General features: G+C 42.0%; 3 protein-coding genes and 1 non-coding gene across 5 annotated transcripts; 2 read left to right on the forward strand and 2 right to left on the reverse strand.

Moving 5' to 3' along the window:
• The first annotated feature begins 8595 nt into the window (after positions 1–8595).
• On the forward strand, positions 8596–220542 carry LOC124804835 (multidrug resistance protein homolog 49-like). Of its 2 annotated transcripts, XM_047265182.1 has the most exons (23): positions 8596–8636; positions 14990–15050; positions 18633–18826; positions 19586–19730; positions 50058–50158; positions 50276–50447; positions 63681–63805; positions 65176–65365; positions 71995–72219; positions 74104–74229; positions 81124–81327; positions 97813–98164; positions 110504–110634; positions 117723–117884; positions 117970–118074; positions 126747–126908; positions 145966–146169; positions 163994–164235; positions 170388–170550; positions 181891–182091; positions 204135–204341; positions 204491–204637; positions 220025–220542. In XM_047265182.1, the coding sequence occupies exons 3-23, from the start codon at positions 18702–18704 to the stop codon at positions 220226–220228; spliced, it is 3693 nt and encodes a 1230-aa protein (XP_047121138.1). In that variant the 5' UTR covers positions 8596–8636; positions 14990–15050; positions 18633–18701; the 3' UTR covers positions 220229–220542. The 2 variants fall into 2 exon arrangements, with proteins under 2 accessions (XP_047121138.1, XP_047121137.1); XM_047265181.1 differs by lacking the exon at positions 8596–8636 and having other exon boundaries at positions 15011–15050; positions 181894–182091.
• Trnal-caa lies at positions 186472–186546 on the reverse strand. Its single transcript has one exon. It is a non-coding gene; the product is annotated as a tRNA-Leu (tRNA).
• A 41726-nt stretch (positions 220543–262268) lies between the features above and the next one.
• LOC124804937 (protein farnesyltransferase/geranylgeranyltransferase type-1 subunit alpha) lies at positions 262269–345928 on the forward strand. The gene is made up of 7 exons (XM_047265318.1): positions 262269–262433; positions 270097–270220; positions 311893–311988; positions 326987–327121; positions 329934–330134; positions 333519–333699; positions 345385–345928. The coding sequence occupies exons 1-7, from the start codon at positions 262292–262294 to the stop codon at positions 345517–345519; spliced, it is 1014 nt and encodes a 337-aa protein (XP_047121274.1). The 5' UTR covers positions 262269–262291; the 3' UTR covers positions 345520–345928.
• A 25863-nt stretch (positions 345929–371791) lies between these two features.
• On the reverse strand, positions 371792–919764 carry LOC124805557 (synaptotagmin-10-like). Its single transcript, XM_047266123.1, has 10 exons — positions 919752–919764; positions 919685–919689; positions 918868–919014; positions 721823–721954; positions 663573–663727; positions 655232–655400; positions 508915–509035; positions 397612–397783; positions 381308–381508; positions 371792–372063 (listed from the first exon to the last, which is right to left on the reverse strand). The coding sequence occupies exons 1-10, from the start codon at positions 919762–919764 to the stop codon at positions 372060–372062; spliced, it is 1119 nt and encodes a 372-aa protein (XP_047122079.1). The 3' UTR covers positions 371792–372059.
• Positions 919765–1153433: the final 233669 nt, after the last annotated feature.

Genomic DNA, 1153433 nt, shown 5'->3' on the forward strand with positions numbered 1-1153433 from the left:
GAGAGCTATATTTAGTCTAACAGATGGAATTCTATGTGAACTTAAGTTCAGAAGATCTTGCAAGGGGATTTGACAGCATAGATCCAGACACATTGCTGTAAAAGCTCCACACTACTAGTTAGCTTCAAAGACAACCCACTGGCTTCGCTAGAATCATGTTTATACAATAGGAAACAAATAATCATCTTAACAGGGGCAGTTGTAACAATAAACTCAGAGTAGGAAAATGTGAAATACAGAGTCCCTCAGGGCTCGATCCTTATACGATTGATTTTCTTGATCTGTATTAATAACCTACCAATTACAATTAATAACTGAACAAAAATAATTATGTTTACTAATAACAGAAGTATTTGATCAAAGGGCCCAACTCCACAATGAAGCATACAGTACAGATACAGTAGCCAAAACATTTCTTGGTAGGGAGGACACAGCATGTTATCTTGGATGGAGATTCATCGACAGATATAGAAGTAACATCAGACATTCACTTTGGATGTTTGCTGGGACCTTAGCTGTTCATGTTGTATATTACTGGTCTGACAGATAATATTAATAGTAATCTCAAACTTTTCACATATGATGTGATTATCTATAAATAGGCCTATTGTCAAAAAAGAAGCTGCACAAATATTGTCAGAGTTTGATAAGATTTTCAAGTGGTGCAAAGACTGGACACCTGCTTTAAATGTTCAGAAATGTATAAATGAGTACTTCGTAAAAAGTAAAGGCTTGGTATCCTTTGACAACTCATACAAAAATCCGGGTGTAGCAAATTCTATGAATATGAAATGAAGCAGTCACATAAGCTAAGTCATAGGTAAAGTTTCTGGCAGCTTGTGTTTCCATGTCCACATCTGGGTAGGCACTCGGCGATGGAGGCAGTAAAGAAGACAGCGACAGCAGCAGTGACAGGGGCTGCAGAGATGGAGGCAGCCCGACACTGACTACACCACACTGCAGCCATGTTACCCAGAACAAAGATAGTGGCAGAGATGGATGAGGTGGGGACTGGGTTTTGGGGACCAGCGCAGATGGCGGAGGCAGCCATGGGGATGCAGTGCTCTCCGGTACACTATTGATTGTGCATGTATGAAGCTGTTTGTAGTGTTGACACCAAGCTATCAGAGGTGTGCACAATGCAGAAGCAGCAGCCTGAGCAGTGATGGATGACCACTGGTATCTGTTTGGAGCACTGGCCAAACCCCTAGGCCTGTGGTGCGGGCACTGTCAGGTGGCTGGGCATCGACCAGGACAGATGAATCAGTGTATGGGGCTGATGGCCACGAAGTAGCTCCACCAACTGGAGTGAGCCTATATGAACTCAAGAACCTATTGAGGGCTTCCTTTGGATAAGACTGAGTGATGTATTTTTTCATCTAGATTCTGAATGTGCCGCTCCACATCTCCACTGAATTGGGAACAAAAGGTAGGAATCGTAATATGCTGGATGCCACTCTTTGTGTAGAAATCTTCGAAACCTTGAGACTCAAATTGTCTGTCACAAGGAGATATGGTCATGACAACCACTGAAATTCGAGAACTGGTAATGGGAAGACCATCCATGGTGTTTTGGGCTTCAAAGTCTAAAGAAAACACAGCAGTTCATCCTGATCAAACGCAGGGATGTGTCTGTGACCAAAACAAAATGTTGGCCTGCTTGGTAGGTAAGTAAGGAAGGTACCAAGTGTAATTTTGATCTTAATAGGGTAAGAGGCAGGTGACTAGTGAAAAGGAACGTCTTTACATAAGAGAGCATGAAGTGGATGGGCCAATGTCGCTGCATCAAGAAGAAATTCTTGGCAGTATGCAATCTCACCAGGAAAGGCTTGCAACTCTTTGACATTGGTTTTGGATGTGGCAAAGCTGTAATTGCATTGACATGCTGGCATAAAGGCTTGATGCCAGCACACAAGATCTCAAAACTGAGACAGACAATAGTTTGCTGAAAAAATTGTGATTTGTTCAAGTTACATTTCAAACTGGCAGCCTTCAGCCCATTGAAGAAAGCAAATATTCATCTGTTGAGGAACCTGAGACTACAGTGTCATCCAGGTAGTTAATGCACCCCAAAACAGAAATCACAAATTGCTCTAAAAATCATTGGGAAATGGTTGGGGTACTAGCCATGCTGAATGTCAGGCATTGGTATTGATATACCCTGAAGTGGGTATTAACCATGAGGATGCATTTGGAAACATCATCTAGAGGCATTTGTAAATAGGCTTCTGACAAGTGTGTTTTGAAAAAATATTGGCCTCCAGAAAGCTGTGCTAAGATTTCATCCGGATGAGGTGAGCAATAGATATCAATATAGACTGTGAATTTACAAACATTTTAAAATAACACAGAGCTGAAGGTTACCATTAGGTTTTTTGATAATTAACATTGGAAAGGAGTAGAACATTGACTAGAGGAGACAGGTGAGATAATGCCCAAAGATGTAAGTTGATCTAGTTCAATTTGACTTGTTCCCATAAAGCTACTGGGACTGAATGGGCACAAAAAAGAGGGCACACCATCGGTTTCATTGTGATGTGAGGCTTGAAATTGACAGCACACCATAAACCTCACGAAGACAGGGATGAATATTCTGAGCAGAATGTGTCCAGTTGATGCTACTTGATCCAATACCTGATGCCCTTCATCAAAAGTGGAGAAACCAAATGTTTTAAAGATGTTTAACCCAAACAATTATCAGATTTCATTGTACACTACTAGATAGGTTAAAGGCTGAACAAGTACTTTGTGCACTATGGAATTAGAAAACTGTTGCAATAAGATCATTTGTTTGCTGTAACCCACCAACTGATGAGAGACAGGAGCAATGCTAGTGATCCAAACTTCATATAGGCTTGAGAACTTAAAAGTTGTTGCTGCACCCTGTCCACTTGCATTTTCAACGCCTAGCCATCATATGTGCTTCAATATAGAGTTTGTTTGAGGTACCATCGCTTGGGAAACATCGTTCATGTCTGCTGAGAGTTGCACACAGACACAATATGACCACCCCCCCCCCCTTTTCCTTCTTTTTTTTTCCAATGGTAGCACATTCACATTGAACAAAACAATGACACAATGGAAGAGGAGCATGTGGCTGCTGTTGTGATGCTGACTGCTGCTGGTGCTGCTGCTTAGACGGTGCTGCTGCATGTGACATGGAGGCTGCAGTTATGTGGTCATGATGTCATCTTCCCCCCCTCCTCCCCCCCCCCCCCCCTGTCCCCAGTGAGCTAACTGATAGTGGCCAAGGAGGAGGATGGCAGCTACTTCGCACCATGCTTCATTCTGATTTCCTGTTGTCTTAGATACTTCAAAAGACTGAGCAATTTTAAGAACATCTGTGAGAGAGGACTTTTATGTTGTAAATCATGTTCACAAACTTCCCTATCTGGGACCAGGTGTATTAGAGCTTCACAAACCATTGGATTATGATATGAGTCCTGGTGGGCTTCAGAACAAACTGGCAATGATGGCTAAGCCCATGAAGTTCCACTGTCCAAGCTCTGTATGATTGTTGCAGCCACTTTGGCAACAGTAGAATGAAATGCGAGCAGCAATAACATGGATATATTTGCAATGATAGTTAGAGAGAAACTGACACTATTCATCAAAAGAGAGGCTGGTAGGTCCCTGAACAGGAGCTAGCTGACACAAAAGATGATAAACACAAGGAAAAATCCACACTAAGAATTAAGCCTTAGACAAGTTGGGGCCAGCAGCTCCAAAAGCATGAAAATGTTGCCAAAGGTGTTTTTTATATGTGTCCCAATCTTCCACAGAATTACCATGCAGAAGGAAATAGGGAGGGTTGCGTCAATGTTGGTTGGTGGAACCCGGCACATCAGTGAGGCTGCCACATTGCTTAGTGCCATGGTGAGAGCCTGCTGCTGGTTGGTGATAGCTCACTGTTGCTCAACAAGAGACTGAAGTTTTTTGGATTTGAGGTCCACCAGTTATGCAAAGCACCATTTTTGCATAGCTGGCAGACCTCAAATCCAAAAAATTTTAACTGCAAACAAGGCCAATACAAGGAGCTGCAAATCAAAAAGATGGATAAGAGACTGAAGAATTTCTTCTACTAACATTTTGGCCAATATAGAATCAAAGAAATGAAAAATGCAGAATAAGACACCGCATGCATTGCCAAGTATGTTGTAATGTTGTACAGACACAATATCAGAAGGAACACCAACCGAGTTTTATTCTACGTTTGTTTGCATGGCCATCTGCCACTGCAGCTGTTAACATCTGTTATTATAGGTTATCTGTCCTGAGCTGACTGCAATCTAATTGAAAAGGATCACACCAGACGTGTTTCACTTTTATTTACAAAGCATCTTCTGTGATATTGGTGTTTCTTTACATAATCTGCTCCTTCCTTTCTTGCTAGCAGTGGTTGGTGTTGACAGGCTTCATTTCACATCTGCACTTGGCAGTTTTTGCCATTTTGCATTATTTCCTACGCTGCACTATTTACAATTGACTTCCCTAACTGTTTTTCATCACTGCCACCACAGAAGATGCTTGTAAATAAAAGCAAAACACATCTGGTGTAATTCTTTTTAATTGGATTACAGTCAGCTCAAGACAGATAACCTATAATAACAGAAGTTTTATTCTGTTTCCACATGAAGAGATCCACAAAAACACTGAATGAGGTACAGAACAATACAAACTGTAATTACTATAGAACATATCAATATACAGTCTGAACCCACCAGGTTAGCCGAGAGCGCTAATGCGCTGCTTCCCGGACTCGAGTAGGCGTGCCGGCGCCGGATTGAATCTGCCCAGCGGATTAACTAGACGGCCGGTGTGCCGGCCAGCCTGGATGTGGTTTTTAGGCAGTTTTCCACATCCCCCAAGGTGAATACCAGGCTGGTCCCCACGTCCCGCCTCAGTTACACGGCTCACAGACATCTGAACACTTTCGCACTATTCCATGGATTACACTAGTCGCAGACGGTTGGGGTGCACTAATTCTGTCCTGGGGGGTACGGGGTGGTGGCAGGAAGGGCATCCGGCCACCCCTTCCACTAACATTGCCACATCCGATTAACCATGCTGACCCTGCATATCCGCGGGAAAAAGGCGGAAGCAAAAGAAAGAAAAGATATAAATATACAGTCTCGTATGTGAGTATACAATGAGTAAGAAACATAAATTAGGCCAAAGGCCTGGTGCACTGGGCTTATCTCAAGCGGTTGTCCAGCACAGCACTTGCTGCACCATCTGTCCAGGCTGTGAGGTGACCTCTCTAGGGTGGCCATGGATATACTTGTATTGCATGCTGTTTGATTACATGCACTCACACTTTTGGGTTACAACAATCCTCAGATTACTGCAGTGCAACAGTCCTCAGATTATTGCAACATATAATAAACACTTGGGGGAAGTAGATAGGATGGATAAAAACATTGGTATGTACAGAATAAATATTTGAAACATGGTATTGGGCTTTACTTTCTTCTGTGCATAATGCGTGACAGACGAAGAAAGGAATAGGAATTAGGACAACTCAGATTGTTTTCTGGAGAGAAATTGTGCAAGTTTACCTAAAGAAATATATGAATCCTGGAGCTGGCAGGCCTTTCACAAGTCCTATATGCAGATACAAATCATGTGCTGCAAATTATATAAGATACAATCAAAGAAAACACTACATCAAGAAAACTGAGAAAGGTGTCTAGGTTTGTACTGCAAATAGGTCATCAGCAGTTCATACAAAATATGGGAAATGTGACGTAGGATTTTGTCTAGAATGTTTTGAAGTACTTGTACCACGAATGTCAGTAAATCAAATGACTGAATTAATTTTGGTTTCTTGTTATTTGTGTTTCTTGTTATGTATTTGGTTATAAGTAGTATTTTGTTCAAATTTGGCCTTATTTCTATTAAAAACTGCTTAATAACAATATATGTAATTTAATTTCAGTGTCTCAGAAAAAATTTAAAATATGCATCCAAATACCCAGCGTGTCCTTATGGACACGTTATTTTGCAAACATGCTGGGATAGAGATAGATCAGAAGGCCAAATAATAGCTTTTACACATTAGCTACTTGTATAAGAAATCAATAAATTGAAAATAAAGTAAAACATCCAATTTTGAAAAATTGGTGCAGTTAAGGAGGTAGTCCCCTTTGAATGCATGAAAAATAGGTGATTTCCATTATTTTTTCAGTTAAAATAAAATAATATAGTTTTGTTCCTTACATTTTTGTTTATAATAAATCATTTTTGTGTCAACATTGGATGCTCCCTGTAACTGCTGCACCAGGTGGAAAGACCCCTTGCAAGTAGAACATTGGTCACCAGCAGGAATTTCCAAAGCCCTCCTATTGGATGTATGACATAATAATGTGTATTTTCTATCAGAATATATAGGGTAATTGAAATATAGGAAGTTATAACAAAATGGTGATGCGTTGAAACAAAAGTTATTTTCTTCACCCACAAAACCGAGGGAAAAATGTGCACCGAAAACAGACTTTTGAAGATCATCCAAAACGGCTTTGTTAGCTGATACAGAATTCAATTGAGAATGTTGGCATTAAAATTCAATCAAAATTGTATATATCATACTAAAATTATGTTTCCCAACAATCTGAAAAATACAAGTTTGAGAAAAATGTGTTTAAAGTTTTGGGTTACATTTTTTATAGTTAAGTTAATCATATGTCTAGTTAGTGATCCCTGGACCACACAGCAATCCTTAGAGATCCAAAAGATGGTTCTTTTCTGTATTCTTAGTGGCCATGGTGGTCCTGTGAGACTCTTTAGCAGCAACTAGTCAGCCACTGCTCTGCTCGCTCGATATGCTTTTCGTCTGTTTTTGTGCACAAGTTGTAACAGGCTGGTCCAATCTGAAGTAAGAGCCATTCCATATTTCCATAATGCATGTTACGCCATCATTGAAATTACATACTGCCACTCTGTCTGCAGTGTCATCTGAAAAGCCCTAATAAGTGATGAAGTGGAAAGCAGATGTAGGAAAATTTGATGGTGCAGCTGTGGCAATCCTGAAAGCTTGAATCCATGGCATGTGCTTCATCTAAATCTATGTGTATACTCTGCAATCCACTGTGAAGTGCATGACAGAGGGTGCTTAACATTATATCATATATTTAGGTTTCTTCCCATTCCACTTGCATATGGAGTGAAGGAGTTGGTATGCATCAGAATTATTGTGCAGCACTGGAAAGAATGTATCATTGACAATAAGTGTATGCATATTCAAATGTTTCAAGACTATATCCATTGTGCTACTTTTTCTTGTACTGGGTTTAGGAATAGGCACAAGGATCTAATTTAGCTGTTCTGTTCCACTCTTTAGACTCTTTTCATTATTACAAACCTAAGACAAAATATAGTTGACACAGAATGTTTCCTTTAGAGTGTTGACAAAGCTTGTATAAAATCATTTGTTGACAGACTGTACCATTAAATGAAATGACATAGGCTGCTAAGCACCATAGTTGTTTGAATTAGATATCAACAAAGTCTTTTTCTTTCACAGAATCATTCTTTTGAGATAGTTCTTTTAAACTAATAAATTAGAAGCAAAATTTTATTGATACAAAAACTGAATGGGCCATTTTTTTGTATCTAAAAGGAATTAGAAAAAGGAAATCTCATTCTTATTTAATAGTTCACAAAACTGAGTCTTAAGTTGAGAAAGAAATATTAGATACAAGGTAAATAAGGTGTAAAAAGAACAATAAAACTATAGTAAGCTTAAACATTGTAGGTAATAGGTACTTAGTAAAATAAAAACTGCAGAAACAATGAAGTTAGTAGGTGAGGAAAGAAATCGATACTTTACCGTACGGAAAATTTTTGGCAGAAGAAGGGTCACATTTGGTACACACATTTGTGAGTAACTAGTAACATTGAATGTGGCCTTGGAAGAAGTACTTAGACAAAGTTTATAATGTGTAAAACTTATGACTGAGGAAATATGAAGAATATATCGAACAATCATACTCCATAAAAAAAAAAATGCATATTATTTTAACAGACAATGCCACACTAACTGGTGGTGCCATAGATTATTGCAGTCAAACAAATGAAAAATGAATGTATATGTTTCACTTATCAAAAGGAAAATTCACAAGCTATAAAAATACAAAGCTACGAACCACCTGGAGAGTCAGAGATTAAATTCCAGTATTTGTGTTACATACATTTATTTTTAAATGCATCTATCAGTAGCACTGGGAGTAATGGCCAGCCAATATGTCTCCCTGTTATTTTAATGTATAGGATTAGAGTACGTTAAAAAAAACCCGCAATAAGAAATACGATCAGCATGCTTTCCCAACTAGTGCACTAAAGGAACAAGAATTAAATACAGTTTCTACCTGACTGATCCATTTTAATATATGTTATTTTCTGCACTGTTGCCTTATTCAGCACGTATAGACACTTCTGAGTTTATTCTTCACATTTATCCAGCCATTTCTAAATGAGAATAACAATATTCCTTACTACAATATACAGAAGAGTTAACATCTCATATTACTGATGTACATTTTGTTGTTACAGGACACCCAAAAGAATATGAGGAAGTTACGGGTGGCATCACATGAGACATCCCTATCATCCAACAAGAAGAAGGGCATTTTCTCCCTGTAAGTTTCCTACTGCTTTTGATTTTTTTTTTTTTTTTTTTTGAAAAATGTACCAAAATACAGTGTTATAAATAAAGAACATAGAAGAAACCTCAAACATGAATCTTGACAGACATATAATGCAGAAATGAAATGAAAATCACAGTATTACATTAAACCAAAAAATATACACATCATTTTGGTTATATCCTTAAGTATTCCAACATATACTGAACTGCATGGCAAGAGAGATGAAGATGTAAAATGGTAGTGGATTACAGATCCTTTTCGATAGAAAATGTTCATGCTCATATAGTGATGTAGAGGCTGTTATTCTTTGGAGTCACTATATGAGAATTGAAAGGAAAGGAAGAGGTAATCCATCACCTGCTACATATTTTATGGTGGTTTGCATAGTGTAGGCTAGTTTTAAAAGTTGAAAAGTGTATCAAGGGAAAATGCTAAAAAATAAGATAACTCAAACTGTAGCATGCTAAATGCAATGGACAAAGCCCAAAAGGACACAAAGGAAACATTAAAAAAAACTATTTCACACAAAAGCATACAATCAGCTGTTTTTTTTATAAAAAATGAGGGAACAGCTTCATGTAACAGTACAACATCACAAAGACATTTGACAATATTGTATGTCTAGACACAAATGCAACATTTTATGATGCTGTTAATAGTGTAATTCATAGAGAATGAATCCCACTTAGCTTACAATACTGCTCTTAGTCTAGTATGGCTTGTGGAAGGACAACTGTGAGCTGCCTCTCAATAATACCACACACATTCTTTACTAGATTAAGGCCAGACATCGAGCTGACCACTCAGCGCACTGGATTGTTTGCTACCAAAAATATTTATATGTGTGATGAGCACTTTGTGGTCAGCTGTTGTCATATTACAGGATGCAATCATCATCTGTTACACCAATATAAGGACATACTTGAGTATAAACTGCATCATCTGTGTAATACTATGAAGTTAAAACTTTACGCAGAAGGTCATTAAATTTTTGTGTTCACTTAAATTACAGCACCCCATACACAGATTAGGTCTTCTGAAATAATTATTCTTTTCAAAGATATTTGATTTATAGTAATGCACTCCAGCTTCTTGGCAGATCGAAATATCTCTGTTGCCACTTAGGCAGGTAAATTGGAATTCATCCATTAAAGATGACATTTATCATGAGAAAAAATCCTCAGACACACCACTAAACAGCAGAAGGCACTGAGATAAACTCCATGTGCCTGTCCATCAACAACCAGTTCATCAGTGCATGCGATGATGACAACATAGTAATCTGCCAAAATATTATACCCACTGTGCTATGATATCCAGGTGTGCACCTGAGAACTATTCTCTCACTGACATTTTTGATAAGAGGTGGACAGTACACATGTTGCTCCTAGATTTGTGTATCTCCCACCTTCATGAATCTGCTGTTCACAGCACTCTGTATTATCACCTTCCCTATGACCGCTGCAAAGGCAGGCTACAGTTCAAATACGTTTATAGTCCTATTCCCTAGAGTGCATAGTACTATATGTCAGTTTTTAATTTTTGCAACAATTTTTTTCTCGGTCATTAATTCAACACTATTCAATTTGCAGTTAGTAATAAGCATTTAGTCATATTTTGGAACTAAACTTTGTTTCACTTCTTACTTACACATGTTTAGTTTGATTGTTTTGTGCATCTACAGTTTGTGATAACAGAAATAACTACAGCAATTACTTTGTACTTCAGTTGTTTTGTTTGAATTGTTTAGTTTGAGATATGCTATGTATCATACCAGTACTTTTATATTAACTCCATTAATTATGGGCAAAGTGTCTAAATTAATCACTTCCTTTTAAATCTGTTTTCTGCTCTACACCCCTCTGAATAACTAAGACTGACTATTTAACCAGATTATGATCTGTATCTGATATTCATTTGCCTCCATTCCGTCAATTGTCCTTCAACTAGCTTGTTGAGTAAATTACACTTTGATATCTAGCAACCAAGCTGTATTTTGCCACTCTTAAAGCTGCTCAAGTGCTATCCTACTGTCAAATATGTGTTTGTCTTCTGTGAGCAGAATACACAAACAGATTAAAATGATGCTGAATTTCCTGCAGTTGTTTTTATAGCACAATTGTTAGAACAGTAGACACTTATTTTTAGCTATGATTTTTCTCTAATTTATAACAAAAACGTTATTCATTTAGGTTGACAGGGTCAGAAATGAATGATGAAGCATATACTAGAGTGTATTGTGAGAGACATCATGCAAGGCCACAAACTAGCAATTTAATATACTTACCTGATATTTTCTGATCCAGAAAACTGGTTCACATTTCAGCTGTAGCTGCTGTGGATCACACAGTTATTTTGTACAGCTAAACTACTCAAGGAATACAAAAAAAAACTACTTTTTGCCTCTACTAGTTCTGTTTGAAAAGTCTGTTCTATTTTAATGAATGAATTTTGTATCAGAAAATATGTGAGAAGGCATAACTATTCTAATCATGTTGCTCAAAGGAATTATTTCCCTCAATTTATTGATTTTATCTACCTTTTGATCACTGTCATGATGTTGGACAAGATAGTGGATAAGAACATAAATACACATTACTTCTTACAGATTTTTACATTTGACACAATTTTACAACACTTTGTGCTGCTAGACATGGACTGTAATTGTGTTTACATGGCCAGGAAACATAAGCACTTGCAGGAAAACTAAAAATTTTAATATTAGAACTACTGTTGCAGGAGATATATTTTTCCCACGTGGAATCTTTCCTTCTATTTTATATATATATAATTATAATGGAGGGAAACATTCCACGTAGGAAAAATATATCTAAAAACAAAGATGATGTGACTTACCAAATGAAAGTGTTGGCAGGTCGACAGACACACAAACATACACACAAAATTCAAGCTTTCGCAACAAACTGTTGCCTCATCAGGAAAGAGGGAAGGAGAGGGAAAGACGAAAGGATGTGGGTTTTAAGGGAGAGGGTAAGGAGTCATTCCAATCCCGGGAGCGGAAAGACTTACCTTTTTTCCCCCTAAGGTAAGTCCTTCCGCTCCCGGGATTGGAATGACTCCTTACCCTCTCCCTTAAAACCCACATCCTTTCGTCTTTCCCTCTCCTTCCCTCTTTCCTGATGAGGCAACAGTTTGTTGCGAATGCTTGAATTTTGTGTGTATGTTTGTGTTTGTTTGTGTGTCTGTCGACCTGCCAACACTTTCATTTGGTAAGTCACATCATCTTTGTTTTTTATATATATATATATATATATATATATATATATATATATATATATATATATATATATATATATAATGGAAGGAAACATTCCACGTGGGAAAAATTATATATAAAAACAAAGATGAGGTGACTTACCGAACAAAAGCGCTGGCAGGTCGATAGACACACAAACAAACACAAACACACACACAAAATTCAAGCTTTTGCAACAAACTGTTGCCTCATCAGGAAAGAGGGAAGGAGAGGGGAAGACGAAAGGAAGTGGGTTTTAAGGGAGAGGGTAAGGAGTCATTCCAATCCCGGGAGCGGAAAGACTTACCTTAGGGGGAAAAAAGGACAGGTATACACTCGCACACACGCACATATCCATCCACACATACAGACACAAGCAGACAAGGTAAGTCTTTCCGCTCCCGGGATTGGAATGACTCCTTACCCTCTCCCTTAAAACCCACTTCCTTTCGTCTTCCCCTCTCCTTCCCTCTTTCCTGATGAGGCAACAGTTTGTTGCGAAAGCTTGAATTTTGTGTGTATGTTTGTGTTTGTTTGTGTGTCTATCGACCTGCCAGCGCTTTTGTTCGGTAAGTCACCTCATCTTTGTTTTTATATATATATATATATATATATGATTCAATATAATGGAAGGAAACATTCCACGTGGGAAAAATTATATATAAAAAAACAAAGATGAGGTGACTTACCGAACAAAAGCGCTGGCAGGTCGATAGACACACAAACAAACACAAACATACACACAAAATTCAAGCTTTTGCAACAAACTGTTGCCCGATGAGGCAACAGTTTGTTGCGAAAGCTTGAATTTTGTGTGTATGTTTGTGTGTCTATCGACCTGCCAGTGCTTTTGTTCGGTAAGTCACCTCATCTTTGTTTTTTTATATATATATATATATATATATATATATATATATATATATATATATATATATATATATATATATATATATATATATATATATATATATATATATATATATATAACACAGATGATGTGACTTACCGAACAAAAGTGGTAAAGTGGTGGCAGGTCGATAGACACACAAACAAACACAAACATACACACAAAATTCAAGCTTTCGCAACAAACTGTTGCCTCATCAGGAAAGAGGGAAGGAGAGGGAAAGACGAAAGGAAGTGGGTTTTAAGGGAGAGGGTAAGGAGTCATTCCAATCCTGGGAGCAGAAAGACTTGCACTATAATTAGGCATTCATACCTAAGATGTTAGTAAGTCTCAGTTGAACTCTGGGCACAGTGTCTTAAAAATCCCCATAGCTCCTGGTCAGATTCTTGTGCTTTGGCTAGATGCATGAATTCTACCATATCTATGATACTGGCAGTAGGTGATAGTGTGCTAAAAAGTTAGTCCTGATGATTGACTCCATCACATCTGCCACAGTAAAATTCCATGTAAACTGATACTGTAGTCCCAGATCTAATTACCTATGTTGTATTCCATAATTCGTGATGGATGAGTTGTTAGCAACAGAAAGAAGTAACCAGGTTGGTGGTCGACACTTGTGTAGCAGTGAACAGAGGTCACAGCAAAATACATAGATCAGAACCAGTGTCCACTAAAAAATTTCATCCTGGGTTGTGGTCTGACATGAAGAGGTGCAGGGATGGCAGTGGAGAATGGGATGCACCTATTTCAGAGTGTCATTTTTTGATTGAGGAAAGAGCACAGTGAAATGTGTTTGTGTGCCTAGTCTCCAGACTTTTGATGATATCAGCAAGTATCTGGCTGGCTGGTGTCTTCTGCTGATGAGATATAATGTTTGTGAGCTATAATGGATTTTACCTGTGCTGCCAGGTGACTGCTCTGTGTTGTGCATAATGGTGTATCTAACACCACGCACATCTTGACTTTGCTTTGTAAATGGCAGACGTACTGGAATGATTTTCTGTCTCCAATGTCCTCCTGCATCAGTACCTGTCTCACTCATTCTGCTTGCAAAGCTAGCACTGTACAAATTAACTAAACCTTGAGTATTGCATATGTTTCAGTTTGTGTAGGTAAGGTTGTTATGTCTTGCATCTGTGTTGTGTAGTGGTGATCTAATTGGCTGGCCACCAGAGCAAATTTGGTGGAGCTGTAGTCTCTCTAATGCAAAGAAAACTTGCATCTACCTGCATGAATGATTTTAATGCTGGGTTATGTGGGCAAAACGGTGCTGCCACACTGCAAGTCTGGTTACTGTGGGTGCACCTGCCATCTTGCCATTTCCTGTTTCTTAAAAATTCAGCTTAATGCTTCTGTATTGTTGAACTTATTTCCTGTAGCTGAATCATGTTGAGATCACCAATTTCAGAGTCAGTTGCTTGACTTATGAACTTAATAAGTATGCTTGGTTCTAATACAGCGAGGACAGATGTGAAACATAATGCATTATCTTGAGAGATTGTTTTATTCAGAAAAAAATCATGCCTGTTGATATGTAGAAGAGTTAGAACAATTCACACAGAAGTGACTGCATAACTAGTTAATATTTAGCCATATATTGTAAAGTCTGTTTGGTAACAAAGTGAGAATTACAACTCAGAAATTAATAGTCACAGAACTTAGCACTGTAACGAGGAGAAACTGATTGCAGTGCTCCTGGTGGCCAGTGCATGAGCTATGTTGACAGCTTGTCAAGCAAATCAGCTGTTCACTTGACATTCCTGCAATCTGCTGTGTGTTACTACAGACTCAATTCAAGCAATATGATGTCTTTTTCTTTTTTTTTGTGAAGAATTATTGTTAATTGATAATTATGTCTCTTATTTGTTGATCAGTAGTTAAAACTACTACATTTTGATTTGTGCTTTCTTAAGATAGGTTAGTGTCACCCCAGAATGAATATAGAATTCTTGATTCCATTTCAGAGAGATGGACACACATAGGAGATATGTAGTGTATGCAAAGTAAGGTACCTCTGTGTGTGTGTGTGTGTGTGTGTGTGTGTGTGTGCGCACGCGCAAGTAACAGAAATTGTACATGTAGCATTTTGTGTTCTTAAAGTTTATACTTACTATGTATTTTGTAGTTTCAGTTGGAAATCACTAAAGCATTCATTCAATTTTCTCACTGATTTTCTTTCAGATCTTTCCTCTCACCAAAAGATGAACAAGAGCAATATAAACCAGTAAGCTACCATCAATTGGTAAGTGAAGGTGCCAGAAAAAAATTTTATACAATAATTGTGTTTGATTAATTCATTTGTTCATTCACACATTTTGCCAAAGTCCATACTGAATGCATCTCAGCCATAGCTGATCAGCACCACCATGCCATGCAGGGCCTCCCATTCTACATTAAAGACCTAACCATTTCTGGAATATTTCAAATCCATTCCCACCTCTCTCCTCTTGAAACCACTCTTGTCACAACCTATACTGGTATACACATGGTCTCTGAGCTGCAGAACATTGCCTCTACCACTCACACTTGTAAACCTCCTGAAAACTTCATTTATTATCACTTCCTTCACTTCATTCTTACCAATAACTACTTCACATTAAGAACCAGACCCACTTACGCCAGTCTTCCTCAGAGCCCAGAATGTGGGTCCCCTGGCTTAGTACACATTTATTAATGACATCTGTATCATCTGGACAAACAGTGAAGGAGACTTCTCCTACTTCCTGCTGCAGCTAAACTACTCACAACTAAAACTCATGTGTTTCTTTTTCAGATCCAGATCCACCTGACTTGATGTTGACAAGCACCTCACTGAAGCTCAAATTCAAACCTTAACACATATGAAACGGTCCAGTGAGCATCATTACCTCCACTTTGACAGTTTTCACCTCTTCAGCATTAGCATCTCTTGGAAACTGAGGCAAATGTATGTGATGCACCATCAGATTCCTTGAAGCATATGCCAACAACCTTTCCCAGCTTGCCTTCTCACAACTACCCAACAGTTTTTGTTCTCAGATAAATTCCTGGGCAGTGTCCTCCACTCACCCTCTGACAAATATAGCTCCCATTTCAAAAAACTAAGAAGCAGCCCACTACTTACCCAGTATCTCGTGGCCTCAACTGTTTCAATAAATAACGCTACCATGGCTGTGACTTTCAAAAATCAAACTCTGAAATGAGATAATCTCTCCATGATACCCTTCAGAAGTCATCTCCTGTCCCTTCCTCCACTTTATAATCTTTGTAAAGGCCTAATCAAACAATATACATTCCCAGACTGTCATTGCTCTGCCAAGGTTTCCACCACTGCATTGTTCCAATTGAAAAACCTGCCCCATGTGGCCACCTGTTAACACTTACCAAGTTACACCACCCATAAAATTTACATCAAAGGCAAAGCAGTATATGGAACCACAAATGTTAGTTCACTGCACAACTTTTTATTTAGGAATGATTACCACTAATCAGCTGAAAGGATAAATGAACAGATGAGAACTGCCCACTTTGGGGGTACTCAGCACCCATTGGTTGAAATGTTCTACAGTATGAGTGCTTGGTGCACAACCAAGGCCATTTAGATTCACCCATTTGGTATGTGTTTCCCTTAACTTCTAAGGCAGGAACTTCCTCTCTGGCATATCATTACATCCTGCTGCCATTCAAGACTTAAAGCCTCCATTAACATACTCCCTTTTTAGATTCCCTCTTACTTCTGTTTTTTTTTTTTGGTGAATTTGCTCATATATTTTACTCTTTTATCTATATGTCTGCACCCCCTTCCTCTCTCACTTTCTGTCTCTCTCTCTCTCTCTCTCTCTCTCTCTCTCTCTCTCTCTCTCTCTCTCTCTCTCTCTGCCTCTGATGTTTCACAACCTCCAGTTCTGATTTTCTCCTTCTCCTTAACTGCACTAGTAATTTCACTTTTTTTCATTTATCTTCATTACAATTTGTCTTTATGTGGCCTGGATATGTATTCATTCCAATCTTCTATTAGTCCATCTCCTCATTTCTTGTCTATCTCCACCATCCCGTCTCTCTGTCCATCTCCTCCATCCACCTCTCTGCCCTTCTCCTCCTGTCCTTTTCTCTGTCTGTCCCCTCCTCCCTTCTCTCTCTGTTAATTTGTTCCTCCTCATCTGTCCATCTCCTCCCCTCTCTGTCCATCTCCTCCTCCCCGTTCTCTTTGTCTCCATCTTCAGCTCCTCCCATTTCCTTTCTGTGGCTATCTCCTCCTCTCTCCTCTCTCTGATCATCTCCCTTCTCTGCCCTTTCTCTTTACATTTCCTCCTTTCCCTCTATCCCTTCATCTCCCCCTCCCCCATCTCTCTATCTATCTCTTCTTTCCCCTGTCTCTATCTATCTCCTCTTCCTTCTATCTGTCCCTATCACCTCCTGCCACCTTGCTGTCTGTCCATCTCCTTATCCTCCCTTCTCTCTCCACATTATCATAGATACCCCAATAGGAAATTGGTGCTTCTTACCCCAGTATTTCTTTCCACATTGTAACTAATATGTGTACCAAGTTTGATTGGAATCATTGCAGAGGTTTAGGATGAGCTTTTTATCCATGAATTTGCCCACATATGCACATGACAAATGTATTTTTCTGTCAATGTTACTCATTTTATTCCATATCTTATGTTGGACCAAATAATCAAGAATGTATATTCTTCTGCTATGGTTTTTATTGTTGTTGTTATCATTCTTCTTCTTCTCCTTCTTTTTCCAGTGGTCTTCAATTCAAAGACTGGTTTGATACAGCTCCCCATGCTAGTTTATCCTGTACAAGTCTCTTCATCTCTCTATAACTACTGGAGCATACATCTACTTCAACCTGATTCCTGTTACCTCCCTAGATTTTTTACCCTCTGCGTCCTACACTTCTTTCCATTATCAGATTAACCATTCTTCCTTAACGCATTAGGTTACCTATCTACTTATCCCTTCTTTCAGTCAGATTTTGTTATAAAGCTCTTTTCTCTCCAGTTTGATGCAGTATCTCTGAATTAGTTACTTATTTACTCATATAACCTTTTAGTATTTGCAAATGAAGTATTTGTTAAACAGAAGTGAGCAGTTGTAATTTTGTTTAAAACAGATAATGACATGTTTTGCAGATGTCTTTTTGGAGGACTTGGAATTCTTACACCTTCAAGTACATTTACCACTTAACGACTTTTGTAGCTGTTAATAAAGATCAGTTCAACTGTTCTGTGATTTGCACAATCACAAACAAGACAAGAATAATTTTCATGTAGATATTTCATCCTTGTCGAGTGTTCAGACTGGAGCTGTATAGAATATTCTGGTGTAAAGGCATTCAATAAGCTCCTATCTAACATAAAAGAAAGAAGATTCAAAATAAAATTAAATACATATCTCAGGAGATATTACAAATTATCAGATCCTCTAGATTAAGGGATAGAAAGCTCCTGTGTAATACATGTCAAGAAGCAGTATTCATTGTAAAGCTGTATGAAAAATGGTAATGTATTGTAAAAATGTCTCTTTCTTATACTGTGACAAGTCTTCAAGGAAAAATAATTGGTACACAGTATATTCCTCTTAAACAGCTACCAGTATCTATCATTCACTTGCCATAAATTCCTCTGATAGTAGGGTAGTGGAAAGCACACAGGACAAAAGAGTAAGACACACTATGATTTTAGCAATCTGTCTACCTGAAATATATTTTCTGTGTTCCAATTGTTTCTTAATATGACTTTGTAAGTCTGCACAGTCTGCAATAAAACATTTTAGCAATAATAATAGAGGAGCATATCCTCAAGAGTAGTGTTTGTTTATTTATTTATTTTTTCAGTTTCGATATGCAACATGTGCAGAGAAGTTCCTTGTGTTCCTTGGTATCACATTTGGAATCATTGCAGCTATGGGATCACCAGCTTTTATTGTACTTTATGGTGAATACACTTCTTTGCTAGTAGACCGTGTAATGTCAAATACCACTATAACCCAAGCAGTCATGCTCAGCTGGTTTGGTGGTGGAAGATTAATGTAAGTTTAAAACAATAATTATTTAATCATATTCCATAGACACAACAAAACATTCTTGCAAGTGTCTGACACTGATCAATGTTGAGTACATTACTCTGATTTTGATATCCAAGAGAAATCTTATTACTTTCAGGATGAGAAATTCCAGAAGTGTCAATATACATATTTAAAAGTGAGGTAACTCCTACTAGCTTTCAGAACTATTCATTTCTTCCTTGTGGAGGAAAGAGGTACAGATTCAGGAAACTTAGAAAGAGGGGGCAGGTCATTCAGACTCCATCTGTTATGAGAATGAGGGAAATGCATGTTGGCTCCTGAACAACTGAAAATGTCAAATTCTCTAGTATATTAAATAAAAAGCTTGTATAATGTATTAAAATGTAAACAGGAGAGGTCATCATTAATTGCAGTTCATGCAGTACTGAAACAATTAGCAGAAGGAATATCAGAGCAAACACACACAGTTTTCTGTGTTAGTACGGGATTTATTACAGATTTTCGCATTTACCTCCCATGTCCTCACTACAGGTTGTCACTGAGCTCAAGGTCTGAGTGACTTATACCTCTTCTCCAACCAATCACAAACTCTCTCTCTTCCTTCCCTAAGGAGAGAACTAACAGTTCCAAAAGCTTGTTATTGTTTTCTTCTTCTTTCAAATGTGTTGTCAGAAGTACTATCAACTTTTCATCCTGAAGGTTTATAGTTTTCTGAAGTGAATCTTCCTTTTGATACCATAAAATATGCAATGAATGTTTCAGCATTAATGGTACTGAGGAAGACACAAAAGATGCAATACTAGAAGATGCAAGAGCCTTTGGCATTGGGCTGACTTCAACAACAGCAGCACAGTTCATTGCGTGTACACTGTGCATTATATGTCTCAACAATGCTGCACAGAAACAAGTAAGTTCTTGGATAATCTTACTTGGTTGCACATACAACTTAAAGTCTGTGTCTTGTTGATGATTTTCATAAGTTAATTGTGATTAATCTAAGTTGTTCAGTCGATTATTGTCTACACAAATGGATGAGGTGTGGCCTCTATGCTTTAACCTTCATGCAATGTTTACCCTTGTATTAGTTGTAAAACAAACATTTGTGAAGTGCTTCCCACTCCTCACCAAGAAGTCCCCTCCATACAGCCTAGCCACCCATGGTCATTGCATCTTCAATGACAAACAGTCCATCACCAAATATGCCAAGGGTCTCACCAAGGTCATTGTGGACTGAAATTATCCTCCCCACGTTGTCCAGAAATAGATCACCCATCACTTGACTCACCAATCGCCTACCATTCCCCACAAACCCATTGTCCAGCTCCAGTGGAGAGCCCCATGCATGACTCATTACTACCTAGGTCTTAAGCAACTGAATCACATTTTCTGCAAAGGATCTGACTACCTCACATCTTGCCTTGAAATGAGAAATATCTTTCCGACTATCCTCTCCAATCCTCCCACAGTGGTATTCCATCTCTCAACTAATCTATGCAGTACCTTTGTCCATCCCTAATATGCTCCTGCTCCAAACTCCTTGGCCCATGGTTGATATCCCTGCAATAGACCTAGGTGCGAACATGCTCTCACTACCACCTATGCAAGCTATGTCAGTCATCTTCTATCCATCAAAGAAAGGGCTACCTGTGAAAGCATCCATTTGATCCATCAACTAAGGTGCAGCCACTGTGCTGCATTCTACTTGGCCATGATCACTAACGAGCTATCTGCCCAAATGAATGACCGTACTAAACTGTGGCCAAGAGACAGTTGGGCCACCAAGCTGCTCCACATGCCATTCAATTCTTTAAAGACTGCTCCACAGCCTGTTCCATTTGGGTTCTTTCCAGCAACACCAGCTTTTCTGAATTGTGCAAGTGGGAACTTTCCCTGTAGCATATCCTTCAATCTGTAATCTTGCTGGCACCAACTTTCAATAGCCCATGCCCTCTTCCTGTCTATCTCCTTCTTCACTTCCACTTGAGCCCTACACATGCTTTATATCCTTTTAGTACACCTGTATAGTCCTTTTGTCTTCTCTACTTCTCTCCTCCCTCCATATCCCCTCCCCCCTCCCACCACAGCCATCCAAAGCTACAACTATCATCCTACCATCCTGAACACACCGCATCCCTGCAGGCTCACACAAGCAGCACTAGCACCTTCCCCCACCCCCATCCTGATGTCTCTTCCCCTTACCATACCTCTTCTGTACCCATACTAATCACCTCAGGAAAGATCACTGCTTACTTTAGATGCAATCATAGTCAGGCCTTAGTGCCCAAAGATGACAGTTGCCATACATGTGGGAGTAATGCATGTCTGACTGTGTTTGTTTTTTGTTTTGTCTATGTCTGATGAAATACTTATTCTAGTGGCTAATAATATCTAGCGGCCATTTTTCCATGTGCCTTATAACTCCTCCTCAATGTGGTGAGTAGCAATCTATCATTCTCATATTGTTGTTATTTCATCCCAGATTTTCCATCATATGATTTGCCCTGTATATAATTTTAACAACACTTTTGAAGGAAGAAGTTATCTGTTCACATTTATGAAAGAAGTGTCCTCTTGTTGTAAATTATAGATTCTATAGGTGTAGCTCATAAGGTCTGCTATATATGAAATTCATACCATCAGTGTAAATGAAGTGCTGACATAAAAATCATAGCTGTTTTAAAAGTAAAACTTTCTGACAGATTAAAACTGTGTGTCAGATGTGACTTGAACCTGGAATATTGGCCTTTTGTGGACAAGTGCTTTTCTGACTGAGCTATTCAAGAACGCTTGACAACTTGCCCATGCAGCTTTATTTCTGGCAGTGCCTATTCTCTTATCTTCCAAACTTCATGGATGTTTTCCTGCAGATCTTGTGGGAGAAGAGGTACTGGTAGAAATAAAGGTGTGAAATGGGTTGTAGATCATGTCTGGATAATTCAGTGAGTAGAGCACTTGTCTGTGAAAGACAGAGGTCCCAGGTTTGAGTCCTGTTCGGGCACTCAGTTTTAATCTGCTAGGAAGCTTCAAACCAACTTACTTCACTGCAGACTGAAAATTCATTCTAGGAGCTAGTTGGATAAGAACAACGATTAATGATGGCTGAAAATTTCCAGAACAAATCCTGACTGAGTGCTTAATTTCATCAAAATGAGTATTCACGTCATAGTACTATAAAATTACAGGGAGACAGAAATGGCTGGTCAGTACTTACCTTCAAGAGATGAAATACTAAATACTGACAATAGACACATAAAAGTACAAAAAATATAAAAGTTCTTGGAACTGTTAATTCCTTCCTCAGAAAGGAAGGAGGTACAGGTTAGGGAAGGCAAGAAAGGAGGACAGTCAATTCAGGCCCCAAGTTGAGAGGGACTCAGGTGTAGTGAAGACTGTTTACACTATCAGTTAATTATTAAAGAGCAGTTATAACTCTCCATTTCAGTTGGTCACAAAATTTATAGAAAGAACAGCTAATGACTGCTTTTATGTAATTTTAGATTTTTGCAGAACTCCAGTAGTGTCCCTAGATTATTAGGAACCTGAATATGTCTATAAATATAAACATTTTAGAAGGAAATAATTTTTGTCTTTTATTTCGTGGCTACATATATCAAATTTCTCCTGACATGTGACTTTTAATTATAATCACAGATTCCAAGCTAAATTTTGCTAGGTGTCGTGAACAAGCACTCATCATTTCTTCTTGACATTGTACAATCAAACGATGGAAACTCCATGTTGGAATATCAACAGTATAAGGAAAAGATATACTACTAGTTACCTTAAAGATGATACATCAAGTTGTAGACAGGCAACAGTAAAAGACACTTACATATTAGCTTTCAGCCACAGCCTTTATTAGAAAAACAAAAAGAAAGAGAAACACACACATTTATCCATACAATTAAGCACACCTCATGTACACATGACTCACATGACTGCCATTTTTGGCATCTCAGACCAGAATGCAACTGTCATGGGTAGAATGCAAGCAACAATCTGAAGGGGGCATGGAAGGGGAACGGATAGCAGTGTGTGGGTGGGGTGAGAGAAGAGCATTGTCTGGCAGAGTGGGCAGGCACTAGGCTGCCAACAGGTGCAATGTTTGGAGGCTGTGAGGCAGGAAGGCCACGGGAGAGAGAGGGGGCGAGGGAGGGGGGGAGGGCAGCCACAGTGAAAGTGAAAGGAGAGTGGAAAAGGAGAGGATCAGAGAAGATAAAATACTAGTGTGTGTGTTGGCAGAGGCTGGTGCACAAATGATCCCTGTAGCAAGGGGCTGGGACTGGGAGGGGCATAAGAATGGATTTGGCTGTTTGACACAGAGATCATATCCCTATGGAAGATCCAGGTGCAGACCTGTTCAATTCACTCACCAGCACTTCTTATTGTAGTCCTGTCATGGGTTTATTCTACCCTGTCAGAGGTCAGACCACCCATGAAAGCAGCCATGTCATACACCAGCTATGCTGCAAATATTGCACAGTTCTTTATTCTGGTATGACTATCAGTCGGCTGTCCACCACAATGAACACCACCACCAAACTGTGGCCAAGAACAAAGTAGACCACCTTGTGACACAACATACAGATTAACATAACACACCTGATTTCAATAGCTGCTTCATCTCTCGGCCCATCTGGATCCTCTCCTCTACCACCAACTTTTCTGAACTGCGCAGATGGGAGTTATCTTTACAATTTTTTCTCTATCCCCGAAATTATCTGAGCTTCAACTTTCAGTAACATACCCTTCACTCAATAGTTTCCACCACTTCTGCCCTATCAGCTCCTATCTATTCCCCTCTCCCACTCTCTCTGTGTGCCGCCCTCTGCCAGCATGCCCACCCGTTTTTTCCTGTTTATCTCCACTTTCCAAACTGAGCTGACATTAAAAAGGCTATTTTTGGAAAGAGGGTTCAGTATTCTGTTGTAAGCTAACTTCTCAAAATTTTTGAGAACATGGGAAGTAGGTGGATGTGTTTCTAATTAGAGGTAACTTTTTTTATCTCTAGATTTATAGATTGTGTTAGTACTGCATACTTCAGTCTTTCAAGAAGTACATATTAACTTATTGATTGGTTACAATGGTAAGAAAGGGTAGCACTACCAAATCAGCACAAAATTTGTGCACTTTGACTGAGATTCTACCACAGCCTAAGATTTGCTGTATTTTAGTGGCCTAGTTATATCTGTGGTCTTTCTGACAATTGAGTTAGCAAAACTGAAGTGTGGTGGTGCAGCATATATAAAAATTAATAACCAACCTTGCCATGGCCACGGATGTAGGCATTTAGGTGTCTTTCACTAGAAAAAGTGCAAGAGCTCAAAATATAGTGTGAATACTGTTTACTGTTACATGTTTGTGTGCTCCACACATCAGTCCTCTGTATGTGAATGGTTGGCTTTTCCTTATGTTACGTATTGTTCCTTCTAGGAATTTCCATTATTGTTACACATTGACTACGATTATGTTGTTCATAGTGGTTCACTGACATCTACATTTTCTTGTTCGTTATCAGACCTACTTGTGCATTACTTCTACTTGATTTTATGTTGATTATCCTGTGCTCAATTGGCCAGAAAGCTTGTTCTTCATACTAATTCCCACTATATTTAACTTCAGTCAATCAGTTTCTCTTTTCAGATTCTATAATCTGGATATGCTGTTAAGGGATCTAACATTCAACATTCAGAGCTTCAGAACACTTTTTTCTTCTCTGGGTAACAATGTACTCCTGAATAGTCATGTCCAGGATAATTGAATGTTGTACTTGTTTGCATCTGCAATATTTTTCCCTTGAGAATGCCATCATCATTAAAGAATACAGAAGAGCTGCTTGTTTGTGGAAAACAATTAGCTGCAGTTACCCACTGCTTTCAGCCATGCTGCAGTATGAACATATCAAATAGTGGGAGGGGGGACCCTCACATAGTCTGGCTCCAGCTGCCAGAGGCTGTGGTCATATGTGTGTGTGAGTTGCATTTGCGTGAGTGTCTGTGTAAGCCTTGTTGGCCAAAAGCTAAGATTCTGACAGTCTTCTTGTTGTGTCTTTCTGCGTCTCAGCATCTCCTCTATATGGTGCGTAGCATTTATACTTTTCATTATATTGTTACACAGTGAGGTTATGGTAGACAGTCTTCCAAGACCAGACTGACGAAGCATTCAGACTGTTTCCTCTGTCACTGCTGAAAAATTACCTGCCCTTCTTCAGGAACCACATTAAGCTGTCCATTCCACAGATAAACCAGTAATTGTTGTTATGATACATGTCTGTATAGTTGAGACACACCATGGCAAGGTCCATTGTTCATGAGAAGAGACAGTACCTACAGTTTCAGTATTCATGCTGTATCTAACACTGTAATGCTGACACAGTTGAAAGCTTGCTCATGCCTGTTACATGTTTCTTGTTTTCTGTACACCACCTATACAGGGTGAGTCACCTAACATTACCGCTGGATATATTTCGTAAACCACATCAAATACTGATGAATTGATTCCACAGACTGAATGTGAGGAGAGGGGCTAGTGTAATTGGTTAATACGAACCATAAAAAAATGCACGGAAGTATGTTTTTTAACACAAACCTACATTTTTTTAAATGGAACCCCGTTAGTTTTGTTAGCACATCTGAACATATAAACAAATATGTAATCAGTGCCGTTTGTTGCATTGTAAAATGTTAATTACATCCGGAGATATTGTCACCCAAAGTTGACGCTTGAGTACCACGCCTCCGCTGTTCGATCGTGTGTATCGGAGAGCACCGAATCATGTAGGGATCCAAAGGGAACAGTGATGGACCTTAGGTACAGAAGAGACTGAAACAGCACATTACGTCGACATGCTAACACCTTTTTATTGGTCTTTTTCACTGACGCACATGTACATTACCATGAGGGGTGAGGTACACATACATACGTGGTTTCTGTTTTCAATTACGGAGTGGAATAGAGTGTGTCCTGACATGTCAGGCTAATAGATGTTCAATGTGGTGGCCATCATTTGCTGCACACAATTGCAATCTCTGGCATAATGAATGTCGTACACGCCGCAGTACATCTGGTGTAATGTCGCCGCAGGCTGCCACAATACGTTGTTTCATATCCTCTGGGGTTGTAGGCACATCACGGTACACATTCTCCTTTAACATACCCCACAGAAAGAAGTCCAGAGGTGTAAGATCAGGAGAACGGGCTGGCCAATTTATGCATCCTCCATGTCCTATGAAACGCCCGTCGAACATCCTGTCAAGGGTCAGCCTAGTGTTAACTGCGGAATGTGCAGGTGCACCATCATGCTGATACCACATACGTCGACGCGTTTCCAGTGGGACATTTTCGAGCAACATTGGCAGATCATTCTGTATAAACGCGATGTATGTTGCAGCTGTTTGGGCCCCTGCAATGAAGTGAGGACCAATGAGGTGGTCGCCAATGATTCCGCACCATACATTTACAGTCCACGGTCGCTGTCGCTCTACCTGTCTGAGCCAGCGAGGATTGTCCACGGACCAGTAATGCATGTTCCGTAGATTCACTGCCCCGTGGTTTGTGAAACCCGCTTCATCGGTAAACAGGTAGAACTGCAATGCATTCTCTGTTAATTCCCATTGACAGAACTGCATTCGATGATTAAAGTCATCACCATGTAATTGCTGATGTAGTGACACATGAAACAGGTGAAAGCGGTGACGATGCAGTATGCGTATGACACTACTTTGACTCAGTCCACCCGGCTCTCGCAATGTCCCGTGTACTCATGTGTGAGTTCATGGCAACAGCAGCTAACACACCAACTGCACCCGCTTCTAATGTGACGGGCCTGTTATGGACCCGTTTGCATGCTACGACCATACCTGTTGCATACAGTTGGCGGTAGATGTTTTGCAATGTGCGGCACATTGGATGCTCTCTGTCCGGGTACCGTTCTGCATACACCCTGCAGGCTTCAGCTGCATTTCTTCGACACTCGCCATGGATGAGTATCATCTCCGCCTTTTCAGAGTTCGAATACACCGTGGTCACAGTTCCTACAACACTACACTATCACAGACGTCTGGTAACACGGTGTACTACAGTTGGTTTGCGTGCGGAGACAAATGCAGAATAACAATAGCAACAAGCGCTACATGCGGACACTGCGACAGCTAGACCAAACCACAACAGTGCACTACAGCCACATTCGTAAACACGGTCGTCATCATAAACATGTCCCTGCAGGTGCTGCTCGCAGACCGTGGCCCGTGTTTGTTACAACACGCAACTGAACGTCGGAGGTTTCAAGCGTCAACTTTAGATTACAATATCTCCGGATGTAATTAACATTTTACAATGCAACAAACGGCACTGATTACATACTTGTTTATATGTTCAGATGTGCTAACAAAACTAACGTGGTTCCATTTAAAAAAAATGTAGGTTTGTGTTAAAAAACATACTTCCGTGCATTTTTGTATGGTTTGTATTAAACAATTACACTAGCCCCTCTCCTCACGTTCGGTCTGTGGAATCGGTTCGTCAGTATTTGGTGTGGTTTATGAAATATATCCAGCGGTAACGTTAGGTGACTCACCCTGTATATTCAGGCAACTTAGGAACTTATACACTGATGGTTTTCTATTTTAAGAAAACATTTTAACATGCAAAAATTAAATAGTTCTATTCAGAAAATTTATGATTTTACTGTAAGTCACTTTTTCTGTTATCTTAGAGGAGATCCATATTTTGAAGGTATTAATTTTTAGCCAATCATTTCCTGCAGGGGAGAAACATTTCAAGGAATGAATAATGCTTATTTGTCTACTTTCAGTGGGAGTAAGGTATTAGCTCATGAAGATTTTTATATTTACTAGTTTCACTAGCTGACAGCTGAGGAGAAATAGTGACAGAAAATGTTTGAAAACATGTCATTTTCATTCTTCGTAACCATCCTTTGTTATGCTTTATATAAATAGCAGTAATGCAGGAGTAAGTCTAATAATGAATAAGGAAACAGGAATGCTGGCAAAGTACTATTCATTTATTTGGTCCAGGAAATCATTGTATAGTACCTTATTTGTATGTATGATATATGACAAGGGGTAAAGGCAGTGTATGATTACATTAGTAAATCATAGTTACGTTTGAAGATGTTTTCAAACAAAGGAAACTCCAGGTAGGAATATCAACAATGTAGGAAAAGATAGATTGCTACTTACTGTAAAAGAGACATGTCAAGTTGCAGACAGGCACACTTAAAAGACACACATAAAGCTTTCGGTCGCAGCCTTCATCAGTAACAGAGACACACACACACACACACACACACACACACACACGCACAAACACACACATGGGCTGGAATGCAACATCACGTGGGATGCAAGCAGCAATCTGGAGGGGGTGAGGAAGGGAAAGAGATAGTAGTATACAGGTGGGGAGAGAGATGAACACTGTCTGGTGCAGTGTGCAGGGACTAGACTGCCAACAGGCGCAGCATCAGGAGGTTGTGGGGCTGGGAGGTAGGGAAAAGAGGAGCAAAAGAGGAGAGGAATGGGGAAGATAGATGGACGTGTCGGCAGAGGGCTGCAAATATGCAGGGTGGGAGGTGAGGTTATGGAGGAGATGATAGCACAGAAGGGGTGGAGGGGGTGGAAACTGTTGGTTGTAGGGTGTAGGGACAGAATGTTATTGTAGGATGAGGCTGGGATAATTACAGAAGTGGAGAATCTGTTGTAAGGATAACTCCCACATGCACAGTTCAGAATAGCTGGTGGTGGAGGTAAGGATCCAGTGGCTTGGGTCATGAAGCAGCCACTGAAATCAAGTGTCATGTTCAGCTGCATGTTGTGCCACAGGATGGTCTGCTTTGCTCTTGGCCACAGTTTGGCAGTAGGTGTTCATCCTGGTGGACAGCTGGTTGGTAGTCATACCAATATAAAACGCCTTAGGCCCTTTCCAAAACATCCCCCCTGAACCATTGTCCCTCCTCACTCATATGACACCCCACTCGCCTCCTTCTACGTGCTCCCCAAAATTCAGAAACCCAACAATCCTGGATACCCCATTGTGGCTGGTTATTGTTCCCACACTGAAAGAATTTCAGCCCTCATTGACCAATACCTCCAACCACTTGCCCATAATGTAGTCTCCCATGTCAAAGATACCAAACACTTCCTTCGCTGACTCTCCACCATCCCTACCCCTTTACCTCCTGGATCCCTACTCGTCACTGTTGACATAACCTCCCTATACACCAACATCCATCATGCCCATGGTCTTACTGCCATTGAACACTACCTTTTCCAGTGTCCTTCAGACTCCAGACCCACTCTCTCATTCCTCAGACAGCTTACTAACTGTATCCTAACCCACATCTACTTCTCATTTGAAGGGAAGATATGTAAACAAATATGCAGCACAGTCATGGGCACCCTCATGGCATCCTCCTGTGTGAACCTTTTTATGGGTCATCTAGAAGTGACCTTCCTAGTCTCCCAAAACACCAAACCTCCAGTCTGGTTCAGGATCACTGATGAAATCTTCATGATCTGGACTCAGGGCCAAGACACCCTATCTTTATTCCTTCACAACCTCAATGCCTTCTCTCCCATATGCTTAATAAACGGTCACAATGCCCATATAGTACTAGGGACAGAAAGTTGGCTGAAACCAGACGTAAACTGTAATGAAATCCAAAACTCAGATTGGAATGTATACCGTAGAGACAGGCTGGACAGTGAAGGGGGAGGCGTGTTTATAGCGATAAGAAGCGCAATAGTATCGAAGGAAATTGACGGAGATCCGAAATGTGAAATAATTTGGGTGAAGGTCACGGTTAAAGCAGGCTCAGACATGGTAATTGGATGTCTCTATAGGCCCCCTGGCTCAGCAGCTGTTGTGGCTGAGCACATGAAGGATAATTTGGAAAATATTTCGAGTAGATTTCCCCACCATGTTATAGTTCTGGGTGGAGATTTTAATTTGCCGGATATAGACTGGGAGACTCAAACGTTCATAACAGGTTGTAGGGACATAGAATCCAGTGAAATTTTTTTAAGTGCTTTATCTGAAAACTACCTTGAGCAGGTAAACAGAGAACCGACTCATGGCGATAATATATTAGACCTTCTGGTGACAAACAGACCCGAACTATTTGAAACAGTTGACGCAGAACAGGGAATCAGCGATCATAAAGCGGTTACTGCATCGATGATTTCAGCCGTAAATAGCAATATTAAAAAAGGTAGGAAGATTTTTCTGTTTAGCAAAAGTGAGAAAAAGCAGATTACAGAGTACCTGACAGCTCAACACAAAAGTTTTGTCTCAAGTACAGATAGTGTTGAGGATCAGTGGACAAAGTTCAAAACTATCGTACAATATGCGTTAGATGAGTATGTGCCAAGCAAGATCGTAAGAGATGGAAAAGAGCCACCGTGGTACAACAACCAAGTTAGAAAACTGCTGTGGAAGCAAAGGGAGCTTTACAGCAAACATAAACGTAGCCAAAGCCTTGCAGACAAACAAAAATTATGCAAAGTGAAATGTAGTGTGAGGAGGGCTATGCAAGAGTCGTTCAATGAATTCAAATGTAAAGTTCTATGTACTGACTTGGCAGAAAATCCTAAGAAATTTTGGTCTTATCTCAAAGTGGTAGGTGGATCAAAACAAAATGTCCAGACACTTTGTGACCAAAATAGTACTGAAAAAGATGATGACAGACTAAAGGTCGAAATACTAAATGTCCTTTTCCAAAGCTGTTTCACAGAGGAAGACTGCACTGTAGATTCTTCTCTAGATTGTTGCACAGATGACAAAATGGTGGATATTGAAATGGATGACAGAGTGATAGAGAAACAATTAAAATCGCTCGAAAGAGGAAAGACCGCTGGACCTGATTGGATACCAGTTCGATTTTACACAGAGTACGTGAAGGAACTTGCCCTCCTTCTTGCAGCGGTGTACCGTAGGTCTCTAGAAGAGCATAGCGTTCCAAAGGATTGGAAAAGGGCACAGGTCATCCCCATTTTCAAGAAGGGACGTCGAACAGATGTGCAGAACTATAGACCTATGTATCTAACATCGATCAGTTGTAGAATTTTGGAACACATATTATGTTCGAGTATAATGACTTTTCTGGATACTAGAAATCTACTCTGTAGGAATAAGCAAGGGTTTCGTAAAAGACGGTCGTGTGAAACCCAGATCACGCTATTCGTCCACGAGACTCAGAGGGCCATAGACACGGGTTCACAGCTAGATGCCGTGTTTCTTGACTTCTGCAAGGTGTTTGATACACTTCCCCACAGTCATTTAATGAACAAAGTAAGAGCATATGGAGGATCTGCAGCAAATTGACGCATGGTGCAGGGAATGGCAATTGAATCTCAATGTTGACAAGTGTAATGTGCTCCGAATTCATAGAAAGATAGATCCCTTATCATTTAGCTACAAAATAGCAGGTCAGCAACTGGAAGCAGTTAATTCCATAAATTATCTTGGAGTACGCATTAGGAGTGATTTAAAATGGAATGATGATATGAAGTTGATCGTCGGTAAAGCAGATGCCAGACTGAGATTCATTGGAAGAATCCTAAGGAAATGCAATCCGAAAACAAAGGAAGTAGGTTACAGTACGCTTGTTCGCCCACTGCTTGAATACTGCTCAGTAGTATGGGATCCGTACCAGAAGAGATAGAGAAGATCCAATGGAGAGCAGTGCGCTTCATTACAGGATCATTTAGTAATCACGAAAGTGTTACGGAGATGATAGATAAACTCCAGTGGAAGACTCTGCAGGAGAGACGCTCTGTAGCTTGGTACAGGCTTTTGTTAAAGTTTCGAGAACATTCCTTCACCGAAGAGTGAAGCAGTATATTGCTCCCTCCTATGTATATCTCGCGAAGAGACCATGAGGATAAAATCAGAGAGATTAGAGGCCACACAGAAGCATACCAACAATCCTTCTTTCCACGAATAATACGATACTGGAATAGAAGAGAGAACCGATAGAGGTACTCAAGGTACACTCCGCCACACACCGTCAGGTGGCTTGCGGAGTATGGATGTAGATGTAGATGTAGATGTTGTCCTAATCTACCCAGCATGCCACCTTCCTTGATGTTGACCTCCTCCTCTCTGATGACTCCATCCACACCTCTGTTCACATTAAGCCCACCAACCACCAACAGTACCAGCATTTTGACAGCTGTCATCCCTTTCATACCAAGAAATCCATCCCTAATAGCCTGGCTACCTGGGGACAGTGTATCTGCTGTGACAAAAACTCCCTTGCCCAGTATGCTGAGGCTCTCACCAAGGACTTCACACACAGGCACTATCTCCCAGACCTAATCCACAAACAGATAGATCTCTCATGCCATTTCCCGTGATACCCCCAATCCTCCCACCATCAGGAAGAGCCAGCCTCAAAGGAGTGCCCCTTCATCACCAGTACCAGCTCATACTGAAACATGTGAGTCACATCCTTCATTAGGGCTTTGACTATCTATCATCATGCTCTGAAATGAGGGATATCATACCAAAGATAATTCCCACCCCTATTATAGTGGTATTCCGTGGCTACTAACCTCCACAACATCCTAGACTATCCCTGTGCCACTCCCAATCCCAACCTCTTGCCACAAGGATCATATACTGTGTAAGACCCAGGTGCAAAACCTGTCCAATCCACCCACCCAGCTCTTCCTATTCCAGTCCTGTCACAGGTTTATCCTACACCATCAGGAGCTGGGCCACCTGCAAAAGCAGCCATGTCACTTACCAGCTCTGCTGCAATCATTGCATAGCTTTTTATATTGGTAAGACTATCAACCAGCTGTCCACCAGGATGAGTGGCCACTACCAAACTGTGGTCAAGAGCAAAGATGATCAACCTGTAGTACAACATGCAGCTGAACATAACACACTTGATTTCAGTGGCTACTTCACTATCTGACCTCACCTCCACCACCAGCTATTCTGAACTGTGCAGATGGGAGTTATCGTTACAACACATCCTCCACTTCCGTAATCATCCCGACCCCAACCTACTGTAAAATACTGTCCCCACATTCTCCACCCAACAATTTCTGACTCCTCCACCCCCTCTGTGCTATCACCTTCTCCCCATCCTCATCTCCCACCCTGTTAATTTGCAACCCTCTGCCAACACATTCATCCATCTTTCCCTGCTCCTCTCCTTTTTTGCTCCTTTTCCCCCCACATCCCAGTCCCACAATCTCCTGATGCTGTGCCTGTTGGCAGTCTAGTCCCTGCACACTGCACCAGACTCTGTATTCCTCTCTCTCCCCACCTGTACACTACTATCCCTTTCCCTTCCCCTTCCCCACCCTTCCAGATTGCTGCTTGCTTCTGATGTGATATTGCATTCTGGCCCAAGATGCTGGAGTTGCGGTCATGTGTACATGAGGTGTGCTTGTTTATGTGTGTGTGCCTCTCTCTCTTTTACTAATGTAGGCTGTGACTGAAAGCTTTATGCAAGTGTCTTTTAATTGTGCCTGTCTGGAACTTGATGTGTCTTCTTTAGGGTCTAAAGATGTTTTCTTTTTTAATATGTTCCCTTTTTTAAAAATTAGTATTTCAGATGAAGCAGTATTTTCAGACTTTCAAAAAGGGGTCTGCAGGAACCTATGTATATGGCTTTCTTTATCACCATGATGATTGGTTGTTGGTTGTTTTCGGGGAAGGAGACCGGACAGCGAGGTCATCGGTCTCATCGGATTAGGGAAGGACGGGGAAGGACGTCGGCCATGCCCTTTGAAAGGAACCATCCTGGCATTTGCCTGGAGTGATTTAGGGAAATCACGGAAAACCTAAATCAGGATGGCCAGATGTGGGATTGAACCGTCCTCCTCCCGAATGCGAGTCCAGTGTCTAACCACTGCGCCACCTCGCTAGGTCACCATGATGATCTTTTTCTGTATTTTTTTTTTAAGTTGTGAGATTCCCCCAAAATACTGTTCCATACATTAGTATTGACTGTATACTACCATGGTACAGTGTCACCAATGATGAGCAGCTTGTATTTTGAGTGAGAATCCTAGCAGCATGAATAAGTATATTCAGTTTTTTATTTAAAGTGTTAAGGTGCAACTCCCACTTCAAGTGGAAGAGAAGGAGAAAGAGTTGGAGGACATGGACTGGTGTACAGGAATGAAAGGAGTTGCCACCTGCTAGAATTTTGAAAATAGCATAATTTAGTCATTGTTAACACTTGGTGTTAAAAAGCGACATGGAACATTTCAGATTCACCATATTATGATCAGACAGATATTTCAAAAACTGATTTTAAAGTGTAAGGCATTTCCAGAGGCAATGTAGCTTTGATAATAATTTATTGATTATGAACTGCTGATTAAAACTGAAGAAATGACAAAAAGGTGAAAATTAAGGAGCTGGGAACTGATGAATTGAAAGAATCAGAGGCTTTTGAGAGTTTCAGTGGAAGCATTGGGCACAGATTGACTGAAACAGTGGGAATACAACAGAAGACAAGTGAGTAGCCTTGAGAGATGAACTAATGAAGGCACCAGAGACTCAAATAGGTGAAAAGAAAAAAATGTTCAAATGTATGTGAAACCTTAAGGGACTTAACTGCTAAGGTCATCAGTCCCTAAGCTTACACACTACTTAACCTAAATTAACCTAAGGACAAACACACACACCCATGCCCGAGGGAGGACTCGAACCTCCGCCGGGACCAGCCACGCAGTCCATGACTGCAGCGCCTTAGACCACTCGGCTAATCCCGCATGGCTAGGTGAAAAGAAAAGGCCTAGTAGAAATCCTAGGATAACACATCAATTATTGAAACTTATTGACAAAAGGAGAAAATATGAAAATGCAGTAAAGGATCCAGATGAAAGTGAATACAGTGATATAAAAATTGTTATTGTTGTTGTGGTCTTCAGTCCAAAGACTGGTTTGGTGCAGCTCTCCATGCTACTCTATGCTGTGCAAGCCTTCTTCATTTCTGAGTAACTACTGCAACCTACATCTTTCTGAATCTGTTTACTGTATTCATCTCTGGTCTTCCTCTACTATTTTGCCCCCCCCCCCCCCCCCCTCTTGCACACTTCCCTCCAGTACTAAATTGGTGACCCCTGAGTCTGAGAATGTGTCCTATCAACTGATTCCTCATTTTGGTTAAGCTGTGCCGCAAATTCCTCTTCTCCCTGATTCTGTTCAGTACCTCCTCGTTAGTTACATGAGATACCCATCTAATCATCAGCATTATCCCATAGCACCACATTTTGAGAGCTTCTATTCTCTTATTGTCTAAATTGTTTATTGTCCATGTTTCACTTCCATACGTGGTTACACTCCTTATAAATACTTTCAGAAAAGACTTCCTTACACTTTAATCTATATCAAATTTCTCTTCATTTTCATCACCAGTCTGCATTTTATATCCTCTCTACTTCAACCATCATCATTTATTTTGCTGCCCAAATAGAAAAACTCATCTACTACTTTAAATGTCTCATTTCCTAATCTAATTCCCTCACATCACATGATTTAATTTGACTACATTTCATTAGCCTTGTTTTGCTTTTATTGATGTTCATCTTATATCCTCCTTTCAAGACACTGTCCATTCTGTCCAACTGCTCTTCCAAGTCCTTTGCTGTCTCTGACAGAATTGCAAAATCATCAGCAAACCTCAATATTTTTATTTCTTCTCTCTGGATTTTAATTCCTACTCCAAATTTTGCTTTTGTTTCCTTTGCTGCTTGCTCAGTATATTGATTGAATAACTTCAGGGATGGGCTACAACCCTGTCTCACTGCCTTCTCAACCACTGCTTTCCTTTTGTGCCCCTCGACTCTTATAACTGGCATCTGGTATCTGAACAAATTGTAGATAGCCATTCACTCCCTGTATTTTATCCCTGCCACCTTCAGAATTTGAAAGAGAGTATGCAAGTCAACATTATCAAAAGTTTTCTCTAAGTCTATAAATGCTAGAAATGTAGGTTTGCCTTTCCTTAACCTATTTTGTAAGGTAAGTCTTAGGGTCAGAATTTCCTTGAGTGTTCCTCCGTTTCTATGGAATCCAAACTGATCCTCCCTGAGGTCGGCTTCTACCAGTTTTTCCATTTGTCTGTGAAGAATTCATGTTAGTATTTTGCAACTGTGACTTATTAATCTGATATTTGGTAGTTTTCACACCTGTCAACACCTGCTTTCTTTGGTGATGTTTGGTTTGTGGGGTGCTCCACTGTGCGGTCATCAACGCCCGTACAAAGTCCCAATTTTTACACAGTCCAATTTTGCACAGTCCAATCTAGTCACGGTCACAAATGATGATGATGATGCTGAAATGATGACAACACAAACACCCAGTCACCAAGCAGAGAAAATCCCCAACCCAGCTGGGAACTGAACCCGGGATCCTGTGATCCAGAGGCAGCAATGCTAGCCACTAGACCACGAGTGGTGGACTGCTTTCTTTGGAATTTGAATTACTATATTCTTCTTGAAGTCTCAGGGTATTTCACCTGTCTTATACATCTTGCTCGCCAGATGGAAGAGTTTTGTCATGGCTGGCTCTCCCAATGCTATCAGTAGTTCTAATGGAATGTTGTCTCCTCCCAATGTCTTGTTTTGACTTAGGTCTTTCAGTGCTCTGTCAAATTCTACATGCAGTATCATGTCCCATCTCATCTTCATCAACATCCTCTTCCATTTCCATAATATTGCCCTCAAGCACAACCCCCCTGTGTAGCTGCTTTATATAATCCTTCCACATTTCTGCTTTCCCTTCTTTGCTTAGGACTGGTTTCCCATGTGAGGTCTTGAAATTCATACAGGTGATTCTCTTTTATCCAAAGGTCTCTTTAATTTTCCTGTAGACAGCATCTATCTTACCCCACCCCTCGTGATACACTCCTGGAAATTGAAATAAGAACACCGTGAATTCATTGTCCCAGGAAGGGGAAACTTTATTGACACATTCCTGGGGTCAGATACATCACATGATCACACTGACAGAACCACAGGCACATAGACACAGGCAACAGAGCATGCACAATGTCGGCACTAGTACAGTGTATATCCACCTTTCGCAGCAATGCAGGCTGCTATTCTCCCATGGAGACGATCGTAGAGATGCTGGATGTAGTCCTGTGGAACGGCTTGCCATGCCATTTCCACCTGGCGCCTCAGTTGGACCAGCGTTCGTGCTGGACGTGCAGACTGCGTGAGACGACGCTTCATCCAGTCCCAAACATGCTCAATGGGGGACAGATCCGGAGATCTTGCTGGCCAGGGTAGTTGACTTACACCTTCTAGAGCACGTTGGGTGGCACGGGATACATGCGGACGTGCATTGTCCTGTTGGAACAGCAAGTTCCCTTGCCGGTCTAGGAATAGTAGAACGATGGGTTCGATGACGGTTTGGATGTACCGTGCACTATTCAGTGTCCCCTCGACGATCACCAGTGGTGTACGGCCAGTGTAGGAGATCGCTCCCCACACCATGATGCCGGGTGTTGGCCCTGTGTGCCTCGGTCGTATGCAGTCCTGATTGTGGCGCTCACCTGCACGGCGCCAAACACGCATACGACCATCACTGGCACCAAGGCAGAAGCGACTGTCATCGCTGAAGACGATACGTCTCCATTCGTCCCTCCATTCACGCCTGTCGCGACACCACTGGAGGCGGGCTGCACGATGTTGGGGCGTGAGCGGAAGACGGCCTAACGGTGTGCGGGACCGTAGCCCAGCTTCATGGAGACGGTTGCGAATGGTCCTCGCCGATACCCCAGGAGCAACAGTGTCCCTAATTTGCTGGGAAGTGGCGGTGCGGTCCCCTACGGCACTGCGTAGGATCCTACGGTCTTGGCGTGCATCCGTGCGTCGCTGCGGTCCGGTCCCAGGTCGACGGGCACGTGCACCTTCCGCCGACCACTGGCGACAACATCGATGTACTGTGGAGACCTCACGCCCCACGTGTTGAGCAATTCGGCGGTACGTCCACCAGGCCTCCCGCATGCCCACTATACGCCCTCGCTCAAAGTCCGTCAACTGCACATATGGTTCACGTCCACGCTGTCGTGGCATGCTACCAGTGTTAAAGACTGCGATGGAGCTCCGTATGCCACGGCAAACTGGCTGACACTGACGGCGGCGGTGCACAAATGCTGCGCAGCTAGCGCCATTCGACGGCCAACACCGCGGTTCCTGGTGTGTCCGCTGTGCCATGCGTGTGATCATTGCTTGTACAGCCCTCTCGCAGTGTCCGGAGCAAGTATGGTGGGTCTGACACACCGGTGTCAATGTGTTCTTTTTTCCATTTCCAGGAGTGTATATGCTTCTGCATCCTTACATTTGTCCTCTAGCCATTTCTGCTTAGCCATTTTGCACTTTCTGTTGATCTCATTTTTGAGCTGCTTGTGTTGCTTTTTTATATTTTCTCTCAATTAAAAATTAAATTGACAAAAAGTGCAATATGGCTAAGTACAAATGGCTGGAGGACAGTTTCAATGCTGTAGAAGCGTGCATAATTAGGTGAAAGATAGATACTGGCTACAAAAAAATTTAAGAGATAGACAAGGAGCTCAGGCAGCGAGCCACTATTAAACAAAGAAGGAAGAGGTGAAATGTGGAAAGGATATGTAAAAGGGCTATACTAGAAAAATGAACTTGAAACATTACTGATCTGGATTCTAGCCTGGAGGTCTGGCAAATTTTTCTTTGTTGACCATCTGCTTGTGATTATTTGATTTGATGACCAGTTGGTAAATGATAAACACAATACAGCAGAAATTTATTTGCAATCTTCTTACATTTATTGACACAGGTAATATAATGATCTGCTTGTATTCATGAATTCAGACAGTTCATCTATCCCAGATCAGAACTTCACCTAAACCAACTGTAAGATTGTTTTGGTGGAGTGGCAACATATTTTCTGTGAACTTTAACTGTTGAGTTATATCTGGGTAACAGAATGAGTTTAAGTTTGTTGCACAGGAACTGGATACTTTTGCCATTCAGCTTCAGGTGACACAGTTCCTGTTCTATTATACCATGTATGTGTTAATAATCCACACATTTTTTTCCCAAATTTAGGCAGGAAAACTGTGGTGCATAGATTTATTGTAACAAGACTGGTACTGCTCTGCCCCCAACAATAGATCCTGTTATACTAAAGCATTGTTGTGGCCTCAATCTGTGACCCATCAGTAACATGTTAAAAGTGAAGTATTAAACATGTATCTACTTGTTAATCATGGCTACAAGTTCTCATTTCCACTTATACACAGCTAAGGAAAAATTTCAAATTATTGAAGAAGCAGACAACGTTGGTAACTGTGCAGGGGGAAGAAAGTACAGTGTGAGCAAGGGATATGTTTGTGACTGGTGTCAAAACAAAATGTTGCCTCATGAAATGAATGGTAATCAATGGACTTTTGTGGCCAAAAAGTGAAGCTTCTGGACCTGAAAAAAGGCTCTTTGGTTATGTAGATGAGGAATGACAATATGGATGTATGTTGACTAGTGAAATGTGCCAACTCAGAGCATTTTTAGCCAAAGAATATCAAGATTTATAAATTGAAATGGATTAGTCCTCTGGAGGAAAACTACCATCATTCAATGGTTTCCTGGCAATTACGAGGTAAAAGTTGTGAATTTTAATCACTAAGTGATAAATTTATGCCGCAAACATTCCTGTATACAATCACAAATTGGTAACATGGATGAAATGCCTGTCTAGTTTGAGATGCTTCTTGACAATGCCATGAAAAGTAAAGAGGAATCTAGCATCATGATACTAACTGGCAGCAATGAGAAGCAAAAGTGTACAGGCATGTTACCTATAAGTTGCAATGGATGAAAGATACCACCTTATGTGATACGAGGCATGTTTTTTAAGTAAGTACCATTTTGCCACACTGCAGCCGCAGTGCTGTGGTCGGCATTCTGCGCATGTGCACTGGGTACCTACATCTGTTGTCTACACACTGACGCCATTACAGTCTGATTCTTCCTTGTTTACGTTGTGTACTGAGTGTTTAAGATGCCTCTGATAATCGTGAGTCCCGCCGACTGTGAAGTATGGGCTGTTATAAGATTTCTTAGTGCTAAAGGCCTAAAAGTGATTGATATTCATCATGAGTTCTGAGCAGTTTATGGAGAAAACATTGTGAGTGATGGAATGGTAAGAAAGTGGGTGAGAGCATTTAAAGATGGCTACACAAATGTGCATGATGAACAACGGAGTGGGCGTCCTTTGGTCGTTAATGAAAGTTTGGTGCAGGAAGTGGACAATAAGGTGAGAAAAAACAGACACTTTATGATTTCGTCCTTGCAGGTTGACTTTCATAATGGTTCTCGTAGTGTTTTGTATGGCATTATGACCGAGAACTTGAATTACTGAAAATTGTGTGCACGTTGGGTACCGAAAACCAGAATCAAAGCAACAGTCCATGGAATGGTGGCATTCACATTCACCCAGAAAAGTGAAGTTTAAGTAATCATGTGCACAGTTTTTTGGGACAGAAAAGGAGTATTGCTTGTGGAATTTTTGCCTCATAATGAGACAGCCAATGCAGCCACTTACTGTAAGACATTGCACAGTCTGCGCCATTCATTTCAGAACAAAAGACGTGGCAAGTTGAGCAAGGGCATTGTTTTGCTGCAGGACAGTGCCCCTCCACATTGGTGAATCAGACCAAAGATCTCATCACATCTTTTTGATAGGAAACTCTAGATCATCCTCCGTACAGCCTCGATCTTGTGCCCAGTGACTATCATCTGTTCCTGCACTTGAAGAAACACCTGGGCAGTCAGCATCTTCAGGGTGATGATGAAGTCAAAACAGTGGTGATGCAGTGGTTACCAAGTCAGGTGGCAGACTTCTATGAGTAGGGTATTCAAAAACTGGTACAACTTTATGACACGTGCCTTAATATTGATGGAAATTATGTAGAAAAGTAGATTAAGGTACAGGCTTTTATGTAAAAACAAAATTATTGAGATATCTTAGCATATCTTTTTTTTTTAATTTCAAAATGGTACTTACTTAGTAAACACGCCTCGTACGTAAAAGGAAAACTATTTTGAAAATATCAGTGAAAGGCATACTGGTGAGAACAAATCTGGAGAGGTGGATTGACAATGACCTTGTGATTGACTGGGTGACTTGTTTTGCAATGTCGCCCTCGTGCATTACTGAATTTATGTAAGGTGTTGATCCTGGACAGCTTCCGCAGACATACAAGTGTGATACAAGTTACAAAAATGGAAAACTGATTTGGTCATTATTGCTGGAAGCCTAACGTCCATCCTACAGCCACTAGATATGTGTATAAAACTGACTTTCAAAGATGCACTTAAACAGGGATATATGCTATGTATGGCCAATGAAAACCGCAAGTTGATACTGAATGGTAAAATCAAGTGGCCAGATTTGTCCCAGATTTGTGGGTGGGTGAAATGTGCATTGAATTCCACTTGCCTACCATTGGTGGAAAACTCATTAAAAAAATATATTGTCACAAATTCATTGGATGAAACCAAGGACAATGATCTATGGGAAGATTGCATCGACAACAATAGTTCTATGATGTTTCTGCCTGAGTTCTCACTCCTACTCCACAGGTTATGTATACCTTGATACAAACAGTTACAACACAGTTGTAAGTTTGTAGCAGTTCTCCTACTTTGTTTATCTCTTCGTTTATTGTCCTCGGTGTCGATGTACTGGCTGAAAAAATAGGGGGTGGATGTGCAGTACTATCTACTGTAAATGATGTAGCCAACAGGTGCACAGTAGCATTTCACAGTCTTTTACTTTCACTTTACACAACTTCCAATAATACACAGTTATATATGCACTATTGTTTGTTGTTGTTGTTGTTGTTGTTGCCGGCCGCGGTGGTCTAGCGGTTCTAGGCGCGCAGTCCGGAACCGCACGACTGCTACGGTCGCAGGTTCGAATCCTGCCTCGGGCATGGATGTGTGTGATGTCCTTAGGTTAGTTAGGTTTAAGTAGTTCTAAGTTCTAGGGGACTGATGACCACAGATGTTAAGTCCCATAGTGCTCAGAGCCATTTATTGTTGTTGTTGTTGTAGTCTTCAGTCCTGAGACTGGTTTGATGCAGCTCTCCATGCTACTCTATCCAGTACAAGCTTCTTCATCTCCCAGTACTTACTGCAGCCTACATCCTTTTGAATCTGCTTAGTGTATTCATCTCTTTGTCTCCCTCTACAATTTTACCCTCCACGCTGCCATCCAATGCTAAATTTGTGATCCCTTGATGCCTCAGAACATGTCCTACCATCTGGTCCCTTCTTGTGACTTCTGAAATTTTCCCAGCGTATTTCTTCTTCTAATCTATCGTGGCAGAATGTCGACAGGATCCGGCTGCATACCTGGAAATTATTAGAAGTGGTCCCTTCTTCTTGTCAAGTTGTGCCACAAACTCCTCTTCTCCCCAATCCTATTCAATACCTCCACATTAGTTATTTGATCTACCCATCTAATCTTCAGCATTCTTCTGTAGCACTACATTTCGAAAGCTTCTATTCTCTTCTTGTCCAAACTATTTATCGTCCATGTTTCACTTCCATACATGGCTACACTCCATACAAATACTTTCAGAAACGACTTCCTGACACTTAAATCTATACTCGATGTTAACACATTACTCTTCTTCAGACATGCTTTCCTTGCCATTGCCAGCCTACATTTTATATGCTCTCTACTTTGACCATCATCAGTTATTTTGGTGCACAAATAGCAAAACTCCTTTACTACTTTAAGTGTCTCATTTCCTAATCTAATTCCCTCAGCATCACCCGACTTAATTCGACTACATTCCATTATCCTTGTTTTACTTTTGTTGATGTTCATCTTATATCCTCCTATCAAGACACTGTCCATTCCGTTCAGCTGCTCTTCCAGGTCCTTTGCTGTCTCTGACAGAATTACAATGTCATCGGCAAACCTCAAAGTTTTTATTTCTTCTTCATGGATTTTAATACCTACTCCGAATTTTTCTTTTGTTTCCTTTACTGCTTGCTCAACATACAGATTGAATAACATTGGGGAGAGGCTACAACCCTGTCTCACTCCCTTCCCAACCAGTGCTTCCCTTTCATGCCCCTCGACTCTTATAACTGCCATCTGGTTTATGTACAAATTTTAAATAGCCTTTTGCTCCCTGTGTTTCACCCCTGCCACCTTTAGAATTTGAAAGAGAGTATTCCAGTCAACATTGTCAAAGGCTTTCTCTAAGTTTACAAATGCTAGAAATGTAGGTTTACCTTTCCTTAGTCTTTCTTCTAAGATAAATCGTAAGGTCAGTATTGCCTCACGTGTTCCAACATTTCTATGGAATCCAAACTAATCTTCCCCGAGGTTGGCTTCTACCAGTTTTTCCATTCGTGTGTAAAGAATTCATGTTAGTATTATGCAGCTGTGACTTATTAAACTGATAGTTCAGTAATGTTCACATCTGTCAACACCTGCTTTCTTTGGGATTGGAATTATTGTATTCTTCTTGAAGTCTGAGGGTATTTCGCCTGTCTCATACATCTTGCTCACCATATGGTAGAGTTTAGTCATGACTGGCTCTCCCAGGACCGTCAGTAGTTCTAATGAAATGTTGTCTACTCCCGGGCCTTGTTTCGACTCAGTGCTCTGTCAAACTCTTCGCGCAGTGTCGTATTTCCCATTTCATCTTCATCTACATCCTCTTCCATTTCCATAATATTGTCCTCAAGTACATCGCCCTTGTATAGACCCTCTACATACTCCTTCCACCTTTCTGCTTTCCCTTCTTTGCTTGGAACTGGGTTTCTATCTGAGCTCTTGATATTCATACAACTGGTTCTCTTTTCTCCAAAGGTCTCTTTAATTTTCCTGTAGGCAGTATCTATCTTACCTCTAGTGAGATAAGCCTCTACATCCTTACATTTGGCCTCTAGCCGTCCCTGCTTAGTCATTTTGCACTTCCTGTCGATCTCATTTTTGAGACGTTTGTATTCCTTTTTGCCTGCTTCATTTACTGCATTTTTATATTTTCTCCTTTCAACAATTAAATTCAATATTTCTTCTATTACCCAAGGATTTCTACTAGCCCTCATCTTTTAACGTACTTGATTGTCTGCTGCCTTTACTACTTTATCCCTCAGAGCTACCCATTCTTCTTCTACTGTATTTCTTTCCCCCATTCCTGTCAATTGTTTCCTTATGCTCTCCCTAAAACTCTGTACAACCTCTGGTTTAGTCAGTTTATCCAGGTCCCATCTCCTTAAATTCCCACCTTTTTGCAGTTTCTTCAGTGTTAATGTACAGTTCATAACCAATAGATTGTGGTCAGAGTCCACATCTGCCCCTGGGAATGTCTTACAATTTAAAACCTGGTTCCTAAATCTCTGTCTTACTATTATATAATCTATCTGATACCTTCTACTATCTCCAGGATTCTTCCATGTATACAACCTTCTTTTATGATTCTTGAACCGAGTGTTAGCTGTGATTGAGTTACGCTCTGTGCAAAATTCTACCAGACGGCTTCCTCTTTCATTTCTTACCCCCAGTCCATATTCACGTACTATGTTGCCTTCTCTCCCTTTTCCTACTTTTGAATTCCAGTCACCCATGACTATTAAATTTTCATCTCCCTTCACTACCTGAATAATTTCTTTTATTTCATCATACATTTCATCAATTTCTTCATCATCTGCAGAGCTAGTTGGCATATAAACTTGTACTACTGTAGTAGGCGTGGGCTTCGTGTCTATCTTGGCCACAATAATGCATTCACTATGCTGTTTATAGTAACTTACCCACACTCCTATTTTTTTATTCATTATTAAACCGACTCCTGCATTACCCCTATTTGATTTTGTATTTATAACCCTGTATTCACCTGACCAAAAGTCTTGTTCCTCCTGCCACCGAACTTCACTAATTCCCCCTATATCTAACTTTAACCTATCCATTTCCCTTTTTAAATTTTCTAACCTATCTGCCCAATTAAGGGATCTGACATTCCACGCTCCGATCCGTAGAATGCCAGTTTCTATTTCTCCTGATAACGATGTCCTCCTGAGTAGTCCCTGCCCGGAGATCTGAATGGGGGACTATTTTACCTCCTGAATATTTTACCCAAGAGTACACCATCATCATTTAACCATACAGTAAAGCTGCATGCCCTCAGGAAAAATTACGGCTGTAGTTTCCCCTTGCTTTCAGCTGTTCGCAGTACCAGCACAGCAAGGCCGTTTTGGTTAGTGTTACAAGGCCAGATCAGTCAATCATCCAGACTGTTACCCCTGCAACTACTGAAAAGGCTGCTGCCCCTCTTCAGGAACCACATGTTTGTCTGGCCTCTCAACAGATACCCCTCTGTTGTGGTTGCACCTACGGTACGGCCACCTGTATCGTTGAGACACGCAAGCCTCCCCACCAACGGCAAGGTCCATGGTTCATGAGGGGGGGCATTATTGTTTAACTTTTAATAAGCCTCATTAATAGTTTTCAGATGAACATCCACATACTGCTACAATAGTTTACTGTTGAACATCTATGAGCAGTGAAACCTAACCACAAAGTTCACAGTTCTTGATGAATAGAGAGGTACGTATGGAGCAGACACTGTCACTGTTTTAACACACATGCCCCGTGACCAAAATTAGGGCCCTTATATATCATCACAATAATAGGTGCTGAAACTACACATTGTTTGAAGTTTAATTTACAGAAATTACAATTAAAACTTAACTCATTAAATGAATACATTGAAAAATTGAATCTTTTTAACAGTTTCTTCTACTGCAAGGGTTAAGCCAAATTATTTGTTGAAGTGATGAAATTAACAAATATGGTTATGTAAACAATACTTTTGACAAAACTGTTAGTTACTTTGAAATTAATGAAGGGCACATTTTGTTAATATATTTTTAAGTAGAGTCAAATAGATACTTTAAGTACTAGTATTTTGTCTTCCAAATGTTTATAATTAGTATAGAATTCATATCTGTTTATACATCAACAATAGAATTAAAGCTACGAAACAATAACTGATTTCACCCTATAGTAACAGTATTAACTAGGAATGGTCAAAATAAATTGGAAAATCACTCAGATACATAAAACTAAGCACAAAATTAGATCTGGTATTATATTCTTTAAAACTCAGGGCCAACCTTTCTCTTATATGAAAATGCAGATTATAGTCACATATGTTAATGATAATCAGTTAAAATTGAAAAAAATGAATTTAAAGGAGGCAGATGGCAAAACAAGAGGGGAAGTAAAAATATCCCAGCTTGCTTCATCGCAGGTTCTGCTAGAATGTGGGCAATATACAGCCATTAACTCTCTCATCAATCCCAGAGATTAATAATATTGCTCAAAATAGATCGATTTTAGCTTTGAAATAAACCACTTTTATTTTTCAGGGAAGCACAGCATAAGTGAATGGTGGCCACATACAAATAACTCATTAAATAAAATCAGCATCTATCAGCAGTGCAAAATTTTGAATTACCTTGTGCAGACACAGCATTGACACCCATGCGCTATATAATAAACTACACGTCTCACTACACAAGAATAACATTTGTGGCATACACATTGCTCATAACTTTACTAACTTCAGACAAAACCAAAATGAAAATACCTAACCACATGTCCAGATGTAAGATGCCAGACAAAGACAATTAACTCTGTCCTGCACACTTATTTGAAGGTTCAGTAACATGACCACTCATCAGTTCACTGCAGGTACTTTCACCCTGACCATCATTCATAATTTTCATAATAATTTCATATAAATACTTATGATAAAACATTTATAAATCTTTGAAGTCATTTTTAACCTCTTAACTCACTTATTAATTATTTCAACAATTTTAAACACATCTCAAATATATAAATTGCCACATCTGTCACTCTAACCAGAGCACTAACTTGACCTATTTTATAATTCACAACTACAATGAGATACACATTGAAAGTTATTGGAATATTGAAGAAGAAAACTTTTGCTGATAAGATCATTTGCGTCTCTGTGGAGAATTCCATAGTTACAGCAGTATTTACATAAATAGACTAAATTGTTTATAACATTTTTTTATATTTGTTTAATTAGAAAAATACTCTATTCATTATATTTCAGGCATTATCCTCTTTCATCTGGTATGTCACAAATGTGACTTTCATGATGAGTTCAGTTGTTACTATGTACTGTAAACAATAATGATAATAATGTTAATGCAATGGTAGTAATGTTAATAACTTTCTAACTATTGAAGCATCAGACATAGAATTATATTCAATGAGCTTGTCCCATATCTGCTGGTCCAAAACTGTCATTGGTTTTCCCTTTCATTCTTGTAGTGAATTTTATGTATTTTCATTTAAATTTTGTTAGTGACAATATATCCTGTGACCATGCTACTGGAATACACTCCTCTTTCTGTCTAGGAAAACCCAACTGATAGCTGGGTCTTGTGGCTTGCTAGCTGGCTTTACTTGCACTCAGCTTTCCTTTCACAGTCCATGTGACAGCTGGCCGCCCCAACAAATTTTTACGCCAGCTCGCTGTCTACCTGTCAGATTCAGTCAGTCTCGCAGAAGTTGAACCACCAGCTTGTAGCGTTATGGTGATGAAAGTGGCGATGTTTAGAATCATTATGTTAAAATAAATTTTTTGTAAAAAAAAACGTAAATTAAAGCCAATATTTCTTTTTTTTTTCCTCCCTTAAAATTAGTGTGTATGGATTACTCAGTGGTGTGGATTATTCACGTATATATCGTTGTAACTGTGCTTTCTTCACAGCTAGGCATGGACCACTAGCACATAATATCTATACAACTTGGATGCTCACCGCAGACTGACCCACATCTATAGTTACAAACTGACTACTTGTTGTTGACATTTTGAGTCCAACCACAGACTGACTGAATCATTGTATAATGCACCTATTTATAGATGCAAATAATATTACAAATCACAGTTTCTTATTACATTTTGTGTATTAACATAAAAATCTAGACAATTAAAAGAAAGAATCAAGAAAAAAGCAATGAACTGGATTAGAAAATGACAAAATTATAGGTACTGTTTAATAAAGATGATTTTTTATTTACATAGGAATTCCCAGAGTTCACCAAAAGTTTTAAGAAAGTGAAATTCTTACAGACTGAGTAATTAACAAACTTGAATTCATTTTATGAAAGTAGGTATTTTTGTAATTAGAAAAATCAGTGCTACAAAACTATGTCACTGAATTTGGGAAATAACCACAAGTTAAAATTGGAACATTCTGAAAAGGAAAATATTTCAAATATGAATAACTTTTGAAATATGATATTTTTGTAAAAAGTAAAATGTTTGTTGTGAAGTGGAGAATGAAGCTTTCAAAGGAGCTAACTCCATTTAGAAACAAACAACTAGTTGCTCACAGAATACTCCACATTTTTGCAGTTGTATGTATGGTTGAACTCTAATGTTTCTATAAAGAGAATTTTTCCTGATGAATTATTTATATTATTGTTGTCAGTAATTAAAAAAACTATGCAACAATGAATAACAAAGTTTTGATAATTGAGTACCTACTATTTTAATTAATTATTTCTCCTGTACTATGGAAATGTGTGTGTGTGTGTGTGTGTGTGTGTGTGTGTGTGTGTGAGAGAGAGAGAGAGAGAGAGAGAGAGAGAGAGAGAGAGAGAATATACTAAAAATCCTCCTTTCACATATCTCAAACATGAATACAATATTATAGCAAGGAAAGAAGAGAGATGAAAATAAGAAGGAAGGTGTGATATTACAAGAAGAATTTGACAGAGCTCTGAATGGCCGTAGTTAAACAAGTTGCCTGATTCAGACAAGGTTCCTCATAATTATTGAGATACTTGGGAGAGCCAGCCATGACAAAACTATTCCATCTGTTGTGCAAGATATACGAGACAGATGACATACTGTCAGACATCAAGAAGAATGTACCTATTCTAATTATAAAGACGGTAGGTGTTGAGAGGTGTGAATATTGCAGAACTATCAGTTTAACAAAACTCACTGGCAAAAATTATTTAGAGAAGAATGAAAAAAATTGGTAGAAGCTGATCTTGCGGAATGTAAGTTTGATCCTGGAGAAATGTATCAATGTGCAAGGTAACACTGACCCTATGACTTATCTTAGAAGTCAGGTTAAAGAAAGGCAAATCTACATTTGCAGCATTTATAAATTTAGAGAGAGCTTTTGAAAATGATAACACTTGTTGAAATTCTGAAGGTAGCAGGGATAAAATACAAGGAATGAAAGGTTATTTACAGCATGTACAGAAACCAGACTGCAGTTGTAAAGAGTTGGAGTACATGAGAAGAACTCATTGGTCAAGAAGGGAGTGAGATGTGATCGTAGCCTATCCCTGATATTACTCAATATTTACACTGAGCAAGCATTAACAGAAAACAATGTGAAATTTGAAAAGGGAATCAAAATTCAGAAAGAAGAAATGAAAACTTTGAGGTTTGTTGATGACATTGCAATTCTGTCAGAAGCAACAAAAGAGCAGCTGAATGAAATGGATAACACATTGCAAAGAGGCTGTAAGATAATAATCAACAGGAGTAAATCAGGAGTAATAGTACATGTTGAATTAAATTAGGTGATTATGAGGGAATTAGATTAGGAAATGAGACACTGAAAGTAATGGAAGAGTTTTACAAAGTTTTACGATTTTCACAAAATGATAGTCAAAGTAGAGAGTATGTGTAATGCAGAATGGCAATAGTAAGAAAAGCATTTTTGAAAAAGGGGAATTTGTCACCATAAAATATAAATATCAATATTAACAAGCACTTTTCTGAAGGTATATGTTTGGAATATACCATTGAGCAGGTGTGAAATATCGATGATAAACAATTCCGACCAGAACAGAATAGAAGCTTACGAAAAGCGATGTTACAGAATAATGCTGCAGATTAGATGAGGAGGTACTGAATTGAATCAGTTCATCAGTTTGATAATGGAGAGACGTGTGGGGATGAGGGTGTGTGTAAAAAATTGTACTGGATAGGTTTGTATGAGATAGACTAGCAGAGAGCTGCGCACCAGTCTTTGGACTAAAGAGCAGGCACCACCACCGCCACCACCACAACAACAACAACAATAACAACAACAAAGTTAAATGATTTGTGTGTGTGTGTGTGTGTGATGCTTTTCACTTAACCCCATAAAAATGCTTATTTCTTGTTTCACAGATTCAAAGAATCAGGTCCCTTTTTCTGCGGTCAGTTATGCGACAAGATATGGCATGGTTTGACACAACTAATGCAGCATCGTTTGCCAGTCGAATAACGGGGTGAGTATGAAGGAAAATTTGCAGCAGAAATAATAATTTCTTATGCAATTTGACATCAACATAAATACACAGGGCTTGTATTATTTATTAAATACACTAAATATTAACTTATTGCAGGGACTTGGATAAGATTCAGGATGGAACTGGTGAGAAACTTGGCATGTTCGTTTACTTACTGATGTCCTTTGTTGCCTCAGTTGTGATGTCATTCTTACATGGCTGGAAATTGACTCTTGTGATTTTCAGCTGTGCTCCAATAATTGTTATTGCTACATCTGTTGTTGCAAAGGTAAAATATGGTACAGCATCACAATAATTTGATAATAACTTTGAATTGAGTACCTGAATTTATACCATTTTTCTGTTCATTTAACACTCTAATTTCATAAAGTTATTATTAAAGCAGTATGTTTTTCTTTTATTTTTTGTATGTTTCTGAAAATAAATCTTTGAGAACATGATTCAGTGAGAAATTATGCTCTAATTCATGTCACTCTTTGAGCATAGGATAAGGCCTGGATGAAGCAGTCTACGAAAATGTTTATGCAGAGCTTAGAAAATCACTTATGGGAAAAAGACATCCATACATGGGTGTGTATTGCCCACCATTTGGTCTCATCATACGTGATATGGATTGCATCTGAATACATTTGGGTAGAGATTACTTCAATAGTTAATTGCCACAAGCATGCAGTCCTAACTAATTGATATCCAAGGTGTTTACTAGATGTTTTTAGGGTAACATCATCTGAAAGACAGAGCTGCAGAATGAACACAGGTACAACTGAAATAGCTACTAGCAAAATAAAATATTGCAGCCTGGACAAAGCCACAGATACAAAAAACCTGCATTTATTTTCTTTCATCAAACTATAAACCCCATTGTAAGAAAAATGAGCTTTTTATATACATGCATGAAAACAAAAGCCTAGGTGGAATGTCAGCAGACTTATTGTGTATAACACAACATCACATGGAAATCACTGAAATTGAACAAGTTCTTCTTGATGTGTACAAGCTAATATCAGTAAGTTATGAAACAGAATTTCTGGGCAGCACTGCGTAGTACTATTGATAGATACTTGAAAGAATCAAAAGTTCCTCTCTCTTGCAACTAATGTTTCATCTTATGTTGGCAAGGATTAAAAAGATAGGACAGCTCACTTGGACACCAGGATGAGAGGGACCCACCTATAGCAAAGACGAGCATAGACCCTCACTACAGTACTACATATTTCACCCCCTAGCCAGAAATTCTGTCTAATAATTTATTCATTTAGTCAACTGATTTTCCTTTAATACAGTTAAACAACTTTCTGAGATCTTCTCTCATTCTGCCTGTGTGTTATATGCGATTCTTGCCTGTCATATTTTACTTCATTTAGCAATGCGTTTATTTCTTCTGTTGTATGTTTTATTGCAGATTTTTAAAATTAAGAATTTTAATTTCTACAATTGTATTTTGACAATGGATGTTATTGTCATACAAGTTATAAAATTTTCAAAATATTGGAGTTGACTTTTCATGTTGAAAATTATACCAAAGAATTTCAATTTAATCTAAAATATCCAAACAAATAATATTTTCCCTGAATATTCAAATAGAAACCTAACTTTTCAATAAATCAGTCTGTTCCTTAAGAGTACTTAATTCTGATTGCACAAATAATTTGATAACCCTGTTCTCCCCCACAAAAACTGTTAGCGCAACACAAAGCTTTTTGTTTGTATTAGCAAATTATAAACCATTTTCCTTCATAAAATATAAAATACATAATTTTTCAGTGAAATAATGACTGTAAGTTATTACAGATTTACAAAATGTTACACCATATATTTTAACAATGAAAATAATCAATCTTTGACAACGTACTGTAATTGCATAGATAAAAAATCTACTCACCAAGTGACAGCAGGAAAACACACATATATAAAAAAAGGGGGGTTACATATGCAAGCTTTCAAAGTGAGTGCCCTCTTCTTCTGATAGAAGGGTTGAAGGGGGAAGGAAGAAGGGTGAAGGAAAAGGACTGGAGAGGTTTAGGAAAAGGGGTGGAGTTTTGAAAAGACACCCAGGGGAGACTTACTGAATGGGATGAAAAGGAAACACTTATTTTAGGAGACTACACCAGACAAGATTTGAAAACCTGAGAGGTTAAAGGTGGAAGATTGGGCAATATGCAAGATAGAGATTACTGCTAAAACATCATGCACAGGTTAAGAAGAGTAAAAACCAAGTGCATTGTATGTAATAGAGTTGAGAAGGGGATGGCAAAAAAATAGACTGGTCAGTAAATGAAAGATGTAGAAAACTAAGAGGGAATGAAGAAAGGAGTTGTTACTGTGAAGAAATGCTGAGATGGAAGAAATTAACGTAAATTACGACCAGGTGGATGGCGAGAACCAAGGACATGTCGTAGCACTAGTTCCCACCAGCGGAGTTCCGAGTAACTGGTGACCGGGGGAAGAAGCCGGATGGCACATGTGGTGAAACAGGCACCAAGGTCACAACTGTTATGTTGTAGAGCATGCTCTGCAACAGGGTATTGTATGTTGCCAGTATGCATCCTCTGTTATGTCCATTCAGCCAAATTGATAACGTGGTGGTAGCCATGCCTGTGTAAACAGGCGAACAGTATTTATGTAACAGCTGGTATATGACATGTGTCATTTCACAGGTGGCTCTCCTTTTGATAGTATATCTTTTGCTGGTTACAAGGCTGTTATAGATGGTGGTAGGAGGGTGCACAGGGCAAGTCTTGCAGTGGGGTCGATTGCAAGGGTAGGAGCCATAGGGTAGGGTGATGGGTGCAGAAGGAGCATGGGGTCAACAAGGATATTGGAAGGGTGGCAAAAAGCTATTCTAGGTGTGTTGGGTAAAATCTCAGACAGAATGGGCCTTATTTCAGGTCTTTTATTAGGAAGTCATGGCCTTGTTGAAGTAGCTGATTAATACATTCAAGACCAGGGTAATAATGAGTGACAAGTGGTGTCCTCTGAAAGCTGTCATGCATAAAATCCCTTTTTTATATATATGTTCTCCTGCTGCTGCTTGGTGAGTAGATTTTTTTATCAATCCAATTGCATTATATTGTAAAAAATTAATTGTTTTTGTTGTTATATTAGCCCGTTTGGTCATCGTTTCTTCTTATGTGTATTTTGTGAAATAATTTTGGTGAAGGTCACTGTTAAAGCATGCTCGACATGGTAAATGGATGTCTCTATAGGCCCCCTGGCTCAGCAGCTGTTGTTGCTGAACACCTGACGGATAATTTGGAAAATATTTCGAGTATATTTCCCCACCATGTTATAGTTCTGGGTGGAGATTTTAATTTGCCGGATATAGACTGGGAGACTCAAATGTTCATAATGGGTGGCAGGGACAAAGAATCCAGTGAAATTTTTTAAAGTGCTTTATCTGAAAACTACCTTGAGCCGTTAAACAGAGAACCAACTCATGGCGATAACATATTCTGGTGGCAAACAGCCCCGAACTATTTGAAACAGTTAATGCAGAACAGGGAATCAGAGATCATTAAGCGGTTACTGCATCGATGATTTCAGCCGTAAATAGAAATATTAAAAAAGGTAGGAAGATTTTTCTGTTTAGCAAAAGTGACAAAAACCGGATTTCAGAGTACCTGACGGCTCAACACAAAAGTTTTGTCTCAAGTACAGATAGTGTTGAGGATCAGTGGACAAAGTTCAAAACCATCGTACAATATGCGTTAGATGAGTATGTGCCAAGCAAGATCATAAGAGAAGGAAAAGAGCCACTGTGGTACAACAACTGAGTGAGAAAACTGTTGCGGAAGCAAAGGGAACTTCACAGCAAACATGAACATAGCCAAAGCCTTGCAGACAAACAAAAATTACGCGAAGCGAAATGTAGTGTGAGGAGGGCTATGCGAGAGGTGTTAAATGAATTTGAAAGTAAAGTTCTATGTACTGACTTGGCAGAAAATCCTAAGAAATTTTGGTCTTATGTCAAAGTGGTAGGTGGATCAAAACAAAATGTCCAAACACTCTGTGACCAAAATGGTACTGAAAAAGAGGATGACAGACTAAAGGCCGAAATACTAAATGTCTTTTTCCAAAGCTGTTTCACAGAGGATGACTGCACTGTAGTTCCTTCTCTAGATTGTTGCACAGATGACAAAATGGTAGATATCAAAATAGACGACAGAGGGATAGAGAAACAATTAAAATCGCTCAAAAGAGGAAAGGCCACTGGACCTGATGGGATACCAGTTAGATTTTACACAGAGCACGCGAAGGAACTTGCCCCCTTCTTGCAGCGGTGTACCGTAGGTCTCTAGAAGAGTGTAGCGTTCCAAAGGATTGGAAAAGGGCACAGGTCATCCCCATTTTCAAGAAGGGACGTCGAACAGATGTGCAGAACTATAGACCTATGTCTCTAACGTCGATCAGTTGTAGAATTTTGGAACACGTATTATGTTAGAGTATAATGACTTTTCTGGATACTAGAAATCTACTCTGTAGGAATCAGCATGGGTTTCGAAAAAGATGGTCGTGTGAAACCCAGCTCGCGCTATTCGTCCACGAGACTCAGAGGGCCATAGACACGGGTTCCCAGGTGGATGCCGTGTTTCTTGACTTCCGCAAGGTGTTCGATACAGTTCCCAACAGTCGTTTAATGAACAAAGTAAGAGCATATGGACTATCAGACCAATTGTGTGATTGCATTGAAGAGTTCCTAGATAACAGAGCGCAGCATGTCATTCTCAATGGAGAGAAGTCTTCTGAAGTAAGAGTGATTTCAGGTGTGCCGCAGGGGAGTGTCATAGGACTGTTGCTGTTCACAATATACATAAATGACCTTGTGGATGACATCGGAAGTTCACTGAGGCTTTCTGCAGATGATGCTGTGGTGTATCGAGAGGTTGTAACAATGGAAAATTGTTCTGAAATGCAGGAGGATCTGCAGCAAATTGATGCATGGTGCAGGGAATGACAATTCAATCTCAATGTAGAAAAGTGTAATGTGCTGCGAATACATAGAAAGATAGATCCCTTATCATTTAGCTACAAAATAGCAGGTCAGCAACTGGAAGCAGTTAATTCCATAAATTATCTGGGAGTAGAAGGGATCGGTTGGTAGGCATCAAGGGATCACCAATTTAGTATTGGAGGGCAGCTGGAGGGTAAAAATCGTAGAGGGAGACCAAGAGATGTATACACTAAGCAAATTCAGAAGGATGTAGGTTGCAGTAGGTACTGGGAGATGAAGAGGCTTGCACAGGATAGAGTAGCATGGAGAGCTGCATCAAACCAGTCTCAGGACTGAAGACCACAACAACAACAACGCATTACGAGTGATTTAAAATGGAATGATCATTTAAAGTTGATCGTCGGTAAAGCAGATGCCAGACTGAGATTCATTGGAAGAATCCTAAGGAAATGCAATCCGAAAACAAAGGAAGTAGGTTACAGTACACTCGTTTGCCCACTGCTTGAATTCTGCTCAGCAGTGTGGGATCTGTACCAGATAGGGTTGATAGAAGAGATAGAGAAGATCGAACAGAGAGCAGCGCACTTCATTACAGGATCATTTAGTAATCGCAGGAGAGACGCTCAGTAGCTTGGTACGGGCTTTTGTTAAAGTTTCGAGAACGTACCTTCACCGAAGAGTCAAGCAGTATATTGCTCCCTCCTACGTATATCTCGCGAAGAGACCACGAGGATAAAATCAGAGAGATTATAGCCCACACAGAAGGATACTGACAATCCTTCTTTCCACGAACAATACGAGACTGAAATAGAAGGGAGAACCGATTGAGGTACTCAGGGTACCCTCCGCCACACACCGTCATGTGGCTTGCAGAGTATGGATGTAGATGTAGATGTAGATATGTAAACCTCTTGTCAGTCTTTGTTGTCTTCCATCTTGTTCAAACCGTTTTCTGTTTTCTATCTTATGTGCTAGTCCATTCGTTTGTTTATCTGTACCACCCAGACTAATCAACACTTTACTCCTAAATATTTTCTAGTACCAATTTCTGTGCACGTAGATGAGCCCATTGTTATTTATGAATCTGCATGTAACAATTTGTTTACACTGCACTGCATTTCAGGCCTTTGTCAATCATATTTCGCTGGTTTATTTGCAAATTTGACAAGTGTTTCCTTTCCCATCTTCCACTTACGATGTTCATACATAATTCTTTCACCTATTTATGTGTTTGCTTTTTGCCACATCACACTGACCAAGTTTTACTGCTGTCTCTTACATTACTTTATTTGCCAAGCAAAGTAATTTAAATTTTCCTCTGTGACTTACTCTTTCTGCATGCTCAGTTTTTAAAATTTTGTCTCATTTCTTGACTTTCTCTATGGATTTTTTTCTTTTCCAATCATTTTTTTGTATCATATGGGTCACTTTTTCTGCAAGAAATTCTCTCTGTTAATCATGATCTGTTTTCTCAATTTTTGTATGAAATTTTCTGACTTTTCCAAATTTTTTCTTTGCTTTTCCTCCATTTTTCTATCTTTTTCCACCCTCTGCTTCTCTTTTTTGCCACTTCCACCAATTTTATCACAGCAAACAGTCCTCTTTCCATGATGAATACTGTCACATATTACATCTGTTCTTTTCGAAAACCTGCTTTTGCACTATCAGAACCAAAGTTCCACATTCTGTTTATTGGAACCTGCTTGTCCCTTGGAGTTACTGCCAAAGGCATAACACTGAAAGTCCCAGTTTCTGAAAGTAATCCTACACCAAGCTATTTTACAGTTTTGAATACAACAATCTCTTGCACTTACTTGGTTAATCTGTGACCTGTATACCTCATCTACCAATTTCCATTCCACCAAACTTCCCTCTTACAAAATCGTGCAGTTATCTGCCCCTCATGTTTCCATGGGTGGTGTCATCCACCAAACCAACTTCAAACCGCAAGAACATGCCAGACTTCACCTCAGAAAGCTATTCCACTTTCTCCTAAACTGTCCCTCTGCAGCTCCCTAAACAGCCACCAACCCTCTCCTACAAAACAAGCTTGGCCAACCTCCTTAACAACCCCCACCTTCACCACTGCCTCCCAGACCAATAATAACTATTAATCAAAGAACCAATCACAACAATACAGTGCTCTAAACCTCTCATCTACAGCACTCTCCCATTGTGAATTATTTGTATTATCCAAGGGTTTCACTTTCAGCCCTAAACCTGCATTTAATCAGGCTGCTTTAGTGAAGGACCTACTTTCCTACACATGTAATGTCAACTGGAAGTATCACTTTGCAACCCAGTCCTGAATCCTTTCCAGCAGCAAATCTAATGTTAAACCTTGCCTTGAACTGTTCTGAACATGATCCCAACTTGATCCACCACCACTACCACAAAATCATAACTTACAAGCCTTCCAAGAATTCCTCACACCCAACATTGCTTCACAACCCCTTCCTCAGGCACCTACAACATGATCCTAACCTCTCCTCTGCAGAACTCTAGGCCATACATTCACTAAAAGCTGATTACTCCATCATTATCCTCCCAGTAGACAAAGAATCTACAGCTCTGGTACTTGAGACAGGAGTATGTTAGTGAAGGTCCACATCAGCTGTCTGACACCTCTGCGTAAGCACCTGCCACCAAGATCCCATCTCTGTGATTCAAACTGACCTGCAGTGCCTCCTTAAAACCTTAGGCCCCTCACAAGGACTAACACCTTAATCCGTAGAACTTCTTACCTCACACAAACCATGCTCTCCCATCTTTTACATTTTTCCTAAGATCCACAAACTCAGTCATCATGGCTGTCCTATAGTTGCTGGCTTCAAAGCAACATCAACAGCTGCAACCCATAGTACAGAGACTTCCCCCCTATATAAGAAAAATTGATGCCACATCCCTCCATACAGACATCCTCCACGTACATGGCCTGTCTGCTGCTGAACATTTCCTCAGTCAGCACCCACCTGATTCCAAACCTCCTGCTCATCTCGATCAACTTTATACATACCAACAACTGCTTCACCTTTGCGGGGCAGATATACAGACAGATCAACAATATGGCCATGAGACCCAGTATGGGTCCTTCCCATGCCAACCTTGGAGGGGGCTTTCGTGGGATCCATAAGCCTTCAACCCTTGGTCTGATTTACATGCATTGATGGCATCTTTACCATATGGACTCATGGTAAGGCTGACCTGTTAAAATACCTGGAATCCCTAAATACTTTCTGCCAATCAAATTTCACAAGGTCTTATTCCAAATCCCATGCCACTTCCCTTGATGTTGATCTCATCCGCACCAGAGGTCAGCTACACACTTCTGTCTGCATTAGACCTACTAACAAACAACAGTACTTACATTTTGATAGTTGCCATCATTTCCATGTCAAATGTTCCCTCTCATGCAGGCTTGGCATTTGAGGCAAACATATTTGTTCGAATGCAGACTGTTTACAGCAATACACCACCATTCTCACTTCAGACTTCACTGGATGTAATTACCTCACCAACCTAGTTCAAAAGCAGATTTCCGAGGCCATCTCTTCCAATCCTGGTACTGCTGATCCCTCCAAAAACCAGCTTCACAGCAGGCCACTTATCACTTAGTATTATCCTGGTCTGGAATATATCAATCAACCACTTCGACAAGGCCATGACTTCCTAAACTTATGCCCTGAAATGGTGCCCATTCTATCTGAGATTTTAGCCACCATGTCCAAGAGATTTTATCTACCACACCTACAGGGTGTTTCAAAAATGACCGGTATATTTGAAACGGCAATAAAACCTAAACGAGCAGCGATAGAAATACACCGTTTGTTGCAATATGCTTGGGACAACAGTACATTTTCAGGCAGACAAACTTTAGAAATTACAGTAGTTACAATTTTCAACAACAGATGGTGCTGCAAGTAATGTGAAAGATATAGAAGACAACGCAGTCTGTGGTTGCACCATTCTGTACGTCGTCTTTCTGCTGTAAGCGTGTGCTGTTCACAACGTGCAAGTGTGCTGTAGACAACATGGTTTATTCCTTAGAACAGAGGATTTTTCTGGTGTTGGAATTGCACCGCCTAGAACACAGTGTTGTTGCAACAAGACGAAGTTTTCAACGGAGGTTTAATGTAACCAAAGGACCGAAAAGCGATACAATAAAGGATCTGTTTGAAAAATTTCAACGGACTGGAAACATGACGGATGAACGTGCTGGAAAGGTAGGGTGACCGCGTACGGCAACCACAGAGGGCAACGCGCAGCTAGTGCAGCAGGTGATCCAACAGCGGCCTCGGGTTTCCGTTCGCCGTGTTGCAGCTGCGGTCTAAATGACGCCAACGTCCATGTATCGTCTCATGCGCCAGAGTTTACACCTCTATCCATACAAAATTCAAACGCAGCAACCCCTCAGTGCCGCTACCATTGCTGCACGAGAGACATTCGCTAACGATATAGTGCACAGGATTGATGACGGCGATATGCTTGTGGGCAGCATTTGGTTTACTGATGAAGCTTATTTTTACCTGGACGGCTTCGTCAATAAACAGAACTGGCGCATATGGGGAACCGAAAAGCCCCATGTTGCAGTCCCGTCGTCCCTGCATCCTCAAAAAGTACTTGTCTGGGCCGCCATTTCTTCCAAAGGAATCATTGGCCCATTTTTCAGATCCGAAACGATTACTGCATCACGCTATCTGGACATTCTTCGTGAATTTGTGGCAGTACAAACTGCCTTAGACGACACTGCGAACACCTCATGGTTTATGCAAGATGGTGCCCGGCCACATCGCACGGCCGACGTCTTTAATTTTCTGAATGAATATTTCGATGATCGTGTGATTGCTTTGGGCTATCCGAAACATACAGGAGGCGGCATGGATTGGCCTCCCTATTCGCCAGACATGAACCCCTGTGACTTCTTTCTGTGGGGACACTTGAAAGACCAGGTGTACCGCCAGAATCCAGAAACAATTGAACAGCTGAAGCAGTACATCTCATCTGCATGTGAAGCCATTCCGCTAGACACGTTGTCAAAGGTTTCGGGTAATTTCATTCAGAGACTACACCATATTATTGCTACGCATGGTGGATATGTGGAAATTATCGTACTATAGCATTTCCCAGACTGCAGCGCCATCTGTTGTTGAAAATTGTAACTATTGTAATTTCGAAAGTTTGTCTGCCTGAAAATGTACTGTTGTCCCAAGCATATTGCAACAAACGGTGTATTTCTATTGCTGCTCGTTTAGTTTTTATTGCCGTTTCAAATATACCGGTCATTTTTGAAACACCCTGTATAATAACTTTTTGTCACCCTCCCAATATCCTTGTCAGACTCTATACTCCTTCTGAACCCATCTCCCTACCCATTGACTCCTACCCTTGAGACCATCCTCTCTGCAATAACCAAGCAAGGTGGCACAGTGGTTAACACACTGTAGTTGCATTCATGACGACAATGGTTCAAACCCAAGTCTGGCCATCCAGATTTAGGTTTTCCATGATTTCCCTAAATCGCTTCAGGCAGATGCCGAGATGGCGTGACCGGCTTCCTTCCCCATTCTTCCCTAATCCAATGAGATCGAGGACCTTGCTGTTTGGTCCCTTCCCCCCAAATCAACCAATCACTCTCTGCAGTACTTGCTTATGCACCCTCCTACTACCATCTACATTAGCCCGGTAACTGTCAAGACATATACTATCAAAGGGAGGGCCACCTGTGAAATAACACATTTGCCTTTCACATCGGCATGACTACCATCAGATTATCAGTTAGAATAAATGGGGATAGTCAGAGGGTGTATACCAGCAACACACAATATCCTGTTGCAGAGCGTGCTCTACAACATAACAGTTGTGACCTCGGTGCCCGTTTCACAACATGCACCATCTGGATTCTTCATCCAGACACCATTTCCTGACAACTCCGCATGTGGGAACTAGTGCTACAACATGGCCTTGGCTCTCGCTACCCACCTTGCCTTAATTTACATTAATTTCTTCCATCTTAGCATTTCTTCACTGTAACTACTCATTTCTTCACTCCATTTTAGTTTCCTATATCTTTCATTTTCTGACATGTCTATTTTTCTCTGTCTCCTTACCACCTCTATTACATACAGTTCACTTAGCTTTTCACTCTTATTAACTTGTGCATGGCATTTTAGCAGTAATCTGTGTCTTACATATTGCCCTGTCTTCCACTTTTAAGATCTCAGGTTTTCAAATTTCATCTGGTAAGTCTCCCCTGATCTGGGGTTCTGGGTGACTTTTCAGAACACTACCACTTTTCCTAAACCTCTACAGTCCTTTTCCTTCACCCCTCTTCCTTCCCCTTCAACCCGTCTGCCAGAAGAAGGAGCCACTGGCTCTGAAAGCTTGCATACCTAAAACCCTTTTTTTTTATGTGTGTGCTCCTTCCATGGATTGGTGGACAAATGTCTTGAGGCTAATTTAAGGAAGACCACAAAATGAAAAACAAAGAATTTGCTCATTACATCTACAATTATTTGACATTAGTTCACAATTAAAGTCTTTGATGAAGGATATAAAATATTATAGTCATTTGTACAAGGTAGTACAACATCTTTATACAATTAAATGGTTAATCAGGAGATTACATATCAAAGCTAAGTTTAGGATTTATTGCTTGTAAGAGTATCAATACATTGTGTTCCATAATTCCAGCATGCAAGAGGGCCTTCCAGTGAGTGGAATGAGACAAGTAATATTTTAGTAAGTGGAAGCAGCCACTGCAAGTAACTTCTACAAAGTATACTAACAAAAAAATTATGAGTAATACTGATCCACTGACATTGATCGTTTTGGGATTTGTTGTAGTTTACTTTACAGTGATTTGTGTATATTATGAGAAAAGAGCTACAAAAAGACACCGCTCTTCCTTATACACTATTTATCTGCTGTTTGTATTTAATTTTTGCATTTATTTTGTGACCTTAATTATCTTCTTCCCATTTTTATCCTAACAATTCTTCATAAATAGTGTTACTGCATCAGCATTTACAATTCTTTGAAATTGTACTCTTCGCTTTTTAGACAAACCCAATTGGTGAGGATGGTTTATTGCTGTCATTTGAGCATCCTTTCTCAGATAAACTATTTATTATAGGCTCATATATAAGCCAGTTAGATTTAGAAATAAACTCTCAGTTAGTGTCACACTATGGCTTTCAATTCTTGGTGGTGATGTTACTGTGGTGATGAAACCAAATCTGGGCATCAGTAACCCTATGTGCTCTCAATCAGATTTATTGGGGTCCACCTCAATAGCTGAGTGGTCAGCGCAGCAGAATGCCATGCAAAGGGGCCCGGATTCGATTCCTGGCTGGGTTGGGGATTTTCTCCTCACAGGGACTGGGTGTTGTGTTGTCTTCATCATCATCTCATCACCATCGACATGCAAGTCACTGAAGTGGCTTCAACTAAAAAGACTTGCACCAGATGACCAGTCTACCTGATGGGAGGTCTAGCCACATGACATTTCATTTCATTTCAATCAGATCTATCAGAACTGAAATCTCCATATACAGTAATTTCTGAGTTATTACTAATAAATCTTATTAGTATCCTCTCTAATTGTCTAGTGAAGTTCAGAACATTTGCCAAAAAGGGATGTGTGCACTGTCAGAATTGCTATCTTGTATATTTTAACTCTGTTGCTGAAGTAATTTAATTGGATGGATAAAAAATCTACTCACCAAGCAGTGGCAGAACACACACATAAAAGAGGGTTGTAATTAGGCAAGCTTTTGGAGCTAGTGGCTATTCCTTCAGTCAGAATGGTTGAAGAGAAAGGAATGAGAGGGGGTGAAGGAAAAGGACTGGGGAGGTCAAGGAAAAGGGGGAGATTTTGGGAAAGTCTCCCAGAAACATGGGTGAGGGGAGACTTACCGCATGGGATGAGCATCTAGCTACTGCCACATTCATTTGACATATTATGTATGGGTGGGACTCACAGGGCACATCTTCTTGATTTTTTTAGGGAGCCAAAAGGTGATTTTAATCCCATGTTTGTTTAAGATTCAACAGTTTTACCAAGAACGATCAAAGCAGCAAATTAATCATAAAGATTATGTGGCTGTATCTATAGTTATTTGGAAAAACTTTCTTTTATAAACATTTGCCCTAGAAAGCCTAGTAAAGATATTGGAAATCACAGGGATTATGCAAAGAGTGCTCTGATTACAGTGAATGCTTCTTGGAATTAGTTCAGCAACTAGCTTCTTATTAGGTGCATTCAGCTGTTTGTGGTGTGAGTTCACACCCATGTGAGGTTGCTCACACTGTTAAGTGACTCCTACAGCTCTGTATTTACATGTTAAACAGAATGTTGATTGCTGCTGAAACTATTATCATCATGTTACCTTACTTGCGCATTAAATTTTATTGTACTTATTCCTTTGATTTTCATTTCTTGTATGTCATTACTCTTTCCCACTTAACCACTCTGTAAAATTCCCTTTGTTTCACTTTTAGGTTATTTAAATGCAAGTCACACTTAACACTTTCTGTTTAAATATTTAACAGGTTCAAAGTTCACTGGCAGCTCAAGAGCAGAATTCATATGGTAGGGCTGGAGCCGTGGTGGAAGAAGTACTCAGTGCTGTTCGCACAGTTGTTGCATTTGCTGGTCAACAAAAGGAAGTAGACAGGTGAATCGCCATCTTTTTTCTGATTTATCATCTTTACATAAAATAAATCACAGTTGTCATGCAGCTAATAGTGTGTGTGTAAGGTGTTTATCATTTTATTGAGAAAGTAAGAAAGATTAAAAGTCTTTTCTACACTTGTTAACTTATAAAATTTTATTGAGATGTCTACATGTACAAAAAAAAAAAAAAAAAAAAAAAAAAAAAAAAAAAAAAAAAAAAAAAAACTCATACATTTTTTTTTAAAAATCTTCCTTTCATTTTGGATCTACTGACAAATGTTCTTGATTAATATTAATTTCTTGTACAATATTGTACTAATAGTACCATCATGGATACTTAAAATAAAAGTAGACTTTAATTTTCAGTACAACTCTTAAATTGAAGAATCAAATCTGTCTCATTTAGAGAAATGTAATTGACTTGAACTAAATTGGCTTATATGAGGCATCCGGAAAAATAATGCTTCCAAATTTTTTATGTGAAAACTCTTAAAACTTTTTAAGTGAAACAAACATTATTAGCATGTTTGGTCTCCATATCTACATAGTCACTTTGGCTACGAACATATTTCTCCCAATGAAAGACCAGACTGTTGATAGCATCACTGTAGAATGTTTGACTTTGTTGACCACACCTCTGCTTTCACTACTTCATCACTGTCGATGTGAAGAACTTGAAGGTATTCTTTAAGTTCTGGAAACAGCTGAAGATTGGCTGGGACGAGTCGTGACTGTATAAAGGATGATCAGTTATATTGTACTCAAGACATTGGAGTGTTGCAGATGTCACAGTGCTTATTTGTGGTGTGGCATTGTTATGCTGAAGGAGAGAGAGCTCCCGGTGTGAATGAACTCTTCAAATTCAAAACTCAATTACAGCACACTGTTCTTCAAGCACCAACATAGTTACATTATACACCATCAAGTTAAACACTACAATTTGGAGCCCTATGGTGGCAGAGGGTTGCGAGTGGTAGACATGAATAATAAAGGTGTAGAGTGTTAATAATATTCATTTTATTTAATAAGTTTTAAAAATTTTCACTTAAAAACAGAGGCATTAATTTTCACCCCATTCCTGTGAATAGTATTTAAAAATATTGGAAATTTTATTTTATAGAGCATATTCTAACGCTATTGTAAGTGACAAATTTCTTTTATTGACTGCAAAGACTGTTCATTGTTACACAAAGACCTAAACTACATCAAGACTTGTCTATATAAATTAACAATAAAACAGCAGAATTCTTTCACAATTTTCCTACCTAGTCATTGACATGTTTCAGTAAATGAATTTCAATTATTTACTCCAAAGCAGTTATGAAAAAGGGAAATATGAAATATGTTCAAAAATCTCTTTTTTCCTTCCAGGTATAAAGACAAGCTGGTTTTAGCTGAAAAAATGGGAACCAAGAGAGGAATGTTCACTGGTATTGGTGCAGCAACAATGTGGTTCATTACATACTGCAGTTATGCACTGGCATTCTGGTATGGAGTCACACTCATAATTGACTCAAGAGTTATGGGTGACTATGAGTACACTCCAGCTGTTCTTATCATTGTGAGTCAAATTTTATTTTAATGTCCTCCTTTTTTTGTGGACTGTGGGTGGGGGGTGGGGGGTGGGGGAGGAGAAGACAGATGTACAGCACCCTGTATGTTAATTACTTCTGTAAATGCACATTGGATGTGGAATGCGGCAATAAAAATATCTCAGTCATAAACAACATAATTAAATTTTAACTACATGAATTATAATAGAATACTACTCAGCACAGAGAGGAGGCATAGAGCAGCATGTAGGCCCATGTAAAAGTAAATTGTTTATTATTCTTCAGCTTCCTGACTATGTATTTCATTAGATGAAGAAATACACATTAGTGCATGCAAAACGTACACATACATGATCACTATTGTCTCTGGGCACCAAGAGAGCCTTGTGGAAATTAGGCACCACAGGGATTAACCAAACAATGCTTTCACTATTCTAAATGCTTCTGAAAATGTCATACTGGAAACATTCAGGTACAGAACATGTCAAATATAGTGGAATCATTTGACGGGCACAGCATCAGCACTTCCCATAAAATTTGGCAAACAGTAGAAATAAACTGCCCAAATAATGAAATACAAGAAGTTGAAACCGTTCAGTTTTCAGGACTGCAGGTTGATTACAACCTTAATAGAAAACCGTATACTTTAGTCACAATAAAACACTTTAGTTCACTTTCATTTGGAGTGCACGTGATTACTGCTATAGGAGACTTACAACTGGAGAAACTAGTTTATTCTGCATATTTACATTATCAAATGAGTTACAGAATAATTTTTAGAGAAACTCAGTTTAGAGGGATTGTATTTTCAGCACACAGAAGTATGTTATAAGAATTATACATTGTTTTGTAGAATGTCCCCCTGAGAGCTCCTCAATAAAGTTAGTATTTTGACAAATGCTTCAATATATACATATTCATCAACATCCTTTATCATTGCCAATATTTTCTTTCTTTCAAAAAATAATAAAAAGCATGAATGGGTCTAAAAGCAACCTCTGCAAAGACTTCGAGGGCTTAACTTTAGCATAAGAAGGAGTCAGATACATGGATGTACTTGTGTTCAGCAATGTCCCAAGAGCACTTTAAATGTCTTGTACATAATGTGATAGAGCTTGAGATAACACTAGAAAACTCTCTGATGGGTAGTTCTTTCTTCATAAGAACTTCTATTATTAATGTTACATGTTCTTTTATAGTTTAACATCAGCACTGTAATACCATAATATTTCAAAATCAATAGTGTTAAGGTATCATATTTTATTAAACCTAAATAATATGTATGTCTTTGACTTCTTTTCCCATTTCAAAGACGCTTCTCCATGGGATCCATGGAATACAATTTTACAATTTAATGTAAAGCAGTAGTAATGCTGTTGCCCATCACAAAAGGACATCTCTTCATAAATGTCTTTTCCTACCCTGAAATCTCATCATCAATAATGACTTTTTCTGACAAACTGTATATCTGTTGCAATAATGACCCACAGTAGTTGCTCTTTTATATTTATCTTCTGCTTCCAGTTTTAAGTAACTATTAATTCTCATGTGGTACATTTAAAAAATAAATAAACAAATAATAAAAAAGGAGAAATAAGATCTTCTAAGATAGTGCTTGAGAATGAGCCATTCATTGAAACTGATAGCAGTAAATAAAATATGAAAAAAGCAACTCTAGTTGCTCATTATTACAGTAATATACAATCACACAATTTGCTGAGGTTGCAAAACAACATACACAAGAAGTACCACATATCTTATTTTCACATTTCCTCCTATTTTCTGTGCCTATACTTTTATCCTGGCATTTCTTCTCTCTCAGTCCCTGCATCCTGCTATCACTCATCATCATAATTGACAATGGTATTATCATCTTTGTCATCAGCCATTTGACATTTGACATTCTCTCCTGAATAAAAATGTCATCTGTTCTTTTCTATGCATTTTGCTTAGTAACATGCATCCATGTTGCTCCTGCATGTTTCCAGTTTTGTGTAGCCACCTTCAATAGGACACTATCTCAGTTTATTCTCAGTTCTCAGAAATTAGGAAAGAACTTTCTTGGCCTATCTGCTGTATGTGGGTAATTGTCCTGTCCATCTCAGTTTCGTTCTCTTTGTAATCATAATTATGTCTTTCAGTCAAGTCTGTCCTTTGATCTGTTTGTTTGTTTTCCTGTCTATCATTGTAATTCATAATGTTTATTTTTCCTTCGAGTAATGTTCCATTTTTATTTTTATTGAACCTCACACTGCAGTGCTCAGTTATGTCTTGTAAGGTGTCTCTTAATTTATTTTCTAGTAGCTAAATCTTCAGAATAGATGTTGTTGGAAATATTTGCAGGCTTTACTGACAGATTCACTGATTATGCTCACACATGATGAAATTAAAGTCAGTAGATCATCATTGGTTGGCACTTACTTTTTGAAAACATCTTTTTATTTTATTTTATTTTATTTTATTTATGTGCGTATTCCATAGAACCTTTTATGCATATGGGACACTAAGGTTTGGAATGAGTCAAAGTATATATAAATGTAAATTATGTAGAACATATAACAATGGAAAGTACAGTTAATCTACAAAAATAGTAGCAGAGATAATAAAAACATTAAATTAAAATAAAAGCTGAAGCAAAGTGAAAAAGGGACATAATACAAGGATAAGCAAATGTTGCACACCAATATGTAACAAAGAAACAATAAAAATATATGAGATAAGAGGTCTACACATCTCTGTTACATAATGCATCTAGCGAATAAAAATTTTTATTGAGTAAATACATCTTAATTTTACTTTTAAATATTGTGCTGTTACTACACAGACCTTTGGTGTTATTTTACAGTGAATTAAATATCTCAATACTGGAATACCATACATCTTTCTGTACCCAGATTAGAGTTTTGAAAGCGTAATGGAGGTCAGCCTTCCTTTTTTTATTGTGATCATGATACTTTTCACTGGTTTCATAGTGCAAAGGATCATCAGTCATGATGCTCATAATGAAATAAACATACTGGGAAGTGGTGGCAAGTTTATCAAGTTTCTTAAAAAGTAACAGTAGGTTGACAATCTGCCTATTGGCTTCTGTCTCGGGTTCTTCGGCCGACATTTACCTGATGATTTTCATGACGTTTTGCCAGCATGAGTGGCTGACATTGTCAAAGCTTCATCCCCCACTACCGGCGGTGAACAGGAGCTGAACTCGTGGCTGCAGACTATATGTACCTGGCGCACCAACGTCCGAGGGCTTCTCCACGGTCATTGCCAGTGCAGTTCTCCTCTTGCTACCTGCGACGGTCGTTCGCTGCAGTACGGGAAGCCAGGATCCTTTTACCTTAAGGATTTCCTCTTTCTTGTTGAAGCTATTTGCATGTTCAACAAGAAAGAGGAAAGCTTTAAGGTAAACAGATCCTGGCTTCCCGTACTGCCGTGAATGACTGTCACAGGTAGCAAGAGGAGAACTGCACTGGAAATTACCACAGAGAAGCCCTCGGACGTTGGCGCGCCAGGTACATATAGTCTGCGGCCATGAGCTCAGCTCCAGTTCAATGGCAGCCACTTGTGCTGGCAAAACATCAGTAAAATCATCGGATGAATGTAGGCCAAAGAACCCAAGACAGAATCCAATAGGCAGTCTGTCAACAAGTGGCCATGAAAGCCTTAACAATTTTGTGTAACAGTAGGTTCTTTGGAGAATCAGATAACATATTTCTGGAAAAAGAAAACTTTCTTTGATGTAGGTGAACTGCCCCAGAACATAATTCCAAAGACATAATGGTGTGAAAGTACTCAAAATAAGTGGGATTTTTGACACTGATGTCTTCAATATGTGAGACTCACCTAAAGGCAAAAGTATCAGAAGTCAATCTTTTTATGATCTGGAATTTATGATCTGCTATTGATATGGTGGGCTACAAAATTGGTGCAGTATACCCTTTGTATTTGCTGACTGTCGTGTACAATAGGCTTCTGCTGTGAGATTTTTTTTATCAGAATTGAACAGGATATGATTAGTTTTGCTCTGATTTACCAACAGTGAGTTTACTTTGAATCAGGTTAAGAGATCTGAGAGTAATTTGTTGCCATCAGCCTCTAGACTGGTGGAATGTTTGTTGTTTATCACAGTGCTAGATCATCAGTAAATGTAGTGAACTTACAAGTTTTGTATGACAAGGATAAGTCATTTATATACCGTATTTACCCAAGTATAAGAGGACCCTGGATGTAAGACAGCTACCCCATTTTTTAGGAGGCTCCTTGAGAAAAATATTAACATATTCTGACTAATTAAAATCATGGGCTGTTTTACTGGCATAAAGTTTCTGCCAAAAAGTTAACATTATAGATATTCCAAACTTATGGCATTTATTGATTGTCTACATTTTGATAATTCTAGGAAAAATAAAATAAACAAAAAGAAATGGTTTACATTAATTTTTGGACCATTTTCTTTTCTATTTTTTATATACTAACCATATTGTCTGTGGTATCACTATTTTTAATCCTCATTGCCATTGTCATAATAGCACTGCTGTGAAATTTATACCCTTGTTGTCGCAAATATTTGGCTGATTCTTCCCACTGTGTTGCTATTTCTGTGGTTGTCATTACAGTGGGCTTGAGAAAACAGAAGTTTTTTTCTGAATATGTACTGAATTTGACTTCTATATTGATGTGAGAATATTACAACATCCCTTGCTTCCAAACACATTGCCTGCCCAACACTCTCTCACTGGCTGCTCAGAACCAGCTTACACATCCCCCTTTCATTACCATTGTACTTCACAATGAGCACCAACAATGCTGCAGCAAGAAACATGCAAGTACACCACTGACCTCTATCTAGACTTTTACTGTCTCCTGCCGAAATGAATACTGTTGTTGAGTGTTTGTCCAATTTTAAAGTCAGTTCAATTCTGTCTACAAATGGATTCAGGCAAACCACAGTTTAAACATGTTGGATGTTTATAAAAAGTCAAAGTATGTGATACGGATTTCCACAGTTGGCAACATAACAAAATTCGCTGCTCACTCACCGCTCCCCTCCCTGAAATTGTCCTAGCTCTCTGCCAAGCAGGTGTAACTGTTCCTGTTCCAACCATTGCATAGTGCTGAATTTGAGCAGCTGTGAAAAACAGACTGCAATATCTGCTAGTGTGTGGGTCATATGTAACAACACGAACTAATCCATAATTAAGAGATCACAATTATGATTCAGTCCCATTCTTGAACTTTCACTCATACCATGATCTAGTGATGTCTGTTGGTGCTATCTCTATTACGGGTCTTGCTGCTGTAATTTGTTCTCATGATAACAGTTACAGTCAGTTTCATGTGATTTATTTCCTTTGTTAGACATTCCATTTTGGATTAATTTTCCTTCTTGTTTCAATTGAATGTCACCATCATGTTCTAAATGTGATTAAAAGCTGATAATGTTTTTACCCAGTATTCTAATATGCAAACACCTAGCAAATTTCTCATTTGCAATCCACTCAGTAAATCACTACAGTCTTTCATAACCAAATAAAATATTGATGTTGGTTCTGAATCAACTAATGTTTTTTGAAGGACAATATTTCCATATTCGAATGTTACCTTTACTTAAAAAGCAGCATTAAAATTTCTATGCGATATCCGTACATGTAAGAAAACATCTATTGTGAACCTTTTTGCATACAACAGAAGTTTGCAAGATGATAGAATTTAATACTATTTCCTCCTGTGTTTCACAGAATTGTCAAATTTTGATCAGAACAATTGATTGTTGTTGTGGCTAATTTATAGTTTCTCACATAACTCTTTACATTAACACTATGTAATTTTGTGTCACACAATTGGTTCAGCCGTGTTGATACCATATCAAGCACTTTGGTGTGTTAGGAAATCTCAAACCTGTATCATTTGCCGAGCCCTACCCTTCTCAATTCTTTAAAATAAACTTGCATGTGATCTCAGTGGCCAAAGATTCCTCTCTAAATGTGAGATGACCCCTATAAATGTAAGACCACCCCTATATAATCTATTAAACAACATAAAAAACTTGACCTCAGCAGCAATAGTTTAATCTGTGAATATAAGGTGATCTTGATTTTTTTTGAATGAGGAGTTTAGAAAAAAAACCTTATCTTATATTCAGGTAAATACAATACGTGAGAAACAGCAGTAGATGAAGGACAGATCATTAAGAGACTCCATGGAGTGCAGCGCCCCACTTGGTCTCTATCCCATTACCCACTTTGCTGATCTCACCCAAAAGTACCTTCTGTTTCCTGTCTTGGAGGTTGTATTTTTCAAAAATTCTATTATAAATAACCTATCTACCAGTAAAATTCAACTGTAATACTTACTGTAACACTTTCTTAGTAACCAAGCTTAACAGGCCATCGATTTCCAATAGAATTCCTTGGAAGAGAGTCCACAGCGTTCCTACAAAAACCTAGATTATCATGGTCTGAGTCATATTGTGAAACATTTATATTACGGTCAACTTATATCTCACATAAGAACAAAGGAAGGCAATACAAAATACTTTAGTGCATGTAGAGAATCAAATGTGAGATGAGAAACAAAAACACTTATGTTTCTTACTTTCTCTCTCCTTTATTTTACTCATTAAAGTCTCTGTGTGTAGGTTCTCTTTGGTATGCTTGGTGGAGCATTCAATATGGGAATGGGGCTGCCCCACCTTGAAGCATTTAGTGTTGCATGTGGTGCTGCAGCTGCTGTGTTCTCTGTCATCGAGAGAGTTCCTCAGATTGACAGCCTTAGTGAGTCTGGCAAAAGACCAGATAGTGTTGTGGGAGATATACAACTCACTGATGTTCACTTCCAATACCCGTCTAGACCAGATGTTCCGGTAAGTATTAATCATTTCAGTTATTCTCTTCTCTTGAATCCAAAATTGGTTTGTAAAGATATCATTCACTTTCACAAGGTAATATGAGTTCTTATCCACAAGTGATTTTGTTTGGAAAGTAAGAGAGAAACACCACTCAACAATAAAAGACCGTTCAAAAAGCGTAAAAATTTTTTGTAGCTTGTGGGGAAATATTGTATTTGGCTTTCAATGCAATGCAAGACTATTACCAGTAGGAAGGATTTTTTTCTGGAGTGCATAAGACCCAAAAAACTGCACAAATTTCTAACAACACACATGGTCCCAGGATGAACAAATGTCATTTGGTCAGTATACACTAATCAAACAAATGAGTCTCCACATTAAAATTAGTAAGAGCTGACATCTTCAGACGATTTCTGAAACTTTTATAAAAAGAATTTATAAAGTTGTTTGTCTCGATCACAATTATACATTACTTTGCAATTTATCACTAGTTTTAGTTGCTAGACAGCCATTTTCAGATCTGTAAAAATAACAATAAACAGAACAATGGCCTTAAGTTTTGCAATCTTTAGGAAAATACATTATTTCAGAGCAGTAAACATTAAGTAGTGAAAACATGCTGCTCATGCTAGAGATTTTGTGGCTATGTACATTTATTTATATAGTACTGAGATACACTTTCAGCCATTGCTACTGTAGCCTACAGTGTGCATAGACACAGAACCTGTATCAGGAGTGGTAGGTTTTCACTACTTCACGTGTATTATTCTGAAACACCATAATATATATCTTAAAGACTGTAAAATTCATGCTAACTTAAATATAATTTCATGATTACTGCTATGGAAGCCTAGTAACTGAAATTAGTAATCATTTGTAAAGTAATGTATTATTGAGGTTTAGAAACGTGTTGTGATTTCATTAAAAAACATAAAAGTTTAAGTAATGCACAAGAGTTTCCTGATTTGAGCTACAATATTCATTACTTCTAGGGAAAGATGATTTGACATCAGCTGCTCACCACTTACAAATATGACCCAGGAAATGAAATCGTTCTCTGATAGGTGGCTAATTGAAAAGTTGGCATAATAACAAAACAAGAAAATGTAATGTGATGTGATGTTTGAGACCACTTTTATACATTAATACAAATAAAATAATAGAAACATATATGTTGTAGAGATACACCAGAATGTCAGTTTTAGCAGGTATTAATGAACCAACTACAGGGCCCTAATAATGCAGAAAGTTAATATTAGACTGCAGTTCACTGGAGAGATTCTAAAACATATAGCTTATGTTAAATCAGTTTACTTACCATCTACTATATTAGCCAAACTATGCTTGAAAAATGTTTGTTTGTCTGCAATTCCTTATCACTACCAAACCACAAAAATGAATGAGACTGAATGAAGTCATGAAACACATGTTTTGTTTGACTCAAGTATGTTACTTGTGCCTCACAGAAGAAAACGTAGGCATGGTATGAAGCACCATCAAGAGACCAACTCATAAAATTTAAAAACTTTCTGAGAGGAATGTAAGTGGATATGATAAATTGATGTATTGCTTTGTCCTAAAGTTCATGTTATGACTGCTTGTAATGCAGTGCAGTTCTTTGGAGAACACATGTTTAAACACAATAATTTTGATGGTAACATCTTTACTGAAATTGCTGAATGTTTGATGGGTCTTATGGTAACACTTAACCAAAAATATGTGTCTTTGTGTGTAGGTATTAGATATGAAAAACATTTTATAGAAATTAACATAATGAATTCATTTATTTTCCTTTAGTTTTTCTTTCACTTGCAGGGCATTTTACGTCAAAGCTCTGAATGCAGATATGTTACAAACAATGTTTCAAGAGTCACTTTTTACCAATATCTTTCTTTTCAGGTCCTTCAGGGATTAAATCTCAGAATCAAACATGGAGAAACAGTTGCATTAGTTGGTAGCTCAGGATGTGGAAAATCAACTGTTATCCAACTTATTCAGCGATTATATGATCCTGTCCAAGGAAAGGTATGTTCGTAACTTGTAGAATTTTTCATACACTGTGAGCACAAATGCACAACATAATATCTCTTACAGTTGGCTGTACTGCATATGTTTCTCAGTTTTGAAATATATGGTCTCTTAGTTCTGTATTGATAGGGAATAAGGTACTGTGTTTATCACTTCACATAATTGGAGCTACATGTATAAATGAAGAGTAAAGTCTGTTATAAATTTAAGAAAATTTCACCGAACAAAATGATAGTATTTGGCATGGTTTCATAAATATGCCACAAATTCACACCTGTATCTTGGAATATATTATTCGGTTAACTAAAGTCTTCAACAAAGAATATTAAAACATTTGTTCCATTTAGATATATTAAAATGTACATATGTAAAGGGCTCTTATGAAGTACTTAGCAGGTGTTTATTATTCATACTTTCAAATATAAAAAATACGGAAGTTACATTAGATCTACTACTTGGAAAGGCACTCGATTTACTTAGCCATTGCATGAGCTAACTTGCCCACATGACATTGTGCAGTCATGTTCCAATTCAAAATAGCATGCATTTTTGCATCGCAGTGTGATCCCAAAAAGGGTTTGTGGAAAATACCTACTCAGGAAGCCATGACAACTTGTTGGTAATGGCGTTACTTTTGCTGACAGTGAGAATGAGAAAGGTGTGATAGCACTGAAAGAGAAAGCTATGGAAGATGCAAGCAAATGTTAACAAGCACAAATTAAGTACGTCAGTGATATACAAATTACAGGAGAGGGACACAATGCTGAGTGCAGTAGGATTCAGATATCAAATCTAAACCAGAATAAGTAAAATGCACACAATAAATATTTCATTAATGATACAGACAAATGTTCTGTTAGACAGCAATTTCCATAATATTGTGAACAATACAAGGAAGTACCATCTTTGCAAAGACTTCACAGCATTTGTTGCATAGTACTAGAATTCCTGAACAGCAAGGAAACTGAGTTTAAAAGATGTCAGAATGAATGAGTCAGTATGTTAAGATAAAATAACAAACTTGCAAAAAGAGCATACTACATAAGATTTTTATGAAAATTGAAGCATCAGAACTAAAGCAGCCAGTAGTTTATTTAGAGAAACCATTGATTTGTTCACTTTACACTGTGAATAAATGTTGCAAAGTGACGTTTGTCAAGAGGATTGTCAAACAACAGTGTTGCTCAAAATTTCATTGTTTTGAATGCAGTGTTTTGTTTTGTATTCACTTCTTCTCTATATAACATGAAAATGTCAGAGTAACACATAGGAATGGAGAGATAAACCTTAATAATGTGTGGAGACATGGACAGCTGAATTTTTGGCATCAATTAAAGAGCAACAGCCCTTCCTGACTCTTTCACTGACAAAATTCTGCTAGAAGATGATTCCCTCCTATTTCTGCCTTCTGCCATACCATCTAGACCTAAATCTTATAGAACTGGTTAGGAATCTTGCAAAGAATAAGATTCCGTGTTGTAATACAACAAGTGTCTTGCTCTCTAACCCCACCCCCACCCCCTCCCGTACCCCCAAAAAAGAAAGATAGTTGATTATTTTGTTGCTGATAGAAGAATGTTAGTGTGTGTTGGCCTGGTGCAAACTTTTTGATGTATGAGGGTGTTGAAAAATAATACCTTCAAATTTTTGATTCTGTTCTCAATATAGATTGAGATATTACATGTCATATATATTACTCAGTCAACTTTCCTACTTCACTGATGCAAGTTTTAAAATGGTGGTGTGTAATGTAACTATGCCAATGAGTTTCTAACTGCAGAAAGCATGCCAATTGAAATTCATAGAAGAATGAAAGCTGTCTATTTGCTGATTGTATCAACATCAGTAATGTGAGCTGTTGGGTTTTTCATGATGTTAATGAAGGAAATAGTGGTGTTAATCTCAACATGTGTAACAGAGCTCAGATTGGACCACCATGAATGGCAACCAACGAGACTCATCAGAACTAGGTTGATGATCTCATCAGAGAAAGTAATGGGATAACACAGACACAGCTCTCAAGTAAGTTTGGCATGTAACAAGAGCATTTACAGACCGTCATTGCACAACTGTAATACAGAGAACTGTGTGCCTAGTGGGTGCTTGAATACTCATTCCAAATGTGAAACAGAGGCTATAGGACATCTGTCAACAATTTCTTTTGCATTTTGAGCATGAGTGTGATGGGTTATTTAAAAACATTGAAAAAGGTGATGAAAGTTAGGTTCACCATTCTGACCCCCCCAAAAAAGAGCATCAATGGAGTTCCACCATAAATGATCTCTCTTACCAAAACAGTTCAAGACCATACCTTCAGAAGGCAAAGTGATGCCCAAAGTGTTCTGGGATATTCGAGGTTTAGTGCAATTGGAATTGATGCCTAGAGACACCACCATAAACTTTGCAAGGTACTGTGAGACTCTCAGAAAACTGAAAGCATGAATTTGAAGAGTTTTTCCATGCATGGAACACCCTCTGCTTCAGCATGACAGTGCCAGACTACACATGACCACTGTGACAACTGCAACAATCCGATGCCTTGAGTTCACTATCATCAATCGCCTTCCATACAGTCCTGATTTTACACCATCCAATTTTCATCTGTTTCCAAAATTTAGAGAATACCTTTGGGAACTTCGTTTTTAGATAGTGATGAAGTGGTGCAAGTGGAGGAGAGGTTGTGGCTCCCTCACCAAAGTCAAACATTCTGTAGTGATGTTGTCAACAAACTGGTGTCTTGTTGGGAGAAATTTGTTCATCTCTGGGGTGACTACATTGAGAAATTAATATATAGACTGAATAATAAAGATGTAGTATGCTGAAGATATTTGTTTTATTTGAAAAGCATTGAGAGTTTTCACGTAAAAAATTCAGTCATTGCTTTTCAGCAGGCTCACGTAAAATACTACTTCAGTGACATGCAAATCACTTTCACTGCTTTTATATTTGAGTAGCTCTTCTATTGGCCTCACAAGGCTGAGGTGACCTACTTCTATAACTTTCTATTACAGAAAAAATTGATGTTGTCATTGAAAACTGAACCAAGAACCTCTGCATCACTAGCCATAATGCTATTAATTTGCTTATAGTATTGTGACATTAGGTTTTAGTGTTTATGACATTATAAAACTAGAAAGACGAAGGAAGTGTGCGATGACTGCTGTAGGAGAGATACTTTCACAGACAAGGAAATTGAAAATGTTACAAAATCTGTTGCCATAGATTGAAACAAAGAGTTGGCATTAATATCCACTACTGAAACAGCAGATGATGACTCAGCATACACAACTGTTTAAAATATTGACATTATTGGAAAACCTGAAACTTCACTCATCTCAGACACAGTTTTTATTGATGAAAATTGCTTATGATTTTGGTATTACATCATTTTCAAAGGCAAATTTTAAAAATATCTCATTATCCAGTGTGAACCATAGTCAAGTGGTTTACAGCAAATGGTGAGGCTCAATGTACCCATATGTCAATTTGCAAACATTATTTTAGCATGAAGATTATGTTATATTTTTAAAGTTTCCTTTGAAAATAATGTAAAATCAACATGCATATGGCAGTTAAAAAGTCCTGTGAAGTTAAGTCTAGTGAACATTCAATCCATTTCATATTTACTGAACAACTGATTAGACAGTCTCCAAATGTCTTGTTAAAACGGTTTATGATTACCTGTGCAAACTGGGCTGGACATCCCTCATGTTGGTGCCATATCAATTACTTTCAGTTCAGTGGGACCTTTCAGTAATTGTGATGCCATATGTTTTAGAAAATATAGGTACTTGTGGCAGTTTACAGTCACAATGAAACAACAGCGACCAATTAAAAGATTCTTGAAAAATCCAGCCACACATTGACAGACAAAAGTTATTTATCTACTTCTCTTGTCTAGCAAGGATTTCCAACTGACCATAAGAGAATATTACAAAGATTGATTAATATTACAAAGATTGATTTGAACTTGGTCCGTAAACAATGTTTCAAGCATTAATAAAATCTTGCATATAAAGGATGCATCATTTTGCAGTTTTTGTAGTCATCATTTAGAGAATCATAGCCAACTTCAAATGCCACTGCTGTGTAACTTTTGACAGAGCGAAATGTGAAAAGGATGAAATATGTGATGTTCAAAGCTTTCCTGGCATACTGATTGTTCCATAAAAACAGCTGAACTCTGCTTGGAATCCTGTTATAGAGAAACTTTGTAGTCGACATAGTTATCTGCATAAAGATGGAAATCGACCTGATACCGATATGCCAGGCTTTCACAGTGGAGAGCACGAGGCGCAGCACATGAAGCCATCATGAACATGCACGCTGAGCAGCACATGCGCAATGTCACCTCAGTACGGCTTTAAATAGTAGAGCTCAGCGTGTACTCGCCAGTACTACTACAGTGGCACTCACCTGAAGATGGCCAGAAGACTCTGCACCAAAATATTGTGGCAGGACGTTACTGATATCCGGCAGTTCTCCTATGTTTTTATGGAACAGGATGAAATATGTTGGACTATGGTATTTGCAGAATATTCCTTTAGCTAATCCCAGTCACATATTCAAGCTGCCTCATAGCCATGTATGTATTGTGTATTACCAATGATGAAATGTTATCTGTATTTTTCTGATCAGTTGTTGTTCTTTTTCATTGGTGTGCTTTATTTTTCACATTTTCAGTTCATTAATTTTTTAATAATGTTTGTGAAGACAGATTGTTAGGATAGGGAACAATCATGGTACATTGTAGCATGCAAGTGTATTACTACTGCAATAGTTTGATGGTATTTGTCTCAAATGAAAACCATATCCATTCTTTCAAATGTTGCGTACACTGTGAAAGTATGAACAGCTTTGTAAGTAAGTTTTCTGATCACCACAACAGCAGAGCACAGACTGATGGTCTTCAAGTGTGCAGGTAAACTCATGAATCATACCTGAGTTAGTTGCTCCCTCACATTTTTTAAAAAAAAATGTCAGTGTTGTAATTGAGCAGCCATGAATGTCAAAAGTTACATGCATATGTCACAAAATTTGCCTTCTTGTCCACTATAACTTAGCAAAAGCCACACTTCAGTATGTTTAGTCATATTGGATATATTTGGGTTTACACTAGATTTTTAATTCTGCAACTTACTACTATTTGCACTTTTGGAATTGCTCCAGCCTTGCATTTTATCTGGTAGTTCTTGTCATATAGCCCCACATTAAACCCTGGATGCAAGCTAGAGTCTAAGTTATCTTGACAGGAGCTCCACTCTCAGATGCAATGGAGTCTTCTGTAATTGAGTGGGATGTTGGTGTTTATGATGTTGGTGCTGCTATTGAGTATCATATTGCTGTTACTTGTTGTTATTGCCACTCCTACTGCTGTTCGTACTGCTGTTACTGTCTCTAGAGTTGCATGTGCTATTTCTTTGGTGTTGGTACCACTGCCGTTAGGACTGCTAATGTTTGTGCACTTGGTACTGGTGCATTCTCCTTTGCAGTTTTCTCTTTTTGACCAAGCATTTTGGAGGCTGCTCCTGTTCTATTCGTGGTAGATTTATTTACGGTGTGGCTACTTTCAAAATAATAGCCCACTTAACTGGCTTGTAATGATACATTATCATTTTGCTTGCTGAGAGTCTCCACTTTCATTAATTTTTTCACTCAGAAGTGTGTTGCCTTTCTTATTTAGACATGTGCTACATTTTATGTAATTGCATCACTCAAGAAAGTTTTGACTTTTATGTGTGACATTTGGATTTGGTTTGCAAATTTTCTTGAAGTGTCTGTTAACTGTACTGTCTTCAATATTTACACACAAAGTGGGTATGAGATCATTTTTGTCTGGTATTCCAGCAACAATTTCACTTTACAGAATTATTATTCATTCTGTGACAGAATGTGCAATAATTTGAAATATCCCAGTGGGTTAAAACTGTATACCAGACATAACTCAAATCTGGAACCTCTGCTGTTGTGGATACGTGCTCTACCAACTGAGCTAGTCAAGCATGACTCATGACCTACCCTCAAAGCTCTATTTCCACCAGGACCTCTCTCCTATCTTCCAAACTTCACAGAAGTTCTCCTGCATATCTCACATGACTATCTCTCCTGAAACAAAAGGTATTGTTGGGAAATGGCTTAATCACATCATGGGAAATTGTTTCCATAATGAATTTTCCTTCTGCAGTGAACTGTATGCTGATGTGAAATGTCCTGGCAGATTAAAACTTAGTCCCACTCTGAGAAACTAATAATGTATTTCTGTTCAGCAAAGACTGCCTTAAATGAAAATAATTAAGAAAAAATAAATGTTGAGAAAGAAATTTCTGTCGAAAAGAAATCTGTATTACATTAATAAAACTAAAACTAAACAATTCCTATTGTTTTATTCATATGTATCATGAGGTGTTATATATTCCATGAACAAGATATTAATGTTCCTCACACAAATAACACTAAAACTAGGCCACAGTAAACAGGTGACAGAAAAATCAAATGTGAAACAGAACTATAACTAACACTACAGCTGTCAGGTATGTACCATCCAAATACTTAGAAAATGCTTGTTTTTTATAATTCAGATTGGCAATATTTTGACCATCCAATTAAAGAGGAACCTCATTTTTATTAGTGATAAGAACTAATGATTATAATCTGTCCCTGACATCCATAATCAATAACTTTATTAATTCTCCCTAATTGCATTTTGGGCATTTTTACTTTATGAGTTCATGTACAATATATTAAGGTTGATTATAAAACTTGGTGATCATGGAATGTTACAGTAAGGACACATACAATTGTTGGTTTTAACAATTGCTATTTAAAATGCTTTGTACATGTAATAAACTAAATATGTTTAACAGTAATATCAAACTATTTTCCACCTTGAAGGTCTTTCTTGATGGAACTGATGTGAAAGAGTTAAATGTGAATTGGTTGAGAAACCAAATAGGAGTTGTTGGCCAAGAACCTGTTCTCTTTGCTACTACAATAGGAGAGAATATTCGATATGGGAGAGAAAATGCAACACAGGATGAAATTGAAATGGCTGCCAAAGAAGCAAATGCACATGATTTCATAACAAAATTACCTCAGGTAAGTTTTGTAAGTTGTTTAGTATTTAATACTTTTTGTGATGTTACCACTCTTCTGTTTTGACCAGTTTTCATTGTTAATACTAGTAGATGAAACAGAGAGAAAGAGAGAGAGAGAGAGAGAGAGAGAGCGAGTTTGTGTGTGTGTGTGTGTGTGTGTGTGTGTGTGTGTGTGTGTGTGAGTGTGTGTGTGTTTGTGAAGAATGGAAATGCCAAGCAATGGTTCCCTCTGGAGTTCCAAGGGCCATTTGTCAGAGTTTCCTTTATAGTTGATGCACAGCTTGTCTGGTAAGTATATAAGTAAAACATCTTTGTAATAGAATGAGATGATTTGGTTTTCAAAAATAATAAAAACAGTTAGAGATGTGAACAGACGAAACTACAAGTGTCTGGAAAATGCTGTGATGTCAACAGTTGTGAAAACAACAGATTGTCACGCACCATAAAGATGATACATTGAGTTGTAGACAGGCGCAATGAAAAGACTGTTTCACACTAAGCTTTTGATGAAAGCATTTTTCAGAAAAGAAAGAAAAAGATGCACACATTCACATGAGCAGACATGCCTCTCTCTCACACACACACGCACACACACACACACACACACACATATACGTGACAACTACTGCTCTTGCCAGATTGCAACTGTTGTATTGAATGTAAGTGCCAATGAGGAGTGGGACAGGGAAGAGGGAGAGACAGTAGAAGATGGCTGGGAGGGAGCACCACGTGGTAGCACATGCAGGGACTAGAAGGCGGCTGCATAAGGTTGCCAGGGGCAGTGTTAGGAGGCCATGTGTATAGGGGGGTGGGGGGAAGCAGGAAAGAAGAGGAGCAGAGAAGGGAAAAGACTGTTTGGTGCACTGGCAGAGAGAGTGCACAATGAGGATGAAGAGACATGAACTGAGAGGAGGTTATAGAACAGAGGGGGTGGAAACTGTTGGATGGTGGGCGTGGGGTAGTAGGGTTATCATAGGTAGAGGCTGGAATAACTTCAGGAGCAGAGAATGTGTTGTAAGGGTGACCCCCATCTGTTGTTGTTGTTGTGGTCTTCAGTCCAGAGACTGGTATGATGCAGCTCTCCATGCTACTCTATTCTGTGCAAGCTTCTTCACCTCCCAGTACCTACTGCAACCTACATCCTTCTGAATCTGCTTAGTGTATTCATCTCTTGGTCTCCCTCCAAGACTTTTACCCTCCACACTGCCCTCCAATACTAAATTGGTGGTCCCATGATGCCTCAGAACATGTCCTACCAACCGATCCCTTCTTCTAGTCAAGGTGTGCTGAAAATTTCTCTTCTCCCTAATTCTATTCAATGCCTCCTCATTAGTTATGTGATCTACACATCTAATCTTCAGCATTCTTCTGTAGCATCACATTTTGAAAGCTTCTATTCTCTTCTTGTCCAAACTATTTATCGTCCACGTTTCACTTCCATACATGGCCACACTCTATACAAATACTTTCAAAAACGACTTCCTAACACTTAAATCTATACTCGATGTTAACAAATTTCTCTTCTTCAGAAACACTTTCCTTGCCATTGCCAATCTACATTTTATATCCTCTCTACTTCAACCATCATCAGTTATTTTGCTCCCCAAATAGCAAAACTCCTTTACTACTTTAAGTGTCTCATTTCCTAATCTAATACCCTCAGCATCACCTGATTTAATTCAGCTACATACCATTATCCTCATTTTACTTTTGAATCAACATTGCCGTCACCTTTTGCTTTCTGTTTTAACATTCCGCATTTTTACGCCATTTTCCACTTTAAATCACCATTTTATCACCTGTTTTTTCTTGTTTCTTTCTTCTTCCTTTTTTTAAAAAAAAGTCTGTAGGCTGTAGAGCAGCGTAGTAAGCTGCTGCCAGCCCGCCCCCTTCAGGGGGAATTGAAAATCAATAAAGAAGAAAAAAAAAATTGCTTTTGTTGATGTTCATCTTATATCCTCCTTTCAAGACACTGTCCATTCCATTCAGCTGCTCTTCCAGGTCCATTCCTGTCTCTGTCCTTTGTCCATCTGTACAGTTCAGAAAAGTTGGTGCTCGAGGGGAGGGCCAAAATGGACCGGGATGGAAGCAGCCATTAAAATCTATCATTATACACTCCTGGAAATTGAAATAAGAACACCGTGAATTCATTGTCCCAGGAAGGGGAAACTTTATTGACACATTCCTGGGGTCAGATACATCACATGATCACACTGACAGAACCACAGGCACATAGACACAGGCAACAGAGCATGCACAATGTCGGCACTAGTACAGTGTATATCCACCTTTCGCAGCAATGCAGGCTGCTGTTCTCCCATGGAGACAATCGTAGAGATGCTGGATGTAGTCCTGTGGAACGGCTTGCCATGCCATTTCCACCTGGCACCTCAGTTGGACCAGCGTTTGTGCTAAATGTGCAGACCGCGTGAGACGACGCTTCATCCAGTCCCAAACATGCTCAATGGGGGACAGATCCGGAGATCTTGCTGGCCAGGGTAGTTGACTTACACCTTCTAGAGCACGTTGAGTGGCACGGGATACATGCAGACGTGCATTGTCCTGTTGGAACAGCAAGTTCCCTTGCCGGTCTAGGAATGGTAGAACGATGGGTTCGATGACGGTTTGGATGTACCGTGCACTATTCAGTGTCCCCTCGACAATCACCAGTGGTGTACGGCCAGTGTAGGAGATCGCTCCCCACACCATGATGCCGGGTGTTGGCCCTGTGTGCCTCGGTCGTATGCAGTCCTGATTGTGGCGCTCACCTGCACGGTGCCAAACACGCACACGACCATCATTGGCACCAAGACAGAAGCGACTCTCATCGCTGAAAACGACACGTCTCCATTCGTCCCTCCATTCACGCCTGTCGCGACACCACTGGAGGCGGGCTGCACGATGTTGGGGCGTGAGCGGAAGACGGCCTAACGGTGTGCGGGACCGTAGCCCAGCTTCATGGAGACGGTTGCGAATGGTCCTCGCCGATACCCCAGGAGCAACAGTGTCCCTAATTTGCTGGGAAGTGGCGGTGCGGTCCCCTACGGCACTGCGTAGGATCCTGGCGTGCATCCGTGCATCGCTGCGGTCCGGTCCCAGGTCGACGGGCACGTGCACCTTCCGCCGACCACTGGCGACAACATCGATGTACTGTGGAGACCTCACGCCCCACGTGTTGAGCAATTCGGCGGTACGTCCACCCGGCCTCCCGCATGCCCACTATACGCCCTCGCTCAAAGTCCGTCAACTGCACATACGGTTCACGTCCACGCTGTCGCGGCATGCTACCAGTGTTAAAGACTGCGATGGAGCTCCGTATGCCACGGCAAACTGGCTGACACTGACGGCGGTGGTGCACAAATGCTGCGCAGCTAGCGCCATTCGACGGCCAACACCGCGGTTCCTGGTGTGTCCGCTGTGCTGTGCGTGTGATCATTGCTTGTACAGCCCTCTCGCAGTGTCCGGAGCAAGTATGGTGGGTCTGACACACCGGTGTCAATGTGTTCTTTTTTCCATTTCCAGGAGTGTATATGTTCAGCTGCATGTTGTGCCACAGAGTGATCCACTTTGCTCCCGACCAAAGTTTGGCAGAGACCATTCACTGTGATGTACATTTGGTTGGTAATCATACCAATGAAAAGGCTGTGTGGTGATTGCAGATGAGTTGGTATATGACACAGCTGCTTTCACAGGTGGCCCACCCTCTGATGGCGTAGAATAAACCTGTAACAGGACTGGATTAGGAAGTTCTGAGTGGCTGGATTTGGCAGGTCTGCCATCTGGCTCTTCCACAGGGATAGAATTCCTGAGTCAAGGGGCTGGGATTGGGACTGGCATAGGGATGGACAAGGGTGTTTTGGACATTGTGTGAACAATGGAAGACCACTTTAGTAGGGGTGAAAATAGTCTAGGATATGATGTACCTCATTTCAGGGCATGATAATAGATAATCAGAGCTCTGACAAAGGATGTGGTTCAGTTGTTCCAGTCCAGGGTGGTAATGACTGACAAGGAGAGGGCACTCCGTTATAGCTGGTACTTATAGGAGAATTGGGAGTGTGTCTGGAAATGGCACAGGAAATCTTTTTGTGAACTAAGACTGGGGTTAATGCCTGTCTGTGAAGGCCTTGGTGAGAGCTTCAGCATATTGGACAAGGGAGTTCTTGTCACTGCACATACACTATCTCTGCATGACCAGGCTGTATGGAAGGGTTCTTTGGTGTGGAAGGTATGGCAGCTTTTGAAATTGCAGGTACCAATGGGGTTTATACACCCTTCATTCTGTATTCACTGGATTCACGGAAGATGAACAAGAGGTACCAAATCACACAGTCCAAGTGTAATTCAGGTCTGAGGTGGTAGTTGTCATCACAAGGCAGCTGGTGTAAAATGTGGACTCTACAGAGCACCAGTAAGAACTGCCATTCCCGGCAGAGTGCGCACTTACATCAGGCATGTTGAACATACAATCCCTCCATATGATACGACAATTGCTTTGAGGACATGGCTGCTTTTTGGTGTTTGTCTTGTGGTGACCATTTGCAGCTTGCAGTGCCATTGACAATGTGAGTGACACGTAAGGATTGATTTCAGACAGTTGTAATAACTGCATTTTGCTGTCGAAGTCATCCCGCCTGAAAATGGCAGACAGGGGCAGAAGCAGTGCAGTGTGGTGGTGTTCTGCATGGGAGCTGGGGGAACCATCATAGGTGCTGATTTGGGGACAATCAACATCTCTAAGTCGACAATCCCAGGACTGTCAGGAGCAGACACAGCTGTGCACGGAGCAGCCACTGGAGATGGATCCACCTCTACTGGAACTGGAACAGAGACTGATGGGGCCGCTGGGGTCCCCTCCATGACACCTAAGGCAGTGAGGACCTAGCTGGGATGAAGTGGAGCTGGTGGCTGTCCCTGCAGAGTGTGAGTCAGTAAAGCATCCAGGGCTGGGGGTACTGAGTGCAGTGATCTGGGGCATAGCTGGTTTGGTGGTGCCACATGGTCCCCAGCAGATAACTCATACATCCAGTGACCATGAGAGCTGTGAACTGTATCAGAAACCCAGTGAATGATCGCACCCACAGTGGTGTGCTGAGCTAAAACTGGCGACGAGTCTGAGGCAGGAGGGCCAAGGTCATCGTGGAGACAGCAGTGTAATAAGAGTCCATATCAGCCACCCATGTAACAACTCAGTAGGCCACTTCCCAGTGATGGTTGTGGCCTAATAGGTGGCTGTAAATAATGTGATGGCCCCATCCATGGAAACAGAGTGTGCCACGGCCGATGTCTTCTCCTTAAAAGTCTGCACCATCTGTTCCACTTCCCCTTGTATTGCAGGTGAAATGGATTGGTGAGTAGGTGTGATCACTTGGAGCTAACAAAAAAGGGCAAACTGTGCTGAAGTAAACTGGCTGTCATTGTTCAAGACAATGATAGACAGGAGACCCTCAATAGCAAAGATGTGAGACAAGGCTTTAATGACATTTGCTGATGTGGTATAGGGGACTGCATGGATATAAGAAAACTTGGAGAATGAGTCAATCAGAATAAGCCACAGTTGCTGCAACAAAGGGCTGGCAAAGTCGATGTAAAGACGCTCCCAGGGGCCTGCTGGGGCTGGGGCAGAAAAGCCTTGGGGGAAGCTGGCTGCTGGCAGGCTCATGAGGTACAGGACTGAGCTGTTGATTCAATATCCCTGTCAATAGCCAGCCAATAGGGGTATCTATGGGCCAGCTGCTTCATAAGTAAAACACCCCAATGTAGGAGGTCAAGGATCTTTGGAATGCAGTGCTGATGAAATAATTATCTGAGACCAGTTTTGTTCTATCTGGAGGAGGAGATTGGTCTATCTGGAAGAGGAGTACCCCATCATGTAGGGAGAGGTGGGGCAGGAGATGAAGCATGTCATCGCGGACCATGGGTGTCCTGAGCAATTTCTGTGGTCAACCATGCTTAATCCACTGGACAATAGAATAGTATGTTGGTTTCACTCATATCTGAGCCACAACCACTAGTACATCAAGGGAGAACTCCTAAAGGGTCAGGTCTAGTTGAAAAACAATGACTCCCTGAATGTCAAACTTGGGATCCAAGCCAGCCGGCAGGAAAGATAGAGCATCGGCATTTTCACAGCAACTGGAAGGTTTGTAGAGAATGTTGTACCTATATGTGGACAGAAACAAAGCTGAGCATCAAAGCTTTTGTGCTGTTTTGTCTGGGAGTCTGGACCGAGGACCAAACAAGGTGAGTAATAGCTTGTGGCTCATCATCAACTGAAACTTCACATTGTACAGACAGGTATGGAACTTCTTCAGTGCATTGGCAATAGCTGATTTCTCCTTCTTGGTCTGCGAGTAGTTGCGATGAGTGAGCCTGGATGAGAGTTTTGAAAATGAAAGCAATTGTGTATTCAGAGCCATCCAGGTCTGGTGGGAGAGCACTGCACTCACTCCGTACTGTGATGTATCAACAGTGACAAGAAGGAGGTTTCCTGCCCTATACAGGACAAGGCACAGTGCTGATTGCAGAATCTGCTTTAGCACTAAAAATGCCACCTCACTCATAAGTGACCACATGAAGTGAGACCCCTTCTTACCCAGGGCATTCAGGGGGTTGGTGAGCTTGGCAGCCTGAGGGATAAAATGATTGTAATAGCTAATCTTCCCCAGAAAGAACTGTAGTTCTTTCAGAGTTTAAGGGTCAAACGTGTTATCAATGGCTCACATGTGGTCTCTGGTCAGACAGATGCTTTGCTTATACAGGAGGAATCGAAGGTGCTCCACTGAGGACTGGAAAACTTGCACTTATTGAGGTTATATTTCAGGCCCTTGACCAACAAGTAAGAAAAGAAGGAGCAAAAATTCTGGAGGTGCTCAGCTATAGATTCCCCTGTCACAACGATGTCATCCAAATAATTGCCACATGAGGAAACACCTAAATCAGCTGTTCCAAGAAGTGCTAAAAAACATCTGGGGCACTAATGATTCCAAATGGAAGCCGGGTATACTGGTACAAGTGAAGGAAGTATTAAGCACAGGAATCTGTATGTAACAGCAGGTGTAAAAATACCTCAAACACATCAATCTTTGTGTTACAGTCCCCATTCAGGAGCCTAGAAAACAGTTCCACTGGTCACAGAATTGGGAAAAAACTACATCAACTGGTCTTTCACAGCCTTAAAATAATTGCAGTCAGAGAGAGCCATCTAGTTTTTTTACAGTAATGAGGGGAGAAGCCTTATCACTGGAAGAAACAGTGGTGGTCACATTGAGGGTGACCAAGCTGTTCAGTTCCACCTTCACCACATCTGGGAGGACATGAGGAATTGGGCACACTCTCATGAAGCATGATGCCAAACCTAGCTTCAAGTGAAGGTGTGACTTGACATATGCTGCCCAACTCAGACCTGGATTGAACAATTCCAAAAAGAAGGTCATCAAATTTTCAATGCCTTGAAATTGAATACCCATGCAGACTGAACACCCATCTCAGAAATTGAAAACACAAATTGCTTTAAGGCATCTAACCCAAAAAAGTTTTCTGCTGTGCTGGATGAAACCAATTGAAAATGAAAGTATGCAGGACATGTTTTTATATAAGACCTTCATCAGAAAAACCCCTGTACCAGAATTTCATGATTGCCATGGGCTGTGACCTTCCTCTGAAACAGGTACATTGCCCCTGATGAAAAAATCAGAACCACAGATTTTAGGATGGGCTATATAGAACTTTTGCTGTGGTTTAAGCAACACTTTTGTATTCACACTTTTAAAGTGCTCAGAAAAGCATTAAAATAATGTTTTAAGGAGTTTAAATTTCAGAACTTCCACCCCCCTCCCCCAGACAAGGAGGAGATTAGTGTTTAATGTCCTGTAGACATTGAAGTCATTAGAGATAGAACACAAGGTCGCATTAGGGAAGGATGGGGAACAAAATTGTCCATGCCCTTTCAGAGGAAGCATCCTGACATTAGCCTGAAGCAATGTACGGAAATCATGGCAAACCTAAATCAAGATGGTCAGATGTGGGTTTGAACCATCATCTTCCTGAATCTGAGTCCAGTGTGCTAATGGCTGCGCCACCTTGCTCAGTGCCCCATCCCAGAATATCACAGTACTGAAACCACATTTTTTTTTTTTTTTGTTTTTTTTTTTTGTTTTACAAATCAAGCACTGGGTAGAACTGTTGATCAGAGTATAAGAGGTATCCATCTGGGAAGGTACTGCGTGACTCATGTGCAGCATGAGTAGGAGCCTGATGGTTTTCCCTGAAGCCGGATGAAGCACAATGTCAATGGTGTGAACGGTATCAGCTGCAAAAGATGATGCTGCGTGCATGGCATTGATGTCACTGCACTGCTGCTTGGGCTTTATGTGGCACATGGAAAAAATGCATCTGCAGATGCCATGGGCAAAACAGATAGCCAATTTGTGTGAACAGTGCAAGTGCAAATGTTGAGAGAACCACTGAGGGCATGAGGGAAGACAACACTCCTCATGTGCTTGCCAGACAGGGAATGAGATGCAACTTCTGAAAAGGAACTATGACTGGAAACACTTGATGTGTTGCTGTCCAACTTAGAAAGACTACAGGGAACAAGCTGTTTACTCAGAGTGCCAGGGCATGCGCTGATTTTCCTGGTGCATGCTTGTGGTGTGTGGTCTGCCAGCTCAACCGTCCATTCTGACATGGCAAAACAAGACTCCCTTACAGTCTGAGTCCCCCATGAGGTCAAATGCCATAATGATTTTAGGAATTGCATCCAGAGAAGGATCTGTGTAACACATAGCTTGTGTGCACTTTTACCTATCTGGTGCAAATTGATCAAGCAAATCCCTAGTCACAGAATCAGTAATGATTATCAACAAGCATCTGCCAAGTAGGTGAAAGCATGATGATTTCTAAGGCCATGAAATGCAGTAACCCAATATTTTTATGATTCCAACAACTTCTGTCATCATTATAATTCCAACCTAACGTACAACAGCCAAGACTGGCTTCTGCAGTTGTCTGACAACATACTGCAAATGTCTGGAAATGATTAAGTATTGAGATTCACTGTAGGAGACAACATGTAAAGGAAAGCTGACACTTGTTGAGTGGACATGACAGAAAAAAGGATCATTTCCAATCAGTATCAATTACCTGGTACGCCACAAAATGATGGTTGAGGCACTGGAAATACATGTCCAACTGGTCAATACCATCCACAAAGGAAGGAAACAGAGACAGCCAAAGGTGAGTCACATCTGACAGACAAGGCTGACAGCTGTTGTTGTAGTAAAACCAAATGCTGATACTGTTACTCCATTAATTGCCTATCCAACTGATGCTGTTCATGTTGTCATGAATGAGAAGTACAGAACTGCACAATCCAAGAGAAGTCTGAGTCTGAGGCAGTAGCTGTCATCACAAGGCAGCTCACATAAAAAGTGGATCACACAGAGCACGAAGAAGAACTGCTATTCTCAAGAGGGTGCATACTTATCATGCAGGTCAGCCACAGGATCCCACTAGGTGACACAGCAATCACTTCAAGTATATGGCTTCCTTCCAGTATTTGTCTGCCGCTGACAGTTTACAGTGCCATTGGCAACATGGGCAGCGAGTATGGATTGATTTCAGAGAGTTGTGATAATTCCATCTCGGTCACATCACTGTTGTTGGTTGGTAGGTTTAATGTGGACAGAGGTGTGGATGGAGCCATCAGATAAGAGGAGGTCAGTGTCCAGGAAGTTGGCATGCTGGCTTGAAGAGGTCCAGGTGAAGCAGATAGGAGAGAAGGTGTTGAAGTTGTGATGGAATGATGAAAGAGTGTCTTGGCCCTGAGTCCAGATCGGTTTCCTGTACACGGCCCATAAACAGGCTGGCATAGGAGGCTGGCATGGGGTTGCCCATGGCTGTGCTGCTGATTTGTTTGTACCCCCTTCTTCAAAGGAAAAGTAGTTGTATGTTAGAATAAAGTTGGCAAGATGTACGAGAATGAGTTAGAGGGTTTGGAGTCTGAAGGTCATTGGGAGAGGTAGTGTTCAATAGCAGCAAGACTGTGGGCATGCAGAATGTTGGTGTATGGTGAAGGGGCAACAACAGTGACAAACAGGGATCCAGGAGGTAAAGGGCTGGGGTAGTGAAGAGTTGGTGAAAGAAATTGTTGGTGTCTTTGATGTGGGAGGCTAGATTTTGGGCAGTTGGTTGGGGCTGTTGGGCAATAAGGGCTGAAATTCTTTCAGTGGGAACACAACAACCAGCTACAATGGGGTGTCCAGAATTGTTGGGTTTGTGGATATTGGATAAGATGTAGAAAGTGGATGCGTAGGTGTCAAGGGGATGGGGAGGGAAACAGAGTCAGTGGTGAGGTCCTGGGGAGGTTCTAAGGCTTTAAGCAGTGATTGGAGGTTATGTTGGTCTTCTGGGATGGTATCACCCTCAGAAAAGTTAGAATGGAGGGAAGGATCCAGATGGATTGGGTATTAAAGCAGTCTTTGAAATCAGGCATGTTACATTCAACTGCATGTTGTACCATAGGATAACTGCTTTGTTCTGCTGCAATTACTGCAAATGAGGAGTTACTTGAATGGTAAGTAGCAGCTACAAAGTCTGAAAAGCTGAAATAAGCCCGGAGAGCTGTGTGCTGGCCCCATGACCCTCCATGAAACACACAAATGATGCCATTGGTAGTGGCTGACATGGTGACATTCAGCATCACATCGTTATCAGAGTAATAACAAGGTGTTGGTAAAAGTAATTATATTCAAAATAGGAACATAATTTTTTTAATTTTCTGGCAGACACTCAGGTTTTTGCTTTGCAATATAAAATCTCTATTTGCTCCATTGGTGTCACACTACGTTCTTTTTTTAATGTTCTCTTTTAAAATAACATTATGTAAGGACCCTAATTTGTGCCAAAGTCAATTTGGTAGTGGCTGACATGATGACAGTCAGCATCACATTGTTATCAAAGTAATGACAAGGTGTTGGTAAAAGTAATTTCACATTATTGTCAGCAAGGAAGGATGATTCCCTACAGAAACTGATAATAGCAGAACTCAGTTTCTTCTCTTGGATATTCGTCTTGGGGTATTCATAAACTACTTCAGCTGTATTCAATCCTTTATTACTGGATCACTACGAGTTATGTGGCACTAAAAGCCACATCTTCATGTGAACATCTGTGTAACAACCCTGAGATACATACTGGAGTAATAACCCTGAGATATATACAAGAACAGTAAATTATTTTAAGATTTAAAAAAAAATTAAAAACTATTAAAAAAGTTACGTGAAACATCAAAATTTCGGTACTAACTGAAACATTGGAGTGGAAACGCTCAGAATTTTATAGCCAACATTCATTGTCTGTCAGAACAAAACACTGCTAAACAACAGTATGTTATAGAATAAAACAGCCAGACTGTAATATAGTGGGTGGGTCCTAAACAAATCATAACTGGAAAATAAATGAAAAACTATTAAGACCTAATTTGTCTGCAGTCATTTTGTTCTACTTGATAGTAGGTATTTTGGTACTGAACCTCCATACATGGTTCAAATAGGTTTGTTCTAAATGTTGAAGATGCATTCTTTTAGACTAATACTTTTTAGAATGTTTCATTTTCATTATTGCAGTTCCAGCTAAATGTGTTAGCATGCTGCTTCTGAGAGACGGGGAGGTGTGCCGGCCCTGGATCGAATATGGCCAGTGGATTAATGATGAGGGCCACTGTGCCTCTCAATGTGGATGTGGTTTTTAGAATGTTTTCCACATCTGACTAGGTGAATACTGGGCTGGTGCCGACACTCCTCCTCAGTTACATGATCTGCAAACAATTTGAAAATGCTTGCATACTTTTACATGGTAAACACTACATGCAGACTTTCGGGGTACTCAAATGCCATCCTGGCAAGAGAGAAGGTGTGGGGTTTGAAGGAATGGCAACAGGAAGGGCTTCCGGATACCCTGTATCATTAACAGTTCTATATGTTATAATAACCATGTTGATTCTGTGTAGGCGTGAGATAAAGGCAAAACAAGAAGATTTAACTCCAGAAAAAATGCTAAATCACCAAAGCAATTAATTTGATTCTGCAGTTGTGTTAAAGGGGTAATTTAATAAATAACCTATGTGTCAGATTGATTGAATAAATAAATAAAGCCACTTTCTTGGCATGATTCATGTAAAAGACTTAATCTTTGATATTCTGAACAAATATATTAAAAACATAAAAGGGATAACATCAAAAAGAACAATTTGTATTGAGCAAGAGTGTAGTATTTTTGTGAAGTACGACAACTCTTTTGTGTCACATACTTAATGGAATACAACTGTTTACCATACTTCAGAATGCATACTTGTAGTGGAGATATAATCTTGATACTTTTTTGACAAGTTTTAGATGAAGATATTAATGAACAAAAGTAATGAGGCTACTCCCATTGACGGAAATAAATCTTAAGACTACATTGTCAGACTGGGTCAAAATGACCCACATCATACTGTTTTCTTCAACTTCACATCCAATTTTTTTACTTCATTTATGAAATCAAATGACTTCCTAATTTTTTTCTCTTCCTTACAATGATGTATTAGGATTTATGAAAATTTATATTTTCTTTGACTTTTCATTCAATACGTCTAAAATGACAGAAGGGATCAATTTGACACTAATGTAATTTCTCTTCTGAATAGGTGTAGACAGTCCATCAATGAAGCAGCAACAATCAGCAATCATGCAAAGTTGTTTCTCCTCATTATGTCTTGTCAAATGTACATTACATTCTGCCACAGTTTATATCATGTTATTCACGTAATAGTCTTTGTCCATGAAAGATATTTTTGAACTTGTTTTTTCAGTGTGGACTTTCTGATGAAGAAATGTTATGTCTTGTAGAAAATTCTGATGTTGAATCAGAAACTGACTACACTGATGAAGATGAGGATTTCGTATCAAAGAAAAGTTAATATGAAGATGAAGACATTGTGAACGAAGAGAGTCTAGTGGAGGTATATTCATATGCTGATCTATGTCAATCCTCACCTCATCCATTACAGCATTTGAACTTCTGTACAAAGTTGGTTACTAGTGGTGGAACCAAGTGGGAGAAAGTGATTTTTCATCTTCTGGAAGAAGGTTAGTTTTAAACATTCTAAAGGAGAGAGCACTTGCATTTCCCAACAAGTAGACAACTCTGTCATCAGTGCTTTCTGAATTATTTTTGATGAAGAGGTGCTACACTCATGGAGAAATATACAGAATCAAATCCTCACAAAGTATTGAAAGACAATGATTTTACCACGTTACTGTAGGAAGTGAAAATGTTGATAGCCAGCACATATGCCCAGGTGTCAGTGGTACAAAGGCCATGTCTGTGGAGGCTGAACTCCTGCCACCCAACAAATTTGCTCTTGCATCTGAAAATAAGGGAAAGTTCATGGAAAAGAGTATTTGTTCTTACTACATCAGAGAAACTATAACAATAGGTGAGCAACTACAGGGTGGTACATGATAAGTCACCTGATTGAATTTTGATCCTACAAGTATACTATTGGGGTAATAGCTTTCAAATTGTGCACTCAACTTTGTGCAGTTCATGGAAATTTCACCAGGTGTCATTGCAAGTGCATCGCTTCTGTTGTGAGTCCACCATTTCAGTTTTCCACGATGTTGGATAAAGTGCGGTTGACCGTCACACAAAAGACAAAGATTGTGTTACTGTTCGTGGCGACGAACAGCGTTACGTTGACACAGAGAAAGTTTCGTGCTCATTTCAGCACAGGGTGGGCTCCCAGCCCACAGAAAATATGCAGATTACATCAAAAATTTGAAGGCACTGGATCTGTTTTGGAGTGTCAGTGGCTACATGCATGTACCATATGTTCGCCACAAAACATTGAAGCTGATCAAGTGGTTTTGACTCATAGTCCGAGTAAATCAACAAGAAGAGCCAGTGCCGAGTTGGTAATTTCAAGCCAATCCATACAAAGAATTATTCAATCTGACCTTTGCTTGTATCCATACAAGATGACTGTGGCACAGAAGCTTACTGTGAGAGATAAGGAGTGGAGGCTACAGTTTGCAAGGTGGGCAATCAAGCAAGACCAAGAGGCAGTGCTACACAACACATGGTTTTCTGATGAAGCTTATTTTTATGTGAATCATATTGTGAACAAACAGAACATTTGATTCTGGGCACGTGAACCTCCGCAAATAATCCACACGAAAGACACCTACAGGGAGAAAGTGTGCATGTGAGTCATGATGTCAAGCCATGGAATCATTGGTCCGTTCTTCTTCAATGCTACAGTAACTGGTGAACGCTATTTACACATGCTGCAAAACCAGTTCTTTCCTCAACTCATGGCCTCATGTCTTCTATTGCAGATAAAATGGTTCAGGCTGGATGGAGCACACCCCCATACTGCCAATGTTGTGCTTGATTTACTACACCAAAGACTTGGTCTTAGGGTATTGTCAAACAGATTTCCAGAACATTACACAAGAGGAGGAATGTAGCCCCCCTACAGACCAGACATAAACGCATGTGACTTCCTTAAAGAGAAGATGTACCACGGAAAACCTGAAAATGCAGTGCAACTTAAGGCCATCATTGTGGAGTTATGCTGCGCCATTCCAGAAGATTTGTGATGGAGAGTCATCACAAATGCATGTATGCGACGTGAAGAAGTTGTAAAACAAAACAACAGTCATATTGAACATGTGATCCATTAGGTTGTATTTCCAAGCTGTATTCTTTACTTCTACATCAATAAATTACAAATCTTGTCAACAACAAATGTGGTTATTCATGAAATAAATCAGGTGACTTATCGTGTGCCACCCAGTAATAACAAGGAAAACAAGATGCAAGTTCACTGAATTCATGCCCAAGAAACCTGACAAATATGGTCTTAGATTCTAGAATGCTGCTGATATAGTGACAAAGTATATATGTAATGGTTTCCTATACCTCAGAAAATAAGAAATCTATAGAGAGGTGAAACCACTTGGACAGCATGTCGATGTGCATCTCAAACAGCCAAATCTACATCCAGGAAGAAATGGGATGACAGACTACTCCTTCATGTCTCTCCAACTTCCTAAGAAACTCAAAGAAAATAAAACTTCATTACTTGTTACTTGAACAAAATACATTGTGAAATCCTTGATGAGAAATAGAAACCAGTTGATGAAATACTACATCCCCCCCAAATCCTGCACCAGACTGATGGTGGCAGGTTGCACCCAAGAAAAGAAGAATTAAATACCATTCTTCTGACACACTGCATGCTGAAACAGCAATAAGCAAATAATGAAAGAAGAAACCTGAAACCATATCATTCTACAATCTAACGAAGGTGACGTGGATGTGGTTGATCAAATGACCTGTAAATATATCCCAAAGGTTGCATGTAGGAGATGGCCAAAGAATGCCCTCTATGACATCTTGGACAAGGTGGCAATAATCATGTCTGCTATCTACAAAGTAGTAAAGAGCAAGAAAACGGAATGGAAGAAGATCATACTTAAGGTGGTGAGTGAACTCAGGAGAACAGAAGAGCAGATTGAAGAACAGGGAAAATGAAGATGATAGGGGACCACAGTGATCTAGAAAGTGGAAAAAGTGCCAAAACAGCCTCTGCAAAGGCAATAAGACCAGTGAAAGTGTGTAAAGTGTCACAAAGCCATAGGCAGAAAATGTGCACATAAAACAGAAATTACCTGTGCTAAGTGCATATAGTAGATTCCAATGACTTAAGTAAAAAGTGCGACAAAGCTATTTGTAGAACACATGCCAGTATAATATAGACCATATGCACTAAATGTATCAAAAAATTCTGCAGATAGCCAATCTAAGAAAGTCTAATTTTTAAGAAACTTTTTAGCATGACCAAGGACAAGTCGATAAAATAATTTTTTGTTGCAGTAAGTAATAGTAGCTATCATGTTGAGTCATTGTTATTATAACTTGCTTAAAGGTGTGGATAAATACGCACTAAAAATAAAGTACTTCCTTGACTCAAATATTAAATATTTTATGTGGGGTCGAAATGACCCCTTTCTGCTGTTTTAAGACCATCAGAAATTCTGTTGTTTTTGTACTACAGGTGAGAGATGTCAGCTTTATTTGCATTCTTTAACCAATGTCTTATCAAGGAAGTAGACCAAATCATGCTTTACAGTCTATCTTATTCCGTGCATGTTTGAAGTTTGTGTCCTAGTTGGAACTGCAAAATTTCATAAACTCTGAAATGTTTACATTATACTGTACTGTACTGTATGAAATGAAATGGTTAGGACCCAACAGTCCTCAGTGCTTGAAACATATTTCATGCTTATACTGAGCAGAGAGCTAGATTATACAGAATCTCATGTATAGCTTTATTACCAGCAAGAGCTATGCCTCATGATAACAGTTTTAATAATTCAACACAACAAGATTCAAAATGCAACTGTTAACTTATGTGTCCTTTAAATTCTTTCAATAGGGTTATGACACTATGGTTGGTGATCGTGGCACACAACTGTCTGGAGGTCAAAAGCAACGAATTGCAATTGCCCGAGCGCTTGTAAGAAATCCACATGTATTACTTCTTGATGAGGCAACATCAGCTCTCGACCTGGCAAGTGAAGCAAAAGTTCAGGCAGCATTGGACCGTGCCAGCCATGGACGCACTACAGTGGTTGTGGCTCACAGGCTCTCTACAGTGCGTGCAGCTGACAGAATAATCTGCCTAAATGCTGGCAGAGTTGTTGAGCAGGGCACACATGTTGAGCTTATGGAAATGCGTGGCCGATACTTTGAACTTGTGCATGCATCAGACAAGTCTTCTCACACAGGTATACTTTTAGGAGTAACTGTTGCTAAAAATTCATTCATCATTGCATTTTGTAGGTCCCATCAAAAAGGCAACTTTCAGGGATGTGGAACAAATAACTTGTCAACAAAGAGAACCATCTGTTGGAACCCGCATTAATAACTGATCACCGCGCGACTGCTACGGTCGCAGGTTCGAATCCTCCCTCGGGCATGGATGTGTGTGATGTCCTTAGGTTAGTTAGGTTTAAGTAGTTCTAAGTTCTAGGGGACTTATGACCACAGATGTTGAGTCCCATAGTGCTCAGAGCCATTTGAACCAATAATTGATCATTGTTAAATTGCAAAACCTCTTTGGCTTGTAGGCTAAATAGGGTACAGCAGAAGTATCAAAAAGCTGTTTTTCTGAATAAAATGCTGCTTCTTCACATACATTAAAAATTGTTTTTTGTCTCATGCTGATAACTTAACATCTAGTTGACCACAATGGCATGCACAATAGAAAATAATTATCTACTTTTGTAACAACAGAATCCTGTTTACAAAGCACATCACTACTCATCACATAGCTTTTGAGAATTTTCAATCCTAGAATGCAGGTTATCATGCTATACATGGAAACATGGACAGATTTGTAATATCTGGCTTGATGTCTGATGTAAGCTTGTAAACTTTTCCACCGTGAAATAGAATTCTCTTCTTAACCCTAGATAAGGAGGCATAAAGTCGCTCATTCATTCATTCATTTATTGTGTCTCACAGATCCCATCAAGAAGGAGAACTTACAGATATGTGAAACAAATCAGTTTAAGTGTTAACACCAGAGAAGGAACTCTTAGAAACTTAACCTGTATATTATATTTCCAGCAGACTGTCCCTATACTGTTAATAACAATAATAATAGTGGCTTATGTGTCTCTAACCTTCCCCAGTAATCCTAATGGGGAAAGGGAACATACAGTTTAATGTAGAATATGAACCTTGTATAGTTCCTAGTGAATCTTCATATCACTGAGAGCTAGATTAAAAGTAGACTGAAAAAAAAAATCCAAGATCCAGCTAGTATTATATTCCATGGCTTTTCTGTTTCCAGGCCTGTGAGACCCTCAATAAGTAATGCAACACAGTTTTTTTCTCAGTCAGTTTCATTTGAAGAAATGCGAAATTTGTTGTGGGCCATTGTGGAATATTCTCACTTCAGCCCCTATAGTTTCATGAATTTCCAGTACTTGGCAGCACTATATGCATCCTCCAATATGGTGTCTGTAATGGAGATGCATTGCAAGGCAACACTATATGCAGTCTCCAAAATCGGTTTTGTAATGGAGGTGCGTTGCAAGCAGAGAGCTGTCATTGTCTTTCTTTTGGCAGAAAATCAAAGCAATGCAGATATTTGTAGGCACTTGCAGAATGTCTACGGAGACCTGGCAGTGAACAGAAGCATGGTGAGTTATTGGGTGAGACATCTATCATACCACAACGAGGTCCCACAAACCTGTCCAGTCTCCTGCAGCATGCCAGTCGGTCACAAATAACTGTGACTCCTGCAATGTTGGAAAGTGCAGACACTCTCATTCAAGGTGATTGACAGATAAAAATCAAATGCCTTGCTGCACAACTGGATGTCTTTGTTGGTAGTGCACCTGAGAAGAGCTCACAGAATTTCATTAGACTTTTAGTCCTCATCCTCCCTAAAGCCCATTTCTTGCACCTTCCGACATCCATCTGTTTGGCCCAATGAAGGATGCACTTCATGGGATGATGAGAAGGTTACTGATGCAGCAAGACATTGGCTCCAATGTTAACCAGTCGAGTGATACCATTTGGGCATACAGGCACTCCCAGTAAGGGAGATAATGTTGAAAAATAGGTTTTTGTAGCCAAAAGAGTGGGGAATAATATGATGTATTGGAGTCCTGAATAAAACCAGCATGAACCTACTTTCAGAAAAAAAAGCATTGCATTACTTGTAGAATGGTTGTATTAGCAGAAAAGCCATAACTTATAAAAAAAGCTACTACTTCATCATTTATATTTAATAGCTGCTGCTTATCTCACGTTGATAAGAGAGAGATTTATAAGTGCAAAGCAGGCAGACATGAACAGTTTGGTTAATGTAAGCATATATTGGTGCCTCCTCAGTTTATTATCCATCTGGATGCTTAAGATCTTCACACATGAGGTTTCATCTAGTGTGTGCCCATTTTGGTGCTAAAAAATTATTTGATATTTGTTTGGAACTGCATAACATGAGTCTTTGTATGATTACAATTTAAGCAGCTGCTTTTAACCACTTGTAACCCATTCCATTGCAATATTCTCCAGGCTGTCTCTGGCATGGAGTGTTGGAGGTGTTTATCAGTATACTTGTGTCATTAGCAAATGTTACAGTTTTTGAAGGGTCCTTCAGTGTCTCTGGTAAATCATTTATATAGGCAACAATAGAAGTAGGCCAAGCATCGAAATGTAGAACAACTTATTTAATAGTACCTCACTCTGTGTTTATGTCATTCCTTTGACAGGGTGTATACGACCCGGGACAACTGTAAGATCTGGGAAAAACCCGGGAATTTTTTCATCCGGGAGAAAACCAGGAAAAACCCAGGAATTCTTTAGAATTCTGGGAATTTTTCATTGTTTTAGTTTTCAGTTAAATTTTTATGACTTTGACTGGTAAGAACCAATACTCTAACAAAGGATACTACTGTATCCTGCTTCTGCAGAATAATACTGCAGCAACAAAGTGTGAATGAGAGAAAGAAAAAAAAAAAACGAAAATAAAACTTAAGTCACAAAGGAAATATGCCATGTACAACAATAAAACACAGTGCCCATATAAGCGTTTGGCAACAGCGAAGTGTGTAAAAGGCTTTGGGAAGACTATGCAATACTTCCTAACAAGAAATTGCCTCCTATGAGCGTGACATGACAGCTGTTTACATTAGATTCGTTTGAGCAGTTGCGGGTGGGCTTTTGTGCATGCACAATTTAGTCGCATATGAGTAGTACTTTCTCCCGCTTCTGGCTACAGGCGTGTGGCTGAGTGCCACTAATATTGCCCCGGTTCGTAAACATCAGAGATCCGGGGCTGATCCACAGAGCAGTCTGAGTTGTAGTGGGGAGTCTCCACATGACCCATGCTTATGTTTAGTGATTTTGCTGTTTCCTCTTCGTTTATTGCTCTCACATTAAATGAAAACAAAACAGATTTCTGTGGCCGGGAGGTATCAAATGAATTAAAATACCTTCGCATAATTACGGAAGTCTAAAATATGTTATTAGTTTCAGGTTTTATTTCCACCTTTCTGACAGCCAAGCATTAATCGCCTTGCAGAACAATGAAGTTATTTTTGTCTGTTTGCTAAAGAGATTTGGCTTATATTAATCTTTTGCGCTGAGGCAGTCAATTTATTTAAAACGAGGTGTTTAATGTCACACAGTTGGCTAGTTTCAACTGTTTGCTGCATTTCAAGTGCACATTTTCCATCTTCTAGCTCGTATGGCATTATGCCATAATAAACAACCAAACATGAGATAATACAGTAGCCTGCTGGTAGTCCAAGAAAATTTACATCCAAATCTGGACATATGAATGTGCACTTTAAGCCGAATCATGCATTTTAGTATGGTTCACGAAATTCCGATACTCTTGAAGTATTCTCTGATGCCTTGTTTCTTTTATGACATAATGCAAGATATTTTAATGTTTTACACCTACGAACATGAGGGCTTCCTGCGTCATCGTAGCTGCGCAAGCGCAGTGACACCTGTTATCTGGCGCTCTCTGGCAACTGATGAAGTCAACCAATTTCTAACAGGTCACGTGAAAATATTGTGAATGGTGGTTTGAAAAGTGTTACTTTCAAAGTAAATTTCCTTTTATGCAAGATGAACTATGTGCGAGAATGTATGATGAATTTCTTAAATCACAGAGCGTTTGACTCTCATTTAAAAATCAACTCTTTAAGGACGACCACCTAGAAGAATTTCAAGCCCAGATCAGACATTTACATCATTATTGAAAATTTTACTGGCACATTTGTGTGATGTATCTTAAAGCATAAAATGCGCAAAAAAAAATAAAAATTATATGTAGAACCTTAGCTTCTCCTGAAACTTATTAATCTTCAGGACCAATATTATATGTGAAAGCTTCGTTTTTCTTATAGCAACACTATCTATATTAATTTAAACCATTAACTTTTCTTGTTTGTGTGTTTGCGCTACTTAAGAGTGATATTGCTATTGGCTGACTATATCACGTGTTCTATGCTGTCATCAGCTGGCGAAATCCCATGACATGAGCTAGGACTGGCTTAGAAAACTGCATCGCAATCTCAATTTCTATGCTTTGGAAAGTAACATGTGGGTGTTTCTTGGAATTCGAATTTATACCTTTGTAACACAAAAATATGCAGCATACATGTTGCTGCACATCAAAGATCTTTCCAAAACGTGTTTTTTCCCCCCCTGAGTTTCGTTGTCTAAAGTGCTGGGAAATTCTACATCAGTGTATAAACCATAAACATTCAAAGAATTGATAAGTTTTACAGTGCCGAGGAAAAGCATACTGTCACTTAACATGGAAAAAGTGTATTTTCACCTGGGAGAAAGTGTATTTTCAACCGGGATATCTGGGAAAAATCCGGGAATTTTTTTTCCTTGTCCATGTATACACCCTCTTTGATATCATCCATTAATATGAGTGTTCATTTTCTGTGTTGGAGATATATTTCTACCTGTCTAAGGAGAATGCTTTTCATATTGCAATGTTTTAGTTTCCATAGTAGAATTTTATAATCTACATAATCAACGAGAAGCCTTGGTAAGACCACAGAAAAAACCAACAGGGTAATATTTCTTGTTTAATTCTCCCAAGATGAAGTTTATTGAGATCATATATTCCTTTCTCTGAAACAAAATTTTAATAGAAAACAGTCATTATAAAGTTATTGTGAGAATGTTGTTTCATTATTTTGTTGCAGGCTACCTTCTCAATAATTTTTGAGAACACGGAGAGAAGGGAGAAGGCACTAGTGTCAGAGGCCATGTGTTCATCTCCCCTTTTATAAATAATATGCACATTAGTAATTATCAGTGCATTCAGTCGACACTACCCAAAGTCAGTATTTAAATCTCCTATACAGTGACATCCCATTATTTTCATCATTAGTGATTATCTAATTGCTTAACAAAGTACCAAACTTATACTGTTGGGGGCCTGTTCATTCCCAGATTTGCTGTGTTGTATGTGTACAAGTCTATTACTGAAGTAAAAACACTCAAAGAGCAGCTCAATGCAATATTCATTTGGGTCGATGATCTCGGACTTCCTTCCACTTTTTATATACATAATCACTCCTTCTTTCCTTATATTATGCCAACCATAGTGGAATATTAACTTATACATACTTAAGAATTCTCTCAGTAATAATTTACTGCAGTCAGTATCTTTCAGCTTAATTACTACTGTGAACTTCCCACGTAGGACAGATAACTTCTCAAAAACAGTCACTGATAATTTATTTACAGAAAAATATCTCAGGTCATGATATATAACTCCTTTTGTTAAATATTAGTTCTGACCAGTACATAAAATCTACTAATTCTAAGTTCAAGAGGGCAGTGAGTAAGTTGATAATTGGATTATTTTAGGAAACTCCTCAAATACAAACTGGAGTCGTGTATACAGTGCTCATGGCATGAATGAAAAGTATACATATGTTAATAAAGTCCTGGTTTTATTAGATTATATTAGATTTCATTCCAAAAGATCTGTGTGAGGAGATTCTCCAGGATGTAGAGTATGTCAGAGAAACAGGATTACATAATAAATATGTATAAAGAAAAACAAACACGCTAGTGTACCTTCCTCATACCCCAAGGGAAATGATCCTCATGGATGGGGAATAAGTCAAAAATATCTTAAACATGACATGTCACAAAACATATAAATATTCAGTACGCTGTGTTGTATATGATAATTATTAGGCTATCATAGCTATACATCATCAAATAGAAATATCATTTTACAACACTTATTTTACAATGATTGCTGAAGCTGTTTTCCCTTAAAAGTAACCCAGTTTAGGGCAAAGTCTACAAAGAAGCCATGGATTACTCAAGGAATGAAGGTATTTATAAGATGAAAAGGAAACTGTATCTCTTTCAGAAGCAGCTCTGATGCTATAGCTCATTACAAAGCATACGCAAAATACATTGAGGTGACAAAAGACATGGGACAGCAATGTGATATATATACAGATGGTGGTAGTATTGTCTACACATGCATTGGCAGTGCTGTCATTTGTACTTCAGGAATTCATGTCAAAAGATTTCTGATGTGATTATTGCCGCATGATAGAAATTAACATACTTTGAACGCGGAATGTTAGCTGGAGCTAGATGCATGGGACATCCCATTTCAGGAATCATAAGGGTATTCAATATTCTGAGATCTACAGTGTCAATAGTGTGCCTATAATACAAATTTCAGGCATTACCTCTCACCACGGGCAACATGATGGCTGACGGCCTTCACTTAATGACCGAGAGCAAAGCATTTGCGTGGAGTTGTCAGTGTTAAGAGACAAGTAACACTGTGTCAAATAACTGCAGAAATCAATGTGGGATGTACAATGAATGTATCTGTTAGGCAAATGTGGTGACGTTTGGTGTTAATGGGTTATGACAGCAGATATCTGCTGTGAGTGCCTTTTCTAACAGCATGACATTGCCTGCAGCGTCTCTACTCGGCTCGTGACCATATCGAATGGACCCTAGAAGACTGAAAAACCATGGCCTATTTAGATGAGTTCCATCTTAAGTTGGTAAGAGTTGATGGTAGTGTTTGAGTGTGGTACAGACTGCAGAAATTCATGGACCCAAATTGTAAACAAGGCACTGTACAAGCTGTTGGTGGCTTATAATAGTGTGGGCTGTGTTTACATGGAATGGACTGGGTCCTCTGGTCCAACTGATTTGTAAGCAATCTCCTTTGTAGACTGATTGCACCTCCCTAATATTCTACCAATAAACCGAAGTCTACCTCCTGATTCAACGACAACTGAACCTATGTGATCATTCTACTTCATGTCCCTATAAAGTTTTACACCCAGATATTTGTATGAGTTGGCCAATTCCAACAGTGACTCACTAAAAATTTTGATTCTGATGTCTTAGTCATAGGATACTATGTTTTTTGGCTTTGTGAAGTATACAATTTTACATTTTTTGAACATTTAGAGCAAGTTGCCAATCTCTGCACCACATTGAAATATTATCAAGATGTGACCAAATATTTATGCAGCTTCTTTCAGATAATACTTCATTATAGACAACTGCACCATCTGCAAAAAGCATAATTTTACTATTAATATTATCTGCAAGGTCATTAATATACAATATGAACAGCAAGGGTCCCAACACACTTTCCTGGGGCACACCTGAAGTTACTTCTACATCTGAAAATGACTCTCCATCCAAGATAACATGCTGTGTCCTTTCTACCAAATAGCCTTCAGTCCAGTCACAAATTTCACTTGATACCCTGTATGATTGTACTTTTAACAATAAGTGTAGTCAAATGCATTTTGGAAATCAAGAAATACTGTATCTACCTGGTTGCCTTGATCGAAAGCTTTCAGTATGTCATGCGAGAAAAGTCTAAACTGGGTTTCACATGATCACTGTTTTCGAAGTCTGTGCTGGTTGGCATTGAGGAGGTCATTCTGTTCAAGATACCTCATTATGTTTTAGCTCAGAATATATGTTCTAAGATACTACAACAAATCAATGTCAAGGATATTGCATGGTAGTTTTGTGGATCACTTTCATCACCCTTCTTGTAGACAGACATGGCATGTGCTTTTTTTCAAGAACTGGGCTAGGTTTTTTGTTCGAGGGATATACAGTAAATTATAGTTAGAAGAGGAGCTAACTCAGCCACAAATTCAGTGGAGAATCTGACAGGGATTCCATCAGGGTCTGGAGTTTTGTTCAGTTTTAATGATTTCAACTGTTTCTCAAACAACTGACACTAATACTTATTTCATTAATAGTTTCAGTGGTATGAGGATTAATTGGGGCAATTCTCCAGGGTTTTCCTTTGTAAAGGAACATTTGGAAACATAGTTAAGAATTTCAGCTTTTGTTTTGCTACCCTCAATTTCAGTTCCTGTTTCATTTGTTAGGGACTGGACACTAACTTTTATGCCACTAATAGCCTTTACATATGACCAGAAATTTTTTAGGTTCTGTGAAAGATCACTTGACAATATTCTGCTATGGTAGCCATTGAAGACATCACACATTACTCTCTTGATAGCCAAATGTATTTCATTCAGCATTTTTCTATCTATAGCCCTATGCTTTGTTTTACACCTATTATGCAGCAATCTCTTTTTCTTTACAGTGACTTTATACCATGGAAGTTCCCTCCCATTATGAACTGTTCTACTGGGTCTATATCTATCCAGTTGATGGTCAACTATTCCTTTAAACTTGAGTCAGAGTTTCTCTATCTGCTTCTGCCCTGTGACACTACTGATCTTTCACCTAATTTACTAAATATACATATCTTTCTGCTTGTTTTTTTTAGTTGTCCTTTATACGTAGGAAATCATTTTTGCCACAACCATGTCCTGGCCACTGGTACTAGTTTTGATGTGGACATCTTCAAAGAGGCCATGTTGAACAAAAATCAAAATTGAAGTAAACACTTTAAACAAGACCCTCGTAACAAAGTAGCAGCAAACTTCCCTTTTTGAAAAGTGGAAGATCCTCTTTTCAGTGGATTTCTTGGGAAGTACTACCATCAGTATGCTCTTGCAGAGCTAATGTTGCATAAAAATTATGTGTATTCAGCTTACACTGATGCATTGCACAGAATCTGAGAAGATATTTTGGAGTCTCGCATATGTATTTCTGTTGATGAAACTACTGACTGTCTTGGCTGGTATATGGCAAATCTGATTGTTGGCATTTTGGACTCAGATTTGCCATCCAGGTCTTATTTGATTTATTCAAAACAGTTCCTAAATAATAACCAGCAAACAGTTGCACATTTCATTAGTTCATTGGTGAAGGTGCTATATCCAAATGGTGTGGATGAAAACCATGTGCTTCTGGCCTTCACAGATGCCGCTGTATATATGCTTGCAGGGTTTAAACTGCTTCAAGTATTCTGCCCTTTGAAGCTGTATGTAACTTGTGTAGCATATGGTATTAATGTATAGAAGAGTAAGTAAGGCTAGGATTACCTAAGGTAAACAAATTAATACCCATGGTAAAGAAAGTTTTTTTAAAGGCACCAGCAAGTATACAGGCATTCAAAGAACATCTACCAGTTGTGCCCTTGCACCTGAACCTATTGCTACCCACTGGAGCACTTGGTTAGCACCAGTGGAATACTACAGTAAGCATCTCTCAGCTGTTCAGAGTGTAGTTGTAAATCTACTGGAGGATACCTCTTCTGTAATTTCAACAAAACAATTACTCAAAGATCCCTCGATCCAATTGGACTTGGTTTATGTTAGATCCCACTACAAATTTATGACAAGAATTATTTCTAAATCAGAAAGCCCATGGAGACCTATATATGAAAATATTGTTGGAGGATGTTAAAAAGAAAGGATCGGGTGAAGTGAGAGAAAAAGTACAAGCAAATATGCAAAATGTTTTGCAGAACAACACAGACCTGAAGGAATTGTGTGCAGCAACAAGCATACTTTGTGGAAAATCCAGCTCCCCTGATTGCAGCATTCCTATCCAACATGTGCCAAAAGTGAAGTACACTCCTGTCACATCCTTTGAAGTAGAACATTCTGTTTTGTCATATAAATTAATACTGATCGACAAGTACCATAGATTTTTCTGGTAAACATGGAGAAGGTTTGTTATTTACTGTGAAGCCAACTATGGCCTGAATGTTTGAAAGCACTGGTTTATACACAATTTACTAAGTTGCATATTATACGTATTTAAAGATATGGCTATGTGTGTGTTATACTCTAGTTTTATCTTGGAGAAAATTAAAAAGGTTTGGGATCAGTTTGAACATTAAAGTAGTATAATGTCTACTGTGTTGTGTAACTGTGAATATTTTCTTTTCCTTGTTTTTTAATGAATAATAAAAAGCTCATTTATCAACATTGTATTTTACATTATGTTCAGGTTTTCTGTGTAATGCATTCTAGGACTTATTTTGGGTTTTATATAGCGTAATTGAGGTACTGAAAGAGCCTATTTTAGGTGCCTCAAAAGCACCTTTTCTGACCTAAAAATCCACATACTATTTACTACCATCACTAATTAAATTTACTTGTACCTGGATAGTTTTATCCTCTTAGGACACCAGTCTCTGGAATATTTGTTCTGTTACGTCAGGGTGTGTTATATCTATGCCACGTTCTGTATGACTTCAGTAAACATCCTGCTTAAGATGGAAATACATATGACTACCATTTAAAAGGAATACAAACGTCTCAAAAATGAGATCGACAGGAAGTGCAAAACGGCTAAGCAGGGATGGCTAGAGGACAAATGTAAGGATGTAGAGGCCTATCTCACTAGGGGTAAGATAGATACCGCCTACAGGAAAATTAAAGAGACCTTCAGAGATAAGAGAACAACTTGTATGAATATCAAGAGCTCAGATGGAAACCCAGTTCTAAGCAAAGAAGGGAAAGCAGAAAGGTGGAAGGAGGGTCTATACAAGGGCGATGTACTTGAGGACAATATTATGGAAATGGAAGAGGATGTAGATGAAGATGAAATGGGAGATACGATACTGCGTGAAGAGTTTGACAGAGCACTGAAAGACCTGAGTCGAAACAAGGCCCCCGGAGTAGACAATATTCCATTGGAACTACTGACGGCCGTGGGAGAGCCAGTCCTGACAAAACTCTACCATCTGGTGAGCAAGATGTATGAAACAGGCGAAATACCCTCAGACTTCAAGAAGAATATAATAATTCCAATCCCAAAGAAAGCAGGTGTTGACAGATGTGAAAATTACCGAACTATCTGCTTAATAAGTCACAGCTGCAAAATACTAACACGAATTCTTTACAGACGAATGGAAAAACTAGTAGAAGCCAACCTCGGGGAAGATCAGTTTGGATTCTGTAGAGACACTGGAACACGTGAGGCAATACTGACCTTACGACTTATCTTAGAAGAAAGATTAAGGAAAGGCAAACCTACGTTTCTAGCATTTGTTGACTTAGAGAAAGCTTTTGACAATGTTGACTGGAATACTCTCTTTCAAATTCTAAAGGTCGCAGGGGTAAAATACAGGGAGCGAAAGGCTATTTACAATTTGTACAGAAACCAGATGGCAGTTATAAGAGTCGAGGGACATGAAAGGGAAGCAGTGGTTGGGAAGGGAGTAAGACAGGGTTGTAGCCTCTCCCCGATGTTGTTCAATCTGTATATTGAGCAAGCAGTAAAGGAAACAAAAGAAAAATTCGGAGTGGGTATTAAAATTAATGGAGAAGAAATAAAAACTTTGAGGTTCGCCGATGACATTGTAATTCTGTCAGAGACAGCAAAGGACTTGGAAGAACAGTTGAATGGAATGGACAGTGTCTTGAAAGGAGGATATAAGATGAACATCAACAAAAGCAAAACAAGGATAATGGAATGTAGTCTAATTAAGTCGGGTGATGCTGAGGGAATTAGATTAGGAAATGAGGCACTTAAAGTAGTAAAGGAGTTTTGCTATTTGGGGAGCAAAATAACTGATGATGGTCGAAGTAGAGAGGATATAAAATGTAGGCTGACAATGGCAAGGAAAGCGTTTGTGAAGAAGAGAAATTTGTTAACATCCAGGATTGATTTAAGTGTCAGGAAGTCATTTCTGAAAGTATTCGTATTGAGTGTAGCCATGTATGGAAGTGAAACATGGATGATAAATAGTTTGGACAAGAAGAGAATAGAAGCTTTCGGAATGTGGTGCTACAGAAGAATGCTGAAGATTAGATGGGTAGATCACATAACTAATGAGGAAGTATTGAATAGGATTGGGGAGAAGAGAAGTTTGTGGCACAACTTGACCAGAAGAAGGGATCGGTTGGTAGGACATGTTCTGAGGCATCAAGGGATCACCAATTTAGTATTGGAGGGCAGCATGGAGGGTAAAAATCGTGGGGGGAGACCAAGAGATGAATACACTAAGCAGATTCAGAAGGATGTAGGTTGCAGTAGGGACTGGGAGATGAAAAAGCTTGCACAGGATAGAGTAGCATGGAGAGCTGCATCAAACCAGTCTCAGGACTGAAGACCACAACAACAACAACAACCATTTAAATGTTCATGCATTACTGCATATATTAGTTAAACATGCCAATACTTGCTTACAGCTTCAGCTAGAAATATGTCAGGTGATGAGGATGCTGATCGTCTCCCAAACTTATCTCATCAGCTGTCAAGACAGCACTCAGTAGCAAGCAGTGTTGGTACAAAGTCCAGTGTTTCTGCATTTGAAGATAAGGTAAGGAATAAATACACAATATTGTAATAAAATTCTGTCTCCTTTGGCAATACAGAGTAATAAATATATAAATTTTGTGTGTATGTATTACTAATCATTGTTCTTTTGCTCATCCTCTACTTCATACAGTTCCAAATTTCTTCTGAAATACTGTAGCATAATACACCAGGAATTTAGACCTCCCCTTTATATTCAGTTCCATTCCTTTCCCCCATACCTGTGAATGTGTGTCTGCCTTCTGACATGTTATAGTGAACATTTATGTTATGAGATGATCTAGCCTCTGGCTTCCCATCCATTCTTCCTTACCATAACATGCAAGGAAGTCTAAAAAATCACTATATCTACTCATTAATCTGTGAGTGTCCTTGATCATAATTAATGAGTATCATTTGAGGTCCCTAACCATGCTGATGGCGTCACTACAATACTTTAAACTTCTCTGGGCCACTGCTAGGTACATCGGGCATGGATCCCATTTGGAAATGGATGAGGCCTTTCTTCTCACTATCTTTTCAATACAATAAACGCTAAGAAGATTATGTGTATAGAGTTTAATAATAAGAAGGATACCTGAGTCAACATCACTCATGTATCAGGGCATGGTGAAATATTTTTGACCTTGCACATAGATGGTGTTTATATTAGTATTTTTTTAGTTGTGGTACATCTTGCACAATACTGTAAATCAATGTCAGCTTGGTTCATGGAGTGTTATTGTTTATATGGCTTTTTAAATTAACCACATTAGGTATGTATTTTTTACCTAGCTCATAGATGGTGTTTATATTAGTATTTTTTAAATTGTGGTACAACTTGCACAATGTTATAAGTCATATGTCAACTTAATTCATGGAATATTATTGTTTATATGGCTTTTTAAATTAACCATGTTATGTGTATGTATTGCACAAATGGTTAAATCTGAATACCATGTCAATAGAAATTTAGACATAGTTGGTAAAGATTTTTAAGAGTATAATCCTTTATTTTACTGTCTAGAAGTGATAAGTAGGCAGTTGAATCATATGTGCATGTCCTTCTGTTGACTGATTCAACAAAACTGCAACTGTACATGAAATTATAGAGTAAGTGGACAATTTGAATTTGATTAAAGGTATACAAAACATACGATGCTAGAGGCTTATAACAGATGATGTAAAGTAGATTTTACATGAAGAATTAATCACGAGAAAACTTTTTGAAATATGGGTATCATATTAGTTAAATACTGACCAAAAGTAAAAGGAAAAATGTTTCTTTGTAATGACTGAACCAATTTAAAAGAATTTAAATAATTTTGTACACTGATTTGTTACTGTTTTTGATACATGGATAAATTGCTTCTCTTCACAAACAAAATAGTAATCAAAGCAGTGGCTAAGAACCAGCTAGACAGTGAACTTGATTTCACCTATTAGAAAGACTGTGCTCATCATTTTCTGGGATACAAACAGGATTATTCATCATAATTACCTTGAAAAGAGTAACACAACTCTATTGGACATACTGTTTGAAAAAAAAAAAAGACTAACAGGTATACTCACACTTATTGAACTTTGTGTCAAGCTAATGTTTTGAGCCCTCAAGCTTGTGCCAGCCACAGAGATTCCAAAATCACACTTCAGGAATGGAACATTGTGACGCATTGTGATGCATTGTACCTCAGCTTTTAGACTAAATTTTGTTCGTTTTTATAACCTTCCTAGAGATCAATGCGTCATTGTGATATGGGTAACCAACTAATCGTTGAACATGTGGCTGGTGTCTGACATAGACAAAGGCTGACAGCATCATAGTTTGGAGATGAATGACCACATGATTCAAACAACGGAAAATCCAGGATGGACTGTAACAGTATAATGAAAACGATAGTTGCTACTCACCATATAACAGACATGCTGAGTCACAGAAAGGCACAACAAAAAGACTGTCAGAAAGTTAGATTTTGGCCAACAAAGCCTTTGTCAAAAATAGACAAAACACACACAACACACACACACACACACACACACACACACACACACACACACACACACACATACATGCAAATGCAACCCAGACACACACGACCACAGTCTCTGGCAGCTGAAACCTTTCTGCCAGAGACTGTGGTCATGTGTGTGAGTTGCATTTGTGTGTGTGTGTGTGTGAACATTCCACGTGGGAAAAATATATATAAAAAACAAAGATGCTTTAACTTACCAAATGAGAAAGCGCTGGTATGTTGACAGACCCACAACACACAAATATTCAAGCTTTCGCAACCCATGGTTGCTTCATCAGGAAAGAGCGAAGGAGAGGGAAAGATGAAAGGATGTGGGTTTTAAGGGAGAGGGTAAGGAGGCATCCCAATCCCGGGAATGGAAAGACTTACCTTAGGGGGAAAAAAGGACAGGTATACACTCGCACACACACACATCCATCCGCACATATACAGACACGGGAGACATATGTAAAAGCAAAGAGCTTGGGCAGAGATGTCAGTCGAGGTGGCAGTGCAGAGGCAAAGATATTGTTGAATGACAGGTGAGGTACGAGGGGCAGCAACTTGAAATTAGTGGAGGTTGATGTCTGGTGGGTAACGGGAAGAGAGAATATATTGAAGGGCAAGTTCCCATCTCAGGAGTTCTGATAGGTTGGTGTCAGTGGGAAGTATCCAGATAACCCGGACGGTGTAACACTGTGCCAAGATGTGCTGGCCATGCATCAAGGCATGTTTAGCCACAGGGTGATCCTCATTACCAACAAACAGCTTTGGTCTTCATGGCAAATGAATCTGCTCCAGTCCTGAATCCCTGAACCATTACACCAATAACCTGAAAACAGCTTTTGCATCCCGCAACTACCCTCCCGACCTGGTACAGAAGCAAATAGCTAGAGTCACTTCCTGATCCCCTCAAATCCAGAACATTTCACAGAAGAACCCCAAAAGTGCCCCACTTGTGACAGGATACTTTCCGGGACTGAATCAGACTCTGAATGTGGCTTTCCAGCAGGGATACGACTTCCTCAAATCCTGCCCTGAAATAAGATCCACCCTTCATGAAATCCTCCCCACTACACCAAGAGTGTCTTTCCGCCATCCACCTAACCTTCGTAACCTCTTGGTTCATCCCTATGAAATCCCCAAACCACCTTACCTACCCTCTGGCTCCTACCCTTGTAACCTTCCCCGGTGTAAAACCTGCCCCATGCACCCTGCCACCAACACCTACTCCAGTCCTGTAACCCGGAAGGTGTACACGATCAAAGGCAGAGCCACGTGTGAAAGCACCCACATGATTTACCAACTGACATGCCTACACTGTGAAGCCTTCTATGTGGGAATGACCAGCAACAAACTGTCCATTCGCATGAATGGACACAGGCAGACAGTGTTTGTTGATAATGGGGATCACCCTGTGGCTAAACATGCCTTAGTGCACGGCCATCATATCTTGGCACAGTGCTACACCGTCCGGGTTATCTGAATCCTTCCCACTGATACCAATCCATCAGAACTCTGGAGATGGGAACTTGCCCTTCAATGTATTCTCTCTTCCCATTACCCACGAGGCCTCAACCTCCACCAATTTCAAGTTGCTGCCCTTCATACCGCACCTGTCATTCAACAACATCTATGCCTCTGTACTTCCGCCTCGTCCGACATCTCTGCCCATCCTCTTTGCATTTACATATGTCTGCCCATGTCTGTACATGTGTGGATGGATGTGTGTGTGTGCGAGTGTATACATGTCCTTTTTTCCCCCTAAGGTAAGTCTTTCCACTCCCAGGATTGGGATGACTCCTTACCCTCTCGCTTAAAGCCCACATCCTTTTGTCTTTCCCTCTCCTGGGACCTGGATAAACTGACAGAACCGGAGGTTGTACAGAGTTCCAGGGAGGGCATAAGGGAACAATTTACAGAAATGGGGGAAACAAATACAGTAGAAGAAGAATGGGTAGCTCTAAGGAATGAAGTAGTGAAGGCAGCAGAGGATCAAATAGGTAAAAAGACAAGGGCTAGTAGAAATCCTTGGATAACAGAAGAAATATTGAATTTAATTGATAAAAGGAGAAAATATAAAAATGCAGTAAATGAAACAGGCAAAAAGGAATACAAACGTCTCAAAAATGAGATCGATAGGAAGTGCAAAATGGCTAAGCAGGGATGGATAGAGGACAAATGTAAGGATGTAGAGGCTTATCTCACTAGGGGTAAGATAGATACTGCCTACAGGAAAATTAAAGAGACCTTTGGAGAAAAGAGAGCCACTTGTATGTATATCAAGAGCTCAGATAGAAACCCAGTTCTAAGCAAAGAAGGGAAAGCAGAAAGGGGGAAGGAGGGTCTATACAAGGGCGATGTACTTGAGGAAAATATTATGGAAATGGAAGAGGATGTAGATGACGATGAAATGGGAGATATGATACTGTGTGAAGCGTTTGACAGAGCACTGGAAGACCTGAGTCGAAACAAGGCCCCATGAGTAGACAACATTCCATTAGAACTACTGACAGCCTTGGGAAAGCCAGTGCTGACAGGACTCTACCATCTGGTGAGCAAGATGTATGAGACAGGCGAAATACCCTCAGACTTCAAGAAGAATACAATAATTCCAATCCCAAAGAAAGCAGGTGTTGACAGATGTGAAAATTACCAAACTATCAGTTTAATAAGCCACAGCTGCAAAATACTAACGCGAATTCTTTACAGATGAATGGAAAAATTGGTAGAAGCCGACCTCGGGGAAGATCAGTTTGGATTCCGCAGAAATGTTGGAACACGTGAGGCAATACTGACCCTACGACTTATCTTAGAAAATAGATTAAGGAAAGGCAAACCTATGTTTCTAGCATTTGTAGACTTAGAGAAAGCTTTCGACAATGTTGACTGGAATACTCTCTTACAAATTCTAAAGATGGCAGGGGTAAAATACAGGGAGTGAATGGCTATTTACAATTTGTACAGAAACCAGATGGCAGTTATAAGAGTCGAGGGGCATGAAAGGGAAGCAGCGGTTGGGAAGGGAGTGAGACAGGGTTGTAGCCTGTCCCCAATGTTATTGAATCTGTATATTGAGCAAGCAGTAAAGGAAACAAAAGAAAAATTCGGAATAGGTATTAAAATCCATGGAGAAGAAATAAAAACGTTGAGGTTCGCCGATGACATTGTAATTCTGTCAGAGAGAGCAAAGGACTTGGAAGAGCAGCTGAATGGAATGGACAGTGTCTTGAAAGGAGGGTATAAGATGAACATTAAGAAAAGCAAAACGAGGATAATGGAATGTAGTCGAATTAAGTCGGGTGAGGCTGAGCGAATTAGATTAGGAAATGAGACACTTAAAGTGGTAAAGGAGTTTTGCTATTTGGGAAGCAAAATAACTGATGATGGTCGAAGTAGAGAGGATATAAAATGTAGACTGGCAATGGCAAGGAAAGCGTTTCTGAAGAAGAGAAATTTGTTAACATCGAGTATAGATGTAAGTGCCAGGAAGTCGTTTCTGAAAGTATTTGTACGGAGTGTAGCCATGTATGGAAGTGAAACATGGACAATAAATAGTTTAGACAAGAAGAGAATTGAAGCTCTTGAAATGTGGTCCTACAGACGAATGCTGAAGATTAGATGGGTAGATCACATAACTAATGAGGAGGTATTGAACAGAATTGGGGAGAAGAGGAGTTTGTGGCACAACTTGACAAGAAGAAGGGACCAGTTGGTAGGACATGTTCTGAGAAATCAAGGGATCACAAATTTAGCATTGGAGGGCAGCTTGGAGGGTAAAAATCGTAGAGGGAGACCAAGAGATGAATACACTAAGCAGATTCAGAAGGATGTAGGTTGCAGTAAGTACTGGGAGATGAAGAAGCTTGCACAGGATAGAGTAGCATGGAGAGCTACATCAAACCAGTCTCAGGACTGAGGACAACAACAACAACAACTCCTTCCCTCTTTCCTGATGAAGCAACCATGGGTTCGGAAAGTTTGAATATTTGTGTGTGTGTTTGTGTGTTTTTTATTTTATTGTGTCTATCAACATACCAGCGCTTTCTGGTTTGGTAAGTTAAAGCATTGTGTGTGTGTGTGTGTGTGTGTGTGTGTGTGTGTGTGTGTGTGTGTTGTCTCTGCTATTTGGTGAGTACCAACTATTCTTTTCATTTATTGACCATATGATTTGTAACATCTCTTACATGGAATGGTTGGAAGATATGTTAAAATGATTGTCCATTGATTGACTACTATGAGCAAGTACGAATTAATGACTGAACACAATAAGCATTTGGTCACTGTGTCTCTCCACAATGATCTGATGACTATGCTTAATCCAATGGCAGAAAAATCATGTGAATTATCCAGTTGAGAGGAGGTAAATTTAAAATAATTACAAAAGTTCTTAACAAGTATCACATTTCATTACAATAAAACCAATAGACAAAAATATAACTCCCAACAGAGAATTTACAAAGATTTCTGCTTGCTAAGAAAGAGAAAGACAAAGTAAGAGAGACTAACTCACACTCCTTTTCAAAAGCAAGAGAACATTTTTCCTTACTCTATTCTGTTTCAGCAACAGGCCATTTCAATATTACTGACCATCAGTAAATCTCTACTTACTTGTTACACAATACAATAATTATTATACACAGAGATTACTACAGACAAAACAACTGTGCAGGAGACTAGTGCTTTACAAACATTAATGAAAATATATGCTTCCTCCAATGAGGAACACTTTAGTAGTCACTGAAAAATGCTGGACTAAGCATTTTGGCATAACAGGAACTGCATCAAAGAACCTTCTTTTTTAACTAAAAACAATGTTTTGTTCTCTGTGAAAAACATTTTCACTATAAACAACTATCTTATGGAAACTCTGAAAACACTTCCCTATCCTAAGCTGCTCAACTATGTGGTCAAAAAATGGCTTTACCCAAACCATCATGCTTCTGTCAAATATGGAAGTTTGTAATTTCTATATTCAGAGCTAATGTTAATAGTATAAGACTTCGATTATGTAGTGGCATTTAAGTCAGTTCATTATATTGTTCCAGTGATTTGATTTTGTATCTACTAATTACATAATAATATATGTATATGTTTCCAGGTTGATGAATCTGAAGATGATAACATATATGAAGCACCTCTGGGACGCATTCTTGCTCTAAACAAACCAGAGTGGGCTTATGTCATGATTGGATGTATAGCATCAGCCCTTGTTGGCACAAGTTTTCCAATGTTTGCAGTATTGTTCGGAGAAGTTTATGCAGTAAGTTCATAGAAGCTTTTTACACTAATTTGTTTTTGTTTGTGTAGTTTTGGTTTGTTCAATGATTTGAGCTTTTCATTTTCAGATCTTGTCTCTTCCTGATTCAGATTATGTGATAGCACAAACTAAAGTGTATGCAATTTACTTTTTGGGCATTGGTGTTATTGCTGGTGTTGGCAGTTTCTTCCAGGTGAGAGAGATTTAACAAAAAAGTAAACAGTTTTTCCCCTTGTGAATAATCAAAGGAATGAAGGAAACAAATGGCAATATGATTGTGATGTGCCTGTCTAGGCACATAAATCTTAATGCTTCAACTCTACAGTCAGTTTTATCTGTAGTCCTTCCATAATATATGTTGCACCAAAGATCTTCCATTACTATATTCACCATTTTATGGTAAATTTATATGCTATCAGAACAAAGAACACATAATGCAAATGATAAAAATATTGAGCAGAAAAAACATGGGAAGACACCCACTCACCTGCAGGTGATTGATGGATGGTGCACTGACATCATAACAGCTTAGGAAATTGTGCTAGCTTCCTAGTATCCTTTTCATGTTTTCAATACACTCTTTTAGATTCATACATATGTATCAAGATGCACACACTTGTGGCCACATCAAAACTGTCTATATATGAATGGTTGCCTGAGGAGAAGGGCACAGGGAGACAGAAAAGGAGTGTGGCAACTTAGAAGTGGGAATGTGTGTTGTTATTATTGACAGAGGCAAAAGTTTGGACACACAGAAAGAGAGAGAGAGAGAGAGAGAGGAAGGAAGGGAAGTACAATGTTCAGAGAGGAGAGGAATTGTTTGCAAATATCGAGAAGGGAAGGGTGAGAGTAAAGAGTTGGCAAGTAGGATGTGGGCATTTGAAGATGGGAATTAGTGGAGATTTAGGCAAGGGAGAGTGCAATTTGAAAGACGTGCTAGAGGAATAATTCTTGTCGCACAATTCAGATGAGCTTGTGTTTTGTGATAGGCTTCAAATGTTATGGATACTGAAGCTCCTGTCTAAGTCATTGACATTGGGCTGAGCAGCATTTTCAGCAACAGGGTTGCTGAATTTGTAGCTAACCACAGTTTGAAAGGAGCTACTCATGAAGGCAGAGAGATTCTTAGTTGTCGTACATAAAAAACTGCCCAAGAACTGGAGCATAGAAGGTAGATGGAGTTGCTGCTTTCATGTGCTACTACCATTTATAGGCCAAGAATTGCTTGTGGTTGAGCTGCAGTAGGAACTGGTGGGTGTGTGTACTGGACAGGATTTACATTTGGATTGCCCAGAGGGAAATTATCACCATCACAAAGGAACATGAAGAGGGGTAGCATAAGGATATACTAAGAAATTGTGATGGTGAAGTGGGTGTGACAAAACTACTCTGGGGATCATTTAATGTAGAATGGGTCACCATTGTCAAAATAGAAACACCATTGATTGTTGATTTGTTTAATACACACAGTTGTTTTATTGTGGAGCTGTAATTGAGGTAGAGATATGCACCCAGAAGGGCAGCTCATTGATTGTAGAAGGATTGGTGAAATAGATTTGAGATGTTGAGGTTCTGGAGTAAAGAGCAGAGGCTACATTTACCATTAGTCCCAATAATGATGTAAACAACGAATCTGATCCAGATTATTGGTTTAAGGTAGCATGCAAGCAATCATGATAGTTCAGCTCATTTGTTTGTAAACTTGACTTTCAAAAGAGAAATAACTATGGATAAGAATTTTGTTGGTCACAAGAATTAGAAAGAAGTTTTAGGTTTGGTGAATATTCCACACAGATAAGTTCTGGTAGATAGTGATGTATGAAAACAGCACCATGTCAGTCATGGATGTTGGCTTAGTGCAGCACAGCATCCATAGTTGCCAGCAAGGAATTTGGCAACAATGGGACAGAAACTGTAGAAAGGTATTGAAGGAAGCAATTACTGAACTGTATGTAGGAAGAGATATTGCCAATAATTGCTTGGTGAGGCTGGTCAACCAAAATCAGAGGCTCTTTCAGTGGGAGTATTGTAACCAACCACAATTGTGACAATCAGAAAGGGGACAAGTGCAGTTGGATTTTGGAGCATGAAAACAGATAAAAAGTGGCTATAAGACATTTACCAACAGATAAAGAGTTGATAAACATGAAACATTTTTCCAACACTTTGAAATTTAGCTCCCAATATACTCACTAATTCGAGGAGTTCCTGGTTTTAATAAAAGCTATTTTCAGTTGTATTATGAGATACACAACCATAAACCGAAATGTAAAATAACATTGAGAGGGAAATAATAATGAGGAGGACCTACCTGTTTTGCGGTCTTCCAAACAGATAGGGCCCTCTCATCCTGGGGCCATAATGACCTGCCCTTCCTTTTTAACCTTTTGCAAACAATACCTTTTTGCTCCTGAAGAAGGAACTATTAATTTTAAAAACTAAGACAGTGCTGTTTATTTTTATATGTGGCAATCAGCTGTAGTGATATTTTATCTGGTCAGCAATACTATCTTATAATAATAAACATCAAAAAAGTCAATGACTGCACGTTATAGAATATGGTATAGTTACGTACAAAGAATAAATTGTAGAATCTCAATAGGCCACAAAAGGCTAATAAATAGATAATACAATGTCAAGTCACTTAGATCACAATGAAAACATTATATATGCATAATAAGCTTATCTTGATTGAACAAGGTTAGGTAATTTCAGTGCAACACCTGTTTCTGCTTCATACATCATCTTCAATTATTGTCCACTATGTGACTGCTAGTTGTTTTAAATAATTTTTATATAATTCAAGTCAGCTCTATTGAAGTTAACATTCAAATGATGCACATCTATCGTTACTGGTCACATCAATGATAACCGACTTGTAGAGAGCATAAAAAATTAAGTGTGAGTCTAATGTTGCATTCATTAGAAATAAAGACACCACTGTTTAATGAGTCATATATCAACTTTATTACTTCCTGTCATTGTTCTGTGAATGTGACAAGTCTTAGAAAATGGTGTTGTGGTTGCTTCCTGCTCATCGACTTGTTCCCTCTTACTTATGCATGCTAGTTGTAACTTAGTATGAAATTTGAGTGCATGGACAGGGCAAAAAGACTGATTGTCTGGATAAGATGACCTGTGATAAAGCTGTGTTTCGTGAGCCTGTGGGGGGCCTGAGATAAAAATTAAGTGTTGCAGTGTATACAGTTACAACTATTCCCCATTAGAGGAAGAGTGATGTCCGGAAAAAGTTCAGTGTTATAGATAACACTTCAAATGAAAAACATATGAAGTTTGTTCAGTGGAAAACAAGGGAAAAAAGAGAGAGAAGAAGAGGAAGAAAGACTGTATTCTTGTTTATTCCACCTCCACCATGAGGATTGATATTTTCTACATCAAATGAAAACTGAGTGCTGAACATCACTGTTTTACCCCTGTAACCAAAATGAATGCAATTTGTCCGTTATTTTGGTCATGGTAACTTGTATTTGTGTAGCATTTCTGGAACTTTTTTGAAAACTGCTGTAAATTTATTTTAATAACTAATCACCATTTAGAAAATAGGCTTCATCCTCATGCCTGTTTACTTTTATTGTTGCCGCAGACTCAGTAACGTGTCAAAAGTCTTTGTTTGTTGATGCCATTGTTAGACATTCTCTAAACAGAGATTAAATATTAAAATAAATTTAAAGGAGTCTTCAAAAAAACTTTTATGTATACATAATGCACACAAACATATGTGTGTATGTGCATGTAATGTACATACAGATACATTTGTATCTACATACATATAGACACACATATGGGGGGAGGGGGGGGGGGTGCAAAAATAATTGGAATTTTTGTTATTTTGCGTTTTTATTGAACTCTACATTCACAGTACTTTAGCCCTTTCACAGTACTGTCCATGTGCATTAATGCACTTCTCCTAATATTTTTCCACTGCTGAAAACAATTCTGGAACTCCTGTAGCAGAATACTGTTTAAAGCCTTTGGCATGTTTTCTTTGACATCATCCATGTCACTAGATGCTTTCAGAGGCTGCTTCATCCATAGGACCAAAAAAAAAGAAAGTCAGACAGATCCAGAGTGTATGAGCAGAGTGGATGAGGCACGAGCACCAAGTTGTTTTCTGCCATAAACTATTGGATCATCAGAGCTGAGAGGGCTGGAACATTGTCTTGGTGGAGCAACCAGTTCCATTTCTCCACAAATCTGGCTGTTTTCATCGCTTACTCCCCCATAATCTTTGTAATACATCCAGACAAAAATGTTGGTTTACTGTTTGTCCTGGTGGAATGAACGCCTTGTGGACAATGCTATTTACATAAAAAAGGAAAACAAATCAACATTGTTTTCACATTGGCTCACACTTGATATGCTTTCTTAAATCAAGGTGACTTTTGAATTTTCCACTGGCTCGATGCTTGCATTGATTCTGGGTCATATCGGTAGCACCAATTCTCACTGCCAGCCAGAATTCTTTTAAGAATAATTGGATTTTTCTACACTTCATTCTTCGAGTTGTGGCAAATATTCACGCGGTTTTTCTCTTTGGTCATCTGTGAGCAAGTGAGGAACAGATTTTGCAGATACACGTCTCATGTGCAAATCTTTGGTTAAAATTCGCTGGACTGTGCACCATGACACTTTTGTTTCCTCAGAAATTTCGTCCACAGTCCTTTGATGATCTTCATCAATTGCAAGATTGATTATGGCAATGTTTCTGCCTGTCGTAGGATGACCAGGGAGGCATGTCTTCAGATGACATGATGCCAGATTTGAAATGAGACAATCTTTTATAGAACTGTGATTTCCCCAAAGCATCATCATTAAAGGCTTCCCGAAACATTCCAGTAGTCTCAGCTGCAGTTTTCCTGAACAGAAAATAAAATTTCATACAGGCTATTTTTTGCTCCTTCTTTTTGGTTATGCCATTAATCACAGAAAGACTGGAACATGAACACAAACAACAGACAGCAGCATCTTAATTACAGGAAGTAGCAAATAAAACTTTGAAAATGGTATTAAGACCATCACAGAGAAGGTAGTACAGCACTTTGATGCAAACAGTTTGATTATAAATCTGGAAAAATACTTTTGTAATGGATATTTTCATGATCCAGAATAGAACACCAGCTAATCCTCCTATAGAAATAAGTGGACAAAAAATTGAGAAAACAGGGAGTACAAAATTTATCAGTATATGGATTCAACAAAACAAGAAATGGGATACACACGTGGACCATGTGAACAAAAAATTGAGCAAAACATGTTTTGTAATGAAAGTAATAAGAAACTGTATATCTCATGGTAATCTCAGGACTATTTATTTTGCTTACATTCATTCAATATTGAAATATGGTGTAGTTTTTGGGGAAATTGTGGAGCTAGTCAGAAGTCATTTAGATTGCAGAAAAAGATTATTAGATTAATGGAAGGGTTATATCAAATATCACCATGAAAGCCACTGTTTAGGAAAAATAAAATACTTTCACTTCCGTGTATTTATAGACTTGAAAATGTAATTATTATAAAAGAAAAACTAAACAGCGGCAGTCCAAGCATCACCCATAATGAATGTGTACATAGCTACCACAGAAGACAAATAAATGATGTACATGTACAACAGACAAACACAGCGCTATTACAGAAAGGCATACTCCACTCTGGCATCAAATTGCACAATGCACTACCCAAATCCACAAAAACAATAATGGACTTAAGCAAGTTCAAATCAACTGTGAAGGATCACTTGGTAGAGCACTGCTTCTATACAGTAAGGGAATACCTAGAAAAATAAAACTGCTTCACTGATTAAGACTGTTTTTATAAAATGTGTAGAGTAAGAAAATATTGTATAACTTTATCTTTTGTTAAAATATGTCTGAAAAAAAGAAAAAAATCAAGACATGTGCATTGTAATTAATGAATGGTCCAATATCTTTTGGACACTGTGCAGTGCTAGATTCACAGGACCAATAAATAAATAACCACCACAAAAAAACCACTTGCTCCAACTGACACCACCTTACTGAGTGATGTGGGAGACTCCAAACTAACACCACCTAGTGACACGACATGTAACTGCAAAACAACCATGCACAACAATTTGATTCTAGCTATTTTTGGGTCCTCCTTCATATGTACACATATACATTCATGCATACATACATACATACATACATACATACATACATACATATTAATATAATAGAGGGAAACATTCCACGTGGGAAAAATTTATCAAAAAACAAAGATGATGTGACTTACCAAACGAAAGCGCTGGCAGGTCGAAAGACACACAAACAAACACAAACATACACACAAAATTCAAGCTTTCGCAACAAACTGTTGCCTCAAGGTAAGTCTTTCCGCTCCCGGGATTGGAATGACTCCTTACCCTCTCCCTTGAAACCCACATCCTTTCGTCTTTCCCTCTCCTTCCCTCTTTCCTGATGAGGCAACAGTTTGTTGCGAAAGCTTGAATTTTGTGTGTATGTTTGTGTTTGTTTGTGTGTCTATCGACCTGCCAGCGCTTTTGTTCGGTACATACATACATATACACACATAAATACATATATAAAGGGTGAGCCAGAACTACACTGACAAACTTTCAAGGGTTGTTCAGGGATACCATCTTAGTATTTTAGTGTGAGATACCTATAGTCTCAGATAGCTCATTACAGAGTTATTGCATGTTTTCCCCCAATTAGCTTTTTATTGTACTGAAAACAGTGCAAAACTGTCAACAGTATGCATTGTTCCTTGTTTCCATTCGCTTACCATACCTGCTGTTGACATTAGTAGTACCCATTTTACCCTTTGCCTTCAGGCTTGCATTCAGTACTGTTCAGTTCTATTATCCATTTGTTTCTCCAGCAGTGGTAGTTGTACATTAACAGTGATACACAGCAGTATGGGTAGGTTTACTGATGGAGAATTGGTCAATGTGCACTTTCTGTATGGGTCCACTGAATGCACTCAACAGCTGTACAATGACACTATGTTGAGTTGTTCCTGCAGCAACAACAAAACAAATCATAGTACAATGTTTCATCTGAGGGTTGTTGAATTACTCAGTGTTGTGTATTGTACTTTTTGATTTCTGCATGTTACAGTCCTCTTCACTGTTGTGACGACTTTTTCACAGAAACAAGGGTAATTGCTATAACAGATTGACTCAGTTATATTACATTATTACTCTCTAATCAATCAGTCATGGTATTGATATGTATTAATCGCCATGCTCAATGACTGTGTATGTAATGGCAATGCCACAAGTTCTCAGTTATACTTGCAGACTCATATACTCGCTCTGATTTCGACACTGGTATTGCCCACTTGTGCCTGACAACAGTTTCAAGTGACAAGTTTTCAGTTAAATGGGTAACAGTGGAAACTTGAAGGTCAAATCTCCGAACACACAGAGATAGCAAGTTTAGATATGATGCCATAAGACCCACTGGAGCTCATTTCTGACCTCTACCAACATGCAGATAATAAGATACGCAGTTATGTCAAGGTATGCCAATAAGACACAAAGATTTCAAGAAATTGTTTAACAAATAACCACTCATAATAATACAGATGAGTGTTTTTACAGAATTTTACTAATACTCACTGACTTATCTACATTATGCATTGGAGGTTGAACCATGACTCACTGTAGCATTGTCCACAGAGCCTATTTAAAGATTGACTTCAAAAGGTTTTTACAAAACAGTAAAATACAGAGCTATTACATACCCAGTAGTAATATAAAAGACTGGAATGAAAGGTAATGCACACACTCTTTTGTCAATGAAGTTATTTTGTTTAACTGCTGACAGTGTGTCTTTAAAATGACATAAATATCAGTTCTGTTTTTCTGGATATTCCAGAGTGTACTTTTATCACCATGTTTTACAAAGCTCATTTCATTAACTGAATTGTATTCTAGTAGACACACACATTTGCAAGTACATCAAAGTTGGAGTTACAATACAATACTAACACTGAGATTTTGAAAAGCCTACATTTTATGGTTCAAACATACAGGCATTATTATGGGACAAAACAAGAGTTTGGAATAAAAACGTCTAGAATTACATCAGTTTCATACAAGGTAAAATGTTCTTTGTAAAGATGGAAATGAGGGCTTTCAAACAAGATATGTCACTCCTGAGCCAACTTCCATAGTTGAGTGGTCAGTGTACATGGCTGCCATGCCAAGAACCAAGGTTTTATTCCCAGTACTCCCGAGGATTTTTTCTTCGTGGGAGGATTGGAACAGATGCGCTCAGTCTCATCATGCCAATTTGGGAGCTGTATTAAAATAGTACATAGAAATGTTCATTTCCATTTATTAGCAGAAGTAACTTTTGTATGTTTCTTAATAGCTAATTTTTGTGTGTTAATTGTGTAGAAATCCATTAATTGGAGCTGTTTATTTATGTACATAATGACCAATGCAAGGCATTGGTCATTGAACAGTTTATTCTTTAATTTTTGCATCTTTGTAATGACTCTATGTAACTGTTTTATGAAGTACATGTTGCTGTCACCTGTAAACTCTTAGATGACATTTAAAGTAAGATAATGTTTTGCTATCCATAGATATAGAGGAGTGGCAGACAAGCACATTGAAAAAAAAGTGATATATCATGATTTCTTCATTTTCCCTCTCTCTTATCTTTTATTTTCTTAAGGCATGTGTTGGTGAATGTAGTCTACCAGATTATTAAATTTGGCAGAACCAGTAAGCAGTGTAATTCAATGTGTTGTATTTTTTTTTTTTGTTTTTTTTTGTTTTTTTTTTTTTAAATAGACATTCAATGTTTTTTTTCAGTTGATACTAGAAGTATATTTTGAAATCTATTGCAGAACTACATGTTTGGAATTGCTGGAGTGAAACTTACAAGCCGTCTGCGTGTAAACGCTTTTCAGTCTATGCTTAATCAGGAAATTGCTTGGTATGATGATGAGAAGAACAGAGTTGGAATTCTTTCAGCAAGGCTGTCTGGGGATGCATCTAGTGTTCAAGGAGTAAGTAAAATACGTAATGTTAACTTAGAGTTTTAGAGCTATAGAGATATTTGCCAATACAGTGCCAGAAGAAGAAAAAGTTATATACACAGCTGTGTAGCTGATGTAACTTTGACACAAAATAGTAGTGAAATACACAGCTATGCAACTCTCTTAGATTTTATTAATGGAAAGAAAATGTCAATCATACAGAAGTAGTTGTTTTTCAACAGAAATTATAGGTTTTCCTCCTTGCAGATTTCTTCTGTATCACAGAGGGATTCTTGAATAGACATAAAGTAAATGATTATGAACTTTTAATAATGAACATGCAGCCATATAAACACATTGTTTAAAGAAGTATGTGAAATATTTGTTCACCAAATAGCAGAAGCATAGAATTGTTATCAGGCACACACAAAAAATAATGAAAATTACTAGCTTTCAGAATAACTCCTCCTCCACACACACACGCACACACACACGCACACACACACACACACACACACACACACACACACACAACACAACACTTGCCCCTACATTGTGCTGGCACAGTTTAGGGGCACAGGTGTCTGTGTGTATATGCATTTTTACTAAAATTTAAAAAAAAAGAGCAAAATCTTGTGCAATTTTCTGATTTTTTTGCCTGTGGTGATTGGTTGAGTGTCCTCACCTCTAATTTATCAGCATCCTGGAATTCCTGATGTCATGCTCCAGTAAACTGAAATCTTTTATTAGCAAGACTGATGAAATGTGTCTTCAGAATACACACACAAATAAAACCATGCAGAGAGTGACTGCAGGTAAAGGTGTTTGAAATAACATACATGTCATTTCTTTCTGTCCCTCAACTTCTGTTATTTCATTTCCTACTATGAGTACTCACATAGTGCATTAATTATATTGGGCTCTTGGTATCCCAAGAATCTGTTATATCAAATATGCATCTAATGCCTTTTGACACACAAACTAGCTGAAATATTATCAGCAGCAAGGTGCATTTGTCTGTCACTGTTCAAATAAATAGAACAACTTGGAATTTACTTCTTTCCATAAAATTAGTTTTCTCTCATTGTAAGCATATTATACACAGCAGTTAATTAATGCACAACTAATCTAGAATACTGGCCCCACATTAAAAATATCATTTCAGATCTGCTCAATGATACTATTAATTGTCCTGAGAAGATGTAATTCTAAGGACTGCTAATAGACATGATTTAAAATACAAAAAAAAAACTATTCCTATCTTTCAGAACTGTTAGTTACTTCCTTAGGGAAGACAGAGGCCTAGGCTAAGCAAGGTCACTCTCACACCAGGTTGAGGTAGGAGGTGTGGCAGTGGGTTGTGTGGGTAGGGGGGCAGGGGGAGGGGGGGGGGATGCTCCTGTTAAGATGAACTAACAGTATCAAAGTTGAGTATAGTCTTTAACTACTTTTGAAACCTACCTACCAGCAGTACTTGTAATTTTGCTTGTTGAAGATAAGTAATGGCTGATAATTTTGTCTCTTTGTAGTTTTACGTATTTCTAAAGTGAAGTTTTCTTTTGATACACTTATAATTCAACCATCAAATACACCCTAACAAACGAACATGAAATACTTCAAAGTACAAAAAAGCATCAGTCAGCAACATCAAAAGGAGCACAAATAGAAAGAAAACTGACACAGACTTTACAAAGAATACAATCAGTTCCCCACTACTTAGCAAAAGATTTTTTATTTCACAGTCAAATGAAGAAAAGCAGAACAATATAAAGAATAATTAGTACAGTGTGGTCACGTGTCAGACTCCAATTACAACAGATTTTCTACAACACAGGAGTCATCGAACTGAAAATAACTTTGAAGACATGAACAAAAAAATTCAACAAAACAAGAAGCTGAACTGTTCCTGAATGAAACATGACAAGATGTACAATGCCTTAATGGGCATTGGCTAAATGAAGCAGAATTTTGCACTCTAAGAAAATTAGCAGTCTACAAGACACTGAAAATTGTAAATGTACAAACCTTCCAGAATTTTGTGCGTATACAGGTCTTCAAGTGTTAATATTGCAACCTTTCTGAAAAAGCTAGCAAAATTGTTACTGTAGTTTAAAATGAAGGAAGTTATAATATGTTGAGACCACAACAAAACTCCAAAACAGAAGTAAAGCAAGACAAGAGAGAAATCAGGATTATCAGTCTACAGAATATGAATATTTTAAAAATAATGACTGAAACATTGCAAATATAAATGAGAAGTATGATGCATTTTTTGACACACTAATGCCTCATTTTCATGCAGTCATCATCAAAATTACCTGTCATAATAAACAAGGTCACAGTAGGCAACGGATTACCAAAGCAATAATCTGATGTAGAAAACAACCAAAGTTGCAAAATTCTGTTCAGTGATTGATTTTGGGCATCTGGTCATCAATTAAATAAAAAAGAACTCAGTTTTGCAACTTTGGCTGTTTTCTATATCAAACTGGTTAACACAAGTTGCTGTCCTGTCATTAACCAACATGCTGGAAACCCAAAAATCCAAAGAATAGTTGAACTTGGGGCTAAAAGGAAGGAACTCAGAGAAGGAGAGCATCTGGAGACATACAAACAGTATCAGATGAAGTACAAGCAGTTAATAAGGTAGTAGGACAAGTAAATTGATATTGACAGCTTACTCTTTACCCCTTTTGTTACTGTTATTGTTACCCTGTGGTTATTATGTGCTTATGTGTGTGTAATCAGAGTAGTACACTGATTTTCACAAAGCTTTCAGCATAATTACATTTAAAACACTCAACAGAAGGCTATGGGTCCAGAACCAGGTGTGAAATCAATGTTTTATAACTGTTAAATAATGGAAGTCACGTGCAAAAATCCAGAGTTGGCCCATAAGTCATATGTGTGCTGATTACCTTCTTATTTTCATCAGTTGATCATTCATGTATGCAGGCTACCATTCATGTCATACTTTTAGGTCTAAAAATGAGTTGAACAGCTTCATCTGGACTCTCAGTAGTTGAAAATTTCATCAGATAAGAAAATTATTTGATGTTGACGTTTACCATGAAGGTGCTCTTAGTCCATGATGAACAGTGGGATGTTATAGAGAACTCTCCTTTGGACCTGATGAAACTGGATGCTTCTTGGAAGAAAAGAGACATAAAAGCACAAACCCGGGTTGTACTCATCATGGACAAGACAAATTATTCTCATATAAGAGACACAAAGATGGCACCAGAAGCTTGGATGGCCCTGGAAAAAGCATTTGAAGACTCTGGATGTAAATGTAGACTGGGCTTACTTAGAACATTAATTATAACCAAGATACATACATGCAAGTTGGTAAATGATTATTGTGATCGAATCACAATGACCACATTTATGTTAAATGAAATGAAGTTCCCAATGAGTGAAGAGTGAAAAAGAACTTTGCTCCTGGCTGAATTACCTGATCATTATCAACATTTGGTTATGGCACTTGAAAACAGCGGCACATGTATCACCAGAGATTCTATTAAAGTAAAAGTACTACAAGACATTAAACCTGAAGACATAAATGGAAATGAAGAATTTCATCAAAAAAAAGTTTTGCATCACCTCGGTTCCCAGAACTCCAGAAGATTGATGTTGACTGTGGATTTTGTATCACAGACACAGCCCCTTTGATTGTTCAGAGATGTCACTAAACCCACTCAAAGATGTAAACAACCATGCATGAGCAGCACCTATTAGACGGAGGGAGTCCGACAGCCAATTAGTTCCAGTCATTCCACAAGGAAGGAGGTACACGGCTCATGTTGTCTGTAGTTCAACCATGCCTAGATGATCACATCCACATTGTTACTTTGTGCCAGGAAGGGCTCTCAACAAGGGATGTGAACCAAAGTGATGTTGTCCGGACATGGAGGAGTTACAGAGAGGAACTGTTGATGACATGCCTTGCTCAGGCAGCCCAAGGGGTACTACTGCAGTGGATGACCACTACCTACAGATTATGGCTCAGAGGAACCCTGAAAACAATTCCACCATGTTGAATAATGCTTTTCATGCAGCCACAGGACATCGTGTTACGACTCAAACTGTGTGCAAAAGGCTGCATGATGTGCAGCTTCACTCCCGACATCCATGGCTAGGTCCATCTTTGCAACAACGACATTATGCAGCACGGTACAGGTGGGCCCAAAAACATGCCAAATGGACCGCTAGGGATTGGCATCATTTTCTCTTCACCATTGAGTGTCGCATATGCCTTTGACCAGACAATTGTCAGAGACATGTTTGGAGGCAACCTGGTCAGGCTGAACGCCTTTAGACACACTGTCCAGTGAGTGCAGCAAGGTGGAGGTTCCCTGCTGTTTTGAGGTGACATTGTGTGGGGTCGACGTACGTCGATGGTGGTAATGGAAGATGCTGTAATGGCTGTACGATACGTGAATGCCACCCTCCACTGATAGTGCAACCATATTGGCAGCGTATTGATGAGGCATTCATCATCATGGACGACAATTCGCACCTCCATCGTGCACATCTAGTGAATGACCACCTTCAGGGTAACAACATCACTTGACTAGAGTGGCCAGCGTGTTCTCCAGATGTGAACCCTATCAAACATGCCTGGGATAGGTTGAAAAGGGCTGTTTATGGACGACGTGACCAACCAACCACTCTGAGGGATCTACGCCGAGTCGGTGTTGAGGAGAGGGACAGTCTGGACCAACAGTGCCATGATGAACTTGTGGATAGTATGCCACGACGAATACAGGCATGCATCAATGCAAGAGGATGTGCTACTGGGCATTAGAAGTACCAGTGTGTACAGCAATATGGACTACCACCTCTGAAGATCCCTCTGTACAACATGCAATGTGTGGTTTTTGTGAGCAATAAAAAGGGCAGAAATGATGTTTATGTTGATCTCTATTCCAATTTTCTGTACAGGTTCTGGAACACTCGGAACCGAGGTGATGGAAAATTTTTTTTGATGTGTGTGTAAATACGCAGAGTCATAGAAATAAAAGCTACAGCAACAACAAACTCAATCATATTGCTAAATATTGTTCTAGGAAGAGTGAAAAAGGAGAAAGCTCATAAAAAATGATAAAGAAAATTTAACCAGAAAACAGTCTGAACACAAGAAAGCCTTTCTTGTGCAGATTCTACACAGTGTCTGAAAGGGAGAAGAGGTATTTAGATTTTTGTGCTTCCATGCACATCACTAATGATGGAGGAAAGGTTCATAATATAAAGCCATGTAATGGCTCTGTGATCAGTGCATGAGGTGACGGTTTAGTAGCAAAGACATCTGGAAATGTTGATCTTACCTTCTGTACTAGTGATAAAACAGTGGAAATAGAAGCATCTGATATCATTTAGATACCAGACTCAGCCATGGATTTCCTCTCAGTTAGTAAAATTGTAAGTAAAGGCCATAAAGTGATGTTTAACAAAAAGGTAGATTCATCTATGATGCAGGAGGAGAACTAGTTGCCAAAGCATCAACTAAGAATGGCATATGTTGTTTGAATTCAAGTGAACTGAAACAGTGCTACTACACAAAAGGTATTGGAGTCCCATGGCATCGCAGGCTTGGACATATAAATCACAGAAGCATGCTGGAATTGGCAAAGGTTTCAATAGTATTAAATGAGGATAGTGCTCTCAAAGATCAATGTGAATTGTGCACCATGGGAAAACAGTCACATCTTCTGTTCAAAACTATAAAAGGTATTCTAAAAGCATCTTGGACTTACTATATTCTGATTGTGTGGGCCAATGGAGACTCCATCTGTTGGAGGAAATTGTTATTTTTTCACAGTAACTGATGATTTATCAAGATTAAGGGTCATTTACTTTTTAAAGAAAAAGTCTGAGGTCACTCAGATTTTTAAAAACTTCAATATCATGATGGAAAAACAGACAGACAAAATTATCAGGAAGTCGTGGTCTGACAGTGAAAAGGAATATGCCCATGATGAACTCAAAAAATTTCTAAATTCTGAAGGTATCACATCTGTTTACATTATGATACAATCCACTGCAAAACAGTGTTTCCGAGAGAGCTAAACATAGAGAGCTAATCTAATGTATCTTGGCAAAGTTCTTACCATGCTGTTTGATGTCAGTTTACACAAGGAGCACTGGATTGAAGCTGTGTCTACAGCTGCATACCTATCAAATCACTGTCTGTGCACCACACTTGGAGAAAAAATACCATATGAAGTTTGGTAAAGGAGAAAGCCTTCTTTACCACACTTGAGAAGTTTTGGCAGCACTGCAAAAGTTCACATTCTGAAACCAAACTGCAAGAATGGATGAGAAGTCACAGAAGCTGACATTTTTCGGATACTGCCAAGCAACAAAAGGCTGTCAAATCATTGATAAGGAGACTTTCCAACTAATTGTCAGTGGGCATGTAAATTTCATGAAGGATGAGAATTTTCTGAGTTCAAAGACAGAAGAACCTATGATCATCTATCACTTATGATTAGAACAATAAGCAGTTCTTCATGACATAAATATTCTGAAAAAAGACTTAAATCAGCCAATAGTGATAATGAACCATTTATGATTTTGACAGTGACCCAGTGGAAACTAAAGCTCAAGATGAGGAACACGAGAATCAAAACTTGGATCCTATAGTTCTACAAGGGTTCACACCTTGAAGGGCAAGCAGAAAGCCAAAACACAAGGAGTGGCCTGACCATTCTACTTGGTACTTGCAAGAATGAATTCCAAATGCAGACAATGGTTTGAAAGAGGCCTTGAAGAAGGAATAAATGAGAAAGAACAGAAAAAATAAATGTCAAAAGAATTCTTATCTTTAGCTCATAATGACACATCTGAAGAGGTAGAACTGCCCAGGGGACACATATCTCCCTAGACTAAGTGTGTGTTGAAGATGCAGCCTGGGATTAGCAGTGCACCAGAAACATTTAAGGCACACGTAGCAGTAAAATGTGGCTCTCAAGCACAAGGTGTTAATTATCAGGAAACTTTTGCTCCAGTGGTCAAGCATGCATCTATATTTCTTGTCTGTGACATCTCAAGAAAACCTGGAGATTGAACATGTTGATATTACCTCAGCTTATCTTTATGAAGAACTAAATGGAGGAATTTATGCCATTCCACCAGAAAATTTTACAGCTGTTAGAAAAGTATGGAGGCTGAAGAAAGCTGTTCATGTATTTAAAAAGGCTGGTAGGAACGAATCAAAAAATTGATGAGGTGATGAGGAAACTGAAACTGAGCAGATCAAGCACTAATCCACATACCTATTTTCATATAAATGGCAGCAAACTATTCATCATAGTGTTATATCTTGATGATATGCTATTATTTTCAAATGATATAAGTGTTTTGAAATACATCAAGATCTTTGAAGAGATTTTTTGAGATAAAAGATTTAGGACCAGTGATCCGTTGCCTAGGTATGAAAATTACATGAAATCATGAAAATGGGATGATTTGGATCTGCCAAGAAAAGTTCTGGAGAAATTTTGAATGAATGAAGCCAAGCCAATGTCAACATCATTCAAACTTGCTTTGGAATTTGAGGTAGTCAAATCAACTGACATCAGTGTATTTCATCAGGACACAATTGGAAGTCTGCTATATCAGTCACAAACCTCCAGATATTTGCTTTGCTGTTTATCTCCTTAACAGATATAATCACTGTTTTATAAATGTCCATTTGTTATCAGTAAAAAAAATGTGTTTAGATATTTAAAGTGAACCATTGGCTATAAGTTGGAATTTTCTAGAGATGACCTTCAGATTGGGGAGTAAAAGCAATGGAAGACATTATGTAACTGGTTCATGCATAAAAATGCAAAACTGATTAATTTTATGGTGTAGTAGAAAACAAAAACTGCTGCAATTTCTACTTGTGAAACTAAATATATGGCTTTGGCATCAACTGTTCAAGATTTACTGTGGTTAAGACAACTTATGTCCAAGTTATATTGAAATAGTGTCACAAAGTCACTTAAAGTATAGTGTGACAATAAAGGATCCATTTAGATAGCGAGGCATCTAGTGACAAATTCTCAATCCAAGCACATACATATAAAATATCACTGTATAAGAAGGCATGTTGAGTCAGGAGTTGTTAATATTGAACATCTGCCTATTGAAGAAATGTTAGCTGTTACAAAACCCCTATGTAATGCAAGGTATGAAACATGTGGTAGGAACTGTGGTCTTGTGTAATAAGTGAGTGACTGGCTGCACATTTGAAATTCATATTTTGTATCAATGTCAGTTTAAGGGAACATGTTAGGATATGCAAACTGATATTGACAGCTTACTCTTTACTCCTTGTTGTTACTGTTACTGCATGGTTGTTAAGTGCTCATATGTATGTAATCATAATAGGGCATGTCCTGATTTTTATAGACACTCTTTCACAAAGCTTTCATGTAATTATACTTAAAACGCTCAATGTAGAGAAGCAAAAGCCAATACAGCAAACAGAGCCACAGCAAATTCAAATCATAAAAGTAAAACAGCATGGGACATTAACAACACTGAAAAATGTAGTTAAAAGAGCAAAAATAACAGAAATTTTATTAAGTCAATGAGAAATGAAAACAATACAGTTACAGGGGAAGAAACATTGCTATATACTCATCGAGAATTTTATAGATGTGGTACAAAGTTTAAAGGTGGAAAAAATCATCAGAGGTCAAAGCATCCTAGAACACCTAGGGCAACTATCGTGCTCAATGTTCCTGGAACCAGTAATAAAAACATACCTCATAAAATGATCCAGAAATTAAAATCCAAGAAGTCTGTAGGAGGTGATGAAATATTAAATTGTATAATGAAGTATGGGAATAAAAAAAATAACTAAACCTCTTTTGGATATAACAAACTGCTCATTCGAAGGAGGAGTATTTCCAGAAAAATTAAAAATATGCAAAGTTCTACCAGTCTACAAGAAAGGTGGCAAAGATGACCAAAATAACTACAGACCAGTATTTTTACTCTCTGGTTTCTCAAGAATACTATAAATGCTCATTCATAATGGGATGATCGCATTAGTAGTAGTAGTAGTAGTAGTAGTAGTAGTAGTAGTTTATTCATCCAGCGACAGTTTAAGTATAGATTTCATAAGGAACATAGTATAACAAAATAAGATAAGGGTGTACAGCTTCCTACATAATACAATTGTTCATTGTACCCATCACAATATTTTTGGGGAATACAACTTTGATTACAGTAATAATATAAAAGCATGAGAAGGATCTTTTAGAAGAAATACATTACAAGTAAATAACTGATTTAACAGTTTTGTTCAGGGCCTTTTACACAAAATTTGGAGGAGGATTACAAGTAAATAATTGATTTTACACTTTTGTTCAGAAAAATTAACATTGAGGCTGTGGCAAGCATTTGATTTATCATACTATTAACATACAGTAAATGAATGTAGTTACTTGCTACAAGGTTATTGCAGATATTCATTTATACTATAATAGCAGTTGGTCATTAAGAATTTAAATATTGCTTCCTTGAATGTAGACAATGTTTTTATTTCTTTTAGCTGATTTGGAAGTTTGTTGTACAATATAGTATCCAAATTGATGGTTTGTTTATGTGTTAAAGACTTGTTTACTCTTGTTGTGTGGACGGCATTGCACATTCTTGTCTTGTACGAGTGAAGATCTGAGTTGGTTTTATAATTATCAATGTGCATTTTTATATTAACAGCACTTTTTTATATAAAGGCATGGTAAGGGTAGAATATTTAGATGTTGAAATAACTATTTGGAAGGTGTTAGCCTTTTACTGTTTGAAATTATTCTAACAGCTCATTTTTGTAAGGTGAAGATGGTTTTCATGTTTGCCTTATTATGATCCCAGAGGGTTATGCCATAGGTGATAGCAGAATGGATGTAAGCAAAGTAGACAGTTCTGCTACATTCTCTAATACACATAGTACTAATTATGCACAATGCAAAGCAAGTAGAACTTAACATGTTAGTGAGGTAGAGAATGTGGGCATTCCAGTCTAGATTTTCATCAATTTGCACACCTAAGAATTTTGTGGCAGCTACCCTTTCAATTTGTTTATTTTGAATTTTGAGGTTCACAACATTATAAGACTTTGTTTTCCTTTAATGTATAGAATTATTTTTTGAAATATTTAAGGTTCGCCTGTTCTGTTCAAACCAGTTTTGTATGTATTCCAACACTCTGGCTGCTGGTGTTGGCAATACCCTATTTATGTCTGTTACAACAATATTTGTGTCATCAGCAAATGAAGTTATGTGCATGCCACTGATTGGGGTCTTGATATCATTAATATATATAAGAAATAAGAGAGATCCTAGAACACTGTCCTGAGGTACTCTGATTGGTACTGTCTGCATGTCCGATCTGTACACAATACTTTGGTTTTTATTGTTTGCTAAAGTCATTTCTGCTACCTGTTTTCTAATGTGGAGATATGAGTGAAAGCATTTTAATGCAACTCATCATATACCTATAGCTTCTAGTTTGTTTAGCAAGATATCATGATCAACAGTATTGAATGCCTTCGATAAGTCCAAGTTTATTCCAACTGTACTGTTATTACTGTCAAGTTCTGTTACAATGTTTTCGATGAATTGGGTAATTGCTGTTTCTGTACTCATGCCTTTGCAAAAACCAAGTTGGTTTACAGAAAAGAGATTAAATATTTCAAGGTAATTTGTAATTATATTTTCCATGAGAGTCTATTATTTTTGAAAATACAGATAACAAAGCTATTGGTCTATAGTTTCCCACTACATATATATTACCCTTTTTATGCAATGGTTTTATTTTTGAAATTTTTAATCATTGTGGGAATGCCTCTTCTGTTAATGATATGTTTATGATAAGTGAGAGTGGTTCTGCTATGAAACTAGTGCATTTAATTATGACTGAACTTGGTACCTCATCAGTTCCAGAGGACATTTTATTCTTCATTGTTTTTATTATCTTAAGAATTTCTAATTTATGTGTGGGACATAGCAATATTGAACTACCACTTTGCTCTCTTTGAACTGTGGTACTACTATTATTAGCAAAATTTTTACTCAGATTGACTGGAGTGTTTATGAAATAGTCATTTATGTAATTTGCTAGAGTATCATTTCTGAGTAACACACCACGATTGTCTTTTAATACAAATGTCACCTTACTTTTTAACACTTTTCTTTGTTTCCTTTTTTACTATAGTCCATATTGCTTATGACTTGTTCGCTGTCCCTATGATTACTTTGTCATTGTGCATTGTCTTGGATGTTTTAATTACTTTCTTATAAATTTTTTTTATATGTCTTAGCATATTCTGCAAAGTGTTCATCTTGGTTGTCTTTCCTCAGTTGATTGAGAAGTTTTAGCTTTTGACTGGATACTCTGACAGCAGGTGTTATCCACTGGCTGCTGTTTCTTGGCATGACATTAATTCTTGGCAGTTTTTTTGGAAAACACATCTCAAATATGGACATGAAAGTATTATAAAATGCATTGAATGATTCATCAGTTGATGATTTTTGAGTACACATCTTCCCAGGTTTCTTTTGCTAATGATTGGATAAAAATATTAACCTTTTCTGGCTAGAAGTTTCCTAGGAAACATAGTAGTCTGATTTCGGCACAACATGATTTCCAAAAACAGAAGTCTAAGGAAACCCCCTATCTCAAGCCTAACGGAATCTGTTATAGATGCATTAGATAAAAAGAAATTCTGTATCTGTTACATTTCTGGACTTATCTAAAACTTTTGACACAATCACCCATCAGCACTAATTGAAGAACTTGAAAGCTATGGCATACATAGACATGCAGTGCAATGGATAAAATTATGTGTCAGTTACAGAAAACAATAAGTGAAACAGAATCTGAGTGCAGATCTGAAATTGGGGATTATAAGTATAGTGTCTCTCAAGGATCTGTACTTGGCCCACTTCTGTTCAACTTATTTATAAACAATAATAAGGTCATTGAGAAGGATGAAAAAATACTGTATGCTGATAAGATGACATTATCGAAAGTAATCTGGAAACACTGGAAAGAAGAGCATTCCTGTTGACAAATAACACATTACAGTGACTTGTTTATTTATTTATTTTTTTGAGATACATATTCCATAGATCCAGTATGGTGTGATTACGCATGGATGTGGAACGAGTCAAAGCAGATACAATATAGATATCATACAATACAATACATACTGGTATATTACACATGGTAGATGAATGATTCAAAATTGGTACAATACAATAATATAATCAAGATAATAAACAATATATTACAAAAATACAATAGTGATAAAAAACAATACAGATAACAATGACAAAGGAAATAATCTGAATTACTACTCAAATTACTTATCTCAGTTGAAGAATTCATCTAAAGAGTAGAAACATTTTTCCAATAGAAATTCCTTTAGCTTTTTTTTGAATAGCATTTTATTTTCTTTAAGAACTTTATATTACTCGGGAGTGCATTAAAGATTTTTGTACTTGTGTACTTTACCCCTTTTTGCACCAGAGAGAGATTTTTCCATTCACAGTGCATATCACTTTTCCGCCTTGTGTTATAATGATGGTATGCCTCATTTGTTTCATATTCAGAGGAATTGAGAAGAGTGAAAGCCATGAGTGAGAGGAGATATTGTGAGGTAGTGGTTAATATACCTAACTGTTTAAAGAGATTTCGACATGAGGTTCTTGTGGGGACACTACATATAATTCAGACTACTTTTTTCTGGCTTACAAAAATTTTTTTTTGAAAGTGGTGAGTTGCCCCAAAAGATTATTCCATAGCACATCACTGAATGAAAGTAGCCAAAATACTTAGACTTTTATACGTTGATGTCTCCAATTTTGGAGATTATTTAGATGGCAAATGTTGCTGAGCTAAGCTTTTTTAGTGTTTGCTGTATGTGGAATTCCCAGTTGAGCCGGTTATCTATGTGACCACCTAGGAACTTTGTGCACTGAACACTCTGCAACTGTTGGCTCCCGTGTGCAATGTTAATCTCTTCTGCGCTTATGTAACTGGATTGGAACTGCATATAATTTGTTTTACTGAGGTTTATTGCTAGAGAATTTGCCGTGAACCAGTTCAGAGCATTTGCAAGTGCTTGGTTGGCATTTAACTCTACGTCAGTGGAAGTTTTGCTGGCTGTCACTATACTTGTGTCATCAGCAAAACATTGTGATATTGCTAGCACTATTTGAGGACAGAGGTAGGTCATTAATATATATAATAAGTAGGAGGGGACAAGGACTAGCCCTTGTGGAACTCCATGATGTCAGACTCTACCTCTCCTACTTGTAAATTGTTAACACCTAATACTATTTTTTGCTGTCTATCTTCTAGATATGATCTGAGCCAGTTACCCATTTGTCCTCGGATTCCATATTGGGCTGCTTTTCCTAAAAGTATTGTGTGATCGACGCAGTCGAAAGCCTTAGTCAGGTCACAGAATATGCCAATGGGTAATTTTTTCTTGTCAAGGCATTCTAAAACATTATTTATAAGTGCATAAATTGCTTTGGATGTAGATATGCCTGATCTGAAACCAAATTTTTGTTTACTAATTAGTGCAAATTTTTCAAGGTGATTGACAATCCTGATGTATATTAATTTTTCAAAGACTTTAGAAAATGCTGTTACAAGAGAGATAGGATGTTAGTTGGAAACATCTGTGGGATCACCTTTTTTTGTAGAGGGGCTTCACAGTAACGTACTTCATTCTGCCAGGGAAGATACCTTGATTTAGAGAGGAATTGAATATATGAGCTAGAACTTTAGAGAGTGGATTACAGCTGGGTTTTAACAGTTTGCTAGAAATATTGTCTACACCTGACGAATTTTTACTTTTTAGAGACACCATGATTTTTTTTACTTCTTGCACAGTTATGGGGGCCATACCTATCATGTCCATAGAGTTAGAGAAAAGTTCTTTCAGAGTTTTTATTGGCTTTTCTGAAGAGCCTTTGCATGCTGTTTTCTCAGCAACAGTTAAAAAGTGCTCATTTAAGATTTTAGCTACAATATCTTGATTTTGAACTAGCTCAGCTTCATTGTTAAGAGCAATATTTTTGGTCTTGTTGGGGAAATTTGCACCAGTCTCATTTCGTACCACTTCCCATATAGTTTTCGTTTTATTAGTGGAGTTATTAATTTTTGAGCACAGATACAAACTTTTTGATTTCAGAATGACTTTGTTCAATATTTTACAGTATTTTTTATAGTTATTTAAAAGGTTAGGGTCATCTGATTTTTTTGAGGCAATGAACAACTCTCTTTCTTTTGCAAGAAATCCTAATTCCAATGTTAATCCAAGGCTTGTTGGTGGATTTTTTAATATGAGTTTTATATATTCTTTTTGGGAAGGTACTTTCAAATATTAGAGTCACTTCATTGCTGAAAAGGTTGTATTTGGAATTGGCATTTTCTACATTATATACTGGACTCCAGTCTATGTTTTGGAGACATGATTTAAAGATCTCAATAGTTTCATCAGTAGATTTCCTAGTAATTTTCCAGTTGGGACCATTATTAATCTCACAAATACTTGAACTGTTAATGGTGAGTCTTTGTCCATCATGGTCAGAGAGACCATTCAGAACTTGCCTGACAGCTATATCATCAATCTTGGTTATGTCAATAAATACATTATCAATTAATGATTTTGTTCATGAAGTTATTCTGGTGGGAAAATTTACAACAGAAGCAAGCTTATATGAGGACATCAAGTTCTCAAGATCTACTCTGTCTATGGAGTTCATTAGGAAATTTGCATTGAAGTCTCCAACAGCTATGACATCTCTACTGAGTTTAAATATGTGTAATAAGAGTGCATCTAACTGTTTCAAAAAAATGCTAAAGTTGCCTGAAGGTGCCCTGTATAAAGCAACTACTGCTATATAAGAGTTATTTAAAGCCAGCTCTATGGCACACACTTCAAACTGTTGATCTATACAAAAATTCAGCACATTAATTACACTACATGTGATGCTGTTTCTGACATAGGTCGCTACTCCGCCTTTTTCTATAAATTTCCTACAGTAAGATGTTGCTAAGCAGTGATTATCTATAGCAAGTTTTTCAATATCTGACATAACATGGTGTTCACTAAAGCACAGAACATGGGCACAATCTATACCTTGTGGCTCCTGCATATTAATTAAGAGTTCATTAATCTTGTTGCTCAGGCTACATATGTTTTGATGGTAAATTGTCAGATTTTGATTTCCAGAACCACTTATACATTTATCCCTAAAAAAGAAATATCAGTTGACAGAGTGGGTTTGGTATTTCTCACTATCCAATTATTCAAGTTGGTCTGTTTCCATGTACTGGGAGCCTGGGAAGAATCAGCTTTACCTGGTGTTTTCAGCAGCCATTTGTCCAATGTCGTCTCTCTATACCCATTCCTGCAGTCTTCTTGTGTTGTGGAGCACTCATTCTTTGAATGTGTGCGTTTTGAGTATACATTGTTCCTAGCATTTATGACGATTTCACAAATAATGGACGCTAAGTGACTTTTTCCGTGCCGATTGAGGTGGAGGCCATGAGTGGTATAAAGATCTCTACTAAAATGTTGCACCTTAACCATTTGTACATTTGTGTAACAGTTGCAGATTTCTGCATATTGACTGTTTGTATATGCTACTGCCCTGTTTACACACGAGAATTGAGACAAGTCATACCTGTGTGGAATATCGAGAACAATGACATTTGAGTCATTTAGATGGTTTAGAGCAGATTTTAGGGCATTAACAGCATGCAAACCATCATTGTGTGTGACGTCATTTGCACCACCACATATTACAATGAAGTCTTCCTTCATTGTCTTTCGAGAGATATTGTTTACAGTTGAAAGCACTTGCTCAAGGCGAGCACCAGGTTTAATTGTACCGAATGTACAGAATGACTTTATAATAAATCTAAAAAAATAGTGTTCATGATGTTCATGAACAAGAAAAGGAAGATCACATAGCAATATTCAGAGATGCAAAAACACTAAAAGAAGTTACTCTATAAAATTTTTGGGAATTACAGTTGACAATAAGTTCCAATGGGTACAACATACAGACAGTGTCTGTTGTAAATTAATCACCATAATACTTATTATGAAACAGATTGCACAACAAGCTAACAGAAAAACTTCTATCCACAATGTACCATGTTCTAATTGAATCATGCCTCCAGTATGGAATTACTGTTTGGGGAAACTCCAGCAGCAACAATACAAAAATAATTTTTATATTGTGATAAAGGTCTTTAGGACGATTTTAACAAAAATAATATGAGCTTCTGCAGAACTGCTTTTCGTAATCTAAAAATATGCACTTTTCTATCCACGTACATATAAAAAACAATAATTTCATTAATCAAAGGCAATGATGCAGATACAGATGTTCATTCATATGCTACAAGAAATAAAGGCTAGCTGAGGAGTACACCACACAGACTGAGAGGTGCTGAAAAAGACCCTCAACATTCTGATATGCAACTAGTAAAGTATCTTCATAAGATTCTACAGAGGCACTGGAAAAGGCCCTCAATACTCATGTTTGGAACTAATAAAGCATCTTACTCAGAGTGTACAGTACAGTATGAGTGAAAGGGCATCTCAAAAACTTCTGAAGGATTACTTAAAGGAAAAAGAATTTTTTAGTGTAGAGGAATACATGTGCAAAGAATGAGGAATGTTACTATTACTTCCATGAGTCTACTGTAATCATTTGTAAATATGATATTATGTTATATTTCAATGACTTGTACTACGCTGTTTTATATTGTGATACTGGTATGTAGGCTAAATATTTTAGGATATTGTGTTAAGTTTATCTGTCCTATATTATAGGTACCACATCCAGTGCATGATGTAACCAAAATGGGACCAAATGAAAATCAATGTCAGTAATCGTCACAAATGCTTACTTGAAGATCTCACCAAAACCTGCTGGGTATTTCTGTATTAATAATGTGCAGCTGGACTATCAGTTTTATGCCTTATCACTACATAATACTTGCTTCCTTTAATGTGTATATAATGATTAAATTCACTAGGACGTAGGATAATACTTCTATTCAGGAGATCAACTCCTAGACAAGGTCACACAGAACCATGGAGTCCTTCAGAGTAGAATAGAGAAAATAGTTCAGGCAACTGGAAAGGGAGAAGAGGTTGCAGGTCACTGAGATTCTTAGATAAAAGTAATCCACTTTGTATGAGGCTGAAAGGAGGCAAAAATCAAGGAAAAGATATCAGAGATTATTTAGGAAGTTTGCAAAGCACCCAATTCTCAGAAAAGCACAAAATTCTTTTAAAAAACTGTTTCAAATTGGGGTTATGCTATATTCATTTAGGCATGATGATCCTATCAAATTTGACAAAATTGCTGGTTAAAATTATTGTGTAGCATAAAAAAATGCATTTTTACCTACACAATACCAAAGATCAATTAAAATGATGTACTTCTTTAACTTATAAATTTTTGAATGTAACATTTATTTTTATTGGGCTTAAATACACTGAAGAGCCAAAGAAACTGGCTTATCAACCTAATATTGTGTAGGTCCCCTGCAAGCACAAAGAAGTGCTGCAGCACAACATGGCATGGACTTGACTAATGTCTGAAGTAGTGCTGGAGAGAACTGACACCATGAATCCTGCAGGGCTGTCCATAAATCCAGAAGATAATGAGGGTGTAGAGATCTCTTCTGAACAGCATGTTGCAAGGCATCTCAGATATGCTCAATAATATTCATGCCTGGGGAGTTTGGTGGCCAGCAGAAGTGTTTAAACTCAGAAGAGTGTTCTTGGAACCACTCTGTAGCAATTCTGGATGTGTGGAGTGTCGCATTGTTCTGCTGGATTTGCCCAAGTCTATCACAATGCACAATGGACATGGATGGATGCAGCTGGTCAGACAGGACACGTACGTACATGTCACCTGTCAGAGTCGTATCTAGAGGTATCAGGGGTCCAATATCACTCGAACTGCACATGCCCCTCACCATTACAGAGGTTATCTCCATACCCATACATGTCCATTTGCTTGATACAATTTGAAGCAAGACTCATCCTACCAGGCCACATGTTTCCAATCATAACAGTCCAACGTCGGTGTTGACAGGCCCAGGCAAGGTGTAAAGCTTTGTGTCATGCAATTATAAAGGGTACATGAGTGGGCTTTGGGCTCTGAAAGCCAATACTGATGAAGTTTCATAGAATGGTTCATATGCTGACACTTGTTGATGGCCCGGCATTGAAATCTGCACCAGTTTGCGGAAGGATCGCACTTCCGTCATGTTGAACGATTCTCTCCTCTCATCATTGGTCCCATTCTTGCAGGATTTTTTTCCAGCCACTGGGATGTTGTGGATTTTATATTTTACTAGAGTCCTAATATTCACAGTACACTTGTGAAATGGTCGTACGGGGAAAAGGACCATTTCATTGCTACCTCAGAGATGCTGTGTCCCATCGCTCATGCTCTGACTATAACATCATGTTCAAATTCATTTAAATCTTGATAACCTACCATTGCAGTAGCAATAATCAATCTAACAACTGCACCAGACACTTGTTCTATATAGGTGTTGCAGACCGCAGTGCCGTATTCTGCCTGTTTACATATCTCTGTATTTGAATACACATGCCTATATGAATTTCTTGGGCACTTCAGTGTATATAAATAAAAGTAAGTGATGTCTTACTAACCAAATATAAAACCATTATTCTTTACTGTGAGAAAAATAGCTGGGTAGGAGAAGCAAACATTAACATAAAACTAATAAATAAGTGATGAGAGCAAAATCACAAATGCTTAGTTCAGTGAGATATGAACAGGGTACACATAAGTAGCGATAATAATGAATTTGTGAAGTAGTCCTGTCAGCATCTAGTCAATAATAATCCAGTTGCTGTACATGCCAAAATAAAAATTACCATTATCCTTTACCAGTCTTATTCCTATCACTCCATTTCTGGAAACACTTGAATGGCCACTTCTGTTTTATGTTGTTGTTTGTTCATGCTTTAGTTTATTTTTGTTATCTTCTAACATGGCTGATGATTGTGTAGGCAACGGGGCTAAGAATTGGTACCATGGTTCAAGCATTCTCAACTTTATTTGTTGGAGCAGTCATTGCACTTGTGTACACATGGAAACTTGCACTTGTAGCAATGGTATCAGTGCCAATTGTTTTTGGAGCAACATTTCTTGAAGCAAAAATCATGCAGGGAGGTGGACTGGATGAGAAGAAAAAGTTGGAACAAGCAACAAAGGTAAACAGCTTTGTGAAATTGATGATCAAACATCTGAAATGTGACCTGTCTAGGTCTAGTAGATATAAATTTTTTATATAGATTCATTATTTTTATCACTGACTTAGAGAAGAATTTATTTCCAGTTGTTCATTCATTGTTCACTGCTTATACTGTTGCCTGCTCATTCAATTCTCTCTGCTTCTTTGTAGTCAGTTTCTTGTATGTGTAAAGCCGCTTCTATAGTGTTATTGCTTATATTTTCACAACATATTTTTCATGATTATCTTATGTATTTCATTTGTAAGCTCATCATTATTCATATCATAGCATCTAATAATCATCAGACTTGGTAAATATTTAAAATGGTATTTTTTATTTCTAAATTATCTCTTCATTTTGTACTTGTGTATAAAATGTTGTTGTAAAATATTTACACAACTAATTCAATATATCTCATAAATTTCTGTGCGATAAAATACGATTAAAAAAGGATAGTATATGTATTCAAGAAGGTCACAAATGACACAGATCAATAACATATCAGTCCTGAAAAATTAGTTGCATTAAGAGATGTCAACTGTACAAAGATCATTCATAGAGTTTTGATAATCACAATTTACATTGTGGTTTTTACAGTATGCAGTATCTGCAGCTATGGAGTTGCAAGAAAGCACTTCCACTCAGTTCATTCATTCATTTGATTCTGACATCATTGGAAAGATGAATTCCATAGATATTAGTCTCAATGTACTAAGAAACAGATGACGTATGAAAGGATTTGGCTCAGTACCACAACATCAGTTATTAAGGAAAGCATGATCAAGTAGGATTCAACAGAATTTGTGACTGGACTGAGAATTTCTTGGTAGAAAGGTGCAAACATATTTGTGGATGGAGAATCATCACAGTTGTATAAGTAACCTGGGGCATGCTGCAGGGATGTGTGTTGAGACCCTAATTATTCATGGTGTGCACACTGGTGTGCAAAACAAGAATGAAAGTAACTTTTCCATCATGTGTCACTGCCAAGTAATATAGCTTGGTGACACTTGGACCAGACATAAAAAGAGTAGTACAGAAGGCAACTAAAAACATATGCACTGAGACAAACAGAAATGGCAGTTTTATTCACAGACAATAATTGTGTTAAAGACACTAGATTCACAATGGTCACCTGTACATGACGAATGGAGAGATATAGTTCTTAATAAGGGTGTGATTACCACCTACAACTGTGCATACTCAGTAATGAGCTCCCATGCTGACCAAAAGGCCAGCAGTATTGACCACTGCTGGATGATCATTGGTGCATCTGGACATGCTGCAATAGATCTCCCCAGTGCATCCCACATGTGCTTGATGGGATTTAAGATGGGGGGAGAGGGGGGGGGGGAGGTTGGGGGGAATGGGCCGGCCACGCCATTCACCGAAATCCTCTCATTCCAAGACCTCCACTAGTGCTGCTCAGTGCAGTCATACAGTGACATCCATAAAAATAAATTCAAGACCAAATGAACCTCTGATAAATGCACATGGTGAAGGAGTACAATGTCACAATAACATTGACCTTTGAACGTGCCGTGTTTAAAGATTTGGAGGTCAGTATACCCATGCAACATTTGCCTCCCCACACCATAGCATCTGTACCCCAAAACAATCATGTTTGACCATGTTCTTTGGTGCATTCATATTCCCACCTTTCAACATATTATGGTATGTCCAGCATTTTATAATACAATGTTGCCTCAGTCTCCCCCTGTTTCCTGGAATTCAGCAAGATACAGCAACATCTGGAGCAAATACTCCTCTCAAGAGGGAGAAGTTTATTCAACATCCATTCTCTTGGTCACCTCCATTGTATTTACATTACAGTCACAAGCATGCATACCACTCAACTAATCTCTGTTCCATTCGTTAGTTTCCCATCTGCCATACCTCTTAACATACATATCTCCATTGCTTGACAGGGAAACCTATGTTTAAGTATGGATTACACATGAAAAGTCTATGCCTCATTGCTGTGATACATAACTGGTAATACACATGGAGCATATTTAGTTTACCAAAACCACACCACACCATTCTCAATCTCTCTCTCTCTCTCTCTCTCTCTCTCTCTCTCTCTCTCTGTGTGTGTGTGTGTGTGTGTGTGTGTGTGTGTGTGTGTGTGTGTGTGTGTGAGGGAGGGGGGGGGGGGGGGTTCAATTGTATATTGGTGCAAACATATTTAGTTTACCTAAACCACACCATGACATAGTCCCTCTCCTAGCAAACTCACCACTATTTTCAGTGTATTTTATTCTCATGGGTAAGGTAAGTGCTCAAAAGTTTGTCTTGTATAAAATTTCTTGCTTATGTTTCAGTGGTGAGCTCTGCAGAAATTGCTTTATTGTTCAGTGGTACCCAGGCTTAAAATTCATAAGAATAATGGTATTTCATTCATACTTAATTCCAATCTATTTTCTTTCTTTCCTTGGTCGATTTTTAGTTGCATATTTGTTCAAAATAATTATCATCTGTAACAAAGTCACATTTTTCAACATTACAAGAGATTGCATTATAAAAGGCTTCACAAATATACATCAAACAATACTAAATAGTCACTTTGTAGTGTCACCAGAACACAGAGTCATTGTAAAGACAGAGAATCACCTTCTGGCACGCTTTTAAAAAGCAAATGACATACAAACTGTTTACAACAAAGTAGGAAACTGAACTGAGATATCCTGGCATGCTTTTTGCTACTATTTGTAACTTGGGTGCTTGACAATGTCATTACAGTTATTTTACTAATATCTTTTTTTAACATATTTATAAACTGAGACAAAATTATGTGTTTTCATGTGTGGAAAAATCAAAGAACAAAAATTGTGATAAGAAAAATGTCAAACAATTATGAAATAAATATAGAAGGTTCCAGTATGGGATGTCTATAAAACGTTGTTTATATTTTCTAGTTTTGAGATTTTACATCAGATAAAAGTGTTTCTCATAAAGCTAACTACATTTTTGTAATAAAAAGGTAACTGTTTAAACAATGGATACTAAATCATAGTCAGGAACTGTTTAAACTAGGTTTCATGATTGTTGCATGTTTACATGACATTTGCTATGATTCAGATAAATGAACTCTGTTTCAAAGTGAAATTAATAGGATAACCAATTTTCTGAAATGTTATGTTTACACAGTATGAGTTTCAGAAATGTTCTTGTTAATTGTAAACAAATAAGAAAGATATTATTTCTGTAAATACTCCAATGTATCATGTGCTGTAAAGGAATTCATGTCATCATACATTTCAAATCTAAAATGATATCTAATACTTCAATTTCAAAAGTGGTACCAAACAGTTCATTTTGTCATTTGCCCACCCAGCACTTGTCTTTAGGTGTCTTAAATACAAAAGTTCATCAACTAATTCTATAACTTCATTGCCAATATGTCTAATTTATTTCTGATTTGGTCCTTGAATGTTATTGTAATGCTGTTATAGTTGATTTCCTGACCTATTTTCATACTTTTTCTATATTTTCTTCCTCTAGTTGAAGTTTATTTGCACTGGAGGCAAACAGTACAGTGTACAAAGGTAATAATGAAAGTCATTTACCAGCAGTACCTCTGATATTTACTTACTAGAATGGCCCCACAAACTGCAGTTGGTCTTGCACCTTACCAGTCTTCTCCATCCTCTTTGATCCATGTATTCTTCTCTAACTACTGTCGTTCTGATTCCCTTAATCCACCTCAGGCATGGTCTTCCCCGTGTTATGTTACCTCTGAAGTCTTCTTCCACCACCTACCTGGTGATCTGCCCTTCTCAACACATTACATGTCTGCCCCCAGTAGCTGAGTGGTCAGCGTGACAGAATGTCAATCCTAAGAGCCCAGGTTCGATTCCCAGCTGGGTTGGAGATTTTCTCCGTTCAGGGGCTGGGTATTGTGTCGTCCTAATCATTATCATCATTTCATCCCCGTCGACACGCAAGTCGCCGAAGTGGCGTCAAAGCGAAAGACTTGCACACGGCGAACGGTCTACCCGACGGGAGGCCCTAATCACGTGACATTTATTTAACACATTACGTAACTATACTACTTCAGTCTGCTCTCTTCAATCTCTGCCATAACGTTCAGTGATTTGTAGAACTCCTACAGTCTGGGGTTTTCCTTTTTCTCTAGTTGTCTCCACCCTTCCCTGGTCCAAAAATACTGTCTCAGAACAACAGTCTCAAATGTCAAGAGTTTTCTTTCTATCTTTTGTGCCAGTGTTCAGTTCTCTGTTCCATATAATATTATGGGTTGTATTACAGTCCTGTAGACCATAATTTTCATGGATCTAGATAGAAGCTGGGACTTGAGCAGATTTCCCAATGCACACCCAGACCTGTTTTCTATTTGAATTCTTGCCATTATTTCTTGGCTTATCACATTCCTTTTGCTGAGTTCTGCCCCAGGGTATATGAACTCTTTCGCCCTTTCAGAGATTTTACCATCTATACCTAAAGGTCTGTTATAGTTATCTCTGCTCACTATGAGGTATTGGGTCTTGTCCACATTCATCTTCAAGCCTGTTGTCATTGCCTCTTCCAGTAACACTGTTCCCATCTGAACCAGGTCTTTCTCATTCTGTGCTATTAAAACTACATCATCTGTGTAGGGCCAGTGTTTTGATCCTTCTACCTAGCTGAATTCCATATATATATATATATATATAATAGAGGGAAACATTCCACGTGGGAAAGGCCTTTACAAATGTCTGCTTGTGTCTGTGTATGTGTGGATGGATATGTGTGTGTGTGCGAGTGTATACCTGTCCTTTTTTCCCCCTAAGGTAAGTCTTTCCGCTCCCGGGATTGGAATGACTCCTTACCCTCTCCCTTAAAACCCATATCCTTTGTCTTTCCTTCTCCTTCCCTCTTTCCTGACGAGACAACCATTGGTTGCGAAAGCTAGAATTTTGTGTGTATGTTTGTGTTTGTTTGTGTGTCTATCGACCTGCCAGCGCTTTTGTTTGGTAAGTTTCATCATCTTTCTTTTTTTATATATATATATATATATATATATATATATATATATATATATATATATATATATATATATATATATATATATATATATATATATATATATATCTTTCCCTCTCCTTCCCTCTTTCCTGATGATGATGATGCAACAAACAGTTTGTTGCAAAAGCTTGAATTTTGTGTGTATGTTTGTGTGTCTTTCGACCTGCCAGTGCTTTCGTTTGGTGGTAGGTCACATCATCTTTGTTTTTTGATAAATTTTTCCCACGTGGTATGTTTCCCTCTATTATATATATATGGTGTGATATAAATTTTCTGCAAGTAAGTCTCATCAGAATTATTCAGTTCAGGTAGATGGTGTAAAACAGATACTTTTTTTCCTATCCAATGTCCTGGTGATTCTGACAAGAACAGGATCAGTAGAATTATTATCAGTGTGCAATGTTACTTGAAATAACAGGTATATATTTATAGGTTTTTAAGACATTTTATTACTCAATGTGACACAGCTCAACTGTGAACCTCAAACTTCCCAACTCATATCCTAATATATACTTTCAAACAATTATTTAATTGTTAATTTTATTTTCAGTTTACAATTGGAAGTTATTTCATCAAGTAAATTTTACATATGTACAGAAACAGTAGAAATGTTACTATTTGTTTGACACACACAAATTAGCCAGAAAACAATCATAACATTTGAATTTACATCAGATATGCACAGTAAACAATGACTTTGACAATACCATTACATTAAGTATGGTGTTTCTACCATGTTTTCAACGTAAATTTTAACAGTGCACTCAGTTAACTTTTGCAATAATTCTGTATTTTATGCAGAAAGTATCTTTTGATGATTTGTTAACATTTGTTGGGTTTCATTATTTCATTAAACTTACATAATTACTTTGAGTACCAGCAAACATTGACACATATGTTTTTTAGAAAAATAGATAGTAGCAGTTCTTATAATTTTCTGACCATCCGTTTATGTTTATTGGTTGGTACACAAAAATGAGTAACGTGATGTAACACGTTTTCATTACACACTGACAGAAAAAAATCTCAACACCAAAAACACATTTAATGTAAAGTAATGAAATTTTGGGAATATATTTGTCTAGGCAACATATTTAAATAAAACATGTCAAATTGCAGACAGGCACAATTAAAGGACACTCACATTCCTCCCTGGATTTTCCATTGTTTGATGAATATATTTAAACGATTAACATTGCAAGATAGGACATTTAAAACGTGAAATGCTGATGCATTAATAACTGCTGTAGCTGCCAGAATGTTGAATGCAAGCTTGCAAACATGCATGCATTGTATTCTACAGGTGCTGGACTTAGTTTATGGATGGAATTCTAAGCCTGTTGCACTTGCTCAGTCATTAAAAGGACAGCTAATTCTGATTGTAGATTATGGCAGAGTTGTTGTCCGATGATGTCCAATATATGCTCAATAGGAGACAGATGTGTAGACTGAGCAGGCCAGGGCAACATTTTGACACTCTGTAGAGCATGTTTAGTTACAACAGTGGTATGTGGGTGAGCATTACCCTGCTGGAAAATATCCCCTGGAATGTTGCTCATGAATGGCAGCACAGCAGGTCGAATCACCAGATTGACATATAGATTTAGAGGCAGGGTGCATGGGATAACCATGGGAGTGCTCCTGCTTTCATAGGCAATTGCTGCCCAGACCATAATTCCAGGTGCAGATCCAGTGTGTCAAGCATGCAGACAGATTGGTTGCCGGCCCTCAACTGACCTCCTTGTAACCAAAACATGGCAATTACTGGCACTGAGGCAGTACCAGCTTTCATCAGAAAACACAACAGACCTCCACTTTGCCCTCCAATGAGCTCTTGCTTGACACCACTGAAGTTGCAAATGGTGGTAATTTGGGGCCAGTGGTATGCGCAATATAGGGCATCTGGCTCAGAGCTGTCCTTGAAGTAACTGATTTGTAACAGTTCATTGTGTCACTGTGGTGCCAGCTGTTGCTATAATTGCTGCTGCAAAAGCAGTACAATGCACCTGAGCCATACACCTAACATTATGTCTTCCCTCTCATTAGGGCTATATGTTCATCTGGAACCCAGTCTTCTTGCAATTGTACATTCTGGTGAACACTGTTGCCAGCAGTCTTGTCCAGTGGCTACATTCCTGCCAAGTCTTTCCACAACACTGCAAAGGAACGTCCAGATTCTTGTAGCCCTATCACATGACCTCATTCAAACTCAATGAGGTGTCGATAATAGTTTCTTTGTCGCCTTAAAGGAATTCTTGATTAACATCAACTCACCACATCCAATCTGAAAGGTAACTGATGCTCACAATGATTACAGTGTGTATTTAAAGCACTGATTTGCATCCTCATAGTGATGCTGCTAGTGCCACTCATATAAGTTCAGATGTAGAAGCATGCCTACCAACTTTCATTTACCTCAAACAAGGCCTTCTCGGCGTTGCAATTTTTTTATCCGTAGTGTATGTTAATTGAAACAAGAATACGACAATTTCAAATGTTCCTACCAACTGACTGAGATTATGCATTTGATATGTTATTACTTGTAACCATTTACATATTACATTATCCACTAGGTGCAGATTACTACTTTGTTCATGCTTCTGACATTATGATTGTTTTGTTCTTTGTCTAATTTGGAATGCTTGTATGTTACGTAACTAGTCTACTAAGGTAGTATACAAAAGAGATCCATTATATTCTTCTAACAGTATTGGAACTTGGGTGGTGGCAAGCCCTTAGTGAAGTAAGAGTTGTGGTAATGTGTTCAATTTGCTTTCCATTCTGGTTTGCCACATTTCACTGACACACTTCAGACCTGACCACAAACTTCACCACATATTTCCATTCACTTTCATCTTTCCTGCATGTGTTAGTTTTCTGGAAACTTGCACCCTTTCTAATGCTTGTCAGGTTGCTTACATGCTCACACAGAAATACACTTTTATATCCTTTTTGGAACTCCACAAAAAGACAGTGAACATTTCTTGATAATTCTCAGCCATTTGATAACACTTGGTCTATGACTGCTATTCCCTTTCTAAACCCATATTGTTGGAGTCTATGTACTTTTTGTTGGAATCTAAGTACCTCTATATATGGTGTTAGCCACTTCAGCAACAGCATGCTCAGGATCTTATAAACTGTTCATAGTAAGGTAATTCCTTTGTAGATGTTGCATTTCATTGGGTCTCATTTCTTAATCATTGAGCATGTGACAGACTGTTTCCATTCTGATCAGATCCTTTCTCCTGCCAAATCAGGTGGTACACTCTCTCTTGTAGGATACCTCTTCTTTCTTTCAACATCTCTGCAAGTATTCCATATGTTCCTGGTGTCTTGCCTTTCTTCAACATTTTGCATGATATCTCCTACCTCTTCCATGCTTGGCCATTCATTCTTCCGTATTGGTATTGTCATTCTATTTTCTCTGTACAATTTTTGTTCAATTCTGCTCTCATAACACTGTTGACAGTTTCATCCAAATTCAAGATATTTTTGAAATAGTTTTTACATTCCTCCATAGATTTTGATTCATCTGTTATCATTTGCTCTGCTTGACCTTTGATCACATCAGTTCTTGCATTATATCCTTACTTCAAACACTTGGCTGTCCTGTAAAAGTCTTTCGTATTGCCTACTGTTTGATCCTCTTTTGCCAATGTTACCTTGCTGATGTTGAGTCACAGAAAGACACAACAAAAAGCCTGCTATACATTTAAGTTTTTGGCCAAAAGGCCTTCTTCTGAAGTAGAAAACACCGATATTCACACCAACACAACTGACAAACACCAGACCACTTCTCTGGCCTCTGAGGATAGACTGTGTACAGCAGCAACTCATCATGGGAAAAGCAATTTGTTGGTAGTGGAGGTAAGGGAAAGACTGGGGTGAGGACGAGGAGGGGCAGCAAAGTAGTGATGGGGGAAGGTGTACTTCCTGTGGAAGCATGCATGGACACGGTGGGAACAGGGCACAGCTGCTAGGTACAGTTGGGTGATTTGAGGGGGTGGGGGGAGGGGGGAGGATAGAAGTAGTGTTGTTGTTGTGGTCTTCAGTCCTGAGACTGGTTTGATGCAGCTCTCCATGCTACTCTATCCTGTGCAAGCTTCTTCATCTCCCAGTACCTACCGCAACCTACATCCTTCTGAATCTGCTTAGTGTATTCATCTCTTGGTCTCCCTCTACGATTTTTACCCTCCACGGTGCCCTCCAATGCTAAATTTGTGATCCCTTGATGCCTCAAAACATGTCCTACCAACCGATCCCTTCTTCTAGTCAAGTTGTGCCACAAACTTCTCTTATCCCCAATCCTATTCAATAACTCCTCATTAGTTACGTGATCTACCCACCGTATCTTCAGCATTCTTCTGTAGCACCACATTTCGAAAGCTTCTATTCTCTTCTTATCCAAACTAGTTATCGTCCATGTTTCACTTCCATACATGGCTACACTCCATACAAACACTTTCAGAAACGACTTCCTGACACTTAAATCTATACTCGATGTTAACAAATTTCTCTTCTTCAGAAATGCTTTCCTTGCCATTGCCAGTCTACATTTTATATCCTCTCTACTTCGACCATCATCAGTTATTTTACTCCTTAAATAGCAAAACTCCTTTGCTACTTTAAGTGTCTCATTTCCTAATCTAATTCCCTCAGCATCACCCAACTTAATTTGACTACATTCCATTATCCTCGTTTTGCTTTTGTTGATGTTCATCTTATATCCTCCTTTCAAGACACTGTCCATTCCGTTCAACTGCTCTTCCAAGTTCTATGCTGTCTCTGACAGAATTACAATGTCATCGGCGAACCTCAAAGTTTTTACTTCTTCTCCATGAATTTTAATACCTACTCCGAATTTTTCTTTTGTTTCCTTTACTGCTTGCTCAATATACAGATTGAATAACATCGGGGAGAGGCTACAACCCTGTCTCACTCCTTTCCCAAGCACTGCTTCCCTTTCATGCCCCTCAACTCTTATAACTGCCATCTGGTTTCTGTACAAATTGTAAATAGCCTTTCGCTCCCTGTATTTTACCCCTGCCACCTTCAGAATTTGAAAGAGAGTATTCCAGTTAACATTGTCAAAAGCTTTCTCTAAGTCTACAAATGCTAGAAACATAGGTTTGCCTTTTCTTAATCTTTCTTCTAAGATAAGTCGTAAGGTCAGTATTGCCTCACGTGTTCCAACATTTCTACGGAATCCAAACTGATCTTCCCCGAGGTCGGCTTCTACCAGTTTTTCCATTCATCTGTAAATAATTCCCGTTAGTATTTTGCAGCTGTGACTTATTAAACTGATAGTTCGGTAATTTTCACATCTGTCAACACCTGCTTTCTTTGGGATTGGAATTATTATATTTTTCTTGAAGTCTGAGGGAATTTCGCCTGTCTCATACATCGTGCTCACCAGATGGTAGAGTTTTGTCATGACTGGCTCTCCCGAGGCCATCAGTAGTTCTAATAGAATGTTGTCTACACCTGGGGCCTTGTTTCGACTCAGGTCTTTCAGTGCTCTGTCAAACTCTTCACGCAGTATCTTATCTCCCATTTCGTCTTCATCTACATCCTCTTCCATTTCCATAATATTGTCCTCAAGTACATCACCCTTGTATAAACCCTCTATATACTCCTTCCACCTTTCTGCCTTCCCTTCTTTGCTTAGAACTGGGTTTCCATCTGAGCTCTTGATATTCATACAAGTGGTTCTCTTCTCTCCAAAGGTCTCTTTAATTTTCCTGTAGGCAGTATTTATCTTACCCCTAGTGAGACAAGCCTCTAAATCCTTACATTTGTCCTCTAGCCATCCCTGCTTAGCCATTTTGTACTTCCTGTCGATCTCATTTTTGAGACGTTTGTATTCCCTTTTGCCTGCTTCATTTACTGTGTTTTAATATTTTCTCCTTTCATCAATTAAATTCAATATTTCTTCTGTTACCCAAGGATTTCTATTAGCCCTCGTCTTTTTACCTACTTGATCGTCTGCTGCCTTCACTACTTCATCCCTCAGAGCTACCCATTCTTCTTCTACTGTATTTCTTTCCCCCATTCCTGTCAATTGTTCCCTTATACTCTCCCTGAAACTCTCTACAACCTCTGGTTCTTTCAGTTTATCCAGGTCCCATCTCCTTAAATTCCCACCTTTTTGCAGTTTCTTCAGTTTCAATCTGCAGTTCATAACCAATAGATTGTGGTCAGAATCCACATCTGCCCCAGGAAATGTCTTACAATTTAAAACCTGGTTCCTAAATCTCTGTATACCATTATATAATCTATCTGATACCTTTTAGTATCTCCAGGATTCTTCCAGATACACAACCTCCTTTAATGATTCTTGAACCAAGTGTAGGCTATGATTAAGTTATGCTCTGTGCAAAATTCTACAAGGCGGCTTCCTGTTTCATTCCTTCCCCCCAATCCATATTCACCTACTATGTTTCCTTCTCTCCCTTTCCCTACTGACGAATTCCAGTCACCCATGACTATTAAATTTTTGTCTCCCTTCACTACCTGAATAATTTCTTTTATCTCGTCATACATTTCATCTTTTACTTCATCATCTGCAGAGCTAGTTGGCGTATAAACTTGTACTACTGTAGTAGGCATGGGCTTTGTGTCTATCTTGGCCACAATAATGCGTTCACTATGCTGTTTGTAGTAGCTAACCTGCACTCCTATTTTTTTATTCATTATTAAACCTACTCCTGCATTACCCCTATTTGAGTTTGTATTTATAACCCTGTAATCACCTGACCAAAAGTCTTGTTCCTCCTACCACCGAACTTCACTAATTCCCACTATATCTAACTTTAACCTATCCATTTCCCTTTTTAAATTTCCTAACCTACCTGCCCAATTAAGGGATCTGACATACCATACTCCGATCCGTAGAATGCCAGTTTTCTTTCTCCTGATAACGACGTCCTCTTGAGTAGTCCCCGCCCGGAGATCCGAATGGGGGACTATTTTACCTCCGGAATATTTTACCCAAGAGGACACCATCATCATTTAATCATACAGTAAAGCTGCATGTCCTCGGGAAAAATTATGGCTGTAGTTTCCCCTTGCTTTCAGCCGTTCGCAGTACCAGCACAGCAAGGCCGTTTTGGTTAATGTTTACAAGGCCAGATCAGTCAATCATCCAGACTGTTGCCCCTGCAACTACTGAAAAGGCTGCTGCCCCTCTTCAGGAACCACATGTTTGTCTGGCCTCTCAACAGATACCCCTCCGTTGTGGTTGCACCTACGGTACAGCCATCTGTATCGCTGAGGCACGCAAGCCTCCCCACCAACGGCAAGGTCCATGGTTCATGGGGCAGGGGATAGAAGTAGAGGAGGGAAAAACAGTAGTGGGTGCATTGGTGGAATAAAAGGCTGTGAAGTGCTGGAGTGGTGGCAGGGAAGGGCAGATCGGTGAATGTGAAGTTGGGGCCATGGGGGTTTGGGGAACATATGATATATTGCAGGAAGAGTTCCCACTTGCACAATTCAGAAAATCTGGTATGGTGGGAAGGATCCAGCTGGCACAGGCTATGAAGCAGTCATTGAAGTGAAGTATGTTCTGTTAGGCAGCATGTTTAGCAATTAGGTGGTCCATCTGTCTCTCAGCCACAGTTTTTTGATGGCCATTCATGCAGGCAGACAGCTTGTTGGTTGTCATACCCACATAGAAAGCAGCACAGTGGTTGCAGCTTAATTTGTAGATCACAAGGCTGCTTACACAGGTAGCTCCACCTTTGATGAGATAGGTAATGTCTGTGAGCAGACTGGTGTAGGTGGTGGTGAGGGGTTGTATGGAACAGGTCTTGCTCCTACGTCTGTTGCAGGTGTATGATCCATGAAGCAAGGTGTTAGGTGCAGGGGTGGATTAGGGATGGACAAGAATATTTTGTAGGTTTGTTGGATGGCGAAACACCACCACAGGAGGTGTGGAATGAATATTGGGTAGGCTACTCCTTATTTCAGGGCAGGATGAGGGGTTGTCGAAACCCTGTTAGAGAATGTGATTCAGTTTGTCCAGTCCTGGGTGGTTCTGACTGAGTCATGAGAGAAGTGTTCCTTTGTTGCTGGACAGGAGGAATTTGGGAACTGGTAGGGGAGGGGAGGGGAGTCAAGAGATCTGTTTCTGTACATGGCTAGGAGGGTAATTTCAGCCTGTAAGGGCCTCAGTGAAACCCTTGATGTATTTGGAAAGGGACTGCTCATCACTACAGATGCGACGGTCATGGGCGGCTAAGCTCTAAGGAAGGGGCTTCTTGGTCTGGAATGGGCTACAGCTGTTAAAATGGAGGTATTGCTGGTGGTTAGACAGAGGCAGTGATTGTATCCATCTGTGAGGTGGAGGTCAACATAAGGAAGGTGCCTGCTGGGTTGAGAAGGACCAGGTGAAGCGAAAGTGGAATAAGGTGTTGAGGTTCAAGTGGAATGTGGTCAGAATGTCCTCACCCTCAGTCCAGGTCATAAAGATGTTATCGTTGAATCTGATCCAGGTGAGGGGTTTGGGATTCTTGGTGGTTAGGAAGGAGTCCTCTAGATGGCCCATTAATTGTTTGGCATAGGTTGGTGTCATTTGGATGCCAATTGCTGTACCATGGCATTTTTTTTGTAGGTGATGCCTTTAAAGGTGAAGTAATTGTGGGTGAGGGTCAAGATGGTCATGGTGACATGGAAGAGGTAGATTTTGAGTCAATCAGGCATTGGGAAAGGTAAAGCTCAGTAGTGGCAAGGCCTTAGAAATTGGGGATTTTAGTGTAGAGGGAGGTGGTGTCAATAGCAATGAGCAGGGCACCAAATGGTAAAGAAATAGGAACTGTGGAGATTCGATGGAGGAAATGGTTGATGTGTTTTACATGGGAAGGTGAGTTACAAATAATTGGGTGAAGGTGTTGGTCCATGGGAGCAGAGATTATCTCTGTGGGGGCATAGTTAATGGCCAAAATGTGACATCCTAGGTGATTGGGTTTATGGCTTTCAGGAAATATATAGAAGGTAGAGGTCAGGGAGTGGTAGGCATGAGGAGAGAGAGAGATTCAGAGAAGAGGTTCTGGGATGGGCTTAAGGATTTGAGAAGAGACTGGAGATTCTGCTGGATTTCTGGAATGGGGTCATTATGGCAGGGTTTGTAGGTGGACAGATCTGACTGCTGGCTCCCTCCACCAGATAATCCCCACTGTTCCAAACCACTATGGTGGGGCCATTGTTGACCCATAGGATTATCTGGTTGGGATCAGTTTTCAGGCCTGTGGATGTAAGATTAGTTTAACTGTTGAGGGATTTCATGAATGATGATGAGGCAAGGTTTGAGATTAAGACATTCTGGAATGCTAACTGGGGGTGATTTTGGAGCAGTAGGTTTGGATCAAAGTTGGAAGGAAGAGTGAACTGAGTCATGTGGGGTTCAACATTATGTTTTGAGTTGTGCTTTTGTGAATGTATGTGTTTTCTGCTTTAGAAGAATGCCTTTTGACTGAAATCTTAGATGTATAGTGGGTCTTTTTGTGGTGCCTGTCTGTAATTCAACATCTCTCCTATGTGGTGAGCAACAACCTATCCTTTTCATAATGCTGTTGTTTGTATACTGTTGCTTTTCTGCTTGGAGGACTTGTTTTTGCTTCTCTAGCTGTTTCCATGTATCCCAACCTTGTTCTTTCATTTTATTCATTTGTCAGCAATAACTCTTATCTCTTGTTGGCAGTATCTCGACACCTAGCAGTTGAGCATCTTCTGCCTGCCCTTCTTCTGCCCGATGGTTACAGCATTATCTCATCTGTGAAATATTTGACTGCAATCTTGAGCTTTGGCCATAATTTGTGTACGCTACCTCCCTCTTCTTGCAGGGTGGCAGACCTGTGTCGAATTTCAAAAGCATATCTGCCCTTAGTGCAGGCCTTTCTCAGTAGATCTGGGTTTTATTTTTCAGTCTGCTTTTCTTCTCATGCAGTCACAGATTTTAAACAGTGGAAAGTCCCAGCTGGAATAACAACAATATGGAAAGGATAGATTGCTGCTACTCACAATATAGAGGATGCATTGAGTCGCAGACAGGCACATTAAAACTGTAAGATATTAAAACTTTTGGAGAAAGTCCTTCTTATGCAGTAGAAAGCACACATGTATTTACACAAGCACAGCTCTCAGCCATATGGCCACTGTGTCAGGGCACTGGAGCCCAATGAGTAATTACCTGTCTGTTTTGGGAGACCCTACCTGTAGCAAAGCTACCAAAAGTATAGCTCTAAGGATCATTTGACCACACCACTCCGCAACCACAACAGGGTAAGAACACCAGTGGGAGGACAACATCTCTAATACCATAATATTTTTGCTTCTCTTGGAGAATACTGTGAATTGCACAGTTGAAAGCTTTTGATCAGTCACAGTAAATACCAGTTGGCAATAATTTGTAATTTAAATATTGTATAATCTGATTTGTATGAAGACACATGACAGATCTATAGCTTTAATTAGACTGTTAAATACTTAATTAAAAAGTAATATGGCAAGGAAATCCCATATTTCTAAAAACATTTCAAGCACCCATGGAAGAAATTTTGAGATCCTTAAACTAGGAAAAAAGGAGGACTGTTTGTTACTGGAACATATTTGAAGTACCTCCATATTGCTGATTATCACATTCCTTTGTCACCTTCTCCAGCATATCTTGAAGTGTATTCCGTAATGTAATGAAGAACTCCGATATGCAAAGTGTGAGAACCCTACATACAACAGCAAACCAAGGAGTATTTATTAGGAACAGCACACTGCATTTCATTTTTTTAGTTGCTAATTAAAGATTCAGTTAATCTAATTAAAGCAGTTATCACAAAGAGTTTTTGTGTTACAGGATGAAAGAGCTGAATGTCATAAAAGAAAATGGATTTTTATTGGTCATCAGATTTGTACTAGCTCAAACACTGATTCATTGCTTGTATTGCTGTCAGATGTCCAGCTGGGTGCAATTGTTGGTGAAACGTGATATTACAACAGCATACTTTGCTCTCATCTGTAGATGATACTTCCAGAATGAGAATCTCTGCCATGTCATGCCTCCTTTATACCTTTATCACTCACCATCCCTACCCCCACTGCCCAGCTGCATGTCACATCAGTTGGAGTGTTGGGGGGGGGGGGGGGGGGGGGGTAATAAGATATCGGGCGTGAATTCCAGTCTCTAGCACTTCTGATGTGCCAGTCAGGCATGTAAGTGACTCTCAGTTGATGTGGTGACTTCCGTCGGTGGAGATCTTGGTCCCTCGCTTTACTGAGAGTGAAGCCACTGTCCCCATTGATCATGCTATCAGCTGCTCATATCTAACAGCTTCTTTTAAGACACCATCTCAAAATAACGGGACTGATGACCTAGCAGTTTGGCCCTCCCCCCCCCCCCCTCCCCACTCCCCTCCCCTCTTTAACCCAACCAACACAAAACAACAAGGTTTGTTTAAGCACTTCCATTTGTTCATATTTTATGGGCTACCCTATAACTATGCAGTGTTCCACAACCACAGATTTTATGGATTGCTTAAGTTCATTCTGTCTTCTGTGCTCTTGGCACTTTCCTTTGCTGTCTTCACAGTCTTCCTGATGTATACCATACCACATTTGTATGAAATGTGACAGACACCCAGCTTATGGAGCACCCAACTCAATTCTTCAAAAGTTACTCAGTACTTTTTCTGAATATAGCAGGTATGCCATGGTCTTATTCTAATCATTATCTTCTGTTTGCTGGACCAGTGGCATCCACTTGAAAGCACACCAGAGTCACCTATCACTGCATCTGTTCTTATTGAGTATATCCTATAGATGGCTAAGTTCTATTAATAGGCTTTCTTTGTCAAATATCGTATGGGCCCTATGGACCAGAATGCATAGCACACCCTCATCCTGTAAAGAAGCATGCAACTGAAAGTGTGAAGATTCAAATAATTGTGGATGGCTTTCCTGTACACACTGTGTCCTCATTGTTCTTAACAAGGATGTGCATGAAGAGGAATTTGCCTTTTCCTTGTAGCTATATGGTAAATTTAAAGCTGTGGTTCAAAGAGTTCAGATGATGGAGGAACACCTGAAGTCAGTTCAACCAATTTGAATTTGTGCTCACATCTACATTCTTTATTTTTAAGGGTGAGTGCTATGAACAAATGGATGGTGATATCTTGGGGTGCCCTCTGTCGCTAGTGGTGCTGAATTTATTCATGGAGTATTTCAGAGAGAAAGCTCTGGGAAAGTTGCACTGAAGCCCATATGCTTCTTCAGACATGTTGATAATACATTTGACATGTGACCACATGGGCATGGAAGGCAACCATAATGGCCCCCCCTCCCCCCCAAACCCTCTCCACTTGATGATGTGTGTGGCTGTGCAGCAGATGAAGCAGTGAGGTGTGATAGAAGCATAAAAGAGGCATGATGTAGCGAAGACTCTCTTTCTGAAGGTATCACCTGAAGATGAGAACAAGATACACTGTCAGAATATTGTGTTCTGTCAATGACAGCACCCAGATGGACACCTAAGAACAATGCAAACAGTTGTCTTGAATTTTGAGATGTCATAATGATTCATTATTTCACATTTTCCACTGTCAAATAAACTCATTCCTCCACAGGATACTGTCCATAGCAAAAAGATCTGATTTTACTGAAGTCATTCATTTAAAAAGCCATGTAAAATTTGTAGTAATATTAGACAGTGTACTAAAAGTCTGTTTAAAATGGAATACCCAGTGTTAATAAAATATTTGGAATTATGGATTTCTGCATTGTCTTTCAGGTGGCAGTGGAAGCTATTTCAAATATCCGTACAGTGGCAAGCTTGGGGCAGGAACAACCATTTATCAATCGTTACAATATTTCACTGCACTTGGCTTCCCAGGCAATGGTGAAGAGAATGCGACTGAGAGGATTGGTGTTTGCTACAGGGCAAACGGCACCATTTTTTGGTTATGCTCTTGCTCTGTATTATGGAGGGTATCTAACTTCAGCTGAAAACATGCCATACAAAAATATAATAATGTGAGTTCAGTCAGGTTCATTATTTTTTTCAAATACATCCCTGGTGAACAGCAGTCATTAAAAATACCAGTTATTATGTGAATAATATTTATATGAACATTGTGTGTTTCAGGATTTTCTGGTGTTTTAAATGTTGCTGAGGCACAGTATTTCATCAGATTGTTAATTATTAAGTTTCTTAAAAGTACTTAAAACTAGAATTGTATTTTTTGAGTTCTTAAGGTGTTCTACTTTTTAAACAGATACCTACTGGTGATCTTTATATAATATCCACCCATGAATAGTACATCTCTGAACATAACAAGTGTTCTCCATTTTGGGCGTATGTCTTTGATGGTTGTTTCAGCAACCCGTATAACCTCTTCTAGTTACAGTGCAGTCATGCACTGAAACAATCACAAATATAGGTAGTACAGTGGAACCTCACATAATGAGCACCTCCCATAACGGTGCAATTCGCATAATGAGCAAAGAAAATTGTGAAAAGAATGACTCACTTAATGAGCGATGTTTCACATAATGAGTGATGAAGATTCACATGTGATGGGGAAACATACAACAATATGAACACTTTTCATTGTCAGCAGAAGTATAAGAACAATGTCTTTAGTATGTAACATCTTAGTGCACCTTAGTGATCACACTTGTGTTCACACAATGTTTTTTGTGTGCAAATTTTAATGTCCTTGAAGATAAAGCCATGAGAAGACAGTCATAAATGAAAGAAAATGGCCTTAGAAATGAAACTTAAAACCACTGAAAAACACAAATGTGATTGAGCATTGTCGATTTAGCACACACATGCAGTCGGCCTACATCAACTATTTGCACTGTCCTCAAGAACAAGGACAATATTAAGGAGATAGATGCTTCAAATGGAGTGACAAGAATATCTAAACAATGGTTTTATATTATGGATGAAGTCAAAAGGTTGCTCCTTGTATGGATAAATGAAAAGCAATTGCAACGTGACACTATTTATGATAGCATCATCTGTGAGAAGGCAAGAATGATTTCTGCTGACCTCATTAGGAAGACACCAGGATCATCACTGGCCAAAGAAATTTAAGGGAAACCGTGGATGGTTCAAGAAGTTTAAGAGAAGAACCAATGTCCACAGTGTTGTGAGGCATGGCAAAGCAACCAGGTCTGACAAAATGACAGCAGATAACTCTATCAGCAACTTTAAGATGCACATAGGTTCTGAGAGTTATGGAGTTGCAGTGTGTTTCACAGCAGGAACTTGAGGAGAGGAGGAGGATGAGGAGGAGGAGGCAGTAACAGCAAAGCAGCAATCTTCTGATGCAGTAAGAGAAATGCTGAAAGTATGGGAATCAGTTGCATCGTACATTGAAAATCATCACCTGAATAAAGCTGTGGCTACACATGCTACAAATTTATTTGACAATAATGCTGTTTTGCATTTTTGTCAAGTGTTGAAGCATTGGTGAAAACAAATGACTACAGACAGCTTCCTTGTAAAAAGGAATTAGTCACAAATTATGAATAATAAAGTACATTATACTGTTTGTATAATTTTCTTTATGTAAATGGATTGAATAAGATAAAACTATGAGTACTTTCTCTGGATTGAACACATTATCATATTTTACATTAATTTATATGGGATACATTGTTTTGCTTCAGACTACGAGTAAGATTCTGGAACAAATTATGCTATGCAAAGTTCCACTGTATTCCATTCTACTTCCAACTTTTGTCACAACTGCTTAAGATATACTAACAGTAATTGTCAGCAGAGTAGGTAGCAATCCATCATGTCCCACACATGCTCAAGGGATTGAGGTGGGTATGGGGGCAAGGAGATGGGAGCAAGATGGATGTCTGGTCATGGCCCTGCTGGAAGTTAATGTGCCCAGCTGCTTAATGCACCAGAGATAAGAGATTATTGAAGACTTCTACTCCATCCACCATGATCTCCAGATTTAGTCCTGTATGCAGCCCCCTGACAATTCAGTAATTACTGTCCTCCTATCAACATTACAATCACAAACAACAGCATGATGTATATGAGAAAGATGGACTGGATACCAATGGTGGTGCATTATTTATTGCTATAAATAACTCAGTAATGTGTAATGAGATAAATGCCTTTTCAGTTTATGTTAATGCTCTAATGGCTAATGTTGGAGGCTCCATGAGGCTATTCATGGATGATGCTGTTGTCTATAGAAAGGTTGCAATGTCAGAAGACTAATGAACTGCAGGAAGACCTGCACAAGATTGACAATCACATCAAATGAATTCGCAATTGCAAATAAGGACTGCCATCAGCTGTAAAATGGAATGACAACAATGAAAATTTGTGCTGGACTGGGACTTGAACTTGGATTTGCCACTTATCACGAGCAGTCACCTTATCATTTGACTATCCATGCACGACTGACGGGCAGGGCCAAACTTCCATATGTCATCAATAATAATTGACAATCAGTCCAAGGTTGGTAGTTGGCCCTTAATTATAATGTATTCCATAGAAGTAAGGTGGATTGCAAATTATGGATGTAGATGTAGAAATAGATGCATGGTTGCGGACACATTGTCACTGCTACAGCCTGTGGAAACCAGTTCATAGATGTTGATCACTGATGGGATTATGTATACAATTGGAGTTCACCCCTTCAGCATTAGTTAAGACCTGAATATGGTGAACTGAATCACTAAAACTGGTAACTATATAATAAACAACATTGAAAGGATGGCTGCAGGTGTTCCATTTAATTACATAAGTGATGGTTGGGGCTGATGGGTGCAGAAGCAATGAATATTTTGCAATACAAGTTCTCATCCGTGCAGTTCTGAAAGCTGCTCTCATTGGAAAAATGTTGCACGGCGTGCTCTTTAACTGGGCAATACAGAAGTCACTTGGATACAGTTTCACAGTGGCCATTCCTGCAGATGGGTTGTTAGTGGGCATGTCCACACAGAACGCCACACTGTTATTATTGTCTTTGAATAAAATTGTCATTTTTGTTCATCTCATTGTATATTTCTTTTAGTTATCTTCAAACATACATATAAATAATGGAAGGAATAAAGTCAGAATCAAGCAATGAAAAATCCAGGATGGAATGTAACAGTATTATGGAAAGGATAGTTGCTATTCAACAAACAGTGGAGATACTGAGTTGCAGATAGGCACAAAAGATAGACTGTTGGAAAGTGCGCTTTAGGCAAACAAGGCCTCTGTCAGAAACGTAAAGTTTTATGTATGTTCCCTGTTTCCTGGAGCTGTGTTACACACATCACATGAAAGTTACTATTGTCTTTAAGTTTTGCACACCAGTGTGTATTCTATACTGATTAAACCTGGTGAAGTACATTGTCCAAAAACTTATGAATATCAAAGATTTCATTATAATGGAAGGAAACATTCCACGTGGGAAAAATTATATATAAAAACAAAGATGAGATGACTTACCGAACAAAAGCGCTGGCAGGTCGATAGACACACAAACAAACACAAACATACACACAAAATTCAAGCTTTCGCAACAAACTGTTGCCTCATCAGGAAAGAGGGAAGGAGAGGGGAAGACGAAAGGAAGTGGGTTTTAAGGGAGAGGGTAAGGAGTCATTCCAATCCCGGGAGCGGAAAGACTTACCTTAGGGGGAAAAAGGACAGGTATACACTCGCACACACGCACATATCCATCCACACATACAGACACAAGCAGACATATTTAAAGACAAAGAGTTTGTCTTTAAATATGTCTGCTTGTGTCTGTATGTGTGGATGGATATGTGCGTGTGTGCGAGTGTATACCTGTCCTTTTTCCCCCTAAGGTAAGTCTTTCCGCTCCCGGGATTGGAATGACTCCTTACCCTCTCCCTTAAAACCCACTTCCTTTCGTCTTCCCCTCTCCTTCCCTCTTTCCTGATGAGGCAACAGTTTGTTGCGAAAGCTAGAATTTTGTGTGTATGTTTGTGTTTGTTTGTGTGTCTATCGACCTGCCAGCGCTTTTGTTCGGTAAGTCATCTCATCTTTGTTTTTATATATAAAGATTTCATTATTGTTTACGTACCTATTGAGCACTTTCACAACTCAGCTAGATGGAAAATTGTTATCTTTACTCTTTCCACTTACTTGTGAACTATTTATATAAATGTGACTATTTACACATCATTTTAGTATGCAAGTCATGAGACAACATAAAATTTAGAAAATAGTAACTTCTAGAAAGAACCATCTCTTGTAAAGTGTTTCTTTACATTCAACAATGTACGTCAAAGATGGATTTCTACTTACCATAAAGATGACACATTAAGCTGCACACAGACATAGTTAAAGATGCATATACATTGACTTTGAGTCACAGTTTTATCAGCCTTCATCTGGTCTGAGGTGGCAGAGACGGCGGTCAGGTGTGTGTGAGGTGTACTTGGTTGTGTGAACAAATGTGTGTGTGCTTCTCTTTCTTTTTCTGATGAAGCCTGTGGCCAAAATCTAATGTGTAAGTGTCTTTTAATTGTTCCTGTCTGGAACTTAATGTGTCATATTTATGGTAAGAAGCAATCTATCTTTACCTGCAGTGTTGAGATTCCAATCTCAAGTTACCATTGTTTGCTCCTTCACATTCTATTTTTGTTGATTTTTTTATTACAAGGAGATTTGGCTACATTTGCAGTGATAGGCCACTATCACATCATAAAACTGAATCAGTTATAAGCTCAGTAATTGGTCTTGAAACCACATACCTTTATTAGGCTTGATTGTTTTGTAAGTGGTATGGCTTTGTCTTTACCTGAACTTTAAATCACTGCACTCAATCAATTAAATGGAAAACCTGAGATTTTAATATGGGCATCAAGTTGTCAGGTATAATGAATGGACATATGCAATAAACATCCAATATTCTGTTATTCAGTGTGTTGTGGAGTATTGGAATGTAATGGCAGGGAGCTGGGCATTTTGTTTACCACACTGGTCATTTCATTTATACCTTCCAGTATCAGTACTGCCACATTTTGTAGATAGGAACGAGCTCTCAAATACCTTGTAAGCATTTCTCTTATACCTGATCTGCAATTATGGAATAAAGGAAAATCTTGAATGGAAGATAAGCTCCCTCGTTGTATCCTCGCCTTCAGTATTCTTCCCATTTCCCCTTTCTGTAGTCCTTGCAGAATGCTTGTCCACTAATCTACCCCCACACTCAGCTACTTGTTTCACTCCAGCATAATCTTTCATAACCCCCACCTGTCTCATTCCTCCTTCTCCCCACCCCTCACTCAACGTTTCCGCCAACCAAACTGAATCCAAGATCACTACTTGCCCAGAATTTGACAGCATTTAAACACTACAGCACATGAGACTTAATTGTGTGTTTGTTAGTCCCTCACTAGGGCCTTGCTAAACCTTTTTCCTCTTTTTGCATAACTGGCTGTTGCTAAGAGTCTCCTTATTGAAGTGATTTATTCTTGTGTAAAAATGACATTAATGTACGATACTATAAGCTGTAGAAAAGAAAAAGACAATTTCCTTCTTCCATTTTATATTTACGTCTATCTCTCTCTGTATTCATAATTATGTTATCTTTGTTATTTCACACTATTTCATTTTGTTTGTATGTATATACATAACTTCTCTTTTTTTAACTTTTTCTTTTCTATTTACTTGATGGTCAGCAACTAATTATTCAGATCTGAATCTCAATCTGTGTTCTTAATCCAATGTTACTTCTGAAATGTTTTTTGTAACTTGTGCCTCTTTGAATCCAGAATTTTGAATGCACTTTCCTTTCTTTCATTACCAATGCAGAATAGTCACTTTCCTTTACCTATACCCTTTTGTCGTTCTGATGAAAATTTTTTATAAAGTTCTGTAACTATGAAATTATTGTGTTATTAAATATGTATGTGTGACAATACTGCTTCAGTTGCTTTTGATTCTAGGTAAATTCTGCTTTATCATCACAAATATTGTTAATAGTTTTTTACTACCTACATTACTTTGGGTAGATGATGAAACCACTGATAAAATGTTTTTATTTTAGTGAAAAAATGACTTGAGTTATTCATCATAGTTATTGTCTTTTCTTAATTGAGTTCAGTATACGAGGCTCTTTAACACAATACAGGACTGTAGAGACAATTTCTCTGAAGATTCATTTAAAAATTCTACTTTTAAGGGTGGCTGAAGCTCTGATCTTCTCAACATGGATGTTGGGCCAGTCTATGGCATTTGCACCAAACTTTGGAACTGCAAGATTGGCAGCAGGGCGTCTCTTTCAGCTTCTGGACAGAAAACCTCTAATTTACTCTGGCCCTGATATTGGGGAATCAGCAGTTCCAGTAAGTTCTGTTTATCTCATTTCTGTATTGATGCTTCACTCTCAATAATTGCAGTTCTTTACTGTTAAAGAAGACTCATAAATGCAGATAGTTAACAATGCAAATAATGACAATCTGGAAATAATTATGTAGGAGGTGTATGATGTCATTTCAGATATGAAGAAAGGAAAGCTCCTGTAAATAATGATGTTTCAATACAAATTGTTAATTTGAAAAGACCTTGCAGAATTATTTATATAATGCAGTTCCTCAAACTGAAATAACAATATTATCATTATAATCTACAAAAAATTAGGCAGATACAACTTATCAGTGTCCTCGGATAGTGCACACAATACTCACTAATTTATTACCAACTGCACATGTGGAGAAAATAAATTGATTTGTTTAGATAAAGAAATATTCTAGCCTTAGAAACAGGTATAGTACAATTGATCCTTTAAATGTTAATAGTGAAATTACTGAAGAGATCAATATTTTTGAATCTGGCATTCAAAAGTTTTGAGACAGGTTTTCACTGAGTTTCACTAAGTCTTCCCTACCATCCTTTGGAAAAAAAGGCACAAATGCAACCTATGTCAGTATACTAAAGAGTACATACATCAGTTTACACATACTAGTCTTACTGCTGTAAGAAAGCATAGTGTCTATCATCATGGGATGATGATTTGGTGACAAGTCAAAACTGCTAATGTTACTAATTATGTGCTTTAAGGCTGAAATATATAATACAAAATTTAAAAGAGGCATACATCAGTGGCACAATTTCATTAGACTTAATCAGTATAGTGTTTAATCCAGGACTGAAAGTGGAGCCTGGAAAAGCAGCTGCAAATAAACAAAACTATTCTCTGCAGCCCTAGGGACTAGGGAGATTCTTAACCTCGAAAAATGAAAAAGGAATGTATGTTAACAAGACACAGTTGAATCACTTTCTGTTTTGCTGAAATCATTGTTCTGCTGTACACTTAAAACACAGATAAATTTTATCATTGAATGGGAAAACTTAATATAACAAGTTTGAAAATAGGGCTAAAAATTAATTAGAGTATTACTAAAATAGTGTATAATAAAGACACAGGAAAGCAAATAGATTGTTTATATTTACAGCATTTGCAGACAACATGTTCTTGGGGTGGAGGGAAGGGGGGGGGGGGGGGTATGCTTTTGAAAAATAAAATAGGATTTTCAAAACTTAGTTCTGATAATGTTCACTTTTCTGCCTATAATGCTTTTGAAATTAATGATCCGAACAAACAGAAAGAAGATTCATCTCTAGCAAGAAGCCGTATGCTTGAATATTTCTGGTATCTCAACTGCAGATTTTTCAGTGCTCATTTAACTTTAGGAGTCCAAATCTCAAAATGAACAAAAATGGACTTGTACCACTATTGAAATAAGACCTTCATATCATACACACGTTGACTGTTTTCTCACAATCACATGATTGGGTGACCACTGAGGACTGGTGTTCAGGTTGAACTATTGGTGCGAACACCATTTATTGTGTGCACAGACAGTTATGAACAGAACCTATTGGAGTTGGTTGTGTACTGATCTGGGATGAATAAAAGTATTATTTGGCAAACATGCTCTTTATCAGTTTCCATGACCATGGCTGTAGTGCATGAGTGCAGCAGTAAAGCTGCTAACTGTGTGACTGACATGTAAGCTGTGATCTCCACACATTCCTGCTTCAAACTCATATTGCAAAAAATGTGTAATGCTGTTCTGAAACTTCCAGACAGATTAAAAATGTGAACTGAGCTTCATTGGCACATATTTTTAATGCTACTAAGTTTCATTACAAATCACCCTCCTCTGCAAAATGAGAGAGTCATTCTAGAAACAATGCCTAGGATGTGGCTTAGCTTTTATGTGATATTCTTTCTTCCAAGAATACTATTCAGAAAGGTGGCAGAAGAATTTCTGTAGTTTGGAAAGTAGGAGAGAGATACTGGGAGAAATGAAGCATTGAGAATGAGTAGTGAATCATGCACAGATAGCTCACTCATTAGGTGTCGCCTGTCCATGATAGACAATGTTCATGTTCTGGCCATGTGTGCAGTACTAATCTGCCAGGAAGTTTCAAATGGATGGTTGATGGACTAAGGAAATTCTTTAAAATTGTTAAACGGTGCTTAACTTCAGGAGTCAAACATCTATTATTGCTGGTAGGCTATTATAAAAGTGTATTGTACTTTTATAGTACTTTTGTATCTGACTGTGAGCTGTGCCAAATATTTCATCTCTTGAAAGTGATGCTGATCAACAATTCTGTCTCATCATTTTATAATTTTCTCAAGTGAATTTTCCTTTTCATATGTGGAAGTTATTTCTTGGATTCCAAGAGACAGCAAAATATTGAGACAATGACCTAATGGGAAGTGGATAGATAGTACTAGAAAAAACACAGAAACAACATGAGTGTATATAGTTGAAGACCATAATGCATGGAAAAATCTAGAGGAGGCCTTTATTTGGCAGTGGGTGTCAGACAGCTGATGATGATGATGTTCTTAATTATATTCTCAAATCTGACATCTGGTGGGATTCCTTTATTTTGTGTCTTACATGCCTTAATAACCTCTTGACAGTATTCAGAATTATTATCACAGTTACTTTTGCTTCTGCATTAACTACATTTTTTTGTTGGACCAACTATTTCATTTTAACTTTCTTCCTAAGCCTCCATCTGCTGTAACTGGCTTTCTAGCAACTTCATGGATGTCTCTCGTACCCATTTGGAAGTACTATGTTTTCTGTGCTAGAAACAACTATTTTTTATGCAACTTGAGCACAACAAGTGCTGATGCCACCAGACCACCCTTCGATGGAGCATGTACTATAAATGATTAAATCAAACACAGGATATTGTTTTCTCATTTTTATTGTATACCACCTCCCTTTGGAAGCATCTACACCAACTCTTATTCTTTGCCAGAATTTTGTTTTGCTAAATGATTGCATTCTCAAATTTAGTTGTTTTGTGTTTATACAGCACGGAGCATAGACAATGGTTACAAGCTGCACAAATATAATGCACAAGATTTGGTATATAATGATCCAAAAGTGTTATCAAACATGACAGAAACATAAAGAAATTTAATGCTTGCATATGACAGTTCTACATAGATAGAGGCTAAAGCTGATATTCAAATTGCTACATCAAATCATTGTGACAACTCCACAAGACTGAAAAACTCGTTATATGTGCCAAATCTTGGAACCAACCTAATTTCAATGAATAATTTATGGACAATAACTGTACAGTGACATTTGGGAAAATTCATACAGTTATACAAGACTTTAAAATCCAGGCTAAAGTTATTGCTAAAAGAGGTGGTACCTTCTTTTATTTACTGGGGATCATCGAAAAGCATGTAGCATTGCTAAACAGGCAACCATGAAAAGTGATGTGGAAATTGTACATTCTCAATTGCATCAAATAAACTGAAGAGACATAATAAGGATGATCAAAAATGAGCATGTGACAGGTGTGAAACCTGTTGTAAAGGTGATCTCTCAAAATCTAGAAGAAAAGATCATGTCTGATAATATTACCAAACGAGATGCAAAGTAGTAGTAATAGTAGTAGTGGTAGCGGTATCAGAATCTTTCATTGCCATTGATCTAATACAGTAGAATAGGCTTTCTTAATAACATCAGGTAATATGTTAATAATATCAAGTTACAGTTGCACCTAAATTATTACAGTTAGCCTTTACAATTCATGTACAGATTAACTATCTTATATACAGCTATAATTTTAAATATTAATGTCTGTATTGTCCATATCACAGAACTCTTTCATATTGTATAATGGATTTTTTGTCAGCAATTCATACAATTTTGATTTAAGTTTTTTAATGGCAGCGATCGAGCAATGAGAGGCAAATGGTTCAAATGGCTCTGAGCACTATGGGACTTAACATCTGAGGTCATCAGTCCCCTATACTTAGAACTGCTTAAACCTAACTAACCTAAGGACATCACACACATCCATGCCCAAGGCAGGATTCGAACCTGCGATGGTAGCTGTCGCGTGGTTCTGGACTGAAGTGCCTAGAACCGCTCGGCCACCGCGGCAGCTTGTGAGAGGCAGCTTGTTAAAAATTTTGAGGGCATTTACTTTATGGGAGTTTCCTGTTACAACTAGCATGTGCCTTGGAATTCAATGATTGCCTTATTTCTGATGTCATATTTGTGTATTGTTTCCCTTAAAACACATTCCTTAATGCTGTTCTCGACACAGGATGCATATTCATAGATGTACAGGTTCACAGGTGTTGGTAGCTTATGCCTGGTGAAAAGAGGGCAACAGTACTCTTTGGGACCAGTCTTGCAAAAGTGCGGACAACTGTTTTTTTTGTTTTTTGTTTTTTTTACTTTTAAAATATTGCTGATATGAGGAGAATGTCCCCATATGAGAAGGCCATAGGAGATGTGCGACTGAAAGAGCCCAAAATACGCCATACGAAGATAATTATTACAGACCATAACTCTCAGTTTCTGTGTGATGTAGGACACTCGTGAGAGCTTTCAGTAGGTTATGTCAAATAAATTTTTGGAATTAATTCAATCTGATATCTGTGGACCATTCAGGGAACCACCTCAAAATGATGCAAGATTCTTTGTGACTCTCATAGTTGATCACAGAAGACGGTGCAAGTGTACTTCCTTCATCATAATGGAGATGTTGCTGACAAGTTTACCAAACAATGGGTGTCAAGAATCAGTCTCTGATAACAGTTTGTCATGTAATGAGAATGGTAGTTCTTCAAACAAGTGCCAAAAACCAATGACACATGCAGAAGAAATTCCAATTCATGGTGTTAGCTTTACTTGCAAAAATCAACATAAAGAAGTTATATGCTCCAAAGGTTGAAAATTGGTGATAATGTGTATAAACTGAGAAAAGCCATTTATGAACTTCACCAGGCAGGTCAACAGTGGCATGCCAAGTTCAATGCAACTCTAAAATTTCAATCAACCAATTCAGATCTGTGTCTGTGTGGACATTCAAGGAAAAAGGCTCATTTTCCTACCTATTTACGTGGATGATATTGTAAATGGTTCAGCAGATCCGGAAGGAAGAAGCCTCCCCTCCCCCCCCCCCCCCTCTTGGCCTAAACTTTTGCTAGTCCCTATCCTCCACCTACAAATCTCCTTCTCTGCTCCCTCTCCAGTACTCTACAGCCTTCCATTCCACCAAAGCACCCACTACTCTTTTTCCCCTTCTCTGCTTCTCTCCATTTCTGCTTTTCTGCTCCCCCCCCTTGAGCCAACGAACTGCACCTGGCAGCGGCTACCTTGTCCTCCTCTTGTCCTCATCATGTCCCTGCATGCTCTACACTTTCCCCTACCCCTGCACTACTGTCCCTCTCCTCCCCACCCCTGCCTCCTCCCTACCGTCAACACCCAAACCAGGTTGCTGCTTCCATCAGATGCAGTAGCTGTCTGCAATATGGCCCCAGTGGCCAGAGACAGTAGTCATATGTGTGTGTGTGTGTGTGTGTGTGTGTGTGTGTGTGTGTGTGTGTGTGTGTTGTGGTTGTGTGAATGTGTGTGGGTGTTTTCTACTTTGGAGGAAGGCCTTTTGGCCAAAAGCTTAAATGTATAATGGTCTTTTTATTGTGCCTCTCTGCGACCCAATGTTCCCTCTATATGGCGAGTAGCAAGGTATCCTTTCATAATACTGTTGTAAGAAGCAAGTCAGTAAATTGATTCCTTAGGATGGATAGGATGTGTGACTGCTGTGTACAGACGCAGGAGGAGCTGGCCACTGTTCGCGAACAGCTGAACGTGTTGATGGCCGCGGTCAGCCGTCTTCAGGCTGCTGCCTCGGAGTGTGGCGGCATTGGGGAGTCTGGTGCGTCGCAGGGTACACCCCAGGTGTTACATGCTTCACCCACAGTCCCTGCTGTCGAGACATCTTCGCGGGTACCGGGCGCGGTTGGGCCACCCTCTTCCCAAGGGGAGTGGCGGGTTCAGCGGCATTCGCGGCGCACGAGTCGGAGGGTAAATGTGGAGGCTGGCCATGTGGCATCGCCCGCTCTGCCTGTGAGTGGACATGTGGCTGCTCCTTCAGCAAGGTCCAAGCAGGCACACGGGGGGAGGGTTTTATTAGTTATTGGGAGCTCCAACGTTAGGCAGGTGATGGAGCCCCTTAAGGAAATAGCGGAAAGGTCGGGGAAGAAGGCCAGTGTTCACTCTGTCTGCTTGCCGGGGGGTCTCATCCGAGATGTGGAGGAGGCCCTACCGGCGGCAATAGAGAGCACTGGGTGCACCTGACTGCAAATTGTTGCTCATTTCGGCACCAATGACTCCTGCTGTCTGGGTTCAGAGGTCATCCTCAGTTCGTACAGGCGGTTGGTGGAATTGGTGAAGGCGGAAAGCCTCGCCTGCGGGGTGGAATCAGAGCTAACTATTTGTAGTATCGTTCCCAGAACTGATCACGGTCCTCTGGTTTGGAGCCGAGTGGAAGGCTTAAACCAGAGGCTCAGATGATTCTGCGGAGATCTGGGGTGCAAATTTCTCGACCTCCGCTATCGGGTGGAGAAATGTAGGGTCCCTCTGAATAGGTCAGGCGTGCACTACACGCCGGAAGCGGCTACAAGGGTAGCGGAGTATGTGTGGAGTGCACATGGGGGTTTTTTAGGTTAGAGAATTCCCTCCCTAGGCCCGACAAGACACCTCCTGAGACGCGGCAAGGTGGGAGTAGCCAAATGCAACAGGGAATAACAATATTAATGTGCTAATAGTAAACTGCAGGAGCGTCTATAGAAAGGTCCCAGAACTGCTCTCATTAATAAACGGTCACAACGCCCATATGGTACTAGGGACAGAAAGTTGGGTGAAACCAGACGTAAACAGTAATGAAATCCTAAACTCAGATTGGAATGTATACAGCAGAGACAGGCTGCTGGACAGTGAAGGGGGAGGCATGTTTATAGTGATAAGAAGTGCAATAGTATCGAAGGAAATTGACGGAGATCCAAAATGTGAAATAATTTGGGTGAAGGTCACGGTTAAAGCAGGCTCAGACATGGTAATTGGATGTCTCTATAGGCCCCCTGGCTCAGCAGCTGTTGTGGCTGAGCAGCTTAAGAATAATTTCGAAAATATTTCGAGTAGATTTCCCCACCATGTTATAGTTCTGGGTGCAGATTTTAATTTGCCGGATATCGACTGGGAGACTCAAACGTTCATAACGGGTGGCAGGGACAGAGAATCCAGTGAAATTTTTTTAAGTGCTTCATCTGAAAACTACCTTGAGCAGTTAAACAGAGAACCGACTTGTGGTGATAAGATATTAGACCTTCTGGTGACAAACAGACCCGAACTATTTGAAACAGTTAACCCAGAACAGGGAATCAGCGATCATAAAGCGGTTACGGCATCGATGATTTCAGCCCTAAAAAGAAATATTAAAAAAGGTAGGAAGATTTTTCTGTTTAGCAAAAGTGACAAAAAGCAGGTTACAGAGTAGCTGATGGCTCAACACAAAAGTTTTGTCTCAAGTACAGATAGTGTTGATGATCAGTGGACATCGTACAATATGCGTTAGATGAGTATGTGCCAAGCAAGATCGTAAGAGATGGAAAAGAGCCACCGTGGTACAACAACTGAGTTAGAAAACTGCTGCGGAAGCAAAGTGAACATCACAGCAAACATAAACATAGCCAAAGCCTTGCAGACAAACAAAAATTACGCGAAGCGAAATGTAGTGTGAGGAGGGCTATGCGAGAGGCGTTCAATGAATTTGAAAGTAAATTTCTATGTACTGACTTGGCAGAAAATCCTAAGAAATTTTGGTCTTATGTCAAAGAGGTAGGTGGATCAAAACAAAATGTCCAGACACTCTGTGACCAAAATGGTACTGAAACAGAGGATGACAGACTAAAGACCGAAATACTAAATGTCTTTTTCCAAAGCTGTTTCGCAGAGGAAGACTGCACTGTAGTTCCTTCTCTAGATTATCGCACAGATGACAAAATGGTAGGTATCGAAATAGATGACAGAGGGATAGAGAAACAATTAAAATCGCTCAAAAGAGGAGAGGCCGCTGGACCTGATGGATACCAGTTCGATTTTACACAGAGTACGCGAAGGAACTTGCCCCCCTTCTTGCAGTGGTGTACCGTAGGTCTCTAGAAGAGCGTAGTGTTCCAGAGGATTGGAAAAGGGCACAGGTCATTCCTGTTTTCAAGAAGATACGTCGAACAGATGTGCAGAACTATAGACCTATATCTCTAGCGTCGATCAGTTGTAGAATTTTGGAACACGTATTATGTTCGAGTATAATGACTTTTCTGGAGACTAGAAATCTACTCTGTAGGAATCAGCATGGGTTTCGAAAAAGACGGTCGTGTGAAACCCAGCTCGCGCTATTCGTCCACGGGATTCAGAGGACCATAGACACGGGTTCACAGGTAGATGCCGTGTTTCTTGACTTCCGCAAGGCGTTCGATACAGTTCCCCACAGTCGTTTAATGAACAAAGAAAGAGCATATGGACTATCAGACCAATTGTGTGATTGGATTGAGGAGTTCCTAGATAACAGAACGCAGCATGTCATTCTCAATGGAGAGAAGTCTTCCAAAGTAAGAGTGATTTCAGGTGTGCCGCAGGGGAGTGTCATAGGACCGTTGCTATTCACAATATACATAAATGACCTGGTGGATGACATTGGAAGTTCACTGAGGCTTTTTGCAGATGATGCTGTGGTGTATCGAGAGGCTGTAACAATGGAAAATTGTACTGAAATGCAGGAGGATCTGCAGCGAATTGACGCATGGTGCAGGGAATGGCAATTGAGTCTCAATGTAGACAAGTGTAATGTGCTGCGAATACATAGAAAGAAAGATCCCTTATCATTCAGCTACAAAATAGCAGGTCAGCAACTGGAAGCAGTTAATTCCATAAATTATCTGGGAGTACGCATTAGGAGTGATTTAAAATGGAATGATCATATAAAGTTGATCGTCGGTAAAGCAGATGCCAGACTGAGATTCATTGGAAGAATCCTAAGGAAATGCAATCTGAAAACAAAGGAAGTAGGTTACAGTATGCTTGTTCGCCCACTGCTTGAATACTGCTCAGCAGTCTGGGACCCGTACCAGATAGGGTTGATAGAAGAGATAGAGAAGATCCAACGGAGAGCAGCGCGCTTCGTTACAGGATCATTTAGTAATCACGAAAGCGTTACGGAGATGATAGATAAACTCCAGTGGAAGACTCTGCAGGAGAGACGCTCAGTAGCTCAGTACAGGCTTTTGTTAAAGTTTCGAGAACATACCTTCACCGAAGAGTCAAGCAGTATATTGCTCCCTCCTACATATATCTCGCAAAGAGACCATGAGGATAAAATCAGAGAGATTAGAGCCCACACAGAAGCATACTGACAATCCTTCTTTTCACGAACAATACGAGACTGGAATAGAAGGGAGAACCGATAGAGGTACTCAGGGTACCCTCCGCCACACACCGTCAGGTGGCTTGCAGAGTATGGATGTAGATTTAGATGTAGAGATATCATCTAGGTTTAGTATCAGGAACTTTGGAAACATAAGGTATTATCTGCACATTAAAGATAAACTTTCAGTAACAAGATTACATAATGTCAAAGTGGCTACATCAGAGAAGTCTTGAATCAATTCAGAATGATTGAATGGTAGCTAATAAGGACTCCATTGGCACATGGAAGAAAACTGAACTCGCCAGTTATCACCATAGAAACCCACACTTATTTTCCATTCCGGTATTTGGAGGGCTGAAGTACAGTGCTGTAGCAACTTGACTTAGCATATCAACAAGTTAAGCCAGTACAATGACAAATTTGTTCATTGACAAGCTGCTAAGTGAATTCTGAGATATCTAAAGGGCGCAACTGACAAGAGGCCATCTTGTATCACAGATAATGAGAGCAATTATAGTTTCACAGGTGCTGAATGGGAAATTCTGAAACCTATTGGACTATCACAGTTAGGTTACAAATTCACCTTTTCCAAAGCAGCGATTTTGTGGTGTTCATGCAAGCAGACAGCCATCACTCTTTTATTAGAGAAAGTGAAATACATGAGCCTCACTGAAGCAATAATGGAAGCAATTCACCTGTCAACACACATGAAAGAACTAGGACTGACAGAGCTGTCAAACATCTTTTTGTTCGACAATAACGAGACTGCTGTAAAGTTAGCATGTAACCCAGGTTTTCAGTCAAAGGCAAAACAGATTTATACAATTCTCATTTTATACATCAAGCTCTTCGAGAATACCCACTTCAACTGGAACATCAGCTGATGGAGGACATGGTGGCAGATGTAGTGATGAATAATCTTTCAGCACCAAAGTATGATCAGTGTGCTGAAGGACTTGGTCTTCAAGTCTAAATTCCTGAACATATAACTTTGTGCTACATTTATATCATAGCAGTAAAAAAACTGATGTGGCATGTCACAATTTTAGCTGCAATGGCCTAGTGCTTTATTTGGTATTCACAGATGTTTCTACACGTGAATAGTTCTGTCACTGGGTTTTGTTTACAATGTGAACTGTGACTCATTTCTATTTAACATCGTGCATAGTAACTATATACAATAAAGTTGTTCCAACATTTATTTCAATGGCAAATTATTTTGGTCAGTTTTTGACCATCCTTAGTCCCCATACCATTGTGGTATGAGGATCTAAGGATGGTCAAAAACTGACTGGAACTGGTTACCATCAAAATAAAGGTTTTTGGGTTGAGACTTTTTGTGTCCATTTTTGAAGTATTTTTAGCCAGATTGTTGCTTCTCTTTCAGAAATGTTGTCAAAAACTAATTATGTCTTGTATCCACTATTTTACTTGTTTATGGTACCAAAAAAAATTTTTTGACACAAAAATTGTTTTTCTTACTTTGAAAAATAGTTCAGTTCTAAGCCAATCAAACTACTTCTCTGTATGAATAAAATGGAAATGAACATCTGTTTAAGTCCACAATGGTAGTTATTAGATAGTCCATGTTTTAGAAAATCATTACGCCTATGGAATATGTTTGCGGCACATGACATCTGTTCCTTTAATACAATGACTCTGTTTAGTCATAATTTAAAATTGTATGGAAACATAGATACCAAGAAATTTGAAAGACTCTTGAAATTATAAATAATTACATGAGTTTGCTTCATACACACAATTTGTTTTAAATACTTGTTTAAAATGTTTTCTGCCAGTGATGAGTGTTGCTCAAATGATGGTATGGTGTAGGAAAGAGAAAAGGCTATGTAGACATATAATAATATACCAGTAAGAATGTATTAATAAAAGTAATGAGACTAGTTTATTCATTTCAGCAGATAAGTACAGGTGGAAGTGTTGGGTATTCAGGAGTTCATTTCCACTATCCAACACGACCAGAAGTGAAAGTACTAAGGGGACTGAATCTGCTCATAAGACCAGGAAACACAGTTGCACTGGTGGGACCAAGTGGCTGTGGCAAGTCTACATGTGTGCAGCTACTGCAACGGCTCTATGATCCTATCTCTGGCAGAGTTGTAAGTGGATATAATTTTTGTTAGCTATAATCAGCTGGTTGTTCATAACCACTTCTCTTTGTTATTATGAGTTACTGAATTAAAGACAGCTCTGTTCTTGTATTGGATAATGTTACATTCAAGGGAAGCAAAATCCCCCCCCATTCACTCATTTTCCCTAATTTCAATTCTAGCTGTCATAGAATTATCATCTGTGGCAATACAGTTAGAGTAAAGAAAGTATTCAAATATTCATCCATAAAATATAGTACAAAGTAGATTACCAGATACATTGCAGAGGTCTCAGGAGTGATCTTTGAATTTTTACCCTTACTTACTACTACGTTTATTAATGGTGTTTGTCAGTAAAAAAAAATCAGTTTATTTTACATTATGATTACATAGCCTCAATAAAAGACAGAAGAAGTTCTATGATGACTTTACATTCTTGTTTATGATTTCAAGTGGTGTTCAGTAGCTTGGTATAAAAGTGTTCAAAAAACACTCATTTGGTGTAAAACAAGAAACTGAGGATCCCCACAAATGCAAAATGAAATAAAAATGTGCCTTATTAAACACTCATACAATATGTGATACTTTAGATTCAAGAAGTGTTGGCTGCAGTATAAGTGGCAATGTTCATTGTAAAGAAACCCCCATTCACATGGCATTGAAGCAGCTGTTATGTGATAAATATCAGTTTGGTTATATGGGTATCAAGCTGGCAGTATGAGATAATATTTATTTATTGTTTAATCTAGTGATCATTCCACTACGATACAGGATTTCTCTTAATAATATGTAGGATATCTCATCACAATACTATGTACTCCCACACCCCACCCCCCACCCCCACCCCCCTGCTGCCCCTGAACCTTGGACCTTACTGTTGGTGGGAAAGTTTGTGTGCCTCAGTGATACAGATAGCTGTACCACTGGTGCAACCACAATGGAGGGGTATTTGTTGAGAGGCCAGACAAACAAGTGGTTCCTGAAGAGGGACAGCATCCTTTTCAGTAGTTGCAGGGGCAACAGTCTGGATGATTGACTGATCTGGCCTTGTAACATCAACCAAAATGGCTTTGCTGTGCTGGTACTGTGAATGGCTGAAAACAAGGAGACTACAGCTTAACTTTTCCTGGGGGAATGCAGCTCTACTGTATGGTTAAATGATGATGGCATCCTCACGGGTAAAACATTCTGGAGGTAAAATAGTCCCCCATTCATATCACCAGGTGGGGACTACTCAGGAGGATCTTGTTATCAAGAAAAACAAAACTGGCATTCTACAAATTGTAGCATGGAATGTCAGATCCCTGAATCGGGTAGGTAGGTTAGAGAATTTAAAAAGGTAAATGGATAGGTTAAAATAAGATATAGTGGGAGTTAGTGAAGTTCAGTGGCAGGAGGAACAGGACTTCTGGTCAGATGAATATAGGGTTATAAATACAAAACCAAATAGGGGTAATGCAGGAGTGGGTTTAATAATGAATATGAAAATAGGAACGTGTGTAAGTTACTGTGAATAGCATAGTGAATGCATTATTGAAGCTAAGATAGACACAAAGAAGGTCATATGCGTGGAAGAGACCTGGAAACACTGGAAGATTTCAGATTGATTATATAATGGTAAGAGAGAGATTTCAGAACCAGAGGCAGACGTGGACTTTCACCACAATTTATTGGTTATGTACTGTAGATCAGAACTGAAGATATTGCACAAAGGTAGGAATTTGAGGAGATGGGACCTAGATAAACTGAAAGACCCAGAGGTTGTTCAGACTTTCAAAGAGAGCGTTAGGGAATGATTGACAAAAACAGGGGAAAGGAAGACAGTAGAAGGAAAATGGGCAGCTTTGAAAGAGGAAATAATTAAGGCAGTAGAGGATTAAATAGGTAAAAGGGCAAGGGCTAGTAGAAATCCATGGGCAACACAAGAAGTCTGAATTTAATTGAAAAGGAGAAAATATAAAAATGTAGTAAATGAAGCAGGAGAAAGGGAACACAAATGTCTAAAAAATGAGATTGACAGGAAGTGCAAAATGGCTAAGCAGGAATGGCCAGAGGACAAATGTGGATTTAGAAGCATATATCACTAGGAAAAAGATACATACTGCCCTACAGGAAAATTAAAGAGACCTTTGGAGAAAATAGAACCACCTGCATGAATATCAAGAGCTCAGATGGAAAACCTGACCAAAGCAAAGAATGCAAAGCTGATAGGTGGAAGTAGTATATAGAGTGTTTGTACATGGGAGATATACTTGTGAGCAGTATTATAGAAATGGAAGGAGACATAGATGAGGTAGCAGATAAGATACTGGAGGTAGCAGATAAGATACTGTGTGAAGAATTTGACAGAGCACTGAAAGACTTAAGTTGAAACAATACCCTGGGAGTAGACAACATTCCATTAGAACAGCTGACAGCCTTGGGAGAGCCAGTCATGACAAGACTATTCAATCTGATGAGCTAGGTGTATGAGACAGGCAAAATACCCTCAGACTTCAAAAAGAATGTAATAATACCAATTCCAAAGAAAGCAGGAGCTGACATGTGTGAAAATTACCAACCAGTCAGTTTAATAAGTCATGCTTGCAAAATACTAACATGAATTCTTTACAGAAGAATGGAGAAACTGGTAGAAGTGGACCATAGGGAAGATCATTTTGAATTCCAGAGAAATGTAGGGACACATGAGGCAATACTGACTCTACAACTTACCTTGGAACATAGATTAAGGAAATTCAAACATATGTTTATAGCATTTGTAGACTTGTTGAAAACTTTTGACAGTGTTGAGTGGAATACTCACTTTGAAATTCTGAGAGTAGCAGGGGTAAAATACAGGAAGCAAAAGGCTATTTACAACTTGCACAGTTATAAAAGATGAAGGGCATGAAAGGAAACCAGTGGTTGAAAAGGGCGTGAGGCAAGGTTGTAGCCTACTGTGATTTTATTCAATCTGTACATTGAGCAAGCAGTAAAGAAAACAAAAGAAAAATTTGGAGTAGGAATTAAAATCAAAGGAGAAGAAATAAAAACTTTTGAGGTTTGCCTATGACATTGTAGTTCTGTCAGAGACAGTGAATAACTTGGAAGAGCAGCTGAACAGAATGGACAGTATCTTGAAAGGAGGATGTAAGATGAACATCAACAAAAGTAAAGTGAGGATAATGGTGATGCTGAGGGAATTAGATTAGGAAATGAGACACTTAAAGTAGTAAATGAGTTTCGCTATTTGAGCAGCAAATAGCTGATGATGACTGAAGTAGAGGGGATATAAAATGTAGACTGGCAATGACAGGAAAAGCTTTTCTGAAGAAGAGAAATTTGTTAACTTCGAGTTTGGATTTAAGTGTCGAGAAGTCTCTTCTGAAAGCATTTATATGGAGTCTAGCCATGTATGGAAGTGAAACATGGATGATAAACAATTTAGACAGGAAGAAAATAGAAGTTTTCGAACTATGGTGCTACAGAAGAATGCTGAAGATGCGTACACAACATAACTAATGAGGAGGTACTGACTAGAATTGAGGAGAAAAGAAATTTGTGGCACAACCTGACTAGAAGAAGGGATTGGTTCATAAGACATATTCTTCTGCAATGTCAATAGATCACCAATTTAGTACTGGTGGGAAGAATGGGGGGGGGGGGGGGGGGAGGGTAAAAATCGTAGAGGGAGATCAAGTGATAAATATAGTAAGCAGATTCAGAAGGATGTAGGTTGCAATAGTTACTCAGAGATGAAGAGTGTCGTACAGGATGGAGTAGCGTGGAAAGCTGTATCATACCAGTCTTTGGACTGAAGACCACAACAACAACAATTCACATAATAATCAAAATAAAAGCTCCAGTATGCACATAAACATAATACATAAATATGCTTTGTGAGATTAGGAAGATAGTCAGCTGTGGCCTTGCTGAAGGAACCATCCTGGCATTTATTTGTTTGAAATGACTGAGTAAAAAGCTTAGTCCATTCGATGATAGGCTGATTGGCACAGTAATCTGTTTTCATAATTATATAAAGATGCAGTCTTAGTTGCAAACTTAATTTTATTACAAATAACATGTTTTGCCAGGTTAAGGCTTCCACACATTTTCTAAAAGAAAAGGAAAAATAGGGGTGTAATTATGCCAAATTACAAATTAAGGGGTATAATTCTAAGCTGAGCTAAAATTTTGGAAATTATTTTTAAAAAATTAAAAGAAGAGAACAGAGTAACCTTTATACAAGTCTGTCAAAGCATTACATATATTCAGCTGGTAGATATTTAGTCAGAATGCTGGTAAAAAACCTTGTAACGGAAGAATGGTCCAACACAATATCCAGAATGAGATTTTCACTCTACAGCGGAGTGTGCGCTGATATGAAACTTGCTTGCAGATTAAAACTGTGTGCTGGACCGAGACTCGAACTCGGGACCTTTGCCTTTTGTGGGCAAGTGCTCTACCAACTGAGCTACCCAAGCACAACTCACACCCCGTCCTCACAGCTTTACTTCTACCAGTATCTCGTCTCCTACCTTCCAAACTTTACAGAAGAGGGCATGAGTCGTGCTTGGCTAGCTCAGTTGGTAGAGCACTTGCCTGCGAAAGGCAAAGGTCCCGAGTTTGAGTCTCAGTCCAGCACACAGTTTTAATCTGCCAGGAAGTTTCAAACATGATTGTTGTTGTTGTTGTGATCTTCAGTCCTGAGACTGGTTTGATGCAGCTCTCCATGCTACTCTATCCTGTGCAAGCTTTTTCATCTCCCAGTACCTACTGCAACCTACATCCTTCTGAATCTGCTTAGTGTATTCGTCTCTTGGTCTCCCTCTACGATTTTCACCCTCCACGCTGCCCTCCAATACTAAATTGGTGATCCCTTGATGCCTCAGAACATGTCCTACCAACCGATCCCTTCTTCTGGTCAGGTTGTGCCACAAACTTCTCTTCTCCCCAATCCTATTCAATACTTCCTCATTAGTTATGTGATCTACCCATCTAATCTTCAGCATTCTTCTGTAGCACCACATTTCGAAAGCTTCTATTCTCTTCTTGTCCAAACTATTTATCGTCCATGTTTCACTTCCATACATGGCTACACTCCATACGAATACTTTCAGAAATGACTTCCTGACACTTAAATCAATACTGGATGTTAACAAATTTCTCTTCTTCAGAAACGCTTTCCTTGCCATTGCCAGCCTACATTTTATATCCTCTCTATCAAACATGATATATTGGAACAAAGCAAGCGTTTTGCTTTTCCTTTTCTTTTAGAAAAAATCTGAAGAAGCCTTAACCAGGCAAAATGCATTATTTGTAATAAAAATAACTTTGCAACTGAGACTGTCTCTTTATACAATATTTAGGAAAATCTAAATCAGAATGGCCAGACAAAGCAACCCTCATCTGCCTGAATATGAAATCAGTGTCCTATCAGCTGCACAGCCTCATTCAGTTGGTACCTATTATACAATGTTCTTTTGATCATACACAATTTACATAAAATATTGTATAACGATAACATAGTTTTGCACCTTATCATTGCTTATGCTATAGACAGCCACTGGTGACAACATGACCATGAACATGCACATCTCCATGGTCTCCCTTCAATCTGTCTGGAGAACTGAGTCAACATCCACCCTGAGAACTGAGATGTGATGTTCAGGAGAATGACAAGACATTAGTATCATGCACAAATGATGGTGGGTCAACCTCTGTAGCTCTGTGGTCAATGTGTCTGGGTACTAGGCAGAGGATCTGTGTTCAATTTTTGATACTGCCAGGACTTTTCCCAGGGTGAAAGGACTGGAGTGGAGTGCACTCCACTTTTTGATGCCAACTGAGGAGATACTTGAGTCAGGAATAGTGGCTCCAAGATCAAAAAGCTGACAATGACTGGGAGAGCAGTGTGCTGATCCCATGCTCGTCCACATACTGCTTGCGCCATTGGCAGAAGATGATATGGCGATTTGTCAGTCTCAATTGGCCTGTCTGGACCAGAATAGAGAGCTTTGCATTTGCTCTGCTACAAAAGATCTTGGCACATTTGATTGTAAAAGCATTACATTGTAATGTGGTAGGATGTTGTTTTGCTGTTGCCTTTTAACCCCTACACTATCCTCTAAGTAATGTTCAACTGTGTAGTATGTATTACTTGCAAAGCATATTTTAGCTGCACATTTAAATATAATATTTTGGCAATCCTTTAAATCTCCTTGGTCAGTTTATCATACAATTTTATTCTCTGATAGAAAATGCTGTTCTAATTTTTTATTTGTTTTTCTTTGCTAAATGCAGCCTCAAACTGACTATTGTTCCATGACTGTGTACTGCACTATTAGAGGGATACGTAGGTCTATCTGTATTTTCCCTGATATGCATACACATTGATGGATGTAATAACTTGGTGTAGTAAGGATACCCAGTTTTGTAAATAATTCTATACAATATGCCCAATTAATACTTTTAGTTTTTATTCTTATAGGCCTTTTTTGTAGTTTGAAAACCCTGTCCCTATTTTGAGCTCTTGGCCCCCAAAAAAAGAACCCTTAGCTAAGAACTGAGTGTACTTAGTGTGCCCCCACAAGCCATTTGCTTCTACAAACTGATGCTAGAACCCTAAGATCGCAACGTGGCTGATGAGATTCTGTTTGCTATTATCGTTGTGTGTCATTCAATGTTAATAGATAATCAATGTACTGCAAAAACTTTGTGTTTGTTACACAGTCTGTAGGCTTATCATCTTGCTTAATGTTACAGAGTTGTTTTCCCTCTTTTTGCTGAAATCCATGCTGTTTTCTTCATGTTGAATATTAATGCAAATTCTCACGACATGCCTAGCTTGAGGCTGACAGATATACTGAATTCATATAACCTTGTAAACATAATAGACACTGATACAGGAGTGACGAACTACACCTCCAGCAGGATAGATTATGTGATAATCAGTAAACTTGCTACTAACAGTGTTAGTCACAGAAATATAGAATTTCACTACTCTGACCACAATTGTCAGTCTGTTGAGTACACGGGTGTTAACACAGCAGAAGCAACAAATGTCACTGAACAGAAACGAATATTGAACAATCACAATACAAATCACCTTAAACATGAACTAGCCCAGGAGGAATGGAACTGAGTGTATAAGGTAAAAGGCTCAAACAAGAAATGGGATCAAGTCTATGAAACAATTTTGAGACATTGTAATCACTGCTGCCTGGTTAAAGATGTAAAAAGGACTCTAATACATAGAAAGAAACCAAAGCTGAAACTACAAAGTAGTTTGATTAAACTCAAGCAGAATGTTCATGACATCTTCTTTCTTTATAAATCAAAAGAGGATATCATCCTTAAGGAAAAGTATTGAAAAGCCAAGAAAATGTTTAAGGCAGAGCTTTCAAATTTCAGGAAAAAGGTGAACAGTGATACAGTCATTAAATCTGACAATATGAGTAAAGCATCTTGGAAGCTCATCAATCAATACCGGGAAGCACCATCAAATGTGAATACTAAAGAAATAAGCACATTGCATAAGGGAAAATTAATAGAAGATCCGAGAACAATATGTGACTTTTTAATAAATATTTCATCACTCCATGTAGCATTCCAACTCAATCTGTTGACCAAAGCATCAAGATAAACATTTGCTCACCCCAATGTACAAACTTTGAATTCAGAACTGTGAGTGAACATGAAATAAGTCAAATAATCTGCACATTAAAGACCAAGTACTCAGCTGGATGGGATGGGATATCTAGTGCCCTAGTTAAAAGTGAATTAGTTAAACCTATTACCCGTGTCATTAACTGCTGTATTAGGGAAAATACCTCCCCAGACTCATTAAAAAGAGTGTAGTAAAACCAGTATACAAGGAAGGATCTAAAAAACAGGTTGAAAACTTTAGGCAACATCATTAATCCCCATATTTAGCAAAATCTTTGAATATGTTTTGCTTTCACAACTCGGTGACTACTTCACAACAAATAACCTACTCACTGAAACTCAACATGGTTTCAGGAAAAACCACAGCACCATCACAGCAATCTCTGAATTTTACGTAATGTACATAGTGCACTAGATGAAGGAAATTTGGCAACAGCCATATTCCTTGATCTTACCAAGGCATTTGATTCTGTTAAACATGACCTATTAATAAAGAAACTTCTGGCATATAGCTTAAAAGATTCAGCAATACTACTGTATACAAGGAAGGATCTAAAAAACAGGTTGAAAACTTTAGGCAACGTCATTAATCCCCACATTTAGAAAAATCTTTGAATATGTTTTGCTTTCACAACAGCAGCATTGATATTGATAAATCTGTGTGGTGGGTTGCCAAGGGTGATGGCAAAGGCAAAGGCAGCTCAGTCAACATTCTTGAGATGACCACTGTAGGGAAGCAACGAGAGCAGGGGAGGAGATTGTGAGATCAATAGCAGTGAAGGTGCCATGAGTGGTGTTAAAGGGGTTAGGAGAACCATCATTCAGGAGACACAAACTGAAGTCTGTAATAAGTTTGTCAGTTGGTCAATTAGGAGGCCCCTACCCCCATTGAAGTGGCAAAAGGTGAAAGTTGTAACAGAGGCAAAAGTTGAAGAAAGTGACACTGGATGGAGTGTCTCATATTTTTTTGATGAAGTGATGAAGGGACTTGTACTCTTGGATCTTCTTTTCTCTCTTGTAAGCAGGGCAATCCAGCAAGCGAAGGGAGTGGTGGCCAAGACAACTGACTGACACACACACGCACACACACACACACAGGTGGCAGAACACAGGGGCTTCCCTCACACACAGCATCCGCCGTAAAGCAGGTAGATATATGCCCAAAATGCAAGCACCGAAAGCACCTCATGGGTGGTGGATGTACAGGTTCATGTCACATCTGAAACATAACCTTGACCTTCTCTGGGAGGGTATCTCCCTCAAAAACCAGAATGAAGGCGCCAGTATTGCTGCACTTGTTGTGACCCTGCTGCACATTTCAAACAAAACGAATGCCCCGTCGCTCTAGATTAGCTGGAGTTCCTCATCAGTTTGCAGAATGAGGACCCTATGAAAAATCACTCCCTGGAACACATTCAGAGACTGGTGACAAACCAGAAGCAGTGCACAAAGCTAACATTCCAAATTAATGATGAGTTGCAATCGCCCAGTCCTCTAATGAAACTGTCAAACAAGGAGTCCCCCAGGGATCTATTCTTGGCCCCTTTCTCTTTTTAGTCTATGTGAATTATGTCACCTAGCCACAAAACTCCATAATAGTGAGCTGCGCAGATGACACATCTCTTTTGTTTTTTGGTGAAAATACTTGTGAACTTACAACTCCTGAACAGATGGAGTGATAACTATAATTAAGTATTTTCAAGAACAAGAGTTAAAGGTCATTGATATACGTATATGGAACTGAGGCAGCAGACACTAATAGCTGCTGCCAATTCTTGGGCCTATACTTAGACGAAAACTTGTGGTGGTCAAAGCATATTAACTTTGTATGTGGAAAGATTAGTAGTGGATTATATCTACTCAGTCATCTTGCAAAAATAGTTACAAACCCAACTATTCAATCTGTTTACTATGGAACAATATATCCTTTACTAAATTATGGTATTGAACTTTGGGGGTGTGCTGCTGATACAAACCTCAATAGATTAATGTTGTTGCAGAAGAAGGCAATTAGAATAATACATGATCTGGGTCATAACGATTCTGTTACAGAGATTTTTGTGCAACATAAGTATCTTACAATGGATTTCCTATATTTATATAAGGTAATTTTATTTTTTGTAAATCATCAAGAAGATGAAATGACATACATGACCACAACACTAGAAATAAAAATAGTTACTTTAGGTAAAGAACAAAGTTAAAAATAACAGATCACAGCCCATAATCAGTGGTCAAATTTGGTTTAAAAAATTGCCGAAAGACTTATGTGCCTATGATGGAAATATCTTTAAAACAAAACTCAAATTATTCCTGGCAAAGAAATGTTTGTACTCCCTCTCTCTCTGAATTCTAAGTTGAAAACACGTGATCTCATAGTTTGTATTAGAAATTAGAAATTTTTAGTTGTATACCTACTTCTGTGACGCTACATTCCCTTTGTGTGGTTGTATTATAGTCTTGCTAATTTTTATCAACTATTTGTTTTGTTTGTATTTTAAGAACATCTTCATAATTATGTAAACAACATTGATGTTTGCAATAGTCATCATTTTTGTTGACTCTATGCAAAAAAATTAAATAAATAAATAAATGTTCAAGATTAATATATTACATATAGCCAACTCATAAACATCTCTGCAGGTTTCATTCGCCTTCTGTATTAGGAGTTCTGGTGTTTCACCAGTGACTATGATATTGCTGTCAACAGCAAAGAAAACATTTTTTCCAAGTCTTACACTGTACGGAAGGTGAGGTGACTTACCGAACAAAAGCGCTGGCAGGTCGATAGACACACAAACAAACACAAACATGCACACAAAATTCAAGCTTTCGCAACAAACTGTTGCCTCATCAGGAAAGAGGGAAGGAGAGGGGAAGACGAAAGGAAGTGCGTTTTAAGGGAGAGGGTAAGGAGTCATTCCAATCCCGGGAGCGGAAAGACTTACCTTAGGGGGAAAAAAGGACAGGTATACACTCGCACACACGCACATATCCATCCACACATACAGACACAAGCAGACATATTTAAATATTTCCTGATGAGGCAACAGTTTGTTGCGAAAGCTTGAATTTTGTGTGCATGTTTGTGTGTCTATCGACCTGCCGGCGCTTTTGTTCGGTAAGTCACCTCATCTTTGTTTTTATATATAATTCTTCCCACGTGGAATGTTTCCTTCCATTATACTGTATGGAAGGTCATTGATACACATGGTCCAATTACATTAATGTGACCACTAGCTGCAATAACCATTCACAGGTGGTAGGTGGCAACACTAGCAGTGGTGGTTATATAAAATGTGTTGTGGGGAAGGGGGGGGGGGGGGGGGGGGGGTAGGAGGAGTGAAGTCTTTGTTGTAATGTGAGGGGGGAAGCATCTTGGAAACGACTAAATTTGTGAACTATTCATATGCCACCATCATTAAAGTATAACTTGCATGGCAAAATGGCACTATTCAAAATCATCACTGAGGGAACAGTGGTGTACTAAAGGTCCCTAAATGACAGGGGTGAAAGACAGCTGCAGAGATGTGTGCCGGTGAGTAGACATGCAACTGCTAAGCAACTGACTGCCCAGATGAACTAAGGGGCTACCAACTGTGTATCCTCAGGGAATGTTGCTGCATATGGGTCTCCACAGAAGGCACCTGGTTTACGCACCCATGCTGTCTGCTGTTCATGGCGATGAAGGCTGGAATTTGCAAGCCAATACCACAACTGGATATCACTGAGTGGTGACAACTAATCTTTTCATTGGACAGATGGTTATTGGCATGAGCAGTGTGAAATGTCTGAAGGAAAATGCCCTGCAATGATCGTCAACAGGGTCCAGGGTGGTAGACACTCCCTTGGATATCTCATCATCCTGGAAGACACAGTGTGCGTATCTATCCTTGGGAACCATGTCCACCATTACATGCAATTTATTTTCCTCGGCATGTTGGCATCCCCCAACAGAACAATGCAACATGTTGCACAGCTCACAGTGTATGTGCATGGTTTGAAGAGCACCGTAATGTGTTTATTGTACTCCCCTAGCCACCAAAGACCCCAGATTTAAACCTGATCACGAATTTGCAGGACCACCTCGATCGGGCTGTTGATGCTATGAATCCCCAACCAAAAAAACCTAGTGTAGCTGACCACAGAACTGGAGTTGGTATGGCTCCACATCCATGTCGGTACCTTTCAGAACTTCATTGACTCTCTTCCTGCGCATCACACAGTGACCCATGCTGCAAAATGTATTATGCAGACTTTCGACAGATTCTCACATTAATGTGATTGGACAGTGTATACATACAACTAGCTTAGTGCCCACTGTTTCACTTGCGTAGACTGTATGGCATGCACAGCATTTTTTTTTTTTTATTTAGTCAGATTTTTATGTTATTCACAAATTGCAACATCTTCTAAACTTTTCATGCTAATTCGGGACATAGAAGAATGGTCTCTTCTGAGCGTACTTCTGAGCAGAAAGCTATTCCGGTAGTTGGAGTTGGAGATCTTTGTTAATCCTGTCTTTTGAGTTCTATCTTTAGAAGTTAAATATCAATATTCAAAGATTTAGTTTTAAATTGGTTTAAATAAAACAAAATATTTTCATAAAAATTTCCATCCCCTATTTCACCCCCGTATGGGCTGAAGTTAAAAAAAAACATAGAACACATTTTTTTTATTTCATACGAGATTAAATTTCAAAAATGCTTTCAGAACAAAATATATCCATAATAATATTCATCCCCTATTTTACCCCCTAAAGGGTTGAATTTCCAAGAATTCCAAAATACATATTTTTTATTTGTAACTGAGAACTCAAATGCCAATTCCTATAGATGTCTTTTTCTTCTTCTTCTTCTTCTCATGATCAGGCCCAGTGGACCACACGCTGCTACAAGTTTCCTCCTCAATTGTATTCTGTCCATTGCTGCTATCCGCCATCCGACCACATCTATTGATGCTTGGTTTAAATCTTCATGGAGGACATCCCTCCAACACTTCTTGGGTCTTCCTAGGGTCTCTTTTCTATAGATGTGAAGTCCAGGAGCTTCCGAGGCCATCTGTGATCTTCCATCCGTCTCACATGGCCAGCCCATGGCATTTGTTTGGCTTTGACAGTTCCTGCTATGTTTGGCTGCTGGTATAATTCCTCAAGCTCTTGGTTGTGTCTGATCCTCTATTCCCCTGTGTCTGCATCCAGAACTGGGCTGAAGATCTTCTGAAGCACTTTTCTCTCAAAAACAAGGAGCTTATGGAAGTCCTGTTTCCAGATACTCCATGTCTCACAGCCATGTAGAACAACAGGCTGGATCAGGATTTTGTACAGTCAAATCTTGAACTGCCTGGAGAGATATCTGGACTGAAGCAGTTGTGCTAGGCTGTGGTAAGATTGGTTTCCTGCTTGTATTCTGGCATTGATATATGCTTCACATGACGATTTCTTAGTGAAAAGTGCCCCTAAATATTTAAATTCATGCACTCTCTTGTGGGACCGGTCTCCCACCTGTAGTGATTGTAGATGACCAGCAGCCTGACTTTGACCACATGTCATAACGAGGTACTCTGTCTTGGCTTCGTTTATGTTTAGCTTTGTTTATGTTTCCCATAAATGTAGTTTTGAAAATGATTAAGTTGTTCTTTAATAATGATTTATTTAAAAAAAAACTCACCCATTAGTGCAGACATTAAATCTCCAGAAATGCTGAAAACACATATTTCATTATTTCTGACTGAGAAACTAAATATCAATTTTTGTAGTTCTAGCTTCAAAATTGCCTTAATAGTGATATATTTTCAAAAAACCTTTCATCCCCTATTTCACCCCCTTAGAGGTGGAATATTGAAAAATCCCTTTTTAAAGATTGCCTGCAGTAGAAGATCAACACCCTCTGCAAATTTCAAATTTCCATCCTTAGTGGTTTGGGCTGGGTGATGACAAATCAGTGAGTGAGTGAGTCAGTGAGGACATTGCCTCTTATATACAGAGATTAAGAAAGGAAATGGATCCAATAAACTACCAAGAAGTACATCTATAATTGACATGTTGAATTTCAGACAGCCACAGTGAGAAAATCGTTACACGTTAAGCTTTTTGCCTTCATCATAAAAGAGAAACACACATGCACTCACACAAGCAAACACACCACACCACACCACACCACACACACACACACACACACACACACACACACGCACACAAAACCGCTTCGCCGCTTCGTGTGGCTGTCCAGGCGATATTGGCTGAAGCAACCAGAAACAACAGTCATGTGTGTTTGAGGTGTGCTAGCTTGTGTGAGTGAATGTGTGTCTCTCTTTTCTGATGAAGACTTCAGCCAATCTTTTCATTGTGCCTCTGTCTGTAGCTCAACATCTCATCAATAGTCTAAGTTTTTGATTAACTCTGTTAGCGAAACTTGCCTGTAATTTTATATACTGTCAGCAGGTATTTAATATAAATTGGAAGGTGATTGTTTTTCTTTTCTTTTCCTCCTTCTTGAAAGTAGTGTATTTCCTGAGTAAGCATAAATAATTTATAAAGCTTAACAATAGTTAATTGTTAATACAGTTTCTAAAGCTGTTTCACTTTCTTAATGTATATCTTGAGTCATATCACATCATTTTGGATCTAATTCATTGTGGGATCTACAATACAATGAATGAAGAAATGTATTAATGGAACCATGTAAGCATATACAGAATGGCACATTTTTTAACCACATGGAGCATAAAAACATGAGGAAGCAAAATCAAAATAATTCAAACAGGAATGATGCATTATGAAACTGACATTTAAGGACTTAAAAATCTAAAATCTAAAATATTCAGTTCTAATGCAATTCACTCGGGTACAGAAAAACAGAAGGAAGATGTGACTTTTCTTGGTGGGATTGGTAGATGGTATGTGCATAAATACCATCAATATCACGTTCTTTTTAATGATGTACCTTAATGGTGTGATTATTATCAGTATTGATGAGAGCAGAGGAATCATCAGCATATTATTCATTAGAGCTAGAACAACTGAAACAGACCTCATCAACATAGTAATTTTTATGAACACATAGTTTAAAAATAAGTCATTTTTCACTTGGAAGGTAAAGGCAAGAGGCAGAATGTAAGAAAGGAAAAATAACTGAGACTAAAATAGTGAAAACATGTATGTTATCTGATACTGACAGTACTGTGGTAGACTACGCAATGAGAAACACTTGATATGTGAGTTTTACATTAGGAAAATGTAAATATACATGACATAATTTAAGAAAAATACCACAACCCCATGTGGTACAATAATTTTGAAAAGCAAAACAGAATCCACTATCATTATGAATATCTGAAAAGGTGATGAATGTAGCAAGTGAAAGAATACAAATGGAAAATTTGACAAATGTGACGAAATCAACAAAAGTGAATAGGCAATTTAAAAAGTGAGTTAGAGCAAATGTTAATGAATATCTGAGGTAGACGTGTGAGCAGATGTAAGAATGAAATGCAGAGGATAGGGCTAGACTCTTTTTGAAACTGTTTTGACCATACATGAACCACATATCAATGTAATATAATACAAAAAAGGGAAGTAGTTAATAACTTTCTCTTTTGAATGGCATAAAATTAAATATAGGAAACATAAAACCAGTCAAGACCAGAAACAATCAAGACAGTACACATTTCTTCAATCCTTAGGTCACAGCATTTTTTTTCCTCTCTCATCCTGGTACAGCTTTACACAGCATGCTTTGCTTTCTGTGAAAGAATCTATTTCATCATCAAAGTTCATCAAATGCTTTACCACATGAAAAAGTCAAAATGTCATTGTCTAATACTGAAAAAGCTGTTGGTATGAATATAACCCCAGGTTGGTGTGGTTTATCAATCTGATTACATCTATTTTGTCACTGTCTGCTAGATAGAACAAAATAAGCCTTGCAGCAATTGTAACACATGCCAAATAAGCAAGCCTGTTTGGCAAAAATAGTCATTTTTACCTACCTCATTTACATAAATAACACGACAGAATATAATTCGTGAAGTATCAATATTAAATGCCTATTAGGCCTACTAAGCAAAACGTTTTATGTTAGCAACTAGTTTCACATTTCATTCATACTCTCCAGTTTCCCAAGCATGAGATCGAAGAGTGGTAATATGAAATTTTTATATAAATTTGGAATCTTATTATTCTATATAATTTGTGTGATGTTCCAATTTTTTCTCCTTCCCTGTTCTAACACACAATCTTGTTATCACTAATTCTGTAACTATTCCTGCCATTGTCAAAACTCATTGTCCGGTTAACTTCACTGAACCTGCCAGAATCACTGGCTTAGTTATCCCATGTTTATTCTCCAGTTAGGCATTATTACATGTTCATACAAAGGATTCTATGGGCTATTCCGAGAATAGAATTTAAGTGGTTGTAAATGGGAACTGTATCACTGGGCCTTAGTAGTGTAACAATCTAGCAAAAATTTTCTGTCAAAATTTCACTTTCTTGGCTACACCAAGAAGATAATATGTAATCTTTCTTACCTTTTATTCCTGTCAGTCATTTATTTCCACTCTGGTAGTTTAAAGCTTTGGATTTTGCTAATAATTATAACAACACTGATCATTCGCTCACTTAATCAACCACATAAACAAACAGCGATTAACGTTCACCCGTTTGGTTTTATTTGGCTCAGCTCATATAGCCCCCATCCCCTTTTGTCTGCAGGGAAGTTTTTTATTTCTAGAAGTGATGGGGATTCCGCTGGCATGCACTTAATAAAAGCAAATCTTCTGATCCAGACTGTATACCAATTAGGTTCCTTTTGGAGTATTCTGATGCATTAGCTCCATACTTAACAATCATATACAACCGTTCCTCAATGAAAGATCTGTACCCACAGACTGGAAAGTTGCACAGGTCACACCAATATTCAAGAAAGGTAGTATGGGTAATCCACTAAATTACAGGCCCATATCGTTAATGTCGATATGTTGCAGGATTTTAGAACATGTATTATGTTCGAACATTATGAATTACCTCGAATAAAACTGTTTATTGACACACAATCAACATGGGTTTAGAAAACATCATTCTTGTGAAACACAACTACTTCTTTATTCACATGAAGTGGTGAGTGCTATTGACAAGGGATTTCAGATCGATTCCTTATTTCTGGATTTCCAGAAGGCTTTTGACACTGTACCACACAAGCAGCTCATATTGAAATTGCGTGCTTATGAAATATTGTCTCAGTTATGTGACTGGATTTGTGGTTTCCTGTCAGAGAGGTCACAGTTCATAGTAACTGATGTAAAGTCATCGAGTAAAACAGAAGTGATTTCTGCCATTCCCCAAGGTAGCGTTATAGGCCCTTTGCTGTTCCTTATCTATATAAACGATTTGGGAGACAATCTGAGCAGCTGTTTTCAGTTGTTTGCAGATGACGCTGTCGTTTATCGACTAATAAAGTCATCAAAAGATCAAAACAAAGTGCAAAACGATTTAGAAAAAATATCTGAATGGTGCAAAAAGTGGCAGTTGACACTAAATAACGAAAAGTGTGATGTCATCCACATGAGTACTCAAAGGAACTCGTTAAACTTTGGTTACAAGATAAATCAGTCCAATCTAAAAGCTGTAAATTCAACTAAATACATAGGTATTACAATTATGAACAACTTAAATTGGAAGGAACACATAGAAAATGTTGTGGGGAAGGCTAACCAAAGACTGCATTTTATTGGCAGGACACTTAGAAAACGTAACAGACCTACAAAAGAGACTGCCTACACTACGCTTGTCCGTCCTCTTTTAGAATACTACTGCGCGGTGTGGGATCCTTATCCAATAGGACTGATGGAGTTCAAAGAAAGGCAGCACGTTTTGTATTATCGCGAAATATGGGAGAGAGTGTCACAAAAATGATACAGGATTTGGGCTGGAAATCAATCAAAGAAAGGCATTTTTCGTTGCGATGGAATCTTCTAACGAAATTCCAATCACCTACTTTCTCCTCCGAATGCAAAAATATTTTGTTGACACCGACCTACACAGGGAGCAACAATCACCACAATAAAATAAGGGAAATCAGAGCTCGTACGGAAAGATATAAGTGTTCATTCTTTCCACGCGCTATACGAGATTGGAATAATAGAGAATTGTGAAGGTGGTTCAATGAATCCTCTGCCACTCACTTAAATGTGATTTGCAGAGTATCCATGTAGATGTAGATTGCAAAACCAATTACAGATTCTGAAAGTTTGGACTTATTGCTATTTTTCAATGTAGCCTCTGTCATGATCAGTGCATTTTTGGAGATGCTCTGAAAGTTTTTTCATTCCCATGTCATACCACTCTCCCACTGTCTTGTGCAGAAAGGAATGGACAGTTGTCTTCAGCTCCTCATTGCTTGAAAATTTCATTCCCCCCAAAATGTTGTTTCAATTTGGGGAAGAAATAATAGTCACTGGGAGCCAAATCAGGGCTGTGTGGAGGATGATGAATGATTTCCCACCTGAATTTGGTGATGAGGTCTGTCGTGGTGTGGGCAGCATGAGGGTGGGCATTGTCATGTTGCAAACAAACTCCATTTATCAGGCGACTCCTCCTTTTGTTCTGTATAGCCCTGCATAGCTTTGTTAGTGTCTCGCAGTACCTTGCTGCAATGTTATACCTCTTCCCAGGTCGTCGACCAGCTGAAAGCCTTTCCTATCCCAGGATACTGAAGCCATCACCTTCCCTGTTGATGGCATTTGCTTTAACTTCCTGATATTTGGAGAACTAGAATGCCAACACTGTTTTGATTGTTTCTTAGTCCCTAGCGTGAAGTAGTGAGCCCAAGTCTCAGCCCCGGTTGCAACTGAATCCAGGAATACCTCACCCTCTTCCCAGTAATGGTGCAGAAACTTGCGGGCAATTTTGACGTGCTTCCTTTTGCGTTCATCAGTGAGCATCCGTGGCACCCACCTGTCACACATCTTGTGTTACTTCAAAATGTCTGTCAAAATCTTGTCCATGTCCCCTGTCAGTTCAGCAAACTCTTGCTCACTGTCTCATCCCAAACTGATGGAAGCACGCAGCCAGCCTGGTCATGCACATTTGTACAGCCGCCTGCAAATTCCCACCACCACTTACGCACATTTTTTACATCTGTACACTTTTCTCCATAAAACTGACCAACTGGTGATGAATTTCAATAGGGGTTGACTCCTTAAACCACAGGAACCTAATCACAGAACACAATTCACACTTGGCAGATGCATCAGTTTTCCCTTCCATCATTAATGTCTGCTATGCTGAGAATGAGTATCACAGAGAGGTGGGTATCAACAACAGTAGTGGTGTGAGGAGCAAAGAAAATGGCGCTGTTGTCAGATTTAAGCTAGCTCACTCTGCCCTGTCGGGAGATCATTGAAGATCTTACTTTTTGAACAACACTCATATCTCATCATGCAGGCTTTCAATCTCTTCATCATCTGCTAATCTGCTGTCTTATATCTTATACTACTGTGCTGGATATTGACTTCATGTCTAACTGGGATATGATAATGCAGTCACTATGCTGTTCATGGTAGCTTACCCACTTTCCTATTTTCTTATTCATTATAAGACCTACCCCTGGCCCCTGTTTGATTTTGTTTTCATAAGCTGGTACTGTCATCCCGTTCATCCTGCCAGCAAACTTCACTAATTCCCACTATATCCAACTCCAACCTATCCATTTCCCTTTTCAGACCTTCTAACCTAAGGGGTCTAACATTTCACACTCTGACCTGTAGAATGTAAGTTTAAGTTTTCCTGATAGCAACATCCTCTTGAGTATTCCCCGACCTGGAGATCCAAATAGGGGACTATTTTACCTCTGGAATATTTTACCAAAGTGTATGTCATCATCATTTAATCATACAGTAGAGTTGCATCCCCTCAAGAAAAATAACAGCTGTAGTTTCCCCTTACTTCCAGCTATTCACAGTAGCAACAAAGCACAGCGATGTTGGCTAATCTTACAAGGCCAGATTAGTCAGTCATCCAGACTGTTACACCTGCAATTACTGAAAAAGCTGCTGCTCTTCAAAGTTTAATGAAGGTAAGGTATGGCAAAGTTCCACATTTTGGCCATAGATGGGCCAATTGGACCAGACTGACCACCATATCATTCTCTGCCAGTGGCATCATTGCATGAGGTATGGAGGGACATGTGTTCAGTACAGCACTCTCCCAATCATTGTGAGGTTTCTTGATCTTGGAACCACTGCTAATCAGTCAAGTAACTCCTCAGTTGGGTTCATGAGGGTGAGTGCACCCCTTATCAGTCCTCTCACTGAGGGAAAATCCCTAGCAGTACTGGGAATTGAACCCAAGTCCCCCGCATGCCAGTCAGCTGCACTGAACATTCAGCTATAGAGGCAGGCTCAAAATTTAACAAAGCAACATTATTAACTTCTGAATTGCATTGAGCATAATTCTTCATTAACAAAGAATTTTTTGTATCTTCCATACCTAACAAATGTGTTTTTTTACATGCAAAAATTGAAATAAATTAGTTTTTGAAGGCTTTGGACTTTCAGCAGCTTTTGTAATACATGTAGATACCATCTGCTTTCAGTAGATATGAGTCACATCCCCTTCAACCTGTGTATTATTTCTCTAAAATTTAACGTTCATGTTAAGTAATGTGAGAATTGGCAAAGCAAATATGCCAGTGTGATAGACAAAATACCAATATCAGCAAACATATTCTAGGGTCTCCCACCCTGGATTTTTACCAAATTACTTCTCATTGAATATTCTTGAAACCATTTGATCCTCTTTAATTCTCATCAGATGGTCTGCCATGTAAGTCTTCTGGAAATTATTATATTCATTATTGCTGGTTAATGTTATAGCATGTGTATTTCACATTCTCTCTTCTCTTCCAGCTTCCTGATTCCTTAGCAAAGTGATGTCCAAAGGTTTTCTTATAAACTTTGTTTTCAAAAACTTGTAACTGGCATACTTCCATTTTAGGTCAACACCATGTTTTTGTTCTATAGGCTAGGACTGATCTAAAGGTTACGCTGTTACCTTTGTTAGCATTTTGTTGTCTCATTTTCACTTCTACTTGTCTCTGATTTTGTTCCTCTGTCATTGTGCCCAGAAATTTGAACTATTCATTGTGTTTGAATTTATGAATGCCAGTTACTAGATATGATTGGTCATCTTGTTCATCTCTACATCTTTGAAATATCATGTATTTTGTTTTCTGATTGTTTACTTCTAGGTCAACTTTGGGTGCTCCTTCTACAAGCTTGAGAAATAACTGTCTTATGTCTATGATAATTATTACTCTGTCTAAATTGTCATGACAAAGGGGCTCTTATCATTTTGCAATTGCTTCCTTTCTCCTCTCACGCATTTTACACAACACAAGCCCTGATCCCAGGTGAACTGCAACACTGAACAATGTAGTCAGCTGGGGCAATGTAACTGAGCTCGTGTAGATGTGTGTACTCTGTTAATTAGTTCTGAAGGATAACATTGTTTGAAATCTTAGCAACATTCTTAGATGTGTTTATGTACTTATTGACTGCTCAGTATATCAATTATATAGTGAGTAGTTATCTTCCATTATCTGTATTACACCCAGGACTTTCATTATCATATTAGTGTTTACCTATATAGATTAAACTACTGAACTTCAGATGTGCAGAAACTGGATGTTAAACAGGACACTTTATGTGATATTACTGTTCATGTACACTACAATAGGTCTTGCTAAGTCATTTGATAATGAAATTCCTCAAACTCCCATTAAACTGTGTTTTCTTTGTGACTTTATTTTATAATTACTGGCAAGTTACTAAAAATTTTTGTTCCAGACTAATGGAAACTTTTTAGGCCAAAGTAATTACTCTCAAGACTGTATGTAGATTTTTGTCCATAGTGTTAATTTTCTAAACTAAACTGTTGGTTGGAAAAAGTTAATTAATATTGTATTTGATAACAGAAAATTGGTTACAATCTGTGTATCCATGCCCATGAAAGTTACTTCACAGCCCATTTTAGACTGGTGAAGACAATTTCAAATGGTTGTGGCATCGGTATCAGTAAACTGTTTTGCAACTTAATGCAACTGTTAAAAGTTGGATGTAAAGCAGGAAGTTATTGTGATTGTTTTAGTGTAACTGTCAGCAAATTAATATGTTATTTGTAATGGCAACATTTTTGCAATGACACAATATATCAGCAACAGTATGCCTGCCACTCTATGTGAATAATTTGTGACAATGAAATAAGAAAGGTAGAACTCAACTGTAATTACTTTTAAGTCTATTCCCAGTGCCATTATAAGAATAATTTTTTTAAAATTTAAATAGAAGCATCTGTATGTGACAATGGCAACTCTGATCTTTAATAAAAACAATCATTTTTATTGCAGACTTTAGATGAGTGTGACATACAGTCTTTTCCCCTGAAAACACTTCGTGCTCAGCTGGGGATTGTATCACAGGAGCCTACGCTGTTTGACAGAACTATTGCTGAGAATATTGCATATGGTGATAATAGCAGAGAAATATCAAAAGAGGAAATAATAGCAGCTGCCAAGGCAGCAAATATTCACAATTTTGTTTCAGCACTTCCACTTGTGAGTACTGCAGAGTTTCTTTTTGGTGCTTTTACATTTTTCTTTGTAATTTTATCATTATATAATTTTCATAGTAAGTCATTTTCTTCTAAATTTTTGCAATGGATGCTCATGAAACATTTAAATATTTAACTCTTATCTCAAAACAGGGTTATGAAACAGGCCTCGGTGCTAAGGGTGCACAGCTTTCTGGAGGCCAGAAACAGAGAATTGCTATTGCTAGAGCTCTGGTCCGCAATCCAAGAGTATTATTACTGGATGAGGCTACGTCAGCTCTGGACAATGAAAGTGAAAAGGTTAGTTCCCTTGCTGTCAACATTAACAGAATGCAACTAACTGAAGAGGTTTTGTGTGTGTGTGTGTGTGTGTGTGTGTGTGTGTGTGTGTGTGTGTGTGTGTGTGTATACACATGTTTACTTCAGTATTTTGAAGAATAGTACTCATGTGGTTATTATGGGAGATTAGTTCAGAGATAATGCACTTCAGTATGAAATATACATTTATTGAACACTTGTACATACCACAATTGGACAATTGTGGCTGTTACACACATCTCGAGCAGAAAGTTCTTGCCAGACCCGCTAGTCCAAAGAAAAAGATCCCCAAAGGTAGGATGCTCTGCACCAGAGACACCACACTCATATGATCTGTATTTATTTATCTATATATATTCCAAGATCCATTCAGTGGTGAGCTCTCCCTGGATGTGGAATGTGTCACTACCATGATTACATATATTTACATGTACATGCACAATTAAAGTTTACTATACTACACACTCACAAACATGTACTACAGTTTTACATGTAAAAAGGTAAATGATCATTGTTTGATTCAAAAGAGTTTGATGAGCTCAGTTATTATCACACTACAGGGCAATCAGTTCAGAAATGCATACACAATGAAAATACATCTTCACACTATGTAGTGATTCAATATGCATCAGAGATCTGAACAATGACAAGAAGAGAGAAAAATAAAATATACCCTAGTATAATTAAATTCCTAAGAAGTATATTAGGGAAAACAAGGAGGCACAGAGTGAGAAATGAAGATGTTACAGGGAAATTGGACTAGAAAAGAGGAATGTTGGATTGAGAACAGCACGTTAAAATGGAATGGACAAGTGAAGAGTATGTAGGATGGAAGAATATTAAAATGAATGATGAAGGCCAAATTTGAAGGCAATGGGGAGATCCAGAGCAAGATGGATTGACTCAACTAACAATTGTTTAAGAAACAGTAATCTATTTGGAACAAAGTCGTTGCAGAAGAAGTTTAAAAGACAAGGGAAAGGGGAGAAATATCATAAATGTCCCAACTGTGTCAGGTGCTAGGTAAAGGGAATCGGAAATGACAATGACAACAGTTGCTGAATGAAAATAAACTGACCTACATAAAATAGTTGTATTAACTTTTGACTATCATTTAACACTTTCACTGTTTCTTTTCTTTGGTAATCTCTCATTCACAAGCCCCTCAGCAGAGTAGAAGAAGTGATTGTATAGAAATTGACGTAATTTAGTTTTGGAAAGGGATTCACTTTTCCTTATGTTTTTATGTCCAGTAGGGAGAAATTTGAAAATTTGATACTAGCATACTTTGCACCCCTCTACATTACAGTTAGATTTTTGATGGGTAGTGTATATCATTCTTATGTCTGGTGTCATACATGTGGACTGCTGAGCTGCTTTCAAAAAGAGTTTGGCATTTCATAACAAAACACATAACAGAAAAAATGTATTGACAAGCAATGACAATTATTCCCAGCTGGTTAAAAAATTTGCAACAAAAGGTTCTTCAATTTACTCTACAAATATTTCTAATAACCTTTTTGAGTAAGAGAAGAGTTCACCCTGTGGATAATTCCATGTGATATAATGGAGGCACGTAACCAAAATAAGCTACCTTCTTGACCATTTGGTCTACAATATAAAAGCAGCTAAACTTAATCTCTTCACAGTCTGAAGTATCAGATGTTTTCAGTTTACTTTGCAGTGAAGTCCCAGGAGCTTGGTGCTTGCAGCTCCCATTAACCATTGGTTATTGAATGCCACTGTGTATACCTCTGGGATTTTGTGACTTGATCAAAATTGTTTGTTTGCTTAAGGCTCAGTTAAACAGAGAGTTAGCTGTTCATATGGACATAATGCACTGTTACCTGCTGGAATTGGCTGTGACCAAACTGAATGTGCGCACAGCCCAGCAGGCCAGCTGTTTGTTGGTGCTCATTGTCAGAAAATGAACTATTGTTCTGTAAACATGGGCAGTAGTTTCAGTGATGACCAAATGACACTTTTACCTTGCACTACCTTTGAGAAAGTGGAGAAAGTTGTTATATCACATTAATAGTAAAAGAGGAGGCAGTGATTAATTTCACTGTCTTTACAAGATCTATGATTATTTTGAAGAACTTTTCTTCAGTTGTTTTCGTACATCTAACATAGCCTCAGTGAACCAAAAAAGTTGATTAACTCCAGTCGTGCATCATTTATCATCTAGTCAAAACATAAAAGGGAAAAAATAATTAACTATCCAAGAATTGTATTAAATGATCTTCCAGAATGACAGTGTATGATTATCATGCACAGGTTTAGTCTCAGAATAAGAATAATTATGATACAGACCTCTTCACTCTAGTTCATGCATGCATTTTACTATATCAACTGAACAATACTTTACACAATAATATTCATATGATAATGTATAATGTTTGGAAAAACAAGGGTATTTGAGGCATTTAACGTAAGTGATAAAGAAATATACTGAGACTAAGCTGGTCTTAGACAACAATGTCAAGCAGCAGAAACAGGAAGTTAAGCAGTTTTCACATTGATATTAGGACAACGTAATGGCTTCCAAACAAAAATTTCCGGTGTGCTCCACTCGACCAATGATTCGCAGTCTCAGGGTAACTATCTCCTGAGGCATAAAAAGAAACTTTGTTAGGGATAAATAAAAAATAGGTTTGATGAAGGACTTAGTGACCACTCTAAATTATTTTTTTTAATAATAGCTATTACAATGGACTCAAATGTATAATATATCATCATCATCATCATTATCATCAGCCACTTGGAATCCACCGATAGATAAGCATCTCCTCTAGATATTTCTGTGCAACATGATTGTCGGGGATATGGATCCCTGTTGTTCCAGCATATTGTCTAATGTCTTTTACCTACTTTCACTAGTTCATCTTCTCAGTCTTTTTTTTAATATTTTGTAATACAGAAAAGAACTTCATTTGTCCACTTACTATTCATCTTCGTGGGTAATGTCCAGCATGCCACCACTTTTTTTCACAACTATCATAGTTATGTCTTCGAGTCCACTCTGTCCCCTAATCCATTTATTTGCATTCATGTCTCCTGCAGTCATCTGCAACAAGCTCTCTCCATTGGTCACTAAACCACCCTCAAATTTTGAATGGTCTTTGTATTGAAAGACTACGTCTTCCTGTCATGAGTAAAGACTGGTCATATGCACAGTTTGTAAATGTTCAGATTTATGCACATTGAAAACTTCACTCTGAAAATTTATTTAGTTTACCAAGAGCACTCTGGGCCATTTTACTCTTTTATTTATTTCTTTGGCTGTTCATTCAGTGATAGTAGTTATCACTTGTCATCAGTAATAAATTCTAAAAGTAAGTCTTTTCTTGACTTGGAAAACTGATAGTTAAATATGTGGGTTCTAAGACCAATTTCAGTGAATGAAAAAATATTTTCAGATAGTAAAATTCAATCAGGAGTACAGCTCCCTGGACCTCAAGAAGACAACACCTTGTAAACAGGTTTTTTATGAAACAGAACTGATATTATTTTAGCAAGAGGTCTGTAGTTAGTTGCTGTTATTATTGGAAGATTGGAAGACTGTAGTGCCTCTACTCCTTTCGCAAAATCCTATTACGCTGTGATACAATTTCCTTAATTTTATTACTGCAATAGAAACTCTTGACCTTCACCAGTCGGAACAACATTTCCAACACCATCTGAGGAAACTATCCCAGCTACTCCCGTCCTATGACCACTCTGGATTATTTATAACCAAGAAAGATCCTACCATTATGATCCAGCTCCAGCTCCCGCCCTCTCCCCCGTCAGCCCCTCATAGCTCCCTGACCATACCTAACTGACTTACTATGCCTTCCATATCCCCTAAAATTTCCTCTACCTTCAGTGAAACAGACTACTCCTAATTACCCATCCCATAACACTATTTTCAACCTTTTTGCAAAAACTCTGAGCTCTGCAGAAGTTGTAGTTATTTTCTAAAAGCCCCACATTTAGCCCAAAAACCTAAATTCTATCATGTTAGATTTGTAAAAGACCTTCTTTCCTACACTCGTTCTCTGCAGTGGAAAAATTTCTTTACTGTGCACCCCACTGACAACAGCCAACCAAAAACCTCACATGAAACTTGATTTTGAACAATTCCAACCTCCCTCCAATCAAGATTCTCCTCCCCCGTCCCTTTCCACCCAGTGATCCTCTGGTTATCTTTCAGGAATTCCTCTCTTCTAGTGTGGCCTCACCTTCCTTTCCTAAATCAGTGAGTCTAACATGCCCAGCATCACTCCAGTGGACCACACAGCTATCTATCACCTGAAAACCAATCCAGACCTCATCATCCTTCCTACAGACAAAGTCTACACCACAGTGGTCAGGAATTGTAGCGACTATGTGTCTTAGGGTCTCTGCCAACTTTCCAACACCAACGTATACCAACTTTACAACCATGATATCATGCCAATCTCCTTCCTGACCCCAAACTCCACAAACCCAGTCCCACAGATTTCATTCAAGATACTGCTCACTTCATTCTTTGCCTTTACACAGTTCCTGCCCATTACCACCAGACTCCTTGTTGGTCACTGTGGATGCAAAGTTCTTACATACTAACATTATTTTCCAACACCCTCCTCATATCAAACACACCACCTCTTCCCTCATCCTCCAAACCAACCACATCTTGACCCACAATTATTTCACTTTTGAAGGCCAAATCTATAAACAAATCCTGGGTACTGCCATGAGTACTAATGTAGCACCTTCCTGTGTCAGCTTATTTATAAGCCATCTGGAGGAATCCTTCCTTTCCAGTCAACACTGAAAACCCCTTGTCTGATTCAGATTCACTCATGACATTTTCATGATACGGGTGCATGGCAAAAGCAACCTGTGCTCCTTCCTTCATAAACTTAACACCTATTCCATCTGGTCCTTCTCAGCTCAACAAGCCACCTTCCTAGATGTTGATCTCCACCTCCCAGATGGCTCTACAAATACATATGTTTGTATCAAGTGCACCAGCCACCAACATTACCTCTATTACTTGGACAGTTGTCACCCACTGCCTGTCAAAAAGCTCTTCCATATACCTTGCCACCTGTGGATGCTGCATCTGCAGTATCAAGCAGGTGTTGTCAAAGTATTCCTATAACCTTACCAGAGTCTTTATTAACAGACAATATCCTATCCATAAATGGACCATCTCCTCCTCTGACACCATTAACCCTATTAATCAGTCACTGATCAGAATTCCTCTAACATCTGGTGTCACCCTAGCCTTGAAAATCTCAACTATATCCTTCATTGGGCTTTGACTACAGTTCATTGTCCCCTGGGACAAGAGATATCCTACCCAAAATATAATCCTCATCACTCAAAATAGTATCCCACCAACCATTTAACCAGAGAATATCCTCATCCATCCCTACTCGAATCCTACTCCCAATCATGTCTTTGTGGTTAATCAAAGTTAAAGACCTGTCCCTTACATGTGCTCAATAGCTCTCACTGCAGTCCAATCACGGGAGTCTTCAACCCAGTAAAAGGCCAGGCCATGTGTGAAAACAGCCATGTTATACATTATCTATACTGCAATTACTGTACGACATTCTATATGGGCATGACAAGTAAACAACTGTCCATGTGCATGAATGGCCATGGCCAAACTTTGGGTTGACCATCCAGGTGCCAAACATGTTAGACACCACAACATAATGACTTCAACAGGTACGTCACTACTGGGCCATTTGGATACTCCCTTCCAGCGCAAGTTTCTCTGCACTACACAGGTGAGACTTGTCTCTCCAGCATAACCTGCACTCTCGCAATCCCCCTGATGTAAAACTCTCCTAACTTGTTTCACACTGTTTCTCCTTTCTCCACACCACTCTTTCCCCATCCTGATTCTGCACTGCCTCTTCCCACCACTCTTCTCCCCCCCCCCCCCCCCATGAACACTTTCCCTTTCCCTCCCTGCCCCCTGTCTCTCCCCCTCCCCTTCCCCCTACTCTTTTTCTCCATACCTCTCCCCCTTTTTTCCACCCCTCATCATTGCTATCTCCCCTCCCTGGCTCCCTCTTCACCACCACTGTCCTCTCCTTCCCTCCCCATCCTCTATCCCTTATATGCTCTACTCTCTGAGCTCCCTTCATCTTCTTGTATGTCATCTGGCAAAAGACCTGCATCACAGTACCCCGCTATTCCCTCCTTGCCTTGTGCATCCTTCCCTATCCCCTCCGTACCCCTATATACACAAAGCAACTACTTTTAGATAATTGATATGAAATAATAAGCCGTGTTGCTACTATTAAGCATAGACATTTGGGTGTCTGGTTGCGTGTACGTGAATGGCTGAGCTCCTACCAAAAAAGAGCAAGATATTCCTATCAGAGTTTAGAATTACATCTTTTACCAGATAGCTTTCTGTCCTTAGTGCCCTATGGGCATTGTTACCACTTATAGGCAAGACTAGTTCTGGGACCTTCCCATAAGCACTCCTGCAGTCAACTAATACTATGTTAACATTTTCGTTCTCTGACCTGCTGTGATGAATGTGACCCTGTCTGGACCCAGAACATATTATCGGGCCTGTGGAGGGTCTTCTTTATCCTAAAAAAACCCCACAGGTACACACCACATGTACTCCACTATCCTGATAGCTGCATCCTGTGTCTAGTGCATGCCTGTCCTTCTAAGGGGGTTCTATAATTCTCCACCTGTCAGCAGAGGTCAAGAAATCCACAGCCAAGATCATCACAGAATCATCTGAGCCTGTGATTGAAGCTCTCCACTTAGCTCAAACCAGAGGACCACATCTGCTTCTGCCCCATAAGCCAAGCGAAGCTAGCTGTCTTCCCCAAATTAACCAGCTGTCTCTAGGATCTGACAATGGCCTTTGAACCCAGCTCACAGTCATCATTCATGCTTACATGAACCACAATTTGCAGCTGGGTGCATCTGCTGCACTTAATCGCTGGAGGCAGAGACTCCTCCACATCTTGGTTCAGACCCTTGGCAAGCAAACATGGCAGACATTGGCCTTCTTTCCCAACCTGCCCACTATTTCCGCGAGGGGCTCCATCACTTGCTAACATTGGAGCTTCTTCCAATTACAAGCAAATCCCATCCTCCACACTTACACAGACCTCTCAGGAAGATTCCCCACTGTCTCAACAGGCAACAGATACCATGCTATCTCAGATGTACTTTCAGCAGTAGGCAGTACCTCAAACCTATTTTAAGACATGGGGGGATGTATGGGACCCACTTTCATCTTCCACCCAGAGATTTGTGAGCCCCCACTGTTTGCCAATCACCATCTGGTAAGTGCCAACTCATCAGGATGTGTGAATTGGAAGGCACAGCAACACCAGGGATTCCACGCAACATTATAGGCTACAGAAGTGCAAAAGCATTCATCTCAGGTGCCCCAATACCACTGCAGCCCAGGACAACAGCCTGAAGCTTGTAACCATGGCCAATTCCCCCTGCATCTGTACACAATATGTGCAGTCCCTGTCCATTCAAACATCTTTAATCAGTTTTTGTCTGTACCACAAGTAATGTAACACTAACCCAAGAACTCAGTGCAATCTAAGTCCAGCTGCCACACTGCTTCTGGTTTACTACACTCCAAAGTTAGTTCATGCGAAGCTAATGTGCTACAGTTTATGCAGAAAACATATAGTAAGTTGGCAAACACTGGTCTACATAGCAAAATACACAGACACAATTTGCTTCAACACAGAAGCATGTGAAAACAAAAGATAAACTACATCCTGTGTATAAAACAGAAATTACTGCTGATTCAGGTGCATCCAATCGGCTCTGCGACAGCTACTGCACTTACTTTTCTTCTGTTCTGGCAGTTGAACAGCAATATCTTGCGGCAGTGCAGGCATGTTTTAATTTGACCTCAGATTTATATTTTTGTATTTAAGACTGTCTTTTCCCTTGTTAGAGTGTTAGTTACTAATTGTAAACTTGAAATGTGTTCATCTTTGCACTCCTCATACACTATCTTTTTGGCTACATGGCTTCTATTTTGGCAGTAAATTCACACACAACTAAAGGATGGACCATTTTAATCCATATTGGAGATGAGATATAGCAAAATTTTGTAGATAAAAGTTGTAGGTGGCAAAGAGGATCATGCATTGCTACTAATTAATGACTGTAACATTAATCATGATTTTCAAGGTGATTTGGAGGCCAAAGTATATTTTTTTAATGGGAGCCCTAATATATGATTCAGGATTTGAAAAGAGTGGCAAATTGTAAAATCATATATTATTTAAGGTCATGGCAAGGTTCAATCAAAGCCAAATAATCAAATATGTTTTTAATTCTAGTACATATAACTCAGAATAGAGGATGGATACAGGAAAATACAATGTCAGATGCAGACTGGAAGGGGCATAAGGGTCACATATCTTTACCAATATCCATGAATTCAAAGGTAATTACTGAAGGTCATTCAAAGGTTGAGTTTTGTTTCGTGGAACCCTATTTGTGACATCGGATTTGGAAAGAGCAACAGAGATTTGAAGTTAAAGTTGTAATTAATGTGTTTATTGCCTAAAATAAATACATCACAGTGTATAAATATTATTGTGGCATACGCACAACAGGACAAACACAAATAAAATTTAGATAATTGATTTACAAGTTTCTGAATGCGTTCCCTCACATCTCATTCCTTGGGATGCCCCATCCAGTTTGTATCTGACATTGTATTTTGCTGTAGCCCTCCTCTATTCTAAATTAATTTCTACTAGAATTAAAAAAAATATATTTGCTTATTTGACCTTCAATGAACTAGCCATGACCTCGAATAATGTATCATTTTATACGTAAAATTTGTCACCCTTTTCCTCAAATCTTGAATCAAATATTAGAGTTCCCATTTTTTAAAAATCCTTTAATCTCCAAATTACCTTGAAAATCACTTTCGGAGTCATGGCCATGAGTAGCAATACGTGACCCTCTTTGCCACCTACAACTTTATCTAAAACATTTTGCTATATCTTATCTCCATCCCTAGTTCTTCCCCATTACAGATTATAATGGTCTGCCCTGTATACTCATTTATTTATTTATTTCATGTTCCGTAGATCTCGTATTGTGAGCACGTCACATGAGGTGTGGAATGAGTCAAACATACAACACAGTCCTCATTAAATATATAAAAAATGTTCTACGTAACCGCATATAGTTAATACAAAGTTTAGAGGAAAAACAGATATTGTACATATAACAGCAGATATCTTTGAGTGTTAATACAAAATTTCATGTTTAACTTTGGAGAAAAATTGCAAGCACATTTCTTTGTTAACAAGATGGATAATTCTATCTAAATGCTATTTCCCTTTTTGCATCATAAAACTCTTCTAATGTATAACCAGACACATTTAACAAATATTCCTTTAGTTTTGCTTTAAAAAAGAGATTCATTTTCTCTTTAACATTTTACCTGGTCAGGGAGATGGTTAAAAATTTTTGTTCCTGACCATTTGACACCTCTCTGAACAACTGTCAGGTTCTTAAGTTCACAATGAGGATTTTCTTTCCCTCTTGTATTATATTTGTGATAGTTCTTATTTGATGGAAATTGTGCAGGGTTCTTAATTACAAAACACATCAGCGAATATATGTACTGGGATACAGTGGTCATTATTTGCAGTTTTTTGAAAAGGTTACGGCATGATGTCCTAGGGGGTACTCTGCACATAATTCTAATAGCCCTTTTCTGGGCCACAAAAATTTTCTTTGCCAAAGCTAAATTTCCCCAGAAGATAATTCCATAACACATAACGGAGTGAAAATACCCATAGTATGCGGACTTCATAGTGGTTAAATCTCCAATGGAAGACATCATTCTGATAGCATACATAGCCGAGCTCAATTTTTTTAGGGTCTGTTGTACATGGAAGGACCAGTTCATTTTGCTATCAATATGTACTCCAAGAAATTTAGACACATCCATTCTTTCTATTGGTTGATTTCCACATGTTACATTTATTTCTCTCACTTTTTTTGCTTTTGTATGGAACTGTATAAAATTTGTCTTACTTGAGTTTAGAGAGAGACCATTAACATGGAACCAGCTAATCACTACAGAAAGTATGTTGTTAACTGACTCCTCGAAATTAACATCTGATTTTCCACTCATGAAGATGGTGGTATCGTCAGCAAAAAGAGTAAATTTGCAAGGCAGGCCTGCACACAATGGTAAATCATTTATAAACATCAAAAACAACAGTCACCCCAGAATTGAGCCTTGAGGCACACCACAACTAATAGAAGTCCATTCAGACTGACCGGAGGTATCCCTTGACTCATCTGAGCTGTGTAAAATTTCTTTCTGTTTTCTTTCCTGAAGATAAGATTGCAGCCAGTTACTTGCGACACTGCTTATTCCAAGTAGTTTGGCTTTCTGCATGAGAATGTGGTGATCTACACAATCAAATGCCTTTGATAAGTCACAGAAAACACCAATTCCTATCATTTTTTGATTTAGACATTCAAGTACTTCATTTGTAAGTGCATACACTGCATCCTCAGTTGAACAGCCCCTTTGAAAGCCAAACTGGCTCTTGTTGATAAGTCCGTTCATTATGAGGTGTTCAGTAATTTTATTGTGCATTAATTTTTCTAGAATTTTAGAGAAGGCTGTTAACAGTGAAATAGGGCAGTAGTTAGTGAGCTCAGCTCTATCACCCTTCTTGTGTAGGGGCTTCACAATGGCATACTCGAGTCTTTCAGGAAAAATGCCTTGTTGAAATGAAGTATCAAAAATATGGCACAGAATATCACTAATCCATATACATGAAAATTTCAATAAATTATTGGATACATTATCTACTCCTGCAGAGTTCTTACACTTTAAAGACCAGATGACTGTTTGAATTTCCTCTACAGTGATAGGATTAATGTACATTTCTGGTATTATGTTGGAGTATGCAACCTGAAATAAAGTCATAGCTTCCTCAACAGAGGGCCTACAGCCAATTTGTTGGGTTACTGACAGGAAATGTTTGTTAAAAATTTTAGCCACACTTTTTTGATTTTCTATTAAGTTACCCCCATGCCTGATTTTTAGGTCATCTGTGTCGCTTGTTTTGTCTTTGTCTCACTTTTTATAATGTTCCAAATTGTTTTCATTTTATTATTAGATTTATCTATTTTCTCCTTACAGAAAAGGGCTTTTGACTTCTGTATTACTTTCTTTAAAATTTTGCAGTACAATCTATACTGATTCCATTTTTGTGTATCATTAGTTGTTCTGATTTTAGCATAAATTTCTTCTGTGATCCAAGGCTTACTTACAGAATTTGGATTAATATTTTTGACCCATTTCTTTGGAAAAGATTCTTCGAAAAGGGCAGAAAAATCATTTATAAAATAGTAAAATTTTTCATTAGCATTACCAATGTTGTAAATAAAGGACCAGTCCATTAGCTGCTACTTACAGTTGAAGGATTCTTTTGCCTCTTTGTTCATTATTCTTATACATTTCCACTGGGGAGATAGTTTAACAAGAGGGTTAACACTGTAAAGAATGATTAATTGACCATCATGGTCTGAGAGACCATTTATAACCTGGTTTACATTAATGTTCTGGTATCTACTTACATATAAAAATACATTGTCTATCATAGTTTGGGAATCTGGTGTGATTCTAGTGGGAAAATAGATTACTGAATTCAGATTATAAGTGGACATCACATTCTGGAAGTTACTTCTATTGTTATTATCAGTCAGACAGTCTATATTAAAATCACCTAAGGCTACAGTATCCTTTTTTTTAAAAATAAAACTGACAATGCCTGGTCCATGAGACTAAAAAACATTTTTATATTTCCTGATGGTGCCCTGTAAACAGCCAGGACTATTAATGAATTGAGATTAGTTTTTATTTCAGTAGCACATGCTTCAAAATGTTTGTCCATACAGTATTTTGTAATGTCAATTACTTTGTAGCCAAAATTTTCCTTAACATATATTGCCACTCCCCCCATTTCTTCATTTAGTCTACAGTATTGGGTTGCTAAGTTGTAACCTGGTGAAAAGGGCATGATGCAGTTGCTAGTAATATGGTGATCAGTGAAGCATAATATCTGGGCATTATTTATACAGTCTTTCTCATTAATGTTGATAAGCAATTGGTCTATTTAGTTAGGGAGGCTTCTCATATTTTGATGAAAAATTGATAACCCTACCTTCTTTATTTTGTCAGTGCTGTTATTTCTTGACTGAGATTCCTGAGGAGTCTACCTAAAGTCATGTGGTAGTAAACATTTGACACTGTTTAGGGTATTGGTTTTTTCTTCTTCAGGCCTGCACATAAAAAATCATTGAAACGGGAAGGCGGCATGACATTTCTTCCACTAGACACCATTCTATCTGTTGTAGTTGTCTTCTCGTTTGTGGTTGCTGGTGATACTATTGGTTGCCTGGGTGATTCTGTCATCGCTGGGACTGATGCTCCTGTTAATGTAGCTTTTGTTGACTTCACGTTTCAGGTAGACCTACTGCTTCTGTCACTGTTCTCTCTGTTGGCATGTTAGCAGGAGTTGTATTTACAGTACCATTGCTTTTGAAGTGGTAATCAACTGATACCGATAGCTGCTCGACTGTTTTTGGATACATCATTGGGATGGCTGTATTGTGAAGACTGTTATCTTGCAAACTGAGTCTTTCTAGTGTACATACAATTTTATCACTGAGTAACCTTTTGCCACTTCTGTTCAGATGCATTACATGTTTTGTGTAGTTGCACCTTTGGAGAAAGTCCACACTAAGAAAATGTGCATTTGGGTACATTTTGCAGATCTTGCGGAACTGCCTGTTTGCCTTTTTAATTTCGAAATTTATGCAGGAAGTAGTCATCAGATCGTGTCTGTGAGGTATTCCAGTTACAATTACGCCACCAGGACACATAAAAATAATCAGAAATGAATGAGTTTATCATCCAGGCAATACTTTTGAATTTGCTGTTCTGGTTGGTGACTGCCCTGTTGAGATTTACATCAGAGTTTAATATCTCAGTACACCATTCCTCAAGGAAATAAATCTGCAAGAAGACATGTTCCTTCTTATTTGAGGCATAACACAATCACCCCATGCACAAACAACATTTGAATATGATTTATGAATGAGAAACCTGCTGTGCAAACTTTCCTTTTACATGGAATGTAGGTATCATTACTCGTAATTACTTTGTGTGGCTGCACTGTAATGCTAATCATTCACATATCCAAGGGTATAGTATGTTTCCTGCCAGTCTGATATTTGTTCCATGGTGCCATTGTGTGTTACATTGTTAATGGCCAGCAGTGTATGAATGAATTACTGCTTTAATGTGCTGTGACCTATAGTGTTAAAAGCATCAGGCAGATCAAGGCACCAATGACATATTCCCACCTGTCTCACTCATGAAGCTCTTTACTTACAAATTCATAAACAGGAGCATCAGTAGATCATCTTTTTCTGAAACTGTGTTGTGCATTGGAAACGAGTTTCTCAGAACATAGGAAATCTGGCATCCCTGGTGTGGAGAAGCAACTGAAACAGTTAAAAACAGGTAAGTCTGGATGGAACCCAATTTGGTTGTTTAAAGAGTACTCTACAGCATTGGGTCCTTACCTAGCTTGCATTTATCATGAATATCTCCCCTAGTGCAAAGTCCAAAGCAATTAGAAAAAAGCACAGGTGACTCCTGTACGTAAGAAGGGTGAAAGAACAGACTAAGATCTCTAACACTGGTTTGCTGCAGAGTCATTGAATACATTCTCAATTCAAATATAATAAATTTTCTTGAGACTGAGAATCTTATGTCCATGAATCAGCATAATTCCAGAAAGTATTGCTAGTGCTTGCCCATTTCTTACATGATGTACTGTGAAGGGTAACAGGCAGATTTTGTATTTCTAGATTACCAGAAAGTGTCTGACTCAGTGCTCCACTGCAGGCTGTTAAAAACGGTACGAGCTTATAGAACAGGTTCACAGATATATGACTGGCTTGAAGACTTCTTAAGTTATAGAACCCAGTATGTTGTTCTCGATGGTGAGTGTCCATCAGAGATGAGGGTATTGTCAGCAGTGCCCCAGGGAAATAGGACTGCTATTATTCTCTACATACATAAATGATTTGGTGGATAGGATGGTCAGCAGTCTGCAGTTGTTTGATGATGATGCTGAGGTGTCTGGTAAGGTGTCAAAGTTAAGTGACTGTAGGAGGATACAAAATGACAAAATTTCTAGTTGGTGTAATGAATGGCAGCTAGCTCTCAATGTAGAAAACTGTAAAGTAATACGGATGAGTAGGAAAAACAGACCTGTAATGTTCATATACAGCATTAGTAGTGTCCTGCTTGACACAAACATGTTTAAATATTTGGGCTTAGTATTGCAAAGCGGTATGAAATGGTATTTGCATATAAGGATTGTGGTAGGGAAGGTTAATGGTTGACTTCAGTTTATTGGGAGGATTCTAGGAAATTGTGGTTCATCTGTAAAGAAGATCACATATAAGATGCTAAGGCAACATATTCTTGAATATTGAACGAGTGTTTGGGATCCATACAGGTTGAATTAAAGGAAGACATTGAAGCAATCCAGACGCAAGCTGCTAGATTTGTTACTGGTAGGTTCAAACAACACACGATTGTTACAGACATGCTTTGGGAACTCAAATGGGAATAGCTTGAGGAAAGGCAATATTCTTTTCGAGGAACACTACTGAGAAAATTTAGACAACCAGCATTTGAAGCTGATGCAGAATGATTCTACTGTCATCGACATACATTTTGCATAAGGACCGTGAAGATAAGATATGAGAAATTAGGGCTCATACGGAGGCACATAGGCGGTCATTTTGCCCTCACTCTATTTGTGAATGGAACAGGAGTGAGAATGACTAGTAGCGGTACAGGGTACCATCGTCCACACACTGTATGGTGGATTGTGGAGTATCCATGTAGATGTGGATGTAGGATCTAAGAGGCTCTTTTGAAAAATTGTTCTATCATTTCTGAGAAGCTTGGTAAACACACTGTTATACGATGAACTACATATTGACTTTATGCAATTAAAAAGTGAACAATTAACTGCTTGGCATTTATTTTCTACCATGCATGTTAATTTTGAAGTGCTACCAATTGCAAAATATTTAGTCTATTGTCAGTTTATTGTGTTACATTCTGAACATGGATACCTATAGTTAAATATCATTATTGATCATAGTTAAATATAAGGAGTAAAAGTTTTAAAATAACTGTTAGTGTTTTATAAATGTGGGGAGTACTTTTCAGAACTGGAGACAAAATATAACATTATAATTGGTCCTACTATTTTACTTTAAGGCATGTAATGTTTTATTTTGTAGGTTGTGCAGGAAGCATTGGATCAAGCTTCAGAGGGAAGAACTTGCATTACAATAGCCCACAGGTTAGCAACAGTGCAGAATGCAGACACTATATGTGTGCTGAACAATGGAAAAATTGCTGAAATGGGAAGGCATGATCAGCTGCTTGCTGCAAGAGGGCTGTACTTCCAGATGTACCAGCAATCTACTGGCATGCCCCAGTGATATAAACACTATTAGCTCCACCAAAACTGTCTCAAGGTGCCATATTGCCCTTTTGATAACAAGTATTTTGATAATTAACAGTACCTTCAAATTCTTTTAATGTGATGATTTTGTGATTGAAGTGTTATGGATGAATGCATTATGTAAAAGATTCACAGTAACTGTATAAAATTCTGTAAATACATTCAGGCAACTCAGTTATTATTTAGATATGTAGTGTTGTATAATATCATTGAGAGAATTTATTGTGTGAGGCATAGGAAACATGATCAATGACTGTTTTTCATGGCAGTCATATTCAACATAAATGCAATGTTATCAGAATCTCACGAGGAGTTTTAGCTACAAAGAAATTTGATGACATTCATAATCACAGATATTTACAGTTTTGTGAGTACCTGTTCGGTATTATTGTAACTTAAAACTTAGTGAATAAAAAAATTTTTTAATTTGTTAAATTATTTTATTTGTTTATTCTTAGCTTAGTTCTCAATACTATTGATACATGAAACCATTTTTAAATAACATTTATCAGGTGAAAAATAATACTCACATGTTTGCTACTTCATATATGTGGAAATAAGATACTTAATGATGCTTAAATATATATATAAGGAACATAATTAATTCAGTACTTCATTTATACATATTGTTCTGTCAATTTCATCCTGGTAGTAGAAAAGAGAGAGAACACACTTTAGTAGAAATTAAATAGAAGCACATGTTTTTTTCTTAACACATCCGTACAAAGGAAATCAATAGGTTAAAAATGTTTATCAAACTTAGGACTTGCTCAATATGAGTAGCACTAGTACTGACTGACCTACCCACATGCAATTCATGACTCACCCTCACAGCTTAAATTCTGCCAGAACCTCTTCCCTACATTCCAAACTACATAGAAGATCTGTGGCATATTTTGCTGAATCAGCACTCTTTGAATAAAGGATATAGTAGAGATATAGCTTAGTGACATCTTACAGTTTGTTTCCAGATTGCATCTTCAATCTGCAGGTCCTAGTCCACTACAGGATTTCAGTGTACCAGGTAGTGCGAAACTGGACACTATCTACCACGAAGTGGAGGATTCAATTTGAAACCAGTCCTTGGCTGTAGCTTAGCCATTCCTATGTAGCATCCTGTCATCCAGGAGTATTAGTCCAAGAAGGTGTGCAGGAGAACTTTTCTGAAGTTAGCACAGCAAGAAAGAGGAAATGACAGAACTGAAACTGTGAATGCTGCTTGTGAGTTGTAACTTGGATGGTCACATCATCACCTGCAAAAGGTGATAATCTGAGTTCACATACCAGTCCGTCATACAGCTGTAGTCTGTGTTTTGAAATAGTGCACACTCCACTGCAGAGTGAAAGATTCATCAGTAGACAAATAGAAAGTATATTTGTCAAAGATCAACTGGAACTAAAAATGAACATACCTATATTTTGTCAAACAACAAATAATTTGAAGGCAATGTGGTGATACAAACCAGTTTCAAATTGCAAGCAATTTTTGACATTTAAAAAGCAGAGTAAAAACATCTAAAAGGGCAGAAAGATACAGACTCATTCATTCCCCCAGTCATCATCTTCTGCAAATCCAATCAAGTGGGAGGACATTCAGGAATGTAAAATGAGATGAAGTACAAATTAAGGAAAGGCAAGCAACTCATCTAAATTTGTTCACTGGATTATTCCTAAGTTGCTACTATACTGCATAACATTATTTGTGCTTATTAGCTAAATGAACTTACTACAGTATTAGAAAAGCCACTACTTTCGAGGAAAAAAGACTTCTTCCTTGGTTATATCAAATAGCTGCTGTTTAAATTCTATAAGAATCTTAATATTTACTTGATTACATTGCAATGCTTTGAAAATAGTTACCACAATATTCTATAGCTTGCCATGCATTTTTCAGTGAGTACTGTTACTTTAACAGGAATTTTAAATCATAAAACCTTGATAATCAGACAATTTGAATAGGCATAATTCCCCATTTCTTGCTTTTATGAAATGGGTATGTTTTGCATCAGAGCATGTAACTTCATCAGAGCTGGCTTAAGATCAAACAATGCTCAAAGCATAAGCTTCAGATCCCTTATTCAGCAATAGGTGCTTATAGTTTTGTAAACATATTACTTTACTTCCACATAATATAAAATAACTAATATATAAGAACGATCTATTTCAGTGTAAGTGCACCAACAGATGCTATATTCTTTATTATCTGACCTCAGTTAACTTTTATTTGTTTCAGTCACATATCAAATTAACAATTAAATGTCACTCCATGTCTTGTTTTCCTTCCCAATAAAAAAATTTGTAACTTCTGAGGTGACTATACAGTAATGTGTCATGACTGTGGAGGTGAGTGCTTCCTTGAATCCACTTCAAGTAATTCCAAAATGTTTGTGATGGTGAGCCCCAATGTAGTTTTCAGGTGGTTTTTGCTCTATCGTCTCAGCACTACTGGGCTGGATGCTTTACACAAACAGGAAGGATTAAAAAAATCTATCTAACACTAATGTGCGGATTGATTGGATCCATACATCCATAGTGGTTAGACAACATTCTTTACTCTGCAGACATTCATACAAAGATTGGTGTCAAAAGTTTGCTGGCATGCATTGTGACCCCAGGCAGTAGTGGTCATCTCAGTATAACTCACAGAGTACCAGATGAAGACACACTAGCAGAGGTCTTCTCTTGGTGGTACCAGCTTGTGTCCTGGAACCATCAGGTCTAGTAGTCGCTTGTATGACAGCAGCTATCTGATGATACTGCTAAATGTGGTTGAAGCTGCTTGACCCACATGGGGCCAACAGCTGGCATGGAGTATGTCACAGCATTGCAGTAGTCAGAGGCAAGGTGCTGCTAGGGTCTAAGCAATGAGTATTTATAGTTGCTCTGCCCAGTTTTGTAGTGACATATACCCACCCTTGGCCACATAGGTGATCAAGACTGTGCAGCACTTGCCCATGGCATGTTGGAAATTCAGCTCGCTACTGCAGTGGACTAAGATCTTGCACCACATTGTGCCAGCAATATTCCAGCATCCAGCAGAAGGAATCCATATGCAGCATGCCTGCCCACGTTTTGAAAGGTTGTGAAGTCTGGATGGAGGTGTTCCACAACAGCTGAATAAATCTCCTTTTCATTCCCATGACAACTGATATTAAGTGGATGGTTATGATGGCAAGCCAGATGACAGACTGTTACCAGTTTCTTAGCCAACACAAACATAACTCATCTCTTCGGGCGTAGCAGCTGAACAGGTCTCACACTTCTAATTACACTGCACAGCTGTGTTCTCTTTTCAGAAAATGCATGTAGTAAAAGGAAGAATTATGTACATAATTACAACGCCAGAAGCAAAAAGACATTTTGACTCCACATTAAGGCTATCTTTAGCACAATAATGGATGCTCAATGATGCAACTAAAAATTTTAATAATTCACTCTGTGGTATAAAACACCTGACAGATAGCAAAGTAAAATTTGAAAACAAACTGAAAATGTTGCTGCTTGAGAGCTTCTGTTCCACAGATAAATTTCTATTATTGTAATGTGTGCAAGGTGGAGGATTGGAATTATTAACTCACATCTGTAGATTTAACAATAATGAAAAATTAAAAAAAAACATAAATATTCAGCATGTAACCTTATTTAAAAATTAATTTGCCATGTGAATGTAAAATGATTCATTCCATACCAGCATGATTTATTGTGCAAGTGATCCATGGAATGTGATGCTGTTCCTAGCATATAGCTAGATTACATTAGCTGACAGAAGTACATGATTAGTGATATGTGTTAAACCAAAATGGAGTACTTCTATATTTTGATTAATTATTGTAATTGTGGAATATACAGTTAAATACATCTCACACGGTCCATGAATGGTCATATTGTGATCAAGGCTGACTGTCAGATACAAGTATGAGTACAGCTGTGTATTGCATGATGCAATTCCTAATCTTAAAAGGGTGTTCAGCACCACCTACACAAAATATTTTTAAGATAATTGTAGCTAAAAACAAAGATGATGTGACTTACCAAATGAAAGCACTGGCAGGTCGATAGACACACAAACAAACACAAACATACACACAAAATTCTAGCTTTCGCAACCAACGGTTGCTTCATCAGGAAAGAGGGAAGGAGACGGAAAGACGAAAGGATGTGGGTTTTAAGGGAGAGGGTAAGGAGTCATTCCAATCCCGGGAGCGGAAATACTTACCTTAGGGGGGAAAAAGGACAGGTATACACTCGCATACACGTACATATCCATCCGCACATACACAGACGCAAGCAGAAATGTCTGAGAAAGAAGGCAAGAGATTCAACCCATGTCAGTATACTGAAGAATACATCCACCAGTGTGACAGCTTCCATTAGACATCATCAAGATAGTGGATAATTCAGAAATGAAAGAGGTGTTTGACAAGGAGACTCAATGTTACCAAAACTATTATCAGCAGCTCTAGAGGAATTTTTCATGCTATTAATTTGAAAAAGGATGAAAGAGTGTTTGTTAACAGAACATAGCTGAACTCCTTCATTTTGTTAGTAGCATGGTACTGTCCACCTTCTAACCTATTCACTTTGCAATGGGATAAGTATTTAAAATTATTCAGCAAATCTGAATGATGAGCATTGGTGTGGTGTGTGGAAATAATTCTCAAAACTGTGGGAACATACAAAGGGGTGCTGAATCACAACTGTGTGACATAACTCACAAAACTTGTAAAAATTGTTTATTATGTGTCTTTGTCTCTTCTTTATAGTTTTCTTGGTGCTTTTCATTAGCACAGTATATGTCTAGATGTATGTGCCCTACGTGAAGAGGAAAGATCCCGGGTCATAAATCTGGTGACTTAGCAACATTAAAATGATTTGTTGCAAAACTTTTTCTCTTGATTTTTTCCAACATTTAATACTTTGTTTTGAAGAACGCATCATGGCACACAAATTTTGAATTAAAAAAAAAAAAACTTTTCATTAAAAAATATCTGCCTTACCACATTGGCAACCAACACACCATTCTCAACAAGAGCCGATTAAAATGTACCACAAAGATAAGTGATGCATTATTTGTTAGACTGCGGACATTTTAATTAAAATTATCAATTTTTGAAAATATAATGTGATTTTATAGATAAGAAATCTACACACCAAGTAGTGGCAGGACAACACACATGTAACGGTATTGAAATTTACAAGTTTTGAAGCCTGTGCCCCCTTCTTCTGGCAGAATGGTTGAAGGGTGAAGCGAGGGGTGAAGGAAAAGGGCTGGAGAGGATTATGAAATGGGAAAGTTCAGAAAAGTAGTGACTGAAGGGGAAGGAAGAAGGGTGAAGGAAAAGTACAGCTGTGCATTCTGAAATGGGGAGAGTTTGGAAAAGTTGCTGCTTTTCCAAACTCTCCCCATTTTCTAATCCTCACCAGTCTTTTTCCTTCACCCCTCTTCCTACCCTTACAGCCTTCTGCAAGGAGGAGGAGCCCCTGGCTCCAAAAACCTGCAAATGCCAATACCTATGTATGTGTGTTCTCCTGCTGCCACTTGAGGAGTAGATTCTTTTTGGATATGTTTTGTTATACAAAGGTGTTGCTTTAACTCAATCTATGAAAGCAAAGATAATTTTATGTGTAACTGACATTCTAAACGTTATGAGTGATCATACAACACTGTAGAAATAATAATAATAATAATAATAATAATAATAATCATTATGAACTGTTTGCAAAATGTGTTTAACATGTTTTTAATACTACAATCTTCAGTCTGAAACAACTTTTTCATTACACGTTTTTACTTTTGAATTTGACTAGATTACATTTTACCATTTGCTTAAATGAAAATGAAAACCAAAATTTTGTGTTGAGTGAAAAATATTTTTGGACCAGGTAGTGACTACAGAATGTATTGAGTTGTGTACTAAAAATAAAAGTGTCTACCACTGACCAGCTCCATTATAACCTCTACAGGCAGATGTACTTCCAACACCTAATGGAAAAAAACATAACAGAGCAAATCTGGAAGTAGGTGTGAGAATCAATGATGATAACAATAAAATAATGTGCACTGAACACAACGGAAAATCAAGTTGTACAGATTTACAATGAGGTCACAGAACCTGATGTTGAGATGATGTGTTTAAGACAATTTCAGACAACAACTTTAGAATACTAGTAATAATAATAATAATAATAATAATAATAATAATAACAATAATAATATTTATTCAATTTTAAATCATTTTATACAATGATATGGACAAGTCACACCTAAAAAGCTATTTGAAATACAGGATGCAGATAATATCACATGAAAACAAATTAATATACCTTAATTATGAGCAAAAAGACTGAAAATCAAATGTTAAAATCCTCAATGCATTTCATGTCTTTGTAGCAGCAAGTGATATCGATTAGTGGACATAGACAGCTGTGATATGTTTCAGTGTGTTTTATCTTTATTTATGCATTTCTTTGTTCTATTTTTCTGGTGCTTGCTCTGGGTATGTTTTGGCTCTAACTCACTGTGTTTGAAACTCGTTCTTTAGTGTAAATACATTAAGTTATCTTGCATGTGTGGAGCTTATTCTTCCTTGACATCAATTCTACTCACTTAAGGTAGATAGCTAAAGTGGTGACCCCAACAAAGAACTAGAATCATGATTAACAACCCCAATGGCACTACAGTCAAGTCAGGGCCACAGGAGCAGCTTCAAAATGCATCTGCACAGGACACCACAGCAGAGGCAGGCTCTTCAAATGGACTTACAGTCTCTGCAGTTCAAGGTCAGAACTTCGAAAATGTTAAGCTTCACACCTTCCTGACGAAACAACTGCACCTCAGACAGGTAGAGAGTATATTTTTGCAACATTGCATCCTAGCTTCTCTCAACAGTTTTCATTGTGTTGTGGCACATCTGAATGTGGCACAAATTACATGAGCAGAGGACTTGTTAAGTTCATAAAGTCATGAGATTCTAAAAATAGGTTTAATCAAAGAGTATTCTTTAGCCCCAGAGAACAGATTGCATACACTGTTACAGATGTCGACTGGTGACATGTCACCAAAACAAATACTGGCACAACAAAAATTACTAGCTTGCAATGATTTGCTGCCTGAGGCTTCACTTAAGTTATTGTGGCTTAGGCAGCTACCAACAACAATCAGCATTGCCTTACTAGCACACATTGAATTACCCTCAGGAGTCTTGGCTGACAAATCCGAGATGATGGCTGAATATTCAGAATGTAAGGGTTGTAACACTGTCAAACAGACACCGGGCTGAAAGCCTTGTACTGAGCATTACCCATAAAGGTGGGCAAGATACCCCCAACTTACGTATAGCGCCAGCCTTGCATGCAAGCAAAGCAGAACAACTGACAGAGTGTGTGGATGTTACAAGCCATGGTGGCAGCTCTGAAACATGAGTAAATAGCCACTCTGGAGACAAAAGTAAACACAGATAAACAAAAAAATATCAATCCATGCAATTTTCCAAACTAGTTCAATAATGTGGTAAGGATGTAGGTGACCGTTGACAAAAAAATTGCCCTACTATTTCTTTTTCTCCCATGTCTACCATGCAAGGGTTACAGGAGTTGATTGCTGCCATATGAAAGCAATGTGGGACATACCTGGATATGTCACACGAAGAAATTTCCACGGGCTCACCATTCAATGATCATCAATCAACAGGTCATGTACCACTGACATGAAACAGGATGCATCAAACTGTTTTTATGCCAAAGGGAAGCATTGTCTACCATGCAACTCAGAGGTCTGTGAGAAGACAGTGCATAACATTTATGGAGGGACTCAAAACCTGTAGGTTCAAGGAGCTGCAACTGGCAGATAGGAGGAAGTTGACAAAACAGATTGCCCTTGCATGTGCAACTAAGAAGCAATCTTGCCAGCTGTTTATGAGGGACAATTCATCCGGAACAATGATTTTGGTAGAAACAGGTTCTGTTGTAGTGTGTTGTTGTTGTGGTCTTCAGTCCTGAGACTGGTTTGATGCAGCTCTCCATGCTGCTCTATCCTGTGCAAGCTTTTTCATCTCCCAGTACCTACTGCAACCTACATCCTTCTGAATCTGCTTAGTGTATTCATCTCTTGGTCTCCCTCTACGATTTTTACCCTCCACGCTGCCCTCCAATACTAAATTGGTGATCCCTTGATGCCTCAGAACATGTCCTACCAACCGATCCCTTCTTCTGGTCAAGTTGTGCCACAAACTTGTCTTCTCCTCAATCCTATTCAATACTTCCTCATTAGTTATGTGATCTACCCATCTAATCTTCAGCATTCTTCTGTAGCACCACATTTCGAAAGCTTCTATTCTCTTCTTGTCCAAACTATTTATCGTCCATGTTTCACTTCCATACATGGCTACACTCCATACGAATACTTTCAGAAATGACTTCCTGACACTTAAATCAATCCTGGATGTTAACAAATTTCTCTTCTTCACAAACGCTTTCCTTGCCATTGCCAGCCTACATTTTATATCCTCTCTACTTCGACCATCATCAGTTATTTTGCTCCCCAAATAGCAAAACTCCTTTACTACTTTAAGTGCCTCATTTCCTAATCTAATTCCCTCAGCATCACCCGACTTAATTAGACTACATTCCATTATCCTTGTTTTGCTTTTGTTGATGTTTATCTTATATCCTCCTTTCAAGACACTGTCCATTCCATTCAACTGCTCTTCCAAGTCCTTTGCTGTCTCTGACAGAATTACAATGTCATCGGCGAACCTCAAAAGTTTTTATTTCTTCTCCATGAATTTTAATACCTACTCCGAATTTTTCTTTTGTTTCCTTTACTGCTTGCTCAATATACAGATTGAACAACATCGGGGAGAGGCTACAACCCTGTCTCACTCCCTTCCCAACCACTGCTTCCCTTTCATGCCCCTCAACTCTTATAACTGCCATCTGGTTTCTGTACAAATTGTAAATAGCCTTTCGCTTCCTGTATTTTACCCCTGCCACCTTTAGAATTTGAAAGAGAGTATTCCAGTCAACATTGTCAAAAGCTTTCTCTAAGTCTACAAATGCTAGAAACATAGGTTTGCCTTTCCTTAATCTTTCTTCTAAGATAAGTCGTAAGGTCAGTATTGCCTCACGTGTTCCAGTGTTTCTACAGAATCCAAACTGATCTTCCCTGAGGTTGGCTTCTACTAGTTTTTCCATTCGTCTGTAAAGAATTCATGTTAGTATTTTGCAGCTGTGACTTATTAAACTGATTGTTCGGTAATTTTCACATCTGTCAACACCTGATTTCTTTGGGATTGGAATTATTATATTCTTCTTGAAGTCTGAGGGTATTTCGCCTGTTTCATACATCTTGCTCACCAGATGGTAGAGTTTTGTCAGGACTGGCTCTCCCAAGGCCGTCAGTAGTTCCAATGGAATGTTGCCTACTCCGGGGGCCTTGTTTCGACTCAGGTCTTTCAGTGCTCTGTCAAACTCTTCACGCAGTATCATATCTCCCATTTCATCTTCATCTACATCCTCTTCCATTTCCATAATATTGTCCTCAAGTACATTGCCCTTGTATAGGCCCTCTATATACTCCTTCCATCTTTCTGCTTTCCCTTCTTTGCTTAGAACTGAGTTTCCATCTGAGCTCTTGATATTCATACAAGTCGTTCTCTTATCTCCAAAGGTCTCTCTAATTTTCCTGTAGGCAATATCTATCTTGCCCCTACTGAGATAAGCCTCTACATCCGTACATTTGGCTTCTAGCCATCCCTGCTTAGCCATTTTACACTTCCTGTCGATCTCATTTTTGAGACGTTTGTATTCCTTTTTGCCTGCTTCATTTACTGCATTTTCATATTTTCTCCTTTCATCAATTAAATTCAATATTTCTTCTGTTACCCAAGGATTTCTACTAGCCCTCGTCTTTTTACCTACTTGATCCTCTGCTGCCTTCGCTACTTCATCCCTCAAAGCTACCCATTCTTCTTCTACTGTATTTCTTTCCCCCATTCCTGTCAATTGTTCCCTTATGCTCTCCCTGAAACTCTGTACAACCTCTGGTTCTTTCAGTTTATCCAGGTCCCATCTCCTTAAATTCCCACGTTTTTGCAGTTTCTTCAGTTTTAATCTACAGTTCATAACCAATAGATTGTGGTCAGAGTCCACATCTGCCCCTGGAAATGTCTTACAATTTAAAACCTGGTTCCTATCATTATATAATCTATCTGATACCTTTTAGTATCTCCAAGGTTCTTCCATGTATACAACCTTCTTTCACGATTCTTAAACCAAGTGTTAGTTATGATTATGTTGTGCTCTGTGCAAAATTCTACCAGGCGGCTTCCTCTTTCATTTCTTAGCCCCAATCCATATTCACCTACTATGTTTCCTTCTCTCCCTTTTCCTACACTCGAATTCCAGTCACCCATGACTATTAAATTTTCGTCTCCCTTCACAATCTGAATAATTTCTTTTATTTCATCACACATTTCTTCAATTTCTTGGTCATCTGCAGAGCCAGTTGGCATATAAACTTGTACTACTGTAGTAGGTGTGGGCTTCGTATCTATCTTGGCCACAATAACGCATTCACTATGCTGTTTGTAGTAGCTTACCCGCATTCCTATTTTCCTATTCATTATTAAACCTACTCCTGCATTACCCCTATTTGATTTTGTGTTTATAACCCTGTAGTCAACTGACCAGAAGTCTTGTTCCTCCTGCCACCGAACTTCACTAATTCCCACTATATCTAACTTCAACCTATCCATTTCCCTTTTTAAATTTTCTAACCTACCTGCCCGATTAAGGGATCTGACATTCCACGCTCCGATCCGTAGAATGCCAGTTTTCTTTCTCCTGATAACGACATCCTCTTGAGTAGTCCCCGCCCGAGGATCCGAATGGGGGACTATTTTACCTCCGGAATATTTTACCCAAGAGGACGCCATCATCATTTAATCATACAGTAAAGCTGCATGTCCTCGGGAAAAATTACAGCTGTAGTTTCCCCTTGCTTTCAGCCGTTCGCAGTACCAGCACAGCAAGGCCTTTTTGGTTATTGGTACAAGGCCAGATCAGTCAATCATCCAGACTGTTGCCCTTGCAACTACTGAAAAGGCTGCTGCCCCTCTTCAGGAACCACACGTTTGTCTGGCCTCTCAACAGATACCCCTCCGTTGTGGTTGCACCTACGGTACGGCTACCTGTATCGCTGAGGCACGCAAGCCTCCCCACCAAAGGCAAGGTCCATGGTTCATGTTACCAGCTGGAATTTTCACAGGAGATGGTTCCAAGGTTCTGATAACTCTAACAGAAGCATATAATTCTAGAACTGATATTATGGAAAGAATAGTTTTGACACTTGATCTTGGGCTACAACACACATTCACATGGCCATTCCTCATGACAGACAGGGTGGAACCAATTTTGGGAGCTGATTTTTTACAAGTCTTCCGACTGGTTGCAGACTTGTCTTCTAACCGACTCCTAGAAGTGGCTTAATTGGCACAAATGGATGTGACTCGGTACGGCTAGAATTTCCAGAGATTATAGAAATCAGGAAAATAGGAACAGCTTGCAAGAACAACACTCAGCACTACATTCAGACTTCACCCAGTCCTCCAACAATGGCACACCCACACAGGCTTACAAAAGAAAAGTTCACCACAGCTGAGGATGACATAGATATTCAGATTACTGAAGGCATCTTGTCTCTGTCAGATAGTCAGTAGGCATGACCTATCTGCCTAGTAAAAAAAAAAAAGGAAAGAAATTGGCACATATGTAGGGAGTATAGACTCCTAAATTCCCATACTATTGCTGGTAAATATCCATTACCTTAAGTGGCAGACTGGAACAACACTATAGCAGGAGCGAGAGTTTTCAGTGTTGCAAGGTGTACATACAGATTCTTGTCACAAAGGGCAGCAGGAAGAAGACTACTGTCACTACTCCAATTTGTTTGTTCCATTTCAGCTTTACATTGTTTTGTCTTAAAAATGCTGCACAATCATGGCAAAGGTTTATTCATCAGGTTTTTAGAGGGCTTCCATTCCTGTTTTGTTGCATGGATGACATTCTTGTCTTCTCCGACAGTGTGGAACAAATAAGGTGCACCCACAAAGCCTTTTCCAGAGGCTTAAGGACTCAGAGTGGTAATCAACAAAGACAAGTGCATTTTGGTACAGAGCGCATACAGTTTCTCAGGCTCTTCATTTCTGCAAAAGGTCTGTCTCCAAACCCTGACAGAGTACAACTCACCCGTGACTTCCTGGTTCCGAGGACTTTCGATGAATTACAAATATTCTTGGGAATTATGAATTTCTATTGATGTCACACGCAGCTGTGAGACAGGCTCCTCTGACTGCACTTCTGACAAGAAATTTCACCTCAGGGAATGAGAAGGTACCATGGAATGAGAATCTACTGAAGATCTTCAAGAATGTTGAGGATACTATGACACAGGCTGTGCTATTACATAATCCTATTCATGATGTCAAACTGACAGTCATGGTTGACACCAGGCAGGTGACAGTCGACACGACATTACGAGGATCAATGTTGATTGGCAACCATTTGTCATTTTTTTCCCTGCCTCCTGACAGAAGCACAGTGCAAGTGGAGTGATACAGAGTGTGAATTACACCATTAATGCAGCAATTAAATTCTTCAAAGAATACCTGGAAGACAAGCACTTTAAAATTTGTGCAGATCATGCACCGCTTACAGCATTCTTTTCCAAGAGACAGACCTTGCATCGCCCCATCAGTGTTGTATAGCGGACTTCATGGTACAGTACTCCACAGACGTTAGACACATAAGCAGCGTGAATAATCTTGCAGCTGATTAGACAGGGTAACACTGATTCTGTGGCATGGGATTTATTAATCAATTTCAGATCATTTTTGTCTGCTCAATAGGAAAATAATAATGGTTTTGTTGAATTGACTCTATTTTTTGAAGTAAAGTCAATCCATTTATACTGGAAATTAAATTATAAAAAATAAGAGAATATTTTTTAAAAGGTTTATTTTAAAGTTATCATATGATTTCAAACAAAGTGCTATAAATGATACAGAGAATAAAAAAATTAATTATAACAACAAAAACACATCAATAAGAATTAAGAAAATCATTTTGTTTGGGATTTTCTTCAGTGTTTTTGGTCTGGACAGTCTCTCTGCAAGTCCCAACAGTTGACTGCCATCATATGGAAATCCCAAAAGTCTTGATATCTTACCTTCAAAATTTTGATGTCCTGGAGGAACATTTTGCCTGTAATCGCCCAAGTTATTAGCAAATTTATCTAAATGATTATGCAAAAAATGCAATTTGACACTCATATTAGTTCCTAGTTATAGAAATTCTGGAGCATTTTCTCTACTATTTTGGAATATTCTTCAGCTTTGTGATTCCCCCAAAAATTTTTGAGAACTGATACAAAGCTTGTCCATGCTTCCAATCAACCTGAGTCATGCGGTTTGTGAATTCATCATTGTTTATAAGATTTGTGGCTCATCAAAAATTCCTACTTTTAACTTTTTTATACTGACCAGGTAATGATTGATACACATATTTGAAGCAATCCTCATTCCTATCTAAAGCTTTAGCAGACTGTCTTATAAGCCCAAGTTTAATATGTAGTGGCAGAAGAATGATTTTTTTTCTCAACTGACCAATGGTTCATGAATGATGTTATCTTTTCCTACAGTCAGGTTCATTCTTGGCGGATAGTATTTCCTGTTCCAATGTTCATTTTTCGCACTACTGTCCCATAGACAAAGAAAGCAGGGATATTTAGCGTATGCATTTTGCTGATCCAATAGAAAATTCACCATTTTTAAATCTACACACACTGACCTCTGATGTCAATGAAATGAAATTGTCTCTAAAACAAGTTTAACATCTTGATATTTTTCCTTAAGAGTAGTTGAATGAGCTATTGCGATCAAAGCTAATTCATTTCCATTAAACCGTTTCTGAAAAAGAGAAGTTTGTTAACATCGAGTATAGATTTAAGTGTCAGGAAGTCATTTCTGAAAGTATTCGTATGGAGTGTAGCCATGTATGGAAGTGAAACATGGACGATAAATAGTTTGGACAAGAAGAGAATAGAAGCTTTCGAAATGTGGTGCTACAGAAGAATGCTGAAGATTAGATGGGTAGATCACATAACTAATGAGGAAGTATTGAATAGGATTGGGGAGAAGAGAAGTTTGTGGCACAACTTGACTAGAAGAAGGGATCGGTTGGTAGGACATGTTTTGAGGCATCAAGGGATCACAAATTTAGCATTGGAGGGCAGCGTGGAGGGTAAAAATCGTAGAGGGAGACCAAGAGATGAATACACTAAGCAGATTCAGAAGGATGTAGGTTGCAGTAGGTACTGGGAGATGAAAAAGCTTGCACAGGATAGAGTAGCATGGAGAGCTGCATCAAACCAGTCTCAGGACTGAAGACCACAACAACAACAACAACAACAACAATATGCAGTAACACACATTTAGAACTTGTTTTTGAGCTATCTAGGAAAAGTTGCCATTCTTTTGGTTGGCATACTGGTAGACCCATTAAAAAGCCCAGAAATATTACTACACCATACGACATCATTCATCTCATTAAAATATGGAAGATTGTCATGCTCTCTAGTTCAATAGGATGTTATTGATATGCTAAGCTGAAGGCAGTCTTTTTCTTTTAGTCTTGAAGCAAGAAGTTCAGCTGAGTTCTTAGATAAATTTAAATATCAAATCAAGTCGTTTAGCTCAACCTGAGAAAAGCCTTGCAGAATAGACTGCATTCTTCGAATTCACTTTCATTATTGCTTTTACTCTGACTGTCTAACATTTTCACACATCACAGTATTTGCCTGATAAGAAAGTAAGTACCAGTATTGGAAAATCTCCACTATGCAAGATTGGTGGCTTAACGGATTGTACGTATTTTTTATAGAACAGTTTATCATGAGAACCAGAGTAAAAAAAAAAAAGGGCTAAGTACTTCATCATTGTATGTATCTAAATAGACTCCGTAAACTTATGCCACAGAGAAAAACCTTTAATTTTTTGTTCCCCTGTGTTATTTGTCATGTAGCTGTGCAAGTTCCAAGGTAGTCTTCTGGGAGAAGATAGCAGTTGATCAAAAGAAAGGCCCTGAATTGGCTCGGTTGTTGGCTAATCAGTCTGAAGGTTTGGTGTTTGATAAAGCAGAGGTGAAAGACTTTATGGTGTGATACATCACAGGATAGATTACATCCTTACATTACACGAGACACAAGAAAGAGGTTTTCTGTGCCTTTCACAATTTAGCACTTCCAGGAGTCAGGGCTTCAACTAAACTGCTGGTAAAATACATCATATGGCATAGAATAACAAAGGATTCCCACTGATGGACTCAATGTTGTTTACAGTGTCAGAAGAGTAAGGTCGGCAGGCGTGCACTGGCTTATGGGAATGTTCACTGAACCTACAGTCCACTTCATGCAGTATTGATTTGGTGGAACCTCTTCTGTATTCCACAAGTGTAGTTACTTGTTGATGGTGGCAGATCAGTTTGCCCATTGACCAGAACCATTCTCTGTTTCCAACATTTCAGCGGACATGTCAGTTACAAACTACTGACTGCCTGTTTTGCTCTCTATGGCATACCCCAAGTGATCACGTCTGACAGCAGACGAGAATTAAAGGCTTGTCTATTTCAAGAGCTGATGCAGATATGGAGCTGCAGTCACATTCAGACAACTAGTTACCACCCAGCAAGCAATGGGTTACATGAAAGATTTCGCTGATCTCAATGGGTGGGTTAACGGCACATGGCTCTAAGTGGACGGATGCTTTGCCCCTAGTGTTGTTAGGCCTTCGATCAGTGATGCAGAAAGATCTAGGTTGTTCATTGGCAGAGTTGGTGTTTGGTGAGCAAGTATGCCTGCCTGCTGACCTACTGACTGACGAACCTACAATCATAATGTCTGAGGAACATACATTTGATTTCAATCGACAGTTAAGAGCGAGAATGTCACAGATCAATATGCATCCTCCATGACATTATGGCAACAAAAAAGTTTTCATACACATGGATCTGGTCACATCAATGCATGTCTAACTACTGGATGACATTGTACAGCCCCCTCTTCACCAACCATATACATATCTGTTTCAACTCTGCACTGATTGCCGAATGATGTCATGATAGATTGGAACAGAAAGCATGAAATGGTCTCCATAGTGTGGATGAAACCAGCTGACCTCAGCACACAGAATAAAGAGACTTTTGAGTGCAGCCACTACAAACCAAGGCCTAATGGGGCCACACAAACCTCAGGCTATGGACCACACCGCACCACCTACAGACCCTGCACCTATTGCTCCAGTGATCACACGGGCCAGACGAACTGATCACTACCAATACCCCGAGTTACCTGGGGCACCAAACTTCTAAAACAGGGCCTAGTGTAGCAGCAAGTGGACATAGACAACAGTGATATGTTTCAGTGTGCTTTATCTTTATGTATGTATTTCTTTATTCTATTGGTCTGTTGCTCACTCTTGCCATGTTTGTAATTTGTGCTTTAACATATATATATTAAGTTATCTTGCAAGTATGGAGCTTATTCTTCCTTGCCATCAATTCTGTTCACTTAAGGTAGATAACTTAATCTATAATGAAACACACATCATAACTACCACTCTCACAGAATCAATATTGCTCTTCACCTTGGTTGGTTTTACTGGGTAGTGGGTACCTGAATACAGCAACAATTAAAATAGAAAAGCATAAACATTCTTTTCATTTATTCATAGTGTTCCTTTGTATAGTTTCAGGATAGCAATTAACGGAATTTGCAGGTAAGTTCCAGACCTAAATGTAAGACTAATGAAGAAAAGTGTGCATCATGCAAAAATTTTAACTGGTATTGCAAACGGTTATGTATGACACGTTATACAATTTTCAAGCAGCAGAGAAAAGTGCTAAAACTAAAAATTTTTATAAAAAGAATTCTCTGGAGATAAGCGTACAAGAAAGACTGAGCTCTGCAAATAAAAGCAAACAATCTGAAAAAGTGTGTGAAATGTAAGAAGTCTGAAGTATTTTGTGACAGGCATGTATCTTTTGTAATGTAATCATGAAGGTTATGGAAAGTAACAAGGTACATGCAAAAGAGCATGAACACACTGTTTGCGTAGCATTGAATTCATAATACAGCCATGAGCATTGAGCAGCAATGGCCAGCAAACAGTGCTTATGTACAAAGCAGTTCTTAATAAATTGTAAGTTTTAAATTTAAGATTATAAATAACAACTGTGTAAACGAAAACCCAAAACAAAATATAGGAATATGTGGCAACTGTATAAAAGTGAACACTAAAGATAGCAAGGAAGAAATCACTAGTATCATTAGAAGAGTTACAAATATTAAAATCTGAATATGACAAGTTGTTGCTTAAAAAGCAATGAAGTAAATGTGAAATCCAAGATGAGAGAAACAGTTGGCACAAGCCTAAAAGACAATGAAATCTTGTTTTTCAACAATTATATCACATGAACACCAGCAAACATTTTAATGCCTTAGCAGATAAAATTGATGAAACAGGAAAATTCTGCCAAGTGACAAAACAAGGACAGTCATCCTAAAAATACAACAAAAAGATCATTTAAGAGTTATCATATGAAAACAAAAATTTATTAGTATCTGAGTCATCACCAAAAATATGCTTCCCTGCTAGACAACCTTGTAAAGCCTAAAATTGTTAGGCCCTAAATCTAATATTTTTCAATTAACCTGTTTTGAACTGAACTTGCTCTAATAACAGATGAACACAGTACATGTAGAAGCTTATTACTTAGAGATACTTTTTTTCAAGTAACCATGCTCAGTACAGTTACAAATGCACTTGCATTTAACTGACATTTTCCTTCATTTAATTAAGAGAGAAAAGAAAGAAAGAAACCACTCATCTCAACACAAAAGACGCATCTTATGGTATAACTGTCAGTCTTGGTTTTCCCAGGGGCTATGTCAGTTTATCTGTTAGCAGATCTTCAGCTAAAACACACGAAATGTGTACCTGTTCTTCTATCACTTCTTTTCGAATAAAAATGAAGGTCTTTATCTCTATATGTTTAGTTTGAAGAAGGAATTCAGGATTTGTGAGAGCCTCACCATATTATCACACTTGATGGAACTTTGGTCCACTTTCATATTTCTCTAAAAATTCTACACATATAAATTACTCCCTTAGCAGCTTCTGTTACAGCTATCAACTCTGTTTCAGATGTTGATATCAGGCCCGGATCGGGTGGGGGGGGGGGGGCAAATCTTTGTTTTTGAACATATTCTAAGTTGATGCTTACGTGAAGTCTCTGCCAGAGGAATCCCTGTTGCATCTAGAAATGAAAAAACTTTCCTCCAGACAAAAGGGGACGGCGCTATAAGAGATAAGCCGAATAAATCCTGAACAATTGAACGCCAATCACTGTTTGTTCGTGTGGTTGATCGGGTGTGTGAATGATCAGCCTTGCTATAATTACTAGTGAAATCCACATAGTCACACTACCATTGTGGAAATAAATGACTAACAAGGATAACAGGTAAGAAAGATTACATATTAATCTTCTTGGCATGTTAAAGAAAATAAGTTTTGACAGAAAATTTTTGCCAGATCACTACACTGCTATGGTTCAGTTGTACAATTCTCGGTTAGCACCCGCTAAAGTTCTGTTCTAGGAATAACGTGGAGAATGCGTTGTACAAACAGATAATAATGCCTAACCGGAGAATAAACGCGTGGTGATTCTGGCAAGGTTAATGAAGTCAACTGGAGAATAAGTTTTGACAATGGCAGGAACAGTTGCGGGATTAGTGATGAACGATTGTTTGCTAAAAAAAGGAAGGAGAAGAAATGGGGACATCATACAAATTCTACAGATAAATATGATGATTCTGTGAGCGTATGAATGAAATGTGAAACTATTTCCTAACATAAAACTGTTTCCTTGTAGTGGGCCTAGCAGACAGTGACAAAACAGACGTAATCAAATCAAGAAACCACACCAGGTTTGAGTGTATTTGTATTAACAGCTTTTTGAGTATTAGATAACAACATTTTGATTTTTCATGTACCAAAACGTTTTACTAACTTTGATGAGATAATAGAGTCTTTCGCAGAAAGGAAAGCACGCTGCATAGAGCTGTAGCAAGATAAGAGAGAAAAAATGTTGTGATCTAAGGATTGAAGAAATGTGTTCTGCCTTGCTTGTCTCTTGTCATTACTGCTATTATGTTTCCTATATCTAATTTTATGTCACACAAAAGAGAAAGTTATTAGCTTATAGGCAATAAAAGGTGTAAGTTTTCTGAAGATTTTTAATTCTTCCAGTTACAAGTAATCCCACACAGCAATAGTTGTGAGCTTTTTAAAGGGGTGTAGGACGTCAAACTGGCTGACTGCAAGCAAGATAGGCAGCTCGCGACATTTTAATTTCCACTATGCTGAATATAGGTTTGATGGCTCCCACTACAAAATATACACATTTGAATTCCACAGAGCGAAATACAATGATGTGCGATAGAAAAATGCTGTGTGAAGGGGCGCGGCACTGCACTTTGGTACACATAAGACCAAATAACATATATCACATTTCCTCAAACACATGTTTTACGTATCAAACTCTTCAGAAAGATATGTGCTACAAAATGAACATATTTTTGAAAAATCAAGTTTTGTATTAATTTTTTGATGACATGTAGCAAACGCTCGAGGTGGGGAGGGGGGTGCCACAATCAAGTTTTTGCCTCACTCCGGAAATATCGTATATCTTAGGCAGGTTGGTATGACATCGGTGATCTCTATACTAATATACTTAGTATGGAGATCATTGTATGACAGTCATTGTCTGTTTCTCGCTGAGCCAGGAGTTAGCTCCATCTGCACAGTGTAATAAGACATCAAATGTAGACCGAATGGTTTTGCTGCATCCTCCAAAGTCTACATTACTGTAGCAAATCGCGAATGCCCAGCACAAATCTGGATGACAGATTATATACTCATCTCAGGATAAAGTTCGTATGAAAGAAAAAACTTGAAATATTCCCCCTAAAAATAGGAGATTTGGTAGGGTGACCATATTTTCTGCGGGCAAAAGTGGGACTTTCATACATTTTCTTGGCCAAAAAGTGGGACAATTTTTATTTCTCATTAAATATCACTTTTAATGCTAACATTTCTTCTTCCTCTGCAAATATAGCCTTCACTGATATTTCTGTGTGTGTGTGTGTGTGTGTGTGTGTATGTGTGGGTGTGTGTACAAAACCAAACAAAGAATGGAAAGACTGGAAAGAAGTACATTTCAAGTTTTCAGAAATTTACTTATTAAGAAATGTAACATTTATAACACAGAATGTAGAAAGACATACAGTAACAATCACCACAAAAAAAGTTCTTAGTGAACACAACGAATTTATGGTTTTGTGGATTCCACACTGCAATCATATTTCTTCGAAGATGAAATTTCATTCAGAAACTCAGGTTTGCCTAATAGGTATGAATAGATGTCAGTGCAACTGTATTTACTGAAGTTTAAACAGGTCAGTAAAATACACTTAACGCTCCTCAATGTAAGTCTATTCCTCTCAGCTGTCCACTGTGGCGATAGTAAGCTGAAAACTCTTTCAACATTTGCATTGTGGGCAGGGAGTGAAAAAAAGTACTGCGCTATATTAAGCGATTCTCTGAACTGTTCATTACACTGGCAAGATCTGGAAAACCTACACCATTTTTCATGTGCCATCAACTGGTTCCATTGTTCACTGTTGTTTCCACTTGTTGTTTTACAAATGACTGTATATGAACTATTTCATCAAATAAGAGGCTGTCTCTTACTACAATGTCCTTTTCATTTAGCCACATTAAAGTATTTTCAACTAGTGACGATTCTGGTGGTTCTGTGAGCATCATCCATGAGAATACAGAAAACTCAGCTATTCCCTGTAACCATGAGGATAAATAGTCAACTGAAGCATCATAAAACGTTGATACTGCTATGTCACATTTCTTAACAGACTGGTCATCACAATTATTCAGCAGTTTTTTTACACTTAGTGGTACAAAATGTTCATGTTTCCATGAATTTACACTTGTCAAAGCTTTATTTAAGACTGCTAATACTTAACACATGGAATTATTGTGTTTCTCAATGCTCAGAGTGGTTCGTTGGAAAACATTTGTGAATGTACAAAAAGTAAATAACATTCATTTATAGGATCACTGAAAAAATTCTATAAGATTGCAGGGCACTTTGAGTTAGACTGTGACAAAAAGTACGATTTCAAAGGTTCATACATTTTCAAGATCCTTTCTATGGCTGGCAACAATGAAACCCACCTTGTTTTGGAAAAGGAAAGTAAATTTTTATAAGTGACACCAACAAATTCACAGAATTCAGTGAGTTCTGCAACACAAATAGAAAAAATATGAAAATTGTTGTACAACTTCATGACAATGCAGTCAATGTCAACAGGTAACACATCAGAAGCACTTTGGAGTGTGTTATGAACAACATGTGCTGGACAACATATGCCAACAATTTTAAAGTTTTTTAATTTTTCTTTCAGATGTGTGAAAACATTATTACCCCCTTTCTTCATTAACCTCCCAAAATTACAGTTAGTATTGTCTGCACCAAATGCAACACACTTTGAGATGATACTGAATGACAGTATAACATGAGAAAGATAATTGGAAATTGTTTCGGACTTTTCGTTCTGCAATTCGTAAAGATCAAGCAATTTTGTCTGTAGTCCACCCTCACTTACAGAAAACTACTGAACTATCACAGGAAAAATTTTCTGATGCCCATGGTTGCCAGTGTCAGTAGATACTGAAAAGTATTTTGCACTATTTACAGCAGCTATTACCTGTTTCTGGGAATGCGGAGCTACAACATTGTTGATAATTGCTTCACACTTTGTTCTTCCACACGAAACATTTTCTGCAATCTTAGAATCAGGAATTTTTTTGTTTTGTTTAGTTGAACATTGCAGTCATTAGAACGATAGATTTGGTGGTGTTTAACAACATGGAATGACAGGGTTCCTTCTGCCGCAGCTACGTTTTTCTGTTCCTATGTATTTGAAGTCACAAAATATCTCGTCATTTTTTGCGAGGAACCTGCCGATCGAAGATAGTGTTTGAATGATTCCATATGATGCTTGAGATCTGCAGCACCACCATGTGACACAGATAGAGCACAGTTACATACGTTACATTTTGCTGAACAGTCATTGTCTGTAGCAGTGAAGCAAGGAAGTTTCCTCTGAAGCTTTTCCGAAAACTTTGATTTCCGTTTCGGCATCGCCACGACGTGCTAGCACTTCACGAAACTGATACTGAGTGCTGACAACAATGGCAAGCAAAAGGAAAGAAAATAAGAGTACGCAACAATTGCATAGAGTAAATATCTCTGGAGTGAGCATTGCGTTCTGCTCATGTTGTCAACATTAAACCAGGATTGTCACGTGTTTTCGGGACTTCGCTGTGCGTGTGTGCGTTCTGCAGCGTTTGAAGTTTATAATATCAAGAGCTTTTGTTGTGTTTCACCGTTTGTTGATAGTGCAATAGCGATGGTGAATTACTGTTGTTGCTACGGATGCAAAGAAAAATATGTGAAAGGAGGAATAGTAATTCTTCATGGGTACATACCATGTAGCTCTAATTACAGTTATCATGTTAGTAAGAGACACTGTATATGTTCAAAAATTTCGAGACGCATTATAATTAAGGCTTGATTCTGTAAACCTATTTTTCTACGATTTTATGACTATATAATAGACATTACGGCTCGTACAAAAGCTTACAAACAATCGCTTCCTCTCGTAAATTTGAGTGGAACAGGAAAGGGAATGGTTCGTTGTTTCAGCAAATACTATTCTCCATGCATTTATCAGTGACTTGTCGATTATGTATATAGATTACGGAGTCTACTATTTATTTAATAAACTGGGAGCAAGTACTTAAAATGCGTTAAATAAATACTTCAAAGTGTCACCAGTAATAAAAATTGTGCTTTAGGTCGCAAAAACGAGAAAATAAATACACAGAAATGGCAGAAAAAAAGGACGAATTAGCAGGGATATAATCGCTAATGTGTGGCAAATCCGGTGTTTTTCGGACACTTGCAAAAGTACTAGCGTACTGTCAAGTCGTTTTGCAAGACTATCACTGCAAAAATGTACGTCAGGCTCTGTAATACTATAAAGTGCAGTATCATACCGAAAACTACCAAAAAATCATGTGCATCTGAACTGTGACACCTATCGCAAAGAAGCAGGATGTAATATCACTTGCCCTTAAAAAGTTACGTAGCTGGTTTATTCCCGGTATCAAATGGATACTGTTAAAATGTCTGCGCAACATATATACAATAATCCACGACTCGTACGAAAAGAATCCGTCTCTACTAGGGATGTAGTGACATTCCAAATATATAGGGCGTTCACAGACAAACACACGACGTCCCGAGATCACGTGACCAGCCCGGCAATGTATGTTATAGAGGTGGCAAAAAATAACATAACTGATAGAAATAACCGGTTACTGAGAAGTAACGGTTACTGCGATAACCGTTCCTCTGATTCTGGCAGTTATTTCAATAACTGTTTAGTGTCAACAGTGCCTCGCGCCATCTGTTGACCGAAAGATCGTACTGCGCATTTGGAAGGCGTTCTATAGACCATGGGAATAACTGAGAGACTGCGCGCCATCTGTTGATAAGAACTGTGTACTATTTCGTGGGCCTTCGTTACTTTTAGCATAAACAATTAAATAAAGTTAATGTCCAAGCCGTGGCTGATAGGAGCTGCAGTACAGGCATTAACAAGTACGGTCGTTCCCTTAAGCCACCGCCTTACGTGTTAATTTAGCTTGGACGGGTAGTACAAGGAAAGTTACTTAGGAATTCGAGCGACTATGGAAATAACTGTCAGAGACCGGTATTCTCCTCTGGCAGTTATCGTTATTGGCTCGTAGTTCTAGTTCTCTGGTAGTTATCGGGCTACCACCACAGATAACCTGGAAGCTGGTAACGGAATAACTGTGTGTGTAGACGTTCCTGACTCGGTGACTCCAGTTAAAGGTCGTAGTTCCAGGTGATATTTCCAGAGAGGATAGTAACTGAAGCGAACAAATATTTTCGCACTGCTACGGAAATAGCTGCTGGCCATCGCGAATGACAAATAACATGTCAGACAGTATAACATAATACAGTGGAATATAATAATTATTATCCTCATCATTTGTCAGGAGATTGTCAAAATATGTGAATATATCACAGTAACTGCTAATATTTACAGAATTGGTACACTGACAGAATAAAACACAGTTACGTACTTTTAATAAATTTATCGTACACAGAATAACCGATCTTGACTGTTGCAACCAAGTGTTGTCAAAACTGAAATATAGCAGCATTTTTACCTAAGTGTGTGTGTGTGTGGGGGGGGGGGGGGGGGCTGTCGATCTAGGTTGCAGTGCCGGAATTTGCTGGTGGTAATTAATATTTTTTTTTTTCTAGCTGTGATGTTTTGTGTATTTATGAAGTATTGAATGTGATTTAATTTATGTAGGGATGATTGATTTGTGGACTTTTGGGATTGTGGTTTTATTTTTCGCAGTTGTAGGTGTTGCTATTTGGCATCAGTAGCTGTGGTGGACCTATATAGGTCACCGGAAATGACCGATTCCCATTTTCATAGTTGTGTGTGTGTTGATGTTTTAGTATCGTCATCTGAGGTTGCCCTATGTAGGTCAAGGGAAATGTCTGATTCCAATTTTCGTACTTTTAGTTGTGGGTATTGGTGTTTTGGTATGGTCACCTATAGTTGACCTATATTGTTCAAGGGAAGTGTCCGATTCCTGCAGATTTTTGTTGGTGTAGCAGAATGCTGTATTTTTTTTCTTTTTGTTCTTCATTTTGTGTTTTGAGATCATGGTGTGTTTTTTTTACTAGCTTGTCCTCACCCTAAAACCCCCAACTTCCCACAGTTGTCCCATTGGTTTGATTGTATTTTTGGTGGGAAATGTTATTGTATTATTTATATGTAACTTCGTGTTTGTTGCCATGTGTATGTAGTGACGTCATAGACACTTAAAATAGCCATTTCCGGCATATTGATAACGGGTGGAATCAGACACTTCTGTATCAAATAGTCTTTCAAACACACTGTAAACCGTGCCTTATCTGAAACCAAGTTTTTAATGGTTGCTGACTTGCTGACAGTTCATTGAAAATGCATGTTCCTGAATATTGGACCCCTTTTGGACCAAGGTAACTAATTTTAGGTCTTTATGTAGATTGCTGTTTCCATTTCTAGTACTGATATTATGTATTAAGCTATTGGTTGGAAATACTTGAAACAAATTTCATAAAGGAATAAATATACTAGGAAGCAGTGGTTAGAATGCAAAGTTCCTTGAACAGGTTCCTACATGATGTTCTTGAATTGATACCACAAACGATTTTTATTACACGCTTTTACATGCAAAAAACTTTTGCTACATTTGATAAGTTACCACAGAATATGCTCCCTTATGAAATAATAGAATGAAAAAATGTGTTATGCCCTTCCCAACTGAATTTATTATCGGGTTGTCGTCCCAGAAATGTAACACTGTCAACCTTTTCGATCTGCATGTCTTCATATGTTATAAACATGCTGTCGCTGGAGAAATCGAGCAGTTTGCAAATCTGACATAAAACTTGGATTAGCGTACTCACACTTTCCCCAATAGGACTAGCTTTTACAGCACAGGAGTAAACGAATCTGTCACATTACGTATATTTTTTGTTGTATTATAAGGCTGTACACTTTATTCTATTATGCGAGCAGCGCAAGAAATTAAGCTTCGAATTTAACCTACAGTACTCAGTTTACATATTACTTCATACTTAAAAACGCACGTTGTTAACATTTTACTTAAACAGTGCTTTGGCGAAGTTCCGCGTACTTTCTGTCGCAGCTGCGAAGATAATATTTCTAATAGCGACCGATAACCTACAAACATATAATATGAAACACTAATAATCGTTCTAACATCAACTAAAATGTACCCGGAGTTAATAAGCTGAGGTTATGACACGATTCATACGACATTCCTGCTATTTCACACTACTCGCAGTTCTGCTGATAACTAAACTGATGGATTCCAACTATGTCGTTATTTAACTGTCGGAGTTATCGGTATTCGCTAGCGAAAAATAACTTGGCAGTTATTAATAACCGTTAACGATAACGGTTATCAAAGAATAACTGGAACTGTGATAACGGTTACTCCAGAATAACCGTTTGGCCCACCTCTAGTATGTTAACAACACAAAATCTGTTCTGCACATGTCAATTCTCACTCCAGAGATATTTACTCTATGAACAATTGTAGTGCTTAAGTTGTATCTTATCACGGGGTACCAATGTATGGAATGTCAGTTTAAATTGATAGTTTATAAAATCGACAGTCAGAAAATATTTTAACCACTTTGTAAAAGTCTGAAAGTAACCCTTGAAAATCAGACAAATTGTTTTTTTAAAAAAAAAAAAAAAAAAACGTCGGGACAAATTTTTGAGCCTCAAAAAACGGGACAATCCAGATTAAATGGGATGTATGGTCACCCTAAGATTTGGTATATATTTCTCGTATTACAATCTCAATGAATGAGATGTGGTGGACAGTTTGACAGTTCTGCTGTCACATGTTTTCGTAACAGCAACAAATTCCGCATAGAAAACTTATATTTTGCGAAAAACTGCAACTGTAAGCGATTTTTGAGTATTCAGTTGATTTCAGTTTGTTATTTATTTTTCGGAAAAAAATGCTACCAGGGAAGCGTCGAAGTGTCTGATGGTGTGCGCGCAACGCAGATCAACTGCTTAATCATAGACTCCATTTTCTGCAATGTACGAGGTGTTGTCCAAGAACACGTTCACCGACTGGGAAGATAGCGCTCGGTCTGGAAAAATATTTCTCGGAAATCGACAATAGTAATGGACAAAACGCCTTACCATTCTGTTTGGATGCATAAAGCTCGAAGGATGCAGTGGAGGAAGGTGGACATTTTGCTGTGGCACATGGAAATGTTCCATGAAGTTGAACCTAGCATGTGTAAGGCGAAGTTAATGGAACTTGTAGGGTTATACTAGCCAAAACTAACGCTACTGGGTCGGCGAACTTGCTAACGGTGCAGGGAACAGTTTCATCAGGCTTCTTCCATACCAAGCTCGTTTAAATCCGACAGAGTATATGGTTCTAGGTGAAAAGTAATGTGGCAAAAAACAACAGTAAGTACTCTCATTGAGGCTGAAATGCTGACAAAAGTTAGACAAGACTGGTCTTAAGTTATTAGACATACCAAGAAGGTAGTTAAGGAGACATTGATTCATGAAGGACTGTGTCGAGTTTTGAGGAAGGTGTAACTTTCTCTAGTTGCCATGTTAAAATCTGATTCTTTTGTCGAAACACAGGAGAGTTTATAATTACTCACATTACTAACATTTTATTCTTAACGATTATTTTAATACATATATTTACCACAGATTATAGTTACTTATGTCTTTAGCTTAAAATAGGTTATTGTATTGTAAATTATATGCAATTAAATATTTCATATTATTATTGGATACATTATATAGATTCTATTTTATTTAATATAGATTATTCTTTTTATATAATCAATTATTTTAATTCTATTAACATAAATAATTAATTATCAATGAATAGATTTTTTTAATTATTAAATATTTACGTTAACTTAATATAAAGTTAATTTTATATTAATAACATATTGTAAAAATTTACATATTATATCTAATATATTTATTATATTATTTAATGTTTCTTGATTATTAGAGAAAAGAAAGATTAAATAGAAAGATATAATATAATAGATTTATTTTGTATACAGGTTCCATATTTATTTTAAGTTATATATAATAGAGAAGTTGTTGTGGTCATGACGAGGATCACGGCTCAAATTTTTGTTCCTATTTGTTTTTCTTTTCTTTTAATTTCTTCAAATATTTGTGTTTTTTCTTATCTCTTGTGATATTTAATTTTTTATTTCTTTATTGTTATACCTTAAAGTTTCTTTTTGCAGTAATTTGATTTAATTATTAAGTGGTCTTGTATATAGTAATTGACTAATATCGGCATAATTCGTGCTAGCAGCCACGGTTATACGATTGATACAAGGGAATATTATTGGTTGAAACAGTTGATTGTATTTTTTGGGGTAAAATGTAAATTTGTAAGGTGAAATGTTAAAATTTCTTTATAGCTCTTTTTATGAATCTGTGAAATTTAAATAAAGAACTAGGATTACCCTATTAATTTAAATGTTAATTATATTTACCAGGGTATTATTTGTTAAGGTCTTTAAACCCTACGAATTTTGTGACATCTCATTCCATTCACAGGAACCTACCCTGTGATTGAAAATATACGATTCACTCTACTTAATTTACTTGTTTGTATGTCTCCATTAGTAGAGAATCATTCTATAGTTTTAATTCTCAGGATTTATAATTATAATATATGTCAGCTCAAGGTGCAGCTTATAGTTAAAAGGAGGTGGGTTACAATAGAGTTTTGTTTATAACGGATTTGATAGTGAAATACTTACTGTTGATGAAGTTGGACTTGGTAATAATTTAATTCATTTAATGTAATCGATATTGATTTGATATGTGTACATGTCACCCATTGCTCTCATTATTGATTATTCGATTACAGTTAATTTAAGGTAGCTTCAATTTAGATAACTTGTAACGTAGCTGATGTACTGGAAAGTGTATCTAGCTACTAGCTTCAACATATAAGTTATTAGTAAAGTATTTCAGTTACACTGACAATTTTTCTGTGCAAATCAGGATGTCTTGATTATTTTTTTATTATATTTTCTGTTTATTTAAAGAAAATTTTATTTTCTGTACCTTTTGTATCAAGGCTTATCAAAATTTTCGTTTTTATATCACTTATCTCGATTTAGGTTGATTTATACATAATTTATAGTTAATGTGTCATAATTATTGTTAAATTATTTATAGAAATTAAATGTTAAGCGTTTCCTAACATGTCTAGTTCCTTAATATTTTTTAAAGTTAATTGTTTTTATTCAATTTTCTAATTATAAATATTAACTTATTTATTCTTTTAGGGATAGGCTTAAAAGCTATTAACTTATAATTTGCTTTTTGAAGTATAATAGTAGGCTTTAAACCATCTATCTCTAGGATTACATTATAGTTCATTATTTTATATTTTGATTTTATAATAATTTTTGGTTTTATATTAAGATTCTTGATATAATTTAAAAGTCTTTGTCATAATGATAGAATTTGTATATTTCTTTATATAAAAATTTTACCTTGTTAACTTACTATAAGGAACTAGACAAAATTGATTTCTGTATATTTTTCAAAAACATGTCCTCTTGAAAAATTTTGGAGGTCTGCCCTGCTCGCTGAGCGAATTTTTGAAGAGCTGTGGTATTTTGACTGTGCAGATTTTCAGACTGTGACGAAAAGTATATAATAGCAAAAATGGAATCGCTAAAGACTTCTTTTCGAAGAGAAAAGAAGAAGAGTATTAAATTCGAAGACCAGAACGGTAAGCGGTCAAGATGATGTGTATCAACCGACTCTGTGGTGTTACGATTTACTTTTACTCACTGCTGCTCAGTAAATCGCCAGGAAAGCCTACCATTGTTGGGATAATGGAGAAGAGATGTGTCAATGGAAATGAGGATGGTGAGTATATGAAAGTGTGTGGAAATCTTAATGTACATGTTTATTTTATTTCTGATAGTAATTACAATAGACTAAGAATTGTAACATCACAAGTATTACAAAACCTTAAACAGAAAGTCTAAAACCTTACTGAATTATTGTTGTTTTAGGAATGTGTTAAATATTGGAATAAAATGTAGGGATGGAGTGGAAAGATAAGGGTTAAGGTCATTGAGGCTCACTTTGTATATTACTGCAATAAGGAGGTTAATTTCTGCAAGCACAAGTAATTACAACCATTTTGTAGTACGCAAGGAACTTAATGTTGTGAAACATATCAGTTCATTTGGTTTTGCAGTAAATTGTATTATCAACACTTGTTGATAATTTTTTCTTGATATTCAACACTTCCATCAGCGTTATAATAACATTTGTACAGATCTCAAATTGCATTAGCGATTAACTGTTCTTTACTCGATGTTTCTAAAATAGTTGTGGATCTGCGAAACCAGCACAATTACATAGACAACAGTCAGCAGTGAAATCCATATTCCGCAGATACAAATGTTCAGACTCAGCCTTTCGCCAACAATTCCATTCATACTCTTTCAGTACCTCCAATTATTTTCCGTATTTCAACAGAGCACCTTCCCTACTATATTCTACAGAAACAGGCACAGTGTTTATACTAAGTGCACCTAATCTCAGTATATCACATCCTGATAATAGACTTTTTCGAACAGAAGCAGGTAATACTTCTTCTAATGAAAGAGTTTATCGCCAAGAGATGAAGAAAGAGACCAGGGAAGATCTTGGAGAGCTTTTACTTCTGGATAATGTTGCAGATAATGAACAATGAATAAAATCTAAATATATATGGTTTTCTAAGGTGTTTTATTAACCATGTTTTCAATAAATCTGCATTTTTACTACCATACAGTCGTAAATTTCAGAAACTTATAATTAGTACATTGCATCATCGATTAATATTGTGCTAATGCAGGCTGCTAAAAGTTTCACATTGAATATTTTGATGAATTGATAATTACAGTGTTTGAGATACAAATACTAATTCATATCAGATTACTATTCAAAATATTAACATTTCAAACACAAAACACGATTGTATTATTCTCAACGTATAGCACAATTTATGCTGTAAATAGTCTTTACGGATTTGACACCTGACCGTGTTGTGCAAATTCCACAAAATTTCCTTGTAACTAGTGTCTGACATCTTCAGGAGGTACAACCTCGCTGGTGGCTAGGTACAACTTATGGTATCAGCGCATTGATGCCCCGTTTCTAGGAATAGGGTGTCGACGTGCGGATACCGCCATTTGTAACTAACCAACAGCAAGGTTGAACCACATAAAGATGTCGGACAGTTGCTCCAAGGAAACCATAAAAATCATACATTTAAAACTCAGTAGTGAAGTATATTATGAATGTCATGTGATATTAAGTGCTGCGGTGTTAGACTTGGAATATCCACAAAAATTCATTACAGCTGTACTTGGAAGAAAATAATTGTTTGAAATTACTTGGAATATTCACTGAAAATTATTCTATTTGCTAGCACGACATCTGACAATACTAGCTGCACATTGTTTGCTCAAGAATGCAAGGTGAGATCTGTCCTGAAATAAAAATGGCTTACCTCTTGCTCAGCATACTGTTTTTGTATCTGGAGTAGTGAAGTTCTGGAATGCAAATACAAACCAGCAGATTGCAGGAGCTAAAGGATAATAAACTACTCACTGCTAATATCTTGTCTTTTGATTGTCAGAAACAATATGTGACTTTGTGTAAGGTGCATTGTATATACAACAAAATAGTCTAAACTTTACTATAAATTGTGGAGGTTGGTATTGTTGTTGTTGTTGTGGTCTTCAGTCCTGAGACTGGTTTGATGCAGCTCTCCATGCTGCTCTATCCTGTGCAAGCCTCTTCATCTCCCAGTACCTGCTGCAACCTACACCCTTCTGAATCTGCTTAGTGTATTCATCTCTTGGTCTCCCTCTGCGATTTTTACCCTCCACGCTGCCCTCCAATACTAAACTGGTGATCCCTTGATGCCTCAGAACATGTCCTACCAACCGATCCCTTCTTCTGGTCACGTTGTGCCACAAACTTCTCTTCTCCCCAATCCTATTCAATACTTCCTCATTAGTTATGTGATCTAGCCATCTAATTTTCAGCATTCTTCTGTAGCACAACATTTCGAAAGCTTCTATTCTCTTCTTGTCCAAACTATTTATCCTCCACGTTTCACTTCCATACATGGCTACACTCCATACGAATACTTTCAGAAATGACTTCCTGACACTTAAATCAATACTGGATGTTAACAAATTTCTCTTCTTCAGAAACGCTTTCCTTGCCATTGCCAGTCTACATTTTATATCCTCTCTACTTCGACCACCATCAGTTATTTTGCTCCCCAAATAACAAAACTCCTTTACTACTTTAAGCGTCTCATTTCCTAATCTAATTCCCTCAGCATCACCTGACTTAACTAGACTACATTCCATTATTCCTGTTTTGCTTTTGTTGATGTTCATCTTATATCCTCCTTTCAAGACATTGTCCATTCCATTCAACTGCTCTTCCAAGTCCTTTGCTGTCTCTGACAGAATTACAACGTCATCGGCAAACCTCAAAGTTTTTATTTCTTCTCCATGAATTTTAATACCTACTCCGAATTTTTCTTTTGTTTCCTTTACTGCTTGCTCATTATACAGATTGAACAACATTGAGGAGAGGCTACAACCCTGTCTTACTCCCTTCCCAGCCACTGCTTCCCTTTCATATCCCTCGACTCTTATAACTGCCATCTGGTTTGTGTAGAAATTGTAAATAGTCTTTCGCTCCCTGTATTTTACCCCTGCCACCTTCAGAATTTGAAAGAGAGTATTCCAGTCAACATTGTCAAAAGCTTTCTCTAAGTCTACAAATGCTAGAAACGTAGGTTTGCCTTTCCTTAATCTTTCTTCTAAGATAAGTCGTAAGGTCAGTATTGCCTCACATGTTCCAGTGTTTCTACGGAATCCAAACTGATCTTCGCCGAGGTTGGCTTCTACTAGTTTTTCCATTCGTCTGTAAAGAATTCGTTTTAGTATTTTGCAGCTGTGACTTATTAAACTGATAGTTCGGTAATTTTCACATCTGTCAACACCTGATTTCTTTGGGATTGGAATTATTATATTCTTCTTGAAGTCTGAGGGTATTTCGCCTGTTTCATACATCTTGCTCTCCAGATGGTAGAGTTTTGTCAGGACTGGCCCTCCCAAGGCCGTCAGTAGTTCCAATGGAATGTTGTCTACTGCGGGGACCTTGTTTCGACTCAGGTCTTTCAGTGCTCTGTCAAACTCCTCACGCAGTATCATATCTCCCATTTCATCTTCATCTACATCCTCTTTCATTTCCATAATATTGTTCTCAAGTACATCGCCCTTGTATAGATCCTCTATATACTCCTTCCACCTTTCTGCTTCCATTCTTTGCTTAGAACTGGGTTTCCATCTGAGCTCTTGATATTCATACAAGTCGTTCTCTTATCTCCAAAGGTCTCTCTAATTTTCCTGTATACAGTGAGATAGGTCTCTACATCCTTACATTTGTCCTCTAGCCATCCCTGCTTAGCCATTTTGCACTTCCTGTCGATCTCATTTGTGAGACGTTTGTATTCCTTTTAGCCTGCTTCATTTACTGCATTTTTATATTTTCTCCTTTCATCAATTAAATTCAATATTTCTTCTGTTACCCGAGGATTTCTACTAGCCCTCGTCTTTTTACCTACTTGATCCTCTGCTGCCTTCGCTACTTCATCCCTCAAAGCTACCCATTCTTCTTCTACTGTATTTCTTTCCCCCATTCCTGTCAATTGTTCCCTTATGCTCTCCCTGAAACTCTGTACAACCTCTGGTTCTTTCAGTTTATCCAGGTCCCATCTCCTTAAATTCCCACGTTTTTTGCAGTTTCTTCAGTTTTAATCTACAGGTCATAACCAATAGATTGTGGTCAGAGTGCACATCTGCCTCTGGAAATTTCTTACAATTTAAAACCTAGTTCCTAAATCTCTGTCTTACCATTATATAATCTATCTGATACCTTTTAGTATCTCCAGGGTTCTTCCACGTATACAACCTTCTTTCATGATTCTTAAACCAAGTGTTAGCTATGATTATGTTGTGCTCTGTGCAAAATTCTACCAGGCGGCTTCCTCTTTCATTTCTTAGCCCCAATCCATATTCACCTACTATGTTTCCTTCTCTCCCTTTTCCTACACTCGAATTCCAGTCACCCATGACTATTAAATTTTCGTCTCCCTTCACAATCTGAATAATTTCTTTTATTTCATCATACATTTCTTCAATTTCTTCGTCATCTGCAGAGCTAGTTGGCATATAAACTTGTACTTCTGTAGTCGGTGTGGGCTTCGTATCTATCTTGGCCACAATAATTCATTCACTATGCTGTTTGTAGTAGCTTACCCGCATTCCTATTTTCCTATTCATTATTAAACCTACTCCTGCATTACCACCATTTGATTTTGTGTTTATAACCCTGTAGTCACCTGACCAGAAGTCTTGTTCCTCCTGCCACCGAACTTCACTAATTCCCACTATATCTAACTTCAACCTATCCAATTCCCTTTTTAAATTTTCTAACCTACCTGCCCGATTAAGGGATCTGACATTCCACACTCCGATCCATAGAACGCCAGTTTTCTTTCTCCTGATAACGACATCCTCTTGAGTAGTCCCCACCCGGAGATCCGAATGTGGGACTATTTTACCTCCGGAATATTTTACCCAAGAGGACGCCATCATCATTTAACCATACAGTAAAGCTGCATGCCCTCGGGAAAAATTACGGCTGTAGTTTCCCCTTGCTTTCAGCCGTTCGCAGTACCAGCACAGCAAGGCCGTTTTGGTTATTGTTACAAGGCCAGATCAGTCAATCATCCAGACTGTTGCCCTTGCAACTACTGAAAAGGCTGCTGCCCCTCTTCAGGAACCACACGTTTGTCTGGCCTCTCAACAGATACCCCTCTGTTGTGGTTGCACCTACGGTATGGCTACCTGTATCGCTGAGGCCCGCAAGCCTCCCCACCAATGGCAAGGTCCATGGTTCATGGGGGGGAGGTTGGTATTACTTTAAAGAAAATCGTTCTTGAAAAATTAAACATTAATTATTCACAAATGGACTGTAAAACACAAGAAGACTCTAACAACTACAAAATTACAGACATCTCAACCACTTGCATAATTTGCGACATAATGAAAAGAAAGAGATCAAATTAATACTAATGATAAAAGTTATTATTGCTCTGAAGGACAAAGATTTACTCTTTCCTGATCTTTAAAATTCCTCCCCTCTCTTCTCCATCAATACAAAGAATGAGAATGTATTATAAATGCGTTTTCATCTCCAAAATAAAGTATTCCAGATAGTTTCTCCCACATTCACAAATAGCAGATCTCATTCTCTAACAAACTCAGCTGCTCACTAGTATGCCTCTAATAAGAAAGCCCAGTGCTACAAGACTGACTGAGTAACAAGCCAACCACAGATAAAACTAACCCCAGAGTCAATGATCTTATTCACAACTCATGCAGTGCACTCATCATCTTAGCCCCAGTACAGTATTGGTGGTGTATTTACAATAGCAAAAGAAATGAGAACCTTACAAGCTTTTCTCCTACTTCCTTCAACCTGTGACCTTTCAATGTTAATCAGTTAAATATGCTACATAGACAAATGTATCCCTGAAATTTCATAACTCTACTTTAATTACTTTTTGGTGCTGCGATTTTTTTCCATCAGTGTAGATTCTGCAAATAGAGATCTTGTGAATCTCTGTTCGCTCAATTCCTCTATGAAATCCACAGTGCTGTAGACATTGGCGCTCAGGTTGGTGCCGTGTTCTTCGACTTCAGGACTTTAGTGCCAATTACTGAAAAAAAGTACGAGCTTACCGAGTATCGGATAAGATTTGCGATTTGATTCAAGACTTTCTTGCATATAGAACACGATACGTGAATCTTTATGGATCCAAATCGACAAATGTAAAGGTAATTTCGAGAGTACCCCAGTGAAGTGTGATAGGACCATTATTGTTTACAATGTACAGTATGCAAATGATCAAGTAGAATACGTCAGAAGCTCTTTACAGCCGCTCGCAATGCTGCAGTTGTCTATAACAAAGTAGCAATGTCAGTAGACAGTATCGATTTTCAGAATAACCTGTAGAGGATTGATGAATGGTACAAGCTCTGGCAGCTGACCCCGAATGTAAATAAATGTAACATGTTGCATACACATAGGAAAAGATCCACTACTGAACAACAGCATTACTGATGACAAACTGCTGTATACAGCATGTACCGTAGAATATTAAATAGCAACTATCCAAAGCGACATTAACTGGAATGGCCACATGAAACAAATAGAAGAAAAAGCAGATACCACACCAAGATTCATAGGAGGAATCTTAAGGAAATTTAACTGGTCCACAAAGGAAGTATCTTACTAGGTGCTATTTAGACCAATTCTTCAGTACTGTTCATCAATCTGTCACCCTTACCGGATAGGTCAGATAGAAGGGATAAAGAAGATCCAATGAAGAAGAGTGCATTTTGTCTACACGAGAGCTTTACACAGATGCTCAACAAATTCCAATGGCAGAATTACAAGAGAGGCATTGTGCATAACAGAGAGGTTTACTACTCAAATTTCGAGTAGGACTTGACAGGAAGAGTTGGACAACATTTTACTTCCTCCCACATACATCTCATGAAATGACCACAATGAGAAAGCGACAGCTTTAAGAAGTAGCCAGAAGCCTCCCGACCATGGTCAATGCAGCTTCCAGCTGTTTACTAACAGCAGCCAATTCCCATTGTGTCAGCTCAAAACAACCACAATCCTTAGCCATATTATAGTGTTTAAAAAATGCTGAATAAGAACTCAAGAAACACAAACAAAACATTCATGAGCAACTGAGAAAGAACAACCAGAACCCTGCAAAAGAGAAACTCACCTAACTGTGACGCTACTGAAGTTGGGATGTGTCCAAAATATAGAGCAGAAGAATAAACAAATACTAAAGTCTACACTGTAGACATATTGCAGAGATGTTGGTGCTGGGAGTAGAGTTCGCACTATAACTGAAGGTTGTAAGACCCTCAAGTTCTTAAACCAGAATTTAATTTTTCTGCTGATAACAGGTATATCAACAGTTACTAGTCATTATAGACTTGGCTTTCAGAAAGACTAGTGCTGCAAATAAATAAACAAGTTCTAAACGTAAATAAATTCTAATTAGGCAGATAAGATAACAGCTAATTTTCACTTCTTGTGAGAAATACGACTAATCCCATTTAACATTCTGGAAGCCAACATAAATTATTAGGTTTGAAGCATCAGGCACCATATCCAAGACCTCAATGGAATACAGCTAAGCGCTCGGTCTCTCATTCACAATAATTTCCACCCATGCGGCCAGAGACGCTCACAGTCACAAATGATGGATTCACGTGCTTCCTGTACATTTGCTGTATATGTTTAAAACAACAAAATACTTTTATAAGTTTTTAATGCATTATTGTGTTCGTTGATGAAGGTCTTGTGAACAGTTTTCCTTTTAATATTTGCAATAGATAAATCACAACTGAGGACATTTTTCCGTTCATCATCCACAATTTCAAGCAATACTTGATCTCCTAAACTTCTATCTTATTTGCACTCGTTTTTGTCATTCCATGAACAAGATCGTTCCTTCTGCAGTTCGAGAAACTATACAGTTGTTGCTAACGACAAATTCTCAACTTTTTTTGTAAACTGAAAAAGTCACAACGATCTGTATGTCACACATATCTGTGCAGTTGTCTGTGCATTCAATAAATCGCTGCAAATATCTTGTGTTTACACGATGCAACTTTCAGTCTACTGCTCACCCACCATCTGTAGGTCTAGGAAACAAATTTCAGTGGCAAGCAATATGCGTTCGCAAACTCAAAATTTATTTCATTTATTCTAAAATTCTTAATAGAGAAAGTACTACTGTAATCTGTGTTCGCAACTTGTGTAGCAAAAAATTGTAAACGTAATGCAAGAAACGGAAAGAGATATCAAAACTGGTCTACACCAGGGTGTAACCTCCCCACAAAATAAAACAAATAATATTGGTTAATGATTCTGATTTAGTGTAACCTCAAAACAAAATTCTTTCACAGTGTAACCTCCCCACAAAATTCATTTACATTTATAACCTCCCTACAAAATTCTTTTCACATTAACCTCCACACAAAATTCGTTTACATTTAATCTACCCACAAAATTCTTTGTGATTTAATCTAAGCTCAAAATTCATTCACATTTAGCGTAACCTCAAAACAGAAAAATTCCTAAACCTCTCAACAGTAAAAATTATAATTATGTCGTTCACATTCAGTGTAATGTCCCAATAAAAAAATAAATTCAGTAACCTGGTAATAAAACAATGTAACTAACCTCTCAATTAAATTGTCGCTCACTTATGATTTTTCAATAATTGACTGTGAATTTAACCTGGTAAATTTCGGATGACAGCAGTGCTGCGTCATGGCCCTGAAAGATCATTCTGAATAAAAAAAGGAAAAACTTCTTACCTCAATGAAGTCGCCGGATATATCTGCTCTTACAATAAATTTTTCCGGCACAACTCTGTGCAATGCTGGCCGACCAATCTGTCATTTATGAAAGGAAGCAACTGATTTTTCTATTGCAATAATGGGATGATCATGGATGGGAGAAATTAGTAAATTCTTTAAATTGAAATGAATGGTTGTTAAAAGTTACTTTTTATGAGGAAGATTATTATTACGAGAGTTTTGAAGCATTTACATACGACTTGAGATAACATTAATACATATGCGCGAGGCTGCTTTTTACCTTATACAATAATCCTCAGACTCCGGTATCGCTCCACCGCGACCCGGCCAGCCAACACGATACACCAGACCAGACCAGAGCAGACTCCAGACTAGCAACAACTTACTGCTACAGCTACACAGTTCCTACTGCAGTCAACACTGCTCTCTGGTCAGAGACCTTGCATATCGCAGGCAGCGCATGAGCAATACATCGAAATTACATCTGCTCGGACCTCTTACAAGAGCCGGCCATGGCATGCCAAACAGCCCGTGAACATGATACGTGGGCTGGTTGTAGGGCGAGGCTTGGTGTATCTCAGCTTTGCTCAGCCTTCTCAGTAGTAACCACTACAGTGAAACATTTTATTTAGTATTGGGGTGTGCCACTTTTTGGCGGACATGACTAACTTCACTTTGGCAGAATCATGGAGTTGATACTGTTTACCCTTCGCTATCAGTTGTTGCTATGTCGGACGTTCACAGCTCCAGCGACTGTTTGCATAAAAAGAGGCAGTCTAGTGATCTGTCCCTACAAATCTTTAAAAAATGATATCGAATGACAGAAGAGATGGATGAGAATTCTCAGTATCTATTTCGCATTTGCAAATTTGTTATGTGACGAAGTTACAACACCATGCAGGAAGAAATTAAAGACGTATTTGACAATGAAAGAGCAAAAATTGCGATGGTCAACAGATGGGATACAGTGTTCTGTACATCAAGAAGCAATGAAGAAACTGAATTGAATTTTTGGAGTTGCATGCATCATTCCATTGTCTGTTTCAACATTTTTCGATGGAAATGAATGAAGAGTATAGAGACTTTAGCATTACTGTAAAGTACGTTGGTTAAATTAAGGGAAATGTCTAGAATAACGATTTAAAACCAGCTATTATTCAATTTATGAAGGTAAAAGGAGTGCAGGAAAGAAAATTATAACATCGGAAATCGATCACAGACCACGCATTTTAAGTGGACTTAGCTGCCCACTGCCTTTGGTAAGACACTGCAAGATGTAAAACAACTTATTTTTGTTCTGGCAGGGATGCATTTAAAAAGAAAATCGCACCGCAAAAGGGACAAATTCGGACAGAAAGCACAGTCCGGTTCCCTAAGTTCTTAACGTTAAAGAACACGTGAGGTTTGAAGAACTCATCGTGAGGATATTGCACCATGCTTTAACTTCACCACAGTGAAGGTATCATAATTGTAAATCTGTAACTGTAAATGCATGGAACTCATTGTCGCCTTGATGGAATTATAAGGATAGTTTTCTAGGCGTTTTTCAGGACACTGCCAGTCTTGCACAGTTTAACACTTCAGTCGAAAGTGTTCCTGTGCATATGTGAATAGAACAGATTGAGCTGCATTGAAATTCCATTTTAAAGACAAATCTTTTTCCTTGACGTTGCCCAGGTCGTCTACATTGTTTTTCTCTGGAAGAGTTTCCCAAATCTCCATCACAGGTCTGCAAACACGATAAAATATTTCGATCAACATATGTGTGTGAATGTTTTGTTTTTCAATTATGAAACTAAATAAGTCATCATTACGTGGCAGTCTGAGAGCCAAAATCAGTGAATCTGTCTCCGACTGCCATATGCCGACAGTTTGTACCAGATGAAAATTCTATTACGTCTACAGTGCGCCAAAAAGAATTAAATAATTCTGAAAATTCATTTCGTTTGAGATATATGTTTTTGATAAATATGAATATAATCGTATGTAGTGTGACTGCATTTCCACTTAGTTATGGCACATGCTCAGTCTACCCCTCTTCACCCACCTTCTATTCAGACAACATGGAGTGGCGTTTCGGAAGTGTGTAGTGAGGCTGAGCACTGTGGCACAAGCTGCATTCTTGATGTCACTGATCTATACAGCGGCTGCTTAAAGCGAAGGCAGATAAATTTACTTCACGATATGCAGGAAGAATCCTACCACTGACATAATGATCTGTGGATTGCTTTGGAAACATATAATTATCTTTTGGCGCTCATAACTTCTAGAATAATACGGAAAAATATTTGTGTGAGGAGAGTACTTTCTCCGCATGAGCAGCTGATGGTCACGTTAAGGTTCCTGGCAAAAGGAGGAAGGTATAAGGATCTAGAATTTTCGACTGTAATTTCAAAAGAACCATTGAATGAAACCATACACTATACAAGTGTAATTTTGAACATTTCCTGAAGGCAGCTTTCCTAAAGGCAAGTAAAGAACGTCAGATCTGTAATATATCACTAGTGAAAAGGTACAGACATTATTTTTATAGTTTTAGACGTGTTTGAAACTCAGCATATCTAAGAAATTATAGGTGTGTGTGGTATTAGCTGCAGTTTAGTTTCTGAGTTCGGATATTCAATTTGCTGCCTGAAGTCCACCAGCAACCCATTATAAGCTTCCTCACCAGAATATAAAACTCTATTCTAAATTATTATATAGGGATTACAGCCAATTTGTAAATTTTTACTTCTAGTTATAACATAGTGATTTCTACAGTTCATCTCTAATTCACTCTTACTATGAGCTACATATTGTTTTAAGATTTCGTAACTTTGCTTATCTGTTTACAGTAAACAGGTCCAACGATACTTTTATTTTATTAAAAGTTTTCTTTATCGTTTCCCTATTAGTCGTAGAGTTAAATGCTCGTATTTCCTCTGTTAACAATGAGAAGCTTATCTCTGTCGCTTTATTCAGTGCCCTTAATTTTCCACAAACATATGTGACTCCAGAGCACTGATATGTAGGCCTATTTGCCGTGCTGAAATTCGTTGTGGACACACAGACATGAAACACTGGACTGCAATAACAAAAAACTAAGTCGAACACCTTTCACGCGCCGGGTTTGCATCGATCTCCTGTTCACACCCTACTACTTTTCTGTGTAGATGTGGTTGTCGGCAACAGATTGGAGCAAATGTGCTGTCCATATGCAGGTAGCTGTCTGCATAGTTGTGATATGTGCAGACATTTGCGCCAGCAGACCATTGCATGTGGAGAGGCCTTAACACGAAAAACCAGGATACAGATATGGTACTTTGAAATTCTCCCTCGAGGTGGCAGTTTAACGACATTAATTGGTGGTAGAACACCGAAATTGGCGTCACAAAGTTAAGCAGTTTTAACTTTTAGTGGCACGGCTAAAAGTGGTATCACCCGAGGGAGTTCACAGGAATCTGGATATTTCCAAATGGAACTTTAGTATCGCCACTCGAGTTACGGATGAGTGGCGTCACTTTAGTTACATGTCGCAATAGTGCAGTTGGACACCTGTTGGTAACCCAAATTACAGCATCTGTAGCAAAATCTGTGCTGTCTTTGGTATATAGTATCTTTGGTATTGTTGTTATTTTGTGGTATTATGGCGGATAGCAGTTCAGAAGAATTGTATGATGATGCTATTTGGGTGTTTTATAAAGACAGAGTTAATTGGAAGGATGTTACACCAGTTCCACAGGATGATGGACCACATCCCGTTGTAGCTATATCATATACTGAAAAATGTGCGTGGTATTTCACTGTCAGTCAAAGTAAACATTGTGTGCTAGATAAGATTGTAACTATTATTCTTCCATACTGTAAGGTAGCCAAGGGATGTGTGTCACAATAGGAGTGGAAATTATTTTTCAAGCTCTGTGTGCAGTGAATCATTGGTGTATAGTACTGTTGGGAAGGAAACAAACGTAGCACGGCCTAGAATGTTTGCTGTTTTCGATTAGTGACTTATTGAATGCACGGCAGTTTGTTGACATCATACAGTCTGTATAAAATTTGCCTAGACATGTGCAAATAAGTGGTAGTTTTATTAGAACTGATAACCATCAGATTCATGGCATTCAGCCGCACGAACTAAACCTGAATGCCATAACTCCACCCTTCTGCCTTACAGGCAAAGGGAAATCGTCCAACATCAAATGGTATACCCAGGCGATTACCCTGCATTAATAATTTTTTGTATTCCTGTCTGTTATTTTAATATTAAAATTATTTCTTGAAATGATGTGATGGGAAAAGTACAAAACAATTTCATTTTGTCCTACTTTATGTAGAAGTTATTTGTTTCAAACATGAAAATGTACTATCCTATGATATATCATTGATGCGCAAGCCAAGGAATGAAAACCTTTGTCAGTGGTTAATATCAAGAATATAAACTGAAGAGTATCACACCTTGACACACATGCAGTGTTATCAGTTTTAAATGTAAATTCAGTGACAGCACTGTTAATTCAAAGGAAAGTCATTTGTTTATCAATGCCTCATATTAGAACTTTTCCTTTGAAGTGCATAATTATCATTTTGGTTGCAAATTTAACAAAGGAACTCGCGTGAATATCTCTTTTCACCATCCATTTGACCATTGGCCGCCCTTCTGTAATCTTTCCACCGTGTCAATCATTATCTGGAGACCAAGCTGACATAAATGGCCTATGCATTGTCAGACCCATGCCAAAAAAGGGCCGGCAGAAGCATCCGATCCCACGCATCGGCTTTGACCCATGATGTAATGGTGTTGTCGTGTGTGACGGCGCGGAGTTTGGTTTGTGAGTATGGCATGTTTGTACATGTCATCGTGTTGTGGTTTGTTGTGCTCTCTGGTGGTATGTTCAGGGTTTTCGTTTGTGTGGTGTAATAGGCTCAGTTTGCTTTTGCTCATTATCCACAATTGTTCAAGTGTTGGCTGTGTTTGTAGTGGAGTTCGTTTCAGTGAGTTAACGATTTTGTGTGAAGGTTAATTTAGTGTTGTTTGCTGTACATTGTGTGGTAATTTTAGTAAAATTAATCGGTTGTTGTTTTTGTTCAGGAATGGATATGACGGATAAAATTAACAGTGTGCAGGTCAAGGAAAGTGTTCGATCCCAATGTGTGGCTGTGTATGTTGATATTGGTATCGGGAGATGTTTTTGAGCTATATAGGCCAAGGGAAGGGTTTGACCCTAATTTATGGGATCGGGAGCTGCTGTTGATCTATATAGGTCAAGGGAAGTGTCCGATTCTAGATGATATTGTGTTTAGTGGTATTTGGGGAGTTTTGTGATGTCGGTTTTTTTCGTCATTTTGTGTGGTTTTGTATGGGGGTGAGTGTCTAAATTTGTTTATATTTATATATAAAAACAAAGATGAGGTGACTTACCGAACGAAAGCGCTGGCAGGTCGATAGACACACAAACAAACACAAACATACACACAAAATTCAAGCTTTCGCAACAGACTGTTGCCTCATCAGGAAAGAGGGAAGGAGAGGGAAAGACGGAAGGAAGTGGGTTTTAAGGGTGTCTGTATGTGTGGATGGATATGTGTGTGTGTGCGAGTGTATACCTGTCCTTTTTTCCCCCTAAGGTAAGTCTTTCCGCTCCCGGGATTGGAATGACTCCTTACCCTCACCCTTATAACCCACTTCCTTCCGTCTTTCCCTCTCCTTCCCTCTTTCCTGATGAGGCAACAGTTTGTTGCGAAAGCTTGAATTTTGTGTGTGTGTTTGTGTTTGTTTGTGTGTCTATCGACCTGCCAGCGCTTTCGTTCGGTAAGTCACCTCATCTTTCTTTTTATATATAATTTTTTCCACGTGGAATGTTTCCCTCTATTATATTGATATCATTTGTTTATATTTAGTTTGCCCCCACCCAAAAACACCCCATTTCCTGCGCTTGCCCCGTTAGTGTCATTAGGCATTTTGTGGAAAGTGTGTGTGTTTGTTTTTCGATGTATTTTCGTCCTCATAATGTGTACGTACTGACTTTATATGCACCATATTGGAATCGTGGTTTATGGTCGTTCCCGCCATATTTGTGACGTCATGGGTCAAAGCATACGGGCGGGATCGGACACTTCCGTATTTCCCCAAAAAAGTTATTTTTTTCTCTCTCCTAAACTTCCAGCCAACTGGCTCTTCCACTTACATTTTTGCCAAGCCTGGCATATACTGTAAGTTTAAACAAAATCTGTGAAGATGAGTAGGCACAGACTTTTTGTTAGGCTAGTTTTTTTTTTTTTTTAATTTCTGTGGAGATATGAGGTTGAGTGGTATATTTCACAATGGTTTCCTGTGAACAGAAATCGTGGGTGAGCTAACGGGATCACAGCAGATATGTTTATCCTTCCCTAATGATCACTAGTCAGTCATCTGAACTGTCACAACTTTCAGTCTACAGTAAAATAACATATCATTATTATTCGCTTTCTGGGACTAATTTCTATGTCAAAATCAAGATCACTATGACTATTAATTTTCATAAGACTTGCCTGAACAACAATACACGAGAGAGGCAGAAACAGCACGTTTTGTTGTTGAGTATACAAAGCTGCAGGTGGTAAAGGCAATATCTAGTGGTAGCCATCTCAACTGAAACATGACTGTCAGTGTTGAGAGACGTATAAATAAGGTTTTATTTTTTCAAAGAGCTGTTCTCAAGTTACCTGAGTATACTCAGGATTTTAAGTTTCTGTCAAAATAATAAAAGTGAGAATTTAGGACTTTATGTTTAGGGTAATGTGTTCCAACTCTCTTCTTTCCCTAGTCTCAAATGTTGATTATTCTACCTTTCGTCACTGTTTTTCCTCAGCTACCATGAGACCTTGCAGGTCATGAAACGAGTTGATGCATAACCTGTTTATTTTATTTTTATTTACGTACTTGTTTTACCTGTCAGGATTAGAACCTTCATACATTTTATTTTCAACCACATCTTCTTAGTCAACATAACAGTAAGTAGAGTATGTGAGCAGTATATAATGATGATGATAGTGATGACAATTAATTGCACAAATTAAGGAGAGAAGAAGATAAAGAAATAATTGGTATTATGCCTGGATGCAGAGAAGATTCTTGGATCTGGTGCTGCTGTTATGGTGTGATAGATATTTGGCATTTGAGGAGAGGTATTGAGGACACCACTGGCTAGGAAGCTGGTGCATAAAACATAGTGTATGAAAGCCGTGGCACCAATGTGGCCATATCCACAGTGCTGTACATATGAAGGACTGACATAATCAAACAACCAAATATTCCACTCATGTCCTAAGCAAGTGTTCATGGCTAATTCAAGTCATCTGGCATTATCACTATTTTTGCTGTGTTGAGTTACATCACAGTAGTAAATATTTCACAAGACTGGAGACTGACCTAATTTTTGTTTAAATTGAGGTGAAAATATTCTCTAAGTTTTTTGATTGCACCTAGGGAAGGCAAGAGATTTTCTGCAAGCTGAAGCAGTTTGTTCTTCTCAATTTAGATGCTTATCCAAGACATCTTTTACTGTGTTTGATAGTATAGTTGGATATTATTAAGGATTGTTAGAGGAGCTATTTCACCAAACTGTCCGTTAATCAACTTTTGATGTGACATGAAGATGATAAGTGGCTCTTTAGCATTCAGTTTAAGATTTTATGTCAATCATGATACTGACTAAAGTTGGTTGCTGATATAGCAGCAGCAATGTCCCTAGGGCTGGTGCGTAGAAATAACTGGCTGTTTTCATTATATAACCAGTGATTACCAGGATGTAGTGCATATGAGATGACATGATATAGATATGCAATGAGAACAGTAATGGACGAAGGCTGTACCCTGGAGGACTCTAGTGTGTGTTTGTTTCCATGATTACTGCTCTGGCCGGCAGACAATTCTTTAATATTTGTTTTTGAACTAGCTGTAGAACTGTGTTGTTTGAGAATAGCAGCTGTTTCATTTCTGTAAGCTTGCAGAATTGTCACTTCATGCCTATGCATGGTGTTGTCAGTCACTTTAATAAAATTGCTGTGCTCTGATGTTTTTGGAGGCCTGACTGATATTGTCAAGGATCTTATTAATTCTAAAGTAGTCCCTCAGTTGCTCATATGATGGTACTGCAGTTAATATGCTCATCAGGCCATACTAGCTTGGTGACCATTGGCTGTTGGTCATTGAAGGATATGGAAAACTAAAAGTTGAAGATTGAAGGCATCAGTGAGAACTGGAATTTAATATTGACAGTGTTCTTAATCATACCTGTGGGATTTCATCTGTACCTGCTACTTCAGAACATTACTTTATTTACTGTTGTTGCTGCTGCTGTTGTTGTTGTGGTCTTCAGTCCAGAGACTGGTTTGATGCAGCTCTCCATGTTACTCTGTCCTGTGCAAGCTTCTTCATCTCCAAGTAACTACTGCATCCTACATCCTTCTGAATCTGCTTAGTGTATTCCTCTCTTGGTCTCCCTGTACGATTTTTACCCTCCACACTGCCCTTCAGTGCTAAATTGGTGATCTCTTGATACCTCAGAACATGTCCTACCAACCAATCCTTTCTTTTAGTCACGTTGTGCCACAAATTCCTCTTCTCCCAAATTGTATTCAGTACCTCCTCATTAGTTACGTGATGTACACATATCATCATCATCATCATCATCAGGATTTGCTTCCAGCGAGCCGGTTAGGAACTTTGTGAACGATATGCCTCCATTGGTTTCTGTCCTGGTATAGTTTTTCCCTCTCCACTACATCCCATGTTACTCCTCTCTTCTTGAGATCTTCCTTAACCTGGTCTGTCCACCTCTTTCTAGGCCGCCCAGTTGGTCTTCTTCCTGGTACCTCCGTCTCCAAATACTGGCATGGAGTTTGAGTCGGGTGCATTCGCTTCACACGACCGAACCACTTCAATCTCAAAGCACTTATCCTCTCTTCTGTAGTCAATGTCAACTACAGGTCTCTCCTTACATAATCATTCCTGGCTCTCTCTCTTCTAGCTTTTTGTAGAGCTGACCTAAGGAACTTCATTTCACATGCTTGTATTTGACTCTCTTCTCTCTTATTTATGACACAGGCCTCTAGACTATACATCATGATTGGCAGGTGATAAGTTTTATACATGGTCTGTTTGGCTCTTTGAGGGACTTCCTTGTCCCAGATTAGATTTTGTACTTGGTGGAAGAAGCTAGAGCCTTTTGTTATTCTGTTTAAGACTTCTAGTTTGGAACTTCCATCTTGTGATATGATGCTACCCAGATAACTGAAACTTTTCACACATTCAACCATCTCCCCCTCCAGTATGATGTGACAAGGTGTGTGGGTGTCCTGCTCGTCTTCATTGCCACTGTCTTGTTCCTACTCACAGTTAACTTGAATTTTTTAAATTTTGTATTCCAGTAATCTAGTCTTCTATGAACCTCCATTTTTGTCTCTTCCCAAATGACGATGTCATCAGCAAAAACAAAAGCGTTGAGATCTTCATTTTCTTCTTGCTTGATTTCTTTCACAATTGTGTCCACAAGTGTAATGAAGAGTAAAGGGGAGAGCGAACTGCCTTGCTGAACAACTCTCTTTGTCTTAAACCATTTTGATCTTCCACCTCCTACTTGTACACTGCTCTCACAATCATCGTACAGCACCTGGGCTTTTTTAATTAATGAATCAGGAACATTATGTTTTCTCAAGCATTCCCATATTTTATCCCTTGGTACACTGTCATATGCTTTTTCCAAGTCCACGAATACTACTGTCAAGTAATTTCCTTTTTTTTCAATATTTATCCATTAACTACTAGAGGGAGAAAATGAGGTCTATTGTTCCCCTGTTACTTCTGAACCCATGCTGTTGTTCCTCTAATTGGTGTTCTAGAATTTTATGCAATCTTTTTTTCTATGACCTTCTTCCATTATCTTAAGACAGTGTGATTCCTCAGTAGTTGGTGCATTTCTTTCTACTACCTTTCATGAACAATGGTATTATAATTTCTTTTTTCCATTCATCCGGCACTTTGTTTTATTTCCAATCACCCCCAGCACCTGGTGTAACCATTGTATTCCATGGATTCCTATGGCTTTAATCATATCCGCTGTCAGCTCATCTGCTCCAGCCACCTTCCCACTTTTCACCTGTTTCAGGGAATTCTCTGTTTCTAACCAAGAGATTGGATCCTGCCCTTCCTCTAATTCAATGACTTCGGTGTCACTTTCTTGTGCACCTTCCCCATTCACTAAGATTTCAAAATAATTCTTCATCTCTTCTCTGATACCTTCCGTGTCCCTGATAATATCCCCATCCTCTGTTTCAATTGCTTTTATGTCTTCACTATCAGATCTTTTACTTTTCAATAACCCATATAGCAGTTTTTGATTCCCTTTGCCATCCTGCTCTAGTTTCTGGGTGAATATTCCCCTACTCTTCTCCTTTTCTTCCTTCACAATTCTCTTTGCTTGGAGTTTCTTTTGTCAGTATTCCTTCTCCAGTGTTGTCACCTTGTGTTCATCTAAATGTTTTAAGAAAAATGCATTCTGTGGGAAGATGCTGTCCTGTGGCTAACAATTTATCACAACACAGGAACGTATTGCTGTTGAGAAAAGTTGTTTTATTTGTATGTAGGGGCTTGAAAAACAGCATCAATTTTTGATTTTTCTATGCTGAGTCTGTACTGCTGTTTCTGCAGTGCTGCTGGATTTGACACTCTGCATACAACACAGGGACTTCATTTTGCTCTACAGGATTGTATGCGTACCAAAATTTAGGTATTGGATTTTGATTGAATCTTTTATGTGCAGAGTTTCATTTATTAACTATCTAGCATCATTCCATAGTCAGCCAGAGGTATCTTTGCTTTAATACATCACTGAGGGCCATGTTTTTCATGAAACACACTAAGCCTGTGACTGAATTCCCGCACTTTACTGTGTTAAAGTTGGCTCATTGCTTATTTCTGCTTTTGAACATCTGAAGAGATCTTTTGTACTACTTCAAGGTTAACCAGTATTAAGCTTCTGTAGATTATAAGGTGAGATTTTTCTGTGGTGGTATGATCTCTATCTGCCAGAAATTACGATTTGCCTCATAGTTTGGATGGTCCCTCTTTCACTTTCTTGATTCCCGCATGCTGGTGGCTGTCAGAACATCAATCACTATGTGATTGACCCTTTCTGGGATTTGGTTGGTCAGCAACTTGCTTGTCACTGGTCCTTAGTAGCCCCTATTGCTGCTTTTTGGACTCTCAGGCTGTTCAGAGACTAATTACAACATGTGGGGCTTCACAGTCTATTGAATACCCAAAGCTGGAGAACACACAGTTTTTTAATTGTAATCACCTGTGTGTTGACTAATCTGTGTTTGTCACACTAATATTTATGTTGTAATTTTTACAAACAGTAGTACAACATCCTTCATTGTACACATGTTCATTGAAATTCATTTCTTTTGCAGTTGTTGATGTTTATAACTACTTTAGAGCAATCCTGAAATCAGGAGAGAAATCAGAGCGAGCCCTGCACCTTACGAAAGATGCACTGGACTTGAATCCTGCAAATTATACTGTTTGGCAGTACAGGTAATTTTTTTTTACTTTGTCGAGATTAGTTTGAGGTCACTGTTAACCTTATGTCTTCCAGGATACACAGTAGGCAGGTAGGTTTGATTTCTTATGGTTGTAATCAGTAACATAGTATGAGATTGTGTTGTACACATGGGGCACATATGTGTTTTGTATGTACTGTATGTGGATTAGATCAGATTAACTTCATAGTTTCTACACCATTTACTTTATACTTTTTACACTATTTGCTGTAATGAGTGAATTGAAGGACTGCTTTGTTTATACATCAGAGAGGAAAGGGACCAGTAAGCAGCAAGGGAAGAAGTGTAATGAATTGTGTGCTTATACATCAATCTGTATATTGAGCAAGCAGTAAAGGAAACAAAAGAAAAATTCGGAGTAGGTATTAAAATTCATGGAGAAGATGTAAAAACTTTGAGGTTCGCCGATGACATTGTAATTCTGTCAGAGACAGCAAAGGACTTGGAAGTGCAGTTGAACGGAATGGACAGTGTCTTGAAAGGAGGATATAAGATGAACATCAACAAAAGCAAAACGAGGATAATGGAGTGTAGTCAAATTAAATCGGGTGATCCTGAGGGAATTAGATTAGGAAATGAGACACTTAAAGTAGTAAAGGAGTTTTGCCATTTAGGGAGTAAAATAACTGATGATGGTCGAAGTAGAGAGGATATAAAATGTAGACTGGCAATGGCAAGGAAATCGTTTCTGAAGAAGAGAAATTTGTTAACATCGAGTATAGATTTAAGTGTCAGGAAGTCGTTTCTGAAAGTATTTGTATGGAGTGTAGCCATGTATGGAAGTGAAACATGGACGATAACTAGTTTAGACAAGAAGAGAATAGAAGCTTTTGAAATGTGGTGCTACAGAAGAATGCTGAAGATAAGGTGGGTAGATCACGTAACTAATGAGGAGGTATTGAATAGGATTGGGGAGAAGAGAAGTTTGTGGCACAACTTGACTAGAAGAAGGGATCGGTTGGTAGGACATGTTTTGAGGCATCAAGGGATCACAAATTTAGCATTGGAGGGCATCGTGGAGGGTAAAAATCGTAGAGGGAGACCAAGAGATGAATACACTAAGCAGATTCAGAAGGATGTAGGTTGCAGTAAGTACTGGGAGATGAAGAAGCTTGCACAGGATAGAGTAGCATGGAGAGCTGCATCAAACCAGTCTCAGGACTGAAGACCACAACAACAACATCAAGTAGCTGTATGCAATGTTGTATTTGCCAAAACAAGTATAGCACCCAACATCCAAGGTAGCAGGAAGTGAACCCCCTACTACAGATAGGTAGTTGCTGTACAAGGTAGCTGTCTTTTACACTAATAACTGATGTGCTCACAGGGCATTATAACTGAAACACAAGTAATGTGTGCAACACAAAATAAAACAAGTAAGGACAGCTGACAGCAATGATCCCCCTTCAATTTACAAAAAATAATTAACGTTTATTAACACAACAAACAATGAAATACTGAGCTTTTAGTGATGAGTGATGCATGACTCTGTAGTTGGAGCTGTAACACTAATCTGATTTTTATCACAGTGAATGAGAACTATCCAATGTAGAGGTTCTCAAACTTTTTTGGTGACAGAACCATTTTACGATGCTAAATATTTTACAGAGGCCTAAAATGTGCATTGATGTTCATTCTTTAATTATAATCGTTTAATGAAAATAGTACAAAATAGATGCATTATACACTACTGAATTCTACAGCAATGTACAAAACAACACACAATAACACAAAACATAAAATAACCTTATATTAGTTCCACTGGTAATTGATAAAATTATTTCCATTTAATGGGGAGTATGAAGTTTTTTTTTTATTTTTGACCAAATGTTTAATGCCAAGCTTGATAGAATGGAGTTGAAGCCCCATGTCACATTCAGCATCCAGTCTGTTGGAGTATTTTGTCTTTGTAGCTGTATATGCTGATTGTTTTGTTTCACACAGTTATGTTGTTGGGAACAGGAGAAGAACAGACAGAGCCTGTGTGCAAGTTTTGGTTGTTCATCACAAATGCTACACCAAAAATCGAGTGACATAGTTTTGAGTGATGATACCATGCTTGACTAATGTTGGTTCTAAAAAGGAATCATAGTTTTGTTTGACATATGTATGGCTTCTGAAAATTTGGTTCACAGGAATTCGGAACTCACAAATTCATTTTCAGTTTTGTAATCTGCTTTTCAGGGAAACATGTCGCAAAAGGTGCAGGCATATGGTGGAGACGGACCAATTCTTCAGATATTTTATTTGGTAATTCTGCTCTCGCCATAGAACACATTCAGCATTAAAAAGCTTTCTAGTTATTTTTTGCCAATATAAACACTCCAGAAATCTAATTTCTGCTTTGAAGGCGGTTGTTCTGTTATTAGTATTGAAAACTGTTCTGCTTTCCTTGTAAAGATAAATTTAATTCATTAATTTTTCAAAATATATCTGCCAAAAAGGTTAGTGTGAGCAACCAGGTGACATCTCTCAAATGGTCTTTTAATTTAAAAGAAATATCAGACACAAAAGCTTGTAATTCAGCTCATAGTTTGAATAATCTTGTTAAGGTCTTAGCCTGAGATAGCCATTTAATCTTGGTGTGGAGTAGTAGTGTTTTTTGTCTGCTGCCATAATTGTCACACAATATAGAAAACAATTGGGACTGAAGAGAGTACGATTTAACATAATTGATTGTTTTTACTTCATCACCTAAAGCCAATTTTAGACATGGTGGCATCGTCTTTATTGTGAATGCTTGTCTATGTAGGATACAGTGGCTGAAACTACAGTTCGGTGCTTTACTTTTTATTAGTAGTCCTGCTCTTACTTTTTTACCAGTTATTGCCTTGGCCCCATCAGTATGAAAATCGAACAGTCAAACCAATCGAGTTGGTTTATAAAAAAGAACTTGTTAGTTATGTTAAAAATTTCTTTTCCAGTAGTGTTAGTTGGCAGTGATGTGCACACAAGCAAGTCTTGTTTGAGTGAATGTTATATGGACATCATAAAATTATCAACAAAGTGGCTGTCCAGAACGAGATAATTTGTTTGTGTTGAAGACGTCCAACTAGTTCTTGTTTGGTGTAGCCTGCAAAATCATTAATTTGATACAAAGTGGTGTCATTTGAAGGTTGCACTGTAGAAAGATGCTTTGCAGATTTTTCATCAAGCGTACACTGTTTTATGTCTGCCATAGATGGTTTTATTAAATTCTCAGCATTAGTGTGCATTTTGCCCACTTGTGCAATGCGATAGCTGACCAAATACAATGCCTCCTTTTTTTTTCATTCACAGTTTGAGCCGCATACTTCAGTTATTTGACTTCTTAACAATAGTTCTTTCTTACATATAAAAAATCCTTCATTCTTGTCTTTGCAATTGGGGTGTACAGTTTCTAAATGTTGGCGCATGTTAGCAGGTACCTTGGACTATTAGGAAGTAGCTTGGTACGTAACCTGCAGAGATGTGTGCCATTAGAATCAACATATCTGAGATTGGTGTAAGACTCTTCAGCTTTAGAGACTAGTTGGAAACCTTACTGCGTACAGCCAAGAAACTAGAAGTCATTACAACTCCTTTTCAAATTTCCGTCTTGATTGTAAATCTTTTAGGTTGATGCTGCATCTTTTATGTGAATCACCTTTGAGGTCTTGATGCAAGACTTTTTTGCAACACCTTTAAGCCAATGCTCCTTTCTATCTTTTTAAATGAACAATTTAATTTACAATACAGCAAACGTAAAATAGTGCTGCCAGAAGATGGTGAATTTCACATCTATAATCAATAACAAACATGAATTGAATGTAGTGTAGTCTGCGAGTGGTGTGCAGGTTCACCATGCCAGATTGGATTGCACATTGCAATTACAAACTTAAGTAGGAATTGTACTCTGTGTTGCACTGTGTGGGTTTATGTAGCTGCAGTTGGGGAATCACAGTAGTGAAGCCATGAGTACTTTGAGGCAGTTCGAGGTGTTTGTGCATGAGAGAGGGATGGAGACACTGTAGTGACATCATGGCAGCGTGTGTAGGTGAGACAGCAAGAGAGAGAGAGAGCTAATGTTGAGTCACCATATACGTACTTGTATAACCTGAGAGAGAGAGCATGTCAGCACGGTTACTGCACGTGTGTGCAGTGATAGTTACCACATGCCTGCTTGTACAACCTAAATTCTTTTCAGTCAGTAAAATGCTTCTGGGTTTGAGGCCGCATTGTCATCTGTAAAATTCCGATATTTCGGCGACTGTTGCAAGGCGCCTTCCTCAGGGTGTATTGCCAACTGCTGAATGAGCACTAGTTTGGATACTTATATACTATGGAGGAGTGCAGACGTCCCACATAAAATTGTACAAGGCCAGGAATATCTGTGTACAGGCTAGCAAAGCTTTGTTGTGGGTAAGTATCTGCCACATTCGTGGTAGTCTTGACACAAACGACTTAAAACTGTATGAACTGCACCTCTTTCTGAGTGGGAAACTGGATGAGGATGACTGGCAGAAGGTCAACAGTTTAACCTTCCAACAAGCCACAAGGTCAAATGAAAGTACCACTAGTCTCTAGCTGATGAAGTTTGACAAATTGCAACAGAAAACAACAGATGAAGGACCAATTCTGGACACGCGCTGAACAGTGGTGAACCTCTCCAGCCATACCTTGAGCGCTGCAGCCACAAAAATTTTGGCCAAAGGGATGAACTAAGCAATCGCACCAGAACTAGTACCGAAAGAAGACATTATTGAATCAGTTGAGGCCTCAGTTCATCATCTACCACAACCAGAAGCAGAGAAGATCTGACAAAAAACAGTACGAGTCTTGGCTCATGCAAAGCCTCCGAAGCAAAACAACAGTAAGGAGGAACGTCACGCCATCATGGAGCTGAAGAACAACTCTCAGATAGTGCTAATATAGGCAGACAAGGGAAATGCCACCGTTGTGTTGGACACAGTAGATTGTGACAAGTGGATGGAGGATCTTTTGAATGAACCCATTTACCATAAACTTAAGGGAGATCTGACGGCCAAGATAATGAAATCGATTCAAGCGCTACTGAAGCAAACCAAGATGAATTTTGATACGACCTGAAGACTCATTCCACAAGTGCCACAGGCACCAAGAATATATGATGTACCAAAGATCCACAAAGAAACCTTTCCTTTACGGCCGATAGTGAGTAGTATTAACTCGCCAACCTACAAATTAGCGAAAGAATTGGCTCCGAAGCTTAGACGTTTAGTGAACCGTACAGATTCATACGTTAAGGACTCCACCCATTTTATAGCACTTTTGAAAGAAAAGCATGTATCAGATACGGATCTGATGGTCAGTTTTGATGTGAAGTCTTTGTTCACGAATGTACCCGTGATGGACACCATGAACATCTTAGAGGAACACACGGCACCTGATATCTGTGAGCTAGTGCGCCACTGTTTGACGATCACCTATTTCAATTGGAAAGGGTTTTTATGAGTAGATGGACAGAGTAGCTATGGGTTCCCCTCTTTTGCCGGTCGCAGCAGACAATTTTATGCAAGCGTTTGAAGAAACAGCACTCCAGTCCGCACCATTATGCCCAGAAAGCTGGCTACAATATGTTGATGACACCTTTGTTTTCTGGCCACACGAAGAAGAAGAGCTTCAGAACTTTCCGAACATCTCAACCAGCAGCACAGCAAAATTCACTTTACCATGGAGCTAGAAAAGAATGGGATATTACCTTTTCTCAACATGGAAGTTTACCGTAAGCCAGAGGGGAAGCTTGGACACACAGTTTATAGGAAGCCCACCAACATGGACAGGTACCTGCATGCACCCTCCCACCACCTTCCTACGCTAAAGAATTCGGCCCTGCAAACTTTAACTAAGAGAGCATACAGGATCAGTGATGAACACAACCTGCAAGCTGAACTACAGAACCTCGGGTCCATTTTTGGAACTAATGGCTACAACATGAGGATGATACACAAAACTATGGTGCCGAAGGAGGAGGGCAACAGGGAAATGCAGAAAGAAGCACAGAACACTGTCGTGTTACCATATGTAAAACGGGTTACTGAACGTCTGGGCAAAATTCTCCATTGGGCAGGCATTAAGCCGATTTTTCGTAGCAACAACAAAATAAAAGACATTCTGGGCTCGACGAAAGATACAATTGACAAGTTTCATGCTGCCGGAGTTTACGAAATTGGGTGCGTATGTGGACTGGTGTACGTAGGTGGGACTGGGCGCCCAATAAGCACAAGGTTAACTGAACACAAGAGGTATATCTGCCTCAAACAATACAACAAATCAGCAGTGGCATAACATCAGGAACAGTGCAGGATGAAGATCGAATTTCGAGAGGCCCACATACTGGTGAAACAGCCATTTAGTTTGAGGAGGAAGATTAAGAGAGGCTATGGAAATAACCAAGCGATCCGACAATATAAATAGAGAAGACGGGTAGCGGCTTCCAGTGTCTTGGCTGCCAGCTGTGACAGCTTTGCGGAAGGACAGCTCTTGCAGAGCAACAGGCACGCGGTAGGCCACAGCGGTAGAGGACTGACGCGGCCTAGTCGATACTAGGTAGTTAGTAAACAACCCTATGTTGTAGTCGCCGCTAAGTCTCCTATTTGCCGATTTCAGCCAATGCAAGCAGTAAAGGAAACTCCAGTGGAAAATGCCCATTTCCGCCAATGATGACACGCAGTGCAAAGGCCAATAAAATGACCTCCTAATACCCTTCCTCCTCACCCTCACATCCAATGACAGCACTCCTCCACAGTATGTAAGTATCCAAACTAGTGCTCATTCAGCAGTTAGCAATACACCCTGAGGAAGGCCCCTTGCAACAGTCACCGAAATGTCGGGATTTTACAGATGACAATGCGGCCTCAAACCCAGAAGAATTTTATTGACTGTGACAGTGGCCGCAGAAGCCTACGTTTACAACTAAATCCTTTTGTTTGTAGTTTTTGATCATAGCATTATTGTAGGGTTATCATCATGTTTGTTGCCCCATTTTTGGCTTTTACCCACTTGAAGAAAAAATAACTTTTATAAAAAACATTCTCAGTGTGTGAAAGACTTGTTGTACTTCGTTCTTTAGGTTGATATTATTTTGGCGGAGCCCTCCCAGATTCCTCAGAGAGTCCCAAGGCTTTGTGGAGCACTCTTTGAGTATTTCTGATCTACTCTATAGAAGTTCAGCCTGATGATCAGTGTAGGCGAGTGTTGCTGGCAATCTGTGCATATTGGAACTGTCTGCAACTTTTGCACACAATGAACTGTGACAGGATTTGCAGCTGTGTGGACTGATGAACTGCAACTGGCTAAGGGTTGCTGTGTGTACATATGTCTATTCTTGGTGAAAGCAGAAAGTAGTTCCTTGTGTCAGTGCCCTCTGTGTGACTGCCATCACTATAGGTGGAAGTGAACACTTTGAAGGTCTCATGGTGGAGGCATAAACTAGCTACACGTTGAGCACCATCTGTGTGGTGGCAGATTGGAACTGAGTGGTACGTGGCACGGAGATTGCCTGCTTGGTGGTGCCCTCTGGTGTTTATTGCTGCATACCATGTCTATGCAGCATATAGTAATGCATATTTTAGTGTTTTTTTCTAATTAGATGTTAAACATTTGAGGTAGAAATAGGAGCCCAGCACAGATTTTCACAAAAGTTTACTGATGTCATGCTGTACCTCTGAGCAATTAATTAGTTAGTTGTTCATTTCTCCATAGATCATTCACAAAATGTCAAACATAGCCATTAATTCTTAATTGAAAATGGAAATAATTTTTGAAAAAAATAACTAATTAATGCTTACAGTAATATTATCTTATAAGAAAAATACTTTAACGCCATCCCTCTCCCCCTCCATCTCCCCCCCTCCCCCATCTCACTTCACTGGCATCAGGGCCTCGGCAGTACTTTCAGCATTTTATTGAGTTATTCGTGTTGTCACCTAGGCCCATCTGAAAAAGCTGAGTCAGCACCTCACTACCATGATGAGATGTTGAGCTCCTGAAAGTGCAAAAAGATCAGAATTGTCTGTCAGATACTGGGCACAGGATTTTACAGAAAGAAATAGTAAACTATGACAGTTTTCTGTAAATAACAGTTGTTTACTGATAAATAATGCTAATTTTTTACCATTCCATACTGTGTTATCTAAATAATGCTCAACTTTCTAGTACAGATGTAGGAAAGTTCTTGTAGCGTGTAAATACTTTAGGATTAAAGGGGACCACTCACTGAAAAGTAGAAATGTTGAGTTGTCAATAGACACATACAAAAAGAGGGAAAACTTCCTAGCTTTCGGAGTTATTCTTTGATGAGCCAGAGTGTGTGTGTTTATATATATATATATATAAAAAAACAAAGATGATTTGACTTACCAAATGAAAGTGCTGGCAGGTCGACAGACACACAAACAACCACAAACATACACACAAAATTCAAGCTTTCGCAACAAACTGTTGCATCATCAGGAAAGAGGGAAGGAGAGGGAAAGACGAAAGGAAGCTCTCCCTTAAAACCCACTTCCTTTCGTCTTTCCCTCTTTCCTGATGAGGCAACAGTTTGTTGCGAAAGCTTGAATTTTGTGTGTATGTTTGTGGTTGTTTGTGTGTCTGTCGACCTGCCAGCACTTTCATTTGGTAAGTCAAATCATCTTTGTTTTTAATATAATGGAAGGAAACATTCCACGTGGGAAAAATTATATATAAAAACAAAGATGAGGTGACTTACCGAACAAAAGCGCTGGCAGGTCGATAGATACACAAACAAACACAAACATACACACAAAATTCAAGCTTTCGCAACAAACTGTTGCCTCATCAGGAAAGAGGGAAGGAGAGGGGAAGACGAAAGGAAGTGGGTTTTAAGGGAGAGGGTAAGGAGTCATTCCAATCCCGGGAGCGGAAAGACTTACCTTAGGGGGAAAAAAGGACAGGTATACACTAGCACACACGCACATATCCATCCACACATACAGACACAAGCAGACATGTCTGCTTGTGTCTGTATGTGTGGATGGATATGTGCGTGTGTGCTAGTGTATACCTGTCTGCTTGTGTCTGTATGTGTGGATGGATATGTGCGTGTGTGCTAGTGTATACCTGTCCTTTTTTCCCCCTAAGGTAAGTCTTTCCGCTCCCGGGATTGGAATGACTCCTTACCCTCTCCCTTAAAACCCACTTCCTTTCGTCTTCCCCTCTCCTTCCCTCTTTCCTGATGAGGCAACAGTTTGTTGCGAAAGCTTGAATTTTGTGTGTATGTTTGTGTTTGTTTGTGTATCTATCGACCTGCCAGCGCTTTTGTTCGGTAAGTCACCTCATCTTTGTTTTTATATATCATCTTTGTTTTTAAATATATATTTCCTACGTGGAGTGTTTCCCTCTATGATAACTCTATTATATATATATATATATATATATATGAGGTGACTTACCGAACGAAAGCGCTGGCAGGTCGATAGACACACAAACATACACACAAAATTCAAGCTTTCGCAACAAACTGTTGCCTCATCAGGGAAGAGGGAAGGAGAGGGGAAGACGAAAGGAAGTGGGTTTTAAGGGAGAGGGTAAGGAGTCATTCCAATCCCGGGAGCGGAAAGACTTACCTTAGGGGGAAAAAAGGACAGGTATACACTCGCACACACGCACATATCCATCCACACATACAGACACAAGCAGACATATTTAAAGACAAGGGAGCTTCAAGGAATCCTCAGAACCTTAGGCCCCCTGCAAAACCTTTCACCTGACTCCATCAACCTCCTGACCCCACCGACACCCCGCACCCCTACCTTCTACCTTCTTCATAAAATCCACAAACCCAATCATCCCGGCCGCCCCATTGTAGCTGGTTACCAAGCCCCCACAGAACGTATCTCTGCCTACGTAGATCAACACCTTCAACCCATTACATGCAGTCTCCCATCCTTCATCAAAGACACCAACCACTTCCTTGAACGCCTGGAATCCTTACCCAATCTGTTACCCCCGGAAACCATCCTTGCAACCATTGATGCCACGTCCTTATACACAAATATTCCGCACGTCCAGGGCCTCGCTGCGATGGAGCTTTTCCTTTCACGCCGATCACCTGCCACCCTACCTAAAACCTCTTTCCTCATTACCTTAGCCAGCTTCATCCTGACCCACAACTTCTTCACTTTTGAAGGCCAGACATACCAACAATTAAAGGGAACAGCCATGGGTACCAGGATGGCCCCCTCATACGCCAACCTATTCATGGGTCGCTTAGAGGAAGCCTTCTTGGTTACCCAAGTCTGCCAACCCAAAGTTTGGTACAGGTTTATTGATGACATCTTCATAATCTGGACTCACAGTGAAGAAGAACTTCAGAATTTCCTCTCCAACCTCAACTCCTTTGGTTCCATCAGATTCACCTGGTCCTACTCCAAATCCCATGCCACTTTCCTTGACGTTGACCTCCACCTGTCCAATGGCCAACTTCACACGTCCGTCCACATCAAACCCACCAACAAGCAACAGTACCTCCATTATGACAGCTGCCACCCATTCCACATCAAACGGTCCCTTCCCTACAGCCTAGGTCTTCGTGGCAAACGAATCTGCTCCAGTCCGGAGTCCCTGAATCATTACACCAACAACCTGACAACAGCTTTCGCATCCCGCAACTACCCTCCCGACCTGGTACAGAAGCAAATAACCAGAGCCACTTCCTCATCCCCTCAAACCCAGAATCCCCCACAGAAGAACCACAAAAGTGCCCCACTTGTGACAGGATACATTCCGGGACTGGACCAGACTCTGAATGTGGCTCTCCAGCAGGGATACGACTTCCTCAAATCCTGCCCTGAAATGAGATCCATCCTTCATGAAATCCTCCCCACTCCGCCAAGAGTGTCTTTCCGCCTTCCACCTAACCTTCGTAACCTGTTAGTTCATCCCTATGAAATCCCCAAACCACCTTCCCTACCCTCTGGCTCCTATCCTTGTAACCGCCCCCGATGCAAAACCTGTCCCATGCACCCTCCCACCACCACCTACTCCAGTCCTGTAACCCGGAAGGTGTACACGATCAAAGGCTGAGCCACGTGTGAAAGCACCCACGTGATTTACCAACTGACCTGCCTACACTGTGATGCATTCTATGTGGGAATGACCAGCAACAAACTGTCCATTCGCATGAATGGACACAGGCAGACAGTGTTTGTTGGTAATGAGGATCACCCTGTGGCTAAACATGCCTTGGTGCACAGCCAGCACATCTTGGCACAGTGTTACACCGTCCGGGTTATCTGGATACTTCCCACCAACACCAACCTATCCGAACTCCAGAGATGAGAACTTGCCCTTCAGTATATCGTCTCTTCTCGTCATCCGACAGGCCTCAATCTCCGCTAATTTCAAGTTGCCGCCACTCATACCTTACCTATCTTTCAACAACTTCTTTGCCTCTACACTTCTGCCTCGACTGACATCTCTGCCCAAACTCTTTGTCTTTAAATATGTCTGCTTGTGTCTGTATGTGTGGATGGATATGTGCATGTGTGCGAGTGTATACCTGTCCTTTTTTCCCCCTCAGGTAAGTCTTTCCGCTCCCGGGATTGGAATGACTCCTTACCCTCTCCCTTAAAACCCACTTCCTTTCGTCTTCCCCTCTCCTTCCCTCTTTCCTGATGAGGCAACAGTTTGTTGCGAAAGCTTGAATTTTGTGTGTATGTTTGTGTTTGTTTGTGTGTCTATCGACCTGCCAGCGCTTTCGTTCAGTAAGTCACCTCATCTTTGTTTTTATATATAATTTTTCCCACGTGGAATGTTTCCCTCTATTATATTGATATCATTAATTTGAATCCAACAATTACGTTTGTTATTGTCACTGTTGCATTTCGAAATCTTTTCTGTCGTCTTATTTTCCTCTTTGTGTTTTTGCCAGTAGTTTCACTTTGTATTCACCTTCTCCTTTTTACCGTAATCTGCTATACTATTTTATCCCGCCTATATATACTCAATAATATGTAACCCACTTCCAAACCATAACCAAAAAAATATTTTTGCCGCCTTCAGCACTACCGCCGCTATAATATCCACCGTTTCTAGTTCACAAACAGTTCCTTTCAGCTTTTAAACAACCATTTCGGCCAGTTCTAATAACTTTCGCTTTATTTCCATTTCCGTTTTTCCCACATCACTTATAATTTTTAGCCGCTTCCCACAGGTTTTAACGTCATTATTTCTTCGTCAGACAATTGTTAGCCTCATTTTCATAATCTGCCACCACAATACCACTCCTTTTAATATACTACACGCAGTTTTTTCGAACTTTTCCTGAATTTCTCTGTCCTTTAATGTGTTTTGGCGGCAACACAACCACCTAACCTTTATGCACATCGTTGTCTACCAACCCAAGTCCAACACAGCCCAGCTGTAACCAACACCTTTTCGCCTTTTTTCATTCCAGATCTCCAGTTACTTTCCGGTTCACCTTTATCTCTCCCCATATATTTTTATTTTCATTTTCATTTCACCTCATGTTACACTTTTCACCTTCTAATACCATGTCACCCTCACAACACCCCCACAACGACCCCATTAAGTTTCATTTACATTCCCTCCGCAAACATGCCTTCGCCCTAGCCAGATTACGCTCCCATATTCTATTTTCTCAGGCTTGTCTGACATTTGGCATCACCCCCAAAGGCCTCACACTTAAAGTTCCCACCTCTGGCTGCAACCCTTCCTTCCATCAGTCCCTATACCAGTTCCAAACTGAACAATCCATTGCCCTCACCCACCTAATCCTTCACCTACACATCAACTCAGCCAATGAACACACCCGTCAACTCCTGTCCTTAATAAAAGTCCTTAATCTTTCCTCTCCCACATCCACACCGGCTGTTCAGAGCTTCCTCCTACAGGCCAACCGTAAATTAGAACAGCATGCCACCCTCCACCTCAAAAAGCTATCCAATCTCCTGGTTTCCCACCTCCGGAAAGGCAACTCACTCACCCTTCACAACCTTTCCAGCAAACCTCAACCTCCTCTCATTGCACACAAACCCAGTCTCTCCCATCTACTCAATCTCCCACTTCCAGCTCCACTCCCTCCAAAACCTCAAAATTCCGATCAACACAATCTGGAACCACAACACCGTAATTCAGTAGTTAACCTTTCCTCCAAACCTCTCTCCCAATCCGAAACCTCTGTCCTATCCAAAGGCCTCACCTTCAGCCCTACTCCCAAACAGCCCTCGTCAAAGATTTACTGTCCTACACTCGTACTCTCTGCTGGAAGTATCACTTTGCCACGAAGAAAAATGATCCTAATCCTACTCCTAATGATCCAACTCCCCAAGACACCATCCAAATTGAACCTTGCCTGGAACAGTTCCGTCCTCCGTCACAGCGGGACCCACCTCCTCTTCCTCAAAATCACCCTCTCCAAACCTTTCAGGAATTTCTGACTTTTCCAGCCTTGCATCTCAATCCTACTTAAAAACCTTAATCCTACACCCAACATCACCACTGCTGAAGCCCAGGCTATCCGTGATCTGAAGGCTGACCGATCCATCGTCATTCTTCCGGCGGACAAGGGTTCCACGACCGTGTTACTTGATCGTCGGGAGTATGTGGCTGAGGGACTGCGTCAGCTTTCAGACAACACCACATACAAAGTTTGCCAAGGTAACCCCATTCCCGATGTCCAGGCGGAGCTTCAAGGAATCCTCAGAACCTTAGGCCCCCTGCAAAACCTTTCACCTGACTCCATCAACCTCCTGACCCCACCGACACCCCGCACCCCTACCTTCTACCTTCTTCCTTTTTCCTAAAATCCACAAACCCAATCATCATGGCCGCCCCATTGTAGCTCGTTACCAAGCCCCCACAGAACGTATCTCTGCCTACGTAGATCAACACCTTCAACCCATTACATGCAGTCTCCCATCCTTCATCAAAGACACCAACCACTTCCTTGAACGCCTGGAATCCTTACCCAATCTGTTACCCCCGGAAACCATCCTTGCAACCATTGATGCCACGTCCTTATACACAAATATTCCGCACGTCCAGGGCCTCGCTGCGATGGAGCTTTTCCTTTCACGCCGATCACCTGCCACCCTACCTAAAACCTCTTTCCTCATTACCTTAGCCAGCTTCATCCTGACCCACAACTTCTTCACTTTTGAAGGCCAGACATACCAACAATTAACGGGAACAGCCATGGGTACCAGGATGGCCCCCTCGTACGCCAACCTATTCATGGGTCGCTTAGAGGAAGCCTTCTTGGTTACCCAAGTCTGCCAACCCAAAGTTTGGTACAGGTTTATTGATGACATCTTCATAATCTGGACTCACAGTGAAGAAGAACTCCAGAATTTCCTCTCCAACCTCAACTCCTTTGGTTCCATCAGATTCACCTGGTCCTACTCCAAATCCCATGCCACTTTCCTTGACGTTGACCTCCACCTGTCCAATGGCCAACTTCACACATCCGTCCACATCAAACCCACCAACAAGCAACAGTACCTCCATTATGACAGCTGCCACCCATTCCACATCAAACGGTCCCTTCCCTACAGCCTAGGTCTTCGTGGCAAACGAATCTGCTCCAGTCCGGAGTCCCTGAATCATTACACCAACAACCTGACAACAGCTTTCGCATCCCGCAACTACCCTCCCGACCTGGTACAGAAGCAAATAACCAGAGCCACTTCCTCATCCCCTCAAACCCAGAATCCCCCACAGAAGAACCACAAAAGTGCCCCACTTGTGACAGGATACATTCCGGGACTGGACCAGACTCTGAATGTGGCTCTCCAGCAGGGATACGACTTCCTCAAATCCTGCCCTGAAATGAGATCCATCCCTCATGAAAACCTCCCCACTCCGCCAAGAGTGTCTTTCCGCCGTCCACCTAACCTTCGTAACCTGTTAGTTCATCCCTATGAAATCCCCAAACCACCTTCCCTACCCTCTGGCTCCTATCCTTGTAACCGCCCCCGATGCAAAACCTGTCCCATGCACCCTCCCACCACCACCTACTCCAGTCCTGTAACCCGGAAGGTGTACACGATCAAAGGCTGAGCCACGTGTGAAAGCACCCACGTGATTTACCAACTGACCTGCCTACACTGTGATGCATTCTATGTGGGAATGACCAGCAACAAACTGTCCATTCGCATGAATGGACACAGGCAGACAGTGTTTGTTGGTAATGAGGATCACCCTGTGGCTAAACATGCCTTGGTGCACAGCCAGCACATCTTGGCACAGTGTTACACCGTCCGGGTTATCTGGATACTTCCCACCAACACCAACCTATCCGAACTCCGGAGATGGGAACTTGCCCTTCAGTATATCCTCTCTTCTCGTCATCCGCCAGGCCTCAATCTCCGCTAATTTCAAGTTGCCGCCACTCATACCTCACCTGTCTTTCAACAACTTCTTTGCCTCTACACTTCTGCCTTGACTGACATCTCTGCCCAAACTCTTTGTCTTTAAATATGTCTGCTTGTGTCTGTATGTGTGGATGGATATGTGCGAGTGTATACCCATCCTTTTTTCCCCCTAAGGTAAGTCTTTCCGCTCCCGGGATTGGAATGACTCCTTACCCTCTCCCTTAAAACCCACTTCCTTTCATCTTTCCCTCTCCTTCCCTCTTTCCTGATGAGGCAACAGTTTGTTGCGAAAGCTTGAATTTTGTGTGTATGTATGTGTCTGTTTCTGTTTCTATCGACCTGCCAGCGCTTTCGTATGGTAAGTCACATCATCTTTGTTTTTAAATATATTTTTCCCGCATGGAATGTTTCCCTATATATATATATATATATATATATATATATATATATATATAATGCAAGGAAACATTCCACGTGGGAAAAATTATATATAAATACAAAGATGAGGTGACTTACCGAACAAAAACGCTGGCAGGTCGATAGACACACAAACAAACACAAACATACACACAAAATTCAAGCTTTCGCAACAAATTGTTGCCTCATCAGGAAAGAGGGAAGGAGAGGGGAAGACGAAAGGAAGTGGGTTTTAAAGGAGAGGGTAAGGAGTCATTCCAATCCCGGGAGCGGAAAGACTTACCTTAGGGGGAAAAAAGGACAGGTATACACTCGCACACACGCACATATCCATCCACACATACAGACACAAGCAGACATATTTAAAGACCATGTCTGCTTGTGTCTGTATGTGTGGATGGATATGTGCGTGTGTGCGGGTGTATACCTGTCCTTTTTTCCCCCTAAGGTAAGTCTTTCCGCTCCCGGGATTGGAATGACTCCTTACCCTCTCCTTTAAAACCCACTTCCTTTCGTCTTCCCCTCTCCTTCCCTCTTTCCTGATGAGGCAACAATTTGTTGCGAAAGCTTGAATTTTGTGTGTATGTTTGTGTTTGTTTGTGTGTCTATCGACCTGCCAGCGTTTTTGTTCGGTAAGTCACCTCATCTTTGTATTTTTATATATATATATATATATATATATATATATATATATATAGTTATAATAGAGGGAAACATTCCACGTAGGAAATATATATCTAAAAACAAAGATGATGTGACTTACCAAATGAAAGTGCTGGCAGGTCGACAGACACACAAACAAACACAAACATACACACAAAATTCAAGCTTTCGCAACAAACTGTTGCCTCATCAGGAAAGAGGGAAGGAGAGGGAAAGACGAAAGGATGTGGGTTTTAAGGGAGAGGGTAAGGAGTCATTCCAATCCCGGGAGCGGAAAGACTTACCTTAGGGTGAAACGAGGACGGGTATACACTCGCGCACACACACACATATCCATCCACCCATATCCATATGTGTGTGTGTGCGAGTGTATACCCGTCCTTGTTTCACCCTAAGGTAAGTCTTTCCGCTCCCGGGATTGGAATGACTCCTTACCCTCTCCCTTAAAACCCACTTCCTTTCGTCTTTCCCTCTCCTTCCCTCTTTCCTGATGAGGCAACAGTTTGTTGCGAAAGCTTGAATTTTGTGTGTATGTTTGTGTTTGTTTGTGTGTCTGTCGACCTGCTAGCACTTTCATTTGGTAAGTCACATCATCTTTGTTTTTAGATATATCTTTCCTACGTGGAATGTTTCCCTCTATTATATATATATAAAACCCACCCACACCCAATCCTTTCTCGAGGACCGGCATTTTCATTATCGCATTGGTGATGCCATGTCTTACTCTATGTTCAGGAGAATAGGTGTCCCTGGGCAGTGTCCTCAGTGTCACATTGTTTGCCAAGGCTATCAGTGACATTTCCTCCACAGTCAGGAGCCCTGACAAATGCTCTTTGTTTGTGGATGACTTTGCAATTTTCTACTCTTTCTCTGATCTTACAACAATGACAAGGAAACTATAGCTGACCATTAGGAGGCTGGAAACCTGGGCCCTGACAACTGATTTTCGGTTCTCACCCCGAGAAGACTACATATGTCAATTTTAACTGTGCTCGTCGGAGTTTTAACCAACCAGTGCTCACAATGGGGAACAATATTTTGTGTTTTCAAGACACTGTGTGCATTTTGGGTTTATTATTTGACTCGAAATTGACTTGGCTCCCACACCTGAAAGACCTACGAACAAAGGGCTTCCAGTCATTGAATATTTTGAAATGCCTTAGCGGAAAAACATGGGAAACTGATTGGTCCCGCCTCCTGCAGTTTTATAGGGCGTTCAATCATGCTTAGATTATGGCAACATGGTCTATGGATCGGCCCGTCCTTCCTACCTCAGTATGTTAGATGCTATCCACCATGAGGGCCTTCGGTTATTGACTGGAGCCTTTTGAACCAGCTCAGTTCTGAGTCAGTGTGCAGGGGCTGGTGAACCACCACACTGGATTCGGCAACATATCATTTTGGCTCAACAGGCACAGAAAATCTCAGCCTCACCTCAGTCATTGACATTTAGTTTAGTGGTCCAACCCACCTTTGAATGACTGTTCAGGAATTGGACCCATGCAACCAAGGCATTTGGTATATGTGCTACAGACTGTCTCAAGGACCTGGATCTTTTAGGTGTCAAAATACACTGTCAGGAATGGAATGCATTGCTGCTTTGGCGTCTTCAGAGGCCCAAAGTGATTTTAAGCTTGACACAGTACAAGAAAACTTCTACTCCAGATTTTGTTTTTGCAACTTTGTTTTTGCCCATTTTTAATACGTATCAAAGTTTTATCGTTGTTTATACAGATGGATCCCAGCAAGAGAATGCTTTCCATTGTTCTACTGTGTTCCCAGGTGCAATGGTTGAAATGATCTCAGCGACAAATCTAAAGTGTATTTACGTGTGCAACAACGAGAATGCAGTGGGAATGCATTTACATCTGTTGGACGAATGTTATGAAAGCAAACACTAGAAACCGATGTTTCACGACAATTAATCTGTAAAACCACACCAAATGTCATAAAGAAAGCATGTAAACCGTCTGAGGATGAATCACAACGATTCGAAACCGGTATCGGTTTCCTTTGTATAAAGAAACTGAAAGTAAATTTGTGGCTGGTTGCTGTCCTAACACCATCAACATATTGGCTGTTGTTTGACGAGGCCTTTGAAGAATAACATGCATGATTTTGTTTACTAGCAGTTTTTTACCAGTACCTTTTCCTCTGTAAACGGAATGCTCACTGGGTGGTATTTTGTAATATCTGTATTGTTCTCCTTTCCAGGATTTACTGCTGGTACTGTTTTGATTTTCTTCCATTTCTTTGGAAAACAGCAACGTTTTAAGCAAGTGTTGTTTATACTTTGGAAGAAGACTAAACATGTGAAGGATCATTTTGCTGTTGATCGCATTGTGACAAGGACTAATTTGGATTCATTCCTTTTATTATTTCAAAACTTTCTTTCTCTGTAAGTTTTCTGTCATCAGGTGTTTCTATAGCTTTCTGTGTCTGCCATTGTAATTGTTTATGGTGTTCATTATCAGCTCTTTCTTCATTTCTTGTTGCAGAATAATCACTGATTTTGTCTTCTAAGTTATAGTTACAGAGATTCCCTAATTTCTTGAAAGTGATCTTCATCACAATTGTACATACAATTTTTCCAGCTAATAGACCACAGACGGGGTTCCAAGAGTTAGTTTTGGGCATTAGGTCACAACATTCCTATAATTTTCAATTTAGTATAGACTTGATTTACTCCTTTTCAGCAAACCATTGTGTATTTGTGTGTGCGCTAAGCTCATCATCATTTTTTGTCCATTGATAAAGTCACCTCATTGTGTTTTTTCTCCTTTTTGTTAACCACCTGTCCACCAGGGAAATGATTTGTTCTGCAAGTAGAATGTTTTAAAAGCCATACTGCAGGCCGTTCGTGAAATTATTTTGTATGCAGCTACAATTTTTCCACTTTTGTTTCTCTTTCAACTAGTTGGCTCATCTTGTCATCTATTTTCCTTTTCATTATGCTGCTCATGTGAAAATTCTGGCAAGCAAGCTTGTCAAATATATACCCATAAAATTCACCCAATTTCTGTTCTTTGGTGATGAATATGTTTGAAATGAAGGTGTCATAAGGTTAGCTAAGTATTTTCTTATAATGGAGCAAACAATTTTACGATCTGAACAGCTTTCTTCTTCGCTAAATTCCCATTAATGTATTACAGATAGCGTGTGAATTTTCCCTATCATGAGGTCAGTATTACTCTTGCCTCTGCTAATTTCAAAAGTGTTTTATCACCGGCTTCATTCATAATGTCTAAACCCCCCCCCCCCCCCCCCCCCCAGGGAGCCCACAGCTCTTTTGTGGCTATATATGTGGTTTGCACGGGGCTCTGAGCTATTACAGCCTTTCTCTCTGCCGGGCTGCATTCCCTTTCCCATATCCAATCCTTCCCATCCTAACTCCTCCCTCACCTGCCACACCTCCTTTCTTTCTCGGTGTTTCCCTTTATGACAACCTGGGTAATCCCTCGGTTCTGCTATTCCTGTTCAGTCTCATGTTTCCACTCTCCCTTTTTTTTTTTTTTTCCTTGGGGTTTGACCTCCCTTTCTAAATTGTTTCCATTAAGTGAGCCAGTTGGGGAAGAGCTCTCTCCCTAGCATCTCTGGTGCAGGCTTCTCTCTCCCTAGCACCTCTGGTGTGGGTTCCTCTCTCCCTAGCATCTCCAGTGTGGGTTCCTCTCTCCCTAGCATCTCCGGTGCGGGTTCCTCTCTCCCTAGCATCTCCGGTGCGGGTTCCTCCCCCCCTAGCATCTCCTGTACAGGCTCCTCTCTCCCTGGCATCTTCAGTGTGGGTTCTTCTCTCCTCTTCCTTCCCCACCATAGCCTGCCCACCCCCCACCCTCTTGGTATGTCACTAGCATTTGTAGCCAGTCCTCGCAGTGGGGCTTTTATGTACCCGTTTGGCTGAGCCCCCTGACAACACAGGGATCACACTTCTGCTACCTGAACTGTCACTGTCTCGTTTTTGCCTACGAGTGGTTTCTCATTGTTTTGGGGCATCAGAATCTCGCCATTGATTGCTGTGCCTGGTGGCCCTTGCTGCAGCTGGGTGGCACTCATGGGGTGATGGGGTGAGCCCCTGATTATAGTGGGTGGTACCAGAGTGGGTGCTCTGCACATGAAGAGTGCTAAGCACTGTACTTCTGTGGCCATCTCTTCAGGCAGGAATGGTTCTCTCTCTGCTCCTATTTTTGCTTCCTCACCCTTTCCCCTCCCAGTCACCCCCTGGAAGGAGGGCCAGGCCCCGTAAAGTGTTGCCATATTTACCTGTGTAAATATGCCCTTGGTAGCTGCACCTCCATTGCATCTGGCTGAAAAAAGTGATTGTCTACAGTAGGCTATTTTAAATGATGCTGTCCAGATAAGGTTTTCAGTCCAAATACTTTAATTGTACATTGTTGTTGAATAATCTACAGTTGATGGTCAGATCAAGTCTCATTCACTATAATTTATGCACCAGTAAACAGCTAGCCACATACTACACTTCATAGATGTCATATATTGTTGTTTGAGTGCAGCAACCTAACACTGAAGTGACCCAAGTTTTCGTGTGGCAAGTAAATCAGTAACACAGTTACTTGTTACACTGGCCTTCCAAGAAGGTAATCATATTGTAACAAAAACGATGTGCACTGTAAGTATAATTTGCAAATGACAACAGTTTAGATAGATCCTGTTGTCACAGTAAGCATTACTTCAGATTAATACAGTTCAGGAAACCAGTTAAGAGTTCACTGTCAATCATTGAAAAACATTCACTGTGTAAACTGTGGAACATGGCGTTTAGATGAAACTCTACACCTTGTATGAGTTGTATTTGTGCTAACTTTTCTGCGGCACATTTTTAGACACAAAATGACTCGGATGGCTTCCAGCAGCCTCTCTTTTATAACATTATAATAATTAGCAATACATTCACGTATCATTGTTTGCTTTTGTTTTACAAATTACAGTTGAAGATTTACATTCCAGATTAACTTAATAGTGGGGAAAGATTCTTCTAAATGTGAACTTTTAGATACAGCAATAATTGCTATTTATTTATGCTGTTTAGTTTGCCAAAATATGGCATCCTATTTCAGTAACAATGTTTTGACTAAAAATGCCAATTACTCTGAAACTAAATGAGAACAAGACTTACTACCATTTTTCCAACATTAGCTGTATAAATGCTATAATTACCTGTAAATAGTTTGATCTGCTTTATATGGAAGTTAGTAGTTGGGTATATGTTTACATAGGAACAATAACAAAGTTTTATATTACTGGTATCTTGCAATTACCACAGTTTTTAGATAAACTAATTACACTAATGGCTTCTAAACAACAGGGGGGGGGGGGGGGGGGGGGGGGGGGGGGAGAATCCACCTGCTTTGTTACACGCATTACTCGGTTTGTTCCATGACAGATGGGGAGACTTTTGCCACTACCAAACCATTCTATTTTTGTAGAAAACATCAAAGATAAGTTTGGTGAAGTTGACTCACTTAGTAATATATGACCTAATTCCTTGCTGAATAAAACCTCTTCTGTCAGGCAATCGGCTTCCTAGGAACTCTCTCCCTGATGTCTCCAGGACAGGAAGCATGTTCAACTCCCACGCCCTATGGGCCTCAAGGCTGCTTGTTCTCTTTCAAATCCTGATATTATTGCAATTTGTTCTCTTCCTAATCACATCTTCTTTTGTGCTCTGAAGGGGAAGAAGAAGAAGAAGAAGAAATGTCATTCTCAGGATGAGGTGCCCCCCACCCGTGACATCCCAGAGGGCGTCGCCCCCTCCCTCTCAATCAGGTCTGATCCTATATCATGGCTGTTACTCTGTCATTACTGATGATGGACACGACTTGTCACAATGACCAATTCTGGCTCATTTGATGCCCATCCAGCCTCTTGTGCTACTCTTCTCAAATGGAACTGTAAAGGTTATTATCGTCACTGTCCAGAATTGCAGTCTCTTCTTTCTCTTCACTCTGTAGCTTGTGTTGCATTGAAGGAATCTTGTTTTGTGGATACTCATTTGCCGACTCTTCATGGTTTCCAAGCCTCTGTCAGAACCAGGTCAGCCCTTTGAAAGCCTCTGGTGGTGTCTGTATCTGGTCCACTTGGACGTCATTAGTTCCTGGGTTCCTCTTCATACTGCACAGTAAGCAGGTCCATTCATATCCATTTAGACTATGTGGTAATGATATGCGATCTATATTTCCCTCCAGACTAGCCTCCTACACTTCCTGCTCTTTGTGTCCTCTTTTGACAGCTCTCTCCCTCCTACCTTCTCCTTGGGGATTTAATGCTGATAACACTGTGGGATGCTACTGTGACCACTGACTGGGGCAGGGTTGTTAAAAACCTGCTTGATCTCTGCCTCCTCAACACGGGAGCCCACACAGACTTGAGTGTTGCACATGACACTCTCTGGGCCATTGATCATTCCATCTGTAGCTGTGGATTCCTCCCCTTCATCACACTGAGAATTGATAATGATTTGTGTGACAGTGATCATTTTCTGATCGTCTTATCTTTACTTCAGCATCACTCGCACGGATGTGTGCCTTAACTAATGCGAGTTGGGATACCTGTTTCTTGGCTGCTATCCCAACTGCTCCACTACACGATGACATTGATGAGTCTATAAGGAATTTGACCGACACCATCCTTTCAGCAGCTATGTTGGTGATTTCTTCTTGCTTGGGTTCTCCCTCACAGAAGACTGTCCCTTGGTGGCCCCTGAAATTGCTGCAGCTATTAAAGACTGCCATTGTGCTCTCCAATGCTATAAGTGACATCCATTCTCAAACCACCCTCTGACATTTAAATTGCTTTGTGCCTAGGCTCATTATCTTCTTTAAAGGCAAAAATGGATTTGTCAGGAATAATATGTCACTGCCACACAGCTGCATGCTCCCTCTTCATAGGTATGGGCGCAAAGATCACATGCATTTTTAGCCGCCTCCTTCCTACAGGTATACCAGGAATTTCCCTGAATAGTGTTATCCTCACCAACTCAGACATTGTTGCTGAGCATTCTGCTCAGCATTTTGCCTGGGTCTCAGTGTCGATCCACTAACCACTCGCATTCTGTCTTTTCAAACACTGTCTGGAATTTATCTTTAGTTTCCCTCCACCTGGAGCCTTGTAACACCCCATTTAGCAAGTAGGAATTCATCAGCATCATTCTCTCTGTACTGACACTGCTCCTGGGCCAGACTGGGTGCACAACTGAATGCTTCAACAGTTATCAGTGGCCAGCCAATGTCATATACTTGTACTTTAACCGTCTCTGGAACAAGGGGGAATGCCCTTCCCAGTGGTAAGGAAGTTCTGAAATTGAGTAAGTTACCCCTTTGGATGGACAGCTATCACATGATTAGTTTTACCAATGTCCTCAGCAAGTTACTTGAATGATTGGTGAGTCGAAGGCAGTATTGCATCCTTGAGTCCCAGGACGTTTTGGCTTTGACCCAGGATGGTTTTTACCGAGGCTGCTCTACTGGAGGTAGTTTACTCCATCTGGAGTATGCTATTCAGATGGCTTTTACCCAGAGTCAATGCCTTGTTGCAGTTTTCTTCAATCTGCATAAATCTTATGATACTGCATATCGCCAACACATCCTTGCCACCTTAAATGAGTGAAGCTTCCCTGGGTCACTCCTGATTATTATCTGGACCTTTCTTTTGTGCTGTACATTTCAGGTTGGCGCCTCCAATCTGCAGAAGAATAGGGTTCTGAAGGGTTCTGTTTTGAGTAGCCCTCTCTTTTTTATTGTCTGTTAATGGTCAGGCGGCAGCTGCAGAGCCTTCTATGTCCTCCTGTTTGTAAGCTGATGACATTTGCATTTATTTTTGCTTGTATGTGTTGAGCATTGCTGAAGGCAGACTGCAGGGGCAATACACTAAGTGCAGTCTTGGGCTCTCACTCATGGCTTCCATTTTTCAACTGATAAGACCTACATTATGGGGTTTCTATTATCATCATACAGTCCATCCCCATCCAGATCTGTACCTTGGTGGCCAGTCCCCCAATGTGGTGGACAACCACCATTTTTTGGGACTGGTCTTTGATTCCAAGTTGAGAAGTCTTCTGCATCTACACAACTAAAGTGGACATGTTCTTCGCAACTTGGTGCTCTTCAATGCCTCAGCAACACCAACTGGGGTGTGGGCCTCTCTACACTGATAAGGCTGTACACAGCATTGGTCCAATCCTGTCTAGATTACAGGAGTCTGGCATACAGCTCAGCACCACCCTCAGTGTTGCAGATGCTGGACCTGATACACAATTGAGGGGTATGACCAGCAACTGATGTCTTTTGCACTAGCCCCATGATCAGCCTCCTAGCAGAGGCACGGGTTCCACCATTGCAGGTTCTGCGCCAGTAATAGTTGATTGCTAATATTTTATGCATCTGCTGCTCCCTGGAACTCCTGAACTACTGTTTGCTCTTTACAGATATGGAGATCCATCTCCTCCAACGGCAGCCCAGGTCTGAGTTTACTATTGCTATACACATTCAGTCCCATTTTCCTGGACTCCAGCTTTCGCTTCTACCACCTCTTCTCCGGACCCACTCACATGCTCCTCTGTGGTGCATCCGTTGCCCACAGCTCTGTCTTGACCTATCACTAGGTCTGAAAGACTCGGCTCATCCTGAGACCCCCCTCCCCCCCCCCCCCCCCCCCACCCCCACTGCCAATTCTTCTTCATTTTCAACACATTTCGGGATTTAGAAATAGTCGATACTAATAGCTCAATGGTTGCTGGTCGTGCTGGTTTTGCTTACATTGGTGTGGGATGTAATGAACTCTGCACCTTGCCGGATGGCTGCAGCATTTTCATTGTGGAGTTAGTAGCCATCTCTTGTACTCTTGAGCATATCTGTTCCTGCACCAGTGAGTCCTACCTCATATGTAGTCAGTCTTTGAGCAGTTTACAAGTTCTTGACCAGTGTTACCCTTGCCATCCCTTCATCCTGACTATCCAAGATTCCCTTTTTGCCCTCGAACAAAGTGGACACATGGTGGCCTTTGTCTAGATCCTGGGTCACATTGAGGTCATTCCATGTCAAATCAGCCAGAAATTTTAGGAAATGACACCCATCATCATGCAAATCCTTGTAATTTTGGATAGTGGAAATTTACCTAGATATATTGACATTTCCAATTGTAGATGTTGCAGATCAATTACTTTATCACTTATGATAAAAAGAAGTTGTATAGATTCAGGAATTCAGGCTCTTATAGACGAGCTCCATTATAATTTAAAAATTCCTATAGTTTTTGCAGTGGAAGCTTGAAATTTTTTAGTTAAAGAGGAAGGTTTATATTTTTATAGGAATGCTTCTTGTGGTGAATATCCATCATCTACATCTCAGAAAAAATTGTAAATAATTTCTTTTAAACAAAATCCATGCATGGACATTAAAATTTTTTAAAGGTATTGTCCCCTCATAGATACCTTTGAAAAATTTTCAATATTATTATAAATATTCCATTTCGTCACACAAAAAGAATCAGTTTATAGAAATAATGTGAAGTGTGAAAAACAATGTTATTGTAAAATGAAATATTGAAGTTGCTAATTCATGACTACCATGTCATCACTAAATTGTTGAAGTTGGCTACACTGGATTTCCCTAGAAACAAATCATATTTGAAAACACTGTTTTATTGCCGCTACATTATTGCATCATCCAGTTCCTTTGTTTTGAGTCATGTGTTCACAGAGCATGTAGTTCTGAGCTCTTGTACTGAGTTGTACCCAGAGTCAATTATTGGTTAAAAATTCTTTTAACTATTCATTCCAAAACAAAAGTAAGTCCCGCAATGTTACAATAATAATGTGAAATAGTTTTGTAATGAAACAATGGGATAGAATGATTTTTTTATTATTTAAATACTTTTTAGTTTACACCAATCATCTTTTGAATTATTTGCAACAAATGTTGGTTTTATGACTGAAGCAGTACGGAAAGTACAAGTAGGCAGTGTATTCTTGGTCAGCATCTGCAAGATATATGTGATAATGCCCTGACTTGTGTGAATGAACTGACCAGGGAAGAACAAGAACTTTTATTATGGCAGAGCAACAGTCATTCCTACTGTGTTTCATATGTGTGAATTAAACACAAAGATAGGTACCTGCACAGATTCTCTCTACATAAGAAAATTTGCTGTGATCCCTTCAATTGCCATAACGATCTGTTTCATATGGATTGCATGAAATTAGCTTAGAAAAGGCAAAGACCTTCAAAATGAGAGGCTTTAGTGTTATTCCTGGGGAGAAAATGTGCCCAACCTGTATCAAACTTATTGATGAAAAACAAGCAAGTGGCGACTCATCACCAGACTATATAAATGGCAGTAATGTGAAGGTGCAGACTCCTGAAAAATCTGTGCTAAGTACTAGCTTAACTAGCTTATGAATATCTCCTGCAAAGCTGCATTCAGTTGCTTGGCATAGTCGGTATGCAGCGGCCAAATGAAAATTGGAATCAGCAGCTGGGGCACTGAAAACTATAATTTCACATACATATCAAGCTGATCTGGCTGCTGATGCAAGCACTATCCCTGACAGTCATTTAACAGAACTGGAATAAAAGGCAAAACATCATGATGAACTCATGGACAAAATCAAATAGAATATTGAATATACAAATAATCATGAAAAAATTCAGTTACTTACTCTTCTTCCGCCACCTTGGTCTTGACAGAAAGTTAGTTCCAAATTCCAGGTTTCTGAATATTTGGTACGACAAGCAGAGGCTCTTCTAATGGAGAAGGGTATTTTACTGATGGCTGAGCAAAAGAGAGGAAAGACATTGCCACATAATGCAGTGCAAAAAGTAGAGAGTTTTTGTTTGGATGACGAAAACACAAGAATAATGCCTGGGAAAAAAGACAAAGTGAGCACCAGCAAAAATACCTATGAACAAAAGCGTCTTGTTTTAACTAATTTAACCAAACAGTATTCTCTCTATTAAAAAAGTATCCTGAAGACAAAGTAGGATTCTCAAAATTTGCCTCTCTTGGACCAAAACAGTGTATACTTGCAGGATCATCAGAAACACATACCGTATGTGTGTGCATTTACCACCAAAATGTTAAATTGCTTCTAAAACTCCATTTCTGTTAAAGAAACATACCAAGAATAATTTAAATAATGACATGTGATATAAATAACCGAGCTTGTATGCTTCGTTTGTGTGAAAAATGCCCCACCAGTTCATTGCTTCAAACCTACTTGGAAAATGAAATAGAAGACCATGATCCCGATCAGATGGTTCAATACAGTCAATGGGCATCAGCTGATAGAATGACTTTAAGTGTTCAGATCACTTCTCTATCCGAATTCTGTGATGCACTAATTAAAAAATTGGAAAATATACTACACACTCTTTTATTTCTCAATCACAATCTGATTATCTGAAAATGAAGAAGGAAACACTTGGCATAGAATCAGTGTTAATTTTAATGGCTTTCAGTGAAAATCTCAATTTTATTGTTCAAGGTGAAGTACAGGGATACCATTGGAACAATGGCAGCTGCATTCTTCACATTGTCCATATGTATTACAAAAAGGACAAACAATTGTATGCAAAAAGTATTTGTTTTGTTTCTGATGATCTATAACATGATGTTGCCTTCGTGTACCAGACTAAGAAGACTGTACTGAATTTTTTTAAGTGTGAATTTCCAGAAATTCGTCTTGTGTATGTTGAATATTTCACTGATGGTTGTGCTGCACAATATAAAAATTGTAAGAATTTCAGAAATATCTGCTACCATGAACACAACTTCAACATAAAGTGCAGCTGGTCCTGTTTTGCTACCAGCCATGGCAAATCTCCCTGTGATGGTATTGGTGACACTGTTAAAAAGACTTGGTTACAAAAACAAGTTTGCAAAGAGTTTATAAAGATCAAACAGTGTCACAGGTATTTGAATTCTGTCATGAGAACCTGCAAGGCATTTCAGTTCTCTTTGTTTCAAAAAGTACAAGTCAGTCATTATCTTTCTCAGCACTTCACACATGCAAAACCAATTCCTGGAACATGATCGATGCATCACATTGTACGAATATCACCAACCAAGATTGGAGCAAAAAGGCTGAGCTCTGATACTGACTTTAGTATCTTGCATGATTTCTCAGATGCACTTCCGTCACTAATGCCAGAATGCACTGTGCAGCCCAGCTGCTATGTTGCATGTGCATATGACTCATCTTTGTATTTGGGAATTGTTGAGAAGGTGAATTGTGAAGAAGGAGATGTTACAGTAAGGTTCATGCATCCTCATGGACCATCCCTGTCTGTCTATTGGCCTGTTAATGGTATTTGTGATGTTTCTGTCTCTCACATTCTGTGTGAAGTTGGTATCACCACAGCAACAGGCCGTACTTATTCTCTGAGCAAAGAGTCCTCAAAGTTGGTGGAAGAAAAGAGGTTCTCATCCAAAAAAATATTATCTAAGCATCAAAGTGTCTCGTCACATGTGTAGTTCCAAATCAACTTGAATGCAGATTACAGCACCAGCATTTTGTGCAGTGTTGACAATATTGGCTTGTTACAAAATACTTAAATATTATAAACAAAATGCTATGTATTTTTACATTGAGTTAATTTGGTTATGGCAGAGGTAAGAAAGTATTCATATGTCATGTAATGTACAAGTTGCCCTATATTTTATAATGCGTAATTTTGTTTCATTTGTGTGATCAAACTTTATTATTTGTTGATCACTTTCTAATTTTTTCAGCGTTTTCCAGAGAGTGGGGGGGGGGGGGGGGGGGGGGCAATTGCCCAAAACATGTTTTCTAATTTAACAATAAAATTAATTTGCAAAAATTTAATTGGACATTTCTAACATGTTTTCAGAAACTACATGTCCGAAAGGATATTCAGGGAAGAAACTGTCAACATACCTGTTTTTGTTTGAAAACTGCAGCCAATATTCAAATTTTTAGTTGGCTTTGAAGTAATACAGTGCATCAAACTTTCAGCAATTGCTACCAACAGAATGTATATACAGTAATAAAAATTGGCAAAGTTCATGATATTAGATACAAAAGCAGTACACAAAATCTCAGTTCACAACTAGATAATGGGTGTCATGGCCTGGATGACTTGACAGGGAATGACCCATTGGGATCCCAGGGGATGAACTTGCTGACAGGCTGGCCAAATTAGCTACAGGAATCTTCCTGTTAAGATCTCCATAAAAACTCCATCCGAACAGGTCTTGGAAGGCCCAATGGTACCGACCGGCTGCCGTGTCATCCTCAGACCACAGGCGTCGCTGGATGCAGATATGGAGGGGCATGTGGTAAGCACAACCCTCTCCCGGCCGTTTGTCAGTTTACGATACTGGAGTCACTACTTCTCACTCAAGTAGCTCCTCAGTTTGCCTCACAAGGGCTGAGTTCACCTCGCTTGCCAACAGCACTTGGCAGTCCAGATGGTCACCCATCCAAGTTCTAGCCCAGCCCGACAGTGCTTAACTTTGGTGATCTGACAGGAACCGGTTCTGTTAAGATTGATAGTCTGGATTTGGACCTTGATTGCTATCGTACTGTCGAGTTCTAAGAACTTGGAGTGGCATACTCTGACTTCTGAACAAATGATAGGTGGTAAGGGAGACCATAAACCCCCCCCCCCCCCCCCAATGAACCATGGACCTTGCTGTTGGTGGGGAGGCTTGCGTGCATCAGCAATACAGATGGCCGTACCGTAGGCACAACCACAACGGAGGAGTATCTGTTGAGAGGCCAGACAAACATGTGGTTCCTGAAGAGGGGCAGCAGCCTTTTCAGTAGTTGCAGGGGCAACAGTCTGGATGATTGACTGATCTGGCCTTGTAACTCTAACCAAAATGGCCTTGCTGTGCTGGTACTGTGAACGGCTGAAAGCAAGGGGAAACTACAGCCGTAATTTTTCCCGAGGGCATGCAGCTTTACTGTATGGTTAAATGATGATGGCGTCCTCTTGGGTAAAATATTCCGGAGGTAAAATAGTCCCCCATTCGGATCTCCGGGCAGGGACTACTCAAGAGGACGTCGTTATCAGGAGAAAGAAAACTGGCGTTCTGCAGATCGGAGTGTGGAATGTCAGATCCCTTAATCGAGCAGGTAGGTTAGAAAATACACTCCTGGAAATGGAAAAAAGAACACATTGACACCGGTGTGTCAGACCCACCATACTTGCTCCGGACACTGCGAGAGGGCTGTACAAGCAATGATCACATGCACGGCACAGCGGACACACCAGGAACCGCGGTGTTGGCCGTCGAATGGCGCTAGCTGCGCAGCATTTGTGCACCGCCGCCGTCAGTGTCGGCCAGTTTGCCGTGGCATACGGAGCTCCATCGCAGTCTTTAACACTGGTAGCATGCCGCGACAGCGTGGACGTGAACCGTATGTGCAGTTGACGGACTTTGAGCGAGGGCGTATAGTGGGCATGCGGGAGGCCGGGTGGACGTACCGCCGAATTGCTCAACACGTGGGGCGTGAGGTCTCCACAGTACATCGATGTTGTCGCCAGTGGTCGGCGGAAGGTGCACATGCCCGTCGACCTGGGACCAGACCGCAGCAACGCACGGATGCACGCCAAGACCGTAGGATCCTATGCAGTGCCGTAGGGGACCGCACCGCCACTTCCCAGCAAATTAGGGACACTGTTGCTCCTGGGGTATCGGCGAGGACCATTCGCAACCGTCTCCATGAAGCTGGGCTACGGTCCCGCACACCGTTAGGCCGTCTTCCGCTCACGCCCCAACATCGTGCAGCCCGCCTCCAGTGGTGTCGCGACAGGCGTGAATGGAGGGACGAATGGAGACGTGTCGTCTTCAGCGATGAGAGTCGCTTCTGCCTTGGTGCCAATGATGGTCGTATGCGTGTTTGGCGCCGTGCAGGTGAGCGCCACAATCAGGACTGCATACGACCGAGGCACACAGGGCCAACACCCGGCATCATGGTGTGGGGAGCGATCTCCTACACTGGCCGTACACCACTGGTGAGGGGACACTGAATAGTGCACGGTACATCCAAACCGTCATCGAACCCATCGTTCTACCATTCCTAGACCGGCAAGGGAACTTGCTGTTCCAACAGGACAATGCACGTCCGCATGTATCCCGTGCCACCCAATGTGCTCTAGAAGGTGTAAGTCAACTACCCTGGCCAGCAAGATCTCCGGATCTGTCCCCCATTGAGCATGTTTGGGACTGGATGAAGCGTCGTCTCACGCGGTCTGCACGTCCAGCACGAACGCTGGTCCAACTGTGGCGCCAGGTGGAAATGGCATGGCAAGCCGTTCCACAGGACTACATCCAGCATCTCTACGATCGTCTCCATGGGAGAATAGCAGCCTGCATTGCTGCGATAGGTGGATATACACTGTACTAGTGCCGACATCGTGCATGCTCTGTTGCCTGTGTCTATGTGCCTGTGGTTCTGTCAGTGTGATCATGTGATGTATCTGACCCCAGGAATGTGTCAATAAAGTTTCCCCTTCCTGGGACAATGAATTCACGGTGTTCTTATTTCAATTTCCAGGAGTGTATAAAAAGGGAAATGAGTAGGTTAAAGTTAGATATAGTGGGAATTAGTGAAGTTCGGTGGTGGGAGGAACAAGACTTTTGGTCAGGTGAATACAGGGTTATAAATACAAAATCAAATAGGGGTAATGCAGGAGTAGGTTTAATAATGATTAAAAAGATAGGGCTGCAGGTAAGTTACTACAAACAGCATAGTGAATGCATTATTGTGGCCAAGATAGGCACAAAGCCCACACCTACTACAGTAGTACAAGTTTATATGCCAACTAGTTCTGCAGACGATGAAGAAATTGATGAAATGTATGATGAGATAAAAGAAATTATTCAGGTAGTGAAGGGAGACGAAAATTTAATAGTCATGTGTGACTGGAATTCGAGAGTAGGAAAAGGGAGAGAAGGAAACATAGTAGGTGAATATGGCTTGGGGGAAAGAAATGAAAGAGGAAGCCGTTTGGTAGAATTTTGCACAGAGCATAACTTAATCATAGCTAACACTTGGTTCAAGAAACATAAAAGAAGGTTGTATACATGGAAGAATCCTGGAAATACTAGAAGATATCAGATAGATTATATAATGGTAAGACAGAGATTTAGGAACCAGGTATTAAATTGTAAGACATTTCCAGGGGCAGATGTGGACTCCGACCACAATCTATTGGTTATGAACTGTAGATTAAAACTGAGGAAACTGCAAAAAGGTGGAAATTTAAGGATATGGGATACTGAAAGAACCAGAGGTTGTAGAGAGTTTCAGGGAAAGCATAAGGGAACAATTGACAGGAATGGGGGAAAGAAATACAGTAGAAGAAGAATGGGTAGCTTTGACGAATGAAATAGTGAAGGCAGCAGAGGATCAAGTAGGTAAAAAGACGAGGGATAGTAGAAATTCTTGGGTAACAGAAGAGATACTGAATTTAATTATTGAAAGGAGAAAATACAAAAATGCAGTAGGTGAAGCAGGCAAAAAGGAATACAAACGTCTCAAAAATGAGATCGACAGGGAGTGCAAAATGGCTAAGCAGGGATGGTTAGAAGCCAAATGTAAGGATGTAGAGGCTTATCTCAGTAGGGGTAACATAGATACTGCCTACAGGAAAATTAAAGAGACCTTTGGAGAAAAGAGAACCATTTGTATGAATATCCAGAGCTCAGGTGGAAACCCAGTTCTAAGCAAAGAAGGGAAAGCAGAAAGGTGGAAGGAGTATATAGAGGGTCTATACAAGGGTGATGTTATTGAGGACAATATAATGGAAATGGAAGAGGAGGTAGAAGAAGATGAAATGGGAGATATGATACTGCATGAAGAGTTTGACAGAGCACTGAAAGACCTGAGTCGAAACAAGGCCCCGGGAGTAGACAACATTCCATTAGAACTACTGACGGCCTTGGGAGAGCCAGTCCTGACAAAACTCTACCATCTGGTGAGCAAGATGTATGAGACAGGCAAAATACCCTCAGACTTCAAGAAGAATATAATAATTTCAATCCCAAAGAAAGCAGGTGCTGACAGATGTGAAAATTACCGAACAATCTGTTTAATAAGTCACAGCTTTAAAATACTAACGCGAATTCTTTACAGCTGAATGGAAAAACTGGTAGAAGCCGACCTCGGGGAAGATCAGTTTGGATTCTGTAGAAATATTGGAACACGTGAGGCAATACTGACCCTACGACTTATCTTAGAAGCTAGATAAAGGAAAGGTACACCTACGTTTCTAGCATTTGTAGACTTAGAAAAAGCTTTTGAAAATGTTGACTGGAATACTCTCTTTCAAATTCTAAAGGTGTCAGGGGTAAAATACAGGGAATGAGAGGCTATTTACAATTTGTACCGAAACCAGATGGCAGTTATGAGTCGAGGGACATGAAAGGGAAGCAGCGGTTGGGAAGGGAGTGAGACAGGGTTGTAGCCTTTCCCCGATGTTATTCAATCTGTATATTGAGCAAGCAGTAAAGGAAACAAAAGAAAAATTTGGAGTAGGTATTAAAATCCATGGAGAAGAAATAAAAACTTTGAGGTTCACCGATGACATTGTAATACTGTCAGAGACAGCAAAGGACTTGGAAGAGCAGTTGAACGGAATGGACAGTGTCTTGAAAGGAGGATATAAGATGAACATCAACAAAAGCAAAACGAGGATAATGGAATGTAGTTGAATTAAGTCGGGTGATGCTGAGGGAATTAGATTAGGAAATGAGACACTTAAAGTAGTAAAGGAGTTTTGCTATTTGGGGAGCAAAATAACTGATGATGGTCGAAGTAGAGAAGATATAAAATGTAGACTGGCAATGGCAAGGAAAGCGTTTCTGAAGAAGAAAAATTTGTTAACATCGAGTATAGATTTAAGTGTCAGGAAGTCGTTTCTGAAAGTATTTGTATGGAATGTAGCCATGTATGGAAGTAAAACTTGGACGATAAATAGTTTGGACAAGAAGAGAATAGAAGCTTTCGAAATGTGGTGCTACAGAAGAATGCTGAAGATTAGATGGGTAGATCACATAAGTAATGAGGAGGTATTGAATAGAATTGGGGAGAAGAGGAGTTGGTGGCACAACTTGACAAGAAGAAGGGACCGGTTGGTAGGGCATGTTCTGAGGCATCAGGGGCTCACAAATTTAGCATTGGAGGGCAGTGTGGAGAGTAAAACTCGTAGAGGGAGACCAAGAGATGAATACACTAAACAGATTCAGAAGGATTTAGGTTGCAGTAAGTACTGGGAGATGAAGAAGCTTGCACAGGATAGAGTAGCGTGGAGAGCTGCATCAAACCAGTCTCAGGACTGAAGACCACAACAACAACAAGGGAGACCATGAATTTGTGGAGGTCATCCATGCATGCCCCTTGCAAGGACTCCGTTGTCCTTTGCTATCTCAGCATCGCTCGTACTTGGCTGACTCATGGTCATCTCCTCCATAGCAAGAATCCACTCCACTGTTTTTGTGGTGCCCATTCGATGGTGGTTCACATTTTGCTGGTCTTCACTAATGTAGTCGCCCTGCAGCAGACTCTTTAATCATTCAGACTCGCTACCCCTGGTGTTAGTGGGCAATATGTCAGCAGCTGAATTGGTCTTACAGTTTATTCATGGATGAAGTTTACCATTTTCTCTAAGGGAGAGCTCCTCAGCCTTTTCAGCCAATTGAGGGGTGCACAGGACACGTTGTTGCCATCTCTGCCCCTTAACAGGCTCTGGACTTGGTGGTCTGCTCCAGCCCTTACCCTACCCACTCTTTTGCTCTTCTTCCCCCTTCTCGTTTGTTCTGTTTGACATGGTGTTTTTTCTCTATTTTCCTTTGCTTGTCTTGTACCATCCTATCGACAGTCTTTTCGGAGTATTAGTGGATGGTGTGCCTCTGGTACATGGTGAGGGGTATGCCTCCATCGCATGTTCTGCCTTTGGGGCCTTCTGGCTGCTCTCTGGATGGGAACTTCGCCTTCCTTTCTCCCTTTTTCTTCTTCCTTGTCCCTTTCTCTAGGCTTTGTTGACCTTTGGTAGACCTTGGAGTTTTCTTTGCTAGGGTTTTGTGCACTAGAGCCTTCGTTGGTGTAGAGTTTTGTTGCTTTGCCTGTTCCAGGTAGGAGCAACTGATGATCTTGTAGTTTGGTCTCTTTAAGCATTAAACCAAGCAACCACAATACACAAATCTCTGATGCTCAAGTATCCTTCCATTTCTTTACCACTGTCATTGGTTACTGAGTCATGCTGTATGCTGGACCTTGCCGGAATATCTGTGGCAGCACCTTTCTTAATAGATAAAATTTTATCAGTTTTTCCTAAAGGAAATTGTAGGTCCCTTTCTATATCAGAACGCATGTCAACTCTCTAGAGTTGAAAGTATTTCACAGTTATTTCTACCACTACAGTATCCTCATCTGAATACTACTTCAATATTATTTTGTTTGTTCCTTTGTTGATGATTATTACTGTGATGAGTTTCCTTCTTACTTCTTTGTTATTCCAGAGGTTTTATTTTGAATTCAGTATGATACTTTGGCAAATACTAATATTAAAAAACGTATAAATCACAAAGTATTCTATAATACAATTGGATTGATAAAATATCTACGGAGAAAGTGTTGGCAGAGAACACATGTATAAAATGTATTATGTATGCAAGCTTTTGGAGCCAGTGGCTCCTTCTTCTCACAGAAGGGTTGAAGCGGGAGGAAGAGGGGTGAAGGAAAAGAATTGGTGAAGTTTAGGAAAGGGGGTAGAGTTTGGAAAAGTCAGCCAGGACCTCGAGTCAGGAGAGACTTATTGGATGGGATGAGATGGAAAGACTGATTGTTGTGGACTCACCAGGGGAGATTTGAAAACCTGAGAGCTTAAAAGCAGAAGATAGGGTAATAATGCAAGACAGAGATTACTACTAAAACATCATGCATGAGTTAATAAGAATGAATATCTAAGTGCATTGTACACTGTGTGATCAAAAGTATCCGGACACCCCCAGAAACATATGTTTTTCATTTTAGGTGCAGTTTGCTGCTACCTACTGTCAGGTACTCCATACCAGCAACCTCAGTAGTCATTAGATATCATGAGAGAGCAGAATGGGGTGCTCCACAGAACTCTTGGACTTGGAATGTGGCCAGGTGATGGGTGTCACTTGTGTCATACGTCTGTACGTGACATTTCCACACACCTAAACATCACTAGGTCCACTGTTTCCAATGTGATAGTGAAGTGGAAATTTGAAGGGACACTTACAGCACAAAAGCGTACAGGCCGACCTCATCTGTTGACTGACAAAAACAGCCAACAGTTGAAGTGGGTCTTAAAGTGTAATAGGCAGACATCAATCCAGACCATCACACAGGAATTCCAAACTACATCAGGATCAACTGCAAGTACTATGACAGTTAGGTGGGAGGTGAGAAAACCTGGATTTCATGGTCGAGCAGCGACTCATAAGCCACACATCACGCCAGTAAATTCCAAACGACATCTCGCTTTGTGTAAGGAGCGTAAACATTGGACGATTGGACAGTGGAAAACATTGTGTGGAGTGACAAATCATGGAATACAATGTGGTGATCCGAAGGCAGGGTGTGGGATGGCGAATGCCCAGTGAACGCCATCTGCCAGAGTGAGTAGTGCCAACAGTAAAAGTCGGAGGCTGTGGTGTTATGGTGTGGTCATGTTTTTCACGGAGGTGGCTTGCACCCCTTGTTGTTTTGCGTGGCAGTATCACAGCACAGACCTACATTGATATTTTAAGCACCTTCATGCTTCCCACTGTTGAAGAGCAATTCGGGGATGGCGATTGCATCTTTCAACACAATCGAGCATCTGTTCATAATGCACAATGACCTCAGCAGTTTGGTCATGTAGGAAATTACCCCCCCCCCCCCCCCCCTGCCCCCACACTAAACAAACAAAAGGTAAATAAAAAAATTACAATCACTTAATCTTGGGAAATGTACTTGCCCATGTGAATCTACTACCGTACTTTACAGATTATAAGATGCTATGGGCTGTAAGATGCACCTTAATTTCCGAGCAATTTAAAAAAAAAAAAAACACTCACCATTTTCATTATTAGATTACCAGACTAAAAATATTTCTTAGTTTTTAAAAACTGAACTGACCTTTAAAATTCCTGGAAATCATCATTCGGACTTTCTTCTTCTCCATCTTCTTCTTATTCTTCTTCTTGCTCCTCTTCGTTGTCATCATTGTTCTCTTCATGTATAAGATGGTCTTCACTGCCATTGAGAGCATTTCTTTTGTCAGACTTCTTGAAAAATTTAACAATAATGCCTTCTTTCACTTTAGACGATGATTTGGTTTATCCACTGACACGCTTGTTTGATTGTTGGTCGTTTTAAAGCCCCCTTCGGCATGAATTCATGTCGGGTTTCATCCATCGTCCATCTGTTCCATCCCTCTCTCATATATACTCTAAATGGTTTATTTATCAAGACATCAAGAGGGTACAATTGTGGAGTAAGTCCTCATGAAATAACAGCAAGCTCTGGATTTCTGTGTCTCAGTTTCACTTTCACAGAATTTTTCAAATGACTAATAAACTAATCTAGCCCAAGAAAAGAAATCTTTTTCAATAAATCATCTTTCCTTCTCTCTCACACTCTGTTAATCCATAATTTCATACCAGCCTTGTCAACCCAGCCATTGTCATGTACATGAACATCACCACCTGGCAGTATTTCAGACGGTTTTGACATTGTTTTGCACTTGAAAATGATCATTGAATTAAATTTAGTACCATAAGCACAACCTGAAAGGACAACAGCGTAGTGCAGTTTTTCATGTCCACCTGTTTTTATTGTTACAGTTTTAGCATCTTTCATGGCAACAGTTCTATTACTTGGCATATCAAATGTAAGAGGAGTTTTGTCCATATTCCCTACTTGGCTTATTTCCACACTGGTTTTCTTTCGATATTTAATAATAAAGTGATGAAAAGGTAATATTTATTCTTCATACTCTTGTGGCATTTTGTGAGATATTTTGGTTTTGGTTCACTTGCTAAATCCATGATGCTTCATAAACCTATAGCACCAACCAACTCCACCATTAAAGTCTGTCAAGTTCCACTGTAGTGCTAGCTTATGAACATGTATTTGAATCATTTTTACATTAATTCCAGTGACATTTTGATGGTCTTGAATCCATTTCAATTTTCCATCTTCTAGTTTTGGCCATTTTGTACTTAGTCTTCCTCATTGTTTTCAGTTCTTCTTTTGCTAGCCCACCAATCGCGAACGGTTTTTTTTCTGTCGGTGAAGGGCCAAAATGCTGCTCAGCTGCTCTGTTTCTATGTTCTTTTGCATATGCAATTACTTTCAATTTATAGCCTGCATTGTATGAATACCTTTTAATTTTTTCCATTACGAAACTAGCTACTAACAGAAATATTGTACTTTTACCGATAACACAAATCATTTTCAATTCACATTCTGTGGTGTAAACTGGAGTGATGCATCATAGGCTAGACAGTGTTCTGGGTTTGTGATGGTGGGGTGGGAGGGAGACAGCATTAGCAAGCTTGTGAATCCCTTCAACTCATGTTCATCGCATCGGTGCCCTGCTGCTGCCAGTCGAATCCAGTGTTGCCAAATAGAGGTATGATTTTGACGACATTGAATATGTGGCCATTTTTCAGATTGTTGGGAGTTTTAAGTCAAACATTGGACATTTTGATATTAATTTTGAGTATAAGATGCACCTGAATTTCAAAGAAAAAAGTGCATCTTATAATCTGTAAAATACAGTATTAAACTGTATCTCACACAGAAATACTGATACATATAATGAGTTTATGCTAAATATTTTGCAGTGCTTGTTTAACCATTGCTATTGTCATTGCTAACCAGTGATAGGTTCAGCACAGATGTCAATTTAATTATACCCTCTGACTTATATAATAATGATTATCCAGTATCTAGATCACCTGGTATAGAGGGGCCTGAAGATGGTGTAATGGAACACAAAAATCGATTACAAGAAAAATAAGACCCGCAAATATAGCCTAAATATGTAATATCTACTACATAAAACATTCCTAATTGTAGTCTAGACCATTGTCCATAATTACACTTGAGATAGTATCCTGTGTTCCAGTTGAATATGAAGGAGCAGAGTCCCACAGTGTTTGTGTCTTTTAATTCTGTAGAATGACTGGTAGCCTGTTGGCAGCTTCCATTCTGGAGGGCTTGGATTTGGGTTTGTAGCTTTTATTTCATAGACCAGTTGCTTATTCAAAGTCAGGAGCCAAATTTACCTCAGGAGTTATCTTTGGAGTCCCTCCTACTCCTAGCTTTTAAGGAGCTATCCACTCTATACCTACAAGATAAGAGGGTGGTTTGAAAAGTTCTCGGAACAGAATAGAAAAAAAATACTTACATCATTGAAACCTTTTTTTTTCATTGTAATCTCCTTGTAGATTAATGCACTTGGTCCAATAATGATCCAGTGCCCTGATCCCATTTTGCAAATGAGTTTCCTCCAGGCCTGCAAAATAGTTGTCAACTCCAGCTATCAATCCTTCGTTTGAAGTGAATCTTCGTTCACCAAGGAAAAGTTTTCAGTTTTGGGAAGAGATGGAAGTCTGACAAAGCTATAATAAGGCAGGTGTGGCAACAATTCATACCTTAGTTTGTGTAATTTTGCTATGGCCATGGCACATGTGTGCGTGCGCACATTGTGTTGATGGAAGATGAATTTCTTCCTTGCTAAACCTGGCCTTTTTTTTGTATATCTTTTTTTTTTTTTGCAGTTTGTCCAGGGGTTAACATAGTATTCCCCAGTAATTGTTCGCCCAGTGGGGAGATAATCTACAAACAAAATCCCCTTCGCATCCCAGAACACTGATGCCATGACCTTTCCCGCCGAACGAATTGTCTTTGGATTCTTTTGTGGCGGAGAATCGGCATTTTTCCATTGCTTTGACCATTGTTTTGTCTGTGGGGTATAGTAGTGCACCCAAGTTTCATCTGTGATCACAAACCGGCGCAAAAAAATTTTGGTCCTTTCTCCTAAAACGGGCCAAATATTGTTGTGATATGTCCATTCTCGTGTGTTTCTGATCCAACATCAAGTATCAAGTGTTGCGGAACCCATCCTGCAGATAATTTTTTCATTTCTAATTCTTCAGTTAAAACGTGATATACCCTTCAGATGACATCTGGCAAGCGTGAGCAATTTCACACACTTTTAATCGGTGATCCTCCATAATCATTTTGTGCACTTTTGCACTGATTTCTGGAGTAGTGACACATCTTGGCTGACCACTGTGCGGGTCATCATCTAAGCTCTCCCGACCAAATTTAAATTAATTTGTCCACTTGGCACCAGTTGAATATGAAGGAGCAGAGTCCCACAGTGTATTATGGAAATCGCATGAATGTCCTCTACTTTCATGCCTTTCTTTATGGCAACTTGGTGTGCTAACACTGACCTCTTGTGGTGATTCCAAGAACTTTCCAAACCACTCTCATAGTAGAGTGAGAGCTTATTTGATGGTGGTACATATTCGCTATGTCAGTGGTCACTGGGCTCTCTGGTATATGTTGTATGATCATACTATTATTCTAAATTATTTATTTTTTTAATGACTGAACAGACTTTGTACATGTTTACACTTCATAATTTTTTGAATCTTTACATTAAGATCATACAGATGGTGATTACCAAATGTTTTGTACTATGGTAGTAACATCACACAGAAATTTTCTAGCTTGTTAGTGAAACACCTTTGGGTTAGAGATCACTCATTGAAATGCTGAAGCATTGAGTTATCGATAGGCACTTGATGGGCACCTGTTGATGGCTCAACACATCTGCCTTTTTGGTGAGTGATCTCCTATAATCCAAAAGTACTTTCCTGTAATGTTTTTTACTGAAACAGTTTCTCATAATTCAAGGACATTTGAGTTTCGGTCTAAAATTTTTGAGTGTCATCATTCCGATTTTGAAAAGTGTGTTAACTGCGAATGTACTAAAAGCTTTTGGTTTATGCTAACATGTTTTTAACTATAATAAGATTTATCACTACAGCATTCAATGAATATAAATTTAATTTATGGTTTTCTGACTTAGAAGTGTAGTTATCTCATGGGTTACAGAAATATAGCTGTGGTTTCTTAAGTGCTTTGTTATGAAACAAGTTATTTGATTTATAAATATTGGAATATTTTGTGTTTCAGGAGAGAGCTGTTGAAACATCTAGGCAAAGGTTTAACAGAAGAACTAGAATACGTTAAGGCGATGATTGAAGAAAATACAAAAAATTATCAAGTGTGGTAAGTTCGTGACTGCAATTAAGGGGGTGCTAGGATTCTGAGTCAGATATTAATTTGCATTGACTATAATTGTGTGTTCTTATTTGGTAATGGCATTTTGTGCTGACAGTGAGCTCAAGGTAATGTCCATCTTTAACCAACTGGAAATCTCAGTTATAACTGCAACTTGTTAAATTCATCTTCTGGTTAAATTTATAATATATTAATTTTACTGTCTCATTACATGCCATTTTCCACATCTCTTATTAGAACTCTGTGTTATACACTGATATTTACAGTATTTTGTTCCATTTTAATGATTGATTCATTATGCCAGTTGACTGGTTGGATAATAAGAATGTTTGGGGTTCAGTCCATGGCCACTACAATAATTCTTTTCAGTATTTAAACGGTAATCATCTTGTGCATAAATTCCTCTATTTTGAAATGGAAATGTTCAACCCAACTTTGTGGATGAGGTATTGCTTCAGAGGACTCCAAGGGATTTAATTAATGTACGGTTTGTGTCCTCAGTTGATAAAATTATAGTTTTTATTGTATTTTTTTTCTTCAATTATCTAGTGATGAAGTAATCATTGATTTTGTGTGCTCTGATGTCAGTGTCTGGATTTTGTGCTTATCTAACTACATGCATTTTTAAAATTATGCATGTAAGCTTGTTCTCCTGTTACTTAGCTTGCCATTGCTGACTGTTTATAAATGAGACACACATTTGAGAGTATTTAGTACTATCAGTGTAGTTACTCAGTGCTGTGTAACTTTTGTGTAAAAACACTACACTTGTGAAATTAGATTAACCTATATACTCGGAAAGGGCAGTCTATAGAATTCATGAGGGAAAAGGGGTACCAAATTAAAGAAATGGCTATAGTAGCAGAAGAAGAAGACATGTGATAAAGGAAGTTCTGGCAGAATGTAAATAATGTGGGAGTAAAGGTGACCAGTCACTAAATAGCAGAGGCACTGAGTTAATGAGCCAGTGTGCCGCCCCCCCCCCCCCCCCACCCCCACACACACAAAACTGTGACCTGTGACTCTACGTGCTGGCTAGGTAACATAATGGTAGGAAGAGGAGTTGGGGATGCCAGAGCCATGGTGTGTAGGGGGTGATGAAGGTGACATGGTGGTGTGGACTGGGTAGTGGTGACAAGACAGGGGGAGGGGAAACTGTTGGGTAGAGGACAGTGGGGGCAGTGGGTCTCATCAGTTTCCCCTTCCTCTGTTCTGTCAGCCCCTACCAGTCCACATATCAGTGTCATCTTCATTATGCACTGTACCTCACCGGTTCTGGTGCTCATATGTGTCGTATGCTTAGCTCATGCACGAGTTTTTGTGTTCTCCTTGCCTCTGTGGAGTCTTGCCCTGCCATCTGGCTTGCGAGGCAACAGGAACTTCATCTGGAAAACTGCTGCCAGGGCACACATCCAGGCCTGAGGGTGTTTCCTGGAGTGATGATGGAGATGGTGACGGTGATGGCGGGTCTAGATCCAAGGGGTCAGTGAGTGGGGATGGCGGGAGCAAGGGCGCATCGTTCATCTGCTCTTCCTGGGATGTCCTGGTGGCACCTACGGATGGCTGTGAAGGCCGCAAGGTCCTGTGGGGCCGTGAAACTGGACGAAGAAAAGCAGCAAAATGATGGGGCAAGTGCCATGCCCGAATTTGGTTCTGGTGGTGGTGCTGCAAGCCATTGGCCCCTGCAATCAAGTACGTAAAAGAGTCAATGCATTCCTTGATCACACCTCTTTCCCAGTGTCCATGGTTGCCACAAACCCTGAAAATAATGAGATTGTGTGGGGCAAAGCGATACTTGTGGACCGTTGGCGACACCGGATGATGCGGTGGGTGTAGCAAGTGTAGCAGTGTCCGATGGCAGTTGCTGTGCAGAAGTTCTGCTGGTGATGGTCCGTCTCGTGGGTGGGAGCAATAGGAGACGAGAAGGAGTTGCAGCGCCTGTTCCCTTGTGTGGGTGGTGCAAAGCTTGGCTGTCTGTTGCTTGAAAGTGTGTACCAAGCATTCTGCTTCGCTTTTGGACTGCAGGTGAAACGGAGCACTTGTTAGATGACAAATGACATTTTGTTCATGATCACATGAAGTGAACTGTGGTCCATTGTCCGACACAAGTACTTCTGGCAAACATTCTATGCAAAATGCGGACTGCACTTGAATGGTACTACATGATGTGGTAGAAGCCATAGACACAGAAAATGGAAACTTGCTAAAAGATTCTACCGCTGTGAGCCAATGAGTGTTCCAAAATGGTCCGGCAAAGTGTACGTGCACTCGTTGCCATGGTGATTGAGTATTAGGCCAAGCTGCAAATATCTATGGTGGAGCGAATAGGTTTTCTGCACATGTTCGACTTTGTGACATCATCTGTTCAGTGTGGGGATCCACACCCTGCCAAGTACAGTGCCATTGTGATAACTGTTTAGCGCGAACAATTCCCCAATGTCCTTGGTGGAGCAGTTGCAACCCATCCTTTTGTTACACCTTGGGAATAAGTACACATGATTGTCCACGGTCAGTTTGAACTAGAGCCAGACCCTATTAAAGAGAAAGGTTATGCTGACTTCCAAAATATCAGTGCACCACTGAGTTCTGGATGCTGATTTGGCAGCAAGGTGCAGCAGATGCATGAAAATCAGAGTCCAGGCCAATCAAAGGCAAGAAAAGGCATCTGCATTGCTTTGCTTTGCTGTAGGTCTGTACACAATTTCATACTGATGTTGTGAAAGCAACAAATCCCATCATTACAATTTTTGGGCAGTGTGTGTAAGAACTGGCTTTGACAGATGAAACAAGGGCTGTAAAGGCTTGTGAGTGGTCACTAAATAGAACTTGCGACCATATAAATAGTGATGGAATTTTGTCACACCATACATAGCGAGAGCTGCTTTTTAAGTTTGAGAATAATTGTGCTGAGTTTGAGGCAAAAGCAATAGGTCTGTCTTGTGCACTGTCTTGTGCACAGAGCAAAAGCATAGCAATGATTCTGTAGGAAGAGGTGTCGACTTGGAAAACTACTGGCTGGGCAGGGTCAAAATGCACTAAACATCTGTCACTAAACAAGGCATTTCTGAGTTTCTGAAAGGTGTCTTGACAGTCTTTAGTCCGCACAGAGATACCTTTTTTCCAATGCAAGCAATGCAATGGAGTCGCAATCTGAGCGGCATTCATAATGAACCGAATGTAGTATGTCATGTTGCCTATTACTGACTGCAGTTCAGACACATTGTGAGGAACAGGCAGGTCACGGATTGCAAGCAGATGAGATTGAAGTGGGTGCACACCCTGACTGTTTACCACATGATCTAAATATTATAGTTCAGTTTGAAAAAAGTCACACTTTTTGAGATGACACTTGAGTCCCACTTCTGACAACATTTGAAAAAGCGTACACAAATTAGCAAAGTGTTCCTCTGGTGTATGACCTGAGATGACAATATCGTCAAGGTAGTTTGAACAAAATGGCACACTGGCAGTCAGCTGTTCCAAGAAACCTTGATAAATGGTGGGTTCGGAAGCACTGCCAGAGGGCAAACGCAAATACTTGAACAGTCCTAAGTGTGTGTTTACAACGAAAACCTTCTGTTATTCTTCATCCAATGGAACTTGCAAGTAGGCATCATGAAAATCTGTCTTAGAAAAGTAATGTCCTACGCCAAGCCTTTCCACAAGTTCCTCAGGGCGAGGTAATGGATAAGTGTCAGTTACTGTCTATAGGTGGAGTGTAGACTTGAAGTCAACACACATGCAAATGCGACCAGAAGGCTTAGGCAACAAAACTAGTGCCCTTGCCCATTGACTAGCTTGAATAGGAACAATTACACCATTATCTTGCAATTCTTTCAATTCATGGCTAGTTTTTCTCTTAAAGCAATTGGAACGGAGCAGTCTTGGAAAAACTTAGTCTGTGCATTGTCTTTCAGTGTAACATGCACTACAAAGTTATTAGTTTTTCTCATTATGTCTGGAAATAGTTCAGGAAATTCTTTAAGCAAGGTAGCTACATTGGTGTTCGGATCACAAGCTGATAGGGAAAGTTCGTTGTCTTGGATGCTAAGGCCAAACAAAGCAAAGGCATCTAAACCAAAAATGTTCTCACTGCCTCTTGACTTCAACATAGTAAAATTCAATGTCCTGGTGTGAGATTTGTAAGTGCAGGCAAAATACACTGTCCAAGCACTGGAATTTCCTGTCTGTTGTAAGCAGTGAGGTGCTTGCTAGATTTAGAAAGGCATGGTGAGCCTAACTGTTCGTACGTGTCATGATTTAGCAAAGTTATTGAGGCACCTGTGTGTAACTGAAAGTCAATGGCCTGCAATGCGTAATGAGACAAAAAGTTTGTTTGAACACCATTGCACAGCATTAGGGTGAGTAGGAGGCACAACCTTAATCTCACTTTTGTGAGACCCTGTTGTAGTTTTTGAAAATGCAGTATTTACTGCATGTGCAGAGTCTGTTTTTCTGGGAGCGGGCAAAATTGGCGTTTTTGTGCTGTTGCAAACAAACTGCTTGGACATGACCTTTTTTTCCACATGTGTAACATGTTGCATTACGTGATGGGCAATCCTGTCTTTTATGGTGAGAAAAACATCTAGGGCAACATTTCAGAGGTCTGTTTACATGTCTGTGTAGCTGTCTGTGTGGCTGTGTATGCTCTCGTTGTTATGGCTGCTTGCTGCGGTCGTGAGCAATGGGCAACTTGACCCGACAAATCAGGGCCTGGTCAAACTTATTGGCTGCTGTGGCACCCAAATCAAATTGTTCTAAGATTTGCAATACTTGGGGAAATGATGGATCAGAGTGCTTTAGGATCTGTTCCCATATTCTAGTTTCTGGGACATTGAATGTTATTGCATCCCTAACCATTAAATCACTGTAAAAGTTGCCACAACTACACTTAAATTTACACTTCCTTGTCATGTCCGTTAATTCTGTGTACGACTGACGATACGTCTGTTCAGCTTTTTCTCAAGTGAAAAAACTGATATCTGGCTGCAGCTACTTGAACTTGCTGGTCATAGTATTGAGTTAATGCAGCGATTACTGGGTCATAACTGAGTTAATCGGGAGATGCTGTTGGAAATAGTTTTTCTATTAACCTGAACATTGGGGTCCCTGCAATCAAAAGATAGTATTGTAGCTTTACAGTACCTTCAGCACGATGAACTTGACAATGTGCTTGGAACTATGAGAGGTATTTGAGCCATTCCTCTTCTGTGTCACTAAATTGCAGGAACTTTGGTATAATGGTCGGCAGCACTTATTGGGCTGATTTGTCGCCTGTTGTGCGGCCAAGGCCGCTTGTGCAGCCAGTAGTTGTTGTACTGTTGTCAGCAAGGCAGCAGTCTGTTGGTTCTGAAACTAAAAAGCTGCTGTTAGATCTGTCACGTTGGCTGTCTGCTGCTGAGGCATGGGGGCATGGGTGGAGGGAGTGGGGTAGCAATGGTTCACACAAATACTTTATAGCAAAATAGCAAGCAAAGCCTCTGAAAAAAGAAATTTGATTAGTTCTGCGGCTACCCTCCTGGAATGCAGGAAAGAACACAACAACAAATTAGCAAAATGAGCCCCCCTGCAAGCTAAAACACAAGAGAAGCAAACAAAATCTTTGGCCAAGTTGATGAACTTTGATCTCCACTGACATTTCCTCATCGCCGCTTTTGTGTCGTCATTACCACTGTAGAGTTTTGTACCAGGTGTAGCAAGGGAGAGGATGTTTGGTGGCCGGTATCCCCTTTCTACAACACAACAGCACACATGTGTTAACAGGGTTCTTTATTCATATGAACAAGAAACTACTTCTTTAAGCAGGTTGTTGTGGTACAAGTTCTTCTGCAATGGTCCACATTAGCCTCACTGCTGGTAAAATACAAGTCCAGCTATAAACATTACACTCTCGTAGCCGGTGATGTGAACTGTCAGATACCAACTAGAATAGTAACTGAGCTGACTGTGACTGTCTCTGTCTGTGCCTGGCTGGCCCCTCGACTGGCGGTCGAGAGGGCGTTGGCAGCACATTGCTTGCAAGTCTGTCTTTGGCCCCTCTCCTGATAGGCGCACTTGATTTAGCACCTATTATCAATCTTCTTGCAACATCTTTGCTGACTAGAGTGCTGCCAGCACACATGCCATCCCTCTCCGTCCCACAGTCCTAGCGAGCAAACCTGCCGTGTCCCTCCAAGGCACTATCTACTGAGCCGCGACACCTCTTCCAGCCAGGGTGTATACGACCCAAGAAAACTTGAAGATCCGGGAAAAACCTGGGAATTTTTTAGAATTCCGGGAAGTTTTCATGGTTTTAGTTTTCAGTTAAATTTTTATAATTTCGACTGGTAAGAACTGATACTCTAACAAAGGATATTGCTGTATCCCGCTATTGCAGAATAATACTGCAGCAATAAAACATGAACGAGAGAAAAAAATTAAAAAAATAAAACTTAGATTGCAAACGAAATGCGCCATACACAACAAAACACAGTGCTCATACAAGTGTCTGCCAACAGCAAAATGATTCAAAGGCTTTAGGAAGACTATGCAATGCTTCATAACAAGAAATTGCTTCTGATGAGCATGATGTCCCAACTGTTAACATTAGATTCATTTTAGCAGTTACAAGCGGGCTCATGTGCACAGGCAATTGAGTTGCATATGAGTAGTACCTTCTCCTGCTTCTGGCTGCAGAAATGTGGCTGTTGGCTTTGTAAGCAGTCGCAGTAAGCAGCTAGATGCTACTGGGAAAAATTTTACTGGTGCATGCAAGCTGCCAGATTCACACATGCGCAGCAGGCCCAGATCTAGGAGGCAGTGGAAGGGGGGGGGGGGCAAACTGAGGTATCCGATGCTGTGGAAATATTGGGAGGGGGGGGGGGGGAAGAGGAGAGGGCTCCAAATTCATATTCTTGAGGAAAAAGAAAACCTTATTTCACAAAGCGCCTAGCAATCAGCACCATTGGTTTATCGATTTTCATATGATTTTGAAACGCGTCCCTTTTGGTTTTCGAACATATTCTAAGCTGATTTTTGAATGAATCATGAGTTGATTCTTGAATGCGTGCGTAGTGTACATGATGTCTCTGTCAGGGGAATCCCCAGTGCATCTAGAAATAAACTTTCCTGTGGACAAAAGTGGATGGGGCTATACGAGCTGGGCGGAGTAAAGCCGGACAGGTGAATACCAATCACTTTCTGCTTATGTGGTTGATTGGGTTTGCGAATGATCAGCATTGTTATAATTACTAGCGAAATCCATAGATTCAGACTACCAGAGTGGAACGACTAACAGGAAGAACAGGTAAAAAAGATTATTTATTATCTTCTCGGTGTATCCAAGAAAATGAAACTTTGCCAGAAAATTTTTGGCTATTTCGCTACACTAGTAAGGGCCAGCTATACAGTTCCTGGCTAGCAGCCGCTGAAGTTCTATTCTGGATGTAGCACAGAAAACGCATTGTATGAACATGTAACAACGCCTAACCGGAGAATAATCGTGGGCTAACTAAACTGGTGATTCTGGCAAGGTTAGTGAAGTTAACCGGACAATAAGTTTTGAAAATGGCAGGAACAGTTATAGAATTAGTGATGACAAGACTGTTTGTTAGAATGAGGAAAGAGAAGAAATGGGGACATCACACAAATTATGGAAGAAAATGACGATTACAAATTTATATAAAAATTTTGTACTACTACTTTTCAATCTCATGCTTGAGAAACTGGAACGTATGATTGAAATCTGAAACTATTTCCTAACATAAAGCTTTTTGCTTGTAGTAGGCCTATCAGGTATTGAATATTGGTACTTTGTGAATTACACTCCTGGAAATTGAAATAAGAACACCGTGAATTCATTGTCCCAGGAAGGGGAAACTTTATTGACACATTCCTGGGGTCAGATACATCACATTATCACACTGACAGAACCACAGGCACATAGACACAGGCAACAGAGCATGCACAATGTCGGCACTAGTACAGTGTATATCCACCTTTCGCAGCAATGCAGGCTGCTATTCTCCCATGGAGACGATCGTAGAGATGCTGGATGTAGTCCTGTGGAACGGCTTGCCGTGCCATTTCCACCTGGCACCTCAGTTGGACCAGCGTTCGTGCTGGACGTGCAGACCGCGTGAGACGACGCTTCATCCAGTCCCAAACATGCTCAATGGGGGACAGATCCGGAGATCTTGCTGGCCAGGGTAGTTGACTTACACCTTCTAGAGCACGTTGGGTGGCACGGGATACATGCGGACGTGCATTGTCCTGTTGGAACAGCAAGTTCCCTTGCCGGTCTAGGAATGGTAGAACGATGGGTTCGATGACGGTTTGGATGTACCGTACACTATGCAGTGTCCCCTCGACGATCACCAGTGGTGTACGGCCAGTGTAGGAGATCGCTCCCCACACCATGATGCCGGGTGTTGGCCCTGTGTGCCTCGGTCGTATGCAGTCCTGATTGTGGCGCTCACCTGCACGGCGCCAAACACGCATACGACCATCATTGGCACCAAGGCAGAAGCGACTCTCATCGCTGAAGACGACACGTCTCCATTCGTCCCTCCATTCACGCCTGTCGCGACACCACTGGAGGCGGGCTGCACGATGTTGGGGCGTGAGCGGAAGACGGCCTAACGGTGTGCGGGACCGTAGCCCAGCTTCATGGAGACGGTTGCGAATGGTCCTCGCCGATACCCCAGGAGCAACAGTGTCCCTAATTTGCTGGGAAGTGGCGGTGCGGTCCCCTACGGCACTGCGTAGGATCCTACGGTCTTGGCGTGCATCCGTGCGTCGCTGCGGTCCGGTCCCAGGTCGACGGGCACGTGCACCTTCCGCCGACCACTGGCGACAACATCGATGTAGTGTGGAGACCTCACGCCCCACGTGTTGAGCAATTCGGCGGTACGTCCACCCGGCCTCCCGCATGCCCACTATACGCCCTCGCTCAAAGTCCGTCAACTGCACATACGGTTCACGTCCACGCTGTCGCGGCATGCTACCAGTGTTAAAGACTGCGATGGAGCTCTGTATGCCACAGCAAATTGGCTGACACTGACGGTGGCGGTGCACAAATGCTGCGCAGCTAGCGCCATTCGACGGCCAACACCGCGGTTTCTGGTGTGTCCGCTGTGCCGTGCGTGTGATCATTGCTTGTACAGCCCTCTCGCAGTGTCCGGAGCAAGTATGGTGGGTCTGACACACCGGTGTCAATGTGTTCTTTTTTCCATTTCCAGGAGTGTGTATCCTGTTGTGTCATAAAAATGATGATTTGTGCCAAAACAGTCTCGTTTATTTGGTGTGTGTTACAATTGCTGCAATAATAAAAAGGCCTATTTTGTTTTATATAGCAGACAGTGACAAAATAGACATAACCAAATTGAGAAACCACACCAATCTTGGGTACTATTTGTATTAACAGCTTTTTCAGCATTAGACAATGACAATTTCATTTTTCATGTAGCAAAATGTTTGATGAACTTTGATGTGGTAATAGATTCTTTTGCAGAAAGGAAAACACGTCATGTAAAGCTGTAGCAAGATTAGAGAGAAAAAATGCTAGGAGCTAAGAACTGGATAAATGTGTACTGTTTTGTCTGTCTCTTGTCCTATACTGGTTTTATATACCCTATATTTAATTTTATGTCACACAAAACAGTACGTTATTAGCTAACAGGCAATAGAGTGTGCAAATTTTCTGAAGAGTTCTTGTTCTTGCGAGTACAAATAATCCCATTCAGTATTAATTGCGAGTGTGGCTTAAAGAAAGAGAGAGAGAGAGAGAGAGAGAGAGAGAGAGGAGAGAGAGAGAGAGAGAGAGAGAGAGAGAGAGAGGGGGGGGCAGGATGTCAAACCAGCCAACTGGAGAAGGAGAGGCACCACAGGACATTTTAATTTCCACTGTCCTGAATATAGTTTGATGGCATTCATTACAAAATATACACGTTTCAATTCCACAGAGCAAAATACATTGATGTGCAATAGTAGAATGCTGTGTGTAGAGAGGCATGGCACTACGCTTTGGCACACTTAAGACCAAATAACATGCCTTACAGTTCCTCAAACACATACATTTTGTGTATCAGACTCTTCAGAAAGATGTGCCTACAAATGAACATACGTTTTAAAATTTGATTTTTTTAAATTTTTGATGTCCTATCTCAAACACTCAAGGGAGGAAGAGGGTGCCACTATCCAGTATTGCCGAGGTTCGGGAATATTGTAGATCCGAGGCTGACGTGCAGAGTAGTCTGAATTATAGTGGGGAGGTGGGTAGTCTCCACGTGACCCTTGTTTACATGTAGTGATTTTGCTGTTTCCTCTCCGTTTACTGCTCTCACGTCAAATGAAAACAAAACGGATTTCCATGGTAGGGAGCCGTCAAGCGAATTAAAATACATTCACATAATTATGGAAGGCCAAAATATGTTATTAGTTTCAGATTTTATTTTATTTACACCTTTCTGACAGTCAAGCATTAATTGTCTTGCAGAACAACAAAGTTATTTTTGTCGGAATGCTAGAGAAATTTGGCTTTTATTAATCTTTTCCACTGAGGCAGACATGTATTTGAAATGAAGTGTTTAATTCCACACTACTGGCTGGCACACTACTGTTCGCTGTGTTTCAAGTGCACATTTTCATCTCCTAGCATTTATGGCATTATGCCATAATAAAGAAGCAAACATGAGATAATACAGTACTGGTACTCCAAGATGATTTATGCCCTGAAAACCACACTGAAAAGCTTAATATCAGGTCGAGGCCTATTTCATTGGGAATCTAGACATATGAATGTGCACTTTAAGTATGCACATTTTAGTATGGCTCACAAAATTGCGATGCTCTTGGAGTATCCTCTGATGTGTTGTTTCTTTTATGAAATAATGTAAAATGTAAGATCATTCAACATTTTACATGTACAAACATATGGGCTTCCTACATTGTCGTAGCTGCGCAAGCGTGGTGGGTGCCTGTTATCTTGTACTCTCTGACAACTGCTGAAATGAACCTATTTCAGACAGGTCACAGGAAAATATTGTGAATGGTGATTTGAAAAGCATTACTTTCAAAGTAAATTTCCTTTTACGCAAGTTGAACAATGTGCGAGAATGTACGATGAATTTTTTAAAATCACATAGCATTTGACTCTCATTTAACAATCAACTCTTTGATGATGAGCCATTTAGAAGAATTTTAAGCCCAGATATTGGACATTTATGTTGTTAATAAAATTTTACTGGCACATTTGTGTGATGTATCTTAAGTGTGACATGCACAAAAAAGATCAACATTATATGTGAAAGCATAGGTTCTCTTGCAGCTTATTAATCTTCGAGATCAATATTATATGTGAAAGCTTTTCTTTTCTTATAGCAACACTATGTTTTAATTTAAGCCATCAACTTTTCCTATTCGTGTGCATGGGCTACTTAACAGTGATGTTGTAATTGGGTGACTACATCACATGTCCTATGCTCTGAATATCTGCTGTCATTGGCTAGCGAGATCACGTGACGTGAGCTATGACTGGCTTACAAAAGCACATCGCAATCTTGATTTCAATTCTTTGGAAAGTAACATGGAGTGTTTGGTGCAATTCGAATTTATCCTTTTGTAATACGAAAATATGCAGCGTACATGTTACTGCACATCAAAGATCTATCCAAAACATCTTTTTTTCCCCCTGAGTTTCGGTTTCTAAAGTGCTGGAAAATTCTATACCCGTGTATAAAATCATAACCATTCAAAGGATTGATAAGTTTTACGGTTCCGAGGGAAAATATACTGTACTATCACTTAACATGGTGGTTCCACTCTGGAGAAAGTGTTTTTTTTAACTGGAAATCTGGGAAAAGTCTGGGAACTTTTTCCCCTTGTTCGTGTATACGTCCTGTGGCACATTTGTATGATGTATATTAAAGACAATACTATATGTGAAAGCTATATTACTGTATTAGAAAGGCTTGACAGCTGTGTGTGCTCACTATGTTCTCTTAGCATTTGCGTACAATCACCTCAACACCCCAACAGAAACGGAACAGAAACAGATGGTTAAAATATGCCAGTTAAGTGTGATGTGAGATGCCATGGTGATGCAAGAACTCAGAAAAGTGTTGGAGGAGATGGACTTGCACGTACTATGTATATAGGAGTCATATTCTAGGAATAGGACATTACCCCACATTCCTGTTACAGCACACATCATAACACCAGGTCATATCCAATGGCTGCTATTGTGGTGCTATATAAAGACAACAGTGACAAAGATACATCAGCTGTGTGGTAAACATATGGTGACAATAGAAATAATGACTGCCTTACAAAAAATTTGCGTAACTGATCAATATTTTCGATACTGTCAGAAGATACAATCACATATAGAAAATTTAAAAACAGCAGAAATACTGGGTCAGCACAATAGACACATTTTCATATTGGATGCAGAGGCAAAATCAACATTGTGGCATAACAGAGTAATTGATGAAAAAGGAATCTCGACTTCAGGACTCTATGCAAGAACTTGGCCTTCATGTCATTAATAGGCCTTTCCACCAGCCAGCTTTCCAAAATTGCATAGGTTTGGCAACAAATATAGATCTTAGCCTCGCAAATTTGAGAATTTCACCACATTGCAAACTGAAAGGTGTGTGACGGACTTACAAGAAGTAACCATAATCTCATTTACTTCTCAATTAAAGATGCAGATAATGGCTTAGAAGCTAAAATTCCATTTGAGTGACTGTGCAATCTATACCACGCGATTGGAAACTTTTAAAGGCAGACTTCAAGACACAACCACTGCAAGGAAGCAGATTTGATGTTGAAGCCAAAGCCGGTGAATTGGTGTGAGTGTTGCACACAATGCAAAAGACGGTGATCTCAACATTTGTTAGAGTGTCAAAAGGTTTTAAAATTTTCTGGAGTTTTGCCATACAGTTTTTAAGATGCTGAGCAACACAGATGAGATGATAATACCAGAGATCCTTTGAGGAAACAGAACAACAAAGAAGGCTGAATTTCTTTCGAACAGTCAAACATCATGAGGAAAAAGACTGCTTCAGCTGTAGGATAAATATTTATTTATTATCCTACTAGTTTCATGGTGTTAGAGCCACATCTTCAGGGATACATCTGTATATAAAGAAAAGAAAAACACATAAATATCTTGTTTGGTTAAAATGTATGGGGTTTGCTCAGAATATAATGCACCACATTTTTTCCTTCAACAATTCTTTATTGAACATAATGATAACTACACACAGGAAAGAATGGTGTTTTATGTACACATCCTATTTTTCCATGTAAACTCCATTCTGTTCTGTGGCCTTCCTCCAGCGTGAGACAAGGGCATGTATGCCCTGTTGGTACCAGTTCTTGTCCTGGTGGTGGAGCCAGTGCTTCACTATGTGACTCAACTCCTCATCATCCTCAAAATGTCTTCCATGAAAGGCATCCTTTAATGGCAGAACAAGGGGAAGTCCGAGGGGGCTAGGTCAGGGCTGTCAGGTGTGACAAGCCTTGGATGGTCTCCCAGACTGGTGCAAAATGTGGAGCTCCGCCAAACCTCCTTCTGATGGCCTCACCCTCTGTGCCCAGCAACTAACTGTACTTCTGTTGACAGCAGATGCTCCTAGGCTTTGCACAAACATTTGTGAATATTTCCTACAGTTTCTTTCTCTGTAGTGATAAATTCAATGATGGCATGTTGCTTGTAACACACACCACCTACAGACACCATTTTTAAACTGTCCTGCTGCTACGCTATCTGTTGGAAGTGACAAAAACTTGGTGCCCTCGCTCAGGAGACTTCAAATAATGCTTACGTAACGTTTCACATTCGTAACATTGTTTTCTGCTAAGGGGGGGGGGGGGGGGGAGGGGAACAATGTGGTGCATTACTTACTGGAAACCCTTGTATATATACTCACATTTATTTCATAATTTACTTTGAGCAATAACCAGTAGGTGACCCAACATTCTTTGACCAAATGTGATAAAAATGTCCAGCCATCAAGAGGTCGTCAGTCCAATTTAAAGTATGGCAGAATGCAGGGAACATCACTCACATTTATTTCGTAATTTACTTTGAGCAATAACCAGTAGGTGTCCCAACATTCTTTGACCAAATGTGATAAAAATGTCCAGCCATCAAGAGGTCGTCAGTCCAATTTAAAGTATGGCAGAATGCAGGGAACATCTCCAAATGTAGAAATGTAGAATAAGGATAAAGTGGTAAACCAGATTGAACAAATGATGTGTGTAGGTGATGAAAGTCACATTCACACTGGTAAGATAAAATAAATCTTGTAATGCAGAGCTTGTATGATTGTACAATAGTTAACGAAGGTCATGTTTAGATAAGGTGTTGCTTACAACAGAGGCCGTCTTGCTAAAAGATGAACTGGGGAAAGGTAGACTGCACGGAACATCATCAGGATGCAGGAAATCTAAATTAAAGTGCTAAATCAAATGTAACGTAAAAGTATAAAACAACCTTATGTGTAGGTAATGAAACCTACGTTCACACTGTAAGGTAAAATAAATGTCATAAGGCAGGGTGTGCTTGATTGTATGATAGGTAATGAGAGATATTTAATTTGTCTTACCAAGTGAGTGTAGGTTTCATCACTTACATATCATTTGTTTTATGCTTTTATGTTGTATTACATTTACATTCCATCCGATGTACCACTTTGTTCTGCCCCCTCTACGTTATGAGCTGTAATTAGTGGCATATTTGACATTTGTGTGTACATAAAATTAGAAATTTGATATAAAAATGTATATTTTTGTCTTGTTTTACATGATTTTTGTCCTCAACGTTCATGTACTATATAAAGTTACGTCGTTCTCAGATCCAACTGTAGCATTTTAATATCATTTAATTAATTTTCTGTCTTAGCAAAAATCGCCATGGTGTTCTTAACTTAAACTTTCCCAAAACTTAATTCATTCATCTAAGAATGAAACTCTCACTATAATAATGCTTTGAAATTTTCAGGCATCACCGGAGAGTGATTTCTGAATGGCTGAATAATGGTTCATCAGAACTGGAACTTACTGAAGCTGCTCTTTCATTAGATGCCAAGAATTACCATGCCTGGCAGCATCGACAATGGGCTATCCGACATTTCAAGTCAGTAAAATCATTAATATGGAAATTGATAAATGTTATGTAACCCGAATCTTGCATTACAGGGAAGCATTAGGAAACGCTTGAATGGTTTTTTAGAGTTAGACTGGCTCACAAGGAAGTTTTGTACGTTGAGTTACGTTTCAAGTTGTGGAATGCAAAACAAATCATATTGTTATTTATTCAGGTCACAGAGGTAGGTCTGTGTAGAAAGTAGCATCTTTATCACATTGAAATTAGCATCAAGGGTTGGTCAAATAGAGGTGGTTATTTGAGTAATAATATGTATAATATTAAAATGTTGGTAAGACGTGTTTGATACTTAAAAGCATATTTCCCATTTTGTATGTGAATGATTTTCTGGGAAAATACAGGGTAATCATGAAGTCCATGAAACATTGTAAAAAATTTATAGAGGTAAATTGCTAAACATGCTACACATGAAGCAAAAAATGATGAAAGACAGAAAGACAAACTTCATTTTTTTAAGTGTGGTACTGGAGAGTAGTTTGTTTGGAAAACTGTCTTCAGAGGCATCAACAATAATAAGTTGCTGAAACTGGTGGTGAACTAGGCAAAGTATGCAGAGAGCTTTCCATCACAACTTTCACAGGATACCACTGGTCTATGTGAGAGATGTGATGTTTTGAAGTCCTACAAAGCCTGCCTATTGAGTTAATGCCGAATTGAATTTCCCCAGCCAATAGTGGGAAGAATCAAGGCATACAAACTGCAGCTTGCACAAGTCACAACCCTTGATGATAAATTGTTTGATCAGCAGTTTTGCATGCTATGCAGAACCATTTTAAAAATAATGACTTTGCAAGCAAATTGATCTTCAGTGATGAAGCCCCTTTTCATCTTTTCAAAAATGTCAACCAAACAACACTCAACAAGGGCACAGAGCATTCACATGCACCTATTGAACATGTTTAGGATTCTGAGAAAGTTAACTTGTTTTGTGCCATGTCCAATAAGTAAGACAGTCTACAGACCTGTCTTCTTTGCTGAGAGAAATGTCAGTGGTATCACCTATGTCAACAGGCTGCAGTTGTTACTCATACCGTAACTGGAAATTAATAGCAGGGATTTTATCTTTCAACAGGATGGTACCCCTTGACATTTCCATTATTGTGTAAGAGATTTTTCCAATGGGACCTTGCCATATCACCCTGATTGGGCTTGTGTGTGTTCTTAATCTCACTCCTGATATTTTGGGGGTGGGTATGCACAGAATTGGGCTACCAGTTAGATGTGTGCCATGTGATAAAGGATTTGCACACAGAATCTTTTTAATCATTGTAAAAAGACTGTGAGTGTTAATTTTTCATGTACTGTATCATTTGAACATTGTCTTTTGCTATTTATCTGAAATGATTTTTTGAAATGTTTTGTGGACTTCAAAATTTCCTTGTATATGGCAGCTGTTGACAGTTACTCAAGCCATCTGATATTTAAAACGCCAGAACCAATGACATAATTGCATCTCATATGTGCCATCATGAACTTACCAGAAATCAAACTAAAGAACTACAGTAATTATAAAGGTACCTGTTGTACAGTATGTTTCTGATTGAAAGTAGTGTTCAGTATTGTTTATTATGAAGGGTCTCACAATGAAAATTTACAAAATTACCATTTGTCATTGAAAACATGTGACATTACAGAATGTGAGAGAAAAGACATATAAATGGAAATACTCATATTTCCTGCATTTTGGTTTCATACACGATATGAACTCACACCCCAGATTTGGCTTTTATAATTTTCTTTGGGTGGATACCTTTCCAGACAACACGTCATCATTTACATGAAGTGCTCAAAAATAAACATAGAAAATTGGAAGTGACTGGAAAGCAGTCTATTAAAAAAAAATCTTGTGGATTCAGGACTCCTTTTATTTTTAATTTATTTCATTTGTAATGCCTGATGCCCAACACAACTGTCCTCTACGAAGAAGACAATCTGCATGATACAGTGGTAAATGTAGTGCAACATAAGCTCTATATATAATCGAAGTAAATCTACATTATTCTACAACTTCTACTTGTAAATGATCTGTGAATTATGCACATTAGGTATTAATCTGTTCTGCAATTATTACTTACTGAGCAGAATGCTTGTGGATGATTCAAAAGATTTTGCACCACCACTACATTCAAATGGAAATAAGTCTTCAGATCTTCAATGTTATCATTTTGCTTCAAGCAGGGACCTTTTCACAATGCAGTTGTTTCTGTCCTTGTCAAAAACTGATGATTGTATTTGTGTAGTGGAAGAATAAACTTCTTTCCTCTTTGAGGAAGAAATGTACTAATTTTGATTTCTCAGATAACAAGATATATAATTCTTCATCTTGAATGGAGCAGTACATAAAATAAGGGAAAGGCAACCACTCACCTATAGTGGATTGATGTATCAGTCACAGTAACACACAAGACAGCATTCACACAAGCTTTCGAGCATTAGCTCTTTGTTGAGCTATGGTACACACATTCACACACTCAACCACAAGGGCATCCAAAAGCACGTGGCCGCAGGAGCATGGGTTTTGGTGTGTGTGTGTGTGTGTGTGTGTGTGTGTGTGTGTGTGCGCGCGCGCGCCGCGCAGCGCGCGCGTATTGCCAGAAAAAGAGCTAATGCTTGAAAGCCAGTGTGAATACTGTTTTCTGTTGTGTGTTTCTGTGCCCCACGCATTGTTCAACCATTGGTAAGTGGTTGCCTTTCCCTTATTTCACATATTGCTCCATCCAGGAATTTCCTTTATTGTTATAATTTTTTATCTTGGTTGTTCATTGTGTTGATAATTTTACAGGTTGTATGATGGTGAACTTAACTTTGTAGACAGATTACTTGATGATGATGTCCGCAACAATTCTGCATGGAATCAGCGCTATTTTGTGCTCAAGCATACAACAGGATTCACGCCAGATATTATTCGACAGGAGGTAGAATATACCAAAGAGAAAATAAGAATAGCATCAAACAATGAAAGTGCATGGAATTACCTTGATGGGTATGTATAACCAAAATGTTTTTTTGGAATAATTGTTTTGTTGTAATACTAGCAAGTGTGTACCATGTTGCCATATTACTTCTGTAGGTGTTACAGGAATGTAAAATATCATTAGTGGAAAAGGTTTTTTCCACTTTGCAGCACCATATCTGCCAAATTTTAAATTTCTATCCTTTCTATTAAGGCAGTGGACATGTGTTCAGGAGCTATGTTGTTCAAATCCTTTCGTATCTAGGTTTTATATGGCTTCTCTAAATCACTTATGGGGTGTGCTAGGATGATTCCCTTGATAAACCTATGCCCGATTTCCTGCCTTTTTTTATCTAATCTGAGCTAGGACTTTATTTGTAATGAAGGCAATGAAAACTTCTTATTTTTGAGACTCCTATGACTTATAGGTGGTATAGCTTCACATTAAAATATCCTCCTTGCCACAAGAGGACAAATCTGATTTTCCATTAATTTTACAAAACTCAGTTTGCTTTTTCGAGCAGGTAGTTGTATGTTGTTTTAATTTATCACCTCTTCTAGCATGAGCTTTTGTAAATTACAGATTGCAGTGATCAGTCATCCCTGTTTAAATTTTATTGTGCAGATCTAGATTTCGGCCAGAAGCTAGCCATTCTCAGTGCTAAGGATACAAGAAGTACATAGTTAGATGATGTCATAAAAGTTACAAGTAAGGGCTTAACTCCTATGGTTTGTATATTCACTGAATACTACGAGGGTCACTCCAAAAGAAATGCACACTATTTTTGTAAAAATACAGTGTTCATTCAGCATGTGTGAAAGTTTTAGTGTGTAGATACATCCTTCCCGCTTGTTTTCAAACTTAGTTCAACCTGTTCCCGTGAGTGGCGCCGTCACAGCATGTCTTCAAGTTGGCTGCTACAGTTGATGTTCGTCAGAAGCAACGTGCTGTCTTAGAATTCCTGTGCTGTGAAAATGAGACAGTGGGAAACATCCACAAGAGGTTGAAAAAGGTGTATCGAGATGCTGCTGTTGATTGCAGTACAGTTAGTTGGTGGGCAAGCAGGTTATGTGATGAAAGCGGGCACAGCAATATTGAGGATTGTCCTTGCAGCGGCAGGCCTCGTACTGCACACGCTCCAGACAATGTGCAGAGAGTTAACGAATTGGTGACTGCTGACAGACGCATTACAGTGAACGAATTGGGATAGGGGAAGGAAGTGTTTGCAGAATACTGAAAGTGTTGGCATTAAAAAAGGTTTGTGCCATGTGGGTTCCCAGGATGTTGACAGTGGCTCACAAAGAAACAAGAAAAACGGTATGCAGCGAACTTTTGGAACAGTACGAGATTGGTGGAGATGAATTTCTTGGAAGGGAGACGAAGAGGCAATCAATGGAGTGGCATCATGCAAATTCACCCAAGAAAAAAAAAATCAGAACCACACCTCTGGTGGAAAAGTTATGGCTACGGTGTTTTTCGATTCCGAAGGACTCTTGCTTGTGGACATCATGCCAAGTGGAACCACCATAAATTCTGATGCATATGTGACGACGCTGAAGAAACTTCAAGCTCGACTGAGTCGCGTTCGACCACATTGGCCAAAGCAGGATGTTTTGCTGTTGCACAACAATGCACGGCCACATGTCAGTCAAAAAACCATGGAAGCGATCACGAAACTCGGATGGACAACACTGAAACACCCGCCTTACAATCCTGACCTGGCTCCTTTTGACTATCATCTCTTTGGGAAACTGAAAGACTCTCTTTGTGGAACAAGGTTTGAAGATGATGACTACCTTGTGCCCACTGCCAAAGAGTGGCTCCAACAGGTTGGCCCAGAATTTTACCATGCGGGTATACAGGCGCTGGTTCCAAGATGGCGTAAGGCAATTGAGAGGAATGGAAATTATGTGGTGAAATGAAAATATTGTTCCTAAAGGATGTATCTACACACTGGAAAAATTTCAAACATGTAGAATAAAAGATGGATTTAAAAAAAAATGGTGTGCATTTATTTTGGAGTGACCCTCGTATACTGAATACTACATTGAATACTGCTGTTTGCGGAAGGCAGGCTGTATGGAGAACACATCGGTTGGTTGCATGGCACCATCTACGTGAACTATGTATATGAACTTCAAGGAAAGTAAACCACTGTGGATGAAGCCCGACCAACAGGCATTACATGTAATATACAAACCATATCAGTTAAGCCATTACTTGTAACTTTTATGACATCATCCAGCTATGTATTTCTTGTATTCTTAACATTGAGAATGGCTAGCTTCTAGCCGAAATCTAGATCTGCACAATAAAATTTAAAAAAGGACGACTGGTCGCTGCAATCTATAATTTAGAAGTCAATATAATAGTCATGGAGTGCAACAGCTTTCAGAGTGGAAGGTAACCTGACATGAGATTTTTATTAACCACTTGGACAGATTGGAAGAAAACATGGAAAGAAAAATGAGGTTTAGCTCCTCAACTGATATGTCTTGAAAAGTGCACTCCATAAGTGATTTAGGGAAGCCAGGAGGAAATTGAGCTATAACATCACACTTCGTAAATAGAAGCCCATTGCCGTAATAAAAAGGTTGAAAATTAGAGATGAACAGGTCAGTTCCAAAGACCTCTTGCAGTGAGTTATTGTTTCTTGTCTTATAGATTCTGTTGATGAATTATGCCAAACTATAAAAGTAAACGAACATCAGAAGGGTGTTTGTTTGCCAATATCTGAAACAAAACAAAGTAGCAGTGATAGAGACATGAATAAAAAGACTTTGGGATCAGCAGTTCCTATCCATGGATCCATGGTCAGAAATGTGGAAGTAAAATGAGGTGAAAATATGATAGCGTAGGCAAGAAAGTGATCCCTACAACCAGTTTCTGTTTTCACCCTGGAGACTGGAAATTTGATGTCTCCTTTTCTCTCTACCTGCCTTTTGTTGTTGTTTATATACTTCACTGTTGAGGGGGGAAAAAGAGTTTCTTCAAGCCACATCAGTAAAGTTCCTGAACCACAGTCTTCCTTCCATGTTTTCTTCCAATCTGCCAGTTAGTTAATAAACCACTTATACATAAGAGGAGGTAATAAAATATAACTGAAACACAACTACTTGCTCAAAAAATTTAGTTAATTATTGTAAATTTAAGGCAAGATTGAATGTGTCCTCTTATTTTAGACAAAGAGGATATTTTAAAGGGAAGCTATACTACCAGTAAGTAATCAAATCTCAAAAATAAAAGTTTTTATTGACTTTTAATGGAACATTGTTTTCTTTGCTGATCTCTGAATGACAGAAAATTTCTAAAGCGTATTGATAGTTGTTTCATTTATAATATGGATGTGGAATATTGAAAGTCTGTCATTAGAATACATTCTTCAGTGCATTGTTCCTTTTTGTTTCTGTTAGGATACTGTTGCACGCAGAACAGAACATGGCACAACAATTAAGTTTACAGGAATTCTGTGAAGAACTCTATGGTGCAGGCAGCCGTTCACCCTATCTATTGGCATTTATGGTCAATCTTTTAGAGGATCAAATAGAGCAACAGCCAGAAAAGATGCCAGAACTGTTGCAGAAGGCTCTTGCAGTAAGTTTTTGTTTTATCTCATTCATAAATAATCCTTTACTATAAAGTAAACAAACATTAATTATGCGCAATTCAGTTTGCCAATAACTGAAACAAAACAAAGTAGCAGGGGTATAAAAATGGTAAAATGACTTTGTTACCAGCAGTTCCTTCCAGTGGACAGAAAAGTGGAAGTAAACTGAAGTGAAGACATGGTAGTGTAGGTAAGAAAGTAGTACTCATCTCCGGTTCTTGTTCTGAGTTTTCACTCTAGAAAATTGAAGTGCCAGCTCAAGAAGTTGGAGAATCTATGTCTCTTCCTCTATCTACCTTTTATTGTTGTTGATATGTGCGATTGTTGAATAAAATCCTCTCTGTTGAAGCTGTGTCAATTAAGTTGTATTCTCAAGATTTCAACAGTTGTCACTATCACAGTCTTCAGTTGTAATTTCCGAAGGGTTATTCAGCTGTTGGAAACCAAAAAGATTTTATGAAGTCATGGTGCTGGGAAAGACTTATAGGGGATATTTTATTGTTGTTTTAATCTTTATCAGGTGTGACATTGGACTGGGCTTATCTTGTAAGTAATTAATTCTAGATGGAGTATCATGAAGAGATATAAAAATAATATCAGAACTTTCCCAATATAATGCAAAGCAGCAGCTCTTTACAGTACTTTTAAGTGTCTTAGCTGGTCATTTCTGTAATTTATGAGATTCCTTGCAGCATTTGCTGTTATCTGTTGAGAGGTGTTGTCTCGTAAGGAATATTAAAATTCAGAATGACTTGCAAAAAATTAGTAATTTTTTTATTTTAATTTTTTTTAGTGACCTACTGTTGACTGTATTACCTGAATAAATGTAGAAATAAATTTTTGACATTGCTGGAATAATTCGACATTATTGTTCAAAATCATATAAAATGTAATGACTGTATGAAAACCTTTGTCAGACGTCAGATTTAAAGGAGATGCACACTCTGGTGTAGGTGCACTTACAGTTTCGGCAGCTTCTGTTGGTAATGATCTGTGTGATAAATCGTGAGTAGTCAACATGACATATCCGGAGTCAGACATAAGTAACCAATGAGCTTCTCCTTTATAATTTTCTATGGGTTTGTTAGGTTGGAATTAAACTGCATCCCCAAATTTTTTCTCAAAATGAGAAATAAGATGTAGAAGTGGGTTATTGTAAATAATTTAGAAGTAAAGGAGACCACTCACCATAGCAGAAGTATTGAGTTGTCATCAGGCACACACTGAAGAGAATTAATATTTTGGTAGCTTCTAGAAGAGTCTATTGACAAGCTAGTTCTCTCTCTCTCTCTCTCTCTCTCTCTCTCTCTCTCTCTCTCTCTCTCTCTCTCTCTCTCTCTCTCTCTCTCTTTCCCCTCCCTCCCCCTCCCAATCCCTCCCCCACCACCTCTCCCCCTCTTCCACTCTCCCCTCCCTCCCCCACTATCCCCTCTCTCCCTCTCCCACTCTCCCCATCCCTCTCTCCCTCTCTCTCTCCCCCTCCCTCTCTCCATCCCCCCCTCCTGGCCCTCTTCCCCTCCCCTCCCCCTCTCCTGTCCCTCTTCCCCTCCCTCTCTCCCCCTTCTCCCTCCCTCTCTCTCCCTTCTCCCTCCCTCCCTGTCCTCCTTCTCCCTCTCTCTCTCTCTCCCCCTTCTCCCTCTTTCTCTCCCCCTTCTCCCTCTTTCTCTCCCCCTTCTTACCCACACCTTCCTTTGGTAGGTGGAGTGGGGCGGTGGCTGTGTCAGATGGTGTGGTGTAGGGAGAAAGTGGCGGAAGCAGAAGGAAGCTTTGGCTTATGCTGCAGGTCAGTCTGTCAGCTCATCTAGTTTTTTCATTGTCACCAAAGATATATGAAAAATCAGTAAGCAACCTTAAAATTCAGTATAACCAGCTCACTAAACATTACTATCACACTATCCAATCAAAAATGAATGTAACATCCTGAATGTAAAACTATCAATATCATCTTCAGTTGAAACTTCCGGGCTGAGAGGCTGTGGTCGATGTATAAAATTTCCACCTAACGTTCCGTCTCCATCTGCGCGAGACATCTACTGCAGTAGCCAGATGGCCTCAGAAGATGTCTCCTGCAGATGGAGACGAAACTTTAGGTGGGAATTTTATACATTGACCATGGTCTCTCAGCCCAGAAGTTTCAACTGAAGACAACACCGGCCATGAAAGCCTACATTGTGTCAATATCATCGTCCTAATAGCACAGATAAAATTGCTATTAGTGACATAAACAGCAATGAAATTTATGATCTTGGTTATCACAAATATTTGTCTTTTTTCCTGAATATGTAGCAAGTTCCAAGGTTGTGGTTACCATGGGACCTGAGAACACAGCTGTTTTTTAATACATTGTGGATTTCACATCTGGGTTGATGTGAGAATGTGACAGTATTCATTCGTCTCTTGCTTTACATATTGTATGCTGTTGCTCTCTCTCTTCAGTTGTGTAAAACCAGCAGCTGACACAGCCCCTTTTGTTCCCATCAGACCTCACAGTGAGCATTGACATTGCTGCTTGGAACACATAAGTGCTCCATTGACCCATATCTAGACTTTCAATGCAGTTTAAACAAAATAGATATTCATTAAAAGCCAAGGTATGTGGTGTACTTTCACACGCTGGGCAGCATGACAAAATTTGCTGCCTGCTCACCACTTCCCTTCCCTTATTTGCCCTAGTGCTTGGCCAAGCTTGTGTTACTAACCCCTTCCAGCTAGTTAACCCCTTCCAGCTAGTATTGTGCTTGAAAATGACTCAAACTGTTCAAGTTCAGCTTGAGAAATCCGTAGCTTTGATCAAGTATTCAAATGATGCACAGTTTAGCGACTTCTGTTGATACTACTTGCTTGACGTGTCTTCATTTATTAGTATATTATTGATGTTCATCATAAAAGTAACCGTAAAACACAAACTGCAGTATCTTATAGAGTGCAGGTCATATGTAAACACAGTTGCTAATAAATAAAGAAATGATCATAATCATGATTTAATCTTGATGTCTTGTCTTGTCATGTCATGTGATCAAGTGACATCTGTTGGTATTATATCACAACATGTTTTACCACTGCACTTACTTGCATGTTCACAGTTACAGACAATTTACTATGATTTATTTCTTTTGCTAGGCATTTAATCCAAATTTATTGTGTTAATAACAAAGTTGATTTTTTTATCTCATAGAAGCATTTGTTCATTTGTAAATATTCAGCTGTAATCTATCAGTTTTGACTCATTCCTATCTTATTAAGTGATCATAAGAGAAGTAGCTATAATAACCACAATAAATAATAATAATTGTCGTAACAAAAGAAAAATTATTTGATTGAAAATGGAATACTTAAAAAAATTTCTTGGTGTCAGGAGATGACACTTCATGAGCTAAAGAAGCCGTTCAACTTTGATGGGAACCTATCAGAACTTGATGAAATACCAACTGATGATATGAGTGGTGAGACCTTTGTCTCAGTTACAGGCGCAGCATCTTTAGTTAAGTTGTATGATGATGACTCAAATGTGTTGGATCAACAGTGATGAAGTCACACTTCTTGGCACTGTATGTGGGTATTTGAGTCCTTACTGCTCAAGCTTTTGAAGTGGTAGTTTGAGGAGGAAAAGAAATTTTTTTGTGTTTTTCCTTTGCATCTGCATGGATTGAATACAGGTGGGACCGCAATGCTCTGAAAATGGAGAGTTAATAATTAGTAGATTACCCGAAATTCAAGGTTCAGGAATCAAAATGGTTGCTCTATGCTAAGAAGAATCACATGGCAACACCAAAGAGTACAGTAAAGATGATGTAGACGTAATATCCAGCCCTCCAACAAAAAATAAAAACTTCTGGTGTGATATCCAAGCCAACCCGAAAAGGTAGACAGGAACATTACATATGCCAGATCCCCAGAGGGGATCGCCGTTCTTTGGCGGGTTCTTGCTTGGCTCCCATGGGGCCCCAGCCTTTGCAGCATCTTTTCCCTTCCTGAATGAGGAGTCATCACAAAGGGAGTCCCACAGGGTTCAATTTTGGGTCCTCTGCTGTTCCTTATTCTTGTGAATGACCTCTCACTTAACATGCAGCAAGCAGAATGAGTACTTTTTGCAGATGACATGAGTGTTATAATAAATCCCATTCCAGAAAAAGCAGCTAAAGATATTGTTAAGGATGTCTTTCAAAGAATTATTAAGTGGTTCTCAGAAAATGGACGCCCCCTTAATTTTGAAAAATCTCACTATATCCAGTTCTGTACACTGAATAGAGTCATACCAACAATTGATGTAGCTTATGAACAGGGCTCAGTTAACAGGGTAGATTTCTCCAAATTTTTGGATGTTCACATTGATGAAAACTTGAACTGGAAGAAGCATATTACTGAGCTTCTCAAACAATTAAGTTCAGCTTCTTTCGCTATTCGTTTAATCGCTAGTCTTGGTAATAAACGGATCAGCCTCCTAACGTTCTTTGCATATTTCCACTCAATAGTGTCTTATGGAATAGTTTTCTGGGGTAACTCACTGCTTAGACATAAAGTATTGATTGCGCAAAAGAGAGCAGTGAGAATAATTAGTGGTGTCCACCCAAGGATGTCATGTAGGCACCTATTCAAGGAGTTAGGTATTTTAACTGCACCGTCAGAGTACATATATTTGCTAATGAAATTCATTATAAATAATCCATCTCAATTCGCGAAGAACAGTGATGTTCATGCGTACAACACTAGAGGGAAAAATGACCTTTCCTATCCATTATTGAAGCTGTCAGTTGCTCAAAAAGGAGTACATTATTCAGCAACAAAAGTCTTTGATCATTTGCCCAACAACATAAAGTGTCTGGCAGATAGCAGACCAAGTTTTAAATGTAGCTTAAAATCATTTCTTGTGGACAACTCCTTCTATTCCATGGACAAGTTTCTGTTTCAGAACTGGTGAAGAAAAAAAAAAAAAAAACCTCTAAATGTAGTTGCATGTGTAGAACTAAAAATTTCAGTAATATTAATATTAGCACTATTCATGTGTGTATATATATCTTGTAATCTACCTTGTTCCACATCATATCGATAAAATAATTGTGAAAATGATCTAATCTATGGAACATGACATAACTAAACTAAACTAAACTATGCTGCATGTCTATCCTCTTGCTGTTCTTTTACCCCTCCCTTGGGGAACGTGTATGGGGTGTTTTTGGGAATGTTCCGCATAGTCTGTCATTGACATAAGAACAGTCTCACCATTGTCTTTTGTTCCCTTTTACTTTCTTTGTTTACCTTCTCCTCTTGTTCCTCTGCTTTGGCATTTGAGGCTCCTCTTTTTCTTCTTCCTCCCTGTGTGCTCCTGATGACCAGCCCATGCGTCTGACATGTAACAGGTGATGGGTAACGCATAATTCCCGGCCATGGGTTGACAGATAGGGTTCGCATGTACCCCCTGGTACAGACCAAGCCCAAGGAGGAGTGATTGTCTGGACTGCTACCTTCCCAAGTTGTCAAATGATCCCTCTGTCAGGTGTTCTGGAGGTGTGACTTGAGGTGTGAACAGTCACCTAAGACAGGTGCGCCCCATTGTGAAGGGGGCCCCAGTTGGAAGGAGTGTGCCATCGGAGACACTGGCAATCATGGGGGATTTTCTTGCAATGAGACAATCATCTTCACAATCGGTGTCTACAAAACATAAACGGAATGAGGCTAATGATTCCGAGACCCTTCCAGCTGTACCACGGTTTCACGTTCTGAAGACGGTCAGTCCTTCGCTATGGTAAATCCACTTATTATTCTGAAAGGTGTTGATACAATTGCTGGCCCTGTGAATCCTGCTGTCATTCACACAATGGTACTTTGTTTTTGGAGACTACTTCTGATTCTCAAGCACAACTGCTTGCAGCTTCGCTCTTCCACAGCTATCCTGTTTGTGTCGAGGCCCATACAACTCTGAATCCTTTTTATGGTGTTATTTACACTAGGCTGCTCGATGGTCTGACACAGGCAGAAAACCAATCTTACCTCTCTGAACAGGGTGTCATTGCCGTCTGTCGGGTGATGAAAAAGTTAGCCCTGTAATGGCCTGTCTCTCGCCATGCATCTCCGGCTCCCTTGTTTATGTGTCTGTGCGTCCGTCCCTCTTATGCCGTCTCAACACTATCCACCATTGTGGCACCCGTTTGGCCAGTGGCGCCTTTTAAACTACCTTGGTTGAGAGTCTGTATGCTGAAACTGCTGAACTACCGCTGCCCTACTGCTGTGACTTTCTCCTCAGCAGGTATGCATGCCATTTGTCTGCCATGCATGGCCACCCATCCTGGGTATCCTTCTTCGGTGATTCCTTTGATTGCCAGTATTGGATGCGTCCTTCTTCTCTGTTACCTCCTGGAGTTCATTTTCGGCATTTTCTACGGCTGCTTATCTTCACACTACCTGCAACTTTCCTGGTGTGTGTGAACCCTTCATCACCTTGGCATCATGAAGCGGGCCGTGTTACCCTTGGCCTTCATTGGCTTACTAAGGATACTACTCCAGCCTCACTCTATTGCCTTCAGTTTCATGATCTTTGCATGGAACTTCGTTATAGTACCTTTTGTGTACACTGATGGCTCTTGGACTGACGGTGGTGTAGGTTGTGCCTTCGTCATTAACACCCACATCTTTCAATATCGGCTTCTGGCACACTGCTCAGTATTTACAGCTGAGCTCTTCACTTTGTATCAGGGTATGGAGTACATCTGGTGGCACAGACATTTCAATTGTGCCCTCTGCTCAGACTCTCTCAGTGCCCTTCAAAGACTACTTGCACTGTACACTGCCCATCCCTTAGTGCAACAGGCCCAGGAAAACTGTCACTTGGTCACTGTTAGGTGGAGCCACTGTGATGTTTATGTGGGTTCCCGGTGATATAGGTGTGCCAGGAAACAAGGCTGACAATGCTGCTTCCAATGTTGCAGTCTTCGTACCTCAGCCCATTAGTTCCTGTATTCCCTCCAATGATCTCCGTCTTGTCGTCTGTCAGGAGGTGGTGTCCCTTTGGCATCGGCATTGGCCCTCCCTTCATGGGAATAATCTCTGCATAATTAAGCCTCTCCCAGTGGCTTGGAGGACTTCCTCGTGGCCCTTCCTCCGTCTGAGTTATCGGCCGTTTTAGCAAATGACTTGTAGGCTGTCAACCACATTTTACTGTTTATCCGTCAAAGCAATATTGTGAAGGCCATTTAATTTTTGGTTTTGGACCTCCATTTCTGTATGGTGTCTTTTGTAGAGCTGTTTCTCCACGTCCCTGTTTTTAGCTGTCTTCTATTATGTCAGTTGGGATTGACGTATAGTCATTTTTTAATGCCTCTCTGTCTTTGTGTTCTATAGTTTTGACTTGGGCCTGTATGACCCCAGTTGTTTTTGTGCCCTAAAGCAAAACAAACAAAGAAACAATCGGAACAGTCTCATCACTGTTTATACGATCCATTTTTCTTTCTTCGTTCATCTTTTCCTATCCTTCCTCTGCTTTGGTATTTGAGGTTCCTCTTTCCTCTTTTTCTTCTTCTCCCTCCCTGTGCACTCCTGAACGGTAACCCATGCATCTGACGCATAACAGGTGACTGGGTAATGTATAATTCCCAGCTCCGGCTCGCACATATTCCCTGGTACAGGCCAGGCCCTGGGACGGGTGACTGCCTTAGCTGCTACCTTCCCAAATTGCTGATCGATCCCTCTGTCAGGTGTTCGGGAGGTGTGACCTGAGGTGTGAACAATCACCTAAGGCAGATGTGCCCCCTTTTGAAGGAGCGTGCAATTGGAGATGCTGGCAATTATGGAGGACTTTCTTGTATTGAGCCAATCATCTTCACAGTCAGTGGCTACAAAACATGAATGGAATGAGGCTATCAATTCAAAGACTCTCCCAGCTGCACAGTGGTTCCTCGTGTTTTCCTGTACTGGAGATGGTCAGTCCTTCGCTATGGTAAATCCACTTGTTATTCTGAAAGGTGTTGATACAATTGCTGGCCCTTTGAATCCTGCTCTTGTTTATACAATGGTACTTTGCTTTTGGAGACTACTTCTGATTCTCAAGCACAATAAGTGCTTGCAGCTTCGCTCTTCCATGACTATCCTGTTTGTGTCGAGGCCCATGTAACTCTGAATTCTTCCCTTTGTGTTATTTACAGTAGGCTGCTTGATGGTCTAACACAGGCAGAAATCCAATCTTACCTCTCTGATCAGGGTGTCATTGCCGTCCACCGCGTGATGAAAGAGATAGCTTCCTCATTAGTGGCCACCCGCACTCTACTTCTCACCTTTGATAGAGTGGTGCTTCTGTCCAAGATCAAAATACACTATGAAATTATCACAGTCCGACTGTACATTCCGAACCCGGTGTGCTGCTACCAGTGTCATCATTCCAATCGCACTAGAACGTCTTGTCTACACCCAGCCCCATGTGTAACCTGTGGTAGGGATGCACATCCTCGTCCCCATTGTATCAGCTGCAGTGGTAACCATGCCACCTCCTCCTGCAATTGCCCTGTGTGTCTCAATGAGTGGGCTATCCAGGAGTTTTGGGTGAAGGAAAAAGTGCCTTACTTGGTCGCTCGCAAGTTGTTGGCTAGTCGGGAACTCTGTGTCTATAATCTGGTACCTACAGTACTGTTCTTGCTACCTCTCACTCCATGAAAGACATGGCCACACATATGTGCAACCTCACATTCAGCTTTGAGGTTGTGAAATCACCCAATGTCATGGTAGTATCCCTGTCTCCTCCTTCAGCTGTGCAACATGCCACCAAACTGTCACCTCTCGGGGCGAAGTCACCAGCTATACAATTGGCAGGCCAGAAAGGACAGAAGGAATACTCTCATGAAGGTTTCCTACATCCCTCCAGGCAACCAATATCTGAATCTTCCTCTGCAAACCAGAAAGGCTCAAAGGAGTTAAACAAAGGCAAATGGTCTCCTCATTCGCCGACTTGAAGATCCTCTTTGATTGTGTCACCATGTGATACCCTCGCCCGGCCAACCTCTGTGTCGCTGGTGTGCAGTACGAAATGTTTTGCTGCACTGTACTTCACAGGCTGACAGCAGAAAAATGGTGATGCTCCTGTAGACCACAGGGAGCAGGATCCGAATTGTGGTCTTTGATCCAACATAGAGCATTTATGGCTGCTCTTAGCGTAGTAGTGTCCACTTGTTCTCTGCCTTCAGGAAAAAATTGTCCTCACAACCACTTTGAGCTCTCGTGTTTCCTCCTGGTCCATTTTGACCTTCCCTCTGAGTTCGGCATTCCATCTCATGAGGGAGACATGCTGCTCATATGGGATGCCCGTTCATAGTCAACCCATCTCCCTGACTATCTGCCTACAAGCTGTTGCAGTTCCCTTTTCCCTTTGTAATGTTTACATCCCTCCATCATTCAGTATTACCAGGGCAGACTTTCTCCAGCTTATTGGGCAGCTACCTCACCCCTTTCTGCTGCTCGGTGACTGTAGTGTGCACCATCCGTTTTGGGGTTGTGCACTGCCCAGCTTGCACATCGTCTCGAGTGGTTCATTCTCTCTGACACATACTCGAGTGACCATTTCTCGTATGCAATCCATTTGTTGACACCTACCCACCTATGTTCACACCCAAATGGCAACTTGGCATTGGGAAGGCATTATAGAAGATAGATCAGGGATGGTACATTAGTAAGCACTGTGTCAGCAGCAGCCCAGAAAATTTAAGAACAGAGTAAAAAGCAAAGATAGATTGAGGAAAGAGAAGTGAAAACTGCAAATAATTTCATGCTCCTCTCTCCCCTCCCTGTTCAGTGTTGTGTGGTTCAGTTCTTAATTGCACTATACCTCTCTTGTCTTCCTATTGTATCTCCACTTCTCTCTGGACAGAAGCTGGTGCAGTGCTGACCATTGTACTATCTCTGATATACTTTCCAACACCTCACCCTTTGTCTTTATCTACCCACGTCCTCACTACAATTGGGTCCCTCTCATCCTGGGTTCCTGAGCTACCTGCCCTTCCTTTCCAACCTTCCCCAACCAATGCCCCTCTCTTCCCTTAGAAGGAATCAGTGGGTCTAAAAGCTATGATAGCATCACCACATTCACTATTGTGTGTCTCTGTTCCCAATACTAAACATTCTGCCTCCTGAAATTAAGTACTGGCCAGCCATTGCGTCTCAGAAGTTATTAATTTTCTCAGTTGAATTTTCCTTTGATATAACTGAATATTTTCTGTTACACAAAATAAATGTGCTTCATAATTAAGTTTCACCATTTGTGTTTTTTATTGTCCTCCAGCTCTGGACACTACCACTGAGACTGGAAAACTATAATTGTACTTCAGTCTACAGGGTAATTATAAAGTCCATGAATTAAAACTAAAAAACTAAACTCTGTGATCAGGCCCTGAAAGCCATTCAATGTAGATCAGCTGGTGTCTCATCATGCACCAACATGGCTTCATGTGGATGCAGTCTTAAGGGACATGTTGTCAGCACACCACTCTGCCGGCTGTTATCAACTTTCAGACCTTGGAGCCACTACTTCTACAAGCAGCTCCTCAGTTGGCACCACGAGTCTTACTGCATAATGTTCCAGTCCCGTCACAGGGAAAATACCGGGAGTTGAACATAAAACGTTTTAAAATATCAGTGTAGGTAAATGGCTAAACATAATGTACAAACTCTCAGAGTTGTTATTTATTTTTAATTTGGAAGACTGCCCACGGAGGCGCCACCAGCCATAGTGGCTAAAAATGGTGGTTATCCAGCCGGAGAGAGCATTTTGAATGCTAGAATTTGGCTTTTGCCAGTTGATAGTGAGTGTGCTATGAGCTTTCCATGGGGAGTTTAACAAGACAGCAGCAGTTTACAACAACATTGTAAAGTAGTACAATGCATTTGAGGAGGATGGATGGTTGTGTGATGCAAAATGTTCGAACCAACAGGGTGTTACAGAACAGACAGTGGACCATGTGAGGGAGATGATATTGTGAAGTTCCACAAAATCTATGTATCGAGCTAGTGCAAAACTCAACATCCGTCAGCGAACAACGTGGAAAATCCTTCATAAGCGATGGTGAGTGAAACTGTATGAATTGCTGTTCATGCAAGCCGTAAGCCATGATGAGGAACTGAACTGTCTAGTGTTTTGCATTGGTATGCAGAACCGTCTTGAGAATGACAACTTCCCAAGGAGATTAAGTTTCAGTGACAAGGCCTCTTTTTATCCTTGGGAAAAGATTGTTGTTCTTTCCACCTTGTGACCTTTTTTTTGTGTGATTACTTCAAGGATAAAATTTTTGTTCCAACTCTCCCACAAAATCTCAAAAACGTCTGATTCCGCATCACAACAGCAGTTCTCACCTTCACTCCTCTTATGCTGGCTCTAGTATGGGTAGAATTGGGCTACTAGTTAGATGTGTGCAATTCGATGAAGGGTGGATACACAGAACATTTATAAACATTGTAAAAAAGCTTTGAGAATTTAATAATATTATTTGTTATCTGTTCTTGGCCATTTATTTGTAACAGTTTTTTTTTTTCAAATGAACCTGGACTTTAAAATTACCCAGTATTTATTTGTCAGTATTCATACTACAACTCTGGCAGGTAGACTTCCTGCTCTTCAGACCATGAATTAAAAGGTATATCCCAGTTTACTATGTATGATTTTCTTATGTTTTTAATTTGAATATGGATTTTGTTTTCAGTTGTGTGATGCCCTAGCTAAAGAACACGATGTCATCCGTGTTGCTTATTGGAAATATATTGCAAGAGTACTTGCCAGTAAAGCTTCAGCCAATAATCTTAGCAGTGATACAAGAGGAGGAGGTGATACCATTTAATTTTATTAACAAGATTTTACCTATCTCCTGGGCTCTGTACAAATGCTGTTACTTTTAAATGGCACTCTAAATGAATTCAGTTTATTTAAGAACCTGCAGGACCATCCATATATTTGCAGACTAATATATGAATCAGTGTTTCTTTTGTAATCCCTTTTATCATCTGAGGTAACTACAAAGTTGTATAAAACATATAACTTGCAGTATTTTTCTGTGATACACATGTGTATATTACTGTACATTCTTAAAGTTACTTTATTTTTACAACTTGTATATGAGTGTTGAAAGAACTTACTGCTTTCCACTTAAGATAAATAGCTTAGCACATCTTTTGCTTTCTTATGCAATTAACACTGTACAAAGACTGTATACAATAAACAGATATCAACAGTAAACTTATTTGAATCTCTGTGATTTATTATAATCATTTAGTGACATATAATACATAAAGATCCTTATGTTACTTATGGCTGTACAAATGTTTAATAGATTCTATCTCCTATTACATATAAATATGTAATACCCCCCCCCCCCCAAAAAAAAAAAAAAAAAAACAAAAAAAAAAAAAACTATTTTTAGCTTGTGAACTGTAGTATCCCACTTATGCCAGAACCACTAATTTACCTACAAGAAAAAGGCAATTTTGATGTACATGTATTGACAAGTTTAATTTTTGTGTTCTTTGTTATGTCAAAACATTGAATCAGTTGCCCTGGTAGTGTAGGAAAGAATGCAGTGTCCTTTATCATGAAAGTTTATAATGGGCATACTTTGTGATGCCACAACATCAAATGCCACATTTGCGATTTGACACTCTGTTAAGAACCATCAGTGTGCTGTGCAGTAATGAATGTGCTACACAAGTTGAGTAAGTATCCTTATAAATTTTCTTGCACGTGGTTACCGTTGTGTATTTTGTCATTATTTTTTTAAACTTTGGATATAACAATGTGACTGATAACACTTAAACTGTTCACTTAAGAGATCAGTTCTTGATACACGACTTTATTGTGAGAAAAGAATGTATTTAAACAGTGTAGCCAGGAAAACACTGCACTTTATTTGCTACTCTTTTGTAGGTGAGCAGTAATTCTTAAACAGTGTGTATGAGATTACAAGAATAATACGTGGTATGGCCAAAGAGGAGTATGAAGGAACTGAAATGATACTGGCATCTTGCAGAGTAGTAGTATCAAATATGAATGTGGTCGCACTAAAAGTCTTATAAGTTTTAATTTACTTTCACTTTCCATTAGTTATGGAGTAAGTGACTATAATCAGCAAAAGACTCTAGAGTCATTCCATACCAGTTGCTCCAAGGGGGAAAAAAAAAATGATTACTTCACCATATTAGAAAAATATGATACTTCCTGGGTGAATTCTCTAATGTTTAGCGAACTCAAAAATATTTTAAAATTTTCTGTTATCACTTAGTAACAGTGGCCATTTTTGTTTCAGGCCACATTTTTTTTGCATGTGCAACCATCTGTAGTTTTTTAATTATTCAGTAATGGGATGTAATAGGTCTTTAAAATGAAAAGCATTTAGTTCAGCACATTCTGGCCAACAAATTAAAACCATTATCACCTAGCAAAATACATTCCTTAATATATTTTTGATATCTCAAAGTTATTGGTCAAAAATAAAAAAAACCCTCAATTTTTGAATAGTAGTTCTCTGAAGACGGAGTAATTTATCAGCCTTAATATTTTTTATGCTGTTATGCTGTATAGTATTGTTACTTTTTATTGAGTGTAAGTGATGAGAAGCTTACACTTAAAACGGATTTTTTGAATTTTTTCATTTTTTGACCTGCAGTATCTAGGTTAGGGGACTAGATGAAAATCTGAAAATTACACACTTAATATGATTTTTATGATCTCAAACTTCAGTATAAATTTCAACTTAGAGAATCAGTTGGAAGGTAGGGAAAAAACTTACAGATATGAGTCAAAAATACATTTTTAACATTTGCGATATCTAGTCTAATGCAATAAAGTACAATATTATGAAAAAGAAAGTTGCTACTCACCATATAGCAAAGATACTGAGTCACAGATAGGTACAATAAAAAGACTGTCAGAAATAAAGCTTTCAGCTAGTAAGGCCTTTGTCAACAATGGACAGAGGAGGAGGCTGGGGTGGGGAGGGGAAGGGATAGTATGGTAGGGGTGGTGGACAGTGAAGTGCTGCTGTTTAGATGGAGGGCAGGGGAGAGGTGGGGAGGGGGAGCAGGGAGAAATAGCCAAAAAGGAGAGAAGTAAACAAACTAGGTGTGATGGTGGAATGACGGCTGTGTAGTGCTGGAGTGGGAACAGGGAAGGGGCTTGATGGGTAAGGACAGTGACTAAGAAAAGTTGAGCCCAGGAGGGTTACGGGAATGTAGGGTGTATTGCAGGGAAAGTTCCCACCTGTGCAATTAAGAAAATCTGCTGTTGGTGGGAAGCATCCATATGGCACAGGCTGTGAAGCAGTCATTGAAATGAGGGATGCCATGTTTGACAGCGTGCTCAGCAACAGGGTGGTCCACTTGTTTCATGGCCACAGTCTGTGTGTGGCCATTCATTTGGACAGACAGCTTGTTGGTTGTCATGCCCACATAGAATGCAGCACAGTGGTTGTAGCTTAGCTTGTAGATCACTTGACTGGTTTCAACCCCACTGCCCCCAAATCACTCCCTGTTAACTTTCCAGAACTTCCTAATCTCGAACCTTGCCTCACCATCATTCCCCGAATCCCTTAACATGCAAACTAACTTTATATCCGCAGAAAGAACCACAATCTGCCATCTAAAAACTGATCCTAACCTTATAATCCTACATGCGGACAAAGGCTCCACCACTGTTTTGAACCGCAATGATTAGCCGGCCGAAGGACTCCGCTAGCTGTCAGATACTTCCACCTACAAACCTTACCACAGTGACCCCATTCCAGAAATCCATTAGGATCTCATCACTACTCAAATCCTAGGCCCATCCCAGAACCTCTCCCTGGAGTCCATCTCTCTACTACCCCTACCACTCCTCACACTCCTGCCTTCTACACGCTTCCTAAAGTCCATAAACCTAACCACCCAGGACGCACCTGTCGCCGGTTACTGTGCCCCCACTGAGAGAATCTCTTCTCTCGTAGACCAACAGCTTCAACCTATTACCTGGAACCTACCCTCCATATAAAGGATACCAACCATTTCCTCCACCCACTCTCCACAGTTCCTTTCCCTTTACCACACGGTGCCCTGTTCATATCGATGCCACCTCCCTTTACACTAACATTCCTAATGCCCATGGCCTTGCCGCTATTGAACACTACCTTTCCCAATGCCTGACGAATTCCAAACCAGCAACCTCCTCCCAAGTTGCTATAACCAATTATATCCTCAGCCACAATTACTTCTCCTTTTAAGGCATTACCTACAAACAAATCTGGGGTATGGCTATGGGCACCTGCATGGCACCGTCCTTTGCCAACCTATTCATGGGCTATCTAGAGGAGTCCTTCCTGAAAAATCCAGAATCCTAAACCCCTCACATGGTTCAGATTCGTTGATGACATCTTTGCGATCTGGATTGAGAGTGAGGACACCCTATCCACATTCCTCCAGAACCTCAACAATTTCTCCCCCATTTGCTTCACCTGGTCCTACTCAACCCAACAAGCCACCTTCCTAGATGTTGACCTACACCTCAGAGATGGCTATATCAGTACCTCCATCCATGTCAAACCTACTAACCACCAGCAACACCTCCACTTCGACAGCTGCCACCCTTTCCATACCAAGAAGAGCCTTCCGTATAGCCTAGCCAACCATGTTTGTCGCATCTGCAGTATGAGCGGTCCCTCTTGATATTACTGAGGGTCTCACTGAAGCCTTCACAGACTGTAATTATCCTCCCAACCATGTACAAAAACAAATGTCCCGTGCCTTATCTTTCTAGTCTCCCACCACCACCCAAAGTCCCACCGTAAGGCCACAGAGGACCATTCCCCTCGTAACTCAGCACCACCAAGGGCTGGAGCAACTGAATTACATTCTCTGCCAGGGTTTCGACTAACTCGAGAAATGTCCTGCCCACTATCCTTCCCACCCCTCCCACAGTGGTATTCCGCCGTCCACCAAACCTACACAATATACTCATCCATCCTTACACAAACTCTGCTTCGACCCCTTACCTCATGGCTCATACCCCTGTAATAGACCTAGATGCAAGACCTGTCCCATACATCCTCCCCGCCACCACCTACTCCAGTCTGATCACAAACATCACCTATCCCAGTCAAAGGCAGGGCACCTGTGAAACCAATCATGTGATCGACAGCTAAGCTGCAACCACTGTGCTGCATTCTATGTGGGCATGACAACCAACAAGCTCTCTGTCCACATGAACGGCCACCGACAAACTGTGGCCAAGAAACAAGTGGACCACCCTGTTGCTGAGCATATTGCCAAACATGACATCCTTCATTTCAATGTTTGCTTTGCAGCCTGTGCCATATGGATCCTTCCTGCCAACAGCAGCTTTTCTGAATTGTGTGGGTGGAAACTTACCCTACAACATATCCTATGTTCCCGCAACCCTCCTGGGCTCAGCCTTCGCTAGCAACTGCCCTCGCCCATTCAGCCCCTTCCCTGCCCCCATTCCAGCACTACACAGCCGTCATTCCACCATCAAACCCAGTCTGTGTACTTCTCTCCTTTTCCACTGTTTCCTGCCTGCTGTCCCTGCCCACCTCTGCCCTGCCTTCCATCTAACAAGCAGCACTTCACTGTCTGCCACCCCTACCATACTATCCCTCCCTTCCCCTCCCCGTCCCAGCCTCCTCTTAACCCCCACCCAGTTGCCACTCCCATCATGCAGGGGTGCTGCTGCTGCTCGCAGTGTGGTTTCAGTTGCCTGAGACTGCAGTTGTGTGTTTGGTTTCTGCATGAGTGTGTGTGTGTGTGTGTGTGTGTGTGTGTGTGTGGGTGGGTGGGTGGGGGGGGGTCTATTGTTGATGAAGGCCCTACTGGCCCAAAGTTTTATTTGTGACAGTCTTTTTGTTGTACCTATCGTCGACTCAGGAGCTCTGCTATATGGTGAGTAGCAACTTCCCTATTCATAAAATCATCCTGGATTTTCCATTGTTGGAATAAAGTACAGGGTGATCAACTGTTAATGAAGCTGATTTTGTGGCATGTGGCCGCCGTGTCCATAGTGTGGTTGACAGATCTGCAGTAAATGTAGTACAGTTTATCATGTAGGTTATTTCTAACACACATGACATAAAAACGTAAAAAAAAGTAAATTAAGCATTTATACAAAGCAAGGGGTGCTGGAACTGCCTCCCTTTATTGTTCAAGCATTTCTGATACCTGCTTAGAAAATTGCTCGTTACACTTCGTTGTTCCCTCTGAGAAATGGCAGCAATTTCTTGACAAAAATTTATTGTTTTAGTTCATCTACAGTGTGTGGATTCCACTTGTACAGTTTCTCTTTTAATGCCCCCTGAGAAAAATTTCAGGAGGTTAAATCGGGGAAATCAGGGGTCATATGTTATTAGTAATAACTCTACCTTGAAACAAGTCATGAATTTCCTGTAATGAGAAGGTGGCTGTAGTGCCTCTCAGAGTCATGCTGAAAGGTCACAAAGTATGGTCTCTCACAGTCAACTGGCAAAAACAGGCCACCAAATGTGTTCCTTACATCTCTTGCTTTCCTGGAAAAGAATAGGGCCTATTATTATCTCATCACCAATGCCACACCACACTCCTATTTTTTGCTGTTGCAGGAGTGCTTTGTGTGTGATGTTGATATGTTGGGCTTTTCAGAGCTCCAATAATGGTTATTTTATGAATTAATTTCTCCATCATGCACCCTATTCAAAATCCACTCATGAAACAGTAACCTCTTTGCAGGACCACCCGATTTAAGTTCATGCACTGCAGTTATTTTATAGGATTGTACCATTTACCATTGGTAACTTATAGCTGTTCCTGTGGCTCACAGGAAATTCCCATTTGCTGAGAAAGATGTCAAACTGAATTTCTAGGAGACCTTTCCAAAGCATGTCCAGTGTTATGAAGAGTTTTCTCTGTGAGTACTGTAAGTGGTTGTCTGTGTTTCCTTCAATAACACTTCCCATTTCACAAAATTTATTGACCAATTGATCAGTCATATGCCAATTGGGAAACAGAATCAGGAAATTCCTCTCAAAGTAATCTGCTTACTGCACACGTGGATTCTGTACACATGTATGAATCACACATGTATTTCCCGTTTCAGTTGAAACATTTTCACTCAATATACTGCTTTGTTCGGCTTAACAAACATAGGATACCTGCACAAAATTTCTAAACAAAAAAAACTTCGCAGTGGAGGGGAAATATACTGCCCACCAGTGCTGGCACCGGCTTGCCACTGGCAGGGGAAAAAATTTCCTGCCTGGCGGTTGCATGAATGATACCTTGTATATCAGTTATATAATTTAAGCTTATCTATGCTTACTTGTTATTTTTTGTTGAAAATGAACCAACTAATTATGTTATCATATTCTTGTCTAATTTGTTTTTACTACACTGCTCATCGAACAGCTGAGAAACTTCTTCACTCAGTTTGGGCATTAGGTTAAAAATTCTACAATCACTGTTGTAAATTTCAGGGGGGACAGCTTCTTCATTACATTTTTAACTGCAATCTGACCTTTATCCCTCTCAACTTTTTTAAATGAGGTCCATGGTCCAAGTGGGTGATAAAATGTAACATAAACTTCTTGGTTTGACAATCAGTATTATCAACTTTGACAATCCACCACTGTTAATCGAAATTGCTAGCTACTATGTCTTTATTATGAAGTGTTAGCAGTAAAAGTTTTCCACATCGTTGAAGTTCACTATCAGGGTTGTTGCAGTGAACATACAAGTGAAACTGTTATGAGACTTGTAGAGGTCTTGTGTGTGCTTGCATTTTACTTACTCTTGACAGAATTTAAACATTTATAGGTCTGGTTCTCATAGGTCCATTGCAGCCTAGCTTTTGTTACAGTTCGCTTTGTTATACCCTTGGTCCCATCACACACATTCTTCCCATGACATGATTCAAAACAATGCTATTCCACATCAAGTCCAAAATCTTCTTTGTGGAAGGAGATGTTAATTTTTTTGTTTTAATGTTAGTTTGCAGCACCCTAGAGAAGGAGGCCGCCCCTCCCCCCTCCACCCCCAATGAACCACGGACCTCGTCATTGGTGGGAAGGCTTGCGTGCCTCAGCGATACAGATAGCCGTACCGTAGGTGCAACCACAGGGGAGGGGTATCTCTTGAGCGGGCAGACAAACGTGTGGTTCCTGAAGAGGGGCAGCAGCCTTTTCAGTAGTTGCAGGGACAACAGTCTGGATGATTGACTGATCTGTGGCCTTGTAACACTAACCAAAACGGCCTTGCTGTGCTGGTACTGTGAACGGCTGAAAGCAAGGGGAAACTACAGCCGTAATTCTTCCCAAGGGCGTGCAGCTTTACTGTATGGTTAAATGATGATGGCGTCCTCTTGGATAAAATATTCCGGAGGTAAAATAGCCCCCATTCGGATCTCCAGGTGGAGACTACTCAAGAGGACATCGTTATCAGGAGAAAGAAAACTGGCATTCTACGGATCAGAGCATGGAATGTTAGATACCTTAATCGGGCAGGTAGGTTAGAAAATTTAAAAAGGGAAATGGATAGATTAAAATTAAATATACTGGGAATTAGTGAAGTTCGGTGGCAGAAGGAACAAGACTTTTTGGTCAGGGTTATAAATACAAAATCAAATAGGGGTAATGCAGGAGTAGGTTTAATAATGAATAAAAAAATAGGAGTGCAGGTAAGCTAATACAAACAGCACAGTGAACACATTATTGTGGCCAAGATAGACACAAAGCCCGCACCTACTACAGTAGTACAAGTTTATATGCCAACCAGCTCTGCAGATGACAAAGAAATTGATGAAATGTATGATGAGATAAAAGAAATTATTCAGGTAGTGAAGGGAGATGAAAATTTAATAGTCATGGGTGACTAGAATTTGATAGTAGGAAAAGGAAGAGGAAGAAACGTAGTAGGTGAATATGGATTGGGGGTAAGAAATGAAAGAGGAAGCCGCCTGGTAGAATTTTGCACAGAGCATAACTTAATCATAGATAACACTTGGTTCAAGAATCATGAAAGAAGGTTGTATACATGGAAGAACCCTGGAGATACTAGAAGGTATCAGATACACTACTGGCCATTGAAATTGCTACACCACAAAGATGACGTGCTACAGATGCGAAATTTAACCAACAGGAAGAAGATGCTGTGATACGCAAATGATTAGCTTTTCAGAGCATTCACACAAGGTTGGCGCCGGTGGTGACACCTACAATGTGATGACAGGAAAGTTTCCAACTGATTTCTCATACACAACCAGCATTTGACAGAGAAATGCGTACCATCGCGTTTCCGACTTTGATGTAGGTAGGATTGTAGCCTGTAGCGATTGCGGTTTATTGTATCGTGACATTGCTGCTCGCGTTGATCGAAATCCAATGACTGTTAGCAGAATATGGAATCAGTGGGTTTAGGAGGGTAATACAGAACGTCGTGCTGGATCCCAACGGCCTCGTATCACTAGTAGTTGAGATGACAGGCATCTTATCTGCATGGCTGTAATGGATCTTGCAGCCACGTCTCGATACCTGAGTCAACAGGTGGGGACTTTTGCAAGACAACCACCATCTGCACAAACAGTTCGATGACATTTGCAGCAGCATGGACTATCAGCTCGGAGACCATGGCTGCGGTTACCCTTGATGCTGCATCACAGACAGGAGCGCCTGCGATGGTGTACTCAACGATGAACCTGGGTGCACGAATGGCAAAACGTCATTTTTTCGGATGAATCCAGGTTCTGTTTACAGCATCATGATGGTCGCATCTGTGTTTGGTGACATCGCGGTGAACGCACTTTGGAAGCGTGTATTCGTCATTGCCATACTGGCATATCACCTGGCGTGATGGTATGGGGTGGCATTGGTTACTCGTCTCGGTCACCTCTTGTTCACACTGACAGCACTTTGAACAGTGGACGTTACATTTAGATGTGTTATGACCCGTGGCTCTACCCTTCATTCGAGCCCTGCGAAACTCTACATTTCAGCAGGATAATGCACAACCGCATGTTGCAAGTCCTGTACGGGCCTTTCTGGATACAGAAAATCTTCGACTATTGCCTTGTCCAGCACATTCTCCAGATATCTCACCAATTGAAAATGTCTGGTCAATGGTGGCCGAGCAACTGGCTCGTCACAATACGCCAGTCACTACTCTTGACGAACTGTGGAATCGTGTTGAAGCTGCATGGGCAGCTGTACCTGTACACAACATCCGAGCTCTGTTTGACTCAATGCCTGGGCATATCAAGGCCGTTATTACGACCAGAGGTGGTTGTTATGGGTACTGATTTCTCAGGGTCTGTTGTTGTTCTGGTCTTCAGTCCTGAGACTGGTTTGATGCAGCTCTCCATGCCACTCTATCCTGTTCAAGCTTCTTCATCTCCCAGTACCTACTGCAACCTACATCCTTCTGAATCTGCTTAGTGTATTCATCTCTTGGTCTCCCTCTATGATTTTTACCCTCCACGATGCCCTCCAATGCTAAATTTGTGATCCCTTGATGCCTCAAAACATGTCCTACCAACCGATCCCTTCTTCTAGTCAAGTTGTGCCACAAACTTCTCTTCTCCCCAATCCTACTCAATACCTCCTCATTAGTTATGTGATCTACCCACCTTATCTTCAGCATTCTTCAGTAGCACCACATTTCGAAAGCTTCTATTCTCTTCTTGTCCATACTAGTTATCGTCCATGTTTCACTTCCATACATGGCTACACTCCATACAAATACTTTCAGAAACGACTTCCTGACACTTAAATCTATACTCGATGTTAACAAATTTCTCTTCTTGAGAAACGCGTTCCTTGCCATTGACAGTCTACATTTTATATCCTCTCTACTTCAACCATCATCAGTTATTTTACTCCCTAAATAGCAAAACTCCTTTACTACTTTAAGTGTCTCATTTCCTAATCTAATTCCCTCAGCATCACCCGACTTAATTTGACTACATTTCATTATCTTCGTTTTGCTTTTGTTGATGTTCATCTTATATCCTCCTTTCAAGACACTGTCCATTCCGTTCAACTGCTCTTCCAAGTCCTTTGCTGTCTCTGACAGTATTACAATGTCATCGGCGAACCTCAAAGTTTTTACTTCTTCTCCATGAATTTTAATACCTACTCTGAATTTTTCTTTTGTTTCCTTTACTGCTTGCTCAATATACAACTTGAATAACATCGGGGAGAGGCTACAACCCTGTCTCACTCGTTTCCCAACCACTGCTTCCCTTTCGTGCCCCTCAACTCTTATAACTGCCATTTGGTTTCTGTACAAATTGTAAATAGCCTTTTGCTCCCTGTATTTTACCCCCGCCACCTTCAGAATTTGAAAGAGAGTATTCCAGTTAACATTGTCAAAAGCTTTCTCTAAGTCTACAAATGCTAGAAACATAGGTTTGCCTATTCTTAATCTTTCTTCTAAGATAAGTCATAAGGTCAGTATTGCCTCACGTGTTCCAACATTTCTATGGAATCCAAACTGATCTTCCCCGAGGTCGGCTTCTACGAGTTTTTCCATCCGTCTGTAAAGAATTCGCATTAGTATTTTGCAGCTGTGACTTATTAAACTGATAGTTCGGTAATTTTCACATCTGTCAGCACCTGCTTTCTTTGGGATTGAAATTATTATATTCTTCTTGAAGTCTGAGGGTATTTTGCCTGTCTCATACATCTTGCTCACCAGATGGTAGAGTTTTGTCATGACTGGCTCTCCCAAGGCCATCAGTAGTTCTAATGGAATGTTGTCTACTCCCGGGGCCTTGTTTCGACTCAGGTCTTCCAGTGCTCTGTCAAACTCTTCACGCAGTATCTTATCTCCCATTTCATCTACATCCTCTTCCATTTCCATAATATTGTCCTCAAGTACATCGCCCTTGTATAAACCCTCTATATACTCCTTCCACCTTTCTGCCTTCCCTTCTTTGCTTAGAACTGGGTTGTCATCTGAGCTCTTGATATTCATAAAAGTGGTTCTCTTCTCTCCAAAGGTCTCTTTAATTTTCCTGTAGGCATTATCTATCTTACCCCTAGTGAGACAAGCCTCTACATCCTCACATTGGTCCTCTAGCCATCCCTGCTTAGCCATTTTGCACTTCCTGTCGATATCATTTTTGAGACATTTGTATTCCTTTTTGCCTACTTCATTTACTGCATTTTTATATTTTCCTCTTTCATCAATTAAATTCAATATTTCTTCTATTACCCAAGGATTTCTATTAGCCCTCGTCTTTTTACCTACTTCATCGTCTGCTGCCTTCACTGCTTCATCCCTCAGAGCTACCCATTCATCTTCTACTGTATTTCTTTCCCCCATTCCTGTCAGTTGTTCCCTTATGCTCTCCCTGAAACTCTGTACAACCTCTGGTTCTTTCAGTTTATCCAGGTCACATCTCCTTAAATTCCCACCTTTTTGCAGTTTCTTCAGTTTCAATCTGCAATAGATTGTGGTCAGAATCCACATCTGCCCCAGGAAATGTCTTACAATTTAAAACCTGGTTCCTAAATCTCTGTCTTACCATTATATAATCTATCTGATACCTTTTAGTATCTCCAGGATTCTTCCAGGTATACAACCTTCTTTTATGATTCGTGAACCAAGTGTTAGCTATGATTAAGTTATGCTCTGTGCAAAATTCTACAAGGCGGCTTCCTCTTTCATTCCTTCCCCCCAATCCATATTCACCTACTATGTGTCCTCTCTCCCTTTTCCTACTGACGAATTCCAGTCACCCATGACTATTAAATTTTCATCTCCCTTCACTACCTGAATAATTTCTTTTATCTCGTCATACATTTCATCTATTTCTTCATCATCTGCAGAGCTAGTTGGCATATAAACTTGTACTACTGTAGTAGGCATGGGCTTTGTGTCTATCTTGGCCACAATAATGCGTTCACTATGCTGTTTGTAGTAGCTAACCCGCACTCCTATTTTTTTATTCATTATTAAACCTACTCCTGCATTACCCCTGTTTGATTTTGTATTTATAACCCCGTAATCACCTGACCAAAAGTCTTGTTCCTTCTGCCACCGAACTTCACTAATTCTCACTATATCTAACTTTAACCTATCCATTTCCCTTTTTAAATTTTCTAACCTACCTGCCCGATGAAGGGATCTGACATTCCACACTCCGATCCGTAGAATGCCAGTTTTCTTTCTCCTGATAACGACGTCCTCCTGAGTAGTCCCCGCGCGGAGATCCAAATGTGGGACTATTTTACCTCCGGAATATTTTACCCAAGAGGACGCCATCATCATTTAATCATACAGTAAAGCTGCATGTCCTCGGAAAAATTACGGCTGTAATTTCCCCTTGCTTTCAGCCGTTCGCAGTACCAGCACAGCAAGGCCGTTTTGGTGAATGTTACAAGGCTAGATCAGTCAATCATCCAGACTGTTGCCCCTGCAACTACTGAAAAGGCTGCTGCCCCTCTTCAGGAACCACATGTTTGTCTGGCCTCTCAACAGATACCCCTCCCCTGTGGTTGCACCTACGGTACGGCCATCTGTATCGCTGAGGCACGCAAGCCTCCCCACCAACGGCAAGGTCCATGGTTTATGGGGGGTCTCAGGGTCTATGCACCCAAATTGCATGAAAATGTAATCACATGTCAGTTCTAGTGTAATGTATTTGTCCAATGAATACCCGTGTATCATCTGCATTTGTTCTTGGTGTAGCAATTTTAATGGCCAGTAGTGTAGATTATATGATGTTAAGACAGAGATTTAGGAACCAGGTTTTAAATTGTGAGACATTTCCAAGGGCAGATGTGGACTCTGACCACAATCTAATGGTTATGAACTATAGATTAAAACAGAAGAAACTACAAAGAGGTGGGAATTGAAGGAGATGGGACCTGGATAAACTGACTAAACCAGAGGTTGTACAGAGTTTCAGGGAGAGCATAAGGGAACAATTGACAGGAATGGGGGAAAGAAATACAGTAGAAGAAGAAAGGGGAGCTTTGAGGGATGAAGTAGCGAAGGCAGCAGAGGATCAAGTAGGTAAAAACACGAGGGCTAGTAGAAATCCTTGGGTAACAGAAGAAATATTAAATTTAATTGATGAAAGGAGAAAATATAAAAATGCAATAAATGAAGCAAGCAAAAAGGAATACAAACGTCTCAAAAATGAGATCGACAGGAAGTGCAAAATGGCTAAGCAGGGATGGCTAGAGGACAAATGTAAGGATGTAGAGGCTTATCTCACTAGGGGTAAGACAGATACTGCCTACAGGAAAATTAAAGAGACCTTTGGAGAAAAGAGAACCAGTTGAATGAATATCAAGAGCTCAGATGGAAACCCAGTTCTAAGCAAAGAAGGGAACGCAGAAAGGTGGAAGGAGTATATAGAGGATCTATACAAGGGCGATGTACTTGAGGACAATATTATGGAAATGGAAGAGGATGTAGATGAAGATGAAATGGGAGATATGATACTGCGTGAAGAGTTTGACAGAGCACTGAAAGACCTAAGTCGAAACAAGGCCCCGGGAGTAGACAACATTCCATTAGAACTACTGACAGCCTTGAGAGAGCCAGTCCTGACAAAACTCTACCATCTGGTGAGCAAGATATATGAGACAGGCGAAATACCCTCAGACTTCAAAAAGAATATAATAATTTCAATCCCAAAGAAAGCAGGTGTTGACAGATGTAAAAATTACTGAACTATCAGTTTAATAAGCCATGACTGCAAAATACTAACACAAATTCTTTAGAGACGAGTGGAAAAACTGATAGAAGCCGACCTCTGGAAGGTGAATTTGTATTCCGTAGAAATATTGGAACACGTGAGGCAATACTGACCCTACGACTTATCTTAGAAGATAGGTTAAGGAAAGGCAAATCTACGTTTCTAGCATTTGTAGCCTTAGAGAAAGCTTTTGACAATGTTGACTGGAATACTCTCTTTCAAATTCTGAAAGTGGAAGGGGTAAAATACAGGGAGCGAAAGGCTATTTACAATTTGTATAGAAACCAGATGCAGTTATGAGTCGAGGGACATGAAAGGGAAGCAGTGGTTGGGAAGGGAGTGAGACAGGGTTGTAGCCTCTCCCCGATGTTATTCAATCTGTATATTGAGCAAGCAGTAAAGAAAACAAAAGAAAAATTTGGAGTAGGTATTAAAATCTATGGAGAAGAAATAAAAACTTTGAGGTTCGCCGATGACATTGTAATTCTGTCAGAGACAGCAAAGGACCTGGAAGAGCAGCTGAACGGAATGGATAGTGTCTTGAAAGGAGGATATAAGATGAACATCAACAAAAGCAAAACAAAGATAATGGAATGTAGTCTAATTAAGTCAGGCAATGCTGAGGGAATTAGATTAGGAAATGAGATGCTTAAAGTAGTAAATGAGTTTTGCTATTTGGGGAGCAAAATAACTGATGATGGTCGAAGTAGAGAAGATATAAAATGTAGACTGGCAATGGCAAGGAAATAGTTTCTGAAGAAGAGAAATTTGTTAACATGGAGTATAGATTTAAGTGTCAGGAAGTCGTTTCTGAAAGTATTTGTATGGAGTGTAGCTATGTATGAAAGCGAAACATGGACGATAAATAGTTTGGACAAGAACAGAATATAAGCTTTCAAAATGTGGTGCTACAGAAGAATGCTGAAGATTAGATGGGTAGATCACATAACTAATGAGAAAGTATTGAATAGGATTGGGGAGAAGACAAGTTTGTGGCACAACTTGACTAGAGGAAGGGATCGGTTGCTAGGACATGTTCTGAGGCATCAAGGGATCACCAATTTAGTATTGGAGGGCAGCATGTAGGGTAAAAATCATAGAGGGAGAACAAGATATGAATACACTAAGCAGATTCAGAAGGATGTAGGTTGCAGTATGTACTGGGAGATGAAGCAGCTTGCACAGGATAGAGTAGCATGGAGAGCTGCATCAAACCAGTCTCAGGACTGAAGACCACAACAACAACAAACAACAGAGAAGTAGATCTATTTGTTTACGGGAAGGTGGTGCTGTTTAATGTAATTTGTTAACTGCAGTTGAGAAGCGTGCTCTGCTGCAGGGTTGTGTTCAAGGTCGTCACTTATGACTAGAACTGTGCTTTACCAAATTTTGATACAGTACATAAATGGTGTAGTAAATGGTAGGATCACTGGTAGTATTAGTAGCTTTGATAGAGAAAGAACGTAAATGTATATGTGGGAGAGGAACTGGGAAATGATGACTTTTCTTTGTTTTATTGTTTGTCTGTTTCACGCATAATCAGAACCACATATTAGTATTAATCCATGAATCATTTTATATTTTTACAAAATGCAAATTGCATTGTGTAAGTAATAAAAAATTGGCTGCATGTGTAACCTCTGCATTTTTATGTAACCAAAGTAATTACCTTTGACACAAATACAATTTGCAAGCACAAACACAAAACATTATATAATTATTGTTGTTATTTTGTAAAATAGAACGGTCATCATAATCAAAGGCAAGAGTTTTCATCTTACTGATAAATGCAAAAGTTGTTTAGCAATAAGAGAAACATGTTTTATATAAGATCATCGAAGTACTGTAGCAATATTTGATATGTTTTAATTTTTCATTTTTAAAAACTTTTAATGATTTTTTTGAGGAACTTTTGTTTTCAAGCACTGTATGATAAATCTGTATTTTATTTTTACCACAACATCTCTCTGTTTCACATTAAAAAAATAAACTATCAAATAAAACCTGAATTAAACATTAGCAGTTTCAATTTTTCTATGAACACTGTATATTTTTAAGTAACAGACAGGAGGATAATTACGTGAAATAAAAATATTTTGTAGGTTATGTGGCCATTTATATATCATCACTCAGTTACTAGACGGTTCACCACTTCCAGTTTCTAGGGGAATCGAGTAAGACACTGATCACATATTCAAACAAAGTGATCAAAATGGGGCAATGCCCGACAGGTAGGCAACACACCTAACATACAGGTAACACAGTTACAGTCTTAACTGACCAAAGCTGCTGGGAAAAATACCCTAGTGAACACTGAATTACAGTAGTCCATGGTAACATATAGTAGTTTTGCAATTCAATTTATGACACAACAACTGCAACTCTATAGTTTATCTTGATCTTTATAATAGAATGCAAATGAATGAATTGTGAATGATTTATTTATCCAATCTTGAACAACGAAGGAATAAAATTCAGAAAGTTTGCAAGAGCTAAGCTTTCATCAACTACTAAGGTTTGCTTTCTGTCTTTCATAAATTTACAGTCAGCCTTGGTGATAAAAAAAGATGCATTTTCAGATTTTCAAGGTTAGCTACCAGCACTTCAAAAAACACTTCTAGTGATTTTATGATTGTCACCATTTCCAATCTGTTTCGTCACCCATTGTTTGTATTCTACATTGTTAGTCATCAAATCATCATCTTCAGATTCTGCAGGCATAACAAGTAAAACTTGTTTGCGTGGACAATCTTGACTTTTCTCATGATCATACACATATAACTGTCAACACTGCTTATCACAACTTCCAAAATATTTTTATAGTCAGCTCTAAGAGTGGCAAATCAATCATCAACTTTGCGTTGTGCTGATACAAACGCATACATTATGGATGTCAAATATCCCTGCAACAGTACACCATTTTGGTCTCAACTCGCAAAATTTTGACCTTTCAGTTTCAATGTCAGGATTTACTTTTTTGAATTCAATAAATAGTTTGTTTAAATTACACAATATTAACCTTTTTTGTCTTTGAATCTTATCTTTTTTGGCTGAATAATTTGTTTGGAAAATATTAAATCTTGGGTGATTAATGTTTTTGCAGTGCTTTATGCCATACAAAAGAGCAGTAAACACTTCAACCATCTCAGTTTTTTTGTTGATGAAAACATCGTGTCATCTGACAATGGTGCAAAAGTCTTTTTGTAGGTTTTTTTTTTTTTTGAAAGTTTGAAACAGTTTGTTGTTTCCTGTATTGTAGAAAGCAGCCATGTAATTGCAACTTGTAAGTGCGTGGAACGCTGGTAGATGCTGTTGCTAATTCTGTGCAGTTGATGCTGTTAAGGCCTTTATTAATTTTTGTACTAGTGGCTGAAACTGCCACCCAAATGTCAGATTCAGAAACTTTATGCATACTGGTCAGTAATATTATTAAAACATCAGTATCAGGGACTTTTACTAAAATTTTTGACATTAGTGGCACTGTGCCAACATGAAACATAAACTATGTATCCTCTTCTTCATGTTGATGTTTGTAATCAATCTCTCCAGCTTTTACAACATGATTTTCCTTTACTTGATAAGAGTAAGAAGCACTGACCTCCAATGGCTATAAAGGCTTTCTTAGTTTGCATTATTGATATCAAATAGTCATCCCTCCATTAATGTACTAAGATCTATACCAAAGCCTCCTTAAAATAATTAAGTCTTCCCACAAAATTGGTAGGTTTGGCTTGTGGAGGTTCTTTTAATTCTATAACAAATATCAAACTCTCATTGATTTTGATATTCGGAACCTTTGATTGAAGAATATATGTATCTCTGGAGTATAATTTGAACAAAATTTTATGATAATAGGCTCAGCTGCATTTGCTAAGCTGATATAAGATGTAAAATCTGCCTACTATTTCAACATAGATTTGTATGAACTTGAATTGTGTCGACTTGAGATTCCAGTGTCTTGAAAAATGTGGTCTTGTCTGTTTTTAACATTACCCCTGTACACAGGAAAAGAGTAGATGGTATTGATCCTAGTGATAGTGTCTAACAAGTGTTCTACACATACTTTTTTGTCATGGCTAATTGCGAGTAGCTGAACAAAGATGTTTTTCCAATTTTCAGTCCTGCCTCTTTATCTTTATTCATTTGAACTCTGGAGGTGCACTGTGATGAGAAATTTGAATTTTGTTTTATGATGTTGGTTTCTCAAATCTTCCAATAACAGGACTGCATTCAGAAATAAAACTTAACTTTTATTGATTTTCCACTGACTTAACAGTAAGCAGGAAATCTCTAACATCAAATGATGCTGCTCTACCAGTAGAAATGTTACATAAAACATTTTTTTGATACTGTCATCAAATTAATTAGTGGTATTTTTAATCATCTCTCTCTCTCTCTCTCTCTCTCTCTCTCTCTCTCTCTCTTTGGATATATTATCTTGTTGTGACAAACCAGGATTTTACATGACAGCAGTCAATATTTTTGTTCTCATACTATGGTGAGAGCCAATCTTTGATACGCACACATGGAGTTCGCAGTAAGATTATTAACAAATTGATTACAGGCAGCGGCGTTAAAAGCCTGCTCTAGTGTCATGTCAGCAGGTGATCTAGCAAAATTGGCATTTGTATGCCTAATTCCAAATGTGCCTTGTCGAAATTTGGTAACCAACAGTGAATTTTCTTGATTCAGCCTGACTGAGTTACTTAAGCACATTAAGGACCGTCTGTCATAATTAGTCTGGTTTAATGCAAAAAATAAATCAGTCATGCTGAAAACTAAGTCAGAGTACAGTTGAAATTTACCGGTACAGATGCTTTTCAAAAACTGCTTGAATTAGTTGATAACTCACAACAGTAGTAGTAGCATTGAGCCATTTTTCCATGTTCACCCATCAAAGTATGCCTGCAGTACTCTTCGTAACCTTTAACAGCTTTGCTCAGTAAATTAGGTAATTCAATCCTCTCGATGTCAGAAAGACTTTGATTAGATGTAGTATTGATAAATATTTTCAAGAGTTCATCCAGCATCTCAAGCACAATTTGAATTGTGAATAAGTGCAGTGTTTGCAATGAAGCAGCAGTCAGCAGATGTAGTTGCTTACAATGATTTAAGTGCTTGGTGTCAAAGAAAAGCTGACTATTGAGCCACCTGCTAATACTTCTGCTTGAGCCAGTACTTCAGCTAATCCACGGGAATGTATAAATTTTCCAGTGGCATCAAAAAATGCACCCAAATTTACAATTTACCCTGTATAGTGCAGCAACTCAATGTGGCATGGACTCAACAAATCATTGGAAGTCCCATGCAGAAATATTGAGCCATGCTGCCTCCATAGCTGTCCATAATTGTGAAAATGTTGCCAGAGCAGGAATTTGTTCATGAACTGACCTCTTGATTGTGTCCTACAAATGTATGATGGGTACGCAAATCATTCACTCAAATTGTCCAGAATGTTCTTCAAACCAAATCACAAACAATTGTGCCCAGTGACATTGCACATTACCGTCCAGAAAAATTCCATCGCTGTTTGGAAATATGAAGCCCATGAATGGCTACAAATGGTCTCCAAGTGGCAGAATGTACCCATTTCCAGTCAATGATTGGTGTAGTTGGACCAGAGGACCCAATCCATTCCATGTATATACAAACCACACGATTATGTAGCCACAACCAGCTTTCACAGTGCATTGTTGACAACTTTGGTACCGAGCGAGGTGTCGCACTGGTTAGCACACTGGACTCGGATTTGGGAGGGTGACAGTTCAATCCTGAGTCCGACCATCCTGATTTAGGTTTTCTATGCTTTCCCTAAATCACTTCAGGCAAATGCTGGGATGGTTCCTTTGACAGGGCACGGCCGACTTCCTTCCCCATCCTTCCCTAATCCGATGAGACCGGTGACCTCGCTGTTTGGTCTCTTGCCCCAAATCAACCTAACAGCTTTGGTCCAAGGCTTTGTGGGGTCTGTGCCATACTTGAATCCTATCATCAGCTCTACGAGCTGAAATTGGGACTCATCTGACAAGGCCATTGTTTTTTAGTCGTCTAGGGTCTAACCAATATGGTCATGAGCCCAGGAGAGGCACTGTGGACGATGTCGTACTGTTAGCAAAGGTACTTTCATCAGTATTCCGCTACCATAGCCAATTAACACCAACTTTTGCTGCACTGTTGTAATGGATACTTTTGTTGTACATCCCACATTGATTTCTGGTGTTATTTCATGCAGTGTTGCTTGTCTATTAGCACTGACAACTCTTCTCCACCACCACTGCTCTTGGTCTTAATGGCCGTCGGCTACTTTGTTGTCTGTAGTGAGAAGTAATGCCTGAAATTTGGTATTCTTGGCACACTTTTGACAATGTGGATCTAGGAATATTTAATTTCCTAACAATTTCTGAAATGGAATGTTCCATGCATGTAGCTGCAACTACCATTCCATGTTCAAAGTCTGTTAATTCCCATTTGGCCATAATCAAATGAGAAACCTTTTCACATGAATCACCTGAATACAAAGACAGTTCCGCTAATGCATTGCCCTTGTATACCTCGTGTACATGATACTGCCACCATCTATATATGTGTATATCACTATCCCATGAGTTTTGTCACCTCAGTGTAAATAGTCATCTTGGCTATGGTCAAATCATACAACATGATAATTACTTTTCCACATTTTTCAGCTATTTTTTGGACAATGACAACTGTTTCATTTACAGCAGCATGAGAAGCTGGAGAAAAAATTATTGCAGGCAAGCAGTCAACTTTTTGAATTCTACTATGATATGTTGCATCCGGCAGTCATGTGGAAGGCATGCAACCATGGAGTTTCATGCTCACTGGACAGAGCTGCAGTTTCGGAACCATTCAGTTGTATTTCTCTGTCAGGCAGAAGGCACAGAGAAATGAGTATGCTCACTCTGTTTTACTCAGTGACTGTCTCACATGCTGCTTTTATTCTGTGTCTTTCTCTATCACATAGGTTTGTAAATTGTGTTTCTGTGCTGCACAGTGCCCTCATACTGTACATGTACAAGAAAACACAGTGAGGGGGATTTACTGCTACATGCTTACCTCTTTACATCTAGCAATCTTTCATTATTCTCTGGAAGAAAGAGAAAACTTGATTTTGGCTTTTTATTTACATCTTTTACTCTTTATTTGTGATATATATATATATATTTTTAAGAGACTACGTGAGAGTTACTACTGAAAAAATTTAATTAAGAAATTTTTAATTAAAAATAGCTGTGTAGGGATATGGCATGGAAAACCAATCATGTTTTGTTTGTTTATACTTTATTGTACATAAAATATACATCTGATTATGAAACTTGATGGTTGAAGGTTGATGTAAGTCAGGATCTTAGACTATAAGCTCAATTCCAAACAATCACCACTGTACGCGTTCGCGATCAGTGAAGATTTCCCAAAATCATTGCATGCAAATCTTTGATGATGTCTTTGGAAAGGAAGGTTGAGCTTATACCCCATCCTCCTTTGCTGTGGGCTTGTGCTACATTTCTAGTGAAATTGCTGTTGAAGCACAACCCCAATCTTACTTTCAATTTGACAGAAAATTGCTGTTAAGGTTTTTTTCTTCAGATAATTGTGCATAACAGTATTAAAAGGTGTAGCTGCTCCTTGAAATTGAAGGTACTGCCTCCGGCAAAATGTACTCTGTCATGAGTACTTGATTGTGTGTAAACAGATGGGGGACAGTGAGCTCTTAAATACTGTACCTGTAGCATCCACTTTCTTTAATTGAAACATTACTCTGAGAATTAGCAATTATGATGTGAGTTATATCTTTGTCTTCCTTGGCTTCATGGCAGATTGGCACAGAGCATGCTTCAAAGCAGTGTACAGTCAACTGACAATTGATCTAGGGGCTCTAATGTAAATTAACAGTATATGTGAAACCGAGATTATATGATTCAAGGAAATGCAACCAAGTTACTGCTAATACCTTCACAACTGCAATGTAGGGTAGAAGAGTCCTTGAAAATAAGGGTTGGAAGAAGAATTGAGAATATAGCTGTTGATAGCAGTTTCTATGAATACTGTGAATGGAAGGAGTCATTCACAATGAATGAGACCAAGTAGTTCACTGGAGAGCAGAGCCTTTAGAGGTTGTTTTACTTTGGCCATGTGATTAAGGAGTGTTCTGTGGAAGAGGATGGTAGCCAATCCAGGCAGACATAAGTGTGCATATAGTGGGAATAGCTGTCTGGTCCACCAGATCCCTTAAAGATAACTGCATCTGACTGAGGCAGCTGCTGTGTGTTTCACATCATAGTCAGCAGTTGACTGACATCTTTATGATTGTTGATAGTGAACAAAAATCATGTTGAATCTGTAGTGTGGGCAGAACTATAAACAGCCAAGTACATTGCAAAACTGGAAATTTTTCAAATGGTGTACAGTTTGTGTTAACACCTACGTTAGTTTTAACAAAAACTTGTCATTCAAATAGGACACATACAGGAAAAGTAGGGTGTAAATACTGTGTAAGTTTTACCTAAGTGTCAACATTAAGAATTTGTTTCTGTGGACAGCAGCAGCATTGTGTTACAGAACTTTCTCTACATCACGATAATGGCCTTGTGGGTGCTTCTTTTCTGATTGATTACATGTTTGCTCATTTCAAAAACTGTTGTTTTTTCATAGTTTATTTATTCATACAACTATTATTAATGCTACTATTATTGTCATCATTGTTGTTATTTCATTTGATAAATTAGACTGTGTACTTTACCATGATAATGATCTTGATCTTAAGTTAAAAAGGAATAAGGAGGCTACTGCCTCAAGGATGTAAAGGAAAGAAAAACATTATATTAGGATTTAAGCTACACATGTGAACTGCACATAAAATTTATTTTGTATCCAACATTTATATACTATTTAGCATAGTCAGAGATTATGTTAGTTTAACAGGCACATTACATAAAATATTTTGACACAGACAACTTTTGTGTTATATGCATATCAAAATACATTCACTTACATAAATACATAAGAATATGCTTTTCTGATAACAGAGATGAACTGCTTGTACAATTTTCTTCCTCAAAAGATTCTTAATTTTTCATGAAAACTGGATGATCAAAGATCTGTTTGTGTATGTGGCTCTAATTCACACTTAATACTTGTTGTAACATAATCATTTATGCTATTATAATTTTTACAATTTTATTAAAAATAAAGCAAGAAATATTACATATAAAATAAAGTTTTTGATGACCATGATCTCTTGTTATATTCTTAGTTCATTAGAATAAATTTTATGCTAAATTAAGGTCGTGTGTTGTTGTAGAATATGGTAAGCAAACAGTTGGGCGGTATTTACATTTAATGAAGAAGATGGATCACAATTTAGTTGTCACTCAGACCTATAGACCATGATGAAAAGAAACTTAAAACTCGCAACATATTTTTGGTTGGCAAGTTACTCTTTGAGTATCCTTCTTATATATGATGTCCCTGAATAATAATAAAAACCTCCAAAACTGGAAATGTCACTCTGTTCAAAAATTCTTGTTTCTCATTCTTTTATGGAAATTATGGTATGCACCACTATGCAGTTATGGACATCGCTATTTATGCATGGAGGTATGAAAAATGGGTAAGGGTTTCACTTAAACAGAAATACAGCAAAGCAAGAATATCTACATAAATATTTTATTACCATATGCGGAACCAAGCTTTGAAATATCGAAGCCATGTCGTTAGGTGTGGTAATGACAGATTTGTGATAAGAAGGCACATTAGCAAAGAACTGCCATTCTGTGAAATGTATGGGTATTGTACAGTGTATTTTAGTAGAAATTCCAAATGCGCACTGTAACTTATGAGAATTGTATGGTGTTTTGATCACTTAGATGATTAATGACATTGAATTAATTTAAGGAGCAGATCACAGAAGTGACATGGGAGAGAGAAGACTTAATCTTTATAAAATGTGTGTGTGTGTGTGTGTGTGTGTGTGTGTGTGTGTGTGTGTGTGTGTGAGAGAGAGAGAGAGAGTGCTGTTAGGGCTGAAATATGGGCAAGACTAACTTTTGGAACTGACAGCTCTCATTGAGTATAATGTGCATGTAATTTTACAAAATTTCCAAGTTTAGACTGTGATGATTATTAAGTGGGCAATGGTCTTTTTATGATTATTTTCCTCAGTTCATCCAAGTCTTCATTTATTTGCCAGGTTTCCACAGAGAACAACAAGTTTTTGGTGCAGCATTGTTTTAATTATTTGTTGATTCTTATTGTGGTTGAGTGTTACTTAGAAGCTGTGTTAAATAAAGAACACACTTAACAAATCATAGTTGTTTTATTGATGCCAGGGGCAAGACAACATTTTCTCATTTTAAATAGAATTATGCTTTGCATAAAAAATTTGGGCAATATAATTCTGATCTTTTTTCCTGTTTTTATGATCTCACAAAGAGAACTAAGTTTAGTTAACATAGCATGTGAAACAAGAAGTTAATATTGACATTGTAGATTACTTATGGAGAATGAGGTTTTCAGATTTTCCATCAATAGTGATGAACAATTTACTGTACAGAAGGAACAAATACAGTGATGGAAATCCAAAATTTTGTTGAGATATATGATAAATATTTACCACAAACTAAAGACACCACTGTGTTTTGAGATTATTCTGGTGCTCTATGAACAAACATGTGTGAAATGACTATTTAATTTCTGTTATAGCATAAATAGGTACTACCAGAATTAAAACAGCAGTTTTAGGGAGAAATCACTAGATTTCTTTTCTGTAAGTACGTGTGATGGGAAGTTGTCAAAAAATTAAATTTGATCAAAGGACAACAGATTTGCCAATATGTATTATTTCTTACAAGAGTTACATAGTTGAGGAGCAAACAGCTCAGCAAGAATAAGATTTTGTGGTCATACAGTGGTGAAATAGTATGCACTGACATTTTATTTGATGAATTTTCCGTAGAGATTATAACAGATCCCATTAGAGTACACACATATTCATATTTCAGTTGTTTCTCTCTACAGTTAAAAAAATTTTACACCACAGTAACATTTATGCCATGGGTTACAACTTCTGTAGCGTTAATATCTGTATAACTGATGATATATCAGCTTCTTCTGATTAAAATCAAATCAGTTTTACACTTATGGTGTAAAGATATTATTTCTTTTCCTTTTGCTTGACATACAAATTACTGCATTACGAATGTGGAGTTTCACTTTTATGAATTTTGTATGTATTTGATTTTCTTGAACATCTATGAGATAGTATTCTTAAGAAGTATTGTATAAATAAGATCATTTAATACTTAAATTAAAAAAAAAAGACTGACATTTTTTGCAACTATTGGATATGGTTTTTGAGTAATTACTATGGCTTGCCAAGCAGTCAATAAAATGGTGAGCTTATTGAGTTGAAATAATACTAAAAAATAACAGCTTTCTACAGCCTTTGATACAAGACCATGTGTGGAAAACCATTTCCATATAATAGTAAAGCCAACAAAAAACAAAAACAAAAGGTGTGGCGGAAGAGAGATATAAAAGTGATTATCTAGACAGTAACCCAAATTCAGTTCTACATTTCATATATAACATGCAGCCATCGTATATCTCATTGCGAACTGTCTCATAAAGAATTATATTGCAGTAAAATATCAGACACATCAGTAACAGTATTTTTGCCCATGTTTTTGTGAACTGTAAATTATGCATTTATCTATGTTTTTAAACAGAAGTTCCAATCATGATACTTGTGTGCATATTTTACTGTCAATGATCTGAAGGTGTCACATACATATATAAGCTCAAATGCGTTTTTAAACATCGACCATGAAGAACTGCTCATTCCAGAAGATCATTTAAGAGGAAAACATTCATCCCTATATACTTGTGACGCATAAAGCTGATTTGAACACACAGTTTCATACACTAATTGTGAGGAAATAAATATTCTTTTACAAAATTAATGTCTTATTTACAATACTATCTGATGGCTTACAATTTATCCCAGTAGCATTATTTGTCACAGGTAAAGGTCTATCCATGCAATTAACAACATAAACCCTTTGTTTTTTTCCTTAATATTATGTTACTGTTTATGCATGTTGTAGATTTTATGCTTAGCAAAATTCTTTTACTTGTTAATATCTTTTTAGTTAACACACAGAAGTAACAAAGAATGCATATAAGTTCAAAATGCTACACACCAATAAAGCTTCTTGTAATTCAAATATACATTGTGCTTCATGATAGTCTTCACACATTCTGTTTAAATTTTCTTACAGAATATTCAGATATGATCTTTCTCATATAAAAAGAATTTCTAGTACTAAAGCATTTTTTCTCTTAGCTAAGTGTATATTTCATACTTACAGAGTTTGTCACACTACTGTATTACATTCTTTTCTACATCACAGAAATAGTTTGTTAATATGTATATATATATATGTGGAAATAATTACTTTTATGGACAGTAGGAGGTACACAGAGCTGCATTAGAGACATATCTTTTTGATTCCATCAGAACATACAGTGCAGATACCTAAGTTTTTATTTCAGTATCATGTATCCAATTACCTTCTTCGGGAAATGTACCTCTTTTGAGCAAACCTCCATCCAGTTTTCCTCTGTGCCATGTTTATTTTAGCGACTTTCTCTTCATCTGGAAAGAGATAAAGATGACATGAGTTGAAGTACTTCAGGTACTTGTAATGTACAATATCACTTTTCGATGCATGCTATAATGAGACTACATCAGTGTGATCCTGGAGTGTAGTAGCTGGTGATATAGCTGTAATCAGTTGTACAACATGATATGCCTTTTTGCTATTATAATATTTTGTAAAATTGGTAATGTATATTTTTGTCAATATGAGATTATTGGTTTATATTGATTTTGGGGATCCATATTTTTATGTAATGTTTATTTACCTCCTTTTATTACAAGAGAGTATCCAAAACTAATTGATTGTTCAAAACTTAACAAAATACAATCAGTATCTGAAGTAAAATATTCTACTTAATTAGCATCTGTGAACAAAAATCGATATGTATCTCTGTGAGTTGTTGATGGAAAGTTTTTGTAACTTTGGTTTATGTTTTCTCCGTGTAGCAATAGCTGAGAGCTGGGTGTGAGATGTGATGGAGAGAAGCTGAAATGTAACTCATCTCTGATGTACCCTTGTGGGTCATATTGTTAATATTTTCTTCTTCTTCTTCTTCTTCTTCGTTTCACCCAACTTTGGGGTACGTTGAATCAATCACTTCTGTGTGTTCTGTGCCTTTCTTTTCGCCCAGTACTGCTTCATTCTTTCTGATCTTGCTTTTCTTTCCTCATCAGAGATGACAATCGTTCTTTTCTTTCTATTTTGGAGCTGGAATCCCTCTTTTCTGTCTTTGCTTATCATTTTTGCGGTCCTGTCTGTGAGCATTTTTTCTGTGATGTGTAGTTCTCTTAAGTCTTTCTCTGTTTGGATAAACCAATTTGGTTTGGATTTTTTATTCCTGAAGTAGTCAAACATTCTTTTTGTAAGTCTATTTGGGTTCATTCTGAGAATGTGCCCATAAAACTCAATTCTTCTTTTCCTCATTGTGTCCGAAAGTTTTTCTGTGGTTTTGTAGAGTGTTTCATTTTTGGTATGAATTAGTTTGTCGTTATGAAATTTGGGGCCTGAAATTTTTCTCAATATTTTTCTTTCTTTGATCTCTAGCCTTTCAATTGGGCCATGGTTAGTGATAGATAATGTCTCAGCTGCATATAGTGCTTCTGGTTTAATGACAGTGTTGTAATGTTTTATTTTTGAATTCCATGAGAGGGACTTTTTATTATAAGTATTTTTAGTAAGCTGAAAGGCTAGTTCAACTTTGTTTCTTCTTAATTCTATTGCTTTTTTCTCAAGGGCGTTCCAGCTAATCCATTCACCAAGATATTTGAATTCTTTAACAATTTCGATCTTTTGGTCTCTTACTTTAAGATATTTCATTGGCTTTTTTATATTTGTGATTATTTTGGTTTTTTCAAAAGAAATTTTAAGGCCTATTTTCTCTGCTTGTTTCTGTAATTCGAGGATCTGTTCTTTGGCTTCTTCCCATGTTTCAGCTAGTAGGGCCATATCATCTGCAAATGCTAGGCAATTAACCTTGATGCCTTTGTTTTTTGTTCCTAGTCGGATTCCACTATTGATTTTCTTGTTCCATTCTCTTACTATTTTTTCTAGGGCACAGTTAAATAACAATGGAGAGAGTCCATCACCTTGTTGTACTCCAGTTTTTATCTCAAATAGGTCTGAGAGTTCTCCCATAAATTTAATTTTGGAGTATGTGTTGGTGATGGTTTCTCTAATTAGGTTTGTAGTTTTATTGTCTAGGTTCAATTCTTTTAATATGGAGATTAGAGATTCCCTGTCTATGGAGTCGTACGCCTTTTGAAAGTCAATGAATGTGATGACATACGCTTTTGCTCTTGATTTTTGGTAGGCCATAAGATTTTTGAGGTTTAGAATTTGTTCTGGGCAGGATCTTCCCTTTCTGAAGCCTGCCTGGTATTCTCCAAGTTGACAATCTAGCTGGGGTTCTGCTCTGTTCAAAAGGACTTTAGACAGTATTTTGTATGTTACGTCAAGGAGCGAAATCCCTCTGTAATTGTTGGGATCTGTTCTGGATCCCCTCTTATGAATTGGGTGAATGAGGGCCATCTTCCATTCATCCGGAATTCTTTCTGTTTTCCATATTTCTTCAAATATGTTTTGGAGAGATTCTATGGCATTTCTATTGACATTTTTCCACAGTTCAGCTGTAATTTGGTTCTCTCCCGAAGCCTTATAGTTTTTGAGATTCAAAATGATTGATTGTAGTTCCTCGACGGTGGGTGGTTCTGAGTTAGGACTTGTTGAAGTTGAGTTGCTGAAATCCATTTTTTCAATTGGTTCTTTACAGTTGAGAAGGTTTCTGAAATATTCCCTCAAAATTTTGCAATTATCCCTGTTGTTGTGTGCAATATTACCATTTTTATCTTGTAATTGGAGTGTCGGTGGGCTGTACTTGGTTATTTTTTGTTTAAAAGTTCTGTAAAAGCTCCTAGTCTTGTTTTTGTTGAAGTCTTCATTGATCTGCAAAAGGAGTTGATCTTCTTGTGCTTTTTTAATTCTTTTGAGGTTTTTACTCACTAGTTTTCTTACACTCAGGAAATTTTGCCTATTATATTCATTTTTCTGAGATTGCATCTGTTGCCATGCTTTCTTTCTTTGCTCAATAAGTTTGTCACATTCCTCTGTCCACCATGCGTGTTTTTTGATTTTGGTTATAGGTGCTATTTGTTCAGCTTTGGTTAGTAGGCTTTCCTTCATTTGATCCCAATTTTGGTTCCTTATATCTTGAGTCGCGAGGGGAAACTCCTTCGAATTCATTATCTTTTCTGGATCGTATCTTCTGCTTTTGGGTTTACTGTTTCTATCTTTCCTTTTGGGGATAATTTTGAGTTTTATTTTAGAAAGATAGTGATCAGAATCCAAGTTTGCTCCTCTGAGTACTTTGACATTTTGTATTTCTGTATGGTGTTTCCATTATATCGCCACATGATCAAGTTGAAATTCACCCAAGTGTGGGTTTGGTGAGGTCCATGTCTCCTATTTTCTGGGTAGTCTCTTAAAGGCTGTGGATTTCAGGATCAAGCCGTGCGCTTGGCAGAGTTCTACTAATCTGACTCCATTTTGGTTAGTTCTATTGTGCGCTGGGTAGTTTCCAACAATATTTTTGTATTTCTTCTCTTTTCCTACTTGAGCATTGAAGTCCCCCGTAAGTATGATGTTGTGTTTGTCTGGGATCTTTTGCACCGCGTCATCTAGTTGTTCCCAAAAACGTTCCACCTTTTCCTTATTTTTCCTATTGTCTTCATTTATGGGGGCATGTGCATTCACAATTGTGTATACTCTATTAGCAGATTTAAAAGTGAGTGTGGAGAGTCTTTCCGATTGTGATTGAAAGCTGATAATGGAGTCTAAAATACTTTTATCTATTATAAAGCCCGTTCCGAGGTGGGGTGTGTTTTTCATTATTCTTTTGCCTACCTTTCCTTTGTATATTCTGAAACCTCCGGAATCAAAATTGTTTTCATCTATGTATCGAGTTTCTTGTAGTGATGTTATGAGTATTCTATGATGTTTGAGGGTATCTGTAAGATGTTTTAATTTTCCTGTTTTTAAAAGAGAGTTTACATTGAAAGTAGCTATGTAACTTGTTTTTTTACATTTCAATTTGCTTGATGTCTTATCATGTCCCGACTCATCTCTGTGCAATGCTGCAGACTCCCCAGAATCCGATAGTCTGCTTGCGCACCTTGGTGCGGTGGATTGTCCACCTGGGGTAATTTGTTTCACATTACATTCTTCCATGATTGATAGTATTATGTAAGGGGTGACTCTTCGAGCCACAAATTTACAACCACGGTTGTTAGCCCTGGAGGTTTTTCCCAGCCGCCCCTAACCTGGGGAACAGACGCTGACCAAAGACCGCCCAATGTGAGACAGTCGCCTTTGGATTTCTGGTCCTGTGTTGGTCCACGGGTGGTATTTTGTTTCCCACCTACCCTACATATCTGTAGAGCTTTCCCCTATCCGCCACCTGGGGACGTGCCCGGTAGGGGAACAGGTTCCCCCTCGGGGTTAATATTTTATAAAGTGAGAAAAAGTTGTTTTGTGGTTAATCAAATATGATGAATAAGTAAAAAAGTAACTTTATCAGGTTTTTCATTTTAACTAAGTTACATTTAACACCTGTTTATGCTGATTTGAGTACAAGACAGAAAGGCATTATTGATGGCTTACTGAATGGAGGAATCATACCACAATACTGACAGCAAGAAGAAGATTAACATTGACTTTTCACAATGAGCAGTGTTAATGAATTAGTTCTTGGACCCATGCCTTGCAATTGATCTTAATCATTTCTTTGTTTGCCAACTGCCAACAGAATTATAACTTTAGTTTTGTTACATCAGTTATTTAACATCATTTCAATTATAGGCAGAACAGGCTTCCATTAGAATGCGAAAACTTTGTCTGCAGAAAACACAGATAATTTGCGTATGAAATTTCCTCTTGCATTTTTTTGTTTCCTGAGTAGAAACAAGGCCCCGGGAGTAGACAACATTCCATTAGAACTACTGATGGCCTTGGGAGAGCCAGTCCTGACAAAACTCTACCGTCTGGTGAGCAAGATGTATGAGACAGGCGAAATACCCTCAGACTTCAAGAAGAATATAATAATTCCAATCCCAAAGAAAGCAGGTGTTGACAGATGTGAAAATTACCAAACTATCAGTTTGATAAGTCACAGCTGCAAAATACTAACGTGAGTTCTTTACAGAGGAATGGAAAAACTGGTAGAAGCCGACCTCGGGGATGATCAGTTTGGATTCCGTAGAAATGTTTGAACACGTGAGGCAATACTGACCTTTCGACTTATCCTAGAAGAAAGATTAAGGAAAGGCAAACCTACGTTTCTAGCATTTGTAGACTTAGAGAAAGCTTTTGACAATGTTGACTGGAATACTCTCTTTCAAATTCTAAAGGTGGCAGGGGTAAAATACAGGGAGCGAAAGGCCATTTACAATTTGTACAGAAACCAGATGGCAGTTATAAGAGTCGAGGGGCATGCAAGGGAAGCAGCAGTTGGGAGGGAGTGAGACAGGGTTGTAGCCTGTCCCCGATGTTATTCAATCTGTATATTGAGCAAGCAGTAAAGGAAACGAAAGAAAAATTTGGAGTAGGTATTAAAATCCATGGTGAAGAAATAAAAACTTTGAGGTTGCCGATGACATTGTAATTCTGTCAGAGACAGCAAAGGACTTGGAAGAGCAGTTAAATATGATGGACAGTGTCTTGAAAGGTGGATATAAGATAAACATCAACAAAAGAAAAATGAGGGCAATGGAATGTGGTCGAATTAAGTCGGGTGATGCTGAGGGAATTAGATTAGGAAATGAGACACTTAAAGTAGTAAGGAGTTTTGCTATTTGGGGAGCAAAATAACTGATGATGGTCGAAGTAGAGAAGATATAAAATGTAGACTGTCAATGGCAAGGAACGCGTTTCTGAAGAAGAGAAATTTGTTAACATCGAGTATAGGTTTAAGTGTCAGGAAGTCGTTTCTGAAAGTATTTGTACGGAGTGTAGCCATGTATGGAAGTGAAACATGGACGATAAATAGTTTGGACAAGAAGAGAATAGAAGCTTTCGAAATGTGGTGCTACAGAAGAATGCTGAAGATTAGGTGGGTTGATCACATAACTAATGATGAAGTATTGAACAGAATTGGGGAGAAGAGGAGTATGTGCCACGACTTGACAAAAAGAAGGGGCCGGTTAGTAGGACATGTTCTGAGGCATCAAGGGATCACAAATTTAGCATTGGAGGGCAGCGTGGAGGGTAAAAATCATAGAGGGAGACCAAGAGATGAATACACTAAGCAGGTTCAGAAGATGTGGGTTGCAGTAAGTACTGGGAGATGAAGAAGCTTGTACAGGGTAGGGTAGCACGGAGAGCTGCATCAAACCAGTCTCAGGACTGAAGACCACAACAACAACAACATGATTTAACAAAATTAATGTCAAAGTAAGAGTCAGCTGTGAATGAATATTTCAATAAGCAGTTCCATGGAAGACTTCCTGGATCACATTGACAATACACAGCAGATACCTAACAGGTGTGGCAATGGAATGGATGGTTTCGCAACCCTGAAAATGGTACATTATATTAGAAATCAAAAATGGGAGCGGTGCCATCTGGTCAACAAACCTTCGCTATTGACCCTGATATCAACGTTCGGCTGAGATGGTGTTGTGTACCGGTGAACAAAGTGCTGTTGCCATGAAGGTGTTTTACAAAAATGTGGCCGTGTAGCACGTATTTTATGTTCATTACAATTTGATACATCACACTGAGTGCCATCAACACATGCTGTTGAGGTGTTGGTACAGAACTTTGAGGAAATGGGTAGATGTGCAAAATGTGTGCACATCAGAGAATATTACAGGAGTTGAAGAAGCCTTCAGGCAAAGTCCCTCCCATACATCCTGCATACAAGAATGCACTGCAACTTGAAATATCGGCTCACAGCGTACAGAGAATATTGCATGAAGAACTGCAATGCCACCCATAAAATATTCAGATAGTGCAAAAACTGAATCCAGACGACTTCGCTTGGTTTACAACTGAAACATTTTTTGCATTTTGTGACCAGTGTGCTGTTTAGACCAAGCAATTCCACTGAATCTTTATAATGTGATTGTTTTGCATATGAATTTGTTGGTGTAATGTTGTTCTGACTTTTGTTCATGAGCTACAATAAACTAGTGACAGTCCTATAAATATTGGTATGTGTGAAAACTGGTATATAATGTTTAGATTCCTTTCAGCATTATCTCTACATAATTTGCTTATACACATTGAAAAGTCACCCTCTATGTAGAAATAAAGAAATGCTGCAGATTCGACGAAAATTAAAATTGTTAGTACTCTGTGAAATTCCATTTTAGGAATTACATTATCCACTCTTACCAAGAAGATTATTCACATGTCTTGAAAAAACACTGCTTAAAACAATCAACAGTAAAGTCAAGACACATCCTGAGGTTAACATTATGACTGGAACAGTTTGCCCAATTCTGCACTGATCAAGGAAAGATTTGTGTCACTCTCATCATTTAAATAGTTTTTCTTCTGTTTTTAATCAGTATTTAAATCAGAAACTTCTCTCTTAATACTCTTTTGACTACGGAAAATAGCTGTCTACAATTACCTTTGCAATTGAGGTAAAAGAAAAACACCATCCTGAGTGCAGTTCATTAGAGCATACCACGTTTGCAACTTTGAACAGGACAGGGCAGTTGACAGAGAATCCTGTTATGACTTACTGGCAACCAAAAGAGCCAAAAATTGTGGTACTTTTGCAGAGTTTTGCCTGTGACCTACATTCTCTGTGATCTACAACTGGAAGAACTTAGATCTTTCTTGCAGAACATTAAATTTCTTACAATTTGCATTGTTAACACACTGCCTGCCTTGAGACTACCAGGAGCCACAGCTGACCCTCACTTGTGTCTGATGCTGTGTGCCCACCGGCCTGGTGGTGAAATGTCCATCATTGTGCATGCAGCGGTCAACATGTTTAACATTTTTTTACACAGATACAGTCAAAAGATACAGAGCTTCAGAGGAATAACAGAATTCTCAGAGTATCTAAAAAAACTGCAAAAAATGCAGGTTTTAGTGTTACAATTTTAATTTTACATTTTTTTTTGTGAAAACAAAGTGGTACAGGCTTCTGATGGTCTATGTTTGTCAAATCAAAAGAAGCTACCTCCTCTTCCCCTCCATGCCCTAACAACAGAGTGTTTATTTCTACTGGGGTTGGAGAGTTAGGAGGCCAGATGCTGATGCATGAGCACAATGCACCCTTGTGAAGACCTCCCCACACAGTGGATAACCTCCAGAGGACAGTTGCTTAAATGTAGGCTTGAGCAGCCATATCTCGACAGCCTTGTGGACAGCATTCCAAGGAATATTCATCCATGTTGCAATGCATAGGGTGGAGCATCATGGTGTCGAATGGTACCAAGAAGCAGATTTTGATTTAAAAGATATGCACGTTCTAACAGTTTAGTTTTATTTTGTTTATTCTTTTGTTTTGTTGCCTTTCATAGTAAAGTTGTTTTTTCATAAGACTTTTTCTTTCATTCCTTTTCACCCCTGAGTGTTAGCCTGTTTATGTTCACAGGTATGCATGTAGTGCAATTTTTTTGCAATTTTCTTTACAATAAAACAAAGAAAATGTATATTTTTTTGGTTAATAAGTGAAAACAAGTTTCAATTTATTGACTTGTTCTATACCATTGTAATCATTTCATTTAGAATCTGTGCAATGGACATTAAATCATTAATGCATGTGGAAAGTATGTATTCCACAATAAGTTTTTCAGGTGCATTCTGCATCTATGAGGACCTCCTCAAGATCAGTCTATGGAACAAATGTGTCTCATGTAATTCATGGTAAGACTATTCTGCTGACAGAATGTCTTGTTACCGTACAACTGATAATTTTAACATATCACAAATACTGGAATTCTACAAGCAATCAGTCCTGGTGGTCATTTTCATATAAGCAGTGGTGATGCACTGTGTTAGCAGAATGATTTACCACAATTTGTCACAAGGTTAACCATTGATAAGGCAGAAGCTGATCAGTCAGAATGTGAGGTACCAAATTCCATTGGAGTATTTAAAGCTGTAATTTTGTGACAATTTAGAATAGTATTATCTATCAACATTTACAGCAAGGGTTGCTGAAAACCTATGAGATTGCATCTCAAGGACATGGTTTTTCAGCTTGCTACAGTGTGCACAGTGTAAATGTAAATGGTTCAGAGCCTTCATGAAAGAAGTTTTGTATAGCATGTACTTTTCATTCACAGAATGGTGTCACAATAGCTAATGACATCAGGAAGAGGAATTTCATGTTTGGAGTTATGTTTATACTCTGATGAATCAGTTCAGTGTTGGATTTGACAGCTGATAGTTTTTCATTTGGAGAGAGGAGTACAGAATATTAGGATAAATTAACTTTATCCACAGAGCATCACAATATTAAGCAGCTGACTAATGATGAGGGTGGGAATCAGCAACTATAGGTGCACAGACCCTCCCTGTCAGAATATCTTTTAAAAAAATTGCTACAAGATTCCAAGTATAACATAAAAATGGAGGGATCTATCTGAAGTTGAACTGTGAATATGTCAGGGTTAAAATAAATACAACCAGTAACTGTATAAAATTAGTCTTGCTCAATTTATATCTATACTCAAATACTTGGCTGATTCTGGACAAGAATGTTCTACATATACTTGCAGTTACCTGCTGTTGAGACAGCTGAAACTTGCTGGCAATGGGTGTGGTCCAGTAGAAGGAATCTGGCCAGGAACAGAATCAAGCAGTGGGTACCACTGAGCTACAGGCTTTCGTGGGTTGTCAAGCATCTCCAACCAGTGGTCACGACCAACACCAATAAAGCTTGCACCAATTGCTGTACAACCCATGAGTTCATTTGGTCCAATCCTGTTGGAAAAATAATTAGAATTTTTATATTTTAAATTGACATTGTAAGTGTGATAAAAATGTAAAATATTATGAGTGAGGACACTGATATTGTTCACGATTATATTTGTGATTGTAACTATTAACAAAAATAATAAAATGAACATACACTGCTTAGTCAAGACATTATGACCACCTGTTTAGTACCATGTTGTTCCATTTTTCAAACACAGTGCAACAGAGATTCTGCTTGGCATGGATTCTAAAAGTCCTTTACAAGATTCCAGGAGTATGTGGCACCAGATGTCTAAGCACATATCAAGAAATTCGCACAGATTACAGCATGATGGTTTACGGGCGCACAGTTGACGCTCGATATGTATTCCGATGGGTACAGAGCAGGCACACATTCCGGCCAAGACATCAGTTCACAATAATGCTTCTCAAACCACTGTAGTAGGATTCTGACCTTGCAACAGGACAGTTATCCTGCTGGAAGGTGTCATCACCACAGGTGAAAACTCGAGCACGAAGCATTGCAGATGGTCCACAATAATCTTTATGTAGTTCATGATGCCTTCGATTACCACCATACAGGGTGTCCAAAAAGTCTTTCCCTGATTACATAAATTGATAACTCAGGCTAGAAGAAAGATACAAATATGAAACTTGTGTCAAATTGTTTACAACTATCAAAGTTTTTTTCTGTTTTAGGTTTGCAGTACATAAGTAGTGGATGAGGTACAGTGCCCAAGAAGCCATGTTAACCAATCAGGAGAAGGCACAGTGTGTCCTGTGGTACAATGAGACACGATCACGAAGCACAGTGCAGAGACACTTCCAGACAACATTTGGAAGGAATCCACCTGATGTCAAGAGCATTAAAGCCTGGTATGAGAAGTTCAAGAACACAGGATCGGTTGCTGACCTTCCGAGGTCTGGTCGACCAAGAACCTCAGCGGACAGGGTGGAAGCTGTAAGGCAATCTTTTCTGTGAAGTCCGAAGAAATCGGCGCGCAGGGCCTCACGTGAATTACAGACGTCAGAAAGCTCTCTCCATGACATTTTATACAAACGTTTATTGTTCCATGCATGCAAAGTGCAAATTGTTCAGGCCTTGTTGCCCAATGACAGTACACGTCAATATGACTTTGCGGTCAAAATGCTATCACGTATTGAAGACGATGATGGTTATCTCAGACGAATTGCATTTTCTGACAAAGCGACCTTTTTTGTCAGTGGAATAGTGAATCGTCATAATGTGTGCATTTGGGGTTCACAACCCCCTGGCGAGGTCATGGAGTTCACCAGAGGCAGTCCAAAGGTGAACGTTTGGTGCACACTATTGCACAATCGAATTATCGGGCCATTCTTCTTTGCTGAGGCTACCATCACATCTGCAGTGTATCTGGACATGTTGCAACTGTATGCTGTGCCTCAGCTGCTTTAGTATCACCTTGATGTCTTGTTTCAACAAGACAGTGCACCGCCTCATTGGGGTTTGGACATCCGTGCCTATCTCGATATGATCTTTCCTGGGCGATGGATTGGTCATGATGGGCCAACGGTTTGGCCTCCATGCTCTCCTGACATAACCCCATTAGACTTCTTTTTATGGGATTATGTCAAGGACGAGGTCTATCGAACACGTGTACCAGATCTTGAAACCCTGCGGCAACAGATAACCACAGTCGTTGAATCGATCCCTCCAGTGATGTTGGCTAATGTGTGCACGGAAATTGAATATCGCCTAGATGTGCTACATCCTACCAAGGGTGCTCATGTGGAAGTTTACTGATGTGTGAAAAAAACTTTGATAATTTGTAAACAATTAGACACCAGTTTCATATTTGTATCTTACTTCTAGCCTGAGTTATCAATTTATGTAATCAGGGAAAGACTTTTCAGACACCCTGTATATCCCATGGAAGCACTACTAAATGTACCCCAAAGCATAAAACTGCCCTCACTGGCTTGCATCTGTGGCTCAGTGCGTGTTTTGTGCAGCCATTCACCCGTGTGACGGGGTGTAAGGACACAACCATTGACCTGGTGTTACAAGGAATGCGATTCATTCGACAGGCAATACGTTTCTACTGACCCATAGTGAAAACTCAGTGATGCCGTGCCCACCACAGTCATAACTGATGGTGGCATTGGGTCAACACAGGAGCACACGGGTTCATGTGATGTGGAACTCTAGGTTCAACAATGGCCTTTGAATGTTGTACTCCGAAACACTTGTGCCTGCACCAGTATTGTACTCTGTCTTCAGATCTGCCACAGGTGGCTGCCTTTCCTGGATTACATCACTTTGATAAAAGCATGGCTTAATTTCTTACACCTCCCAGGGATTTTATTTTTAAACTCACTGGAACAAGTCAACATCAGGGAATTAAAATGGTACATGTCTATTAAATCACAACATATCTGTATTTTGAAGATGTATGGTTTGTGTTCATTACATGAATTAAGAGAAACCATCAACATACTTGTGGAGGTGGGTGTCCCTGCACTGCGGTTACGGCGCCGACGTTTGCTGGCCGCTTATGCTACGCATGTTTGTAGCTTGCCCGGGTATCCTAACTATTGTCTTCTATTCCCACAGTCGCACGTCCATCTCCCAGAATGTTGGCCCCGGTCGGGTTGTATGATCGCGGTCCGCATCAGAGAACTTCTCTCCGGGCTTGGGGTTTTCCGTCTTCCACCTCCTTTCCGGGCCCCTCTGCGTACACCCACGTGGTGTGTGCCCCGCCCTTGCCTTCGGCTCGAATTGGCACAGGGCCCGAAGGACTCAGTCCTTCCGGAGGCCTTCCGCCGCCGCTCTTATTCCATCTTAGCCATGCATCAGGGCTCTGTCGTTTTTTACACTGACAGTTCGATGGTTGCTGGTCGTGTCAACGTGCTCTAACTCAAGGGGACAATTACGAACAATGATCCTTGCCGGCTGGCTGCACCGTTTTCACTGCTGAGCTGGTCGCCATCTTTCGTGTCCTAGAGTATATCCGCTCCTGCTCAGGTGAGTCCTTTGTTATCTGTAGCGACTCCCTGAGCAGTTTACGAGCTATCGACCAGTGTTTCCCTCGCTCTCGTCTGGTGATGGCTGTCCAGGTGTCCCTCCATGCTCTTGCCCGTTGCGAACGCTCTGTGGTATTTGTGTGGACCCCAGGCCATGTTGGGATACCTGGCAATGAACATGTAGACCGCCTGGCGAAAGAGGCCACCAGTAAACCATCTCTGGACATTGGCCTCCTGGAGACTGATTTGCGGGCAGTCTTACACCGCGCATTTCTCACGCTTTGGGATGCTGAATGGCGTGATCTAACCACATGTAATAAACTCCGTGCTGTCAAGGAGACGACAGCTGTGTGGCGATCATCCATGCGAGCTATTCGCAGGGACTCAGTCATCCTTTGTCGGCTCGCATTGGACACACCCGGCTGACACATGGATATTTACTGAGCCGTGGGGACCCGCCTCTCTGTCGCTGCGGGGCGGTTTTGACGGTGGTGCACATTTTATTGTCCTGTCCGCTTTTAGCTGTGCTCAGGCAGAAATTTGCGCTGCCTGATACCCTCCCTGCCCTTTTAACTGATGAACCTGCTATGGCAGGCTTAGTTTTGCGTTTTATTTGGGCAGGGGGCTTTTATCAACTAATCTAAGTGCTTGTCTTTCTGTTTTGATTCTGGCCTATGGCCTCCGATTTTAGTCTGAATTTTTAGTGTGTTTCTCAGTGGTTGGCTTTTCCTTTTTTGTCTCTATGGTCAGCCTTGGCTGTCCTGGCACACTTCTCATCTGACCCAAATTCCCATCCTGTCGCATGCAAGTAGCGTCCCTGCCCATTCTCTGCCTGGTGGAAACTCTCCCTGGTTCTCACATGACTTTGGACGTAATGTGAGAATGGACAGGGACACTATTTGCATACGACAGAATGGAAATTTGGGTCAGATGGGAAGCTTGACAGGATAGCCGAGGCAGTCAAGGTGATCGTTTATGTTAAGTGGGGAATCCAGGTTTGAGTCCTGGCCTGGCACAAATTTTCGCTTGCAATGTTTGGATTTATTTCAAAACCCAAATGTGGCTGCTGTTGTTGGTTCCTTTTAATTCATAGTATATGTCAGTAACCTTCGTGTCGACTGTCTTTTGTTTACAACTGCCAGCAACCTCGGCATTCTGTAAGTTGAGTCGGTGTAAGCACAGGCACTGACTCCATGAGTCTGAGGGAGCCCTAGCCCCCCTCCCCCCCCCCCCCCCCCAATAACTTAAGAAAATTAATAGTTATATTATGCTTTGTAAAATCACAAAATTATGTTGGAATTTTTTATTTTCCTTGTTTGATGATACTTACCTTTCAAAATACATAACAGTAATGAGTTAAAACAAATAATTATTAAGGTTGTAAGCAAAAAAATGGTTCAAATGGCTCTGAGCACTATAGGACTTAACATCTGAGGTCATCAGTCCCCTAGAACTTAAACCTAACTAACCTAAGGACATCACACACGTCCATGCCCGAGGCAGGATTCGAACCTGCGACCGTAGTGGTCACGCGGTTCCAGACTGAAGCGCCTAGAACCGCTTGGACACACTGACCGGCGGTAGTAAGCAGGTTAACTGAAAACGAGTGGTGTACATCATGATAGTGTTACGGTGCTGTGGGCACACTTAGAATTTGTCTCGGGGCGCGAACCTTCGGGTAAAGTCTGGCGCCGCAGCCACGGAGACATCGAGGACTGGAGCAGAAGCGCCTGGAATCCACCGCCTCGCGTCGCCTTGATGCTTTGGGACATTATGACGCTGCGGCTATATAAACCCCACCCTGCTGTCACAGTCATTCAGTGTGGGTAGTTTCATTCAGTGCATGCTGCAGACGTGTTTAGTGTTCCGACTTTAGTGTCTAGTGGACTATTTTACATGACTATATTTTATTCGTTTACTTTACGCTCTTAGTGTATTGTGAATTAAGTTTGTATTGGATAAATTTGTTACCAAAAAGTCGCACTTGGAAGTTGATGATACTGCAAGTCAACCTCCAACAATTACTGTGTTGTCAATTGATTCGTTGTTTTCAGGCGAGAACAGTTCACAGCCGAAACCTGGACAATCCGGTATGGGAAGATCATTTCAGAAGTCTTGGTTGATCAAATATACATGGCTAGAATATGAAGCATCTACCGAAAAAGTTTTTTTGCAAAACCTGCAAAGAGGCAGATGCTAAAAATCTATTGCAATTTTCTTAAAAGGAAGAAGATACATTTAATTCTGTAGGGTTTTCTAACTGAAAAAGGGCTTTGGAAAAATTTCATCTTCATGAAAATATGCTTACCGGTATGCATAAAGAAGGTGTTCTGAAACCAAATTTTATTGCTAACCGATGTGTGGCCTCTCAATTGAATGAACAGTTAGATAGTGATATGAAGAAAGGCCGTTTAGCTCTTGAGACAATTTTTACTACCGTGCAATTTCTATGCCGACAAGGACTAGCAATTAGAGGGCACTAAGATATAAACTCAAATTCTTTTCAATTGTTGGAATTCCGAAAGAATGACTTACCTGAGTTTAAAGATTGGTTAGGGCTTTTGGGGGTATAAATGGACGTCGCACGATATTCAAAACGAGATCATTTATCTACTAGGAAAGTCCGTGTTGAGAAAGGTATTGGCTTCAGTCAAGAAGACCGACCATTTTTCTTTTATGGTTGACGAAACAAGAGATTCTTCGATTCACAAACATGTGTCATTTTGTATTCTTACTATCGATGATTCCATAATCTTCAACGAAGACTTTATTGGCTTATGCGAGACCCCCAACACTGAATCACAAACTCTGTTTAGTATTTTAAAAGATGTTTTTGCTCATCTCGATTTGTCAATGGATAACTTAAGAGGACAGTGCTGTGATGGTGCCTCGAATATGAGACGTAAGTTCAAAGTACTAAATAAGTTAGTTTTGGATATACAACCAAAAGCACGTTATGTGCCTTGCACTGCTCACGCGTCAGACTTCCGACACTTCCTGTGGCTAGATATGAATCTGAGCGTCATGCAAAGTCTTGGCTAGCAAAGGGGTTATTATCGTGCAATTGATACACAGACAGAAAAGAAGCGTTAAAGTGTATAATGAAAATAATATTGTATTATGAAGATGTTTTTCTTATTTCAGCTTAGGCTGTTTGTTTTTGATTGATTGTGTTTGAAATAATTTGTTCTTTCTTTGTTGAGCTTCTGAAGTAGGAATTCAGTTAAAAGTACGAGCTTAGTCAAAAATAACTATAAATATACGAGTGGTCACCACAACTGACTGCTCACGTGACACTGACTTTCGTCAGAATTCAATAACAGATGTTTATCGTTTTAAGTTAATATGCTATGCTGAAAGCGTAATAAAATTCAAAGGGAAATCATCATTCCATTGTTGAAAAGTTTCCAGCTCCAGGCTGCATATGTTTGGAACATAAGCCTCGTCATGTAGTCCTATTTTGCCACCGTCTTTCTGTGTCTCTCTGGTCCAGTCCTCGCCTCTGTTTTCTACACACTCCACATCTTTCAATCATCTGTCCCTTAAGTCGTCCTCTTGGTCGTTCCCTTCGCATCTCCATTTCATGTATCTTCTTGAGAATCCTCTTGCTTTCCATTCTCTTTACCATCTTAGTCTCGATGTTTCCATCCTGCTCTGCAAAGTTTTGTCTTTCATTGTTTCCCTTACCCTTTCATTCCTCATCCTATCTCCCTTTGTTACTCCTATCCTACTTCTGAGGGACATATTTAAATATTTAGACAATATTGTTTAATTTGGTTACAGGGAAATAATCAGTAGCTGTAGAATGAAAGAAAAGGACCAGCAAGTGGAAACGTTCTTACAAGGGAAGTGTCTCGGCTCGAACAGGAATTAGGTGTTTCAACTCTACTTAAAAGCTGTACGTACCACTGAGACTAGGATGGTGGAACAATTCCATTGGTTTACTCGTAATTTTCGACTATCGTACTTTGAAAATGTACATGAGGCTCCTCAACAAAATACATGAAACAGTATGCAGAATCACAATAGTCACATTTGGCGAAAGCAGTATCTGGACAGTCCTTACAATCTCATTCTTCAAACGCCACTTGAATCACATTTCTGAATTCAGCAACATGTGCGGAAGTATTGTACGCAGCCGCTTGCCAGGAATACTGAAGCATAAGCTGATACACTGGAGCAGACAGCTGGTTATGAGTAATAGAGTGCATTTTCATTACGAAAATTCTGTTTCCTAATTTAGTGTCGAAATCACTGTAGAGAATCCTTACAGAGTCTGTTGACCTTCTTACACATGTTTTGTAATGCCCGACGAGATATACATCCAAAGCCTGTACGTATTTTATTGAATTTCCGCCGAATGATCATGCATTCAGTGTCTTTACCCGCAAATGAATCATTTACTACAGTTTTGTCCTTGTGAGTACTCCCAGAATCACAAAGTATTATAGACTTCTGGTTATTTGCGACATTAACAACATTCACGAAAAGGGATATCAAATGGTCTTTTGACGTGTTTTCCCACATTTGCTAGCCTCCAAATTTATATATTTCGTGGAAGATTGTCTTCAGTAGGTTTTTTAACTTTCGGACTGAAAGTTTCTTCCAGAAGACAAATATTCAGTTCTTTTGTTTGGTCTCCACTCATTGAAAGTCCAATATCTATTGTATAACTATGGATTATATTGTGTGGAGATTAGACCAAGGCAGCTGTTGATTTCTCTCCATTTCTGGAAAACGTCGTACCAGAAGACAGTTTATAATTAAATCCACTATGATCAGTCTTCCAAATGAAGTGTCGCTGTATCTGGAAACATGCGGTTTTCTGGTTTACTTCTTCGACAAAATGCATCCCAGACTGGCTAATATCTTGCTCTTCCTGTATATCTCTGGCTGTCATGAAAGTAGTGGTTCAAAAATGGCTCTGAGCACTATGGGACTCAACTGCTGTGGTCATAAGTCCCCTAGAACTTAGAACTACTTAAACCTAACTAACCTAAGGACAGCACACAACACCCAGCCATCACGAGGCAGAGAAAATCCCTGACCCCGCCGGGAATCGAACCCAGGAACCCGGGCGTGGGAAGCGAGAACGCTACCGCACGGAAAGTAGTGGTGTTTTTAGGGTACATTCTGTATTATTTATTGATATGTGCTATGAAAGCTGCAGAATATTTAGACTTTTGTGCCCAGTTTCTGTTTTTTTTTTCTTTTTTGTATTGCCCAAAATTTTAGGTGCCAGTAATGGACACACTTTATTTCATCACTTACTATGTCAAATTGGGACAGAACGTGGTTTTTTTTATCTCCAGTTGTTTGATTGCCTTGTTTCCTCGAAATGGATGTCTTTTTTCTCTCCACATAATCAAATGTTACTTTGATGTTCAATGTGTTTTTTATAGATGGATATCTCTTCAACAACGACCTGTAGGTCGCAGTTTTACGTGGAGGTGTGTGATAATCATCATAAAAACGTTCAAGACCTTCTTCCGAAAATCCTGTTAAAATACTAAAAGTGTTTGGATTTCTTTTCTGGTGAACGTTCAAATCAGCAGAACTGTTAGCTTCTTTTTGATGAGTACTGTTTCCGCCGCTGCCGCTAGCTCTAGAATCTTGGGCTCTTATTAGCCGCGTTATCGTCTATGAAGCTATTTTCTTCGTCCACTATCCTATCCGTTGTAACTTCAGTTGAGCACTCAAATGAATATTCATGTTTCTGAATAATCAGATTCTCCACAAACATTGCGTCAGTGTCATCATTCTGTCCTATACCGTCTTTCGTTGGATACCGCCTTCTTAACTTGTATGCCACGATATTTAAAACGTTACAAATATTAATGGTTTCGTTCATTTCTGCTGTACCTGTCTGATAATGCAGTATCCGCTAAAAACGTAGACACTACTTTTTTGTTTCAAACAAATATATCTTACGATGATCCCCAGATATTTCCTGATGGTTACATGTGTCGATTCATCTAGCAATAAACTGTATTTTTGGTCACCTATGTATGTATGTCAGTTAAGAATTCGTTCTTGAAATGATGTGCTGGAATATAGTTTATTTGCTCTGTGCATTTGGTTCTACGTAATTTTATGTCGTTTGTCGACTTCGAATCCTTAAAGCAGTTTTTACACACAGCAGTCAAGTGACCGATGTTGGAAATTGAGCTATATTCAGCAATGTACAAAGCTAAAGTACACTAAGCTCTTGCACAAGAATTACGTTTCCACTGGGACTGGTCACATGTCAGTTGCTTATTTTGAGAAATCAGTTCATAGTGGTGTAAAAGTGTTTTGAGGTAGAATATGTACTCGTAGAATATTACCCTGTAAAGTAACCTTTTCTTTTCCCTCCCCAGAAAGGGAATTATGGAAGTAAAGGACTGTTGATATTTATTAGGAACAGAAAATTAGCACAAAACTGAGGGTGCAGCGGTGGCACATAGCCGAAAGTGAACAGGACCTGCGTTTTTTGCTTCTTCTAAGGTAACCTGTGCTAGGTGTAACTTAAGAAATTGACATAGGCTAAATAAGCAGAAAACATCACAGGTGAACTTGCAAGAAGACTAAATGTCACAGGTGGGAAGCAGAGTCTTCAAGACATATGCATTTTGATAACTGGCAAGCGGAGTAGATAAATACAATAGGTTCACGTAAGGCATAGAAGCGAGAACAAGGGCACAAGGCAGTTTAGAAGAAAAAGTAGCAGCTAATCTCTATGAATGTAAAAGTTGTGTCTAGTAGTGAATATTAAAATGAGTCTAAAATCACTAAAGAGACTCGCGAAACAAATTACAGTCGACGTAATGCATGAGGAAATACGTGCCAGGCACTCGGATATACTCTTTTTTTTCTTTATTGTCATTTTAATATCTTAGACAAGGTAGGCTGGCAGCGGCAAAACTACACCGCTCTTCGGCCACAGGTAGCACAATTAGTACAGATGAAGACTTAGAAAAACAAAACAAAACGATGGATAAAAAACAGTAGACACACAAAGTAAAATACATAGAGCAGTTCACAGGTGTAGCGAAATGAAAAACGTTCAGCATTGCTAGACGAACATAGATGACAGAAACGACACACGTGATCGTCGGAGCATGGACGGTGAAACACTAAGGCAATAACACGATGGCACACAAAAAACCGATGCCGATGATCTCCGGCTCGCGAATGTTCACTGTTTGTGTACGAGTCAGGGGGCCTGCCAGAGGGGAAAAGGTGGGGGAGGAGGGAGAGGAGAAGGTGTAGATGCCAGTGGCAGAGGAGAGGGGATGGGGAGAAAGAAGGTAGAGGGGTAGGGAGAGCCCAGGGAAGAGGAGGGAGGGAAGAAGGGAGGAGGGAGAGAAGGGAGAGAGGGTGCCCTTGGGAAAAACACAGGGGGTCGAAGGGGAGGATCAAAGTTGGTAGGAGGGGTACATAGAGGGGATCAGGGCATCATGAGGGAGGGGGAGTTGGCGGTAACCACCTTAGGTGAGGAAATGGACAGTGCAGAGATGGAGAACAGGTGGGACATGGGAATACAGGTGCGGCAGCGGACGGGGGTGGGAGAGGATGGGAGAGACAAGTAGATGAGGGGGATCAAGTTTGCGGGAGGTGTAGAGCGTCCGTATCCGTTTGAGGAAAAGGAGGAGGTGCGGAAACGGAATGAGGTCATACAGGATCCACGTGGGGGAGGGGAGAGGATGCGATAGGCGAGGCGGAGCGCTTGGCATTCTAGGATTTGAAGGGATTTGTAAAAGGTAGGAGGGGCGGAGATCCAGGCGGGATGTGCATAGCAGAGGATAGGGCGGATGATCGGATATACTCAGTAATCTGTTCCTTTGATACTTAAACAAGTCAGATTATAATTCATTTCCGGTCTGAGAGCATTTTCGGTGACAGAATTACGCCTCTGCTACTGTGAACCGCACATATTATATTACTCTAAGATTTTATTATTGTACGTCGAAATTAATAGTAAATGGGATACAAATGTAAACATATTTTCCAATTAGTGGCAACACTGATGTCCCAAAGCTGCCCCAAGCTGTTTCGCTGCTTGTCTGATCCATTCAGCTGTCACTACAGTCTGGTCGCTTGGAGCGCTAGCATCGCTGCAGTTGTCAAAAATTTTATTATTTTGCCCAGTGGAGTTTCGTTACTGTTTGACAGAATGTTCCTGGTACCGGGGATTCCTGTTTTATATGATTTGATGCTGAAATTACCAACCAGTATCAGAAGTTGTTCAAAAATGGTTAAAATGGCTCTAAGCACTATGGGACTTAACATCTGAGGTCATCAGTCCCATAGACTTAGAACTACTTAAACCTAACTAACCTAAGGGCATCACACACGTCCATGCCCGAGACAGGATTCGAGCCTGCGACCATAGCAGCAGCGCGGATCCAGACTGAAGCGCCTAGAACCGCTCGGTCACAGCGGCCGGCTCATAAGTTGTTGACTGGCTAAGTGCATGAATGTAATAATTATATATTATTTATTATGTTTGGTTAGCCGCACGTTCTTAATTTATTAACGTTGCGTTTGTTTGACCTCCTAAAAATTCAGTATTTTTTTTCCCGCTAAAACCAGAATTTTACCCACCAACCCTAGAACGGCAACCCTGGTGGTAAGCGCGGCGTGAGGAAAGGAGAGAGGGGGGAATGTTTTTCTCTTTATTTTGCATCGCTACCAACCCAGTGGCCACGCACCGATCAGCGCTGCCATGGTACAGATAGAAAGTTCGTTTTCAAATCTGTTGCTTATTTGTAGTAATAAATATGAACTTAAATCAATCCATTTGTAATATACCGTAATAAATAGACGACAGTAGACATTTAAAGCATTTACTAAACCTCTAACTCCGTGTCTCATGGCTCATCGTGGTTTGGTTTTCCTAATTTTTTGTGGAAGTAGAAATTATGTGTGTCCCTGTTGGGCAAGCCATAAACTCATCGCCATTCATCGTTAAATGCTTTATTCATTAATATTGGACACACATTCACTGAGCAACTATAATGCAACTGTTTGAACTTTGCAGCTGCCTAAACACAGATGCTGCTCCTCCGGTGACGTCGCTGACTTTATATTGAAAACTGGCACTGATGTCGTGTCTGCATATGTTTTCACTGCATGCCCTCTCTGTCGAATTTACTCCCCCTGTCGAAAATTGCTCCATCCATGGCGTGCAGGCGCATGCGCAACAGTGATACTACACAAGCCTTCTGTCCCAATGCGGGCCATCGGAGTTAAAATTCATTTATCAAAATAATAGGGCTAAAATTAACTGTCGCCAGATGTATCATTAGGCATGAAGTTTTGTCTTTACGAAGGTACCAGAGAAATCACCTGGTTCCAAGCCCTATCAAATAGAAATCTGATGTCACGAATAGTAAGATCTTGTGCCAAACGTACGAGGGTCACTCCAAAATAAATGCATACCATTTTTTTAAAATCCATCTTTTATTCTACATGTTTGAAAGGTTTACAGTGTGTAGATAAATCCTTTAGGAACAATATTTTCATTTTTCAACATAATTTCCATCCCTCTCAACTGCCTTACGCCATCTTGGAACCAGCGCCTGTATACCTGCACGGTAAAATTCTGGACCAACCTGTTGAAGCCACTGTTTCGCAGCGTGCACAAGGGAGTCATCATCTTCAAACCTTGTTCCACAAAGAGAGTCTTTCAGTTTTCCAAAGAGATGATAGTCACATGGAGCCGGGTCAGGACTGTAAGGCAGGTGTTTCAGTGTTCTCCATTCGAGTTTTGTGATCGTTTCCATGGTTTTTTGACTGACATGTGGCCGTGCATTGCCGTGCAACAGCAAAACACCCTGCTTTTGCCGATGTGGTCGAACACGACTCAGTCGAGCTTGAAGTTTCTGCAGTGTCGTCATATATGCATCAGAATTTATGGTGGTTCCACTTGGCATGATGTCCACAAGCAAGAGTTCTTCGGAATAGAAAAACACCGTAGCCATAACTTTTCCAGCAGAAGGTTTGGTTTTGAATTGTTTTTTCTTGGGTGAATTTGCATGATGCCACTCCACTGATTGCCTCTTCGTCTCTGGTGAAAAATGATGGAGCCATGTTTCATCACCCCCCACAATTCTTCCAAGAAATTCATCTCCACCATACTCGTACTGTTCCAAAAGTTCGCTGCATACCGTTTTTCTTGTTTCTTTGTGAGCCACTGTCAACATCCTGTGAACCCACCTGGCACAAACCTTTTTTAACGCCAAAACTTTCAGTATTCTGCAAACACTTCCTTCCCCTATCCCACCGTAGCGTGACAATTCGTTCACTGTGATGCGTCTGTCAGCAGTCACCAATTCGTTAACTCTCTGCACATTGTCTGGAGTGAGTGCAGTACGAGGCCTGCCGCTGCGAGGACAATCCTCAATATTGCTGTGCCCGCTTTCATCACGTAACCTACTTGCCCACCGACTAACTGTACTGCTATCGACAGCAGCATCTCTATACACCTTTTTCAAGCTCTTTTGGATGTTTCCCACTGTCTCGTTTTCACAGCACAGGAATTCTATAACGGCACGTTGCTTCTGACAAACGTCAAGTGTAGCAGCCATCTTGAAGACATGCTGTGACGGCACCACTCACGGGAACAGGTTGAACTAAGTTTGAAAACAAGTGGGAAGGATGTATCTACACACTGTAAAAATTTCACACATACAGAATGAAAACTGTATTTTTATAAAAATAGTGTGCATTTCTTTTGGAGTGACGCTCGTATTTCCACAGATTCCTTAATAAATGAATCCCAGAAGGATCTCGGCGTGACCAAGATTTTAGTGACAGAATAATCCGTAGAATGTTCTGTGGAGATACAGCGTTAGGCTATGGTTGCGCTACTGCGCTGCGAAAGTGTGGATACCATATTCCACACAGTTTTCATGAACTGTGCGTGTGGTCTGACCTACGTAGGCTTTGCCACTTTAAGTTGGTATTCTGTAGACTCCATCCTTCCGCAAACTCAAATCATCATTTTCCGAGTCGAGAAGGGCACAGGATTTTGCATGTGGCTGAAAGATTTCTTTGACATGATGATTCTTAAGGATTCTGCTTAATATAGAAGAAATGTTACCCACATATGGGATGAATGCCATAGACTTAAACAGCTCTTTCTCTTCTTTATGTTGAGAATGATCTCGTTACTACCGTTAACGCTATCCTAATTTGATGTGAAGAATATACAGAAGTACAGATTGTAGGTGCTCCAACTCCTTTACAAGACACAGCATGTGTCCGATGCACCATTGTATGAAGAACGCCACAGTCTGTGAAAGATGGTGGCAGCTAGACGCCTGTAATATATGTCCGTCTGTGCGCTCATGATAAACAGAACGCCCTAGTGATCCATCCCCTTGCCGGCTACCTAAAACATCTAGAAATGGAAGATAGTAATTGTGGTGTGCGTACTGTAAGACCTTCGGTACACACACTATCAGATTATTTGACTTGTCGCTCTAACAAAGTAGGCGAGTGTCAGCAATATGTCTCGTGGTCTTATCGTGGCGTGTTTATCTTCTGCCGTTAGGTCAGACGATTGAAATGCCATTTGCACGCTTAGAGTAGCAGATTGACGGTGACCAACTTTAAACAGAACTTGATTAATTTTCACACACATTTATTAAAATCATAATGAGCATAAAAATAACTTAACTTGGTTCTGGATGCTATTTACAATTGACAATCTGAAGTTCCTTTGGTCTTGGTACGTTAATCTTATTCTCAAATATCTCTGATACTTGACAAAGTGTCTATACATTTCTCTCCATGGCTATGTACAGGAATAAGATAATCTTATTAGGCGCAGACTGAAACTTGACTATGGACTGGTACAGACTAATGCAGACTCGTACAGACTGGTGCAGACAAATGCAGACTGACTAATCAGAGGTCTGTACACTCGTTATAATACCTCGCGCGTTCATGTATCACTGCGTGAGTGTGATCCGCGAGGAGAAAAGGTTCTACGTTAGCAGCAATCTCATTGGCTGCGTTACATATTAATACGCGGATCGGCGGAAGCAGAATTTGGTCCGTCTCTAAGATAGCGCCATCTCGTAGTGCGGAGACGGACGAGCGCTGCGCCTGCGCTGTTGTGCTTAGCGGGGCGCGCTCTAGTGGGAAAGTTGTGTACGCGCTGACTACGCGGAACTATGTACACAACAGTCATCTTTCCCCACCTCCATTATAAACTGAATATTTTGTGAATATCATTTAGGTTTTGTAAAAATCGTGACAGGTCTTCCTCACAAGGGGCTCATACCACAAAAGTGTCGTCCGCATATTTTCGGTTTAATTTCTGCGCACTTGAGTGTCCTCTCTTCAAAGTCTTCCGTAAAAAAAAGAGTTGGCTACCCGAAGGGGATAGGGGATTACGCATAGGAGCACCGTGAATTTGGTGAATTTGTTCAAAATATTCACTACTGAACAAAAAGTGAGTTGAAAAAAGTGCGTGATGGAAAAGAGCTTTTATGTCGGGTTTGAAGTGCAACGAATCATTATAGGGAGCCTTGCGAAGAGTGGACCAAAATCAAAACTTTTTAATAAATTTGATTCAGTGAGTTCTACAGACTTCAACGTATTCCTAAAGTGAGCAGAATTGTGGATACAATGTGAACATTTTCTTCCAAACGGTCCCAGCACCAAAGCAAGATGTTTAGCTAATTCTAAGTCGTATGCCGGTGCTACAGTATTACTCACAGCTGACCATAGTAGTAGACCTTCCATGTGGATTTACAGAGCAGTTAGTATTCTATCTTACTACAGCTTATCAGTCTACTGTGATGCTGATCCATACTTCTATGAAGGACCTGATTCATGCTGTTGCTAGACATAGATTTGTGGAACCGACTGACTTCATATTCCGGCTTAAGGTGAAAAATGAAGGTAGAAAAATAAAATCTGTGTTGGGCCTGTTCACTTTGTGTCACAATGCCTTTACAAAATGAATCCTTAAGTCATATATGACAATGGCAACGTCTCAAAAATATTGCTATTTGACATGGTGGTGGAATATTAGTGTCACTACACATGTTCTTTGTATTTGAGCAGTCTCTGTTTATATCGGGATGTAAAGGCATTGGAAAGGCACTTACCTGTCATAATCGATGACGTTGACAATGAGGCTCACGTCCTCGATGTTTTCTGCGGGCACATCAAACACCAGAGCCTCGTTGTAGACTGGACACAGCGTTGCCTTTTTGACAGTTGTTTTCTTCTTCTTTATACGTTTCCCTTCGCACAGTAGGTACACTTTGACGTACGGATCTGCAACAAGAGAACGTGTGACTGTATACATCGAATTACTACGGTACACACCAACTGCGTGTGGTCTGCAGTTCGTAATTTATATTAGGAGTAAGTTTCTTGTTCTGGCGTGTCTATGGTGCTGAGAGAGGCTCTCCAGCCAGAACAGTGGCTCTCCAAAGGGGATTGCCGCTCACTGCTGTTGTTTTATCGTTACAGGATAGTGCTTTATATTGAGAATTCCTCGAACGTTTTCATCTGCAGAATACTTCGATCTAAGAATATATCTTAGAAGTGATTGTTGTGCAAATGGAAGTACTGTCATTGAATTTCTCTTGCCAAACGTCCAGCCTCGGCTTATACAGGTGAACCTTAACGTCAGTGTGAAGTTCGCTACAGTAACGATATCATACCGGCGCAGCCTCCACAACATATTGCTGGGAGAGACTTCAAATTTTTTCTGTGGTGGCACAAGTGACGTCAAATGTCTGAGAGGGAACAACTACGCTAAAATCGCGTTTCAGAGAAATGCAGCATTTGAAAACGTTTCGTCCGAAAATTTGAGAACACATTTCAGGTAAATAATTTAAGAACTATAATAGGAACAAACCTCACAAGTTTGACGACGTCACAATTTACACAATATAAATCCAAGTCTGCACTCAACTACCATCAGTAGTTCACTTACCGCTACGACTTTTGAACGTAGGTCTGAAGACTGTGACTCTCTGTGAGAGTATAAACGAGGAACGGCCGTTTGTTTCAGTCGTTTCCACCAATGATCTCCGTCGTTCTGTATTACATTAAGAAATTCAGTCTGTTATTTTTTCTAAGAAGAGGATCTATTTACACTACTGGCCATTAAAATTGCTACGCCATGAAGACGACGTGATACAGACGCGAAATTTAACCGACAGGAAGAAGATGCTGTGATATGCAGTTATTGGCTTTTCAGAGCATTCACACAAGATTGGCGCGGGTGGCGATACATACAATGTGCTGACATGAGGAAAGTTTCCAACCTATTTCTCATACACAAACAGCAGTTGACCGGCGTTGCCTGGTGAAAGGTTGTTGTGATACCTCGTGTAAGGAGGAGAAATGCGTACCATCACGTTTCCGACTTCTATAAAGGTCGGATTGTAGCCTATCGCGATTGCGGTTTATCGTATCGCGACATTGCTGTTCGCGTTGGTGGAGATCCAATGACTGTTAGCAGAATATGGAATCGATGGGTTCTGGAGGGTAATACGGAACGCCGTTCTGGATCCCAACGGCCTGTTATCACTAGCAGTCGAGATGACAGGCATCGTATTCGTATGGCTATAACGGATCGTGCAGCCCGTCTCGATCCCTGAGTCAACAGATGGGGACATTTGCAAGACAACAACGATCTGCACGAACAGTTCGACAACTTTTGCAGCAACATGGACCACGGCTGCGGTTACCCTTGACGCTGCATCACAGACAGGAGCGCCTGCGATGGTGTACTCAACAACGAACCTAGGTGCGCGAATGGCAAAACGTCATTTTTTCGGATGAATCCAGGTTTTGTTTACAGAATCATGATGGTCGATCCGTGTTTGGCGACATCGCGGTGAACGCCCATTGGAAGCGTGTATTTGTCATCGCCGTACTGGCGTATCACCCGGCGTGATGGTATGGGGTGCCATTGGTTACACGTCTCGGTCACCTCTTGTTCGCATTGACGGCACTTTGAACAGTGGGCGTTACATTTCAGATGTATTACGACCCGTGGCTCTACCCTTCATTCGATCCCTGCGAAACCTTACATTTCAGCAGGATAATGCACGACCGCATGTTGCAGGCCCTGTACGGGCCTTTCTGGATACAGAAAATGTTCGACTGGCGCCCTGGCCAGCACATTCTCCAGATCTCTCACCAACTGAAAACGCCTGGTCAATGGTGGCTGAGCAACTGGCTCGCCACAATACGCCAGTCACTACTCTCGATGAACTGTGGTATCGTGTTGAAGCTGCATGGGCAGCTGCACCTGTATACGCCATCCAAGCTCTGTTTGAATCAATGCCCATGCGTATCAAGGCCGTTATTACGGCCAGAGGTGGTTGTTCTGGGTACTGATTTCTCAGGATCTATGCACCCAAATTGCGTGAAAAGGTAATCACATGTCAGTCCTAGTATAATATATTTGTCCAATGAATACCCGTTTATCATCTGCATTTCTTTTTGGTGCAGAAATTTTAATGGTCAGTAGTGTATTTATGCCTTTACCTACTCAAGATACTGTGGCTTTTAGTCTCTACCTGTGGGCTTTCGAAGTGTGCCGAATTCATTGGTAGTAGGTTCGGTCAGAAATTGGCTGTGGACCTTTACCAGGCCATAATGTTACTTGCCTGGTCATACAGCATCTACTTGAGCTGGCCTTAACACAAGCAATTGGAAAGTATACCCTGCTGAAGAAAGCTGAGATATTTGGAAATAGATGTATGTAAAAATATTAAGGGTTCTATGGACTGTGCTGCTGGTCTTGGCGGAGGTTCGAGTCCTCCCTCGGGCACGGGTGTGTGTGTGTTCGTCCTTAGGATAATTTAGGTTGAGTAGTGTGTAAGCTTAGGGATTGATGACCCTAGCAGTTAAGTCTCATAAGATTTCACACACATTTGAACATTTTTTTGCTTCTACTTAAATGTGTTTGTGTGTGTCTCTGTGAGGAGGGGGGACGGATCAGCGCATGCTTTCCTAGCTCAGTACTTCATAAATTATTAGCTTGTGCCACACATAGTCCAGCAGACCAAAGCAAAGACATTCGTGTTTTGAAAGACACTGATGGAAAAAATCGCAACACCAAAAAAATAGTTAACGTAGGGTAAAGAAATTTCGAGAACACGTTTGTGAGGTAATCTAAACGCGAGATAAGACATTGTAAATGTAACCGCCAGAATGGTGAATGCAGGCATGCAAACGCACGTGCATTGTGTTGTATAGAGACCAGATGTCAGTTTGTGGGACGGAGTCCCACGCCTGTTGCGAGTGGTCGGTCAATACAGGGACCGTTAACGCTCTTTGTGGATGACACTGGAGTTACCGTCCGATGATGTCTCATATTTACTCGATTGGGGAGATGATGATGTTGATGATGTTTGGTTTGTGGGGGCGCTCAACTATGCGGTTATCAGCGCCCGTACAAATTCCCAACCTTTGCTCAGTCCAATCTCGCCACTTTCATGAATGATGATGAAATGATGAGGACAACACAAACACCCAGTCATCTACAGGCAGGTGAAAAATCCTTGACCCCGCCGGGAATCGAACCCGGGACCCCGTGCTCGGGAAGCGAGAGCAAGATCGTGAGACCACGATCTGCGAACGATTGGGGAGAGATCTGATGTTCGAACAGGCCAAGGCATCATGTCGACACTTTTTGGAGCATAGTGGATTACAACAGCGGTATGTGGACGAGCGTTATTCTGTTGGAAAACACTCCCTGCACTGCTGTTCATGACTGGCAGCACCACAAGTCGTATCACCAGACTGACACACAAATTTGCAGTCAGGGTGCAAGGGGTAGCCATTAGAGTGCTCCTGCTGTCATACAAAATTGACCCCAGACCATAACTCCCGCTGTATGCCCACTGTGTCTAGAACGCAGACAGATTAGTTGCAGGCACGCAACTAGCCTCCTTCTAACCAGCACTCGACCATCACTGGCACAGACAGAACCAATTTCATCAGAAAACGCAACAGACCTCCACGTTGACCTGCAGTGAGCTCTCGATTGACAACACTGAAGTCTCAAATTTCATTGGTTTGCGGTGCATGGCACATGGTTCGGAGCTGCCCTTGAAGTAACCGATTTGTGACAGTTCGTTGTATCAATGTGATGCCAACTGCCCCTCAAATTGGTGCTGCAGATGCAATACGATGCGACAGGGCCTTATGCCGAACACGATGGTCTTCCCTCACGGTAGTGCCACGTGGCCGTCTAGAGCCCGGTCTTCTTGCGACCGTACATTCTCGTGTCCACCGCTGCCACCAATCATGTCAAGTCTTTCATCAATATCGCAAAAGGAACATCCAGCTTCTCACAGTCCTGTTAAACGACCTCGTCCAAACTCAGACAGGTATTGATGATGGCGTCTTTGCGGCTTTAAAGGCATTCTTGACCATCATCAACTCACCACATTAGCCTTAAAGGTAACTAGCACTCATGACCGTTACAGCGCGTATTTAAAGCTAACTGCATCTGCATCCTGATAGTGGCGCTACCGGCGCCACTTTTATGCGACAGGCGCGAAATTTGGATAGACATCATCTTTCAGATGTAGAAACACGCCTACTAACTTTCGCTTATGGCTGTGTTGCGATTTACTTCCATAAGTGTACACACTTCCTTGCCAATGATCAGTCTCCGACAAGTCGCGACATTACGCCTGCGAGGTCGGCAACACATCATACACCCCACCGCCACGGGTTGACGTCCTGTCAGGCAACCACTTCTCGCCGAAAGGCAGATTTCCTGGCATTCCACTAGGCTGCCCAATAATGCCGTCAGAGGTTGTGGGTCGCGGTAACCTACTTGCTTTCGCGAGTCACGTGACCGAAAATAGATCCCATGACATCCCGTCGCTGGACGGTATTTAGGCCGGCGCACGGCCGTTCGTCGGCGGTTCACTCCGAGCCAGGACTCCAGTTCAGACATACAGCTCGACGCAGATGCCGCTGTCTCCGTCATCGCCACCGCCGCCGCTGCGGAAACGCCGTACGTCGCTTCGACGCCACAGACAGACCTGTCTTAATAGTTGTGGATGCTGTAAAACTGTGTATAAATTATTCCTATAACACATTTGACTGTTCGAAGGGCATTTTAACTCCGCGCATAGTGTGGTGATATGAGAGAATGTGGCACATCCTTGGAGAGCACAACTTTCCGTAAGCTACTCCGTTCGTTGGATGGTGTGTGCTAAGAACTCTGGATATACAAAGTAAGTAATATTCACATTAATGGAAACAAAATAAGCTGTATCGGCTCATAATAGCAAATGTGTCTATGTCTGTGATCTGTATAGCTTTATATTAGAGGCAGTGTGTGCTGTGCAATGTTGTTTCCTTCTGTTGCAATGGGTCGAGGACGCTGGAGCAAAGGCGCCGGACCTGCTGCAGCAAGGTACGGCATCTTTGAAAGCTGGTCACCATAACGCGCTAAGCCTATGGGCGTGCCAGGGTGAAAGACGTTGTCATTGGGACAATGCCTTTGATTTTTATTAAAAAAGATATTGTATTGTAGAAAGAAAAAAAAAGATTAAAAGCTTTGTATGATATTAATTCATGTATCATTTGTTACCTGGTTGTCTTCACATCATTGAGTCGCACTCTTATGAGTAATATGAGTGCGACTCAATGATGTGAAGACAACCAGGTAACAACTGATACATGAATTAAGATCATACAAAGCTTTTCAACTTTTTTTCCTTCTACAATACAATACAATACAATACAATATCTTTTTTAATAAAAATCAAAGGCGTTGTCACAATGACAACGTCTTTCAGCCTGGCACGTAGAGTTTCTGTTACTACATTGACGATAGAAATGAATTATGAAGAACGAATAAAAACCATACAAAATATGTTATTAATGAAAATTTGTAACCTGTGTTCAGAAGTTATTTGTTGCAAGAGTGTTTGTGCTACATGCTCATTGTGTTAAATCTTAACCAGACAATGTTACTGAACGGAAGGCGCGACATTAACTAAGTGAGACTGAGGAAAAGGGATGTGGACTATCTTTGAGACTGGCGATTTTGGATGAAGTGACTTTGGGTTTTGGAGGCAGTATTAACATTCACGATCAATTCTGAAAGGTCATTACATGCTCTTTAAGTGCTCTAGAGTTTACACAAGTGAAAAGATGCCGTAATTTTTGACTCTGACGCAATGTTAACTCAGATATATGAGTTATGCAGTCAAGCCCAAGACTGATTAGTTGCATGTACTAATGTCGTTGGCTGTCTTAGCAATGGACGACAATATCTATATGTTGAGCTGCAAAAAAATAGGTTATTTCTTGAGATTACGAGCAGATTCATTTATCACAGTTACTCAGTTAATGCCCGCTATTCCTATTAAACAAGATCCTGCTCGGCTAAAGTATTTGATCGGAAAATGTGACGGTGATATAGACCAAATCAGAATTGGTGAAACAGTTTGTAACATTCTTGTAAACATTAAGGTCTTATAAGCCAGTGTAAAGACTAGTTAGCTGTTAAGAGTATTGAAAGACCATACAAATCAACATATACGAGGGCTATTCGGAAAGTAAGTTCCGATCCGTCGTAGAATGGAAACCACTGTCAAAATCCAATGAAGTTTAACACAGTTGTGTTGGCCAGTGTCTCTAGTACGCCCATCGATCGCATCACGTCGCTCGTTTCAGTTACGAGTTTACAGTGAACACGTAAAGATGCTTCGGAAAGTTTGTCCCCCGCCAAGTATGAGGGTCCAGTGAGAAATTTCGCCTGATGGCGTTCAGACCACGTAACACAACTGTCACGCCGTTCCTTCTTCATTACAATTCTCAGCTGCACTCTGCAGGGGCAATGAAGATCCTCCTACAGCGTTTTCAATGGGAAATGTTTGATCACCAACAATACAGACCGCAGTTGACCCCCTGAGTTCCATCTCTGCTCAACCGATGGCTATGAAGGCAACATTTTATCATAGGCAACGAGGTATAGATCAGCGTAGAGACTTAGCAGAAAGCACAGGCGGCAGCCTTCTAAGACGAGAGTATTGGAAAGTTGGTACAATGCTACGATAAGTGTCTAAATCGGAGCGGCGACTATGTAGAGAAATAGCTGGAAGGTGTAGCTCATGTTGCATATAAATCATTTTGTATTTTCACAGTGGTTTCCATTGCGCGACCTATTGGAACTTACTTCCTGAATAGACCTCGTAGCATTGAAGTTGCTAATACCGTTGATGTATTGTCAACGAATAACACGGACAGTTCGATTGACGGACCCTCTGCAATGGACAGAAGAACTTAAATTGTTTGTTGGATGTCAACAGTGTGCCAAGAAGGAAGAACTAAAATTCTTAGTTGTCTTTTCATCAAGACGGACTGAGTGAGACTTAGCATTTTCATTTGTGTGATAAACTTCTCCTCTAAACTACGGCCTTCAGCGAGTTACTTTCAACTTGTAAATCTGGTATTACTATCCGTCAGAGTAGATAAATAGTGTTTATTTTTGAAAATAAACTTTTTAAAGAATCTGTTACATTTTTGTGTCGCCTACGGCGGGTTCTTCACTCTCTCAGCATAATTTTAAGAGTGCAATGTTTCTTATTCACTGATGAACCAAAACATCATGACCACCACCCACAGCGACGTTGGATGCCGCCTGGGGGCGTCGCGAGCTCGTGACGCAGTAACAAAAGTGTGTAGGCCGAGCAGACACTGACGGGGGATCACCCTAGCGAAGATGTGGGCTGCAAATGGGGAAATCCGTTGAGATAAGCGATTATGACTAATGGCAGATCATTATTACGCACAGTCTGTGAACGAGTACCTCCGAAACGGTGAAGCTGGTCGAATGTTAACGTGCTACTGTCGGAGTATCTATGGAAAGAGGTAGAAGAACAGTGAAACTACCATCAGTCGCTAAATGGTTGGACGTGCAGGATTCTTCACAGAACGTGGGGTTTGGAGGCTTGTCTGCTCTGTAAAGTAGGGTAGATGGTGATCTGTCGCATCTCTGCCGAAAGAGCACAATGCTGGTGCACGCACAAGTGTTTCGGAGCACGCCGTTCATTATACATTGTTGAACATGGGGCTCCGCAGCAGACCACCCCTACGTGTTCATATGTTGACCCGACGACATCGTCAATTACGATTGCAATGAGCACAGGACTATCGGGATTCGACCGTTGATCAATGGAAACGTGTCGGCTCTTTCGGTGAAGCGCATTTTTGCTGCACTAGGTCGATTGTCGTCTCCACAAACGCCGTCATCGAGGGGAACGGCAGCTCGAAACGAGCAGCACGAGACGTATACAGGCTGTGCCTAGACATCTAAAGCCGCGTACCTCCACAAAACTACCAACGAACTGTAGGATCACTGATACGTAGAACCAGTGATGTATTTCGTTCCAAAGGCAGACAAGCTATTAAGCAGGTGGTCATAATGTTCTGGCTCATCAGTGTACATGTGTACAAACTTACATGAGTGCTAAATTTCTTGATGTTGTGGGTGGCTGTGATTTGGGCTGTTGGACACAAGATAGCATTTTATTTAGCACTTCAACAACTTAAAGTGATGCGATTGTTAGTACAATAAATAAAATATTAACACTTCCTTTATTAAAAACGACTAAAAGGGAATTTCATATAACAACCCCCCCCCCCCCTCGTCCCCCTCTCTCCTCTTGACGCACACCCACACAGGCTCACACATCTGCAAGAATGCAAAGGCCATAGAAAAGCTAAAGACAGAAAATGATTGTGGTTCTAAGGCACAGTATAAGAAATAAAGATTAAATGAAATGTTGCAGCAGACAGAAGTTGGTTGCTGATACTAGACTGAAAGCTGGTGAGCGCAGCACTGTGAAGACAGATTAGGTAAGGAAGAATCTGACGGCTTACAGAATTTGGAAAACTGAAGCATATTCGTCTCGTAAGTTGCTAAAGTCCCAAGTTTAATTTATAGCTGCCTATTGCTGTAAAATGAAACACTTTCCAAAGGAATGTGTCAAATATACGATTTACAACGCCCTTAACAAATCAGAATTTCTCCGTGGGCTCTAAATCAAATCATTTGTCTACGTAACTCATTTTCTAAGCGCGCAGTTGCTGTTGTTTGCTTTTTAAAAAAAATTAATAGTAAATGAATCATGAATTTAAATTCACAAACAGTTTGTTAAATATATTCATCATTGATATAATTAACTGAGTAAATGAGACTGTTTTCACTTCACAGCGTCTCAAGTTTCGAGATCAAACTGAATACAGCTGTTATTTTTTGTCCCATCTTAATTCTCACGCCGTATTTACTCTTTATTCAGCGATCGCCGAAAACCTAGCTCCTTACAAATGGAGTGAATATTCGTTGAGATTTACCACCGAGAAGTGGATATTCATCTTTTACTGATATCCAGAAATCACCAAGTTCCATGATGATGCCGGCTGGGGTGGCCGAGCGGTTCTAGGCGCTACAGTCTGGAGCCGAGCGACCGCTACGGTCGCAGGTTCGAATCCTGCCTCGGGCATGGATGTGTGTGATGTCTTTAGTTTAGTTAGGTTTAAGTAGTTCTAAGTTCTAGGGGACAGTTGACCTCAGAAGTTATGTCCCACAGTGCTCAGAGCCATATGAACCGTTTGAGCCATGACTATACCCAAGTGAGCACGAATATCTTTCGTCAGGGCTCCAAAAATATGAAAATCGCATGGAGAAAGATTGCGACTGCATGGATGTTGTGTATAGTGCAACAATCATCCCACTGAAAAGAGTCCTTCGTCATATCGGCCGAAACAAGCTCAAGAAGTAAACAGTAACTTTGTCTGGCGTGAGGTCAGTCGCTTGACGGCGCGTTTCGGTGCGGGCCCGCCCGTTGACGGCGCGCCGTAAGGCACGGAAGCTCGCACTGGGGCGTATCGCTTCACGTCGAGCGTGCCGCGGCAGTCCTCACGAGGGGAAGTGATGCGTCTCTTACAGCCTCTCCTTCCCAAGTGGCTTTTTCCGCCTTCCCGTGATGCCAGACGTCAAGCTCGGCATTCTGCCTTGCGTCAAAAGGGAGAGCTGCGACCCAACCGATGCGAAAGCGAAGGGTGCGTGGCACAGGGAGAGCTGTGTCGAGGGACCGAACACCAGTCCCTTTCTGTTCGCAGGGCACAGACCAGCAGGTGCTCTGCATGCCGGCGACCTCGTTTGTCGGCGTGGGATCACGGCGCGAGTCGGCAAGGGTGCTTCGCCGCGCCCCTGGGTAGCCGGGGCGTGTTCTGCCAAACCCAGGAGGTGGTGACATCGCCTGGGCTAGGTTAGATGGGCCCAGACCGCCGAACGACTGGGGGACCGACCCACCACCTGAGTAGGAGTGGGTCCTTGGCCTTCAGGTGGAAGCTCGGGCAAGTAGGCGGCGAAGGGCGAAGGGCGAGGGGTGCATCCGCCTCTCCGGAGTGCGGGGTGCAGTTGCCGAGGAGCGTCGTGTGAAATCGTCGACGACGAGGCCATCGATGGGGACCAGTGCGCTGGCGACGGCGCGCTGAACCCGGCAGCTCGGAAGTGCCCTTGACCTAGGGGCGAGGTCGGTGGGCGAGCTGCGAAAGTCCCCCCCCCCCCCCCCCCCATGCCAGAGGAGCCGGTCCGGGGTAAGAGACGGGCTCCCACTTCTTTTCATCACTCGTTCATAATGGCGACAATAGAGACGAGTGATACTAGTGCGCCTTCGAGAGCTTCTTTTGCGCCTGATCCCTCTCCACAGGACGAGGTGGGACAGGCAGTGGAGGATTACACAGTAATGCAGAGACATTCTAAAATTACGCTGCTCCTAGAGCAAAGCATTAAAAATGGCAAGATAAGTCAGGCAGCAATCTTGCAGATAAAAAATGAATTGGCTGCATGGGCAATTGCTCATGCTAAATTAGAAGGAAGAGTAGAGGAGCTAGAAAAAGAAAACACCCGGATGAGACAACAACAACAACAACAACAACCAAGCAAGACCTGGGCGGCGGTGGCAGCACAAGCCCCCAGACAAAACAACACAAAAGAGGCAATAGACAGGGTGACAAAGAAACAGGAGACGGCAGTCTTCCTTAGGACCCTACCTGGAAAAGATACAAGTGTCAAAAGAACACAGGAACTCCTGACCACTACAATAGACCCAGTTAAAGACAAAATAAAAATAAAACGTGTCAAACCAAGCCGCAACTCGGTAATTGTGGAAGTTGCGTCTGAAGAAGACAAGAACAAACTTCTTGAAAATCCCAAATTAAATGCAGTAGTGAAATGTGAACCCCCAAAAAAGAGGAACCCCTTGGTGATACTATATGACGTTCCTACTGTAATGACCAATGAAGAGCTGTCTGAGGCAATCAGAAAGCAAAATTTTGAAGACATAAATGAAAAAGAATTTCAAGATAGTTTCAAACTAAGATTCAAGACGGGTCCTCGGGACCGTGATGTCGTACATCACGTCGCCGAGGTCTCCGCAACAATGTGGAGGAAAATTACGGTACTGGGCAGACTATACGTGGGATTCCACGCCATAAATACCAAAGATTACATTGTGGTACCTCGTTGCCACAACTGTAGTGACTTGGACCACATCTTGAGGCGCTGCACCAGGGGGGGGTCGGCTTGCTCCAAATGCGGTGAAAACGGACACACACGGTAAGACTGTAAGGCCACAGGTGTCTGCATCCCGTGCAAGAGTCGTGGCAAGAAGTCTTGTGGAGCCACAGGACGAAACTGCCCTACCTACAGGATGCTCGAACAGAGGTTGATTTCCCGCATTGATTATGGCTGAAAATGGCATACCATGCAGGATGCCAAAGCATAAATCCCCGAGCAAAAGGAGGAGGGATGCAATGAGAGCAAGTAGATTCAGGAATTTCCTGAAGTCGCTTATCAGTGCCGACGTACCAACAGTCGACAAATCTATACCAACTGAGTCCCCCACCAGGGACACTTGAATACAAACTGAGCTCCCATCAGAGATTAGAGCACCCTCCTCCCAATGCCGGGACAAGCTGCCGATTAAAAATCCACAACGGCAAGAGCATCCTGTGGTAGTGACAGACAATGTTGTAAAACCCGTCCAAGAAAGCACAATAACGAGTTCCACCGCCAACCCCAACACCAAAGACAGCCCGGTGGTTAGGTTGCCTCCCGTGGACCCGGTGAGGGTGTACCCAAACCTTGAGTACACCATGCAGCTAGCTAGACTGGAGCAGCCGACAACCCTGACCACTGCATTGCGTCACGTGGTCCGAGTAGGACATGAGTACGGACGAAGGGTAACCTTCTCGGTGATGGAGGCTGTGGACAGAATACAATTAAAGTCGGTGAACCTCCCCACTGACTTCGGAGCACTGCGAGATCTACTCAAAAACGTGTTTGACAGACGAGGAGAAAAATTTGACCTGGATGAAATTTACCAACAATCAGTGATGGCAAACGGACGACTGGCATGTGACTGGAACAAAACCTGGCCGCATGACCACATACATACCTATTTTCCATGACGACTAGAATAAAAATTGGACAACTAAACACTCACAACAGTCGACTAGTAATGCAGGAGCTCCGAAAGGAAGTGGTGGAGAAGAGACTAGATATACTCTGTTTACAGGAGCCGTACTCTCTGGCTGGTAAAGTTGCGTTCACTGCCGCAACATGGCAAATTGTCAGCTGCGGGGACAGCCCCAGAGCGGCTACTGTGATAACAAACACCGCACTCCGTGCAATACCTCTGTCACAGTATTCCAATAGTCACTGCAACGTCGTGGAGATACAATCTCCTTCCGGAACTATCATCATCATCAATATGTACTTTCAGTACGGTGATAAAATTGAACAACACTTAGAACACCTAGCAAGTGTGGCCACGGCGTTGCGGGGACGTAAAATCATTATAACTGCCGATATAAACGCCAAATCCCCCCTATGGTACAGTGGCACAAGGGATGAAAATGGTGCTAAAGCAGAGGAGACGATAATGGCTCTTCAACTGGTGGTGGCGAACAGACCAGGTAATCCCCCCACGTACGTGGCTGGAGGAGGACAGGGCACCAACATAGACGTGACGCTGGTCACGCCGAACGCATTGAATATGTTACAAGAGTGGAGAGTGGAAGACAATGCCACCACCAGTGATCACAATTTAATCACTTTCACTGTAGGAGGCAGAGAGTGCCGCTGGGCCATGGGGTGGGAGGTGCAAAGAAATTTCAGAAAAACAGATTGGGAACGCCTAGCCAGAGAGTGCGACATCCCTCCATTACCAGAAGGAGACGCAAGACAGGACTTCAACGTGGACGACAGAGCCGAGGGACTGGTACGAGCGGTAACGAGGGCGATTAAGGCGGCCGTACCAACCAGGAGGAGGGCCGTGGCGGCCACACCGGCACCATGGTCAGCCGAGCTGCAAGAACTACGCCAGTCTGTTAGAAGACTGAGGAAGCACTACCAGCGCAGTGTCGTCTGGTGGGAAAAGCAAAGATGGCTACAGTTATACCGGGAGGCAAAGGACAACTTTCAACAAGAGCTACAGAAGACGAGAATAAACAGCTGGGAAAGTTTTGTAACTAATCAACTGGCCCTCGATCCTTGGGGTGTACCATACAGACTGGTGAGGGAGAAAATCCGCTCCCCAACAATGATATCAACGCTCAGGCACAGCGACGGAATGACGGAATCTTGGCAGGAAACTGCCGAGGTCCTCCTTCGGTCGCTGCTGCCTGACGATGACAGGAATAATGACACCAAAGAGCAGCGTCAATTACGAAACGAAGACCTTCATAGGTACGTAAATGACGAAGCGGTCCTCCCCTTCTCGGAAGAGGAAGTTGCTGCTCTTATCAAGTCCTTAAAGAGAGGGAAAGCCCCCGGACCAGACGGCATTGTGGCGGAGGTGGTGCAGTTCTTGGCCCCACAACTAGTTGCCCCACTTACACATCTTTATAATGCATGCCTTACACAAGGCAAATTTCCAAAAACATGGAAAACTGCAGACGTGGTAATCATCAAAAAAGGCCCCGAGAAGGACCCTGCTGAGGCCAAATCCTACAGGCCCATTTGCCTGCTGGATGGCTTTGGCAAACTCCTTGGAAAGTTGTTAGCGAACAGACTGACTGCTCACCGCATGCTGCAGGGGATGAGCGACAGGCAATTCGGTTTTAGGCCGGGACGATCGGCATCTGATGCAATCGCCCTGGCGGCCGAGGTCTGCGGCTCAGCCCCGTGTAAGTATGTTGTTGGCATCATGGTGGATATCAGTGGCGCCTTCGACAACCTGTGGTGGCCTTCGCTCTTCTCCTGCCTTCGGGAGAAGGGGTGTCCAGGGCTGCTATATGGGTGTTTGAGGAGCTATCGTGAAGATCGGGAGGTATGGCTATCATCCCCTAGCGGGAAAGTCCGGAAAACCATCACCAAGGGTTGCCCCCAGGGCTCCGTGTTGGGTCCCCTTTTTTGGGACATCCACATGGAACCTCTTCTGGAAAGCCTGCAACAGAGCGAAGAAGTGCTAGAGGTGATAGCCTACGCTGACGACCTCCTCCTGCTGGTCGGCGGCCGAGGTCGCGAGGATATAGAACCCAAAATAGAGTGAGCACTAAATAAACTACAACTATGGTGCCGTAACACCAAAATGACGATCTCACCAACCAAGTCGACTTACCTGCTACTTAAAGGACAATTAACGAGAAACCCGACTGTGAGAATTGACGGTATGCCTGTTCTACGGAGACGAGAAACGCGCTACCTAGGAATCATCATCGATGAAAGGTGGAACTTTGCAAGGCACATAGAAACCGTAACCCAGAAAGCCCTACAATTATTAAATAACCTGATTTCTATAGGACATAAGAGATTCCACCTCCCGCCTCATTTAATCAAGCTCTACCACAACAGTATACTGACATCAATAGTGGGTTACGGCTCAGGAGTCTGGGCTCACAGGCTCACGAGGGTGGTGCCTGCCGTGACGGTGAGGAGAGTACAAAGGAACATGATATTAACGTCCGTGGGAGCATATAGAACTTCTCCGGGTGGAGCACTGCTAATCATAATGGGGCTCTGCACCTTAGATATTAAGATCAGGGAACAGGCCGCTTGGTACTGGGCCAGAAAGGGTATTAACACCAAGGTAGAGGAAATTATGGGGTAATAGTCAGGGAAAAAGGGGAGATAAGGGAAAGAGGGATAGATCTATGGCAGGAGATATGGGAGTCGGACGAAACTGGTAGAAGAACCTTTCAGTTCCTACCAGACGTCAAGGAAAGACTAAAAATGAAGTATTTTGAGCCAACTAGGGGTTTGTTCCACTTTATCACCGGTCATGGCCCATATCCGACTTATCTAAGTCGGTTTGGGAAAAGGGCGACGCCTGCGTGTGACTGTGGTGCACCGGAGGGTACTCCTGACCATGTGGTTTACGAGTGCCCCCTTTTCGATTATGTAGCCGGGACACTGAGACGACAACTACCAAGTACAAATACCTATGACCTTTTGAGACAAGAGGAGACCTTTCAAAGACTAAACATACTAGCCAACGAGGTATCACAAAAAGTATTAAAAGCTTTTTTGAGAGACCTACAAGCCTAGTTAAATAGAAAACACCGATTGCGACCACAGCTCCGGTCCCATACCGCCCGTTCGTGGATAGGTCGACTTCACAGTTGGAATCCGCCACGACCGGGACTAGGGGGACTGGGGTGATCCCGAATATGACAACGCACGAACCATGACGTAGAATAGAGAGTAGATTTAGGCAATTAGAATAGGATAGTAAATTAGGAACCTGCAGCGATAAACCACCCTTGCCTGCCCAGAGCCAGGGGCACGCCCATAGGGATTAGCTCTATGGGCAAGGCTTCCAAAGTAGGTTTATAATTACACTGGCACAAATGTAACGCTGCAGGCAGTTAGTACTAACCCGTTTGTAGTAACTAGAATTCAAGCTAACTTAAAATAAGAAGTAGTCTGCCTAGTACTAACCGCATAACTGTCTGTAATTAAGTATAATGTAGAAGCTGCTATTGTATAAAGTAGGAACATAGGACCCACTAATCAATAAGGTGGTGGGTCAATCTTGTATAATTATTATTGTGTTATGAAATAAAGAATTTAAAAAAAACAAACAAACCAGTAACTTTATTGTCAGTCTTTTACTATTACTTTTTTGATACTGGTAAGACTGTTCATAAAAAGTTCGCCCCTGCTGTTCGTAAATCAATAAAGTGTTCTATCGCAATGTTCTAAGACATTCGATGAAGGATTTTAGGAGAGAACGTCCACAGAAATGCCGTACGATCGACTGCCTACTCCACCATGACACTAAACGACCGGCTACGGCCAACATTATTTAGGAACTTTTGACTAAGAATAAGATAACAGCTTGTCGCCATCCGTTGTACTTAGCTCCACGTCACTTCTTTCTCTTCTTCAAAATGAAAATGAAGTTCAAGTCGTCGAAGGTTTGATACAATTCAACTGGAATCGCGGAGGGTACTAAACTTCTTGGCAAAGAAACACTTTCAATGCGTATTTAAAAAGTGACGGAAACGTTGAAATCGGTGTATTCACGCCCAAGGAGACTACTTTTAAGATGATGGGGCAGAATAAACTTAAGGTAATACGTAACAATTTTAACTAATATAGGGTGTTTCAAAAAGAATAGACGTATTTAGAAAACATATATTTATTAAACTGTAAGACATACAACTATGAAACTCGGTATACATATTTACGAATCTTTCAGTTTTAGACTATAGATGTTCAATATGTTCTCAACTAGTGACACGAACAATATCACATCGATACTTGAATTCCTCCTATACTCGGGTAAGCATATTCATCGTCACTGATGTTAAGGCAGTACGGATCCGCCTCTTCAACTATTCCAGGTTTTGTGGTAATGTTGGTGTTTAAACGTTGTCTTTAATGAAATCCCGCAGGAAGAAGCCGCAGGTTGTCAGACCCGGTGATCGTGGAGGCTAGCTGAGGAATGCCATTTCACCAGCTGTTTGACGACCAATCCAAAGGCTCAATAGAGTTTCATTCAGATATTAACGCACTTGGCGACTCTAGTGAGACGGTCTTACTGAAAAATGAAGTTGCCCTGACCCAGCCTCGGTAACAACCAGTTTTGTAATATAATAAGATACTACTGACCGTTACTGTGTTTCTATCAAAGAAGGATGGGCCATGAATCGGATAGCGCACAAAACACATCGATTTTGGGTGAAACTCGTACATGTTCAAAGTGTGCATATGGGTTCAGTAGGCCCCACATTCGAACATTGGGTTTGCTTACTTTCCCACTAAGATGGAAAGTCGCTTCATCATTGAACATGATACGTTGTGTGAAAATCTTATCGTTGTCAATAGCATTCTGAAGCTCGTCAGAAAACGTTAGCGTTTGTCGTTATAACGTAGAGCCTGAAACAGCAGTTACTTGTACGGCTTCATTACCAACAGATGTCTAAAACACGCCAAATTATTGTTGTAGGCAGTTGTAACTCCCGACTGGCACGACGAGTTGATTTTGTAGTACTACGTTAAAAGCGGTTTGAATTCGTGCGACATTTTTGTCGGAAACGTGAGGCCGGCCAGGACTCTTTTCTTTACCTACACAACTTGTGTCTACAAACTGTCGATACCATCTGCAAATGTTCCATACATTCAGAGGATCAGTTTGGTACCTCTTCCTGAAACGTCTTTCACTGTTATCACGAAACTACATTTCGCAAACTCGAGAACACAAAATTATTTCTGCTGCGGAGTAGCCATTTTGAAACATGTCACGGTAACGAAACAAACAGAAGAAATCCGACATCGAGTGGCAATGAATATAAACTCGATCATGTATTCGTTCCTCCAATATCCGAGCCGTGGCGCAGCGGTCGACAGATTTGACAACATAATACTTTGTAACAAGTTTTTATTTCTTTTTTTTAAACACCCCGTATTTCGGAAACTTCTACATACCAGCTCGCAGTTTCTAGCATTTTGTTCTCCCTGCACGAGCAACGTTGTCTCGTGATGAAGCGCCGCTCTGAGTGCAGCAATTGGCTCTGCCGGACGTCACAACGCGGCCATTTAGCTTTTATTGGCTCGAACGCTGCATCGGAATTTATCGCGGACTATTCTCGCGCCCGTGTACAGCGAGCCAGAAGAGCAATGTTGACTCTGTTAATTACGGTGTGCGTGCAGCAACAAAACTCAGTCTCTTCGCCGGCGGCCGGGTGACCGATGCTTCATTTACCAGCCAAATAACCAAGTACCGGTCGTCCAGTCTCGGGGAGTTTGAGTTTCGCCGCAGATTCAAACAGCGCTGATCATACAATATAATGTGCGGCTTACTGTTGCTGTGAATACCTCCGGCATATAATGTCGTCCATAATTTCTCAAGAAGCTTTCTCATCATGAGAAATCGATATAAAATAGTCACAAAGAACATGAAATGGATTAAAACATCCACTCCTCACTGAATATCTAGATCTAGGTATGAGGTGATATCTAAAAGTTTCCGAAATATGCTAATTAAAATTATTACGCCTAACCTTGATTCTATTCAGCTCCATCATCTTCAAAACTTGGGAGCGGAAGCACCGATTTTAATGGTTCTGCTACATTTGTGACCAGAACGGACGAACTCTTTATAAATAGTCTAACATTTACTGTTGCTTGTGGATTATTTTAATGAGCACATAATAACATCTTTGAATGATAAAACATCACCAGTTGGGATCTTCTGTCACTTATCGAAGGCATTTGATTGCTTCAATCATAATATTCTATCAGAGAAGTTAAGTTTTTATGGAATATGTAATTCAGTAAGTGCCTGGTTGAGTTCTCATTTAAGAAACAGAATGCACAAAGTTACTTTAGCCTTTTGGAATGAGACAAAGAGGGATGCCACGTCATCTGTATGAGGAGAAATTACCCTGGTGGTCCCACAGTGTTCGATCATTGGCCCACTGCTGTTCTTACTTTCTGTTAATGCTGTGCCATTTTATTTGAATCAGGAGGCAGACGTGGTCCTCTTTGCAGATGAAACGAGCATTGTTGTGAAACCGAGCAAAGAAGCGTCAACAGAGGAAATATTAAAAAACTTTTGTGAAAGTTGATGAATGGTTTTGTTCAAATGGGCTAACTGTAATCTTTGAAAAAAAAAAAACACATTTCGTCTAGTTTTGTCCTGTCAAAAGCATCCCGCTTCCTATCGACCTAGTGTACCAATAGAAATAGTAAACTGGGTAGAAAACTGTAAGTTCTTTGGTGTGCATATTGATGACAACTAGAAGAAATCATATATTAGCCCTGGTAACACATTAGGTTTGGCTACTTTTACTATAAGAATAATTGCAAACTTTGACGATGTAGAAGTGAGTAAATCAACTTATTTTGCATAGTTTTATTCATTGATATCTTCTGGGGCAATACTCTGTGGTACCTCCTTACGTAGGCAAGAAGTATTCATTGCACAAAGGAAATTACTTAGAATTATGAGTGGAGTTCAACACATACATCTTGCAGGTATCCCTTTAAGCAGCTGAGAATATTCATCACAGCTTCACAGTACATTTACTTACTTATGAAATTTCTTATTAACAATCCATTTAACAAGGAAACATTCCTAAGTAATTTGGAAATCCTGCTGAATTTTGGTTTATATTTTGTTTTCTGTCATGTATATAATGTGAAGCAATATCGTTTATTTTACGGTCATGGTGTAAGAATATATTGTATTTTAAGCATTTATTTACAATCTATCATTACTGTAATGATTTTATATCATAACAATGACTTAATTAAAATTTTCAATTAACAAAATATATGTGCGTGAAACGGTTACCTAAGAAACAAAAAAATGGATCTAAAAAGCAAAATAACAATTTAAAACATAAAGGAAACATAAATAAAATAAATAATTAGACCAATACTGGATGATTAGACATTAAATAATAAGTTTAAAAGACTCTGATAGAACATTGCATTCAGCTTATTTTCCAAAACAGGTATATTTAGAAAACTAGCTTATTAAGCATGGATATATCTAGCTTGAAAGCTTCTTTATGTCGTAAAAAAGTTTTCGGTTTTCAGCGTTAATTAATGGTGGTGGGATACTCCAAAGAATTTCAAATGACTTCAAAATTCAATTATACTGATTTCAAGAATGTTAATTGCTTATCAAAGTTTATGTGAGAAACATTTTTTGTATACCATCGTTCAGAAGATATTCCCTCTGAACTTAATATGGCAAATTACTTTTTTGGGGGTGTTTTACCCCTTAAAAATGAAATTGGACACAAAGAAAAAACTAAGTTTTGCATTATTTTACACCTTTTACACGCTTGCAAGTTTCATGCAGATCGTTTATTGACACTTGGGTAATGTTTCCTTGTAAATGTGAGGGTAACAGGTATATTAACAAGTACAACGATAGAAGCCAAAATATCTGCATTACCCTTTAATGAATCTAACTTTGGCACAGAATGGGTGAACATACAGCCCTAAAAACCTTTGACAATCTACCCTTGGAAGTAAAATGCCTGACAGATACAAGAAATGTTTCAATTGTGGATTGAAGAGCTTTCTCCTTAACAATTCCTTTTATGCCATAGAGGAACTCTTGAATAGAGGTAATTAGTCAATAAAGAAATACTTGTAAATGGTCCGTAGGCAGTCAAATAAACATTATTTTGTACTTTGTTACTGATTTGCATATAATTTTGTATGTTTGTTCTGCTTCTATAGTACGTATCATAGCGTTTATCGTGAATTTAATCTACGGAAAAAGTAACTAAATAACTGATGTCAGTCTCATGATGGCTGTAGAATATATGTGATGGTGGTAGCAGCATTGTGGCACTGGCTTTCTCAAGGAACGATTCCCTAAATTTATGAGACACCATTTAGTGAGACCTGTGTGACGAATCTACTAAAGACTGTAATTTAGTTTTCCTGAGCATCTCTGTTATACTTTAGTATCTGGTACATCGATCTGTTACAATCCTGAATTCTGAACGCAGTCAAGATGTATTGATATACGAACTCTAAATGTACATCAAATAGTAGTACGCTCTTGTGTGCCATTCCCATTATTCATGCACGCCACTTTCCCAGAAATCCATCAACAAAACTTTTTCTTCATTCTCCTTCCCTTTTACGTATTTGTTTTATTTCATATTGCTTGTACGATATTGACTCTAAATACACCACCTGAAAAAAAGTGAAGCACCCAGGAGGGGAGGAAGAAACAAAATGAAACTTCAAGGGTTCACGTTCTGATACGTGATGTTATTACAGTGATAACAAAACAGAGACACATATACAAAGATCTCGGCAGTACGAACCCACTTATTAGTATGACGTTGTACCCACTCTGGCCTGGATGTACGCAATCACTCGTTTGCGAAGGGTGTCATAAAGCTGTCGCATCCTCTCTTGAGGCCAGCTGGCTCACAACTGTTGTAACTGGTCGTCGATGACCTGGACACTGACTCTGGGATAGTGTTGAGGTCCGAACTGGTCCCCCACGGGTTGTGTCGGAGACAGATCAGGGGATGTTTCCGGCCGCAGAAGTACCTCAACACCACGCAGACAGTTCATAGAGATAGGTGCCATGTGTGAACGAGCATTGTTCTGTTGAAAAATGCCATAATAATACTTGCACATGAAAGATGACACACGAGGGCGCCAGATGTTCCGTGACGTATCGTTGTGCCCTCAATCAACACAAGCCGTTGAAGTCGTATCTGACAGCTCTCCATACCACGAGGCCAGGAACAACACCGCAACATCGCTGTGCCTCTGCAAAACATTGGAATAATGGGACCAGTCCCCAGGCGGCCGTGATACTCGCCTATGATGGTCATCTGAGTTAGCGAAGATTCGCTATTCTTCTCTGAACACCGTGTGACGCCACTCTAGTCACAGTTCGCTCCGAACACAGGCGTCCATGTTGTGGTGGCAATGGCAGCCTATTTATGGGGCACTAATTCCCTAGTCCTGCTGCTGCTAGCCGACCAATGTTGTAGCATGAGACAGAATGATGCAGGGAACTATTACTTCATCTCTGAGGGCAGGCGCAAATGTGAAGGGGTTACGATATGCTTGGTTCGATCCTCCATTGTAATGGTTGGACGAGCATGCTTGCCCTGTAATGTTCCATAAATCTGGATACAGCACGATTTGACCTGCCGGCCCAATGGAGACCCAATTAGGCCCTTTCCAAACTCTGTGAGGTGCCGATAACGCTTTATCACATCAGTGCACGGTACCTACATCTACATGATTACGCTGCAATTCACAATGAAGTGACAGGCAAAGGGTTGATCCACCCACATTCAAGTTGTTTCTCTACCGTTCCATTCTCGAACAGTGCGGAAAAACGAACACTTAAATCTTTCTTTACACCTCTGGTTTCTGTTATTTTATTGTAATGATCATTGCTCCCTAAGTAGGTTGGTTTTCAGAGGAGAAAGTTGGTGACAGAAATTTCGTGAGATACCGTTGCAACGAAAAACGCATTTGTTTTAATGACTGACACTCCAACTCGAGTGTCATATCCAGGAAACTCTCTCACCAATTTCGTTATAATACAAAACGAGGTGTCCTTCTTTCTACATTTTGAAGGTCTTCTGTAAGTCCTATGTGGTGCGCATCCCACAACATTATCTATGTGATCATTCCAATGTAAGTTATTCGTAGTGGTTATCCCTAAGTATTTAGTTGAATTTACAATCTTTAGATTTGTATGTTTTATCGTGTAGCTGAAATTTAGCGGATTTGTTTTAGTACTCTTGTGCATATTTTTAATTATTTAAAAATCCACTTTTCGCACCATACGGATGTCTTGTCTAAATCGTTTAGCGATTTGTTTTGATCATCTGATGACTTTATAAGACGGTAAATGGCAGCAGCATCTGAAAATAGTATAAGAGGGCTGCTCAGATGGATCCCTAAATCGGTTATGTAGGTCAGGAACAGCATAGGGCCTATAACACTTCCGTGGGGAACGCCGGATATCACTTCTGTTTTACTCGATAATTTTCTGACGATTACTACATTCTGTGACCCTTCTGACAGGAAATCACGAATCCATTCGCACAAATGAGACGATGCTCCATACGAATGAAGTTTGATTATACACTGAAGCGCCAAAGAAACTGGTATAGACATGCGTATTCAAATACAGAGATACGTAAACAGGCAGAATACGGCGCTGCGGTCGACAACGCCTATGTAAGACAACAAGTGGCTGGCGCAGTTGTTAGATCGGTTACTGCTGCTAAAATCGCAGGTTATGAAGATTTAAGTGAGTTTGAACATGGTCGGCGTACGACCAATGGGATACGTCTCTGGGGTAGCGATGAAGTGGGGATTTTCCCGTACGACCATCTCACGAGTGTACCGTGAATATCAGGAATCCGGTAAAACATCAAATCTCTGTCATCTGTGCGCTCGGAGAAAGATCCTGCAAGAACGCGACCAACGACGATTGAAGATAACGTGACAGAAGTGCAACCCTTCTGAAAATTGCTGCAGATTTCAATGCTGGGCAATCAACAAGTGTCAGCGTGCTAACCATTCAACGGAACATCATCGATAAGGGCTTTCGGAGCCGAAGGCCCGCTCGTGTATTTTTGATGATTGTACGATACAAAGCTTTACGCCTCGCCTGAGCCCGTCAACATCGACATTGGACTGTTGATGACTGGAAACAAGTTGCCTGGTCGGACGAAACTCTTTTCAAATTGTATGGAGCAGATGGGCGTGTACGGGTATGGAGACAACCTCATGAATCCATGGACCCTGGATGTCAGCAGGGCATTGCTCATGCTGGTGGAGGCTCTGTAATGGTGTGGGGCGTGTGCAGTTGGAGTGATATGGGACCACTGATACGTCTAGATACGACTCTGATAGGTGACACGTACGTAAGCATCCTGTCTGATTATCTGCATCCATTCATGTCCACTGTGCGTTGAGACGGATTTGGGCAATTTCAGCAGGACAATGCGACACCCCACACGTGGCTCCAGAAAAACTCTTCTGAGTTTAAAAACTTCCACTGACCACCAAACTCCCCAGACGTGAACGTTATTGAGCATATCTGGGATGCCTTGCAACGTGCTATTCAGAAGAGATCTCTACCCCCTCGTACTGTTACCGATTTATGGACAGCCCTGCAGGATTAATGAGATCAGTTCCCTCCAGCAGTACTTGAGACATTAGTCGAGTCCATTCAACGTCGTGCTGCGGCACTTCTGCATGCTCCCGGGGGACGTACACGTTATTGGGTAGGTGTACTAGTTTCTTGAAGGGTAAGTAGCCTGTGAGGAACGGTATCAAAAGTCTTCTCCGTGTCCTTCACATTGTTTGCTCGACGCCTCACACAGTTTGCGGCCTTTATATACCCTACCTGGCCTGGTAACTACAAACACGAACAACACTAATGTACTATGGTGGTCGTCTTATCTGTCACAGACAATTGAAACTATAATAATTTACATATCTACCAAAGACGTATCCGTGCATAAAGTTATACTGATGCCCGTCCATGTTTTATGAGTGTCTCATTTTCTTTGTCAGGCAGTGTACATCAGACCTAACGGGTGCCCTACCACGTCCGAATTCACTAAACCGTATGCATACAATATTAAGTGTACGAGATGCAGTGGGGCCCATCGGATGCTTTTCCAGAAGAACATGAGTGGCAATCTTGATGGTACAAGTATCGCCCAAAAAGAATCTAAATAATTAATTTTCAGTTTCTTTTCTGGTATACATACAAATCCCCATTTCACAGTACGCAGCACGATGCTTGAGAGACAAAGCAAAATGGCGCAGTCCATTCATAAAATGAAGTTTCGTGTGGTAATACGTTTTCTGCAGTTGAAGGAGACAAAGCTGTGACAGTGCTTGCTGAGTTGGTGAAAGTATACGCTAACAATCCACCATCATATGAAACAGTGATTATGTGGTGCACTCGCTTCCTGGGTGGTCACACGAGTCTGAATGACAAACAGTATGGTAGACCGGCTCCCTGTGAAGAACTGGAAATTGCAAGAGAAGATGAGTCCATAGTACTCGAAGACTGGCAAATGTCAAGTGTGTGAATAGTGAAAAAAATAAAATGTAATCGTAGATTGGTTATCAATATCTTGCACGACATTTTGACCACCTGCTGGGTTGCGAGACTGCTCCAAACCGTACAAAAAGGCTACCGAACCGAGGCAGCAACGGTATCGTTACTGTTATTTTACACCAGTACAGATGACCTGTTTAGCAGCCTAACCACCACGGGTACATGCAGGGTATATCACTATGACCTCGCAACAAAGAAGTAAAGCAAGCTATGGAAACATATGAACTCAACACCGCCGAAAAAGGTGATGATCCTCCATTAATGGGCAAAGTGATGCCGAGCGTATTTGAGGAGTGCCATGGTGCGGTGCAAACAGATTATGATCGTAAGAAATCACATGACGACGTTATGGGACGATGTAAAGACAAAGTGGTACGGGAAGCTGTCCAAGAGGATTGTTTTTTTTCATTCACGATGATGTCTCAGCACTCACAAGTGCTGCTTCTCTGGACTATCAAATTTTGCCTCACCCCCATATTTTTCCTGACATGACTTGCAGTAACGTCTTACTTTATTTTCTGGCGAAGAAACTACTTTGTGCCAGACATTTCGAGAATGGCGATGAGGAGGTTTTCGAAGCAGAATGTCCGGTGAACATCCAAAATGCAGACATCTCCACCAAGTCATTCATCAGTAGGAAGAATATGTCATGTTGAAGGATGATTATGTATGAAAGGAGTAGCACCATTACCAAATTTAATGGCCTCAGTTTCTTTGTTTTCAAGGTGGTAATCAAAACATTATGACTACTCCTCAGACTTGTCATACTCCGTAATTTAAATGACAGCTGTTCTTTTGAAACGCTGAGACGTTTCATAAGAGCATTTTTTTCTACACAGGTCAGGCTCCCACAGTTAGTCGGCGCTCCAATTGTGGCTCTGCAGTCGTAGATTCTAAAGTGACAATGGAGGAAAATTCAAAAGTCCAAGATGGCGCCGGTGAGAAAATTTAAAAATACAAGATGGCGGTAGCGAGAAATTAAAAAAAAGGAAAATGGCGGAACTAACCCAGTAGTGCCAGGAGGAAATCTGTAAGCTTACATACACAGTGCTTACGTGAGTGCTATTTCCACGACAAAATACGTAAAGAGTGTAATCTACAGCATTTCCGTATCTAAAATGTACGTGAAAAATGTGCCACTAACACTACGTATATGTCAAGTGACATCTAAAATTCATACACACTATTACTTACAGTTTCCCACATCTAAATTGTTCTATAACTGTACAAAACAAATGTGCTTTGCCGAAATACGATGCTAGACAGTATGCTGATATTTCATCTTAGGCCTAAATAACTGACCAAGCTCCATTCTAAGAGGGGGGGGGGGGGAGGAAGAATAACGCATCTTGTACTCTAGAAAATATAAGAGATGTTACTGAGAGGCTAATATCGTTTTTTGTTACTGGAGGCTATGTACGAAAAAAGAACTTTCGTGGAAGGCTGCAACGTTTGCCGATCGTAAGTATTGTGCGAGAATTCTCTCAAATGTATACAGACCGTATTTCTACATTAAATTACTAAATAATACCAAAATCTAATTGTAATGCCCCAAATACGAGATATAAACAAACAACATAGCTAAAGACCAACTATCTGATCAAGCAACATTTTTTCTGGGAAAACGGTTTTGAGGAGATCTTTCATTTGTTGTACCATTTAAACTACACAGTCTAATAGTGCGCAAATATAACTTCATGTTGCTCCAAATACGAGATGTAAACAGACAACATGTCCAAAGAAAATAATGGAGAATCTTCCACACACAGAGATGGAAGTCTGATACCTAGAAAATGGCTTGGTTCAAATGGCTCTGTGCACTATGGGACTTAACATCTGAGGTCATCAGTCCCCTAGAACTTAGAACTACTTAAACCTAACTAACCTAAGGACATCACACACATCCATGCCCGAGGCAGGATTCGAACCTGCGACCGTAGCAGTCGCGCGGGTCCGGACTGCAGCGCCTAGAACCGCGAGGCCACCGCGGTCGGCTGATACCTAGAAAATATGATCTTTGCGCCAACATAAAATTACTTATCAACTAAGTAAAGACACTGAGCTCAGACCAAATGCAGGTTGTTTATTGTAATATACAATTACAGCCTCTGACTACGAAAGACAATTCGAGCTCTGCATCAAAATAAAATTATTTATCAAAGAAAGTAACGATTCTGAGTACAAAACATATCTGGCACTACTGTTGTAATTTAACTGTCCTACAAGGTTTTTAAAAAATACAAATTGCTTGTATAATAGCACAGACCAAATACAGGTTGCTTATTGTAATACACAAGTTTCATTACAGCCTCTGACTGCGAACGAGAATTCGATCTCTGCATCAAAATACAATTATTTATCAAAAAATGAAACTATTTTCAGTACAAAACATATCTGGCACTACTGTTGTAATTTAACTGTCCTACAATGTTTTAAAAAAATACAAATTGCTTATATAATAGCAATACTGATAAAACTTAACTGAACTTTGACATCTGTGCCACACTTTGCAAGATACCACAGACCCTCAAACTGAGGGTTGTTATTAAAATTAATTTGATTTCATTCCATTAGCCTTATTTTACTTCTACTGCCCGTTTCATTCCGTTCTTCTCCCATATCCTTTGCAGTCTCACGAAGACTTATAACGCCACTGGCAAAACACAGAGTTTTTATTTCTTCTTTCTGAACTTTGATTTCCTTTTCAAACATCTCCTTGATTTCCTTTACCACTTCTCAGTGCACAGATTGAATAAGTTCAGGGGCAAGCTACAACCTTGTCTCACTCCTTTCTCATTTACTGCTACAGTAGAGCTGCATGTCACTCGGAAAAAATCACAGCTGTATTTTCCCCTTGCTTTCAGCCATTCGCAGTACTAGCACAGCAAGGCCATGAAGTGAAGTGATCATATGGCATTATTGGCTGGGAGATACTGCGTGGGGTTGCTCGGCCATCTGGTGTCTTCTATTTGACGCCATTTTGGCGACTTGCGTGTCGATGAAGATGAGATTCAATGATTTAGACAACAGAGGCACTCAGTCCCTGAGTGATGAATGTCTCCAACGCAGCCTGGAATCGAACCCGGGACTCCAAGATCTAGAAGCAACGACACTAACCTCCAGACCACAAGCTGTGGACACAGCAAGGCCATGTTACAAGGCCAGATCACTCATTCATCCAGACTGTTGCCCCTGCAACTATTGAAAAGGCTGCTGCCCCTCTTCAGGAACTATGCGTTAGTCTGGCCATTCCACTGTGTTTGCCTCCCTGATACGAGTGTGCGTATCAGCGAGGCATGCATCCTCTCCACCTTGTGAAGGACCATGGTTCATAGGAGTGGGGGAATAATAATTATAACAGGTATAAAATGTTTTAATATATGCGTGACAATTAGTTTACATTGTAAGGTTTTTATACTTTTCCGCCATTTTAAATATTTCACCTTTACTGTACAGCGACAAAGATGAATGAGCGCACTGCACGAGTAATGAATAATGTCCTTCACTTTGTGTTTAAGTTCATGTGTGGTTTGCTTGCTCGCCTGTTAGTTGTGAGCGCTGGGGCATTGTTATTTGATGTATAGTAGAGAGCAGTTGAGTTTTTAGAGAAGGGGTTTGATATTTGTGAATCTGAGATAAATTATCTCGAATACTTTATTATGGAGACGAAAACTTGTATGTAAAGATGTGCTATTGATTCTATTAGAGAAGAAGATTTTTTGAAGGAATCTTTCAAGGTAATTAAGGCATCCGCAAGAATGAAATGTTTGTTTTCGGAACTATTAACTGGAGGAAATCTTTTCCTTCAGATAGATAATAACATTTACGATTTGTGTTAATTTGATCTCTTTGTTTTCATTATGTTACAAATAATGCAATTGACTGGAATGTCTGTAATTTTTGTAGCGAGAGAATTTCGTAATTTTTAGTGTCTTCTTGTGTTGTACAGTCTTTTTTGACTATAAGCAGATTTTAATTTTTCAAGAACGACTTTCTTGAAAATAAAACCCTCCTCCATCATTCTTAGCACAGTTTTGAATATTTTATCGTGTGTACATTGCACCTTGCGTTACACGAGAGCACAGATTGTTTATGGCAAGCAAAAAACTAATTTTGTGGCGAGTAGTTTATTTTCTCTTTAGCAGCTGTATCTGCCGATTTCTATTTGCTTTCCAGAACGTCAGTACACCAGACATAGAACAACGTGCTGAGCATGAGGTAAGTTACTTTCATTTCAGGGCAGATCTCATTTTGCGTTCTTATGAGGAAACAATTCGTCATCAGAATTATCAGGTGTTGTGGTAAGCATGAACATTACGGTGAACGGTGTAGTTTATCTCAAATAGTAATTTCCCTTCTTAGTAGAGCAGTTTTTTTATTTTTGTGCACATTTAAATCAGAAATAGCACTTCATGTCACGCAACTTTCATAATGCACTTCAGTGTTGAGTTTCGGTTAAATGGATTTCACTGGGTACACTATTAGTTACTTTTGGCGTTTCATTAGATTAGTTTTCGTTATTTCAAATTCAGGATTTTACTAAGTTTAAAATTTTGTTTCACACACTCTTCACACGCCCAACACAATGTGTAACACCCCAAGAAACCCGAAAACCCAAATAAGAATGTCATGATAATTTAAAGTAGGGAACAGCGTTATCCTGACAGGTACGACAACTTTGACAATAATATAATACCTTAAAGTTTTGATGAACACCAATTGCAATAATTACTGAGTATGTCATGATATAAAGGTAGAAAGAAAGAAAGGTTATTTTTAATTAGCTATCAAACAACTCAGTAATAACTGCAAATCAGTACGACGAAAGTTAAGTCCAACGTAATATGTCGGTCAGAGATAACATTTATTGTGAAAGAGAGTTGTAACCGCGGCGAAAAGGAAATTCAATGCGTCTACAGTGCTCGATCATGGAAAAGTTAGTCGCTTGCTAGCTTGCTTGCTATCAGGTCGTGAGGGAGCACCGTTTGTTATAGTACTACAAACGGAATGCTACGAGTTTGTTTCTATTCAAACAAAGTACTATTGCGTGATAGAGATGCGAGGATTTTGTTCTCAGTTATTCTGACTTGAGAACTTTAACTGAAGTGATATTTTGATAGTGTACGACGAGTTAATGAACTTTAATTATTGGAGACATTATTGTTGGACTCAATCTTCATCAAAGTGAACAGTTACAATGAAGAATGGACATAGTATCGAAGACTGCAATACCTGACTAACCTTGAGTAGGAAACATTAAAACGACCACACGACCATAATACAAATACGCCGATTGTAAAAGTTGTCGTAATTGTCACGATCACCGAACTGAAAAGAATCGTAATTGATCTGATCCATTGGTGTGCGTGTGGTGTGATGATTATAAACTAACTGCTAAGAAGGAACAATAAAAATTGTTCGTAAGTAATGGAAATCTGACGTGTTGGCTCCATCACTAATTGAACTGTGTGATAGTTGATCAAAATTAATTAACTTTGAACATTTTAATTGAAAGAGTGACTTGATGAACATTGAGCATTGAAAGGAGTGTTTTGCCGAAATAATATTACGTCGCACGAAAGCAAGGTAGCATTATACAGGGTGTTACAAAAAGGTACTGCCAAACTTTCAGGAAACATTCCTCACACACAAATAAAGAAAAGATGTTATGTGGACATGTGTCCGGAAACGCTTAATTTCCATGTTAGAGCTCATTTTAGTTTCGTCAGTATGTACTGTACTTCCTCGATTCACCGCCAGTTGGCTCAATTGAAGGAAGGTAATGTTGACTTCGGTGCAGTCACGTCATCAACACAGATTTTCTGTGAACGTTTGGGCAGGCATTGTTGGTGATGTCTTGATTGGGCCCCATGTTCTTCCACCTACGCTCAGTGGAGCACATTATCATATTTCATACGGGATACTCTACCTGTGCTGCTAGAACATGTGCCTTTACAAGTACGATACAACATGTGGTTCATGCACGATGGAACGCCTGCACATTTCAGTCGAAGTGTTCGTATGCTTCTCAACAACAGATTCGGTAACCGATGGATTGGTAGAGGCGGACCAATTCCATGGCCTCCACGCTCTCCTGACCTCAACCCTCTTGACTTTCATTTATGGGGGCATTTGAAAGATCTTGTCTACGCAACCCCGGTACCAAATGTAGAGACTCTTCGTGTTCGTATTATGGACGGCTGTGATACAATACGCCATTCTCCAGGGCTGCATCAGCGCATCAGGGATTCCATGTGACGGAGGGTGGATGCATGTATCCTCGCTAACGGAGGACATTTTGAACATTTCCTGCAACAAAGTGTTTGAAGTCACGCTGGTACGTTCTGTTGCTGTGTGTTTCCATTCCATGATTAATGTGATTTGAAGAGAAGTAATAAAATGAGCTCTATCATGGAAAGTAAGCGTTACCGGACACAGGTCCACATAACATATTTTCTTTCTTTGTGTGTGTGGAATGTTTCCTGAAAGTTTGGCCGTACCTTTTTGTAACACCCTGTAGATTATCTCTGGATTTGCGTCGTGCCGTAGTGAACAATTCTGCCTAGCAACGTAACAACAACTACTGATACTGAACCGCAAATGAATTTTTCCTCGCTTCAGTGGTGTGAAACGACGCCGGTGATGAATTATTCACTCAATACTGCAATAACTAACTAACCAGGCACAGCACATCATCATAAAACTGTAACAGACAATTAAAATCAGCAGTTCGCATCGCTGAGAAGACTGTGCGGACTCGCAAACGGACTTTCATACATTACGCGAGGAACAATTTTCTTTAGAGATTTTCAGGTGCTGTTCCACGTTATCCGACGGGAACAACCATCACTGCGCGTCGCGTCTCCATTCCACCGACCGAGTTGTGGCAGTAGCGGCTCAACATCAACAGCGACAACAAAAGCGGAGAGGGGACGTCACAAATGTCAACCAACAGTCAGTATCACTCAGCAGTTGAATACGATCTCTGAAGCTCAAGTTACACGAAAAGAAAGTTTTTGAAAAAAAAAAATCTTCAGTATTTTTATTTATAGGCAAATTTTATAGAAAGTTTACAACATCAGTGATTAACACAAAACACCAGCCGCGGTGGTCTAGCGGTTCTAGGCGCTCAGTCCGGAACCGCGGGACTGCTACGGTCGCAGGTTCGACTCCTGCCTCGGGCATGGATGCATGTGATGTCCTTAGGTTAGTTAGGTTTAAGTAGTTCTAAGTTCTATGGGACTGATGACCACAGATGTTATGTCTCATAGTGGTCAGAGCCATTAACACAATGCTTTTGGTTTTCTTTTTGTGGATGGGGTGGTGGTCTTGACTGAATGACCCTTACTTGGAACCTCGTCTGGCGCAAATGTCACGACATTAAAATCAGAGGGATTGTAACTTATAAGGAGTCAGTACCAGCACCAGTCCTTGCAGCGCCACGTTCATGAGCGGGACAGGAAAATGGTTTGTGGATTATAGATGTACTTGCACAAACACGAAAGCAGATAATGCAGATAGATAAGGCATCCTTGTTTCAATATCAGCCGGTGGCCGGAACGAGTCTCCTCTCTCCTAACGGAGCTTTTTCAGATCGCTGCGAGCCATTTCGTCCGATTGGGCGGGCTGCGTGCTGGGACTAACTATCCTTCCTCCGGCAACGATCTCGGCGCCATTCAGATGCAAATCAGCGTTCGGGCGCTCTCGCCTCCGCACACCTGCGCTCACATTGATACTTCTGCCGTCCCTCGTTACGCCAGGCCTCTGCGCTTCTCATATTCCGGCGGCGCCTTCCTTTCAGCATTGCCGGTGATGGGATAGCGGACGCGTGACGGCAAAAATTGGAAGCTCGCACTGCCAATATATGACGTCGCCTTGTCTCGGCAGCCTGGGAAGCCCTTCTATAACCAGTGCAGCACATTAGATTTATTGCACGATGGCTCAAAAATTTTATGGTGATGACAGCGTTGTACCACTGCTTAACATGTGCAATTGTGACACTCACCAAACACCAAAATACCAGAAGTGCAAGGACCACATTACGATGCACAAACAGAGACTGACAGTAGCGCTCCTAGTGGCCTGGCATTGAACTTCGAATTTGGGGAAACATGACGCGATACTTTGTATTCTTACTTTACCAAATACGAGTACTAGATGATAATATTTTTCATTTATACTTATGGGTGGCTCTGGTAGACTGGAGGTAAAGTGTATTTATTCGTAAAACCCAATATTGCAATTTCGACCCTGTGACTGTTATCAAGTGGAAATTACGTTCATTATTGCGACTTTCTTGTGCGTATTCCACTCTCTGAATTGCATTGTAAACATGTTGTTCGTATTCTGCTTAATTTTTGTTCTCATCCATAATATTTGGTGGGATAAATGATTTCATATTTAGAAATGTTTTATGGAGGTGGTATTGTGCAGCTTTAATTAATGATAAGTACTGCATTATGCATATTTGCTTTTCCTTCATATGAAACAGAAGCTGGTTTCATCGTATGGTCTGTGGGCTCATCCTGTTTACTTCTGCTTTAGAACCCGTGGGTCAACCGCTCGATGTAAATGCGTTGTGAGTGTATTGCTCGTATTCTAAATTATATTTGTTCCCATTCGTTTTTCGTGCTCTCGTATTTAATGGAGGCCACCGGCATTTTAATTTACTTGTTCTAAAATGTATTGTTTGTAGCAGTCCCGGATCTACAATATTTCCGAACCGGGGCAACAATAATGGCATGAAAAGTCAAAATGTCGCTGTATAACACTGAAAAAGCTTTTAATACGAACAGTATCCAAGACTGGCGTGGTTTCTCGATTTCATTACGTCTATCTTGTTACTGTCTGCTAGATAAAGCGAAATTGGCCTTTCTAATATTGCAGCAATTGTAACACACGCTAAATAAGTTAGACTGTTCTGGCACAAATGGTCATTTTTATATACTTCATTTACACAAACAACACGACAGAACATAATTCACGAAGTGCCAATATCAAATGCCTATTAGCCTCCTACAAGCAAAAAGTTTTGTGTTAGGCCGGTATTACACTATCAAATTTTCTGTCAAAGATTTGATGAAATATTCGTCAAATCTATTTTACAAAGATCTTTGACGTGGTGCTAAAAAAGGGTATTACACTGTCATCATATTTTTCGTCAAAGTTCAAGATGGCTGACAACAACAACTTGTTATTAACCGCAGCAGTTGCGTGTACCAGAATTGCACTTTGTGCACATATGGGAGAGAAACGGGTGAATAAAAGGAAACGTACCTGGGTGAAGCCGTGTGTTTTACGACTAGCCGATAAAAGCATTCAACAAAACTTGTTACGAGAGCTTGTAGTGGAGGACGTCAAGTCGTACATGAATTACTTAAGAATTGATGAACATACATTTCAGTATTTGCTCAGTGAAGTGTATCCTCATATCACAAAGCACAATACTCACTTAAGAACAGCTATATCTGCAGAAGACAGGCTCACTGTAACACTCCGATTCCTTGCTACAGGAGAGAGTTAGGTTAGGTTAGGTCTCCAATCTTCTTAATCTATTTTTGTATTCAGGGTGCCTCACGTTGTAAAGCGCCTCATCAGCTTCATACATCTCTATTAATTTTGTAGTTGTCGGTATACACCAATTGTATTTACCGGCCATGTTTATAAACACCCCACAGATGACAGAACTCTGCATCGGTGCTAGCGCTCCACGTGGTAACATGTCACATGTAGTGAACAGAAGACAAGCGACTTTTATGAACAAATCTACGGTTCCCCCGCGCTTATTCTCCGGTAAGGCGTTCTTATATGTTCGTACAATGTGTTCTCCGCCATATTCCGAGAACAGAACTTAAAGCGGCTGCTAACCGTGTACTCAGTGATATATACGAATACTGTCTGTAAAATGTGTCGCGAATACAGTTAGTAGCAAAGAAGTAATAAATTATAACGTCATGTCTCATGTAGTACTTCTACTGCATGAACGGCGGAAAAATAGTAAGTGATAAACTGTTTTCCTTTTCTCATTTTGTAGAAGCTGTCATTGAGAAGAAATTTCGTGAAAGCTTGAAATTACGTGTAAAGCTTGTTGCAAGTCGCTAAGTGCTAGGTTTTTCAAATACTGGGGGAATAAAGTCTGGGAATTCACGCGTTGCGGGCCACGCTTCTTTTTCACCTCCACCCCATCCCTCTGACAGGTAGGTGGCTCTTAGCCACACAGTAATTCTTTCCACACAGTAAATGATAGGTGTACCAAGTTTGGTTGCAATCGCTCTAGTGGTTTAGGAGGAGAGGTGGAACACACATACCAAAAAACATACGTACATCCATTCTTATCATATGTAGGAATTCGAAAGTAATTTTTCATTACTAAGTTATAGCTTATGACATAGAATCAGAGAGATTAGGCTATTTTTACATTTATTTCACTATCATTCATATCTTGGTAATTTACTAATGATTGGAATGCAGAAACATAATGACTATTTGGTTAAGTAAGCGAAAAAGTAATTAAAAACTAACATTAATCTTACGGCTATCCTTCTCGCCACTACGGGCGCTGGTGTTCCAATTGTCAGACTGTAACAACTTTCACAGAAGTGAGTGCCGCAGTTGTACTGTGCCTGTACTGTTAAGGCGGCTGCTTTCAGCAAGGCATCCACAAATTCCTCATCATAGCTCCTTCCACAACACAGCCACAAAATAATCGTCTGCCAACGCCCCTGCCTCGTTACTTGTCGTATAACACGATTTTCTGGAGCCACGGTCAGGCGCTAACGACCGTCTCGTCCCATTGTAACTTGAAAGCCGTTCATTAAAAAGTCGCGTTTCAAGTTATTCATTTTTACGCGAGTTGTGAGACGCTAAACTATTGAAAAGACCTTATGTTCCCGAGTTATAGATTGCTAGGCTTGTTACCGTGTGACTGGTAAAATTACGCTGTAACCAATATTTTGGTAATATAATGAGCTGACCAATGATATGCCCTTGCGACAGAACTGGGTCAAAGCGTGCACTGTAGAACGAGAGACAAAAGCACACTGTTTCCGACTGTACGCCTGCGACTTTCTGTTCCCTGCGTAATCCGTGCTTGTCGGATCTAGCTTGTGGACACTCTGACGTTACGTTCCGCAGACCATTCCCATGTTGCAAGCTACAAGGGGTAATGTGAGGTCGTGGTATTGCTTACCTTCAGTCGTGTCCCGACTTAACTTCCGCTTCCGTTGTTCAGAGAGAGAGAGAGAGAGAGAGAGAGAGAGAGAGAGAGAGAGAGAGAGAGAGAGATCTTGTTCCATGCTCGCGGCCCAGTGGTCCATGCGTGAAGTTAGCGTATGGCATCCACTACGTTTCCACAGTTATAAAACTGCTCAGAGTAGAGTGTATGTAGTTTTTTTTTGCTCTGATTCTCATGCATCATGGAACTGTAACAGGTGCTACATTCAAACGGGCGATTTGGCAAACCTGGAAATAGCATATTACGTTATTAATCAGGAAACGGGAGTGGTGCCATCTGGACAACAAACCTTTGCTACTAACCATGATATTGATGTTCAGTCGAGATGGCGTCGTAGACCGATGAATAACGCGCTGTTGCTGTGAAGGGGTTTTACAAAAACAAACCGAGCTATGTGGCGCAGTTGTTAGTACACTGAAGTCGCATTCGGGAGGACGACGGTTCAGACCCGCGTCCAGGAATCCTGATTTAGGTTTTCCGTGATTTCCCTAAATCTATTCAGGCAAATGCAGGGATAGGGTACCTTTGCGTGGGTACGGCCGACTTCCTTCCCTAATCCGATGGGACCGATGACCTCGCTCTTTGGTCCCTTCCACCAAATAAACCAACTAACAAAAACAACGAGAGCTACGTGGCCACGCAGCGTGTATTGGATGTCCATTACAATCTCGCACGACATGTCCCAGTCCCATCGGCACTTACTGTCAAAGATTGGACATAGAACTTCCAGGACACGGGTGATACGATGTAAAAGAGGGGTGGAAGTGCAAGCGCGTGTGCACACCAGAGGATGTTGCAAGAGTGGAAGAAGAGGTTGGGTTGTTTGGGAGAAGAGACCAAACAGCGACATCATCGGGCTTATCGGATTATGGAAGGACGGGGAAGGAAGTCGGCCGTGCCCTTTCAAAGGAGCCATCCCCGCATTTGCCTGCAGCGATTTAGGGAAATCACGGAAAACCTAAATCAGGATGGCCGGACGCGGGATTGAACCGTCGTCCTCCTGGATGCGAGTCCAGTGTGCAAGCCACTGCACCACCTCGCTCGGTAGTGGAAGAAGACTTCTGCCAAAGTCCCAGGTGTTTTGCACGCAACCGTACGCTGCAACTTGACATATCGGATAGCAATGTACAGCAAATAACGGGATGAATTTACCGTACTCCCCCGGCCACCAAACTTCCCGGATTAAAACCCAATCGATTGGGATATAAGTGCCATGCATCCTCAACCTAGAAACCGAGCGCAGCTGACCACGGCACTGGAGTCGGCAGGACTCCACATCCCTGTCGGTAACTTCCAGAACCTCAATGACTCTCTTCCTGAGAGTCTCGCAGTGGTTCGCGCCGTAAAAGGAGATTATTCAGGCTATTTTCAGATGGCCACATTAATGTGACTAGACAGTGTAAATCGCTGTGAATAAATTTGTATCGCTAATGGTTTCAAAATACCTCGTTCCACTGCCACACATGTTTCGTGTGTAATTGTTGTTTCTCTCTTCTTACTATATTGGCTATTAATAATTAGGAATGTCACTAAAGCGTCTTAGATTTTTCTTCATCCCCAATTGTTTACGAAATCTGTACGATTTTTGAAATGCACACTCGTGTGCAATATTCATACTTGAAACGTTACTTGATTTGAGAACGAATTATTACTGCATTCCACCTTCAGCCTTAGTATTAGTCAAAGTAAAAGGAACTGCCACCAGCAGAAATTTGCACGCTTTTACAGCCAGTTAGGTTAGCCAGTCTCTGCGAGACTTCAAGGCAGCGTGCCGTCCAGACTTTGTTCTACGTGACTGCTATATTTCACGTGTTTTTGTAGGTAGATGTTAGACTTCTAATGTGAGGTTGTACATTCTCATGATACAGGATCTTCCTAAAATGAAGTTCACATACACACTTATGAATCAGGATAGGAAATTTCAAGGCGTAATCGTGATCTTAGATTCATTAAAATATTAGCACAAGCTCCCCTTTTCTTTTCTGTTGCGCGATGAAATCACTTCTTTCTCTTGAATGTTTCATTTAAAAAGAGGTCAGACAGCATTAGTAGTTATTCTTGGGTCAAAATTTCGTATAAAAGGGGAATATTTTCATGACATTTTACTGAAGTCACATATTTAATGTACTCAGTTTAGTTCAAGACAAAGGATAGGAGGTTTTCAAACTGGTTTCGGCACGATCACATTTGAGCACACCGGACACTCAGAGGCAATTAGACCCCAGCATTCTGTTTTATTTATTACTATACTTTCCCTGCAGCTTCAACCACATATGTGTTCAGCACACATATTGAAAAGGCCTCCTCCTCCCCCTCTCTCCACCTCATCCTCCCATCTCTATCTATTTCCCATCCCCATACTCTTTGTCATATTATCTTCTTCCCATCTCTTTGTCCATTTCCTCCATCCCCCCTCTCTCATCATATCTTCCTTCCTGTTCCTGTGACCATGTCCTCTTCCCCCTCTCTCTTTCCATATCTGCCTCCCCCTGTTCCTTTTCCACCTGCCCACTAACCCTCTACACCTTCCAGTTGCCTGTTGCATTTCCCTCTCTTCCCATGTCTTTGTCCATTTCCTTCTCCCCCTTGTTCTATCCATACCCTTCTCTGTTCATCTCAACCTCTCCCCAGCAATGCTCATCGGCACATGTAGTCCCTGCAGTACAGTTCAATAAAGCAGGACAATATTACTCCCACAATACACCTGTCATGCAGGACAGGCCACACATCATAGGCTTGAAAATCATTTGGTTGCCCCTGATGTACAGGCCAACATGCAAAGCAGGTCAAGAGAGCAGGCTAATGCTATTCCAACACAACACACCTGTCGTGCACGGCAGCCTACACATGTGGGCCTGGAAAATCGTTTCTTGCCCCTGATGTGTAGGCTAACCTGCAAAGCAAATTGCTTTGTCAGGCTGATATTGTTCCCACAAACATGTCTGTCATGCGGGGCAGCCTATATGCCAGAAGCAGAAGAAAACACACTCGTATTAGAGCAAGCGGGCTATAAACCCCACAGTGCTGATACTCGTGAGGCCTGCCGTTTCTGTGCCAAATGTGGTTGAAATTGGTCCAAGGAGTAGGGAGGGGATTCTGGATGTACACACTTACATTCTGCATTTACAGGGTGAGGCATTTTTACTGTCATGACCATGTTGCTCCAAAATGAAGGGGAAACTTGAAAATGTTTTCATACAAAATTTGCGGTATTCGTAAGGGGACATAAGAAAGTGACCATAACTCGTCCTTAAAACGCCTTCCTCAATGTTTTTCAGGGTCAAAATACTTTTTTTTAAAAAAATGAGATAGCGTATTTTCTTCTATGGAAATGGAAAGGGCATTCAGGTTCAAGTATAATAGTTGTAGTACATGTGTCTGGTAGGGGTGATAGCAAATGGTTTTCACACACTTTGACTTTACTGGCATCCATATACATACAATATGTACAGTACTTGTACGCTGCATAAACACAATTCATGTTCATATTACAAACAATTTCAGTTTAATAAATGCTCAAACTTACGACATCAACTCCGACGCATTTCAGGAAACGCGCTAAAATGAGTGTTGAACACGCCTCGACATTTGTTTGCTGATTCCTGGACAGATATTCCTGATTTGCTGACATAAATCTTCAGGTGTGGTTGGAATTTTTTTATAAACTTTGTTGTATCGCCAGTGGTACAATGATACATAATCCCAGAATTCCACATCAAACACTCACGCTCCACTGTCTTTGGTGCTCTGCTTCCCGTAACCATCTTGCATTTTCCACTGAACAATTATGCATATTATACCAGTTCACTTGAGCATGATTGGTGATGTCCTCTCATCAGAAAAATAAAATGTTAGAAAATATACCATTTTCAATTTGTACTAGAGCTCATTGGCAGAATTCAACACGCTTCTGGAAATCATCCCCAGTTCGTCAACGCCGTCGGTGTGCCCTTTGCTGGGCACTTTTACAAGTCTCTGCACAGAGACACACATCCACCCATTTCTACCCCGCCGATGGGACAGGCAGTTATTTTGAAGCCCCTCAGATTTCGTTAGCGGCCGGTAGGCGATAGTGTCTAGTGTCTCTACCCGCCTGTGGGACAGGCAGCCCGTCCGACACGTCTCAGATTTCGCATGCTTCCAGCAGGTACTAGTGGTGTCAGGTTTGCCTGGTCTCTCGGCGGATAGGGAACAGTGTGTGGATGTCTTCGTACAGAGACATTTTTAAAGTGCTCAACAACGATGCCCAGGTGACATTGGGCGTGTTGCCGGACTGCGGGATCCTAGAGGTCCCCATTTGTCGTTTAATTCACATGTATGTTAGTGTTGCACCTCCCGTGTACACGCCACTGGAGGATCCGAAAAAGGAGGGTTGAAAAACCATAAACACACTTTGCTGCTTTGGTTCATATTCACATTCCTCGAATGCTTTTAAGCGGGTTTCGTGGTTGTCGAGGACGTCGTCCTGTCACACATCGCTTAGAAAATTGTAGTTTCGGACCACGAAATGCATGAAAATGAACGCCCCATTCTGAGGCCTCTTCGTGTAGGCTGTGACCAGCGGCGTGTCCAAAACGTTTTCCTCCGCCACCCGTAAGAAAACTGCGTGATTTGAACCCTCGGTACCGAGATATGGCACGTCCACAGTGACGTTGGTAGAACTCTATCAAATTTTCATGCTACTATGACATCATTAACCAAACTTACACCTGACTTGATCGTCTAAGCTCTGACCTTTTTATTATTTATTTATTTTTTATTTTTGCATGTGTTGACACGTTGCTGTCTGAAACGTCACCGAGCTCCAGGGTGACGTCGCAGGGCGCCACGTTTTGCAGCATTACACACGAAGGTTGTAGGCGAGCTCGTGCCAAATTTCGATCTTATGTGTCGCAACTGGAGAAAATGATGGGGTTTCAAGAAAGTGGCGTCTTAATTTTTTTGTACAGTGTGTGTCACAAATCAATTTTCATCAAAGATATAAATTTAACAACAAGCCGTCTTAGTACTACACACGTCGCTATTACAACAGTCGTGCACAAATGTGACAAAACAAAAGTTGAACAGCTCCGGTGGATTATTATTACAACAGTATGCAATTTATAGAATTTATTGAGACTGCAGAACACCATATACAAGATATATTCAAGTCATTGGCAGTCTGAAAGAACGGAAGATATTGTGAAGGAGAAGCCACTTGGCCCGAATAAGTTTGTAAGGACTGTGGAAAACATGGAGAGGGTGACATATGCGGCGTTTTGGAGCAGAAGGATATCTGCATGGAGGCACGCACCTCAATTAAGATTAAGTCGTGAATTACTGGGTCAGTTTTACGAAATAATTTAAATACTGATTCACACAAGGTTCATGTTTTTCAGCAATATATGGCATCAAATTATGAGCATCGAGAGAACTTTGCGATTAGAATCCAAGTGCTACTTGAGGAAAATGAAAATGCAGTAATCACTGTAGCCAACGGCGTTGCCGCAGTGGTAACACCGGTTCCCGTCAGATCATCGAAATTAAGCACCGTCGGGCTGGGCTGGCACTTGGATGGGTGACCATCCGGTCTGAAGAACGTTGTTGGCAAGCGGGGTGCACTCAGCCCTTGTGAGGCAAATTGAAGAACTACTTGATTGAAGAGTAGCGGCTCCGGTCTCGGAAACTGACATACGGCCGGGAGAGCGGTGTGCTGACCACATGCTCCTCCATATCCGCATCCAGTGACACCTGTGATCTGAGGATGACACGGCGGCCGGTGAGTACCGTTGGGCCTTCATGGCCTGTTCGGGAGGAGTTTAGTTTAGTTTAATAATCATTGTATGTGCTGAAGCTCATGTTATGTGGGTGTGTGCAAGCGGTTAATAAACAGAAATCCTTGAAAAACTTCTCCACTCAAAGCATTTACAAATGAGGTAAGTAATTGGCATTTTTGGCATCATTGGATCATACAGCGTCTAACCACATCAATGTGACCACTGCTTATGTTCGTCATCAACGTGCAATAACCGCTCAGGCCGGCCGGAGTTGCCGAGCGGTTCTAGGCGCTACAATCTGGAACCGCCCGACCGCTACGGTCGCAGGTTCGAATCCTGACTCAGGAATGTACGTGTGTGATGTCCTTAGGTTAGTTAGGTTTAAGTAGCACTAACTTCTAGGGGACTGATGTCCTCAGAAGTTAAGTCCCATAGTACTCAGAGCCAATAAGCACTCACAGATGGCAGGTGACAGAACTAGCAGAGAAGGGTATACAGGGTGTTACAAAAAGGCACGGCCAAACTTTCAGGAAACATTCCTCACACACAAAGAAAGAAAATATGTTATGTGGACATATGTTCCGAAACGCTTACTTTCCATGTTATAGCTCATTTTATTAATTCTCTTCAAATCACATTAATCATGGAATGGAAACACACAGCAACAGAACGTACCAGCGTGACTTCAAACACTTTGTTACAGGAAATGTTCAAAATGTCCTACGTTAGCGAGGATACATGCATCCACCCTCCGTCGCATGGAATCCCTGATGCGCTGATGCAGCCCTGGAGAATGGCGTATTGTATCACAGCCGTCCACAATACGAGCACGAAGAGTCTCTACATTTGGCACCGGGGTTGCGTAGACAAGAGCTTTCAAATGCCCCCATAAATGAAAGTCAAGAGGGTTGAGGTCAGGAGAGCGTGGAGGCCATGGAATTGGTCCGCCTCTACCAATCCATCGGTCACCGAATCTGTTGTTGAGAAGCGTACGAACACTTCGACTGAAATGTGCAGGAGCTCCATCGTGCATGAACCACATGTTGTGTCGTACTTGTAAAGGCACATGTTCTAGCAGCACAGGTAGAGTATCCCGTATGAAATATGATAACGTGCTCCATTGAGCGTAGGTGGAAGAACATGGGGCCCAATCAAGACATCACCAACAATGCCTGCCCAAACGTTCACAGAAAATCTGTGTTGATGACGTGATCGCACAACTGCGTGCGGATTCTCGTCAGCCCACACATGTTGATTGTGAAAATTTACAATTTGACCACGTTGGAATGAAGCCTCATCCGTAAAGAGAACATTTGCACTGAAATGAGGATTGACACATTGTTGGATGAACCATTCGCAGAAGTGTACCCGTGGAGGCCAATCAGCTGCTGATAGTGCCTGCACACGCTGTACATGGCACGGAAACTACTGGTTCTCCCGTAGCACTCTCCATACAGCGACGTGGTCAACGTTACCTTGTACAGCAGCAACTTCTCTGACGCTGACATTAGGGTTATCGTCAACTGCACGAAGAACTGCCTCGTCCATTGCAGGTGTCCTCGTCGTTCTAGGTCTTCTCCAGTCGCGAGTCATAGGCTGGAATGTTCTGTGCTCCCTAAGACGCCGATCAATTGCTTCGAACGTCTCCCTGTCGGGACACCTTCGTTCTGGAAATCTGTCTCGATGCAAACGTACCGCGCCACGGCTATTGCCTCGTGCTAATCCATACATCAAATGGGCATCTGCCAACACGGCATTTGTAAACATTGCACTGACTGCAAAACCACGTTCGTGTTGAACACTAACCTGTTGATGCTGCGTACTGATGTGCTTGATGCTAGTACTGTAGAGCAATGAGTCGCATGTCAACACAAGCACCGAAGTCAACATTACCTTCCTTCAATTAGGCCAACTGGCGGTGAATCGAGGAAGTACAGTACATACTGACGAAACTAAAATGAGCTCTAACATGGAAATTAAGCGTTTCCGGACACATGTCCACATAACATCTTTTCTTTATTTGTGTGTGAGGAATGTTTCCTGAAAGTTTGGCTGTACCTTTTTGTAACACCCTGTATAAAGCGTCTCGGCGGGACGGGAAAACAGAGCAGTCATTGTCGTAAGACGGAAACAGTGCGATTTATCTGACGTCCAAAAGGGCATAATCATTGTCTTTTGGGCAAGGATGGAAGCATTTACGAAACGGCTAAATCTGTAAAATGTCCGCATGTCGTTGTGGTTAAAACATTGCAATTGTGGAGGATTATGGCCCATAGAGGACAAGGGTGAACGACGGCTGCGGAGATGTGTACGGACGAACAGACGTGCAACAGCTGAGCAACTGACCTAACGGATGAACCAAGGGGCTACCAACAGTGTCTGTTCAACGCTGCTACGTATGGGCCTCCGGAACACACGCCTTGTTCATGCACCCAGGCTGACTGCTGTTCATTGGCAACCAATGCTGGAATTTGCACACCAGTACCGCGACTGGACGTCCACTGCGTGGCGGTAGGTATCCTTTACAGACGAATCACGTTTTATGCTCCATCTGACTGACGGCCGTTGGCGCGTACGGCGTGAAACGTCTGAAAGCAAACACCCTGCAACAATCGTCGGAAGAGTTCAGGCCAGAGGGGGGGGGGGGGGGGGGCGTTATGGTCTGGGGAACATTTTCGTGGCATTACTTGAGTGATCTTGTCACTCTGGAATGTACAATGCATCAACAGAAGTATGCAGAGAGTATGGAGAGTACGTTCATCTCTACATGCATTTGTTTTTTCTCGGCACGATGACAGATACCAGCAGGGCAGGTTATTTCCCCTTTTGGCGACATCTCTTAGTTCTCAAGGTCCAATGAGTCTTTTTCGTCAGCAGACTTCAAATCATATGTCCGTACTCACAAACTCACCATGTTAACCAAATGTTGTTGTCGTCTTCAGTCCTGAGACTGGTTTGATGCAGCTCTCTATGCTACTCTATCCTGTGCAAGATTCTTCATCTCCCAGTACCTACTGCAGCCTACATCCTTCTGAATCTGCTTATTGTATTCATCTCTTGGTCTCCCTCTACGATTTTTACCCCCCACGTTGCCCTCCAGTACTAAATTGGTGATCCCTTGATACCTCAGGACATGTACTACCAACCGATCCCTTCTTCTAGTCAAGTTGTGCCACAAAATCCTCTTCTCCCCAATTCTATGCAATACCTCCTCATTAGTTATGTGATCTACCCATCTAATCTTTAGCATTCTTCTGTAGCACCACATTTCGAAAGCTTCTATTCTCTTCTTGTCCATACTATTTATCGTCCATGTTTCACTTCCATACATGGCTACATTCCATACAAATACTTTCAGAAACGACTTCCTGACACTTAAATCTATACTCGATGTTAACAAATTTCTCTTCTTCAGAAACGCTTTCCTTGCCATTGCCAGCCTACATTTTATATCCTCTCTACTTCGACCATCATCAGTTATTTTGCTCCTCAAATAGCAAAACTCCTTTACTACTTTAAGTGTCTCATTTCCAAATCTAATTCCCTCAGCATCACCCGACTTAATTCGACTACATTCCATTATCCTTGTTTTGCTTTTGTTGATGTTCATCTTATACCCTCCTTTCAAGACACTGTCCATTCCGTTCAACTGCTCTTCCAAGTCCTTTGCTGTCTCTGACAGAATTACAATGTCATCGGCGAACCTCAAAGTCTTTATTTCTTCTCCATGGATTTTAATACCTACTCCTAACTTTTCTTTTGTTTCCTTTATTATTTGTTCAATATACAGATTGAATAACATCGGGGAGAGGCTACAACCCTGTCTCACTCCCTTCCCAACCACTGCTTCCCTTTTATGTCCCTCGACTCTTATAACTGCCACCTGTTTTCTGTACAAATTGTAAATAGCCTTTCGCTCCCTGAATTTTACCCCTGCCACCTTCAGAATTTGAAAGAGAGTATTCCAAGCAACATTGTCAAAAGCTTTCTCTAAGTCTTCAAATGCTAGAAACGTAGGTTTGCTTTTCCTTAATCTTTCTTCTGAGATAAGTCGTAGGGTCAGTATTTCCTCACGGGTTCCCACATTTCTACAGAATCCAAACTAATCTTCCCGAGGTCGGCTTCTTAACCAAATATGGGGAGACAATCAACGAGGAACTGGCAAAAAATGACCGGCTGTAGTTTGACCTCGTACACATGAATTTTCGACTAAGGCTTTCAGGAAAAGTACATTACGTTATTGCATTCCCATTACAAAACTCAATGTTTTACATTGCTTTATTTTATTAGGCCCTTTCAAAAGACGTCGCAGGGTAACATCCTAAGCGTTATTATTATTATCATCATTTTAGTAGAATTTATTTAGTTATCGTTGTCGTTGTCAGTTTCTATCAATTAATCACATAAAAATTATTATCCAGAGATATTTTTGTTTTTGGCTTTCTCTGATGAAACAAATAATAAACGACTTCTTTGCAGTCGTTGGAGGAAACAGATGAATTTGTATTTTCGGAGCCTATGTTACGGATGAAGCAAACAGAAACGGGCGACTTCAGAAAAGATGTCTCGGACAAATTATTCACTTCTAATGGTTCAAATGACTCTGAGCACTAAGGGACTTAACATCTGAGGTCATCAGTCCCCTAGAACTTAGAACTACTTAAATCTAACTAACCTAAGGTCATCACTCACATCCATGCCCGAGGCAGGATTCGATCCTGCGACTGTAGCGGTCGCGGGGTTCCACACTGAAGCGCCTAGAACTGTTCGGTCACAGCGGCCGGCTCACTTCTAATCCACACCTTTTTTCGGTTACCACCCGAGTGGCCTCAAGAGCCTACAGGCATGCAGGATTATTCATAAGTACTTCCAGGGTTTCAGTAGATGACTGCGAAAAACTACAAGACATACAGAAAAATGACACATATTATTGGATGGCGGATGTCTCCAAGTTTCGATTTGTAATATTTGCTGTGGAATAGTCGCACAGTAGGTAGCAGGGTGCAGGTCTATTGAAATACGTTAAGCCGTACATGTAAAGTAGTACTGAATTAGTTCGAGCCTGCAGACACGCAACTCAGTGAACAGATTTCCAAAGTGGGTTACTGTCAATGCGATTTCAATGAATTACACCTACATGATCTTCCGTTCTAATGACATTTTCCGCACCACAAATGGCGCCCATGTTGAGCACCTATAATGTGAGTTAAAACCTGGAGAGATTGTCTAACCACTCTCTTATGTCCATTTTCTGTGTCTTGTAGTTTTCAGACAGTTGTCAGTTGCCTTCTAAAACTTCGGAGATATTTATGAATAACCCTGTTTTTAGGAGGAAATCAAGCCATGCTCCATTAAAAATGTGTTATAGTATGAAGACGACTTCAAGAAAGCACTTACGGCTCAGTATTGAGACAAGCACCTAGTTGTAAGCTGACAGTGATTGGGGTATATCGGAAATATGAGATGAAGTGTTGACTAAATACTACAGTGGGAAAGGGTTTTAGCACTACAGTACCGTGCCCCGTAATTGCCAACTAGAGAGAGAGAGAGAGAGAGAGAGAGAGAGAGAGAGAGAGAGAGAGAGAGAGAGAGACAGTAGTTGCAAGTTATCGGTGGTGAATTATGGACGCAGAGTGGATCAAGGGCGTAATGAAGTGTGTATTGTCAAAATGGTGTTTTAAATATCACAAGGCATGGTAAATGGATCGCCGACCACATTTTTGGTAACAGAACAAAGCGTGCAAGAGGAACTGGTAACTGAATTATTGAAAGAAGATTACCGTGTAGCCGAAGCTAATAAAAGTTACTCGTTATTGAATATAGCTTGTTGCCATTAATTATTGCCACAAAATGTAGTACGTAGCACCATCTGCAACTCGCCTCAAAGAAAGATCGAGCCATTTAACTGATTAATTTTGTATACGGCTGGCCAGCGTCGTAGACACAATATTTCAACATTATAGTGTTTTTAGCTGAACTGTAATTGACCTGAGTGCTGTTATTACCCTGCTTCGCAAACTATCAGTATGTTCCTATCCTTTCACCATTACTGTCGAGAGTATCGCAAGTGGAAGAGATAAAACCATTTCAACTGAGGGAAATTGAATTGCACTTGGCAGTTAACTAAAATCGAACCATTTCACGAATCTAAAAGGGTTTGCTGAAAAATAATGCCTCTGAATTCTTTATGTGAAAAGCCTAGAGTTTTTTAAATAAAACAAACGTTATTAATATGATACATGCAGGTGTGCTTTATGTGTGGACGAACTCTTCGAATTCGAAACTCGGTTACACCAGACTATTTCTTTCGCACCGATGTAATTATCTTACATACCGCCATGTTACACGCTACAATTCAGAGTCCTCTAGCGGCAGAGGGCTGTAAATATGTAGAAATAATGAATAAAGAAATAGAATCTTAATAACGTCTGCTTTATTTAAAGAACTTTAACAGTTTCCTCACAAAAAATCCGGAGGTATTATTTTTCACCACACCCTCGTGCATGTAGTAGCCGGCCGCTGTGGACGAGCGGTTCTAGGCGCTTTAGTCTGGAAATGCGTGACCGCTACGGTCGCAGGTTCGAATCCTGCCTCGGGCATGGATGTGCGTGATGTCCATAGGTTAGTTAGGTTTAAGTAGTTCTAAGTTCTAGGGGACTGATGACCACAGATGTTAAGTCCCATAGTGCTCAGAGCCATTTGAACCATTTTTTCCAATAGTATGCAAACAGTGTTGCGTTATATTAACTAAACCAGTTGTAGCTTGTAAAGTCAAACCATGATTTCTGAATGTAGAGGAAGATCGGGTAGTACATGACAGGTAAAGTTTTTAGAAATTACAATACCTGACGGAAAAAAAATTCGCAGTGCCGAGAAGGAGTTGTGCAACTTAAAAGAAAGTTGGTAAGTGTGTTTCTACATCTGAAAGATGATATGTATTGAAATTTCGTGCCAGTCGCTTAAGAGTGGCGCTAGTAGCACCACTATGAAGATGCAAATCAGGTTTCCTTTACATACACGCTATAATGGTCGTGTGCGTTAGTCACCTTTGAAATTTGACGTGGTGAGTCGACGTCAGTCACGAATGCCTTTCAAGCGACAAAGACAACACTGTCAACACTGAGTTTGAACGAGGTCGTGTAATAGGGCTGCGAGATACTTGATGTTCCTTCTACGATATTGCAGAAAGACTTGGCAGGAATGTAGCCACTGTACATGATTGCTGGCAGCGGTGGTCACGGGAATGTAAGATTGCAAGAAGTCGAGGCTGCGGATGGCCCCGTGGCACTAACGAGAGAGAAGACCATCTTGTTCGGCTTGTGGCTCTGTTTGTACGGAACATTCAAAGCGTGAATCCTACTTGCACTTCACGAATTTTTTTCCTGCTGTCTCATTTGACTGCCCCTAGAACAACCGGTAATTATGTGAAAACAAAATGTAATTATAATATTTAATGTATCCTGATCGATTCTAATGCACTTTAGTTTTGGTTCATAAACTAAAACGAACGAAGAAATGTTTTAATGGATGACCAGGGCACGTGGTGCGACTGCTCCTGCCAGCGCTAGCAGAAATTATCCACTGAGGCACTGAAATGCGCACGAAAAATACCTACTTAAGGGATTAATATGCATTAAAACTGGTGAGTGATTAGGAGATATTTCATTTTATAAAAATGATTTTTTATTGAAAACAAATTGAGTTCTGTGTATTTGAAAAACGTCAGTTTGCTGTACGTCGCTCTGTATAGGAAGGCTATTCGGAAAGTAAGACCCGATAGGTCGCGAAATGGAAACGACAGTGAAATCCGATAAAGCTTTGCACAGATGTGTTGGGCAGTGTCCCTAGTATGCCTGTCGCATCACGTCGGCCTCTTCAGTTCAGAGCACACAATGAGAACGCAACGATGTCTAGAACAGTAGTGTCTCCTGCTGAGTATGGATTCTCCTTTAGCAGGCTGCGCCTGATTTCATGCAACCCCACATAACGCAGCTGTCATGCATTCCTTCTTTATGACAATTATCGACCGCACATTGCAGGGGCAATGAGGACCTCCCTACACCCTTTTAGATGGGAAGTATTTGATCACCCACCCAAAAAGGTGGGAATTTAAGGAGATGGCACCTGGATAAACCGAAAGAACCAGAGGTTGGACAGAGTTTCAGGGAGAGCATAAGGAAACAATTGACAGGAATGGGGGAAAGAAATACAGTAGAAGAAGAATGGGTAGCTTTGAGGAATGAAATAGTGAAGGCAGCAGAGGATCAAGTAGGTAAAAAGACGAGGGCTAGTAGAAATCCTTGGATAACAGAAGAGATACTGAATTTAATTGGTGAAAGGAGAAAACACAAAAATGCAGTAAGTGAAGCAGGGAAAAAGGAATACAAACGTCTCAAAAATGAGATCGACAGGAAGTGCAAAATGTAGATGAAGATGAAATGGGAGATAAGATACTGCGTGAAGAGTTTGACAGAGCACTGAACGACCTAAGTCGAAGTAAAGCACCGGGAGCAGACAACAATCCATTAGAACTACTGACAGCCTTGGGAGAGCCAGTCCGGACAAAACTCTACAATCTGGTGAGCAAGATGTATGAGACAGGCAAAATTCCCTCAGACTTCAAGAAGAATATAATAATTCCAATCCCAAAGAAAGCAGGCGTTGACAGATGTGAAAATTACCGAACTATCAGTTTAATAAATCACAGCTGCAAAATACTAACGCGAATTCTTTACAGACGAATGGAAAAACTGGTAGAAGCCGACCTCGGGGAAGATCAGTTTGGCTTCCATAGAAATGTTGGAACACGTGAGGCAATACTGACCCTACGACTTATTTTAGAAGAAAGATTAAGAAAAGGCAAACCTACGTTTCTAGTATTTGAAGACTTAGAGAAAGCTTTTGACAATGTTGACTGGAATACTCTCTTTCAAATTCTGAAGTTGGCAGGGGTAAAATACAGGGAGCAAAAGGCTATTTACAATTTGTATAGAAAGCAGATGGCAGTTATAAGAGTCGATGGACATAAAAGGGAAGCAGTGGTTGGGAAGGGAGTGAGAAAGTGTTGTAGCCTCTCCCCGATGCTATTCAATCTGTATATCGAGCCAGCAGTAAAGGAAACAAAAGAAAAGTTCGGAGTAGGTATTAAAATCCATGGAGAAGAAATAAAAACTTCGAGGTTCGCCGATGACTTTGTAATTCTGTCAGAGACAGCAAAGGACTTGGAAGAGCAGTTGAACGGAATGGACAGTGTCTTGAAAGGAGGGTATAAGATGAACATCAACAAAAGCAAAACAAGGATAATGGAATGTAGTAGAATTAAGTCGGGTGATGCTGAGGGAATTAGATTTGGAAATGAGACACTTAAAGTAGTAAAGGACTTTTGCTATTTGGGGAGCAAAATAACTGATGATGGTCGAAGTAGAGAGGATATGAAATGTAGACTGGCAATGGCAAGGAAAGCGTTTGTGAAGAAGAAAAATTTGTTAACAACGAGTATAGATTTAAGTGTCAGGAAGTCGTTTCTGAAAGTATTTGTATGGAGTGTAGCCATGTATGGAAGTGAAACATGGACGATAAATAGTATGGAGAAGAAGAGAATAGAAGCTTTCGAAATGTGGTGCTACAGAAGAATGCTAAAGATTAGATGGGCAGATCACATAACTAATGAAGAGGTATTGCATAGAATTGGGGAGAAGAGGATTTTGTGGCACAACTTGACTAGAAGAAGGGATCGGTTGGTAGGATATGTCCTGAGGCATCAAGGGATCACCAATTTAGTACTGGAGGGCAATGTGGAGGGTAAAAATCGTAGAGGGAGACCAAGAGATGAATACAATAAGCAGATTCAGATGGATGTAGGCTGCAGTAGGTACTGGGAGATGAAGAATCTTGCACAGGATAGAGTAGCATGGAGAGCTGCATCAAACCAGTCTCAGGACTGAAGACCACAACAACAACAACCATACGAGGTAGAATTCAAAATTTTATGGACTGGTGCTGGCATCTGGAAAGTAGGAGTAGTAGGTCGTTGCACCACTAGGTTCCGAGAGCTGCATATCTGGTGAGTCAGTGTGCAGAGTGGCATTCATTTGGGAGGACGTGTTGCGTGTCCACAGTGATTTCCGTAATACTTTGTGTTTGATGTATGGCGATTTTACGATGGATCCACGAACGGAGCAGCACGTGTGTATCAAAGTCTGTGGGAATCTCGGGAAAACTTCTATGGAGACCCTTGCAGTGATTCAACAAGTGTTTGAGGGACAGAGCGTGACCCATACACGTATGTTTGAGTGGCATGCTCGCTTCAGTGCTGGCCATACAGACGTCGAAGAAGATGCTAACACTGGAAGGCCCGTTAGCCACACAACGCCAGACATTGTTGCCAAACTTCAACAATTGTTTCGTGAGGATCAACGTCGAACCACTCAAGACCTTGTGGATGAAGTGGGTATTGGTTATGGGACATGTCAACGAATGTTGACTGATGAATTGGGCATGCATCGGTCGCCGCGAAATTTGTGCCAAGGATCTTGACCGCCAATCAGGAGGCATATTGTGTTGAAGTGTGCACAGACCTTCGTCAGACCACATCTGATGATCCAACCTTTTTGTCACGGGTTTTCACCTGCGACGAGAGCTGGATATATGGTTATGAGGCAGAGACAAAGCAACAATTGTTCCAATGGAAGAGCCCGGGAACTTCAAGACCCAAAAAGCGAGACAGTTGAAGAGCAAAGTGAAGAGCATGATCATCGTTTTCTTTGATATCAAGGGAATTGTGCACAAAGAATTGGTCCCATCCAACCAAACAGTGAATTCTACTTACTACTGTGACGTTTTGCGACGGCTCCGTGAAAACGTGCGGCGACGATAGCCCGCACTTTGGCGTCAAGGGATCTGGCTGTTGCATGACGACAACGTGCCCTGTCACACGCCCTTGCTCATCAGGACCTTTTTGGCAAAAAACAACATGGCAGTTGTACCCCACCTACCGTACTCGCCACATTTGGCACCTTGCGACTTCGCGCTATTCCCAAAACTGAAACTCAAGTTGAAAGGTCGTCGGTTCGACAGTCTAGAGAGGATTCAAGAAGCATCGCTGGTGGTGACAAAAACCCTCAAAGAACAGGACTTCCAGAGAAGGTTTGACCAATGGCAGAATCGCTGGGACCGGTGTGTACAAGCGGACGGGAACTACTTCGAGGGCGATGGTGATCATTAGTCCAAAGGTTTTCAACAGATGGCAGTACCAGTCCCGAAAATTTTGGATAGCTCCTTGTACAGCCCATACTTGGATCACTCTGATGTTCATCTCTGCTCACTCGAACCGCTGGCTATGAAGACAAGATTTCGGCACAGACGACGAATACAGACCAGCGTAGAGAAGTAGTGTGAAGCACAAACGACTGCGTCCTATGACGAGTATACTGGAAAGTTGGTTCAACGCTACGACAAATGTCTAAGTCAGAGCGGCGACTATATAGAGAAATGGATGGAAAGTATAGCAAACTGTTGCAAATAACGCGGTTTTGATTTTCACTGTGGTTTCCATCTGGCGACCGATCGTACCTCACATAATCTTGATTGACTGACGTCGATGAGGTGGTCCAGTTTGACGGCAAACTGCATCAGAATGGGAATTATGGCTGTCGTGATAATCGTGAGCTACAAGGTGCGAGATGGGTAGGGCTCCGTAGGGAAACCCACCCGGTAACCACGAGTAATGGAACGCCCTACACCCTGGGGGCGGCCCGTAAGCATCGCTATCGCGTGAGCTCAGCCGATGCAGGCCTGCACGCTCGCACTTTCACGCACTGCGTCTCGTTTTTGGTCATACAAGTATCCTACTGGCCAGAATATAAACCGCATCCGATTGTATGCTGCAGTCTTAATTCTGAGGGGGGTGGAAGGGGCGTGGGAAAGGTGGGGGGGGGGGGGAGGAAAGACTGTCATGGAAAAAATACGCTCATTAGTCATTTACATCTACACTACATGACAACTCTACAAGTCCTAATTACGTGCCTGGAAGAGGGTTCATCGATCCATCTTCAAGCTGTTCCTCTAACGTTCCACTCTCGAACAACGTGCAGGAGAAACGAACACTTTAATCTCGTTTGATCTATTAGAAATCGTTTGTGAAAGCCCGCGATTGTGAGAATAAGGGGCCTGCTTATAAATAAATTTTCTGCTACGAGTTACGATTTTTATTTACGTTTTACATGGCGCATTTTGGAAATGATTCCCATTTTCAAGTGCGTTTTTCTCTGTGTAGTACGCCATTTTGTCCTTATGTTTTTGATGCGCTAGGTTCTGATTTTTTCTGTTGATTTTGCTGCAATATATAAAAAAGCTGAATTTTTAGTTGATTATCGATCTTTATACATAATTAGTGGCGAAATTAGGAAGAACTTGTACTTACAGTTTTCTTATGGTTCATTTGTGGAGTCTCTCACGTGTTAAACATCACATGCAACCTTCTGTACACAGTAAGTAGCGAGAATAACAAACAGATCAAAGATGTTTTTAGATGTAGTCACCAGAGGTAATATTATATGTTTTCCACAATGTAGGATATGTTTTTGTACAGAGAATATTTATCATAATTTGCGTATGTCTGTTTGCAATAGCGCTTCTTTCTAAGTGTTTTATTTAATTATACCGTTGACACTTCTGAAGAAATTCACTGATTCTTTTTCAAGTTCTTCGTTTAATATTTGATACTGATATTTTCTGTCATGTGAATATATCTTCAATTTCAAATTTCGCCTCTAACAATTTCTAAAGAGCGATAACCAATTAAATATTGCGCTTTTTTATATAATGCAGTAAAATCAACAGAACAAACCAGACTCTCACTCATAAAATACATTACGAAAAAAAATGGGATAGTACACAGAGAAAAACGCACTTGAAAGTGAGAATCATTGCCCGAAATGCTAAAATGTAAATAAAAGGAAATCGTGACTGACAACAGAAAAGCCACTTATTACAATACTCATCCTCCCTATTATGTGGACAGAAACAACTGTTCGCTATATGGTCCCTCTGAAACGCAGTTTTCAATAATATAAAAGAGAGAAATATCGGCCATCTAAGCAGAGTCTTCACTGATGGCTCTGTTAACTTTACTACAGGGTTTTGTTTAATTACTCTCAGTATTTTTGTCTCTCCGTTCTCAAAGTCGGTTGTCTTTGCTACCATGCAAGGGCATTGTTGACGCAACTCTTTGCAGGGGTGCATCCGAGATTCAATTCTCTTCAGGTGGGGGTTGGGGGGCAGGGGGGACGGCGGGGGCGTTGTTACTGTCTACACCTCCTTCCCACTCCTACGCCGGAAATTATACTTACTGTCACCCAAACTTTTAATGCGTCACAGGTGCCTACAACATTAATAATTATAACAATAAACTAAATAAAATGTTTTAATATAATGTTAACAATAATTTGTTTACGTCATAACTTAGTAGTGCTTCAGCAACAAATCACAATTCAGAGAAATATATTAATTAAAAGGATTCACCCATGACGTTTAAGAAAAACACGTTTCATAACGTTAATTTAAAAACCACAAGTGTGAACCCGCTTAACTTTATTGGAAAACACTTCCTGCAGATCTGATTGCGATATACTTCTCACTTATTCAGTTATTTCAGTTTTTGGTTCACAAAGCGAGTGAAGACGATTGCGACACACTACAGTTGTTGCTGCTGCCCCCAAGAATCAAGTCAGTGATGACTGGTAATCGTGAATTCTCATTTATGTCGCAAACGGTTCGCTTTCGGATCTATGTGTAACAAGATTTTTTTGCTTCGAGTATCGTGTGCTTTCAATCGTATGCGTTTACGCTATTAATTGTGATGCACCTTGTATAAGTGGTAGCAATTACCATTCAGTGGAGTCAGGAGTAGACCAGAGTTGAAGCCGTTCAGTGAAAGTGAACTGTTGCTGTGCACTATCTTCAGACATAATTGAAGTAGTGTAATATTTATGCCAATAAATTATTGTAAATTGTTGTTACTCTGTGATGCCGCCGGCCGATGTGGCCAAGCGGTTCTAGGCGCTTCAGTCCGGAACCGCGCTGCTGCTACGGTCGCAGTCTCGAATCCTGCCTCGGGCGTGGTTATGTGTGATGTCCTTAGGTTAGTTAGGTTTAAGTAGTTCTGAATTCTAGGGGACTGATGACCTCAGAGCCATTTGAATAATATTTTCTGTGGTGCCATATATTTCTGTTCAGCTGTTTCCTAACCCTATCCCGCACCGTGAGGAGCCCGTATAGTTGCTCAATGCAAGCAAGCCACGTCATAACATTAACTACTTTGGATGATAAGTGTTGGCTCTTGCTCACTCGTCTCGTATAGGGTGGCTTAAAGGATGCTGCGTTCTCGGAATGCTATACAACAGTTCAAGCAAATAACATCAGTACTGTTTTTTCAATAAAACAAGTTGACAATACTTAAATTGAATGTACAAAGGTGTCGCAAGAGATGGACGACATGCAAAATAAATCCGAGTTCTTGCTATGCACAGTGTACAGACAAACAATGGATATGGATCACTACGATCTGATATCGCAGCACTCTCTGCTAGGCCGTGCTAATACTCCACCAATGTCTGTATACTGAGCCGACCTGAGCGACCGAGGCTGCCAGGAGCAGCGCTTATATTCACTTCGGCTTGAGGGCGCTCCTGTCGCAGTGCCGTCCTGTTCCGCGCACCATTGACCGACGTCGTTTCACCGCCATTTCTGGTCTTGCGTACTTCGTCTTAGTTCCGGCGATTGAGGTTATGCCAGAACAGTAAGGGTTCTCTTCCTGCCAACTATTTATGCTTGATGCCAAGTACACTGGGTGATTACAACCAAAGATAATCTTAATTTAGCAGTTTTGTGTCTTAGTTTACTCTCTATTCTGTGCATGCTCTTTAGTTGTACTTGAAATCTCTATATCAAGATTCATTAATCTCCTTGGTTTTCTTCTAATATATAATCAATGCAATAACAGCCCTCGGTCGCAAAAATTAAGTCTTTTGACCTGGTTTCGACTCTACTATGAGTGCCTTCTTTAGAAGTAAAACAGCCAAACTGGCCTATAACATAAGTACAAAAATTATGGGAAAAATATTTTTTTGAATAAGTGTAAGTACTGACTAACATTACAAGAAATAAACAGTACTTACATATCACATAAAATAAATATCAAGCGATAAAGCTTTAGTCACAAAATTTTAAAAAAGAAAAGTCGTTGAACAAGCAGTTGGTGCTCTGAGAATTTGAGCGATTTCTGTGAAAGAAATAACGAGGGAGAAGTGTGCTGCAGATCTATAAGAGCCAACTGCTGCTCTTGCGACTAAAGGAGAAACCAGAGTGCTTGCTGCTAAAACGACGTAACTGGATAATTTTCAATAGGATGCAATACGGCGACATATACACAGTATGAGTATTACTAGAGGAAAAAATATCCTACACGGAAGAAGCTACTACTCTCATTAGGAGATAGTGAGTTGTTTTTCGGAGAAAAAAACCACTCCTTAAGTTGTACAGAAGAAGTTAGGAATTCCGATCGAAAACGTTTTCTGGAAGAAGAGTTCTGGTTGAACGGGAGGATATCGTTGTCTGGAGGTGCCTTTTTTTCTTAGGGAGGTATTTAAGTGTAAGCCTCTCGAAATCGTTTGGTTGGACGGAACGTGGGTAAATGCTAGTCATTCCAGTCCGACTATGTGGACAGTTGACACGGCACAGGGAAGAACGGATGCTCCAGTTGAAAAATGCAGTTGGCTCATTCTTTTATATGCTGGAACAAATGTTTTGTTGGTGTTTACAATAAAGAAATCTGTGGTCTATTACAAGGAAATGAAGGGAACTAGATTTAAAGAGAATGGTTCGTATAAATTTTGCTTCCGTACACAGAAAGGAACTGAACTGTGATACTGGATAATTATCACTCCGTCGAATCAAGCAAAGCAGCAGGAAGAGTAACATAGTGGACTGCTGATGAAGAACGCCGTAGGTCCATTTGATAGGGAAATGAAAATGCCAGAACTGTTGGAAACCGTGAAACAGTACAAATAACGTAATATAATTTACGAGAATGACAAAATTTCAAAAGAAAATGTTCATAGAGTGTTGCGCCTTCCATCATATAGTTGCCATTTTAATGCACTAGAACTCGTCTGGGCTCTGATGAAATTATATGGTGCAGACAGAAGTAAAAGTTTTAAATTAAAATTTTTAGTACATGAGGCATTGGGTAGTATTACTGTAACAAAATGAAACAATCTTGTTAAACAAATGTCGCAAATCTTCAAACAGACATGGCGAAGAGAACGTGCACTGGAGGAAAGAGTGGAAGGATTAATAATAAGATTAGGAGATGACAGCAGCAGCAGTAGTCAAGATAGTGACACTGACGTAGGAGATGTGGATAATGACAGCAATCTCTCTGAAGACTGTGGGGCCTACCCTCTTCCCTAAAATGCAGATTAGAAATTGCATCTATTCATTAAAATACTGAAACATCGTAACTTTTTTTCAATATTTCTATTACGAATGACAAACTGCAACTGTAATTTAAAATTCGCGATTTATCTGGTAGCCAAAATGCAGCAAGTCGCTTTTTTGGACTTTAGATACAATTTATTTTACCATTAACTAGTTTTCAAGACACTACAGCCTCGTCATCAGATGGAATTTTGCAGGACTACTTCCGGTCACAATACCAAACGTGTTTTCCCAATTTTCACAGAAAAGCCAAGCCCACTGCTGTTGCCATTAACAGTACCTCATACTAACCGAACTAACATTAAACTGCGTTCTACAGGTCATCTGTAAACTGAATGCCCCACATCCCCATCAGTGAAGCAGGTGCATGTAACGAAATTAACGTACTTAAATCTATAGCCCAAAACAATGGCATAAATAATTCAAAAGCCAAGATCACTTAAACCCTTTTTACTAGATGACCGGTTTCAACACACTAAAGGTGCCATCATCGGATCTGAATGTAGCTTAACATGCATACATCATCTGGATGTAACGATACATGAGGCAGACCAGCTGATATAAAATCATTGTCGCCGAAATAAAAATTAAAAGACAACTGCTCTCATGGTCATTTTATTCCATCAGATACATAAAACCGAAGTCACAAGATAAAACTGTGACATCTGACCGCAGCTCGACTAACAACCGTCGGCATCACACTTCCCTCTTTCGCGCCGGTTTGCCTGCTGTGACTTCGGTTTTATGAATCTGATGGAATAGAATGACCATGAGAGCAGTTGTCTTTTAATTTTTATTTCTGCGACAATGATCTTATAGCCGCGCGGAATTAGCCACGCGGTCTTAGGCGCTGCAGTCATAGACTGTGCGGCTGGTCCCGGCGGAGGTTCGAGTCCTCCCTCGGGCATGGGTGTGTGTGTTTGCCCTTAGAATAATTTAGGTTAAGTAGTGTGCAAGTTTAAGGACTGATGACCTTAGCAGTTAAGTCCCATAAGATTTCACACACATTTGAACAATGATTTTATATCAGCTGGTCTGCCTCATGTGTCGTTATATCCAAATGGTTTATGCATGTTAAGCTACATTCAGATCCGATGATGGCACCTTTAGTGTGTTGAAACCGATCATCTAGTAAAAAGTGTTTAAGCGATCTTGGATTTTAAATTATTTATACAACAGAGTGATCGCCCCACAACACACTACGTGTTCACTCCAAAATAATGGGTATTACATCTCCCTCATAAGCACCCTAGTTGAAAAAGTCTGAACTAAGAATAAGTAACCTTCACCACCATTACAAGGTAAGTAAGAAATGCCAAAATTTGTAAGTCTACCATTCTTTGGCAAAGTGTCATACAAACTTGCAAATCTTTTTAGATCGTTTAACATAGAAATATATTTCTACACGGACAATAAATTGAAACTATTCAAAATAATAAATCCACCGAAGAATGGCATCAAAAGGTCAGCATACACAAGGTCACATGCTCCGGTTCTTGCTTCTTTATAGGAAAAACAAGTATAAATTTCGCATGGACAATAAATTAAAACTGTTCACAATAATACATCCACTGAAAGAATGGCATCAAAAGGTCAGCGTATACAAAGTCGAATGCTCCTGTTATTGCTTCTAAATAGGAATAACAAGTATAAATTTTGCAGCCCGCTACAAACAACATATGGATGCTATTCGACTCAAAAACGTAAGTAAGACACTCTCTACATCACATATTGTTCATCATGAACACCCTGTCGGTGATATCTTTCTGTTCTACACATTGCTGAAAAAGGGTTAAGATGGATCTCCTTGAACAATTAGAGATTTACATTCACAAGCTAAAATCATCTCAAAAAATCCTTAACGAACAAACAGAATCAATGCAGAACTTTTTCTTCCAGAATTTCAAAGACATCCTGGCACCACAACACCAAAAAAGACATATCGATCCTCTGATCTATATTAATTGTACATTGTCAATAAAAGAACACACCTGCAGCTAGCAAGACTCACTTAAGATTAGGTTCTCATTCAAAACGGTCGAAAATTCGATTTTTCATTGCATCTTTTCAAAGATTTTTTGATCCGTGCGTTACAAAAGTTTCTACAGCCAATTGTTCGAAGCAGTGTCACGGCCGCCGTGGAACTGCTCTCAGCATGAGACGCCAGCTCAGGTAGAAAACTTGTCGTGCCGTGACGCACGTTCACAAAATGATTTATATTGCGGTATGCGTGCACACATATTCGCCAACAAAGCTGACGAACAACGTGGGCAGGCTGCCGAATGCAGCTTATCCAGCTCAGCCAGATCAGCTTCTCTTGCCAAGGTGAACGAGGGAATCGTTCTCCAGAAGGAAGAGTTGGAATTACAGACCAAACAGAAGTAACGAAAACATTTTTTGGTCATAATTAGTCAAAACATAATTTTTGATCCTCCATATTGGATTAGCCATTTTCAGTTTTGAAAATCTAACTTTAGATTTGTGTTCAGCGACATCAAAAATGTGTGATGAGTGGTAGTTTTTATGCAAATTGAACTAATAATATATATAAAAGTCTTTGTTAAACTATAAAGAGGTTTTTCGCGAGACACGATTTTTCAAAACTGGGTGCAACATAAAATAAAAACGGTTCAACCTATTAACTTCTACCTTCTACCTTTAACCCTCAAAAAGTAAACACATTGCTAATGAGCTTATACCTATAATATACGAAATTTGTTAATATTAACCATTTTTGTAAAGCCACAAAGAGTGATAAAATCCTCAAAAATCGAATTCAAAGTTCGAGTTAGGTGCATATCGTTAAATTTAAGGTTAAATGTAGTACCGACTGATGTTATCCGCTTTCGATTTCAGATAACTTCTGAAGGGGTCACAATGTACGAGGTCTGTCTACTTCAAATTCGCCGGACCTTGATCAAACAATAATAACGGGCGCCATATTCTTTTTTTATTGAAAACCTAAAGTAAAGTTCAAAGTATCAAAGTATGATGAACCATAATCCAGACAGGTCCTTAGTGTGTCTTTTCATTGCCACAAAAAAATAAAAAAAATCCTAACTTGGCACATTATTTTGCTCATTTGAATGAGAACTTGGCCCTAAATATACACTATGAGATCAAACGTATCCGGACACCTCCAGAAACATACGTTTTTCATATTAGGTGCATTGTGCTGCCACCTACTGCCAGGTACTCCATACCAGCGAACTCAGTAGTCATTACACATCGTGAGAGAGCAGAATGGGGCACTCCGTGGAACTCACGGACTTCGAACGTGGTCAGGTGATTGGGTGTCACCTGTGTCATACGTCTGCACGCGAGATTTCCACACTCCTAAACATCCCTAGGTCCACTGTTTCCGATGTGATAGTGAAGTGGAAACGTGAAGGGAGACGTACAGCACAAAAGCGTACAGGCTGACCTCGTCTGTTGACTGACAAAGACCGCTAACAGTCGAAGAGGGTCGTAATGTGTAATAGGCAGACATCAATCCAGACCATCACACAGGAATTTCAAACGGCATCAGGATCCACTGCAAGTACTATGACAGTTAGGCGGGAGGTGAGAAAACTTGGATTTCATGATCGAGAGGCTGCTCATAAGCCACACATCACGCCGGTAAATGCCAAACGACGGCTCACCTGGCGTAAGAAGCATAACCGTTGGACGACTGAACTGTGGAAAAACGTTGTGTGGAATGACGAATCACGGTACACAATGTGGCGATCCGATGGCAGGGTGTGGGTATGGCGAATGCCCGGTGAACGTCATCTGCCAGCGTGTGTAGTATGAACAGTAAAATTCGGAGGCGGAGGTGTTATGCTGTGTTCGTGTATTTCATGGAGAGGGCTTGCACCTCTTGTTGTTCGTGGCACTATCACAGCACAGGCCTACACTAATGTTTTAAGCACCTTCTTGCTTCCCATTGTAGAAGAGCAATTCGGGCATGGCGACTGCATCTTTCAACACGATCGAGCACCTTTTCAGAATGCACGGCCTATGGCGGAGTGGTTCGCGACAATAACATCCCTGTAATGGACTGGCCTGAGTTCTGACCTGAATCCTACAGAACACCTTTGGGATGTTTTGGAACGCCGAATTCGCACAAGGCCACACCGACCAACGTCTTTACCTCTCCTCAGCGCAGCACTCCGTGAAGAATGGGCTGCCATTCCCCAAGAAACCTTCCAGCACCTGAGTGAACGTATGCTTGCGAGAGTGGAAGCTGTCATCAAGGCTAAGGGTGGGCCAGCACGATACTGAATTCCAGCATTACGATGGAGGGCGCCACGAATTTGTAAATCATTTTCAGCCAGGTGTCAGGATACTTTTGATCACATGGTGTATTATCTACACTTGTAAATATTTATTTTGTAATACAAAGCGCCTCAGGCCAAAGATCATGATGTAGTGACATGTTATTGCTATTTCATACATATTCTTCTTGTTTACATTCTATGAATGGGTGTGGAACCAAGTGCAGCGCCTTGTGGTGTAGCCGCCCTGTCTGGGGCGCCTTGTCACGTTTCTCGCGGCTCCGCTCGTAGGAGGTTCGAGTCTTCTCTCGGGCATGGGTGTGTTTGTTCGATGACTTCAGCAGTTTGGTCCTATAGGAACTTACCATAAATTTCCAAATTTTCAAGTGCAGCTAAATATTGTGTATATTTGTATGCACACCTGATTAAGGGAATGGATTTGTTATGGATACCGCCATGCAGTACACAGTAGTTGGTTCAAATGGCTCTGAGCACTATGGGACTTAACTTCTGAGGTCATCAGTCCCCTAGAACTTAGAACTACTTAAACCGAACTAACCTAAGGACATAACACACATCCATGCCCGAGGCAGGATTCGAACCTGCGACCGTAGCGGTCGTGTGGTTCCAGACTGTAGCGCCTAGAGCCGCTCGGCCACCCCACAAAGTAAGTACCCAAAACCCTAACAAGTCCGTTTCATAAACTTTGCGATACCGATTATTGAATTTCCGTCCTTTTCGCCAGCCCCATCATCACAGCGTCTAGCTACATTTGGTCCACGATATAATTTTCCTGTAAGATCTACACTTGATGATGAGCTTGCTGTGGTCTGAAAACTAATTCATGATACAATACCATGTTAGGAGGAAATGCCAACCCAAAACCCTGAACATCTAGGGTTGCGCCTCTGCAGTTGACAACCGTAGTTGTAAACGGAGCTTGCTCCACCCAAGGTTAACTACCTACGAAAGTCAACCATGGAAAGGTCTTTTAGGAAAAAAATTCCACCATCCCGTCCAAGAATGCAGGAGAAGGCTACATCGGATTCAGTGGGTAGCCACTTAGAAGGCGTGAAAGAGTCGGAGCATTGGCAATCATCCATTCTTATGCTAGTTCATAACAACAGGATCAAACAAAGTCAGATCAAGTACATTGTAACTCATAATTTCAATTCTCTAATTAAAGCAGGCAAACTAAATAATCTGACGGATCAATTACATAAACAGAAAATTTTAATAACAGGACTACAGGAAATGAGAAATGCTACAGAAGAACCATTCGAATCACAATGCTACAGAATTTATGATGGGAAACCAGGAATAAGGGTTATGACAGAATGTCCCCAATTTGGAACTGGGTTTATAGTCAATGTGAATATAATAGATTCGATTATCGATTTTCAAGCCATCTCCCCTAGAATTGTAACTTTGAGTTTAAAAGCATCCAACAAAATTTATACCACCATTATTACCCATGCCCCTACTAATGAGAAGAATTTTCTAACAAAGACTAGGAAAGAAGTGGAAAAGTTTTGGAATCTCCTTGACCAAATAATAAACCAAGTAAATATTAACAATGTTAAGATCCTGTTATGGGACTTAATTGACCAACTCGGAAGAGAAAAGAAATACTGGGATATCATTGGGAAATGGACTCCACATAAACAAACAAGAATGGTCACAGACTTGTTGTAGGGAAGACAAACTGATCTCAAAGTCCACATACTTCAAAAGGAGGCCTAACAAACTTAAAACGTGGAAACATCCTGATTGGAGAAAAGGAGAATTGCAGCTGGATCATGTATTTATTGACAAATTCTTACACAGAAAAATCTACAATGCTAAAGTATTAAGAGGGGTAGATACAGGTTCAGATCATTACATTCTCAAAATCAAAATTAAGTTCACACCACAAAAAACGAAACCAAAGTGCAATAAACGAGAGAGGAACTTCGATCCCCACCAATTAATTAGAAATGATAAATAAAAAGAGAAGTCACACAAAACATAAAACGGACAGATAATTTAGAAGAACTGGTTCAAATTCTCAGGCAAAAAACAGAAAATTTAGCCCCATTGAACCCACGTAAAAGACATGCCTGGTGGAACTCAGAATGTGAAAAAATTCATGAAGAAAGACATCATGCATGGTTAAAATTTCAAACACACAAAACAGAAGAAAATGCAACCAACCTCAAACATATCAGGAAAAAGTTCACTCAAATTATCAGGCAAACTAAGAGACAATCACAGAAAGATCTAATTGACTCAATAGAAGAAAATTACACAAAACCAATTCCAGCGATTTTTACAAAATGTTTGGAAGACAATTACAAAATTTTACCCCTCCCACGTTAATGCTGAAAAGGGAAGATGGAAAAATGGCAAATAACGAGAAGGTAATTGCTGAAATCATGGCAAAAGCATTTAGTAAATTTTTGAATTGTGAAGAACCCCAGGAACTTTTAGCAATTAATACAGACACACCCATCAAGACTCCACCTGATCTCATAAATCCTTCAACAGCTCAAGAGGTGGAAACAGCACTCAGAGAGGTGAAATATTATAAGGCATGCGAAGATGATCAAGTTTTTGCAGAAATGTGGAAATATGCCAGTGATACAGTTCGAACATCCTTACACATAGCCCTACCAAAAATCTGGATAACAGAAAAGTTTCCCAAACATTGGACCACGGCCATAATCCACCCACTCCACAAAAAAGGAGGTAAAAGCAACCCAGATAATTACAGAGGTATCTCTTCTTAGACTGCACATACAAGATTTTCTCCAGAATCCTATTCAAGAGGATCAAAGAGCTACTAGAGGAAGAATTAGATGAATACGACTGAGGCTTCAGACCTTCGAGAAGCTGTGCAGAACAGATCATCACTTTAAAATTAGCCATAGCATATTACAAGAAACGAAATAAACCTCTTGTAATAACCTTCGTAGACTTTAAAAAAGCGTATGACTGTATCCATGGACCTTCAATGTTAAAAATCTTAAGAAATTTCGGGCTCCATACAAAATTAATCAAATTGATAGAACTCACCTTTACCAACACTGTATCAAAAGTCAAATTCAGGGGAGAACTCTCTGAACTATTCGTCATAAAAACAGGTTTAAGACAAGGAGGTTGCTTGGTACCCCTGCTGTTGAACTGTGCTTTAGAATACATAATGAGGGAATGATACAAGATTAACCCAAAGAACATCCAAATCGGAAGTCCCAAAGACAAAATAAGTTTAAATTGTCCAGGATTTGCTGATGTTATTGCTCTCTTGTCCAACAGTATTCAGGAAACCAAACAACAAGTTATCTCACTGCAGGAAATAGCACAGAAAATTCGTCTTGGAATATCCTTTGAAAAAACAGCCATCACGTTAACTGACCCTCCGCTCATAAACAAAATTGCGTTAGGAAACCAAGGAATCAAAATGTAGATGAATTTAAATATCTGGGAGAAATGATAACATAACCTCAATAAAAGCCTACATGGCATAACAGAATAAACAAATTGACTAGAGCACAATACATCACCAAGAACACCTACAACAAAAAGAGCCTGTCATTAGCAACAAAATAAAAACACTACAAAACAGCCACTCAACCAGAAATAACATACGCAAGTGAAACCATCTCCAAAATAACTAACACTGCACAAATAGACAAAATGCTCAAAATAGAGAGAAGAACCATCAGAACGTGCATAAAACAAATCGTACCAGAAAGATGGTCACCAGAGAGTAGCTACAACTGAAACAGTCTACAAGGATATTGAACCGATAATGAGTACAATAAGGAAGAAACGCATTTCATTTTTCGGACATCTGATCAGAACACAAATGGTTCAAATGGCTCTGAGCCTATGGGACTCAACTTCTGAGGTCATCAGTCCCCTAGAACTTAGAACTACTTAAACCTAACTAACCTATGGACGTCACACACATCCAAGCCCGAGGCAGGATTCGAACCTGCGACCGTAGCGGTCGCGCGGCTCCAGACTGTCACGCCTAGAACCGCTCGGCCACTTCAGCCGGCAATCATAACACCAGAGAACAGGATCATGAGGAGAATAATAGAAAAATTGTGGAATAGTAAGTGCCAGATTAAGCGGATTACAGAAATCAAGGAAGATATGGATGAGCAACAGATTACATTGGAAGACCTAAGAAACAAAACTGACAAAATCAGGAAACTCACACACAAACAAACCAGACTGCAAACGAGAATCAACAAACAGACAGTATGAAGGGTGATTCCCGATGAGGAAAGAAGGAAGAGATCCGAGAGAATGGAGAAGTACTGGGCTGACAGGAAACTGAAAAATTCTTTTTATAAGGTTGGCTGGAGTGGTCCAATGAAGGCCATAAAATGTAAATAATAATAATAATAATAATAATAATAATAAGTATCTAAAATCCAAAAAAGTTTGTGGTTACATGTTTGTACCCAGATAAATGGGCAAATCGTAATCTTTACTTTGTCTCGACACATATTTCCAAACAGTCTCTTTTTCATTGCGAGGACAGCTTGCTTTGATCCCCTGAGGCTATTAGCATTTTTCACGCTTCAGTGGCACGACACTGCTGCGGCTCTAAAATTTTTGAGTGTGATATTCGCAGACGGGCGACCGACACAGTGTAACAACAAACAGCTGCGTAGTAGTACTGACAACATTGACTGTCGGCTGCCAGGGGCTTCCTTTGTGCGGTCCACTTTGTAGCTTCAGGGCACTGGGTCACAGTTCCGACGTGTGGCTGGCTTATTCTCTTAACTCCCCCCCCCCCCCCCCCATCCACCTCCTTCTCCTTCTCCTCGTCTTCTTCTACTCCTCCCGCACTTCCGACCTGCGACGCCAGGCCATCCAACTTCCCTACACCGACGTCTCCTCGGACATAATGAAGAAGAATTGGGCAGCTTCTTTAGAAGACGCACCCACGTAGTGGCCAACACTTGTCAGCCTTAAGACATTTCTGCCACAGCCTTCTACGCGAGCGAAAAATAAGCCCTAACATAATTTGTTATCAGCTTTATTTTATTTTCCTTCTTATAGCTCATGCTCAGCGCTTTAACCCGAAAAAGTGGGAAAGTTTTAAACTTCCGGCGGCGTACTTTTAGCCTATATCATCATAAAGAGGGCAAGCGGTCTCTTATTCTTTTCCTTTTTGCTATCTAAAGAGGACGACTGACATTCGTACAACCATTTATAGCAAGAGTAGAAAAGAAAACCACATTGTTTTTGGTAATCAGCATTTGTTCAGTGTACAGGGTGAAAAGTATTTAAACGGACAAACTCTGGGAGGTAGTAGGGGACATCGAAACAAATATTTTTCCCTAATGTCATTTTTTCCTATGAAGAGTATTTAAACCGCTAGAGGAAGATTTCTCTGGCGGCAAATTAGTTAAACCAACAAAAAACTTTTCCATTTTTTTATGACCAAGAGACCACACATTGACACAACCCAATTTCAATTACAGTAGATTTTCAAAAAATGTTTGTTATCCTCACTCCAAACATGCGAATTGTGCATGTTGAAGACTCCATCAAGCCTGAACTTTGCTTCATCGGTAAACAACACGGAGGATGGAAATGTTGGATGCATTTCACACTGTTCCAGGTACCACTGAGAAAACTGTGCCCTGGGTGGATAATCAACTGGTTCTAGGTTGTGGACATGCTGTAAGTGAAATGGACGTAACAATTGCTCTCGAAGGACTGTTCTTACATTCGTCTGATTCGTCCCCATGTTACGTGCAATTGCACGAGTGCTGATTGAAGGATCCCGCTCCACATGCTGCAAGACAGCTTCCTCAAATTGCAACATTCTTCCCTTACGATGGCGTCCCTGTCCGGGTAATCTGATGAATGACCCGGTCTGACGCAGACGTTGGTACACAGCAGCAAAGGTCGTATTAAGCGGGATACGGCGATTAGGATATTGTTGTTGATAAACCCGCTGTGCAGATCGTCCGTTGTGGTGCGCTACGTAGTACACACCAACCATATCAGTGTAACACAGTGTAATACGGCCTCTAACAACTGGAGAGCGTAATACGGCCTCCAACGGTTTAAATAATCCGCATAGGAGAAAATGACATTAGGGAAAAATATTTGTTTTGATGTCCCCTACAATCTCCCAGAGTTTGTCGGTTTAATTACTTTTCACCCTGTATAAAATCCATCCCTGCGACTAAATAAAAAATAAAAGTAAAAAATTTAGAACTTACAGTAACTTCTGCATTAGAAACTTGCTTTTAGGATAACAGTCGAAGACTATGGCAAGACAACCACAGTACAGCAAATTTAGTCAGAGTGATACTAATAATCGATCCGGCGACCACAGAACGACATAAGATATATAAACCTATTACATTCAGGGATCGAGGTCTTCCTATTATATACCAGGGGTCCTTGAAAGGATACATAAAGTAAAAATCCAAATACTTTCAAATGCTACTACTTGCTTCCATGTAACACCACACTCCAGACAAATTCCTGATACTTAAATTTATATTCGATGTCAAAATTACCCCTTTCTTCAGAAAAGCTTTTTCTACCGTTACCACCCGGCATTTTATTTTTTCTTTACTTCAGCCATTACAGTTACTTTGTTACCCAATAGAAAAATTCGTCTTTTGCTTTTAAGGTCTCATTTCCTAATCTAATCCCATCAGCATCACAGGATTTACTCCATTATCTTTCATTATCCTTCTTTTACTTTTCTGTTGATAGTCATCTCATAACTTCTCTTCAAGACCATTTCCTTTCTTAAAACCCTATCTTACCCCCTTCCGTGTCCTTTGATATTTGTGTCTACGGTCTGGTTTCTATACAAGTTGCGGATAATCTTTCGCTTTCTGTACTTACCCGTGATAATTAACGAATTTTGAAGAGTGCATTCCAGTCAACATTATCAAAAACATAGTCTAAATCTACAAATGCTATAGCTGTGAGTTTCTCCTTCTTCAATCTATCTTCCACGAATTGTAGTAGGCTCCTATATCTTTGTTTCTCCTTAATTGACCTTCCACCTGATCGCCTTTTAACATTCGTTCCATCCTTCTGTAGAGAATTCCTGTTAGTGGTTTTCTGTTAGTATATGGGCCAACCAAATGACGAGATAGATTACTGCTGAAATAATAAACAAACAGTTCACTGACTTTTTTCCATCTGTGCCGTTTTCATTTGACTGCCCCTTATATTTTGCAACCATGATTCGGTCGTACATCAATCAGCGCAGCCATTGTTGGTATTTATATTGTTATATTCTTCTTGAAATCTATTTGCTGTACGCAGCATTCGTCTTTCCAATATTCATGCACGCTTCTACAACTTTGCATGTATCCTCCAGCCATTCCCGCTTTGCCGTGTTGCATTTTCTGTCAAGTTCATGCATATACGTCTGTAATTTCTTTTTATTGCTTCGTTTTTATATTTTCTCTTTTCATCAGCTGAAATGAGTACATTCTATTTTACCCAAAGATTTCTACCGGACCGTGTCTTTTTGCCTTTTTTCTCTTTGATAGTTTCACTATTTCATTTCTCAAAAGCTATCTGCTTTGTTTCTTTTGCCTGTACGAATTATTTGAGCTTAACTCTCAGCAATCTTTGTTTGTTTCGATTCATTCAGGTTCCGCTGCCGCGCGGGTAGCAGCCCGGTCTTGGGCACTTTGTCACGATTCACACGGCATCCCCCTTCGGAGGTTCGAGTCCTACCTGGGGCATGGGTGTGTGTGTTGTCTTTAGCGTAAGTTCGTTTAAGTTAGATTAAGTAGTGTGTAAGCCAAGGGACCGTTGACCTCAGCAATTTGGTCCCATAGGAACTTACCACAAATTTCCAGAATTTCAGGTTCCACCTCCTTAACTTTCTACCTTCCTTCAGTTTTAATAGGCAATACATACCCAGTATATTGTGGTTGGAGCACACATCAGCTCCTGAAATATTTTGGAGTTTAAAATCTGGTTCATAAATCTCTGTCTTAACATATATAATGTATCAGATAGCTTCCGGTGTCTCCAGGTCTGTCCATGTATACAACCCTCTTTTAGTATTCATATACCTAGTATTAGCAATGATTAGATTGTCCTCTGTGCATAAATCTAGCAGGTGGATTGCCTTCCCAACCCTTACCTGGTTCATGTAATTCTACTGTTTTGCTCCTGTTCCTTTTCTTTCTATCAGTTCTGTTTCCATGTCACAACTGTATTCTCACCTGCCTTGACGTATTGGATAGTTTATCTCATCACACAATTTTTCATTCACACCACAAGCGGACCTATTACACACACACACACACATACACACACACGCACACACACACACACACACACACACACACACACACACACACACACACACACACAGATATATGTACATATTTACTTATACATTGATGAGGGAAAACATCATGACAACCTGCTTAATGGGGTGTTCCAGTCTCTCAGCCTTATTTTAAGCTCAAAAAATTGTTTTTGCATCAAAATCTTTATCACCAAACAAAGTGCACATCTTAAATACTATGTAAATAGTTTATGGCTAGTAAATTGATTAGCCAATGCAGCAGAAAACGATCGCCAAAATAGCTCTGCACGGATTGCGTAACTAAACGATTCGCACGACTGAGCGTGAAGTATAGGTCTGCATTCAAAATTAAACGTAAGTACGTTGGCAGAATTAAATTCTCTATGGCGTGAACCTGCAAAATCGGTTCCTGGAGTGCATTTAAGAAAGGCGGCCACTTGAAAACGCTGATTCTGAAAATCAACCTATTGTGTTGCCTTCAACTGTAAATAAATAACAAACAGTAAGAAAAAGGTATTTCTTTAGATACATGCCAAACTTACAAGTGTCTGTTTTACTAAACAAAAAGCGGAATCCAATTTTACCGAGCAGTTTTTTGGATCAAGCAAACCAGTTTAAAAGACATTGTGTCGAGAAATACGTATTTAAAGTTTTCAGTTAGCTTTATGTGTATGTAACTATAAAATTTTTCAACTCATTATTAATCTGATATCCCTGAACAATACAGCAACCTTCCTTTTCTCCGAAGAACTCGTCTTCTAGAGTGCGAGTCTCTCTAGCCGCAGTTCTATCCTAGACGCTGGTCTGCAACGATCGCCGCTTCGAATGCTTGAGGCGTTTTTCGTCCGTTTTTGTGGCGAATGAGCAAAGCACAGTGCCGACAACGACTCCCATGACTTAAATCCGTCGTCAAAAATGACTCGCGCCCGGTTGTAAAAAATTTGGACGGCTTTTACATTGGGCATACTTGTAACATCTGGTGGGCATGTACGAAATCTATGTCGATATTTTCTTCGACCCAGGACTTTACAATAGCTTTACAGAGAAAGAGATACCGATCGGAGCCCCAAGCGCCAAGAGCGGCTAGGGTGGGCGTACGAGCGTCCAGACAAACGTGATTTTCGAGTATAAAGAATAATTTCCCGACACAATCCTTTTGATCACACTTTCTTAAGAATATAATGAGTAACAATAAGAAATTAAAAAAACGATTTTTTGAAACCTCAAGACCGGAAAATTCCCTTAATAGAGTGTGGGTCCACCTTCGTAACGCAAAACAACAGTGATTGTACTTGCTACAGATACGAAATGTCCTTGGTATGTTTCCGACGGGATGTAACACCTTATCTAAGTACAGATCAAGCAATTCCCATAAATTACGAACCGGTGATTTTTGGAGGCGAAGCAGGGACTCGATATCGACCCAGACATGTTCCATAGGGTTCAGATCAGTCGAATACGGTGGTCAAGATATCAAGGTCAGTTTCGGTGTGAAGCTTCTCAACACACTGTAGCACGATTCTGGCTTTGAGACGCGGACAGTTATCCTTCTGGAATATTTCATCACCGTTGGGGAAGACATCAAGATTGAAGTGCTGGAGATGATCCGCATTAATGTTCATGTGTACCGCAGCTTTCATGGCGCCTTCGGTTACTACCAAAGGTCCAATGAAGTACAGGTGAATGTTCTCATAGCGTAACACGGCCTCCGCCGGTATGTGTTTCTGACGCAGTGTATGTTTCGAGCAGACTTTCCATGGCTGGTGGCATATTCCGGACACGACAGTCAACATGGTGCGACGAGAAAGCTGATTCATCCGACCAGCTGACACGTTTTTCCATTGATCCACAGTCCACTGGCGATGATCTAGTACCCACTGCAGTCTTAAATGATGATGCCGTTTGGCGACGTGGGAACACTTAAGGGTCGTCCGCTGCAGAGCCCAATGTTCGGCAATATGCACCGATCGGCGTGCTGTGCTTGCACTAGCATTTCAGTGATTCGTCAGACCTGTCACAGATCGCCATCAGTCCTGCGCCACACAGCAGTCAAGCCTTCAACCTCCATGTTATGTGATGAGGCATGAGCATCCGGCACCTTGGCTCCAACTCGTGATTTAACTGTCTTTCAAACATTTTCGATAAACGCTCACGACAGTACCACGTGAGCAGCTGGCCAGCTTCACCGTTTCCAAAGGAAGGGAGGCAGGAAGATCAGAGTTTACCGTCCTGTCGACATCCAGGTTATTAGGGACGGAGGAAAGGCTCGAAATCTTTCAAGCATGGAGAAGGAAATCGGCCATGCCCTTTCAAAGGAACCCTTCCGACATTTGTCTGGAGCAGAGAAATCATGGAAAACATAAATCTGGACGGCCGGACGTGGATTAGAAACATAATCCTCTCGAGAGACATTTCCGAGATGGTCGTTGCAGGTACAGGGCATAACAATCCACCCTTCGTTGGAGTCGCTTATTTCAGTGGATTTCCCCATATGCGCGCCATATCGCCATTAGAATGGTTCCACATTTCTCTCTACTCCACTTCCTTAGCGCGTTACGTGCGCACAACGTCAGCGTGCTGTATTAGTCTCGCAGTGGGCAGTGAACTTAATGTTTGGGCTGATCAGTACGTACTACTATGGTGGGTCGAATGTTTTTGTCTGTCTTGGCTGTGCTGGCAGTCCACTAAGCCGTTCTTCTTAGTCTGTGACTAACATTCCAGTTTTCTTGTTCATTATGCAACACACTCCTGTCTGAGTTCCTGCTGCTCTCCAGTACTCGCCTGACCAGACGAGTTATTATTCGTGCCACCATACTTCACAAATTCCCAATATGTCTGACTTCAGCCTACCCATTCCTCTTTTCAAATTGTTTAACGTAGCTACATAGTTAAGGGAGCTAACCTTCCTTGCTCCTCCGTGCTAAAGGCCAGATTGCTTTTCCTAACGGTAACAACCTTCTTAGTCGTCCCCGCTCAGTATCCGAATACGGGACTGTTTACGTCTGGAATATTGCACCTATGAGGATACCATCGTCCTTGGATGAAGACCGTCGTGAGGATACCAGTCCTTGGAAAATGTAATTTCTGTGCTTTCTCCTTGCTTTCAGCTGAGTTGCAGAATCAAGCTAACAAGGCGAAGTTGGCTACTGTTATTAAGCCAGATCAGTCAGTTACCCAAAATGTTGTCTGGGAAACTACAGAAAAGGCAACTGTCCCTGCTCAGGAACTGTACGTTAGTCTGGTCTCTCCACACAGATATCCGTCGAATATGGCTGCACCTACAATACGGCAGGTCAGCAAGCCATCCATGCGCATCAAGGTCCATCACTCGTATATTGGTCTAACTGTGCACGTATTCTTGAATATTGTGACTAAAACTGGCGTGTAATACATGAGAGTACTGGTCTGGCTACAAATGAATAGCTTCAATTAAAATTTTGCTTTCATTGGACTCGTCATGGGTACTCCCCTTAATCCGATGGTTGCCAGTTCCTTCACTGAGCACTTCGAAAGACAGGCGCGTTGTAAACATAACGTGTGGTAAAGGTGCGACGACGACACTTCCGTCACGTGGAGTAATGGTGAGGAACAGTACGCTGCCTTCTGATGGGCCACAATGCCAACATTAAATTTACTATGGAAGTAGTAAGAGGTCAACAGAAACCCTTTGTAGATGTAATGATTACGAGGAATAGTGAGGACCTGGGCCACAGTCTGTATCGAAAACTGACTCATACGGAGCGACACCTGTTCTAACTTTCAAATCTTCACCTAGCCAGAAAAGACGTGAGACTAAGACGCTAGTAACGTGCATAAGACGAATACATACGCCGCAGCCCTTTGGACGGGAGATGTAGCACCTGAAATGTGTCCTGAGAAACAAGGATACTTCACCATAATATCAACGACCTGCTCCGGCTCCGCACGCTTCTATCGCCAGAGGACTTGTTTGACGCAGCTGTAATAAATTACGTACACACAAAAGTGCCTCGATGACTATTCTATCTACTAGTGGAAACCATATAAAAATCCCTGTAGTATTTCCTGATATTAGCCTTCATATATACACTCCTGGAAATTGAAATAAGAACACCTTGAATTCATTGTCCAAGGAAGGGGAAACTTTATTGACACATTCCTGGGGTCAGATACATCACATGATCACACTGACAGAACCACAGGCACATAGACACAGGCAACAGAGCATGCACAATGTCGGCACTAGTACAGTGTATATCCACCTTTCGCAGCAATGCAGGCTGCTATTCTCCCATGGAGATGATCGTAGAGATGCTGGATGTAGTCCTGTGGAACGGCTTGCCATGCCATTTCCACCTGGCGCCTCAGTTGGACCAGCGTTCGTGCTGGACGTGCAGACCGCGTGAGACGACGCTTCATCCAGTCCCAAACATGCTCAATGGGGGACAGATCCGGAGATCTTGCTGGCCAGGGTAGTTGACTTACACCTTCTAGAGCACGTTGGGTGGCACGGGATACATGCGGACGTGCACTGTCCTGTTGGAACAGCAAGTTCCCTTGCCGGTCTAGGAATGGTAGAACGATGGGTTCGATGACGGTTTGGATGTACCGTGCACTATTCAGTGTCCCCTCGACGATCACCAGTGGTGTACGGCCAGTGTAGGAGATCGCTCCCCACACCATGATGCCGGGTGTTGGCCCTGTGTGCCTCGGTCGTATGCAGTCCTGATTGTGGCGCTCACCTGCACGGCGCCAAACACGCATACGACCATCATTGGCACCAAGGCAGAAGCGACTCTCATCACTGAAGACGACACGTCTCCATTCGTCCCTCCATTCACGCCTGTCGCGCCACCACTGGAGGCGGGCTGCACGATGTTGGGGCGTGAGCGGAAGACGGCCTAACGGTGTTCGGGACCGTAGCCCAGCTTCATGGAGACGGTTGCGAATGGTCCTCGCCGATACCCCAGGAGCAACAGTGTCCCTAATTTGCTGGGAAGTGGCGGTGCGGTCCCCTACGGCACTGCGTAGGATCCTACGGTCTTGGCGTGCATCCGTGCGTCGCTGCGGTCCGGTCCCAGGTCGACGGGCACGCGCACCTTCCGCCGACCACTGGCGACAACATCGATGTACTGTGGAGACCTCACGCCCCACGTGTTGAGCAATTCGGCGGTACGTCCACCCGGCCTCCCGCATGCCCACTACACGCTCGCTCAAAGTCCGTCAACTGCACATACGGTTCACGTCCACGCTGTCGCGGCATGCTACCAGTGTTAAAGACTGCGATGGAGCTCCGTATGCCACGGCAAACTGGCTGACACTGACGGCGGCGGTGCACAAATGCTGCGCAGCTAGCGCCATTCGACGGCCAACACTGCGGTTCCTGGTGTGTCCGCTGTGCCGTGCGTGTGATCATTGCTTGTACAGCCCTCTCGCAGTGTCCGGAGCAAGTATGGTGGGTCTGACACACCGGTGTCAATGTGTTCTTTTTTCCATTTCCAGGAGTGTAGACAAAAACAAGTGGCGTGGGTCTTTAATTTGTAATATGGGTAGAAGTGTCACGAAACCTAGCACCTGGCGGAGTGCCACATCAGAAGAGGATTTGTCTTGCACGTCCTTTCTGCCTTACATCCCCACGGTGACAGATAGAAGCGTATACCCGACAAATACAGCGTAAAGACTTTATACAAACCGATCGAACAGATCAGGATGTCTCAGGACAGTAAAGGACCAAAGGGACACATTCCCCATGTCTGGAGTATGTCGCACACCGTGTACATGTGAAAAAGTCTGTGTTGGAGTGGCAAGACGATCGATCAGTGCAAAGATCATCGAAAATGTACGGTTGGCTGTTTTGGTGGAGAATCGGCAATGACGGAGACCGGTCGTGGAGCAAATTCGCCGACAAGCAGGTTATCGCTGTGGAGAAGAGCTACCACGCCCGTTTGTTTCGGAAAGCCTTTGAAATACCATAAGAATGACATTAGTTGTAACAAGAAATAAGAAATCCTGATGACAAACCGTTGCAGGTAACGAGGGAAGAACCACAGGGTAATGACAAGGGAAAGATGCGACTAGTGTGCATAGCCTCCTATCGCGGCCTCAACTCCAGTCCGCCATCAGTATCTGAGAGCGAATCTTTCAAAATGCCAGCCACTTGTGCTGGCGAAACGTAAAAAAATCAACAAACATCGGCCACAGATGGCTCAAATGGCTCTGAGCACTATGGGAGTTAACATCTGAGGTCATCAGTCCCCTAGAACTTGTTGTTGTTGTTGTTGTTGTGGTCTTCAGTCCTGAGACTGGTTTGATGCAGCTCTCCATGCTACTCTATCCTGTGCAAGCTTCTTTATCTCCCAGTACATACTGCAGCCTATATCCTTCTGAATCTGCTTAGTGTATTGATCTCTTGGTCTCCCTCTACGATTTTTACCCTCCACGGTGCCCTCCAATGCTAAATTTGTGATCCCTTGATGCCTCAAAACATGTCCTACCAACCGATCCCTTCTTCTAGTCAAGTTGTGCCACAAACTTCTCTTCTCCCCAATCCTATTCAATACCTCCTCATTAGTTACGTGATCTACCTACCTTATCTTCAGCATTCTTCTGTAGCACCACATTTCGAAAGCTTCTATTCTCTTCTTGTCCAAACTGGTTATCGTCCATGTTTCACTTCCATACATGGCTACACTCCATACAAATACTTTCAGAAACGACTTCCTGACACTTAAATCTATACTCGATGTTAACAAATTTCTCTTCTTCAGAAACGATTTCCTTGTCATTGCCAGTCTACATTTTATATCCTCTCTACTTCGACCATCATCAGTTATTTTACTCCCTAAATAGCAAAACTCCTTTACTACTTTAAGTGCCTCATTTCCTAATCTAATCCCCTCAGCATCACCCGATTTAATTTGACTACATTCCATTATCCTCGTTTTGCCTTTGTTGATGTTCATCTTATATCCTCCTTTCAAGACACTGTCCATTCCGTTCAACTGCTCTTCCAAGTCCTTTGCTGTCTCTAACAGAATTACAATGTCATCGGCGAACCTCAAAGTTTTTACTTCTTCTCCATGAATTTTAATACCTAATCCGAATTTTTCTTTTGTTTCCTTTACTGCTTGCTCAATATACAACTTGAATAACATCGGGGAGAGGCTACAACCCTGTCTCACTCCTTTCCCAACCACTGCTTCCCTTTCATGCCCCTCGACTCTTATAACTGCCATCTGGTTTCTGTACAAATTGTAAATAGCCTTTAGCTCCCTGTATTTTACCCCTGCCACCTTCAGAATTTGAAAGAGAGTATTCCAGTCAACGTTATCAAAAGCTTTCTCTAAGTCTACAAATGCTAGAAACGTAGGTTTGCCTTTTCTTAATCTTTCTTCTAAGATAAGTCGTAAGATTAGTATTACCTCACGTGTTCCAACATTTCTACGGAATCCAAACTGATCTTCCCCGAGGTCCGCTTCTACCAGTTTTTCCATTTGTCTGTAAAGAATTCGCGTTAGTATTTTGCAGCTGTGATTTATTAAACTGATAGTTCGGTAATTTTCACATCTGTCAACGCCTGCTTCCTTTGGGATTGGAATTATTATATTCTTCTTGAAGTGTGAGGGAATTTTGCCTGTCTCATACGTCTTGCTCACCAGATTGTAGAGTTTTGCCAGGACTGGCTCTCCCAAGGCTGTCAGTAGTTCTAATGGATTGTTGTCTGCTCCCGGGGCTTTACTTCGACTTAGGTCGTTCAGTGCTCTGTCAAACTCTTCACGCAGTATCTTATCTCCCATTTCATCTTCATCTACATCCTCTTCCATTTCCATAATATTGACCTCAAGAACATCGCCCCTGTATAGACCCTCTATATACTCCTTCCACCTTTCTGCTTTCCCTTCTTTGCTTAGAACTGGGTTTCCATCTGAGCTCTTGATATTCATACAAGTGGTTCTCTTTTCTCCAAAGGTCTCTTTAATTTTCCTGTAGGCAGTATCTATCTTACCCCTAGTGAGATAAGCCTCTACATCCTTACATTTGTCCTCTAGCCATTCCTGCTTAGCCATTTTGCACTTCCTGTCGATCTCATTTTTGAGACGTTTGTATTCCTTTTTCCCTGCTTCACTTACTGCATTTTTGTGTTTTCTCCTTTCACCAATTAAATTCAGTATCTCTTCTGTTATCCAAGGATTTCTACTAGCCCTCGTCTTTTTACCTACTTGATCCTCTGCTGCCTTCACTATTTCATTCCTCAAAGCTACCCATTCTTCTTCTACTGTATTTCTTTCCTCCATTCCTGTCAATTGTTTCCTTATGCTCTCCCTGAAACTCTGTCCAACCTCTGGTTCTTTCGGTTTATCCAGGTGGCATCTCCTTAAATTCCCACCTTTTTGGGTGGGTGATCAAATACTTCCCATCTAAAAGGGTGTAGGGAGGTCCTCATTGCCCCTGCAATGTGCGGTCGATAATTGTCATAAAGAAGGAATGCATGACAGCTGCGTTATGTGGGGTTGCATGAAATCAGGCGCAGCCTGCCAAAGGAGAATCCATACTCAGCAGGAGACACTACTGTTCTAGACATCGAAGTCTGTGGGTATTTCGCCTGTCTCATACATCTTGCTCACCAGATGGTAGAGTTTTGTCATGACTGGCTCTCCCAAGGCCATCAGTAGTTCTAATGGAATGTTGTCTACTCCCGGGGCCTTGTTTCGACTCAGGTCTTTCAGTGCTCTGTCAAACTCTTCACGCAGTATCTTATCCCCCACTTCATCTTCATCTACATCCTCTTCTATTTCCATAATATTGTCCTCAAGTACATCGCCCTTGTATAAACCCTCTATATACTCCTTCCACCTTTCTGCCTTCCCTTCATGATAAGAACTTAGAACTACTTAAACCTAACTAACCTAAGGACATCACACACATCGATGCCCGAGGCAAGATTCGAACCTGCGACCGTATCAGTCGCGCGGTCCCGGACTGAAGCGCCTAGAACCGCTCGGCCTCCACGGCCGGCTCAGCCACAGATCCCGAGCCGCAAACCAACAGGCAGTATGTCGCGGGACTCCTTAAACATTTCAGTAGTGCCCTCACAAAAGTTGACTGATGTCCGAATACAGAAATAAATTTGTGCTTTGATAATGTGTTTAAATGTTCTGTTTTTAGAAATGTGGAATATAAGGAAATTTATGTAGAGAGTTGTAAAGCATTGCAGACTCGGGTACGTGGCTAAAGGAAACAAATTTTCAAGTTTTTTGTTTGATAGTGCAGTTATTGAGCGATACACTTTTAATTTAGAGTTTGTATACCGAATGGATTCGCCTACGTTCTGTTAAGTGTACGGCCTGACTTGCAAAAAGAGAAAAAATTACACGATATTGTTGGTGTCTCACTGTAAATCAGACAATTTTGTGCAACGGTTATGCGACAATTGAAAATATCTACCACCATAAACCCAGAAACTTGTTCCATAAAGATTAATCCCAACCTTAACTGTTTTGTTTATGCTGTGGCGTCTAAAGCCGAGAGCTGTTTTACTGAAAGTGACTTTCATTAGCACTTGGTAAGAAGAAAATGACCATCGATGCCAAAGGCAAATCATAGACTGATCCACCCTATCTTAAAACCGCGCTGTGTAGAGGAAAAGTAGATTACGCGCAGGCGCTTTGAAGTCACCGTGTGCTGGAATCTGGCAGCAGCGTGGTCTTTGACTCGCCCTGATAACACATCATCTGTCTTAATAATGCTGGCCACAGCGTACAGCGTGTCAGACATTCCTCAGCCTGTCAAAGCGCAGATAATCCAGGATAACGACTGGACGAAATAATGTGGCCGGCCGTTGTGGCCGAGCGGTTCTAAGCGCTTCAGTCCGGATCCGCGCTGCTGCTACGGTCGCAGGTTCGAATCCTGCCTCGGGCATGGATGTGTGTGATGTCCTTAGGTTAGTTAGGTTTAAGTAGTTCTAAGTCTATGGGACTGATGGCTTCAGATGTTAAGTCCCATAGTGCTTAGAGCCATTTGTACCATTTTTGAAATAATATGAACAGCGCGCTAATATAGAGTGGGTACGTGTTTGCCATCCACCTGTTCCAATTCCTCAAGCAGAGTTAGGCGGTCCAAGAGAATATATTTGGCAAAGCTATTATTTATAATGTAATACAGTGTCTTTGAATTCAAAGATGACCTTCATCTCGCTTGAAAGCAAAAGCGTACTTGGGATCTGAGCTTGGAGCGGATAAAGGGAAGTTATTGAGCAGGGGTGAGGGCAGATGAGTGTGTGTAGGGGGGAGGGGAGGTGTGGGGTGAGGGGAGGAACTATGTCGGTGCGTGAGAATCAGTATGCCGTAATCGAGTTTCTAATCGCAGACAACTTGCTTCCAATTGAAATACTTAGCAGAATAAAGGCTGTGTACGGTCACTACTGTATCGGCATCAGTAATGTACGACGTTGGTGTGTTAGTGCTCGTAATGAAGTAAGTGCAGGCGCTAACCCGAGCAAGTGTGGCACAGCTCGGAGTGGAAAAAGTCGTACGGAAGCCGATGAGACTCATTGTAAACGAACTGATGAACTCATCAGAGAAAATTGTCGGATAATACAGACACAGCTATCAGATGAGTGTGGCATAACACGAAGACGTGTATAAGCAATTATTCTAGAACTTTGGTAAAGAAAACTGTGTGCGCAATGGGTGTCTCGAATGCTCACTCCTGATATGAAGCAGAAGAAGTTGGACGTCTGTCAAAAATTTTGTTTTGCGTTTTGAGCCTGAGAGTGATGGGTTCCTTAACAACATTGTTACAAGGGATTCTGTGAGTCTGTAAACAAGAGAGCACCAATGGTTCCACCAGAACGGATCACCAACACCAAAGAAGTTCAAGGTCATGCCATCAGCAGGCAATGTTATGATCACAGTGTTCTGGGATGTTCAATGTGTTTTGCATTTGGAATTAATATCCAAAGGCACCAGAATAAAATCTTCAAGATACTGCGAGAATCTCATAAAACTGAAAGCACGAATCCTTCGAATTCGTCCATACATGGAGCACCCTCTCCTTGACAATCTCGATCCACACACGAGAGCTGCGGCATCTGCAATAATCCGACGCCTAACGTTCACTGTCATCGATCACCCTCCATATGGTATCGATTTCCCGATCCGATTTTCATCTGTGTCCAAAACATCTTCAAAGACTTCTGTTTGGTAGTGATGAAACTGTGCAAGCAGAAGTGAAGTTGTCGCTCTATCAACGAAGTCAAAGATTCTACAGTGATAGTATGAACAAACTGGTCTCTTTCAGGGAGGAATGTGTTCGTTGTCAGAGAGACTATGTTGAGAAAAAGTATGTAGAAATGAAGGATAAAGATGTTAATAATATTCGTTTTATTTAAAAATCTATAAGGGTTTTCACATAAAAAATTCGGGGCATTATTTTTCATAAGGCCCACGTATTTTAATTTATTTCTTGGGTAAAATTGTCAATTATCACAGACAAAAATCGAAGTTTTCACAGTTTGTCCAAATTCCTTTAGGACTGTGGCTACCAAAACTAGAAGGCATAAGTTAAGTTCACAAAATCACTGTATTTATTCAAAATAATATCCCCGTGAGTCAATACACAGCTGAAATCGAACTGTTTTGAAACACTATAGTGTTTTTGTGGAATTGTAGTTTGCTTGGATGTATTTAATTGTGTCGCAACAGTGTCCTTTCATTGCCAACTTCAATTTGGGGAACAACCAGAAGTCCGCTTGGGCCAAATCCGGAGCATACGGTGGGGTGATCCAGGACTGATCGGTTTGCTGGCCTAAAACTCGCGCAAGACCACCGCTTTAAGGGCTGGGGCGTGGTCGTGCAGGAGCGACCAGAAACTTGTCTCTCGGTATTCGGATCGAATTCCACGAATTCGGTCCCACAAACTCAAAACTTAACACAAAACTTCATGTTGCCTCGCTGCTCGACGGCCATTTCCCGGCGAGTGTCAGATACGTACTGTTAGCAATCGGAATGCCTGTTGCAGCGATGCTAGCGCTTTGACCTTCTACACGGCCATTGTTGAAACTTCAAGGATCTCAGCGCGGCAACTCGTCACGTGATAGCATTGCAGTTTGGAATTTCATACAAGCAATCCTGATAGAACTGGGATACACTGTTTAGTGCATGTGTTTGCTGAAGTACCATGTTATTGATTATGTATAGCATAAACTTGAAACAGAGCGAGGTGGTGCAGTGGTTAGCACGCTGGACTCGCATTCGGAACGACGACGGTTCATGTCCGCGTCAGACTTAGGTTTACCATGATTTCCCTAAATCGCCCCAGGCAAGTGTCACGATGATTCCTTTGACAGGACACGGCCTATTTCCTTTCCCATCCTTGACATAATCCGAGCTAGTGTTCCATCTGTAATGAGTTCGATGTCAATGGGACGTTAAATCCAATCTTCCTTGTAAACTTGGACTAAATTTTTCCTTTTTTTGACGAGAACAAAACAGTGAATTCCAGATATTTATAGAAATATGGTTATTTTTGTAGTTTAGTATTTTGTATGCGTCATGTCTGTCTGCTGTGTGGAATGAGAGTGGCTTACACATAAATACGTAATCTGGATTTTAGGAGGGTATGTAGACGAAGCACATTTCGTTTGTGACAAAATAGGTGGAGATAAGGCTTTGTGGAGTTAACACTGCACGGGAAGTTTCAAAGACATGTTTTTAGGCACTCAAATAGTTCGTAAGGCAATTCATCCCATGTAACTGAAATAATCGAGTATGTCTCTGACTGCAGAAAGAAATACATCACAAATGTTTTGTTCAGTGAATTATAAGATGATAGTTTGAGATGATTTAATGTGGATAATGTGGAGGAGCGTAATAACCAGACTCACTCTCTCCCTATTAGACTTGGAATGAAAAGTCGCTGTCATCGAAGCGTAACTCAGTAACACCTGGAGAAATTTCAGTCAAATTCTTAGGTTCATGATCTTTTACAGAATAATAATGGTTCAAATGGCTCTGAGTACTATGGGACTTAACTTCTGAGGTCATCAGTCCCCTGGAACTTAGAACTACTTAAACCTGACTAACCTAAGGACATCACACACATCCATGCCCGAGGCAGGATTCGAACCTGCGCCTAGAACCGCTCGCCCACTCCGGCCGGCATACAATAATAATGCTGTGGGAGTAAGATTCCCCACTACCACTAAGGTGGGGATGTGGATCAGAAGGACAGGGTAGCATGAAATTAATCGAAAACGCGCTTTTGGAATTTATTTTCTGTATTTGGCTGACTCGGAATTAGGGCGTTTATAAATTAGTTATACAAAAGTTACCTTTGATTGTGAAAAGGATAAATAACGTACAGAAACGTTTGATACAGCATTGAATGCAGTATATCTTCAAGTTCTATTCCCGCCTAACACTATTAGCTGCCAACGTGCCAGTATGTGGCATGCACAAATAAGTTATTCCAACAGTCACCATGCTGGCGGACCTTGATCTGGCGTCCAGTATGTACACAGCCGGTTTAGGTGAAACGACTGTAGCAGCTACTAAGAGTTTGTTTTTGAGGTGGCGGTTTGTGATATTTAGTTCTTACTTGTCTTCGAACTGTAGTAGCGGATTTGGATTCATGAAATCATAGACAAAACTGCGCACACTCTGCGCTATTATACAACTCCGTGATGACTGTTGAAATAACTCATTTGCGCATGCCACCTAGCCGGAACGTCGGGAACTGTGTTAGCTGGAATAAAACTTGAAGTCATATTGCATTCAGAGATGTAGTAAATATTTCTGTAAGTTACATACCTTTTTCAGACTTAACGGTTAGTTTTGTACGACTAATTTATAAACACTCTGTACTTTTAAAATTATGAAGTGCAATTTGTTCCTTATTTGTGCTGTTCAGTGCGTCAATCAGGTTGCGAGAAGGGACATTGCAAATAGGTAATAATTTTGCAAACGTGTTTCAATATCTAAGACCAGGTCCAATGGCTGATTACCACAGATAAAAATTCTTCCAATCCATCTGTGGCGTGAATCAGCAAACCAGTGTTTAGTAATAATAGTTGAAAACAGTCTTGGTTGCAATTTTAGTTTATTTCATTTATCAACTACGCGTTTCACCTTACTTAGGCATCTTCAGGCTTATATTAATTCGGTATTTCTTAGGACGATCCTTTAGACAGTGTAGCTAAAGGACATCGTCGAGTACATCAGGCCAACATCGTCTTCGTTAACCTCAGTAAATACTTTCTAAGTGGACGTGAGTCGCTCCAAGACCTGCATAACGCGTACACATAGTCGATAAACAAAAAAATAAAATTGCAACCAAGACTGTTTTCAACTAATACCACAGATAATGGCTCTGAGCACTATGGGACTTAACATCGGAAGTCATCAGTCCCCTAGAACTTAGAACTACTTAAACCTAATCAACCTAAGGACATCACACACATCCATGCCCGAGGCAGGATTCGAACCTGCGACCGTAGCAGTCGCGCGGTTCCGGACTGAAGCGCCTAGAACCGCTCGGCCACCGCGGCCGGCCATCCTGATCTGTTTGATCGATTTGTATAAAGTCTTTACGCTGTATTTATGGGTTATACGCTTCTAACTGTCACCGTGGGGATGTAAGGCAGAAAGGACGTGGCAGACAAATTCTCTTCTGATGTGGCACTCCGCCGGCCATCGCGGCCGGCTACCACAGATAACTGTAACATCCTCTCTAAAGACGTATGGTATAAAACAGCGGAGAATGAAACATGTATGTGTAAGTTATAGGACACATACGCGCATGTTCAACATCTCCTACTAAGCCCTTGCACCGATTTCAACCAAACTTGGTATACGTATTTCTTACTATTTGGAGACAAATGCAATGGAGGTAAAAGCCAGCAACCTCCCATTGATGTGTGTGTGTGTGTGTGTGTGTGTGTGTGTGTGTGTGTGTGAGAGAGAGAGAGAGAGAGAGAGAGAGAGAGAGAGAGAGAGAGAGAGAGGGGGGGGGGTGATAATGGAGTGATGAACAGAGAAGCAGAGGCTGGAGTAGGTGGATTGGGGAGGAGGAATGAGGAGATGAACGTACAGAGAGGGTGGGAGGAAATGGACAGAGGAGGGGAGGAGATGGACAGATAGACGGAGGAGGAGAGATGGACAGAAAGAGGGGTGAGGAGGTGATGGACAGAGGGGGGGGGGCGGAGGAAGAGATGTACGCAATATATCTGCTTAGACACACACTGATGAAGCTGCAGGTGAGGAGGTGGTATAGATACTTTACTTTGTTTAGTTGGGGTGTAAGTATAAGATATATTCAGTGGAGAGATCAGTATCATATGACACTACACGTGCAAGCATACATCTTGATGCCATAGAACAACGATATCTGATTTATGCTCTTTTATCCAAGTGCAAAACACCCTGCTCTACACCAGCCCTGTAGCAGAGCTAGGTCACGTGGAGTAGGGCGCCCACACACGTAATCACGTGTCCCAGGAGCACGTGCACTAACGCGGGTGCTATTACTTAATTTGTACGTCGCTCCCGTTTCTCTCAAGTTTACCCCCTGTGTTCCCCTGTATCCGAATGAAGTGACCTAAAGTTTCTGTTTAAATACCTTAAGTATCGAGAGCATTAAAAGGTTCGTTGGTTCTACAGAACAAGAACGGGAGAGGCTGTGCTGTCATTGAAGGAACCATTGCAGCGTGGTACGAAGGACTCCGCTGCTAATTAAAATTCCAGTATCACTTCGACTCAATGCCCATGTGGCATCTTAGTGTACTAAATTTTGCACCATGTATATCCCTGAATGAGTCACAAATTTAATCGTGTGTTCTCTCTACTATACTGTATACGCATATAAGTAAAATTCCATTGTTTGATAACTTTATTGTGTGCCAGTTTTGATGGCTAGTAGTATATTTGTGCATGTCATTCGATATTATCGTGATTAAATCTAAAATGAAATGTGTATTGCTCCCGATCTTAAGAAGCAGCACTGTCCTTACTTTCCGCTTAAGCAACGTCAGGTAAGTAAAATGCATTAACTGTTCATTTACGTGTATTGTATGTATCGTGTATACGAAGGATGTCTTTTGCCTTTTGTCAGTTTATTGTCTTTTGTCAGTTTAACATCGAACGAGCAAGTTCCTGGTAAGAGGATCCAGTGGCGTTATACCGACACTGTGGTTAGCAGTACGGGGCTCTGAACGAAGGACACCGAAGTTCATGACGGAGAGAACAGCTGGGAATAATTCTCATTAACTGCTGCACTGCCTATCAATAAAAAAATGTTCCGAAAGGACTATGAATTATGTATCAATTTTATATCAGTCTTTAAAAAGGCTTTCATATGTAATGATGCATGTAACACTTCTCAGAGAGTGATTAAAAAGAAGTGTTTTCTTTAATTTGTGACGCGCACATCTTTTGACTAGAGTAATAACTCTAAAACGACAAGAAAAGGAATATTTGTTCAAATTTACTGGAAACCGATTAATACGGTATAAATCTGTCAGCGAGTGATCTGAAAAGGAATTTCTTTATTTATGAACTTATTCTGAACAGGCAATAAAAATTCAAATGGCTCAAATGGCTCTGAGCACTATGCGACTTAACTTCTGAGGTCATCAGTCGCCTAGAACTTAGAACTAATTAAACCTAACTAACCTAAGGACATCACACACATCCATGCCCGAGGCAGGATTCGAACCTGCGACCATAGCAGTCACTCGGCTCCAGACTGAAGCGCCTAGAACCGCACGGCCACTCCAGCCGGCAATAAACATTCAAATGCCGTTAGTGAGAAAATATTAATTTGCAAACTATTATGAATTTCAAATAATATTGTTATGTGTATTGATCTTTGGTAAGCGACTCATAACTTATTACAGTGAAAGTAGTGCTTTGGTCTCAATAGTGTCGTTTTAAAGAGTGATAATTAATTTGTTTAAAAGTAATAGCTAAGGGTCAAGTTCATAAAAATTATTCGTGGAGGTATATTCCATCTATGCAAATAATTGAAGGCCATACGCGTTTCGCTTCTTTTATTTGTGACGCATCTTCAGTGGCGACTTCCACCGCTTTTAGCACCTGTATGTGGTCCTGAAAAAGTGATCATGTCTCCATGTTCAAGTTCGGTGATTTCCGGCGTTCTTTCATCCACATTTGATTGAACACTCCACGTACATGACTTGCACTTTACATTTTGTGTTCAACATGTTAATGATCAAATTAGAATTTGTAACTAATTGTTTGCAAACCAACTGATCTTACAATTAGAACATTAAAGTTTGCAACGAATCGTAACATTTATGAATGGCTACTGATAATTAATTTAATGTTCAAAGGTGTTGCCGGCCAGAGAAGCCTAGCGGTTCTAGGCGCTGCAGTCTGGAACTGCACCACCGCTACGGTCGCAGGTTCGAATCCTGCCTCGGGCATGGATGTGTGTCATGTCCTTAGGTTAGTTAGGTTTAAGTAGTTCTAAGTTCTACGGGACTGATGACCTCAGAAGTTAAGTCCCATAGTGCTCAGAGCCATTTGAACCACCAAAGGTGTTCTGAAGTCTATGAACTAGGAACAACTCAGAAGAATATCAAATATTAGATTATACGGTGAAACTTAGAAGTTTTAGCAGTGAAACTGACTGAGATAATATATGGAAATGTTGTGGAGCAATTCAGTTAAACAGAATTTGCCCATTACCGATTACCGTTGCGCAGGAGGGAATGCTCACAATTTAATTCGAATTAACTCTCTGAGGCAGTGCATTCTCTCCTATACAAATTAACGGCCCTGTTGATATTTGAGGAATTGTTTAACCTATTCGCATTTAATGGGAGCACTGGAATATCAGATAAAACTCATAGCTTGTGGTGAACGTACGATATTTAGCACGGACAAACTACTGTTTGAAGAGAGACTTTCTATCTATTATTAGCAAGAAGCTGGAACCAAATAACGGAGTTTCGCACAATATTATCTAGTGTATATATCAGTCGTCATTATAGAGAATCAGGACTGGAGCGATGCAGACTAGATTGGCCAAATAACACGAGAGATACACGCGCACGCCTTATTCAAAAATGGTTCAAATGGCTCTGAGCACTATGGGATTTAACATCTGAGGTCATCAGTCCCCTAGACTTAGAATTAGTTAAACTTAACTAACCTAAGGACAGTACACACATCCATGCCCGAGGCAGGATTCGAACCTGCGACTGTAGCAGTCGCGCGGTTCCGGACTGAAGCGCCTAGAACTGCTCGGCCACCGCGGCCGGCACACGCTTTATTGAAAAGTAGCTAAGTACCCGGCGTTGCCGTGGTATGTACTTATTTCGATTATCTATTAATCCATGTCCTCCCTCCCCCTCGCTGTCTGTCCATCTCCTTCCCCTTCTCACTCCACATTATCACGCTCACAGCAAGAGGAATTCTTACCTCCATATATGTGGTGTGCGTACTGTAAGACGTTCAGTACACACACCATCAGATTATTTGACCTGTCGCTCTAACGAAGTAGGCGAGTGTCAGCAATATGTCTCGTGGTCTTATCGTGGCGTGTTTATCTTCTGCCGTTAGGTCAGACGATAGAAATGCCACTTGCACGCTTAGAGTAGCAGATTGACGGTGACCAACTTTAAACAGAACTTGATTAATTTTCACACACATTTATTAAAATAATAATAAGCATAAAAATTACTTAACTTGGTTCTGAATGCTATTTACAATTGACGATCTGAAGTTCCTTTGGTATTGGTACGTTAATCTTATTCTCACATATATCTCTGATACTTGACAAAAGTGTCTATACATTTATCTTCATGGCTATGTACAGGAATATGGTAATCTTATTAGGTGCAGACTGAAACTTGACTATAGACTGGTACAGACAAATGTAGAACTCGTACAGACTGGTGCAGACAAATGCAGACTGGCTAATCAAAAGTCTTTACACTCGTTGTAATACCTTGCGCGTTCATATATCACTGTGCGAGAGTGATCCGTGAGGAGAAAAGGTTCTACATTAGCAGCAATCTCATTGGCTGCGTTACATATTAATACGCGGATCGGCGGAAGCAGAATTTGGTCCGTCTCTATGGCAGCGCCATCTCGTAGTGCGGAGACGGACGAGCGCTGCGCCTGCGCTGTTGTGCTTAGCGGGGTGCGCTCTAGTGGGAAAGTCGTGTACGCGCTGACTACGCGGAACTATGTACACAACAATATGTAAAATATATTTCCAGTATGTTTAACAGATCTCACAGATATTTGTACACACATTTCACCTGTATCTCTAGCGAATTTCGTCCTGCAGTTTCATTTTCATTCAGCTCAATGTTTCTGATGTCCTATTTCCTGACCTACGTATCGCAAAATGGTATATTTTTGTTGGTACATTCAGCGATATATGTGGTTACTATATGCGAAACGTGTTGCGAATAGAGTTACTAGTAAAGAAGTAACAAAATAAAACGTCATTCCTGCACGCAGTGCGAAAGTATAGTAGGCGATAAAGATTTTACCTTTCATCGTGTTATGAGGGTCGCCAGCGAGAAAAACATTCATGGGGGTTTGAAGTTACGTGTTGAGTTTGTTGCATTTCTCTAACTACTCTCATTCTCAAATATTAGATGGCTAAATTATGGTTATATGAAGATGGTATCTATTTTTAGGACATGACCATGCAGCTCGTTATAATGAGATTACAATGATATAAATACCCTCAGCTGTATACAGGCGTTGATATAAGTCAACAGGGACAGTTGAAAATGTGTGCCCCGACCGGGACGCGAACTTGGGATCTCCTACTTACATGGCAGACGCTCTATCCATTTTTTTTTTGTAATCTCATTTTGTTCGTTTTTTTCGTTCGTTTCATCTGCTCGGTGCGGACGTCGCAAGACACTCGTTTCAGTTCGTCGTTGACCCATTAACTCAGTTTTTTTTTTTTTTTTTTTTGATATTACAGAGGGCAGCTAACCATCTGACCGAACACGCTGAGTTACCGTGCTGGCTTCCATCTGAGCCACCGAGGACACAGAGAATACTTCGACTGCAAGGACTTATCTCTGGCACGCCTTCCGTGAGACCCACATTCGCAACTTATTGTCGCGCACTATATTCATAGTGCCCCTGTCCATCATACTCGTTACCCGTGGTTTTACTGCCGATTCCCGTAAGAGTTCGGGCACTGTTTGTGCGTCCGCACAGAAGAAGATGGTCAAATGGCCAGTGAGCCTTAATGATATATATATGAAGAAAGAACAGATACGATCTTCACATATATAGTTAAGGCTCACCGGCCATTTGACCATCTTCTTCTGTGCAGATGCACAAACAACGCCCGAACTCTTACGGGAATCGGCAGTAAAGCCACGAGTAATGAGTGTGATGCGCAGGAACACTATGAAATAGTACGGGACAATAAGTCGCGAATGTGGGTCTCACGGGAGGCATGCCAAAGGTAAGTCCCTGCAGTCGCACTATCCTTTGTGTCCTCGGTGGCTCAGATGGATAGAGTGTCTGCCATGTAAGCAGGAGATCGCAGGTTCGAGTCCCGGTCGACGCACACATTTTCAACTGTCCCCGTTGACTTATATCAACGCCTGTAAGCCTCGTTGTGGGCTACAGTGCTTTTCCATTCCCACCCCTTTGATGGACTGGTGGTTCATATCCCACAGCGATGAAACCCTGACAGTAAGTGGTATGTGTACTAAGTTTGGTTGAAATCGATCCAGCTGTTTAGGAGGAGATGTGGAACATACATGCATACATATGTGCATCCATTTTAATATATCTGGATTATATAGATGAATACCGCACGTGGCGTGGTCCACAATACAAAACGGAAGGCTTCTACAAACCAAAAGCGTACCGGGTCACGGCAGATGTTGATATTACTATATAAAAGAAAGAAATGGTGAAGTATGAGCTCATTTAGAAACTTAACACAGCCCAGCACGGCAGGTACTTTGTCGGGCAGCCGCGTCGTGTAGCTGTTAATAGAAACGAAAATAGCTCCAGATGGCCCCCTGCAGGTACGGTGATCGGGCGGCGGGCGGTGCGTGCTCTGCGCGGCGACTGCTCCTACCCCAGGCGGACATCTCCGGCAGGAGGTGAGCGAGTTAATTCGGCAGCTATTCAGAGGGAGCCTGCGTTCGAATGGAACACTTGTCCCGCAGCCAATGAAGCGCGGCTCTCCAGAAAGCAACGGACAAATTCGAATGGGGAACAAATCGCGGGCGGAATACAAAAGTGGGTCGCCGGCCATTGTCCGGCTCGCCCGGGCTTATCTCTCGCGGCCAGCCGGCGTCCGGGCCTTCCTCTCGGCCCTGTGCGTCCGTGTACCGACCCCGGGCTATTTTCAGTAGGCTGCGCAGGCCTAAGCCGGCGCCTCTTCCTCGACGCTTTTTGGCCTCGATTTTCCTGTCCTCGTTTTCTGCCGATCTGAACGAAATGGCATTCGCAGAAGGGCGGACAACGCGTGGCTTTCGTCGCGTCCCGGCGCACACAGCGGGTCGAGGGGATTTACTCATTCCGTCTGACGCTCCGCTGCTCGTAGATTTTGTCGGGCGAGCAGCGGCGGGAATCAAATCGCGAAGGCCGGCCGCCCTGGGTCAGGTCAATAACGCAGTCCCCAGAAACCTGATTCGCGGAATTGCTGTTGTCACTTTCATCTGGGTGAAGGTCCCTGTTGGCAGAACACGCTACCAGTCGAGGATAAGTTACGCGAGGTCGATACATAACAGAAATAAGGTCGCAACTCATGTTTGATCACTTTCATCATCATCTGCGAGCGCACTGGTATCTCGTTTGTCCGGACTATGTGGGACCGTGTCATCCGGTTTATCGAAAATGCGGATAATAAAGAAATTCAATAAAAACTAGTATGACGTTGCGTAAATACTATAAACATATACGTTACTCTCATCTCACGTAAACATACAAATTAGACATTATTTTCAAACAAATTTTAAGCAGATATTCAAGAACTTGAGTTTTGTGCATTGAAATACTTGAGTATTGCTCATCAGTGTGGGATCCGTATCAGATCGGGTTGACGGAGGAGATAGAGAAGATCCATAGAAGAGCGGCGCGTTTCGTCACAGGGTTATTTGGTAAGCGTGATAGCGTTACGGAGATGTTTAGCAAACTCAAGTGGCAGACTCTGCAAGCGAGGCACTCTTCATCGCAGTGTAGCTTGCTGTCCAGGTTTCGAGAGTGTGCGTTTCTGGATGAGATATCGAATGTTTTGCTTCCCCCTACTTATACCTCCCGAGGAGATCATGAAAGTAAAATTAGAGAGATTCAAGCGCGCACGGAGGCTTTCCGACAGTCGTTCTTTCCGCGAACCATACGCGACTGGAACAGGAAAGGGAGATAATGACAGTGGTACGTAAAGTGCCCTCCGCCACACACCGTTGGGTGACTTGCGGAGTATAAATGTTGATGTAGATGTAGAAATCCACATGTATTGTAAAAACGGATGTGGATGTACACTACGTGATAAAAAGTATCCGGACACCCTCAAAAACATACGTTATTGATATTAGGTGGACTGTGCTACCACCCACTCCCAAATACTCCGTATAAGCGACCTGAGTAGTCATTAGACATCGTGAGAGAGCAGAATGGGGCGCTCCGCGGAACTCACGGACTTCGAACGTGATCAGGTGATTGGGTGTCACTTGTGTCATACGCCTGTGCGCGAGATTTTCACACTCCTAAACATCCCTGGGTCCACTGTTTTCGATGTGATAGTGAACCGGAAACGTGAAGGGACACGTACAGCACAAAAGCGCACAGGCCGACCTCGTTTGTTGACTGACAGACCGTCGACAGTTGAAGAGGGTCGTAATGTGTAATAGGCAGACATTTATCCAGACCGTCACACAGGAATTCCAAACTGCATCAGGATCCACTGGAAATACTGTGATAGTTACTCGGGAGGTGAGAAAACTTGGATTTCACGGTCCAGCGGCTGCTCATAAATGTCAAACGACGCCGCGCTTGGTGTAAAGAGAGCAAAAATTGGACGATTGAACAGTGGAAAAACGTTGAGTGGAGTAACGAATCACGGTACACAATGTCGCGATCCGACGGCAGGGTGTGGGTATGGCGAATGCCCAGTGAACGACATCTGCCGGCGTGTGTGGTGCCAAAAGTAAAATTCGGAGGCGGTAGTGTTATGGTGTGGTCGTGTTTTTCATGGAGGGGTTGTTTTGTTATTTTACATGGTACTATCACAGCACAGGCCTACATTGATGTTTTATGGACCTTCTTGCTTCCCACTGTTGAAGAGCAGTTCGGGGATGGTGATTGCATCTTTCAACACGTTCGAGCACCTGTTCATAATGCACGGCCTGTGGTGGAGTGGTTACACGACAATAACATCCCTGTAATGGACTGGCCTGCGCAGGGCCCTGACCTGAATCCTATAGAACACCTTTGGGATGGTTTGGAACGCCGACTTCGTGTCGGGCCTCACCGACCGACATTTATACCTCTGCTCAGTGCAGCACACCGTGAAGAATGGGTTGCCATTTCCCAAGAAACCTTCCATCACCGCCGGCCGCGGTGGTCAAGCGGTTCTAGGCTCTACAGTCTGGAACCGCGTGACCGCTACGGTCGCAGGTTGGAATCCTGCCTCGGGCATGGATGTGGTGATATCCTTAGGTTAGTTAGGTTTAAGTAGTTCTAAGTTCTAGGGGACTGATGACCACAGATGTTAAGTCCTACAGTGCCATGCCTCGGGCATGGATGTGGTGATATCCTTAGGTTAGTTAAGTTTAAGTAGTTCTAAGTTCTAGGGGACTGATGACCACAGATGTTAAGTCCTATAGTGCTCAGAGCCATTTTTGAACCTTCCAGCACCTGATTGAACGTATGCCTGCGAGAATGGAAGCTGTCATCAATGCTAAGGGTGAGCCAACGCGATACTGAATTCTAGCATTACCGTTGGAGGCGCCACGAACTTGTAAGTCATTTTCAGCCAGGTGTCTGGATACTTTTGATCACACAGTGTATATGTGTGTATATATACCCCATATCTTCTCGTAAACTGCTGGTCGTATTTCAACCAAACTTGGTACACATATCTCTTATTGTCTGTAGATAATCGCTGTGGGGTAAGGGGTGGGGATGGGAATGGGGGAGTGGGGGAAGCAATGTAGCCCACGACGTGTGGGTATCCTTACTATATGAGAATAGTACCATTTAGTGGCTTGAAACGAACCTTACACATAACATCAAAGCTTACTGACATTTTTTCTCGCCAATAACCTCCAAAAAAAGATGAAAGGAAAAAAAATTATCATTTACTACATTTTCGCTGTTCGCGCAGTAAATCTGCAGAACGAGGCATGACGTTTTAATTTATTACTTCATTACTATTAATTACAATCGCAACACATTTTGCAGACAGTAATGACATATACCTCTGAATGTAACGGCTAAATTACGTAAGTGTAAGACACATAGTTCATGAGAGATGACTTTATAAACACCGAGCTGAGTGAAAAACTGCCATATCATGCATGACATTTTAATTTATTAGTTCTTTACTGCTTACTCCATTGACAACACACTTCGCGGACAATGCTACATTTACCACTGGAGGCATCGCAAAATTATGTCACTACAGCACATAGTTCAGGAGTTATGTTGTCGTAAACAAAGAGCTGCGTGAAAATGAAGCCGCTGCGCGAATTCGCTAGAGATGCAGATGAAATATGTGTTAACATACGTCTGACATATGTTAAACATATTTCAGATATGCGTGCGCGGGCAAAGTCTCAGGTAAAAAGCTCTTCCTAAACCCTTCGAACCAAAGACAGGATACAAATTAGTTAAGACCTGCAAAAAAGTATTTCGGGGGTAACAGTCCAGTCACCAGTCTCTTGTTGCGTTGATGGCGGCGACTTGGAGAGAGAAGCGGCAGGAGGAGATGGACAGACAGAGGGGGGGGGGGGAGGGAGGGAGGAGCAAATGAGCACAGATAAGGGGCGGTGGAGATGCACAAAGAGGGGTCAGTAGGAGATGGACAAAGAAATGGGAGAGGAGGAGATGAAATTAGATGGAGAGGAGGAGATGGACAGAGTGGGAAGGAGTAGATGACAGAAGGGAGGAGGAGCAGATGGACTGAGAGGGGCTGAAGGAGGAGATGGACAGAGAGAGGGGGAAGGAGGAGATGGACAGAGAGAGGGGGAAGGAGGAGATAGAAATATCTACTCGGACAACATCGGGTACTCAGCTAGTAATCATTAAATTTCCTTTGAGCCAGTTTCGCGAGTAGTTTATGTGTAGCGTGATCATGTACTCACTTCGTCAACAGTAGTTCAACCGACGTTGTTTCCGTCTGGCGCTCCAAATAAACCATTATTTTGTAAGCTGCGTTATTGCCCCTGTGTCATAATGTCTTCAGATTGAGCGCGAAATTTCCTAGATAGTTCTTCATCACTATCGTCATCGTCTGCAAACGAGCAAACGACTGTAATGTCGACATCAGAAACCATACCGCGGTTGTCATGTCGTATCAAGTCATTTACGTCATTAATATCGATGTCTGTGCCTCCTAGCGTGTATGCAAACACTTTAATGAATTCCGACAGGTCGAACTTTCCACTAGCTCCTTAACAGATGTGTAAACAGCGTCAATGGGTTCAAAAACGGCTAACCTTACGTTAACAGTCTGTCACCGTTGAAACTCCAACACAAAATTCAGCATCAGTCCTTTTAAAGAATTCTTCTTTATCCATACTATGCCCTGCATCTCTTTATTCATTGACACTAACACATTCTTGCTCTTTGTTGTCATTTTGCACACGTAACAAACGGAACCAACAACAAACGTTTCCAGGTCAGCGTTTCAATTTTAGAATCACATGGCCGAACGCGCACTAGAGACCGCTATTTTCTACAGTTTTTGTTGTTCTGTGACAAGTGGTTGTGTTTTGTGCAGAGTTTGTAAATGTAACGAGCTCTATATATTTAATAGCTGTGTGATACATTATAACTATTTAGGGATTATTAATTCTTCAGTTACTGAGTTCTAAGGTGATAAAATTCTATATATTTTTAAAACTACACTGCGGGAAAAATTAGTACACCCTTTTGCAGTTACACAAGATTGTTTGTTGTAACAGTGCATGTGCAGTAAATGAAACGATTACATTCACAGATGAATAGCACAAGCGGTTCTGAGGTATCAGGTATCGACCCATATTGAAACACCCATGATAGTATGTGGTGTAACCTCCTCGGTCGGTATCGCAGGCACTGAATCTGGCACCCAGTCGATCGTGCGTATGGCGGATACTGTCCTGGGATACGTTATTCCGCGCCTGCTCGATCTGTTCACGCAATTTTGTAATAGTTGTTGGTTGACGAGTCACAAAAGCTATTTCTCGTCTCATCGTAACCCACATGTGCTCGATTGGAGACAGATCCGGAGATCATGCTGGGCAAGGAAATTGCTCCACATCTTGCAGAGCACGTTGAGTTTCGTAGGCAGTGTGTGGGCGAGCATTATCGAGTTGGAACAACACATCACCTTCCTGTTGCGAGAACGGCAAAAGAATTGGTTTAACGACATTCTGCACGTACCGAAGGCTGGTTAGCGTCCTCTCCATAAACAACAAACATGAACGAGAGTTGTAGCATATCGCACCCCAAACCATAAGGCCTGGGGTGGGGTTAGTGTGTCTTTCACGAATATACTCTACGAGACAGCGTTCATCAGGTCAACGACTTACGCGCAAGTGAGCATCACTTGTGTGCCGCCAGAATCTGCTTCATCTCTGAAGACCACGGAACACCATATCAATTCCCAAGCGATCCTCTGATGGCTCCAGTCGAGCTGTGCGAGTAGATACTGCGGTGAGAGTGGAAGACCGGCTAGAGATTTGAGCGCCCCAGTCCCGCTGCTAATACTCGGTTCGCAACAGTATATGTTGACACATCTGGGCTCACAAGCCCTCTTATCTGTGCTGTAGTGCCTGTACGATCTGCCACTGCTGCCCTTACAACACGACGATCCTGGAGGGTGACTGTACTATGGACGTCCAGCGCCTCGTCTACTGGTGTCAAAATGTTCAGGTGACAACTGATACCAGCATCACTGCACAGCTGATGCGGCACGTCCAACTTGTGTGGCAATTCTCCGAACGAATCATCTCGCCACTCGGAAGGCCACAATTTGACACCTTTCAAACTCCCTGAGTCGGCTGTAGGAAGCGTGAGTTCATCTCCGTGGCACGGTTGCTTCCTTGCTTCACACGTTTGCCCCACAATGAGACTCTTGTGTACATAGTTCCGTGTAGTCAGCGCATACACAACTTTCCCACTAGAGCGCGGCCCGCTAAGCACAACAGCACAGGCGCAGCGCTCGTCCGTCTCCGCACTATGAGATGGCGCTGCCTTAGAGACGGACCAAATTCTGCTTCCGCCGATCCGCGTATTAATATGTAATGCAGCCAATAAGATTGCTGCTAACGTAGAACCATTTCTCCTCGCAGATCACACTCGCGCAGTGATACCTGAACGCACAAGGTATTATAACGAGTGTATAAACCCCCGACTAGACAGTCTTCATTAGTCTGCATTAGTCTGCACCAGTCTGCATTAGTCTGTACCAGTCTATAGTCAAGTTTCAGTCTGCACCTAATAAGATTACTATATTCCTGTACATAGCCATGAAGATAATTGAATAGACACTTTGTCAAGTATCAGAGATATGTGAGAATAAGATTAACGTACCAAGACCAAAGGAATTTCAGATTGTCAATTGTAAATAGCATCCAGAACCAAGTTAAGTTATTTTTATGCTCATTATTATTTTAATAAATGTGTGTGAAAATTAATCAAGTTCTGTTTAAAGTTGGTCACCGTCAATCTGCTACTCTAAGCGTGCAAGTGGCATTTCTATCATCTGACCTAACGGCGGAAGATAAACACGCCACGATAAGACCAAGAGACATATTGCTCACACTCGCCTACTTCGTTAGAGCGACAAATCAAATAATCTGATGGTGTGTGTACCGAAGGTCTTACAGTACCCACACCAAAGAGACTTATGACTGTGAGTATTTCCTTCTAAAGGGTAGACAGATGGCACTCTGGTAGCTACACCACTACGTTATCTGCTGGTGGGTGATGTTACAACCATTATCAGTACATCCACTATCCCCTAGGTGGCATATGCTCTCATCGAATCAAAATAGACGTCGTCTTTTCACCTATACAATTTTTTTCTGGCAGTATAATTATATAATATGTACATGGTTAACTGTAATAAAACATTTGTATGCTGACAATGAGAAGCACAACTGTCATAAAGTATTATTGCGTCAACGTTATTAAATATTTCTTGTAAGACATGGAGATAAACGGATTAAGTATAGAGGACAGGATGAAAGGTCACGATGTTGGTGTAATTGTCAGAGAAACATTATCAACTGCGAGAAAGAAGCTGTCTGCAATGTGGAGTATTCTGAGATGTTACTGCGACGAGAATGAGAGGTGTAACAGAGATTGTAACTTTTGTCTTCATCTGTGGCGAGAATAGACGTCGAGATGTATGCGGAAATTTTCCAAAAAGTGGTTCAAATGGCTCTGAGCACTATGGGACTTAACCTCTGAGGTCATCAGTCCCCTAGAACTTAGAACTACTTAAACCTAACTAACCTAAGGACATCACACACATCCATGCCCGAGGCAGGATTCGAACTTGTGACCGTAGCGGTCGTGCGGTTCCAGAGTGTAGCGCCTAGAACCGCTCGGCCAACCCGGCCGGCTGAAATTTTCCAATTGTTGAAGTTATATTTTATAAAGTTATTTCAACGGTAAGACATATAAAAGTCTTTTTAAATGTAATTAAATGTTAGGAAAGGCTACAGAAAGATTAAATAAATGAAAGTTTGTGACAATGTGAGCTGTTTCTCATTCGCAACGAACTTTACTGGAATAGTTATGTATTCACATATATGCGCGTAGACAGTCGTCTCCTTTGGTGAATGAGTGCCGGTTCGAGCCTGCGCACGGTCCAGGTCCATCGGAATAGGTCTCCTTTCATCGGAGCTGTTTTAATTTTGTTACTAACTTCCCCGAATCTGACGCTAGCTTTTAAGAATCAGTGGAGTGTCTACTGCGCCTACTCTATAGTCACGTCTGTCTGTAGCGAAGTTGTGTAAATACAGAACGTTTCAGAGAACGTCAGAGTCTACCAGAATCAGTGGCGCGGAGCAGATAAGAGCTCAACGTTCCAGCACAATTCTCTTTCAGATTACGGCGACTGTGGAAATTCAAGTAATGTAGGAAAACTTTCAAAACTTGCTGGGTAAACTCTGTCCTGATGAAGGATATTTAGTTATTCAAGAGGCTACACAGACTTTTTACTATAACACATTTCATATAGCAGAAATATTTAAAACTTTATGAATTTATGAGTAGTAAGTAAATATACAATCATTAAACGTGTCAACCGTATAAAGAACTCTAATTTTGGGGGAATTTCGGGAGTAATATTAAATGTAGACAGTGTTCAATCTCTTTTGTGTAACTTGGTTGCATATTTTGCTGCGGAGCTGTGTGTCATCGCGAGAGCTGAGCTGACTGGTCCATCAGAGATGAATTTAATGAGACAACAATATTTCATACAGGCAAGCACAGTTAAGTGTTCTTCTACTGTGGTTCACCTGTACCAGTTTTATGAATGAGGTCTCCTCATAGAAAAAAGTAGAACGCTGTTTGTTTCACTGCAGTTAATACGAAAATGTGATACAGTGCATTGTAACGTCTTATATTTATAGTGCATAGGCTACTGTATGTATTGATAAGTTAGTGTGATCACAGGAGGGAGCGTTAACATCAGATAGTGAATTTTGGTTATGGTCAGGACCCCTTCACAATACAGAAGAATGCAGCGCTAAGGGGAGCAAATATTGCGTCCGTTTCTGAAGATTGTGTGCAGAGGCTATAGCTTCGCAGCAGGCAGTAACGGCTCTATTAAGGCAGTTAAGAATTTTAGCCACATCTGTTGCAGATGTTTCTGCAAATGTAGCTAATATACAAACTAAGCTATCTCAAATGAACACCGAGATAGAGAAAGCTGTAATTAAGCAAGATTTAGAGTCAATTACTGCGGGTATTTCAGATATAGCTGCAAGACAACAACAAAGGTCGAATGAAATAACACAACTGTGTTAAGTGCAGGAAAATTTTCCGAATTGACAAAGGTTTCACGGCAGATTAAGGACATGAGCAAGCGTCAGGATACTGTGAAATCTGCAGTAGATCAGTTAAATACGACTGTTAATAGTATGTCACTGGCATATACGAAACTCATTTCCGAGAAATTTAACGAACATAAGAAGTATTTTTCGAATAAACTCGAAGAGTGGACTCGAGTGAAAGGAGGTCAAGTTTCCGCTTACGTTCATCAAAGCATACAGGAAGCTGTTTTTAAACCATCGGCCGAGAACTTGCTTTCCGCTAAAGAATGTAAGACTATGTTACAGGAAGCTAAGGACAAAATTGGCTCAGACTTCCTTCAGTGGAAGAAACAAATTAATTAGCCACTCGACAAGATTTCTAGAAGAATAGTAGGATCCGAGAGACAATACAGAATCAAAACCAGAGGTGCGTGGCGAGCACGTATCATAGGCCTCGAGCTCCGTACCAAATCGAAGCAACGTGCAGGCGTATCAGATATTCTATGCTAACAGTTATGACGCTGCCAGCGGCGTGCTTTCACCTACTAATTTAGATACGACAATGCTGATGGAAGAGAAGCTGTTAAAGCATAGACAATTTCAGCCTTTCTCAGCAGAGAAGAAGACTGTTAATCCTGTTGTATTTACTAGAGGATTTCGTGGAGTTTTACCCCGACCGTTGACAGAGACGCAAAAGATCAACTATGTTGCACGATATTTTCAACAGGATTCAGCTCTCTTTGCTACAGATATCATGGATCAGTGCCGGACGTGTGAGGAATGTGAACATGCATACCTCGCAAATTACTGGTCACATGGGATACAGGAACTGTTGAAAAAACAAGTTTTTCATTCTAAAGTGTTTTCATATAAGAATGGTAATTTGCGGAGATGCTTTGAGAAGTATGAGAACAAAGCCCATTACTGGGATGAACGCATTTCACACAAAGACTTGTTACGCATACTGAAGGCAAAGTTACCATCATAAGTAGTTGATAAACTGATTAATGCGAACGAGGATAACGTGGAAGAGTTTATGTCGATCTTGGATTCCATAGATTTCATCCAAGAGGACATGAAGTTCAGACAGGGACAGGGAAACGAGTGTATGACAAACCCAAACTAATACAATGGCCAACCACACAATCACAACTCAACGGCAGATCATATGGCTAACAGTATGAGTCAGACACGTAATTTGAAATATAGCAATAATGAAAATCATGGTCATTACAATAAGAACGGCAATCGTTCTTGTTTCAGGCATAACAGAAGCGAACGAAATAGACCGAATCGGAGACTTAATCCTATGTATTGTAACCATCTGAGCCAAAATGAGAACCAACAGTGTTATCAGAAAAACCACACGGTTCAGCAGGAACAACAAATAACTCAGGACTGGCGAGAGCAGCGACCGATTGTTACGGAAGTAACTGAAGAACGTGCTCGCCGACCATGGCCTCACCGGTAAACTAAGCTTGTCCGTACCGTGCCTCAAGGAGCGGTCGAAGAGTGTTTCGGCGGCTGTATGGAGAAGGTGAATTTCTTCAGATAGAATGATGATGTAGAACTAAAAGAGGAACTCTGTGTTGATACAAATAAATGTAATGGGGATTAGCGAACGGTACCGATCTCAGGGGTAAAAATAAATACTGAAGGACTTCATGTTACTGTTGTTTTGAAAACTGGTGCTTCGGTAAATGCGATCTCCTGCAGTCTCTTTGAAATGTTGCCTCAAAGAAAGGAGTTGCTTACTTTACCTGTAAGCAATTGTAGGACAGTTGGAGCCGTCGCAAATATTAAAGATACAAACGCTGCTTACACTAAAGTGATTCAATTTGTAATACCGAAAAAGCAGATAAAGTACCTTCTGCACCATCCAAAATTTTCGCCGTTTCATATCCACTGGTAACTTGTACTGTAATTCTGATTCTGAAACTGTAAGCTTTATTACAGAAACTATATGTAATACATAATCGATGTAAGAGTGTATTTATTTCTGACTGTATACAGGGTGTTACAAAAAGGTACGGCCAAACTTTCAGGAAACATTCCTCACACACAAATAAAGAAAAGATGTTATGTGGACATGTGTCCGGAAACGCTTAATTTCCATGTTAGAGCTCATTTTAGTTTCGTCAGTATGTACTGTAGTTCCTCGATTCACCGCCAGTTGGCCCGATTGAAGGAAGGCAATGTTGACTTCGGTGCTTGTGTTGGCATGCGACTCATTGCTCTACAGTACTACTATCAAGCACATCAGTACGCAGCATCAACAGGTTAGTGTTCATCACGAACGTGGTTTTGCAGTGAGTGCAATGTTTACAATTGCGGAGTTGGCAGATGCCCATTTGATGTACGGATTAGCACGGGGCAATAGCCGTGGCGCGGTACGTTTGTATCGAGACAGATTTCCAGAACGAGGGTGTCCCGACAGGAAGACGTTCGAAGCAATTAATCGGCGCCTTAGGGAGCACGGAACATTTCAGTCTACGACTCGCGACTGGGGAAGACCTAGAACGACGAGGACACCTGCAATGGACGAGGCAATTCTTCGTGCAGTTGACGATAACCCTAATGTCAGCGTCAGAGAAGTTGCTGCTGTACAACGTGACGTTGACCACCTCACTGTGTGGAGAGTGCTACGGGAGAACCAGTTGTTTCCGTACCATGTACAGTGTGTGCAGGCACTATCAGCAGCTGATTGCCCTCCACGGGTACACTTCTGCGAATGGTTCATCCAACAATGTGTCAATCCTCATTTCGGTGCAAATGTTCTCTTTACGGATGAAGCTTCATTCCAACGTGATCAAACTGTAAATTTTCACAATCAACATGTGTGGGCTGACGAGAATCCGCATGCAATTGTGCAATCACCCATGAACACAGATTTTCTGTGAACGTTTGGGCAGGCATTGTTGGTGATGTCTTGATTGGGCCCCATGTTCTTCCACCTACGCTCAATGGAGCACGTTATCATGATTTCATACGGGATACTCTACCTGTGCTGCTAGAACATGTGCCTTTACAAGTAGGACACAACATGTGGTTCGTGCACGATGGAGCTCCTGCACATTTCAGTCGAAGTGTTCGTACGCTTCTCAACAAGAGATTCGGTGACCGATGGATTGGTAGAGGCGGACGAATTCCATGGCCTCCACGCTCTCCTGACCTCAACCCTCTTGACTTTCATTTATGGGCGCATTTGAAAGCTCTTGTCTACGCAACCACGGTACCAAATGTAGAGACTCTTCGTGCTCGTATTGTGGACGGCTGTGATACAATACGCCATTCTCCAGGGCTGCATCAGCGCATCAGGGATTCCATGCGACGGAGGATGGATGCATGTATCCTCGCTAACGGAGGACATTTTGAACATTTCCTGTAACAACGTGTTTGAAGTCACGCTGGTACGTTCTGTTGCTGTGTGTTTCCATTCCATGATTAATGTTATTTGAAGAGAAGTAATAAAATGAGCTCTAACTCTTTTTTGTAACACCCTGTATAATTGATTGTAATTATAATGAATATATTTAATTGCTGGGACATAGCCATGGGAACTTAATTTAAATGTATTGATAGCAACGATGAAATGGCAGTACCTGTGCCGTTTTTACCTTTGAGTATGGAAAGTCTCTGTGGCGTTGTGAGCAGAGAGGAAGCAGAGCAGCTTGAATAATGAAAGAGTGCGGCAGTGTTTGTTGGATGCTCCCGCAAACGCGGTGAGCAGCTATGCTCGCGCCAGTGTAGACGCGCCTGATTCGTTAACCCGCGAGTACGTATTGAGAGCACGGCAGGAGTGGACAGGTGGAGAAAGCTGCAGTTCTAACTGTTGCGTGTCCCATAATTATCCGTGTCTCTGGAGACGACTCCGGGCTCTCAAACAACAGCAGAAGCAACAGCGGCAGCTACATTCTTCGTCAGCCGCACAGCTACAACATCGTAAGACTGTTAACTGACAGATATAGTACTGTAGAGGTTATACCCAGTTCCATTTCCTACAAAAAGTATGACTAACTCGAGTAATAACCTGCAATAGTTAAAACTTGTAAGGCCCCTGTGTTGTCATTGCCCTCAGACATTGTAACCAAGCACGGTCCATTTCCTTTCCATGCAATCGCCGAGTGTGGTAAATACTGCCAGTTTCGTTTGTTTGCTAATGAGCAGTTTGAAAATGGTTCAAATGGCTCTAAGCACTATGGGACTTAGCATCTGAGGTCATCAGTCCCCTAGACTTGGGACTACTTAAACCTAACTAACCTAAGGACATCACACACATCCATGCCCGAGGCAGGATTCGAACCTGCGACCGTAGCAGCAGCGCGGTTCCAGACTGAAGCGCCTAGAACCACTCGGCCACAGCGCCCTTCTGACCAGTTTCAATCTAAATTTTCTGCCTCAGTAACTGTCCATTCTTGTATTGCATAACAGAGGCTTAACTAATTTCCTATTTTGAGTATTAACTTCATTCACTTGAAGTGGCGTAAAATTACACTGGCAAAAGTAATAACTAAAGATATAGCACAAATTAAGTGTGCGCAATTTGAATTATTCTGTATTTAGCTTAGCGAGTGACTTCTGCTGGCTTGGTACGTATTTTACTGTTGTTATATTAAAGGTAAAATCAGTTGCTCATTTGCTTAAAGGGAATTCAATTCAATGTTTCAATGGTCAGAAGTAAATTGCTTGTCCTTTTCTAAATTTTGCATTGCGTTGCACTGAGGTTACTGAAACTATTTTCTTTACATAACAAAATTTTAGTTACATTCATTTAACCATTAACTCCACTTAACTTTACTATCAAAATTTAGTATTTCAGAATAAGTAACTGCAAGCTCAGTGCTTTCTGATTCATTTATTTTCTCGTGAACTCTTGTGCTGTGGAAAAGTGTGACAATCTTCAGTTGCCACGCCAGTGATCATTTACTTAAATTCCTTCGCCATTACCTTTCTTAAGATTCTGGAGACTCAATGCCCTAGCGGTTTGGCGACCGTTCAGTTATCTCATTTTTAGCTAACTAGAATTTTTTTGTATTATCAGTATTTTTTTGTATTAAATATTACGTGGTATCCTTCCCTCCTCCCCCCTCCCGGTGTCGTTCGTGGGCGATTGCACTATATTCCACCAATTCCAAAATTATCATCAGTATTTAGCTTAAGTTTAGAGTAGATTCTTCCCTCAGAATAGTCTGTTGTGCACTTTCCTCCAACTAACCGGTGCTTCGGTAACGATAGCCTTACTCAATGTAAAATTTCATTAGGCATACTCGATAACGGTCAATTACATCGCAATCCAGTAGGCTGATTAGGAAGGGTGACGTTACAAATTCATTTTCTTAGTGATTAATTCAGTGACTGTCGATTGTATCGTAGGATAGGAAAATATATGCGAGAACGACGGAAGAATCCACTTCTGTGTTGGAAAATTTATAATTAAGTTAGATGGTGCCGAAGTTTAACTAGACCTGTTGAGAAAGGAGAGTAGCAGAGGGACATGCATAAAATTGATTATTTATAGTAACCAAATGTGTTCCAAGGGACTACAACAAAAGGAAAAGATAAGATGTTTGAATGATCAGGTCAGTACGACTAGATCAGTTAACAAATTTAATTAATAATTATTATAAGGTCTTTGAGGAAAGCCTGGGTTTTGTAAAAGGATACGCTTGCCACCTCGATGTTTTCCCATACCAAACCGTCTGCCATGGTTTTATACCATACCCGGGAAGCTGAAATCGGCGATAGAAGAATAGGTTAATCGAACGATTTCGTAGGATTTGATCGAACCCTCGAGCAGATCCACATCGTAGCCCGCTCCCGGTGGCACCAAAGCAAGCACAGGTTCGGTAGGCACCCAAAGGATACACACAATATAAAATAAAAGGTAAAGTACATATGTAATTTCCATGAAATAAATGGAAGAAAACTACCATCTGTCAAACAAACATTAAAGGTTCTCTTTTGAAATTTACGGATGTTTAAATAACTAGGAGTCAAAGTGTCACACCAGCTGTGCGGGAAGTGTTACTAAATGGGAAAATGCGCGAATTCCGACACTAGCTGAGAAACCTAAATGAGGAGTTTTATATCAACAATGGAGGAAACTACAAAAAAATATGCTCATAAATAAAAGTTTTGTCCAAAATCTTTATGACATATGACACCGTACATGCTCATGCTTTAAATATCTTTACTACTGAAGGAGATACGCAGTTTTTAATCAACCAAGGTTGAAACGACGGTCAGAGTTAATGCATGGGATTGATTATCAGCTTCTTGAGAAAGAGAGAACTTCTGAGCGAAATGAGGCAGCTGGGAAGAGGTGAGTTATGAATTTATTACATAAATGTTGTACAAACATACATTTGAAAATAGAAGAGAAACCCATATTTCAGTCGCTTAACTTGCTATCATTCAGATCTTTCTTATCGTCACAGTCACAGGTCTAAATTAATACCATGCTGTCTGCAAACATAAGGGATGTTGGGATATCGTCGGCCTGAATTTTTCTTTATAATCCAACCTTTTAAAATACCATTCAGCCATCCCAACACAGGAAATGTTATACTACAATTTGTTTTGACAATTCATGGTAGACATTATTTTAAATCGTACCATGGTATGAAGTTACATAGGAGCAACAAAGGACTGATTCGGTATAAAACAATATTTACAATCAGTGTACCGACTATTGTTCAATGGCCGGTCGTGAATACGATTATTTTTCCGGTACGGACACATTCAGAGAGTAAACAAGAAGGAATTAGAACACAGGCAACACAGTTGTAGCATACTATAAATATTCTACTGGTAACATAATAATAAATGATAAATCAGCGTTGGTACACATTTGGGATATTCCCAGTTCAGTCCATATAAATAACTACACATCTAAATTACAATAAAGTTTTGTTTGTATTTCCAATGAGAATTGTTTGAAAGCTATGGACAGAGAACAGAATATTTGTGCAGGTCTATAAGTAAACGAACTGGTGATCAAGACATTATTCCCTTTTAGTTTTTAAGTACCATCTAGACAGCATAGGATGACTGTTTACAAGAACCAGAGCTGTTTATTACTGCCACACGTATAGACAGATATTACCCGCGCTATCATTTCCGAAAGTGGGAGACTGCTATAGTCCAGCTATTCGCCTGACACTACAGCTACCTGCCACACAACTGTGATTGGCGGGTCACTCTAGTGCTCCAAATACCTCCCACCGTTGCCAGCACCGGTGCCGGCCATCGAAATACTGGCTAGCTCACGCACCGTGCGTATGGAAACATTCCGGACGAGAACATCAACAGGCCTGTTTGTTGTCCAAGGAACCTCCTACAGCCGCCACGGAAATAAGCTCCACTAGAGTCGCCACGAGAGGTGCGAGCCTCGCTACCAGCGGCGCGAATTTTACAATCAACAGCGCTGCAGTCGCGGGCCCTATCTTCTTACCTTTCTGAATCATTTGCCCTCTGAGTGACAACTAAATATCCTTTCGCAGGGCAGGTATTTAGGGAGCAATCTGACCGCTATGGAGCAGCCGCCAGTGGACCACTCCCGTCTGACTAAAATTGAGTTCGAACAGTCAGGAAACAAGAAGAAGAAGAAGAAGAAGAAGAAGAGTAAAAAGCCGCCAGAGACATCTGGCCGTTAATTATTTGTTCCAGATAACCTAGAGGCCCAACCAGTACCAGAGGAAAAACAACCCGACCAGTCAGGAACAGAGGAGGAACAGCTTCTCACAGCTTAAACTCCTATGATTCGGGCCAAGGATAAGGCCCGTCATTTTAGCGTCAGCGTCAGCTATGGAGCAGTCCAGTTTGCTGAGCCTACCAAGTATCACCTCTCTGAAGTGTCCATACAGCCAGCTGTTCCAGGACCCAGTTGAAGCTGATGCTCCTCCTGGACTCCAGCACCTTCGTAGTTCTATACGAGTTGCCAGCAGTCCACCATGAGCAACGCCCTGCGGCTTTGGCCTCCAAGGACTCCAACGCCAGGAACTGGTATCCAGTAGTCTTAGACTTTTTGTGTTTGTGCGTTTGGAAGAGCCTTCCAAACTGTGGTCTATCTGGGCGTGGAAATTTATTGTGTCAGTGTAGCAGTGAGATCATTTTGTGGCAAACTGTGATTAAGGCTGGCCACTGATTTTCAAGCTATAAGGCGGCTACCAGAGTGACTGACTTAACCGTTGCCCCTGTGGTCAACAGGAAGTGCCTCTGCTTATGTTACTGATAATGAGGTGTTTACTCTTAATTGTCTACCTGGAGCCTGTTCCTTCTGTGTGAGCTCATGCCAAGGCACATCAGAAGACTTCTGGAATGAAGGGAAACTGCTCGGCTCACTCTGACCTCTACCTACACGTCTGGGGCACTGACGTGTCACGATACAATCAACTCGGTCTGTGACATTAGGACGAATTTAGATAGGGAGACTGAAACTGGCTACATTGGGTAACGAATGAATTTGTCATGCAGAAGTAATATGTTAGAAGTTGATGGTGTTTATTTTTACGAGGGTTGGAACTTAAATAGTGGCAACTATTTATTCGCAACCGATACAAAAGAGTTACATGTTTGCACCTGTTACTGTCCTTCGAGGTAGTCACCAGCGTTGTGTAGAACCCGTTGCCAGCAATGTGGAAGGCGTAGTATATCGTTAGCAGAGCGTGTTCTGTTGATGGTGCACGTTTCATATTACGCGAGTCACTTGTTCCTTAGAGAATCGCCGTGTGGGATATATTGATCACTCGCGAATCTTTGACCAGTGCTGGCCAGTCAGGGCAAGCAGAGAGCAGAGCTTTACTCAAGTTCATGCTTCTTCGCCAAATGGATGTAATATAGATACTTATCTAATTTTTTTCGAGGTGAGTGCATTCAACAGGCTGCGTCGAAGGATTTGGTGAGATCGAAACTTGCTTCTTACTTTCGTGTTATCCTTACATCGCCGGAATTTACGTATGCTTCAAACCTGCGCCAAATCTAACTAACTTCTAGTGTTACATTACCATTCGTATTCTGAGTGAATTTAGAATTATTGTTTGGTCAATCCGATACCGCAAGAGTACGTGGAATCCAGTATAGTGTTTTACTTCATGCATACGTGGTTATAAATGACTTATAATCTCTCTCTCTGTCACCTGTAAAATCACGATATTCAGTTTTGTAATTCTAATTTTAAGGTGTTTTGTGTGACGATGTGAAGCTTCAATTTGAACACGACACATTTAGTGTATGGTATTTGATCGTGAGGTATAATTCATTTTGTACAATCCTTTTGATCTTTATAAGGCTTTTTCAGTACTTCCGGCGTTCATGAATTCATTGCTTCACATACTTGCCTTTGTCTATAATTCCCACCACATGTCCCTCACCTACAAATACGTAAATTCAGAGTGGAAATCATGGACACGTGCCCCATTCACCTACAACGTGTTATTCTTGCGTGCCAAGCTGTTGTCTATCTTAGAATTTTCAGAGCATTACAGGTAAGACAACTTGATGCAGTTCTTCGGGAGACGTAGTCGCAGCAACGTGTCATCGCACTTCACTCTCTCCACCACATCAACTCGTAGATTATTAGCTTTTCATGCATTAGAGATTACAAATGGCAAGGAAGGTTTGCCTTCACAAGCAAAGTGTATAAAGCAAGGTTTAATAACGGTGATTGTTTGCTATGCAGTATTTGTAGTCAGTGTTTCAACCTAAAATTTTTCAGAATCGTTTAACAATATCCCTTTGTTGCGTTTGCAACAATTGTATCTCATCAGGAGTATTATTATTCAACACGGATTGCGTTACTGAAGGCCATACTTAATAATTTCAGAGCACATTATATTCAGGAAGTTTCGTGAACATTCAGGTTTAATTTTTGAAGAAGTAGTATAAGTTCAAGTTCTCTGTCCCGAAAGAGGATTACATCCAAAAAACAGTATACTTTTCCTCTTACAGAGACAGTATTTTCATTGCCTTACACATAACATTCCACTTTGCCCTCACACTATCCAACAGGCAAAGAGATTCTCCTGAAAACCCCAGCGATCGGCTAGCGCGCGGAGCAAGCTCACCTGAGGAGCCGGTGATGTCCATGGCCTTGAGGTTGCGTCCCTTGATGATGGTGACAGTGAGCCGACCCGCCGTGGGTAGGTAGCACAGCGACAGCATCAGCTCGCCCAGGTCCACCTTATCCTGCAAGCAGACGACTTTTTTTGAGCTTTGCTTCCAAACCTGATACCTTGTGCATGGTACATGAAGTACTCCGCTGGCCACTAACAATGAAATAGCACGATGGTTGCATACAACATACATCAAACTGACGTGAAACGTACCACATGCTCGGTATGTAAACTACACTACTGGCCATTAAAATTTCTACACCAAAAATAAATGCAGATGTTAAACGGGTATTCACTGGACAAATATATTATACTAGAACTGACATGTGATTACATTTTCACGCAATTTGGGTGCATAGATCCTGAGAAATCAGTACCCACAACAACCACCTCTGGCCGTAATAACGGCCTTGATACGCCTGGGCATTGCGTCAAACAGAGCTTCGATGGCGTGTACAGGTACAGCTGCCCATGCAGCTTCAACACGATACCACAGTTCATCAAGAGTAGTGACTGGCGTATTGTGACGATCCAGTTGCCCAGCCACCATTGACCAGACGTTTTCAATTGGTGAGAGATCTGGAGAATGTGCTGGCCAGGGCAGCAGTCGAACATTTTCTGTATCCAGAAAGGCCCGTACAGGACCTGCAACATGCGCTCGAGCATTATCATGATGAAATATAGGGTTTCGCTGGGATCGAATGAAGGGTAGAGCCACGGGTCGTAACATATCTGAAATGTAACGTCCACTGTACAAAGTGCCGTCAATGCGAACAAGAGGTGACCGAGACGTGTAACCAATGGCACCCCATACCATCACGCCAGGTGATACGCCAGTATGGCGATGACGAATACACGCTTCCAATCAGCGTTCACTGCGATGTCGCGAAACACTGATGCGACCTTCATGATGCGGTAAACAGAACCTGGATTCATTCGAAAAAATGACGTTTTGCTATTCGTGCAATCAGGTTCGTCGCTGAGTACACCATCGCAGGACCTCCTGTCTGTGATGCAGCGTCAAGGGTAGCCGCAACCATGGTCTCCGAGCTGGTAGTCCGTGCTGCGGCAAACTTCGTCGAACTGTTCGTGCAGATCAGATAGTTGTTGTCTTGTAAACGTCCCCATGTGTTGCCTCAGGGATCGAGACGTGGCTGCACGATCCGTTACAGCCATGCGGATAAGATGCCCGTCATCTCGACTGCTAGTGATACGAGGCCGTTGGGATCCAGCACGGCGTTCCGTATTAACCTCCTGAACCCACCGATTCCATATTCTGCTAACAGTTACTGGATTTCGACCAACGCGAGCAGCAATGTCGCGATACGATAAACCGCAATCGCGATAGGCTACAATCCGACCTTTATCAAAGTCGGAAACGTGATGGTACGCATTTCTCCTGCTTACACGAGGCATCACAACAACGTTTAACAAGGCAACGGCGGTCAACTGCCGTTTGTGTATGAGAAATCGGTTGGAGACTTTCCTCATGTCAGCACGTTGTACGTGTCGCCACCGGCTCCAACCTTGTGTGAATGCTCTGAAAAGCTGATCATTTGCATATCACGGCATCTTCTTCCTGTCGGTTAAATTTCACGTTTGTAGCACGTCACCTTCGTGGTGTAGCAATTTTAATGGCCAGTAGTGTATTAGCAGTTCAGCGCAACCGCACAAAAATGTTTGACTAAAGCGCTATCTACAATGCGTGCCAAATTTAAAAGAACATAAAATTCCCAAGACTAGCGAAGTTTTACAGAAGCATGAAATTTGGCGCGATCTTCGATTCGAGATGCTTTTAATAGTTTCCGCAACGCAGCTCTGTCTCGAAATCTGGCAGAAAACCATAGTGACTCTGATCATATGTAAATTATACTAGCAGCCAGACGCATTCAATAATACCTTCTCTTCGCGATAGCAATGGTAATGTTACTGATGACACAGCCACGAATGCAGAGTTACTAAATACGGTTTTCCGAAATTCCCTCAACAAGGAAGACGAAGTAAATATCCCAAAATTCGAATCAAGAACAACTGACCAACTGAGTGACTTGGACGTAGATATCCTCGGTGTGCCGAAGCAGCTTAATTCACTTAATATAGTCAAGCCCTGCAGTTCACATGGTATACCAGTTACGTTCCATTCAGAGTAGGCTGTGTAAGTAGGCTGTTTAGGTTTTTATGTTGGTAACGCCACGTAGCGCTCTGTATGAAAACCACTGACTGTGCTGTGTGCAGTCTGTGGCTGGTTTGCATTGTTGGAATTTGCTATTGTAGTGTTGGGCAGTTGGCTGTTAACAGCACGTAGCGTTGCGCAGTTGGAGGTGAGCCGCCAGCAGTGGTGGATGTGGGGAGAGAGATGGCAGAATTTTAAGAGCGGACGATCTGGACGTGTGTCCGCCAGAAAGAGTAAATTTGTAATACTGGATATCATGAACTGATATATATATATATATATATATATATATATATATATATATATATATATATATATATATAATGACTTTTGAACACTATTAAGGTAAATACATTGTTTGTTCTCTATCAAAATCTTTCATTTGCTAACTATGCCTGTCAGTAGTTATTGCCTTCAGTAGTTAGAATCTTTTATTTAGCTGGCAGTATTGGCGCTCGCTGCATTGCAGTAGTTCGAGTAACGAAGATTTTTGTGAGGTAAGTGATTCATGAAAGGTATAGGTTATTGTTAGTCAGGGCCATTCTTTTGTAGGAATTATTGAAAGTGAGATTGCTTTGCGCTAAAAATATTGTGTGTCAGTTTAAGCACAGTCATTTATAATTTTTCTAAGGGGACGCTTCAGCTGATGCAATAGCTGCTCACTTAGCAATCGTATACAACCGATCGCTCGTCAAAAGATCCGTACCTAAGGACTGGAAAGTAAACGGGAGCAATCTGCTGAATTACAGGCCCAGATCAGTGACATCGAATCACAGTAGGATTTTGGAACATATACTGTGTTCGAATATTATTAATTACATCGAAGAAAACGATTTATTGACAAATACCCAACACGGATTCAGGAAGTATCGCTCTTGCGAAACGCAGCTACCTATTTATTCTCACGAAGTAATGGGTGCTATCGGCAGGGCACCTCAAATTGATTCCATATTTCTGTATTTCCAGAATGTTTTTGTCACGGTCGCCCACAAGCGACTTCTAATAATAGTGCGTCCCTGCGGACTACCGTCTGAATTGAGCGATTCGATTCGTAATTTCCAGTTCAGAAAGGTCACGGTTCGTAGTAACTGACGGAAAAGATCGAGTACAACAGAAATAATATCAGTCGTTCCCCAAGGAAGTGTTATAAGCCCTCTGCTGTTCTTGATCTATATAAACGATTTAGAAGAAAATCTGAGCAGATCTCTTAGATTGTTTGCAGGTGATGCTGTTATTTACCGTCTTGTAAAATCATCAGATGATCAAAGCCATATGAAAAATGATTTATACAAGACAACTGTATGGTGCGAAAACTTCTAACTGGCTCTACGTAATGAACAGTGTTAAGTTATGCATGTGATTACTAAAAGGAAGCTGCTAAATTTCGGATAGACGATAAGTCAAACAAATGTAAAAGGAGTAATATCAACTAATTACTTAAGGGTTACAATTGATAAAACTTTAAATTGGAACGATCATATGGATACTGTTGTGGGGAAAGCGAACCAAAGGCGGTGATTTATTGGTAGGACACTTAGAAAACGCAACAGGTATACCAAAGAGACTGCCTACACTACGCTTGTAAGTCCTCTTCTGGAGTATAGCTGCGCGCTGTGGGCTCCGCATCAGATAGGATTGACGGAGAACATCAAAAAAGTTCCAAGAGAGGCAGCTCGTTCTGTATTATCACGATACAGGGAGAATGTGCCGCGCGTCTGATATTAGAATTGGAGTGACCGTCATTAAAACAAAGGCGTTTTTCGTTGCGGCAGGATCTCCCCTTGATATCTCAATCACTAACTTTATTCTCCAATTGCGAAAACATTTCGTTGACGCCCACCTACTTAGGGAGAAATGATCATCATAATAAAGTAAGAGATAACAGAGCTCACGCGAACATATTTGAGTGTTCATTTTTACGCGTACTGTTTGAGAGTGGAACGGCAGAGAAATAACTTGAAGGTGGTTCGATGAACCCTTGCCAGACACTTCATTAGGAGTTTGAATGTTGTTTCTAGCTTTGGTCGGGATCTCTTGACTGTCACGGAAATATGATATCGATGGGTATAGTGAGACCACGCTCATCGCTAGGCAGGATGTCAATGGCAGTGCGTGACTAGCGCCTGAGAAGACAGACGTATTGTTGGTCTGAACGTGCAGAAACGGACGACGTCCTCAGCGTTACAGCCTGTCTGCAAGGCGACAATTGTGGAGCTTCCCTTCTTGCGGCAGTAGAGAGAGGAGCACCTGACAACGGCACGGGACACGGCAGTCGCACCACGTTGTTTCTGCAGACGAGTTACGCTTCAGCACGCTGCATTACGATGGGTGTTGCTGTGTGTGAAGGCTCCGGGGAGAATGAACCTTGAGAGGTCTCTGTTGGATTCCTTTCATTTTTGATTTCTTAAATCTGTTGTCATTTACGGCATAAATTCCTCTTCTAAATTTACTGTGGCGTTTCTGACTATCTGGGAGGAGACTGAGTAGTGGAACGTGTTACTTTTACACGTAAACAAGAACGATCTGTCACACTACTACACTTTAAAACACAGTTTGTATGTAATTCATGTCACACAGTCTCATACGAAACCTACATCCGCTTTCTTTTATAAACTGTATATGATAAGATACTGTCCCAGTGTGTGGTAATTACATGACGGACAGGATTGTGCTACGAACGTAACTTCTTTGGGGGAAAATTGAATCGGTTGGTAGTGGTTAATTTTCTCTTGCATAGGTTTCAACGTTCTTTGTGTGTTGTTTTATGAATGCAGTGTTGTATGCAGTCTCCCAATCTTGGCTCCATATTTGATGCGTTCCGTAAGATTACAAACTCACATTTTCACAGTCCTAAATAAGGCACCAGCTTAGTTATGACTCACGTTTAATATGCTGAAATTTCAATGATCAATGTTAAAATAAATTTACAAGTATAAACTGATTTATTTCTTTTTATTTAAATTCTCTTTTATATATACATATATATATATATATATATATATATATATATATATATATATATATATATCACCGGTTGTCGTATGACTATTAAAAGATTGTAATTAATGTTAGTCTGGTTGGGAATTTGGTAAGCTAGACAGGATACCTGGTGAAACAGTTGCGCAGTAATGCAAGGTTAACTTCCCCAGACAGTTCACAGCTTTTAACCCGCTTTTATTGTCTATCAGTACCGCTTTCAAAGAAAATGAAAGTAACAACGTTAGAACCTTTCCAGATTCCATTCACTGTCATGGTACAGGCTCAGTACCTGCTGTGTTGATACGGCGTGATGGTGTATACAGAACACGATCACCCCTTTTTCGCTTATCTACAACTACAATAATACTCCGCAAGCCAGTGTACAGTGCATGGTGGGAGGTAGACTGTACCAAATATTTATACGATTTCACGTGCTCAAGATGTTTATCACTACTCTTGTAATCATAGGCCAATGTCCTACTTTTCTTACTTTTTGCTGTAGGAATTCTCTTACATTTATCCATATCTAAAGAGAGCTTCCATTCACGAAACCAAGTAGAACTGTTGCTGCGCCATGAATAAGTGCAGGCGTGGATTTGGGAAATTCTTGTAAATTTCACGCAGCTATGGCTGGAAGGTAGCAGTTAAGCGACCGATTGTCAGATTGCATGGCAGGCACGGGTAATGCTACGAGGCTAATCCCAAAAGTAAGGTGTCATATTTTTTTATTAGTACGTAGACATGTTTATTTCTACAATGGTTTACATCAGTCTACAGCTTGAACATTTAGCTATTTTTCGACATAATCACCATTTCTGTCGGCGAATTTTTGTAGACGCTGTGGCAGTTTTTGTATGCCCATGTCATACCAGCTCGCATCCATGCTGTTCAGAAAGTTGTGAACCTCTTCTTTCACCTCGTCGTCGGAGCTGAATCGCTTTCCGGCCAAATGTTCTTTTAACCTAGGGAACAGGTGACAGTCACTGGCGCCAAGGCAAGACTATAGGGTGAGTGGGTGATTATGTTCCACTGAAACTGTTGCAGGAGAGCAACGGTTTGCCGAGCAATGTGTGGGCGAGCGTTGTCCTGGAGAATTTGTACGCCCTTGCTCAGTATTCCCCTTCTCCGGTGAGCCGGCCGGCGTGGACGAGCGGTTCTAGGGGCTACAGTGTGGAACCGCGTGACCGCTGTCGTCGCAGGTTCGATTCCTGCCTCGGGCATGGATGTGTGTGATGTCCTTAGGTTAGTTGGGTTTAAATAGTTCTAAGGGATTGATGACCTCAGACGTTAAGTCCCATAGTGCTCAGAGCCATTTGAACCATTTGAACCTTCTCTGGTTGTGAATTGCCCGTTTGAGTTTTTTCACAGTCTCACAGTACATATCAGCGTTAATTGTGGTCCCAGTGGGCATGAAGTCGACCAACAATACCCCATTCCGATCCTAAAACACGGTTGTCATGACTGTGTTTGTTTGAATTTCCGCGGCTTTGGCGAAGAAGGATGCGACCACTGGCGTGATTGTTGCTTGGTCTCAGGTGTAAAGTGGTATGCCCAGGATTCGTCACCCGTGACTAGTAAGTCCAGAAAGTAGTCCTGTTCGGCTGCAAGGCGGTGAAGAAACGCGCGGGAAGAATCATCTCGTTGCCGCATGTGGTCCTCAGTCGGCATGCGTGGCACCCATGTTGCGCCCACCTTCCGGTAGTTCAATGTTTCCGTTAAAATTCTGTGAGCGGTGCTTCGGGAAACCTCAGGAACCAACGTGCAGAGATCATCCAGGGTGATCCGCCGATCTTCACGCATGCTTTGCTCAACCTTCAACACTGTCTCCTCAGAAATTGACGGTCTCCCGTTCCTTTGTTCGTCGTGAATTTCGGTCCGACCAGCTGCAAACTCTCTACACCACTTAAGAACATTGTTGACATCCATGCACGACTCACGATACACTTCTGTCAATTGGCGATGGATTTAAATCGGCGCAGTGCCCTTTGCGTTCAAAAACCGAATAACTGCGCGCAATTCGCATTTGACGGTAACATCCAACGGCAGCTCCATTGTCAACGGCTGCCAAGCCAAGACTGAGCGCCTTAGCGCGATGTGCGCATGTTTACACACAGCGCGTGAAGCACTCTTCATAACAGTGTGACCAACTGCCAGAGTTCTGTACTTATAAAGAAATAGGAGACCTTACTTTTGGGATTACCCTCGTAGTATTTAGTGAATTATTCTGTGAAGCAGGTTCACGACACCACTTGTAGGCGAGAAGGCACTGTCCGGTGGGCACTGTATTCAAGTGTGAAGTACTCAGGGCAGCACAGGGCACTGATGTGCTGTGAAGAACCCACACGTTACAACAGCGCCTAGTGACTTGTGTGTAGCAGCCGAAGTGGGATGAGGAAAGCTGACGTTGTCCCCTCCAGAGGAGCAACGTCAGAAGCGTAGGGAAAAGACGTAGAAACAAGTGAGCCCGCAGACTCAAAGGGGGCAGTAGTGTCGCCCTTCTGTCCACATCTACACCTGGAGAAAATGATGACTGTTTAAGATGCAGGGCAACCACGACGACCATCTGGTGATGGATATCGGTGTCCAACCCGCCTGCTGAAACTATCACCAACCTCCCCTGCACGAATGTAGCGGGGTGGGCCACACCTTGGAGTTGTACTGGCATGAGGAGCGAGAGGCCTGCTGGCCTTCGCTCTCTGGTAAAAATCATCTGGCAGACTGCAAGCTGCCGTCCGCAGGGATAGGGCCGGGGCGCGAACCTGCGGCCTCCCAGGTGCAGAGCAGTCTACGGTCACTGACCAAGCTGCCCTGGGCGCATGCTGGAGCTCCTAAGGCTCATTACAATGAAGGCAGTTGGTTGTTTCCCTTCAGCGCTCTACATGGGGTCCACGAGTTGCGCTTGAGGGAGCAGCCAACCGTGTCTCGAGCTATTGGTACAGCCAACACGCACGGCGGCCACTTATCCATGGCTTGAATGGGAGCGCTACGTCTAGGAGGCTGGGCAACCGGACGCCGACACAGCAGATTCCGGCATTGACATTGGCGCTGGCTCATGCACGCAGGTCGCTCGGCGCCTTCACCGTGCCGGTGTTTCTCTGCACGCATTGGTGTGAGTCACCTCTCTCTCCCAAACCGTACCTCTCGGTCGTTCTGACATATTACAACCCCTGAGTTCGGGGGCACTGTAACATTGTTGTCCCACTGTTTCTGCAATTTAGTGCGATTGTTCAACGGTGGTACTTTGCTGTACACATCACAGTCACCAGTGCATTGTCTTATAATGGCGCTGATTCTGTCTGATAAATCGTTTATCTAAGGGTTATTCAGAAAGGTGGGCCCAGTTTAATTAATTTTCATTTCAATACTCGTAAATGGGACTTGAACAACCTACATACTGAAGGAAAGAGGAAGGTGCAAAGTTTTGTTAACCACAAGCTGCGTGAACGGCCACTAGGATGGTGATAGTTATGTAGGACACTTGCGCTGTTAAGCAGTTGAGAGTAAGATGGCTACGATGCAGCAAAATGTTCTCTCGTTCTTGAGTTTTCAAGAAGTGAATTGCCACCTACAGTGCAGCGGGCACTTGATCTCCGATCCCACACTGAACCGCCAACTACGGGAAACATAAGATACCAGTTTAAGCAATTTCAACAGACTGAACGTCTCTGCAAAGCAAAAAGCCCGAGCCAACCGTGTGTGCCAAAGGATGACGTTAGGCGAATGCAAGACAGTTCCTCTTCCAACACGATGGAGCTCTATCCCATTGTCACCCTTGTGTACTAGGAATTGCTTAATCGACCCATTACTCGCCGATGGGTAGATCACATGAGAAATCAAGACGTAGCTGTACACTTCTGGCCACCGAGGGCTCCTGATCTCATGGCCTGTGACTTTTCCTGTTGGAAGCCATGTTAAGGAAGCTGTTTACATCCCATCCCCATCCACAACTCTGGCCGACCTGTGGAATCATGTTACTGTTGCGGTGAACACCGTAACACAACACGTGCTTCTTCGCATTTGGGCCAAGTTTGGCTACCGCTTAGATGTTTGCCGTGCAGCAAAGGAGGGTCATATTGACATTCATAAAGATGTGTTTAAATAAACAAACTCGAAATTTCCTCCTGTCATTCGTATGTAGACTGTTCGAGTACAATTTATTTTTCATGAAATACAAATCAATTAAATTGGCCCATCTTCTTGAATGACCTTGTATATCTAAAACATGATACATCCTATTACGCTTCCTTGGCACACACTCCATGTTATTCTCGTTTCTGTAGAATATTTGCTGTCCAGTGTAACGAACTGAATTCAGTTAGTCAAATTTCCTCCAGCCAATCACTTCATATGAACGCACCTTGATTAGCAGTCTGTGGTGTGCTGCAGCGTCGAATCTATGGAAATCTGTGAGGATACAATCTATCTGTTCATCTACTCCGCATATTGTTAATAACACACCGTGTATGAATATAGCAAGCTGTATTTCACACGAGTAGTTTTTCTCTGAATCTGTGCCGATTCTCCGAAAGAAGTTTTCCTCGAGGGACGTCGTAATGTTTGAGTTTTGAATACGTCCTAAGATCCTACACAGACGGAAATTACAGATATTGGTCTATAATTCTGCGCATCTGATCTATTACTCTTTTCGTAAGGGTGGTTTCCAGTCCCACGAGATTATTTGCTGCGCAAGCGACTGTCGATAAATATGTGGTAGGAAAAAGAGATTATTCCGAGATGTATTCAATGCAAAATCCAACTGGAATTCCGTCGGGGCCTGTTGCGTTGTATGCTTCAAGTAGTTTCAATTGTTTTTCAATACCGGGCTGCTAATATCGATATCGCTCGTTTGTCTGTGCGGTGGTACTGTAGTGTCCTCTTGAGTGAATTTATTTTTAAGTACTGAATTTAATACACATGTTTTCTGTCTATTGTTTTAGTTTTGGCACCAGGCAGATCAACAAGAGATCGAATCGACGGTGTACTTTCGAAGTGATTAAAATTGGAAAGATTTGATAAGGTAAGTTATTTATGTAATAGCGGCCCACGATGTAAAAAGGCTAAAAACGTTTTCTTTTTGTGTTTTCCTGTATAAGTACGGTAACGTTAATCTCTAGATCTCAGTAACGGATAATGACGTCGAAAAATTTTCGAATTTCCTCGAGAATACTCTCTTCAAATCAGATGGTAAAAATTTAGACGATCCGCCGTGAATAAAAAGTGCTCATCCTCACATTGGTACTCTTCGAACCTAAAAATCATGATTTTTTGGGATTTTCTCACGAGCAGCCCATAAAAAATGGTGCTTTTATAAGCCGCATACGGTCCACCCCAGACCACACTTAAGGCAAAAGAACCGACCAATTTTCTCAGTTTGACTGGGCTGGAGGGGGTGTGTAATGTTTAAATTTTGACTCTGTACTGTAGGATAGTGAATGTATGTCCGTTCATTCGATACGTACACAAATAGCCTCTAGGCCAATGGCTCCCCAGAATAATTGATCCATAACCTCTTTGATCAATAGAGCGAGAGATATGACCTGAAGAGTCGCATAGACCGATATACCGACATAATTAACCAATCTTCGTATACTGTCATATCCAGATTCTACCTAGTAATATCACAAATTGAGTCCACCTTGATGCAAACACCGTATTATTTATTTATTTATTATCCCAAACTAGTTTCGGCGACAAATATCACCATCATCAGAGGTTTTTTTTAAAAAATCTAAAACATTCAGAAAATGTTAGCTAAGCAAATGTTAGCTAAGTAACAGCTGAATACACACCAAAATAACTGGTTTCCACAAACACTACCACAACCCTAAGTATATACTGCTGACATACGAAGTTCACCTTTGAGTATTTGTTTACTAACAGCCGCTCACATGGTTTCAGATGACATGATGTTCGCTAAGTATAGAAAGACGGCAACAGAAAGAGAGCACAGAAAATATGTCACAAGCAGCGCCAATAATAGCTTAAAACATGCTGTAGCATACAATAAATAAGGTAGTATAAAAGTATCAATATAAAACTATATTTCAAAAGACGATTTGTAAAAATGTAATTATGTTTTACTGTGTTTGTACAACCATACCATTTTCTGAATGTTTTAGATTAAAAAAAACTCTGACGATGGTGATATTTGTTGCTGAAACTAGTTTGGGATAGTAAAGAAATAAACAAATAACACGGTGTTTGCATCAAGGTGGACTCAATTTGTGGTATTACTATTTTTCTACGCAAACATGGACAAAATGGAAGAGTTCCAAGATAATATTATTGTAACAGATTCTACCTCTACGCGTTGCGACGCTACCAACGGTCTCTGCTGCTGGGAAGTATTTCTTCCTAACAGCATCCCATACGAGCAAAACAGTTGCGTCTTTACTTGCGGTTACTCGCACTTTACGTACTAGGGTTACACAGGACTTTGTTTAAAAAGAAAAGCTTGATGTAGTCATAGGGTCGAGGCACGCACGTCTGCTTTCATGCCCCGCAGCTAATTCGCTGCAAACAATAAGCTGTAGCTGTGGTTCTGCAGTCAAATAGTCTATGCACTGGATAGAACTGCGAGTTAATAAAATACACACAACTATAAACAAAAGATAAAAGAATAATTTAATAAAAAGGGTTCTGTTCTAACTCTGTAAGTGATTAAGACGACAGAGAACTACTTTGAATAATATTTATTGAAGAAAGGACATCTGAAATGAACGGGGAGTGATCCTTCAATATTCGGTTAAAATACAGACAGAAAATAACCTTATCAAATGCAGCAAACTCAAGTTGAGAGCGATACGAGAATGGTGGCAAAATCCCCAAACTAAATAGTCATTAAAGACTAACGAAAACTAAGTCCATTTTGTGATCACAATACACGAAAGATTCACCAGTTCAAAATACACTCCTGGAAATTGAAATAAGAACACCGTGAATTCATTGTCCCAGGAAGGGGAAACTTTATTGACACATTCCTGGGGTCAGATACATCACATGATCACACTGACAGAACCACAGGCACATAGACACAGGCAACAGAGCATGCACAATGTCGGCACTAGTACAGTGTATATCCACCTTTCGCAGCAATGCAGGCTGCTATTCTCCCATGGAGACGATCGTAGAGATGCTGGATGTAGTCCTGTGGAACGGCTTGCCATGCCATTTCCACCTGGCGCCTCAGTTGGACCAGCGTTCGTGCTGGACGTGCAGACCGCGTGAGACGACGCTTCATCCAGTCCCAAACATGCTCAATGGGGGACAGATCCGGAGATCTTGCTGGCCAGGGTAGTTGACTTACACCTTCTAGAGCACGTTGGGTGGCACGGGATACATGCGGACGTGCATTGTCCTGTTGGAACAGCAAGTTCCCTTGCCGGTCTAGGAATGGTAGAACGATGGGTTCGATGACGGTTTGGATGTACCGTGCACTATTCAGTGTCCCCTCGACGATCACCAGTGGTGTACGGCCAGTGTAGGAGATCGCTCCCCACACCATGATGCCGGGTGTTGGCCCTGTGTGCCTCGGTCGTATGCAGTCCTGATTGTGGCGCTCACCTGCACGGCGCCAAACACGCATACGACCATCATTGGCACCTAGGCAGAAGCGACTCTCATCGCTGAAGACGACACGTCTCCATTCGTCCCTCCATTCACGCCTGTCGCGCCACCACTGGAGGCGGGCTGCACGATGTTGGGGCGTGAGCGGAAGACGGCCTAACGGTGTTCGGGACCGTAGCCCAGCTTCATGGAGACGGTTGCGAATGGTCCTCGCCGATACCCCAGGAGCAACAGTGTCCCTAATTTGCTGGGAAGTGGCGGTGCGGTCCCCTACGGCACTGCGTAGGATCCTACGGTCTTGGCGTGCATCCGTGCGTCGCTGCGGTCCGGTCCCAGGTCGACGGGCACGCGCACCTTCCGCCGACCACTGGCGACAGCATCGATGTACTGTGGAGACCTCACGCCCCACGTGTTGATCAATTCGGCGGTACGTCCACCCGGCCTCCCGCATGCTCACTATACGCCCTCGCTCAAAGTCCGTCAACTGCACATACGGTTCACGTCCACGCTGTCGCGGCATGCTACCAGTGTTAAAGACTGCGATGGAGCTCCGTATGCCACGGCAAACTGGCTGACACTGACGACAGCGGTGCACAAATGCTGCGCAGCTAGCGCCATTCGACGGCCAACACCGCGGTTCCTGGTGTGTCCGCTGTGCCGTGCGTGTGATCATTGCTTGTACAGTCCTCTCGCAGTGTCCGGAGCAAGTATGGTGGGTTTGACACACCGGTGTCAATGTGTTCTTTTTTCCATTTCCAGGAGTGTAGTTCTTAGTTCAACACGATGATTCACAAATTAACACACGTGATATAAAAAATAGTAACTCGTACTCTGTCCACAATTCCGCATTTCAAGCGGAAAAAATTAGAGTTCTGCTCTGGAGCACATTCAGACCTATCGAATTTCAATGTCCCTTCAGAAGCATGACAGCGGCCATTCATCGCCCAGAATCAATCACCTATACGACTGAATCGCGGACGTTTCTCTAGATAGGTCTGCCTTCTTCCAGCACTGGACATAAAGTGTCCCGAATCACCCCCTGAGTGGTTCACTCGAGAAGTCCCTGTCTCCACTTGACTGCAGCAGTATTTCGCTATTATCCGCTCCTCCATTGGCTGATGGCTATCCCCACCAAAAATACACCGTCTTTAAGCTCTACAGGCATGATTTGATTCAAGGTGACCACTTCCCAGACTAAAGTAATATATTACAGCAACTAAATTAAGAAATGTCATAAACATTCTGTTACACTCAGATCATTTACAATAAATATAACTAATAGCTGAATAATAAATAAATAAGCAAAAGCTCTTGCGCAAGTGCGCTCTCGTTAAATGAGTACAGATTATTGTTTAAACAATTATTTATACCTGCTTGACACAAGCAACTTTTGGCACTCTTTACAACAGAGGTGTCAGCTAACACAAGCGATTGACCACTTTCAAATTACCATTGTTTTAATAGCACTTTCTCTGCTTTATGCCTCACTTGTCAGTTCTGACGAGGTGGGAGGCCATATCTCCCTCGTAAACTTTTACAAAATTGTAAAAAAATAATCGCATTACTTCATAACATGTATAAAAATCACAATTCACGGAGCTGAAACAACAAAGTGTTTCAGTAGATCTGAGCCAAACATTATTAAAGTGACGCGAAGAATTTATTTCATGACGCATTAGACCCATTAAAACATTTAAATAAAGTTACTGGCAAAATAGTAAACGTTCATTAAATAACTACAAAAGTATGATAGTATGAGGTATTGATGCTGCGTTCATTTGCTGTGTAAATGTAGCGAATAAGATGTTCTGACAAACGTTTGCATAATGAAGAAGATATAAAAGACATTGTAAATCAATAAATGAAATAGATACGCAGCTTTCAGGGATGATAGCTATAGTGTAAAGCTATGACCTGAGATAAGGTTTGTTTTCATCGCTTCATACGATGTCAAGTAGTTAATTCAGAAATTCATTGTGTAAATATTTATTGAAAGTGAAATGTTAATTACTGTAGTTTTAGAGCTACTGAAGTATTGTTGTGTCACTGGATGCCTGTCAGTTTTCTGAGATCGCAAATGTATTCGGAACTGCATCAATAGTTGATGTGAGTTATTGTCGAATCTCAAAGAGCTGTAACTTGGCCATCCTTAAGATTGTCTGACACTCCGCCATTTCCTGGAGCATATTCTGCACAAAGGTAATGCGAGCATCAGCCGTCCTAATTTCCGGCTATGGAATTGACCCGTTTCCGGCAACGAGCTCATTGTGTCTGCATCTCGCTGGCCACAAATGGAGCCTATTAGCTCGCCTAGATATGTGTAGAGTTACAGCGTGGAACGTAACGTTTGACGGGCTAAACTGGGTCTAATGCGTCATGAAATAAATCCTTCGCGCCATTTTAAGAAAAAATAATGTTTAGCTCAGACCTACTGAAACACTTTGTTGTTTCAGTTAGGTGAATTGTGATTTTTACACATGTTATGAAATAATGCGATAATTTTATTATAATTTTGTAGAAGTTTACGAGGGAGGTATGGCCTCCCACCTCGTCACAACTGACAAGAGAGGCATAAAGCAGAGCACGTGCCATGAATGCTAATGAGCGGCCACGGCACCCAAGCGATTCGCTATGAAGTCTACGGATGGACGTTACATACGAGCAGTCTTTGTTAAAAAGTGCAAATAACGCTGTTCCTTTGCGTTTTTAATTCAGGATGAGAATGGATTTTAGGACAGCTAGTTTTTGGTTTGGAGCCGACTGGGTGTGTTGGTCAGTCAAGTGTGGTCATCTAATTGGAAACAGGAAAGAACTTTTTTTTGGGGGGGGGGGGTGGGGGTTAATTGGACGTATTGTTTTCATTAGTACAGTTACGATTAATGTGGGTTTCAGATTTAATTTCGACGAGTTCCAGAGAGAAGAGGCGAAACCATTAATTGCAATGTAAAATTTAATTTGGGTAAAAGGATATTAGTTTCGGAAAAATGGTGAACATTAGCTGATCGTGAAGTAAACTACATCTCTAACAGATTTGGAGATAGATTTAAGGGAAAGTTAATTGGCGGATAATTGTATCGCTCGTTATACAGAGTTAGTAGCTATTCATAGACAGCCCCATGTCCAGTGAGAATGGTGGCTGTTTTCTTTTTTTCATTATTGTTGTTGTTATTATTATTGTTATGGTGGTAGGTCGTTCCGAGTTCTAGAACAGACTCATTTGTAATTTGATGATGAAGTGGATGCTGCTGTTAATATTTTCCGGACAGTTCGAGACCTCGTATGAAGTTAATAGTACTGAGCTTCACAGAGAAACAGTTTTTGTTACCCAATTTGCGGGTTGATATTTCGGAAATGCATTTTTTGTACGTTCGTAACAGGATGTTTGTAACATACACCACGTGTTGTAACCAGTCTAACTACGACACTTCTGTTGATTGAGACGCCAAACGTCTGAAGTGGAAGAGATCTGCTTCAGTGTGTTGTAAAGAGAGTGAAAGTGACGGTGGCTACTAGCCTTTAACACTGTGGTACAAGACAGCGAGTATATGAAAGGAATGAAAAAAAGCATATTCTTTTGTAACAGTTAAAAAAGTTCAAAAAGACTGTCGAGCATATTATTTTTCAAGTTATCCCAAAGTAAATTTGACATCGGATTACGAACGAAAATAAACTGAAAATATATTTTATTTCCCTCTGAAGTAAGTACAAGAAGGAAACCGTAGTAGTTCTTTAACTGAGTGGAGACTCTAGGTAGATGTATTGGTCAGTGCCTTATAAGAGGAGTAATTTCATTCCGGTAATATGGGAGAAGTAATTATGCAGTGAGGTGTATGTTGAGAATCCTTATGTAATAAAAATAACTAACTAACATTATATAGCTGAAACTAAACAGCAAGCGAATATCTCTAACTTGTGTTACATCACTGGATTGTTGCTACATTTTTATTAATAGAGGAGTGATGAAAATCCAAAATGGAGTTTTCTGCGTTACTGACGCACAAGTTACATTAATTAATCAATATTGAAAGGGAAGTCTTACTGTATTCTTAACAGAAAACATTTATAGATGAAGAGTATATTACTAGGCGAAGTAAATATCTTGATTTCCATAGTTTTCATTAATTACACGAAAGAGACTGCTACACGAATATAATAACTTCATATCGATAAAACCATAACATGGTTAGTGCTTGTCCTTATTAATTTAGAGAAGGACTTATATTTTTTTCTCTCGTTAGGGTGCAAAATGTGCCTAATGTAATAAACCCAATATCTAAATTGTTATATTTTTATTACTCGAACTGAGTTCGTTACTTTTCCGTAAGAATTTTTTCTGATGTCTGATAAAGAGTGGCACAATGAATAGTAGAGTTGGACAGTCTGCTTTCGCTGTAATTGAGCATCTTGAGTGCTTGCTGAAAAAAAGTTTTTGAACGAAAAAATGATATATAACAGAAAATAGAAAAAAATTGCAAAAGGGCAGACACAAGTACAAATCAAAGATAAGGATAGAATAATGGAAAGTCCTCAGGAATTAGCAAATTTTGTAAATTATTATTCCTATAGGACTTCGGAGAAGCTGTAGCAAAACCTTCCTGAAACACACCCACAATGACTTACACAGCAAGAACAGTGATGTTTCCCACAACAGAGTTTGAAGTCAGGATGACAATACAACAATTACAAAATAAGAAGTCAGCATGCATCGATGAGGTTCCTGTCTCTTTTCTGACGGCTTGCATAGACAGCATAAAGCTCCCCTTTAACGAACATAATAAATGAGTTCTTTAATTCAGGTACTTGTCCTGGGAACCCAAAGCATACACGAGTTGTGTCCTTACTAAAGAAAGGTAACACAGATAGCATTGAAAGCTGCAGACTAGTTTCACTACTGTCTCCATTCTAAAAAAAAAGGTTACTTCAATAAATACAACCTTTTTAGCGAAGCACCTTTTGGTATCCGAAATAGAGGAAATGCAATATCAGCCATTTCAGAGTTCACAAAGGGGTACTTGAAGATCTTGACTAGGGTAACCGTGTTACAGTCATATTCTTTACTTGTCCAAGTTTTCTGACACATTGACCACAAAATACTACCAAACAAGCTGGAAGTGCTAGACATAGGAGGAACATTGAACGACTGGTTCTAGTCGTAGCTGTGAAACAATGGGCGAAAGGTAGATATAGTTCACACATCTGCTGATGATAAATGTTTAGTAAAACAACTGTCAAACAAGAAACAAAAGTTTTCTTCGCGAAAGTGTATAGGGTACAATTATGTTCTTCATACATATCAGTGACTCTGCACACAGTATAAGATATGGAGAAAAAGTGATCTTTTATGATGTCAACAACATCATAGTCGCTGATAAAATACCAGAACTTCTATTAGAGATAGCAAATAAAATCCTAAGGACGTATACGGTAGGGCAGTATGCAATAAATTAACGTTGAACATAAAAACACAAGAGTGCAGTTCATGAGAAAGAGGTGAAACAAGTTCGTCATATTAAGCATAGATAATACAGCTACAGATAGTGTAAAAATCAGAAAGTTCTCAAGGATTAGCACTGATTATCAGCCAACTTGGAATGAACACATAAAGATGCTGACAAAATGAATACCATCAGAATGTTATGCTCTTAGGCCTACAGTGGTTTGTAACGGGCTAGGGCTTTTGGTGACATACTATGCCTACGTGCACTTAGTTCTTAGCTATGAGATTATATTCTCAAGATCGAAGGTACAAAACATGGACACAGTTTTTAAACTGTAGAAAAGGGCCGTAAGTATAATAGCCAGAAGCAGTAGTCGGGCTCATTGTAAAGAATTACTTAAAAAAATTGGGCATCTTTACTGCTCCAAATGAATACATTTACCGGTCTGTGGTGCATATCAGGGCAAACATGATCAAGAATTTAACTTATAGTTCTATACGCAATCATGGGATAATAGCCAGTTTGGACTTATATTTCCCAAGGAAAAACAAATAAAACTCTCATAATAGCATTTTATATAAGGGAATAAAATTATATAACGCATATTTCAAAAGGAAATGAAAAAATACTAAAATACATCTGTTTAAAAAGCCAGGTTATAGATTATTCATGAACAATGCATACTACACAGATAAAGATTATTTTGAGGACTCGGAGTAATGGGTAGCAATGTCAGAGAATAACTACAACACTGTCACATTTCAACACGTGATCACGGTTTACTGCTTTCAAGAGGATGTGATTTATCATTCTCCTTAGATCAACGTCTCACTCGTTATGGGGGGCTGCTGACTCAGTTTTTCTGGTATGATGAATATGTCCGGGCATGGGATCTGCTTTCTGAACAGATTGTAGTTGCTGCAAGGGGCACAGCAACATCTTTACAGGCAAGGAGTCTTTCATATTACGAGCTGCCAGAAAGAAAATAGAAGTCAAGGAACTTTGTGCAATGGGGACTAACCGAATGGGGCAGTGAAGCTGGTAAGAGATTGACCTAATATTCGGGAACGTGGAGTTGCTCTGTCCGGCCATTCTTAAGTGGGTTTTCCGTCGTTTTCCAAGATCACTAAGGCAAATGACGAGATGGTTCGTTAATCAAAGCCACTGCACGCCTCTTGTCCTATCCTCACAGACCACCTATCCCATCCTCATAAAGCATTTTACACTCCTGGAAATGGAAAAAAAAACACATTGACACCGGTGTGTCAGACCCACCATACTTGCTCCGGACACTGCGAGAGGGCTGTACAAGCAATGATCACACGCACGGCACAGCGGACACACCAGGAACCGCGGTGTTGGCCGTCGAATGGCGCTAGCTGCGCAGCATTTGTGCACCGCCGCCGTCAGTGTCAGCCAGTTTGCCGTGGCATACGGAGCTCCATCGCAGTCTTTAACACTGGTAGCATGCCGCGACAGCGTGGACGTGAACCGTATGTGCAGTTGACGGACTTTGAGCGAGGGCATATAGTGGGCATGCGGGAGGCCGGGTGGACGTACCGCCGAATTGCTCAACACATGGGGCGTGAGGTCTCCACAGTACATCGATGTTGTCGCCAGTGGTCGGCGGAAGGTGCACGTGCCCGTCGACCTGGGACCGGACCGCAGCGACGCACGGATGCACGCCAAGACCGTAGGATCCTACGCAGTGCCGTAGGGGACCGCACCGCCACTTCCCAGCAAATTAGGGACACTGTTGCTCCTGGGGTATCGGCGAGGACCATTCGCAACCGTCTCCATGAAGCTGGGCTACGGTCCCGCACACCGTTAGGCCGTCTTCCGCTCACGCCCCAACATCGTGCAGCCCGCCTCCAGTGGTGTCGCGACAGGCGTGAATGGAGGGACGAATGGAGACGTGTCGTCTTCAGCGATGAGAGTCGCTTCTGCCTTGGTGCCAATGATGGTCGTATGCGTGTTTGGCGCCGTGCAGGTGAGCGCCACAATCAGGACTGCATACGACCGAGGCACACAGGGCCAACACCCGGCATCATGGTGTGGGGAGCGATCTCCTACACTGGCCGTACACCACTGGTGATCGTCGAGGGGACACTGAATAGTGCACGGTACATCCAAACCGTCATCGAACCCATCGTTCTACCATTCCTAGACCGGCAAGGGAACTTGCTGTTCCAACAGGACAATGCACGTCCACATGTATCCCGTGCCACTCAACGTGCTCTAGAAGGTGTAAGTCAACTACCCTGGCCAGCAAGATCTCCGGATCTGTCCCCCATTGAGCATGTTTGGGACTGGATGAAGCGTCGTCTCACGCGGTCTGCACGTCCAGCACGAACGCTGGTCCAACTGAGGCGCCAGGTGGAAATGGCATGGCAAGCCGTTCCACAGGACTACATCCAGCATCTCTACGATCGTCTCCATGGGAGAATAGCAGCCTGCATTGCTGCGAAAGGTGGATATACACTGTACTAGTGCCGACATTGTGCATGCTCTGTTGCCTGTGTCTATGTGCCTGTGGTTCTGTCAGTGTGATCATGTGATGTATCTGACCCCAGGAATGTGTCAATAAAGTTTCCCCTTCCTGGGACAATGAATTCACGGTGTTCTTATTTCAATTTCCAGGAGTGTATATATTCTGTATGTTGTATATTTTTAGCTATTGATCTGTACTGTATTATCTTGTAAGTCCTATGTCATTGTGAGATGATTCTTGGGTGACTAAAGATGATAACAGTAATGAATGTGCTGCTTCTAAGGGGTAGTACCCCAGTGTACGTCCATTGGGTATCACAATACTAATGAGAGCCTGAATTACTTCTCGCTGTTGACAGAGAGTCATCAGTAGTTGTACTAGGGCAGCATAGCGGATAGCGACACGATATCTGTTTAACAGCAGAGACACTAGGCTTTCAGATCTGTGTGTGAATTTCGAGTAGAATGAACAGAACGTACCTATTTGTTGTCCTGAACATGTCGGGTTTTGTACCTACAAAGTATTACTCCTCTGCTTTCATCTCAAGAAATCTGTTGCGGAAATTCATCTTTTAGTAGTGGAAGCGTATGGATAAAATGCTCTGTCGGAAACAATGTGCAGAGATTGGTTTCGACTATTCAAAGACCACGATTTGCAGGTGAGTGACAAAATGCGTACTGTTCGGTGTGGTGTAACACGAGCTGTTGCACCGGGTCAAACGGCAAATCATGAACGCTACGAAGAACAAATTACTCAATTTGCATCGCAAACTTAAGGACACACGTCCGCAATATGCTCAGAGACTTGACGAACTCATTCTGTTTCATATCAGTGCCATACAACATGTTCCAAGCTGAGTGAAGGAAAGGTTTAAGGGAATTCGATGAGATGTCTTATTCTAACCGCCACATTAACCAGACATTGGCCGTTCCTATTACCAATTGTTTCGGTCCATGCATCGTGACGTTGCTGAACAACAGATCTTTTAACGATCTATAAAACTGCATGAACGGATCACCTCTCAAGAAGAAATTTTTTATCGTGGCATCCATTTGTTATACGAAAAGTGGAAAAAGGTTGTAGCTACCGAAGGACACTCTTCAGTAAATTAGCTCATACTACTCAATTAAAATAAACGCGTTTTTTGTCCAATAACCAGCGAGAATTAACTCAAGCACCCATAGTGGGCGAACAGTGCGTGCTTTCTCTAGCAGGGATGGAGATATTAGCACAACAACAATAATTAGAAGCGAGGTGACATGTCGACAGCTCGATAAGACAAAGAATTTGCAGATATCAGAGGAACTAAATATAACTCTAAATAATGCTAGAATGTTTGTAAGGAAGAACTTTCTTGGTGAGTGTGTGTCTGCAGAATGGGAAAAGAGGGTATCGTGAGATAGCAAAAACTGTTACTACCAGAAAATTCAACTGTCGAAACAAAGAATCCGGTTTGGGCAGTCAGATAGATGCAAACTGTCATAGCAATTTTGCATAATGCTAGCGCAGAGCCCCTGCTAGGCCTCAGGAGCACGCCATTCCCTTCTACATTTCATCTGAGTCTATTCAACATCTCCTCAGAGGTTGTGCAAGATTTTCTTTGTGCACTTAAGCAATGACTGCGAGAGTCGCAGTCTTTAAGCACCTGTTGCCTGAACCAGCCGCTGCAGCATTTCCCCACCACCTCCTTAAGAGGCACCTTTCTCTATGACACAGCACAGCCATCACACAATGGTACTCTAGTCCAGGGATCCCCTACCGGGGGTGGGAGTCCATGGAATAAAAATGATGCAAGTCAATGCTGCCAATGCAATACTTTTTACTTATCTTTTTCTTATGTATTTATGTGTTTTCAATATCATAGTGTTCTGTATTTTATTTTAGTTTTCAAGCATTTTATCAGGTTCCGTTTCATCACATGCCTCTCCCTGCTTACCTTACTGCCCTCTACAGGCCTCACTGTAAAATGAGCGTCCAGTATTTAAATCGTACCTCCTTTCCCGTGTCGGCCACTGTGGCCGAGCGGTTCTAGGCACTTCAGTCCGGAACCGCGCTGCTGCTACGGTCGCAGGTTCGAATCCTGCCTCGGGCAGGGATGTGTGTAATGTCCTTATGTTAGTTAGGTTTAAGTAGTTCTAAGTTCTAGGGGACTGATGACCTCAGAAGCTAAGTCCCATAGTGCTCAGAGCAATTTGAACCAACCCAAGACCTGTTCCGGGTGCGGCAAAGAAGGCCACCATAGGCCTGTCTGCCTTCAGCGACGAATCACCCAATTTCCAGCCGCTAGCGTGGCGCCTCCGACTCCGACGACGGTTTTACCGATCACCTTCGCATCGGCGCTCTATTCTCCTCCCACCGGCCGCCGTCCGCCGGACCATGTACCGGTGACCCTTCCTGCTGCTATGGATACCGCCGGGGTCGACGCGTCGCTCTCACAACCTGACCCTACTCCGGCGCCACTACCAACAGCGACGCCTTCCGATCCCCACCCGGCCGATGATATCGACGCCCCTTCGCTTGACGTTCCCGCGACAGCCTTCCTCCCAGAGCGCCTTCCGTCTTCCAAAATAGAGGGACGAACACGCAAACAACGTTCACCTAAGAGGCGCAAGAGGAGGCGCCGTACGGTCTCGGAATGAGACGGACCACCTCCCACTGAGGCTTCAGAGGCCGTCCGGCTCCGACGAGGCCTCGGAGAACCTGCACCACGACACGAATGACAACAATTAGTTTTACCATCTCTGTTCTCTCATCATCTCCAACATGAACACGACACTGCACCACGCAAAAACACCATTACAGTTGTCTATAGTTGACAGATAAAGTTAGACACACAACTCTCATACTCAGCGAAGGAACGGTGCGTGCGGGAGAGAAGGATGGGGAAAACCTTCCCAATTAGGCGGATAAACCTGCCCTTTCAGGATCTCGCAGCCATTCATGCTATAGGACTTTACTCTCGCTGGTTGACGTTTATTGTTATTGCACGAGATATTACCCATTGTTTTAAAAACCAACCAAAATTCACATGTAATTCCTGAACGAGAAACTGCATATGTGACCTTTCGTTATATATTCAATTTCCGCATATGTGATCTTTCGTTATACACTCCTGGAAATTGAAATAAGAACACCGTGAATTCATTGTCCCAGGAAGGGGAAACTTTATTGACACATTCCTGGGGTCAGATACATCACATGATCACACTGACAGAACCACAGGCACATAGACACAGGCAACAGAGCATGCACAATGTCGGCACTAGTACAGTGTATATCCACCTTTCGCAGCAATGCAGGCTGCTATTCTCCCATGGAGACGATCGTAGAGATGCTGGATGTAGTCCTGTGGAATGGCTTGCCATGCCATTTCCACCTGGCGCCTCAGTTGGACCAGCGTTCGTGCTGGACGTGCAGACCGCGTGAGACGACGCTTCATCCAGTCCCAAACATGCTCAATGGGGGACAGATCCGGAGATCTTGCTGGCCAGGGTAGTTGACTTACACCTTCTAGAGCACGTTGGGTGGCACGGGATACATGTGGACGTGCATTGTCCTGTTGGAACAGCAAGTTCCCTTGCCGGTCTAGGAATGGTAGAACGATGGGTTCGATGACGGTTTGGATGTACCGTGCACTATTCAGTGTCCCCTCGACGATCACCAGTGGTGTACGGCCAGTGTAGGAGATCGCTCCCCACACCATGATGCCGGGTGTTGGCCCTGTGTGCCTCGGTCGTATGCAGTCCTGATTGTGGCGCTCACCTGCACGGCGCCAAACACGCATACGACCATCATTGGCACCAAGGCAGAAGCGACTCTCATCGCTGAAGACGACACGTCTCCATTCGTCCCTCCATTCACGCCTGTCGCGACACCACTGGAGGCGGGCTGCACGATGTTGGGGCGTGAGCGGAAGACGGCCTAACGGTGTGCGGGACCGTAGCCCAGCTTCATGGAGACGGTTGCGAATGGTCCTCGCCGATACCCCAGGAGCAACAGTGTCCCTAATTTGCTGGGAAGTGGCGGTGCGGTCCCCTACGGCACTGCGTAGGATCCTACGGTCTTGGCGTGCATCCGTGCGTCGCTGCGGTCCGGTCCCAGGTCGACGGGCACGTGCACCTTCCGCCGACCACTGGCGACAACATCGATGTACTGTGGAGACCTCACGCCCCACGTGTTGAGCAATTCGGCGGTACGTCCACCCGGCCTCCCGCATGCCCACTATACGCCCTCGCTCAAAGTCCGTCAACTGCACATACGGTTCACGTCCACGCTGTCGCGGCATGCTACCAGTGTTGAAGACTGCGATGGAGCTCCGTATGCCACGGCAAACTGGCTGACACTGACGGCGGCGGTGCACAAATGCTGCGCAGCTAGCGCCATTCGACGGCCAACACCGCGGTTCCTGGTGTGTCCGCTGTGCCGTGCGTGTGATCACTGCTTGTACAGCCCTCTCGCAGTGTCCGGAGCAAGTATGGTGGGTCTGACACACCGGTGTCAATGTGTTCTTTTTTCCATTTCCAGGAGTGTATATTTAATTTAGAAGGCGCTACTCCTAGAATGCATACTTTAGCCTCCACCTACAGAATCGGTGTGACAAGAGAGGGGAGAAAAGTAATAATGTCGGTTCCCTTGTAAACGACCATTTCGTGGTGGTGAGAGGGGTGCAGTTCGACAGCTGAAATCTGTGCACAAAGGCACATCTCGTATAATTTGCAAGGTACCGCTTATGAGTCTGATAACGATCGTTTCAAAAGGTGATGCAAAAATGAGCAATAATTTTCGACAAATATAGGCATTCAAAGTCAACAGTGCGGCAGAGAACCTAAAAAGAAATAGCTGCATAGACAAAGAATCAAAGAAAGCAAAACAAACCCAACCATGCGCTGCCAGAAGGAACCCTCTTCTTCTATTTCTTCTGCAGCTTTCGTAAAGTTTGAGGGCTCATCAGGAAAGACTGAGACTGATTTTTTTCAAAGACGTTTATTACTCCATTTCAATTCTTACATATTCTTTCTCCTACTTAAATACGCTTTTCATAGCGTCCCTACCAGTCCTTGAAAACATGGTGCAGGCCATTCGTTGTCAGGTCCTTGAGAATCACCTCACTTTTCTCGAGCAATGCTTCAGAGTTCTCAAAACGAATGCTCCGAATATTTGCCTTTAGTGATGGGAACAAAAGAAAATCACAGGATACAAGATCGAGGCTATAAGGCGGAGGCGGTACACAGACATTACTGAACTGAGCGAGAAACTGTATGACTTGATTCGCAATCTGAGGCCGCGCATTGTCATGATGAACTCACCACCTAGCCAGAGAAAGTTCTGCCCGTTCCCTAGAAATGTGCTTCCTCGGTTTAGCCAATAGTGACTTATAATATGCTGCTGTAAGAGTAGTATGAGAGGAAGCCGCCTGATGGTAAATCTTTACATGACGGTCAAAAAATGTGGTCACTATCACTTTCTCGGCAGAACAACTTTCGCCATTTTTTATGTTGGTGAACCCGGCAATTTCCACACTTTGCTGACTCATTTTTCTTCAGAATCATAACGATGGAACCATGACTTATCACCGGTGATAATCGATCCCAGAAACGCATCCCCCCTATGAGCTAAGAGACTTCGCGGCGTTTCTCCATTCGCACAGTCTTTTGTTTTGGAGTCAGCAGACGTGGAACCTAACAGAGCAGAGAGGCTGGCCATATGGAGACGATAATGCATAATCGTAAAGACACTGTCATACGAAATTCTTAAGACTTCGCTGAGGTTACGTAGTGTTATCTGACAATCATCACGGACAATCACAGCAGCTGTGTTGATACTGCCTGCGGACATGGCAGCAGCTGAAACTCCGGGTTCATCTTGCTTAATAGAGACAAATCGGCCGTCTTCGAAGTCCTTGAACCACCTAAACACTGTTGCATGAGATATTGCATCTTCACCGTACGCCTGCCACAACTTTTCGTAGGTTTCAGTGGTTGAACTGAACACAGAATTTTACTGTACTGTTCCTCTCTCGTCACCTCCATTGCTTGGCATGAAAATGCAAAGAGCATCTAGAAAATAGAACAATACTATCAACCTACCGATACGAGAGGGCTGCCGCCTATGGACATTATACATAAAACCCCTGTTTTCAAATATGCATGGTACATATAGTAAACTATCACGGAAGCGGCAGGAAAAAATCATTCTCAGTCTTTTTCGATCAGCCCTTGTTCTTGTAGCTATGTTCCCTCCCGCCCCCTCCCCCTCTTCTTTATTCTTTTTATTGTGACTTTGGAATACGTAGCGGTTTCTGTAAACCCCTCAGGCACACTTTTTTATATTATTTGTTCTTTCCTGTGTCTCTTCTGGGGAAAATTCAATAACGTTGCATATAATCACTTGAGTCCATCCCTGCAAAGACGGTGCGTGAGTATTGTGGTTTCATGATATGTAATAAAATAATAGCAATGATGTAGCTAGATCTAAGTGTGCAGGTCGGCAGGTCACGGGCAACTAAGGTGGCCGCCCCTTTGGAACGAAGGGATAGACTTGCCCGGCGCTGAGGAAGAGAATGTATTTCTATGCATGGGCTGAGTTAATTTATTCGAGCTCTGCCTACTCTGCGTTGATGCCTTGAAACGTTGATCATTTGCATATCCACGCATGCAGTACACTTTGTACCAATTTGAAGTTTATTGGATACTACCTTCATGGTGATTGAATGGCCAGCAGTACAGTTAGTAGTCGCTGACATTTTCTGTGTTGTTGCACAATATGTCTGAAGGAACAGGCACTGTGGCGTCTACAGCCGTTACTAAACACATGAAATGTATTCGCAGTTGCGAATATGGACCATCATCATCTGTATAGTGGAATGGCGACAATGAAAATTTGTGCCTGACCGGGACTCGAACCCGGATTTCCTTGTTAACGTGAGCGGTCTCCTTATCATTCGGCTATCCGAGCACGGTTCAGAGCCAGACCCAAACTTCCATATGTTGTCAACTACGTGTCTACAACTTGTACATTCATTCTGTATATTACAGGGGAGACATATGAAATGAAAGTCACTTGCCCGGTGTAAGCCGATAAATACGATACTGCAGTGCCCGTGTTGTTCAGAAGTGCAGTGCTGTGTTGCTTCGGACATGCATGGATGTTCTTGAGAGTCTTCACATAACCTCTGAATTAATGGTCGACCGTTATGACAACGCATTCATGAGAATGACATCTTTATAATTTTCAAAAGACTGTCATCACGACTTTGCCAGCAGAGGAAGCTGCTTTGAATTTATTTTTTGTGATTGCGGATGTTGACACTTCAGTGATTGCCTTTTTATTTTCAGCTCAAAGTGATGCGCCATGTTTCGTCACCTGTAGTGACCCGTGACAGAAAGACCTCTTCATTACCCTCAAACTTCTCTAACTGTTCAGATGAAATCGGTTTTATTGCAATCCTGTGATCTGTTATGAGTAATTGTGGAACCCATCTTGAGCACCTCTTCGAATACCCAATAGTCTCTATCACTGCTCACGCATTTCCAATACTTCTGGCAGCTGCACAGCCACATGTTGAGTTTTGGTGCGCCGTTATGCATAATGTCATTCAGACGATTCACCATGTCAGGAACAGTGGCTGTGAACGGATGTTCCTAATGTGGTCGTGGAGCTCAGTTTTCGTACCTCTTGACGCTGTGACTCTCTTTTCAGATCGCCCTACAGTATTCCTATCAACTGCATTAATACCAAACGTTACACACAAAAGTTTATCGATGTTTGCACGGCTTCCTTTTGCGCAAACAAAAATTCTGTAACAGCATTTTGCTGATAACGAGTGGCCGACCGGAGTGGCCGAGCAGTTCTAGGCGCTACAGTCTGGAACCGCACGACTGCTACGGTCGCAGGTTCGAATCCTGCCTCGGGCATGGATGTGTGTGGTGTCCTTAGGTTAGTTAGGTTTAAGTAGTTCTAAGTTCTAGGGGACTGATGACCTCAGATGTTAAGTCCCATAGTGCTCAGAGCCATTTGAGCCATTGTTTAATTAAATATATTACCTACAATTTATCATGCTGAAATAATTTTATTGATATTGAACAAAGCCTTTGCTACTTTTCTACATAGTCGCTACGTTTTTCCAAGCATCTTTTTAATGTAACAAATTTTTTCCATGGCAGTGTAGTACTGTGTCGGGTCCTGTGCTTATAACCAGCTGCTGACTGTTGATGTGACTACATCATTGGTGTTGAAGTGTGTACTTCCAAGATGACCCTTCAGGTGAGGGAAAACGTGAAAGTCACTAGAGGCAAGATCAGATGAATACGGAAGATGTGGGGACACTTCCCAGTTGAATCTTGCTAGCTCTGCCTGCGTCATTCGAGCTGTATGAGGCCGAGCGTTGTCATGCATGAAGGGGACTTTGTGAGACAAAAGTCCAGGACGTTTTCTTTTGATGACAGCTCGCAGATTCCTCTCTGCATTCACTGTGGTGTTGCGATACAAATGGTGAACGAGAAAAAAACCACTGACAGTTCCAAAAGATGGTCGCCATAACATTCTCTGCCGAAATGTGAGACCTCTGCGTTTTTAGGGACAGTTACGCCACGTTACTTCCACACCATGCTCTGACGTTTTGTCTCAGGAGTCATATGGTCGACCCAGCGGCAAGCCTCCCTCTGATGCATTTCTAGAAACATTCTGGCCAAACCCATCCGTTGCTGCTTGTGGACTTCATTCAGTACACGTGGCACAAACTTTGCACGGGCACTGCGGTAGTGAAGGTGGTCTGTCAGGGTTTTTGTGATGGATGAGCGTCCACTTGCAGCCCCAGGAGGTAGCAGCATTAGTATTTGTCAATGTAACTCGATGTTCCTCCAGAATATTGGGAACTGCAATAATGGCATCACCATACACTACTGGCCATTAAAATTGCTACACCAAGAAGAAATGCAGATGATAAATGGGTATTCATTGGACAAATATATTATACTAGAACTGACATGTGATTACATTTTCACGCAAATTGGGTGCATAGATCCTGAGAAATCAGTAGCCAGAACAACCACCTCTGCCGTAACAACAACCTTGATACGCCAGGGCATTAGTCAAACAGAGTTTGGATGGCGTGTACAGGTACAGCTTCCCATGCAGCTTCAACACGATACCACGAACGGTACTGGCTGGCTTATTGTGACGAGCCAGTTACATGATGCTTAGCCACCTTTGACCAGACGTTTTGAATTGGTGAGAGATCTGGAGAATGTGCTGGCCAGGGCAGCAGTCGAGCATTTTCTGTATCCAGAAAGGCCCGTACAGGACCTGCAACATGCGGTCGTGCATTATCCTGCTGAAATGTAGGGTTTCGCAGGGATCGAATGAAGGGTAGAGCCACGGGTCGTCACACATCTGAAATGTAACGTCCACTGTTCAAAGTGCCGTCAATGCGAACAAGAGGTGACCGAGACGTGTAACCAATGGCACCCCATACCATCACGCCGGGTGATACGCCAGTATGACGATGACGAATACACCCTTCCAATGTGCGTTCAACGCGGTGTCGCCAAACACGGATGCTACTATCATGATGCTGTAAACAGGACCTGGATTCATCCGAAAAAATGAGGTTTTGCCATTCGTGCACCCAGGTTCGTCGTTGAGTACACCATCGCAGGCTCTCCTGTCTGTGATGCAGCGTCAAGGGTAACTGCAGCCGTGGTCTCCGAGCTGACAGTCCATGCTGCTGCAAACGCCGTCGAACTGCTCGTGCAGATGGTTGTTGTCTTGCAAACGTCCCCATCTGTTGCCTCAGGGATCGAGACGTGGCTGCACGATCCGTTACAGCCATGCGGATAAGATACTTGTCATCTCGACTGCTAGTGATACGAGGCCGCTGGGATCCAGCACGATGTTCCGTATTACCCTCCTGAACCCACCGATTCCATATTCTGCTAACAGTCATTGGATCTCGACCAACGCGAGCAGCAATGTCGCGATACGATAAACCGCAATCGCGATAGGCTACACTCCGACCTTTATCAAAGTCGGAAACGTGATGGTACACATTTCTCCTGCTTACACGAGGCATCACAACAACGTTTCACCAGGCAACGGCGGTCAACTGCTGTTTGTGTATGAGAAATCGGATGGAAACTTTCCTCATGTCAACACATTGTAGGTGTCGCCACCGGCTCCAACCTTGTGTGAATGCTCTGAGAAGCTAATCGTTGCATATCACAGCATCTTCTTGTGTTGGTTAAATTTCGTGTCTGTAGCACGTCATCTTCGCGGTGTAGCAATTTTATTGGCCAGTTGTGTATGTCGCTGTAGTGGGCATCCCTGTGCGCTGTTCGTCATCCACATCTTCGCAGCCTTCCACAAAATACACACGCTAACGCTGAATCATTTGAATGCTCATACAGTCTATCCCATTGACAGACGTTAATTTCCGATGGATATCGACAGCAGATAATTGTTTTCCTGCAAAAGAACGAATGACAGAGCGTAGCTCACAATCGGATACACATTGCAGTGGTAACTCCATGATAGCTGGTTCAAATGGCTCTGAGCACTATGGGACTTAACATCTGAGGTCATCAGTCCCCTAGCACTTAGAACTACTGAAACCTAACTAGCCTAAGGACATCACACACATCCATGCCCGAGGCAGGATTCGAACCTGTGACCGTAGCAGTCGCGCGGTTCCAGACTGAAGCGCCTAGAACCGCTCGGCCACAGCGGTCGGTCCCATATATCATGAGCATAGCTTATTTTGCAGAGAAACAAAACAGGAAAATTTAGTTACTGGACGACCCTCGTATTTACGGCTGTGAAAAAATTAGGACATTACTTATTGAACGACGCTCATAGTTCTGAGATGGTGCTAACAGTTCTGATAGATTAGCCTCCCCCTGTAGGCCAGCCAGCAGCCGCCTCCGCTATGTCAGCGTTTCCTCTAGTGCCGGCCCTCCGGCGTCTACCTGCTGTTTGCGGGTGCTCGGATGCGCCTGTTTACCTCCACGCTGCCTGCGGCGTAGCTCTCGCTTCGCCCGCCCCAATTAGCTCGCACCGGACTGTCTGCGCCATCCGCTCGAGTGGTCGGTGTGTGATGTGTGTGTGTGTGTGTGCTCATTTCCCGCCGCCCACGCGTCAGGTGGCTGAGACGTATCCAATCACTGCCACCACATTTCCGGCACACCAGGCTAGTCTCAGAGATTCTAGCGGTTCCTCCAGTCCCAGTTCTCTAGTTGTTACATGTTCCACTGGTCATTTGAACGATCAAAAAAAAACTGTTTAAGATAAATTATGTAGAGCGAGTCAGTTTGCAGCATATGTATTCACGATTAGTTTTAACTTTGATGAACATATTATTTTTCACTCCTACTCACGCAACACACTTAAAAACTATATATATATTTTTAGGACTACAAGCTTTTAAATAAAAATTCATCCGTGGAGAAGAAAGAGATTTCGTGACAAAATGATTTTAGGTTAGCTTTAAAACTTGCTTTGCTTCGCGTGAAACATTTCATATTGTTGGACAAAGCATCCAGTTTTTTTGTAGATGTATGTTGAACTCCTTTCTGAGTTACTCATAGCTTTAATGATAGGTAGTAAGTTCATTTTTATCTTCTAGTGTTGTGGGTATGGATATCGAAGACATCACTGTTCTTCTAAAATTGTGATGGGCTACTTATAACGATTTTTCTTCAAGTACTCCACCACGTGTTTTGGACTGTATGTTATGGCTAATCTCAGGAGCTACTGTAGGGTTTTTGATACAATATCCGCTAATATATAGAATGATTCACACCAATTCAGATAGCAGCCGACACGGTAACTCACCGTGTTTGGTTAGAGGCCTGACGGCCCTCTGTAATAATAATAATAATAATAATAATAATAGAAACAATAATAATAATGTAACTCTTCAGGCTTTCCCGGCGAGATCTTGACATGAGGAAAATCGGGTCTACTGCCGGATGTTTGTGTCGCTCTGGCACAATATTTCGGCCACGTAACTCGTTGCCTTCTTCAGGTGCTACCTGAGACTGCCGTGTTGGAGGATCTTGTCCAGTATTTATGCCCAGAAGGCGCTGGGTGCTCTCTTTTGCCGTCCGCGCCCGCCTGGCGCTGCTTGTAATGTGTTCTCTCTTCCCCGGAGTTCCCTCGGACGTCCGCGCCCGACTTGGGCGCCATCTGTGGCAGCTCTCTGAGGCCTGTCCTGTGTCGGGCGTTCCGTTCGCGGTCCGCGCCCGCCAGGTGCTGCTCCTGAGGAATGAAGCGCCCAACAAAGGACAGGTCTCTGAGAGCTGCCACAGATGGAGACCAAGTCGGGCGCGGACGTCTGAGGGAGCACCGGCGAAGAAACAACACCTTACAAGCAGCGCCAGGCGGGCGCGGACCGCGAACAGAGCCCCCGACGCAAGACGGGCCTCAGACAGCTGCCACAACTGCAGGTGGTGGACTAGGCGGGCGCGGACGTCCGTCGGAGCACCAGGGAAGTGCCAACACCTTGGGAGCAGCGCCAAGCAGGCGCGGACAACGAACGGAACGCCACATGCGGGTCCGGCCCCAGACAACTGCCACGACCACAGATGGTGGACGAGCCGGGCGCAGACGGCCGTGGGAGCACCAGGGAGGGGTAAAACCTCAGGAGCAGCACCTGGCGGGCGCGGACCGCGAACGGAACGCCCGACACAGGACAGGCCTCAGAGCAAGCGCCCATCCGCCAGTCGTTATGTCCCAAGAAGAGGAGAGCAACACAGGATGTACCTGACGGCATTGCCTGCATTCGTCAGAGGAGAAAGGGTGTGTTGAACTTCTTTATTTGTTGTATGGCATCGGGGTATGCGGGATCATAAAAAGAAAATCATAGGGACGGAGCTGCAAGCAGCGTCCGCTTGGTGCACTCCCGAGTCTCAGCGGTCGAGGAGTGCAACAGGCCGCTGATAGCGGTCACGAACATCTTGAGGTGCGCCAACGTCTCGAATGAGGGGATTGGCAGAGGCGCGCGACCGTCGGTAAAAACGGCCGGCATTCTGCTGGATGCGGGGCATCACTTCCAGTTCATCAGCTGCATGGTGGAGGTATTGATGCGGAAACTGCGGGTGTACATGGAAGACCCGCCGGAGGATCTTATTCTGTTGCGCCTGAAGACGCTGAATATGCGTGGGAGCCGCATTGCCCCAGGCCTCACACGCGTAGTCCACAATTGGTCGTATAAATAAGCGGAAGATGAGGAGGCCATTCCGGATGGAGAGTTCAGACCCTTCATTAAGGAACGGGTACAGCGCACCCATCCGCTGGTGGACCTTGGCACGGACGGCGTCGAGGTGTGGCTTCCACAGTAGGCGATCGTCCATGATAACGCCCAGGTACCGGACGGTCTTCTGCCAGGGGAGGGCGGTCCCATAGAGTCGAAGTGGCGGGGCCGGCATCGTCGTCTTCCTCGTAAAGACGATGGCCTGCGTCTTCAGGGGGTTGAACCGGATGCGCCAGCGAGCTGCCCAGATCTCGAGGTCGTCGCATGCCTGCTGCAACCGGGAATGCATGGCGGCATGCCACCGGCTCCTGGTGTAGAGCATCGTATCGTCGGCGTAGACGGCTTTCTCCACTCGGGGCGACGTCGGAAGGTCCGAGGTAAATATAGTATAAAGGACGGGGCCCAGGACGGAGCCCTGCGGCACCCCGGCGACGATAGGTCTGGCAGTGGAGAGAGCCGCGTCAACGCGGACAGCGAAAGTACGGTGCTGCAGGTACGACGCAATGAGGCGCACGTACGCTCGGGGAATGCCAAGGTGGTCCATCTTCCAGAGAAGTCCAGCATGCCAAACACTGTCAAAGGCCTTCGTGACATCTAGAAGAACCGCTCCACAGTACTCCCGGTTGTTGAAGGCGCGAGTGATGTACTCCACAACACGTACAATCTGCTGGGTCGTGGAGTGGCCGCTGCGGAATCCAAACTGTTCCGGGGGGAGGATTTTCCGAATATCCAGGATGGTCCGGAGTCGCTGAAGAAAAAGCCGCTCAAACAGCTTGCTGATGTGCGGAAGCAAACTGATAGGCCGGTAGGATTTTGGGTCCTTCCGATCCTTGCCCGGCTTAGGAACAGCAATAACGATGGAGTGCTTCCACGCTGCAGGGTAGGTGCGAGTCCGCAGAACCCAATTGAAGATGGCAGTGAGATGAACCACAGCCAGGAGCGGCAGGTTCTTCAGGACCCGGCCGGTAACGTCGTCAACACCTGGAGCCTTGGACGCCGGGAGAGCCTTGATGCTTGCACGGATTTCGGCCACTGAAATAGGTGGTATGTCGTCACGGTCCTCCTCCCCGTCCCCGTGGAGGATGGTCTGCACCGCTGCGTCAACCTGGTCGACGTGTAGCTGGTCCACATCTTCTTGAAGGGGGGTAAAATTCTCCTGAAAGATGTCCGCAAGGAGATTCGCCTTATCCTCATGTAGATAGGCCGTCCCAGTCGGTGTTGCAAGAGGGGGCATCCGTGTCCTGCGCTTCGTAAAAAAGCGGACCGCATTCCAGTGCATGGGGTCAGGGGTGAACGCCTGCAGTTTCTCAGCCCAGCGTCGATTCTTATGCTGGACAATTGCGGCCTTGATGTCACGGCGCAGGCTGTTGATGTGGCGCTTCAGCTGTGGGTCCCTGGTCACACGCCATTCCTTGCAGAGGCGATTACGTGTGCGGATGTCCTGGAGGATTTCCGCTGGGAGAGCGGAAGATGCGACTGTGCTGGTGCGCGGGCGGGGCGTCGCTCCCACCAGAGCTGCTGTGAGTGTATCAGCAAACTGGGCTGCAGAGGCCTCGTGAACGCCGACGCCATCCACCTGTCGCTGCAGGGCTGCAGTAACTCGACGCTGAAAGCACGGCCAGTCCGTGCGGTTGAGATTGAGGCGGCCTGTACTCTGCACCGGGGCGACGTCCAGTTGAAAGAGAACTGGCAGGTGGTCGGAGTTCAGGGCGTGGAGAACGTCAGCAGTCAGGAACTGATTAAGTCCCCGAGTAATAGCGATGTCAAGTACGTCAGGCCTCCCTCTGCTTGGATAACACGTTGGCTCCACGGGACCACAGACATACGCGTTCACCTCTTCAGTGGCCTGGAGTAGAAGGCGCCCATTACGATTAGTGACCAATGAATTCCAGGCCGCATGTTTGCAATTGAGGTCACCTGCGATGAAATATTTGCCTGGAGTCCGTAGAAGGAGACGGGCATCATCGATGAGGAGCTGGCGGCGAGGGCTCCGGTAGACAGCCATAAACGTGACTGGTCCAGTGGCTGTTTCAACCTGGACAGCAGTGACTTCTATAGACCCAATGGCAGGCGGTTGAATTTCACAATGCGGGATGGAGGAGCGGATGAAGATCGCCGTGCCACCCCCCTGCGTCGGTCGGTCGGTCCGAAAGCATCGGTAATTTGCGATGTTGGAGCGGATGCCTGGTTTGAGAAACGTCTCATTCACCAGGCATATGTCCACGTCATGTTCAAACAAGAACTGCCGGAGCTCCTCAAGGTCGTAGGTGAGGTTGGCGGCGTTATAAGCCACGATGCGGAAATCATCCAAGCGGCGGCGTCTAGGCATGCTGGGCTACGGAAGTGTCTGCAGTAGGAGCCTGAAGGCTGCGTGAGATCGTCGCCTCCACCGTGGCGGCGATGGTTGCAGGCAGGTTGACGATGGCATGGGTCAACTCGGAAACCATCGTGGTCAGATGCTGCAGCAGCTGGAAAACGTCATGGAGCCCAACAGTAGGCACCGCAGTGGGTGAAGGAGAAGCTGGCTGGCGGTCCTGGCGCGGAAGAGGCGGCGGGACGCTTGGGACCTCGGCAGCTGCAGTAGCCCGTGGGTGGGAGACGCCCTTCAGGGCATCGGCCACTGTGATACCGGGCTGGATCCTCGCGGACCGGCGTTCCATGAGGGAGGGCCACGTACGGTTGTCATTGGCCGGCCGTGTGGGCGGCGGTTGGCGCCGCCGGCGGGTATCAGCACGTCGGGAAGGCGGGACGGGAGGAAGACCCCGCTGCCGACGGCTAGCCTCCTTATGCTTCGCGCAGGAACGAAAATTGGCAGGATGACTGCCTCCACACAGGCCACAGACGGGCGGCTCATCCTTGCTTCGTGGACAAAGGCGGCTGTCGTGGCCAGCACCACACTTGACGCACATAGGCGGCATAGTGCAGTGACGGGCCACGTGGTTGAACCCTTGGCACCGGAAGCATTGGACCGGGCCACGGGACTTCCGCAGACGTTCCACGGTGACGGAGAGGTCGTAAATCCTGGTTAGCTGGAATATTTCCCGATGCCGAGGAGTGTCCTGCAGGACGACGACGCGGTGGCCAGTAAGCTGATTGGTCCCGGGCATACGATGGTAATCCACCACCGTCGCGACGAAGCCGAGGTCCTCCAGTTCTTCCTTCAGTTCGTCATGGGTGAGAGACGCCGGAATGTGCTTCAACAGCGCCTTCAGAGTCGGCGGACGTACCGCTGGATAGGTATACATGGGGATACCCTCTCGCCCAACCATATCCATTACAGTCACATAATCCTCAGTACAGGAGAGGCTGAGTTTGAGGGTATCACCCCCCGTCTGCTTGGCAGTAAATGACTGCTTACAATGTTCCTTTAACCACGTGTGTAGTTGCTTGTAGGAATTCTTAAACTGCAACACAATGGGCGGCACCTTCCGCTGCAGCTGAGGTTGGGACGGTTGCTGCTGCGCCCCCTGCTGTTGCTGTTGCTTCTGGGGCGGTGGAACGCCGTCCGCGCCGTCTTGGATGACGTCGTAGCGGTTAGACGTTGGCACCGCGTCCGTGTCAGGCCGCCGCTGCGGCTGCTTCGAGACCTTCTTCTTTGGTGGCTTCCGGAAACCGTCATCTGCTTCGGTGGCGGCGTCGCCGGTGCGCTTACGACTATGCTGCTGGTGGCCGTCGTCATCTTCGCCTGAAGAATCAGGAGTGCAATCCATACCGATATCCAAAGTCCTTGCACAGGTCGTCAACAGATCGTTCTCACGGAGGCGTTGCCTGGTCATCATAGGTGGGGGGCCGGATGAGGCCACCGACGAAGTATTCTCCGCCGGACGGCGATCCGCCACACCCTCAGCCGGAGTAGCGTCCGTAGACATAACGAGCTCTCGCGCGACACGTCCGCTCTCGTCGGAAGACTAACTCCGAATGGACAGGCCTCAGAGAGCCGCCACAGATGGTGCCCAAGTCGGGCGCGGACGTCCGAGGGAACACCGGGGAAGAGACAACACATTACAAGCAGCGCCAGGCGGGCGCGGACGGCAAAAGAGGGCACCCAGTGCCTTCTGGGCATAAATACTGGACAAGATCCCCAACACGGCAGTCTCAGGTAGCACCTGAAGAAGGCAATGAGTTACGTGGCCGAAATATTGTGCCAGAGCGACACAAACATCCGGCAGTAGACTCGATTTTCAACATGTCAATAATAATAATAATAATAATAATAATAATAACAATAACAATAAAGAACTGAGTGAAGTATTCAACGATGAACCTGACGAGAACAATGACGAACAAAACGGAAAAAAAGTCGGTACAGGACTTGTCTGCAAAAGCAAAGATTCCGAGTTCGAGGATTTTTTTTTTTTTTTTTTTTAAAGTAGCCATCCGTGTTAAAGCGCCGCTTCTGGGATTGAGAGGTGCGCTGGTCTCATACAGAATCCGCCCAGTGGATTAACGACGATGTGAATACCGGGTTGGTGCCAAAGTCCAGTCTCAGTTAGTCGGAAAACATCTAGAAAACATTCGCTCACTGTCACATGAACAACACTACTCGCAGACAGTTGAGGTAAACATATTCTGTACTGGGAGGGGCAGGGCGAGGAGCGAGGGGAAAGGATACAATACAAAACCTAAATCACGGTTTGCAGACTCCCAAGTAATCGTGCAATATTTTAAGGAGAATGCCACCTCGCTCGCCATGTATTTATTGTACAGTTTGGTCTGTAGACGTGGAATCACACTTCTAAAAGAAAAACTGGCAGATAACAGTCAAGTCAAGTAGTTAGAGATGGGTGAGGGGAAGAGGGGGGGGGGGGATTTGAGGCTAAAGTAACAACGTGGCGACAATTTGAAAGTTGTCATCTTGGATGAAACTCGTAATTTTCAGTTGGAAAGAGGGTCGTGTGATATATTAAACAGATAGAGTATTACCCCCCAAAACTATGCATCTTTAATAGGTGTATTCGTTCCCGAGTTACGACTAATATCTCTTCCCTACAAGCGACATGCAAGCTGACGGTGTGGTGTGAACTAGCAAAATTCCGTGGAACTGGCTCTGTCAGAGTCAAACCGAATGCTGAACTTTCAAATACAGCAGCGGATGAAGCACATTAATCACAGTTCTGGCGTCGTTTAGTGAAGGTCCACAGTTTAGTTCACGCCACATCCTACAGGAAACAGGGGGCAACTTAAATCAATAATACACATATCAAAAAAAAGTTTTGCAATCCCCCGGTTCCCAGAATTCCTGAAGACAGACGTTGACTGTGGATACTGCATCACAGACACAGTCCCTTTGACTGTTCATATATGTCACTACACCCACCCAAAGATGTAAACAACCATGCATGAGTAGTGCCTATTAGACGAAGGGGGTCCGACAGCCGATCAGTTCGTCATTCCACCAGGAAGGATGTACACGGCTCGTGTTGTCTGTAGTTCAGCCATACCCAGACTGTCCTCATTGTATCTTTGTGTCAGGAAGGGCTCTCAACAAGGGAAATGACCAGGTGTCTCGGAGTGAACCAAAGCGATGTTGTTTGGACATAGACAAGATACAGAGAGACAGGAACTGCCGATGATATGCTTCGCTCAGGCCACCCAAAGGCTACTACTGCAGTGGATGACTGCTACCTACGGATTATGGCTCGGAGGAACCCTGACAGCAATGCCACCATGTTGAATAATACTTTTCGTGCAGCCACAGGACGTAGTGTTACGACTCGAACTGTGCGCAATAGACTGCGTGAAGCGCAACTTGACTCCCGACGTACATTGCGAGGTCCATCTCTGCAACCACGACACCACGCAGCGCGGTACAGATACGCCCAACAACATGCCGAATGGGCTGCTCAGGATTGGCTTCAAGTTCTCTTCACCGATGAGTGTCGCATATGCCTTCAACCGGACAATCGTCGGAGAGTGTTTGGAGGCAACCCGGTCAGGCTGAACGCCTTTGACACACTGTCCAGCGAGTGCAGCAAGGTGGAGTTTCCCTGCTGTTTTGGGGCGGCATTATGTGCGGCCGAGGTACGCCGCTGGTGGTCATGGAAAGCGCCGTAACGGCTGTACGATACATGAATACCATCCTCCGACTGACAGTGCAGCCATATCGGCAACATATTGGCTAGGCATTCGTCTTCATGGACGACAATTCGCGCCCCCACCGTCTTGTGAATGACTTCCTTCGGGATAACGACATCGCTGCACCAGAGTGGCCAGCATGTTCTCGAGTCATGAACCCTATCGAACATGCATGGGATAGATTGAATAGGGCTGTTAATGGACGACGTGACCCACCAACCTCTCTGAGGGATCTTCGCCGAATCACTGTTGAGGAGTGGGACAATCTGGACCAACAGTGCCTTAATGAACTTGTGGATAGTATGCCACGTCGAACATAGGCATGTAACAATGCAAGACGACGTGCTACTTGGTATTAAAGGAACCGGTGTGTGCAGCAATCTGGACGCCCACCTCCGTAGGCCTCGCTACATGGCGGTACAACACGCAATGTGTGGTTTTAATGAGCAATAAAAAGGGCGGAAATGATGTTTATGTTAATCTCTGTTCCAATTTTCTGTACAGGTTCCGGAACTCTCGGTACTTAGGTGATGCAGCCGGCCGCAGTGGCCGTGCGGTTCTGGGCGCTACAATCTGGAACCGAACCACCGCTACGGTCGCAAGTTCGAATCCTGCCTCGGGCATGGATGTGTGTGATGTCCTTAGGTTAGTTAGGTTTAATTAGTTCTAAGTTCTAGGCAACTGATGACCTCAGAAGTTAAGTCGCATAGTGCTCAGAGCCATTTGAACCATTTTTAGGTGATGCAAAACTTTTTTTGATGTGTGTAAGAATTTATGCACATCCTGTGTCCTGCTTGCTAGGGTCTCCTCAATCCAATCACGAAGCTGATACGATATTGTGTGAACTCGTACATCGATTATTTGGCGTCGACGTGAGACTGTATCGAACGCCTTCCGGAAGTCAACGAACACGAGATCAACTTGGATGGCGTATCGCGGCCTTCTGGGCCTCGTGAACGATCAGAGCGAGCCAAATTTCAAATGATGGTTATTTGTGAAATCCATATTGATTCCTACACATGAGATTTTCGGTCTCCAGAGCGATTGTGATACATGAGCTTCAATTCTGCAACACACTGTTTCAGCAGCAACGGCATCCGTTCGACGACTCTTAGAATCAGGAATGACCTACACTTTTTCCTATCAGTTGAAGCTCTTCGTTCCTTCAATGACGCAAATAACATTTGCTCTGTTCTCATTGGCATGCGGTAGTACTGACGCATGTAACACGGGTGAAGGTGAGAGAAAGGTGACTCTTTCGGACTGTCACAGGTGCCTTGACGTATGTGGTCACAGCTGAGCTACAGCTGCCATCTGTCATCTTTGTAAATATGACCGTAGCTTGCGGTCGGAATCCTATTTGGATACAGCACGTAAATCACATTCGGTACCTGTCAGCCATCGGTTCGACCTTCGTCCCAATATTACGTTCACACACACACACACACACACACACACACACACACACACACACACACACGCAGAGAGAGAGAGAGAGAGAGAGAGAGAGAGAGAGAGAGACATACATACTTATGTGATGCCTATAAAGGAATACATTTCTTGGAATTTCACAGAAATATACTACAATATATTTGAAAAAGTGGAAAAATCTTTGTAGCGGCCTTTAACATAAATATCCAAGTTCCTGATACAGATCTTTACGATAAATGTTTTACAAAGATCAGTCCTTTCCTGGATTGATTAAAATTACCTCCACGTAATAAATAAAGCTGACTTATCTAGTAGCTCTAGGAAAATCAGTTATCATGCAATTACAACGCCGTATGCCGGCAAAGTAGCGAACAAAATCGGCAGAATCCTGACCCAACGCAACACAAAACGAGTTTTCCATCCAGCTCCGAAATCGCATACACTATGAGATACAGTGAAAGATGACTTGGGATGCCGTATACTGAGTGTCTATTTATTGCATTTGCAAAAATGCTGTAGCGCATATTTCGGGAAGACAGTGCGGACAGCCGAAAAAATGTTCCATGAGTACAGGAGACTCAGTGAATTCAGCAAAACGTACAAAACATGCTATTTTGCAACACTGCATAGCTACAAGGGATGCAATGAAGTATGAACAAACGGAAGTGCTAAATAGGTCTCGTCATTTTGACTTAGTGTTTTAAAGGAGGCTGTTGAGATACGGCTGTTCGAAGGCCTGATCTGTAGAGACAGTTACTTCACTCTCAGTAAAGCGTGGGGCTAACAATCAGAAAAGTGAATTTATAACGTGAGCGGGGTTCGGGGGGGGGGGGGGCGCCCAGCATTCGACCATCTTCCCCTCAACTCCCTCCTACCACCACCACCACTAAGACCACCACAATCATCAACATTATCGTCATCACTACATCTGATGATGTGTGCGGTGGAGTAAGAGCTCATTCTACAATTATCACCTGATGATATGATAATGTACGCTATCGCATTTCGTGTACGACTCTACTTGGCTGAACACACGAGACCAGTGCAAAGGGTTGGCTCGTCAAAATACCTTGAGACGATACAGAAGTACAGAATCTAACGAACTAGAATACGTCTTCGTTGCCACCTTCAGTTTACATCACCGCAAATTTTCAAGTTTTGTTTCATTGCAGACTATAACGCAATTTGTGGTTCGGTCGGCTCGGGGTTTTCCTCATATAGTGGGTATGAATAATGACAATGGAGAAAAGAGAGATATGTGACTCGGTCTGTGAAAGCACAAGTTAGCAGAAACCTCCTTTTTGTTATTAATGTTTCGCGTGGCACTTTAAAAGTTGCAAGACTATCAAATAACGGCACTTCGGCGGTATTCATGTCAGCCATCTCAGGTGTAACTGTAATAGTGAAAGTGACCGGACGATTGTAGCATTATACTTGTGCTCTTTGTGAGGATGAGAGGTGATAGTAGCATACTCCTCCCAAATTGCAGCTTCAGGTGTTCCGATCATAATGCCCACCTCCAGATCGACGGATCACTACCTCAGAGTAACATACGCTAACTCCGTGAGAGCGTGCGGAGAAGTACGAGATCCAACACAGGGAAAGTAACAAACGGCGTACATGCTTTCCCTTGGCGTTAAATGAGCATAAACATCTTCACAGATTCTCTCTCCTACGTATATTCAATCTTGTGACAAGAAATTAGGAGACTACCGTCAAACACTCAGATACAACGCAACTCACGATATTTCTATTTCAAATTGGTTAACTTTTCTACCGCGATGAAATTCTCCATAAATCATGAAGAAACTATCTACTGACTAGTATTGATGTTCCGGGAGTTGGCGTGTGCTCATAGATGTGATCAGGGTTCATCACTCATAAAATACACTGACGTTTTCAATAACCACTCATATTATTTAAAGTATACACATTTATTTACACAGTAGTATTCCTCATTCACTATTTTGACATGTGACATTTTGTACATCTTATTTCGAAGATGTGGTGAAACACTTTCACAACATCTACGCGCATCACGATAAATTACGTGATGGCTTCTCAAGGCATTGGATCATCCATGTTTGAATACCTGAAAACCAATGAATGTACAGGGTTTGATAATTTCGTGCCATGTTCTCACAAAACGTGCACGAAATCAAGTGATAGGTAACTTCTTTTTCATGGGTGAGCTACGTGTCATTTATGGCACCACAACTCACGCATGTCCTCATTATTACGGTGGTGGTGGTGGTTAGTGTTTAACGTCCCGTCGACAACGAGGTCATTAGAGACGGAGCGCAAGTTCGGGTTAGGGAAGGATTGGGAAGGAAATCGGCCGTGCCCTTTCAAAGGAACCATCCCGGCATTTGCCTGAAACGATTTAGGGAAATCACGGAAAACCTAAATCAGGATGGCTAGAGACGGGATTGAACCGTCGTCCTCCCGAATGCGAGTCCAGTGTGCTAACCACTGCGCCACCTCGCTCGGTCATTATTACGCTCCAAACCTTTACAGCCTGGGTATTTACGTTGCTGAACAGAATTAAAGGATCACTTTTTAGAAACTTCATAATTGTCTCCCTTTCCGCAGAATAAGTTTTACGTTTGGTTCAAAGCTGCCTAAAACCTTAATCGGTAACGGTGAAAAAGCGCGGCGTCCTACGACGTCACACTCGGGCTCGACGGCATTTCAAACAGCAACGTATAGACACAAGCGGAAAAAAGATGAGAGGTCAGATGTTCATGTGACATGTGAAGTGGGTTAATGATGTTACATTGGCACCATATTTCACCACAAAGTTGCCCAACGTCACTGTGGACATGTCACAATAAAAAGGTCGTCTCAGCCCCTATTACCCACATTTCATCCTTTCTTTTGACGCCTCCACGATGGAGGTCATAGCTGCGACATTCAACGTTGAAATTACGTGGTTTTCTTGTGGATGGCAGAGGAAAATATTTCAGACACACTGCCATTCAGAATCGAAACTAAAAGGCCTCAGGAGGCTGCATAAATTCGTCAATGAAACTACCCCTTTCCTTGCAACATTGATTACCACATGTTTCGCGGTCGATAACCGCAGTTCACATTGTGATGAGGAGCAGAAACTTTGGTACTGTTGATGCCTCCTGAGCCATACTGCCCTTCTCAATGGGTATCATGTTCTGGTGTAACGTCAAGTGCCGGCATGCCAGGTGGGAACGGTAGAGCAGAGACGGCTGCAGCACGCTGACCGGCGCCTCTCCAGGACGACAATGCCACGGTAGCGCCATCTACACAAAGAGTACATAAGTGCCACGCTGCCTGGCCATGGCTCAGTTGAATACTAGCAGTTCTATGACTTACACAGCGATATCAAGAATAGGCACTTGTATAGCAGCGACTTGGGAACTGTATTACTTCTCTTGTATTTTTTTTTGTCATCAGTCTACAGATTGGTTTGATGCGGCCCACCACGAATTCCTTTCCTGTGCTAACTTCTTCATCTCAGAGTAGCACTTGCAACCTATGTCCTCAATTATTTGCTTGATGTATTCCAATCTCTGTCTTCCTCTACAGTTTTTGCCCTCTACAGCTCCCTCTAGTACCATGGAAGTCATTCCCTCATGTCTTAGCAGATGTCCTATCATCCTGTCCCTTCTCCTTATCAGTGTTTTCCACATATTCCTTTCCTCTCTGATTCTGCGTAGAACCTCCTCATTCCTTACCTTATCAGTCCACCTAATTTTCAACATTCGTCTATTGCACCACATCTCAAATGCTTCGATTGTCTTCTGTTACGGTTTTCCCACAGTCCATGTTTCACTACCATACAATGCTGTACTCCAGACGTACATCCTCAGAAATTTCTTCCTCAAATTAAGGCCGGTATTTGATATTAGTAGACTTCTCTTGGCCAGAAATGCCTTTTTTGCCATAGCGAGTCTGCTTTTGATGTCCTCCTTGCTCCGTCCATCATTGGTTATTTTACTGCCTAGGTAGCAGAATTCGTTAACTTCATTGACTTCGTGACCATCAATCCTGATGTTAAGTTTCTCGCTGTTCTCATTTCTACTACTTCTCATTGCCTTCATCTTTCTCCGATTTACTCTCAAACCATACTGTGTACTCATTAGACTGTTCATTCCGTTCAGCAGATCATTTAATTCTTCTTCACTTTCACTCAGGATAGTTATGTCATCAGCGAATCGTATCATTGATATCCTTTCACCTTGTATTTTAATTCCACTTCTGAACCTTTCTTTTATTTCCATCATTGCTTCCTCGATGTACAGATTGAAGAGTAGGGGCGAAAGGCTACAGCCTTGTCTTACACCCTTCTTAATACGAGCACTTCGTTCTTGGTCGTCCACTCTTATTATTCCCTCTAGGTTGTTGTACATATTGTATATGACCTGTCTCTCCCTATAGCTTACCCCTACTTTTTTCAGAATCTCGAACAGCTTGCGCCATTTTATATTGTCGAACGCTTTGTCCAGGTCGACAAATCCTATGAAAGTGTCTTGATTTTTCTTTAGCCTTGCTTCCATTATTAGCCGTAACGTCAGAATTGCCTCTCTCATCCCTTTACTTTTCCTAAAGCCAAACTGATCGTCACCTAGCGCATTCTTAATTTTCTTTTCCATTCTTCTGTATATTATTCTTGTAAGCAGCTTCGTTGCATGAGCTCTTGTATTATAAATTGTATATACTGAAGAGATTCCTTATTTGTCTGTCGCCCTTTGCTTGTGACATATCATTGTAAATTTCTCAGTGTTATGTATTGTCATTTATTATCTGCAAATAAATACGATTTGCTTGAATTTTTGTCTAGTGATCCGAGAAAGCAGGTTTCCTAGGCACCCCGTATTCAACGAGTAGGCAGGATACAATACATCACAGGGTTGCAACGCCACTGAACGTGATCTCCCACCTTTGAAGTCCAGTGTGACAGCAAGTTTTGCTCTGGTGTACAGTGTGGAATCACTAGGGACCGTTCAGAGACATTTGATGTAATTTGAATGTGGTCCCAAGGAGCAAAGGGTCTTATACTTCTACATGCCATACTGAGATGTGGTCATGGTGGGGTGCGACGTTGACACATGCATGAATAAAACGGCAGTTCCGTAAAATTCTCGGTGGCACCTGCCCTCTTCAATTGAGTATTTTAAAAACGTGCCTTTACAGAGCAAACCTGCGAAATACTCCTAGGTGGCTGCAGGCAGGCAACTGGCTTTAGTGTCAAGTGTTTGTTTGCCTGAGGCGCCTCAGGCTACTTCACAGATTTTCTCTGTAAAGACACGTTTTCAAAATTTTCAATAAATGTGGGCGGGTGCCATCAAGGGTTTTGCCAAGTGTTGCACTCCTCAATCACCATGCCACAGGAGGGCATGAAACAAGACCACTGAAAATGCGTAAGAACTCTTTGGTGCTTCAGAGCAAGTTCAAATTTCTTAGAATGGTTTTGATCGGTTCCTAGTGGTTACACTCTGTACACGAGAGAAAAAGTTGTGGTCGCACGGCACGACGAAGGGGTTGGATCACGTTCAGTGCCGCGCAGAGTGGCTGCCGGTTTGAGGCGCCATGTCATGGTTTGCGCGGTCCCTCCCACTGGAGGTTCGAGTCCTCCCTTGGGCATGGGTGTGTGTGTTGTTCTTAGCGTAAGTTAGCTTAAGTAATGTGTAAGTCTAGGGACCGATGACCTCAGCAGTTTGGTCCCTTAGGAATTCACATACATTTGAACATTTTTTCACGTTCAGTGGCGTTTCGAACCTGTGATGTCCATCGAGATGGGTTGAATCGCGCGGGAGATGTCAATAGTGCCTAGAAATTCTTCCTGTTCCTTATCGCACTATGAACTGTCGTTTTAAACTGGCAATCAAAGACCCAAGAAAAGGGATGGTTTCGTTGACGGCCTTTATGCCACCTCCTGATGCAATCTAGTTTCATTTCTGAGCGAAGGTGTGTCTGAAATGTTTTCATCAGCCAGCCATTAGAAAACCGCATGATTTCAGCCCTGGGCGTCGCGTTTCTGACCTCCATCGCGGAGGCTCAAAAGAAGGGGTTAAACGTGGGTAAAAGGAGCCTAACGACCTTGCCATCGTGTGACACGTCCGTGGAGGCGTTGGCAGCATTGGTGAAATTTGGTGCCAATGTGACATCATTAATCCACTTTACACATCAGGAGAACTTTTGGCCCCTTTTCGCAAGTGCAGAGACCTTACTGGGTGACGTCACAGGGCGCCGCGCTTTTGCATCACTACAGAGGAAGGTTGTAGGCACCTTTGAGCCAAATTTTAAACCTACTCATCGGAATGGGAGACAATTACTAGGTTACGAAAAAGTGATCCTTTAATTCTGTTGTGCTGTGTCTTATGGCACTCGAGATAGGGAGGTGTTTGTACACCGTCCAGTGCTTACTTCTCTTAATGTGGTGTATGTGTAAGGTATTGCACGAAATAATGTGAATATTTATCTATCGCGGTAGGGCCACCTCCAGCATATATCGCAACCTTGTTTCTGTTGGATATCTGAATATATATAAATGCTGATTATCAAACCAATGGCATTTCATTGCATTTATTCCAAGGACAACAATCAGGCTTTGTTGCAAGAGGATGTAGAAGCGTAACTGGCTCTTTATTATTTTCGTATAGGGTACACGGTAGTCCAATAATAATCACATACGATGACTGTAGAGGTCAAGGAATACGTTTTAGTTTACGTGTGCGGTAATCAATCTTGAATGATTACAACCACATAAATGGGAACATACAAACAATTGATAGTAATATATACCGCTTGGGTGAAATACCGGGTGATCAAAAAGTCAGTATAAATTTGAAACTTAATAAACCACGGAATAAAGTAGATAGAGAGGTAAAAATTGAGACACATGCTTGGAATGACATGGGGTTTTATTAGAACAAAAAAAAACAACAAAGTACTGCTAGACGTGTGAAAGATCTCTTGCGCTCGTCATTTGGTGATGATCGTGTGCTCGGCCGCCACTTCCGCCATGCTTGGCCTCCCAGGTCCCCAGACCTCAGTCCGTGCGATTATTGGCTTTGGGGTTACCTGAAGTCGCAAGTGTATCGTGATCGACCGACATCTCTAGGCATGCTGAAAGACAACATCCGACGCCAATGCCTCACCATAACTCCGGACATGCTTTACAGTGCTGTTCACAACATTATTCCTCGACTACAGCTATTGTTGAGGAATGATGGTGGACATATTGAGCATTTCCTGTAAAGAACATCATCTTTGCTTTGTCTTACTTTGTTATGCTAATTATTGGTATTCTGATCAGATGAAGCGCCATCTGTCGGACATTTTTTGAACGTTTGTATTTTTTTGGTTCTAATAAAACCATATGTCATTCCAAGCATGTGTGTCAATTCGTACCTCTCTATCTACATTATTCCGTAATTTATTCAGTTTTCAAATTTATACTGACTTTTTGATCACCCGGTACAACTGGCCCGGAAAACATTTCGAGTGCTTTAAGATAGGCAATCCAGTTAACATTGTCTGCACATGCATACGAGTAAAGATGATGTAATTTCCGCCACCTATCTTAACGTGCTAGGAATATTTTTCGGGCCAGAAGAAAACCTCACTAAATGACATATATTTTTTTCTTAGTTGCTTGAATTACAGTGGTATGGTATCAACTTCGGCTTTTTGAAGGGAACTGTAGTAATTTCAAGTTGCTGCATGCATGAAGGAACATTGCATCAAACTATACAGACACTGTCAAATACAAACAATGCACCAATCTATTTCACGCCAAAGCCAAGGCAACTTGACAAGGAAGTTGAATATGTCTCTCCCTGGGCGGGAGTCACATAACTCTGCGAGCACTATGGAAAGCAGAAACTGGGATATGTGGAGGTTTGGGTCGGTCCAGGAAGCGTGCTTCGATAGTCGACAGGATTAAGGCGACTGCTCGCGACCAGCGGTAAATCCGGGTTTGAAACCCGGCCATTCATTAATTTTCGTATGTTTCCAGTAAATTGCGTAGCTCTTGCGGAGCCGTATTCGCATTCTGCATATTTCTTTCACAACAAGATAAATTATGTTATGTCCTAGCCAGTAATGCCAACCGAGCCCGCTGCCAAAAGGTTGGCAGCATCAAAGTCCGGACGCCGTCCGCATAAGCAGCGCCAGCGAGACAGGAAATCGCCGCAAGTCTGCGCGCGCCACCGCTGGCTTCTGGCTTCTTAAGCGCTGGAGTCGCGAGCGCTAGGACAGTTCTGTATTCGCCGCTCAGTTGTATTCTCGCCACCGAATTGTGTACTTGCTAGTCAGTTGTGTGTTCATCGCAGCAGAGTTGTTTGTCGTCAGCCGACGCTGACCTAGCCGCTCCGACTCGAACTAGGCAGATTCTGTAGACACGGAGTTCACTACTGTGTTACTGTATCTTCATTAATAAAAGATAAGTACCGACTTTTATTTAATATGAGTGTTTGGGCTTTCATCTTTCTGTTCACTGTTCCAGCGGACCGGTCGGCCCGCTATTAAAAGTGTGGCGGTGACTTCGTAAGCCATTTCTACAGCCAAGTGTTTGTCGCTACGAACACCGCCACAAAACTGGCGACGAGGTCTTCCGAACTCGTGTGCAGGGCTGGTTCAACTTGTTCTTGTTATACTAATTATAGCGATAAACTTTTGGGGGCTGGTTTAATTTGTGTTCACTATGTCTGCCGAATTACAACAGTTGATCTTGTTACAGAGTCAGCAAATACAAAGTCTGGTGGAAGCAATTGCCAAACAAGCGGCTAATCCTCCAACACAAAAGGAACAAGCACAGGCAGCACCACCGTTCCGGGCTTTTGATGAATCCCGAGAAGAATGGCGAGAATATTTCGCGCAGTTGCAGGCGCACATGACAGTCTACAAAATCACAGGTACTGAGCGGCAGCTTTATTTAATTTCCACTGCAGGCGTGGAAATCTATCGACTCCTTTGTAAGTTGTTCCCGGAATCCCAGCCAGAAGCTTTAGACTATGACGTTGTTGTTAACAAGCTTGCTGAGTATTTCGAGTCGCGAGTTCATGTGGCAGCAGCCAGATTCAAGTTCTTCAGATTAAAGAAACTGCCACATCAATCTAATAAACAGTGGTTAACAGATTTACGGGGCCTCACCCGACAGTGCCGATTTAATTGTGTGTGTGGAGCTTCCTACAGTGATGTCATGCTACGAGACGCTATTACTCAAAACATTGCAGATTGTCGTATTCGTGCTGCTATCTTAAAGTTGCCTGACCCGTCATTAGAGACTGTGATGAACATCATTGAAGCCCACGATACTTTTGACTATGCTGAGTGTGAGTTAGATCCGCCATGTATTTCTCAAATTGCCTGTGCTAAGCAAGTTCTGTCACGCCCGCGGCCCCACCGGCAGAGTCGGACTGTAAACACTAGCCGGCCGCGTCATGTTAAACACATTCGTCAGCCGCGTGTGCAAAATGATAGAGTTAAGTCTTGCCCTAAGTGTGTTCTTGCTCATCCTCGTGAACGTTGCCCGTTGAGAAACGCGGTTTGTCACTTTTGTCAAAGGAAAGGACACATCCAGACTGTTTGTTTGCGTAAACGCAAGAACAATTGTAGTGCTGCCCAGCCCATGGATATTAATGTTCTTCAAAGCCAGCCCGCCCAGAAAGTCGCGTTTAAAGACTCTTCCACGGTTCGTGTGGGTAATAAACTTGTTCGCAATAAGCCACCCACCCAGCCCTCTGCTATGCAACCCAAGCGTAATTCAAACGCTGCAAAAAGTAATGTACAGACTGCAAGTGAAGCGGGAGTTGTTGTTCCACCCGCCCAACCCACGAGTTGTCGTAAGCAGCGAACACGCGCTAAACGCGCTGACTTTGTGTCTTCCGCCTCCACTGCACCGATCCAGAGACAGTGTAATAAACTATTTGTGAAGCTACGCATCCAGGATAAGACCTTCAATTTTCAATTAGACACTGGTGCGTCTGTGACTCTCATAAATAGTGCTACGTATGCGGCTATCGGCCGCCCTAAACTTTCAGCGGCAAAACATTCTTTGGCTACTTATAGTGGAGAACAGATTCCTGTGTTAGGTGTATGTAGCGTGCCAGCCACATTCCGTGGCAATACAAAAACAGTTTCATTCACAGTGCTTCGCGCTACAGACAGTGTAAACATTTTCGGATTGGACTGTTTTGACTTGTTTGGCCTGTCTATCCAAGACAATGTGTTGCAAATTAATTCTGTTGTTGTTCCTCAAGACAGCATAACCGATTTGTGTAAACGATACAGTGACATATTTAAAGACGAACTAGGTTGTGCTGCGAACTTTGCTGCTCATATTACGTTAAAAGATAATGCTCAGCCTCGATTTTGTCGTGCTCGTCCAGTGCCTCACGCCCTCCGGGCACCTGTAGAAGATGAACTTCGTCGATGGCCAAACAACGGTGTTATTCAACCCGTTTCAGCGAGCCAGTGGGCTTCTCCCTTAGTTATTATAAAGAAACCGTCTGGCAAGTTACGTTTGTGTGCTGATTTTAAGTCGACAGTTAATCCTCAGACTGTCATTGATTCTTTTCCTTTGCCTAGACCGGACGAGCTGATGGACAAGTTAGGGGAAGCTCGTTTCTTTTCCAAAATTGATCTCCGGGAAGCATATTTGCAATTGCCCCTCGACGAGCAATCACAACAGTATTTTGTCATAAACACGTCGTTGGGGTTGTTCCGTTTTCTGCGTTTGCCTTTTGGTTGTGCGTCAGCTCCAGCTGTTTTTCAGCGTTTTTTGTCACAACTTCTGGCTAATGTGCCATCGTGTTGCAACTATTTAGACGATATTGTTGTGTCCGGTCGGACGCCTGCTGAACATTTCCGTAATTTGGAGTGTTTGTTTAAAGTGTTGTCTCAGGCAGGCCTACGTTGCAACATCGATAAATGTTCATTTTTCCTTACGGAGATGGAGTATCTGGGACATGTTATTAATGCTCAAGGCATTCATCCCTCCCAGTCACATTTAGCAGCTATTCGTGATTTGCCCGCCCCTCGCAATCTGCATGAATTGCAAGCAGTTCTTGGCAAATTGACGTATTATATTAGGTTTATACCTAATGCATCACAGATTGCTGCACCGTTGCATCGTCTCCGCCGTAAGAATGTTCCGTTTGTGTGGTCAGCTGATTGCCAATCAGCCTTTCAGCAGCTTAAAGAGGCTTTATTGAATGATCGTTGTCTGGTCCATTACGACCCTAACAAGCCTCTGGTGTTAGCTTGTGATGCCTCTTCTTTCGGCCTCGGTGCTGTGTTGTCTCACCGAGTCGGTAACACCGAACGTCCTATTGCGTTCGCATCTAAATTGCTAAACAAAGCTCAGTGTAATTATAGCCAATTGGACAAGGAAGCGTTGGCTATTGTGTTCGGTGTCACAAAATTCCATCACTACCTCTATGGTAGACCATTCTATTTAGTAACAGATCACAAGCCCCTGACGTCACTGTTTCATCCGTCTAAACCAGTTCCTCAGCGGACAGCTCAGAGACTACAACGTTGGGCTCTTTTGTTATCACAATACCAGTATGAGATACTGTATCGCCCTACAGCTCAGCATGCAAACGCTGACGCGCTTTCTAGATTGCCGATTGCTGCGGATGATGTCTTTGATTCCTCTGAAGACTCTTGCCATCAGATTGACGCCGATGAGCATCAATCCCTCAGGGATTTTCCGATTGATTATCGTCAGGTGGCACGTGAGACAGCTACGGATCCTCATCTGAGTTTACTATTACGTTTTGTTCAACGTGGTTGGCCGTCCAAGGCAAAGGACATATCGGATCCTGTGGTTCGTCGCTATTATCCGCAACGTCATCTGTTGTCTGTTTCGCACGGAGTTTTGCTGTTACGCACCGAGAATGACCAGCTTCGTGTAGTGGTTCCCCAAGTGCTCCAATCCAAGGTCCTCGACTTGTTGCATCAAGGTCATTGGGGAGTGGTCCGCACCAAGCAGCTTGCCCGCCGTCATTGTACATGGATCGGCATTGATAAGCAGATTACGCAGATGTCTACAGATTGTTCGACGTGTGCCGAACACCAAGCTGCTCCGCCTCAACGCTATTTTGAGTGGGCACGCCCTGCCGGTCCCTGGCAGCGAGTACATATTGATTTCGCTGGTCCATATTGGAATTCTCGTTGGCTCATCGTGATAGATGCATTTAGTAATTTTCCGTTTGTTGTGCCCCTGCAGTCTACAACGTCTGCACAAACTATACAGGCGTTGACTTCAATTTTTTGTATTGAGGGTCTTCCAGAAGTTTTAGTGTCTGACAATGGTCCACAATTTACCTCTGCTGAATTTGAAAGTTTTTGTTCTGCCAATGGCATTCGCCATGTTCTTACTCCGCCGTTCCACCCTCAATCGAATGGTGCAGCGGAACGTTTTGTACGCACATTCAAGGATCATATGGACCGCCTTCGTGCTACGCACTCTCGTCAGCAGGCCCTCATCACGTTCCTGTCGTCGTATCGGACCACACCACACCACGCGACGGCCCTTCGCCTGCGGAGCTTCTCCACGGCCGTCGTCATCGCACCCTACTACGGTTGTTGCACCCCCCGGATCGACCCGCCGCTTCTGAGCATCGCACGCGTTTTCAGCGCAACGACGCCGTTTTTTTCAGAGTTCATCACGGTCGCCGTCGTTGGGAACGTGGTACCGTGATAAGTGTCCAGGGTCGCGGTTTTTATACTGTTCAAGGTGCTACTGGGGTGCACAGGAGGCATCAGAACCAGTTGCGCCGCGCTGGCCGCCCGGATTCTGCCGCTCGTTCTTTGTCCACAGATTTGGTCCGTGGCGGGTTCCAGCCGCGCCTTCCGACTTCGCTGCCGCCCCCAGGGCAGCAGCAGCAGCAGCAGCAGCAGCAGCCGTCGCCGCTACCACGCCGACAGCCCGTCCCGTTGATGCCTCCCGCGCAGCTTCAGCCGGGAGAGCCCCGGGTGGTCGCTCCGGCGCCTGCGGTCCCTCTTCAGTCGCCACCGCCTTCGGAGCTGATGGACGTCGACCCCTCAGCCGGGCCGCCTTCCCAAGCGGTGGCTGTGCAGCCTGTCCTGCAGCCGCTTTCCTTGGGCACCCCCAAGGAGTCTGACACCGCAGCGCCTTGTCCGGCGTCCTCTCAGCAGCCGTCGACGCAGCGTCAGGAGACGCTGCCTCTCTTCGTGGGTCCCGACGCCCCGTCGCGTCCAGTACCAGAAGCTGCGCCCGTGGTCACAGGCGTGCACCCTGACCTCGGTTTTCAGTCGGTGTTTCCCGGGGCCCCGCGCAGCCAATGCTGGGGTGCGGACCGGGGACTGCCACCGACAACATTCTCCGCCCCGGTCTCTTCTGCTACGCCTGCGGCCAGACCCCTCCCCCGCCGTCGACGCTCGCCACGTCATTATTCAACGACGGTGCAGCGATTTGGGGGGGAGGAGTGTTATGTCCTAGCCAGTAATTCCAACCGAGCCCGCTGCCAAAAGGTTGGCAGCATCAAAGTCCGGACGCCGTCCGCATAAGCAGCGCCAGCGAGACAGGAAATCGCCGCAAGTCTGCGCGCGCCACCGCTGGCTTCTGGCTTCTTAAGCGCTGGAGTCGCGAGCGCTAGGACAGTTCTGTATTCGCCGCTCAGTTGTATTCTCGCCACCGAATTGTGTACTTGCTAGTCAGTTGTGTGTTCATCGCAGCAGAGTTGTTTGTCGTCAGCCGACGCTGACCTAGCCGCTCCGACTCGAACTAGGCAGATTCTGTAGACACGGAGTTCACTACTGTGTTACTGTATCTTCATTAATAAAAGATAAGTACCGACTTTTATTTAATATGAGTGTTTGGGCTTTCATCTTTCTGTTCACTGTTCCAGCGGACCGGTCGGCCCGCTATTAAAAGTGTGGCGGTGACTTCGTAAGCCATTTCTACAGCCAAGTGTTTGTCGCTACGAACACCGCCACAAAAAATTAGATACGCTGCCTCTTGACGGAGAATGCAGAAAGAACGCGAAGAGAACATTTGAAATTTATACACAAAGGTATAGCGACAGACGGTGGCCGTCAGACTCTTCAGTGAGTGTACAAAAAGTTGTTAGAAGAACGTTGCAGTATTACGCGGAGCGTAAGGACCAAGCTTACAGCTAGCGGAGTGAAACAAATAAACGTTCCGACAACTGTTGCTCACAATCCACACATAAGCACTAGAGAAACTGTGAATGCTTCTGGAATAACTCAGCCCAGCGTTTTGGGTGCAAACATCTTCCATATGCATCATGCGTCACTTCACCAGGAGATTAATAAGCGAGATTGCAAAACACGTATGGGAGTCTGTCGCTCCGTTCGGAAGTGAGATCAGGACAATAGGTTCTTTCTTGAAGGAATTCTCTTTACCGATAAAACTATCTTTACAAATCATGCAATGCCGAATGTAACAAATATGCTACATTGAACCACTGAGAATTCGCACAGACAGAGGCAGATTGAACATCAGAGGTACCGGACTGTGAATGACGGTGCGGAATTGTTGGAGAGTATGTAACTGGTCCTTCCTTCATCGATAAAAACCTTTAACGGGTTCAAGATACATAGTGCTACTGGCTCTTCTAGAGAAAGCACCACTTGGAATTCGTAGATGTACGCGGACTGTCCAGAAAGTACGTTCCGATTGATCGCGAAGTTGAAGCCACAGTAAAAATTAGAAATGTTTTAATTGTAACACTTAGCTACAAAAATGGCTCAAATGGCTCTAAGCACTATGGGACTTAACATCTGAGGTCATCAGTCCCCTAGATTTAGAACTACTTAAACCTAACTAACCTAAGGACATCACAAACATCCATGCCCGAGGCAGGATTCGAACCTGCGGCCGTAGCAGCAGCGCGGTTCCGGACTGAAGCGCCCAGAACCGCTCGGCCACAGCGACCGGCACTTAGCTACACCTTCCAGCTACTTCTCTACGTAGTCGCCGTTCTGACTTAGTCATCTGTCGTAGCGTTGTACCAACTTTCCAATACCCTCATCATAGAAGACAGCCGCCAGTGCTTTCCGCCAATTCTCTACACTGGCCTACAGCTAGTTTTCTATGCCAGAATGTTGTCTTCATAGCCAGCGGTTCATTTGAGCAGAGATGAAACTCAGAAGGAAACAATTACGGGCTGTATTGTGGATAATCAAACATTTTCAATTGAAAACGATGCAGGAGCATCTTCATTGCCCCTGCAGAATGCGACTGAGAATTGTCTTGAAGCAGAAACCGCACGACAGTTGTGTAATGTTGGCTGCATAGCTTCAGGCGAAATTTCTCACCAGGCCCTCATACTTGGCGGGAGACACTATTTTCTAGACATCTTTACGCGCTCACTGTGGGCTCAGAAATGAGAAGAGCGTGATGCTGTCTAGGGTAATACTAGAGACACTGTCCAACGCATCTGTGCAAAGCTTTATCAAATTTTCGTAGTCGTTTTCATTTCGCGACCGATCGGAACTTACTTTCTGGACACCCCTCGTATGTAGTACCACCAAGAGGAGTGCCTGGTTCACTACTCAAATGCGACTATGTGAGTGCTCATCCAATTCTATCCTGTCGCTGCGTAGGATGTGGAAGCGTTATCAGTTGCCCTGCACGTTCGTGGTCATTTGATTCTACTGACGTTTTTCTTTAGAATAAACTGAAATATGAAGTCCATGCACAATTTCCGACACTCAAAGAGGATTTAAAACATCATATTGGCCCAGCGTGTGCAGTGATATCGAAGAAAACTGTTCAATCTGTGCAGAATTCCTTGCACCCGCGACAATAAACATGTATCGTAATAGACGGCGTGCACATCGAATAGATGAATAAATTGGATTTCCAGAAAGTCTTTCTGACCACACATGTAATTGTTTACTTGAAATTAAATCTACGATTTGAAGTTAAATTATAACTACCTTTATAACGCATTTCCCTATTTTAAAAAATCATTCAATATTTTAAATGTACCTTTCTTAAAAGGCCCTAGCAAAAAAAAAAAAAAAAAACAAAAAAAAAAAAAAAGCAGAAGTGTTACCATAGTTAGTTGGTAAATTATCATTAGATTCCACGTGCTTTACCTTCCAGTTGGTGTGGGGGTCCCACCACAAGTAACCGAATCTAATTAGTATCAGATTTTAATCAAACCTTTCTCTACAGTTTCGCTTTTGTAAATAGACATTTTAGCTACGTCAAGCCCCTTTTAACTTGTCGCAACATTTCCGTATAAAACGTTTTAATCATGAGGCAGCAATCAAGTTTCATGTTAAAAACAAATAAATCCTAAGTTTTAGATATTGTAATTTCTCTGAAACCACTAATCCGAATCTGTATTGTGTAACGCCGTTGAATTTTTCTCTTCTAGAATACTAGCAGCAGAAACTACTAGAGTTCCATTTCATAAAGCGAAGTTGATATCGATACGTCTGCAAACAATACAGCTATGAAACAACAACACTACCTCACAATTCATTTGAGTGAAAACGAAGAAAGGTGTCTTAAACGGTTCAGGTAATACCTGATGCAAACACTTTAGTTGAATCGCCCTATACACCGAATGTTTCTCGCAAGGGTCGTCAGGCGTATTTTCTCCGGTATTTCGGCAGATATTTGCATTTTCGTTTTCGCAAACAAATATTACTCATGGTGTGTTTCGTGTGAGGCCCATTGTCGAAGGAAGGCGCTGGTTTCTTTCCCGTTACGAACAAAATGATGTTTAGAGTGGAATTTCATGTGCCATTTCAATAGAGCGGTACCAGAGCAGTATAAGCGAAGTTTGTTTTATCAACATGTGTTAATATGGACGGTAGAACATGAAGACTAACGAGTACTCCATCAGCGACAGTGCAGCCCTCGTCCGTGCTGACAGCTATCCTTACAGCAGCGCTAATCAGCCGATGCTGGAGTACTGGCCACCCTTCGTGTTTTATTGCAACTGTTAGTATATGTCGATAAAACGAATATCGCACTACACTAATTTGGGACTGCTTTATCGAACGGGCATATAAATTCAGTTTAAAAAATATTTTTTTTTGTAACGGGAAAGAAATCGACGCTGTCCGTCGACAGCGTGCCTCGCATCAAAGAGATGATGGGCAGTATCTGTTTGGACTGACTCTTGCTAAACGCCGCAATAACGCAATTGCAAACATATGCCGAAATATCAGAGACAATGTGTCTGACGACTCATATGAGGGATATCCTGTACATATATACAGCAGCGATTCTGCGTGGCATATATTCACAAGTTCCTGGCATGTCCTGGAGGTATGTGACGCCAGGTTCTACACACGGGTCACGCAGTTTCTGTAAATTATAGGCCGGTTGTTAGTGGACGTGGAGGTGCCGCCAGACAGCGTCCCAAATCTTTTCTGTGAGTTCAGATCATTCGAAGCTGAGGCCAAGAAATCAACACGGGTTCACTGTCCTGCTCCTCAAACCACTGCAGCATGATTATGGCCTTCTGAGACAGACAGTAGTCGTGCTGGAATATTCCCTCGCCGTGAGGGAAGACATCAAGCATGAAGTAATGAAGGTGTTCCGCAATAATGTTCACGTAATTCATAGCTGTTATCATACCTTCGATTATTACCACAAGTCCCGTGGGAGCCCAAGTGAAATGTCCCTCATAGCAAAATACTGCCCCTCCCCCTCCTGCAGTCCGTGGCACAGTGCATGTCTCGGCCAACCGTTCTCATGGATGGCGATTTATCCAAAACTAACATCGACCCGTATGACAAGAAACTTGATTCTGCTTTTTGTCTCCAAGTTCTGTGATGAGACCTCGGCATAGAACACCTTCTCTCCTGCGCCGGCCGGTGTGGACGAGCGGTTCTAGGCGCTTCAGTCCGGAACCGCGCGACCGCTATGGTTGCAGGTTCGAATCCTGCCTCGGGCATGGGTGTGTGTGATGTCCTTAGGTTAGTTAGGCTTAAGTAGTTCTGAGTTCTAGGGGACTGATGACGTCAGATGTTGAGTCCCATAGTGCTCAGAGCCATTTGAACTATTTTTGAACCTTCTCGCCTACTTGCGGATTTTGCCGTCCTTCAACAACTTCCCGCAGATCCTCACAACAACAGCATGGAAACAGTCAGTTTCATCGTTCCCGAAATGCTCATTCCAGTCCCCGGGTGCTAACAATCTGCCCATTTGTCAGAGTCACTCTATCAGTGCATTTCACTATTTTCGGCCTGTATCATCATTTGAATGAGTCCACATCTGTCTGGTCTACTTTTGCCGCTTAATGTGTCACGTGCCCGCAAGACTACCAGGCGGTATTCAGTGGTAGTCATAATTTGTGGTTCATGTATTTACTTAGTGGAATGCTTCCAGTTTGATTTAATGTGTAATGTGTAATGAGCACACAAAAATTGTTATAAGGAAGTCGGGTAATGTGCTGAGAACCATGTAAATAGTTACAAAGAACTGTAAAGAACTGTAACTCTGTCACAAAGGAGCTAGGTTACAAAACTCTCCCTGTAGTGTTTTTGGAGTAGTCTAATCTTTTAAGATTCCTTATCGAACTGGACTAGCACAGGAGATAGAGAATATTGCAACAAGGGCTGCGCGCCTTCATTTGTGGCAGTCCTTTATCGGATTGAGACTTATCGTGTCCTATTGCCATGCTTTACGTTAATTCATTAGGTCTGAGCTAAGTCTATGTTAGCTGATGAATCTCACATTTATAGCAAGAAATCATCTGTGGTTGCAGAGATTAGGACTTCAATGTCTTAATACTACTACCACCGCCACTACTACTCTCTCTTTCTTTCTCTCTCTCTCTCTCTACATTGGTGGCAGTTGCGTGCAAATATTTTCGTAACTTTCTTCAATAATGAATCTCAGTTGGGGCACCGCCTGGGATCATTGTTTGGAAACAGTGAACTTAAGTTCAGGAGCGCGACCATTTCAGCTTACAGGAGGCTTGCACACATTCAATATTTATTGAAAATACGAGTTTGTCAAACCAGCAATTTAATGAAGCGACCTTACACCATTAATAACATTGACAAAAATTGTCAGTTGACAATGCGGTGTTACAAGGTGAGGATGTCGAGCACTCAAAAGAAAGCGTGTGCTGCAATTATATTAGCTGTAGCTTGGAAGCAACAGAAAATAACGGAAAAGAGGAAATCGGTCGAAGACTGGTTGAAAAACGGGAGCGACTGGTCACTCGTTAATTTACTGACTCAAATTAGAACCACGGGCCCGAAATATTTCGTAAATTATTTTCCGATGGCTCCTGTATCATAACAGAAGTTATTTACGTTGATACGAGATAGTATAGAGAAGCAAAATACGTTAATGACAGGGGAAATCGTAGTCGACCAGAGATTAGGAGTAACTTTGAGTTTTTTGGCTACAAGCAGGTCTTTCGAGTGCTCGAAGTTCAGTTCTGTAATATCAGCAAACGCAATTAGTAAAATAATATGGAAACCAGTGAAGCAATTATGTCTGCCTGACAAGCGCATGTTCAGGCCATTAACGTGCAACAAACATTCTTTTACGTTTTGTGATAATTTGGTGAAAACGATATACATTTCGCAGACCTCTTTGTAATCACTGCAGATATATGACGTATTTTTCGAAGTGGATGCCTTTTTACAAACTACTATGTAATTCACCAACCTGTAGTATATTAATGGAGTAAACAGTGTCGTGGAGAATCCTGCGTTGACCATCCTAAAGCTGTGCAGTATATACAACGTTTAGCTTGCAAAGGCCTATTAAAATTGTTTTGTGTTTAAAGAGTAATTGAAAATATGAGTCTGGAATGTGATATGCACAAAAGCTTGTTGAAAACATAAACAGCGTGTGGCTGGTTATGGAGGTCTGTCAGTATCTGAATGGAGAATATTGTCAAACGGTCGATACTTGACCTCACACATTCAGTATTTATTGACAGTACTGATAATATTTTTGGTACTATCAATACTGCTCGTCAGTATTTCTAGTATTGGCAACACGTCAATACGCGTCCTCAGGCGGGCAACATATTGACGGTTCGACAGTGTTACTGCACGTGTGAGGGTCTCTTAAGGGCCAGGCAGCGGATGGTCCATTGTAGCCGAATGGCTATGCCGTTTGGCCTACGGTATTGTTCGGGGTATTGCGCACTTCCTGCCGCGAACCTAATAGCTGTCACAGAACGGCATTTCATGCTATGTCTGGTCCAGCAGCCTTCCTAAGAACATCAGATAACGGCGCAGCGGAACACTTGAGTTTGGCAGAGCTTAACATGCCGGACCAGGTGAGAGCAACAGTTTGACAAAAGAAGTTTGTTTTCAAGTTGAAAAATCCCTTCCCAGAAGTGAGCGGTGTGAAGCGGCAGGTCTCTTACGGTTCCGTGAGAAAGGTAGCAGCTCTTCTCTTCACATGGGACAGCCCGAATACCTTTTTCAAATTTGGGAACGGCGCTACTTACTGGTTAACAGCAATAATTTAGCAGAGGGGAGCAGCTGAGCGCTGCTTTCCAGAAAATTCAAAACGTGGAACTAGCGAGTTGACTGGAGAGACAACTCGACAGCAAGTGGGGGCATCAGGCTGACTTGTTAGGACAAGAATGCTTCCGCAGGTTAACGTTGCAAACTCGGGAATTATTGATTTACTTAAGACCGAGCCATATGGCAGCGTATTGTAAAATAGGCTTATTGGTGCACAGACAGTCGTGCAGATGCGGAAGCCAGACACTCTGGGGAGCAAGCAGAATTAGTTTCTCCGCAGTGGGGCATCGAGTACAGATTTCTTCCTTGGGAGGCGTCGGGGAGAGACTTTTTCCCTGGGAGCGAACGAGAGCAGAATTCCACCAGGAGCACTTAGTAGCAGATCATGGTTTCCGTTCATTAACTTACAGATATTGGTGAGATTACTCGAGCTCACGCAAACAGATGAAGAGACTCAGAAGCTATGTGCAGGCATGATCATAGAAGTGAGTCATTGTTTAGTATCTTATTGTGTCATGGAGAGTTGAACGGCGCATTCAGTCCATTGTTGGATGTACTATGCATGCTTTAGTTAATAATTCTGTCAGTGTAATCACGCAATCAGTGAGCAGGCATCGCGAATTCATATTGTCACAGCTGATTTATGAGATGACGACCATACAGATTCCCTTATATTCCAGTCTTCGTCAAGAATTTAGTATCATTCCTGTCATACAATTATTTAGGCTAAGTTTTCCATTAATGACCCTCAATGACATAATTAAATTTATGTTAATATTTTACAACTGCAAACTGTAATAAACTAAATTTACTTGGTAACCTGCATCATTGATTAATTACATTCTCCCCTTTGCCTTAATATTTATAAATAAAAATTCAGCCTGAGTATGTTAGTGCTTGCAAAACTCGAAAAGGAGTCGGTCAATTGACAAGAAATTTTGACACTACGTTGCAATCTAATACGTGTATATTTTATACACCTGTTATTTTGTATGTAGCATACAGGGTGGTCCATTGATCGTGATCGGGCCAAATATCTCAAGAAATAAGCGTCAAACGAAAAAACTACAAAGTACGAAACTCGTCTAGCTTGAAGGGGGAAACCAGATGGCGCTATTGTTGGCCCGCTAGATGGCGCTGCCATAGGTCAAACGGATATCAACTGCGTTTTTTAAATAGGAACCCCCATTTTTATTACATATTCGTGTAGTACGTAAAGAAATATGAATGTTTTAGTTGGACCACTTTTTTCGCTTTGTGATGCATGGCGCTGTAATAGTCACAGACATATGACTCACAATTTTAGACGAACAGTTGGTAACAGGTAGGCTTTTTAAATTAAAATACAGAACGTAGGTACCTTTGAACATTTTATTTCGGTTGTTTCAATGTGATACATGTACCTTTGTGAACTAATTATTTCTGAGAACGCACGCTGTTACAGCGTGATTATCTGTAATTACCACATTAATGCAATAAATGCTCAAAATGATGTCCGTCAACCCCAATGCATTTGGCAATAAGTGTAACGACATTCCTCTCAACAGCGAGTAGTTCGCCATCCGTAATGTTCGCACAAGCATTGACAGTGCGCTGATGCATATTGTCAGGCGTTGTCGGTGGATCACGGTAGCAAATATCCTTCAACTTTCCCCACAGAAAGAAATCCGGAGACGTCAGATCCGGCGAACGTGCAGGCCATGGTATGGTGCTTCGACGACCAATCAATCGGTCATGAAATATGCTATTCAGTACCGCTTTAACCGCACACGAGCTATGTGCCGGACATCCATCATGTTGGAAGTACATCGCCATTCTGTCATGCAGTGAAACATCTTGTAGTAACATCGGTAGAACATTACGTAGGAAATCAGCATGCATTGCACCATTTAGATTGCCATCGATAAAATGGAGGCCAATTATCCTTCCTCCCATAATGCCGCACCATACATTAACCCTCCAAGGTCGCTGATGTTCCATTTGTCGCAGCCATCGTGGATTTTCCGTTGCCCAATAGTGCATATTATGCCGGCTTACGTTACCGCTGTTGATGAATGACGCTTAGTCGCTAAATAGAACGCGTGCAAAAAATCTGTTCTCGTCCCGTAATTTCTCTTGTGCCCAGTGGCAGAACTGTACAAGACGTTCAAAGTCGTCGGCCATGCAATTCCTTGTGCATAGAAATATGGTACGGGTGCAATCGATGTTGATGTAGCATTCTCAACACCGACGTTCATGAGATTCCCGATTCTCGCGCAATTTGTCTGCTACTGATGTTAGCAGGTCGTGATTGACGTTTCACATGTGGCTGAACACTTCCTGTTTCCTTAAATAACGTAACTATCCAGCGAACGGTCCGGACACTTGGATGATTTCGTCCATGATACCGAGCAGCATACATAGCACTCGCCCGTTGGGCATTTTGATCACAATAGCCATACATCAACACGATATCGACCTTTTACGCAACTGGTAAACGGTCCATTTTAACACGGGTAATGTATCACGAAGCCAATACCGTCCGCACTGGCGGAATGTTACATGATACCACGTACGTTTGTGACTATTACTGCGCCATGTGTCACAAAGTGAAAAACGTGGCCTAACTAAAACATTCATATTTCTTTACGTAGTACACGAATATGTAATAAAATATGGGGGTTTCTTTTTTAAAAAACACAACTGATATCCGTTTGATCTATGGCAGCGCCATCTAGCGGGCCAACCATAGCGCCATCTGTTTTCCCCCTTCACGCTAGACGAGTTTCGTTCTTTGCAGTTTTTTCGTTTGATGCTTATTTCGTGAGATATTTGGCCCAGTCAGTATCAATGGACCACGCTGTATACTAGCCGTACCCGGCCACGCGTTGCTTCGCCTAGCATGGTTAAGTGGAAAGGAAAGAAAAGAGAAATCAAACTTTTTTAAGTATGCGAATACGATGTACGTCCTAATATCTGTCTTTCTCCTGTTCCTGTCCAGCTCCTCCTCCCCCTCTATTCTATAGTAGTATTACAATCATAAGCCGATAAGCCAGAAATACAACTTTTCTGTTTTCTGCGAAAAGCGTCTGTGAGGGAGGAGGAAACAAAACAACACTGTTGTGTATATAATTTATGTTTAAAAACATATTCAATCAGAAACAATATACATGAGAGAAACGAACTGTCTAATGGTTTAAGTGCTCCACTATCGTTATTAAAACTGCCTGCGAGAAAGAAAACAAAATCGCAGATTTTCACGGCAGGTCATTTTTCTTTTCGCAGTCAGTTTCAACAAAAATCCTGTACATTGTTGTTTAAAAGTATATATATATATATATGTCCTGTATATACTACTACAGAATCTGAATTTGTGCAATAACAATAAACAAAGCTCAAGGTTCGAAGTGGGGGGGGGGGGAGGGGCAGATGGACAGAGGGGTGGGAAGAAATCGACGTAGAGAGCGGAAAGGAGGAGATGGACAGAGGGTGGGGGCAGAAGGGGGAGAGGGAGGGGGAGGATAAATTGGACAGAGAAAGGGGTAGTAGGTGATGGACTGAGAGAGGAGAAAGGAGATGTAGAAAGAGAGTAGGCGGAGGAAATGGACAGGGGCGAGGAGGTGGGGGGACGAAGGATATTACGTCGTGTATCCAATTCCCATACATATCAGAGACATGTCCTTTCTCTTTTCTTTCTTTTTTCTTTAACCAGATTGAGCCACACCAACGCGTGGCGGTGTGCAGCTAGTTACATATATAGGCTGCTACTGGGTGGTCGATTCATGACTCATGTTTCATGAGGGCATTCTTCACAAATTAATTTTGTCCATTCCGCACAGTTCATTCAAATTACATGAGTTTACCGAATTTTAATGCACAAAATAACCGACCACCAGTAGCTTCCCCAAAAGCTCGTTTAGCGTGCGTTACAAGTATGCTCATTAAACGGAAGTGGCAGAGGCTACAAGAGACCAGTGCATGACGCAGGTGCTCATTGTTAAAATGCAACGAACGAATTGTTAACTGACGTATTAATACCAGCTTATTCGATGAATGTCACACGAGATGGCCATGTCTATAAAATCACACCCGAGATTACTAGTCGTTCATTCCACGCTTTGTTTGTGAAAGAAATCAGCTGAGGGGAAGATAGCAGTAGAAACGGATGATAGGGACACACGTTTTACCGTCCACCACACACCATCAAGGGGCTTGCAAAGTAGATATCTCCACGCAGACTATAATCTCAAGATGTAGATCAAACGGAATAGTCACTTCTGTGACAGAGGTTGATTCCTGAGAGGCAACACTAGTCTTTGACGCCACACATTTTATATTACTAACAATTATATGTTTTTATTCTATCATCGTGTTTAGTAATGCGCTCCTACTCACGAATTACACGTGGCAAAATTAGGCGGGACAAATTGTATGCAATACCTGACCCACAGTATCGGGGCAACCCTATGTAAAGCGGAATTGGCCACTAGCTGCCACGAGAGATGGACCTGCCACTGTAAAAGGAGGCGGGGAGTGTTGCGTGGTCAGTAGAGAAGCCGTAGGGGCAGAATGGGTTGGTCAGGAGGGCTCACTGCCTTCAAATGTTGACTAAAAAACTAAACTGAACTCCGTCCAAACAGGCCATGAAGGCCCAGCGGTACCAACCGGCCGCCGTGTCATCCTCAGCCCACAGGCGTCATTGGGTGCGAATATGGAGCAGCATGTGGTCAGCGCATCGCTCTCCAAGCCGTATGTCAGTTTACGAGACCAGAGCCGCTTACAAGGGCTGAGTGCAACCCGCTTGCCAACAGCTCGCGGCAGACTGGATGGTCCCCCATCCAAGGGCTAGCCCAGCCCGACAGCGCTTAACTTTGTTGATCTGACGAGAACCGGTGTAACCACTGTGGCAGTGTTACCACTGTGGCAAGGCTGTAGGCTTCGAAGGTTGACTAGTCATTACCTGAGCAACAAATCCATCATGGTCATTTCAACCCTTCTAAAGTTGCCCAAGTCGACTATTGGTGAACTGACTGTGAAGTGAAGACACGACAGAACGACAGCAGCTAAACTAAAACCAGGGAGTGATGCGGAGGGTGTGACGTATGGCTTAAAAGATTACCGTTACCTTTCATAAACCAATTACTGTCCGAGAAGTGACTATTCCGTTAGATCTACCTCTTGAGATTGAGACTGCGCATGTCACCTAACAGTGTGTGGTGGACGGTAAAGCGTGCGGCCCTATCATCCGTTCCTACACCTGCCCGTCAAGTATCTGGGTGTGACTATCCGAAATGATCTCAAATAGAATGATCGGATTACACAAGTAACGGGCAAGGAGAACTCTAGATTGTGATTTATTCGTAGAATCCTGAAGCGATGCAGTCCTTCAACAAAGGAAATTACTTACAATACGTTAGTTCGTCCAGTCTTAGAGTATTGTTTGTCTGTATGGGACCCTTACCAAAAAATGTCCAAATGTGTGTGAAATCTTATGGGACTTAACTGCTAAGGTCATCAGTCCATAAGCTTACACACTACGTAACCTAAATTATCCTAAGGACAAATACACACACCCATGCCCGAGGGAGGACTCGAACCTCCGCCGGGACCAGCCGCACAGTCCATGACTGCAGCGCCTGAGACCGCTCTGCGGACCCTTACCAGTTGGGTCTGATTCAAGATATTGAGAGGGTCCAAAGAAGAGCGGCAAGATTCGCAACTGCTACATATAGCTATCGTGAGACCGTTACAAATCTCATAGAAAGTTTGAAGGGGGACACACTTCCAGATAGACGACGCGCTAAACGGAAGGACCTGCTCACTAAATTCCAAAATCAGATCTTCGCCGAGAATGTAGAGCATATATTATTACCGCCAATTTTCAAATCGAGCAATGATCACCATTCAAAGATAAGGGAAATCAGAGCTCGTACTGAGGCGTTCAGACAGTTGTTTTTCCCTCGCGCGATCCGCGAGTGGAACAGAGGGGGTGAAATATGACTTTGGCGCGAATTGTGGCTTCCTCCACACACCGCTTGGTGGCTAGCGGAATATATAGGTAGATGTAGATGTCTCCCCCTCAATGGGCGGCGCAAAAGCTACCGTATCACTTCTGGGTCCCCTGAACAGATCAGTCCGAAACCCAAATAAATAAAGAATTACGGGATGAACGCTGTTTGTAGTCGGAGTTGTCTCTATTTTCTCCTCTCCCTGTAGCGCGGGTTACATCGTAGTGGGTGATCCCTGTGTAATGTGTTGATACGATGGTTTATGGTCTGTATCATCGATAATCTGCCACTGTACAATATATGGGAAGTAGGTGTTAATAAATTTTGCAATGTCAATAGAATTTGTATATGTTTTGGTGTGAATATTTGTTGCTTTAAAAATTATGTTTAATTTCTTATGTTTTTCTCGTGAGGATTGGCGAGATTGAAGTACCGTTGTTCACGTCCAGACGAGAAACCATCGCCGGACCCCACTGGCACCAAACAGACAGGCGTCTGCCACAGAACACATCTCGAAGCAACTCGGCAGACCCCTCGAAAACAGTGAAAACAAGCGAATAAAATGTACTAAGAATTGAAAAACAATGAGTAGTGTTCAGCTCGTGTTCATCCTTAGCGACGCTTAGATGAAAATAATCAAGCAAATGTAGCAATGTGTTAAACGTAGAAGTCTCGTCAGTGTGTAAAAAAAAGGCCTATGTCATAAATATTTTAAAAAGTGTGAAAAGTTACTGGGAAGATTTTAATTTATGCATGAAAATCATTATCCTGAACAATTGTGGATACGTTATCATGTATTGAAATTAACGACACTGAAATGAAGTTTGAAATACAACACGAAACAACTGAGTCTTGAAACAGCATCTCTAACGTTAGGGAAAGTACGCTTCGGAATTACGTGTGATCATATTTTTCAAATTTTGATGAAAAAGTTTATAGAGGCTATTTTCCGAAATATTGGTTGATTTTCTATCACTATGGAAATAAATGGTTTCATTAATTATGGAAATGTATTGAACCGACAGTTACGATTTAAGAGAACAGAGATTATCGTTGTGTGTAGAACTGAGCCGAATTCACGGCTGAAGTGGACAAGGCTACTAATATCGGTGATGGCTATTTACTATGATAAATGAGTTATTAATGGTGAATATGGTAGTCCATACGGGAGGATGGTAACAATATCCTAAGTTAAAAGCGTTTCATATGGTTGATTAACTGCACAGAGTAAAGTGCGTTCATATTTCGTGGTTGGATTGTGCTTAACTTAAAAGTACTAGGTGGAGATTCAGAGACTGTAGATTCCGTTATATCCGCACAAAGGGACACTCTGTGGACTACTATAACAACGAATCAACAACACCATAATAAGGCAATCAAAATAATGGATTTATTGACTACCATTAATAATACACGTATTTGTGTGGTGTTTGTTCTGTCGGGCTTGTGCTACAGAACGGACACCACTGAGATGTACACATTTCTGAAAAAAGAGGAGGACGACTCCTCGACGTTTGTTTCAGTGCGAATACACAGCTTGCGTCCGAATTCTACGGGAATCAGGATTTGGGAATAGTGAGTTTAAAGGTCGAGGGACCTTGCATTGCAGCGTGCAATAAGTTGGAAATTTGAGCTGGTCAGCGACCGTGTCCATGTAGCCGAACGGTTAAGGCAACTGCTCATGGGAAGCGGCAAATCCGGGTTCGAGTACCGGTTCGACACAAATTCTCAGCCGGCCGGGGTGGCCGAGCGGTTTTAGGCGCTACAGTCTGGATCCGCGCGATCGCTACGGTCACAGGTTCGAATCCTGCCTCGGGCACGAATGTGTGTGATGTACTTAGGTTAGTTAGGTTTAAGCAGTTCTAAGTTCTAGGGACTGATGACCTCAGAAGTTAAGTCTCATAGTGCTCAGAGCCATTTGAACCATTTTTGAACAAATTCTCAACTTTCGCTGGTGCCTTACCACAATATCCTATGCGCCAGGAAGTCAAGAGTTCCCATCCATCCGTTTCCTTTATACCTGCATTCTATATTTCACATACATACTATCAACAAGGAAAAAACAAAGCTTAAGCAATCGCCGATCTCACACGAGAATACATAGACGGAAAAAAAATCGCAACTTCAAGAAGGAGGTGTGCGAGTTAACGAAAGTTCGTAGGCGTGTTTCTACATCTGAAAGACGATGTCTATTCAGTTTTTGCGTCAGTCGCGTAAGAGTGGCACTAGCAGCGTCGCTCTGAGGATGCGAATCAGGTTTGCTTTAAGTATAAGTCGATCGTGAGCGTTAGTTATCTTTGTGACTGGACGTGATGACTTGATGTTAGTCAAGAATGCCTGTAAGACGACAGAGACTCCATTATTAGCATCTCAGTGAGTTTGAATGAGGTAGTACGAGGTGTATTCAGGTTCTAAGGCCTCCGATTTTTTTCTCCAGACTGGAAAGAGATAGAAACATGCGCATTGTTTTAAAATGAGGCCGCGTTCATTGTCAATACGTCCCAGAGATGGCAGCACCGTACGGCAGATGGAATTTTACCGTCAGCGGCGAGAATGAGAACTGTTTTAAATACTTAAAATGGCGACGTTTTCCTTACTTGAACAGCGTGCAATCATTCGTTTTCTGAATTTGCGTGGTGTGAAACCAATTGAAATTCATCGACAGTTGAAGGAGACATATGGTGATGGAGTTATGGATGTGTCGAAAGTGCATTCGTGGGTGTGACAGTTTAATGAAGGCTGAACACCGTGTGACAACAAACCGAAACAACTTCGGGTTCGCACAAGCTGGTTTGACGACATGATCGAGAAAGTGGAGAGAATTGTTATGGGGGATCGCCGAATGACTGTTGAACAGATCGCCTCCAGAGTTGGCATTTCTGTGGGTTCTGTGCACACAATCCTGTATGACGACCTGAAAATGCGAAAAGTGTCATCCAGGTGCGTGCCACGAATGCTGACGGACGACCACATGGCTGCCCGTGTGGCATGTTGCCAAGCAATGTTGACGCCCCACGACAGCATGAATGGGACTTTCTTTTCGTCGGTTGTGACAATGGATGAGACGTGGATGCCATTTTTCCATCCAGAAACAAAGCGCCAGTCAGCTCAATGGAAACACACAGATTCACTGCCACCAAAAAAATTTCGGGTAACCGCCAGTGCTGAAAAAATGATAGTGTCCATGTTCTGGGACAGCGAGGGCGTAATCCTTACCCATTGCGTTCCAAAGGGCACTACGGTAACGCCGACCGCGGTGGACGTGCGGTTCTGGCGCTGCAGTCCAGAACCGCGGGACTGCTACAGTCGCAGGTTCGAATCCTGCCTCGGGCATGGGTGTGTGTGACGTCCTTAGGTTGGTTAGGTTTAAGTAGTTCTAAGTTCTAGGGGACTGATGACCTAAGATGTTGAGTCCCATAGTGCTCAGAGCCATTTGAACCATTTTTGAACTACTGTAACAGGTGCATCCTACGAAAATGTTTTGAAGAACAAATTCCTTCCTGCACTGCAACAAAAACGTCCGGGAAGGGCTGCGCGTGTGCTGTTTCGCCAAGACAACGCACCCGCACATCGAGCTAACGTTACGCAAAAGTTTCTTCGTGATAACAACTTTGAAGTGATTCCTCATGCTCCCTACTCACCTGACCTGGCTTCTAGTGACTTTTGGCTTTTTCCAACAATGAAAGACACTCTCCGTGGCCGCACATTCACCAGCCGTGCTGCTATTGCCTCAGCGATTTTCCAGTGGTCAAAACAGACTCCTAAAGAAGCCTTCGCCGTTGCCATGGAATGATGGCGTCAGCATTGTGAAGTAACGCCAGTTTCATCGATTTCTGGTGAGTAGTTAATTAGAAAAAAAAATCAGAGGCCTTAGAACTTGAATGCACCTTGTATAATGAGCTACGAGAAGCTGGACGCTCCTGATGCGGTACTGCAGAAAAACTTGGCAGGAATGTAACCACTGCACATGACTGATGGCAGCCGCCTGTCGCAAGAAGGCCGGGCTCCAGACGGCGACGTGGCGCTACCGAGAGGGAAGACCATCGTGTTCGACGTATGGGTCTCGTGCATTGTACTCTTATCTTCAGTAGCAATTTGAGCAGTATTTGGCAACGCAGTGACACAACAGCTGTTACAAAATCAGTTACTTCAAAAACGGCTCCGAGCCAGACGTCCTGTAACGTGCATTCCACTGACCCCAAACAACCGCCATTTGCGACTTCAGTGGTGTCAAGCGAGAGCTCATTGGAGGGCAGGGTGGAGGTCTGTTGTGTCTTCTAATGAAGGCTGGTTCTCTCTCAGCGCCAGTATGTCTGTCTGTTGGATAGAAGGGGGCCAGTTGAGGGCCTGCAAGCAACCTGTGCACATTCTAGACACACTCTACCCCTGGAGTTAGGGTCTAGGGTGCGATTTCGTACAACAGAAGGAGTACTCTCGTGGTTATCGGACGCACCTTGACTCTAAATTTGTACGTCAGTATCGTCATTCGACCTGTTGTGCTCCCACTGGTGAACAGCAATCCAGGGTGTTTTCCAAGAGGATAACGCTCGCCCACATACCACTATTGTAACTCCACATGCCCTAGACGATGTCGACATGTTGCGTTGGCCTGCTCGATCACCAGACATGTCTCCAGGCGAGCACGCATGGGACGTCATCGGACAACTCCACCTTCATCCATCAACAGCACTAACCGTCCCTGTATTGACCGACCAAATGCAGAAGGCATGGAACTCCATCCCACAAACTGGCATGTGGCACCTGCACAACTCAATGCATGCACGTTTGCATGCTTGCATTCAACACTCTGGCGGTTACACCAGTTAATAATATACTAGCATTTCACATTTCCAATGGCTTATCTGGTGCTAACATTAACTTGTGGTCTTGCATTATTAATCTCTTAAATATGTTACCTATACCAATCTTTTTCCTTGAGATATCACTATTGGCTAAAACAGGCAGAAGACGTGCTTTGTTGGTGCTATACATGTTAACCTTTTAATGGCACCACTCCATGATTCGGCTAAAGGTACCGTAGCCTCTTGAAATCTTCAGGAAAGAATAGACAGTCTCGGGTGCAAAATGGTTTTTAATTTATTCATTGATATTATTTAATTGTGCTTCCTTTTTTTCCATCTTACATAACATATCTAAGTTTATCATTAATCTGTAAACACATTCTGTGTTTTCCCGTCTGGCGGCGCCACCTAGTACAGTGTCGGTCATTTTGTTTCACAGCTCTGTAGTAGGAGCCGTGAACGTGAGCCATAAGGCTGCTTTATACAACTGGCCTATGTTGTAAAAATGCCCTGCGTTGTGTTAAGAGTGAGCACGCATTAACACAGGTAACGCGTGACTCTTGTACCATTTCATTCCTTATATTACCCACATGCTCTGTGATTAGACATCTCTTAGCCATCAATATCTCTTTCTTTATCTCCATCCTTATCCACGTGGTTGCTTATGTTTGCTCCACTTACCGCTCTTCACCTTGAAGCGTATTCTTATTTATTTCCGTAGATGGATGTGTCCTGTAAATTATATATGATGACGCGTCACTTCTGGTGATTGCAGGACTTTCTGTACACTTGGCAGTGGTCCTCGAGTGTATATACCCGGTGAGTTTGTCTTTTATTACAATCTTTTCACAACTCTGGTCGTGGTTTCCCAGTTGCTTTATTTAACTGATAATGTAGCTTTATATCTGATTCCTGACTCATAAATTTGTATCGAGGAAACTTGTTTTCTCCTAGATGCTCCTCTGAGAGTCAAATGCGTTACAAATTAAATAAATTAAAAACTGTTTTGCAACCAAGATAGCATATTCTGTCTTTTAGCGATTTTGACTGAGATAAAGTCACGCTGCCGTGTTCTTCTTCGTATGCCAGTGTTGAAGCAGCTGAGTGAAGAATCCGTGCTATTCGCACGTTTATTTATATGTGAAAGCCGACTTCGTGGCAGACCGTGTGTAGAACATTCGTGTGCCGATTTGAAATTCCACCTTCACATAATTTACTTTTCGCGTCACTTCTGCATTATCTTTCATGGATTTAACCAATGCCCATTTGTATTGCAATATATTGTGAAATTTCGAACATTCACGAGTGCCGTGTTAAACTTGTACTGTTACCATCAATTGTAGGCTTATACGTATTTGTGCTCTTTTAAAATTTTGGAGAACTGTAATCCTATCCTCGTTCAAAACAATCGTTCTCTAAATTCATTGTATAACTGCTTCAGAAATAGGTTATTTTCGAGAATTTCCGTACGCTTACAGAACTAAATTTTCGTATGCTACCGGTGCGATTGTTTTGGATATGTAACTTATTTCGTAGCAAATCAGCATTTGTGGTTCACAGTTACTGCCAATCAATAGATCAGCACTGAATTTCATTGTCCAAGCAGATAACCGTGCCTTTTGGAAAATTTTCGGAAGCTGTCATTGTCTTGTGCATAATCTAATTTGCAGTAAATTGGCGTCTATGATGTAGTTATGTAGCAGATACTCTAACCAACATATTATGTTACATTTAGTTTTCCCTTAAACAGAAGTAGCCGTGTATATTACCTACATTTACCATAAATTAACTCTTTTTTTCGAGTTTGCTCACAACCTCAATATGCTTTAGAAAAGTAGTAACTTTTATCACAGTTTTTTCTGTTGCCTTAATGGAAATCTCGTTTTGTGTATTTGCTTCTATTCTTACAGGGCATTATCAGCTTTTTAGCTCAACAGATTATAACATAACCAGTGGGCTTAATTTAAAGTTATTTGTGTACTGTGCTGAAATAAAAGGCACCAGCTGAAATGCAGTCCTCTGTGAATGCTGTACTCGAACAAGTAATGAGCTGTAAGGAAATGAAACGCCCACAGCCGTCCGTATGATCTTGTATACTGTACCAGTTACGGCGCTTCAGCGCGCCATCTTCAGGCCGTAGTTGATGGTGAAGGTGTTATCACGGTCCATGTATACACTGCATCTGTCTGCAGTTGTGGTTTCAGCACTCCAACTGACTGTTGGCAGTTCATGGCTGGAGTGCTGAAACGTGTACAGCCGTCCTTATGATCTTATTTGTTGTCCCAGTTTCGGCGCTTCAGTGCACCATCTTCAGGTCTTAGCTGATGGTGAAGGGGTTATCACGGTCCATGTATACACTGCATGTGTGGCCAACATAACTGGTTTACGCAGACTAACTGTAATTGTGGCTTCAGCATTCCAACCGACTGTTGGCAGTTTGCAGTTCATGGCTGGAGTGTTGAGCCACAGTTACAGATAGTCTGCGTAAACCAGTAATGTTGGCCACCGATGCAGGGTATATATGGAACGTGATAGCCCCTTCAGCATCAACTGCGGCCTGAGGATGGTGCACTGAAGCGCCGAAACTGGTACAATAAATAAGACCATAAGGACAGGTGTAGGCGTTTCATTTTCTTACAATAGTGAACAGCCGTGGTCCCCAAGACTTCCACTCAAAAGCGTGGACATACAAAAAGTAATGAGCTCATTGACATTCGTGAGCAGCCGGAAAGCGCCTTGAATACTATCGAACGATGGACAGCCGTGACGAGTCGTCGTGTTCCAAGAGCTCCCGACAATCATGTAGCTGTGGTAGCAGTACCAAAGGTGCCTCAAGTACTGTCTGCTCCTGTAGGTCCTGTCTCTTCTACAGAAAGTAGAGGATCTGTCACTAATCATCTACTTGATTGCAAGTAGCCTTTCGATGGTAGAGGTAGGCATCCTGCACGAGGTGAATGGGGACCAGGGAAGACTGTGCCGATCGGTCTGACAAACAAAATTGAGATGCTGTCTCTCACTGAAACTGAGCCAATGGGACTCATTTCACCTGTTTTGGGGAAACCTGTTTTTTTCAGTGTCTAGAGGAGAGGTCTATTAGTCGTCAGCAGTTCAAACGTATGGGGAATGATGGTAGCCGCCATGAAATGGCAACAAGGAACAGGAAAAGACACCAGGTGCACTCAGTGTGTTTGCCTGGGGGTGTCATTCAACATGTTGAAGAGGCTATTTCGACAGCTGTTGAGGGAGCGGGGTGCAACCAACTGCAGATTGTTGCGCACGTTGGAACAAATTATACATTTCGCCTGGGCTCTGAGGTCATACTGTGGTCCTTCCAGTGACTGGCAGAGGAGGTTGAGAAGACCAGTCTTGCACGTGGAGTTTCAACGAAGCTCACAATTTGCAGCATTGTCCCGATGACGGGTCGTGGCCCTTTGGTTCTGAGTCGAGTGGAAGGACTGAACCAGAGACTTCGAAGGTTCTGTGACAAGCTAGGTTGTGGTTTCCTGGATTTGCGCCATAGGGTTGAGAACTGTAGGCCTAAATGTGTTAGGTGTGCACTACACAAATGAGGCTGCTATTCAGGTAGATGACTGTGTGTGTGGTGCATACAAAGGTTTTTTACATTAGGCGACTCTCCATCGAGTCCAGATAACCCTGGCTTTAGGAAGCCATACATATCAATGTAAGATCGAAAGAAATGCCTCCCACAGGCAAGAGTATTACAATCGTAGTGTTTAACTGCTGAAGCATTTTCAAGAAAGTGCTGGAGCTTGAAGCTCCCATGACAATCAGTGAAGCTTACATAACACTAGGGACAGAAAACCGGTCGAAGCCTGAATTTGACAGCAGTGAGATTTTTGGGGAAAATTTAAGTGTGTGTCGAAAAGTTAGGCCAATGGGAAATGGAGGTGGTGTATCTGCCGCAGCGGACAACAGTCTCAAATCCATGGAGACAGAAATTGAAATTGCATGTGAGACTGTTTGGGCAAGACTCAGTATCAGTTGTGAGCGTAAAATGATACTTGGATCCTTCTATCGCCCACTATACTTAACTCCTGACGTGACAAAAAACTTTAGAGAAAAACTTAGTTCACTTGTAAGTGGCTCTGAGCACTATGGGACTTAACATCTATGGTCATCAGTCCCCTAGAACTTAGAACTATTTAAACCTAACTAACCTACGGACAGCACACAACACCCAGCCATCAAGAGGCAGAGAAAATCCCTGACCCCGCCGGGAATCGAACCTGGGAACCCGGGCGAGGGAAGCGAGAACGCTACCGCACGACCACGAGATGCGGGCTTCACTTGTAAATAAGTTCCACAATCATACAGTAATCATCAGTGAAGACTTTAATCATCCAACAATCAGTCGGGAAAATTAGACTTTTGTTAATGTTCAGTAAACTAGATAAAAATCAGTAGTGTTATAGCTCAGTGAATTTGAAACTTTCAGCGCAGGGAAGGAGAACTTAGAGGAACTACGACTCAAGTTTAAAAGAATAATTGACCCTACACTGGACAGATATGTACCCATTAGAACAGTTCATAATGGAAGGGATCCTCCACGGTATACAGTCGCTGTAAAGAAACTTCTAAACAAACAGAGACTGCTGCACAATAGGTGTAAAACAAAGCATAGGCTGCAGATAGAGAGACACTGAATGAAATACTTTTGGCTGTCGTTAGAGAAATGTGTGATGCCTTCAGCATTCTACATAGTAGAATACTCTCACATGATTGTTCACAAAACCCAAAGAAATTTGGTCGTATGTAATGGCTGTTAGTGCCACCAAAGTTAGTTTCCAGTCCCTATTGAATGGAGGGAAGCCAAGCAAAAGCTGAAATGCTTACCTCTATTTTAAAATGTTCCATTACGAAGGAAAACCCAAGAGAATTGCCCCAATTTAAACCTCGTACAACTGGAAAGACGAGTGGAATAAGTATTAGTGTCAGAGGTGTTGGCGAAACAGATAAATAGTTCAAATTGAACAAAGCTCCTGAGTTCGATGGAATCCCCATCAGATTCTGTACTGAATATGCGGCTGAGTTAGCCCCTCTTCTAACTATAATCCATCTTACATCCCTCGAGCAAAAATCCGTGCCCTGTTCGTTAAAAAAGATCTCAGATCACACCTGTCTACAAGAGGGGTAGTAGAAGTGATCTACAAAACTACCGTCCAGTATCCCTAACATGGATTTGTTGTAGAACTTTAGAACATATGTTGTGAGCTCAAATATAATGAGTTATCTCGAACAGAATGACCCCCTGCATGCCGGAAACCTCGATCATGTGAAACCCAATTCGCACTTTTCTCACATGACACACTGAAAGCTTTGGATCAAGGCACGCAGGTAGGTGCAATATTTCTTGATTTCCGAAAAGTATTCGACTCATTACCATACCAATGCTTATTAACAAAAGTACGATTATATGGGGTACCAAGTTAAATTTATGACTGTATTGAGGAGTTTTTGGTAGGGGGGACACGACATTTTATCCTGGATGGAGAGTCATCGTCAGATGTAGAAGCAATTTCTGGTGTCCCACAGGGAAGTGTGTTGGAACGTTGGTTGGTTGGTTGGTTGTTTGGGGAAGGAGACCAGACAGCGTGGTCATCGGTCTCATCGGATTAGGGAAGGATGGGGAAGGAAGTCGGCCGTGTCCTTTAAGAGGAACCATCCCGGCATTTGCCTGGAGTGATTTAAGGAAATCACGGAAAATCTAAATCAGGATGGCCGGACGCGGGATTGAACCGCCGTCCTCCCGAATGCGAGTGCTGTTGGAACCTTTACTGTTCATGGTGTATATTAATGACCTTGCAGACAATGGTAATAGTCAGACTTTTCGCAGCTGATGCAGTTGTCTGTAATGATGTACTGTCTGAAAGAAGCTCCATAAATATTGAGTCAGACGTCGATAAGATTTCAAAGTGGTGCTAAGATTGGCAACTTGCTTTAAATATTCAGAAATATAAAATGGTGCACTTCACAAAACGAAAGAATGTAAAACCCATGATTATAATATCAGTGAGTCACTGCTGGAATAGTTCAACTCATACAAATACCTGGATGTAATACTTTGTAGGGATATAAATGAAATGATAGTTGTGGGTAAAGCAGCTGGTAGAGTTCGGTTTATTAGTACAATCATTGGCAAGTGCAATCAGTTTACAAAGGAGATTGCGTACAAATCATTCGTGCGACCGGTTCTACACTGAAGCGCCAAAGAAACTGGTATAGGCATGCATATTCAAGTACAGCTGTATGTAAACAGGGAGAATACGGCGCTGCGGTTGGCAACGCCTACATAAGACAACAGTGTCTGGCGCAGTTGTTAGATCGTTCACTAGTGCTACAATGGCAGGTTTTCAGGATTAAAGTGAGTTTGAACGTGGTGTTACAGTCAGCGCATGAGCGATGGGACACAGCATCTCCGAGGTAGCGATGAAGAGGGGAATTTTCCCGTACCACCGTTTTACAAGTGTATGGTGAATATCAGTAATCCGGTAAAATATCAGGTCTTCGACATCGCCGTGGCCGGCAAAAGATCCTGCAAGAACGGGATCAATGACGACTGAAGACAATCGTTCAACGTGACAGAAGTGCAACCCTTCCTCAGATTGCTGCACATTTCAATGTTGGGCCATCAACAAGTGTATGCGTGCGAACCATTCAACGAAACATCATCGATATGGGACTTCGGGGGCCGAAGGCCGAAGGCCCACTCATGTACCCTTTGACTGCACTAAGCAAAGCTTTACGCCTCCCCTGGGCCCGTCAACTCCGACATTGGACTGCTGATGACTGGAAACATGTTGCCTGGTCGGACGAGTCTCGTTTTAAATTGTATCGAGCGTATGGACGTTTAAGGGTATGGAGACAACCTCATGAATCCATGGACCCAGCATGTCAGCAGGGAGCTGTTCACGCTGGCGGATGCTCTGTAATGACGTGCAGCGTGTGCAGTTGGAGTGATATGGGACCCTTGATACGTCTAGATACGACTCTGATAGGTGACAAGTACATAAGCATCCTGTCTGATCATGTGTATCCATTCATGTCCATTGTGCATTCCGACAGACTTGGGAAATTCTAGCAGGACAGTGCGACACCCCGCATATCCAGAATTGCTACAGAGTGGCTCCGGGAACACTCTTCTGAGTTTAAACACTTCCGTGGCTATCAAACTCCTCAGACACGAACATTTTTGAGCACATCTGGGATGCCTTGCAACGTGCTGTTCAAAAGAGATCTCCATCCTCTCGTACTCGTACGGATTTATGGAGAGCTCTGCGGGATTCATGGTGTGAGTTCCCTCGAGCACTACCTCAGATATTAGTCGAGTCCATGCCACATCGTGTTGCGGCACTTCTGCGTGCTCGCGGGGGCCCTACACGATATTGGGCAGGTGTACCAGCTTCTTTGGCTTTTCATTGTAGAATATTGCTCAAGTGTGTAGGACCCATACCAAATAGGACTAACAGGGGCTACTGAATGTATACAGAGGAGCACGAATGGTTACAGATTTGATTGATCAGCGGGCCAGTGTCACAGAGGTACTGAAGAAACTGAACTGTCAGACTCTTGAAGACAGACATAAACTATCGCGTGAAGGTCTGTTAACAAAGTTCCAAGAACTAGCTTTCGATGATGACTCTAGAGATGGAGGAATATTCTACAAACCACTACGTATCGATCACATAGGGACCATGAGGATAAGATTAGAATAATTACTGCACGCACAGAGACATTCAAACACTCATTTTCCTTGCGCTCCATACGCGAGCGGAACGGGAAGAAGCCGTAGTGAGTGGTAGAAAGGGACGTACCGTCTGCCATGAACTTCACAGTGGCTTGCAGAGTGTAGATGTATTTTCTAAATTTCATTACTCTACATTAATTACATTTTGGTGTTGCGATTTTTTTCTGTCAGTGTACCAATAATAAAAAAGAGCGTAAGTATTCGTCGTTGAACAGAAGTATAGTACCCGTGAAATTAATAAAAAGTTTCTTTAGAACGGCCCAGAAGAGTGCAGCTGTTGTTACTTATTACAATAGAAAACGTTCGTAAGCGTCAGTTTATCGCATTCCGGGTCGCGTTTAGACTTACGGTTACTTTAGTGGACAGGAAAGAAGATGTGAAACCAGAAACGTTTGTCGGTGAGCTGGCGGCAGGATGGCGGCTCTGGGGTCTCTGGTGCCCTCTGCCTGCCCTGGGTGGCCTGTAAAGGCCTGCCCAAGATCTGAGCACTGCCTTTCAGAGGCGGCGGAGGCGGCGGCGGCGGCGGCGGCGGGCAGCCTCAATCACACGCGGGTCAGCCCAGACTGGAACAGCCGCCCGCCTTTGAGGACGGCGGCTCGTTAATTGCCGGCAGCCTGGAAACTTGGCCGGAAATACCTAACGAGGATCCGGCCCGAGTTGTGCATCTTACCCTCCTCTCCTTCTGCACCCTTTCTCCACCACAAAACTTCCTCAGACGCACCGTTCCTTTTCTTATCTGTCTGCTTTATTCAATAACGCCTGGCTGTCGTAGAAAAAAAAAATCGAGCTGCTATAATCAGAGTGTAAACATACTAGCGCACCGGGCTGTTTCATTTGCCGCTGTCGGCATGGGCAATGCATGATCTAATTTGTTTGCTTGACTCTTTTTTTTATCGGAGGAATGGGTCGTACACCGCCGCTTTTAGAGGTCATATATTTAATACGGAACTAATCCCCACACCCTTTTCCGTAAGTAGACAAATTAGCGAATTATATAAAAACATGTGAAATGACTGGATAATTCCGTAGGATTAATAACGTTGTCGAAACCAGAGAGATATATTTTAAACTAAATAAATGTTTATTAAATAATTTTCACTCATAGGTGTATGGTGGTCTCACGTAAATAGCGCGTTCCAAGGAAAAAATTGCCCAGGTGCGATTAGGATTCTCGCACTGACGCCTCCGTACAAACTTAATCACTTGTATGGACAGTTAATCCATTCTGGGAACTGAGAATCTCCCTGATTTTTGCCTGTAATCGACACTGATACTGGAAAGATATCAGTCCCACAGTTTCCACGACTTTCGATGTTTTAATTTCAAATTTGAAGTCGCATAAGAACTACACCGCTGGCCATTAAAATTGCTACACCACGAAGATGACGTGCTACAGACGCCAAATTTAACCGACAGGAAGACGATGCTGTGATATGCAAATGATTAGCTTTTCAGAGCATTCACACAAGGTTGGCGCCGGTGGCCACACCTACAACTTGCTGACATGAGGAAAGTTTCCAGCCGGCCTGGGTGGCCGAGCGGTTCTAGGCGCTACAGTCTGGAACCGCGCTACTGCTACGGTCGCAGGTTCGAATCCTGCCTCGGGCATGGATGTGTGTGATGTCCTTAGGTTAGTTAGGTTTAAGTAGTTCTAAGTTATAGGGGACTGATGACATTAGAAATTAAGTCCCATAGTGCTCAGGGCCATTTTTGAAAGTTTCCAACCGATTTCTCATACACAAACAGCAGTTGACCGGCGTTGCCTGGTGAAACGTTGTTGTGATGCCTCGTGTAAGGAGGAGAAATGCGTACCATTGTAGCCTATGGTGATTTCGGTTTATCGTATCGCGACATTGCTGCTCGCGTTGGTCGAGATCCAATGACTGTTAGTAGAATATGGAAAGGGTGGGTTCAGGAGGGTAATACGGAACGCCGTGCTGGATCCCAACGGCCTCGTATCACTAGCCGTCGAGATGACAGGCATCTTAATCCGCATGGCTGTAACGGATCGTGCAGCCACGTCTGGATCCCTGAGTCAACAGATGGGGACGTTTGCAAGACAACAACCATCTGCACGAACAGTTCGACGACGTTTGCAGCAGCATGGACTATCAGCTCGGAGACCATGGCTGCGGTTATCCTTGACGCTGCATCACAGACAGGAGCGCCTGCGATGGTGTAGTCAACGACTAACTTGGGTGCACGAATGACAAAACATCATTTTTTCGGATGAATCCAGGTTCTGTTTACAGCATCATGATGGTTGCATCCGTGTTTGGCGACATCGCGGTGAACGCACATTGGAAGCGTGTATTCGTCATCGCCATACTGCATACTGGCGTATTACCCGGCGTGATGGTATGGGGTGCCATTGGTTACACGTCGCGGTCACCTCTTGTTCGCAATGACGGCACTTTGAGCAGTGGACGTTACATTTCAGATGTGTTACGACCCGTGGCTCTGCTCTTCATTCGATCCCTGCGAAACCCTACATTTCAGCAGGATAATGCACGACCGCATGTTGCAGGTCCTGTACAGGCCTTTCTGGATACAGAAAATGTTCGACTGCTGCCCTGGTCAGCACATTCTTCAGATCTCTCACCAATTGAAAACGTCTGGTCAATGGTGGCCGAGCAACTGGCTCGTCACAATACCCCAGTCACTACTCTTGATGTACTGTGGTATCGTGTTGAAGCTGCATGGGCAGCTGTACCTGTACACGCCATCCAAACTCTGTTCGACTCAATGCCCAGGCGTATCAAGGCCGTTATTACGGCCAGAGGTGGTTGTGCTGGGTACTGATTTCTCAGGATTTATGCACCCAAATTGCGTGAAAATGCAATCACATGTCAGTTCTCGTACAATATATTTGTCCAATGAATACCCGTTTATCATCTGCATTTCTTCTTGGTGTATCAATTTTAATGTCCAGTAGTGTAAGAAGAGAAATATTTTTTTCGTGTGATGTAATTACAAAGTAACCATCACAGAAAATGTATTCAGAGTTTCCGATATATACCACCTTGGGCTGTATAATGGAAAGACGACAATGAAAATTTGTGCCACCCCAGGACTCGAACCCGGATCCATCTCAGCACTAGCCTTAACCGCTTTTTATTTCTTTTTTCAATGTGTGTCTCAACCGGGACTCGAACCCGGGATCTCCTGCTTACATGGCAGACGCTCTATCCATCTTTTTTTTTTTTTTTTTTTTTTTTTTTTTTTTTTTTTTTTTTTTTTTACAAAAGATCTTTATTGGTACAAACTTAAATACAACAGAAATGCCATCCTTTCGGCGAAAATAACACAAGACATTATACTCGTACAAGGCGAGCAATTTTTTTTATGAACAAGGTGTAGGAAAAAAAAGTAAGAATAATAATAATAAAGATGTAAGCTAAGAGGTGTGAAGCAATATACAGTGGAGCGAGGGAAAAACCAGTGTTTTCTGGTATAGTGCATAAAAGAAGAGGCGCGTGTCCATGCGCCTACTCCACTGTGGGTTACAATGTATAGAGTAGCACGGGGGGTCTCAGATGTCGGCAGGGGGGGGGCGGGAGTGCTGTCGGCGTGTGGTACCATCCAACTGAGCGGGGGTGAAGTAAAGATCGCATGTAGGTAATTGGCGAAGAAGGCGCGGTAGCGCGGTCGGTGTTCGACTTCACTGTGGGCGGTTTCTAAGTACTGCCAGAAATCGAGGCGTGATTTGTCGCCATCATTATACATGTAGGTGATCGTCCATCCCTTGACCCATACAATCACATGATTTTTGGTGGCGGGGAAATAAGTGTTCTCTGGATGGATAAAAGTCCATGGGTCAATCGAGTCCGGCGGAACGCGGAGGTAACAGGCTACGAACTGTCGGGCAAGTTTCCAGACGTCACTGGTGGCAGCACAATTCAGTTGATGGACATCGTCATCCACTTGGTGGCAAATGGAACAAAGTGGAGAGTCCTTTAGTCCGATGGCGTGTAGACGATGATTTGTGGCGAATTTTTCATTTGCGACTTGGTACCATGTTGCCCGGACGTTGGAGGGAAGAAAAGGCTGGCGGATGTGACGCCAAACCGTGGGCCACCGCGTGGATGGATGTCTCAGTTCGATATTGTTGTTAGATATGGAACGAAGGAGTGGGGTGTAAAAATCTTTAGGTCGAGGAGAACGCGTGGTCGGTAAGTGTGTGCGAGCATAACTGAAGTCGACGATGAAATCAGAAATGTGCGTCAGATGGTGCTTGATGTGTCCGACTGGTACTGGTGGTGTTATGGTCGCGGGCACAAGAATTTCCAGCAAGCTGCGCGTAAGGGAGGTGCCCCCGTGACACTGCTTGTGCATGGTGGACATGTACAAGGGCGCCGCGCGGAGTCGCACATTGACAAGGCCGAGGCCCCCCGCTCGCGGGGGAAGGGTGAGCGTGTCGTAGCGGACCTTAAAGAGCGTACCGGCCGTAAGGAAGTATCCGAAGGCAGCCTGGAGGCTGCGTCCAATATTTGATGGCAGCGGGAGGACCTGTGCAATGTGGACCATTGTGGACGCCACATGTTGATTCAGGTATTGGACACGTTGTAAAGAATCGAGTCGTCGGAGAAGATTTTGTCGCACCGTCGTGCGGATAGTTTGGAGTGCACGCCGAAAATTGATGGCAGCGGAGCGGCACACAGTGGAGGTGAAAATGATACCAAGGTATAGTAGTTTTTGTACACACGGGAGAGGTGCTAAGTCGTCGTGTGAGAGGCCGCGTCCAATGGGCATCGCCGCGGATTTAGCCACATTCATGTTACTGCCCGCTGCAGTGCCGTACGTTGATATAAAATCAAGTACCGTGTGTGTGTCACTCCGTGAGCGGATCAAGAGGAGGAGGTCGTCCGCATACGCACGACATCGAAAACTGTGCTGTCGCAGAGTGAGACTAGAAAGGTGGCTCGTCAGACTCCCGATGAGTGGCTCCAGGCTTATGGCATAGAGTAGGGTCGAAAGTGGGCAGCCTTGCCGTACGGAACGCCGGATCGTCACTGGTCCCGCCACACGGCCATTAACCTAAATCAGCGATTCGGCGGTGCCGTACAGGCGCCGGATCACGTCGATAAAGGCTGGTGGAAAACCCATGAGGTTCATCACTGAGAACAGAAAAAGATGCCGCACTTTGTCGAATGCGCTGTCAAAATCAATGGCAACCACTGCGGCGCGGAGTCTGCACGCCGCTGCCAGTGCAATTAAATCGCGACATTCTCCTGTGGCCGTTTGTATATTAACTGAGCCGCCCGGAGTTGTCTGTTCCGGGGATAGAACGCTAGGCAGGACCTTGCGGCATCGCGTTGCCAGTAGGCGTGTAAAAATTTTATAGTCTGCGTTTAGCAGACTCAGGGGACGGTAATGTGCTGTCGTCACACCTGGTGTCAGTTTGTGGATGGGTATAATAATTCCCGTGACGAAGGACAGCGGTACTGCGTTCCCCATCGTCAGCAGTTCATGAAACATCGTTGTCCACCGTGACGCCATTAGTGTGAAGAAAGCGCGATAAAATTCTATCGGCAATCCGTCGACACCAGGTGACTTATTCAGAGCACCTTTTTTGACTGCATCGTGGATTTCGTCACGCGTAATGGGCTCCATCAGCTCGTCCGCCTCATCGTTGGTGAGGGTGCGAGTTACGTGTGGTAACACAGACTCCTCAGCGTGGTTGTTGGTAGTCTCCTCCTGGTACATTGTGCGGTAGTGGTCGACAAAGGCACTGACGATTTCGGCCTGGCAAGTGACGTGCTGGCCGCGACAGGTGGTGATCTCGGTGATGAGGTGTTGTCGTCGATGTTTCCTATCGGAGGCGATATGATGCATGGTCGGATGTTCTTGTTCCGCCGAATCTTGACACCGGGTTCGCACCATAGCCCCCTGCAGTCTATGGCGTGTCAAAGTTACAATTTGCGCCTTAATCCTGCTGCGTTCCCTCTGGGTGTCGGGGGTGGGCGGTTGGGCGTCCAGGTCGCGGAGATCGGCGTAGAAATAGTCGGTAGTGTGCCGGCGCCACGTAGCAACGTCCTTTCCATACTGAATCAAAGTACGTCGAATGGAAGGTTTGGCACATTCCAGCCACCAGGTCAAGGTCGTGCAGTATTTAGGTAAGCGACGTTCACAGGTTGCCCATGTCTCGGTAACACGTTGAAGACATTCGGGATCATGAAGACGGGAGGTGTTTAGCTTCCACAGTGCACGACTACGCCAGACTACTTGCTTGGGGAAGAGAATGTTGCAGATGTAGGCACAGTGGTCCGAAAAGGGCAGGGGCCAAAGTTCTGCACCTTGGAATGCAGGTGTGAGTTCCCGAGAGACGTAAATTCTATCAAGGCGGCTCGCGGAGTGACTCGTCTGGTAAGTATGTCCAGGCGCGTCGCCGTGCCGTACTTCCCAAGTGTCGCGGAGCAACAGATCTCCGACGACAAGACGCAGTTCTTGACAGGTGTTGTAGTGGGGCACTTGATCTTTAGGGTGCAATACGCAATTAAAATCACCCCCAAGCAAGTAATGGTCGCAGCGTCCAAGAAACAAAGGAGCGATTTCTTCTGAATAGAAGAGTGCCCTGTCGCGTCTGCGGGTGGAGCCTGACGGAGCGTAAATGTTGATGATACGCGTCCCCATTACGGTGACGGCCATGCCTCTGGCAGATGGAAGGTATGTGTTATCGGCCACTGGAATGCCTTCTCTGGCGTAGATGGCTACGCCGCGTCCCAGGTGGTCACCAGGAGAAGGATAAGTGTTATATCCCGCGACGTCTGGAAGTGTGGCCAAGTGTACTTCCTGTAGTAGTGCGATGTCGACGTCCGACGCCCATATCGTCTCTCGCAGCAGTTGAAGGTTCACTGGTGAGCTAATGGTGTTAGTGTTGATCGTCGCTATTCGGTAGGTTTGGAACCGTACCTCGCCGTGGAGGGGAACTCCACCGGCGGAGGATGAAGAGGGGCGAGCCAACGGCGAGCCGTGCCGTACGCCACCTGACGGCGTTATCAGCGGTGTAACGATGCTTCCGTCTGGGGTAACTCTGTCCCCAGCGTGTGGTCCGGATCCTCATCGACGTCCTCACTCCACACCATTGAAGGCGCTGTCGTTGTGACGGTCGTACGTTCCACGTCGGTCGTACGGGCGGAGGACGCCTCGGCGGCAGTCGCAACGGTGGAGTCCATTGGTTCAGGAGCACCTGGGCGAGCCAGTAGAGTAGGCATCGACACAGCCACAGTCGGCGTCATGTTTTCGGCATTCGTATCGTGGTGCAGGTTCTCCGAGGGCTCGTCGGGTCGGACGGCCTCTGGGGCATCAGGGGGAGGTGATCCGTCTCGTTCCGAGACCGTACGGCGCCTCCTCTTGCGCCTCTTAGGTGAACGTTGTTGGCGGGTTCGTCCCTCCGTGTCGGAAGACGGAAGGGAACGTCAAATGAAGGGGCGTCCATATGTTCAGGCGGGTGGGTGTCGGAAGTCGTCGCTGTTGGTAGTGGCGCCGGAGTAGCGTCAGGCTTTGAGCGCGACGTGTCGGCTCCGGCGGTATCCGTAGCAGCTGGAAGCGTCACTGGTACATGGTCCGATGGGCGGCGGCCGGTGGTAGGAGAAGAGAGCGCCGATGCGTAGGTGATCGGTAAAACCGTCGTCGGAGCCGGAGGTTCCACGGTAGCGGTTGGCAATTGGGTGATTCGTCGCTGAAGACACTCAGATCTGAGGTGGCCTTCTTTGCCGCACCCGGAACAGGTCTTGGGCTGGCCGTCGTATATGACAACCGCGCGGCACCCGCTAATTTGCAGGTAAGATGGCACGTGGCGATGGAGGTCGATGGTGATCTGCCGTACACCGTTAAGAACGGGGTACGTTTGGAATTGCGCCCAGCGTTCGACAGTGTGGCCATGTACAGTGCCATAGGGGCGGAAAGCCGCGATAACATCTTCCGCCGGAAGCTCGAACGGGAGTTCGAAAACTCGTATGGTGCGCATTCCTAAGCCGGCATGGTCGACAGTGACCACTCCGACATTGCCGTGTATTCGTTGCAGAAGTTGAATCGTAATGTTGATTTTCGAAAACGGTTGGCCATGGTTCTAGTGCACGTAAGCGACACGTAAGTGACGGCCGCTGAAATGTAAACAACAGCGAGCGCGCGCGCTCCGCAGGCGGAAACAACAACACGTCCGCACTGCACGGCGGCGAAAGCCGGACTGATCGGCTATTCGTGCACCAATCATGATCAGATCAAAACTTCGATATGTCGTCGATCTTGTGTCAGAACCTGCACTTCACCTATATTCCCGTTGAAGGACTGAAATATTGCGAAATAAACATGAAATCTCAGTGTCTGTGTTATTAAGAACAACGATGAAATGTTCCGTTGGACATGCATTTGTCACCACAGGCATTACGATTTCGGAATTACAATTTCCTGATTTTTTGCCTTTACTTGCACTGGGAAACCTTTCTTCTTGCCAAATTTCATGATTCTTCGTCAACGGGAAGTATCCTCTGAGATTTCCTAAGTCGGTTTGCGAGTATTAAAATATGGGACATAAATGTCATTATCTTTAGATTGCACTGACTTAGAAGCTTGAATTTTTTACATCACCAAGTGACTGTAAACCATACTATGAGACGCGAATTTCAACTTGATAGTTCTAGCTGTTCCCAGAGAAAAAGGTTTTTTAATAGCCGGGTAGATAGGCCGACAGTCTGACAACGAAGTGATCCTATAAGGGTTCCGTTTCTACCGATTGAGATACCGAACCCTAAAAACAACTAAACAATGATTAATGTATAACGCTCAGTCAAATAAGAACGAGACAGATGGAAAAATGAAGTAAAGTGTTTATTATTTCAAAAGTAATTGCCATAAATGTTAATATATGCATCACACTATGTAACAAGACGGTCAGTGCCTTCATGGAAACATATTTTCGGATGAAACTTCCTGGAAGATTAAAACTGTGTGCCGGACCGAAACTCGAACTCGGGACCTTTGCCTTTCGCGGGCAAGTGCTTTACCATTTGAGCTATCCAAGCACGACTCACGCCCCGTCCTCACAGCTTTACTTCTGCCAGTACCTCGTCTCCTACCTTCCGTGAGTAGTGCTTGGATAGCTCAGGTGGTAGAGCACTTGCCCGCGAAAGGCCAAGGTCTCGATTTCGAGCCTTGGTCCAGTACACAGTTTTAATCTGCCACGAAGTTACATGATAGTAACCAGATGTACACCTTTTCGTCCGAAGCACATCGACGGCCACGAGATAAACTTCGCAACATGTGACCGGGCTCATATGTCGCCAGTATTGTTTCGACTATGCTGCAGAAATTTCGCTGGGAAGCCCTTACACACCGTCCATGCAGTTACTCTCCCCATGCGATTTCGATATCTTTCGAAATAAGAAGAAAGACATTTGTGGGTGTCGACTTGCTTCGGATGATGTGCACGCCCGGTTAAAACCATGGTACCATAGGCGACAGCAAACGTTTCTCCATGAATGCATTGTTCGTCTTGTCTCACAGTGAGATAAATGTATTGATAGTTTTGGCGATTACTTTTGAAATAATAAACAGTTTTACTTACTTTTTTCCATCTATCTCGTTTCCATTTGTGTGTCCCTTATGTGTACGCAGTACGAGCAGAGCATCGACTACTGAAACGTGTGTGAAGAAATTTCATTGAACTACAAATTAATTCACAAAAATCAACAGTAAACACTCAACGTTGGAAAGCGCAGTTTCCCATTACTATGTGCGGTGTCAAGTTCGTTAATCTAAATATATACGAATATGAATATTAATTGCCACAAATAATTACATTCGCAGGATCCAAAAATCCCGTAGACAAATTTAAAGTGGTATAGTCGCAAACAGTCACCGGAAATTTTAAAAATCCAAATTCAGTGAAAAGATATAGTCTGTAACCCACTCTCAACAAATTACTCTAATTCCACTGAAATGTTAAAGTATTAACTCAAGTGGCTGCAATGCCGCTCAACCTCCTCAACAATTTCGCCAATCACCGATCAACACACACAGACACCGACAAAAAAATGCCTACGAAAGACTTTACTTTCTGTGACTTCCGAAACAACTGAAACCAAGTTAGAAACATAAATAATGCCCACCATTCAAATTTAAAGGTAGCTGTACCACCTAGAAGATAGTGAAAATTATTGTGGTCGTTTCGTGGTGACTTATTATGATATCACAGACTAAACAAATTGTTAAGAAAATTCACATAGCTTGCTTATATCCAGTTTCACAAAATGACAAAATTGTATGCAAAACTATAAATACACGTCAAATAGTAAATTACGGGTACTCAACCACTAGGAATATAAGGGAAGGGTCTGGGAAACTCACGATGTCCTCATACTGCTTGTAACTATGGAGGATTTATGGTATTTGCATACTTGCATACCATCTTTTTACAAACGCATCTACAGCTCTTTATACATATGTCTGATTTGAAATGTAGCTTGTTGTTATGTGTATAATGACATCGTCAGCTTTCATATGGCGCATCATATGATCAGATTGTTCCAGTGGTTGAGTTGTTATTAATTTTACGATCTACCGCAATTAAAAAAATTCAGATTGCTTAATATCAATCCCAGAATCATGCTTGAAGCTGCAATGAGCTTGTCTCACCACCGCGATTTTTTTGGTTCACTTGGTTTTCTGTACGATGTTTGTAGCGTCTGTAATGGCTTTTCGTGGAAAATATAAAATTTCCCTTTTATTCTGTACGCCTCCGTTGTCACTATGTTGTCTCCACCCCTCTCCCTTGGCCTGGGCCAGAGTTATCGATATATCAGGATATCGATAATTTTATATTATCGATATATTGTGCCGAATACTATTGGCGTTTTTTACGTGCTTCAATCGACCAGGTAGCCGCTAAAATACTTATCACTACCTTTCGCTATCTAGGTTAGGTTCTCGTAATGTCAAACAAACCTATAAAAAGTGGACAGACTGCAGTTCACGAATGAAACTATTGAACTATTGCAAGAAAACACAGAAGCTAATAAGAAAAGAGCTGCAAAATTACAAGCAGACAATCTCGCTTACATTAGATTAAATTGGATTAGATTCAGCTTTCGTTCCATAGAGCCAAAAAATGCGATGATTCTCGTGGGCGTGGAACATGTCAGAAAGTATAACATAAAAACATAAAACTTCTGAATATAGTACTTGCCACCCTGATTATTTGTTAGGAGATTGTCGAAATAGGCGAATATAATGCAGTAAACTGGAACAGCTAGTATTTACAGAATTAACAAGCTGTCAGAATGAAACATTGTTATGCACTATTAATAAATTTATCATACACAAAATACCTAATATTGACTGTTAACTACAAATTAATTCACAAAAATCAATTTGTTTCACAAAACGCAGAACTGCAACACTGTTCCACAGTTGTTGTAACAGAAGTGGTCGTAGTTTACATGTAGAAGCGATGGTAGTTGTTTGCAGATCTCAAAAAACATCGATAAACATAAAAATCCTCAGGGAAATCATGGAACCCTGACGAGAAATGAAATCTGTTTGAAGAAGAAATCAAAGGAAGTCGATAGAGTTACACAAAAAAGATAAGATCAAGAAATGATGATTACATTTTGTCACTTACATGGAATGAAGAAAACTTAGCTTTCTCAATGAAGAACTGAAACAATGAGAGAACCGAAATTCGCGAAGATCTAAGAAATCAGAATCCACGGAAAATATTTCAAGACAGAATAAATTCAAAACCATGATTAACAATGTAAAATTTGCTCAGGATTCACCTCGACAAGCTACACTGAGCAAGCTGGAGCAACGGTACGGCACTGGACTCATATTCAGGAGAAAGGCGGTTCAAATCCCCGTCTGCCATCCAGATTTAGGTCTTTTTGGTTTCCCTAATTCACATACGAGAAATGCTGGGTTGTTTCCTCTGAAAGGAACAGCCAAATAGCACCATCGTCCTTCCCCAATCTGAACTTGTGTTCCGCCTAAAGTCATTATGTCAGTGACGGCTCTTAAACTCTCCGTTCCTTCGCAAGTTACTGGATGAAAGAAGAAAAAACTCAGTGGACTGATAAACAATTATTGCGAGGAAAAAAAGTCAACATAAGTTCACACTTGGTCCTCTGTTGAGCACACCAAGGAAAGAAAAGCTCAATTAAAACAGTAAAGTCAGGGAAGCAGTTAATACCCTTACGTATTACATCAGTATTCTGAAGATGACGAAAATTAAAGGAAAGGACAAATAGAAAAAGAAATGACGGTGGTTCTCATAATACAAAATTAAGTAAATAAATAAATTGTTGTTGTTGTTGTGGTCTTCAGTCCTGAGACTGGTTTGATGCAGCTCACCATGCTACTCTATCCTGTGCAAGCTTCTTCATCTCCCAGTAACTACTGCAACCTACATCCTTCTGAATCTGCTTAGTGTATTCATATCTTGGTCTCCCTCTACGATTTTTACCCTCCACGCTGCCCTCCAATACTAAATTGGTGATCCCTTGATGCCTCAGAACATGTCCTACCAACCGATCCCTTCTTATAGTCAAGTTATGCCACAAATTTCTCTTCTCTCCAATCCTATTCAATACCTCCTCATTAGTTATGTGATCTACCCATCTAATCTTCAGCATTCTTCTGTAGCAATAAATAAATTAAAGAAATAATATTAATCTGAAGAGGCTGGCCGGAGTGGGCGAGCGGTTGTAGGCGCTTCAGTCTGGAACCGCGCGACCTCTGCGGTCGCAGGTTCGAATCCTGCCACGGGCATGGGTGTGTGTGATGTCCTTAGGTTAGTTAGATTTAAGTAGTTCTAAGTTCTAGGGGACTGATGACCTCAGATGTTAAGTCCCATAGTGCTCAGAGCCATTTGAACCATTTCAATCTGATGAATAAGTTTTGACTGTGCTAGAACTTAGCCTAGAATAATCACATGCATGACTTGTGATTTAGATTCATTTCCACGTAAAGAACTTACCTTACAATAAAAAAAAATGCTATGATCAACGTGCATGTAGCACTTTTACAGCAGAAAAAAATCAAGGGGCGTAATGTCTGGAGAGCGGGATGGCCAGGGTGTTGGACCATTCCTTCCAATCCACCGATCCGAACATTACTCCCCTCTCCAGACATTACACCCCTTGATTTTTTTTTCTGGGGCTATACCAAGGACAGAGCCTTCGTCACACCAGTTGCTGACATCGACGAACTGAAGGCTAGGATACAAGCTGCTGTGGTTACTGTGACAGAACACATGTTACGAAACACCTGGCGGTAAATGGAATACCGCCTCGACATTCTCCGAGCTACCGAAGGAGCACACGTTGAGGTTTACTAACGTAAGTGGCCTTAAAAATACCAGTAACACTAACCTACGTAACGTCATCAAATGTAAATTATTATGTCAAACGGTTATTCTGTAATAAATTGTTATAATCAGGGCAAGACTTTCTGCTCACCCTGCACATTCTTTTTTTTCAAAATTGTGGTGTAAAGAGTTCTTGATATTAGAATGCTAATGGGAAAAAAGTACTTCGTTGAAGTTTACATTCGAACAATTAAATATCTACACTTGCTCAGGAGAACCACATGCCCATGTCAAATTGTTCCCATCGATTTGTTTACGTAGTATGGCCGAGCGAGATGTCGCAGTAATAATAGGGGCGTTTGGGTATTTGTGTTTCTCATAAATCTCCCAATGAAAATGCTTTAATAGTTCATTTGGTACAGATGCGGCCGGTTTCCATTCCAATCTCTGTTCAATCAGTGCTTGTACTCCGCCTCTAATGACCTGTCACAGACGAGTGGCTAAATCCAAATCTTCCTTTCGTCTTCCTCCATTCATTTTGGACATTCTTTTTTCGTCCTCGTTTCATCTTTAGGACTGCCGATAATGGTCTCTCCAGAAACTAGCAGATGCACCTGAGAATTTAATTGCCTGGTTGACACTTCGTATTATCTACTGAATGCAGCCCCGCTCCGGCCGCCATTGTGACTCGCGCTTTTAGGAGAGGCGTTAAGTTACTTTATGACGCACGGCAAGTGGAATACGTCTCAATATCAACTTGATGCGTTTGTGTTACAGATTCATAACCGCGGCTGCACACGTTTCGGATGCTGTCTGTCTGCCATTGCTCTTTGTATGCCACATTAAAAACAATATTACGCCTATCTTTTCCAGGCAGCATTAAGTTACGAGATGAATAAAACAACACACTGAATAAATCATATATCTACAACTGTTCCTTATTTTCTGTTTTCTTAGCTGAGACAATTATCATTATGCCCTTTTAAACTGTACTCCCTTTTCACTAAATCTAAAATCTCAGTCAGTATTTTTTTTTCCTTTATTGTATTTCAATTCCCCATCAGGGTGGGCTGGCAGCAGCATACGCGCTGCTCTTCAGCCGAAAGACATAGATCATACTATAGAAGACATTAAAAATACCTAAATGAGAAAATACGGTGTACAGAGATATAAAACAGGGGGGAACATTATGAAGACAATGGACAAAAAGGGGGCGAATGTAAAACGGAGATAAAGAACCATAAAAAAGCAGTGCACACAAAAAACCACACACAGGGACAATTAAAAGAACACACAAGGCGAAGCATGACCGGAGCATGAAAGTATCGTTCGGACGGCGCAGCACATAGCAATCACTGACAGTAACACTATGTACAAGTCCAGCACACAATTAAAATCACAGCTCTCGACCCACAGGAGAACAGCACCAAACACAACATGGACGTATCACACTGATGATGATGAGGAGCAAACAGAGGATCTGACAGGTGCATGGAGATAAGGGAGAAGGGAAGAGAAGGGAAGAAGGGAGGGAGGGGAGGAGAGGGGGGAGACGGGTGGGGGGCGCGCCGAAGAGGGCCGGGGAGGGAAGGATATGGGAGGGAAAGACTTGAGGATGGGGTGCAGAGACTCGGAGGGGGGGCGGGAGGAGGAAAATTCACTCTGGGAGGAGAAGGAAAAAGGGGGCCCTGGGAGAGGGGGGGGGGGGGGCACAAGGCCAGGTTACAGTTGGATTGAAGGGTATATGTCATGGCGAAGTTCATCATCCAGGAGTAGGAGGTGCTGGATATTGCCCTGATGAAGGAGATGGAGTGTGTGGAGGTGGAGAGAGGGAGGGATACAGCGATAGAGGTGCGGCAATGGGTGGGGGGTGGAGAGGAAGGAGGAAACCAGGGGGTGGGGATCAAGCCTGCAGACAGTGTAAAGGATGTGGAGATGTTGGGGGAAAAGGAGGAGGTGGGGGAAGGGGATGAGGTCGTATCAGTATTTTTATCCAAAGAGGTCTTTTAAAACAACAAACTAGAGTTATTTATTCAGATCAGCAATATCTGACATTACTTTGTATCGGATTAGATTCATAAGGTAGAGATATTTTCTATTTACTGTTCTCTTCAGTTTAGTTTACTGCAAATAATTTATTTTATTTACTCGGTTCAGTCACATTAGTGTAACAATCGCCTACGTTCGACATCAACGTGCAATAACCACTCACAGACGGCAGGTGGCAGCACTAGCAGCGGAGGGTATAGAAAGCGTGTAGAGGTGGGGAGGGGGATAGCGGAAAAACAGTATAATCGTTGTCGTAATGCGAAAACGGAGCAACTGACCTGACGTCCAAAAGGGTATGATCATTGTCTTTCGGGATAAGGGTGGAAGCTTTCTGAAACGGCTAAATTCGTAAACAGTTCGCTTGCCGCCATGGTTAAAGTATCCCATGCGTGGCAAAATGGCATTGTCCAGAACAGGCACTGAAGAAACTGAGGTGCACCATGGGTCATAGATGACGGAGATGAACGACGGCTGCGGGGATATGTACAGGCGAATAGACATGCAACTGTTGAGCAACTGACCGCCCAGATTAACAAAGGGGCTACCAACAGTGTCTCCTCAACGACTGTTTGGCGTACGTTGCTGTGTATGGACTTCCGCAGTCATCACCTGATTCATGCAGCCATGGCGACTGCTGTTCGTCGGCGACGAAAGCTGGAATTTGCACGCCAGTACCACCACTGCTCGTCTACTGAGTGGCGACAGGTGGTCTTTCCAGATGAATCACGTTTTATGTTCTATTGGACAGATGGCCGCTGACGTGTTCAGCGTGAAACGTTTGAAAGCAAATACCCAGCAACGATCGTTGGAAGGGTCCAGGACGGAGAAGGGAACATTATGGCCTGCTGAATGTATTTTGTGGCATTCCCTGGGAGATATCGTCATTCTGGAAGGTGCAATGCATCAACGCAAACATCCATCTATCCTTGGGGACCATGTCCGTCCCTCATGCAGTTTTTTTTCCTCGGCACATTGGTATCTAAAAGGAGGACAATACAACGTTTCACATAGCTTGCAGTGTGCGTGCATGGTTCAAAGAGCACAAGAATGAGTTTAGTGTACTCCGCTGGCTAGAAAACTCCCTGGATTTAAGCTCAGTCAATGATCTTTGGACTATCTCGATTGGGCTGTTCGCACCATGGATCCTCAACCGAAAAACCTGCCGCAGATGGTCACAGCAGTGGAGTCGGCGTGGCTCCACATCCCTGTCGGTTCCTTGCAGATCCTCATTAACTTTCTTCCTGTACACCTCACAACGGATCGCGCCACAAAATGTGGTTAAAAAATGGCTCTCAGCACTATGGGACTTAACATCTGAGGTCATCAGTCCCCTAGACTTATAACTACTTAAACCTAACTAACCTAAGGACATCACACACATCCATGCCCGAGGCAGGATTCGAACCTGCGACCGTAGCGGCCGCGTGATTCCGGACTGAACCCCCTGGAAGCGCTCGGGCTCAGAGGCCGGCCAAAAGGAGGTTATTCAGGCTTTTTACAGATGGTGACATTAATGTGACTGGACCGTGTATACTGGCCTATCACTAAAGCTAAAATCTCAGTCAGTGTTTTTGTCCATTTTAAAACAACGAATTGGAATAATTTATTCCGTTCTGCACTACCTGACATTACTTTGTGTCAGATTAGCTTCATAAGGTAGAGACGTTTTTCTTTTTGCTGTTCTGGTAAGTTTAATTTACTACAAAATATTTATTTTATTTATTTGTCTTCAGCTTGCTCTTTATATCATTGAACATACAGTTGCATTCTGGAAAAAGATAAATCATTTTAATATGCACTCGTGTCCTTATAAGCGGACGATCGCGGCGCAGAGATTAGCACAGTGGACTCGTATTCGAGAGGATGGCATTCTAATACTTGTCTACCCATCCCAATGTAAGTTTTCTACAGTTTCCCTAAATTGCCTAAGTCAAATGCGTGGATGGTGCGTGTGAGAAGGATATGGTCGATTATCTTTGCCAATTTATCCAAAGCCGAGCTTATGATTCACGCCTAATGAACATACAGTCGATGAGATATTTAACTCTAATGTTCATAATCTTCTATAACCTTATGTGATTGGTACCAGCCACTTACGTACCTGATCAAGGCATGAATAGAGTACTGTGAGCCATCAGACAGAAAAATATTTATCAGTCATCGAATGTCCTCTTGCCTTTCTCAGTGGACCAGGAGAGTTGCCGGACGTGGTGGCCGAGCGGTTCTTAAAAACCATCCGCAGGATGGCCAGCACACCGGACCTCGACACTAATTCGCCGGGCGGATCGTGCCGGGGACCGGCACGTCTTCCCGCGCGGGAAGCAGGGCCTTAGATAGCGCAGATAGCCGGGCGGGCTGTGGACTCCGTTGATCACAGACCGTCACTAGCTTCCCCTGACAGCGAAATGGGCTCATCATTGCTAGAAACAAGGAAGTGCTATGGTGTTTTACTGCTAGGCCAAAAGCTTTGACTGGGGGCGGCCAAGAGAAACGCTAGGCGGCAGAATTCGTTTGGATTCCAGCATTCCATGAAGCAGAAGGCGTTTTCGTCTTGTCCTACGTCAGGCCCAGCGCGCTGCAAACAACAGTATTTCGTATTTCGTCTTGTGTTAATAGGGCTCCATTCCACCGGAAATCTTCGGTGTGATAGTGAGATCGCAGCAAGAAGCGAACATCGCATTATGATTGGGAACTATAATAGTATGCAGATTAGATCAACATCACCAAGACGAAAAGGCTGAACAACTGTGATTGTTAAGAGACTGTTACACTCCTGGAAATTGAAATAAGAACACCGTGAATTCATTGTCCCAGGAAGGGGAAACTTTATTGACACATTCCTGGGGTCAGATACATCACGTGATCACACTGACAGAACCACAGGCACATAGACACAGGCAACAGAGCATGCACAATGTCGGCACTAGTACAGTGTATATCCACCTTTCGCAGCAATGCAGGCTGCTATTCTCCCATGGAGACGATCGTAGAGATGCTGGATGTAGTCGATGACGGTTTGGATGTACCGTGCACTATTCAGTGTCCCCTCGACGATCACCAGTGGTGTACGGCCAGTGTAGGAGATCGCTCCCCACACCATGATGCCGGGTGTTGGCCCTGTGTGCCTCGGTCGTATGCAGTCCTGATTGTGGCGCTCACCTGCACGGCGCCAAACACGCATACGACCATCATTGGCACCAAGGTAGAAGCGACTCTCATCGCTGAAGACGACACGTCTCCATTCGTCCCTCCATTCACGCCTGTCGCGACACCACTGGAGGCGGGCTGCACGATGTTGGGGCGTGAGCGGAAGACGGCCTAATGGTGTGCGGGACCGTAGCCCAGCTTCATGGAGACGGTTGCGAATGGTCCTCGCCGATACCCCAGGAGCAACAGTGTCCCTAATTTGCTGGGAAGTGGCGGTGCGGTCCCCTACGGCACTGCGTAGGATCCTACGGTCTTGGCGTGCATCCGTGCGTCGCTGCGGTCCGGTCCCAGGTCGACGGGCACGTGCACCTTCCGCCGACCACTGGCGACAACATCGATGTACTGTGGAGACCTCACGCCCCACGTGTTGAGCAATTCGGCGGTACGTCCACCCGGCCTCCCGCATGCCCACTATACGCCCTCGCTCAAAGTCCGTCAACTGCACATACGGTTCACGTCCACGCTGTCGCGGCATGCTACCAGTGTTAAAGACTGCGATGGAGCTCCGTATGCCACGGCAAACTGGCTGACACTGACGGCGGCGGTGCACAAATGCTGCGCAGCTAGCGCCATTCGACGGCCAACACCGCGGTTCCTGGTGTGTCCGCTGTGCCGTGCGTGTGATCATTGCTTGTACAGCCCTCTCGCAGTGTCCGGCGCAAGTGTGGTGGGTCTGACACACCGGTGTCAATGTGTTCTTTTTTCCATTTCCAGGAGTGTATTTCAAATGTGTGTGAAATCTTATGGGACCTAACTGCTAAAGTCATCAGTCCCTAAGCCGACAGACTACTTAACCTAAATTTTCCTAAGGACAAACACACACACCCATGCCCGAGGGGGGACTCGAACCTCCGCCGGGATCAGCCGCACAGTCCATGACTGCAGTGCCTTAGACCGCTCGGTTAATCCGACTGTTATTTCAGTAAACACAATTCGTACTGGTTGTTCCTAAGTTTTGTTTGTGTGAGTTTAGCGCAGCATAAAAGACGTTTATGCAGTTTATAACTGCGCGGTTTGAGGCGCCAAGTCACGGATTGCGCGGGCCCTCCCTCCGATGATTCGAGTCCTCCATCTGGCATGGGTGTGTGCTTGTTCTTACCATAAGTTAGTTTAAGTAGTGTGTAAGTCTAGGGACCGATGACCTCAGCAATTTGGTCCAATTCACACACATTTGAACATTTACAGTTTCTACCTCATTACGGCTATGAAAGGATGTATGCCAAAAATTAATGTAGATAACACAGCAGGAAACAAGGCTCATGTTTTCACTTTTCCTAAAGACGATGTAATGAGACAGAAACGGCTGCGTTCAATTCATGTTTTAGATTATGGTACATTATTGTTTTCCGTATTCTTTGGCTTGAATATGCTACGAATAATGTGCTTCTTGCTCATTCATCAGATCTGTCACAGGAATTTTAAAGCTAGCGGCATTATCTGGGAAGCATCTGCCATGGATGAAGAAACCGTAACTTTTGCACCTTCAGAGCCACGGCTAGTTTTAAATGTCAAGCCGGGCGTTTTTCCCACCTGTCCAGCCCACCTATCTGCAGCTGCACGACTGTCCAGTGAGGGACCAGAACTAAAAGCTCGTTGGAGGCAGCGATATTCCAAGAAAGGTTAAAGACTAACGTAGCCAGTCACAATGAATACTAGCTTAGAGCCTGCTGCCTCGTTCGTGTAGACCATATTGTCTGCACAGACTATTTTTGTTTTTCTTCAATTGAAGTTTTATGTTGTTCACAAACTGCAATATCTTCTAAACTTTTCATACAAATTAAGGACTTAGAGACATGGTCCATAGCGAATGACTTCTGACCAAAATGCTATTCTTGTAGCTGAAGTTCGGGGTCTTTCTTAATTCTGCCTTTGGTGATATTTCCAGAAAATCTTTCATCTTCTAGCCCATATTACTTCATAAGTCAAATACGAATTTTCATAGATTTAACTTTAAAAATATTTTAATACAATGAAATATTTTTATAAAAGATTTCACCCCCTTATGGACTGAATTTCTAAAAACTCTGAAGCACATATTTTTTTATTTCTAACCAAGAAGCCAAACACAAATTTTTAGAGGTTTAGTTTCAAAAATATTTTCATAATGAAATGTTTCCATAGAAACTTTCATTCTTTATTTTCCCCCCTTGGGGGTACATAATGAAATATTAAAAAAAAAAAATTTTCATCCTCTGTTTCACCCTCTTAGGCGTTGAGTTTCCAGAAACTGAAAGACGCAATTTTTTATTTCTAATTGAGGAGCCAAATTCAAATTTTCGTACATATAGCTTTAACGTCTACATCTACATCTACGTGGTTACTCTGCAATTCAGACTTATGTACCTGGCAGAGGGTTCATTGAACCATTTTCATACTACTTCTCTACCGTTCCACTCTCGAATGGCGAGTGGGAAAAGGGAACACCTAAATCTTTCCATTCGAGCTACGATTTCTCTTATTTTATTGTGCTGATCATTTCTCCCTACATAGGTGGATGTCAACAAAACATTTACGCATTCGGAAGAGAAAGTTGGTGATAGAAATTTCCTAAACAGCCTTTGTTGCAGTGACTGCCACCCCAACTCACGTATCATATCAGTGACACTCTCATCACTATTGTGCGATAACACGAAACGAGCTGCCCCTCTCTGCACTTATTCGATGTCCTCCTTCAAACCTACCTGGTAAGGATCCCACACCGAGCAGCAATATTCCAGCAGAGGACGGACAAGTATAATGTAGGCTGTCTCTTTAGCGGGTTTGTCGCATCTCCTAAGTGTTCTGCCAACAAAGCCCAGTCTTTCTTTCGCCTTCTCCACAATATTATCTATGTGGTCTTTCCAATTTAAGTTGCTCGTAATTGTAATTCCTACGTATTTAGTCGAATTGACAGCCCTTAGATTTGTGCGATTTATCGTATACCCAAAATTTATCGGATTTCTTTTAGTAGCCTTGTGGATGACCTCGCACGTTTCTTTGTTTAGTGCCAATTGCCACTTTTCGCACAATACAGAAATTCTCTCTATATTACTTTGTAATTGGAATTGATCGTCTGATGACTTTACTAGACGGTAAATTACAGCGTCATCTGCAAACAATCTAAGGGGGCTGCTCAGATTATCACCTAGATCATTTATGTAAATCAGGAACAGCGGAGGACCTATGACACTACCTTGCGGAACGCCAGATATCACTTCCGTTCTAATCAATGATTTACCATCTATCACTACGAACTGTGACCTCTCTGAGAGGGAATGACGAATCCAGTCACACAACTGAGACGATATTCCATACGCACCCAATTTGATTAATAGTCGGCCGGCCGGAGTGGCCGTGCGGTTCTAGGCGCTACAGTCTGGAGCCGAGCGAACGCTACGGTCGCAGGTTCGAATTCTGCCTCGGGCATGGATGTGTGTGATGTCCTTAGGTTAGTTAGGTTTAATTAGTTCTAAGTTCTAGGCGACTCTTGACCTCAGAAGTTAAGTCGCATAGTGGTCAGAGCCATTAGATTAATAGTCGCTTCTGAGGAACGGTATCAAAAGCCTTCTGGAAATCTAGGAATATGCAATCAATATGAGATCCCTTGTCGACAGCACTCATTACTTCCTGGGAATAAAGACCTAGCTGTGTTGCACAAGAACGGTATTTTCTGAATCCGTCTTGGTTATGTATTGCTGCAAGTTGAGGTCAGTGATATGGGTCTGTAATTCAATGGGTTACTCCTATTTCCTTTCCAGAAAATTGGTGTGACCTGTGCTACTTTCCAGTCTTTAGGAACAGACCTTTCGTCCAGTGAGCGGTTGTATATGATACAAAGGCGTTATTGTGTCTGCATACTCCAAAAATGAACCTGATTGGTAAACCATGTGGACCAGAAGACTTGCCTTTCTTAAGTGATTTGAGTTGTTTGGCAGCACCCAAGATATCTACTTTTGTGGCACTCATTCTAACAGCTGCTCTGGTTTCGAATTCTGGAATATTTACTTCGTCTTCTTTCGTGAAGGAATTACGGAAAACTGCGTTTAGTAACTCCGCTTTAGTGGCACCGTCATCGGTAATATTTTCATCGCTGTCGCGCTGTGACGGTATTGACTGTTTTTGCCACTGGTGTATGTTACATACGACCAGAATCTCTTTGGGTTTTCTACCATATTTTGAGACAATGTTTCATTGTGGAAACTATTAAAAGCATCTCGCATTGACGTCCGCACTAAATTTCGAGCTTCCATGAAACTTAACCAGTCTTGGGGATTTTGCGTTCTTCTGAATTTGGCATGCTTCTTTCGTTGCTTTTGCAACAGTGTTCTGACGTGTTTTGTGTACCATGGTGGATCAGTCCTGTCTCTTATTAACTTATGCGGTATGAATCTATCTACTGCTGTCGACACTGTATCTTTGAATTTGAGCCATATCTAGTCTACACTTACATAATTAGCTTGGAAGGAATGGAGACTCTCTCTTAGGAAGGCGTCAAGAGAATTTTTATCTGCTGTTTTAAATAGATATATTTTGCGTTTATTTGTAGTGGTTTTGGTTGATATGGTTTTGAGCCTCGCTACAATGACCTTGTGTTCACTAATCCCTATTTCCGTCATGACGCTCTCTATTAGATGAGGATTATTTGTGGCTAAGAGGTCAAGTGTGTCTCCGCAACCATTTACAACTAACCAGATTTTTAATTGCTTTGATAATAAATTATTTTCATAAAATATTTCGTCCCCTATTCCATCAAATTTAATGTATAGGTTGATACGCAATTTGTAATATTTTGTTATTTTGAAAACCTGATACAATGATGTTAAATTTTGAAATCTATTTTGTCAAACTACGTGATTCTGTGAAGGAAAACTTTATTTTGAATACAATTTTGTAACTGAACCGTTCGGTCTTAGCATATCCCCATTTAAGTACCTCATCATCTTCCACATCGTATTTATTTAAAACCAATGAATATTTTTTAAAAGAAATGATTTTTCAGCGTCAGAAAAAATTTAATGTGCCAGAACCAGAAAAGTATTAATGTTTGTAACAGTTTTAATGCGGACAGCATTGCACAGCGCTGAGCCAAGATTGAATATTTTGTATGCCTACTGTGGTGAGAACAGAATACCAAGATTACATCCGTTGGGACTCAAGAGCTAAAAATAATGTATTTCTTTGTATATTTCCAGTTATTTTTAAAGAACGTTACAGTAGTTATGGTACGTACGGTCCCTGACGGCAGGAGCGATTAACACAGAAGGCAGGTTAGCTTGCTAATTACAGCATTGCTATTCACAGGAACTACTCGAATGCGCGACAACTGGCCTGTATGCACGCAGCACATCGTCGGACGATTGACTGTCGTTCGAAGATTCCTGGCTTGTCCGCAATGGTACTAGCAGTGGTGATAATTCTAGCGACCAGGTCATCTTCTGTTTCCACAACGGTTTCGTACATCAGCTGCTTCATATGTCCGCAGAGGAGGAAGTCCAAACACGTGAGGCCAGGTGAACTGGGTGGCCAGGACAGCCGATCTATCGATTGCCGAAGGTGGTCCTCAGATGACTCCTCACAGAAATGCTGAATTGGGCTGGCGCCCCATCGTGCTGGATGTACATCCTTTGTCTGAATGTGAGAGGACATCCTCCAGCAGTTCTGGCAACACGTGTTCCATTAAAATGCGGCACATTCGTGCATTGAGGCAGACTGGAAGTATGTGTAGCTCAGTTAATCTATCACCGAGAATGCCGGCTCATACATTAATTAACACGCAATAGTTGTTTATGAGCATGAGGCCGAGCATATCGTGGACTGACAAGTGCCCAAACATGCCAGTTGTTGATACTGAAACAGCTTTCACGAGTAAATAGAGCCTCGCCGGTGTTCAGGACCTCGGCTAGGAACAAGGTGTGCAAGGAAGTCTGTAGTAAAAACCACTGTGCCACCTGCACGGTTTGCGGAGAATCTTCCGGTGGTATTGTTCCCACGCGCTGAAGAAGGAAAGGGTGGAGCTTCCGGTGATGTAACACATTTCACGCAAGGCTATGTCTACCGCAATACGTCGTGTACTTGTAGATGGAGCGTCTTCAATTGAACACAGAATCTCGTCGTTCATTTCGGGAGTTCCCACTATTCGATTCAGACCTGTATCGTGCATACTGGCAATGATGATGATGTTTGGTTTGTGGGGCGCTCAAATGCGCGGTTATGAGCGCCCGTACAAATTCCCAACCTTTGCTCAGCCCAAAATCGCCACATTCATGAATGATGATGAAATGATGAGGACAACACAAACACCCAGTCATCTCGAGGCACGTGAAAATCCCTGACCACGCTGGGAATTGAACCTGGGACCCCGTGCTCGGGAAGCGAGAACGCGTCCGCGAGACCACGAGCTGCGGGCAATGAAAATGCCTGTTTTACGTAGCAGACCATGCACACGTCCGAATGTTTGGTGTTGTGGAACGCGTCGGCTGGGAGAGCGCTCTCGATACTCTCTCACTGCAGCTCATCCATTTTCATTCCGAGACCCACGTCGGCCACTTCGGCATACGTAAAACGCTCTCTCTTCACTGTTGGCGTCACAAGGCGGTGATGCTCGCGAACGAATCGGTGTGTTTCCAAGCAGACATCAGAGGCAACCATTCGTACATAGAGCAGTTTTGAATGTCAGCACTCATTCCCAGTCAGCGACTTCTACACAACAGCTTAGGTCAGCACCAGTAGAAAAAATGTTGCCTAAAAATTACAAGTTAGCTTCAGAGACAATTTTTTCCTTACCGAAATATATTTGTATTGATGTTCTCTACCTCATGTATTAATTTGAACGAATAGTTTCTGAACACACTGTGTACGTCATCAAAGTTGTAAAAATCACTTTGGCTCGCCCTGTATTCTCCTCCTCTCTCGGAACAGAACATATGTCAAACCTGCATTCCTACTTGATCACCAGCATAGTCAGTGCTCCTAAAATGATCTTTAACTGGCACATGTGTCTGTGTAATGGGGCAGCGTGCAAGTTTGATTCGTGAAGATAATAATTTTTGTTTACTAAAATGGTGGTGTGATGGTGGGGAGGGGGGATGTGCTGTCATCCACTGTCCTTCGCTGGGTATGACCTTGTTGCCACACATCTAAGAGAGTCAGTACTGTAAGCAATTAATACCCCTTTATGCTTTCTGAATGCTGGGTAAAATCAGGAAGGAAAACGATGAAGTTGTACAGGGTGAAAAGTATTTAAACCAACAAACTCTGGGAGGTTGTAGGGGACATCAAAGTAAATATTTTTCCCTAAGGTCATTTTTTCCTATGAGAAGTATTTAAACCGGTAGAGTTCTCTGGCGGCAAATTAATTAAACCAACAAACAATTTTCCAGTTCTTTATGACCAAGAGACAACAACTAGGTAGCAGATACCACCCAATTAAACAGTCTCCAAAAACACCGACCCACAAATTAACGAAGAACCGCACTTGGTGAGCGTTAGTAACTGTGGCATGTGGGTTATCCTCACTCCAAACATGCGAATTGTGCATGTTGAAGACTCCATCACGCGCGAACGTTGCTTCATCGGTGAACAACACAGAGATGGAAATGTAGGACGCATTTCACACTGTTCCAGGTACCACTGCGAAAACTGTGCTCTGTGTGGTGTCACCGCCAGACACCACACTTGCTAGGTGGTAGCTTAAATCGGCCGCGGTCCATTTAGTACATGTCGGACCCGCGTGTCGCTACTGTGTGATCGCAGACCGAGCGCCACCACAAGGCAGGTCTCGAGATACGGGATAGCACTCGACCCCAGTTGTACGACGACTTTGCTAGCGACTACACTGACGAAGCCTTTGCTCTCATTTGCCGAGAGACAGTTAGAATAGCCTTCAGCTAAGTCCATGGCTACGACCTAGCAAGGCGCCATTAGCCTTTCATAGTTTGATAGTTATCGTATAAATGTCTCAAGAAGAACGATGTATACAACAAGGATAGATTAAAGTTAAGTATTCGAGGAGCTGCATACTTTTTTTATTAGAATTCACTACTTATCCTGTTCCAGAAGTCACGCCAGTCGGCGTGTGTGTACGCGTGCCTTTCTTTCTGCTACCCGTCACTGTGGACTGGCTGCCTTGTCAGTCCATTACACTCTGGGTGGATAATCAACTGGTTCCAGGTTATGGACATTCTGTAAGTGAAATGGACGTAACAATTGCTCTCGAAGGACTGTTCTTAAAAAAATGGCTCAAATGGCTCTGAGCACTATGCGACTTAACTTCTGAGGTCATCAGTCGCCTAGAACTTAGAACTAATTAAACCTAACTAACCTAAGGACATCACACATATCCATGCCCGAGGCAGGATTCGAACCTGCGACCGTAGCGGCCGCTCGGTTCCAGACTGTAGCGCCTAGAACCGCACGGCCACTCCCGCCGGCGACTATTATTACATTCGTCTGATTCGTCCCTATGCGACGTGCAATTGCACGAGTGCTGATTGAAGGATCCCGCTCCACATGCTGCAAGACAGCTTCCTCAAATTGCAGCGTTCTTACCGTGTGACGGCATCCCTATCCAGCTAATCTGCTAAATGATCTGGTCTCACGCAGACGTTGGCATACAGCATCAAAGGTCGTATGATGCGGGATACCGCGATTAGGATATTGTTGTTGATAAACCCGCTGTGCAGCTCGTCCGTTGTGGTGCGCTATGTAGTACGCACCAACCATATCAGTGTACTCACTCCAGGTGTATCGCTCCATTAGTAAACAGAGACAATGCACTACTACACTGGTGGACAGCAGTTGGCTACAACTGAAGAGCGTAATGCGCCCTCTAACTACTGAAGAGCGTAATACGGCCTCCCAACGGTTTAAATAATCCTCGTAGGAAAAAATGACATTAGGGGAAAAATATTTGTTTTGATGTCCCCTACAACATCCCAGAGTTTGTCGGTTTAAATACTTTTCGCCCTGTATAATTATCATACAAGACTTGATTATTACGTTAGTCTATCCCTCTCGATCGAGTTGATCCATTAGACTCTTCCAGATATTTGGGCCTGTACTCAGTGTGGGTTTCCGCGGTGAAACTGCTGTCAGCAGCGCGGAGCGTGTCGATCGCTCAGTCCTGTCCCCCGCGTGAGCAAGTGTCGGCGTTCCATTATACAAAGTACGGGGCCAGGCCACCCGTGGCCCTCAAGTTTTCTCTGCCACCGCAGGCGGCAAGGGGGGTGGGGTGTAATTAATCTGATGCGCTCTGGCTGGCGACGGCCGCCCAGAAAAGGTGATGAATGTCGCCGCGCTGAAATGGCGTTCCATTCGTCAGCGCTAAGGTGGAGAGAGAGAGAGAAGGAGGTGGGTGTGGGGGAGAGAGTGGAGAGGCGGCTGTGCTGAGGCGGCGCCGAACTAGTCGGCATGTGCTGGATAACCAGTCTCTCTGGAAGATACGTTAAAGCCGTCAGATGTTCGCTAAGTTGTTTGTAATATCCTAGCAGGAGATACAGCTTATCCGCTTCTTCGTCTTGCGGGTGCCCTACAGCTGTTACAGCATCCCGCATCTATATCGCCAAGCGCCTCGACCCCGTCATTCTTCCTCATCTTCTTCTATTCCTGTTCTCTCCATCGCTTCTTGGATATCTCTTAGCCACCCTTTTCGTGGCCTTCTTCTTTTTCTTCCAGGTGATCGCCATGAAAAAAAGATCCTTTATTATTTAGCTACAATATAGCAGGTCAGCAACTGGAAGCAGTTAATTCCATAAATTATCTGGGAGTAGGCATTAGGAGTGATTTAAAATGGAATGATCATATAAAGTTGATCGTCGGTAAAGCAGATGCCAGACTGAGATTCATTGGAAAAATCCTAAGGAAATGCAATCCGAAAACAAAGGAAGTAGGTTACAGTACACTTGTTCGCCCACTGCTTGAATATTGCTCACCAGTATGGGTACCAGATAGGGTTGATAGAAGAGAGAGAGAGGATCCAACGGAGAAAGCGTTACGGAGATGATAGGTAAACTCCAGTGGAAGACTCTGCAGGAGAGACGCTCAGTAGCTCGGTACGGGCTTTTGTTAAAGTTTCGAGAACATACCTTCACCGAGGAGTCAAGCAGTATATTGCTCCCTCCTACGTATATCTCGCGAAGAGACCATGAGGATAAAATCAGAGATATTAGAGCCCACACAGAGGCATACCAACAATCTTCCAGGAAATGGAAAAAAGAACACATTGACACCGGTGTGTCAGACCCACCATACTTGCTCCGGACACTGCGAGAGGGCTGTACAAGCAAATGATCACACGCACGGCACAGCGGACACACCAGGAACCGCGGTGTTGGCCGTCGAATGGCGCTAGCTGCGCAGCATTTGTGCACCGCCGCCGTCAGTGTCAGCCAGTTTGCCGTGGCATACGGAGCTCCATCGCAGTCTTTAACACTGGTAGCATGCCGCGACAGCGTGGACGTGAACCGTATGTGCAGTTGACGGACTTTGAGCGAGGGCGTATAGTGGGCATACGGGAGGCCGGGTGGACGTACCGCCGAATTGCTCAACACGTGGGGCGTGAGGTCTCCACAGTACATCGATGTTGTCGCCAGTGGTCAGCGGAAGGTGCACGTGCCCGTCGACCTGGGACCGGACCGCAGCGACGCACGGATGCACGCCAAGACCGTAGGATCCTACGCAGTGCCGTAGGGGACCGCACCGCCACTTCCCAGCAAATTAGGGACACTGTTGCTCCTGGGGTATCGGCGAGGACCATTCGCAACCGTCTCCATGAAGCTGGGCTACGGTCCCGCACACCGTGAGGCCGTCTTCCGCTCACGCCCCAACATCGTGCAGCCCGCCTCCAGTGGTGTCGCGACAGGCGTGAATGGAGGGACGAATGGAGACGTGTCGTCTTCAGCGATGAGAGTCGCTTCTGCCTTGGTGCCAATGATGGTCGGATGCGTGTTTGGCGCCGTGCAGGTGAGCGCCACAATCAGGACTGCATACGACCGAGGCACACAGGGCCAACACCCGGCATCATGGTGTGGGGAGCGATCTCCTGCACTGGCCGTACACCACTGGTGATCGTCGAGGGGACACTGAATAGTGCACGGTACATCCAAACCGTCATCGAACCCATCGTTCTACCATTCCTAGACCGGCAAGGGAACTTGCTGTTCCAACAGGACAATGCACGTCCGCATGTATCCCGTGCCACCCAACGTGCTCTAGAAGGTGTAAGTCAACTACCCTGGCCAGCAAGATCTCCGGATCTGTCCCCCATTGAGCATGTTTGGGACTGGATGAAGCGTCGTCTCACGCGGTCTGCACGTCCAGCACGAACGCTGGTCCATCTGAGGCGCCAGGTGGAAATGGCATGGCAAGCCGTTCCACAGGACTACATCCAGCATCTCTACGATCGTCTCCATGGGAGAATAGCAGCCTGCATTGCTGCGAAAGGTGGATATACACTGTACTAGTGCCGACATTGTGCATGCTCTGTTGCCTGTGTCTTTGTGCCTGTGGTTCTGTCAGTGTGATCATGTGATATATCTGACCCCAGGAATGTGTCAATAAAGTTTCCCCTTCCTGGGACAATGAATTCACGGTGTTCTTATTTCAATTTCCAGGAGTGTAGATGTAGAAAGTTCTCTGTTTAGCCATCTGTCGTCTTCCATTCTTTTGACATGCCCTAATCATCCAATCTGTCTTTCTTCTATTTTATAAGTAATACTACAATGAGTCTGCGTCCTTTCTCTTTTTAACTCATTTATTACGCACCTATGTTTGGAAATTCTACGTGCTCTACCCAACTGGTCCATTTCTAAAGCTTTAATTCTCTTTTTATTTCTTTCTATGGGTTTCTAACATTCACTTCCATAACTCGTTATTGGTTCCGCTATGAATTTGTATAATCACAGTTTAACCTTTAAACTCATTTTTTAGGGTCAAGGTGTAGGATTTAATTTTTGGATAGCCTATAGCTGACTTTCCCTGCCCTTTCTGTTGTTGGCCCTCTCTGTCACATCTTCCGTCACTTGATAGGATATTACATAGATACTTCACTTGCTTATACATTTTAATTCGATGTCGGCCAATGTCCAAGCTACTCCCTTGCTTTCTGCAACATGGGTATAGCGTCTTCTCGAAATTAATTTTGAAACTCCACTTTTTATCTTCTTTCAACAGCTTCCTAAGCATCCTCTTCATCGTTTGCTGTAACGTCCTGATCACCAGCATGCAGAAGTGTCTACATATGCTGGTTTCCTGCTTCACTCCCCATGCTTATACACTTTTTGCATCAGATGGCAGTGTCTTCTTCACATACTGTACACCTGAAAGAGTCTGGGGGCCAGTATCCTGATTTAGTCCTTTAGTTATTGTGGAGACCTCTTTAGAAAGTTCTTCCCCGTTTTAATGACACATTCTGCGACTTGTAGAGGTTTATGATACTTCTTATATACATTTTCGGCAGTTACCCTGACTACAACAGGGCGAACAATATCCGTAGTGGCACTGTGACATACATTTTCTCAAGATCTGTGAAGACTAAATTTCTTTGAATTCTATGAGGACTAGAATCTATTCCAGTCTCTTCTCTGTGATCTGACTAGGGAAAAGATCTTATAATCTTCTCCATTCTTGATTTTAAAATCCTCCCGTGCAGCCTCCAGCTAACTGAACTTGTGACACTTACGCCGCGATAATTACTACACATTTTCATGCTTCCTTTTTGATGTATGGGTCTTAAATTCGCGAAGTTCCACTCTGCTGGAATTTCTTCCCCATAACACATACATATATTAAATATTCGCACAGAATACTTAAGCCATACGTCACTAACTATGTTGGTACATTTCCATGCCTTCTGTACCTCTTTCGTGGTTTCTCTCTCATCGCGGGCCTCTGTGGCCGAGCGGTTCTAGACGTTTCAGTCTGGACCCGCGCGACCGCTACGGTTGCAGGTTCGAATCCAGCCTCGCGCATGGATGTGTGTGATGTCCTTAGGTTAGTTAGGTTTAAGTAGTTCTAAGTTCTAGGGGACTGGTGACCTCAGATGTTAAGTCCCATAGTGCTCAGAGCCATTTGAACCATTTTCTCTCTCATCTCCCACTTTATTTCCTTGTTCTCTGTCCCATTTTCTGTTAAAAGGTTCTTTAAAGTGGTTCTACAACTCTATCAGATTGATAATGGGCCTGTTTACTCTTTCTTTTACCCCTTTCCTCAACCTTGCAGCTATTTTACGTGTTACCGCCACATTTGTGCCACCCATGCGTCGATCGACTTCGTCGCATTTATCCCCCTAGATTTCACTTTTCCTTTTACGGGTCTCCTTTATTACTTCTCTACTCTTTCTAGCGTACAAGGCTCTATTCTGTTTGCCCCTTGTTCTCAACCAGTTATGATACATCATCTTTCTTAGGTTCACCTTTACGTCAATGCTTTCAAGCCACCATTGTGGGGGCCTTTTACATTCTTCTTTATTCTGCCCCAGTGCATTAAAAGTTATCTCATGTATGCACTTTTTAATTCCTTCATATATATGCTTCGTCGTTCCTTCTCCTACGTGACTCAGATTGTTTGCTAACGATAATTTTATACAGACTCTTGTTTTCAACTACCTAAGTTGTGTTTCATTAGCTCCCATTGCTCTCATGCGAAATGTCTTTTTTAATTTCTCCTTGTTCCTCCCTGTAGACTCTATCATCATTTGTTTTTTGTTTTGAGTAATATAGTCGATTATTAACCTGATTTTTCTGGTAGGACTCTCCGATGTATTGTCGTGGATCTGCTTGTGAGGAAAAAAACCACTGGAAACCTTGAAGGACAATGTCTCACATATATCAACTAAACTTTCTCCGATGTCATTTACTGTGTCATCCTCATATACTTCCACTGCTCCATTATCGGTTTCCGCCCCTACTACAACACTAAAATTTCCCAATGAATTTTTTTCTTTGGATGCACTTATTTTCTCTAGCACCATCGATAATTCTTCAGAAAACTCGTCTTTTATTTTACTGCCAGCGTCATATGTAGATGCCTAAGCTCCGACAGCGATAATTTCGTGGCCACATGTTAATATTTCCAAAGTTATAATCCTCTCGTAAATATCTTCCCAGCATTATCCCTTCTAGGCTTCTTATGGACGGCCGTTCAGATCCTTCTTTTAATTCCTTCCTCCATTGTAATAACGAAGGTAATCTGATGTAATTTCATTTCCCTTTCCCTTGATCTTTGTTTCACTGTGAACACACATCTACATCGAACCTCCTTAGTTCCTGGAATACTTCTCTTAACTTTGTGCCCAAACTCTGCACATTACACATTATATAGTCCTCTTCCGTAGCCTTTTAGTCCCCGTGATGATCCAATCCTGTTATTTTTTCGAGTCTTTTAACCGTGAACTTGAGCCGAGAAAATAAGTTTTACAAATGCTGAGGAGCCGGTCCATCGCAGAACCCTCACCCTGGAGGAGCGGGTAACATTTCGGGTTACCGCTCCCTAGTCAGACCGTCGTCCCAGGGCTTCGAGTAAACAGGGAAAAGAAGTATCAGGACCGGATGAATTAAAGATGGAACGTTGTGAAACACTCTTGGTGTGTGCCGGCTCGGAAGACCGGGCCAGCAGCTGCGCTGCCACAGGTGTAGTCCTCCACTTAATTGAAACATGCAAACCCTCTCTCTCTCTCACAGGCAATGCTACGGTAAGATGGTGTTTTCTGAGAAGGGTCAGCTAATCCAATCGTCTTCAAAAATTTCTTATTGCTCGTATCAGGCGTCTAGACAGCATTTTGAACGGAGTGAGTATTACTTGCTAACCGGAATGCGACGAGCTTTTCTATTCTAATGAATTTATTAGTTGATTTTTTTGTAATTGTGTCAGTTGCAGTTTCAGTGTTTTCTAGAAAGATACGAATGAGTCACAACTCTTCATACTAATTAGTAATTTATATTAGCACATCGGAAGGTCCCCCCTCCCATAGACGACATCACGCTAACAGCGGGTAACACACGATCTAGCTTTGATAACGGCCTCATTCACGTAGGAGCATTAAGCATTGCTTCTTGAATAAAAGGTATAGAACAAAAAGACGAACAACAGTTGTACAAATATGGTACAATATAGTTAGAAGGTGAAGCTTTAAGTTTAAAAATTAAATACAAGTAAATTACAAACATAAATTACAGTTTTTTGACAGTAACATATGGACGAACAGTAATTGTACGAACATGGTAAAATATGGATAAAATGAGAAATTTAAAATTTAAAAGAGGGATACAAATATGTCACAAAAACAGGTTACAGGCCTTCAGCCAGTCCAGTGCTGCAGTCGTGGATATCTTGCAGTGATTCTTCCAAGTGGGTATTTGGGCATTCGAACGCTTTGTGTAAGGTTGTTTGTTCTTTGGCTTCACACTTTACAGATGAAGGATTTTTGACCATTCCCCATTGGAACACTAATTTATTGCATAATCCCCGCCCAGTGCGGATTCTGTTGACGTTGCTTCACACCCTTCTACTGTGGCTGAAATCAGCAACTTCCGTTGTCAGGTCTTTTACGAGGTTACAGTTTCTGACTTCTTGTCTCCATTGTGATTGCCAGTGCTCGTCTCTAGTAAATTTCCGAAGTTGTATTGCTGTTATCACTGGGGATCTCATGATTTCAGTCGTAATTCCTTATGTTCGTTGGTAAATTGTGTAGAATCGGCGTGAATATGCAATGCTGGTTTGTTAGAGCATTTTTGCAGCTGAGACTTTAGAGCAGTGAGACGTCTGGTCTGGGGTGGCGCTCTGTTGCTGAGACCAAGTAATCACTGAGTGGGAGTTGTCCTAATTTCATTGCATGGTTGAGCTGGACATCAACGAAATGTGTGTAGAGGCTGTGATCCAAAGAGGAGCAAAATTCTCATCAGCAGAGTAGACTAGAGAGCTAATGGTGTTGTGAAGGTGTCGAATTCGGCTCCCCAAGACGTATTTGCTAATTAATTTACGTAAATTGATGCAATGAAATAGCTGCTGTCAATATTACTCGCTGTAAACGAAGCAGGAGGCTGTGGGTACTGTTTGCGCCGAGTTTTGCATCTCTGTAAAGGTCGTTAAGTTACATCTATGGACTTAATGTTTTTAAAATTTTTTTTAACTTTCATTCTGTCTTTCTTTTCCACCATATACAAGAGGGTAGAAGGAGTAATAATTAACAATATTTGGGAGTGGATTTCTAGTTTCATATTTGATTACTACAATGGAGGCCTTCAGAAAACCTTCGTCAGAATCGGGGAATGAGAACTACACTGTCTGAAAATAAACAAATGAAACACCCAGAAGATGTGGTTGGATGTCTTTGTGAGTTTGTACATATACACACCACCGGACGGTATGTAAATGATTAGCATTACAATTCTTTGTTAAAGTTAGAAGGTTCACATGGAGTGCATTAGCATTGTTTATGTTAATGTTGTTAACAGGCCAGGTCATGTACAGCGTCAGATATTGAGTGATCACAGTGATGGACAAGGAGATGCGGCTTACTCGGGTGACACAATGTTGTCAGCACCTGAGAGAGTTTGAAAATGGCTGCATTGTGGTCTCCATTTGGATGGCTGGTCGAATCATCCAATTGTTGTGGGGCATTTGAATGTGAGATTGGTCTGAGGTTGGAGAACATGGTTTTGAGGGCAGGCATACTCTTCGTCATGACCGAGATTGACGCGTTTGAATTCTCTCTAATAACCCCTTCACATCAGAACCTGCCGTCTGAGAACAAGTAATAGACTCGTAGCAACATTCTGTGTCATCCCAGCTCAGTTACTATTCTAATTGAAATCTAGCAGTTTACATCACCGGCTACGAGGATGTAGTGTTTATAGCTGGACTTGTACTTCACCACCAGTAGGCTAATGTGGACTATTATGGAAGAGCTTGTACCATAACACATGGACTAGACAAAAGATAAGTAGCTTTCTGTTCTGGTAAATAAGGAACCCTGTTAAGACATGTATGCAGTTTTGTTGTAGAAAGAGGATACCCACCACCATACAATATCCTCTCCCTGGCTTCCTCTGGTACAAGAATCTAGCAGCTGCTGAAACAGGCAAATATTGTCCCCCTGTGATGCTACAGTTAAATTCAAATTGAAATATCTAAAAATTGTTTTTATTTACATGGTATCGAACCTGTGCTGGCGTACGCTATCGCCAGCACACCACTCGGCAAAGAGGTTGCAAGAAGATCGATAATGTGCCCTGGATCAAGTGTGACTATCTGGAGAGAGGCCAAAGACAGACTCGCAAGCAATGGACCTCCAACGCCCTTTCGATTGCCAGTGTATAGATCGCCGCCGCGGAGCCAAGGGCCCAGCCAGTCAGTCAGTCACAGACAGTCAGTCAGTCGCAGTCGGAGTCGCAGTTACTAGCTCAGTTACTATTCTAATTGAAATCTAGCAGTTTACATCACCGGCTACGAGGATGTAGTGTTTATAGCTGGACTTGTACTTCACCACCAGTAGGCTAGTGTGGACTATTATGGAAGAGCTTGTACCATAACACATGGACTAGACAAAAGATAAGTAGCTTTCTGTTCTGGTAAATAAGGAACCCTGTTAAGACATGTATGCAGTTTTGTTGTAGAAAGAGGATACCCACCACCATACAATATCCTCTCCCTGGCTTCCTCTGGTACAAGAATCTACAGTGGCAACGACGACACAAAAAAATGAAAATCCAACCAGTATAATTATCGAGCTTATGCTAAACAATGTCAACATGTAAAAGTGTTATTTCTGTGATAAATGTTCGTTGGAAGGAGGGTATATTATGTGAAAACACTAATAATTTTATGGAAAATAAAATATGGAAAGGACTGTAATTTATAAATGTACTGACTGTAACTTTCTACGGTGTTAGAACATGTAACCCACTTAAACAAACTGAAATCATGAAGGTAGGGAATCTACTGTTCGTTTTAGATGACCTTGGCGCCAGCAGCGCAAGGGAGGAAAAAAACGCAAAATCAAAGATAATTGCAGTTGGGCCTTGGCAGTGTACGTATTGTAGCATGTCATGTCTGGTGCTGTGAAGCTTAAATCGTAAAAAATTCGGTGTGAAAGCGCTTAATAGTTGTGACAGTAGCTTATAGTTCCTGAAGTCGTCTCCAGTTTATTTTATATCGGAAAAGAAGAATAACAGACTTGTTTTGTATGTTGGAATATGGAGCCGAAGATACAGCAAGTTAACAAATCTACCACATGTGTGTGTTATTATAAATTAATTCCATCACTGGAGATGTGAAGAGCCTATCCAAACTTTCGTTCAGCAAGTGAAAACTTCAACAAGGCAACATTTTCGTATTAATCGTATTTAGCAGTGTGTCAAGATGTAGCAAGTGAAAACTTCAACAAGGCAACAATTTCGTATTAATCGTATTTAGCAGTGTGTCAAGATGTTACACTCAACCTCATAGTTTGCCAAAGTTTTAACGTAGTTTTAATAAACGTATATGTTAGAGCCATTGTTCCAAAGTCATAAAACGATCCAGAATTCCACCTCAATTTTGTTAAATGTAAATTTTGTGACATTTTGTACGGCCAAAAGATGAAATTAATTAATTTTCGTGTTATGACAATCTTTCAGTGTCGTGTAAAAGTAGTTGCCAAGAATTTGTTTACTTTCGTTCTGAAGAGATAATAACTATGGTCGCTTTGATATATCATTGTTAAATTTTATGAGATTTCTTGCCTTTAAATTAGTTTTAGCAGAATGTTAACTTAATTATTGAAAATCAGGATGGCAGACATTAAGCCACGTAAGGATGTCTCAGTCTGCCTCCATCTAGTTTCGAAGTAAAATTGTTGCCGCAACAGTCATTAATGTAAATTTACTTCTGATACATTCAAAAACATAAACTAAAAGAAAGTATTTAAACCGTTCCTTCTGAACGGCCGGCCGAAACAATCTTTGTGGATATAGTTTTTCTTTTTTGTTACGGGGGTGCGGATAAGAAGAAATCCTGGTAGCCCATATAAAATGTCGTGTGTGTCGTAACTTGTGCTGTGTACGGATACTGAAAATCGAGCGCCATTATCCACACCTCGCTCTGGAGCGAAGTTTAAATCATAAATAGGTGCCTTGCTAATAATAGTATTCTGTTATGTAACAGTGTCAAAATTTTTTGTTAGAGATTGTTGTTAATGTTGAAAAACAGTGTAATGTTGTGCAGTTTTAATGAAAATGCCTACTGGGCGAACTAAAAGCTGTTTTTTTATTCTTTTTCTGACAAGCGGCACGGAGGCAGCGCAGGAGGGACGTAAGTTATTTTTTGTGAGACGGTCCCAGCGGCTACCGGTGCACACCAGTGGTGCCATAAATTCGCCTGCCAAGCGGGTTCACTTTTTGTATTCAGCCAACGCCATGTTTCACTTCTGGAGAGACACAAAAATTTATTCTGCGTGTTATTAATTCCATTTTAAGCAATATTAGACGGTAATACGAGTAAATATTGTCACTTTTGTAGTTGAACACCTTTCCTTTCCCTGCTGTGTAATGTTAAAAAACAATTAGATTACACGTGATTCGGACATATAAAAGACAGAGGCTAATTGGTCAGACGTAGAATACGGGTTTCGGTTATACACTACTGGCCATTAAAACTGCTACACCAAGAAGAAATGCAGATGATAGACGGGTATTCATTGCACAAATATATTATAATAGAACTGACATGTTATTACGTTTTCACGCAATTTGGGTGCATCGATCCTGAAAAATCAGAACCCAGAACAACCACCTCTGGCCGTAATAACGGCCTTAATACGCCTGGGCATTGAGTCAAACAGACCTTGGATGGCGTGTACAGGTACAGCTGCTCAAGCAGCATCAACACGATACCACAGTTCATCAAGAGTAGTAACTGGCGTATTGTGGCGAGCCAGTAGCTCAGCCACCATTGACCAGACGTTTTCAGTTGGTGAGATATCTGGAGAATGTGCTGGCCAGGGCAGCAGTAGAACATTTTTAGTATCCAGAAAGGTCCGTACAGGACCTGCAACATGCGGTCGTGCATAATCCTGTTCAAATGTAGGGTTTCGCAGGGATCGAATGAAGAGTAGAGCCACAGGTCGTAACACATCTGAAATGTAACGTCCACTGTTCAAAGCACCGTCAATGCGAAAGGAGGTGACCGAGAAGTGTAACCAATGGCACCCCATACCATGACGTCGGGTGATACGCCAGTATGGCGACGAAGAATACACGCTTCCAACGTGCTTTTCCCGCGAAGTCGCCAAACACGGATGCGACCATCACGATGCTGTAAACAGAACCTGGATTACGCCGAAAACATGACGTTTTGCCATTCGTGCACCCAGGTTCGTCGTTGAGTACACCATCGCAGGCGCTTTTGTCTGTGATGCAGCGTCAAGGGTAACCGCAGCCTTGGTCTCCGAACTGATAGTCCATGCTGCTGCAAACGTCGTAGAACTATTCGTGCAGATGGTTGTTGTCTCGCAAACGTCCCCATCTGTTGAGTCAGGGATCGAGACGTGGCTGTACGATCAGTTACAGCCATGCGGATAAGATGCCTGTCATGTCGACCATCCGGAACCCACCGATTCCATATTCTACTAACAGTCATTGGATCTCGACCAACGCGAGCAGCAATGTCGCTATACGGTAAACCGCAATCGCGATGGGCTACAATCCGACCTTTATCAAAGTCGGAAACGTGATGGTACGCATTTCTCCTCCTTACACGAGGCATCACAACAACTTTTCGCCAGGCAACGCCGGTCAATTGCTGTTTGTGTATGAGAAATCGGTTGGAAACTTTCCTCATGTCAGCACGTTGTAGGTGTCGTCACCGGTGCCAACCTTGTGTGAATGCTCTGAAAAGCTAATCATTTGCAGATCACAGCATCGTCTTCCTGTCCGTTAAATTTCGCGCCTGTAGCACGTCATCTTCGTGGTGTAGGAATTTTAATGGCCAGTCGTGTACTGTGAGTAGGTTGCCGCTAGCACAACAATTGCTGCGTTTGCAGTGGTGCCGTGATAAGGGAAGCATGGCGTCGCAATGTATTCAGCGATGAATAGATGTTCTGCACTACCTCGGATGACCTTCGAGGGCGAGTTTGTTCGCGAAGTTGGGAGAGGTCCCATTCTTCGAAAATTCTGGAGAGGCGTCATGGTGTGGGGAGCCAGCGTGCATGACTTCAGGTCCGGACTGATTGTGACGAAGTGAGCTCTGACGGCTCAATAATGTGTCACGGACATCTTGCGTCCTGATGTGTTACCTCTCATACGACAATCGTGGTGCTGTCTCTGAACAGGAAACTGCTCGTACACAAATGGAACGTGTCTCTATGAACTGTCTGTGCGATGTTGGGGTACTCCCATTGCCAGCGGCATCCCTAGATTTGTCTCCGATAGAATATGTGTGTAAGCTGCTCAACTGTCAACTCCGTCGCAGTTCCAGTGTCCGGGATATCAAGAATCAGTTACAACAGCCGTGTGGCAGCTTCCCTCAGAAGAATATACAATGGCCTTACGACACCCTTGTTAACCGAATCAGTTCATGCATTCAGGCCAGATGGGATGGTACGTCATTTTGATTAGTGGGCTCAGACTGCCAAGTTCTTTGTAAATGAGACTCGATCTTGTAATCACTGAAATAACATCACATATCCTCTCAACACGTGAAGTTTTATTTCGTATTCTTCACCTCTTTTAGGTACTTCATTCTTTGTTAGGTAGTGTATTCTTAATTTAATTCTGTGACAAGTAGTACAGATTGACTCGTAAGATGGGAAATTTTGGAATGGAAGTTAATGGATGAGCACAATTGCATTACACATATTTATTTACATCGACGTACAGTACACATTATGCCATTATGAATGTCATAAGCATTTTTATTTCTCGAATATCACATCCGCTGAACAACCTCCTCGTCGGCATTCACATTCCTGCAGCCTAACAGCAACATTTAACCTAACATTTCAGTAGGAATCCTGGAGATTTCCTCTGGTGTTATCGGTTTAAGTTATTCGGTGGTAGCAGGTCGAGTACGGTAAACCGCATTCTTATGGTAGCCCATATGACAAAAAAAAAAAAAAAGAAAAAAAAAATGTGTGCCATGCAATGTCACCGTACCTTGGAATGACACGGTTACCAAACAATCGTCGTACAGCTCCCATCGATATCCGCGCCGTATGTGCCGTGGCTGTCATGTTGAAACCAACTGTTGGCGGGAAAATGGGGCTATTCGTGAGCAACAAAACTTTCCATGGAGGCAACATACCGAACAGACGTTACAGTGGTTACGCACCCGTCATCATCTTCAAGGAAATAGGGGTCTATGAGGCCACTCGATAACATGTCGCAGTGCGTGATTAGCCGAACGGTCTAAGGCGCTGCAAAAATGGACTGTTCGGCTGGTCCCGGCGGAGGTTCGAGTCCTCTCTCGGGCATGGGTGTGTGTGTTTGTCCTTAGGATAATTTAGGTTAAGTAGTGTGTAAGCTTAGGGACTGATGACCTTAGCAGTTAAGTCCCGTAAGGTTTCACACACATTTGAACATTTTTGATAAAATGTCGCAGCATATAGCAACCCTTCCTGCTATGCTGAGGTGGATCTTGCTAGGATGAATAGCGAAAATTATGTCTATTGACCAAGCCACTGAGATCGAGTGAGCTTCGTCCGACATCTACAGATTGTTAACTAAATTGTCGTCATCATGTACTTTTTCTAACATGCGTTCAGTGTATTCTACGTCCTTAGCAGATCGTTAGACTGAAGTTTCCAAATTACCTGCAGCTTGTACGGATAAAACTTGGAATTCATTTAGTATTCGTTGAAAATTCGAACGATGCTACTGTAGAGGCTTTGAATGATGTCTAACACAGTGCTGTGAGTTTCTTAAGAAAGCAGTTCGCACAACCTCGATATTGTCTCCGGTACGAGTGATTCGAGGTCTCCCTGCAGATAGCTTCTTCAATTCAGAACCGGTTGCTTCTTCAAAATTGCGGGCCCAGGTGTTGATTGGATGCTGTGAGGGAAGACGACCATGCCCTCCGATGTGGAATGACGACGAAATTCTTGACATGTGGCCCCTACAATTCCATTATTTTACTGCCAGTGCACGCTGCACACTGTTCCACTGCCCCATGTTTACTATTTACTAAACGGCAAGACAGTGCGAGCAAAATTGTATATGTCAAATAGCGCCACCCACAACGCAGCGTTGTTTCAACACGTTTCAAAATATCCGATTCTTTTGCGTCAGCCTGTTGCTGTAGGATTATTTTCTTATGTGTAAAACAGTGCTGTGCGGCTGGTCCCGGCGGAGGTTCGAGTCCTCCCTCGGGCATGGGTGTGTGTGTTTGTCCTTAGGATAATTTAGGTTAAGTAGTGTGTAAGCTTAGGGACTAATGACCTCAGCAGTAAAGTCCCATAAGATTTCACACACATCTGAACATCTGTAAAACAGTGCAGTCGCTGGGTTGCTCGACATACACAATATTCCTATGTCGCAGGCAGATGTAGACCTTTTACTACACAGAGAAATTTTATAGTGTCCGCGTTCCGGACGAATACTCTATTCAGGCTAACTGGAGCCCATATTTTGAGCCATAGAGTAGACGGCTAGTGCAAGCAGGACTGACCTGTCGCTGCATGCGCAGCAACAAGGTCTACGACAAAATAAAACGAGTCTGGTGGGCGGTGAATGGCGCATATCTGCCTGCAACAAGCCAGCGCACGTGTCGGCTGCTGGGTGTCGCCAGGCGCACAAATAATTTAGGGAACAATAGCGGCGGGCTCTTTGTCAGAGACCGGACGCAGTTCCCGCAAACGGCGGGCCCGTTCGCTGTGTGTTCTCGTAGCTGTGCGCGAGCTGGGCGGTTGGGGAAGGGGCGGCGGCGGTTTTAATGTCCCATTATCAAAATTTCTCTGAACGGCGAAATGTGCGACCGCCTCCTTCACTTCTCTAAAGCCCGCGCAGCTACAACGCAGAGCCCCGACGTTGTTTAATTACAGACTTGGTTGGCACCATTCTTCACAGAACTTGATTTTACGTCACTCTCTACACGAAGAACAATAGGCGGAGGAAGACTGGCTATCCACGAAGAAGCGTCCTAGCACCTACACTTTATACAACGTATTCACAAATGAACAGCCAATACCAAATCACACCAGATACTTCGTTTACGTTGACGAAATAGCAGTGGCAGTTATAGATTCGAGTTTCTTAAAGGTAAAAGGAATACTGATACGAACTTTGAATACGCTCCACTTCTACTATGATTCTAACCACCCGAAGCCAAACCCCAGCAAGAAGCAGGTCTGTGCTTTCCACCTTAGTGGTAGACAGGCATGGCGAGAACTTGTGGGGCTAACGACTCATGCTCTGCTCGTAGCTAAAATATCCAGGAAGGAAGATTAGGGTTAACGTCCTGTCGAAAAGGAGGTCGTATTAGATGGAGCACAAGCTCTTCGCGTGTGCAGTGACATTGCTTCAGGTGAGGAGAGGATAAATGGACACCAACTGCCACTACACTGTGCACGACTTGAATTCTATGGGAAGGCACCTGAGAGCCATAAAAAGCAGTATGCAACGAACGCTAGTTCTCGTGGGTGCCCATCAGGGGTACCGAAGGGACAGATGAAGAACACAACTGGAGATCGTGGATACCCTTCCACAGCCTCTGGCGGCGAACTTCCCTACCCTGTGTGGCGAATTTTGAACAGGAAGAGGGGGGGAGTGACGCGCTGCAAGGCCGACATATGGAAATATTACCTTTAATTTTAATTCAAATGTGGATGGGGGATCAGATAAATAATTAACTTTATTACTTGCTTTACTACTCCTACATGTGAAGGAAATAATCATGTGAAGTAAATAATTATGAAGTTAACTGATATCCAAGCTCCTTGAAATTAAATTATTTTGTGAAAGGGAAGGTTCTCATTAATTTCAGCTGAGTTAGAATCGTTGATTATTATCTATTCAGAGAAAATACAGATTTCCCTCACTGTCTTGAATGTTATTGATTAGGCGCCTTACTGAATGAACTTTGCATACAAAATCTCTCTCAGGTTAATAGCAAGGCCTCATTGGCCACAGTTTCCTGGAAAAAGTTTATTTCAGCTGACACAGCTATAAATAAAATGCACGGTCCAGTCACGTTAATGTGACCACCGACTACGGTCGATATGAAGATGGCATGTGTTCATTCGGACATGTCCGAAATAACAGATGCCATCTTCATATCGTCTAAGGCTAACCGGCTAATGAACTTCTTGAGCGCGGATGCACACGATTTGCCTGAACTCTTACGGGATTCGGTGGATTGTGTGCCGCGAGTAATGGGTATAATGGCAGGGGCACTACGAATACAGGACTATAAGTTGAGAATGTGGATCTCACAAAGAGCGTGCCGTCGATAAATCCCTGCAGTCGCACTATCCTCTGTGCCCTCGGTGGCTCGGATGGATAGAGCGTCTGCCATGTAAGCAGGAGATCGCGGATTCGAGTCCCGGTCGGGGCACACATTTTCAACTGTCCCCGTTGATGTATATCAACGCCCATCAGCAGCTAATGGTACTGATTTCATTGTAATTTCAGGCTATGGTCGAAGCCAACGTGCAATAACCAGTCACAGCTAGGAGGTGGCAGCACTAACAGTGGAAGATGTATAAAGCGGTTGGGACGAAATCACTGTCGTAATGCGAAAAAGGAGCGATTTATCTGCCGCCCAGAGGAGCATGATCATTGGCAAAATGAAACTACGAGTTCTACAACTGGCGCTGAGCCCACTGTGGTGCACCATGGGCCATATATGACAGGGGTGAACGAAGGTGTGTAGGGGCGAATACACGTGCAACTACTGAGCAACTGACCGCCCAGATGATCTAGATGATCTCGCCAACGACCGTTCAGCGACCGTTGCTGTGTATGATCTCTGCAACAGCGCCTCGTTCCTGTACGATGCTGTTCATCGGCGATTATGGCTGGAATCTACGCCAGTACCGTAACTGGACGTCCATTGAGTGGCTATAGGGAGCATTTTCCGAAGAATCATATTTTGTGGTCCATCGGACAAATGGTGGTTGGCGTGTATCGTGCGAAAAGTCTGAGAGCAAACACACTGCAACGATCATCGTAAGGATCCAGAGTGGAGGAGGGAGCAATATCATCTGGGAAATGTTTTCGTGGCATTCTCTGGATGATCTCGTTATTCTGGAAGACACAACGAATCAACGCAAATATTCATATATTCTCAGGGACCATGCTTCCTCTACATGCTGTTTTTTTTTTTTTCCCCTCGGCGCGATGGCATCTACCAGTAGGACAATGCAACGTGTCACACAGCTCGCAGTTTACGTGCGTGGTTCGAAGAGCAGCAGGATCAGTTTACATTTCTCCCCTGGCCGTCAAACTCCCAGCATTTAAACCCAGTCGACAGTACATGGGACCCCCATTGGATCTCAGCAGAGAATCTTAGCGCAGCCGGCTATGGTACTGGAGTCGGAACAGACCCACATTAAATCACCACCAGTACCTCTGAGAACCTCACTGAATCTCTTCCTGCTCGTCCACACTGCAAAAGGTGGATATTCAAACTTTCTACTGATGGTCACATCAGTGTGACTGAGTAGTATATGTCACTTTGTTTAGGGTATGAACATCTGATCGAAGGCACCCATATACTTTTTGGTGGACACTAATATGGAGTGTGTCCATCCTTCGCGTTTGTAACGGCTTAAACTCTGCTGGGGACACATCCAATAAAGTAACTGAACGGCTGCGGAAGAATGCCAGCCCATACTTCTGCAAGAGCGGAAAACAGGAAAGGTAATGATACTGGACACTCGGATATGGAGTGAAGTCAGCGTTCTAACTTACCCAAAATGTGTTCCATTGGCTTCAGGTCGGTGCGTTTCGGGAATGTTATTGCCCACTAGACATTGCCTCACAGACAATGCTTTGTGACAGGGTACATTGTCATGCTGATACGAACCATCATTGTCTCCGAAATTCAAATGGCTTTAAGCACTATGGGATTTAACATCTGAGGTCATCAGTCCCCTAGACTTAGAACTACTTAAAATTAACTAACCTAAGGACATCACACACATCCGTGCCCGAGGCAGGATTCGAACCTGCGACTGTAGCAGCTGAGCGGTTCCAGACTGAAGCGCCTAGAACCATTCGGTCACAACGGCCGGCCATTGTCTCCGAGCTGTTCGTGTACTGTACAGAGTACACAGGACTATAAAATGTATTCATATCGTTCTGCATTTGGCATTTTCTTAAGCGCGATAAGGGGACCACACCCGAACCATGAAAAACATTCCCATACCGTTAAGCCACTTCACTGTTGGGACTACCCATGAAGCAAATAACATTGTCCAAACTGAAGCCTTCCACCGGATTGCTACAGACTGTAACGTAATTCATCACTGTGTTTCAGTCATTGCCAATAGCCAATCGTCCAGTGGCAGCTCGACCATTGTATCCCATGCTTTTCAACCTCTTACGCACAGTCATTATGCTAACTGGACAGCTGGTACCACGTCAGAGCTCAAGAGTTATTCCCTCCGATGGTTTCATGCGATTTTTCACAACAGCCCTCCGCAATGCTCGACAGCCCCTGTACTTCGGTACATGAGGTCTGCCTGGTTTTAGTTTAGCTCAGGTTGTCGCTTCGCATTTTCACTTCACAATCACATCGCCGACAGTCAAAATGGGCAGTTTTAGAAGGAATTGCGATGTTCCTGATGGGTCAGTTACTCAAGTGACATCCAAAAACCGGTCCACATTCAAAGTCACCGAGTTCTTCTAACCGATCCAGTCTGCTGTTAGTGTAATAGCCAATTCCACATTGCATGATAGTGTACGAGCACTTTATATCAAACGGTATATCTGAAATCATTACGTACTTCACTCAGTGAACTGCACAACCAAAAGAAATGGAGTGCTACTGGCTATTAATATGACGATAAATATAAAATACCTGCGCGAGAGATAAATACTATGTGGAATTTAAGCATCTCCGTGTGAACTCGATAACAAAGATATACAGACTGCATTAAGCTACGGCAAAGGGATAATTATTCCATGTTGGACATTGGAGGAGAGATGTTCTATGTCGGATGGAGAGGAGATTGTTGGAAGCCGCCATTAAGGCAGCAATCTATGTTTTATGGTATTCAAGAAAATAAATTCATGTAAAAGCACAAAAGGAGTATCTGGTGTGTAGAGTTCATAACCCTTAATCATTTCAAAGGAAATATTCAGTGATTATAAAGACGCAAGTCGTTCGGAAGTGTTGTGTGGTTTGATTCGTCGAAAATATTTCTCCGAAGACCTAAATAATTTCACGAACTGAAGTTGAACGCCACATTCCATACACATGACACAGCATAGCACTTGGCTGTACCGATCGATTTCCGCAGAGCAATAAATTATCTTTAGCGATTTCAGGTGGAGAAGTTCCAGCAAGTAGACTCAACGAGATCTGCTGCTACGAAACGCATATGATATTACCGTATTCTTTAACTTGCGGAGAACAGTAAGCAATATCTACTTCATAACCACCGCAAACATAATTAAAAGCACTCAGCTTAAATAAAAGAAGCAAACAGTAAAAAGGAATCGCTAAACCAAACAATAAATAAAAATCAATCAATAATAATACGCAGTCACATTAATAAAACGCTCATTAAATAATAAAGAGAATAAAAATAAGAACTTTAAATAACGCAAGACTTAACGGCAAAATGATCCTTTTTATACCTCAGTCTCACTTTAGTCACTCGGTTAACGTGGCGCCAAAACGAACGAGAATTGCATACGAAGGTCCTGGGCTGTCTCTAGTACGTGTACCCACTGATTAACGCAACACCAACGTTACTGAGACACATCAGTGGCCTGCCGTAGAAGACATTGCTCTGACAGGTAGAGCTGAGCAAAAGATACTTGTGGTCGAACAGACCGGTGATTTCCCGATACGCTGAAGAGCTAGGCAGGGTATTGGGCGCTGCTCTAACCATCATGTGATACGTGACTGGCATTGCACGAGTGATAGAAATGTTATGCGGGTAACTCATAAATAGCCATAAGAACAAGTGACTGCTTTGTTTAAACTCCTATAATTTCGTGGAGGTCAAGATGGAGTGTGTTAATCCTGCCAGCAACATATAAAGTAAAACTTACTGCTGTATTTGAAACAACTTCCAAATGGAATCTTATAATAAAACTAGAGCTGTCATCAAACCTAACGCTGATCTGAACACCACAATGCTTTACTAGTCATGTTCCTACCCTAGATAGTATGCCGTTACCTTACAGGGCATTTCAAGTGGATTCCAAACCACAGAAGAACTCTACATGTTTCACATTAAGACATATTGCCCAGAATGAAAGAAGTCATGAGTGCCAGATAAAATCCTAGAACTTTCCGGGGATCGATCCCCAGACATTCGGATTCATAGTGTGGCACCGTAACATTGAGTTATATACACATATGTTCAGAAAAAAACACAACCTTGAACAACTAAAGGTTGGACGTTCATATTTACAGGACATATATGTTCTGCAGAAACGATTAGCATTTGAACGATGTCGGCCCGCGGGTTCTAGGTCAGCATCGATACCGCGGCACAACACCACCTACCGGTAATAATTGCCTGCGGCTCTCGCTGTCGCTGTAAATCGAAGGTAATGGATCAGTGTGATTTGAGCAGACGTGCAAGATGCCTCACAGATACATACGCGAACCGTACCGTCATATTAGTTCTCCTTAGCTCTGGCGCAACAGTGGAACTGTGCAATACGTTGTACACTATCAGGGATGACCGTCCCTCGCCGTTTATTACGGCTTGGGTTACATGCGTGTTACTTCTCTGCCCATCTTTGACAAATGTGCGGAAATATAGTAGATGACAATGGTGCATGGAACATCACTGGGGACAGTAATGGCATCAGATAGTGTTTCCGGACGAATTTTGGTTCGCCGCAGACAGGGGGAGTGGCGTCTCAGTGGCTACATTCGGCCATGACATACAGCTCCAACTCAAGGCCCTATTGTGTGGGTTGCTATTGAGTACAACCACAAATCACGGTTGGTGCGTGTCCAGAGCAGTGTGACCATTGTGACCTATGTGAATGACTTCTTGCGACCCGTAGCCACACCCTTCTTACACAACACCCCAAACGCCATTTTTCAGCAAAACAACGCACGACCACATGTCGCTGCGCAAACACATGCCTTCTTGGTGTTACAGGATGTCAGAATTTTGCCTGGCCCGCTAGATCACCAGACTTGTCGCCAATCGATAATATGTAGGATATGGTGAAACTATGGGTGCAGCACTGTGATCCAGTGCCAACTACCACAGACGAACTTTGAAACCAGGTGAATGCATTATGGATGGCTATACCACAGGCCGCCATTCGCACCTTACACGCGTCTATGCCATTACGCATGGAACAAGTCATCAGGGCCCCTGGCGGAACCTGCGACTACAACCTGCACTCGTAGATCCATCATATATATTCCTTACAGGGAGACATTTTTTACTGAAAGTTGCTTGCCTGGTGTCGGCGGATAAAAACGAAGTTGCAGTGCCTGTGTTGTTCAGGAGTACGGACTTGGCGTATATTCAAATTTTCATTGTCGTCATTGCATTATACAGCTGATGGTTGTCATTATTCGCAACTGCGAGTACATCTCGTATATTTCACAACGGCTGTAGTCGGCACAGTGCCTGTTCCTTTGAACATGCATGCATCCCCGAAGGAATATTGCATGGTACTTCCGAACAATATAAGCATTGCAATATCATATGATAAATGCATCGCCGCTGCGTGCCTCCGATAATGAACATGTTACGATTATGAAGTTATCAATGAACCGATGTCTAGGCGCCACCTGACTGCCTCAGAAGCAATTCCCATTATGAATGTTCGTACAGTTTCACTTACCGCCAACTCTAAAAATGGTTCAAATGGCTCTGAGCACTATGGAACTTAACTTCTGAGGTCATCAGTCTCCTAGAACTTAGAACTACTTAAACCTAACTACCTAAGGACATCACACACATCCATGCCCGAGGCTGGATTCGAACATGTCAGCGGTCGCGCGGTTCCAGACTGTAGCGCCTAGAACCGCTCGGCCACAATCGTGAGACTTTCTTGGTGCATACTTCGTCTTTCATTTGTCTTGTAAATCGGTCATGAGTGGTTAATTTGACAAAGTAAATTATGTAATTAAATACATATCAAGAGGTCCTTTTTTCATCGTGCTGCTTAGATTTCCAGTTAACGTTAACAATGCCAAATCCGATAATATCCATGCCGACCACATCTCTGTAGGAAACAAAGAGAAAAGGAAAAGAAAAGAATATTAGTATCAGACAAGTGAGACACGTAAATCAGTATTTGATCGGGTTAGCAAAACAGATTCAGGACAACATGGAAAGACCTTAGTGAACATCAGATCCGGATTCCGAAATTAGATTTTTGCCTTCTGGAAACTGTGTCGCTTATAAACGTGGAGGTAGACGGACGGAGACTGACAGCGATCCACTTGCAAGAGTACCGGACTGTATGCCAGTATTACTTTGTTCTCCTCGTTTCACGGGAGTAGACACGGCGGTGCTGCCTCCGTGGCGAGATTATCACTTCACTTTGTCGATTAATAGCTGGCAATGTGTTTACTTCCCACAATATCTGTAATGCTTGTTTTGGTGTCAGTCAGTACACACTGTAAAGTTATGCTCCAAGTTCATTCAATTCCTAGCTTTCGTTTTCAGTAGTACCATAACTGGAAGTCTATTCATAGACCTTGTGATAGAATTTTATTGAACGCTCTGGTTTTTTAATAAGCCAAGGACGATTGCGACGATGTCAACGGGATGTTAACCCCAATCTTCCTTCCTTCCTTCTACTCCGAGCCCTAGATCTGTTCCTAATCGATTGCTTCAGAGGGATGATGCTTTGTTCATCATTACATAAATTTTCACGTAAGAACATATGGTCCCGAGGTAAGATCACGGGCGCTTTAGACACCTACATGAAACTGAAATTATCCATCTGTATCTTTTTACTCCTTCCCCATGAACCATGGACCTTGCCTTGCCGTTGGCGGGGAGGCTTGCGTGCCTCAGCGATACGGATGGCCGTACCGTAGGTGCAACCACAACGGAGGTGTATCTGTTGAGAGGCCAGACAAACGTGTGGTTCCTGAAGAGGGGCAGCAGCCTTTTCAGTAGTTGCAGGGACAACAGTCTGGATGATTGACTGATCTGGCCTTGCAACACTAACCAAAACGGCCTTGCTGTGCTGGTACTGTGAACAACGGAAGGCAAGGGGAAACTACAGCCGTAATTTTTCCCGAGGGCATGCAGCTTTACTGTATGGTGAAATGATGATGGCGTCCTCTTGGGTAAAATATTCCGGAGGTAAAATAGTCCCCCATTCGGATCTCCGGGCGGGGACTACTCAGGAGGACGTCGTTATCAGGAGAAAGAAAACTGGCGTTCTACGGATCGCAGCGTGGAATGTCAGATCCCTTAATCGGGCAGGTAGGTTAGAAAATTTAAAAAGGGAAATGGATAGGTTGAAGTTCGATACAGTGGGAATAAGTGAAGTTTGGTGGCTGGAGGAACAAGACTTTTGGTCAGGTGAATACAGGGTTAGAAATACAAACTCAAATAGGGGTAATGCAGGAGTAGGTATAATAATGAATAAAAAAATAGGAGTGCGGGTAAGCTACTAACAACAGCATGGTGAATGCGTTATTGTGGCCAAGATAGACACGAAGCCCATGCCTACTACAGTAGTACAAGTTTGTATGCCAACTAGCTCTGCAGATGATGAAGAAATTGATGAAATGTATGATGAGATAAAAGAAATTATTCAGGTAGTGAAGGGAGACAAAAATTTAAGTCATGGGTGACTGGAATTCGAGAGTAGGAAAAGGGAGAGAAGGAAACATAGTGGGTGAATATGGATTGGGGGAGAGAAATGAAAGAGGAAGTCGTCTGGTAGAATTTTGCACAGAGCATAACTTAATCATAGCTAACACTTGGTTCAAGTTTCATAAAAGAAGGTTGTATACATGGAAGAATCCTGGAGATACTAGAAGGTATCAGATAGATTATATAATGGTAAGACAGAGATTTAGGAACCAGGTTTTAAATTGTAAAACATTTCCAGGGGCAGATGTGAACTCTGACCACAATCTATTGGTTATGAACTGTAAATTAAAACTGAAGAAACTGCAAAAAGGTGGGAATTTAAGGATATGGAACCTGGATAAACTGAAAGAATTAGAGGTTGTACAGAGTTTCAGGGAGAGCATAAGGATACAATTGACAGGAATGGGGAAAGAAGTACAGTAGAAGAAGAATGGGTAGCTCTGAGGGATGAAGTGGTGAAGGCAGCAGAGGATCAAGTAGGTAAAAAGACGAGGGCTAGTAGAAATCCTTGGGTAACGGAAGAAATATTGAACTTAATTGATGAAAGGAGAAAATATAAAAATGCAGTAAATGAAGCAGGCAAAAAGGAATACAGACGTCTCAAAAATAAGATCGAGAAGAAGTGCAAAATAGCTAAGCAGGAATGGCTAGAGGACAAATGTAAGGATGTAGAGGCTTATCTCACTAGAGGTAAGACAGATACTGCCTACAGGAAAATTAAAGAGACCTTTGGAGAAAAGAGAACCACTTGTATGAATATCAAGAGCTCAGATGGAAACCCAGTTCTAAGCAAGGAATGGAAAGCAGAGAGGTGGAAGGAGTATATAGAGGGTCTATACAAGGGCGATGTACTTGAGGACAATATTATGGAAATGGAAGAGGATGTAGATGAAGATGAAATGGGAGGTACGATACTGCGTGAAGAGTTTGACAGAGCACTGAAAGACCTGAGTCGAAACAAGGCCACGGGAGGAGACAACATTCCATTAGAGCTACTGAAGGCCCTGGGAGAGCCAGTCCTGACAGAACTCTACCATCTGGTGAGCAAGATGTATGAGACAGGCGAAATACCCTCAGACTTCAAGAGAATATAATAATTCCAATCCCAAAGAAAGCAGGTGTTGACAGATGTGAAAATTACCGAACTATCAGTTTAATAAGTCACAGCTCAAAAATACTAACGCGAATTCTTTACAGACGAATGGAAAAACTGGCAGAAGCCGACCTCGGGGAAGATCAGTTTGGATTCCGTAGAAATACTGGAGCACGTGAGGCAATACTGACCTTACGACTTATCTTAGAAGAAAGATTAAGGAAAGGCAAACCTACGTTTCTAGCATTTGTAGACTGTAGAGAAAGCTTTTGACAATGTTGACTGGAATACTCTCTTTCAAATGCAAAAGGTGTCAGGGGTAAAATACAGGGAGCGAAAGGCTATTTACAATTTGTACAGAAACCAGATGGCAGTTATAAGAGTCGACGGGCATGAAAGGGAAGCAGTGGTTGGGAAGGGAGTGAGACAGGTTTGTAGCCTCTCCCCGATGTTATTCCATCTGTATATTGAGCAAGCAGTAAAGGAAACAAAACAAAAATTCGGAGTAGGTATTGACATCCATGGAGAAGAAATAAAAACCTTGAGGTTCGCCGATGACATTGTAATTCTGTCAGAGACAGCAAAGGACTTGGAAGAGCAGTTGAAGGGAATGGACAGTGTCTTGAAAGGAGGATATAAGATGAACATCAACAAAAGCAAAACGAGGATAATGGAATGTGGTCGAATTATGTCAGGTGATTCTGAGGGAATTAGATTAGGAAATGAGACACTTAAAGTAGTAAAGGAGTTTTGCTATTTGGGGAGCAAAATAACTGATGATGGTCGAAGTAGAGAGGATATAAAATGTAGACTGGCAATGGCAAGGAAAGCGTTTCAGAAGAAGAGAAATTTGTTAACATCGAGTATAGATTTAAGTGTCAGGAAGTCGTTTCTGAAAGTATTTGTATGGAGAGTAGCCACGTATAGAAGTGAAACATGGACGATAAATAGTTTGGACAAGAAGAGAATAGAAGCTTTCGAAATGTCGTGCTATGAAGAATGCTGAAGATTAGATGGGTAGATCACATAACTAATGAAGAGGTATTGAATAGAATTGGGGAGAAGAGGAGTATCTGGCACAACTTGACAAAAAGGCGTGACCGGTTAGTAGGACATGTTCTGAGGCATCAAGGGATCACAAATTTAGCATTGGAGGGCAGCGTGGAGGGTAAAAATCGTAGAGGGAGACCAAGAGATGAATACACTAAGCAGATTCAGAAGGTTTTGGGTCGCAGTAAGTACTGGGAGATGAAAAAGCTTGCACAGGATAGGGTAGCATGCAGAGCTGCATCAAACCAGTCTCAGGACTGAAGACCACAACAACAACAACATCTTTTTACTCGTATCTAGGGAAGTCAGATGAAAACGAAACAAATGGGAAACGAACTGTTTGTTACTTGGAAAGTAATCACCGTAACAGTTAATACATTTACCCCACTGTTAGACAAGACGGTCAATGCCTTCATGGAAAAATGTTTGCGTTAGTTTATGGAACCGTGATTTCACCCAGGCGCTCGCCTCTTCGTCCGTAGCAAATAGTCGCAGACGAATGTCTTTCTTCAAGGCTCCAAAAATGTGGATTCCGCATGGGGAGAGATCGTGACTGTGTGGAGGATGTGTAAGGGCTTCCTAGCGAAACTTGTGCAGCGCAGTCGAAACGACCTCCAAACAAAATGCCCCCCCCCCCCCCCCACATGTTGTGTGTGTTGTTTCCAGTACGCTGCGGAAGTTTCGCTGGGAAGCCCTTACACGTACAACATACAGTCCCGATCTCTCTCTCTCTCTCGCTCCCCCCCTCCTCCTCCCCCCCCCAATGCGAATTCATATTTTTGGATCCTTTAAGAATGACATTTGTGGCCATTGATTTGCTTCAGACAAACAGGTGCACGCCTGGGTACAATTATGGCTCTACAGCCGACAACAAACATCTTTCCATGAAGTCATTGGCCGTCTTGTCTTACAGTGAGATAAAGTGTGTTAACAGTTATGGCTATCATTCTCGAAATAATAAACTGTTTACTTACATTTTACCCATCTGTCCCGTTTCCATTTGACTTCCCTTTATATTTAATTTATCAGCTTTCTTCGTGTAGTTCAGGTTTTTCTATTCGTCTTCTCTTTTAAATATTGTCCGCATGGTTACGACTTCTATTGTAACTCAGAACCACCTCTTATTTGCAGTGACATAAAAACTTTTCCGGCGAGTAGCTTTCATGAGCTAATTCTCCGAGGCCTCATGTGAGAGCATTGCTAAACTTACTTTTCAAAAGTATTTTTGTGAAATAAATGAAGTATCACTGCCTGCAAGTTACGGTGAATGTAATCGGTATTTGTAATGATTTTCTCGATAATATCAAATACTCGCCGCCAACCTTTCGCCAAAATCTTGATAGTCCTGCTTCATCAGAAAACTATGTCAAACCTGTTGTTGTTGCGGAGTCCAAGAAAAAGCACTTTGGCTCCATTTTTCAGTATTTGAAAATAGAGGATGATCTAACAAAAATCAGAGTGCAAGGAAAATAATTATTTAAAGTAAATAGTGAGAGTTGTGACTTAACTATAATAGGAGCTCTTTTCATTTTATTGTTTAGGAAAGTTCATTCCACCCCTAGGCGCTAACTGACTCTAGGTTGGAACGCGCTGTTTTTGTGAGTAGGGTGGTTGGATTTTGGTTGACCTCCTCATGATTACAGTCAGCTAAGTGTTTCGCGTCACCCGATTTCAGCGACCAGGGCGTTGGAGTCTGGTGACAGGTCTATACCGTGTTCAAATCCCACGACGTACTAAACAATTCGCACGTACAAAACACTGAAGCCTACTCAACAAAGGAAGGAAGGAAAATTAGATTTGCAACATAAGTTTGGAATAGCAGGTTCCGGATTAAAAAGGGTGTAAGGCAGGAAGTAGTCTTTCGCCCCAACTATTCAAGAGTGGAAATAAAATTTAAGGGGAAAGGGTATAAATGATAAGATTTGCTGATGACATTGCTATCCTCAGTGAACGTGAAGAATAATTACAGGATCTGCTGAATGGTATGAACAGAAGACGAAAGTAATGAGAAGAAGTAGAAATGAGAACAGCGAGAAATTTAACATCAGAACTGGTGATTACGGAGTAGATGAAGTTAACGAATTCTGCTGCTTTGGCTGCAAAATAGTCCATACGGACGGAGTAAGGAGGACGTAGAAAGCAGACTACCAGTGTCAAAAAGAACAGGGCATTCCTGTCCAAGAGAAGTCTGCTAGTATCAAACATAGGCCTTAATTTGAGGAAGACATTTTTGAGAATGTACGTTTTGAGCTCAGCATTGTACGGCAGTGAAACACTGACTGTGGGGTAACCAGAAAAGAAAAGAATCGAAGCGTTTGAGATGTGGTGTTACAGAAGAATGTCGAAAATGAGGTGGACTGATAAGGTAAGGAATGAGGAAGCTCTTTGGAGTATCGTCGAGGAAAATAATGTATGGAAAACACTGACAGTTGAAGTGACAGTGTAGTAGGACATCTGTTAAGGCATCACTTGAGTGAGCTGTAGAAGGTAAAAATTGCAGAGGAAGAGAGAGATTGAAATACATCAAGCAAAAAAATTGAGGCTGTATTGCAAGTGCTAGTCTGAGATGAAGAGGTTGGCACAGGAAAAGAATTCGTGGTGGGCCGCATCAAACCAGTCAGAAGACAGATGATTCAAAAGTAGATGGAAGCGGAAGGAAATCGGCCGTGCGCTTTTCCCGACAGTTGCCTTAAACGATTTAGGGAAACCATAAGTATACTTGTGTGAGAAGAACGAGCAATGCGGTTCCTCATAATACAAGATGGTAAGCGCTGGGAAACACCGCAAAATGGTTGGTGGCGAGGAAGGCGGAGCCTTTCCCGACCATCTCGCTTTGAGATGCCAAGCCGCGAGACGTCAGAAGACTGTAGGGCTGTCGCGACGGTGCAGATAGCAGGCTTCTTTGTACTCCGGAGTCTGCGCTCCCCCCAGCGTTAAACGAGTCGTGTTGTTTGCCCACGACTGCCGGTGATGTTCTTTCAAGACGATCAAAGCACTTCGTGAGCCGTGACAGCAGCTTGTTTGCTTTTAACATCAAATCATATCAAGCCATTTTTCGGTTAGTTTGAGCACTCGTTAGAACTTAAACGCTGAAGGCAGTAACCATGTGTAATACATCAAGTGCTGTAGGAATTTATCCCTTCAACAGAAACCTGCGATACCATCTGGTTTTTGGGCACATTTGAACCTATTTTCATTTGTAAAATATTCAATTGAAGAGTCTGGACGTTTATAAAGTTTTCTAGAACTCGGACGTAACTTTGCCACATGCATATTTTTCCGTTTATACGTACATCGAAATTACTTAAGCTACGATAATACATCGTGAGAATTTATAATTGTTACTAAAAATGTGTAAAGTCATTTTAAAGTCATTCAAGACAACTGTTACCATTTATTCTGTTACTGAAATACAGTCGATATCCGATTAAGGTATATACTTAATATAAAGCTAAGAACTTTAGATATATTTACTCTAATTTTACAGTACTGATATTAGCTGTTAATTTCATAAATCTCTAAAAGAGTTGACATTTGGGGAAAATCAACTTTAAGTCGAAAAGACTACAAAACTTAAAAACGGAAGTTACCTGATATTAATTTGATTTATAGATCTTTCTGGAAGCTTCCAGAACAATCCGCACGATATTCAGGATGTAACTGATATAAGTGCACATATTTTTACTGGTGACTGAGGACAGTGTACTGAACAGCATTATCCCAGTATTATTTGCAGACTAAATTTTAGCAATTTGCAACAGAATGTTGTCAGGTTGGGTAGTACCACCAAATACATGTGCCAAGAGCAAACAATTAATGTTTATTTTTCCCACTGGCAACACGTCAGGTGGTAAAATGTGACATGTGGACGCAAAACGATTAGTCTATACTGTAAGCATAGTTCACTTAGTGGTGCAGGTACGACTCTGCAGAAAATATCAGGTAGTAAATTATGTGATGTATTTGGGGGGAAGACTGTTTAATTCAGAGAAAAAACAATCAATATACTGATGTGTATACATATTAAGATAGCACTTATGCCCGTTACATGCTATAAACTGTTCCTGCTTTGCGCCAATTGCGTCAGACCAGTTTTGTATCGGAGAGAGTGAACACGATGTGAAGGTCTTTGCTTGTGGTTACAAAGACAATGGATCGCTTCTTAACTTTAATGTACATTCCGAATTTATATTTGCCTTGAGATTTGGGGCAGTTTTTGTGACCATGGATTGATTAATGTTAAATGGAAATAAAACATCATAATCTGGAAACAAGTTATTAGAGTCTGGCGTGTCAGAAATCCAGGACCTAATGAGGTGTATTAAGACTAGGCAGCTGTCGCCGCACCTGACATTGACGTTATTTGCAAGTTACGTAAATAATTGACAATATGTGTGAAAATTGACAATATATGTGAAGATTTCTCTCTTGAACGTCATGTGTGCACATTGTATATGAATTGGTTTACACTCATAAAGCAGTTCCATTTAAAATTAATATTTGCTACGTTGAAAATTAAGGAAGGATCCTTAAAGATCACTCTGAATTGGCAAGCAACTCGATTTCGCACATGGCTCATATAAGGATTAAACCTTCTACCTGTATGTTGACTCACAGCCACTCCCTATGCATCATCTTCATACTTGGATATCTCAAGGTCTGCTACAAATTAAGTATATCGACATCAACAATTAATTTTTTTGGTAGAGTTCTTCTATTGATTTTGTTTCGCTGTCGTCCTACTAATGAACGTAAAAGGTTTTCGCAGAAAAAATAACTGGACGCTATTGCTCTAGCACCCATCTCCAGGACCAACGCGGCCGACGTAGGCTTCTTCGCTGACACTCAGCCCGAAGGAAGTCTGTTCGAATCTTGGTGTTGAATAATTGTTATTGCTATTACTTGGCCGGCAAAAGGCAGGAGAGCTGGTGGCGTACAGTTCTTCACTATTATGCTATACACCAAAACCGAAAGTTCCAACTATCTTCGTGGAGAGAGGAGAAGTCACACTTTTGTTGGTGATCCGTCTGTCGGGCGAGTATGTTAGTTTCCGTGAACCAAGAGCGCCCATAAGATGGTTTTTAAGAGGGGAGGGGGGAAGGGGGATACCGTAAGGTATGAAATATTTTTAATATTTTGGAAGACGAATATCCAGTTTTAAGTAGCCAAAACAATTCCAGTAAGGCTCAGTTAAAAATCCACGTAATACCGACTTTTCAATCAATTTATTGAAACAACAGTTCCTGGTTACAGTATATTTTTTTCTTTGCCTGAGTATTATGGGTGTGGGGCGTTCGGACCCCCTTGCCCCCAGTATGGGCGTCCTTGCTGTGACCCCCTTGATGCCCTTCAACCTTCAAGAGAAGTGGGCTGTGTACCGAAACCAGGTTCCACGCACCCAATTTTCCCATTATTGTCAACAATAAAATCACGTATAGTAATCACTGCCCTGTTCGTAAGAGAATTACACGTATAAACAGTTCAAATGTGGTCTACCGGTAAAGCTTGTAGCATATTCTGAGCCAGTGGAGTTCGTCATTCTCATGGAGGTAACAAAGAAGGGAGATGGCGCTTTAAACTTCAGTTATACGTTGTTTTGAAGTCAGAGTGGGCGGGGCCGCCATTCTAAATACTTCAAAACATTAGCAGGCTACTGTTTACGATTGCTTCTTGTTCAATATTTCAGTTGTGTGCACTCAACAGCCGTTTTAAATACTAACAATTACAGTGCTCTGAATAACATAGTGTCAGGAGGGCAATTTCGAACGTTTTTCTGTTCTTGATTGTGTATTTGCTCTAGTAATACGACACATTTGTGCCCGTTAATGTAGCTTGCTTTTCGTTGATATATTTGAAATAACCAAGGAGAGAAGGATCTGATGTGAAAAGAATACCTTCGTAATCCATTCAATTCCACTCCTACTCTGTTTGTATCGATAGCAAATGAAGCTGAACTCCGAAACCAATATTTGTTTGCTTACTGGTACTGCTTCTTGTTCGTCAGATTTTCAGTTTTCAACTCGTATGCACGACATTTTTAATGCTCACAGTTGCAAAAAACGTTGCGTACTTTGTTAGGCCATAAACGTGTGCAATGAAGAAAGAAGCAAGGCATGTTATCGTATACTGTGCATGTCGACAGAGTGAATTGGTTATTGGAATATCACCAGAACAGAACTGATAGGAAATCTAAAGTCAACTGACACAAATAAAAGCACTAGAACAAAAGTAAAAAGCAAAAGCATAATTAATGTATACAAAAGAAAATATTTCTTGAACGACTCCACTTACGACTGAAATGTGATCCCTTTAAAGTTTAGATTATGATGGGATCGATTAGTATTCCAGTAAACGACGCAAGCTGGCATTTTTGATGAAACAACTGCGTCTCTACACAATCAAAGCACCAGACGCTACTTGGGATACGATCACGAAAGTCAGTAGAAATCCCCAACAGTCGAAACTGGGCAAGGGCACGTCAGAGTGACGTCACGGGGAACTAGCACCACAGTGAACCACGGAAGTATAAATGCGGTGAACCTAATGTTTTTGGGCTACATAAGATGGATTCAAGTTTGTGAGGCAATGACAACTCCGTTCTTTTTTTCACTTCTATGGTTATTCTCGTGGTCACAACAGTTCTCTTTGTAACCAATATCATGAAAACCCAAAAACGTTTTGCACCATCTGGATATTTAAGAACGTGTGCGGGCTTACAACAGGTAATGAAAGAAGAAGCATAATTTACTGTGAAATACATAGCCTGACGACAGAAGTGAAGAACTCAGAAAGGAAGAAGGAAAAAAAATGAAACGTCACGGATTAAGACGACATGTGAAGATATTTCACTGATTACAGCAGCAAACCATATTGACAAAGAACTTAGCAGCATGAATCCACTTATCAGTATGACACTGCACCATCTCCGTGACAAAGCCGTTATGTCCTCTCCTCGGGCAACCTGGTCCACTACTGTTGTAACAGTTTCTTAATGTCCAATATACTGGCACTAAGACACCTTTAACGTCCAAGGTGCTCCCACAGATGTCGTTCTATCGGAAACAGTTTCCGGGGTCTTGGTCACCTTCAAGCACACATTTGTGCTATATGTGGACGACCATTGTCCTGTTGATAGCGGTTGAATGTTCGAATGATGTCGCTGTAGTGTACACCACTTCGGCGACCAACTTCCTGTGCTGAAAACCCTTCTTGCCTAAAGTGACAACGTTTGCACTGTCTGGTCTGGAAATGACCCTCCACGGCTTGTGGACAAACAATACACGCAAGCCACACTGTCCAGCTCACTGAGAGTGGTTCAAATGGCTCTGAGCACTATGGGACTTAACATATATGGTCATCAGTCCCCTAGAACTTACAACTATTTAAACCTAACTAACCTAAGGACATCACACAACACCCAATCATCACGAGGCAGAGAAAATCCCTGACTCCACCGGGAATCGAATCCGGGAACCCGGGCGCGGGAAGCGAGAACGCCACCGCACGACCACGAGCTGCGGACCTGAGAGTGGTGGTTACATTTTCTTCCACTACGTAAGTGGCCGTACGTAGCGATCTTCTGTAGTCAAAAGAGTAATGAGGAAGAGGTTCCCAATCAACAAACACGAACTACGGAAGATATGATGATGGGTGCAAATTATTTTCGTATGTTTATTTTAAGCTGGAAGTTACTGTATCCCATGGAAAAGTGTAATTTGCAGCTGTCTGTCTGATTCTAGAACATCTGCATACAAGACTTTCCTTTAAAAACCTCTAGGATGTGCAGAACTTGCCTGGTGGATACTAATCCGAAAAAGAACAGACCGGGCGGTTTTTTCAAAAAATGTTCAAATATGTGTGAAATGGTATGGGACTTAACTGCTAAGGTCATCAGTCCCTAAACTTACACACTAATTAACCTAAATTATCCTAAGGACAAACACACACACCCATGCCCGAGGGAGGACTTGAACCTCCGCCGGGCGGTTTTTTAGTTAGAGGTACTTGTAAATTGTCGCAGCTGTGTTGGGAAAGAATCAAAGCTCCAAGCGTTAATAGAAAGCGCTGAAGCTAAAATCATTATAGGTACCGAAAGCTGGCCAGAATCGGGGATAAGTTCAGTCAAACCTTTTAAATAAGAGCTAACAGTGTTCAGAAACGACAGATTACATACACTTGTATGACAAGAAGTTTCTGGCCTAGTGTCGTTCCCTAGAGTTTAGCGACGTTGGATAGCGTCTGGTGATGTTGCGGGCACGGAACGCGGTAACGAAAATATGTAAGCGAAGTTGACACGGTTCTAGGCGCTCAGTCAGGAACCGCGCGACTGCTACGGTCGCAGGTTGTAATCCTGCCTCGGGCATGGATGTGTGTGATGTCCTTCAGTTAGTTAGGTTTAAGTAGTTCTAAGTTCTAGGGGACTGATGACCTCAGATGTTAAGTCCCATTGTGCTCAGAGCCATTTGAGCCATTTTTTGAAGTTGACACGGACGGGGACCCTCCCTAGCGAAGACATGGGCTGCAAAAGATGAAGTTCATTGAGGAAAGCGGCTTCGGCAAAGGGCAGGTAATTATTACGCAGAGGGTGTGGGCGGGTATCTCGAAAACGGCGAAACAGGTCGAATGTTCACGTGCTACTGTCGTGAGCATCTAACGAAAGAGATAGAAGAACAGTGAAACTACTACTAGGCGCTAAGTGGTTGGACGTCCACGACTGTTCACATAAAATGGGGTTCGGAGGCGTGCCTGCTATGTAAAGTAGGATATATGGTGACTGGTAACCTGTGGCATCTCTGCCGAAAGAGCACAGTTCTGGTGCACGTACAAGTTTTCGGAGCACATTGTTCATCGTACACTATTGAACATGGAGCTCTGCAGCAGACCACCCCTGTGTGTTTACATGTTGACCCAATGACATCTCTAGCTACGTTTGCAGGGACTACGAAACCATTGGGATTCGAACGCCGCTCAATGGAAACATGTCGGTTCTTCGGGTGAATCACGCTTTTGCTACGCCACGAACTCCGTCATCGAGTTGTAAGGCGGCTCGAAACGTGGAGTGCGCCACGGACGCAGGCTGGTGGGAGCAGTATTATGCTATGTGAGACATTCTCCTTCGCTTGCATGGGACCAATGGTAGTTATCAAAGACACGCTGACAGCTGCGAACCACCTTATTCCTTCATGCTTGATGTCTTTCACGGCAGCGATGTAATCTTTCGACAGTATAATTGTCCATGTCTCGGAATCAGGACCGTGCTACAGTGGTTGCGGGAGAATTACAGCAAACTCACGTTAATGTCTCGGCGATTAAATTCCCCGGATGGAAATCCTATGGAACCCATCTAGGTCGCTATCGGGCACCATAACCGCGTACGGATACCTGCTGCCCGTTATTTACGCGTTATTACATGAGCTGTGGGTAGACATCTAACGCCACATACCTCCACAAATCTACCAAGAAACTGTCGTATACCTGATAAGCAGAATCAGAGATGTATTTTGTTCCAAAGATGGACAAACAATCTAATAAGCGGGTGGTCACTGTGTTTCGGCTCATGAGCGTACGTTACCTTAGCGGCAACGCGACGAAATACTTTCGGTTTGAGTTTTAGAATCCGGAGATTTGGTTGGTTCTTACTGCTATTTTCCGTAGAGCACGCAGATTCCCAGCCGTGCCTACGCGTCAGCCTTCTCATTGGTCCTTTTGAAAATGGTGCCAATTAGGGGAGAGATTTTCTGCCTCGCTCCCCACCTCAGAGCATTATTGGTCGGAAACAGCAAAATTAAGCTAAACTAGGAGACTGTTTATCATCTTTACTTGGGTTTTGCTGGACAGAATTCGCAATGTCTGCCACCACTGAACGGTGAGTTTCTCCTCCGGCGAAAAGCAGCCAAGTTACAGAGCGTCCAGAAAGAGCTCAGTTCGTTTCACGCTTTTGGACAGTAATGACTTGATACTGAGCGATGGATTGGTAATGATTTCATGTTAGGGGATGGAAGAGTACCTCTTGACCTGGGAGATCATGGAGTGAAGACTTATTGATGGACGACTGATGAGGTGGGCATTGCGGTCGCAGAGGAATGTTTCCACTTGAGTTCTATGGACAGAAAGAGAGCCGAACTCTGGATACCAAGCCACTATTGCCACTGCCATACACATTACGTTGCGAGTGTGGTGAGATGCACTATCGCTGCATTCAACGATTCAGTAGAGACGCGATATTAGTTTACTCCCTTCAGAAGCCGCTTATTTCGTTTTAATACTCCGCAGCTAGCTAGTTTGCTTTCAGTACGCGCTTTGGTGATATCACTGGTTTTCGATCTTATTTATCCGCATTCATCCTGTACTTTACTAAACATGCGTTCAGTCACTGGTCGTATTTGCAACTCGTATCATTAGAACCCTTTGTCCAAGTATTAAAAGATCAATTGTTTATCTCTGTGGGTAACTCATGTATTTCATTTTAAGATAATAAATCTGACTGTTATAGTGACCGCTTGTTTCTATTATATATATATACTAGCTCAGCGCCCGCTTCTCCTCTCGCTTAGGCTGTATGGCATACAGAGATTTTTTTAATGCAGTTTTATCGACATGGTTGGAGACCGTGGCTGTTATATAAAATAAGTTGTTGATGGCGTACAGTTCTTATTTAATCGAATTTTTATTTTGTTCACAAACTGAAACAGCTTCTAAGCTTTCCACGCTAATTAAAGCCATATAAACATCGTCTTTTCGAATGTACTTCTGAGCAAAGTTCAGTTCTGGTAGCTGGAGTCCGAAAGTTTTGTTAATCATGACATTTCCGTTCTTTTGGGGATGTTCCCATGGCAACTTTCATCCTCTAAAAGGTATTTCTTTATATCTATCCGAGAAGTGCTATATCAATTTTCATGAATTTAGCTTTAATTTTTTTTAATGTAACGAAATATTTTCTTAAAAATTTCATTCCCTATTGCACTTCCTTGGGGACTGAATTTCACTGAAACACCATTTGCTTTATTTCTAACCGAAAAGTCAGATACCATCCGTCATAGATTAGTCTTAAAATTCCTTAAGTAGTTCTTTAGCAATTATTCATTTTGAAAAAACTTTCACCCTCTATTTTATCCCCATAGTGGCTGCATTACAAAAATGATGAAACATATATTTTTTCATCTCTAACCCCGAAGTGAAAGACCGATTTTCAAAGATTTAGCTTTAAAAATGCTTTCACAGTAAGCTAATTCCATAAAAACATTCATTCCCCATTTCACCCCATAGAGGCTGAATTTTCAAAAACAGTGAAACACTTATTTTTTATTTCTAACTGAGAAGCCAAATAAAAATTTTCAGATTTAGCTTTAAAAATGCTTTCCTAGTAAAAAATTTCATAAAAATCTACTCCTCTATCCCACCTTTTTGGGGGTTCAGTTTGCAAAACCACTGGAACACTTATTTTTTATTTGTAGCCGTGAAGTCAAATACCAATGTTCATAGATGTAGCTTTAAAAATGCTTTAGTAGTTTTTTAATAACGATATATTTTCAAAAAAAACTTTCACCCTCTATTTTACCATCGTAGGACTGAATTTCCAAAAACGCTGAGACACTTATTTCTTTATTTCTGACCGAGAAACCAAATACAAATTTTCGTAGGTCTAGCTCCAAAATTACGTTAGTCGCGTTTTTTTTTAAAAGAACCTCCATCCCCTATTTCACCCCCTTAGGGTTGGAATTTCGAAAAGCCTCTTCTTAAACTACGTCTACAGTATAAGCTCCACACTTTCTCCAAATTTCTATCCTTAGTGATTTTGACTGGGTGATGATGAGTCAGTCAGTCAGTCACTCAGCCAAGACATTGCGTTTTATATGTAGAAAGATGATCCCTCCTGTCATTAATTTGACTATGTGCGTGGTGTGGTATCCATATCCTCATGTTTGATTGGGCCCAACGTTATTAATTACCATTCAGTAAGACGTTTCCGCTCCGCGACATGATCATTTATTTTAATTAATTTGCATGATCATATGGGGTGCTTTCCTTCTCTGTAGTCTCCAGAGGTCGGACTTTAGCATCATAGGTGTATGCAAAACAGCACAACAGACACCCCACAACATCTCGACAATTCTGTGACGTTGCGTCTACCGTTCGGCGTCTGAATACGATGACTGCAATCAACCGACTATTGGCATGTCGCCATTACGTATCACTTAGTACTGGAAGATAAATTTGTATGCAGTGCTTGCCGTGACTGACCTGCGGCGCGCAGAGGATGTTCATGGTGTACTCCATCTCCTGCAGGAGGTCGACGCTGTCGAGCAGGCCCTTGAGGACCACCTGCCCGATCAGGTCGTGGCGGGAGAACCGGTCGAAGTCGTAGACGGAGAACTGCAGGTACCGGTGGCGGAGGTCGTCGTACGGAACACTGCAAGATACAGAGGTGTGCTTCGTTAGACGCTGAGGATCATCTGCACGACGAAATTACGCTGGAGAACTGGAAAAAGGCGTCTGCTTGAAGAACATTCGCACGTGACTGTTCTAGGTACTTATTCGGCCAAGTTCTCGCAGTGCTTTCGGGACTGAGATGAAGCTTTCTCGCACTAAGACACAGAAAGTAAACAAACGGGATTCGATCGTGTGAAGTTTTGCAAAAATGGAGGGATCATATAAATGACAAAAAAATGAGAAATGTACCTCATTTGCCACAAACTTGGAATTTGCGCCGTAACCTCTAGAAATTTCAAAATAATTGCCTGACCACAATACAGAAACACTTGATTAAACTGAAATGTAATATTTTAATTATCGTATAAATTATTAATTCATAGGTTCTAAAATTAACATGAAGGTTTTCGGTGTGTTGCAGAGACGTGAGAGGTATAGAAATAGAATAATGCTATTTGAGATGTACAGATGTATTGCTTTTTTTGCGGATTTTAATGTTAATGTAATTCGTTTCAATTTATAACTACCAATTTTCATTTAAATGAGGATGACTGTTGAGTTCTTTACGAAACAGGAAGCCATGAGCTCAAGGGTACCTCTGGTTTGTGGCGAGAGGGGGGCGGGGAGGGGGGGGGGAGCGCGGAAGGAGTGGAGGTCAATGAAGACCAGTCTGGTAAGGGCAATAATACAAGTCAGTGGGATTCTCTTGCAACTCACTTGTGAAATGACCTTGTTTCTTTAGGAACTTGAGTTCAGGGTTGCAATAGGAACAGTACCAACTACGATGCTAATCTCTTTCTTGCTAGAATAGAGCCCTGACATGCGACCCAGGAAGATACCTCAGCCTCACAGTCGCCTCTCTTCTGGTGCATCGAAATTATAGTCCAAGTAATGTGGTCAGTTTTCTCAGCAATTGGCCCAGTGGTAGGCGCCATGTTGGTGAGAGTTTTTCCAGTGAGAGACCGTACACTGGAGGTAACAGTAAGAATTCCTAAAATACTTTGTTTTTCTAGAGGGCGTGCTTCAAAGTAATGCCTCCGAATTTTTTTATGTGAAAACTCTTAAAGCTTATTAAAAAGCACAAACGTTACTAACATTCTACATCTTTATTTTTCATTTGCCATACTTATTTCTCAACAGTCATCCCGGCGACGAACACAGTTCTCCCAATGAGAGACCAGTTTGTTGATACCGTCCTCTAGAACGATTGACTTTGTTGACGGAGCCACAGCCTCAGCTCTGCTTGCACCACTTCATCATTATCAAAGTGAAATCCTCGGTCTTCTTTGAGTTTTGCAAGCAGGCGAAAGTCGGTTGGTCCAGGCCAGGACTGTATGGATGATGATCGATGACAGTGAACCCGCCGGCCGGTGTGGCCGTGCGGTTCTAGGCGCTTCAGTCTGGAACCGCGTGACCGCTACGGTTGCAGGTTCGAATCCTGCCTCGGGCATGGATGTGTGTGATGTCCTTAGGTTAGTTAGGTTTAAGTAGTTCTAAGTTCTAGGGGACTGATGACCACAGATGTTAAGTCCCATAGTGCTCAGAGCCATTTGAACCATTTGAACAGTGAACCCAAGGCACAGGATTGTTGCAGGTGTCGTAGCGCTCGTGTGTGGTCTGGGGTTGTCATGTTGAAGGAGAAGACGGTCCATGTGTTGACGAACTGTTTGGATTCGAAATTTAATTACAGCACGCTGTTTCCCCCTCACCGACATACTTGCGTTACACATCATGCTACACGCTAAGTTCGGAGCCCTCTAACGGCAGGGCGTTGCAACGTGCGTCAGCGAAGCGGGAAAGTCGACGGAGTAATGTGCATGACACGTAATATCTGTCGCAGCTCGTAGTCTAGTGGCTAGCGTTGCTGCCTCTGGATCACGGAGTCCCGGGTTCGATTACCGGCCTGGATGGGGATTTTCTCTGCTCGGGGACTGGGTGTTTGTGTTGTCCGTATCATTTCATCAGCATAATTCGTGACGCTGGCTAGATTGGACTGTGTAAACATTGGGACTTTGTATGGGCGCTGATGACTGCGTAGTTGAGCGCCCCACAAACCAAACATCATCATCATCATCATCATCATTATCGTCACGTAATACCTCAACCGATATTGAGAACAGAATAAAATATTCAGCACATTATCGTAGATATTATTAGAAGTAGTAGCATAGACTAATTAGACAAAACACTCCGGTTAACATTACACAGATACAGCTGCTAGACTGTAACCCAGACTAATACTACAGAAGGTGTGAGGCAAAAGCAAATGAATAAGTTCAAAGTCGATTTTCATAAATTCCACTTCTGACTTCAAGGCACTTTCAAATGTTCCTGATAACCACTTGTCCGTTCTTCTGTCGTCGTCTTAGCGTTCTTTTATGACAGCAGTGTTCATACCCCGAGCGATCAAATCGTCTACTTTGTTTACTTTTTCTTTGTAGACTTTGTCTTTCAACCATCGCCAGAGATGAAAATCTCAAGTCCGGGGACCTGAGCAGCCGAGAAACATGGCCATTTCTGTAGATCCATCTTCCGGAAAATATTAAGATTAGACGATGAATCACCTGATTACTAGAATTTCATCCTCCTGAAACAACCTGTATATAGCGACGTTTATGTTTCAAGAACCGTAAATTCCCTCCGTAATCTACGTAACTGCAACATTAACCGCTGCCCTGTTGTCCACAGTTACACGTGAAGATGCTGTCGCCTACAGGTTAGGCAACTCGCAGCTACGTTCCACTGTCGCTACTCGCAGCTCAAAAAGCTCTCCTTTGTACGTCTAAACCAGATAGGTCCTTTCGAAAGATCAGAAGATATTCATTTCGTAGCCTTTTCTGAATTAATGACTTTCTTAACCTGGAAAATCTGGTGAATAATATTTGTGTCCTCTTTCTCACCGATTCAAGGTCAGAAAATTTGTTTGCTGATGTAAAGGTAAATTTTAGGCACTCAGTAGATTTCAGTTACCAACTAAAAGTTTTATTCTTCTCGATGTTACGATTAGCTTAGGACTTTCTGTTGACCCACATCCCCACCATCAACCTTGATTACCCCATGTAACAGTTCAATGTTTCATTCACGTCTGTAAGATTCGTCGAGGGTTCACGGTATGGAACTTTCACTCATTAGAGGAAATTGTGGGCGGTTTATAATAATAAATACAGGAGAAAAGAAAGGCTATAGTTTAGCTTCTCGTATAAACCGTTTTTTCACGAGGGTAAGTTTAATCTACATCAATAATGGAAATAAAGAATTTCTTTTCCAACCTACAATAGGTGGTTGACAAAAGTCAAAGTTAGTGTATATTGAATTTCAGGTAATTTTGGGTGCTAGAGAAATGTTAGGAACTTGAAAGAAAATATTGAGCCTAACACTTATACTAGAAGACAAATTAAAGAGAGGCAAATCAATGTTTACATCATTTTAGAGTAATTTTCTTATAATTTAGACTAAAATACACTGTTTGGAATTGTACAGAAACCAGACTGCAGTTATAAGGAGGAAGCAGTGGTAGAGAAGGGGTGAGACAAGGTTGTAGTCTACGCTCGATGTCATTCAATTATTACATTGAGCTGTCAGTAAAGGAAACTAAAAACAAAATAGGAAACGGAGCAAAACTAAAACTTTTTCTATTGGCCGATGACATGGCAATTCTGTCAAAGATGCAAAGGACTTCGAACAGCTGTTGAACGGAATGGATAGTGTCTTGAAAAAGGACTGAAAGATGAACATTAGCTAAAGCAAAACAAGGGTAATGGAATGTAGTCGAATTAAATCAGGAAATGCTGAGAAAATTAGATTAGAAAATGAGACACTGAAAGTAGTAGATGCGGTTTGCTATTTGGGCAGCAAAGGGACTTACGATAGCGGAACTAGAGAGGATCTAAAATGGAGATTGCCCGTGCCAAACAGAGCATTTTTAAAATGAGGATTATGTTAACAGTGAATACAAATTTAGGTGTTTGGGGGTCTTTCTTGCAAGTATTTATCTGGAATGTATTTTTGTATGGAAGTGAAAAGTGAACGATTAAAGTATCACACAAGAAGAGATTAGAAGCCACTGAAATGTTATGCCACAGAAAAATGATGAAGATTATGCGGATACATAGAGTAACTAATGAGCAGGTATTCGACAGAATTGCGGAAAGACGAAATTTACGGGACAACTTGACTGAAAAAGTATTGGTTGATAGGATACATCTTGAGGTATCAAGAAATAGTGAATTTTGTAATGGAAGATGTGTAAGGAGTAAAAATTGTAAAAATAGGGCAAACATATTGAATGTTTCTAAAATCTAATCTGACCTACGAAGAAAAAAGTATAATATCGACTGGTATAATATTTTCGCTATGTGTAAGCCGAGTGTTAACTCAGACATGAAGAAACTTGAACACTAAGAAAAATTTTAAACTGATGCTCCCATGAAAATCTCAACTTAAACTCCGTAGGCTTTTTTGAAATTGCGGAGGAAATAATTTACATGTGCAAGTCCGTATCATTGATATATAAGAAAAAGATAGAACACAACATAAAGCACTGTAGAGAAAGTTGAATAGTATTCTGCATTAGATGATTTTGGGATCGCATGATTGTAGGTAGAATGCTCCGTGTTTAGATTACCTAAGCGCAGTGTAGTCAAGAAAATATTATCTATCTTGAAGCCGAGAGAAAATGGAGAAGAAAATCGATACATTTTGAAATCTGTTTACAAAAATGGACGAATATGCTTCACGTTGCCAAAAAAGATTTGTGATGTTTTTGAACATTGTGCGGTACCCGTAGCTGATGCACAAAGCTGACTGAATATTTTTTGTCTGGAAATTTTGATGTCTAAGATACACCCCAATCTACTTGTATGGGACTAAAAATCGGCCACCAATAGGTTCCGATGCATTTATGCTGTCTAGAAACGCCCCGAATTTAGATGCTCTGAATAATGAATCCAAATTCTAACTCCGAAAGATATCTAAATTAGAACAAAATTTCACAACTTTATGGGTGACCAAATTTGGCCACGTACGACATTGGTGTATGAAAAATGTGTTCTTCGAAGTAATGTTAACTTACGCAAAATAATTATAGGTGCAAGAAAAATGCTGGTACTGTGTGGAGGAGTGTTTGGATATTTATTGGCTTGTATAAAAAAAAAATAAAAACTGTAATAGTTTTGCTCCACGTGTCGTGACCAAAACTCTGATGGCCAGAGGTCTACGCATACAAGAGAAGTGAGCCTATAATACGTACCGCATTCGCAAGTCTTCTGTCCTCACCATCCGCGGGTATTCAAATTTTGTTGACAATTTTATCCCGTCCGGTACAGTGGAATTCGAATGTTGATTTTTCGTCTGCTTAAGCCAGACTCGTAGTTTAGAATCCATGAACTAACAACGCAGAGGCCGACCATGACCACACTCTAATATAACATAGCCTGTCACATTCTTGATACATTTATTATGTTAATATCTTCTATCGTAATTACTGAGCCATATTTTGTGAAATTATTTGCGGGACAGCTCCCCACAATGGGAAGTCAGTTGAAGTCGTGCTACAAGTTGTCACGTATTGCACACTGTTAAACATTATGTGGCAAGAACGACATTTCTGTTGGGCTGGTGATCACAGTGATTAATTGTTTTTAAAATAATTAATTATCCGGCACAATCACATTTACGAGGGCCAGTCAGAAAATGAAACTTTCTAATTTGATGGTAGTGTAGTACTCATGAATTTGGTGCACTTCTTCTACCGCCCACTCTCGGGACAGCGCCCTTCATCAAACGATGGCAGCATTGTGTACGTTAGGAAACGGTCAGCATTGATGTTAGTACAAGACAGGGTTCTGTGATTGAATTCTCTACTACAGAAGATGAAACGCTCAATTCGTAGCTGTAGAGAAGCTGAAGGGCAAACAGTGTTAGCTGATGCAACACAGAGCAGCCAGACAGCAAATATAGCGATGTCACGCAACATCCAGCTTGTCGACCAAATCATCAGACCCTTGGGTAACAATAGATGAATTATGTCGCCAGTTATCCATCGGTGATGGCAGTTCGATGACCATTATACACCGACTGACCAACTCCAAGACGCGCAGATACTGTGCACCGAAAATGTCGAATGGCCAGAATAAAATGGCGAGGAAAACTATTCATCCACTCTGTTGCACCTTCAGGCCTCCATCTGTTCGGTCCAATCAAAGAAGCTCATCGGGGCGCCATTTTGAAGAAGTGGATACCCTGAAAATTTCTGTGCGCCAGTGGCTGAGAAAGCAGGACCGTGAAGTTTATCGCACAGGCAAGTACTTTTCTTGTAAAATAAAAATAAAGAAAGAAAGCATTACTTTCCAAATGACCCTCACATTCCTAACGAAATGCCCCGATTCGGCCGACATCGGCCACCATCAGACCATAAAGTATAAGCTGTACTTCAGTCCCACCAGTGTGGAAACCACACTTAGTAGCAGTTGGTCATTTCTTTACAAATAAATCTGTTAAATATTGGCTATATAGTTTTTTTGTGAAAGGTACTTTAATTCAAATTCACCACAATGTTAAATAATTTTAATATCCTACACCTCTCAATGTGATAGGTGTTGCATTTTGTACACGTATACTGCTGGTTTTTGCATCGAGAAGTAGATCATCTTGTTCTTCCTCCTCCTCCATTCTCCATTATCTAAGATCGGCCCCATGTCTTCTTCGTTACTCTTATTTCAGATGCTATAGCTTTTCCTTTTTTGTCATGACCAAATGAGAAAATGAAAAAAACTATGAATATTTAAAAGAAGAGTAATGAGGAAGATAGAGGGACCGATCATAGAAAAGGAGAGTGGAGGAGGAGGAGGAGGAAGAACGAATAAAGCTCTCTTTTGGCGCAACAACCAACAATCCTACAGAAGATGAAGTGCAAAAGAATTCAGTGGGCTGGCCAAGTAGATCATATGCCAGAAGAAAGACAGGTGAAGAAGGCACTTGATGGAAACCAAACACCAGATGCCCGACTGGACGAGGAAGAAAGCGCTGAATGGACGACCTAGTGAAGGACCAGGCAGCTCTGAACACTCCTGGTCGAACCGAGCACGAAACATCAAGGAATGGAGGCAGTTAGTCGTAGCAGCGCTTAGTCTGCAGGGCCTGTGATCGTTGGATATGTATTTGAGTATATTTAAGACAAACGTTGATAGATTCACTAATTTTGGGCAGAACATTATTTATAATGTATAAGACAAACAGAGGCCAGGCCACGTAGCGAAGATGCCATTGGATGCAGCGTATTAGAAAATTCTTTATGTCACTTCAGCCCCTTTAGTTTCATGAAGTTGCAGTAGTTGGCGGTGCTATACGTAGCCTTCAAAATGGTGTCTGTAAAGTAGGTGCGTCCCAAGCAGAGAGCTGTTACTTTTCTTTGCAAACCAGAGCATCGCAGAGTGTCGTCACAAAAATGCAAACGAATATATCCTTCGCCCTGACATCGCAAGGCTTCACACAAGTTCGCGGACCCTAGAGGAGCTCATAAAATTTCATTGGACTGTTCTTCGTCATCCACACTACTGCCAGGATCTCGCACCTTCCGACTTCCATCTGTTTGGCACAGTGAACGATTCACTCCGCCGAAAGCAGTACGTCATGATGGAGAGGTTACTGATGGAGCAAGATGTTGGCTCTGACGTCGATAAGTAGAGTGGTACCATGCGAGCATACAGGTCCTTCCAGTAAAGTGACGTAAGGCCATCGCACTGAATGGAGATTGTGTTATAAAATAGGGGTTTTTAGCCAAAAGAGTGGGGAATAATATAGTGTATTGGAATCCTGAATAAAACCGACTTGCTTTCAGAAAATAAAGCGTTGCATTACTTACTGAACGCCCCTTGTAATACTGACTTAAAAGCATAATTATTATTATCAGCTCCATGTAATTCAGAAAGGCAAAAATCATAATACTGAAACTGTCCTTTATCTTCTAGCCTCAGCGTAATTATTAATGTAAAAATCTGTAGATATATTCGCGCTGGAGCGGACCTCTAATTATGGCTCTATGGGCATACAAAGTGGTATCGCAGACTGCATGCGGCCTGAGGGTTGTCGCACATTGATATAATAGATAAAATCAATACGAAATTTTGAGTTCAAAGAATAGTTGATTCCTCACCTAAAGATGAAGGTCTCGTTAAAAATGGGATTGAGGTTCTTGCGGTGCACCTTGGTCTGGAACTTCTTCTTGCGGTCCGGCAGCAGGTAGACCTTGACGTATGGGTCGCTGCTGCCCATCATGTCCTTCACGGGCAGGTCGCGAGCCTCCAGCACCTGCAAGCACAGAGAAGATCCAGTAGACTGGCGGAGTGAAGCTGCCTTGTAGGTTTCTGGAACAAAACTTTCACTCTTTACACAAATCAAATGTTTTTGAAAACTAATATGTGGAAATTGAGTGTTCAACCAGAAGATGACCCTTGAGTGGTCGACAGCTATCCTGTGGCTACTTATGATCCACCCTCATAGCTTTAATTTGTCAACATGTCCTCAGGAGATCTCCTACACCACTTGGTGCACTAACGCTGTTAGGAGCGAAGGTGTAGTGGAGAATGGATTCCTTTCTCTCTTCACAAGAATGTTTGTCCAGAAAGGTTTCTGCTTACTATAGTCAAGCCGTGATTCTCCCCATACAACTTTATTTTCCCCCTCCCCCTCTCTCCCCAACTCTTCCCTCTATTACCAAACTCATAATACCTTCATACTTCAGGATGTGTCTTATGACATGAGCCCTTCGTTTGTCATCTTGAGCGATAATTCTAATTTCTCCAATTAGATTCAGCATCTCTTCATTAATTATATTGTATGATCTACTCGACTAATCTTCAGTGTTCTTCTACAACACCTCATTTCGAAAGTGTCTGTTGTCTTATCTGAATTGTTTATCATGTGCATTTCACTTCCATTCAAGGCCCCACATGAGACAAATGCCTTTAGAAACCATTTCCTAAAGTGGAGGCGATGTAAGAAGATCCCTGACAGTTGCAGTGGGCTGGGTGCGTCAGATCCGCCAGTCTACCTCAACCAAACAGGTAACCCGGTCCTATAAACATCTCTGTGGGAACGCTTCAGTGTTGTCGCAGCTCTACAGAAGGTTACTCCCTCACAAATAGTACTTCGCAAGTGAAAGCTGGCCACAGCGCGCTTGTGGGGGATCTTCTTACACCGTCTCGACTATGATACTACTTCTCTACTGCACCCATAGTCTTTTATTCTACTGGCAAACTGATCTAATACTTTTGCTATCTCTTTCCCTAATATAATTTCCTCAGCAACCCGTGATTTAATTTGCCTACACCTAATTACTCTTGGATAATTTTTGTTTATGTTCATTTAACAAAGTCTTTTGAAAACTCCATCATTCCATTCAACTAATCTTCCACGTCCTTCGCTGTCTCTGACAGAATTAGAATGAAATCGGCAAACCTGAAAGTATTTACTCCGCGCATCACAGTTGAAGGATCATTTTCTCTAAACCTCATTATTGTCTCCCATTGCGACGCAAAAGTTTGAAATTTGGCTCAAAGGTGTCTAAAACCTTCCTCTGTAACGGTGCACAAATGTGATGCACTATGACGTCATACTCGGGCTTGGGGACGCTCCACACAGTAAAGTGTCGACACGTGCTAAGAAAGGGCCACAGCTCAGAAGTTCATGTGCTGCGCAAGGTGGAATCAAGATGCCACATAGGCACCAGACTGCAGCACAATTCTGCCCAACGCTACCGTGAACGTGTCACACACATCTTACCGACATTTCACTCCTTCTTTCGACATCTCTGAGATCGAGGCCTGAACCGCTACGGCCAGCGTTGAAATCACACGGATTTCTTATGAGTGGCCGAGAAAAAACATTTCAGATACACCATCGCTTGGAATCTACTCAAAAAGGCCTAGGGCGGCATATAGGCGTCAATGAAACCACCCCTTTGGGGCGCTAATTCTCTAACCGTTCACAGTCGAAAATGGCAGTTTGTCTTCTGATAAGCGACAGGACAATGTTATTAACAGCCCTTGATACTGCAGACATTCTCTCTGGACGATTTAACTGTCTCTAAGGACATTGTGAACATGTAATACCGTTGAACATGATTACCCCCATTTGGTGTGTAGTGCGACCACAATGTCCGGCCGGAGTGACCGAGCGATTCTAGGCGCTACAGTCTGGAAACGCGCGACCGCTATGGTCGGAGGTTCGAATCCTGCCTCGGGCATGGATGTGTGTGATGTCCTTAAGTTAGTTAGGTTTAAGTAGTTCTCTAAGTTCTATGGGACTGATGACCTCAGAAGTTAAGTCCCATAGTGCTCAGAGCTATTTTTTGGTATTTCGCCTGTCTCATACATCTTGCTCACCAGATGGTAGAGTTTTGTCAGAGCTGGCTCCCCCAAGGCTGGCAGTAGTTCTAATGGAATGTTGTCTACACCCGGAGCCTTGTTTCGACTTAAGTCTTTCAGTGCTCTGTCAAATTCTTCACGCAGTATCGTATCTCCCAACTCATCTTTACCTACGACCTCTTCCATTTCAATAATATTGCCCTCAAGTACATCACCCTTGCATAGTACCTCTGTATACTCCTTCCACCTTCCTGCCTTCTCTTCTTTTCTTAGAACTGGTTTCCCATTTGAGCTCTTGATATTTATACAAGTGGTTCACTTTTCTCCAAAGGTCTCTTTAATTTTCCTGTGGGCAGTATCTATCCCTGCTTGACCATTTTGCGCTTCCTGTCGATCTCATTTATGAGACGTTTGTATTCCTTTTTGCCTGCTTCATTTACTGCATTTTTATAGTTTCTCCTTTCATCAATTAAATTTAATATCTCTTCTATTACCCAAGGATTTCTACTAGCCCTTGTCTTTTTATCTACTTGATCCTCTGCTGCCTTTACTATTTCGTCTCTCATAGCTACCCATTCTTCTTCTACTGTATTTCTTTCCCCCGTTCTTGTCAATCGTTCCCTAATGCTCTCTCTGAAACTCTCGACAATCTCGGGTTCTTTCACTTTATCCAGGTCGCATTCTCTTAAATTTCCATTTTTTTGCAGTTTCTTTTAATCTTTTAATCTACAGTTCATAACCAATAGACAGTGGTCAGAGTCCACATCTGCCCCTGGAAATGTCTTACAATTTAAAATCTTGTTCCTAAATCTCTGTCTTACTATTATATAATCTATCTGAAACCTTCAAGTGTCTCCAGGCCTCTTCAACGTATACAACGTAGGTAATTAAACCTAACTAACCTAAGGACATCACAAACAGCCATGCCCGAGGCAGGATTCGGACCTGCGACCGTAGCGGTCGCTTGGTTTCAAACTGTAGCAACTAGAACCGCACGGCCACTCCAGCCGGCGGCGGAATACCCTCAGACTTCAGGAAGAGTATATTAATTCCAATCTCAAAGTAAACAAGTGTTGACAGGTGTGAAAATTACCGCATTATCAGTTTAATAAGTCACGGCTGCAAAAGACTAACACAAATTCTTTACAGACAAATGTAAAAACTGGTAGAAGCCGAACTCGGGGACGATCAGGTTTGGATTCCGTAGAAACGTTGGAACACGCGAGGCAATGCTGACCCTACAGCTTATTTTAGAAGATATATTAAGGAAAGGCAAACCTACGTTTCTAGCATTTGAAGACTTAGAGAAAGCTTTTGACAATGTTGAGTGCTATACTCTCTTTCAAATTCTGAAGGTGGCAGGGGTCAAATACAGAGAGCGGAAGGGTATTTACAATTTGTACAGAAACCAGATGGCAGTTATGAGAGTCGAGGGGCACGAAAGGGAAGCAGTGATTTAAAAGGGAGTGAGACAGGGTTTAGCCTATCTCCGATGTTATTCAATTTGTATATTGAGCAAGCAGTGAAGGAAACAAAAGAAAAGTTTGGAGTAGGAATTAAAATCCATGGAGAAGAAATAAAAACTTTGAGGTTCGTCGATGACATTGTAATTCTGTCAGAGACGGCAAATCACCTGGAAGAGCAGTTGAACGGAATGGGCAGTGTCTTGAAAGGAGGATATAAGAGGATCATCACCAAAGCAAAACGAGGATAATGGAATGCAGTCTAATTAAATCAGGTGATGCTGAGGGAATTAGATTAGGAAATGAGACACTTAAAGTAGTAGATGAGTTTTGTTATTTGAGGAGCAAAATAAATGATGATGTTTGAAGAAGAGAGGATATAAAACGTATACTGGAAATGGCAAGGAAAGCGTTTCTGAAGAAAAGAAATTTGTTAACATCGAGTATAGATTTGAGTGTTAGGAAGTCTTTCTCTGAAAGTATTTGTATGGAGTGTAGCCATGTATGGAAGCGAAACATGGACGATAAATAGTTTATACAAGAAGAGAATAGCAGCTTTCAAAATTTGGTGCTACAGAAGAATGCTGAAGGTTAGATCGGTAGATCACGTAACTCAGTGAGGAGGTACTGAATAGAATTGGGGAGAAGAGGAATTTGTGGCACAAAGTGACTAGAAGAAGGAATCGGTTGGTAGGACACGTTCTGAGGCATCAAGGGGTCATTCATTTAGTATTGGAGGGAAGCGCGGAGGGTTAAAATGGTAGAGGAAGACCAAGGCTTGAATACACTAAACAAATTCAGAGGGATGTAGGTTGCAGAAGTTACTCGGAGGAGAAGAAGCTTGCACAGGATAGAGTAGCATGGAGAGCTGCATCAAACCAGTCTCTGAACTGAAGACCACAACAAAAACAAAGAGTTGCTGGCATTGCTTTATGTGCCGGCCGCTGTGGCCGAGCGGCTCTAGGTGCTTTAATCCGGAACCGAGCTGCTGCTACGGTCGCAGGTTCTAATCCTGCCTCGGGCATGGATGTGTGTGATGTCCTTAGGTTAGTTAGGTTGAAGTAGTTCTAAGTGTAGAGGACTGATGACCTCAGATGTTAAATCCCATAGTGCTTAGAGCCATTTGAACCATTGCTTTATCCCGTGAGGGAAGGTTAATGTCGGCACCTCTCAGGCACCACTGAAATAAGCTCTGTGACGTTCTAGTTACTGTCAAAAAGATCCAATATCCAACCAGTGGCCTGAAAAATATGCACCATTAAAAGTCAGTACACTGTTTTCGAAGGGTTCTATAGATTATCCACAGGGTAACAGTTCAATGGTATATAGTATACTATGATCAGCCAGAACATTACGACCAGCTACTGAATAGCCGGTAAGTCCATCTTTGGCACGTATGACAGCGGCTACGCATCGTGATTTGGAAGCAATGAGGCCTTGGTAGGTCGGTGGAGGGAGTTGGCACCCACATCTGCACACACAAGTCACCTAATCCTCGTAAATTCCGGGGAGGGGGGCGATGAGCTCTGAAGCCACGTTCAATTATACATCCAGATGTGTTCGATTGGGTTCGAATATCGCGAGTTTGTGGGCCACCACGACAATTGGAACTCTCCACTGTGTTTCTCGAACCACTCTATCACACTTCTGGTCTTGTGACATGGCGTATTATCTTGCTGAAAATGCCACTACTCTCGGGGAAACATGATGGTTTTGGAGGGGTGTAAGTGGTCTGTAAGTAGTGTCCGATACTCCTTGGCCGTCATGGTGCCTTGCACGAGCTCCACTGGACCATGGATGCCTAAGTAAGTGCATAATGGATCGGTCGCCGGCTTGTCTCCGTCCCGCAGTACAGGTGTCAAGGAGCTTTTACCCTGGAAGACGACTGATTCGCGTCCTTCCATCGGCACCGGGATTAATCAGCTCATGCAGCGCTCTCCCACTACGCCAACGTCCATTGCCGTTGGTCACGTGCCCATTTCAGATGTAGTTGCCCATGTCGTGGTGTTAACATTGGCAAAAGCTTGGGTCGTCGGCTGCGGAGGCCGATCGTTAAGAGTGTTCGATGCACTGTATGTTCAAACATGCTTGTACTCTGCCCAGCATTAATGTCTGATCTTACTTCCGCGACAGTTTGGCTCTTATCCTGTTTTAACAGTCTGCCCGTCCTACGACGTCCGACATGTGTAGTGTGGGATGGCATCCCACCTCCACGACGTCTGGATGAGGTTCCACCTTGGTTTCGCCACGTGTTGAAGTGTTGAAGACGCTCACCGCACCACTCCTCGAACAGTCGACAAGTTTTGAAGTTTCCGAAATGCTCGTGCCGAGCCTTTGGGTCATCAGAATCTGCCCTCGCTCAAACTCGGTTAGATCGTGCGCCTTCCCATTCTACACAGGGACAGCAAGCTCACAGGTATTACATGCACCGTGGATGTGTCTGACTAGCAGACATTCCTCCCGAGATGACGCTGCTATGGCCTAGACAGGTTTTTATTGATAGTAAATTTGTGGTCATAATGTTCTGGCTGATCAGTGTACATCACAAATGAGGTCCGTATACTAGTTTTAAGATCGTCAGCATGGCCTATGACGTCATCTGCGAACTCTTCTTCTCCGTACGCTAGGAGAGTCGACTCGCCAGTCTTCGCCGATGCCGATGTAACTGAAAATTCGTCACCTGAGTGTGTTATAGATGTGCACTATATCATCCATGAAAGGAGAGCGAGGACACGAGTTTGCAAGTACAACCCAAGACTTGCGGCACTGCCGCTGCATTTACAGCTGTTCGACATGACGATCATTTTCCACCAATGCACTGACCAAGTGATTAGCAGTGAATGTTGTTTTATATACACAGCGTGATTCAGCGGCCCCTATTGATGCCGTTTTATGGAGCCCTCAATTTTGTATCTGTCTAAAATCTGCCCGTCTGGTATGCCCGGAAATCAGATATCTTGGCAGTTACTGCCTCACCATAATAGGAAGCCGTAATGTTACTATTAAACAATGGAAATCATACATGTGCTCTCAAGAGAATATGACACTGATACGTCGTCAAAACACTAAGGTGGTAGCGTCACTGCCTTAAAACTAATACATGCTATAATCTGCACCAGTTGTGCTGTACTGTGCTGTAACATAGTTGGTTAAGGGCAGACAAAGTGTTACGGAGAAATATCGGGTGTTAGGCACAGCGTTCGAACCCGGAGCGAGAATTCCCTTTATTTTGTATATTTGTTTAGTTTTGAACACACATAATGTGGGCGAAATATGCTATTTTTGTGCAAATTGTCTGTGACCCTAAAGGGGGGCGATTTATTAGCAGACCGGGAAAATACGGAACAGAAGTAAGGGGAACAGAACTGCACAGCAATGTTTACCAAGTCAGCAAACCCTCAAAGTGATGACTGTTTTGGTTTATTAACCTCTGGACCCATTGCTGAATAGATGTGTTTCCGTGACGAAGACTTACCGGTGTTAATGATTTGCAAGTTACTGTGACGAATTGCCGTAGGTGGTCGGAATTTTCTGGCGCTGAATTCAAACTACTTGCTTCAAATGCCTCCACGTTAAGAAGTCTAATGGCGTTCAATCCGGCGATCTGGCTGGCCAAGCAACAGATCCTCCTCTACACGTCCAGTTCCCTGGAATTCCTCGTCCAGATTGTTACGATCTTGCAATGACACATCCTCCAGCAGTAGTGGAAGATCCTGATACAGAAAGTGCAGGCTGCGTGTGCCAGTCAAATGGCCCTCAAATAAATACGGCACAATAAGGCGATCACTCAATATACCACACCAAACATTTAATCCCCATAGTACTTGGTAGGTTACCTGTCGCTCCGACTGAAGATTGTCAGTACTCTAGTGCATTTGTGGTGAGTGATGGTCGCATTATTCTGAAATCGTGATTCGTCCGAGAAGAAGATGTGAAATAGGAATGCTGCATGATTGTCCGTATTCCCTGATAGCTCCTGACAGGAATTCATTAGCGCTTCGAAATCCCGCCCGTGGAGTTATTGTTGTAGCTGTAGATGGTATTGGTGATATTTATGTGAATGCTGAATACATCATACACAGACGACTGGTCGGTGTTCAACAGTTGTGCATTTTCCTTTGTACTCATGTGTTGACTAGTAATAGCTGTATACAGAATGGCATCTTCATTTTCACAAGATGTTAAGGTCCTCTCTCGGACACGTGGTAATTTTTGACTCACACCTCTTGTCCTTACACGTCTTTCACCACTGCGGATTGTCTTTGCAGTCAGGTGTCGCATATCGGGATACTGTTCATGATATAGACGTAGCTCAGTTTTTCTTGCTTCTCCATACATAAAGAGCATGCCAATGAATTCCTTTGTGGAAAACATGACGGGTGACAACAGAGCCTACACTCGAGTCTTATACCAGTGCACTGTTCGCAGGTCGCAATATCAATAACAGCGTCGTTTTTCTATTTGAACGTTGCAGGATTCGAACCACGTTTCATTAGTTGCTTGGCTAACGGATAACCACATGCGCCATGCTAAACTGCTAGGAACATGCTTGTATTTCGAACAGATTACAGTAGATACTGCATTATTTTGTCGTTTAATATGTTTTTTACTTTGCTGCTGCCACGTTTCAAGCATTAATTTCGTTCTTCATTATATATGGTCAACAGGCAGAACATATTAACATAGTTACGTAGTAGACGAATGTAGATAAATGATTTAAAGGACTGATGTTTGCAAACGCACTATACCACTGTCAGGTACGTTCAGAATCGTTTGCAAAATGAGCTTACAGGTAATTTGCACCATAACAGGCAGCATGAGAATATCGACCCCATGATGAATTCACATGATGAATTGGGACGCATCAGACAATTGCGGTAGGGTTAGCTGAATCACTCTGTACATATATACAGGATGTAACGGGCATAAGTGTAGATATCCCTACTGGTGACTGACGACAGTGTACTGACCAACATTACATCAGTGTTTACATCATCTGCAGATTAATAATTATAGTCATCATAAGTCGTATGTTTTTAACCCACCAGGGTAGCCGAGAGCGCTAACGTGCTGCTTTATGGACTCGGGTAGGCGCGCCGGCCCCGGATCGAATCCGCCCGGCGGATTAACGACGAGGGCCGATGTGCCAGCCAGACAGGATGTGGTTTTTAGGCGGTTTTCCACATCCCGCTAGGTGAATACCGGGCTGGTCCCCATGTTCCGCCTCAGTAACACGGCTCGCAGACATCTGAACACATTCGCACTACTCCACTTGACGCAGACAGCTGGGGTTCACTAATTCCGTCCCGGGGGGTACGGGGTGGTGGCAGGAAGGGCATCTGGCCACCCCTTAAACATTAACATGCCTAATCCGGTTAACGATGGCCGACCCTGCGTAACTGCCGGACAAGGCTCAAGCGATAGATAGATAGAACTCGTATGTTTTTAGGTTGGTTAGTACCTCCAAGCACAAGTACATGTGACAAGAGCAGGTCATTAATGCTTATTTTTCCCTGGGCAGCAGGTCAGGCGTTGAAGTGTGGATGCACGGTCGCAAAACCGTCAGTCTAAACTGACAGGCGTCGTCCATTTAGTGGATCTGTATGATTATGCAGAAAAATCAGGTCATAAAGTTTGTAACGTGTTTATGGGAAGACTATTACACACACACACACACATATATATATATATATATATATATATATATATATATATATATATATATAGAGAGAGAGAGAGAGAGAGAGAGAAAAGCGACCATCACATTAATATGTGTACATATTAAAGTACCATATATAAAATACACTACTGGCCATTAAAATTGCTACACCAATAAGAAATGCAGATGATAAACGGGTATTCATTGGACAAATACATTATACTAGAACTGACATGTGATTACATTTTCACGCAATTTGAGTGCGTAGATCCTGGGAAATCAATATCCAGAACAATCATCTCTGGCCGTAATAACGGCCTTGATACGCCTGGGCATACACATTTTCAATGTGCGTTCACCGCGATGTCGCCAAACACGGATGAGAGCATCACGATGCTGTAAACAGAACCTGGATTCATCCGAAAAAACGACGTTTTGCATTTCGTGCACCCAGGTTCATCGTTGAGCACACCATCGCAGGCGCTCCTGTCTGTGATGCAGCGTCAAGGGTAAACGCAGCCATGGTCTCCGAGCTGATAGTCCATGCTGCTGCAAACGTCGTCGAACTGTTCGTGCAGATGGTTGTTGTTTTGCAAACGTCCCCATCTTTTGACTCAGGGATCGAGACGTGGCTGCACGATCCGTTACAGCCATGCGGATAAGATGCCTGTCATTCCGACTGCTAGTGATACGAGGCCGTTTGGATCCAGCACGGTGTTCCGTATTATCCTCCTGAACCCACCGATTCCATATTCTGCTAAGAGTAATTGGATCTCGACCAACGCGAGCAGAAATGTCGCGATACGATAAACCGCAATCGCGATAGGCTACAATCCGACCTTTATCATGGTTGGAAACGTGATGGTACGCATTTCTCCTCCTTGCACGAGGCATCAGAACAACGTTTCACCAGCAACGCCGGTCAACTGCTGTTTGTGTATGAGAAATCGGTTGGAAACTTTCCTCATGTCAGCACGTTGTAGGTGTCGCTACCGGCGCCAACCTTGTGTGAATGCTCTGAAAAGCTAATCATTTGCATATCAAAGCATCTTCTTCCTGTCGGTTAAATTTCGCGTCCTTAGTACGTCATCTTCGTGGTGTAGCCATTTTAATGGCCAGTGGTGTATCTGCACTTACAACTGGTAAACGCTGTGTATATGTATAGAGTGATTCAGCTTCCCCTGTGGGTTGTATGCAACGTACAGCGTCTTCAAATGCAATATGTAATATTTTCATATTCTCTCGCTCGCTACGTGCAAACTATTAATCCCGCAGAAAAAATTAACAGGACCTTTCTGCAGGACATTTAATGCAGTTAAATTTTATATTACCTTCAGACACGTTTTTGTTGAGTAACTCGAAAACCTTGGCTTCTAGCGAATCCCAGTACAAATGTTAACTACATAAAATATCCTACAAAAAGATTCTGCTCATTTTTTCTTTAGGGTTAACAGTTCGTGTATAGTGAGCGAGAGAATACGAAAATTTCGTATTTTGTTTCTGAAAGCATTATGAATTGCACAAAACCCATAGGTAGGGGCAGTTTAAAAAAAATATATATATATATATATATATATATGGTGATTAATCAAAATAGTAAAATATTTTAATATGTTATTCTACAAGTAAAACTAGAGAAAAAAATTTATATAAACATAGGTCCGCAAATGTTTAGTTACGGAGTTACGGCTAATAAATAATTTTGCCTGAAATTTAGCAACTTCGCTCATATGAAGCCATCGCAAAACTGTACAAGGTTGTTACTGATCTGGTGAATCTAATAAAACATGTTCCAGACGTGTATCTGCACTAGTTTTCCAGAACATCCAAAGAAGCAAAGATTATTATACAAGTAAATTTGTTTACTTTCCGTTAAGAATAGATTAATTGTTGGCAACCGTTAGCGAATTGTTTCAGTCGTTTTCTAACCTTGAAACGAGTTAGTTTTCTGTATATTTCAATGAAAGAACGTAATAGCAACAGTGTATTTATGTGAAAAAACATAATAACTGCTGTAGTTTGTAGATTATTTATGAAATAGGGATGCCTTTCAAATTTACGACAGAGGAATACGCCGATATGGTGTTTATTTACGGCAAATGTGATGGTAATGTTACGGCTGCAGTTAACGAATATAACGTACGTTATCCAACTCGGGGGATTCCGAATGCACGAAGAATTAGTGAAGTATTTCGAATGTTACGGGAGACAGGTTCTCTACCTAGCGTTCATAATCAATACGAGTGCTCGATACGTGAAGACGATGATGAGGATATTATGGATGCTGTTCAACGTAGGCCGGGTACCAGTACAAGACCTATCTCTCAACGATTAGGCATTTCACAATTTCAGGTATGGCGTACACTGAAGTGCAATAATCTGTATCCTTACCATGAATAAAAAGTGCGCCATTTACATCTGGGAGATCCTGCCCTTCGCTTGGAGTTGTGCAATCAGCAGTTACCAAATATATTTTATTTACTGATGACGCATAGTTTACTTGAGATGACATAAACAATTTGCATAAGAGGACGTATGGTCTGAAGCAAACCCACATGCAACAGTGCAACGCAATTTCCAGCAGCAATTTAGCATAAATGTGTCGTGTGGTATAATCAACACAACTTTATTGGACCATTTATTTTCGCAGGACGTCTAACCGTCGAGACGTATTTGAAATTCCTTCAAGAAGAAATGCCCTTCTTGCTCGAAGACGTTCTACTTGCTAAGTAAATGGCCGGCCGCGGTGGTCTAGCGGTTCTAGGCGCTCAGTCCGGAGCAGCGCGACTGCTACGGTCGCAGGTTCGAATCCTGCCTCGGGCATGGATGTGTGTGATGTCCTTAGGTTAGTTAGGTTTAAGTAGTTCTAAGTTCTAGGGGACTGATGACCATAGATGTTAAGTCCCATAGTGCTCAGAGCCATTTGAACCATTTTGCTAAGCGAATGAAAATGTATTTTTATCTTGATAGCGCTCCTTCATATTTCACCAACGCCGTTACTAGACATTTAAATGAACATTTTAACCAGAAATGGAATGGTCGTGGTGCTACACGTCTGTGGCCACCCAGATCGCCCGATTTAACACCAATGGATTTTTGTGTATGGGGAAGGATGAAAGACATAGTTCATGTGGACAAAGTCAGTACACGTGAGGCATTACTTGCTCGCATTATGAATGCAATAGTCGAAATTAAGAACAGTTCTGTGAAACTGAAACGAGCAACAAAATCTGTTCATACGCATGCAGCTAAATGCATTGAACTCGTTGGAGACATTTTCGAATATTTATTGTGAATGTATTGTGAAATTGTATTACACTGTACAACTTCCTTAACATTGAGCTTTGTTTTTTTCTAGTTTAACACGAATTCACGTGTGCTATTGTGTTAATAAAAGCAGATTATCTGACACACTAATACAGTTTCAGTTAACGTTATTACCATCATTTTTCCAAAATTAAATTCTCTGTAAGTTCTGTTGAAAACTTTGTGCAGTTGTCTGGAATTTAAAAAAGAAATTGGGCCAAGTAGCTAATAAATTACAAATTTTACGAAATTACTACTTTGCTTCTCTGGGTGTTCTGGAAAACTTCTGCAGATACACGTCTGGGATATGTCTTATCAGATTCACCAGACCAATAACAACAAAATGAATGGAAATCGTGCTTTCATTTAATCTCATACAGTTTTGCGATGACTTCATACGAACGAAGCTGCTGAATTTTAGCAAAATATTTTATTAAGCGTTACTCCATAACTAAAAATTTGCGAGCCTATGTTTACATGAACTTTTTTCTTTAGTTTTACTTGTAGAATAACATATTAAAATACTTGCATATCTTCGTGAACCACACTGTGTACACACACACACACACACACACACACACACACACACACACACACGCACATATGGTGTATCTGAAGTTAATGTAGAAAATGAGAGGGCCGGTAGAGTGGATCATAACAAGCATATTTCACATAGCACCCCATGTCTGCGTCCCTTAGCGTACGGCGCTAGGCTTCGATGAACAGCGTCACGCGCCGCCGAGTGGGTAGGCACGCAACATGCCGTCCGAACCGTCATGGTAGCAGGTCTGCAGGGCAACGATTTCAATGCGTTTGTGACATCAAGGTAAGAGAGACGTCGGGTTGAAGTTTCATGTTCTTTATTTGCGAACGCTGTAGTTTACATAGTTGCGGATATTCCATGCGGGAAAACACAGCAGATTTTCCGCCTCTTACTGAAACGTGAAAGCGTTGCTTTTGACTGTGCAAATACCTGTTTCACAAGTGTTGCATAGAGGGTAGCACCTGTGTGCGCTGCGGAGTCCCTTTGGCCATGCGTCAGTCTGTCATCAAACGGGGACAGTTTTGTGTTTATTACTGTGTGGAGCGGCCAGGAAATGAAGCGCTACTCTTGGGAGGAAAGGGGAGACGTGCGCTGTGCTGACGGGGTAGCGGAGGATGGAAATACTCGCGCTTCCCCTTTTGTACTTTCGGCGGTTTCTGAATCTTCGAATGCCAGATCCACGCATATTTTACTGCCATACACTGGTCCCTACGAGAGACAGGTTCAAATGGTTCAAATGGCTCTGAGCACTATGGGACTTAACATCTGAGGTCATCAGTCCCCTAGACTCAGATCTACTTAAACCTAACTAACCTAAGGGCATCACACACATCCAAGCCCGAGGCAGGATTCGAACCTGCGACCGTAGCGGTCGCGCGGTTCCAGACTGTAGCGCCTAGAACCGCTCGGCCACCCCGGCCGGCAGAGACAAGTTCACTTGAGATTCGTTTTCCACTGGCAAGTTCTCGCAATGGCACATGTGCATAAGGCCTATTTTCAGACCCGGTGTGTTCATTTTGTGTAACAGGCACGAGGGCCTGATGGACGAGGCCGTCAACACATAGCGCGTACACCAAGGCTTGAAGGGGAGGCGTTAGCACTACCGGAAAACACACGCTCAATAAGCTCGCGGCATGTTGCACGGGAAATGGGTGTATGCCACTACACAATTCGGCGCGTTTGGCATGAAGATCATTTACACCCCTACCGCCTTCAGAATATTCGCACCCTTAACTCAGGCGATTTTCCACATCGAATTGAATTCTTCCAATGGTTTTTGCAAAAGGTGTGCTATTAAACTGGACTTTCCGAACCGTGTACTTTTTACAGATGAGACATCCTTTACACGAGAGGGTATTTTCATCAACAACCATCAACACGCGTGGGCACAAGAAAATCCGCACACCGCCTTTGCTCGTCATCACGAAGGTCGTGTTGCTGTCAACATTCCGGCCGGCGTGGTAGGCGAGAATCTGGTCGGTCCATACATGTTTCCCCGGAGACTGAACGCAGACACTTATTCTTTTCACGAGAAACACTGGCAGTGGTGTTGGAACATGTTCCATCCAACGTGCGACAGCGAATGTGGTACCAACACGATGGTGCACCTCCGCACTTTTCACATGCAGTGCGAATACATTTCGATGAAATCTTTGCCGGCCACTGTGACCGAGTGGTTCTAAGCGCTTCTATCCGGAACCACGCTGCTGCTACGGCTGCAGGTTCGAATCCTGCATCGGGCGTGGATGTGTGTGATGTCCTTATGTTACTCAGGTTTAAGTAGATCTGAGCCCAGGGGACTGATGACCTCAGATGCTAAATCCCATAGTGCTTAGAGCCACTTGAACCACTTTGATGAAATCTTTGGTGAGAATTGAACAGGCTGCAGTGGGCCGATGGCATGGCCTGCACGTTCCCCATAGATTTCTTTGTTCTGGAGCCACCTGAAACCAGATGTCTGTGGGACACCCATTGAAACTGATGAAGAGATGATAACGCGCATTATGGCAGCCTCGGATGAAATTTCTACTTTGCCAGGACTGTTTGAAAGAGTGCGACAGTCACTCCAGCGTTGTTGCACGGCGTGCATTCAAGCAGGAGAGCGTAATTTCGTCAAAGTATCTAACTGTTTTCAAAGAAAGGTTATAAAATTTCACCCCGACTTCTCATTTACCTTAACGCCACTAATACATTAAAAACGTTGCCCTGCAGACATGATGCCATGAAGGCTCGCATGGCATGTCGCGTGGCTACCCTACTGGCGGCGGACACTGTTCAAGAACGCCTAACTCCGTACGTTAAGGGATGCGGACATGGGTTACTATGTGAAATTTGTTATGACACACTCTACCAGTTCTTTCATTTTGTACATTCATTTCAAGCGCACGCGCGCACACACACACACACACACACACACACACACACACACACACACACACACACACACACATATATATATAATTATTATTATTATTATTCACGTTTGGGCCCTACTGGACCACGCGAAGTACAATCACGGGGCATTCAGTTATTTTCTTTTAGACTTTCTCTCTGCCCAAATTGTTTTCATTCTCTCGGAATGAGCTCTTTTCCTTTCATCAGACCATGTGGTTCCAGTTTTCTTTGGTTTTTCAGCTTGACCAACTACCCAGTCATGAATTTTTTGCCTAAATAATTTTCTGTCTTGAATTTCATCTTGTTTTATATCTGCCTCTTTCATGTCCTCTTTTATAGCAGCAATCCATTTTATTGTCTCAAATTTAGCTTTACTTCGATTTTCGTAGAATTCCACTACTTGTTTAGTTAGTCTGGTAGCATCCATTCTTTTAATATGCCCATAAAATTTTAATCTGCGTTTTTTCATATCCGAATATATGCTGGTGTATTGTTGAATTTCACTATTTGCTCTTAGCCTGTATGTTCCTTCTTCAGTATATTTTGGACCTAGAATTTTTCTGATTACTTTTCTTTCTCTTTTTTGGATTTCTTGAATGTCCTTTTTTCTGTTTAAAATTAGCGTTTCAGCCCCATAAAGGCACTCTGGTTTTATGACCGTGTTGTAATGTCTCAATTTAGAGTACCTCGAGAGACATTTTTTGTTGTAGATGTCTTTTGTAAGTCTAAAAGCTGTCTCCATCTTTTGACAACGAATTTCATTTCCAATTTTTTCTAGACCAGTCTCTGAGATTGTTTCACCTAAATATTTGAATTGCGAAACTCTTTTGATTTTTACATACTTAGTTTCCAAAAGTTTGGGTGCCAGTTTGTTGCTAGTCATATACTGTGTTTTTTCAAATGAGATTTGGAGACCTACTCTTTCTGCTGTTTCTTTAAGAATTTCTATTTGTTTCTGAGCAATTTGGATGTCCTGCGTTAGAATAACCAAGTCGTCTGCAAAGGCCAAACAGTCTATTCGAATATTTGTTCGTCCTAATTTCACTGGTTGGTCAATTTTGAACTCCAATTTTCGTTCGCGCCACTCTTGTATTACTTTTGCTAGAACGCAGTTAAATAGCAACGGAGAGAGTCCATCACCTTGCCTCACGCCTGTTTTTATTTCAAAGGATTCTGAAATTTCTCCCCTGAACTTTACTTTTGATTTTGTACCAGTTAGCGTGTCTCTGATAATTGCCGTGTTTTTAGGATCCAGGCCTTGTTCTTTCACAATTTGGAAAAGAGATTCACGATCCACTGAGTCATAAGCCTTTCTAAAATCTACAAAGGTACAAACTAGTTTTTTATTGTAAATTTTTTGATGTCTGAGAATTAGTTTGAGGACTAAAATCTGTTCTGGGCAAGATCTATTTGGCCTGAAACCTGCTTGATATTCGCCAATTTTCCATTCAAGTTGTTGTTGTGCTCGGTTCAGAAGACATTGAGAGAGGATTTTGTATGTGACTGGAAGAAGAGAAATTCCTCTGTAATTATTAACATCAGTTTTGTCTCCCTTCTTATGAAGTGGGTGAATCAAGGCGGTTTTCCATTCATCAGGAATTTTTTCAGTTTGCCAAATGTTTTGCATGATTGAAGTAATTTCTTTAACGGTTTTTGGACCAGCTGCCTTTAAAAGTTCTGCAACAATTCCATCTTCACCAGATGCTTTGTTGTTTTTCAACCTATGAATTTCTTTAATGATTTCCTCTTCATTTGGTGCAAGTGAAACTGGATTGCATTGTTGGGGAATTTTTGGTGGAAATCTTTCTGTGGGCTCGGGGCAATTTAGAAGATTCTTAAAATTTTTAGAAAGTTCTTTGCAATTTTCTTGGTTGTTAAGAGCCAACTGTCCATTTTCCTTCTTGAAGCAAAGATTCTGGGGTTGGTACCCCTTTATTTTGGTTTTAAAGGTTTTATAAAAATTTCTGGTATTGTATTTCTGAAAATCTTCTTCAATTTCTAAGAGTTGACTATTCTCATATTGTCTTTTTGTTTGTCTCATTAGTTTTGAAGTGTCTTTTCTAGTTGTCAGGAATGTATCATGTGTGTCTTCTGTCTTGTTGCTATTCCATGCTTTAAATGTCTCTTGTCTGGCTTTGATTGCATGATCACAGTTTTCATTCCACCAAGCATGTTTCTTGTGTTTTCGTAAAGGAATTTGATCTTGAGCTGTTTTGATAATCTTGTGTTTGAGTTGTTCCCAATTTTGTGCACTTGTTTTGTCAAATTCGTCTGCTAATAATGATGGTTGGATTTTACTGGTGTCAAATTTGGCTATTAATGGTGTCCTTTTGTTGAAATTTTGGGGTTTTAGCTTTAGTTTCACACGGGTTAAGTAATGGTCTGAGTCAATATTGGCGCCTTTACGAACTTGAACATTTAAAATTTCTTTGTGACATGGATACGAGATTGCAATATGGTCAATTTGGAATTCACCTATGTCCTTGTTAGGTGATCGCCATGTCTTTTGTTTTGAAGGTTTTTTCTTAAAATGACTTGACATAATTTTGAGATTGAAATTTCTGCAAAATTCTACCAGCCTCTTTCCATTTTGATTGGTCCATTTATGTGCAGGGAATATATATATATATATATATATATATATATATATATATATATATATATATATATATATATATATATACTGACGAGACAAGGAAACTGGTACACCTGCGTAATATCGTCTAGGGTCCCGGTGAGCACGCAGAAGTGCCACAACACTACATGACATAGACCCGACAAACGTCTGAAGTACTGCTTACTGCTGGAGGTAACTGACGCCATGAATCCTGCAGAGTACGAGGGGGTGAAGATCTCTTCTGAACAGCAAGTTGCAAAGCATCCCAGATATGCTCACTAATGTTCATGTCTGGGGAGTTTGGTGGCCAGCGGAAGTGTTTAAACTCAGAAGAATGTTCCTGGAGCCGCTCTGCAGCAATTATGGTCGTGTCGGGTGTCGCTTTATCCTGCTGGAATTGCCCAAGTCCGGCGGAAAGCACAAAGGGACATGAATGGGTGCAGGTGATAAGACAGGATGCTTACGTTCGTATCACCTGTCAGAGTCGTATTTAGACGTATCAGGGGTCCCATAACACTGCAACTGCACACGCTCCTCACCATCACAGAGCCTCCACCAGATTTAACAGTCCCCTGATTACATGCTGGGTCCATGGATTCATAAGGTTGTCTCCATACCCGTACACGTCCATCCGCTCGATACAATCTGAAACGGGACTCGTCCGACTAGGCAACATGTTTCCAGTCAACAGTCCAATGTCGGTGTTGACGGGCCCTGGCAAGGCGTAAAGCTTTGTGTCGCGCAGTCATGGAGGGTACACGAGTGGGCCTTCGGCTCCAAAGCCCATATCGATAATGTTTCTTTGTATGGTTCGCACGCTGACACTTGTTGATGGCCCAGTACTGAAATCTGCAGCAATTTGCGGTAGGATTGCACTTCTCTCACGTTGAACGATTCTTTCCAGCCGTCCCATTCTTTCAGGATCTCTTTCCAGCCGCAGAGATGTCGGATATTTGGTGTTTTAACCGATTCCTGATATTCACGGTACACTCGTGAAATGGTCGTACGGGAAAATCCCCACTTCATCGCTTTCTCGGAGATGCTGTGTCCCATCGCTCTTGCACCGACTATAGTACAACGTTGAAACTCACTTAGACCGTAGACATCTAATGCTACGTAGCTCCACAAACTTACCAACAAACTGTCGGATCCCTGATACGCAGAATCAGTGATGTATTTCGTCCAAAGACGGACAATTAAGCTATTAAGAAGGTGGTCATAATGTCTTGGCTAATCAGTGTATGTTAGTACGTACTAAGCCATAATGCTCACCTACAAGAACCTGAAAAACTGACTAAAATTGCACATCAGAGCACAGAGAACTCATTTCCAAATTGTTGTTCACTGTGGACATTAAATTCCAACATAAGGAAACAGCTCCTTGACTCCATAGGGGCAGCGCCAGATGCTACAACCATGTGGCGAACCCGCGTGAGCTGTTATCTTTCCCCATAATTCGTTTTTCCCGCGACTCAGCTTCCATCTAATAAGTGAGTGTGGTAAAGTACGACTAAGGTAAAAGATGAATTATTCTCTGAAAGATTTTAGCCATAGAATTAATTCAAAAATTATACGGAGAGGTTAGGGATTGCAGTTGACTCTATAGTGACAGGTTTTAAGTTCCTCTGTTGGTCCATCATGGCCAGGGGACATCGGCTGGTAAGTACTTTCCAGTGTCAATAAATTTCACCAAGAGCCATATACTCAAAGACATTTTATTTTATTCTGAAAGCAACCAGTTTCGGCAATTAATTTTGCCATCTTCAGGCCCCATACGCTTTTATACAAATAAACGAACTTATCGTATAGCGCCATAAAACACTGGATGTCGTATATTCCAATCGTTATATAAAAAGACGTCACGTCTTCGTATGAAACATTTATACAACGACTGGAATTCACGATATCCAGTGTTTTAAGGCACTATACGATAAGTTCGTTTCTTTGGATAAAAGCATATTGGGGCTGAAGATGGCAAAATGAATTGCCGAAAGTGGTTGCTTTCAGAATAAAATAAAATATCTTAAAGTATACGGCTGTGGTGATGTTTATTGACATTGAAAAGGATTTAAGTTTGGTCCTGAGACGGCAAAATTGAAACAAGTAGCTAACATAACGGAAGTTCTCTGGAAGACCTCTACTGGTTGTGACTATATCTCTTCCTTTCCGGCCGGCCGGGTAGCCGAGTGGTTCTATGTGCTTCAGTCTGGAACCGCGTGACTGTTACGTTCGCAGGTTCGAATCCTGCTTCGGGCATGGATGTGTGTGATGTCCTTAGGTCAGTTAGGTTTAAGTAGTTGTAAGTCTAGGGGACTGATGACCTCAGAAGTTAAGTCCCATAGCGCTCAGAGCCATTGAAACCATTTTTTCTACGTTTTCTGCCTATATGATTTTGCAAGTTTGTTGTGGCTTCTCCCATGTCTACATTTCTAATATTTTAAAGCAAGCGGAGCATTGTACTTCATTGATACTGCACTTCGTAAAATGCTTCCAGACTAAGGATAATGTCATTCCGTAATACAACTGATGTCCGACGACAACAGTGCGCGTCGCGTAGGATGGCGCTTCCGCCCATAGAGGCGGAGCGGTAAGAAAGTGTGCTCTCAAATGGCTCTGGGCACTACGGGACTTAACATCTGAGGTCATCAGTCCCCTAGACTTAGAACTACTTAAACCTGACTGACCTGAGGACATCACAAACATCCATGCCCGAGGCAGAATTCGAACCTGCGACCGTTGCAGCAACGCGGCTCCAGACTGAAGAGCCTAGAACCGCTCGGCCACAGAGAAGTGTGCAACGATGAGAACTGCGCGCTAGCAGACAGCGGGTAAACGAAGTCCACGTTGCCGAACTGTGTTGCTGAGGACAACAATCAGGTTCATTTGCTACGGTACTTCGTATTATACTTTCAAATCTATTTAATAAATTTTACATCCGATTTTGGTCAATCGCCATACGAGAAACATTAATTCAAGTCTTGACGATGTTCCGTCCACTGCTCCACAGATATAGTCTGCGTGATGTCGGGAGGCGAGAAAAGTTGACACAGCTTTGTGAAGACGTGCAGTACAATTTTTCTCAAAATGACAATTGCCTTATGACAAGATCATTAAAACTGCTTGCAGTTATCATTCATTGTGATTTGAACTGTATTACAATTAAAAACGCAAACCTCAACAAAATTAACTTCAAGCACGAACCGAATCATTTTGATTGCTAACTGCTTCTACTCAACAGAATTTTTAAAAATGTGTGGAAGGGGTGTGTGTGTGCATGCGTGTGTGTGTGTGTGTGTGTGTGTGTGTGTGTGTGTGTGTGTGTGTGTGCGTATGTACTTAAATGTAATCATTGTGTGCAAAAAAGAATTGCTACTAGAAAAGACTAACATAAAAGACTATCGTAAAATGGTCAGTAAGTTGTCATATTTTCCTCTTTCAACGGGAATTATGAGTGTAAACTAACTCGTTCGACATTACAGTGAGAGGCTGCATATATAATCCATTGAACAAGCAACGAATTAACCATCATCTGCGAATAACTCCAGCGAATGCTGATAGATAACATGCAAGGTGTCAGCCAAATCCAACACTTTCCATGAAAACCCTGACATGATAAGCAAATCTAGTAGTATGTCACATAGCTCCGAATAAATCGTGACATTAAATTAACCAAAGTAATACGAGTAACGAGTGAGCAAATGGAATACCACAGACTAACACAAGAATGCCTAAATGCATGTCATACCTTCCCACCATGAGACAGACGCAGTTCCGAGGGGAGAAACGAGAATAGAAGCAGAGAGCAGAACTGTGTTAAGCTACAACTCCCTACGATAAAGGACGGACACCCACGTCGCCAGCTAACCACCAGGACCACCCCCCAGCCCATGTTAAAAGCTAGAGCCCTCCAGAAGAACAGTATAGATCTTACGATAACACTAAAAGGGCCACACCAGCCGCAAGTTTTAGCGTGAGACTTTTTCGCGTCTCTGTTACGTTGCAAACGTTAAAAACATTGCCCCACCACGAAAAGTAACCGCCAGGACCACCCCCAGCCCATGTTAAAAGATAGAGCCCTCCAGAAGAACAGTATAGATCTTACGATAACACTAAAAGGGCCACACCAGCTGCAAGTTTTAGCGTGAGACTTCTTCGCGTCTCTGTTACGTTGCAAACTTTAAAAATATTTCCCCACCACGAAAAGTATAACGTATCTCATTGGATGGACAGAATTTTTGTAGGCGGAGCATAAGGTTAACATTGAGACCCTGATTGGTCAGAGGAAAACACAGTCAGATAGTTTTTTTTTTAAACCAACTCCGGTAAATTGTAGTAAGGAGAAGTTAGGAGAGAGTTGCTTCCGAGATGGCGAGCTGTATGGAGCTGCGCCGGCCGCCGCCCCCTGACGAACACTGACAAGGTAATGAATGCATGCGATGCCGCATTTTTGAGCGCATAAGGCTTCACTCAGAACTGCAGAAGTCTCATCTGTTACAACCCCGTTTTGCGTAATACTAGTGTCGACCGTCAATTAAAGCTCATGGTATTCACATTTGCTACGTAAGTTTTATATAATTATTGAGAAGCCTCATCTGCCACTGTAATTTACGACAAGTTAGATAGGTAATTAAAGATAATTGAGGGTCACTGTAGACCATTTTGATAGTTTTCTCATTTGTGAAACTTAATTTAAACCTAGATTATAGATGTGATATGGCATAGGTCATCCTTTGATCCATTGTAGAACTTGGAAACCCATTCAGGGAATATTCGTTCACATTTTTGTTGAACGCAGTTGGTTTTTATCATCCTGTGTTAAAACATTTCCTTTTATCAATAGTGCAACTTGTAAACAGTGTTTTGTGAGTAGAATAAAATTTCCAATGGTAAACTTAACTGCTTTTTCGACGTTATTTTACCAGATAACTAAAAATAGGAAAGCCTTGAACCCCTTCCACCAAATTTAGTTAGTATTAAGATTCTTTTACAAGGAGTACAGTGGAGCTGACGCTGAAATCATTAAGTATTTGGTTATATCATCGCTAGTCTCACTGAACTCTTCTGAACTCTACATGTCATGTGTGGTCTGGCGTCTCCTTGCCAGCAACAGGTCCCAGGTTCAAACTAGTCAATTCCCTAAAAAACACGCTCAGAGCGTCGTTGCGCGAAAGTGGTAGGGAGACACGACGTAGAACATCAGACACCACGCAGAATGTTAGAGAATGGCGACCCTGCCAGGATGGTAAAATACTATGATTGAAGGTCGACAACATGTTTAACTAGGTCAGAAAAATATCCTGTTGAAAAATTTTCGTAGTCAAAAATTTTTTCGTAAAGTAATAAATAGTCGAAAACAGTAGCTGCAGCGATAGATAGTAAGAAAGTATTCAGTAGAAAGTGAGACATTCTAGCAGAGACAATAGCATAATTAAGTTATGAATTTTAATATTGTTAGAATTAAGTTTTCTCTCCAATGCAAGCGCACAGGTGGCGGATACATCGTTGACAAGTTGGTTCTGACCCAACAAGTAAGTGAATGGATTGTGAAGTCGTGTGTGCAAAAAGTTAATGAAACGCGCGAGATCGTATGAGCGCATGTTGTCGCGAAGTAGGGCGCGTGAATTGCTTTTAAAACAGAAAATAAGGGATTCGGAAAGATTAGCAATGTCAGATCGAGACCTTGACCGAATTGAGGTACAGACCCAGCATGAAGATGGACAGAGAATAGAGGACAGTACAACAGACGATGCAGTATCGCGAGAAATAGTACAGATAACGCACCATAACGAGGATAATGTACATCAAGGCACAGAAAACCTAGGTCAGCATACGACAGAGGAGGAGGAAAGAAGAGAGACAGCCGATGAGGATTCTAACTTGCGTCTTCAATACGTATAACCCGTAGTACAAGTAATCAGAGCTCCCTCACCACAGAGTACAAGGAATTCGAGCAGAAACGTGTCACCGCACAGTTCAATGCAATCGGTTGCAAACCAACACTTGGGCGAAAACACAGAGCGTAGGACGCCGGAAGAAAACGCAATAGGACCCACCAATCTGGCAGAATTATTACAATTAATGACGGAAACCATGACAAGACAAAATAAAGAAATTGCGAACCAAATTAAAATTCAGAATGCAGGAACGACGAAACAAATTGCAGAAACCACGAGACAAATGCGTGAGATTAAAGAACAAAACAAAACAAAAAATCAGTTACACCTAAGTCATATTGAAGACGTGGCAAAAGAATCTCGAGAAGTGATAGGAAACTTAGTAACAGGTCACAATCAATTGAGAACAGACATTGACAAGGTACAAGCGGACGTACAAACATTGCGTAATGACACTCAGGACGAGACCAAAACATTACGTAACAACACCCAGGGAGAAGTCAAGAAACTAGAGAAACAGATAAACGTAATTACTAGACAAGCTGCAGTTACAGCGCGTGAAATTGTTGAAAACAGTGTGTTACACAAACGTATCACAAAAGCAGCGCTGAAAAGATATGATAACCGCATAGTCAAAATTGAAGCGAAAACGAAGCGACAATTTCAGAAATTGCGAACAGAGTTGTTGCAAAGTATTGAAGAGCGTAGTGAACAGGATCGAACAAGCACTGAGTCTGCAACCACATCCGTATCTGTAACAGCACCGGAAAAACAAGCAATTAACGAAGATCTTACGCATTTGCGATTCCAATCACAGGCGGAAAGTAACATACGTGAAATCAGACAGCCTTCACTGCAACAAACACGTTTCGAAATTCTTGATGAACAAACGGCGCCACAAACACATGCGGAACCACAAATGTATGTTTCAAGACAGTTTGGATCGTGCAATGAAGCAGCAAGGTTAGCCAGACAAGATACCGAACCAATACCTGGCAATGGAAAGCCAGGTCGCGGAGAGTACAGTGCAATGCATTCCGCTACACGTTCACAACCGATGGAAGAAAATAATTGCGTACCACTCCAACGATACTACGCAAGGGTAGGCGAAAGTTACAGTGGACAATATCCAATGGATCTACCACAACCGGAAAGAACGACGGGAGAAATGATCAGAAACAAAAGCGGCGAAGAATCGCGAATTTCATATGGAACTACGACGAAGTATGACAACGATCATTTCCTCACAGTCAGCCGGCCGCGGTGGTCTAGCGGTTCTAGGCGCCCAGTCCGGAACCGCGCGACTGCTACGGTCGCAGGTTCGAATCCTGCCTCGGGCATGGATGTGTGTGATGTCCTTAGGTTAGTTAGGTCTAAGTAGTTCTAAGTTCTAGGGGACTGATGACCACAGATGTTAAGTCCCATAGTGCTCAGAGCCATTTCAACCATTAGCCTCACAGTCAGAAAATTTCAACACTTTCGAGAAGGAAACAAATTACATCCACGAACTTTTATTGATTAATTCCGAGTAGGATTACCAGGACGCTAGCACACAAATTAGATTTTATATGTGCACACATGTCAGGAACAGTCGGAGAAACCATGCAAAATGTTGCAGCGACATGCCGATCGTACGAAGATTTCAGAGAGAAGTTTCTCTCACGATATTGGTCCAGCGAAGCACAGAACAGAGTGAAGTACGAATTATTACAGAACCCATATTTTGAAAATTCAGGAGAGAAGAGTCCCGTGAAATTTTTCGAAGTAATGGCAAACAAAAATCAATGCTTAGATGTACCATACAGTGACGGAGAGTTGATTAAATTATGCGCGATGAAGTTACCATTGAAATACCAGCAATCATTAGTAGGTCGCGGAGGCAATGACGTCGAAGCATTTAAAGGTATTCTAAGGGAACTAGAGTTCATATTTTCGGAAGATGTCGCAAGAAAAAGACGAAGCGCACGTGAAAACGAAAGCAAAAAGCAATGGAATCCACAAGACACAGTACGAAGACACAATAATTACGAACCACGTGATAACTTCGCACCAAGAAACGATAATAGATTTCAACTAAGAACCGGTTATGGATTTAGAAGAGAATATGGTATTAACTATAATTCACCCAGAAACGGCAACAACTATTACAGAGGGAATAACGACAACCGGAACGGGTATTGGAGCGCCAATAGACCGACAAATTATCAACAAAGAAACCAATATCAACAAGCGGCGCAAGAAAAGAGAATACAGATAGAAGAGGTGGAGGTAAGACCACCAAACCCCGAAAAACGTCCGAATTGACAGCTAAGCGCCCATGCCAAAGGGAATGATGCACCGACCCAGGACAATTGCAGCACCTTGAACAGAGAAGTAAATACCTTATCACGAGAAGAGAAGAAGGAAGAAACAAATCCGCAGGGACCCGATGAAAACGAAGACAGGAAAATAACAATATCGTGTTGGGACGAAATTAATTGGGAGAATACTGACGAGGAAGATGAATTACCAGAGGCATGCACAACGAATGTAGGAGGAAAGGACGAAGTAATGAGTATTGCAGAGCTATTTGAGATGGAAACCAGGGAAAGCGAATTCAATGAGTATAATGCACAGTCGACAGAAGTTGAAAATAAGTTACTAGTGGGCACACAACCCAACGTATATAATGAAGGAAGTTATGAGGCGACCATTAGAGCATTTAGATGCGATTATGTGGAAGTAGCGACGAAGAAGGAGAAGATAGACGAGAATGAGAAAAAAGTAGAGGATGTTGAAGAAAGCGTAAATGAAGGAAGAAAGAGAGAAGAGGAAATAAAAGAGAGAGAAGTAGCTGTCGAACCTTATCCCATAGAAAGTTCGAATTCACAAGGGAAATTCCTGAAGAGACTCATGTATGATTCATTGGAGGATTCGTTGATGCAAGAAGAAGAAGAACAGAACCACCCCTTTCAAATTCAACCAATTGTGAAGGACATGGTAAAGCATATCCCAGTCAATATTGTAATTGATAGCGAAAGTGAACTGACTGCGATCTCAGAAAATTTATTCATGCAGTGTAATGCCAATGAGGAATTGCCAGTTCTGAAAACACGTAAGATTAAAGTAAGAGGTCCTATTATAAACAATTCTGCGGAAGTTACGAGACAAACAAGGTTAACTCTTTCGTGTCAAGGTCAAAAGATCGAAGCCAACTTCGTGATTATACCTAAACTAACTGTAGATTTGATTAGAGGTGCAGATTTTTTAAATGAGAGACGAGCGTTAATGGATATGGGGAAAGGTAGCGTAACATTCGGGAATGTCACACTTCTCTTTGAGCAAAAGCTAAAATTAGAAGAAATACCAGTTATAAACAAACAATTAAGAATGACGCGAGATAAAGAGGATGAAGAATTAGAATGGTATGCACAAAAGGGGGAATCGCCTCAACTCATGTTAGAAGTCCATGAAGAAATCGACGAAAAATTGCAAGAAGTTCAAGGTATTTCGGAACACAGTAAAACAGAATTAGAGGGTATTTTACGAGATAAAGCTTAGGTATTTTTACCTAAGACTGGCAGTATTAAACACTTTCAGTACAAGTTTTAAGTAAAACAGCACAAACCATTTAGAGTGCCACCCTATACAATCTCATTAAGCTACAGGAATAAAGTATTCCAGGAGATATCTAAAATGTTAGATGATGATATTATTGAACCAGCTACCTCCACATATAACAGCCCGCTCCATATTGTACAAAAACGAGATGGAAGCATCAGTTTAGTGCTTGATTCCAGACAGATCAACACAATCGTAATCACTGAGACAGATCGCCCAGAAAAATTAGAGGAATTGATACAAAACTTCCACGGTGCTAAGATATTTTCATCAACTGATTTACGGAGTAGTTTCTGGCAAATAGAATTGGCCCCAGAATGTAGAAAATTTACAGCATTTATCGTATTCGGTAGATGTTACCAGTTTAAACGATTGCCATTTGGTTTAAACATATCATCAGCAGCGTTTATTAGGGGATTTAATACTATATTCAGGCCTGAAATTTTACAAAAAATTACTTGTTATGTTGATGATGTGATTATAGCAGAATCCTCTTGGGAACATCAAAACGACACATTAAATCAGTTTTTACAGATCATGAAAGTGCATGGGGTCACAGTAAATACAACAAAATCCAAATTTGGAAGGCGAGAGGTCAAATTTCTAAGACACATAATTTCAGAGAAAGGGGTAATCCCCGACCCAGAAAAACTAACGGCAATCAAAGAATTCTGTACTCCATATAAAAAGAAAATTCTCAGAGGATTTCTAGGTCTCACCGGATTCTATAAAAAATTTATTTGGATCGACTCTCTTGCAACACCACGCCTATGTGCATTGACTGGAAAAAAACACACCATGGGTATGGGGTCAACAAGCCAATGAAGAATTTTTAAAAGTGAAAAACGCACTAACAACAGCACCAATTTTAGCACATCCTGATCTAACACAAAATTTTTGTGTGGCCACTGATAGCGCGAAAACAGGTTTAGGAGTTGTTTTATTCCAAGAATACGAACAGGCAGGGCTAAGATCATATAGAACAATTGCATTTGCCAGTCGTGTACTCACAAAAAGCAAAAAAAAAAAAAAAAACAAAAAACTATTCAGTCACGGAGCTGGAAGCATTGGCCATTGTATGGTGCTTCCAACGTTTTCGATACTTCCTGTTCGGAAGAAAAACAAAAGTATACACTGACCACAAAGCATTAGAATTTCTGTTATCCGCCAAACTAAGTCATGGGAGGTTAGCCAGATGGATGTTAATACTACAAGAATTTGACTTCACTATTACACACATACCAGGACCAGCGAATGTATTAACAGATGCTTTATCACGAAGTCCACAGGGTGCATCCAATAACATAGGTTTGGAAGCAGCAGAAGACCAGATTACAATGTACTATATGAAACAAGTACCTTTCGAAAACTACATTACGACAGCATTGAAAAACATAGGCAAAGAACAGGGCAAGGATCCCTAAATACTAGGAATCAAACACAAGTGGAGAAGTAAGGATTTTCCAGACATTCGACAGCACTATCTCGTAAAAAACAATGTTTTATTTTTTAGACAAAATGTTGCAACGAATGAATGGTTAATTTATATCCCAGATGATCTAATTAATAAGTTCATATGGTATACACATTTAAGTAATGGCCACTTTAGACCAAAGAAATGCTTTTTAAAAATAAAACAAACAAGCCATTTTCCTAATATGGAAAGACGAATTAGAACAGTATTAGTTAAATGCAAAAAATGTATGAAGGCTAAACACGTCACCTTCCAAACCAAACCACCTATGTTTCCAATAAACCCTAAAAAATTAAAACAAACAGCTGCAACAGATTTGATGGGGCCCCTCCCACCCACAAAAAATGGATATATTTTCATATTTGTCGTTTTGGAACTTACTTCTAAATATATTACCTTGACACCATTAAAAGGGGCAACAGGTCTTACTATAAGTAAAGACAAGATTTTCTCAGACAAGTAGGTCGAATGGAACGAATAATTTCGGATAATGGCCCACAATACAAATCAGTGCAATAGCAGAACACGTTAAAAGAACATAAAATAAAACAAACCTAGCGTAAATCCAGCAGATCGATCTATGAAGGACATAGGCACTTTATGCCCATTATATGCAGGCAAAAGACACAACACTTGGAATATATACCTTAAAGATTTTCAAGAAGTAATAAATGAAATGCCACATAGCACTACACTACTACCTCCAGTTACTGTACTTAAAAATATTGAATCCCCAAACATAACCAGAGAAAATGTTAGATTTCCTATTTACCACGTAGACAGCACAAACAAGTCATAGCAACAGCACTCTCCAACATCAGAAAGGCAGCCATTAAAAAAAAAAAAGAAAGAGGAGATAGAACAGCAATTAAAAGAACATTCTCAGTAGGCCAGAAAGTATTTGTAAAAACACACCATCTCTCCAGCAAACAGAAACACAAAATACATAAGTTTTACGCTGCACACAAAGGACCTGTCATAATTAGCCAAATTGCTCACGATAATGCTGTGGAACTAATCAACCCAAAAACAGGCAAAACCTTAGGACTTCACCATGTGAGCCATATCAAAAAGTTTGAAGATTAATTTTATTACTGGTAAATAATCAGCACAATATTTCACGATTATGTTGCAGATAAGATCGTCAGGAGAATGAAGAATGAAGAGAGAGGAAGGTGGTAAAAAGAAAGTAATTTCAATAAAAACAAAAACAAAAATAACACCAATAGTACCATAGATTAAGGTGAAGGTGTTGTGGACTGGCAAGACAGCCAATCCACAGTGACGGGTAACCGAAAGGCACACGCTTAAACTCAAGCAGGCTGGCGTGAGGTCTGAAACAGGATACGTAATGAATGCTATAAAGAAAAGTACGTAGCTTCTGGAATACTTAACTTTAATCCACATTTGGTGAACATTGGTCTTGTTACTGTACATGCTTCATTAGATACATAGGAAAGGATAAATGGCGCCTTGCTAGGTCGTAGCAATTGACTTAGCTGAAGGCTATGCTAACTATCGTCTCGGCAAATGAGCGCGTAATTCTCAGTGAACCTTTCCTAGCAAAGTCGGCTGTACAACTGGGGCGAGTGCTAGTACGTCTCTCTAGACCTGCCGTGTGGTGGCGCTCGGTCTGCAATTACTGACAGTGGCGACACACGGGTCCGTACAACTGGGGCGAGTGCTAGTACGTCTCTCTAGACCTGCCGTGTGGTGGCGCTCGGTCTGCAATTACTGACAGTGGCGACACACGGGTCCGTCGAATACTAGCGGACCGCGGCCGATTTAAAGGCTACCACCTAGCAAGTGTGGTGTCTGGCTGTGACACCACAGAGGGGATAAAGCGTAGATAGTCTAACAGCATGAAATACTAAAATGCTATACACCACGACACTACACAAAAATAAAAAACAAATTTGAGGTTTCTCGTAGAAGTTAAGACTCAAAATATCTTAGAATTGTAACATGGAAAGGGCGCTGAAATTTGTAAAGCTTTTTAAGAAGGTGTAAAACAATGTAGGTACTAGACATACATCAGATGATTATAAGTAAAACTTTTTGTAAGAACCATTGTAAAAACTCCGGCAAAGACCAGATACAACGACCCACAAGTTGCAACGCGAGAAGCATCAAGAAAGAAAAGGACGTAATTAGCAAGACACGATTCCCACAAGGCAGAAGTGTCGAGAGAAGGGAAAGGGCAGTGAGACCAACGGAGGGCCTTTGCAGCCAAAGAGGGCAGTAAATCTGCTGAACCACAGAGTGGCGGAACCCTGCTGGGACAGAACACGGAACCACAGAATGGCGGGACACGGAAGGCCAAGAGGGTCTTGGAATGCCCCGACTCAGTGGAGCGAGCAAGTAAAAATGACATGCCCAAACAATTTATCAAACTGTTACTAAGAGGAGAAATTCAAAGCGACTAGTTATCAATAAATATTTCCATATCCTGTCCAGAGAAGAACCAAGAATCAAGTAAGAAGCAGAGAAAAGAGGGAAGAACAGAAGTTGAAGATTCACAAGATTGAGACCAAGAAAGAAGATGGGTGAAGAATAGATGACATACCTTCCCAAATCCCTATCCTATTGTAAACTAGTCGTCTGCGAAGTATTACAACGAAAAACGACCGCATTCAGCGACACATAACGATAACTTTCACACATACAAAGCCAGTAAACCACGAGATTCTGCACTCACAGCTCCATTCCATTATGGGACCTCCACAACAGCAACACACCCTTGCAAAGCCGACAAAGAACGACGAATGAAGCTGTACATCAAATACTGCCCACATCCATCTCGCTCAAGTTCATCACCTTCGTGCAAAAACATTCGCCAACCTCATGGTTAAACGTTCATAGGATTGTGTGAATGTGTGAAATCAAATTATGTGATGTAGGAATTGTGCAAAAGAACCGTGTGAAAAACAAAATAAGTTAAGCACACCAGACAGCTAATAAACTACAAAATAACAGTCATTGACTATGGACTTAAGTAAAAAATAGACTATCGATAAAAATAAGTCATTAGTTCTGAAATGGACAGTATATAAAGATCAAAAGCAAGGCATAAAAAACACTAAAACTATATGCCACTTATTTTCTCCTCATAAAAATAAAAGAATAACTATATTTCACTTATTTTCTCCTTACAAAAACAAAGAATAAAAAGTTATCTTGTTGGATGTTTTCCCTTTTTTTTAACATTTGTACCATTTGTTAGGATAATATCTCAATACTTGTGTATGTATATTTCTTTGTCAAAGCAATTCTTGGAAATAATTCTTATTTGTTAGTGTAACAATGATGAAATGAGTGTGTAGAAACAAAAACATTTTACTTGTACATGATATTTAGAAAATGTGTTAGGAATAGATTTTACTTAATTACTACATTTATAAAAAAATATTTCTGAGAAAATCGATGTGAAAGACTCCTCACTTTCGATAAAAAACTTCTGAATAAACAAACTTCACAATTAGATAAAGAAAGAAAATAATTAAAAATTAATAATAATAATAATAATAGCATAAAATATTCTTCTCTTGTCAATATAAACATATTTTTGAGAATAATGTGGAAGAATATAAAAATATAAATTAGTAATACAAACTAGCATAGAACCAGAATAACATGGCTGAACAGTAGGTACAAAAATTTAGTTAAAGGAATAATTTTTTACTGACTTAGACAACGATTCAATCATTGCCTAACTTCAGTGCAAAAATTAAGTTCGAAGGATGGTGATATGTAAGGTGTCAGGCAAATCCAACACTTTCCATGAAAACCCTGACATGATAAACACATCCAGTAGTATGTCACATAGCTCCGAATAAATCGTACATTACATTAAACAAAGTAATACGAGTAACGAGTGTGCAAATGGAATACCACAGACTAACAAAAGAATGCCTAAATGCATGTCATACCTTCCCACTGTGAGACAGACGCAGTTCCGAGGGGAGAAACGAGAATAGAAGCCGAGAGCAGAACCATGTTAAGCTAGAAGGCCCTACGATAAGGGACGGACACCCACGTCGCCAGCTAACTACCAGGACAACCCCCCAGCCCGTGTTAAAAGCTAGAGCCCTCCAGAAGAACAGTATGGATCTTACGATAACACTAAAAGGGCCACACCAGCCGCAAGTTTTAGCGTGAGACTTTTTCGCGTCTCTGTTACGTTGCAAACGTTAAAAACATTGCCCCACCACGAAAAGTAACCGCCAGGACCACTCCCAGCCCATGTTAAAAGATAGAGCCCTCCAGAAGAACAGTATAGATCTTACGGTAACACTAAAAGGGCCACACCAGCTGCAAGTTTTAGCGTGAGACTTCTTCGCGTCTCTGTTACGTTGTAAACTTTAAAAACATTTCCCCACCACGAAAAGTATAACGTATCTCATTGGATGGACAGAATTTTTGTAGGCGGAGCATAAGGTTAACATTGAGACCCTGATTGGTCAGAGGAAAACACAGTCAGATAGTTTTTTTTTTAAACCAACTCCGGTAAATTGTAGTAAGGAGAAGTTACGAGAGAGTTGCCTCCGAGATGGCGAACTGTATGGAGCTGCGCCGGCCGCTGCCCCCTGACGTACACCGACAAGTTAATGAACTCACACGATGCCGCATTTTTGAGCGCATAAGGCTTCACTCAGAACTGCAGAAGTCTCATCTGTTACACTCCCGTTTTGCGTAATACTAGTGTCGATCGTCAATTAAAGCTCATGGTATTCACATTTGCTACGTAAATTAAAATCTGAAACGCTATGATTTTTCTGTTATATAATTATTGAGAAGCCACATCAGTCACTGTAATTTACGGCAAGTTAGATAAGTAATTAAAGATAATTGAGGGTCACTGTAGACCATTTTGATAGTTTTCTCTTTTGTGAAACTTAATTTAAACCTAGATTATAGATGTGATATGGCATAGGTCATCCTTCGATCCATTGTAGAACTTGGAAACCCATTCAGGGAATATTCGTTCACATTTTTGTTGAACGCAGTTGGTTTTTATCATCCTGTATTAAAACATTTCCTTTTATCAATAGTGCAACTTATAAACAATGTTTTGTGAGTAGAATAAAATTTCCAATGGTAAACTTAACTGCTTTTTCGACGTTATTTTACCAGATAACTAAAAATAGGAAAGCCTTGAACCTCTTCCACTAAATTTAGTTAGTATTAAGATTCTTTTACAGGGAGTGCAGTGGAGCTGACGCTGAAATCATCAAGTATTTGGTTATATCATCGCTAGTCTCACTGAACTCTTCTGAACTCTACATGTCATGTGTGGTCTGGCGTCTCCTTGCCAGCAACAGGTCCCAGGTTCAAACTAGTCAATTCCCTAAAAACACGGTCAGAGCGTCGTTGCGCGAAAGTGGTAGGGAGACACGACGTAGAACAACAGACACCACGCAGAATGTTAGAAACATCGAAAACTGCCGATATCTCAATAAGTAACAGTCACCGTCATTTTAAGGCATATTTCAGTTCTGCCTTGAAAATTACAGTGGTTTACATGCGGAATTATCGGACTTCGACAAATTTATCCAGCTGCATCCTCGCGTGTTATTGGAGCAAACAACAACTTGGGAGAAGCTTAACTTCTCCTTGAGAAATATGTTGAACATTATGGTCTGCATAATTCATAGGGTACAATATCCTAATCAATAAAGGCTAAGAAGTTCTCATTACTACGTATCTAACTGACAAACCCATTTTTTAAACCACGAGTCTTTAAAACTAAGAAATATTATCACTTTACTTTGTTTCGAAGTCTAAATCGTTTACCATCGCCCCTGCTATTTAAGTCTGTTTCCGGACCATCTGATTTATGATGATGGGTTCAACATCACTTCCCTGTCAAATTCTTCTTTCTGAAGCTTTCCAGCATGCCGCACAGACAGTCCCACACTAAAGGGGGGATGTTACCTACTGCCTCATGTACAGCAATTCAGTGTGTATTATCTTGAATGTTTTCGGTTATTTTTCACCCACACAGGCATTAGGCTTCGCACAAATTAATTCCATGGGGCTATACTGACAGTGACACGTGGGTAAACGCAAAACTGTGTGACCTCAGTCACGGGCAAGCAAGTCACATTTGTACGTTCTGTCGCGTGACTGCAGATCGGCACGAGTCCGGTTTATATTGTGCTAAATATTTTTATTTTTAAGCCAGGGAAAGATATCCGCATTTCTGGTGTTTGTTCTTGGTGTTTCCTGTGTAACAGTTGAACTACAATTGTCAATGACCAACTTCGAAGCAAGGTATGACAGGAATAGTGAACCACGTCACGAATGGTAGTCACTGCTGTTTTTCTTACACCAATTACAAGTTGAGTCTCAGGAACAAAACCAGAAGATGAGCGAGCATGCAGAACAACTATCCGAGAACCTATTCCTGAGAGAACTTTAAAACCACCAGTACCATCACTCATTTGCAGCAGGTCTTTCTGGAATTATTCTGATTGACCCATGTTTCATAAAGATAATATACTACCGAACTACCTCCTTCTCTTGTATCGTGAATCTTTATATGGGATGTAGTCCGTACTGCACCTATGTCACTTCTCTGAACTAAAACTCTCTTCTTAACATTTGACGAAACGCTTACTTTTGACGACAATTTTCTCTTGCATAGCCGTAACAAGTTTTTGTGACGTCGGACATTCACCGTCGACATGGAGCACTTCAAAACATCGATGCTGAAACCATTCAGTTGAATTACAGGTTTGTTGCGATTTCGATGCTTTCCAGGTGACACGAAAGCAACTTTTTCCGCGGTTCCTACGGCTCTAATACTTCCGTTTATAATTCTCTTTACATTTCTCTCGCTGACACCACAAGCTCCTGCAGTCCTTTCTTGTGTCTTCAGATGCCAACAGCAGGAGACCTCCTTTCAGATTCACGTTTGAAAAAGTTAGAAATGCGGTAAATAATCCCCGTCGCCCGCTTGTGAAGCACTTCACGTTTATTACCATCACCTGACTTTTTCTAATCACACTAAAACATTCAAAGATAAACATCCACAGCTATACTGCCCTAAGAAAAAGAAATGACGAATGAATGAATAATTCGGTTATTGCGAAGTACAGCAACAGTGCAGCGTGCAGGAGATTCTCGCTGTTTGGCTGTAACTCTCTGCTAGCCGCTAGGAAAGAGAGTGAATATTATTGGCTGTCAGCGGCTAATGGAGGACGCCCAAAATGGCTGAAAACTGGGCCGTCTTCGTACATGACGCGGACTTTAGTTCAAGCTCCAATCGTAGATATGCGCTGTCGCCACTATGCGCCATTGATCAGACCAGCTGGGACAAGTCTTGCACACTGCATGTACATGCGTACCATGTAATAGGCGACACCACATGGTAACAGGTACACTATTGCTTCAGTAACGCTGTACCAGTTCTTATGCCACGTGTTTGTTGCTCGTTTCTGTCGACGCTGTTATTGAAGTAGCACTTACCACTTTCTCCATTTTTGGTTGTAGTGCAATATCCGAAAGCAATAGCATCGCTACGAATAAAAATTACTTGTTTTTTAAAAAAGTATTGCTTAAAAACCAAAAATTTTGGAGCTGCTGCTATGGTTGATTAATACTTAGGTTCTTTTACACGGTTAATAGCAAAAAATAAATAAAAGCTCACGTTTTAACCGAGGCCAAACAAATTCAGAATAATACCGGTTATTCAGAAGTGAAATAGGGGAACTCGGGGCAGAACGGGATAGCGGGGCATGATGGAAAATTGCTCTTTTCTAGACTGGACAGTGTTGCAACCTGTTGTGTGGGCATGTAACTATTTCTCCGAATGGAACGGAAGTGAGGGCAGCCATTTTGATTTAGTTTGAAGTGCGAGATCTAAGTGAATTGTTGTCCGTCAGTTACCGCTTGCGTTGTTCTAACGTTTGGTGAATTTCAGCGCCAGGTAAGCTGTTAATTGTATATCCTAAAACGACGCATTTCCTTAAAGTGCATGACATTTGTTATACTTTAGTTATTTAATGTGTTTAAATACGTCAGTTATTACACTCCATGAAAGTTGTTAACCCCAAAAGTGCTCTTGGGGCGGAACGGGACGGGGCAGAATGGGATAGTGTCCCGTTCTGCCCCGTCATATTTTGATGCAAGTAGAAAGCAAACCCAGCCTGGATGTTCATAGATGCCAGACTCTCCCAACCAGCTATGTTCGCCGAATAACTCAGCTTTCCAGATATCGCCCGAGGCTGTCATTCCAATCCCACTAATCTGTCAAAATACTCGGCGGAGTACAAGACGAAAAGGAAAAACCGTCGTATTAACAGATTCTCCTTATAAGAAGGAACTGCAGAATGCTGTCGCACGTACAGTAGGCCTACAGAATGGAGGAGGGTGCACAAATATAAACAATGTCAGGGCAGAGACGTCAGGTGCAATGCAACTTAAGGCAAAAATATCAAACTGTACACCCAAAAAAACCAAAACAGAGGACATCAAAGACCTTAAGAAAAGTAAAAGGAAGAAGATGTTGGAGAAGAGAGAATCAGAGAGAGAGGATGCTGAGTGTCTCTACTGTGGGGACTTCTACTCCGTTTCTAATGAGGGCGGGCCAGCCGCGGTGGCCGTGCGGTTCTAGGCGCTGCAGTCCGGAACCGCGGGACTGCTACGGTCGCAGGTTCGAATCCTGCCTCGCGCATGGATGTGTGTGATGTCCTTAGGTTAGTTAGGTTGAAGTAGTTCTAAGTTATGGGGGACTGATGACCTAAGATGTTAAGTCCCATAGTGCTCAGAGCCTGATGAGGGCTGGGTCGCATGCCAGAGTGGGCACACAATTCATGTGCTGGCATAGACAGTGAAGATGAAGAGGAAATACTGATTTGTGAGTATTGTCGAAAGGGCTTGTAGTTAGTGGTTTGGTGGTTATTAAGCATTGTACATTTTTCAGAATGACATTAAAATATTTTCTTATTTTGAAGAATGACTTTTTAATTGTTTAAATTACACATTCCCTAGTCTGAATTACCTGTTATACAAAATTTTGTCATAGTTTAATACGATATTCGTAATTAAAATTCAACGTTTATGCAATAATTTAACAAAAAATACCCTTATCCCATTCTGCCTTGTGGGCGGGGCGGAACGGGAAATACGCAAGACTTTCTTTGAAAAATTGTAAAAAATGCAAAATGTATTGTTTTAAGCGATTTTAAAATAAGGTACATTAGGTACACTACAAGGTGTTTTTTTATCACTTTAAGAAGTGTCCCTTATTTTATAGAAATTGTTAAACATTAAGTATCCCGTTCCGCCCCGAGTTCCCCTATCGGTATCAATTTTAGCCGGTCGGTTTTCCTGTCCGTAGTCAGGAGGGTAAACATGCTCTGTCCTACTTCGATTAGGCGGAGCCAGCGCGTCCAAACATTTGCGGCAACCTCGCGTGCTCAAAGAGGTGAACGTCTGCGGTTGTCGACCTTACAGCGTACCGCGCCGCGACACCTAGTGCAAAAACTGCCTAACTGCCACGAGGCGGCGGGTCGCGCTCTTTGTGTTGTTTGGCGGGCGAATACTCGGCGAGGCATAATTTATTGCGGGACCCCGCTTCCCTCCTCTTGCGTTCACCGAACAATGAGGAGAGACCTCCCGTGACTGACAAGGCAAACAATTGCCGGCAACAAGTGTGATTTGTGTGCGGGTTTTTCGCTTCCTTTCTTTTTCGTTTCGTTTTTACCTTCGTAATTTGTTACTGTGCGGGAGAACAGAGGTAGCGAGTTCGTACTTGCCGTGAAACTGATTGTGGAAATCAGCGCGCCATAGCAAGGTAAAAATTTCTAAGCCTGATGGTGAATGCGTATTGTAGATAGAAACATTCTCTTACTGTTTGACGTAATCCGCTTTTCGTTCAGTGCAGTATGTTCAGTTCTTCTCCTCTCAGCAAATTCCACCACTCATGTGTGTTTTTTTAAGATTTCAAAATTAACTGTCTTGAGGTTAAAGCTCACTTTTTGTTTGCAAGTAAATATAACAAAGGTCCTGTGGTGGCCATATTCGCAGCAGCTAAATTGAAATTGTGGAAATTTAAAATAAAAAAGCGTTTTACATGCTGCACATTAAGTATTTTATTTAACTTATGCACACAGATGCGTTTCATCTTATTTACAAGGTCTCTTCAGTGGATGTCGTGAAATATTAAGCGATTTTTTTTCGTTTTCACATATAGGATATAGATTTGAAACAGCTGATTGAAGTTCTTATAATAAAATGGAAAGGTACTTACGGATCAGCGTCTAATTCATTATTTGTAAGACACACTGCTTTCCCTCTTGTGAAAAACCGATTGGAAGCTTGCAGTTTTCATTCTGGTCACTATGTTTTCGAAATATAGCCATTTTCTGTGTCTAGACTGTCGTTCTTTCTGTAAGTGCTACCAGCTGTCTGGTTTTTTGATTTCAGTAGGTTTTTTGTTTGCTTGTCTGTGTGTTGTTGTAAGTTTGTGTGTGTGTGTGTGTGTGTGGGGGGGGGGGGGGGGGGGGGTGCGTGTTCAAAATGGCTCTGAGCACTATGGGACTTAACTTCTAAGGTCATCAGTCCCCTAGAACGTAGAACTACTTAAACCTAACTAACCTAAGGACATCACACACATCCATGCCCGAGGCAGGATTCGAACCTGCGACCGTAGCGGTCGCGCAGTTCCAGACTGAAGCGTCTAGAACCGCTCGGCCACTCCGGCCGGCTGTGTGTGTGTGTGTGTGTGTGTGTGTGTGTGTGTGTGTGTATGTGTATATTATTACTTTTTTGTAAATTTTTATTTTTATTTACTTATATTTTTCATTATAATTTTTTTTTCATTTTTCATTGCTTTGTCAAGAAATATGGGACTTCATTTCCATTTCCATACTTAGGGGAGGAATGGGATTTTTGGCCATCAATTGGGACCTTTTTGTATTACATGATCAATCAGTGTAAACAGTGAGTCGTTAGTAATATTCACTAGGTAATTTATTAGTAACTTCTTTTCAGCCTTTATTTGTACATGTGATTACTTTCCTGTAAGGTTAGGAGGTGTCTTTCAGTATTTATTCTAATTATTTCCATATCTTTTTCTCTTCTATTAGGTTTGTGATTATTATCTCTTAAATGTCTGCAAAAGTTGAGTGGCTTGTCCTGTATTTCCATGCTGTGGTATGTTCTTTGTGTTGGGTTTGTCCCACATACCTTTCATCACAAGAGTTGCATTGTAGTTGGTATGTTCCTCTGTCTGGCAGATGTCTGTCTTTTGTTATATTTTGAATGTAGTTTTGGATTGAACTCTCTGTTTTTAATGCAATGTTCACACCTTGTCATTTGAAAATGTCTATTTTGTGTGTGAGTGTACGCTTGTATGTTATTGTGTATAATCTTGAATCTTCTTCCTTGTGTTCATGTATTTTTTGTGTTGTCGTTATTCTGTCACTATGTGTCTGTTTGTGTAGTGTTTTGTCAGGCTGTGGTTTGTGACTGTGATGTATCATATTTATTGACTGCATTTTTGTTTATTGTTTTTATCTAATTATGTGACTAGATTAGTATTGCACCCATTGTTTGTTGCTTCTTTTGTGATGATGTCTAGTTATTTCTCAAAGTTTTTTCTGCCGAGTGGTATTGTGTTGAGCCTATGAAGCATGCTCTGAGTGCTGACTGTGTGAGTAGGTGTGATCTGAGGTCTGATGCGTGACTGTGTTACTTGTTTTAGGTTTACAGTAATTTTCAAAGTTATGCTGATTATATCTAAGATTTTTATTTGGTTGTCACGTTCTTCTTCGATTGTAAATTGTATGTGAGTATGAATATGATTATCCACTTACTGTTTACACTGACTGATCATATAACAGACAGAAGTCCCAATAGATGATTACAAATCTCATTCCTCTCCCAATTATATGAATGAAAAATGCAATTTAAAAGTATAAAAAAGATGAATACGTAAAATGTAATAAAATAAAAAGGGTACACACACACACACACACACACACACACACACACACACACACAAACTTATACCAACACCCAACACTATTGATAACAAAAACTGAGAACATTGGCAACAGTTACAGAAAGAATGATACTCTACAGATAGAAAATGACAGTTACAGTGCTATATTTCGAAAACATAGTGACCACGATGAAAACTGCAAGCTTTCGACCGGTTTGCCACATGAGAGAAAGCTGATTGGCTTTGCAAACAACGAATTAGACGCTGATCTGTAAGTGCCATTGAATTTTATTATAAAAACTTCAATGAATTGTTTGAAATCTATAGCTTACACGTGTAAGTGCAAACTATAACCTACATGTGCGAACGAAAAAATTGCTTGATATTCATACAATGAAGGCTTTCACGACTGAATGTTTCAGCTGCCGAGAATTCTTCCGGTTTGTATGGCCGTGGTCCGTGGAACTCTTCTATCCCTGACTTTTCGTCCAAAGCTACGTTGGACATCTTCGGAGGTGCTCCTGGTTGTGCTGAGTCTTGCCGACTGACGAGTCGGACGTCGAAGAACGGCCTAAACATCGTGAAAACTGGGCGTGATCTGGATTTCGCGTGATAGCAGAGATAAACCTTGTCAAGGATAAAATATAAGTATCGATCATAGTACGCCAAAGATAAAAACTTCTCATCGATTCTGTAGCGCCACTGTACACATATCGCTGAGTTTAAGAGCTTCTTCTTTTCTGTTAAAATTATCCCCATGTTTATATATTTCGAAGGCTTCTCTATAAATCCGTGGATAATAGTTCGTCATAGTGCATAAAACTTCAGTTTCCGAAAATTTCACTACGTGATCACCCAGCTGAAGAGCATGTTCCGCCACGGCTCACTTGTCTGTTTTACCTAGTCGCAAAGACTTTTATGTTCCTTCAACCATGTATTCACACTTCTCTTTGTAGTTCCAATGTACACCTTACCACATGTACACGGAATCTTGTATACACCACTTGCAGACAGAGGGGGACGTTTATCCTTAACAGAACGCAGTGCTTGACCTATTTTCTTAGTTGGTCTGAAAATCGTTCGAACGTTGTGTTTCCTTAAAATGGATTTGATCCGTTACTTTTTTGATGAAGGGTAGAGAAACGGTGTTCTTCCATCGCTGTGTCCTATCGTTGTCCTTAGGCCTCCTGTTATTCGGTCGCAAAACTCTATTTATTTTCCTACTAGAGTACCCATTCTTCTCAAAAGCCTGCTTTAGTTGTTTTAGTTCGGCTTCCAGGTATCCGGCGCAAAAATCCTTTTAGCTCTGACGACTAGACTTTTAATTACACCTCTTTTCTGTTGTGGATGATGATAGGAATCCTTATGCAAGTATCTGTCGGTATGTGTAACCTTCCGCAAGCCTTTATGCTTCAAGCTGCCATCAGTCTGTCTCATAACGAAGACATTCAAGGACGATATTGAATTGCCTTTCTCCATTTCCATCGTAAACTGGATTTTAGGATTTATAGTATTTAAGTAACAAAAGAATTCCTCTAAAGTTTTTTGCCATGTGACCAAACCACAAATGTATCATCCAGGTATACAAACCATGTCTATGGTATCGCTTTGGACGAAACGTCAGGGACAGAAAAGTTCCATGGACCACGGCCATACAACACGGAAGAATTCTCGGCAGCTCAATCGCGTAATATTTCGGGACTCTCGCTGGAGATACGTTATAAATAAGGCGAAACGCGTCTGGGTGCACAAGTTAAATAAGAGGCTTCATTTGCAGCATGCAAAAGGCGTTTTTCTTTTAAACCATGGCAGTTCAAGTAAATATGTTTTAGAGATGGTTTCTGTCTTCAATAAACAAATCTTTTTCGACCAGTTCGTATTTTAGTGAAGTTTTGCCGTTTTCATTGTGTTCCCTTCATTTTGATTAACAGCAGATACGGTACTTCATGCAACTGTCTGTCACTTGCACTGCAGCTGATATTCCTGCACAGTTTGTCTTTCAATGTTTCGCAAACAGTGGTACAGCGTGTATTTGCGATTACGGTTTCTTAAAGACATGATAACACAGAAAGCGCAAAAACTGGAGATGACACGCGGTAGTGTGCCCTAATATCTTCTGTACTACAGATGAACAGCTACATCAACAACAGAATTTACTGTAAAGAAAACTAAAGGGAACTCTCTGAAGATGGTGAAACTTTATAGAAACGTGTATGAGCGAAAACGACGAGAACAGTGCTTACTCCCGGCATAATCCTTCTCCAACACACACGAGGGCGCAGTGAAAGTGTAGCCTCTGAATTTTTTATGTGAAAAAACTTTGGGCCTTTTAAATAAAACAAACGTTATTAACATTCTACATCTTTATTGTTTACGTCTACCAATTTGCAGCCCTCTGTCGTTAGAGGGCTCCTAACTGTAGCGTGTAACATGGCCGTGCGTAACGCAACTATGTGGGTGCGTGAGAAACATCGTGCTGTAATCGAATTTCGAATTCAGAGAGATGGTTCACACACGGAGCACCCTCTCCTCCAGATAGACGGTGCTAGATCATTCACGAGCGCTGCGACATCGGCAACAGTACGACGCCTTGGGTTCAATACCATTGATTGTCCTCCATACAGTCCCGACTTGGCCCCATCCGATTTTCATCTATTTCAGGAAACTAAAGAAACCTTCGAGGACTTCACTTTGATACTGATGAAGCGGCGCAAGCAGAGGTGAGGTTGTGGTTCGGTCAACAAAGTCAAACATTCTACAGTGACCGTATCAAGAAACTGGTCTTTCGATGGGAGAAATGTGTTCGTTGCCAGGGTAACTATGTTGACAAATAAATGTGCAGACACTAGGAATAAAGATGTAGAATGTTAATAATGTCTGTTTTATCTGAAAAGCGTTAAGAGTTTTCACATAAAAAATCGGAGTCGTTACTATTCCTCCTGGTCTCAAACATTTAGTAGTCATAATATTATGGCCACGTACTTCACAGTGTGTTGTTACGCTTCTGGAACGCAATGCAGCAGCGATTCTGCTTTGGATGGATTCGAGTCCTTGATAAGGTTCCGGAAGTACGTGGAACCAGACACCATAAATTACACAGCGTTAGTTTGTGGCTGCGGACATGGCGTCTCACAGTGAGCTACGTCTGTTCCGTCTCGCTCAGATTCGGTGCATTTGGTGCCCAGGACGACAACGTGAGTTGACTATCATGCTCCACAAACCACTGTAGCGCGTTTATGACCTTGTGGCACAGAAACTTATTCTGCTGGAAAGGGCAACGGTAGTCAGGAAAGATTTAAAACATGAAGGGCTACCGGTGATACAGAATAATGCTCAGTTACAAGAGGACCGCCCCCTACCCGTCATCGTCGAGTTCGTCACAATTTGTGGGATACGCGGCTCTGGGCCAGAAATGAAATTCACAGAAGTGGGAGCGCCAGATGGCAAAACGTACAGAAAAAAAACAGCATTTCTGGCGCGGATCGGAGAGGCTTTAGCCATTTATGCTAGCGTAGTTTCTAGACGGCGGTTGTCGTAGCGCCAAGAGTGCAGAACGGTAGTCAGGGTCGCTGTGCAACGTTACTTTCGCGTTCTCGTCAATACGGTACCACAACGTTTAAGTTCTACCACTGTAAAGACGGAAGATCCGCGGTTCGGAATGTCAGAACAGTGTAGTAAGTAGCGGCAGGAACACCACCACAAAATTACGCAGGACTAACATTCCAAACCATCGACTCTCGGAGAGAGATTTTAACTGTGTTCAACTTAATGGTAAAGTATCGAAATATTTTTCTCCGAATCATACAGTTTGTGGGAAAAGCAGTGAGAATAATTACTTTTGGAAACCCTTTTATCAGACAAAGCCTGTTATAACAGTAAACTGTTTCGCTTAATAAAACGGCTGCCAGCCCAAATCGGGCACAGTGTCTACACAAAAAGATGAAGTCAATTTTCGACACTGAATAAATAACTACTTTCACTTACTACGTAATTTGAACACAACCACTTAATTTCCATTTACTACGGTCACTTGACAGTAAGTACTATTAATTCCACTTTCTGTTACTCATGGAATTTATCACTATACTTCAGTAATTCTTTAAAGAAGGCACACATATGTTTCAACAAAGATACAAAAAACAAAAATTAAACTTATAGCTATCATTCATATGACCAAAACTATTATTTAACACGACTAAATTTCATTTCTTTAGGACTGTTATTTGTTAATGTTTTACTAACACCAATATTTGTCTGGATTTCTTTGACAACAATTACTGTTAAGATTGTTGCAGTTAAACAATTATGTTACTTTACTTTCAGAAATGCTATTGAAAACTTATCCTCATAGTCAAGCAAAGCAGTGGCCCTTAAACTGATACGTGCAAACTTTAGTATTTAATAATTATTTTCAGAATCTACTACCAAAACAGTGCTATTGACAGTAATTTACTGTTATTCAAGCTTCAATAAACATTAGGATACTCAGAATAAATTCATTTAGGTAAGGACCCTACTGAGGTAAATGAAATAGGAAATTTACGGTTAAACACAAAGGTACATTTAACACTTATATTCCACTGATTGAAGATGGATGGTTCATATTGTGATACACTTCTAAATAAAATACTTTGCCTGTTACTGATGTCGAGGTGGCGTGTGGCGGTGCTGCGTAGTAACATTGCGCAGGTACGGCTCTTGATGTACATAGCTCTGTCTCCCTCTTGGTGGCGACGATAAAATTGCCAATTTCTGAGCTATTAATTTATTACCGTACTGCGCCAATCAGGTAGAACACATCCGAGGCCAAAACCCAGTCTTGCAGGTAAATTCGGGGCCTCTAGTGCTTGACCAACGTAATGCGTGTTCATCACTTGCAGTGCAGCTACCGACTGTGTGTGCCACTTGCGCGCAAATTCTCACTCGCGCGCCGCACCACCTTTCCCATTCCACCACAGAACGGAGTTCCGTTCTACCTACGATCCCTACACCTTTTCAATTTACACTTCTGCTTGCAAAAACCCTAAGTATGAAACATCTACAATTGCATGACAGCATATACATACAAAATTGACATAATTAATTACAGTTGTACTTGAAATATTACATAATTATTTACAAAATATGTTTTAATACATTTATTCCTCCTACGTCAAAGAGGTTATTTTAAACAGATAAACTACACTTAACAAAAGCTTACTCTCGTTATAGTATTTGCTTAATTTTTCAAAATTATTACGGAACAAAAAATTTTAAAATATACAGATTAATGGCAGTATTATATTTACAGTAGCATTACAGATGGGTCGAGTATCTTTGCGGAAACTTCTTTATTTTCAATTATTACGTTACTTACACTTCAAATAAACCTAAATAATGCTCAGTACATTGTACACTCCTGGAAATTGAAATAAGAACACCGTGAATTCATTGTCCCAGGAAGGGGAAACTTTATTGACACATTCCTGGGGTCAGATACATCACATGATCACACTGACAGAACCACAGGCACATAGACACAGGCAACAGAGCATGCACAATGTCGGCACTAGTTCAGTGTATATCCACCTTTCGCAGCAATGCAGGCTGCTATTCTCCCATGGAGACGATCGTAGAGATGCTGGATGTAGTCCTGTGGAACGGCTTGCCATGCCATTTCCACCTGGCGCCTCAGTTGGACCAGCGTTCGTGCTGGACGTGCAGACCGCGTGAGACGACGCTTCATCCAGTCCCAAACATGCTCAATGGGGGACAGATCCGGAGATCTTGCTGGTCAGGGTAGTTGACTTACACCTTCTAGAGCACGTTGGGTGGCACGGGATACATGCGGACGTGCATTGTCCTGTTGGAACAGCAAGTTCCCTTGCCGGTCTAGGAATGGTAGAACGATGGGTCCGATGACGGTTTGGATGTACCGTGCACTATTCAGTGTCCCCTCGACGATCACCAGTGGTGTACGGCCAGTGTAGGAGATGGCTCCCCACACCATGATGCCGGGTGTTGGCCCTGTGTGCCTCGGTCGTATGCAGTCCTGATTGTGGCGCTCACCTGCACGGCGCCAAACACGCATACGACCATCATTGGCACCAAGGCAAAAGCGACTCTCATCGCTGAAGACGACACGTCTCCATTCGTCCCTCCATTCTCGCCTGTCGCGACACCACTGGAGGCGGGCTGCACGATGTTGGGGCGTGAGCGGAAGACGGCCTAACGGTGTGCGGGACCGTAGCCCAGCTTCATGGAGGCGGTTGCGAATGGTCCTCGCCGATACCCCAGGAGCAACAGTGTCCCTAATTTGCTGGAAAGTGGCGGTGCGGTCCCCTACGGCACTGCGTAGGATCCTACGGTCTTGGCGTGCATCCGTGGTTCGCTGCGGTCCGGTCCCAGGTCGACGGGCACGTGCACCTTCCGCCGACCACTGGCGACAACATCGATGTACTGTGGAGACCCTACGCCCCACGTGTTGAGCAATTCGGCGGTACGTCCACCCGGCCTCCCGCATGGCCACTATACGCCCTCGCTCAAAGTCCGTCAACTGCACATACGGTTCACGTCCACGCTGTCGCGGCATGCTACCAGTGTTAAAGACTGCGATGGAGCTCCGTATGCCACGGCAAACTGGTTGACACTGACGGCGGCGGTGCACAAATGCTGCGCAGTTAGCGCCATTCGACGGCCAACACCGCGGTTCCTGGTGTGTCCGCTGTGCCGTGCGTGTGATCATTGCTTGTACAGCCCTCTCGCAGTGTCCGGAGCAAGTATGGTGGGTCTGACATACCGGTGTCAATGTGTTCTTTTTTCCATTTCCAGGAGTGTATTTATTAATATTTTTGTAAAAGGCGTGAAAAGAAGAGGCAAAGGAAAATTTGGAATAGCAAATAAACTTCCAGGAAAGTATTTTATGACGATTATGATAACTTCGTATTTGAAATTAATTACTTTTATTATTTTGCAGTTAATGATTTACACCTGCTGCAGTGCCAGTCATCGTAAAAACAGAGGTAACAGTAATCTTCTCGGTATCTTGCACACGTCAGGAAGACAGATTTTTTACAAGTATGCATTTGTTTTAAAGTTTATATAAAACACAAACGTATTTTACATTCACAGACAATTCTCTCACATCGGGCAGTTTGGCAGCAAACCACGCTTAAGTTAGAATTCCTTCTTGGAAAGCTATTTTCAGAGTCCTCGTGGATTCTCCAAGTACAATCCATTCCTGCAAATTTATTTGAAATCCCATTTTTCCTTTCCCTTTCTTTTCCAAATCTTTTGTGAAAAAATAATAAATGCAATATATTGAGCGTTATTTCGGTTTATATGCAGTGTAAGTAACTTAAAAACTGAAAAAATAAAAGAAGAAATGCTTCCACGTAGGGAACTGATCCCACCATCCTGAGATAACAATTATGTACTCTTTCTGACTTGACAGCCGCTTAGTGGACGCTGTGCTTACATAGATAGCTCATGCATTACTCAGTACACGCCAAAAATGCTTTTTTTCCCCTAAACTCTTGCTCATCTGGCGTTCACACTTCTATCAATTTAGTTTATGGCCAGGCCCAGCATATGCCATGAATCTGTACGAAAACGCTGATGACGAGTCTGCGCGATCTCTTTGTTGGTGCACATCTGCCATGGTACGCTCGGTTAGTACCGCAGTCCCCATGTGAGCTCAGGTGAATGTTGCCCAAAGCATAATACTGCCACAAATGTTGTGCGTCCACGGCGCGGAGCACGTTTAGCAATTCGCCTGTATTACGACGTATCAGTACCAGAAAATCGACCAGGTGTAACAAGAAACATGATTCTTCTGACCAAGAGAATCATTGATCTACTATCCAAACTCGAAGACTACGTCATTACTGCAGTAATATTAGGTTGGTGCATTTGTTCGTAGCGTTTTTCCATAAGTTTAATAAATACAGAAGATACATCTAACAGAGACTTGAGACATCAACAGTATACTCTCCTTCCCTACCGTAATGCTCACACGCTCGTTCGATTTCATAACGCTTTGCAACGTTACGCCCAGGTATTGAAACGACCTGACTGTGTCAAGCAGGACACTACTAATGCTGTATCAGAACATTATGGGATTATTTTTCCTGTTCATCCGTATTAACTTATTCTTTTCTACATTTAGAGCCAGCTACCGGTCATCACACCAACTAGAAATTTTGTATAAGTCGTCTTGTATCCTTCTACAGTCGCTCAGCTTCGACATCTTCCAATAGACCTTAGCATCGTCGACAGAACAACCGCAGACTCCCGTCCACCCAGTCCGACAGATCATAAACAGGGTTATTACAAATGATTGAAGCGATTTCACAGCTCTACAATAACTTTATTATTTGAGATATTTTCACAATGCTTTGCACACACATACAAAAACTCAAAAAGTTTTTTTAGGCATTTACAAATGTTCGATATGTGCCCCTTTAGTGATTCGGCAGACATCAAGCCGATAATCAAGTTCCTCCCACACTCGGCGCAGCATGTCCCCATCAATGAGTTCGAAAGCATCGTTGATGCGAGCTCGCAGTTCTGGCACGTTTCTTGGTAGAGGAGGTTTAAACACTGAATCTTTCACATAGCCCCGCAGAAAGAAATCGCATGGGGTTAAGTCGGGAGAGCGTGGAGGCCATGACATGAATTGCTGATCATGATCTCCACCACGACCGATCCATCGGTTTTCCAATCTCCTGTTTAAGAAATGCCGAACATCATGATGGAAGTGCGGTGGAGCACCATCCTGTTAAAAGATGAAGTCGGCGCTGTCGGTCTCCAGTTGTGGCATGAGCCAATTTTCCAGCATGTCCAGATACACGTGTCCTGTAACGTTTTTTTCGCAGAAGAAAAAGGGGCCGTAAACTTTAAACCGTGAGATTGCACAAAACACGTTAACTTTTGGTGAATTGCAAATTTGCTGCACGAATGCGTGAGGATTCTCTACCGCCCAGATTCGCACATTGTGTCTGTTCACTTCACCATTAAGAAAAAATGTTGCTTCATCACTGAAAACAAGTTTCGCGCTGAACGCATCCTCTTCCATGAGCTGTTGCAACCGCGCCGAAAATTCAAAGCGTTTGACTTTGTCATCAGGTGTCAGGGCTTGTAGCAATTGTAAACGGTAAGGCTTCTGCTTTAGCCTTTTCCGTAAGATTTTCCAATCCGTCGGCTGTGGTACGTTTAGCTCCCTGCTTGCTTTATTCGTCGACTTCCGCGGGCTACGCGTGAAACTTGCCCGCACGCGTTCAACCGTTTCTTCGCTCACTGCAGGCCGACCCGTTGATTTCCCCTTACAGAGGCATCCAGAAGCTTTAAACTGCGCATACCATCGCCGAATGGAGTTAGCACGACATACGCTTTCTCGGCTCCTGTCGCCATTTTGACTCACTGCGCTCTCGAGCGCTCTGGCGGCAGAAACCTGAGGTGCGGCTTCAGCCGAACAAAACTTTATGAGTTTTTCTACGCATTTGTAGTGTGTCGTGACCATATGTCAATGAATGGAGCTACAGTGAAGTTATGAAATCGCTTCAGTCATTTGTAATACCCTGTATATATAAAGTAACAGCGGTCCTATCAACTTCCATGTGGCACCCCTGACGATACGTTCGTCTCCCATGAACACTCGCCGTCGAGGACAACTTACTCGGTTCTATGCCAACTGGACTCATTGCGGTGACGGGACGCTTCAGGGAAAGAGTGCAAGAGGAGCGGAGGGGAGTGGGCAATCATTCTAGCGACGATAACGGACGCAAACTGGATGAAATCCACTGATATAACAGGCTATCAGAAGGTCAGACTGTTCTGGCCTGGAACCTAGGAACAAACGTTTCGGAGGCGGTTCAACTCGTCAGCTTTCCGCATGTTACTGTAGTGAATATCTGTGGAGAGTAGTTGAAGGACGGTGCCTCCAAGAGTAGGCGACAAGTTGTTGGACTTATGACATCGCTAATTATTACGATTACGCAGAAGTTTGTAGTGTTTTTGTTTTGCTTGTTGGTATTCCTGTTACAATAGGTTTATTTATCGATTGAAATTTTTTATTTGTAATTCACTGTTGTAGTTTGAGTTTACATTTTGTAATTTTGTCATTTGTAGATAATGAGTGGTGCTGTGGACCCAACAAAGTGGACTTACAGGTGGATGAATCGGAACGTTTTCGACATATTTTTCTGTTTGAGTTCCATAGAGGGTAACATCAGCGGAGATGGTCGGAAACATTGGTGCTGTATATGGGGTTATGCCATTCGACAGAGCATGAAAATAAAATTGTTTTCTGTTTAAGGAGGATCGTTTTGACGTTACTCACCGTCCACGTTAAGGAGGACCTTCTGGTTTTGATGAAGATCGTCGAAAGGCATTAATCCGCAATGATCCACGTCAGTGTGCTCGAGAAATGGCAGATATAATAAACTGGGATCATTTCACCATCGTGCGGTATTTCCATGCAATGTGAAAGATTTAAAAACTGATCCTATGGGTACGACATGCTCTAAGCCAAATTCACAAAAATGAGCAGGTGGTCGTAAGTGCATCTCTGGTAGTTCGTCACCAATTGGCTCGTGAACAACACCGACCATTCCTATCCTGTACTGTTACTGGCGACGAGAAATGGTGTCTTTAGGGTAACATAAGGAAAAGAGAGGAATGGTTGAGCCCAAACAAAGCAGCAACCCCCCGCGCAAAGACCTGCGCGCGTCCGTAAAAGATCATGTTATGCATGCGGTGGAACTTCGTCGGTGTGGTCTACTACCAACTGCTTCCCCAGGGAGTAACCATCTCTGCTGACATTTATTATCAACAGCTGAGGTGTCTTTGCAGACGCAGTCCAGGAACAACGACCAGGAAGACTGCGTGAAACAATGCTTCTCCACGACAACCCCCGCCAGCTTTCTGCTAGACTGACAGAAAACACTATGCAGGAGCTGGGTTGGCTAGTCATTCTGCACCCACCTCGTTCACCTTTTCTACTCTCTATCCAACAGTCTTCAAGGAACTTCGTTTTGGGATGAGTTCTTCGCCTCAAAACCAGGTGATTTCTACAGTCGTGGAATCGAAATATCCGACTTCGGTTTATAGGGAGATTTTTAGGAAAGTGTTGGTCATCTACTATTCTTGAGTAGTGCTCGAGTGCTTGGGATCCGCAAAAGGTGGATTAAAGGAAGACATTCAGAGGCGGCCTGTTAGATTTATTACCAGTAGGCTCAAACAACACACAAGTGTTACAGAGATGCTTCGGCACTCAAAAGGGAATCCTTGGAAGGTAGGCGACGTTCTTTTTGTGGAAGACTATTGAGAAAAATTAAATAACCAGCATTTGAAGCTGACTGCACAACAATCCTACCGCCATAAACATACGTTTCGCATAAGGACCACAAAGATAACATACGAAAAATTAGGGCTCATACGGAGGCATAATGACACTCGTTTCTCCCATGTTCTATATACGAGTGAAACAGGAAAGGAAACGACAAGAGTGGTACAGGGTACCCTCCTCCACGCCCCATAAGGTGGCTGCCGGAGTATGTATGAAGTGTAGATTCAGTCTCGCTGTAGGCAGTGATCATAATGTTTTGCGTCGTCATTGTACTTAAAATGCATCTGTGGCTATTCAGAGATCACACACAACTCTCCGGCTTCTACGATCTTTCATTTAGATTCTGAGAGCGTAATGTGATAGTGCGTGATTACTCGTTGCCCTCCCATTACTTTCATTCAAAGATCAACGAAAAACATTCGAAAGCGTTTGAAATTAGCTGAAAAGTTAGTTGGAAGTATCTCTCATTCTCAAATACTGGATGAATGTGGTAATACACGTATGTGGTGTGTCTTCTTTCGGACGTGTCGGAAAGAACAGATACCACATATACAGGGTGAGTCACCTAACGTTACCGCTGGATATATTTCGTAAACCACATCAAATACTGACGAACCGATTCCACAGACCAAACGTGAGGAGAGGGGCTAGTGTAATTGTTTAATACAAACCATACAAAAATGCACGGCAGTATGTTTTTTAACACAAACCTACGTTTTTTAAAAATGGAACCACGTTAGTTTTGTTAGCACATCTGAACATATAAACAAATACGTAATCAGTGCCGTTTGTTGCATTGTAAAATGTTAATTACATCCGGAGATATTGTAACCTAAAGTTGGCGCTTGAAACCTCCGACGTTCAGTTGCGTGTTGTAACAAACACGGGCCACGGTCGGCGAGCAGCATCTGCAGGGACATGTTTACGATGACGACCGTGTTTACGAGTGTGGCTGTAGTGCACTGTTGTGGTTTGGTCTAGCTGTCGCAGTGTCAGCATGTAGCGCTTGCTGCTATTGTTATTCTGCATTCGTCTCCGCACGCAGACCAACTGTAGTACACCGTGTTACCAGACGTCTGTGATAGTGTAGTGTTGTAGGAACTGTGACCATGGTGTATTCGAACTCTGAAAAGGCGGAGATGATACTCATCTATGGCGAGGGTCGACGAAATGCAGCTGAAGCCTGCAGGGTGCATGCAGAACGGTACCCGGACAGAGAGCATCCAACGTGCTGCACATTGCAAAACATCTACCCCCCAACTGTATGCAACAGGTATGGTCGTAGCACGGAAACGGGTCCGTAACAGGCCCGTCACAGGAGAAGCGGGTGCAGTTGGTGTGTTAGCTGCTGTTGCCATGAACACACACGTGAGTACACGGGACATTGCGAGAGTCGGTGGACTGAATCAAAGTAGTGTCATGCGCATACTGCATCGTTACCGTTTTCACCCGTTTCATGTGTTGCTACATCAGCAATTAAATGGTGATGACTTTAAACATCGAGTGCAATTCTGTCAATGGGCATTAACAGAGAATGCGTTGCAGTTCTACCCGTTTACCGATGAATCGGATTTCACAAACCACGGGGCAGTGAATCTACGGAACATGCATTACTGGTCCGTGGACAATCCTCGCTGGCTCAGACAGGTAGAGCGACAGCGGCCGTGGACTGTAAATGTATGGTGCGGAATCATTGGCGACCACCTCATTGGTCCTCACTTCATTGCAGGGGCCCAAGCAGCTGCAACATACATAGCGTTTCTACAGAATGATCTGCCAATGTTGCTCGAAAATGTCCCACTGGAGACGCGTCGACGTATGTGGTATCAGCATGATGGTGCACCTGCACATTCCGCAATTAACACTAGGCTGACCCTTGACAGGATGTTCGACGGGCGTTTCATAGGACGTGGAGGACGCATAAATTGCCAGCCCCTTCTCCGGATCTTACACCTCTGGACTTCTATCTGTGGGGTACGTTAAAGGCGAATGTGTACCGTGATGTGCCTACAACCCCAGAGGACATGAAACAACGTACTGTGGCAGCCTGCGGCGACATTACACCAGATGTACTGCGGCGTGTACGACATTCATTACGTCAGAGATTGCAATTGTGTGCAGCAAATGATGGCCACCACATTGAACATCTATTGGCCTGACATGTCGGGACACACTCTATTCCATTCCGTAATTGAAAACGGAAACCACGTGTGTACGTGTACCTCACCCCTCATGGTAATGTACATGTGCGTCAGTGAAAAAGACCAATGAAAAGGTGTTAGCATGTAGACGTAATGTGCTGTTCCAGTCTCTTCTGTACCTAAGGTCCATCACCGTTCCCTTTGGATCCCTACGTAATTCGGTGCTCTCCGATACACACGATCGAACAGCAGAGGAGTGGTACTCAAGCGTCAACTTTAGGTTACAATATCTCCGGATGTAATTAACATTTTACAATGCAACAAACGGCACTGATTACGTATTTGTTTATATGTTCAGATGTGCTAACAAAACTAACGTGGTTCCATTTAAAAAAAACGTAGGTTTGTGTTAAAAAACATACTTCCGTGCATTTTTTATGGTTTGTATTAAACAATTACACTAGCCCCTCTCCTTCGGTCTGTGGAATCGGTTCGTCAGTATTTGATGTGGTTTACGAAATTTATCCAGCGGTAATGCTAGGTGACTCACCCTGTATAATTAAGCCGATGACGACCGGTGAAGATGCACACAGAGCTCGAAGTCTTACGGGGAATGGAAGAGGTACCGCGAGTAATAACGCTAATGAGCGGGAACGCTGCATCCGTAGTGTGTGGTATGAATTAGGATTTTGAGTCTGACGAGAGGCGTGCTAGGATAATGCGTGCAGCTGTGGTGACCACTGTGTGGGGATAGGATAGTAGTCAGCGCGTCTGCCTAGTAAGTAAGAGATCTGGCTTCTAATCCAGGTCCGCGACAAATTTTTAACTTTCCCTATTGATATAAATCAATGCCCATTGGTAGTTAACGGCTTTAATTCCTTCGTGTCAAGGCTGTAGTCTACACATGCTCAGTTTCTAAATTTAATACTTATCTTATTGCGTCAAATCTTAAATGTAAGATTATATCACTTAATGAGGAGATGGTATGAAAGTATTTAAAATTTTTAAATTCTGTCAATAATTTTGTGAAATACTAAAAATTAAACTTTTGCTGTCCCTCCAAGCCGTCAATAGACAACTTGCAACTTGTACTAGTTGATTTTAGCCATTCAGTAATACAAATGCCTTGGCGAGAGTGAAAACCCTATAACATGCAGTCACCAACACGTAAAATATAAAACACATAGTAAAGCGACATCCATCAAGTGGAACACACACTTTTATCGCTGCGGAAACAGTTCAGCTTAGCGTCCTTGCGCAGATCTCCCATTGCATTCAGTGAGCCCATAAAGGAGATGCATATCGTCGATCTCTTCCTCTCTAAACCGACCCATACTCCTGAGTATCTCTGTTAACGTCCAACTATGACAGCCGCAAAAACAAACCCGAGACAGGACTGACAAGGGGAAGCTCTCAAACACGGCCCACCAATTCGATTCGTACTTGACAGGTCGCTTGTGTACAACCTAAAATGTAAAACTCTAGGATATTTTGGCTCAACACTCTTCCGTGTTTGATAGAAACCGCCCCTAAAGAGTTCATGACGCGCAATCGACTCAAAATTAACGGAATAGATAGATAATTAACGATTGAACGTTTTTCATCCCTATATATGGGCTCCGCAAATGTATATTTTCCTAGAAATCGATGAAGGAGACTATTACAACGGCCGCGTATCGACTCATAACGTAACGGCTCTTCAACAAGCGCCGCTGGTGTTGCGACCGATTCTCAAATGCGTTATGCAAATTTTTTATTTGTTTTTATTCCAGTGTCGAAATGGGTATAAATAGGAGAGTTAATAAGGCAATCAATAATTTCTCAAACCACATGGATTAGTAAATAAGTAAAATTTTAAGCATCGTTGTTTCAAACTCCGAGTAGTGTTGCTGCGAAATCGTCACGAAGCACAACAGACAGCCGGGCTCGCGATGCGGTATAGAACTTTATTTGGAGGTTCCTGAAGTGCAGTGTGCTTCCGTATACCCATCGAGAATTGTCAACCGGTCGCATGCAACAACGATTCATAGCATATGTCATGACAAGCTTTCAGCATCGATTTTGCAAGTGACGTTATCGTACGCGTGGTATTCATAAAATTAATTCCCGAAAAATAAGTATTTCTAATATGAATAATCCGTCAAATCTTCCACAGGTACGATGTAATTACGCGAAGATAGGATTCATAAAATGTTCTTGGTGCAGCGTGTATATTTGTTTCGAATACTTACGTGACAAGTACCATCCACGTAGTTGTTCGAAGGAGACTGAGAACATTAACAAAATGTGTGTAGAGCTATTTTAAGTAGACTCGGATGAAAATTTTAATTCACTGCTTATCTAAGTCGTTAGAGAAATTTATCGTCTACCTCGTTGTTTATATGTTGTCTTCTTAATTTTCGGCTCCTTTTTCCGCAGTTACACATACACAGTTATCTAGGTTAACTGCCGTCTTTTGCAGCTGTAATCAAAGTCTTATTAAGAACAGATGAGTGTCGCTTTATTCTAAAGCATCTTCAGTGGTCACTGTAACAATATCGTTTTTTTCTCTCACAATTTTATAGAGCGCATTCCATACTTACTGCTATAAACAGTTTCTGTTCTTTTTCATGCATGGTTCTTCAACTCGAGGCGGTTCTTTTTTGCATCGTCTTCGTCTTTCACTAGTATGTGTCGAGTTTTTGCACACAGCACTTTCACTGTACTTAATACATACGCATTTCTGTATTGGGAAGTATCGCCATTTCGCGTGTTCTCTTTTGCTATTGCGGGGTACGTTAATCTTGTAAGAGGAAAAGTCATATTGTTATAGTGACTACTGCAGACGCTTCAGAATAAAGCGAAACGCGTCTGATTCTTAATGAGACTTCTGTTACAGCTGCAACAGACGGCAATTAACCTATTCAACTTGTTATTATTCCTTATTGCTTATCTTGTTAACCCTCCTATTCCTCAATGCACAAATGGAAAAAAACTTCCGGATGGATACAGGGATCGAATACAGGTTCTCTGGTGCGCAACCAGATGGCTTGATAGCTACGCCAGCGGCGCTTTCTTTCACCTGCCTTTACCTTAGCCCCTATGCGAATGTAAGCGGCAGTCGCAGCAACTTCTTTCCTAGATTACTAGGGAAACGTGTTTTCGGACCCCATATGTAATGATGAGAAATGCTGAATTTCCAGTTGTCTATCAAACTTGTTAAGTTAGAGCCGATTGTGTGTCATGAATTTTAGGGGTTATTTTTTCAAGAACGGGAGGTTGTTAGCTTTTGAGCCAAAATCTTTTAGAGTCTTTTATTTTACTTTCCATGCACACGGCCTGCCAAATATGAGCCGAATCGGTCGGCCGTGTCTGAGGTCTTTGTCCTCCGAATAGTATTGAATGAAGCTAGGGGCCGTAGAGAAAAGTGGGCATTGTTGTTGTCAGTAGCAAGCACCGTGAATAAGTGAAACAGATTTGTTTATTGTCGTACAGATACTAAGACAAATAAGAGTAAGAAATCAAACGAAATGCAAATACCTTATAACGAGTCATTGAAGACCACTGACCCCTCTTACCAAAATACCCAGAAAGTATCCCTTAGCAACGCTCGAAATCGGGTTCATCTGTAAAGAAATATGTGCTAACTACTGCACTTATTGTCACTCCAATGTTGTTAGTGTCCTCTTACCTTCACTATGAGCCCCTCGATGTCTTGGTCGTATCTGAGGGCGAAGTGGAGTTTGCCGCAGTACTCCATCTCGGTGCTGGAGCTGTCCGTGGAAGACTGGCGGGCCATCATCTCCTTCTTGTACAGCTCAGGCTGCAACATAAGAGGCAGTGCGTTAGAGAATCACTGGGGTTTCTGCAAAAATGCGATTCCAATACCCATAACTGAAGGTTCACTGTCGCGAGGTTTAGGTTCTAGTTCGGGAAAATGCATTATCTTGTCATTAATGACTAAAAGAATGTCTTGACATAAAAGTAACGGGATATCTTATGTATCAAATGTGGTGAAAACGTAAAAGGCCGCGTGTGACATACGGATTGAACGGGAAGCACGTGGGATCTGAGTATCACTTGAACAGGAACAAGGTAACATACGTGTCGTCCTGACTAACAACACAGTAAGCGTCCCGCTCTATATTTCGAGGAAGTTACACAATCAGAAATGCGACTAACGATGAAACTTCCAATGGTTCAAATGGCTCTGAGCACTATGGGACTTAACATCTGAGGTGATCAGTCCCCTAGAACTTAGAACTACTTAAATCTAACTAACCTAAGGACATCACACACATCCATGCCCGAGGCAGCATTCGAACCTGCGACCGTAGAGGTCGCGCGGTTCCGAACTGTAGCGCCTAGAACCGCTCGGCCACACCGGCCGGCCGATCAAACATCGAGTTAAAGTTAAACATTCATTTAATAAAGGCAATCTGGAAAAAAGCCTTAGCCTCTTTATACAAATTTCCTTCATTTCATTGGAGCGCAACACGTTTCAACTTTCTTGGTTTTCATCAAGTGCAGAATAAATGACGGTTACATTACTAACCGCCTATCTACATATCCGATCAACTGTCGTCAAATAACTCGAATCAGCGTGCACGACCTATGTATCACCTAAGGTCTGTTGTTGTGGTCTTCAGTCCGAAGACTGGTTTGATACAGCTCTCCACGACTGCACTATCCTGTGCAAGCCTCTTCATCTCCCAGTAGCAGGGTTTTACTGGTAAAGCTGTTTTATCTAATCAACAGTAACAGTGCTGCTAATATTCACCAGTATCGACGCATTAAACGAATACGTGAAGATCCTCTTCCTGTACCGTACCGTGGTTGAAGAACATGATTCGGCAGTTCGAATCAACAGGCGATTTGGAAACTGCTCTTGGGAGAGGTCGACGGTCCATTGCGCAACAAACTGCTGAAGAAGTTACTGTTGACATCACTGAGAGTCCTGGACGCAACGTGCGATCTTCAAGCTTTGCACTTGCAATATCACGACAGCCGAACATTGCAAGGGCTGCGAACAACTGTGGAATGGTTTTAGTATAGCCACCCTGTACAGTTTAATCCCTAGGTATAAAATACTATTTTAAGTTTCACCTTCTAATTGTAAGTTCAGTCTACATATTGTTCCAGAACGATTTATGCAGTAGTTATCAAGCTTATTTTTTACATGAACAATAGAATGGCATGTATACACATGACTAGTTAAAATCCCCAACTTTTCATAAAATCTTTAGAATAGGTGCAGTTACTAATTCTTGTTGTTGTTCTTACTTCTCCTTTCCGTAATTGGTGGACTTTTTTTGTATTTAATGGAACTGCTGAACAGAAGACAATGCTATAGCTAAGAATTGACATTAGATTTGAATAATATGTGACTAAAAACACTGTCTGCTACACACTGATGACAATTCTGTAAGAGACACGACAATGCGCGCTGCTGGAACGCCTTCAGTTTGGCGAATGGTGGAATGCGCAGCTGATCTCCACGTGGAACTGGACCTGCAGCATCCGTTGTCGAGCTGGGGCCCTCTCCGCTCAAGAGTTGCTCCAACAGCTTGAGCACGACTGTCGGGCAAGGGGCGCCGTTGCCGGAGAACGCTTCACGAGGAGGAGAGACCCTCCAAGGCCAGTCGAGAGGTTCGTCCCAGAGACAAACCAGTGGGCGCTGTTAATTAATATCCAAAAGCCTCGCCACTAATTAGTATCGCGCATCAAAACGTCAACTAGACACCAGCAAACCCTGTGAATTAATGTTTTACAGGTGCAATACAAAGAACGAGCGAGACCGCGCACATTTCCTAACGTCCTATTAACCGGTCATGTTAGTTTATCCTCGAACTGTATCGTTATGCTGCCATACGTTTCATGTTTACATCAAATCACAGGGGTCTTGATCTTACGGACTGCACCTTTTACATTTTTTTCATACTTATAAGATTTGAAGCTCAGCGCCTGGGCGTTAGTTTCGTAAAAGAGTACGACACAGATAAAAAATAAATAAAGAAAGAAAGAGAACTAAAAATATATTGGAAAAGTGATATTAAATATTAAAAGATTTCTTTTTTTTTTTCTGTGTTAACTAAATCACCTTTTGAGCATATCAGTGGAGTCACTGGAAACCAAAGAAATAAAAATGAAAGGTGTGTATATAAACGAGTCTTGAAACCGTGAGTAGCTGCCTCGATTCTTAGTATCTGCAGTTTATTTCTAGCTTCGTAAATTTCTACATTTATTCTCAAAATGAAAAGTTAACTAACAAATATAGACTGTTAATGTAGAATAAAAATATAATGTTTTTATTTTTAATGTCATGAAATTGAGAACAATCACAATATATTAAAATATGATACAGAAATGCGAAACGCCCAAAACAAAGTAAAAATCCCTTTTCTGTTTCTAAAGCTTGAACAGTTTTATTGATATATGAAATTTTTCAGTAACATCTTAGCATATCTGCGGCAAATTATTATTTATTTTTATGTGATTAGTAATTAAAATAAAAGATGTTATTTTTATTAGAAAATTATGATTCAATATTTGTTAATTTAAATAAATAATGTAAATAAAAGTAAAAAAACTGGCACGTACTGGGAATCGAGATGGTGATTTTGCACTTTCAAGACCCGGATGCTACACACCCAACAACGCTGCTAATAGCCCGGAAATGTTATATGTTTAATAGCGCTCGGAAACCTTATTAAATTGAAAGGCGGCTTTTTCCGATATTTTTCTTTTGCGAACTGCACTGTACTGCTTTAGGAAATTTATGTTCCAGCATTGAACTTCAAATGCTATATGTATTTAGAAAATCAAACGGCGGCAGGTTTGCAAGATCGTATTCTTAGTGGTTGTGGGTGAAGACCTGCTCCACTATCCTCGAAGGAGATTTCTGTTTGTGGGAATAATATCATACTTTGTGACTGGTTTTGGGGCTGAAGCTCTATTTTTAAGCATTCATTCTTTTAACTAATGTCAAGCTGTGAAATGACAACATTATTGCTCACAATTGAACTACAATTTCATAAAAATATCAATATGTGATCAGTTTGTCAGCATGCCTCATAACGAAGATGAAAAAATGAGTGTGAGATTCCTCTCCGAAACTAGTCGCCATGGATGAAATATAAATAAATAAAATAGACGCAATAAAATTTAGCTGCCAAACTGCAAAACAAACTAACGACAGCTAATGAGCAATTTACTACAGACGTGTTCTATTGCTCCACAGGTAGATGATGTGTTTGAAGTCGGATACAAAAACAACGAGGCTAGTAGCGTAAATTTTTCAATTTAAAAATTCAGCATGTACTAAATTTTTTTAGGGACAAATTTATAGATACGGCAAATGATTCCAAACTGAGTACTTTGAGATAACAGATGGTCGGAAATGAGAACTTAGTTTTTTTGAGTATAAAGAGTTTACACCTTAGGGGACGTCTGTCAATTGCTTAAGCTCAAAATGGGAAGGAGAGGTCCAGCAAAATCTCATCAAATCTCATTTAAAGAGAGGGGAGGGGGGGGGGCAACGAAAACCTCACGTCAACTTTTTAATTCAGAGAATATACACTATTATAATGGATAACATTTTGTTTTATATAATTAATCCAGAGCATACACGGTAGTGAAATGCCCACCAATCTTTATGGTCTCTCTGAACTGAACTGAATGCTTTACACCTGTGCATGCGTGGCATTCCCCGATTTGAAACAAATACGGCACTCGTGTTAGATTTCATTCCGGGAGTTCTCTCCCGCGCTGATCGAAATCACTGTATCAGTCAGCGAGTCACTCGTTCTGCAACGCATATAATGCCAATTGAACTGGATTGAACATGAAGTGGTATAAAAACTTGTACAGTGCATATATTAAGCGGCATGCCTACATGTCGGAACACATGTGTGAGCAAGAAGTTAATCGTTTCTGGAAAGAAACTAAGCTGACGTTCACCCAATACGTTCTCTTAGTGATCATGTAGACCATGAGACTGAAGAACTGCATAATCATATGGTTCAACAATGTTGTCTGTCCTATGGAAGTAAATAAAGGTTCAATGACATTCAATGGAAAATAAGTTGAGGTCCACGCACAAGAATTCTTTTAGTGATCATATACATCGTCAGAATGAAGAGATACGTAATTATATGGTTCAATAATTTTGTCTTTCATGAGCAAAGTAAATAAAGGCTCAATGACATTTAATGTATAAACTATCAATAACAGCTCAATTTCTCAGGGGTCCATCAAAATGGTTATTACCATTCTCGTGAAGCCTCTTAGTCCGTCTGTCTCTGTGTGTCTGTCTGTCGTTCCTAACACTACTCAGGGCTGATATGCTTAAAATGAAGTAGTTTTGATCGTGTGTTAAAACACTTCATAAATAAAACATGGTTTATTAAAATAATTCTCCTCAAATTGTTCTGAGGAAACATGTTGTCCTTGAAAATCTAGGTTATAGTGTTCCAGCTTGAGTGTTTGGCTACAGACGCATTTGCAGGCAAGGGATGGCCCAGTGGTTCGCGCATGTGCAGAAGATGTGCGAATAGGGCTGCCTGGAGGGTAACCTATCTGCGCTCGCCTGTGAGCGAGCTAACAGGCGCACCAAACGCCCATGTCCCATGGAGTGAAACTGGAACTGCCTAATCTACATCTACATTTACATAGATCTACTCTGCAAGCCATCGTACGGTGCATGGCGGAGAGTACCCTCTACCACTACTAGTCATTTCATGTCCTGTTCCACTCGCAAAGAGAGCGAGGGTAAAACGACTCTGTATATGTCTCTGTAAGGGTCATAATTTCTCTTACTTTACCTTCGTGGTCCTTACGCGAAATGTATGCTGGTGGCAGTAGAACTGTGCTGCAGTCAGCTTCAGATTCTGGTTCTTTAAATTTTCTCAGTAGTGTTTCTCGAGAAGAATGTCGTCTTCCCTCCAGGGATTCCTGTTTGAGGACCCGGTGCATCTCCGTAACACCTACGTGTTGTTCGAACCTATCGATAACACTTGAAGCAGCCTGCCTCTGAATTGCTTCAACGTCTTTCTGTAATCCGACCTGGTACGGATCCAAAACACTCTAGAAGTACTCAATAATAGGTTGCACCAGCGTCCTACATGCGATCTCCTTTACAGATGAACCACTCTTTCCTAAAATTCTCGCAATAAACCAAAGTCGACCATTCACCTTCCCTACCACAGTTCTCATATGATCGTTCCATTTCATATCGCTTTGCAACGTTACGCCAGGTATTTAAATGACCTGACTGTGTCAAGCAGGACACTAATAATACTGTAACCGAAAATTACATATTTGTTCTTTCAACTCATCCCCATTAACTTACATTTTTCCACATTTAGAGCTAGCTGCCAATCATCACACCAACTAGAAATTTTCTTTAAGTCGTCTTGCATCCTGCGACAGTCACTCAACTTCGACATCTTACCGTGCGCCACAGGATTATCAGCAAACAACAGCTGACTGCTGCTAACCCTGTTCGCCAAATCATTTATGTAGGCTATATAAAGAACAACAGCGGTCATATCACACTTCCCTGGGGCGCTCTTAACGATATCTTTGCCTCTGATGAACATTCGCCAAAACACTGTGGTTTCACCGTTTCAGCCGAGCGGGTTAAGGCGCTGCAGTCATGGACTGTGCAGCTGATTCCGGCGGAGGTTCAAGTCCTCCCTCGGGCATGGGTGTGTGTCTTTGTCCTTAGGATAATTTAGGTTAAGTAATGTGTAAGCTTAGGGACTGATGACCTTAGTAGTTAAGTCCCATAAGATTTCACAAACATTTGAACATTTTGCTAGTAAGTTTCTATCCGCGATGATGAATTTCTTCCACTCAGGATGACGTGAGTTGTGAAATTCTTTTCTGCACTTTCGTTCCGCTTTCTGTTCCCTACATCCTGCTGCATCATAAACTCTACCGTGGAACTTTTCACAGACTGTTGTATGACTTATTCCAAGGTGGTGTCACACACGTTAAGCAGCAGGCAGTCGTTACGAGGTAAACGTAACAAAAAGAAGTGCTTCACGCCTATTGTCTATTATAGATCGCATATCATGTGAATATACATTTACAGCCATTGGATCCTCATCTCAAATGTTACTTTATTTTGTACTACAGTCGAGTCGCCGTAAGGAAAACCTTTACAACTGCAGTGGGCCGGGCAAAGCAGCTTCGCGCACCTGCTGCAACCAATCGCATTATGCGATTTTGTTACAGTCTCTATATCGATACCTCAGCGGGTCATCAGTGTTGCCGGAGCGCTATAGACTGCTATTGATTTTGCTTGCAGTCTTTGGTACTTCGCAGTTGAAAGCTGGCACCTGCGTTTCCAGCTGTCAGGGACCAATTTACGCCGTCTCGACTATAGCAGCCCACCTCCGCTTCACACAGGTAGCACTAAGTATCTTATGGAGGGAAGACTTGTTCATAATATGTGGTGAGGAGTGAGATGATGCATGAGGCTCTGTATGAGAATTAAGTTGCGCCTCGCTTTCAGACTGAATTTCCAAAGAGCGAGCTAATACTTGATATATTCGAAATACAGCAAGTCTCGCCCCACGATCTTCACTGGATTCTTGATACTGCGCAGTCCTTAGACTTGTAGATATTCTATTTGTATCGAGAAAGACTAGGCTATTTTGTAGGCATTTTTATTTTTAAAGAAAACGAAACCAAAATGTAGTAAGTAGGCACCCAAATCAGAGAGTAAAAGAAACAAATTTGTTTTTCGTAGGCGAGAAACCGAATATAAATAAAAACTATCGAAAAAAAAGAAAGCAATTTGTTTAAGTTTTTATTACACAAAGCGATATCAGTAAGCCTACATACCCTAGCCAAGTAAATTCAATATTAGTATGTATTCGTAGCGATAAGATTGCGGTGCTTAATTCTGTTACTGACGTAAACTTCCGAAAATACTTCTGTCAGATAAGGAAACTTACAAAGCCCTCTTTCGGTTCTTTGGTGTACTACGCCGTGATGATTGTATCATTGAGGTAAACATCCGAACTGCAAAGCTTAGCAGACCCCTAAAAATTTAAATGAAGATATCATTTTTTTTTCATGATCGTGTTTTGATGAAATAAACCCTATATGTTGTTCCAAGCTATATGTGAAAACCCCATGAATATTTTCTATTAGTTTTCGAGACAGCTTGCTCAGACGGACAGATAAATAGACAAAGTTTTTAAAAGTAGCCTCTGTATAAGGCTGTGTACTGTATCTCTGGAGGAGAAGGAGTTACCTTATGTATTATCTAATGCATAAAATTCATAAAAGTGAGACCGAGTGATCCTAATGAGTCCCTAAGGACTAGGTCACAGTGAATAAGGAATATTGCTGAGGCTGCCATTATTTTCTCCTGACACCGTAAAATGTCGTTCAGATAATAACTATGTCACTTTACCAACAACATAACAAATTAGATGAAAAACCTCATGATTACGGTTATGAGCTGTTTCGGTCGACTGACCATCATCAGGTTCTTGAAAGCATTTACAATACAATTTTAGGCGAATATGCACGGATCAGTCAGATTAATGTGACCAGCGCCAAAGTTCAACGTCAACGTCCAATAACCACTCACAGACGGCACGTGGCAGCACCAGCAGTGGAGGGTACATAATTTGTGTCAAGGAAATGCGGAAAAAATGCAGTTGTCGTCGTAATGCGGAAACGGAGCGGTTTAACAGACATCCATAAGGACATGATCACTGACTTTCGGGCCAAGCGAGGAAGCATTTCCGAAGGGGTTAAATTTGTGAACTGTTCACGTGCCGCAGTGATTAAAATGTATCGTGCATTTCAAAATGCCGCTATCCACAGTCAACGCCAAAGCAGCTGTGGTGCACCAGAGCTTAACGACCGCTACGGAGACGTGTATGAGCGAAGAGAGGTGCAGCTGTTGACAAACTGACCATCCGGATGAACGAAGGGGCTACCAACAGTGTTTTCCCAACGATCGTACAGCGAACGAAGGCTGGAATTTGCACGCTAACACCGCAATTGAACACCCACATCGTCGAGACAGATGGCATTTTTGGATGCTCCATCGCGCAGGTAGCTGTTCGTGCCTGCGGATTGAAACGTCTGGAGGGAAACACCCTCCAACTGGGAGGGAGCGTTATAGTATGTCGAATGTTTTCATGGTATTCCCTGGAGGATCTCGTAATTCTGGTAGCCACAATGGATCTACCCAAGAATGCATCTATCCTTGGGGGCCATGCCCACTCTACATGCAGTTTGTTATTCCTCGGCATGATGGAATACGCTAGCAGGACAATACAACGCGTCAGAAAACTGGCAGTTGACGTGTGTGTTTCGAAGAGCACCAGAATGAGTTTACCATACGACCTGGTCACCAAACTGCCGCATTTAAACTCAGAGACTCTAAGGGACCACCACGTTCGGGCTGTTAGCGCCATTGATACTCAACCGAGGAACCTAGCGCAGTTGGCCATAGCAGAGGAGTAGGCATCTCTGTCGGCACCTTCTAGTACCTCAACCAATCTTTCCCCTCACATCTCGCGCTGCAAAAGGTGGTTATTCTGGTTTTTGACGGGGGTTCACATTAATGCGACTGGACAGTGTAAAATCATTGATGTCAGGTAATAAAATCTTGAGTTAGCCATCGTTCTCACATCGAAACATGAAGTATATCGTCAGTATGTGCCTGTATCCTGATGATGTATATTATAACATGACAACAATGATTAATTTGTGGTTTCATTATGTGACGTCATTGGTTTTATATTCACCTGATATGATATTTTAATTGCTTTTAAGGACCTGATGATGGTCAGCAGAGTGAAACTGGTTTTTCGAATAAAAATTTTATCAGCAGCTCAAGGCGGCGATCATGGAAGTTTTCAAATATGTACTAGCTGTGGAGCGCCATCTGCTGAATTTTTTTTTTTTTGGATCTGTGTGGGGGTCAGCTATTAGACTGATGTAAATGTACTCGACATAAAATTAGCATATTATGTTTTCCTACCCGACAACAGCAGAACGCATCTTTTTCGTAGGCAAGTCGAACGTTACAGTTCTTTGGAAAATTACATATCCGATTTTCAATCCTATCTTCACCCTGTCCGAGTTTTATGGTCTGTCCCTGTTGACCGCGTCGTCGACGGGACGTTACATCCTTATGTTTCTTCCCTCTTCCCTTCCTGCCTCACCCCTATCATCCCCACTGAGTCACCTCCCACCACCCTCACACCCTCGCATTGGCAGCTGGTGACGCATAGACCCCCGCGTCGCTGGCGGCAGCTTCTATTATTCTGCTTGTTTCCCACCGGAAGCGGCTGACAGCCTCGGGGGTCGTCGATCGATGTCCGCCGAGAATTGATGGCCTTGTTTACGTCACCTTTACGATAACCGATAATGGTTTCACCCGGGACATTTTTTTCCCCGATGTCTAAGCCGCAATCTAGAAGCAAGAGGCAGCTTGGCTGGGATTCCCCGTGGAAGTGGACCTCTGTGTGTTTTACGGAAGCAGGAAACATTTATCTCGTCAGAATTTCAGGGAAATATCTTTCCTGGTCTTCATAACATTATCAATCACTTCATTGGACATTAACGCTGATTTATGATATGCTTTACATGCAGGAACCTACGAGGGTTGCCCAGAAAGTAATACGCCGCATTTTTTTCTTCAGCAATTCTTTATTGAACATAATGATAATTACACACACGAAAGAATGGTGTTTATTTTTCCACGTAATCTCCATCTCGTTCTATGGCCTTCCTCCAGCGCGAAACAAGGGCGTGTATCCCCTGTCGGTACCAATCCTTGTCCTGGTGGTGGAGCCAGTGCTTCACTGTGTGAATCACTTCCTCATCGTCCTCAAAACGTCTTCCACGAATGGCATCCTTTAATGGCCCAAACAAGTGGAAGTCCGAGGGTGCTAGGTCAGGGCTGTCAGGTGCGACAGCCCTGGATGGTCTCCCCGACCGCTGCAAATCGTCCTCCATAGACATTACCCATAATTTGTGAATATTCCCCACAATTTCTTTCTCTGCAGTGAGAAATTAAATGACAGCACATTGCTTGTAACGTGCATCACCTACAGACGCCATTTTGAAAGTGTCCTGCAGCTACACTGTCTATTGGAAGAAATGGAAACTTTGCGCGGTCACTCAGAAGATTTCAATTAAAACATACGTACCGTTTCGCATTCGAGCATTGTTTTCGGCTGAGGAAAAAAATGCGGTGCATTACTTTCTGGACAACCCTCGTATAACAGATGGATACAGTACATCGCTGCAAACTGTTTAGTTTGTTTGTCAAAGAAGTGGTAATGAAAGGTGAAGAATATATCGGAACAATACAAAAGAAAGGTGAATGGGCAAGACTAAAAATAGTATATTTCATGATTCACAATGTACAAGTATTCATGGCTAAATTTATAAAAAGCCACACTAGAAATAATCATAAGAAAAGAAATATAGTAAAGTAGAGGAAAGAAACTCGAAAGATAACATAAAGCTAGTATAACCAAGAACATATTTCAAACAATATACCGTGTATCATGAAGAAAAAACAAGAATTTACAAGGTTGAAAGCTTATTCATTGTACAAGCTATACTTTGACACAGAAAATCAATGGTGGTAGGGTTACTTGGGCTCCAGCTTTTTCCTTCATCGCCCTTCATTCATTTTAAGAAGTAACTAATCTCCGAGGGTCTATTTGTTTTAATTTTTTTCTATCCACCTTAGAACCAATGTTATGTTTTTCTTTTCTCGATGCACAGTAGTCTCTGAAATGTTATCTGTTAAAAAATTATAAACTTGACGAACTGGCGTAATTAAACCAAGTTCACACGTTAGGTAACAAGTAATCACTGAATACACATAATTCCTCAGACAGAAAGTTAAGAAACTACGCAAAAGCTTGGGGAGTCTTCAGCTGTTTCCTAGAGTGTGTGATCTCACAGACTCTGATGGCGGGAGGGAAACATAGTATAATAGTAAAGACTTACTTGTAAGGTGTATTTATATCTGTTTAAATGAAAGCAAAGTAATGCACGTTTTCTGTTGGAAGAGTTAAGAACTAGAGTGAATCCTGAACGGAAAACGCATGGAAGTTATTTAGTACGTGCAAGAGATCTGACTCGAAAAATTAGGAGCTCTTCCGCTACGAAAGGATTGGTTTTACATTAATGTGAATAGGTCTTTGTGCCAGTTTATTTGTCACAAAAATGAAAAAAAGAACGCCTTGATTTCTGGAGCAGAGACGTTATTTGGCGGATTATACTGTTGCGTACCTAATTCATTCTATGATGTATTTAAATTTCTGTGTTTCCAGTAAATATCTGAACTAGTAAAGTAAGAATTGATACTAAATGTAAGTGATTTTCAGTTTCATAATGAAATTTAAGGTTTTCATAATTATTACTAAATTGGTACCCAGCAATATTCAAAGTGCAGTGTTGCGACTTGGCTATCTGTTCAGTAGCACATCACCTTAATTACGAATGCGCCAGTGTAGGGACAGAAACAAATACACAAACCAGTAAACCAACTACAATAACTGCATTTATTAGAATACTCAAATGAACGTGACAGTCTTATATACCTCAACACAAATCCCTCTCCCGGGATAGGAAATTTCAGACAACAAAGTCCGCAACTTGACAATAAATCCAAGTGTAATAGTTCTTCTTACGAGTCCACATCTGTCGCGTTGTATTCCAAGATGGTTTCATGGGAGTCCACTGTGGAAGCATTGCTGCCGCTCACCGATGACTACCGCGGGAGGCAGTTCGCTGGCTACTTGGAGACTTCAACCTTGGTCTTCCGTGAACTCGCTGTGCTCTCCGTGGGCCGAGTGTAGACCGGCTACGGATGCTCGGCGGCGCTAGTTATACACTCTAAGAAAAAAAGGGAAAAACAGTCGCATTACGAAGGAATTATCCACATGGGACCGAAGTCGGGAGGTATAATGTACATGTACAAAAAATGATTACAATTTCAGAAAAATTGAATGATTTATTCAAGAGAACGAGCTTCACAAACTGAGCAAGTCAATAATGCGTTGGCCCATCTCAGGACCTTATACAGGCTGTTATTCGCCGTGTGATTGATTATTAGAGAAGTTTGATGTTCTCCTGAGGCATATTGTGCCAAATTCTGTCCAACTGGCGCATTAGATCGTCAAAATCCGGCGCTGGTTGGAGGGCTCTTCCATTCCCGCAAGCTCCAAGCGTTCGCAATATTGGGGAGAGATTCGGCTACCTATCTGGCGAAGATAGGGGTTGGCAAACATGGAGATAAGTAGTAGAAACGCTCGCCGTGTGTGGGAGGGGGAGGTGGGAGGGCTTGCTGAAATGTAGGCCCAGAATCTCTTGAAATGAAGGACAAAAAATGGGGCATAGAATATCAACGACTTACTTTTATACTGTAAGGCTGCCAAGGCTAACAATCAAAGAAGCCCTGCTATTAAATAAAATTGCACCTCACACGACCATCACTTCTGGTTGTCGGTCTGTATGATGGGCGGGAGTCAGTTTGATAGCCCATAGTTCTCTGGTGCGTCTCCAGCCACGTCTTAGCTGGTCATCGGAGCTCAGTTCGAAGCGGGACTCATTACTGAAGACAGTTCCACTCCAGTCAATGAGATTACAGGGCGAAAATGTTTCTGGAGACGCCAGATCTCTCCCAAATTGAGAACGTTTGAAACATTATGAGCAGGGCCCTCCAACCAGATCGGGATTGTGACAGCCTAACACGCCAGTTGGACAGAATTTGGCATTATGTCCCTCAGGAGGACATCCAACGTTCAAATGGTTCAAATGGCTCTAAGCACTATGGGACTTAACATCTTAGGTCATCAGTACCCTAGAACTTAGAACTACTTAAATCTAACTAACCTAAGGACATCACACACATTCATACCCGAGGCAGGATTCCAAACTGCGACTGTAGCGGTCGCGCGGTTCCAGACTGAAGCGCCTAGAACCGCTCGGCCACAGCCGCCGGAAACAACTCTGTCAATCAATGCCAAACAGAATAATTGCTTGCATAAGGGCCAGGGCTGGACCAACGCATTATTGATTTCCTCAAATTGTGAAGCTCTTTTAGTTGAATAAATTGTCCAATTTTATGAAATAGTAACCTTTGTTTGTCTGTACGTGGAGATAACATAATCCCATTTCAGTGCCATTCAGATAGTTCCTTCGTGGTGCACCGTGTTTTTTGTCTTGCAGTGTATTATAACGTGGATGACCACACTCGTGATTGGCTGTCGCCGACGGAGATGACACGCTGCTTATATATTGGCTCTCTGCGTAGCGATATGTCCTCCGGCGGATGATTGGCGTCATGGCAGGGGTGGCAATGTAGTCCCTTTAGCTGTGGTGCCCTTCTTACTGCAGCCGTTGATATCAATGTTGCCTAATGCCCGCACCTGGTGCTTATGCAACCCGGGACACCGCGTCGTACCACGCGATATCGCCAGCGAGTGCCACAAGGTGTAACCTGCAGCAACTGCGCAGCAGCTTGGTGAAAGAAGAGCACCGGCAGTTAAAGTGAGTTGGCCTGGTTGCTCGCTCGTTTTCGACAACCAATCACTTAATGCGATTTTGTATACGTCTCTATGGCAACGCCTCAATGTTGTCGCTGCTCAATAGACGGCTATTGTTTTCAGTCACGTAGCTTCGATAATATCAGAAGTAGCTTTTGGCGCTTCACAGTTGAAAGCTGGCAACAGTGCTGCCAGCTAGCACGGCTGTTCTTCCGGTGCTGGCGTACGGAGTACAGATGCTATTAACATGTGTGTATATGTAGCTGTGTTAGTAACTTCATTCACATCTGTGTTCCACAAAGATAATTGTCTTTGCATACACCAAAAAAATAAAATCTACAAAAGAATAACATGACTGATATACACTGACGGAAAAATCACAATACCAAAAAAATAATTAATGTAGAGTGATGAAATTTCGGGACTACATTTGTCTAATAAAGATAATTAAGATAATACTGCATCCTAACGTAAGGCAGCTTCCTGGACTCGGGTAGGCGCGCCGGCCCCGGATCGAATCCGTCCGGCGGATTAACGACGAGGGCCAGTGTGCCGGCCAGCCTGGATGTGGTTTTTAGGCGGTTTTCCACATCCCGCTAGGTGAATACTGGGCTGGTCCCCGCGTTCCGCCTCAGTTACACACGTCGCAGACATTTGAAACACGTTCCGACTATTTCACGATTTACGATAGATGCAGACAGCTGGGGTACATTGATTCCATCCCTGGGAGTATGGGGTGGCGGCAGGAAGGGCATCGGGCCACCCCTAAAACTAACCTTGCCAAATCCGTTCTAACCACGCCGACCCTGCAATCGCTGCAGGACTATGGCATAAGCGAAAGAAAGAAAGAAAGAAATTACAAGCTAATGTAAGGGCCAGCGAAGCCATTGCAAAAATGTGAAATGCTGGTACAGCCGCCAGAATGTTGAACGAAAGCACGCAAACGTGCACATATTTTATTTTACAGGTACTCGGTGTAAGTTTCTGGGATGGAGTTCAATGTCTGTCGCACTTGCTTGGCCGATACACAGACATTAAATGCTGTTTGCGGATGATGGTGGAGTTGTCGTCCGATGATGTCCCATATATGCTCAACTAGAGACAGATCTGGTGTTTGAGCAGACCAACGCCACATATCGACGTTCTGTAGAGCATGTTGGGTTACGACAGCGATATGTGAGTGAGTGTTATCCTCTTGAAAAATACCCTATAAAATGCTGTTCTTGAATGGTAACACAAGAGGTCGAGCCACCAAACTGACGTAGAAATTAGCAGTCAGGTTGCATGGGATATCCACGAGAGTGTCCCTGCTGTCAAACGAAGTCGCGCCCCAGATCATAACTCCAGGTGCAGGTCTAGAGGGTCCAACACGCAGACAAGTTGGATACAGGCCCTCATTTTCCCTCCTCCTAACCAACACACGGCCGTCGCTGGCACCGAAACAGAACCAGCTTTCATCAAAAAGCCAGTGGAATGCACGCTACAGGACGTCTGGCTGGGAGCTGTCCTTGAAGTAACCGATATGTAACAATTCGTTGTGTTACTGTTGTGCCAACTTCTGCTCAAATTGCTGCTACAGATGCAGTACGATGCGCCAGAGCCACACGCCGAACACTTTGTCTTCCCTCCCCTCCGGAGCCCGGTATTCTTGCGACTATACATTCTTGTAACCAACGCTGCCAGAAATCGTGCAAAGTGGCTACATTCCTACCAAGTCTTCGTACAGTATTGCATAACGAACATCCAGCTTCTCGTATCCCTAATACACGACCCTGTTCACACTCAAAGAGATACTGATAAAAGAATCTTTGTCGCGTTGTAAGCGTTCTTGACTAATATCGACTCACCACCGTCAATCTTAAAGGTAACTGACGCTCACCAACGCTACAGCGCATGTTTAAAGCAAATCTGATTTTCATCCTCATAGTGGCGCTACTAGCGCCACATTTCTGCGAAATTTGAATAGATATTATCTTTCAGGTGTAAAAGCCAGCCTACCATCTTTCCTTTATCTCGCACAATTCCATCTTGGTGTTCCAATTTTTTCCCGTAGTGTATTTACACAGCATATCACTAGAGACTTCTTAAATTCATTTGTATGTGCTGCATTGTTGTTTGGGCTTTATGTTCGTTAACTTAATGAGCGAAGGACGCTCATGATACCTATTTGGCAGGTTTTAGAACCATAATTACAGTCTCCATTGTAATGTTATGTAAATCTGGCATTCACATTCATATTGCCGTTATTTTCAAGCAGTAGTGCAACATATCAGACAGGATGCACACTTTTTTTGGGTATAAACTCCTTTCAGTGCTAACAGGATAAAAGGATATTTCCCAGTCCGTAACCTAAAGGAAATTTAAAACAATTCTCGTTTATTCTAAAAGAAATTTAAAACAATTCTCGTTTATTATTCAGTCTTACTTGTACATTTTTAATGCATGACATGTTTCGCTCTTTCTCTATCATCTTCAGATTTATAAAGTTACGCCAGCAACCCGTCGTGTCTGTGGCAGAACCTCGTATCAGAGTTCTGTGGTTTGCAGACACAGTACTCTGATATGAGATTCTGATAGACACGACGGGTTGCTGACGCAACTACACAGATCTGAAGATAATCCAGAGAGATCCAAACATGTCAACTGAGACTGATGAATAAGCGAGAATTGTTTTAAATATCGATGCAGTTGTTGTTTTCTCGTGAGGAATGTGCCTGCTAAAGGGAAATGAAGTTTCTTTAAGCACTTGTTCTTCGACATATCACCGTACTGTGACCTGAGATGTTCCAAGGAGAGTACACTATCCCCCATGTTCTTTTCTCGAAGGTCTGTAAAATATCAGTCTACATCTGCTTTAACCTTGTTATTGATCTCGGAAGGATTTCCAGCCAAAATTTTCTGCAGATGCTGAATAGGTCACAAGGTGGCAAATTCGGTTAATTGTGTGAATGACCTAAGAATTCATATTTGAAATCCCTTAAACTTTTACTAGTCACCTAACGAGATGTCGCCGTTCTTAAGAGACTGGACTCTACTCGTTAGGACAACAGTTCACGTTCCATTCCGGCCATCCGGAGTTAGGTTTCCGTGGTTTCTTTGAATCACGGCAAATACCGGAATGGTTCCTGTGAAGAGGAACGGCCGATTTCCTTCCCTATCCTCCTCCAGTTCGGCTTTGTGGTTCATTCTCTGGACATTTAACCCATTACGAAAGCACTTAAATCGGCGGCTGTAATGTCTTGATTAAATGTTAGTTTACTCTTTCCAATCCGAGACACTTGTAAGTGATTTTATCATCGAGATGGCACACCTGATTTCCGCACTAAACCCTAGTTTTTTGTTGCACAACACAGGATTTAACGATGCCAGTAATGAAAGAAGTGGGAACGGCAATAACCATAGATACAAATACAAGAACAAGAACCATGATGGGTGATTTAATCCCAGTTATCGAGAGGATCCAGGAGCGTCACCCTGGAATCAGAATAGTAATATTCCACCAAATCAAAACGAAAGCAGTAATGATTAGCGGAATCAATCAGCAATTATTACTGGCAAGTGTCACCGAAACATAGACCGCAGGAAAACTAGACGCGACCAACTTTATCCCCGAAAGGTTGAGTAGGGACGTGACAGTAATATTAAGATGATAGGGTACAGCCATGTTGCTGACATTAGGGACGAATCATTGCACGGTGACAGACCCTACAACCTTAAACCGAAAAGCATGCCACGAGCAGCTGTTAATGCCAAAAATGTTGGGATTCAATGTTATAGCAATCTTAGACACGGGGGCAAGTGTAAATGCTATCTGTACGGCTCTTATGAGGAGATTACAGGTACGAACAAATTTGCCGGCCTTACCCATAGGGAACTGCAAAATACTCGTACTTTGCGCTGTAGGAGGACGCTCTCGTTCTAATATCTTGCAAACGAGAATGAAAATAGAACTCGGTAATGGAGCTATAGGTTGCACGTGCATAGTGGTACCTAATCGTGTTGTGAATTTAATTTTGGGATGCGAATTACTGAGAGAGATTAATGCAGAAGTAGACTACGCCTCCAGTAAGCTCATGTGAACTGTAGATAGAGTATCTCAGACAGTTAGTCTGGTATAGAAGCAGGAACTGCATGGGCGGAATTGCAAAGGATCAAAGGATTGCCATAAAATTCATTATAGCAGGAAGATCACCAACCTAATGACTAGTAGTTATTGCTTAAGCATATTAGAGCAGATTAACACAAAAGTAAATGAACCTAATGGCCTAGTGCCTCAGAAAAAGCATGAATTAAAACAATTATTACAGGATTATGCTGTCATGTTTGAAGAGAAACCAGGCACTGTAAGAGGATATCTCTGTCATTTAAACGCGAAATCTCATAAACGTACTGTCACAGGTATAACTCTATTCCTTGGGCACTGTTGAGCTATCCAAATAGTCATAATTGTAGTCCATCACACTTGGTGCCCAAATAAGATGCGAGTTTTTGCTTGGTTCTGGATGTTAGAAAAATAGATAAGGTTATTATTCCAGTAAGATTACAAACTCCTAATATAGAGGAATTAATCCAAATATTTCATGGTACTGCGCAGTCCGTCATCCACAGACTCACGATGGATTATGTTCCGTGTACTGGATAGCCACATGTTTTGTTGTCTGACAATGCAGCCAATTTTACGGGACATAGATAGAGAAGACATTTACAGGACAACGGGATTAGACAAATTTTAAATTTCAGATGCCACCCGGAAGGTAACCTGATTGTGAGGTGGTTTCGTGAAGTAAAAAGATTTATTAGAACATATTGCCAATATAAACAGACATTGTGGGTGGATTATCCGCAGCAATTTGAAGAAATTTATAACAGTTTAACGCATTAATCAATTGCGTCTACACCAACAAAGGTAATGATGAATAACAGACAGAACAGTAGGTGAGTTAATTGTTTACAAGAATGCTAGGAGGCCTTGATTCGTCCAGCATTAGTCACAATGGAGAGAAAAGCTCATCAGAGGCAAAATTATTATGAGCAACAATTGAAGAAAACACAGAAATACCAAGTGGGCACGAAAGTACTACTAAAGACCCATCTAAAAGCATTATTGCTTAAAAGGAAGTACAAGAAATGGTCACATATGTACTTGTATGCTTCTATACCATTTCTATACCTAATCGTGGAGCCTATGGATTAAGTCACACCAATAGTAACAAAGTGAAGAGAATGTACCCTCATCACGATCTGAAACCTTACCATACAAAGGACTGATATAATCAGTGCCTAATAATTTTGTTAAAGTTTTAAACGTAAGTTTTGGACTAGTTTTAGTCACAATATTGCTCACTAACTGAGATTAATTTTTATATATAGATATTATGTTGTTTTAACTCTAAACTAATTCATTTTAATTGTTTCTACCAGCATTGCAACAACGATATCTTGTTATTTCTTTTTGTATTAACTGATTAGTGGTAACTTCTCACTGTACGAAAAGGATCCTAGTATTTATACCTACATAGAGCACACACAGGCATACACAATTATTTAAGAATGATAGACTTTAATATTACTGGTGTCTGTCTATTGATAATATACACAGATTCTTGAGGTGTGTGTTCGGCTCCTATGAGAGTATTTTTTTGCACATTTGTGTCTTTCGTGTTAGGAAACCCATCCCCATGAGATGAGTCAGTAGAATATGAAAGTGTACATACTAAGGTACAACTGCATCTCATGCAAGTATATATATATATATATATATATATATATATATATATATATACACTCCTGGAAATGGAAAAAAGAACACATTGACACCTGTGTGTCAGACCCACCATACTTGCTCCGGACACTGCGAGAGGGCTGTACAAGCAATGATCACACGCACGGCACAGCGGACACACCAGGAACCGCGGTGTTGGCCGTCGAATGGCGGTAGCTGCGCAGCATTTGTGCACCGCCGCCGTCAGTGTTAGCCAGTTTGCCGTGGCATACGGAGCTCCATCGCAGTCTTTAACACTGGTAGCATGCCGCGACAGCGTGGACGTGAACCGTATGTGCAGTTGACGGACTTTGAGCGAGGGCGTATAGTGGGCATGCGGGAGGCCGGGTGGACGTACCGCCGAATTGCTCAACACGTGGGGCGTGAGGTCTCCACAGTACATCGATGTTGTCGCCAGTGGTCGGCGGAAGGTGCACATGCCCGTCGACCTGGGACCGGACCGCAGCGACGCACGGATGCACGCCAAGACCGTAGGATCCTACGCAATGCCGTAGGGGACCGCACCGCCACTTCCCAGCAAATTAGGGACACTGTTGCTCCTGGGGTATCGGCGAGGACCATTCGCAACCGTCTCCATGAAGCTGGGCTACGGTCCCGCACACCGTTAGGCCGTCTTCCGCTCACGCCCCAACATCGTGCAGCCCGCCTCCAGTGGTGTCGCGACAGGCGTGAATGGAGGGACGAATGGAGACGTGTCGTCTTCAGCGATGAGAGTCGCTTCTGCCTTGGTGCCAATGATGGTCGTATGCGTGTTTGGCGCCGTGCAGGTGAGCGCCACAATCAGGACTGCATACGACCGAGGCACACAGGGCCAACACCCGGCATCATGGTGTGGGGAGCGATCTCCTACACTGGCCGTACACCACTGGTGATCGTCGAGGGGACACTGAATAGTGCACGGTACATCCCAACCGTCATCGAACCCATCGTTCTACCATTCCTAGACCGGCAAGGGAACGTGCTGTTCCAACAGGACAATGCACGTCCGCATGTATCCCGTGCCACCCAACGTGCTCTAGAAGGTGTAAGTCAACTACCCTGGCCAGCAAGATCTCCGGATCTGTCCCCCATTGAGCATGTTTGGGACTGGATGAAGCGTCGTCTCACGCGGTCTGCACGTCCAGCACGAACGCTGGTCCAACTGAGGCGCCAGGTGGAAATGGCATGGCAAGCCGTTCCACAGGACTACATCCAGCATCTCTACGATCGTCTCCATGGGAGAATAGCAGCCTGCATTGCTGCGAAAGGTGGATATACACTGTACTAGTGCCGACATTGTGCATGCTCTGTTGCCTGTGTCTATGTGCCTGTGGTTCTGTCAGTGTGATCATGTGATGTATCTGACCCCAGGAATGTGTCAATAAAGTTTCCCCTTCCTGGGACAATGAATTCACGGTGTTCTTATTTCAATTTCCAGGAGTGTATATATAGAAGCTCCTAGTTTAGAACGCACCAGTTTCTCGCAGCTGTTGATGCAGTCAGACGAGAATGATCTGTGATTTCATAATTACAACAAGATCTGAGGACAGTGCACTCTTCTTAGCTTGTGTGCGATCAGTGAGGTGGAAGATTTGAAAGTGACCTGATCTTAAAACTAATTTTGTATCCAAAACGAAAATTTCCGACTTGGCTTCTTTACCAAAACTTCATCTACTACGTCCCCTCTGCAACCACTGCCTGTAATAGGAATTTTAAACCACCTTGTATATTATTTATTACCACTGCGCCAGGCAAGTCATCCGTCCGCGGGTACTTAGAGCTACCTGTGCGAAGCCGGTGCGGGGTGGTAGTGAGTTAATAAACGGGCGGTTCAGACTGCATTGAATCTGACCAAGAACTTCAGTTTGCACTGTGGAAATCTGGAAATTTGTGGTAAGATCTTATGGGACCAAACTGCTGAGGTCATCGGTCGCTAAGCTTACACACTATTTAATCTAACTTAAACTAACTTACGCTAAGGACGACACACACACCCATGGCGAAGGGAGGACACAAACGTCCAACGGGGGGAGGCGCGCGGACCATGACAAGACGCCCCGACCGCGCGGCTACCCCGCGCGGCAGGTTGCTCTGCGACGGGCTGGCTGTGAACTCAGCCCATAGTCTTATCCAAAAGGAATTCATTATGTCTTTAATAAATGCTTAAATCTGAATGTTGATTATTCAGGAATGCAATATAGAGGCGTAATAGATAAGATTTTACCAATGAATTTGCTTCAGTAATAATGAAATGGAGGTTACTAGCCACTCAAGACTTGGTGCTAACGCCGCCTGATAGGCAGTTGGAGAAACCGTCTTCCTGTAGTTGTCTGATTTTAGGCGCTTCGCTTCCGGAGCAGCTAATAAAGCCAAAGAAAATGCGCGTCTTCCCCGCGACCAGAGGCATTAGACGCTGTGACGAGCAGCATTGTGGCCACGTGGCAGCAAAGGCGCGGCGCGGCGTGGCGGTGCTGCGGCAACGGCAGCGGCAGCAGTTGCTAATGAAGGCCGCGCGATTGTTTCCGTACAGCAGCAGCAGTGGAGGCGTGCCTAACGCCCGCCTGCCCCTCCGCTATCGGCTTCCAATAGCGCGCCGCCAGCTGCCGCCGCCTCCACAGACCGCAGAACGAGCGCCCCGCTGGCGCTGCTTAATGTGTTCGGTGGAGCACGGCGGAGGAGCCGACGCGAGGGAGTACAACCTCCGACTTGTATTCCACCCTCAGACATGTTCCACCTTCGTCTCGCTTGGAATAATGGAGTAAATAAGAGTGCGATAAGATGTAAGTCTGCAGGCTTTCGTGGCCGGTGTCACTGAAGTTAAAATCTTCTGGGTTGTTAGGCCGCCTCATGTTTCTTCTAAAATGTTCGACGTATCGACCCCTCTTCTGGGATCTTCCTCAGGATCTTTTGGTGTCCACTATTGCTAGAACACTGTCAGAGACGAGTGTCACGTCCACTTATAAAGGGGGAGTTTTCTGGCGTTCGTGCTGGAGAAGTGATAGTATTGGTTAAAATTCATATGGCTACCATTGGTGGGCCATAGTCATAGGCTAATGCAGAAGAAGGGGGCGTTGGTAGCTCATCTCCTGTCGATACCGTTGGCGGTTAACGTCATTGGATAGAAAGGCACTATTCTACAATTATGCTGGAGAAGGGTTATTGGTTCAAGTGCCTGCTACCGCTATTGGTTGGTCGTCATCAGTGGCTAGATTCGAAACGGACAGAGCAAGAGAGGAGGAATGTTTACCCAAAATATTATTGTCCGCCGAGGTGACTTGTAGCGCGTTGTTTATGCCGCTCACACACCGCGTATGGCGGGGAGCTACGATGCCGGAAGCCTATAGCCGTCCTCTCTATTGAAATTAGATGCATTCTTCGAAATTTCAAACACTTCTCGGACCTTTCTTCTACAAATGTTTGTTTCTTTAGCTACTACACGTACGTTATTAAAATCGATGTCACGGCCACAGTTCTCGTGATGTTCCGCTAATGCCAATTTTGCACTTTGTTTTAGCCGCATATTCCGTTCGTGTTCCTTAATGCGTTCATTGACAATTCTTCCCGTTTCGCCTATATACACTTTGCCGCAGCTACATGACACTTGATAGACGCCTGCATTGTGGAGGTAATCAGGTGCATCCGTTTTCCGTCGGAAAAAGTATTTTATTTTGTTTTGACTAAAGAAACACGTCTGAATACCATTTTTCTTTATAATTCTGCTTATGCGGTCAGTGACTACAGAAACGAACGGTAACCTGACGGAGTGAGAAGGCGGTTCCTCGTCATTCTTATTAGCTGTATATATATTCCGCCTAAAAGCCCTGTCGATTGAGTAACTATCAGTGTCCTCTTTAAAAAATTCAACTCCGATTCTAAGTTGTCGTCATCGTTGATACGGAAGGCACGTGAAGACAGAGTGTTGAGTACTGCTTGCTTCTGAGCTGGGTGGTGGTGCGAAGTGGCATCTAAATACCTGTTTGTGTTAGTCGGTTTTCTGTATACTCTGTGACTTAGAGTGTTATCAGATATTCTGTATACCAACACATCTAGGAACGGGAGACCGACCTCACTCTCAACCTCCAAGGTGAATTTGATTTTGGGGTGAATTCCATTTAAGAAATTGTGGAACGCATGAAGTTCTTCATCGCCGTGTGGCCATATAACAGATGTATCATCCACATAGCGGAGCCAGCAGGAAGGCTTCAAAGGAGCACTTCCTAACGCTTGTTGCTCAAAATGTTCCATAAAAACGTCAGCAGTAGTGGACACAAAAAGATCATGAGAAAGATCCCAGCAGAGGGGTCGAAACGCCGAACATTTTAGAAGAAACATGACGCCGCATAACAACCCAGAAGATTTTAACTTCAGTGCGATAAGATGTTCTCCAAAACTAAATACTGCTTTTCCCATTATCTTTAACACACAAAAAAACCTGTCGCTCACAAAAAAAATAAAAAATTTCGAATTTTCTGAAAGGCATGACGTCAGAAACTATTCTGGTTAACTAAATTATGCAATAAACTACAGAGAATCGTCAAAGTTGCAATGTTAATTTAAGTAAATGAATATACAATGAGGTTACAAGGCGTCATGGGATACCTCCTAAAATCCTGTCGGACCTCCTTTTGCCCGGCGTAGTGCAGGAACTCGGCGTGGCATGGACTCAACACGTCGCTCGAAGTCCACTGCAGAAAGATTCAGTCATGCTCCCTCTATAGCCGTCCGTAATTCCCAAAGTGTTGCCCGTGCAGGTTCTATCTTGTGCACGAACTGACCTCTCAATTATGTCCCAAAAATGTTCGATGGGTTTCACGTTGGGCATCTGGGTCACCAAACCATTCGCTCCAACTGTCCAGCCGCGCAGGATTGGCCGTGCGGTCTAAGGTGCTGCAGTCATGGACTGTGCGGCTGGTGCCGGCGGAGGTTCGAGTCCTCCTTCGGGCATGGCTGTGTGTGTTTGCCCTTAGGTTAATTTAGGTTAAATAGTGTGTAAGCCTAGGGACTGATGACCTTAGCAGTTAAGTCCCATAAGATTTCACTCACATTTGAACATTTTTTGATCTGTCGAGGATGTTCTTCAAACCAATGGTGAACAATCGACGCCCGGTAACACGGTGCATTGTCATGTATAAAATTCCATCGTATTTCGGGAACATTAAGTCCATGAATGACTGCAAATAGTTTCCAAGTAGCTGAACATAACCATTTCCAGTCAGCTGGACCGGAGCTCGCTCCACTATGGAGCTACCACCAGCTTGTTGACGACCTGCGTCCATATCTTCATGGGGTCTGCGCCACACTCGAACCCGAGCATCAGCTCTTAACAACTGAAAACAGGACTCATGTGACGAGGCCACTATTTTGCAGTCGTCTAGCGTCCTATGGATAAGGTCATGAGCCCAGGAGAGGCGCTGCAGGCGATGTCGTGCTCTTAGCGAAGATACTCGCTTCGGTCGTCTGCTACTATAACCCGTTAACGCCAAATTTCGCCGCTCTGTTCTAATGGATACGTTAGTTGTACGCCCCACGTTGATTTCTGCCGTTATTTGGCGCAGTGATGCTTGTATGCAAAAACGGACAACTCTGCAGAGAAGCTGCTGCTCTCGGTCGTCAAGTGAAGCCCGTCGACCACAGCGTTTTCCATGGTGAGAAGTAATGTCTGACATTTTGTACTCTTGGCACACTCTTGACACTGTGGATCTCGGAATATTGTATCTGTTAACGATTTCCGAAATGGAAAGTCCCATGCGTCTAGCTCCAACAACCATTGCGCATTCAGAGTCTATTAAGTCCCGTCGTCAGAAACCCTTTCTCATAATTCATCTGAGTGCAAATGACAGCCCCGCCAATCCACAGGCCTTTTATACTTTGCATATGCGATACTACCGCCGTAGGTATGTGTGCATATCCCTATCCCAGGACTTTTGTCACCTCAGTGTAATTATCTGTGTTTGACTGTTATTCTGTGAGCAAAAGTGTTGGTTACTTTCGCTTATTCGAATAGCTAGTAATATATTCAATCACAGTTTTAAATTCGGGTCTCCTTTCTCCCCCTCCCATGTTTCCCCCGATTCCACCTTCACCAGCACCTCCTCTCCCACATCCTCTCCACTTTCTGTACATCCCGGTATAGGCTATGTTATGACAAATGAGATTAGTGTTGGACTTTACGCTACTAATCTTCAATGGGTTCCATAATATGTTACTTATTTATTCTTATGGTCTGCTAATTTGGTTCGTTATCTTAATATATCCACCTACACCAGGCTTACCGGAAGATAAAATTAGCAGTTTTTTTCTGAAGGTAGGTAACTAATGTGAGAGTCGTGCACGCGATGCGAAATGAGGTACTATAGGACGTCTTTTTTAAATAGGACTATATTTTTTTCGCCAGTCCACTTCTTCTTCGTAGAACCTATTCAAAAATGTACCACTGCGAACCGCACATGTAAGCGCGAAGTTATTAAAAACGTAACAAAAACTAATTTTGACTTTCCTGTACTAGCCCCCCCCCCCCCCCCCCCCCCCACAAGTACCAATGGTAACGTGACTTGTCCACTTGCTGGAATTGCCAGTGAACTATTGGAAATACATGGAAAGTGCACACCGGTCATTCAGATTCAGTCTACCATGTTCAATTGAAGGTTTTTGTGAGTACTACGTATGTGAGAGTTCTACGACGACTCCATTGAGTTGGGTTGAATCTTCCCATTTTCTGAAGCGTCACACAAGGTATCTGCTGGAAGGCGTGTTCTTGTCAGGATATCGCTTTCTATAGAGTGGCTCCTCCTGAGTAAAATTACACCTACCATTAACCACAATAAAAGGAAACTAAAGCTGCAGGTTTTAATCAACGACTCCCTTTACTGTAAACGACATATCGTTTAAATTTACTACAGTACTGTAACACATGTAGCTGTAGAAATAATTCAAAAGCCAAGATCGCTTAAACGCTGTTTACTAGATGACCGGTTTCACCACACTAAAGGTGCCATCATCGGATCTGAATATAGCTTAACATGCTGATTTTATATCAGTTGGCCTGCCTCACGTATCGTTATATCCAAAGGATTTATACATGTTAAGCTACATTCAGATCCGATGATGGCACCTTTAGTATGTTGAAACCGGTCATCTAGTAAACAGTGTTTAAGCGATCTTAGCTTTTGAATAATTTCTACAACAGAGTGATCACCCCACAACACACTATGTGTTCACTGCAAAACATGTAGCTGTATTGTAAATAACGAAACGTTTCTTCAGTTGCTGTTCTGCAAACTTACATTCTGCAAAGAACACTACCGCTCCTACTGTAGTATCACCCAGACAGCGCGGTACCACACCGAAGTCGGCAACACTTATCGATACGACAGACGTCAGTCAGGTCTCGTTGCAATCTGCAACGATGTACAGCAGGTGCTCCTGAAGACCACACCTCCCTTCTCAACACAGCAGCGCCCACATACCGAAGGTCAATGCAGAGCCGAGTATGAGAGAGTTCGGCCCCCAGTTCCTGACTTCATCTGAAGGAGTCAACATAGCAGTATAGGAACAACGAGTTGTTAAAGTTTCTGATGAACTTGTACTTTTAGTATTTGTTGAACACTGTACCTCAAGAGAACAATTTATTATTTAGTACATCATGTGATGCTTTGTTAGTGAATGACACTTGTAAATTATCCAGTACTTCTGTGGTGAAGAAGTGTGTCAAAGTTGAGTGAATCATTTATTCATTAATGTGGCAAAATGAAATGATATTTCTCACGTTATAGTTCCCATGTTCCGCCTCAGTGGGCAATCAAAGAAGCCACAGTTACGTCCGGATAACTGTAGTCTCGTATGGCCAAAGCATTTACCTTCTCTTCAGTGGTGTACAGTCGTGGACAAAACGAGCGAGACCCCTCGCCTTTTCGTTATGCTGATCCGCACAGCCTTAAAGTCTGTTACACAGCATAACAGGCAAGGCGACGAAGTGCTACCAACATACTATGCACAGGCGTGAAACTGAAAAACTATCTGAACTTTGTCAGACTGTTAGCAATCATGTGTAAGACTACATCAATGCTGATTAGTGTGTTAAACACAACACGTAACTGTAAGATATAAATGACAGAAGAAACGCTAATTAGTATGAACTGTACTAATAAAAATGAATTTCAGCTTATCGAGATAACATAACTGTTTTAGTAAGACAAAGTACCCTAGATGGTTACGAATTAGCAAAATATTATGCGCATTCGGCCGCAAAACGGTCTGTGTCAACGTTCGGACTAGTCATACTGGATTACCGTTGCTGACCTACCATGAAAGTGTGCAAATTTAGCAATGCGTGAAGATTCATAACGAAATTCACTCAAAAATCATTCAGTGCCACACTTAAGTCAATTCGTTTATTGATAGAAGCGGTAAAAGTAGGCAGTAACAAGTATGAATTTCTACAAGATTTTCATATTTACATCCACAGGGCGCCGACACATAATGAAGGTAGCAATAAAACGTATTGGGGGCACGAGAATTTCTTAACATTTCTTTACTGATAGTCTATCTTCCCCCATCGAGTATAGAACCGAAAACAAACCAGACCTCCCTTGCAGTAGCAAACACCTTTCACTATGCTAGCAGATGCCTCGTGATGACTGGGTGTTGTGTGATGTCCTTAGGTTAGTTAGGTTTAAGTAGTTCTAAGTTATAGGGGACTGATGACCATAGATGTTAAGTCCCATAGTGCTCAGAGCCATTTGAACCTCAGACATCCCAGGCAAACAGCCCTCTCTTATTACCTCACACGTGAATAAGCCGGCAATTTCGCACTGAAAATGGCAAAATGATCTGTAGTTTCTGTTGCATAGAGCTTTCTGGAGTCAAAAACATGAATTTTCTACCTTTATGTCACCGCATATGTGACAATCATTCGGGATGTTTGTCGAAATAACAAAATACTGTTATTAGCGGGTAAATTTAGTAGAATAATTCTGCACCACTTCAGGAAATAAAGCTACATAGCTGCCAAACGTATTCTACAATGTTTCGAATTCTCCATTACACTCGCCACAGCCAGAAAACATTCATTAGCCGAAGTTTTTCTTAAGCTATCTAGCAATGGCAATGCTCGCACTTCTAAAACGCAGTGGCATTAATACTGGGATCTGAATTACCACGTGTATAGGCAAATGGATTTTATTTGCATTCCTGTAAACGTGATTTGGATCGAAAGCGTAGCTACGATTAATATGCTGATGTATCGACTGCAACTAGAACATTTCGAATAAAGAGTAGGGGGTGTTATTTATGCGGCCCTCATCTTCAGTAACTGTTGCAGCTATTTTCGTTGTTAGGATTTCGTCACCTAAATCGGTAAAAATGGGACCCTACTAGTCTCACTTTCTTTACCGTCATCTGTCTACCCAATCCTTAAAACCCATTTACCTCGAGTACAGGTAGACCTAATAAGCGGAAATGTATCGCACTTCCTGCGGTATACGGTCCCTTGGTGGTGTAAGAAATTCATTTTTATTAGTAAGTCCATACTAATTAGCTTTTCTTCTTTCATTTATATCTTATATTTATGTGTTGTTTAACACACTAATCAGCATTAATATAGTCTTACACGTGACTGAAAACTGTCTGACAAAGTTCGGATAGTTTTTCAATTTCACGCCTGTGCATAGTATGTTGGTAGCACTTCATCGCCTTGCCTGTTATGCTGTGTAGCAGACTTTAAAGCTGTGCGGATCAGCATAACGGAAAGGCGAGGGGTCTCGCTCGTTTTGTCCACGACTATCATTGTTCTCAAAGAAACCTTTAACTGAAGGCAGTTGATTGAGTGATCGATGTGCGTTTTCCTTGTGTTTTCTTTGGTTTACTGTCAACTCCAGCTATCGGGCGAGTTATGTTATTCCGGATACTTGCACTGTAAGCTCGTACAGGGCACCTACAGTCAATTCTATGTTACGTTTTTAATGATTTCACGTTTACGTGAACTGCACATTGTGATACGGTTTTGACGATATTTTGAAAGGTAGATATAAGTGTCATTCAGAAAGAAACGATCCGTAGGCTGTCAAATGGAAACTGCTGAAGGGATTGTAATGTCATTGGCTGTGGAAGAAGGAGTGTTTCCTATCAGAGAATCGTGGGCTCACATTCTCGCGACAACAAAGCGAGCTTGTGGATGTGTGGACCGGCTACTGCTCTCAGTTCTGCTGAAAGCAGGGGAATAGAGGTTTCAAAAGAAGAGCAAATGGAGGCATTACGATTGAGCACTGAATATCCGTTACAGTTCCAACGCTCAGTCCGGAATGCCACGGAAGCTCGACGGTCTTCAATACTGCGGCCATCCATCCATCTGATGGGCAATGGTCCTCCACGTCGTCAACGAAACACAGAAAGCAACAGATAGAGGCGCACAGGTAGATACGCTATTCCTCCACTTCCGAAAGGCATTCGATACAATTCTGCACGGCCGCCTAATGAACAAAATAGGAGCGTATGGAATATCATATCGACATCGTGACTGGATTGAGGAGTTTCTAGAAAACAGAGAATAGCATGTCACGCGTTACGGAGGGAAGTCATCAGACGCAAAAATAAATTCGGGCGTGCTCCAGGGGATTTTGGTAGGACCGCAGATTTTCACAATTTATGTAAATGATCTAGTACATAACGTCGGAAATTCCACGAGACTATAAGTCGCGACGCTAGAAAATAGAAGCGAAATGCAGGAAGACCTGCAGATGACAGACACTTGGTGCAGTGAATGGCAAGTGATCCTCAAGATAAACAAAGGTAACGTACGGCGAATATATAGACAGAAAGACCATTAACTGTATGATTACAAAATTACAGAACAGTCACTTGAAACAGTTATTGCCATAAAATATGTAACAGTATGCGTACGGGGCAATCTGAAGTGGGATGGCTACATAAAATTAATCGCGGGTATGGCAGATGCCAGGAAGAGATTCATCGCAAGGATTTGCAAGAAATGTGCTCGTAGTGCTTGAACAAAGAAATTAGCTTACAAAACACTCGTTCGATCAGTATTTGGATATTACTCATCAGTCTGTGATCCGCACTAGATAGGATTGATGGAAGAAATAGAGAAGGTCTAAAGAGAGCAGCGCGTTTCGTTACAGGTTTATTTAGTAAGCGCGACAGCGTCACGGAGATGCCTATACAAACCCTGTGCCAGACGGTGCAAGACGGGCGTTCTGCACCACGTTGTGTTCTACTGTTAAATTTACGAGAGCGCACATTGTTAGAAGAGTCAACCAATACGTTGCTTCCTCCTACGTATACTTTGCGGAAAGCCCATGGAGATAAAATTAGACCGATCAGAGCCCATATGTAGGCTTAGCAGCAATCATTCTTTCCGGGAACCATACGCGATTGGAACATGGAAATAGGGAAGTGACACTGGTATACAAAGTACCCTCCGCCACGTACCATAAGGTGTACAGATGTGCATGTCTCGATAATGCGATATGGCGTTCCACATCGTGCGCCACCGGCCGGCGACATAGTTCTTCCTTGAATCGCTTTTGTCACGCCTTGATCCTTGCTGCGGACGTGCAGTACTCTCCATACAGTCGAGCCACTCTGTGATGAATTTCCGCTCCACGCATCCTTCCGCTATAAGGAAGCGCACGACATCCCTTTGCTCTTCTTTTTAAGTCTCCATTCCCCAATTTAAAGCAGTGTAATGAAAGGCTGACGCGTGCACGTGCTGGGTCAACCGTCACAGAGTTATGATCCCGTGTGTCTCCAGCAACGTGTCTGGGGCCTCGGCGGTCTTATAGGGACCACACCTTCCCACGTAGACAACAGTTTTACGATCCTTTGAGCAGTTTTCATTTTACAGTCTCCGGCTCGTTTCCGAGAGAATATAATGAAGAGAACTGCATGCTTTGGACATTTGGAATCCAAATCCTCGCAAAAGTCCACTTCTCGCAGCGGCACAAGAAGCTGCACTTCTTCAATGGGTCAAACAACACAAACATGCACAGTAGATGACTGGAGGCGGCAAATTACCAAACAGTCCTCTCAATGGACAGCGGCACTATTCTCGTACTACAAATCTGAAGCTATTGCCAGGTCAGTAATGATGTGTTTCACATCATCTACCTGCCTTGCCGCACGGGGTAGCCGCACAGTCTAGGGCGTTTTCGTGCATCGCGCGGCTCCCCTCGTCGAAGGTTCGAGTCCTCCGTCGGGTATGGGTGTAAGTGTGTTGTCCTTAGCGTAAGTTACTTTAAGTTACATTAAGTAGTGTGTAAGCTTAGGGACCGATGACTTCAGCAGTTTGGTCCCATAGAACTTACCACTAATTTCCAAATTTCCAAAAATATACCTGCCGCGCGGAGGAGCCGCGTGGTCTTAGGCGCCTTGCCGCTGTTCACGCTGCTTTCCCCGTCGGAGGTCCGAGTCCTCGGGCATGGGTGTGTGTGTTGTCCTCAACATGAGTTAATTTAAGTTATATTAAGTAGTGTGTAAGCCTAGGGACCGATAATCTCAGCAGTTTGCTCCCGCAGGAACTTACCACAAAAATTAAATCAACGTCCTTTACCTAACGAAAAATGACATGTGAAAACAAAAGAAGCAAAAGATATCGACCCGAATGTCCGTCGAATTTTCTCACGGGGAATTGCATCGGTTGTGGGAGGGATGAAAACAAAATTATATCAAAAGTTCCTTGTGGTGGACATTATTGAAGCAGCTGTATATAAACTGGAGTAGTTTAATAGAAAATCGCTTTATCCATGCTGCAGGTTAAGTTTTTTTATTTAACTTGTGCATCCAGACAAATTTCGACTTATTTACAAAGCATCTTCAGTGGATGTCTGAAATTTTACATAATTTCTTCATCTTTACATATAGATTATCGTTTGCCCATGTAGGATATAGATTTAAAACTGTTCATTGACGTTTTTATAATAAAATGGAAGAGTACTTACAGATCAGTGCCTAAATCATTATTTGTAAACTAAACAGGTTTCTCTCATGTGGTAAACTGGTTGACAAACTGCATTTTTCCTTGTGGTCACTCTTTTCGAAATATAGTACTGTAACTATTTTCTGTGTCTTGAGTGTCATTCGTTTCTGTAAGCGTTGCAAACATTCTCATTTCTCTCCTAAGTATATAAGTCAATGATGAAAAAGGAAAGAAAAAAATTAAACCATAAAATGGATAAAGAAACAGACTCTTCCCCCCCCCCCTCCCCCAACTACGCGCAAAGAGACAGAAGCTAAGCAATCATACATGTAATCAAACAGAAAACAACTGAAAGCAGCACATGAGAATGTTGGCAACATTTACAGAAACGAATGATACTGTAGACACAGAATATAGTTACAGTACTATATTTCGAAAATAGTGACCACAAGGGAAACTGTGAGGTTTCAACCGGTTTGCCAAACGAGAGGAAAGTGTTCAGATTACAAATAAGGATTCAAACGTTGATCTGTTAGTAGCTTTCCAGATATAAAAAATTCAATGAACAGTTTTAAATCAATAACCTTCTGTAACCTATGTGTGATAACTATAAGGTATGTGTGCAAACGAAAAAATCGTGTAATATTTCAGGACACATACTGGAGATGCCTTGTAAATCAGGTTAAACGCTTCTGGATGCTCAAGTTAAATAAGAATAAAAAACTTAACCTACAGCATGCGAAAGGAAATTTCTTTTAAAGAAGTGCAATTTAAATATTATGTTCGATAAATGCCAACTCAACAAACTTGTTATCTTAAATTAGAATGGGAGTTATTTGATGGGCATCATATGAACAACCGCTTGGACATAAATATCTTCAGAAAGAAAAGGAACTGAGTATTATTTTTATAATCTATCGTCTTCAGGTCTCTTGAGTAAATATGACAACCGGTGCTCTCAGAAAAAACACTGTACTTATATTATTTATTTCGTTATCCGAAGTTAGTACTGAAAGAAATATCAAAGGAAGCGTGAACACGTTGACGAAAAACTGTACCCTGTACTCATACATCAGAATTCTCAACAAAGAACGCAAAAATGTAACAGAAGCCTTTTCAGCTTTGTACACTGTGCTAACATGAGTTATTAAAATTCATTACGGAAAGTGCTTTCCTGAGACACTCGAAGAGCGAAGAAAGTGTTAGGACTACGGGGTTTTTGAAAACTCTTGACTGTCTCTCTGAGAATGTTGTCAATGGCGCTCTACCTGTCTGTTATTACCTTCAAGACACGGAAAAATAAGGATAAAATGCCGGTTTATGGAAATTCTTTGAACACATTGCGTAATGAAATTCCGTAGTGAGATACATCCATACTAGTAAAATCGTTGTAGAAGCACTTACTGAAGCGAGCACTAAAATTCAGCCATGCAGAATCAACTCGAAATGTTTTCGCAGCAAACATAGGTGCATTATGACAATACGCCAGAACTGTTTACAAATTCAATGGTCAGCCGCACTATAATTACATTTGACGTTCGCGCCTGTCAACATCCATATCATCATAAGTTTACTCTCTACTTAACTTTAATGTCCTCGGAAACTATATCGGCAATCACTTTTTTGGCAGAAAATTTGTAGCATCAGATCCTTTTACATACATTACTTACTTAAACATTCGAAATCAACCGAATTTCACTCTTTTATTTCAATGAAGTGTTTGACTCCCACCTGTGGATAATACAGTTCAGGTCAGAAATGATTCTGTGAGTCTTTGAGGTGAGTCTTTGAGCCCACTCATTTAAGTTACCTTGAACATGAACCAGGATGGTTATTTCAGTATCGTCAGTACCAAGTGTTCTACTGCCTTCTTCCATACTGAAGCGTATTCTCCGTTATTTGAATGAAGTAACAACTTTTCTAAAAACGAGGTTGTCAAATGAATATAATTTCACTCTTATTGAGCGATGGAGCAACAATCATTGCTGATGGTGGCACGCATTCTTCCTACTACATCTGATATGCATCTAAAAAGAATGCAATGAGCTCAAAATAAAATTGGCTCCCGCAGCTTTTACCATTTACGAGTCGTAGTAATTTAACGCCACCATCTATTCTATGGGGTCTTATCAGACAGAAGCGAAAGCATCAGATTCACAGTTTGTAGGGACTGGCTGGATCATACGAATTTTACACGTGTTCAAAACTATAGCAAGTCCATATTAAATAATCCGCAAATGATCTCATGGACGCGCTTTGCTAATAGCGGAATGAAATCATTGGTTAAACATGAATTGCATTTGGGACATTGTGTTTTTTTACCACGATCTGCTAAGCTCCAGCTAGCTTTTCTGAGACAAATATGACAAAAACCATAATTCACATACAACTTAATAATTGCTGGAAGTACATTTACTTATAAATAAAAACGAGAATGTAACATGTTTTTAACATATTTAATTACAGATCAAATCTATATCTACTACTAATACATTTACACAAAATACGTCTGCTAAGTTCAATGGAGACAAGAGAAGAAGTGAGTTTCATTTTTCTAAGAGAAGATTCGCCCCTCGTTTTTTTCTTAACACATATGAAAATACAATTCCACAGTTTCGTTTCACACATAAGCTGATTTGTGTGATTCGTTGGTCTGAATTTACAGTTCATAAACGTTTTATAACATTTTTGCTAGCCAACTTGAAATATTTCTTTAATAAAAGGGTGAAAATTCACGCAAGAGAATTATTTCGGAATAATTTTATGCCTAAAAAGAGATGACATTAGCTTCAACTCGCAAACAGAGCAAGGGAAAGAGATTGTACGCTCCCGTATGAGCCCTAATTTCTCACATCTTCGTGGTCCTTACGTTAAATCTACTTTGGCAGCAGACAACAGGCAGATTCCATATTCCTAGATTTCTGGGAAGCATCTGAAACAGCGCCTCACTGAAGACTGCTAGTGAAGGTCCGAGCGTAAGGAATAGCTTCCCAGATAAGTGAATAACTGGAAGACTTCGCAAGTAATAGAACCCAGTATGTTGTCCTGGACGGCGAGTGTTCGTCGCAGACAAGGGTATCGTCAGGTACGCTTCAGGAAAGTGCTACAGCACCGCTCTTGTTCCTTCTATACATAAACGATGTGACGGATGGCGTCGTGATGACGCTGCAATTTACGGGAAGGTGTCATTGGCGAGTGACTTTAGGAGGATATGTTGTGCCGGGCGATATAACACTCGTCGGCACAGTGGTGAGCTCTTAGATTTACCTCTGAAGGACGCAGAGTTCATAGTACACCGAAGCGCCAAAGAAACTGGTGTGGGCATAGATATTCATAAACAGACGTATGTAAACAGGCAGAATACGGCGCTGCGGTCGGCAACGCCTATACAAGACAACAAGTGTCTGGCGCAGTTGGTAAATCGGTTACTGCTGCTACAATGGCAGTTCATCAAGATTTAGCCAGCAGGTGGGTCCGTGCGGTTCTAGGTGCTTCAGTCTGGAACCGCGTGACCGCTACGGTCGCAGGTTCGAACTCTGCCTCGGGCATCGATGTGTGTGATGTCCTAGGGAGCTGATGACCACAGATGTTAAGTCCCATAGTGCTCAGAGCCATTTGAACCATCAAGATTTAAGTGAGTTTGAACGTGTTGGAATCGGCGTACGAGAGATGGGACACAGCATCTCCGCTGTAGCGATGAAGCGGGGATTTTCCCGTACGACCGTTTCACGAGTGTGCCGTGAATATCAGGAATGCCGGCCGGGGTGGCCGAGCGGTTCTGGGCGCTACAGTCTGGAACCGCGCGACCGCTGCGGTCGCAGGTTCGAATCCTGCCTCGGGAATGGATGTGTGTGATGTCCTTAGGTTAGTTAGGTTTACGAAGTTCTAAGTTCTAGGGAACTGATGACCTCAGATGTTAAATCCCATAGTGCTAGGAGCCATTTGAACCAATATCAGGAATCCGGTAAAACATCAAATCTCCGACGTCGCTGCGGCCGGAAAAATAATCCTGCAAGAACGAGACTAACGACGACTGAAGAGAATCGTTCAACGTGACAGGAGTGCAACCTTTCTGCAGATTGTTGCAAATTTCAATGCTGGGCCATCAACTAGTGTCAGCGTGCTAACCAATCAACGAAACATCATCGACATGGGCTTTCGGGCCCGAAGGCCGACTCGTGTACTCTCGATGACTCAACGACACAAAGATTTACGCGTTGCCTGGGCCCGTCAACTCCGACATTGGACTATTGATGACTTGAAACATGTCGCCGGGTCGGACGAGTCTTGTTCAAATTGTATCGAGCGGATGGACGTCTACGGATATGGAGACAATCCCATGAATCTATGGACCCTGCGTGTCAGCAGGAGACTGTTGAAGCTGGTGGAGGCTGTGTGCAGTTGTAGTGAAATGGGACTCCTGATACGACTAGATACGATTCTGACAGGCGACACGAACGTAAGCATCCTGTCTGATCACCTGAGTCCTTTCATGACCATTGTGCATTCCGACAGACTTGGGTAATGCCAGCAGGGCAATGCGACACCGCACACTTCTAGAAATGCTCCAAGGACACTCTTCTGAGTTTAAACACTTCCGCTGGCCATCAAACTCCCTGGACATGAACATTGTTGTGCATATCTGGGATGCCTTGCACCGTGCTGTTCAGGAGAGATCTCCACGCGCTCGTACTCTCACGGAGTCCATGTCACGTCTTGTTGCGGCACTTCGGCATGCTCGCGGAGGCCCTACGCGATATTAGACAGGTGTACCAGTTTCTTTGGCTCTTCAGTGTAGTACATAATAAAGTGGATCAATATTTAAGTTCTAGCTCTTCTATCATTACATTTTAACTCTTACCATTTTGGTTGGAGTAAAACATGAAACATCATATCTCTGGCTTTGTAATACGCCTTTGCAAACAGTGCTTACAATCAGCTACATGTAGCGCTAAAGCTCTTCAGCTGTTTGTCCTATACCTGTAAGGAACATGGAGGTAAAAGAAGAGGCTAGGTGGCATTGCGTTACAAACTTGAAACCGAGGTCCGCCGTCTTATCTAGCCCAAAACATTAGCTTCACCACATTCATACCCCCATAGTTCACAACGGTTAAATGTGTGAAATCTTATGGAACTTAACTGCTAATGTCATCAGTCCCTAATCTTACACACTAATTAATCTAAATTATCCTAAGGATAATCACACACACCCATGCCCGAGGGAGGACTCGAACCTCCGCCGGGACCAGCCGCACAGTCCACGACTGCAGCGCCTTAGACCGCTTGGCTAATCCCGCGCGGCTCACAACGGTTAACCTTACCCGTGAAGTCACTCTCACTGTATAGTATTGCTAGAGCAAATACATATTCAAGAACAGAAATACGTTCGCAGTTGTCTTCCTGACACAGTATTATTCACGTAAGCTCTATAATTTTTAGTATTTAATCAGTTATGGCGCGCGCACGACAGAAATAATGAACAACAAGCTCTCGTAAACAGTAGTCTGCTAATGTTTTGGACTACTGTAGCTTCAAAACAACGTACAGCATAAGTCTGTAGTGGCACATTCCCTCTTTTTTTTTTACCTCCACGGACAGTGTACCGACGACGGCCGCTGTGTGTTATTCCAATTTTATGTTTTTATACTATGTGACGATGACAATGGCTACAAATTTTATTGCCTTCTGTTTTTAATTTCAAGGAGACAGGTATCTTGTTTGTTAGGTGGTTCTCAGATAATGCAAATCAACACTTCTTCTTATAATTATAATACTCTTACTTATTAATAAAATGCACACTCTTTTTTAGATCAGTCTGATAATAATCACAACGATCGAAACAGCTCATTAAATAAAACAAATAATCGCGATCAGAGACTGCGTTGGTTTTCACATATTGTCAAACATTAGAGCCCAATTATCTTCAAGGTGACCATTTGAGTCCGCAGCTCGTGGTCTCGCGGTAGCGTTCTCGCTTCCCGAGCACGGGGTCCCGGGTTCGATTCCCGGCGGGATCAGGGATTTTCTCTGCCTCGTGATGACTGGGTGTTGTGTGATGTCCTTAGGTTGGTTAGATTTAAGTATTTCTAAGTTCTAGGGGACTGATGACCATAGATGTTAAGTCCCATAGTGCTCAGAGCCATTAGAACCATTTGACCATTTGACCACTCGTTAATTACGATTTCTCTTCCTATAATCGTAGTATGAAATCAGCGTGAGTATCCCAGACCATTATCCAACATATTATGATGCTTAAGCAACCACAGTTTGATGTTTTAAGGTGTCATTATAGGGATTTGTTCAAATTTCAATACGATACAGGCCGAATATAGCCAGGTATTTGTGCATTTATTCGCATCTATTGAAATCATATATAAATATGTTAATGAAAGGTCGCAAACTGACCGTGAACATTTATTCTATGCATTAGTGTGTTGTATATATGTGAAACTATTGTTTGATTTCATATTGGTCGTTCTGCAGATTCTTGTATTGAGTATAAGTAATCACATGGCTAAAAGGAAAAAAAGACGAAAAAATCGGCGTGCAGTGACTTTTGGCGGTCTAATTTAAAGGTACTATTAAAGAGGAAAGTTGTTGAGTATATTTCGGCAGCCAGACTGCCGCAAGATAGCGTTCGCCGGAGTGAGTAAATTTCTTGTGGTCGCGAGCTGAGCACTTAGAAATATTACGAGACTTTTCGTGGAAGTGAGTTCTAGACTTTGAAATTTGTCGGGGCTTAACGATTTTGTGTATCTTCTAGTAATAGTTTCTGCGAGCACGCGGTCCTTATCATTACTTTAACAGTCTAGGGTACCAGTGACTGGCAACTGGAAAACCGTAGCCTGGTGCCGGCCGGAGTGGCCGTGCGGTTCTAGGCGCTACAGTCTGGAACCGAGCGACCGCTACGGTCGCAGGTTCGAATCCTGCCTCGGGCATGGATGTGTGTGATGTCTTTAGGTTAGTTAGGTTTAAGTAGTTCTAAGTTCTATGGGACTGATGACCTCAGAAGTTAAGTCCCATAGTGCTCAGAGCCATTTGAACCATTTTTTCCGGCCACTCGATTCCGCTGTGGCAGTTCTAGAGTCATTCAAAGAAAGTCTACGGTCAATAGCTCGTAAATACTCAGTCCATGCAGTACTAGTTGGAGGCGACTTTAATTTGACGAGTATAGACTGGGATGTCTATGGACTCATTGCGGAGGATACAGACAGACAGTCATGCGAAATACTTCTGAACACGTTTTCTGAAAACTGTCTTGAGCAGCTAGATCGGCAGCCAACAGGCAATGTAAATATCGTAGACCTTATAGCTACAAATAGGCCAGACCTTATCGACAATGTCAGCACAGAAACGGGGATTAGGGATCATGATGTCTTTATAACAACTATGATTAGAAAGGTTAATAAATCAGTCAAGAAGGATGGGAGAGCGTTTCTGCTATACAGAGCGGATAAGCAGTTATTAACATCTTACCTAGACAGTGAATTGGCATCTCTTAGTACCAGTAAGATGAATGTAGAGGAATTATGGCCAAAGTTTAAGCAGATTGTAAGTCGTAGTCTGGAGGATTACGTACCTAGTAATTGGATGAAGGATGGAAAAGATCCACCATGATTTAATAACGAAATTCGTAAGATGCTGATAAAGCAGAGCCTGTTGCATTCTAGGTTGAAAAGGGGAGATACAAACAGCGATAAGTGGAGGTTAGTAGAGATTCGTGCGTCTGTGAAAAGATTTATGCGGGAAGCTTACAACAACTACCACCGTCACACGTTATCAAAAGATCTGCCAGAGAACCGGAGAAAATTCTGGTCGTATGTAAAATCGCTACGCAGGTCTAAGACTTCCATTCAGTCCCTTGTTGACCCGTATGGTGTGGCAATTGAAGATAGTGAAACGAAAGCCTAAGTTTTAAATTTTACTTTCAAGAAATCGTTCAAGCAGGAGAATCATGCAAACATACTGTCGTTTGGCTGATGGTTCAAATGGCTCTGAGCGCTATGGGACTTAACTTCTGAGGTCATCAGTCGCCTAGAACTTAGAACTAATTAAACCTAACTAACCTAAGGACATCACACACATCCATGCCCGAGGCAGGATTCGAACCTGCGACCGTAGCGGTCGCTCGCCTCCAGACTGTAGCGCCCAGAACCGCACGGTCACTCCGGCCGGCCGTCGTTTGGCCATTGAACAGACTACCGTACGGTGGAATCCCTTGCGTGGAAATACAACTGAAAGAGTTGAAAACATATCAGTCACCCGGTCCAGATGGTATCCCAATTCGGTTTTTCACAGAGTACTCTACGACATGGCCCCTTACCTGGCTTCCATTTATAATGTATCTGTAGTACCGCACAAAGTCCCAAGCGACTGGAAAAAAGCGCTGGTGACTCCAGTATATAAGAAAGGTAAAGAACGGAACCGCAAAATTACAGATCAATATCCCTAACTTCTGTTTGCTGCAGAATCCTTGAACACAGTCTCAGTTAGAATATAATCCGAAACTCAGCCTGCAGTTTTCTCACAAGACATGCTGAGAACTATGGGTGAAGGGCAACAGGCAGATTCAATATTTCTAGATTTCCGGAAAGCATTTTACACAGTGCTCCATTGCAGGCTGTTAACGAAGGTCCGAGCATATGGAATAGGTTTACAGATATGTGAGTGTCTCGAAGACTTCTTAAATAAAACAACCCAGTACGTTGTCCTCGATGGCGAGTGTTCATGAGAGACAACGGTATCGTCAGGAGTGTCCCAGGGAGGTGTGTTAGGAGCGCTGTTGTTCTCTGTACACATAAATTATTTGGCTTACAGGGTGGGCAGCAGTCAGCAGTTGTTTGCTGATAATGCCGTGGTGTACGGCCAGGTGTCGAAGTTGAGTGACTGTAGGAAGGCACAAGACGACTTAGACAAAATTTCCAATTGGTGTGATGTACGGCAGCTAGTTCTAAATGTGGAAAAATGTAAGTTAATGCGGATGAATAGGAAGACCAAACCTGTAATGTTTGGATAGAGCATGTCCAGCTTGACACAGTCAAGTCTTTTAAATATCTGGGCGTAACACTGTAATCCGATACGAGGTGGAACGAGCATGTGAAAACTGTGTTAGGGAAGGCAAATGGTGGACTTCGGTTTAATAACAAATATGCAAAACATTTTTTTCTTAAGAATCAAGGGATATGCTAACTCGCCGATGAAATTCTCATTTACATCGTTTGGTTTGCAGATGATAAGGTATCAATGCAGGACACCATACAGACGGTCCGGCAGAACCATATAATGTAAAGTCACGGTAAGAAACAAAACGGACAAAAACTTTCTTTGGACCTAACTACGTTAAATCAGTAACAACCTAAAATTTGCCCACTTTTTACAGCTTTCAATTAACAAAACCTACCGATGCTCGCACAGAGCTGCCGAAACATATTTGCATAAAAAGAAAAAAAAAGTGTGTTTGCATAAGGTGAAACCTATATCCTATAATCTGTTGTGTGATTTAGATTTTTGTTCATGTTATTCAGCAACTTTTTTTGAGGAATGCCGATGGCAAGAAATAGCACACTAATTTCGTTAAAAATTGTTTCTCAACGTAGCTGGTGTGCTATTTCTTCATATCAGAAATCTTATTATCCCAATCACATCGCCTCCCCCCCCCCCCCCCTCCCAGTGCTATCGGACTTCTTTGCCCACCTATATTTTATATTTGCGTCACACATTCAAAGAGAAAGACTGGATGAGATGAAAGCTCAAAAAGGAGTAAGACTTCTTCACACAGCGAAAGTAAACTTATGTTCTATTACAATTTCAAATATTTATCGACAAATTGCGAAAAAAATAAGATATAAAATAAAAATATTGGCGCTCGATATTGATATTTTGATATATCTAAGAAAAATATATTGCCGATGTATATCGATGCTTTTTGGGAAAAATATCGATAATCGATATTTTATCAACAGCCCTAGTGTCAACATCGCTGGTGGAGGAACGAAACACCCTACCACAAGAACTCCTTACCAGATTTGTGGCCAACATGGGAGCGTTGAACAGCATACACTGTGTCTGTGGTGCTTACACACCTTACTGAGAGCCATGTCTCACCTTTTGTGATGTCCGGGTGGGCCCATCATAAATCGCGGTGGCTTCAGTGTGTTTATTGACTTTGAATAGAAGTGTCATTTTTGTTTGTTCCACAGTGTATTTCTTTCAGTTACCGTTCGCACTGTACTGTAGCAGTTATTTCTACGTGTAGGCCAAATTTCATCGATCTATGTTACTTGGCAGTGACGCATGGTGAAAAAAGCTTTTCGTCTTTAAGTTTTGCACACCGGTGTATTAACGTCAGTGCGCAGTGAGGAGCATAAAGCAAAGGGAAAAAAAAATGAACGGGGCGCAGGAGTGAAGACAACTACCTGGGCGGTGGGCACAGTGTCACCTGCTGTTCCTGCAACAGTCAGGATGGCAACAGGCGGGGCTTTTCAGCAGGGGGCGTCGCCCGTCAACCCTGGCTGCTAATTGGGTCCCGGGAAGGACAACAGAGCGCCACGCCCAGGGCTGGCTGCTACGCGCGACGTGCGACACATGCCAACTACACCCCAGCGTTTTGTTTCGCCTCCCAGCGTGCGCTGTCTCGGAAAAACACTGCCCGAGCTCTGTCGCCCCACTACGACAATCTCACTCACTTTTGCTTCGCGACGTGCAGCGAATACGTGACCAGCTGTCAGATTTCAGGCATGTCTCTCCTTTCCTCTTCCTTCTTTCTTTCCCTTGTTCGCTGTAACAAAGTGCACGGAATTTGCTCTCCGGGTCCAGAAAGCCTGGCAAATTCTTGCGTTATTTCTTTTCCTTTGGCTCACCTCGACTGGGGGGAGAGGTTTCCACAATGAGATGTTGTCTTATAAACTCAGTGCGACTTGACTTCTAACAAGATTAGCTGTGGGCGTTTGTTTAGTCATTAGACCAATTAATCTTTTCAACAGTTGTGTTTCTGTATTCGTGACTGAGAAGCAAGCAAGAAATAACCTGATACAGCGCTTAATTAGTCGGGATAGTAGCGATGAAATGCAGGGAGTGAATGGTTATCTACAACAAACACAGAATGCAGACTGTTGTTGCAAGAATCGAACATGAAAGTGTAGCACCCATTGAGAGGGGTTGAGAGAGTGATGCGTGGTTTTAGACTATCTCCAGTGTTATGTAATGTCTATAACGAGCAGTCAGTAAAGAAACCCAAAGCGAAATTTGGAAAGGGATTATGGTTCAGAGAGAAGAAATTAAAACTTCTGAGGTTTGCTGATGACATTGTAATTTTGTCGGAGACGGCAAAGGACTGGGAAGAGCAGTTGAACGGAACGGATAGGGTCTTGTAAAGAACTCTAAAGTAAGGGTAATTGCATGTTTCTGAATTAACTCAGACGATGCTAAGGGATTTCGCAAAGCAAAAGAGACAGCTAATGCAGTAGACATGTGTTGCTAATTGGGCAGTGAAATTACTATTGATGGTCGAAGTAGAGAGAATATGATGTGCAGAGTGGCAATATCAAGTAAAGTTACCTGAAACAGAAAAACATTTTAACATTCTCTCTCTCTCTCTCTCTCTCTCTCTCTCTCTCTCTCTCTCTCACACACACACACACACACGCACACACAACATATGAATATATATAAACTCAAGTCGGTTGCTCACGTCTGTATATTCAGGCTTATCTCAGGAACTGCGGTAGGGCATTTGATCCGATTTTCATTAACATATACACTGATTCAAAAGGGAAGTTTTTGTATAAAGTTTATAAATATTTTAAATATTTCGTACGGATTATCCAAATTATGATGAATTAAAATTTAGTTGTGTAAACGATGCCATTGCCACCTAGCGAACAGCCGCCATAAATCGAGAGAACAGCGGTGCTTCTAGAACAGAGTAAGTGGGACCGACCTAACGCGCATTTAGCATGGCGATCTAGACTTTCAGAATATTTTGATAGAGTAAATAGTCATTATTATTACTACTCTATTCGAAATGATGAAGGCAATGGGTTTTTTACAACGCTTTATCAAATTAATCCTCAGAATATTAAGCCGAGGTTCAGGAAGAATCTTAATAAAATGTCAGTTAGCGAGAATATTTAACTGCAGTAATTCGGTGGGACAGGGATGTCCAAAGTCGATGGCCCTGTTCGCCATCGCATTGGAACTTCTGCTAGTCACTCTAGAACAACAGCTAACAGGACTAAACATAAATGTACAAAGTATCATATTAGGGCATACAATGATGACGTGCATCTCGTGGTTATCAATGAGAATCGTGTAGAGAAGTCCATACAAATCATTGGCTAGTACGAAATGGCATCAGGAGCAAACCAAAATAAACCTAAATCATATATGAAGAGCATCGGACTCGGAATACGCATACAAAACTCAGGACAATTAAAGATAGTCCTCCATACGGAAATATTTTGTATCGATTACAGATCCAGCATAGAGCACACCATCGCTGCTAACTGCAAAAAAAAAAAAAATACTCGCAAGCTTACGAAAAAGTGTACAAGAGAATAGTATCAGGAAACTCGACGAATATCAGGAAGCATCCCTGGCTAGTATATGCATCGTTGCAAAAATCAACTATGTGGAGCGAGTGGTACCCATTTCTCGAAACACACGACTACCACAATTACGTCGGCCTTAGGTCGCTTTGTAACCCATGAAAACACATTCAAAGTTAAATCTGGTATTCTAACTCTCTCTGCAGGAAACGGTGGAATAAACCTTGTGGATGTTAGAACGAAGTCTATAGCTTTGTTTGTATGTACTATGTACAAATTACGGAAAAAGATTATTCAACAGCTTAACATCTCGCTTGCTCAACGAATTTATTCCAGTCAATGTGAACCCGCCCGTGAATGCGCAACATGTCCTAACGGGATTTCACCCTCTGAAACAGTTTTTAATCGGATTTAATTACATTCAGTGAAACATTCCGGCGAAGAATGTGACGAAGACAAGGGAAAATAAAACTGGCGGGAAACAAAAGTAAAAATGCGATCGAGTTAAAATTTCCAGTCTCTGACTGGAAAGCCTTCTACAAAAATATCAGTAGTCGAAATGTACCACCAAATGTAAAGGCATCTGGTATAAAGCAGTTAACAGAAAAGTTACGACGAATTCCAGACTGTATGCTGTTAACCTAGTGGACTTACCATCGTGATCGTCGTGTTATTTAATCGACAGCGAATAACACAGATTTGTGTGTAAAAAAAAGTGACTGAACTTTGGCAGGTTATCTGGCAGAAGCTAGCGAGTATAAAAGGAACAGTTCTCAAATATATTACACTAGCAAATCTTCTAAGCTCAGATGACGTCCCATACCAGTCGCAAAACGCAATGCTGTGAGCTGGATCCAAGGACACGCAATACACCAAATACTGACGGAAGAAAATAGAAACAAGGAAAATTTCTGGCTGTATATCACAACCTATGGTAAACCAAAAAATATAAGGAAAAGTTCATAAATTTCGTAAATTTAAGTTTATATTAAAAAAAAATTAGCTTGCTGAAATTGACGAGAAATAGAAATGTGAATAAAAGTTAATTTGGAAAGTTCCAGCAGATGTCCGAGAATCTGACAGTTCATCAGCAATGGATACACATTAAAAGTTCGTGAAATTTTACACTCACAAACCCCGACGAAATAAACAGAAAGTGTATTCCCACAAATATCCATCCTTAAGACTCAAGTGTGGATGTGTTACGCTGTATATAACAACTCATAAACTGATTTTTTTTGTTAGTATGTTGCCATGGCATACTTCTGTAAAGTTATTTTGTTAAATAACGTTCTGAAAAAAATATGGTAGTGTGTGTGGCTATAGTATTTTAGCACAGAATTCATCTCTCAGTCAGATCTTAGCAACTGAAACAGGGACTCATCTGACCAAGCCACGGTTTTTCCGTCGTCTAGGGCCCAACGGATACGGTCATGAGCCCGGGAAAGACGCTGCAGTCGATGATGTGCTGTTAGCAAAGGCACTTATGTCGGCCGTCTGCTGACATTGTCCATTAACGCCACATTTCGCCGTACTATCCTAGAGGATACGTTCACCCCACATTGATTTCTGCGGTTATTTCACGCAGTGTTGCTTGTCTGTTGGCACTGACAACTCCACGCAAACGCCGGTGCTCTCGGTGGTTAAGCGAACGGCGTCGGTCATTGCGTTGCCCATGGTGAGAGGTAGTGCCTGAAACACGGTATTCTCGGCATACTCTTGGCATTGTCGATCTCGGAATATTGAGTTACCTGACGATTTTCGAAATGGATGTCACATGGGCCTAACTCCAACTACCATTCCGTGTTCCAACTGTATTAATTCCCGAGGTGCGGCTATAATCACGTCGGAGACTTTTAACATGATTTACCTGTGTGCAAATGACAACTCCGCCAATGCACTGTCCTTTTATACCTTGTGTACGCGATATTACCGACATCTATATATGTACATTTGGCTGTTCCATGGGTTTTGTCATTTCTTTGTAATAGAGAGTTTAAAATGGCGTATATGGCTTGCATTACAGCTAGAATCATTCCACAGCGATAAAAGTGTAGTGAAACACCAAGTAGCTTTCTGGAACTTGAAAACCACTATGTACCAAACTATCCTGATCGTCATATTCAGTCTACGTATACTGTATGATGTGCGATTCAGCAGCCGTGGGAAACATGCTTCTAAGTCACTGAGACAACCTACCAAAGATCTAGACACTCATTACCAGTCATCTTATCTGCTGCTTATATTACAAAGTGAGGTAACTTCAAATATTTCTCGGCCTCATGATTGTATGGCTGCTCTTTACGTCCAATTTGGTCACAGACTGTTCACTAGATTTCATTACTTATACCTATCCCATTTTCTACTCACGTCAGATTGGTATGAGTAATTCTGACACCAAGCTGAATGTGTTGCCTCTCTTTGCTTCTGTAAAGCACACGTATTTTTTATAAGGCCTATAATCACACCTTAGTAACAAGCAATACCTTTCAAAAGAGCATGCTGGCTTACTCTATTTTCTATAGAGGAAAGATTCGCCTTCCAGTTACATTCATTTCCATTACAGGCCCTAATGTATCTCATCAAAGGAACCTCCTTGAATTAGAGTTATACCGTGTGATTTAGCACGCCATTAAAATTTTAGGAATTCGCTTTCAAAGGAAACGAAGTTCTTATCGGAAACTATTCTGTATTCCTCCTAAGTCTCTTCCAGAAAGAAATGCGTGATTTATTACTCCACATTCATAAAATTCGGATAACTTGAAATGTAAAGTTATTAGTATTTCTCTCACTCCGGGACTGTTAGCTCGATTCGTGATTTAGTTACATTGATTTACGACCTCCTCGCTTTTATAGCTCCACTCCAGAAGGATGGGTAAATTGGCGACGCTTCCAGAGGAGCGCGAGCAGCGTCGCATCGAGAATGATAAGTTCGGGCGGACGGAGAACTGCTCAGCTCGAACAAAATCATCATTGAGCAATATAAATTCAGTATGTGTGTAATTATAAGAACGGTGGACGTCGCAACGACCTTGCATTTCGCGTTGAGTGCCGTGTCCGAGAAATTTCCACGAAACACATCCGCTAGCTCCAACTCCATACAGCTGACTGTATATGTATAAGAAAAAGTATTGAAAACAGTAAAAATACGAAGAAATTTAAGCAGAAACTAATGACGGGTGGACAACACATTTCATCTGTTAAAACGGTATACGAAGCAATGTCTAACAATAGATAGAAAATTGTATAAACAACTCAAAAACAAAAAAAAGAAAAGAAAGATTAGAGCTTAACATACTCTCGAGGCAGGGTCATTAGAGCTCACGTTAGGAAGAGGGAAGAATGAGAAAGGAAAGTAGGTGTGGGTTTTCAGAGGAACCATTCAAACATTCGGCTTAAGCGATATAGGAAAATCAGGGGTAACCTTAATATGGATGACCGAAGGGGACTTGGAACTAGCGTCCTTCTGAATACAAGTCCACCGTGCGACCTCCCTCGGTAAACATTCCAACTTCCCTTCAACTATTTGTACAGTTCAAGAGACGAGTCGGAAACACAAATATTCAGTGACATAATAATGACATTCCGGATGAAACGTCAGACGAAAAGTGTAACGCTGTTCAAAATATGTACACTGACATCTATACTCCACAAACGACCTGCTGGTATGTGACGGGGGGTACTTGGTGTGTGACTGTCACTTATCCTCTTTATAGTTCCAGATGAGGATGTTGCGCGGGAGGAGCGATTGGTGGTAAGCCTCGGATAGCTCGAATCTCTCTAACATTGAATTAAATTTTCACTCTGAAACAGAACGTGCGCTGATATGAAGCTTTCTGACGGATTAAAACTGCGTGCCTGACCGAAACTTGAACTCGGGACCTCTGCCTTCCGCGGGAAAGTGCTGTACCGACTGAGCTACCCAAGCACGACTCACGACCACTCCTCACAGATTTACTTCCGCCAGTACCTAGTCTTCTACCTTCCAAACTTCGCAGAAGCTTTCCTGCGAACCTTGCAAGTCTAGCATTCCTGGAAGAAAAAGTACTGAGGAAACAGGGCTTAGCCACAGCCTGGAGGGATGTTTTCAGATTGAAATTTTCATTCCGCAGCGGAGTGTGCGCTGATATGAAACTTCCTGGCAGATTAAAACTGTGTGCCGGACCTAGACTTGAACTCAGGACCATTGCCTTTCACGGGCAAATGCTCTCTTTAATCCTGCCTTCGAGGTATTTTCGTGAAATATACTTACAAGGGGCGTTCAATTAGTAACTCGACACATTTTTTTCTCGGTCAATTTCTGTTGATAAAATTCCGGAATTTGTTGTGGGACATTGTGGACTATTAACGCTTGAGTCCTTGTAGTTTCATGAAATTTCGATATGTGGCCGCGCTACACCTAGCATTCAAATGTTCAAATGTGTGTGAATTCCTAAAGGACCAAACTGCTGAGGCCATCGGCCCTTAGACTTACACACTAAACTAAACTAAACTGCGTCCGAACAGGCCTTGGAAGGCGTTGGAAGGCCCAAAGGTACTGACCGGCCGCCGTGTCATCCTCAGCCCACAAGCATCACTGTATTCGGATATGGAGCGGCTTTTGGTTGGCACACCGCTCTCCCGTCCGTATCTCATTTCGAGACTGAAGCCGCTACTTCTCAATCAAGTAACTCCTCAGTTTGCCTCACAAGGGCTGAGTGCAACCCGCTTGCCAACAGCGCTCGGCAGACCGGATGGTCACCCATCCAAGTGCTAGCCCAGCCCGACAGCTCTTAACTTCGGTGATCTGACAGGAACCGGTGTTAACCCTGCGGCAAGGCCGCTGGCTTAGAAGTTCCTTACCAATGATTTAGTTAAAAAATCTTTCATCCACTATCTGAACCCCAGAGCGCTTAAATTTCCAAAAATGATGAAAAACGTATTTCTTTATTTCTGACCAAGAAACCGAATAGCAATTTTCGTAGTTCCAGCTTCAAAATTATGTTAATAGCATGCACCATGCGGGGGATCTCTGCTTTTATAAGTGGTCTTGTTGCTTGTTTCGAAGGACCTCGCCTTCCACCATCCATTCCTTGCGAAGTGACTATTATTACGTAATAACAGGAGCCGGTACGTTCACAAAAAGAGTTTATCATCCCAATTACAAACTGGTTTAGCTTTCAATCGACAGTAAGTTCATGAAACCGGATAACAACGTGAATAAACTCTCCTTACAGTTTCGAACCAGATTCGGCTCTGTTTTATACACAGACCTCGTTAGTTCAAAATGGCTCTGAGCACTATGGGACTAAACATCTGTGGTCATCAGTCCCCTAGAACTTAGAACTACTTAAACCGAACTAACCTAAGGACATCACACACATCCATGCCCGAGGCAGGATTGGAACCTGCGACCGTAGCAGTCGCGCGGTTCCGGACTGAGCGCCTAGAACCGCTAGACCACCGCGGCCGGCCCTCGTTAGTTGCCGAGACCCACTATCACAGAATTTCGCCATGGATGGAGCTCTATAGCATTCCACACTGATCAGCAAACTCTCAGCCCCTATCTGCTCTGAAGTCACGGGTAGCCGTTCAACACTCCCGGAAAATATACAGCATAAATCACCACCACACCAATCCGCACAGAACCTAATTTTATTTTACCTATAACTACTGTTACCCATACCTTGTCTTCCGCGATTCAACTGTCAGCCCTACACGGATAAGAGGGGAGTTGAATAGGTAATACAACACTTACTTTTCTCGGATAATTTCGGTTGAAAAAATGCGGAATTTGTTGCCGGACATTATGGAATATTCCCGCTTTAACTCCTATAGTTTCATGAAGTTCCCATAGGTAGGGGCGCTATACATAGCCTTCAGAATGGCATCTGTAACGGAGTTGCGGTCCAAGCAGACAGCTGTCACTGAGTTACTTTCGGCGGAGATCCAGAGAATCGCAGGTATTAATACTCATTTGCAGAATGTCTACGCAGACTGGTAATGAACAAAATCACGGTGAGTCGTTGGGCGTTACATCTGTCATCATCGCAACAAGGTCGCGCAAACGTGTCCGACCTCCCGCGTGCTAGCCGGCCACATGCAGTTGTGACTCCTGCAGTGTTTAAACGTCTAGACACTCTCATTCGAGGTGATCGATGGATCACAATCAAACACCTCGCTGCTCAGTTGGACGTCTCTGTTGGTAGTACTGACACAATTGTCCAGCAGTTTGGATACTCAAAGGTTTGTGCCCCCTGGGCTCCTCGCCGCCTAACAGAAGATCATAAAGAGCAATGACGACGGACAATTTGGGCTGAATTGCTTGCCCGTTAAAAGTCTGATTGTGACAATTTATTGTCATACATCGTGACAGGCGACGGAACGTAGGTTCATAACTTCTAACCTCCAAAGAAAAAGTTCAGAGCTGAACCTGGAGCTGGTGAAGTCATGGTGACGATCTTCTGGGACTTTGAAGGGGCTATTCTGTTTGATTTCCTCGCTCATGGTGCTGCGATCAACTCTGAAGTGTATTGTGCTACCCTCATGAAAGTGAAAAAACGAGTTCAGGGCGTTCATTGCCAGATTTCCAGAAAAATGACAACGCAAGGCCTCACACAAGTCTGGGCACCCAAGAGGAGTTCACAAAACTTCATTGGACTACGAGGAGCGACAATAAAGTAATGAGACTGATTTTCTTTGCAAGATGTGGCAACCCTGCTGGCTTGCGTAGGCACAATATCTTTGACCTTGGTCTATAAGCTGCTTCTAGTCCAAGCAGCACATCGATGCAACTGCTCAGTCGTGAGTTGTGCTGTTTGTGTCTCTCGTCACAGAAATGAACTGCACGATATTGCGCAACGGTATGCCATTTATTTTTTGCATTAAATTGGGCGAAAACGCGACAACAGCTTATGATAAGCTTCAGAAGGCTTTTGGAGAGGAGGTTATGTCAAGAGCTCAAGTTTTTCGTTGCAATAAAATGTTTAGTGAAGGTGGAACGAATGTTGAAGACGAAGGCCGCAGTGGACGACCATCAACCTCAAGGACGGATGTCAACTTGGCCAGGGTGCATGAACTCCTGGACAAACAGTTAACCAATATTACTACAAAGAAATTTTAGAAAGACTTCGTAAAAGAGTTCTTCGTGTCCGTGCCAGGATTGCTGATAATTGGATTCTGCATCACAACAGTGTGCTATCCCATACTGCTCTGTCATTAAAGCAATTTTTAACCTCAAAACAAATTTCAGTACTATCACAGCCACCTTATTCACCAGATATCGCTCTGTGCGACTTTTTTACAATTCCAAGAGTCAAATTGGCGGTCAAGGGACACCATTTTCAAACAACACAATATGTCCAAAAAGCTGTGACGAGGGTCTTGGAGGATATTACAGAAGATGAGTTCCAGAAATGTTACCATCAATGGCAGAAGCGGTGGAAAAAGTGTGTGCAATCAGAAGGAAACTACTTTGAAGGCAACACTAAACTTGACTAAAACAGTAAGTAACATTTTTGAACATCAGTCTCATTACTTTATTGTCGCACCTCGTATTCTTTCTCATCCACCCTATTGGGTGGATCTCACACCTTCCGACTTCCATCTGTCTGACCTATTGGGTGGGCGAGGAAGAATAGTCCAATAAAGTGCTGCGAGCTCCTGTCGGGTGCATGAGGCCTTGTGTTGTCATGGAGGAACAACGATACACACGATGCTGCAATCTCAGTTTAGCAGTAAAGGTGCACATCAACAGCTCCCACTGACCACCATACGCATTTGCACCCTTACTAGCGTCAAAGTTAAGAAAATTTCCTCCCCTATTCTACGCCCTTAGGTGCGGAAAGCCCTGGAGAACAGAGGAGTAGCAAAACAGATTATTTGGAGGATAAGGGAAATGTACCATGGAAGTGTGAGCTGTGTGAAAGTGGGAGGAGAGAGATCAGCTTGGATTGGACAGAAGAATGGTTTGAGGCAGGGAAGTGCACTTTCACCATTACTCTTCATAGTAGTGATGGATGATATAACAAGTTCAAAATGGTTCAAATGGCTCTGAGCACTATGGGACTTAACATCTAAGGTCATCAGTCCCCTAGAACTTAGAACTACTTAAACCTAACTAACCTAAGGACATCACACACATCCATACCCGAGGCAGGATTCGAACCTGCGACAGTAGCGGAATAAGGAGGAGGAAGTACAGCGGCACTTGGACGTATGGGAAAGAACAGTACAAGAATATGGGATGAAATTTAGTATAAGTAAGACTGAGATGATTATCACAACAAGAAAGAAGGAGAGAGCAACAACTGGAATAACAATTGGTGGGGAACGATCGAGGAGAGTGGAGAGTTCCAAGTATCTGGGAAGGTGGAAAAAACGACAGAAAGATGAACGAGCGGGAGAGAAAAGCAGAATCATTTTGGAAGAGTGTCAGAAGTCTGATATGGATCAAGAATGTAGCCCAAATAAGTAAAAAGATTATATACCGGTCATAGTACGGCCCGATCGTGACGTGTATATCCGAAACCTGGGTTATAAAAGGAAGAGAGAAAAGCAAAGTACAAGATAGTGAGATGAAATTCTTGAGGTACAGTATTGGAGTGACAAAGATATACAGGTTAAGAAATGAGAGGATCAGAGAGTTAATGAAGGTGGGACCATTACAGGAGGAGATAGAGAAATCAAGGCTGAGATGGTATGGACATGTTACGAGAGTGGTGGAGAAGAGGATACCCAGGAGTATACATTAGATGGAACTGGAAGGAAAGAGACCAAGAGGAAGACCGAGAGACAGATGGCTGAAAGGAGTAGATGAATGCGTCCAGAAGAAAGAAGAAAACTGGATCAAGGTGAAGACGGAGAGATGGTGGCAAGACAGAAGACGATGGAGAGGCCTATGTTCCAAACAGACCCGGCCAGAAGCTGGAAATTGTCCAAGGTAATGATGATGATGATGATGATGATGATGATGATGATGCGCGGAATTTAGAAAAACCTCCTCTTAAAATACGTCTACAGCGTAAGACAAACACCGTCTCCATATTTTAAGTTTTTATCCTTAGCGGTTTGGGGTCGGTAATGATGAATTAGTCAGATAGGACATTTCCTTTATATGTAGAGCTAAGTTATATTTGTTTATGTTGGGGGTCTGCTGGCCAATTTCTGCACCAGATCCGGATCCTTCTCAGGTCTTCCTGCATGTCGCTACAATTTTTGACGTTGAGACTTCTCTATGTACAACGGTCTGCGAACGTCGTGAACTGTTGACGTCATCTACTAGATATGAAGAAAGGCTAGGCTCTGGGAGATTGTTTTTCAGTAGAAATGATTAGTGTTGGAGGAAAAGTCACACAAATGGAAATTGTAAAATTATTTACAGAATTGTTGCGTAAAAAGACAGTCGTAAAAACTGGAACAACACTAACTTTTCTGCTTTACAATCACAAGAGAAAAAAACTGTGAACCCACTATCCATAACGTACACGATACGCATTAAAATTTTCACCAGCCGCACGAAAGAAATACTGTGAGTAGACTGACCTTAGGAGAAAATGCTCGGATATGGCTTGTGTTCAGGGAAATAGTGTATCATTGGCCTGAAATTCTTGTAACTTTAGTCCCCCTCTGATCGTCTATGAAAATTCCCGTGACCATGTGAGCCTAACCGAATCAAAAATTAAGGCTCTCGTTTCCGAAATAATTGTTGATAAACGGATTAATATATAACAAGGTATTTATATAAAGCTCTTACTGCACCTTCTTCTGACGTAAATTTTGAATGATTCTTATGAAGGAATGCAAACTACACACAACAAAAACAACGAAAAGTACTACATAATTCTGAGTAACCCACAGCAAATCAATGAAGTTATTTTTATATTCGGTCACCAGCTGAATTGGAGAAACACTATTCATTAACCAGTTGTTTACTGGAACAGGAATTATCGCATACCTTACATGAACAAACTTTTACTATAGGAATAGATCATACACGATACCAACAAAATCACTTTACAAAATAATAGGAGAAAATATTCACAATGACATTAAGTTACTTAAGACAATAAAATGTAACAATTAAAAATGTAACTTAGTGTTATGGAGATGGTTAAATGGTGAGCCCTCTGTATTAGAATTAAAATTACTTAACCACAGTAACGTTTACCTGGAAATGCAAACCTCATCAATGTCACAAAGAAACATTATTGGATTTCACTGTTTGAAATAATTTAGAACCACATGCTTGAAATAATACAGGATAGTGCCGTAAACCGGAATCGCCCCAGTCCTAAAGCGGACCCGCTGATCTCTTGGCTCTGCATTCTACTCAACTCTACTAGGCCTAAGTACAAATAGTAGTTTGGACTTCTACCACTCTCTAGCAGAGCGTCCAACTCGTCCGCTTCCCTTGTTACTTATCACATGTTCTGACGACGGGCAAAGATTATACATTGTCCTGCATTTTTAGTTAGTTTTCCTAGATACTAGCAGATAAGCCTTGCACTCTGTATATATTTTTGAACAGTAAGGTTCAAGGTTAATTTTTATGACTAAACCGTTTCATTTAGATGATTGGGTAAAAATTTATTGGGTTAACAAAATGAGGGCTACAGCTGCGTAAACTGGAACCCCATCACTAGCTTAAACCGGACACATTACTTTTTCAGTTTAAAGTCAACTTCTTTTAGAACACAGCCTTTTTGTCTGGAAATATATTGCATATTCCATGAGGATAATGGGGAAGGTTGATCAAAGAAAGAGGAGTCTGTCTGAAAAGACCAAAGCTATTGAAAAAGTTAAGAATAAGAAAATGGGTTGGAAGGTGGCCACCAAACATTCTGTTGTCCTATATGAAGTAGGGAACACCTGAGGAAGCAGCAAAAAGGAAAAGAATGAGACCTACAATTTTGGGTAAAAACATTGAACAACAGCTAGTATAATATTGGCTTGCTATGGAAACTTACTCGTTGTGACTTCTGAGGAATGGCCGTAGGTCTACAATTCCCGGAGAGTAATTAACATTGCAAATCCTTTCAGAGATGAAATTTCTGATAAAAAGTGGATTAGTCGTTTTCTTAAAAGCCACAAAACTGAACTTTTATAAACGAAATTTTCAGGAACACCCTATAGCAGGGCTCTTGGGTTCTGCAAAGAAAACAGAGGTAAGTTCAGTAACCTTCTGTAAGACGTAACATTATATCTAATTTGAAATTATATTTTCTCCTATTCTGTATCTTTTTCCAATATCATTTAGCGCAGTTTCGAATATTTTTGGAGGAGGTCCGATGCTTGCAACTATTTCTCTATTTCACAAAGAGCAATGTTCTTACAAACAATTTTTCAGAATAACATCTAATTATATTTTTTAAGAATAAAGTGTAAACCGTGGGTAACATTGTAACGAAAATATTACATGTTTTTGAAAAATAATTTTTTATATTTTCTATTTAAAAAAATAGAAAACAATTTGGAAATTTCCTCTAATAATCAAAATTCATTGCAGTTGCAACACCAAAATACGAAACACCAAGCAAGTCAACAGAGCACTTTCGCATATGTAGCTCCCCCTGTGTCTCGTAAAATATGTTTCGGTCTCACATTGTCCAGCTTTTCAACCTGCGTGAGATACACACCCACTCTAAATCGTGGCTGGTTCTGAGCGCGCGTACTCTGATGTAAAATGACAACTCACAGAGACGTTGCAGCTACCATAGTTCACTCTCTAACAAATATAAAAACACTCATCTTTCCCTGACGTTTTCCTACGGACATAACCAGGTGTAATATTAATTTACACATCTCTTTTTTGTAAACCGAATGGCAAAAGACACACACTTGGAGGGAGAGGTGTCAGGACAGGGAAAAATCATCGTCTTAAGAGGCTCTTATTACGCCTGAATTAGAAGCAACTATCACCATGGGAAATTAAACCCAGTTTGTAATGTTGTCAGTCTGATAATCAAGCAGATTACTAAGATGAATCAGAAGGGTCGCAACGTTTGTGAGACTTAGTGGATGCTAATGTCACCGCCTGGCAACACTTCAGCATCTTCAGGGTTAGCATTTGACTGTATATCCAGAGTCAGAAAAGGCAACCGCATGCAGGTACTTTCGGCAAGTATCGCTACCGTAGCACACTTCCAACATTGTAGAAAGCTTGGTAAGGACTTCTGTCATATAATCAAATACATATTGTACATATGAATATTTCACATGCGCGCTTAAAAAACATTAGTTCATTCCATGGTTTTGCTGATGATCAGATCATCCAGAAAAGTGAATTCATCAGCAATGTAGCACTAATTTTTTACCGTCTACCTTAGTGATCAACACAGCAATAGATATTGCGATGAATGTCATGAAACTGGTAGTGTGAATAAATCAGTAAAAACATTCTGACATGGAAGGAGGTATTCCACGATATTTTTAGACAGTAATTACGTCAGCTTACCGGCTGCTCATATTACACAATGAGGTAACTGCGCGTATTGCCCGGCCTCATGTCTCTGTTGTTGACGTCAACTTTGGTCACAGACCATTCACTTGATCTCATTATATCTACCTATCCCATTTTCTACTTATGTCAAATTCAAGTGAGTAGTTCTGACAGTGAATATGAAGATATGGCTACTCTTTGCTTCTGTAATGTATAGGGAGCGATTAAAAAGTTTCCGTTTGAAGGCCGACAGTCCAGAATCGGTACAACAATCAGTCATAATCGCCTTTAGAACTCTAGCAATCATCCGACAGACCCGCAAAATTGAAGATACTGGTTTGGTAAAACATTGTGTCCTGCTGTCCGTAACTGCCTGCTGCACATCCTCGTTCGGCAGAACTCGTTGACGATTCAAGGGCTTTTTTTAATGGACCTAAGGCGTGTCAACTGCGTGGGCAGGGATCAGCACTATAAAGCGGATGCTAGATTGTTTCCAACTTGACATGGCGTAACTTCTACATTACGACATTCTAAATATGGCGACGTTCGTTATCATGAAGCAACAACACTCCTTCTCGCACGATTCTACAACGGTGATTTTCGACCGACATGTCTCTCAAGATATATTATTTACTGTGCAATGGATGTCTACCGCTATTTGTCCTTAGGCAGGCAAAAAAGAATAACAGCGCTTTGGTCCTGTTTGGACGCATTTGGTAATATCCTCGTCATAGTTCACGTTTCCACATTTACCGCACACACGTCGAAAGATATGATTGCCACAGTAGTCCCTTGCCTTCATGTCAGTGCTTGTATACTAGGATCACAGTCAGCCTACCTTGTATATAAGCTGCAGCAGCGCCCTCAAACTGATCATTTTGATCGTCCATTATATTTATGCCTGTCTTATAGTGTTACATGCTTCACGTATTTTGAACTAGGCTGCTCTTTCACTTTTGAGAGGAGACTGTTGATGCCTTCCTGTTCGCGCAGTGTCCCAGAAAGTTGACATTCTTGCAGAAGTTGTGGCTGTGCGAAATATTCACAGTATCAGCGTGCTGTGTCGACTGCGCGAAGTTGTAGACACCTGCACGTGCGGACGCCACGTGGCCAATGATGCGCCTGCTTCTCTCCCTTACGGCGCTAGATTTCAGCAGCAGATTTCCCCAGGCGCGTATCAGCGCCGCAGTAAACTCGCCGACGCAATTTACAGCCGAGTCCGCCGAAATATAAATCGGCTGCAGACTGCAATGGGAAGGCTGAAGGAAAAGGCGGGCTTCGATATAGCGTACCGGGCCGCAGGTGTAAACAATGTGCAGCGCTGCAAGTTGTATGTTTCTACTCTGAGTTTGGTGAAGCGCAGAGTGTTTCAAAAAGACAGCGTGCTGAATTAGCTGCTACGAGTTTATAGATATGAAGATGTTCTATTTTGGCTAAAACTACTCATCGAAAACAAAGAAAAGTATAAAAAGAAATTGTGATGTGTGAATGCATTGTCTCGCATAGCTACAATCACACGAGATTTCGACGGAGATCCCCTCGGGCATTGTCAAGTGATAAACGTGGGATATTAACCACATGACGCGGCTGGAAGCCCGAGAGGATTTCATTGAATAAAATTGTGTTCCATGCCTCTGAAAACAAGGACTAAAAAGTTCGTAATCACTTTTGTCTAAAAATTTTGAACATGGCTGCTTGGTTCAGTGACCGTTTGTAAATTAAAATTGAAACAAATACTAAGACTAAATAATTGTGACCGAGGTCTCAGTTGTTTCAATTTCACTTTTGTCGACTTCAGAAAAGCCTACGACTCAGTCGATAGGAAGTCACTGTTTGATATACTTAATTGACTGGGCTTAGATAGTAAAACCACAGCTCTAATTAAGCAAACACTAACATACACTAATTATGAAGCCTAATGTAGAGCCGATATTTGTAAAAGTTTGGGATCAAATCTTCCCGCTGCTCTTTAAAGTCATAAGGGAATGTAAAATATCTATTAGGAGAAAGCCAGGTCAGTGAGAGAGTTAGATTACGCTACAAAACGGACAACTTGTAAAAAAATAGTTCAAATGGCTCTGAGCACTATGGGACTTAACATCTGTGGTCATCAGTCCCCTAAAACTTAGAACTACCTAAACCTAACTAACCTAAGGACATCACACACATCCATACCCGAGGCAGGATTTGAACCTGCGACAGTAGCGGTCACGCGGTTCCAGACTGAAGCGCCTAGAACCGCACGGCCACACCGGCCGGCGACAACTTATACAAATAGACTGTTCAGCGTTTGCACATGAAATAGTTATTTTTTCAGACTCAGTGGAAACAGCTACTAGACAGAACTGTTTAAAGAACAAACTGAAAAATCATGCTTACAAGCCTGTTTTGAGAAAATAAAATTTATGACAAACCTTAGGGGAGCCCTGAACATAATGAAAATTACATATGAAAAAACTGAGATAACTATCATGTCAGAGTAACGAGGAGAAGTAACTGAAAAAGACATTTCGGAGAAACAAGCCAGTAAAGCAAGAGTTAGTAAGATGGAAACAGCATACTACCTCACTAAGGACGTATATAATAAGAAATTAAAATCCATTAATGCTAAACTGACAAATTGCTCTACAGTAATTCACCCTTACGCCCATTATACAGCAGAATGTTTAACTCTGGAAATCACAGAAAGAAAAATAGTAAAAAAATATGGGACCAGTTACTGATCAAACATAATACAGAAGACGACATAATAGTGGACTTTATACGCATTCTGAAAAATGATTAGGAAAAGAAGAACAGCTTCCTAACGCTGCATACAAAGGATGAATCTCAATAGACTGACTAAAAGACTGTTAACTTATTTCTGTAAATTAAAATGACGCCTCACGATTTTAAGGAACGACTGCCACTTATTAAGAAATTACAGGACCCCAAAGGTTTCCTCGAGAAACCCTGCAAGAAGACTGAAGCCACTTGGACAGAAGCTAGAAGAGAGAAACATGGAGAGATGTGGAAGAAAAGAAAGGAGAAACAGCTGAAATAACCGTAGTCCGTAGTGGATCATACGTAACGGAAAGAGAAGAAAACTCTGATTTATACCGAGATATCCAGACAATTTGTGTGTCTTTTACACAATTTTATTTATTTTACATACAAGCATATACAACTTTGAGGTAATTTTAACAATTACATTTAGGATCAGAGTTTTTATTTATCTTCCTATTCTATTCTATTTTTGTTACTGCTTGCTGGTGAATGAATTAGAATTTTTGAATTGGAAATGTTTTATGTCGTTTAGCTGTGAAGCCATAAATGGAAATTAATGAAACGCTTTTATAGTCAGTTACGGAGCAGACACCATCAAAGAAATCTGGAAGAAATTCAATAGTAATATTCTTAGTTTTATTTTCTTCTCAGTGGGAGATTTGACCTCTTCTTTCTGTTGCGGTGGTCGTCTCCAATACCGTACAGCCGCCGTAGAAGTTGCTAATTGTTGACGCTGTCGCCTAATGAAAGAAACTTCTATTTCGATGTGATGAGATGAACTGTTTGTCAAATAAATAGACAGGCACTGTAATTCACTTCACTTTTTTTTCTTAACCCAAAATACAATCTTATTCAGAAAACTGTTCCAACAGGAAGAGCGGTAAAAGTTTTAGTGTTCTCTATTCATCAAGACACACCACGGACTCCTCTCTTTCTACCGACTCAGAAAACAAGTAACAGCCACATCTCTCTCATCTAACAGCATATCTGCTGCAGCGCATCGCTTCTTATTTTACTACGAGATCAGATGACCTTGGGGACCTGGTGTGTTGCATATGCTGTTACATTGTGGCGGCTCACATTTCTACTTAAATGAAGGTTGCTTCAACAGTAAACGTGAAGAGAAATAGCTATCTTCCGTGTCCGCGTCCAGAATGAATTCGCAAAGCTATACGCATTGTTTTTTTATCCCCGTCACAAAAGGCCTGCAACAAATGAACCTCGTGCGGTTTGAAGCACGTGCATTACATGCCGGGCACGTAGGCCTATATGGGGCATGGTTATCTCTCAGCTGACACTTCGATAGACTGGGGCAAAACTACGTTGAATCTGCGCTATATCCACAGCGAACCCATGACCTTATTGAGAATAATACCACGTCTGCAACTCATTGAATAGTGTTCAGATGCAATGTGTCGTTGAGGCTTTCGTTCAGTGTACATGCCAAGAGACTGTCGTTTATCATAAATCTGAAAATCATAGGAGAAAATCAAATCTGTCATTTCCTGAATGGCTTAATGAGACACAATGTAGCTGTTCACGTTGTTCACATTCCACGGAATCGCTATTGTTCTGATGCCAGCGTAACCTCAAAAGGATAGGTACGAAATAACTAATGTAGGAGACAGTTGTGAAGTGCTATGTCTGACAACAGCATTGCAACCAGAGGACTAAGTAGAGGCAGATACTACATAATATCCCAACAGATATTTATTTCTTTGCATATGTCTACACGGCTGCCTTTGTTCACATTCTGTTTCATTCGGAACACAGATAAGCTGAATCCGTCTATGGATTAAGGACCCATAAATTCAAGTGACTGACGAGGAGCGTTTGACACACATTTTCAAGTATTAACTATTCTAACTTCGTGTCTGGAAAAGCCGCACAGTACTACAAAACTGTACGACTTCTGTATTGCATTTAAATCTCATGGATTGATTTACTCATGCATTTTTCTGGTATTACTGATTTCAACCACGTGTATTCCAATCCATATTGGAATTTTCATACTCTCTCATGGGGTCATATGTTTCTTGCTTATGCTTGAAACTTTTGTTCAGGGTTACATTGCATACACACTACCTCTTAAGCTTTTGTGTGATGAACAATTGTCAACAAACAAGGTAAGTTGTCGCTGATGCTGCTGTTCCGAAGAGTGCTGAGACTACGTTACTGCGACTCATTGCATGCAACACAGGCTAAATGTTATTGGTCGTTAGGCAAACTATTTAACAGTTGGCAAAGACCGCCTCCCCTCTTGTTGCATATTCCATGAGCTCCCATCCACCTATCGTTAGTAAAAGGTCAGATCCTATTATCCATGAACCAAATTAATTTTATGTGCATGAATGTCAGGACGTAAAATGTGAAAATGTGTTCATTACTTTGAAAAAATACTTAGCGGCTTACAGTATCAACGCCGTATTTCGACATGCTAAGGAATTTTCATCTCGCTCTTATTAATCGCGCAATGAAGTTCCCATTTGGCCCCATAAATGATGACGCACTTAGCTTTCTGGATAGGGTCGCGAGAACTTTGTTGTCCCTCTTACAGCAGTCTTTGGAGCTATACAGCACAGCGACACGATCTTTAGTGATAGTGACTCACGCTGTACGTCCTGGGTGATTTAAAGCAGCCAATATATTTATAGTGATCAGTCATCGAATAAGTTGACACAGTATATGGGAGTTCTATCCAAACACGGTGTGACTTACGGATAGGGCTTATGATGGGACGTGAGTATACTAGAGTATTGGAAAAGGCATGTGGAGTGAATGTGGATCATCTCCACTAGTGCTCGCCATCTGCGGAGGCTAAATCGCGACAAGAGAAACTGGAAACTATCAGGACAGAGTTCCCTTGAGTTACAGGAAGATCATGGATCTTTGATTCGCCGGTACACTTTCAGCTATCATCGAAGAAGAAATAAGTGTGTCATTGTACTTATAAATCTAGAAATGAAGCTTAGTTTGAGGCTGAACAGATACGTGTTACCTGATGCTCGTGGGTTGACAGCGCTCATTACCCCGCACGTTTAATTTCTAAAAAACTGTAGAGCACAATTAAGAACTGATACGTCCCAGATTTCACTCACCCATTATGTGCAACAGCGAAGCAGAAATAAAGAGCAAAACAGACAGCACTGCGGAGAGGTAGATTCTGAAGTAACACCCATTGGATTGCGATCTACGCTTCCAAACTATCACCAGTTGGTTAATTACTGAAAACCAATACTGCATAGCTAAGAAGAGTAAAGAGTTTTGGAATAATATGCCACTGTAAAATGACGTGATTTTGTTCTCCGTTTCATACATGGCTGAAGTGGACTGTATTAGAATTAGACTTCTTTTCTGTCCAGTCATATCCCTGCGATCTCGAAATGGAACGAAGGGGGATTCTCATATGAGAGTAGTTCGGGACAGTATTTCGATTATCAGTATTTGCCTTCTAGTCAACGGAAACAGCTAGAAAATTTTTGCTGGAACAGGAAGTGGGAACTAATTTTAATTTGTAGCTGAGAAATGTTATGAATAATATTTATTCTACATGTATGACCGTATATGTGTTATATAGCGACAAGGAGGAATAATCAATGTATACATCTATATCTATGAGGTTCATTCAAATGAAACCTGATCAGTGCGTCTACCTTTGCCTTACACGTAAGGGGGGCAACACGTAACTGCGGGTACGGTGGCGCCATCTATATTGGTAGAGAGGCGGACGCGTGCGCACCGTTTGATGTTGCATAGCGCCAGTGTGGTTTCACGTCGAAGAGAAGGTGGTCACACAAGTTATCGTCCAGTACCGAACATGCAGGCGAGTAAGCAGGAACAACGAGGAGTGCTTCGATTTTTGGCGGCAGAGGGAGTTGGAGGCCATGAGATGCATCGACGGGTGAAGGATTTGTACGGTGAGTACAGTCTGAGTCGTTCAAGTGTTGTGAAATGGCGCAAACGATTCCTTGAGGGCCGCGAGTCACTGGAAGACGATGCTCGTCCTGGACAGGCTCATCGTGTCATCACAACGCAAGTGAATGGTTTAGTCTTAGAGAACCGCAGAACCACGGTGGAGAGATCCAACAGCTACTGGGTATTAGCGTGGGCACCGGCGAAGTGTGTGATGGGTCCAGGCGTGGATCCGACAGCAGCCTACTAACTTCTTCAAGGATGGAATCGACCGGCTACTGTCGCAATGGGATAAATGTGCCAACAGTTTTGGTGACTATTTTTGAGTATGTGTACTGTGTATAACTTCATTTTTGAGTTAATAAAATCGTTACCGCTTCTTTACACTAGCGACTGCTGGGTTTCATTTGAATGTCCCTTATACGTACATACTCCGCAAACCACCGTATGATGGGTGACGGACCTGTACCTACTTCTCATTCGATTTCCTGTTCCACTCGCAAAGAGAGAGAGAGAGAGAGAGAGAGAGAGAGAGAGAGAGAGAGAGAGAGAGGAGAAAACGAATGTCTATATGCCTCCGTATGAACCCTAATTTCTCTTATCTTCCTGATGCTTACGTGAAATGAATGTTGTTGGTAGTAGACTTGTTCTGCAGTCAGTCTGAAATGCCAGTTCTCTCAAATTTCTCAATAGTACTCCACGAAAAGATCGTCGCCTTACCTCTAGAGATTCCCATTTGAGTTCACAAACCATCTCCGTAATACTTGCGTCGTGTTCGAACCGATTGGTAACAAATGTATCAGCACGCCTCAGAACTGCTTCGCTGTCTTCCTTTAATCCGATCTGGCGCGGATCCCAAATACTCGAACAGTGCTCAAGAATGGGTCACACTCGCTTTTTATACGCGGTCTCCTTTACTGGTGAACGACATTTTCCTAAAATTGTGTCAATACACAAAAGTAGACCATTCTCTTCCCCACTACAATCTATCGTGCTCTTTCCGTTTCACTTTCCTTTGTGACGTCATGCCTGTGATTGTGTCAAACAGCACAATACTAATTCTGTACTCGAACATTATGGGATTGCTTTTCCTATTCATTTGGAGTCAGTTACATTATTTTTACATTTAGGACAACCTGTCATTCATCACAACAACTAGAAATTCTCTCTAAGTCCTCTTGTATCCTCCCAAAGTCAGTCAAGACTACACCTTCCCGTCCGTATCAGAATCATCAGCAAATAACCGTAGATTGTTGTCTTCCATGTCCGCCATATCATTTATGTAGACAGAGAATCATAACCATCATGTCACACTTCCCTGGGTGCACTCCTGCTGATAACCTTGTCTCTGATGAACACTCGCCGTCGAGAACAGCATACTGAGATCTGTAACTTAAAAAGTCTTCGAGCCACTCACGTACCTGTGAAACTATTCCATGTGCTCCTATCTTATGCTCTTATCTTCTTTAACAGCCTACAATGGGACACCGTGTAAACCGTTTTCCGGAAACCTAGAAATATGGAATCTGCCTGTTGCCTTCCACCCATAGTTCGTAGGATATCACGTGAGAAAAGGTCAAACTTAGTTTCACACTAGCTGTGCTTTATAAAACCATGCTGATTCGTGGATACACTGGAGTGTATCTTCTCGGCTCGAATTATGAAAAGCTCATGGATGATGAGAAAAAAAAGCACTCCGTCTTCAGGCCACGAGTGGCCTACCGGGACCATCCGACCGCCGTGTCATCCTCAATGGAGGATGCGGATAGGAGGGGCATGGGGTCAGCACACGGCTCTCACGGTCGTTATGATGGTATGCTTGACCGAAGCCGCTACTATTCGGTCGAGTAGCTTCTCAATTGGCATCACGATGCTGAGAGCACCCCGAGTAATGGCAACAGCGCATGTCGGCTGGATGGTCACCCATCCAAGTGCCAGCCACGCCCAACAGCGCCTAAGCGCTTTAGTTCCCCACAGTCCTCCGAGTGTGTGCTCCATCTTTAACGACTTCACTGTCTATAGGACATTTATCCCTTGATCATCCTTTCTTTTTGCACTTAAATACCCAAAAGACTAAATTATTTAATATTAATTCACTTTAAAATGGAATTACTTCTTTCTCTCATCATCCATGGCAACGGCCTTGCCTCAGTGGATACACTGGTTGCCGTGAGATCACCGAAGTTAAGCGCTGTCGAGAGTGGTCGGCACTTGGATGGGTGACCATCCAGGCTGCCAAGCGCTGTTGCCATTTATCGGGTAGCACTCAGCCTCGTGATGCCGATTGAGGAGCTACTAGACCGAATATTAGCGGCTTCGGTCAAGAATACCATCTTACGAGCGGAATAGCGGTGTGCTGACCCCACGCCCCTCCTATCCGCATGCTCCACCGAGGGTGACACGGCGGCGGATGGTCCCGGTAGGCCATTCGTGGCCTGAAGACGGAGTGAGCAAGCAGCGGAAGGGAACTAGTTAAAAATGCTCTTGCCAGAGCACAAAAAACGCCAACATGCTCCTCTTTAAAAGACTCTGACAGAAAAGTGAGACAGGAAAGTGTGGAACCATCTGCTTCAACCTCATTCCACCTTCCTCCCCAAAACTTTTGCCATGTGAACATAATCGAGCTCTTTTGTGCTGAAAGAGAGTAGTAGCGAGACAGCGACAGTGGGATGGAGAGGAGACAGTGATGGCAGGAGAGAGAAAGTGGCACTGAAAGAGGAAGAGAGAAGACAATAGTTGTTGTTGTTGTTGACGTCTTCAGTCCTGAGACTGGTTTGATGCAGCTCTCCATGCTACTCTATCCTGTGCAAGCTTCTTCATCTCCCAGTACCTACTGCAACCTACATCCTTCTGAATCTGCTTAGTGTATTCATCCCTTGGTCTCCCTCTACGATTTTTACCCTCCACGCTGCCCTCCAATGCTAAATTTGTGATCCCTTGATGCCTCAAAACATGTCCTACCAACCGATCCCTTCTTCTAGTCAAGTTGTGCCACAAACTTCTCTTCTCCCCAATCCTATTCAATACCTCCTCATTAGTTACGTGATCTACCCACCTTATCTTCAGCATTCTTCTGTAGCACCACATTTCGAACGCTTCTATTCTCTTCTTGTCCAAACTAGTTATCGTCCATGTTTCACTTCCATACATGGCTACACTCCATACAAATACTTTCAGAAACGACTTCCTGACACTTAAATCTATACTCGATGTTAACAAATTTCTCTTCTTGAGAAACGCTTTCCTCGCCATTGCCAGTCTACATTTTATATCCTCTCTACTTCGACCATCATCAGTTATTTTACTCCCTAAATAGCAAAACTCCTTTACTACTTTAAGTGCCTCATTTCCTAATCTAATTCCCTCAGCATCACCCGACTTAATTCGACTACATTCCATTATCCTCGTTTTGCTTTTGTTGATGTTCATCTTATATCCTCCTTTCAAGACACTGTCCATTCCGTTCAACTGCTCTTCCAAGTCCTTTGCTGTCTGTGACAGAATTACAATGTCATCGGCGAACCTCATAGTTTTTACTTCTTCTCCATGAATTTTAATACCTACTCCGAATTTTTCTTTTGTTTTCTTTACTGCTTGCTCAATATACAGATTGAATAACATCGGGGAGAGGCTACAACCCTGTCTCACTCCTTTCCCAACCACTGCTTCCCTTTCATGCCCCTCTACTCTTATAACTGCCATCTGGTTTCTGTACAAATTGTAAATAGCCTTTCGCTCCCTGTATTTTACCCCTGCCACCTTCACAATTTGAAAGAGAGTATTCCAGTTAACATTGTCAAAAGCTTTCTCTAAGTCTACAAATGCTAGAAACGTAGGTTTGCCTTTTCTTAATCTTTCTTCTAAGATAAGTCGTAAGGTTAGTATTGCCTCACGTGTTCCAACATTTCTACGGAATCCGAATTGATCTTCCCCGAGGTCCGCTTCTACCAGTTTTTCCATTCGTCTGTAAAGAATTCGCGTTAGTATTTTGCAGCTGTGACTTATTAAACTGATAGTTCGGTAATTTTCACATCTGTCAACACCTGCTTTCTTTGGGATTGGAATTATTATATTCTTCTTGAAGTCTGAGGGTATTTCGCCTGTCTCATACATCTTGCTCACCAGATGGTAGAGTTTTGTCATGACTGGCTCTCCCAAGGCCATCAGTAATTCTAATGGAATGTTGTCTACTCCCGGGGCCTTGTTTCGACTCAGGTCTTTCAGTGCTCTGTCAAACTCTTCACACAGTATCTTATCTCCTATTTCGTCTTCCTCTACATCCTCTTCCATTTCCATAATATTGTCCTCAAGTACATCGCCCTTGTATAAACCCTCTATATACTCCTTCCACCTTTCTGCTTTCCCTTCTTTGCTTAGAACTGGGTTGCCATCTGAACTCTTGATATTCATACAAGTGGTTCTCTTTTCTCCAAAGGTCTCTTTAATTTTCCTGTAGGCAGTATCTATCTTACCCCTAGTGAGACAAGCCTCTACATCCTTACATTTGTCCTCTAGCCATCCTTGCTTAGTCATTTTGCACTTCCTGTCGATATCATTTTGGAGACGTTTGTATTCCTTTTTGCCTGCTTCATTTACTGCATTTTTATATTTTCTCCTTTCATCAATTAAATTCAATATTTCTTCTGTTACCCAAGGATTTCTATTAGCCCTCGTCTTTTTACCTACTTGATCGTCTGCTGCCTTCACTACTTCATCCCTCAGAGCTACCCATTCTTCTTCTACTGTATTTCTTTCCCCCATTCCTGTCAATTGTTCCCTAATGCTCTCCCTGAAACTCTCTACAACCTCTGGTTCTTTCAGTTTATCCAGGTCCCATCTCCTTAAATTCCCACCTTTTTGTAGTTTCTTCAGTTTCAATCTGCAGTTCATAACCAATAGATTGTGGCCAGAGTCCACATCTGCCCCTGGATATGTCTTACAATTTAAAACCTGGTTCCTAAATCTCTGTCTTACCATTATATAATCTATCTGATACCTTTTAGTATCTCCAGGATTCTTCCAGGTATACAACCTTCTTTCATGATTCTTGAACCAAGTGTTAGCTATCATTAAGTTATGCTCTGTGCAAAATTCTACAAGGCGGCTTCCTCTTTCATTTCTTCCCCCCAATCCATATTCACCTACTATGTTTCCTTCTCTCCCTTTTCCTACTGACGAATTCCAGTCACCCATGACTATTAAATTTTCGTCTCCCTTCACTACCTGAATAATTTCTTTTATCTCGTCATACATTTCATCTATTTCTTCATCATCTGCAGAGCTAGTTGGCATATAAACTTGTACTACTGTAGTAGGCATGGGCTTTGTGTCTATCTTAGCCACAATAATGCGTTCACTATGCTGTTTGTAGTAGCTTACCCGCAGTCCTATTTTTTTTATTCATTATTAAACCTACTCCTGCATTACCCCTATTTGATTTTGTATTTATAACCCTGTAATCACCTGACAAAAAGTCTTGTTCCTCCTACCACCGAACTTCACTAATTCCCACTATATCTAACTTCAACCTATCCATTTCCCTTTTTAAATTTTCTAACCTACCTGCCCGAGTAAGGGATCGAGCATTCCACGCTCCGATCCGTAGAACGCCAGTTTTCTTTCTCCTGATAACGACGTCCTCTTGAGTAGTCCCCGCCCGGAGATCCGAATGGGGGACTATTTTACCTCCGGAATATTTTACCCAAGAGGACACCATCATCATTTAGTCATACAGTAAAGCTGCATGTCCTCGGGAAAAATTACGGCTGTAGTTTCCCCTTGCTTTCAGCCGTTCGCAGTACCAGCACAGCAAGGCCGTTTTGGTTAATGTTACAAGGCCAGATCAGTCAATCATCCAGCCTGTTGCCCCTGCAACTACTGAAAAGGCTGCTGCCCCTCTTCAGGAGCCACATGTTTGTCTGGCCTCTCAACAGATACCTGTCCGTTGTGGTTGCACCTACTGTACAGCCATCTGTATCGCTGAGGCACGCAAGCCTCCCCACCAACGGCAAGGTCCATGGTTCATGGGGGGGAAGACAATAGTAGTGGGAGCCAAAAAGAGAGGGCACAGTGGCTGTCTGTCAGTGAGAGACAGTGGTGGTAAAAGAGACAGGGAGGTAGACGGAGACAGTAGCAGTGGGAGCAAAAGAATGAGGAGACAGTGGAAATGAAAGAGAGGGATTGAGTGGAGCACATATATAGGCTTGGGTGTGGAAGTGGAGAAGAGGTGTCTGGATACCCTGCCCCTCCGACCAGCGAACTTAAACGCGAAATAAATTGGCCACTATCGCCATCCCCTATGGCCAGGTGTTAAAATTTCTCGGTTTAGGTGTCAAAACCCGTCAAACCATCCTCAAGGACGTGTGTGGAGAGGAGACAATGGGGGCTGAAGAGAAAGACAGGAGACAGTTTGCAAGGGACACAGAGACAGTGGCAACTGGAGAGAATTAGAATGGGAGAATGACAATGACAGTGTGGCGGAGAGACAGTGAAAGTGGCAGAGGATGTAATGGTAAGGAAGAGCAAGACACAGGGATGAAGACATTGACAATGGGAGATACAAAGAGGAGAAAGTGCCAATGGAAGAAAAAGACAGCGGGAGAGACCCATAACTGTGAAGACAATGGCGGTGAGAGGCAGATGCTGAGTATGAAGTCTTCACTACAAAGTGAGACTGGGTAAAAGAACAGGAATATGTTTGCATACCAACACTTTTGTTGAGGAAGGTGGAAAGAGGGTTGAGGAAGCTGTGTTCCTACTTTTCTGTCAGAGTCTTTTAAAGAGGAGCATATTCGCCTATTCTGTGTTCTGACAGAGTATTTTCCGGCTGGTTCTTATATGATGATGTACACAAGATATTCACTACTAATCTTGTAATCAGCTACTATCGGAACTTTAGTTTTGCTGTAGGCACTGTCTTACACTTATCCACATCTAAAGAGAGCTGTTGCTCATCACATCAACTTTTAATTTTGATCAAAGTATTTCTGCCATTTCTTACGACTGTCCAACGACAACATATTCCTCAAGTTAACGGAATTATAAGAATAAAAAATGCTCATACGTGTTGATGGAATTTCAGACGTAATTTTGAAAAATTGTTCTAGCTTAACAAGTAATGTTCTTAATGATAAATGTAATGCCACAAGGAAACAGATTAAAACACGCAATTTTTAATGTCTTTATAAGAAAGCTAATAAGAAATACTAAAATAATTAAGGTCCAATCTCCTTTTCCAAAATATTCGAAAGGGTACTGTGGTCAAAAGCAGTCTCACAATTAAGTAGCAGCAGTTTGCTTAGCATATCACAGTTTAAATTCCAGAATGTTTGCTCGACTGAGATTCACTCAACAAATATTAGAAGCCTTAAATTATAAAATATTACTAGTAAGTATTTTCTGTTATCTTTCTAAGACGATTGATTGCCTACGTCATGTTAAACTGTCAGAGAAACTTCAGTTTTACCGAATTTATAGCTTTACACACAACTGTTTTGAATCATATTTAACCAACAGATTGGAAAGAGATGTGGCAAATAATTTAAGTGCTGATAAAAGGAGAGAAAACTTGATTGACTGGGGAGAAATAACGAAGGGATTCCCACCAGATTCAGTTTTTGGTCCACTACTATTCCTTACATATGTGAATGTCCTTCCACTACACATTCATCAAGCAGCATTGCTGCTTTTTGCAGACGATAATGGTGTCAAAATAACACCAAAAAAACAGAGAGAGGAACAGAAAACATTGTCAACGACGTTTTTCAAAAACAGTTTGGTGATTTTCTGAAAATGGACTCCCTCTAAAGTTTGAGAAAACGCACTATATTCACTTCTGTACAAGAATTACAGTCATGTCAACATTTGATGTAGCACATGAACACGAGTCAGTAAAAAGGGTAGAATTCTTGAAATTTTTGGTTACACGTGAATGAAGAAGCATATTACTGAGCTGCTTTCGCCCTTCGTATGACTGCCAATTTTTGAAACAAATGAATGAATCTCCTGAACTATTCTGCCTAACTGCGGTGAAGAGTAAAGTTTTATGGAAACTCGTCACTTAGAAAGAGAATATTGATTGTAAAAAAGCGTACAGTAAGACTATAATGGGGTTTCGTTTTCATGTAGATACCTCTTTAAGGAGTCAGGCATTTTAACTGCACCATCACAATATATACATATATATTCGCCAAAGAAGTTCGTCATAAATAATCCATCGCAATTTGAGAAGAAAAGTGATTTTCATACCTGCATCACTAAACTACAAAATGACTTTTACTATACATTATTAAAGCTGACAGAGGCTCAGAAAGGAGTTAAAAGCTAGCGACAAAATTTTTTGATGATATGGCCTCTACAATAGAATGTCTTGAATTTTTATCTACCAAAGTTTTTATTTTTTTTCCAGACAGGATTTTGCCCCCTTCAAAGCAGTTCCCTTCTGCAGCTATACACCGGCGGAGTCGTTTTTCGAGTCTTGGTAGCAGCGCTGGCTTCAATTGTTACAGTCTTTAATACGTCGGTCACATTCTCTTAAATGTTCTTCAGAGTCCCAAAATGACGACATTTTTCGATTTCTGGAAAGGAGAAAACTCACAAGATGACCTTTTTGAGTCCAAGATTCCGTAATGGAAGTAGCCGTGTGACATGGGCCGCTGTCGTGGTGCAGAATCCACTTGTTTGCAGTTCGGTCAAAGTTTGATCTATGGTGAAACTGTTTAAGTTTAACGGGTTACTCATCACCCTTATTGCTAAACGTTGGTCTGATCTCACAAAACCATGCATACGTTCGACGTATTTGTCGCGTTTTGAAATTGGAGGTCTCCCTGAGAGAGTTCATCTTCAGAGTATTCTCGGCTTCCTAAAAATAATTTGTGCCATAGAAAAACTTGTGATCTTGATAAGTAATGTTACTCTTAGATCCCATTCGAAGATTCTCCGAGTTTAACACAAAACTTGATGGCATAAAGTTGCTCTAAATTCCAGTGTTACCTTTTCGTAACACACAACAAAAACACAGCTTCACTGATGGCGCTCTCAAAAATCACATGTTGGCTGTACAGAGCAGAAACTCGGACTCAGCATCTGGAAGGGATGAACACACTGGTCTACACAAGCAAAACAACACAGTGTTGCCAGATCGATCGCGGTGTTCTCAGCCTCACCTCTCTCGCACACCTCGTGATGATTGATTGCGTTGTCGCATTTTCCTCTATTTTCTGCCTAGTATTCGGTCATGTCTCATTAATGCGGCCGCCGCCTATGGTCGAAGTGAACTTGCAATAACCACTCACAGACGGAGCGTGGCAGCAGTAGCAGGGAAGGTATATAAAGCGTTTCGGGGAGACAGGGGACACGGAAAAAACTACAGCCGTTGTCGTAATGCAGAAACGGACCGATTTATCTGAGTCCAAAAGGGAGTGGTCATTGGTTTTCTGGTCAAGAATGGAAGCATTTCCGAAACGGCTAAGTTTGTAAACCGTTCGCGTGCCGCGATGGTCAAAGTACATTGTGGATGGCAAAATGGCTCTATCTACACACATCAAAAAAAGGTTTTCATCACCCCAGTTCCCAGAATGCCTGAAGACAGACGTTGACTGTGGGTATTGTATCACAGACACAGTCTCTTTGGCTGTTCAGAGATGTCGCTACACCCGCCCAAAGATGTAAACAACCACGCGTGAGCAGCGCCTATTAGACGAAGGGTGTCCGACAGCCGATCAGTTCTGGTCATTCCACCAGGAAGGAGTTACACGGCTTTGTTGTCTGTAGTTCAACCAGTCTTACACGGTCAATACAGCGGTTCTATCGCGTCCCCATTGTTACTCTGTGCCAGGAAGAGATCTCAACCAGGGAAGTGTCCAGGCGCTTCGGAGTGAACCAAAGCGATGTTGTTCAGACATGGAGGAGATACAGCGGGGCATGCCTCGCTCAGGCCGCCCAAGGGCTACTACTGCAGTGAATGACCACTACCTACGGATTATCGCTCGGAGGAACCCTGACAGCAACGCCACCCTGTTGAATAATGTTTTCCGTGCAGTCACAGGACGTCGTGTTACGACGTTAGGCTGCATGATGCGCAACTTGATTCCCAACGTCCATGGCGACATCCATCTTTGCAACCACGACACCATGCAGCGCAGTACAGATGGGCCCAGTAACATGCCGTATGGACCGCTCAAGATTGGCATCACGTTCTCTTCACCTATGAGTGTCGCATATGCCTTCAACCAGACAATCGCCGGAGACGTGTTTGGAGGCAACCCAGTCAGGCTGAACGTCTTAGACATACTGTCCAGCGAATGCAGCAACGTGGAGGTTCCCTGCTGTTCTGGGGTGGCATTACGTGGGGCCGACGTACGCCGCTGGTGGGTCATGGAAGGCCCTGTAACGACTGTACGATACGTGGATGGCATCCTTCGACCGATAATGCAACCATATCGGCAGCATATTGGTGAGGCATTCGTCTAGATGGACGGCAATTCGCGCCCCCATCGTGTACTTCTCCTGAATGACTTCCTTCAGGATAAGGACATCGCTCGACTAGAACGACCAGCATGTTATCCAGACATGAACCCTATCGAAGATGCCTGGAATAAATTGAAAAGAGCTGTTTATGGACGACGTGACCCACCAACCAATCTGAGGGATCTACGCAAAATCGCCGTTGAAGAGTGGGACAATCTGGACCAACAGCGCCTTGGTGAACTTGTGGATAGTATGCCACAACGAATACAGGCATGCATCAGTGCAAGAGGACGTGCTACTGGGTATTAGAGGTACCGGTGTGTACAGAAATCTGGACCACCACCTCTGAGGGTCTCGATGTACGGTGGTACAACATGCAATGTGTGGTTTTCATGAGCAATAAAAAGGGCTGAAATGTTGTGTACGCTGATATCTCTACCAGTTTGCTGAACAGGTTCCGGAACTCTCGGAACCGAGGTGATGCAAAACTGTTTTTGATGTTTTGTATCACTGGCGCCAAGACCGAGGTATTGAATCATGGATCAGATAAGACGAGGATGAACGACGGCTGCGGAACGGTGTACGTGGGAATAGAAGTGAAACTGTTGAGGAAGTGACCGCGTCCAGTGGGTGATCTCGTCACTCTGGAAGGCACAATATGTCAGCACAAGTACGCATCAATTTGTGGACATCGTGTATACCCCTACATGCAATTTGTTTTCCTCAGCGTGATGGCACCTATTAGCAGGACAATGCAAGGCGTCACGCGGCTCGCAGTGTACGTCCGTGGTTCGAAGAGCACCAGGATGAGTTTTCCGTGCTCTCCTGGCCAACAGCTTCCCGGATTTAAGCCCAATCGAGAATCTGTGAGACCACCTCTATTGGGCTGTTCGCAACATGGATCCTCAACCGAAAAATCTAGCGCAGCTGTCCACCTCACAGGAGTCGGCGTGGCTCCACATCCACCTTCCAGAACCTCACTGTCTCTCTGCACGTCACGCAGCAGTCTGCACTGCAAAGGATTGTTATTCAGGCTTTTGACATCCTGTCCCATTAACGTGACTGGACAGTGTACAAAACTATTTGAAGCTGTGTTATACGCTACTGGCCATTAAAATTGCTACACCAAGAAGAAATGCAGATGATAAACGGGTATTCATTGGACAAATATATTGTGCTAGAACTGACATGTGATTACATTTTCACGCAATTTGGGTGCATAGATCCTGAGAAATCAGAACCCAGAACAACCACCTCTGGCCGTAATAACGGCCTTGATACGCCTGGGCATTGAGACAAACAGAGCTTGACCAGACGTTTTCAATTGCTGAGAGATCTGGAAAATGTGCTGGCACGCTTCCAATGTGCGTTTACCGCGATGTCGGCAAACACAGATGCAACCATCATGATGCTGTAAACAGAACCTGGATTCATTCGAAAAAATGACGTTTTGCCATTCGTGCACCCAGGTTCGTCCTTAAGTACATCATCGCAGGTGCTCCTGTCTGTGATGTAGCGTCAAGGGTAACCACAGCCATGGTCTCCGAGCTGATAGTCCATGCTGCTGCAAACGTCGTCGAACTGTTCGTGCAGATGGTTGTTGTCTTGCAAACGTCCCCATCTGTTGACTCAGGGATCGAGACGTGGCTGCACGATCCGTTACAGCCATGCGGATAAGATGCCTGTCATCTCTACTGCTAGTGATTCGAGGCCGTTGGGATCCAGCACGGCGTTCCATATAACCCTCCTGAACCCACTGAGTCCGCAGCTCGTGGTCGTGCGGTAGCGTTCTCGCTTCCCACGCCCGGGTTCGATTCCCGGCGGGGTCAGGGATTTTCTCTGCCTCGTGATGACTGGGTGTTGTGTGCTGTCCTTAGGTTGGCTAGGTTTAAGTAGTTCTAAGTTCTAGGGGACTGATGACCATAGATGTTAAGTCCCATAGTCCTCAGAGCCATTTGAACCATTTGAACCCACCGATTCCATATTCTGCTAACAGTCATTGCATCTCGACCAACGCGAGCAGCAATGTCGCGATACGGTAAACCGCAATCGCGATAGGCTACAATCTGACCTTTATCAAAGTCGGAAACGTGATGGTACGCATTTCTCCTCCTTACACGAGGCATCACAACAACGTTTCACCAGGCAACGCCGGTCAACTGCTGTTTGTGTATGAGAAATCGCTTGGAAACTTTCCTCATTTCAGCACGTTGTAGGTGTGGCCACCGGCGCCAACCTTGTGTGAATGCTATGAAAAGCTAATCATTTGCATATCACAGCATCTTCTTCCTGTCGGTTTAATTCCGCGTCTGTATCACTTCACCTTCGTGGTGTAGCAATTTTAATGGACAGTAGTGTAAAATACAAATACTGATGCTGTGTGCTTTAAGTCCTTGCCTTGATTTTCTGGAGCCAGGTTGTAAGAAGAGAGATATAGTGGCACAAAGGGGGGAAGGAGAAGTTGGTGGGTGGCGGGGAACAGGACAGGCCCGCCAAGAAGGCACGTGAGACAGTGTCGCCGTGCAGCTCTGTCGCGCCTTTTGGGATTATGCAAATGTCAGAGACTCCAATTTTCTGCTCTGCGGGGCGCCCGAGCCTGCTTACGCCTGCTCAGCAAATTCTAATTCGCAACAACGGCCGCGGAATTAAATGTAAATGAGAGCAAACTGTTCCCTTTGCCGAGCCCTGATTAAATTATGACGCTAACGCAGGCGTCAGAGTAACCAGAATAATTGAGGGAGGATACTTGTCTCATATCGCTCACACAAGCACAGGGAGAAAAGAAAGGCGAAGATTTGCTGCTGACACCGACTCGGGTTCCAACGTCTTCAGGTGTGGCAGCCTTTAATTTTACAGGCTTTCTGCTTATTGCTGCTGCATCCCCACTACGTACGTTACTGTATGGTAAAAAGAATACATAGCCTTAGTCGTGTAACAGTACCACCCTCGTGAGTCGCTTAAAAATTTCGTGACCTCAAGCAGCCGTGGTTCATAGCTCTCTCTGTTTCCAGTGGTCTTTGTTCAGACGTGTTGTCTCTGTTGGTGCTGCGTCTGTCAAAGATTTTTCTTGACCAGTGTGTGTAAGTACTGGTTCGTAGCTTCATTCGTTCCTTGACGACTGTTTTCATTACTCCTGTGGTAATACACTTGACATGCAATAGGGAGGATCCTCGTCCACCCATAAAGATTTAGGTTTTACGAAGTTTCCTTAAATATCTTAAGGTAAACGAGCATCACGTTGTCAGCTTATGCTGTATAGATCTGCAAGTAAGAACACGAGGGTGTGGTGTGTTCTGCTCAGTGAAAGAGAGAGAGATAAATAGATAGATAGATAGATAGATAGAGAGAGAGAGAGACGTGGAAACAAGGAAAATACTTTGCTGTATTGCTAGTTGCTCTCTATCTTTCCATCTTTGTTCCAGCCTTGTAGACCAGCTGTCACCTAACCTCCTAAATGGCTGGCAACTCTGGGGTAAGCGCCACATTGACTGCTCTTACTGTTTCAGTCTCTTCCCAGAAAAATTTATGTACTCAAAAAGTTAGCGATTCTTAATTTAATACTTGCCGTGTTTGCTTTAAGCTACCTATGATGAACACTATACTGCGTAAGTACCTTCAGCAAAGCTAAACAGACATGACAATCAACGCTACATGTTCTGAAACTCACCCTGAACTGCACGGTACATATAGACAGGACAGAATGACGCTATTAGACGGATCGTCATGTGATAGATACACTGTCCATTGCCGCCCGATCTGTTTATAAGATCAGCAACATTATAAGACCGCTGACGATGCTGTGGTATACATTAGTTAGTAGGTAGTTAGTTACATGTTCCATAGATCATTTGAACGATACCTTTTGTCGAAGTGATGTGGAACGAATCAGTTATAGGAAATGTATATCTGTTAATATTAATCAAGATATTAATCTTTTGTCCTACTTAACCAATTACATTTAAAAAACTAGGTTTTTAAATAGGATACCAGTTTTTAAATAAATATTCATCCATGGAATAGAAGTTGTCCAGGAGAAATGATTTTAACTTATATTTAAGTCTCTGAAGAAATTCAAAATAATGTGACCGACATGTTAGAGAACCTACCAGCTGAAGCGTTACAGCGCTGCTACCAAATCTGAGGACAACGACTCCGGTAGATAAAAATTCAGTCTCATTACTTTTCGCACTCGTATGTTGGACAGCCCCTAAAAAGACCACAATTGTCACTTTAGAGCGTTTCACATGGTCTGGGAGTGGCACCAAGCGGTCATGTGACTGTCCACCGCTGACGTGTCATGACACTGAAGTTGTATGTGTGTGTCTGTCTGTTGTCTATAATAAGTGTACGGAGATGGATCGATGTGGAGACGTGACGGAACAAAAGACAGGACCTACAGAGCTTGAACGCGCTCATGACCACACCGTGAATGAAGTTGCCCGATATGTTGATCTATCGACAGGCTGTCCAACAAGTCCATAAGAAACCACATATCGCTTGCGGGTAGGTTAGACGGAGTAAGGACAGCAATTGTAAAGAAATCACAATTGACGGGGACGAGAGACGAGTGTCACGCCTTGTTAACGGCAATCTGTTTCAAGTCCGACAGGAATTGTTGCTGTCGCTGAATACAGATCCGTTTCAACCAGCTTCCGAGCGAACATTGCGAAGGGAACTGTCCACAGTGGACATTTGGAATTGGGTTCCTCGCAAATGTTATGGCTCATAGTGTCACATAGTACTGCTCGTCTTTCATGGTCCAAACAAACTGAAACTGGACAGCACTTGACTGGAGGCTCTTAGTGTAACTAGACGTATCATGATTTCGGTTATTTTCAAATTATTTTCCACACGTCGAGTGCACCTGTAGTCCAGTGAGGCGATTAATGTCTAGATTACTTTAGTAAGAGGTCGAGTAGATACTACAATACACACAAAAACCATTAGTAATTCATTAATACTTTGCCAAGGACTTTGCCACAGTGGTAACACCAGTTCTCATCAGATCACCGAAGTTAAGTGGTGGCCGACTTGGCTAGAGTTTGGATGGGTGACCGTCCGGAACTGCCTAGCACCGTTAGCAAGCAGGGTCCACTATACTCTTCTGAGGACGATTGAGGAGCTACTTGACTGAGAAGAAGCGGCCTTGATCACGAAAACTGACAACGGCTGGGAGAGCAGGGCTGTTTTGTTTTGTTTTGCTTTAGGGGGTAAAAACAGCTGGGGTCATAAGCTGACCACGTGCCCCTCCATTCTGCAACCAGTGATGCCCCTCAGCTGAGAACGAACGGGGATCGGTTGGTACCAATGGGCCACCCACGGCCTGTCTGGACGGAGTTTAGCTGTTAATACTTGAGCATGGTATATATTTAACTGTGGAAGCTGTTAGTTTCCACACAGATGACATGTATTTGATGCTATCGCTGACTCTTACAACATTTAGCACTTTTACGAGTACATAAATGTGTGGTATCTGTTCTTTCGGACACGTCACGCATTCATATAACTGATTCGTCTAAATGGGCAATGAATCCACCACCTTCAGCGCGGAGGCACGATTACGTCCGACTCTTGCGGGAATCTCAAAGCAGCGAGGACTTGGGTGGGAGTGTGAGTCGGCCGAGAGCCGTGCCGAGACAGTCCATGCAGGGGCGATAAACTGTGTGTCCATGTGGCGCAGTGTTTAACGCAACTGCCTGGTAAGTAGGAGCTCCCAGGTTCGAATCCCAGTCCCGCACACATTTTCACCCGTCGACACTGGTTCAACATACACTCCTGATGCAGCTGACATCTGTAGTCCCTTTCCTTTTCTTTCTTCCCCGTCCACCTTCAGTTTACGAGGGTCACTCCAAAAGAAATCCACAGTATTTTTTTAAAATCCATCTTTTATTCTACATGTTAGAAAGTTTTACAGTGTGTAGATACATCCTTTAGGAACAATATTTTCATTTCTCCACATAATTTCTATCCCTCTCAACTGCCTTACGCCATCCTGGAACCAGCGCCTGTATACCTGCACGGTAAAATTCTGGACCAACCTGTTGGAGCCACTCTTTGGCAGCGTGCGCAAGGGAGTCATCATCTTCAAACCTTGTTCCACGAACAGAGTCTTTCAATTTCCTAAAGAGATGATAGTCACATGGAGAAAGGTCAGGACTCTAAGGCGGGTGTTTCAGTGTTGTCCATCCGAGTTTTGTGATCGCTTCCATGTTTTTTGACTGACATGTGGCCGTGCATTGTCGTGCAACAGCAAAACATCCTGCTTTTGCCGATGTGGTCGAACACGACTCAGTCGAGCTTGAAGTTTCTTCAGTTTCGTCACATATGCATCAGAATTGATGATGGTTCCACTTGGCATGATGTCCACAAGCAAGAGTCCCTCGGAATCGAAAAACACCGTGGCCATAACTTTTCCAGCAGAAGGTATGGTTTTCAATTTTTTTTCTTGGGTGAATTTGCATGATGCCACTCCATTGGTTGCCTCTTCGTCTCTGGTGAAAAATGATGGAGCCATGTTTCATCATCTGTCACAATTCTTCCAAGAAATTCATCTCCACCATTCTCGTGCTGTTCCAAAAGTTCGCTGCATACCGTTTTTCTTGTTTCTTTGTGAGCCACTGTCAACATCCTGGGAACCCACCTGGCACAAACCTTTTTTAACGCCGACACTTTCAGTATTCTGCAAACACTTCCTTCCCCTATCCCAACGTAGCGTGACAATTCGTTCACTGTGATGCGTTTGTCAGCAGTCACCAATTCGTTAACTCTCTGCACATTGTCTGGAATGTATGCAGTACGAGGCCTGCCGCTGCGACGACAATCCTCAATACTGCCGTGCCCGCTTTCATCACGTAACCTGCTTGCCCACCGACTAACTGATCTGCGATCGTCAGCAGCATCTCCATACACCTTTTTGAACCTCTTTTGGATGTTTCCCACTGTCTCGTTTTCACAGCACAGGAATTCTATAACAGCACGTTGCTTCTGACGAACGTCAAGTGTAGCAGCCATCTTGAAGACATACTGTGCCGGCGTCACTCACGGGAACATGTTGAACTAAGTTTGAAAACAAGCGGGAAGGATGTATCTACACACTATAAAACTTTCACACATGCAGAATGAAAACTGTATTTTTACAAAAATAGTGTACATTTCTTTTGGAGTGACCCTCGTACATTTTAGTACTTTGTTCGTAGCAGAACGAGAGTTTTATATCACAGTGCAATTGTCTTTAACTGGGTATAAAGTGCTGATTAGCTAGCTGTTCTACTTGCACGCTGTTGCATCTGTGCTAAGACGACACTATAGTGGTTAGCGGTGATTGCAAGTGGTCGCTGATTACATACAGTCTGGGCTATTACAAAGAGATTGGGATGATTACATAGAGACCAGGCAGAGCGGCACTGCTATCGGGCATATATAACTTTCCGGATGCGGCAGCGTAAGGAAACACTTGGGGGCGCTTCAAAGCCGACGTCTCCAATTCGTTTCTGCATTTGGCAGCGACCGTATTCACTTGTGGTGCCGTTGTGATACACCAGCTTTCGCGTGAGACTTCGTTTTGCGATCGACGCCACAGAGGGAACGTGTTCTGTAGTCTTTCGTGGGTGATTTTCGGAACATGGCTTGTGTCCACTATTTGAATTTACCGTGAACCTGAACCAGGATGTTTATTTTAATTGTTTCAGTGAACAAGTATTGATCTTCTTTTTACATCTTACTGATGAGTGTGTTGCGAAAATTTCGTTTTCCAAGATGATGGGCATGTTCACAAGGCGACATGCACACGTTCCTGGTTTGACGAACACTGCTTCTACCTCACACGGCCAGATAAATCACTAAATCCAATTAGGATATGCCTGTGAGTATTTGTAGAAGTGGGTGTAAGATAAAGATCAACATTATTGTAATTTGGTAGCTCTTTGGGATCTAACCATTGAGCTTCATTTGGTATACCTGAGAAATCTTGTAGACACTCTTCTTCGACGAATGAGGTCATGAGCAAGACATTACAAGGTCTTTCATAGACGTATCTTGATGAGTGCTAAGGGTGAATAAACTTTTTGTCCGCTGTGGCTATTTCGAGAAAGCAAACAACGTAAGAGAAAACAATAACATAAAGAGCTAGAGGGAGAGTATTCTCAGTGTGAACTAAATCTGTGCTAACATCCCTTCACAAATAAGATGTTGATTCAACCGATGTCTGTATACAGAAGAAAACATACAACGGTGTTAAGATTCCGTGATAGTTGTCAGGACAAGGAGAATTGAGAACTGAAGCAGGAATCAGGCAATGGGATTGTATAGGGCGTTTAAAATAGCCACATTATATTACGGTAAGACAGATATTTTTGGTCGAAACTAGACGAAAAGTTCCCATAATGTTATGTCCGGAAATCAACATCTGTAGAGACATAGGTCAACCTATCGTCTCGTTCCCGCCTGTCTGCTAGGTAGAAGTAGTCATTATAAGCAGTACTGCATGGGTCGACTATGCAACCCGACACATCCTTCACCTCTTCTTCGTGGAAAATCACGCTTTCTTTCAATAACACCTGGTTCCATCCACACTGCGTTCCATTTATTGGTCACAGGCTCCTGTAACGTCTAAAATGTCTTCACCATAGCCAGCAATTCAATGGATTCCAAGTGCAGTGAAAAGGGACGCGATGCTGCAGGACTTCTCCGGCTTATCCATCGCCCATGGAACGTTGCGGTACTGTCTCACTATCTGTAGAGAGCGGGGTGGTGCCCCGTTGCGCATAAACCACTGCCTTTGTCTTCCTGCAAGGGTAACGTTCTGCGATACCGCTGGTAACTTATCGAACAGAAATCGATGGTAAAAAGCACCTGTTAACTGTTGATTAAGTGTGCAGACCTTTGAGTCTGTCACCGACAGTTCTTACCCATACAATGATACTGAGGCGATCCTGATGTCTCACCTCCATTATTGCTCGAAGAATTGCACCTGTCCACACGTGCTTGTGGTAATTTACTGTTCTACCTCTTGCGAATACTGTCTCAGCTGTAAGTAAAACTGCTATGAATATTTTAAAATCTGGTTCCGAAATCTGTCTTACCGTAATATAATCTGAAATCTTTCAATGTCTTTTTGTCTCTTCCGTATATACAGTCTTCTTTCATGATTCTGAAGCCTAGTGTTAGCGATGATTAAATTATACTCTGTGCAAATTTCTACCAGGCGGCTTCAGTGACTCATATCCCAACGGATACTAGTTTATGGACATATCATTCTAGGAACTTTCCTTCTGGTTCAAAATGTTCAAACGTGTGTAAACTCTTATGGGACTTAACTGCTAAGGTCATCAGTCCCTAAGCTTACACATTACTTAACCTAAATTATCCTAAGGACAAATACACACACTCATGCCCGAGGGAGGACTCGAACCTCCGCCGGGACCAGCCACACAATCCATGACTGCAGCGCCTTAGACCGCTCGGTTAATCCCGCACGGACTTCTGGTTTAGACCAATACTACATACCACACGAATTGTGATAATTAAAAAAAAAAGCCTGTGTATCGTTACAATTACGCTCAGCAATCGCAAAGTTTCCTAAAAACAAATGAGGATGAAGCTTCAAGAAATAATGGGAGAATTTAATGTAGCAAATTCAAGAGTGGGTGTACGAATCCATCATAATATTACAAAAAATGTATGAAATATTAAAAAGAAAATAATACAGATTAACAACGACGTCTTACAACATAATGATGACAATTTTTCCACATACATACGTACACAAACACACACACACACACACACACACACACACACACACACACACACACACATACACACACACACACTGAGACGGGCCCATAAGTTCCGTTTCGTTATGGTGAGATTTTTAGACGAATGTTGCATATGTATCACGCTGATTTTCTTGTGAGGCACTTAATTAATCTGCAGAGCAGTAATCTCTGGAGCAGAGATTGTCCGATTTGTTCATTTGCGTGTTGTTCTGCGCTCATGAACAAATGAATATGAATATATGGTAAGTTTGAATGCTTACGCGGGTAACCGCAGAGGCATGGACATTTTAGATCAATTGTCAACCTAACTTCAGCAGCAAGTTTAGCAAAGAACGAAGACTTGGAGATAAGTCAAAGACAGAATAGAACTTTGCCATGCAATAATTTGTCAGGCCCAACAGGTTTTTTCCGCCACCATTCTTTTGAAAGTCGGCAAGGTTAAGCAATCTATCTCCAGCGTAGTAAGTTGACGAACAAAGTTCTATAGCGCTGACTCGGCTACATTGTGAATACTGGTAATAGAATGCATTATTTGCGTTATAGAACGCCTTGGTTCTTTTTCAAAATGGCTCTGAGCACTATGCGACTTAACTTCTGAGGTCATCAGTCGCCTATAACTTAGAACTAATTAAACCTAACTAACCTAAGGACATCACACACATCCATGCCCGAGGCAGGATGTAAACCTGCGACCGTAGCGGTCGCTCGGCTCCAGACTGTAGCGGCTAGAGCCGCACGGCCACTTCGGCCGGCGGCTCTTTTTCCTTCATCGTCATTTGTTTTAGGAAAGTGAGCATACGTCCCATAATTTTGATTCTTTAATTTTATTTCCCTGTAAGTGTGTAGCCTGATGGTCATTGCTTTGTGTGGGACTGAACCGTTGATACGTGTTTAGGTACCCAATGCCTTAAACACTATAGGTTCATAGCTTATTAACATTTTGTATGTAGATAGTTCAACTACAAATTCGCGTGAAGTTTATCCTAATTTAGTGATTCTTTGGGGCCATTATGAAGATTCTGTTCGCCACTACAACCAAATGCTCATTATTTCATTGGCAGTAAGCCAGGATACGTTGCATTGCGTAGTACATTAAAATCCGCGTAGGATGACTACCTACATTCAATATGTATTACTAACTGACGATTTTTTCTGATTGTTCGAGATTGTCTTTCACTACAGTCTTTAATATGGGCTTCACCTAACACACACTGTGTCTAGTCTTTCCCCCCCCCCCCCCCCCCCCCCTTCTAGTTAAGATGAGGGAGAAGTATGTGTGAGGATTTGGACCTCTCCAAACGATTAATTCTTGTCGATATTTCGCCAACCTTTGATCGCTATCATACCCAAGTGTTCAGATTCCATAACTAGGAAGCCATAATATCTTACATTGTGCCGAACATCAAAATGTGCATTGAACGACTACCTGCTTGCTGTCCGAATTATTCTTAAAAGCCATTCTATGGATTATTGAAGTCTTTGTCGATGTACGTGTGCTTTTGGTATGAGATTCGTCTACCATCTGGTGCTTTTGCCCTTTGCGCATGGCTCTGAGCACTATGGGACTCAACTGCTGTGGTCATCAGTCCCCTAGAACTTAGAACTACTTAAACCTAACTAACCTAAGGACATCACACACATCCATGTCCGAGGCAGGATTCGAACCTGCGACCGTAGCAGTCGCACGGTTCCGGACTGCGCGCCTAGAACCGCGAGACCACCGCGGCCGGCCTTTGCGCATCTAGCTCATAGTACACAGTAGTTAGTGTATTTGTCTGCTATTTATTAACTGAATGAGTGCATGAGCGATTTACGCATTTGGATCAGCTAGTGGTGATCAGTGATGCTCAATCCCAGTCATACCTTGTGTATCTAGGCAATCCTATTACAATCAAATATTACGGGACCATCAGTTCTATATGAGTTAATATAACTGCCTGTGCGATGAGTGTGTTAAGTATGTTCCAAATCGACAGCGCCAACTCCTTGGATTTAAGGAAACAAATATCTGACTCTAATTAAAAAGGAATACTGTTGGTTACGTAAATGATTTTCCATTCCCCGAGACCTTGCTCTTTATGCCAAACTCTATTATCCCAAGAGATCAGTAAGTCTACAATGATGACACTGATAAACAGCAGATTAGTGACTGGAAAGAGGAATTTGTACTATGAGAGAATCTAAACTGCCTTATGAAACGTTGCTTCCCTGACTAGCTCATGTCAAATCGCTTTATCCCTTGTGCTAAGAATCAGTGTAATCCAGTTACTGGGTTAGATTAATCCTGCACGAAGACGAGCCTTTTAGACAGCAATATCAGGTGTCTGCAAGCGCATTTCCAGTCTTTACAAGAGACCATCGAACTCGTTTAAAATCCGTGATTAGGAATTTTCTTTCTCCTGAGCGTGAGCGATTCATTAGGAAATAATCCAGATCATATTTTCTACATCCCACTTTGAGCACCAACCATAAACGGAACAGGAATGATGGCCCTAGCCTTCGCTACATACCGAAAGAGGGTCTTACGAATGTCGATGCAGATGTAGAGTTAGACAGCAGAGCAGGAATAGAGAACTGGCTGGGAGCCCGGCCAGACGAAGTTTTCTTTGTCCAGGCCGCCTCGTCATTTGAGGGGGAAGTCGTCCCTCCTCCCCGAGGGAGCAATTACCGCTGCACGGCCAGACCGGGCGGCGCCAGACGCCGGACAGCTCCACCGCAGTCAGCTGTATAACAGTACAGCGGCAGCACTGAGGTTTCCGCAGAAATCTCGGCGACGCTACACCACCTAAGACGCCTTCTCTCACATTCTCATGTCACCTCTAAGTGCCCCCTCCTTTTCTTTAGCATGGAATGTCGTTATACAGGGTGGTCCATTGATCGTGACCGGGCCAAACATCTCACGAAATAAACGTCAAACGAAAAAACTACAAAGAACGGAACTTGTCTAGCTTGAAGGGAGAAACCAGATAGCGCTATGGTTGGCCCGATAGATGGCGCTGGCATAGGTCAAACGGATATCAACTGCGGATTCTTAAATAGGAACACCCATTTTTTATTACATATTCGTGTAGTACGTAAAGAAATATGAATGTTTTAGTTGGACAACTTTTTTCGGTTTGTGATAGATGGCGCTGTAATAGTCACAAACATACGGCTCATAATTTTAGACGAAATGTTGGTAACAGGTAGGTTTTTTAAATTAAAATACAGAACGTAGGTACGTTCGAACATTTTATTTTGGTTGTTCCAATGTGATACATGTACCTTCGTGAACTTATCATTTCTGAGAACGCATGCTGTTACAGCGTGATTACCTGTAAATGCCACATTAATGCAATAAATGCTGAAAATGATGTCCGTCAACCTCAATGCATTTGGCAATACGTGTAACGACATTCCTCTCAACAGCGAGCATTTCGCCTTCCGTAATCTTCGCACATGCATTGACAATCCGCTGACGCATGTTGTCAGGCGTTGACGGTGGATCACGATGGCAAATATCCTTCAACTTTCCCCACAGAAAGAAATCCGGGGACGTCAGATCCGGTGAACGTGCGGGCCACGACCAATCCACCTGTCATGAAATATGCTATTCAATACCGCTTCAACCGCACGCGAGCTATGTGCCGGACATCCATCATGTTGGAAATACATCGCCATTCTATCATGCTGTGAAACATCTTGTAGTAACATCGGTAGAACATTACGTAGGAAATGTACATACACTGCACCATTTAGATTGCCATCGATAAAGTAAGGGCCAATTATCCTTCCTCCCACAATGCCGCACCATACATTAATCCGCCAAGGTCGCTGATGTTTCACTTGTCGCAGCCATCGTGGATTTTCCGTTGCCTAATAGTCCATCTTGTGCCAGTTTACGTTACCGCTGTTGGTGAATGACGCTTCGTCGCTAAATAGAACGCGTGCAAAAAATCTGTCATCGTCCCGTAATTTCTCTTGTGCCCAGTGGCAGAACTGTACACGACGTTCAAAGTCGTGGCTGACGCTTCACACGTCTCTGAACACTTCCTGTTTCCTTAAATAACGTAACTGTCTGGCGAACGGTCCGGACACTTGGATGATGTCGTCCATGATATCAAGCAGCATACATAGCACACGCCCGTTGGGCATTTTGATCGCAACAGCCATACATGAACACGATATCGACCTTTTCCGCAATTGGTAAATGGTCCATTTTAACACGGGTAATGTATCACGAAGCAAATACCGTCCGCACTGGCGGAATGTTATGTGATACCACGTACTTATACGTTTGTGACTATTACAGCGCCATCTATCACAAAGCGAAAAAAGTGGTCCAACTAAAACATATTTCTTTATGTACTACGCGAATATGCAATTGACCTATGGTAGCGCCATCTAGCAGGCCAACCATAGCGCCATCTGGTTTCCCCCTTCGAGCTAGACGAGTTTCGTTCTCTGTAGTTTTTCGTTTGACGCTTATTTCGTGAGATATTTGGCACGGTCACGGTCAATGGACCACCCTGTATATTGTGGTTGGACTGAAACACTACTAGAAAACAGCATGTCGCTCTGAGGAGAGAGAAATCTTTAGATGTAGAAGTAGCTTTGGGATTAGAAAAATTGAGTGTTAAAGGACATTACTGTTAACCATAGACAATGAGATGCAAAAAGTCATGGGATACCTCCTAATAGCAAGCGGAACCTTCTTTTGCCCGACGTAGTGCAGCAGCTCGACGTGGCATGGACTCAACAAGTCGCTGGAAGCCCCCTGCAGAAATATTGAGCGACCACACTTGTGAAAGTGGTGTCGATGCAGGATTTTGTGTACTTATCGATTATCTCTCATAAATGTTCGAAGGGGTTTATGTCGGGCGATTTGCGTGACTAAATCATTCGCTAGAATTGTCCAGAATGTTATCAAACGAGTTGAGAACAACGCGCCCAGGTGACAAGGAGCATAGTCATCTACAAACATGAAGTCGTTGAATGTCTGCAAATGCTTTCTAAGTTGGTGAACGTAATCATTTCCACTCAATGATCGGTTAAATTGAACCAGAGAACCGTGTCAATTCCACTTAAACAAGCCCACCTAACTATGGAGCCGCCACCAGCTTGGACAATGGTTTGTTGACAACTTGTGCCCATGGCTTCATGGGATCTACGCCTCACTCGAAACCTACCATCAGCACTTACCAACTGAAATTGGGATTCATCTGATCAGGTTACAATTTTTCATTCGTCTAGGCTTCAACTGACATGATTCAGCCCAGTCGAGGAGCTGCAGATGACGCTGTGCTGTTAGCAAAGGCCCTCTTATTGGTCGTCTAGTGCCATAGCCCATTAACGCCAAATTTCGCTGCAGTGTCTAAAGGTTACGTTCGTCTTACGTTGTCACGTTGATTTCTGCGATCTGTTAGCACCGACGGCTCTACGCAAACGCCGCTGCTCTCAGTCGTTAAGTGAAAACTGTCAGGCGCTCAATTGTCCGTGGTGAGAGGTAACGCCTTAAATATGGTATTCTCGGCACACTGTTGACACTGTGGAGCTCGGAATATCGAATTCCCAAACGATTTCCGAAATGTAATGTTCCATGCATCGATTTCCAACTATCATTATGCGTACATAAACCTTTAATTCCCGTCCTACGGTCATAATGACGTCGGAAACTTTAATAATCACCTGATTACAAGTGGCTTCCCCGACAGCGCTCTCCTCTTCTATACTTTGTGTACGCGATACCACCATTACCAGTATATGTGCGTTCCGCTATCCCAAAACTTTTGTTACCTCATTAAATATATTCAAGGGTGTAATTAGGCTGTGGGAACCGGGATATTGATCCATCACAGACGGTGAAAACGGTGTCGCCAAATGCGTACTTCGTTTGGTTTCCTAAAACCGAAGAAGAGAGGCATACAAAAATTGTGCATGGGACAGTAGTAAGGATCGAACCCCGATCCAAAGACTGAGCAGTGTCAAGCGCTATCATCTAAGTTATTAAAACAACACTAACTATATGTGGAGGGCTGCTTGAATGTGTGCGAACAGCGACCTAATTAGCTAACTCGCAAATGTTGGAACGTATCGAATTTTTTCTTAACAATTATTTCTCAGCACAACCTACCCTGCAACACCCGTACAAGCTTTTCGGACTGATTTTGATCACTTTGTACATTTCATTAGCAGTCTAAATTTTTAGATGGATATTCAAGCTTCAGTTCTTCTTTAAAATTATCTATACGTTTTTCTTTTGTCTTTAATAGAGTATTATATTTTGCAAAATTATTGTTCTTTAATGACTGAGTTTCTTATTGTTATTCAGAACGTAAGAAGATTGTCTTATTAGTTAAATGCAGGTTGTGATAAGACACAGTTTGTTTTAATATATTACTGCAACGTAATTTGGGTAGTGTGCAGCGTTAGACGCAACGATGTAGGGACGAATACGTTTTATGCATGGATCAAGCAAGGAAAATTTGTTAAGATTATATTTCGCTTCATCAAAGTAATTAAAATAAATCAGATTCTTTAAAAGTTTATTTTACTGATTTTGCTTTTTGATTCAAGACGGATAAAAGCGGGTCCAGTAATGGTTGAATGTGCACTGACGTGACAAAAGTCATGGCATAGCGAGACGCACATGGACAGATGGCGGTAGTATCGGATACACAAGCTGTAAAAAGGGGCAGTGCATTGGTGGAGCTGTCATTTGTACTCAGGTGATTCATGCGAAGAGGTTTAAGACGTAATTGTGGCCGCTCGAAGTGCATTAATGTGCATTAACAGACTGTGGATGCGGAATGGTAGTTGGAGCTAGACGCATGGGACATTCCATTTAACAAATCGTTACGGAATTCAATATTCCGAGACAAACTCTGCCAAGAGAGTGCTGTTGATACCAAATTTCAGGCATTACCTCACACCACGGAAAACGCAGTGGCCGACAGCTTTCACTTAATGACCGAAAGCAGTAGCGTTTGCGTAGAGTTGGCAGTGCTAACAGACAAGCATCACCGCGTGAAGGAAGCGCAGATATCGATGTGGACCGTACGACAAACGTATCTGTTAGGACAGTGCGGTTAAATGTGGCGTCAGTGTGCTATGGCAGCAGACGACCGACGCAGTGCCTTTGCCAACAGTACGACGCGCCTAGAGAGCCTCTCCTGGGCTCGTGACCATATCGGTTGTACCCTAGGCAACTGGAAAACCGTAGCCTGGTGCCGGCCGGAGTGGCCGTGCGGTTCTAGGCGCTACCTTCTGGAACCGAGCGACCGCTACGGTCGCAGGTTCGAATCCTGCCTCGGGCATGGATGTGTGTGATGTCCTTAGGTTACTTAGGTTTAACTAGTTCTAAGTTCTAGGGGACTAATGACCTCAGCAGTTGAGTCCCATAGTGCTCAGAACCATTTGAACCATTTGGTACAACTGAAGCGGTCGTTGACTGGAAATAATTATGTTCGGTTACTTGGAGACCATTTTCAGTCTCATTCATGGACTTCATGTTTCCAAACAACGATGGAATTCTTATCGATGACAGTGCGTCGTTTCACCAGGCCACAATTGTTTGCGCCTTGTTTCAAGAACATGCTGGACGATTCGAGCCAATTATTGGCCACCCCGATCGACATAATCCGGAGGTCTGTTCGTGCACAAAATCTTGCACGTGCAACACTTTTGCAATTATGGACTGCTAAGGAGGCAGGCGGAGGTGACCATGGAAAGAAGATTGAATAACCAAAGAAAGGATAACAGGGTTCTACGGGTCGGGACGTGCAATGTGAGAAGCTTGAATGTGGTGGGGAAGCTAGAAAAACTGAAAAAGCAAATGCAAGGGCTCAGTCTAAATGTAGTAGGGACCAGTGAAGTGAAATGGAAAGAAGACAACAATTTCTGGTCAGATGAGTATAGACCAATATGAACAGGATTCGTTGTGAATAGGAAGATAGGGCAGAGAGTATGTTATTATGAACAGTTCAGTGATAAGGTTGTTCTTATCATCTCATCAGAATCGACAGCAAACCAGCACAGACAACTTTAGTTCAGGTATACATGCCGACGTCGCAAGCCGAAGATGTAGAGATAGGGAAAGTATATGGGGATATTGAAAGGGTAATGCAGTTCGTCAAGGGGAATAAAAATCTAATAGTCATGGGGGACTGGAATGCATGTGTAGGGGAAGGAGAATATGGGGTTAGGACAAGAAATAAGAGAGAAGAAAGATTAACTAAGGTCTGTAATAAATTTCAGCTAGTAATAGCGAATACTCTGTTCAAGGATCACAGGAGGACGAGATATACTTGGGAAAGGCCGGGTGATGCGGGGAGATTTCAGTTAGATTACGTCATGGTCATTCAAAGATTCGAAATCAGACAGTGTATTGTAAGCCATATTCAGGAGTAGATATAGACTCAGATCACAATTTAGTAGTGATGAAAAGTAGGCTGAAGTTTAAGACATTTCTTAAGAGACAATACGTAAAGAAGTGGGATATGGAAGTACTGAGGAATGACGAGTTACGCTTGAAGTTCTTTAAGGCTATAGATACAGCAATAAGGAGTAGCTCAGCAGGCAGTACACTTGAAGAGGAATGGGCATCTCTAAAAAGAGCAGTCATAGAAGCTGGAAAGAAAAACGTATGTGCAAAGAAGTTAACTGCGACGAAACCATGGATAACATGAAATACTTCAGTTGAGCGATGAAAGAAGGAAGTACAAAAACGTTCAGCGAAATTCAGGTATACAGAAATACAGGTCGCTGAGGAATGAAATAAATAGGAAGTGCAGGGAAGCTAAGACGAAATGGCTGCAGGAAAAATGTGAAGAAATCGAAAAAGAAATGGTTGTCAGAAGGACTGACTCAGCATATAGGAAAGTCAAAACAACATTTGGTGAAATTGAAAACAAGGGTGATAACATTAATAGTGCAACGGGAACACCATTGTTATATGCAGAGGAGAGAGCGGATAGGTAGAAAGAGTACATTGAAGGCCTCTATGAGGGGGGAGATTTCTCTGATGTGGCAGAAGAAGAAGCAGAAGTCGATTTAGAAGAGTTAGGGGATCCTGTATTAGAATCAAAATTTAAGAGAGCTTTGGAGGACATAAGATAAAGAAGGGATAAATAACATTACATCAGAATTTCTAATTTCATGGGGGGAAGTGGCAACAAAACGACTATTCACGTTGGTGTGTTGCATATATGTGTCTTTCGACATACCATCTGACTTTCGAAACAATATCATCCACACAATTCCTAAGATTGCAAGAGCTGACAAGTGCGAGAATTAACGCACAATCAATTTAACAGCTCAGGCATTCAAGTTCCTGACCAGAATAATATGAAGAATATTGGAAAAGAAAATTGAGGATGTGTTAGATGACGATCAGTTTGAGTTTAGGAAAGGTAAAAGACCCAGAGAGGCAATTCTAACGTTGCGGTTGGTAATGGAGGCAAGACAAAAGAAAAATCAAGACACGTTCATAGGTTTTGTCAACCTGGAAAAAACGTTCGAAAATATGAAATGGTGCAAGATGTTCGAAATTCCGAGAAAATTGTGGTAAGCTATAGGGAGAAATGAGTAATATACAATATGTACAAGAGCCAAGAGGGAATAATAAGAGTGGATGACGGAGAACGAAATGCTTGGATTACAAATGGTGTAAGACAAGGCACTACTGTTCAATCTGTACATCAAAGAAGCAATGGTGGAAATAATAGGAAGGTTCAGGAGTAGGTTTAAAATTCAAGTTGAAAGAATATCAACGATGCGATTCGCTGATGACATTGCTATCCTGACTGAAAGTGAAGAAGAATTACATGATTTGCTAAATGGAATGAACAAGCTAATGAGTACAGATTATGAACTGAGTGAAAATCGAAGAAAGGCGAGACTGGTGAGAAGTATCAAAAATAAGAAAATCGAGAAACTTAACATCAGGATTGATGGTCACGAAGTAGATGAAGTTATAGAATTCCGCTACCTAAACAGCAAAATAACCAATGATGGACGGAGCAAGGAGGACATCAAAAGTAGACTAGCACTGGCAAAAAGGGAATATCAGGCCAAGAGAAGTCTGCTAGTATCAAACATAAGCCTCAATTTGAGTAAGAGATGTCTGAGTATGTACGTTAGGAGCACAGCATTGTATGGTAGTGAAACATTGACTGTGGGCAAACCGGAGCAGAAGAGAATAGAAGCATTTGAGATATAGTGCTACAGAAGAATGTTGAAAATTAGGAGGGCTGATAAGGTGAGAAATGAGGAGTTTCTGTGCCGAATAGGAGAGGAAAGTAATATGTGAAACAACTGACATGGAGAGAAGATCCCTTAAGACATCAGGGAATGACTTCCATGGTACTTAGAGGGAGCAGTAGAGAGCAAGAACTGTAGAGGAAGACAGGGATTTGAATATATCCAGCAAATAATTGAGGACATAGGTTGCAAGCGCTACTCTGAGATGAAGAGGTTGGCACAGGTGAGGAATTAAAAAAAATGGGCAGAGGGCTCACGTTATGCACTTGCCCCGCAATCCTCGTGACAGAACTTCCTCTCCTGCTAGCGGATAACGTCGGAGCGTCCATGAAGCTATTGGGGCAAGATGCTGCTGTACTTGCAATAAAACATTTTAAGGAGTAAAACGAATTGTAACTTGCCGCTATGAAAGTAAGGTGTTTCAAGGCAAAGGCATATAGAAGGTCCATCAGAAACACATTATTGTTGGTACGATTTGTTATAATTAAATGTCTTTAGTAACATGTATGTGATTCAAGCGTCCATAAGATAATAAAATACAAGACAACGTCTTATGTTGTTCAGAGTAGTGTAATGGATAAAACGCAAAGCGATACGTGAATGCTAGTTCTACAAGGCTCGCAGAAGTGCTTCTGTAAAGTGTGGGAGGTAGGAGACGAGGTACTGGTAGAAGCAAAGCTGTGAGGAGGGGGCGTGAGTCGTGCTTGGGTAGTTCCGTTGGTAGAGCACTTGCCCGCGAAAGACAAGGGTCCCGAGTTAGAGTCTCGGTCCGGCACACTGTTTTGATCTTTGTTTTCAAGTTAATACAAGTGTACTCAATAAGATTCAATGTTAGGAAAATTTAAGCCCGCTCTGTTTCAGCAGTGAGTGAGTTCGATTGCCTTTATCTATAAGAGAGCTTGCACTATTTGCAGTAAGATATTTTGCACATTCTCATTTAGTTTTGCATTCCCATGTTCTAAAGATTCTGTTGCTGTATAGAAAGAGCGATCAAATAAGAATGGCCCTAGGGTTTCACAAAAACGTGAGAAAGATGAAATAATTTTTATCTTATGCGAACTACTGCAAATCTGTATCGCGCCATTGGTAAAGGAATTTATTAATTTGATCTCATAACTGACTGTATACTGAACTTCCTTTTTTGTCTTTTAATGTGTTCATGGATATCGAAGTTTTTCTTTATATACAGGCAGAAGAACACGAGTAGCATATGGGCTAGGGAGGAAATATGCGTTTTAGTTTAGCCGACGTAGGAATTTCACGCTCGTCCGTTTCGTAATAAACTGTGTGATTTGCCAGCCAGATACAGCCGACAACTCCGGCTGCAGCGCGCTGCGATCGCATACACTGCACTGAGGTACGCGAATCATATGCACAAGCCGCATCTTTTCTAAGTGGTCGGCAGGACGTTGAATTCGGCACGTTCAGCGTTGACGTTCGAATGCTCGGTGGTGTGCCGACGCTTTAATGCGGGATGTACCGTACACTGGAGGGGAAAGAGGTTTGTGAAATACTGTTTTGACATTGGTAAGATGCTTCGTTCATTGCTTCATAGTGTGCGGTTTTTAACTTGTAGTTGGGGCAGGCAACTCTTTGCTTTGAACGTTAATATGTTGCGATTCACAAATGCAGTGCAAACGAATGAAACGAGTTAGTGTGTAATTAAAGACAGCGTAGCTCTGTTTGTTGACTTCGTTGTTGCGCGTTATCTTCTTTGGATTTTAAATCTGACACTGTTAAAGTGAAGTGTATCTCCAGGAGATGCGCTTTACCTTAACGCGATTGGCGCGATTAAATTGTATATCGAAAATCAATTTCATTTCATAATAATCTTAAGTCGCTTATGTTAATTCATTTTGATTTTTAGAATACTGTTAAAGTAATATTGGACATATATGTGCCCGAGGTTGACAAGTTACGTACTCAAATTACCAATTCTTTTTTGTGGAATAACACATCTTCTCGAATAAGATTTAAAAACACATTAGGCCGATGTGTTCGCTTCCCCCTCCTCTTCCCTCACCTTCAACATCCCGCGAAAACGAATGATCTGGTTGTCACTCCGCTGTACGATACTTCGCACTTGGGCATTAGGCGGCTGTTGTGGCGCACAGAGAGTGACAAACTGACGGTGCGAGCTGAAGTTAAAAGCTGCACGTAACTGTGTACTACTACAAGAATTATGACTCATATATTTTGGCGAGGGATATCTTGCAGATGTGCTTTTTCTGCTTAATATATGAAGTTGGTGACCTTTCCTTGCCAGATAAGTCCCAGCTCTACGAAACTGGAAAGATATATAGGAAAATCTGCAGACGATCGACGATTAGTACAGAGACTGGGAGTTGAGCGTCAACACGGTAGAAAAATATCGTAGATGCATGGCTCAAATGGTTCAAATGGCTCTGAGCACTATGCGACTTAACTTATGAGGCCATCAGTACCCTAGATTTAGAACTACCTAAACCTAACTAACCTAAGGACATCACACACATCCATGCCCGAGGCAGGATTCGAACCTACGATCGTAGCGGTCGCCCGGTTCCAGACTGTAGCGCCCAGAACCGCACGGTAGACGCATGAATAGGCAGAAAAAGCCATTATTGTTTTATCACACGATTGGTGAACGATCACTCGAAACAGTTGTATTCAATAAGTACGAGTGGTTATAATTAAAGTGCAGCTAATCACGAAGGTACAGCGTAAACTGTAATTATAGTTAAGGCAGCGAAACTTGTCAGTTCTGCTAATGCGTTAGCGTTGACCGATTCACGTTGGCTACCAGGTGCAAAACAGGCGCTGTGACTGCAAGAAAGACGTACAGAACTGTTTGCATACGTAATGGATTTGGAACAGGATGTGGGCAGGAAAGTCAAACAAGTGAGAAAGGGATAATGGTGATTTTACTATTAACCACCACTTATACAATTTGTAAATTGAAGATGTAGAGGAGAAGAAAGGATAGGAATAGGGTGGGATGATAGTTGTCAGCTGTATTGGGACACTACGCGGAATCGGCGGCGACGAGAGAAAATGTGCAGCAGACCAGGATTGGGACCCGGTATCTCCTGCTTACTAATGCAGGTGCGGTAACCACTGTGATATCCAGGTCGCAGTGTTATCGCAACTGCACGGACTATCTCAGCTGACCTCTCGACCGATCCACACTCCCATCGAGCGCCACTGTCCATTTCCACCATGTTTGCTCCCTGAGATTCCCACAGGAGTTGGGACATATTTGTGCATCCGCACTGAAGCAGGTTGATTCATTGCCCTGCGAGACCTATCAAATTATGAGTGTGTGATGTCTGTTCTTTCAGACGACTCTACGCAAACACCGCTGCTCTCGGTCGTTAAGTGAAGGCTATCGGCCACTGCGTTGTCCGTGGTGAGAGGTATTGCTTTAAATACCGTATTTTCGGCACACTGTTGAAAGTGTGGAACTCGGATTATTGAATTCGCTAACGATTTCCGAAATGGAATGTATCATGTGTCGAGTTCCAACTACCATTCCGGGTACAAAATCTGTTAATTCCCGTCGTGCGGCCATAGCGACGTCGGAATCTTTAATAAACGCCTGAGTACAAATGACTTCTCCGGCAATGCTCTCCTGTTTTATACACTATGTACGCGATACAAAAAAATGGTTAAAATGGCTCTGAGCACTATGGGACTTAACATCTATGGTCATCAGTCCCCTAGAACTTAGAACTACTTAAACCTAACTAACCTAAGGACAGCACACAACACCCAGTCATCACGAGGCAGAGAAAATCCCTGACCCCGCCGGGAATCGAACCCGGGAACCCGGACGCAAGAATGCTACCGCACGACCACGAGCTGCGGACGTACGTGATACAACCACTACCTGTAAATGTGCGTATCACTGTCCCAAGACTTTTGTCACGTCAGTAAATATAGACAAGGGTGTAATTACGCTGCGGTAGCCGGGATATTGCCCCAGGTCCTCCGAGTTTGGGTACCCGTAGCACCAGAAGAAAGAAACGAAAAATAAGGAAAAATTAAAATAATAAATTACTAACATCGATCAGTCGCGTAAAATCTTATTCTGTATTAAAATAATCAAATTTCGGTTTGAAAGTCATTCTGCCAATGGAGTGCATATAATTTAGTCAACTTCAGCTAGCAGACAATGATGTGTTCAGTGCGTCATTGTGAACGAAAGCAGCTTAACACACAGTCTTAAGGATCATAGAAGTTTTATACATAACTGATTAGAAATGGTTTAAATTTATTAATATGCTCACTGCAGAACTCTTTTAACACAATATTGAAAGAGCTAAGACTGGTGGCGACCAGAAGGAACTGTATGTAAGTCGAAGTCGTAGACTGTCTTTCAAATTCTATCAAGACAGCAACTATCGTCAGCCACTGCTTGGAGAGTCTTCTCAGTGTGAATGATTAATACCTTTTGTGTCAGATGCAGAGGTACCCAATGGCATAAGAGGTCATGTGCAAATGATGCTGCTATAAATTGCTTATCACTGAAATGAAACACAATATTAAACGATAAAGACTATAGTGCCAAGCCTGTTGCACGCTGTCATTTGATCGCCAAAATTGACTGCGAGAAGGATCAACATATTAACAGCTCGAATTCCTGCGATCTCTACCGATTCAGTACTAGGGAGACGAGAAGCTGAGCAAATGTGGGTGCTCTGTACCGGGGTTGGCGATACGAAATGCACTACCCCACAGACGAAAGCTGAACAGCCTTATTTAATGATACGTAAGGGAAGACAACAATCTACAGTCGCATTTTACCCCTTTATGAGACAGTTATAGTTTTAAAGACAAATAAGTTTTCTTAGAAAAATACAAAATGTCTCTGAGCACTATGGGACTTAACATTTGAGGTCATCAGTCCCCTAGACTTAGAACTACTTAAACCTAACTAACCTAAGCACAGCACACTCATCCATGCCCGAGGCAGTATTCGAGCCTGCGACCGTAGGAGCAGCGCGGTTCCGGGCTTAAGCGTCTAGAACCGCTCGCCCACAACGTAGAAAAATACAGTTTAATGTTTGAAATTCGTCTACAGTCGTTGGAAATATGTATAAAAATGTATTATATATTGTGATACGTGCAGGTAAAATGAGTGTTTCAGGACAAAATAGTAACACTCGATTCGTCGGACAATACATATACGAGCGAATAAAGACAAAACTCGACACAGAAACTCTGTAGGGGAATGTATGATTCGCAATCTTCAAATCTTCCTATAATTACAAGATAGTTAATATTCATTTTTCCGAAACACTGCCTCAGGCAAACCTTGATGAAAGATCTGGATGACTGGTTAGCAAAAACAAATTACCGTGAATATAACTGCAGTGTCGAAGATCTCCATATTCATTATACACACATACCTGTGAGAATTTCTGCGACCTTAGAAAAGGTGCAGTTAATTTGACGCCCGTGCCTTGAGTGCGACGGATTGGCGATACACCAATGATTGTTGTAGCTGAGCATCGACTGATATTCATAGTTGCTCCATGTTGTTAACTGTATTCCACGGTTTTCCTAAGAGTTTGCGCATTGGAGGCGGATACATTCATGTTGCTCGCTATTCATCTCGTCACAGACTATTGCCAAGCAACGGCACGGACGGCTGCAGAGACACGTATTGTTGAGAACTGCGTCACATCACGATGTATAATTTTACTGTATGCGAAAATGCGGGAAGCAAGCGCTGAGGAGTTACAGAAAGTATCCAGCTATACTACCAGGGGCGTAACTAGAATGGGACGACCACGGAAATGTTCGCGAGAATGGGGCCCCTATGGAAAAGTTAAAATAGGGAGGAAAAGTGTAAAGGAAAAAGGGTAACATCAGTCACGAGAAGTCTTTCACTACGTTAAACCAATCAAATATTATTTTGGTAATCATTCTGGTTTGTCATGCATTTATTCCTTTACACGGATCAAAAGCTAATCTATGTTAGCCGTTTAACATCGGTCAACTGAATCTGTAGAACGAAAGGGAATAGCTGTGAGCAGGTGTGCTGGTCAAGGCTATGATGAATCACACTTTCTGAATGGCCTGTGTACAAATAAGAACCAAGTAAGAATTTAGATTTAGTCATTACAGACGTTGCAGAAGCTAAGAGACTAATTCAGGAAACATCATGAGGTTTCAGTTGCTGCACTGTCTGGATCTTGTACGAGTACCAATGTAAAATAAACCGCAAAACTTTGACGTACTGTTGACCATGGGACAGTCAAATCTCGTGAAAATGGGCGAGCAGTGGTACTACCCGGGGCACGAACTGCATGGTCAGCTACAGCAACAGCAACCCCGTTAATAACTTCCACCGGAATAGGTCGCCTTCCTCTTCCAGGTGCCACTCCAACCCCACCCGTGTTTTCGAATTTCATTATTGTCTTCTTTAAAACATTTAATGACATCGGCCATCTCCTCACACACTCTCGGTGCAGCACTGCTTTTGCTGCTGTTAAGTTTCACTAATCGCGCACGATCTCTCTTATCGATAGCCATACCGTTCTCTCAGGCTGTGGCTTCTCAAATAACAGCGTGGGTCTCATACGGTCGTACATACTGTGTAAAGCGCCAGATTTCTACCTGGTGGCCACAATGGGATGTAATTTGTTTGCCAGCGTAAATCGGTTCCGCATTAACGCATTAGCATATCTATGAAGTTGCGCTGCCATACGATAACTATAGCCCATAATGAATCTCTGTGAGTTGCTGCGCTTTAATTATAACCACTCGGGTTCTGAGAGGACGCGTGTGAAGCGATTTAAAACTGATCGGCCGCATGAAACCAGTCGCAGGGAAGACAGACCTTAGACTGAGATTCGTTGGAAAAATTCTCAGTGAGTGTCGTCCACCCAGGAAGGGTGGAACCCGTATCATCTAGAACTGGTAGAGAAAACTACGAATATCGAAAGAGCAACTGCGCTTTTTGACCCGGGTTCGCCAGGTGAGGGCGGAAGCGCCACGGATAGGCTCGTCCAACTCTACTGGCAGACGTTACAAGAGAGGCATTGTGTGCATCACTGTTAAAAAACTCGAGAATGTGCATTCCTGGAAGAATGAACCAACATATTACGTTCTCATGAAGGTAAAATTAGACAGATTGGAGTTCACACGAAGGTTTATCAACAATCGTTCCTGCTGTGTACCACTCGCGACTGGCACAAAATACGGGGGAAAGCAGCAGTGGTACAAGAAGCACTCTTCGGCATGCACCATACCGTGATCAGGAATGTATCAGCATATGTCTACGTACCTCCATGCAGTAAAGATGAAATATTGTTCTCTTCAATTAGAGAAAGGACATCGATAACATTGTGGTTAGTGCAGTATTCGTATTCACTCTACAAAAGAATCACCTTTTGTACATTAAGCACTATTTTATAAATTGAATAGCAACCCTACAATCAAATCACGAGTCTGATGTGGTACAGTGTTTAGGTGGAGCTCACGTATATCGATTATGAGAGTTGAGAAACGAAAGTGAAGCTTACATTTCCAGAATTGCTTTCGTGACAAACCTAATTTGGTATTGGGAAATATGTTTACGGAAAAACTCACCTACTAATACTCACCTTCAACCTGCAATCTCATTATTCTCGAGTATCAGAGTGAACTGCGCTGTATCAATTTTGTATGTGTGCATCGCAAATATATACGCTAACTTGAACAATCGTATTCCACATCCATTGGAAATTGGACTCAACTTTGAAGGAAATCTGTAAGTAGGAACTGTTCTTAGCAGAGCTTCCGCGAAGTATTTACCAGTTCTCCTGATACGTGCCGTATACTGGATTGCGGGAGACGTGAAAATCATCTGTCCTGACATATGCTGTCAAACCTACAATTTTCTTCATTTGTTGTTATTTCATTACCTCACCAGTCAAGGAGAGGGTTGTTTGATGGCGGTAAATACACTATGTGATCAAAAGTATCGGGACACCCCTCAAAACATACGTTTTTGCTATTACGTGCATTGTGCTGCCAACTACTGCTAGGTACTCCATATCAGCGACCTCAGTAGTCATTAGACATCGTGAGAGAGCAGAATGGGGCGCTCCGCGGAACTCACGGACTTCGAACGTGGTCAGATGATTGGGTGTCACTTGTGTCATACGTCTGTACGCGAGATTTCCACTCCTAAACATCCCTAGGTCCACTGTTTCCGATGTGATAGTGAAGTGGAAACGTGAAGGGACATGTACAGCACGAAGCGTACAAGCCGTCCTCGTCTGTTGACTGACAGAGATCGCCGACAGTTGAAGAGGATCGTAATGTGTAATAGGCAGACATCTATCCAGACCATCACACAGGAATTCCAAACTGCATCAAGATTCACTGCAAGTACTATGACACTTAGGTGGGAGGTGCCATTGTGGCCGAGTGGTTCTAGGCGCTTCTGTCCGGAACCGCGCTGCTGCTACGGTCGCAGGTTCGAATCCTGGCTCGGGCATGGATGTGTGTGAAGTCCTTAGGTTGGTTAGGTTTCAGTAGTTCTCTGTCTAGCGGGCTGATGACCACCGATGTTAAGTCCCATAGTGCTCAGAGCCAAACTTGGATATCATGGTCGAGCGGCTGCTCATAAACCACCCATCACGCAGGTAAATGCCACACGACGCCTCGCTGAGTGTAAGGAGCGTAAACATTGGACGATTGAACAGTGGAAAAACGTAGTGTGGAGTGACTAATCACGGTACGCAATATGGCGATCCGATGGCAGGGAGTGGATATGGCGAATGCCCGGTGAACGCCGTCTGCCAACGTGTGTAGTGCCAACAGTAAAATTCGGAGGCGGTGGTGTTATGGTGTGATTGTGTTTTTCATGGAGGAGGCTTGCACCACTTGTTGTTTTGCGTGACACTATCACAGCACAGGCCTACACTGATGTTGACTGCATCTTTCAACACGACCGAGCACCTGTTCTTAATGCACCGCCTGTGGCGGAGTGGTTACACGACAATAACATCCCTGCAATGGACTGGTCTGCACAGAGTCCTGACCTGAATCCTACAGAACACCTTTGGGATGTTTTGGAACGCCGACTTCGTGCCAGGCCTCCCCGACCGACATGGATACCTCTCCTCAGTGCAGCACTCCGTGAAGAATGGGCTGCGATTCACCAAGAAACCTTCCAGCAGCTGATTGAACATATGCCTGCGAGAGTGGAAGCCGTCATCAAGGCTAAGTGAGGGCCAGCACGATATTGAATTCAGCATTACCGATGGAGGGTGCCACAAACTTGTAAGTCATTTTCAGCGAGGTGCCCGGATACTTTTGATCACATAGTATAGCTGCTCTTCAGCTGAGAATATTAATGAAATAACCAGAGATTCTACGGTATTTTAAAAACATGAAACATGTACATATTCTAAAATGTAGAGGACGGCTATAATTAAAGTTTCGCTATGTGAGAGGGCCCCATGAAAAACGGGTGATCGTAGGACAGTGAAATTTTGTGGAAATATTTGTAAAGAGACGCGGAGGCGAAATAAGTAATAAACCATTGAAAGAAACTTATTTTAATTTCCACATGAGAGGGCAATATTCGTTAATTGCGTGCAATGTTCACGTTCCAAGATGCATACGTTGTTCAATGTGACAATTTGCATCCACGACAGCCTGCAACCGCACTAGAGATATCTTTTCACAGTTGTTCACTGCACTTTTCGAACTGTGCACCATGGAATGCTCAGCTGTTTTGACATAGCTCGTGCACTGCCTGAAGATCGCACGCTGCGTCCAGCTTAGAAAGTGACGGAAACAACGACTTCTTCAGCAAGTTGTGCTGCAATTGGCCTTCGGTCTCTCCCACGAGCAATTCAGAAGTTGCCTGTTAATTCGACTTTCCGAAAATGGTTCAAATGGCTCTGAGCACTATGCGACTTAACTTCGGAGGTCATCAATCGCCTAGAACTTAGAACTAATTAAACCTAACTAACCTAATGACGTCACACACATCCATGCCCGAGGCAGGATTCGAACCTGCGACCGTAGCGGCCGCTCGGTTCCAGACTGTAGCGCCTAGAACCGCACGGCCACTCCGGCCGGCCGACTTTCCGAGTCACTTGGCTCAACCCCGATGTGGAAAGAGGACCTCTCCGTATTGCTTTAAAACAGGGCCGACCACGGCGTGCCAAACTTCACGCGTGCGGGCCACAGCCCGGCCTGTCATTCGGCTTTGCTCGGTGTTTTCCTGAAGAACCCGTAACAGTGCGACGCTTCACGTAGCATTGCGGAGCGGCGTATTTCGGCCGGCACAACTCTCTGAGTTCGGCTGAATCGTACTGTCGGCACTGTTTAGCCCTCACTATTTGTTCGTAGTGTGAAGGACGTTCACAGGTCCAGTGGCTGTATGCACGAAAAGAGTCAATCTAGCGATCTATCGTCGCAATTTCTTAACGTGAAAGGGAATGACAGAAAAGAGGGATGGAAATTCTCAATTCGCATAAGCTACGGGTATTGTATATTTTTCTATGGAACAACATTACAATACCATTTAGAAAGAATTTAAAGATTTAGTTGACAATGAAAGAACAAAAAGTTACAACGATCGATAGTTGAGATTCATTGCTCTGTACAAGAAGCAGTTTGTGCCAGATTTGCAGGCCTGGAGCACGTGAAGAAATTGGTAGTACAAATAGCAAAATTTCTAAAGTCGCACGCACTATTCCAGGACAGTAAGGGCATCCGGTCATGCTCTGTTACTAACACCACCAAATCCTGATTAACACGCCATTTCCGTGAATATACAGGGTAAGGTCAGGAAAAATAGGAAGATATACGAGAAAAAAGAATACCATTTTAGAGGAAAATTTGAAAAAATGATTTCAAGTAGAAGGTACAGGTCTTTTTGGAAGAAGGAAAAGCTGTGTGAGTCGCAGTAACACAAGAGATTACTATAAGATGTGAGAAGCAAATTTATCTCTCTCTGAGATGGATTTCGTACGATGCTGTCAATTAATATTTGTACAGTTTAAAAAGAAATAAGTATTTATCACTAAAACACGTTCTTTACGTCTACTTAAGATGAAGGTTATCGCAAGTACATGTATCAACTTCTACAAGACAGATTTTTCGTCTTAACAGGCAAAACAAAAATGCTATGAACTTATGCACCAGTCTAATATATCTGTTGAGTGTAGATGACTGTACTACGTCTGTGAAAAATGAGATGTGTCTTGTATCCTCCTGAGATAAGGGAGAGGATGTAGCATGTAACCGTTCAAAATGTTCAAATGTGTGTGAAATCTTATGGGACTTAACGGCTAAGGTTATCAGCACCTAAGCTTACACACCACTTAACCTAAATTATCCTAAGGACAAACACACACACCCATGCCCGAGGGAGGACTCGAAACTCCGCCGTGACCAGCCGCACAGTCCATGGCTGCAGCGCCTTACACCGCTCGGCTAATCCCGCGCGGCCCATGTAACCGTCTCCTCTCAAATAGCACGACGGGGCCCGCCGGGCTTAACATCCCCATCCGATCCAATGAATCACCATAAACGTTATGAAGGGTTCTCATTACGTAGGACACTGAGACGACTTCTAGAATTTAATTGAGATTATTTGCGTAATGTGTTAGCACCACCTCTACTCCTCTTCCCGGCCAAAGAGGAGATCTGAAGCAGTATTTGATTTCTGAACGTATCGCCCAGTCCTCAATACACCTTTATGGTATGAATGCTTCAGAGAGGCATATCCTATTACGGGAGGGCAAATAAAAGTGCCCTGTACGAGTGTATACCATTGGGAGTGAATTTGTGGGAGCATTAACGAAGGAGAAAAAGACCTACAGTTACTCGCAACGGGAGGGAGCAACTGCCCATACAACCGGCCGAACCTTGGAGCACATTAACCCGATGTTCACCCCTGGTTGCCTCGTTAGCTGGCCGGCCAGGTCAGCTGATCTGTCAGAGTGCGATTACTTTGTCTGGGCAGCCCTCAAGTCTAAGGTAAATGGAAATGAGCGTTGAGCGTCATTGGCCGGGAGGCCCCTTGCGGGGCAGGTCCGGCCGCCTTGGTGCAGGTCTTATTACATTCGACGCCACATTGGGCGACCTGCGCGCCGGATGGGGATGAAATGATGATGAAGACAGCACAATACCCAGTCCCTGAGCGGAGGAAATCCCCGACCCAGCCGAGTGTTGTGACTTGGCAAGACAGCCAAGTCACTATGAGAGGAAGCCGAAAGGCACGCGTTAAGCTCACGCAGACTGGCGTGATGTCTGGAACATTACAAGGAAATGAGAACTTAGAAAAACGGACGCAGTTGCTGTAATACTTAACTTTAATCCATAATTGTAGAACATCGCTCTTGTGTATACATGCTTCACAATATAAATATCAAATGCTATGGCGCCTTGCTAGGTCGTAGCAAATGACGTAGCTGAAGGCTATGCTAACTATCGTCTCGGCAAATGAGAGCGTAATTGTCAGTGAACCATTCCTAGCAACGTCGGCTGTACAACTGGGGCGAGTGCTATGAAGTCTCTTTAGACCTGCCGTGTGGTGGCGCTCGGTCTGCAATCACTGACAGTGGCGACACGCGGGTCCGACGTATACTAATTGACCGCGGCCGATTTAAAGGCTACCACCTAGCAAGTGTGGTGTCTGGCGGTGACGCCACACCGGGAATCGAACCCGGGCCGGCCGCTGTAACCGAGCGGTTCTAGGCACTTCAGTCTGGAACCGCGAGACCGCTACGGTCGCAGGTTCGAATCCTGTCTCGGGCATGGATGTGTGTGATGTCCTTAGGTTAGTTACGTTTAAGTAGTTCTAGGGCACTGATGAGCTCAGATGTTAAGTCCCATAGTGCTCAGAGCCATTTTGAACCAATCGATCCCGGGCTCGTAGACGGCAATCCCTCACGCTGACCACTCAGATATCTGGACGGGCAAGTCTAAGGTGTATCGCAACAACTTCAGGAACTGAAGTAGAACATTTCGGATGCGATTGCAGTAATTCTAGCAGTTCAGCTTCAACCGCTTTCAGGAACTTGCTGACCACGACCCAAAAGTGTCGAGAGATGAATGTTAGTCCTTTTCACCTTCTGCTGTAGTCAGGATGGTACTGTATTTCCTTTTCTCTGCTGTATTTCTGCTGGAATTCTGTTCTCTGGGCCACTTTTATTTGCTCCACCCTGTATAACAAGAGTGTGCACTCCACTTGTGGCAGTTCATTCTCCTGGTAATGAATAGCATAGCGTCGTATATTATAAAAAATTGTTAGTTAACACTTTCGCAAAATTCATTGCATATAAATTCTGTAAGTACGAATTTCTTTACTTCCTTATTCATCTTCCCCCCCCTCTCTCACTCCTCTGTCTCTTTTAATTTCGTGTCATCAATGGCGTCTACTTCAATTAACAGCCATAGGGATGTATAGCACATGGGACACCTTTCCAATTGTAAATAGTCTACTGTTTCTCTGATGTCAAAGGGTAATGGCTTATCGAGAAATACGATAAATCCATCAGTCACAAACGGAAATTTATGGTGGTTATGAAATGGAAAACAATGAATCATGTAAGTTAATAGAGGAATACAGCAAAAACTAAATTTTTCGTTTTACTATTGATATGCAATCGATTGTTTCGGATCAGAGTGTTAAGAGGACTGGAATTTAGGAACGCACATTCTCTGTCGCGTGTTATTTCGTGAAAAAAAGAAAAACCTACATATTTGAATTGAACGGAAGTGTAACTGTTTGGAACTAGCGAAAAGAGACAATGAATATAAAGCGGCCAGAAGCAACCGAAGCGCAAAGTTCTGGAACACCTTTCAAGTAAATTAGAAACATAGCCGCGGAGCCATTTACGTAATTGTGAAGTAATGAGATTACAGGCCGGCGCGCAGACTTGAAGAGAATAAGAAGAGAACAAAGGACATAAAACTTCCAGTGTAGTTTCATGCAATAGTCTTTGAGTTTCTAATTCACTGTCTGTGGCACTATACTGCGTAATCTATGCCTGAGATCCAAAGGAAATATATTCTGCAGGCGGCTGACCCCCTTACTTCATCAACGAAAACTGCTTTGTACTCTCATATCTCAACGGTGATCGAGTGCCCTAAAAAAGAAAAATTCTCATCGTGTTAATGCTGCATTTCCAACTGCGCTCGAATTGCTGCAAACCTTGAGTACGAAGAACGATACAGTATCTAGCTGTCAAATTTAATATCTGGCCTTTTCTATAGGAAAGAAATTAGATTTTTGCACGTGCCCGGTACAGTATAATTCAACATCACATAGTCTACATCCATGTCTGTACTACTCATTTAAGTTTTCAGTTTTGCCTTCATGTCACATATCCCTCTCTCTCTCTCTCTCTCTCTCTCTCTCTGCTGGTCGTTTCTGTATGCGCAAGGATGTGTTAAGTTACTGAAAGTCGCATCCATTTGCAACATAATTAACTGTGTATTTAAGGCAGCTACACCAGCATGACGAGTTGGTGTTAGGAACTGCTATCCCGAACCAGATTCCAGTAGCAGGTTGTCTATCTAACGGGTCCCAGGCGCAAAGATAATTTGATTTTCTATACTTCGTTTAACTATTGACAGAATTAAAAAAGTTAAATGATGTTATAATCTGTTCATTGAGAAGTATAACTTTACGACACGTTAAAAGTTTAACACAATAAGACAAGCGCTGCAATTGGAAACTACACTATGTGATCAAAAGTATCCGGACACCCCCAAAAACATACGTTTTTCATATTAGGTGCATTGTGTTACCACCTAATGCCAGGTTCTCAGTTTTAGAGATGAGTACTTAAGTTTTGATTTTCTATTTGATATTCTGTACATCAACAAGCTAGCAGCCTGCTTATCCCCCTTGGAGCAAGAATTGAAAGGAAACCGATGCACGTTCATGCTTGTCGATGACCACATTGACAACAATGGTAACTGCATGTAAGTGGCACAGTAAAAGGGGGGTTGGTCGTTCGGTTTCGTCACATATCGGTATTATATGGAACACTGCATGTCGATTTTCTGTTTTTTTTTTTATTTTTGCAAATGTTAGAGAATTAGCAGTCGTAGGGTCAAAATTGCGTGGGGAGGTTAAACGTTGCAGTTTCTGTTAGTAGCACCGAGCTCCGATTACGTCAAAACTTCCCTTCACACGTCTTCGCCCACCGCAAAGACCAGTCTTGTCATTTATATTTTTGTTCGTCAGTTTCAAACAATGCCGATGATAAGAAATTGTACACCAGCTGCGTTAAAAATTCTTCACGTCGAATATCTTACTCCATTCACGCCGCCACTCACCAGCGCAATCGAACTTCTTCTTTGTGCCATCTGTACTTGGTTCACACAGTCAAAGAGAAACACTGGACGTGATGGAAGCTTAAAAAGTAGTAAGATTCCCCCACACAGTGAAAGTAAAATTACGTTCTACTACAATTTCAAAAGAATAATTTCAAATATTTACCGAAAACTCCGCAAAAAATATAATATGAAACAAAAATATCGGCTCACGATACTGCCATTTCGCTATTGATGTACCTGTGAAAAATATGCCGATGTATATCGATTTTTTTTTTTATAAAATATAGACATATCGATACTTTATCAACGGCCCTAGTGTGTAGTGTCCTTTACTCTCAGATTAAAACTATTTTGGTGACTAACATTTCAGAAGTCGAGTGGTAGGGGCGAGGCGTCAGCTAATCGCAGCTGTTTCTTGGGCACCACGTCCACGCCAGGCTGCTTGTTTTGCGGGCACAAGTCTTGCCAGGAGACGCGGACGCGACTGCAGGGTTTGGGAGGGTGAGCCAGCCGGCGCAGGCTGCAGGTGTGGGAGGCGAGGGGAAGGAGTGGCCAATACGCAGTGATTTTTGCCTTGTGCTACTATAAAAACATTGTTTTTCAAATAAGGCAAAAGTGAGTCTGCTGACAAAGTTAGTCTTCGGTAAATGTTTTCATTTCTGCCCAAACATACCGAAGATAAAGAAATACCTCAGAGTCATGATCTTTATTAGATGATCATAAAAATATTTGGTTAGAAGCTTCGATTCTTTTCGCATCTTATAGTCTCACATTCTAGTTTACCTTTAATGGCCTTATTATAACGATGTTTAGAAACTAAGAAACCTACAGCAATTAATTCGGAGAGCATGCAGGAATAATTGTTTAATTTGGGGAGCTTGCAGGAATAAATACGGTCGCTTTATGTTAGTGGAATTCAGGAAACATGTTACTATACATAAAATGCAGCCATCATAGCGAAATTGTTTTTAAAGGTGAAGGGAGAGCTATATCGCACTACAAATACAAGGGGCGTTCAGTAGGTAATGAAACACATTTTTTTCTGAAAGCAGGTTGGTTTTATTCAGCATTCCAATACATAACGTTATTCCCCATTTTTTTGACTCAGTACCCTAGTTTTAATCATTATCTCTGTTCAATGGCCGCGCGTGGTACCCGTGCCGGCTAAGGAGCCTTGTCACGGTTCGCGCGGCTGTTCCCGTCGGAGGTTCGAGTCCTCCCTCGGGCATGGGTGTGTGTGTTGCCTTTAGCGTAATTTAGCTTAAGATAGAGTCAGTAGTGTGTAAGCTTACGCCACCTTACAAGGAGCGCCTATACTCCTGCATGGTACCAATCTAGTGGTCGACATCAGAGCCAACGTCTTGCTGCATCAATAACCTCCCTTTCATCCATGTAGTATTTCTCGCAGAGTGCATCTTTCATTAGGCCAAACAGATGGAAGGTGCGAGATGCGGGCTGTATGGTGCATGAGGAAGAATAGTCCAATGAAGTTCTCTTAGCTCCTTCCAGGTGCACAGACTGGCGTGAGGCGTTGCTTTGTCGTGGAGAAGGATCAGTTCCTTTGCATTTTTGTCCGAAGAAAACGCTGGAGCCGTTTGTTCAGTTACCTGAGTGTAGCACAATACACTTTATAGTCGGTCGTTGCACCATGAGGGAGGTCGTCAAACAGGATAACCCCTTCAGAGTCACAGAATACCGTCACCATGGCTTTACTGTCTAAGGACGCGGCTTTGGACTTTATCTTCGGAGGAGAGAAGAAGAGATGGTGGTGTGGTATCACTCTATTGCCGTATTGTTTCCGGTTCGAAGTGATGCACCCATGTCTCATCGCCTGTGACAACGTTCCACAAAAATTGTGATGATTAACTTCGTAATCGGCAAGCAGTTCCGCACAGATGGTCTTTTGTTGCTCTTTGTGGTCTTCTCTTAGGCAGCGAGAAACCCAGTAGGCACAATCGTTTGAACAGTCCAACTGGTGGATGGGTGTGTCAGCACAACCAACAGAACACTCAGTTGAGCAGGGTGGTGTTTAAATGGTTCAAATGGCTCTGAGCACTATGGGACTTAACATCTGTGGTCATCAGTCCCCTAGAACTTAGAACTACTTAAACCTAACTAACCTAAGGACATCACACACATCCATGCCCGGGGCAGGATTCGAACCTGCGACCGTAGCAGTCGCGCGGAGCAGGGAGGTGTTTGTGTTCTATTGATCACCTCGAATGAGAGTGTCCGCACACTCCACCATCGCAGAAATCACAGCTGCATGTGGCCGGCCGGCGCGCGGGAAATCGGAGAGATAGGCGCGCCCTTGTTGCAATGATGATACACGCCTCGCTCAACGTAGACATTCGTCTCCGTACACACGAGTTCCCGTAGACATTCTGGGGGGCGCCTATGAATACATGTGATCCTCTGGTTTTCAGACAAAAGAAACTCATCGACAGCTCCCTGCTTGGAAAGCATATTCGTTTCAAACACCATTCTGAAGGCTACATATAGCGCCGTCACCTATCGGAACTTCATGAAACTGTAGGGGCTCAAACAGGAATATCCCGCAATGTTCCACAACAAATTTCGCATATTTTCAACCGAATTTGGTCGAAAAAAATGTTACATTACTTACTGAACGTCCTTCGCATAATTTATGGACTCGCAATACACCATTGTAGGACCGAGTCAAAGTTGTACTCGTGCACATGCTGAATTCATGTTTCGTGCTTCTGTTGCGCATGCAAGTTATAACATCAATCGCATAAACAATCTAAGTTGACATTACAGTTACAGGGTACTGTAACAAGATTAAATGAAACGAAACTGTATGTTTGAAACATTAGTATAAAAGAAAAGTAGTGGTTTGTTACTGGAAATGCTGTGTGATCAAATACACATTGAACCTTTTTTTAAGCTTACTGTTATTTTTCTGCAGGGAAACTGTGTTGTCGTGGTAATGCAGCAATAAAACTAATGGCTCTGATTTCAGTTTGCACAATACCATTTTCATATTTTATTTCTATGTCATTGTACGGAAAACGCTGAGAATTTATATAAATTCATTATTACTGGCTTTTAGTTATTGATCGATGCATTAAAATGTAATCGAGATTTACCTCGGCTAAATGTATAAGAATAGTGCTCTTGTTGATATCAAAGAGCCATCAAAAAAGTTCAACAAACAATCAGTAATACACTGAAGCGCCAAAGACACTGGTATAGGCATGCGTCTTCAAACACAGAGATATGTAAACAAGCAAAAGACGGCGCTGAGATCGATAACGCCTATAAAGACAACAAGTGTCTGGGCTGGTTGTTAGATCAGTTACTGCTGCTAAAGAGGCATGTTATCAAAATTTAAGTGAGTTTCAACGTGGTGTTATAGTCGGCGCACGTACGATGGGACACAGCATTTCCGAGGTTGTGATGAAGTTTGGATTTTCCCAAACGACCATTTCACGAGTGTACCGTGAATATCAGGAATTCGATAAAACATCAAATCTCCGACGACTGAAGAGAATCGTTCAAAGTGCCAGAACTGCAACCCTTTCGAAAATTGCTGCAAATTTCAATGCTGAGCCATGAACAAGTGTCAGCGTGCTAACCATTCAACGAAACATAATCGATATGCGCTTTCGGAGCCGAAGTCCCACTTGTGTATCCTTGATGACTGCATGACACAAAGCTTTACGCTTCGTCTGGGCCCGTCAACGCCGAAATTGGACTGTTGATGACTAGAAACATGATGTCTCCTCGGACGAGTCTTGTTTAAAATTGTATCGAGCGGATGGGCATGTACGGGTATGGAGACAGCCCCATGAACCCATGGACCCTGCGTGTCACCAGGGACTCTTAAAACTGATGGAGGCTATGTAATGGTGTGGGGCGAGTGTAATTGGAGTGATATGGGACCCTTGATACGTCTAGATACGACTCTGACAGGTGACACGTACGTAAGCACCGCGTCTGATCATCTGCATCCATTCATATCCATTGTGCATTCCGACAGACTTGGGCAATTCAAGCAAGACAATGTGACACCCCACACCCCCCAGGATTGCTACAGAGTGGCTCCAGGAAACCTCTTCTGAGTTTAAACACTTCCGATGGTCGCCAAAATCCCCAGGCATGAACATTATTCAGCATATCTGGACTGCCTTGCAACGTGCTGTTTAGACGAGATATCCACCCCCTCGTACTCTTACGGATTTATAGGCCGTCCTGCAGGATTCATGTTGTCAGTTCCCTCCAGCAGTACTTTCGACATTAGTCGAGTCCATACCTCGTCGTGTTGCGGGACATATGGACTCGAACAAACGTTTCCATACCAGACCACTGTAACAAAGGTGAACTGCTTTATCTCGTGACTCAGAATAAGCCACCTTTACCTCTGTATGTTGCAGATAACTACCGGAAAGGTAAGGACATAAGGTTCTCTAACTGCCCTCATATCACTGCCATTTCAATTCCATTGAGCTCACATGGACTCAAAGGTTATGTGGTTAGGAAAAACAAAAGATTCACGTAGGCAGAAGTGTGAAGATTGAGAATTGGTACTGTAAACCTTGTTTCATCGTCAGATTGGCATAATTTTGTAAAGACACACGCAGAAAGTAATAATGAAAGAGAATAAATGTGTAGAGGAAAGTAACACAGGACAAGGTATTATTTAATTAAATTCTGACTGCCGTTCTTGAGACTACACAGACGACAGTGAAAGTGATTAAGATATAACTGGCGTGCATCCGTTTGTGGTACAGTGTATTACGCTGCTGAAAATTCAGGTGTGTTGACTCGTTACAAATTTCTTCTCTTTATTAGATAATCTTTTACTTTGCGTCGTGTGTGTGACTGAACTCTCATCTTTTTGCCGTTATTCTCGCTGTCGTATTCGGAATCCAACGAGTTTAACAATTTGGCTGCTGGTCCTGAATCACGTAAGATTATGTACCGAGCCGAGGACTTTTTCAGTTGTGTATAATTGTTACACATGGCCTGTGGAGTTAATTTCCCCAATATCCTACCCGCTATGCCATGTGTATGGGATGTATGCACAACCTCTAATAACAAATCAAGAGTTCTTTCAGCATTTCAGACTAATGACATTTTTTGGAAGATTAGAGCAAAACTAATATAAATTCGAAATATTTATTAATTTAAAATGTTGGATTATAAATTCACAGCAGATGTAACAACATATTTGAATTAATTAATAGATTTTATGCTTTACTTTACATGTGGAAATAACGAGAAAACAGCCCAGGTACATGAACTTTTCATTCCGGCAACCCTTACAATTTGTGATGACTTGCTTTGATTTGTTCATAGCTCCAGTGTGTCTAAATTTGTGACAGTTTCGTTGGTAACATGATGTGCACCTGTTTCTCTTGCTGCCAGTTCCATGATTTCGTAAACGTCATGTCTCTGGTGTTCCTGGTACATCTTTTGGGTTTCCAATGCTTATCAGTGCAAGTACAGCTTTCTCTCGAAATTCAGTTACACGCACATTTTTGTCAATCACTTGCTTGTAGATAGCATGAGCATTGACAGCTGCCGTATTTTTTAGGAGCTCGAATGGAATCAAGTGGTACCATTTCACTCCTTTTCGTAAAGTGGAGGCATAAGATGCTATTTGTTCTTAGATGTCGGTGAAGGAGTTTTCGTAATTTTATTTAAAAATCGTGGATGGTTTTGTAGTTACTTCTTTTCTTCAGGTGGCTGCTACCATTTCTGGAAAATTCTTAATGTTGAGAAACAAGAAATCTCTCTTGTCCTTCCATTTTCCTATAATAACATCTGTGTTACTCTGCATGCATAACGTTTCACCTTTCTTGACCTTTCCATTCACTACGGTCATTGTATTGTATTTTTTGTTACTCCTCAATGTTTTAACGGGGTGGGTTGATCGTTCGTTCAACTTATGAGATAAGGCGATGCTTCTGTAGTAATTGTCGTACAGAGTGGGTCCGGCATACAACGGACCCATCAACTCAATCTCTACACTGGAGGACATGTCATGATCTGCGGGGGCAATCTCCTTTCCCGCACACACTTTCACACGCCAGGTATATCCCCTATGAGGACAAAGTTTGAATAGCTTGATACCATGTTCATGACCTTTCCCCGGAATAGATTGGCGAAACCCGTCTTCCTCTAAACGTCACCATAGTTTCATCAGTGTACACTTTCATACCAGGACAATACACTTAGTGAAATTTATCGTTTAGCATGTGAAATAATAGTGAAATTTTGTGCAGTTTGCCGTTGTCTGTACCAACATTGTCAGGAAAATGTACCATACTCAAAAATGCCTCAAACATGCTGCAGGGTAAAGCCTTACTCACTTCAGTTTTGTACAGTACATTGTTTGACCAATATTTCCGGAGTGTAGGTTTTCGATGGAAACCAGTCCACGGGACTAATCCAAAAAATCGTAGGATTTCTTCGTTATTTGTGTCTATTCATTGCTGTAGTCTGCTGTGTTCTGTACATTTTTTGTTGACAATACTGTCAATAATTCGTTGCTCGGCATAACGGTTCGTGTCGGTGATACTCGTTTCCAAAACTTTATCATCAAAAAACAATCGGTAAAAATTCAATTCATAACATCTTCCAGTTATTTTCGTCTTCACATGATAAGCAATAGCCTAATTACAGGTTGTGGTAAAATCATTAATATTTCCAGTTACATCATAACAAGTAACTTCGGAGAGGTCTCCTTGCGGCAGAGTTGCACAGTTGTTCTTTTCCTTTTTCCTAGCCCACCTGCATCAGAATCACGATCGGAACGCTCAGGAGTGTATGTAGGACCATCGCCGTCAGATATGTCGCGAAACAAACTGGTCTGACTCTCATTGAACGCGCTTCCGTCGTCCAACCAACCTGCAGTTGACTCTGTGTCGGACTTTGTCACAAACTTACAAGAAAACAATCTCAAGTCTTCAAGGAAACACGACTTCAAACACAAATAACCTCTAACTACGTTGCCGCGCGAGTTATCGCGAGTGCAAACAGAGGTAGTAAACGCATGGAAACAGTTGACTGCAGGGAAGCTACAAGAGTCGACCGTCACACTATCCCACAACGAAATTCGAAACCAAACGTGTACGGCCTCTCCAGAAGGCAGGGCAACTATCTGTCCATTTGAAGTCCTGGTAGCTGTTTATACGATTTACACACCCAGCCTGGAATGAGTGTATCAGTTTGATGCTTATAGGCTGCTAGGGAAGTCACCTAGTGAATCATTTGATACACACGGCAACCAAAATGTTAAATTTCATATAGTGGCTAGCAGACGAGGTACAGCTCTTGCGGCAACCAACGTTACCACGACAACGATATTGACGGTGGTCAGAACGTTGAGAGAAGCCAGTCTTTTGTTTGTCTGTGTGGGAAGTAGACCGCTTTATTTGGTGAATCGTTTAATTTTTCTTTGAACTTTGTTTTGCGGAATATAAATGAAACATGCCTCAAGTGTGTTCAGCGTTCAGTTGCACGAACTGAAGTGGCGGGAGCTGTGTTGAGTTGGGGAACAAATACGAAAAAGAAAAAAAAAAAAAAAACTGTTTTCAGCTACAACGAGCTACATCTGCTCAAATCACTTTCAAGGTAATTGTATGTGGGACACAAATGATGAGAGGTGCCTTTTGCCTAAGGCATCCCAATTCCAATTAACTTCCTCTAACATTTTCAAAGGAAGATGAAATTGCACAACAATGACCTGAAAAACGAACTTTCGGTAGTTTGGTCAAGAATATTCTTAGTGTGTCATCAGTAGCACATAATAAATCTGTAATTTAATAATTAGACAACTTTTACATATTTCCATACAAAGAAATATACCATTTTTACTAGCTAACCACGACGCATTTCGAAGTTCATTCCATAATCTTCAGATGGTACCTGCTCAATTTGTATTTATTTCCGTCAAGTTTACGAGCAACAAGAAGTTATCACGGGTGGACGAAAATGTTTTGAGTCGTTTTACAACTTTATCTGCATCGAAATGTTCACCAATATTTCTACCAAAACATTCCTTGTTGCTGCCAGTGTACACGGATGTCACCACTGATTACTCTTTATTGAGGAAAAATGAAGCTTGCTTGAGCTATTTGTGTTTAGGCTGTCAATTTCAAGGGGGTGTGACGCAGCAGGCGATGCCCTTGACTACAGATAAATGGCAAAAGGAATTCAATTTGCTTGAGATACCGAGAACGTATAGCCACTCTATGAAATTTAAACTCGTTATTGGAATATTATATATAGCCGTACCTACAACAGCAGTGAGCCCAACCAGTACCTTACCTACTACTATACAACGACGTTGGCAACAGTCGATAAGTGGGGACTACTGTTTTTAAATTTTGTAGGTGCACATCTATCGATCGCGTGATAACGTGGTATACCGTGTATGAACCGGCAGCTCTGCTCCCCACCACCGCCACCTGTCAATCACAAAGTAATTTTCATCAGAGTGTAAACTGTTGTATAAATTGCTAAGCGATGAGTGAGAAGGTTGAAACACGCAGTCAGCGAGGCTGTAAGCACATATGGCGCTGAAAATGCGCCAGAGGTGAGGATGGATCTAACTTGACGATCTTAAATGAAGGGAAACTATCTGCATTTCGGAGTGAAACTAAACTTTATCTGTATCGGATATTTTTAGAGTCCACTTGTAACATAATAAATTTTAGGGTAACCTAAATGTCATTAAAGCTATGATACCATAATTGCACTACACCGTAAACTATTTTAAGTTCTTAAGCTGCAATCGACATGCTATCGACAATGTACGGATCATTCCGAGATTCTACAAAGTGTGCTAGAGATTTCTGTTGCACGCCATGCACGTCAGTCGGCGGTGGGGTGCACTTCAGATCCGATTTCTGTTTCTAACATGCTCTCGATTCACTGAAGTCCTCTAAATTAATTGTATCAAAGAGAGCATTTTACGAAATTCATTAATAAATGCACCGTACTGTCATCATGGAATGTTGTTTGAATTTGATTAGCTATCTGTTCAGCCAATCGTAGCCACGTAATTGGACTGTTTGCAGCCAGGACCGATGCCAATACGCTACGAGATCTTCTACAAGGGATTTAGTCAGCAAGACCACTGGACAGGACTGATAGAGGAAGTTCTAAGCGGCAGACCACAAAGGTACTCCAGGGAAGGGTTAACTTTAATTTTGCAGTCTCTAATGGGCAGGAATCCAACAGCCTTTCCGCAGTGGTAACACCGATTACCGTCAGATCACCGAAGTTAAGCTCTGTCGGGATGGGCTAGCACCTGGATGGGCGACCATCTGGTCTGCCGAGCGCTGTTGGCAAGCGGGGTGCACTTAGCGCTTGCGAGGCAAACTGAGGAGCTACTTGATTGAGAAGTAGCGGCTCCGGTCACGGAAACTGACATACTGCAGGGAGAGCGGTGTGCTGACCACATGCTCCTCCATAACCGCATTCAGTGATGACGTCTTTGAGCGGAAGATGACACGGCGACCAGTCAGTACCTTTGGGCGTTCATGGCCTGTTGGGGTGGAGATTAATTTTTAATGGGCAGGAACGATTGGTTTTATTGCGCGTCATCTATACTGCTTTCTACTGAATTGTGGCTAAATTGAGAAACATTTGTGCAGGTTTGGTGTATGAGGGCATCGTCAGTAGTCAGCTTGCTCCCTTGTCCTGATGAATACACTGTTTTTTTTTTCCTCCTATAGTAATACATGCAATGATACTTGCTGTTTACTTGCGTCCACAGTGTTGCAGTATGTCAGGTAGGACACCTTCACCCTGGGTTCTTACTAAATGTACTTATTTACAATCGCAATTTTTGCTGTTGTTCATAGATTCGGTAGGGATCATTATGTGAAGTGCTACAATCTTTTTATATAGAGGACGAGGAATCTTGTTTTATTACTGTTATGAATGAAATATGTAAATATGGTTGACATAGTATAAAGCCCTCTTCAGAGGAATGAATGTACATTTACAAACTTCATATTGAGCAATAGCCGAAATCGCAGTCAAATATAAATACAGGTTGTCGCTCCGTTTATGCCACACTGCGGGCCACGATTTATAATATCATATATAACTGGTTACTCTGCTGCACCTGTGCGAGCCGACTGGGGCGAGAAATTACCCACTCCACAAGTAACAGATGGGCGTTCTGTATGGACAGGGGTACGCGTGAAAGCTATCAGGGTATGTGCGTTGTCCTGGCGCGTAGACAGATAGCAGAAATCCTATGTTAGATATGGCACCAAGATAAACAGCTTCTGTTATTAATATTTAATGTTGAGACAATTAAAAACTATTCTTTCAGTATTGGTGCATATATATTACAATTTCAGTTATCCAAAATTAGTCTGTGAAGATTAACCCCGCGCGGTGTCAGGCGCCTTGCCACGGCTCGTGTGGCTCTCCCCGTCGGAGGTTCGAGACCACCCTCGGGCATGGATTTGCGTATTGTCCTTAGCGTAAGTTAGTTTAAGTTAGATTAAGTAGAGTGTAAGCCTGGGGACCGATGACCTCAGCAGTTTTGTCCCATAGGAACTCACCACATATTTCCAAAAAAAGAAAAAAAATTAATTTCATGTGGCGAATGATGGCGAACTTAACCGACCAATCACGAAAGCACGTTCCACGGGCAGTCGGGAAATAGTTAAGATAGCCCAGAACCGAGGCCAAGACTAGCCATAATACACAAAAGATGTGTCGTTATTTCGTGTAATTATAAGCGAAGTAAGTATAACTTTGCTGTGGGAATCATTGTACCCAAACTAGTATTGTCATCAACATTGTGAACACGTATAAATCGGGAGAGCTAACTCGAAGTTTCATGCTGACTGGTGGGACGAATAGAACTGAAGAAACTTGGAAACAGATACCGTGTATTCCTTCTTGAATATTATAGTGCTCGATAAGTTTTAATCAGATCCCATGATGGTTATTGCGATTAATGATTTCTGACTGGCTCTCGGAGAGGGTTGATTGTGAAAACGTATTTTAAAGTTTTGGGTTTGAATTGATAAATAGGTGTCATCCCACGTATTGAGATCTTAATGTAGCTTCGTAGCAGCAGTGCTGAAAGCCACTCCAAAATTCACTGTATTTTGATCGCACATTAGGAGTGACTGCCTACGGAAAAAAAGTTCAGTGAGGATATCGACACAGTTTTAGAAGAGACGAAGTAAACACCTGGTGATCGAGTGAAGATGCAGGTGAAATCTGTTGGAATTTACGGTCGCAGTTCATTCAACGTATCCCTCCATAGGTAAACTTGCGCAAACTACACCTTGCGTGGTTAGCATATTCATCGTAGTAATGTGATACAGCAGGAACATTTCTTCTCGTTATTTATTTTAAAGGAGAGGAAACGCTACAATGTTCCAAAACGATTCATTGTATTTGCAGACATCATACCTTTTACGTCAGGTGGCGGCCAAAATTTCGGCTCGCAGGCTGTGCCCGGGCACGATTGCCAAATCGCCCAGCCTCACTCCACGCTTCCCCGACCGCCACGCTAAGCTGTATGAGAGAGAGGAGGGGGAGAGGGGAAAACTGGGAATGAGTCGCATTTAAATTGCAGTTCAATTGGATTGCGTACTAATTAGTTTTATATTTCGTGTTTCTCAACAACATAGGTCACAAACAAAACAACCTTTGGGTATTATGTAATTATTTTTGGCGTGCTGAAGATGTCATTTTTATCAGGTACAAAGTGTCGCTATACGGAGAGACACGGACAATTTCTTACAGTTTCGCACTCAAGTTACCACATAATCGTGACTTATTTCGTTTCATAAATGAAAAAATGTCTGTGACAAAAATATGTTGATCGAAATATTGTAGCACTTTTGCAACTTCATTATGGAGATTTGGAAACTCTATCTGAGCAAAGCAATATACACTGAAGAGCAAAGAAACCGGTACACCTGCCTAGTATCGTGTACGGCCCCCACGAGCACGCAGAAGTGCCGCAACACGACGTGACATGGACTCGACTAATGTCGGAAGTAGTGCAGGGAACTGACACCATGAATCCTGCAGGGCTGTCCATAAATCGGTAAGAGTATGAAGGGGTGGAGATCTCCCCTGAATAAATGGTTCAAGTGGCTCTGAGCACTATGGGACTTAACTGCTGTGGTCATCAGTCCCCTAGAACTTAGAACTACTTAAACCTAACTAACCTAAGGACATCACACACGTCCATGCCCGAGGCAGGATTCGAACCTGCGACCGTCCCCTGAATAGCAAGTTGCGAGGAATACCACATATGCTCAAAATATTTCATGTCTGGGGAGTTACATGGGCAACGTAAGTGTTTAAACTCAGAAGTGTCTCCCTGGAGCCACTCTGTAGCGGTCCTCGATGTGTTGTGTGCCGTATTGTCTTGTTGAACTTACCCAAGTCTGTCTGAATGCACTATGGACACGAATGGATGCACGTGATCAGACATGATGCTTACGTACGTGTCACCTGTTAGAGTCGTATCTAGACGTATCAGGGATCCCATATCAATTCAACTGCACGCGCCCCATACCATAACAGAGCCTTCACCAGACTGAACACTCCCCCGCTGACTTGCAGGGTCGATGGACTCATGAGGTTTTCTCCATACCCGTACGGGTCCATCCGCTAGATACAATTTGAAACGACACTCTTTCGACCAAGTGTGTAGGTACATGATTTCTGTCGAGTATTAACTGAGTGAAAGCTGCTTATTCTTGTGAATAAGCTAATATTGTTAACACGAAATGATAGCAAAGAATATATATTGAGAGGCGAAGGCCAAATGAACCAGATTCGTGAACAGGGGCCGACAAGAGGCTCGTGAACTCACACCAATTATTGTCCGAACCACCTGTTTCAGAGCCAAAAATGTGCGTTTAGAATGGGAAGAAATTCCTTCGTTGTTTGGGAACAAGAAGTCCATGAATGCGTGCAAATCGTCCCCAAGTAACCGGACATAACCAGAGGACCCAGTCTATTCCATGTAAACATAGTCCACACCATTATGCAGCCAACACCAGCTTGCACATTGCCTTGTTGACATCTTGTGTCCATAGCTTTTTTGGTTTGTGCGCCATACCCGAACCCTAACATGAGCCCTTACCAACTAAAATCGGGAATCATCTGAGCCGGCCATGGTTTTCCAGTCGTGTAGTGTCCAACCGATATGGTCACGAGCCCAGGAGAGGCGTTGCAGGCGATGTCGAGCTGTTAGCAAAGGCACTCGCATCGGACATTTGCTGCCATAGCCCATTAACGCCAGACTCCGCCGCACTTTCCTAAAAGATATGTTCGTCATACGTCCCATACCGATTTCTGTGGTTGCTTATGCGTTAACTCTACGAAAACGCCGCAGCTGTCGGTCGTTATGCTAACGCCGGCGGCGGCAGCGTTCTCCGTGGTGAGACGTAATTCCAGAAATTTAATATTCTCGGCACTCTCTTCACACTGTGGATCTCAGAATATCGAATTCCCAAACGATTTCCGGAATGGAATGTCCAATGCGTCTAGCTCTCACTAGCATTCCGCGTTCACAGTCTGTTAATTCTCGTCGTGCGGTCATCACGTCGGAAAACTTTCCCATGAATCGCCGGAGTACAAATGGAAGTTCCTTCGATGCACTGCTCTTTCGTAATTTGTGTAGGTGATACGCGCGGGATTAGCCGTGCGGTCTTAGGCGCTGCAGTCATGGACTGTGCGGCTGGTCCCGGCGGAGGTTCGAGTCCTCCCAAGGGCATGGGTGTGTGTGTTTGTCCTTAGGATAATTTAGGTTAAGTTGTGTGTAAGCTTAGGGACTGATGACCTTAGCAGTTAAGTCCCATAAGATTTCACACACATTTGAAAATTTGTAGGTGATACTACCTCCATCTGTATAAGTGTATACGGCTATCTCATGACTTTTGTCACCTCAGTGCTAAACTTGGTATTTGGAAGCTGAAAACAGTGCACCATTTGCAAAGAGGATTAAATAAAATAAACTCCTGGAAATTGAAATAAGAACACCGTGAATTCATTGTCCCAGGAAGGGGAAACTTTATTGACACATTCCTGGGGTCAGATACATCACATGATCACACTGACAGAACCACAGGCACATAGACACAGGCAACAGAGCATGCACAATGTCGGCACTAGTACAGTGTATATCCACCTTTCGCAGCAATGCAGGCTGCTATTCTCCCATGGAGACGATCGTAGAGATGCTGGATGTAGTCCTGTGGAACGGCTTGCCATGCCATTTCCACCTGGCGCCTCAGTTGGACCAGCGTTCGTGCTGGACGTGCAGACCGCGTGAGACGACGCTTCATTCAGTCCCAAACATGCTCAATGGGGGACAGATCCGGAGATCTTGCTGGCCAGAGTAGTTGACTTACACCTTCTAGAGCACGTTGGGTGGCACGGGATACATGCGGACGTGCATTGTCCTGTTGGAACAGCAAGTTCCCTTCCCGGTCTAGGAATGGTAGAACGATGGGTTCGATGACGGTTTGGATGTACCGTGCACTATTCAGTGTCCCCTCGACGATCACCAGTGGTGTACGGCCAGTGTAGGAGATCGCTCCCCACACCATGATGCCGGGTGTTGGCCCTGTGTGCCTCGGTCGTATGCAGTCCTGATTGTGGCGCTCACCTGCACGGCGCCAAACACGCATACGACCATCATTGGCACCAAGGCAGAAGCGACTCTCATCGCTGAAGACGACACGTCTCCATTCGTCCCTCCATTCACGCCTGTCGCGACACCACTGGAGGCGGGCTGCACGATGTTGGGGCGTGAGCGGAAGACGGCCTAACGGTGTGCGGGACCGTAGCCCAGCTTCATGGAGACGGTTGCGAATGGTCCTCGCCGACACCCCAGGAGCAACAGTGTCCCTAATTTGCTGGGAAGTGGCGGTGCGGTCCCCTACGGCACTGCGTAGGACCCTACGGTCTTGGCGTGCATCCGTGCGTCGCTGCGGTCCGGTCCCAGGTCGACGGGCACGTGCACCTTCCGCCGACAACTGGCGACAACATCGATGTACTGTGGAGACCTCACGCCCCACGTGTTGAGCAATTCGGCGGTACGTCCACCCGGCCTCCCGCATGCCCACTATACGCCCTCGCTCAAAGTCCGTCAACTGCACATACGGATCACGTCCACGCTGTCGCGGCATGCTACCAGTGTTAAAGACTGCGATGGAGCTCCGTATGCCACGGCAAAACTGGCTGACACTGACGGCGGCGGTGCACAAATGCTGCGCAGCTAGCGCCATTCGACGGCCAACACCGCGGTTCCTGGTGTGTCCGCTGTGCCGTGCGTGTGATCATTGCTTGTACAGCCCTCTCGCAGTGTCTGGAGGAAGTATGGTGGGTCTGACACACCGGTGTCAATGTGTTCTTTTTTCCATTTCCAGGAGTGTAAAAGAAGAGGTGAAGAAACTTTGAACGATGCTATCTTGAGATTACTTTTCAGTTGCTATCTACCCACATGTGAATGGTTCTTAAGCGCCCCTATAAGGCGAGGTGCAATTAAAGTGTAAGATCTACTTTCGAAATTGGCTTGCCGGTAGTTTCTGAAGTGGCCCCGGCGTCCTGGCAGCTATCGCTTGTTGAAATTACCTCGCAGGCAGTCATTAATTACCCCAGGTGGGCATATCGGCTGGAGGGTCAGAGAAGCGCGCCGGCTCTTTAATTCCGCTAAGCGGCCCGGCTGCGAGTTAGCGTATCGATTTCGGATGTAGCCACGGCGTGGGCGGAGATGCTGTCTCCGCGATGCTGCCCACGAGTCAGCCAGGCAGCCGTCGTCGGCTTAATTTGTGCTCCTCCGCCCCTCTGTTTAGCCATCGCGATGAATTGCAATCAGGCACTGAACTTCGAGGACGATATAACTTCCGCAACGATGCCAAGTAGAAGAGTGAAGATGCTAGATACAGTCTGCGTTTTGCAAGTATTCGGTTTCCTGAAATCGGGAAACAATGGAACATGCTGGCTGTATTGCGGAAGGCTTTAACATTAGCTAATTTGTGGTACAAAAAGAGGATCAGGACGGGAGAGCATTCTGTCTGCCTATCTTTTAACCTGTACTATGATACCATGCACACGGAGGTCTTACGCAATACTAAGCGATGAAAATTTGATGTTTATCTACTCATAACATCCATTTCCCCCCTATGAACCATGCACCTTGCCGTTGGTGGGGAGCCTTGCGTGCCTCAACGATACAGATAGCCAACCATCGGTGCAACCACAACGGAGGAGTATCTGTTGAGAAGCCAGACAAACGTGTGGTTCCTGAAGAGGGGCAGCAGCCTTTTCAGTAGTTGCAGGGGCAACAGTCTGGATGATTGACTGATCTGGCTTTGTAACACTAACCAAAACGGCCTTGCTGTTGAAGCACTGCCAACGGCTGAAAGCAAAGGGAAACTACAGCCGTAATTTTTCCCGAGGGCATGCAGCTTTACTGTATGATTAAATGATGATGGCATCCTCTTGGGTAAAATATTCCGGAGGTAAAATAGTCCCCCATTCGCGTCTCCGGGCGGGGACTACTCAAGAGGACGTCGTCATCAGGAAAAAGAAAACTGACGTTCTACGGATCGGAGCATGGAATGTCAGATCCCTTAATCGGGCAGGTAGGTTAGAAAATTTTAAAAGGGAAATGGGTAGGTTAAAGTTAGATATAGTGGGAATTAGTGAAGTTCGGTGGTTGGAGGAACAAGACTTTTGGTCAGGTGAATACAGGGTTATAAATACAAAATCAAATAGGGGTAATGCAGGAGTAGGTTTAATAATGAATAGGAAAATTGGACTGCGGGTAAGCTACTACAAACAGCATAGTGAACGCATTATTGTGGCCAAGATAGACACGAAGCCCACGCCTACTACAGTGGTGCAAGTTTATATGCCAACTAGCTCTGCAGAAGATGAAGAAATTGATGAAACCTATGATGAGATAAAAGAAATTATTCAGATAGTGAATGGAGACGAAAATTTAATAGTCATGGGTGACTGAAATTCAACAGTAGGAAAAGGAAGAGAAGGAAGCATAGTAGGTGAATATGGATTAGGGCTAAGAAATGAAAGAGGAAGCCGCCTGGTAGAATTTTGCACAGAGCATAACTTAATCATAGCTAACACTTGGTTCAAGAATCATGAAAGAAGGTTGTATACATGGAAGAACCCTGGAGATACTAGAAGGTTTCAGATAGATTGTATAATAGTAAGACAGAGATTTAGGAACCAGGTTTTAAATTGTAAGACATTTCCAGGAGCAGATGTGGACTCTGACCACAATCTATTGGTTGTGAACTGTAGATTAAAACTGAAGAAACTGCAAAAAGGTGGGAATTTAAGCAGATGGGACCTGGATAAACTGAAAGAACCAGAGGTGGTACAGAATTTCAGGGAGAGCATAAGGGAACAATTGAGAGGAATGGGGGAAAGAAATGCAGTAGAAGAAGAATGTGTAGCTTTGAAGGATGAAGTAGTGAAGGCAGCAGAGGATCAAGTAGGTAAAAAGACGAGGGCTAGTAGAAATCCTTGGGTAACAGAAGAAATACTGAATTTAATTGATGAAAGGAGAAAATACAAAAATGCAGTAAATGAAGCAGGCAAAAAGGAATACAAACGTCTCAAAAATGTGATCGAAAGGAAGTGCAAAATGGCTAAGCAGGGATGGCTAGAGGACAAATGTAAGGATGTAGAGGCATATCTCACTAGGGGTAAGATAGATACTGCCTACAGGAAAATTAAAGATACCGTTGGAGAAAAGAGAACCACTTTCATGAATATCAAGAGCTCAGAAAGACCTGAGCACTGAAAGACCTGAGTCGAAACAAGGCCCTGGGAATAGACAACATTCCATTAGAACTACTGACGGCCTTGGGAGAGCCATTCCTGACAAAAATCTACGATCTGGTGAGCAAGATGTATGAGACAGACGAAATTCCCTCAGACTTCAAGAAGAATATAATAATTCCAATCCCAAAGAAAGCAGGTGTTGACATGTGATAATTACCGAACTATCAGTTTAATAAATCACAGTTGCAAAATACTAACGCGAATTCTTTACAGACGAATGGAAAAACTGGTAGAAGCCTACCTCGGGGAAGATCAGTTTGGACTCCGTAGAAATGTTGGAACACGTGAGGCAATACTGGCCTTACGACTTATCTGAGAACATAGATTAAGGAAATGCAAACCTATGTTTCTTTCATTTGTAGACTTAGAGAAAGCTTTTGACAATGTTGACTGGAATACTCTCTTTCAAATTCTGAAGGTGGCAGGGGTAAAATACAGGGAACGAAACGCTATTTACAATTTGTACAGAAACAAGATGGCAGTTCTAAGAGTCGATGGGCACGAAAGGGAAGCAGTGGTTGGGAAGGGAGTGAGACAGGACTGTAGCCTCTGCCCGATGTTATTCAATCTGTATACTGAGCAAGCAGTAAAGGAAACAAAAGAAAAATTCAAAGTTAGAATTAAAATCCATGGAGAAGAAATAAAAACTTTGCGGTTCGCCGATGACATTGTAATTCCGTCAGAGACAGCAAAGGACCTGGAAGAGCAGCTGAACGAAATGGACAGTGTCTTGAATGGAGGATATAAGATGAACACCAACAAAAGCAAAACGAGGATAATGGAATGGAATCGAATTAAATCGGATGATGCTGAGGGAATTAGATTAGGAAATGAGGCACTTAAAGTAGTAAAGGAGTTTTGCTATTTGGGGAGCAAAATAACTGATGATGGTCGAAGTAGAAAGGATATAAAATGTAGACTGGCAATGGCAAGGAAAGCGTTTCGGAAGAAGAGAAATTTGTTAACATCGAGTATAGATTTAAATGTCAGGAAGTCGTTTCTGGAACTATTTGTAAGGAAGTAAAACATGGATAATAAATAGTTTAGACAAGAAGAGAATAGAAGCTTTCGAAATGTGATGCTACAGAAGAATGCTGAAGGTTAGATGGGTAGACCACATAACTAATGAGGAGGTATTGAAAATAGTTGGGGAGAAGGGAAATCTATGGCACAGCGTGGCTAGAAGAAGGGATCGGTTGGTAGGACATTTTCTGAGGCATCAAGGGATCATCAATTTAGTATTGGAGGGAAGCGCTGAAGGTAAAAATCGTAGAGGGAGACCAAGGCATGAATACACTAAACAGATTCAAAAGGATGTAGGTTGCAGTAGTTACTCGGAGATGAAGAAGCTTGCACAGGATAGAGTAGCATGGAGATCTGCATCAAGCCAGACTCTGGATTGAAGACCACAACAACAACAACATCCTTTTCTTTTTTAGAGTACAACTGACAATCACAAGTGCACTAATTGTACTACTGACCTCTAAAATTATGAACATTGCTACAAATCGTGACATTATCAGAAATTTGACCTTTAACTTGGGTCTTCGAAGACATGGAAACAGAGTTAAATCTTCTCAATGTCGTTATATAACTCTCATCATTGTGTTATATCTTTGTCTTATATGAGGTACAAAATACTATTATTTCTCGTCTTTTTATTTTTAAATTGCGGTGACAAACACATGCGGTGCGCCATGCCAACATATGGGGTACGGTTTTATTTTACTATATAGTAAGTTGCAGCATATACATATGAGTAGAAGTATAGCAATGCTGCAGTTTCCGTTAAGGTTTTACGACTAGTGCTAGGCTATATAAACGTTCTTATTACATAACTATCTGTCAAATAATGACAAACGCAGTCCACGACGTAAATGGAATGAAATGCTCTTGATGATGATGGCGCGACCATTGGAACGCGAATAGCATTTTAAAGAAAAAGTGAGAGAGAACGGAACCGAAGTTCAAAAAATGTTCAAATATGTGTGAATTCTTAAGTGACCAAACTGCTGAGGTCATCTGTCCCTAGACTTACACACTGCTTAAACTAACTTAAACTAACTTATGCTAAGTACAACACACACACACCCATGCCCGAGGGAGGACTCGAACCTCCGGCGGGAGGGGCCGCGTAATCAGTGACATGGCGCCCCAACTCACGCCACCACTCCATGCGGCAGGAACCGAAGTTAATTCGTGTGTCCCAACGTTAGCATTTTATAAAAGCACATCGCCTCTTAGATTTCCTTACAGAGTAGGCCTACAAGTAACTTACGTGAATAGTGCCCCCAGGCTGTGAGTAGCTGCAACTCTCCTCTGCATCCTTTCACCCTGGCCTACAGGTCCCGTACCATCACATCTACATCTACATAGACACTGTACAAATCACATTCAAGTGCCTGGAAGAAATGAAAAGTAAGCTTCAAGTGGAACCTTTCATTTCGTCCTTGAAAAATGCTCACATAGAACAACTGAAGTCGCAGCACATGTAAAACAGACACCCTGGTGTGATTTCTGGTCCTGCACATATGTTTAACATGATACTAACGTTTATCACAGCTTACCGGGTGCATGACGTAGGTGCAAACGAAAGGGCTTAAAAGAGGACAATTAAATAATATTAATAAACATATGTCCCCGATAAAATGTATTACGATTTAACACATGAACCCCTTGCAGGTGAGTCCCTGAGGATCCAGACTGCAGATGTGCACTTGAGGATACACACATTACGGCATGTGTTCCAGAGGGTCACGGTTTATGTGTAGGTAGGCCTCAGAACGTTTACGCTTTGATGGCAATACACGTTCAAAAATCAAAGGGATGTTCGAAACGCATTGACAACCACGCACAATGCGTTACAGGAATTCACTGACGTTATCAACATATACATGTATTACACACCCATCCTTTCACCATAAGGAACATCACCCAAACAGTCGATTACCTTCTCCATTATTGCACTTATGCTTACGTCATATAAGGGAAACCAGAGGATTTCGCACCCCTGATTATTAGGATTATTTGCTCGTTTCATTGTCTTATATTCTGCCCCTTCATTAGCACTTACAAATGTCAAACACTTTATACCCTCTTCCAAACGAGCAAATGTTATTTTACAGAATTATCCAAGGTACTGGTGTCGTCTTCTATCTCACTAATCGTTATAACCGTAAAAACCATTATACGTTAATTTTTTACGTTGATGATCCACTATGGAGCTTGAACTCTGTCTGCTCTTTCTACGGAGCAGTTAAGTAACAGTGGGGATATTTTATCTCCTTGCCACACCCCTTTTTTAATTATTATCATCGTCGTTATCACAATAAATAACAACGACGACAATAATAATAATAATAATAATAATAATAATAAACTGAAACACTATACGATAATGCTAAGACCAGAAAGCTTTTGTGCATGTGAGTGATTAATGATGAACTGAAATTTAGACTGAACAGATATATTTGAGAGAGAATTATGGGGAGAAGAATGTTTGCAACACAAACTACAGGTGTCTGGAAATCGAGAAGACGAGGAAAAAGAAGTCAACAATGATATGGTATGCAGAAGTAATAAAAGAAGTAGACAGAAACAACATCAAAGAATCAGAAATTACAGAAAGGATCTTTTTAAGAATAAAAACACTAAATTTCGAAGGGTTTGAAGGCAGAATAAGAAAGCAATCAGAAGCAACATGGAGAAAAAGAATGAAGACAGCATAGGTACAAGATGGAGCACTGCAAAATAGGTAACGACAAAGAAAGAAGGGCAGCTGAAGTTACTTCATGACCCTACTTGGCCAATACGATGGCAAAAGGTCATCTTTGTACATAAAAGGCAGTGTCTCGACTGACTGGCTCACTCACTGACTCATCATCGCCAAGCCCAGACCTCTAAGAGTAGTACTTGAAATTTTCAAAGGGTGCTGATATTACAACACTTAAGGAGGTGAAATACGGGCTGAAATGTTTTTTTCAAAATACGTCGCTATTAATGCAATTCTGAAGCTAAGCTTACGAAAATTTGAATTGGGTTTCTAGGTCCGAAATAAAAAAAAAAAAAAAAACATGTTTCGCCGTTTTTGGAAATTTACACCCTATGGGGGTGAAATAGGGGACGAAAGTTGTTATGGAAATAATTCATTATGCAAGCTTTCTTGAAGCTAAATCTATGAAAATTTGTATTATTTGCCTTCTCTTTTAGAAATAAAAAAATAAGACTTTCGTTGTTTTTGGAAATTCAACTACTTAATGGGAGCAATACGGTGTTAAATGTTTTATGATAATATTTCATTGTGGAGGCATGTTTAAAACGAAATCTTTGAAAATTGGTGTTCGGCTTATCGACAGGAAATGAAAAAATATGTGTTTCAGTGTTTCTGCAATTTAAACTTGTAAGGGGGTGAAATATGACCAGATTGATTCACTGATTCTTAATCGATCAAACCAAACAGCTAAGGATAGAGACTTGAAAACTGGACAGGGTATTGATCTTACACTTTAGACAGCGCTCAAGATGGAATTTTTCGAAATTTCACGCCTATGGGGGTGGAATAGGAGATAAAAGGCTTTTTGAAAATATGTCGCCATTAAGATAATTTTGAACGTAAACCTATGCATACTGGTGTTTGGTTTCTCAGTCAGAAATAAATTACGTCTTTCAGCATTTTTCGAAATTCAACCACTAAGGGGGTAAAATAGTGAATGAAAGTGTTTTAGGATATAAATCATTATTAAAGAACTACTAAAGCATTTTAAAGCTACATCAGTGATAACTGGTATTTAATTTCTCGGTTAGAAATTTAAAAAAATTCTTGTTTCAGTGTTTTTGCAAATTCAGCCCCTAAGGGAGTGCAAGAGGGAATGAAATATTTATAAAGTTATTTCATTATGAATGCGTTTTCTAAGCTACATATACGAAACTTTGTACTTGACTTTTCCTTTAGAAATAATAAATGTTTCTCTGCTTTTTGGAAATGCAATATCTAGGGGGCTGGAACAAGGAATAAAAAGTTTTAGGAAAATATTTCGTTATATTAAAAATTTTTTAAGCTGAATCTATAAAAATCCGTATTTCGCTAGTCGGTTAGACATAAAGGAATCTGTGCTAGGGGATGAATGTTTCTATGGAAATATCACCAAGAGAATTCAAAAGCCAAGATTGACATAAACTTTGGGCTCTGGCTATCAGAACCGCTTTTTGGTCAGAAGTACATTCGGGAGAAAACGAACTTCTATGGCCTTAATTAAGGCGAAGGAGGTGTTGAAATCTGTGAACAACTTAAAAAAAATCGATAAAGAAACCAAAAGGACATGTGTAGACCATACAGTATACGCGAGTGAAGCAGTTGGCGCTAAGCTAATAACAAATATAATAATACGAATAGTAGTGAATTGATGATTTGAACCAGAACTGTATATATCTAAAACTGTAACGATATAAAATTTGTACATGAGAAACCAAAGAGCAAGGTGCACAAAGTAAAACTGATTCGGGAAATATTTATAAGACTGACGCGGAAGTGAAACTTCTTAATAAACAGGAGAACTACCCATCACAGAAAACCGACAAACTGATTTCGATGCACCAGTCGGTTACTGTTCCACGACTGCACATGCGCATCTCCAGTACTCTCTGTCCCTAATACGTTACTTCTGTCACTACGTCTGAGTGTCGAGTGAGGGGAACAGAGGTGTTTAGTGAGTGGTTGAATGCAGCACAAAATGGTCCTCCTCATGAAACAGCACGTGTTCATTATCGAATGTTACGCGAAGCAGAATTTGTCGAAAACGTGTGCAGGACTGTTTGCGAAAGAGTTTAAGACTGGAAGTGTTCTGACAAAGCCACCAGCAACGTATGCAATGCAAAACTTATTGCCAAAATGGTACAAAGCAATGGACATAACCAGGATGTTTTGTGATATTCATTAACAATTGACATTCCTACTGTTAGTCCTACTGTAGATATGTTCCGGGTCAGTTTTATTTTTTCCACCCTGTATGAAGTATGGCAGGACCTGGGTGCCCTAATATTATTAAAGAAAGTAAATGAATAAAGGAGTTAGTTTTGTTTCCAATTTTTCAGTTGCAATGCGTTGACGATTGCTGAGACTTCCTGCAAGCTCCAGCTGTGTCTTCAGACTATTTAAATGCTTTGTGTAATATTATGCCACAAGAAGCTTCACTAAGGGAGAGAAATTTGTTCGTCACACTTAGGTTTAAAGAGAGAAGGAAGTCCAAAAATGTTGGGCTAATTAGCCTAGAATGACTGCTGGGATCGCTTGGGTACTGCATGGATTGAATTTTGACCATATATAGTTTGCTCTTTGTGGTAGTATACGCAAGTTAACACTCATATTCTCCATTGCGTTCCTGAAGTTAATTGGTTTTACACAGGAGGTCATCAGCATCCATGCAGCACTTACAGTGAGATCTAGCCGATGACACCATGGGGCTCATTGTTAGGGAAAAATAATAGAGTAAGTAGATATGCTCCAAGGTATAGTCCAGCGCTTCGTTACAAGTTAGTTACGGAAGCGCTAAAGTTTGAACAACGCCATCATCCACTCCCAACGGTAGATGCGTGATGGACTCAACTATCGATTGATTTCGGAAGCTACGTTCTTAGTGTGCTTATGATGTTTTCTTAGCATTCTTACAACGACTGCCAATCCGCCATCTGTATTTATTACAACTACACCGTCCAGACACATTAATGTAACTATCTGTCAAAATCCTGTATAACCAACTTCTGCAGCGCGAGATGTCCAGAAGCGAGTAACTGAGGTTCTGGAAGATACCGACAGAGACGTGGAGCCACGCAGACTCCTGTGCCGTGGCCATTTTCGCTAGTGGTCCAAGGAGTCTCGATTCGGTTTAATCCGGGGAGTTTGGGGGGCAGGAGAGTACAGCAAACTCATCCTGGTGCTCTTTGAACCACGCACCTACACTGAGAGCTGTGTGCAAGTTACATTATCCAGCTTGTAGAAGCGTTCAAACTGCATGTAGAGGTAGACATAGTCTTTAAGCATAGATGCATGCTTGTTAATCCATTGTGCCTTCCAGAACGATGAGAATATCCAGGGAATGTTATCAAAACTTTCCCTAGACTATAACACACCCTCCTGCGGCCTTGACTCTTCCGACGATTGTTGCAGGGCCATATATGCCAAAGGCGTATATTTATCTGATAACTGTCCGCCCCGATAGCTGAATGGTCAGCGTGACAGACTACTGTCCTAAGGGGCCCGGGTTCGATTCCCGGCTTGGTCGGGGATTGTCTCCGCTCAGGGACTGGGTGTTATGTTGTCTTAATCATCATTTCTTCCCCATCCGTCGCACAGGTCGCCCAATGTGGCGTCTAATGTAATAAGACCTGCACCAAGGCGGCCGGACCTGCCCCGTAAGGGGCCTCCCGGCCAATGATGCCAAACGCTCATTTCTCAATTCCATCTGATAACTTCTCCTGTCAGCACTCAATGGACGTCCAGTTGCGGTATTGGCGAGAAAACTACAACCTTCGTCGCTGATGGGTGCATGAACCAGGCGCCTACTGCGAGGCCCATATGCAGCAACATTCAGTGAACAGTCGTTGAACAGACATTTCGGTAGTCTCTTGGTTCATCTGGCCGAGTCAGTTCGTAGACAGTTGCAGGTCTACTCTCCCATACATATCTCTGCAACCGTCGTTCACTCAAGTCATTTATAGCTTGTGCTGTACCACAGTTACCTCGTCGCCGGTTTTGTATAGCGTCATTTTGCTATGTGCGGTATACTTGAACCACGGTGGCATGCGAACAGTTTACAAACTTAGCCGTTTCGGAAATACTTCTACACTCGACCCGAAAGACAATGATCATGCCGGCCGCGGTGGTCTAGCGGTTCTAGGCGCGCAGTCCGGAACCGCGCGACTGCTACGGTCGCAGGTTCGAATCCTGCATCGGGCATGGATGTGTGTGATGTCCTTAGGTTAGTTAGGTTTAAGTAGTTCTAAGTTCTAGGGGACTGATGACCACAGATGTTAAGTCCCATAGTGCTCAGAGCCATTTGAATTTGAACAATGATCATGTCCTTTTGAACGTCCGATAAATCTCTCCGTTTCCGCATTACCACAACGAATGCACTGTTTTCCGTATCCGGCAGACACGTTTTATATAACCTCCACTGCTAGTGCTGCCAGCTGCCGTCTGTGAGTGGTTTTTCGACGATGACGTCGAACGTAGGCGGTGGTCATATTAAGGTGACTCGTCGTTTCGTTTTAAATCTCTAGACTCTTTCTCTTCGATGTTTAGTGGATGTGACTTATCTTTCTTCTTTCTTGGTACTGAAGATGGATGAAGCTGCTGCTGTTGTTGATTGTCTGTGATGGAAAAGAAAGATGAACGCGGTGGTAATGGGGATTAATACGACTGAATCAAAGAAGTCAGAGTGAAGAGGATTAGGTGTGAAAGCAAACGTCGATTGGTTATATGAAGTATGAAACAGCAAGGTGTGGAGCAGTAACGAAGCTGTGGAGATGCAATGTAAAGTATTTGTAGTTAGGTGAGATAACGATTGTTTGGAGCTGGGAATGGGAAGCAAAAAAATAAGACGATCTTGATTTGTGGAAGGGACAGAGCATAGGGGTAGGAGGGGCAGTTATATATAGCAGGAGACAGACGTATCGAGTTAGTCTTCTTCTCTGGCAGTAGGAGTCGTGTAAAACCGACTTGGGAAAGGAACTGACGCACGTTCAGATGTAGAAATCTGGTATGCGGAACTAGGGAGGCGGAGCGCTATGGCTGCAAAAGAGGCACAGTGACGTCGATCTTATGGGACTTAACTTTACAGGGGACGTAAGAAATTACGGGCGAACGCTATGGAGAAGAAGTTGTGGAAATGTGGAGAGTGAACAGAGGACTTGTGATAGGGAAGGGAAACCAGTCCCTCAATTGAAGTTGCTGTGCGTGTTAAAATAATAAATGGACGGTTCATTTTAAGTGTTTGGTAAATATTTTTCATTTATCCTGGCAATATTACTGCCATTAAGCCCTCTATTACACACAACCAGGGATTCTAATACACTGATGGAAAAAATTGCAACACCAAGAAGGAGTTGTGCGACATAAACGAAAGTCGGTAGCCGTGTTTCTACCTCTGAAAGATGATGTAGATTCAAATTTCGCGCCAGTCGAGTTTATAGAAAAATTTAATGAGCTCAGGGACGCTCTACACCGACAACATCCAGATGTAAGTTCATCACAGTCTTCTGGTGCAGTACTGGGATACCATCGAGAAAAAATGGAGGCAATTGTTCGCGGAATTAAGAACCACTTAATTTCTGTGCGAAATATTATTTAGAACTTTTTCGCATTTAGTTTAACTCGCAAATTTTCCGTCATTCATCAGGACAATGACAGTAAAGATCTTTTCAAGGAGAGGTGAGTAGCAGTTTACATCTTAATATCGATACATTTTCACTGCCATATAGAAGGGCTATCTTTTTTAAAGATCCGATCTGACACTAAATTAAAACCACAGTGAAAATCCGATAAAGCTTTGCACAGATGTTTTGCGCAGTGTCTCTAGTATGCCCGTCGATCGCATCTTTCACTTTCGTGCGAACAGTGAGCACGTAAAGACGCCTAAAACAATAGACTCTTCCGAAAAGTGTGGAGTGCGTGCTTTCATTCAGTTTCTTCATGCTGAAGGATTCTGTCTAACTTTTTTGCAGTCCAGGTAACGTAACTGTCATGCGTTAATGGACGTGACAATAATAATTTGTCATTTAAATTCACATTCACACTAATACTTAAACACTTCAAATCAGAAATAATTAATAAAAGGTATAAATTTAGTAGCAGATAACAACTGTGTAGGAACGTTGGTACCACGCTACTACAGATGTCTGAGTCAGAGCTGCAATGGTACGAGAAATTTGAAGCATGAGCTACAGACGTTCGTGATTCAGCCAGCCCCAGCCAAGGAAGGAAGGTAGTACAATTGATGATCTTGTTCAGGCGATTCGAGAAAATCCTCTACAAAGGGCGGTGCAGAACAAGCGGAGAGGAATGTTGTCATCAGGCAGTCTTCCTTCATGACAATGCTCGGTCGTACACTGCATCTGAAACAAAGACGCTCTTGCGGCGTTGTGTAAGGGAAATGTTTGATCGCCAGCTATATAGCCTGGAATTGGCTGCCTCTGATATTCATCTCTTCGCTCTCATTCACTTCAGGATAGGACGACAATATTTTGGCACTGACAACGAATTGCAGACCGGCGTAGAGAATTGGCGGAAAGCACTGGCGGTTGGCTTCTATTGCGAGATGCGGCACCGCGGTGTGTTTTTGTTACTTATGGAAAATGTCCCACTAATCTTACAGTGATATCTTATTCTGCAGCAGCTCACATTCGTGGCCTGTTAGAAGACGAATAACGATTCTCAAATGGATAAGTTGTAGCATAACCAGTCGGGCTAAACGATTCTGATGGGTACCACACATCAAAAGTTTTTTAGTTTCATCTTAACTAAGCTACTAAATGACAAATAGTCTTCAAATGAACGCAACGGTATATTGTTACTTCTTTGTTGCATAATAACCGCGCAGTCCGTACCAGTCTGAAGTTACAGTATCGACCGAGCGAGGTGGCGCAGTGGTTAGCACACTGGACTCGCATTCGGGAGGACGACGGTTCAATCCCGCGTCCGGCCATCCTGATTTAGGTTTTCCGCGATTTCCCTAGATCGCTCCAGGCAAATGCTGGGATGTTTACTTTGAAAGGGCACGGCCGACGTCCTTCCCCGTCCTCCCTAATCCGATGAGACCGATGACCTCGCTGTTTGGTCTCTTCCCTCAAACAATCCAATTACAGTTTCGACATTCACACGTAAGTTTACAAACGGATGTACTGTGTTTTCAAATGTTGTCTCAGTCCCGGAAATCGGTTGCTTCCAATGCTCAGTTCCGAATTACGACTTGCACAGTACGCAAAGCGGATTATAGCTGTTTATCAAGTCACGGTTTGCACAGAAAAGTTGGAATTCGCAAGTTAGTCTTCGTCAATCGTCCACGATTACTTTACGGCACTCGACGACCAATCTGAAATCTTAATTCCGGAAAACTACTATATCTGTTCGGCGCTACATAGCATACGTGCTCTGTCATCACGGTAGCTGAGCTCCGAATGCATCTAGACTCCACAAAGCAACGCTGTAATCTAGAAAATATGCGCGAATGTACTCTCTTCCGATTGGCTGAGAGCATAATCGCCAATCAACTATCAGAATTAAACCGCGCTATGCTGTGTGTTTTACATTGGACCAATCACAACTTAAAAGTTTCTGAGCAATTTATTAAAAGCACAAAATTTTGAAAACCCACAAATATCAAAATAATCCGCTCTTTATCTAACAGAATTATCTAACTATGTTTCTTGTTTCACCAATACTATAAACTGACGAATTATTCGTTACCAATTTCCCCTGAGCATATGACTCATGCTGTCTACATACAGTTCTCACGCTAACATATCCTCCGTTAATTGACATGACAATAGTTATTTATCATTTTACCTCACATTCACGAAGGTAATTACAAACCTAAAATCAACAATAATTAATAAAAGATATACCAATAATAGATGAAAATTCAAATCAGACTGAGCACGGAACTCATTGTGCAAGAAAGCGTCAACATCTCTCCATGCCCTACAAAAATATAAAAAGCTCTTCCCTCTCGACGTAAAAAAAATTGTACAAACACTTATATTTCTAATTACTTTTTGCAGCAAGGTTTTTCTGCAAGACCTTTCTCTGGAAAGCTCACGGCGCTTGCAATTGGTTACGCATGCGTCTTCGTAACATTTGTGATGTTTGACTCTTTGCTCACATGTCACATTCATACATAGCTATCCTGGCTGCGTGCAGACAAGCGCAGAGATTTCTATGCCCTCTTTCTCCTCTACTCTATTATCAATGTGAACACTGTCCATCATATTTGTCCTCAGTCTTAACGCTCTTGTCTGAACAAAATGGCAGAAACATCCGTTTCCATCAGAACAAAATCTTTCCTGTCCCACTCCATCATTCAGCCACTTTCTCGAAGTCCTTTTAGTAGCAGGAACCCGGCTCTGGAATAACCTCCCACATTATATTTGAGAACTGAAAAAACATCCCCAGCTTCAGAAGCCAATTAATGTTGTATTGAGATATCTACTAAAGCAACAATGTCCTTAACCCATTGGGTCTCCTTACATTTCCTTTCCCAAGAACTCGATATGTCAGAAAACAACTGTTTTGTACACCTATAAATTTTTCTTATCTGTCACTATCGCTATTGTTGTTATAGTCATTATTATTATTATAATAATCATGTCGGTGATGTGGTTTGTCTGCCTCAGCAATACGGATCGGCGTACCGTTGGTTCAACCGCGGCGGAAAGGTATCTGTTGAGAGGCCAGTTTTGATTTAGGGGAAATGTAGGAACACTCGAAGGGATACTGACCCTACGACTTACTTTAGAGGATAGTTTAAGGGAAAGCAAATCAACGTTTATAGCATTTGTAGATTTAGAGAAAGCGTTTGACAATGTTGACTGGAATACGCTTTGAAATTCTGGAGGTACCAGGTGTAAAATGTAGCGAGCGAAAAGCTATTTACAACTTGTACAGACACCAGACAGCAGTTATAAGGGTCGAGGGGCATGAAAGGGAGAAGTGGTTTAGAAGGGAGTGAGACAGGATTGTCGTCTATCCACAAATTTATTCAATACGTGCATTGACCAAAAAGTAAAGGAAAAAAAGAAAAATTTGGAGTAGGAATTAAAATTCAGGGAGGAGAAATAAAAACTTTGCGTTTTGTCGATGACAATGTAATTTGGACTTGGAGGAGCAGTTAAATGGAGTGGACAGTGTCTTGAAAGGAGGATATAAGATGAACAACAACAAAAGCAAGACAAGGATAACAGAATGTAATCGAATTACATCGGGTGATGCTGAGGGAATCAGATTACGAAATGAGACACTTAAAGTAATAGACGAAGTTTTGATATTTGGTCAGCAAAATAACTTGTGATGGGCGATGAAAAGAGGATATAAAATGTAGGTTGGCAATGGAAAGAGAAGCGTTTTTGAAGAAGAGAAATTTTTTAACAGAAAATATAGACTTACGTGTTGGGAAATCTCTTCTGAAGGTATTTGTCTGAAGTGTAGCCATGTGTGGAAGTGAAACGTGGACGATAAACAGTTCAGATAATAAGAGAATAGAAGCTTTTTAAATAGTATGCTACAGAAGAATGCTGAAGATTAGATGGTGGATCACGTAATTATTGAGAACTGCTGAAAAAGGAATTTGTGCTACAACCTGACTAGAAGAGGGGATCGGTTGATAGCACACATTCTGAGACATCAAGGAGTCACGAATTTATTATTAGACGGAACTGCAGGGGGTAAAAATCGTAGATGGAGACTGAGAGATGAATACACTAAGCAGATTCAGAAGGCTGTAGGTTGCAGTATTTATTTGGAGATGAAGAAGCTTGCATAGGACAGAGTGGTATGGAGAGCTGCATCAAACCAGTCTTCGGATTGAAGACAACAACATTGCTGTTAGTGGTAGCAGCTGCAGTGATACAAGTACTGCCAGCATTAACTTCATTTGTTCATAGTCAATTCAATTTACTTACACTGCCATTTCACACACTCAAATCATTTTAGTAATAGTTGTCACATTAGAATTGTTACTTCTTAGGTAACTATGAAGTAAAAAGCTACTGCATGTGTGGACACCTGATCTGATGCAAGAGAGGGCGTGATGGCTCTGATCAGATCAGGTTAAACAAATAAATAAAATAACTTTAGCAGCAGATCACTATTTACAAAACTACATTTATTTATGATTGCTTAGGATATTTACCGTCTGTACGATAGTGCCATAACTCGGCCATAGCCGTAACTAATTGGAACTAACAGGTTTATACTGAACACATCTGTCGTGACTGACCCATGGCTCATCTTTACATGAAGCAGCCTGTTACAGTAATACTGCTTTATATGATGTAAGGTGCTATGCCTCAGAAGGTACTGGAAACTTGGTACCACGCTACGACGTATGTCTGAATCGGAGCGGTGACAATTTAGAGAGGTAGCTGAAAAGTGTAGCTAAATGTTGCAAATAAAACATTTTTGGTTTTCACTGTGGTTGCGATTTGGCGACCGCTTGGACCCCGAAAAAAAAGCCGTCGTAGATGATAAAGTAACAAATCAGAATGCAAGAGCATATGGAATTTGCACTCGAGTAATACAATTCTTGATAAATAAGAAAATCAGATAATGCAAGGAAATGTTTGAGAATAATGTAAGGAATGTAATACAGAAGTAAAGTGCAAGACAGCGCTTATTCTTGTGGACAGTAAGCGAGCGTGTAAGTTAAGCCACAAGATGTGCATACTTGGCGGTCGTGCTGGCGGAATGGAGGGTCTTGGCAAATACCTGAGTGCGAGTATTACTCGGCGCTGGGTATTTGCCTGTGGCGGATGAGAGTGTAGACTGTGTGCTCAGCAGAGTCCAGAGACCCCGTGACGCACTGCAGGCTGCAGCTCTTATTTGACTCCGTGTTAAGAGATTTGCAGCGAGCAGGAGGGCAGAGAGGCGATGCCAAAGAAAATTTCCTTAGAGCGAAACGTGCATTTGGTGCTGCCTGTTCCGGTCGCTGAGAAAGGTGCGGCAGCATTCATACTGTTCGCCTCGAAGAAGAATAAGTGGAACAGGAATGCGTCACTGAGTCGAGGGTGCGTTGTGATGTACTCCAAAGCAGAGTTTTATCGAATACAGTTAAATCAAAAATGTAGCTATGGCTGACTTGAGGAAGTTGAAGCAACGTAAGTGTGTTCAACAATGGTTCAAATGGCTCTGAGCACTATGGGACTTAACATATGAGATCAGCCCCCTAGACTTAGAACTACTTAAACCTAACTAAGGACAGCACACACATCCATGCCCGAGGCAGGATTCGAACCTGCGACCGTGGCAGCAGCGCAGTTCCGGACTAAAGCACCTAGAACCGCTCGACCACAGCGGCCGGCTGTGTTAAATAGTTTCACTACGAAAATGCACCGCTGCTTTCGATATGTATCCGTCAAATTTTCCAATTGTTTGTATATGGTTTCAGTAGTTGCTGCACCAATAGTTTATTAGTACTTGTACTGATCCATGCAACAGTTTACGTATGAGAATGCAGGGGAAACAGCAGTATTGTTTAGTGTAGCATTAAATTTATTTTAGGGTAACACTTACCGTGTCCAGTTGTTGCAGTTCTGCAGTTTAATTTCTCTAGTTTAAATCTAAAACCATCCCAGACAATAGATTACTAGAGAACAGAGAAAATTGTCGGGAAGAAGTTAAAAAATCATATTGTTGTGGATGTAAAATATAGTGACTTTTTATTTATTTATTTTTAAATCTTGGCTTAATGTAAATGCACTGCTCTACGAAACGTTAGAACAGCAAGCATGCAATGTTAACCTGGCCATGCAACAACTTTGTAATAACCTTATTTGTATAAAGTGGGACAGAGATTCCCTGTGTTATGTTTAACGTTTGCTTATACATTTTATATATGCTAATTTGAAGTTTCCGTAGCTGCCATTTCAGTCAAACAGGCTACGATGCTTTGCTACAATTTTAATTTATTTGGTAGGAGACTCTTAGAAATTTCCTGTTCTTTGGGTGCCGGTACTGGACTGAACTAGGCCACTTTCTTAAAATGCCAGTACTAAATGACTGTGAAGTTTTTCAATAATGGCTGTTTTGTTATTTTCAAAAAGAGAGATGATGGAGTGATGCCACGTGACGGTCACATAAAGCTGAGCGACATTTGACTGTTTTTCTGCTCATTTATTGGCTGTTTCTAAGGACAGTACAAGGTTTGCAGATTCTGGAGGAAGGCTTCAGATTATCTTGTTACGAAATAAAAGGGTCACATGTCTATCTTGTTGTCTGGCTTGACCACAGGCGGTCAGTCTTAGAGACTTTGGAAAAGGGAAGACGGTCCGCGGGCACTGCAATTTGCGAATGCGATTTCGAAGTCCCTGCCCTTCGCCTTGTTGGCGAATGTGGCTTTTCCTTTGTAGGCAGCGGTCGCTAAGCCACATCAAGTCTCTAGCGTATAATTATGCATGACGAATTCACTTCCCTGTTCGCAGATCTAAGAACAGGCCAAAACGCCGCTACTCGGCCAACCTGATTAAATTCGCTGCCTTTTCTTCCCAAATCTTTTCACCCAATGAACTGTATCTTGCTAGGCACCATATTTAGGGGCTAAGGGTTCGAATAACGTGTGCAACAAGGCTTGTTCCTAATACTAAGCTCTTACAAGTTAAGATGGAGCCTGTAAGTAAAGAATGGGAAATTTCTGTATTCACATAAAGAAAGCTAAATTCTTGCTGGTCGCTATGATAGTGGCTGGTTGTCTTCCGCTTCCATGTATAGTTTTTAAAAAAGTCAAGGAGTGAGGTTAGGGGAGGATACTTTCAGAATCATCGCAGAGAAGCTGTCTGGGGCAGTCTTGATCCAGAGAATGTCGGTGGCAGCAGCCTTTTTCTGCCGCCAATTCGGCTGTCTTTATCCAGTGCTGCCTGTCGTGTTCTGACAAACGGTGCTGAATTTTGAGTAAGTTACATATTTCGCATCCCTGCTGCCCACTTTCTGAGTAGCTAACAATTTGTGGGATTTGCTTCGCAACTTGAGTTGCCTGATCAATTGGATTATTTCGTGCGATCTGAACTCGTTTACTTTGCATTTGTGAGCTGCACAGATTAGGAAAGCTAGTAGCATTTACCAAGCAGTCTTCCAGGAACGTGAGGTTTCTCCCTTCAGGCTTATCATTCAGTTGAGCTGCTTGACAGCTTTGTGGTTTCCGTATTTTATACCACTTTGTGTTCGTTCCATTGGAGCAAATTCTCAATCAACATTACGAGACTTTACGTTCATTTAGCTGAAAAGTTATTTTCTATCAATTTATTGTGGTAAAAGTCGAGACTATGGTAAAAAATTGACTTATTAAACACAGATTTGATTTGAATCTCAGAATCAAAGTATAGTCCCACGACCGATCCTGGTTAGGAGACCATCTAAACTACATTCCTAATAAGCTTTTCTCACTGTGATGGTGTTCCATTGCAAAGCAGGATAAAACCTTTCGTCAAAATACAAAATAGGAATTTATTTTGATCTGCGGTTATGAACTATGATTTACGAGCGTTGCACTGAGCACGTCATTGACGTGCTAAAGCCAGGTCTCAGAGGGATTATCAATGACAGCAAAACGCTTATTGTTCAAAGATGTGTTGACAATATTTAAGTTTTACATCAGCATTTATGCAATTGTGAAATGCTCTAGTTCAACGTATTTCGTTACAGTAATAAAAAAATAAAAGAAAGCCTTTGGGTTCAACATAAGAGAGGTGGTGAAAATATGCAAAACCGATATTAAGAAAAATGATGATGACGTACGTGAGAGAAAAAGTTTCTGGCGCAGGAAGACCATAGAATTTTACTTCAAATATCTCAGAGATCTACACTGTCTAGACGAAAGACTAGTAGAGAATTAAGGGAAGATAAAACAACAAATTAAAGCAAAACTAGTAACACTGAAGCGGCAACAAACGTAAGGCTACAAAATAAGATATAGAACGCACAACGCGATACTCGAAGAGGAGGTGTGGATACACCATGTTACTCGGGGGAGTAAACGAACAAACACGAAAATATTCAGTGAAGTCACTGTAGACGATGGAACAACGCTCACGAAACAAAGCAAATTAGAGCAGCAATATTTAATTATCTCACTGGACTGGTGACTAACGAACCTACCCGAGGAAGGGGCTCAACAAGAATTAACGAGAAATTTACGTGGAAAACTAAGCACCAGGGAAACAGACAATCTGACAATGGAAACCAGTGAAGACGAGGTGGAAGGCACAATTTCATTAAGCTCAATAATAAAACCTGGACCAGACAGCATCCCCGTGGAATTTTTATCTGATGTTCAGGTCAGAAATAAAAATTAAAGTATCATGCATACATAATTACTGTTGTATTCCGAAGAATCTCGAAGACCGAATAATAGTCTTACACCTAAAAAATCGACGAACGAAACAATAGGGAATTAACAATCTATGACCTTCTTGAACGGAGACTATAAAATTATGGATTTCTTCTTAACTCAGATACTAAAATCTAAAATACACAAGATAATCAGTTCACAAAAACTGAGAGTCGGGAAATACAGGAATATACTTCAGAATTGATGCGAACACAGAGATATAGTATCACTTACAGAAGTATGTAAAGTAAAAAGCGCTACCATTTCGTTGGACGTGGAAAAATTTTTACTGATCATTATGTACGCAACGGGACTCCTACGTTGATTCTCCAATACAATAAAAAAATATGTTTTACGCTAGACTGTAAGAAAAGTGAGGATCAATAGACAACTACGTAAAGAGACTAAGATAACCAAGTCCATAAGGTCTATAAGATAAAGCTGGAAACTTTACATCATCCTCTTCGTCATTGCTGACGGCCCTTTGCTACCTACGCTAACGGAAAAATTTCAAGAGTGGCATATTAACGAGAAAAATTGCGTGTAGGCTTCTTGGTTAGAAATGAAGAGGAAATACAGGCAACTTTAAAGGTTACATTCGAATGCGAACCCGTGTATGGTGTGAAAGTACAGGGTGGTCATAATTAAATTTTCACTACTTGACAATGAATCTTTTGCATGGACATGTAGAAGAGAATATTTGCTAGGACATGTAGAAGAGAATTAACGAATAACCATTGAAAAAAATGCAGTTTAAGTTTTACATGAGTGAGTAAGATTTGTTAACTGCGTAAATTGTTCACGTTCCAGGCTACAAGCGTTGCTCAGTGTGACGACCATCTGCATTGACGATACCACGGATATCATTTCACAATTATTCACAGCACTCTTCGAGCGGTGGACCACGAAATGTTCAGCTGGCGTCACACACCTCCTGCACTGCTTGAAGATCGCACATTGCGTCCAGCACTCAGTCATGGCAACAGTAACTTCTGAATCAAATTTGTGCCGCAATTGGCCATCGGTCTCTCCTAAGAGAAATTCCTGAATTGCCAGTTAATTCGAATACCTGACCGAATTCTTCAATCCTACTGCGGAAGGAGGACCTTTCGTGTTCCTTTAATCATTACTCGCGAAGAGAAGCAGCACTTTTGTTGTTTTTTGGTAAACCAGCTTTACGAGGGGAGCCCTTGCTCGCCTTGTCTGGAGTCTTATTGACTGCCTGAAACTGTAATGCGCACTGGTGCTTGTATTTCAAACCTACGCCACGCGGGGAAGCCTCGTGGTTTGGGGCGCCTTTTCACGGTCCGCGCGGCTCCCCCCTATCGTAAGTTCGAATCCTCCCTCGGGCATGGGTGAGTGTGTTGTCCTTAGCGTGAGTTAGTTTAAGTTAGATTAAGTAGTGCGCAAGCTCAGGGACCGATGACCTCAGCAGTTTGGTCCCAAAAGACCTTACCACAAATTTCAAAAATTTCAAACCTACGTCTTCGTTCCAGTCTCGGAGCTTAATGGCTATGCTTGATACTAACACTACCAACAACGCAAATCCTGAAGAGGGCAGCCTAAACATTGTTCCTGTAAAGTTTGGTGTCCCTACGGTAAATAGTTTTCCTTCTACATTGGTTCTCGTAGCGAGTTTAATTTTATCACCAATCTGTAACTGTCAGCTGCAGTCAAATGGAAAGGCCACAGAAGAAAAAAAAGTCAGTAAACTGTTTACCATTTCAGAGGAAACCAGCATAACTGTCAATACATTTATCCCACTGTGAGACAAGACGGCCAATACCTTCATGGAAAAATGTTTGCAGTTGCCTACGGATCCATTAATCTACACAGGCGTGCACCTCTTCGTCCGAAGCAAATCGACGACCACGAACGTCTTTCTTTAGAGCTCCAAAACATATGGAATGGGGACTATATGAAGACTGTGTGAGGGCTTCCCAGCGATACTTCTGCAGCGTAATCGAAACAACTAGTAACAGGCCCATGTGTTGCCAAGGATGTTTCGAGTAAAATGCAGAAGTTTCGCTGGGAAGCACTTACGCAGTCTCCAAACACTCGAGCTCTCTCCTGAGATTCCATATGTTAAGAGCCTTGAAGAAAGACTTTACTGGCTGTCGATTTGCTTCGCACGTAGAAGTACACGTCTGGGTAGATTAATGGAACCGTGGGACAACTGCAAACATTTTTCTAGGATGCATTGGCAGTCTTGTCTGACACTGGGATAAATGTATTAACAATTACGGCGATTCCTTTTCAAATAATAAACAGTTTCCTTACTTTTTTACAGGAAGCATATTCGCAGTTGCAACCTCCAACTGTGGAATGGAATGACTACACTGAAACTTTATGTAGCGCCAGGATTCGAACCCGCATTTCTCGCTTATGCGGCTATCTGTTCATGCTTCACGGCCAGACCCAAACTTCCTTATGTCGTCGTCCGTGGGACTTTAACCTGCACTTGTACACTTACTATAATTCCCGCACAGGGGGACATCTTAATCGAAAGCCACTAGCCAGATATCGAAGGTTACGTAAGATACTCCAGCGCCTGAGTTAATAAGTGCGATACAATGTTCCCTCGGACGTGCATGCATATCTGAAGGACCGCTGCTTCGTCCTTCTTACAAATACAAATCCTGAAATATCGTATACTTACTTTTTTCAATCGGCCTCTTTTTCATTTGAACCATAGGAAAAGGAATAGCAACACAGAACTAAGGGCAGCTAACCGAAATGACGTAAATGAAGTGCCTAGTATCGGCTTTAGGAGCAATGTACACCATGCCAAGACTACGAAAATATCAACAAACGTAAGGACATCCATAAATGGACACAACGACAGGAGGCTATAGGAAATCCAAGAAGCAAGCTTTCCGGCCATCATTTTCAAATGAACAAAACTAATTACGTGGCACAAGGCCTTCGTCTACTATATAACACAACGAGAATGGTTATTTCGGCAGTAGGCCACTTTGTGAGACAGGGACACATTTTTAAAGTGAAATATGACACATTAAGTTCTCACTGTCACTTCATGAGAGCTAAATCTTACGCACGTATACCAAATAGGTCAAGAGCGCTCTGTGTATGTAGAACGTAGATACAGTCACTTGCTCACTGAGATAATTTTTGCCAGCCTACATTGGTCAGTTAATGTTCAGCATATACCTAATGAACTCGTATACCAAAAATACTTTTAATAGATGAGGCTACATTGAACTAAAAGCTCCACAGGAAGCGAGGTGCAACGTGGAAAAGTTATACATGAACCTAATGGAATGCAAGGATAGAAACGTAACTGAACAGAAATGTCCAAATTTTGACTGGTCATCAGTTTAAAAAAAAATATCTGCAATCGTGGTCTACTATGTGGAGTGAACTCTGCGTGGTATATGTCAGTTAACAGTAAAACAGATCCCAACTTAAAAACTGCACGGCGTACTTTTAGCCGATTCACAGATGTGTTCAATAAGTACATCAACAAATATCGAAAAACAAAGATTTTTATGCGAAAGCGAGGAAGAAATATGGAACTTCATCCGACAAAAAATCATTTGAATCAATAAAACATACCCAAAGGTCTAAAACTGGCAGATTTGATATATACAGACAAAAGACCGTTCCCAGACGGAAAAAATGGATTAAAAGTTACACAATTTATTTTATCACGTAAGACAGAAACAAAGCCAAAGAAGATTACTGGATATATCTCACTGTAAAACATCAAAGATCAGAAAATACAAAGATAAGTATGCAATTATCTGAAAGTAACTATCATGTGGGAAATGATGTGCCTCAGTGCAGAAGTACAATCGAAAGAAAGCATTTATTTTGTAGGAATTTTTTTCTGTGTTCTGCATTTTAATCAAGTGCACGTTATTTCTTGTGATGATTAAACCAACCTTTGGGTTGGTGACAGTTTTACTCACAATGAATGCAACAACTGAAATGCATTTTTATGTTAGGAGACTTTTTTGGTTTTATTCTGTTAAAACATTGCTAATAGGTTTTCTCGTCCGTCTCTTGATTGCAACGCGGAAGACATGTTTCCATGCACGTTTAACTATAATTTTCCCCTTTGAAATTGAGTTTTGAAGTCAAACATTGATAGATGTAGAATGAGCACTGCGAAAGACACAAAGATGCCGCTTACTCATGTGATACGGCGTTGTCAGTATCTGACTCATCTTTAAAGGGGCCTCGTTGAGCGTTTTCATTCGGACAGCTTATCGAATCGTACAGCATCCAGATTTGTGGGGACAGTGGCCCCATGTTGGACTGCATACCGATATTTTACTTGATTTTATTCATTGTTTGCAATGCTTTTTTCGTGACTGTATTACTTTCGTAATAATAAAGAACAACCACCTTCAGCCACAAATCGCGATTTTATTAAAATACACGATGCGTTTCAAGTCCTGGCGGCCCATCTTCAGGTGCTTTGACAGTGCACATCGACTTTACATTTCGTTTAATTCTGGGCTGTTTCTAGTAGTAGGTGTTTGGTTCTCGGAGAAATTTTATGTACAAATACACCAGTTCTAATAAACAGCACATTTGCAGAAACATTTTGACACAGCAAATTTTCGAACACAGTGCAGAACTTTTTTTGACACACAACATTTTCGAACACGAATCAGAACTTGTTTTGAACTCCGCTCGAAAATGTGCTATGTCAAAATGTTTTTGTAAACGTGCTGTTCAATACAAAGTATGTATTTGTACATAAAAATTCTCCAGAACCATACACCTACTACTAGAAACAGCCAGGAATGAAACGAAATGTAAAGTTGATGTAGATTGTCAAAGAACCTGGAGATGAGCCCCCAGGGCTCGAAATGCATCGTGCATTTTAATAAAATAACGATTTCTAGCTGGAGGCTGTTGTTCTTTGTTACTGCATTCTGATAACTGGGCTCATACTGTAGAGTTCTTTGCAAATTGCCCTCGATATGGTAATCAGCGAAACGATTGCACATAACTTCCCAACCCGCGACATTTCATTTTTTTTTTCTCCTCCTGCGCTGGGTGCTTCGGTTTTTTTTGTCAGGCAGCGCATCTTCGGCCAGAACCTAACCACTCTGGCAGGACTATCTTCAGTCCCATCGTAGCTGTAGGATTACGCACAGTACGACCAGTCATATAGAAGCTGTAGTGGTGGTTGTGGGATAGGGGAACAACAATTAGCAAATCCTTGATCAAACTGGTTGATCCATGAGACCGGCAGCGTGTTACCACAACGAGACTGTATGTGTAGATGCGCTTCAGTTCGAAAAATTAAATAAATTTCGTGTAAACACAGACAAATACAGTGGAATTTAAAAAATCCCAGTTTCCAGTGCCTGGAAACTGGGATTTTTTAAACATTACCGCTAGACCAGCAGGAGTGACACATAGAGATAGTTTATCCGTAGATTCTGATGAGTGACCATGCGAGTATCAAAATATGTGACATAAATGGCCGCATCTTTGGATTGCATTGACTTAGAAGCATAAATTAATTACACCGCCCGGGGACCATACACCTGACTCCACCGAATCTCCAAAGAAACTGATATAGGCCTGCGTATTCAAATACAGAGATATATAAAGAGGCAGAATACGGCGCTGCTGTCGGCAACAGATTGTCTGGCGCAGTTGTTTGATCGGTTAATGCTGCTACAATGGAACGTTATCAAGATTTAAGAGAGTTTGAACGTGGTTGAGTTGTTTGGGGAAAGAGACCAAACAGCGAGGTCATCGGTCTCATCGGATTAGGGAAGGAAGTCGGCCGTGCCCTTACAAAGGAACCATCCCGGCATTTGCCTGGAGCGATTTAGAGAAATCACGGAAAACCTAAATCAGGATGGCCGGACGCGGGATTGAACCGTCGTCCTCCCGAATGCGAGTCCAGTGTTTGAACGTGGTGTTGCGCACGAGAGATGGGACACAGTATCTCCGACGTAGCGTACGAACACTTTACGAGTGTACCGTGAATATCAGGAATCCGGTAAAACATCAAATCTCCGGCATCGCTGGGGGCGGAAAAAGATACTGCAAGAACGGAACTAACAACGACTGAAGAAAATCGTTCAAGACAAGCGCAACCCTTCCGCAAACTGTTACAGATTTCAGTGCTGGGCCATCAAGAAGTGTCAGTGTGCCAACCATTCAACGAAATTCATGGGTCTGGGTTTCGGAGCCGAAGGCCCTTACGTTAGCACCCTGTATGATCACGTGCACCGTTCATGTTCATTGTGCATTCCGACGGACTTTGGCAATTCCAGCAGGACATTACGACACCCCACACATCCAGGGCTGCTACAAAGTGGCTCCCGGGAGACTCTTCTGAGTTTAAACACTTCCGTTGGCCACCGAAATCCCCAGACATGAAATATTTTGAGCATATGTGAGATGCCTCGCAACGTGCTATTCAGAAGAAATCTCCATCCCCTCATTCTCTTACCGATTTATGGACAGCCCTTCAGGATTCATGGTGTCAGTTCCCTCCAGCACTACTTCAGACATTAGTCTAGTCTATGCCACGTCGTGTCGCGGCACTTGTGTGCTCTCGGGGGCGCTACACGGTATTAAGCAGTTGTACCAGTTCCTTTGGCTCTTCAGTGTATTTGACATAAAGTTCAACTTGATACCTCAATCCGTTCCTGAAGAAAAGAGTCTTAAAAGATAGACGGGCAGGCCGGCAGACGAACAAGAAATGGAAAAGAAAAAACATATTTTTTATGTGATGTAGTTGCAGATGAATTACTTTCGGATTTTTTGCTTGACTTGTACTGTGAATCCTTGCTTCATATCACATTTCATTATTCTAGGTCAAGGGGTTGTGCCCTATATGTTACAATGAGTGAGATTGCAAGTATCGAAATATGCGACAAAAATGGCCGCGTCTATTGACTGCATTGACTTAGAAGTTTAAATTATTTACACCGCCCAGAGACCATATACTTTAGTATTTGACATAAATTTCAATTTGATACTTGTATCCATTCTTGAGAAAAAAGGGTCTTAACAGTAGAGTAGATGCCGACAGACAGACAGACAGACAGACGGACGGACAATAGAAAGATCCTAAAAGGGTTTCATTTTTACCGATTGAGATATGGAACCATAAAAATAACTTAACCGTCACATCATCCAGGATCTGAAATCTCTTCCTTCCTTACCTGCTCTTCCCTTCCACATACGTCTCCAGGACTGTTTTTGTAAGCCCTTCCTTCTGTCTTAGTAAATGTCCCGTTCAGTTTCTTTCCCTTATTTTGTCTTTGCTCTTCACTCTTCTCAGTACTTCCTCATTTTCGAAACTATCCATTCAACTGATTCTTTCCACCCTCCTCCATGTCTACAAGTTGGAAGCCTCAAACCCAGTTGTGTCTATCTTCTTCAATGTCCACTTTACAGTATCGTACCTGATGACACTGCATACAAAACATTTTATTAGTCTTTTCCTTAAATCTTTGTCCATACTGCACAAGAAAATTCTAATTTTATTACAGAATGCTTCTTTTGCCATTGCTAACCTGGTTTTAACATATGTATTGTTCTTCCAGTGGGTTTCTATCCTGTTTCCTAAGTATTTAAAGCTTTGCACGTGTTCGAATATTTCTCCTTTCAGATTTTCTGTCTTAATGAGATTTTATCCAGGCCTCATGCGAATACGTTGTACGGGAACTTTGTGCAAAGGCAGCTGTTAAAATCGTCTGTAGCTAGATTATTAGTCATCTGATTTAGCCAGGAAGGAAGGGAATTTGTAACGAGGAGGTCATTAAAGACTGAGCACAAACTCGAATTGTGGGAAGAATGGGTAAACTCGGCCGAGTCCTTTTCGAAGGAACCACTTCGGCATTCGCCTTAAACGATTTAGGGAAACTACAATAAACCTAAATTTTGATTACTGGACAGATATTCGAAACGACGGGTGCAGTATCTTACCACTGCATCACCACTCTCGGTTGTAGTGTTTAACGTATCCTCACTTAATGTAGCGATGTGTTTCACGGCCCTCTTATGGAATTACTTAAAAGTGGATAGGTCTAGTTAGAAATGAACACACTATTGCTACCTGCAGAGCTGTACTTTCTTTCATACTCATGTATTACAATATTTTCATAACTCTACCGTAATTAGCTAACATTTTACGTGTAATAATGCAAGTATCGGAAAGTTTACGGAACGGGAGGAACTCTGGTTACGAGTGTGACGCAAATTGCCTCGATCAGTATGCAAAAAGTAGTCAAAGAAGACGCCGTATCGATGGATCCGAATTTACGTTGCGGCCGGTGGCAGCGAACCAATAACGTGGAGTTTAGGAAAGCGTCGGCCGTGCAATCAGGGCAGAGGCAACCGGCTGCGGCCGCTTTATTGCGAAGTTTTTATGGAGAGCTTCCAGGGGAAGTTTCGTGAAGGACGGCACGTACCGCCTTGGGTTCGCCAATACATCTGTAGCGACAGCAGCAACGAAGAAGCGCTCGCTTCACGTCACTTGGCGGAATCTCGTCGCATATTAGAGTGAAGCTGTGTTTACTGCCGGAGCCAGGGAAGGCAGACATTTGTTGCTGTCCGACAAGTACACGCAGATATTGTCTTTTTTGTTCAACTTTACGTAATTAACCTCTGGTGTTAGAAGAACTTCACTACTGGGTGTAAGATTTACGAGACATTATGCCAGAGAGGGGTTTATGAAATACGAAACTTAAGACTAAGGAGAATACATAAGTGTTTTAAGAAGGAAAGTGTTAAAGATGAAAGAATTACGATGTAGAAAAGGTAAGGGGACGGATGTGTAGAGGTCCGAGGAAAGAGAGGTATGGTGAAAAGATGAAAGAATTTGAAGAAAGTAAAACAGCAAATGACAGGGAATTGGGACTGAAACGTGGTCCAGGGGCAGCCATCACGAAAAGAGAGAAAAATACCGAAAATAAAATGAGATGCATTGTTTAGTGTAAGGTTTGCTACTTCGTGAGAAACTAATCCATCACTTAAAAGTGATCACAAAGATAGATTATAGAATATAAGTGTTAATTGTGAATAGTTTTTGGATGACTCATGCTCAATACTTAACATGTATGTTCATGATTTCTGATAGAGGTAGCGGTTCTAGGCGCGACAGTCTGGAACCGCGTGACCGCTACGGCCGCAGGTTCGAATCCTCCCTCGGGCATGGATGTGTGTGATGTCCTGAGGTTAGTTAGGTTTAAGTAGTTCTAAGTTCTAGGGGACTGATGACTTCAGAAGTTATGTCCCATAGTGCTCAGAGCCATTTGAACCATTCTAATAGTGATACCAGGCAGGTTGAAATGACGATAATTATGAGACAGGGCCCGAATCGTAAATCTTCTAAAATTACGTTGTCGGCTCGTATCCATCCTCGCTAATTAGTTCTGCTGGTGCGTTTCGGTATCAATGAAGTAGCTGATAAAGAATTCCAAGCTGTTTAGCACGTCTCAGATTCAATAAATAAGAAATTAATATAACCCTTGAAGATGACAGTTACGGAGACATGCAGTGTTGATCAACACAGTTCACGTTATAGCCACGATTTTATTGTATTTCATTGGAAATTCTGAAACAATTTCTTGTTTGAAGATCTGCAAAAACCAAGTTATTGGCATCATAATAATTAGCCATGCAAGGCTCTTGAAACAGAAATAATCAACAAAAATAGTTTTAATAAAGGTACACGCTCCACCAAGTACAAATTTCGGTGAAAAAAGTGCTTATATGAAATGTTACATTTGAACAAAATCAGATATAATTTACAAGGATCGTAAAATTGCTTTGAACAATATTACGCGTACTTTAAACCTCCAAATGCAAACGCCAATGATCATTTAATGTTTCTAGAAGTACATTTATGCATTAGAAATAATCATCCTTCACAACTTTAGCTTCTTCCAAGAATTTCAAAGTCTATCTAATTTAACTTGTTGTAAAGACTATATTAACGTAATTTGTGTACGTATCGAAAGCGGGTCACGTATGGATCTTGAATGTTTCGTGAGACAGTTAGGGTGACGTAATTTTTGGTAGATACACATTAGTTTTCGACGTCTTCAAACATGTGCTTCAAATTGGAGAGATTTCCATCTTATGCAATACACCTTTGTGGTTTTGTTTTCACCCAAACATATTTCTGCACTTTTGTGCTATCTTCAGTGGGTTTGTCTATTTTCCTTCTGCAAAACTGTTACATTTTAACCTTTAAAGACACTTTCAGTACAAGATATTTATGTTCGTAGCATAAGCGTTTATTGCCAAATGCTTTTACATCAGTTTGCATGCAGAACAGAGTTCACAAGATGATTATATACTTCAAACTTCAAACACTTTTACTTGGAAGCATATTGTTGTTATTGGCCCAATATCAAGATGAATTAAGCACCATATTTACTATTACCACCACGCGTTTTGGCGACTATAAGCTATTTCTGAAATCTGCTTGTATCTGATCAGAAGTGGCACTCATATTCCGCTGCTTACTGAGATATGGTGAAATGTAACACATAATTCTACGTAGACAATTCCGGAGAAAGAATGCCAGTGTAACAATAAATAAACACAATTATGCAAATACTTGCAGAGAGTAGTGATATTTATTTTCTAATGTTTCTGGAACAAAAATGAATTATTCCCTTCTCTGAATATTGTCAGTAGCACAGGGACTGAATATTGTCAGTTGCGCAGGGAGCAAAACACAGAGTAAATACACGTTAAAAAAATCGGTTGTGAAAGCACGAGGCGAATGCAGTGAAATACGCTCGCATATATCAAGAATAGGGCATCCTGGACATACTGGACAACCAAATACCGTTCCATCGAGGCTAAAATAAGAGGGAAGGAGGACGCGAAATTCCTTACTGAAGAGAATTCGAAAATAACAGAAGAGAAAAGCGCATCGTAACCAACAAACAGTTTTTCCTTGCGATCCTTGATGTTTTGAAGGATGCACGCGCAAAAGATGATGGATCAGCCTTTTCATTGGCGGCAGAGACGTACCTTATACACTGGAAAGATACTACTGATCAATTTCTCGACTAGGATACAACATAGGATACATAAATGATAATAATAATTTTTATATACTCTTTTACACTGAAGAGCCAAAGAAACTGGTACACCTGACTAATATCGTATAGGGCCCCCGCTAACACGCAGAATTGCCACATCAGCACATGGCATTAACTCCACTAATGTCTGAAGTAGTGCTGGAGGGAATTGACATCATGAATCCTGTAGGGCTGCCATAAATCCGTAAGAGTTCGAGGGGGTGGAGATCTCTTCTCAACAGCCGTTGCAAGGCGTCCCAGATATGCTCAATAATGTCCATGTCTTGGAGTTTGGTGGCCAGAAGAAGTGTTTAAACTTAGAATAGCGTTCCTGGAGCCACTCTGTACCAATTCTGGACGTGTGGGGTGTCGCACTGAGCTGGTGGAATCGCCCAGGTGGACATGAATGGATGCAGGTGATCAGACAAGATGCTTAAGCACGTGTCACCTGTCAGAGTCGTATCTAGACGCATCAGGGGTCCTATATCACTCCCACTGGACACGGTCCACACTATTACAGAGCGTCCACCAGCTTGAACAGTCCCCTTTTGACATGCAGGGTCCATGGATTCATGAGGTTGTCTCCATACCCATGCACGTCTATCTGTTCGATACAATCATAAACGAGACTTGTACGACCAGGCAACATGTTTGCAGACATCAACAGTCCAATGTCGGTGTTGACGGGGCCAGGCGAGGCGTAAGGCATTGTGTCGTGCACTCATGAAGGGTACATGACTGGGCTTTCGGTTCCGAAAGCCCATATTGACGCACTTGGGAAATTCCAGCAGGACAATGCGACACTCCACACCTCCAGGATTGCTACAGAGTGGATCTATGAACACTTTTCTGACTTTAAACACTTCCGCGGGCCACAAAACCCCCCCAGACATGAACATTATTGAGCGTATATGGGATACCTTGCAGCATGTTGTTTGAAGAGATCTCCACCCCTCATACTCTTACGGATATATGGACAGACCTGCAAGGTTCATGGTGTCAGTTTGCTCCAGCACTACTTTAGACATTAATCGAGTCCATGCCACGTAGTGTTGAGGCACTTCTGCGCGTTCGCGGCGCCCTACACGATATTAGGCAGGTGTACCAGTTTCTTTGGCTCTTCAGTGTATATTGCTAAATACGTTTTTGGCATCACAAAGAAAAATAAATATATAATTTTAATAATGCTGAAGGATCGCAACACTATGAAGAATGTATTGTGTTCATGCACGGACTTGGTCCATAACAATGACAACATCTTGACAGTATGAAAAGGAACAGAGAACTGTGTAGCACCAAGTGAATTTCTCGAAGCATCTAGTTCGGGAACGTATAATGACCCTTTTTATTTGTTATTTTCCAATAATGATACATGAATTTATTTTGTGTGTAAGTAACAGTCAGAGTTTTCATTGTGCGATTTCGGTCTCTCTTGTGGTCACCCCAGCAGTTAGACAAAGTCTTGTTAAATTGGGACTCTGAACAACCGTAGAGACTTGATGTTTTTTAATTAAGAGGTGAAGGACGTCTTTTGGTGTTTGTTAAAATTTGTGACTATGGTGAGAATTGAATATTTAACCTTCGGATTATTATGCAACAAAATATCGACGAGACCACCCGAATCCACGGTAATAATGTGTAGAAACACAAACCTATCGACGATAGAGTTGTACTGAATCAGTCGAGTGCTCCAGCGCATTGCTTTCTTTCTTTTTCAAACTGCACTTCGTCTGCTAGAAGTATCAGTCTGATGGAATCTCAAAGGTAATTTACTTTACTGTCTGAGCCATCAGTAATGGCAAAAGTTTCTGTAAACACTTCTGCGGAAGAGTTCCCGGGTGTCTGTCCTGATGAGAGCAACTTCGTCTGAGACTTTCCTATCGATGCAGCCGATGGCATCCCCCGTCCACCCGCCGTCTGGCGTCCATTCAGGTGTTCGCGGCGCTTCATACTTTGCGGCTGTAACCTAAGGCGCACGATGTTGGACCTGCATTGGCAAGCATAAAATTCTTAATTAACGTGATTTGATTTTCCGCTCTAAATATGTTCTATAATCTGAGTGAACACAATACAGTAACAACAGCAGTGCGAATATTGATCGTGTAACATACGACGGGAGGAATATTGTGGTATGTAATCTACCACTGTGCACAAAAAAAGAAGGAAGGAAGGAAACTCCAGTGGAAGACTGCAGGAGAGACGCTCAGTAGCTCGGTACGGGATTTTGTTGAAGTTTCGAGAACATACCTTCACCAAGGAGTCACGCAGTATATTGCTCCCTCCTACGTATATCTCGCGAAGAGACCATGAGGATGAAATCAGAGAGATTAGAGCCCACACAGAGGCATACCGACAATCCTTCTTTCCACGAACAATAAGAGACTGGAATAGAAGGGAGAACCGATAGACGTACTCAAGGTACCCTCCGCCACACACCGTCAGGTTGCTTGCGGAGTATGGATGTAGATGTAGATGTAGAAGAAAGACTGGGGTTTAACACCCCCCATAACAACGAACGACGTCATTAGAGACGGATCTTGTTGACAAATTTTACCTTAAATAAACAGGCTGGTGCACTTTCTACATCTACTACATCTACGTGATTACTCTGCTGTTCACAATAAAGTGCCTGGCAGAGGGTTCAACGAACCACCTTCATGCTGTATCTCTACCGTTCAACTCTCGAACGGCACGCGGGAAAAACGAGGACTTTCGTGGCGTTTGCGTTTGGTGTGTTGTCATGCAAGTTGCTATAAACGTATTTATTAATTATTTTTGAATTTTGGGTCTTAATATTGTTTTTGTCATGACATGTTAAATGTTACGTACCTGAAGGTTACTGGAGTGTTGTCTAAGAGGGGACGTTCGTGACAAAAAAAAAAAAAAAAACACACAATGTAAGAGACGCACAAAATCCTCAATTTGGAAGCAGTTCGTACTATACAAGATGTTATTTGTGTCAAGAAATGCATATTATAGATGTGGACTCACGTCAACCATTACTTGAGATGTGTTTCTGGTACATCTCGACCAATAATTTGTTTTAAGGGGGGTAGGACGTCAAACGGGCCGACTTGGAGCAGGAGAGGCATCACAGGACATTTTAATTTCCAGTGTCTATACTTTTACAAATAAATTCCTAAAACTTTGTCAGCGTCACCAGGAAGGATTCAGGATTCACACTCATTGCAGTGGAAGTTCGAAAACGTAACAAAATAATTTTTTTTACGTGTGAAATTTCATCATTTTTTCACTTACTAATGGCTGCATTTGTTGCTATAGGTACACTTTTCTTCATAAGTTAGAGAGAGTTTTGCACAGCACACATACCATACTTACAGGTCTATGAAACTCTAGAATTTATTTAATTTATGAGAAAACGAATGATCTGTTGTATTTTAAACTTCATGTTTAGAAAAAAAATTGTAGTTAATTACCTCAATTTTTACCACAGTTTTTAATAGATTTGGAAAATTCTGGAGTTTCATACACCTTTAAGTATGGTTTGTATGCTGTGCAAAATTCATCGAACCATCTCTCTTACTTATGAAGAAAAGTGTACCTATAGCAACAAATGCTGCCATTACTAAGTGAAAAAAAATGATGAAATTTCACACGTAAAAAAAAATTACTTAGTTATGTTTTCGAACTTCTACTGCTATGAGTGTGAATTCTGAATCCTTCCTGGTCATGCTGACGAAGTTTTATGAATGTATTTGTAAAAGTATAGACAGTGGAAATTAAAAATGTCCTGTGGTGCCTTTCCTGCTCCAAGTCAGCCCGTTTGACGTCCTACTCCCCTTAATGCACTTAACACAAAGGAACCTTATCTAGTCGCTAGTCAAGCTATTTGGTTGGTTTGCTCCACGACGCATCTGATTACGTTCGAGACAAGTACACCATACGTTACAGGAAATTAAGAGATTTATTCTTAAGTTCCATAGATTATATATATTTAACTTTTTATGGAATGTAAACGTTTTATCTTCAAAAAATAATACATGTACCTTTTTCTCAAAAATCATTCAACAGATTTTTATAAATTTTTTCTGTTTAATTTCTTTGCATTTAGTAAGCTTCTCCCAGGAGGTATTTTGAATGGAGCGAATAGCAAAATATTAATAATTTTTTTAGTTATAATTCTGCAAGTATATTATAAAATTGAGGCAAAATTCCAAGCAATTTGCTCCATATCTCAGCTTAAACTCATAATTTCAAAATTTACTCTTGAGACAACATTTATTGCAAACATAGAAATAAATGTACAAAATTTCATAATTCTAGACTGCTTAGATTCTCAGAAAAATATATATAAACTTTAAAAAGTATAATTTTCAGGAAATGCAATTTAAAGTTCAACGTAATGTTTTTTCTTACGTCAGCTCTTCAGAAGGCCCGAAATTCTATCTCAGAGTCCTCTTGCCCTTCAAGGCTTCTCTTCTGATTTCTCATTTACTGCCTTCTTTTCTTTGCCAGGTCTTCGATTGACTTTTCAGCCGCAGAGAGGAGCTGTAAATCTACTTTTGTGCAGAGTGAAATTTCCCATCTTCTAATTCTCTCTAATACTTTCATCCTCCCTACTTTACCATTAAATAAAGGAACTGAATCACAAGTTGGAATTCTGACAGCTGTAGCAGATGTAAATGTGATTATAGGGCATCGTTTCCATATGGGTGAATCCAGAGACTCATTTGGATTCTCAGTTTTGTTACTAAGATACGGAACAGAGTCACAGATCTGTAAAACCAAAGAGGATATAGCACAGCACTCTACGTGTATCCTGTGTAAGTTTGCTTGAATGCAATCCACGTAATCGGTGTTCACTAAGCTTCAAAGCGTGTGCGTATCTGTAAGGTGACGACACCCATTTAATTTTTTTCGGGCGCTTCCGATGCGATTTCATGATTAAAGCTTTAGGAACTTATTGTCCTTGAGTTCTAGTAATAAATAAAAGATGGTTGTCCCCCTTAAGCTTTAGAAAACGGACCCGTCAAATTGAAGAAGTCAGACATTTGCGACATTTCGTTCGCTTTCTATATTGCTGGGTGGGAGAAGGGTGCCGGATGCTCTCGTCACATTTATTGTTTCAAGCACGAGCGTTATGATGTGAATTATTTGTTAAATTCAATGCGCAAGGTACAAATATCAGTAATAAAAGGAAGATTAACGTCCCATATGCAACGAGGTCATCTTAGCATTTGCTTTCTGCCATTTGGGGATATCATGAAAAACCTACATCTGGATGTGGAGACGGTGATTTGCATCACTGTACTCGAGAACAAGGGGGGAGGCTTACTGCATGCTCTAATTGAAATCAGCAAATATCATTTGGTGGCCATATATGTTTTGGCTTGAACATGGTCAGGTGCGTTATCGAGCATACCTAACGAATATCTTGATTGGTGACGACATGTTTTTCCTTTATATTAAGTGCTTTAGAAGAAATTATTGGCCGAGATCTATCAAAAACGCATCTCAAGGCATGGCCTGTGTGAGTTCACAAAGAGAATATACTTCTCGTGCTGCAAAGAAGATGAAGCGTACTACGAACCGCTTGCAGCGGTAAGTCCATCGCAGTCGGCCTTTAAGCTGAGGCGCTATGCCGTCGCAATATCTGTAAAATGACCAAAGCAGACTGCATAAGGTGTTGCTACTGTACTTTGATGATTTCACAAAAGGAGCTACTGATCTTGTACTTTTAAATATTTATCTTTTACGTCCCGTTATAAGCAACCACCAAGAAAATGCGCTTCAGACTTAGCTTCACGACATCTTTAACTGCAGTCTAATAGGTTTATACAGGCATGAGATCGAAAAGTTATCAGAGCATTGTCAGACTGTTTTAGATAACAAGTGAGGATATATCGTTGAGGATTAACTTCTCCCTTATGTTTATCTGTTGTGTCCGAAAGCTAACGAAAAAACGCTGTAAAGTATGAACTGTACTAACACAGATGAATTACAATTTATTATGATATCTTTACAATGAAATCCTTGTTTAATTCTAGAAATTATCCGTAGAACGAGCGTACCCCAACAGCCTCCAATTAGCAACATACTATACACTCCTTTCCTCTAAATGACCTGTGTCTCTGTGCAGTCCACAGATACACTGTAGTACAGTATAAGCCTATCTCGAAATTGTGGAAATTTAGCAACAGGAACAAGCACATAATGAAACCCAATTGACAAATTATTCGGTGATAGAATTTAGTCAACAAAACTGTGAATTAAAAAAAACTAAAAATTATTTCAGCAGAAGCAGGAAAATGCAAACATAAACACTTGTGCAGCTCTGAAACATTTTAATCTGAAGAATACTGAATCATATTAGTGAGAAGACTTTTTAGGGAGAAGTTAGATTAATATTTTCTTATTGCTCACCTATCTGGCTGTCTGTAGCTGTCTCACAGAAGAGGTAAGAATTTGGTCTCTAGCAATCTTAGAATCGCTAACTAATTTAGCCTTATCTGTGAAACACGACAACATTGCCACTGCGCTAGCAAACGACAGTGACTTCCAGCGCCCTGTCATTGGCCCAGTGATTGTTAGGACTGGTGTTTATCGATGTAAAAGACGATATTAGTTGTAGTTATTGCTTGAAACGAGCTTCCTGGACCCAGAAATGTAAAACTGCTAACTCGATGTCACGCCTTAACTGACAATCATTCAGATTTTTATTAAAAATGATAATATATTTTCAGTTGAATATAGTAGGATAATTGTCAGCCATTGCAGAAAGGAAGGTGACTATCACAGAGTCGCCAAACTTATTCGGGGATGTTGGCATGTCTCATGCTAGTGGCTGGTAGAATACTTTCCATAACGGAACTGTTTTTTGAGTGCCTTGTTCTTGTGATCCAGAGATCTTGCTAAGGAAGCTACCAGATTGGCCAGACGAGTAGGCCAATGCGTTTTATTCAGCTTCTATAACTAGGGGTCGGAGCTGATGCGTAGCTACAAATTGTATACAGATTCACCGATTGCAACTTGAACACCATGAATTAAGGACAGGGTGAACTATTCAATAGTACCTACCAGCTATACTTATTTTTGGTTTTCGGTCTTAAGCCTAATGCAAACTGACAAGCTCATTTCCCAGTTGTAATTCCACAACAGTGACTGATTGCATCACTATATGTTTTCGAAACAGGAACAATGGTGTTGGATCAAGATTGAATGTGCCAGAGGTCGTACAGCACGACAGTGTCATCAAGATCTTCAAGAGGTGTGTGGGGAATCTGCATTGCCGTACAGAAAGCCTTCAACGAAGGTCGGCAAACTGTGGCAGACATGCGACGTGCAGGTCGTCCTAGCGTCTCTGAAGAAGAAGTACATGCCGTTGCCGCGTTAGTGATCGACGCCACACGATTCGTGAGCTCGCCCACGAAACCGAATTAACGGATAAGACTGTGCTTCGCGTCCTGAAGGAACGCCTGGGGATGCGAAAAATTTTGTCACGATGGGTTCCGCATGACTTGACGGAAATGCAGAAATGGATTCGTTACGACGATGCTCAGATGCACTTGGAGCGCTATGAGCGCGAAGTAGAGGCTTTCTTACACCGTATCGTAACACTGGATGAGACATGGGCCATATCGTACGAGCCAAAACTGAAACGCCAATCCAAAGAATGGCGTCATTATGGGTCACTGCGACAGTCGAAAGGGCGTCAGAGCCCCAGTATAGTGAAAGTTATGGTGATGCTCGTGTACAACTGTGATGGTGTTGTCCTAAAGCATTACGTTTCTCCACGGCAGACCGTCAATGGGCTGTATTACCGTTCGTTTTTGGAGCATCACCTGCGACTAGCTTTGCGGAAGAAGCGGCGCTACACACCCACCATTTTGCACGACAATGGGCGTGCGTATAAGCGCAAGCTGGACTGCTCTGTTCGGTCGGTGGGCCTGGGAAGTACTGTACCAACCACCATACTCCCGGGACTTAAGTCCTTGTGTCTTTGATTTGATTCCGAAGATGAAGGAACCACTTCGTGGTATTCGCTTCAGAACTGTTCCAGAGATCCGACAGGCAGTAGACCGCTCCATTCGCACCATCAACAGAACAGGCTCTGCTAAAGGTATACTACGCCTTCGACATCGCTGGCAACGGGTTCTACAGAACGCTGGTGACTGCTTTGAAGGAGAGTAACAGGTGCAAACATGTAACTTTTTCGTATCGGTTGTGTATAAGTAGTTGCCACTATTTAAGTTCCAACCCTCGTATGAAACACACACATTGCGTGGCAAGAATTTTAATTACTTCGACAAGACAAACAATCCTCCCGGAGGAACATCCGCAATTGAGCACTCAGCCTTTTCGGCATTCCTCTGGTGGCCCTTAATTAGGGTGGGCTACTAAACGGCATATGCCAGTTTCCCATGGTAAGGACTTCAAGGTCCAGCCAGTTTGTGTCCTGCATAGTTGCAAAACGTCCTCTTTTAAAAGAACCTTACCCATCTTTTGTTGAATATGGCGCGCTATTGTGCTTCTTTGTGTATGTCCTCATTAAATTATACACTCCTGGAAATGGAAAAAAGAACACATTGACACCGGTGTGTCAGACCCACCATACTTGCTCCGGACACTGCGAGAGGGCTGTACAAACAATGATCACACGCACGGCACAGCGGACACACCAGGAACCGCGGTGTTGGCCGTCGAATGGCGCTAGCTGCGCAGCATTTGTGCACCGCCGCCGTCAGTGTCAGCCAGTTTGCCGTGGCATACGGAGCTCCATCGCAGTCTTTAACACTGGTAGCATGCCGCGACAGCGTGGACGTGAACCGTATGTGCAGTTGACGGACTTGGAGCGATGGCGTATAGTGGGTATGCGGGAGGCCGGGTGGACGTACCGCCGAATTGCTCAACACGTGGGGCGTGAGGTCTCCACAGTACATCGATGTTGTCGCCAGTGGTCGGCGGAAGGTGCACGTGCCCGTCGACCTGGGACCGGACCGCAGCGACGCACGGATGCACGCCAAGACCGTAGGATCCTACGCAGTGCCGTAGGGGACCGCACCGCCACTTTCCAGCAAATTAGGGACACTGTTGCTCCTGGGGTATCGGCGAGGACCATTCGCAACCGTCTCCATGAAGCTGGGCTACGGTCCCGCACACCGTTAGGCCGTCTTCCGCTCACGCCCCAACATCGTGCAGCCCGCCTCCAGTGGTGTCGCGACAGGCGTGAATGGAGGGACGAATGGAGACGTGTCGTCTTCAGCGATGAGAGTCGCTTCTGCCTTGGTGCCAATGATGGTCGTATGCGTGTTTGGCGCCGTGCAGGTGAGCGCCACAATCAGGACTGTATACGACCGAGGCACACAGGGCCAACACCCGGCATCATGGTGTGGGGAGCGATCTCCTACACTGGCCGTACACCACTGGTGATCGTCGAGGGGACACTGAATAGTGCACGGTACATCCAAACCGTCATCGAACCCATCGTTCTACCATTCCTAGACCGGCAAGAGAACTTGCTGTTCCAACAGGACAATGCACGTCCGCATGTATCCCGTGCCACCCAACGTGCTCTAGAAGGTATAAGTCAACTACCCTGGCCAGCAAGATCTCCGAATCTGTCCCCCATTGAGCATGTTTGGGATTGGATGAAGCGTCGTCTCACGCGGTCTGCACGTCCAGCACGAACGCTGGTCCAACTGAGGCGCCAGGTGAAAATGGCATGGCAAGCCGTTCCACAGGACTACATCCAGCATCCCTACGATCGTCTCCATGGGAGAATAGCAGCCTGCATTGCTGCGAAAGGTGGATATACACTGTACTAGTGCCGACATTGTGCATGCTCTGTTGCCTGTGTCTATGTGCATGTGGTTCTGTCAGTGTGATCATGTGATGTATCTGACCGCAGGAATGTTTCAATAAAGTTTCCCCTTCCTGGGACAATGAATTCACGGTGTTCTTATTTCAATTTCCAGGAGTGTATTTTAACTCTCTACGTCTTACCTTATGTAAGCCGGGTTTTGGTTAGCAGTTTCATTACCTTTCTGTATTGCTGCTATTGTTGTGTCCATTTATTGCTATTGCTACTCGCTATGAAATAGTATCGGGGGTTTTGACAGTGAGAACTTTAAGGTTTAGCTACCTTAAATTTTGCTAAGTAGATAGCTTTTTTTATTTTTATTTTTTATGTGAGTTGTGCACATGTACTTTTATCTCATAACTATGACACCTTATTCCTCGTCGCCTCTTGCGTCCCCATAAAATTAAAATTAAATTGCATGCCACCCAAGGAAAAGAAAAAAAATCAATTAGTTTCACGGTTTTATGCATAAGCTTTAAGTTGCCAGCTTCCAGTTGGTAGTTTCACTACGGTTCTGTACTGACCCTGTTTCAGTATGTTTCTTTATAACTCATAATGTACACTTATGCTTTTCATGCAACTTTTTTTTCCTTTTGCACGTAAATAACTAATTCAAATAGTGAACGACCGGGTTATTTGGTCCCCTATTATTCTTCCCGTCGATAGATGGCAGTAGTATTGCCAAGCTGGTTTACCTGTTTGCTTCCTGCCTTCTGTTTGCTACTCCGAGTCCTGCGTTCGCTGATGGCACACCGCGTCCTATACTCTCCATCGCGGCGCTCGGGGTCACAGCACAAAATGTAAGTGTCCCGGTGTTCATTCCATACTTCTTTAAACAGGCGGTCGTCCGTTGTATTGTCAGGTGTCGCTTTGGCTTTAACTTATGTTTTTCCGCACGTAGCCCGATCGCTATTTTCTAAAATGCTATATGGTACTTCTTTTTCGTTTTGTCGTGTCTACTGCTTCACGTACGAATGATTATTAGCTTCGGGCTCTTGTTTATTTTCTGTATCACACCTGTTGATGAGCATGTAATAGTCGAAAAGCGGGCGCAGCGTAAGCATTGAAAAATAAAAAACCTTACAACTGAAGCGGTATTTTCAATCTCTACTATTTCGACAAGCACTCTGTCTTTAGGCCACAAGTGGCCCATCGGGACCATCCGACCGCCGTGTCATCCTCAGTTGAGGATGCGGTTAGGAGTAGCGTGTGGTCCGCACACCGCTTTTCCGGTCGTTATGATGATTTTCGGTGATCGGAGCCGCTACTATTAGGTCGAGTAGCTCCTCAACTGGCATCACGAGGCTGAGTGCAACCCGAAAAAATGGCAACAGCACATGTCGGCCTGGATGGTCACCCCTCCAAGTGCCCTCCACCCCCGACAGTGCTTAACTTCGGTGAACTATTTCGACAAGATTACTGTAAATTACGTTCTGCAGCCGCGCCATCGACAATGCGTAACACACGCACCACGGAAGCTAAGAATGTCAAAATATCAGAAGTGCATGGCCTGTGTTAAAATAAGGAAACAGAGACCGACGTTAGCACTCATACTGGCCTAGCAGTGAACATCGAATTCGGTTGGTTGCTTGATTTGGGGGGAAGGGACCAAGCAGCGCGGCAATCGGTTCCATCGGGTTAGGGAAGGAAGTCGGCCATGATCTTTCTAAGCAACCATCCCGGAATTTGCCTGAAGCGATTTAGTGAAATCATGGAAAACCTAAATCATGATGGCCGGACGCGGGTTTGAACCATAGGCCTCCCGAATGCAAGTCAAGTGTGCTAACCACTGCGCCACCTCACTCGTGACGAATTCGGGAGGACGTGACGTGATAATCTATGTTCTTGCTTTGCGTAATACGAGTACTGGGTGGTTAAATTTTTTTCATTTATTGTAAGTCCCAATATTGCAATTTCGAACGTGTGGCTCTGATCAAGTGGAAATTATTATATATTCCTGATTATTATCCTCTTGTGTTTATTTCACTCTTTGAATTGATATGTAAATATATTGCTGATATTCTGCTTAATTTTTTGATGTCGTCAATAATATTCAGTGGGATAACTGGTTCGATATTTGTTTTTGTTTCATAAACGAAACACGAACTGTTTTCGTCGCATGGTATTCTGTGGACTAATGTCTCTTTGTTACTGCTTACGAATCCGTGTCTAAACTGCTTGATTTAAATGCATTGTAAGTGTATTGCTCGTATCCTACGCTATGATTTCTCCCATCCGTTTTTCGTACTCTCGCATTTGGAGGCCACTGAAAATTTCATGGACTTCTGTTAAAATTGTTAAAATATGCTGTTTGTAGTACCTGTTAATAACGTGTGATAAGGTTTGTTGCATTTTCAAGGAACAATGCTCTATATCTGCATCTACAAGTACGTGGAAACTCTGTAAATCACACATAAGTGCCTGCCAGAGGGTTCATCGACCCATCTTCACAATAATTCTCTGTTATTCCAAACTCAAACAGCTCGCGGAAGAAACGAATACCTGTATCTTTCTGTGCGAGCTCTGATTTCTCTTATTTTATTTTGATGATCTTTTCTCTTTATGTAGGTCGGCGTCCAAAAAATACTTTCGCGTTCGGAGGAGAAAGTTGGTGATTGAAGTTTCGTAAGAAGATTCCGCCTAACGAAAAACGCCTTTGTTTTAATGATGTCCACCGTAAATCATGTATCATGTCAGTGACACTCTCTCCCCTATTACTCGATAATACAAAACGTGCTGCTCTTTTTTGAACTTTCTGCATCCACTCCATTAATCCTCTCTGGTGAGGATCCCACACCACGCAGCAGTACTCCAAAAGAGCAGGGCCGAGCGTAGTGTAGGCACTCTCTTTAGCGTATCTGTAGCATCTTCTAAGTGTTCTGCCAATAAAACGGTCTTGGGATCGCGTTTCCCACAGCATTTTCTTGTGTTCTTTCCAATTTAACTTGTTCGTAGTTGTAATTCCTAGGTATTTAGAATTCCTTTAGATTTGACTTATTTATCGTTAATCGAAGTTCAACGGGTTATTTTTAGCACTCATATGGATGACCTCATACTTTTCATTATTTAGGGTCAATTGCCTAATTTCACATCGTACAGATATCTTTTCTAGGCACCAGACTACAAAGCATACTCATCTACATATGGGTGCATACTCTGCAAGCCGCTGTGAAATGCGTAGCATGCAGTGGCAAGAAGCAACGCCATTCAAAGCAGAATTACATACTCATTCTATGGCAATATGTAATAAAGTTGAATACCCATAGTGTCAAAACTTGTTAATTTGGAGTTCTCCATTAATTGCCAGAAAGCACAGAAAATGGATCAAAACAAAAATAAAGCAAAATGAAAGCTATTTACTTAAAGGTGATTTAAATCGTGCAGTTCACTCACAGATCCGTATGTAGTAACAAACACACGAAAGACCACAGAACACCATGTGATGAAACCAGCTTCTGTTATACATGAAGGAAAACCAAATACGGAATCTTTCACCCCACATAACATTACAGATGCAAGCAGAACTCAATCAGAATACGAGCAACATATGTACAATGCAAATACACAGGATAAGTCTTAATCAGTAACACAATGTTGTGAAACAAGCTTCTCTTAAGTAGGAAATAAGAAGGCGACACGATGGACTGATGAACTTGCAACGTTTCAAGTGGCCTGGCAGCGAACTTACAGCGCGATTAATATTGCTTCATAGTTGACACTTGTCGTTGTAGCTGGATTCCTCCAATCAGAGCGCTCAACATCACAAGCGAACCGTTGACCGTTACTAAAATGCCAGAAGAGTTACTCACTTCATTTCCAACTCTTTGTCCAGCTCACCTTTCTTTCTTGTTGTGTTTGGCTCCTGAATACTGCGTCTGGTTCTTTTATTTGTATTTCATCACACATGATAACCACACCAAAAGCAACACACACACACACAAACACACACACGCACACACACACACACACACACACACACAATGATGCTAACGAAATACTCACGTTTCAATACACAACGCTAAACAAACACTAAGAATCCTTCCAAACATGACGCGAGTCAGCGTTACATATATAGTTATTACCATCACGGAGATCTGTTTACATTCGATAGGCTTCGCGTAACGCTATGTGAAGCGGAATTTTTGAAGGCTGCAGTTAATCGTTGCAACTGGTTCTCCAGTCATAAACACGAAAACCTTGCGTAGTGTAATGGCGTGTTAGCATCTAAATCTGATGTGTGGAAGGTCGTAGGTCCGAATCTCGTTGCATGCAGTGAATTTTTCATTTTTTAAAATCGAATCAAAGACTTAGATTATTATTTCTGTTCGTTTAATTGGTTTAATTGCATTTTTTTAATATCTAATACTCTGTTGCATCATTTTCATCATCACATTGACTTTTTTATTTGATGTTATTTTTCTTTCTATCATTCTCCTTCCGTTTGGAATCTGCTTGTGTTGCCTATAAAATGCAGCCAAGGGCCAACTACTACTGCTCATCGATTGGTAACGCGGCAGAACACGTAGCCATTGTGAGTATAGTTTCTACATCTACATCTACATTTATACTACGCAATCCACCCAACGGTGTGTGGCGGAGGGCACTTTACGTGCCCCTGTCATTACCTCCCTTTCCTGTTCCACTCGCGTATGGTTCGCGGGAAGAATGACTGCCGGAAAGTCTCCGTGCGCGCTCGAATCTCTCTGATTTTACATTCGTGATCTCCTCGGGAGGTATAAGTAGGGGGAAGCAATATATTCGATACCTCATCCAGAAACGCACCCTCTCGAAACCTGGACAGCAAGCTACACCGCGATGCAGAGCGCCTCTTTTGCAGAGTCTGCCACTTGAGTTTGCTAAACACCTCCGTAACGCTATCACGCTTACCAAATACCACTGTGTCGAAACGCGACGCTCTTCTTTGGATCTCCTCTGTCAACCCGACCTGTTACGGATCCCGCACTGATGAGCAATACTCAAGTATAGGTCGAACGAGTGTTTTGTAAGTCACCTCCTTTGTTGATGGACTACATTTTCTAAGGACTCTCCCAATGAATCTCAACCTGGCACCCGCCTTACGAACAATTAATTTTGTATGATCATTCCACTTCAAATCGTTCCGCATGCATACTCCCAGGTATTTTACAGAAGTAACTGCTACCAGTGTTTGTTCCGGTATCATATAATCATACAATAAAGGATCCTTCTTTCTATGTATTGGCAATACATTACATTTGTCTATGTTAAGGGTCAGTTTCCACTCGCTGCACCAAGTGCCTATCCGCTGCAGATCTTCCTGCATTTCGCTGCAATTTTCTAATGCTGCAACTTCTCTGTATACTACAGCATCATCCGCGAAAAGCCGCATGGAACTTCCGACACTATCTACTAGATCATTTATATATATTGTGAAAAGCGATGGTCCCATAACACTCCCCTGTGGCACACCATTGAGAACAACATGTGTGTTCTGTTTGCTAGAAACTCTTCAATCCAGCGACGCAGCTGGTCTGATATTTCGTAGGCTCTTACTTTGTTTATCTGGCGACAGTGCGGAACTGTATCGAACGCCTTCCGGAAGTCAAGAAAAATAGCATCTACCTGGGAGCCTGTATCTAATATTTTCTGGGTCTCATGAACAAATAAAGCGAGTTGGGTCTCACACAATCGCTGTTTCCGGAATCCATGTTGATTCCTACAGAGTAGATTCTGGGTTTCCAGAAACGACATGATACGCGAGCAAAAAATATGTTCTAAAATTCTACACCAGATCGATGTTAGAGATATAGGTCTATAGTTTTGCGCATCTGCTCGAAGACCCTTCTTGAAGACTGGGACTACCTGTGCTCTTTTCCAATCATTTGGAATCTTCCGTTCCTCTAGAGACTTGCGGTACACGGCTGTTAGAAGGGGGGCAAGTTCTTTCGCGTACTCTGTGTAGAATCGAATTGATATCCGGTCAGGTCCAGTGGACTTTCCTCTGTTGAGTGATTTCAGTTGCTTTTCTATTCCTTGGACACTTATTTCGATGTCAGCCATTTTTTCGTTTGTGCCAGGATTTAGAGAAGGAACTGCAGTGCGGTCTTCCTCTGTGAAACAGCTTTGGAAAAAGGTGTTTAGTATTTCAGCTTTACGCGTGTCATCCTCTGTTTCAATGCCATCATCATCCCAGAGTGTCTGGATATGCTGTTTCGAGCCACTTACTGATTTAACGTAAGACCAGAACTTCCTAGGATTTTCTGTCAAGTCGGTACATAGAATTTTACTTTCGAATCCACTGAACGCTTCACGCATAGCCTTCTTTACGCTTACTTTGACATCGTTTAGCTTCTGTTTGTCTGAGAGGTTTTGGCTGCGTTTAAACTTGCAGTGAAGCTCTCTTTGTTTTCGCAGTAGTTTCCTAACTTTGTTATTGAACTACGGTGGGTTTTTCCCGCCCCTCATCTCTGGCTTCAGCCAGCTTTCCGTACCTATAACGATTTCAGCTTCGGTGCTTTCTATCAGCGCTTGAAGTTCCGGTACTTTACCAATGCAGCTTCGACAGTTTACAACTACAATACCGAGGAAACAAATTACAACGAGAAATTACAGTTGGCTTTTACCGCCAAAACTGGAATTTTTCTGTCTTGAGTTTGCTCACAGAAGTTAGCGTTAAAGCCGGGATTTCAGTTCTGCCACAGAATGTTGATCGTCGTTTTCTCGGGTACATTGCACGTCATGAGGTTGCGGTTAGGTTAGGACATGAGTTTAAATTCAAGACTGCAAAATGCTTCGCCTGCTGCAGTTCACTCACTGGTTACGTAAAATCAGCTCTCAACAAAACATCTTCCATTTGTGTCATACCTCACGTCAGCAGCTTCCCACATTGCTCGGCGCTACCCTTTAACAGCATTTGTGAAGGTACCCACCACGTTTTTGTATCCCCTATAACCGAGCGGTAGTCGGCAGCGGATGTGCTACCACTGTAGCGGGAAGTGACAGACGTCAACTGTCAAGTAATTTTAGCTAGTTTATAGATCGTGTTACCAGAAGTCAAGATATGAGATATCATGCCCTGCTAAGCCATTACTCTATCATTGCGCGCTGTGCTCGCCAGAGAGGCGAGTATCGACAGATGCATGCGAGATGGGCAGCTATACCAGAGTATGCTTATACGTCATCACCACCAAATAATAAATATTATTCCTATTAAAAACTGCAGGAGTATTTATTTCAGGGTGAATTTCTCAGACATATTCGAAATCTTAACGAACTACCAAATACTGCCAAACAGTTGACAAGCGAGAGCCAAGTCGCCTGATTTTATATTGGTTGAGATCTACAATAAAAATAAAAAAAAAGATCTATAGCCTTGCAGAAAGTCAACTCACCCATTAACTTAAGTTTCGATATTTCGTAAGGAAGCAGTGACTCTGCCGGCATCTGTCTGTAACCTGCGTGCCGTCAACTGGACGTTAAACGAAAAAGAGTGGAGAAAAGGGACAGGGAAAAGTGTGCGCCAATGAATAAACGGCTCCGCCACAGTCGCAGAGCCTCACGAGCGGCAGACGCGCCGCACTGCGGGCAGCTACAGCTGAAGGGAGAAGATAAAAACGATGCGCAAAGGAAAGCGAGTGCCTGTGATTAAGGACGAGCCTGAAAACACGCGGGAGCTGTTGCGCTCCGCCGCTCTGTGTGCAATTTGACGCTGGCGGCCGCGCTGGAAGTGGCAAGGGGGGGGGGGGGGGGGTGGGAAGGAAGGGGGGAGGGAGAGCGCTTTGGTGGGGGTAGCGAGCGGGCGCCGTACCGTTTATCGCAGATGGCAACGCTCGGCCGCTCGCCTGTGCAGCGCCCGGCATCGGATACCGTACGACAGCGGGCAAAAAGTTTCGTTGGAAAAGTGAAACAACGGCGAAACGGCAGTGGGCCGCCGGTGGAACGAGACCGGACACGTGCTGGTAGTCTGCTGATAAACGTGCACAGCAGAACAGCGGCGGGCTCAAGCGCTTGCCGATGATGCGACAGGTAGACACGTTTCGATCAAGAGGACGGAGTAATTTCCGAGGGGCAAGTAAATGTCGGTAGGAAATCGGTGTTTTATAAATAAACTTGTGCAGCACCCACGTGAATCACAGAAGTACTAAAACGGCACAAGAGCCGTTTATTATGGTTAACGTTTAGTCGACGAGGAGATCATCAGAGATGGAAGACAAACAGGGGTAAGCAAATCAACTGCGCTATTTCAAAAGAAGTATCCTGTAATTCACCTTAACAAATGTAATGAAATCACTTAAAAGCAGAACCTGATTGGCCGGACAGGGCCGTAAACTGCTGTTCTCTTGATTACTAGTCCAGTGCTGTACCGCTACGCCACTTTGGTCAGTGGGTGAAGTCCCTACTGTACTGTGGCTTGCAGAGATCTGCGAACAGAGCAGGTAAACGAGTTTTAACGAAGAGTTCGCCACGATTTGAAAGAACCAACTACCTGTTGTCTTTTATCAATCGGCATTTGAACCTGTTTCCTATAGTGAATCCTTTGTGTCCTTCTACAACGCTGACACCTCACACTACCCTCCATGACCAAATTAAGTATTCTTTGATGCCTCACAATGCGTTCTATAAACCAACACTTCCTTTTATTCAAGGCGTGACATAAATTTCCGTTCTCCCCTATTAATTACAGAATGTTTTTATTAGTTATTCGACCTACCCGTCTAATTTAAAGGATTCTTCTGTTGCGTCGCCTTGCCAAAATCTTTGTTCTCTTCCTGTCTATACTGTTCATCGGCAACATTTCACATCCTTTTAAGGTAAATTCTCTTCCAGAAATGCTTTCTTTCCTAATGTCAAACTGCATTTTGTACATTCCAGTCACATTAATGCGACCGCCGCCTATATTCGACGTCATCGTACAATCATCACTCACTACAGTGGCGGCACTTACAGTGGAGACTATACCAAGCGTGTCAGGGGACGCGGAAAACAGTGCAGTAGTTATCGTAATACGGAAACGCAGCTATTTATCTGACGTCCAGAAGGGCAATATCTTTGGCTTTTGGGCTAGGGGTGGAAGCATTTCCGAAATGGCAACGTTTGTAAACTGTTGGCGTACCGCTGTGGTTGAAGCATACAGGGCAAATCACTCTAACCAAAACCGGCGACGAGACAACTGTAGTGCGCCACCGATCACAGATAACAGGGGTGAACGGCGGCTGCGGAAATGTGTACGAGCGAACAGATGTGCAACTGTTGAGCAACTGACCGCCAGGATGAACCAAACAGCTACCAAACTGTCTCCTCAACAACCGTTCAACGATCATTGCTGCATATGGGCTTCCGCAGTAGGCACTTGGTTCATGCAACCATGCTGACTGCTGTGCATCAATGACGAAGGCTGGAATTTCCACTCCTGTACCGCACAACTGCTCGTCAACTGAGTGGCGACAGGTGGCCTTTTCATATGAATCATGTCTTATATTCCATCAGACAGATGTGCGTTGGAGTGTACGGCGAGAAACATTTGAAAACAAATATCCTGCAACAACTGTTGGAACGTTTCTGGTCGGAGGGCACTCCCTGGCTGTATTATCATACTGGAAGCCACAATGGAACAATACAAGTATGGATCTATTCTTGGGGGCCATATCCAACGCAACATGTAGTTTTGTTGTTTCTCGACACGATGGCATCTTCCAGCAGGACAATGCAACGTATCGCACACGTCACGGTGTATGGACATGGTTCGAAAAGCACGGGTGAGTTTACTGTGCTCCACTGGCGCCAGTCTCTCTGGATTTAAATCCAGTCGATAATCTGTGGGACCACTTCCATTGGGCTGTTTGCACCATCATTCCTCAACCTGGCCACGGGACTTTAGTGGGCAAGGCTGCACATGCCTGCCGGTACCTCGCAAGACCTCGCTACTGTCTTCCTATACATCTCACGGCGGTTCGCGCTGCAAAAAGTGGTTATTTACACTTTTGACAGTTTGTCGCATTAAAGTAACTAGGCCGGCCGAAGTGGCCGTGCGGTTTTAGGCGCTGCAGTCTGGAACCGCGAGACCGCTACGGTTGCAGGTTCGAATCCTGCCTCGGGCATGGATGTGTGTGGTGTCCTTAGGTTAGTTAGGTTTAACTAGTTTTAAGTTCTACAGGACTAATGACCTCAGAAGTTGAGTCCCATAGTACTCAGGGCCATTTTTTTTAAAGTGACTGGGCAATGTGTATCCTCTTTACTTCTACCACTGTCGGTTATTTTACTGACCGGTAACAAACTTCCGGTAATGGAAGTGAAACATGGACGATAACCAGTTTGGACAAGAAGAGAATAGAAGCTTTCGAAATGTGGTGCTACAGAAGAATGCTGAAGATAAGGTGGGTAGATCACGTAACTAATGAGGAGGTATTGAATAGGATTGGGGAGAAGAGAAGTTTGTGGCACAACTTGACTAGAAGAAGGGATCGGTTGGTAGGACATGTTTTGAGGCATCAAGGGATCACAAATTTAGCATTGGAGGGCAGCGTGGAGGGTAAAAATCATAGAGGGAGACCAAGAGATCAATACACTAAGCAGATTCAGAAGGATGCAGGTTGCAGTAGGTACTAGGAGATGAAGAAGCTTGCACAGGATAGAGTAGCACGGAGAGATGCATCAAACCAGTCTCAGGACTGAAGACCACAACAACAACAACAACAAAATTCATCCATTAGTTTTAGTACATAATCTAGTACTATTACCTTCATCTGATTTATTTAGACTGTATTCCATCACCCTTGTTTTACTGTTCTTGATGTTCCTATTAGGAGCTGTTTTGAAGACACTATTCATTTCACAGTGAGAGTTCCACTCTGCAGCGGAGTGTGCGCTGATATGAAACTTCCTGGCAGATTAAAGCTGTTTGCCGGACCGAGACTCGAACTCGGGACTTTTGCCTTTCGCGGGCAAGTGCTCTAGCAACTGAGTTACCCAAGCACGACTCACGCGCCGTCCTCACAGCTTTACTTCTGCCAGTATCTCGTCTCCTACAAAATTCTTTGAATGCTGTGTCGTTTCTGGCTAAATATGGTACACACACGTCTCTTCTGTCTTACGAACCTGGCCCATAATTTTAACTAGATTGTTTCTACAACATATAGTATATAGTTTCGAAATTTGCCTTTGATTCGAAAACAAAAACTGCGGCTTCTATGGTTCAAAAATCGGTGTCATAGTTAGCTCTACGAGGGAAAAGTACTGCGCTTCTTCATTTAATACAAATATAACGTCAGCTGCCTCATATGTCTTTATTCAAGGATCGTAAATATTGCGCAATTTCTCCGTATTTTCATCTACGATCTTTTAAACAATTAAAAAGTTTACAAGTAATATGTCACATTCCTCTAACGAATGGAAGTATAGAAGATGCCCAAGTAGCTATTCCTTTCGTGAGCACAGATCTGTAAAAATAGATAACAGCTCGTGGCTCAATGACTTGGTGCGAGTCTTTCTATTGGACGCCTCTTCGAGAAATTGCGCGTTCCTATCCTAAACTCAGTTATCCAACTGAAAAGGGGATCTACCGTTTAATGTGGAATCCGAGTTATGTGTCGTTCCTGGAAATTTCTCTTTGTTGCGAGGAGAAGGTTTGATTAAAGACAGACTGAAAATTTCCGTGGTTTTGCCGGAATTCACACCCGTGACCTCTCAGTTTCCAGGTACACGTAAACCACTAGAATACTAGACCTGACTTACAAATTGATGGAGAGGATTTCACTTCGCCTATAAAACTTCAACCTGCAACGCCGCCAACCTGCAATGCAGCTCCGCTATGCGGGTCATCGCTCCAGCTCCGCAGGCGCACCGGCCAAAGTCAGCCGAACTTCCCTGACCTGCAAGAAGCAGGTTAGTTCAGAGGGCGCGCAAGAGCAGTATACGCAGCCACATTTACGGACCCTTTCTTGCATCCGCTACGTCATTTTCCTCGGCCAATCCAAGCCCACATCGCCCGACAATGGCTGTCTGGTAGTCATCTGCCACGCGGGTTTAACTGCCCTCGTAAGGCCAGCAGCAGGCAGTTCCGTCTCCGCCAGCAGAATTAGAAGCTCGCCAGCGCTACATCACCGCCCGGCCTCGGCATCGCCCTTGCCAACCGGGACCAAAGCGCATCGCTATCCGCTGACTCGGCAGTGGTCTCTGATGCTGGAACTTCTTGTACTACCCGTGAGATGGGCTTTAGTTTTCCACCTACTGTTGATGTCTAAGAAGTTAGTCTGGTTTGTTTGCAAGAGAACTTTTCAGAAGATAGTCTCAGCAGAGATTTACCTGTGTTGTCTTACAAGAACTTAAAGTTTTCAAAGAAGTCCTTCCTTCATTTTCAAGAAGAACTTCTCTTATTTGTTGTGAACTGCTAACGGGTCCCTGAACTTATACGAGGGACACTCCAAAAGAAAAGCGCACTATTTTTGTAAAAATACAGTTTTCAGTCTGCATGTGTGAAAGTTTTACAGTGTGTAGATACATCCTTCCCGCTTGTTTTCAAACTTAGTTCAACCTGTTCCCGTGAGTGGCGCCTTCAGAGCATGTCTTCAAGATGGCTACTACACTTGACGTTCGTCAGAAGCAACGTTGGGATAGGGGAAGGAAGTGTTTGCAGAATACTGAAAGTGTTGGCGTTAAAAAAGGTTTGTGCCAGGTGGGTTCCCAGGATGTTGACAGTGGCTCACAAAGAAACAAGAAAAACGGTATGCAGTGAGCTTTTGGAACAGTACGAGAATGGTGGAGATGAATTTCTTGGAAGAATTGTGACAGGTGATAAAACATGGCTCCATCATTTTTCGCCAGAGACGAAGAGGCAATCAATGGATTGGCATCAGGCAAATTCACCCAAGGAAAAAAAAAATTCAAAACCACATCTTCTGCTGGAAAAGTTATGGCTCTGTTGTTTTTAGATTCCGAAGGACTCTTGCTCGTGGACATCATGCCAAGTGGAACCACCACAAATTCTGATGCATATGTGACGACACTGAAGAAACTTCAAGCTCGACTGAGTCGTGTTCGACCACATAGGCAAAAGCAGCATGTTTGCTGTTGCACGACAATGCACGGCAACACGTCAGTCAAAAAACCATGGAAGTGATCAAAAGTATCCTGACACCCCAAAAAACATAAGTTTTTCATATTAGGTGCATTGTGCTGCCACCTACTACAACGTACTCCATATCAGCGACCTGAGCAGTCATTAGATATTCGTGAGAGAGCAGAACGGGGCGCTGCACGGTACTCACGGACTTCGAACGTGGTCAGGTGATTGCACATCACTTGCGTCATACGACTATACGCGAGATTTCACACTCCTAAATATCTCTAGCCCCACTGTCTCCGATGTGATAGTGAAGTGGAAACGTGAAGGAATACCTACAGCACAATAGCGTACACGCCGACCTCGTCTGTTGACTGACAGAGACCGCCGACAGTTGAAGAGGGTCGTAATGCGTAATAGGCAGACATCTATCCAAACCATCACATAAGAATTCCAAACTGCATCAGGATCCACTGCAAGTACTATGACAGTTAGGCGGTAGATTAGAAAACTTAAATTTCATGGTTGAGCGGCTGCTCATGAGCCACACATCACGCTGGTAAACACCAAACGACGCCTCTCTTGGTGTTATGAGCGTAAACATTGGACGTCTGAACAGTGGAAAAAGCTGTGTCGAGTGACGAATCACGTACACAATGTGGCGATCCGATGGCAGGGCGTGGGTATGGCGAATGCTCGCTGAACGTCATCTGCCAGAGTGTGTAGTGCCAACAGTAAAATTCGGAGGCGGTGGTGTTATCGTGTGACCGGAGTTTTCATGGAGGGAGCTTGCACCCCTTGTTGTTTTGCGTGGCACTATCACAGCACAGGCCTACACTGATGTTTTAAGCACCTTCTTGCTTCCAACTGTTGAAGAGCAATTCGCGGATGGCGACTGCATCTTTTGAACATGATCGAGCACATGTTCATAATGCAAGGCCTGTGGTGGAGTGGTTACACGACAATAACATCCCTGTAATGGACTGGACTGCACAGAGTCCTGGCCTGAATTGTATAGAACACATTTGGGATGTTTTGGAACGCCGTCTTCGTGCCAGGCGTCACCGATCGATATTGATGCCTCTCCTCAGTGCAACACTCCGTGAAGAATGGGCTGCCATTTCCCAAGAAACCTTTCAGCACCTGACTGAACGTATGCCTGCGAGAGTAGAAGCTGTCATCAAGCCTAAGGGTGGGCCAACAGCATATCGAATTCAAGCATTACCGATGGAGGGCGCCACGAAGTTGCAAGTCATTTTTAGCCAGGTGTCTGGGTACTTTTGATAACATAGTGTATGAGCTTAGGCTATTCTCCCATGCATGCGATTTGTATTTTATCATTCGCAGATAAGCAATGAGATGACTATATCGATGTTTCGACTTTCCATACTCAAAAAATAAGAGACCGAAAAACAGAAACAGAGAAGAATGAATGAAAATTTCCTGAAAGTGAACTTAGAATAAATGATATGAAGTATCGTCTACCTCTATTGTAATTTTATAAATAAGCTTTTTGGGCGAGTGACATAACTAGTAATTAATGCAGTTGACTCTCAAATATGCCATGGAGGACGTTTTATAATACAGAAAATTGCAGTTTTCGGTAAAAAAATATTTTTTTCATGCAATTTGTTTTTTTCGAGTATCCAGATGGTATCGGGTCCGAATTAACCCCAATAACTAGGAACTCACTGTGTTTGTTTATTCACCATGTTTATAAGGTACTGGTGGGGAAACAACCAGGTATTCACAGTAACTGCTGTTGGCAAGCGGAAATATAAAGAAGACTCTCATAAGTGGAAGGCTTCTGATGCCGCCAACCGATTCGGCTCTTGTTTGGCAGGCCTGTTCCGTACCACCTCAAATTAAGGATGTAATGTACTTTGTCTCCCTACCCTCAATTTTTGAGAAAAGCTGCCCTGAAATACACGATACACAAATGTCCCAATACTGACGGGATTGACAGACTGTTGATAACTGAGCATTTTTCAGCGTCATACAGGGTGTTTCAAAAATGACCGGTATATTTGAAACGGCAATAAAAACTAAACGAGCAGCGATAGAAATACACCGTTGGTTGCAATATGCTTGGGACAACAGTACATTTTCAGGCAGACAAACTTTCGAAATTACAGTAGTTACAATTTTCAACAACAGATGGCGCTGCGGTCTGGGAAACTCTATAGTACGATATTTTCCACATATCCACCATGCGTAGCAATAATATGGCGTAGTCCCTGAATGAAATTACCCGAAACCGTTGACAACGTGTCTGGCGGAATGGCTTCACATGCAGATGAGATGTACTGCTTCAGCTGTTCAATTGTTTCTGGATTCTGGCGGTACACCTGGTCTTTCAAGTGTCCCCACAGAAAGAAGTCACAGGGGTTCATGTCTGGCGAATAGGGAGGCCAATCCACGCCGCCTCCTGTATGTTTCGGATAGCCCAAAGCAATCACACGATCATCGAAATATTCATTCAGGAAATTAAAGACGTCGGCCGTGCGATGTGGTCGGGCACCATCTTGCATAAACCACGAGGTGTTCGCAGTGTCGTCTAAGGCAGTCTGTACCGCCACAAATTCACGAAGAATGTCCAGATAGCGTGATGCAGTAATCGTTTCGGATCTGAAAAATGGGCCAATGATTCCTTTGGAAGAAATGGAGGCCCTGACCAGTACTTTTTGAGGATGCAGGGACGATGGGACTGCAACATGGGGCTTTTCGGTTCCCCATATGCGCCAGTTCTGTTTATTGACGAAGCCGTCCAGGTAAAAATAAGCTTAGTCAGTAAACCAAATGCTGCCCACATGCATATCGCCATCATCAATCCTGTGCACTATATCGTTAGCGAATGTCTCTCGTGCAGCAATGGTAGCGGCGCTGAGGGGTTGCCGCGTTTGAATTTTGTATGGATAGAGGTGTAAACTCTGGCGCATGAGACGATACGTGGACGTTGGCGTCATTTGGACCGCAGCTGCAACACGGCGAACGGAAACCCGAGGCCGCTGTTGGATCACCTGCTGCACTAGCTGCGCGTTGCCCTCTGTGGTTGCTGTACGCGGTCGCCCTACCTTTCCAGCACGTTCATCCGTCACGTTCCCAGTCCATTGAAATTTGCAAACAGATCCTTTATTGTATCGCTTTTCGGTCCTTTGGTTACATTAAACCTCCGTGGAAAACTTCGTCTTGTTGCAACAACACTGTGTTATAGGCGGTGGAATTCCAACAACAGAAAAATCCTCTGTTCTAAGGAATAAACCATGTTGTCTACAGCACACTTGCACGTTGTGAACAGCACACGCTTACAGCAGAAAGATGACGTACAGAATGGCGCACCCACAGACTGCGTTGTCTTCTATATCTTTCACATCACTTGCAGCGCCATCTGTTGTTGAAAATTGTAACTACTGTAATTTCGAAAGTTTGTCCGCCTGAAAATGTACTGTTGTCCCAAGCATATTGCAACAAACGGTGTATTTCTATCGCTGCTCGTTTAGTTTTTATTGCCGTTTCAAATATACCGGTCATTTTTTAAACACCCTGTATGTGGTGCTTGCAGATGCAGAATTTTCGAAAAAATCGAGGAACGACACTTTAACGACTGTCACCTGTGTACATATGAAATTGGCAACTTTCAACGATAGCGGCAGTGGCCGAACGACGAAGGCGTCTGGCCCTGAAGCGGAGGATCTTTGTTTGATTCTTACATGCATTCTCCATATTTGGTTTTCACCATATCGAAATTGGTGGGAATGAGAGGATTAATATGTAAAATGAATGCATAAACAATGACCACAATGCAGGGTGACTCCGTGAATATGTTTCCTTCGATTGCCTTTTTGTAAGTACCATTGATCTCCTTTTTCGGAGAAATGTCTGGATGCGTAACTCAGGGAGTGAAAGAGCTATCGTAAAACAACCAGGAGTAAAATTTTAATATTTCACTAATTCAAGTTGTTTCATAAATTTATTTACTCACCTTGGTATTTACTCTCATTATTTTATTTACCTTACAAGCTGTACCCTACCACGCGTTGCTGTGACTCTGTCTGGTTAAATGGAAAAGAAAGAAAAGAGAAAGCACACGTTTCTGTAACATATGGGAATATATGGGATATACTTCCTAATCTCCTTCTCCCCCATTCCCCTGTCCCTCTCCTCCTTCTTCCCTAGACCGCATCTCGTGGTCGTGCGATAGCGTTCTCGCTTCCCACGGCCGGGTTCCCGGGTTCGATTCCCGGCGGGGTCAGGGATTTTCTCTGCCTCGTGATGGCTGGGTGTTGTGTGATGTCCTTAGGTTAGTTAGGTTTAAGTAGTTCTAAGTTCTAGGGGACTGATGACCATAGATGTTAAGTCCCATAGTGCTCAGAGCCATTTGAACCTTCTTCCCTCTCTCTCCCGCCTCCTGCCCCCTCTGTCTCTCCATCTTCTCCTTTCCGTTCTCCACGTCCATTTCGTCCCACCCCTCTGTCCTCCATCACATTCTCCCCCCTCCCCCACCCTTCCACCACTAACCTCGAGCCTTGTTTATTGTTGTTGAAAATTCTGGTTCTGTAGTAGTATTCCAATAGCAAGCTTATAAGGCAGAAATAAAACTTCCTGTTTTCTGTGAATACCGTCTATGAGGAATAAAACAAAGCAGCACATTGTTTCGTATATAATTTATGCTGTAAAATATATATAGTGAGAAATAATATGTATGGAAGAAAGAATTTGTCTAATGGTCCAAGGGCCGCACTACCGTAGATAAAACTGCCTGCGAGAAACGAATCACAGCTTCACATTTTTACAGCAGAGCACATCAGGGCATTTTCTTTCTCGCAGACAGTTAAAAAAATATGTCATGTACGTCTGCCTGAATGTTTAATAGAGTATCGTTTAAAATTTAAAGCAAATCATGGTAATATATCATACATATTTAAAATTTACAGCCTATGACTGTCAAAATATTCGTGGGAGTTTCGTGTAAAGATTTGAAGAAAATAGTTGATACTTTTGTTAACAGCGTTTCCCCTTTATGTATTACAACTTATTTATATATTACACATATTTAAAAAGAACAAGTACATAAAAACACACGCATGTTAGAATCCAATGTTGTGTCCAAATTTAAAGTTAATCGACTGACTGATTTTCGAGTTTTGCGAGCACAGACATAAACAGTTTGAATTTTTGTGTGCAAATGTTAAGCCTCCTATTCCAACGAATTTCGGAAGGGAAAAGATGAATAAGAAAAACTGCAGACTGCACAGGCCCTACTTTTCCCAGCCAGGTCCGTTGGTCGCTTGACCAGCGTCAATTTTGAATCGATTGTGCGTCATATTCTTTAGGGGGTGAAACACGGGATGATAGCGGGACAAAATATCTTAAGGCGGAATTCCATCAAGGCAACGCTAAGAAACACGTTGCCTCAAGTCGCATGCTACATGTCGCCTAGTGTTGCCAGCATTTACTGCACGACATGAAACCGTGTGTTTGTAGTATGCACCTCATTCAATTTCATTGAAGCAACATCGGAGAAGTGCACTTATAATTGTCGTATGGCAGCGAAACATGGTAGGTATGCTGTTGCTCCTATGCGGGACCGATTTACGCTGAAAAAAAAATTAGTTCCGATTGTATTCAAAAATGGTTCAAATGGCTCTCAGCACTATGGGACTTAACTTCTGAGGGCATCAGTCCCCTAGAACTTAGAACTACTTAAACCTAACTAACCTAAGGACATCACACACATCCATGCCCGAGGCGAGATTCGAACCTGCGACCGTAGCGGTTGCGCGCTTCCAGACTGTAGCGTCTAGAACCGCTCGGCCACTCAGTTCCGATTGCATCCGCCATATGCAGATCTAGCGCTGTACACAGTTTGTACGATTTTATGACAACTCTTCGCTTTGTCGCGCAGATCGAAGTTGATGGCATGTGACGGGGCAATATTCTACGGAGTGATCAGGCACATTTTACTTACAGGGTGCAGTGAATACACAGAACTACCGAATTTGGGGTGCTGTTGAACCACGTGTTGTGCACGAAGAGCCACTACACTCGCCATGTGTGACTTCGTGGTGTGTATTCAGAGGCATCTTTATTCTCGCTCTGTTCCTCTTTGGATAGAATACGCCAGGTGTAACGTGGCGTCTGTACGTTATCGGGACATTCTTCTACAGCATGTGATTCCTGCTTTGGAAGAGCGCAGTGGTGTGGAAACCACTGATTTCATGCAAGACGGGGTGTGCCGCTCGCCCTGTGCAACCTTCCACGAGCGTGTTATCTCCAGAGGTTATCCAGAAGTACGGCCTACAAAATCACTTGATCTGATTTTATTTTGGCTGTGGGGTTTCTAAAAGAACGCTGTTACCAGGGAAATGTTCGGTCTCTATCTGCTCTGAAGGGCAGTATCCAGGAACACGCTGTTCAGATTTCACCGGAACTGCTATGAGCATTGATCACGACTTTTTACGGATGCAGTATTTCGTCGGCGTTTCCGGTGTCCATATTGAACGAACAGTCTAAGAAGCGGTTAATAGTAAATTGAGCATGACGTTTTTCTCATTTTTTTGTCGTTTCCTCCCCACGTTCCGTTCTAAATTATTACACATTAGAAAGAATTTTTTTACGTCTTTCTTGCATTCACAGCGGCAGGATTGCACCTGGTGGCCACAACTGGAACTAAATTTTTTGCAGCGTAACTCGGTTCCGCATTAATGCTTTGGAATATCTATCAAGTTTTACTGCTACACGATAATTACAGCCCACACTGGACTTTTTAAAATTATAACTACCCGGTACAACGCAGCATGTTGCATGCGCCGCCACGTCATTGCTACATACCACATGTTGCACAAATGTTGCCTCGGAAGAACTGCGCCATTAGAGTCCGTCATTTTAGGTGGTACGCAAGTGACAAGCCAATCATGAGCCGCTGATAATCCAGCGAAAGAGTCATGAATTTGGAGCCCGTGTTTAGTGCGACAGTGCTTACTCTCGCTGCCTGACTCGCAAGCGCTCTGCCCGTTACGCTATGCAGGCAGGCGGGCTGGCTGCTTTACTTAACAAGTGGTAATACCTGAGCTCGCTCTCCTTGGACCGTCACTGCTGTTCCCTTATCTGGCTGGCGCTTACTACAGGCTGGCGGTACGGCTGTGAGGTGCAATCTGCCCTAGTGGCCAGGCTGCGTCTCTCCCGGAACAAAGGAAATGAGGCGGTGAGGGGGGAGGAGGGGGTGGGGGTGGGTGTCTTCCTGACCCCCGGCCAATGCTCTCACTGCAAGGAGAGCCCTCTGCCGTCTGCTTTCGGGATTACGTTTTCCACTACTCCACCATACCCCACCTGCCCAGCACTGCCGTTCGCAACCCTCTCAGCCCGTGGGGGGCTTTCAGACCCCCCTTCTCCCGTCTCTCCTAAAAGGCGTGAGCATCTCCTGGCGTCCTGGCTGTAACTACGAGGGTGGTCTGAAAAGTAATGCCCTCGAAATTTTTATGTAGAAACTCATAAAGCCTTCTAAATAAAACAAACGTTATCAACACCCTACGAGGGCGTGCGGAAAAGTAATGTCTCCGAATTTTTTAGTCTGTTCTCAATATCAGTTGATATATTATTTGCTCAAATTCCTCCCCCCCCCCCCCCCCCCCGTCCCCCATGAAGCAAGTTCAAAAAACCCTGTGCCGCCAGCGGGTTCCGAATTGTAGCGTGTGAAATGGTGGTGTGTAACGTAGTTATGTCGTAGCATGGGGAAATACGTGCTGTAATCGATTCTCTAACAGCAGAAGATTTCTTCCACACATGGAGCATCCTCTCCTCCAGCATGACAATGGGAGGCAACAAACGAGCGCTGCCACGTCTTCAACAATTCGGCGCCCTGGGTTTACTGTCGTCGATCGTCGTCTATATAGTCCGACTTGGCCCCATCCGATTTTCATGTCGTTCCAAAACTTGAAGAACGCCTCCGAGGACGTCCTTTTCGCAGTGATGAATCGGTGCAAGCAGAGGTCAGATTGTAGTTCCGTCAACAAAGTCGAACATTCTGCAGTCACGGTGTCAACAAACAAGTTGTAGAATGTTAACAAAGTATGTTTCATTTAAAAAGCTTTAAGAGTTTTCACATTTAAAATCCAGAGGCATTACTATTCAGCCCGAACTCGTATTCCTTTATTTTTCATATTTACATATTTAATTCTCAACATAAGGAACCTGGTGACGAAAGCATTTCTCTTGTAGTGACCTATTTCTGACTATCGATCCCTACAAGTGTACAGTGCTTCATAAACACTCCGTGAAGTGTTAATTTACGAGCAGTGATATAGTTATTCTTTGACTTAGCTTTTGTTAGTTATTCCGTGATGTTCATGTCTACACAATTCATTCATGTGTGTAGTGTTAAGTTATTGCTAAATTTATGTGGGAATAAAGGAATTGTTTTCTCCAACACCCACACTCTTAATAGTAGATCACTTTGTTGATACCGCCGCTGTCGAATGTTTGACTTTGTTGGTGGAACTGCAGTCTCAGCTGGTCTTGCACGACTTCATCACTATCAAAGTGAAGTCTTTGAAGGTGTTCTTTGAGTTTTAGAAGCAGGTAAAAATCGGATGGGGCCAAGTCGGGACTGTGTGGAATATGATACATGGCAGTGAACCCGAGGCTTCGGATTGCTCCACATTTCGCGGCGCTCGTGTGTCGTTTGGTGTTGTCATGCTGAAGGAGAATGTGCTCCGTGTGTGGACGAAATGATCTAATTCGAAACTCGATTACAGCAAGGTGTTTCACGTGCACCGACATAGTTATGTTACACATCGTCATGTTACACGATACAATTCTGAATTATCTGGCGGCAGAGGACTACAAATATGTGTAACAAACATGAAGAATGAAGAGGTGGAATGTTAATAGCCGGCCGCAATGGCCGAGCGGTTCTAGGCGCTTCAGTCTGGAACCGCGCGACCGCTAGGGTCGCAGATTCGAATCTTGCCTTGGCCATGGATGTGTGTGATGTCCTTAGGTTAGTTAGGTTTAAGTAGTTCCAAGTTCTAGGGGACTGATGACCTCAGCTGTTAAGTCCAATAGGGCTCAAAGCCATTTCAACCATTTTTTAATGTTAATAACGTTTGATTTATTCGAAAAGCTTTGAGAGTTTTTACATAATAAATTCGAAGGCATCACTTTTCAGCATGCCCTCGTATTAAAAAAAAAAAAAAAAAAAAAAAAAAGAAAAGAAACACAGGTGTTCATTAGCCGCTTATCGTATAGGCTGTTCCCCCGGAGGCCGGAGGTGGTGCAAACATTCACGACTGATGCAAACGAGCGAATACACGTATCTGAGAGAGGGATTCCTGTCTCGGGAGAAATGACTCGGTTGAACGTTAACCTTTCGTAAACTGACACCGACGAAAAATTAAGAACGGGGCGGGGATTATTTTATTTTTTAGGTAAATGCCAGTTGTTTGCTAAACAAAAGAGTGTCCTTTTGAGAAACTGTTATTATACGAAAGCCTATACTTTAATCTCTTTGTCAATATAATTGACACCAATAGCACTAGTGACACCTCAGTTATGGAGCTAACATCTTTTCTCAACATTATTAATCATGAATCATACGGAAACGCCTTAATCGCATTAGTTACAGTGTTATTAAAGCACTTAAGTAGGGCAGCATAATGTTTCTTGCCAGGAAACATAAATATACGGCTGCAGCAGTTGTGGCAGTTATCTCAATGTGCTGTACGACACTAATCCTTAACTTATCTTTTAACTGATAGCATATGGAAAGGTCCTTTCCATCGTAGGCTTTAACTGAATAATATTAATCTCTAAAAATGACTCTTGCAGCGAGTTAGTAAATCACGAAAATAAGATTAGTATGAATACCGATTCTAATATCAATCCAACAAGGTAAGACTATAAAAGGTGGTGATCTGTTTCATTAAGAGATGCTTTCGTAAATGAATTAATATGATCATGAAGAACTCTTCAATAGCAAACACCTGACATTATTGGGTAAAAAACATGTTCCATAATTCTACAACAGACTGACGTCAACGATATAGGTCTATAATTGTGTGCATCTGTCCTAATGCCCTTCTTAAACACGGGAATGACCTGCACCTTCTTCCAGTCGCTAGGTACCCTTCGTTACTGAAGCGATCTACGATAAATTACTGATAGAAAGTGAGTAAGTTCTTTCGCATAATCGTAGTAGAATCTTACAGATATGGTATCTGGTCCTGACGACTTTCGCCACTCACAAATATGGTACAGTGAACCGGTATAATATGCATTACATGTCACATAGGATCCTAGGTAGGTGCGTCCTGTCGGTGGTCAACAGAGATAGTAAACATGTGGTGGGACATCTCTGCGGATGAAATCATCGGTGTACGCTCGTCTGCAGGTACACTGACAGTTGGGCTGTATCGAACTTTTAATGTCGATACTTTAGGTCCTCTCCTTGCAAATGTCCGTCTGGACATTAGAGGATGCATGTGGATGCAGCACGATGGTCACCCAGTCCATTCTGCACGAGATGATGTTCAAGAATTGAGCAACGGATTCCCTGGAAGATGGTTGGGACGCCGCGAACCTCAGCAAATGGCCTCCATTTAACACCAGCAGATTTATTTTTTGGAGCTGTCAAAAGAATCGTTTTTATGTAGTGAACTCACAACCCGAGGCGACTGGAAACGGCGCATCGAGGAATCTTGGCGCACCGTAACACCAGCGACGTTACGTTTAGAAGGTGCATTGCATTGCGCATTCAGGAACATGGACTCCCATTTGATCAGCTCCCTTAAATCAACATTCCACCATCAGAACACCCATATGCATACGGCCGAGTGTTATCTACAGCATGTTGCAGCCGCCCGTAACACTCTGAAGGTTACTACCTCCCAAACAAAACGTGAAATAAATGCGACAGAAGGCTGAAGTACTGCGAGTGGTTTGAAGGCATGCTTCGCGAGGATGAACGGTTTGCAGGGATGGTTATCCAGTCTGACGAGGTGCAACTCAAATTGATCGGGACCGTAAACCGCCACAACTGCGTGTCCTGGGCTCTTGAAGATCCTCACTTTCATGTGGACAAACATGTTAAGCTACCGGGTTCTAATGTGTGGTGTGGTCTGTCAAAAATGTTTCAAATGGCTCTGAGCACTATGGGACTTAACATCTGTGGTCGTTAGTCCCTAGAACTTAGAACTACTTAAACCCAACTAACCTAAGGACATCACACACATCCATGCCCGAGGCAGGATTCGAACCTGCGACCGTAGCGGTCACGCGGTTCCAGACCGAAGCGCCTAGAACCGCACGACCACACCGGCCGGCTGTGGTCTGTCATCGCGTGGTTTGATTGGCCCATTCTTCTTTGAAGGTACCGTAACAGGAGAGGTGTATCTTCATATTCTGCTACAGTTTGCAATCACGCGACCGCTACGGTCGCAGTTTCGAATCCTGTCTCGGACATGGATGTGTGTGATGTCCTTAGGTTAGTTAGGTTTAAGTAGTTCTAAGTTCTAGGGGACCAATGACCACAGCAGTTGAGTCCCATAGTGCTCAGAGCCATTTGAACCATTTTATCAAATGCACAACTAACAATACATTACAGTTTCCAAATACGGCCATTAGCGGATGAGGCAATGTGGCAGAAGTCACAGTTTGCACACGAATGAGTTTATATGTAATGTGCATGCAGTCAGCAGTGACCACAACATACTGCAGCGCTTCACTTGCTTGGCGCAGAATATATAGTGGTTCCACAGAGTTCGTTCAATATAACGCACGTGAACAGTTCGTTCGCCAATCGGGACGAAGTAATAGACTATTTGTTTCCAAATTGGCATTCCTTGCAGGCTTCTAAGGAGATATACATTACGTTCGTTCTCAGCTTGCAAAGAAATGTGGCGACTCTTTTAACATTGCATAACCCCTCTGACAGTTTTCTTCGCAAACTGGAGCTTCACCAATGCACAACTGAAGTTGAGAACGGTTCGATATTACCGGAATTGACTCTAATACTCGACAGATGCAATAAAAATGCTCGGTCACAGGTGGAATAACACAGTAACAAATTATATTGCGAACTACTTTCCTGTTTGGAGAATTGGCAAGTAAATGCCTAGGTTCTTAGATCATCAGTGAAGGAATAATTTTCAGGTATAGCCAATGAAGACAAAGTACACCTTTCTGGTCACCACAAAGCCAAAACTCTAGAAAATGGGTCCTCATAAAACCATTTGATACAATTATGATGAAATGTTGGTGGTAAGATTCTGTTATTATCGAAAACATCTAAGGATCCTGACGCCTGTTACCAGAACGTACATTTGTGAAAGATGGTTTTTGGCTATTGTGGCAGTTAAAACAAAAATTATAAAATGAATGAACTGACTTAGGCCAAAACAAAACGAATAAAAGAAATAAATGCTACCAACCATCTGAAAGTTTCATTATTTCTTGGGTTAATGCAGTATCCACAATGGTAACGCTGCCATGAAGACATTAGCGGCAGCGCTGAGTTACAGTTCCTCTCCGTGCCCATTTCTCCAATCATTCAATCGGTCAGTTAGTCAAATAAATATGTTTCCTCAGTAAGATCTTTCAATATGGACAGTAAGGGATTTAACTAACAATTAATGTCGGATCACAAAAATATTGCAATTCAAGGCATTCTTACATTTAGAAAAATTCCACACACCAGAACACACAATGAATTTTTACACAATGAAAATTCAGTTGTATTATAAACGCTGAGCGGTGGTTTAGCTGAACATAAAATCTCGAGACGAATGCAATTTCAACCCGGTTGTATCGAGAAACACACTTCTCCGTGTTCATCGCATGAGCGCTGCCGGCCAGTTGGTTCAGATAACGGCGCACACAACACGAACAACAACTCATAAAACACTGGCAGCAGTCAAAGATTATTTTAATTGCTGGATACAGCTTAACCAGCTGTTGCTGCATGACTGTCCATAATCAGTATTCCCACAAACTAATGAATAAGCCTCAAAATTCAAAACGCAGCAACACAATCTACGACAAAAAAATGACGCACCATGATGCACATATGCAAATATACCAGAAATTGATAGTCTTACAGGTAGTGACGGACAATGCAAAACTGTAAACTTTGGCTACCGATGGATGAATGTGTGACGCTGCAGTGCAGTTTCACGACTAGCTAGGAAAGTAAACTGGGAACATGTTGAGACCAGGGCTCAAAGTCTTTGTGAATTTCATTTCGAGTACTGTCCGCGCCCGGTAGCTGAGTGGTCAGCGCGACAGAATGTCAATCCTAATGGCCCGGGCTCGATTCCCGGCTGGGTCGGAGATTTTCTCCGCTCAGGGACTGGGTGTTGTGTTGTCCTATCATCATAATTTCACCCCCATCGACGCGCAAGTCACCAAAGTGACGTCAAATCGAAAGACTTGCACCCGGCGAACGGTCTACCTGATGGGAGGCCCTAGTCACACGACATTTCCATTTATTTATTTCGTGTACTCTGTTGGATAGTAACTACAGGGGATATGCAAAATAATGTGAACAGTGATAGTGGGAGAGTTGTGTTTGACCGTCAACTTCGCAGATAAGGCACGTGTTGCGCTGGACTGTGAGTGTTCAATACGGACTAGGCATCAGTGCAGGTTGTTTACGAGTAGTGCACACTTCGTATTTGCATTCAGAGGCTGAGGTCGACGTGCAATGAAAGACCTAACAGAGTTCCAAAGAGGGCAGATTGTGGGGGTCCGATTAGCTGGAGCAGCAAAAACCGACAGCCAACTTATTGAATGTTTCAAGAGCAACTGTTTCAACAGTCATGACAGCCTACTCAAAACATGGAAAGACATCATCGTGTAAACGTTATAGTGGGCGCAAATCAAAACAACATGACAGAGATCGTCGTACGCTAACACGAATTGTGTCAAAACAATACTAAACTACGGCGGCTAAAGTGACTGCAGAGCTCAAAAGCCATCTTCGAGACCTCGTATCCATCGACACTGTCCGCCGATAACTCCAAAAAGCGAATATTCATGGACGACTGCTATACCGAAACCATTAGTAACGACAACCAACGCAAATAAGCGTAAAACATGGTATCAGGAACAAAAGTTCTGGACGGCTGATCAGTGCAAATACGTCATATGGTCATATGGTCCAACAATGGGCCGGATTTACGTCTGGAGAACGTCAAAAGAAGCCTACAAACCCTGTTGCTTGATTCAATCGGTTAAACAGGGAGGTGGAAGTGTGATGGTGGGCAGCCATATCATGGTATTCCGCTGGTCCTATTATTACTCTCAAAGGCCGTGTTACAGCCAACGATTATGCGAACATTTTAAGAGATCAGCAGCACCCCATGATTCAAATGTTGTTCCTCAACAATGATGTCATATTTCAAGACGATAATGTACCCATTCACACAGCCAGGACGTACAATCATGGTATGAGGGGCATCCAACTGAACTGCAGTGTCTTCCCTGGCCAGCACAGTCCCCAGACTTGAACATTTCGAACCCATGTGCGCGGTACTCGAGCGGAGACTCGGGAACAGATTTTCACCTGGCTGGTCACTACTGGATGTTAGAAGAAGTTGTGATCGAAGAGTGGCATAACATACGACTGGAGACTACGCCATCATTATACGAGAGTATTCCAAGAAGTATCGCAGCTGTATTACGGGCAAATGGGGGTCCAACCCCATACCAATAAACTATTCCAAGTACAGGTGTTCACATTATTTGGCCTATCCCCTGTATGCTTCGCGACCGGCGCGTAAGCTCTATATGGAAATGTCAGCGTTTGAGAGAGGACGTGTATTCGGGCTCAAAGAAGCCGGTTGGAGTAATCGGCGAACTGCTCGATATTTGAATAGGAGCGATGCCACTACTAGACGGTGTTGGCAGGAATGGATGAACCATGGCCGAACACAGCGTCAAGAAGGAAGCGGAAGACTTAGAGAGACGAGAGAACGTGAAGACCGAGCTGGCACTCGGAGCCCTGGATTCATCATTATCATCAATCCGACGTACTACTGGTGTTTTAGTGACCCCAAGGACCATCAAAAGTTGGCTTACAGAAGAGGGCTGGGCTCAGGGCGCCCCTTACCGTTGTCCTCTGCACGCCAGCAAGCCTGTTTGCATTGTCGGACACATTCGGCCTGGAATCTCATTGCCTGGAGCAGGAGTGTCCTCAATGACGAGTTCTGCTCTCAGCTGAATGAAGACATGTCTGGAGACGCCTCGGACAGCGGTGGGATGCCAGCCTGACTGTTGCGCGTACGGCCCTACAACCAGTGTTGGTGCCAGTTTATTTCATAGTAGGAATCTTTTGGGTCTCATTAGCAGCACACTTACAACAGAGTGCTACGTCGACGATACTGTACGTCCCGTTTTGTTGCCCTTCATGGCAAGCGATTCTTGGTTTGCATTTCAGGAAGATGATGCTCTCCCGCAGACGGTGAGAGTGTCTATTGCTTGTCTTCATGCTGGCCAAACGCCTCCTTGACAAGCAAGGTCGCCGGATTTCACCCCAGATGAGAACGTTTGAAGCATTATTGGCAGGTCCTCCAACCAGCTCCGAATTTTGACTGGCTAACGCTCCAATTGGACAGAATTTGACACGATATCCACCCCTCAGGAGGACATCCAACAACTCTATCAATCTAAATCCAATATATGCTTGAGTAAGTGCCAGAGGTGGACGAACGCGTTACTGACTTGAAACTTCCTGGCAGATTAAAACTGTGTGCCGGACAGAGACTCGAACTCGGGACCTTTGCCTTCCGCGGGCAAGTGCTCTACCAACTGAACACGATTCACGACCCGTCCTCACAGCTTTAATTCCGCCAGTACCTCGTCTCCTACCTTCCAAACTTCACAGAAGCTCCCCTGCATACCTTGCAGAACTAGCACTCCTGGAAGAAAGGATATTGCGGAGACATGGCTTAGCCACAGCCTGGGGGATGTTTCCAGAAGGTCCCGAGTTCGAGTTTCGGTCCGGCACACAGTTTTAATCTGCCAGAAAGTTTCATATCAGCGCACACTCCGCTGCAGAGTGAAAATCTCATTCTACATTACTGACTTGCTCAATTCGTGAAGCTCTTTCTTTTGAAGGAATCAGCCGATTTTTTCAGAAATTGTAATAATTTGTTTGTCTGCACATGTACATCGCATCTACTGATTTGCATCGCGTTCGAATAATTCCTTCTCCATGAGTCTCTTTTTTTTGTCTTAAAGTGTAATGTGACGTGTGAGGATACGGGATCCTCGCAGGGTTTAGTTGCTTGAACATAGATTAAATTTCATTTACCGTTGATTTTAAAAGTATCAATGTGTATTTTTAGTTAATTTACAGTGAAGTACTAAGTGTTGTTGGGGTTTTTACTCTCTAAGGGGTAATAATCTCAGAGATGTTGGACACCACAGTGTCACGGGAAATTCATCTGGCTGAGTATAGAACATACAGAATACGTTCCGAAATCCGAAAATGTGCTATATGATATAAGATATGTGTCCGAGACGGCAACGGCCTTGCCGCACTGGATACACCGGTTCCGTCATATCACTGAAGTTAAGCGCTGTCGGGCATGGCCGACACTTGGATAGGTGACCATCTGGGTCGCCATGCGCTGTTGCCGTTTTTCGAGGTGCACTCAGCCTCGTAATTCCAATTGAGGAGCTACTCGACCGAATAGCAGCGGCTCTGGTCAAAGAAAACCATCATAACGACGGGAGAGCGGTGTGTTGACCACACGCCCCTCCTATCCGCATCCTCAGTAGATGACGACACGGCGGTCGGATGGTTCCGATGGGCCACTTGTGACCTGAAGACGGTGAGCTTATGTGTCCAAGGGGCTGCCATGAGCGATATAGCCTGGGCAGTCGCTAAGCTGGACTGACGTCTCTCGGTACCCAAGGTAACGTAACATTCTGAGCAGTCGGTGTTGCCACATGCTCTGTCTTGCCATTTCCATGGAATGTTTCCTCCCTCTTGCCATTCTCTATGGTCTTATATCGAGGACGTTCACATACTAAATTTTCGCAATGTATATAGCAGGCCAAGTACTTGTAGTATCATCCAGATGTATTCGCTGTGCCGTCCTGCTTTTCCAGCACAAGAGTGTAACGAACATGTATACATAACCCGCAGTGAAAATCACTAATATAGGAGGCACTTTTGGAAATTGATAGTCTTCCATATCCCTTTGTGACAGCTGGAATTCGAGAACATTGCGTCTAGAAAGCGGCTGGGCGCCTTACCTTGATGAGACCGATGCCGGTGTCTGGGCGCGGGCCGAGGCTGCAGACGCTGAACTGGATGTTGGGCAGGTCCAGCCGGTGCGACAGCTGCCTCTGGAACGTCTGGTGGCGCGTCGGCACCGACGGCAGCGTCGTCTGACGCAGCACCTGCTGCACAACAAACACGTCACCGCGTCAGCCTCGCCCAAATTGTAGGGGAACGGCTCCGCCGCATTCAGTTACAATGGAATAAGCAAATACTCAACATGAAACTTCCTGGCAGATTAAAGCCGTGTGACGGACCGAGACTCGAACTCGGGACCTTTGCCTTTCTCGAGCAAGTGCTCTATCATCTGAGCTACCCAAGCACGACTCACAACCTGTCCTCACAGCTTCAATACTGCCAGTACCTTGTCTCCTACTTTACAAGCTTCACAGAAGCTCTTCTGCGAACCTACGAACCTGCAGAAGAGCTTATGGGAAGTTTGGAAAGTAGGAGACGAGGTACTGGCAGAATTGAAGCTGTGAGGACGGGTTATGAGTCGTGCTTGGGTAGCTCAGATGGTAGGACATTTTCCCGGTAAAGGCAAAGGTCCCGAGTTCGAGTCTCGGTCCGTCACACAGTTTTATTCTGCCAGGAAGTTTCATATCAGCGCACACTCCGCTGCAGAGTGAAAATCTCATTCTAAATACTCCACATGATGTTAAAAGTTCTTGGGTACTGGCACCGCATTATCATGATAGTCCTTCTTTCTGAGAACTTCTTCAGTGAAATTATCTCACACTATGGCACACTGGGTAGTTTTAACTATTATCGCGTTTGTCTACATCTACATACACTGCCTGAAAATAAAGAAAAAGGAACAATTCAAAAGACCAGGTCAAATTTCAATGTAACTTCATACATGTACGTAACATCAATGGCTCAATGCTCGACTGTAAGGGAACATGAGGTTAGATATGCCACAAACTTTTCACAACGGCTAGAACTCCAACTCTTAGCTACTAACAGGAGGGAGCGCGTATTAAATTCAAGGAGCAATCCCTTTCACGACCAGCACGTCTTCATGCTAGTGACTTTATAATCTATGTTAAGTTCGCCAATCTCTACTCCACACACATACTACTAATTACACAGTATTAAATACAGGTATAAAACAATATCTTCGGGAATCGCTTGCTTGGTGCGCTGTTTAGAAAATTTATTACTGCTCTGGATTCGTACCCTCCTGGAACGGCTTGTGACAAATGCAGCCTGAATGTCCATCTAGTAGTAGATTCCCTCACAAGTAAGATTACCAGCGTTAGACATCTGAATGTTGGTCCTGGCTCCCTAAATCGCGGCATCCGGAAACTGCATTCTGCGTCCTCCTGCACCATTGGTCTGAGATTAGCAGCAGCCGGACTAGAGAATTGCAATATTGTGCGCTGTTGACGTTAATACCACAACATAGGCGGCTGCATTTCATGTGGATCCACGACTGGGAATTATGGACTGCTGACCACTGACTTCGCACTGATCGCACTGTATTGAGCGATACTCGCGGCTCTGCACTACGAGGGGCGTTTTAAAAGTCCGTGCAAAGTCCGAGAGATGGTGCCACCGGTGCGTATCGAAGTCATGTTTAGTTAGTAGCATCTTTGCAAAGAACGCACACCAAGTTTCGTCATATTGTTTTATTTCTTTGTGTTTGGCATGCATGTGAATCAAGGAAGTCAAGAGATTGTCAACAAATGGACGAAAAAGAATTTCGTGTGGTGAATAAACATTACTTTATAAAAGGCAGAACGCCTCAGGAGACTAAAGAGAAACATTATGGTGACTCTGCAACTTCGATTAGAACAGTTTATAAGTGGTTTCAAAATTTTAAATTTGGCCATATGGGCACAAGTGATGCTGAACGTTGTGGACGCCCTGTGGAGGTTACGACTCCAGAAATCGTTGATAAAATCTATGATATGGTGATGGATTACAGAAGAGTTAAGGTGCGTGAGATTGCTAGTGCTTTGAGCATCTCGAATGAACGAGTACATAATATTTTGCATAAACATTTGGCCATGAGGAAGCTATCCTCAAGATGGGTTCCGTGATTGCTCGCGCTTGATCAAAAACGGAATTGTGTGAAGTGTTGCAAGGATGGTTTGCAGCTGTTCAGGAAGAATCCGCAGGACTTTCGTCACTGTGGATGAAACATGGGTACATTACTATAATCCTGAGACCAAACAGAAATCTAAACAATGGGCTACCAAAGGAGAATCTGCACCGAAAAAGGCGAAGACCATTCCTTCGGCCGAAAAAATGGCTCTGAGCACTTTGAGACTTAACATCTGAGGTCATCAGTCCCCTAGAACTTAGAACTACTTAAACCTAACTAACCTAAGGATACCACACACATCCATGCCCGAGGCAGGATTTGAACTTGCGACCGCAGCAGCAGCAGCGCGGTTCCGGACTGAAGCGCCTAGAACCGCTCGGCCACCACGGCTGGCTCGGCCGGAAAGGTTATGGCAACTGTCTTTTAGGATTCGCAAGAGCTAATCCTCATCGAGTATCTGGAAAAGGGTAAAACTATTACTATTCATCGTTATTGGACCGTTTGAAAACCGATCTGCAAGAAAAACGCCCGCGATTGGACTGGAAAAAAGTCCTTTTCCATCACGACAATGCACCAGCACACACCTCAGCAGTTGTGGTCGCAAAATTATTGGAAGCAGGATTCCAACTCATTTCACATCCCCCCTACTCTCTAGACTTGGCTCCCTAAGACTACTATTTGTTCCCCAATTTGAAGAAATGGCTTGCGGGACAAAGATTTTATTCACTTATACTCCGGAAGACCATCTTGGGCAATAATGGTGGCTACATGGCGAGAGGTTCTATTTTTCCATTGCTTTGGAGAGGCTAAGTGCTATTACTCACAGTGTTATGGTGTCGGGAACCATAGAGTATGATTTCAGGTCTCTGTTGATGATGGAGGCAACCCGAACGGCACAACGATAAGCCATGGGCATCTTGTATGGGCATGTGTTACGTCCCATGCGACAGTATCGTGGTGTTATTCTTCAACTAGCTGGTAGCCGTCCACACATGACATGCATCAATAAACTGAATTCGTGATGTTAAGGTACTCCTGTTGCCAACAAGATCCCCAGATCTGTCCCAAATAGAAAAAGGAACAAGTGTGAGACCAGCTCCTATGTCAAGCCAGTTCCAGTGACAGTATCCAGGAGATCAAGGAAGCGTTAAACAATTGTGGGCTAGGTTGCCTCGGGAGAGTATAAAATGACCATATGATACGATTCCGCACCGAATCAATGTATGCATGCAGGTCAGAATGGGTGCAGCATGATACGGATAAGTGAGCTCACAACGTCAAGTTGTTTGTATATCTCCACGATGTTTTCATTAATGAAATTGCGTTACATTCTTTCTCGGCCCGTGAAGTTTCATTTTGTCCACCCCCTCCCCCACCCTTTCCTCCCTTCTCGGTGCTTCACTTTTCCTACCAGGCAGTGTATACAGATTTTATCAGAATACCGACAGACTTTCAGAGGTGGTAGTGTGGACGAAAGAAAGAAAAAAAGTCTAGTAAACATAGGCTGTAAAATTCATGGCTTGAGAGATACGAACACTTGTTCATCTTCGCTACTGTGAAAACATCTCTTCTACCGAAAGCTCTCTGCTTTCCATATCTTCAAAGGTGGTAGTATAAACCAAAACAAGAAAAAATGTCCAGCAGACATGGGGTCTAAGGCGCATACCTTAAGAGTAATGAGCACTTGTTCATCTTTGTCAATGTGAAACACAGCTCTTCTTCACGTGTCGTAGAACTTAAGGTAAGCCTCTACTGGACATTTTTTCTTGTTTTGGTCCATATAACCTCACACAAAAATACGGAGAGCAAAGAGCTTGCAGTAGAAGAGATGTGTTTCAGAGTATCAAAAGTGAATAAGCGCTGGTAGCTAAGCTATGAATTTTAGAACATGAAGCATACCTTACAATTCGAGTGTTAATTTTTCATCATTTCTGGTAAATTTTCAAGATGAATCAGTTAAAATGTAAAGAGCAATATACCATAAAACGTGTAACATAAAAAACCAGAGAGTCCACATTACATGTACTGGATAGGTATTGCAAGCGAGATGTTAAAACCATACTCTCCGACATTATATAAAACAAAATATATTGTAAAATAGGACTCCTTTTCCTGTTAACTGCTGTTATAGACGATGAAATAGCAGATATGTTTTCAAGTCTCTGTATACGTTGTACGAACTATTGAGTAATAAGCTCAATTGCATTTGAAAGGTGTCTGCAAGTTCTTTGTAGAATCCTTTAGTTAATCACATTAATTTGCTATGAGAGTTTCGTTAACTTTCAGAGAACATCAGAATTGAGCAGTCACTGTTTGAGAGCAGACCAGCCGAATGCTATATCGCGTCATGTCGTTTAAATATTATTTTTACAAACTAATGTACCAAAAAAACTGGTATAGGCATGCTTTTTCAAATACAGAGATACAGCGGACAGGCAATATAATGTGAACAGTGGTAGTAATGGGATGGTTGTGTTTGATGGTCAACAACGCAGGTAAGGCATGTGTCACGCTGGACTGTGCGTGTTCAATAGGGACTAGGCATCAGTGAAGGTTGTTTAAGAGTAGTGCACACATCGTATTTGCATTCAGAGGCCGAGGTCGACATGTAGTGAAAGACCTATCACAGTTCCAAAGACAGCACATTTTGGGGACCCAATTAGATGCAGCATCACTAACCAAGGCAGCCAAATTACTGAATGTTTTAAGAGCAACTGTTTCAACAATCGTGACAGCCTACTCAAAACATGGAAAGACTTCATCGTGTAAACGTGATATTGGGCGCAAATCAAAACTAAATGACAGAGATCGTCGTACGCTAACACGAATTGTGTCAAAACAACGCAACAGCCATCTTTGAGACCCCGTATCTATCGACAATGTCCGCCGAGTACTCCATAAAGCGAATATTCATGGACGAGCTGATATACTGAAATCGTTGGTGACGACAACCAACGCAAAGAAGTGTAAAACATGGTGTCAAGTGCATAAATCCAGCACTGTTGATCAGTGGAAACGCGTCATATGATCCAGCAAGTCAACGTTTTCGTTATTTCCAACATCGAGCCAGATTTACTTCTGGAGAACGCCAAAAGAAGCCTAAAATCCTGATTTCTTGATTCCAGCGGTTAAGCGTGGAGGTGGAAGTGAGATGGTGTGGACAGCCATCTCATGTTATTCTGCTGGTCCCATCATTACTCTCAAAGTCAGTGTTACAGCTAACGATTATGTGAACATTTTAGGTTATCAGGTGCACCCCATGATTCAAATGTTGTTCCCCAACAATGATGCCATATTTCAGGACGATAATGCACCCATTCACACAGTCAGGACAGTACAATCGTGGTATGAGAAGCATGCAACTGTACTGCAGCGTATTCCCTGGCCAGCACAGTCCACGAACTTGAACATTACGGAACCCTCGGGGGCGGTATTGGATTGCAAACTCCGGAGCAGATTTTCGCCTCACTCTTCTCTATAAGAGTCAGCAGAGGTTCTGTGCGTGGTGTGTGTGTGTTTTGGGATCTTATGGGCGCCCAACGGCGAGGTTATCAGCGCCTTGACATTTATTAAAACAAACGAATGTGGACAAGAACTAAACTGTCGTACACGCATGCACTCGAAATGATCATACAATCACTCTATCGCACAGGCACTCTCACATGCACTAAAACCAATGAGGAGGCAAGATAGCTAATCAAGAAATTAAAACATAGGGAAAACAAAACACAGAAGAGCTAAAAGAACAGCACAGGGAAATGTGTCTGGCTGACCCCTTACGAAAAACTTGGGTGACCCAGCCACCCTGTTGACACATTAAAAACATCTCCCCAGAATCTTGTTAAAAATTTTAAAACGAAAACCATATTCGTTTGCTCATTACAGAAAATAGATTGCAGATCAGCCGACAAATCCGCTGCAGTCCGCTGGTCAGCAAATAAAGTGTTGTCCAGTAAAACGTACCGCACCGTGATCTGCACGCACAAGCGCCACACAAACGAGGGTCCTCTCGCCGGAGTAAAAATCCATGCGTCATGATCGAAGAGTGGCATAACATTCCACTGGAGACTACACAACCATTACATGGCAGTATTCCAAGAAGAATCGCAGCTGTATTACGGACAGATGGGGATCCAACCACTTATTAATAAACCATTCCCAAATAACTGCATGTTTCACATTACTTTGCTTATCCCCTGTATGTAAACAGGAAGAATACGGCGCTACCGTCAGCAACGCCTATATAAGACAACAAGTGTTAGATCGGTTACTGCTGCTGCGATTGCAGGTTATCAAGATTTAAGTGAGTTTCAAAGTGGTGTTATAGTCAGCGCACGAGCGATGGGACACAGCCTCTCCGAGGTAGCGATGAAGAGGGATTTTCCCGAAAGAACATTTCGCGAGTGTGCCGTGAATATCAGGAATCCGGTAAAACATGAAATCTGCACCATGACTGCGGCCGGAAAAAGATCCTGCAAGAACGGGACCAACGACGACACAAGAGAATCTTTCGACGCGACAGAAGTGCATCCCTTTCTCAAACTGCTGCAGATTTCAACGCTGGGCCGTCAATGAGTGTCAAGTGTGCGAACCATTCAACGAAACACCATCGATATCGGCTTTCGGAGCCGAAGGCCCACTCGTGTACCCTTCGTGACTCCACGACACAAAGCTTTACGCCTTGCCTGGGCCCGTCGACACCGACATTGGACTGTTGACGACTGGAAACATGTTACCTGCCCGGACGAGTCTCGTTTCAAATTGTATCGAGCGGATGGACATGTCCGGGTATGGAGCCAACCTCATGAATTCACGGACCCTGTATGTCAGGAGGGGAATGTTCCATATTGTGGAGGCTCTGTAATAGGTTGGGGCGTGTGCTGTTGGAGTGATATGGGGCCCCTGATACGTCTAGATACGACTCTGTCAGGTGACCCGTACGTAAGCATCCCGTCTGATGACCTGCACCCATTCATGCCCATTGTGCATTCCGGCGGACTTGGTCAATGCCAGCAGGACAATGCGACATCCCACAGGTCCAGAGTTGCTACAGAGTGGCTTCAGGAACACTCTTCTGTGTTTAAACACTTCCGCTGGCCACCAAATTTTCCAGGCATGAACATTATTGAGCATATCTGAGATGCCTTGCAAGGTGCTACTCAGAAGAGAGATCTACCCCCGTCGTACTCTTACGGATTTGTGGACAGCCCTGTAGAATTCATGCCGTAAATTCCCTCCAGTACTACAGACATTAGTCGAGTCCAATCCACGTCGTGTTGCGGTACTTCTGCGTGCTCGTGGAGGCTCTACACGATATTAGAAAAGTGTACCTGTTTCCTTGGCTCCTCAGTGTACAAATTCGAACCTGCATTTCCTTTTTATTGATGTCCGATCTAATACATGTTACCACATTTCTTACGTTGAAGGCAATATGTTATTTTCGCGGTCACAGAATTCTTTCAATCAACTGAGATGTACCATAACCTACATAGTCTGATACATCAAAAGCAGAAGGTAAATGCGATGGAATTTGTGTGGGATCAAAAAAGCTGACGAAGTTAACTGAATTTTCTATTTGATGTACGCTGATGAGCCGAAATATTATGACCACCTGCTTAATAGCTTGTTTGTCCGTGTTTGGACGAAATACATCACTGATTCTGCATATCAGGGATCCGTCAGTTTGTTGATAGGTTTATGGAGGTACGTGGCATTAGACGTCTATGCTCATGTGGAGTACTTTGCGTAAATAACGGGCCTCTGATTTGCATACGAAGTCATGGGGCTCCAAAACGACACAGTTGATTTCAACGGGATTCACATCAGGCGAATTTGGTCCCCGAGACATCAACCTGGGTTCACTATAATACTCCTCAAAACATTGCAACACGGTTCTGCCTCCGAGACACGGACAATTATACTGCTGAAAGAGACATCAGCGTCTGGGAAGACATCAATCATGAAGGGATGGAGGTGGTTCGAAGCTGTCCGCGTGTCTTCGATTACTATAACACATCTCTTGCAAGCGCAGGAGAACGTCTCCCGTAGCATAATACTGCTCGCACGAGCCTGCGTCCGTTGCGCGCTGCACGTTTCGAGCCGCCGTACACCTCTATGAAGGCGTTTGTGGAGGCAACCATCAACCTAGTGTAGCAAAAATGTGATCCACCTGAAGAGCTGACACGTTTCCATTGACTGACGGTAGAATTTCGATGGTTTCGTGGCCAATGCTATCGTTATTGACGATGTCGTTGGCTCAACGTGTGAACACGTTGAGTGGTCTGCTGCGGAGATCCACGTTCAGTAATGTGCGATGAATAGCGTCCTACGAAACACTTGTGCGTGCACCAGCATTGTGCTCTTCCGACAGAGATGTCGCAGATCACCGTATATCCTACTTTACGGGGCAGACAAGCCTCCGAACCTGACGATGTTTGAAGATTCGTGGATGTCCAATTATATAGCGCCTAGTGGTAGTTTCACTGTCCTCCTACCTCTTTACGTAGATGCTTACGACATTAGCACGTGAACATTAGACCAGCTTCGCCATTTTCGAGATAATCGTTCACAGGCTCTCCGTAATAATAATGGGCCCTTTTTCAAAGTAGCTTCTCCCAATGGATTTCCCCATTTGCATGCCATATCTTCGCTAGGTCGATCTCCCGTCGATGTATGCTCCGCTTACATACTTCTGTTACCGCGTCACATGCCCTAACGCCACAAGCTGGCATGCAACGTTGTGGTCGGCAGTGATCGTAATGTTTTGGCTTATCGGTGTATGTTATACTGTTAACAGCATCTTGCCATCGGACTTGTGACGTACTTTTCTCGAGGCAACCCATTCTTCAGTGCATTGCATACGTTTTTATAACGTCTAAATACTTTTCCAAATTTGTCCTGTCATTGAGGAGAGGGTATGTTAGAAGCCAGTGTTTACTAGGCATTTTTGTCTTGTTTTGGTCCATACTATCACCACTGAAAGTTTGTTCTGGTTCACCCTGTATACTCCGCAAGCTATTGTGCTGTACTTGGCGGAGGATACCTGGTACCAAATTTCATTCGGGTACTGAGCAAGGAAATAATGACTGTCTACATGCTACGGCACGAATTCTGAACACTCTTATCTCATTCTTGTCTTGCCTACACGGGATATACGGTAGTGGTAGTACACTGGTTGCACAACCTTCTTCGAATAAAAAACATTCCCTAAATTTACACCACAGCGTTTCGTTACAACTACTTCGTCTATCTTCAAAGTGTTTTGTATGTGGATGAAGTAAGCTGTTTCACACGAGTGGTTTTCTCCGTGTGTGAAATCTTATGGGACTTAACTGCAAAGGTCATCAGTCCCTAAGCTTACACACTACTTAACCTAAATTATCATAAAGACAAACACACACACCCATGCCCGAGGGAGGACTCGAACCTCCGCCGGGACCAGCAGCACAGTCCCTGACTGCAGCGCCTGAGACTGCTCGGCTAATCCCGCGCGGCGATTTTCTCCGGAGTCAGTGGTATTTCTTTGAGAGTCGCTTGTCTTCCCCCAGGAATATCGTAATGTTTTAGCTTAGAATACACAACAGACGAGCATCAACAACATTGGTCTTTGATTCGGTGTATCCGGTTATCACCACGGGTGTTGATGACTAGCTGTTGAATGACGTCGCCGTGGTTGATGGAAGCTTTCACCGTCTTCTGGTGACTAGATAGCTGGCCATGGGTGGTGTTTAGTTTGTGTTTATGTCCGCACACATCAGTAGCGTCCTCGAAGTACGGACGACAAAACACCGTGGCGGCAGTAGCTAAAAGGTATTGTCACGGTTAAAAAGTTTAGGCAGTTTAGTAATTTCGACCGAAACAAACTTTTCCTTTACACTAACAATTCGTGAGTCCTCCACACAGGTATACATATACGAGGGTCTGATCCGATCCGTCACGAAATGGAAACCACAATGAAAATCAAAATGTTTTATTTGAAGCAGTTAGCTACACCTTCGTCCGCTTGCTTAGCTGAGTGATAATGTGCCTGAATACCACGCCGCGGCCCCGGGTTCGATTTCCGACCGGGTTGGAGATTTTCTCCGCCCTTGGACTGGGTGTTGTGTTCGTCTCATCATCATCGCCTCGCAAGTCGCCCAATGTGGCGTCACCCGAAATAACACTTGCACACGGCGGCCGAACTTCCCCGGACGGGGCTTCCCGGCCGACAATGCACACGACAATTTCATTTCATTTTTTCAGCTACACCTTCGAGCTACTTCCCTGCTTCGAATTAGATGTTTATCGTAGCGTTGTACCAACTTTCCAATAATCTCGTCATAGAAGGCAGCCGCCTGTGCTTTCCGCAGCTCTTTGTCTATTGCAAAATGTTGTCTTCATAGCCAGCGGTTCATGTGCCCGATAGCTGAATGGTCAGCGTGACTGCCGTCTTAAGGGGCCCGGGTTCGATTCCCGGCTGGGTCGGGGATATTCTCCGCTGAGGGACTGGGCGTCGAATGTAATAAGATCTGCACCAAGGCGGCCGGACCTGCCCCGTAACTGGCTTCCCGGCCAACGACGCCAAACGCTCATTTCCATTTCCGCGTGAGCAGAGATGAACACCAGAGGGAGCTGTATCGTAGGTGATCAAAAACTTCCGCTGTAGGAGCGCCTTTTTTGCTGCTGCATTTTGCGGCCGAGAATTGTCATGAAGAAGGAAAAGTGTGACAGTTACTTTACGTGGTGTGCATGGAAAAAGGCGAAGATTCTCAATACGCACTCATGCTTGGCGAGAGACACTATTTTCTAAGCATCTTTACGTGCTCACTGTGCGCACGCGACACACAACTGAAAAGAGCGACGTGTCACATACAAGAAACACTGTTCAACATATCTGTGCAAAGCTTCATCGGATTTTCACTGTGGTTTCCATTTCGCAACCGACTGGTCTTTAATAAACGAACAGTCCTCATGCAAGAGGCAGTCAAATGAAAACGAGTCAGATGGAAAACAACTAAGTAATCTTTTTATTATTTAAAAGATAATCTTCATTCCTGTCAATACGTTTACGTCACTGTGTGACCACACGGTCAATGTGCTCATGGAAAAAATGTTTGCTGTCGTCTACGGAGCAATGATTGTAGCCGGGAGTGCACAACTTCGTCCGAAGCCAATCGACGTCCACGGGTGCCTTTCTTCAGGGTTCCAAAAATATGGAAATTCCATGAGTACTGTATGGAGGATGTGTAAGGGGTACCCAGGAAACGTCTGTAGCATAGTCGAAAGAACCTGCCAAGAAAATGACAGCCTCCATGTTTCCAAAGTTGTTTCACCTAAGCTGTAAAAGTCTCGCTGGGAAGCCCTTACACATCCTCCATTCCGTTACGACCACTCCCCATGCGATTTCCGTTTTTTGTTGCCCTGAGAAAAGATACGAGTTGTGTATGAAGTGTACCTGTTGAGCGTAGGTGACTAAATGCTGTATGGTGTTATGTTTATTTTGTACTAGCTGAGAAACATGGCGTTGCCTGGGTATTTGTGCCTGACACTTCGTATACGTGAAATTATTTTTGACTTATAAAGCTCCTTTGTACACAACATTTGAAGTACGAGGGTAATCCCAAAAGTAAGGTCTCCTATTTTTTATAATTACGGAACTCTGTTTGTGTGGCAGTTGGTCACACTGTTATGAAGAGTGCTTCACGCGCTGTATGTAAACATACGCACGCCACGCTGAGGCGCTCAGTCTTGGCTTGGCAGCCGTTGAGAATGGAGCTGCCGTTGGATGTTACCGCCAAGCGCGAATTGCGCGCAGTTATTCGGTTTTTGAACGCAAAGGGCACTGCGCCGATTGAAATCCATCGCCAATTGACGGAAGTGTATGGTGAGTCGTACATGGATGTCAAAAATGTTCGTAAGTGGTGTAGAGAGTTTGCAGCTGGTCGGACCGGAATTCACGACGAACAAAGGGGCGGGAGACCGTCAATTTCTGAGGAAACATTGTTGAAGGTTGAGCAAAGCATGCGTGAAGAACGGCGGATCACCCTGGATGATCTCTGCACGTTGGTTCCTGAGGTTTCCCGAAGCACCGCTCACAGAATTTTAACGGAAACATTGAACTACCGGAAGTTGTGCGCAAGATGGGTGCCACGCATGCTGACTGAGGACGACATGCGGCAACGAGTTGATGCTTCCCGCCCATTTCTTCACCGCCTTACAGCCGAACAGGATAACTTTCTGGATTCAATTGTCACGGGTGACGAAACTGGGCATACCACTTTACACCTGAGACCAAGCACCACTCACGCCAGTGGCGGCATCCTTCTTCGCCAAAGCCGCGGTAATTCAAACAAACACAGTCTGCCGGTAAAGTAATGACAACCGTGTTTTTGGGATCGGAAAGGAGTATTGTTGGTCGACTTTATGCCCATTGGGACCACAATTAACGCTGACAGGTACTGTGAGACTCTGAAAAAACTCAAACGGGCAATTCAGAACCGGAGAAGAGGAATGTTGAGTAAGGGCGTACACATTCTCCATGACAACGCTCGCCCACACATCGCTCGGCAAACCATTGCTCTCCTGCAACAGTTTCAGTGGAACATAATCACCCACCCACCCTATAGTCCTGACTTGGCGCCCAGTGACTATCACCTGTGCCCTAGGTTAAAAGAATATTTGACTGGAAAGCTATTCAGCACCGACGACGAGGTGAAAGAAAAGGTTCATAACTTTCTGAACAGCATGGCGGCGAGCTGGTATGACGTGGGCATACAAAGATTTGCATAGCGTTTACAAAAATGCATCGAAAGAAATGGTGATTGTGTCGACAAATAGCTAAATGTTCAAGCTGTCTACTGATGTAAACCATTGTAGAAATAAACAGGTCTATGTACTTATAAAAAAATAGGAGGCTTTACTTTTGGGATTACCGTCGTAGTACGATGCGGCACATGAATGAAGCAGGTAATTGCTTCAATAACATGGGGGAGAGCTACATAGCGTTGGCCATGCGAAAAGCAACTGACACTAAGGTCGATGCCCGCAAAAAGCAGCATATGGCCTTGTGCTTTGTTTACGGTAATGGTACAACATAAGCTTACTGGGATACACACGTTTAAAGAGAAGTGGTGACTGTTAATAATGAGTGGGGTCATGGGAACAAAAACTCGCTCGTCTGCGCCACTTTCCATCAGAATTTCAGCTTTTATCACGTTATGTTGGAGAGGAGTAACTTTAAGCCTCTATGAGTATAGGGTTCTGAGGAGCGAGGTCATGCATGATGCTCTCAATCAAAGTTTTGTGCCTCACTTTCGGGATGAGATTTTAAACAGTGAGTTAAAGTCTGGTGTTCTCGAGCCACAGCAAGTCTCGCCACACGAGCTTAACTGAATGCTTGGGACTACATATTCCTCAGTCCTTTAGCCATTCTGGTGCATTCAGAAAGACACAACGGTTAGAATGGCATTGTTATTCTTAAACAGAACTAAATGGAATTGTATTGAGTAGGCAACCAAAACACAAAGCACACTTAATAAATTCGTTTTTGATAGCAAAGACAATTAATAAGATCTATCTAAAGAAGCAAAGCACGTTGTTTAGTTCTTAAAGCACAAAGCGAAATCAGTAGATCTATATATCCCAGTCAAGGAAATTCGCTATTAGTTTGCATTTTTAAAGAGAAGATTAGGGCTGTTAATTCTGTCACTGACATAACTTTCGGTAATACATCTGATAGTGGGTTATAAAACACTAACAACGCCGTATGTTGGTTTTTTGGTATACTACGAAACTAATAGCGCCATTTATTGTGTCTTTGGTGTACTATGCTGCAATGGCTAAACAACCGAACTACGAAGCTGACGATACGATTTTAGATAAGATTTTAAATTACGATATCTTTTTTCCATGTTCCGATTTTGATGAAATAAAGGCCGCATTGTGGACCAAGCTACGCTCAAATTACCTGTGAAAACTCGATGAAAATTCGTCAGATGGTTTTGGAGATTGGCGTGTTCATACTGATAGACAGACGGACACGACGGTTTTACAGTTTTATTATTAGAACAGATATAGATGACGAGGAAAACAGAGGGCGAAACCCGGTGCAGTCAAACTGCCTTCTCCTTCCAAACAGTTCTGTCGGGGTGGCCAGGCGTAACGTCCCTATCCGACGTGCGGATCACTCTCAGGAATGTTACAAGCCGTCAATTCCTTAGAAAATGGGGAGAGATTTGGAATGCGATCGAAGGGATGAGCGCAACGTCTTGTGATCTGTAACTGTATGCCACCACCTCTTCTCCCCTTGCAAGCCAAATAGCAGTGTTGAAAATTTTTCTTCTTCAAGGATTCGAACAAGATACCTCTGAGCCGAACGTCACCGCATAGACTTGCGTTAGCGATGTTGGTTCCTGATGCTGGGACTGGGACTAAGTGATGCTCTCGAACACAAGAATTTATCCAGGATTCAAACATATAAATCAAAATTTAATGAGTGTCAAGTTCACAACGAGCTAGGACGTGTCCGAAGCAGCGGTTTATTGTCTACGTGTTATCGTTTGTAAACGTAATGATATAGCTATTGTCGGCGCCTTCATCCATGTACATTACCAAGCCTATGCTCATTTAAATTATACGGGCATGCTATTGTACTTGTTCCGACACCCTTCACAGGTTAATGAGACTCTCATTACACGGCTAGTATACCTCTCCACAAGCTGCTTCGATCGACAGCTGTCTGGCGGTATGTAATTCGTACAGCACTACATGCCTAGGTTAATACCCTCTGCATCCTGTATTTCGTGGACGTTAACTGTAGAAAATTTAATTGAAAGCAATCGAAAATTATTTACTAATGGTTGGAGGGCGAAAACTCACACACAGTTCGGTAAGGGAAGATGTGGAACTGTGACCGTGCGTCTAATACCAACTCCATGTTCATGTTTCGATATAGTTTTCATTATTTATCATTGCAGTTTAATAGAGGGGAATAGCACGTGGTATATATTCCAGTAACTGGGAAGGAGCAAACTAGTAAATATAGTGACCTTTACTGCGTTTGAACCCAAACAGTTTCAGTTCACACTCGAACTCATCACCATTTTTACAACAAGATTTTCACTGCGGTGAGGGCCATTTTAGAAACTGGGTTATGAAAATCGCGATTATTTAACTGAAACATCGTACAAAACATACCTCATCATTCTCATGCGACTGTTCACTGTAACTGCTTGAGCAACTTTAAACTCGAATGATACACTACACGATCATGCGGCTTTTCGCGGACGATGCTGTAGTATACAGAGAAGTTGCAGCATTAGAAAATTGCAGCGAAATACAGGAAGATCTGCAGTGGATAGGCACTTGGTGCAGCGAGTGGAAACTGACCCTTAACATAGACAGATGTAATGTATTGCGAATACATAGAACGAAGGATCCTTTACTGTATGATTATATGACAGCGGAACCAACACTGGTAGCAGTTACTTCTGTAAAATATCTGGGAGTATGCGTACGGAATGATTTGAAGGGGAACGATCATATAAAATTAATTGTTGGTAAGGCGGGTGCCAGGTTGAGATTCATTGGGAGAGTCCTTAGAAAATGTAGTCCATCAACAAAGGAGGTGGCTTACAAAACACTCGTTCGACCTATACTTGAGTATTGCTAATCAGTGTGGGATCCGTACCAGATCGGGTTGACAGAGGAGATAGAGAAGATCCAAAGAAGAGCGGAGCGTTTCGTCACAGGGTCGTTTGGTAAGCGTGATAGCGTTACGGAGATGTTTAGCAAACTCAAGTGGCAGACTCTGCAAGAGAGGCGCTCTGCATCGCGGTGTAGCTTGCTGTCCAGGTTTCGAGAGGGTGCGTTTCTGGATTAGGTACCGAATATATTGCTTCTCCCTACCTATACCTCCCGAGGATATCACGAATTTAAAATTGGAGAGATTCGAGCTCGCACAGAGGCTTTCCGGCAGTCGTTTTTCCCGAGAACCATACGCGACTGGAACAGGAAAGGGAGGTAATGACAGTGGCACGTAAAGTGCCCTCCGCCACACACCGTTGGGTGGCTTGCGGAGTATAAATGTAGATGTAGATGTAGAAAAGCATATGGATACCTATTAGTAGACATTACTATGGTGTGTGGCTATCCCTCGCCTTCATGACGAATAGAAATTTGCTGGGGAGAGTTCACTGTAGTGTCTAAATGACTGTGGAGGAATGGCAGTCCATTCTTCCTCAGGAGCCAAAGTCAGAGAAGGTGCTGTTGTTGGACGCTGGGGTTTGGGGTGAAGCCGAAGTTCTGACACAACCCAGAAGTGTTCTATTAGGTTCAGGTCGGGTCTCTGGTCACTACAGTCCATTTCAGGAATGCTATAGTCGATAAACCACATAGTCCTACAGGTGCTGCTTTATGACAGGTTACATTGTCATACTCTCCGAAACTGTTCCTCTACTGTACGCAGTACACAGTGCTTTAAAATGTGTTCACATCCTTTCGCATTTTAGCGTTTTCTTGAGCACAATTAGGGGATCACACCAGAACCACAAAAAACACCCCAATACCGTAACACCACCTCCTCCAGTCATTCGACAAAGCCGGCAGGGGTGGCCGAGCGGTTCTAGGCGCTACATCTGGAACCACGCGACCGCTACGGTCGCAGGTTCGAATCCTGCCTCGGGCATGGATGTGTGTGATGTCCTTAGGTTAGTTAGGTTTCAGTAGTTCTAAGTTCTAGGGGACTGATGACCTCAGAAGTTAAGTCCCATAGTGCTCAGAGCCATTTCAATTTGAACCATTCGCCAAACCAAACCCTTCCGTCGGACTGCGTCAGGGTATTGCGTCAGCATTGACTACAGAACCATGGAACTAATGAGGGGCAGCTCGGCCAATGTGCTCCATTCTTTTTAACTCCCTACGCCTAGTTATTGTGATAGCTGGTTTCCTGGTAGCACTTTGCAACCCACGAGTGATTCCTTCCACTGATTTCATGCATGTTTTTTCAACCATTCTCCACAATGCTATACGGTCCTTGTCTCACAGTATATGAAGTCTGCCTGATCTTAGTTTAACTCTGGTTGTTCCTTCTGGTTTCCACTACAGAATCACATCAGCAAAAGTGAACTTGGGTAGCCTTAGAAGGATTTAAATTTAGCTGATGACTTTGTTGCTCACATAGATAACTAGTCCACGTTCGAAGTTATTGAGTTCTCCTGACCAATCCATTCTGCTGTTACTGCTTCTGATCATGACAGTGCAATACTCCCCGTCTCCTTTTATGCTGGCGGGTCGGCATACTGTGACATGTGGTGGCCAATTCTGCATTGCATAAGGGTGCCCGAATACTTTTGATCAGAATGGCATATTCCCTTACAAACATTGTTTTACAGTCTTACCGATTAAGATTAATCTCTTCAGAATATTTACCCTTTTTACCTATCGTCTACATTAATTTCATATTTTATGTTCACAAAAAATATTCAACTACAGAAATCATCACAAGCATCATTTAATACCGAGTAATACCGGACGTGGACTTGATAACTTGCTGGTCTCGATTAGGAAGTGAGTCCACTAGATTGGGCAGGTACATCGCATCCATTTTAAGCCACTCGCCGAGGATTTGATCCCACAGTCCCAACAATCTGCGGGGAAAGTGATGCCGCTGTTCTAACATGTCCCATAGGTTTTCTGTGGGGTTCAAGTCATACGATTTAGCAGCCCATTCGAGATACAATAGGGTGAGGAAGTGTTCAGAAAACCAGTCGCATATTTTTCCAGCCTAATATAGGCTACTTATATGCCTGTGTGATCAGTGGCCTCTTGCGGGATGACAGACTCCAAATGTTCATTGTATGTGCATCCCGTCGCAACGTTCTCTCGCTAAGCGTTGGGATGGACCTTCATTCACTGGCTGCAGCAATTCCTGTCGGGTTTGGAAGCGATTTTGATTCACAAGCAGTGAATTGCGTCGCTGGTCCCTCTGGCAGCATCTTTTCCCGACCACGGTTCTGATGTCATGTTTCGTGTCCACGTATGTTACATCTCAGCCTGTAGACTCATTGAACAGTCAGCCGCGAAACACCAACAAATCCAGCAACTGCTCACACTGTATGGCCATGGGCACGACCAAACACGATTTCCACTTTTACCCACTCTGTAATGACCTTACATTTATCCATGTTTACGTACAGTGTCCGCTTTAGATACAAATGTCTCGCTGATAGCTACTGCCGTATGCTCACATTGAGGCAGTGAATGTGCGGTTGAGCATGTGACTCGATCGCTGTGCCATCTGTAAAGGCTTAAAGATTCATCTGTGCGTGCGCACTGGGGTGAAAAATTTTGTGTCCGGTGAGCTTCTGTTCTTCAAATTTATGCCTGTGTCCACCAGTTGCCCCGGCTTACTAACCATTGAAAATGCACACGTGCTTGTATCCAATCAAAGTCCGTGTGCAAAAGAACCTGGCTCTGGTAGCCGTGATAGAATCATAAACTGTCATATTCAATCAACAGCTTTTCCCCCCTTGACTACTCTGAAAGCAGTGACCTGTTACAGAATTTGCACACAAACTGTACGTGTTTTGACATTAGTTCTCGTATCAAACCATTTGCTTAATACAATATTTAAATGGATCAACATTTGTTTCCATTTCACGTATTAAAATAGCTGCAGAGATAGTAAGAACTTTATCGAATGTAAAATTATGACTCATATGTCTGAAGTAAATTGTAATTCCATCAGACCAATGGATAACCTGCACCTGAGGTACAGGCAGGATTCTCCGCATTATGTAGAAGGCTGGCTTGCTGTTCCAATATTGGGGAGCCTCGGCAATGATGACTATTTGAGAAGGGGAAAATGGACGGAAGGCATTGACTGAAATTTGCGTTAGAGAGGGTTCTGGATTAGGGTAATCCGTGCAGCTATGTTAGCTGTACTGGTGCGTGCTGTAGTTTTATCCGTGCGGTCTAACGCATGGCTTTCCGGATTGGGAAGGAGCACCTGGTCCCCGGTACGAATCCGTACGGCGGACTTGTGTCGAGGTCCGGTGAGCCGGCCAGTCTGTGAATGGTTTTTAGGCGGTTTTCCATCTGCCTCGGCGAATGCGGGCTGGTTCCCCTTATTCCGCCTCAGCTACACTATGTCGGCGATTGCTGCGCAAACAAGTCCTCCACGTACGCTTACACCACCATTACTCTACCACGCAAACATAGGGCCTACATTCGTCTAGTGTGAGACGTTCCCTGGGGAGGGGAAGGGGGTCCACCGGGAGCCGAACCGCACAATAACCCTGAAAGAGTGGTTCGGTGTGGGGCGGCGGAGGGATGAAGTGAACTGCGGTAGACGTTGTGGGGTTGAGGACCACTGCAGCTGCGGCAGGGACGGAGCCTCTCCGTCGTTTATAGGGCCCCAGTTAATATACAATACATACATACAATACGTGATGTAGTTAGTACATCACCCTAGTAAGCAGGAGACTTGGGTTCAAGTCCTGTCCCAGCACGAATGTTCGAATTTCAAGTTCTATCATTATTGAAGATAATGTTGAGAGATGTATGTCTCAAGGAAATTGAAATTCCATCAGGGCAAAAGTAAAGATTGCGCTTACATAGAATTGATCGATATTAGAATTCAGAAAAAGGCAGAAATATTTTTAATTGCAACGTTACAGTGCAGTAAACTCAAGCGTACCTATAGAGCTTACTAAATGACATAGTACTGTCGATATACCTGTTGGCTATTCTTGATAGGAAGAAGAGATGTTTTGTTAAATTTCTGTATGTGCAGGATTACTCCATTTATGTGACAACTGTGCGACAGCTGCGTTTTTCCTGACATAATATTGCAGAGCTTTATAATTGTTGCTTGAAACTAAACAATTCGTCGTATAGTACATGGCTTTAGTCACTGGAGTCAGTTGTTACAAAATTATTTTCGGCTACAAAGCACGTCTTGTTATATACACCAACAATCCTGTCACTATTGAAGCTGGTCATCATCAAGGTATGTAGGACTACAGTGGGACTGTAGCTATAATATAAAACTTATTACGCTTAATATTTAAGTTAAGTTTGCATTACCACAGCAGTACTGAAAACTAATGTCTCCGAAGTTTTTATGCTGTTCTCAGTCTCAATTGAGGCGTTACATAACACTCATATTGCTCGGCCGACTTTTCCCATTCGCTGATGCAAGTTGTAGCACTCTGCCGTTAGAGGACTTCGAATTGCAGCGTGTAACACGGCAGTGTGCTACGTAACTATGTCGGTGTGTGGGAAACAGCGGGCTATAATCGTGTTTCTAACCGCAGAAAACGAGCATCGAGTTGAAACCTATTGATGAATGAACGCTTTTTACGCCGATGATTGTATAGACATCAGCAATGTGCAGCCTTGGTTTGTTCGTGCTTGTAATGAAGGAAACGGTGGTGATAACCTCAACGTGTGTAATAGCTGACGAGACTCATCGGAATCCGGTTGATGAACTTGTCAGAGAAAATGGCCATATCACACAGACACAGCCCTTACGTTGGGGTGGCATATCACGAGAACTTGTACAGGCCGTCACTGCAGAACTTCGGTACAGAAAACTGCGTGAATAGTGGATCCCTCGAATGCTCAATCCTGGCATGAAGCAGAGGAGACTGGACATGCCAGCAATTTTTCTTTTTGGTTTTGAGTGAAAGCCCGAGAGGTTCGTTAACTGCATTGTGACAGGTTAAGAAAGCTGGATGCATCATTTTGTGAACGACAGCGAAAAACATCCACGGAGTTCCACGATAAAGGATCACCGACGCCAAAATAGTTCAAGATATGTCATCAGCAGGCAAAGTGACGTTCACAGTATTCTGGAATATTAAAGTGTGGTGCATGTGGAATTCATTCCTAAATGGACCACCAAAACTCTGCAATGTGCTGTGAGATCCCAGAAAACTGGAAGCACGAATTCGAGAAGTTTGTTCCTATAAGGGGCACTCTCTCCTTCAGCATGACAATGCGGCACCACACACCAGCGCTGCGACATCTGAAAGAACTGACTCCGACTCCGTGGGTTCATTGTCATTGATCATCTTCCATACAGTCTCGACTTGGCCCCATCCGCTTTTTGTCTGTTTCTTCGCCTCAAAGAACACTTTCACTTTGATAGTGATAAAGTGGTGCAGGTCGAGGCGAATAATGGCACCGTCGACAACGTCAAACATTCTACAGTGATCACCGAACTGGTATCTGGTTGGGAGAAATGTGTGCGTCACCAGGATAACTAGTTGAGAAATAAATATCTTAGCCTACGCAGACGGCCCGCATCTCGTGGTCGTGCGGTAGCGTTCTCGCTTCCCACGCCCAGGTTCCCGGGTTCGATTCCCGGCGGGGTCAGGGATTTTCTCTGCCTCGTGATGGCTGGGTGTTGTGTGCTGTCCTTAGGTTAGTTAGGTTTAAGTAGTTCTAAGTTCTAGGGGACTGATGACCATAGATGTTAAGTCCCATAGTGCTCAGAGCCATTTGAACCTACGCAGACGATCTTGCAATAATGGCAGATTCTAGTGAAATGGCAGTCAAACAGATAAAAACCTTAAAAGAGTGTGCAGGAAAAGTTGGCCTACAAATATCTTTTGAGAAAACGGTGTTTACAACAACAAATCTAGAAATTTCTAAGTTACAAACCAAATATGGAGAAATTAAGAGGGTACCATACTTTAAATATTTAGGAGAGGTAATTTCTGAAAAATACTCACAACAAGAAAGAATATTAAAAGCTCGTAGGGGTCTAGGGCTGGTCCAAAACATTTACAATAAAAAATGTCTATCTATAAATACAAAAATTAAACATTATAAGTCGGTAATTAAACCAATAATGCTATATGCCAGCGAAACCTTGACACTTAAAAGGAAAACAGATATGGAAAACCTGAAGAAAGAGGAAAGGAAAATCATTAGGAAAATTCTGGGACCAAGATGGACCAAAGAGGGGTATAGATTACAGAAAAATTCTAAAATTGAAGAATATTCTAACATAGAGATAGACATGAGGAAGAGGCGTCTAAAATTATATGGCCACATAATGAGACTTCCCGATCACAGACTTACAAAAAAAATAGTAAGATACGTAGCATCCCTTGTTAATGGAGGAGAATGGATAAAAATGTAAAGAAAGATCTGGAATTAGCCAACATTACTACTGAAGACATGAACAAAAGAAACAATTTCAAACTTAAAGTTGACAAATGGGAGGTCAAACCAGAGACAAAAGCGCCGAGAACTGGAACAAACTGGAGCGAAGAAAGAAAAGCTGAATTCTCGCAAAGAATGAAGACCTGGTGGGCAAACAAGAAGAATAAGAAGCCCCAGAAGTGAACCATCTTTACTTAGCGTCTTCCATGTTGGGAGCTTTACGACTAATAATAATAATAATAATAATAAAGATGTAGAATGTTAATAAAGTATGTTTAATTTAAAAATCTTAAGGCTTTTCAGATAAAAAAGTTTGATACATTACTTTTCAGCACAACTTCGTACATACTCTGATGATGACCAATTTACACTGGGACTGAAACGTACATACACCGTTTCACAACATCGCGAGTTGTAGAACCCAGAAGAATCTTATGAAATTTTTTTTCATGCTACTGCATCACTCTTTCTGCAGACCGCAGTGGTTAGCAGTGACTACTGCAGGCGCTGAGAGAGCTTGAATGTTGTTCGCATCATTATGCAACACTATCCTTTTGAACGGATTTTCCTGCACTGTATGCCGAAACCGAACAGCCTTCGTCAAGACAGTTTTCTGTTAGTTTCAGGTCAGTTTATTGAAGTGACGTCTGAGAGCATCTACTGAGAGCACCATACAATGCCTCTGATATTCTGAGAGTAAATACTCTGTTAACCGGAGTCTTATTCTATCTTACTCGTGTAAATTTTACTGTGATCACATTTGTTATCTCATTGAATATCATGGAGAGACATAAGAAACTTTTACCTCATGTTAACTAGAATGTTGTTATTCTATGGACTTACAATGAAGAGTTTTGCGTAACGTGAAATATTTTATAAATATTTTATTAAAAATTTACATTATTGTTACTTTTTGACAGCGTAAATCTACATGAAATAAACCCAGGTGAGAATATGTTCATGAATATTTTCCATATATTAGCGAATGGGTGTAGGGGAACCTGTAAGAATCGAGAACAATAGGTTGAGTACTTTACCAGAAAATAAGTAATATGCCACGAAAATTGTTCAAAGTGAAAGATTAATTGTATGCTTTCAGGTATACAGTCAAGTTGTTGTTTCCATTTTATGCACAATGTTTCGACAAGCGACTCATTTGTCACTATGTGCATAAAATGGAAGAAACAACTGGGGTGTGTACGTGGAAGCACACAATTCATCAGTCACACAAAGAATATATGAGTGATGAGAGAGATATATTTAAAATTTTAAAATCATGAAATGTTTTGTCTCAAATATAATTTGAAGCATTATATGTCCCTAATTTTAGTGTCTATGCTGTAGCGCTACGACTATTTTTGACGTGACTAAGCAGCAGCTAATGCAAGAGGCCATGGAAGCGGGTCTGATCGGATCACGCCAGACACAGACACGACAGGGGATGCCCGATGATACGGCAAATACTGACTCCATGGCGTTGGGTGGATTACTATACGCGGAGGCATCAGGCCCATCATACCACTGACGCAGCAGAAAGTCAGAGCCAATGTGGCGTATGTGACCTAGTTGCTTCACAGCCGAATCACAGACTTATTGTGCCCTACATGGTCGTAACCGCAGCTGTAGCAAAACAAGGACTTTTTTTTTCTTTATTGTGATTTCATTCCCCTGCCCATATGGGGCAGGGGAGGGCTGTCAGCGGCACAATTCGCCGCTCTTCAGCCGAGTGACATGACAACTAAAACAAGAATAAAATGATACATACATAAGAAGATAAAAAAGGGGAACATAAAACAGAGTAAGGGGAGAAAATGTAGGTAAAATATACACTGACATGGAGACGTTCATGGCGGACAGTTAAAAAAGTCACCAGAAATTAAAAAAAAACACAGGTGGCGATTCTTAAAACACAGAGAAGACACTAAATGCGCAGGCACAGGTTAAAAGTCGGCCAGAGTATTAAAAACACTCCGGAACAACACACTTAAAACCCACTTGGAGCACACACGACGAAGAATAAAACTGCCAGGTGGGACCTGCTGAGAGAAAGGTCAGAGAGGATGGAAAAGGAGGGGAGAGCATGGGGCAGCTGGGGAAGTGGCGGGATCAAGAGAGGAGGGGCATCAGTGGGTTCACGAAGAGGCAGGAGACACGTGGGGCGGGAGAGGAAGATGGAAGACAGGGCAGGAGGGAGCGCAGAGACACTGAAAGGAGGCATAAGAGAGGGAGGGGGAGTAGGAGGTTCAAAAGGGTTCAAATGGCTCTGAGCACTATGGGACTCAACTGCTGTGGTCATAAGTCCCCTAGAACTTAGAACTACTTAAACCTAATTAACCTAAGGACATCACTCACATCCACACCCGAGGCAGGATTCGAACCTGCGACCGTAGCGGTCGTGCGGTTCCAGACTGTAGCGCCTTTAACCACTCGGCCACTCCGGCTGGCAGGAGTAGGAGGGGGAAGCCGCTCAGGAGGAGGGAGGGGGAGGAGAGGGAGCCCTGAGGAGGAGGCAGGAAGATGGGGTTAGAGGTGGTAGTAAGGGTAGATGTCAGGGCGAAGCTCATCATCCGAGAGGGGTAGACAGTGGAAGTTGTGTTGGGAAAGGAGATGGAGGTTGTGGAGATGGAGAGAGGGTGGGACACAACGGTAAAGGCGCAAAACAAGGACGGAGGATGTACATTTAAATACTCGTCAATTTTAGTCCAAGGTATCGCACTCTGCGAGCACGAGGCGCTAGTGGGGCCTACGACGATCTAAGAGTCTGCGAGGGAGATTCAGTAAGTTGCAAACTGGGATAGAGACGTTAGAGCTGCATACAGAGTGGTCCATTGATAGTGACCGGGCCAAATATCTCCCGAAATAAGCATCAAACGAAAAAACTACAAAGAACGAAACTCGTCTAGAAGGGCGAAACTAGATGGAGCTGTGGATGGCCCGCTAGATGGCGCTGCCATAGGTCAAACTGATATCAACTGTGTTTTTTTAAAAATAGGAACCCCCATTTTTTATTACATATTCGTGTAGTACGTAAAGAAATATGAATGTTTTAGTTGGACCACTTTTTTCACTTTGTGATAGATGGCGCTGTAATAGTCACGAACGTATAAATACGTGGTATCACGTAACATTCCGCCAGTGCGGACGCTATTTGCTTCGTGATATACTACCCGTGTTAAAATGGACCGCTTACCAATTGCGGAAAATGTCGATATCGTGTTGATTAGCTGCTGTCGCGGCTAATACGCACATCAGTAGCAGACAAATTGCGCGAGAATCGGGAATCTCAAAAACGTCGGTGTTGAGAATGCTACATCAACATCGATTGCACCCTACCATATTTCTATGCACCAGGAATTGCACGGCGACGACTTTGAACGTCGTGTACAGTTCTGCCACTGGGCGCTAGAGAAATTACGGGACGATGACAGAATTTTTGCACGTATTCTATTTAGCGACGAAAAGTCATTCACCAACAGCGGTAACGTAAACCGGCATAGTATGCACTATTGGGCAACGGAAAATCCAGGATGGCTGCGTCAAATGAAACATGAGTGACCTTGGCGGGTGAATGTATGGTGCGGCATTATGGGAGAAAGGATAATTGGCCCCCATTATATCGATGGCAATCTAAATGGTGCAATGTATGCTGATTTTCTATGTAATGTTCTACCGATGTTACTTCAAGATGTTTCGCTGCATGACAGAATGGCAATGTACTTCCAACATGATGGATGTCCGGCACACAGCTCGCATGCGATTGAAGCGGTTTTGAATAGCATATTTGATGACAGGTGGATTGGTCGTCGAAGCTCCATACCATGGCCCGCACGTTCACCGGATCTGACGTCCCCAGATTTCTTTCTTTGGGGAAAGTTGAAGGATATTTGCTATCGTGATCCACCGACAACGCCTGACAACATGCGTCAGCGCATTGTCAATGAATGTGCGAACATTGCGGAAGGCGAACTACTCGCTGTTGAGAGGAATGCCGTTACACGTATGGCCAAATGTTATGAGGTTGACGGACATCATTTTGAGCATTTATTGCATTAATGTGGTATTTACAGGTAATCTCGCTGTAACAGCATGCGTTCTCAGAAATGGTAAGTTCACAAAAGTACATGTATCACATTGGAAAAACAGAAATAAAATGTTCAAACGTACCTACGTTCTGTATTTTAATTTAAAAAACCTACCTGTTACCAACTGTTCGTCTAAAATTGTGAGCCATATGTTTGTTACTATTACAGCGCCATCTATCACAAAGTGAAAAAGTGGTCCAACTAAAACCTTCATATTTCTTTGCGTACTACACGAATATATAATAAAACATGAGGGTTCCTATTTAAAAAAACGCAGTTGATATCCGTTTGACCTATGGCAGGGCTATCTAGCGGCCAACCACAGCGCCATCTGGTTTTACCCCTTCAAGTTAGACAAGTTTCGTTCTTTGTAGTTTTTTCGTTTGACGCTTATTTCGTGAGATGTTTGGCCCGGTCACGATCAATGGACCACGCTGTATACCGGCCTAAAATTGATGTTCCTTTACAGCGTACTGCCGCCGTAAACTTAAACAGTCATCCCATCGTTGGACAAGGAATTAGTGGCCTGCTCCACAGAATTCTTATGGCATCTTGACCTCGCGTGATATAACAAGTTTATTTGGTTCCTGTTGCTGGTAGGTGTGAAAATTACCGATCTGTCAGTGTAACAAGTCATGACTGCAAAATACTAAAGTCAATTATTTACAGAAAAATGGAAAAACTGGTAGAAGCTGACATCGGGGGAGATCAATTGGGATACCGGTGAAATGTAGGAACACGCGAGGTAATGCTGACTTACGACTTATCTTGGAAGACAGGTGAAGGAAACGCACACTTATACACTCCTGGAAATGGAAAAAAGAACACATTGACACCGGTGTGTCAGACCCACCATACTTGCTCCGGACACTGCGAGAGGGCTGTACAAGCAATGATCACACGCACGGCACAGCGGACACACCAGGAACCGCGGTGTTGGCCGTCGAATGGCGCTAGCTGCACAGCATTTGTGCACCGCCGCCGTCAGTGTCAGCCAGTTTGCCGTGGCATACGGAGCTCCATCGCAGTCTTTAACACTGGTAGCATGCCGCGACAGCGTGGACGTGAACCGTATGTGCAGTTGACGGACTTTGAGCGAGGGCGTATAGTGGGCATGCGGGAGGCCGGGTGGACGTACCGCCGAATTGTTCAACACGTGGGGCGTGAGGTCTCCACAGTACATCGATGTTGTCGCCAGTGGTCGGCGGAAGGTGCACGTGCCCGTCGACCTGGGACCGGACCGCAGCGACGCACGGATGCACGCCAAGACCGTAGGATCCTACGCAGTGCCGTAGGGGACCGCACCGCCACTTCCCAGCAAATTAGGGACACTGTTGCTCCTGGGGTATCGGCGAGGACCATTCGCAACCGTCTCCATGAAGCTGGACTACGGTCCCGCACACCGTTAGGCCGTCTTCCGCTCACGCCCCAACATCGTGCAGCCCGCCTCCAGTGGTGTCGCGACAGGCGTGAATGGAGGGACGAATGGAGACGTGTCGTCTTCAGGGATGAGAGTCGCTTCTGCCTTGGTGCCAATGATGGTCGTATGCGTGTTTGGCGCCGTGCAGGTGAGCGCCACAATCAGGACTGCATACGACCGAGGCACACAGGGCCATCACCCGGCATCATGGTGTGGGGAGCGATCTCCTACACTGGCCGTACACCACTGGTGATCGTCGAGGGGACACTGAATAGTGCACGGTACATCCAAACCGTCATCGAACCCATCGTTCTACCATTCCTAGACCGGCAAGGGAACTTGCTGTTCCAACAGGACAATGCACGTCCGCATGTATCCCGTGCCACCCAACGTGCTCTAGAAGGTGTAAGTCAACTACCCTGGCCAGCAAGATCTCTGGATCTGTCCCCCATTGAGCATGTTTGGGACTGGATGAAGCGTCGTCCCACGCGGTCTGCACGTTCAGCACGAACGCTGGTCCAACTGAGGCGGCAGGTGGAAATGGCATGGCAAGCCGTTCCCCAGGACTACATTCAGCATCTCTACGATCGTCTCCATGGGAGAATAGCAGCCTGCATTGCTGCGAAAGGTGGATATACACTGTACTAGTGCCGACATTGTGCATGCTCTGTTGCCTGTGTCTATGTGCCTGTGGTTCTGTTAGTGTGATCATGTGATGTATCTGACCCCAGGAATGTGTCAATAAAGTTTCCACTTCCTGGGACAATGAATTCACGGTGTTCTTATTTCAATTTCCAGAAGTGTATTTATAGCATTTGTGGACTTAGAGAAAGTTTTTGACGATGCTGACTGGAATAAACTCTGAATTTCTAAAGGTTGCGGGGGTAGAAAACAGGAAGCGATAGGGTATTTGCAACTTGTACAGAAAGCAGACGGCAGTTATAAGAGTCGACGGTCGTGAAAGATAGGCAGTGGTTGAAAAGGGAGTGATACAGGGTTGTCGCCTATCTTCAATGCCATTCAATGTGTATATTGAACAAGCAATGAAGGAAACTAAAGAAAAATTTGGAGTACAAATTAAGTAGCAGGGAGAAGAAATAAAAGCTTCAAGGTTTGCCGATGACATAGCAGTTCTGTCAGAGACAGCAGAGGACTTAGAAGAGCAATTGAACGGAATATACAATGTCTTAGAAGGAGGATATAAGATGAACATCAACAAAAGCAAGGCAAGGAAATGGAATTTAGTCGAATTAAATCAGGTGATAGGGACTTAGAACGGGAAATGAGACACTTAAAGTATTGAGTTTTGCTACTTAGGCTGCAAAATAACTGAGAATGGAGGAAGTAGAGAGGATATAAAATGTAGACTGGCAATTGCCAGAAAAGCATTTGTGAACAAAATAAATTTGTTAACATCGAATACAGATTTAGGTGTTAGGAAGCCTTTTCTGAAGGTATTTATCTGGAGTGTAGCCGTGTATGGAAGTAAAACATGGACGATAAGCATTTTAGATAAAAAGAGAAGAGACACTTTCAAAATCTGGTGTTACAGAAGAGCGCTGAAGATTAGATGGGTCGATCACGTAAGTAATGAGGAAGTGCTTAATAGAACCGGGGAGGCAAGAAACGTGTGGGACAACCTGACCAAAAGAAGGGATCAGTTGATAGGATACATTCTGAGACATCAATGTATCACCAGTTTACTGTTTGAGGAAAGTGAGGGAGTTAAAAATCGTAGAGGGAGACTAAAGGTGAATACAGTAAGCAGATTTAGACGGATGTAGGTTGCAGCAGTTATTCGAAGATGAAGAGGCTCGCACAAGGTAGAGTATGATGGATAGCTGCATCAGAACAGTCTTCGGACTGCAGACCACAACAACATTTGGTTCCTTAAATTGCTGAAACGCACAGAACTGTGTGTCCTGGGGGTAACGAAATACCCCTAGACGGCGAAACAATGGGCCATCATTGGATAAGCAGGGCGAGTAGGACGCCCCTTGTCTGTGACGTTTTTTCTTTGTTGAATTCCTGTATCAAATTGATTACAAATTTCCATGAAATACAGTTCTAAGCACGTGGTGTACGAATTTCGGTATGGACTTGTCTGCAAACAGTTCCTCGGCTCACAAAATATCTTCTTGTTCTAATCGGGTACACACTCATAGCACACCCTCTTAATTGGTCTCATAACGGATCATTAACCACTGGCCGCGGAATGCTGTGTATAGGCGAGAAATATAAAACGATATGCTGTATTCTGACATCAGCGACTTGTTTATTGACTCACCCTCGTACATAGTTCAACAACTCACCAATTTCAGACTCCACCACTGCTAGCTGCTGCCCCACAGCTTGCACCAAGTTCGATGCTGTGTACTTCGCGTACTTCAGTCGCCAGTCTGCCCGGAGCCTACTTCAGCTATTGCAGGCCTCCTACTCTGGGAGTCGACCATTCGAGCCCGGGGTCGGGCAGCCACTTAGCTGCCATCGCTTTGGCGGGCGAACCCCTTGCTGCCTACCTCAGCTCGTGTGGAGGACACTGATGCTGGTGCGAGACCGTCTCGTCCACGCTGAACAACAGCGTGATTCGGCGTGCCTCTTCAAATGCCACATAGCAGCTGATGGTCAACTCCTTCACGGGCCGCCCACCATTCCCGGGGACTTACGCAGTGCCATGTTCCTCTTCCAAGTTTTTACTTACATTACCGACATTTCGACCTCTCTTGTATGATCCTCCGTAGGAGCTTCTGGATTCCCCGGTTAGCTAAACTCTATCGAAGAACAATGTCACGTTCACTTATAAAAAGGAGTTCACTTAGTACAAGCACGAGAAAACTCACTTTTATAAATGAACATGGGCACTGGCTTTGACAATGTTGATCCAGCCGGGGCACCAGAAAATCCTGAACATCCCAGAAAGTGGACATGGAAGAAATTTTAAGTGGGACATGACGGCCTAGAAGTTCTTACCTTCAATTTTTTTTCTTTTTTTTGTTTTACTGTCGAATGACTGGAATGAAAGTGACGTGTCAGCGGATAACTTGAGGTAACATTTGCATCAACTGCCATTGTGGACAGTATGCAGAGCGAGTTACCTGTATCAGAGAGGGAGGCAGAGAAGCCTATAATTGCTTTCTTACACCACTGAATTACGTATGTATTGCAGCAGGTATATAAACGTAGAGGGAAGTACAGAGGTTGAAAAAAAATGGAAACACTGCGAGAAACACATGCTTGACCACAACGCTAGTCACGCCTCCAGGTTGCACTGCTGTGTTTCTTCGTGAACGGTGTTTGTGCAGTACCCTCAATCCGTTGCAAGTGTGGTTCGAGATCAGAAGATATCTGTGTAGCTGCGAGTGCATTACGTCGCAGCTAAAACAATTCGAACGAGGGCAAATTGTTGGTGCTCATATGGTAGGTGCGTCCTTAACCGAGGTAGCCGAAGTGTTTGGTGTTCCGAGAGGCAGCATGTCGAAGATTTATACACATCAAAAAAAGTGTTTCATCACTCCGCTTCCCAGAACTCCTGAAAATAGGCGTTGACTGTGGATATTATATCATAGACAGAGTCCCTTTGACTGTTCAGAGATGTCACTAAACCCACCCAAAGATGTTAACAACAATGCATGAGCAGCGCCTATTAGACGGAGGTTGTCCGACAGCCGATCAGTTCCAGTCATTCTACCAGGCAGGAGGTACACGGCTCGTGTTGTCTGCAGTTCATCCACGACTAGTTGGTCAATACCGCGGTTCGGTCGCGTCCGCATTGTTACTTTGTGCCAGGAAAGACTCTCAACAAGGGAAGTGTCCAGGTGTCTCTGAGTGAACCAAAGCGATGTTCTTAGGACATGGAGGAGATTCAGAGAGACAGGAACTGTCGATGACATGGATCGCTCAGGCCGCCCCAGGGCTACTACTGCAGTGGATGACCGCTACAGACGGATTATGGCTCAGAGGAACCCTGACAGCAACGCCACCATGTTGAATAATGCTTTTCGTGCAGTCACAGGACGTCGTGTCACGACTCAAACTGTGGGCAGTAGCTTGTACTTCCGACGTCCATGGCGAGGTCCATCTTCGCAACCACGACACCATGCAACGCGGTACAGATGGATCCAACAACATGCCGAATGGACCGCTCAGGATTGGCATCATGTTCTCTTCACCGATGAGTGTCGCATATGTCTTCAATCAGACAATCGTCGGAGACGTGTTTGGAGGAAAAGGTTCAGGGTGAACGCCTTAGATACACTGTCCAGCGAGTGCAGCAAAGTGAAGGTTCCATGATGTTTTTGGGTGACATTATATGGGGCCGACGTACGCCGCTGGTGAGCATGGAAGGCACCTTAACGGCTGTACGATTCATGAATGCCATCCTCAGACCGATAGTGCAACCATATCGGCAGCATATTGGCGAGGAATTCGACTTCATGGACGACAATATGGGCCCCCATCATACACATCTTGTGAATGACTTCCTTCAGGATAACGACATGGCCAGCATGTTCTGCAGACATGAAGCTTATAGAACATGCCTTGGATAGATTGAAAAGGTCTGTTTATGGACGACATGACCCGCCAACTACTCTGGGGGATTTATGTCGAATCGCCTTTGAGGAGTGGGTAATCTGGAGCAACAGTGTCTTGATGAACTTGTGGATGGTATGGCACGACGAATAGAGGCATGCATCAATGCAAGAGGACGTGGTACAGGGTACTAGATGTACCGGTGTATACAGCAATCTGGACCACCATCTCTGAAGGTCCCGCTGTATGGTGGTACAACGTGCAATGTGTGGTTTTCATGGGCAGTAAAAAGGGCGGAAATGATGGTTATGTTGATCTCCATTCCAATTTTCAGTACAGGTTCCGGAATTCTTGTAATTGAGATGATGAAAACTTTTTTTGATGTGTGTATATCACTTACAGGGAAAGCGGAAAAAAATCATCCGCTGAGCCACAGTGCGGACAAACGTGTATGTTGAGTTATTGTGAGAGACGGCCATTGAACAGGAATGTGACGAAAAATAAGGAAACAACACCTGAATAACTCACTGCAACTGCATGTCGCACCCTGTCAGCGCCAAAACAACACCGAGGGAGCTCCAGAAGCAGGGAAGTGCTGCGCCAGTTGGAACTCCAAAACCACTCATACAGTGATGGCCAGTGCTCGCAGCAGGAAAACATGGTGACGAATCCATAAAATCTGGACTATGGAACAATGTAAGAAAGTAATCTGGTTTCCGATTTGTGGTCTAGTTTACGTCCAAGAACGAAGTATGGTAGGGGTATAGTGATGATTTAGGCACCCGTATCGTAGTATTCTATGAGCCCTTTGGTTGTTCTGCAAGATCGCATTACTTCCGAGAGTTACGTTACCGTTTTGGCTAATTAGACACATCCCTTGTTGCAGCGTTTGTTCTCCAGTAGTGAGACAGTGTTCCAAGGCGATAGGACCCCTGCTCACTTAGCTTGCATAGTCCGGGACTTGTTTTGTGAGTACGAAAACGAATTGCACTCCTCTCCTGACCGCCACAGTCACCAGATCTCAATATTATTGAGCTTCTTCTTAAGTGTGACTGTGTGCCTAGCGTCGAGAAGGAGTAGCTCCTTCAATCGCTTTCACATTGACAACCGTTCTGTACTTTTACTAATAGTACAGTTAAGGCACCACTGTAGTTCCAGAATAACGGGGCGGGTATGTCAAAATCTGGTCTCAGGCACTTTTATCAAATGGTTCAAATGGCTCTGAGCACTATGGGACTTAACATCAGTCTCCTAGAAGTTAGAACTACTTAAACCTAACTAACCTAAGGACATCACACACATCCATGCCCGAGGCAGGATTCGAACCTGCGACCGTATCAGTCTCGCAGTTCCGGACTGAAGCGCCTAGAACTGCTCGGCCAGCGCGGCCGGCGCACTTTTATCACTCATCAAGCGTACAATGGTGTTTCAGTACTAACCAAAAGACAGTGCATTCCGAAAAATATGTTTAAATAATATTTCATCATAGCTTTTTTTTCTTTACTTAAAACCACTACTATGTAGTGTACAAGTGTTTTTTATGAATATTTTAGATGTAATAGCAAAGGCAACAAGCCGGCTGGTGTGGCCGAGCGGTTCTAGGCGCTTCAGTCTGGAACCGCGCGAACGCTAAGGTCGTAGGTTCGAATCCTGCCTCGGGCATGGATGTGTGTGATGTTCTTAGGTTAGTTACGTTTAAATAGTTCTAAGTTCTAGGGGACCTCCGATGTTAAGTCCCATAGTGCTCAGAACTATTTGAACCATTTTTTGAAGGCATCAAGCCAGTAAGTTGCCAGTGTCCATAGTCATATTCTCTGATAAATTCTTTGGTTTTATGGGGGAGTACAGCAGCGCCACGAAGGTGTTCTCACAACACGATTAATCACATCAGCGTATCTAACTTACTTATTGTGTCTAGAAATTACGCTGTCTATCGATATGAATTCTTTAAAAAATATCAGTTACAGTTATATCCCGGGGACCATTTCTAAGTTTATATTCAACGGTACAGCATGGGTATTAAACGTATCTCGAGATGTACACAACTTAATCCTATTTCCAGCTAGCGTATAGCGTCAATCAGCCTACACAATTTCGCATGTGATTACTATGTCGTGATTACCATGTAAGCCAATCACTTTAAATCCATCAACTAAATTGCATGCCGCTAACAAATATTATTTACTTTATTTCGGTTATGGACGTACCTAACACGTATTCATCCATATGTACCAGTCTGTACTCAGAAATCTTCTGATAATCGCTCCATTACGTTTTTCTATTTATATATGGATCCAGTTTCTGTTATTCTAGTTTTTTATTCGAAAGCAATTGCCGTATCTTGTTTATATGTAATTAATTGCGGAACCAGTCTAGCCTGCGCTGCACCATTTACAGTACACAGCAGCTAACAAACGGCAAAACAAAATCCCCTCGCCGTGGAAAATGATTTATACACTCCATTAAATGGAAACAGTAAATTGTGTCACTTTTAGCGTTTAAAAAAGTTCCTTAACACTGCAGTTGCGAGGGTTTTATTTCTTCAAGAATGGCTTATGATTTATTTGTTAAACGCAAATGTGGGGAGGTGTGTATAATATTATGTGAGATGGTATTGGAAAAAATGTGACGCATCTATCTGTCACCTAAGTTTCAATAATTTCTAAAGTCACGTTTACCTATTTTATTCACTTGCACACGTCGTTTTCACAGGATACTTTGTAGCAGAGAAGACAGGATACAACGACATTCATACTGCGGTTTGGAAATGACACACTGGGCCACAACAGAGTTTCGTATCTGTACTCTGTAGGCCGCAGGTTCTGCAGATTGGAGCTGAAATGGAACGGGCACTACATCGCGAATAAACCGCAGCATAACTTTAGCGACATTCTGTTGTTCTACTTTTATTAAACAGAGAAGAGACCTTAGCAGCAACAATGCTAGGGACGTTTTAGTTTCACGTCTTGTCTTGTGGCCAGACGATAGAATGACATCGCTAGCTCAGTTGGGAATGAGTCAAGCAAGGAAATGGCTATGACATAGAGTGTGTGCCTATAAAAAAAAATTGTGTGTGCATTTGTGCGTATGTGTGAGACCATCATCACGACCGTAATAATAATCATCTTCGTGATTGTCATCACATGTTCACCATTCATTTGACGGCTTCTGCTGGGTAAAGGATTCTCATAGACTTTTTATGCATTTTTATCTTTAATTACATGCAGGCATGCTCCTCCTGTCGTTTTCTAGTGGCCGGTTTCCCCCGCGCCCGGGTTCCCGGGTTCGATTCCCGGCGGGGTCAGGGATTTTCTCTGCCTCGTGATGACTGGGTGTTGTGTGATGTCTTTAGGTTAGTTAGGTTTAAGTAGTTCTAAGTTCTAGGGACTGATGACCGTAGATGTTAAGTCCCATAGTGCTCAGAGCCATTTGAACCATTTTTTTGGCCGGTTTCCTGTAGAGTGTCAAATGGTTCAAATGGCTCTGAGCACTGTGGGACTTAACTTCTGAGGTCTTCACTCCCCTAGAACTTAGAACTACTTAAACCTAACTAACCTAAGGACACCACACACATCCATGCCCGAGGCAGGATTCGAACCTGCGACCGTAGCGGTCGCGCGGTTCCAGACTGTAGCGTCTAGAACCACTCGGCCACACCGGCTGGCTGTAGAGTGTCATTTAATTCTTCTACTCTCTGTTGTAGTTCAAAAAGAAATTTAATGGTCTGTCTGCTAGTAATTTCTTTGGATATATGTTCCGCCAAACGCCATTTGATTTCTGTTACAGACATTATTACGTATTGCAATTCAGACTGATGCCTGATTTATTTCTTCGTATTCACATGTACTATCAATCACATTAAACCTAATAGGCATCTCTCTATCGATCACTGAAAGACACTAAGTTTTTGAATTGTCTTCGTATTAAAAGCCAATTTCCTACTGTTCTACATCAAAATTTTTAATGGACACATAAGCTTGCAGTTAAAATGACTCCACACCGTAATTACTGCGGTGGCACTGGTATAGCAACGGTAATAGATCTTCAGATACAGAGGAAACTGTGCTGGTTGCACAAACCAAGACTGTTTCTTTTGCGTCTAGAAGTGAGCTTGCCGTCCCAGACAGATTGGAAGGTAAATTTTGGAAACTGAATATCTTACATAGGGGATATAAGTTACAAATGGTAACTTATTGGGAATGTTTGTTAAATAATATGCGACGTAATGACAATGTAACAAAGTAAGCTTCTGTTAGAAGTATTCCTTAATAATAACAATAGTAATAATAATAATAGATTCTAGTCTATGTCGTATTTCCAGGGGAAATTAGACTTAATTCTATTTGCGCAGGCCTACCATACGGTGTACAACTACGCAGCCTGGTCCGAGACGCTAGCTTGGCAGTGTTTGCACCGTAAATGTCGTTTCCGGCCAACGTGCTCGCACATCCTATGACATTTCTCGAATTTATTACGATAAATTTCAACGTCAATATTAACAAACGCTGTATCACTGTAATTGTCTTTTCAAGAGGTATCGAATGCAATTACAGAAAGTGTACCGTTACGTTTAAAAAAATGAACTTACTGCAATATCTCAGTTGATTACAGCGCCAAAACATTAACCAAATAAAAACAGACGTGCCCCTCGAGGCTCCAACATTTGCCGAAAACCTGAACCCTCTAGCCAATTGAGAGGGGACCTTCAGTTTGAAGTCGAATGCAAAACACGGTGCTACTTGGCCATTTTTAACTTAACTACTCATTCTGGGCGATAAGTGACAGAGAAAGTCCTCAGAGCGGCTGCAGACTGACTTAGACAAAGAACTACATATCGCCGTTCCTACGTTTCTATTCGGCGTGTGGATCACCACTACCAGTGTCATTAGCTTTCATTCTAGGATAGTAGGTTTGAAATTTAATCTAGCACAGTATTCAGTCAGCTATCTTCGAAACGAGCGCCACCGTAAAGGTGATGTCTACGGAGTCTAGTGTGAGAAAGTACGTTATAGCCATACATAGGCACGTGTGCCGTCTTTTTGGCGATAGCTGGGGTGGAACTGGTGTATTTCAGTTTCGTTACAGGTGTGAGGGTGGCTTAATTCATAGGATGTCTCCCAAGTTGCTTTGGTTTTGGAAAATATGATGGCTGTATTTCACTCGAAGCTCAGATTGCCAGCCGGTGTGGCGGAGCGGCTCTAGGCGCCTCAGTCCGGAACCGCGCAGTTGCTACGGTCGCAGGTCCGAATCCTGCCTCGGGCATGGATGTGTGTGATGCCCTTAGGTTAGTTAGGTTTAAGCAGTTCTAAGTCTAGGGGACTGGTGACCTCAGGTGTTAAGTCCCATAGTGCTCAGAGTGATTTGAACCATTTGAAGCTCAGATTCACTACTCAAGGTGTTTTTACACTTGCTATAACTTACGTATACTCACTACTTGTCCTCGGGTGCAATCTGGCAATGCTGCAGACTTGTTGGTGTTAGTTTGCTCAGATTTTATGTAATTTAGTTATCCATGCCGGCCAGTGAATAACGAACCCAGGAAGTTTCATATCAGCGCACACTCCGCTGCAGAGTGAAAATTTTATTCTGGAAACATCCCCAAGGCTGTGGCTAAGCTATGTCTCCGCAATATCCTTTATCCATGGGTGCTAGTTCTGAAAGGTTCGCGGAAGGGCTTCTGTGAAGTTTGGAAGGTAGGAGACGAGGTACTGGCAGAGTTGAAGTTGTGAGGGCGGGTCGTGAGTCGTGCTTAAGTAGTTCAGTGGCTGGCAGGGGACTGGATGTTGTGTGTTCTTCATCATCATTTTTATCCTCCGGCCAGCTTCTCTCGATCCACCGCTCAATGTGGCACCTATTTCTCCATTTTTGTACCACGTCGCCAATTGTTTCATAGAACTCAGCTACGTTCGGGCCTATCTTCCAGTCACCCGTCCTCCCAGTACAAAAGATTATTGTCGTTTGTTTATGCTGTCCACCCGTTGCGACCCCATGGTGCTACAGCACCTTGACATTAACTGGCGAACGGTTTGGAGAGTGTGTGCATGCACCCTTTTTACCATCGTCTGTGTCTGCACTCTGGTATGTTTTAGTCTATGGCAAATTCCCGTCTAATAGTCGACTTTATCGCATAGGACTGGCCACTTCCCCACTCTGCCCTGACTGTCAGCTAGAAGACACCGACGAGCACCGTCTTACGTGCCCCCTGAAACGAAACGTAGGACTCCTCATCCAACGAATCGTGCGCTTTTACCTCCGTGCCCCGCCAACGACGGTAGCCCCAGGTTTCTTGTTGTTGCCTCAGACATTTCACTACCTTCTTGCTAAGCACCATACCCTCATCTGGTTTCAAGGACAGGCTATAGAATATCACTTTCAGAGTGGTCCGCATACAGTCCTTCACTTCTGACTTCTGTACAAAGTTGTGACTGCGCATGGCACCCTCACCCAAAAACCATCTCACCGACAAACTTTTGCCGGTTATCTCCGCAGCGTCTTCCTTGACCGACCTCAAAGTTGATGCAACACCCTTATCCCTGTTCTCATACATCGACAAAAAAGAATATGTTATATTTCGTTGTATTTAATGTTATTCTAATATTTTTGTTAACTAACAATCATTTGCATATGTTTAAATGGTACCTTGAAGATCTGTTGCATTGTATATATATATATATATATATATATATATATATATATATATATACTGTTAGTTTGTTCAATAAAGGAAAACGAGTGGTGGAGCACTTGCCCACGAAAGGCAAAGGTCCCGAGTTCGAGTCTCGGTCCTGTACACAGTTTTAAACTGCCAGGAAGTTTCATATCAGAGCACACTCCGCTGCAGAGTGAAAATCTCATTCTGGACCCAGGGAATAGTTTTGCACGCTGTGAATAACATAATTTAAGTTCACACGTTAATCAGACGGCCCTTCAAGCCATACACATGCACTACACTGAGACAGAATCTTAAGTATATTGCTGTGAATTATTAAAGACAGTTTTAATCACACAACTGTAGTGAAACTTTTTATTACATTTTGTAAGGGTGATAGTTAACAACAGTACAATTTCAGGTTTTTGTGTTAAATAACTTCTGGTATACAAAACTTACCTAAAATACATAATTCATGATTTTTTTGATAAGTAACATCCTGATAGGTTAATATATTTTGTATACTTGCAGAAGTCAGCAAAGAATGTTACCTACAGACTTGAACCTTAAATAAAAAAATGGTTCAAATGGCTCTGAGCACTATGGGACTTAACATCTATGGTCATCAGTCCCCTAGAACTTAGAACTACTTAAACCTAACTAACGTAAGGACATCACACAACACCCAGTCATCACGAGGCAGAGAAAATCCCTAACCCCGCCGGGAATCGAACCTTAAATAAAGAAGAAAACAATATTTTAATGAAAAGATTAAAAATTTACGTATATTAGATTGCCTCTATTATTTTCTGGGCGATATGATTTCCAGTTGTTTTGTTGTTTGAGTCAAGGAGACAACGAGTGCAGTATATTTGTGGAGTATGAGTCAGTGAAATTGTGAACAACTAATTGTGAGTGAGTGTCGAAATCAGTTTGTACAGCCTTGATGTGAGTCACATACCACTAGTATAAAATTTTTCTATTTTCGTTCTTTCATTTCTGGAACTGTTTGCTAGGATGGACTTTGTAATTCATGTATTTATCCAAAGTGACAATATAGAAGTTTTAATACAAAGAGTTTCGATCACGTAGTAGTTATAGTCAGATCCGATAAGTGACTGACTTCAACAGTATAATGCGTTAAATATATCCGAGTACTTTGTTGACATGTGTACTGCAGCTAATTTTTTACAGCTCTTCTTAGCTGAGGAACATTATACGTCGCTTCACGGCAAACCGTGTTTCTGAAGAACTCACTAAATTGTATACTTTCTGTATTAGCAGGAAAGCAGAAGTTAATTGAGAAGCCAGACAACCAATACAAACGGTGTCACATTAACAGCTGGTGGACCGCGATGTTAGCTATGAATATGAAAACAGGTCAATAAAAAATTAAGTAAGTTTAAAATGACATATGGACTCAGTACATAGAATACTACATGAAAATACAAGAAAGGATACAAAGCTACAATTTTACAAATATATGGAAGAAAATCTTATACATTAACGAAGAAAGACAAAATGAGAACGCAGTCGGCTAAAATGAAATTTGTAAGTAAAGTTAAAGGTTGTAGTTAAAGAGTAGAAATACAAAACAGTATATTAAGATAAGAACTTCACATATTGTGTACCAATGAATAATTTGAGCATGAAGCAGCATAAAATAGAATGGAGGAAGACAGATTAATTAAAGAAGTAATCAACTATAAATCTTTACGAAAGAAGAATGTGGGACGATAGACGAGCAAACGGTTCTTGTGAAGACGGAATTGCAGTAAGCACCCTATATGAAGTGAATAATAATAATAATAATAATAACAATAGTGGAGGCCAAGGAAAGGAAGATTCTGAGAAAGATCTTAGGTCCCATCAAAGAGAATGTTGAATATAGGAGACGTCATAATCATGAACTGTATTCCCACATAGAGCAGATAACCGATACCATCCGGAAAAGGATTATGTTTTATGGACATATGACCCGAATTAGCCATGGAGGACTCACCAATCGTATGATCACCTACTTTCAGGAGCAGGAAACAAAATGGGCCTGGTTCACAGAGGTGGAGAAAGATCTTAAAGAATTGGAGATCTCCCATGATGACATCTTGGAGCGTGTCCGACTCAAAGAGAAACTTATGGCGGGGCAGGGTTTCCAGGAAAAGCCAAAACTAAAAACAGGAAAGGCTTGGACCCAGGAGAGGAAGGAGCAACACCGAGAACGAATGCGGGAGCACTGGACAAACATCAGAACAAATAAAGCAAGAAAGTTGAAATAACGTGGTCCAAAGATGGCCTATACAAAATGAATGAATGAATAAATAAACAACAACAATAATAATAATAATAATAATAATAAGAAGAAGAAGAAGAAGAAGAAGAAGAAGAAATTGCGGCGATAATCAATCAGCTCAGTAACAACAAAGCACCAGGAGAATGTGGGATTATCGCAGAACTCCGGAAACTGAACGATTCCACACTTACACAGAAGCTTCATCACCTAATCTCAAACATATGGTAGACGGAAGAAATACCAGATGACTGGAAATGCGCTCTGATGCACCCGTTACATAAAAAGGATGACAAGACCGTCATCAACAACTACAGAGGAATCTCTCTGCTCTCCAAAGCACTTCTAAACAGAATAGAACCCGAGGCGAATCCACTGCTTGGTGAATGCCAGGCAGCATTCAGAAAAGGGTGATCATGTGCGGAACAGATCTGGAGCTTAAAGACGATACTACAAATGAGAAATTGCTGGAATACAGTAATTACATTCATCGATTACGGGAAAGCTTATGACTCAATAGACAGCGAAGCCCTCTTTAAAACCATGGAAGAATTCGGAATCGACCGAAACACCCGGAAAATCATGAAAAAATCACTTCCAAGAACAACTTTCAAAGTGAAATTCATGGGTGTAATATCTGAGCCCTTTGAAATTAGACCGGGAGTACGGCAAGCGGACAGGTAACCCCTGATTATTTTCAATATTGTTCTAGAAGAGATCATCAGAGAATGGGAACCTCGTGTATAAGGTGTCCAAATTGGTATCAGAAAAGAAAACCGTAATAAAGTAAAATGCCTTGCCTTCGCGGACTTTTGCAATTATCAGAAACAACAGGACAGAAGCTATTCACGCCGTTGAAAAATTACATGAAATTGCACAGAGAACTGGATTGCAAATTTCTTATGATAAAACCTAGTATGTGGAAATACGGCCAGAAAATACGTCCCCGCAAATCACGAGACATGGTAACATCACACAAGTCAGCCACTTGAAATATCTTGGCGAAACTATGCAGTCATCAGGACTACACAAAATTGCCAATGAGCAAAGGATCAGCAAGCTGCAGAAGACATATAAATTAACATAGGCCTACTACAACAAGAAGGGAATTTCGACAGACGCAAAATTGAGACATTACAAATGCTTCAAATGGCTCTAAGCACTATGGGACTTAACATCGGGGTCATCATTCCCCTGGACTTAGAACTACTTAAACCTAACTAACCTAAGGACATCACACACATCCGTGCCCGAGGCAGGATTCGAACCTGCGACCGTACCAGCAGCGCTGTTCCGGACTGAAGCGCCCAGAACCGCTCGGCCACATTGGCCGGCTGAGACATTACAAAACTGTGATTCTTCCAGAAGCAACATATGCAGCTGAGGCAATGATAATTGACGGTCACTCCAAAATTAGGGAAATAGAATAACAGGAACGAAAAATTCTTAGGAAGATTTACGAAGCAATCAACAAAAACGGCATTTGGATGAAGAGACCTCAGAATTTTCTCTCTTTCTTCTTTTACTTGTGCCTTTGTTCCGCAATGACGCATGGTCAGCATGGTTAATCGGATTTGGCAAGATTAATTTAAGGGGGGCCAGATGCCCTTCCTGCCGCCACCCTATACCCCCCAGCACGGAATTAGTGTACCCCAACTGTCTGCATCTAGTGTAATCCATGGAATAGGGCGAATGTGTTCAGATATCTGCGAGCCGTGTAACTGAGTCGGGACGTGGGGACCAGCCCGGTATTCACCTAGGAGGATGTGGCAAACCCCCTAAAAACCACATCCATAATTTCGGTTTGTCTGATTATGTATTGCATTAATTTACCTTCTTTGCTACACTGTAGCTCTTCTTTCTATGTATGGTCCAGGTTTCTAAGAGCTATGTCAGTTGGCAGTAACACATCACGTGAAAGTCACTTTCGCCCTTAGGTTCTGCACACCAATGTGTTCATTACGTCGACAGAGAGCTGGAATTAATGAAAATGGATCTGTACTCAGACTAAAACAAGTAAGGGGACAAAAATGCGTGACTAGCGTGAACTCTACATAGACACATTGTACGGGGTGTTCAAAAAGTCTCTCCGCAGTGCCGTATGATTGTCAGCCGCGCGTGCCGTATGCAGCAGTGAACATATTGAAATGAAACTCAGTGAAATGCAAGTAATTAATTTATTGAATATTCATTTTCACTTACAAATTTTCACATTAAATGTTGAAAGTGTCCCCCCTGTTGTTGAATACAAAATTCAATTCGTCTAATCATGTTTCCAAACACAAGCTGTAACATTTCAACTGTAACAGAAGCAGTGAAAGTGGATAATGCAGTGTTCAATTCCTCGATGAATTTTGGACGGTTTTTACAAACAGTTGCTTTCGCTGCTCCCCAGAAGAAAAAGTCAGGTGCTGTTAGGTCAGGTGATCGTGGAGGCCAAAGTCCCTGCGAAATTATGCGATCACCAAAAACACAGCAAGCAGTGACATTGAGAAGCGACCTGTACGCGCGGTTGCACCATCTTGTTGAAAATAACCGTTCAATATTTTGCTTAACACAAGTGCTCCTATGAATGGGTACAAAATATCACTGCAGTATCGTCGTGCGTTTATTGTTTCATTGAAAAATGTGGGACCCACAATCTGACGTCTAGAAATTGCAATCCAAACTCCTACTTTCAGAGAATGAAGTGGTTCCTCATGAATACACAATGGATTTGCAGTATCTCACATACGAGAATTTTGCGAGTTCATGTACTCGGATAAATGAAACCACGCCTCATCGGTGAAAATCGTTTCATTAAGAACATCCCTTCCATTTTGTTGAACGAAATTTTTGAACCATTGACAATAATGCAGTCTCTTGCCATGACCGGTATTTTTCAGTTCTTGCACGACTGTCAGTTTGTATGGTAAAAGTTCTAATTTTTAAAAGTTCTAATATTTTTTCCGAGGGTGGTGGCGCAGTGGTTAGCACACTGGGCTCGCATTCGGGAGGACGACGGTTCAATCTCGTCTCCGGCCATCCTAATTTAGGTTTTCCGTGATTTCCCTAGATCCTTTCAGGCAAATGCCGGGATGGTTCCTTTCAAAGGGCACGGCCGATTTCCTTCCCCGTCCTTCCCTAACCCGAGCTTGCGCTCCGTCTCTGATGACCTCGTTGTCGACGGGACGTTAAACACTAATCTCCTCCTCCTCCAGTTCTAATTTTTTCCTCACAGCTGCGTGGGCCCTTACGACACTAACATCGATTTCCTCGGCGAGTTATCTTACAGACGTGTTCGGACTCATGGACATTTTGTCGGGAATATCGAGTAGTTTATACTCAAACAAAACGCTAGGGCGACCACTTCTAGGTGCATTTGTCACTGAACCCGTACTTCGAAATTTGTTAGTCAATATCGCACAATATCGCGATGTGGGAGTGTTGTCTCCGGGAAAACTGAATTTAATGTTTGACGAACTGAAACTGTGGATTTACCGCCAGCTTTGAACACTTGTTCAACTAAAAACACACGTTCTTCAGTGGTTAGTATTTTAACAGTGACAAAAACGAAACAAACGAACGAAGGACCTAAACTTAACCGTTCACGTCAACACGTAACGACACACACCAACGATACTACTGACGCTGGCTGAGATAAATGAAACAGTGGAATGTTAGGAGAGTCCACTTGAAGGAAAGTAACCCAGGCAGGCGAACAGCCATACGGCACGCGCGGCTAACAATCATACGGCACTGCGGAGACACCCCGTATAACCGCATTACTATTTGCAGAGCACGAAAGACCTTGACCCATATTCGTAACACTGAGCGATGATGATATAGCGACAGACCTCTCTTCTCCCCCGTCTAAGAAGCCACAGAAAGGCAATACTGCCGGCCGGAGTGGCCGAGCGGTTCTGGGCGCTACAGCCCGGAGCCGCGCGACCGCTACGGTCACAGGTTGGATATGGCTCTGAGTACTATGGGACTTAACTACTGTGGTCATCAGTCCCCTAGAACTTAGAACTACTTAAACCTAGCTAACCTAAGGACATCACACACATCCATGCCCGAGGCAGGATTCGAACCTGCGACCGTAGCGGTCACGCGGTTCCAGACTGTAGCGCCTATAACCGCACGGCCACTCCGGCCGGACCACAGGTTGGAATCCTGCCTCGGGCATGGATGTGTGTGATGTCCTTAGGTTAGTTAGGTTTAAGTAGTTCTAAGTTCTAGGGGACTGATGACCTCAGCAGTTAAGTCCCATAGTGGTCAGAGCCATTTGAACGATTTGTACCAAAGGCAATACTGAATGAACATGTTATTCCGAAGCTGGACTACAAGTTTTCCTCGGAACAACTTCTCAGTTCTCTTCAAGAAGCTACTCGGACCCCCTTAGAGTTCTCTCAGTACAGAAAACACTTCAGTAATCGGACGGGACTAACAAACAAGCTCACCACTCAGATACGAAGGCGATCATTTTGAATAATCCTCTCATTTGAATGTAGTATACTTTTAGCCCAGTGCAACGAGTAAATACATTGACTGAAAAAATTGCAGCACCAAAAAATAATTAATATAAAGCAAAAAAATTTCGGGAATACTTTTATCTGCTAAATATTTAAGTGATTAAAATTGCAGAACACAGGTTAATGTAAGTGCGAGATAAGCCACTGCAAGTACGAAATGATGGCACATTAACAAGTGTTTAAAGCAAACGTTTGCGTTGTACAGGTTCCATATTTGTTTGTGAGATGCGTGTTCCATGTGGTCGCTCAATACAGGGACGGTTAATGCTGGTTGTGGATGACGCTGTGGTTGTAGCCCGATGATATTCCACATGATCTCGACTGGAGACATATCTAATGATCGTTCAGGCCAAGGCAATATGCCGACACACCATAGAGCATTTTTGGGCTACATACCAGCATACGGGCGAGCGCTGTCCTGTGAGGAAACACACCCCATTCTCCCCCCCCCCCCCCCCCCGCCCCTTCTGGAATCACTTGCATGAATAGCAGCACAACAGGTTGATTCACCAGACTGACGCACAAATTTGCAGTCAGGATGCGTGAGATAACCATGACAGTGCTCCTGCTGCCATACGAAATCGCACCCCAGACCATAACTCCAGATGCAGGTCCAGTGTGTAGCAGGAAATGTACTCTGCAAACTCACAACTTGCCTCCTTCTAACCAACACACGAGCTTTCATCAGAAAACACAACAGATCTCCACCGTGCCCTTCAATGAGCTCTCGCTTACCCAATGAACTCGCAAATGACGGTGGTTTGGGGTCAGTGGAATGCACGCCATAGGGCATCTGGAATGGAGCTGTCATTTCAGTAACAGTTTTGTAACGGTTAGTCTTGTCACTATGGCGCCGAGTGCTGTTCAAATTACTGCTGCAGATGCAATACGATGCGCCAGAGCGATACGCCGAACACGATGGTCTTTCCTCTCGGTAGTGACACGTGGCCCGGTCTATTGTCACCATACGTCCTCCTGACCACCGGTACCAGCAATCAAGTACAGTGGCTACATTCGTGCCAAATATTTTTGCACAATCGCAGAAAGAACATCCAGCTTCTCGTAACACTATTACACAACCTCGTTCAAAATCAGTGAGCTGCTGTAAAGGCGTCTTTGTCGCCTTAAAAACACTCTTGACTAATAACAACTCTCCATGTCCATCTCAAACGTAAATAGCGCCCATGACCGTTACAGCGTGTATTTGAAGCAACTTCAAACATGAGTTGTATCCGCATAGTGGCGCTATCAGCGCCACTCTTATGCGACTGGTGCGAAATGTGAATAGACATCATCTTTCGGAAGTAGAAACACGGCTACTAACTTCCATTTGTATCATTCAGATCCTTCTCGGTGCTGCAATTTTTTTTCCGGCAGTGTAGTTAGGTCAAACACGAGAAAATCTTGGATTCAAATTGTATCAAAGAACATAATGCGATGATCACTTCTCTGTTGAAAATCTCGTTGAATTGGTAAGTTTAAAGACTGCTTGTAACATTACTTGAGTATCTGAGTGAATACCAAAACTTTGCATCATGATTTCGAGTTCAGTGGTATATGGTGCCGCGTTATCCCTTAACTCTCACCAGTGAAAAATATGACAAATAAACAAAAATTGATTGTCTTAGTACTAAACGATGCGACAAAAATTAGCAAAATAATTTTGTTGACTAGATTAATGTTGTCAGCCCCAGGGGCTTCAGCTAAAAGTACGCGGGTGGCGACCGCGGGGACCCGAGCTGAGTCTGACATTGCTTCCACTTACTTGTCTCAGACTCCTTCTTTCTCCTTCCCTGTCGGCCTCCCTTGGCCAACTCTTGCTTTTTCGACCCCAACGGTATTAGGTTTCGAGGCCCGAGGGCGTCTTTCCAATTTTCTTATTCCTTCCTATAACCCAACTCCTGAGCCCACCCCTTAAGAAAAGCCAGCAGTCCTGTGAGCTGTGAGGGTAACACCGCAGGTTGGACGGGAGGCCAGCACCCTCTCTCCGCAAAAAACTAAACATGCTTACAAGACTACAAGTAAGCCTCGGAACATTATTGACAAAAATAGACGACGTCAATGGCAAAGAAATGGTATACGATTTGGAACGTGGAATGTAAGGAGTCTGTACAAGACAGGTGCTGCAATCAGTGTGGTCAAGGAAATTCAGAGGTACGAACTAGACCTAGTTGCACTGCAAAAAATCCGGTGGGACGATGCTGGGAGCATTGATGTTGAAAACTGTACAATTCTGTATGGAGCCTGTGAACGAGGTCATCTGTTAGGCACTGATTTCTGCGTCAGTAAGACGTTGGCCACTAATGTTCCAGACTTCGTTTCAGTCAACCCAAGAATATCTGTTCTAACACTGGAAGTAAAGTATATTAAGGCGACTTTTGTGAACTGTCATGCTCCCACGGAGGAGAGCGAATGTGAAGTGAAAGACGAGTTCTATGCACAGCTAGAGGCAGTGATGGACGCTATACCAAATGGACACCTGAGGATCCTCCTTGGTGATATGAATGCCAAGGTTGGGAAAGAACAAATATTCCAAGACACAACAGGTAGGCACAGTCTACACAACCTAAGCAATGACAGTGGAGTTAGGTTCATCAGCTTCGCTACATCATTAGGGTTGTTCGTCTCCAGTACAAACTTCCAGCGGAAAAACATACATAAAGGAACCTGGGTATCACCAGATGGGAGAACTGTAAATCAAATAGACCATGTTGCCGTTGATCTCAGAGCCAAGAGATGGGTGTTAAGACGTTAAGACAGCGCGGGGTGCCGAAGGTGGGAGTGATCATTTCCTGGTCAGAGGCCATTTAAACATACAGTGTAAAGGAAGAACGGGGCCTAAGTTAAAAAGAGTGGAAAGGTACCATGTGGAGAAACTAAAAGATGAGGCAACAAAGACCAGATACCAGTTGCAACTTAGTAACCGCTTTGAAGCACTCAGCGAAGTGGACGCGAATCAGGACCTCGAACTTATGTGGGGAAACATCCAGAGCTCAGTTAGGGATACAGCATGGGAAACCCAGTGGGCAAGAAGATCTGGTTTGGAAAGGAATGTGCAGATGCCCTGGAAAGGAGAAAGGAAGCCAGGAACAAATGGCTGAAGGGGACAAATCTGGCACAGGCCAAAGCACAATTTGAGGAGGTCCGAAAGACTACACAAGCAATTCTGAGAAGAGCAAAGAGGAAATACATAAGGAATATCATCACTGAAGCAGAAACAGACTTCAGAGGACAAAAGATGAGGGAAATGTTTCTGAGGGTGAAGTACCTCTGCAAAGGTCACCAGGCCAAGCAGAAATCTACATCTACATCTACATCTATACTCCGCGAGCCACCTTACGGTGTGTGGCGGAGGGTACTTATTGTACCACTATCTGATCCCCCCTTCCCTGTTCCATTCACGAATTGTGCGTGGGAAGAACGACTGCTTGTAAGTCTCCGTATTTGCTCTAATTTCTCGGATCTTTTCGTTGTGATCATTACGCGAGATATATGTGGGCGGTAGTAATATGTTGCCCATCTCTTCCCGGAATGTGCTCTCTCGTAATTTCGATAATAAACCTCTCCGTATTGCGTAACGCCTTTCTTGAAGTGTCCGCCACTGGAGCTTGTTCAGCATCTCCGTAACGCTCTCGCGCTGACTAAATGTCCCCATGACGAATCGCGCTGCTTTTCGCTGGATCATGTCTATCTCTTCTATTAATCCAACCTGGTAAGGGTCCCATACTGATGAGCAATACTCAAGAATCGGACGAACAAGCGTTTTGTAAGCTACTTCTTTCGTCGATGAGTCACATTTTCTTAGAATTCTTCCTATGAATCTCAACCTGGCGCCTGCTTTTCCCACTATTTGTTTTATGTGATCATTCCACTTCAGATCGCTCCGGATAGTAACTCCTAAGTATTTTACGGTCGTTACCGCTTCCAATGATTTACCACCTATGGCATAATCGTACTGGAATGGATTTCTGCCCCTATGTATGCGCATTATATGACATTTATCTACGTTTAGGGAAAGCTGCCAGCTGTCGCACCATGCATTAATCCTCTGCAGGTCTTCCTGGAGTACGTACGAGTCTTCTGATGTTGCTACTTTCTTGTAGACAACCGTGTCATCTGCAAATAGCCTCACGGAGCTACCGATGTTGTCAACTAAGTCATTTATGTATATTGTAAACAATAAAGGTCCTATCACGCTTCCTTGCGGTACTCCCGAAATTACCTCTACATCTGCAGATTTTGAACCGTTAAGAATGACATGTTGTGTTCTTTCTTCTAGGAAATCCTGAATCCAATCACAAACCTGGTCCGATATTCCGTAAGCTCGTATTTTTTTCACTAAACGTAAGTGCGGAACCGTATCAAATGCCTTCCTGAAGTCCAGGAATACGGCATCAATCTGCTCGCCAGTGTCTACGGCACTGTGAATTTCTTGAGCAAATAGGGCGAGCTGAGTTTCACATGATCTCTGTTTGCGGAATCCATGTTGGTTATGATGAAGGAGATTTGTATTATCTAAGAACGTCATAATACGAGAACACAAAACATGTTCCATTATTCTACAACAGATTGACGTAAGCGAAATAGGCCTATAATTATTCGCATCTGATTTATGACCCTTCTTGAAAATGGGAACGACCTGCGCTTTCTTCCAGTCGCTAGGTACTTTACGTTCTTCCAGCGATCTACGATAAATTGCTGATAGAAAGGGGGCAAGTTCTTTAGCATAATCACTGTAGAATCTTAAGGGTATCTCGTCTGGTCCTGATGCTTTTCCGCTACTAAGTGATAGCAGTTGTTTTTCAATTCCGATATCGTTTATTTCAATATTTTCCATTTTGGCGTCCGTGCGACGGCTGAAGTCAGGGACCGTGTTACGATTTTCCGCAGTGAAACAGTTTCGGAACACTGAATTCAGTATTTCTGCCTTTCTTCGGTCGTCCTCTGTTTCGGTGCCATCGTGGTCAACGAGTGACTGAATAGGGGATTTAGATCCGCTTACCGATTTTACATATGACCAAAACTTTTTAGGGTTCTTGTTTAGATTGTTTGCCAATGTTTTATGTTCGAATTCGTTGAATGCTTCTCTCATTCCTCTCTTTACGCTCTTTTTCGCTTCGTTCAGCTTTTCCTTATCAGCTATGATTCGACTACTCTTAAACCTATGATGAAGCTTTCTTTGTTTCCGTAGTACCTTTCGTACATGATTGTTATACCACGGTGGATCTTTCCCCTCGCTTTGGACCTTAGTCGGTACGAACTTATCTAAGGCGTACTGGACGATGTTTCTGAATTTTTTCCATTTTTGTTCCACATCCTCTTCCTCAGAAATGAACGTTTGATGGTGGTCACTCAGATATTCTGCGATTTGTGCCCTATCACTCTTGTTAAGCAAATATATTTTCCTTCCTTTCTTGGCATTTCTTATTACACTTGTAGTCATTGATGCAACCACTGACTTATGATCACTGATACCCTCTTCTACATTCACGGAGTCGAAAAGTTCCGGTCTATTTGTTGCTATGAGGTCTAAAACGTTAGCTTCACGAGTTGGTTCTCTAACTATCTGCTCGAAGTAATTCTCGGACAAGGCAGTCAGGATAATGTCACAAGAGTCTCTGTCCCTGGCTCCAGTTCTGATTGTGTGACTATCCTATTCTATACCTGGTAGATTGAAGTCTCCCCCTATTACAATAGTATGATCACGAAACTTCTTCACGACGTTCTGCAGGTTCTCTCTGAGGCGCTCAACTACTACGGTTGCTGATGCAGGTGGTCTATAGAAGCATCCGACTATCATATCTGACCCACCTTTGATACTTAACTTAACCCAGATTATTTCACATTCGCATTCGCTAATAACTTCACTGGATATTATTGAATTCTTTACTGCTATAAATACTCCTCCACCATTGGCGTTTATCCTATGCTTGCGGTATATATTCCATTCTGTGTCTAGGATTTCGTTACTGTTCACTTCCGGTTTTAACCAACTTTCCGTTCCTAATACTATATGCGCACTATTTCCTTCAATAAGAGATACTAATTCAGGAACCTTGCCCTGGATACTCCTGCAGTTTACCAATATTACGTTGACTTTTCCTGTTTTTGGTCTCTGAGGACGGACGTTCTTTATCAACGATGATAATGTCCTCTCTGGTAAGCCGTCAGGTATTTTATCGTTTCGCCCAAGGGGGGGTCCCTCTAACCTAAAAAACCCCCGTGTGCACGCCACACGTACTCTGCTACCCTAGTAGCTGCTTCCGGTGTGTAGTGCACGCCTGACCTGTCTAGGGGGGCCCTACAGTTCTCCACCCAATAACGGAGGTCGATGAATTTGCAACCATTATAGTCGCAGAGTCGTCTGAGCCTCTGGTTTAGACCCTCCACACGGCTCCAAACCAGAGGACCGCGATCGACTCTGGGCACTATGCTGCAGATATTAAGCTCAGCTTGCACTCCGCGTGCGATGCTGGTTGTCTTCACCAAATCAGCCAGCCGCCGGAAGGAACCAAGGATGGCCTCAGAACCCAAGCGGCAGGCGTCATTCGTTCCGACATGTGCTACTATCTGCAGCCGGTCACACCCAGTGCGTTCAATAGCTGCCGGAAGGGCCTCCTCCACATTACGGACGAGACCCCCCGGCAAGCACACCGAGTGCACACTGGCATTCTTCCCCGACCTACCCGCTATTTTCCTAAGGGGCTCCATAACCCGCCTAACGTTGGAGCTCCCTATAACTAATAGGCCCGCCCTCTGTGACTGTCGGGACCTTGCCGGAGAATCGGCCACTGGCCCAACAGGCGAGGCATCCTGTGGTGGCTCGGAAACGATGTCATCACCACTAGGAAGCACCCCGTACCTGTTGGAAAGGGGTAAGGCAGCTGCCACGCGGCCAGATCCCACCTTCGCCTTTCGGCCAGGCACGCGCGAGCCCACCACTGTCCGCCATTCACCCTGGAGTGATGGCTGACCGGTAAGATGCTCACTGCCGGAAGACGCAGCGACATCAGGGGTTCCATGCGATTCCAAGGCCACCGAAGTAGGCATAGGTCTCACCACAGTTGCCCCAACGCCACTACGAGCCGACGCCTGCGCCTCGAGCTCGATGAGCCTAACAGACAAAGCCTCCACCTGCCCCCGAAGAGTGGCCAATTCTCCTTGCGTCCGCTCACAACAACCACAGTCCCTACACATGACTATGTTTACCCTACAAGCGAACGGTGTACTCGCCTTATTAGCAGCAGGAAATCGAAGTGCTCTCTCACTGACGGTCTAACCGACACTGAGCTGTTCTAACCAAACAAACAAAAGCCTGTACGATACGAGGGTCAGTAGCAACGGCGATACTGTACACTACACTGTTATTAAAATAAAATGTTGTGTCTAGTAGGCACTCAAACACGCAAGAAATTACAAAAATAAAATAGTAACTACCCAGATAACTGAAAATAAGTTGTACCTGTTTGAAGCTCGTAAAAATGTGTAACAAGCGAACGGTGTACTCGCCTTATTAGCAGCAGGAAATCGAAGTGCTCTCTCACTGACGGTCTAACCGACACTGAGCTGTTCTAACCAAACAAACAAACGCCTGTACGATACGAGGGTCAGTAGCAACGGCGATACTGTACACTACACTGTTATTAAAATAAAAGGTTGTGTCTAGTAGGCACTCAAACACGCAAGAAATTACAAAAATAAAATAGTAACTACCCAGATAACTGAAAATAAGTTGTACCTGTTTGAAGCTCGTAAAAATGTGTAACAAGCGAACGGTGTACTCGCCTTATTAGCAGCAGGAAATCGAAGTGCTCTCTCACTGACGGTCTAACCGACACTGAGCTGTTCTAACCAAACAAACAAAAGCCTGTACGATACGAGGGTCAGTAGCAACGGCGATACTGTACACTACACTGTTATTAAAATAAAAGGTTGTGTCTAGTAGGCACTCAAACACGCAAGAAATTACAAAAATAAAATAGTAACCACCCAGATAACTGAAAATAAGTTGTACCTGTTTGAAGCTCGTAAAAATGTGTAACAAGCGAACGGTGTACTCGCCTTATTAGCAGCAGGAAATCGAAGTGCTCTCTCACTGACGTGATAAGATCCTGACGAACGATAGGGACATAGCTGAGAGATGGAAAGAGTACTTTCGACAGCTGCTAAATTGTGATGAACCCGAACTGCAGTTTGATTTCCAGTACCCAATTACAGCCGATGCAGACTATTTCCCACCTACCCTGGATGAGATAAAAACCAGAATCAGACACCTTAAACAGAATAAGAGTCCAGGTCAAGATGGAATACAGGCTGAAATGATCCTGGCAGGAGGAGAGAAACTTGCAGAAAAAATACACCGACTGATACAGGCAATATGGACCAAAGAAGAACTACCACGAGAATGGAAAACAGCTCTGATTTGTCCAATACATAAGAAGGGCGACAAACTGAAATGTGACAACTATCGAGGAATCGCCCTGCTTAACGTCTGCTATAAGATCCTGTCCAATTGCCTCATACATAGAATTCAGCCAGTGGCAGAATCGGTGATTGGGGAGTACCAGGGAGGTTTCCGGCCAGGACGGTCAACAGTAGATCACATCTTCAGTCTCCGGCAGCACACTGAGAAACTGGGTGAATATGGTAAAGATTTGCATATTTTATTCGTTGATTTTAAGAAGGCCTATGATTGCATACATCGCAAGAGCCTGCTCAACTGTTTAAGGGAGTTTGGCATAGCACAGAAACTCATCAATCTGATAAAGATCTGTCTGAACGAGACACATGCAAAGGTGAAGATGGGAAATCGCGTAACTGAGGAATTTGAAATTGTGACAGGACTCAGGCAAGGAGATGGGTTGTCCCCTATCCTGTTCAACTTTGCCCTCGAGAAGATCATACGCGAGACCTTCCAAGAGAACGAAGGGATTGAAATCGAAGGAAAGAGACTGGCATACTTAGCCTATGCAGACGACATCTGTTTACTCTCTAGGTCGGAAGAGAGGTTGGAGCAAATGACCAAAGCACTAGAGGAGGCTGCCAGCAAATTTGGGCTAAACATAAACGAAGCTAAGACAGAGTACCTCGTTATGACGCGTGGTCGTTGTCAGACTGCTGATCATCTACAATCACTGCAGGTTGGGGACCATTCCTACAAGAGAGTGCAAGAATTCAAATACCTAGGGGCACTTTTCACTGAGAACTCGTCATGTGAAGCAGAGATCAATGCCAGAATACAAGCAGGAAACCGATGTTACCACAGCCTAGCACAACTGCTTCGGTCCAAATCTCTCTCCAGACAGTTCAAGATTCGACTGTACAAAACCCTGATCCAGCCTGTTGTTCTATATGGCTGTGAGACATGGAGCATCCGGAAACAGGACTTCCATAAGCTCCTTGTCTTTGAGAGAAAAGTGCTTCGGAAGATCTTCGGTCCGGTCCTGGATGCAGATACAGGGGAATGGAGGATCAGATACAACCAAGAGCTTGAGGAACTATACCAGCAGCCCAACATAGCAGGAGCTGTCAAAGCCAAACGAATGCAGTGGGCCGGCCATGTGGCCCGGATGGAGGATCACAGATGGCCTCGGAAGCTCCTGGATTTCACACCTACAGGAAAGAGACCGCCAGGGAGACCCAAGAAGCGTTGGAGGGACGGACTCCATGAAGATTTAAAACAAATGTCAATAGATGTGGACGAATGGCGGATAACAGCAATGGACAGAATACAGTGGAGGAGGAAACTTGTAGATGCGTGTGGTCCACTGGGCCTGATCACGTAGTAGTAGTAGTAGTAGTAGATTAATGTTGTCGCTTTAAGGGGGGCCGTTGATGGAAAACACACACTATTTCAAAAATGCAACAAATCCACAGTGTTGGAGATATGGCAATGAAATTTTGTACTAAGCTTTACATGAAACTAACACATTTACATCTAAAATCCTTTGATTATATATATTCAACTTTTTTTAATGAAATTTGAAGTTTTAATTTCAAAAAATAAAATATGTTCCTTTTTCTCAGAAAGTATTCAAGAGATTTCTACAAAAATTTCTCTGTTTCATTTCTTTATATGTTGTAAGCTTCTCTCATGAGGTTTTTGGAATAGGTCAAATAGGAGTATTTTCATAATTTTCAAATTATAATTCCACAAGTACAATTTTTAATTCATGCAAAGTTCCAAGCACTTTGCCCCATATCTCAGATTGCAATCAGATTTTCAAATTTTCTCTTAAGAAAACGTTTATTAGGTTTACAGAAATATGTGTACAAAATTTCATAATTTTAGCAGTCATAGATTCTGAGGAAAAGGTACATAAACTTTAAAAAACAAACTTTTCAGGAAACGCAATTTAAAGTTCAGCCTATCTTTTTTCATCATGTCACTTCTTCAGAAGGCACCACATTTGTACTCTGTGTCGTCTTTCCCTTCAAGGGTTCTCTTCTGGTTTCTTGTTGTCTGTCTTTTTTCCTTTACCAGCTCTTCAACTGACTTTTCAGCTGCAGAGACGCGCTGTAAATCTATTTTTCTCAGGATGTCTCGAGTAAAATTTCCTATCTTGAAGCCCATTCTTTCTAATACCTTCCTCCTCCCGATTTTCCCATCATTAAATACAATAACTGCATCATAAGTTGCAATTCTGATAACTGTAGCAGATGAAAATGTGTTTTTAAGAGTATCGTTTCGATATGAGTGAATTTAGAGACTCATTTGTATTTTGGAACACACTTTGAGCTATAAAACGAGTATGTATCACGGCCTTCGGGATGTATACCGCACACGTCTGTTTGAAAGTAATACACAGCGTCGTTGCTCACTGAGCTGGTATTGAAGTGCTACATTAAAACGTGGGCGTGGCAGGGAGGCCGCGTCACACTTTTAATTAATTTTCAGGCACTTCGGATGCGATTTCAACATTGAAACTTTGGAACCTTATTGTCCATGAGTTGTGCTAACAAATAAAAAATAAATCGAAAATTGACATTTTTGGTCAATTTCATCAATGTGCCACCTTAATGGGTTACCTATGAAGAAGAGTGAGATTGGTATTATTGGAAACGAAGGTTCTTTAAGTAATTGTTACTGTTGCAAACAAAGCCCATACTTTTATCACGTTTGCAAATTCTCTTGACACTCACTAGTGAGCAGTAATAATTATTGACGTAAATAGTCTATAGAACGAAACTCATCTATCATTCTGCTGCGGCATTTGAGCTGCTTCAGAGATTCATGAAATATGTCACAGAAGGCGTTTTTGTTTCTTAGCTTGAATGTAATATTGTAGTCTTTTCTTCTGTTTCCTAAAGCATTTGCGCTTTTCTATACAAAAACTACTCCGTTTCAAGCAAAATATCTAACTTCAGCCTGTACTCCTGGAATAAAATAATTTCACAAGTTTTTTAATCAGACTGTGAGATGGAAATACTGTGAGATGGAAATACACAGGGCGGGGCAAAAAACGTGGCCCATAGAACAGAGTTCCAGGATAAAAAGAAACACGGTAGAGGAAAGGAAATACAGTACTAATCTGACTATAGCAGATGTTGAAAGTGACCACCATTGACCCCGCGACACTTTTGGGCCCTGGTCACAAGTTCCTGAAGCCGGATAGAAGCTGGACTGCTGGGATTCAAAAATGGCTCTGAGCACTATGGGACTTAACTGCTGTGGTCATCAGTCCCCTAGAACTTAGAACTACTGAAACCTAACTAACCTAAGGACATCACACACATCCATGCCCGAGGCAGGATTCGAACCTGCGACCGTAGTGGTCGCGTGGTTCCAGACTGTAGCGCCTAGAACCACTCGGCCACACCGGCCGGCGACTGCTGGGATTGCTGCAGTCTCATCCGGAGTGTTCTGCAGCAGTTCTTGAAGACTATGAGGGTTGTTCCGATACGTCTTAGACTTGAGGGCTCGCCACACAAAGTAATCGCAGACTGACAGATCAGGTGAATTGGTGGGGAGCTAGGGCAGCGACCAGACTGCAGGTCTGGGTGGAGTATTCGTCCGCGTGATCCACGTGATATACCGGTCTCCTGAGAGAGGCGTCGGGTTGTTTGGTAGAACTCTAAAGCATCTTCTGGTGATCAGTAGCCATGTTTTCTGGTGTGCAGGCACGTTTCGGAATATGTTTTGACTTTTCACTGCGCCACTCACAATGACAGCCTGCACTTCGCTTCGAACCAGTGCGGATCACGTGGTGGCCGTACACGTGGTGTGAGCGTCACAGGTTGGTTTTGTACATATGTTCACGACCAGTCGTATCCTCACGTCCGGGCCACTTTCATTTGCCCCACCCTTTATCTGTGAGACGCAGAATCACTCAAGTTTTTATTCCCCTGTATCTAAACAATTTTAACTGCCATAAAATAGTAGATATTTTGATGTTTTCGCACTTCAAATAACACGATGAACGCACAGTGCAAGGTCAGCTAGTATCGTCTAAGAGATTTGGTTCCTGCAGCGGGAAAGTTTCAGAAATGTTAGAATGGATACATTGCGATCTAAGAGTGAGCTGAAACAATTCGAGGGAAGTAATGCATGATTATATGAATCGTATGTGAGTCACAAATATTGGAAACTGTAGTGATAACAGGAACCAATAAGCAGTTAGGGGAAGAACGTAAGAGACCGTACCACCGCGATTAGAGTATCGGCGAGGAGCAAATTTCTTATCAGAATGGGGACGGAACATTGAAACGCCTTGCTTAAAAGCATGCGGACAACTGCACGGAAAGATAGGACGTGCCCAAGTGAACAAGTACTAAGGAGCTTAGTTTCAGTACGTCTTAGGGATATTGTCAGTTATTTCCGGAACAGAGGAAGATGCTGCTCTCTGGTTTGACCGGCGCAGAGGCATCTGGCAGGGGGATGCATTTACCAACGATTGGAGACTAATAACATATTTAGAGGGAACTAGTAGCGAAGAGGTTCACAGGGCAACTTTGAACGCGTGACAGCTCTGCTAAGCAGGAAACTTAGAAGTAGGAGCCTTCTTGAGGATTTAGTTTTGGGTGGCTAGTATCCAGCGTCAGACGATAGCGAACGTGGCGATATATCGACAAGGTAAAAACAGGTGCCGACACTAAAGGGTGAATGAGTGATACTTTGCATTACAACAACAGAATTATACAAAAACTTCGTTCCCATCTTTCTTCTTGTAGACCGTTCTTCTTCCGGATTCAAGTTTTTGTTGATCGTAGACCAGTGTTAGAGAGGTACATCAGTATCACAGTGGCATTCTGAACGTTGTTTCTCATCTTCAGTGATGCAAAGAGCTGCGTAGAGATAAATTCAGTGGTTCATTTACACTATATGCGGCCCGCCTCGAATTTCTCTCTTGTGCCAACCTCTTCATCTCAGAGTAGCACTTGCAACTTACATCCTCAATTATCTGCTGGATGTATTCCGATCTTTATCTTCCTCTACAGTTTTTGCCCTCTACATCTCCCTCTAGTACCACGGAAATCAGTCCCTGATGTCTTGACAGATGTTCTATCATCCTGTCCTTTCTCCTTATCAGTGTTTTCCATACACTCCTTTCCTCTCCGATTCTCCGCAGAATCTCCTCATTCCTTACCTTACTAGCCCGCCTAAGTTTCAACATTCGTCTGTAGTGCCACATCTCAAATGCTTGCTCTTATATATGTTAAATGTACGGAACCTACAATACTGTATTTAGGCGTGATGAGTATATGTGAATGTGGTCGAGCTACTGCGTTCAATAAGTAATGCAACACATTTTTAAGTCTGAAATCAAGTTCTTTTATTCAGGATTCCAATACACCATATCCTTCCCCACTCTTTTGACTAGAAAACTCTATTTTTCAATACAATCTCCGCTCAATGCGACGACCTTACGACATCTTACTGGGAGGGCCTGTGCGCCCGCATGCTATCACTCTATTTGTCGACGTCGGAGTCATCGTCTTGCTGCATCAATAACCTCCCCATCATCTATGTTCTTCTTCCAGCGGCAAGCATCCTTCACTGGGCCAAACAGATCGAGGTCGGAGGGTATGAGATGCGGGCTGTAGAGTTGATGAAGAAGAACAGTCCAATGAAGACAGACGCCTTGCTCAAGGACTCACCGTTCTTTTGTTCACTGCCAGATCTCCATAGACATTCTGTAAGCGCTTTTGAGTACCTGTCTGTGATGCTCTGGTATTCCGCGAAAAGAAACTCAAAGACAGTTCTCCGCTTGGAGCGCACCTTCGTTACAAATGTCATTTTGAAGGCTATTTATAGAGCCGCCGCCTGTCTGAACTTCATGAAACTATAGATGCAAAAGCGAGAATATTCCACGATGTCCCACAAGAAAATCCGCATTTTTTCACGCGAAACGGGCCGAGAAAAAAAGTGTCGCATTACTGATTGAGCGGTCTTCATAATTAAAATTAAGCAGTGTTGACGAGATTATAATGCTTGTAAGACTACAAACGAATTCAAAGAAGCCCTCAATTGCAGATCCGAGAATCTCACTTAATTAGCCACTGTGGTAGCGCTGCAAAGAGTGGCACTGTGTGGTTAAACTGTTCAAGATTTACAGGTTTTTGGTCCGGCAGTCACTGCTCGATCAGCTGCAGAAAACTACGAAGAAGAAATTTTTAAATACAAAAGAAAATGAAAGCAAGCAGGACAGAAATTTTGTTATCTCATTAAACGACGGTAGCAAAACATTAGCGCTACATGAGGGGCAGCGTGCGTGACTTCGTGGATCGGTTGCCGTCGTATTTTAGAGCTATAGCCGTAACATGAGTAACTGAGTTGCGACTAGCGAGCTATAAGATACTTAAATAGCCTGCTCGCCGAAAACTGGAAGCCTTCACTAAAGATCTGAAGCTTTAATACCACAGATCCCACGTAGAACCTTACAGTTAGCAATCCCAAAGATACAACTACCAGAACTGCCGTAAATAAAGTGACCACCTAACCGAAGAGTACAGAAACCTCCTGTCTACAGCTATCTGTACGTTCCTTCACATCCTAGTACAATATTCTAAATTGCTATCCCCAGCTCAGTGTAACATACTGAAAGGAAGCGATCTACCTAGTTGTATCGTAAGCTTCCTTTCACTTTTTCTTGCGTGTATGTTATTCTGCCGTTTATTATAAACCCTACGTGGGTGCTGCTCGATCATAAAAAATATGTACAACATACATTTACCTTTAAAGTAAGGATATGCTGACAAGAGCAATTATTGACGCTGTAATTTCTATCATGGCAGAGAGCATATGAGAGCAGACTTCGACGCATCCTAGGAGTGACGCAAGGAAGCAACCAATACGTTATTCTATTAAAAGATGTGAGGCATGTCACATAGACAGAAGGCAACCGCGATGTTTAAAAAGCATAATACCCCAGCAAAGCACAGCAAAATCAGCTATTTGTTAATTGTCAGTCTCTGTATAGCTGCATCTGTGGAATGTGTTTGAAAAGGTCAGGCACCTTGTAATTAGCTGTCTCTTTTGTCTAGACGTTCTAAAGGGCAAGCTGTATATACCATTTGTAATAATTTATTATATTTCCAGAATGAGATTTTCACTCTGCAGGACTGATGACCACAGATGTTAAGTCCCATAGTGCTCAGAGCCATTTTGAACCATTCACTCTGCAGCGGAGTGTGTGCTGATATGAAACTTCCTTGCAGATTAAAACCGTTTTAATCTGCCAGGAAGTTTCAATTTATTATATTTCTTGAATTTGCAGATTTATGTTAGTAATCACTGTGAGACAAACGGTAATTAATCATTTGAAAAATAATAGGTTTTCCGATGAACAACAAAGTGTTATATATAAACGACGAATTGCATCATTGTTAATGCGTTACAATAAAAAGAATTCGTTCTTGCTTGGAACTGAAATTCATTTATTTCTGAAATCATTGGTCCTATTACAGTTAGACATTGATGAATTAACTCTTCTAGACATGACGTCTATACGCTTTTAATTTCAGCTGAAACACTGGCAGACGAAATGGACTTTTCAAAGATTCTTCCGCACAAATCTTACTGTAGACAACATGCTGGAGTATTCGAATCCGCCTTTATAGATAATTCTACAAATAAGGACAGAGCTATAGGAACATCACATCAAGACAACAGGTAAGCTGAGACTTTCCTTGCCTTAATCTTTCTTACCATTATGAGTTTTCTAACGTCCACCCAAGACGCAGTGCAGTCAGTTAAACTATGCTACGCACCTTAGACATTATGTTTGCATGATTATCTGGAGATGTTTTTCAATTAACTTCGTCACACTGTTTGGAACGTTGGTAAGTTGGTTGCCACGGCAACAAACATCGTTATTTATGTGGCTGCAATTATTTCAACTATTTCGCACACGGCGCTAAGACCTCGGGTTATCATATGAATTCTTGATCTTATGACTTATGTGTTGTTTTTTGAGTAACATTGCAATATATCTACTCTTATAAGTATAAGGGGCAGAACTACCTTCCTCCCGTATGAGGTTGAGTCCTTCCTCAGTCATGGGTGTGTGTGTTGTCCTTAGCGTAAGTTAGTTTAAGTAGTGTGTAAGTCTAGGGACCGATGACCACGGCAGTTTTGTCCCATAAGAATTCACACACATTTAATAATTTTTTGAAATACACAGACATGTAAACAGGCGGAACAAGGTGCTGCGGAATTCTCACACATTTGAACAGAACTACCTTCCGCAAATCCTAAAAGGACTGTTCCCATTTGCTTTATAGACACGCCAATCCATTATAACAACTACATATATCTCACTTTGCACCACAGAAGACGTTATCAGTTTTATCTAAACAGTCCTGCAAAATATCCATCCGTTTGAGATATCTCAGTTCCATCATAAGATCCGCTGGCTGTATGCTGTATTTATCATCCCAATGCCACCACTTCAGACTACCAGAATCACACTTGTTCTTCTTCTCTCGTCATATTATCCTTGTCTCATCCCATTCTCGCCCTGCTGTGTACACCAGCTGTAATATTATTACACTAGCTCTCCATCATAAACTCAAACACACTCTGTCCCGTTAGTCCACCTCTCCAAATAATCCTAGCAAACTCCCTTTCTAAATCCGATACCATTTTTTAAATTTATTACATATTATCATCGTTGTGCACCTGTTAATATTAATCAGGCATAGTATTCCAGAACAGCATGACGTGAACGAAATCAATAATTGCTGCCAGCAATACACTTTTCAGTCAACAATGCTGGCTGCATCGAGTGTGCAGGATGCGGAACAGTTGTTGGCGACTAGCCTTCATGTGGATAAGAGTTTTCTCGCGCACTTTGATAAACTTTGTATAGACTGTCTGACAAAAAAAGTGAAGCACCCAGAAGACATGGTCGGATTTCAATGTAACTTCGTGCATGTATACACCAACGACGGATATCGTGATGGTTACAGTTGTAATAATTCTCTGTTAGATTGAATGGCCACCAGATAGCATTAGTGTCGCTTGTGTTTAGCATTGTTGCCAGGCCTGGTAGGTATATAAGAGACGTGAGCACCATCAGATGTTGATCTCCCTCCCAGATGCCCTCTCTCCCTCCATTTATCCCCCCTATCGACTCTGATCCTCACTTCCCCCTCCCTTCCTCTGTCCTTTTCTTGGGATCCCTCTCCCATCCCTCCCATCCTGTTTTTTTCCCATGTACCCTCTCTCTGCCTCCCTTCTCTCACCCAAGTCCTTTTGCATTCCCCTCCTCTGCCTTTCCACACTTCCTCTCGTGACTGCCCTGCCCCCTCTTATGTGTCCTCTCCCTCCACCAGTCCCCCCCCCCCCCACTTCGTTTTTCCTCTCCTCACCCCTTTCTTTCCCATCATCTGTCCAAGTCCCCCCCCCCCCCCCCCCCATTTTCCCTTGGCTGTGGTGTGTCATCTTCATGCCAACTTTTTAGTGCAGTGTTTTAAGTGAGTGTTTAGTGTTGTACATCTTTTCTGAAGTGTTGCGAACAGAAATGATGTGTGTGATTTTTTATATCTCTTGCGAACAGAAACCAGACTTTCGGTTTTTTTAATTGTCTGTCTACTATTTTACCTGTCTGTTTCTTGTGTATGTTCTTAACATCGCCAACTCTTTGATTTTTAACTTCCGCAATTTTCCGCCATCTTACAATTTAAGTCACCGTTTTTATCGCGTGCTTTTATTGTTTATTCTCTTCTTCTTATGGTTTAAAAATTCTGTAGGCTGAAGAGTGGGGTACTAAGCTGCTGCCAGCCCGTCCCCTTCTGGAAGGAATCGAAACTCAATAAAGGAAAATAAAAAAAATCAGATGTTGAGTGATCATTGTGTAGGGCACGGAGATGCCACGTACATGTGTTAGACAGTGTTGTCAGCACCCGACAGAGTTTGGGAGAGGCCACACTGTGGGACTCCATTTGGTCGGAGTGCCGAATACTGCAATACCCGGATCTTTAGGGCATTCAGATGTGACAGAAAGCCGATGTTGGATTGTGTGGAACGTGCAGGCATGATACTCGTCGTCGAGGTTCCGCTCTGTTACGCCTGACCATCCCATGGACCATCTCCATATTGTGCACCAAGCATATTATAAGCATTTCCCATCTCACTGCCATCCTCGAACCAGCAAGGACTCATGCAGTATTTGTGTTAGCCCGCATCATCGGTCAGAGAGTAGTACCAACCAGACCAGGGAAACATTTCTCCTTGCGTAGGCTGCTGTTGAAACCCCAACATATACGGGTGTGTCTGAAGTGGGTACCGTCATCGGGAAGCATGGACTGCTGATGAATGGTGTCGCGCTGTGTTCATAAATGAATCGCGATTCTGCAACCGGATGACCGTCATCGGCGAGTACGGCGGCTACCTAGTGAGAAATTCCATTCCTCCAGTGTTTTGATGAGGCACAGTGGCGTTAGTCCTGGCATCATGGTGTGGGGAGTGATCGGGTATGAGTTCAGGATGCGGCTGGTAGCGACTAAGGGAACTCTGACAGCACAATGGTGCTTCCTCATGTGTTAGGTCTCAATACGATTCACTGTCTCTATGGACTCCCTGTGTGTTGTTGAGGACACTCCATGCCAGCAAAATCGCTAGATCTCTTCCGGACCAGCTTGTATGTCAACTCCGTCTCACTGCCAGTATCCAGGATAATAAGGTCAAAATGGTCAAATGGCTCTGAGCACTATGGGACCTAACTTCTGAGGTCATCAGTCGCCTAGAACTTAGAACTATTTAAACCTAACTAACCTAAGAACACCACACACATCCATGCCCGAGGCAGGATTCGAACCTGCGACCGTAGCGGTCGTTCGGTTCCAGACTGTAGCGCCCAGAACAGCACGGCCACTCCGGCCGGCAGGATAATAAGGCCTCGTTACAAGTTGTGTGCCATGTTGTCTCAGTAGAGGATACAATGGCTTTATCTACAACTACATCTACATGGATACTCTGCAAATCACATTTAAGTGCGTGGCAGAGGGTTCATCGGACCACCTTCACAATTCTCTATTATACCAATCTCGTATAGCACGGAAAAAATTAACAACTATATCTTTCCGTACGAGCTCTGATTTCTCTTATTTTATCGTGGTGATCGTTCCAACCTATGTAGGTCGGTATCAACAAAATATTTTCGCATTCGGAGGAGAAAGTTGGTGATTGGAATTTCGTGAGAAGATTCCGTCGCAACGAAAAACGCCTTTATTTTAATGATGTCCAGCCCAAATCCTGTATCATTTCTGTGACACTCTCTCCCATATTTCGCGATAATACAAAACGCGCTGCCTCTCTTTGAACTTTATGGATGTACTCCGTCAGTCCTATCTGGTAAGGATCCCACAACACGCAGCAGTATGCTAAAAGAGGACAGACAAGCGTCGTGTAGACAGTCTTCTTAGTAGGTCTGTTACATTTCCTACGTGTCCTGCCAATAAAACGCAGTCTTTTGTTGGCTTTCCCCAGAACATTTTCTATGTGTTCCTTCCAATTTACGTTGTTCGTAATTGTAGTACCTAGGTATTTAGTTGAATTTGCGGCTTTTGGATTAGACTGACTTATCGTGTAACCGAAGTTTAACGAGTTTCTTTTAGCACTCATATGGATGACCTTACACTTTTCATTATTTAGGGTCAATTGCCACTTTTCTAACCATTCAGGTAACTTTTATAAATTGTTTTGTACTTTGTTTTGATCTTCTGATGACTTTGTTACACGATAAACGACAGCGTCATCTTCAAACAACCGAAGCCGGCTACTCAGATTGTCTCCCAAATCGTTTATATAGATAACGAACAGCAAAGGGCTTATAACACTACCTTGGGGAACGCCAGAAATCACTTCTGTTTTACTCGATGACTTTCCGTCCATTACTACGAACTGTGACCTCTCTGACAGGAAATCACAAATCCAGTCACATCACAGTCAAATTATGATACCTTTTCCAACCGAATCAGTGCTTTATGCCGTCCAGAGCACTTGTCCGCGGAAGGCAAATGTCCCGAGTTCAAGTCTCGGTCCGGCACACAGTTTTCATCTGCCAGGAAGTTTCATATCAGTAAACACTCCGCTGCAGAGTGAAAATCTCATTCTGCCAGCATAGTGGGATGTTTTTAAGTAGCTGCGACGCTAACTCAGCTTAGCAGGACATCAGAAGGTAAACTGATTGGGAAGAAGGAAGCAAGATTAGGGTTTAACATGCCGTCCATGACTGGGTCATTGGAGACAGAGCACACTCTCGGAATAGGGAAAGACGGAGATTGAAATCGATTTTATCTTTTAAAAGGCATTTGAGGTATGCGATTAAGGGAGACCACGGGAGACAGAAATCGTCATGACCATTTGGGCGTACGAACTGCCGTTCTCCCAAATGCTATTTCACTGTCTTAACACTGTGTCACCTCGCTCTGTGATACACGGATACGAGAACGGGGGTGCTACAATGCTGCACATCCACGTTCCACATCTATTTCCTCTTCATGACTCAGGATGTGATCCGAAGCTGATCATAAAGACTGCAACATAGTCTTCCAGACAACCAACTGTAGCACCGTCACCCTCCTCTAACACAACGTCAATGCCACAACCAGGCACATTAGGCAGAAAAGAATTGTTATCCGGAGGAGACATCACGCTTAATACCATGTAAAACTGGCTCTTTCCTTTATAATGATCTCAATTCGTCAAGGACGAGTGTCCACCAGCCCCTTAAGGTATGTCGCAACCAGACTGGCCACTTACTGATTATTAGATACCGAAGGACAACAAGACTGCGTGGATATTGAGTGCTTCACCTGCCATTGCAAACAGTCCCAGACGTATTTTGTTGAACTGAGGTAAGGTTGTTTAGCGGGGCCTTTCAGGATGCGATAGTATGCATGAGTATTGTCAAACAAGCCGGCCGCTGTGACCGAGCGGTTCTAGGCGCTTCAGTCCGGAACCGTGCTGCTGCTACGGTCTTAGGTTCGAATCCTGCCTCGGGCATGGATGTGCGTGATGTCCTTAGGTTTGTTAGGTTTAAGTAGTTCTAAGTCTAGCGGACTGATGACCTCAGATGTTATGTCCCATAGTGCTTATAGCCATTTCAACCATTAGTCGAACAATGGACGTCTGAATTCAGCTCTATAAACATGACTGCTGTCACCATAGAAGACAGAGATAGTATATAGCATTGACATCATAAATATGTGGTTAGAAGGACAACTCCCGGACACTGAGAACGTTGAAAAAATTCGGGTTCATGTTCACGGTAACCTGAGTGATTACTTCCAAGACATGACACAAAACGTCCCAAAGCATCACAACACCACCTCCAACCTGAACTATGCCCTCTACAGACTGAGCGTTAAGCACCTCATCGTTCCTTCGGTGTTCTCGACACTTTGCAAGCAGGTTGGCAACCTTGACCGAGACGGTAGACGCTGGAATATAGATCTCGTAAGAGATAGGTGTTTAATTTTGTAATAGCCATTAATTACGTTAATACTATGCCTAAATAAGGTAATAAGCGCCTCCTCTAAATTATTTATTGAAGATTTCACTTTTCCATACGTATTTTTCGAGAAGGCAAAACATTTTGTAAGTGGCGGTTTTCGGGTTTTCCAGACGTAGTTTTTCAGAGACTTGAGACTTTTGGGTAAGTATTAAGTGCAAAATGTAAGTTGCTTTCGTTCGACGTATGTAAAGTAGAGCCTTACCTACTTGGAGAATCAAAGGTTGAATTTTCTGTCTTTTGTTTATTTTGAAAACGCGAAAAGTCCATATCGGGCTTACGCAATTTTAGACCTAGTTTCTCGAGTGTACAAGTTTAGCATTTTAAAGTAATTTTAAGTGCATTACGTTTCTGTATTAATAGTACATACATTTATTAGTGTCCTACATAACTTTAGTGTCTCCTGGGATTTGTAGATAATATAATATTACCGTTTCTTCTAAGCTAAATTTCGAAAATAAATTTATAAATAACCATGAGTGCAGAGTGTTTAAGCTACCTGAGGAAAGTTGGTTCTGGGTTCAGTGCAGCTGTTGTGACAGATGGTTTCATTTGGGGGGGAGGGGAATGTGGTGTGGTGACATTGGAAATGGGGAAGTAAAAGAGAGTCTCCACGGTATTGCAAAGTATGTTGAAAGGAGAGGAAAATAGCTGAACAGGAAGAAAATGTTAGAGCCCTTAAGACTGAACTGGATAGTACTAAGGAGGAACTGTTGAAGTTAAGGGGGGAGAAGGGTGAAGACAAGTGGGGAATAGTAGAAGGGAACAGGGGTCACAGAAAGAGAACAATATCTGATCGTTTCGTCATTATCACAAAAACTAGGTTTGCCTTGCTAACTCAGTTACGTAATGAAAAGGCTCAAGTAGACGTAGCTGTAATGAATAGCCAACAGACTTTCGTTAGGAATCCAACATTTTCAAAAAAGTTGAAAGTAGGAGGAAAGTTCTGTTGCTAGGAAGTAGCCATGGAAGAGGTGTGCGCCACATTTTGCAGGATAAATTAGGTGACAGGTACCACGTCACAAATTTTTTCAAGCACAGTGCATGTCTTAGCCAAGTGGTAGAGAATGTAGGATCCTTGTGCAAGGGCTTTGCAAAGCAGGATCATGTTGTGATAATGGGTGTAGCAGTAAACAGTATTGATAGGGATCAGAGCTACAACACTGAGAGTGACTTGGTAAACATAGCTTCTGCAACGAACCACACAAATGTTGGATTGGTGCCTGCTTCCATGCAGAATGACTGGCTCCAGTTGAGGAGCTCTCTAAGGAGCGTCAATATGGTGTTGGATCGGCTGCTTCAGGCGGCTTCTGGGTCAATCATGGGTTTGGTTCCCGATGATGCTATTGACAGGTTGGATGTCACTAAGCATGGCCTGCATCTAAGTAGGAAAAGGAAGGGTAAATTGGTTGGGTTGAAAGCAAAATCCTTAAGGGGTGCTCTGAAACTAATGGCAGTAGCCCTTTTTTAGGATAGATCAGTATTCAGTGATACGACATTGAAAGGAATCAAAAAAGGAACAATCAAAATGAGAAGCTCAGACAGGTAAATATAAGCATGCTAAAATATCAAAAGACTCTTACGGAAGTAAAGTGAAAAATAATGTTAGTGTACTGCATCAGAATATTAGGCAATTAAGAAACAATGTGCATGAACCTATTGTTTGTTTGAAAGATTTAGAAGCAGAGAATGCAATACATGTAATATGCCAGTCAACATCATGCACTCACTGGTATGGAAAAGGTAAATGTAAGTGGATATAAACTTTCAGCATATGTATGCAGAGACGATACGTAAAAATTTGTTATAGTGTGAAAAATTAAGAAACTAAAAAATTTTGTATAGAGGAGCATATAGATGCATGTGCCTTTGAGCTTAAACTAAATGATGGTAATTTTATAATTCTAACTATTTATAGTTCTCCACTGGGAAATTTTCAACTATTTCTCAAAAACTTGGATTCCTTGCTGTGCTGACTCTCAGCCAGAGGGATGAAAATTATTATTTGTTATGATTTAAATGTAGATTTTCTGAAAGAGTCAATTGGGAAGAATGATCTTGAAGTATTACCCAGTTCTTTCAATTTGACGTCAGTTATTGGTTTTCCCGCTCAGGGTGTACAGGAAAGCAGCGCACTGATAGCTAACTTCTTTTATACAGCATGTTAAACATTTATCCTGTTAAGATTTGTGTTTCTGATCATGAGACATAGCTAGTTACAGTATGTGACACAGCAACGTAGAATAATGCAAAACAGTTCTCCAAAACGATGCGTTCAGTTAACAGTTTTAACGACTGTACATTTTAGAGAAAGCTTGCGTCAGTTAAACTGGGATGAGGTGTACTGGGAACCTGATGCTATTTTAAAATATAAGTTATTTCATGATATGTTAATGAGTATTTTTGAAAACAGTTTCCCTGAGAAAACTGTTAAATATAATTGTAAGAAACATGTAAACACCATGTCTTACAAAAGGGATAAAAATATCTTGTAACCGTAAAACGGAACTGTATCTAATAGCAAGAACGTGTAATGACCCAGAAACAATAACATTATAAAAACTCCTGTCCTATATTAAGGGAAGATACTGAAAAGTACGAGTATTATGTCTGAGATGATCAACTCTGATAACATACTTAAAAAAATGGAATACTGCTGAAAGGGAAACAAGGCAACCAAGAGCACGGGAAGAATGTATTACCATCAAACTGACTGAAAAGTTTATTAACAAAAAGTCAGAGGTTGAAAATATTTTTAACAATCATTTTTAAATGTTGTGGAGAAAATAAGACGCTGATGTTGTTTAGAAAAGGGAAAGCTACGTATCGAAGTGGCAATAGCTATGCAATTTGATAAAATTGAAATTCTACCCACCAGTCCTTCTGAAGTTAGGAAAATAATAAACTCACTCAGAAGAACTGATGGCAACTCCAACAAAGTACTAAAAGCTTGTTCCCAACATATACCTACATCTACATAGATACTCCACAAGCCACCGTACGGTGCGTGGCAGTGGGTACCTTGTACCACTACTTGTTATTTCGTTTACTGTTCCACTCGTAAACAGAGCGAAGGAAAACGACTGTCTGTATGCCACCATATCAGCCCTAATTTCTCGTATCTTATCTTCGTGGTTCTTGCGCGCAATGTATGTTGACGGCAGTAGAATCGTTCGGCAGTCAGTTTTAAATGCCGGTTCTCTAAATTTTCTCAATCGTGTTTCATGAAGAGAGCGTCGCCTTCCCTCCAGGGATTCCCACTTGAGTTCCCGAAGCATCTCCGTAACGCTCACGAGTTGTTGGAACCTACCGGTAACAAATCTAGCAGCCTGCCTCTGAATTTCTTCGATGTCTTCCTTCAATCCAGCCTGGTACAGATCCCAAACACCCTAGCAGTACTCAAGAGCAGGTCGCACTAGCGTTCTATAAGCGGTCTGCTTTACAGGTGAACAGCTCTTTCCTACCACAGGTCTCACGTGCTAGAACCATTTCATATCGCTTTGCAACGTTACGCCCAGATATTTAAACGACTTTATTGTGTCGCCCACAACACTAGTAATATTGTATACGAACATTACACGTTTGTTCTTCCTAGTTGTCCTCATTAACTCACATATTCCAACATTTAGAGCTAGCTGCCATTCATCACACCAACTAGAAATATTGTCTCAATCGTCCCTTTATCTTCCTACATTTACTCAAATTCACATAATGAATTGTCCAGAGCCATATCATAATTTAGAATTTTCGGACTTTTAGGAAAAACTAGAAGCTGATTCATCACCTAGTGTTGAAGACGGCAGTTCAAATCCTCATCCATGTATCGAGATTCGTAGTCTGTGTGCTTTTCCTAAAAGGTAGTCCTTTCGGTAAGGATAACGTCACATTCCCTCTCTATTCTTTCGTCATGACTATGGGACCTTTGACTAAATTTTCCTTTGTAACTTGCAAAGGAATTTATTTATTTATTGCAAATTTAAAGACGTATTACGTGAGGTTTTGAAAGAAGTCGTGTGTATTACAGTTTTCGATGGTCATCCTTTTCATAGTTTTTTGTTTTGATTTTATCTGTAGCATTTGACAAAGGCTAATACTTAAAAAAACAGTAATTTGAGTTTGAAATATAAATAAAATTTTGTTGTTTTAAGGGGGGTAGGACGTCCAACGGGCCGACTTGGAGCAGGAGAGTCACCACAGGACATTTTAATTTCTACTGTCTACGCTTTTACAAATAAATTCATAAAACTTTGTCACCATGACCAGGAAGGATTGAGGACTCACACTCATCGCAGTGGAAGTTCAAAAACGTAGCAAAATACCTATTTTTACATGTGAAATTTCATCATTTTTTCCCTTATTACTGGTTGCATTTGTGGCTATAGGTACACTTTTCTTCCTAAGTAAGAGACATTCTTCGATGAATTTTTCATAGCATGCAAACAGTAGTTACAGGTGTATGAAACTCTAGAATTTTCCAAATCTATTAAAAACTGTGGAAAAAATTGAGATAATTAACTATAAAACTTGAATTTTTTCTAAACATAAAGTTTAAAATGTACTCATTTTTTCATAAATTAAATAACTTCTAGAGTTTCATACACCTCTAACTATGGTTTGTATGCTGTGCAAAAGTCATCGAAGAATCTCTCTTACTTGTGAAGAAAAATGTACCTATAGCAACAAATGCAGCCAGTAGTAAGTGAAAAAATGATGAAATTTCACATGTAAAAAAAGTGTTGTGTTACATTTTTGAGCTTTCACTGCTATGAGTATGAATCCTGAATCCTTCCTGGTCATGCTGTTAAAGTTTTATGAATCTATTTGTAAAAGTATAGACAGTGGAATTAAAATGTCCTGTGGTGCCTCTTCTGCTCCAAGTCGGCCCGTTTGACGTCCTACCCCCCTTAAGACGAATATAGAAAAATGATAGGACAGAGGAGAAATTTGTTAGTGCCGTTACCGACTGTGACTGGCGGTGAATACCTCGGAACAGTTTTTCCGAGTTGTGACCGCCAGTCACGACAACATAGCTGCCTCGCTTCGGAGTGAAGAGAGTGCGAGCGGGCCTGACCTTCTTGGGGTCCTTGGGGTCCTGGACGTACTCGGAGCGCGGCGGCTCGGGCTGCAGCTCGGGCAGCGAGTGCGAGATGCGGATGGCGGCGGCCGCCTGCCGGCCCAGGAAGCCGGCGCCGCCGTCGTCGCCGCGCGCCTTGGAGCGCAGCCAGCGCCAGGTGGCGGCGCAGTGGTACGACACGGCGGCCAGTAGCACCAGCGCCATCGCGCCCACGGCGCCCGCCGCCGCCACCCCAAGCCACGAGAAGGCGCCTGCCGGCAGCCAGAGGCCGGGAACCGGCGGTCAGTCGCTTGCCCACAGCACAACACCTACTATTATTCACTATTTTTAGGGTTCCGTGCCTTAATCTCTAAAAACAAAGCCCTTACACACTGAAGCGCCAAAGAAACTGGCATAAGCATCCATATTCAAATACAGAGATATGTAAACTGGCAGAATACGGCGCTGCGGTCGGAAACGCCTATGTGAGGCAACAAGTGTCTGGCGCAGTGGTTAGATCGGTCACCGTTGCTACAATGGCAGGTTATCAACGTTTAAGTGAGTACGAACGTGGTGTCATAGTCGGTGCACGAGCGATGGTACACAGAATCTCTGTCATAGCGATTCTGCCCCGTACGATCATTTCACGAGGATACCGTGAGTATCAGAAATGAGGTAAAACTTCAAATCTCCTAAATTGCTGCGGCTGGAAAAAGATCCTGAAGAATAGGACCATCGAGAACTGAAGACAATCGTTACAGGTGACAGAAGTGCAGCCTGCAGATTACAATGATGGGCCAACAGAAAGTGTCAGCGTATGAACCTTTCAACGAAACATCATCAATATGGGCTTTCAGAGCCGAACGCCCACTCGTGTACCTTCGCTGAATGCACGACACAGTTCTTTACGCCTCTCCTGGGTCCGTCAACACCGACATTGGACTGTTAATGACAGCAAGCCGGCCAGTGTGGCCGAGCGGTTCTAGGCGCTTCAGTCTGGAACCGCGCGACCGTTAGGGTCGCAGGTTCGAATCCTGCCTCGGGCATGGGTGTGTGTGATGTCCTTAGGTTAGTTAGGCTTAAATAGTTCAAAATTCTAGGGGATAGATGACCTCAGATGTAGAGTCCCACAGTGCTCAGAGCCATTTGATGACAGGAAACGTGTTGCCTGATCGGACAAGTCTCGTTTCAAATTGAATCGAGCAGATAGACGTGTACGATTATGGAGACAACCTCATGAATCCATGGGCCCTGCATGGCAACAGGAGCGGTTCAAGCTGGTGGAGGCTCTGTAAAAGTATGGGGCGTGTGCAGTTGGAGTGATATGGGACCCATAATAAATCTAGAAACGATTCTGTCAGGTTACACATATGTGAGCATCCTGTCTGATCGCCCACATCAATTCATGTCCATTGTGCATTCCGACGGAGGATTCCAGCTGTACAATACGGCACCCCACACGTCCAGAAATGCTCCAGAGTGGCTCCAACAACACTCTTCTGAGTTTAAACACTTCCGCTGGCCACCAGAATCCCCAGACATGAACATTATTGAGCATATCATGGATGCCTTGCAACGTGCTGTTCAGAAGAGATATCCACTCTCGCGTACTCTTACGGATTTATGGATAACCCTTCAGTATTAATGGTGTCAATTTCCTCAAGCACTACTTCAGAAATTAGTCGACTCTATAACACGTCGTGTTGCGCCAGTTCTGCACGCTCGCGGCGGCCCTTCACAATATTAGGCACGTGTACCAGTTTCTTTGGCTCTTCTGTGTGGGATTGCTTTGTTGTCCGTTCTCCTGTCTGTTTACCTGTCCGTCTGTTGAAACTCCTTTTTGTCTTGAACAGATTGGCAAATCAAATTTAAATTTGTGTCACCTACCAAAGTCTACGTTCCCTTGGTGGTGTAAGAAACTTATCCCCTAGGTCACTGCAATGAAAATATTCGGCTATTTACATCACATATTTTGATACTCGCAAACTTACTTGTTAAAACCTCCAGGGTACTTCCAGTTTACGTTGAATCACGAAGGTTTCACAGTACAAGTAAAGGAAAATATTCGAAAATTTTTAATTTGTAATTACATCATACGAAATATATATTTTTTGTCTTTTTTATCCGTCTGTCGTTCTGTTCGTCCTTCTCTGGAACGGTTTGCCGCATCGAGTTCAAATTTATATCACATCCTAAGGTCTATGGTCCCTTGGCTGTGGAAAATATTCTAGCTTGTAAGTCATTGCAATCAAAAGATTTGGTTATTTATGTCACATATTTTGATACTCGCAAACTCACTCATCAAAACTTGTAGGGTGCTTTCCGTTGACCTAAAATCATGAAATTCGGCAAGAGACAGCTTTCAAAGTACAAGTAAAGTAAAAAAAGTGAAAATTGTTAAACTATAATTGTATCACATAAATATTTTTTGCAAATTGAACATACATTGCGTTTATCACACTGCAGAAGAACATTACTGCATGCAAACATCTTGAACGTATTTTAGTTGTCTTTTAGGAAGTAAATAAGCATTTTATTGTATCTTATCATACTGAAGTCCCTTGTTCGCTTCTTTTTGTGTGTCTGGGTTAGTCTGAGGAACTACTGTAGACATTCTGATACGGTCTTGGAATTCCCGGGACCAGTATCTTGGCAGTATCGTTAATAGGCAGAAATCTTTGAGATCCTCGATTCCCAGGAAGAATGAACATGACATTGGCATTGTTGGAATATTCGCTATTGTAGTGTTGGGCAGTTGGATGTGAACAGCGCGTAGCGTTGGGCAGTTGGAGGTGAGCCGTCAGCAGTGGTGGATGTGGAGACAGAGGTGTCAGAGTTTTGAGCGGATGATCTGGACGTGTGTCGACCAGAAAAAGGAAATTTGTAAAGATGGATGTCATGAATTGATATATACATATGATGACTTTTGAACATTAATAAGGTAAATACACTGTTTGCTCTCTATCAAAATCTTTCATTTGCTAACTATACCTATCAGTAGTTAGTGCCTTCAGAATCTTTTATTTAGCTGGCAGTGTTGGCGCTCGCTGTAGTGCAGTAGTTCGAGTATCGAAAATTTTTATGAGGTAAGTGATTCACGAAAGGTATAGGTTATTATTAGTCAGGGCCATTCGTTTGTAGGGATTATTGGTAGTCAGATTGCGTTGCGCTAAAAAATATTGTGTGTCAGTTCAGTGATGATCAGAGTAAGAAAAGAGAAAACTGTTTGAGTACGTTGAGTTTTACTCAGCTGCCTCTGTATCAAATAACGTAAGAGTTTTACCAGCACAGACATGGTTAATTTTCCAAAGGGGACGTAACCCTCACTGCACAATTTTTCTTCATACTGCCTCAGTTGGTTGAAAAGCAACACTTACATGATCACACTGTTGTCCGTCTCTCTTTCTGTTCATATGTTAAGACCTCATTACCAAAGGATCTGGTACAGGTATCAAAGGTATGAAGTTAAATTTTAATCAAATATTGTCTACAACCTTTTGAAGGGTAAAAAATTTAACCTTCTAAGTCAATGCAATAAAAAAATATGGCCACTTATGACACACACATTAATACTCGAAAACTCATTAATCAAAACGTGTGAGGTAGGGTGGGCAGGGGCAAAGGTGCACATGGGGCAAAGATCCGAATCTAGTGTTTTCTTGTGAGCGAAGTGTGGCAGTCTTGAATCTTAAGTTGAGAGCTTTTATGATGGAAGAGTCAGATGTGGAGCGTTAGTTGTTTGCGATTTGAAGTTTTCTAGATGTGAGGTGAGTTTTTGTTTTTGGAACTTTTGAGCTCAGTATTTACCACGTAATTCATGGTTGTCTGGTGTAACGAAATCCGAAGGGTTTACCAATACTTTGTGTATAAGTACATAACCAAATCCACACTTCACTGAGTTGTAGGTTAACAAGTTGCCATCTGTGGCAGCTAATACCAGAACTTCAGAAATCAGCACCACTGGGAAAAGATCCTGCGAACCAGCTGGGGCAACTGTCTCTTTTCGAAGATGGGTCGTGGAACATGTCTACGTAACTATAGGACTACGTCGCTGACGTCAATCTGTTGTAGAATGATGGATCATGGTGTTCCCTCACGTATTACGAGATTTTCGCAGAACGAAAAGCCCCTCTGCACAAATCAATGTGGATTCCACAAACATGTTGCTACAGTCAGCTTGCTCTGTTCCTCCATGAGATCCACAACGCTGTAGACATCGGCGCTCAGGTTGAAGCCTTCTTCCTCGGTTTCAGGAAGGCATTTGATACTACCCCCGCTGTCGTATAATGAGAATAATAATATTAAAAAAATACGAGCTTATCGAGTATGGGACCATATTTGTGCCTGGATTCAAAATTTCCGTGCAGAGAGAACTCAGGACATCGCTCTTAGCAGAACAAAATCGACAGATGTTAAGGTAAATCAAGGTGTGCCCGAAGAAAGTGTGATAGCATCACTACTGTTTACAACATACAGTGTGTGACGGGTATAAGTGCAAATATTTTTGTATGTGGTGCCTTAATATGTACACGCATCAGTGTGCTGAATGTTTCTTTTTCTGTGTTAAACGGTCTTCCCTCAAACAAATCACATAATTTACTACCTGATGTTTTCAGCACGGTCGTAACTGCACCACTAAGTGGACTACGCCTGTCAGTATAGACTAACTGTTTTGTGTCCATGCGTCCACACGTTCTAAATTCTAAGAGGAAAATAACCACTAATGGCTTGCTCTTGCCATATGTACTTGGAAGTACTAATCACCTAAAAGCATGTTACTCCTAATAGCTATAATTATTAGTCTGCAAATGAAGTAACTGAAATGTTGTGCAGTATACTGCCCTCAGTTACCAATAAATATATCTTCACTTATATCCTTTACACCCAATAATAAATGATGTAGTCGATAATTCAGTAAACTCGATAAGACTATTCACAGATGATGAGGTTGTCTACAAAAGGATAGCAACTCCAGAAGATTACAGCGACTTGCAAAAAACCTTGCGGAGGATTGATGAATGGTGGACTGGCAGGACCCTGAACGTAAATAAATGTAACATTTTGTGCATTCATAGGATAAGAAATCTGCTACTGTACAATTATCCTATTGATGACAAATAGCTCGAAGCAGTAACTACCGTAAAACATCTAGGAATAGCTATCCGGAGCAACATTAAGTGGGAAAACAATATAAAATGAGTAGTAGGAAAAGCAGATGCAAGACTGATATTCATAGGAAAAGAAATGTAATTCATTCACGAAAGAAGTGACTTAAAAAACACTTTTTCGACAGATTCTTCAATATTGCTCATCAGTGTGGGACCCTTACCAGGTTGAGTTCACAGAGAAAGTAAACAAGAACCAACGAAAAGCGGTGCGTTTCGTCACGGTATCGTGCAGTTGGCGTGAGAGCGTTGCAGATATGCACAAAAAACTCCTGCGGCAGATGCTACAAATGAGGCGTTGAGTATTACGGAGAGATTTACTGCCGAAATTTCGAGAGAGTACTTTCCCGATGAGAGTCGGGCAACATTTTACGTCGTCCCACATATGTCTCGCAAAATGACCACAACCAGAAAATTCGAGACATTGGAGCTAATACGGAGGATTACCGACAGTAATTCTTCCCATGCGCCATTGTCTAATGGAACTTGGATGAGAGGATCAGTTAGTGGTACCGGAAGTACCTTCCGCCGTACGCCGTCAGGTGATTGTGCGGCATGGATGTAGATGTAGATTGTTTTCTGTCGTGTTGCACACACTACTGGCGTAATAGGGCGTAGCACAAAACAACACACACACACACACACACACACACACACACACACACACACACACAATAAAAAGAACGAGGCAGGCGATGCAATTATACGAATGGGACGGAGATCTGTAGGTGTGATGTACATGTACAGACAAACAAATTGTTATTGCTTCAGAAAAACTCAATGATTTAGAAGGATCTTCACAAATTGAGCAAGTGCATAACGCGTTGGTCCACTTCTGGCCCTTCTACAAGTTGGTATTTGGCTTGGCATTGACTGACAGAGTTGTTAGATGTCCTCCTGAGAGATATCGTGAGAAGTTCCGTTCAATTGGTGGGCTAGATCGTCAAAATCCCGAGATGGCTGGAGATCTGTGCCCATAAGCTCCAAATGATCTCAGCTGGAGAGACATCCGGCGACCTTACTGGCCAAGGTAGGGTTTGGTAAGCACGAAGACAAGCAACAAAAACTCTCGCCGTTTTCGGGCGGGCATTATCTTGCTGAAAAGTTAGCCCAGGATGGCTTGCCAAGAAGGGTAACAAAATGGGGCCTAGAATATCGTCGACGTGCCGTTGCGATACAATGGTGCCGCTGATGACAACCAGAGGGGTCCTGCTATGAAAATAAATAGCACCCCAGAACATCACTCCTGGCTGTCGGTGATTGTCGGGCCGCATGCCGTGTGACAGTTACGTTGGTATCCCACTGCTGTCTGGGGCGTCGCCAGACATGTCTCCTTTGATCATCGGCACTCCAGTCAATGAGATTCCAGGGCAGTCCAACCATCTCAGGATTGTGATGACTTACCGCGCTACTTAGAATCTGGCACGATATACCTCAGGAGGAAATCCAGCAACTCTGTCAATCAGTGCCAAACTAAATAATTTCTTGCATAGTAGCCAGAGGTGGACCAATGCGTAAATGACTTACTAAATATGTGAATCTCTTTCTCTTGAATAAATCATCCAATTTTTCTGAAATTGTAGTCATTTGTTTGTCTGCACATGTACATCACATCTACTGATTTCCGTTTCATTCGAATTATTTTGTCGGTTTTCCTTTTCGTCCAAGAGGCCTCTTTTTGTGCAACCCTGTTGAGAGGTGTGTGTTCGCTACAATCGGGATGAAACTGCACCCATCTCGAGGTCATGTTCGGTTTAATTGTTAGTGTAGTGTTTGCAGTGTGCCTGAAGTTTCAGTGTGAAAAGAAGTATAGCATGTTGTGGCGTGGGGGATTTTTCGGACCCAGATTTAACTTGAATTGGTTTTTGTAGAAGGAACAACTCCAACAGACACTGATTCGTCATTAATTGTTGTCAGTTACATTCTTCATTGTCCGTATTGTAGTATGCTAATGAATGAATACGTACTATTGGTCAGTTATAGAAACGGATGTGGAGAGGAGTAATGTAGCACTGTCGTTAATGTCTTCACTGTCGCTAATGTCTTCATGGCAGTGACACATGGTGCTCCCAGGTTCCTCGCCAGAGAGACTAAGGCGACAGTCGCTACTGTAGTAAAGACGTGGAGCTGTGGTAAGGTAGAAGAGAGGTCAGAAATACTTTTTCCAGTCACATTTCTGTGACCACCTGTCAATATCATTGCATGTTGGACTGCTGCAAGACCTACAGCATGAGTCAATGATGTTCTGGAAAGTTCTGACGGGGACGTGGAGTGAGGCTGATTCCGGTGCCGTGGCCAGCTGGGCTACGTTTCTCGGTTGAGGATCCAAGTCGCAAACGACCCGACCTAGGTGGCCCTACAGATTATTGATTAGGTTTTAAACCGGAGAGTTTACTGGTCAGGAGACTACGGTGAACTCATTCTGGTGCTCTTCGAAACACGTACTTACACTGCGCGAGCTGTGAGACGTTACATTGTTCTGCTGGTAGAAGCCATCGTGCCGAAGATAAACAAACTACATGTAGAGGTTGACATGGTCCTCAACAATAGATAAATATTTGTGTTTATCCACTGTGTCTTACATAATGACGAGATAACCCAGGAAATGTCACGGAAACATCCCCCAGACCGTAAGGCTCTCTCCTTGTCTGCTTTCAGACGTTTCGTGTGGTACACGCCAACTGCTATCTGTCCGATGGAGTATAAAACGCGTTTCATCTGAAAAGGCCACCTGTCGAAAGGCAATGGACGTCCAATTCTTGAAAATTCCAGACTTCGTCGCCGATGAACAGCAGTCAGCTTGGGTGCATGAATCAGGCGCGCGCTGCAGAGACCCATTCGCAACAACGCCCGCTGAACGGTCGCCGAGGGGAGAGTTTGGTAGCCTCTCGGTTCATCTGGGTGGTCAGTTGTGCAACAGTTGGACGTCTGTTCATCGGTACACATCTTCGTAGCCGTCGTTCACCCCTATCACTGTGGTACACCAAAGTTCCCTCGGCGCTGCTTTTGGATAGCGTAATTTTGTCATCCACGGTATACTTTAACCGCGGCGACATTCCAACAATTTACTGACAGCCGTTTCGGAAATGCTTCCACTCTTGGTCCGAAAGCCAATGAGCATGCGCTTTTGGAGGTCAGATCATCGCTCCGTTTCCGCATTATGACAACAAGTACACCGTTTTCGTAACCCCCGCAGCATGTTTTATAAACGCTCCGCTGTAGATGCTGCCGACTGCTGTCTGTGAGTGGTTACTGCACGTTGACGTCGATTGTAGGCTGTGGTGACATTAATGTGACTTGTGAGTACATTTTTATCAGCGGCAAGTATTGGAACAGTTTGAGCAAGAATTCCTTTAGTAATGCCCTGTGAAATAGAGGACATAAAATCCAGTCTGAGGCCTGCGATCATTTTTATGTTAATAATTGGCAACCAATTGGATGTTCAATTGACTCTTTTTATTAGAATATGTTACGCGTTTCGGGATTACACCCATCTTCAGACACCTGTTACAAAAAAGGACTAAACATAAGTGAACAGCACACTCAACACGTCTCAACGTTACAGAAAATGAGATCGGGTCATATGAGTTACATACCACAAACTTCAACTCTTTCCTAACCAACCGCCGGCCGAAGTGTCCGAGCGGTTAAAGGCGCTACAGTCTGGAACGGCACGACCGCTACGGTCGCAGGTTCGAATCCTGCCTCGGGCTTGGATGTGTGTGATGTCCTTAGGTTAGTTAGGTTTAAGTAGTTCTAAGTTCTAGGGGACTTATGACCACAGCAGTTGAGTCCCATAGTGCTCAGAGCCATTTGAACCATTTTTAGCCTAACCAACCAGGCATACAGCCTTCACTACTCAAAGAAAAGGTCCAATGACATATGACTGTAACTGCGACAAAAGCAGTCTTCAAGCAGAGCGTATACTGATGTTAAACAAGCCAACTAGCAGCAAAGCTCCCTCGGTAGGGGGGCGCTGCATGGACATGTGCTCCATGCGTTCAATGTAATTTAATAATAATTTACTCAGCGTATAACAACGAACAGGGTGTAATTACGTGTAGCAACTGGAATGATACTTCAGTACACGTTAACACTAAAGGATTTTTTTTAAATTTTTTTTTAAAGACTCCAAAATTTTTACATTGACATACTATACCTATAGCCAGTAGTAGCACTAAGCAAAACTCAAACCATATGTCATTATAAAATAAATAATGAGGGGGAGGGGGAGGGAGTTCCTTCATGAATAAACCTTTCAACCTCCCAAATCTCTAAAAGAATACCACCAAATTAAATATCACCAACATTATCCATCATAAACTAAAACCCTGTGATCAGCTCGCGCATGCAAACGTCGTAGGCGCCATCAGTTAAAGCCAACGGCAACCTCGTCGGTGGGAGCCATCGCCTATCGAATTACCACCAAGTGATATTCATGGGCCATGATGCCCTGTGTCTTTTGGTCTGAGAAGAGAGAAAATTATACAACAGTAACAAAATTTGTTAAGAAATAGTTCTATTTCCAACATTGCTGGCTATCAGATATAGAGAAATCAAACTACCATTAGGAAATGCTGGCAGAAAATGGAAACCCCAAGAGAGGTAAAGGCAAAAGGAAAGGGGAAAAGACATTATAACAGATTAATGGTCGACTTCTGTTTGTTCAGACGGATTGTTGTTTTCGATTTTGTAAACAATATTTCGGCTATCGGTTGTCTCCTTCAGCTGAAGAAGTGCTATTGTTTGTACTCGCTGCCTGGACCCCAACCAGCCTGTGAACTATTCTTGCTCTCACATCGCTATTTGTAGCTGTTTATGAGGTCGACTACTGGCGTCCTCTATCATCATTTGATGCTCCTGTCGTTTTATATCGAAATAAAGGTGTCAACAAGTCTAATAAATAGGGACCGAGGTTGTGGTCCGGCACTCAGTTTATTAAAGTCTCACCAACCACATCCATCAGAGCTCGAAAACGCTGAGAGAATATGCGTTTTAAGGAACAGGCTCTGAAAAACAAAAGTGCACCACATGACGTACTGGACATCGGGAGTCGAACTTACAGATGGCTGAATAGCGGCGCGAAACCAACAGTTTACAATCTTGTTGGAGTGCAGGCAGCGAACATACATAACAACACGACTAGCAGCACCTGAACAGGACGGCTGGATTGGTCGTTCAAATAATCGGCAGAAAATAGAAAACAAGTCGGCTGGAAAGTAAGAAGTGCATAATCCATCGATCACACCGAGAAAACCTCAGATGCGACATCATAGCAGATGAGAAAATGTTTCGAGAGAGGGTTTCTTACAGATACCGCTTTACTAATTTTTGTGGATGGGTCCATTTCCTTGCCGGCTCGCTTGTCTAATAATAGTTTGATTTAAAAGTTGTTTTATTCTAGCTGTATAGTGCACAAGTACGAACTCCTAGCTACTAGTTTGATATTCGTGTATCATATCTGAAGGCAGGTATCTACTATTCTGCTTGTAACGCACGTCCAGCTCATCTGTATCAGTTTTCTTACTAGTTTCACTTTGAATAGGTTTTCAACCGTTGATTTTATATTTTGGATGTTTTAATATTATATTTGTGATTTAAGAGTTACCAATATTAAGCCACTACAGTTACCTGTAGACCTAAGCTCCAACAATGAGGGCGCACATAGGTTCACACTACGAGCACCTCTGTGGGCCTGTCCAGTTGACCAGTTACTCCGCGACTTATTCTGTAGCGTAGTACGTTATATAAAAGTTACTTCGATTTGTAGCTTAATAAACTTATATTTTACCAACTCCTTTTTAGGGCTGTGATCTCAATCGTAAAAATGGAATTCTTATAGGATAACTTTGTTGTCCGTCTGTCTGTCTGTCCGACAATTAAGACCGCATTGTCTCATGAGCGGGTAGAAGTAGCAAATTGAAATTTACTTCACATATTAAAGTCTCTGGTCACTTGGAGGTGTAAAAAATTTAAGCTTGGAATCCATTGAAAGATACCGCCATTTGATAGTCGAAAGCTTGTAACACCTATTTTCGACCTATTTTGTATCTGTGTCCATATTTCTATATCATTTTGTAGTGTTGCTTATAAAGAATGTTGTATCTATCATGGAAATTCTTTGACTATGTATACATTTTTTAGTTATGTGAAAATTTTGAACGATGTTGTTTAAAAAATACTTGTGAATTAAAATAACTAGAATTATTTTTATATAATGTACTATAAATGACTTGATTCATAGTTAGGGAACGTAGTGTTTAATGTAAAAAATGTGGGGAAGCCCCGCAGCTACGGAAGTAGCCTGGCGGAGAGAAAAAGGTGTAGTTGGCGCGCAAGTGGCAACTCGTCCTTTGTGACGGGTAAGGAGTCTTGGCTGAGCCGTGCTGTGGTTAACACCTCGTTAGCAGTAGCGGACCATTGTGGCTCATATTCTTGGAGTTTTTAGGTCAGAAAAGCTTAAGAGCAGTATTTGTGTTCCTCGGATGCTGTATTTGGCGATAATATTGTCATGGCACGGTTTTTTGGCCCTATAAAATTATAATTCCGACGCCAAGAACATCTATAAAACGGCGAGATCAACAGTACTGCCATGACTGCATCGCGGCGATGTTAACAGCTACTGCAAGTTACGCCATCAGTACCACCAGCCTTCCACGAAATGGTTTAAGTTTGGCACTCTGTAAATGGACAAGGTATTTGAGAAATTTGGTTGATTTTAATAATAATCGTGGTGTTGCTAAAAACTCTATCTTACACCCGTGATTATCCCAAATCACAAACCTGGACAGGAAGCCTATCCTAGTGAATTTAATTCCGGGTGTCCGAATTTATTATGAGAAAGTGGCTGAACTTGAATTTATTGCTCTGTTATCATCTGCACAGCTAATTATATGTTTGAGTAGGTCAAGAAACTGCTTATCAAAGCACATATGTTATTTAAAGAATTATAGTTTGTTGTAGTTTTCTTAAATAATAATTAATGATAAGAGTGCTTACCATTTCTCATACATACTGTAGTTTTATTAATGAGCTTGGTTCTTCAAACCATTGAAGTTTAAGGGCCCTCATGTACTAGGCTAGTTAGTTAAAGAAGCAATGTAAATTCTCCTTCAGAACTAGTGTGGTTAGATTTGCATTCTGTTTAGCTGCTTCAAACCGAGTTTAAGAAAGAACTTTTTACTGTCTTATCTATTCTAATGCAAGTTGGTTAATGCAATGAAGTTATAGAGTATGATTATTAGCAGACCCCCTGATTTAAATTCAGAATCCTTTCAAGCTTCACGCTGTTCAGTATTCCTACTAGTTTCATGTGACAATAATTGGTTTTATAAGCTGTTGTGCCTAGTTCATTTAAGGTACGTCTTGTTGAGAGACATACGTAGCTATTTACTATCTCATTGGCCATTTGTTTGTCTGACTTACTAATTAGTAGCACATTTATCTGCAAGGTTAGGTTACTGTGAGAACAAATATAAAGAAAGAGTTTAATATGTGTGTCAAGGATGATTAGGCTAGCCTTAGCGCTGACTCCTGATTTATTATATTGCTTGACACAAGAATGCCTTAGGCCATATGTAATGTTACAACTTGGTTTTGTGCTGTTCCTGACCCACTTGTTTACTGTTAGTTATACTTTACCGGAGTGTTTCGGAAACGAATGTCAGATTGATCGTTCTGTTCCCATTAGGTTACCTTACGGTCAACTGTCTCAAAAATTCCTCGCAAAGGTATAAAGCTAGCATCGATTGTCGTTTAAGGAGAGCGGTGTTATAGTTACACTTGTCAAAACCTGTAGGGTACTTCTCGTTGACCTAGAGTTATGAAATTTGGAATGGAGCTAGGTTCCACAGTACAAGTAAAATAAAAAAAAAAAATCCTCAAACGTTATGTCACAAAAATACTTTTTGCTACTACAAACTTACACTGCATTCGTGATCCGTCAAAAATCTCAGGATCCGTAGTAGGGAGTTTCATCTGCTTTTCAATAATAGATAGAGTGATTCACGAGGAACGTTTACGCATATAATTTACAAACATTTCGTGATAATTGGGTGAGCTACAATGAAATGAAGTAGCTGGAACTGTGAAAACGATGCCTTTGCCATCTAGCGTGATAAGTGTAAAGCCACCCAACTACAGTGCCACGCGGGCGCTAGCATCGCAGGTCCTTCACAAACTGCTCATTCTAGATGCCAATGTATCCTGACAGTGTATGTCTAAAACACGCACAGCATCTGTAATGATTCAAAGTAAAGGGATACCGGTAATTTATGCAGGATTGCACTGCCACTGTTCGGGATTAATTTGCGATATCCTATAAAATATCCGTTGAAACGTTCCAGGCAACAATTCGACGTTTGCGAAACAACAGTAACCCAATGGCCGGCTGCACCATTTTCTTCTCCAGATACGTGTGTCAAATCTTACCAGTAATCACAACAGGGATGAGAGCAGATGGTGTTGATGCATATGCAACTGCTTATTAGCATAGCACGTTAATTAAACTCCAGAATTAATAAAAATGAGATATTACATTAGTGAGCGAAAAATTACACAAAAATTTAAACTTAAATCTTAAAATAGAAACTTTGTCGAAAGTCTTGGAATTTCCGGGACTGATATCTTGCCAGAATTGATATCGATAACACACAGAAATTTTCGAAGTTCTCGATTCCCGGGACAGGTAAACTTTCTATGTGGTAATAAAGTTCGTGTGGAACCCTCGATGCTCGAATCCTGTTTTCACCTGTTCAGCTTTTTCTTCCTTTTTAAGCAGATCATCTGCTGATGGCATGGTAATAAATGAAAAAAGGTAGAGATCCAACTTGTGTGATCTGGGGCCGAAATATATATGATAATTAATTTTTACAAGATCATCATTGTCTTCCCCTAAGTCAGTTTGTCTGATCTGTGTAATACAGTGGAACTCCGATGTGCAAGGCAGATTCTGTTTTCAAAATATTATATTCACAATATTAGGTTACACATGGCTACTGGGAAAAGAGCCGACAGGCGACGCACCTTTTTAAATCTTCTACACACTAGCGGCATGTGTCCTACGTATCCACTAAACACCACAGAGCCAATCCCAATAAAAGAAACAGTAATCTAGCAAACAGGTGCAGGGCAGTGGGCTAGACACATGGCGTTTTGACAGGATGGCGGTTTCGGCTTCTCCATCAACAGCCGACCGCGAATAACAAATTGCGGTCTGTAGTGTAGTTTACCTGTCAACAGCTTGTCAGAATAGTGAACGGAACGAACACACAGCAAGGGATACTAAAGAGCAATGCGGCGAGTCGAAACCACAAGCGGTAACTACTGGCTTGTCAGATTCATGCCATTGCTAGGGCGGCGCATTAACAAGCTACGCTGTTTAGAGAACGTATAGATATCTTTACAATACGTCTTTATATCTGAACAACCCAAGAAGAAAGTTAAGCAACTCGACGGTATTCGATTACAAGATTAACGTTGAACATGGAGAACAGCACATAGTTTAAATTTTTTATGTAATACTAAGAAGCAGAGTCGTAAAGGTACCGTAGACTACGCTACATTATCATTAGTGTAGACTACCACAGTTCTTTTAGTAACACTAGTCAATTAAGATCGCAACCGCGTTATATGTAAGTTAGGTGTATTGTATACCTGTGGAGCAGTACCTCATTTCAGTTCCTTTGTTGACGTATGTGATCAGTGTATTATTAGATTCGCCTAGAAACCGGAAACGGTAAACCGTCTAGAACAGAGTGAGGGTATACAAAGAGCAAAAGAAACCTACGGAAAAGTTTTGTTCCAAACAGTTATCCATCTGTCTGTTACTTAAAAATTGCCACTTTCAAGTACGTACGAGTAAGGCCGAAACAGTCTGTCGTGAATAAAAATTAATAATTATAAGCAGCTACTTTGGTATATCTTTCTAATGATCATGTCATTATCATAAATGTATTATGCTGATAGCCTTACAGAAGAAAAAAAAGAAGAAACATGTTTGTCTGTTATCAGTGGTAATGATCATGAAATGCCATTGTTGTGATTTCTAAGACTGCGCCTTTTTGTTGCTTTCCAGCTGACATTAAATTTCTGAAGATAATTCTATTACTCTGTTAAAGTTCCTTATAACGTTTTGGACAACATGGTTGTGGAGATGAAGCAACGATTAATATGATTAATCAATTATTCAAAAACAGTCTTAATCGCATTTATTATTATTATACCGCCAACCGGTTTCAACCCGGCGTAGGGGTCATCTTCTGGGCGTTTACACTGTGAAATTATAGAAATCCGTCAGAAAGGCTCCATTATACAACAGCTAAAATTACCTAAATTTAAAATATGTTACCCGTTAGTCGACTACTAGTGGTGTCACTCCTGTCTACATAACAGCAGGAAACTATGCGAGAGTAACCCTTCGTATGGGCTTAAATAGCGTGCTGAGATCACGTGAATAGACGTGTCAAAGCGCAATGTTCCATTTAAAAAGTGTATGTTTACACAAACTATAGACTTTCCAAGTATTTTAAAAGTCTGTTTTTTGCCGAACAATGTGAGCCTATGACTGTCAATCTATTCTGTGAATTCCACACATGAATAGCACTTTCCATTTCCACAATATTTGCGATGCAAATTTTGAGCGAATCGTTCTGTATACTAATTACGTGTCTTGCTGCACTTATAACGAATTAAAAATATTAAAATTGTTGAAATAAGATTCCAAAATCAGATTTTATTTATTTTTCGAGTAGCACTGTATTTCAAGTCTCCGTGAATGTGTGTAACATAAGATTTAAGTAATCTTGCTAGAAAATCTGGCAATCTTGTTGATTATATTAAGCATAAAATAGGATACTGTTAATTAAACAGGTACCTTTCCGCAGCAAAATTATCAATTATTATGCCATCAGCATCACAGGAAAGAAACTATAAGACAATATTATGGGGTTCTTAAAATACTTTTCATTCTTTAGGTAGTGCAGGTGTTCGTGTAATGACCCATGTAGGGTCAGGAACTTTTCAACCGGCAATGGGGCAGAAGAGTTCCTTACTGGGAACGTTGGGGGCGTTATTTACAATTCCAGCATTTGCATTACAACAAAGGAAAACCTCCTGAAAACCTCGGTCAGAATTGGGCTAGTTGGGGAGAGGGACTGGAAAAGTGAATATTATGTATGAAGAACGTAAAGACTGGTAGAAACCGACTGTGGTCAATATCAGTCTGAGTTATGGAGAAACATAAACATGAAGCAGACTTCATTTAAAGAATTTGTACATTTAAAGAAAGCTTATGTTAGGTGGAAGATATTCTTTAGAATTCTGAAGCTGGTAGCTATAAAATACAGGGAGTGAAAGGTTGTCTAAATTTTGTACAGAAAAATGACTGCAGTGATGAGTCGAAGGACATGAAATGGAGATGGTACTGGCGCAAGTATAAGAAATTTATGACACTACTTGAGAAAGTGAAGGGCTCCGTTGATGGGGCATATCCTAGAGAATCCAGGCTTAATCAATCCCCATTATGGGAAAGAGTGTTCAGAATAAAACGACAAATAAGTTTGAGAATATAGGGAGCATCTTGACGGATACAGGGATTTGTGACCATAAGGTCGACATAACGAGACTGAATACCGTAATATCCAAATCCACCAAAACTAGACTAAGAATATATCGATTTGCCTGACGTCTTCCTAATCGACATTCTCCAATCCTCCCGAACTCACTCTGTAAGTGTAGACCAGATGTGGCTTAAACTCAAAGAAATAGTATCAACAACAACTGAGAGATTTCGACCAAATAAATTAATAAAAGGTGGAACTACTCCACAATGGTATATAAAGCAGGCCCCAACGCTGTTGCAGCAGCAACGAAAAGTATGCAAAATTTAAAAGAACACAAAATGCCCAAGATTGGCGAAGTTTAATAGGAATTTGCAGTTTAATGCGGATTTCAATGGGAGATGCTTTTAGCATTTTAAAACAACGAAACTCTGTCTCGAAATCTGGCAGAAAATACGAAGAGATTCTGGTCGTATGTAAGTTACATCAGCGTCAAGACACGATCAATACCTTCACTGTGCGATGGTGATGTAAATATTACTGATAAGAGTCGACACTAAAGCGGAGTTACTAAACACGGTTTTCCGAAATTACTTCGATAAGTAACACTAAGTAAATATTCCACAATTCGAGTGAATAACTGCTTCCAACACAAATAACTTAGAAGTAGATGCTCTCGGTGTGGCGAAGCTACTCAATTCGTTTAATAAAGACAAGTCTTCGAATCCAGATAATATACCAATTAGATTCCCTTCAGAGTGTGCTGATATAATAACTCCATACTTAGAAACCATATACAATCGCTCACTCGAAGAAAAATCCGTATTTAAAGACTGAAAAGTTGCCAGGTCAACACCAATACTTAAGAAAGGAAATAAGGTTAATCCACTGAATTACAGAAATATATCACTGACGTCGACTTGCAGTAGGATTTTGGAACCTACACTGTGTTCAAGCATTATGAATTACTCCGAAGAAATATATTTCTGGAGGCATAACACAGATACAGAAAATATCGTACTTGTGCAACACAACTAGCTCTTTATTTTCACGAAGTAATGATTACTTTCGATAAGAGTTTTCAAATTGATCCCATAGTTGTACATTTCCAGCGGGCTTTTAATACCGTTCCTGACAAGGGACTTCTAATGTAACTGGGTGCCTACGGAGTATCGTCTCAGTTGTGCGATTGGATTCACAATCTCCTTTCGGAGAGATCGTTGATCGTAGTAACTGATGGAAAGTCGTCGAGTAAAACAGAAGTGATATATGATGTTCCCAAGGGAAATATTATAGGCCGTCTGGTGTACCTCATGTATATAAATGATTTAGGAGACAATCGGAGAAGTCATCTTAGATTGTTTTCAGACGATGCTATCATTTACGATCTAGTAACGTCATCAGAAGATCAAAACCAATTGCAAAATGACGTAAGACACGATATCTGTATGGTGCGTAAAGTAGCAAGTGACTGTAAATAATGAAAAGTGTGACGTCATCCACATGAATACTAAAAATAATCTGTTAAATTTCGTTTCCACGATAAATCATGAAAATCAAAATGCTGTAAATTCAACTAAATGCTTAGAGATGACAATTATGAATAACTTAGATTGGGACGGTCACACAGATAATATGGGGGAAGGCGAACCAAAGACTGCGTTTTATTGGTAGAACGCTTAGAAGATGCAATAAATTCACTAAAGAGATTGGCTACTCTTTGCTTGTCTGTCCTCTGCCAGAGTGTTACTGTGCGGTATGGGATAGTATCAGATAGGATTGGCAGAGGACATCGAGAAAGTTCTAAGAAGGGTAGCTCGTTTTGTATTATCTCGCAATAGGGAGATAGTCTCTGGGATATGATACAGGAGTTGGACTGATAATCATGCAAGCAAAGTAGTTCTATAATGCGGCCATACCTTTTCACGAAATTTCAATGCGAAAATGCTTTGATGATGTTTAACTACATACGGAGAAATGTTCATTGTAATAAAATATAAGGAATCAGAACTCACACGAAGAGATTTAGTTATTCATTTGTCCTGTGCGCTATTCGAGAAGGGAACTGTAGAGAAATAATATGAAAGTTGTTCGATGAAAGCTTTGCTAGGTACTTAAGTGTGAATTTCTACGTATCCAGGTAGATCCAGACGTAGAAAATTGTAGAGGAAGGGTAACGTTTGACTGTAGAAAGCAGTTTACAACGTGTGTAGGTTTTATTAGTTATTTAGTGGTGAAGCGGCTTGCACAAGAGAAAACAGCGCGGAGAGCTGTTTCAAACCAGCATTCACTGTGAAAACCACATAAACAACAAGAACAACTTTAGTACGGACTGTGCACGTGTAATTAATTCAATACGACTTTTGTGAAGCGGAACTTGACATAGCGATTCCCGTAATTTTCGGAACGTCGCTACGAGCTGACCATTAAAAAAAATAATATAAATACAAAACAATTAGAATCTACAAGTTGCATAGTTTATGAATTTGCGAAAATATAACTAAGATGTAACATCTCAGTATGTTAGTAGTATTTCTGCAGAACAGAGGTGCTGTACATTGTTAGTATTGGACTATGTGGCAGGTCGCGCGTGTGATGGCACAGAGACAGACATCCTGAGACATGTGGGCGCCTGTCGCCCCACGTAGGGCGGGGCAGACGGCGGAGCACCGAGGCGATTAACTAGTCGGTGCGCTGGCAGTTTCGGCTTTGAGACTGAGCTGCGAGGCCTGCAATTAGTTTCGGATTACCGCCTTGCCTCGAACTCTGCGCAAGTCACGTGCCCCAGGACACTCAAGAGACACACAGCCCCTGGGTGGCAGGCCACCTAGCAGTGCACGCTACGCGTCCGTCTACCGTTGTGCCGCATGCGATGCGTTGCTTTGCGACGCCGTTATCGTCACCACGTTAGCTTCCCCTTCCCATACGCGGGTGCTCACTCCACGTTTTGATACATCTGTTCTGACATCCTGCCTCAGTAGAAGTTTTTAGCACGACGGTGAATTTTCGTTAGAGATGAAGGTATCCAGAGCAGAGCCCCAGCCGGCCGAAGTGGCCGAGCGGTTCTAGGCGCTGCAGTCTGGAGCCGCGTGGCCGCTACGGTCGCAGGTTCGAATCCTGCCTCGGGCATGGATGTGTGTGATGTCCTTAGGTTAGTTAGGTTTAAGTAGTTCTAAGTTCTGGGGGACTGATGACCATAGCAGTTAAGTCCCATAGTGCTCAGAGCCATTTTTTTTGGAAAGCCCCATGGAACTGTGATAGAACCGCTCTTGTTCTCCACATATATAAATGATCTGAGGGACACGTTGAGCACAAATTAGTGACGTTTGCTTGTGATGCTGCAGTGAACAGGAAAGTGTTGTCCTAAACTGCAAAAGGATATAGGACGACTTGGAGGGAATTTTTGTCTGGTGTAGCCGCGCGGGATTAGCCGAGTGGTCTGAGGCGCTGCAGTCATGGACTGTGCGGCTGGTCCCGGTGGAGTTTCGAGTCCTCCCTCGGGCATCGGTGTGTGTGTTTTTTTCTTAGGATAATTTAGGTTAAGTAGTGTGTAAGCTTAAGGATTGATTACCTTAGCAGTTAAGTCCCATAAGATTTCACACACATTTGAACATTTTTGTCTGGTGTGATGAAGAGCAGCTTTTTCCAAATCAGTAGAAATGTACGTTAATGTAGATTACCAGGAAAAAAAAATTCCCATGTTGTTAGAATATAGTATAAGCGGTGTGCTACTGGACACAGTCATGTCGATGAAATATGTAGGCTAACGCTGCAAAGCAACATGAAATGGGACGAACATGTAAGGTTAGTTTTGAGGAAGGGCAATGGTCGACTTCGGTTTATAGAGAGAATTCTCGGAAAGTGTAGCTCATCTAAAAAGGGTATCGCTTACAGAAAACTTGGATGACCCATTCTTCAGTACTGCTGAGTGTTTGGGATCCCGCCGGACTGGATTAAAGGAAGCCATCGCAGGAAACCAGAGGTGTGCTGCTAGATTTGTTACCGGTAGATTCGGTCAACAAACGAGTGTTATGGGAATGCTCCATGAACTGAAATGGGAAACCCTGGAGGGAAGAAGTATTTCTTTTCCTGAAACGCTATTTAGGAAGTTTAGAGACGCGATGTCTGCAGTAGACTTCAGAACGATTCTACTGTCACAAGAGTACAACAAGCGTAAGGGTTGTGAAGACGAGATAAAACAAATCGTGCTTTGTACAGAGGCACACAAACAGTCGTTTCTCCCTCGCTCCGTTTTCGTACAGAACAGGGAAGGAAGCGAACAGGAGTCGTACAATGCCCCATGCACCATGTGGTGACTTGAGAACTGTGGATGTAGACGTGTGTGTAGTTATGAGCATTTCTCGTCACAAAAGTAGGCACACCAAGGTCACATCGTCCGCTTACGCTTACATTGCTGAAGACGCGTGATAATTTAAATATTAATTAAAAATTTTGAAAAAAACTCATGGTTCAGTATTACTGAATCAGTAGTACTGCGGCGGAAATTACTTCTTCTGTAAGATGGGAGTGGGGTCGTTTGTATTAACCGTGTTCATTTATGACGTATCCGATACACAGTGGTAACAAGTATAACTAACGGAGGAATGGTAAGTATGTTCAAGGAATAACGAACAACCTGGTGAATATAGGCGCAAATTCGCGACAGACCTTGAGTTATACTAACGATTGTAAAGCTATTTCGATCTGTAATTGCTCTCAGAAAAGTGACTTTCGTTAATTCCGTATAAGTGTACATAACTTTCAGCAAGGTGCGGGATCCTGTGTACATGACGCGACAAATGAATAGTTTGCTTTACGTGAGTTCTTGTGTATTGTGAATTATGAACAGCATTGAGGAACACATAATGAAACAAACAGTGCATATGACGGTATTCTCAAAAGTTCTCAAACTGTACGAATAAAAGTGAAAGTAAACTGAAACACAGAGTGCAATATTTGCTGAATACCTCAGGAAAACACGATGCGAGTTATTTATTTGTGAGCACCCATACCTATGTAAAACTCATTTTTCCTACAAGTACAGTTCTATCCGACCACAACCACTTGCAGCAGAGAAAATGTTGGAATTTTACTGATTACTTGGTGGCAGGACGTTCATTGACTACAAGTTACCACTAACAGTATTTAAACAACAGCGATGTTAGTGACATGCAAAATGTTATATTAATTTTCGTTTATTTGTATTGGAATACTTTATCCACTATTTTGAGAGACATAATACCTAGGTATTTCTACCAGTTAATACTGGATTTCTGGAGTTCTCTATTGAAATCCGCGATTCTCAGTGCAGTTTATCTACTCGCACATAAGTATTCAGCCCGTTTGCCGTGCAGAACTAAACACAAGGTACGCATTGCTGATAGAATATTCATTGCGCATGTTTATATGAGAGCTTTTAAGAGGAAATAGTTGATGTCATTGATCACAGAGTTTAGTTTGTGGTATCGTATAATTGAATTTAATTAAACATCTAATATTATATCGAACATCAGTTGTATTTTTGTACATCATTATAAAAGTGAACAATATCACTGGCACGATACTACGACGCCAAGTCTGCTATGGGTTTGGCCCAAGCGGTACGAATACATATTTCCTAGTCTATCCATACCAGCAGATATCCGAATGTCAATGGGTAGCGACTTTACAGCATGACCACTTTGCAGAAGGTAATCCTTAGTTAGGCGTTATGGAAAGTATAATAGACTAATACAGCAAATAATTTACTGAAAAAATGTTTTCTTACTTCGTCCCCTGGAAAAAGAATTTTTAACAAACGTAATCTGAAAAAAAGGTCTTGGAACCTTCTCAAGAGTTAAAGATATAAGGAATGCATATTTTGTGGTAAACACTTGAAATTCTTTGAAAATAAGAAGTAAAATAGTGAGAGATGAGTGAAATTATTTTGCTTGCGTAACGAAAAATGTTGTCGCCCTTTAATTTATATTCTGTTGTATCTCTTAGAAACTTCCATCAAGAAAGTTGTTAAAAAATACTAAAATTAACTGTGGTAGCTTATGCCACATTCCCATTCTATAATGCTACAAGGAAAGTTGATTTATTTGCAATAGATTCCGTGCGCAAATGGCTCTTGGACCCACATAGCGCTAGCCACGCAAATTTTCCCGTTTGCTTGCCTTAGGAAGCTCTAACTTCCTAAAGTGTTATAGTTGTAGTACTTACAGGTTCCGCATCTCCTTCACAGTATTTTAATGTGTCGGATAATGCGTACAAAGTGTGCAGGTAACTACGTACAGGGTGTAAATGGTATAAGGTGAAAAAAAATTCCCGTTAGTAGGACACAAGTAATTGATTATAAACGTATGTTTGTCCATTTTCTACGGTTGTCCCAGAGAAAAAAAAAAAAAAAAAACAGTTTATCTCGGATCAATGTTTCTGGAAAAGTAGACACTGGACAGTGCACCCGGGTTAGACGTGTTTTGTGGAAACATATACACTGCAGACTGCGAGACTTCATTAAACAGGATCAAAACACTACCAGGTGCCTGCTCACCCCATCCCCTAACAATGGTGCACATATGTAGGCACTTATGTAAGCTATCGGTTAGTGTTATTTGCTGCTGAGATTATTGACATCGCGAGCTTGAGTCGCAAACACGTAGACAACAACGGGCTAAGTGGCTGACTCACTGTAATATGGCAAGACAGAATACGGCTTACGAGTACATATTTAATTTGCATAACTTGAGAGATACTGCCTATTTACTAGCCCACTTAGAAGGCAGAGGCCAACAACGCGAAGAACGTACATTGAAAGCTGAGGAACAGTTTCTGGAGCCGGCTCTGTGGTCGAGCGGTTCTACGCGCTTCAGCCCGGAACCGCGCTGCTGCTACGGCCGCAGATGTGAATCCTGCCTCGGGCATGGATGTGTGTGATGTCCTTAGATTAGCTAGGTTTAAGTAGTTCGAAATTCTAGGGGACTGATGACCTCAGATGTTAAGTCCCATAGTGCTTAGAGCCATTTGAACCATTTTGAACACTTTCTGGACCGCATCCATCAAGACCCTGCTCAGAGTACTACAAGCATCACCCACCAAGTTGGTGAATCGCACACTGTCGTTCATCGCATTCTGGAAGAGGAGAGTCTGCGGCCTTACCACATTCAACACGGAAAGCGTTGGAAGAGTAACATTTCTCTCCGTGTCGAGAATTCCCAGAATGGTTTTTGTTACAAAGGGTGCAACATAATTTCGTAAAAAAATACTCATAACCAATTTACATAAAATACACACGTGGAGTGTAGACAGTCCGCACCAAGTAGTAGCAACACATTTTCAGCGCCGCTTTTCCGTAAATATATGGGTTGGTATAATGAAGCGTTACATTATTTTGTCTTACGTTTTACCTGCACGATTGACTGGTAAAAATTACCGGACCTTTCTAAAGGAAAGATTGTTACCAATTTTATTAGAAAATATTCCGTTAGCCGTACGTCATAAACCGTGGTTCCTCCACGATGGTGCACCACCCCACATTGGTCACAAAATATGATGATTTTTGAATAGAAGATTTCCAGAACGATGGACAGGATTTTTTGGTCCACGACGATGGCTGGGACACAATCTTGATTTAAATCCAATGGATTTTTACTTTTGGGGCCATATGAAGGAACTTATTTATGCTCAGTAAGTAAATAATGTGGACGAACTTACGCAGAGGATTTTCGTTGCTGCTAATACCATAAAGGCACATGTGCATGTATGTGAACGATTGCGACAAAGGGTTCTCAATAATTAAGGATATATCGAATTGCATGGTGAGCGTTTTGAACACTTATTGTAGCATTCGTGTAACAGGAAACAAAGCAATGCGTGTTTAATTTTCGTTACGGTAATGCTGTAGGAAAGGAAAATAATCCGAATTTAATTTTCGTTATGGTATTGTTGTTAAAAGAGGAAAAAGTTGATTGTAATTAATAGACAACAAATTACGTGGTAATTGCTTGGTTTTGTACTAAGGTAAACAGATTTTACTTGATGTTAGCTTTTCTTTTCTACCAAGACTTTTGTTATGGTAATGCTGTAAAAGAGGAAACGACTGGTTGTGTTTAACTCATTGTTCGTAAAGCGAATTACACGTTCTTGACGACTGAGTGACTGTTTACATTGCTTGTTTCGGTAGTATCTAGACGCCGCGCCGCGTCGTTGTGCACGTTCAACGTTTGCATTTCTCTGGTTCGACCGTTACCTTTCTCTGACCGCCGCGTCGATATCGATAACACACAAGCAAGGTTGTGTGCCATCAGCTGACAATTCAAACAGAAATGCGTGTATTGTCAAACCTACAAATATCTGTCTTTTAGGAATACAAAAATAAAGAACGTGATACAACGATATTTCATTAGACTTTATTGTCATACACACCGAAATGTACCGTCTGTATAATTTTGGCACCTTATACCGTTTACACCCTGTATATTAGAACAAAAGAAGAACAAAATATAAATGAGAAGAACGAACGCAGTTTTAATGTGTGAAATTAGACTCATAAAACAGTTCTGTGTTATGGACAGCTAGTTGCTTTGGCGTGTCCCTCTTATTGAACAAAAAGGCAGCGAATATTAGCTACATGCAACAGCAAAGCGAATTGTGTAGACTGACCTGCCGTTACCGGACATGGCAATATCGAAGGGCGAGGGGTGAAGGGGTCTGAGACTGCAATAACTTGAGCAGCCTAGTTTTAGGAGGGCTCCTGTAGGTACAACACACTATTCCTCACGTAAAACGTCTCCACGTTGGAACTGACGTTATGAAAAGAGCGAGCTTATACAAATGATAAGCAAGACTTACAATTAGAGGCAACAGATATCCGTTGCTTGCAGTGTTCAGTTGTATCATAAAACCTACAGTACTGATTGGAAGAAGGAATATATTTCCTAGAGATTGTATCTAATATTCAAGATCCTGTGACTTGTCGTCAACCTCACGAAAAAATAATTTTAAAAAAGTAAAAGAATGAGAATGGCAAAAATTATTGGTTTCGATTATGTGACACAAGGAATGGAAAAGAAATTCGGAATAATTCAAACAATGCTGGAAAAGGAGAAAATTTTAATGATTTCTGAAAAATTGCGTACGGACCCCTGCAAGTTTCAGGGCTATGGTTCACTCATTTACCTTATACACATGTATGAGAATGACCTCCCAACTAATGTACATCAAGCAGAGCTGGTACTCTTCAGAAGATGACACAAACGTTATAATTTACCCGACTACAGAGACAAGACCTGAGGAAACTGTTAATGCTGTTCAAGTAATCAAAATGCGGCTTTCTGGAAATATATTCTCTCTGAATTTTGAAATAAATCGCATATGTTGTTCTGTAGAAAGGCAATGATTAATTTATTACACGAACAGTAGCCAGTAATTGTGTAGGATGTCCACAATTTCTGAGCATGCATGTTTATGAAAATTTGAACTGAACGTAACATGTTCTTGAGGCTCTTAACCACCTAATTTCTTTTGCTCATCGCGTAATTGCCAGTCTGAGAGACAAAAAAAAATCAATGTATTAACGTATTTTGTACATTAACACTCATTAATGCTTTAAGATGTAATTTTCTAGGGTACCTCATTGATTAGGAAGAAAGTATTGATTATACAAAAGCGATAGGCGATAGAAATTGGTGCTGTTCCTGCCATATCCCCGAATGTAGCTTGTATGTTCACTAATGAAATTAATCATAAATGATCTGTAGGGAACTGGGGAGAACGGTAATGTCCGTAGCGGCAGGACAAAAAGGAAAAGACCTTACTAAAGCTGTCAATATTCGGTCATACTTTAAAAACACAACCTCTCTGCAGCCTGTAGATAGAAAATGTGCACATTATCTACAGAAAACATAGCTAACTAAATAACAAACTTGCCTCGTAACTACCCCACACATTGCTTTTAATTAATTATGTCACCAGTGATTAATTACGTGTAAAGTAAATTACATGTACCATACATATATATCGGTTTTACGCAGTAGTTTGATAGGCTACAGTGGGGCATTGTAAATGAACGAGCCAATACACTCCATAATGAGTCCAAGCTAGATGTACCTCCTGAAAGACGTCGAGTGGAAATTCTCTGGCACTTTGGAAGCTATTTTCAGTTCCCATTTTTTAATGCGTAGCTGAGTTCGCCTAAGGGAGTACTGCTTCACAAGTGTTAATCGCGGTGGTGAGAATGAATGGTCACTACCCGTTTAGTTTCTAATTCTAATCTAAATTCTGTTTTTTTTTTAAATTTTTTATTGCAGGCGCATTTCTCATGTTTCTGATGATCTCTGTGGTTTCCAGGAACTTTACGTTCCATCTCTCTGGCAGTGAGTCAAAAGCTCTTTTGCGGCCAATCCAGATCATTTGTAGAGCTGTTTTTTAGGATTTTGCAGTTGTCCAGCATCTTTTTGTCGATCAAGATCTAGTCACTAGTCATTGCTATTACATTTAATATCGTTATTTTTTTTATTAGTTTGCGTATAGAGAACTACATGAAATAACTTACGTGTTCTTTTTTCCTTTCTTTTTTTCCAGCGGTTTTTCGTTCTTTCCCTATGTTGTTCCTTACTTTCTTCTGTTCGTATTGCACCTGCTTCTTCCTTTATTTTTTCCTGGAAGCCCTTGAAACTTTTTATTTTTGCCCTCAAATTTTCAATTTGTCCTTTTTCTTCCTCCGTCATTGCCATTTCCCTCTGAGCCATTGAGATTTTGGGTTTCTGTCAAAAAAGTTAAAAATTCTTTTTTTTACACTATTTTAATCTAGCCCTTTTAGGTGTTCATAGAACTCAACTCTTTCATTCCTCATTGTCTCTAATATTCGTTCTGTTCTATGATGAACTTCTTTATTGCCTTTTTATTTACTTTTCCCATTGTCATATTTCTGTCACTGGATTTTCCAGATTATTTTTCTTTGCTTCTTTTCTATTTCACATAATAGTCTGGCTCTATGACAGTGTTGTAGTGATGCAATTCTTCATTTATGGATAAAGATTGCTTGTTATATAGTTTTTTGTTAACTAAAATTACACTTTCATTTTTCTTGCCCTTGTTAAGTTAGATTTTTTGTCCAATTTTTTGCTTCCTTCGCCCATTTGTCATATACTCTGGTTTTTAAAAAGATGTACATAGACGTACTTTTGAAGCTGTCTCCTGTAGGAGATTTATCTACACTGATGCATTTTCTATAGGTTCAGCTAATTATTATTATTATTATAATTATTCTCTATGTGATTACAAGCCTTCTCTGTAGCTGATTGGTCAGTGTAGATGGCTGCCATACAGAGGATCTATGTTTGATTCCCGGTACTGCCAAGAATTTTTCCTGGATGGGAGGTCTGGTACAGGGTGATGGCAATTCAGGAGTTACTTGAAGTAGTAGTAGCGGCTCCATGGTCTGAAAAGACTGCAAAACGGCTGGGAAAGCGATGTGCTAACCACGATAGCAAGCCGCCGCAAGGGTGACACGGCGGCCGGTACACACCCCTTGAACATTCACCGCCTGGCGAGGAGCTCGCTCTTAATACTACACTGATACCTCAAATGCACACCTAACCGGGCTACAGGTACGCACAGGTATTGTTAAGTTTAGTAAATAACATCTAGTAATGGTCTTTGAAATGTGTTAGTCCTTATCCCAAATAAAGTGGGTCTGAAACCCCTAATGTGGTCATTCTAAATAAAAATAAATGAATAATGAGAGTATGCACGAGTGCAACTTCTAACTTTAGCAAAAAAGGTTTTGAATGAGTTGCAAGCACTAACAGGGAGTACACGGCACGTGCCATAACCCGATTTCCCAGAAACTGTACTCAGTGGAAGAGGGGTCAAAATTAGCGAACACGTGTCTCGGCTTGTTCCCAGATGCTTGAACATTTCTGAGAAAAAAACATTCAATGTTTTCGAGATACTTTATATGCTTTTTAGCGAGTAAGCAGCAACCGAAGCGGCGGCGGAGAGAGTAGCACCGCAGCTTCATCTTTCGCGCCCCGTGTTCGAAACAAGGTTATTGTTTTTAGTTTTGTTTCTCATTTATCTGTCCATGTCCGTAGAAGATTGCTTCACGAATATTTTCCAGGATACAATGAACTAAATTTGTGCTCACTCGTCTATTAGTTGTACCTACGTCCGGTGAATGAATTTAAAAAAGTTATAATGGTTTATTTTGATTCAAAATCAACTGCATACGCCAGTTTTCGGCAAAGTGATCGCTTATGCTCGATTTTCCGCCAAATTATTGCCAACGCACAAAATCTTCAGCAGTGTTAACGACATTTTTTTCCCTAATGAGATTCATACGAAGAAATGTCACTGTGGCAAAGCTTCCTTCGCGTGATGTTCGCGATGTTCAGAATTTCTATGTTCGAACGTTTCTATGATCGGTATCATCCAAGGGAATGTACCAAATCTTCCTGAAAAATAAACATAAAAATAAAATATAAGAATGGAATACAAGAATACGAGAATTTAAAAAAAAATATCCTTGAAAATACCATACATACATGTACATTGAAGCGCCATAGAAACTCGTATAGGCATGCGAGTTAAAATACAGAGATACGTAAACAGGCAGAATAAAGCGCTGTTATCGGAAACGCTTCTATTAGACAGCAAGTGTCTGGCGCAGTTGTTAGATCGGTCACCGCTGCTACACTGACAGGTTATCAAGATTTAAGTGAGTTTGAACGTGGTGTTATAGTCTGCGCAGGAGCGATAGGACACAGCATCTCCGAGGTAACGATGAAGTGGGGGTTTTCCCGTACGACCACTTCACGAGTATATGTGAATATCAGGAATCCTGTAAGACATCAAATTTCCGACATCGTGAAAGTGTTGTTAATAAAAATTCTCGATTTGAACTAGACTGAACTGCATGTGACTGCTTTAGTCTTTAATAAAACTTGCATCTGACTGCTTATTTAACTGAACTGAACTTTATCTGACTGCATGAAAATATTGTTGGAAAATTAATACTCAAAATACACATCTGGCTGCATGAAAGTTTAGTGGTAAAAATACATGAAAGTCGCCAACCTGCATCTGACTGCGTCTGTGGACTTGGCTCGTGCACTCCTTCCCGTGTAGCCGATAATAAAACATATATTCAACTCAGCCGTAGTGCAATGGCATAAAATTGTCATTCTAGATAACTTTACTCATTTTGGCCCTGTTTGTTACTTAATAAAAATTCTGTCCTGATCTGAATAATTTGCCAACTGTGCAATGGCATATAGATTATTTTACTCTCATAAATGAAATTATTAGCTTTACTCATGGGAACTTTACTTTAATGTACCTTTTGGTTCAATGCAAGCACAGGATGCGAAGAACGACATAAGGTGTGAGATGAAACTCTAATTTTATCTAAAACATATTTATTGTTCAAACTATTAAGGCACATGTGAAAAACTAAAAAAAAACTTCTATAGCATGTATTTACGAGAAAGTTTCACAAAACGCTTATTGCATCAACAATGGGATTTCTATCTAGCTTTTAGACATTATTTATCCAAAGAAAACTTATTTTATTAATTATTCTTTCTAGTTTCTCCAGGTATGTGCCGAGTTTCGCTCAATATATAGCTTATTATGTGCGTAGCGCCAATTCTTACTTTGATGCTCTCACGACCCGGCTGCCTCCTGCAGGCATCTAGCTCCGACTCGAAACACGTCTGCTGTCTCTGCGCATCTCCTCACCACTACTCAAACTTTTACCGCGTGCACCTAGCTCTGTTAGCTGTCAAAGATCTTACTACTCGAAGATGTACTACTTGTCCAACCTTGCGGTTGGGAACTATCGACATTTTTCACTGGTTCTATCCTGATCGAATCTCAGCACATACCTTTCAATCGCTGAGGCCGGAAATCCGATCCTGCAAGAACAACACCAACGACGACTGAAGAGAATCGTTCAACGTGAAAGAAGTGCAACCTTTCGCAAATTTCTGGAGATTTCAATGCCGGGCCAACAAAAAGTCTCTGCCTGCGAACCATTCAACGAAACATCATCGATATGGGCTCTCGGAGCCTTAGGCCCACTAGTGTAACCTCGATGGCTGCACGACACAAGGCTTTACGCCTCGCCTGGGCCCGTCAACACTGACATTGCACTGTTGATGATTAGAAACATGTCGCCTGACTGGACGAGTCTCGTTTCACGTTGCATCGAGCGGATGGACGTATACGGGTATGGAAACAACCTCATGAATCCATGGACCCGGCATGCCAGCATGGCACTTTCAAGCTGGTGGAGGCTCTATAATGGTGTGGAGTGATATGAGACCCCTGATACGTCTAGATACGACTCTGACAGGTGACAGGTACGTAAGCATCCTGTCTGATCACCTGCATCCATTCATGTACATTGTCCATACCGACAGACTTGAGCAATTCCAGCACGACAATGCGACACTACACACGTAAAGAATTGCTACAGAGTGGCTCCAGGAACACTCTTCTGAGTTTAAACACTTCCGTTGCCCACCAAACTCCTCAGACATGTACATTATTGAGCATGTCTGGAATGCCTTTCAAGCTGCTGTTCGGAAGAGATCTCCACCCCGTCGTACTCTTATGGATTTATGGACAGCCCTGCAGGAGTTATGCGGAACAAAAATGACTCTAAGCACTATGTAACTTAACATCGGAGGTCATCAGTCCCCTAGACTTAGAACTACTTAAATCCGACCAACCTAGGGACATCACAACACATCCATGCCCGAGGCAGGATTCGAAGCTGCGACCGTAGCAGCAGCGCGATTCCGGACTTAAGTGCCTAGAACCGCTCGGCCAGCACTGCCAGCATCATGAGAAACGCAGTTGTACATTTACAGTTAATGTAACGCTGTTATATCCCATAAATTAATAGGTAACATTTGTGTAGTAACCTTGTACAGACGTTGATAGATAAATGAAAAGTCAAGTACATAAAATAATTAAAAAGAATAATCGAGTTTCGAACATTGGGCACAAATGTGAGGCCTGTGACGCTAGCCATTTCTTTTTTTTTTTTTTCGTTGATCTCATTTTGTTCTATATTGTTCGTTGAATCTTTTCGGGGCGGACGTCCGATGTCACCCGTTCAGGTTCTTTGTTTACCCGTTCACACAGTTTTTTTTATTATAAAGGGTAGCTAACCCTCTGACCGAACACGATGAGCTACCGTGCCGGCCACCAACTAGTCAGCAGTTCGATTGACATCATTCTGCTGTGAAAGACGTCTAAAGTATGCCGAACATTTTGACCGTCGTTTCCCCAGAAACCGTCAAGTATCTGCGGATAAGCAGACTCATGCTCGCTTGTTTTGACCCCTCTTCCACTGAGTGAAGTTTCATGGAAATCGCATTGTTGCATGTGACGTGTTCTCCTTGTAAGTCTGTAAGTCACATAACTGTCACAAAAAATTGGGTCACCGATAATACCGCTTTGTATGCATTACATGAGAGTTTCCTGGATGCAGAGAGAGGAATAATAAATGACTCACAATAACATCTTTCTACACAGTCGGCAAAACGTGAATGTAGATAGAGTGGGACTGGATTGAGGGGGGGGGGGGGGGAGAGAGGAGTCAGTGAAGCGGCAGTTACATTACAGGCAAACACAAAACCGGGGAACAAAAGCCGTCGGTGGGACTGAAAATGGAACATTTGAGCCGTGGCGAACGTTCTCATTCGCGTGGCCGCTCGGCGGTGCGGCTAGCTGCGCTGAATGGTCGGAGGGCCGCAGATTGAATTTACGGGGTGAGGCGCTAAACGAGCGCGTGTCAACTGGCGTTCATCCGACCGCGTTCCGAGACCCGCTGGCTGAGCCAGCCCCGCACACAGCACCGTTATCCCGGTCTGCGGTCCGCCGCGCCGCTAATATCCCATATACGTCGCGTGTTAATGCTGTACTATCTCGCTCAAGTTTGTTGCAAATGACTGCCGCCCACAAGCATTCGGAAGGACCGGAAAAAAATTGCGTTTCCACCGTTTCTTTTTGCTCTTTATTTCTCTTTCCCCGCAATACCAGACTACGCTTCCACAAACGAGTGATTGCCTTCACAAATGGACCATTTGAGGACTCACAGCTGTGCCAGTTCAGTTGATGCATATCGTTCCTTACCTATTTTATTTTTAAAGAAAACATAGTCAATGAAAGAATTCTCGATAGGCAATAGGCAGAATATTGGTGCAACTTTATCAACGTGAAACGTTTTTCTGACTGTGAAGTACATGAAACATAATTTGAACATGTAGTGCAGTCTTAAAACAATCTTCAACCCTAGTTTGAATGGGCACAATCAGACGACAAAGCAAGCCAAGTGAAATGTATGTACACTAAGTGATAAAAAGTGTCCGGGCACAGCCAAAAACATGAGCTATTCACATTAGGTGCATATTGCTGCCACCTACTGCCAGGAACAGCGACCTCAGTAGTCACTAGGCATCGTGAGAGAGCAGATTGGGGCGCTCCGCGTACCTCACGGACTTCTAACGTGGTCAGGTGATTGGGTCACTTGTGCCATACGTCAGTACGCGAGACTTCCACACTCCTAAACATCCCTAGGTCCATTGTTTGCGTTGTGGTAGTGAAGTGGAAACGTGAAGGGACACGTACAGCACAAAAGCGTACAGTGCGTCCTCGTCTCTTGACTGACAGAGACCGCCGACTGTTGAAGAGGGTCGTAATGTGTAATAGACATCTATCCAGACCATCACACAGGAATTCCAGACAGCATCAAGATCCACTGAAAGTACTATGACAATTAGGCGGGAGGTGAGAAAACTTGGATATCACGGTCGAGCGGCTGCTCATAAGCCACACGTCATGCCAGTAAATGCCAAAAGACCCCTCGCTTGGTGTAAGAAGCGTAAACATTGGGCGATTGAATAGTGGAGAAACGTTGTGCGGAGTGAAGAATCACGGTACACAGTGTGGCGATCCGCTGGTAGGGTGTGGGTATATCGAATGCCCGGTTAACGTCATCTGCCAGCGTGTATAGTGCCAACATTAAAATTCGGAGGCGTTGGTGTTATGGTGTGGTCGTGTTCTTCAAGGAGGGGGCTTGCACCCCTTGTTATTTTGCTTGGTACTATCACTGCACATGCCTAAATTGATGTTTTACGCACCTTCTTGCTTCCCACTGTTGAGAGCAATTCGGGGATGGCGATTGCATCTTTCTACACGATCGAGCACCTGTTCATAATGCATGGTTTGTGGCGGAGTGGTGACACGACAATAATATCCGTGTAATGAAATGCCCTGCACAGAGTCTTTACCTGAATACTATAGACCACCTTTGGGATGTTTTGGAACGCCGACTTCGTGCAAGGCCTCACCGACTGACATCGATACCCTCCTCAGTGCATCACTCCGTGAAGAATGGGCTGCCATTCCCCAAGACACCTTCCAGCACCGGATTGAACGTATGCCTGCGAGAGTGGAAGCTGTCGTCAAGGCTAAGGGTGAACCAACACCAAATTGAAATCCAGAATTACCAATGGAGGGCGCCACGAACTTGTAAGTTATTTTCAGCCAGGTGTCCGGATACTTTTGATCACATAGTGTATATAACTCGTAATTTATAAAACATTCTATGCTATAATGCCGTGGTCGAATGGATTTCACATTTAAAACAGTACCTTTGACTGCTGAGAGATGTCATTAAACCCGGCCAAAGATATAAACAACCATGCATGAGCAGCGCCTATTAGACGGAGGTGGTCCGACAGTCGATCAATTCCAGGCATTCCACCAGGAAGGAGGTACACGGTTCGTGTTGTCTGTAGTTCAACCATACCTAGACGGTCAATACTGCGACTCGATCGCGTCCGCGTTGTTACTTTGTGCCAGTAAGGGCTCTCAACCTGGGAAGTGTCCAGGCGTCTCGGAGTGAACCAAAGCGTAGGACATGGTGGCGATACAGAGAGACTGTAACTGTCGATGACATGCCTCGCTCAGGCCACCCAAGGGCTACTATTGCCCTGGATGACGGCTACCTACGGATTATGGCTCGGAGGAACCTCGACTGCAACGCCATCATGTTGCACAATGCTTTTCGTGCATCCACAGGACGTCGTCTTACGATGCAGGGAGGTACAGATGGGCCCAACAACATGCCGAATAGGCCGCTCAGGATTGGCATCACGTTCTCTTCAACGATGAGTGTCGCATATGCCTTCAACCAGACAATCGTCGGAGACGTGTTTGAAGGCAACCCAGTCAGGCTGTACGCCTTAGACACACTATCCAACGAGTGAAGCAAGGTGAAGGTTCCCTGCTGTTTTTGTTAGCATTACGTGGGGCCTACGTACGCCGCTGGTGGTCATGGAACGCACCTTAACGGCTGTACGATACGTGAATGCCATCCTCCGACCGATAATGCAACCATATCGGAGGCATATTGGCGAGGCATTCGTCTTCATGGACTACAATTCGCGCCTCCATCGTGCACATCTTGTGAATGTCTTCCTTCAGGATAACGACTTCGCTCGACTAGAGTGGCCAGAATGTTCTCCAGACATGAACCCTATCGATCATGCCTGGGATAGATTGGAAAGGGCTGTTTGTGGACGACGTGACCAACCAACCATTCTGAGGAATCTACGCCGAATTGCCGTTGAGAAGTGGGACAATCAGGGGCAACATTGCCTTGATGCACTTGTGAATAGTATGATTTGATTTGGTTACGAAGATGAAAAAAGCACTTCGTGGCATTCGCTTCAGAACTGTTCCAGAGATTGGACGGGGGGTAGACCGCTCCATTCGCACCATCAACAGAACAGGCTCTGCTAACGGTATACTACGCCTTCCACATCGCTGGCAACGGTTGCTACACAACGCTGGTGACTACTTTGAAGGACAATAAAAGGTGCAAAGATGTAACTCTTTTGTATCGGTTGTGAATAAATAGTTGCCACTATTTAAGTTCCAAACCTCGTATTTGGTGGTTGTTTTAAAATTTAAGTCTTTTATATTTTGTTTCCTTTCTCTTCAATAAAGTTATTTTAGGATCCATTTTCATATGTTTTGTTTCTGCACATTTCCATACGAGCTACTGATTACGTTTAGGGTACAAAAGTTGAAACCAGGAGACAAGAGATGCACATTCCCATACAAGCTACTGATTACGTTTAGGGTACAAACGTTGAAATCAGGAGACAAGAGATGATTTCAAAATCTGTGTCTGACAGGCTCATTGCGCCCAAACACAGTGTGTTGTACCTCTGTTAGCACTGAAGTTAGCCAGTCAGGCAGTTACACGAGCAAATTTAAGCGGCGTGCCACGTATGGCGCAGCCAAATATGCTCTTTGTTTCGTTTCCTAAAACTGAACAAGAGAACGATGCAAAAACAGGAGATGGAATGGTAGTAAGGATCGAGACAAAGGCTGGGGAGTCTTATGTACTATCACATATGAGAATAAGTGACACTAATTATATCTACGACATTGCAGAGGTTGTGTTGTTTGAAAGTACGATGCAATGTTCCTTCGGACATACGTCCTTGTCTGAAGGAACATGCAGTGTGGTGACGACAGCTGTTATGTAATACATCAAATGTATTCGCAGTTGCGAATATGGACTACCATCAGCTCTATAATGGAATGAAGACAGTAAAAATTTCTACCAGACCGGGACTCGAACCGCGATATTCCGCTTATCGCAAGTGCTATCAGAGTACGCATGGCATGCATCGCGTTGTAATTTTGAAAATCACAGCCCTATAGATTGCTTCCGTCTTCGTATATCTCGCGAAAACTCCATGAAGATGAAGATAAAGTGATTCCAGATCACGCCGTGGCTTACCAACAATCATTCTTCCTCAGTATTATTGGCGACTAAAAATGAAAGGGTGGGTGTGACAATTGTACATGAAGTGCATTTTGAACAGTAACTATTAGCTTATGTTCTTAGTATATTGTTTAAGTTGTTTCTGTCAGTAAAATACTAAATACCCACTTCTTACCACCAGTTCTTTATCTCAAAGAACCCGATTAGGAATCTTCTGTAACGTGTATAATTTTGTCTGGCCATTCAGATGTAGGTTTTCTGTGATTTCCCTAAATCGCTCAAGGGAAATGCCAGGTTGATTCCTCTGAAAAGGCACGGCCGATTTCATTCCCCATCCTTGACACAATCCGATCTTGTGCTCCCTCTCTAAGTACCACAATATCGACGGGACATTAAACAGAATCTACATTCATACTTCTACATGTATAATTTTAGTCTTACAGCTTTGGGACACCTTGCATATTTCAGCGTTGTGTAAAGTGTGGGGGACTATGATGATACAATAAGATGAAATAATTTTCCACTGCTTAGTTAGTTACATGTTCCGTACAGATATAAGCCGATCTCTGGAAGAAATTCAGAAATACAGGAGGATATACCAACAATACGACGTATCCTACAAAACAGGTTGAAAAAGGTGAAGCTACGTTTATAAGATATGAAGATTTTGTGAAAGTTGATTACAAACAGTTATTGAACTTTTGAATGTAACAGGCATTATATACAGGGAGCAAAACGTCAGCTACAACTTGTGTAGAAACCAGACGGTAACTGTAAAAGTGGACGTGTACGAAAAGAGGCGAAAGTTGAGAAATGAATAAGAAAGAGTTTTATCATGTCGCTGTTGTTATTCAGTCTGTACGTTGAGCCATTCAGTGAGCAGTAAATGAATTAAAGAGAAATTTGGAAAAGGAAGTAAAGTTAAAGGAAGAGAGTAAACACATTAAGGTTTGCTGATAACATTGTAATTCTGTCACAGACGGCAAAGAGTTTGGAATAACAGTTGAAAAGAATGGATGGCATCTTGAAAAGTGGATATAAGATGAAGAACAAAAAAAATAAAATGTAGGTAACGGAACGTAGTCAAATTAAAATCTGGTCATGCTGAGAAAGGTGAGTTAGGAAATGAGGCATTAGATGAATTATGCTATTTCGGCAGCAAAATAACTGAAGATAGATGTAGTAGGGAAGTTATAAAATTCGGACTGGCAATAGCGATGAAAGCACTTCTGAGGAGGAATAATTAGTTGACATCGAACTATAAATTTAAATGTTACGAAGTCCTTTCTGAAGGTATTCGACTGGAGTGCGGTCTTATATGGAAGTGAAATGTGGACAATAAACAATTCAGACAAGAAGAGAATACAAAATTTTGAATTGCAGTAATACATATGTATGCTAATACCTATAAATAGTTGCAGAAATCACATAACATATGAGGAAGTATTGGACAAAAGTGTGGGTAAATTATGGCACAATCAGACTATAAGAAGGCGCCGGTTGACAGGAAGCATTTCAAGCTATGAAGGAATCGTCAATTTTATTGTTTTACTGTGGAGAAAAGTGTGAGAAGGAGGAAGGCGTCGTAAACACTGTAGAGAGAGACCATGTCGAACACAGTAAGGAGGTATATGGATACTGGCTGCAGTAGAAATGCCTAGATAGATAACAACAACAACAAGTACAACCTGGTCAACGACGAGTCAGGACAGCAGAAGAGGGAATTGTTCTTTCAGACTCCTTTATTACAAGCTGTGTTGTCTTCTGTAGTTCCGCGAAGCTGTGATGTCTTCTGTAGTTTCGCTCTATGTGACACCACTTTGTGTTTCCACGCTGCATCAGGATTGATTTTTTCAAAGCTATACAGAACTTTTAGTTAGAATTTAAACTGTAATCATCTTACCATAAATCGAGAAACAATTACAAAGTCAGTAACGCCTGTCATTCTCGTCTCCTAGCTGACCTGCATTTTCCGATTCTACGGATGTATTTATCATTCGTCATGCAATCTGGCAGGTGCGCGGTGAAATTTACAACGCTTTATGCTGGCAGTTTTTGTCAGCATACAGTGCCAGTGATTCGAATTACTGAAGCGTAAAATGAGGTTCCTGTTCGGTAACACATTGAATCATAAATCATGCAATATCTAACATACGTTATGAACGCGCATAAATGCGAGTAGAGCTGAGCTTGTTATCGGTAAACCATATGTAAACAACACAGACTTTTCTTTTTCAGCGTACAGACAATACATAAATACAACCTCTCATATCGTGATTGTGACTAAGTACCGTTGGTGAACATTTCGGACAGTCAAGAAATATTGCGTATAAAAGCTTATTTTCGCTTTCGTTTCTGTAAATACCGTCCACAGTTACATTCAGTTACGCAATGACACGGAGATTGATTTATTTGTCCGAGGACTGTAATCTCTGCATTTCCGTTACCAAGCTTTAGTATATTTGGCTGTCACACTGGCACAAGAAGGAATTGGTTTCGATCCCCAGTATCAGCAAGTTTTCTTTTTTCCTTGGGAAAGGTACAAAGCGGTACCACAGTCTCGCGGAAGCAGTCAAGGAGGAACTTAAAACGGGAAACAGCGCCTACATGTTTAGAGGCCTACATTAATGTCCAGGAAAGGATACGATGCAAGTGTTCTTCTTCACAGCAGTCATTGAGCAACAGAAGTGTTTCCATGCTCTATATAGCCAACAGTATCGCAATGTTTAGTTAATTCAATTATATTATCAATTTTTGAGAACGTTTCTCGTGGAGAATATCATCGGTCTACATAAAGAATAACTAATAGCCGGTGCGTCCACCTTTGGCACAGATAATAGACGCGATGCGTCATGACATGGAAGCAATGAGGCCTTGGTAGGTTGCTGGAGCGAATCGGCACCACATCTTCACACACAAGTCACCTAGTTCCTGAAAAATTCCGGGGAGGAGGGTGATGAGCACTGACGTCACATTCAATCACATCCCAGGTGTGTTCGATCGGGTTCATATCTGGCTATCTGACGGTCTAACAAATCAATTGAAACCCGCCACTGTGGTCTTTGAACTAATCCATCACACTTTTGGCCATGTGACATGGCGCATGATCTTATTGGAAAATGCCACTGCCGTTGGGAAACATGATTGTCACGAAGGTGTGTACGTAGTTTGCAAGCAGTGTACGATACTCCTTGGCCGTCACAGTGGCTTGCACGACATCCACTGGACTCATGGGTGCCCACCTGAATGTTTCCCAGAGTATAGTGGAGCCGCCACCAGCTTGTCTCAGTCCCGTAGTAGAGGTGTCAAGGTCCTGTTCCCCTGGAAGACGACGGATTCGCGCCCTCCCATCGCCATGATGAAGAAGGTATCGAGCTTCATCTGACCATGCAGTGCTCTACCACTGCATCAAAGCCCAGTGCCGATGGTCACGCGCCCATTTCAGTCATAGTTGCCGATGTCGTGGTGTTAACATTGGCACATGCATGGGTCGTCGGCTGCGAAGGCCCACCGTTAGGAGTGTTCGACGCGCTTTGTATCAAACGCACTTTTACTCTACCCAGCATTGAAGTGTAATGCTAATCCACCCACAGTTCGGCGCCTGTCCTGTTTTACCAGTCTGCCCAGCCTACGACTTCCGACATCTGTAATGAGGGGTCGATGCCCAACCCCTGACGCCTGGACGTGGTTTCACCTTGGTTTCGCCATGTGTTGAAGACATTCAGCACAGCACTCCTTGAACACCCGGTAAGTAGTGTAGTTGGACATAATGTTCTGGGTGATCAGTGTCCTGTCAATGGCAACCGGTTTCCGCCAAAATGTGACCATCTGCACACAATATTACACTACGATAACAGCCACATCCACAATACCTGCTCCGTTCACCACCATCACCTGCCATCATGATGTAATATGATTTGAAGGTAAGTTTTGACTGAACCTAGTTACCATGGCCAATGAATATTTTATTGCAGTCAAGACAGTTTTAGCAACTGAAGCACAGAAAACCATAAAGGCGTAAGGCACATCGTCGTACATTTTGAGACTGTAACATGTATGCCTGATCATGATATCTGATGATATTAAACTGTAGTTTTATGCTCATCCCCATTCCTCCGCCCCCGCCCCCCACCCAAAAAAAAAAGAAAAAAGTACAGATTTTCATTTCTGTAGGAACGCTCACTGGCTACACTGACGCCCATATCTTCACAAAACCTGGAAAATCTTGAAGTAATTAATGCCTTACCATAACCTTACGTTTCATAATTTCAGCACCCAATTTGTAAAATGGACTCTGAGGATTTCAGAATCCTTAAGAGTATTATCGATCTCACTGCCGAACCAAAAGTTGATGTTCATAGTAAGAACATACATTTCACAAATTTTACAATGATGAAGTTCTCAACAGATTGCAGTGAACTGTTATTTAAAGTGACATATTTTTCATTGGTGTCATGGGAGATGCAGATATGGAGCAGGTCACAATTTGCTACTTCCCCATAGTTTGTAGAAGCCTTGCAAAACCTAGTGCCCAAATATCATGATTGAAACACAAACTTAACAAAACTACTAGGTTTCATGCCTGAAATGAACAGACAGTTTTATCTGAACATCAAGCCAGAGAATGTGATAAAATGAAAACTATGGTCATGAAGACCATGAAGTGTTGAGATAGTTCATAATTGTGTGCATGGTACGCTATGTGATCAAAAGTATCCCGCCATCCCCAAAAAAATACGTTTTTCATATTAGATGCATTGTGTTGCCACCTACTGCCAGGTAGTCCATCTCAGCGCCCTCAGTAGTCATTAGAGATCGCGAGAGAGCAGAATGGGGGGCGCCGAAGAACTCACGGACTACGGACGTGGTCAAGTGATTGGGTGTCACTTGTGTCATTCGTCTGTACGCGAGATTTCCACACTCCTAAACATCTCTAGGTCCACTGTTGCTGATGTGATAGTGAAGTGGAAACGTGAAGGGACACGTAGAGCACAAAAGCGTACACACCGACCTCGTCTGTTGACTGACAGAGACTGCCGACAGTTGAAGAGGATCGTAATGTGTAATCTAGCCAGACCATCACACAGGAATTCCAACTGCATCAGGATCCACTGCTGGTACTACTACAGTTATTGATTGTCTAAAATTTGTATTCCATTTGTTGCTGCCGTCCTCAGATATTTTTCCGCTCAAATATCAAGTTTCTTCTTCAGTTTTTACTCTCATCTGATTTAATTTGGGTATACTCCATTATCCTTGCGCTACTTTTGTTGATTTTCATCCTATAATTTGTTTACCAGGCACTGCCCATTAAGTTCAGCTGATATTCCATGTCATTTGCTGTGCCAGACTCAATTCAGAATTACTACGTTACTGGCTAAAATTAACGTTTTTATTTATTCTCTCGGAACTTGAACTCCCTATCTGAAGATATCCTTACTTTTCTTTACTCCGTACTCAATGGGTACCAAAGTATGGTGGACAGACGGCTACACTGTCTCACTCTTCCCTATTACTGTGTCCCTTTCATGTACTTCAAGCCTTAGAACTGGAGTGTGGTTTCTATACAAGTCAGAGATAACCTTTAGCTCCTTGTATTTTATCCCTGACAACTTCATAATTTAACTGAGTGTATTATAGTCAACATCGTCATATTTTATCCCTGACAACTTCATAATTTAACTGAGTGTATTATAGTCAACATCGTCAAATGCTGTTTCTAAATCTAAGAATTTGGTAAATGTGGATTTACTTTTGTTTGAACTATCTTACTACGTCGTAGGATCAGAATTATATTCTACGTTCCTACATTCCCTAGGAATACAAATCTGTATTCTCCCCAGTCGGCTATTACCAGTCGTTCCAGTATTCTGTAGCTAATTCTCTCTAGTACGTTACAATCATGACTTATTACACTGGTCGTTCGGAAATAGGTACACCTGTTAGCTGCTGCGTTTTTTGCATGGGATTATTACATCCCCTCCATTGTAGGTCACGCAATGCTCTTGAGCCACATTAAATAAATTGATGGTACCGACGAGCTTTATTTTCGAGCACCACCCGGAAATGTAACAGGACGGGGTATAGAAAATTCGGTACTATAGTGTCTGTCACACATCATATGGTGTCGCAAGGACCACAGATGTTTATTTTTTTAAAGCTGATGTTTCTTGCGGAAGTATCTTCTTGGACTTGGAGCTCTGTAAGCTTTTGTTCTGTAGAGTTGTCGGTTTGTCAGCTCTATGACCAATACAGATCATTAAATCTGCCTGATTCAATGTTAATTGTCATTCTTGCTCTACTTTTCATGAACGAGTACTACCTTTTCTTCTGTTACAGCTTCAACTTTTCCTTTATTTATATCACATTTATTTCTAAGTCTGTGGTTATAACTGTTAGCATTCAACCGCGATTCTTATACATATATTTTAACAACGCGTTTCAAGAGACAATGCTCTCATCATCAGGTTGTAAAGTCTATGTCATGAAATTAAACGGACTAAAAAGACAAAATACCATCACAAATAGTTGGGAAGTCCATAGAGTAAAACAGAATTAAAAGTATATTGGACTGTGGGTCCTCGTCTTACATTGAAGTTGTTGACACAAGTCGATGGCCGTCCCATAGCTACCAAGTATGCTGTCGCACTGTCGCACTGTGTTGTGTCAACAACTTCAATGTAAGACGAGGACCCATAGTCCAATACACTTTTAATTCTGTTTTACTCTATCGACTTCCCAACTATTTGTGATGGTATTTTGTCTTTTTAGTCCGTTTAATTTCATGACATAGACTTTACAACCTGATGATGAGAGCATTGTCTCTTGAAACGCATTGTTAAAATATATGTATAAGAATCGCGGTTGAATGCTAACAGTGATAACCAGTGTAACGACAACTGCTACCTCGACTCAATAATGGATTATATTAAATCTAGGTCTGTATTCAATATAAGATGTAGGATCTCTTAGAACCTGTGTCGTAACACACATAGCTTTTCTCATCATCTTCCTGGAGCATGTGTGGTAGTGCACTACGAGAAAATGTTAGGTACCCTGAAGACAGTAAGCGAACCCAGAGCTGCGGATTATTCGTTCGACATGAGGACGGCTCCGCAAAGCCTGAGACGGTTCTTAGTTTTAAACTAAGTGGATAACACGTAGATGAAGATAACATCCTCTCCCATTACCAAGTCATAAACTGTATTACAGTTACTTCTTTCCAAAAACACTGCGGATCTCATTAACTTGTTTGCCTTACAGTATTAGCGGAAACTTTGTTTCAAGCCGGGGTTCTTCAGATATTATCGTTTTAAGAACACCTGCGCCTGTGTTAAATTGCTTTCAGGTCAGGGGCTCAGGCCAAGATGGCGGCTTAAAGGAGCTCAGTGAGCGTCCGCTGGGCGGGGGCGTGCTGGGAACTTGGAAGCTCCATCTGCGTTTTAAGTCTACGTAAGCAGCAATATGCTTTCTTTTTACTTTAAAGTCCGCCCACGTAATTAACTGCCTTCACTTCGCAATATGTAATACGTTATAATAAGGTTGTGGCATATTAAGATTGCTTAATATCGTCTGATTAAAATAACTTGATTTCTGGAGTAAATCAGCCAGAATTGTCGATGTCACGTGATAACTGTACACTCTTCCTGATGGGCCACAACAAAAGGATCAGTTCACTCCCAATGACGAGCAATGCTGAATATAAAATACGTGTTTCGAGTTGCCGACGCCGTGGGCTATAAACATGTAGATTTTTTCTGTTGTTGTTTTGTTGGGAATCTTAAGTTAGTTGCGGACCCAGGCGTCAGGGTTCCAAACAGACATAAATGAAAACCAAACAAGGGAGTGTACTGACACGACAATCTCTTAAATTTGTGTGCAATGTGCTGATACACTTTCAGAGGTGAATGGAAGTCGAGGACCTCTCTTAATTGTATCCAAAGTAATAACGGTGCTTATAAGTGGAGTGACTGTGCTCCACATTGTGAAAGAAAAAAAAAAAGAAGGAAGGCAGTGAAACAGAGACGTGAAGCCTCAATGCACGGGAAGGAAAAAACAATGTTCGGAAGAATATAATAATTCTGTATCCTTTTCCAGAGACGTTATCCGTCGACATGTATACAGTTATTACCTATCATCATAGAAGCACCCTAATTTAGTTAAGCTATTTAATCCTTCTCCACACTTTTTAAGAGCAGGAAATCGTCATTGAAACTCGTTCTCAGAAAGCTTATTACTAATTATAAGACTGTTTTCGGGCATATAATGTTGATGAAGTCAGCAAATACATCTGAGTGGCGATGCTGATTTTGCGAGAAGTGTAAATCAATTTCGAGGAGGTATTCTGGATTTTCTCTAATGCAGTGGATGACGTGTGGTAGTGTTTAGGTTGACGAAATAAATCTCGGGTGAACAGCCTGGTGTGAGTGTACAAAGGACACAATATTTCGGTAATCGACCTTGTTGCCATCATCAGGTGTGCTGGGCAACAACGTCGATTGCCGAAATATTGTGTCCTTTGTACACTCACACCAAGCTGTTCACCCGAGATTTATTTCGTCATGAAATACGCCTTGAGAAATTGAAGAATCAGAGTGTTTGGGTTGTTTGCTTACCATTTCGCGCACACAGCGCCTGAAATCAAAAGCTTTCAAAAAACCGCCGCAGGTTAGATTGATACCCGACTTTTGCTGAAATGAACAGCTACGGAATATTCCATCTGCCCATTGTTCTCCCTCTGGTATCTTAAAACTAGGTCCTGAAACAGCGTCTTGGATTCGCTTCAAAACTCATGGCGAACGCAGCCAGCATCACCCGGAGAGCACACATAATGATGAGACAAAACTTTATGACCATCTCCTTTAAATTTATGGGATACGAAAGGATAAACCCGGAGTTGCCCAAGCATTTATTTATAACTATACGTCCACACTCGTACCACCAAACGTCTGGCCGTGCGCTTAATGTTTATGACGTCATATCTCCTGATCTATGTCTGTCGCACCATGATATAATTTTGTGTATGTGGATATTGCCTGGGGAATTTATTGCATATAGCGTTAGTAACAACGATGTAATAATTTTAAACGTTGTACATGATGCAGCAGTTTTTCTCGCATCTCATCTTTTATGACGTCATATGTCTTGAACTATGTGTAGCTGCCCACTGTGGCCGAGCGGTTCTAGGAGCTTCAGTCCGGAACCGCGCTGCTGCTGCGGTCGCAGGTTCGAATCCTACCTCGGGCATGGATGTGTATGATATCCTTACCTTAGTTAGGTTTAAGTTGTTCTAAGTCTAGGGGACTGATGACCTCAGGTGTTACGTCCCATAGTGCTTACAGCCATTTGAAGCACTTTTGAACTACGTGTCGTACAACGATATAATTTTGTACTTACATTCAGTGGCATATGTCAGTAGTGTGTGTATAATTAGCTATGAATACATTTAGTAATAAAGAAGTAATAAATTATAACATCATGTCTCATGCGATACTTTTAGTGCATGAATAGCGGAAAAGTAGTAAAAGATGACTGTTTTTCCTTTCATCGCTTTGTTGGGGTTGTCATTGAGAAAATATTTCGAAAAGGTTTGAAATTATGTGTAAAGTTTGTTGCAAGTCACTAAGTGCACAAATTCTTAAATAATGGATGAGTGAATTCGGAGAATTCACACGTCGCGTGATATGCTTGTTTCTCAGCCTCATCCTCATCCTCATCCTCACCGTTTACTATGTAGGTTCTTTTGTTCTTATCCCCTCCCCCCTCCGCGATTGTAGCCTGACATAAGGTATATGTGTACAGCGTGTTTGGTTGAAATCGGTTTAGTGGTTTAGGAGGAGATATGGAGCAGGAAACACACAGACACACACACACACACACACACACACACACACACAGCATTAAAGTTCCACGATAATACATACATACTTCAAAAAAAGTTTTGCATCACCCCAGTTCCCAGAACTCCTGAAGATAGACGTTGACTGTCGATATTGTATCACAGAGACAGCTACTCTGACTGTTCAGAGATGTCACTAAACCCGCCCAAAGATGTAAACAACCATGCATGAGCAGCGCCTATTAGATTGAGGGTGTCCGACAGCTGATAAGTTCCAGTCACTCCACCAGGAAGGAAGTACACGACTCGTGTTATCTGTAGTTCAACCATGCCTAGACGGTCAGTATCGTGGTGCGATCGTGACCGCATTGTTACTTTGTGCCAGGAAGGGCTTTCAACCTGGGAAGTGTCCAAGCGTCTCGGAGTGAACCAAAACGATGTTTTTCGGACGTGGAGGAGATACAGAGAGACAGGAACTATCGATGACATGTCTCGCTCAGGCCGCCCAAGGGCGATTACTGCAGTGGATGACCGCTACCTACGGATTATGGCTCAGAGGATCCCTGACAGCAACGCCACCGTGTTGAATAATGCATTTCGTGCAGCCAAACTGTGCGCAATAGGCTGCATGATGCGCAACTTCACTCCCGACGTCCATGGCGAGGTCCAGCATTGCAACTACGACACCATGCAGCGCGATACAGATGGGCCCAACAACATGCCGCATGGACCGCTCAGGATTGGCATCATGTTCTCTTCACTGATGAGTGTCGCGTATGCCGTCAACCAGAAAATCGTCGGAGACGTGTTTGGAGGCAACCTGGTCAGGCTGAACGCCTTAGATGCACTGCCCAATGACTGCAGTTTTGGGGTGACATTATGTGGAGCTGACAAATGGCGCTGGTGGCCATGGAAAATGCCATAACGGCTGTACAATACGTGAATGCCATCCTCCGACTGATAGTGCAACCATATCGCCAGCATATTGGCGAGGATTTCGTCTTCATGAACGACAATTCGCGTCCCCATCATGCATATCTTGTGAATGACTTCCTTCAGGGTAACAACATCGATCGACTAGAGTGGCCAGCATGTTCTCCAGACATGAAGCCTATTGAACATGCGTTGGATAGATTGAAAAAGGCTGTTTATGGGCGACGTGACCCACCAGCCACTCTGAGGGATCTACGCCGAATCACCGTTGACGAGGGGGGAAATCTGGAACAACAGTGTCTTGATGAACTTGTGGATAGTATGCCATGACATATACAGGCATGCATCAATGCAAGGGGACTGGGTATTAGAGGTACTGGTGTGTACAGCAATCTGGACCACCACATCTCAAGGTCTCGCTTTGTGGTGGTACAATATGCAATGTGTTGTTTTCATGAGCAATAAAAAGAGAGGAAATGATATTTATGTTGATCTCTATTTCAACTTTCTGTACAGGTTCCGGAACTGTCCGAACCGAAGTGATGCAAAACTTTTTTTGATGTGTGTATATATTTAATAGGTAGTTATAAATTTGTTATGAACCGACTCCCGACTTCCCAGGCCATCGTCACAGAATTTAATAGTAAACAGATTCAGTGAGAGTTTATAGCTATACAACTATTGTTTCTCAAAGATATGTGACATTGTACTATTATATCGATACAAAAACACAAGCACAGTGTAATACAACAATGGCTCTGAACAAATGAATCTTATAGTATGTTATATTCAAAGATGAAGAGTGTATGAATATACAAGCCGAATATATATGTACAAATGAGAGATAGCACTGGCTATTATGCTATGGGGACAGACTTGTGAATGTGATAAACGGGCCGAAAAAGGGGTACTGGCAGAAAGAGAAAGAGTCTATGGAATGTGGGGGTGCAACAGTCATAACAAGCAATTGTCTAATGATGAGAGAAATACGAGCTCACTGCTGATTCTTAAGCAGGAACGAGTAGTGGAACTGTGTTTGGTCATGAAGGACTACATTAGCTTTCTTTGACTGGTTTCTATTAATGGACAGAATTTCAGTTAGTTTTCTACCTTTGTTTTCTGTAAGGGGAACACCACATTCTCACTGTTACTCATGTAGCAGCAGGTAGTTAATATTTCTCACACCATTAGATAATATGGTTGTTATAACTGTTGCACACCCACATTCTGTGGACTCCTTCTCCTTCACTGAAGTTGTGTGGACTGTCTGTTTAATATTAAGTTACCTGACGATCTCCTAGGAGGGGGAAGGCTAGTACATAAAGAATTATTAAATTAATATTGTTGTGGAAAATTAATACTGTCTATTCAAGTTTTAAAGTATGTTTAACAGCTTTTAGTTCACTTTTTTAAGGCAACTGGAATCTGTGTGCCATAGAGTAGACAATTCTTCGTTAGGTTTATGGAAGTATGTGGCACAAGACGTCAACGCACAAATCACACAATCCCAGTAAATCAGGTGGTTTGTGAGCACGAATCACGCCCCCAATATCACCCCAGTTGTGTTCCAACAGGTTCAGAACAGGCGAATTTGGTGTCCACCACATCAATGCGAGTTCACCATGATATTCCTCAAACCACTGTATCATGATTCAGGCCTTATGACACGGACAGCTATACCGGAAGATGCCATCGAAATCGTGGAAATTATCAAGAATGACCAGATACAGGTTTACTCCAAAAATATTCACGTAGTCACCTACTGAAGCCCAGGTGGATGTCCCTGACAGCGTAGTACATTGAAGTGACAAGTGTTATTTGATAGCGATATCCACATAATAGCGATTTTGTACATATTTGGACGGCGGCTGTATCGCGTACACAAGGTACAAGAGAGCAGTGCACTGGCAGACCTGACATTTGTACTCAGGTGATTCATGTAAAAAGATTTCCGACGTGATTGCAGCCATACGACGAGAATTAACAGACTCTGAGTGCGGAATGGTAGTTGGAGCTAGATGTATGGGACACTATTTCGGAAATCGTTAGGAATTTCAACATTCCGAGATCCACAGTGCCAGGAATCTGCCGCGAATACCAAATTTTAGGCATTATCTCTCATCACGGACAAAGTAGTGGCCGACTGCCCTCACTTAACGAACAAGAGCAGTGGCCTCCGAGTAGAGTTGTCAGTGCTACCAGACAAGCAACGCTGCATGAAATAATCGCAAAAATCAAGGTGGGACGTACGACGAATGTATCCGTTAGGGCAGTGGGACGAAATTTTGCGTTAACGGGGTATGGCAGCAGACGACCGAAGCGAGTGCCTTTGCTAACAGCACGATACCGCCTGCAGCGCCCCCCCTGGGCTCGTGACCATGTCGGTTGGACCCTAGACGACTGAAAAACCGTGGCCTGATCAGATGAATCCCGATTTCACTTGGTACCTGCTGATGGTACGGTTGGAATGTGGCGCAGACCCTACGAAACCATGATCCCAAGTTATCAACGAGGCACTGTGCAAGCTGCTGGTGGCTCCAAAATGGTAAGGGCTGTATTTATATAGAATGGACTGGTCCCCTGTTCCAAGTGAACAGATCACTGACTGGAAATGGTCATGTTCGGCTACATGGAGCATTTTCAGCCATTCATGGACTTACTGTTACCAAACAGGGACGTAATTTTTATGGATGACAATGCGCCATGTCACCAGACCACAATTGTTCACGATTGATTTGAAGAACATTCTGGACAGTTCGACCGAATGATTTGGCCACCCAGGTGGCCCGACGTGTATCCCATTAAACATTTATGGGACATAATCTAGAGGTCGGTTGGTGCACAGAATCCGGTACTGACAATAATTTCGCAGTTATGGACTGCTACAGAGGCAGCATGGCTCAACACATCTGCAGGAGACTTCCAACAATTTGTTGAATCAATTCCACGACGAACTACAGTAATACTAGGGAAAAAAGAGATCACAAGATATTAGGAGGTATCTCATGACTTTTGTCACATTAGTGTATATTGATCCTAACTTCAGTATTTGCCTTATTGTGTTTAATCTGTAACGTAAGATAATACCTCTTAATGAGTAGATAACATTTTATATTTTGAATTGTCATCTCAGCGGTAGGACACATTCTGAGACATCAAGGGATCACTAATCTAGCGTTAAAGGGAAGAGCGGTTGCTAAAAATCATAGCTGGAGACCAAGAGGTGAATACAGTAAGTTGGTTCAGAAGGATGTAGGTTGCAAAAGTAGTTAGGAGATGAAGAGGCTTCCACAGGACAGAGTAGCATGGAGAGTTGCATCAAACCAGCCTTCGGACTGACGAACAACATCACATGTTTTCCTTAAACTGTGTGTGTGCCACCATTTGCCCACAGCTAGGTGACCTATATAATGTAATGAACACGTTTCTAATAGGCCAATTTCAACTATTTTGTGTTCTTATTTTCTTGTGCCTTGGTCTCACATTGGCACAGAGTCGACAAGGTTGTTAACAGAACTGGCATGATTAATTTTTAAGGGGCGGCCGGATGCTCTTCTTGTAGCGACCCTGTTACCTCCTGCTAAGGTATGTGTGTGCCCCAACTGTTTACATATAGTGCCATCCGTGTGAATGTGGGCGGAAATTTTTTAGAATGTTTATGAAGCGCGTAACTGAATAGGCAAGGAAGTCAGACTGGCAACTTCACAGCCCATCAACACCCTTCATAGGACTAGTTCTCCCTCCACTGTCTACCTCGTCCCCTACCCTTCCATCCCGGTGATACTCGAGTCAGCTCCATTGTTTTGGGATTTACTCTGCACTTCTTTTTCAGATTTATGATTATCAGTGAAGATCTTGTTTTTGTGGGCTTCTGTAAGATTCGAATCACAGATAATGCCACGTGATTTGGCAGTTCTCTAGTTCTGTGGTACGTGATGTGAAAGGAAATTCGGAAACACACTAACCTCTTGCATAACAAATGAGTGTGCCTATATTTACTCAAAATATATTAATAATTACTATTACAAACAATAACACCAGAAATATAAAGGAGAATCCAAACAACTCTTAAATGCTTGTGTTCAACATCTTACGTACGAATGGACAGTCACAAGAAACTGCAGTTTCCTTAATACATTCCTGTGGGTTATTTCGTTGTCAATGTTATTTGTAGCTGCCTAATAAACAGGGTCATCAACACAAAAGTGCTTTAGTGATGAAGTCGACATTGGAGGTACTATGCCATTTCCTTCGTCATATCTGTGAGCTGATCCATCTTGGCAATAATCCTGATATCTGTAGCTTATGTGGAATATGTACCACTACATTTATGGTGTGCTTCCTGCTGTTCCTCCGAATTGTTGTTCCCATTGCATGCAGGACTTTTTGACGACTGACTCAGTCTGCAACACTACAACACAGTGCTTCACGTATTTTACAGTCACTTGAGTCTATATTTTTAAAACCTTTTTCGTAATTATATTTATTTATGAGTTTTGTCAGTAATTAATGTTTATGAAACAGTAGTACGAAGTTACAAGTACAAGTAAGAAATAATAATGATAAAGCTTTGTAGTATCGGGGATATTCTTACTGTACGGAGCCAAAATAATATCTTTTATTGTAACAATAACCTCGTTGGTGCAAGCACGCGCAGTCATAGCAGTGGAGGCAAGATAGGGAGTTACGAATCATCTGTGGAGGGTTACGTACGTGAAGAGCAGACGCGCTAAAGTCAAATAGATTGTTCTGAAGTTGGGTGGCCCAAAGTTACTCAAGCTTTTCGCTAACCAAGAAAAACTTGTTGCCAATAATGAATACCATATAGAGCATAACGTCTCACCACAAGTAACTCATCGCAGACTGAAGTCAAGCCAGTTATTTTGCAGTTATTTACAACGCTTGCCACAGTAATAATTAATATTTTGGAACATTATAGTGTTGTTTGGTCAAATAATAAATGTAGTGAACAAAACAGATTAAACGAAGTCATTAACCATCAGCAAGACCCCACCCTTTCAACAAAACTTCCGATAAAGTCACAAATGAAATAAATAATTAAAAAACGATAAATCCAATTAATTTCACATTCATTTACTTATTGGAATCAGATGCATTAGTAATTATAGTTCTTCATACAGTGTTGCACTACTACTTCAGGAAATCAGACAAAACAAAAGTTATTTAATAGCACTTTATATTTCAAAGATAAATGTGTGTTGACACTACTGCAGCCGAAATAATTTTATGATTTTACACTGTGTTTTACAAAAAATTTCATGTTGTCATCGTAAGACTGACACTGTCAGTCGATTGTTGCTATAAATGTAACCACTAACGACCTTAATTTGATAAGTAACCATTTAGGAACAATGATAGGTGTTGATCACCTATTTGCAAATCTGATTTTCAGACACACAGCTATATGGTGAGTTACCTAATTCAGTACCGTTTCAATAAAGTGTTGCTGATAATGGTGTTCGTAACTATAAGTAATATCAGTGTATTCCAAATTAACATAATTTACTTAATTTTTAACGTGTCATGAACATCTAAGCTCACGCGAATGCATTTTGCTCAGGAGTAATTATTGTTCGATCACGGTTATTACGTGATTTCAAAGTCACGTCAGTCATTAATCATATTTATCTTTTGCTCGTTTCTAAGCTGGTGATCGTAATTATTCTGGAGTATAAATTTTTCAACACTTTAATTATTCGAAATTATTGCTGTCTACGGTGAGTAGTAACTTACAGTCATTTCCATACTTCGATTGTCTTCTACTTAACAAAACCCTGTGCGGTAACGTTCGGGGTATAGCTATCTGCATTCTTTTGTTAAATATTGCTCTTCTTAATTAATACCTTGTTTCCATTAACTGAGGGACATTAAGTACAAGTCTCACAAAACCTTTTATACACCAGACAGTATAGTTACGTTATAAGTCATCTTCTTCAAGTGCTATTCAGAAATTGTTGCACGTCGTTGGCAAAGGCCAAGGGCATATTAATTGGCATGAGAAATTCTTGAATCGGCTCTGTATCTATGAAATAATACTATAAATAGGTCGGATGCTAAATGAAAGGAAAGCACAGCAAACGACAAGCCAGTTTGCTTTTGAACCTCCCGTATATTACCATTATGCATATAGGCCGTTGTCAGCTGGAGTTAGTTATTTAAGTTTCTTCCTCTGCGCTTAGTACAAAGTGGAAACTATTTTAGAACGTTGCTTAATCCACGCCACGCAGCGATGACGAGCAATAATAGACTTTAATGAAATCACGTAAGGCGAAAGTAATTTCGGAGACTCTCGGAAGAAGTTAAGTCTGCGTTGTCTAACTTGCGGAGACATCTTTTCATTTCACAGCTGAACGGTCTGCGAGCGAAGTTAATCAAGACGGGAGTGCCGCGGTGGGATAAGAAGTTGCTGATGGGCGGAAGGAACTCTTTAGGACTTAAAAAGAAAAGATGCTCGCCTGCAACAACGGGGCAAGCTACAACCTTCACCATCCGCTCAGCCAATAAACAGGTGGCGGGACCGCTAACAGCTTGGCTTTCCACGTCAGTTACAACTCAGCAGCAGAGTGGGCCATTCTAACAGTGCTTAACACAGCCACAAACAATAGGATTTTTTTCCATTGCTTGTTTATTGCTTTTGAGCTTTTTTTATAAGGGAATACAGCGAAAACAAATCGTATCACATTAGCAACTTATAAGAAAAATTTTCCCCATTATGAACGAATCTTAAGAGATAAAACTGAGAAGAGTAAAAAAAAAAAATGGTTTTGAAAAATCTGCCGTAAATGAACACATATGCAAAAGGCGGAAAGAGCATATGGATTAACAAAAATGTCAACAATAAAAGTAGCGTATCACGAAATGCGACAATAATGCAATTCAACGCACTACTGAAGCAAGGAATTTCCGCACGGAAGTGAATGGCTAACACTGTGTGATGAATTATGCAAACTAGAAATAATAGAGAGAAAAATTGTGAGAAATATTTCGAATGCAATAAAAGGCACAGAAGCCTGGAAATCAACAATTAGTGACGAAATACGCCACATTAAGGAAAAATAACAAATTTTTAGGAGAAAAAGGCTGGTATTTTGTGGACATTTATAGAGGATGAAAAATACTTAAGTAGGGGAAAAAATAACAAATATTAAAGTTCCTCTGGAAAAAGAAGCTAACAACAAGTTTGATACGAGAAGTCAAAATTTATTTAGAAATACAGAATATAAAAGCGCGAGACACATCGCAAAGGAAGAGAGCTCAGTATAAAGTGTTAAATTTAGATGGATTCCAAGGGAGAAACACTTTGAGAACAGTGTGAAATGATCTGAATAAAGAAAAAAAGAGACACACAGGAAAGCTAAAGAATATTGAAACAGAGCAAATAAAGAAGACATTAAAACTTCACGTAGTCCTTAGATGGCCAAAACAAAAGGTTCGTAAGAACGTCTAGCATTAACCATCACTTCCTCCGTTTCTGCTTACCCAATAGCTCTGTTAATATCATGATTTGTGAGGTAAAAATTTTAAATACGTTTTGTTGTTGGCTTAAGATCAGATTCAAGAGTAAATAATTAGAGAGCAGGTGCTGATGATTTAACATATCTGGCAGACAGTACAGAGGTAGCAGAAAACCATAAAGACATTCTTAAACTTGTAACCACGTACCATTGTTACTTCCTCACTTTCCTGTTCCACTCTTTATTGGTTTCCAGGAAGAATGGTTGTTGGTAATCCTCTATTTGAGGTCAGACCTCCATAATTCTTTCGTCCATGTTACTTTCGTAATATAAACGTAGTTCAAAACAAAATGTCGATTGACTCTCTTAGGAACATATGCTCTCGGGATTTTATCAGTAAACGACACCGTGATGCAGAATGCCACTTCCGTAGCGCCTGCCATTGGAATTGGCTGATTATCTCCGTAACTTTGGCGCTTACTAAGTGTACCTTTGATACAACAGACTGTTCTTTCCTATTTCCTCTAGCAATCTTGTCTTTTGCGGATCGCGGACTAAAGTGCAGTATTTAAGCACTGGACGAATGTAAAGAAAAGTAATGGTAGTCATAACGAACAATAAAATACCTTCGAAATTAGGTACAAATAGGAAAAAATGTGAAGGAAATACAAACATTAGAACCTATGAAAAATCGTCCAGCATCCTGGAGGGTGATAGGAATCCATCAGAGAAAGACTGAGGCAGACGGACTTAGCCTTTCACTTAAAGAGAGTTGTTTATAATAAAAAAAACCATTCCTTATAAATGTAAAAATTCATCATTATAAGGCAGTAATTTGGCATATAAGCATGCAAAGCACTCATTTTAGGATAAAAAAATGACGGTGTCAGGAAATATGAAAGAAAGATTTTGAAGAATATATTAGGAAAATACAACACTGGAATCATTTAAATTAAGAAGGTAAACAGAAATATACAACCAAACAGAAAAAGTTACAGACCAAATTATGAAAATGAATCTAATGTTCTATAGGCACATTCAAATCTAGCTGACTGGTAAGAAAAGTGGTACAGCATTTTCCAAAATTAACAAGAAAACCCGACGGGTTTAGAAAAGTGCGTGGGATTCCTTAAGAAATAAGGAACAGATGAGAAAGAAATACATACACAAAATTAAGAAGGCTTACAAAGAACGGAGTTCGGGGAAGAAGATGGTCAACAGAAAACGGGAAAAGAATAAATTGAATGTGTGGAGTAGTGGAGAATGTGTACACCTAACTTATTGGCTTTAACGTAGCCGTTAGCTGGACTGTAATATGAGTGCACTTTCAGATGGTGTCCCTCTGAACCTCAACGACCTCATGAAATTAACTCCCAAGAGGATAAGAATATAGTTCGCCCATTTGTGCGACTGTACAACTAAGTAACGTACCTTGAGTTAGGAAATAGGTGTGTTTGCAGCAAGATAGGTATGGTCATGGACAGCAAGCGACATCTAGAGCCCCACGGACTGTTAGCATGACGGGTATTCTTGCCGTTTCCGTTGATGGGGCAGCACAGAGAGGCGCAAGGACAGTGGTGTGCTCAGCAACGCTGGATTCATCATGTGGATGCTCCGAGGTAAACGAATAGCGCCACATGCATTCGTCATGGTCATACAGGTCCAGCGTCTTGCGTTTCATATGGGGTGCCATTGCGTACGTAACATGATCATCTCTCGTTCACACAGCAGGTAATTTGGACAACAGGCGTTACATTTATGACTTGTCATCGCCAATGGCTGTTCCACAACTTCGATGGCTCCACAATCTTTCTTTCGACTAGATAAACCAAGACTGGATGTTCCACGTTCTCAATATCTTTCTACTACTGGAAACATATGGTTTTGATTGGTTTGCTGACATGCTTGCACATCATTAATCGTCACCCGTTACATTTGAAGAAGTGGAGCATCGAGTTGAAGCAAAACAAGATGATATATTTGTAAGTGTTATTCAGGCTAAAATCAACTTGGCGCTCAGGCAGGTCGTTACTGAAACAGGTGTTCTAAATTTCGTGCCCCGTTTCTACACGTTACCTGCACATACAGTCATTTATTCTACCTACTAAACTGCATAAGCACAAGAAGCAAAATTTTGGTATATGCTGTCATATATGTTGCAGTTTTTGTGACCACCAGCAGTGTGTTTCGCAAAGAAGTTAACTGCAATAATGTGTAAATTTAGGTTAGAATCTTAAGACATTTTATCAGTTGTGTGCAGATTGTTGAAATAAAAAAAAAGTGATCAAAAAGGTAGTCTCATCTGAAAGCAGACAGGTAGAAGTGTATCACTTACGTAAATTAAAGGTAGGGAATGATTGATAGTGCTTTTAAGAAGCCTATATAAGACAGAAAATAGTTAAACATAGCTAAAGGTATTGTTTATTGTTTGCTGTACTGCGTAAATGCAGTTACTCTATGAACACAGACAACTGTGAGTGGCTTAACAACAGCTTAAATTCCAATTATGGCTATGAGAGGAATGAATAATTTTTTGCCGTATGTATTCAGTGTCGTCAAGATATCTGCGTTTTTCAAATTATTGGTTAATTTCGTTACTCAACGTAATTACAGTTGAAATTGGAACAAGTAAATGTTTATTTACTATCATAACAAATAATGTATTTATCTGTTAACAGCGTCCACATCAGTATGATTAGTATGTGAATGATGCAGAACTTATACGAAACTGTTGTGTTGGGTCTGTGGTCTGTGCTAGAGCTCTCGTGCAACTTTACCACCTGCAGGTGTTCAGATAATTTTGCTGGAACCTAGAGGCATGCTGGGTAATATATTACATTTCTCGCTGTATCATGGGATGTTTTGTTATAATTTCACTGTACATGGGCGTTTTGCTACAATTTTTTCGCAACAAGGTCATTTTGTTATAATTTTACTGGAACATATGGCACTTTGTTACAATTTTTGATGGAACATGGGATAATTTGATGCAGTTCATTGTAACACAGGACTTCTGTTACAGACTCACTCTAACTAGCGGTATTTCGTTATAGGTTCATAGCAACATGCCGTATTTTGTTATAATTTCTCACTAACGTATAGATGAATGGGGTGAAGTGTTATGGAGTCTCCACTGGCCAACACACGAAGCGTTCAATTTCACACCATATGCCCACTTCATTTGAAATTTTCAAAGTCTGAATTTCATCTGAAATATTTTCGAATACCTTTAACAAAATAAAAGTCCCACAACCTTGAATAACTCTCATTTCAACGACTGTAAGAAATATTTCACTACAGTCAACATATTTCAATGCCTCATAGCTAGTTGAATTTCTGAAGTTCGCAAACACAGTCATTTCGAAACCCATCTCTGAGTACTCGAAATCTTGATCGGTAGGAGCCTCATTCTTGTTGAATAAATTATACCGGTATTTGTCAGAAAGTTATTTGGAAATCCTATGTTAATGTGTATGCTCAAAAATAGAAGTCTCACTACCCTTAAATCAATTATGAACATGGAAATCTTTTGCATATCTCTCACGCCCTCAGATTCCTCAACTGTCACAATTTAGAAACCTGTTGGAAATGTTAGATGTCTTACATACGACGTAAAACGTTTATAATTTCTGCGAGTACTGCTTAAGAACGCTTAAAAATGGTGTGCTAGCATGAACATCAGAGCGCTTTCTGTTTATAGGAGGAATGACTAGAGTTGAACATACTATCTATACTGACATTACACTCCCATTGCACCAAGACATATGTATAACGAATATCAGTATTAGTTAAAGGATAACACTTCCACAAGTAAAAAGAAGTTTGTGGTCACCACGGTGCAGCTACTTGACAATCTATGGTATGAATCTGCTGCTGCTGCTACTACTAGTACTACTACAGCCAATTGGGAACAACTCAAACTACATTATGAATCTGCAGATACTACATTACTGAATTCACCACAGGACCTACCCTTTGCATCTATGGAATGAATCTACTATTACAACAACCACTAGCATTACACTAACTGCACTATAAGAACCACAAATTTTTATGGGATATTACACTGGATTTTCCCTCACAAGCCCCCTTATATATACACTCCTGGAAATGGAAAAAAGAACACATTGACACCGGTGTGTCAGACCCACCATACTTGCTCCGGACACTGCGAGAGGGCTGTACAAGCAATGATCACACGCACGGCACAGCGGACACACCAGGAACCGCGGTGTTGGCCGTCGAATGGCGCTAGCTGCGCAGCATTTGTGCACCGCCGCCGTCAGTGTCAGCCAGTTTGCCGTGGCATACGGAGCTCCATCGCAGTCTTTAACACTGGTAGCATGCCGCGACAGCGTGGACGTGAACCGTATGTGCAGTTGACGGACTTTGAGCGAGGGCGTATAGTGGGCATGCGGGAGGCCGGGTGGACGTACCGCCGAATTGCTCAACACGTGGGGCGTGAGGTCTCCACAGTACATCGATGTTGTCGCCAGTGGTCGGCGGAAGGTGCACGTGCCCGTCGACCTGGGACCGGACCGCAGCGACGCACGGATGCACGCCAAGACCGTAGGATCCTACACAGTGCCGTAGGGGACTGCACCGCCACTTCCCAGCAAATTAGGGACACTGTTGCTCCTGGGGTATCGGCGAGGACCATTCGCAACCGTCTCCATGAAGCTGGGCTACGGTCCCGCACACCGTTAGGCCGTCTTCCGCTCACGCCCCAACATCGTGCAGCCCGCATCCAGTGTGGTCGCGACAGGCGTGAATGGAGGGACGAATGGAGACGTGTCGTCTTCAGCGATGAGAGTCGCTTCTGCCTTGGTGCCAATGATGGTCGTATGCGTGTTTGGCGCCGTGCAGGTGAGCGCCACAATCAGGACTGTATACGACCGATGCACACAGGGCCAACACCCGGCATCATGGTGTGGGGAGCGATCTCCTACACTGGCCGTACACCACTGGTGATCGTCGAGGGGACACTGAATAGTGCACGGTACATCCAAACCGTCATCGAACCCATCGTTCTACCATTCCTAGACCGGCAAGGGAACTTGCTGTTCCAACAGGACAACGCACGTCCGCATGTATCCCGTGCCACCCAACGTGCTCTAGAAGGTGTAAGTCAACTACCCTGGCCAGCAAGATCTCCGGATCTGTCCCCCATTGAGCATGTTTGGGACTGGATGAAGCGTCGTCTCACGCGGTCTGCACGTCCAGCACGAACGCTGGTCCAACTGAGGCGCCAGGTGGAAATGGCATGGCAAGCCGTTCCACAGGACTACATCCAGCATCTCTACGATCGTCTCCATGGGAGAATAGCAGCCTGCATTGCTGCAAAAGGTGAATATACACTGTACTAGTGCCGACATTGTGCATGCTCTGTTGCCTGTGTCTATGTGCCTGTGGTTCTGTCAGTGTGATCATGTGATGTATCTGTCCCCAGGAATGTGTCAATAAAGTTTCCCCTTCCTGGGACAATGAATTCACGGTGTTCTTATTTCAATTTCCAGGAGTATATATATATATATATATATATATATATATATATATATATATATATAGTGATACAAGGCACTAATCATACACCGTTTGTTTGAGGAACACCCACATTTACTTATGTCTTAGCATCAAATTTGTCTGACCTTAATGTATCGTGGATGGTGTACATCAGATAAGAACCGATAGTTTATGCAAACATGCGATGGCATATACCTCTGGGAACCTGGAAAAATCTGTTGTAGCATGTTCGATCTGTTGAAAATCCCATGCGTGCATGTGGAGCGCAGTGTAAATCGTAATAGCAATATGCCAAGAAGTTAAGTTAAAATTTTCCATATAAATGGATGTGTTTTTACTGACCGATAATGTAGCTCTTACCGATAAACGTTCTTACTATGACACTCCACAATGTTATATAGAAATAATTGTGCATTTTATAACATGAATCAACTTCGCATTTGTGACAAATTTTTGTGTCTGTAACATCCAGAATGTTTATACCGCTGAGTTCAAACGTTCGCTTATGGAGATATGATAGATATCTTCTGTCAGATATCTCCGTTTGTGTTGTGAAGAAGACGTCAGGCTTCCATACAACGCTTATAGGCGTGTGTCCAATAGACCAATGCAATAATAATGTCATCTTTTTTTTTTTTTTTTAAAGGCAATCATGTAAAAACGTGGATGGAAGGCTTAGATTTGCTGGAATGGTCCTAGGTAAATGTCCCGTACATTGAAGGTAATAGCATAGAAATGCCAGTATTATTATTTGTAGAGGTATGTTTGGAGTATTTATGAAGTAAACATGCAAACAGAATCGGACGACATCAAAGAGGCCATGCTATTGTTTGCAGTCAAGACCAAAGTTTAATGGTAGGGAGCGGATTTAATGCGAAATTCTCTGAGTTACATACGAATTCAATTGATTTCTTTACAGTACTCGCTGATTTCAGTTTAAAAATGACATGAAAGTACAGTGAGTTGCTGTACACGCTATACTGAAAATGTCGAGCCTTGCCAGCAAAGTATAGTATCACTCTCCATCGATCGTCACGAACACATTCCACAAAACAACAGTGCTGGACTGCTGCTGGATGTTATTATGTGCTCCCTCATGGTTACCATGTTGTGCGATCCTTTGACTGGGTAGTCGGAAGCTATGACATTGTGTAGCCCTGACTGGAGATATTGGCTCATATTTACGGAATGTCTTTACGAATGGACTACCTCCTATTTGTGCAATTAGACAACTGTGTTAAGCATCCCTTCACTAGATGGCGCAACTCCTGCATCTTACACTGCAGACTGTTTTTCTTGTAATACGGCATATACACTACGGCCATTAAAATTGCAACACCACGAAGATGACGTGCTACAGATGCGAAATGTGACCGACAGGAAGCAGATGCTGTGATATGCAAATGATTAGCTTTTCACAGCATTCACACAAGGTTGGCGCCGGTGGCGACACCTACAACGTGCTGACATGAGGAGAGTTTCCAGTCGATTTCTGATACACTGATTAAACGTTGTTGTGATGCCTCGTATAAGGAGGAGAAATGCGTACCATCACGTGTCCGACTTTGATTAAGGTCGGAATGTAGCCTATCGCGATTGCGGTTCATCATATCGCGACATTGCTTCTCGCGTTGGTCGAGATCCAATGACTGTTAGCAGAATATGAAATCGGTGGGTTCAGAAAGGTAATACGGAACGCCGTGCTGGGTCCCAACGGCCCCGTATCACTAGCAGTCGAAATGACAGGCATCTTATCCGCGTGGCTGTAACGGATTGCGCAGACACGTCTCGATCCCTGAGTCAACAGATGAGGACGTTTGCAAGACAACAACCATCTGCACGAACAGTTCGACGACGTTTGCAGCAGCATGGACTATCAGCTCGGAGACCGTGGCTGTGGTTGCCCTTGACGCTGCATCACAGACAGGAGCGCCTGCGATGATGTACTCAACGACGAACCTGGGGGCACGAATGGCAAAACGTCATTTTTTCGGATGAATCCAGGTTCTGTTTGCAGCATCATGATGGTCGCATCCGTGTTTGGTGACATCGAGGTGAACGCACATTGGAAGCGCGTATTCGTCATTGCCATACTGGCGTATCACCTGGGGTGCCATTGGTTACACGTCTCGATCACCTCTTGTTCACATTGACGGCACTTTGAACAGTGGACGTTACATTTCAGATGTGTTATGAACCGTGGCTCTACCCTTCACTCGATCCCTGCGAAACCCTACATTTCAGCAGGATAATGCACGACCGCATGTTGCAGGTCCTGTACGGACCTTACTGGATACATAAAATGTTCGACTGCAGCCCTGGTCAGCACATTCTCCAGATCTCTCACCAACTGAAAACGTCTGGTCAATGGTGGCCGAGCAACTGACTCATCACAATACGCCAGTCACTGCTTTTGATGAACGCCATCCAAGCTCTGTTTAACTCAATGCCCAGGCGTATCAACGCCGTTATTACGGCCAGAGGTGGTTGTTCTAGGTACTGATATCTCAGGATCTATGCACCCAAATTGCGTGAAAATGTAAAGACATGTCAGTTCTAGTATGATATATTTGTCCAATGAATACCCGTTTATCATCTACATTTCTTCTTGGTGTAGTAATTTTAATGGCCAGTAGTGTAAGTAGGTTACGGATCGCTACTATCGAGAAACGTAGTTCTTCTTTCATCATATATATAGAAGTGCCATAGAAACTGTTATAGGCACGCATATTCAAATACAGAGATATATAACTAGACAGAATACGTCGCTGCGGTCGGCAACGTCTATATAAGACAACAAATGTCTGGTGCAGTTATTAGATCGGTTACTGCTGCTACAATGACAGGTTGTCAAGATTTAAGTGAGTTTGAAACTGGGTTACAGTCGGCGCACGAGCGATGGGACACATATCTCCGAGGTAGCGATGAAGTGGAGATTTTCGCGTACGATCATTTCACAAGCGTACCGTGAATATCACGACTCCGGTAAAACATCAAATCTCCGACATTGCTGCGGCCTGAAAAAGATCCTGCAAGAACCGGACCAACGACAACCGAAGAGAATCGTTCAACGTGACAGAAGTGCAACCCTTCCGCAAATTGCTGCAGATTTCACTGCTGGGCCATCAGCAAGCGTCAGCCTGCGAACCATTCAACGAAACATTATCGATTTCGGCTTTGAGAGCCGAAGGCTCATTCGTGTACCCTTGATGGCTGCGCGACAGAATGCTTTACGTCTCCCCTGGGCCCATCAGCGCCGACATTGGACTGAGGATGACTAGAAACTTTTTGCCTGTTCAGATTGTATCGAGCAGATGGACGTGTAGAACTATGGAGACAACCTCATGAATCCATGGATCTTGCATGTCAGCAGGGGACTGTTCTAGCTGGTGCAGGCTATGGTGTGGGACGTTTGCAGTTGGAGTGATACGGGAGCCCTGATATTTCTAGATACGACTCTGACAGTTGACACGTACATAAGCATCGTGTCTGATCACCTACATCCATTGATGTCCATTGTGCATTCCGACGGACTTAGGCAACTCCAGCAGGACAATTTGACACACTAATTGCTACGGAGTGGCTCCAGGAACACTCTTCTGAGTTTAAACACTTACGCTGCCCACCAAGCTCCCCAGACATGAACATTATTGAACGTATCAGGGGTGCCTTGTAACGTGCTGTTCAGAAGAGATCCCCATGTCCTCGTACTCTTACGGATTTATGGACAGCCATGCAGGATTCATGGTGTCAGGTCCTTCCAGCACTGCTTCCGACATTAATCAATTCCATACTACGTCGTGATGCCGGACTTCTGCGTGCTCGCGGGGGACCTACACGACGTTAGGCAAGTGTACCAGTGTATATTTGCGATGTTTTTTGAGGGTTAAATTTCGACTTCCCGTTTCTAGTAAGTGTGCTTCGTTCTCAAATGTGCTGGCACAGATAAGATCGACGAGTTTGACGCAGAATGGTCTCTTTTCCTCATGAATAAAATCTACCTAGGCTGCTCTCAGTGTTGGAATTTCGGTAGGTGATAGTTTCCAGTCGTTACCGTCTACGTCTTTACTATTCCCGGCAGACATTGCTGCGTGTCATCACCATTACTTCTGCTGCCAGTCATGGCCTTTGCTGCCAATCCTCACTGCCTCTGCACACTGCTAATCGTCCCCTTTGCTGCCAGTCCTCGCTGCCTGTCATCGTCTACTCCCACTTGTACTCCACTTCCACCTTCACTTACTCTTTAGCCTCCTACTCACTGTCCCCTCCTGCTCTCCCTTCTTTTTCTTCGTTTCGTACTGCTCGGATCACTCCATCAGTCTTCCCACTCACATACACTTCATCCCAGACTTACTGACATCTCATTGGCAGATCAGTCCAGCGTGCTCTGCAGCCCCATTTCCAGCGCCACCACCATCACCAGCACCATCACCTCCACCACCTACAATAGATCTGCACCAGCACTATCAGCCCTTACTGATGCTGCATTTCCACTACCCTCATCACTACATCTGGGTTCAGAAGCAGAAGGCCCAGCCACATTACTTCTGCAACAACCAAACATTCACCAACATCTTACGTCATTGCTGTGACTGTGTCAGCTACATCTTGATTGGATTCAACACCACCATCTGGAAGTAAGAAAAATGAGATAATTCGTTCAAAATCCTATCCCACTCTACAGTCAATGTCCTCTAACGCTACATCCTCAAACAATCCCTACAGTACACTAATATCGATATCCCACCTATCTTTGACACCCACCCCCACCAGCCCCACAGACCAGAACCAATGGAGTCCACTCCCATCCCATGACACATATCTCCTCAAACACTCTGATGTCCAATTCCTCAACCCTGAAAATTTTCCCCAAAATAAGAAATTAACTTCCAAACATCAACATATCACAACTTATAGCCTGCAAAGACTCCATTATCATCAAGACCTTTTATCCTGATTTCGAAATCTACCTTCTGCAATGCCTACCTTCTACAACGAACACACTCTGCCTCTCCCCTCCCCATCCACCCTTTGCCAGCTGAGTCCTACTGCAGTGATCTATGGGGTTGACCCAAGATCACAGTGGGGAAGTTCATGGGAGCTAAATTCCAATCCTTAACCATAGATCAGAAAAGCTCCTCAAATTAATGTCCTTTCTGGTCTTGCATTCCTCGTTTGCGTTTTTCCTGAAGATGCCTGAAACATAGATCACCTCATATGGAATAGAGCCTTCATCTATCACCACAAACATAAAGCAGGGGCTTCCTGGTCCCAAGGCCAAGCCAAACATTGCCACAAATGCCTCATCTACAACGATCATTTAAGTACAAACTGCGAAAATCCTCCTACCTGTCCTTGCTGCAGAACCTAGTTAAAGTAGTAACCTGCACTTTGAGTTAGAGTGTCGAGTCAGGTGTGTGTGTGTGTGTGTGTGTGTGTGTGTGTGTGTGTGTGTGTGTGTGTGTGTGTGTAGCATCCCAGTGTGTGGAGCTTTCACCAGCTGCTGAGTGATTGCCAGCACTCATGGCCCTTATCCTCCAATGATGGCTGCAGTGATTGCAACATGGCGCATATAGGACCTAGATTGTTGTTTGTTTGGATAATGTCACAAAAATTCTAATCCCATCCAAGCAATGGTGGCAGTTGCTTAAACATGAAGTATGAGGATAGCACTTGATTCAGAGGAAAAGCAATATATATGTATATATATTTTAATTTCCCACCATTTTAAACTTGGGACATGTTATTTGATAACCATACAGACAGTGCTAAGGTCAGCTATATCGGACTGTGACATCATAGGGCTGGAGAAATCTACGAACAATTCAGGCTGTGCCAAGGTGGGCCATCTTGGATTATGATGCCATAGAGCTGTGCTAAACCATCCTGGGTGGGCCTAGGTAGGCCATCGTGGATTGTGGTGTAATAGAGCTGTGCTACTATCAGCCATCTTGGGCTGTGATGCCAGAGGATAATGATAAGACCAGCCATCTTAGATTTGGATTTTACACTTAGCATAACTAGGCTGGGTCCACCATCTTCGTTTTTTGTCCCACCAGTGTTAGAATTTCCTACTATTTTACAAATAGGGAAATTGGTCTCTGTCACAGAGTTTGTGGAAGAAATCTGGAAATGGTGGATGATGACTTTAAGAGAAAACTGGCAACAATGCAGCCTGTGCTAAAACTGACTCAGTTCCACTGCTCACCATTGTTGTGTGTTAATACTATACTTGCTGTAAAATGTGTTCACTGTTGTTTCCTTACGAGTAATGCATTATTGTTTTATTTTGTGCATGTTTAATGATGTTGAGTGCAAGCTTTCATGTGGTTCCATAGTACTGCCCAGTTATGTGTTATGTAACGTATTTTGCAAATAAATTATTGTTAGATCGTGTTCTAAGCCATCTTTCGCAACTCTGTCAACCTTGATTCAATTATGTTTTCTAATTTAAACGACCGATTTTTAAACAAAACACGTTAAAGGGCAGTACTCGTACAATATGTGTTTGCGTCTTGTTAGCAGTAATACAAGGCTGTGCGTCCGATTCACCTATGATCAGTAAGTCTTATGAGGAAGGATGTTTTAAATTATAAGCCCTGACAGCCGAGTTGCAGCAGATTTACAGTGGAATGATCATATAAAATTAATTATAGATAGCCAGATGCATCGGGCATGGATGTGTGTGATGTCCTTAGGTTACTTAGGTTTAAGTAGTTCTAAGTTCTAGGGGACTGATGGCCTCAGATGTTAAGTCCGATTTTTTGAAACCCTCATTCGACGGAAACGTGAGTACATCTCTTACGTCTGGTAGCGTTAGGATTAATAGAGGAAACAGAATATTCGAGGAAGAGCTTCATTTCACAACTGTATAAAGTGTCCATGTTGACAACCTCACGGAAACAAAATCTTGATTGTAACATGTTCCTCGGCATGATCGCTGGTGCAAAACACTGTGATATATATCTTTGTTCTGTAATAAGGAACGTATTTGGGTAGACTAAGATCTAGTAAATGCATACGGGGCAGACTCTTCAGTGGGTTGGAGAAGTACTGGATGGAAGTATGCATAAAGTAAAGATTGTTTCACGATTTTCATTTGTATCTCCATGAACATATTTCGTGGTTAGAGGCGTTGTTTCAGATGGACTACAGCTATAGAAATACAGAGTGTGTTAGAGTGGTGCAAAAATACCTTTATTTTGTTAAGAAATACTTCATTTGAATATTGCCGTGTGTCACACTGCATGGGTCATCTAGATCATGCTTTATACAGGCATTTAACTAAATTTATCTTTTACATAAATACCTGAGTTTCTGGGATATTTCTTTAGTGACATGGCGGCAGAATTGTGATGAGTGGGAACAAGAAGAAAGTAGGTAACTTCTGACTGATCGTTTAGTTTATCTTCACAAGTGTGTGTGAAATGAAGGCCACAAAACTATTTGTAAGTGATCTGTAATCAAGATGCGAGGTGAGAATATTTCATTGTATACTATCAGATAGTGTTTCTCCACATGAAGACGGTGTCAGAATTACTGTTCTAGCAACGTACAGGTGAATTTTAAAGGGTGAACATAATAGTGATGCTCATCCAACTCTAGCTGGCATCACTATGCTGTTGTTTGAGCACCACTCACAGCTGTAATAGGAAACACTGGGAAGTGAGCTCTGCCCACACCATAAGATAGCGCAGACGTGGAAATGTGGAGCTCTGTTCTAACTTTAAATTGAGAAAGAGAGAGAGAGGAGAGAGAACATCCGTGGGATACAAGTACCGCTAGCTACCGCATCTCTCCTGGTATGCAAGGTGTCTGGATGCCGACAGTAATACAGCCCAAGTCTAGACTAGTTTCACAGCTGTCGAAAGTTGTACGAGGCGGGCCGTGTGTGAAACTGTTAGGTGGAGCGCAGGTCTGGCGGGGCAATTTCAGAGTGACGAGCGTTGAACCCGAGCGCGACAGTCTGCACTTGATTCACGCGGCTGGCGCCTCTCGGCCCGGCGGAATTTTCCGCCGTGCAGCTTTCGCCGTATAGTGGCAGCAGGCTGATATTGGAGAAGTTTCGCTCACAGGGTGGCCGTCGCTGTCGGAGGAAGCCATATGACCTGGCTGTCGCGTGCTAAGGAACTGCCCGGCTTTCCGTGAGGGATCCTCCACCTAAGTTTGCTCCCCGTTCTGTCCTCTACCCATACATTTTCTTCAGGATAGTCCCCGATAAAAATAGATGGAGTTCTAAGGGCTCCTGAGGCCCAGGTGCTTGATTTATTAGGTTTGTCTGCCAACAAGACTGGTTTTATTCACATTGTCGGAAAAAGAAAGACCCGATAGAATTTTACGGAGCTAATAAGCGAAGTGCCCCTCTTCAAATGGATGAAACTGAATACAAGTTTTTTTTAAGTATCGAGATACTGAAACTTTTCTTCTTCTCTATCCGTGGAGTTTTCGCAATGTCTGGCGACGACGCACTCGTGAGGAGGGCCTGTGTTCCATGCTTTCTTAGCGCCGTGCGATGCGCCCCTATTGGCGAGCACGGGTTATTTCTGTACATTGCTACATACATACTATCATGTTAAATGATCGTCACCAGCCTCTCTTTGACTCGCAAAGCCCGGTTAAAACAGTAACTTCTTCTACGCGCCGTAGCTATGCAACTACTTTTAAAATCAGTCCACTGGATTGAAGAACAAGCCTCGCAAACAGTCGCTAAACCGTCCTGCGCTCGTTAATATTAGGTCTACATCTTTGCTTCAGCCGTTCTTTCTCGAAGCTAGAGGCTTTATTGTGAAAAACGTACAAAACATTTATGACTGAAAGTATTGGCCATCGCTGACTACCACTTTCTTTCATCTTTCAGGCAGAATAGGAATTCCATGGTGGGAGAACTGATCGTCTTTGGAGGAGATCTACGAATCACTCCAATTATCGAATCGAAGTGCTGGTCAGCCAGGCCGTGTGTCACTGTCGAAAAAGCTTGTAGTCAGAGGGAGCAATGGCAGGTGGGGTAGGACTCCCCATTTCAACGATTCCAAGTGTGCTCTGACGGATTTTGCGACACAGGGTCGAGCGTTGTCTTGTTGCAAAATCACCTTTTCATATATATCGCTCTATTGTGGCCGTTTGTCTTTCAGTGCTCGTCTCAAATGCATCAACTGCTTTCGATAACGCTCTCCTGTGACTGTCAGCAGTTTCGAAATCTCTGTTCCTCTCCCATGCCGGTCTTCCACGTCAAAATCAGCATTCTTGGTGCGTTGAAACCATTATCTGTACGTCTTTCGCTAACAGAAGCCACACCATAGGACCTACCCAACATTTTATGAGCCTCATACGTAGATTTCTTCATGTCAAAGCACGAAGTTAAAACTTCTCGCAAATGACCAGAAGTGGATTTGTAAGTTGGCGTATTCAGTAGAGAATAACTTTATGATGCAATCACAAATCGACTAATATTTTGATGGCGATATGTTAGCATATGTCTAAGCTTATTGAATGACGCGACTTACCACATTCAACACCACTTGCCGCCACTACCATTTATTGCAAAGCGGCGGAAACTGAGTTGTAGATCTAATAGGTTCATAGTATCTCCTCCATACAGTAGTTCTACTAGATCGAATGAAGACCATTTTACCAAAACTCAACGAACGCCATTTTGTTCAAAGTGCGATTTTAACGGTCTTTGTTACTTTAATATGAGCGTCACACAATGCTATCAGAGAATACGACAAAACAGACCATTTGCCATTGTATAAGGCGTCAGTATATCGCAAATTTTCACAAAGCTCGACATATTCATTTTTCATACAAAAAAACCAACGAATCATTCTTTTACGCTGAATGGTTGAAACTTTAAAAATTAAATTTAGTAGCGTTCAGACTTGCATCTGTTGACTGTCAGGCAATCTCACAACGTCCTACAAGATAAACCAACTGCTTGATAAGCGATTGTTGGACAACACTGCATACTTCCCCTGCGTAATTCTCTTTCATGTTCAGCCACTATTTTACTGTAAGATTAGTGGTTGTTATAGAACGCTCTTATTGGAACATCATTATTAACATGTTACGAGATTCCGAATATTCTGAAACAGTTCAGGAGATGAAAAGTGGAAGCCAAAGCATAAGCACTTCTTCATCTTTGGTACTATGAAACACATCCTCCTCTCTACTGAACAAGTGCTCATAGATGTTTAGGTGAGCACTTTACGGCCTACGTTTACAGGGCAGTTTTCTTGTTTTGGTCAGTGTTAACTTACCTTAAAATATGGAAAGCACAGAGCTTGCAGTAGAAAAGTTCCACTATCAGAGGCATCAAGACGATTTTCAGTTATAACGTTCATTTCGTCGTTTGTGGAGCAGGGTCCCTTTCCTCAAATTAATACATTTACCCTTCTCCATCACCCCTGACAGTTTGTAACATCATCATGGAATCACTTTGTATAGTGGTGTAGAAATGTATGTGTTTACGTATAAATGTATAAAGAACCTATATAAGTATAACGAACCTGTTTCATTATTTTGCCGTTGGTCGAATGATATTTAAAAATATTAAAATCTATAAAATATTCTTTTTCTCAGCTGCTTGTTGCACGACCTTAACACGGTCTACAGGCAACGTTTTTGACCTTGCATTCTTTTGCAAGGACATAAAGATTTTGTGGGGTGGATGCACATGGCTGTCCAGTAGAATTGTCCACGAGAAATGCACCGTTTTTCTAAATGCACACCGGCATCTTTAAGGTTAGAAACTGAAGAGACTGAAAACTTTTCAGAATCCTAAGAAAAAACAATAGGTAGTCAGGGATACAAAGAAACAAGTAAATATTGTACAACTACTCAATTTAACAGAAAGTTTGTAAAATTAGAAGAAAAAACAACTTTTCTTACTTATTAAAGATTACTGACGAAAAATCTCTAAAAATATTCACAGCGAAAAATCTCACACAATAAATGTTTAAACACCTGTTTAATTTGTGACTGTATTATCAAGACTAGGTTAAATGTGAAACTGAAAATTAGAAAATATCTCTTATCTATAACAAACTGGATTGCTGTTTCAAGGCCACTAAACTAAAATTTTCAGTTTCCAAAATTGTTAAACAGTGTTAAACTGACGAATAAAGTGTCGCTTCCAAGCGGTGCATACGGAGGGACTTGGGCAGGAGTATGCAGCTCTGCATTGTGCTATTGCAGTACCTATACGTTATGCGACGTGTAGATTATAAAGCAAAATTAATAATTTTTAACAGAGTTAACAGTTATCGATGTAAAGAAAATGTTCACCAAATTGGGTTCAGTGGTTTAATAATGAAAACGTTGCACATAGAGCTACTTTAACGTTTATAGTATTATTATGCATAAGCTAAACTTCATGTACAAAGTGTGCTTGAACGACTAAACCTGTTGTAGACAGCTGGGGCAGTTATTAAGGCAGGTGCAAAGTGGTGGACAACCAGCACGTATGACTGAATAGCCACTCTTTGACTTCAGAGTCATTCACTAATCCGGACTCCAGTCAACGTTCGAACCAATGTGAGAGCACTTACGCAAAATATGACGAATATTTTCTCAACCAAAGGGGTCGGACTGCAGCCCCATGAGGTTATCGCAGTTTTTCCACAAGGCTAAGTGCTCACACGTAAAGGAACAGTGTTTCTTAAGTAGTGCGTTAAACACTTTGTACACAATGTACTGAAAGCTGAGAGGAGCCGTCCCTTGAACGTTGTGTCCATGATGGTAAGATGTGCAACAGCCACACATTTATTTAATGGTTAAAACATGAGCACATTTTTTTACACTATATACAAGATGATGTATTTATACATAACTTTTATATCCTTGACTGTAACTGTCCCACACTGTCTGTTAGAATATTTTCCAGCACTGTGGATGGCTGGCTAGTGATTTCAGTGTACTCGGTGGCTGTAAATAAAGCGCAGCTTCTCACAGAGGTCCAGTATGGGCTGTAATCATTATATGGCAACGAAACTTGGTAGATACGCTAATGCGTTAAAGTGGAACGGATCTGCACTTAGGAAAAAAATTATTTCTGTATGATGCCAACAGTCGCAATTCTGGCATTGTACACTGTATGACGGTATGACATCAACGCTGTCATTTGACAAGCCATACCTGATTGAACAATATGGAATCGAGTAGAGAGACCGTGTACTTTTAGTGAAACGTGAAACTGTGCAATTACAGTGCTGCACTGAGAGAGTATGTCCGACTGAAAACTCTGAGGAGAGACCTGATCTCACGTGGTAAATGTGTGACTAGAGCCTCCCATCGGGTAGACCGTTCGCCGGTTGCAAGTCATTCGATTTGACGTCACTTCGGCGACTTGCGCGTCGATGGGGATGAAATGATGATGATTAGGACAACACAACACTCAGTCTCTGAGCGGAGAAAATCTCCGACCTAGCCGGGAATCGAACCCGGGCCCTTAGGATTGACATTCTGTCTCGCCGGCCACTCAGTTATCAGTTCAAATGGCTCTGAGCACTATGGGACTTAACATCTGAGGTCATCAGTCCCCTGGACTTAGAACTACTTAAACCTAACTAACCTAAGGACATCACACACATCCATGCCCGAGGCAGGATTCGAACCTGCGGCCGTAGCAGCAGCGCGGTTCCGGACTGAAGTGCCTAGAACAGCTCGGTCACAGAGGTTGGCTCAGCTACCGGCGGGTGGACACCTGATTTCATTAAATGCTTTAATGAAGATGATAATAAAATTCGAAAGCGCGAGTGAGCCTGGTGTGGAATCTAGTAGAGGAAGGCGTCCTATCCCAGTAGAAGTTATCGACGAGATTGCACAGTTGCTGTAACTGACCATTCAGCACTTGCCCCGGTTTGTGCTAGTGCTCGTGCGGTTTCACGAGATTTGTCTGTCCCATGGTCACCAGCACGGAAAATTTTGCGGTGTAGTTTACACTGGCACCTATACAAAATCCAGACAGTGCAGCTATTGACACCTCATGATGTGCAGCAGTGTTCTGAATTTACACTTCAGGTTCTGCCACGAATCGAAGTTGATGGCATGTGATCGCGCTATGGAGTAACGAGACACATTTTACTCTACAGGATGCAATGAATACACTGCCGAATTTGAGGTACTGTTAAAACGCGTTTTGGGCACGAACCGCCATTGCAATCGTCTTACGTGACTGTGTGGCGTCGATTCATAAGCACCTTTACTCCCAGTGCGTTCTTCTTTGAAGACAGCCTGTCAGGTGTACAGAGACGTCTGCACGTTATCAAGACCATCTTATACATCATGTAATTTCTGCTTTGGAAGACCGCAGCTGTGTGGAAACCACTGCTTTCATTCAAAATTGGGTAACACTTCATGTCACTCGCCTAGTGAAAGATCTGCTTAATGCAACTTCCCACGAACGTGTTGTCTCCAGAGGTTTTCCAGATGCATGGGCTGCAGGATCACCTGACCTGAATCCATGTGGCTTTTGGCTCTGCGGATATCTAGAAGAACAGGTTTTCCAAGGACAATTTCAGTCTGTACCTGATCTGAAGACCAGTATACAGGAACACGTCGCTCAGATTCCGCTGGAACCGCTGCGACCAACTGTTGATCACGTCGTTTTACGGATGCAACATCTCGTCTACGTCTCCGGCGCTTATACTGTGTAAGCGGCGGTTTACAAGGAAATCAACATTATGCTTTTCTCACTTGTTTGACCTTTTCCTCCCACGTCCAGTTCCTAATCCATTACATATGGAAACACTTCTATACGTTTTTCTTGCATTCATAATGCCAGGTTTCCACGTGGTGGACAAAATTGGAATAATTTATTCCAGCGTAAATCGGTTCCACATTAACACATTAGAATGTCTACCAAGTTTCGCTGCCATACTTTAGTTACAGCTCCCAATGGACCTCTCTGAGTAGCTGGACTTCAGTTTTATCCATTCGCCAAAATCACTTGCTAGCTGTGATCAGATCAGTAGCATCGTGCTTGGTGCTTCTGTTGTCACTGCCAGTCTTCCGAGATCTGGGTTACAGCCTGGTTTATGTCACCATAAAAACCCATATAAAGGTTTTAATTTGCATGATATGGATGGAAGCGAACATGGCGAGCTCTGTTGGAGCGAGGACCGCCGCAGCGGTCAGATAAAAGTCTCTCCTTCCGCGGTTCTCTTCTTCCGCGACGATGTCTGAGGCTTTCGGCGCGTTGTAGGCAGTCGACAAAGACACTATCTCCCCCAGCCCCCATCCCAAACTGCGCATCGTCGTCGCAATGTGTGCGTGCGGGCAATCTCTTGGGGAAGTCTTTGCCTTGGTACAGCTGATGGAGTTGGCAGCTGCTCTATGGTAGATGGTGCCAACCAACCTACGTCCCGGCATTCGTCAAAAAAATTGGAGGTAGAACATCCATCCCGCGGCAGATGTGGTTGCACCATTGGCGCCGCTGAGGACGCTGAAGGCCGGACAGTTGCAGGGTCGATGTCCGTGACTCACGTCGCTGAGAATGGCGACGTGTGTTGTGGCTGCGGTAACGGTTGCGGAGGGACGCAGTTTAAAATTTCTGTTCCTCTGTGGTGATGGGTGCGACACGCGGCACGCCCTTTGCGGTTGAAAAATACCGCCGACATTGCATGAATAACAGAATTGCGATGCGGCAAAGTAAGGCGCCGCGTCTCGGCCGCGTTGCATAAATGGGCCTTCTTATGCTGTTATTGCGCAGCAAACTCTGTCAGTTCAGTCACAGAAACTGACAACGGCCGGGAGAGTGGTGTGCTCACCATATGCCCTTCATACCTGCCGCATCCAGAGGATGGAGCGGCGGTCGGTCAGCTCCGTTGGTCCTTTCGAGGCCTCTTTGGTCAGAGTATACTTTTTTGATATTCTGTTACTATTGCAAGAAAGTGCGCGGCCAAGAGTGCAACAGTCTTATTGCGCAATATTTATACCTGGGGCGCGGCAGTTATAACTCTTTGTCTCCCTAGCGAAAATGTCGGCACTCGACGATGTGGAATTCGCATATACTATGACTGAGATGCCTTGCAAAACACAAGCAGAAATTATGCAGAATAGACTAAGTAAATCTGAAAAGCTTCCAGTAAACATTTCAATAGACCAGGTTGACTCATTCACTGCGGCATATGTCGTAAACCACAACTATGATTGATTTGTTACGTACATGTGCTATTTTGTATGTATTTCTCTCCTGTACCAACTGTGCAAACGGAGTAAAACAAGTATTTACCTTATTTATTAAATGGTTACATTACTTTGTGTGGTATGGCAACTATTGCCGTTTAATGAGCGACACTATCCTTATACGGTACAATATACAGGGTGTTCGGAAATTCCCGTTAGGACTTGTCCGACTTCTATAGGGAAGTGAGTACATAATGTTTTGAGTAGGAACTTGTGTTCAGAAAGTTGCCGTTGCCGTGCTGCTGCAGTCTAAAAACATGTTCGGTAACTAGCTTTGCGCCGGCCGGAGTGGGCGAGCGGTTCTAGGCGCTACAGTCTGGAACCGCGCGACCGTTACGGTCGCAGGTTCGAGTCCTGCCTCGGGCATGGGTGTGTGTCATGTCCTTAGGTTAGTTCAGCTTAAATAGTTCTAAGTTCTAGGGGACTGATGACCTCAGAAGTTAAGCCCCATAGTGCTCAGAGCAATTTGAACCATTTAACTAGCTTCACAACAGGGTAAACTTTGGGAATCGGGGGGGGGGGGGGGGTAGGGCAGGGGGCACTTACGTCGGGTTCGCTGACGTCATTTGACGTCTATTCTACGTCTACGAGTTGATGCGGACCTCATTCAAGTGTCTGTGAGTGTTAGAGCAACATGTTTGAGTACACGTATACAGAATACACCGGCGTGTTCCTTCTTAAAGGCGAAGCTCACGGTAATGCAAGAGCTGCTCGTCGCCTTCACCAACATCGTTATGCACGGCGTCCGACTCCATCGCATATCCTTTTAGCCACAAGTACGCAACGGGTTCCACAAAGGGGTACCTTCGCTGTCAGCAGGCGTGACTGTGGTGCTCCAAGTAAACGCCGCACACCCAAACTGAAAGTGGCCGAACTGAATCACGTTGAAGAGAAAACGTCAACAAGTACACCAGCTACTGCGCATGTAACGGATGTTGCTTCAACACCGTCTGGTACGTTGTGGATGACCAACAACTACATCCACGGCACCTCCAACACTCCATACCGTCTCTAACACTCAAAGACACGTGCATGAAGCTCGAAGCAGTTGAGAGAGGTCGGACTGACGTCAACTGACATCTACCAATCTGACGTAAGCACCCACCAGCATGACTACCCTGTTGCAACCTACCTTGCTGACGTGTTTTCAGCCGGCTGTAGCACGGAAACGGTACAATTCCGGACCTGCGTTCCTATTCAGAATATTATCTACTCACTCCCGTCTATGTTGTTGTTGTTGTTGTTGTGGTCTTCAGTCCTGAGACTGCTTTGTTGCAGCTCTCCATGCTACTCTATCCTGTGCAAGCTTCTTCATCTCCCAATACCTACCGCAACCTATATCCTTCTGAATCTGCTCAGTTTATTCATCTCTTGGTCTCCCTCTACGATTTTTACCCTCCACGCTGCCCTCCAGCACTAAATTGGTGATCCCTTGATGCCTCAGAACATGTCCTACCAACCGATCCCTTCTTCTAGTCAAGTTGTGCCACAAACTCATCTTCTCCCCAATTCTATTCAATACCTCCTCATCAGTTATGTGATCTACCCATCTAATCTCCAGCATTATTCTGTAGCACCACATTTCGAAAGCTTCTATTCTCTTCTTGTCCAAACTATTTATCGTCCATGTTTCACTTACATACATGGCTACACTCCATACAAATACTTTCAGAAACGACTTCCTGACACTTAAATCTATACTCTATGTTACAAATTCTTCTTCTTCAGAAATGCTTTCGTGGCCATTGCCAGTCTACATTTTATATCCTCTCTACTTCGACCATCATCGTTTATTTTGCTCCCCCAATAGCAAAACTCATTTACTACTTTAAGTGTCTCGTTTCCTAATCTAATTCCCTCAGCATTACCCGACTTAATTCGATTACATTCCATTATCCTCGTTTTGCTTTTATTGATGTTCATCTTATATCCACCTTTCAAGACACTGTCCATTCCATTCTACTCCTCTTCCAAGTCCTTTGCTGTCTGTGACAGAATGACAATGTCATCGGCGAACCTCAAAGTTTTTATTTCTTCTTCATGGATTTTAATACCTACTCATAATTTTTCTTTTGTTTCCTTTACTGCTTGCTCAATATACAGATTGAATAACATCGGGGAGAGGCTACAACCCTGTCTCACTGCCTTCCCAACCGCTGCTATCCTTTCATGCCCCTCGACTCTTATAACCGCCATCTGGTTTCTGCACAAATTGTAAATAGCTTTTCGCTCCCTGTATTTTACCCCTGCCACCTTCATAATTTGAAAGAGAGTATTCCAGCCAACATTGTCAAAAGCTTTCTCTAAGTCTACAAATGCTAGAAACGTCGCTTTGCCTTTCCTTAATCTAAGATAAGTCGTAGGGTAAGTATTGCCTCACGTGTTCCAATATTTCTACGGAATGCAAACTGATCTTCCCCGAGGTCGGCTTCTACCAGTTTTTCAATTCGTCTGTAAAGAATTCGCGTTAGTATTTTGCGGCTGTGACTTATTAAACTGATAGTTCGGTAATTTTCACACCTGTCAATACCTGCTTTCTTTGGGATTGGAATTATTATATTGTTCTTGAAGTCTGTGGGTATTTCGCCTGTCTCATACATCTTGCTCACCAGATGATAGAGTTTTGTCAGGGCTGGCTCTTCAAAGGCTATCAGTAGTTCTAATGAAATGTTGTCTACTCCCGGGGCCTTCTTTCGACTTAGGTCTTTCAGTGCTCTGACAAAATCTTCAGGCAGTATCGTATCTCCTATTTCATCTTCATCTACATCCTCTTCCATTTCCATAATATTGCCCTCCCCTCAAGTACATCTCCCTTGTATAGACCCTCTATATAGTCCTTCCACCTTTCTGCTTTCCCTTCTTTGCTGAGAACTGGGTTTCCATCTGAGCTCTTGATATTCATAAAAGTGCTTCTCTTTTCCCCAAAGGTCTCTCTAATTTTCCTGTTGGCAGTATCTATCTTACCCCTAGTGAAATAAGCCTCTACATCCTTACATTTGTCCTCTAGCCATCCCTGCTTAACCATTTTGCACTTCCTGTTGGTCTCATTTTTGAGACGTTTGTATTCCTTTTTGCCTGCTTCATTTACTGCATTTTTATATTTTCTCCTTTCATCTGTTAAATTCAATGTATCTTCTGCTGCCCAAGGATTGCTACTAGACCTCGTCTTTTTAACTACTTGATCCTCTGCTGCCTTCACTACTTCATCCCTCAAAGCTACCCATTCTTTTTCTACTGTATTTCTTTCCCCCATTCGTGTCACTTGTTCCCTTATGCTCTCCCTGAAACTCTGTACAACCTCTTGTTTAGTCAGTTTATCTAGGTCCCGTCTCCTTAAATTTCCACCTTTTTGCAGTTTCTTCAGTACAGTCTATAAGTCCTAGAAATTAGTGACAGAAATTTGCGAACATCCTATACAGAGCGAGCGTCAATATTTTTAAAGCTCTGCAGTTTACGTCAATGTATTGTGCAAATCGTCAATACCACTCCCAGACAGCGAATATTATTGCGGAATTTTCAGCACTGGGCGTCTGAAAGTCCCTAAACAGTGCAGTGTGTGCACACTATACTGTAGCTGGACTGAAGTGAGTCGCGGCGGGGTGACTCTGTGCGCTCACCTGCGGTGGCAGTGCTGTCATGTCGTGTCTGGTACACATCCGCTGAGTCGCTGTGATTAACGAGCCACCCCGGGGGAATAATATAATTAGCTCTGCGCTGTTCCCAGAAGCAGCCAGTAACTCTAACTCACACGTGGACACAAAGGGTAGTAAATACGAAATGTTGTTACTGTCAGTATATCACACTCAAAGCACAAGCAAAATATGCCAGAGTAATTGGCGTAACTGCGGTTTGCTCAACATAGAATGAGCATACTATCTGTTTCTTGTCGAACACATGTAAACAACATTCGTTTGGCTGACGACGTATCATGGCAACTCGTGCATACGAGGCATATTCGAAAAGTAAGGGTATTTTAGTCAGATACAGAATGATTCATCTAACTTGTTCACTTTAACTGTTCACCGTTTAAAATATCGTAACGAATATAGATTAACTGCGAAAAATTTGTCACAAAATGAATTGTAATTTCTGTCAATAGCTATATTAATTTTAGAGATATCGATATAAACTTCACTTTTTCAAGTGGAACTGTAGTAATTTCTGCAGCTATTTCCTTTGTTGTAATTGAGAGCAATTCAACAGTGTATGGCGATTGAAAATCCGATTTGTGATATAGGACAAATTACGATACTTAGGATTTATCTTCTACGCACATAAAACCGATAGCTACCTTGCGCAAAAGTTAATATTGTTATACAAAACTGTCGTGCCAGCCTGTTGATGCGTTGCAGGTAGAAGCAGCTAAGAAAGTTAGCTTTCAGAAGCGTAATCATGGAGAAAAGTTGAATTTAAAACTGATACCAGTCACACTCGGCTACATGTGGTAAGACAGACACATTTCCCGGAAGGCAAAGGACGTGGAAAGAAGGACGTTGAGAGTTTAACAGCCCGTCGACAGCGAGGTCATTAGGGACGCTCAAAGAACGTGGCATCTAAGGATGATTCACCAGTTAATTATGGTAACGGTTCTGCTCTTGTTTCTGCGAGAGCCTTTAAAGCAAAGAGCACGTCAAAACTTGAATGGATTTGTGGAACAGGTATTTTGGGTATAAAGACTGTTAAACAATAATTTCACGTTATGTGTTTAATGTTAATGTACACACTTAAATTGCAAAAATACATCGGTAACAACAACGAAAAGGAATACACATAAGGATAGGGTCATAAACACTTCCTTAAAATTCAGTTTATGTCATCAAAGATTCGAAATGACCACCGTGTGCTGAAATACAGGTTTGAAGTCGCTGGTGCAAGGACCTCTGGACCGAATGGAGAAATTTCTTCGAAATGAATGCACATTCCGCAACAATACGCTCATTCAAACCTCTTTCGTCTTCGGAACTTGTGAATGGCCTTCATCTCTGAGTTTACCCTCAGGAAAAGGTCTAGCGGCATCATATCAGGTACACGTCTATGCCAACCGATAACGCTTCCAACGTCCTATCCAACCATCGGGGAAAGAATTGAGAGAGCGATTTCCTATCCATACGCGATCATTGAACCGGTCACCTATCGCGCTGATGCCGGATACTGCTACTTATTTCAGCTGATACTTCCTCTATGAACGCCATTAGGACTTCGGTAAGAAACTGTGCGTAACTTTTACTGTTAAGATCTCTTCAATGAGGTAAGGGCCAGTCATGTGATCTCCAATAATCCAGACGTAACGTTTACACTCCACTGTATCTTACGTTCAGCCTGTCTCTGCCAGTGGAGATTCTCAGCGACCCAACAATGCATATTTCTTGCATTCAGATTTCCATGATTTGTAAAGGTAAGTTCATCAGTAAAGAGAGTTATTTGAAGAAACAACCTATTGTCCGGATGACGCACTAGAACCGAGAAACGGAACTACATTTGTCTTCCATTCACTCACGTTACTTGCTGCTGTCAACAGCAATGCCCACTTGAGTCTTCACCACCAAACTTGCATTCAGTACGGTTTAGTTATGTCCCGGATTTATTTTCCTGGTATTGTTTGTTGTACGTTAACAGCAACAGACTGCAGTGTAGGTATATGTAAGGACTGTGTAAAAACTAAAACGATATTCGGTGATCAGATCTAGAGGCACGCGCCACCCCATCCAGTCACCGTGTCATCCCCGGCCATAAGGCGACATTCGGGTGCTCAGGGGATCAACGCATTACTCTCGGAGTAGTTTTCGGCTTTCCAGGCCTTGGAGTAACTATTTTTCATGCCAGTAGCTCCTCAATTGGCACTACGAGGCCGACTGCACCCTACTCCAGACCTCCTACCAAGGAAGAATCCCTTGCAGCACCGTATCCTCCTCATTGCAGTCATACGTGCTGACCATTCACAAGGAGAGGTTCCCAGCGGTAGGATCGACTTTCTGAAACTATCTCTACCTTGATGTAGGTTAAGATCTTCCATTCATCGTGGGGGGCGGTCATTTGCCAATAATCGACGAAAACAAAAATCAGAATTTTGCGTGATCTTCAGTAGGACTGAAAACAAACATTTTATGCCTTTGTTGCGTGGTGTAATGCGCAGGGATGGGGCTTAACATGCAGAGAGTGCTGGGTTCGAATCTTGTCGGCTACATTCCTTTTATTTTATTTATTAATCTTTATCGAAATGACTTTGATAATTATTTTTATTCAATTAACTGATTTAAATGTATTTTTTTAATTTCTAGTTCTTTGTCACATAATTATAATCGCAATATGACGTTTTTCATTTCATATCATTGTTTCTTTACATCATTCGGAATTTTCTTGAATGTGAATTTAATTATATTTATCTGTTACAATCTTTAAATATCTGAAAATGCCGGTATCAGTTCAAAAGGAAAGACGATATAGTTTACTTATACCGACTGTGCGATGGTCTCAAAAGTTTATTTTTAGTTAAAAGATGGACATATTTTGAATGGTTATCGTCATACAAACATTTAAAGTAGCCTACATTCCTATTGCACTGAGATGATGAGGTCCCATACTCCGAGGAGCGTGGGGGACGATGGGGGAGAACCGCACCGCTGTCCTATGAAGGTCCTAGCGGAGGTGGTTCGCCATTGCCTTCCTCCTATTGCACTATGGACAAGAATCCACACAGGAAGATTTAAACGAAAGAAAGGATTATAAATAAAACGAAATACAGGCAAAATGAGGAATATATTAACGAATACAATAACGCTGACGAAAAAAAATAGGATTCCAAAAATGAAATAAATGAAGTCGAAATTAATACATAAAATTAATTAGAATCACATGAACAAAGATTTCAAGTGAAAAAGAAAATAGAAAGAAAAATGAGTGAAAGAAAATAGATAGAAAAATGAGTGCGAATGAGGAAGTTTATATGATGATTAAAATGATACGACAAAGGAACAGAAATAAAAAATTACAGTTAAACCAGTTAACTAAATACAAACAATAATCAAAGTCATTCTGATAGAGATTTAAAAAAAATAAAAAATTAATGCACCTCATAAAATTCTAAATCACGGCCTTTTACATGCGAAGTTTTTATCCTGTCCATTACACCACGCAACAATTGCAATTAACACTACCTTTTTAACGCTACCGATTGTTACTCAAAGCTCCAAAATTTTTTCGTCAGTTACTGGCAGACAATGGTGCTTAAGGGAGAATGGCTGAAGTGTCACTGTAGTGACGGATTCAAAAAGGCGATCCCACCGCTGCGGACCTCTCCTTGTCAGCTGCAGAGGGGAACCACTGACTGAAAAACTCATAATTATAAACAATGTGTATTTTCATTTGCTTGTAGGCCAGGGTGCAGTGAACTAGTGTCATTGAGAAGCTCGGCGTTTTCTGGCAGCTAGCTTTAGAGTTTTTAACGAGTTTGAAAGCGCAAATCCTTGTCTAAAAAACGGTCCTCATTTTTATCTGTGTTTGACCTATTGCCGGCCGGTGTGGCCGAGCGGTTCTAGGCGCTTCAGTCTGGAGCCGCGCGACCGCTACGGTAGCAGGTTCGAATCCTGCCTCGGGCATGAATGTTTGTGACGTCCTTAGGTTAGTTAGGTTTAAGTAGTTCTAAGTTCTAGGGGACTGATGACCTTAGATGTTAAGTCCCATAGTGCTCAGAGCCATTTGAATCATCTTTACCTATTGTTTTCACTCGAATTTTCGGGTAGGATGGATAGGGAGCGTACATGCTGTGTGCAGATACACGAAGACTGGCCGCAGGTCGCAAATAGCTGATGACACTGAAGGCCACGGTCACCCATCTTCAGGCTACTGCCTCGGGGTGCAGCGGCGGCTCAAAAACAGGCGCGTGATATGGGACTATTCAAATGTCACTTATATTTTGACTAAAGTTCTGTGTTGATCACACCATTTATTTTTCAATGATATAGGTAACCGGTTTCGGTTATTTTTACATAACCATCATCAGACCCATGGCTCCCTTCGGATGGTAGGCGGAGCTCTCCTCAGCTGCTACGAAGTAGCAGCTGAGGAGAGCTCCGCCTACCATCCGAAGGGAGCCATGGGTCTGATGATGGTTATGTAAAAATAACCGAAACCGGTTACCTATATCATTGAAAAATAAATGGTGTGATCAAGACAGAACTTTAGTCAAAATATAATAATCTATTGATCACTGTATTCCAAAAATGTTTACCAAAATTGTACAAATGTCACTTGTTCCACACACGGGGTCTACTGCCAAAGCACCTTTCAGTGTGCCCAACTCGGGGAAACCGGCATTTGTGGCTGACTATAGAACGATACTACTGCCACCAATGTACATTTCGCGTAAGAATTGCGAACATAAGATAAGAGATATTAGGGCTCGTTTGGAGGAATACTGACAATCGTTTTATCTCCTTGTGTTTTCGAATGGAACAGGAAAACTAATGATGCGTAATTGCGCAAGATACTCTCCACTATGCACCGTTTGGTGCCTCGCGGAGGATACATGTAGATGTAGATCTTATTTAAAGGTCGCTTTCAACGGGTCTGATTGTTGCTCCGCTGATTAACTTTTTGTTAATCAAAACATCCTATGTACTGTAGTAAGCAGCTGACGACATTATACGTTTGCGATAAAGGAACGTTAGACCTTCCGTAATGCACATAGCACCTTAGTCTGGTGGGCTCATTCATTTAGCTGACGTGGCACCTACACTCTGATTGGCTACTGCAGTGCTGCAAGATCGTCGAATCTCATAGCATCTTTACCTATTGTTTGTTACATACGGCATCAAATAAGAATTTGCATAAGTACAAAAGGGCCTCTTATCAATGTAATTATTATGAAGTAGCTATAAAAATAATCTGACAACAACATCTGAACAAATGAAAAGTTACATATAGCTCGAATCGCTCAGAGTGTTGTATTGTCACCAACGTACCGCGAGTCTCCGTGTAATGTAGAACAGTTACGCATTAGGAAAGTTTTATTTGTTATTAATTTCTATAAGTATGTTAACTACATGTATTGATCACTTTGCGTGTGTATTTGCAGATCACTTATCGATGTGAGCACATGACTTTATGACGACTGTTGTTGCTATTTACCCAAATTTACCGGCTTGAATAAAATAGCTGACGTACCTTCCTAAATTTCGACTTCATCACGTAACAGCGTAGTCACGTATCGCGTAAGCGGCGATCAAAAAGTTCCCGCTTGATGTCGTTCCCAAGGCGTTTATGAAACGTAGCACGACTCCGCTGCGGATATATTAACACCGACATATAGGCAAGGGAATAGCGTGGCATTCGTGTCTTTCCGACGTTCATGCGGTAAATGCGGAAACATGATCTATGGCGACGTTATTACCAAATGCGCCTAAACAGGACCAGCGTGCTGTTATTGTTTTTTTTTTCTTGGCTGCCGAAGGACAAACACTGGAAAATACCCAACGGAGAACGAAGACTGTATATGGGTCAGCATAACTATCAAAAACCGCTGTTGTGCCGCAAGAGGTGCCGCTGCTTCATGATAACGCACGTTCCCCTATCGCTAATGTATCGCAAAAGTTATGCCAACGAAAGTGGGAGACACTCGAACGTCCGCTCTCTAGCCCTGATCTCTCCCCATGCGTTTATCACGCCTTCCGCCTCGTAAAAGAGGCCTTGAAAGTGTCGACGATTTCTGTCGGACGAAGATGTGCAGAAGGCACTTATGGACGTCTTCACGCAGCTGGGCAGTTTCTTTCCTTCTTTCTTTCTTTCTTTTTTTTTTTCAAATGGGTATCTTCAACCTGTTGCGTCGGTCGGATGATTGGCTCAATGATCATGGTGATTTAGGTACCGGTTCTGGACTGCAAAGCCTTAGAACGGAGACTTTTAGATCGCCTCTTAACATCAATCCATTTCAGCCGACAGTGCCTGATCAAGATCTGACAATTCGCTTTTAACTGCGCTGGGGCAACAGCTTCGAGTGAAAACACTGAGTCAGACCAATTTATACGGGGCTTTGCGATCGTTACTAATGCTTTAAAATACAGCTGCGACCTCCACATGGACCGAGGTCTCGAGTAGACGAATACTGCAATCAAAGCAGTAACATTTGTAGAAGGAAGATTATATCCATATACAAGGTGCGACAATAAAGTAATGAGACTGATTTTCTTTGCAAGATGTGGCAACACTGCAGGCGTGTGCAGGCACAATATCTTTGACCTTGGTCTATTATCTGCTTCTAGTCCAAGCGGCACATCGATGCAATTGCTCAGTCGTGAGTTGTGCTGTAGTAAGTTAGCACGTGTTTGTGTCTCTCGTCACGGGAATGGAACCGTTCAATATCGCGCAACGGTGTGTCATTTCTTTTTGCGTTAAATTGGGTTAAAACGCGCCGACAACTTACGGTAAGCTTCAGAAGTCTTTTGGAGAGGAGAGTATTTCAAGAACTCAAGTTTATTCGTTGGCATAAAATGTTTTGTGAAGGCAGAACGAATGTTGTAGATGAAGACTGCAGTGGACGACCTTCAAGCTAACGGACGGATCTCAACTTGGCCAGCGTGCGTGAACTCGTACGGTCTGATCGAAGATTATCTGTGAAAATGATTGCAGAAGAACTGAACATCAATCGAGAAACGGTTCGTCTAATAATAACTGAAGATCTTGGTATGAGAAAGATTTGTGCAAAAATGGTCCCCAAAAATCTCACACTACAACAGCGAGAAACGTAGAAAAATGTGGCAGCCGATCTGTAAGAGCAATCGGAAATAAATCCAGAATTGTTGAGCCGTTTTACCACTGGTGATAAAAGTCGGTTTTTTTAGTATGGTCCAAAGACAAAACGCCAAATTTCACAATGGTGGTCAAAGGGATCACCCAGACCAAAAAAAGCTTGCATGTCAAAGGCAAAAGTGAAATGTATGCTTGTGTGCTTCTTTGATTCCAAGGGAGTTTTTCATAAAGAGTGGGTGCCTCCTCGACAAACAGTTAACCAATATTACTACAAAGAAATTTTAGAAAGACTTCGTAAAAGAGTTCTTCGTGTACGTGCCAACATTGCTGATAATTGGATTCTGCATCACGATAATGCGCCATCCCATACTGCTCTGTCAGGACAGCAATTTTTAACCTCAAAACAAATTTCAGTACTACCACGGCTACCTTATTAACCAGATATCGCTCCGTGCGACTTTTTTCTATTTCCAAGAGTCAAAACTGCGGTCAAGGGACACCATTTTCAAACAACACAAGATGTCCAAATAGCTGTGACTAGAGTCTTGGATGATATTACAGAAGATGAGTTCCAGAAATGTTACCATCAATGGCAGAAGCGCTGGAAAAAGTGTGTGCAATCAGAAGGGAACAACTTTGAAGGAGACAACACTAAATTTGACTAAAACGCTAAACAACATTTTTTTTCCACATCAGTGCATTACTTTATTGTCCGACCTCGTATTAGATTGGTGCGTAAGTTTCGTAGCGTTTTTCCATAAGTTTAATAAAGACGACAGATACACACATCAGGGACTTTAGTCATCAATAATACGTTCTTCTTCACTGTATAGTTTGTCAACGCTGGGGTAACTTTTCGATGCTGCGACTGTTGTAATCACCTTGTTTTGAGGCGAAGAACTCGTCGAGCAATGTTCGGAGCGCATTTTTATCCGGAAAGGAAGTTTCTAGAAAGTTGTGCGACTGAGAGAGGAAAAGAAGAAAATTTTAGTGTGCAACATCAGTGAATAAAGTGGGTGCGAATGACTTCCCTGCCCAGCTGGTGTATAGTCAATCTAGCACAATGTGAGTGGCCGTTATCGTGGAGTAGCTTGACTTCACGCAGTCTTCCTGGCCGTTGTTCTTGGACTGCATGTGCAAGACGTCTCAGTTGTTGACAATAAACGCCAGCGGCGATAGTTACGTCTCGGAAAGCAGTTCTTCGTACACCACATGGTCGCTGTTTCACCAGATTCTTAGCATTATACCGAGCGAGGTGGGGCAGTGGTTAGCACCCTGGTCTTGCATTCGGGAAGACAACGGTTCAAACCCTTGTCCAACCAGCCAGATTTAGGTTTTTCCGTGATTTCTCTAAATCGCTCCAAGCCAATGCCGCGTGATTCCTTTGAAAGGGCAGGGTCGATTTACTTCCCCATCCTTGAAACTATCCGAGCTTGTGCTCCGTCTTTAAGGACGCGACGTTAAACGTAGTCTTCCTTCCTTGTTCCTTGAATAACATTATTACTTCTGGACGCGTGCAAGTCTTTGTACGGACAGTTAATGCTTTGTCTGGGCTCAGGCACTCCTTTCTTTTCCTTATGCTACCATAAATACACCATTTATACTCACCAGTAACGATAAAGGATTGGAAAGGTCGGTGGTGTTCACGAGGCAATTGATGATGGAGCAGCAGAGATGCACATATGAGCACCCACTGATTTGTGTGATTTTGGCTTAGAGCATGCGGTACCCAATTTTTGAAACTTCCCCATTGCGTACAAATGTCACACGAGAGTGGAGTGAGCACAGTTCACCACATTTGCCAGTTCTCGAGTGATACACTGACGTGGACCATTTTGGATCAATGCGTTTCAACAGTCTACATCAAACCACGAAGGTCCTTCTGAACATGGATAGCCATTAAAGTGAAAACTATTCGCTTTAAGACGAGAAAACCATTTTCTTGCTCCGGCGGGGGTGGCCGAGCGGTTCTAGGCACTTCAGTCCGGAACCTGCGACCTCTATGGTCGCAGGTTCGAATTCTGCCTCGGGCATGGGTGTGTGTGATGTCCTTAGGTTAGTTAGGTTTAAGTAGTTCTAAGTTCTAGGGGACTGATGACCTCAGAAGTCAAGTCTCATAGTGCTCAGAGCCATTTGAACCATTTTCTTGCGGTGCTGTGTCCAATGGTTTTATTCCAATGCAGCACCCAAACGTTCCTGGCTGCCTTCACTGCTGTCACCCCTTTGTTGAATGCAAACAGAAGAATGTGTCGGAAATGTTCAGATTTTTCCACTGGGAACTCCATTTTCCAGCGCCCACAGCTGCACACACTGTCGCCAAATGACAAAATGACAAGATGACAAGCTCTAAACTCGAATAGCAACAGTTAACTACAATTAAAAAATTGTAGTTGATAAATAGACCCGTAGCAACTAGAATACCAACAAGAAAAAAGAAAAAAACACGACGAACTTTCGTACCACACTAATAATGATTACACTGTTGTACACTGATTCACACTGAATTAAACGACTGTGGCGGTGCTACTAACGGGTTTGAAGTACACTACTACGTCAAATAACTCTCGTTAATACAAAAACAAATAAATACATTAAAAAGCGCTACACACACTCAAAACGAACTTTTTGTTTCTTACTTTCAGTCAGAAACATGTAAGGAAAATCTAAACACTTAAGCCAACGGCTGCTGTGCAAGTTGGTAGAACTGTTGCGATACTATGGGATCAGAGACAGACACGTACCTTATAACATGATCCTGTTCACATGCTGTCATAGGAGAAACAGGTTATGTGACTGTATTGGCAAGGCACAAGAATCCTTTTCCACTTTTTCCATATATAATCCACGAAGCAGGAGGGGATTGTAGAAGGAAGTAGCATCGTCGGGAGACATTAAGCCTCTTGAGCGCCATGCCTCCCTCGTGACACGTCGTTTTGCACCTTCGCGGAGCTAAATGCGGGTACCCATCCCTCCCTCCATGAGATAGCCGACGCCTATTCCGTATCGTCTTCCACCCGGTCGCTGTTGGGCGGAATTAAATTTTGTGCCTCTTACCCCCCTCCACTTCCCTCCCCCCACCCACCTCCTTCCCCCCTCCCAACTGCAAATGGAATCAGTTCAGCTGAATATGCAAAAGGCCACGACGAAGAACCTGAAATAACTCCACTGCAAAATGCGTGAAATCCCAAAAAGACCCCCGAAATTTCACTGCTCCATCTTTAGCGACTCGCTCGCTGCGCAAAATGCCGAAGCAAAGAACGGTATACGTTTGTTCGTATTCGAGGAGGAGAGATCGTTGCTGCATAAGCCTCCCGTTGAATATTTAACTAGCTGCTTGAGCGTTACTTTAAAGTATATAAAGATGTTCGTGTGGAGGGTCTAACCCGTGATTTAATGCGACCTGAAATCCCATGATTTCGCAGGAAAAGACATTACAGGTGTTTCTCTTTTAGAAATGATAATTTAAAGCAATTAAAGCAAAATAGCATAATTCGGTTTAAAAAAGATCATATAAACTTCCACCTTCGCAGAGTAGTCTTTAAGGGCGAAACCTACTTTGCTTATGTCCTCGCACTTATTACTGCTCTGCTTCTTATTTTCGTCATTGTGACGTGCTCTCTTCCTTACTTCCGTTATTACCACATCATTACAGAACCTCTAGCTCTTGCTCCTATGGTTTAATTCACAGCGCGCTTGCTTACTAGACTGAGAGGTGAGCCAAAGCATGAGCTAACTCCTGAACAGGATTAAATGTCGTTCATCTCGTACATCAAACAGCTTATTAGTGGTTTTCAGGCGGTTCTCCACAGCGGTCTGGGCAGATAACTAGCTCATTCCATTCCTAGTCTCTGAATAAAACACCGAAACAAGCAGATCACTGAAAGCTTCGGAACAAGGAATTTACTGGAGTTCCAGATTACAACATTTGCCTCCTTGTTGCATTAAGGCAACAGAACGTGAAACTGGCCTCTTTGAGTGAGTGCCGAATAACGCCAAAGGAAAAGCTGTAGCGTAAAACTACCACTTTTAATCAGAAAACAGACAACCGTAATCTACCAAGCTGTAGGAAGACGTCTACTGTACTAGCGTTATGTCGGGCTTTCTGAGCTGATCAAAGAGTCAGTATGTCGTAAGTTTCCCATACCAGCTATAACAATTTCGGATTTAGGAATACCGGTCTCACGGGGAAAACACGGCAAGTGCCACAAGGCGATGTCGCAGAAACTCGCTCAGTGTAAGACAAGTTAAATTAATCGAAAACTTGTATTCGACAGTTTCTGAGAAAACGACGCTCAACGATTTCGAGATATTTTATGTGCAGTTTAGCAAGTATACTGATGAGCCAATACATTATGACTGCCTGCTTAATAGTTTGTTTGTCTGTCTTTGGAACGAGATACATCACTGTGTATCAGGGTACCCACAGTGTGTCGGTAGGTTTGTGGAGGAATCTGGTATTAGATATCTACGCAAAGGTAATTCGCGTAAATGACGGGCCACGGATTTCGTACGCCGTGATGGAGCCCGATAGCAACCCAGATGCGTTCAATAGGATTTAAATCAGGAGAATTTGGTGACCAAGACATCAACGTCAGTTCACTATAATGCTCCTCAAACCACTGTAGCACGGTTCTGGCTCCGAGGCACAGTCAATTATGCTGGTGAAAAATGATGTCGCCGTCGGGGAAGCAATCAAGCATGGAATTGTGCAGGTGGTTCGCAGCTGTCAGCGTGTCTTCGATTACTACCGCAGGTCACATGCAAAGCGTAGGAGAATGTCTCCCGTAGCATAATACTGCTCCCACCAGCCTGCGTTCGGGACGAGCTGCACGTTACGAGCCGCCATTCATCTCGATGACGGCGTCTGTGGAGACGACCATCGACCTACTGTAGCAAAAACGTGATTCACCCAAAGAACCGACACGTTTCTATTGATAGACGGTCGCATCGCGATGGTCCCGTGCCCACTGCAGTTATAATTGACGGTGTCAATGGGTCAACATGTGTACACTTTGGGGTGGTTCAAATGGCTCTAAGCACTATGGGACTTAACATCTGAGGTCATCAGTCCCATAGACTTCCAACTACTTAAACCTAACTAAACTAAGGACAGCACACACATTCATGCCCGAGGCAGGATTCGAACCTGCGTCCCTAGCAGCAGCGTGATTCCAGACTGAGGCGCCTAGAACCGCTCGGAGCTTCGTGTTCAACAGTGTACGATGAATGGTGTGCTGCGAAAGACTTCTGCGTTCACCAGCATTGTATACTTTCAGCGGAGACGCCACACGTCACAATCTACCCTACCTTATGCAGGGTGAAAAGTATTTAAAGCGACAAACTCTGGGAGGTTGTAGGGGACATCAAAACAAATGTTTTTCCCTAATGTCATTTTTTCCTATGAGGATTATGTAAACCGGTGGAAGCCGTATTACGCTCTTCAGTTGTTATAGGGCTTATTACGCTCTTCAGTTGTAGGCAACTGCCACCAGTGTAGTAGTGCATTGTCTCTGTTTACTAATGGCGCGATATGCTTGGAGTGAGTACACTGATAAGGTTGGTGCGTACTACGTAGCGCACCACAACGGACGAGCTGCACAGCGGGTTTATCAACAACAATATCCTAATCGCCGTATCCCGCATCATACGACCTTTTCTGCCGTGTACCAACGTCTGCGTGAGACCGGGTCATTTAGCAGATACAGGGACGCCGTTGCATGGTAAGAACGCTGCAATTTGAGGAAGCTGTCTTGCAGAATGTGGAGCGGGATCCTTCAGTCAGCAGTCGTGCAATTGCTCGTAACATGGGGGATGAATCGGACGAATGTAAGAACAGTCCTTCGAGAGCAATTGTTACGTCCATTTCACTAACAGCGTGTCCAGAGCCTGGAATCAGTTGATTATCCACTCAGAGCACAGTTCTCGCAGTGGTACCTGGAACCGTGTAAAATGCATCCTACATTTCCATCCTCTGTTGTTTACCGATGAAGCAACGTTCAGGCATGATGGAATCCTCAACATGCACAGTTCACATTTTTGGAGTGAGGATAACCCATATGCCACAGTTACTAGCGCTCATCAAGTGCGGTTCTTCGTTAATGTGTGGGTCGGTGTTATTGGGTACTGTTTAATTGGGCCATATCTGCTACCTAGGCCATTAAATGGCGGGCACTATCACAATTATCTCGCCAGAGCATTGCCAGAATTGCTGGAAGACGTCCCGCTCCCTACAAGGCAACGCATGTGGTTCCAACATGACGAGGCGCCGGCACATTTCAGTCGTCGTGTGCGTCGATTCCCGGACCGACGGTTCCCAGAAACGTGGAATGGCAGAGGTGGTCCTGCACTATGGCCCAGATATGTCCCCTTTGGACTTTTTTGTGTAGGGAGAGATGCGCAACCTTATTTACGCAACTCCTGTTGGATCAGAAGAGGATTTGTTTGCCCGGATTGTAGCAGCAGCAGGAACAATTCAGGATACTCCTGGGGTTTTAGCCCGTGTCAGACAGAACATGATCTGAAGGTGTAACCTTTGTTTACGTGTCAATGGAGGCATTTTTGAAAATCTACTGTAACTGAAATTAGGTTTTGTTAATGTGTTGTCTCTTGGTCATAAAAGAATGGAAAAGTGTTTGTTAGTTTAATTAATTTGCCGCCAGAGAAATCTTACTCTGCCGGTTTAAATACTCCTCATAGGAAAAAATGACATTAGGGAAAAAAATATTTGTTTTAATGTCTCCTACATCCTCCCAGAGTTTGTCGGTTTAAATACTTTTCACCCTGTAGAGCAGACAAACCTCCGAACCCCATGTTTGTGAAGAGTCGTGGACGTCCAGCCATTTAGCACCTCTCGGTAGTTTCATTTTCCTTCTACCTCTTTCCGTAGAAGCTCACGACAGTAGCACGTGAACATTCGAGCAGCTTCGTCGTTTTCGAGGTACTCGCTCACAGGCTCTATGTAATAATAATCTGCCCTTTTTCAAAGTCGCTTATCTCAATGGATTTCTTCATTTGCAGCCCATATCTTTGTCAGGTGATTCACTATCTGAGTCTGCTCCTTTTATATACTTTTATTATCGCGTCACGTGCCTGCAACGCCATCAGGCGGCATCCAAGGGCTCCGTGGACAGTGGTTATAATGCGGTGGCACAGTGGCTAGCGTCGTGGCTCAACACTTTCGCGCCGGTGTTCGAAACCTGACTATTATTTTTACTTTTATTTTTATTTTTGTTTTTCATTTATCTGTCCATGCCCTTTGAAAGATTCCTACAGGAATGTTTTCCAATGTGCATGGCAATACACATAAACCAGAACTATTTTAGTGGGCCATAATATCCCTCCGAAAGCTCGTAGAAACAGGAAAGTCATTTTAACGGTTTAAGTAGCTCTGGGATAATCAGAAGTACCCCGCGTTTTTGGAAAGTTGATTGTTGTTTCTGCGCATGAGATCTGTGTACGGCACAATAGTGTGCTTGTTCGGCTCGTCTTAGTTCATTCGTAGACTTCTCGGTTACGGTTTGTGAAAAATGGTTCAAATGGCTCGGAGCACTATGGTACTTAACTTCTGAGGTCATCAGTCCCCTAGAACTTAGAACTACTGAAACCTAACTAACCTAAGGACATCACACACACCCATGCCCGAGGCAGGATTCGAACCTGCGACCGTAGCGGTCACGCGGTTCCAGACTGAAGTGCCTAGAACCGCTCGGCTACCCCGACCGTCAGGTTTGTGAAGCATGTGAGTGTGTAGTTTGGGCCGTGTGACAATAACAAGCAAATTAATGATTCGGGCGGTCTGTCACTGGAAGAAACATGTAGAACACACTTCAAGAGCTGGTTTTTATTGGTTACAACACAACGGGCATTTCGGAGAGAATTCAGTGTGCTCAATGTTCCAACAAAGGCAACAATTTTGTCGATTGTATGGAAGCTGGAGACAACTGGTGTACTAAACAGCGACAGTAGTAAACAGGGAGCATCAACGAGCCCAGATGTTACCGATAACGTTCGAAGGCGCTTGGAGAACTCTCCAGGGAAATGGTTGCGTCGATTGAGCCAGTAGACGTGCGAAGAAATCGGCATTGTGACCATACAGAGTGAACATAATGCATTGCATGAAACGGATCATAAGAAAAGAAAGCGTTACTGTCGGTTGTTTCAAGGGTTTCTTGTTCAATGTGCAGATATTCTCACCAAATCTTGGTTTATAGATTAGGCATGGTTACATCTGACAGGTTACATCAGCACACAAAATAGCAGATATATTCCGGAGAACACGACAAGCACCATAAGGCAATTGTCCAGAAATAGACCATACACGAGATACCACTGCATGATGAAAAACGTGGGGTGTGGTGCTTGTTGTCATCTTCCAGGATTACTGGCCCCACCATTTTTGATGCGACTGGTAGACACTACAGTTTATATTGGCATCTTCAATACATTTTTGGAGCAGCTGGACGACGTCGACCTTTCAGAAGGTTATTTCCAACAACATGGAGCAACGTGTCACACGTCTAACGCTACCATGCAACTTGTAAGAAGTTTCTTTGGTGACCGAATAATGTCAAAAAATTTGGGGCCTCCCAGCCACCTTACTTAATCTCCGTGGGTGTTTCTGTTGTGGGGCTATCTTATAAGCTGAATGTACAGGAACAGACCACAGACAACTGCAGACCATTACACGAGAAACAGGCAACATTGACGAGGATGCTGTTCACAGGGCATCACGGAATAGCGAAAAACGAAAACAGTTGTGCATCGATGCTCGTGGAGGTACTTCCGCCATTTACTGTGAGAACTTTGTACGTATCTATGTAATCTCCCAGTTGTATATTATCACCTACCAGAATTGGGAACGTGTTCCACTATTCGTTCGAACGTTATGACTGATTAAAGTAGTTCAGGTTTATTTGGATCGCGCTTTATATTGAAATAACGTTGTCATTTTTCTTCTGCTAATTGTGTGTCGTCTGAATGAATTACAAAATTAATCAATAAATGAATGGAAAATTTATTTGAAATTGTATTCGGTGAGATTACTGTAGAATATATTGATTATTAATCAACTGAAGCTCCAGATTTCGGAAAAATGATCTCTTGTGCGTGCTTTGTTGCAAAGTTATTGCAAGCGAGTGAAATCTTCAGCATTGTTAACGACGATTCTAGCGCGAGTGAGATTCGTACGAAGAAAAGCTACTTTCCCACTATGCTCGTGCTGTTCGGAATTTATATGTTTCACATGTTTCTACGCCCGATATCGTCTGAGGGAATACACCTAATCTTCCTGAAGAGTAAACAGAAGAATAAAAATAATTCTTAATACCAGAAAGAAATGTTTATTTCATAGAATATATTAATTGTGTAATTGCAACTGGGTTTCAAAATAAGTGTACAAATTGTTTATAAGCTGTATGTGTGTGGTATTTTGAGGGGTTACAATTGTTTAAATATATATAATAAATTAGAATACTTATTGTGAAACCCAGTTGAAATTATACAATTAATGTAACATCCCTCGTATCCCTTAACTTCACAAGAAACATTCGTGTAGTAACCTTCTACGGACATGGTTAGATAAATGAAATAAATAAATAAAAACAACAATCGTACTTCGATCACCGGCCGTAAAAGTGTGTAACCGCAAGTGTGTGTGTGTGTGTGTGTGTGTGTGTGTGTGTGTGAATGAGTGAGAGTGAGAGGCAGAGAGAGAGAGAGAGAGAGAGAGAGAGAGAGAGACCGCAATGCTAGCCATTATGCCACTTTTTGGGCTGAGCTTACCACACACAAAATGGCATCTAAATTAGGTCGAAAGCTTTGACGCGCGTTTTCTCATAAACGTTCGAATACCTGTGGGTAAGCCAATACATGTGTTAACTTATTTTGGTTCCACTTCCACTGAGAGAGATTTCTGGGAAATCGCGTTATGTCGCTTGCCGTGTTCTGCTCGTTAGTTGTGTGATGAGCTCTGCTAGTATTCTCTTTCACTTCAGGCGTTTTATACACAAGTCTTTGACTTATGAACATCTGACTCCTACGAATATATGTGAATTTTAATCCAAAAAAGTCAACATAGTGTTGATTTATATACCAGGTAGTTAAAATTCTCCTATTTAACACGTTGTAACACGGAAACTAATTACCGTACGAGTACCAAACTTGGTAGCATTAATGTCAAGAACATGGGTAGGAGAAATAATGCAGAATCAGTTCAATTGAAACACTTTTAATGTGCTACTGCGATACATCATAACATTACACACCGGTACCATTATTGCTACAAAAGCGGCTCAATGTGGCGCCCATCATTGTCCAGAAGAGCCTGCAATCGCACGATTGCATTCTGGACAGCAGAAGGAATGATGTCCGTAGGTATGCTGGCTACCTCTCTTGGTATGCTGTGCTTCAGATCAGTACTTGAGTGAATGTTTCCCTGGTAGACCCTGTGCTTCAAGTAGCCTCACAACCAGAAGTCACAGGGAGTGAGATAAAGAGACCATACCACACAAGCGTTTGGAAGCAATCAGCTGACAATTCGGTAGTTTCCAAACGTGTTTCCGAGAAGCAGGTGAACTTCACGAGTGATATGCTGTGGGGCCCCATCTTGCATGAAAACTGTTGAGCTCAATGCGTCTCTCTCCTGTAGGGCGGGTACGACATGTTGGCGAAGCATATCGCAGTAACGCTGGCCAGTCACACTGCACGTCCTTGAGCACCAGTTTGGTCAAAAAAGAATGGGCCAATGATGAACGTAGCCGTGAAGCTACACCACACGATGATACGCTCACCATACAGAGGAACTTCACGCACAGTGACTGGAGGTGAAGATCCCCACACTCGCCAATTCTGCGTGCTCACCTCACCCGTCAGAGTTAAATGAGCTTCGTCTGTCCGTTGGATGGTCCAGAGCAAGCCCTCGTCAATGTCAATCCTTGTGAGAAAGTGGAGAGCGAAGTCAACACGTCGTTGTGCGTCTTGTGATGCAAGCCGCTGTACGATATGGATCTTGTACGGGTTCCATTTGAGAATGGTTCGAAGCAGCTTCTGTACAGTGGACTACGGTATGTCTAACCGTTGTGACACAGCACGCGCACTCCCTGACGATCGGGAATTGCGGGCAGCCATAGCAACAGCGATTCCATCAACCATCTGTGGGGCAACCGGTCGTCGGCCTCATTCTGGAAGGACGCCCAGTTCTCCAGTTAATTCGAACTTCTTCATCATGCTCCGCACAGCAGGTGGAGAAAGATAATAGAGCTTTCCCCAATGGTGCCCTGCTTCTCTTGCCTGCAGCAGAGGAATATATGCAGCAACTTTCGTTCAACGATCCTTGAGGAGACGCAAGTGGTAGCTACTTAATTCATCTTGGAGGTGCGCGACTGCTACGGTCGCAGGTTCGAATCCTGCCTCGGGCATGGATGTGTGTGATATCCTTAGATTAGTTAGGTTTAAGTAGTTCTAACTCCTAGGGGACTGATGACCACAGCTGTTAAGTCCCATAGTGCTCAGAGCCATTTGAGCCATCTTGGAGGTCAGTTTCTCAAGAGTTGCACATCTCCACAGTCGTTGTTGACCCCTGCCATTTGTAGCGCCTTAGGACCATAGTAATCTCAGCTCCGGTTTCGGATGACGCCATTATGGCATGCATTGTTTACTTCAACCACGACGGCATGCGAACAATTTACGAACTAAGCCGTTTCGGAGATGATTCAACATTTGGTCAAAAAGCCAATGATGATGACCGTTTGGACATTAAATAAATCGCTCCCATTCCGCATTACGACTACTTCTGCACTGTTTCCCGCCCCCCCTCCCCCACACCCCCTTTGACATGCTTTATATACCCTCCACTGCTAGTGCTTCCACCTGCCATTTGTGAGTGGTTATTACACGTTCACACTAAACATAGGCGGTTGTTACATTAATTTGAGTGGGCCGTGTATATTTTAAGAGAGAGAGCGAGCGAGAGAGTGGGCATTATTTAAATGTGAGTTATTTGAATGTTTTGACGAGATTGATACTTCGTTCGTACACTAAGGGGATGTTTCGCCTATTGTTGTCGCATAAATTTTCAATTTCATTATCTGATATCATGCTGCTTTCTTTGTGTATTGGATCACATTGTCGAAGGGCAGTTTTAATCGTGCTGTAAGACGAATAAATGTTTCCATACTGCTTCTTTCACTGTTTACAAGCTGGGTGTGTGTTTGAGTATTGCTTTGCTATTAATTACCGGTTTCATTTTCTGATTTCACTACACTTTCTTTATGTACTGGGCCACGTGCACGGGTTCTGTTTGGCTCTGTTATAAGGTGAGTAGTGTTTCTTGTAGCTCTTGGATGTGCAACACATTTTGTTTGATATGCTGCCCTTCCCCAGTAGTACGCTAATAGTCATTCCTCCACACTGTGTCACATAACAAGGAAACGACAGTGGCATCTCATTCTTTCTTCCTATATCTGAATCGTGTATGCCGTTGTTTGGTTAGTATGCGTTGTCCACCACTAACTTATCGTTAACAGCGTGATTTATTCTCCTTTTTGAGCGTTGTTATTGAACTCGTGTTTCTTTGTTCAGATACAACAAGACCAAAGTATACAGTTAAAGTTATTCGTGCAAAACCAGTTCCTACCACGCATTCTTGCGAATGCTCAGTTGATTGATTCTGATTAGGAACGAGTTGGTGAGAGGCTTTGATTATATGCTTTAACCTGGAATTTACATAATGAAACACCTTGTCAAGCATCTTTTAACTAAAAGGAACCGTATTACGATGTTCCTTAGTTAAATCCTGCTTTACGGATCAAGCAAAAATAAATAAATAAATAAATAAATAAAAATGGTTAAAATGGCTCTGAGCACTATGGGACTTAACAGCTGTGGCCATCAGTCCCCTAGAACTAAGAACTACTTAAACCTAACTAACCTAAGGACATCACACACATCCATGCCCGAGGCAGGATTCGAACCTGCGACCGTTGCGGTCACGCAGTTCCAGAGTGAAGCGCATAGAACCGCACGGCCACACCGGCCGGCCGCATCAAGCAAACCTCCCATATTCTGTAATGAGGCGTGAGCGTCCAGCAAACTGTTACCTTCTCGCACGCTCACCGTCCTTCAACTACACTCATGCTTGCACTACACAAAACAGGCGCTTGTTGCATAGGTACATAGGGAACACACACGACACAGATCTGTAAGTCCAGGGTATTGGTGATAAGTTGATAAAACCGTCCCGAAACATATGTGCTACAAAACGCCACTGTTTCCTACGCATGTACCCTGACATCAATATAGGATATGATCACCATCCACACGTACACAGGCCGGAGAACGGGTTGGCATATTCTGGATCAGGTGGTCGAGCAGCTGCGTGGGTACAGCCTCCCATACTTGCACCAGTGCCTGTCGGAGCTCCTGAAGTGTCCTAGGGGTTTGGAGACGTGCAGCGTTACGTCGAACGAGAGCATCCCAGATGTGCTTGATGGGGTTTATGTCTGGAGAACAGGCAGGCCACTCCATTCGCCTCATATCTTCTGTTTCAAGGTACTCCACCACGATGGAAGCTCGGTGGGGCCGTGCGTTATCATCCATCAGGAGGAAGGTGGGACCCACTGCACCACTGAAAAGGCGGACATACTGGTACATAATGACGTCCCAATACGCCCGACTTGTTACAGTTCCTCTGTCAAAGATATGCAGGAGTGTACGTGCACCTCACACTATCAAATCACGACCTCCATACAGGTCCCTTTCAAGGACATTAAGGGATTGGTATCTGGTTTCTTGTTCACGCCAGATGAAAACTTGGTGAGAATCACTGTTCAGACTATATCTGGACTCGTCCGTGAACATAACCTGGGGCCACTGTTCCAGTGACCATGTACTGTGTTCATGGCACCATGTTTTACGGGCTCTCCTGTGGCCAGGGGTCAGGGGAATGCACCTTGCAGATCTCTAGGCGAATAAACAATTTCTGTTCTGTCGTCTGTAGACTGTGTGTCTGGAGACAACCGTTCCAGTGGCTGCCAGAAGGTCCAGAGCAAGACTACCTGCAGTACTCTGTGGCCGTCGGCGGGCACTGATGGTGATATATCGGTCTTCTTGTGGTGTTGTACACTGTGGACGTCCCGTACTATAGCGCCTGGACACGTTTCCTGTCTGCTGGAATCGTTGCCATAATCTTGAGACCACACTTTGTGGCCACGGAGGGCCCGTTCTACGACCAGCTGTGTTTGACCAGCCTCCAGTCGCCCTAGTATTCTGCCCTTCATAACGTCACCAATATGTTTTCTTTGAGCCATTTTCAACAGACTGTCACCATTAGTATGTCTGAAAACGTCTGCACACTTACTCGCTGCACCGTACTCTGACAGGCACCAACAAACCTCTGCTTATGTGGACTGCAGCCAGCGCCACCGTGCGACGACCGCAGGTCAAATGCACCGCATGATCATACCCCGAGGTGATTTAAACCCGCAAACCGCCCACCAGAGCGTTGTTTCAACATGTATCAGCATTATCCTTAATTTATGAGCATGAGTGTAGTTCAAAATGGTTCAAATGGCTCTGAGCACTATGGGACTTAACATCTGTGGTCATCAGTCCCCTAGAACTTAGAACTACTTAAACCTAACTAACCTAAGGACATCACACACATCCATGCCCGAGGCAGGATTCGAACCTGCGACCGTTGCAGTCGCGCGGTTCCGGACTGAGCGTCTGAACCGCTAGACCACCGCGGCCGGCCATGAGTGTAGTTATCATAGATGCACATGGCAGTAGCACACAAACAGCATAACAGTTTCGACGTTTCACCAATTCTCGTTCTTAGCCTTTAGTCAATGGACGTTCCAATATGCGACCGGTACCGTAGTTAGTATGATTCCCCATTCGTCTCTGTTTCACTGTCATACACTGCTGGCCATTACAATTGCTACACCACGAAGATGACGTCCTACAGACGCGAAATTTAACCGACAGGAAGAAGATGCTGTGATATGCAAATGATTAGCTTTTCAGAGCATTCACACAAGGTTGGCGCCGGTGGCAACACCTACAACGTGTTGACATGAGGAAAGTTTCCAACAGATTTCTCATACACAAACAGCAGTTGACCGGCGTTGCCTGGTGAAACGTTGTTGTGATGCCTCGTGTAAGGAGGAGAAATGCCTACCATCACGTTTACGACTTGATAAAGGTCGGACTGTAGCCTATGGCAATTGCGGTTTATCGTATAGCGACATTGCTGCTCGCGTTGGTCGAGATCCAATGACTGTTAGCAGAATATGGAATCGGTCGGTTCAGGAGGGTAATACGGAACGCCGTGTTGGATCCCAACGGTCTCGTATCGCTAGCAGTCGAGATGACAGGCAAATTACCCGCAGGGCTGTAACGGATCGTGCAGACACGTCTCGATTCCTGAGTCAACAGATGAAGTTTGCAAGACAATAACCATCTGCACGAACAGTTCGACGACGTTTGCAGCAGCATGGACTATCAGCTCGGAGACCATGGCTGCGGTTACCCTTGACGCTGCATCCAGACAGGAGCACCTGCGATGGTGTACTCAACGAGGACCCTGGGTACACGAATGGCAAAACGTCATTTTTTTCGGATGAATCCAGGTTCTGTTTACAGCATCATGATGGTCGCATCCGTGTTTGGCGACATCGAGGTGAATGCACATTGGAAGCGTGTATTCGTCATCGCCATACTGGCGTATCAGACGACTTGATGGTATGTGGTGCCATTGATTACACGTCTCGGTCACCTCTTGATCGCATTGACGGCACTTTCAACAGTGGACGTTACATTTCAGGTGTGTTACGACCCGTGGCTCTACCCTTCATTCGATCCCTGGGAAACGCTACATTTCAGCAGGATAATGCACGACCGCATGTTGCAGGTCCTGTACGGGCCTTTCTGGATACGGAAAATGTACGACTGCTGACCTGGCCAGCACATTCTCCTGATCTGTCATCAACTGAAAACGTCTGGCCAATGGTGGCCGAGTAACTGGCTCGTCACAATGCGCCAGTCACTACTCTTGATGAACCGTGGTATCGAGTCGAAGCTGCATGGGCAGGCGTACCCCGTACACGTCATCCAAGCTCTGTTTGACTCAGTGCCCAGGTGTATCAAGGCCGTTATTACGGCCAGAGGTGGTTGTTATGGGTACTGATTTCTCAGGATCTATGCACCCAAATTGCGTGAAAATGTAATCACATGTCAGTTCTAGTATAATATATGTTTGCAATTAATACCCGTTTATCATCTGCGTTTGTTCTTGTGTAGCAATTTTAATGGCCAGTAGTGTAGTTTCCTTATCTAGTCACGTACCCGCAATGCCACCAAGCGGCATTGAATCTCGCGGTTCGCAGTTGTCATAATGTGTTTGCTTATGAGAATATGTTACGCATTTTGAAATCCAGTGAATGATTTATGTCTATCTATTGGTTACGTTATGAGACAATGTAGAAGGATGCTACCGTTAGGTTCAATGCTTCCCCTGATGATGCTAAGCAAAAATGTCTGAAATATTATGGGGCTTAACTGGTAAGGTCATAAGTCCCTAAGCTTACACACAACTTAACCTAAATTATCCTAAGGACAAACACACACACCCATGCCCGAGGGAGGACTCGAACCTCCGCCAGGACCAGCCCACAGTTCATGACTGCAGCGCCTTAGACCGTGATGCTAAACGACATACCGTACTAGTATGTGACACATTTCTGCATTATTCCATCAGGCGATCACTGCTGTTGTTTTGAGTACGCTGTCAGAGTGTATGTCCTGGTGAGGCTGTCAGGCTGTCTCAGTAGAGACGGCGTGTCTACGCGGCAGCCGCGTGTCCCGGTGGGTGGAGGCCGGACGCGGCGCCCCGCCCACGCACATTAAGGGCGGCAGCTGGTGCGGCGGCGACGTCGGCACTGACGGCCCCGCCCAGGCAGCGTCGCGTGTCGCCCGGCGAAATCTCGCCAGGGCTGCGCGGCGCACCGGCCTTCACTGTTTACAGCACGGCAATTAAGTTCAGTGCCGAGCTCCCGTTTTGGGGTTTATTTGCTATCTACTGTATGTCCTGTGAAAAGACAGTTTACCAATTGCGGGCGCGGGAAATGCTTTACCTGTCTTTAGCGGACCAACTTTTTAGGCCACTTGTGCTTGTTTCGTGTCCTAATATTAAGAAAATCTTCTCGGACTCACGTCCATGTCAGGTCGTTAAACCTCACGAGATTGTTACTGAGTAGTAATATCCGTGTACAGAGTGCAGAGTACTATGCCTGCCAAAATAGTTACGTAACTTTGGTATTGTGTCTGCTGCTTGTAACACCATTTTCCATTGTGAATAATTGGTACAGTGTAATTAATTGTATGTAATTATTGAGTATTTATTATTCACGCATTAAGTACATTGAATTTTTTGAGGTAATTGGAACTTTATGATGTATAATTTGTTTAACTTAATAATGTGATTAAATAATGGAATTTTATAAAATATGTCTCTTTGTAAAAACTAAATTGCATACAAGTAACTGATTCATAAAAAAAAGCACTCCGTCTTCAGGCCATGAGTGGCCTACCGGCACCATCCGACCGCCGTGTCATCCTCGGAGGAGGATGGGGATAGGAGGGGCGTGGGGTCAGCACACCGCTCTCCCGGTTGTTATGATGGTATTCTTGACCGAAGCCGCTACTATTCGGTCGAGCAGCTCCTCAATTGGCATCACGAGGCTGAGTGCACCCCGGAAAATGGCAACAGCGCATGGCGGCTGGATGGTCACCCATCCAAGTGCCGGCCACGGCCAACAGCGCTTAGCTTCGGTGATCTCACGGGAACCGGTGTATCCACTGCGCCAAGGCCGGGAAATTATATGATATAACTTTAAAAAGGCGTTGGGAACCCCCTCCATTACGGAAGGGGCTTGGAACGCAAGAAAAAGTGGAAGTTTAAATCATTCAAATGGCTGTGAGCACTATGGGACATAACTTCTGAGGTCATCAGTCCCCTAGAACTTGGAACTACTTAAATCTAACTAACCTAAGGACATCACACACATCCATGCCCGAGGCACGATTTGAACCCGCGACCGTAGCGGTCGAGCGGTTCCACACTGTAGCGCCTAGAACTGCTCGGCCACTACGGCCGGCAAGGTGAAAGTGACTGTCCGTCTGGGCGATAAGCGAGAGAACACAGTAGCGAGTCAGTGGCTAGCAGTCGCATAGTCAACACCGCAGGTGCCAAGTGAGGTGTTCTGTAGCTAAATCCGTAATGAAATGGCCTCGGATTGGGTTCCGGCTGTAAAAAGGGTGCTCTCGTATTTGGAAAAGATCTAAACATGATGAATACGCCGCCAAGAAGAATTAAATAGAGCTTAAAACCGCCAGAAGGAGACCTGATAGCCAAAACGTTCTTGCCACCAATATTGCGCAACTGCTTCAACAACTTTGGAAAACTGATATGTATGTCAGTATGAACCAGTGTGCTTGTGTGTGCTTTTGCAATAATAATCAGTATTGCAAAATACGTCTTTAAACTTTGAACTGCCCTCTTCATGATACCAAGTACGGTCCTGTCCTAATAGTGCTAAAAACCGAGTATCCTTATAATGAAGAAATGCTTATTTGTTTGGATTTAAATGTGCCGAAGTTCAGTTTCAGAGCATATAAAAGTTACTGGTTAAATCATTTGTTTCACAGATAAAAAGAGAGGCGCATAATATTTAACTGATGAAAAGTTTTAATTTCCTATGAACTGGTTTAATTTGAAGGTGCCAAAGTTTTAGCACTAATGAACATGAATCTGGTTACTTGGCATTACTTGCTTCACAATTGGTGTTATGAGCCACTTAAATTTGATCCTATTAGAAACTTAATTTGAACTTTAATTTATTTCCAAAGCTTAATAAGAATATTGTTAGCGTAAATTGTCTAAAAGCATTGAGGGCTAAATAATCTTAAGTGGAGTTGTAGTTCAGCATTTATGTGATGCAAAGTCTTTCTGAAATGTGGGAATACTTATAAAGAAAGGGACAGTTTAAGGGCCCCCACTTTAATCTTTACTAGCATGGGAAGGCCAATGTGAATCTGGGTTTTGCAAATGAATCTCAAATATTGCCACTGCGGTACGAATATGAAACGTGTTATTTCAGTGTCATATTATTGCATTTGTAATATGTATATGTGTGTTGGTTAAACTTGAACTCTTGTCAGGTATTACTTAGTCTCGTGTTGTCTTTGGGGACAATTCCCGTGCTGAATCAGTTAAAGGTTGAAGTGATGATTGTAGTTAACAGGGGTAAAGTCTATTTTACATTTCTGTGATTGCTAACCTATACTGCTGATAATTACTGCTACCCATAATGTAGTTCATCTGGTTATCGTAGGTGTTCATTGCACTTTACTAAGAAAGAATTTTTGAAAGTTACTTTTTCAGGTGTATACACAAATCCATTGAGAATAACGTTTGCTCATCATCATATTTTGTACGTTCCACAGGATTAATTTATTTGTTCAACACAGTTTCGGCTTACAAGGCCATCATCAGCCTTTAACTGTTTTATGTTCGTGAAGAAGTTAGGTCATTTCCAAACAACGTTGGAATAGAAGTTATTCACTTAGAGTGAGTCACGAACACGGAGTAAATGTCATTCTTGACAGTGGAATGGTAACACAATTAAATAGTTAAAAGTTGAACGGGAAATAAACAAAGCGAGCAAACAAGAAAAAAAAATTAACACTACATTTGAAAAACAATAGCTATATAACAATTTAAATTAATTTAACAATGCTAATTAAATTAGTACTGGACAAGAATCTTAAAGAATAACTTAAAGAAGTATTAAATTTGGAAAGTGATGTAGAAGATAATCAAGGGTAGTAATGACAATTATCGCAACAGGATTTTTGGAGTATGTGGGCAATCACAATAAAACGAATAAAAACAGGAAAATGGAGGAATAGAAACGAACAGACATTGTGGGAAGAATTGGGGTGAGCTTTAAGTGAAGTTTTGAGGAGTAGAGGCCTTGAATTGTGATTGGTTATTTAATATTAAATCAAGACTGTAGAACAGATGTTTGTCGATTTCCAGGACTTCCAATAGGTTGATTTCTTGGCCTCTATTTGCTAAGTAGAGGACGTGGGACTGTGGCTGGTAACTGAGGTCCTATCTCAGTACATGCTCAGCAAATGTGGTGTCATAATTCTTCAGCCTCCGGCTGCGTTCATGTTCAGCCAACTTAGTTGCTGCGTCTTTGCCACACGACATATCACAGTCAGGACAGTTGATTTTGTACATTCCACTGTTTGCTAGTAACTGGATCTTATCTCTGCAACTAAAAACACACTGGTGTATGGTGTTCCTCACATAGTAGGACATCCAGTATCTGCAAGATTTCAGAGTTGTTCCTACACTCTGTGATGCCTGTCCTAGGTACGGTGTACACCAGTTGCTATAAACATCAGAAAGAGCAGCAAAGCGGTCATAGAGTAAGGAAATAATTTTCAGATTTGGTTTGCTCATTCTGGAAACATCCCCCAGGTTGTGGCTAAGCTATGTCTCTGCAATATCCTTTCTTTCAGGAGTGCTAGTTCTCCATGGTTCGCAGGTGAGCTTCTGTAAAGTTTGGAAGGTAGGAGACGAGGTACTGGCAGAATAAAGCTGTGAGGACGTGGCGTGAGTCGTGCTTGGGTAGCTTAGTTGGTAGAGCACTTGCCCGCGAAAGGCAAAGGTCCAGAGTTCGAGTCTCGATCTGGCACACAGTTTTAATCTGCCAGGAATTTGCATATGAGCGCACACTCCACTGCAGGCTGAATATCTCATTCTGGAAACATCCCCAGGCTGTGGCTAAGCCATGTCTCCGCAATATCCTTTCTTTCAGGAGTGCTAGTTCTGCATGGTTCGCAGGAGAGCTTATGTAAAGTTTGGAAGGTAGGAGACGAGGTACTGGCAGAAGTAAAGCTGTGAGGACGGGGCGTGATGGTTCAAATGGCTCTGAGCACTATGGGACTTAAATCTGAGGTCAACAGTCCCCTAGAGCTACTTAAAGCTAACTATCCTAAGGACATCACATACATCCATGCCCGAGGCAGGATTCGAACCTGCGACCGTAGCGGTCGCGCGGTTCCATACTGAACGGGGCGTGAGTCGTGCTTGGGTACGTCAGTTGGTAGAGCACTTGCCCGGGAAAAGCAAAGGTTCCGAGTTCGAGTCTTGTTTCGGCACGCAGTTTTAATCCGCCAGGAAGTTTCACACCTTAGAACACTGCATCCTAGCCTTGACCCTTGGCGCCCTATCTTCCTCCCTCTCCCTATACACTTCTATTCAGTTTTATATAGCTACTGCAGATCTTCTTGTTCCCATTATAGTACATATATCTTCATCCCCATGATGAAACGTAACTGTCCTTCATACAGCATTAAGACCACCATTGAGCAACGTCAGCATAATGACCACTAACAATAAGTAATTTTTACACTCATTTAAATCGCTTGTCTATGGTGAGAATTCATGCTATTGTCATCAGCGCACAGTTTTTAAATCCAAAATTATTGCTTCATTTGTTTTATTGTGCAACACTGTATAATATGTAATACTTCGATTGAATAGTGGTTTTAACCACCGTCAATCTGCCCACTTGTGATAATGTTGGGAACTGAAATTAGAATGAAGAAAACATCATTACTTCTATTGGTGAGGAAGACTAAGTGATAGCGTAACGAAATTTCCGTTTTATACAGTAAGACTCCTGAAAATGATCGCACTCACTATTGTGTGCTCATGTTAACTCTGACGTGGGTTAAGAGAATCTAGATACAATGTACATCAAATCAAAACTCATTTTCCCAAAAAGAGATGTATTAGGAATCCTCTATTGTTTTAACTATCAATAATAATATCAGTTTAGCAATACAGTAACGACACTACTAGAGCAAATGCAAGAGGCTAAGGAAGTAATTCAAAGCGAGGCTACCCAGACGTTGTTACCTCAGGAAATGCTTGATGATACAACAAGAATTACCATTTTGACGCCAGGCAATTACCACATCGCCAGCCTATCAGAAAGACAGAACCTCTGCAGTATTGGAAACCTGGTTACCTCATGCCTGAGCTGACGGCTCTGTTGGGGCTTATCTGATGGGAATCGATACCTTGATAAAAGAAGTATGCACTAGACAGATGCAAGATTCAAGGGGTGGCCTGCGTTGGTCTACGAGTCGGCATGAATTTACAAGCTGCCATCACAAGACTTGGCCTACTGTTGGTTGTGAAACCGATGTTGCTGACTTAAGACCCTGCAACAAGTGGCCCACTTCTAGCTCAAATCGCTGCCAGCCTCCTACCCTGGAGGACTACTGTTCGAGGTAAAGCCTTGGTAGCCTCTTAGCCACCTTACCTGTGCAGGAGTACTGTTGCCGTGCACCTCTGATTCCACAGGCAAGCAGTATTGCTGAGAGCTGTCTTCCTGTACGGCGTCTACAACAGGATTCCACACTTCCTGCACTGGTGTGTGAAACTGCGTCCAGTCGGCACGCACACAGCCTAGCCCGCTGCATGCGACTTGGGTCGACGCCCCTCGCTGAGTCACCGGCGTCATCGTTTCCCCTGGTACACGACACCGCAAGCTGCCAGAGACTGCAGGCCGCACATTTGCTCAGTGCCACCACACACGCTGTCAACTGTACACGCCCTGTGTGGTGTTGGCACTGTCGGTCTTTACTGAGACTGAGTCTGGTCACTAATAAAATGAAAGTTTAATCAGTACTATTTCCACGACACGTCGGACTGTAACCAGACAACCGGTCCCCTGTTTTCATCTGCGTTCCAAACTTAAAGAACACCTTCCAGGACTAAACTTTGATAGTGACGAAGCGGTGCAAAAAGCGTTGAGGTTGTGACTCCGTCAGCAGGTCAAACATCATACAGTGACAACATCAGCAAACTGTGTCTCATAGGGAGAAATTTGTTCATCGCCAGGGTGACTTTCTTAAGACATAGACATATAGACATGAAAAATAGAGAGTGTCTTGATAGGAGGATATAAGATGAACATCAACAAAAGCAAAACAAGGTAATGGAATGCAGTCGAATTAAGTCGGGTGATGCTGAGGGAATTACACTCCTGGAAATGGAAAAAAGAACACATTGACACCGGTGTGTCAGACCCACCATACTTGCTCCGGACACTGCGAAAGGGCTGTACAAGCAATGATCACACGCACGGCACAGCGGACACACCAGGAACCGCGGTGTTGGCCGTCGAATGGCGCTAGCTGCGCAGCATTTGTGCACCGCCGCCGTCAGTGTCAGCCAGTTTGCCGTGGCATACGGAGCTCCATCGCAGTCTTTAACACTGGTAGCATGCCGCGACAGCGTGGACGTGAACCGTATGTGCAGTTGACGGACTTTGAGCGAGGGCGTATAGTGGGCATGCGGGAGGCCGGGTGGACGTACCGCCGAATTGCTCAACACGTGGGGCGTGAGGTCTCCACAGTACATCGATGTTGTCGCCAGTGGTCGGCGGAAGGTGCACGTGCCCGTCGACCTGGGACCGGACCGCAGCGACGCACGGATGCACGCCAAGACCGTAGGATCCTACGCAGTGCCGTAGGGGACCGCACCGCCACTTCCCAGCAAATTAGGGACACTGTTGCTCCTGGGGTATCGGCGAGGACCATTCGCAACCGTCTCCATGAAGCTGGGCTACGGTCCCGCACACCGTTAGGCCGTCTTCCGCTCACGCCCCAACATCGTGCAGCCCGCCTCCAGTGGTGTCGCGACAGGCGTGAATGGAGGGACGAATGGAGACGTGTCGTCTTCAGCGATGAGAGTCGCTTCTGTCTTGGTGCCAATGATAGTCGTATGCGTGTTTGGCGCCGTGCAAGTGAGCGCCACAATCAGGACTGCATACGACCGAGGCACACAGGGCCAACACCCGGCATCATGGTGTGGGGAGCGATCTCCTACACTGGCCGTACACCACTGGTGATCGTCGAGGGGACACTGAATAGTGCACGGTACATCCAAACCGTCATCGAACCCATCGTTCTACCATTCCTAGACCGGCAAGGGAACTTGCTGTTCCAACAAGACAGTGCACGTCCGCATGTATCCCGTGCCACCCAACGTGGTCTAGAAGGTGTAAGTCAACTACCCTGGCCAGCAAGATCTCCGGATCTGTCCCCCATTGAGCATGTTTGGGACTGGATGAAGCGTCGTCTCACGCGGTCTGCACGTCCAGCACGAACGCTGGTCCAACTGAGGCGCCAGGTGGAAATGGCATGGCAAGCCGTTCCACAGGACTACATCCAGCATCTCTACGATCGTCTCCATGAGAGAATAGCAGCCTGCATTGCTGCGAAAGGTGGATATACACTGTACTAGTGCCGACAATGTGCATGCTCTGTTGCCTGTGTCTATGTGCCTGTGGTTCTGTCAGTGTGATCATGTGATGTATCTGACCCTAGGAATGTGTCAATAAAGTTTCCCCTTCCTGGGACAATGAATTCACGGTGTTCTTATTTCAATTTCCAGGAGTGTAGATTAGGAAATGAGACACTTAAAGTAGTAAACGAGTTTTGCTATTGGGGGAGCAAAATAAATGATGACGGTCGAAGTAGAGAGGATATAAAATGTAGACTGGCAATGGTAAAGAAAGCATTTCTGAAGAAGAAGAATTTGTAACATAGAGTATAGATTTAAGTGTCAGGAAGTCGTTTCTGAAAGTATTAGTACGGAGTGTAGCCATGTATGGAAGTAAAACGTGGAAGATAAATAGTTTGGACAAGAAGAGAATAGAAGCTTTCGAAATGTGGTGCTACAGAAGAGTGCTGAAGATCAGGTGGGTAGATCACATAACTAATGAGGAGGTATTGAATAGAATTGGGGAGAAGAGGAGTTCGTGGCACAACTTGACAAGAAGAAGTGATCCGTTGGTAGGACATGTTCTGAGGCATCAAGGAATCACCAATTTAACAATGGAGGGCAGCGTGGAGGGTAAAAATCGTAGAGGGAGACCAAGAGATGAATACGCTAAGCAGATTCAGAAGGATGTAGGTTGCAGTAGGTACTGAGAGATGAAGAACCTTGCACAGGATAGAGTAGCATGGAGAGCTGCATCAAACCAGTCTCAGGACCGAATACCACAACAACAACAACAACAACAACAACAAGAATAAAGATATAGAATGTTAATAACCATTGGTTTATGAGAAATGTTGACGAGTTTTCACATAAAAAATTCTGAGACATTACTTCTCAGCACGCCTTTCTACTTTCCGCCTCGATAATGTAGGAAAGGGATGTCGCTCATTGCCAGAAGTTTATAAGATGTTAACCACATGTAGTGGTTCAGGAGATGAAGCTAAGTTTTATCAAGCAGTATTTGTTGTTTGCAGTGTGTAAAGTAGTAATTAACTCAGTCATAGAAGTTATGCTACAATAAGAAGGGTTATGACAGTAGCCCATTTAAGTGTCCATATCGTCTGTGTTATGTGTGACTAAATGGGGTTAACCATGTCGTTGTCGATATCACCGGGGACCACCCTGTTGTAACACTGCATACTTTAGCAATCCAGTTAGCGGAGTCGCAAACAGACAATGCAAATATGTATAAGGAACGGGAAGCTCTTGGATAGACTTGAAAGAAGCAGTAAGTAAGAAGAAAGATTATAATAGGAGAGCCTCGGCAATACCGAAAATTTAAGGAGGGAAAAATAGATTGAAGCCATGGACTAAAGTTTGTGTTACGGGGAGAGGGGGGTGGGGGAGTTCTGGACCAGGGCAGTCCCTGCAGTTGTGTTAGTTACACTCTTACGGTGGTGTAATGGTTAACACGTGTGCCTAGTAAGCTGCGGGCAACATGATACCATCTCATACTTAGGAAATTCGCCACAATTCAACATCTTCGCACAATCGGATTGTCGGACATTCAACTTTGTTGAATTTGAAGCCTCGTGGATGACGATGCCCACTATCTGACTTGTACTGGAACCAGTGACGTCTGAAAACAAGTCGACAGTTTGTTGCCTGCTATATCCGCGTTCCGCCGGACTCGATTGACCGATGGACTTTTATCATTTCCCTGACACCAGAAATCATGCGATTGTAGCGGTCAATGGATGGACCATCAATTAGCTGTATACTTATGCACTGATGACGATAAGTCATGCCTTGGTGTCTGGCAGTACTTACAAACCGTCCACAATGAAATCGAGCACCAACTGTGCTACAGTGCCTTCTTCACCTATTACCTTTGTGCGATCTTTACGTCACCACCGCTCAGCTGGATGGCGCCACACGTAGTGTAACATGTACTAGAGGTAAGAGGGAGCTCCATGCAAAAATTGACCTTAGGTGATGCACGACTGAACTTGGGGAACAATGTTGCAACTTGGGGAAACTGTTGTCAGTGATAAAAAGATGCACGGTTCGTCTGTTATGAATGACCGACCAATTAAACAGCAGGCGAATTCGATAATACTCAGGTCGTGTAACGTAGTACTGTAAGTCGGAAGGAAACGTAATACTGCAAGAAGGATTCAATCTGCGATTACCATTACAGTGAGGAAAATTAGTGGAACTACCTGTCAACGTACTGTGTGAGGTAGTGTCGTATATGGTTTACGAGTGTGTATAGAGTTAGGATTTTCTCTTCTGGGAAACATTATAGAAACTTCCGTCAAGTGCAAAAGTTCCACGAGTCGTACGAGAGTAGCGGGTAAAGAAGCCAATTATGGAAGTTCAGCAAACTTGTGACTACATGAGAGGGACACTTTTCTGCAAAGCAGTTCCTTCAACTCGTGCAACAATACGGAGATAATCAGCATCACACAGTCGTAACTATGAGTGTACAATATCGAGCACCCTGGTAATTCTGACTCTGCTTTGTTCAGCCTCCACCTAAGCCAGGTGGAGGACCGCCCATCTACATCAACTGCCGATGGACCTGATTCCCTAGAGGCAATAAGGAATAGTTACGTGAAGTTTCGCATAGACACTGTCTGGTAAGCGTGAGGAATTTATTGGGTCAATCCATTTATTTTTAAGTACTATTAGGGGATGAATCGAGAGTAAAGACTCTGATAATGTAACTTTGCTAATTTGTAATTGGTAATTCGGTGAAATAGTAGTCATCGGTAAAAATGAATCAAGCCAGTGCGCTAGTCGTGGAAGCACTGTTTAGATTAAGTATGCAGACAATGAACTTTATCACCGTTTAGATTAAGTATGCAGCCAATGAACTTTATGGTTTAAGCCGACTATTGTAAGGGAAAAGCTGAATGTATTTTTCACAGTTATCAATTTGTTGAATGTACGTCGAGTCTTTGCAGAATTACGATGAGCTGGGATCCGGAAGCCGGATCTACCAGAGAGGGGAAGTATTAGCGCCACCAATATTTTCTGGTGTGGGTGAATGAAGTAACGATATGGCTAATACAAGACAGACCGAGCTACATTTGCATATAGATTTTATAAAATGTGATACAATGTGAGCCTGTGTCCACATGAACCAGTCAACGAATAAATCAAATAAATGTCATTACAGATCATCTTGAATGCACGTAAACAATTATGTAGGATGGTTTGTATTGTTGAGAGGGTTTCTTTCAAGTCATTCAGTCCTAGCTCTTTTAACGTTAAGTAGTGATGGACTCTAGAAATATTAATAAGTACTACTAAATCCGCTGTCATTTAAGAGCAAAACCTTCAAGCAACCTTTTGACATTACAGTGCAAATCGAGTATTGGTATTTGGAGAAACTCCACAGCCTGTGTGAAGAACATATCTGGTAGAGGGATAAAGATTATTTCCAAACCAAATTTTACTTTTATTTAAAAAAGAAAACTGAGTTCATACTTTGTGAAACTATAACCAGATAAATTTCGCTTAGGTCCTAGAGAATGTAACATTTTGAAATACCCTAATAGTAGTAGACGAAATCTAGATTTCAGGTTAAGGTCCCGAGAATATAGTGTCACGGTAATATTTACCATCTGTGGGGCAACCGGTTGTCGGCCTCATTCTGGAAGGACGCCCAGTTCTCTAGTTAATTCGAACTTCTTCATCATGCTCCGCACAGCAGGTGGAGAAAGATAATAGAGCTTTTCCCAATGGTGCCCTGCTTCTCTTGCCTGCAGCAGAGGAATATATGCAGCAACTTTCGTTCAACGATCCTTGAGGAGACGCAATTGGTAGCTACTTAATTCATCTTGGAGGTCAGTTTCTCAAGAGTTGCACATCTCCACAGTCGTTGTTGACCCCTGCCATTTGTAGCGCCTTAGGACCATAGTAATCTCAGCTCCGGTTTCGGATGACGCCATTATGGCATGCATTGTTTACTTCAACCACGACGGCATGCGAACAATTTACGAACTAAGCCGTTTCGGAGATGATTCAACATTTGGTCAAAAAGCCAATGATGATGACCGTTTGGACATTAGATAAATCACTCCCATTCCGCATTACGACTACTTCTGCACTGTTTCCCGCCCCCCCCTCCCTCCCCCCTTTGACATGCTTTATATACCCTCCACTGCTAGTGCTACCACCTGCCATTTGTGAGTGGTTATTACACGTTCACACTAAACATAGGCGGTTGTTACATTAATTTGAGTGGGCCGTGTATATTTTAAGAGAGAGAGCGAGCGAGAGAGTGGGCATTATTTAAATGTGAGTTATTTGAATGTTTTGACGAGATTGATACTTCGTTCGTACACTAGGGGGATGTTTCGCCTATTGTTGTCGCATAAATTTTCAGTTTCATTATCTGATATCATGCTGCTTTCTTTGTGTAATGGATCACATTGTCGAACGGCAGTTTTAATCGTGCTGTAAAACGAAAAATGTTTCCATACTGCTTCTTTCACTGTTTACAAGCTGGGTGTGTGTTTGAGTATTGCTTTGCTATTAATTACCGGTTTCATTTTCTGATTTCACTACACTTTCTTTATGTACTGGGCCACGTGCACGGGTTCTGTTTGGCTCTGTTATGAGGTGAGTAGTGTTTCTTGTAGCTCTTGGGTGTGCAACACATTTTGTTTGATATGCTGCCCTTCCCCAGTAGTACGCTAATAGTCATTCCTCCACACTGTGTCACATAACAAGGAAACGACAGTGGCATCTCATTCTTTCTTCCTATATCTGAATCGTGTATGCCGTTGTTTGGTTAGTATGCGTTGTCCACCACTAACTTATCGTTAACAGTGTGATTTATTCTCCTTTTTGAGCGTTGTTATTGAACTCGTGTTTCTTTGTTCAGATACAACAAGACCAAAGTATACAGTGAAAGTTATTCGTGCAAAACCAGTTCCTACCACGCATTCTTGCGAATGCTCAGTTGATTGATTCTGATTAGGAATGAGTTGGTGAGAGGCTTTGATTATATGCTTTAACCTGGAATTTACATAATGAAACACCTTGTCAAGCATCTTTTAACTAAAAGGAACCGTATTACGATGTTCCTTAGTTAAATCCTGCTTTATTTTATAATATGTGAGCCTGTGTCCACATGAACCAGTCAACGAATAAATCAAATAAATGTCATTACAGATCATGTTGAATGCACGTAACCAATTATGTAGGATGGTTTGTATTGTTGAGAGGGTTTCTTTCAAGTCATTCAGTCCTAGCTCTTTTAACGTTAAGTACTGATGGTCTCTAGAAATATTAATAAGTACTACTAAATCCGCTGTCATTTAAGAGCAAAACCTTCAAGGAACCTTTTGACATTACAGTGCAGATGGAGTATTGGTATTTGGAGAAACTCCACAGCCTGTGTGAAGAACATATCTGGTAGAGGGATAAAGATGATTTCCAAACCAAATTTTACTTTTATTTAAAAAAGAAAACTGAGTTTATACTTTGTGAAACTATAACCAGATAAATTTCGCTTAGGTCCTAGAGAATGTAACATTTTGAAATACCCTAATAGTAGTAGACGAAATCTAGCTTTCAGGTTAAGGTCCCGAGAATATAGTGTCACGGTAATATTTACTTCCTTAAACTGCAACACGTATTACTACGTCACCGCTTGATCCTTTGATTATTGAGACGTTTCAGTTGTAGCTCAGCTGCTGTGAAATTTTGCGCTCCATGCAGTCCACCGTACCCAGATACTGAACGCTTTTCTTGAATATGACAATTAAGATTCCCCCTTGTTACTCTCAGCATGTACTCATCTAGCTTGCAAAATTTATTTATAATATTTATCTACATTTCTGACATGTGTTTACTCGACAAACATACAAGGTGGTCATAAAGAGTCTGAAAAGCTTAGAGGTTGTTGCGGGGAGATAGTGCTGAGAAATAACTGGTATGGAAAAAATTCAGTTTGTTTCACCATTTCTGAATCAGTTAGCAATGAGTTAACCAATCAGGCCATTAAGTGCGCAGGTTCAGGAGCACGTGAGATACACTTAGTGTCAATTGTTCTCATAGCGTACATGGCAGCGCACGAGACAGCTCAACCTTTGACTTGAGTTCAACCCCATGCGTTTCACAATAGCCAATACGAACATGCACCCCAAGTCCAATTTTGTATCGCTTTATTGTTCGTTTTAAGGGAACCAAATGAAGAACACGTTTGACGACACCGTTTCTTGCTGGCCGCTTAAATTTTCGTGCACAATGATTGGGTAACTTAAATCCTAATTAACTTGGTGACAGCGCAACGTATTGATTATTTTTCTTATCAATTCCTTCACAGCACAACCAACCACGCAACACCCTTACAAGCTTTCCAGCCTGTTTCTGTCCACCCTGTACGGACACTCACAACTGCTATATAGAGTGTTTCATTAACATAAGCTCCTCCCACCAGATGCTCTGGGATGAAAAAAAGAGTGAAGCAACATGTAAAGGATGCAAAAAAAAGTATTCCACATTTTGAGAAGTTTCTGTATGCACCAAAGCATGAGAAAAAGACCAGTAAAAATGGGCTGTAACATATAATATCTTAAGAGCTACGAGCACGTGTTCATCCTGGCTATTGTGAAACGCACCCCTTCCAGTGGAAGCCCTTTGCTATTAAAAACGAGGTCGTAAACGAATAAGGATACATTCCTCTGTTACTGTTCATAGATCTAGCATACAGCACAGTAAACGTCTTTTAGTTTTGCTACCGTAAACCGCATTAACAGTATTAATAAATGCATCGGGTACATAAGTTCTAATCGACCCAGTTTGTGTTCTGAAAAGTTTGATATAGCTTCACATTGTAGTTTTCTCTCTGCACTTACTAACTAATGGAAGTCTGTTACGCCACACGGGAAATTCAACACTTCTTTTAGCGACGGCTCCCAGATTCAGGTAGTATGGAACAGCAAGCAGGTTACATTAGAAGCTCGGCTGGTTCATAGAGGCAGGATAGTGTGTCCTCATTTGTTTACTCATTTGTCCACTGGATTCTATAGGCCGTTCGTAATAGCAAAGTGCTTGCAGTAGAAGAGATGTTTTACATAGTAGGGAAGATGAACAAGTGCTCACAGCTCCAAAACTATGCACTTTAGAGCATATGTGTACTGGGCATTATTTTCTAGTTTTGGTCATTATTATCACCTCTCCAAATATGTAAAACTTTTTTTAACATCCTGCATACGAATCTTGGAAGTGTTCTGGCGCTACCGGAACTGTTAACTTTAAATGTGTTACTCTATGATGAATGGGAAGCCAGTTGCTATAAAGCAACGAAATTGTCATACGGACAAACGTTCAGATGACACGTTACATCACGACACGGCGCCCAGGAAACCATGACCATTCAAACATTGAACAGGTATCTGTTGTATGAAATTGGTAAATACTTTTAAAGTCTGGACAGTTTAGGAAGCAGTATACAGGAAACAATGCAGCACGTCGTTTTCACATCTTTTGAAATCGCCAGCATTGACCCAAAAGTAAAATTTTTTGGGTGGTCAGCCGATAAATCAGTCCCTGAAAAGTTGTCAGCCCACACTAATGTCGCGTTACAGGCGTAAACAATAGAGAAGCTATCCAGGCCAACATCCCAATTTTCTGCCTCTTGCTTTGCTATTGTGGAGGCAAAATTTTAGATCGGTGCCTCTGTGATTGTAGTTTGGTTCAAATGGCTCTGAGCACTATGGGACTCAACTTCTGAGGTCATTAGTCCCCTAGAACTTAGAACTAGTTAAACCTAACTAACCTAAGGACATCACAAACATCTATGCCCGAGGCAGGATTCGAATCTGCGACCGTAGCGGTCTTGCGGTTCCAGACTGCAGCGCCTTTAACCGCACGGCCACTTCGGCCGGCTGATTGTAGTTTACACAGATTTTTCTTTACCAACTGTATCACGGTGTGGTGCAACAAGGCACTGACGGATACAGATCTCACTACGGCAAAGTGATGTGTATAATGTCATCTGACCGCCATTGTTGGCTGACTCCCTTCCCGACAACATTCGGTAGCCATGAGATGTGTCTGAAACCATCTATCTGGGTTGGCGGGATAGCTCGCTGAAACTGGCCCTTACGAAAATACACTCATGCTCATAAATTAAGGATGATTGCAAAAAAAAAAAAAAAAAAAAAATGGTTAAAATGGCTCTGAGCACTATGGGACTTAACATCTATGGTCATCAGTCCCCTAGAACTTAGAACTACTTAAACCTAACTAACTTAAGGACATCACACACTTCCATGCCCGAGGCAGGATTCGAACCTGCGACCGTAGCGGTCACGCGGTTCCATACTGAAGCGCCTAGAACCGCACGGCCACACCGGCCGGCACACTCCAAACGTCCTCGATGGTATTTAAGTCGGAGAAATGGCAGGCCAGTCTATTCGCCGAATAGTCTCTCGTTAAAAGAACTCCACCTCTATCTGAGAAGTTCGATGCGGTCGCTCATACCAATCACTAAAAATAAAGTCAGAGCCGAATGCGCTCCTATAAAGACCATCATGGGAGACGATTACTGTGTCATAATAACGTTGACCAGTGACTGTGCCGTGTTCAAATATTTGGAGGTCAGTATGCCCAAAATTTATGGCTTCCCACACTATAACACATGGACCACCAACCCCGACCATGTTTCGTCAATTTTCCTGTGTGCCTGACGTGCTCCCGTATGTTGAGAGGTGGAAACACGTCTTACTGCGTTTTTCTTTCAGTTACCTTCTGTACTGTAGCAGTTCTTCCTACCTATGACCCAAATTACATCGAGTAGCGTTAATCGGCATTGAAACATCTTGGGAAAGCTACTTTCGTCGTTTAAGCTTGCACAGCAGTGTATTATTCTACAAAAAACAACGAGTGGTTCTAACTGTAAAATTTTACAACATTAGGTATAATTTCTAAGAAGTGTGTGTTACAAAAAGAAACGAAATGCGTGAAAAAATAGTTTAGAAGTTTAGAAAACCTTTTAATGTCGGGGGGGGGGGGGGGGGAGGCGGGGGGATCTATATACACATATTCGGATGTTCGAAGAATGGAATAGTGCAATAAGTCCTAGAACTTCTATATTTATATAGCCCAGATAAATGTTTGATATAAAATAAACTATAATTTGATAAGGTTACAGTTTTATGACACATGCAAAAGGAAACTAATATAGTAAATTGGGAAACTGGATTAGGTTCCGGTTTATCGTAAATAAAGTGAAGGATAAATTTCAGTAATAATTACTTCATGCCTTTTTTCTTCATCTAATAGCATGAGATTTGGGGAGGGATTATACTATCCGGAAATATCTTTCCTACTGCAAGTCTTCAATAATAAAACAAACAATGGTTGTGATTTTTTGCAACAAATTTGATATGCACATTTTTGATTTCAGAACCATTCCTGCACACAAATACATCTTTAAAAAGCATGTCGCGAATCAAAGTCAACATAAATTCACGAAATTTTTATTTTTTAAATATTTTTAGTGGTCATGAAGAACATCCCATCCTCTAGGTAGAACACATTATGGAAAATGCGATGGTAATGCTACAGTTAAGACACAGTAACTAGTTTGTCTGGCGAATTCAGTTAAACTTGGGAGCTGTTGTATTAATTAACTCCTGGCTCAAAGTTAATTACGGCCATTAGTTCTGACTTGCGTAGAATTTCGCGGGGGGTGAGGCTGGATATATAAACAGAATGAGGGAAGTTTCGCTTCAGTAATTTACAGATTTACAGGTGCGTCGTTTCTCATACTGATGCTCCAGTCTACCGCCTTGAAATATCTCGTACTGGAGAGCATTCAATACTTAGTAGGATGTTTCTCATTTGTGGATGCATGATTATTACACTGCCCTTCTTTGAAATCTAGAAAGTCCAGAATAAAACTGCTCGACTAATTAAGTCTCAGAAGACGTGTAGAACACAGAAGGCCTACATGCAATTAGTTGTTATCATTGCCGAGAGATCGTCCCCACTTAGCCACACAATATTCCTAGTTATTCAGAATCAACATCTTCCGAAAGAACGCACATAAACAAAGATCAGTATAATGTCAAACTCATTCAATGAAGTGTCAAGACACGAAGATTGCACTTATCTTCGTCGCATCTAAGTAAACTTGAAACAGGCAAAATAGGCTGTCCCTAGGGAAATGAATTTTCCGCTCAACTACATTGCATTTCGTACTGGACGTAGTCCAAGACGTTAATGCGTGTGTGGAGCAAAATGATAGGTGAATTTAAGCGAGTTTATATTTTGATTTGAGATCTGTGCACTCCTGCTTTTCTGAAACTAAAAGGCGTAGTATGTAGTTGGAAATTGTATTTTAATTTTGAATTATAATTTTGCGTTTATTATTTTCTGGCTTTTCATTTATTAAAGAAAAGAGTTCTAAGAAAGTTAAAGGGTGGAGAATTAATGCCACGTGAGCAAACTGTTGTGAAATAGATATTTACAACTGGAAGAATCCGTTGAGAAGACAGCAATCTTTAAAATCCTTATTTTTACTCATAAATGATATAAAACATCAAAAAAGGGAAAGTGTTAGTCTGATAAAAACAAACTTTATTTTCAAATATGTGAAAGAAGTGCGTGATCCTTGAAGAATAAGAATTACTAGTATGTGTTTCGCTTTGGTGCCATTGGGTGTTGAATAGCTCCATTTTTTTATGAATGCATGTGAAAAAGTGAGATTAAACTGACAGTACTTTGACAATGTCAGATTCAGGGGTAAAACACTGATACTCCACGTTGAAACGAGTGCAGTAGAACTTTTGAAATAGCTCGATCTAGGAACATATAAATGTCAGACTGCATCTCACTAATGCCTTAATTTTTCAGGGAATGAATATGGAAATTTATTAAATAATGTTTATTTAAAGACAGTGCGACTTTTCATCACAGCAGCTCCAGTTGTTGATATACACTTATTTAAATACATAAGCGATTTCGGCCTCCAAATGAAGGCCATTTTAAAATATATCGGAAAGCTGTGCTGCGGTGAAGCAATATATGAGTGACCTAACTGGTCGTGGACTTGAATAAAGCATCTATCAGCAATAGTAGCGGTTTTTCATTAATTATATAGTGTTTTGGTAAATATGCTACTTTTGAATAAAATATTTCAAAAAAAAAGTTTTCATGCGATATTTCTTTTCTTCCCTAAATATAGGGGCACAGAGGCACCACTTCCCCTTTAAATATTGGCCCAAAATTACACACAGATCATTTTCTTGGAGCTGTAGAAGTGACCTTGGGTGTTGCACAAAGAAAAGAAACAAAATCGGAAATACAAACCACATTTGGTTCTTTGATGTGCTCCACATTCTCTACGATCTCCTTCTTTTGGAACGAATCGTATCGTATATCGTATTATTGGCGCCATTCGGTCGACCGCTCTTTATAACACGCCCGCCGCCAATTACGCCACGTTTCCCACAGCCGCCACCGCTGCATGAGGACGCTCCAGCTAAAAGTTATGCATTACTTTTACTATTTGATGTTAGGTGTAGAATAAATTAATATCTGCATTCTCTGTCCACGAACCGCATCTATTCCTCGCTCCTGTAACCATTAAAGAACCACAAAGCGTCCAAAGGAAGTTACAATAATTATATTTAATCTAAATGAACCCAAAATACTTCCCGTCCATCACGCGCCACATTTCAGCAGGACAATACCCCCAATATGTGGTGAGGAATATGGGAGCCTTCGTCGGAGGACTTCGGGTGCCTCTGCTTCCCTGATCTATATAGTAGCGTGATGTGTCGCACATCAAACGTATCTGGTATGTGGGTAGTAGGCAACTGTTCTTCAGCGTCCTCCAGCAACGTTTGATGGTACTTCATGAACCAGCATTCAAACTGTGCGGAGGTGATTCCCTCCGTGCCTCTACAATTTCTCCTCGATGCCATGCCATCGAGTTTAAGAGGCTCCTGACTGCAGCCACGATTGGGTTCATATCGTGCTGAATTGCTCATAGATCGTGGACAGCCCCGTCCTCTTACTATTTCTGTGTTGTTGTGTGCCTGATTTGTACCATATGAATTGGAACCACATCGTTTTCAGAAAACGGATCTGTTGCAGTCGTCTATGACTGAACAGGTTACGGCATGTGCACTATAACCTACTATATCACTATGTATGTGATGATCTGTAGTAACGTAGTAATCACCATATGATAATACTTCTGTAAAAAGGAAATTAGCTTTGATTTACTGCGTCGAATGGATGATGGATGTTTTTGTGATAGTGAAATATTGTCTTCGTAGAATGAAATTTTTTTCTGTTTCATCAGCAGAAACGAATTTCAAGTTTCATCTATAGAGTAAACGTTTCTTTCGAACGTTTGTGCATGCAATATCGGTTTTGTTTGTTGTTTTTAATACACTTCGAAAGATGGCCGTTTTGGATTGGACGCCTTTGAAGTATCGCTGAACAGCCGCCTGCACGACGTAAATCACTTCTTTGATCACAGACATTCAGTGCCGCGTCTCCCATTCCTGCGTCAACGAGATATCTTTGCCAAAACGAGAAAGTAAAGGCGTATCTTACCCAGAGGGTTGCTTTTTGACCTGCTCCGGAAAATAAGAATGCTAGGTGGCAGAATTCGGTTCTGTTCCACAACGCGCTGTTGGACAAAGGCTCTTCTTCCCTGTTAGCGTTCCGAGGCAGCACGTTGTAACAAAGAGTTTTGCAGGCATTTACCCAGTGAGAATATGAACGCAATCGGTCAGCAGACATTAGTATTATGGTGAGATCTCAGCCAGCTGCAAGCATTCCAATAGTTTGTTGTTGTTGTTGTTGTTGTATGTAGTGGAACCACGTTTGAGGGCAGTTAGGTGAAGTTGTACTGTTTTCGCATGTTCGTTTTTGCGCAGATCTCATCTGTAAAGTATAAAGTCTGTGTTCACAGTTTTGCTTGGTTCAGAACAAGTAATGATCTGCATCCATTCCGTACTAGACATCTGTAAACTCAAGTGACTTAAAAGTAGAGTTTTACAATCACGAAGAAATTTTCACGTGATCTGTGATATTATTTCTTTCGTTAAAAAGAAATGATGTTCGGAAGAAATCTGAGGTGGTCTTACACTAGGTCTTTTTGTCGCGCCGACTGCGAAGTTGTATAACAAACCGGCCGGTAAATTATTCTATTATCTACTGTATTTAGATTTCGCTGATTCATTATCTAACACATTCTCTTTGTATTAGACATCTCAGCCTCGTGTATTTGGCTCCTTATTAGAATTCCCATATAGTTTTATGGGGTGGTATGCCTCTTGCACTTGTGTTGGAAATGATTCACAGTTGCGTTGCACGTGCGTTCTCTTTTAGAGTTTATTGTAAGTTGATAATGATGCAGTTACATCGAGAGTTCCTGCTGCAAAAATTACGTAAATAAGTTAAAACAGAGAATATGTTATCAAGTGCTCTGACCACAAGAAATAGAATATGGTAGGGAGATGCATTATCCTACCATCTGTATAGCTTAGCCACGGGAAAGATGATAAAAGATGTGGGCATCAGTGCAATGGCTCTTAGCTGCTCAAATCAGTTCAGGTGCTGGTATATGTAGATGATACGCAAGAACGCAAAGAAGCCTTTACAAGTCTTCATAGAACTGCTAGAAAGATAAACCTAAAAATGAATGAATGGAAAACTAAGTATATACTGGCAACTAAGAAATATTATTCTGATGAGCCCCCATCCATGAAAACTGTCTCAATGTAAGTTTGAAGTGTGTAGTTTTACGTACCTTGGAACGGTAGTAAACCATAAGAACAATGTCAGCGTCGAAATCCAAAAACGAATATTGTCCTAAAAAAGTACTACCATGACCTGGAAAAACACTGAACTAAGCTACTGTGTAGGACAACTGAAGCTCTGATGTTCAAAGTTTTAGTGAGGCTGGTGCTGAAATACGGTACTGAAAGGTGGATATTATCTTGGCGTATTTGAAAGAAAGATCTTGGAACAAATTCTTGGGCCAGTGGAAGAAAATAGCATGTCGAGGAGGAGATTCAACTATGTATAGTATATGCAAGGTGATCATTAATTGTGTGAAAAGCCTGTAAGTGTGTTGTACCGCTGGTTGTGCTGACAAATAATTGTTCAGGAAAAAATTCAATACTTTGAGTCTTTTCCGAGTTAGTTAGACTTGAAGTTAGCGAATCTTGCGCGCGCAAAACTCGAGGGGCCAGACGGAGACGGTGTCGCCAAACGTGTTTTTCGCTTGGCTCCTAAAACCAAACAAGAGAGCAATACAAAAGTTGGACATGGGACGGTAGTAAAGACCGTACAAGAGTCAAAGATTGGGCAGCCCCATTCGCTATCATCTACGCTGTGAGAGCAACAGTCACCAACCGCATCTGGTGGGCTACTTGAATTTATGGGCGCTAGGTCGTCATTGCCTAACTTCAATGCCAATTAACTCAGAAACAGCACAGTGAACCAAATTATTTTCTTAATAGTTACTTCTCAGCACAACCTCCCCTGCAATACTCCTAAACTTTTCAGACTGCTTCTGACCACCCTTTGTAATGAATCAGATAGTGTCAGCTGGAATCCCTGACATGTCAGAATCATTAAGACGGTATTCACGGCATTGAATGGGGGAATCAGGAGTGTTGAAAGACCGAAGCTAAGTTGGAAGAAAGGTGACAGAGAGGACATAAGCAAAATTGCAATTTAGAATTGGAGGAGTTCGGCGCTAAACAGAGAAATATGGAATAATTCTCTACAGAAGGCCAGAGCTCACAAATAGCTGTCGTGCAGATAATGATGATGATGAGACTACGTTAATGCAAACCACTGCATTCACCACACAGGCTACATCTTTATAAGTAATTGGGCTAAGTAGATAACAGACGCCGGTTCGGGTGGCCGAGCGGTTCTAGGCGCTACAGTCTGGAACCGCGCGACCACTATGGTCTTAGGTTCGAATCCTGCCTCGGGCATGAATGTGTGTGATGTCCTTAGGTTAGTTAGGATTAGGTAGTTCTAAGTTATAGCGGACTGATGACCTTAGAAGTTAAGTCCCATAGTGCTCAGAGCCATTTTTTAGATAACAGACGACAAACGCGTTTGTCCTTGCACAATTCTGACCTTAAAGATGCGATTTATCATACTTGGAGGTTCTGTTGTATCTGGTTAACAGATTCATGCGCATGCTCAACATCAATTGCCTTACTTGAGAGTAACTTGTCGCCTTTTCGTTACGCTTTGCGTGAAATTGCCATCTCCTACCATTAGTAAGAAGGTTAGGTCGCATTATAATTGGGTCACGCTGACTTTCTGGGAGTAATAAAGTGTGTTCATCACTTGCATGAACAATTGTAGCTAGTAACGATAGGTGGTGGGCATACAACTCATTTTGTTAATTTCTTGATATTTATTAGTTTCGGGTTAGTTATACATCAGTCTATTCCGACCGGTCTCGAATTACGAAATTACAGCAGATAACCGAAACCAGCGGATCATTCGGGAACTCCGAGTTGCTATTTAGTTAATATCCCCTGAACAGCTCTTTCACGTTTCGTGGATCTAGGAGATCGCTGGCGTTATGGACGTATGTGTAATGACGGTGAGGCAATCAGAACGACTGACCGATATGCCGATGTGGTTGGGCGACGCTTCTGGCACTGAGGTCCATTTCCACGGCCGATCGCTCGCAGAGAGCCTGGCAGATGTAGGGATAATTACGGCGGCCGCGGCTACTGGCGCCCGCCTCATTGCTCTGCGAGCACTCCACACGTGCACTGCGCGGTTGCGGCTCCGCCAGGCGCATCGGCGTTCGTGGCTTCGGATTCTCACGCCAGGCCTCGCCGGTGTTAACCTGCATACCGCGACTGAGTGCCCCAGCCGGAGGCTAGCTCCGGCTGACCTCACATTACGAGCGACCTGAACCAGATTACAGCCCGGGCAGAGTCACCGGCGTTGGTGCTACTCCCTGTCGCAGTAAGTGCACGGGTCCAACGCTAGCAATGCCCGGTTTTAACAGCGGACGGATCAGTAGTCTGTTTCTTCGTTCAGTCTGCTTTGTCAGTCGAATGAAACAAACGATCGGATCTAGCCTCTGCGATTACGTCAGTCACATGAATATATTTTCACTCGCCCTGGTTAAACTTACGAACATAAATATTTTCACTCAGTCTCCGAGTTTGAGTGATTTCACTTACATACTTAAAAAGCTTTTTCCGTTAGGCGCAAACCATGACTAGGGTTGCCTATTTCATTAGAGTTAAGTAGCGTATCTTATTTCAAGGAGAGCGAATGGAAAGTACTGTATATTCCTAAAACTGAAGTATTTTTTTTTAAAAAAAATGTTTGTATTTATTATTTAAATACAAAGATTTTGTACTTCCGTCTTCAAATATGGATTTTTGATTGTTTTAAAAACTGGCAATACACTGTAAATTTATGTTTAAATAAATGAATAATTACCTTTTAATGAAATATATTGAAACATTTTCTCTCACTTTCTAGTAGCTTTGCGCCCATCACCGAATAATTCTCTTTCGGTAAATGTTTAGGCGATGTGAACAGGTAGCATATAAGAAACAACAAAAATTTTAATTACTTGGTATCTTAATGTGGCTTTTGAATCATACACCGTCACTTGTCGGAAGCTTTTTTTCTGAAAAATATTTGTGATCATTTGTTAATTTAGTTTGGATTTCTTTAATTAATATAGTTTCACCACATGAATCATACTTGCAGACACTGTATGTCGCATTCAATTGATTTTGAAGGTTAGTTTTTATGCTGTTATATGATTTCTTCCATTCCCACGCCACTGGCCGCTTCCACTATTAAGTAACTGCCTACATATAAACATGGACGGAAAAGTGAACTGAAAGCTAGTTGTTGGCACTCAGTACAAAGCAAATACTGGAACGATGTAACAGAGACTACAGCGATAACACAGTCAACAATAATGATTTAACATTATTAATAGGATATAATGTTTCCGCTCAGAGATGAATACGCCACGGATCATGCGAAACAAATGGTCGTTCCCAAGGTCCAGATGAGTGAAAACGTGGAAGCAGACTGTTTACAGTGATGATTAGAGGCAGGCTTCACTGCAACACTGAACTGCCACTGTTTGAATGTGAAAATTACTTTTTCACGCCCGTGAAATACTATACCTGCTACCTTTTGAAGACTGTAAATTGTAAACAACTTTGCGTGCATGAGTATGATTTGAACGTACGTACGTAGTTGATAACGTCAATTTCTGGTGAATATATTTGTCGTTCACACAAAGAAATGGCTGAATAAGTGCTTAAGAGCTCGATTCAAACTGTTTTCAGTTGATGAACAGAATCACACCTTTTCATTAAAACAGCATGTAAACAGTCGTTAAGATTTGGAAATGCTTCCTTCTTCTTTGCGTGCCTCTAACGAACTACTTTAAGATTTCTACTTTGAACTACTTTGAACCACAATGATACACCAACTTAAGTAATTACGTGTTAATAGCATCTCTAACAACTTAATCCACATCCACATATTAACTGGTTTTAATTAATGAAAAAACTTAGTCTATTCACTAGATCATTAAATCAATATGTATAATGCTTAATTTAATTGTGGCTTACCCCCCGGAGACGTCTTCACATAACCCTGGATAGATACACCAGGGTACATGCGTACTGCGGTAGTTTATTACAGCTTAATTTCAAGCAATAGAAGTACTGAAGATTGATTTCACTTATAAAACTGAATGAGTAGCTCAGACAGATAAAATATTGAAGGGTGGCTTCAGCTAAACGAGATAGTATATGATTCAACGGACAGAAAAACTGAAGACTTGAAAGGAAAGAATGAATTTAATCCAGTTATTATGTAAAACTGTAACTGACGGTGTCGAAAGTTTTGATTCGGTTGTTCCCACAAACTTACTTCACTCAAACTACTGAGTGAATCGTACAACCCATGTATAAATCTACAACCGACTGAATCAATTGTTTCCATTCCGTTGTTCCCATCACTATTCAATGCCTAGTGGCAAGTGATGAACACTGCAACTTCTAAGAGACAGGTAGGGGGCGTATTCGGAAAGTAAAGGCCGTTTTGTCATCTTTCATATGAATCCACAGCGTTCACACTTATCACTGACTCTTCCTGAATCAACACCGGCGTCCGTCAGAGCCTCGGTCTTTCTCCACTTTTCGTTTGACTCATTGTGGGAAAAGTCACCCGAGATTTGGAAAAATAATTACCAATTTAGAACTACTGGACCAGGAGGTCAAAAAGGTGGTATCAGAGCCGTATACTGCACCTTTGTATTCATGTCCATTATAGGAAATGACGAGACCACTGCAATGAAATGCATAGAAACTATCAAAGAATGCGCTGAAAGAATCCATAATATGACTAGTTTCATTAGATTAAGAAGTTGTGCACCGCAAACCATTTAGAATATTATTGATATTAAATAGTTAGCTTTTTTCTGGGGTCAAAAGCCAACTAACTACAAAACTACTGGATAGTATGTATGTAGTATTACACTGTCTTCTTGACTGTGTATAGGCATTTAATTGCCGTTTTAACCCTTTGTTGCGCAACACATTCATTTTATATCTAAATACTGAACCCCATTGTCTTCATGTTGAAAGTGTGTCGTTGCGCGTCCCCTAGGACTAAAGTGATGGTTTCCGCAGCATGCCAATAATGTGCTCTGTTTTACCTGTATCAAGGTGGAAGTGTTTGTGGGAAGGAAATCTTGTTAAATAGGAAACCTGGTCTAAGGCGCTGCAGTCATGGACTGTGTGACTGGTCCCGGCGGAGGTCCGAGTCCTCCCTTGGGCATTGGTGTGTGTGTGTTTGTCCTTAGGATAATTTAGGTTAAGTAGTGTGTAAGCTTAGGGACTAATGACCTTAGGAATTAAGTCCCATAAGATTTCACAAACATTTGAAATAGGAAACCCACAACAGTATTTGTTTTTTAGTTGTGGATTATTATTAAATTATCGACAGGAATCCATCATATTTGTCACTGACGTGATACACTTTTCCGAATAGTGAAATTAACACAATACTTTGCTTACTATTCACTTGTGACACTCATGCCTTTCTTGCTACACGAAGTTTAAATTGGATAAATTACGTCACTTCCGCGTTCCCATGCACGCTGCCACACGATGATACACTCAGGGAGTCTCTCTCTCACACACACACATACACATACATACACACACGCACACACACACTCCTGTCCTCCTGTCCAAGACCATACACCGCTCTCTCTTGTATCCCTCTACGACCGTCGCCACTTTCCCATTTCACTGGACTGTGAGCCTCAGAAACCTTGGTCTCCCTTTCGTGTTGTGTTTCCACCTCTTCTGTCACGTTCTGATCATATAAATACTACACAAAGTGTAACAGCAGCGAAGCATGCATTTCTCATTGATAGTCTGACGAGCACAATAATTTTTGGATGATTTCTTTTTTCACTGTACCTTTATAAGGAAAGAATGAAATCAAAGACGGTAAAACTTGGATGTGTAATGTACCAAAAGTTAAAAACGTGTGTTAATGAAAATGGGGAGTGACATCTGAAGTGTCCGAGGATATGGTCGCCTAACAAGTTGCCTCATAAATTTCCATCCAAAAAGCTTAGTTTCTGTTTTAAAATCGCAGACATCGAAAAATTGGTTAGATTGAGCGAGTTCCTTACTTCAGACACCTAATGATAGTGTTCAGGGATTCATTAGGTGTTCCTGGTCTCGCCATAAGGGGGACGTCCAGTATTGTCGAACATAATCATTTGCTGGTGCGGATGTTACGGTGTGGGAAGGCATAATTTTGTATGCGGGTACTGACCTCCAAATCTTTGAACAGGACACCGTAACCGGTGAACAATATTCCGATATTTTTCTTCTTGCCATGTCCGTCGTTTCAGTGGTACATTTAGCCTTGAACTCAATTTTCATGGATGAGAATGCGCGGCCGCATCGAACTGCGCAGGTGGATCAGCTCTTAGAACGAGTGAGGCCTGCGCGTTTGCCCGCATTACACAGCATATAGCACGTATGGGATGCGTTGAAGAGACATATTGCAGCAATTCAACTTCTGACAACCACCACGCAACAGTTGTCAACTGCGCTGCTGGAGGAATGGACCTACCTAACACAAGAATTTCTTACCGGCCATTATGGGAACACGTTTCACTGCATGTACTGCTGCCCGTGATGATCACACACCCTTTTACCAATAAAGTTCCGCCTTTTATTATCTCCAAGGGTTCAACATCAGTTACGGTGACTTCACTGCAATTATTGTCTTTGAGTAAAAGTTTCATTTCTGTTATTGCGTATTTTCTACAATTACTTTCTGTACTATAATGTAGCAGTTTTTTGATGTAGGGTCCAAGTTTCAGCGCGGTATGTTACTTGGCAGTGACACATTATGTTAAAGTTTCTTTACTCCTTAAAATTTTGCTCATCAGTGAATTTTCTCCTGTTTACCATTTGGTACGCTTCTCTGCTCACTTCAGTGCTACCACATCAATTTATTAACGGAGATTCTTCTATGTATAACTGAGGGCTTTATTCAGTATAACAGTTTATATGAAACTGTCTACGACTTACATGTGTCACTTTGTAATCTCCCCAAAAAAATGGTTCAAATGGCTCTGAGCACTATGGGACTCAACTGCTGAGGTCATTAGTCCCCTAGAACTTAGAACTAGTTAAACCTAACTAACCTAAGGACATCACAAACATCCATGCCCGAGGCAGGATTCGAACCTGCGACCGTAGCGGTCTCGCGGTTCCAGACTGCAGCGCCTTTAACCGCACGGCCACTTCGGCCGGCGTAATCTCCCCATCCGACCATATTTCAATTAGCAGTTTGACCACAATCACAATCATTAAGCGATAGGCCTATGTCCATTATGACTGCAAGAACAAGAGGTTGTTGATGCCTGGATCATGTTGAGGACAACCAGCTGTTGTGACTGACAGATCGCAGTTTTTCACAAACTCATCTTTTATTGATGTAACTTCAGAAGGTTGATGGCTGAACAACAAACAAAATGTAACAATAACAATGCCAGTTTAAGTCTCTTAATTGAGACAAACAAAAGTTCACTTCTAACTATCCACGGAGGTTCATGATAACAAATAGACGCTAGTAAAAGTCCAATTCTGAGATGAAGACAAACAAAAGTTCACTTCTAACTATCCACGGAGGTTCATGATAACAAATACACGCTAGTAAAAGTCCAATTCTGAGATGAAGACGTAATCATCAGTGTTCGAAGTACACAAGGTCGGCTTCCAGAGTGAACTCAACTTTTGGGGCTGGTTCTAGCCCCTAAATAGCTGTCTCCAGCCATTCAGGTTTTTGCGTAGTGGTACTTCCTGCAGGAGGTGACTCGATCTCCCCCCGCAGGAAGTAGTGCTCGGAATGTCTGTTTCCATTATCTTGTATGTAAATAGTCAGTATATACAATGGTGCTTTTGGTACGCCCTCGACATAGACAATCTCGTCCTTTGTGATGTAACATGGGTTGCCGGCATTCAGAGGCTACCTTGGCTCCGGCATAATACCAGCTGTAAGACATTTTAGTAAAAACAGACAGTAATGGGTGGGAAACAGATACAATACACGTTTCTAGGTATAGGTCTTTGTCGGGAATGGTGAAGGAAAAAATTCTAAGAAATGGTACCAAGACTAACCTGAGTACTCGACAAGAAAAAAGCCAAAAAAATATTAGTCATTAGCTCGCTGGTTGGTCGTAAAGCTGCTTTACTAGGCATGGTTCTTTTAACTGACTTACATAGTCATTTATAGGGTCAGGAGTTGGGGGTTCCACGCTTCAACGTGGCCTCTGTGCTGTGGCCTTCTCCACCAGACATCACGGCGCCTTGAGTATCAGCCGCGGGTTGCCCGCCTCGCAGGCAAACCGAAGCACTACACAACCGACAGGCAATATTGATGAACGGCCACAGCAACAACCACAACAACAACACCACAGCAAAGACACCAGCGGCCACCAGGGGCACTACCGGCCCACATAAACATAAGCAAGAGGTCGCTGCAGAGCCCGGAACTATTTTCACACGTCAAACCACGTGATGGAAAATAGTTTCGAGGTACTCATCCGCCGAAGCGCTATAAAGGCCGACGCTCGGCCGCACATCGGTAGTTCATCGACCGCTAGCAGACTTGGATAGCTGGCGCCCCGGCAGCCCGGCTTGGATCTTCTCACTTATCTCTGGATTAGGCTTGGTATATCGGAGAAGTCTCTGGCGGAGACTAGTAGGAAATTATTTCAGTTGTTTTCTATCTTAATCTTGTATGTAGTTGTGATTCGAAGACGGATCACTGTTTTATGTTGGTGTTATACTTGGAGAATTTGTTTTGGTTAACTGAACAGTCCAATAAATTCTTTTCGGACTTTGATCCTTAGTTTCTTCTGCTTACGCAGACATGTCACTCTGGACCACAATATTTTCGGAAGTAAAAGAAGAAATAGGTGACGGGTCAGAACTTTGAAACAGCTGAGGGCAGAAACCTAGAACTTTAGATTTGCAATGTGACACCTATCTACTTAGCCATCTGCCTAATGATTGTTTTTAATACGATACTTACTCACCTCCCTGTCGAGAAATATAACGTACTACAGGCTACGATCAGCCAGCAAGACATTTTGGAGCAGTTTTATCCAGTAAAAATGAACCGTAGATACCTGTATTGCACACGTTCTTGTTTTCTGATCAATGCTGCCTTGTTTTAACTGTGTCTTGCGCACAACACTGATGTGACACATTGATTTTCCCCTATTTGCCACAAAAATATCATTGTACGTAGATTGTCAACACATTATATCACAAATAACAATGTAGGTCATAAAACATCAGTAATTTAAAGGATCGAACTCCCATGTACAATATAACTTCAAACGTGTGATTACTGTGAAAGTGAATTAATGTGTTAAATATTCGACTTAAAGCATGTAATCGAGAAATTACGCTCAGAGCTTGTTGGAAGTCGCTAAGTGCATTCATTATGAAACAATGGACGAATATAATATGGATAATGTGAGCTCTGTTTTAAGGAGAAACTAGTTTTCCACGCATCTAAATGTTTATGACGTCATATAACCTATCTATCGCACAACGACCTAATTTTGCAGGTACATCAGTGGTATATTTGGGTACTTCCTACAAACAGTGTTGCGAATAGAGTAGGTGGTAAAGTTATAATAAATTAATACGTCATGCTTGATGTCGAAGTCTGACTGTGTGGGCAGTGAAAATGTATTAAGCAAAAAACTTATTTTTCTTTATCGTTTTGTGCGGAGTGTCAGCGAGAAAGAATTTTGCAAGGGTTAAAAACTATTTACGTAGTTTATACTGGGAATCGCTAGCTGTTCTCATTCTCGGATACTGGATGAATATAGTCCGGGTATTTGCATGCCCCAGATACGTTGCCTCAAAATAAAGTTTATAAAATTTTTGTTTACTTTTCACACAAGCACCGTTTTATGAAAGAAAAGTAACCGTTTTCAGCCGTACTGGCCACGTGCAGATGCTAAGAGCAGCATTTACTGAACAAATGCCAATGCGTTGTCAAACAGTTCCTGATTGTTATACTTGTCTTACTGTGTTAAACTTCTAACATAGAATTATATTTGTTAATGAGAATATTGTGACAGTATTTTAAATTATTAATTTCGGTGAATGATTCAGAGAAATACTGAAAATAAAATTTTTGTTGCCCCTGATGGCCGTCAACTAGGCTACCTACGTCAGGTACCAGGATAGTGATTTTGTGGTATAGACATCGCGGTCTTCGAAGCCACTCTGTGGTTGAAGTTATAATGAATACGTTTTGTTTCTTGGTGATCTCAGGAACGTCTGTCGGCCTTTGTTTATGTATTGTTCTTCCATCGACTGATACTACCTCCTCATAATTTAAATGATAACTAAAATGAGTGGACATAATGACATGCTGGCTGCAAACGTGTTGGCAGTGTTGTCCTGACGTTCTATTCCGAAGAAAATTATTGCAAATTACGTTACCATGAATATAGTTTTCCCCTGAACAACTGGTATGTGTGAATAGCATACCATAATAAAAGCCAACAGATGTAATTAATGACCATTGATTTCTCATTAATCTTTCATTTATTGGACAATGGTCTCCATTTGTATTATGCGACGCCACTAGTCTCATGTATAACATCTGTATGCATCACAAAATCCGTGTACTCGATAACTGTGTTATACATTCGAAGCTGGTTTTTATTATAAGAACTTGGTTTCCATTCTTGCCATTAAATCCACCGTTTACGATATAAAACACGCCCACCAAATGTGAAATACTTAACGGGAAGTTGCGCCAGTCCAGGCGGAAATATGTTATCTTGCTGCAAAGATGACTGGTACCTATTCTTTCTAGCTTTTGCCCCTGCGCCGTTATTGGTTATTTCCTGTAACAGCAAAGGACAAAGTATAGACTCCCACCTTTGAGGTAAAGGAAGAAATGCAAGCAAGTTAGAAAAGTTAATCTTATGCCTGGCAACATATTACCAATTCTTACGACGAACTTCTGTTAAACTGAGATGTTTGTATTCAAAGAGATAAAATATTTTTGGTCATCAGTAATTTATTCTTACTTCAGGATAGTATCCACGTACCCCATCTGCATGCGTCTAGAGTAAATTTCGAGGTCAGATATTACAAAGTTTCCTAAATGTTTCCGTAGCGTGTATCTGAGGGGGTACGTGGCTATCAGCACGGTATTTGCCTAGTGGGCTATGGAAAACCGCCATCAGTTCTCACCGGTAATTCACCTGGTCGATTCGATCGGCGTCAGGCTCGACTCCCCGTGCCTAGAAAACGACGGAAAAAGGCGCTCACCTATCCGGGTGGGTGTTAAACTATAAGAATTTTATTCGTAAGCACTAGAATAGTCTCAGCATAGTCTTAGTTTATATTTTGAGTATAGATACTTCTTCACTCAGTATGTAATTAACAGCGATAAATTTTTAAAATATTTAAATTTGTCGATTTGTCAGGAACTTAGTTTTCTACTATGTACTGTTTTTTATTTGTTTTAAGTTTTCAAATTTTGTAAGATAAGATTTACATGCATAAATGCATCCATAAATATAATAATGTACGTTCCACATCTCCTCCTAAATCAGCATATCGATTTCAACCAAACTTGGTACACATACCACTTACTGTCAGGAGAGAACCTCGGTGGGGGTGTGAACCACTTCTTCTTAAAAGTGCGGGAGTGAGAGTGAAAACTGAGTGTAGATCATGATTCACAAACAACCGGAGTATATTCATCCAATTTTTGAGAACTCGAGCACTTAGCGATTTGCACAAGATTTACACATAATTTCACCCCATTAGGAGAATGTCTCTCGCTGACAACCCCTACAAATTGAACAAAGAAGAAAAGCTTATCACTCACTACATTATCGCTGTTCATGCAGTAAACCTGCCGCATAAGACATCACCTTTTAATTTATTATATACTTACCATTACTCTATTTGTAACAGATTTTGCAGACATTATGATCGTAATCACTGAATGTGCTTGAAAAAGTGTATCATTGTACGACACATAGTTCAGAAGATATGTCATAAACATTGAGCTGCCGCGAAACGAAACTACATGGCGAAATTAGCTAGAGGCGAAAAAATATTTGAAATTTGTTAAATATACATGAAGTACGCACAGGTTGAAAAATCTGTCAACTAGTTGCAAACAAAGGTTTATTAGCCCTTGGTCTAGGTTTCGATATTTGTATAAATATCGTCTTCAGAAGTAGTGGGTTTTGTTACATCACATCATGGTACATAATAACAGATGAAGCTGAGGGGCTCTTGTCACATACAAAATTGACAAAACAAGAATTATTCCAAGCCGCTGTTTTAGACAGCAGCCAGATTACATGTCATACTTCAGAATGAATGCTTGCTAGTAAATGCCCACAGGTAGAGGCTGTTGGCAACATAAAATTGTAATGGCGTTATAAGAGCTTCTACCTGTGGGGAATTTACTAGTGAGCATTCACTCTGAAGTACGTTATGTCATCTGGCTGCTGTCTAAAGCCATGTCTTGGAATAATTCTTGTTTTGTCAATTTTCTATATGACAAGAGCCACTGGGCTTCATATAATCTAATGTATCATCATGTGATGTAACGTAGCCCCTACTTCTGAAGAAGATATTTTTACTAATATTCAAACCTAGGTTAAGGGCTACTAAACCTTTCTTTGCAACTGGTAGGCTGTTCATATTTACACGGTTGCTGTTCTGCAACCATGTTGAAGATTTTGATATATGAAATATACGAGATATGTGCATATGCGGGCAAATCCAAGCATAAAAAGCTCCTCCTAAGCTTCCAGAATTATTTAAACTGAACGTAGTGCACACAAGACCAATCGTCTTGAACTAAATATCGTAGGAGCAAGCGCCAGCAAACTCGTATTGAGATTGGTGTGATAACATGAAGAGAGAAGTAGGCGGGAGAAGATGAACGGATAGAGAGGGGAAAGAAGAATATAGACACACACAGTGGGATGAGGAGATGGACAAAGGACGGGCAAGGGAGAAATGGACAGAAAGTGAAGAGAACATGGACAGAGAGACGGAAAAGGAAGAGATGGACAAAGTAAGGGAAGAGGAGAGGAAGGACAGAGAGATGGGAGAGGAATAGTTGGGCAAGGAAAGGAAAGGGGAAGAGATGGACAAAGAGGTGCAGGAGGAGATGGCCAGTGAGAGTGGGAGTGGGAGATGTGGACAGAGAGGGGGGGAAGGAGAAGATGGAAGGAGATGGGGGACGACGATGTGGATAGAGAGGGGGGAAGGAGAAGATGGAAGGAGATGGGGGACGACGATGTGGATAGAGAGGGGGGAAGGAGAAGATGGAAGGAGATGGGGGACGACGATGTGGATAGAGAGGGGGGGAAGGAGAAGATGGAAGGAGATGGGGGACGACAATGTGGATAGAGAGGGGGGAAGGAGAAGATGGAAGGAGATGGGGGACGACGATGTGGATAGAGAGGGGGGAAGGAGAAGATGGAAGGAGATGGGGGACGACAATGTGGATAGAGAGGGAGGGGAAGGAGAAGATGGAAGGAGATGGGGGACGACGATGTGGATAGAGAGGGGGGAAGGAGAAGATGGAAGGAGATGGGGAACGACGATGTGGATAGAGAGGGGGGGAAGGAGAAGATGGAAGGAGATGGGGGACGACGATGTGGATAGAGAGGGGGGGAAGGAGAAGGTGGAAGGAGATGGGGGACGACGATGTGGATAGAGAGGGGGGAAGGAGAAGATGGAAGGAGATGGGGGACGACGATGTGGATAGAGAGGGGGGGAAGGAGAAGATGGAAGGAGATGGGGGACGACAATGTGGATAGAGAGGGAGGGGAAGGAGAAGATGGAAGGAGATGGGGGACGACGATGTGGATAGAGAGGGGGGAAGGAGAAGATGGAAGGAGATGGGGGACGACGATGTGGATAGAGAGGGGGGGAAGGAGAAGATGGACTAGTAGAAGATTGTAATAAATAAATGCCCAACCAACGCCTGGAGCTCAGTTAGCTATGAATAAAGTTATGTCGACTCTACGCCTTTCGGGTTTCTATGTCTCCATCAACCAGGATTCCAAGATTCACTTGGTGGCAATTTCCTTAGCTCCTCTAACGGAATGCTACAGTATGTGGATTCCAATGTGTACCTGGACTGCAAACCTGTACTTGGAAACAAACCAAACTTTATCTTATCGAAGTGGTAATTAAAACCTTATGACTATACCTCGTAATAAGGAGTAGTATCACGGCAATGTTGTTTGAGTGTCTATTGTCGGGTGAAACTTGAGTTTCGTCCGTCGTATGAAATGAAATGTTCGTACTACTTATGGGAATACAGCCAAGTGAAGTCTTCGACAACCGTCAATATTTTTACAGATGAACAAAAATGCAGTGATACAACGATGCGCAAGGATATTTAAACCTTTGGTAGGCAGGAGCATGCCTACCAGAACCATAACATGGGATATGCACTAAGACAACAAACACATCATAAACAACCACAACTTGATATGACCACTGTCAGAAGTTATCGAAGGTGTATATTAATTAGCAACGGAGGTGAAAGTAGCATTAATTCAGTCACTCTGTTGTTTGATCAGAGAGAGAGAGAGAGAGAGAGAGAGAGAGAGAGAGAGAGAGAGAGAGAGAGAGAGAGAGAGAGAGAGAGAGAGAGAGAGAAAGTACCATACAGAATTCAAGCAAAAAAGTTCAATCTCTGTTTATAAGGTTACTTGTTAATTTAATCTCACTTTTTTTTTCCTTAATACTATACAAATAGCGGAAGTGAACGCCAGAAACTCTGTGTTGTTACATGCCGTAGGATGACGGGTACCAAAGAAATGCCCTGCGATAGCAGATTTGCTCGGCTGTTGCAAGTATGGGTGACGCTTTGCTTTATACACCAGCTCTCCACGGTCTCGATGATCTCACACAACTTATGTGTGAGGTGGTATACTGTAGACACCTGCCTTATGCGAACCAGAATCATGCAGACAGTAAAGGACCTTAACCTTAGATGGTGGTCTCAAAACACACGCCACATCGTGTTTCCCCAGATTACGACCAATACTACTGGAAATGCTTCCTGCGTAAGAGAAAAAGGCTGTAGTTACGTGACATCTCACTATTTTCATCACTTACCCGCTCCACGGTTGGTCGAGAGCGTAGTGTCGTGTTCTAACACAGCACAGATAGAACGTAATTTCCGAGCGGTGACGAGCAAATGCAGGAAGACAAATCCCTAGTAAAGGCAGATTGACTTGGGTCAGGGACAAACACTGTTACAGTGCACATATGAGGGTGCAGATTTTGGAGTCGTTAGGAAGCTTGCAGCAGGAAACTCGTGGAATTCAGGAGTTTGATTAACACTGTTTACTAACGATCAGACTACTACAATGAAGTCAGTACTAAATATTAGAAAAAGCAAGAGGAAGCAATTGGTCGCACAACAGAAGTCAGTGCCTGAAGTCAAGGAGGTGAGTGTTGACAGAAGTAGCGAACACTAGCAGCATGTTAAGTACAAACTTGAGAGCAGCGCTCCAAGTCAGAAAAACTGACACATCTGAGATTACCGAGGCTGGCCACGAGTGACAAAGTGATGGCACTCCAACAATCTGACTGAGAACTCCCTCTGAATGCAAAGCCATGGGTTTTGAAAGAATTGTGACGGCGCGCTATTTCTCTCTTCCTATAGTCGATACACTGATCCACGAACACTTAAAAAGCTTCGGCTAATTTAACGAGTCGCTCTGAACCTACAGGGCTCTTCTGGCCAAGCACATTTGGATTCCTTCACTTCCCCTACTCGGTAGGGATGCTTTTGGACTTTGCATTAACAAACTCCTAGTCTGATGGCAACAGCCGCTACCACTCCCTTTATGGCCAGCAACAACAGTATTTTACGTTACTTGGCCCCTCCCCCAGCCGTTTTATGGGTGGGAAATGCAGTAGTGGCACTCTGTCCTGTGTAAACCCACTGACGTTGCAGTTCTTAGGAGCAAGTATCAAGCTTGATGCCCCTGCTGAGACGTGCCTCTAAAGTAAAACTTCTCCCCTGGGACAGCTGCTCAGAGCGTCTGCAATTTGCAGCGGTCTAGTGTTACTACTCAGCGCCATTAACCTAAGCTGTACCATTATCTGCGCTCTGCATTGTTTCTGATTTCCTATTTTGAAGTACCCTTGATAGCTCCCCACAGCCTTAATTGGTTCAAACGGCTCTGAGCACTATGGGACTTAACATTTGAGGTCATCAGTCCCCTAGAACTTAGAACTACTTAAAGCTAACTAACCTAAGGACATCACACACAATCATGCCCGAGGTAGGATTCGAACCTGCGACCGTAGCGGTCGCGCGTTTCCAGACTGAAGCGCCTAGAACCGTTCGGTCACGCTTACTGGTCAGCCTTAATTGTAACGACGTACAAGTCATTAAGTCGTCAGTACACGACAGCAATGTGCATCTGATCTGGCTTATACTGTACATATTCTGGCGAAAGGTGACTTCCAGGTTGGCTAACTCATCAGAGCAATTCAGAGGCAGCGCGGATATAGCCGCGCGGTCCATAACGCCTTGCCACGGTTCGCTCGGCGTCTCCTGTCGGAGGTTTGAGTCCTCCCTAAGGCATGGGGGTGTGTGTGTTCTACTTAGCGTTAGTTAGTTTAATTTAGATTAAGTAGTGTGTAAACCTAGGGACCGATGACGTAAACAGTTTGGACCCTTAGGAACTTACTACAAACTTTCAGCGTCTGAGGTGATGTGGGCACTGTAATGCGAGGTACAGCTGTATGCTGATAATTTAACGCCTATATACAAAATAAATGTGAGTTGTATTCCTATAAACTGGGAAAGTCCAAATGTACCATCGAACTTCCTCCTGACCGACACATCAACGAGGAGACTATCACTGTGAATCAAAAATTCTTCGACATTTAATTCCGATGTTCTAGAAAGCTGTGGAAATTCTCACTGCCATTAGGTCAAATGTGAAAAGTATCGTAAACATGTCTAAAAATAATATGCAGGCTTCAATACCACTCTCTTGTTTCATTTGTGCCTAGAAGAAAAAAAAAAAGAAAAAGACGGGCCGTGACCTTGTGAAGACATCACCCAGCAACTAAACTGAGAGACCAAATAAGCGAAGCCCTTGAAGCAAGGTGGCCAACAAGCGTTGTAACAGATCCTTGATATTCTGGCTAATGGAAAGGACGTCCCTACATGGGGTTATTGGGGTCCCGCAGTATTACGCAGGTTTTTAAAAAGGCCGGAAATGGAACTCATCATGGCTATTTACGAGTCACCATTCGTCTTCCAAAATATTAAAAATACTCCATACCCCCAGGACTAGCCTCCTCATCCCCCCTACATACTATCGTATGGACGCCTTGGCTAGTGTTACTGGGAAGGAGCTGACGTCTGATCTGGCCCCACACATGTTTATCGGATACAGGTCTGGCGATCTTCTTGACCGCGGGAGTACCTCTACATTGCGCACAGAGATCATATGTGCGCGAGCGTTGTTCTGTTGAAAAATGACACCACGATACTATTACATGAGAGGTAGCACATGACGTCGCAGATTATTTCTGACGTACCGTTGTGCAACCAGAGTTCTCTCAGTCGCTAATAGCCATGAGATGAAGTCATGCTCGATGGCTCCCCTCACCAACGCAGGGGTTAACAACACAGGAGAAAGTGAAATTTCCCCAGGTCGCCGCCATATTCGCCAACAATGGTTATCCATGATAGTACGGATCTGCGATTCATCGTTGAACACAATGCGACGCCAAGGAAGCACTCCGAACGCAGCCGTTTGTGTTGTGGTGTTATTGGGAGCTTACACATGGGGCTGGAACGGCTCTGAGCATTATGGGACTCAACTTCTGAGGTCATCAGTCCCCTAGAACTTAGAACTACTTAAACCTAACTGACCTAAGGACATCACACACATCCATGCCCGAGGCAGGATTCGAACCTGCGACCGCAGCGGTCGCGCGGCTTCAGACTGTAGCGCCTAGAACCGCTCGGCCACTTCGGCCGGCATGGGGCTGGAACTCCCTAGTCTGGCTGCTGATAGTTTCCGATCAGTGTGTGAGATAACACAGAATATTGCAAGAAGTCCAGTACTGATTCTCGGGTGAGAGGTGCAGATGCGAAGGGTCTAAGATGTGCTCGGTGTGCCGTTCGGCGAACCTCCCTTGTGGTGACTGGATTTAGTCGACGGAGACCTTGATGAGGACAAAAGGCATTTATTGAAACATAGGGCTTCATGACTCAAAAATAGAATAATGCACGATTCAACAAGAGCGCCAAATGGAGACCCACAATGAAGCCTCTTTCAAAGTGTGAAAGGTACTGCTAGTGCTGTCTCACCGGAATACACGACATCTCCCTTTCCCTCGTAACGATCACTCAACATCTTCACACCCCCTTGTATATACTATCAGGACTGATAACACTAAACACGAAGAACAGTGGCACGCTCTGGTTCCGTTCTACTTGCTACGGAGAATTGCAACTCTGATCACGTACATACTCGCCCACGGTGTATGCACGTATGTTACTTTGACATACAACCAAGTCTTATTCTGAGCGCATCACGTTTTTTTGTCGGGCGATATGTATGGTGTTGCTGGCCACTTTTCGGTAATCTCTCTCCTCTCCTCTCCTCTCAGTTATTACACTCGCTTCCAAGGCCATCAAGGGAAGGCTTGGAGACTGCCGCCCATAACGGGGGAGAGCACGTAAGCTGTCGTTTATTGCCGGTCGGTGCGGTGCAAGCTCTTGCCTGTGCGCTTACACAGCACGTGCCGCTCGCTATTCATACGCGACTCGACACCCTGCTGCGCTGAATTACAGCATCGGGCAGTAAATGTCGACTGAGTTACGGCAGCAGAATACCGCGACGAATCCTGCGTAACGGCCGTTTTGAAATGGCCGATGCTGTCCGTTTTACGGCGCTCGGGGCCAGCGTCGGATACCGCTGCGTGGTCCGGACAGCGCGGCGCTGGCGAAGCTACGATACATGGTTGCCTCGTGTCGTAAATGTCCGGCCGTCATCGTGTGGGGTAGGCACCATATGAGCTATTGAACTGCAAGGAGTCAGTGGATGTGGGAATTCGAGGGGGAGGTAATGAAGCTCGCAGAAATATGCAACCCACAGGCGCGAAGGCTCAGTGACAGGTAAAGGACTCCTGCAAATGTTCCCTTCGTCTGTTCTCGAAACACCAGTAGCATTGCTTCAAATCACACACGGGGCACGTACTTCGGCGATTTGCGGCGAGCGGCACAAAGTACGCGACGTACACCTCCACGAATTTCGTAGGAAACGTATTTTTTGGAGGAAACGGATTAATTTATTACGGTGCTACACATGTAACATCAGTGTATTCAAAAATCGCCAGCCTCGCGAGTTGAGAGTTAAACTTCTCACTACAACGAAGTCAATAATTAACAGCCCTGTATACTGCTATGCAAAACGTAAAGACTAATTACACAAAGTACCATAACATTGAAAGGTCTCTGTTGGATTCCTTTCATGTTAATTTCTAAAATCTGTTGTCATTTACGGCATACATTCCACTTCTGAATTTACTGTGGTGTTTCTGACTCCATCTGGGAGGAGACTGAGCAGTGGAACGTGTTACTTTTACACATAAACAACAACGATATGTCACACTACTACACTTTAAAACACAGTTTATATGTAATTCATGTCACACACTCTCATACGGAACCTACATCCGCCTTCTTTTATATACTGTATATGATAAAATACTGTCATCCCCTTTCCCTTCTGTGTAAATGGATGAATCAGCAAATGTATTTCTAGTTGCATGCTTGAAGGTAGCAGACAAGCCTGTCTGCTAGAGAACAGTAGGACCAACGTCGGAACAGGTAGCTACGCTTTCTAAAAGCAAAGAGGTTTCTATTCTTAGTATGGTCCTGTCCGTCCCTTGTCATGTTGGTATAGGAAGCTGCCTCTCTGGTCACTTCCGTTTTGTAGCTGGAAGCACCCTTGGTAAGGGCCCACGGCAGTCGGTCTGCGGCGAGCGTCTGAAGTGGTAAGATCTCCGGCTAAGCGTGTCTCTGGTAAGTCTGTAGGACAATGGATTTCTTAAGTTGAGCCTAAATGAAAATTTAATCACCTTAATTTCAGGTTTGGATCTAAAATATCTAATGTTATCTTAAATTGCAACGCAGTGTAATTCGTGTGTGAAGTTCAGAATATCTTCCAGTAGTTGCTTTGTCACTACTTTGTGAGTAAAGTGGAACCACGTGTGGGTGATCCGTAACTCTAACTCAGATCATCAATCTTAAATGCGAATGTGCGTGAGATTATAACGTCTCGTCTTGACAATATTTTTCAATATAGCGACTTTTCTTTATGTTCAGCCCAAGTGGGGTGTACTCTGTGAGACCAGTACCACGTGCTTATACAATTGTTTGACCCATCAGGTTAATAGTAAGACGATAGTAACGAGTTCGAGGTTTTTCTTTTGTAATTTGTGTTTCGATGTTATTTATTTTAATTATCAAAATTATTGTGGGGTAACACTCGTCGTGTAAACCAAGTTGACCACGTGAAGCATGTAATGTAATCATCAAAGTAGCCCTCAGCTATTCTTTTCGGGAAGATTTCACAGAGAATTAGTATGAATTTAGTATAGCAGTGTATGGTAATTTCATGACGGACAGGATTACGCTACGAACGTAACTTCTTTGGGTGAAAATTGAATCGGTTGGTTGTGGTTAATTTCCTCTTGCATATGTTTCAACGTTCTTCGTGTGTTGTTTTATGAATGCAGTGTTGTATGCAGTCTCCTAATCTTGGCTCCATATTTGATGTGTTCCGTAAGATTACAAACTCACATTTTCACAATCCTAAATAAGGCACCAGCTTAGTTATGAATCGAGTTTAATATCCTGAAATTTTAACGAAACAATGATCAATGTTAAAATAAATGTCCAAATATAAACTGATTTATTTCTTTTTATTTAAATTGTCTTTGTCTTTATTTATATATATATATATATATATATCTTACGATAACCAGTGATTTTTATATATATATATATATATATATATATATATATATATATATATATATATTAAAAAAATCACTGGTTATTGTAAGATTACTACTGAAAGATTATAATTAATGTTAGTCTGGATGGGAATTTGGTAAGCTAGACTGGATACCTGGTGAAACAGTTGCTCAGTAATGCAAGGTTAACATCCCCAGATAGCTCACAGCTTTTAACCCGCTTTTATTGTCTTGAATATCAGCACCGCTTTCAGAACAAATTTACGTATCAACATTACAACATATTAACTGTATGTGGATTTTTAACTCCTCGCAGCGTGATGAACAACCATTAAATTTCGGCCATGCTGCCGCGCGAATACTACTACTTTCACTGATATTTTGACCGCACACTGTACTGCCATCTTCAGAGTGAGACGTAAGACTAACGGCAAGGTTGCAAGTGCGGCCTTAAGTGTTCCACCGCAGCGATACTGCGCATGCGGGTCAGATGCTGGTCGGGGGCAAAGAGGTACAATTACACACGCGCCGCCTATGGTGAAAGCGTCCAGCATTCGATTCACTTATCGATGAATGTTCGACGTCGGTAGCAACTCGATGATTTCTCTGAAATTTAAGGACACCGGGATCCGGATTCAATGCCTTATACAAATTAAAACCATTATCTCTATTTATTAAGTTGTTGCTTAATCTAATTTCCATGGCTTCCTTGAAAACAGAATCCCAAAAGGAAGAGATGGATGGTAAAAGCTTCACGTCACTTTAGTTCGTCGAAAGACCCGTATCTGCACGATGTTGTGCCATAAATGACTTGACTGGCTGTAGTAAACGTGTGTATCTTCGGTGTTCCACGCTCCTCTCAAGAACTGTGCGTGTTGTCTGACCTATATAAGACGTATCACAATTTCCGCAAGGAATATGATGCACACCTGTCTTACAAAGCACTAACTCACTCTTCACAGAATAGAGTAAGGCTGCAATCGATGAGCGAATTGAATGTCTGAATTCCTTCACCACAGGTGGCGCTTGTGTAAGTGTACCTCTTTGCTGCCGACCAATGTCTGTGACTCGCATGCGCACTGTCGCCTCGGTAGAGTGCATAAGGCCATGCTTGCCACCTTGGCGTCAGTCTAGCAACTTATATTGAAGATAGCCATACGGTATGCAGCCGAAATATCAGTGATAGCAGTAGCATTTGCACAGCTGCATGGCCGAAATTTAATGGATTGACGTGTTGACTACTCCGTGGAAATGACTGAAATTGCTGGAGCATGTTGCTTGAGTCAGCCAGTTATTGTCACATGGAGCGAGGGCAGCATAACTACAGCACCAAATGACTCTGGCCCCGCAACACGAGGTCGTTCAAGGTATGGGAAAAGACACTACATGTCAATCAGCGCGTAAGGTGGCAGAATAAATGGTCAGATTCGCACCTTACATGAGAGCTTTATACATTGCAATGGGAACGTGAATATGACACCTAACTTAATTCAGCGGTAATGAGCAAATTTGCCTAGCAGTATGTAATGCAAAAAGGAATGACATTCAATCAACAGTAGTGAACACACCGTTCCTATAATGCATGTTTGAGTGGAATGTGAAACAAGCAGCGAGAGGCATTTTAGTTTGGAATTCAGAGGGCTGACACAGAGGCAAGGCCACGCTACAGGGGGCACCACGGAAACCACTTACAGGGAAGTCCCAGGAGGAAATTCAACGACCGACCAGGTGACTCAGATGGGGAGAGCGAGTATAACGGCCCACCTGAGGGAGGACAGGAAAGAAGGCTTTTAGAAAACTGCATTTCGGAATTACAAATGGATATGAAACAAGACTAGTGACGCATTTTCAATCACATGTTCAGCGAGTGGTACACACATGGAAGGGTCAACATACGCATTTAGGCATCTGGAACTGGCGAAAAACGTCCGATCGGCGGAAACAAGCTAGGAAGCAGAAAAGAGCCAAAGTTCCGACGCAATTTAATGGTAGGGACCCTGCGATTGGTAGAGAGAGTTTCCACAAAATAAGAGGGAAGCTCCTATTGGTCAAAAAAAGCCGTGACGTGAACAACGAAAGAACCCAGGTGGGGAGACAGTTCGGATATAAGTAAGACAAGACGAAAATTTCCGGGAACTCTTCTCTAAACTGGTGTCAAGTGCAGAATGAAGCTCATAACGGTCTGTATGAGGCAGAGGAGTAATTTGTGTGAAAACTGCGTTCACAGCGGCTTATATACAGCTAGAAATTAGCTGTGGCATTGTTTAGCTCCAGTTGTGGAGAAACGAACCAGACAATTAGTTAATTATTCTTGCGAGAACTGAGAGGGCATTATAATATGCACGTTGCTCCAGCCATGCGTGTGTGTATCGCCACATTCTAAGACTAGGGATGAGAACATGTTGTCTAGCATAACGAGAAACATAGGGAAAATTTCTGCCGGAAAATTCAGCAAAGGTGTAGTTAGTTTTATAGGAATTTCAGTGGAAGAGAGTGGCCTAGCAGTAAAATATGTCTCGCCGCAAAGAAAACCGCTTTTGTTTCAGTGACTGCCACACCAACTCGCGTATCATATCAATGACACTCTCACCCATATTGCGCGATAACACGAAACGAGCTGCCCTTCCTTGCACTTCATCGACGTCCTCCTTCAGTCCTACCTAGTAAGGATCCGAAACCGCGCAGCAATATTCCAGCAGAGGACGGACAAACGTAATGTAGGCTGTCTCTTTAGTGTGTTTGTCGCATCTTCTAAGTGTTCTGCCAACAAAGCGCAGTCTTTGATCCGCCTTCCCCGTAATATAATCTATGTGGTCTTTCCAATTTAAGTTCCTCGTAATTGTAATTCCTAGGTATTTAGTCGAATCACAGCCCTTATATTTGTGCGATTTATCGTATACCCAAAATTTATCGGGTTTCTTTTAGTACCCATTTGGATGACCTCGGACTTTTCTTTGTTTAGGCCTAATTGCCACTTTTCGCACCATACAAAAATCATCTCTAGATCGCTTTGTAATTGGAATTGATCATCTGATGATTTTACTAGACGGTAAATTACAGCGTCATTTGCAAAAAATCTAAGGGGGCTACTCAGATTATCACCTAGATCATTTATGTAAATTAGGAACAGCAGAGGGCCTATGACACTACCTTGCGGAACGCCAGATATCACTTCTGTTCTGCTCGATGATTTACCGACTATCACTACGAACTGTGACCTCTCTGAGAGTAAATTACGAATCGAGTCACTCAACTGAGACGATACTACATATGCACGCAATTTGATTAATAGGTGATTGTGAGGAACGGTATCAAAAGCCTTCTGGAAATCTAGGAATATGGAATCGACCTGAGATCCCTTGTCGACAGCACTCAGTGCTTCCTGGGAACAAAGAGTCCGCTGTGTTGCACAAGAGCGATATTTTCTGAATCCGTATTGGTTATGTATCAATAATTCATTTTCTTCAAGGTGATTCATAATGTTCGAGTACAGTATGTGCTCCAAAATCCTACTTCAAATTGAGGTCAGTGATACGGGTCTGTAATTCAATGGATTACTCCTATTTCCTTTCTTGAATATTGGTGTGACCTGTGATACTTTCTAGTCCTTAGGGACAGACCTTTAGTCAAGTGAGCGGTTGTATATGATCGCTAAGAAAGGCGCTATTGTGTCTGCATACTCTGATTGGTATACCATCTGCACTCGTATATCCATTATGTACATTCCAGTACAGAGGAGACATTTTCAATTGAACGTCGCCTGCCCGGTGTTGGTGAATAGATAGGTACTGAAGTGCCTCTGTTGTTCAGAGTTGGGATGGAATGTTGCTTCAGATATACATGTACGAGTATGTCCGAAGGAACATTGCCATCGGCACAACACAGACACTGCAATATCCTGTCGAATTTACACTACTGGCCATTAGAATTACTACAACAAGAAGAAATGCAGATGATAAACGGGTATTCATTGGAGAAATATGTTATACTAGATCTGACTTGTGGTTACATTTTCACGCAATTTGGGTGAATAGATCCTGAGAAATCAGTACCCAGAACAACCACCTCTGGCCGTAATAACGGTCTTGATACGCCTGGGCATTGAGTCAAACAGAGCTTGGATGGCGTGTACAGGTACAGCTGCCCATTCAGCTTCAACACGATACCACAGTTCATCAAGAGTAGTGACTGGCGTATTGTGACGAGTCAGTTGCTCGGCCACCATTAACCAGACGCTTACAATTGGTGAGAGATCTGGAGAATGGCTGGCCAGGGCAGCAGTCGAACATTTTCTGTATCCAGAAAGGCCCGTACAGGACCTGCAACATGCGGTCGTGCATTATCCTGCTGAAATGTAGGGTTTCCCAGGAATCGAATGAATGGTGGAGCCACGGGTCGTAACGCATCTGAAATGCAAAGTCCACTGTTCAAAGTGCCGTCAATGCGAACAAGAGGTGACCGAGACGTGTAACCAGTGGCACACCATACCATCACGCCGGGTGATACGCCAGTATGGCGATGTTGAATACACGCTTCCAATGTGTGTTCACCGCGATGTCGCCAAACGCGGGTGCGACCATCATGAAGCTGTAAACAGAACCTGGATTCATCCGAAAAAATGACGTTTTGCCATTCGTGCACCCAGGTTCGTCGTTGAGTACACCATCGCAGGTGCTCCTGTCTGTGATGCAGCGTCAAGGGTAACCGCAGACATGGTCTCCGAGTTGATAGTCCTTGCTGCTGCGAACGTCGTCGAACTGTTCGTGCAGATGGTTGTTGTCTTGCAAACGTCCCCATTTGTTGACTCAGGGATCGAGACGTGGTTGCACGATCCGTTACAGCCATGCGGATAAGATGCCTGTCATCTCGACTGCTAGTGACACGAGGCCGTTGGGATCCAGCACGGCGTTCCGTATTACCCTCCTGAACCCACCGATTCCATATTCTGCTAACAGTCATTGGATCTCGACCAACGCGAGCAGCAATGCCGCGATACGATAAACCGCAATCGCGATAGGCGACAATCCGACCTTTATGAAAGTTGTAAACGTGATGGTACGCATTTCTCCTCTTTACACGAGGCATCACAACAACGTTTCACCAGGCAACGCTGGTCAACTGCTGTTTGTGTATGAGAAATCGGTTGGAAACTTTCCTCGTGTCAGCACGTTGTAGGTGTCGCCACTGGCGCCAACCTTGTGTTAGAGCTCTGAAAAGCTAATCATTCGCATATCACAGCATCTTCTTCCTGTCGGTTAAATTTCGCGGCTGTAGCAAGTCGTCTTCGGATGAATCCAGGTTCTGTTTACAGCATCATGATGGTCGCATCCGCTTTTGGCGACATCGCGGTGAACGCACATTGGAAGCGTGTATTCATCATCGCCATACTGGCGTATCACCCGGCGTGATGGTATGGTGTGCCACTGGTTACACGTCTCGCTCACCTCTTCGTGGTGTAGCAATTTTAATGGCCAGTAGTGTATTTTTTGGTGTAGGCTTGTGAATATTGGAAGTATCACCTCCAGCTCACTACAGTTTGATGTGAATGGTGAGCAGTGACACGTACTGCAGTCGGCACTCTCCTATTGTCCGGCTGCAGGTATTGTCCGTCGCCTGGCTGCACTTGCTGGACGCTGAGCACTTGGGGTGAGGGGCTGAATGGGCTAGCTGGGCGGCGAGTGGGTGGGCGGGCAGGAGAGGGGGGTGAAGCTCGTAGTCCCAGGAGCTCATCTTTCCATTCGGTCTTTCTCCAGGTAACAACTGGAGGCGGCGCAAAAATGGGGGTCGGTTGCTCCTGCCGAACCAATAGGGCTGACGCCACTTTTTCCATTCGCAGGAACCTTTACAGCAGAGGGGTCGTATCCTGATAATAGTCGTTGGACCGGAGATACGCTAAAGGTCGCCGGCGGAGAGCTTTCGCCAGAAATTGGACTCCGATACGAAAGATATTCTTTCCTTTCCTTAGTAATGACACTATAAACCTCCGAATGTTTGCAACGTTCATCGGATCCCAGGCACAGAAAGTTGTAAATTGTTGATAAGCTTACCACCTCGCTTTCTTCGGGCACACTCAGATCTTCCATCAGGAAGAATGTCCCTTGGCGTTTTTACACCATTATTTCTCAGCTATCCGAAAAGTACAATTACTTATTGAAATCGAAATGCTGAGTTGGCAGTTAATTAACAACTGAATCCGCGTGTATACAGGATGGCGGCTATATCCTTCTGGGTTTCGTAGTTCAATAGTGAAAGGTGGCTTCCGTCAGACCACTGCTTATTGCATTCAGTGTGCTTCATAGGAATGAATAATTTTTCATGTGTGCATCAATGATATGTACGTCACTAATTCTTAGACGATACGTTTTCAAAATGAAGTACAGTATGTCACATATAAATAATGTTAAAGTGTGTTATATTTTTATTTGGATAATAAACAATTCAGATAACGGCTTATGCAAGATATTTTAAAATCATGGCCATATGGCAAATAGCATTTGAAAATTCGAAGTCTACCAAATGACTGCACGTGGCCTAAAATAGCTGCAGAACTATTAAAGAAATAGAACGTTTTATTGATTATAACGAAAAAAGTCATATATCAACATTGCCAGATTCTAAGTTTATTTTATTTTCAAATGATACAAATATTGTCTTAAAGAGCAGCGCAAATATATTTTTAGGAAGAGCTCTTCATTAAATTTTCATGGACATTAATAATGAATTTCTTCTCGTCACTAACTTCAAAGAGATGCATTACATGCATTTCATAACTTTTACTCGTAAGAGGGTTCTTCCTAGCATGACTCTGAAATATGACAGGAAGAGGTTGACAGAATTATTGGAATTACAGCTCAATAATAAATTCAGCTGTCAGGTGCACACCAAAAAACTGCATAAGCAAAGCTGCACTTATAAAGCGGACGTTGACAGATATAGATGATTCAATCATCCTCAGTGTCATGCAGGATCCTACTTTAGAAAACTCATTAAGCCAAGCAAAAATTTTACGAAGAGTGTAATGCGAATTCTGGTATGAACTGAAGAACGGACTTCAGAGGCCTGTTCGAGAAGTGGGGCTACTAATTACAGCTCCCCAACATAGTTAAATGTAATGCAATTTATCATACATAATATATCATTTTAAACCAATAGCTCAGTTCATGGATGCAAGTGACATCTCTGGGTCAACGTAAGGTTGACTGGGATGTCACTTTTTGAGGAGCACACACTTTCAATAACCTACCAGCAGCCGCAAAAAGTTTAGCTATTAATACTAGTAAATTACAATATGAGAATTTATTAACGAGAAACTTCTTCCAGTCAATAGAACCTCCTAGTACAACTAACTGAGGTACGTATTGTTAATAATATCATCCAACATAATGTTGTGTAGAATCCCACATCTGAGTATCTTCAACGCAGTAACGACATCTTTATCACCAGTAAATGTTGTAAACTGTTTTCTGTTTTATTACGCTCGGCTGCAAACGCCTAGTAACTGTCTTTCTCACTTGTACGTACAAAAATGGTTCAAATGGCTCTGAGCACTATGGGACTTAACTTCTGAGGTCATCGGTCCCCTAGAACTTAGAACTATTTAAACCTAACCAACCCAAGGACATCACACACATCCATACCCGAGGCAGGATTCGAACCTGCGACCATAGCGGTCGCTCGGTTCCAGGCTGTAGCGCCTAGAACCGCTCGGACACTCCGGTCGGCTTTATATGTACAATGTGTAGGTTTGAAGTAGTGGGATAGCCATATTCACGTATACAGATGTTGGTAGTTCGCCTACACAAAGTATAAAAGGACAATGCTTTGGCTGAGATGTCATTTGTACTGATATGATTCTTGTGAAAAGAGCTGCGGTGTTTGCTTAGAGTCGTCTGTGCTAACAGACATGGGACACTGCGTGAAGGAACCGCAGAAATCAGAGTGGGACGTACGACGAACATATCAGTTAGGACAGTGCTGCGAAATTTGTCGTTAATGAGCTATGGCAGCAGACGTCATTGCCTTTGATACCAGCACGACATCGCCTGCAGCGCCTCTCCTGAGCTGGTGATCCTGTCAGTTAGACCCTAGATGACTGGAAAACCGTGGCCTGGTCAGATGAGTCCCGATTTCAGTTGGTAAGAGCTGGTTGGGTAGAGTGTGGTGCAGACCCCCACGAAGCCATGAACCAAAGTTTTCAACAAGGCATTCTGCAAGCTGATGGTGGCTCCATAGTGGTGTTGGCTGTGTTTACGTCGAATAGACAGCGTCCTCTAGTCCTATCGAACCCATCATTGTCTGGAAATTGTTACGTTCGGCTACGTTGAGGTCAGATTCAGCCAGTCATGAACTTCATGTTCCCAAGCAACAATGGAATCTTTATGCACGACAATGCGCCATGTCAGGACATTTTGAACAATTTGCGCTGATGATTTGGCCATCCAGGCCACCCGACATGATTCCCATCGAATATTTATTGGAAATAATCGAGAGGTCAGTTCGTACACAGTTATGGACGGCGGAGTGGTTACACGACAATAACATCCCTGTAATGGACTGGCCTGCACAGAGTCCTGACCTGATTAGATTAGATTCAGATTTCGTTCTATAGACCCAAAAAATGAGATGATTCTCGTGGTTGTGAAAGATGTCAGGAAGTATAACACAAAAACATAAAACATATGAATATAATACATACTACCCTGATCATTAGTCAGGAGATAGTCAAAATAGGTTAATACAGTGCAGCAAACTAGTACAGCTAGTATTTACAGAATTAACACGCTGTCAGAAAGAAACTCTGTTATCCTATAGAACACCTTTGCAATGTGTTGGAACGCAGACTTCGTACCAGGCCTCACCGACCGACGTCGATACCTCTCCTCAGTGCAGCACTCCGTGAAGAATGGTCTGCCATTCCCCAAGAAAACTTCTAGCACCTGACTGAACGTATACCTGCGAGAGTAAAAGCTGTCATCAAGGCTAATGATGGGCCAACACCATACTGAATTCCAGCATTACCTATGGAGGGAGCCACGAACTTATAAATCATTGTCAGCCAGGTGTCCGGATACTTTTGATCACATAGTGTACGTAGAAGACAAATATTGACCTAGGGACAGAAAGACTTAACAAACCATTAGATTTCACGCCTGACGTGAACAGGCAGTTTTAGCTGAACCTCAGGGCACAGTATGTGCCTAATAAAAATTATTTTAACGATAAGCATGAAGTTTTTGAGTGGTTATAATTGTGTTTTTGGTGCACTTAGTAACTGTAATTTACATTCTGATTCTAGTTTCACGTTAACCACAAACGTTACAACTGTCAAGAAGACACTATTGTCACTAGCAAATGTATGAACATTCTATGAATTAACTTTTACAATAATAATCCTTAACATTCATTAAAATTTCATAACATAAAGTGATTGCGTAATTTTTCATAGGAAGTATAGGATGTTGCGATGTGGTTACTAAAAAAGGCAAACTTACTAGACTGCTGGTTTTGTTACAAATTTGATTTTCACAAACGTCTATTTCTCTCAAAACTTTGTCTGTACTTTGGGCGCTTATGGCTCTTAGTAACTCAGTTATAAGTAGAATGACTTCACTACCATAATTTTTTAAAACGCGCACGAATGTATGTATAAGTAAATGTTTGTTTCGTCATAATTACTTATCACACCTCGCCACATATTTACGATCATTGTCGTAGTTATTTTTCCTTTCCGAAGAATGGGTATTAGTTGTTGTACGAGTGTTTGATGGAAGATTATAAGAAAATAACTGTGAGATTCCAGAGCAGGCTCGGGCAGGACGCTGCTCGACTGCTGGTTCTCTCGTATGGTATTCAACACGCTCGTAAAAAATTTTGAAATTCCATTTCACGAAAACTCTTGAGAAGCACATCGGGCTACAGCAGAGGTCTAAGTATGTACTACTAAAGTCCAAAACATAAAAAAATAAAAATAAAAGCAGGGGTCCATTCGGTACACGAGTCTCGCGATAGTCGAGCCACTGTAGCCCATTGTAGCACGCTGCCTACCGAAATAGCTCAAATGATCTCATTTCAAGTCTTCCTCAAGCGGTAGATGTCAGTTAAGAGCAAATAAGCACGGTCGGGTGGTGATCCCATTAAAGAGACAGCATAGCTGCAACTGTGGTTAAGGAATAGCAGCGCTGGAGGCTATTCCGCAAGTCAGAGGGAGGAATGCGCACGCGCTAACGTCTCCTGATGTAAACTAGGTCACGACACCCTGGAAATGCGGCCGTTTCCATGGGGACCGTGTGTGTCGCTCCGCTTCCAGCAGTGCACACCTCACAGTATTATTGCAAAGACAGTTTGGCGTATAGCTGAAAAACTCATACAGATCTGATAGTATTTTCAATACTAACAGGTTGTCTTACAAGAAGTATTATTCTTTAGACGGGTGTAATGCATCGGTAAATAAGGGATCTTTCCCATAGAAATTAAAACATGAAAGGTGGGAGTGATGATTTAATGGGACTTAACTACAAGATTATCAGTCTTTCTATTCACTTGGAGAGTGCGAAAAGTTGGTGTATGTAAGTTGCCAGATTGCTAATCTTGGTAATCCTCGGGTTTTGATTAATATCTGTTGTGTTTCGTTTTTACGAGTAGGATCAAAAAGGAGAATTTTTACATATAAAGTTTTTTCTAATAATATTTTTAAACTTTTAATTCTGTAGGTAGTAATCAGATAACAATAATTAGATAATTATTTTCAACTGAAAAAAAACAAGCACCATATCCGAGAAGAATAAGCAAATAGAAAATTGGGATGAGTGACAAGATTTTTTACCCTGACTGTATTTCAGAAGAAACTTTTTATTGCAGTATTTAAGTAAAGACATACAACATACCCAGTTTGGTGAGAAATTGGTGTTAACCGTAAATGAAACACACAAAATACAGCATCTTAATAGCAGGAAGCATTCCATACGAAAATACATAACAAACATTTATGTACCAAAATGGAATTTATGTACGAGATATCTTTATTAAAAATAGGCAGATCAACAGAAAGGCAGCAAATGGGGCTCTAAACCTACAAAAGGAATTAAGAACGCCATACAGAAATATAATACAAATTTAAAAATAGTTTGTTATCCTAAATAGGAAGGCAATTGATAGATAATATGTAGATAAGTTGTAGGTAAATAGATAAGTTATAAAGGCAAGCATAGCAACCTGGATGAAAATATTTTTATAGCCTTATAGCACTGTGTTGTTCTTCCGTTCACATGCCCTGTTTTAATGAGCAAAACAGTTAAAGAGATTCCATTCTGACCGACACATGCCCATTTTTTGATTTTATGTTTTTGATGGGAATGCTTCCCACTAGTCAGATGCTGTATTTTATCCATTTCACATACAGTTTACACCAATTTTTCACCAAAGTAGGTGTATTCTATCTCTTTACTAGTTATATAGTTATTGTTAGCCAATTTATATCTAGAGAATTAATTTATTTTAAAAATATTTTAAAGTTTTTAATATGTAAAAGGATATTTGAGATCGTTTTTATCCATAATGACAAAGACAGACAGAAATTTTAGAAGGAAAAGTAACACGCCCAGAAGTAGTGCTGTAGGTTGTTCGATCTAGACGGGAGAGGGAAGGTGGGCGGGGTAGAGGAGGCAGCTGTATGGCGGCGTGAAGCTGGACTTCCTATGGTGCAGTTTATAATCTTCTCTGAGTGGCGCTTACTTTTCGACGCTCGTCTCCCACAGACATCAAATAAAATAAACTGCCTGATAAAAAGAAAGTGAAGCGGCCGGAAAACATGGTCGGATGTCAATGTAACACTGATCGCTTGGACACCTTCGGCGGATGTATAGAAGATCAGAGCTGCATTTCTCTCTGATAGGTATAACAGCCACTAGAGTGCATTAGTGCTGTTCGTGCTCAGTGTTGTTACCAGGTCTAATAGGACATATAAGGGGACTGAACAGCGTCAGAACTCCATGCGGGGACTCTTTTGTCCTTAACCTTGTATCGTCAAAACTGACAGAAAATTCGTCGCAAGACATAGTGTCGTATCGTCTTTCTACTATCGAGATGGCTGTATGGATACGAACCGAAAGCTAATAAATTTAAAAAGAAACAGGAAAAGGAAAGCATCAGATGTTGAGTGATCATTGTGACGGACGTGTGCGGCAGCGTTATTGACACTTGGCAGTGACTGAAAAGGACCTCACTGTGGGTCTGCATTAGGCTCTGGTTGAATCGTGCAATATCAAGATTAGTGGTGCATTCGGATGTGACAGTGCCCCGATGTTGGACTGCATGGGAAAGTGAGGTCAGCAATACTCGTTGTTAAGGTTTTGGTCTACCACCCCAAGATAGGATCGCTGTTGTTGAGTACTTAGCATGTCGTAACAACTTTGGAATGGCACCTGGCAGCCAAAAAGAAGTAAGGGACTCCCTGCAACGTTCTGCGTCATGTTGCACCATTTTCTGAAGAACAGCAGCAGCCAGTATGAAGAATTGCAAGCCACGATTATGCTGCAGTTAAACACCATAACAGAAATGGCTACATCTGGAGTGGTGGCATGCCCGAGAAGCTGGGATTTCTAATTAATGGCTTAGAATTCTGTTCAGCGTTAAATAACGGTTCTGCACTACCCTGGGTGACCATCGTCAGCGAACATTGCGGCGGTCTGGGAACAAGTCCCATTCTTCCAGCATTTTGGTGAGGCACGGTGCACTTCCTGGCATCATAATGTGAAGGCACTGTGTGCGATTTCTGGTCACTGCTGGTAGTGATTCAAGAAACTCTCATGCATAACAGTGCGTCACAGACATCATGTTCGCTCATGTGTTACCTCTCATGTGATAGTGCTGTACCGGAAATTTCGCAGTGGCGATCGGCAACCCGTAGAGCACCTCGGGCACGCTTGCAGCCTATATGGCCCCTGCAAGCCACTTCATCGCGGACTCGCTCTGCCGCTGTAATGGAAGAACACCAGGCGGTGGTACCAGGTCTAGTAGAGGCTGCCTCTTCCAAGGAACCTATTCGCATCCGCCACACACACGACCAGAAAATAGTGCCGCGAGTATTCCGCCGACGACCGTTATACCGAGTAATCAAAAAGCCAGTATAAATTTGAAAACTTAATAAACCACGGAATAATGTAGATAGAGAGGTAAAAATTGACACACATGCTTGGAATGACATGGGGTTTTATTAGAATAAAAAAAAACAAAGTATTGCTAGACGCATGAAAGATCTCTTGCGCGCGTCGTTTGGTGATGATCGTGTGCTCAGCCGACACTTTCGTCATGCTTGACCTCCCAGGTCCCCAGACCTCAGTCCGTGTGATTATTGGCTTTGGAGTTACCTGAAGTCGCAACTGTATCGTGATCGACCGACATCTCTAGGGATGCTGAAAGACAACATCCGACGCCAGTGCCTCACCATAACTCCGGACATGCTTTACAGTGCTGTTCGCAACATTATTCCTCGACTACAGCTATTGTTGAAAAATGATGGTGACATATTGAGCATTTCCTGTAAGGAACATCATCTTTGCTTTGTCTTACTTTGTCATGCTAATTATTGCTATTCTGATCAGATGAAGCGCCATATGTAGGACATTTTTTGAACGTTTATATTTTTTTGGGTTCTAATAAAACCCCATGTCATTCCAAGCATGTGTGTCAATTTGTACCTCTCTATCTACATTATTCCATGATTTATTCAGTTATCAAATTTATACTGACTTTTTGATCACCCGGTGTATATCGGCGCCATTGCTGCAAAAGTCAGTTCCTCCGGCTTCGAGAGCCTCTCCTAGTCTCCTGGCAGGTGCTACTCACTCCATCGTCTTAGGCCGCTCTCGAAGCCCATCACAGAAACCGATGCTGCTGTATTCAGTCGTCATTGTTGTTCCCTTGGCTCGATCAGACTGTATCCAGGATACACTTTTCTGCTCGTATGGTGGTTATATTCAGAATGGCTTATTCGGACTTCAGTACAAATGTATTTGTCCATGAAGATTCTATTTGTGTTACTTTGTCAGACTTCGGAATCACCTACTGTTAAGTCTTCATTCCTGTGAGACACTGGCCGGCCGATGTAGCCGAGCGGTTCTAGGCGCTTCAGTCCGGAACCGCGCAGCTGCTACGGTCGCAGGTTCGAATCCCGCCTTCGTCATGGATGTGGGTGATGTCCTTAGGTTAGTTAGGTTGAAGTAGTTCTAAGTATAGGGGACTGATGACCTCAGGTGTTAAGTTGGGTTGGGTTGTTTGGGAGAAGAGACCAAACTGCGAGGTCATCGGTCTTATCGGATTAGGGAAGGACGGGGAAGGAAGTCGGCCGTGCCCTTTCAAAGGAACCATTCCGGCATTTGCCTGGAGCGATTTAGGGAAATCACGTAAAACCTAAATGAGGATGGCCGGACACGGGATTGAACCGTCGTCCTTCCGAATGCGAGTCCAGTGTGCTGACCACTGCGCCATCTGGCTCGGTCAGATGTTAAGTCCCATAGTGCTTACAGCCATTTGTGAGACACTGTAAGGGAGATTCTGTTATTTTCGCCGAAGCAAACGTTTCTTTCTTTGATCAATAAACATTCTGTAAACTGTGATTACTGTTTTCTCTGTGCCGGTGTGAGTGACACATTACGTTCCATAGTGGTATCATTATGCAACAGGACAATACTCGTCCACATATGGCACTTGTCTCTATGAACCGTCTTCGTAATTCTGAGATACTCTCGTGGTCAGCAGGATCCCTAGACTGGATCCGATAGATTACGTGTGAGGCCAGCACAGACGTAAACTTTGTCCCAGTGCCAGTATCGGGATATCAAGGACCAGTTACTACAGCTGCGGGCCACCTTGTCTCAGGAGAGGGTACTGTGGCCTTATGACACCCATCTCGATAGATGTCGTACTCATAAATGGGTTCGTAGGAGACCAGAGCTTGACTTCAGGAGAAACATCATATAGTCGTATATCGCAATAGTTTCACGGAGATTAAATACTTGCGCAGGATAGACTGTTGCGGAGAACTGCATGAAGCCAGTCACTGGACTGAATAACAGAGCAAGATCATCTCAATGTGTGAACGTAGGAGCTGATATTCCATTTTTGTGTCTCAAACCATCACGTCTACTGTTTTTCTGTTATGAAGCTTATGAACAAAAAAAAAATAAAAATAAAAATAAAAATCTGAGAGAACGAGACTGCCACACGAACGGGATTACCGCTCTAGGATAGGCTGAAATGTGAGACGTCCAAATACACTAAATTTTATGATTTAGCAGATCAGCAATTTCGATCAGCTGCCCATCTGCAGTCTGGTGAATTTTTATTTTCTGGATAACGTGTACCGACTTAGAAAACATGAATGCCTCAAGACCAACTACAGCAGACAGCAGCCAGTCGCAGTGCCATATAGAACCTTAGTGAATTAAATCTGTGCAAGTATATGGTCCGTTAGAGCCATGCTGAGAAGATGACGTTCAGCCAGTTACATAGTCACATTGCGTAGTCTGGTAATCAGTCTCCACTGTGTTCGACTCTTTTTTTTTTTTTTGTCCAACGGCAGCACATTCACTTCACAGTTGTTAGCAGCAAACATTGTAGCAACCGAGATGCCACAGTATGACAAATCAATTTTTTCAGAGAAGGAAGGTTGTGTTCCGCTCATGCTGATTGTTCATAATTTAAATGGCTCTGAGCACTATACGACTTCACTTCTGAGGTTATTAGTCGCCTAGAACTTAGAACTGATTAAACCTAACTAACCTAAGGACATCACACACATGCATGCCCGAGGCAGGATTCGAACCTGCGACCATAGCAGTCGCTCGGCTCCAGACCGTAGCGCCTAGAAGCGCACGGCCACTCCGGCCGGCTGTTCATAATTTACATAGTTGAGGAATATGGTGCACACTTTAAAGTTTCCCATCGGTTCAATGGCGTGTCACTGATTACCTTTGACGCAACACCAACATTACGTTTCCTTCCATGCAAGAGATGATGCTGCTCGTACGCATTGCAAAATGCAAAAGATATCTGTATGGTGCGGAAAATGGCAATTGACCCTGACTAAAGAAAAGTTATTCGCATGAGTAGTAAAAGAAATTCGGAAATATCCATATAGCGATGAGTCACACCGCACTAAATACTTGGGGATTACAATTACAAATAACCTAAATTGGAACGATCACATATATTATGTTGTGGATACAGCAAACCAAAGACGGCGATTCGTTGGCAGAACACTTAGAAGGTGCAACAGGTCTACTAAAGAGATTGCTAAACACCACGCTTGTCGGCCCTATTCTGGATTATTGCTACGCGGTGTGGGATCCGCATCTAAGTGGGACTGACGGATGACATCTAAAAAGTACAAAGAAGGGCAGCCCGTATGTATTAACTCGAAATAGGGGAGATAGTGCCACGGACAGGATACGTGAATTGGAGTGGCAATCATTCAAACAAAGGCTCTTTTCATTGCGACGGCATCTTTTCATGAAATTTTCCTCTCCAGTTTTCTCCTCCGATTGCGAAAACATTCTGTTGGCACCCACCTACATAGGGAGAAATGATCATCACGATAAAATAAGAGAAATC

Source organism: Schistocerca piceifrons, chromosome 7, assembly GCF_021461385.2.
Source record: "Schistocerca piceifrons isolate TAMUIC-IGC-003096 chromosome 7, iqSchPice1.1, whole genome shotgun sequence".
In the NCBI taxonomy this organism is placed as follows: domain Eukaryota; kingdom Metazoa; phylum Arthropoda; class Insecta; order Orthoptera; family Acrididae; genus Schistocerca; species Schistocerca piceifrons.

Excerpts from the sequence above, each read along its gene's own strand:
- LOC124805557 (XM_047266123.1), bottom strand. Across the intron at positions 509,036-655,231 it reads ACATCCTCTGCGCGCCGCAG|GATAAGGTGGACCTGGGCGA; the intron begins GTCAGTCACGGC and ends GTCTGCTTGCAG. Across the intron at positions 397,784-508,914 it reads GGACATCACCGGCTCCTCAG|ATCCGTACGTCAAAGTGTAC; the intron begins GTGAGCTTGCTC and ends CTCTTGTTGCAG.
- LOC124804835 (XM_047265182.1), top strand. The coding sequence starts at position 18,702 with ATGGGATCACCAGCTTTTATTGTACTTTATGGTGAATACACTTCTTTG. Across the intron at positions 63,806-65,175 it reads CAACAAAAGGAAGTAGACAG|GTATAAAGACAAGCTGGTTT; the intron begins GTGAATCGCCAT and ends TTTTCCTTCCAG. Across the intron at positions 72,220-74,103 it reads CGTCTAGACCAGATGTTCCG|GTCCTTCAGGGATTAAATCT; the intron begins GTAAGTATTAAT and ends CTTTCTTTTCAG.
- LOC124804937 (XM_047265318.1), top strand. The coding sequence starts at position 262,292 with ATGGCGGATAGCAGTTCAGAAGAATTGTATGATGATGCTATTTGGGTG. Across the intron at positions 330,135-333,518 it reads GCATGGAATTACCTTGATGG|GATACTGTTGCACGCAGAAC; the intron begins GTATGTATAACC and ends TGTTTCTGTTAG. Across the intron at positions 333,700-345,384 it reads TGTTGCAGAAGGCTCTTGCA|TTGTGTGATGCCCTAGCTAA; the intron begins GTAAGTTTTTGT and ends TTTTGTTTTCAG.